Genomic DNA, 1,153,433 nt, shown 5'->3' on the forward strand with positions numbered 1-1,153,433 from the left:
AGGATGTTCTGGTGCACAACCCCAGCAGGGAGCTAAGGGTTGACAATCCGCTGCACACAGACTAAGGCAAAGTGGACTGAGAGTGCAGGGCATGTGTACCACCCCATAACCTTGGCTGGGGTAGATTAAGCGGGTGCAATGGCATTAGTCAGCTGGGGATTTTTCCCTTCATTTGCCTGGTTTTAGATTTTAAAATATTCCTTGGCTAGGCTTTTCTCCTCCCTTTCTATGACTGCCCGGTGGAAGCAAAAGTGATTTAGTGAAAAGGAAAAACCACTCATTTCCTACCACAGGACTTATACCTCCTGCACATTATCCTGTGTATACGGGGCAGACCATAATCCTGAAAGAGCGCCGAGTGCACGGTGTGTTGAAGGCTGCTTGCCACAAAGAAAGCTGAAGCCTTACCTAAGTGGATGAAGAGGGTAGGAGGGGTAGGTAGAGAGTTAAACCTCTTTCACAGAGTTGTTTAACATTTCAGAATACACTACTGGATTTGCAATCAGTTTGGCAGTGGAGTCTAATAACCAAACAGACGTCTCTTTTAAGAAAACCTTTGTATGTCTGAACAGAAAGAGGTTTGTCCTCAAGCAGGAAGCCTAGTGCAGAGCTTACACAGCGATATATTTTCAGTCATGTGGCCAAGACAATAAACATGCATCTTTTGATCTGTGTGGCAACAGTGTACGAGTCGTAGTTTATGCTGGGATAGAATGAAACGCAAATCTGCCAGGAGTGAGTCAGTGCTCTGGCATGTTTCTGCACATCCTAAATTTCACCAGGCTGAGACTAGGGGACTTCAAATAAATGTCTAAAGAACCCATAAAAGTATTCCAGCAAGCATGATGTTTTAAGCCCTAATGTCAAAACACAGGAACATGCAGTCTATTTTGTATAAAGTATTTTTTGGTCTTCTAACTATAAATTAAATGTCTTTAAAACGAGTGCTTCTGTAGGCATACATTTACCAGGAGTCTTTTCCTCTTTATATGATGCAAAAAGGGGCAGTAATACCTCTCCTGGGACTACAGAGGGCACGGGTAGAATTTTAAAATATCATTAAAAATTATCTCTTATTAATTGCTGTCACGTACAAATTTGAGCAATATCCTCTGGCCATTTAATAGCAGCACTGCCATTATACCTTGTTGTCTTATGACATTATACGGCTAACCACACTGGTACATTATTTCTTAGACCGCCTCTGTTTACAAATCAAAGTGCCTCACTTAAGCACAGCCTGCTGAAATGCAGTGCTGTTATTAGGAAATGTGAGTGGGCTGAAGTGGGGATCCCTGTAGAGTTAACTTGGCAGCCTTCAAGATCCTGGCTCAACCTGATATTAAAAGTGAGTCATCAGTTTACCCACACAGCAGGACTTCACTTTGTACTTTTCACTGTGAGCTGTGCCAGGAGATCCAGCCTTTGCTTCTCTAGTTAATAACCAGCTGAAAGGAACTCCTTGTTAAGGAAGACTTGGGGTTTTTTTTGTTGTTGTTTGGTTGGTTTGGGTTTTTTTTGTTGTTGTTTAGTTCTTCAGTGTTAAATGCTGATAAATAACAAAAGCACAAGTCAGGTCTACCACCTGGAAGGCTAGCGTGCAGTGCGTGTTTGTTGGCCAATACAGGCTGCTTCTTTTCCACTTCGGGCTCTGCAACTGCCTCAGCTCCATCAAAGTTATTTTTATATCTGCTAGGAGCTGTTTGCAGCTCAAATCTTTCATTCACATTAATTTGGGACTAGACTGTTTTCCCAAGAAGACCCACAAACTGCCTTGTTCTCCTTGAGGGCCTCAGGCAGAAGGTATGCCAGTGCTCACGCCTCTTTGAGAAGTAGAGGAATCATAATACCATAAAGGCTGAATATCCCTTCCAGGTTAATCGATCAAGGCCAGGTTTTCCTTCTGGTATATATTTTAAATATCTAACTAATTGGTCTTTCATACAGTATTTTCTTGTTCTAGTTTTGTAGCAGCACCAGGTGGCATGTGAATGTAGCGTGAGGAGCTAGGATGGACAGACTGTTTCCTATACTCTGAATCTGTCTTGATATTGATCTTGCTTTTCTTTTGCCTTTGTCTCAGTTCATCAATCAATTACATTTATATGCTTCTCTGTAACTGAGGCAACTCTTCTGTCTCTTTTACAACCTCAACCAAAAGTTCATGATTTACATGTCCATTTCCCTGATTTATAGATACACTTTATTGAAAAGTATGTCCTTCAGACTGTACTTTTTGTTCTTCTTTTTGCCCCCAATTTAAGGTAACATCTATATGAGCTAAAGTTAAAGCGTGTGGATTTCAGTGGGATTTGGGCATCTAAATATATGTGCTTTCCTGAAGCAGAGCCTGCTCTTTTATTAATGTTTCCTTGTTCAAAGGAGAACAAAAATCAGTACGATATTTCACTAGTGGTCCTATCATGGTTGCATAGCATGCAGGAAAAAAAATGTTGTGAGTGCACAAAAAAAGTCAATGCTACACTTATTTTAACTGCAGAATTGGCAGTTACCAAATTCTATGTTCCCTAAATATACATTTTCCTGTGTCTCTTTATTTTCTTTTTATTTAGTTCAAGATACACTAGTTTCATGTACCTTTCTCAGTTTGGTCTTTTCCTATTTATGCCTGTAACAAACAAAATTGTTGCTATTCATTTCATTATATTAATCTCATTACAATGCTACAGTCTTGTTTCATGCAATGGCAGATCCACTAAATGCAAAAGCATGCTTTAGTTTTGCTGCTATTCAGTTTTGCTTATACTCAGGCCAAAGGGGTTTTTTTTCTGTTTGTTTAGATCCTCCCAAAGGCAAGGCACTGAAGTTGGAGGAAAATAAAAATTATGTTATGTATGAAAATGGTAGAAGAAGGGAGGGAAAGAGGCTGAAGAAAATGTAAATCTTCCTAAACAACCAAATGATTTGGATTATGAAAACGAGAGTGTCTTATGTCAAGTGCCTCTTCACCCTCTAAGTGTGCTATGAAATATGATCACTTGTCTTAAATACACTCCATCCTAACAGCAACATTCTTGAACTTATAAACACTATTAATTGTGCCAAACTTGGAATCTGAATCCTGCAAACCCTTCCTATGTTAAACTGAATGGACCTCATTCATAGCTGGGGTAGGTTTGAATGAGTTCAGCATGGTTATGTTAGGCAGGACAATTTTTTCATTAATAATTCTTCATTCTTTTCTGCACAAATCTTTGAGTTAGATATTTTGAAGTAGTCTGGATGGTAACAGAACTCCTTTTCTATATGCCACAGTTACGCTGAGAAAGTAATGTATCATTAGAGACAACCAATGATATTGGTTCTAGCAGCCTGGTTTTAAGGTATTTTGCTGGATTATGGATAAGCTGTTCCCACAGGCAGAAAGATGCTACACACAGGCACAGACTGACATTCCTCAGAGATGCCACTGTTCAGGACATATTTTGGGGTTTGGCTGGATAACTCAGCTTAATGGCCTGATAAAACTACATGTTATACAAGAAGGAGACATTTCCTTTATCTGGTGAACAATTCTGTGTTTGAAAATATACCTGGTTTGTTTTTTTTTCCTTTAAAAATGCAAACAGATATTGACCACCCAGACTGAGTCATGCAGTATGTGATGCCAAGAAATCCTACTTAAGTTGTGATCTGAGTCTATGTGTGATGTATGTGTGAGGGCAGTGAGGCTTGTAAGGAGGAGATGCCAAACCTGCTTTGCCGTTGCACTCAGGAGAAGAGGAAACATGATGGGAAAGCATTTGCTGAGATCCTGGATCTGTAAGTGCAGTGAGGGTGGGCTGGAGGTGCACCAGGGCTTTCCCTAAGGAGAGTGGGGAGGAGGGAAAGGCTGTCCTCTGCAGTAACATGCCGCTTCGTGTGTCCTCTGAGTGACAAGGGCCCCAGGGACTGCTGAGATCTCTGTCCAAGCCGTAAAAGGTTTGTGCCATCATTACTCAGCTCTCCTGCTTCCTTTGGGCTATGAAGTCCCTGCCCGCAGACTTGCCAAGAACACAGTACAGCCAGTACAGTCTCCAGAAAGCTCTGCAACAAACCTCAACAGGATGATCAATAACAGCACATCTCAGAAAAACAATAAATCAGCATTTATGTACTGCTTTACATTTGCAAATAGCTTCTCAAGCATGAATTAATGAATACACAAAACCACTCCTATCAGAGTAGGTGGTTCACAGGCTGTAATGATGATGAACAGGCACCTTTAATCCAAACCACATTGTTCAAAATCAACACTTGGTACAAGATTACTTATAAAACTCAAGGGTAAATCAGTGATCAGCCAAAAGCAGATAGATAATGCTAAATGGTGAGTTAACAGGAACTTCCCAGACTTTGTCTGGGTGGCAAACAGGAGGCTGCCACTATTACAGAACGCACAGTCTGGCTCCCCAGTCACTTTCAGCAGTCACTTTTATCCAGGCATCTTACTTAAAGGAGTATCACTGACACAGCAAGATGTTACTTAGTAAATGTAGTGCAATTTCCTCCCTTTGTTCTTAGTACATGGTATATAAGGTCTCATATATATGTGATAACAAAGGCCAAAAGTTCACTGCAGAAAGTGAGATGGAGTGAAAATAGGGGGAATGTGAACATGTGGGACTAAACGGGAAAAGGATCACTCCAGGCGATTGCCTAGCACAAGAGATGAGAAGAGGAAAAGATGAAACTGTAAGCAAAGCTCTTCCAGAAGCACAGAGCAGTCAGAGGAAAAGTGATCCCTGCATCCATGGGCAGGAGAGGCTTTGGCCGGTTTTGGTGCTGACTGTGTCCAAATTCACTAAGTGCACTTTCTGCGGGACAAGACCATTAAAGCTTATTCCTAAAGTTTAATGTTTAGATGCTAAGTGGGTTGTTGCACTACAGCCATCTGAGGGAATTGAGAGGAGTGTGAGTCAGGACTGCTGTATCAAAAGCCTGGCTAAAGAACAGCAGAGTTGGAGTAGGTGAAATAAAGTGCTGAAGTAGTTTAATAGACTAACCTGAACACGAGGCTGTGACAGAACAAAAACCAGATCACTTTGATATTTCTGAATTAGCAATTCTGTTTCACATAAGAAGGAATATTCAATCATCATTTTTCTTGAAAAGTATAACCAGATGGGCAGCCACCCTAACAGCCAAAAAACATGTCTTTTGAGAGTCATTCTGGGGCATTCCATAGAATAAAACACCCTTTTCTGTTTGTTTCTAGCAGCTTTAGTTTCAAGTTCTGACAAAGGCATACAGGACTAACTGTTACACATGGAAAATGGTGCAATGGGAATACTAGCATAGTGAACCAGCTCCTGTAAGCAGCTGAGTTACTCCATTCTTACTCAGGCGCAGATCATGTTAACAGGGATTTGACCTGCGTAAGAATTTTAGAATCAGGGAATCGATAGCATTAGGGGGAACTGATATTTTCTGGACTTTTTTCTCCACTCTTCCTCATGGTGTAGTTTAGGGCAAGGAGCAGTTCTATTTCAGATTCAAAGGGTGAATACCTGGGAAAAACCAAAAGGATTGAATTCTCCCTCCTTTCACTTCTCCTTCCCCTCAGGCTACCCTATACATGTTTTTCAGGTGATACTGGTGTTTAAACGTACAAGGTCTGTTTCAAGGAGGTGGAATCTATCACTCTTCCCTCCCTGTTGCAGTCCTTGGGTTGAGTTTGCCATCCATTTCATGAACCTCAGACATCCCCAGTCCTGCCCTGGACAGGTTTGTATAAATTTTGCTTGGAGAAGTAGGAACTGTTCTGCTTCACCACCACTGAATCTCTCTCATTTCCAGTTCTGTGGGATTAGGGGAATGGCATGCAAATGTGGTTTTGATATTATGAAGAACCAAAGTGCTCATCTTTCACAGTGCATGGTTTTATCAAGGCTGGTCCAATCCAAAAGTTGACTCTAAATACTGTCATTATTCCAAAGAAATATACAGCTACTGGAGGTGTAAATCACTTCTAGAGAGACCATTTCCAGATTGTAATAGAACATTGAAAAAAAGAAAACAACAGAAAGGTGTTCTAAAATGAAAGCAAATTCTCACATAAAAATCACAAAATGGCAGGACAGAAGCAGAAGTGTCTTTGAGAAGGTTGGCAGTCTGTGTTTGTACAGTTAGAGAAACATTAAAAATACTTCTGTCTTCATTCCTTTATTCCTGTAGCATAACAGTGAAAAGAATCATAAGATTTATTCCTGTGACTGTAGCATTCACTATGGGGAAACCTCTGACAAAGGGAACTAATCAATAGTAGAAATATTTAGTAGTAAACTGTACAGTGAATAAACTGTTCTAATCATGGTAAAACCCGGCAGATCTGCAACTGTGAATGTTGTGCTAAAACTAGCAGCCTGATATTCACTGACAGAGAATTATATGTTGTGTCTCTCTAATACACATTTATTCACACACAGTCATCAATACCACACAACAAATACTGCATGCATGTGTGTGCATGACAGCTAATGAGAATAACGTTGCTGGTGCGGTGCCCGACACCTTATTTTGGGTTGGTTTTGATCAAGAAATATGATTGAAGGAACACCGAACCCCTGCACAGATCTCTTCTGGGCGTTCCCCTGCTGCATGTTAAGAGGGTGGGTTTGCCTAGGACAACATTTCTATAAGACACAATGATTTATATCGTTTAACTGTCACTTCACTCATTCTGGAAGAGCGCCACTAACTCCAGTTAGCAGATGCAAGTCTCTAGGTTAAAATTAGGACTTTGCTTTTAAATACTCAGAAGCGCAAGAAGAATAATATCTCAGGAGTGCGTGTTTTTGGGGAGGGATAGATGTAGACTGCTATGTATAATAAGGAATCCTTCCTTTCTATACAGTATAGCTCTTTACAAACAACTACATGATGGACAAGCCACTGTCTACCCCTGCTTTAGTGATAATCTGGATGTCATGAATACATTTCCTACTCTGTTGGATGATTTCTCCCTCAAGTTCTGTGTGTAGGGGACAATGCTACATTATTTTCCTTCCACTTTCCAGGCTCAGCACATAGTAAAATCCTTGTCTGCAGATTTCAGACTTTCTTTTGCATGGTTAAGTTATCAGCTTTCTGTCGGGGTTGCGTTATGTTTTTTGAAGGAGGTGGAAGAGGTGGGGGAGAAGGTTTATTTTACAAGCTGCCAGTTAAGATGTGTCCTAATGAATTGAATCTGGCTAGCTCTCCATCCTCTATCGAGCTTTCCAGACTTGCAAAGCTTTGAACCTTGCACATGAAAGGGGGAGGTATTTATTGGAATCTGCTATGACTGAAACTTTGCTGCTCATCTGAAGGTATCGTTTGTATTCCACTTCATAAAATAATGAACACTGGAGCTGTCTCTTGTGAACTAGACCAGCGGTCTTGTCCAATTTTAGTGGTAAAGGTCATAAAAGTTAAGTGTTCCAGCAGCGAGACCAGCTCTGTGGTAGTCTTCAAAGGACATGCTTCTGTCATGGACAGAAACTAGAGTATAAGCATATCAAAGACCTAATATCTAAGAAGGCCTAATTTTAACTGCATTTTCATGTTATAGATGTCAACTGAATCTTTATCCAGTATTTAGGAGGCTTGAGTGACATTATTGTGATAGGAATAATAGGTATGAAAATAGTTTGTCAAACAGATTTAGACAACTTTTTTTTTTTATTTTAACAATTTAACTTCCTGCATTTTCATTTTGTCTGAGTTTTTCATTTCTTGTAATGAAACATTAATCTGACTTCATTTGCAACTTATACAATCTGTTTAAAATGCATTTTATGAAAAGATTTAATATAAATGTCACAGAAAATGTCTATGCTCAAATCAAATAGCATTTGTAGATTGATTGATGATTCATATAGGCAAGCCAGGTATTTTCTCCCATGAACTACTTTTCTTTCATCTAATTTTGCTGTCATTCTTTCAGCCTTCTGCCCCAATCTTGCCAACTCTCACAAAATGAATGGTCTGCTATGTACTTCAAACAAGTAAAGTCCTCCAAGAAGAAACCCACATCCACGGATGAAGTAGAGCTGGTCTTTCATTTAGTAGCAAGCCTGTGCCACAAGATTTAGTGAAGATTTAGCTTACATCTACCAAGTGTTTTTTTGAGAAGGCAGTGATATTAACTCCACTGCCAGACCTGATACACATTTCAGTAACAATCAATGATGCATAAATAGTTTGCATTAAATGAATGGTTTATTTTCATGATAATTTTTTCTTCCTTACAATGTGCACATATTTATCAGATTTTTTTAATCTGATTTTTATAAATAGCTGAAAATTTATCATCTGCTCATAGGCCATTTCTACGAAATATGTATTCTAGTGAAATCAGTTACTGGTGATTGGTTCTCTGGTTGTTTCTGAAGGACACGCATGTATTAACATGACTGAGAATAGATAAAAGTCCATTTTAAGGCAAGTTGTTTAATACTCAGTGGAAAATACTTGTGCCAGTTGAATAAATATGTTCAAAAAGCTTAAGAGTATAAAGACGGCCTTATTAGGCCAGACTGAAGACTGAGATAGCCCCATATGTTGAAAGAAATAAAATATAACATGATTCTGCAGCAGGTGTAGCATCCTAGCATCCAGCAATTATCAGTTTAGGGTTTTCTTCAGCAAAGAAACAGATTTTGCGAGCACTGACAAAGATCATTTTAAAGAGAATTAGGCAATACTTGCTGCACTTAACATTGCTGGTCTCTTTGCCAGCAGATAGATAGAGTAACACACAGTGGCTGTGCAGAACTGCTATGCACTGTTAAACACACGCGGTGTCCCACCCCAAAACTGGCTGCATCTCACCAGCAGGAGAAGGGATTTCTCCCCCATTTGCCCTGAGGGACCGAGCAGTGGAGCACCCGGTGTCAATGGTGTGCCACCGCTCAACACTTTTTGTGTCAATTCCCACTTTGACTAACAAAATTGCTGTTAAATAAACCCCAAACTTCTGAAAAAAAATATTAATGAAAAACCATCAACTATATGGTCTCTGTTAGAGTTGCCAGGGCCTCGTGAACTGGGCACTGGAGCCTAGGGACAGCATTGGACCCCAACAGGACTGATAGAGAGTTTGGAAGCATCTTTGAGCAGCATGGAGTTTCTAGCAGAGATTAAAAGCTGATGTGGAATTTTTGTTATTCTTTAATGAAAATCTGGTTCCTATGGAAAATGAATGTTAGACCAATATGATGACAAATACTGATGCACATTTTCCACTGTCCTGAGAGTTAATTCTTTCTCACATTCACTTCTTTGGTTTAATCATATGATATAATAAAATAGTAGTTAACTTTCAAAAACATCAGGCAAATATTGAAAGCAGTATGCAACCCACAGCACAGTATATCTTTCCATAGTTACAATAAGTCCTATGCAATCCTACAATTAATGTCAGATTTGATTTCTCTTGTGTTTTTCTGTCCTTATTACAGCAATCATTTGTTTTTCCTCTCTCTAGTCTTTTCTCAGGCTCTCACAGTGATATTTTTCATAATCACTTGCTTCAATTTTGTATATTATTCTAGTTTTCACTTCACTTTGGTATTATTGTTTCAATATTACATTAAATTGATTTTTTTTCCCCTGTTCTACCTCCCACACTCCCATATTGATATCACTTATTCCACCCTCATTTCCTCAATATTCTTGGATAGCGGTTTATGGATAGAGTCTTCAGCTGAGTGGTTGAACATGGTCACTGGTTTGTTTGTGAGGTGTCTACACCATGTCTGCTTCAACCACTTGATAGAGATTTTTTATAGCCATATTGGTTTGGCAGAACCCATACATATTTCAGCATCATTTTTACATGCAATGTCGATCTGCTTTTTCTAGTTTGTTCCTAACACTCAAAGTGGACTAAAGAGTGCATTGATCACTGAATAAGCCTGAGAAGGGTGATTTTAAGCAAGATTTAACACCAAAAGTTAGTACCTTGGGATACACATAAAACAAATAGAAATGAAATAAAAATATTTTCAGTTCCTGAGTCTATTTGGGGAACTGAAATGAGGATTCTTTGAATTCTGTTACAAGCTAATTATTTCTTGTTCTGATCTCAGGATATTTTTTCCCAGACCTATTTGGCTATATTGGCTTTTCCCCAAAAACTGGAAAATATTTTTGAATGAGCATTTTCTCCTAAATTATTCCAAACATTTTCAGTTTATTATTATGGCCAATATTTTTCATCTCAGGTTGGCATTCTTTCTGCCCCCAGATACATTTGTTTTTCCTTCCCACTGAAAAACCAATATAATAATTTAGGAGCTTAATAACTATTCAGTAGACTTGTCACTGATGTTCAGATTACAGTTTTACTGCTACATAAACATAAACCCACATTTAAAGGAAAGTGCTGCGTGGAGGCAGCATAGGTGCTGTTACAAAAGCTGGTGGCTAGAGGGAACTCTTTTTCCTTGTTGGAGAGAGTGGCTCTAACAAGGCAATGAATCTTTTGCTGCAGCAAAGCAGTCCATTAAAAGAAAAAGAAGATGGGAAAATCCTTGAAACAAAAATATTAGCATGAATTAAGAAGTGCTCCCAGTCGAGGGTAGGAATCAGGAGATGTGTCAATGAAATTTATCATTTCTACAGCAACAGAGAGAGCCTTTGGATGTCCCAGTCTAGCGACAGTGGAAGGTCACGCATGGTTAAATGCCCTCCCGGTAGCCAGCTCCTTGGAAGCTGTTAGACTAGTTATGGCAGCCTGGGTTACCTTGGCTGCAGGGGTGGATGTTTTGGTTTCGTGCACGGGGGAAGAGAAGACCCAGACCACAAAAAAGAGCAGGGAGTTCACAGAGCAGCAGTAGGTAAGGCATTTAAGTAACAGCTACTGTACTTTTAGGCCTCTAGCCAGCAAATTAATTAAACATGTGCTCAACTTTAAACATGTGAATAAGTCATAGCTTTAGCTGAGCTATTTGGACGTTTAAAGTTAAGCATCTTTAAAGCATACAGGCATCAGGTTGCTTAAGCTTTGGTGTTTTGGCTCCAGCTGCACCCCTGGGTACTGTCTGAGAGGGGGGCACAGGCAGGGTGGGAAGAGCTTTTGTTTGGAGAGCGTGTTGGTGTTTGGCAAAAGCTGAGGCGTGGGGAAGCCTGACATGTGCATAGTCTCACTCTCGTATGAAACTGGGTTGTGGCCAGCTTGTGTACCTTACCTAGGAATTTGGAAGCACTCCTGGCACTGTAGCGTGGTCTGGGAGACCTATTTTTCTCTTGCCTGTTATTCGGAACCTTGGATAATGCCCTGAAAGATCATGCAGTAGAGCAAATCATGTGAGGGGGAGCAAAGCAAGAATGGAAGATTTGGAGAGGAGATTACATTGACTAATGCTCCCAATTAGTATACCCTCAATGTCTGGCTTAATGCTACCTTACTCCAGTTCTGTTTAACCCCACTGAGATCAATGAGGATGGTAAGAAAGTAGTGTAAATCTTAGCATACTCCTCCCTGTTAATTGAGTAAATCAGAAGTCATGGATACCCCACAAGCCTCAACTGTCCTTATATGGACTAGCTACTAGAAGCCAAAGCCCACAGTCTTTTTATGGGGTCACCATTATAAATGCAGTAGGACCCAGGTGTAAGGATTTCAGCAAATGTTCTTGCAGATGCGCTCCAAATGTTCTCAGCTGTGCTCCAACAACACAATTTGCCAAGAGCTGTTGAATGTATCTTGCGTTCAGCAGCTGTGCCTATATTGCTCAAAAAACACCGTATTTGACAGCTCCTGCCTGCCCTCTGTCTACACAGCCAGCTGGCCTGGGTATACTTGGCCCAGAGATAATGTGTGGGGTGTATTCAGGCAGGTGTGGCCCAAGATCTCCATCCTGTGTGATTGGGCCAGGACTGTGTTTGCCAACTGCACAACACACAGGGCTGATCCTGAACGTGATCTCTGTTCTGTCCATGGCATGCTGTTTAAGTACTGAACAGTTCAGAACTGTTTAGTTGTGTCAAACCAGACCAAAAGTCCATCTAACCCCGGCATCTTGCCTCTGGCAGAGGCAAGTAGAAATTGGTAGTGGACAGTGTAATACTTCTTCTCAGAAATACTTTCACATCCTGCAGCAATTCATGCTTCAGCAACTTAGCGAGATGTGATACCTTCTCATTTAAAGGATTTTTCTTGTCATACCCACATCACCCTGCAGCAGGGAGCTCCACAACACCCATCTTGTGCTTTTCAAAACTGCTGCTGGATGGTTCCTTTTGATGTCCTCTGGTTCCACTCGCAGAGACCACGCGTTCCCTGTGTAACCACTCTGTCCTGTGCATGATTTTGTAGACCTCTGTAATGTATCTCTCCTCAGGCATCTCTCTAGAGGCTGAAGAGTCCTAGTGCAGTTAATTGTTCTTCACCTGGAAGTTGTTCCATACCTTTGATCAGCCCTGTCACTCCCCTCTCTACTTTTTTTCAGTTCTACTATGTCTTTTTTAAGATGTGTGTGCCGGGGGAGGGAACTATAACTGCTGAACTAGGTCACATAAAACCTTGGACAAATTCCTGGGTTTCTATTTTAATGTCTCCAAAGCCTTGGCAAAGGTTCAGAACGGTTCAGTTTTCTTCCTCTCTCTCCCTTCAGTAGAGCTACTCCTATGATTAAGGCAAACCTCCTAACCTCCCAGCTCGCCAGTGCAAAGCTGGAAGAGAGCAGTGCAGCTAGAAACACACTGATGGAAGGATCACTACATTTGGTCCTCTTCAATCTCAGGCATCCTTAGCATATAATCTCACTCACAAACTGATCAAGTCCTGTTTGAAACTAGGATAGTGTTTTTTGCCCCACTACTCCTACCAGAATATCACACTCTTGATATGGGAAGTCTCCTTTCCAGTCTACCTTTACCCATGACGACTTCATACACATTTATTTTTGTTCCTCTTCTCTCTTTCATTAATGTTTATTTCCCTAATACATTTATAGACCACAAACATGCTCAGAATCATTATGTTAGGTTATCCAAACCAGGTCCTTCCAGACTCTTCTTGCATGATAGAATTTCTATTGCATGATAGAATGATAGAATTTCTATTTCTTGCATGTTAGAATTCCTGTTTCTTCCTTCTAGCTTTTACCTGCATCTGCCCTAGTTTGACATCAGCTTTTCTGAACATTCACAGCCAAAGCTGCCCACAATATTCTGGATGAGGACTCGCCAGTGCCTTGGCTAACTGCATGCTTCTGGAAATACTGCACTTGATTAATCCTAACATGACATCTGCATTTTTCGTATTGGTAATTGCCATCGTCCTGATGTGATCAGTTAATGAGCCCAAATACATATCCTTGTCTGTAGGAATCCTTCAGTTTATGCAGAGATGCCTGTTAATAATTCCCACGTATATAGGCTTTCATTTATGTTGTTGAAATTTATCCCACTTCTATTGATCCGACTGTCAGTTCTGCCTCTATGATGCTCTGAGCTTCCTCTGTGCTGATGGAAATATTGACGACTGGTGCCGAGGCAAGTCCTTGAGGAATTCAACTAGAAGTCTCTCACCAGCCCAACACCTCCTCTTTGAGAGCAATCTGACCTCATTTCTCTTTCTGCCAGTCCTTTATGCATACCATACTTCAATATTAATCCCCCCTTCTCCAGATTAATAACTTCAGTGGTATAGTACGAAGTATTTGACTGAGGCTGAATTTTTCTTGTCTGCAAAATGTGGTAATTTTACCAAATAATGTTATCAGATTAGACTGATATGATCACCCTAACTAAAGCCATATTGCATTTTACACCAGTTTTTGGATGTATCCATGAATTTAATTATTTTGTCCTTTAAACTTTATGCTATAGTTTGCCACTCCTACTGAGCTCCAGCTGATAGGTCTAGCCAGGTTTTCCTCTTTCTTCAATCCTGGTCAAAGAGGAGAATGTAGGCACCTAACTGCTACTGTCAAATGTCATATATTGTTAAAAATCCTTGCCACAGGATTTTTAGTTTTGTGTATGAGTTTTTTCACTGTTCTGAGGAAGATATTAGTGTTGATTTGTGCTCACTGCATTTTAACTTTGTTTGGAAGTGATCATTTCTATTTGTATCTCCCCAATTCTCTTCAGCTCTTCTGCCTTACATCCTCAATCCTTAGGAATTAATTTAATTCGAGGGCATCCCTAGAATATTTTTAATATTGCCCTCTCTTCACTGTGGCCCTGGTTCTTTCTTTGTTCTTTGTTTTTATGGCCAAGATAGTGTTTATTGTGTAAGTTATTTTGCAAGCCCTAATTCAAGTTGTCTTTCACCAAAATGTGAGTCAAATAATGGAAATGTTGAACTAAAGTGTTTTGTGGGACTTCTTTCCATAATGGACACATTATTTAGACTTTTTGATTACAAAACATATTTTGAGGACATGTTATCACTCAGTAAAGCATGCTAACTTTTTGCTCTGGTTTTGTTTTCTCTCATGATCTGAACCTGATCTCTGCTGATTCCCAGTGCAGATAGCAGTCGCTGAGTGACAAGAAAACTCAACGCTTCTTATAGTGTTTTATAGTGTCACAGCTGTAAGATAGAGAAAAGTGACACATGCGTTTCCGCTGATGTCTTAGACACATCTCACAGCAGGGAAATGCTGGGAGGTGGCAACACCTTTGCCCTCTGTATACTGGAGAGAAGGGTAGTGTAGCATTAGAGCAGCCCTTGGAGCTAAGATAGGATTTGTGCCAAATATTGGCACAAATATTCTGAGGAGCAAGGCAGCCCAGTAAAGGTATCTTCTGTTTTAATAACAACCTTACTTTCATTGCTAGGTTTGCAGAACATCTTCGTTAAGATGCTTTTAAAACGTGGGTATGCCAAAGTGCCTCCTGGCTTCAGCAAAGAGCCTGTGTGCACTGAGGGCTTTGAAGCATCCAGATTTATAAACAGGAGAGTTGAAGACAGATTTAATAATAATCTGAATTCTGCCCTAGAGCACAGAGCAGGACTCAGTTTCATTCATAACTAGAGCAAAGGTAACTTGGAGCATTCAGTGGAACAGAACTGGTCATCATGAAGTGGAGGCAGAGGCTGTAAAACCTGGCACACTTGAGACCTCTGGCTTACAAGGCTTTAGGCTAAGCACATGTGTCAGTATTTGCATGCCCTACATCTAAATCCCGTAGCTGTTGTTAGAGCTCATGGATTACAAAAGATGAGTTTTCAAAGTGCTGAGATGCTGGGACAAGTCCTGCCATCAGCTTTTTTTTTTTTTTTTAAAGCATTTAGCTCTGTCACCCTAGTTTATTCCTGAGTTTATTTGTGCAACACAACCCTGCTTGAAAAACAGATAAATAGCAAAATAGGTCTTTCGTTATTAACACTAAATATGCCATTTTCATTTACTATGCATCATTCTCTTTTATTCTCCACTGTGGTTACCTTAAAGACACCTAGACATTTGCTTAAAATAAGTTTTCAGGCAATAAGAAAGCAATCAAATGTAGCTGTGTGCATGGACCAGTCTCTATCCCCAGGAACCAAGTGACATTTACAACTTCTTGCCTTTCGAGGAGAGATCTTTGGGTATTTTCATGCTCCAGAAAGTTCTTTTAAATATTTTTAGTCTCAAGATTGTGGGAGGGGATTGAAATATTTTGTGCCAAGTTTTTCAGAAGGTGCATTGCCAAAAATGTCTGTGTAGGAAGCGGAGAAAGTACTTAAAAAATAAAGATATTCTGTTCTTTTAACCCAAATTTCAACTGTTACACACATGCTCTCCTTCATTCACAGAACAAAATGCCATGCACCAACACACACACTTTGTAATTTTCCTGATCCAGATGCTTTTCCAAACATATGGCTGTTGACAGTAAAAATTTAGAGAGAACTCTTACCGAATCTGCTTTTTCTCTACTTGCTTCTCCTTTATACTCACTCTTTTCCTGTTCCAAACTATGACAGGCATTTATAGAAGTGTATCTCAGAAAACAAGAATTTCCCAATCTTTCTCACCTTTTAGCATTCTCACCACCTGCAATTATTCAAAACAATAAAACCCTGGATTCGTTTTCTCAGAAAAAAAAGCTACATTAACTAAAAAATTTGTGACTGTGATTCATTACAGACTACAGAAGAACAAGGTTATTCTGAAGGGAAAGTCTTACAGATAAATGGATTATAGTTACTTACACTTGCTGACATGGGATTGAAATATTCCATTTCTGCTTTTGCGACCACTGGGTTCACTCATGAGAGATGGATGAAACCGGGTAGAAACGGATTAGAAACACAAATAAAGTCCATTTTCCACTGTCCAAAGAGTGCATGCACAACACAAAAGGAAAAATTAAATGAGATATTAAATGTCTTTCTGTTTTTGAGCTTGACCCTGCATTCCCTTATTCCATTATACTGGAGTTAATGGGGCTGCTGTACTCCCACAAGGACAATTTAAGCTATTATTAGTAAGAAACAGTTCTCTTCCTTACATGCTGTTCATCTGAGGAGTGCAGAGGAAGGCACGCAGAGGAAAACTCCTGAGGACCGTGTGGCAGGGCTCGGTGTACCCACAGCCCTGGGACGATGCTGGAGCCCCTCACCATGCCCCGGGCAGGGCGCAGTGGGTCACTGCCACCCCGCACACCTCGCCCCAGGGCAATGCCAGCACGGGCAGCTGGAGCCGCGCACCAGCTTTGTGGGAAGGAGGATACAAGATCGCTGCTCCCAGCAGAATCGTGCCTTCCGTTCATGAGCTTGGAGGCACCCAGGGAAGGATTCAGAGCTGACCCACTGAAGTCTCTTGCCTGAAGGATAGCCGCTCTTCACCTTCCAGGGTGGGAGCAATATGACTTTGCTGGAAATTGGCAGCTCTAGTGGTTTTTTTTCGGTTTCAGAGCTTTTCTTATTTTTCTAAGCCGTTCCCCTTTCCCTCTGCAATAAAGTGGACGTTGTATTTACTCATGCTGTGCTGGAATGTTTTTTTATTTACAATGAAATATAAATTATGCTAAACCTTTCAATGTTAGTTTATTACCTTTATTTTTCACCACTTTTTGTTTGTTTGCTTTTGTGCACCTAACTTTTGTTTTCATTCTGTTCTAATTTGTTTGCAGTCATTTTGCAGACAAACATCTGATGTAGTTTGGACCACAAGTGGCTCACAGATCACAGTCTGAATAACAAATATTTATTGATGTTCATACTCTTTTGGTAGATTTTTACTTCCTCTGTATTTCACTTACAAGTTACACTGGACATCTGCACATCTTGAAGAAAAATCAAAGATAGAAGAGCCTCTATTTTGATTTATATTAGCATTTGTTCTCACACAGGAAAAAAGAAAAAGAAAATCAGAAAAAGAAAAAAATCCTACTTCATTAATATAGGGGGGTTTAAAATTACATCACTTATTTCAGGTCCTACTTCAACTGGAGATGTGAAAAATTAAATCTTGGTGAACCTCTCTATATTCAGGTAGGTGGATAGTCTGTGTGCTGTTAATATGGGGTGTGTGTCAGATAATATATGTGTGAACTGATCTTGAATGTAGCCGAACAGTAAAAACACAGATTCCAATAGCTAAAGAGATTTGGACTCAACGCACAAACAGCCATACTGCATCCCTAATGAGCAGATGTGAAAAAAAGAATTGTTTAGAAAATGTATGTCATTGGAGAAAGAGATTTATATTGCATGAGTGACTTCTTTTTAAATTAAATGGCAGGCATCCTTAAACTGTAATTTACTGGCACAGCTGAATTCCCCAGGGTAACGAAACAAACTCCAGAGCTGCATCGAGGAACGCTCAGTAACCCGCCGCCACCGGACAGCAACGAGCCCGCAGTGTCTGCGACGTGGGCAGGCGCTGGAGCTCAGACCTGCAGCAAACTGCTCACTGGAGCTGCCGATGGAGAGATAATAAAACTCCCTTTTCTCCTCAGCCTACTGATATTTGGGGAAGGTCACTCCTGACATACACTGGGTTTACATGACATAATGATATTTTTCGTCCTCATGATGCTGATATACAAAAAAAATAACACCGTAATTTGAAGCCCTGAAGAGCTGGGCCAGGGAGACCATGAAATCCTCGTCCTTTGTTTGGCCTCTGCAATAAATTTGATTGCACCAAAGGGCAGGTGCTTCTGTGGTTTTTCCTTCCATTTTTAATGCTGCTGGGCTCTTTGCAGGAACTTTTACCTTTCTGCAGAAATGTTTGCTTTTATTAAAGCCCTGGTTTTATGAGGTACTTGGGAATATTTTTAATTTCAGATCATCAGTAATCTCATTGACCAGAAGTTGGGTATCTGCTCTGCTGAGTCAAAGCTGCAGCTACTTATTTCACTTAAGCACTGTGAGAAAAATAGAGCAGCATTTTCCCCTCCATTTTTAAATGCATGAACCTCCTATATTTCCCACATGCTATAGAGGTCCCTTTCAGTAGATCTGAAATATTCCTACCACATTAATTAAAACTTATCTTTTTGTATAATCCCATTTTCTCTTTAAGTCTCATTAGCTGCTTCCTCCTCATCCCTACCTCAAGTCAAAGCTTTTCTTGTCTTCAGGGCTCCCTGCTGCTCCTGACAGAACCTTGCTCTCAGTTCTTCTTCATTACTGCTAATGATCTGTGGGCAAAAAACACCAGGTTTTTGCAGTGGACTCACATACTGGCTTGAAGATATCTGATTTGGCAGCTTTTAGACATATGAGGTTTGGTGAGGTGAATCCCCATCCTTCTTGTCCCTCAGTCCTTTATTACTGTCATTATTTCTCTAGGAATTTCATTAATCTAATTTGATGAGGCTGCCTCCTAAGCCATGTACTGTTGTTACTTCTCCTTCGGCTGACCTAGGATTTTTATGCACTATGAAGTAGCTTATGTGATTATAAAGTGCATTTCTTTCAGCATTTATATGACTCTTCACTGTAAGATCCAGAGTTTGTTTTTGCATGTACTTATGAGAAAGCTGAATGAAACAGGAGCATATGCACAAATTAGGTTTAGCAGTCATGAAAATTATTTTTCCTCTCTATTCATTCTGTCCTAAAAAATGGTAAGATGACTTCAAGACAGTGAGAAAATCTGAGGGCCAAATTCAACACTTGCTTAAGAGGCAACTGAGTTTATGTATGGAGGGTGATAAAAAATAAAGGAGGGATATTTATCACATGGGCAAGATGTGATTCTCATTTTCATACTTAGAAAGCTCATTATACACGCTCAAAGTCTGTTTGCACTGCCAAAGGATTATTAAGACTGAAGTGCAGATGAGAAGTGGCCCCAAATTAAGGCAAGAAAGACCAGCAAGGAGCTCTACAGCTTTGTACTATACTTTATTTCAAGCATCTCTAGAAAAAAAGTTCAGGAACAGGAGGCTGGCACAAAGCATAGACTAACATATTCACAATGCAAACCTCAGAACCACAAATAACTTATTATTTCATAATTTGATTTCTTCGAGTGCCGCTAGCCCCAAAAGGCCAGCTCTTAACTGCTCAATTTTCTCCTTTGACTCTAATTAAGGTTTTCCTTGGCTCATGATCCTGGTGAACTTGAAGAACTTTAATTTTATTTTTTTTAAATCTGCTTTTCTCACCAGGTGGAGTGTGAAAACCCTGAAACTTATGAACTTTCCAGTACATTTTACAAGATACTTTTGTCTACACATTTGATGGAAGATGGAGACATTCCACAAATCCCCGAGTAGAAATCATTTTATTAGCCAGTTTGTGCACTGTATACAGGAGAATATGGGATTATTTGTTAAGAAATTTACTGCCAAAAAATTTATGGCAGTAATATAAACTCACAAGTGTCCCTTTCTGCTGAGGGGGAGTTGACTTCAGTAGCCGTATGACTGATGATGTGACAAAGTGTGATAGGGAATGCAGCTGCTGGACCAGAAAAAAAATAGTTCCTAAAAACGAGAGATAGAACAGAGAAATACCTTTAAAAGGAAATAATTCATTATTATTATTGTGCTAATTATCAATCCCTTCAAAAAGCCTGAAGATTACTTACTTGTTTTTCTTTTCTATATTAGTTTAGAACAGGTAAAAACATGGAAGTGTTTTTTACTATTGTAATAATTATCTCTACCTCTTTGAAAATTATTTTTCCAAAATATTTTTCTTACATTGTAGCTATGCTTAATTAGTTTAATTTGTCTTTAATTAAAAATCATCCTCTGCTATGCAGTTTTCAAGGCACTGCATAATGCTTTTGTGTTTGAAATTCTGTGTTTGACAAGTTTTATCAGTGATTTCTACTATCCATGTAAGGTAACGCTAAGGAAATTCTGTGCTGACATGTTTCTCCTTTAAATCAGACTGGTTATTTTTGGCTTTTACTCTTTGTCATTTTTAGTTTTTTCCAGCACCTTCTCTCCCCCTTCCTTCCTCCTGTCTTCTCTTCTCCTACTCCCCAAAGCATGGAGAATTTCCAGTTTGGATTTGAACTCTGCAGCTGGCTACTCTGTCAAAAACCAGCTGAACCAAAACTCCAGATTAAGGCTGAGTGAATAGTTAATGGACGTTTTGTTTCTTTTTTGATCTGAAAAACCAAACCCCCCTCCCAGAACTTTATCTGAAGTCAAATGAACCTTTCCAATCAGTCTCCAAAAAATGCTTTAGAGTCTGTTACTTTCATTTTGTTTTTATTGTATTTTTGTATTCAATTTAGGCAACTTTGATCTCAAATCACTGTTTTGAAACAAAACATTCTGTTTTGAAATAAACTGAAGTATTATAACATAAAAAGAAAAAGCCTCCACCTTTTTTGGCCAAAACTATTCACTGGACTTGGTAAAAATTTGTGAATAGTTTTGATCAACCTAGAACCAATTTTCTTTGTCAAATAAACAATTTGCTTGGAAAAACATCCATATGTACTCTATATATAATATGCAAATAAAGAATATTTGCATATGAATAATGGTCATCCATAACTGTAAGCCTACCGCAATGTAATTCTCTTTGAATTCAATTATCCTAGTCCAACTGCCAAGCATAAGATATAAATGCTCTTGTTTCCCTATTTAATGAAGACAAAACTCAAGGATCAGAGTGGGGTAAGGAGAACTGAATGTGTGTGCATGTCTGCTCGATCCTCCCTGCCCCCAGAGGAAAGGAGACACAGGGTGCCTGCTAATGGTGGGGCAGGTTTCCCCTTCCCCAGTACCTCTCCTGACAGCAAAAGCCAGCCTGGCTTTCAACAGCTTAAGCGAAGTAGGCAGCCAGGGTATTTTTGCTTCCTCCAGCATTTCTCTGAGCCTAGGCAGCTGCCTGCGCCTGCCAGCAGCAGAGCGGGCCCGAAGCGCGGCTCAGGGGGACGTGGCTGTGCGAGGGGGACTCAGCTCACCCGTCTGCAGCAGCCCAGCGTCGGTGTTCAGCCTTGCCAGCCCAGGCTCTCCTCAACACCACTGAAGAGAAACAGGCCTTGTTACTGAATGAGTCATGGGACCAATTTCAAAAGGCTTTTGGATGAGATGGCCACCATCCTCCACTGACTATAAAGGGGCAAGCTAGGCTTTGAGTGGTATAAAACGACCTACTTTTTGTCTGTAAAAAAGGGAGCCAAGAAACTACCATTCACCTTTCTTCTCTTAATAGCCATGCTAAAATAAACTCTCCGTAGTTGTGGCTGATAGCATGGAAACACTTCAGTTTAAACTGGGCAATGCTCTAAGGAGCCGGGGCGGTGGCTGGATTTGCGATACTGCAACAGCCCGTTCATCACCCGGCACACTCTAAGGCAGCTCTCCTAACATCTGTACAAAGAAAAATACCGCTTATCGTATCTTTCAGCATTTCTATTTCTTCTCAAAGGTAAATTAAGATGTTGCTTTTAGAGTTAGTTCTGTTTAATGTTATTCAGATTTCAGTTTCAGCTATTTCACACCTTTCAAATTCATAAACATGTGAACGTTTTGAAGGATGTTGTTTGGATTCCTTTTGGCTTTGTGGTATCTGGCGTTGTTTTTGTTTATGGCTTGGTTTCTATGTTTTTGAATTTGACTCCTGATTTCTTTTACAATATTTGCCTTTTTTCTTTCCCCTCCATAATCTCTAGCTGAAAACGTGGTGCATTAGAAACTCTTTGTAAAGGACATGTGTCATTCTGTAGCTGTGGTTGGGAGTTATGCAAGCTTGAAGCTAAAAAAAAACACAGAGGATTTGATAAAAGCATGCATATAAAATAGCAGAAAATCTTTTGATTTAATTCTGTATTGCAGAGAACTAAAAGGTTTTCTGCAAGCTTCTGTGGAGAAAATTATGCCATAGTAATAATGGTCTGAGATACCAGTCAATGAAGCTTGAATCAAATAAAGCAGGGACTTGGGCTCTGTGTTTCCTCATCCAGGTGGTCTTCTCACAGGGCACTAGCAGGAGAGGAGCTATGTTTGGTTTTTTTTTTTGTGAGAAGTTTCATCTTTGACATCAAATCTTTTTGGGGGAGTGAGTGTCTCATCCAATCTGCTGCTGCTACTGTCCTTGCTGCTGTGGCTCCATTGTGACTAGTTTGAATGCCAGGCCTTTTTTTTTTTTGACAAGAAGAAGTTTAGACCACGATCTTTAGACCAGTTTTTCTTGTGACTTACCAAGTAAATACCATAAATAGTTAATATTTGGAATTCACAGATGTAGAAGATAAAAGCACAGAAAAATTAAATGGCTTGCTAAAAGATGAAGAGTGAGCCAATGGCAGAGCCAAGAAAGGCACCTTAGACTCTTGTTTTAGTGTATAACTCCAGCCAAGACAATTCAGCCTTCAAAAGGGAAAACTGTATTTTGTAAAACTGATTACTATTTTGAAGATCGTGGCTAAAGTATGATGCTCTTTTTGTCAAATTTTGGAATAACCTGAGTTCCTTACCAAGACAGCCCTGTTTTGAATCACCTCCAGGGACTGATATATTTCAACCCCAGGGATAAAAATGTTACAGACTTTGGAAGTACATGCCAGACATAGGATCACAAAAATGTGAAAGCTGGGTCCTGTTTCCAGTCAGAAAGGCTAGATATGGGAAGTCTTTGCTTGTCTGTTCTTGAAAAAGAGAAGTATGTTTTTATTGGAATCCAGTGGCCCCTTTACATTTGGTTTAAACTCCTTCCACTATCTGCATGTCAACTGTAAAATATAGTACTTAGATTTCAGGGATTCAACATGGTAAATACTCATGAAAGTAGAAAGACAGAGGGCTGTGGCTCCCAGCCTTTCCTGATACATGTCTCCACTTAGCAATATTCCAGTAGTGGTGCAGATACCAGTATAGAGAGTTTTAGCTTACTGACAAAAGTCTTTCTTTTCACGGTTACTTCTTTTTACCTCCTCAGACGTAGCTCTGTGACCACTGCTTGTCTGCATACCACAGGCTAAAGGCACAGGGCTAAGGTAGGTAAGGTTTATGCCCTGGCAGCAATGTCATTTCCAGGACAGAATTTCTTTCCTTACCATAGAGAAACTGGGTCTAAAAGAAGGTGGACTGTGATGAAGATTTTTTAGTGAGACTGTAGCTAATTAACCGTTGCCTAAGTTAATCCCTTACTATTTGGCACCTTTAAATCACATGGGGTGCTCTCGTCCTAAACCAACTTTTAGAAAATTTCTCATTAAAACATGACAGACATTTAGTTGAATCACAGGCTGTTAAACCAAATAACCTTCACTGAAATGAAAGAGGAAAATCATCCTTTCAGCAGGAGGAAGAGCAAATGAGGACAGGCCAGTGGCCAGAGAGCTTCATTCTGGTCTGGGGGACATGGGCCATCTCTGCATGAGTTGGGCTCATGCAGCACCTCTGACCTGCTGTAGCAGATCCTTCCATGGCTTACAGCTGAGGCGCCATCTCCCAGTTCCCATTTCAGTCTCCACAGATACCCCTGGGAGAATTCTGCCAGGTTGTCCTGTTTCAGTCCCACTCGAAACACAAGAAACAATTGTCCATGGCTTTTTTTAAGTGGAGTACTTTAAGTGCTTACTGATAAGAAACTGCAGCTGTCCCGCAAACAGGGCTGTCTCAGGCGTGCTGTGTGACCTCAGTCCCAGCACAAATGGACACTCACAGCAACCTCTACACATGTCATAGGATCAGCCCTATGCTGGGATGGCTGCCAAAGAAGGAGGGAACAAGGGTGTAAAGAGATATTTAATGAAAAGCAACAGCAGAAATAGGTACAAGACTTAGAAAATAGAACAGAAAGCAAAAGATAGCTGATGAGTTGCTTTTATTTTTTTTTAAGAAAATGTTTCTGCATTGAAATCCTTAAACAATTTTTCCAATGTGATTTCTCCAAATGAGTGTAGTTTCTTTAGCTTTGTATACAAAAATAAATAAAATAATCCAAGCATCATAGCGGGTTCCCAGCTATGCTTTACAGGGCTTGGTAGTTCTTGAGAATATCATGGTAGTCAGTGAAGAAAGAGGGGCTCCTCCAGGAAGAGACTGAGATCACCTAGATTCATCCTCTGGGACTTTGTAAGAGCATCTCTTTCTCACCAAAACCAAAGACTGGCCTTCGAAGTAAGCAACCAAGTTCCTGAAATTGAGCAGTGTGAATATAGCCCTAACTGAATGCAAACACGGTATACCTACTTGCACTCAGAAGCTTCTTTGACTGGTTTCTTGTGGCTTTACAGCACTGGAAAACAGTGAACCCAGACAGAGGAATCACATCAGCCTGGCCCTAGATCCAATAAGAAACTGTTGCTGTAGATGTCACAGAAGCACTATTTGGTCAGAAATGAACACAAATGTAGTAGGGGTTTTATTTCTTTATCAAAAACCAAACTACAATGTTTTTACAGTTAGGGAGCCTGCTTTGTGTAATGCATAAGTCAATGTAACACTGACAGTTCCTTTTGCCCTATAGGGCACTCTAAACATGTTGCACTCTTCTGTGGCACCCCTCTTTATTCTTGCATGGATAATTATGACCAGACATGTCAATACACACTTGATCTTTGCTCTTGGCATTGATGTACTTAAGGTATTGCCCTGTCTTTTTTAGGAACTCTGCTTCCTAATCCACCAGTAGCATGGAAGGCTGTACTGTTTGTTCTGTGGTTGCCCTGAAGACCTGAGATAAATGATTTGCTACCGGCCTGAGCAGTACCACCTTATAGGTGTGCATCACTTGATTTTGACATAATGAAGATGTTCCTGTAGATGGTTTGTTGGTGCACTGCAGCTTCCTGCTCCTCACCCTTGAATCTCAGAAAGTGTCGCTGGAGCACCCATGCCACAGGCACATCCCAGACAAACCACACTTTCCACCTTGTCCATGGCCTTGGAAAATCTCTGCTTTCTTCACCATACAGGTACTTTTGCTCTGTGACCTCCTAATTAACCGTCACCTTCTGGGAAATTGTTTGATTCATTAGGTGTGAATGAAAAGAAGCAAAACAACGACCATGAGTTGGCTAGGGGAAAGGTGGATTTGGTTTTGGCAAATCTGAATTTTGTTTATTTTTTCTTGGCTTGTGTTTGTCTGTGTCTGATGGGGCTCTTAGTTACCTTCAGCACATGCTGTACTCAGAGCAGCCCTGCTGCAGGCATTTGGCTTTTTTACATTGAGCAGGAGGAAGCATAGTTTTGGGGATAGTTTCTGTACACTGCAGAAAGGGAGTGCCCTTCTGTAACCACAAAATAAGTTCTCGCCTGCACTATGGCATTGCTGTGCCTTGACTGTGTTCCTACACTCTGTACAATTTATCATTCACTATGCTGTGCCTTAACACCCACATCGCTCTTTTGCATTTCTAGTTCTGTCCATCTCTTAGCAGGGTCCTCACTACAGCTGACGTAACAGGCAGTCCCGCTATTTGGGGAGCCAGTGTGCTTGGCAGTTAGTTGTGCACTTGGTGGGGTTTCTGCTTTTTTCTGTTATTCTTTCTCTTTTTTTTTTTTTTTTTTTTTAACAAGAATCATTTAAGGATTACTTTATGTATAGAACCATTGCCAATATTTTCTATAACCATCAAGTAAGAGCAAGTATTTTCCACATGCCTAGAACTGAAGCCATTTTTTTAGGAACTAAAGAGTCACCGGAGTGAAATTTAAGAACATTATCAATGACTTGGAAGCTCATTTAAAAATTCATTTTCAAGGCAGGATTAAAGAGAAATCTCTGTGGATGTATTCACATTTTCATTAAGCATGCTCCCTTGCTAAACTGTTGGTTAACAGTTATTACACTGTCAAGTTGTTATTTTAAGAATCCATTCAGGGATCTTGACCTCCAGTACAAAACCATATGGTCTATCAGCACATGCCTCTACACCCCTCCACAAACTATGCCTTTAGCAGCAAAGCACCTCGAAATCTAATGACTATATGTAAGTGCAAACCGTACCACCAATCCTTGAGTATTACTGAATGTTGGTGGTGGTATAGGAAGGCACTTGGGTGGCATGGATGAACAATTAATTTCTATAACAATTATGGTGCCTTGATTGTTTTGTTTTGTTTTGTCTTTCCACTGAGATAGAAAGAAGATCTTTTGAACATTTTTACAAGAACAAACTTGTGTATGCTTACGCTGTAGCTGCAGGGGTAGATCACCAGCTTAGGACGTGGGGCACAGAGATTCAGGTATCTGTTCTACCTCATTTAAGGCACAGCTTTTTGGCTTCCCTCCTCCTCATTCAAGAAATTGAAGCTTTTTTTTTTCTGGGTACACTGCACATAGCAGCTTTGCATAGCTCTAGAGCTATACAGTGTGTGTGTGGCAGCTGTGTGTGCTTTTCTATCTATCTCCTGGCCGACAACCAGGAGCATTCTGACAAAGACTCTCTTCAAACACAAAACTTTTTTGTAAAAACATTTTGATTTCTATTAAACATATTTTGCCTAAACAAGATCTCATCAAAGCTGGTCTGACTGATCTTATTTAGCATTCTAAAGAAGGGCTGACCATCTTACAGGGTCTGCTCCGGGCTTTCTCTGATTATACAGTATATGGGTCCCTGGAAGAACAGGGCAAATCTTTCTTTGGAATCCAATTTCAAACCCAGGAAGTCCATAAAGTGAATGAGTCCAAATTTTGCTAATTTGGTGTGTGGAAAGTAAGGTTCAATATTTCACTGCACAACACTTTCACATCAGCTTGGCTTTGAGTGGGATAGTTAATGGAAGGTTTTTTAATGAGTGAATACTGATGTTTGATTCTATGTTTAGAGAATAAACCTACAGTAATATCTATTTTCTGATCTGAGTGGGAAAAACTTGCTCCATCTTTTATCTCAAAGTGGATGGGTAACCTAGAATTCATTTTGTGCCATCCATACCAATGAAGTCAGCCAACTATTAAGATTTGTAATATGAAGATAATTTGACATAGTCATTCACGTGGTCCCGTGTCCCTTCATCTGTCTTGAAGTACACACTTCAAATCCTAATTCTTAAAAAGCTTATGTGTGTGATAGTCCCACTGAGGTTAACGGGAGTTGATTTGTATGATGTTAGTAAAGTACATATAGAATTATTTGCAGACTCATTGCTTTAGTTTAGTGTTGCACAGGGAATGTAATTCTTAAGTAATCAGGGACCAAAGAAAAAACTAGTGCAATCTAGACACTTATATTAAAATAGTTTTAGGGCCTTTGAATGAGAGAATACTATTCTTGTCTGTATTTTCACGATATTTTCACAACAGCACTTTGCACAGCCATCCCATTGGGAACACCTTTGAGTTGTAGCTGACCATCATGGCTGCGTTTTGAAGAAAGTGAGATATTGGAGAATTGACTAGCCCTGCAGTGCAGGGACAGGCATAGGGGTGGAGTAGTAGCAGAAGTGGAAAAAAGAGAGAATAAAAATGGCTAGAAATGCTGGGAATGGTATGGGTTTTTTTTTCTGGACATGTCTAAGCATAGTATTACAGCACATTTCACAGCCAGCCAGTGATTGCATGCACTAGTTGTAGTCTCTAGGCAGGGATTACTCATTTCATACATCATTTAGAACTAATTGTAGTGATTCTGCAAAGTCAGTACATACCCTGGACGCAAGATTAGGAGAAACTGTTTTTGTTTCAAAGTCTTTTGATGTTTCTGTTTTGAAGTATTTCATTTTTCCTTAGACAGCACCCAGACTGGCTGATGATATGCAATACACTCTCTTGTCTTTTGGAAAATAAAACTTTGTCAAATGAAACTAAATCTTTGACAGTCTTATGACAATACACACACATGCCTACCCACTCCATACTGGAAGGCTAAATGAAGTTCAAGGTTTGTAGGCATCATCAAATCAGACTTGTAGAGGAAGGCAAGCATATACATTTGAAGTATGAGTATTCAGAACTCTCAGAAATACAACAGCCATTTATGTCTGGAGAGGGTTACATATATGTGTGTATATCCTCACAGAGAAGTTCTCCTAACCTCCTGGGTAATGACAAATACTGTATGTTCCCTGAGTAGAGAGTAGTAACTAAAAGACTCTGCCATGCGTCCCTCTCAAGTGGGCATCTCATACTGCCACATAAGGCACTTGCACAGCAGTAAGGTCTGGTTTCCTGGGCACTCTGAATAAAGCTAAAACTTGTAGGTCGAAGAACATTTACAGTATTTTGGAGGAGTCTAAGACAGGCTTGTAGCATGAGTTTGACAATTGTAGAGAAATGATATTGCACGTAGGTCAATTTCGACTAATCGCTTATGACTTTCCAAAATATTTATGAGAAATCAAATGTTATTTTCAATAAAAATATCAGTATTATGATTCAGAATCATTGTTTAAGATTTTGTAATTACATGTTCATAGTCATGGTATTTCAGTACAGGGGAAAAGTCTTCAAAGTGTTTCATTAGTGTTTAATTGAACTAAAGTAATCCTACACTTTCCATTTGCCTTTCAACACTTTTCAGACTCAAGGTAATTTCATATCACATTAAACTGTTCATTAAAAAGTCTAACACAATTTTGAAGGATCTGATTACAATAATTTTCCATTGGTTTCTGGCATGCTCTCATCCCATAATAGGAAATAGTAATATATGGATTGTCCCCAAAATATGGTTCATGCTTCATAGTTCATGATTTATTAAGTGTGCCAATCAGAATATTTTGATAACACTCATCATGTCAATGCCATTGGAAAACAACAGTAGAAAACTTTGAAATTTAGAGAAAATATTATTTAAATTGCACAGAATTTTCTGTTTGAGCATAGATTTTTTGTTTGTTTGTTTGCATCTCTGTCATGCATTTAAGCAGTCCATCAATTAATCCTGTTGTTGCTTAAAACCACATCATTTCAGCCTTTCTTGCAATATTTAGTTCGTTAAAGCCACACATGAGTATGTGGCCTTTAGAGTATATCTTTTCTTATGATTGTATATAAGGAACTTTGCAAGCAATATGTTACTCTCCTCATGTTAGAAATGGGAAAACTAAGACAATGAAATATGACATGCCTTGTTCAGAGACACTCATCGGGCCGATGGCAGAACTAAGACTGGACATCAGGCCTCCTGCATTTCATCACATCAGTGCTGTAGCACTAGAGAAAACTCTCTGTACTTCTGTATGCATTCCTGGGCAGCACATGGGTAAAGGGAGACCCAAACACAAGTAGAATTTAATTAGCAAACTTCCCCTCCCTTTCATATCTTAGCTAAGTTTTTATCAAGTAAAGTCTCATCCCTGCTTTTGCACTGGGCTGTGAAGAGCTGGGCCACACATGCCCAAAGATAGAGCATGTACTCTGTGATGCATCAGAGTTAAGGGAGGGAGTTTACCTACACAGTCCTCTAGTTACATTTAAAGCTACTCTACCTTTATCAATACGGGTATCAATGAGGTTGGCACTCAGAAAGAGAGAAATGTCAGTACCTTAATCCTTGACCCCTCACTCTGTCTTTCTCCTCACCTTTAGATTTGTGATAGGAAATGGTCTTCGAAGGCACATTCATTCCTTTTGCATTTCAGCCATTCTTTTTGAGCTACAGAAGATGAATGAAGTTCAGGAAACCAGTCATGGGTTTTATGGTTAGTACAGATGTTTGCAAGACCTTCCTTTCAGACAGTTAAAGTTGGAAGTGAAGCAGCAGATTAAAGTTAAGTACAAACAGCAGAAGTTCAATGTGTCTTTTAGTAGCTGCAAGGGTATTTTGAAGGGAAGGAACTGCATATGCACTGCTGGATGTGCAGGGAATGTTGAGCAATTTGAGCATAGGACAAGGACACTGGGGATTTCCCATGCTCAGAACTCAGCCCAGCCTAGCATCTTGTGGCAATCTGAGCACTAGCAAAAGGCAGGTCCCAGCCCCAGACTCAGCTCTGCCAAGTTTCAAAGACCAGTTGTAAGTTACTGAAACATGGGAATACTTAAAAAATTGGCCATATCCTTCCTCCTTACCTATGTTGATTTACTGATCCAGCTATGACATTCCTGCTTTTGAAGCAATCTTAGTGTGTAGTCTGAGGTACTGACTTACGAATGGCATTTAGTTCATGTGTTTGCACTCTCACTGCCTATGTTATTGAAGATACAGAACTTCTTTCTTTGTTGTGGCTACCATATTTCCATTGTGACTGCAATAGCATATATTTCTGTAGGGTTTTTCTACATTTACTTCTCTTAGGCTCTCAAACTTCAACATCTTTTTCTATTAATATGAGGGAAAGAGAGATTCAAAAGGTTAGAATTTGTGTTTGTGTGTGTGTATGGGCAGGGAGGATGAATTAAGATTTACAGATAGTTAACAAAGAAAAGGGTTATTATAACAATCTGTACTGAATAACTTCTGGCTATAGACCGCACTTGTGGTTTAATACTACATATATCTTTCTCTTTTTCATACTTTACTATACACTTTTATATGTGATAACTCCTGGATGGTCTGGATGAAAATGCTAAGTACGTTTTGTATGATTCCTAAAGTAGCTGTCATCCATAAAGATATGTACCTGAGCCACAAACTGTTGGAAGCTGTGAGCAGATCCTGGTGAATATGCTTTCTCCTTTTACATGTTTTACTAATTATCCATTTCTGGCTACTGTGGAAGACTGACCACTGAACTAAATGGATCTGTAGCCTGATCAAATATGGTTGGTGTCATATTCTTATGAACACATGTCAAAAGAGCTTGAAGTTTCTGTTTAAAGGGTTTGAAATGTACTGCCCAGAAATGACAAACAGCCCAAGAATTGTGTAAATTGCTCAGCAAAAAGCTCTCAACAGCCCCATTAGGATATCTGTGATCTGCTCACACAGGCAAGTTGTGGGAATTAAAATAAAGTGTTATCCAACATAGAAATGATTCGTTATAAATTATTCACTTTTGCTAAGCATGCATTTTCTACCTTGAGAAGAGTACAGCAAATTGCTGAGCTCCTTCAAAACCAAGGATACTCTAAAGAGCAAAGAAGTTGTTTTTTCTCTTTTGTTGTGGTATGTTTCCTGGAGGCTATGAAGTCCATCTTGCTTCTTGTTAATAATTCTAATAATTGTACAATGAATAGCAAAAATAAATTCCGGAAACTGGAAAAATAATAATTACAATTCTCTTAACTACATATATTATCCAATAGAGGATCACCAGACTCTTGAAGAGTGGAGAGATAATATTAATTTCATTCTATCAAGGCAAAACTCACTTCCAAGACCACACAGCAAGTTAGTGGCAGATCTGAGACAGAATCTGTAAGTGTTGGCTCCTAGCTGTGTTCACACTAAGGTATTTGACTTCCCTTTACCCAAACAGCGGCAGGACATCACTGTCCCAGCCACAAAGAGCTATTGCATCTTCTCTACAGGATGCCGGTATATTTTTCTCACCTTTGGCACTACAGTAACAGATTTGTTAAACTGAACACAGCAAAGCTCAACAGCAACCAGAGTTACTGGCAGGAGATCATAATGTAAGCATCTGATTTATAAATAGCTGAGAAAGTTTATCTCTTTGGATTTACAAAAACATGCTGTCATGAAAACAGATTGCTGCTATCGTAAATATCATGGAGCACAACATACGTGAAGTTAAAGCTGAATTTGTCTTGTGATTATCTATCTGCTTGCAGACTCCCCTCTCAAAGCCTCTGCGTCTGAACAGCACCCAGGATTTATAAAACAAAATAACAAAAGGTCCTGAGAACAATTATGTAGAGATATACTGTAGGCTTTCACTAGACCCAGTAGAGTAACAAATGTCTCTGCATCCTGCTTTATTGTCATGAATCCTTTGGTATCTATTTTCCTTCCCCTCTGGCTGTTGGATGCAATTAGTTCATCTGAAATTGCATGCCAAAAGGCCCTGTTTAATGGCTTGCAGTATATAATTTTATATTATACTGGCTTTGAAATTTCTCCTTCACATATGCAGCATAAGGTAACGGAGATATTGTATTATTCTTTGTCATCTGATAAGCCTCAGGATCTTTATATAAGGATTTTAAAGACAAATATAATTCTATCTAGAGAAATGCAACATGAAAGCTGTCTTTCAGTTTTCCTGTGCACAAAAGGTACATTTTGATTTAGGAATCACTTGCTACAACATAACAGAGAGGTTGTTTTCTGCTATCCAACCCTTCACCCTTAATTAACAGGACAAAGAGGACTGGGAATTTGCACTTCCAATTCCAGTAACCTTTCAGTTCCTATAAGCATAAAGCCAAGATTCACCCAATAAAATCTAGAAACATAGAGATTATTAAATCTGGTGTTTTGAATACTTTTTACAAACACTCCAGGCAAAATGAGGATGTGAAAAAGATCCAAATGTTAAATGGCACCAGAGAAGAGAACGGTGGTTCTTTACCTTGCTCTCTTTGCTCTGCTTCATGCCATTTCCTTCCCTGAAAATTTACAGTCCGAAATTCTGATCTGTCCTGGTTGATATATAAAGTAAGAACTTCATGCCATATTTTGAAAACCAGACTTCTTTATTCTTTCAGAAGGACTTGGAAAAACTGACTAATATCTTCTTTCTTTGATCACAGCCATGCCCAGGAAAAAGACAAGACCAGAAGGTTTCCTCTTCCTCCTGAGCCCGAGGCAAGAGCAAATAGTTCTGCTTTGCTAGTAACAGATATTCCGATTGGAGAGCGATTTCAGGACTTCATGTCTTTCTGCTAGTTTATTCGCTGATTAAAGAGTTTTAGAATGTGGTTTTAGTCTCTTCTGTTATCTAACAGGTGATGGCTGGAATTCAAATTAAAAAAAAAAAGGCAAAAATTACTGAAAGCCTTTGGCCAAAATCAGAGCTTAATCAGAACCAGAATCCCTTCCAACTCCTCCGCTGCTGATTCATACAGTAGTAAAGGATACTGCCTTCAATTAACTGCAATCATCATTTGTATCATATAATTTACAATTGACTTAACTCATTAGAAGTAATGGATTACAGCATGAACTTCACAACAGGATAAATATCTCATCTCATGTAAAAATGCAGAGGTGAAGTCAAAGCCTTTGGTTCAACGATGCAGATGCCAAACAGTTAACTGTGTGTGGAGGAGACGTGCACTGCGCATACCCATTCATGGTCTCCATGAACCGTGCTTCTCTAAGAGCAACCAGAACATGGGGATGTCCTAGGGGATGTCTTTTCACAACTGCAGCACCTTGTGTGGCTCTGCTCGACATTGCCCAACATCATCTCAGGAAAGGAAATTGCCTGAACTTTTTCAGGTCTGTTGATTGAGCTGTTTATTTCCTAAACATTATCAGATTTTGAAAGATTTGTTTTGGCAAATAATGCCTTTTCCTGTTTTCCTGCTGAGTAAAGTTACGCTGGCTCAAATTACTTGTCAAAGACTTATTTTTCGGTAGATGTTAACTATCAAGTCCTTTTTTCTTTTTTCTTTCACTATGCATTCAACAAAATCAGATGACACTGAAAGTTTACACCGGCTCTGCATACTGCAGTATCATGTTTCTAATTTATTTTCAAAACCCCTTTGAGTAGGTCTTATTGAAGAATAGAGGCAGTCTTCTTTGGAATCAGTTCCCTGCTACAAGCGTCCTGGCAGGCAGCACTAAATCCCCTACCCTGGAGTAAGCCCACCCCAGTACCTTGATTCAGCCTCCATCTGGTCCGTTGGCTGCCTCTTTTCCATCACTTTCCTACAGCATATACCTTCCAGGGGCAGGGCCTACAAGGGCATCTGTGTCTCATATGGGTTAGGTAGGATGCAAAAATCACCAGCTTCAGTATTTCAGCTAACTTTAGATGAACGTAGAGAACACCAGACTTTCAGGACACATGCAAAACTAAGTGCTTTCTCATAAATTTGAGCTATGGCCTTTTTACATTGCCCTGGTAGAATGTAAAGAATCTCAGAACTGGGGTAAAGACACTGCCAGTTCTTGGAGGTTGCCCTGTCCTGGCAATCTTAATGTGAAGGAGCCTGGATAGAGAAAGCTACATCTCCCTTATACCAGACAGGGCTTGCCGTAAAGCTCTGGCTTCCCACTGAGGCAGAGACACAGAGCTGGCTGCCTCTGCTCTGTGTGCGGAGAGAGAAAGAGAGACTGCAGTCTTGAGGGACTCCAGGCAAGAGGAAGCCTGAAGTTATACTTGCCCCAGTACTGGCACCTCAGGAGCAGCTGGGATGGATGCAGGCTTGAAGCCCTCATGCAGGTGAGCATGTTCTGTAGAGCTGCTTTAAGGGTGAACTGAAGTTGGTCCCTGAGCCAGCAGCAAGGGCACTTTTACAGCACAAGAACTGCAGCTGTTTTAGCTTCAGGTCTTCAGGATCATCCTGCCACAAACGGTACGCACAGCTGGTGGATATTCTCTTTTAAAATTATTTCTGCTTAGTCCTTGTCAAACAATCCTGATGCACATCATCTACTGAATGGACATAGATGAGATTGGTGGTCCATATCAGAAATCCTTCATAAACTTAGCCCTTCAAAAACGAAATACATGGTTTAACAGTGAATGCACTTCCTCCTACAGTTTATAATCCTTACTCTGTCTCAGTAGCAAATCATTCCCATCTTAACTCAGCAGCTGTTAGTTTCGCGTTTGTATTTCAGGGAATATTAACACTATGAAACTCTGGCCACAAGATTCACGAAGCTCAAAACACAAGAATTGTTTTGACAGGGTAAATGGCAGTGTTTATCAGTCCTAAAAAGTGCTAGAACCACTGAAGAGACTTGTAAGATTAACACACACCCTGTTTCTCACACACTTACTAAGTTTACTAAGTGGGTTACAGCTAGGTTGTAGCTAAGGGCAATTTCATCAACTCTTTCACAAAGCCTTAGGCTGTGCTGGTGGTGATGATAAGGCAGTGAGTGAGTCTCAGAGGTAAGTGCCAGGATGCCTCACTATACATTAGTATCTGCAGGAAGCACCTTGCATCAGGGAGGGGTTCACTGTAGATGATGGGCAAGCATGGGCTGTGTGGGAACTGCTGGAAATGCAATGATAGACTAAACTGAGAGGGCCAACAGGACAGAGCCAGTGGATTACTTAACTGAGTCACCTCAGCAGTTAAAGGACAATCAGATAAATAACTCCACAAGCCACAGCACTTCTTCTGAAGTCATGGCCAAATGGAGCATAGTGTAGTTGCTCTCCCCTCATGCTTTCTAGATGGTGACAATCGTGACGACCATTTCAATAATTCAAATACGTTTCACCTCAGTCAGACCTAATGTTAGGGGGACATAACTATTTTATCTTTAACTTCACTTGGTTACATCATATAGTGTGATCTTGTTTGAAGTGCACCTTTTTCCCATGGAAAACATTGTGTTGATCTTCATTATGCTGGTATGTTACTTCTTAGAAGTTCTTCTCACACCTTTGTCATGCTAAGGGCTATTGAGTTTGCTATCCTTTCCATGAAGTACTCGAAGTACGTACTCATTTCTACCTGAGACTGGGAGATGTCAGGAACTCAGAAGCAAACTCCTCACCCACTATAAGCTGATACAACTCACTTACTCGCAGACTCTCTGATCCTAATTTTCTACTTCCAGTTTTTATCTGAATGAAGTATTAAAATCTCCATTCTCACTAGTTCCCACACCATTTGTACCAGAGAAGAGAGACATGAAATCTTGAGTTTTCTTATAATTATTAGTCGCTTCTAATCTGTGTAACTGGATAAACATCCAGAGGATGGATTCTATAACTGCATCTTGTGTCCAGTGATGACAGTGGGGCAAGCAACACTCTTCCAAAGTCCAGGCAGTTGTATTCCAAAAAGCAGACCAGATGGGAAATGAAAAACAGCATAGCAGACATCTTTTTCTCAGGAGGGTGAAATTAAATTTGTCCAGTTGCAGGAAAAAGAAACAGACAGTGTATTTACATGAAGAGATAACAAAAAAACATGATTAACATTTTTCTGTGTGTGTGCATTTGCATAAAGTATGAACATGTCCGTAATTGCACAACACTACAAATTAGAGACCATCTTCTTCCTTTGTTGTTTTAGACGTACTGTTTTCTCTATGGCCACTGCTATTGTACAATGTTATCTGGACCACATGCCGAGTGGTCCACAGTTCATTAATCTGATGAAATTAGTCAGCGTGTTCCATTGACATTGTGTATGGTTAGCACATCAGTCGTCTCTCTTCAATTCAGCATACCTTTCTGAAAAGGCATTTCCTAATCCCCAGGCTATAATCTCATTAGCACTGCCTGATTTTAACCAAATAAATAGAGGTAAAGACTGATTGCCTGGTCAAAGCACTGTAGCTCAACTCATGAGCTAAGGGTTTCAATTATTAATTTACCTCAGTGGAACTATATTGATTTACATCAGCTGGAAGCAACTCACGTAAGCTCTTATAATCTAAGATCTATATTACATTACACCAGAGCTGGCTCAAGTACTAGTAGCAGTGGAACACTGCATGGACTAATCTTATGCAGGAAAAGCCAGGTCTGATAATTAAGAGACACCAAGTTCTGTTTGTGTACCCAAGCAAGCTCATTAAAAATGAGATTCTATATTTTGGCGCAACCCTGCAGTGAAGTATACAGTGCAATTTTGCCTTGGTAAGTGTGAGTATAGTCCTCTTGAAAGCATGCAATACCCAGCCTCCCTCATGTCTAGACCTCGAGTCTGAATCTCAAGTACACTGAGGTACCTTTGTGCTTCTCTGTCCTTGCAGAGCTATGCTAATTCCTGCTTGGCAAGTCACTGGAGGAGTGGGTAGAGGGATCCTCAATTTTTAAATCATTATGGAAGAAGTCATTCCAAGTGCTACAGTGCTACTGTATTCATGATGTAATAGAGTGGTTTTAAAGCTACCCTTTGCAACCGAAGGATAAATTGTGCCTCGGGTTTTCTCATGCACAACTCATCCTTGGGCTCTGGCTTGTCTTCCTAGAGCTGTCGACCCCTCAGAATATTTTAAATTATGCCAAGAGGGAAATTTGGAGAGGGGTCTCGTAAGTATTGTTGGAGGGGGAGTACAAATTTGGCTTAAAGCTGTCTTTCTGCCCTGCAGCTGGAATGGCACTGAGTGCTCCTGAGCTATAGCCAATGATCTGGCCCTCAAATCAGGACTGATATGTAATAAGCCTGACAGTCTCAAAAACAGAACTGCACATTTGGTTGAGCTGTACAGTGGTTTTGTGGTGAATCCCCTTTTTTTTCCCCTTCCAGGATTGTGATGGGGCCACCAAACTGATTTATATTTGTAGTAAATTCAGGACTGGGTTTTGTGTCACCAAAACTGAATAGCTTTTACATATGCTTGCTGAGTGATGAAATCATAGGCAAACAACCAAAGAAAATAGGTGAAGCTCAGGAAAAGGAGTTAATTTCTTTTGTAAGGAATACATATTGCAGTATATCTGGGACTGGATCCTCATTCATGGCTCATCCTTTCACACCACTCTAGCAACATTAAACAATCCTTATGCAGTTTAAATGCCAGTACAGTTGTATTTACCTTCACCATGGTGCCCTGTTACAAGGTTTTCAATTGAGCTGAAAAATGGAACCACGATTTTTACCACATCACTTCTTTAATTGACCTGTACTCTCCCAAAGTTTACCACCTGAAGCTGTGTTACCAGTTCCAGTACAATGCCCCATCATAAGTGGAGGGAATATTTGCACAAACCAAATCTTTCTATTAATAAAAAGTCAAAATTGTGTCCTTATACTTGCTTTTGAAGAGGGCATTCTAAAACCCACCGGCATACAATGTTTTTGTAATAATTACTTAAAATAGGAAGCAGTTAAATGAATGTAATCCACCTCTTCCAGTTAACATTATACCATTTCATTTATTAAACAGACCAGGTTTGTTATATTTATTCTCCTTTACTACGTGGAAGTTGTGGTTTTAACATTTACACATTTCAGAATATTACTTTTTAATGTTTAAACATGTCAAGTGATTTTGACCAGACCAAAATCCCGAATCCTGTAACAGGTACAGATTTGCATTTTCTGGATGCTGAAAGTAAGTGTTGAAAAGAGCAGGTAATCAATGGTACAGGGTGCTGATGTTATATTCTACCTTTTTATTACAGAATTAGGTAATAAATCTCTCAAAAGTGGATATTTCCATTACTTAAAGCTAACCTGAGGCAAACCAAGGCCTGCATTTAACAGGAGAATGGTCTCTGAAAGAATGGTAGGAACTGCCTATTAGTCATCAGTCCATTCTCCATCTAACACTGCATTTCTTCTAGGAGAACCTGTGTGTCCTCCGTCACTTCCTCTAGCGCTGCTTCTAAACAAAGATGATAGATGGCATTTCTCAAATATCTCCTAGAAAGAACTCAACATAGCAGAAGTTAATTGCTGGACAAAGAGACTACTACCTCTCATGCAGGTACAGATGAGAAGAAACTGCACTGCAGCCAACAGATGGTAAAGTAGGCAAGAGAGAGGCTAGTCGCATCCTCAGGGTACACCTTTGGTCCCAAAGGGGTGAAGATCTGAACATGAAAGCACAGATTGTTCTACTACACCAGGGCACAGGCACGTGAATATCTTTCCTTGTCTCCTTCCTTCCCTCTCCTTCTTTCCTTCTTTCCGAGCAATTCTGTGACCTCTAATTGCCTGTTTTTTAAATGCAATCTTTTTTAGCATCTGCATTGCTATTAGAAATGTTGATTTCCTTTTTTTTAAAAAAAAAGCAACCCAAAACTTAGGAAACATTTGATGTATCAATTAATAAGTCTTTAACCAAACACGGTAAAGAAGGGAACAATTGGACAAGCCTTTGCATTTGGCAGGAATCTTTAAGACTCACTTTGAACAGCTGGACTCCTTTATAGTCCTTGTGATGCAGATTAAATGAAAATAATACATGGCAGAAAATGGCTAAATCATTTGAACTTCGCAAGTTATAGCCTAGAGCCACTTCACTACAGCTCATTAGGGAGTTTATGTTTATAATGTAATGCCTTTAAATAGATTTGATTTTTCTAAACAGGGTTTTGTAAATTAGAACTTTCCCAGGGGGCTAACCCAGCGCAAGCTGTTCCAGTTGTGGAGCACATCCTGACTGAAGGGGCAGGAATACAGAAGAAACAGTTCGCTTAAAAATGCGGAGTCCTGTACATTGTAATTACTTGAGAGTTTAAGAGTATCACAGTCATCTGATGTATGAGTAATACCCAGCACTCCTGGGATGCATTCACAGCGTTGCCGACCTCTCGTATTTGGAAACAAGCATCTTCCTCCCCCTGCCCCTCAATATTGAGATAGCTTTAAAAATCATGAGATATTAAGGATAAATGTGGTGTTAGGTTGCTTTTTAGCTATTCATTCGCTAGTAGTTACACTTTTCAGTCTCGAAAGTTTGTAACTTTTTTCCTCATAAAGACCAGAGATTTTCTTGTTTTCTCCTGATTCTAGTTAGCAGAGCCCAAAGAAACTCTATGCTCATTTTGATGCAAACACAGAGTTTTCTTAGTGCTATTTTCAGAATTCCTTCCTTCCTTCCTTCTCTCCCTCCTTCCTCCCTTCTTCCCTTCCTTCTTTCCTTCCTTTCTTCCTTCCTTTCTCATATAAGCTTCAAGTTATGAACAAGACACAGATCTAGTACTGTTCCCCTTGGTTATCATTGAAAGCTCAACACTATGCAGTAGTTTTGGAATATTTTCACAGTACTTGAAGTATATTACAGTATTTTCACTGTTTTTACTGATATTTAGTTTTCCTGGAATAGTTTATTTTTCTCTTATATCAGCTGGAGCCAGATAGGGCTGTATTATTCTGTGTTGATAATTTCACATTATTTTAAGTTTTAGCAAATATGATATACCATCTAAACCTAATAAGAAATTATGGAACTATAAAGTGAAAAGACAAAACCACCACCATTAAAGTATGGCATATCTAGGGAGATCCATGTGTAGGATCCTGCTCCTGGTTCCTTTTTTATAGTGAAGTATGGCCCTGGTGAGTAATTCTGTCGAATAACCTTCCAATATTTCAAAGGAGGAGCCCATATACTCACAGATGAGGAGGCTAATTCACTCTGAAAGGACATGGGCAGTGACCCACAGAGCAGCAGCTCTTCTATCTCATGATCAGAAGCATTCCCAAAGGGACTTCCAGATTCCAGGAACTTTATTCCCAGAGCACTTTTCCAGGAAAGTCAGCTACAGAATACAGCACGATACCAGTTCAGGTTTCCCTATGCAAGGGAACTTCATCTGCTGTGTCAAGAATGTGAAGATTTAGAAAGGGTAAATCTTGGACTCAAATTGCATGCACTTTTTGCACAGTCTCCCAAATCATGCCCCTTTTCTGAGACCTGGTCCACCTCAGGTGAGGCTTTTGACATCCACATTCTGCAGAAAACCGGCAGGTTCTACCTGAAGGACTTGAAAAATATATGATATTTAGAGATGCAATGAAAAGGATGTACTCAGCTGTGAAAAACTCCACAGGCAAATTGCTAAGCTGAAAACTTTAAAAATGCACTTATTGAAGAAGTTCAAGGGTCTTCTATGTCCCTGGAGTTGTATTTCTACTTTGTTTCGGTTTTGCACCCACTGCTCCTCTTCAGAGAAAAGTGAGTGGGGAGTCTGCTGAAGCACAGAATATCAAATACATACGTGGCAACTTAATTCACATATCTCACCACTGCCCGAGATGCTGCTGACAAGCCCTCGCACCAAGTTAAAGTTAGAAGTATTGTACACTATGATTCAAAACTGTTTAGACTTTTTCTTTTGATTCATGCCGTTGCTGTATTTTGTACATCCTCCTGACCACTCTTAGCAGCTGTAACAACACTTGTGGTATTACCAGTAATTTGCAACTTATCAAACATGATTGAACCTTGTTCTTTTGTGTAAACGAAACAGAACTCTCTGGTTAGCTTTCTTTATACTTTGGAAATAGTGCAAAGGAAACCAAGTCTATATTTGCATGCCAGACAATGAAACATAACACACAGTGTATACATGCCTTTGACACTGTAATTACTAGCTGTTGTTTAGATTCCATGTATGGTCACTGGCTTTGGCTGTGTTGGAATCAGCTGTATCAACATTTAATCAAAGTCTTATAGATTTTGGTTGTATATTTTTCTAATGTCAAAATGGAAATGCTGAGACTAAAAAATAAGTTCTTGGGTAAGAAAATGCATGCCTACTGCACTGCAAAAATAATGAACCTTTGTGGCATAATGAACAAAGCCCATTGGAGGTTTTGTCTGCAATGAAGCACAACAGAACAGGCAATTTTCGATTTTATTTACATCTTCAGGATTTCAGCAACTTTTGATGAATGCTTCTGGAAGTTGTACTTGAAACTGTGTTAATGTTGTCTTGTTTATCACGCTTAGCTTGCCTAACTCTTCTTAGACATGAATCCTGCTAGAGGCTATTGAGCCTCTGCCATACCTTGGTCTGAACTGTATCTGGTCTCTGAAAAAATGTGCTGGTAATGCAAATTCAGTGTCCACTACCTCAGATTGCCATACAGAGTCTCAATAAAGGGCACAGAGCACGAATGTAAGCTCATAAAACTATTGCCTGTGCTGCAGAGTACTCACAAACAGCATAGCTGAGCTCTGGGAACCGAGCACACAGCAGTGAACCCCCAGAGAGTATTCCCTGTGTGGTCCATGCTGCTTTGTACCATGCTCAGTAAGGTGAAAGAACATACTGTGCACTTAGGAGGAATAGTTAAAGTGAAAATCATAAAACAGAATGTGTGTTTTGAGTAAGTCCTTGCTCTATTAGCCGTACAGTCCAGCTCACTTTGAAAAAAGTTTGAATAGAAGGAAGTAGTCAATGCTTTGTCAAACACCATCCGACTAAATTCATGTTCCCACTGAAATGCTCCTCCTGCTATGAAACAATCCCCTTAAAGGTGTCACAGTCCTATCTGATTTTTGTATAGGAATAATTGCTTTTGAAGTCCCAGTTTTTTGCTGGTTATCTCTGTAGGACCGGGGAACCAGTAGGATTAGTGCATTTCAAGAACATGACGGAAATGAAGATTTCTTTCTTAAACAAATACTTGCTTAATTTAAATCCAAATGATCAGAGATAAAGTCTTTATTTCTGAATGTTTCAATACATCCAAGCCCACAACAGAAAAACAAGAATTCTCGCAGTTGTTAGCCATTAGACAAGTCCTTTAACATTCCCAAGGAAAGGAGACCATAGGAGTCATGAGACAGCAAAGATGAAAAAGCAAGCTGAAAATGTTTAATGAAAAAATGAGGGTGCTAGTAGAAATGAAATAATGAGTAAATACAAACTGTTCCAGGCCTTCAGGCCATGTAAGTGAATAAATTTTTTATTGCTCACAGCAGAAGTGGTAAACTCTTAACCTGCCTTTCCCCTTGAATATACCACTGGAAAAAATTCTGGTCATTTTCCTGCTTTGGAAATTAAAAAGGGAAGAGGAAGGGGAAGGGGAAAGGGAAGGGGAAGGGGAAGGGGAAGGGGAAGGGGAAGGGGAAGGGGAAGGGGAAGGGGAAGGGGAAAGAAAGAAGGGAGGAAGGGAGGAAGGAAGGAAAAGAGAAAGAGAGAAAGAGAGAGAGTATGATAAATAAAGGAAGGAAGGAAGGGGGAGGGAGGGAGAGAAAGAGAAGAGAGAAAGAGAAAGAAAGAAAGAGAGAGACAGGAAGGAAGAATGAGAAGGAGAAAGAGAGAGAAAGAAAGAAGGAAAGAGAGAAAGAAAGAGAGAAAAAGAGAGAGAGAGAGAGACAAAGAAAGAAAGAAAGAAAAAGAAAGAAAGAAAGAAAGAAAGAAAGAAAGAAAGAAAGAAAGAAAGAAAGAGAAAGAAAGAAAAGACCTCTATTGCTCCAGCCAGCCCTATGTTAATTAAAATTGTTTCTATCTTCTAACAAGCTACAAATGAAAGTTGGCTACTTACTTTTACATCCGGAAAGTCTGATGAGTGACAGACCTCCTTTTCATTTTCATGTATTGCACTCACTAGGATCATAAAAAAGAGTAAAGCTTAATAATTTCATTCACAGGACAAGAGTGAATTTTCCAGAGTAGTTAATCATATTGCTGATAAAAATATTAATATTCACTTCATGATTATATCATTATGATACTAACTGGTCAGCGAAGCTGACAGTGCAGAAGAGTCAGAGAGCTACTGAGCAATATTGACACAGATTAAATTATGCCAGTCTGGTACCAGTTACAAACTTCTTCAAAGCTTCTTTTAGGAAAATTTAGTTAGTTAGTTAAAATTTTAGTGTTTCATTTGAATGTCATTTACCTCAAGAATAATTTAAAAATCCTTGGAGAATTCAAATTCACTTTTTTTCTTTGAGGAGTTTTAGATTTATCTTCAGTCCAGATGAACCTACAGGTGGGGCTGTGACTTCTGTTCAAGGAGATGAATTGCTGTGAGAAAGTAGGATAAGAAAGCTGGCTGCCACAAAAACATAGAAGGACTTTGGGTAAAGAGGAGAAATTTTATCAGCATGAAACCACTGCAATATAGTTAAAGGAACAGTGACTACTGTCAATGTACTAATGGTAGTAAATCTATTCATAAATGACTAAGCAATAACAAGAAAGACAACTCTTCTTGAAGAATGGTGTTAAATGTCAAAACAGCCTTCACCTAGTCCTCTTGGAGAGATATCTCTAGTCTCTGGAGCTGGCTCTCATGTGACTGATATTAATACAGTAATTCTGGATTCAAACCTTTGTGACTGAGAGCAGCATTTGGCCTGATAGCATGTAGAGGGAACACACGAAAAAGTAAAAAGTTTAAATAAACAACCAGAAACACTTCTAAGATATTTCCTTGTGGATAGATTTAATTATAAAAAAACAGTTAGGGGTAAAAGGAATCTCAGTAAAACAAAATTTTGTTCTTGGCTGAAACATTTTCATGTTTGAACATGGTTAATTACTCCTAAAGGATTTTACTATTAGGGGAGCAACATAAGTAACAGCTGCTGCTATTGTTACAAAATTATTTCCATTATAAACCTCAATTTTCCCATGGACAAAATTTGCTAGAAATTCACTTTTTAGACTGCAGTGTTCCACTCTGACTTTCTGAAAGTGTGGATGCAAATGACTTGGACATATTTGTATTTGAGAAATCCGTATCAGAAAAGCACTTGTGCAATTTTTTCCCATACCAGACTGACCAGCCACTGAATGGCTGTAGATTGTATTTTGAACTGGAATTACTTTGCACTGAATGGCACTGTATAGCTTTGTTCTGGATAAAGCAGACTTTGGGTTGAGCAAGTTTTAAGCATTCAAAAATTTGAAATTTGAGTAGATGATACAGAAAAAAAGACTTTTCCTCTGACCATTAAGTAGTTAGTCAAAAACCCATTAGAGAAAATGCAAAGCCTTTGGCTGGTTTTGGTGGGCACTGGCTTGAGGTTTAAATATTCCACTCAGAAATAATAAGCAGTCTGCGAGTTTAACAAGGACTAAGGTAATCCTTAGAAAAACTCCAAATAGTTATATGCAACTGAGGTGCTGGGGAGAAAAGACCATCCTTTCCTGGCTCCAATACTTTTCTTTCCAAAGCAATGAATTCCTGAACCCAAAATATAATGCAAGAAATCCTGAGGTCCTCATTTTTCTACATAAGATTTCCACTGATTGTCCTTAGCTGCTTTCTCATCATAATGCTTAAGTAGCCGAAACAGTTGAAGTTAGAAACCTGTACTGTAAGGTATTTGTTAATAGCCAAACCCATTCCCATAAAGGGTTTTCTTGCAGAAAAATTAATGGCCTGTTGAATGAAAGGGAAGTCCAGGATTTAGAGAAGAGCACCATTTTGTGCGGGTTCCTCACATACCAGAAGGCAGGACGTAATTAGGGCTACGTTCTTGTGGGAGGATCAGCCACCCACGGAACCTCCACATTTTGCCTGAGAAAAAGATGTGCTAAAAATAGGTTGAAAGAAGCAACTCCCTGGAACAACTATGCAACCGGACTCAGGAGATTTCACCTACACCACTCCCATCTCAGTATGTCTGTCCAATGTCCTGCCCAGCTTCTCATTTTGGACAGTATTTACCTGAAACAGACTATATTGCATACGGGCATGTAAGTGTTTACAGGCATGGTGACCTTCCCAGTACCGCCAGCTGGCAGATATATTCGGAAATATTTTGAAACATTTTTGAAATATTTTGATACAGGATACAGTAAAATGCCACTTCTGCTCTGAAAGCCACAGGATTACAGCAGCTTCTACCAAGGAACAGGACCTCCAGATGCTGTCTGGACAATTAGTTCCAGATTGTGGAACTCGCACGTTTTTATCTGGAAGTGGGCCGGTGGAGTGTTTCAGTCCAAAAGAGCTTCAAAGACTGAGCTTCAAAATAAAATAAGACAATTACATGCAAAAATGTTCACTAATGCACTCAAGCCCTCCAAAGTGAGGGAAAAACCTGATTACAGTTAACATATAATTTAATAGTCATATACCTGATTTTGAGCTAAATTGCAAAGAGTAACTTGCAGCTATAAATGATTCCCTTGGTCTTTTAGACACGTGTATCATGTTTAGGGCCAAAAAAGACAGATTCCATAACTGTCATTGATGTGAGTAAAGGCAACAAAAGCTCTACCTAGGCAGCATGCCGTAGCTCAGACAGAGGAAGCAGAAATAGTGAAAATATGTTGGTTTAGATTGGAATCTAAACAGGTTTTTTTAATAATTATTAACGTACCACTTATGCTTTATTACTATATTTTTTTACTAAGAATATACTTTATTAATTAATATAGTTGAAATTCTCACACTTGAACATGTACATGACCTTGCATCAGCATATGGCAAGTATCAATTTTCAATATATTCCTGTTGTGAAAAATTAGAAGAGTATTGACGTTATTAAATTACCTTATGACACAGAAGAAAACTTCTATAAACTTTATAAAGAAAAAAGTAAATAAAATAGAACTATCACTATCCAATCACCTCCAAGTATATTAAATTAGAAATGAAAAATATAAAACATTATAATGTATATTCCTCTTTTGTCCTCCGCAAAAGGCTTGACTGTTCTATGTGTTAGGTGGGTGTGTTTGGCATCTGTGTATTTAGGTATATAAAATAAGAATATAAAGCTTGATTATTCAAGATGCTGGCAAAAAAAAGATCCTGGAAAAAGTAATTAAATACATACTTGAGTGGCATGTTTGAAGTAAAACTGCAGACTTACTTTTAAACAGTTTTGGCTATATTTTTCAATACTTCAAGCCAAATTATTCAACAATTCATGCAATCCAGTTTTACTGAGCAAAACTACATCATATAGTTATTTTTTGGATTTTGTTCTGAATTATCCTTTTTTTCCCCTAGCATTTGCATTCAAACACCTCTCTGGAATGCGCACAATTTAATTCTTCCAGAAAAACATAGCTGTTGGTGGGAAGTCCTGTTCTCAAGGGAACTGTTGATGCGTCATCTAACTGTAGCCAAATTCATACTAGGCTTTTAGTATCAGGATAGTAACATTAATCTGGACACCGTATTCTCCAGGGAAACCAGTGAATGGCTGTGGGGGTAAGCCACCTGTGTTACTAAGCTCTTGGCGTGCTGAATTTTGAAATGTCTAGAGCTTTTTCAGTGTGACTGACTTTCTCAATATATTGAGTGGCTGTAGTTAAAAAAATAAGTACTTGTGAATGAGGGTCTTTTCCAACCTTAATGACTCTATGATTCTATGAATGAAGATGCCCAGATCAGACCCACGTGCATTAAAATGGGATACAGTATTCTGGTTCATCATAGAAAGAGATGAAGATTTTTATCCCAAGAGCTACTTAGGCTGAAGAGACAGCAAAGTTACAGTTCCTCTTAAAATGTCTCCCACAGTAAAGATATGTTAGGTGGTGAAGACCACACCACAAAGTATTTCAATCTTTCTGCTGTCCACATTCATCTTTGTTCATGCATGCTTCTTCTCAGTGATGAGCTGATGATTTGCACTGGACACAAAGGAAGTCTAGACTAAGGTATGTGAACGCTACTGTCTCTTCAGCTTATGCTTGTTCACCAGTTTGCCCAAGATACGTATGGCCTAAAAGGTGTGTGTGAATAGCTATTGTAGATTTTTTTTGAAAGCTCTACGATACTTTTTTTACTCTAGACAGATGCTTGAACTCTAGAAATGCAAGATATATACCCTAGTTGCCAGCAAATTCAGCTGAATGTCTGTGGCATTTGTTAATTAACAAAGAATTTAGGAAGTAGCTCCTGTAAAACTAAAGAGAAGAGAGTACAGTATATGTTTACTTTGCAGGCTTTCCACCTCTGCCTGTTACTCCAGTGTCTGTTAAGAGATAAAGAACAAAAGTCCCTAGAAAATTAAATGTTAAAGAATTTGTTCATAGTAATGGTTTTGGTTAGAAGTGGAACTGGCTGAAAACCAGACAAAAATAGTTTATATCTACCAATATTGAAAAGAAATTTAATAGGCTTTATTTTGTCCCTCAAAATAAATCAAGAGTAACTCAAGTAAAATCTTTTGAGCTGTAGTAGTCACGGCAAGTATAAATACGAGGAGAACCAGTTCCTCAGAATGAAAAAGAAAAACAAATGTAGTGTATCATCTGGCTTAATCATTGAGTCTGGTATGGAAAATGATATTGTCAGTGCCAACAATCATAGAAAAGTGTGTTTCTCTGAAACGTTTGTGAATGATCCATTGAAAATTCTGGCTGTGGAAGGATAGTAAAATACCTGTACATCAAATATTCATAGCTGTATATGAGGCATTTGTTAGACTTCCATATGGCTGAATGATAGGACAACTCACCAACGTGAATGTAATCAGTAAAACAATAAATGATTTTCTCTCATTTTTGTCTGCTTTTTAAATTTTTTTTCTTTTTATCTTCTTTTTTGTTCCCCCCCTGCAATTTCCTATTGAATTCAATTAATATTCAGAAGCAGGCCAAACTTGGATAGTTTTTTTTTCTTTTAATAAACAAGTTTGCTGGCCTGGCAGCTCTTCCCAGACTTGCCCCCTTCCGCTGTATTTTTGGTTCCATCTTTCAGCAGATCAAACAGTTGACATGAAAGGACATCAATCATAGCTATTCCTTGGGATGTATAAAATATGTACATTCCAAGCCTCTTGAACAGCATTAAGCAGCTGTGGTTAACATTCAAACTACAAATATGTTAAATATATTTTGAATTTTGCAACATTTGCTATTCCAGTCGTTAAATGAACTTTGCAGGTGTTCAAATACACTGCTAATCCTGGGGTTTTTGCTAAGACTGTTAGCAATATTAAACTGAAACTCTGCAACCCAGGCACCCTAAATAAGCTTAAAAAAAAAAAAAGTGTTGATAAGTGAGTTGAGTTATGCTACCACCGGAATATGTGCTGAAGAGGAAAAAATAAAGTCACTTAAAAAAATCTCAGCAGCCTGATTTTAAGTGTAGTACCAGATTCAACCACTTTATGTGTCTTCCTGTTTCTCTTTCATGTAAACACATTTCTTAAAGAAATACCAGTCCCTGAAAATGTTTCTCATCGCTATGTTTTTTATTGAAGCTCTTTTCGTTAATGCTAATCTCTAATATTTTCATTGTCATAAGCCATATACAATGCACAAGTGACAGGGAAAAGCGCTGGTTCCCATCAAGGGAAAAGCCAGGGTTTCATTCACTTTAAGAGTATGCCACAGGGTTATTCTCAATGTTAAAAACACTCTGCACTTACACAGCCTTTCCACTTATAGTACACCTTCATAGCCTCTCACCCTAAAAAAAAAGAAGATCCATAAACAGTAACAAAGAATTCCTAAACTGAATCATGTGCTTATTTGAATAGGGACAATTAATTTTGTAAACTGGGACTTCTAAACAACACGTAGACTCTAAGGGGATAGTTCAGTCATTTTGAAATCCAGCCATTTCTGGTAGGAAACTTACAGGAGCAGCATCCTAATGAATACAGAAAAAATGCATTTTGGTAGGCATGTTTTTATGGCACAGGAGATAAAGAGTGAAAGGTGTCTGCTGTTATTCCCCTGAGGTGCAGCAAACTCTGCAGTGCAAGCACCGGTCAGGGAGCCAAGGTCTTAAGTATAATTTTTCTTCTCCAATGGAATTCCCTTGTTTCTGGTCTGTTTGCTCTGGCTTGTGCTGCAGTCTCTGTGCAATGGGAGGAGAAGTGGTGACAGGCCAGGGGGATTGCACCTGGCCCAGTGAGGTGCAGCCACCCCTTGGTGGGAAGCAGAAGCAGGGGCAGAGCATTAGCAGATGAGAAATCATGCTTCCCACCACACACCAGGCCAATCTGGCCAAAAAAACGCAGCCGCCCATAACACCCAGAATCCTGTTCCCTTGTCCGGTTAGATGGCAAGATCCCCCTTCCTGGGGTTATTTGTTCATATTACGTGGGTTGCCAAGTCTTTGCTAGAGCTGTTTACCACTGCAGTGCAAATGGGCACTAGACCGCAGGTGAATGTGAGGGTTTTATGGAGAACAATACTTAGGACCACTTCAGGGATGAATTTTCTCCTGAAAGAGAAGACAGAGTGTTCCTTGAGGAGTACTCCTCCCTACCGTAGGGTTTTGCTCCTTCACATATGCTGGCTCAAGTTCTGATGTGATCTGACATAGCTTAAGTTGTGAATGTATGTCATTTTGTTAAGTCATTTGAAGAAAAAGTTAGAGGACTGTGAAAACACATGGAACTATATCTTTTTAAACCAATTGATTACTAAAGGCATAATTTCATACCCAAAATAGCCTTCCTAGTTTTTTTGTCTTTTTAGCACAAATAACAGAACACTACTACAATAAATTTAGGATTTATAGCTGCTGCTTTAAAGCCAGCCTTTAAGTACCAGTTTTGTTTATGGTTTTAATAAGGTCATTTAGTTGAAAAAGAAGTTCAAACTTGTATGCACTAGCCATGTGACTTGTTTAGTCAATCACAGCACAGGATATTTTAAACCCATTTTACAATGGTGTATAAAAGCTTGTCTCAATAACCATCTGGAGAATATTGAGTTTCATAACTGGTAGGAATTATTCAATATCCTCCTCCCCACAGGAATAACAATTTCAAAATCTTCAAAGACTGATATCTAACTGGAGAAAAGGTATTTAATGTTGTTAAAACTGGAAATTGTGTAGAACTAAATAACTCTTTTTGATCTACCTGAAAAATGACTTTGTAGGCCAGGGAAATAGTTTCCCTAACTGTCAAGTTTTATATATAATCAACATTTCTTTCTCTTTTCATCATTGAATTATTTATTCCACAGCGACCCCAAAAATGTCCTTTTCTGACTGGGGCTTAGGATACCAAGTTGATTAAATTAATGGGAAACCTTTTGTTTTTCTTTTCCAAACTCGTGAAAAGAGCTTGCCTTTTTTGTTCTCCCATTTGGGACTAGCTTCCTGGCAGTCTTACGCTTGTTCACAGGATCATGATGGTAAAAAGGAAACTTTCCTCCTAATGCTAAGGACCACTTCTGAGTAAGGCGGCAGAATTGTGCTTTTCAAGGCGGGAGCTGCAGCTGTGCTGAGGTCAGCAGAGACAGCTGGATTCCACCAAAGGACACCATGGGCGGCTGGAGGTCAGGGCAGCAACCACTGACACCCTGGTGCTGGTGGGTGACTCCTCTGCCAGCATGAGGGAGGGCTATAAATTTCAGACTACTGTTCCCCGAAGACTGCTGAAATCACTATTCGTATATATGAAGGATGCTTTTTCTAGCTACCAGTGCATACACAGTACATCCCACATACAAACCTTCCAATAGTCTATTCCTTTGCAAGCTTGCTTGGTGCTTACAAACTACGAAGTCCTGTCCTGCTGAACTCAACCAGCACAGTGTCACGCAGTAATATGCATTTCTGAAGCAAAAAACTCTCACAATAGACAATGCATTACAGAGGTAAATTACATTTTCTCCATCTATGGTGGGGAAATGGAAGACTAAAAATTTGGAAAGAATAATCATCCCTTAACAAATCAGACTGCTGAAGCACAATATGATGCAAAGGCTACACCTCAGAGAGAGGGTTAAAAATGAAATTACATGTTAATAACTGAGCCACACACAAAAACTGCTTGGGATTTACACATCTCAGCGCAATCCCTTCTCTTCCCCAAATCAATTACCAATGGTCTCTTAGAGTCTAGAGCAAAAACCATCTCACTGAAAACACACCAGTGCATTAACTTTTTTTTTCTTTTTTAATTTAAGTGAAGACTTTTTATCAATATGAAAGGATGGTAACCCCCAGAGTAAACACTTATCTGTAAAATAGAGATTATGCGCTTAATAACGTTTAATATTTTGGCATCTCAAACCTCCTGTGTAGATCAGTCTGGGAGAGTGGTGTTTATTTTCTTGCTACATGCGAAAGTTCATTCTCAGTATCAAGTTTGTTTGGTCCACTAACTTTGTTAACCTTTGCATTTACTTCTGTATTTGATGGCCTTTCATGAGCAGCCACTTTAGTAGCTAGGATAGAAACAGTTACATCAGGGTTAGAGGTCATAGCCATTATGGGATTTCAACTTAAAACAGTCACTGCTTTAGGGGGATCACAGTATGTTTATGGTTAATTATTTTCTTTGTGAGAGTTTCTATGAACAAGATTATTATAGTAATATATAAACCATCTGGGTAACCTTTAATATCTACCTACTTTCTTGATGAAATAATAAAGACTTTGTGAAAAATCTCTCCCTACCTAACTAGATGCTACCAGAGCAACAGTGCTTTCCTCTGCCTCTTCTGAGGAATTCCAAGGAAGGATAAGTGGGCAAAAATCTACACCAAGTGCAAGTACATTTTTAACAGAACACAATTCTTTGCAATTTGATGCAAATTAAAGAGCTGTATAATTTTTTTAATGACACACTTCTAGCTTTTTACATATTTCAAAAACACGTGCAGACGAAATTCTCTGCGTAAGTTGATTTTTACACACTGCTCCAGAATGTATTTTATTGAAGTCAAAACACCAAATAACATTTTAAAAAAATAATAAAATTGTATTTAAATCTTTAAGAAATGCATTCCCAATGGCATGGTTCAGATTCACAGTGCTCAAGAGACACTGAAATCATTGCTTAGAAACAGTATTTGCTGACTTCACCAGGGTAACAGTTTAATCCTTAAAGTAATCAACTTTCACCCTCTTCTTGGGTCTTTCGACTTTTAAGTTATCACTAGTCTTTTTGAGAAAAACAGCTCTAGGAGACAGCTATTATTCTCCTCCATGGGATAGTCCACTTCATTCAGACAAGTAATATCATCTTCTGTTTACACTCATCTGAAACAAGTGCACAGGGTCACCCTCTACACTCTGATGTTTTACCAAAGCAAAAGGAAAGACTCTACAGCAGGACACAACAGAGCTCCGAAACCCGAATAACCTGGGAAGCAGACTTTGCATGCCTATTTATTTCTTGCATTTGATCCTCTTGGAAAAAAAAAAAAAAATCCCAATATCATGTCCTCAAAGCATTTCACATAAGCTGAAGCACTGTAATAGAGAAGTCAGCTTTGGACGGTATTTCCTTTTGTCTGTTTTTAAGTCAGGGGCCAGATCCTCAGCTGGTGCAAACTTCATTGGCCTCAGCTCATCCTTTGACTTGAGGAACTGAACATCATATTTAGTAAGTACATATTAATGTTTTCAGGATGAAAAATTATTGAAGCCATTTAGAAGGAAGAAAAAAAAAAAAAAAGAAATAAAACAAAACCACAATGGTTTTCTTAGCATAGTCTTAGCAGGATGACAACCAAATTATAGGAATAAACCACAATACGTACGCAAAACAAAAGTCCTCCACAATTAAATCACTAGCCCTAAAATCTACTGGCTAAACAGTAAGGAAGCCAAGAGAGCTGCACAAATTACCCTGACTGAGACTCTGAAGCGATTATTCTTTATGCAGCCTGCATCTCAGAAAAACCTACAAAAACTCCGCATTGTGTCCTGCTGCTTTCCAAAACCTCGCTTTGGCTCCTGTGAAAAACTATCTATGCAAAGAATTCCTTGAGGTCCAATAACTCTCCAAGCTCAAAACAACAGTTGCACGCCACCATTTTGTAGCAGCTAAAACCCTCTGCCTTCGAGGAAGAAATGTACATTTTGACTCCTTGTGATCCACTCATTGACTGACTTGTCTGCTCTGTTCAGCCTTTGCTGAGTGATGTGGTCATCCGAAAAAAGCAGGGAGCTGGCTGCCGGTGCCAGCAGCCTGTAATGAGACCTCTGAAAGCAAGAAAGGGAATCACAGTTTGGTTACAAGCCTCTTGGCACATGGCTAGCCCTGAAAGATATATTGAGGAGCACATACTTCAAAACAAAAGCCCTCAGTAATTTAATCACTGGCCTTAAATCTGCTCGCTGCATGGTAGTTGACCAAAAAGTTTCCAAAATATGTGTCCGGAGGATCATCTTACCAGTCGCTCACCCCAGCTACAACCAATGACGCTGTTAAAAGATTTTAGCTGTATGCCATCACATCGTCTGACACCTTCCCTTTTTACTGATGCTGTAGAGAAAGCCTTGAAAATACATGTAGAGAGTGTTTCTTTTTGATAACTATAAGCCCCTGTTGGACACCAATATAGCATTTTTGGGGAATATTTTCACCACAGAGTAGCTACTCAGGTACTTCACTATGCTGAAGAGAGAACATAACTTCTTCACCCAGCTCGACAGGTGCCCTTTGCTACCTGACATAAATATCTCCTCTCCTTGGCTGAATAACACAGAGCGCAGAAGCTGCTTGTATAACTGTTTTCTGACTCATGCATGGGGTATGTCTGACAACTCGAGGGATCACTCTGCAGTTTCTAGGACCACACCCAGAGGGAAAACCCTTTTTTTTTGCTACAGCCATGCTTGAATTAGGATTGTTGTTTATCACTGCTTCTCTAAATTGGTTTTATATATTTGAATTCATTCAAATGCTGACATCAGATCCCCAACTGCCAGTTTTCTGTATGGGATGTGATAGTATTTTCCTAAACCCCTTTGAAATTGTAATTACTCTTTAATCCTAGGAACTTTCTGCCAATTGATTTTGGTGCTCTTGGTAATACACCAGCTACTCAGTCAAAACTGTACTATCATTTGGTAGCTCTGAGACTGCTGAAAACACTTGTTAAGGGTGTATACTACATCACTGATTAAGCATTCTTGCTCAGTCTCTCTTTTTTCTCTTAGATTGTCTTTTAATGTGTTTATAGCTAAGAAAGTTTTAAGCAGGGCTGCTGTGTTAGGAACAGGCTGTCCACCCTGAGCATACTCATCACAGTCCCAACCCAAACACTGACACAGTGCTGTTGATCACAGCAAATGCACTCTTTCCCTGCTCTCTTTAAGCATGCTCTGTGGTGACCAGCATCACCTTTGCCATCACTCCTCTGGTTGCTGCATGCCAAAACTGAGGGCAGAGTAGTTCTCTTATATGATAATTTCTGCCAAAAATGGTGACTACCCCTGAGGTGTAGGTATGGAAGAAAAGAGTGAGATTCTTCTTGTGGGAACAGGTGTTACCACTCTATTTTTACCTCTGTTGGGTAAATTAGTTGGAATTAATTAGATTAGTTGGAATCAGTGGGACTTCGACTACTTACATCAGCTGAGGATCTGCCTTAGCCTGTGAGGCTGCTCCAGCCCATTTCCCTGCCTAGTTCTAAACTAAAGGATGAAGCCAGGGAATCCCATTTTTCTCTCTGTTAATAAGGAGATTTGCTAGGGACAGGGGAGGGAACATTCCTCCTCCCTGGGAGGTGTCCTTCCTCTTGCAGGAAGCCCTGGGACAGGCACAGGGCTGTATGCAGGACTCGTATCCCCCACGGTGTGTGGTGAGGAGTCATGCCACCCTTCTGAGCATGTCTTAAAACCACGACACAACTTGCCGCCTGGCACAGGAGCCAAATTTGCCTCTTTGCATTACATGAGATTGGGCATGTTACAGAGAATTAAAACATAATCCATTACTGTGATAATACACTAATACACATCCAGCAGCTGCCTCAGCAGACCTCATAAACCACAAACGCCCCTCGAAGAGGTACCATAAATGCTCTGCTCTGTACCAAGCACTCATGGTTTTTCTCTTCCCACTCCTCCTCAGGGCTTTCCATCACACTGTCGTGCCCCTTTCAGATCATATCCACCTTCTTGCTCATATCCTGGTTGTGAGGCACTCTACCTTCTGTAAAGCTTATTTTAGAAATCCTGTCACATCCTGCCCACTCTATTTTTTATCTGGCAGAGGAAGACTTGACACTCCAGTTTCTAGTAAAGCAGCGGGGGAGACCATTTGTTTCTTACCACTATATTTATTATGTTCAGTCTGCTGAGGGAGGTCGGAAAAGTGAGCAAAAGCAACACTCACTCCTGTTCCCAAGCAATGTCAACTGCTCCTACTTGGCAGCTGCTAAGCCATCCTCTCCGCTGGATATTAAAAGATCCTGCCACTTTTCTGCTGTCTTAGAAACCCTGATGAGGACTTAAAAGGTGAACATGTGTTCCTACCCTGAAGTCAGACACAGTTTCTCCTGGTGGCAGCATTAATATGAACCTCAAAGAAACTTTCCTGAAACTAAAACGAGAGCTGTGCTCAGAGGTCTCTCCAGAGGTCGAGCCAGTCACATCCTAACACAAAGCAGGCCCAGCCGCGCAGGGTTGTCACTGGAGAAACAGCTTCTCAGGCAGTGCAAATTTGACAGATCTCTGCTGACTGAACTGTGGCAAGGCTGACAATTTACACCAGATGAGGGCCTGCCCTAGAGCCTCGGAAGACATGGCCCAAGAGCGTATCCTGGAAAACCACGGCTGCTGTGAGAGCTCTCCCCGTGCTGGCTGACGGTGAGGTAACGCCTTCCTACGCTGCCGACTGAAGGTGGCTTAGTAAATCTGTGCGCCCAAAGGCAGTAAAGTTGCACAAGCACACAGGGAGGGCTAGAGGGGAGGAGAGCCCTGCGCCCAGACACGGGTAGGAAGGATCAGTGCATGTTGCAGCAGCACCTGGCTGAGGAGCTGCACTTCTGAGAGATGGGGAGCCCCCTCCTGCTGCTGCCCCATCAGTTTGGCCCACATTGGGCACATGATGCTTGGTAGGGTGTGGTACAAGGCGTGACACCACCACCCTGGCTTTCCAGCCCTCCAACCCAGGGAGGAGCTGCTGCCTTTTTGGTTCAGGTGACCAGAGACCATTCAAGGTCTTGCTGAGCTGTATTTGTTCAGAGGACAAACTGACAAGGTGGGTCAAGTATTTATTTGGTGCATTTCTCTTCTGCCACGGAAAATGGGCAATGCTCTGTTTCTCTGCACTTCACAGAAACTCACAGGAGCAACCATCTTTCCTGCCCAGAAATCTACCTCCGACAACAATAAATGCAGTGCCCAAAAGAAGTTATTTCTCTTGACTTTGTTCCAATGAAATGCTCACTGCCGCTTCCCTTGCCTGCACCTGCCTTTCTTCACCTTGCAAGACATGTACATACCCCTTAATAGGGTGCAGTTTACAGCCAGGCATAGGGCTGCGGTGTGCTTTAGCTTCTGATTAGCCTTGCCTTTGGGCCCAGTGCTTTGGGTGGCAACTTCTTATTGCTTTTGGCTAAAACTGGAGTGAACTAGAAAAGGCTGCTTTTGCTTCTTTCTCTTCATAGTAGCTTAGTACAAATTAAACACAACCATCAAGAAAGAAAAAGAGTGGGTGAGGAGAAGTAAATGTCCCGGATCTTCACTGACCATGGAGGGGAGATTAATTTGAATGTTGAAACTGATTTGACAATATTTTCACAACAGAAATACAAGACTTGCATTTTTTCAGTTTTAATCAATATAATTCCTAGGTACTGAAAGGTGTCTATTTTAATTTTGTAATGCATCAGTCATTCTTCAATAAGTTCTGTTATAAAAAAGAGGATTTATTATTTTTCATATTGTCAGGGTGGCATGTCTGGCTCGCACAATAAAATGATGTTCATTTTATTGTGAACGTGAACATCCTGAACTTTCTTCTGTTATGAATTCTTGCACTACAATTTTTTCCATTGTAGTAAAAGTGATCAAAGTGACTCCACGGCTGCTTGTCTGATCTCTTTCAATTCTATGTTTTCTTTTTAAGTTCTATATTTAAGTAAGAATTAACGTAGAGCCTAGAAAGACATTTGATTCAAGTTCAGCAAAAGCTTTCTGGTCAGTCATTATGGGGTCAGACAGTCTTACTGTTCATACTCTGAATCTTTTAAGGGGACTCCATGGCCTGAGATGGTGTGGTACTAGCCTTGAGACAGACAAGACGTCTGTATTGTAAACAGCTGGTGCTCCTGACAGAAAATCCAGGAGTGCACCATGGATTAAATAATAAAATAAATTATCTGTTAGAAAAATATCATTGATTAATTTTAAAACTGAAGTAATTTAAGTTTTTTTTAAAAAAGTTCTTAAACATATATGCTTGCCAGCACATTGTGCTATGAAACCTGCAAACAGAAAAGTAGGCTCAGTTCTCCCAAGGCTGTGGGCTAAGACATATTCAAGATATATTAATTAATGTTCTACCCAGCCACCTGATAACTTTACTCTCACTTAGGCTCCTAACCACAGCAGCAACCAGAGGGGAGTGGCAGCTCTCCAAGCACTGGCTAGAGGCAGCTTAAGTACACAGCAGCAATGTGAGGCTTCTTTTGCTCAGGAACTAGAAAACTTCATAAAGGATGCATTCATTCTTCTAAACCACAGTTTACAGTCATTTGCTTGTCAAAATTTGTTGCATCTTTCACTTGAATAAATAAATAAAGAAAATATGACAAAAAATCAAAGAGAAGGAAATGGTGAGCAATACCCATTCTAAAAATTACTAAAGTTACTCCTTCAGCTTAGCTTTGCACTATGCTAAAAAAAAAAAAAAAAAAGTCAAAACAAATCCAAATCTAAAAACAGGAGAGCATGGGGAGGACAAGAAGATCTACCAACTCAGCCAATATTGGATGTTCACAGTAACAAAACAGCCTACTTGATTATTTTCTTGTATTCCTCTAGACTTAAGATTTTTTTCTGTCCCATTTAGAAGCACACCTAATGTTTCTCTCAGAAGCCACTTACAACTTTGCCAGACTTCAGCCCATTAGGCTGAAATTCTCTGTGCCAGGACTCTGCCTCAAGTTGAATTTATTTTGAAAGTTTCAGCTGAAATGGGTTGGTGGTTTGTTTGAACAAGCTTATTGAAAATATAACTTACTCAGGAGGCAGGGTAATGATCCAGCTCTCTCCTCTCCCTGCTCACAGAGGCTGACAAATGGTGAGCAGGAGCTGGTGGAAGGGCTTTGACCACAGCTCAATAGTACTCCAGCTTCCCTGGGATGATGCAGTGTTCCACTGGTCCTCCCAAAAGGGGAAAATCACAGTTACCATCAAGTTAATACATCATAAAGTACACATCTATTCATCTGTATACTTATTTATTTATAACAAAATAAACTTGGAATCCCACCTGGAAACAAGGTCAACTCTAATGGTCATTCTAGAATAAGGTCTGTTTATAGGCTTTATAAAAAGCAAAATGTATTTCAGGTTTCTGGATTAGGAAAGCAATAGCTCATGAAAAATGTGCAGTTATAGGAGCTGTGGAGGCAGACGGGTTGGAGCAAGAGACCAAAGTTTGTTAGCTTCAATCTCGACAGATGGAGAACTAGACAAAATCTGACAAAATAGTGAAAATTGTATAGATATTAACATAGACTTCTAACACTTTTTGTATTATCTTGTTCACATACTGGTTTTATACCTTTACTGTGTAGGTCTATGTAAGCACATTTTACAAGCTCAAGTATTTGTAATTTGGCATTTACAGGATGTAAAATCTAAAATTTACAGAATGTAAAAGATTCTAAAAGTTTACATTAAATTGATCCAAGATTTAGCTTTTATGATCATTCATATTAGTAAACCAGTAGAAGTTCTGTTTGTTCAATGTAAAAGTAGGAAATGGATCATGCAGCTGATACCAGATCATGCTACAGAACGTCAAATGAAAACATAAAGTGAAAGAAATCTGCAAAACCCTTGGACACACACACCAAAACATCTTTTCTGTAGTAGATATGCCATAAAAGAAAATTGTGCCTTATTATTAAACTGTTATAATGCAATTACGATGAATATTAGGCATGTTAATGAAAACTGTTTTTTTTCTTATAAAAAGTCATAGTAAGCTTCTTAATGAATTTGCTCTATGTCTAGCTATACTAGTCAAACATGACAAATAACATAAACAATGAGTGGAAAGAAATGGTCACCATTTATAAAACTATAACTATTATACAGCAATTTTTGTTTCTTACTCAGAAGTGTCTAACATTTAACAGGACACTAAAAGACTTTTGTTTTGAAAATTCCAAATACATAAGCAGTATCACTCTAGTCATGGTCTATTTAAAGCAAAATAACAATGTGATTATTGTGGTCTGACCAAAATTTACAAAGTGAAATCATGACATTTCTCCAGACTTCTCTGTGAATCAATTTGGGATCTTGTATTTACCCAGTATAACCTTTCAGCCCATTAGTTCAGCTGCAAAAGTCACATGAGAGCTAATTGAATTCCAGCACAGTCTCTAACAGGTGCATTTTATAACATGTCAGATCTCACAGTTAAATGATTAAAGGACAGCTCTCTACTGGGTTTCCAAGTAATAAACACCTATTTTCAATACAGAAAACATAGAGAGGCTATACCAGCTGAAATAACCTACAAAACCAGCTCTACTTGTGCTTATATATCTCAGTGGAAAGTGCACAAAACAACCTGTTCATCTCTTCCTACTGGTAGAAATTCAGTGAAAAGGAGACCAAAAGTCTCATTTCTAAGATATTGCACTCAAAACATGACAGAATGGTCTGCTAATCAAATTAGTCTATTGGCAAGACAAAAGCAGTTTGCACAGTCTTACCTTTGAAACATTACCTCTCACCGCCTTATGGCTAAACTGCTGTGATCTGTTGTGGGCAAAGCTCTGATCAAGATATATTTGACCCTCTTATTTCCATGTCTGTTGAGTCCACTTTCTTAAAACAGGTGTAAGTACAAGCTCTTTCACAATGATCTCATCAGGTCTCACAATCACAGAAGGCTTGTTCAACGCTAGGTAGAAAAATTAAACAACAAACCCCATTAATACACTCAGTGTGAAATTATGATGATTCTTCATGGATTAAGAAAACTTTGTGGAAGAAAATTCAGTCCTGCAAAATGTAAACAGCCATGTTTTTTACCTGTTTTCTTGTTTGTTTACCTGAAACTTTGCTCATTTTATGACCATCTCTGATCTGGCCTTCCTTTACTAGCAATGCTGATTCAGCATCCTCATTACGTGCTCAGGTCAGGAAGACAGCTCTAATTTTTGCCTTAAACACATTTTGCTTAGCTAAATTTTTCATTACTTACTTTTGCTGTCTCATTTTGTTGCCGCCCTGAGGATGAATAATATATCGGTACCCTTATTTGCTCCATTTTTTCCAATAACATTCTCCATGAACACACTCATACCTACATGAACTCTTCTTTCTCTTATGTGAAGTAACTATATGTCTGTATTGTCTTATCAGTGGAAAAAAATAATTTTAGAAAAAGAAGAATTACATTAGAGCTTTCTCTTACTTAGGGCTCTAGCTTAATTATGCCAGTTTAAACAAGTTCTAGTTTAATTATTCCAGTTTAAGATGCCACTTTTTCCCACTGTCCAACCCATTAGCAATAAACATATCTAAAAGCACACACATATAACTGTGCCTCTGCTGCTCCTAGCTCCTAAGTCTTAACTGTCAGTGAAGGTGGAGTTATTCTAAGACACTAGACTGAACTGGAGCAACAGAGATCCAGCTGTGTCCACCCAGGAGCTGTCCCATGCCACCACAGAGGTGTGACCTCTGGTAGAAGGGCAAGGTAGGTAGATGGATGAGAGAGAGAACACCTTGAATGGAACAGCAGCATTCACCAGACGGGGCCAGTAAATTTTGTGAAGCTAGCAGAAGTGATTGTTCTGTCTTGGGTTCAGTATCACCTGAAAAAAATCCTATGCAATAATAGTCAAGAAGTACTGGAAGAGAAGGTCTCTTAAAGAAAAGCACTTCTACAAAGGATACAGAGTTGAAACAAAGTTAATAAGCAGGTAATTACAAACTACATTGGTATAATCTTGACTGTTTTCAGGATAGACTGAGCACCAGATTTAACTGAGATCTCACGGGCTTGCTGAAAGTCCCAGGTATTTTCTTCTAATGCACCTACTGATTATATTCTGGCCATCTTCAGATCCGTAACATGGTCAGCACAGCCACAGTCAATTCACAGCTGCATTTTCAGTTTCACATTTCTAACTAGGTACATACCTTTATATCCAGGTTTTACTGATGATTCTTCTCTGAATTTAGTAAGTATCACCTGTAGACTTTATAAAAGCATCTGTAGGTTGAAAGAAGGAGTAAAAAAATTCCTGTGTGTGAGCTGCACGACCCAGACTTTGCTATATAAATGCCATGAATAGATGACACGTTGTCTCAAAATATCCAACAGGTTATATGGCTGTACATATCCACAACTGGAACTCACTAGCTGTGCTAAGGGGGTCCTGGCAGCAGGATTCTCCTGCATCCCTTGCAGAACAGTGGTCTGACATTCACATTCATCTCCTACAACATTCAGAACAGGCATTTGGATTGGTGAAATGAAGGTAGGATCTAATTACTTTCCACAGAGTAATTGATTTCTACTAAGGTGAGTTGGTGTATAAAGCTATTTCAAAGTCCTTTTTTCTTTCAGTGGGAACAATGTTTCTTCACCCTTCACCCCACTCTGATGGTTCTTATCCATGTTTGTCTCATGCGCTTACCTTTATTCATCTTGTGTCTGAATAAATAATATGTACCTAACCAAGCCAATATGCCCAAGGAGTTATAAACTACAAACAATGCTATATTAAGAAAAAAGTATATTCCAGTCATTCCTGGACTGATCAGATTCTGCAAAACTGTTTATTAATGGGGGTGTACTCTCTGAATTAATTTTTACAGCTCCTGACCTTGCAGTATATCATGAAGACTCCTTGTGTGCCAGGCTTTTGGTGTGAATCATAGCCTGGACCTCCACAGTCTTTCTGATTTGCAATAAAAATCACACATTTTAGAGAAAAAAATCACCCTCCTCTCTGAATTGACAGTGGAGTATACAATGCGTTCCTTTGAAGAAGAAAAAAGAATTTTTCCTCATTGAATTTTTGGGGGTTTGATGCTGTGGTTAGGATATCAAATAATGAAGGTTATGTTAGGGGCTGCCAGAAATTTAAGAACCCCATATTTTTTTTTATACTGGAAAAATCAGCTTTTTGCATGAGAGAATGGGAAAGCTTATTTTTCTTTGTCAAGCAGGGCAGCCTTTTTTCTTTTTCCCTCTCCCCCCACCCCCTTTGAGGTTCTTCCAGCCAGTTTGCTGTTATCCTTCACACAAAACAACATCAAAAGTAGCATTTGAAGAAAGGAAGCAGCAAAAGATAAATTGCTGAAAATAAAGCCTGCTACTGGAAAATGTGCTTTCAAAGTTTCTGCAAGACTGTAAAGTCTATTTTTCCCCAGTGATGCTAGATTGTGAGAAAAATGGTATGGACAAACCTGTCTAGAGATTAATCTTTTTCAAAGCTATTGCATACAAAGGTATTTTTACATAACTGTCATTCATGCTTAAAAAGGTAATCCTTTTAGAATCACTATGTAGCTGAGAGTGGTATTTTCTTAATTAAGGTTTAATTGCAATTTATGTTTATGCATATATACACACAAATACTACTTCAAATAATTTTCTCATTAGCAAATAATCCTAATTTTATTTATTTCATTAAAAAAAAAGAATATTTGTTCCACAGAAATACCAAACCCCCATATACTTCTTTCTTTTTTTGTCTTTTGTATGGTACAGTATCCTTGAATTTCATTCTGATGTTAATTTATTTCTTTATGAATACTGAAATTGCACTGCCACCCTAGCACTCTTTGTATACACCCTGTCACTACTAATATGGTACATCTGGGAGTACTGTTGAATTCTAGCAGTATTACACTGTCATTTAAGGCAGATGGTAACACAATTTGTGTTGCAAGCACAGTCTGTGGATATGAAGAAACACTAATCTCAGTCTGGTATTTTCAGCAGAGGAAACTGAATTGACAAAAGATTTTCAAATGGCCATAGTGCATATTTTCTCTTTGAGTGAGAATATGCTTTTTTTAATTAAAAAAAAAAAAGGACAAAAAGACTGAAAATAAACTTCCTTCTCATGTCAGTTAACATGTCTGTATTTTTTACTTTAAGTTACACAGTTGAACTGAAGAAAAAACAATTGCTTCTTTCAGAGGTTTTCTCCTGGCACTTCGTCTCACGCGGTGCTAATTGCACTATCTGGGGCACTGCGTTTGCAGGACTGGGTTCTCGGTGGCCTTGCTGCATCTGTGTTTACATCTCTCCTGTGACCGGTCAGAGGCCTGAGCCAGGGCATTTCAGCCCCTTTCAAAACCAGTCCTGGTGGAATTTAACCAAACCCTACGTCACTGAGATCGGTTACTCCCAGGAGTCAATCCTGCTCAATTTCTACCTTCCACTGACATTTTGACATAAATAGGCAGGCAGCCCTTCATTGGTCTGGAGATAGGAGGGCTGAAAAAAGTGTGAATTCAAGCAGCTGTTGATAAATTGCTCTACGAGGCCTTCACTATTAATTTCTGTCAGTAGACAGTAAAATGGCAATGGCTGCTCAACATTGTTCCAAAAACAACACTTCCTGCGACAGGGCAGACCACACTACACCGACAGATTGGAATCGGTCTTGCTCAATTGGCTATTGAGTGCTATCTAAAATTATACAGCTGGTGTTGAACGGGGGTATTGTTCTCACTCCACGTTATGAAGCTAAGCCCCACATAAATAACAAAGAGGGGATCATGCCCACATATCTGCTCACCAGAGCAGATGGGCTTTTGTAGCCTGCCTCTGGCAGGATTTGTCTTTTGTGAAAGAATTTCCATACATTTCCTTCTCTGAGCCCTTCTCATTGGTTTCGGCTCTCGGAGTGGGTGACACTACCTATAGGTCTGATTTTGTACAAGATTGACTTGGAAGCTGACAAATGGAGACGGCTGGAAGTGCTTTTAGGATACAAGTGCCAAATTATTTTTATCATTTTCTGTAGCCTTTGGATTCCCAAAAAGAAGATATATGAGGTTGGGCTTGAGGACAGAAAATAGCTTGGTTTGGAAAGCAATGGACAAACAAGGGCCATTCACATAGCTGGTGAATGCAGACATAGCTGTCATCCTTCCCACCACAGACTTTAAAGAGAAAGCAAGATAATGCAGATAGGATTATACTGTCTTCCTGGCCAGGTTTTATGTAGAGAGAAGACCCACCTTGCAAACTGACAAGTGGATATGACTGGCAGTGGTTTTAGGATGCATATTGAAATGTGCAAGATTAATGCTGCATTGTCACAAGAAGAACTAATTCATTAAACTATTAAAGTAGTGCTTCTCATCAAAGTGCTTATTAAATAGACAGGATTACAGAAGTTAAGGATCGAAGTATAAGTGATGAAAAGCTCCCTTTATAAGTCCAAGAAAAGCATTAGACAAAATGGCTACGTTTATGTGCAGCATGGCACTTACCTTGGCATCATGAAGAAATCCAGTAAGTGCCTCAGTTAACCTACCTGTACATTAATTATAGTAAAATACTGTAATCCACCATTACAGTTTGCAAAATGAGCCTTCAGACTGAATGTGCTAGATACTAGTAACTATCAAATGTAGCATTAATACGCATTCCTCATTCACTGTGGTTGCTTTAAGTCTACTAATAAGGGCTGAGATGTCTGTGAAGCCCTTGGAGCCAGAAACAGCCCCACAAGTGCTGTACTCTGACTCGGAAAATCCACCCTGCTGAGGAGTCGTGTGCTAGAAAAACATCTCAGCAGGATTAATCCCTTGATTAACTTTGGAGCAGCAGTGCTGCGTTACTTGTTTGGGTCTGTACTGCAGTGTCTATAGGTTTACCCACTTGTGTGGCACTACCTTGAGAAGCTCTCTCTCATGCTGCAACGGATGGTGTAGACATGCTTTTAATAATCTTCTTCTATGGCTAGGTTAGCATCGTGCATCATTTTCAAGCAACAGGCTGTGAATTAGATCATAATTTTGGACATGTGCCCATCCAGACCATGAAACTTGGTGTTTTATGGAGGATTTGTTCTCTCTAAAATTCCAGCAGTCAGTAGTAGGTTGCTAATTATAAAGGAAGCAAGTGACCTTCCCTCTTAGCATAAGAGTTTAAGATTGCTTTGTGGGAGTGTAAGAAGAAAATAGAACTTGTGCCAGAGGTGGTGAAAGTACAGAGTCAGTCAATTAAACAGGCCCATTCTCAACTCTTTCCATGGAGCAGTTGACTTACTTTTGAGAAGGCCAAAGCCAGGTGATGCAAACAAAGAAATACAATGGCTGGAAATGTTTGTTAGATTGAAGCATTAGATTAATAGTTGCAAAATGGAACTGACATTCACATGACTTCTCTTTAATATCCATGTTTTTTTAAACAGACTTTCCCGCAAGGGCTCTTTCATATTGATTCCTACAGCAGTGCCATTTGGCAATTGCTGTTTAAAAGTGTTGTGACAAACTTCCAATAACATTCTTGGGAGACATAATTTTGTTTCTTTTCCATATACCTCTCCCAGCTTTTTTCAGGGTTAGAGACATTTGTATGGAAATGAGACTTACTCTTTAGGGTTCTATTTTCTTAAATGTTTTGCCCCACAATGAATTCCCTAATTTGGAAATGCAGAGGCCACAGTCACACATGCAAATGAGGTGACTTCACAGGCAAATAGCTATGGCAATTACCAGCATGTACAATTATATAATTTGCACCTACAATCACAGTGATTATACAGCTCAGCTGGGCATGTAGTTGTTCATACATAGTGAATATGCAATTACTTACTTGAGTGATATAGGATTCTCCCTTTGGAGTTAATCTTTTTCTGCTGTTTATTATACATATAAATTAATACATGTATGTTTCTGGTGAGAAAAGAATGTGGTGACTGCTTATATCCTCACAGTTATTTCCTATAAAAATTATGAAGTGGTTAAAAATCACATAATATGGACCAAACTTATCATATCCTGGATCAATTAAGTTCTGTGATTTCAGGTGAAAACCAATTAGGGGTAACTTAGAAACTGAAACAATAATTGCCTTAACTTCATATATGCACTTCTAAAATTAAAAAAAAAAAATTGTTGAAGAAAGATACAGAAAATATACACATGGGTTTCTTTTGTTTTAAATCATACAGTACAGTAAACTAAAACTTTGGGAACCTTAGTTAGAAAATGTTATCTATATGAATTTGAAATGTCTGTCACAGCAGCAGTTATTTAAAAAATAAGGTGACAGCAATGAATTGTGCCTTTTTAAATGGCACATGAGAGTTCCCTGGAAATTTCCAGTGCCCAAAAGATCAGCCCTGCATTTTACGTAACTGCAAAAGTTTTGCTGGGATGATAAGAAAGAATCCTGTGTCCAGAAGGCATAGAAAGAGTATGATGTTTGATTTTACGCAAAATCTCCCTTTTGCTCCTGGAAAACAGGAAACATGGAGCAGGCTCTCACTGCTAAGCTACTGCTCCCTTTTGCATTACTTAAATATACTAACAAGTGAGGACAATAAAGACACTTTTGTTACAAATTGACTAGATATAATAGAATATGAATTAGATATAAGAAAATGAAAAGAGCTTAGTTTGAAGCCATAAAAAAATTCATTCTTGCTGTTTATTCCTGCTTCTGAAAGACAAAGGAGCCAGATAGCATTGCATTTCTCATGCTGTCTGTAGGTAAAGGTATGATGTTACCTTTGGATCTAGGAATTAGAGAGTGGATGTGCTTACAGATCTTTAAATATCCAGTCTGAATTTGTACCTCTGTGGTATATAAATACATCCAGGTGAGCAGCTGGAATTTGCTACAAACTTCTGTAAGAAAATGAAATTTAAAATGTTCATTGTGGCCATGATCATGTCAAGCTTATGTCCTTAGTACAGAAATGTCAAAAGAAAAAGCTACAGCTAAGACCACTAAATTGCCAATTTAAAGGTGTTGCCTGGTGTTGACTGACAAGCATTCACATCATTTGTTCAGATGCTTGGTCCTAACTTTGAGCTCCTAGTTTAAAAATGTTTGGCTTTAATTGACTTTCAGGAAGACAGCTATCTTGCTGGACCTGGAAAATGACTTCATATTCTGCTTATCATGCAAGCTTTCTCATTACACCAGGCCTCTCAGCCCTCTTGGAGGATGCAAGACCATTCCTCAGTTTTGGTGAGCCCTACTCTTTGTTCTGCAGTAGTCTTCATGAAGTACAATGAGATAGAAAGAGTTATTACCCTAAAAAGCAATCTTGTAGGAGAAAGGAAGAATCTTTATGTGCAGAGCCAACAAGACCATGAGTTCTCAGTTCAAGTTTTTAATTGCTGTGCTCCTTCTAATTCCTTCTGGTAAACAAGGCTACATCACTTTTCCCCTCCAGTGCACCCTTACTCATTGTGAAATTTGCCTGAGAATGCACTGGGTCAATTCTCACTTTTAATACAGCTCAGACCAAAGCCAATTGTCACAATACCTGAACAGTTATTTTTTAACAGCTATTTCAGGATTTAGTCTCTCCACAGAGAAAAAAAGAGACACAGAAATCATCATTTCTAACAACCTATTGCATGACCCCCAAGCAAAGTATCTGATGCCTTTTGGCATGAATTGTAATAGCAAAGAGTCTGGTGGGAAGAGGTTCATTGCATCATATCATTCATAACTGTCTAAGCTCTTCCCCACCCCCAAAATAAAAAACAACCCAGGAGTCATTTCAGTCCTTAGAACTAATCTGGACTAGAAGCAAATAAGCAAGCAGAGTCCTTGGATATTCTATGCCGTAAAAAAGCCATCACGTTTACCACCATTATTAGAGCTGAAGGTTCAGTTTCTGCAGTGAGATTTTGCAGTGAGTAAGAAAATCATAATGGGCATATTGGCACGTCTTTGCTACTGCTGTAATTAGACCAGTCACAATAAATACTTGCTGAATGTTTCTCTGTTTAAAAAATGTCATTACATTGGACCTTCTACTGGCTTTTAGGCTTTTCATCATGATTAAAGATGGCTAGACTGGAAACAGACTACTTACGCTAACAGTGGTGCTGCTTTCAAGGATGAGGAAGATGAGGAGGAAAGAAGCCAAATGTGCACCTACAAAACCAGCTGAATGACAAATGCTCCTTGAACCATTTCATACATTGCAATCCTAATGAAAATGAAATAAAAGCTAACTCATGCTGCTTTTTAAGAATATTTGAATGTATTATTCTATATTACCTTATATAAATACATATACATATATATACCCCTTAAATATACACAGCAGAAAATGTTCAATTATACTTTAGTGTCTTGTATTCTGTTTCATGTTCACAAGTGAAAATAGCTTAGATAAGCCTTCATGGAAAATAGCTATGCTTTACGCAGTCCAATTCTATAGAACTTTCTCATTGTTTTATGTCATTGTTTATTATATATTTGCAAATTCTAACTTTGCAGTTTTTAAAACAAAAGCTGAGGATGAAACCCAAACCTGACTGAAGTTTCCAGGACTCTGGCAGGGACAAAAATTGCCTCTTATGACTAATTCTTCAGCAGTAGAAATGAAAGTTACTGCACAACATTGCCCAGTGTGAGATGTGGTTTACAGAAAATGGTCAAAAACCCCACAAGCCAGTCTTGCTTCAAGAAATTTTGAACATTGCACTGTTGTGCATAAGCATCTATACCTTATTTTCAACTTTATTTTATTATTCTACCCAAACTGACACTCACCTTTGTTATCTTTAAGGTTTTAGGGTTTTACAAATATATTCACAAGCACAGAGCAGAGATGGAAGACTGTCATTCATAACACCCAAACATGGGGAATGATATCCAGTTTATCTCCCACATGCAGTAGATAAGATTTCTCTTCAACAGACCTCCTTGCTGGGAGCTACAGAGCTGCCCGCTCCAACGGTGGTAGCTGTGCAGAGCAAAGTAAGGTTTGGTGGGCCCTTGAGCCATTAAAATCAGAACCAGAATTCCTGGTGGTGCATGTAATTTCTTTCCTGTCCTTTTCCTCTCTCCAGTTTTCCACTGAATTCTTCCCCTCTTCTCCTCTTCCCCTCTTTCTTTCTGTCATCTGTTCATCTGAACACCAATAGCTGTTTCTGGAAAATGTATTTTTGATACCTATAGGGAGAGACCTCTGGTCTCCCAGAGGGAATCTCTTATCACATTGTACACTCTCCTGTAAGAATTTGCCTCTGTCTTTTTCAATACCAGCTTCTTCTTTCTGTGCTTCTCTTGCTTTGATTAGCTTTTCCAATATGCCTAAATCCTTCCTGCCAGCCACTCAGTCATACTCCCCAGTATGCTACGTTTTCTGCAGCATTTCCAGGTCAAGGTTTAAATGACAATAGATTAGCAGGAATAGGCTTAAATGCCACAATGTCAGTGAGAACCACAGAAGGATACAGGGTGAATAAGCCTTAAGTGAAGCACTATCCTTCTTGGAAAGAGAAAAGAAAGATTAAACACAATTTTTATCTAAATGCTTCCAGCATGAGACTGGTATCACTTACTAATTATAAAATTTCTCCAGAGTGCTCTACAAATCTCCAGACCTCACAAATGACAGGCACAAGCTTTAAAGCTTGCTGGTCCTTGGTTTCTCTGCTAGGACTGATATAAACCACGTTGTGTTCTTTGGAGTGTGCTCCTCTACTTACAAAAATGTGGGCTGATACCATCTGGTTGCATTGTACAGATCTACCAAATGATAAATTCCTGTACTTGGATCACCTAAAGGCAAAAGCTACCTTAATGTATTATCCAGTGTTCAGAAATTTTATCCCCAAGATAGAAGCATGACAAAAGGATTATAATTCAGTCACATCAGATTTTCTCTTTGGAAGTTGTACATCTCTAATCATACTAGAAGCCTATAATTGTAGATGACCTATGTGGTCAGGATTATATGTATATCACCCTAGAAGTGTGAGGAAAACATGCAGATTGTAATTAAGGCTTTCCATTGTACTCTGAAAGCTATTAACATGTTGTGTGTAGGTGTGTTTATTATGTGTTGCAAGCAGACTGAAGCTTTTTTGCAAGATGTGGTCCCTATCATAATCAGTATAAACAAGCATTTGGCATGAGGTGGTGAAAAAAAAATACTGCATACTTGGATTTTCCTCTAATTTTAGGCTCAGTGAGGACAAAAGAGGTAAGAAAGAGGCAGGTAGCATATTTACTTTGTTCTAATTCCTTTGTTTATGATGGTTGTATCTTTGTTATTTAGGTAAGTGAGGCAGGTCTAAAATTCATTTGTACCTGGAAAATTAATAAAAGCAAAAGAACGTCCCCTGGCCTAAGTTATGGACTAAGCTCCTAGAGTTCTTCAGAAATACATGTAGCTTTTAGGTTAATAGTCTTGAGGATACCTTTTCTTACTTGGATACACAGCATCCATCAAGAATTTTGCATGCATGGCAAGAGGAGGCTTCAAACATATTTATCTACTCCCTGATACATTTGTGTTTTATCCCTGTTCACTGAGTAGTTCCATTCCAGATTTTTGCAATAATCTCTCCTTCTTGCCATACTGTACAAATTCTTTCAGTTAAACACCTATCTTCACATGTTTTGATTAATACAGGAGGTGGATCTTCGGTAACACTGGAGAGATTTGTATTATACCCACGTCCTTTTTCTGTTTTGCAGTATAACAAACCAAACAAATGGAAAGTCAAACAAAAACTCCTTCAGCTCTCCCACAGATCTTTTCCAAATGTATCTCAGGGGAAGGGCTTGAGTTTTCCAGTCCCTCACCCCCTTCCTGCACCGTCTGCTTATAATCTAACTTTCTTCATTAACTGGAAAAGAAGATTAGCTTCCTCTTCAGCTATTCATACTTTCAGCAGTGAATACAATTTATCTTACTTCCTTAGTGAAAATGTATAGAATTTGACAATCTGTACTGTTATTTGAATATTATTCCCCCCTTGCTTTATCCTGAACTTTGACAATGGAAGTCCTATTGTCTTATCTCTGCAATGCCTCTGCATTCATTTCCAGGACACAGAGGTAACTCTCTACCGAGTCAAGAGGCAGGATTGTGAAAAACAGAGATCTCTTGAAGGTCTCTTGCGCATATGTCAGTGGAAAGAAACAAAGTATGTAGTCACCTGCTAAGTAGGACCTTTGATTCAGTATGTCATGAAGCGCTTCCTTCCAGTCCCCCCATGTCCTAAAGCGAGGACATTGTGTGATGACAAAATCCTTTCAGTTCTTAATTAAAAAAAAAAGTGTTTCAACAATCAAAATTGGACAGAGATCATCAAAATATGAGCCTGAAAAGGTGTCAAAAGCCAAAAGGCAACTCCTCTCCCCCCTAAAAAAATCTTCAACATGCCTTTTCTAACTTCAGGCTTTTAAGTCAATCTCAAGATTTTTGAAAACTTTGGTATAGTAGTAGTATGAGCAATTATCTGGGAGAATAGTGTGTTTGGAGATTTCTTACCCTTAATTACATTTCTTAGTGTGGTGTTTCTTTATAATACTTCCCTGGAGCATTTCACTGACACTGGCCATGCAAAGCTTTAACATGGTCATTTTGTAAGTAAGTGACTGCTTCTTGCATATCCATATGCTTCCTCTTTCTCTTTTCACTTCATTTCAGCTGGCATCTTACCTGATGTTCAAAGCGTGGGTTAATCTGAGAAAAACAAACTAAACCAGAAGGAGATGAGGGCACCCCAGAAAAGATATAGTAACTGGGATCTTTTATTTCATGTTTTCAAATGTGCCAGATTTTCCCATACAATTCTGAGTGCTGCAACAGAACCTGTAGCCTGACTTTTTTTTTTTAATCAGAAATATCGATGTGATTTTTCAAACAGGAACATGATCTTTAGTCCTCAGTCAGTGCCTGAATCCTCTTTACAATGATTAATGAGTTCTTTTTTGTAAACAGGTGTCAATAGAAACAACTCTTGAGGTTCTCCTTTTTGCTTTTTATGTCTACATAATTATAAAATGAAAAAGAGGAGTGGGGATCAGAACAGTAAAGAACTTAAATGTCAGTTTGCTTTACCATTGCAAGCTGTCTGCATCAGAGCCTCTCCACGTGTTGTCCCCACTCCCTCTGTTTGAATTTCTACCCTCCGAGTCAGTCTGGATGTGGACGTGAGTCTTTGCTTAGCTTATTGCAGAAAGGAGGCCCAAATGCCTGAGAGAGAAAAGGAAAAATCTTGGCAGATTGCTAACGTATCAAGTGTTAATGAATACAGTTCTCTAATTAGAAATGTCTGCAAGAACTGAGTAATAGGATCCTTTGAAAATGTGACAGTTTTTAATTTCTTTTGTTAGTAGAGTTTATACTTTTCTGAATTAAAGCTTTTATCAAATTGGCATCAGACTTTAGGAATGACAACAATACTTGAAATACAAATAGAGTTACTTTTGAAATCACTAGCTAAGCTAATATTTTATTGAAATTCTGAGTTTCTGGACTTTATTAGGTTAATAGATATAATTTAAGAACCTTTTTTGCCCTCCTTGTTTTCTTTTGCTGTTTAAAAAAAGTCCTAATGAATGTAAGACTGGCTGGAATTTGCTAGCTAATTTTCAGAAACATCTTGACGTTTTTTTATTTAATTTCAAATGTAATACCTCCCCAGATGGCAGACTTTGTAATTCATGGCACCAGTTCAAAAAGTATATTAACTGCCTCTAAACTGCTCAGCATCAAACATTTACTGGACTTAACCGTGAATTGGCTTAATGTTAATTAAAATAAGTCCCTTCCTCAGCGTGAAGTTTCAGGAAATGCAGATTGTTTCACTTCTGTGTGCCTACCTCCATTTTATGCCAACACCTACCAAACCAGAACAAAATGCTGAAGACCCTGAGCAGCCCATAAACACTGTATGTCCCTTGAAGTCCTCTAAAGGAGCCTTGGCCAGACAGTGACAGACAAACAGGTAAAAAAGCAAGGAGAAAAATACCATTTACTCACTGTACAGCAGGAAATCAAGCAAAGAAAATAAACAGGGTTTGAATCCTGGGCCTTTAACCTGTTAGGCAGACAGTTTTCTACAGTTTCATTCCGTGCACATTTGTGTGCTGGTAAATGATGAAGGGGAGGTAGAGGAACTGAAAGCTTGTGGGATCCCTGGGACTCCCACAGCTATGAGCACAGCTGTACAAACACACGCAAGCTTTGTTAAGGTAGGGTGGGCAATAGGCTGAAACTGCTGAGCCGATCTGACCTATAAATCCCTTGCAAAAGCTCTGCCTGAGAGAAAGCCAGAAGTTATGTGTAAATGTTTTACCCAGCCAATTGGTTTTGGTCCTCTTCCGTATATACATAAAACCTCTAACATCCTCCTGGCTAGATAATTTTGTAAGTAGGTGCTTTGAGTGTCCTGCTGAATTGCTGATTACCTGGGGTGGGAGGAGGGAAGGGGAGGGATCAGTGGGTGGATGGAGGAACTAATAACTCAAGAACTCATTCAAATGAATGTAGAGTTTTAAAGGATACGTGATATATCACATAAGCTGACGTAGGGCTAATGGCTACAGGAAGTCTATAAAAAAGAGAAGGCGACATTCAGCAGCTTGTTTTGAGGGGAAGGATGATATGAATTGGTCAGATTAGTAACAGGAAGATTAGATTAATTATTTCAAATTGGACTGATACAGTCTCTCTCTTCCCTTCCTCCCCTCCGCCTCCCTCAGTAGATCTCCTGCTGCTCATTTGCAGATATGATCTCATGCGAGGACACAGCATCGCAACCCTGCACTGTCCTGAGTGCATATGGACAAGCCATACCAGAGATAGTCCCCAATAACTCTTACCATGCAAATCACAAAACCATCAGCACCTTTCATGAAGAAAAGAAAAATAGGGGATCTTTCTCAGGCTTTTTTTTTTTTTCCTTTCCAAACATTTCTGAACTCTGTGTGACCTCCTTTACGACTGAATCTAAGCACCTCTAAAGCATAGCAAATTTAGACAGTAGAAAGCAGGGTAACACATAGCAAACTGAAAGAAGATAAAGGAAGTAATGATAAGTGAAACCAACAAAGCTGAAGATGAAAATTAGGTGGCCTAAACCAGAGAAAAATGAAATAAAACATATGGGACTGGAGTATTAAATGCGAGTATTAAATGCAGTGTGAACTGTGCAACCTGCCCCCCATTTTCTTCCCCTTCGCCATCCTTCCCACCACCTAAAAAGCAGTTAAACTACAGGGGGATAATATCACACTTGGGATTTATGAAACAAAATCAATGAGAGCAATGGGAGTAACGTCACTCCTGTAAATGATCAAAATCCACCAATTACAGAGAGGTGTTAATCCTCATCAGACCTGTTTGCTGCTGTGGCGGCATTTGAAGTAAAGCTGCTCTGGAAGTGTTAGGGGACCAGCTATTCTCACAGCGTTTGAGGAGTGAAGGTATTTCCACCCAGCCTTCTCCAAAAGAAGTTTGGAGAGAATGAAAATGCTAGGAGTGGGGAGGGGGTCAAGCATCCTATATTGGTTCATTTGTTGGGTGGGAATAAAAAAAAATCTAGCAAATATTGGGTGATGGGCCCAAAATTCCCTGCATGAGTTCTGCTACTAGAGCTTTTCTCCCATGATTTGCAACATCTCTAGACCTCCTCAGTGATCTGATAACTCAGTAATTGGAATTGGCTGCCTTCTATGTTGTATAGTTTTATGCTTTATGTCAGAGGAAATCAGAGTTAAAATATTGTTGAATCTGTACTTGCTTTAGCTTGTAACTGAATTGCATTGCTAGATAAGTAGAGATCCACATCTTCTAAGTTGATGTTGCCAGGAAGGATCACAAGTGCAGGAAGTTTGCAGGATCAAGTCCTAGAAGGCAAAAAATCAGTAGCAAATCAACAAAGCAGGTGTTTGAGGGTTGTTTTGTTTTGCCCTTTCTCTTTTCTATCATCTCTAGAAATATAATTTGTACTATTAAATACGGCTAAAATGACAGAGCCTAACACGATATTTCTCCTTGAGGTAAAACTAGTTAAGCTAATTATGCAGTGATTCATAAATACAGATTATGCATTGAATGGGCATTTTGGTCATTCAGAGATTGTTTTTCTCTCTCTGGGTTTTAAAGCAACAGACCCAAAGCCTAAAACTTCTCAAAATCCACTTTGCTTCCCTTGAGGTGGACCATTTTCTGCTATGGCACTGAGAAAAGACAGAGATATGATGGGAGATGGGAGACAGGAGACAAGGGGGGGCTGACCCTGCTAGAGCTGTCAGCAGCACTTGGACCAGCTGCCTGAGCTCTTGCTTAAGCAAATTAGACAGTGAGGCTGTGGTCATTTTTCCACTGCACCCTATTTCTGACTAAAGGCTAGAGGCTGTGCCTTGGGTTAGTTCTGCAGAAACTGGTGTCCTCTAGAACCATCCACAGGAGGCGAAAGGCAGCACTGTCTCTGCAGAAGGTACTGAAAGGTGCCTTTTGGAGTTTCTGCAAAGCAAAGGGACTCCTGGATTTTGCAGGTATAATGTACAAATTAACAACAGGCTGCTCAGAGAGGCTGTGGAATTCCATGCTTGGAAATACTGAAAACACAACTGGATGCAGCCCTGAGTAAGCTGCTGTAGCTGGCCTTGCTCTGCGCAGGGGGTTGGACGAGGCCATCTCCAGAGATGCCTGCCAGCCTCAGCCCCACGGTAAGCCTGTCACTCTGTGAACAGTAAACTGTTTGCTTGGGCTTGACGTGCTGCAGCATGAGTGACCGAGCTTCAAAAGAAAAAAAGGGTACAAAAATAAGGCCACTCTTTCTACTACAATGTCATGGTTTCTTTACTGCACTACTCTTCTGCACCATCAGTCAGCCGTCCACCATGCAGGTGGCCCTGCCCAGCATTGCTGTTTGCCTGGGGCCGGTAGGAGCTCCCCATATAGTAGCCATGAGCTGTAGGGTCAGTCCAAACAGGCAGGACTGAGGAAGCCTGAGGCATCATCAGCTATGGCATGGCCTTCTGTTTGTTTGTTTTATTTCCTGTAGAATGGTCTCAATATGGTCATGAAGTGCAGAAGAATGTAGAGACAGCAATACTTAAATATTTACAGGTTTTTTCACTATTTTTCTTTTCGATCACACAGAAAGTGTCCTTTCCAGGAGAACAAACAAAGGAAATTTGTGTAACATGGAGAGCAAATCATGAGGTGCCAACTGCCGTCAGACCCTGATTGCACAAGGAATTTTGTTTTATTGAAATACCTTACCGACTCTGGGCTCTGACCTGTGAGCACTTCAGCAGAAGGCATCCAGGCAATTACAGCTGAAACTCTCCAACAGAACTAGTAAATATTGTACTGCTAATTCTTTTCAAAATGTGCCAGGGCACAGGAGGCAAGAAATTAATGACATATTGCAAATTTCCAGCATAATCTTTTTATGCTATGTGTAATGTTTTACCAAAGTCTTAGCTTTCTGCTGAATTAACAAAACGAAAACACGTGAGGAGGTATAACCTCATGATAACACTAGACTATAGAGCCAGTATAAAATTGTCAGCTGAAATTTCAGTTTCAGGCCTATAATGATGCTTATACTACCATGACTTCCATTCATCTCTGAAAAGTATTACCAAATGCTGCCTGACAAAGACATGTTACTTACTGATGGAAATCAGTACTTATTGCTAATCTGAAAAAACAAAGGCCAAATGAAAGTGGATTATATTCTTTCCCCATTTACCTTCCTCTCTTTCACTAGAGGTTCAAAAAGTCTATTTATAATACAAAATAATTTACAGCTGGTGGATCTGAACTTGCACTTTATACTCAGGCCAATGAGCTTCCAGAAGATAAATCTGTTCTCTCAGTCAGAGAAAACAAGGGGTGAAATTTTGGTCCATCAAAAGCTAATGCAAAAGTCACATTGACTTTTCTGGAGCTAGAATTTCATCCAATATGTAGCTGTAGCTCTGTTTTAACCTATGATCAATAGAGATGCAACGGTCTTACTTGTAGCCACTGAATATCCTCACAACATGGGAAATACATTAGTTACATATTTCATAGTCTTGGTACAGAATACTTAGCTTGCAATTTTCAGTGCGCAGTTCATGCCTAGTGGAAACTGCTCTAGGTTGAGGAATCAGAGCCTTTCTCCAGAAAAAATACACACATTGGTTCCAAATATGGACTCTGAGAGCTTAGGTGGAAAATTTTTGTTGTGTAGCCATTAATAACCTTGTGCATTGATCAGGTCTTCTCATTTGGGAGCTTCCTTGTGGAGGAAAGAACACTCATGAATATTCATAGCAAACTTAACTGAAACAGTTTGTAGATACTATCAAAGGAAAGATTTGCTGTTTTATCTCAAATGAAAACATGAAAATATGGGGTTTGGCAGTATTTATCCAGTTGTCATGAAAAGACAGCTTTTTCTTTTTCCCTTTTTTTTTTTCAGCCTGAAGCAATCTGTAGCACTATAAATCCTACTGATAAGGAATTTAAAATGGAGATTTTTCTTTCTAAATCCTGACAGTATTTCTTACAAATGAGCAACAAAAAAATCATCACTGTTTTGTAGCATGTTCCTCAGTGGGGATTTTCTCCTGTTTCTTAATGCTCTTCCTTTGCTACTCTGCTACAATCAGATCTATCAGCTGGCATGCTTCATTCTTCTTAAGCAATTGACTGAAGACAGGAAGTTACTTTGTTTATAGAAATGATGAGTTAGACCTCTAGAAGTGCTATAAAACAACAGATAGTGAGGTGATCATATTAAAAATATTTTAACATTTTTCAAGGGTCAAGTTTCATATAAGAAGTGGTGTTTTCCTTGGGGAACTTTAGCTGGACCAAATCACTCAAATTGTTTGAAGTTCTCCCTGAGATCCATGTGCTTGTCTACACTGTTAATCTCCTGTCTACTTTGATGTTTCACCATGACTAAGCTATATGAGGTCCCAAAGCATTTTTTAGATGAGTCTGAATGCTAATAAAAGATGAGAATGTAAAATGATGCTTTCAGCTGGTAACTTGTTCAGAAAATGTGCTGACAGTATAAGTGAACGCAATATACAGTATTAGTGTATTTACACAAGTCTTACCTAAGACTGCCTTTTTCCAAGTCAGAGGCATGAGTAGCCTGTGCAACTCTCCTGTATGTCCTTACATTGTTTGTCCATATTATTTTATAAATATTTTTCCAAGACATTAAAGAAGAAATTCAGAATGTTTTGGTTTAACTCTTAAAGCTTATAGATTGTGTAATGCCTGTCAAAATGCATGTCAAATTCTGCCTTCGAGAAATGGAATGGATGTTAATATGCTTATTTAATGCTTCTGCTGAGATTAACCAGGACTCATTTTGGGAGCACAGTGCTGCCCACTGAGGTGAAAGGCAGAGAAAGCTCTATTGCAGATGTCTCTTTACCAGTTTATCACATCTGTACCTCTATGGGAAAAAAGGAGAGAAAAACAACAGGTGAAATGTTAGGGGCTTCATTCCCCCTCAGTGAAGCATATGAAGGCAGATTACAGAGAAGTCAAAGAAGCTCCACTGATTTAATATTGTGAACAGATGAGGGAGCAGTGAGGTCTCCCAGTTTCATGTAAATAGACTGTGATTGACTGCCTTTTCTTAGATTTAACTGGTCAGAAAGATGGCACTTGTGCAGGCTTAGCATGAAACCCTGCTACCAGCACTGCTACCTGCTTGATACTTACTCATTTTGCCACCTGCAGCTCCGAAGAAAGCACCTTCAACAAAGCTGTTTTTCTGGACTGTGAGAAATGATGACAGAGAATATGGAGTCCTTCCTAAAAGTTTGGCTTCCAATAAAAATGTGTTAAAGGATGGTGTATTGACTTAGCAGAACGCAAAAATGGCAGTGAAAGGTACCACTCACCCACCAACAGCACAAGAGAGCCAAAATGTCTCGCTTGAGAACCCTAAATATGCTAAGTTTATATTTTGGAATATAACAAATGCTTCCTGAAGGACAACACAGATGTTATGAATTATCACTTATATCATTTTAGCACTGAATAATTCCAGTCATCAACTTGGACCTCACTGCTCCACATGCATGCACTGACAAGGGAGATCCCCTGTCCCAGGCTCTAGCTAGCTTGTAATCCATAGTTTAAAATCAATGTTAGGAAGAAAAGGAATAGAAATACATTTATGAAAACATTTTGTGATTAGCTCCCACTTTGTCTCTGATGACAGAAGTTCTGGGCTCACACTTGTATCAAAGGGGTGGCATTCGTTTGAGTATCCTTGGTTATGACACCAGTGTTAGTCCAAAGTAAAATAAGGATACACCATTTGGTTGCTATATTTCTGATTGACTGTTAGCAGTAAAATTAGTAAGCTCAGAATTATTTCTGAAAGCAACCTTTGACCAACTGGCTTACAGTATTTCCAATTGCTGCTCCAAGATATTTTTAATTGGCTTTTCCACTGTGTTTCAAAGTGTTAAGCTATCTGTTACAATTTATTGGCAGCTTTTAAAAGTACTCCACGTACATAGGCAAAGCTTACAACATAAGATAATATTTCTTATGCATTTACTATGCTGTTTAAATGGTACAATCTTTATGTCAGCCAGACTATTTATGGAGTACTTTTCCTCAAAATGGTTTAGGGATAATAGCTCATATTCCTATGTCATGAGTTAAGGACTTAAAAACTGACTGAAACAGCAACTAGACTCTTCAGTTCTTTAGACTGCAGACATGGTGATCTCATGATCTTCCCTATGAAGCAGAAGGTTTAGAATATCTGGACAAGAGATAAAATATTTGAAAAGTTGAACTAAGCATAGGGGAAGAAATCAGGAAGATAATGTATAAATTTAACATCTGGACTCCTCGTTTGGAATAATGCTTTCTGATGCAGCAGTGGATAGAATAATCTTTCCTGGAACTGCTGGTCACATGAGTGCCAAGAGCTAATTCCCCTGTGTTTAATTTTTTAGTACAGTCATTCATTTTTAAAAAGCACACGCTGATCAATTGCCTAAAATTAAGTGTGAAAACTCAAATCCAGAGCATCTAAGCAGGAGCACTCATTTCATATCAAATAGGAGACTTCCAAAACATCTGTTAGGGCAGCGGGGTCCTCCTGGAGCTCAGCATCAGCGCAGTTATCCTGACTGCGCCAGTCCGAATCTTGCTCTGGGCTGCCCTGGCTGGAGCTGCAGTGGCTTGCTCTCACCGTTAGAGTTCACCTGAGAGTAAGGATGGCTCCAGCTGCAGATATGTGCATGAATTCCTAGATTTAACATTTCTTTGCCCAAATTCTCATCTGGTTTTGGGGTGGAAGTTTAAGTTTTCTGGGGGGGAGAGTGGGGAGGGTCCCTCTTGGTGGAATGAGATGGATTTTATGGCATTTATGCAAAGCTGTTTGAGCATCATCAAAAATCTGGCTAATCTTGCCCAAGTAAGTGTAGGTATCTCTGAGCCAAACTTCCCCTGAGCAGACACAAGAGTAGTGCAAGTCTTTGTTTTCAATACTTTGTTTCAATACACATTCCAGAAAAGATGGGGTAATTGTATGTTCTTTATAAACTGCAACAAGACTTTTTCAAATGCAGCATTTTGATTTATTCAGCAACATTCAGAATGAGTAAGTTGCGGCACCCTTGCTGCAGTGCCTAGTTAACTCTTTCATCACTTGAGGCTCAACAACCCAGTTGCGCTCATTCATTTTGCACGTGCTCCCTCTCACATGCCTGTTTAAACACCTCCTAAATCCTCTCTGGTAAGATACAAGATTAGGTGCACTACAGTTTTGGTTTTTTTTAAAGAGTCAAAACTGTATCTATGGCCCAAGGATCATAGGAAACAAAATGTTATGGGCAATTCCATTCACTGCCATTTACCTACACGTAGCCCAAAGATTTTACAAGTGAAAGTGCGAGTTTTCATGTGTTTTGTTTCTGTAGAGCACAAGTTCTTGAACGAGAGAAGAATTGCATGTTCTTGCATTTTCACCAAAACATGTAAGAGACATTTAGTCCAGGAAAAACTTTCATTTTTATTTTATTTTGTGTATTTCTGCACCTCTGTCTGCCTAATTCCCCCCTTGCATCCCCAGCACTCTCTAAGAAATATAAGAAATTTGTTACAAAAAATCAAAAAGTTCAGGTTCAATATCTTCACTGTGCTACAGGACAACAAGAGAAATGTAAGTCATCATCAGTATGCCAGACTTGTAAAATAGCAGGGAAAAAGTTCCCAGATGATGGGATGAAATAGTCAAGCGCTATATTAAAGAGGAAGAACAAGGCTTTTAACTAAGTGATTTTTCCTTGGTGGAGTTAGTCATGCCATACACCCCCTCCTGGAGATACCCACACTGTGCCTATGTGCTGAGCTCTGCTGCTGCCCTGAAGCACTGTTGCATCCACTGGAGTGTGAATAGCAGGACTGGTACCAAAGAACCTGCTGACCTGGGAGTGGATATCCACCATAAGCAGTCAAAGAGGGAAGAGAAACTCTTCCAGACCACAACTGTTTTCAGGCCAGGGGATTTTCTGAGGATGATTCAGTTTGTCTTTTTGGAATCCCCCCGTTCATCCAAGTGACCTAAACCTTACAGAGACGTCTGAGCTCCTTGTTGCTTGTGGATACAGCAGTAAAATACACTTCAAATTCCAATATTAATGTTAAGACAACGTCTCCCTTAGAAATTCTGCCGGGGCAAAATCAAGTGAAGACAACTGTAGAAAACACAGTTTAAAGGCTCCTTTGAAGGTCATGTACTCCATTCTCCTGTCTTACAGCAACTGTCGAATCCAGTGCTCATCCTGACAGCAGTCTGTAGTCGTAGATCTACTGAAATAGCAGATGAGCATGGTTTCTGAATCATATTGGGTAAAATAATAAATCTAAGTGTGTACCAAAACTCAGGAATAATTGTGATGTGAAAAAAAGAATGTTTGAAAAACTGGAACTGGTTCTTCATTTTCCATATCTGAGACCAGTAACACTGGAACATTATCTAAAATGTGACACTTGTGGACATGGGCCATTGTTGGGATTCTTGTGAAAGAATCTGATCCCATAGCACCATAAATAAAAAGTAATCATAGTAGTGGTACCTGAACAGGGATTTACCATGGGAAGGAATAACTAAGCTGGCTACTGGCATTCCCCTATGACATTTGGCTTTCTAGGCCCACACTTAGGTCAGTTATGTGGATATTTGTCTTCAATGTTTCTAGGTATTCATCTTCCAAACTTTTTCAGATTTCTGCAGTTCAGTTTTTCATTTTAATTATAGTGGATCAAATTTCTCTTAGTAAACCACATTTGGCTCCTTAATAACAGCAGTTGATCAAACTAATATTTGAGGTGACACTCTGCATTGTGGCTCAGACAGCCACCTTTCATGCCCTCCCCACTGGGCTGCTTACAATGCTGAAGACTCCAACCTAACCTTGGCCTACCAGTCTATCTCCATTACAGTAACATTTCTGCAGCACTGTGATGCTTTGCGTGGCAAGACCATACTGCCTCTACAAAGGTTTGTAGGAGTGCTCCTTGGAAAGCAACCTCCTGCCTTATCTCCTATGGTGGTGGGAGTGTGGACCAAGCTAAAACAGGCTTTATTTTAATAGGTTGAAATGGGCTGAAAAGAAGGCAAGGATCTCATCTTCTTGGCTGATGTCTGTCCATCATCTGAGGGGTTTGTAATGAGGTGTGGTGGATTCATCTTTTCAAGAATAATTGCAATTTATAATTGCTTAGTGATGTTGTCACCTAGGAAAACTGAATCTCTCTCACATTGGTGTTAGATAATCAAGATATTAAAAGGTACATAGCTTATATTATTTCTTTCAAGAATTAAGAGCATTGTCATGTCAACTGTCACCCTAGGTCTCCCTGAATCTTGGTAATCCTCCTCCTATTTATTTCAGATAGTTAACTGAGATGAATGGAGTTAAGGATTTACAGGTGATTTTAATAATTGTTTTTGCACAACCTAAATGACAATGGAGAGATGTTTTGTAGCATTTTGCTGACAATTAAAACAAGAAAAAGTACAGTTTCCCCTCTGTAATAAAGAGTTTTGGAAGTTATGGAGACCAATGAATGTAGTCCTACAAAATCAGAACATATGAAAGTGTTATAAAAACACTAGTTTAACTTTTACCAACCTTGGCTCAGTGTATTTCTGCTTTCCGTTGCTGTCACTTTGATTGCATACAGTGGACTTACTTATATATATGTCTTTTTATCAAACTTTTTTTTAATTACATTAAATTCAGAGTCATTCATATTTGTTCAAAAAACTTCAGCATAGTGTGTGTTTTTAAATCAGACATGCTTCCAACCCACCTTCCATGCTTCATCATGGTGCTGATGAATATTTTAAGACAAATATTACTAACAGTTTGATTCTGGTTACACAAACACTTCACTTGTTTAGATTTTACAACATTTTATAAAGTGTTTTCCTGCCTGAAATATTGAGCTCTTTCATTCTTCCAGCTTGTGGCCATCTCTGTTTGATTGCTTTTAAACAAATTACATTTCTGAATGAAGCTTCATTTGTTCTGCCATTGCATTATTTTCCCTGAAGCTTAAACTAAGCAAAGGGATCTCTGCTTTTACCATGCACATTTTACCTCTGACTCTTTCAGTCATGTTGAGATTTGCTGGAAGTCTTCCATAATTGCAGTTTCAAAATATGCCAAGTGTAGTAACAAACTGTCTGTAGGCTGTTGAAACACCTCTTAAACTCTTTGAAACCGATACATTTGCGATTCTTCATCTGTTCATCTGAAGGGAAGAAACAATAAGAGGGAAATTCCCATTTAGTGGAATGGGCTTCCCTTATGTCCTTATGGATGCATCCGTCTGCAGCATGACAGGCTCATGAATGTGGGTGACCCTTGCCTACCTTTGAATTCCTGCAAAATTTTGTTGGCTGCATTGTAAAAGGTTTAAAAATAGTCAACAGTGCATATGTAAAATCACTATGGCACTTCACAAGGTAAAGCAAAGCAGAATAAAATAGGGTTGAGGCAGATAAATATGGTGGTAAAATGCCTGCTACCACAGAAAAAAGTATCAATACTTTTTGTCTGAGGTAACTGCATAGTGCATTTAACAGCATTATGCTGCCAAGAAGAGCAGCCTTGCTGACAGAATGGACTGCAGCACCAGCTTGTAGAGCACCTCAGTGTCCCTCACATAAGGGGACCATGGCATGAGCAAGCAGGGCTCGGTCAAAGACCCCAGCGCCAATTCAATCGGCACCAAGACTGAAGCTAATCATATTGAAAACACGCTTAGTAATCATAACAATAATAGTTATTTATGTGTGTTTCTGTAGTCCACACAAACCACGTACTTCTGAAAGAAAGACCTCAATCATACCATATGACCATATTCATCAGCCTTTTTTTTTCTCTTTTTTTGAGATAGATCATTTCCTTCAGATCCAATTGCCAAAAAAAATCTGTAGGCATACAGCAAAACTATTGCTGTTTTAAATCTCCTGTATTTTTTCAACTGTTACATGTAAGACTTCATGCTTTAGATTTTCATACAGAAAATATACAAGAGCTTTGTGGGAAATGTGTTGGGCATGCAGTAAAGTACGCTATGCCAAAAGTATGGTATGTTTCTTCAGATAGTCTTCCTCAGGGATTTTATTTGTGTTGGTTCTGGGCTGTATTAACGTTGCTTTGTTACAATATTTCCTTTTCCACTGTCATTTGACCATTTTTAGAAATGCTTCTTCTTGGCTAACATCTTTTTTTATTATCACCTCCACTTGAAGGTCCCATTCCAGCTAACATAATAATAGGATATAGTGTCAGAAGATTCATAAACCATAAGACCACTAATTCTAACACACTGCAGGCAAGTTATATGTATGGCAACATAAAAGAGAGTGACATGCAGTATTGCAAAAGGTGTCATAGAACTCAGGAACATGTATATCACGCTATTCACTAATTGTCCATATGTGACAAAAATCATCCGGGGAGATGTATATACAGTATGAAAAACCGGCTTAAAGCACCATCAGAAATAAATCCTGGCCTCAGTGCAATTGTTTAATTTAACATTCTAAAGATGTGATATCATTTTTACCTAACTGTAAAAGAGTGAGCTTTGAAGTAAGACTTCAGAAAATACTGAGTCATTTCCTGATTCAAATATAAATTGACTTCCAAAGTTGTCATTGCCTAAATCAGCTCTGGGTGCCACTAATCTGCAAGAGAAATTCCTTATTTTAATAGATTCATGGTGAAAACAGATACAGCTGTAGGGACAAAGTGTTTTCCATCATAATATTTTTCAAGATCTTTGACATCAAAGCAAGAAAGCGTTAATGCATTTTTGGTTGAGTTACCTTGACACAGTGCAAATTTCTTTACACCAGCTTAATCATTTGGAGCAACATGTAGAAATTTTTACTTAACAATAATAATGCTACTTTGCCATTTTATAATACCTTTCATTTAATGAACACAAGGCATTTTGCACACACAATATGTACAAACACAGAATGTCTTACACAGATTGAAGGACAATGTTTTTCTCCTATGGCTTAGGATCTTCTCAATTTTAAGGGAGGAAAAAAACAGACATGCAAGAGCAGCTCTACAACACTATATCCTCCTGCACAAGTGTGACGCTACCTGCTGAACATGTATAAAATATCAACAGAAGACAAAGATGATAATTTTCCCGCACTATGACATTCACAAAGACCTTGTTTACTGTTAACAGAAGTCATTAAGAAGAATGTGTTAAGGCTGTGATTGTCTGGGCAAAGGTACTTGAATGCAACACTTATTGATAAAATATTTTTGTGGCTGCAATAACAGTCTGCGTGCCAATTCTGCCGAGCTTATGATGGTTTGGCTAAAGCAAGCATTTGTCCTATTTCATCAGCATTCCTTAGCCTAATAAATGCAACAGTCGTTATTATCTTATTGTCACCCTTTCTCTTTCCTTGTCCTTGTTTTATTTTTACTTTTGTTTTTCTGAACTATCCATTGAACTAACTTATGAAGATACTAGCTCAGGCCTAGGAAGTCCCCAAAACCTGATGGCTGGAGGAGTATGCCAGGGAAGAAGCACGACACAGCTGTCCTGCCCTTACACCCTTCCCCATGTTTCCACCCTTGACTGTCAGAAGCAGGATACTGGTTGTGATGCACCCTGGCTCTGCCCCCAAATGTCTGTTTTTAAGAATTGCTCTGCTACTAAACTGGCAGTGTTCTTAATTCACTGTGCCTATCTCTCTGTTATTTATTATCTGAAGGTAAACATATGTACAATTATTTTCAGAAAAGTGTGGACAACTTTCATGACTTTTTCTTCAGTCTCACAAAGTGTGGTGCTTACACTAACCCCAGTATCTTGAGTCAGATTATGTGAGAGTTTTGGCCTGAATTTAAAAGAAGAAGAAAAGAAAACTTCTTGCTCACAAGACTATGAAGGAAAGTTTGAAAGTAGGGATCCCCAGGGTTCAGAAAGGGAAGTCAAGTCACAAGAATAGCCTGCATTTCTTAGTATGTTTCAAATTCTTCTGTGTTTTTTTAGTCAGTCTTATGATTTTGGCAATCTCATTTATTGGACTGATTTTAAATACAGAAAGACCAAAACACTGTCTGGAGCTCCAGATGGCAGATTTTCATTGAACCAGTTGGTATTTGCTCATTTTGGGAGGACCTCTCGATCAAGCGTTCCCAAACTGTAGAGGCTTGTGGGGCCACAGTAAGTGATCTGGTGTTAACTCTCAGCAACACTTCAGGCAGAGTTTTCAATGAAATTCTTGACAGTAGCTGTGCTCGATGTGACATGACAAACCAGGAACTTTAAGAACTAGCACTTTAGATAATTTAAGCTAGTCTTTATGTTTGCTGTTGACAACAACTGGCAGAAGGATTACAATATTATCCTAAAACAGTGCTACATTCTATGCTATAATCTCTTTTAAGGGTCTAACATCTTTCATCATAGTAAAATCCCTGATTCCTGCCTCTTGCAGTTTGCCGGGTTATATATAAATGGCGTCTTCCCATAGAGATCAGGAACTTACAGAATTGTGCTTTGTCTTATCTCTTAGGATAGCAAAAAGAAAGGGAGAAAAAGGCAGGAAATAAAAACCCAATTATATGCTGATTTGCTCATGTTTTTTGTTTTTTTTTTTCAGATTAAATGCCACTTTCTGTTACAAAAACTGCTGCAGTTGAAGCTGTCAGTTTTCTGAATGCTTTCACATGAAGCCCTGTCATAGCAAACAGAACGCTGGATAGTCAGGCTCCTTAGGGGGCCAGAAAAACTTTGACAGAGGTTTAACAGCCCTTGAAATTATATCCCCAAACCTTGGAAAGCCTGCTGGTTCAGTGGGAAAAGACATAAGCTGACCAAGTTATAAATAAACTCTTTTATCACAGGCAGTGGTGTCTTGGTGACTTCAAAGGCCAAGTAAGAAGACTGATTTCTCTGAAGTCCCATAGACAGTAAGAACTTTATTGTGCTGGACAGGCGAATCCTGGTCCAGAGCTGCAATTTGATAATACTAAACGTTTTTCTTTATTTCCCCTTTCTTGTCCTGTTTTGATATCATCATCTGAATTTCTGGTAAACCGAGATCAGAAAACTTTCAATCTACATTTGATGTCAAATCGAGATGTGTGTATTTAACGCTTTGATTTCCTGCGCAGACTTTCTCTAATGTTGGAGCCAACATTATAAACATTTTAAAAGTAATGAAAAACAAATCTACAATTACATACAGAGCTACTCACTGTCACCGCTCCTTCTGCAGGTGAAAATGAAAGGATGTTCCTGAGTGCAATGCAAATGTTGTTTTTTTCCATCTGTTCCAATGTAGATCAGTGTTATATATTAAAACAAAGAAAATGAAAGGCTGAAGTATATTTTAACACTAGGTTTATAAAAAAAAAAGTTCTGCAAATATGAGATAGTCTTTGAAACTATCCTGGACCCCTTATTTTAAGTATTACCTAATTTGTGATCCAAGCAGAATGAAAACTGAAGCGCTTCAGAGTGACAAAATATAAGAGGACCCCAAAACACATAACTTTTTGCAAATCTTAGCTCTACTAACAGTGGATCGCTTGTGCTAAAAATATGCCACTGTGGACATTTGCCTTTTAAAGGCCTAAAGATACATTTGTTTTTTCTTTCCAGAGAGATTCTGCCTCGGGTCATAAGCAAGCTGTTCATGAGACACAACAGTAAGAATGAAGAAAGTCCATCCAGTTTCAATGTGCATATACATTGCCTTGTTTGGGGAGGAACTGGTGCTTGGTAACTAGGTGGGGAGGGCAGACACGGACAGATAAAGTAGGACAAACAGGGCAGCACCAACATTTGAAGTGATTTGCATTGTGGTTAGTGACACACATGTGGTTTTGACATAAGTGTCTGAACAGAATGGGAGCGTCTCAGCCTTCTTCTTCCCTTCTTTCTGCAAAAACAAAAGTCCAGCTACCGGGATAAGGTAAGGCCCATATTTTTATCAGCCTGTTTCAGAGCAAATCATAGAATCATAGAATCATAGAATCATAGAATTGTTAAGGTTGGAAAGGACCTCTGAGATCATCGAGTGCAACCTGTTAAAAATCTTATATTTAAACTCATTTGTGGACTTCCTCTCACTATTACACATTGCAAAATTCATTTCTGTAAAGTCTGCGGGCAACATGTTTTACTTATACTATTCAAACCAAAATACTGTATACTTCTCTCTGTATGCAAGGAAAATCATGTCAGACACAGATACACAAAGGAAACGCTGAAGCACAGAATATTGTCATTGGCAAAGCCAAGGAAAGAAGTTGACCAGCTGCCAATATTTGAGGAGAACCAGCGGAAGGGGCATTACTCCAAAGGACACATGCCTTAAAGTTCAGAGATGCAACAATCTTTCATGTTGGACGAAGACAAAGAAGAAATGTTCCACCTGTTTCGTGTGCCAAAGAAGCAGCCTCGATTTTGTTTTTGTTTTGTATCTTGATGGTAGATAAGTATTCAAGGGGCCAGACAGTATGATATTTTCTTTAGGAAACATCCCTGCCAATTGAGAAAAACCTAGAAGAACAGAAGTCTTCTAGCAGAAGGTAGCTCAGTGACAGACTTCCACATAATATCTGAAACCACACAATAACTTCTATACTTTTTATTTAAAAGATATGTTGCTTTTACTACCTGACCTCTTCTTTCTGCTCCCTATGTTTGAATTTTCTGCATATGGCAGCACAAAATGTCACAGGGAAGGATTGCACTAAACTGGGATATCACAGCCTGATTGTGTCATTGGTACCATAGAACTGTGAAGGAGAATTTGCTTAAAAACAAAGTTGGCAAACTGTTAAAAAGCAACCAGTGAATTTAGGTTTTTTTGAAACACGTTAGGAAGTGATGGTTTTCTGAAAATCTGGCCCCTCATATTGCATACACCAATTACTTGTGACAGTCAGAATCAAATGGATTGAACTAGGAAAATGGTGTTCAGAGCATATCTCACTAGTGCTAAAATGCATTCTTGAGTTGTGCATCAGTATGATGCATTAGTGGCAAATTTATTCACAATATAAACCATCTGATTGCAAAATTCTCTGTATTAGCATTTTCAGAATAGATTATTTTTTTATTTTGTTTACAGCTTTTCGATGGAGCAGAAAAGAAATACATCAAGAATTTCTTTGAACACTTTTCTCTTCTTGTTCTCTTCTTGACAAGGATATCCTGCGATCGTCCTTTTGTCATTCCATCACCATCTTGACAGTTCCTGAGCCACAGTGCACCTTTGCTCCTTCATCACCCTGCTAACTTTGTGTTTTCCTTCAAGATACAGTGACTTATTTTTCCTCACACCCCCTCAAAGATCACACAAGCCAAAGTCTGTTTGGGATCAGTTTATTACATTTCTCAGCCACATTGCTGTGGACGAACATAGCTGATCTGTGTATGACCATGTTCAGGATATGGACTCTGACCATGCATCATCCGTCATGTGTTCTTGTTGTTGAACAAGATATTCCCTCATTAGACCACAGACATTAAATTACTCAAAGATATTTCAGAGACAGTCCATAAGAGGTTATTTCATAGAGTCAATCAACAGATGGTAGTATCCTAAACTTGATCACTACACAGTTATAATAAAAATTTATTTGAGGGTATTTCAGGGATATTTCTTTTTATTCAAAGATTGTTGTACTGAATTCCAGTTCTGGATTCGGACCTCTTACCCTGCAGTACACTAAGTTCTTCTCATGCTGCCCTAATATGCTTTGGAGCTTGCTTTGGTCACCATGGCACTTACTATTTTACAATTTTTATATTATTATAACCCTCAACCTAGCCTTCTGCAATGACCCTTCCTTACCTTTCATAACTGACCTGCTTGATATACATATGTACTTCTATAAATACATAAACATATTTTATTTCCAATAAATTAATATTTTCTTCTAAAATATACAGTCATGGTAATGACATTTCATTATTCTGTTGGTATTCTTTAATTTTATCCTAATTTAATCTCAGCATAAGCACAGAATCTGTAATAAAATATAAACCAAAAACTACCCTGCCTCTCCCCAAAATGTCCTGAATTACCATGCTAAAGTTTCAAATTCTCCTTCTCAGATTATAAATCCTCCTTCAGCACTAAAAAAGTAGCTTAAGTATAAAGACATATTTTTGCTATTTCAAGTCCTTATGCTGAACTCCTGCTGACTACCTCCTGGCCCTATGTATTCAGTCTATATTAAGGAAGAAGAAAAAAGAAACAAAGTACCTTTAAAATTCAGTTGCCCACCTTCCAGCTTGTCTTTCAGTGAAAATCTCTTACCTCTGTTCCATCCAGCTTTGTATCCTGGCTAATGATCCCATATCAGCCCACCACTTAGTATTGTTCTAACATTTTCTATGTGTTTGTCTTGAACTTAGAAGATAGCGTATGATATCTTTAATACTATTAATGCCATTAATGTCTCCTCATATCATCCTGCAAAGATTTGAAAATATATGTAATCAAATCTTTATCATTGCTAATTAAAAAAAGCCTGTCCTGAAATATCAATGCAAGCAGCTATCTGCAAATAAGGAAAATGCTTTAGTGTGAGATTATCATAGTCTTCACACCATCCTATGCCAATAACTGGGTTTCCTACTCTCAGATTTATTCTTCTGAGACTTTTATTTGAAAATCATTAGTTCAGTGTTTGAACAGCCAAACTGGATAATATCATCAAAAGTGGTAATGAACAAACTGCCCGAAGAGTACTATGAAAATGCTGCAGTGATATTTTTATTAGGTGGAAGTTTCAAAAAAAGGCAGCAAATTTAGTTACGTAACCTATTGTGCATTTGTCTTGTGGACTCTGACTGCCACCTTAATCACTATGTCATTGGGAACAGAAACAAATTTTAGCTACTATAAATGCTATTAGTACATTATCTAAAACAAATTTAAATTTTTAGGTTGATATCTGGTCCTGACCCAGGATTTCACCACACCCTTTAACAGAAGTTTGACCGTGACCCACAATCTGAATCTGTATTTAGATCCTGGTCCAGACCCTGGAGGTCTTTCATTGACTTCCGCAGACTCTGAAATAGACAGTTGATTGCATTAGTATTAAGCTGTAATTGAACCAGAATTTTCCTGCTACTGGTACATTTTGCCTGCAGATTTACCTGTAGGTAGGGTATTACTAAATAATATCACATTATAAAGAATAATTACATTATAACAAATCACTTTGAAGCCTAGCAAAGAAAAGAAAGACCACAGAAAGTCCCACAGTCAGGTTTCTGACACAGTAGTAGATTCCTTCCTTCCTCTTTCAACCCTCCATCAGCACTGGAGCTCCCAGCTCTTTGTCACCAAGATGGTCACAGAGGAAGGGTTGTTTCCAGACACAGGAAATTCAGAACTCAAAATAAACTGGAGGTAATTTCCAAATGCATCAATTGCCCCTCACTCATCCTTTGGTAACTACTTGTTCTTCAGCACGAAGTGCCTGGAGGTTGTTAGCACTGTCTATTGGGAATGATCCCTGGCCCATATTAACTTCCAGACTGGAGCCTAGGACTTGTTCAGGTTGGGTCTCAGGCAACATGCATCTGAGTTGCACAGAAATGGTAGTTCTGTTTTCCTGGCAAATCCTGAAAGAGAAAGCAAGTGTTGATACGTCCCAAAGTAGAAGACTTCAACCTGGCACACACAGATAATGCTTTATCCTGCTAGGTTGAGCCAGAATGCATATAGTTTGGCTCTGTCATAACCTGTTGACAAATCAATAGAAAAGAATAGCGTAAGGCTTAAGAGGAGGTCTTCTGGCCTTGGGGACACCTTGGAGAAACAGAGACCAGCCTTGCCTCTGATCTGCTGAGTGACCATGGGCAAGTCATTTTGCTGCTATGTGCATCAGTTTCTTGTCTTTCAGCTAAGTGTTGTAATGATGTCTACAGCATCCCACTTAGAAAGTGCTTTGTTTGTAAAAGTATTACAGAAAAGGAATGTGTTATTCATCAACCTTGTTTCATTGTTAAATAAATTAGACTACATTAAATTTATGGTTATGTCATTTTATTATCTCCCCAGTGCTAGAGAGCTCTATCAAAGCAGGGAATAAAATAATAATGTGTTTTTAATATAACACGCGAACCTTTGATGCATGCACAGAATGACAGGAGGGAAAGGCAGAAGTCCTAAAACTGAGTCGACGTGGATATGTAGCAAGATCTCACTTCATGGGCTGTCACCCTGTGTCGAGAGCTGTGAAAAGATGAGGGACCAAGCGCAGGGCTTGTGCTCCACAGGTTCCTGGCGGCAGCTGGTTTCCAGGCTTTGCTGGCCCATGGGCAACTGTAGAGAGGAATGAATATGCTGGAGGAATCATCATATTTCACTCCCTGGCAGCCTTACTTAGACTATGTCTCTCTGCTATGAACTGGAAATGGAGAGTCTAGTATGCAGCATTATCTTTCAAGCCATGGGTTGTCAAAGACACTGGGAGTGTTTTATCATGGCACAGTTTGTGTCTATCATGAATACCTGCAAGATCTGCACCTTTCACAGGCTTTGACATTTTTATCCTCACTGTGCAGTAGCCACTGCTATCCTCATATAAAGGGGTGGGGGAGAAGAGGGAGGCTCTAGGACTGGAGAGTGTAAACAACACGTCCAAAGCCACAAACTAGGTGTGGCAGAACAAGATCTGGATGTAAGTCTCCTGAGGGCGAAGAAAGGGCAGTAATCATCAGCTTTCTTAACCTCACCCACCCCTCTTGTTGTTTGTTGAATTATCTTTTGCTTCCTTTCTGTTCCTGTTTTCACTTAACTTTTGAGTCTGCTTGGACCTTGCTCGTTTATTTCTAGAAAGCTACTTTATAGTTAGGGAAGTTCTTAAGAGGCTTCATGGTACACTTTTCCCCACCCCTCCCAAATTCTGCATGGCCATTTTGTCTCTCAGGTCTTTTGGGAGATGGGGTGCACTGCCTGGAAAAGGGATGAGGGCTGAGGCGGGAGTGCTCCTGGGCACGCATGCAACTCTGCTTCAGGGAACACTCTGCTTCTCTGGCAATTCCTTTGATGTTTGACAATATATTTTATTCAGGCAGTCACATTTCACCTCTAATATATTTAAGTTTTGTCTGTGGTTCAAGAATCACCATTAGAGTTGTTGCTTTTTCTGTGTTTTGGTCTTGGAGACCTAACAAATCTGCAGCCAATAAAAACTAATTTTTTCTGTTGTATGCCCAAAAAATATCATCATGTAACTAACAAATATCATATTTTGGTTACAATATCAGATGGGCAGAGCTTGTTACCTCCCAGCAGATTAACCTTTGAATCTTTACCGATTCATTAACTGTGCACATCAGTCACCAGATTTCAGTAAAATTTATTGCGATTAAGTATTGCAGTGCTGTGGAGGCTGAATAGGATTCTCCGTTATCAGTACCATTAATGGCTTTCTGAACTGTTGCCAGTTCATTCACCCCACCCAGCTTTCAATAATAAAATAATTTTGACAGAGGGCCCATGTTTCAACATTTTTAATAAAAACAAAATAAAAAAACCATCAGTAACAGAGCAGTAAAGTTTTCCCTCTCTTACGTCTTTGCCAAAACTAACAGAAAGGAAAATGTCAGCCTGGCTTGACTCCAAAAAAGGAGGAAATTGAATGGTCTTAGTTCTTATTCTTTGACTAGTAGCATTGTGTACATAGAAGACTTGACTCTTGGGCTCATTTTGACGGATCTGAAACACAGATAAGAATGTAGAAGACTAGATTCTGTAATTTATAGCCAATGATTCTGTTTAAGATCTTTCAGTACCACATAACAAATCAATGTGATTTAGAAAATAACATGGTTTCTGCCATTGACATAAGCCATATGTGAACTGCTAAGCTACTATGTAAGCCACAGCTATAAATTTTAGTCAGTAGGAGGAGATTCTTTATGCTTTTCTGCTCAAAACTATTTAATCCATTATCAACATTTTGAATGAGTCCTTGCTAAATTGCAGTCTGGTAATGCGCTGGAATGTCTCTCTTACTCTAAGAGAAGATAGAAGGCTGTCTTCCATTAAGTTTTCTATGTAACTCACTCACTTGAATATTTTAAAAGAGGACAAAATTATATCTTACAATCCTGTTAATATGCTGCAGTCATGTACTGATAACAGATTAAAACCTCACTGATTATATCGCAGATGATCTGTCCAAATAATAATAATGAATAGGCAGCAACACAAACCCCAGCGAGCAGAAGAGCTAAGTAGCTGTAACAGACTGAAACAGAAAATAAATGGCCAGAGTATTTCCTAAAAAAAGTTTGAAGTTTCAAATTCAGTCTGAACTTCTTTGTGAACTTCTTGTTTGCTTGTGCTTCCCTTGCGCATCTGAGATTTCTGACAGTTGATGATGTAAAATGAAAGAGTAAACATTCATATAACAAAAGTGTATAATGCCCATCTCTAAGGTAGGCTTCTTTGGGCCAGAACAGTCCCATCTGACATGTGTGAGGCCAAATATTCAAGTACATCATTACCCACCAAGAGGCAAAATCCTGCACTTCCACACATGCTCATTTGCACATGCAGGTGTTCAACTGATGTATGCAAACATTACAGGCAAGTGAGGTTTTTCTCTCACTGAGACCAGAGTTATGAGGGAGCTCTGCAAGACTTCCCAGCAGAAGGAGACAATATGGGAGGGGCTCCATGTTAGACACTTACCTGGGTTGCTCTACTCATCCTCTGCAGTTATAGATGAGAAACAGGTACTCTCGGAGAGTGATTCAGGTCTTAGTTTGCTCGATTACTACCTGGAAGCACCTCTCAGAGCAAAGAATTTCATTGCTGAATCTGCCTCAGGTAACTATCTTCTGTGGGGTAGGATAAATCTGTGCCTACAAATCTCCACACTGTTCCCCTAAACTGCAAGCATTTGAAACAGCATAGCTCTTTCAGGGGTGGGAAGGAGGGAATGGGATTTATCTCCCCTAACCACGTCACCAAATGGTGTGGAATGGGTCTCCCCTGAGGGACACCCCTTACTCCCTACTGGCTAGACACAATTGCAAGTACATACTACCGAAGGTTTTGGAGCCCAATACTCAGTGAATCCACATCATTAAAATAGTGCTTGAGTAGGAAGTGAGTGGAATAATCAGTCTAGTTGTGCCAGAGGCACTGAGTTCCTGGAGCTGTGATTGCTCTTTACCTCTTGCATCTTGGTGCATCTCCTCGCTGCATTGTGTTTTCATGCCAGACAAAAAAAAGGCACAATGCATTCCCCTTTCTGCCATGCCCTAGTTTCTAAAGAAAAAAAGTCCAGGCACATGAGGTGGAAGGACACACTCTGCCCTGGTCTCCTGTCTGGATGAATAGTGCTCTCCAGCTCTGCTGTTTAAAGGCAATCCATGCACTTTAAACGCAAAGTTGATTGCCTTATCAGGGTCATGTGTTGCTTCTGATGCAGAATTACCATAGCACCCTGTCTTGAAATAGGAGAGCCCAAGGGAATTATGGTACAAGGTAACCCACAATTTCTTGAATCCTAGTAGTCACTTAGCCTGGTTTCTACACCCCTGGTGTAGAAATCCAGCTGCATGCAGCTTTGACAAGGTGATCTGCAAATCTCTTTGTCATGTGAATAAAATAAATAGCTAGCACGAACTCAGAGTGTTTCTGGTGTGTACGTTTATTTTGTTTATTAAAAAATCCTGTGCTCTTTTAACAAAGCACAGTGTTTGGAAGCTGATCTGGTGTAAGGAAATGAGAACAGATTTCTGAAGGTAAAGGGATGCTAGGAGAGGACCTGTTATAACTCTTAAACAAACAGTACCAGAGGTCGAACGTTTCTTTCTCATCACTGGTCCGTGAAATAGTTTTAGGAAATGTACTGATTGGGAAAGTATTTAGTGTGTCCCTGTAAAAGTGTTACTGACCTGGCCGTTAGCAGAATACTGGCTCTTACAGTGTGGATGTGACTTTGGCTATTGAAATATTGGTATGAGCTGTTGAGTGTTAATGCTGTGCAACTTCAATAGCTTGTGAAGATTAAAGGAAAATTAACATTTGTGTCACTTCCATGGGCTAGGCTTTCATGAGAAGCCATTCCAGTCACACAGCATAATCAGCTCCTGGTTTTGTACACCCAAAAAAAAGGACGAGAGAGATTTCAATAGATTAATTAAGTGAAGAAAATATCAGTCTCTCAAAGCAATTAATTTCAGAACATCTAATGCCCTGTGAAAATGACTTACACATTTAGGAAAAGATACCAGGAAGCTTGAAGTTGCAAACAGGCCTGTAGTTAGATTTTAAAAAACAGCTAACCTGCCTAAGAACTTCTGAAAAGCTCACTAGCAGTTTGTGTATATAGATCTAATTCCCATTAATTTCAGCCGAATTTAGGCACTGACCAGTTAGAGGTCCCAGCCACAACAGATTATTGGAATTAGACCTGGAGGAAGAAGAAAAAGAAAATGAAGGAGAGAAATACTTTTGTGCTTGCAGGGGTTTATGTGTGAATTTTTACAATACAACACAGAGCTAAAGAAAAGAAAAATTCTGATACTGAGACTTTGTTTTTCTAGTTTACCCTGATGTGTTCTTGCAGCTCAGAATGAACACAGGAACTGCTTATGAAGACAGCAGTACTATAAACAGTATCTCAGCCTTGGCTGGGAAATCACAGGACAGAGAATAAAAGTATTCTTGTATTGTGAAACTATTCCTTTTTGATTAGTCTTCCAGAAGAATACTGAAGACAGCAATAACATTAGTGATACCTAGGCTTTTAAAATAATAAAATCAGACATTAGGTTTTTAAAGATTTCTCTATGCTAATATAGCCTCCAAACATTCATGAAGCTATTCTAGATGCTTGTAGAGGATTAAAAGAAAACAGGACTTTGCTCTAGTATGACATTGTGCACAGCTGAAATTGAAGAATGTTCTTTCCCATTTTTCTGGTGGGTTTCTCTTCACCACACAAAAAAAATTACATCAAGCTTTCTAGATATATTTAAGCACTTTCTGTGCAATTAGATACCTGAGACGATTTTCAAATTAGCTCAGCTGAAGTCAGCTATTTTTCGAAGTCCTGCTCAGCCCTGGATTCATCATACCTAACTTTAAGCTATTACCTGAGATGCTTAACTTCAGTGCCCAGTCTCTTTATATTTTCTTCACAAGTCAACAAGCATAGTCAGACACCTACAACTAGATCATAGGAGAGCTCTCTCACTCTTGGGTGTTAGGGGTGCCTAAGGCAAAATAACTTATATGTGTCAACCTCTGCCTAACAGTAAGGGAGGTGAATTGTGGTGTACAACTGCAAAAGAACCTCAACATCTTTCAAAATATGGCCTTGGACCATACCTCGACATCAACGTCTGAAAGAAGACAGTCTTTGATTCATACCAGGAAGAAGTTACACACATTGTTAGGCAATGAGCTCTGTTTAAAAAAGAAAGATGGGGGATACAGAGTCTCCTCAGTTCCACATGAGCAAGCTCCTCTCCTATGGGAAGCAGAAGTTAATTCTGACTTAAGCAAAAACAGAGTTTTTGCCTTTGTGAGTTGTAACTCCTACTGAACATAATCAAAAAAGTGGTAGGAGGTAGGTAAAATTTCTCATTTAAATCAGTAAAGGATATAAGTTTTCTATAATAGTTCAATAGATTTTCTTAAATAAAGTTTACCCTGCTGGAGCTTTAGTTGCAAACACAGAGCACTCACTCCTGTAATAAGAGCCAAACATTCAAGTGGAGAACAGTTCATATCTCAAAGCTCCAGCTCCTCCAAACCGCTTGAATCTTTGCCCTCTACATGGTATTTACTATGAGTCTTGGTTCAGAGCAAAGCAGATAAATGGTTCCTCTTATTGAGTATTCCATGGTCTTTGTGTGATGTAACATCTGTCAAAAAGTTATAGATTGATGTTTCAGTTTTATGCAGTACTGTGGTCTTTGGCCTCAGAACTAAAACCAAAATAAATGTGAGCATTTTTGGACCTTTTGCTAAAACTACGCTGTGCATTCCTTTAATCTTTCTTTCTAGAGACGCTGTACAATAGTTTCCTTGTTTTAGACCTTCAGCATTGCTGACATTAATGCAATTATTTTTGACAAGTTGAAAATCTTCCTGTAATTGAGTTTCTATTTGACTTTAATGTTTGTCCCATTTGGAAGGCCCTGTTAACAGATTTCAAGCTGTGATAATAATATTTCCTTCCTCTATTATCAAACGTTCTAATCTGTTTTCTTTCCAGATCACCACTGCTCAAAATGGCCATGAGATATTTTTCAAAAGGGGGAAAACGTCCTCTTTTCAAAAGCTTAGGGTTTGGGGATTTTTTTAATTTTTTTTTTTTAACATATATCCAAATGACACAGTCTCAAACAAAACAAGTCAGTGAGACTGGAAGCACGAAGTTAGAATTTAACACAACAATATTTACTTAGCACCTTTCATAAAACAGTACCATTTTTTAAAAGTAGCCTCTATAATTTATGTGTCATGTATTAACTGATATAGGCACAATGAAATATAGGTTTGCTGAAAGCATTTTTCTCAGCTGTAGGTGCTATAAAAGCCGTACAACAGTTAAATCTAAAATAACTTTCCCCCCTAAGTTCTCTTCCTTGAAATATTTTCCTTTGCTTGCATGATGTTTCTTATTTCTACACTCAAGGATACATTAAAGAATGCAAAAATTAACGACTTCAATCTTTCCCAGTACATATTTCCTGAACTGTCACTCACAGGAGTTATTGCCACTAACTTTCTCTTTTAAGGCACACTGACAATGAAGTTGTCGTTTTGGTTTCAGCATGATTTTCCTTTTTTCCTGGCAGGGTTGCTTCAAGTCATTTATTCTGAGTGATCCATGCCAGAGTATAGCCATGTTACTCTAACAAATAGACTCTGGGATCTACCTGATAGTTTGAGTTTAAAAGAAAAACGTCAGCCTTCAACTCTGGCTGTAACCCTCTGCTTTCGGAAAGGGCAGCTAGGGAAACAGTGTATAGATATTAGAAGCAAAATTGGGTTTCCCTCTACTCACTATTCCAACTGATATTTAAGGGATAAAAGATAAAGCAAGTTTTTAACAGAAATTGCTGCCAAATCAGCCAAACAAAGGGCAGTTTCATAGGCAAGGAAGATTGTTTTTAAGTACTGCCTACTCCAAACCCTTGTTGTTGAGCTACGTCACCTGGTGGTCACCTAGACCAGCAGGTTTGGCAAGGACGTATACTACCATTCAAGTATCACCCAAGATGTGCATACCAGCACTCATTTAAAGTATTAGTCAGATTTATTATGCATTTTTAAGGGTGTATGGAAATTGGAATCAGATGAGAGAGGCAGTAAGGTATGATCTCAGCTATTCTTTCATTGATGCAATTATTGGCAATTGCTGTGACACCCCTTCTTTGCAAAATTCAAAAGCAAATCCTCTCATCACCGATGTAGAAAACCACAGACATAACTGTAAGGACATAATTATTATGTTCATACTCTATGGGACTCCGCTATTCTTAGCCCCTGTATGTTTCCTTTGCCTTGTATACAAAGCATTTAATAGGAAGGGGAAAGATCCTCTTGGAAGAGGGCTGGCCCAGATTTCTATCATGGATATATAGGAGCAGAGATGAAGAATATTAAAACCTAAGGCCGCAATAATCATTGGGAACTGCTCTGATGCTGCTTCTGGGAACTGTGCATAATCACTCCTCTATCCCATCTCTCCATTTCCCTTGGTTCCTCAACACACTGCCACTGGGCTGAAGCCATATACCTGAGAGGACGGTTGCCTTTGCAAGAGTTATAGTCAATATTACAGAAAAGCCATCAACTGTCCCCATGTTGAAGAGAAATGTAGCTGTGAGACTTTTGATGAAAGGTGGAATTATAGTACATCACAAACCTCTTAAGCAAATGACAAAATAGTAAAACACTGTGTTTCATTGCCATCTGGGTTTCATTAATAAATTATGTTATAGAACGTGTTTCCATTAACAAATAAAGAAATGCTTATTTGCTACATCTCATCATATAACATAAAAACAGATTTGCAAATACATGCACAAATAAATGACTCAAATTCAGTTTGGCATTATTCATGGATTCATGACCCTGCTTATCACCAGATACTCCATTTTGTGCTGGTATTCATGAAAATGCCCACCAATCACCCCAGATTTCCTAGCGTGTGCCAGAAATGCACTATTATTCATTCTTTGTTCTTTTTCTCTCATTAAAGAGGGCAATTCTTCTGATGGGGGAGCAGGAAGCATAACCCATTCCATGCTGTGACTGGAGAGCTTGAGACCTTTCAGGTCTGAAACCTGAGCAGGGAAGTGAGAAGGTGCAAACCCGCATACAGCAAAATGAACCCTGTGTGACACAAGAATGTTGAGTTTCACACAGGGCTGGTACTGGTATTTTAAGGCTGTGATGAATGTGGGGAAAAAACCCACACCTTGCAGTGTTGGTGTAAAAGATTTTGTAGTTGGTATTTTGTCCCACAAATCTACAGCTTATACCTTTGCTCTAATCAGTGTCTCAGTGTCACACTTACACCAAAAAATTCTTGTGTTGAAGCTTTCTTTACCATTAAACCCCAGAAATCTCAACTCATTTTTAAGCATGAAAATATGTTTCTTAATGTAACTTCCATTGCCAGGAGCTTCTGCCATGTAACCAGAAATGTGCAGAAAAAGCTTTTCATAAAAGAAAAACAACTGGCAGAACTGATAGCACCAAACACAGCTATGCTCCCTGTTGCCTGCCTTTCCTATTAATGGAGTGATGCTGTGTATAATAGCACCAGATAAAAGGAAATGTATCTTGAGTAAATAAGCATATACATGAAGACTGTCTGGGTACAAAATTTTGAAACACTTAGCAATTTCTGGGCTGTGTTGTTAATGTATGCAGTAAGCTGCTGAAATGTTTACTGTGCTGCTCTTTGCAGCATGGCATTGTGAAGCAATTAACACTTTTTCACATTATTGCTTTTTCTTTTTCTATTTACACATTTAACAATGCAGATTTCAGTTAATGAACTAAAATGGGCATTCTGTATACAATTTTTTTAACATGCTGTTACTATATAAATTGCCCCTCAATGTCATTAGCTTTCATTGGCACCTTCTAAAATACCCAGGCTTGAAATTTTTGTAATTTAGGATTCCCTGGAGAAGAGTCCAGCTCTGAAGAACATTTATTTTAGCATTAGGAAAGATGAAAACTACTAAGTTTTTACAAGGCCTTAGCAATAAGAAATATAACTTGTTGATTTTAAAAGACAGAACAGAAATCTGAAATGCTAAAAGCTGGGGAAAGCTGTTTAATGCGCCATCAAGCAAAACAGAGAGCAACTCATCAAGCAGACTGGTGAGCATATTTGGCCCCCAAAAAGGGCACGATATGGAAATGCGTTTGTTTGAACAAATTTTTATGCCGTCTTAGCTGGATGCATGAGTATATCCTGAATCTAAACAGTGCCAATACTGCTAAATAATGCAGATATTTCTGCACATTCTGCTGCATTACGTTAGGCAATACTGCACTGGATATAGGTTATAGAAATATTATACAGTTTATAATTTGTACTAGTCTCCATTCCCTTATTCTCCTGCAAGAGCATGCAAGACAATCTTGTCCGTAGTTGCCTCATGGGGTTTTTTGATTCCAGTTCCCCTATATTAGCTAACTGGTTTGTGATGTGAAATTTTGATTGCACATGAGGTAATGCTGAATGATGAATAAGGTTACAACTGATATATCATACACAAAACAAGGTAACAAGTAACAATGGAGTTTTTCTGCAGATGAAAGTGGTTTGCCATTTTTGCACATTTTATTCTGGGGTTCTTTGTTTTTTCTTTCTTTTCTTTTCACATGACAGCATAGGCTTAACATTTGTGGGAAGGGATGGAACTGCTCCTATTACTGAGTTTTGCCACTGTATTCTGACTCATACCTGTGTGTGCTGCTTTCCCTGTATAAATAGATATTTCAGCCTCTGTCTTAATCGTGTCTCATCCTCTGTGATCTGAACTTGCTGAATATGCAGATTTATAAATACGCTTGTGATGGCCTTAAATAAACTATTATGTTAGCTGTGCAAAAGCCATATGTCTTTACACAGTTACATACAAAAGCCCTTCAGATTCATATCAAGGACTTTGCACCTGATTCAAGACATTTTGTTCCCCAGCAGCAAGGTGTCTTTTCTAAGGTAATTGCCTAGGCTCTATCCCAGTGGAGAGGGGTAGCCACATGTAGGAGGTGATCTATCTCACATAGATGTCTTAGCTTATAGCTAAGTTTCAGACTTAGCATATATTGTTATGTCCATAGACAGCTTTTAAGCGTCCTGTGACACTGTAGAGGTTAGAAGGTTAGGAAAGTACAAAATCAGTGGAGTCAAGATTTTGCTTCTCATAATAGCCATGTGATTACTTAACTAGAATGACTGCTTGAGTTTTTAAATATTCTTTATTATCCTTCTCTGATTCTATCAGTGTGCTTGTCAGCAGCCTGATTTTCTACATGCCATCTAAGATAGAGGAGTAGAACTCATCTCAGAAGAGATGATGCATCAGAAGTAATTATTCCGTTTACTTCGTCCATGAAGTCTAGTCCCCTCTCTCATCTTGACTGGCTTGCTGGTGACCAGCTGTGCTCTCTTCAAATACCAGTAATTTTTCCTCCATATTTTCACATCTTTTAAATTTTTCTTTTAAAAACTTTTCCTTAAAAAGTAAGGTTTCATCTTATTTTATTTTATTTTATTTTATTTTATTTTATTTTATTTTAATCTACCCAAGTAAGAGTGACATACAAGATGCAGGTCCAGTTATATCAGAAAGCCATCCATAAATTATTTGGTCTGCAGTGTTTCATGACATGAAAACATGAAGCAACATGGAAATCAGACAATTATTCTCTCAGATTTTGTCTTTAATAAATGCATTAGCAGTTGTTTGGGGACACTAAATTAATCATAACCAGGATCTGACTGCCTAAATCCATGTAACTGAGGCTCAGCTACTGATCCAGACTGTCTACTCACCAGCACTATCTTATCGCTGGTCTGAGAGTTTGCTAAGGACTTTAAATCAGGCATTACATACCTCATCCTGAAGGGTAATAGGAGAATATAATACCTACCTTTTAGAACACATTTTAGTGGTTAGATTATTTACCTACATGGTTTGAGATCTAGGTGGTAGCTCTCATCCAATCATTTAGGCTTGAAAACAGAATTTCTGCATCTACCCAGGGTGGAGGGATAACACTTTCCATCCCTCCTGGAAAAGCTGTGCCCCAGTGCAGCAAGGAGAGGGAGAGCCATAGGGGTGGGGGAAGAACATACCCAAAGGGAAAACCCAGTAGCCCAGTGATCAGAGGATGAACTAGTCCTGGCTTATTGTCACTGTTGTTTTGCTTTGCTTTCATCCCAGGACACTCTAATGGAAAATACATTAATACTTGAAAGACAAGGGCTTCTGGATTCCGCACCAGCTTCTCTCTAAAGTAATGGCCTGTCTCTAGTACTGTCACCATGAGGCTTAAGTTGTGTGTCTGCTGCTGGCTCGTTTCCTGGTTTTCCCTGATCAATGGTATAAAAAGTTTTAGCAACAAAGTAACATGTTCAAAAAAAAGAAGACAAGAAGGAAGGAAGGAAGGAAGGAAGGAAGGAAGGAAGGGAGGGAGGAAGGGAGGAAGGAAGGAAGGAAGGAAGGAAGGAAGGAAGGAAGGAAGGAAGGAAGGAAGGAAGGAAGGAAGGAAGGAAGGAAGGAAGGAAGGAAGGAAGGAAGGAAGGAAGGAAAGAAGGGGGGGAAGGAGAGAGGGAGGGAGGGAGAGAAAGAGAGAGAGAGAAAGGAAGAAAGGAAGAAAGAAGAAGTAAAATTAACTACACAACTTCATATCCTTTTAATATTTATCAAAGTTCAGTGCGTTATGCCTCTAAAGCCTCTGATGCTTAGCATGAAAAAAATTCTGCCTTTTGATGCTTCTCTAGTAGCAAATTCTTTAGATCTGGGACAGACAATCAAGTGCAACTAGTGAAATGACCACTTTGTCTCTAATTCTGATGCCCATTTCAGAACTCTCTTTTCCATACTTTTACTAGGTCGAGCAGCCATCCCCAGTTGCTAGATGGCAGAAGTCAGGCAAAGTTGAAATAACACTGGTGAAATGAGTAAGGCCCATGCTAGCTGACACAGGGATTTTGGTTTAGGACTATGAGATGAGTCTGTCTGTGAAACATCTTTAGGAGTCTCTGAGAAATGCAGTCTCCTATTAAATGTTAGTTGTAAATGTGTTAAATTTGGCTCTGTTGTTTGTCTCTGGTGTGAGACATTTCATAACAACACAATTCTTTGCAACACAACCATTTTGTAACAACCTGGATGTGTGCAATTCCAAGTGTGAGTTTCTCAAAGTATTAACAATAATGGCACTACAATAAATGTCTATACTCTGAGACTAGTCAGAGGCAATGCTTTGAAGACCTTCCTGCCCTTTAGTCTGTACTTCTTTGTCTTAATGCCCAGAAAATCAATACCACTATTTTGATTTATATGCACTGTCTCTGACCTAAAATATTTTAAGTGTGGATGGGAATGACCTTGATCCTTGCAATTTATTATATACAGATTTATTAGACAGAAGTGCAAGAAGGATTTCAAATGTTGATTTCTATAAATATAACTTTTAACTTCAAAAATCAAAAGGGGAGGGGAGCTTTCAGTGTCAAGGTTCCCTCTTTCTTTGAAAGACCAAGCATGACTCAGAGCACTTTATCTCTTCTTTGTGAATATGGGGAGACCAAGAACACAACTCATTTGGGGGTGTGATGGGGATGTCTCATGTTAGACAGTGGAATGCCCCCCCCACACACACACAGTGAAATTGTAGCACTAAAGATTAATTTACATGAAATGCATTTTAAATATGCAGTGTTTATACTGTCTCTAGGCATCTCATCACATCACCATCGTGACTACGAGTCCAAGCAGTGCTAAGGGGTTATTTTTAGCAAGCAGCTGACAATGACTCATGAACTCGGAGGGAATTCTAGCAGTGGAGCACAAAGGAGGACATTGCTAATCTTCATGTGTTCCCACAGATAAACTCAACATCTTGCACAGTGATAGACTGCATACAAGGATGCCTCATACCCGGGTGCTGAGGTGGTTTTCCTGCAAAACAAAGACTGGTTAAAACACTATGCAGATCCTTAAAAATCAAAGGCCTCTGGCTTTGTAAGTCCACTTTACAGACTGATTTTGAAGTTTTCATTTTCAATGCCAGACAGGTTCAAAAAGAATGTCTGTTTTCATTTCAGCTGGGCTAATCCATACATAACATCCTTTCCCACTATTTACTAGACTGCAGCTATCAAATGAAGATATGATGTCTGTGTTTGGGTTAGTTGGTTTAAATTCTAATGACCATGATGTAATCATTATAATCAAGCAAAGCTTGTCTGTCTTTGGATTTGGGTCTCTTTGCCATAGGCCTAATGTTTCTAGCTTTGTCATGAAACTAAGCACAACGCTGCCTAATTTTCAATTAGCAGCAAGCTTGCTATACAAAGTTGTGTGGCCCTAATTTACAGCTTGCTTCACAAGGTTCTTTGTTCTTTTTTAACAGTTTACTAATATTTAGATAAGCAACCTCAATTTGCAGTAGATGCTGTTAGATTGAACTTTCCCTGGGTTTTTTTGGTGGTCGTCATAAGTTTTTTTTCCAAAAGTGCTCATTAACTCTGTTCACATCCAGTACAGGTAAGACTTTTGTAAGGTTGCTCAGGAAGAGCATAATTTAAATCAGTGCTGAAAATGTCTAAGAAAAAATAAATTAAATGAAGCTCTTTTAATGCCCAAGTTCCTCTGTGTATTCACCTGTGTTTAGGGAAAATTTTAGATTGTATATGTCATGCTTTTATTAGGAGAAAAGATGGGAACTCTGGATAAGTTGCAATTCTGAAGCAATGAAGGGAAGAGAAAGAAACAGGATTCAGACTACTGCTTTGTTTATCTTCATTTGCCTTCATCTCCTCTCTGTCTGAAAGTTTGGTTCCTTGCCTTTGAAAGTAAAATGTCTGCATTTTCTGCAATTTCTCTGTAGCTGGTAAAATTGAAGAAAAAAAAAAAAAACAAACCTCACTCAACACAGCTTTTGCATCATTCCTGCAAATTTCACACAAATGTTTAATATGTGAAGACTAAGAAAATATTAACAACTAAATTCATGTAGTTTAACAGAACTGCATTTACAAGAAGAGCTTAAAAATAACTGAAGATTAAAAGAATGAGGAAGGAAAATGTCCCATTTGCAATGCACATAGACACAATAAGCATTAATTAGGTAGGACTAATGATATGAATTCATGTTAAGTATCAGGAACAAATTCCTGCCAATGAGATGTTTTCAAAGAATAATCAGCTCAAGAAACCATCTATCTGGGAATTTAAAACTACACAGGAAATAAATTCCACAGAATAATTTTTCATTGGCATAAGATGGGCTGATGCACTATGTCACTCCAGTTGAAAACCTCAGATGCATTTTATTCTCTTACTACCAGGGCATAGGACTTCTGTATTAGCTTATCCCCAAGCCATGTCTAGTCTGGTGCCCTGTTTCTGACAGGAACCCATTGCGGATGCTTAGGAGAGTATGTAAGAAGAAGGTGTGTTTAGATAATTTGATTAAGAGTTAACAAAATGAGATAAATATAAATAGTGAGGAAGTTACATGTAATTTCTTTTTATTGCCACTTGTTTAGGAAATCCTGACTGAAGTGTGAACACAATCAATAAACATTCTTCATCTTCATGCAGCATGGATTCTTTTTCAGGAAGAGAGGCAATTTTTTTTACTCAAATCAGCCAAGTTGTTGTTCAGTCTGTAGAGGGATTATTTGCTTATGACCAACCCCAATAGAGGGCTTACTGTAAGTTTGATTGTCATGTTGTCTGAGTGTCCTACAACTGCTTGCATGCATGTAAGGGTCTTACTGGTGTCAGAAGATTGCTCAGCCTCTGATATTCACTTGGTATTTATAGTTTTACTAAAGCGTATCTCATTTCTAACTGCAAATATTCCTCTAGGAAATTAAAGATGCTTGCATATTAAAATAAAGCCATCTGTGACTATAATAAAAAGAAAGCGGTTTTATCCAATCTTAAATGAGATTTTTAACATAGCAAGCCATAGCCAAAATTAAATTCATGAACAACTACACTGAAATTTTAGTTCCATGCAAATGCATGCAGTGAACATAATATCAGCTACGTCAGAAGTTGCTCATTTCTGATTCCGCTACTTTGTGGACCACTGTTCAAAAAGGGGTCATCATTAGTGTAAGGCTGGGTCAAGATATGTTGAAGTGTGAAAAGTTCTACTTGTTGCACCTGCTCTAAGCTTTCTTTTCTGATTTTGAGACTACTTAAACCCCAAGGCCCATACTGCAGAACCAAATAAAATCTTTGCACAGACAGGCAGGCACTTATCCAGCTCTGCATACATAGTGATGGAAAACGGCAGAAGAAACTAAACTAAACTGAAAGGAGTAAAAAAGCAGAAAGCGCTTGCCCAGAGTCAGGTTCTGCCCATTAACACAGTGCAGCCATGACTCACTGGACAATTCTTAACTGCAGCTCCCAATGAACGGAGGTTTTGTAATGTCCCCAAGGGCCACACTGAACTTGTCACTGACTTCTCTATTTCCAGGCCCAGAGCAAAGTGTGAAGCTACCAGCCAGCCAGCCAACAAAGAAAGTCTGCCTTCCAGATTTCCCGATGCCCAGGTCACACTGAAAATGCCAGCCAGTCAGCAGTAAGTCCCTCTTTCCTGGTCCTCCCATCTGGAAAGCAGTGAACATAAATTCTTTGCAGGCCAGCCAAATTTGAAGTGGCTGCACTAGCTGAAAAATAACTTTCTAAGCTGTCCAAACCCCTCTGAAATCATCAGGGTGACTTCTCTGACCACCCTAATCCTAATTTTCTTGAGTTTCCAGAGACCTGGGGGATGATCACAGATATTTATGATCTCCCCTGTGTAATGCAGGAGCAGAGCTGGCTGCACACCAGCTAACTCTCCTCAGTTTGACTGTTGCTTCCCTTATACTGGGTTATGTTAAATTCTGTCCCACTGGCACATTCCCAAAAACTCTTCCCCCATGACATGTACCAATTTTTTTTTTTTTACCTCCCATCATGCCCTTGTTGTTGAACCAGCTTGGAATGGGTCACACCTCATTTTAGCCACCTAAAAGTCAGCTGTCAAATCAGATGGTCTTTCAGCTCCCCCCTATAATCCTTGGGGGTAGGTAGAGACATATGAATGGGGATTTATCCCACCTGTCTTCAAACACCTTTCTTAAAATGGGACAAATTGTTCTCAGGAGGTGCTTATTACTCTCTACCAACTCTCAGAGAAGCTTAGATGACTAATTTAGACTAGCTGCCAAGATTTTAAGGGACAAAATTAGAAGATAAGAATCCAGCTCTGATCAAAGGTTGAGGAGCAAACAGCAAAGCAGCTGAAACTCTGTGTGCTCTGTCATGTAACCAGACAAACAGATCGACCAGCTGACAACTTCTGGCCCCAAAAGCTGCCAACTGGTTGTTGTTGCAGTTTTAGAGAAAGAGAAATAATGCACAATGGCTAAGTGCCTGAGACAAGAGTAATAGGCAGCAAGAGTAATGGAAGCAAGTGGGAATTTGTGTTGCTTACCATGAGGATGGTAGCAATTGCAAGAGTTACTACTTGACTGAGTTAAGAGGTTCAGAAAGTACTGGGAGCATTAGCAGACTACTTTTGTGCTGCATAAATCTTCAAATGTGGCTGAAATGTAGCCTCTGATGTTTTTCAGATAAGAATATCTTTAAGAAATAATTTCATGTTTTGCAAAATACATATATGTATACATCTATTTTGATGTATAAAGACACATAAGTATCTGGAGAATATCCTTCTCTTTTTAAATTTAATTTAGTGATTACCTACCTATCTACTGGTCCTAAGAGGCTATGATAGCTTGGTTGCACCACCTCTGAGGACATAGGCATGGTCCTTCTAGAACTGAGCAGCGTTTGGCACAATCCCAAGCTCAAGTAATGTCCCGATCACATCCCAGGGAGGCAGGAAGAATCTCGCTCTAGGCAGGTATGGAACCACTGGCCCATAAAAGATGATGAGGTGTTTTTCATTTCTTACCTTAACACCTGTTAATTAGAGCTAAACTTATCTCTGTTGCAGTCTCATTGGTTTCCCTCTGCCAGCCCTCATGAGACATGACCTTTTGCTGCTGCCGCAGCTTCTAGAGATTCATGAATGTTTTTATTCTTCCAGCTCCATGAGTCCGAGTACTAACCTGAGTAGCCTTCCAAGAAAATGAAATAATTTAATGGGAATGATGTAATGTTGTGTAAGTGTGTTCAGGCTCTTACATGCCAGTGTCCTGCAAAAGCCTTTCCTCCCAAAGAATAAATTACAGATGATGAAGTCTGCTGCAAACCACCCACCCACACTCAGGCTTTCTCTCCTCCCCCACACCTACTTGTCAACAAAATGGTTCAAAAAATAGCCCATGTTTTCATTGCTTCAGTCAACAACAGTGTTTGCATTTTTACTATGCATTTGAAAAGTAGAGGACATTGCAAGCAGAAAAACATAGAACTTCTAAGGCCAAATATTTGTACATTGCTTTAGGGTTATTTTTACCTATAAAATGACATGCTAAATGTGGTTTACTTAACATGTTTTACTCAAACTTCCTTCACCTATAGACATCTGTGTTATATGGCACAGTATAACTGTAAGCAAAATCAAGATGAGGAAGTGGAACATACTCATTCATGTAAGTCTTTTTTTTTTTTTTTTTAGAAGAAGCAAGGAAATACTTACAATTTTTCTTAATATTAGAGCCAACAGTTTAAAAAACCCAAAACATACAGATGTTGAAACAAAAACTGTGATGTTTATGAAGAATAGTAACTATTAAATGAAGGTAAAAATAGAAAAGAACGATGTTTAAAACTTTTGCTGGTTCTTATTTTAGAAGATGACTACACAAAGCAAACCTAAAGAGTGGGATAGGATTTCACATTTTATTGGCATTTGGGGAAACTTTATACTCTGTCTCTGGAAAATCAGAAAGGGAAGTGGTTGTAAGGAATCCACATAATAATGTATGGGAAAGCCAGCCAGAATTTACAAGGGAGTGGACGGTGCTGGTAAATCAAAAGGTTGCCAGATCACATGGTTAACAATTAATAATAGTGGGGTGTTCCACCAGCAAGCAGTTTCTCCATTTGCTTTTCCTTTATTACCATTTTATTCCCACTAAGCCACTAAATTATTTTTCTTAACTATTCGTGCAAAATACATGTTATTAGTAAAAACATATCAGGTATATAATGAGAAGCAAATAAGCCTATTGCAGTTTCATAAAAAGCCAGGAAACTTCCAAACTGAAGGGTGTTTTGTTTTGTTTTTTTCTTGCTAAGAAATAAGATTTTATGGCCAAATGTTATGAGCACCAAGTATTCACAAGAACCAGAGTTTCAATGCTCAGTTAGCTGTATAGTACAACCTCGCAGTCTATGTTCTTGACTTGGTGCCAGTTCTCCAGCTATAGTCCCAGAAAAGAATGTTTAGGGACAGCTACTGACAGGATCTAACTAAAATTTGGAAATATTTTTGGTTGCATTCCACAACACCAAATATCACAAATGTCACCCTTTTATCCCACCACATGATTCCTGAGGAACTAACTAAGCAGTATCATTAAACAAAACACATTGCCTTATAAAGTGAAAAGGAATGCCAGCTGCCTATGTGATCCCAGTTCCCCAAATGGTTTTGCCCTAAAACCAAACTATTTTCATGTATTCTGTCTCACATTTATTTATAGCATCAATATTCAAAGGATTTTTTAAGCAGAGAACCAGGTAAAGGGCACTTTGCAAAGATTTCTCTGGAGTACAGGAGAAGGAAACACTCACAAGAAACTGGGTATCCCAGGATTCATCCTTAGAAACAGGCATCCTCCCCACAACTGGAATTTGACTGTCAAGGGACTCAGTTTTACATGATTCAAAGTGCCTTCTTATTGACCACATTTATGGCTCCTTTGCCTTAATTTTAAGTAAGAAGTGAGCTCTAATGAAGCTGTTAGATTCTGATTTCAGAGTTCCTGATATAAAGGACCTACAAACACTCCTGCCAATATTAGTAATAAAAACTTCAAAGCAAACATCAGCAGCAACAGCATTTTGTCTGTGCTGGACTCTGTGTTCCCAGCTCAACTCTACAGTGGTTTGATTGTTTGCTCCCAGAAAGGAAATTATAATTTGTCAGAACTCATCCTGGTTTTACCAAAAAAAAAAAAAAAAAAGGCCTTTAAAGTTTAAGAAGTGCAATGGAGCAAATTAATTCTGAATATTTTTCTAGTCAAAAACTGAACTAAATCATTCTTAGAGTTCGAGGAGTGAAGTATTTCCCCAAAGCTCTCAGATCTGTCCGTAAAGACAAAACTCCCATTGAATTCAATGGAGGGGAGGTTGACACTAGACATTTCTGTAAAGATTTATACATACCTTCATTTCTCTAAACCTTGTTATACATTGTATGAAAAGGCAGCATGCCATATGGCATAAGTAATTTCAGTATACATTTTCAGTGAGACATGGCAGTGACATTTTATACATAATTCAGAAACACCAACAAGATTTAATAAAGGTCCTCTCCCCAAAGTACTTGTAGCTTTTGAACCAACCCTGCTGTCTTCCATTTCACTTAATGCAATTCCTCCCTACTGCGCATGTTTTTAGCAAGCTCAATAAAAGCAAACTTGGGTAAGAGAGGAGGTAAGGTAAACACTATAATGCTGATAAGACTAATGACAAAGTTTTGGATTTAAGGTAGTCGAAGGTGAGGAATGTACACAAGAACTTGAGAAAGTTTATTGATGTCCTGATCAATATTTTGGAATAAAGGAGAAACTCAACACTGTGTCATCAGTTAAAGACAATGTGATCCAAAGAATGAGCTTGCATGTTCAGACCAGAATGGAAAGACAGAGAATTCCTCATGTAACTTTATAGATGGCTGTTGTTTATAATACAAAAACAATCATGTTAGTATCTTTTGAGCCTACAGCACCTTTTCTTCCATGGAATTTTAAGGTGCTTTTTCCAATCATTAATTGTTGCATTCTTTCCGGAAGGCTACTTCATTAAGTGTAGCATGTAAGACATGCTTAACACTATGTACAATATGTACAAGAAACTTTGTTAGTTCTGTTGCTCTAAATCATACCAGATATGCTTAGAGATCTCAAAATTTACATACAAGAAAATTTAAGAGTTAACTTTGATTTTCACTTCGAGCTCAATGGGATTTGTGTATGTAAGAATAAAGTAAAAGCAACCATATTGTACAGATATGTTCCAGAACTGTTAAAATTAGTATTTCAGTGCATATTAGAGAAACAATAAAAATATTTTAATATGGATCACAAGCTCACCATACATACACACAGGGAATAATTGACTGAAACTGGCATGGAGAAGCAGAATACTACCATTCTTAAAGAACAGTTCAAAAACTAAGGGCAGAAGCTTAATATAAGTTAGGAGTCAAGGAAGGCTTGGAGCAGAAACATTTCATTCAAAGAACAATAAACTTATTGAATATGTTGGAAAGCATAAACGAATTTCAGACAGCTAGACGCTGTTACGGAGAGAGAGATAAGAATGAAGGATTCAGTGACAAAGTAGAAAGTTAAAGATAAAATTTAATAGAAAGATACAAGGTTCTTATACGGATCTCTTCCTATTGAAATCTCCAAATTGTGGCGTAATTATCATGCTATTCAGTCTTGAGAATCTAGTCTAAAAAATGACAGTATCTATAATGACACAGGAAAATTGCTGACTGTATGTGAACTGTCTTGTCAGAATATGTTAAGGGCGGGATTTACAAAAGCGCTCAGTAATGAACTAACTTTGTTCTTATTGAAGGTAGTGAAGCAGAGTTAAGCTGATGCTCTGTTAAATCCCAAATCTAACGCTCATACTGTATCACTGCAACCTCCTCTCATTTGCCTGAAACTTAACCCTAACCTTAGCCTTATCCTCAGCAAAGTAACCTCGGCCAGTGTCAGATCTAAACCTAGACAGAGGGTCCTAAGGTCATCAGGCAGAAATCCAGTCCATCGTCGTGTTCCAGACCCAGCCTTAGCCATTGGACATTACCAATGAAAACATGATCCTTACTCCAATCTTGGCCATTTTGCACAACTCTGTGCATTAAACTGGAAAGGTGGGTCCCACAAATCTAGCTTAAGAACGAAATCTGAACCAAACTCAAAACTAATTAATTATTTCAAGGTCAAGGACCTGTAACAACAGTCTATCATAAGTCACAGGCCTTCACCTTAGTCCAGCGTAGAGTTGCTTCCAAGCTCCAGACCCAAACCAAAGCAACTTCCCCCTGCCAGCACCATTATCAACCTTTTGCCATCGGTGCCTCTTTCCTTGACCTGGAACTTTGACCTTGGTCTTGACTGTGGCCACATCCCTTAGCTCAAGGGCTGTAGGCAAGTCTAACCAAGTAACTTCTGACAAGACTAGACCAAAAGTTAATAATCTCCCTCCCTAACCCCATCTCCCCTGCCATCTCCAGTGCTAATTTAAAACCTGTTTCTCTTCCAACAGTTGCTAAACCTGGCAGTATGACTCCTCCACAAACTCGCTGAGTCCATAACCCCACCTGCTCAGTCCTAGTATTGGTGGTAACCTAACCTATGACTGAAACCTAACTCAAATGGACTAATGCCTGCCAGTATGGTCACTAAACTCAGGTTTGGCTGGGTAATTCAGGCCTAGGGTTTGGAATTAAATTATAGTTATGCCGGCTGCTCTTGACCTTACATATATTATGTTCACAGCTAAAGCTGGCAGGAATGTACTGAGCTGATGTGAAGGCTTGGTTTGGACTTACACATGGATCAGTGAGGTATCTTGCTTCATAGGGAGCTGCCAGATCGGTTTTGAGACTAGCACTGGAAAGAAATAAGGAACTAAGTTTTGATCTGCCAGGATTGAGGAGAGACTAAAGTCTGCAGTTTGGGTTAATTTTCTGGTTTTAGCCAGAAAGTCTGATCAGCTAAATTTCTGTCCAGTTATCATTTGAACTGACACTTGTAACCCACCTACATAGGTACAGGTCTGAGAAGTCCAGAATTGCCTTGGGGTAGAGCAGGTTAAGGATTAAGCTATAGACCACATTAGGGGATAGAGCATGTGACTTTGTAAGAATACTTCTTGGCCTGCTGGGGAAAAATTTGGGAAGGGTAAGCAGATTTCTCAGAGAGAGAGAGCTGCAGAGAGAAGAGGAACCTGTGTTCGTTACTTCTCTTTGAGCCTTTCAAAACTTCCTCCAAGACAAGACAGGCTCTTGATCTTATCTGTCCATGCAGAGGTGATACCAACTTTAATTCACCAAAGCTTAAGAGATAAAACTGGAACACCTCGTACTTCTCCTCCTGAAAAATACGTATCAGTTGTCTGTAGTGGAACAATGGGAACATTCATTCAAAACAAGTGCAAGAAAAGGAAGCCCAAATTCAGAAGCTCTTCAGAAATCAAAGAAAACCAAATGTAGCCTTTCATTCCTAGGCTAGCCAGAAGTAGGCTTTTTCTAAGTGAATATTTTTTGTGTTTGCATCACCACTTCTTCCGTAACAGGCTTTTGATTGACAGATGATTGTGGGAATATCCAAGAATATGACTGCTAACACACAGTTTTGTAATAGCAGGCTTCAATCAGAGCCTGAGCTCAACTTGAGTCATTGTTGTTTATGAATGTAAGCCAGAAGCGCTGGAATCCGTATTTAAGAAGAGCTGAAGATTTTGCGGCATCCTTCTGGCAACAATAACGCCTCAGAGGTATATCTTCAAGACCATGTTGGCAAACATGTTGTAACACTTGTGGTAGCCACTTGACAATGGAAAACCTTAGGATGAATTTTCAGCTCATAAATAAAACAAGAATGGCTCATGCTTACATGATCATGGCTGTTGAACCTGGCGATCTGTGTAATGTTCCCACTTGCAATGACATTCCTTAGGATGAGCAGTCCATCATTACAACACAAACACATAATTATGGTTGCAGACTTGTTTTGACAATATTTCCAACATTACTGCAACCTGCTCCAGAATTTCTTTATATCAGCTGATCTCAGGCATTTCACAAGTGACATGTTTTCTAAACACATTCAGCAGCTACCTTATCTCAAAAATAAGGGTGGTCCAGTGTCATTTACCGGAGTTACTAGAAATTGATTTAAAATTGATTTTGTTGTATGCTAGCAGCAATGTTAGTGGCTGACTTCTAGTGGAGAGATTTCTAGCCTCAGTCATTTTGTGAATATAGACAAATGTATGAAAGACATTAATACAGTAATGCTGTCACTCAGAATAATTCAGCATACTCAATTAACTACTTGCCCTAGAAATAAACTATGCCTAAGTTCAATATACATAGAAAGATACCCTTTTGAAGTGCAATGTTTTGTTGCCTTGTAGGAGTAGAAATAAGACCTTTAAATTGGTTTGAGGGAAAAATTCTCATTCTCCATAAAATGCAGTACATAGTTCAGTTCTGGAATGAAAAAATGCATTTTAAAACTTTATAAACACCTTTATAAATTTGTATGACATCATATGAATTCTTTATAATGACTTACAGCAATTAAGACACATTTCAGTAGAAAAAGAGCCCCAAGTACATTTTTGGAGATGCTTACATATTTGCAAAGTATTTTTTCTCTAGTGCAAGTGACATGTACAGAGTATTTGACAATGTACTGTGGTTTAAAGATCTTGTTGGTACTTGCTAAGGGTGAGTCAGTCCTGATTTTATTACCCATGAAGCCATTCCAGACTCACACAGCCATTCCAAAATCTATCCCTTAGATTAATAATATTTATCTTCCATGTATGTATTTGTTTTACTATTTTCTCATTGGTAATCTCTTGCTCTTTTCAGTACGTGTATGCACATCTATGTACAAGAAAGCTGTGCTTGGGAGATATGCATACTTTATATAAATATGTACATGTCTCTGTATTCCCTTTCTTATAGCTGAATATGTGTGTATTTAATAATATTTTTTTTTTAAAGTTAGCTTTTAATATCAAAAACTGCAGTGCCAGAGCATTAAATATTTAAGACAGTCTAGAAGACCAATGTTTGAAGATAATACACATGAATACAGGCTATGTAATTAAAAAGTCAGTGTGGTAGCCATTAGTAAGTATTGGCTTTTTTATAGTAATCAGAAATGTATCATCTGTTTTATTTTTAGTTGTTCCTGTTGTAATCTTACAACTTCCATTCATGAACTTCTGGATTGTAACACTCTAAGTCATTTCCTTATCATACAGTGGGCCTCCAAACTTATTTCCTGACATAAAATTCTTGGTGTATTCTTATTATTTTTTAATTAAGTAGCCTTAGCAGTCATCAGAGTTTTGGACAACAGTCCAGGGAGTGTGAAATTCCAAATTTAAGCACCTCTGGGGTGGAACCAAGAACAATTTACCAATTGTAATGGCACTTTTCATAATGGGGGATCATTTTTTTCCAGCGGGAACTAAAGCTGCCAGCACTCTTTAGATCTGATTGTAGCTCACAGCTAGTGATGTGGTTATATCAACTTGCCAAGCCATCACTTGACCTTTCGTCCTTTTCCAAGGCAAATTCCAGCTTTTATTGTTAACAAGCTACTCTCCTTTAATTAAAGATGGCCTTGCAGCCTTTACAAAAGCGAGGGTTATCCATTTGACTGGCTGAAATTTCTGCTAGTAAAATATACTTACTTTTTGGCCTCTTTCCTGAGAAAACTCACACTACTATTAAACTGATATAAGCAGTTCTGCTAGGAATGTTATTGTTGAGGAAACAGCACAATTTTAAATATCACATAATTTTGAACATGATTTTGTTCAAATCAAACAACGTTGAATACCGGCCACCAGAAGTTTCTTTACTCTAGGTCTTTCAACTAGTCATGCCATCAGAAGCACTGATCTGGGATATGTCAAGGTCCTGGAACGGATCTTCACCTCCACACAAGTAGAAATTTACTTATTAACTTATTGCATACTCCCTTGCAAAATCCATTATTTAAGAAAAAACTCAACAGAATACCTCTATCATGAACTGATGAGTAGGCCTATGACTGGTGCATTAAAATGTGTCATTCAGATCATACATGGGAATGCATGGGCCCTTCTGATAGAAGAAAATAAGGTATTTTAAGGGCATTTAATTTTAAAATAATCTAATTTAAAACTCAAGATATTTTAAGACATTACAGATACTTTTAAAGAAGAAAATAATAATGTTTTCATGCAGCATCTCCTGAGCTAGACATATCTCTTCCATATCTTTGCTGAAGCCATTTGCTAGTTTATTGTTTGACACACAAGAATACAGTCATACAAAGGTTTCAGTCGTTATATGGCTTCAGCTGTGTCACCTGAGCTTATTGTTTCAGTTACCAAAGCTGGAAACTATATAGGTATTACTTTGTACTTATCTTAGGAGAGTTTTGTGAAGATTCAGTTATTGTCTATTGAGTTTTAAGAACATACAATCCCATTGTCGTTTCACCTAAGTGGCCAGTTCTTTGTTGTTGTTATTATAGAGTTGGCCCTTTATCAACTGTTTTGATGACACTCTTGCTTCTGCGTGCTCTGAATGATCTAGCACAGCTTTCCATGCTCATTGAAATGTTATAAGGGGTTATATAGTAAATACAGATGTAGCTCTTCTCTACGGAAAGACCATATAAAGAACTTTCCATTTTTCACCTTCTCTTGGCCATTTACTCCATCTCCTTTTGACAGTTTGCTATTCCTGCACACCTATGCAAATGTTTTTAGATGTACATAGTAAACTGGATCAGTTTATACTCCTGCTTTTTTAAACCTGGGTCATTTCCCTGATCCACCTTACAGTGCAGCCCCACAAGCCAAAAAATTAGCAGAGAGTCAAATGGGCAGCAAACCAAGAAGATGGGAGGAGGGTATGAGAAAGGATCAGGGACAAAACCTCTTAAACTGGCTTACCTGTAAGAGAAAATGCTAGCGTAGCTAAATCACAAGATTTAAAACTTTCCTTGTCAACCTGCAGGGGGAATGTTGTAACAGGATAGCTGTTTGTACTTAGCTTGGTTAGAGAGTAATAACTGTATGCTTTGCACTCACCTTCAAATACATGTTTTAGAGATAAACCCTCATAAAATATCTGATGAACATCAACATTTCAAATGTATTTTTAAAAGTTAAGAAAATGTTGGATGACATCAGGTATCAGTCCTGAGGGGGGGAAAATTTGTTGAGAACTGATTTCTGAGGTACTATATTAGTAAATTGCAGAGCTCACCTGCAGAGTAGGACTTCAGATAAAACTCAGAAAGGAACCTTGCAAGACAACATGAATAAAAGGCGAGCTTGCCCTCAGACTGATGTCCTATGCAGGACAGGGAAAAACATCAAGACAAGAGAGTCGCTTAAAGTTTGGATCCCAGATTATGGCTGACAGCCTAGCGATTTTTTAAGTGAATGAAACTGAGTGTTTCCTTGGAACTTATGAACAGGTGTGGCTCAAGTCTGGCTTCTCAACTATTTGTTTCAGAATACAAGAACAATGTTTACACTTTGAAGCTTATAAAATATATTCTTTTTTTTTTCCTTCTTATTTCCATATGACAGTAATGTAGTCATTTGAAGACACCTAGCAAACTTTCCAACATTTTTCTTCAGGGCTGTCATCTTCCTTTTGTAGGATCCAAAATCCTCAAACTGGATCAAGCTACTGGAGAACTTTTTGAACGCTCCTTTGCTAAGCTGTCAGGGCTAGTGTGGGACAGGCTGGTGTGAAGTGAAAAAATGAGGACAGGTCCTGGATCCAAAGGTACATAAATGAGAGTCTCCTCAGAACTGGAACCCACCTAACTACTCTGCTCCTGCCTGTTATGTCTTCCTTTTCATATTATTGTTTATTCACTGTACCATTTGAAGGTCATCCAAGGTGAGAAGAATTGAATGTGCAAGTTTGGAAGTTTGTTGGATCATTGAGGGAAAGATGCAGAATAGGACACATGCCATTGAAAGTTACAATGAAGACAGTGAGAAAATATACACTGTGAACACCACCTATTAATCAGGAGAAAGTGTGTGAACATTTTAAGGGACAGATGGGAAGGAATATAAATAAGAAAAGGAAACAGTGAGGCAGCTGTAAAGTGGTGTAGCTGAGGTTCTGTGAACATGCCTGGCCGAAGCAGATGGCAGAGCAGAAATTTCTGAAGTGTTTCTGTAACATGTGGTATTCTTCTGACTAGAACATTATCAGAAGCATGACATAACATCATAATGCAGTCCTCTGTAGTCCAGGGGAGGAACAGGGGCTTGCTCAGCCTTGGTACCACTACACGCTGCCTCACAATGTTCCATTACAAGAAAGAGTGGAAATTCATTAAAACACATGGTGGTCCAAAATGTGCACAGAAGGCAGTCACAGAAGGAGTTATTTTTATTAGGAGTAAAATTTTCTGCGTAATATAATATTTCCCAGCCTCACTACCAAAAGGGCAAGAAGACTCTAAATGGAAAATGTAACTGCATTCAGTGTGCCACATTTGTGTGCACATGCACACACACTCACTCATTACATACACAGAAAATGGGGGAAAGAGGTTACCACATGGGAAATATACTATATAAAAAGCTTATTAGCAAGGGCTACTCAACATCTGTGGAAAAGTTGACAAATTCTGTAATAACAGTTCTATTTTATTAAAAGATTGATTTATTTATGTTTTTTAAATTTGCAGGCAGGTCCTTGGGATTATTTTTTAACTGCATAAAAGAGCCATTGCTTTGGAGAGTATAAATATTTCAAAGCAGGGGCTATAATAGAAGATAAAGGATATAAAGGGTTACATACTGGTGCTACTCATTTTAGCATGCACATTCTTACTGGCTTCAGCCACAGCAGTTTTGACTACACAGACATCCATTCCTCACACTTAATCAGTGAGTCCTTTTTCCTCTCAAGTTCATTTTACTTCCATGTTGACAAAATTGGCTCAGGAGCATCAGGAGCATCAGGTCATGGCAAGCTCCATACTGTTCCCTGCTGTTCCCTACAATGTTTCCTCTGCAGCATCATTTAACATGTCCATAGATTTCTGATTGCTCATCACAACCCATTTTTACCATTTCTGTATCGATTTCCTAAGTTCAGTAGCTGCATCATTCCACCAGCGATTCTCTGAGCCCTGGAAGTAACTCGTTCATTTTTTTAATTAATACGGTTCTTATTGCATTCAAATCATTTGGATGGAAAAGTGGTGGTGGAATTTGTGATAATCAATGCTTATAAGGAAGTGGAAGAGACTGTTAATCATGTTGTTCAGTACATGCTTGCTTAGTTTTACCTCTTTGTTTCACAAGTGATTAGTACGAATACCGACAATTAAAAATCTTGCATAGTCAGATTGCTTGGCATTCATTTGCTTTCCAATATAACCCACAATCTCAAAGGCAAATAATTATCCTGAGCAGCAAACCACATAGTTTTAATGCAATTCTGACATCGGTGGAAAGCAAATTTGGCAGCAGACTGATTTACTCTTTCATAAAGTCCCAGAAGATTCCCAGGTATATGTGTGTTTCATTATTCACAGAACTTTTTCTTTGACAGATTTGAATGGTAATGCAGTTTTCTGTAGGTTCAGGATTGCTTTTTAGTTCATGTTTGCAAATCTGAAGTCTGGCCTTTGTTAGTAGATTTATGATAAGCTTTTTGTCCAGCATAAATATGATATTCAATGTGCACATTTTTATATATCAATGAGTGTACTATTTTAGCAGATAGGTTTTCTTTAGATTTTATCTCTCATTCACCCATGTACCCCATAATGCTCTGCTTCCCACCAAAACCATATTGAATGTTTCGTTGAGATACCTCGATGTGTTGAAATCTTTGTTACACAGGAGAGTTTCAGGCCAGTCATTAGTTAAAGCCCTGCAGAAATATTGCCTGGGTGTAGGACATATTTCAAGTTCCTTATCTGTAGTGGTCTGTTAGTGAAAGTGATCCTGTCTCCTCATGGGTAGGTTTCTGTTCTGTTTTCTTCCTGAGGAAAGGATAAAGGTCTTTTATATTTGCTGGTGGCAAGGACAGCGAAGAGGCTAAGTGACTGCAAAAATACAATAATGCAATTTGCACCAATACAGAGACATGGTGGTTTTGAATTAGCAAAGCACAGAAGCCTGAAGGCTCTTCTTTCGGGGTCCATTGCAGAAGCTGGAAGAAAACTAAAATTCGTGTCTTCTCCCATCAAAGTCAAAAGACTACTTACTTGTAAGGCTCTTTCTTTGTTATAAGAACTCCATCCCATCTGACTGCTTACCCTAATACAGTGAAATAGAGACTCTACTGTCAAGAGAAGAACATTTGAAATATGAATAGACCTGCTGGCTGCCTTTACAAATAAAGCAAACTATTTTTGTGTGCTAAGAGAAGCAATACTGTGACCATCACAAACTGCGGAATGAACTCTAGATAGGTGTGTCAAACTTCTCTCTATTCAAGATGAGATCTTTGTAAGCCAACTTAGGGGACAGGTGCTGGACAAATATTGTCTCATGCTAAAAGTTTTGGACTAAGCCTTCTGTTGGTCAAGAATATTTTAAGCAATTGATACCAAAATGCTTCTTTGCCATCCTGGATAGTCTTCCTGAATTAAAGATATTTTTTACCCTTCTGCCAGGATTCAGTTTGCAAGCTACAAGGTATATAAAACATCTAAATGCACACTTAATCAGGAAATGGCATGTTAATTCCCCATCCCAACCCCCTACCAGTGGAACTTTTCTTGATACATTCATTGGTAGCATTTCTTTGCTGTATTTATTTGCCACCACTTTGCTTTCCTGACTTCAAAGACAGAGGGGCAGAAGGGTTTTCATCATTCTTTTCTCAGAGCTGAGCACAGGAAATGGGGGATCTGTGCATTTTATCAGCTTGGCGTCTGTGTCACTATGGCACTGGGGGAGGAAGAAATGCCATGATATCTAAAACTGAAAGTCCTAGACAAGTAGATGAGCCAAGAAAGGATAACTAAGAATTCATCCTAAAATGAAAGTTTGCTTTTCATTACAATTGTGTTGGGGAGGGGGGGAGGATTGAAGTTTGCTATAAGCCTCCAGGCTACAAACTATTACAGCTGTGCATCTAGAGTCTGATTCAGCTCCCACTGAAATCAGTGAAAGGAGTCTTGACATTGGCTTTACTGGTCATAGGTTCATCATGTTCATCGGCGATAATGTCCATCCCACTAATTAATTAATTAATTTAAGCTATAAGGGATGATGAAACTAATTTAGCTGTTGTGATTTTACCATGTTTCTGAATCAGAAGATACAATGAAAGTGTATATGATGGTATCTCATTCACATCATTTGACTCATGACACCATCATCCTCTAAAATACTGCTATGTTTTAGGAGCCCATATCCTATCCTCAAAATGATATTTAGACAACTAAGAACCTAACTATGAAAAATTTAGGCAAGATACCTCCATTATTTGAGTGACTTGAAGTATATTTCTGTAATTTCTACTCTCTTAATTGCTGTCAGTCTCATCTCATCACGCTTTGTTTTGTTTTTTTAGTGTAAACCAAAATTAATTACCTAGTCTCCTACAGCAGTAAATGAAGAAAGGCAAGAAAATCCATGGGCATAAAATAGGGATTTAATATCAGATATTAATATTATTCTTCTGGAAATAGATATCTTTCTCTGCTAATGACTGAGGAGGATTTGATGACTACCTTCAACCAGACAGTTAACTTCTAGACAGCTAAAGTTAGAGGACATGAAACTAAACCTTAGCATATATGAGATGACATAATTCAGAGTTGAGTTTACCCATTTCCTGTTTTTCAAGTGATTTATGTTACCCACCTAATGCCCCTTCAGCTGTGTTTGACTAGAGCAATATATTTGCCTAAAGAGGCAAGCAAGAACATTCCAAAATATATCCTGAACAGTGCTTTGCACAAAGTCCTTATTTCCTACTGTAAAATCCTGTATTTCTATATGAATTCAAAGTTTGATTGGCTCTGTTTCAATAAGGTTATTCTTGTAAGACATTTATACTGTATTGGGAGTCAATTTCTTACCTTAAAAATTTTACAAAATCTGCTTGCAGATTCTGCTGTAGTTTCTTAAGGGATGAAATGAAGTAAGATGAATCTACTTTTTCTTTAGGTCACACTTCAGCAGTGGGATAAAAGCAGGTATGGCTAATGCACTTAGAATAGTATTTGGTTTCTTATAAACGCTTTTTGTCAGATTCCTCTACGCAATCCTGAAAGAAACGCAAAAAATATCCCTTCATATTTAAATTAAATTTGCAGATTAATGGAGATCAATTTTTAGCTAACCAGTCAGTTCATGAAAAATAGATATCCTGAAACAGTCATCTGATATACAATCTTTTACATTGGACTGCTTCTATTCTTCACCTTGGACACTCCAAATATTAATGTCCAATTTCCATAAATAATTTCTTTCCTCTTCATATATTCTTCAATAATTTCTTTCATGATATATTTTAGACCAAGGCTTTTTAATGACACTCAGTTTTTCCACCCTGAATATTGACCTCCAACATTGCATTTCCAAGAATCTTTCCTTCAGTTATTTTCTATAGATAAACTTATGAACTTTTCATTCTTTGGACTTATGATTCTCAGCATCATCCCTCAGAGACTCTTTAGAAAGGTTTGAATATTGCACATGTACCTAAAAAACTAATTTGCTAAATAATATTAAGGTTCCAAAGTCAAATGGTAGATTTTGGTCAGAAAATATATGTCTTATTGTGCTTATTTTATCTTATGTCTTATTTTGCTACTGTTCAGTTTGTTCTAAAGAGTGATGAAAATATGAAGAAATTCTCTGCAAAAGATGATGTCATCTCAGATAAGGGCAGTCTGTCTGCATACTGCTCCAAGGCTGCACTCTCATTGATCCTTAAAGTCAACCTAATACAATGAACTGAGTACTACAGTGAAAACACAAGCGAGAGGAGTATCATTATGCCTGGTCATCAAAAATCCTTGACGACTGGTGGAGAGAGAAATGTTAGAAGAAACCATCCTTCCCCAGTGAAGTTTGTTGCTTCAAAGAATTTATATTTAAGACTGAGATGCCTGTTCCTACTCCAGTTTATGTGTGCTTAAGTCCAGAGAGATTCAAATGCATATTTCACACTTAGCCGTCAAGCTCCTGTGAGCAGGGTTGATCAGCCACCCTTCCTACAGGAAGTATTCCCTTATAGAAGTCAATTCAGGATTCACAGGACCACCTAGAAGTGTGACTGAATAGTTTAATTTTTAAGGTTCTTTTCTGGTAGACAGGGTCTTCGGCTCCGGTGCTTTCACTCAACATTATGTATTTTGTGCGATGATCACTTCATGTAAAAACCAACAGCATTTTTCCTATTACCACTCAGAGACAACTGTCTTTTCCCAAGCAATGCATGAGAAGTGTAATGCTTAGCTCTGGCTTCTTGATTCCACCATGGAAATTGCCTACAGTTAGGAGCAGCAGCCTCTACAATATAATGCCAAAGGCTTTCAACTGGATCTTACCCTGGGTGAGGCATTAGCTGCCCCACTGAAATCATCTCATGCTGATGGTAAATGATTAATTCCACGAATGTTTAGGATGTGTTTTGACATGGAGGGTGGGTTGGATCTCACACTGCTGTGGGAGGCAACACATAGTGTCATATCCACAGGGACTGAGTTCACTTGTCCCTCAGCAGTGCAAGGTTGGGTGCAGAGAAGGGGCAAGGCAGCCTCCTCTCTCCCTTTTTGACCAACCTCATTCAGAGATGGGGTGAACTGACAGTGGAAGATTGCCGCACCAAAGGGGCACCAGCTCCTTTCCTCCCCAGCATGCCGAGGGACTCCCAAGGTCAGGTTAGTTCGTCTCTCCCTTGTGCAGGCTGCACCTTCACTGGTAGCTCTAGCCTTAACTCTTTGGCTCTGCAGAGAAACGTCAATGTAGAGAGGTCAGGATTAAGCCAATTTGAACTTGAAACCAAGTATTTAAATCCTGAGGGCATGCAGGGATGGGGGGCAGGGGGTTGAAATGATTACTGTCGTATAAATACATGAAACCCCATAAAAATATTTACAAGACACAGCTAATCTCAAGATAACATATTTTGGCCATTGTAAAACTGACTCATCAATATAATAGAGTATATTTTTGGTTACTTTATTTTAACATTCTTTTTTACAGTTAATATTTACCAAGTCTCTGGGGCCTAAAATTACCTCACTCTTTTGCTTCAGGTCTACAGCTGCAATTTCTTGCCTCACCATAGAAACGCCTGGAATGCAGCGTTGTGTTTCCTTTTCTGTTAGGAAAATAAGGGAAGCTGAAGTAGCAACTACCACCAAGAGACAGATAAATGCCTTTATAAATGACTAATTATTAATTTAAAACTACGTTACTGGGTGGAATGTAGGTGACAGGCAATAAGTCAGCTACAGTACCTGGTGTATCATACTGTGTCCTCAGAATGTATGTTCATCTGGGTTTATCAGATCAACAGCTAAAATTAATTTTTCATAGTTAGTCTGGAGAAGAACTGTTTGGCTTTTCAAAGCAGCCACTGGTTATAGGGTTTTCTTTATTTGAAAGTTCAACATAAAAATTACAAGAGATTTGAATTTTAGCTAGTCAAGTTGAGCCCCCAGACACTAAGGCACTGAAAATCTTGAATTCTTTTAGAAAATCTTGGCCCCTTTTTGTTTAAAGAATTCTTAAGCAGACTGAAAGCTGCATCTCTCTGAGCCAAGAATTATATCTTTTGAGCCACGCCAAGAAATGAGGTAGAAAAAGATGAAAAACCTTGTAGTCCCAGAGTTGATAGGACTTGGCTTTGAAATGGCTTCTGTGATCCTTCCCATTACGGTGCCGTATGACTGGAAGGAACTATAAATACTGATATGTTTCAATAGTGCACAATGACATCTTTTTGTTGCTTCTGTTACTATACACGAAAATCACAGTAACCACAATGTCATTTTCTGTATTTCTGGGATAGAGATTATTTTTATACTTTGAATTTGAATGCAGAAGTGTTACTAACTGCTATTTGTCTTTTGGCAACATTGCTATAATTTAAGCCTGACAAAGTTATTACTCAGTTATGAAGACAGGACTTGGACATGTAGTAAGTGCTGATATCAGAGCATAGTACCATGGAAAATGAGTTTCCTAGGAACATAAAACACTATTCATTATTTACCTAGTCTCAGAGTTTAATATGGGGCAATGACATATATTACCATATTAGATGATTTGTAACTGTTATAATAGATTATTCTTATGAGAGTTGCTTGAAGAAAAAATGGAGAAAATAATATTATCTGTGACAATATTTCACCCTAGTTAGAACTGGGCCTATGCTTCTCTCCTGAGCATACAACCTACAGACCTCAAAGCTAGAAAGGGTCAGTGTCAGATTGAAGAAGCGCTTCAAATGAGATCTGCATTTACAGCTGTATAACTTACTTTAATCATAGCAGGGTCAACACCCTCAGTGTGCAATGCAACAGAATAAAGTCATGCAGCTAAATCTCTCCTGCTGTTCTCCTTACCTGTTGGATGGATATTGCTGTCAATGAACAAAGAACATCTGCTCTTCTTGTAATTCTGCTTTTGAATCATTGTAAATTTTCAAACCAGTATATAAAGATAAACTAAAATTGAAGTCAGGCTGGGCTGGAAATGGCAGGAGTCCAAGAGCTGATTCACATTCTTGTTTCAAAAGCAATAACATCTGTCAAAGGAGCAAGACAGACAGCTTCAGGCAGCAAGAGATTCTAAGTTTAATCTACTACCTCACGCCTGTTCGAGTCTTTCTTCTTTTTTTTTTTTCTGGGCAGAGCCTGTCTTTGGCTTTGCCCTTGGTTTGTCTTAATCAAATGCAACACTAACAATGCAAATTCCTCTTTGTTATAGTGACGGTAACTATGGAGTAGTGGAGAAATGCATAATGGCTTGTGATGACAACTCTGCACCCTGGAAACATTCAAGGTCAGGTTGGACGGAGCTCTGAGCAACCTGATCTAGTTGAAGATGTCCGTGCTCATTGCAGGGGGGTTGGACTAGATGACCTTTAAAGGCCCCTTCCAACCCAAACCATTCTATGATTCTATGAATATTAGAAAAGCTCTTTTTAATAAATATGGATCCCTGAGCCACAAATGTCAATGGGACCATACTATTGGTCGTTTTCATTTTTGTCCACCATGAAAGCTAGCATGGGACAGTGGTTTCACAGGACAGTTGACTAGATCTCAACATTTCATTGACAGAAAGAATACAATGGAATTGCTTTAGCACATCAATCTACTTAACATGTTATATCTTTATTCAGGTGGCTGGGGCAGGTAGGAGAGACTTGAGAGAACCAAGGCTAATATACTTACAGTACCAAACCAGGACCTCACACATAACATCAGTAGAGTAGCTTTAGGTTTGCAAAACAAATCAGAATATGGTCGGGCGGGGGGGGGGGGGGGAGGGTGTCTTTTTAAATTAATAATTTAATGGTAAGAAATGTCTCATTGCATAAAGACAATATTAAAGATGTAGAACCAGCGAGGTAGAAGAGAATTTACTGTCCCTACTGTTCAAAGCATTGAATATTTACATACATATGCCAACAAATAAAGAGGTGAAACAAACACTGCTATCAACTTCTAAGTCACCTGGATCAGATCACTGTTTTGACTCTGTAATAAACATCTCATTTTGAACTTAATTACCTATGAAGTCTACAGTACTGCCAGCTACACTGTAACTCAAGTCACTCCATAGTTTGCTTGCCAAAACTGTTAAAGCATTTCTTTTGTAATGTACCATATTTTAGCCTGGGGGAGGGGGTAAAGAAATCACACTATATTGAACAATGTATCTTATTTTCACACAGTCCTGGACTGGAACATTCTTATTTTGGACATAAAGCATATGATCTTATTTCTACCAGAGCTGAAAGCAAAACCAAAACAAATCCATTCCAATTTCAATTCAAGCAGAACCTAGTTCATACTTGGTGGACATGTCTATAAATAGATATCAGCTGACTGAAGCTTTGCCACATATTATTATTCACCGGCTAATCTTGATCTTCAAAATTCCATACAATCATTCGTCCCCATCACACCTCTCTATGGTGCTTTTGTCTAATTACTTCAGCTAAAACACAAGGCAGATAATTGAAAAATTTACCAAATAATTCAGAGGAAATGGAAGAACCAAACACTGGAATAATATGGAGCTGTGTAAACCCACCATGTTGCTCGAGACTTGCACTGGACTGTGGATTCTTCTCATCACCAGACACAAAATAAAAGCATCAACTGTTTCTTAACTCCTGTCTTGCTGTTTGGAAAGCTCAGCACTAACTACTCTTAGTCAAGCACCTAGCTTACATCTTCAGTCGGGAAACAGATTCTTACATGGTTTTGGTTTTGCTGACTAATTGATGGATAGACAACTCCTTCCTTATGCAAACCCTTCTTTTTACTGACATGCTTTGCTCATGAAAATGCACTGCTGGAATAGGTCTGTAATGCAAAAAGACTAACCCTGTTTCTCTCTATGGTCCACTTTACATTGGACCCTTATCTTTGTCCCTTGTGTCTCAGAATTATGATAGAGGGTTTGATTACATGACCATTTAGCACTGGCAATGGCCAATATTTATCTTACAGATATGAGTTAATTAGGCAGGAGCACAGACACATTTCCTACACTGATTTCAGTAAGTTATCAGATTGCACAGGTAAATTGACATCCAGGAATTTCCCTATCAGAAAGTCCTATCTTAATTCATTTTCACAAGGGACCCAAGATAAGGGTGGTATGGGAAGAAAGATGCAAGAATACTGTTGAGAGGAGATCAAGAAAGGGGCCTAAGATTGAAGAAATCTTATCTCTGAATTTCTTGACCTCTTCTGGCTTAGATTCCATTCTGAATATTTCATATTTGTAGCATTTGGGGCTCAACTTCCTCCTTTGTGCTTTCTTTTCAAGAAAATAAAATAAAAGAAAAGAAAAAGATTAGAGGAGAAAGGAAAAGAGAGAAGTTAAGCAGTGAAGAGGAAGTAGAAAGGTGGTAACTTTCTCCAGGTCCATCTCTAACAGAACTATGAGTTTCCTATTTAACTTGCAGTCTGTTTTTTTCTTTTCTTCTCTTCAAGAATTAGTCAATACATATGTAAATAGATGCATAATCAGGATAAAGGAATAAATGCGAGTCGTACTGGACAGGATGCCCCAGCTCTAACTGATTTCAGTGAGTGCAGTACTGAGCTTATCTAACATGACAGTAAAAAAGCCGTCCTTTAAAAGTGCAAGTTTCATGCCTTTGTCTAGCTACCGTTTAAAAAAAATTACATCAAACACATCACAAGGTGAAAAACTACGTGTTTATAGAACTACTGAGGTGAATTATAATAGTCTGTAGAAAACACAGGACCATGCTGGTTGGTCCTTTCCCTGGGACTGGCTGGCAGGTCTACTGCAAGTGAAGCTTTGACCCTGTAGCTTCACCTCTGCCCACCCGCCTTTGGTACAATTTCAGACAAGTTGCTTCCAAAAGCTGACACAATAAGTAAACATCAAATCAGGGCTTCTTCTTAATAGTCAGACCACTGCTGTTATGTCTGCAACCACCAAACAGGAGATTCTTCTCGCTTCTTATGTGGCACCTGGTCTTTTGAGACCAAGAAACAACAACAAGTAACAGCCAGCAAGCAGGATCAGGGCACACCAATGTCAGTTGCCCTCGTGGGTTTTTTTCTAGAGGTTTCCACAAATCTACCACATTTCTACTGTTAGCAGTGTGGGTAATATATCCATAATCTAGTGTACTCACCAGGTTTGGGAAAACAAGGGTTATAATCTGAAATGCTTTGATTCAGGACAAGGAAAACTCCTTTAACGTGAGTACAATCAACAGCTGGCTGCCAACAGTCAAGCATGAGACTTTATAAAGCCTCACATTTTATAGGGAAGCGAAAAGCACGTAGCTCTTTTGGCCTTACTGAGGTTTGTAGGAGCATCTCAAACCCATGAAACAAAAGAACGAAAAATCATTATAGAGATCCTACGTATTTTTGTTAGTTACTGAGTCACTGTGTGACCCAGTGCCCGCTTTATTATCTCTGCCTATTGAGCTAAAGGATAAGCTTGTAGTTTTTTAACAATCGTGACCTGCAGGCCAAAGGTTTTAGCCTCATGCCTCAAAAATAGAAAGCTAAAAATGTGCTGAACACAGCTTAAGATAACACAGAAAGCAATAAGGCTCATTTGACACAGCAAAGCATCCTTCCTCAAGAGCAGTAGAAAAGGGTTAAAATCTTTCTTGATACAAAGGAATTCAAGTGTAACCAATTACTTCATATCAGTGGAGAATATGGTCCTGTTAAAGTCAGCCCGATAGAACCTGATATAGAGAAAAACACTATACTTACTTACAGCAGAATGTCCAAGAAAAAGCTATTACAGAGAAGGCAGTAAAATTCCAGCTGATGCAATGAGCAGGGAACACTGGGTAGCAGAAAGCTGATTAAGTACATGTCAGTTGGAAAACCTTTCCTCTGGCATTCAATCACACAGAGAGTCCTGGGGAAAGTCCAGAACAGAGCTCTTCATGTAAATTGCCAGGAAGGGGGAAAATGTACCCCTTCCTGGAAGGCATATTGTCAAAGAGTGCCAAAACTATTAGAAAAAGTAATAAAAGGGAGAAAGATAAAGAAGGAGAAAAAAGAAAAACAAACAAAAAAACGCCAAACAAATAAATTGTAGAGCATTTTGAATGAGTAGGTATATAGAAGAGTTCAATGATACAGGTGTGACAGGCCTTTACAAACCATTTATAAAGAGAGAACAAAATAAGGCCACTCAGGAAAGTTCATCTGAGCGAGAAATGACAAAAGCTACACTGTGCCTACACTGGTGTTTATTTCAAATTAAACAATCCAATTGAATGAAATATTAATTTTAGCTAACTTTCCTAAAAGACATTATGGGGGCAAGCCCTAACATAAACACACAAAAGGAGAAGAGCCAAGAGGAGAAGGACAGCATTAGTGTAGTGAAAGACGTTATTGAGCCAGTTGGTTGCAGGCCAAAAATTCGTATTACAAAACACCAATCCTGAAATAGTGAAAAAGTAGTAGTTTGCAGACATCAGTTCTGGAAGTGATGGGAATCCCATTGCTTAACGAGCACAAACATTGTATGTATCCTTCACCTATCAGAGCAAATGGGATGTCTGCGTAGGCTTTTTGCTGTCTGTGAAGTGCAAGCACATGACAGTTTACAGGCAGACATAACAATCAGACAGCACACAGCTGCCACAGAGATGTTGAAAGAATAGCTGCTTTCCATAGAGCAGAAAGCATCTGATTTCCATATTGCACACTTCAGCGCTGTGCATTTCAGTCAAAAGGAGATGATCTAGTACATATGTCAGTGGACATCTACTTATTTTGCGTCCTCTACAGTGCTAATCACCAAGGGGCACATTCACTACTAATACTTTCTGCCAATGTATTCAGCATACAAATTCTTTAAGACTGTCTTCACTAAGAAGGCATAACCTGGATTTCCTGGTTAAATCGGCTAACCACTGAGATTGTCTCTTGAGTCTCAAAATGTGTACTAGTTTTCTTAAAGACCCTGTGCCTGGCAATACATGAGAAAGTGAGAATTTCACTCTGCTCATTTGTGGTTCTAGAAAAAAAAACTGAATATCAGACACAAATAAGTTGCAAAGAGTCCAGTATACAGAGGCAAATAAAAGAAAACCCAAAATGCGTTATGATGTTTCAAGTCTCAAAATTGTGAGGGGCTGATTTGGAAACCAGTAACAAGCTTGTCATCTCCAGAAAAGTAAACAAAACTGTACTGAGGCAAAACAGAATGAAAAGTTTGTGGATTTTACTGACAACCTATAATTTATCTTGGGAAAAATAAGTTTCAAACTACTTCTGCTTATGTTTTAGAGAAAAGATCTTATAACTTTATTAACATGAATCTGTGCTTGTTCAGGCAAGTATTTGGTGTTTTTAGGTGCCCCTTTCCATCTAAACTATTGACATTATTATCTATCCCTTAGAACAGCCAAGTTTTGGGGACTTTACCTCTCATATTTATGAGGAAGAAGAAAACACTCTTAAGCTGTGAAACAGACAAAGCAACAATTTCATCCTTGATACTTTCCTGTCCTTTCCCTCAGACTCCTAACCAGTAAGTTCACACTTAGAATCTTCTAAAGAATTCGATGAAAGCTTTCTGTGTCAATATGAAAATAATAATGATAATCCATTAATAATAATGATTAAAAGTGAATGCATTGACATTTTTCCATTTTGTCTTACACTCAAGCAATGGCTGAATATTTGGGAGATTGTGCTATACCTCTAATTTTTACAAAAATGTTTGCATGAATGACTGTGGGGAAAAAAAGGTGTCCCTACATAGATAATTTATTCTTTCTTTTCTGAAAGTGTACTGCTCAAAGTATTTCAATCATCTATTCAGAGAGTAACAACTGCTATTAACCCATCCAGTTTGTCAAATATGTCGTACACTGTATGTAAAGATGTCCCATTATCAATCAGTCCATTATTACCCCAAACATCTGTTCTGGTATGTAGTCTACCTGAAATTATATTAGTCATTGATGCATTTTTTTCCTTCTGGTAAAGAATGGAGTAAAAAAAAAGAAGGGAAGCAAAGAAATAGTGTCTGTGCTTTGGTGTTGCAAAGAAAAGTTTCCATGTAAGAACTGATCATAGATGGTGAATTGGCATCTACCTGGGCCTGGAGACAGACCTAACAGAAATGGCAAAATGAGAAGTTGGATCATCAGTTCTTGAGTTCCTCTTCCAACTTGTTAATGTTTTTATTAATCATTTCAATGTTTTTCATTTTAGTAAAAATAACAAAATGTTGAGTAAGTGCTAACCTGGGAGAAAGAAAAGATTGTGAGGCAGGAAGAATATACGTAGGGAAGAACAGATAATAAAATAGATGTCTTCATTTTCAGATTAAAGCAAAATTTAAGGCATTAGAATTTTGTGTGGGATGACAGAATTCCTGTCTTCAATTAGCATGCTGTCTAGAAGAACTTGGCACCTCCAGCATTCCCATGGATTTCTGGTCAAATCACACTATTCATAAATGTAAGCTCCATGCTAATTTTTCAATCAACTCTAATTAGAATAGTTTTAATTTACAAGGGCACTTTGAAGATTCAGGACCAAATTAACTGGAGATAAAGTAAGTGCCATTCCCTGAAGACACTGAAAGTGTGCCTGGTCCTAATAATGGTGAACATGATACACCATGTTTAAACTGTTATAAATGACAGTCTAGTTATTCTGTTATTTAGCCATCACTCAGCAGATGCTGGCCTTCAAATGTGCTAAAAGCCAAGCACTGCTTCATCAATAATGCCAATGGATGAGTTAAAAGTTCCACTGTTTGTTCATGCTGAAGGAAAGCCTCAAAGAATTCAGTACAAATTATAACTAAAGATTCCCATGGCTCACTCTCTCCTAGTGCTTAGCAACAAAAATATGGTGCTCCACAGAGTTGCAGGGCCACTGTGCCAACATACATAAAGAGTAAGGGGTGGGAGGGTTAAAGGAAGGATGTCAGTCATATTTTGGGCAAAAAATGACAGCAGTGGCTCACCATAAAGTGTTATGGCTGACAGTCTCCATCATTATCTTATTTCTTAGTAGCATAGTCTGTAATTAGAGTGCAGCTGATGTGCTGAGAAATATCTTTTCCACTATTTACAGAAAAGAGGGAAGCACTTATTCAAAACCTAGACAGGTTTCCAAATGGTTTAAGTTCCATGCTAATTTCTCCAGATATTTTATATTAAGAAAGATGCATAGGCTTCTAAACCAATACTCTTTCTATGTTAAGAACACATTTCTATTCCCATGTTTATATTTACCAGTCTGAAAAAAAGCATATAGGTGTCACTTGACAAGAAATACTGTGCTTGTCTTGTGAAATCCTGAAACTGCTGAGGTACAACAATAAATTTATTTTATGTGGTACACTATTAAAACTTACTTACTTGACTTAGAATTATAAACATATATTTTATGTTACAGCTAGCTAGAAGGTTACATCTTAGTTGTGGTCTTTCTTCATCTGTTTGCAGGCATCACTTTTGCTAGCAAACCGTTTTTATTTATATGGATATAATGTCATAACTGAAGCAGCAGAAAAAGCTAGCCCAAAACACCTCAAAACCCCTTCCATTACAAGAGATGAGATTTATAGTTCCAGGGTGAGCTCACATAAACACAATTACCATATGAACTGTCTGAGATGTAGATAGCATTGCCTAGGGCAATTATCAAGGGCCTCCTTACCTTTTTTTTATCATGTCCCATACTGTATCATGTCTCACAAATAATGAGACCGCAGCAGTCCCTGCAGAGCCATTGAGACAAGAAAATAATGGAAGCAGAAAGGATTGGTTAATCCTTTCTGTGAGATGAAATTTTTGCAATTTGGCACAGACTTTACAAGCAATGATATAATGAATTTTGTACTTACATGATACATGATCTAAAAGGAAGTCCAAAAGTTAAGACCATACATCTTTTGGGGGTCAGGTTTAAATTCCCAGGACTTTCAAGACATGAAGAGTGAACAGCCTGACTACTGAAATATGAAACTTAACATTATCATCATGCATATCCATCACTTTTGTTTGTTAACCTATCTGGAATGAACGAAATTAGAGGGAGAACCATGGTGAGCATCTGGCATGTACGAGAGTAGCCAAGGCATCTTCAAAAGGACCATATTTTAAAGAGTTCATACCAACAAAGATGAACTAGAATGGATTCCTTTAAAATATAATTCAATCATTAAGTGACTAATTTAACAAAGCATGTGGAGTCTGTTTATGCCCTTAAGAAGCACTGATTTTATTATTCCAAGCTTTACACATAGTTCTGAGCCATGAGGACTCAATATAAGACCAACCATTCAACAGCTGGAAGTTGGCACATGTAAATTTTTACCAGCTGAAGAGTTTTTCCAGTACAATTAGGTTTAGGTCCGTGAGTTGCTCTTCATCTCTCAAGTGACAGTTAACGCTCACTGAAGTCACTAGGAACAGAGAACACACATAGCATGTAGGACCTCACTACTGCTCAGTAACTCACCATCCCATTGATACTGTTCATATACGTAACAATGCAGTTTGAACATCCACATAAGCAATTTATTCAATAGGGTCAGTTAATCAACAGGGTGGAAATCACTTTATATTGTAAAGGATCAGCTTACACATGAGTTAAGCCCCAGTTAAACAAATCCCACACAGTTCAACTGCCCACGTGGTCTTCTCAATAAATGGTCAAAGTCCACATTTTTAAATTGGACTAAAGAACTGAATAGGAAAAAGGAACATGCGTGGGGAAACTCTGACATAGAACAGTCTTAACCCTTCAGCTCTCAGGGTTTCAGACCTGTCATTCTATTAGAGGGATGTCATGTTGCACATCTCTGCTCAGTCTATGACTCTCCTCTTGGGGTCAGCCTTTGAGTATGAACATGACAGATTATGTCTTGCCACAGGAGTCACTTCTAGAGATTTTTCTATATCTCCTCCTCCACAAAGATATCATGAAAGGTCCGAGCAACCATACCAGCAATTCACATGTCAAAACTCTTCTCATAGTCTTTTGGAATAAATCTCCTGAGAGCACCATCCATGGATTATGTATACTTTTGTTATTAGTGAACAATTATAAGCTGCTTATTTGAGATGACAAAATTTTGTGTGTAGTCTTTTATCAATAACAGTTTTTCTTTAGCTTGCTGACTAGGGACCCACAAAAAATTGGTGTGGGGGATTTAAGTTAACTCCAAACCAAAATTTTGCAACATTTTCTGACTGATCAGAAAAATGAAAATATTTAGTTTGGGGTTGAAAAAAAAGAACCCAGAACTAAATCATATGGCCAAGTTCTGCTCAACCCCAAATTCTCATTGAATCCAAACCTCTTTAAATAAAAATGCCTGACTGGTTTCACCTTTAGCACTAAGGAAGTCATTGCTGTTCTGCTTACTCAGTGAAACAGCAATACTGTGATACCACCTGTGTAATTAGTAGGAAGGGATACAACACAGATGAGAACATCTGCTGTTTCTGAATTCTTTGAGTTAGTGAAAAAGAACTGGAGCTGCTAATATGTGAAATTATAAATACTATAAATACGAACATACTTCACTCTACCCACTTTTAAGGCAAGTAACATCAAATTGAAGTTTTAAAATTCTACATTCTCCAAATACGTTTTATTAGTTACATCAATATTATTAGGCAAAGCCAGCTGCTTGCCACTGCCTGCTGATCAGACTGGTAAGGAATGTCACTGCATCTGTTTTTGACAATAAATTAGAATGTAAAATAAAAAGAAATCTTGCAGAATACATTGGCGAGTGTTCATAAATAGTCACTTGAACAAAAGCATACAGAAATCAGTGTCCATATGTCCACGAGGAGCGAATTAAATCACTTATATTGTAAGGAAAAGCACCCCCAGTGCAAGGACTAATATGCAAATACACTGATGAACAGAACCAGAGCTAAGTAACAGGATAGAGTTGCCAAGTATGCCTGAACGAAGTAGGCTGCTACTTAGGACATATAGGGAATATACAGGAGCAGGTGTCAGCTGTAGGGAAGCTAAAGAAAGGAGGGATCCCTGCAAGGTAAGAGTAGAGTATGTGTGTGAGAGTGAGAGTGAGAGTGAGAGTGAGAGTGAGAGTGTGAGAGTGAGTGTGAGTGTGAGTGTGAGTGTGAGAGAGAGAAAACTGCAGGTGCTTAAGTGCTATGGCACTTCTGGGGATGCTACTGGGTGGTGGAAATATTTGGCTGTTAATCCTAAAATAATACGTCTCTAATTCACTGGAGTGGGGCAAATATGACATGATTTTTGATGTAACATTTTTATTTTAACAATGCCTGAAGGCAGAACTTGAGCCTGACTGCAGAGACACTGAACAAAACACATAAAAAATGGCCTTTGTCTCAGGAAACACAAAGCCTGTTAAAGCTTCCTGTTCTCCTTGGATAATATTCTGAGGAACAACAAATAGCAATGTGATCAAAATGTTGTTTATTTAAAAGTCTGTGTGTCCTTCTGAATCCAGCCAAACTTTTTACAGAATTCCAGTCCACCACAATTATAACCCCTTTTTCAAAGAATTCTCACAGAACCACAACCCTTTCAGCAGATACACAACTCATCCAAATACATGCAAACAGAGATGCATACTGGAACAGAATAAATTCCTCAGTAAAGCTCCCTGTATTAACACTGGGACAAGAATTTACAAATGCTAGGAGTTTGTAACCCTGCCTCTACAATTTTCTTAACTAAATTGGGTATCAAAGTCTCTAGCTTCTTTCTAACAGTTATGTGGTAGCAATGAAAGGAAAATCCCAGCCCCTACTTAAGTTAAAATTCATCTTCAAAAGCCTGCTAAAATTAAGCTTTTGTTCCTAGGCTTCCTCTTTGGCTGCTCCTTGTATTCAGCCCTGAAAGTTTCTAGAGCCCTGGTTGTGTTTCCTGGGTTTAATCCTATCCTGATGGAGACTGAGAGGAGCCTTTGTCCCCTTCCTCCCCTCCCCTCCTTTCTCAAGGGACTCTTCTAACCCAAACTCAAGCTGAACTACACCAAATGCAAGCCATTGACAAAATTTCTTTTATACTTTACTATAAATTGCCTACTCTGCATAGTGCATCATGATGGGCACCTTGCAAATAAGTTAAGGGACCAGAGCCAGATCAATTCCCAGTCTAAAAATGTTAACTGTATTTGTCTCAGCTGGATTAACTGTACGGAGAAGAATGTAGCTGTCTCTCTCTTGCATACCAGTTTGTTTTCTCTCTTCTCCAGGTGGTTAAGCATAAAGCTTTATCAATGGTGTATGTGACTGTAAAATGTTGGATAGAAATAAGAACTGATGTGCAGGGTGTCCTTCATGCTGGTAGCAGGGCTATGTCAGCACGGTACATGTTCCTCCTTGCCTTCTTCTCACATCCTCTCACAAGACCAACAGAATTTTTTTACAAAGTATTTATATAAAATAAAGTTCCATGGATATTAGCAAAGAGAATTATATAGTTGAGCTCCATGGCTATACACAGTCATGTAATTTAGAATTTTGCACTGAAATATCTGAAAGAGAAAAACATTGGTAAAAAGTCAAGTATTTGTTCCTGTTTATAGAATATCTTTTTGCCTGGAGTTTTATCTTGAACAATAATTCTGCATTCAAGGTCTGATGCAACTGTTCTACATGTAATCTCATTATCTTCCTAACAGAGAGAGTAGGAATGTAAATATAAAAGAATTATGTTTTTTTGACTTAAAAACCATGCATTTTGTTGCTTGCGTTTCTGAACTGTGTTGAAGCTAACCCAGCCTGTTGTGAACATCAGAATAGAAATCCATCTGAGCAAAACCTTGTCGTATGCTAGTAAGAGATCCCATTCCCAGAAACTCAGTTCCTCTAGTCAGTAGACTGCTTTTGAAAGGGTGGTAGCATGTCTTTCAAGGATAAGCATTTAGAAGTTTAATTATTTAGTCTATGGGAACAGACTCTATAGACAGCTTGTACTTCATGTAGCTGTTGTCCCTGGCAGGATTGTCCTTGATATTCGGTAAGCCAGATGCACATTTCTAACTACCTTGCTTACTTGAAGGCAATCCCCAATATCCTGCTTTTCTTAGGTGGGTAGCGGATGAAACTGTATTTGCTTATATTCTTGCTTGTTCACAGAAAACCTCACGTGTCTCTGCTGATTCATTTCTTGACTAGATCAATTTACATTGTTTGTGCTTTCTAAATTCTCTGGCTAGGACTTGGCATATGTGCCAGTGGCATGCAATGAACAGCTTGTGGTGTTACCCTGCTGTAAATCATGGAAATAATGGAAAGCATTTCTGGATTACATCCTTAGTCAACACTAGAAACCTGGCCTAGTGTTTTCCATAAACTATAGCAACTGAAATTATTCCTCCTGTGAAGAAGTCATTGCATTCTTGATTTGTCTTACTTTTCCCCAGAATATTCTTATTAAATTCAAATAAGCATCCCTCTGTAACAGGCTGATTACAAGGGAAGAACTACATTTCATCCTGAGCTCATGTGCAAATATTTCCTCAGTTAACACATCTCTCCATTCCCAGTAGGATTAGATCATTCTACCTCTAATATTTCACAAGAATTTGCTGCTGGTTTGATAAATTGAAAAGATGGCATCTTCTCTACCGCAAAGTCCTTTGCCCCACAAAAAAGCCATACTGTAATAAATAATAAATATACAGTACAGCTTCCTTAGACAGATTCCAAGAATTTTATATGCTGTAATTTAATCCTTAGAAAACCAGAGGATATTAAATGAACTAAACTGTCTTAGCCAGAAATCTCTGATTTGGACTGCTCTTTGATGTTTATATCTGAAAGTCTTTGATGTCTTAAAATTGTTTCAGAAATTAGAAAAAAATCTTGACTTTGTAAATCATTTTATGATTACATAAATGACAATATGATGATGAATGACACAGAGTTTACAAAAATGAATTGTTTCTCTGAATATTAAGTTAATCAAAAAGCCAAGACTGTCTAGTATGAGCTCCTAGTGCCTTAAAGATCCTTTGGCATTCCAGATGCACAATGAAACAAAAATAGTGTAGCCTTATTATGAGCACCTTTCCACATCTGCAATCCTGTTATACAATAAACTCTTGTTCTTTTGTAGCAAGATTGCACTGGTTCTTTTTTTCTTTCTTTTTTATTATTAATTTGAAACATGTGGGGAGAGGGTAATCCAGTAAGCCATAGGCATTTCATATCAGAGCTTTCATGCAATCACATGTAACGTCAACCATCTGGGTGGAAAGATAGATAGAACTTGTTTTATATCAATAGACTGTGAATGATAGCAAGGAGCAGAAACAGCAGAGTTCAAACGAATATTATATATATTCACATCTATGAACATAATACTAGTGGTATTCACTTGAACATAGGCTCATTGATGGAATAAACTGGTTTTGCTATTAAATAAAATAGCAAGCACTATACAATAAGAATGTTTGTTGTATTTACAACACTGTGAATGTACAACATTGTTTGTAAGTGGATGCAAATGATACATACGAAACATAAAAGAGAAAAGGTTGTATGCATATATATGTGCAAAAAGAGAGATTTCTGTCAGCAACATATTTTTCTGATTGGTAAATAAATGCCATTTTGAAATTCCACAAAACTAGTGATTAGGTAGACAATTAAAAGATAATTTAGAAACCAGATGTCTGCTTTTCTTTTGAGCAAAGAGAAAGCATTATCTCTTAAAACACATTCATTTATTGTTTATTTTCAAAGTGAACTTTAAAATTAAATTACAGTGTTTGGAAGAAAAAAATTAAATAGACATCTGAAAGAAATAGAATCTATTTATAATTTTACCTTTTTGATGTCAAAAGATATCCTAGAGGAAAGCCTTAGGGATATAAATTCTTCTCAGACTTACAGTAAAGGCATTGAATTTTTTAAGATGCATAATCCTATATCAAAGTTTTGTGAAAACCTGATAAAAATTCAAGAGTTCATGCTTCTAAAAGATTAAAACCAACAACCAATGCAAACACTTAAAATTATTTACAGTCCTGTGAAATCCAAACTGCATGCATGTGGAGTACTCTGTATGTTGTAAAAACTGCAGTTCAGTCTGGAATTCTGTACAATAGAAGCAGAGAGGAAAATATATGACACGCAATATTTTTGCCTGTAAAGTACAAATTAGTGAGTTTCCACTCTACGTTTAGGTAACATATCATCTAATCACTAAGACAATTCTATGCTGATGTTTTCTTTTAACGTAGCATTCCAGATGTTTGTTCTCTGTTCTCTACAAGTGACTGAATAGGAACAAATTCCAAGGTGAGAATCTGAACACTGAAATTATGTTCTGGTTGGTTGAATGGTTTTATAAATAAGGCATTAAAACAGGCACTATATTCCAGGTTAGTTTTTTAGATAGTTAATAGTTTGACTGATGGATTACTTTTTTTTTTTTTTTTTGGTTGCTGGCTTGTCAGTAGTGACCATTCTACACAGTCCCCTGCCTTTTACATTCATTACTTCATTTTAAAGAAGAACCAAAGCCACAAGCCAGCAAATCACTTAAACACTTGATAACTTCAAGTTCTCATCACACTTGAAGTGAATGGCACTACTTCTGTATGGATATTTATGAACACAAATAAGTTTTTTGCCTTTTTGGGACCTAATCATTGGCTAAAAAATTCAGACCTATTGTTTCAAAATATTCTGCTGTATTTCACATATATTTTCTCAGATGGCATGACCACAAATACAATCAAAAGCTTTTATTGGCCGTCTATCCTAAATAAACTCTCTGTGGAAACTTTTTCAGAACCTGAGGACAAGGGGACATGCCATCTCCTCCTGTTGGGAGGAAGTGTGCTCTTTCAAAGGAAAAAGGTGTCAAGGTTCAGAACTCTGGATTCCAAGAACTGCAGGATCATAGAAAAGCTGTTGGTAGGGGACATTTGGAGGTCTCTTCCATACAAAGTTTACTTTTGCTAGCACTAGATCAGGTCAGACGTATCTTAGTGCTGTCCTGCCTAGAAAACTTTCAAAGATGAAGATTCCCCATCCTCTCTGTGCAGCCTGTTCCAGTGCTGTCCTACCTGTCTGCCACAATTAAAATGTTTTTGTCATTTTTGCATCTCCCCTTCTAGTAGTTGCAGGTTGCTAATAGATCATTCCTTAGCCTCCTCTTTGTCAAACTAAACAAGTCCAGTTTCTTCAATCTCTTGTCAGGATCATCCTCAAAGTGCATCTGTACTGGGTTTGCATGGAAAGGGTTTGGTAGTGGGGTGGCTACAGGGATGGATTCTGTGAGAAGTTACTAGAAGCTTCTCCTATGTCTGATAGAGACAATGCCAGACAGCTCCAAGATGGACCTGCCACTGGCCAAGGCCAAGCCCATCAGTGATATTGGCAACGCCTCTGTGATAACATGTTTAAGAAGTGAAAAAAAAAAAACCCTGCGCAACTGCAGCCAGAGAAAGGTGTGAGAACATGTGAGAGGAACAACTCTGCAGACACTAAGGTCAATGAAGAAGGAGGGGGAAGAGGTGCTCCAGACACCGGAGCAGAGATTCCCCTGCAGCCCGTGGTAGATACCATGGTGAGGCAGGCTCTCCCCTTGCAACCCATGGAGGTTACTGGTGAAGCAGATATCCATCTGCAACCCGTGGAGGACCCATGCTGGGGAAGTCCATTGCTAAAGGACTGCACCCCATAGAAAGGACCCACGCTGGAGCAGTTTGTGAAGAACTGCAGCCCATGGGAAGGACTCACGTTGGAGAAGCTCATGGAGGACTGTCTCCCATGAGAGGGACCCCACACTGGAGCATGGGAAGAGTGTGAGGAGTCCTCCCCTGAGGAGGAAGGAGCAGCAGATACAACGTGTGATGAACTAACCACAACCCCCTTTCCCTGTCTCCCTGTGCTGCTGGGGGGGAGAAGGTGGAGAAATCGGGATTACAGTTAAGCCTGGGACGAAGGGAGGGATGGGGAAAGGTGGTTTCAAGATTTGGTTTTATTTTCTCATTACCTTACTCTGGTTTGATTGGTAGTAAATTAAACTAATTTCCCCAAGTTTAGTCTGTTTTGCCCATGATGGTAAATGGTGAATGAACTCTCCCTGCCCTTTTCTTGACCCACAAGCCTTTTGTCCCCTGTCCAGCTGAGGAGGGGAGTGATAGAGCAGCTTTAGTTGTCACTTGGCATTCAGCCAGGGTCAACCCACCACAGCATCACTGCAACCTCTTGTTTCTCAACATCCTTCAGGTACTAGGGGTCTCCAAACTAGTCTTTGTTTTCCTTATACAGCTTCATCAGTGCCAAGCAGAGGACTATAATAACTTCATTTCATCTGCTCCCATGCTCCCCCTAATGTAGTCCAATACATGGTTTACCTTATTTGCAGTTTGCACTGTTGGTTTATATTCTACTTGTAGTCCATCACAACCCTGCCCTTTTCAGGGGACTTTGCTCATTTCCCAGCCTGTGCTGGTAGTTGTTCCGCCCCAGGCTCAGGATCCTCAAGATGTTTATGTTGGTCCAGTTCTCAAGAACCCTTTGAATTAAAGTTTTCCCCTTTCTTCATGTCAATGGTTCCTCCTAATTAGTGCTGTCCACAGACTTACCTGAAGACATATTCTGTGTCACTATCTAAGTTGTTGATGGAAATACTGAACAATATGAGTCCCAGTACCAAATCATAGGGTACTTTGCTCATTACCAACTGGAACCAAAATCATTGATTTTACTGCCCTCTTACTGTGGTGGTAAAGCCAATTTTCAATGCATCTAAGAAACTGTTCTTCCAGTCCATACTTCCTCAGCTTCCACAGGGAATCTTTTTGGGGACAGTGCCAAAAGCTGTCCTGAAGACCAAGTATCCATTGCTTTCCTCCTGCCCACTCAACATGCCATCTCATGATAGCAAGCAATTAAGCTGGGCAAGCATCATTTGTCATTGCGAAGTCTGGGATAGTTATTCCTGATTGCTTTCAAGTGTTTGGAGATGGATTCCAAGGGGACATGCTTTATAATGTTTACAGGGATTAATATGGCCTATAATTCCCCAAGTCCTCCTATTACTTTTCTTAAAGTTGGGCATAGTGTTAGCCATTTTTAGTTGTAAGGGATCACCCCTGATAACCACAGGTTTTTTTCAGACAGCAACCTTGCAATCACTGCAGCCAGCTCTTTCAGTGACCTTGGATGAATCTCATCCGGCTCCATTATTTTTAAACTTCTCCCTGTAATACTTACCCTGTTTCTACTGCATTACTGGGTTTCCCTCTCTTTATCAAACTGCATTGGTCCACACAGAGGTGTGAGATCAGGCTTTGCCTGTGAAAATCGAGACAAAAAAAGATGAAGCCTACTTCAAAATTTTCTGTATCATCTCTCACTATGTTGTCTACCTCATCAAACTCACATTTTTCCTGAACTTTATTTTGCATCTAACATATCTGCACAGTCTTCTCCCACCACCTTTTATGTCCTTGACTACTTTGAGCTCTGAGTAGATATCGGTCTTTACATTCTTGTCCCTAAATACCAAAGAAAAGTACTATAAATGTGCTTTTTCAGCTGTTTTCTTTCCACTTCTTGCATGTTCCCTTTGCATTTTAGTTCATCTGGAAGGTTCCCGTTTAGCCAAAAGGAGAGCTGGTGAGAGGTCTTAGATTGGTCAAGTGGATGCATAAGGCTACACGGGTTCTCGATGTTCCAATCATCACTTTCTGACTTGTGAAGATGAAATGAGTAAGGATTTCCATAGGCTGATGGACAAAAAGGGTTCCTGTGGCTTCATGGTGCTTTTCTGTAAGCTGTCTGCTTAGGAAACATGAAAAGTAACATGGGAAGTAGTGGCAGATAAAATCTGAAAAGTCCAAGTCCTGGAAGGGAGCCATTGGATCTTTTTGTCTTCTCTTCTGAGTCAATGTAAGAGCACTTCTCTCTGCTGGGAAAAAAAAAAAAAAAAAAAAAAAAAAGAATGTTTATTTTTAAACCTTTGACTTCTTGCCCTATTAAGTTCCTTTATTTTTCCCAGATTTTGCTGCCAAGCTTAAGACCAGCCATATAGCAATAAGTTCTATCATTGACTGAAAACATAGCACCTGTAATTTTAGCTGCAGACTGGTATTGCAAGTTTTTTCTTCTTTTTCATCCCTCTGAGCAGAACTATTTTGTGAAAGGCCTAATATGCATCACATATGGCCAGTGGGAAATTTCCCTGAATCCATTGTCACTGAAAAGAGCACTGGGCTAAATATGTCTCAGTAACTTTATGCAACTACCTGGATCTACAGTTGTTTTTATCCAATGATTAATTTTAGTTTAATTATTGATAATATAATGGTTTTGAATATTAACTAGAACTCCCTGTTCTCCCAACTTCTTTAAAGCATCCTTACTATATTTGTCTTTGAATAATAAATCAAATAATATTTTCAAAAATACATGATGCAATTAAAACAGATGTGGTTTAAAATATTCTGAAGAAATTAACTCTAGTACTAAACAGTGAGTGAAAAAAAAAATTACAAATGATGTGATTGCTTCAGAATGCATTAAGAAACTCCCTTTCAACACAGGCTTAGAGGAATGAGTCAAGAAATCCTGGAAAAAATCTCTCATAGCAATAAAGACTAAACCAAAACCACCATGGCTAATCTTTAACATCCTAGTACACTCCTTCTGAATCAATACTGTGTACTACTGTATATCAAGGTTTTAGTTCACAATGCTGATTTTCTACCTGAGCTAAGTAAAATGAGATTTATGTGTGTCCTATTTATTTCTGAAAAGTAGGAAAGAGAATAGATTTGCCCAATTATTCAATCTTTCTGGAGCTAAAGTTAAAAGGGATTGTTCCATTCCTAACTTATTTTCTCTGGATCTCGTCTCACAAATGAGATAATCCCAGAGAGGTTTAGCTTTGAAAGCAAAAGTGAGTGATTTGACTTTCCCTGAGTTTGTAAATCAGGATTACCTAGCAATAAAAGAATTAAGCTAGTAGACTAGAGATAGTGGTTTTGTTCTTAGCCTTGCAACTAATGTATTTTGGTAATGCAATGCAAAGGATTGAACCTACTTCTCTTCAGTTTACCCCTTCACAAGGTGATATACTTACACATTTTGCAGGTGTATTATGTACATACCTATACTTGCAGTTTAGACCGTTCTACATGATGTTTGAATGGAAGTCAATATGAAAAGACAGAGTAAAAGAATAATATTACTCTCTACAACTCACTCACTCTAGTGTTAGCAAAACATGCCATAGCCAGGACCCTGTATCTACGTGGGTAACAGTAAATAATTGCAGGTCCTTTTTGAAGTGCTTACATAATTGTACTTGTGGTCTGGGGCTATTTTAAATGCAAGGATGAAGTTGTCTGTGATTCACCATGTCCTTTGTGCAAATGAATTGACACTGTTGTTCTTCATCGCTAGCCTGGGGAAAATCCCTAAAGGGGGATGAGACTGTGTTATTCAGGAATTCTCTGAAGTTGGGCAAATCTGGAGCAAAGATGACCTGGGGGAGAGGACATGAAGAAACTATGTCGAGGTCAGTGAGTTTGCAGAATAGGTGGAGCATGAGTCCTCATTCCTCACTCTCTAGCCTTGAACATTTGCTTGGGTGCATTTTGTATTTACTATTTGCTTTTAAAATTTACTAAATAGGTATGGTTTTATTCACTATTGTGCCCTCCAACCACTGTGTCCAAGAGTAACACTACAATAGTTCCTACAGCTTTTAGGTTCACCCTTCCTATGTTATATTTTCCCTTCACTGGACAGAACTTGGAATTTGAAAAATTAAAAGCATTTTGAATTCCAAGAGCTCTGGGCTTCATCTGTGTGTGATACCCTTCCCAGAACTAGCTCTAGCTTCCTTCTAAATCTCCAGCCCTACTGGTGCAGTAAGAAAGGGTTCACCTTCCCTCCACACCACCTCCATCAAGGCACCGTGCTTCCCCTTCTCCAGCCAGGCTATGACTTTGTTTAACTCTTCCTGCCTCTAAAATATATTTTTTTGTCATGAAATGCATGAAAGATAATCTTTGCCTCATCTTCTGGTAATACTTAAAGAGCCCAGAAATAAAAAGGAAGATTCAGTCCCTGCCTGGAAGATCATCTCATCTAATATGTGATGGGAAGCAACATGTTTGTGATAACTCAGAAGGCATAACAGAGGAAAGTCTCCCCTTCCTCTTCATGTTGGGGAGGGAATGGGAGAAACACTTCACCTCCACAAAAGTAATGTCTGGTCTTCTTCCTTGAGAGTCAGGGCCAGGCCAGTACTTTCCCAGGTATTAACATACTCAACTGCTCCTTATTTAGTTCTAAAAACTTTCTCCTCATTCATGATAATTCCTATATTATAACTGCTGATAAGCACCAAACTCTGCAGTATACCAAGATTTCGGTTTTGTCACAACCTAAAATGCAAAGAAAATAGGAGGGATAACAAGTGATACAATGACCTGCCTACAGTGAGGAGGAGAGACTGCTTTAATGTGGCTGTTCCAAAAAAAAATCCAGCATCTTGACTCATTGTTTATTTCTAATAACCCCAAAAGGTTAATATGTTTTTATTTTTACCCAAAGCAAATAAAATCGCCAAGTCATATTAGCTATATTGTACAAGTTAGTGTCTATGACACAATTGCATGTGGGTTTCTTTGTTGAATGGACGATGTGACCAGGTACATGAAAACGAGATATTTTCTTGAATTCTAAGGGGAATAAATAAAGGCAACACAAATAATAGTTAAAAACCTATATGTAAATTCTCCAGTATGTAATGAATCATGTAACTGGAGAAGACAAGCTTACACAAGATTTTGAAATAGCCAAATGCTTACCTTTCCCAAGTTTTTTCTATCAAAAAGATCACAGAATCATAGAATCAAAGAATTGTTTAGGATGGAAAAGACCTTTAAGATCATCAGGTCCAATCATTAACCTAGCACTGCCAAGTCCACCACTAAACCGGGGTCCTGCACTTGGGTCATAACAACCCCATACAATGCTACAGGTGTGGGGAAGAGTGGCTGGAGAGCTGCCTGGTAGAAAAGGACCTGGGGGTGTTGGTCAACAGCCGGCTGAATATGAGCCAGCAATGTGCCCAGGTGGCCAAGAAGGTCAATAACATCCTGGCTTGTATCAGAAATAGCGTGGCAGCAGGGCTAGGGAAGTGATCGTCCCCCTGTACGCAGCACTGGTGAGGCAACACCTCAAATACTGTGTTCAGTTTTGGGTCCCTCACTACAAGAAGGACATTGAGGTTCTGGAGCATGTCCAAAGAAGGGCAATGAAGCTGGTGAAGGGTCTAGAGAACAAGATTTCTGAGGAGCAGCTGAGGGAACTGAGGTTGTTTAGTCTGGAGAAAAGGAGGCTCAGGGGAGACCTTGTCACTCTCTACAAGTACCTGAAAGGAGGTTGTAGTGAGGCGGGTGTCAGTCTCTTTTCCCAAGTAACAAGCGATAGGACGAGAGGAAATGGCCTCGAGTTGCTCCAGGGGAGGTTTAGATTGGATATTAGGAAAAATTTCTTCATTGAAAGGGTAGTCAGCCACTGGACCAGGCTGCCCAGGGAAGTGGTTGACTCCCCATCCCTGGAGGTATTTAAAAGCCGGGTAGACGTGGTACTTAGGGACATGGTTTAGTGGTGGACTTGGCAGTGTTAGGCTAACAGTTGGACTCAATGACCTTAAAGGTCCTTTCCAACCTAAATGATTCTATGATTCTAAGCCCAAGGAGAAAGGACAGTTTAAAAGAGAGAGATGGGACATGACAGTGAATCATAACACAAGAAGAGACGGGACATTGATAAGGGCCGACCAGAGGGGATAAATCAGGCTGGATCTAATTTGTCAGAAATGAGAAGTGCCAATAAGTCACATTCCCTTAGCAGACAGAAACAAATCATCTTCTTCTCAATACGCTTTTGCTACCAGCAACTACCTGTGAAATCTTCCAGCAAAGTATGCCATCTTCCCTCAGGTCCTGGTGGCAGAGGAGGGGACAACATTTGGCCTTATAGGTTTAAAGGCAGCAAGTAGCATGATGGATCTGAAGATTTCAGGCCTGCCACACACACATGTAGGGATAATGTGATGGAACATAGGATGGAAGCTTTCATTTTGCAGTTTACTTTAAAAAAATCTAAGAAATAACAATAAAACTAGTATGTATTTTAAAGATTACATTTGCAGAATCAAACCCTTTAAGTTAGTAAACAATCAAAGCTGTCTCCATGTGCTTAATAAAACCATGTTCCAGATATACATTAATAAACCACTTGATTAATGTATATTACATATAATTCATACAAAAATCTTATACCACCTACAGATGGGCCAAGTGCTCACAGCTGAGTAGTTTAATGGGATCTTCTTAAGGTTAAAAGGCTGTATAACACAAAAGCTCCCTAAAATTAAATTCTAGGTAAGGCAAATTAGAGCCCTCAATTCCAATTTACTGTATTGTTCTATTTCTGCTTTCCATCTGCAAACAGAAACAATACTTATTCAGTCCACATCTATCAAGCACATTGATATGGCAGCTGCTAAAGCATAAGAAATGTTTTTGAAAAGCTCATATGAAATTAATCCTATCTTTAAATCATGGCTTATATAGCACAGAAAAAAAAATGAAGGTGAATCACTGAGCAACAAGGAAAGAAAACACAATTAATTATATTAACAGCGTCTAATATGTTGAATGGGGATGAAATGGAAATTCAGTGGGAAAGATACTATGTGATACTGTAATTGGAGACTACCATCATAAATATGCACAAAGCCACAAACTGTTAAGAGGGTATTCAGGAGTAGCAAGGAAAGAAATTCCGTATCCTTAAAAGAGTATGAAAGCCAGAATCTAGCAAGGCAGTGGATGGTTGAGAAGCTTGGCAAAGGAGACCCATTCTTTAGATATGAGTTTCAGCATAGGCTTCCTTGCTAATTGCAGGAGATATACCTATGAACTACGAAAAATCATCTGATAATTCCAGATTCTATAAAATGAAGCAGGTAATGTCTGGATTCTAAAAAATGAAAACAAAATAAAAGGTAGAAGATCCTACCTGGCATGCGTACTGTCAGTATCGGAAGATCCAAAGCTGAGTAGGTGAAAAGACAAAAGGGCTTGTTTGACCCAAGGCGATCCCACCAAATAAAAAATGGAGCCTACATATAGGATTCTGGTAATGAATCTTGGTCCACCATCATACATACATTTATTCCGTTGATATATAAGCAAAATCTTTAAGTAACTATAGCTTTCAGCCTGACATTTCCCTGCACTTTACAAACTGTGAAAAGTAGAAGAGAAAAAAGCATTAATTAATGGCTCTAGTACATAGTTACATAATAGTAACATTAATTAATTGTAATAAAGATTTAGAAAAAAAATCTAGACTCCTAGGTAAACAATACACATTTTTATTTCATTCCACTTTCCACAAACAATATAGCAAAATCAAGATGAAAGAAGCGATGTTTAAAGAACATTACATTTTTTCAAGTATTCTGATAAAAAGCCAGGAAATTCAAAGTTAAGGTTGACATGTCGTGTTCTCAATCCCTCCCACCTCTAAGGTTATGATTACGGAAAAAAGTATCATTCATAAAACTTTGCAAGCATGATGAATCACATCACACCCTAACCACAGCTATTCATTTCATTTGTCTATGATTTACCCAAGATTACACTTTCAAACTATTTCTTCGTCATTTGGTCCCGTATGGGGAAATATCAACAGTTACTTCTTTAAACTCTTCAAATGGTGTGTAATACAGCTGTAAATAGAAATGAATTACACTTTACTGGCAGAACCTACCTAGTTTTATTAGGTTTGCCCAAAACATTGAGTTTTGCTAATGATTTCCTGTGTCAGGGAACAATGATGTTACTGAATGTCACATTTTTGTCAGGGAGAGCCAAGCTGTGAAACCTGATCTTCGTAAGTAGGTGCTTGTATTCAAATTAGAGTCTTATTAAAGACAGGCTGTGACACAGGAATGCATTCATACAGTCAGATGCATGCAGGATCAGTGCCTGGAATTACTTCTGGGACCAGACTGTGATGCTTTGGCTTCACTGGATATATTCAGGTTTTAAGAACAGAACTGGTCCCTACGCTAGACTAGTACACCGGACTTCGCCTGCTTTGTGAGCAGGGGGTGCTCACACATATCATCAGCATATGGAATAAAGTTAATTCTTATACAGGTAAAGTATTTGGGAAAAAAAAAGGTTGCAGAGAATTCTTACAGACTCAGATTCTACTCACTGCACCCAAATACACATACTCTGGTTACATATCTTACTGGATTTTTTTTTAGTGGTTCATAAATTTCTAATTCATAAACTGCCAATTCTAGAGCCAAGGTTCATCCCACAGGACTGAAGTTATCTGAGTTAGAAGCCAGTATCCCCAAGCTCCTTAGACAGTCTGTCAGGGAAGACAGACTTCAGGTGGACTGCGGAGTCCACTACAGGTGGTCTCTGCAGGACTCAGAGTGGCTCCATGATAGCTTGATACTTGGATAAGAGCCAGCAGTTAGATACTATGAGCCCATTTCTAGTATCCATTTTATTTTTCTTAACTGATGGAGTCAATCACTTCTTTCCACACGCGAGACCTGCAGAAGTCAAAGTGAGGTAACCTTGTCCTCATCTCCATACATTTCACCTATCTCCAACATACCAAAGGCTGTTTCAGCCATCAAGGCACTGCTTCCTCTGATCTACATTAGCTTTGACTTTGACTTCAGCAGTCTCCTCCTTTCTAGTTTCATTGCAAGCCACTCAAAACAGTACTGACCAATTCATCTGATACTTTTTGTTTGTCCTCCTTCAGCTTCACAACTGACTCAGGCATAAACTCTTTGAACATAAACTCTATCACAGTCCAATGTACCCTGCCTATATAATCTCATAAAGCACTGAGACAACAGAGGTCTCCTTTACTCCTCCAGTGATCCCACATTCAATCATGTTTTGTTCTGTTTTCATCTGAATACTACTACATTCTTCTAGTATAAAAATAACGAGTCTTCAGCTAGCTTTGCTCAAATACTTCCTTTTTGTATTAATTCATCAGTGGTGCCCACAGTGCCTTCCTCTCCACCACTGATTGAGCAAGTATCAGGATAAGATATTGACCAAACTCTGTCCATTCCCTTTCAAGTTGGCCCCATCTCCACACATATATACTGCACTGATCTGGTCTGGTCTGTCAGGAATGTAAACTGTGAGCTCAACAGGACAGGAACTGCCCTGTGTTTTGAGTCCTGCTCCATGGACATTACTGTAATTTTAAGGTTTAAAATCAAACAGCTGCAACATCAGTAAGTTGAGAGACAGAGCATTAGTCTGCTACACATGACATCTGTTTCTGTTACTCAGGCCAGAGTTTGAGAATGATAGCAACTCTCTGACTATTAATGGATCAATTAAAGGAGAGAAGATTTTTCCCATTTTACAAAAAAAGCATATAGACACTTTTTTCAGTTGCATATCTAACTTTTTGTGGTTTCTAGAGCGGACAGCAACTTTCAGCTCCTTGCTTACTGAGTCATATCTGATGGACAGTGCCCCCTTATTTCAGCATCCCAGGATGACCACTGACGTCCAGTGAATTTTCCAGTCTAGATAAAAATCAGTCAGTAATTCTAAGTCATCAGAGTGGCTGTCTTTTCCTGTGTGAAAATGTGGAAAATTATCAGCACAGGGACTCAGCACACAGGGTTATAAAAGGGGTAAAACTGTTTCCACAGAAGTACACGGAATTAAAAAACACGTTGCCCTTGTTCCTGTTAGTAGAGAGGATATTGGATTTGTTATATAGGGAGACTTGTTAAGAGACATTGATTTTCGAAATTGTTAACACCTGGGACATAATCAGGGGTGGGCAGAAGAGGACATATATGCTTTTCTGATAGGACTAATAGATTAGAAAAGCTGCTGTGGTTTGGGTTTTAAACCCAAACTCTACATGAGCATCAAGAATCATATCATAGATATTTCTGAAGAAAAATAATTATGGAAATAGCTGCAGAGTAGCTTGAAGATGTAGCCATCAGTGCTCAGCATCTGTAAGCATCTTGTGAGCAAATTTTTTTGTTGTAAACAAGTGAAATAAAAAGGTAGGGTAAGAGGTGGGTGAAGGAAGGTAAACCATCATAGAGCAAACTGTATTCTTAGTTAAAACAAATCTAGAACACACGTTTGAGCACTTAATCTGGTCTAAGAAGATTTCAGAATACAAAGCAGCCTCTCATGAGAGTTCGTCCTGCTTCCCCTACATTGTTGCGTCGTCTATGCACTGAAAACCTGTCCCCTGCAGCACGGCATATTCGTTATGCATTTCCTCAGCTCCATATTTTCCCCAATGTGATAAAAATCACCAAATATGAAAAAATGTTCAAAAACATACATCAAATCACAGTTCATTGAGCTTATTATACATAATTTAAAATAGTTTATATAAGAGAAAAATCAATATTTTAACAAAAATAAGACGAGAAAAAAAAAACAGGACACAAAGCAGCAATAGAAAAAACAAACAAAAAAAAACCAGTTTGACAGGAGGATTCACCTTGGCTACAAGTCTTCATTTTCTTTTGGGACCTCCCAGTCCTGGCTTAGTCCTGGCTTTAGTGCTTCCTTTAAGGATTCAGTGACAGGCACAGCCCGCATTAATCTTTTATGTTTTATGTTATATCGCTTTGTGGTGCAATACTGTCTCATCAACCTTCTCCCTTTGCGTTCCTGCAATATAAAACACTTCTGGTTCCGGTTGTCTTCGTAGTTTGTGTCCTGCAAAAATCTGAAACTAGAGATGTGAGCAAGAGTTTCCTTCTGAAGAGACCGTGGTAACCTCTTCTAAACGCCAGTTTCCCACACGACAGTAAAGTCGTGTGAAGATTGACACAGAGCTGACGAACTGACATTTCTCCATTCGTTTCTTTCATTATCTGAAGTATTTGTATTTCCCCGATAATTTTGCACCCTGTGGTGACACATCTTTGCTGGCATTTGTCCTTAATTTATATCTCCATGTCTTTAAACGAAATACTTGCCACCTCACCTGAAAGGAGCTCAAATAAGTTACATTCCTTTGCGGATCGATCATAAATATTTATCTGATCTGCCGTCCAACGAGCGTTTTTATATAACACTTAACATTTAGAGCTCTTCAACTTACTGTTACTTTGGATGCTCTCTAGTCACCACTTCTCTTAGCAGATGTTTTACAGCTCCTCTTTGCCTTATTAGTTCATTCACCAGGTGTTTTAATGAACGATGTGCGTCATAAATAAGCACGTCTCTGAGCGACGCTCTCCCTGTTCGCTAAGAAACCTCTCAGCGCTATCAGGAATAACAGCAGTCTCCCCGCTATATGCTCCTTATTTAGCCTTAGGCATGCCATTAAACCATTAAAGCAGACACAACGCCGCGGCAGCGGCGATGGTGGTGGTGCGACAGGGCGGGGAGAGGTGGGCTGTCGGCCCGGAGGAAGGCTGGGGCGGGCAGGTCCCCCCGCGGCGGCGCCGCCGCGTACCCGCAGCGCGGCCGCCGCCGCTCCGGAGCTGTCCAGCGTAGCTCCGCTCCCGCTCCCCTTCCGCGGCCCCCCGCACCGCTCCGCGCCGCGCCGCGCAGCCAGCGCCCTGCCCGCCCCCGCCTCTGACAGCCCGCGGAGCCGGCGGCGGGGGAGCTGGAGGGGAAGCGTCTTTCCCGCGGCATCTTTCCCGGGAAAAGGGGATGCGCGGTTCGCTCACTGTGTTGTAAGTGACGGCAGATGCCGGTCCGCCGTCGGAAATGTTTGCGGTCCTGTCGGAGAACAGGAAGGATTTTCGCCGAGCGGGATCCTTCGGCCGCCCCCACCCGCCTCCTTTGATCTGACGGGCTTTGAAATCCCCCTAGAAATTAGAGACTAATTAGCTCCAAAGCGAGAGTGGCAACAATGCATGACAAAGGCGAAGATTAGGCTTTAAGAAGGCAGTGCGAGAGTAATGGCCAGCCACTCCTAAACGAGCTGTGTGCACAAATCGTGAGCCAAAGAAAACTGATCCGATTCAAGCTGGGTGTGTCTAACACTGCCAGGAATTGCCAGGGCCAGGCTGTTTATTTAGAGACAGTCTATGGTGTGGGAGGGTGAAGACAGAACCCCTAACCCCTTCCAGCCTCCCAAGACAAAAGCAAAACAATCCCCAACGTCCGTCCCCAGGGAAACCTTGATCAAAGAAAGGTATTCAGCGGTGTCGGGTGTACGGGTGTGTTTATGTGCATTTCACGGTATTTTGCGCTATGTATCCAGCATTATCAGTGCGTGCAGTCAGGTTGATTCCTCTCTGCACCGCCGCTGGCCGGGACGGCCCCACCAGAGGTGCAAGAGCAACCGCTGCCCTGAATAGGACCAGCTTATCCTCGTCTCATAGACAGGAGGAAGGAGTTTCAAAGCAAGTGCTTTGAGATTGCCTCAACAGAAATGAGCTTTACGAAGCAGCCTTTTACTGGAAAGATGTTTGAACTCTAGCCGAAGGGGATTTAGGGGGAGTGGAGAGACGATTCCAACAGTTACTACTGGGAATGCAGTATCGGGTCCCCTACAATGCTTACTTAGGCTAATGGAGGTCCTGTCATTCAGCTCCCATTGCGCTGGGATACAGGGTAAACATTCCCCGGTGACCCTCTCCGTGCAGGTCCCCTCTTCAGGACATCATTAAAAGCATACATGCACTTGCCTGACATCAATTGTCAGGCTGTCTCTCAGGGTTCAGAGATCCCGACAGAAAGCAGGAAAACAAGCCCAGGGGAGACCCGGCTTTGCGGCTGCGGTCTTTAAAGAGGCTGAAAATCGCTTGGTTGCGGGTGTGTAAGAAGAGACAAAAGTGCTCAGCAGGTAAGAGCGGAGGGTTTTGCCAAGAAGGAACTGTCCTTGATCGCTGTGACAGGATTGACTCGCTGGGGACTCCTCTCTCGGGAGCATCCACGCGTCCCCGAGGGGGCTGCCTGTCTCCTCTCATCAGCATCACGGCGAGAAATTTTACAGCCGCTCTTTCTAGTCCTGCTAATCCTGTTACCCGGGGGGTTATAAATATTAACGCCGCTGGGGCTGGGGATGGGGGACCAGATTAAGCCCTTTCTGAAGTAAGATGTCAGCCAGCCTCTTCCCAGCCCACCAGCGCCCGGGGCTGCTGGATGAGCTGCACGGCAGAGCCCCGCAAGTGCCCTGCCCAGAGGGGTTGCTGGGCGCCTCGGTGCTGGATTTCGTGGCCGATCTCTCCCTGGGCTCCCCCCAGGGACCCCCCCGGGCCGGGCAGAGCCTGCGGCTCTGCGAGGTCACCTCCCGGCCTCCCTTCGGGGACAGAGCCCTGTCGCTCCGGGAGGGGATGGCCCGGGGGCTGCCCCTGGCTGCCTTCGGAGATGGAGATCCCGAAGACGAGGAGGAGGAGGAGGAAGAGGAGAGGATGCGGAGCGCTTCCCTCCTGGACAGACCCAGGAGAAAGCGGGTTATCACCTACGCCCAGCGCCAGGCTGCCAACATACGGGAGAGGAAGAGGATGTTCAACCTCAACGAGGCGTTTGATCAGCTGAGGAAGAAGGTGCCCACCTTCGCCTACGAGAAGAGGCTCTCCCGGATAGAGACACTGCGCCTCGCCATAGTGTACATCTCCTTCATGACTGAGCTCCTGGATGGCTGCAGCAGGCAGGAGGCGAGCTAGGGAGCGCCGCGGCCCGGCGGACCGGGGCGGGGGGCCGGGCATCACCCACGGCACCGAGCAGGTGGCCCCGGGCACCTCCCTCCTCAGGCCGCAGAGCCGTGCTCCTGCCTTGGCTTCTCACAGCGCAGCCAGGACCGTATAGGTGTAGGATGCAAAACGAGGAGTGTTTGGGGAAGCGTGCGCTGGGGGCGGGGGAAAGCGGGGGGAGAGGAGGGATGGAGAGGCTCAATACGTGTAGATTTGCTAATATATATAATTGTTGTAAAGCGAAGGGAAAGAAAAGGAAGGTCTGGGGCCTTTTGGTTGTTGTTGCGTCGCCTACTTGCTTTAAAATTTTGCAGTTTGTTGCCTTAGCGAAAGGCTCGGCCGGGGCAGCAGAGCCGGTCCAGTTTGCGGAGCGGGTTTCCAGCGGATTCAGTTGCCCGCCCAGCTGCCTGCCAGGGACTAGGAAAATCTCGGCGTGTGCATTTTAACCTAGCGCTTTCTGCTTTTTTAAAAAATAAACAACTCCCTTTTCTTTGAAATCCAGACTGCCAAGTCCATGCCGTGTGTCACAGGGCCAGTAAAGCGGAACATCTGGACACAACCGTTTGTTGTCACGATTTTTCTTCCAGGGACCAGTTCTGTCCTTGAGTGCGGGCGGCCAGCGCCGTCGCTCGCACCGGGCAGGAGCTGGCGGAGGAGGGCCCGGCGCTGCCCGGCGCGGCGGGGCGAGGCGCGGCGCGGTGCGGCGGCCGCCCGGGCGGCCCGCAGCATCCCCGGCAGCGGCGGGGCCGGCCTGGGGAGCCCTCTGCGCCCGCCCGAGAGAGCAAACCTGTGGGCTTGTGGGCTTTGGTTTTGGGGAGGTCGAGCGGAGAGCTTTTGTCTCTCACTGGATCCTCCCCCGCTACGTTTCATTGCTGCAAGGAGAGAAAATAAATAAATAAATTCTGAAAAGCCGGAGCGGGAGGGAAGGGGGAAGCCCGGGCCGGCCTTACCCTGGGGATGGGGACGGGGTCCACCGCGGGAATCGTTTTTTTAGCCTTATCTACTAATGCCTCGCAGCCACTTGTTAACAGGGGCGAGAGGCAGGGAGAGGGGCAGCGGAGGGGCTGGCCGTGGCCGGGCTGGGAGTGGGGCGAGGGGCCCGGGGGTCTCCCCTGGAAGTCCCTCCGGCCCTTCCTGACGTGTCTGTGCCCTCCCGCTCCCCCCCGGCTCTCCCTCGCCGCTGCCGGGGAAAGACCTGGATTTCTCCCTGGATTTGCAGCGGGCGGGTAGCAACCAGCCTGCTCAGGGCCCGGTCCAGCCTGCGTTCAACTTAGAAGCAAACGTCCCATGCAGGCCAGTGGTTCTGCATGACTTCGCAGGACAGCTTTTATCTCCACTATATAACATTGCTGTGATATTAGTGAAACCAAGATTTACCCTGGATTCAGGCTAGTGTGGCTAAGATCTAAATCCCACCCTAATACCTCTTTGATTTCTTCTCTCATGTTTTTGTCAGCTCCTGTGGTAATTTTTCTTCTTTTTCTGATGCCATTCACTAAAATACCATCATGAGTGAACTAATATCCTCTATTAATACTTTAATATTCTTTCTTTTTTCACTTGTTTCCTTGGTTTCTTTTTCCACTTGTTTTTGTTAACCTCACTGACTCCACACATTGCATCTGCTCTCCAGTTGTCAGAATGCTTTTTTTCCAAGAGGCAGCTGGATAGTCAACACAGCTGGACCCTCTCTAGAAACTGGGGTGTTTCACCTCTTCAGATGGTTGTTGGGCTTTTTTTTTTCCTAAAAATAAAATGAGAAAAGGAACTAAAAATGAACCATGTTCCAAAATCAACAACTGTTCACGTGACCCAGATGCATTTTACTGTTACCACTGTCTCAAGCAAAACGATGAAGACAAATTCTTTTAGGATAATGAAATGTGCAATTCAATATTCACTTCTTAGCACTATTTCTTTATGATCTCTGTACAACTGTGCTTTCCACAGCATGATTATATATCTTTTTCATATTTTTTTCTTGCTCATGTCACTGGATAAAATTAGAACTCTATACCACACAGAGTCTTAAGTTAAGAGATTCATAATGTAAACATGTCTGTAACAGATAATTCAAAAATTATTGGTTTTCCCTTCTTGGTTCAATAACAAAACATTGGAATTTGTTCAAGATCCAAGGTTTTTCCATACTTGTGTTAAAGACTAGAGAAAAGCAGAAAGAAAATGTTACATTTTATTTTTAAATACAAATCAAAATCTGGATCCTGCATTATGAATCCTGATTTTTAATGGATCACTGGAAATTTTGCAGCAGCAATACAGAACAGTAGTAATATTCTTATATGAGCCACTGATTCTAAAAATAACATTAGAACTTAAAAATACAGTTGTGGTATAAGCCAATGAACACAATATGCAAACAGCACAGATAAAGTATCGAGATGCATTTCATGTCATTTCAAAAACTTTGGATGAGCCTCTCGGCCACACATTGATTTATAGGAGCTGACACCCTGATGAATAGGGCTTTAATTTTTTATCTTTCATGCTTTTCCAAAACTGGCAAGGATTTACCAGAACAGTAGTCTAGATGCAATTTTTTCTTAGACACCTGTGTTAAAACTAAAGCATGCCCTTATGCCCATGAAGAGCTCAGTGAAACACCAAGATGCCATACTGACCCATCACTTGGCCCATGGGGATGTGTTGAAGTCCTGGAAGCTCAGTCTGCTAAGAATATAAACAAATTATGGAAACATTGCAACAAGCTTATTGCTGGAATGCGATCTCATCTCCCTGAAATAACAAGACTGTGGGGTCCCTTCTCCCCTCATCCAAGATGGTTGCATCCTAGTCTGTGGAGCCACAGTGTAATAAAACAGCATGACGGGCTTGGGAAGCCAGTGAAATCCTGGCCCTAATAAAGTGAGTGCAAAAGTGCTGCTAACTTCAGTAAGGCTCAGATTTTTACTCTGTGTAGTGAAAGGCCTTTCCCTTGCTCAGAAACCCTGCTGCCACCAAGGCTGAGGCCAATGCGGTCCTTGGTCTCCCCAAAGCACCATGCCATTATCACCGCATTAAGAACAAAAACTGACAGTGTCAATTACTTCTGGGAAAAGATAATAAGGGGTTTTTTAAATCCTTAGAACTGTTTGATCATAGCCCATTTTTAGATCCTGGTCTGAGACGGGTTTGTTTATATTCTCTTTGCCCACTGAAGACTGCCTTTTGGTAGAAAGTTGAGTTCCCTTGAAGCTATCGCATTACGATTAGTATTCAGACACGTAAACCAAAAAATAACTCTAAATGAAATCATATTTGAGAGACGTTTCCAAGCTTTCTAAAAGAAGTATAAATAATCAAATGATTTTGCAATATATAGTCAGGCTGATCTTGTTTTACAGCTGCTCAACCTGAAAGCAGGTTTAAGCAAATTAGTGCTGGAAACAGAACAAAATATTATGATAGCACTGCAAACTCCTGCATCCACATTCTGACCAGCTACTATGGCCCCATGATTAGTGTTTATTATCGCATTTGTCAGCATTTCCATTATAAACACTCTAGTGTGGAGGGTTTATAACTCAGCTATAAAAATTCCCTCCAGGATGAAACTTGATAAGTGAAGTCTTATTCCAACAACACTTTTTTTTCTTTTACAAACTTTAAAATAAATTAGTTTTTGAAGTCATGGGGGTACTAAGCAAAAGTGATGGAAAAGAGTTTTTGATTTATTTTTGTTCTCCTTCAGATCAGTGGTGTTTCTCAAAGAGATTTTCTATGTAGCCCTTTTGGTCCTTTCAATGAACTTGGACCTTTTGGGGTTTTTTTAATAAAAAATAGCATGCTGAGTCCCCATTTTCATAAGAACTTGTTGTTTTTACTAGGCTTGAATACTACCAATCTGCAACAATGACAGACAAGTTTTTTCTGTTACCTATACACCAGAACAGTTACAAAGATGGATAGGTATGCTGATTATAATCTTTTTGTAGCACAGTAAAAATTGTTGTCTTTTCTAAAAAGTTGCTAAATACAATCAGTTCAGATTATTTTCTCTTAAACTTTACTCTAAAAAAGCACGCTTGTTCCAGACATAGAAATGAATATTCATCACAGCGGTATACCCAGAATAAAAGAATTGACCAAATAAAAACATTCAACTGCAATTGCCTTAAAAATGTGGCTGTTTAAGAATTGCAGCTCAGATATTGTCTAAACATTTGCCTGTATTTCATCCAGATTTGACTTTTTCCCTTCTCTATCCTAGTTTCAAGGGTAACTTTTGGTCTGGTTGGCACTAAATCTTGAGCCCCTAAAATTTTTCACAGCCACCACTCCACTGGTCACCAGCCACAGTCCAGTTCAGTTGTCCTTATACACCTGAAATTCCTATTCCTTCAAAGAAGTCAAAGTAGGGGAGCAATCCTGTAATCTTTACTTTTGTATTGTCAGTTTTCGCATGAATATGTACTTGCAAGGACTGTAATGTATTCAAATTGTTGTGTGCATTACATTATCTTAGTGTGGCTTATACTGCTCTCAAAGGCTTCAGTGCCATAACTGTGGCTCAGGCCATCTCCTCCTACACTGAGATTTTGAATGCTTCCCACATAGAGTTACTGTAGTGCAGAAGGACAGGCTTCACTATTGTCATATGGAGCTTTATTTCAAACCAAAGTAATCAGGCACCCTGAGATGCTAGGCCTGTTTATGGTTTTGTCATACCTCTGCCATAATTTCAAAAAGAGAGATAAAGACGCTCCTGTTGGTTTAACTGTCTCTCTTTAGCTCTGAAAGCAGAAGAAAGATAATAATTTTCCATGTCACTTCCAGTTCCATCTTTTCTTGCTCCAAACCTTACAGGAGTTCAAGGGAAGGTAGTGCATTTTATGATTTTCTACACAGCAAAGAGGAAATCTGTGCATGGAGGGTCTTCACCACAAATGAATGAGCTGAGAGAAGGAGAAGTTAATTCGGATGTTGATACTTCTTTTTTTTCTAGCATTGTTTACTTACTATATGGTCTTTAACTTTGTTAATGAATTCTGACCTTTGAAACTTAAAATTATCAGAGGAAAGAGTGGTGACTATAGCACAAAGGATACAGGAATAAATATACCACAGAAAATACCACCACTGCTTGAACATTTCAGGTTCATGTGGGAGAGATGATCTGATCTGGATAAAAGGTAGCTTAATGAAGACTTTCAAAACAACCAGTGATTTAGGATCATTCACTTTTTGTGTGACCAAGATGAGATATCATATAAAGATCCTGATTTTTTTGGAGGTTGCTGCTGAAACAAAGGGCATTAAAAAGTTGTGACCTGAAGCCATAGCCATTATTTTGGTCTTTGATGGTGAAATGAAGATGTGCAGCTCCACTAGCCCTTTTCTCTTCAGCTGTGATTACTGATTACAGTGCACTTACTGCTCATATCCAGTATTGCTGGAAAACTATATTGCATTTTACGGTGCCCTGGGATTCCTACTCAAGCTCTTAGGAGCTTGGCAGGGTTGCTTCTCTGTGGAAATCCGGGTGCAAAGGAGGCACTGGGCCTTGCTCCCAGAGCCCTGCAGCTGGAAGGGGCATGCTGTCTCCAGGGGTGTTTCTGGGTAAAATGCCAGTTGCAAAAAGCAACCACCCTAATAAATACAACGAGAGATTACAAATATAAAGAAAAGTTTCAATGCACAGACAATACACAGAAACTTATGCAAGTGTAAGGGAAGACACAAGAAAGTCTTGATGCCCCGCTCCAACTCTAGAGCTGGTGGCTCTTCGAATTTGCCTTTTACCCTTCCACTGCTCTGCTCCTCTCTCTCCTGGCAAACAGAGGGCCCTTGCAATACAAAGAATGTCTCCTTTAAAACACATTTGTTTGAAAAATGAGCGCAAAACCCAGTAGAGCTAGATCCAGGCACAGCACATCAGATTTCATGTTGCAAGTGTGCTACATTTTCTATTAAAGCTGGCGCCAGTGATCACATTCTGCCATTCAGTCCACTCTGTGTGGTTGTATATTTTCTTAATGAGGATCTGAAATCAGCCCCCTTCACTTAACTGACAGTCTGCCAGAATTATGCCATCTTTCCAAATGCAGAGATCATATGATCCATCTGTTGTCTGCAGCCATGCAGGGGAAACGTTTTCCAAAGAGAAATGTGGGTTGGCCCCAAAAGTATGTAATTATCCAAATGCTGAAGTGTTTCAGATGTTTCAAGGTGCTCTTGGACCTGATCTTGGCCATCTAAGCTCCTATGAAGTCTTTTAGAATAATGTACATAACTAAGCCATTGAGTTGGCAGGAAATTTTCAGAGTACAGGAATAATTTGAAAATTATTCTTAAATAACTTTGAGATGAATCAGAGATTTAGGACTCAGCAATATCATCTGGGATATTTGGGAGTGCTTACACTTTTAAGTAGTTCACATTTTTGTTGTTAATATTATCACATATAAAACAAAAAGTAAGAACATTAAGTGAATATGCAGAAAGATGTTTTAATCTATTTTAATCACATTTTAATGATATGCTAGAACACTGCAGTAACTCTGCAGCATCCTTGACTCTCATAACTCTGCAAACTACCAGATGCAAGAGGAGTTGTAGATGATGAATAATAGGCATGGAGGGAAAAAAAAGAAAAAGAAAAAGAAATAGAAAAAGAAAAAGGAAAGAAATGATTGAGAGACTGTGAAATGAAGGGCTATCTCAGACCTTTCCCTGCCTTACTTGAAGACGCGTGGAATTCATTTCATATTACATCTGAGCCAGTTTAAATTTTCTTTGCAGATATCTCAAATGTTGCCAAATATGATTAAACTGATAGTTTCGGTCCTCATCAGGTGCCACCTCCTTGACATACAGAACCCAAATTTTAATCATGAGCAAATGGAGCTTTCACCGAAGTATGGATAACTGTGCTTGAACTACTAAACCAAGCCTTGGTAAGATGGAGTTCAAGTCCTACTGCTGAAAATATCTTTACCAGCCCCAAGGTATTAAATTTGGAGATATGCACATGTCCATTACTTTATTCTGTCAACCATACGTGGGTTGACAACAGCATAAGTCAATTCTCACAGTTATATGTTCCACACATCCAGGGACTGAATGATTACAGTATCCCCTCTCAGATCACAACTGCCATACCTATAGACTAAACCACATTGTACTGAGGAAGTTCTGTGATGTTAATAGTGTGGGGTTTGCCCTTGGAAAGAAATGAGTTCTACCAAAGCTATGATGAGAACATATGGTACTTGTCATATTTAAAATATACAAGCATGTTTCCTGAAAAAAAAACCCAGAGATTTCTCATATTCTCTTTGAGAGCCATAAAAGCATGAATCTTCAGTGTCCCATTGGCCAAATCCTTTGAAGGATCCAGTCTGTAAGCCAAGTCTTTGACTGGAGAGGATTTTGGAGTATAAGGTCAGTGTTTTTTGCCTCCAAGCTGAAAAGACATACTAGATAGCTGAGAATGGCACAGAAAATGAAAAGTTCTAATGACAACTTCTTCAACCCTGCTTCCCCTCCCAAAACACAGTTCTCATGAAGCTATGGGTCATTAGCATTATTTATTGGGAGGGTTTCTGAATCACTTCCATACCACAGAAACACCCAATATCACCCCAAAGATGCAGTGTGACCTCAGAGATGAAAAGAGGAGGCTTTATGCCCAAAGTCTTTTCTTTTGCTGAAAAGATCCAATGACACATTTTCAAATGACAGGAAGTCTACATGGAGATTGGTAATGTTGGCCTTGCAGCGGCATGATGGAAATACTGCGGCACCGTGGAGGTTTCCTAGTCAGTGAAAATCTAGGGAAAACATGAGCTACATTTGCTGTGGTTTCTTTGCACTCTATGCATAATGCTACTACTACCTGTATGGCGCTGGTCTCCTGCATCTATATTGCAAATGGGGTGATGTTATCTGCATCATTTGTGGTGCCACAGCTCTTATTGGGGAGTCGCTAATCCATGCCCTTCAGTTTTGGTGCCCTGGCAGTAACACCTAGTCCAGCGTGGATTTCAGATACCATTTTCAAATGCTCTTGAGCAAAGTTTAATGGCAACTTTTCGTCATGTAATATTTTGCTAACCTCTATGACTTAAGGAGCAGTGGAAATCCTTTTTTGCCTCAATGAACAGTTTGGGAGGGTATGTGTGAAAAAATACCATGGCTCCCATAACCACAAGGAATGAAAAAGCATCTTCTATCTCTTTACAGCAGTATAGCTTGCTTCTGATCTACACTAGGTCTGTGAGAATATGAAGGGCTGTTTCTTGTAGAGATAGCTGAGTGACTGTATCGCCTTTTTCCCTTCTGTCTATACGCCTTTGGGTTGGCCCCTTACCCTTGATGTGAACAATTATGAAGTACCTCCTATCATACATCTGATTTAGCATTAAGAACTTAATTTCCCAACAGTGTGTCTAATCTTTAAACATGGTTATTTTTCTTCTTTTTTGGATGAAATTTACTGCCCACAGTGAATTCTGTGCGGAAATGGTAAGACTTAGACAGTTAACCTGCCAGCTACACTAACAAATCAGATAGTTTGACATCCAGACCAGACTATTAGTTCCTGCAATGAACTGACAACATGAAACCACAGATGGAAGGATTTGGTGTTGCAAAATTTTACCTGCCAAATTAGAAGCTACACTGTCCTCTCGAAAGAGACAGCCCATTCTGGGATGCGTCTTCAAGAAGGAGAATGTGGCAGCTGTTTCACTTTGTACAGCAACATGACACAGTGTTATAGGAAAGAAAATACAGAAAATTATCTTAGTTGATTGAAATTAAGCCAAATGACAGTGTGCCATACCACAGCCACTCAATTACATACATTGAATGTAGATAAAGTTGTAGTTACCCATAATGGAATCTGGCCAGAAGACATCATCATGAGTCTTTCCAAGACACTAAAGGATCTCCGCTGACCAAAAGTTTAACATGTTGGCTGATAATAACTAGGTTGAAGGCCATTTGGGGATAACCAAAATAGATCATAAATGTCACTGTAGATAGCATATGGCTGTAAGCCATTGCAATATAATTGATCAAACTTCTATCTCTTTGAAAGGAATGACGACCATTTTACTGTCAAATAATCCCCGTTCAGCAAAAATTCCTGCACATACATCATTCAAATTACCCAAACCTCTGATACAATGACTACAAGGAAGCAGTGCAGTAAACACTGTGAGGCTGTAGTTTGTTTTTGTATTGCCTGCTTTTTTATTAAAAAGTATGCTGTTAAATACTACGTATTGTTGTAGAGAACATGATTACCAACTGAAGGTGTAAACTTCACTGCTTCCTTGTTATGTTATTCCTCTGCACATCCTCTGCCTTTGAATTAATTACATCTGCTGTCATCAAGAGCTGCATTAGCCCATTTGCAAAGTGTGTAGCAGCAAAGAATAACATTAGATCAGACATTAGAAAATTTCATACACTTCTTGACTATGAATTGACACATAAGCCCGAACATATTCTAGTATTTTGGAATGAAGCCTCTGTTCTGACTTTGAAAATCTGGGCCGTATCTTACTGCTTAGGGTCTAGCCCATAGATGTACCACTGAGCTTAAATCATCTTTGCACTTACTAGGTCAAAATACTTTAAAAACAACATTTCTACTGTGAGGCAAAACATGGATGTTTTGAAGAATGAAAACAAATTACAACCTTCATGCGAAGGATTGTTTTCCAATCATGGAAAACTCCACAAATTCAGCTAAATATTAAGGAGCAATGGCTGATTCTTTACTCCAAAGGCAGGCTTTCTTAAATATTTCTTTTTATTCAACAATACTCTCAGGCTGGACCTGTTTTCATTTTTATTTTATTTAAAGTTTAATTGACCCATTTTAGGGCTTGATCCGAAGCCCACTGAAACACTCCCCTTGACATCAAAGGATTTTGGACCAAGTCATTAATGAATGCAAGCACAAATGTTCTAAAAGGAGAAACGAATATTTCTCTGCTTCTGACATGAACTATTTTTAGTGCTGCAAGGTCAGATAGTAGATTTTGGCATGAGAATATGTCTGAGATAGATACTTTTCAAGGCAGAGGCAGAGGCAGAAGCAGTGTGGTATTTTACAATACAGCATAAATACAAATACAGATGCTTGTCTGGAGGTCAGAGTATACAGACAGACACATACATACATGCATGCATACATACGTGATCAGTGAATGCGTGTTAATTTACTTTAACATATTAATAAACTACTGCCTCTTCTGGAAAATTGCCCTAGGAGTTTGGTAATGAAGATTTGTGCTCTAGATCAGCTTCATTGTGTGACCTTCTATATGACATTTGGTCAGAAATTAAAACTAGGATATGGACCTATGGATGGATTAATCTCCAGTGAGCAAGGTGCCCTTACTAATCATCATCCTGTTTTCTAGAGGTGGGCAAATGAGATTGGGGCTGTAAAATGAGGGGTAATGGTGTACAGTTTAAGCATCATAGCAGACAGTCGGTAGCACAAAATAATCATAACCTCACTTAGAAAGAAATACATAGACTTTGATTCCACCCTGACTGCCTTTTCTGAAAGGAAATGCAACCTGGCAGAGATGGAGAGAAACCTCTGCTCCCTCAAAAAGTCTTCTAGCTCTAGGTAGGTGTCCTTAGAGGTAAGGTAGCTGTGGAAAGAATGAGTGTTCACCTCTGTGAACCTTTCCCCTGCAGGCTCCCCTCCTCTGCATGGCTACAGTCAGCCCCTGTGTGGTCTCGGGGTGGGAGGAGGAGGTGGATGGGTTCCAACTTGCAGACCTGGCATTCAATCAGGCTACCAATCAAAAAAACATTTCCATTTGCCTAGGAGAGCATATGTGTACGTTAGGACAACCTTCCAGGCCCTTTCCCTCACACCAGTCTTTGCTGCCTGCCTCAGAGGTAAAGGAGTACCTATTACCCTGTCTAATGCACTCCTATGGGGCTCTTGTGAGTCATGGTTCTTTCTTACATGACCCTTTTTTTCATCTTCTTCTCTGACATCCCAAGAGCATCTGCAAGTCCAAAGGAGACCACACTGAGTAAGAAGGACAAGGGGTTCTTCCCCAGGGTGCATGCATGGTTAACGGGGGGGAAATCCACTTCCATGCTGAAATTCTGGCTCTAGGATTCTGAGTCGAATTGCGTGAACTGCAGGAAGAGTTTGAGTCCACCCCTAGGAAGAAGGCTTTGTGGAATGCTTTATCCATCATCTGTGCCCGAGATGCACCCTCCCCCACCTTGGAAGAAAAAGCAGAGTTTGTGGCTAAAAGGGCCTGAAGTTTTATGGGGTTTCCATGGGCCAAGTGTACTGAAAGATTGAATATATAGATTTGAGTAATGTGTGGGAGCAGGAAGAATACAAAAAAGATGTATTTACATAGTTCAGGAAAGATGGAAGAGATGGAAAAGCAAAAAAAAAAAAAAAATCAAAGGAGCTGAAATAGCAAATAAGCTCCATTATTAATATAAATAACTATTATCCCCTGGAGTGTAGATAAGCTTGTTTTACTAAGCAGTCTTTTCAGATTTAGACATGAAACCACATAAACAAGACCCAGAACCATAATTAGGGGCAGAGCTCCACCACAGCATTAGATATGTTGATCTCTTGCGATGGGAAGGACTGGTCTTCTCTGGGGTGGAGGAGAGGATACCACTCAGACTTCCACCAAGGTACTCATGCTCTTCTTAAAAAGCCCCATCCACTGCCATGAATTGTTTCTGGAGCTGAATAAAGCATATATGAATAAAAGATTTTGTATTAAAACACGTGTTGCAAATCATCTCAGACCTTAATTTATCAGGACACCTGTCTCCTGTGTGGGATCGCTTGTTTGATAACGGGACATAGGTATTTCCTGGCCTGGCACTGAGGCGAAAATTGGGAAGAAAGGGCGCTGCGGAGCCAGGCAAAGCCCCGGGCGCCGGGCGGCGCAGCGCTCCCTGCCGCCGGCGCAGCCCCGCGGCCGGGCGGGACGAGGCGGGGGCGGCTGGGGCGCGGGGCTGGCCGGGCACCGGGGAGACTGGGAGCACTGGAAGCAACGAGGCTTCCCTTCAGGGAAGTTGAAAAAAGCCACTGTCACTTCCTCCTGTGCCAGCAAGCTGTTAAGCCTTCCAGATGAACGACCACATCACAACGAGCTTAAAAAGTAAAACAAAAATCACTGTTGTCATTTTGACAGTGAAACTGATTCCTTGAAGGATTCCCGTGTTATCCTTCTGTTTCCCAGAGCTTCCAAAGGAAGCGAGTGGCAAAGCGCCGTGGGCTAGAAGCACACCAGTGAGAGGTGTCCGTGTGTCCGCGGAGGACCCGTGTGCCGGCCCGGCTCTGCGGCCCCGGGGGGGCGGCCGTGCCGGTGGGGCGCCGCGCAGGGCGGGCAGCGGAGCCACCGGCGCTTGAGTCCGCCTGAGCGAGAAAACGCACCCGGGGCTCGCTGAAACACGGAGGTTTTGAAGGAATCTGGGCAAACAGACCCGGGAGCGGGCGGGAAGCATCTCACGCCCGTGAAACTGGGGTGAAGGGATGTGGGCTGCTGCAGGAGCACGGCGGACGCCCGCCTTGCTCTGCCCGAGGGGGGAGCGACTCACCTGGGAGCCGTGCCCGCCGCCGGCCGGAGCGGGGACCGGCGGGGAATCGTGCCCTCCGGTGGCCGCCGGCCGCACAGCCCCGGCCCCGCCGGGCGGCCCCCGCAGCCCGAGCCCCGCCGGGCCCAGGTAGCGAGGCTTCTGCGCTCCTCCGTCCTTGCTTGTACGAGCTGCCGCGGGGAACAGCAAAAAAGAAAAAGGAGAAAGAAGCCAAAAAATGCATCCCGCTGTCAGACCCTTTATATATTCTTCCTGCCCGTTTGCTCTTGCTTTGCATAAGTTTGTAGCCGGGCACAGTGAGAGTTCTCAGTTCATCTCCTGGTGTGCTTTGAACACGGAGCAAGTTACAGCGTAAACGTCAGCATGGAAAGTTGCTGGGTGCTCTCTTGTCCCTTTTGAAGGGATTGGGTCTCGACCAGGCTTTCACCTAGCATCTGTAGGAATTAAAATACCTGGCCATGGGAGTTAGTGGGGAAACTTCAATTGATTTCAGGGGGCTTTGAAACAGGTCTTAAAGGTGCAGCTTCTGAGGAAACTCCAGACTGAAAGCTTCCACGTAGAAAACAGTCAGGCAGCCTGTCTCTAAGTGTGCACAAATGTAATAGCTACATTGCTGAACATCCCAAGGAATCCCCACCAGTGAGAGAGCTTGGTATTTTACCACAGTGAACAGCCTTTGAGAGCTAAATTACAATGTGTGTATGTGCATGCCATATGGGGAATGCCGAACAGCCTATTGCAAAAAGTTGTAATTTTTGTGTATGCACATAACATATTGGTGAGCAACATTGTAGTTGTAACCGCCGGATCTTAGTTCTTAAACTTCCGCACTGATTTATAAACAGGCAGACAAAATCAAGCCTTTCATTCATTCTTAAACAAAAATCAAAGAAAGCATCAAACTGTTGGCCTACTCCCCTCAAAAGCTGTGATGTTTCTGCCTGGCTAAGGCAGACCCTGCTTGTCCCAGCCTGAGAATGTCTCAGCAGCTGACGGGTGCTTACACAAGGACCAGCACATAGCTGGGGGGATCCCTTCCAACTGTTTCCCTGTGATCAGCCATGACCACAATGATCATCACAGCCCAACTTGTTCTGTCGTTCTGCTAAACTTATTCCTCATTTCATCTTCCTAGGAGCCTGTAATTTATTTAGCTCCATGTTCACACCCACACCTGTAATCCAGGTGGTTACTTTACCAGTGTTATACATTACTGCACAGATGACAGAAAGCTGGACTTCTCTATGTCTTGACAGTGTCCCATGTAAGGGCTGACCTCACAGCACACATTTTCCTGAGCTGAGGCCCAGGGAAGCTTGCAGGAATGGCCCTGGAAATATCCCTGGAAAGGCCCTGGAGCTGCTTGTGTGCTTGCTTGCCACCTCCAAAGAGTGAAGCAGGGTTGAGAGCCCGCCCAAGGAGCCAGGGGAATCCTCACCCAAGCCATGCCTATCCATAGCAGAGAATAGGGCATGGCATCCTTCATCCCATTCTCCAGAGTGATCTGCAGGTCTACCCCGCTTTTGGGTGTTTGGGGGTTCAAAACAGATGATTTAACACTGTATGAACTACATGCTGATTACTGTTTTAGTGTGGAGTAAAAAGCCTCCACCTCTATCCCCACCAGAACTGTATATTTCAAAATAAACCAGAGCTGAATTGACTTTCTTTAAATTCTGCACAGTTCCTGCTCCCCTTCCCTCCCAACACATGCATATGCGTGCACAGTGCAATGTACATGCACACACACATACACTCACACAGAAATACACTTCACACATAAACACACTGGTATGTCTTTCTCTCTCACACAGACCCCCAGACATGACTCTCTGACTCATCCACCCTCCTCCAGACACCCCAGCACAAGGCAGGGTTGCTGCCCACCAGCAGGCTTGGGGGATCCAGGCGGGCTCCCACAGCCAGCCCAGCGGCAGGTCCCCCGGGCCAGACCGCTCCCACCACAGCTCGCCTGGCCTCTGCACTCCTGTGGTGGGTCTTGGCTGTAACAGTATGGGCTTAGTTTCCTTTGCTCTGGAGCACGTGAGTTGTGAGTCAAAGACAAATCAAAAACCAAAATGAAAATGATGGGGTTTTCTGTGTAGTCATGGCTCACACAGCAGTGTGCGGGTCCCAGGTGGCACCACATGTGTTCTGCTAACTACTGCTGGTTGCTGTTGCTGCTGTTTCGATAAAGAGTAACTGACCCTAAACCCAACCATCTACCATGGTCAACCCCTCTTCTCTCTCTTCAAGGTCACCCTCTCTCTACATTTCTCTTGTGTTTTCTGTTTTTTCAAACCATGTAACACTCCCTCTCCACCTGGCCTTGCCTCTGCCACACACCCTCCTGCCCCGTGGCAGGCAGGTGATGTCCTGCATCCCACCCAAAGTCCAGCTAACCCACACAAGCCGTGCCTCCTGCCGTAGCACCAAACCCTCAGGAGACACTGTCCCTCTCTCCTTTCAGGCAGTGGATCACTTCCATTGATTTTGCTGATGTGGGGCTCCACCGTCCAGGCATGGCCCCAGCATCCTTTTCCCAGCAAGGTAACAGTTACCCAAAACCAGGTTTGGTTTCGCATTTTGATGTTTTTTCCGTAAGAAGCAGGGGGGAGAGATGAAAGAGGGGAAGAAGGAAGGAAGGAAGGAAGGAAGGAAGGAAGGAAGGAAGGAAGGCAGGCAGGCCGGCAGGCAGGCAAGCCCCCAGAGTTGCCTACAGATGCTCCCCACCACTGTTTCCAACCTCTGCTCTGTAATGACACTGTTCAACACCCCAGAGGAGCACCGGGGCTCTGGACACAGCCAAAATCGTTGGTGAGAGGGAGGTGGAAGGAGAACCAGCTCTTCTTACCTTGGGGGCAGCAGCTGCTGCCAACGCAAGGGAACCCCCAAAGCTTCGTGGTGTCAGGGTGAGAGGAGAGTCCTATGGGTCGCGGCACACACAGCAGGGACAAGCCGAAAGCCGGGAAGCCGTGCTCGCTCACGGTGGGTCTGTGTGCCGGCGTGCCTTCCCTCGCCTGGTTAGTCAGTCCCTCTTTCCTCCCCTGGTCCTGTTTCCGGCCGTTGCCCAAACGAGAAGGTTCAGGGCAGAGCGTTACTTGCTCGCCTCGGGGGACGGCAGGCTCACGGAGGAAAGCCCGCCCGGGGGGCAGCAGAGGAGCGGCGGGGCAGCTCCGCCCGCGGCGGGTGCCCGACGGGCGCTGCGGCGGGGAGCGGGGCCATCGGCCGGGCCGGGCCGGGCCCGCTGCTCCGCGGCGGCGGCTGCGCCGGGGTCCTGGCCCCTCGCCGCGCCCGGGATGGGAGGCCACTGCCCGGAGGACAGGGAGCCCCCAGGCAGAGGGGAGAGACGGCTCTTTGCCCCGGAGCAGATGACAGCGCTCTTCCAGAAGCCTCGTCTTTTTCGTGCCTGGGATTTATCGCTCCTCTGCTCTGTCGTTCGCCCCCTCCGCTCTCCCGTCTCAAAGGCAGCCGGGGAGCCGCGGCGCTGCCCCGGCGCTGCCCGCTCTGCCCCACGCCGGAGCTGCCCCGTCTAAGCGGTCGCTGCCAGGCCGGCAGCCGAGGCGTGCTGTCCCCTCGCAGGGAGCAGCAAAAGTGCATCGCCCCATTTATTAATGGATGGCAATTTCTAGCTTTCCCTCCCAGGCGTTCCCCGTTTGAATCTGAGCTGTTGTTAAAAAGACACGCCACCTGCTCGGTGCTGCCAGCGAGCGGGGAAGGAGGCACAAAAGCGGGGGATGGGGAGAAATAGCTTTGGCTGCGAACATAAAAGAGAATTTAAAATAAATAAGCTCGGTTCCCAGGAAGTGCCGGACTCGGGCGCCTTCAAGGGAGGGCGAACTGAAGTGGGCTCTCAGCGGGCACGAAGCGTGGGCAGAGAGGTCCGCGCACCCTCCCGCCCCGCGGTGTGCCAGGCTGGGGGCTGCAGGGGCGCGGATCCTCCCGGGTTTCTCTTAAGACGAGCTCAAGGACTGATGCGTATGTACGAAGCCAGTGCTTAGTTTCCCCGCTGCTTCCACCTCTGGAGACGGCTTTCTCCGAGCGCAGCCCTCCAGCCTGACAGGACAAGGCTGTGCCGCCCCCCCTCACCAGCCCAGAAATGTGCGGCTCCCCCGGAAAGGCAGAACCCGGGGGCGCTGGGTGACGGGACCGCGGTGTGTGCGAGAGCGGGACAAAATTAGGATGTGTCTGGATGCTGCTCGGCGGGTAATCTCCCTTTCCTCCTTTTCGCTGCAAGCCGCGTCCGCTGCGGCGGGGAAAGCCCGGGAGATGCGGGCTTGCCCCCGGCTGCTCCGGGGCAGCCGCCCCCCAGCGCAGGCACTAAGCGGCCCTCTGGCCCCTCCGCAGCAGCGCAGGGGGTGCACGGGCACCCCCATAACCTCTCGCCCCGGCCCCCCAGCACCAGCCCAAAGCCGAGTGCGAACCGAAGGAGCCTGAGCGAGAAACCGCGGAGAGGGAAGCCGAGAAAGGGGCTGGGGTAAGGATGTATGTGTGTGTGGGGGGGAGGCCAGATCACTTGTGAATGGTTTGAAAAAAATAATTGGGGGAGGGCGTGGAGGGGGGGAAGCGGAAACTTTCCTATAAAACTCAGCAAAAGTCCCTCCTCTCCACGTCAGGCCAATGACACTGCTGCCCCCAAACTTTCCGCCAGCAGGAGCTATAAGAACCTCCAAGTCTTCAACTTTCTCCCAATCCCAGACACCTCGAAGGGGCTCCAAGGAGGGATCGGGAGGGATTTTTTTTTTGGTTGGCTTTTTTTTTTCCTCTTGGATCCTGATGCCATCCCCCCTCCCCCCAAAGTGAGGTCCTCCCTCCCTCCCTCCCTCCTCCTCCTCCTTCTCCTCGCAGGCCAGCGAAGCAGCCGACCAAGGGGGAGCTGGCGGGTTAGGTGCCCCCCTCTCCTCCCTGCCCTCCCCCCCCTCCCGGCCCGCTTCTCGCGTCTCCCCCCAGAGATGATGCAGCAGGACGAGTCAAACTCGCCAGTCTCCCCCGCCGACGACAGCTTGAGCAACAGCGAAGAGGAGCCGGACCGGCAGCAGCTGCCCAACAACAAGAGAGGGGGGCGCAAGCGGCGCTCCAGCCGCCGCAGCGCCGGCGGCGCCGTCGGGGCCGCGGAGGAGCCCTGCAGCCCGGCCCAAGGCAAGCGGGGCAAGAAGTGCGGGGCGGGCGGGGGCGGCGGCGGCAGCAGCAGCGGCGGCGGCAGCCCCCAGTCCTACGAGGAGCTGCAGACCCAGCGGGTCATGGCCAACGTGCGGGAGCGGCAGCGCACGCAGTCGCTGAACGAAGCCTTCGCCGCCCTGCGGAAGATCATCCCCACGCTGCCCTCGGACAAGCTGAGCAAGATCCAGACCCTCAAGCTGGCGGCCAGGTACATCGACTTCCTCTACCAGGTCTTACAGAGCGACGAGCTGGACTCCAAGATGGCAAGCTGCAGCTATGTGGCCCACGAGCGGCTCAGCTACGCCTTCTCGGTGTGGAGAATGGAGGGCGCCTGGTCCATGTCCGCATCCCACTAGCAGGCGGCGTCCCCCACCCGCATCCCCCCGGCAGGAGCTCTAGGTAAGGCCGGGACCCCGAAACCGGCGGGGAGGGGGGGGGAGGAGGGAACTGAGGGGCCGCCGGCTGCGCCGTGGGCCAGGCACGCGTGGCCCTGGGGCGAGAGGGGCCCTCCCCGTCCGGCGGGGCCTGGCTTCCAGGGCCGGCCGGAGAGCAGGGCGGCTGGAGGTGCCCCCCCGCCCCGCCACGGCGCGTCCCTCCCCCTGCGCGGCCCGAGGTGCGCCCCCGGCCCCGCGGGGCCCACGCGTGGCGGGGCGCTGCCGGCGGCCGGCGGGGGTGGGCTGCGGGCGGGGAGGCGGCGGCGGTGCGGGTGTGCCCCAGCCAGATGGGGCCGGCCTGAGATCACTTTCTCACCAAACGCCGCGGAGCCAGCGGGGCTGCTGGGACGGCTGCCGCTGCCGCTGCTGCTAGTATTTTGAAGTGAATCCACGTCCGGCTGCGTGCTTCCCCGTGAGCGTTTCCTACCGCCCCAGCAGCCCCCTTCCCTCGGCTCTGCCCCGCTGGCCGCCGGGCCGGGTGGCCCAGGGGCAGCGCGGCGCCCGCAGGGCAGGGGCACGCCTTTCTCCCTCCCCTGGTGGTGCCCGATAAGCCTATTTCCAGAGGCAGAGAGGTGTAGGTAGATGCATGTGTATCTTTCATTTCAGTAACGAGTTTTCCGCCCTCTCTGGGTTTTTGCAGATGACATTGTTCCCACAGAAGGAGAAAATGGACATTCTAGAGACTCTGAAGTTGGATACGATTTTTTTGGTTTGTCTAAAAAAAAAAAGTACCAAGGATTTCTTGGAAATTAGAAGAGCAATATCCAAATTCAAAGCAGGGCGTGGGGAGCACTTAAGGAAAGAGAAAGAGACAAGGGCTTTGGACAGTGACTACCCTTTGGGCGTCGGTACAATCCACACATCTCTGCATTCTGATAGAAGTCTGAATCGTTCGATTTTTTTTTTTATTTTGACGAAGAATGTTGGAATTTAACTTTTTTTTTTTTATTTGCCTTTTTTTGCATGCATTCCCAAGAGGTCGTGCCTATGAGCCACTGATGAAAGGAAATACATTATTGTGGACTTTCTTCATTCTTGAATGAAACCAACCAACCAACCAACCAAAAAATATCCCTGTAGAGATGAAAACCTTTTTTTTTTTTTTTTTTTTTTTTTAGGGGGGAATAAGCTGGGCTCAAGCTGTTATATACCCGGTTCCTAACTTTTTTATTATTATTATTTTTCCTCTGAGAAAAAAAATAAACATTTTATTTATTTATTGATGACCCATGTTAAAATGCAAATAGATCCGGTGTCTAAATGCATTCCTATTTTTATGATTGTTTTGTAAATATCTTTGTATATTATTTTTCTGCAATAAATAAATATGATTGAAATTTTAATAACCTTAAAGTTTGGTCTCTCTGAGAACGCAGGGCTGGAACTGGAGATAAATACCTGCTTGTTGAGCTGTAAAGACACCCAAGAGAGAGGGGGCACTAGTATAAACAAACCAGGCGAAAAACGCAAATAAACTAGCTACTGACAGACACAGGCATGTTATTTATCGAGACAGCTTTATTATTCTGCGCTGAAGCTCACTGCATTTGGGGGGGGGGGGGGCGATGATATTATGTCTTTCTCTCCCTCTCCCCCTTTAATGTTAACGCCAAGGGCCGCAGAGTTCCGTGGTGAACAGAGCTTTGGCCGCGGAGCTCCAGCGCTGCCGCTGTGCTTTGGCCCCCAGATGTAAGGCAGGAGCAAGGCCCATTCCCCAGCCCCCGGAGCAGGTATTTTTGCTGATATCCCTGAGGAAGAGGCATTGGGTTTAAGCAGGGATTTGTCCATCCACAGGCAAAGCGAGAGAAAGTGAGATTGAAATAGGGAAGTGTCTGGCGAGCGGGGTTTTCCGGTGGAAGTGATGTTTGACTGCTCTGCTCTCTGGGGTTTTATATAATCTATAGACTAGCGATCACATTTTTCGTTGTACAAAGCACGGAGGGATCCGCTAACCCTCCCTCTTCTTTTTCTACACGTAGGGCGCATGTTGCCTCTGTTTCTTCTCACGATACCCTCCGCGGGGTCCCGGTGTGCGGCGAGACCCCAGTTGTAAGAGAGAGGAAACCTCCAGCTCTGAGGGCTCGGAAGGAAGGTGAAAAGGGAGGTTGTTCAAACCAAAAAAAAAAAAAAAGAAAAGAAAAGAAAGGAAAAAACCAACCCAAAACAAATAACAAATCCAACCCTTGTAACCGGACAGCTGATTCCTCCTCTGCTGTCACTTGCTCATCTCCCAGCGCTTCGCAGCCGGTCCGTGGCCGGGGAGCGGAGCCTCCTGCCCCTCCGCGGCTGCGAAAGGTGCGCGGGTGCGCAGGGGCGTCCGCCGCGGAGCGCCCGCCCCGGCCCTGGGGGCCGAGCAGAGTCCCCCGCGGAGACAGGGACCCTGCTGCCGGGATTCAGTCAGTGTCTAGGGTAAATAGGATGGGGTGTTTTTTCAAAACAGAGCCTGTTTGCATAGCCCAGGTTGAGTTGACTTTATTGCCTGAATGTTTTTGTTTCCATATCCACATATTACCGTCTGTTGCTGACATAACAGTATTATGAATTTAATATCGTGCATATTTTAGGCCAGTGCGCAATGTTTACAGTAGAGAGCCCGCAGCGCTTGTTTGCACTGCCGGATTAGCGAGGACTTGGAAATTGGATGGGGGCTCTGGTGGTCGCGGCCCTCCGGGATGGAGAGGAGGGGGAGCTCCCGGGGGGCCGCTGCCTCCCCCCGCCACCCGCAGCTCCCCGCTCAGCGGCTCGCACCTCTCGAAAAACCCTGCTCCGCTGCGGCCCGGCTGCCGAGGAGGAGGTAATGTCTGTCCGCGCTGCTTCGGCTGCAGCAAAAGCGAGGGGCAGGGGGAGCCGGCGCGGGGCTTCGGCTGTGGGGCTGGGGGGATTGGAGGGGCTGGGGGGGGGGGTTCGGTCGTTCCTTTTACGGGAGAAATCACACCGGGGAAAGGGGGAAAACGCCCCACGTTTAGGAAGAAAACAGGTTTGGAAAAAACCCGAGATGAACTGCTCGGTGCTGAGGGGAAGGCGCGTTTCGTGGACGGGGATACCTCCGAAACATAAGCGAGGAATCAAGTGCTTTTTAAAAAACCTTGTCGCCCTTAGAAATGGGCCGAGAAATCCGGAGCAACTCCGCTTGATGAACTCAAACCTTACTGACTCTGTCGCAACCAGCGAGAGGCCTCTGGCCCGGCCTGTCCTAGCCCTTTCCAGCAAGCTGAAGCACCCGGGTGAGAGAAATCCCCAATTCCTGTCCACGGAGCTCATGCCACCGTCGGGTCCCCCCGCCTCGCCCCTGGGTCCCTCCAGCCGGGTCCCTGCGGGTGCCGCAGCCCTCCCCGAGCACCCGGGCGCTCAGCCGGTGCGCTTTCCCGGCTGCGAACCACTACCTTTGCTTCGTTAAAAAAAAAATCGTAACAAGGAGATCATCTTGATTTTAAAATACAAACGTGCCCTTTCCTGGGTTGGAATTGGGGACTGCAAAGGCCTGGTGCTCCTAAGGCTACAGCCAAAAGCGATTAAGTCAGAGTCAGGAAAAAAAAAGTGTATTAATTTGTCTTTTGGGAATTTTAAACACTCTTGCAATCAGAAAATGAACTCTGCCTTTGGAAGTCCTGACTGATTTTGCTTCTTTCTTCGAGGCATCAGTATGTCCCGTCTATTCGCAGACAAGCAAAGCCGAGTGGAGAAGAGGTCCGGGTCCAAGCAGCTCCCCCATCTCATCGCCACGGCCCCGGCCGCGCCGCCGGGCCCCGCGGAGCGCGGAGGCGGCGGAGCGGTGCCGGCGCTGCCCGGCCGCCGCGGGTGCTCGGCGCTGCGCCTCCTGCGGGGCGGCGGGCGGGGGGCGCCGGCCGCGGGCCCTCGCACATTCCTCGGTTTGGCAGGGGCCGCCCCGCTGCTTTCTCCCGGCCGGTATCGGATTCCTCCCAGGCGTATGATTGCACTTGAAGTCCTGCCCAGGAGCCCTTCAAAGTGCGCGCTTGTCCCGCTCCCATGATGTCAGGCGGTTTTCCCTGCATCTGTAATTTTAAGCAAAACAAACGAACGCGCGGTGGGGGGGAGAACGAGGGGAACACAGAAGTCACGGAAACGCCGGGGAAAGCGCAGGGGGAGAGGGGCTCACCTGCGGCGCCGGCACCGCGGGCACCTGCCGCCCGGGAAGAGCCACCGCGGGGCCCGGCGTCTCCGGGAGCGGCTCCCGGGGAAGGGGCTCAGCTCCCGGCGCCGGTCCCCCGCCCCGGCCCGGCGCTGCTACCAGCCACCCTCGGTGCCCGCCCGGTTCACACGGTGCTCCCTTCACCTGCCCCGGTCCGGCAGGCAGCGGGCCCGCCGGGGAGAGCGGGAGCGCTCCGCCGTAAATTAGCATCTCTGGGAAGAGGGTGGTGGTGGTGACGGCAAGTCCAGTCCGTCCCGTAGAGGGATCCGGGAGGCTACGGCGAAAAAAAGGAGACGCACACATCCACATCCCGCCAGGGCTTGTTTTATTTGCTGCCCAACATAACCTGCCTGCAGTAAACATGGCACAGGATGTATTTTACATTAACTTCTGCACCAGCTTCTTTCGACTTCAGTCCACTTAGTGTTCTTGGCAAATCAAAGCACGTGTCCTTTGAAGAAGGTGTGTAATTGGAGTTTAAGGCATGTATGGAATTCCCAGATGTCTATAAAGTAAGAAGGAGCATTTGGCAGGTCACTTGAAGGTGGAGCAGGTTAAAATCACTTGTACAAAAGTCCCCCTTTTCTTTTTTAAAAGCAAACAGCCGGCCATTTATAAGGACCAAGTGATCGAGATTGCGGGAGGCTTAGAGCGGTTTTACAGAGCAGGAACAATAAAGCTCCGGAAACATAATGATGATGATAACAGTCGCCTAAAAATCCGAAATAAAACGCAAAGCAAAACCAAATATTCAGATCGGGGGAAAAGCCGTCCATTCTCCCAGTAATTCCCTGTCTCCTCCACCCGCTCAGGAGCACTCGGACCCCTCTTATTTAGGTAGTCTTCTTGTCTGGGGTAGCCGACACTTGCTCGCTCTTTTCATAAAGAGGTGGCATTAAATTTGTGGGAACTTTACGGAAATTCGCTTGTTCCCTCCATGGACACGAGCAAAAGAGGACGGGTTTCGCTCGGAAACAGTCCCGACGACCCACACTGAAATCAAGACGGCTACAATGATAACAGTAGCAATTAATAACAGCAGAAATAATAGCGGAATCGGTTTGGGACAATTAATGGCTCATCATTTGGCTCTGGGAGCTTTAGCAGTGCTCGTGCAAAACATCAGCCCGAGCAAGCCGGCGGGTTTGCTCAGGGGGTGCAGCGGAGCCCGTTTGCTGTGGTGCAGAATCCCGCCGCGCAGTACTGCGGCGGGACGGGGACCCGCTCTGCCCTCCCAGTGCGGGGAAACCGGGAGGCGGGAGGGGGCGAGGGGGGAAGGATGCTCTTGGGAAAGGTCGGGGTCGTCCCCTCATGTTTAGGGTTGCTTTGTTCTGTTTGGGACGAGGCAGAGTCATTAAACAAGCAGTCAAGAAAGGAGCAATACACACGGCTGCAGCCGTGCGGGAAAGGGGAGCTTCAGAGGGGAAGGGATTTTGACATGTGAAAAGTTAAGCAGGTACCTGAAGGGGGTTTATTTTGACCAGATGTTAGAGCTTTTATGAAAATGTCACGTGAAGCGAACAGATGTACAACTTGCAAATGGAGCCCCGCCTTGTAAATACTGGGAAGAGAAAGGCTCACAGAAAATCAAACGTAAATCATTCCTGTCGGTTTCTATATGTGTGTATTTATACACAGACATACTGTATTTAGGTTCTATTTAAATATTGCTTTTTATTTGTTTGTTTGTTTGTGGAAAAGAAAACGCAGCTGTTCGGTCCAAACTTGCTATCCTCTTTCCAGCGTGCCGAGCCAAAGTCACTTTCTCCCTTCCTTCCTTTTCTTCCTTCCTTTCTTTCCTTCCTTCCTTCTTTCCTTCTCTTTCTTCCTTCCTTTTAAAATTTATTTTCTTTCTTTTTTCTTTCTTTCTTTCTTTCTTTCTTTCCGTGTCTCTCTTTCTTTCTCTCTCTCCCTCCCCCATCTCTTGCTCTCGCTCTTGTTCTTGCTCTCTTTCTCGCTCTTTCTCTCTCTCTCCCTTACTTTCCTTTGCTGTTTCTTTCTTTCTTTCTTTCTTTCTTTCTTTCTTTCTTTCTTTCTTTCTTTCTTTCTTTCTTTCTTTCTTTCTTTCTTTCTTTCTTTCTTTCTTTCTTTCTTTCTTTCTTTCTTTCTTTCTTTCTTTCTTTCTTTCTTTCTTTCTTTCTTTCTTTCTTTCTTTCTTTCTTTCTTTCTTTCTTTCTTTCTTTCTTTCTTTCTTTCTTTCTTTCTTTCTTTCTTTCTTTCTTTCTTTCTTTCTTTCTTTCTTTCTTTCTTTCTTTCTTTCTTTCCTGTCTGTCGACCCCCTCCTTTAGTCTCGGGTCCGTTTGATCCCAAAGAAAGTATCGGATCTCTGCTGGGAGGAGAAACTGAGACTAATCAATTGCCTTCTGTTTGAAGGTGGGTAGAGACTGCTAAGAGGAGCGAAAAGGAGAGCCTGGGCTGGCAGCCCCGAGCCCTCCGGGCGCGGCGAAGGCGGGCGGCTCTGCCCGGCTCTGCCGACCGCCGGGGAGCGGGGTCCGCGGGCCGAGGGACCCTCGGCCCTGCCCGGCCCTGCCCGGCCCTGCCCGGCCCTGCCCTGCCCGGCCCTCCCCTGCCCAGCCCCGGCGGCGGGGAGCGCGGCAGCGCCGCGGCTCTCCAGGAAATGAAAAGCTGTCCTCGGTTTGACGTTTTCAGAAGGGCGCAGCCAGTCCTTCGCTAGCTGCAAGCCCTGCGTTCCGGGGTGGGTTGTATTCCTTTTGTACCGTTATTGCTGTTTTCCAGAAGGTCCTCTGGTATTTTAGTTTAAAAACTACGGCTCGTGTTACATCCACGATGCCCGTGGTTATCACTGCCGCGGCAGGCTGGCAGGGAGGGGGGCGGCAAGCAGCCCCTCTGCAAGCCCACCAGCCCGGAGGCACAACGCGGGGCTGTGAGCCCCAGCCGCTCCCGAGGCAAGGACCCACGCTGGAGCCGGGGGAGGGATGGGGGGGTCTCGGACTTCTGCAAACACCTGCCTATGCTCTGGGCGTTTCATTCACAAAACATTTCGATGAGCCCTAAATATGCCTTGCTTCTTTCTGCAAATCGCTTTATGCAAATGGGTGTCCGGCTATCGTTTGATGTATTAATTTTGAACTGCGGTGGAGGCGGTGGAGGCTTTTATAATAGTTTTCTGTATTAAATAATAGAAGAGTTCTCACTGAACTTCGCCAGACAGAAATGAATTCCGTCGTTATTTCTCTTTTTATGCAAATGTTTTCGAAGGTAAAAAGGCTGACATTAAGCACGTTAGTTTTGAGAATGACAATGCAGGCGTATATAATGCAGATAAATAGACTGAGGTGCTACCCATAATCTATAGCATCCGTCTAAAAATCCCTAGGGATTCTTAATCTAGATTTATTGCCTTTGAGTCCCAATCACATGATCTTGTAAAAACGTTTAAAGTGAATTCAAATGGAAGTTTTTAAAAATAAAAGACTAACTGTGGAGTCCTTTCTTCCTTTCTTATCCATCGATGCTATAAATGACGGACTCGAGATATTCAGATAATGTCACAATTTTCAGCAAAAGCCGATTCGTCTTGTATTCTTTAATGCACTTTAGAAAACAACGGGAGAATGGTTTTTACATTTGTCTTAGAATCTGAAAAGGAGTAAGGCTTTTCTTCGCGTGTGAAAGCGTATGTGTTCCGGACACACGGGGACACACACACGCACACACACACGCACACTCTCTTCTGAACCCTGCAGCTATCAAACAGGTTTAGTGACTGAGTGAGATGCTGTCTACGGAGGGGCTGTTGATGTAGGAGCCAAATTAGTGTTAATTTCAAACAGGCGGCTAATTCCGCCACGGAACCTCAGCACTTTCAAAGTTCTTTGCTGTGCTTCATAGTTAATTACTTACCATGGAAAATATATCCATTTCCCACGTAGAAAGATTAGCTAATTAATTAGGTCTTTCTTTCTTTCTTTCTTTCTTTCTTTCTTTCTTTCTTTCTTTCTTTCTTTCTTTCTTTCTTTCTTTCTTTCTTTCTTTCTTTCTTTCTTTCTTTCTTTCTTTCTTTCTTTCTTTCTTTCCTTTTCTTTCTTTCTTTCTTTTCTCTTTCTTTCTTTCTTTCTTTCTTTCTTTTCTTTCTTTCTCTCTCTCTCTCTCTCTTTCTCTCTTTCTCTCTTTCTCTCTTTCTCTCTTTCTCTCTTTCTCTCTTTCTCTCTTTCTTTCTCTCTTTCTTTCTCTCTTTCTCTCTTCCTTTTCTTCCTTTTCTTCCTTTCTTCCTTTCTTTTATTCCTTTCTTTCCTTCATTTCTTTCCTTTCTTTCCTTTCTTTCCTTCCTCTCACTTTCTCTCTCTCTTTCTCCCTCTCCAAGCATCCTGGAACACCTTTCAACTTCAAGGTTTTTACACCAATATAAACCAGATCCAGAACAGACTCCCTTCCCCCTTCCCCTCAGTCCTCAGATCTGAACTTAAAACATATATCATAGATCAGTTTTCATCCAGCGAATTTAGGCATAGTCCTCGACCTGTATTTTCAAAGAGATTCTGGGCTGGAGTCTGCAATATTTAATCCAGTCAGCTATTAAATGTCCTCCGGCTTGAATCAAGAATTTGAACGGGCATCTGTGCTGAGGATAATGACAGTTAAAGCAGTTTGGGGTATAGTGTGTGTGGCAGAGAGGGGGGAAACAGACAGAAGGACAACGATTATGTCTTTGATTTTGAAAATTCCTGAGTTTTAGGAGTTCTGTCAGAGTATTGGTGCGGGAGAACATGAAAGAAACCCCTTTGCTCAAAGGCATGGCTTTAATGGGGAGAAATAGTCCTATTAATACCTGACAGTGCCTGACACTCGCCTTTCTTCTGCCTGCCCAGCAGTAACGCGATACCCGCTCCCCCCAGTGATGGGCAGGCCCGGTGCGGGCAGCCCGCTCCCCGCGGGGGAGCCGGCTCCGGCGGACGGGGCGCTCCTCGGCGGGAGGGCTCCGCCGGGCGCCGCCGGGAGGGCTCCCCGGGGTCTGTCCCCTCCGGGAGGCCTCCCCCGGGTCCATTCCTGACGGGAGGCCTCCCCCGGGGTCCGTCCCCGACGGGAGGGCTCCCCCAGGCGCCCCACCAGCAGGGCTCCTCCTCCCTTCCCCTCCCCGGGGCTTCTTCTTGAGACCTTGGGGTGGATGGGCTGGGGAACCCCACGGTACTTCAGGAAGAGACGCGTTTTGCTTTTTTTCCTTTTTTTTTTCCCCTTCCTCTGTCAACCATTAAGCCGATGGCCAGTTAGATTGAAAGATGGGGTTAGGGATTGGGTGGATTCCTAAAATCCTACAGGGCTTGAATCCAAGGAGGAGAAGAGCAGGGTGTGGGGAAGAGGCTCAGCTTTTGACTTGATGAAGCACGTGTCAGATTCTGCAGTTCAGGCAATTAAAACTCGCTTCTGATCAAAGGACTTCATAAATCACCAGGAGAAGTGAACTGGTCAGAGACAGCTGTCTGTGTGAGCAAGCGGGGGGCAGCTGCCTATCCCCACCTTTCGGACACTGTCATCCACTCCCACTGCCTCCAAGGAGTCTCGCTGGGAGTGGATTTCTCCTGCTGTTTTATGGAGGCTTGTTTTATTTATGGAGGCATTTCAGCAGGAAAAAAATATATGGAGGGAGTTCACGACCACTGTTGACTATCCCAAGGGTAGATGTGCCACAGCATTTTCTTTTCTGATCAGAGAAAAAATGCTGGATGCTGAGGAAATAGTGACAAAGATTATTTCCCTTATCCTTAAGAATGAAGCGTGAGATGTCTGATTCTCTGTGCTGGGCTCAGCCCCAGGACAGCCCTGAATGCGGAGCGGGGAACTCATGCCCAGGAGCTCCTGATTCTGCCCTCAGCTGGCTCCACTGCTAGGACCTCGGCAGTGAAAGGGAGAGGTGGAGGGGAAAGGGGAGAAGGGAAAAGGGTTTTGCAGCTGAGTGAAGGCAAAGCCCCTTCGATCTTGGAGCAGGACACTGAAGCCAGGGAGTTCATGCAGCTCTGTGTGTGATAGCCCCTGTCTGTGAGTCCTGGGGTGTCAGGAACAGTCCCACCATTCAACTCCCCACTAATGCATCTTCTTATGTCAGACTTGGTGTATTATAGGAGTTTACAGCTTGAGAGGCTGCTCTTTGATATTGGAATTTAGGGGTGAACCTGTAAGTGGTCTCAAGGTGCTTGTCAAATTTGAGTGCTTTTTGGTGTGATTTATGGCAAAAGGCTCCTTTCTGACACTTCCAGATGCCAAACCTTTCACCTTGCAGAAAACGTGCTTGCAATAGCCAGGGTGAGTTTATGCCTGCTCTTTAAAACAGCTGCTCTGGGGTAATAAGATGGGATGCAAGCCCAGTAAGGAACCTTTTTATAAGATTTGCCAGTGGTTCAAATGGTTTCTACAATGGTTTCTACCTCCTTCCAGCACCCAGGTTATTCACTGATGTGCAACACTGAACCTGTTCTATCCATCTGGAGGAATGCAGGACACCCTTTCTCCCTCCAAATCCTTCCTTCAGATCGACTTCTTAAGTTGTACTTCAGTCAGCTTGTCAACCTTCTTTTGCCCTGTTTGTCATTTGGCCAGCTGAGTCATCACGAGTCTCCGGAGATTCTTTTAATGTAAGTCTTTTCAGAGATTTCTCTGGACAGAGGGCAACTATGGAGTGAGAATTTGAGACAGGAAAACAGGGGGCATTCATCTTCAGAGCACATCAATCACCATGAACTCTCCCAGGCTACTCCAACAGGCTTGGGATTCCCTTGCCAGAGATGAGTCACAGATAAATTACCAATGGCCCACAGAGAACAAAAGGTTTGGCCAAAAACTGCGAGGGGATGGGTGTTCTCCAAGAAGTAGCGGAAGCCTTGCTAACACATGCCTCTCGATGGATGGTGGGGCCTGATCTGCATTCCTGGTTCTCATGAACAGCAGGAAATAAAAACAAAAATAGATCAAAATTCACTATGTGGTGACTTCTTCCTTGCATTTCTTGGCAGGTGGACTCAGATGTTTGATCTCACTAAAAGACAGAGAGACTTTTCCATCTGAAGTTGAAATAGCCTTCCTCCCAAACTGAATGCATCAGCAAAACCAATTAACATTGAGCTTGACTAGTGCTGGGTGAGGAAAGGACTATCACCATGTTAGAGTTAGCATTGCAACAGCAGCTAACTCTCATTGGATCACTTCCTCTATAGAATGTCAATCTGATCTAGTAAGGCTGATTTTCTAAGATTCTTCATTGCTGTGATCAAATTATGCAATATGGAATAAAAACAACAAAAGAGGAAGAGAGAGAAAGAAAAAGAGGGGGAGGAAGAAAGAGAGGAAAGAAAGAGAGAAAGAGAGAAAGAGAGAAAGAAAAAGAAAGAAAGAAAGAAAGAAAGAAAGAAAGAAAAAGAAAGAAAGGAAGGAAGGAAGGAAGGAAGGAAGGAAGAAAGAAAGAAAGAAAGAAAGAAAGAAAGAAAGAGAGAAAGAAAGAAAGAAAGAAAGAAAGAAAGAAAGAAAGAAAGAAGGAAGGAAGGAAGGAAGGGGGGGGAGAGAGAGAGAAGGAAGAAAAACCAGCTTTTAAGAGATTTTCTTGAATACAGAATTAGCAGTGTCTTGTGCATGGTTGTCAGCATTTATCTGAAAATTCCCAGATAATACTTGTTGCCTGTGTGTAAGGTTAATGGGAAGGGGAAAATAGATCCCTCTGCTTGCATCCGCATTATTTCGATTTACAAGTGTATCTGCTTCCTGTGGATGATAAATGGGTCAAACCCATTTTTTACTGTTTTGTGCAGAACTGATCCTGTTGCTTTGAACCCTAATCAGAACCCCAACAGAAAAGTTAATATATGTAAGACTGGCAGTTTGACAATCCGCTCATTTAACAAAAGGCAATGTTGTTCCTCACTCCTGTCCTCTGTTGGCCAACCATATCGAAAGACTTAAGATTGCCTTTGTCCTGCTGCGTGCATATTTTCCATGGAACGAAAAGTAACTTCCCCAAACTTCAAACCTATCAAATGTTTAGCATGTGAAGGATATTCATCTTTAGGAGCCAGGCAAAAAAGTCAATAAAAATTTAATTATTTCTGTAGCATATGGGAGCGCTTACAAGACCAAAAATGTGATACAGTGTACTGGTATTGGGAAGAAACTCAACAATATACTTCCATATTTGCTGATCAAGACAGTGTTCCCATCAAGAGGCAACACAAGCCCCTGAAACTGCAATTAATCTTGACAGAGTTTCTAAAACTAGCATATAAACAGGTCAGTGATCGAGGGAGTGATTACCTGCACCCCGCTTAATGACAGAGTGGTGCTGAACGTCTGTATGCAGGAAATAACATGTGTTTATCATTTCTTTGTATGGTTAACAGGAAAAAGAATATTTGTATCGATAAGATTCCTGCTGTCTGAAATGAGTTATCTCCCCTTGTATATGTGGGTATGGGAAGAGAGCAAAAAAATCCCAAACATTTTCCTGAAGAAACAGAAGGGAAATCCCCAATTCTAAAGTTAAAAATAGCTTCAATATATCAGTCATTAGCAATGTCAGGCAGAGGAATGCTCATTGTAGGGCCTGATCTAATGGGATAAACTCTGTGGGAGTCCTTCAGTTCATTTCTTGGGGCAATGGAGCAGGATACTACTGAGTTATTTTAGCATATCCCAAACTAGGTGCTAGATAACAGAAAATGCAATCTGATAGAGGTAGGGGACTGACATGGAACAGCCTGAGAAGGCCTTTCTGTTATTGTTACATGTGGCTCCTTTAGCAAGACTTGCCATCAATCCAGATCTAAGCAGTGACAGTTTTAAACGTGAGAACCACCGTTTCAAGTGATACATACCAGAATCTGCTGAAATAAAACCACACATCTATGCTGTCACCTTCATTGTTTTAATTAAGAAGAATAACTATATAAGGTACCTGTAACTATATAAGGTACCTAAACCAATATACCTTTAAATTACACCCTATTTGTCTATCTAACCTGAACACATTCATACATTCAAGCACTCAGCCTTTGTTCATTTCCTTTGTTGGTCTCACCAACTCTTTGGTCACCAGTCTGCTTTCTCTAGGATGACTTGTTCCTGCCTTTAGATGTGAAATAAATATCTTCTTCTGCCTTCTCTTTTCTTCTATCCCGATACAGAACAGAACATGAAGCAAAGTTCTAAAAAAAAAATTCTGAAGTAGTGCTAGATTTAGGTAAGATGAGGGTCAAAAATGTAGTTTTCCATTTTTTGTGCAAATATGTGACCTGCTTCTAGTATTCATAGGTCCTGGGTAGCAGATATTCAAGCTGTGATGTTTAACCGGAAAGGACATTGGCCACTGCCTGGTTATTGACTGGTTATCAACTTCTTATTCCATGGAGACTTGTGCAGTTGGTGGTAGGGCAACTAGAATATTTTGGCTTTATAGGGGCTTTGTTAGTCTCTTAGGTATAAAAAATAAACTCTTTATTTTCTTTTCCCCCCTTGCACTGTTAATCCCTTCTTTTCCCCCACCCCAAACTTGCTTGGTGGTAGAGTGTAGTTTAAAGGAAAGGATTTATTGGTATTAATTTGTAATCTTTTACCTCATTCATACACAGCTTCACCATTGCTGAGTAATGAAGGCATCCCAGATGAATACCGGTACCATCATTATACTCTACCATAACTTTATGTATGTTTTATGCCCTATAATGGCAGAGAAAACAGTTAACATCAGCCAGGAAAATGAGGCAGTCCAAGCTTTTTCAAAGTTGTGTCCTATACTTCCTACAGAATATAAGCAAGTTCTTACGGATTAGTAATACTTGCCCACTTTACAGGATTGTGGGAGGCTTACTTCATTAACCTCTAAATATTCTGAGTATACCAAATGGAAGATGTTACGTAAGTACAATGTATTTAATTCTTTATTTCAATGTATAGCATCATATATACCACACAGTTTAACAGCATGTAATTACATCTCTATAGAATACATATACACCTACACTATTGGTTATATTCCCACTGGTGTAATATATGAAGATGATTTAAACAAGGCACTCTTAATAGATGTTCATAGCAGACCATGGAGAAGAGTGTGACTGCCATTCTGAATATTTGCTTTTAATTCCTCATCATTAAAGAATTTGGGTAAACTACATACCTCTATATTAATATTACATTACTAATAGTAAACATGTTGTCCCCTTAAACTCTGCAATATTTAATTCTTTCTTTTCTCTGGAAACAAAATGAAAGCTAGTTCAGTCTGAGCCAAGCAGACTGTGTTAAGGTTACCTTTATCTGCATTGCTTGTAAACTAAATATAACCTAATGCTCCCAAGAAGTTATGGACTATTATGCCTAGATTTTTATAGGAACAGTGAAGCTGCATGATACACTTACTGGGTCAAGCACTGACCCTTTTACTCACATGGAGTAGCATTCTACTCTATAAATAGCCCCACCAAAGCCAATGGAGCCATTAATGAAGTAAGGAGTTACTCACTGTGAGCTGGGATCCCAGAACTGCCCGTAGTAATTCTTGTTTTAAAAAAAAAAGTATTAATATCTGAAAGCAATGGCAGGCTTTTGACAAGGCAGAACGGATTTCCAATGTCAGTGAGGGAAAAAGATTCACAAAGTAGAATGTGATTCGTGGAGTGAATTTTGTACCACATGCTGCCAGTAATAATATGTCTTCCAGTCATAGCATGAAGTCAATAATTTTTGCAAACTGTGATGTAGCAAGGGAGACTGTGACCTATTTAACTTCTTTCCAGCAAAAGAAGAATATGGCCAGTCGGTTAACAACATTGGAGCTAATTGTCCATGAAATGAATTTTAAATTAACTGTTAATTTTTAATTAATTTAGTAATTTCTCTTGGGAAATCTTCAATAATTCAATGTAGTAACATTTATGCAACTGGACGTTTTGCAGCCTCATCCAATACATTCAGTTTGCCTTTTCCAGTGCAGACTATAGATCTCACAGCTATATTAACAGAATAACATCCCTCTCAAAAGCTGTAGCTGAGAGACATGAGCTGGTGTTTATTTGAGAGTCCATCCACTTTTTTTCTGTTTTAAACCTGTTCTTCCCATTGCTACTGTTAGGACCAAGAATAGCTGTATTGTGAAAAGAAGGATCACAATCTCAAGGCAATGTGCAGTTTTCTTAACAACTTATACACAGCACATCTTTATTTAATTCAGCTCCAACAGAATGCATGGGAGAATGGTGCAAGCAATCTCTTGCTTCATTCTCACCTCTCCTTTAATTTACGGTGACATTTCTGGAGTGAGGAGCCTACAGAGTTGCTTCTGAAGATAAGATTGAACTAGTAGCATTCTCTCCTGCACTGTCCCAGGAGCTACCTTGAAAATGTTATAAGAAAACCAAGCAAATTCATTTTCAGTCTTGCAGTTTAATGCTGATGCATTTTGTCCCTCTGGGCATCAGACAAGGTAAATCATGCCAACAGAAAGCCTCTCTTTCCCAAGCTAGAAGCAAACAATTACTTCTGGAAATCTGCTCTGAGTGATGCAACCAGAGTTTTTAAATGGTGCTGAGAACAAAGCTGGTATGAACAATCCTCAATATATCTAACTGTCAGTACTGCCAAAAGATTTTGTCTCCTGAAAAAAGTCTTGTTTTCTCAACACTTACTCTTCTTACCCAAATGTTCACAAGTAAGGAAACAGAGACTTTGCTATTCCCAGCAAAATAAGCTCTTCCCTGGGGCTATGAAGAACCAATGACAGTTTCTTTTCATTGCACAAGCCCAGCCTAGAGACATGAGCAGGAGGTTTGCCAAGGCCACCTGCCCCAAGTCAGCTAGCCAAGCCTTGGGGACCTGCAGAGAAATGACCTACTGACTTTTGTGGAGCACACAGTAGGCATCAGTGGGCACACCGCTGCTGTCGGAGGGACTCCACAAGTCCAGTAGTCCTAACGCCTGCATGGCCATTTGTCCCACAAGGGCTGTAACCAGTGCTTTCAAGTCTTGCAGTCAAAACAGTTAGTGGAGGAGACTGGTCTGGGATAATGAAGTTCGCTATTGTCCAGCCACACAGATTGTGATTTCCTAAGCTTCACGGATTTTATCTGACAATATCAGTCAGCTCTTCACAACCTCTCTTGACTCAACTTTAGCAACATTTCTACTGCAATTTCAGGCATCGGCTCACCTCTCTTTCCCCTCCATGGGAAAGGCTAAGTAAGAATAATCAATTATTAGTGGAAACAAACCATTTTTTGATGCAGCATTTTTTTCACTGCTTGCCAGTTTGGGACCTCTTCTCACAAGCTGGGATACATTTATTACTCAGCAGTTCATTTTTATGGGATGTATATAAGGGACTGGGGGCATTGTTTCAAAGTGTTTGCTCATACAGCAGACAAAAAGATTTTTGTACTGATATGCAGAGATGATGGACACAGGTTGTGTTTATTTGCTACTATGCTTCGTAAAGGTATTAATCATCAACCTCATACTGAACTTTCTTTTTCTGCCTGTGACATCAAAAGGGAGGTTTAAAGCTCTATAACCTTTTCTCAAGAACCCTACTCTTGAGTATTTCTGTTTCTTGTTTTGCTTTGTGGTCACTAACCACAGGAGAAATTTGTCTTTTTTACATATGCTGGAAATAATTTACTGCCCTTAGAAATATTAAACCACAAGAAACCCCCTACATTAAAGTAACATTAAGGGTCTGCCTAAAACCCACAAAAAGCCAGGAAATTGAGAGTTAAAGCTGAAACTCTGATCTGATACTCCAGCCTTAATTTACCTCATAGGGTATAGGTACAGCTGGTGTCTCCAAAGAGGGAGTGAATGTTGCTGGGTGGAGTAGTAGGCATTTTCTGTAGCACCTAGATGCAACAGCCTGAGTGAAATACAAATTTACTACGAGTGAATTTGCTAGCCTTTTTATACTCAGGTTAATTTAGTAAGATGAATGGCCACATGGAGCCTCTCCACAGCCAATGCTGTCTTCACTTTCATAGATTGTTGGCTAGCTTTCCTCCTTTAGCCTGCCCCAAGCAACTTTTGGTCAGGGCATTCTCCTAACTTTAAGCATGTTCTTCTGGGCAAATGATGAGCTACTCCTAAGGTTTGCTTTGTTGCTCTCAAGGAGATCTCAGCAATCACTCAGTTGGGTTTACTCTTATCCTTCTCTCCTGTTCTGGTTCCACTGTACTTTGTGTGCTCCACAAGCTTTTACCTGCCTGAAACACTGTCCCATCAATAAATGCAACAGAATGTTCCAGACCAACCACAAAAGGTTGAAAGAAAAGGATGTTGAAAACACACAGGACACCTATGCACACTGGTATATGCAGAATTAATAGCAATAATCAAAGCACAGTGATGTAAACCATAAGATTAGGGTTTAGGGAACTGTTGGAGTGCCACATGATGAATCCATGGAAGTTAATGCAGGGCAGTGAGAGACAAATCTTGGTTGTCTGGCTGTTCATGGATATTGCCCTTGTCTTTTCTCACCTGCTGAACACCACTATCAGTTAACAGGTAGTGACCAGGGATGTCCTTAACTTCCTAACAGGACAGATGGTTATTCCTAAAAAGGACAGAAAAAGCTCAAGGTCATTTATCACTTGAGAAATTTTCAGCTTCACAAGGCATTTTTTGTCACTACAGCCTAACTTGCCTTCTGGAGTTTGCTGGCACAGGAGGCTGTGGAAGCAGGCAGTATCAGTAGGTTCAAAAGGATTAGAGAAATTCACAGACAATATGTTGGTAACAGAAACCTAGTGAGCAGCGTATCTCTAAGATTTCTAATAACAGCTGTGGATGCTGAAGATGTACAAGGCATGTGTATGCCAGATGCACAGTTCTGTTGTCTCTGACATCAAAAATGGGCTGGATGGACCATTGCTCTCACTCAACAGGGCTTTGCTCATGTTCTTATTATTTAACTGTCCAAAATAGTAAGAAATGACAGTTTCATACTTAACTCTTATTTACTCTTATAATTTCCCTTGTGAAAGACTTTTTCTTTTTGATAGATCAAACCTCAGGCAAAACTACTGAGCAAGAGCTGTCATAGCATTGCTCTGCCTCAGGAGCTGTGCCACAAGGAAAAGAGCAAATGGCCCATGCTTCTCTTATTGTGCTGAAGAAACACTACCTTGCTCAATCTACTTTGTATTTAGATCTAGGTACAGCACAGTCCTGTCCTGTTTTGCTTCTCTACCAGCAAGCAAATAAGGAGAAGGGGGAGGCAGTGAGAAAATGGAGTTTTGTTTCTACTCTTTCTTTGGCAGTCAGCCAGAGGAAAACAAAGCCATTTAGGGAACCATAATCTGGACCTACCATGGAGTACTTGAGACAGATGTTTCAGAAAAGCAGCTTGTTTGGACCTGATAAGAAGATAGTGCTGCTCTTATTCCTTTTTTCAAGATCAAAACCACCAGTTCACTGGATAGTTCAGCGAATTGGGTAGGTTCATCTTAAGATGATGAGGTGGTCCTGGGAGTCTTGAGCAGGTATGGAACAGTAGCCACCTTTCCCTTTCTGTGTTGCTAACTGAGAATAAAGTCTCAGGTAGATGGAAAGCTGCCTCTAAGAAATAATGATATAGGAAAGGAAATGTCCACGTGAAACCAATTGAGACTTACTGCCTTCTTTTTTAGTATCAGCAAAAGCTGTTAAATGACATATGTATCTATTTAGGCCTATAACCAGTTAAGTCAGGGGCAAAAGTTATGCTGTTAACACAGCCTAGACCAGTGGAATATTACAACTCTAATATTCTACCTGTGGTCTAATTTGCAGTGAAGGATGATTTTATTAATGAAGTGAGAAGTGTGGGAGAATTAGTCGAGAGCTGATGAATACTACCCAAAATTCCGTTATTTTACAGCATTCATTTTCTATAGTATATTTGTCATTATGCTTCAGCAACTTATCTGTGACAATCAAGTTGCGTGAAGCCTTTTCACCATAATAGTGTAAATTTACCAGATGTTTGACATACAAGTCACCAGGGCTGAGAGGATTTAGTTGCTGAGATCAGACAAGATTGGTGCATGGTGTGTAGCCAGGCTGGAAGAATTTGTAATACCTTATGCTATCAATGACATTACCTCTGTGCTCTTGCAGACTAGGAGGCTGCTCACTATTAGGGTAAAGGTATTCAGATTATTAATTTGAGGCTTACACATTTTGCCACACACTGACAGGGGAGAGTATGGTCATATCAGTGTTTTAACTCTTCCTCTTGGCATTATCTTCCACTTTTTTTTTTTTTTTTTTTTTCAAGGCTTTCAAGAGACAATAATCCTAAATACTATGCATGGAAACGATAAACTGCTTGTTGTGACTTTACTTTGAACAAGTTCTCCTGCAGAGTATCATATTTAAGTAAATTGCCATCATGTACAGCAAGCAACACAATCATTCACATTCAAACAGAGCCTTTTGATCATACTCTACAGTGCAATCAAGAATCACATGAGAATTCAAGTACACACCGACCTCATTCAATGCTAACTAGGTGAGAGAGAAAAGGGAATTAATTGTGGATGTCAACTAATTGGCTGATGCATTAGCATATAGAAACTTGCACTAGTTATACGTAATAACTGTATATATTTGTAAAAGGTTCATGTTCACAGTGGTCTGCAAATGTATGGTTACTCACAGCTGAAAGATTATTAACATTGTTTCATGTGGGTACCCTCCCCGCCCCCCCATTTTTCTCAGGCCAGAAAAAAATTTGGAGCTTTTTATGCACAAGGCACGGTAAGGTCACCAGTTGGGAATTGCTAATTGATGGGTTAATTGGGGAGACTTATAGACTCTGTTGAACCTCAGCCAATAATTTAGCTGATAGATTTAAGCAGGGCAACAGATGTGGAGGTGGAACCTCTGAAGGAATGCATAGCACTGGCAGAGCACCATCTCTGCCCCTATTTAAGTGACAAGTGGAAGGGCAATATGACAAGGAGGTGAGAACTGATGCTGTCTAAAAATATCCCTTGGTTGAAAAAAATGTGCACATTAGAAAAGAAATGTTTCTTAGAGAGAATATTCATCCTGAATTCACAGAGACACAGGAACAGTCTGCAGTTATAACCTTGACCACTGTTAGTGTCACTTATTCACAAATAGCTTTGTACACTCCTCCTTGAAGTCCCTTTTCCAAGTGCTTTCTCTTAACTCTCCTGGAACGTAATTTCCTCCTTTCTTCCAAACCCAATCTCCAACATGCCTTTTTCAAGTTTGGTTTCTGGAAATTAGCCACCTAATGCTGTTTTTGTTAAAGTGCATCTGGAAATAACAGTTGTCTAAGACTCAAAGTAAAACCTTTGTGACTACACGGTTCTATTTTCCCTGCTTTTTACTTGACATCTCCAGTTGTGCAGGCGATGGATGAAATCCTGAACTAATGGGAGTCACTAGTAGGACTCCCATCAACTCCCACAGCTGGCAGAGTTTGAACAACACAAAGCATTGATGAATGTTCTAGTGGAAGAAAATATTATTGATGGGCTCTCTTTCCCCATGTTTTCTTTACTCTTGGGTACTGTTTGTGCCAGTTTGGGAACATGTGCTTTGAGCTCCATCCTTCAGGGGATAGGAAGGCAGCTTCCACCATCCAGAATCCTACCAGAAAATGAAGAGAAAAGAGGGATATCTTTCATAAAGTACTCTTCCTTCTACTGGGCAGTGAAATAAAGTTTGTAAAGGAAACTGCCCATCGAAGAAACCTGGGCTGAAGTGCACCATCCCCTGAAATCTGCTAGAACAGCCAATTGCTATGATTTAGTGAGTTACCTGAAAGGCACACATATCCACCATTGCTTTCCACACTATCTCTTTGCTTCTTAGTGTACTTGCACTGTTTAGAACTCCTTACAGTGGAATATGCCTAGAGGGACAAGTAATCATTGCCTAAAAACACCACAAACTTCATTTGCCACTTCCCCCTCTTGCTGAGAGAAGAAGAAATGGAGCTGGAATGAACTTCCCCTGCTAGCCTGGCTCTTGTTTTCCATCTCTAAATGAGATTGGCCGCACTGAGTCTGGTCATAAAGGGGACAACTTCTTAAAAGTGGTTCCAGGACTCCCTCCTAGCAATGCATAATTTGCTCTAGCTGTGGGGATAACAATGCCTCTGCTTTTGCAGAACCTGTGTATAACAATTTTTTAGGATGACTATACATCCCTTTACCATTTAGGAATGAGAAGAACAGTGTGGAAAGATTTTTCCGTTTTCCAGTAGCTTAAATCTCTAGCTCAGCTTGGGGTTCTCATTGGCTTTACTTTCTTACATTTGATATGGGCATTTTTGGGCAGGCAAGGAATGAAGGTGGCTGTATTCAGACTGCAGATAGTTCTGGCTGCAGCTGAGCTTGGTCACAGATTACCTCTTTCTGTTCATCTTAGTCCTCTCCCGTCAGTCCTTATCCTGTTCTCCTTTGCTTCTTTACTCTCTCATTGTACTTGGAGGAGGTAAAAAAAGACTGAGGTTTAAAAAACTAACGGATCAAAAGTGTCCAAGTGAATCAATGTTTTTTTTACAGCTACATCAGAGAGACTACATAGTTGTGCAGGTAGATTTTAAGGAGTGAGAACCTCTGGGGAAGGGGAGGAAGAGAAGCTGGGCATAGGCTCAGGAACAGCTGTAGTAGCACACTTGACTACAGCTTCATTTCCAGCCTCTGGTTCAACAAGTTATAGAAGGCACATCACATCTACACACTGGCACCGGATATATTCCCATTGACATCACAGGGAGGAAGAGCTGATCTGTGAATGATGCTGACTTCATATTAAGCCCTGTTCTTGAAAGCTAGGGCAAACCAACTGTTTTCTTGGAAAGAAATGCAAATGTGAATTTATCTGAGATTTCAAAACTGATCAGTATTGAGAACTTGTGAACCAACAGAATGGCACATTTCACATCAGAACTGGTGTGTGTATATACATATGATACCCTATTGGGTGGTGCAGAAGGAGCAAAAGATCTTGATTGTTCTGTTGTCTTATTTTTTGGCAATTTTAAGTGTTGCCACCCCTGATGTGTGCTTGGCTCCCACCCTTCACACTTACATTTGATTTTGAGATTGGATACGTTTGAAATTTTATCCACCTTTCCTCGATTGTGCTTAGAAGTTTTTACCAATTTTTAGTTAAACATTTTGTTCCTTCTCTCCAAGAGCAACACCATTTTCTTTTTAACTGCTACTAAATTTTTTAAACTTGAACTCTATTCCTGTCTTTCTGTTGTGATGAAAAAGTTTATTTATTTCTTCTGAACGGAATGTCACCTAAAGCAGATCAGTTATGAATTGTCTATCCATCCTGCTCCTGTTATTGGTGAACATCCCAAATCCTTTGTGGTTTTGCTGCCTGCTTTTCCTTATAAGGAAACTGAATCAGAAAAGCTATTAGACATCAAAAGAGGTAGAAATACCTAGGAAGATCCATAAAACACCTGAACTGAGTACATCTAGCACATTCAGATTCTTTCATCCGCAGCTAAAAGCATGCTTTATGACCTGGCTTTAACGGTTTACCATAAGATACCTGTATAAAGACAGTAGAAAATCTGTGGCAGAGAAGGAAGTCAAACACCACTGACTGAGACACTTGAGACACCCCCTCTCTGGAGACAAGATGATCCAACTTTGACCCCACTTTGCAAACAGTGGTTTGGATGCAATCTCTTGCATGCAGATGCTCTTTAGGTACGTAACGGGCATCAAAGGAACAAAAGAAGGTATTGGTGGACAATCTGTGACCCCAGCATTGGCTTTTCATTCCCTATAGAACAGGAAAAAAATTCTGGGTATGCTAGGGCCAGGGCAGAGGACTGGGTGCATTTTAAGGTGGTAGAAGAAGCTGCTGAAAAGACTAAAAAGATCTGGTACCTCTCTTTCTCCAGCCTGCCTGGGAAAGGGTTCAACATCCCAAGATGCCAAGTATTAGACTTCCGTCTTTCTTAGAACTTAATTTTTCAAGAATCCTGGGTTCAGTGGTGTTTCTCCAAAGGGCAGCACTAACTAGGGTAAAGCCTGGATTCTCTGCAGAGCCAGTATTTAGTTGCCTGGATCTATACAAAAGAAACTTCAAGAAATGAATGAGATTTCTTGACTTTCCTTGTTTTTGTTTGGTTTGGTTTCACTTGGTTTTGGGAATGTTTTCCTGAAGAGTTCTATCTGCATTACTGTGGCTTAAGTCCTGCCACATTTTGATCATTAACCCTATTCTGAACCTCTCTAAGCATCTTGGATATCAAAGAAACCTGCCTAAATATATTTAATTTAGAACATATAGAAGAATCACCCTTTCAATAAAAAAGACAGCTTACATAGACATGAAAGAGTCTATTCATCCTAGTGGGGGTTTGAATTCCTTGGCACTAGCACCAATAATTTAGGATGTCTACCATGCACTGAGGATGCTTTCCTTCAGTACTTTGCATAGAAGGAACATGTTATAGCCTAGCTCTGGTGAGTGGTTAAGGACCATGAATACTTTCTCCCTGCAGTCCCTTTCTCTCTGCAGTTACAGTCCTAGCTTCAGAGGCAAATGGAGGCGTAGAAAGAATGACTTAAACCCTTTTCAGGTCTAAGAGACTACATGAGATTGCAGAAACAAAGATCACTTTGCTGAGCAGGGCCCCAGCACTCGTATGAGATGGAGTACATAGAGCATCCTAAATAGCCACTGGAACAAGGGGTCCTCCCTTCCCTTCCCTTCCCTTCCCTTCCCTTCCCTTCCCTTCCCTTCCCTTCCCTTCCCTTCCCTTCCCTTCCCTTCCCTTCCCTTCCCTTCCCTTCCCTTCCCTTCCCTTCCCTTCCCTTCCCTTCCCTTCCCTTCCCTTCCCTTCCCTTCCCTTCCCTTCCCTTCCCTTCCCTTCCCTTCCCTTCCCTTCCCTTCCCTTCCCTTCCCTTCCCTTCCCTTCCCTTCCCTTCCCTTCCCTTCCCTTCCCTTCCCTTCCCTTCCCTTCCCTTCCCTTCCCTTCCCTTCCCTTCCCTTCCCTTCCCTTCCCAAGAGGAGAGGAATATGGATGTGTGCCTTAGTAAGAAGTGGAGCATGGACCTTCACACTTTGCACAAACAGATGGAGCAGAGAGTGAAAGAGATTAAAACCTCCCCTGAGCAAGGCAGTGCCCTTAGGAAGGGAAGAATGTAGGGCTGACAGCTATCAGCCCTCATAAATCCCCTCTTCGTTAACTGTTGAACCCTGGCATCCTCCAAGTTTTCTCTCACACGCCCTTCAGCCTTAATCCTTCCTGCTGTGCCCTGGGTTGCCACAAGTCCTCTTAATGTCCTGTTTATCCTGCTCACTCTGTGTTGCAAGTCCTCCTCCTTCAAACTTTTAACTTGCTGAAGAGCAGTCACGTGCATCACTTATTTTCCTTTCACCCTCTGAGTTTTTGCTGGGTTTAGATTATTTTACTATTGTAACTAATGCCGCCTTTTTTTCAGATTTCTCCCAATACTCAAACATTCAAACAGACCCTGAATATGTAGCAACTGTAAGCACTGCGTATTAACTATCCCTCTGAGAGGCGCAGGTCCCATGGATGCAAAGAGACAACGGCTTGCTGCCTGCTCAGTTTATACAGGCACAGGGTAAGCCTCCCAACTCACTCCATAGTGAGACCCAGTTTTTCTGGAATACCTTTTTCTATTTATTTCCCCAAGGAAGCTGCAGGACCAAGGCATTAAATGGCATAAGCAGTGGGTGACCTCATCCATTTTCAGGGTAGTCAGCGTGACTCTCTTCTCTCACTCACCTTAGCCTGAGAAGAAATCGAGAGGTAATCTGGTGTAAGAGCTTCCTGTTACTAATTCCTTTCTTTAAATGTCTGCAGACCCCATCTCACAACTCTCTGGGTTCACACTAGATTTCACAGAGATAGAGATGGATTTTCAAACTCTAAGAAAAATAGAAATAATTTCCTAACTCTGGAGCACTGCCGTAATATCTCTAGTCAATATTCTGCACTGTTTTCTTTGTGGTATGGAAAATTTCTTGGAGAGAGAGGAAAAAGCCGAGCACGCACTAGAGTTCACTTGAAATATTTATCTTCTAAATCTAGGGTATCACTGGTGGTCAGCTGTGATATTATACATAAATCTTCTGCAGATGAAACTGAGAAAAGCCTTTTCAATATTATTTTCAGCTAAAGTGGTGACAGAAAACATTATGAATGCAATAAACAGAAAGAGAGGGAAAGGCAAGCTTATACAGAAAGGCCGATTTAGATTTTCCCCAGCTCTTCGCCAGCTAACAAAAGTACATCTCTGACTCTGGGGTCCACTTTTATTGGAGGTTGCTGCAGCAACCTCACTTGTGCATCCGGCTAAATTTGGAGGTTGCAATAACCTTCCTTTCCCCCTTGATATTAGTGATGCTAGAAACATTTTGGAGACTCACTTTAAGCAAAGGAATCCCTCAAATGAAACAGGTGTTGAAGATGAATCATTTTACTTGACAGCTTGTATCCCTCTAGCCCTGACTGGAAAAGCTGTATCCAACTGAAGAATAATAAAATTTTACATTCTTTTTATCATATTATTTTATTGATCACTGTCTTGTAGGGTTATTAGTTAGTAAATCTTAATGTTTCCCTATCAAATGAGGATGCTGTGAGGAAATATTTTCTGTTTATTTTCAGACCGTGGAAATCCTGATTAAAACTCTGTTCCTTTCTTTAAAGTTGTCATCTCTTCACTCCATCTCTGACCCTTCTCAAGTGCCCATTTCCTTGGTCTGCTCAGAGCTGTTGCCAATGCTTTAATCTCCTCTCACTACCATAAATACATACCCAGAGTAGAAGGTTGCAATTTCCTTTGACTTGAAAGTCACACTCCAGCTATTTACCAAAAGAAGCTTAGTGGCTTTAAGGCAGATCAGCTAAGGAAATGTCATGGTCTCACCCTGTGAGGGTATCCAGTAGGGTATCCAGTAGGGTATCCAGTAATGAAGGACAAGTGGACTTCTGAACAACTGAACATCTCTCACGCCAGCATGTGAGGAGTCCAGGCACTGAGCTGGGAATACAGGGAAAGCCAAGATGAGTCCTGACAGTGAAGCTGAATACGAGCATCATTACTACTCCTGATCCCTCTCCATCTCTGCATCACCTAACTGATGTGAGGGAGCATAGCCTGAAGCACAAAAAGATAGCACTACAGCTGAGCTCTAGCTGTGTTCAGTCATAGGGAATAGCATGATGAAGCAGCCACCAGGATCTAACACCTAAATGTGAGCTAGGCATACATGTGTTTAAGAAGGCTGCAAACTTCTCACAGGATTTCTTTCCACAGTCCTGCTGAAGAAGCCAATGCTTTTCTAACTAGCCAAGGGGTGTGACCTTCTATGAGGTCCCACCCAAAATTGCTTTCATTTGGCATGTGTCATGAGCCTGGAGACTCTGTGTTGTGCGGCAGAGCAGCAAAGGCTTTGATCCACTGCTTGCATGGGAAAGAATTTGAATGCATTGAACTCTTTGTAGAAATGAAGTTTTCTTGGATCAGCCTGAAGGTTTGCTGGGCATAGCTCCTTCCCAGGGGGTTTTCTCTGATGTGAACCAGAACCATCCGAGCTCTAGCTCTAATAACCTAGTATATTTTACTTCCTTCTGCACTTTAACTTTTAACACAATCACCTTTTTAGGTCCCAAAGCTGCAGTTGTACCCCTGCTCACTAACTCATGGAGCAGCTTCAATAGATGAGGTATCCTTGAGGAAGAGCAGATCATACTATTGTCCCTGGGGTATTTCTAATCTGGAAAAACTTTAAATACCAGTTTTGAAACTCTTTCACTGGGTCAGCTTTGTAGGTTTCTGAGACCATCTCGCAGATACCTTAATGACTGCTACGAGTATTTGTGCCAATTCTGACCCATTGTCAGCTACAGTGTCCTAGCAAAAAAAAAGTAATTTTCATACAAGAAAACAAAGAAGAAACACATAAAACTGTTTTGTGTAAGTGGGATAGATATAGTATGGAAACTACAAACTTCCTCAGCTATTCATTGTATTTCTAGGTGTCTTATATAATGAATATAACTCATGAAATGGACCTAAGACATTGTGGTTGACTTTGAAACTTTAATTTTTTTTAATTTAACTTTAATCATTTTAAAGATTAAAGGCTACTTTCAGTTTGTTCTTCCTTTCTTTTGAAGGGGTTGAGGGACCTCCAGGGATTCTTCTAAAAATAGGGAGCATCAGAATGACTAAATTAATGCAACTTCTGCTACAGTGAAATGAAAGCATCAGAAGGAAAGATCGTTCCAGCTTCTGCAATAAGCAAGGGTCATTTTGGTGAGATATAGGATAGAGTTTCTCTAAAGTTCTTTAACTTGCATTTGGAGCTAAACTTTGATTGGAGAAGAAATCAAAGAATTAATCAACATTTTTTTCCTGTACCAGGGGAGTCCAAAAATTTGAGATGTCTGTGTCAATATTTAACCTCACAATAACAACATTTTAATATTTTCAGAGGGTCTGGGGGAGGTTGGAGGTGGATGGGGAAAGAAGTGGTTTTGGCTCTTAGGTTTTCATGTGATTCAGATGAAAAAGAACCTGGATCATTTCTCTGTATAATGTAAAATCTATTTCTTCCTTTTACCGCGTGGCACACATCCCATGCTGCTTAGAAGCTGCATGAAGGGAGTACAGATAGTGAAGAGAGGTCAGGAAAGGCATCTAAAAGGATGGAAGCTGTCAAATGAACAAATTGCATGTACTTTTCTCTATGCAGTATATGCAAAGGCTAAGAAACAAAAAAAAAAAAAAAGAAAATCTTCCAGCATGCTTTGTTTCTCACATCTGGCTTCAAAGCCAGATTCATATGTTGGCCAAAGAAAGTACACAAATTCTGGGGCCTGTTCAATGGGAGGTAGTGATTCTTTTCAAATTCATAACTCCAACAGAAAACCATCACTCATGGAATGCACTCCATTTGGTGAAAAACATTCTTTCCAGCTCTATTGAAAAAAGAAAACTCAAAGAGAAAGAGCTAAACCACGTTGTAGTAACATTTGAAGACATACCAGAAGTGGAACAGCAGCTTCATAGCTAAGGGGTAACATACTAACTAAGGTTATCTTGATTTGGGTTATTGCTTGGCTAGTGTGTCCTGATAGATTTGCATAAGTAAATGTAAAATATTATATCATATTTATTTTGGAAACTCATGTTGTAGAGAATTAATTTCTCTGAAAGGAGTGCATTTTGGGAACTATTGTTTTCATAAGATAAGGTTTTTCTTGGCTAAACCAATGTAACACAATAAGCATGGTCACAATGACTACCACCACCTAACCTGGTTAACACCATTGCCTCTGTATTTATTTACTTATTGTTGCTAATTTATGGAATTTTCATTAATGCTAACACTAAGAAAAATCACCACCCTGTTGCCAGGGTCAACAGTCATTTTTGAGAACTTGGTCAGCTTCCGTGAGTTAGCGTTTGGCACACATTTAAAAGTGTTTTCCCCCCGTAGTTATCTTCATGTTTTGACATTTCTATTGCAATTTTCTTTTAAAAAATCCCATTCTTACTGGGTGTCATTTATATCAGAAAGTAGTCTGAAACTGAAAGTTTTAAAAAGGTGTGTGAAATGCAGGTTAGTCAACTCTGCTGTGAAGATGGACCAAAAGTTAGCTATAGGAAAAGGTATGAAGAATTCACAAGTCTTTCCAGCCAGCTCACACATGTTCAAGGAACATAAATCCCTTTGTAATTTTAGAATGTTTCACTTCATAGAATAAATGGATTAGAGACTGGATTAAAAAATGAAACGCTGAAGTGTGAAGTCACGGCCTCTGTGCTGATACCTATTTGCTGAAAATTCCATGGGGACCATAAGACTGCCATTCTTCACACCTGCCTGCCTCTGAATGGCCTCACATGTACTTGGTGACATGCTAAGCCACTGGGAGCACTTGAGAAAAGAGATCTCTTCATGGTCTAGACACATCATGCTCACCCCTCAGCTGAAGCTTATTGCATCTAGCTGCACATCCCAAGAGTGTGGCTGGACCCTCCTAGGGCTTCAATTACTGAAGTCTAACTTCAGGGAGGCCAGGATTTTCCCTGGAGGGAAATCATCATCAGACTTTACATTCAGTGGAGCTAAAATACTATATACAGCTAAGAATCAGCTCCCCTATTGTTTCGATTCCATGATGGTACATATATTCATAGCTGTGGTATGTACAGAGCTAGAGATAGACATATATGGAGCATTATAGTACTCTATGCTCATGTGATTTGGCATTTGGATGGGTAGCTAACCTAAATACAGCCATGGTAGTTTGGCAGATATCCATCTAATCTAATTTATCTTAAAATACAATTCTGCTTTTTAAAATGACTTCATTAAAGTAGCATCTTCTGACTCAACAAGCTCATCCTCTGTGGGTACTTGGTGGCTTAGCTGCTTACTTTAACGACTGAAGCTTATTTTTGTCAATCATGCTCTTGACAGTCCTGTACTCTGAGGAAGAAATGATTTCGTAGGAGTAGCACTCAGGGAAGATCTCTGCAGCTCGGTAATTTCCAGGTTACTTTACAAGTGATTGGAAAACTCTCCACACACCTCATTATCCCTGCAGGTTCAACTTTTTAATGCGAAAACTAAAGCTGTTATTTCTTGCATGTGGATCATATGTAGGAGAAAAGCCAATTCAGAACAAAACACGTTGTAATAAATTACTCACACAAGTAAATTACTTGCACTCTTGCTCTCTTCAATGACATTTTTCATTTGAGAAACTACTCCCTGGCAGGAATGAAGTTGTCACAATCTAGTCTTTGGCAAACACCTATAAGGCTGCATTCTGCTCTGCTCTGAGCACCATGAACAACATTTTAAACAGTGATCAAAGGAGTGGAGAATGCTGCTCCATAACTTAAAGGTGGGCTTGCCGCAAGTGGCAGTGGTAAACATCTTCTGAGTAAAACTGTGCTTCAAAACCAATGAGCAATCACCATGTCCCTGCAGAACAATATAAACTGGTTCAATAATCAGAAAGGACAAAGGCAATAATCTGTCTTCTTTTCAAGCACAGAACATTTTCCAGAACATCTCTGTGAGTTACTATTCTATTATCCCTGAACTCTCCTCTGACTTCACAGTATGCTTTACATTCCCATCTTTATTTTACATTTTCAAAACAATTTCAAAGCAATTTCAATTGAGAAATAACATTTGACCAAATGTAAAATGGCTGAAGCCTGCTCTTCAGATTTACTGCAATAAATTGCTGCAAAATACATTTTGGGGCAAAATGATGCACAGAGATACAAACAAGCAAAAACACAAATCTAGCTTATATGGGAATATTTTATCGTGGAGGGCACACTCTAATTAGGTCCGAGGAAGAAAGCAGACAGAAAAGTGAGCCAGTAATGATGCTAATAGTGCAACTGAATGTATAATCCAAGTGACAGGATGACAGAAATGGAGCAAGAGACAGATACATATATAGAAATGCAAGCAGTGCTGTTGTTCAGCCAGGTTTGTTACATTCCCATGGAGACTCATGTTTCACATGCTAAGAGCCACTACTCCTTTCCTAGACACATTAAACCCACTCACTTATTACAGACACAGATGCAAATCAAACACCTTTGGAAATAAGTCAAACGTATTAATATGTCAGGAATAGCTGTTTTCAGTAGAGGGCTTTTGTTTCAATAATAAATCCCTGTGGGAGAGATAGACATCCTCAGAGTTTGGACATTTAGAGTTTGAGTCCTTTGGAAGTCTTATTCATAGCTGACTGTAATAACTAGAGAGTTATTTCTATTTCAGTAGATTTTGGTCAGGCTTCTGACGTACTGTATACATGAACATTAATTCTAACTAAAACTTTGCTCCCTTAAAATCTATTTTCAGGCAAGCTACCCTATGGAATGCAATGAAGCTGTTTGGGCAGGAACTTCCCAAACCTCATACAAGAGCTAAAGGGTTTCTGTTGATCCTAGTAAAAGCACTCAAGAACTGCACATATGCAGAGAGGATGGGATGCTGTGCTCTACCAGTACTGCAGAAGGCAGCAGTTTGAGTAAGATCCTTTTTCAGACGTTTTCATTCTGCTCTGCTTGACTGGCTTATCTTGTCTGTGTGTTGCCACACACCATTTTGAAGATCAGTTTGCATAGCTGCTTTCTTCCTGTTCCTTATTATTGCTCATGCTATTTTTCACCAGCTTTGAGGGAACTCTCTTTCTTGCTTGGCATTAATGCAATAAACAAAGTTCTTTAAGGATCTATCTCTCTATCCAAACTTGGAACGAACTATGAGTTGCGAGATAGAATAATTAGTACCTTCTGCAACTACAGAAATGGGAACAATGGACAAAGCTGTCCTGATAGAAACAGAGATTTTGGAATCAGGCTCTTTTAACTGCTGTGTCACTGTCCAAGCAAATGTTTGATTGTCTCTTCTTTTCTGGTGCATACTAAAGCAGAATAAAAGTAAGAAAAAATAACTTCTGTTCCAGGGCTGTTTAAGTTGACAGAAGTTTTTTCTACCAGCAGGTTGTTTTTGTAGGTAAAATACGGACAGGTGAGCTCCTCAACTTATATTCACAGGGTCTGCTTATTGCTTTAAGCCCCTTTTTGCATTAGCTATTATTGGTGCCAGGCGTCTAGAGAGGAAATGTAACTTTCCCCTCATGGTTCTTCTAGAGGCAGGACAACAGACTAAGATCAAACCACGCCACCTCTGTTCCCACAGAGGTTCTGGGTTGTTGGAGGAATAACTTTGGAGCAGCTAACATAGTCATCCACAGTGGAAAAAGAAACATACTCATAAACCCAAAAAACCAGGGCAGCTCTCCTAGTCTCAACGGGTGGTAGCAGGAGGTGGCTCTAAAAGGAAGTCAAATGCTTTAGTTTATTGCAAGAAGTCCTTTTAACTTCACACTAAATTGGGATGGAGGCATATACCTAACTGAAGCTGCAGGGCTCTACATTTAGAACAATCTTTGATGAAAGAAAACCAAATCCCAAGCTTATTGAAGTCAATGGCAGCATTCCCACTGACTTCAATGAGAACAGGAGGCAGTCCATGGTCATTACAGAATTTCTAAGAAGCTAAATTTATTTAAATCCAGACAAACTTCTGTTTGTGATGGCTTCTCGTAGAAGAGATTCCGGTAATAATAAGAGCTGACTTTCGTATTTCCATTCTAGCAAAAGTATTAGACAACTAGTCTACTTAGCTTGAAATGTGCTTAAGTCATTAAACCAAACAGGATACCACACCCAGTTTATAAAGCACAGATTCTTAATGAAGCCACTCTTGAAGGAACTCAGACTGATTTTCACAGAGTACTGGTTGCTAGAAAGCACAGATGTGAATCTAGAGAGGTTTTTGTTACAAAATGTATAATATTAAATAGCCTGAATACAGTGGTTTGCTGTTGCTATTTTCACACAACTCTTGCTGTTTTGTTGTTGCTGCTAGCTTTGAAAGATGCATGTAAACAATGGGAAAAGATTCACAACTTCTAATTGAGAGGATTTTGTTAAGATTAAAAGCAGCAAAAGTTCAGCACTCAGTGTCCCTGAAAGGATGGACTCCCTAGTCCCTCTCTGCACAGGCAGTAGAATGCCTTCTACAGTATGTGATGCAGCTTGCCTAGAGCCCCCATTTCAAGTCTGACACATAAGCATCTTAGTGGCAAACCACCCTAAGTGATGACAAGATAAAGAGCTCATAAGAAGTTCAATAGATAAGAAAGCTCTTGAAAAAGTGGAACTTGTACAACTGCTTTCTGAAAAGATGTCACGGGGATTTCTGCACAACCCATAGAAGCAGCTCCTTTCTGGGTTTCGGGGTTTTTTTGTGAGCTTTTAAATTTCTCATGAGTTTCCCCAGCCAAAGTATAGATTAAAGTAATTTCAGTACTGCAATTTGAGGGATGCCATAACATTAAATTATACCCACTTAAATAATTACATCTCTTTAGCTACAAATGATAAAATAAACGTATCATGTTTAGTGTGCGTACTTTGCATGCAGTCATATAGCAGTTTACATGCAGAGCCTTTCCCAAAGTAGCAGAGGGAAAAAAGTCCTTCTGGAAATCTTTACCATTACACTAACATATTTGATTGTGGGAAACAATAATTCAAATGAGGCAAAGGTTATGGCAGAAAAATAAATGAAATCAAATGAGAATGAAAGCTATAGCTTGAAGGATAAATTTTAATCAGTGTACTTTATTCTTATTCTTAACCTCGATTAATTGTTAAGAGGAACATGACTGTTAAATTATATCTCCTGTTGGCTTTATGAACTTCTCTTTGCATACTTGCCCTCTCAGGGCATATACAGCTAGTGCAACTTTATTTTTAGTATCTTTATTTGAGTGGGCTGTAACATACACAGAAAATGTGTGAGATAGATAAGGGAGAAGCAGATGCTGTAGCAGGGAGCAAGATAGAGAATAATTCTGCAGACAAAACAAACCAACTCTACAACAGGCAGCGAGGACTTCTCCTCGCATTTTATTATTTGGCCCAGGGAATGGAAATAATATCTTTAGTCTTTTAAGAGCTAACCAAAACACCATCAGGAATCCCACCTGTTGCTATTTTAATCCACAGCACAGGATATATTTGTTTCTGGCCCTCCTGGGTGTCCATTTCATGGAAGATTCCAGCTGTAGTTGCCTTTACCTCAGAAGCCAGGGCTCTTCTGTCCAGCTCACATTTTGTGAGTTGCAGCCTTCCCAGAAGGTGGTTATGCACAACTTCACAAATAACTCTCCTGCTCTCCCCTGGCTGCTTCACACCTGGCTGCTTTATAAAATATATTTGAAGATAGATTGGAAAAGAAAAGAGAGCATTGGAATGGTGGTAATCATTTTGTCTTTGAGGACAGTTCACCCCCCTTGCATATAGGAATGTTAGAAATACATTACAGTCTAAATGCAGCTCCGAATTTGGATCTGAATTCCAATCAGGCCAAAATCTAGTTTACATAAATATTCGTGCTTGGCTTATTTTAGAGGTAGACCTTGCTGCTGAAATTTAGGAGGAAAACTTGAATCCATTTCCTCAAAACTGTCTTGGACTTTTGGTATTCCAGTCTGGAGCAACACCCTGGTTTAGGACCCACAGCCCCAGGCAACTGACCCAAATCTATGCCATCAACAGAGCCCATTCTGCCAGATTTTCTCCAAGCACACCTTCAGGATCAGGCTATGCACAAAACCAGCTGGAACAATGTGCTTCTGCGTTTTCTCCCACGTTTAGATCAGCAAGGCTTTGAGAAAGACACAGCTTCGGTCCTTGCCTGGAGGAGGATGACAACTCAAAGCAGCCGAGAGGGAACTAAAACGGGGGGCACTGAAAGCAGCTCCGACTTATGTGTTAGTTAAATACATGCTAGTTAAATATCCACTGGGAGAGTGAGAGAGAGAGCAGGCATGACTGTATAGCTCGGCAGTTAGACACTGCACGGGAGGTTGGGGTGCAGTCCCACAGCAAGCAGGGTACGGCTATTAACAGCAGCTGTGAAGCTGACAGGGCTATCGGACACAGTCAGCAGCTGACAGGGTACTGGGGAATATATTTCATCCTCGGAATAACCACATGGCCATGTTGCCAAAACCAAGTGAAACAACAATAACAACAAAAAAAGACCGAATATTTCCCTCTGTCCCCCTTCTCCAAGGTTTTCATCTCATGGGATTGAAAAAGAAAAGATAAATTGATTTGTTCTGAAGAAGAATGAAAGCAGCATTTGAAAAGCTGGCTTCTCCTGTCTCCTGAAGTCTACCCAGCTCTGCTCAATGTCCTGGAGACGAGGGCTCTCCTCAGGACATCGGGAGTGACTGGGCAGGAGAAGAATAGACCCATCTCCCAGATCAGGCAGACTGGGGATGAGCATGTCTAAAATTGCCAACGGCACGTCTTCCCAGAAAAGTGGTGGAATACTGAAACCAAGGTGCAGAGGGGAGGGAAGGTGTCCCATCACAAAATCCCCCCTTGGTGGGGCATGAGCAAGGTGACATCCTCTGAAAATACCTACCCTGAGGATCATAATGGAGCTTGGGCAGGAGCGGAGCCCAGGAGCTGGCAGCCAGCAGGGCTCAGGCAATGCCGATGCTCACAGCTCTAGGAAGCAGCCCAGCAGCAGCTCTGGGAACGCCAAAGGACCCTGCCCACCAGACTGAAGAAGCCAGGCCTTTGAAAGTCTAACATTGATGTTTTGTGACCAACTATGACATCATCTAAAAGCATGATCTTAAAGAAAATGCTGTAAATTCTTATAGTGTTGTTAATTTATGATTTTAAAGGAGGAATTGTTGCAGTTATAAAAATCTATACTTTTCAGCAGAACGCAGTGTCTTTTTCCTGGTGTCTTCAATGCACTTCACAGAGGCTTTCTTTGTTTCACAACATATCTAGAAACAAGGTAATTATTACTGTCTTTTGTGACTGGTGAACTGAGGAGCAGAGAAATGTTCATCACAAAATTTATGAGTCTCAGCAGCAGCAATAGGACATACTGATCCCTTATTTTAACAATGGTCTGACAATATTTTTACAGGTAGCGTTCCTCAATAATCATCTTTAGTTACATTTTTAGGATTGTGACTTCAGTCAGTCTAATGCCATTATATCTATTGTAAAAAGTATTTTGGATTTGTGTGATTATATAGGCACACACCAGACCTCACACTGCTTTGTTCCTGCTATAAGCCAGGGATATAGGTAATAAATACAGATACTATAGGCATGGACACAACTGAAAGCAGAAGCCTGAGGAAATACATCATAACATCAGAAAACATACTGCATGTGTCTCAAATCTTATAGTAAGTTTCTTGGGCAGTCAGTCTAGTATCCCTCATGTACACATGAAATTTGGTCTAAAAACCTGCAAAGCAAACAGATGTGCTGCTGCCAGCACTCCTGCCAGGGTCCCAGCCACCCCAGCTTTGTCACCTGTGGGACTGCCTGACTCCACATACAATAACTCTCACAGGCTGCTGCCAGGAAACTCGGTATTAACACACCACTATGGAGAATTTATATGGTTGTTACTGTGTGGAGAAGAAATGGGAGATCCAGCGTGATCAGTATGCCTGTTCCTCTCTGACATGTTTGTGTGACTTAGCACACCCTTTAGCAAAGGTTGTGCCACTTGTGAATTCAATCATTGAATTACACAACAGACAGTGGAGTCTCTCCCTGGAGCATATTTTCCTTTCAATTTCCAGACATAGTTCACACTGTCCTTAAAATTCCTTTCATAAAGACATGTGCATAACATGAGGAGGTGATAGATGTTACGTAGTTGGGATAATTCCTCTTGTATCATGCCTTGCTTCTTTATTCTTTTTGAACCAAAGACTGGTATATGAGATTGGAGCTCAGCAGACACTTTTTGCTGTGACCTCATTTCAAACTTTCCTCTGAGCTGCTCAGGTACCAGTTTGTGTCCATATCACAGTTAATGAATCATCTTCTGGGGCAACTGTGGAGTTTTCTCATCCTTTCCCACTCATCCCTGAGATTCACAGCACGTGAAGCTGGGCTTAAAACTTCTGTGGGCTCTCACAGGGTTGTCTCCAGCAGCTTATTCTGATTCTGCAAGTGGATGAAGGATGTCCCAGACCTTTTGAATCATGTCCTAGTGCTCTAAAATGTGAAGGTCCCATCACCACGGATCTTGTGGGTATGTGGTGCACAGGACCCATGCAGGTCTCACTCATTATGCTTGAAATATCCACATACTTGTTTACAGCTTCTTGTCTGCCTACAGTTAAGAGCATGTATTTTGATGATAACACCTCAGACTTCCTGAGAGAGCCTTACAGGAGGCACAGGAGCACTCCAAAGTTACAGCTTAACAAGGGTTATCCCATGACATGTACCACCCTGCTTCCTTCATGTATTAAAGAAGACACTTAGACAACTGTGTATAGGAGGATCAAGCAAAATGTGTCTTGAAAAGTCATTAGTACTACTCAAAGTCAGTCTAAGTAGGGAGAAAGTAGAAGCAGAGTTGAGAAATCACCTGTTCAGCAAGAAGCAGATTTTTCCAAAATTCCTGACTCAACCTGCAATGTGAGTTAGGGCTTTGCTTTACATTCATTTGTGAGGGCTCGGTGCATGCAGCATATGCCTGTTCTGACTTGTCCATTCACTGAACCCCTAAGGTTAATATGGGGCATAAGGACCGGGCTGATATTTCTTTGTTTGATAATAAGAACCACAGACTTATGCTTATAAGCAGTGACAGTCTTGAGATAACTTCCTTCTAAATCCGCTGAAGCCTCATCTGAAATGATTCAGCTGTTATCCCTTACACAAGTGCAGTATTTATTGATATTTTTGTGTTCTTTGCAATCTGTATTCAAATCACAACAGTCAACACATCTAGAAGGATAAAGGAAAGGTCTAGTTCCTGTGCATGGATTTTTACACAACCCAGGCAGTTCTCTCTGTTTTGTGAAGGTCATTGAAAACCAGGGAGCGAGTAAGAAAAAAAAAACATGAGGAAACTACAGGATATGATTCATAAAAATCCCACGTCTCTTCTATATGCTCATACTGTCTTCTTTGAAAAAATAAATAAAAGTTTTTGTTCTTTAGCAATGTTCCAGTAAGTAATACACATGCCAGAGAACAAGCAAGCTCAAAACAATGAGCTAAAATTAGAAGAGGCAGATTCAGCAGCTCAAGTCACAAATACACACACACTTACTTTATAGTGTGAAGGCATCTGGAAGAAATATAGTCACATGGACTGTCTGGGTGCTGGCATTAGGACTGTAGCTCAGGAGATTCTTCCATCAGCTACAAGCTCTTTGTGGATCCTTGAACAACTCTTAATCCTATCTGTGAAAAGAGTCAACAATTGGCCTGCTTTTGTGGCTGTTCTGAGGATGAAAATCTGAATGTTTACAAGAATCTTGGATTTTCATGTTGAATGCCACTGAAATAAATTTATTTCTTCAATCTGCTTAGTTTTAAAAAGTGCTAACAAAGTAATTCAGTTTGGGCCATTTTGCTATTCAGAGTAAGTCTACTTCCTACTGAAATTGAATAGAAGGAGAGACATGGTGTGCCCTAGTACTGACTGTTTGTCAGCACTTCAGTATTAATACCAATAATATATTTTCTGGCATATTTTTCTCCTGACCTAAAAAAAAAAAAAAAAGTTCTGTACAGTCAGATACTTGCTATCCACCATCAATTCTCAGTACACCTTATCAGCTCAATCAATAAACCACTTACATTCCCATGAGACATGTTCAGCAACACCAAGAAGCAGCAAGATCTACATAAGAATCTGAGGAATCGTGACTTGTGACCAGGACCGCTCCTTCCATATTGTGCCGTCAGCCAGTAACCAAAGAAAGAGTTACTTACACCTACACAGGAGGAAAGGACAGCAATCATGAGTACATGGAAATTTTGACATTACAAAGAAGATTCAGAAGGAGCTGTCTGGTACCACTTTAGATTTACATCCCCAGTGCAGATACAGGCTCCAAAGGAGGCAACATGGGCTATTTTATGTCAATGAAGATGGAGAGGTTTTTCAGCATCCAATATTTGTAAAAATTCCAAAGATTTCATTGCAAGGCAATACTACACTGTGATAATACTTTTCATTAAATAATTTGCTGAACATTTTAAAGTGCAACTGGAGTCCACATATTCTTTTTTAAAGTTTTTCTGTTCTTTTCACTGTTTACAGATGTTGTTGCAGCTGTTCTTAAACTATGTACTCAACTTTCAGTACGAACTCAAACGCCCACTGCAGGCAGTAGCTCAGAAGGAGCCGGGACTGGTTCCTTCTGGCTAAGGTGGCAGAGACAGAACTGCTACACATTAGATCTAGTGACAGACAATACACATTTGCATTTTGGCTAACATCATACATATTTATATAAGATGATTTTGAAGGGAGGAAGAGAGGCGGTTGAAAATGAGAGAAATCAATTGCAGACTTAATTTTGGTTTTGTTTCCTAAGAATCTGTTGTTATTTTTCCTGCTGCATTTGGTAGCTAGAACAGGGAATCATCTAATTTATCCCTGCTCATAGACCAAATTAATTATAACAAGACTAGATTAATTATAGACTCTATACTAGATTAACTATAGATGTTTCAATAATATTCTCAAGACTAGATTATCTAAAATACTGAGAAAAATGTTAGACCTTTGCTGGTTGTGCTGCCCAACATAGCCAAAGTTGGAGAGCAGAATTTAGACAATCAAAGGCAAGAGAAGTTGAGAAGAAATTATTACAAATGACCCCAGTTATGTTCATACCCTTTGTTACTGCGTAGATTCTGGTAGAATTGCATGTAGTTAGGCTGGGACTCTGTCACAGCTAAGATTAGGTACCGTGGATATGGAAAGTGAACCTGTACTGAGTTGAGGGAAGACAAATATTTGTAATGCATGCTTTTACCTTGAGTGATTGATGGATATTTTGTTTTGATAATACTTAATAACTTTAGCACAGACTAATATTTAATCAGATTAACTAGCTAAAGAACAATGCATTCAAATGCTATAATGATCTGAATGATGTAAAATGATGTTGTTTGTACATAAAATATACCACAAAAGAGGCAATTTGGGATCTTACCAGCAATGCTCTATTTAGTTACTAATAATCTATGAAGACATTAATGTGGCAGTCATAACAGGCTGGGTATTTTTCAGTAGTACGTGGACAGAGAAGCCCAGCCTGAAGGAGCATACAAGCTAAGAGTAGTAAATAAGCTAAAGTTTGCACAAAATCTGGACCCATGCCCTTACTCAGCTTCTAGTAAAGTACAGAACTTCATTCTGGGTTTTCACTGAACATACTCCCTTTTATAGGCAGGTCCAGAGGAGGATGTAATAAGAATCCTGAAACTCTGTTTTCCAAGTCTCCAGGAGTACTGTACCTGGGGAACTGTGATAGCAAAGGGAAAAATAAAACCCTTCTCTGTTAAAAAAAAAAAGAAAAGAAAAAAGTATCTCAATAGCATGCTGAAACCATAATTTTAACATTATCTTCCTCTCATTTGGCGGGGAAAAGAGGCAGAAATAAGGCAGAAGTGCAATGGCTCAACACAAACCCATCCAGCTTTTATTTACCCTTTCTGACAGTGAGCCATCCAACTCTTGATACTCCTTCCAAAGCTGCCAGTGGAAAGAAAGATTTTTCCTTGGGAGGAGGATCTCCAGGGGAAGCAGTGAGAACGCACGAGAAGGAATCTGGAAGAATTCACTCCCACCCACCTACAGGAGATTCCTAGAAGCATTGTTAGCCTGAGGGTTTCCAAAAACCCACTCCACTTCTCAAAGGCAGGGTCATTTCTGTGGCAGGTTGATTTTAAAGCAGCAACGGTGTCTAGCTGGAGCCTCTCACAAGGTTGGAATGTTAGAAGTAGTCCCAAGGGAGAGGGTTTAATGTACAAAATGCAGGTGAAGCAGCCAGAAAGACATGATGAATGCAATTTATCACAGGGCTCTGCAATTTATCACAATGGAATCACAGGAAACAAGCAAAGCAGAGAAGCAGATAGGTAGACTGGATAGATTGAGCTCCTCTGGGCATGGAACTTCTTTGAAATATGCCAAGGAAATTACATGTTACATGTCCAAATTTTCAAACAATATTTTATTGATTGGAATGGAGCTATGGGTTTCTGGGGCTGGGGTTCTTTTCCCTCGAAAGGAAAAAGATGTGTTATTCTGAAGAATGGAATAAAGCTAAAATCATAGGGTGCTGTTTTGCTTCATTTTGGTTTTAATCCACCTCTGGACAGGTGCCAGAAGGTAGGGATTTGCATGTGCAAATCAAGTGCCTGCACTTCCCAGCTACCCTTCTGCCCGCTCAGCTTTCAAGTTTAGGTGCATGAAGCTACACATAGAGGAGCAATCTCAGAGACCTAAATCTGTGAGCTGCTTTTGATGATGTGCAAGTGATCAAAGTGTTCTCACAGCAAACACAGCCCTTCCTCACTCCACTGCTTTTGTGGGGTGCCTTTCTCAAAACAGGTCTGTTGTATCAGCGTAACAACTCCGAGTTTTACAGCAGCAGGGCTGGCGCAATATCGTGGTCCAGGGTATTGCTGCAGTGTGCTGGATATTCCCCACCTCCCACAAAGTAGGGGCCTTACAGCTTTCAAAACAGTGCATGTACTATTTAAATTGTTTCACTGGGAGGAGAATTATGTGTTCTGCAACGCCTCAGGACAATGAGCCAAAGGAACTATAGAATATGAGCTTGGTGTTAAAGCCGGAGCTCTGCAATGCTCTGCTTTGTGTGGGTTTTAGCCTGCTATGTAACATTACTTTTACATTAACATTTGTGGTTCTTTTTTTATGCGCTCCAGCTTCGCCATGCTCCGCCCTTTATATTTTAACAGTCAGATTCCTATGATCCAACCAGGGTGGCATGTTCAAAGCTCCACTTCTTTTTAGCACTGATTAAAAAAAAACAGGCAAAAAAAAAGCTCAGAGTATCAAACAAGCTTACTTCAAATAGCTTTTATTCACACTAGGACAAGACTATAGCCAAAGAATTATACAAAACACAAAACAAAAGGGATTTTAACAACTTGGTTGAAGACTATTTCACACCAATCCAATGCTCATATATATATAATCAACAACATTTTGGAGCACAATATTACTTAACGTTGCTCATTGGATGCTTTCAGATACAAAAATGTATCAGGAATAATATCAATAATCCACAGGTTCTTTTTACTCTTGTGGAAATATTATTATTGACCTTTAAAAATTTTGCCCTTTGGGTCGGTCCCACTGATGTTTTATCCCTTAGAATCTCATCTGCCTGGAAAGACAAATTACAGATAAACTTTTAGTGCTCTGAGGAAAAGGACTGTTTTTTATCATAGAAACAGATAGCAACATCAATTTTCCAAGAAAAAAATAGACATTTCAGCTGTGCATCCCTACACCAAAACGTCAGTGTTGTAAAAACCCACAGCAGTAAGTTTGCTTTGAAATCTTCAGTTATGACTTCACCAGGTATTGCTTTATGCTTTCCTACTGCATCTTAACTTGGAATATTAAGCCAATCAAGAAATTTAAAATAGCAGTAAACTAAGCAGCAAGAGACATGAGTACGAACCTGTTCCCATAACACATGACATACACGCTATCCTGAAGCCCGCTGAAGTCAATAGAATACATCCACTGGTGTCAAAGCTCTTTCAGACAGATTTTTCTAGAAGAAGAACTGGCACTTCATATCAGAAACAGGTATGTGAGGCTGAGTTCAGGTCTGTATCTACACTTTTTTTACAGTTTGTGTGTGGCTGAGCACAAAGTTAAGGTTTCTGCTCTAGCTGCCTCCTGGATCTTACCCAAAGCCTGTCAGAGAAGGGATTTCAGTGGTCTTTGAAACAGGGCATCCTATTGCTCTGCTATTGCAAATGTGCCTCTGGACGTGCAGGCATACCATCGGGAAGGGGATAATGTGTGGAGATCTCAGCACAGAATCACTCTCGCTGCACAGTACCAGCGCCGTTGGTGTCAGGCGTCACTTGCCTTTAGACCATCCATGCAGGAGCATGTCTTCCTTATAAATTACAGCCCAACTCACAGTGTACTAATTAACACCCAAATAGTAGTATCTTTGATGGCGCAGAACAATTTATATTTTTCTATAAACTCTTCTAATATGCTGTACCACAGAGCATGGTACTAAAGCAGGATGAAGGATTGTGCAGAAGGGATATAATTAATAGTTTCTGGAATGTCCTTTTTGGTCTTTGCTCTCTGTGGTGTGTTATTTGCTAGAGACTAAAACTCAGCTAGTAACAAGATGTCATGGGACAAAAACCTTTTGGATCAAGTGAAAATATTACATTGTTAAAATCAAAATGGGTCCCTTTTGAGGTTAGAGAGGAATGTGAGTTTCACAATTTCTTTTTTTAATGATCAGCAGACAGCCAGCTAAATCGTACTCATAAAATACCACTCCAGTTTGGATCTGTCACAAAAATGAAGCATGTAATTGCTGCTAGAAGTGACAAAGATAACCTATTCTCATTCCCACACCAAGGGCAGGGGCATCTGTCAGAAAAGACAGACTTTTTTTGGGTGGTTTTCTGTGTGTTACAAGGGTGAATTCAATTATAGGTAAAAAACCAAAGCGAGTGACTTGACAAAGTAAAAGCTTAAATGATAATTAAGAATCCAAACTCCTTCAAATTCAGGATGAAAAGCAGGTAGCAGAAACTTGATTTAAGAGAAATTCTTTCCCAGCAGGTTCCCCCGCCATGTACATATTCTGTTTTAGTTCCATATGGAGTCTGTAAAAAAAAAAAAGTACAATGGTTCACAAAGCTCTATTGTGACCTTTTAAAATAAAACAATCGTGCACTGCTACACTTCTGGAAAGGCCACTATTGAGAAAAAAAAAAATTACAAAAATCTCCCCTATCAGTCATGTTATGAAGTGTCTGCTAGGGGCCGATAACTTCTCGAGCAAATGCACAGCATACACGTCAGGGCAGCACACCTGGCTGCCACTGCTGGTTAGGACAAAAAAGTGTCCAGTGAGGTTCATGTCTGCATGCGTGTGGGCATGCTTGTGGGACGGTGGGGGCATTTCCCAAAGAATAAATGCTCGCTGGGCATCTCTTTTGCCCCTGCAAGCTAGTAGAAGTTAGTTGCCTCACAGACATCAGTGCCTTTGGAAAAGTTCCCTCTAATTCTTCGTCTCAGACACATTGCCCCGAAAGTGTCCTGCTGTCTGTCTACACAAATTAGTCAGTCTCTACATTCTTGTTCTCTACAGGACCTCTGGTGTTGGCTGCAGCAAAACCTTTCTAATATTTCATCTCCGGCTATGACTCTCAGCTTTTTAGGGAGGCTGCACTTAGATAAGACATCAACTCAAATACCACATACTCTAGAGAGGGATTTATTTTGCCACTTTCATTCAGCTGGCAGCATGTTGTAGCCTTTTTTGCAAAGTAAAGAAACAGCCATCTTTGTTTGCATAACAGCTGTTCATATTTTCTTTTTCTTTTATGATGTTTTTTTAAGATAGCTTAATGATTTTATTTTCCTCAGATTCACTTGCCTGGAATTAGTTACTTCATTTTCACTGAAAGCAAAATTAGGAAGGTACATAATTAAAAAAGGGACTAATTCTGTCATCTTTACACTGGCAAAATTCCCATGAACTTTGATTACTCACTAGGAATTTTGCATGGAAAAGGATCATATAATCAAGCACTTCATTGCTGCAGATTATATTAAAGCCAAATGAGCACATACAGAATTCCTGCACACAGAGTCCAAAAATGAAGTGCAAGACACTCAGGTTTTAGCAGTTCTGAGATTTACTGTTCATCATTGTTCCCACTCCAGCCCAGGTAAAAGCATTAAGCTGGATAAAAATCATTCTTTTCTTGATGTCCTGAGTCACATCACTTTTTAGTTTTCAGTTTCTACTATGAATTTAAGGACCAATGAATACAAGAAAAGTATTTAATGACCTAAGAATATAAGAAAAATACAAGAATACAGGAAAAGCCCCACTGAGCTTAGTATTTAGTCTCTAATACTAGGGAAGAATATGAACTGGAGCAAGCATGTTAGTGGTACTTGCTGCTGGGACATCTCTCATTCTGGAGGCTGGTGGTTTGGAGACACCTTGATCCAGAGGCAGAGTGCAAATTCCCACACGCTTCCCCTGGGAGGCAAGGATTTGCTGCTAATGGCAATGGCAGCCTTGGGTGGCAGTGCTGTGGGATGTCCTCCCGCTCGCCTGCAGCCCCCGTGCCACCAGCACCAGGCAGAGGCTCAACCTGGCTCTGAGGGCTCTCTGCCACCTCCTCAGCTTCACCTTCTCCATGGAATCACTCACAGAAACTGCCATTTACCCCTCCTCGTTTATCCATTTCAGCTCATTTTTAGAAGTAATCTAAGCTCAGATGTAGATATTTTGGCAGCCAGCTTGAAATAGCTGAGACTTAATTTTCAGACCCGTCAATCTCCCTGGCCTAAGCTGAGGTCTATGGGAGACATGAGACTGTGACATCTCTTCAAAAACAGCGCTTAAGCCTCTGAATTTGAACATTAGAATGGAGAAACATGCAATTCGTGCATCTTTCTGAAATTCTTGGAATTTGTTGTTGAATCCAGCTAAAACTGGGCATTTTTAAGAGTGTCTATGTGATTATTTGCCTGGAAGTATGTCTAAAATTGCTGGGAGATATTTTGACTGTAATCCATGGGGAGCTATTGATGGTAATAAAAAATACTGTGAGAAGAAAACAGCAGCAAGTGAAACTGCCCTCTCAGAAAGCCCAGGTCTGCTTTGAAGGAAGTGTTGATATTCACCATAAGCCTCGATCATTTCCCAGAGGGCTGTACGGTGCCTTGTAATGACATAATCAAAAAGTAATGGTGTTCTGGACTTAAAGGGAAAAAAAACACAGGGCCTGATCCGTCTCCCATTGAAATCAAAGAGGATTTTGCTATTGACTTCAGTGAGAACAGAGTTCTGGACACAATCTGTGTGTAGTTTATTTGCACATTTGCTTATCCAAATGATCCTAACTTTAACCAATAGCATGTCTAGATGTCTGTCTGGGAGTACGCCTGTACAAATGCATAAGTGTGAGTTTATAATGTGGTTTAATTCAAATTATTCTGGCATTTTAAAAGCATTTCCAGCTACAAAGGACAGCTTTAGCTGATTTCCACCCCAGAATATAGACTTTAATTGGTAAAGTTTGTAACTTACATTTCAGGCTGCAATTCATATTCAATTTCATGCAAGCTAAGGACACACGCAGATTTTGCATTTGTGGGGTTAATTTTAAAATGATCTTACTAGGCACTCAATTAAAATTTTGCAGCCATTATTTCAAAATGTGAAAAGCTCTACAAATTACCCAACTCATCAGCTATGGTCCTTGGTTTTCTTGAAGGAAAACTTCTTTGATGGTCACAAGAAAATTACAGTAAATGGCAAGCAAGATTGCCTTCACAAGTCTGCTGAAAATACAGGATGAACTCCTGATTGCTTTAGTCATGTGAGCAACCCCTTCAGAACAGCCCAAAGTCAGGCAAGGTGGCTTACACCAGGAGTTAATTTAGCCTGCTGGGACTCTCTGCATTACTAAAATGAGCATGCTTTTGGCTTGTAAATGGGGGGTAGAATTTTATTTAACTTTCTGAGGGGCATATATCCATTTTAGAATAAGCCTTTCAGAATAAAAGTTTACTTCACATTATAGGAAATGACGTTCCTTTTTTAGATTTCCCTTTTCAAAGCATGCTTCAGATTTCTAACTTGTAGCAGAGAGCTTTTGTATAAGTAATAAAAGTCTTTAAAATTAAAATGCTAATTGTAAACAAACCCAAATGCATGAAAGATATAGTCTGACTGCATAACAAAAGAGAATTATATAATTCTATTTGAGTGAAATCTTTCATCTTTGATTTACAGGTTTGAGTCTGCCTATAACTGAAACCATATTGTTCCATATCTTTCATATCATGGCCTTCCCCAAAATCTTGTTTTAATTAAGGTTCCTTTCAGATTTCAGAATAAAAAGCATGACAGTCTTCACTTATGGCTTTAATATATCTTCCGAGTTTGGAAAATATATAAAAATGAACATCATTTGCTGAGCGAGCTATCAAATACTGCAAGTCAAATACTTCAAGGTATCTCCCAGGGTTCATTAGGTGAGAAAGTTGTAAACAAAATAAAAGTTGCTGAAGCAGAGTTTTGTTCAGTTGAAGTGGTCTTACATACCTGCCCTATCTCTTTCGCTGACGGTAAGGCAACACGTGTAACAGTTTAAGCGTTCATTATCAGCTAAAGGCACAACTCTATGTTACGTTCTCAAACATGGAATTAAACAGCTAAAGTCACGTTGCAGGGAGATCTTGCTGCACTTTGGGGATCTAAAATAAAGCCTAAACCCTTTGAAGCTTCTTAAGCAACATCAGTTCTCTTGGTGCAGGACTACATAAAAGAATCAGTTCGTATTCACATGACGACCTGCAAAAAACACTCCCAACACAACCTCCACAGAAACACCTGAGCTTCAAATGAGCTGCACGCAGTTACTGAAGATCGTTGCTCTTAGAGTCAGGATGCAGAAACATTTCAGAACAAACTAAAAGCACATTTGAAAAGCCATCCATTTTTCAGAGAGTACTTGATCTCTGCTGCACATTTGGTGAGAGCTACTGTCAACTACGGAGGGTACAGCACTTTTTTTTAAAGGCAGAAAATCACTCATTTTAGAGAATTGTGAATGTGTTTTTATGATAGGAAAGATTACATGAAATGGGGAGGGATGGCCGAGAAAAGGGAAAAGAAAGTAAAGCACCACCAAGCACAGTACTTAGGGGGATTTATAGTACAATAAGAAGTGCTTTCCCTTTAGCTAAAATCCTTCATCGCAATTTACATACCTTTCACTTATTCAGCTAAGAACTCATTACAGGGGGTTAAAAAATGGCACGTAAAATAAAGTTGTGGGTTTTTTTTTTTCCGTTGCACAGAGCAAGGAAAACAAATTCTATTAACAATTTAACACAGTATGAAAAAAATTACCCAGTGTCAGAAAGTGATTCATGGAGTTTACCGAGTATTTTGCTGGCTGTTGCAATTCTTATATCTATAATCTATCATGTAGAATTTTGTAATACTCTATTTCACAATTTATGTTGGTGAGCTGGTCAAACAGCATATAAAAAGCATGCTCTAGGCTCTTTCTCCCAAGCCCGTTTTACTGTAACTCTAGAATTGTAGCGGTTACATTTAAGGAATCTTTAGGGCCCTTTCAAGTCCATCCAAAGAACAAGTGAAGCTGCTATTCAGAGTTTTGTGCCCAGTGTTTATGTTCCATCTGATCTGTGCCACCCAAGCAGCAGACAAGACATGTCTGAGGGTGCTTTGGGGGGATACACAATGATGTCACCCACAGGAAATATCAGGGAGGACTTGGCACTTCACAAGGCTGGCTCTTCTTCCATGGGCTCGCCAGCAGCTCTGTAAAAATAAACAGGCAATCAGAATACGGCACAAGAGTACACAATGACATTGTAGATTTTCATGCATAATCAAAGCTGATTTTTCAGCTCTCTCTGATGTTTATTTGTGTTATTCAGTTATCCATAAATAGAGTTTCTTTCCTAGGAAGTATAAACAAATGTCAAGTGGAAAAACATTTTAGATCCAAGCAATCACTGAAAATGTTCCTGTTTATATTAAAATATGTCAGAATATTTTATAACTTTTTGTTCAGAAATGTACATGCTTTGTGTCAACAGAGTCAAATAATTTCATGAAAAAAATAGCTGTGATACTTTTATTTTACAAGCTTTTGCAATTAAAAATACATGCATTTATTTTTTCAAGCGGGCCCATACCATTAAAATGAAATAGTTCACTAGTAGCCAAGTAGTTAGCAGTGTTTCTTCTGGGGTTCTTCTTCAGTCTTCTGATTTTTGATTCTGTGCTTTCACAAATGCATTGCCTGCCTGCCTGCCTGCAACTTCTGAGACCAAATTCTGAACTCGATCAGCAGATCACTGTCATAGAGAAGGTATCTATTAATAATATCAAATCAGATCATACGTACATCTTTTATTTGAAAGGCTCTGGGAAACATTCAGCTTAGGCAAGATGAGCTCTTTAAAACATCCAGTAAGAAAACAGTGGGGACATATGCTAAGCTGGTGTAAAGTGTCATAATTCCTTGTAGCTGACAAGCTGCCACACCTGAGGATTATGCTGGCAATCTTAAAATGGGAAGCTTCTGAAATCACGGTGACACCTCGCTGTTGAAGGGCGTAAGAATTTGGACATAAACTTTTTTCTACCTCGGTCTGGCAGAATACCATATGACAAATGAACTTAAGACCTCCTTAAAAATAGTCACTTCAAACAATTTTGAAATGACGGGAGAGCAAAAAGTAAATGCAAATTAATAAATAAAAGAGACATTTAGCAGTTAAATCTTGTAAGGCAGTATAATAACTGGGTCCAGTAAAACATCCCTCAGAAAGTACAAACTCATGAGATCCCATGGAAAAAAAAGTAATTAATGGGGGCTTGCATGGGCTTTGGTAGTTTATTCAGCAAGGAAGCCAGAGAATTTTAAATTAATCTGGAGTTTATTAAAGTCTTCCCAATGAAAAATTCAGCAGTGTGTCTTTAAATGATTTTATACAGGTTATTCCTTTATGATTTGGAATGATCACAGCTAGTACGTCGAAAAATATGTCAGATGAATGATATATGAAAAAGAAGATGTTTTTCAGACTAATCACTTTCCAAAGGTTTATTGACCCTAAAACATTATTAATCTATAAATCTCAAATCTTTTGTTCCTCACCACATGGTGGAGAAGCTTTCCTATGTACAGTAACCACTGTGGCTCCCTCGCTCCTGAGAGGCGAGGTGAAGCCCTCTTGCGTTCCCTCTTTTTCCCCTCTTACATTGTTCTGGCTTGCAGAAGAGACCGCAGAGTGGCAGCCAGGGTGGGATGGAGCCCAGGCTGCTGCTGAGGTCCTCAGGTGTGACAAAGGAAAATGCACCATGTGGAGAATTCATACTGATGCTGTATGCTGCTGTTGTGCTGACCACATGCTTCCACTTTCTCCAGCCACTTTTGGAAGACCTGCATGTCCTCTGGCATAATGCAAAAGTGCAATAAGCCCTTGCTAAACATCCAGGATGTTATGGGGCTGTCTGGAAAGAGGATAATTTGGAAGCAGATAACAGTTCAGTTGTTAGGTTCTGCTGTGAGTAAGCGAATGAGAAGAAATAGTTGTCAATAGATTTCAACTGGAGATTGGCAGAGCAGGAAGGAGTGGAGCTCTGGAAAACCTCTGGAAGTGAAAGTGGGGTTTTGGGTTATTTATAAGGATTTAGGGAAGCAGTACGTGCAACTGTCTGTTCACTTATATTTGGCTTCTGGGACTGACATTCTCATGACCATAGTACAATTGAGAGATGATCTTATTCAGGGTTTTAGTCCTGGTCAATTTTTCACTGATGGGGGTGCTTCTGAATGCCAGGACTGACCTTGAGTGCTATATTCTAATATATATTCCAGTAATATGCCCATATTCTGCATCAGCCAGAGCCTAAGCACCAATAGAAATTTTTATATGCAAGTGCCAGACGCAAGGTCCTTTTTGGAAAAGGAGAGGAGGTTAGGGTGCCCTGGCGAATCCAGCTGTTGTCTCTCAGTGTGAGTACTCTCACAGCCTTCTTGAGTCTCCTTTTGAAGATTTATGCATACACTTTAACATCATTTTATTAGTGTCAGAGAAGTCACTGGATCTATCCAATGGCTTATCATTAAAAACATACATTTTTATGGGATAATTGCTTAGGCCAGAGTTTTGTGTGAGAGCCAGTAAAGTTTTGGGACCCTTAGCACAGCGAGAAAAACACTGTAGTCCCATAACACCGAGCAGTGAATCAATATATACCCATTCTGCCAAAATCAAAAGTTCTCAAAAAAAAAATTGAGGGGGTAGAGTCTGACAGGCCAAATTTATGTTACTTCATTTATGTCACTGTTAGTTACATCAGTTCAGTCAGTTTTCCTGTAGCTAACAAGAAGTTGGCACAAAAACATGAAACAGGCAAAAAACCCCATCCTGTATTGTATGCTCTGACTGGTTCCTCAGAGATGCATCTGTGAGCTCGGGTCTGATCCAGACTGATTCTGTGTGGTTGGCAGATTCAGAAAGACACCGATTGGGACTGTAATGGTTGTAGAACCACAACTGTGATTTTTCATTAAGGTTTCACTGTGGCTCATTTAAACTACAAGTTCCTAGGAGCAGTGCCCTCTTGCATTTGCTCTGTTTATTTTGGTGTGCTGGAAAGAGTGCTCATCTATAGCTCTCTATATGTGCCATTCACACTATGGCAGAATGAAGTAGTATCTTTGCAGTTAATGCTAAACAAAAGTATTCCATTTAAACCTTAAAACAAAAGAAACAGTTGAGGCAAAAATCCTACCATATGGATAAAATCTGGCAAAATGTGTGACGTCTTAAGACTTGTTCTGTGGCAGTTGAGAATAAATGGCAACCATATTATTTATGAGAATATTATTTAAAATAGTTCATATCTACACTTTAAAAAAAAGTTAATATTTAAGAATACAGATAAACCCTGTACATCCTCCAAAAAAGTAAATGTTTCTTTTACATTATTTTTAAAAATAGAATTACAGAGATTCCTCATAGCTACATCATCACACACATAAAAATAAAAATTCAAGGTATGTTTCCAAGTCATAGAAACTGCTGAACAAAAGATAGATTTTCTGGCATGCTATGGCTGTTTTATGCCATAATCTGCTCCTAATTTAACTCAGCTGTCTCAGGGAAGATCATTGTAATTGAAAAGTGATCCTCCGGTAGCAGAGAGCTGGGGAAAAAGCAGTACATTTCTATACCATGGAGGTGATTCGGAGAGTTTCTAAAGACATCATATAAGAGATCCTGAGTAAGTGCATATCCTAGTAAAAACGGACTTTGTATGGATCAAAGAAAAAGAAACTAAAAGTAAAAACCATCACAGTTTAAAAGCAGAATAAGGTAACTACATGTATACTCTCAAAAGAGGAAGTAACATCCAAAGAAGGCAAATTAAATAAACTATAAACTTGGGCAAGTTAAATGCAAACACTCAATGAGGCAGGCCAAAGGAGAGTCTGAAGACCAACATGTTAAAGGCATAAAAACTAATAAAAGATCTTTCAAAATACATCAGAAGAAATGATCAAAGCATAAAAGAAGCATCAAGGAAGGTAGACCGCAAAAGCAAAATGAACTATTTATATCTGTGTTCACTAGAGAAGTGTCAGGGAGATTTTATTATTTGCAGATGAACTATCTTAAACTGAATCAGCACTAAAACAAACTGATATATTAAACATTGCCAAATTGCTAAGAGCAGATGATATTTGTCCAGTGAGTTCTAGGGGAATGCATTTATGATGTTGCTAAAGAAATAATTAATGAGCAAACTTTACTGCTTAACTCAGCATCCACACAAGAGGTAGAGAAGGTATGAAATGCAATTCCCTTTTTGGAAACTACAGGAGATACAGTAAGCCTGTACAGGGAAATTGAAAGCAGCTATAATCGGTGATAGAATCAGTAGGCGTTTAGGTAATAGTAATTTGGGTAAGAGTTATGTCTTAACACTTATAGAGAAAGCAAGCTTCACAAATTTATTATAAGCTTCTGAAGGAAATGAAGGAAGAGGGTTCAAGTGATATCCCTGTGCAAAGAAAGTCTTCCAACAATTTTATCCAAATGCTTTGAGGAACCTAGGTTACGAGAGAAGGTCCGCTCATAGATTAACAATCCATCAAAAGTAGGAAATGGATAACGATATTGGTGAATTTTCACCATGGAGGGATTCTCCAGAGCATCTCAAAGAAACTTGGCAGACTACAAGTAGATTTAGGTGATTATGTTTGTTGATGATGCCAAATTACTGATACAGGTCAGTTCTAAAGCCCATAACACCATTTCTGAGTGGAAAAGAAGGTAAACAAACACTAACACACAATGCACAAAACAGGGGGGAGGACAGTTTTTCCTGTTTATACACAGTCATGGCTATGACTGAGAGCTTGGAGTTAATGGTAGAAGAGCAGAGAGCAACAGAAACAAGAAAAAAATCCCCAACATTAAGCTACTGTGTAAATCCACAGTGTGCCCAACACCTGGAATCCCGCATGCAGTTCTTACTCCATCTCAAAGAAAACTACAAAAGGCACAGTGAGGAGCAAGAATCATCAGAGGTAAGAAATTATTTTCATACCAGGAGGTATACAGAGTCTTGAGGAAGCTGAAGCCTTTAAACCCAGAAATGGGGCAGAGACTATGAGTAAGAAAAGAACTGCTTTTATTTCTCACAATGCAAGAACTAGGGGTTCCTCAGTGAATGTATTGGTTAATAAGTTTAGAACAAAATAAAAGAAGTGCAATGCCTGATGAGGCTGTGAGATTCACTACCTGAGTGCCAAAGGTGTAAGTTGGTTCAAAAAAAAGCTTTGAAAAGTTTATGCCTGGGGAGGTATCCTGGAGGCTTTTACACAGGCTGAGTCAGATACAGCTGTTGAGATCTACTGACTGAGTGAGTAGCCTTGCCCTGACTCTCAAACTCCTCTGCTCCTCGTTCCCTTCCTTATGCACCCGCCACTGGGAGACAAGAGGAAGGTGGGCAAGATAAGGCTGCAGCCTGACCTGGGGAAGCTCTTCTTCAGCTCCTGAGCCTGGCTGTGATTGCAGATCCTGTGGGGTATGGCCAGGTATGTGCAGGTTACTCAGCACAGCTGAGGTGGATAGCCAAATACTGAAATGCTAAGTGAAGCTTTATGAGTTGATAGACAAACACAGCAAGTGACCCTAGATGGTGTCTAGCCGTACCCCATGATCCAATCAGTTGCTCTAGTATATAATATAATGTATATTATATAATGCGCTGTGACTAAAACTGCAACTGGTAGCTCTGTAACACTAAGAGTAATATCTAAAAATTACACTTCGTTTTAATTTCCATTTGAGTAAAATCTATGCTCAGCTGAACAAGAGCCATAAAGTCAAATTCTGATAAATGTCATTCTCAAGATTTACTGTTTGCTGTAAAAATAGTAAGTGCAAGAGATCTCCCTCCACACCCTTTTATTTTTCCATTTTAAGAAGAAACATACAGAAGCTCCAATGTATCAGGGACAGCACTGTACTGAATATTTTCATAGCACAATTTCTGAACCAGATGTCTGGCCAAAGCAAAATTCTAATCAGCTAAATCTGTATCTCACATAGGGAATAAGCAGTTATCAACACACAAAAGTTATGGTAGTTAGAAATGTTTTATAGGGCATGCCTGTTCCTTTAATTGCATCTGTATTTAAATCTGTGTTAGCATCATGCATGTTTTCTTTCCTATCCACAAACTCTTTTTTCTATATCTGTTCTCTTCTGAAGTCTATAATCAAGTTTCAATTGGATCTTAAAATGCAGAGTTGTGCTTTGGTGAAATAAAACACCAAAAGCGTAGCAGCTTTTCACGGTTTTCTTCATTTAGCCTGCCAGAGAAAATCAAATAAAAAAATAATCGGCACTGTCACTTGAAGAAAAGAAAGAAAGACAGAAAAAAGAAAGAGCAATACTTAAGATGGGCCTTAGCCAGGAGCATTTTATCCTTTATTCATCAGTGGTAAATGAGTCAGATATGAGTTGGCCAGGAAAAGAGTTGCTTTACCCAAAATCTGAGTTTCAAGTGAGTCATCTCACTCCAAACACCAATACATCCTCCAACATAACTGGCAAGGGTTTCCTGCAGAGACTCTTGCTGCCGCTCTCTTCATCTGGAGGCCTGACCATCCAAGGCTAAAGTCAACAGGATCTCTACCATCAATTCAGGGAAACAGGGTTAGAGATGCAGGCCAGAATTATCAGCCTGGCTGACCATGGTGGGAATTAAGAGAAAGTAAACTGGCTCCTGGCATAATGAAGGAACCCTTCAGGCTGCACTGTCAGCCACGGCACTTTCTGCTCTGATCCTGCCCTACCTGTCACAACCAACTTTCCCAGCCAAACACTCAATGCAAAGGCTTGCAACAGGTCTTCAGAAGGTGGCCCCCCAACTACAATGGGAGAAGGAGGGGAGCATCTACAGTGGCCTTATCAAGACGGCTTGAGAGCCTTCACATCCCTGCAGCCCTGTCGTTTGCCATAAAAGGGGCTGAAGAAGGAGCACTGCATACTTGGTCCTTAATTACAACAAACATAACAAACGTGAAAAAGCAAAGTTGGACTCATCACTACATTACTGCAGTTTGTGTTGGTTTATGCCTATGAAATGAATGGCATGTTTTCGTGAAATGAATGAAATTATACTGACATGAAACCAGTGTGTGTAATGTCGAATCAGTCCCTGGATTTATGATCCCATGCTGGATTTTCATTCATGCTCAGAGTGCAGCCAGGTCCTCTCAGGTCTCTCCACAGATCAGAGGACCCTCAAAATCAGACCTTCAGGGTGACTATTTTTGTTTCCATATTCCTCCTTACATTCAGCAGGAAGAAAACAAAGAGAATGATGTCCCGAAGCCTCAGAAAACCTAACTATCAATTTTGGCCCAGTGGGACAGCACTTATGTTGTCCTGTCGCTCTCTGATGGCAATCTGGCTTCGGGTGACTTCTTTGTGGGTTACGAATGTGGAAACAGACTTAGGAACGCATGCATGCATAGGGGTTTTTTGTGCTGCTGAAAAAATCTCTGCAGCACCACAGAAGATATTTCAAATGAAGCCATTTTTCCACAGAACAATTCATCACAATGGATTCGTCCCTATAAGAGTCCAGAACTGATGAAGTGTAATGAATCTGGCAGCCACATGAATTCCACTTGTGTACATTTCAGCACATCCGTTTTTTTCCATTTCTCTCAGGTCCGCCCTGAAATTCCATTTTCAGAATGGGTGGAAACTGTCACAGGTTATCAGTAGGTAGGTAATAAATACAATAATTAAGTGCAGCGTTAGTCAAAGGGTTATTTTGTTCAAATCATGTAGGATCAGCAGTTGCTCTCCCTGGCTATAGTTTTAAGCAAGTGGAGGCGCATAACAAACAAAATTCTTGGTTATTCTGAGCAATGTAAAAACACACAAAATTAACCACACCCTTTTTCAGACAATTTAAAGTTTCGCTTTGTTTGACTGCATTACTTCCAACACTTTAACTAAAATTCTTTGTATTTCAGAGCTATGCACACATGAGCAGGCACCTTTCTGTCCCTGGCTAGCAGAAGTGTCTTGTAACCGTCACAAATTTATATGACAAACCTTACATTATTCCTTAGCTGAACACTGATTAGCACTCTCACAAATCTAAAATATGTCTCCCGTTCATCATGGATTCTTCCCTAGGCTTTTATGGATTTGTTTGCAATAATACTAGCACAACAATAGCCATAGCATATTAAAATAGAATTACAATTGGAAAGGTAATTATGTAAATACTGCAAACTTTACTAGCTAGCTCTGCTCGCTGTGTGTCCCTTTGAGCCATGTCTGTTAACTCATTGACAGATGAGCGCTCCCACTGTTGTGAGAGATGTTCATTCCCAAACACATCCGTAGCTTTTAGCACTGCGCTATTTCCCTGGATGCCTATCAGTTCAGTTCTGATTAAAAGAGCCAACGCAGGAGGCAAGAACTGAATCAAACAAGTAGCTGTCACAATGCAGGAGCCATGGATCCTTCTGGCTCCACTCCCAACACCGCTCTGCCTACCCACAGCTCCCTCCTTTCTCTCCTGTTGTTACACAGCTCTGCTCCACAGCCTGCAGGGAGCTGACGAGTCTCCTTATAAGGCTTTTTTCTCTTTTCCTCCTCCCACCCCTGTTTTCTCTGTGTGATGGAAACTGAATGGTTCCACTGCATTTTGGGTCTTCCTCTACTAGTGAAGGCCAGGAACATTTGTCCTTAAAACGAGTAAAAAGGAAACTCCAAGAACTTCTGCAGTGGCTTTTCTGATTCCTAACAACTCTTTGAAGAAATACTGTTTTGTAGATGACACAGTATTCAGTGGCTGTCCATTTTTTTCATCTCTAATTGGCAAAAAACACAACAGCAGTTACTGTATCATCTTCTCAATTTGTGAAATTGAAAGCAATCTTCATTAATGTAAAAAGCAGCTGACAAGCTAGAAAAAACAGCTTTCCCATTCATTGCTGGTCTACCTTCATCTTGGTACACAGAAAATGTTGGCCCTAATCCTGGTCAGGATTGCTTTAAGTTTTATACTGGCATCGTTCCATTGCTTCCAGGGAAGTAACTTTTATGTCTGCCTAATATCATTTAATAATGATTTAAGTCCGTCCTTATTAAATTTATCTGACCGTGTGTTAAATGCCTTCCTAGAAAATTAAAACTAAACCAGGTTTGAATAGCTTCCAGTAAGAAGAATATGGTTGATTACACTTGATCATGTCTATTTTCTGCATATGGATAGTGCACTCTTTATGTAGTGGAGAGCATTAGACATGGGAAGAAAACAAGGTTCTTGTACTAATCATGAATCTTCGTAAAGAATTACACACACCAAAAAAAAACCCTGTTAGCATAGAGTACCTCTGCTTCCAGTGGACTCAAATCCAGGGATGAAAAATTCCAGGTACCTCAATTAGCAGATAATTTTGAAACAACCCTTAGTCTAGCAATCTTCATCTCATGTGACTGGAACGAAAACCTTGCTCTCTGCTATAATTGTATATGCTTACCTGCTGCCTTCCTGAGGGATACACTGCTCAACATCCACTGAAAGAGAGGCCATAGCAGATACCGTTTCTGTCTCCTCCCTCTCTTGTTTCTGAGACTCAGCCAGAGCACAATCCACTGGCACAGAGTATGGCTCCACTGACTTCCAGTACTTGCCTAAGGAAAACACACATAATAATTTATGGGAATTTTAGCTAGCATGGTGGTACAAGCATAGTAATCACTTAGTTCAACACTGGGTGATTATAATTTAAAATCACTGCGGTGTAAGCAGTGCAGTTGAAATTTCAGACTGCAGTGAAGAGGTATATTTCTGAACCTAAGAATGCCAAGTTGGAAAGTGCTTTCATTCCAAGGGCTGTGTCACACCCTTCCCCAGAAGGTAATAAACTGGAGGAGTAACACACAGGCTAATGAACTCATACTGTCAGAGAAGGTATTGGCTTTATCTACGCAAGGTGAAGGGAGTTCAGGGCAGGGTTAATACCTAGAAGCTCTGATATGGCAGACAGTTGATGCATATACAGTAAATGGGACTAGAAAAACGAACATTGTTGTACAAAGTGCTCACACAGCACTGTATTGAAAAGGAAAAAAGTCAGAAATGCCAGCTCGGACTGAAGTGATGTTGCCAGAACAATCAGGTTTGTTAGTCCTGGATGTTCTTTCTCCTCCAACCTCAGGGCGTATACTAGAACAATAATTTATTTAAAACTTTCATATATGAACTGGCTGCTGCTGGAAAGCTGCCAGATATCATAAGGAATAGAGCTTTCTGGTTTGCTGTGTAAAAACACAGCAGTGGATTAAAATCATGAGTATTCTCAGCTTTCTGCCTGCAACAGAAGAGACAGTAAGAAGCTTCTCGAGCAACATAAATAATAATGGCAGGTCACTCATCATCAACATATAAAATGGTCTGCTACTGCAGTCCTATTAAAAAACAGAGGTTGATTAGTGGTTACCAGGTGAACAAGTAAGAATTTACATATATATTTCTTACAGTCCAGTAATCCACCAAGCACTCACTAATTGCCAGGTGGATGACACCTGGAAATTAGGAGCTTTGGGAAGGCTGGGAGCTCTGGACCAGAGCTTATTCGGTGTTTAGCAAGAAGCTTCCAGCAGCTGCTGCAGAGGTTGGGTCAGGGTACTTATCTGGGAATTAGATGGAGGGTTTCAACAGCTGTGAAAGAGAGGGGATCAAGTAGGGGACTTTTCCGAGGGCTAAAAGGAGGATTTTGGCAGCTGGGCAGCGGACTGAGTCGAGGTGCTTATCCGGAGGGTAGCTGGAGGCTTTGACAGCTGGGAGGCCAGGCCAGCGGTGGTGCTGCCTGTGCTGCACAAAGGCTGCTGAAAACTCCCTCTTTGGTAACACAGCTCTCAACACAGTTTCAGGCTTTTCGAAAGATGAACTTTTCCCTCCAGTGAGAAAGCAGCTGTCAATAAAGCCTGAAAATGTCTTTATTCAAAAACATCATTGCAAGATGAAAGCTCAAGTCAATGTGCTAGAACAACCAGCGAGCATGGCCAGCATGTTTCTTTGAACTCTAATAGTGTGCACGTTTGAGTAGTTAGCAGAATCTTTAAATAACAGGGACCTTCTGGGGATAAAATGTAAAGTGTATTAAGTATCCTACAAAGTTGAGATTAAGTGTTAGGAGGTTGGCTTTGCTCCAAAAGCATGAAAGACACAGCTAAAAAGTTATGTACATAACAGTAGGCTCAATGATTGGAGCCTGGCAAATTTTATAAAAACAAGACAAAAATATTCTCTATTATTACTGTGCTCAGAAACCATATTCTCTATTCATTAAAAAATACACTAAAAACAAACAAAAAAGTTATATGAGCATTCCACAATGTTCTCACAGATCATATGTGCAAAAGTCAGTCTTTGCAATATACACCCAATTCAAACCCTATAATTTATGAGCTAAATGTTCGCAGAATGGGTGGGGTTTTTGTTGCAGAAACAGATGTGCAAGAAAATCAAATCTGTTGGCATGGGAATAATACCCCCTCTTGCCTATAAAAGAAATGAACCCATGTTCACTGCTGGAGTTTTCAAGGGCTCTTATTCATAAAATAAAATATTAGCAACCAGCTACCACTGTGCTGCTCTCCTGCAGCAACAATAAAACAGCATCAGTGAGGATTGCTACATCGCATTCGTTCATTCACACACAGGCTTACACACCAGCTGCCCCCTGAATCCTGACTTTCTTGTAACATTAAAACTCAGGGCCAATTCAAGCATATTAGTGGGCTCTCTGTGCCCATTCAACTGCCCTTCACTCCCAAGCGATCTGTGATTTTCTTTGTTTCCCTGCATTGCTGTGTTATGAGGGGGGCTTCAGCGATGAAGAGGGAGAGCAGAGTCAGGCCAGGAAGCAGGTGGCAGCACCTATGCTGCAGTGGAGGGTCTTGGAGAAGGGGAGTGCATGGCAGGGTGTTTGTGGTTTGTGGGAGGAAATTTTAAAGCAGTCCCAATTAGGAATAGCATCCAGGTAGCAGCGGGTACCTCATGCAAAGAGGGCTTTCTGATGCTTGTGAAAAAGCAGTGATAGATTTTTCTTTAAAGTCAGAAAGCTGTACCTTAAAAACACAAGCAGAACAGCTTTATAAGCTTCTTTTTATAAAGAACAACATTTATGTGTTGTGCACAAAACATACAGGGCTTGCATGTGAGCTCAACCAAAAGATTTGCAGGTAAAGTCTTGTGGAACGGAGAGGCAATCAGAGCATGCAGCTGCAAAGGAGCTTTGTTAGAAACCCTACGTATGCTGTGGATTGACAATTAAATGAGCTCAAAAAGCATCTGCCTCAAACTGCTCACATCTCTGAAAATGTCATTTCTGCTGTGCTATACTGGAATGTGAAATTCTACCGGTCCTGTTACACTCATTGAGAAGAACTTGGTGGAGCTCAGGGGAAAGAATGAAGCATACTGCTGGTTTCATTCACACAAAACTTGAAGAGCAACCACGGCTTGCAAGAACAAACAATGAAACCAAATCAGTCTTCTAGGTATGCTTTGGCTTTCAGCATGAAAATGTGCTTAAGTCTCCCTCAAAGATTTGTGGGAGCACTGATTACTACCAGGAAATAATAAAAGTGAATGTTTCTGTCACTCTTACAGGCATTTGTAATTGCTTTTCACAGATAGATTTGGACATGCTGTACCATGGCTTGCTTGAAAAAACCAGTTTGGGGGTGGTATGCAAGCTAGTGAACAGGATTGTTTAGAAATAGCATATTACATGGGTGTGGGAACTACTACTTCCAAATGTATTACATTTCCAAAGGAGCTTTGTATCACTGTCACAAACAAAACATTTATACAAATTCCATTCTAGTTAGAAAAAAGTTGTTTCCTCTCATTGTCTAAGTACTGTATCTTCAGTTTTTTGCAGCAAATTCAGAGGAGGGCCTTTTTTTGTCTAAAATATTGCTAATATTCATTATCAAAGTTGGATCACAGAAATACAGACTCAGTATACATGCAAGCAATCATCCAAACAAATCAGGCTTTCTCAGTATCCCTCGAGGTGCTACCCCACAGCCTAATGCTTTTCAGCCTGCATAACTCTCTATAATATTCAACATGCACTTGCTTCTCTTAATTCCATCTAAATACGCATCCTCCATAAAGCTATACTAAACTTCCTCAATGCTCCTTTCCATCATCCAAGCATATTCCTCTCTAATACTTTGTCTCTCTCCAGACAAAATGATGTATGCATATCCTTTTAGGTAATAGCTGCAAGAAAAGACAGAATATTGTGGATAAATAACACCAAACCCTGGGCAGCCCCACTTACGTTTCAGAAGAACAGCCCACTGGACTGCCGTGACTGTACCAGCTCAGTTCAAACCTAAGCTTGTTCTGAACAAGCAAAGTTAAGCCACTCTGCAGAGCTCTGAACTATGTTTTTAGAGACACACTATATATTTCTTCCTAAATCCATTCCTTCTTTCTGAACTGTCATCATTTGTGTGTATTTCTAAGACACTAAGCCTTTCTGGAGCCAGTATTAATTTTTTATTTTCTCAATTCACCCTTTTTTTTGTTTCAGATGCATTTTCATTAAATACGTGTCTTATTTCAAACAGAATTACATATTCTTTCTTAATGCCTGTGGCCTGTATTCAGCTTTTTGTCCTTATTATCATTTGCAAATCTGCTCTATCTTGCATAGTACGAGTTTCCTTAATTTGCTTAATTTCCTTCCAGATCATTAACAGGGAATTTTAAGGAAGATACTAACTCATGAGCTACCAGAGGACATACCACCCAGCAAAAATGATTTACTGGAATTTATCATATACAGACGATTTACTTGAATTTATCATATACAGCTGTTTACCTAGAGCATTTGCGTATCTGGGTGACTACTGTATATGAAGGATGAATTATATACCTACAATGAATTTTATTTGTCACTTTACAGCTAAAATCAGATTAATTGCTGCATGATCAATGGATAATGCATGGTGTCCCTTTTAAAAACTGCATTTATTTTATACAAATGAATCCCAATTATTTGTGATTCATCTAACATGAAGCAAAACATTTGTTAGCCATTTGTTATTGTTAAGGAGCCAGCAAAGAGTAGAAGTCAGGAAGCTCCCACTGCCTCGGTAAAATGGCAGATAGCAGAAGATTAGAGAATTTAAGGGAAGTCTGCTCAGTTGGATTAAGGCCACTGACGGCAAAGAGAAAATTTTACAGAGAGACGAGAGCAAATGCCATAAAGCATTTGAGTAGTAAAGGGTTGGGGTCAGGGCACACAAGTGAAGCAATCAAGTACCCTCTGCACCAGAAACAGAATAAAACCATGATTTGTTAGTGTTGTTCCATGGGTCAGTGCCCATTTTGAGCTTTTTAACTCTATCTCAAGCTCCTGTACATCTCAAAGTGAGTACCTTGTAAAGGGCTGCACAAATAGAATCCGAAGGAACTATTTGTTAGAGTTCTAATTTACCTGTCTGTTCCTGTCCCTCACTGACAAACACCTATTTCATCCAAGCTGCTCTGGAATGGAAAGATTTGGGAATATTCAGGAATCAGAAAGCTCTAAATAATTTCAATGAGTTATTTTTTTCAGGGCTAAATACATAGCAGAAACTAAGAGATGTCAAAGAAACAAAAATAAAAGCATGTATGTATATGTATATATATTAGACACAGCATGTTGGTTTATACATAAAACATTTGCCCGCTCTTTCCTCTGAAACAATAGTTTAATGACTATGACATTAATTAATAATAAAAAAATACCCCAAACCCACCAACCCAAACTGAGAAACATACTTTGAATTTCAGTGGTCTTTTTTAAAGAAGCTATTGCATTCATATTGGGGATTTGGTGCACAATATCTTCTGGGAGAGGCTCCAGCTGCAAGAAGAGAATACAATAGAATAATATAAATTTTCAATAAGCCACAGGGAAGTAAAACAAACTGAAACAATCTAATCCTCAGGAAAAGCTCAGCCCAAGAACTGGTTAACGTTTTGCTGGTATCAGTTCTAAAAGTATAGCCATGATTTTGTTTTCTGTTTTCCAGCCATGTAATTGAATTCCAAGGGGCTTTTCTATTGGCTGCAAGACTAATCTATGGAGTCTCTGAAGCAGGTGCATGTCTGTGTATTATTCATTAAAAAAATGCTAGTTATTTGTGTAATTTTTGTAGGTTCCTCACAAACCAAATTCCACTACGTCTGTATATGCAGCTGGGCACTCCAAACAAAACCTTGCTGAAGCCACACTGGAACTGAAGTGTGCACTTTAGTATCTTTATTTTTCTGGTGTTATTACATCTAACCATCTTACACATTTTAGGATTTATAGGGGAAAACCATAAAACACAGCTGCTTTTACTAGCTTTGCATTAATTTCAAATAAAGTAGTAGATAAAAAATGGGTATGCAGATCAGAAGCAAGAGTTCTCTAAGTAAGTTTTTTATAGAGTCAGCTGCATTTTAATTAGCCAGTTCTAATTCTTTGAGTAGGACTGCATCATAGTAAATTAGCAGAAGGAAGTGTTCAGTTACTGCACAGTTATTTTTGCCCTGCAATGGGTAGATATACCAAGCAAACTGTATTTTGAAATTCATCCACATGTGCTTTTTTGTCCACCTTCCATACATTTTCTCCTAGAAAAAGGGTAAAAGATTGCTTGGGCTAAATGCCTCTTCTTGTACTGTAATAACTATATTCTCCTTGAACTATGCTTAGAGTCCTGCCAGTTTTTCCGCTTCCCTGCATAGCCTGCTAAAGCTGCTGCCTGCGGAGCCAGGAGTAGCAACCGTGTCAAGGTAGACAAGGAAGAGTGATATCAATACCAATCTCTCTTCTCTAAAGCTAAGGAAGTTCGGCCACCATTGACAGGAGACATCTGTACTGCAGACAAAACTCCCTTCTTAAGCATGCCTGGGTCTACTTTAAACTAGGTCAAGTGAAGCCCACCCAAGGAGCTTCCTCTGTGAAGTTAATAGTTCAGTAGCCACCATATATTGTCCTCTGGGTTGCTACTGCTTGCCTTGCTACCCACCAAGTAGATAAAATCAGCTTTGATCCAAGTACACAAAGTGGGAAGTAACTGCAATGCAGATACTCCCTTAGTGGTGCTATTTTAAGCAAGCTCAGCTACAAATCCCAGAACTTCTGGGATCTTACCATTATGACCAGCAGTGAATGCCTGTCAGTGATAAAGACATTGCAAATACCACCAGTCTTTTGGAGTCCCGGTAACTAAAATGAATAGGGCTGTTCATGTCATTATTTCCTTAGAATCCCATACGGGATTGCAGCTGGAAGATTTCCTTGTGGCTACAAACAATAGCACTATGTTGTTGTTTTTTTTTTTTTTTTTTTCAAATAGCATAAATCACTCCATTCTGGGCAGTACGCAAGTGTGCATAGAAGTGCTGGTAGGATCTGACTGGGTCCCAACTCTACTTGGTTACTGAGGAGGCCAAACTGCAAAGGAAGATTGTTGCTAATACATATCATGGAACAGAATGAAGAGAACAATTACAATAAAAATAATATTTGCAGATACATTTGCAACTCTTAAACCACATTTACTTCACGATCTTCATAGGTTACTCTGTTTGGTAACTCTTGCAGGTACCTGGGGGAAAACTGCGTATTTATGAAAATGCCCACCAACAGATCAAGCTTCACGGGTTTTAGAACAATAATCTGTATAATAATCTTAATAATCCATACCTTGGGTTATGTAGATAAATAGCACTTGCTTTTATCACTTGTTATTTTCTGTTTAAAACAATCTATCCTTCGGCCAGGAAGAAGACAAAATCCTGAAGTTCTGTTTGGTCGTACTGGGTGCAGGAACACAGAAGGGGAAGTGAACGCTAGCTTAAGGTTCTGTTTTGACAATTTCCTAATTCCTAAGGCTTTGACAAACAATTCACTCCCCTGAAGCAGGACAAAATAGCTCCAGGCTGTAACAGTAGGAATAATGGTACAAGGTATGGAATTTTCAGACTGCAAGATCTGAGAGCTGTATCTTGTTTTGCCCTTTGAGTACCTTGAGATTCTTTCTGCAGACCTCTTGTACAAATTATTAAGCTGGGAGCAACTCATGCAGAGATAGATAGAGGAGATTTCCTATTAAAAGGTGGATACTTCAGCTTTCTTCAGAGCTGGATTTTTGCAGGAGCCGAAATATTGTCTTGATTTTTCCTAATATATCAATGACACCTCTTTATTTATTAGAACAGAAGTAAATTGTTTAATGAGTAGGCTACATTTGAATATTAGACATATCAGACGAATATTTAGAAATGGCATATGTGTTTTTAGAAATCACGATAAGATGAAGAATTATTAAAGAAAAGAAGAAAAAGTGTCAGATATCCAACAATTATCCCAATCATTACTCCATCTGTTAGCTCTACTAAGAGATCTGTAGGTGATGTGAATATAATAGTCATGTTTCATCATTTCCTTAACATTTTTTTTCCACAAAAGTTTCATGTTGTATTCCAAGTTCAGCTTCTGCTCTGGAGCTATTCTGCCTCTTCACTCTTAGGGATAGCCAGGCAGAACTTGGATCTTCTTCCACATCAGGGAAACCTTATCAGGCTCTAGAAGCAAGTTCATTACATCATGTACCCTGTTCAGCCCAAATGCAGTACTGTTACAAAAACACTGCAGAAACAAAGCCAGTGGGTTATGGCAGCTATTTCTATACACTTTGAAACGAGACTGTCTGCATTTGAAAGAATGATTTCTGTTGGCAGCTATCCACTGGTTGGATACAAGTCTATAGACATAGGGGTGTCCCTGGAAAATATCAGCAGTTAGACCCAACAGTGAACAAAAGAAATTACTCTACACCTGGCATTTATGGCACCATCACCTTCCCTCCTACACTTATTGGCATTCAGATCATGAAGTCTATTAAATCTGGAGGCTAACAGAGAGGAAGCTGAAAAGAGCACTGGAAATACACTGTCAGGAAAGGAATCTTTCAGAGAAGAACAGCTCAAGTCAGTGCAGAAATAACCAAACCACTGGAGAGACAGTTTGGACCAGACACAAAGGGTCACATTTTCAAAGCTTTTACATGGCTGAATTGGGCTTTTGTGCCCAAAGTAGCAGATGAAAGTAGAAACTGTGTCCACTAATCATTTTTGAAGTAGGAAAAACAATGTAAACGGGCAAAAATCACTTGGGCTGCCAAAGTCTGCCAGAGGCATATCAACAAATGTTTGAAGAAGGAATTCATGATGGAAATTTCATGTGCCCAGAAGGCGATCTGAAATGATCCTTGGGAACGTGGAGAGAATCTGAAACTACAGCACCCCGTACTGAGCTGGAAAATCTAGAAAATTGAGCAATATCTGTATTGTCCTCATCACTGTCACGTTTTAAAGCACCAAAATTAGCTTCAGTGCAGGTTGTTGCAGAGTGCAGTTAGAGATAACTGAAAAGCGAGGCAATTGCAAGCATAAGGTAAGGAGCATGGAGAGTCCTGACAGAAGCAGAGGAAGGGGAGAAGGCGGGCAGGCTCCTCAGGGATGCCTAGGCTGCAAGAGGAAGTGCTACAACCTCCCTTTCTCAGATAAACAGTGCAAGAAGCACATCAGCACCAAGACTGGGCTTTGTTGCTCTTAGGGTTGCCTATGATTACAGAGGACAACATTCAAAGATCTCACAGGTCTTCTGTGTTCTTATATTAGCAATCTTGTCAAAATGTCTGCATTTTCTGTTTATATATAAGCACTTTAGGCAGGTATTTTTGTGATCCACTGTTACAATGCTGTACATGAGTCATTTTTCAGTAGAGAATAGGTTCAAAGGCACAAAGGATCATTAGCACCTATCAGTCCCAGAAAAAATAAGGGATGCCTTGGAAATATGGAACTTTGGCATCAGAATATTCTCTGTTTCCTTGGCCAAACCACTTCCTGACTAGCACTGCCCACCTTGGGGGCTTTGATGTCACCATGCTGACCTCTGGCACGTACATTGCTCCAGTTTCCTGCTCCACCTAATTCTCTATTTCTGGGCCAATTTCTGGACTCCGGGTTTATGCACGCAACAGTTGACAGGTGGCTTAGACTCAGGGTTAATTATTTTCTAGTATTATGCTCAGATTAACAATGAGGATGTGAGATTGTGACCATGCAATTTAAAACTGATCTCAGGCCATATTCACTTCCATGAATATTTCCATTTTGGAGAGAGAAATGCTTACCTGTTCCGGCAAATAACCCCTTTTTAACGCAGTCCAGGCCCTCTTGGCAGAGCTCACTGCGTAGCTGGCAAGCAGCCCCAGATTCACACTGAATTCCACAAAGGAGAAAAATGCCAACTTTTCATCAGCAGCAGGAAAGCTGCAGAGTATGAGCTTTCCACTTAAATTACCATCCCCTCCTAAGTGCCAGCTCAACAGATTGCAAGAAAGAAGCACATACTTCACACTCTGCAAGAAAATTGTCCAGTATAAGTTTTCAAGCATGCTTGGGAGCCAACCAATCACAATGTTTTGTCAAATTCTGCTTCAGACTGAAATTCAAGCCAGAAGAATATTTACTAGAAGATGTTAAATTTAGTCACTTAGAAATGTTTTTGCACTTAGGGCCAAATTCAGCCTTGGCTGCCACAGTCAATGAGAGCAGACATGCATCCTCTGTGTGCCTTTGTTGCAGGGTCCCGCTGGGCAGAGCACACTGTGGACTGCACTTCTCTGTTTCCTCTATGCAAAGAAGAGCATGACCCTGTCTGTGACTAATTATCACTTGTTATAGACCACAGCAAACTGCTGTACCATGTTGAGCTAAGAGACACTGCCCAAACCTGTAGACAGGTTGGAGGGACCGTGATGTTAGACTGACTTCTATGTCCCATGGAAATATCCCATCTTGCTGCTTGAAAAGGGATGGGATAAAGGAAGAACCAAATCCTTAGTTTTTGACTCAAAGAGTTGTGTGCTTGAAGGAATACTTCCTCATTCTCTCTGGCTACAGAAGAACCCCCAACTGAACGCAGTTATGTTGGAAATAAGCTGCAGGATTTAGGATACTGAACTCAAGGAAAGTTTATCCCTGAGGGCTTTTTAAATCCAAGTAGTGCCTCTTCAAAAGTAATCTGGAGGAAAGAAACCAGAACCTATCCTTGTATGTATAGAGTAGCCTTACTCACCACCACCTGGCACTGAAAGGCATAGCAGAGGTTTTTACAGCAATGAAGCTAGGACGGACAAAATAGCATGGAATTTCCATTCTCCATGACAAAGATTTTGGGGAAAAATCTCAATATTCAACCCAATATTCACACACTTCTTGGAACAACATACAAATCTTAACATTTAATGGTTTTCTTAATTGAAGTAATATATATATCTATATATGTTTTAAAAGTAAGTATTTGAAACTATACAAACAATCTATGAAAAATTGTAGATCATTTAGACTACCACAACAAATGAGAGAATTGAATTTTAAGCAGAAGAGTATATGATCATCACAGAAATGCTTAGGTTGAAAAGCAATGTCTCTTTTCTAATTATCTGAATCCATCATTTCCTTTGTTTTGACAGATGCTCTTTTAATGGACAAGTTCTGTAGTCATGTCGAGAAAATTCAGGGATATTTTAAAGCAACTGATGCTCATCCTGCCTTTTTACCTGCCAGAAGGATTTCCATGTTTTCATTTTGGATTTCAAGGGAATCCAGCTGCTTAATCTCTTCTCACCTCTTAGGAAGATTTCCTTCCAAGGAGATAACCTATAGTGCTTCCTAATTAGCTCTGCAAATGGTCAAATGGATTTTTCTCAAAGTGACATGGAAATTTTCTGCTTGTACACGGAAGTACAGACAAGAAAACCTGAGATCTTGAAATCTTTTTTAAAAAATATTTTAATATATAAACTTTCTAATTAATGATGTTGTCTTTATAAGATTTATCCTTATCTTTACTTCTATAATTTCCTTTTTAGCTTTCTCATCAGTTAAGGAGGGATTCACACAACCAAACTAGACTGAGCCATTTCAGATACTATAGGGTGTCTTGCCTGATCTACAGTTGCCACTCAGAAAAGGTGTGGATCTCCTGTAAATTCTGTGTTAGGTCTACCAGTCCTGGGCCAATGTCCTGGATACCCTAAGGTACCTAAAAAGGCACGAGGCACCTCTGTTTAGGGAACTGGGTCTTAGAAAGAAACAACAATAGCAGTACCTCCAATCAGAGAAAATCAACAATTATGATCCCATTTGTGTTTCTGTCAAAATTTGAAATGATTGTTCAAAAGTACTTCTGCAGAGAAGTTCAAAAGTATTGACCACACACAGATAGGGCTGATAGCTCATTTAAATTCTGAGCTCTCCCAAGAAAAAGAGACCTTTTTAATAGTTTTTTGGTTAGTCTTCAAAATCAACAACTGTATGCAGGAATTTCCGGTGCCATGCTCAAATTATTTAAAGAAGATTAACTTGACAGTGTATTCTTTTCCTAGTGGCTCCATTTGCGTTTGCTAAGAGAAGAATAAAAAGTTTTCTTGCTAAACAGATCACTGTACTACAGGCCACACATAACTAAGAGCAAAATATATCTATTTTGGATGTCAACCTATTTTCCTTCTCAGTGTTCAGAGACAAACAAGAAAAGAAAATATTTTTCACTTGTAAGTTTGATGTTACCTCTGCATATCAAACCAGCTCTCCATGACAGCTGGAAGTTGTGGCTAGTTTTACAATTACTCTTTTTTTAAAAACGTTATTCTGCTTGTAATAGAACATATGAAGCAGTGAATTTCTGTATTGACAGGTTGTGGCCAAAAGCAACAGAAGAAAAGAAAAAGTTTTAAAAAAAATCCTACAAAATGTTTATGAATTCTAATCCTCAGCACATGAATAAATACATCTGACAAACTGCAGAGTACCTTACAAAGGCCTTTCCCAACCTTTCTAATTTGAGTTCAATTACATGTGTAGCATTTAGAAACTGAAGTTCATCCTGCCAATGTTTTTAAACTGGAGTTGCACTACATACCATTATTTGTAAAAGTGAAGGGCAGATAATAAGTTATAATTATCCTATTAATCACCTGCAAAGAATTGCATTCAAGGAAGAATGCATCCTCAAATTACAATAATTGGTCGTTTGAAGAAAAACATTGTTTTCTGTCCTTGGCAGAAACACGCTTGGAGTTTGCTGTGCAAGTTCATTAATATTATGCTGAAATCAAGCAATGTATATGCTATCGGCCATGTGGTGTAGATTGCCATAAATCTATAGATGTCAACAGATGTGCTGATTTCTAACTGCTAACTAGGTATCAGACTTCCTCATTAGTGTCTGCTCCTCGGCAACACCTTTACTTATTCTTTTAAGCAAACATCAGTTTCTTGTGGTAGTGTTGGTAACAACATCCTCTCTGGAGTATTTTTCTCTTAGCAGCCACAGTATATTTTCTCTTTGAAATTCTGCTGCACCAGGCCATTTAATGCATGTCCCTGAAGACAAAGCTGTGAGTAAGAGCACATGAGAATAATGCTTATTGCATGAGATGTTTCAAGTTATTAATAATCATGTTCTTTTACAACTGAATTAAAAATGGCTGCATGGTTATGTTTGTCTTAATTCTCAGTTATTGAATTTCTGTCTCTCCTGAAATTTGCTTTGCTATATTTTGCAAACAGATAGACTCACAATTTATCTAATTTCCTGGTCTCTAGTTACTCTAAAATAAAATGGAAGACGTCTCTGTTCCAGTACACTTATCCCATTCCTTTTTCTCACAGTTGGTATTTTTTCTCAGATAATGGCTAGTCAGTGACAGCAGAAACAGCAGTTGGGTGTGATACAGTGTTAAAACAAAACGAGGCGGTTTTCATAAATGGGTAGCACCACCAAATGGTCATACCCGGATAGAGGGACCCAGGCACCTACACAGAAGAAGACACATCATATCACCAGCATTGTACCATTTGCATTAGTTCCACAAGGGTGCAAATTTCAGACAATGGGTTTAGAAAGGCTACGAAAAGCCACTGATGTTATAAGATACTACCGCAGGGAAGATGACGACACAGAATATCAATGAGAGTGCCCTGGAATGGTAGCTGATCAGGAAGGCAATGCTGCATTCACTAAGATTGTCAAATGCCTCAAGCTAGGTTTTGTAATCCATATTTCAGCACCTAAATAAAAGGACCAACACTGAGCTGAACATCTATTTCAATAGTGCATGTCACCACACTGGAAAACCCTCCTTATGGGACTTGTCAAAGGTGATAGTAGATAAAACCCAATGAAAGCTTTTTCTTTTTTGTGGACATGTGTATTTTACATTTCTGAGAATATATTTGAAAAGCTATCACTTTATTCATTGCATGTATAATGTAAAAAAAGATAAGCGTAAAAATATTTTTCTCAATGGGTCATAAAGATAAAAAGCAAAGGTTAAAAAGAACATTTAGAAAATCCTTCTATCCAATATCCATCAGAAGACACATTACTTCACATATATTCACATAGGTATGAAGTCTTGAAGTGGAAGGGAATTGGCAGACTAGCTTGATGTTTGGCACTCATACATTTGATTGGAGAGATTATATAGCTATTACCACTTCCCCTGGGGAAAAAAAAAGTAACACACTTCACTTTATAATAAGATCTTGCAAAATTCACAATTTATGATAAAGGCTTTTGCCCTTTCATAAATGATTTTGACTGCACCTTCGGCAAGCTTATTTTCCTTCTCACCATATTTGTAGGAGAAATGATATTGTCTAGTGGACAACAAAACCAATTTTCACTAATAGGAATGCTTATCTTGTGTTTGTTTACATAAATAGCACATACTCATATTTACTTAGTCTGATAGTCCACTCTCAAAAGTTTTTAAATAATATATAGAGTTTGACAAATCTTGGACACTCCATTTAAATTACACACAGATCAACCTGAATCTTACTTTATAACTTAAAAAATTTTTTTTGAAGTCTTGGACACATTTTTATTAATGTTCTTCAATTTCAAAAGCCTCTGAAATATATTCTTTCACATGCCAGTTGAAGTATCAAAATACTGCAAAAGATGTGGTTTTGCAATATCCAGTTCCTAAGACTACCAGATACCTTGCAAAAGCCATTTTTTTTCCATAATAGTTGGCTGGAAGGTCTGATCCTTATAGATGATATGCACATCAATGACTACCAATGATGTCAAGTCTGGTATTCAGCACAATATCACCAAAAGCAATTTTGAAGTATTAAATCTTACTCAGAACTGGGAATACTTTAGGCAAACACTAAAGGATTTATATAATCATCTAATTTAGTGGTATTTATCGAAACCAGCTCATCTGAGGTCTGCTCATTTCTAAGACATATGCAAACTGTGTGGTTTTTATACCAAATGAATAAAGGACTGATGCTATTGTTACTAAAAGAAAATCAAAGATAGGAGTTTCAGCAAACTTGGATCATTCTCTCCACCTACTATAATTTATGTTTTACCTCATTTCCTAAAAGGGCGTTTATACAGGCTTCAGATGCATCACAGATGGCAGTAAGGTCATGTCCTCCCTCCAGTGCCAGCACCACACGACCATCCGCTAGCTTCAGCAATTGCTTGGTTAGGTGACCAAAACCTAGTATTCAAATACAGTAGTGTAAATAATTAAAGCAGAACAGATATTACTGGCATATTTCACATCTGTTGCATGAGAATGTAGAAAGCTCAAGGATATTGCACAGGGAGCATGGAATATATTTAGTCCAGTATCCTGTTTCTGACTATGGCCCACACCAGATGCTTTGGAGTTAGGTATATGGAATTTTGTATGAGGCAGATGTGAGATAATGTCCCTCATGCTGATCCCTAATAGCTGGAGATTAGTTGAAACATGAGGTTGTCTCTCTTCTTACCATCATTAACCGTTATCACCCCAGATTCTCTTCCTATTTGCACATCAGTGCAACATATACCCGACTTATTTAGAGATATCTGACATAACCCTGGTCACTTATGGCATCAATATGACAAATAATATTTGTAGTTAAGCTGTAATTAAAAGTAATTGTATTTTTCAAATGAAATTTTTATTTACAAATTGCTTCTTCCTTTGTCTTTGCGGTTTGAGTATAATGTACAACCATGGAGTGAAAAATAGTGGAAACATATGTTACCTCTTAGCTCTATTTTGAAGTGTTTTTAGAGGCAGCTCTAACAACTGGATCACTTACTTTGATTCAAGGTTTTGGTATAAGTTGAAACTGTCCAGAATTTCGTAGATGTCTCTACCAGTATCGCTCACTCCTGACCAACAATGTTCTAAGCAATTCTGTACCACAGCCAAAAATGATGGTACTTCATTTTATGTGGTGATCTATAACTACATAAACACTACCACAAAGTTTTCACCCATGATTCAAGTAAAATTAATTTATTTCAGTTTTAATGACAAGAAGCAATTGCAAGAAAAAATGTTAATTTGGAGACAAGATTTTGGAGAGAAGTTTTGTGGTAGTTTCCTGGGACAGCTATTGTTTTTGATTAATCTCCTTTAAGTGAGTAATGATAAGTAAAGCTTTGAAACTATTGAAGTTAAATACCCTTTGCATCTTGTTCTTAACTTTTCTAGTTGGTCTGTTTTAGTTGCTCTACTGATGATCATTACTCATTCCAGTGCATTTCATAGCCTTAAATAAAGCATTTAGAAGGTACCTGCTAAAGCTTGGGGCTCTATGAAGACAGGAAAATCAACATCTTTTTATTATGTTCCAGTGAAGAACGTAATCAAAAATTAAAAACTACGAAAATTACAAGCATGTTTTCTAGAGAAATTTTCCAAGACACAGACTTAAGGCTTGATCTGGCAAACAAGCAACCACACAATTAGTTCCATTTACATCTTAGGGCTTTGTTAATCATTTGCCCAACTGTTTTTAGAATAGGGACCTTAATGATACCAGATTTGGTTTAGCTGTTTGGAGGGAAAAAAAAAAAAAAAGAAAAAAGATCTATTTGTCATTTAATCTATAGATGATCACAATACACATGAGATGAAATATTGTTTCCTTAAGCCACTTCACAATCTTCTATACCCTTTAAGAACTGCAGGTTTGATTCTAGCAAAGTAACTACACTGTGGTTCAAATTACATACGGAGTTGAAAAACAAATAAAACCTTAAACTCTCATTTAAGCGCAACCTTTCCTCATGAAAAAAAAAAACAACCACCCAATCCTCTCTACAAAAGACCAAATTTAGACAGGATAATAAAAGCGAAGGAAGGAGTGGAATGAGGATAACCTTTGATCTTTAGCCAATTTCTACTTTCTTTTACCTAGAGGATTTATTTCTGTCTGCATGTTACACATGTGATCTTTGGATTCATAAGAAGAGAGTGCCAACAACGTAAAGTGAGTCGTACATACAGCATTTAAAGGAAATGAAGAAGAATGAACAGGCGCAGACTCCCCACATCTACAATTCACCCTTTGGGTCTGTGAGAAATCCAACAGCACTTTTAAGACACCATTATCCTTCATGTTATACAGCTTCTGTGAAGAAGGGAAAGCTCTACCATGTTTCCCCTGCACATTTTGAAAATTTTGTATGACCACAAATGTTGCTACTGCCACATCGTAATTTTCTGAGGTATGTGTGGCAATAAACGTAAAGACTCTTTCAATGCCTTTTTCTTCTCTTAGGCAACTATACACAATATAACTCATAGACATTGTTATAATGTTAGTTTGTCTGCTTGGTTTCCTAATTATTTTCCTAGTATCAATGTTATAATAATCATCCCTGGCTGAGTCAGGATCCATGCAATGAGCCATACAGAAAACATCTTTCCCAACAGAGATCATGGTAATAAGATAAAGTGTTGCCAAATCAAGTCAACATGATGGGGGCTTTTCTTCAGTGTAATTACCCTCAAAAAGTAAAGGTGACTTGCTAGAAAGGGAGGAAATAACTTTAGCCAACAGTACCAACACCGCCTGTGACTGAATGAGTTATGGAAATTCTTAACAAAGAAACTTGGATCCTGTGTCACTACAGCAACCTACGAAAGATATTAGCTTCCTCAAGGAAATCCCCTGGAGTGCAGAAGTAACAAAATGGAAAGAAAGGAATCCCAGTCAAGTAATGGTTTTAAGATGGGCTGTAGTTCATGCCAAATAATTAAGAAAAACAAGAAGAAAATAGTAACAAGCACCACGAAAAGAATCAGTCATCTCCCTTGATAGAAGGAGATCAAGCACATATTTGACACCCCACTGACCAACTCTAAGGTGAGAAAGGAGTCAGACAAGCATTTTGAATCCTGGAGGTTCCAACTCACGTGAATTTCTAGAAATCAGCAGCAGTTCTTGGCCCTTCTACTGTGCCTGCTGACAAAGGTGCCAGCTGTGATGCTGGCTTTAAAAGATGTTTTTGGTTTAGATACGCTGTATTCTAAAAGTGTATGCTTTCACAGTGGTGCATAACTGTTATAGATTAGTGGCATTTTATAAAAACAGAAGAAGTTCAGTTATAAAATGGAAAGTCATGTTAAAACATCAGTGCTTGATTTTCAGCCCAGCCTTAAATGGGCATTTCTTCTTTGAGGCTGCAGGTGCTTTTGGGCCGTTTAGAATCTGAGTGCCTGACTCAATGACAGGCATCTATTAATCAGCGCTTGAAATGGCCCTGGCAGTATCCACAATTATTTCTGTCCATAAACATGAGTAAAAATGTCACATATTAATAATAAAAAAAGAAACAGTATTTAAAAATCCAATCATTTCAGTCAATAAGTGAAAAAAGATTATACATACAGGGGTATTTCTCAGATCTTCTTGATGTGCTCGGTGAGTTTGCACTTCAGAAACATAGCAGAATTTTTAAAAATTAGGCTCATGCAGTGTGCCAGGAAATTGTGAGCATGGTTTTGTGCTAACTATTATTTTAATAATTTCTGTAATTTAAATGTTAAAAGTACCTGTTTCCATCACAGATCCAATATTTAGGCATCCAGGGTAGAATTTGCAAAAGCACTTAATATTCGTTTGCTATGATCCTAGTAAAGACAATGATAAACCTTTGATTTACTCAAGAAACAACATTAAAACACTACTAAGTAGTTCTGAAAATCCACTCACCAATTGGTTTACATTTTCCTGACAAAAAACCTGTGGGTGCACAATTGTACATCTAAGCAAAAAAGACTAGCTTCAAATGGAAACCATTATAAACCATGTTATGTGTTGGAGAAATATGCAGTATATGAGCTGTTATCTGCTGACCTTTGAAGTAAAAATATAAACCTTTAAAACAAAGACATAACACGTACTCTTTAATTATGCCCTTTTCCCTCCTCCAGTGCTATTAGTGGAGGAGAAATACAATATTCAGCTTTATGTAAGAAAATAATCTGTTGTGGGAAGGCAGAAAGAGAAAACTAATACTGTATTATACTAATGAGCAAGCTGCCAGGCTGTTATTGAAGGACACAGTGTGCTGATCACTTGAATTACCATCTAAGCAAGTAGTTCAGCTTTTAGTGGACTGATTTCCCAGTATAACACTGAGCCCTGTTTTTTTCTTCTTTTGTAACAGACACGCTCCCCATGTGCTCCCTCTAGTTCTGCCAAACAGTAAGGAACGACATAGGTGAAGCTTCTGCCTCATTTGACCAAAGTTGCTGGAGCAACTATACCTGGACTTACTGAAAACCAAGAAAGTGTTAAACCCTATAAAAAGAGAACCTGGAGTTATTTCAGTTTTCCATTTTTGTGGTATCCTTACCCTGACAACTTGAAATGGAAAGTGGCAAACAGAAAGTAGGTAAAAGACTTCTGAACCAGGCCAGTTCCCCTCCAATGGACTCATCACACAACTGTGTTGTGTATTACAGCTGGACAAAGTAAAGCTAACAAGTCAGAGTTTGTATGTACAGCCTCCCATTTTGAGAAAGAAACATCTGAGAATGAAGACAACTTGTGAATGTTATTCTTTTCACATCCTTTCCTCAGCAGACAGGGAAAGGAACCATATGGACGGGGTACACTCCCAGCCAGCACCACAGCACTCCTTGTTTGCACGAACAATCATTATATGCAACTTCAATTTGCTTGCCAGCAAATGTGCAAACACCCCGTTAGTGGGGACTAAACCTGCCTCAGCAGAAGACAGACCCCTTCCATCTCCCCCGCTGTGCATAAGGAGAGCAGATGTCTCCTGCACAGTCACTTTTTGGGTGACAGCAGGCTGAGGAGAGCAGAGCCTTGGCGCTGGCCATTGCTCAGGGGAGGTGGCTGGTGGAGGAACAAGGACACGTCAACAACCAAAAGGTTGGCAAAGCTTTGGAGTTATGGAGAAAGCCTCAGCTTTCTCAGCCTCAGCAGCGGGGCCCCAACAGCTCTTTCAGCTTCAGTGTCTTAAAAGTTACAATCCGACCCTAAATTACAGGCAGAGTTCTGGTGAGCTCCTCTGGCTACTCAGAGCAGCCTGGAGAGGAATACACGCAAAACACAAAAACTCCACAGTCTCTGTCCTGGACCTCCAAGCATGTATTTAACTGTTATTTACCATTTAATCATGTCATTACTCTCTAATTTACTTGAGAATGTGTTTTCCTCTCATTAAAACTGTTGCGATGATCGCTGCCAAAAGTCTATCCACCAGTGTTCTGCGCTCCTTCCCTGTGGTTCCTTCGTGACTATTTGATTAATTTTCATTGATATTCTTCCAACAATAGCATCTAAAATTAACTGGGTCAGTTTTTACATAACTTCCTGAGTCATCAGGCTACGTGTCCTAAATAAATATGTCCATACAGGAGTCAAATGATAATTTACCCTTCCAGCACTGGCAGGAGCTAGAACATTTTGCAAAGGTTGTGTTCTATGATAAGAAAACACATTTTCTTCTCAGGTCTTAATTCAGGACCTTTTATTCAATCAAAACTTCATTTGGATTAAGTCAGAGGTTTGACTCAGTTGGCAGGATGTGGCCCTGAGTGAGGGGGAAAGGAAGATTTTAATGCCAAATACATTCTTATGAAAAACATTTTCCAAATGGCTGAAATTATGAATGTTAGTGTTGAGGTACCTGAATTTAAATGGTAGAGATCTGGCCTCCAGGCATTAGCTGCTGATTTCTTGCTTTTAATACCGGAGAAGGAAGCTCAGTAACACTTCAAATTACATGTCTCAAGCAGGCATTTAATTTAGATTAAATTAGACAGTAATTGTACGTTAAATAAATACCAATGGTCTCAGAAACACATTTTTTTATGGATTAACAATTTATGTAATAGATGTTTTTATTGCATGCCTGTTAGTTCTACAGTAATATGTTTTTCATAATTAGCTGCTCTTTAGCTGCTACACTGAACATAACTTATTAAATCTCTATTAAGTACCTACTCAAGGATACATAGGATACCTCTTCGAAAGTCAAATAATGCAAACCTGTCTCACCACAGGAAAAAGTCACCTTGACAATGCTCAGTAGGATGGTCTGGGCATCTTCAGCTCTCTTGAGATATGTACGTATCCAAGCGGATCATATAGTCCATTGCATTTGCTCAGCCCTCCGGGAAGGAGGAACTTGTACGCCTCCACCACACAATGGCAGCACTGACCACCTGACAAAATGTTCCTCAAAGAAAAGACATGGAGGAAGAAGACTCCCCCAGACTCTTCTCCCAACTAATTCTACTAAAAAAAATAGGAAAGGATTTATTTTGTACCCTGCATTATCAAGCAGTAGGGATTCTGCATCCTCCAGGAAAGGTCATAGCAATGTACAAAATAACGATGATGTTTTTAGAGTTGTTATAATGCTGTCATGTGGATTCAGAGGGAAAATATTCAACCACAGATTTCAGCTGCCAGAGTCAAAGCAGGGACCTTTGGATATTCGCAAAACTGGCTGAATGTTTTTAGTCCTGTTCTTACTAGCTATTTGCTCCATGCTTTCCTTTCTTCTCGGTTTCCTCACATTCTCTTCATCTCTATCCCATCTCACACCTGGCCCAAGTAATAATTTCTCCACTGTCCTGCCATTCTCCCTCTTTTTTTCATTTTGCTTCCTATTTAGTAAATCCTCTACTAAGTAAAGCTGGCCAGGAAGCAAGATTATCTCTCCCACAGAGTTCTTCCATGTTTTTTTTCAGGAACATATAGTTGTTCTGCATCAGAAAGCAGAAGCCAAGAGGGGAAATGTAGAACTGCAAACAGCAAGGTGGCATTTCAGAAACTCAGATTCAGATCTCTCTGAAAAAGACTGTTGCTTCATCTGGGTGGTGAGGGGATTTTCCATGGCATGTGGGGGGCGTTCTTTTTTTTTCTTTTTCTTTCTTCCTCTTTTTTTTTTTTTCCCCTCTGGAGATTAAAAATCCTTCTGAAGGGATTCTATGGGGATAGTCTAATCAGACTGATAATTATCTACTGAAAATCTGTCCCACATATTGTGAAATCTGCCAAGCTGATAGTGCAAGTGATAGTACTGTTATCATGATAACTTCTTCCAAATCTGATCAAGTTGCCTGATTTAAACTGGTATACAATATATGCATCTGATGTTACAAATTACAGACGATTACATCTCCAAATCTGAGTCCAGACCCAGTAAGGGGTTGGCTAGAAAACAAGACATCTGATAAAAAAAAATAATTCAAAGTATGAGGAATTTGTTTCTAATCCATGCTGGAATGAAAATCAGATACTACTATTGACTATCCAAATAAACCAGCAAGCTTGATTAAGTTTGGAGAAGTTTATTATAATGCTACTGCCTATAAAATCAACTTGACACATTTTTAAAATATGCGGGGCAAAGTTTCTGCTCTTATAAATGAGTATAGCTGAAATGTGGGCACTGAGTTATGACTGAAAACAATCTGATGGGAAGATCTAGTCTTATTTCTTTTTTCAACTGATGAAAAGCCAAGTCAGTTAATTTTGAATTGACCCAAGAGACTAACACAAAAGATCCGATTTAAAGCCCATCACTCAGAAGCTGAGAACTGACTGCCATTTTCTGAAGATGGTCTACAAAATTCTGCCAAGAAAAGCAGCATGGACTAAACGATCTTTCCAACATATACAGTTTCTCAGAGTCTACAAATTAAGGCCCTCACTTTATTTGCAGTCATTTATTGACCCTGCCACATCAACATATCGCATTAAATTAAGGGCTAGTTCCTTAGCCAGCGTTAATCAGCATATACCATTATCTAAAGACCTGGCCTCCAGATGTGGATCATTCATCATTCCAAGACTAGGGACATAGATATAATAAGCATATCAGGGAAGGGTTCTTGTAGGTGGATAGACTTGAGGTAAATACTCTAATTCCTGACCAATTTGGCATCAAGTCTCCTGGTGAACTCAGTATTAGTATCAGAGGTCTAGTGCCCCTCAGGATTTGGATCACGTTGTTTAATAAACATCATTTTATAATATCAGGAGGGAATAAGGCAGTGCATTTCTAAGGGATTACCGTACATCTCAAGTAGTTACTCACTTTTCCTCTGGCCTTGTGCCCGTTAACCCCACCTGACATATGCTATAATCACCCAGAAATGCACTGCCTGTCACCACTTATTGAAAAGGTAACGTGTAAAACTCACTAAAGGAAATGGTATTGAAACTAGGTTTGGGGTCTGACTCCTTACAGTCTTCTGATTAATTGCAATTTCCAAGTAAAATACATTGAGCAACTTTCTATTATACTGTTCTATTACAAAAACGTGTAAGAATTAAGGATGTGATTTCAACCCATACAACAGCCCCTTTGTCCCTTTTCATACTATGGAAAGGACACACAGATGCCTTGAAATGGCAGGTAAAACCCCACAGAGTAGAAGAAACTGTAGCTACCATTTGAATGACATAGGTGGCTCTATCCAACTTTCTTCCCAAACGGAGAAGTCATGTCAGAACCTTGTCACTCATGTTATTACACAGCAGAACTTGCAAGAACCTTAACCTGCTGGGAGCACAAGAAAAGGTGGTGGGGAATTGTATGGGCCTCAGGTGAAGGCAGGACTGACGCCACTTTGTTCTGATGCACAAGAGATGGAAAATGTAGAAGATATTTTTATTGGCTGTTCCCCAGAATGAAATATATGACCCATTCTTATCACAGATATGAAAAATTTTTAAAGAATGAGAGTAAAGATGTTCCTTTTTTTTTTTTTTTTTTTAAATTTTGTAGACATAAGGGCCAGGTTTGGCTGCTGGGTGAATGAGAGGGCTTCATGTACAATACAACTTGTGATCTGGAACAAGTTGATTGGAATAGGAGTGGCCTCTTTGTTTCCCCAGAAATTCTTTCCCCCAGAAACACATATGAGAATAAAATATTTTCTTAGAATATTGAATATCTCATCGCTGTGCTTCCAGAGCCCTTCTGTGAGTTTCTGCAGTCAAGCAGCAACCCACTAATTACTGCTTGAGAACTAAGCATGCAGATGCACCGTAACAAGGCCTGGGTAAAAAATGCCTTCAGGTGGCCAAGCAGTCATGTAGTATTACTTTCTGGATTTTCTCAGAGTGAGGAACAGAGTCATTCAGGAATGACCTGATGCTGCAAGATCTGTAGGTAAGCAAATAACCACTATCTCTCCTGTTACCATAGCATGACAGCAGTATTAAGGGAAGCTGGCAGACCTAAAATAATTGGTCTTCATTGAACAATAGAAACATCAAGACAAACAACGACATTGCTGTGCTACACTCAGACCTAAATCCAACTAGCTAATGTCAAGGTAATTTGAGGACTCCAGATGTTGTTGCAGCTGCATTACCACAATCATCTTAGTCATTCTCCTGAAGATCATAACAAGGCAAAAATCATTCATTCAGTGTTAAGATACTGTTTCTTAAGTAACATCAGTCATTTCTTCTTCAAGGAAAAACAGTATATTGGCTTTTCTAAATGGAGACACTGAAAATCTACTACCAGAATAGCTACTGTTCCTCCCTCCAGAGTTTTAACAACTAGAAGTAAAATAACCTGCTGTCAGAGCTCAAAGCTCCCTAGCGGCTTCAGAAACTTAGCAAACAACTTATACCAAACTGCAACATCAGGATTGCATTTATTTTTCCTTCTGACAAAGCTGAAGAGCCACAGCAGCTGAAAGCTTGGGCCAAATTATCCAAACTTCGTAGCAAAGCCACTTAGATACCCTTGACAGCAAAGGTGTTTGACTGTCTCACTACAGATAAATAGAGAAGCTCAACAAGGAAAAATATCAAATTCAGAACAGCTCCACTCATGAGAGGATATGGTGGTCACTCCAGCAGAGAAGGATGCACTTTTTAGTCATTCTCAGTTTTGGCCAAAGTGTTGATTTCATTTCATAAAAATAATGGTCATGGACCAAAATTCTCACATCTTCTCACTGTTTTTACCTGAATTTTACAGCTGGACACTATGTTAGAGGGAATTAATTAATTAATTAATATTAATTATACATGAGAGAAAGATTAAAGAAAACAAAAAATGAGACATGAGAGAATTGGGAAAAGGATAAATGTGTATGTTGGGTTAATAAAAGAGACTGTTATTAAATAAGATGTCAAATAAATACATTTGTGACTAAAAGACAATAAAGGCATGTAAGCAAAATTACTGGATGACTGAGTGAATGAGCATGAACAAAAATGAATGTGAATATGAAACTAAACATTGTCAAGGAATTAGATTTTCTTATAACCATCAGGAATGGTAAGAAAGTAAAGAGAGCAGAGAAGACTTAGGACCTTATTTCTGCAAACGGATGCAGAGCATTTCTGAATTCTTCTCCAGGGATATACTTTTGTATCCTTTTTATACAGAGAAAGGTGAGGCAGTCCCACAGCTATATTGACAGGAAAATTATTCAGATTTTGTCTGCAGTGAACTCTGAATTCCTCAGTGACCGGTTACTAACTTGAACAAGATCTAAACACAGGCAGCTGGCACTGAATTGAAAATACAGTATATTTCAAGTGACAGGTTTGTATGTGTAGGCAAAAATGCTAGTGATAACACTCAAAGCAAATAAGGTATCTAAATAAGCAGGTACTTGACAATAAACTGGTCTCCTTGGGAGCAATCACATCACTTGCCATTTATTCAGACATACTACCATACTGTCACAGAGACAAAATCTGAAGTAATCCCATGGCTGTAATGGATTTATACCTCTGGAACTGTGAGCAAAATTTGGCCAAGTAAGTGCAAATATTTCTCTTCTTTTAACCATAGTAAAATAAGTTTAGAAATTGTGAATGAAATGCACATTAAAGTTCAAACACATATTTGGAGGTCCACATTTTATCAACCAGAACAGAGATTTTACAGTGAATGCATAATGGTTTCCTGAACTCATCTGGACTCAAGGAGTCAATAGCAGTTGCTTCTTCTAAACTTCAAACTAATTGTATATCTTACCAGACTACACCTTATTAGTGTGTCATCACAAATAAACTCAGACTACCTTTCCATATATACAAATCCTTAGTGGCAGTAGAAAGGGTGGCTTCTGTCTCCTTCCCAGTTGACACATGATTTCATCTCAAGCTGATAAGCCCTGGCATGTATCTAGCTCAACCTGGAACATCTCAAAGGTGGCCTGGAAGGATTTTTAACAAAGACCACAAACAAAAAGATTTCATTTTCTCTTCCTCATGCCCTTTGCAAATTCAAACAGTAAATCTGTGTCTTTATTATAACATTTGCAAGGACTTAGTGCTCAGATCTGAGCAGAAAACATGTCTGAGGACAAGTGCTTGCAGGTATGTAAAGAAAAAACTCATTTCCAAACTGAAGATGACTTTTGGTGGTGGTAGCTATTAATAAAACACATTTCTTTAGTGCTCAAATCTATACAAATCAGAGTAAGACCTGGATGTTGCCTGTTCAAGAGGTGTGAAATCCAACATGTGCACCCAGCAGGACTGATACAGGTGTGAGTGAGCAGATGTGTGGTTGCAGGCAGAGGTGGATGTAAAAAGAACACTTTTTTTCATCCTATGCCGTTTCAGTTGCCTAAGAAACAGGCAGGAACAGTCCTTGTGACCCCTTCAGACTAAGACGTTTTTACTTCTTGTACATGCTGCACTGGGTCTTTCTGCATCCTCACTGTGTTTGGAAATGCTCAAGAGAAATTTGTTTCAACATGACTAGTATCTTTTCTATGGGACTACTATATAGTGCACACAATCTAATATTGGGATGAGAGCTCTGTCTGAATTTCTGGCTGTGGCTTTTCATGGCCAGTTGCAAGGCATAAGTGACCTGCTAGTTGATGTTACAAATTGGACAATTAGAAAAATAAAAACATTTTTATGTAATCTGAAATTAAGATTCAAGAAACAAGAAATCTAGAGCTCCACAGCACCACTTTTGTATCAACCACTTTTAACAACAGCGCTCGTGGTGTTTAAGCTTACTTTACATTATAGAAGAGAGGATGACAGAAAAAACTGGTATATAGAAAAAAGGTAGAGGAACATTTATTTCTTCTATTATTTAGATTTAGGCAGAAACTTTGAAGCTAGCATTTATTGCTGGTTTATAGTTACAATCTGAACCTGGCCCTTTCTATACTGAGAAAAGCAAAGGTCCAGAATAGTAGATGTTCATTTAATTAACAACCCTATCTTAAAGCATATGCAAAAGGGGTCCACTGTGCAAGGAATTATAAATCTCACTTGGCCTAACTTCAGAGCAATTGACCTTACAACCCAAATAATGTTCCTTTGTGCACTGTTTTTATATGTAATTTCTAGATTTACTGTTTCAAAGAAAGAGTGTGTAAACTATTTCAGCTGAGCCTAAAGTGAGCAACTCATTCATCCCATGGCTGGATGAAAGTTTGCGCCAAAATGGAAAACTTGTTCTGGAAAGAGTCTCTTTTGGTGCTACTTTCAGTGGATCCAGATTAAAAGTTTTCATGTATTTATTTTCACATGCTGCAGTTATCTTAATTAGAAATGAAATGAGGAGAAAAGAAATGACAAGTTTTAGCAGTTCATTGGACAGCAGAGAATATAATAGGAAAAGGTAATGACGCTTTGCCAGCCCGAGAGTATTCCCTTGTCAGTCATCAAAGGACTGTTACAAAAAATTTTGAAGACTTGTCCAAGAAAATGGCAGAAGAGAAAACACAGGCAACATAAATGTAACTTCTGCTTGCTCCCACTCTAACTATCCAGCATCTTAAAGTCTTGATATTTCTTTTTTCTATAAACAAAATTTCAGGCCACATTTTAATAAGTTCAATATGCAAAGTACACATATCACTTCCATACGTGTGTTCCAGGTGACATCTATATGGAAACAGTGACAAACCCTTTCCTTGATTAAACATTGTAAGGCTTTTATTAGAAAATTTACCAAAAATGAAAACGTGTTATCTATATCAGCAGTGCACATTAAAAATCTCAAAGTAACTGGCTCCAAGATGAATCTTGGCAAACTCTGAGGTCCATATGTGGGAGAGGCAACTTTAGCACTTAGCAAGTATCCAGAAATCTGCAGTTAACCCTGAGAGATTCTTCAAATCTCTCTTAGGCTGACAGGCTTTTCAGGTTAGCCACTTCTGGAGAGCTCTGGTACTCTGAGTCAGGCTCTGGAGGCTCCACTGGCCATCTAAGGGATCTGGGCTTTCAATTCAGACACCAAGGTTGGGTGGTTAAAGTTGGGGCAACCAAGAATATCTCAAACTCACTAGGAGGTTATCCCAGTCCTTATATTATATATTTTATACATTATTAGGACTGATTGAAGTATTAATTACAAATAAATAATTCAGATAGTGTAGCCCTGCTTCATGTTCATAATACTGTTTGTAAACATATATTAGCATTTGTCAAATGTTATGTTCATAAAGTTGTTTGTGAAGATATCTGTTAGCATTTGCCAAACATTATGTTCAGCTTAGAGGCTCCCCACACACTGTTTACTTTGACTTCCTAACCTTAATTATCCATTTCTTATTAGTGCTTGTAAAATGACATCCTATAGTATCTGCTCTTTTAATGTGTAACTGAAACTTTATATACAACAGAATAGGGATTAATTAAGATAAAGTGATAACTAGTAAATAACCAGTTCTCTTGTTCACACAAATATCCAGGAATCTTTGCAAAGAAATACCACTCCTCAGACTTCAATGAGAACATAAATTCGAGCCTGTGACTATTTCTTAATAGGAAATGAAAAAGGACATGAGCAGGGGTGGGATGAATGAGTTTTAAAAGTCAAAGAAATGTTTACTAAAAAGAACAGCATTTGTATTCCTATTTGCCTGGGCCACTTGCCCCTTTTGCAACCTGATAAAACAAATGAGTCAATACAAATCAAGACGACTTAGTAGAAGAACAGCAAATGGCCATTGTAAAAGTAAATGCCAGAGGAAAAGGGACACCACAAAGGCCCCAGTCCCGCAATTTTTTTTGCAAGCAGATTTAACTGGTGTACTCTGTCCAGACCACCTTTGGAGTCAGACATGCCATTTCACTTAAGGAGAGAAAACAGCAAGATCATGTCCAAAGGGAGTAAAATAAAATGGAATAATAACCTGACCTGTTACAAAGTTCATATTTTGAAAATAAAATAGTAGAAAACTTGCACAAACAATTTTTCATGAGAATCTGTCCATTCTTCAACCATCTTTATGTGAGAAACCAGGAATGTTATTCTTTCCTTCATAGACATACTGCCTTGTTTTCATCGATTTACCCTGACTGTCAAGGAGCCTTCCAGAAAACAGTGGATAAGCTGAGAATTTATGCAGTTCATATTCACTATCAGACAAATCACTGCAAAGTTTCATTTTCCGCCTTGCATGTCTGACAAAACTGCAAGACAGTCAAATACAGGTGTTCAGATATATTCAGACAACCTTCTTTTTTCTCTCTCTCTTTTTAATATAATATTTTGTCATTTACTCTGGTGAAAACATTATGGTTGGTAAAGTAAGATCAAGCAATAATTCTAATTTTTTAAAGCCTTTAAAGCAATTTTTTTGAGAAACATGGGAGTTTAGACAGCACATTTATTTAGTTTTAATTTTTGTGCTGTCATACATCAGCACTGAAGTCCTGATTTAGAACACATGCAGCTTGCCTTTGAAGTTTTCGCTGTTTTTTAACAATGGCAAAAAAAGATATAAAGAAATTAAACAGCACCAAAAAATCATAAAACAGGGCTTTTGTGCTCTTGATTTATATATTGTTTTTTATGCTTGTTTAAAAAAAAAGCTTTATTCTCAATAATTTTTCATGGGAAGCTTTGCGCTGACATACCTTTATTCATCTAAGCCTTTTCTTCTGTGTTGACCTTTCTTTTCTCCTTCCTATCCCCCCAAGTCTCTGAACAGTGCTTTCTAATATTGTTCCCATTCAGTAGCAAAATGAGTTTATTGGAATTCTTCTGAAAATTGAAAGAGTAGAAAATGTGCAGTGATATGCTAAACTGATATTTTTGGATGAAAGCAATAAATATTCCAAGTAAACAGGACCTCCACATGAAACGGCTTTTTTCTTCTAGTGTTTGCTGGACTCCCCTTCTGGGTTGCGCATGTGCGGTGGTATACGTGGTCCTTTTGGTCAAGTTACACAACACTGGCATTTTTCAAGGAAGCGCATGAAAGCTGATAGTTGCCGTTGTTCATTTTTGCCCAATGTTTTGTAATGAATACGAGCCCATGCCATATTTACTTGTTCTGTGGCCAGCTTTTTCCTGTTATTCTCTCTCCCTTTCAGCTTAAGGACTAAATTGTTGAAACAACAACAAAAACACCACAACTGGCTTTACAGTTTTTCTCCTCTTTAGGGTCTTCCATTCCCTGGAAAATTTTAGTGCACACTAGTGTCATCTAAAGGTACCAACGCCATGTGCTCCTAAGACCGGTTTTAATTGCCGTCTACCTTCAAAACATATTGAAAGTAATTTCTAGACAGACCAAGTCCTGAAAGTGTCCAGATGTTTGAAGCAGAACATTTAAAAAAACTATAATTCTTAATTGTCAGCCCAAATATATATGCGTACAGTACCAGCATGTATGTGTAGAAGGAGATGTGTAGGGTGTTTATGATAGCTGAGGGAGTTGGAGAAGCAGGGGCTAACAAGGGAGCTGGACTTTGTCTGAGGCATTGCAGGAAGGTTAATAGCTGCATATTGGGAGTTTACTGGGGACCTCCTCACTCACTGTATCTCTTCCCTGACTTTCACCTTCTCTGGCCCATATGCTTCATCTCTGCACCCCTTCTAAAATACTGCGTACTTTAAACAGTGAAATAATGACACCTGCATCTGAGGAGAAAGTTTTTTTTGTATTCATGGGTTGGTGCCAAAAATAACAGAACCAATAGAATCTCCTATCACCAACATTGACACCTGGATTTATGTCAAAATAGTTTTTCCCAATGATTTGTAGTGGTAAGCTTATTGCAAAGACACCTCTGAGTTCCACAATACCTCTCTTAAAATCCATATGAAGAACTTGTGTAAAATTTTGATCGAACATAGAAGGTTCTGCAGTTTATTTTATTTTTATGGAATTTAACTATCAATTTTAGCAACTCGGTCTGTGTTAACAGAAAACTTGCTTATGATTTAATTTAATTTCGTATTTAATCCATGATCTTTCTACATTTTGAAGCAAATACTGCAGGATGGGAAAAAACTCTTTGATTTTAACATTCATCAGGATTCTTCTCCCATGCCTTTAACCAAGGAAGAGTTAGCTGTCTTGTCTCTGCTACTCCTTCAGGCTACTAGTTACTACTCAGTGGGGAGAGGGGAATCTCCCCAGGAAGATCTGTTGCACCAGTTTTCAGAAAGGATGAAGGTCTCTTCGGAATTAAACATCTCTCTATATTGGCTGTCATGGACAAATCTGGACTTACTAAGATGTATAATGTTCAGAAAGCCGACCTTAGAGAGGGGAAGCTCATCTATGGCTCTGAAAGACTATTTACATCAAAGCAGGTAAAATTTGCTTTCATCTACCAAGGTCATGCTCTGGCATTGTGAACACAGTATGCTCAGTGAGAATCTTCTCAGTTAAGTATGAAATTAAAGATGAATGCATTTAGATTAAGTAAACTATGCCTCTGTTAATACCTCAATAAAAATTACTCTTGCTAGAGATTTTGTGGGTTATAGAACCCCGCTTTCAAATTCTTTTTTTTTTTAATTTAAGTAAGGTATAATACTAATATAATCATACAATATTAGTATGTTAATTAAATAGTTACTAGGAAATTATTTATAAAAATATTTTCTATATAATAATACTATCATATATTTATAATAATCATTCAAATCTCAAGCTATCAGGGGTATTTTTATATCATGGAAATGATGTAGAAATCATGGAAATGATGTAGAAATTATGGTTTTTCTACTTGTAACACGGAAGAAGGCGTATTAGCATGTCATACTAATAATCTTCTTAGCTTTGAAGCCTATTCATCTATGAATACCTTGTAGAATATTTCCAGATTCATAAACTTTGTAAATAATTATATGCAGACAGAGGATTCCTATGCCAAATTTGTTCCATTATTCCCAGTAATAATTCCTCAGACTACAGTTGTTCTGAGTCAAAATATTTGTTAACCTATCAACCTATTGCTGTCTTTGTCTAAGACATACATCATCAGCTCTTTTAAGCTCTGCTCAGTACTTAGCTCAATCTCCCCTAACGCATTTTTATTCCACTCTCCTTTTTCCTTGAATATACTGCCACTTCTCTGCTAATAACACAATAAAATCTTGGTAAGTGGCAGGCGTTTACCAGGGTGGCTTTTAGATATCCCAGAAAAAAGGGAATTTGGCCATTTGTCCAGGTGTTTTAGAAGTTAAGTAAGTCACCTGTTCATAAGAATGGCTCCACCTCGGATGTCTGACATCCAGGCTTACCATCCTCACACCTTGGATTTCCCAGGCTGAAACACAGGAAAATGTCTTCCTCCGCCATGAATTAATTTGCGGCTCTCAAGCCTTTTCTTTCAGATTAGCAGTTGACATATCTCTAAACAGTGCCACCATAAATATCTATATCATTTCAAAAAGAAGACATTTGAAAGAGGGGAATGATTGCTTACTTTAGAGAGATAAATTGAAGCAAATGAAAATTGAAACTCTAGGGACATGCTTCAAGACTGAAATCTGCACAGATCAGTCTCCCAAAGGTAGTAAGTGGTACAAGTCATTGATCTGACACTAACACAGAAGGTACAGTTCAGTAACATAGTGATATAATTATAATAAAATAGGCTAGGGAAAATTCTTATAGTAGTGAGAGGCCCTTTTTCTGAACTTTTTTGATTGTCTGCTTATTTTTGATGCTTTTCTGAAGCAGAGTCTACCAATTGTGAATCAGTTTTCTTGAAAGTTAAGGAAACATTCAGAGCAAACCAGTATATTTCCCAGATGCACGGTCTTTCACTGGAGTTTTAATGAAATAAAAAATAAACACAAGTACTGAGCAAGGACAGTGTTATCCAATAGACTGAATTAGGTAGTTGAGTCACGATGACAAGAAGGATGGGTAGATTTTGAAGAAAAAAGCAGGTTATTGAAGACATAATGTTTGGCATCTGGTTTATGATACTCTGTCAGTAGTCAGCCAAAGCCAAAAGACTGCTATTGTCTTTCAGATGAAATATATCTAGAACAGTGCTGACTATTTACTCAATTAAATATATCCTCTCAGTTTCTGCTTGAACTATATGTCCTACCTTGGGATAGAAGATATTTTCCACTTCCTCTCTTAAAAATACTGGGTTTAGGTGTGACAAGTTCCGATGGTCAGTGCACACTGTGCTAGAGGTGGCTGTATGAGTAAAGCGGTTATGCTATAGGTACCCTTGTTATGTTATAAGATGGCCAGTTTCATTAAAATCAATTACAAAGTTTTCTTTGAATGTAATGAAACATAATAAAAAATCAGACCAATCATCTATAAGTTTTTTTCAAAAATTTTATGCAAAAAAAGAAAATTAGCAGTATCTTTCTTACTTTGCCTTTCTTTTTTAGCCATGAAATGCAGATTGCAATAAGGCAACTCTTATTTGGTCTGAATGGAAGACATTCTTCTTATTTTATGTTCTAAAATTTCCCCTCCCCTCCCCTCCCCTCCCCTCCCCTCCCCTCCCCTCCCCTCCCTTCCCTTCCCTTCCCTTCCCTTCCCTTCCCTTCCCTTCCCTTCCCTTCCCTTCCCTTCCCTTCCCTTCCCTTCCCTTCCCTTCCCTTCCCTTCCCTTCCCTTCCCTTCCCTTCCCTTCCCTTCCCTTCCCTTCCCTTCCCTTCCCTTCCCTTCCCTTCCCTTCCCTTCCCTTCCCTTTCTCTCCTTTTTCCTTTCCTTCCCTTCCCTTCCCTTCCCTTCCCTTCCCTTCCCTTCCCTTCCCTTCCCTTCCCTTCCCTTCCCTTCCCTTCCCTTCCCTTCCCTTCCCTTCCCTTCCCTTCCCTTCCCTTCCCTTCCCTTCCCTTCCCTTCCCTTCCCTTCCCTTCCCTTCCCTTCCCTTCCCTTCCCTTCCCTTCCCTTCCCTTCCCTTCCCTCCCCTCCCCTCCCCTCTCCTCCCCTCCCCTCCCCTCCCCTCCCCTCCCCTCCCCTCCCCTCCCCTCCCTTCCCCTCCCTTCCCCTCCCTTCCCTTCCCTTCCCTTCCCTTCCCTTCCCTTCCCTTCCCTTCCCTTCCCTTCCCTTCCCTTCCCTTCCCTTCCCTTCCCTTCCCTTCCCTTCCCTTCCCTTCCCTTCCCTTCCCTTTCTCTCTTCTCTTCTTTTCTCTTCTCTTCTCTTCTCTTCTCTTCTCTTCTCTTCTCTTCTCTTCTCTTCTCTTCTCTTCTCTTCTCTTCTCTTCTCTTCTCTTCTCTTCTCTTCTCTTCTCTTCTCTTCTCTTCTCTTCCCTTCTCTTCCCTTCTCTTCCCTTCTCTTCCCTTCCTTCCCTTCCTTCCCTTCCCTTCCTTCCCTTCCCTTCCCTTCCCTTCCCTTCCCTTTTCTTTTCTTTTCTTTTCTTTTCTTTTCTTTTCTTTTCTTTTCTTTTCTTTTCTTTTCTTTTCTTTTCTTTTCTTTTCTTTTCTTTTCTTTTCTTTTCTTTTCTTTTCTTTTCTTTTCTTTTCTTTTCTTTTCTTTTTTTCTTTTCTTTTCTTTTCTTTTCTTTTCTTTTCTTTTCTTTTCTTTTCTTTTCTTTTCTTTTCTTTTCTTTTCTTTTCTTTTCTTTTCTTTTCTTTTCTTTTCTTTTCTTTTCTTTTCTTTTCTTTTCTTTTCTCTCTTCTTTTTTCCCAACTTTACTACATCTGTGATAAAGTACTAAATTTGATCAGGCAGATTCAATTTCCTATTGTTTTTTGAAAGCAGTGGTTAAACTTATCTTCATTAAGTGCCACTGGGAGTCCAGCACCACATAACTAATCAGAGAATTCAGTAGCTTCATGTCCATGTGATGCCTCAAGTTCAAAGGGGACAAAGACATCCTGTTTCGTGTTTTGTTTCACTCAAGCTATTAAAACTGCACAGACCCCCTTAAGTGTTTTTTTAAAGTAATCTTCTTTATTCCCTATCAGTAACCTAAACCATTATAAAAAACAGTGCCAGTTTAGATAATTTTCAAATTTGCAATGTGATTTGGAAAAAAAACCCAGTGATTGTCAATGAAGAGGAAGGACTGAAACTCCTGGTGGATCCAAACATTTCAGATCTACTACTTTTTTCCATATCCCTTAAAGATCTTGGCTTAGTAATTCTCTTCAACTTTTGTGACCTCAATGTTTTTCCTCAAAAGGCATGCTGGGAAATTCCCAGAGGTGTGCAGTGTGTGTGGGAACCTATAGACCCAAACAGGGTCAAAAGAAAAGTATTACATGGTTCAGAACGTATGCACTGTCTTCATGTATATTCTACAAAGCTAGAGTTGATGCAGTTGACACCATTAGAAAAATATAGTTTTGTTCACATGGTCATGTAAACCTCACAATTTTTTTGATAACTCCTTTGATGTAGCGTATTTTTTAATTAAGTTACAAGTTTTCAAATAACATCTTATCACTTGATCAATAGATTTTCCTTACTGTTTTTCTAAGGGCTTGATGAAGGTTTAAGAAGGTTGCTTACTCAAATGTTTAGGTGAATGAAAAATTACTTTTAACCTGTTTATGCTGGCTTCTGTAGTTTCAACAATACTAGGTTCCACTTTACCACTTTTACTTGTGTGCTAAGATGCTTTGAAACACTGGACATAAATATGCAACTATTTTAAAGCTGATTACACAAAATTTCTTGAAATTCCTTGTAAACGTGTTTTAGTACACAGAGCAGTCATATTCAAACATGATTTTACTGCAAACCTGTCCTCCAATGTAGGACCCATAAAAGATGCTTCCTGTACTTGGAAAGAACTATAATTTTCAGCTGAAAATAAAGGATTTGTTTGCAATAGGCATATCTGAGACTACAGATACTGGCTTTTTTAATAGAAATAAATTAGATACAAATAATAACAATTGGATTTGATTTGTTACTAGTCAATACCTTTTTTCTACAAAAGAATAAAGATATTTTTGTTCATTTTTTTCATTGTTTTTGTAGAAATTACACATTTTTAACAGAAAGAAATAATAATGCCTTTTGTCTTTAATTTAAAAAAGAAAGAAATTAATATTAAAATTTTCAAAATAAAACATTTGGGAAAATATATCAATTTTTTAATTGACATTTATATATGTCTCAATTTTTAAATTGATAATTTCTTCTGGCAGCATAAAAATACTACGCAAAAAATTCTAAGTTAGTCTTTGCAAACCTCGAACATTGCTTAATAATAAGAAAAAGATGCAGAGAACATACACGATATGCCTAAACTGCAATCATAAATGAAAACATAAATTATGTGGCAATGCATGTGAGTGATCATCTTTCCATACAACACAATCACTGAATTCATATCTGACGTTAAGTAATCACATTAGGAAAATAATTTTGAAGCTAGCACATTTAAAACACAGACGTTTTATTGAAGGATACATTCCACTCTTAAATGGAACAGTTTGGGTTATTTTTGCTTTAAGAGATTGCCAATCCATTTCAAGTAATTAAAAAACAGATTTAGAAACCAGTTCTCACAACCAAGCTGCACCTAAATGGATGCAATGCCAGATACCGAAAAGTTTTTGGTCACCATATAGCTAGAGAACTAGTCTTTTTTACAGAAAGGAATCTAAGGAAAAGGATAAGACTATGGATCAAAGGAAACAAATATTTAATTCATGCTAGCATTTACTATCATAAATAGAAACCAGGAAGTAACTGTATTTTGATTAACTAGCAATATTTTGTTCTTCTGGATACATACTTATTTTTTGTTTTTTCTTCCGAAGAAGAAGATCTTCCAAGATCTGTCCCTTGGTCCATTTTAGAGTATATGAATTGTAATCAATGATGGGGAGAAAAGAAGGAATCTGAAGTAAATAAATTACTACTAAATGCATTTTAAATGGATTTATTTTACAGCAGAACTACTCCTTTTTCTTTCCAAGCTAATTTTATAAAACTTCAGGAATTATTTAAATAATACCTTTCTCATGAGAATGCTTTCAAAAAGTTTTTAGCATGTGTTTTTGTACCGTATTAGTACTTACAATGCAAGGTCTATCCCTGTAAACATTACTTATTTTAGTAAATCTTAATCAGGTTGGTGGAGTGGTCTCAATCAACAAGACTGCTCATAGTGAATAAAAGCTTGTGGGATTAGGACCTTCATTCTTGCATTTCCAGCAATTTTATGGCAATTAGTTGGTATAAGCAAGAACAATTTCCTTAAAACCCACCACCACCACCACGCCCCAAAACAACAAACAAAGGTAATTAAAATGCTGAAAAAAAAGTAGGTTGTTTTTTTTTTAAATGTGCCAGTCTTGGTAACTTGCACCATTTTATTGCAGATTTCATGGTATTAAGTGTTTGCATTAAAGCTATTATAATCAGGAGATAAAATGGAATCTCACTGTTCAGTTGATAAAGAAATGGCTGCAGGCAAAAGCTTCAAATATGAAGGAAGTGTGTCCTGGGAGCTCCACAACAAAAAGAAATCTGTGTAGTATTTTGATAAGTCTTACAATATTTTTGAGGTCTGGAGCACTGGTTTTTAACTTTTAGAATTGGTAGTACTGATATTCCATTTGAGCAATTAATTAAGGTGCAAGCATCCTGTGTGGTGCTGCATAATATGTGACTTTTTGAAACTACTGCCATGAACTGATGTTTTGAGTTTAATCACATGCGTAAGCACTCATTTGCCTTTACTCGCAAATAATTAACATACATGTTATAAGTCCTATTTTAATAATTTCTTTTCTTTGAGCCAATAGTACCTTGAACTTAATTTTTTATATTTTATTTATGTGTTTGCTTGTGTACAAAAACCAGCACAACAGCAACTAAAAGACAATTGCCTGGGATCAAAGCTAAAAGTACCGAGAAAATCTCTTCAGATCGGTGAAGAATTGCTGGTGCTGATACCAGTCAGACCTGAAGTGTACTTGATACTGGGATAGTGTGAAAAAGATGAGTTTGCAGACTAAAAAAACAGATGGCCCCTTATCACCCCATGGGGCTAAACACACAAGAGCAAACTTCAGAGACGCCTTACCTTTACCCTGTCTGTCCCTATCAGGAGAGACTGTTATATTAAGGGTTATTGCCTCTATAGCCCTCCCTGTGATCAGCTTTTGAAGTCCATGGCCAAGAGGCCAGTGTGAGAATATCACCCCAGATAAGAGGTGTTTGCTCTGTGAAATATTCAGGACAGGAATCCATGGACCCCGTGATAGTTCAGCAGGGAACCACAAACTCCAGCTAATATCTTCTAATCCCCTGTTGGTTTGAGAACTACCCACCATAAAAAGCATAACTGGCTGTTTATTTGCGCAGGCAAGAGATAACATCTTAAAGTTACAGTCTGCCTTAAGTAGTAGGGATGTGAAGCCCAAAGAAATGAACCATCCAAGCTCATAATCAAAATTGTGTGTGCTCCCTTCTTCTCTGCCTAATAAGATGTAAACATTTTGGCTGGTGTCTCTTTTGAAAGATATTAATCAAATATATTGGTTAGAAATCACAAAGGATAGTCCGGTCTGCAAATTATATGTCTTCTTTTATAGCATTCTGAAGCTGTGAACAATATGTTAAAAATTTTCCCATGGCGCAACCAAGTAAATACTTGTGGCACATTTCTATTTATTACAGAGAATAGTTAAATTCTAAGACATAAATCATGCTCTTCTACTAAAGGCTTTACAAATTCCCAAAGACAAGCCTAATTCCCAGTGCAACGATGCTATAAAAGATCAGACACTTTGTTATGGAGAAATCCACATTTGGAGATGTCTTTCAACAATTTTCTCTCAGGACCCAATCCTGTGAAAGGCACATGCAAGTTGCTGAACACTGTGTCAAGCTCTATTAGTTTCAAAATGGCCCTAAAAACTTATATTTAATTCGCTGTATTTAAATTGAAATCTGACAAGTTTAATAATGCCTACGCAAAAGAAGTCTTTTTCTTTCTTCTACTAAATGACAGTCTTTTGGTTTCAATAAGGAAAAAGATTTCATAAGTTTAAATTTCAAAACCGAGAGAAGATGCCACTGATTTTACCTTTTTTGCACCCCTCACATCAGTTATTGTCATTAGCCAATGTCACCACTGTAGCATGAAAGAAAAAATAACGAGAGGTAGGTGAAGAGATAAGGGAAGATGACCGAAAAGGGAAAATAATTCTTAATGGTTCTGTAGATCTTCTTTTTTTCCATTGTAATCTATCCTCTGCCCTGCCCCCAGCAACTGCCCTAAATCAAGGAACTGGCACCTGATGCATTCTGCAGATGGATCAGCACTGTATATCTGGAACATAGCATACAGGTGTTTTTTCACTTGCATGAGTTCGTTAACTAGCCAGCAGACACATCTTCTGTTTGTGGGGCAGGAGCAGGAATGGAAAATGGAAATGTCTCCTGGCTGAGTTACAGAAAGAAAGGATAAGTGAAAGAGCAGGTCAAATCAGCACTTATTTGTTAATATTGCTAATTGCTCTCACTTCCTGCTTTGGTAGACCTTTTCTGGAAGGCACACCAGTTAATCAGACAGTCATTGAAAACACTGGGCAATAACAAAATCAGTTTTCTGAATCCTTCAGATGTATTTTAAATACGTATTCAGTTAGACATGAGTGCCCCAAAGCCTGAAGACGAGGATTTCCCTGGCCTCAGTAAATAAGGTGAATTTTTCACCGATCTGTTTCTCTTGGTTCAAATCCATAGTCCGAAACCATTGACATATGCTTACTTGACAGCATGTGAAGGCACATTCCTCAACCCAACATTAGAATTGTCCATTCATATTTTTTTCTGTATTTCTCCAAGAATTAATCTCTTTAAATGGAAATCTAAAAATCTCTTATACCTTCACCTTTGCCTTTTACTATGCTATGTCCTAGAAAGTATGCTAATTTTACATAGTGAATTCCAATCTGCTCAACTTCCACAGGAGCCAACAGACTACTTTTCCTCACAAAACAGGATTTCTGGAATTTTCTACATTTCATATTCATAAATGTAAATGTAGTGTAAATGTCAATAATGTACCAGATCCTGGAGTCATTGGCAAATGATTCACTGATATTTGCAGAGCAAGAGCGAATTTAAGGAATACAAATGCAGGAGTGAATGCAGCATAATCTGACTTGGGAGGCTGGGCAATCCAATGGCCATGCCCAAGGCATAGGAGATGCTATGGCAACCACTGCTGTGGGCTAGAAGGAAAAAGAAATCAAAATGCTTTCTTTCTCCCAATAAATCCTACAAAAATACTCATTTCTGAAGGCAGGTCACCAATGAACTTGTCATCTATTTTGATGCCTTTTGTATTGCACCAAGCAATAACTCAATTAGTATTTAAGAAATCACCCTAGAAAAAACCTCAAACTTTGCTTTCCAAAGTGAATAACTGGAAGCAAAGTCTTGATGATATGTTTTCTTGCTGCCAGTCACTGGATACCCTGTAGTTTCCAAGAGACAAAAGGAACAAAAGGAAAATTTCCGATATGAATCAGGAGACTCCCCCATGAAAAGCTATACGAATGACAATTGCTCCACCCCACCTCCACTGCTTTTAGCTCTGAGTCAAAAGCTCAAGATCTATCCTGCTGGATAACCATCTTATCACCTCCAGTACCACAAAGATAACCAAATTATGTTAACCAAAATCAAATCTCTGAACTCAGAATAATTCAGACAAGAAGGCAGCTGTGGCAATTGAGTTAATTTAACAGCTTTCTGCTACCAAAAGGCATCCTACTCCATCTCTCCCTTTCTCTACTGCCCCTGCCCCCACTTCTGCTAGCTGTGGCACACATTGGTCCCTCCATAATCTGATTCAGCTTCATAGCCCAACAGAAATCTCTCTACTTTTTTGGTTGATTAAGTTTTCTGATGGGTTAATGAGTTAATGCTGCATGTGTTTACGGAGAGATCTGACAAGAACCAGAGTCAGTGCAAGGTAAGTACTGGACAATTCAGAAGGGGAAGGGGTATGCAACCACCTTTTTCTGCGACAATGAGCTGTTGGAGCAGCTCACACCATCTACTGGAACTGCACTCTGGAGCAGTTAGTGCCAGACTTTCCAAGATCATAGCTTCTTGTGTTGATAGTTGAGCCAAAAAGACTTTCTTGCTTGTGAAGAGATCAGACATGGCATCACAAAAGCCTGCAATGCTATTTTTAGAGACTTGAACCGTGTTTAAACAGCTACCAAGTCAAAACTACTATTCTGTTTAGTCAGCTGCCAGTTTGCACGGACTCTTTTTGCCTGCCTTCCTTTAACATTTGCCTATTACATTAGCTCCAGTAGTCCCAGTCAGGACTCTTTTCCAGAGTCAAGTGTCAGGGAAGTCTTTCAGACAATCACAAGAAAGTGGAGTCCCTCCCCAAAGACATTACAATCACTCTACCCTAAACAACTCACAGCCAGTCCAAGGTACTGTCCAGTAGATAGTTACAATATTATTTGGGGACTCCTTTAGAAATTAAGCGCTTCCACGAAAAAAAACCAACAAAGCAGAAACCAACAGGACAGGCACCCCAGTTCAACCTGGTTGTTCTTACTTGTATTCTGAGAAGTATCAGTGTTCATAGCTTTAGCACTTTTTTCATTGGTCCTGCTTGAACAGAGTGTATCGCAGCATAATACAGCTTTTGATAAGGGAGTTATTGCCGTTTTCTCAAAATAAACACTTTAAAAGTTGCAAATCAGCTTAGTTAGAGTCAATTATATTCTAGACACTGGGTCAACCTTGCATCACAAATTTGGCATAACAGTAGACAGATATCCAAACTGTCAAAATATAGTTTACTCTCTAAATGCCTGTAGTGGTATCTTTTCCTACTGCTAATTGCTGATCTTATTTTGCACTCTGGTGTCAAATAGCATCTTTGGAATAAGAGAGTAAAACAACAGGAAAACTCCAGTAAATCATCATAGCCCTTAAACACAGTGCTTCAGGAAGATGAATACCCTGAAAAAAATCTTCATTCTCGCTTGACACTTCTCTATTTACTTTATTCTTTTTACAGAATGGTCACCATTTAATGAGCAATTATGTACAATATTTACTTGAACAGTAAAGTGATCTCAGTGACTTTAATGCAAGCATTATTCTAAGGGCTGCGCTATAAAACAAAGAGAAAGTACTTTACCTCAGGATAATGTTACAGGGAGAACTTCAGTCAGCAGAGCTAAATTTAAAAACAGTGCTCTTACAAGATCTAACAACTTGCAAATTTATGATCATATCTGGCAGCTCTTTTTCAGTCCTGTTCACTGTACAGAATTCAAATGGTGTGATAATACCATACATTTTAGCAGAGGTTGTAAAAATTAACTATAAAATAAAACACAGAATATATCAGCTCTATCTTCAGTAGTTCCACCTAAGCATCATCAGAGTAAGATGGAAGAGTAGATTCATACTCTTTAGGCATCTCCTTACTATTGTAAATATAAAACTCCTTTATCCCCTTTATTTCTTCCCTCATTATTTTTCTTATACCTTACTGTCAATACAATTTTTACTACTCCAGTACAATATGTAATATATTGTGCTGATATTTTATCTGTTACTTTATTGAAAAAACAATCGATTTCTAGTAGTAAAAAGGAAATATTAGGCTATTCAGGAATGGAGGCCTGTTTTCCTCTTATCTGATTATAGTTTACAGTAAAATTAAAGCAACTTTATAGTCCCTTATCTAAACAAAGGGATCCCAATGACATCAATAGTTACTCTGCATAAGAGAGTTGTGCATGAAAGAGCTCTCGCTGCTGCATCCACCTTCACCACACAGCTTGGGGAACTAGTTTAACCAAGCAACATGGACAGAGCCAATTCTAAAGATGGACTTAATACAAAAGATATTCTGCTATTTCGGCTAATGAAGTTAAGCTTGAGTCATAAGAGAGGGGGGCATAGAAAGCAAAATCTGAGATAAGCTGTTTGAATATCCCTGACAATCTGAGCCAGACCCTACCAGAAGTTAGAGAAGCTGCTGAGCAGGAGTTGGCACCTATAACTGATGCAAGACCTTGGGCCAAGAGGACTACCAGAAAGGTTTAATGTGCTGTGTGCCTCACTTTCTTTTCTTTGCTTTTTGATGTTAAACTTGGTGCAGTTATCATAGCATAAGGACACAGGCAAGGCAGAGTTTGTGAGTGCAGATAATATCTTTATCAGAAAAAAAAGGTATATTTGGAAAAAGAAACTCCTTTTCAGACACAACCCCTTTTTTTGGGAAGACCTTCTTCAGGACAAAGTGGTTGTGCATTCAAAAGCATACCTACTGTTTCTAATTACGCTAGGTGGTCTTATAAATGGTGTTGTCAATAAACCTTGCTTTTTCTTACTAAGATATTTGGAATATAGCTGGTACCAAAGGCCTAAGAGCTTCCCAGCAGCAGAAATCTCTGCCATAAGCCACGAGTCATCTCAAGTCTTCAAAGCCCACTTTTTTTCTTAACAGAATACAAAATCCATCACAAAGTTTATGCACATGGGTTGAGTATATGTTTCAAGATGTGTATGTGTACCTAGGTACATACAAGCACCTTTTCAAATGGTAGCACTTCATTGAGAGAGAGGATTGGAACCAAGGACAAAAAGAGCCAACACAAAGGAAAATGTGCCTGTGAAATCCTCAAAGTTGGGGTTGAAAGAAATGTTTTAGTTAATGCTCATTCTCAGTTCTATATTGCACCAAACAAAATATGTTTTGGGGCCAGGTAAAAGTTAGTTAAATACTCAAAAAATCAACAGACAAGGATGAATTGCAAAGGCAGTTGGAGAAAAAGATTTACTTAGGGAAAGTGATTTGAAAAGTGCAATAAGAAAGGAAAGATTCAAACTTCCTTTCCAATACTTTTTAAACACTATCTCTTTTATTCAATGGAAAAAGACCATTAGTGATTTTGTTACTTAATGGGACTGGAGACAAATTAGGCAAGTGAGATATCTCTTAGCTCTGCTGTCGTCACTGATCTCAGTTGGCCTTCTTCCAACCTACACCCTTCTAGAGGAGCTGAGGGTCACCTCACTGTGAGAAATCTTGACATGTACATCAGACCCATATACTCAAAACCAGCTGCAAAAATATATATGACTATTTTGTTGCTGATGTGTTTGTTTACTAGTCAGAAATGGCAGCTCCTCAGTAAATCAGATTGTATGTCGATATAGCAAAAAATTAAAATACTGGGTGAAAGCAGGTTATTATTTACAGCTCTCAAACTGTGTAGATTTAGTAGACCAATTTTTTCTGTATGTAATTGCCTGCTGTATGGTTACTCCAAGGCTGTAATTAGTCCAATCTGTTATCTTCATCCTATAGTTTTTACTTTATGACTTGGGAATGCTGAGTAGTTAATACATTTTAATTTTTCCTCTTTGACTGTACTCTGAGAAAAAGACATAAATAACTCCTTCTCAAGAATGTAGCATCTCTCTAACTCTGTTTAACAGCAAGGTTAGTAGCTAAGGACCCATCTACTCTCCTTTGATGTCAATCTCTTCCTAATTTATATATGTAAAATTTGTATTGGGTCATAGAAATCAGAAAATTCAATGTATTAAGTTTACACAAAGTGCTAAAGATTTATAAAGAAAGAATGTTTACAGGTTAAAATTTACTTTGCATTTACTTGTTTTGGGCATGATTTCTAATTATTACAAATGAATTATATAAAAATTTGCATTAATTTTTATTTTTAGTCTTTAATATGAATGTCTCTCTTTGGACTTTATTTTTTTTAATAGACTGTTCATTTTTCTACCTACCACATATAGTATGCTATGTTCTAAAATGGTATGGTGGAATGTGGAGAATTTTGTTTTGGGGAAATAATAAATTCCTTTGGCTCTGTACGAAAGGCTTTATTCATCCCTCAGGTGCATGATCATTATCTGGGTCTATCTTGGCTTTTCCCTTAATTTAAACAAGAGCCACCAACTGTAAATCAGCTTTTTTTGCTTACAGACACATGTGCAACTTGTAGATGTGCAGTCTCTTACATTAAAAAATGTACTAAAATTTCAGTTTCTAAAAAAAAGTTATGAAGAGTTAATTAATTATTCAAGAAATAAAATTAACACTGATTCCAATATCAAACAGTTTTTCTTTGCTGTCAGGGTGAAATTCAGTCTAACCTGAGAGGAAAATATGAGTCTTATTGCAATTTCTGGTTAAGTTGTTGAAGCTGCTATGCCAGAACACCATGTATGCCAAAGCATCTTAGTGGAGCATCATGCACGCTTAAGAGACATGTAGCATGGATTCTCAGCTGCTAAATACAGATAATTACACAAAGCTTCTCAACAAAGTATCTATTTTGTATGGGTTGGAAGCTCATCTCCCTACCACATGAGCTCATGGAATGGTCCCTCTGACCAGGAAGCATACTTACAGAAAAAAAAATAGTGAGTAAACCTCTTACAAAGGGCTTTTTCATGCACAATGTTTTACTAAAAATCATAATACACAGATAAGTGGTACTCAAACATTCATACAGGCTGCTATCATTCTTTCCTCTCCAGTGCAACCACTGCATTTACCTGAAAAGCTGTGCTAAAACTCAATATGCCTTACTTGCAGACACAGGGATGTTTCCTTTCCAATCCACTTGTGCCTTAGCACCTGGGTGAGTGTCTTTGGGTAGGCCCTTGCACTGCTCTCTGCATTCTCACTTTCCACAGGACACCACTATGGCCAGTCCCTCTAGCTCTCCATCTATCCTTTCGTCCTTGGTATTCAAGGGAGCCTGTGCAGCATGCAGTTAAAATGAAAATAAAAAATATGTGTCTCTTCCCTGCTCCTCCTGAGGTAAACACCAGCTTTGTTCTCCTGACCTGTAACAAAAGGCAGAGGTCAGAAGGACAAAATCCTCTGAGCTGGAGTTCATTTGTGCAGTGTGTTAAATGTCATTAGGTCTCATTGACTTCTCCAGGCTTTTCCCAAGGGGTTTGTCATTAGCAGCAGAGATCTATATTTAATAACTATTTAAGTGCTGTTATGGTATTTCTTGAGATGCACTGGAGAAAAGTATATATACTGAAGAAAATTATTCACAGCATTGCATTAGGAAACTATTTTGTGTTGTCTCATGGAAAGCCATATATACATAGCAATGTTACAGTGCACATTCCTGTACAGAGCATTACTACATTACCGAGTCTTGCTTAACATCCCAGGCTCAGAATCAGTTTGGCCACGATATCCTGCAAGAGACAGTGACTTTGGAGTGCTACATATGAGACACCTCAGGCAGACCTGTCTTTCAGAAAGTATTAAATCTCTGCCATGAGCACACGTTTTGGAGGACTGAAATGGACATCCAAACTTCGAGACCCAACAGAATAGTCTTTTAGAAAACTTTGGCCTTCAGGAACACTGATGTAATTCAGGATTAATGCCATTGAGCTGAAAAGATTACAATAACAAAAGAGCAATATGAGATTGGACTTAGGCCTCCAAAGTCTAAAATCTCCAATATATATTTAAAGAGAAATAACTTACTCCAGCATTTGGAAAATGCGGCCTATTGAAAAGCATGAAACCTCTAAAATGTTATTTGAATGCCAGAAAAGTAATACTTTAAAAAGCCAAGACAAAAATGCAAAGAGGAACAGAAAGAAGTGAGCCAGAAATGCTAACACGTTCATTTGCACCCTGTCTGTGAGCTGGGTGAGACCCGCAGCTCCATGGGCATCTCTGGGTATTAACTGACGGACAGTCCCTGCCCTCAGTGACATGGTGTCATCTCACAAAATAGAAATATGGACATATGCTGGACTTAAAATAAGGTTCCTAACTAGAAAAAATACCAACTCAAAACCATGCACCTTCTGACGATACCTACATTTAGCTGTGACTTTGTACCCGCCCAGCGGAGGGTCGTGGCCTTCCACAGCATCGAATCCTGCTGACACCAGGACAATCTCTGGATCAAACTCATTGGCAGCTGGCATAATCACAGTCCTGTAGAGTGAAAAAAAACAACCCGTTAAAAATTAAAAGAACTTCTCTCTTCATGGTATAAATTGCCACAAACTCAAAAATCCGCAACACAAGATATTTTCTTTTAATTAAACCAGTCTTCATGGTAGCTGTCCAAAACCAAACAAAGTCTAAGGCTTCGATTAATTTCTTTCTATAGTCACGCTTTTTTCTTTTCTACGATTGAGAAAAAAAAATGCAGGTACATGTGAAAGCCTCTAATATTACACACACATCTGTGTCTGTTTTATCCTGCTGCCTATAAAAAGCTGCCTCTTCCAGGGAAGTGACTAATGGTTTACAGAGAGCACTCAAAGCCTGAGTGGAAACCCGGACTGCTCCAGTTAGTGCGAACTTGGTGTAAATTTGAACTATAAATTTCTTTTGGGAAAATGTTTGCTTTCCAAACTTTTTTTTTTCTTCTTAACATTTTTAAATGTTTGTCGAGGTGGGGGGTGACTCTAGCAAAGGAAAAACATGAAATTCCCTTAATCAAATCCAGACTATGTTGTCAAGCCTTTCCAAGGTCAAGCATAACAGGAATGTGACAACCACAAACTAGTGACAGCAACCCCTGCTGGTGTCAGGAAGATAATTCAGCCCTTCGCAGTCACAAAGATTCCACTTTTTTAACCCTTTCCTTGACAAACCTCCATGGGGATATTTTGTCGTTTTGTTTTCATACTTCTCCAAACTCAAAGCATTAAAGATGTTTTGAAGGAGAAGATAAAACCCTGCATTCTGCACTCGCAAATGCCTTCTTTCAGGCTGACTTTCTGAAGGGAAGTTGTCAGGGTGGCTTTTACAGTAGTACAACAAATGCTGAGCCTGCAATAACTGTGCTAATTCAGAGGGACATCACTAACATTAAAATGCAAATACACAAATGAATGTTCTATTCCAAATATATTAACTCAAGGAAATCCCAATTGGTCTACACTGGTCAAAATCTGAAGGTCAATTTTGCGCATGTATAATACTATTTGTCTTAGTTCAATATTTATTTATTTATTATTTAATCAACTTAGGCCAAAGAGATCATGTTTTTGTCAAAAGATTAAGGTTTTCTGTGGGGAAAAAAAAAATATTAATAATATTTTTACAACTCTCTAGGTTTTTCTTTAGTTTAGTTTTTGATCTGTGTTTTATAAACTTTATTTTGTTCTGATTTCCTCAAAGGTAATTTTAGTATTAGGAAAGTGTTCCTTTTACTTGTTAGTCAGAGAAAAAGAGCATTCAGACTAAGTAAAAAGTCTTTGTCAGGACATACAGCATTTCAATGAATATCATTTTATATTAGAAAAAAAGGGTAGAGGCAACTTCATTTTTCTGGTGATTTCACTGAAATTGCACCATGAATGTCTGCAGGCAAAGTGATACAATTTGTAAAATATTCCGGTTTTTACATGTGATTAGTAGGCCTCTGCTGAAGTATGGATGGATTCCTGTATTGAGCACTGCACTTCAAGAAGGACCTAGACCAACTTGAGAGAACAAAAGGAAAGAAAACAATTCTAAAAAATGTGACCTAAGTGGATAAAATGATGGAATTATAATTATTTGATTCACATAACATGAGAGTAAACATGATTAAAGTCCACAAATATGTAAGAGGTTGTTGCAAGAGGAAGGAAATAACCTGTTCTGTATTTCCACTGTGGATAGGACATGAAGTAGTTGCAGCAGGAAAGCTGTAGTTCAGACACTGGAAAAAGGTTTTTAATAGTAAAGACAGATAATCATTTCAATAAAATGTTTGAGAAAATTGAAGAGTATCCACCTCTTTGAGTTTTTTTATAATAGATAAACCAAATATCTATCAAGCTTGCTACAGGTTCAAGCTGACATGGCCTTGAGGCAGGAGGTCAGATTACTTCTCTTCTAGGTCTTTTTCCTATAGTTCCATGATATATAACTATATAAGACACAAAGTACACATGAATAATTACATTAGACACTACAGTGACTGAACATTTTTGCAGGCTAATGTCCACAAAGTTAGGGAACAATATCAGGAATAAAGATCTCCTAAGCAACCACATCTTATCTTTCTTATGTACGTACCTTCTGATACTCTAATTATATGTTCATTGTCTGAAGCAACACATATTTCCCAAACTTCCCCACGTCTGCAACACATATGGCATGGATCCTGATTAGTGATGAGGACTGTGGCTGATATGCAATCTTGATGTGTCCCCATAGCACCATATATCTTACACACTGAAAGAAGGAGGGATCCTATGGAGAACCCTCTCTATCTGCAGCCACTTGAGTTTTGCCCTCCTCCTCTCCATTCACTTTTCCTCAAATTCAAGTCAGGCTCTGTTTTTTATTTCTTCATGTCAAATAAAATGACAGCACCATGGAGTACAGCATAGATAATGCTCAGGAGTGAGATGATGGAGTGTGTTCAGTGCAGACGGAAGCTCTGGAAACTCAGGTTGCTGAGCATTAACAAACCTAACCATGCTTACACAGAATGAGACTTTTGAGAGTCTTATAATTTGGAACATTGGGAAATCTTCCACACTTCTACCACATTTCAAGACCTTGCTCAAAAGCGTAAAGATGTCAGCACATTTTTTTATAACTTGGGCAAAACAATGCATTTGACCCTTAATCTCACTCTTAGAAGCAGCAAAAATTGTTTAGCCACAGTTTCTTCAAAATTTTTGTCAAATAAATATGTCTGACATGAAAACTGCCAGCCACACTGGGTAACATTAGTAAAATTGTTAAATACTGAAAGCAAGGGCTTTCAACACAAAGCACCAGGAATAGCTATTAACACCATCTTTAATAGTACTGAACAGGAAATAGTGGCATATTCATAAATCTCTACAGAAATGATATATAGGAATCTCAGCTAAAGGAAGGAGAAGGCAAAACCAATAATAACCAGAGGTGGCATTTAGAATTCACTGTTCTGTTACTGCTTGTGGTATCACCTGAATTCACATGACTGAAATAAGACCTAAGAGGGCTTTTCTGAAAGAAAGATTTTTTTTCTTTTAAAAATGTACACAGTGTCTGTTAAATTTCACCAGAAGAATAGCACCCTACTTTTGCTACAATACTGTCTCACAAATTATGACAGAACTTTGCTGCTGCTACTCTGCATACTACATACCAGAAGAGCTAACCTATGTGCCCACAAGACTTGTGTCGTTCATTTCTTTCATCCTCCATAATATTGAGGGACTTGGAATGTCAGAGCTTGTCCATTTTACACTGTTCTTGATTTAATACTGAACAGAAACTCTAAGGACTTCTTTTTAAAAAAGACATTATGGAAAATGTAATCTGTTTACTAGGATAGCAAGCTTGACTCTTCTCTAAAACATCTCAGGGTGTCTGTGGTCCTTGTTACAGCAGCCAAGACTACTATTTTGTCTTTCAAAAAAGATGACAGCCACAAGTTTCTCAATTGCAGAGAGGACCATATAGACATCTAGTTCCTAAATCTCTGATCCAATCTTCCTCTACATTAACCAACAGGCATTTAAGGTTGCTCCTCTTTTGAATAACTACTTTGAGATCTCTGCTCAGAGAGGAGTGGCTTAATGTCTGGAAAACATCATAGCATTTTGTTTTGGACTTTGTATAGGTAGGACCTTTCTAACCTTTGTCTTGCCTTGGCAGGAACTCCTTTGTAGCACAAAACACACGTGTGAATTCCTTCACAAAAGTGACAGATACTTTCTCATCTTATGAAGTGCTATAAGTAATCATATACATATATTTTTAAATATGGACTAAATTTCACCAGGACATAAATACAACCTTTTGGCATTTGCCACCTCTCAGGCTTCAGCACCTTCATTATCCCTGAATAACTGTCTTTAGAAAAATGTTTTGAGGTTGGTAGTTGTAAAGAAAACCTACACAAAGCACTAGATTCCATCCCTTTTTTTATTTGAGCAACCTGAAGCTCACGTCTCCCAGTTAAACAGGCTTCTCCTGCCTCAGGAGGGTGAAAACAGTTGGCCAGGCAGGGACGGCTCCTGACCCTTCACTGTCTCTTGGGAGTGGAGAATCATCAGACCCTGTATCTTGCTCCTTTTCCATCTCATCTACACTCTGGAGTGCACAGCAAGGCGGAAGAAAGAGAAATCATTCATCAACCACCTCCTCAGGAGCTCCATAACCATAGCACTTCCCTTCTCAATTGCTTAAGAACAGAATCCTCTGAATCAGATCATAATAGAAAATATGCTTTTTTTTAAAGCATACAACTAGCATTGGTCATACACTAACAGATATTCATGTTAACCTTCCCAAATTCCTCAGACCAACCCTATGCTTAGAAGTCAGGCTGCAGCTGGCAGGATTTGTTACGGTGCAAAGGGTCAAAACTCTGCTCATCAGAAATCCTTTGCAAGGATGCATAGGCAGCCTGCACTCAGACCTAGGTAAGAACAGTTATTATCTTACTTGCAGCAAGAGTAAGAAATATGATTTGGCTTCTGACCATAGGTCATCAGACAGGTATGGCCTGGGGACCGGCAGGTCATCAGCTTCCTGCTTGAAGCCAGCTGGGCTGCAGGGGTTATCAGCAAACAGAATTTAATGCCGGGATTCTTCTCCAACAAAATGAGTAGTTTTTGTCAGAAGAGAAGTGTATTTTATTCTTCAACTATGACTCACACTCTCCTCTACTCCTTTCTCCAAAGAAAATAAAATACATAAAAGATATTTATTTTCTGTGATCCTGAATCATATAGAAGCATAAATATTTGGTATACCATATTCACCTAATGATGACAGCAGAGTTCCAGAGGCATCTTGCCTGGCTGACTGTTTCTTTCTTTTCACTCACATTTTCATTAATAAACATGTCAAAGCCTGAAAGCTGGAGCAGCTGGATCACAGGAGTTATTTATCTATGCTAAACCTTGCAGTTACAATGAAACTGTGTCCTCCAGCCCAAGGTAGTGCAGATCTCCCTTCAAGTCTGATGGTACTGGGAACAGAGCATGTGTCTGGGAAGCTGAAAAGATTCTTTTTTGTCTCACCAAGGAGATTTCCCCAAAGAATTAATATGTTCCATTTGGGTATACTGCTGTCTGCAGAGAAGCCAAGGGATGGCTTCCAGTTGGGTGTAGTCCTACAGAAAACATCAGGCATGTGATCCTCCCCTCCCCACCAATCTGAACATCAGATGCAAGACATTAAAGAGATTCTACCAAGGGACCCTGTTCCTTTTATTCTTCCATTCTATTTCAGTACATTTAAAGCACATGGTTAGGATGCTCCCAAACATTGTTTCTCCCAGAAGAGATTGCAGAGAAGCACCCAACCCAGAAATGACTCTGCAAGTACCATCACACAGAGCTGGAATTCTCCAAAGAAAGTTAAGCTGATGCAAATAGCTACAATTCTTTTGCTGTGTTGGTAATTTGAAAAGGAAACAAGCAGGAATACCAGCCCAGGACAGTAATTTATGTAACTGAGAAAAAAAAAATCCACACTGTTCTAAAACTGCAGATTGGAATGGCTTAGTAACATAAATTATCTGCTCTTTCCCTAAAATCCTCCAGTGTTTTCATCCAGTGATCTCAAAGTACTTTCAGAACATTAATAAATGGAAAGGATCATATCTTCAGCTGGTATAAATCAGTATAGCTGTTTCTGATTGCATAGTCCTCTAAAGCAAGCATTTCTTGTACCCACTTCACAGATGAATCAGCTAAAACTAAAAGCTGGTGAAAGACTTGAATAAATTACTTAGTTGTCCCTGGAAAAACCTTGAAAAAGAAATGCAGAAGACTCTAAGTCCACTACTTCAACTAGTAGAAAACACTATAAAAGCACTGTTAGTTATTCAGTTATACCAGACCTGTATTTTGCAAGAAATAGATATACAATGCATTAGTGCTATTAGAGTGGGAGTTTTGCCACCAAATGGAGACCCAGTCTCTTGTTTGAAAGAATGTATGTCTACCTACAGTTTCTCAGTTTCACATCCTGCAAATAAAATATTGTTCCAAACAATCACTATGTTGTCCTACCTCAAAATTACACAAGTTGAATGCACCCTGATATGAATAGATCAGAAAGTATTTAAAAGATTGCCCCGATAGGTACGTGCAACTTATGGTATCTATTATTTTTATGTGTTGTTTGCACATATGTTTTAATGTAACACAATATCAAGTAATGTCTATCCTCACAGAAAGCTAAATAGCATTTCTGTACAACTCTTGGATAATTTTTTTTCTCCTTGTTAATTGTTTATACTAGTTTATACTAGTGTCTCTCACTAAAATTTTGATTTACCTTCATGACATTTCTTTATGCCAGTTCTACTGTCAACCCAAGTTCACCAAGGCCAAAGTTGAGAACTTTCCCCCAAAACTCCTTGCTGACTGTCATCTGACCATCAGCTTTGTCCTGGACTTACCCTCCAAGGTATGCCTAAATTCTGCAGATTTTATCTGTATTAGTTTCTAAGTTATATCTTTTATATAAGTTTTATCTTTAAAGCCTTTATTTTTATTTCTTTTCTTTTATCTTTATAGGTTTTCGTTTTATATCTTTTTAATAATTTTATTTCTGCTCTATTTTTTAGAAACACAGTCAATATTCTTGTCCTTACTTTTATTTTATGGTTACCTTATTTGCTTTCTGGAGATACAAAATATATTTTTCTTTTATTCTTCAAGGGGCAAAAGGTACCACATCAACACAAAATCCTCACTACTGTAAATCATGGTCATTTCACTGGGATTTACACGTGGTATTAAATTTAAGCACATGCCAAAGTGTTTAAAGGGTCAAGGTCTTCCATGGATGCACCCAAGTTAGTAATTTCAAACGTTATAATTGTAGGAGTATCTAAGTGCCACTGAATGAAAAGTTTCAGAAGCACCAACAGCTCTGCGCTTTTTTTTTTTTTTTTTTTTTTTTGGCTTTTGAAGACATTTTCAGAGCCTAAGGCTATTATTTGTGGGTTCCTTTTTAAATGAATAATTATTTTGGCATCCTGCATGCAAGTTTCCTGAATTCTGTTACAGCTGGAATTGCAACATCTTAAGCACTCAAAAAGCATAAGAAATATTGACTACAATATCTGCTGATCCTTCAATTTTTATTATTATTTAGAAAGGTGGTTTCAATGTAATTATAAGGACTCTTCTACATTTGATCTACAGTATGCCTCAGTCAGAGTCTCTGAACTAGTACAGAAAGAACCAAAATAAGAAAAAGTTAACAAACAGGAAAATTATGAGAAAAATATTACTTTGGGGTTTTCAGAATTTGCTTAAAATTAATAGCATAGTCAAATAAAATTATCCAACTTCTAGAAACATGGGCAAATGCGTATACACACGTACAATGCACATTCACATCCATATTCAGAACTGAGTAAAATTCAAAATTCAGTGGTATTAGGTAAAGGGATTGGCTAAAAATTGTGGTAAGTAAGCTTGCTCAAAGGCTATGGGTCTAAGTGTCTCTCAAGTGGTTATATGTTGAAAGAAGAGGTTACCTTGGAAGGATCAAAGACTTGCAGCTATCCACTATGCAAATATAAAGCCTTCTATTGAAATATAGGGCAAGCTAGCACATGCAATAGCAGGATACTTCCTTACAGAACACTTTTACCCTGAAAAGTGATGGAGTAAATAAATATGCATTTTCTATTAAATGTTCCTCTGTCTGTTTAGAATCTTATTTGTGGAAGCACTGGCATGATGAAAGAAAAATTTACTACCTTTTTACCTTTTATTTATTTCTCAGATCTCAAATAAAGCTGGTTGGTACCATGCCATCTTGTGCAACATAAATAAAACTTATTTACTAAGTTCCAGCTGGTAGCTAAAGGACTGATGTGGCTTCCAAGAGCTATAAAACTGAAGATGATATATGAGAAGGAGGAAATAGAGGTTTAATTTGCAAAGATGGTGCTTAAAATAAAACACAGCATGACTTAAAATAGTATCACCAACACTGAGAAAGTAAAATGCAATAAATATGGAATCCCACCATTTAAAGTCAATTATTTCTCTATCAAAGCCGTTCTAACATGTATGGGAAATGGTACTGACACATGCATATACACTGCCAAATTTTACCCTCAATTATTTAAGATAGCATTTAGCTTTCATGGTGTAAGATGTTCCTATCAGAAGAATCAGTTCAGTGCCCATTTCTTGTTATTACTTTATTGTATTTAAAAAAAAAAAAAAGTAAACCTTTAGAAGCTTTTCTGCAATAAATATAATAATCACATTTGAGGGTATTTTAAGTTTTCTGTTTTAAAATTTGCATGGCTGCTTAGAAAACATATTACATTTCTATCAAGCCCGACTACACTACAGTATTTTCTATAACAAAATAACTATCAGTTTTGCCTTTCTACTAAGTAATTTCTTTCAACAGTACTTTATCATAAAAGTCAATGGCCTTGGCCTAAAATGTTAACATAATAAATTAATAACACTACTAAAACAGTTCACTGCTCCCAGTAAATCTTATTAATAGTAATAAGATTGCTCCTAAGAAGACAAAAGTGTTATAATATCAGAAATAGTTAAATACAAAGGTAAAAACTTGCCACAATATGTTGCATTTATAGAGTTCACAAAACAAATGATAGCATGGTATCCTCTCTGAGGAATTTCCTACGTCTATGAAAAAGCATATTGAGTATATTCTACCTTTCAGTGTATTTTTAGAGTACTTTACACTTTTAAAATAACTTAGCAATCTAAGAACAGTAGAAGAGAAAGGAGAGCATGGTACCTATTTTACTTACACTCCACAGGAATCATGGAATTGGGGAAATTAAGGAAACGGTGGTGTTCTGAATAAATTAAAGAGAGAAGAGGGCTCTGGAGTATGAAGTTTGTCTCTAGATCCAAAATCTACCCTCCTCCTTTATGAAAAAACTTCAGAAAAGCTTTCAGTTTGGGCATATAGTGTACAATTTGACAAACAGCAGGAATGAGGAAAACACGCTACCCAAAATTTACCACTATTGATTGTACAACAGCTCAGTTTGCAATGTTAACAATCTGCTTATGTCACCACTAAAGTGATTACTAGAGAAGTTTAAAGTAGTTTTCAATTCTTGCAAAAGTGAGATGTGGGGAAGAAGGGAGGGTAAATCTTATTAAAAATTGCCTGAGGAGATGAATTGGAGGGGTTGCATTTTTCATGGGAGCAATAGGTTGAGTGAATAAAAGATAAAAAATCCCTTGGAAAAAATACTTTTGCCACAAAATTTGCGAAATTTCTGAAAAGTGCATTTTGCCCAGAAGGGGAATTTTTTTCTTTCCTTTTATGTGAAAAGAAAACAAACATTTTCTAGAAATCAAATTATTCATCAAGGTCACAGCCATTTGCTGTATTCATCAACATGGTTGTGAATACAAAGCACATGAAGTTGTCTTAATTTTTTTCTCAGAGGTATCTGCACATTCTCTCTTGCAAGTGCTTTCTTGCTTTGTTTTCCTTCCATATACTCATACCTACTTTTAAAGGTATTTTCTGTGTGTATGGTTTTCTGTCTTATCATTAAATAGAAATTTCACAAGTTTCTGGATAGTATATAATAAAATAATAGTGCCTATGTTGTCACTATTCCTTTGAAGTAATGCTATTCAGAAAATTGCTCACATGGCTAATCTTATTTTTCAGCTCTTACAAGATATTCTTTCAAAGAGAAGATACAGACATAGGTCACTTCATCTTGTTTTTTGCTGAGGAACAACATACACTGGTAGAAAAGGAACATATGGACATTTTCTTACACCCAAACCAAATTAACCAACAGGAAGTGTCTCTGATCTCAAGCAGGAAGATATTGATGCTACAGGCAGAAACAGTATGCAACGCTTCTGTACTAGTGAATACAGGCCTATTTGCTTGTTTCGTGCTTGGCAGAACTTTGTCATTGGAATTGGGGCCACTTTAGACTATCCCATTCCTCTAGCATGTATTTAAACAGACCAACTGGGCTTCATTCTCATAGCCAAAAATACAGCATCCCTCATGTAACAAGGTTTTATACAGTACAGAAACATCAAGTCTTCTCACTTTACCTAAATTGAATGCCACTTAATGGAACCCATACTGATATAATTTTAGTGGGGGTTTAGAGGAAATATTTATAGATAACGTAAGGTAACCCAGAAAAGCACTTTTCAATCCCTGCCCTTCCCACCCCCCCGCAAAATTCTCAGAGAGAAAGAGAGAAGGTATTTGTGGGAGCAGGGGGAACGCTCACAAAAAAAGGACTAATCCGTAGGTACCACATAGTGTTAGAAACTACAACTTTTTCTCATGCAGTTTCAGCTACTGTTTGGTTAGAAATGTGATCTGGTGTTGGCTCTGGGTAGTGTGGAGGAATCCTGTCTTTTCTTTATTATCCTATCCCCTCTCTTCCCTTGCACTCATTTTGCTCAGCAAAATAGAGGAAATATGATAGACTCCAAAGACAGAGAAAATTGGATGTCAGCGCTTAAAAATTAACTGAATTGAACATGACTAGAAGGACTCAACTCACAAAGAAAAGTACCAGACTTCTTTAGGGAGTAACATCAGGTAGGCTAATGTTTTAAAATATGAAACATGCTCCTGCAAGAGAGTTACACCTATAACTTAAAGGGTGCAGTCAACAAAAGGATGTGAGGGAACTAAGGCTTAGGGAAATATGAAGCCACATATGACATGTCGAGGACAATGGGAATTTTGTTTCTGATTTCAGTAGTATGAAAAAAATAGGGTTTTATACCTGAAATTCAAAGGGAAGCATTTTGACATAGGAAAGAACTTTATATATTAAGGAATCAATGTAACAAATAGGAATTTTAATAAAATACGAAACTAGCAAAGGAATATACACTAACACAGTATCTGAAACAAAAGCCAAGATGGTGAGGAGATATTGTATCAGCTTCAGAGAAACTTAAATAATAAAAAAATGGATACATATTCCCATTCACAGACACAATGAGGGAAACAAAATGTATTTCTTGAGCACATCTGGAAGGAGAAGAAAAAAAGGAAAAACAAAGAGCTCTGAAAAATAAGGATTGAAAACAACACCACAGAATTCAGGAATAACATGACTCCTGCATAAGTATTTCACAGCTTTTTTTTTTAACAAGGAAGGAATAGTGAACAGCAAAGGACTTGAAATCTCAGCCCGAGAAACAAAACATGAAAATGAGGATATACTGCGACATGATTTAGTATTTTGCTTAAGCTTCCATTGACTTCATGTAGCCAACATTTCTCCTAATAGATTTTATGTGACGTCTGCAAAAGAAACATAGAAAGTCTTGTGGTCCTAGATCAATCATAACTCTTTCAGTGGTGTACATGGAAGAAGCCTTTTATTTGTGCCAGGCATTTTACAGCAGAAAGGCAATTCCACTCACCCCAAGAGAGTCATACTGATACAATGCTAATCCATTTGCCAATACAATCACTTGCACCAACTCTTCATGTTGCCAGGACCCCTGAAGAAGGTCAGAGGAAAAATCAAGGTGAAGTTTGGGATTTAACTGAAGAGCATCTAAAAATTACATTTTGATGTTTCTGAATTTGCCTTTCCCCCATGAACTTACATCTCTGCATTCCTGTTGCAAAACTGAAATGCTCACACCTCTTCTAATCATTTTTGGATCCTATTTGGAGTGATAAATTAGACAGTCTCTTCAACAGCATGAAACAAAAAAGACTTTTTCTACCATATGTTACAGTAATAAAAGAGAAAGCTGTTTCCCATTATTGGCTGGTCCATCCTCATGTAGTCAGTTGCCTTGGAAACTGAGATTGATTATAATTTCAAGAAAATGGAAGAATGAACTGAATCACATAGTTCTTTTTTCAATGTCTGTCTCAATTTATAATGTTGAAACTAGCAACAAAAACATCCCTAAGCATGATTTCCACTTCTAGCTTTATTTTTGTTGCACTTATCTCTCAGAGTGACAGTCAAAATAATATAATAACTTAGACTGGATACATCAGTAAAATAATTGTGAAGTTTCAGAAAACATTGTAAAAAACGTAAGTCAAATGTACATTCAAATTTACTTCATTAAAAAAAAAAAAAATAGTTGTTCTTCCAGATTTGATATCTGGATGACACAGTATCTAGGTATCATGTAATTGAAATTCTTTGCTCTGTCCAAAAACTTGAACTTTTACTGAAGCCAAAATATATTTGATAAAACATTCATTTTCCAAGTATTTCACAGGCCCCTTTAGGAGTTCATAATAATTTCTCTCCTAAATATTTGACTTTAATCAGCTTTAGTGTGCTTGCTGCAAGTAAGTTACCATTTATTTATGAAATCCTTTTTTCATTTTAAATTCCTTATTTAAAATTGACAACAGAGCTTGTAAACTGTGCAAAGGACTAGTTCAAAAGCAGCACTTTTCATGCTGTCTTTGCATTACCAACAGTCCCAAAAACTCTGCAAAGATCCTTTTGCTGTGAGTTCTTTGATTCCAGTTGCCAACCTATATTTAAAAACAAGGAATTTTACACCAGCTGAGAAGTTTGGCACACTATTCCCATCTACTCTTCGTTAAAATTACTCTTCCAACATAAAATTGCCAAACCTGTCATAGGGATTGTGCAATTACAGTGAATAGGAGGAAGTTTTTATCATTGCTAATACATGGGAGGTGATCCAATAGATTTTTAAGTTGTGGCCCCTTCAAGAAAGGTTAGAAGACTCTTGGCACCTATGCAAAAAGAATTTGTCAGCCTTTCAGCATGAACAGCTAAGGAAAAAATTACTTATTAAAATCTGTAATCTTTGTATTGTTTTTCTGTAAGATAGTTCAGTCTTTGGAAGAAAAAACAGAACCCTAAGTTAGTATGATGTTAAGGAAAACTACAGAAGGGCTGTATAGATAATCATCTAAGTTGATTTTGATTTTGTAGTCCTAATTTCAACACTTTCTGACTTTTGTGAATTCATAACATTAATCAAATAATATCTAAAATTTGATTTTTTGCTTCTCACTGGGCAATTCATGTCTTTTTTTATCCAGCTCTGCACACTTGACAGACATTGCTAATCAAGTAGTTTGCAGCAAATTTTCTTATCATCTAGTGCGAAATAAATGATTTGTAAGTTTTATATTATTTACATGGTATAGCTTGAAAAAGACATTGCAGTAGCATAAATATGATTTTAAATTTCATGTCATAGCCTTTAAATAGCTAACAAATTCTTTATTTTATTTTATTTTATTTTATTTTATTTTATTTTATTTTATACTTTGAATTCTAGTAAAAATCTGAGCTTTTAATTGTAAATCTTGAAATTTAATTCCAATCTCAAACAGCAATTGGTGCCGTGACCCTGGGAATCCTGGCAACCTGCCAGTCCAAGTGGAAACCCACAGTCAGGAAGGAAATATTTATCTTTGAAGAGACTTGACTGTGGAACAAGAACGGGTAAAGTCTTGCTTGCTATGACACAAAGCAAGCCAGCTTTCCCACCACCTCATTGCACTGCTTTCTTCACCAAAAAAGCAATGACAAAGATGAGGAGTATCAAAGAGCAAAGAGTACTTAAAAATAAGCTGATCCTGCCAAGGCTGATATTTTCATCTTCCTTCTGGCTCTACTCCATTCTTTTTTAATTCCATTGAAACACCAAAGGAGAACTCTGGCCTGATCATGGAAAAAAAAAATCAAAAAAAGTAAAATCAGTGACTAAACCAACAAATGAGAAGTACTCTAGCTTGTAATCTAAGAAGAACTCTTTTTAACAGGATTGCTAACTACTGGTGAGTACAGCTCAAGAATGGCTTAAAGAAGCCGCTGAGGTTCTAGAATACTAAGTATTTCTATAATTCATGCAGATACTGTACAGATAAAAAGCATTTCAAATCGAAAAAGGCATATGTTGTTTCAACAGCTACAGGGTACACATGCATCTTCCAATTTGGCTCTATTTCTAATTGCAAGTGAAGCCAAATTCTGATACACAGTTCCTTCAGACTTGTGCTCTTTTTAACAATTCCTACATTCTTCTTCTATAAATTAAAAAATTCAATTAGAATTTTTTTAATTCACAATCCCATACAAATGTAAATAGTGATTTATTATTAGGATTGTGATTATAGTGATTTATTAAAGGAATGACAATTATTATTAGACCAGGCTAATGTGAGAAAAAATAGTGTCCTAGGACATATGTAAAAAACCATGGGTTTTGTTTATCTTGTTATCCATGCATTCAATTTTAGGCTCTGTACAGCTTTAGAAGGAAGTATGTATTAGCAAAGAATAGACCTCAAGGGGTTTGAAGTTTGGTTCATATAAACATGTAAATGTTTTGATGTTTATTTCAATCTTATCTATGCAAGGTCACCAATACTATCAGAATACCCTGTTATACAATCTCTGTTTCTAATTCCAGGATGAAATGATTCACAAAGTTTTGCCTTAACATTTTTAAAATCCTGCTAAAGATTTGTTTTATTCTGAAGTTGGACTGAGGGTATAAGTTTCTTTTTTTTTATTTTATCCAGACTTGTTCCACCATGTCTTGTGTAAATCATTATAGTCTTGTCTCTCTCACTTCATTGGCTTTTTGGTTTCCATCTGTTTTCTCTCATCTTTTCCCCTACTCTGTCTCATCTACATTCTCTTTCTACTCTGTTTTCTCTCATCTGCTTGCTCATTACTATTAGTCCAGCCCTCTGTTTTTCCCCTTACTTCCCAATTAATCTCACAGAGGTGGAGAATGCATGAGACCTGAGAGCTCCATTCTGAGAGATGCTGACCATTTTAAATTCTTTTTTGACCTGCAGACTTTAACTTCTGTTTTTTATTTTTTAACACAGTCCTGGATGTCTTCACTGACCTAAACATGTTATTTTTTTGAATGTCATCTAAGGTACATTCTGTTCTTATTCCTGGAAGCATTAATTTCTACAGGATCCATTTGTGCTTTTCATAGAAAAGTATAACTCCCTAGTGTCCTACCTGCACACAGGTTAGCACAATATCATGGTATGTACTTTACTAATTTCTGAAGGGAAGCTGTAAATAATTTATTCTTGCATGTTACAGTATCTGTTGAAGAACATTCAGGAATGTGTTCACTTTAATGTTAGTACAATTAATTTAATAACTATGCCGTGATACAAGCACAAATTTGAGTATCTCAAATTTAAAAAAAAAAAAAAAAAAGATAGACAGACAGGCATTTAAAACCTTTTAGGATCAGGACCCAAATGTATACATTATTCTGTCACTGAAAATGGCTTAACATGGCAGCCTTAATGCTCTACTACTACCTTCGTGACACCGTGGATGTCACAACTCCCTGGTCTAAAGCCATAATCTAGCCATTGATGATTAGGGGTAATCATTAATCCTTAAATTTAATTTAGTCAGAAACTTCAAGCTTGAAACTATTTTTTTTTTCTTTCTTAATAAAGAACAACTCTTCGCTAATGTTCAAAACTGTGCAGTAAAGTACTGACCTTCCAGAAGCATGCATATTGTCTCACTCCCAGGGCCTTCACTAGTTTCTCACATTTGTGCACTTTATCTTGTGATCTCTCCAGTGAGGTCCCTTGTGACAGAAGTCCAGAGATGCAATGCCAAAGGGACTTAGTCAAGGTCATCACCTCAGCATCAGGTCCATCATTTCAAGGGTGCATCGGTGCATAATGCACAGAATTACCTACGCATTTCCATGTCTCAGGCTTGGGAATGCTGGCTGGACACTTGACTGAACTACCAGCTTCAGTGAAGTCCAGCTGTGCTATGTGTCCCATTTCCTTGGGACGGCTCCCATTTACAGTGAAAGGCACCTCCTCCAGGTAAACACCCTTGAAGTAGGAAAGCCTTATTTATCTTCTGGTACTTACCACCTCTGCCCTTGTGCCAGCAGAGATCTGTATCAGTCAAATCTTTCATTCCTCAAACCGTGCCCTTTTCCTCATGCTGTCCAAGGGAATACTTTCAAGCAGTCCCCCAAGGAGGGACAAATAATAAGGTTTTTGCTCTTCCCAGTGTCAGTGGAGGAGGAAAATGACTATAAATTAGTGCCCTGCTGTGGAGGAAACTTCTAGAAACTCCAGAGACTTCTACAACTTTCCAGAGGTTACAAATGAGGTTTAGAGAGGTAGCTTGCATGTTGCCTTAATTACAGAGTCCCTACCTCTTTTCTGTGATTGTGAAAACTTTGAAAGGTTTGAAACAGAGACTGGAGAAAGGATCATCCCTCTGTTGACAGCACTGTTCTCCACTGCATGGCAAAAAAGGCAAGTGATAGAAGTTGGCTGATTCAGATTTTATCAAATAAAAGTAGCAGTGTTATTCTATGTCATTCCACACTCCATGCCATATCATACTCTTTTTTAAAGACTATGAAAATTTTTGAAGTTGAGGTGCTAATGTGGAGCCCTGACAGAGTAAGGGTTGCTACTGAAAGAGGTAACCAGTCCTTCATGCTTTCGGAGAGGCTCTATTCTGAAAGCTGGCATCTGTGCCACAGCCAAAGCAGTATTTATCGTTCAATGAAATGCTGGAGTCATGAACCTGAGTGATTTGGAGCTGCTCTATTTATAAGCAGATATTCAAGACAGCATTTTTGGAAGGCAGCCACTGGAGTGTACTGTATTACAGAATAAATCACACTGAAAAGATGCTCCCTGTCACGTTGGAGATACTTTTAGAAAAGATCAATTACAGAAACCATCACATTTATGTGACTATTTCTACCTTTGTTAGTGACACAAGCTTATTTCATACACACTGTAAGATCCCAGATGAGTTCCCCTAAAATTTCACACAGATCACAATACCACAGGCTCTTAAATCTAGTGGAGTGGTCTCATTTTTCATAGTACAATGAAGTACAATTAAGGCATGATCTTCCTCTGACAGGTCTTAAATGATCTCCATCTCAGCTCCTTAGGGAATGTGTTGAAATTTAGCCATTTAAAAGATCTCTAGCCCATGTTTCAACTGCTCTGAACTCTCATAAATATTATCAGCTCTAAATTTCTGGAAAGGGTCACTGTTGAGAGGTAGTCCCTTCAGGAGTATACAATACAACCTGACTAAAGTACAACCTCATCCCAGGTTATTGTTCTCATGTATTTTGGTCTAAGTGCAGCCAACAATATTGGCTACGGAAGGTGCAGTACAAGGATATAACAAAAGTGCACAACCGAAGTGGCAAACCTCCCACTTACTTCATCAATAAACTGAAGTGTGTACCTTGCCTAGGGATATGACTACACTGCGCACTGCAGCAGTATGGAAAGATGTCTGTGCTAGCTTGAAAATGAGTCAGCGTGGATACTGAAAAACTTTTGCCAGAGAGACTTGGTTTTGTACAGGCTATTTCATATTGCTAAGAAAAGGTAACTTACCTCAGCACAGTATATTAGCCCTGTTAAAGGTTCTTCCAGCCTGAAAGGTTAGCTTGGAGACAGACATAAACTACTAGTGGATGTGTTTACATTTTGACACTGTGCAGTAAAGACAAAACCAATTAGCACGGGTGGTTCATGAGAATTACTTCTTCAGGAATTTCACAGGTAGCTTAAAGCTGGATTGAACATATCTACACTTTCTTTGCAGGTATAGAAGTATAGGCATATGCTGAGACACTGGCTTAGAACAATATCCCTAACAATATAAGGATGAAATCATGGTTAACTGAATTTTCCCAGAAGTACGTAAATAACCATTACCTAGAATAGAGAGGAATTTAACCAGGAATGGCATCCAAATCCAGATGCAGACACCTAACCATATACTGTAGGAGTCTATAGCTGAGGGTCTAAACTCTCATTATATTTCATGGAGACAGAGGATTCAGTTCGGTTACCTATGTGAAGATATCCAGCGGCTTTTGGGATGCAGTGGGACCCATCCTGGCAACCTGATGATTCTCCAAAAGGGCACAATCTCCCAGACATCCTGTGCTATAGCTGTCAGCCACAGCAGTAAACCTCAGCTCCTCCAGTGCATCTCATGCGGCACTAGACTTGTATGTTTTTGAGAACTGAATCAAGGTCCTAGTCGGTACAGGCAGTGAAGTCTAAAAAGTTATTCGAACAACGAATGTATATCCCTGTTTAAGGGTGAGTCACACAGCTCTCAATTCGGCTGACTGTGGCACCCAGAGCTCCACAATGGGAACTGGGACACCTTGCTTACCTGCAGACACCTACATTGCAGGGACATGGCTGGATTTCTGAATTTGACCCTGAATTTGCCTCTGTTTATATGCTAGTTTTTAACCATAACCTAGTGTGAAATAAGCAGCCAAAAATCACAACTTCTCCAATATTATTGAGTAAATCAAGCTAAAAGCTCCAGTACAGAAACCATTGTAGGAAGCCTTCCATTAACTCTATTGTCCATCCAATCTTAAGGTACTGGGGCAGAGAAGGTCTCCTCGATAGACGGTAGAGGAACTCAAGCTTTTTTCTCCAAATACAAAGTCATCTCTCTTCACATTCAAAGCATAAAGGACATAAGGAAGTGAATCACATCTGTATAATAAAATTTTTCAACTAAGATCTGAAAACGTATGGCTGCTTTCCACATTTTCCTTTAGGGTACTAATACAAATTGTTTCTACACAGCAGGCTGAACCTTCTGTTCCCTCTCAATGGCTTGTACATTACTGCTTTTTCAATGCAAAAATAATACAATTATAACAATAACTATCTGGATTTTACTAAGAATAACAGTATTCATAAGCAGTATAGGACTTAGCACTTTGTTAATTCCACAATCCTTACACAACCTAATATGCCACAAATAGTATGGAACTGCAGTTACACAATAGCTTCCATTAAATAAAAAAGTACTTGTTTTTTAACTTAAAATGTGTGAATTATTAGTCCATTTTTTAAGACATCTAAGATAGGATTGACTGTAAATTCAAAGTAATGCTTCATGTTACAGTTAGAATAGAATTTCACTAAACGTGCTAAAAATGTTTTAAGCACAATAATAAATAGAATACAACGGGAAGTCTTTTAAATTTTTAAAGAAGCACAGAATTTGTGTGTATTTTCCTGTGTTTTATTACAGCACTATCAATCAATGTAGTTATTTTGGAATACTGTACATATGAATTAAATTAAGGAAACAGAGCTATTAGGAGAAAATATGCAGCTAAAAGCACTCCCTGTTTTTTCTTAATCCTAAATCTGACCTTGTTAACAAGCAGGTGCAAGACTTCACACTACAACCAAGAACAATAAAGAAGCATGCTATCCTCATTTTTTCTCTAATTGTTCTTTTCTCCAAATCGTATTAGCTGCCATTTGTTTTATATGATATTCACCATTATTCCCTTTTATTGTTTTCAAATTTATTGTAGTCACGGAAACAAAAGTACAATCCTTTGATCTCCCACATCACACAAAAGTAATCTATAAGAATATAGCATATGCCCCGATATGAGAAATGTATCCCAGTTGAATTCCTCAGTCAAAAGAATTACGTACCTATGGCATCCTCTGTGAAAGTTCTCTGCAGTGAATTATTCCCACTGTTGTTACTGAGTACAGCAATGAAAAGTCACAGCCAAAAAGCCACACGTCTATACCTTAGGTAGGTAATGTCCTTATTAACTCTTTCGCTATTCTTTACCAGGGTAAAGGATGCCTGAAAACAATCTATATGAACAGGTAAAGCATCCAGCATCCAATTAAATATTCTTTATGGCATTTATCTTCTAGTTACCCTCTTGTTATCAAAGAGTGTAAAAAACCATGTAATGAACAACAGAATGTAGTGCTGCCAAAGCATATGTAGCGGTCACTGCATCTAAAAGTGACTTACTGAACCCAGGTGGTTCAATTTACCTCTTCTTTACACATTCTAAAATGATACAAAGGAAGAATAATGAAAAGCAGAATCAAACTCTACCTTCAAATTTTAACAGGAGAGCAGATGGATTTTCTGCTGAGAATTTTAACAGGAGAACAGACGGATACATAGAAAGATGACACCTAATGGTCATTTTTTTAGATCTGTTATTTTAATGATGCAGGAATTTCACAGAATTAGTGAAAGTAATGAAGCCCAACATCTATTCTTGGCTCAGCCCATGATTTGCTGTGTGGTCTCTATAGTGTTTTGAAAATACACAACACAACACCGTTGCATCAGATAAAGGCTACTTTACGGATATTTTTGTTAGACTTCTTTTTATTAAATTGCAGATTTACAAGCAGTTGTAAGTAAGGTGGAAATTATGAAACTGTGTAACTCTCAGCTCCCCACATAAAAAAAGACCCTTTTTAGTAATAAGCATTGTACTACCTTAAAAGCATTGTTGGAAGCCTTGGAAATAAGTGGTTTAAGCATCCAGGGAATTTTTTCCTACAATAAAACGCTTCCTCAGTCACTATCGCCTGCTTGACTTACACCACCCACCTAAGCTTAACTTTATAAAGTTTGTAGACAGATGTGCAAAGGTCAAAATAAATCACCAGTAGATTTTATAATCCTGTTCCTTCTATTGAAGAGATCACCAGGCATATGTGCAAGATATGAATTAAATCACTAATAGATTATATAATCTCACTTCTCCTAGTCAATAAATCCTTTCCAATATACTATTATATTATTGTATCATCATCTATGCTCCCCTAAATCACATTACCCTCTAGAAAATGTGAATATAGCTGAAAGCATAGTTAGACAAGGATTATGATTTACAACATTGATAGCCCAAACTACCTCTTAGGAAGCATGGTATCAGAAAGGAAGTTTGTGTCTTGTTATTTAGTTATAAAAAATGACAGCAAACAAAATCTTCTGTTTAATAAAGAGCAGAACATCTGCCCATCTGGAAATATTGCTTATAGGAACTCTCACACTCTCACGCTATGGCACCTACACTGCTATTTTCTCACAAAGCAACCTTTTGTATTAAAGGGAAATCATTGTTTTCTGATAATTGTAATGAATTATGATGATTTCAAAAGATATTTTCTCAGCTCAGAGAGAGATTCATTAGTTAATAAAATACACATCAAGATATAACCAGCTCCCTGTGATGCTGGCTATGAGTTTAACAGGTTAAAATTTCACAAGATGTTGATAAAAATATTAAAACCTGCTGCTTCTCTTTAAAGCGTATAACCAATTTGCCATTCTACTAACATAAAACATGTTAAAATGACAGGCCATATGAAAGGGAAGAAAAACAAGAAGCCTTTAGGCTTCTTAAATAGGAGTCCTTTGTGTTAAAAAATCTTCAGCTATACATACATAAAATTTGCATTATAGCATATGTATTATTTATAAAATAACATAAGGTGGAACTATCTCGAATTACAGAAGCCTTCTTTGTGAAACAGTGTTGCCTTAAGGAAAGGACTGAATACTCTGCAGAATGTATCTTTGTGACATTTCTAATTTTTATGAAGGAACCCAAGACATTTTCAAGCTTTTAAGAAAAACAGAAATATTAGCTCTATGGAAAAAACACCACAAAGGAAATAAAAAACAAAATAAAATGCTCACAGAGCAGACAGCAAAGGAACTGATTTTTCAGTCCTTTCTAACTTTCCTCCTGAGCTCATGGAAAAAATGTTTGTGTATCTTGATCCGAACTTCACAGTTTTGGTCCCACTAGAAAGTAATATTCATCAATATTTCTTTTATTATGTGCTAGTGTTGGTAATATGGGATCTGGCCCAAATTGGCCAATATTATACACTTTCATTAGTCTCAGGAGGCCCAATCCTGCAAGCATAAATGCACATGTGTAACTTTACTCAGGCTAGTAGCCTGATTGACTTAATAATGAGTTAACATGTAAATATATTCAGCTACACATCTAAGCATTTGCAGGATCTGTCCCAGGTTTCCCGACAACACTCTTCCCAGGGACCTCGGTGGCCCTAGACAGTGGATCCTGAAGCCTGAGAGACGTCTTTCCTGCTATAGAGTGTCTAGATCTGAAAACCCATTCATGCACACAAGTTCAGCTTCTTTTTTTTACAGCAGCACCACCAGCTGGAGCAGCTAAAGAGATTAGGACCAAAGCCTGACAGTAATTATCCTGAAGAGAATAACTCACAACTAACATCGCTAAAATACCTCAACTGTTGCTTGCCCTTACAGTATTTCACAGGAGCCTTTCTGGTTTTGGAGACCACGTTACAAGTTACCCTGAAGATATTGGGCTGGCTGTAAGGAGTTGGTTCTGTAGGGTGTCAGGTCTGCAAACACACCATAGGGGTTTCCTCACTTATTCCCACTTCAAAGAAGCATTAAGAACAATTTCTCTTTATTACAGATTTTAACTAGATTTCTTTCCCCTGTGATGATTAATTAGGCGTTTGTTACAATTTGCCTTCTTTCCACCTCTAAGAATAAATGTCCCCTTCTGCTAATCAGACACAAACAAAATGTTTTGAAAAGTAATCACTTGCTAAAAAAAATGGAAATTGGGCTTCTGTGTTGTGAGGAATGTACACACATAGCACAGTGAAATTTAACACGGGTAAATGATCTGACTACCTCAAAGTGAAGTTTCTGCCTTCCTACAGTGGCCTTTCACCCTGCCCTTTCCTCCAATCTGAGGAGAGCTGATGTTGATGGAACATATAATGGCTCCTTTCCTGTGTAGTAAAGTCAGCAATAAAGCTCAGTAATTAAGGTGACCGGGGAGGCCCAGCCCAGCAGGCTAGTGGTGTGGCGAACACTTTCAGAACTTCAAACAATATCAAAGTCACTGAAAAACGGGTCTAGTTCAGGACTGGTTTGAATTAAGCCTCACTTCCACACGCACTTTTCAAATCCAAGCTCAAACAAGAAAGCCAAGGCCTTCTGGATTTCATTAGAGCCAATTATCTTATCTGTTTCATCTCAGGCCTGACCCTAAGGCTGGCAAACAGCTATTCAGTGCGTTTGTGTGGTTGTTTGAGAAAGCCTCCAGCCAGCCAATGGCCTGAGGAACTGCTAATTAAAACACAGTTGCCCCCTGCCTCTAGTGATTAAATATTTTCAAGCTTTTGTAAATAATTTTTCCATTCTTTGCCCCAAGCCTCAGAGGTCCAATACATGCAGTAATTTATTTAGTTTGTCAAAGAATACTGCTGGAAATAAAACTATAATAGAAAACTAGGAAACTCTTCTACCTTGCTTAACTTCTGCAAGTGACGTTCTACAAGCTTGCAAAACATGTATACTGTTTCTTATGTAATTAAGCCTTAATAACCTTATTGTGTTTGAAGTGATACAGTGTACAACAGGCCCGACATTCTGTTGATAATCATCATGTTTCCTCAGATGTCAACAAGATATGTATGCTCGTGGGCTTAATGAGATCATAGACACTGCGGAAGTGATACTGAGCAATATCTGTGCTCCTGAGACAGGTGGACAAAGGGTGGATCACACTTCCAAACCCTGTTTGGGGAAGGAGACAATCCTACGAGTAACATACTTGTATGTCTCAGTTGACAAAGAAGAGTTCCAGAGTACAGGTCTATGTCACCATGTCCCAAATAAATTCTGGTCATTCAAATTTGCATAAGAAACAAAGAACTCCATGTCTTTCATCTGGGCTAGAGGACTCAATACCTCCGTCTCCCTCTTTCAAGCCCTGGGAAGACACCCCTTTTTGTATCAGATCAGAAGACCTGATTCTAGCCTGGTTCTAGCCTTGGTCCCAGTCAGTGCACCAGCTCGTGTGACCCCATGTCTCACATGCAGTCACTGTCACCAGTATTGGGGGTGCGTACCTCTCATGCAACATGACGGGGAGAGAAACAACTTACGACATCTCCCAAATTAACCTTTTAACTCCTTATATCTTACTATTATCCTTAATAATAACAAACAAATTTATATTAGCACAATGCATTGGAGGTACTGTCATGAACGAAAACCCCATTGCATAAGACACTGCAAAGAAGGAATAAAAAGATGGCTCCTGTCTACAGGGACTTGGGGAACTACAGGGAGAAGTTGTACAAGCTAGAAAATTAGAAGCAATCTTAGCAGTATAGGAATTTAACTACTGTCCAGTTTTGTGGGAGGCAATGTAGCAAAATAGAAATGTAATAATAGATTTCAAGGAGGCTAATTAAGTAGTTTTGTAACTGTTTATGAGAATACCCTACAAGTATGAACATTATCACCATAAAAAGCAGAAAACCTGTACCTAGTATCATGATCTGGAAAATGAAATCCATAGGAACATTCTGAGAATGACATTGCAATAATAAACAAAATGGCAGAAACTTAGCAATCACTTTAGCTGGTTGGAACGGTATTTCACATTCTGTATTTCACAGACATGCTACATAAAGAATTTGCAAAATTTAGACATTGCTGGGTTGTGACTTCCAACAGAGGTAACACAAAAACTTGTCTGAGTGACAGACAGAAAGATGGTTTTGCCTGTAGAGAATGGCAGTAGGAATGGCTTGGGGGTAAAAGTTTGGTAAGGTTGAGCTTGAACTAAAGGCAGATCTCCTCAATTAGCGTATCATAAAGTTACTATAAATTTTCGTGATGCACAGAGGAAGCATACTTAGAGAAGTAACTGGCTGACAAACAATAATTGAATTTGCATTGTGAATGAACTGTCCTCTAGACAGATACAAAGAAGTAAGAGAAGGGACCAAGACCAAAAGCAAAATGCCATGGAATCACTGAAGAAAGGTCAAAGAGGAAAATGTTGATTCTTCCAAAAGACAAGTTAAAGGAGCTACTTGAAATGTTGGGTGGAGGCCAGGGACTACCAAGCATGGAAGACAGGGAAGGATGAATTTTCAAGACAAAGATCATCAGGGTCAATAAAAGTGGATGACACAATGGCTGAGGAAAATAAGGGTGAAATATAGACTCTGAGCTTTGGGCTAGGAGGGGTTTATGCTAAGAATGGTTTCAGAGGAAAGGAAGGCTGAAATGCTATTTTGGAGAAGGTCTAGAACTGAACCAGAGGACAGACAGCAATCTGTACACTCAATGGTCTTGGGGACAGAGAGGGAGAAAGGAAAAAGGATGATAAAGAGAGAGCTTAACAGCACTTTTTCTTTTCAATGAAACGTGATTATATCACAAGGGACAAGAGCCTCTTGTGAGGGGAATGAGAGGTTAAAGAGATGAATAAGGGAGGAGAAAACTTGTGTCCCAGGTAGATCAGAAGATGAAAAAGAATGAGGCCCTGGTGCCAAGCAAAAGAGTTTGAGAAGAAGAACAGATAAGGAGCAACTTTGTGATCAGAGGCATAGGATAGAGCTGTGGGAGGAAAAGGGGAGTTAGGGCTGCTGTGAAGAATTTGGTGACTGGTCAAATTATGACTCCAAGAGAGAAATGTGAAAGGAAAGGCAGGGGAGAAGTATTTTCAATATTGGAAAATTATTTCTACTGTTTGGTACTATTACAAAAGTATTTCCAATACTTTCAAGTTCTTAAATTTGCTTTGCAAGACCACAAAAGACAACAAAAATTCCTGGGTTTGCTCAGTGATTTTTTACATAGGGACCAATGACTGAACTTGACACAGCAAATCAAAATTAACTCAAGAATGCTCATCCGCTGCATGTTTTCACTTTGATTAACAGTTCTTAGCAGTGGCCCATTTGATGGTACAGAGCGAGAACGAAATCACTGCGCTCTTGATCAGTTGGAAATCACAGGGTCTTTAAGTTGCTACAAACTCTGCATTTCTTTTGCTGGCTTTGCTTGCAGTTTATAACAAGAATTATATTGAAGAAGATGGGCAACCTTTTGAAAGACTTTTTCTTTGTAGAACAAAATGAGGTAAATGAGCAGATAATAAATTGTCATTTTCAGATCCAAGGGGAATCAGTTTCTATAGAGGGTTCATTACATAGGCAGTGAAACAGATGTTAGTAAAGCATGAGGAGTGAGAAGTCCCTGCGACACAGGAATTGAAGCACTTACAGAGGTTTAACAACACCACTTTCTTCATCTGTAAACATCCTGATTGGAGGAGTAGGAGGGTTGGATTGGATAGGGAGGTAAGTAGCCCCCACTCTCCCATCAGCTTAATAATGCAGGATTAGAACTGCATTATTAGATTACAGGATTAGATTTTTTTTCAAGAAATGGACTTTTTTACCAAAACATAATCTTTTTGTAGATGTGCATCACTTTGATATTTTTCAGAGCGAGACTTCTTTTGAGTGAGGGGAAAAAAACACATTCCAAATCATCTGACAGCAAAGGCAATAACTTCAGATGTGATGAGGTCAGGTTCAAGTCCCTGATTTGTAAGAATGAGGGACACAAAATTGTTTTCAATCATTCAGGGATGGGATTTTTCACATAAGTTTTTTTTGCTTCCTAGAGTGATGTCCTCACCATGAGGCTAGAGATGAACATTGTCACGAAAGGGTTTGAAACACACACTTAGTTGTTTTCTTGGAAACTTTCAAATAGTTTTGGTTTTGTTCCAGTGTAGAAGAAAATCACATGTCAAAACCACGGACAGTTGCTACTTACTGGAACTGCTGTCTTTAGTCATCTCTACTTAGTAATGCACACCCTACACAGGAGGGAGAAAGCAGCAGAGACCAGTCAATTTACTGACAGGGAGAAAAGAACAAAATAAGTTGCATCTTCCCTTCAGCTGTCCACCTTATATCATCTGTTATGCATGTACACTCCTATGCATGACACAGGAGAAATGCATCCCAGACATAGCTATTTTCAACCTGGTTTATACTGTGCTGTAATTTGTTTGGTTTTATTTTTCATGATTTTTTTATAAATTAATAATTTTGGTAACTTTGTTTTAACACCTGATATAAATATGACTAGAACACTTGTGGTAGGTAAACATATGAATCAGCTAATGAAATACTTTGAAAGTTTACTTTGTTTCAAGGCATAACTCACAAAAGTGCTTGTATATAATCATAAAGATTTGATTGCTTAATTAGGTTAAATGTAGTCACAGCATCTAAGATCAGATCCTGCCACATTTACTTGGTGACGAGCCTCTTTTTTCACAAGCTCTTTTAACAATGACTTTTGCAAGAAGCTACTATTTTGTATGAGTAACAACACTACATCTTGGCCATGAATTATGCTGGTGCGCAGAACTGAGACCTGGATTAGCTAATGACGCAAATGATCAATTTACTTCTAAATCCTGACCCTAGTATGTGTGATCACAAGACAAAGATCCCACTTTGGATGAAAAAATATACAAATATGCCAAACATGGTAAGACACTCTATGACAGAGCGTTTTGCTTTCGCTGCCTGTAAGAAACAATTAATGCCTAGGAGTTTGAAGTCTGATGGATTCCCTCACACTGGGTAACAACTTATTCTTCAAGAAGCTGCATTGATTTAATGGGATTACTGGTGGCCCAAGCAGTACTGCTAATACCACATAATCATGAGTCATAGACCTCCCTGAACTTTTCATTAGATATCTATTTTTGAGACATTTATGTTTTCATAGTTTCAAACATCTCTCCACAAGACTAAAAGCTGACTTTAAAAAGTAATAAAATACTCAGAATTGGGGCTCCAACAACACCCAGTAACAAGAAACCTCATAAGATCTTGCAGCACTGAGCACAGTGCTATTCAGCATAATTCAGGATTTCAAAATCTGACTCTTGCCAGATTTTTCTATTTTTCTTCAGAATTACTGGAGCTTTATTTGCTAGAATATATTTTCTATGAAAAAGACTTGTTCCTTTCATTCAATTACTTTATGGGCAAAGTGTAGAACAGGTACACAAAATCATTAGGATTAAAAAATATCTCCAAGGAGTTACTGGTGCAAAAGCATGAGAACATCTAGGCATACCCTGGAGGTACCCACACAAACTTACACTGAGACACAGGTGCGTGAGCACACACAGAACCTCACAATACTTCTTTGCAATCCTGCTTATGTTTGAAAGGAGCAAAATAAAAACTCCCATTTCTTTTTCTTCTTTAAGTATTAAAAGAAGAATAGTGGAGGTCTCATTAGCTAAGCTGGCTAAAGAAAGCATGAATAAGAACTGTGTAGCTAAAAGGCCTCTGTTTCTGCTGTTCTTGAAACAACACTTCTGTCTGATTCTGGATAATGGGCTTTTAATAAAAAAATCCACCAAAGGAAAACAATTAAACAATACATAAAGCACCAGGGTGCAATCTAGTGGTTCTGTTACAGTCTGGAGCTGTTCCAGCAGAGAACATGTGGATATTTTTTACAGGCTACAGTGTAGTTCTCAAAAGTTATTATAAAGCAACAAAATTTAAATTGGGGCTGGACATCTACACAATCGCTCAGTGTTGCTGTAGGACTTTTAATTCAGACCTGAAATTTATCTCCATCTAAATGCCACAGATATTTTGCCTCTTAGGATAAAAATATCTTCTCTACTCTTGCTGCTGTTTAATTTCTTCCAGGATGTTTCTGGTGATATTTCTCACCTTTCCATCAAAGCATTTGACGATATGGCAATTCTTTATCCATACACCTCTATTCTTTCATCTTTCTGGCTTGACAAAAATTGGAAAACGTTTATATTGGAAAAGAGCTCAGGTACTTTTCAGTACTTTGAAACTACAGACCATGTATGGCTTGGGGTTTTAATCAAATAGTTTTTAACCTCAACCACATAAACCTGACACATGCCATATTTTATTATCCTTTCTCCTCCACCCCCTACTCTGCCATGTCAATAAAAGAAACTGTGCATCTGTAGAAAAGTAAGCCGACACTAATTAATTTCTGTAATGAAAGGTTTCATTTCTGTAGTTCCAGTGAATGAAAGGAGTGTCATACACAGTTTAAAAAATCCTGGTCCAGTAAAGGTGAAAATTTAGGGTAGCTTGGTGAGAAGAAGTTAGATTTTCCAAATAAAAATAAACAAGTAGGAAGAACAAGAGGTCACAGGTTATAAACAGTGTTGCCAGTTTTAGTTTTATGGTGAACTTTGAAGTATAACAAAATGTTGAAAAGCTGTTTATACCAGTGCTTGAAATGCTTTTAACTCTGCTTCTCCATTTCCTAAGGACTCTGTCCTTATCCCCACGATACTAATCATCTGAATGCTCAGAACATTTGTCAAGAAACAAGAAAAAAGCAGGAAAATTTACCATTATTACAAAAAAAAAACCCACCACACTCAAAAAAAAAAAAAATTCAAAAGCCACAAATCCTCAGGACTACTGAATATTTGCATACGAAACTTCTACTCTAAGTAGATTTAAAAAAATATTATTCCAAGCAAACTTCTACCTTCTTCAAACTTCTTCAAAAGGAACTGGTCAGGCACTCTTAAGTCATCTTTCTATAGCTGTTTGGTGTACCTTTCTTTGAATTCTCCTATTTTCTGCCATTTTCTATGGCAGAAGGGAAAAGACATCTCTGGTTGAAATGCTCATCTTTTAAAGACACTTGGAAGAAGTGGACAAAATCAGAAACAAAAAACTGATTGAAACTGTAACTTATGACTCTGCAGAATTCTATGGGTGACTGAAAGCAAACTATATACCTCCATACAGAAATCATCATATAGATTTCTTAGAGCTTCCATGACAGTGTTCTGTTCAGCTGTATTTTTCTTCATAAAAGCAGTACTATGCCCATGACAATGCACAAGGATTGTGGATAATTAGCACTCTCAACAATGCCCATCTACATTTGGGTAAATCATTATCTGCCTCTCATATATATGACTCAGAGATTCTGCCTTCCTCCTTATGCAGTGAAATGCTGAACACGTTGTTAGCAAATAAACAAGAGAGAGAACAATAGCTGGAATAATATTTACCAGTTATTGTAAAGCAAAATGTTGAGAAATAAATAATTTATTTCTGTTAGAAAAGATAAACATGGCATTTTGCTAGTCTGAGGCTATTGCCAATGGAGTTCAGTGATAACACCATAGATTAAAGTTATGAAGATGTTAGTTCTGTCTATTCTTTTATTGACTCATGAGGCTGAGCAGCTAATTTGGCTTTTTTATTTCCTCTCCCACACTTTTGTCTTTTTATCTCTTCACATTTGAATCAGAAACCGAGTCTTACCACATTTTTTAGACCCAGTCTAGCATAATATAGCCTCAGCAGCAGCCTCTGAACATTACAGTCATAAAAAATAATAGCATTAAGTTATGGGTATTTAGAATTACTGTTTAGAAGAACTTTTTTCTCAAAAGCTATTCTTGGTGGAATTTATTAAACTTTATCACAATATACCATTGTTCTATGACTCACTGTAAATACGTACAGCTAGGAAAAATGTTGATTTTCGTCTCCTACATTCTTTTGCTATGTTTATCAGAAACCAAGGTTTCTAATCGGTCAGAGAGTTACACAATATTGCAGAACAGTGATGTCAAAGAAAGACATAATAATATCCAAAATAATAGAAATCGATGGTTCGCCCTCATGTGGTGTATTTAGCTCATTTCTAGAAAATAGCAGAGCTTCAGAGATGAGCAATTAAAATGATTTGGCAACTGGATAAATTTCTAAATGAAGAGAGATTGAAAAGACCAAAAATATTGTATTTTGAGAGAAGAAAAATAGGAAAGCAATGTCACAGATAATGCAAACGTATTTAAAATAATAAATATGGATAGGCAAGAATGTGCACTTCATCTACACATGTAGTACATGAACAAATGGATGTTTAATGAAAGTGGAAGACTAGTGACTTGAGATAAAACAAAGAATTTTTGTTTTTCAGACACACATACTTAGACCATGAAGCTCAATACCAACATGATACACAAAACTTATTAAAGTTTTTATCTCCAATAGTGAACAAAAAGTTATAAAAGCAAAATTTACAGGGAAATTAAATTAATATATACAAATATATATTATCTATGTGTACTTACATGAAAACGCATGAGGAATACATAGCAATATTTTCTCTGAGTGTTCTTTTTAGGGTTTTATATGAAATTGTAACTTAAAAGTAAAAAAAAATTCATAGTCAGTACCTATGCTGAAACTGAGTTAACAAGGAGAATATATTTGAAAAACAACAAAAATATATTTACAAAGTTTTTCATTTGAAATGTCAAAATTAAATGTCATCAAATCAGGAAATGAAAAAAATAAGACCAAAAAAAAGGGTTGGTATACACCAATGCAATCTCTCAAATAACCTTAACTTTGCCACAAGACTATAATGAATATTTCTTAATATTTTTGATCAGGGATTAGAATACAGAGATTTTTAAACATATTTGTTTTCTCCCAAAAGAAGCACTGGGAACTGTAAGACAGAGTGAAGATTTTCTGCACACCTTCATTTTCTTTCATTTTTACACTTGAACATATGTGGTTTCAAGTATGATTTTAATTTTGAATTCCCTTTGTTTAAAATTATTATTTTGGGGTAATTATAAATTTTATGCTGTATTTTAAATTAAATCATGGATATAGTTCATCCTTAACTCTGCCTTAATGTCACCTATGTCTTCTGAATTTGCTCACCTCCTTAAATTAAAATCATACATGTGACTGCTAAAAATTGAACTCAGTATTATCATGAGCTATTTCTAATCATTCCAAGAAACACACACACGTTTCACTTTATGTAAGCTTTTATGGCCAGGTTCATTGATATGCTGTGGCTGGTTTATGCTACTCTGGAGTAGAGCAAAGCAGCCAGAGCATACTGGCTGGTTAAGCTAAATTTACAGCTCCTTTGTTTAATAAAAGCAGTGCAAAGCAGTTGGAAGGTACACCCCAGTTTCCTTCTGTCTCTTGCTTCTCCCTCACTCTTCTGAACACTCATTTTTTTTCCACTGCCTCCTGTGTCTTCTGTATTTGGCTTTATGGAAACACCTCTCTCCTGTCCTCTGAAAACTCCAAGTGCATACAGGTAATTTTGTGCATGTAGAACACAGATCTGAGTCTCTGTCTGCTGCCTCCTTTACTGAGCACATCTGGTATAATGTGGAGCTTATGAAAATAATTATTTGAACATTAGTAGTTGACTATCACTCTTATTTTTTCTATAACTGTTGGCAGAAGAGAGTGGATTACATCCTTGTAAACTCAAGTGTAGAATCATCCTCTTAGAAAATAGCCACCATCTTCTATTGCTTTCAAAGAGATTAAAGCAAATTTAACCTGAATAGGTGGAAGTAAATGATGAAACAAAACTCTTCAGAGGCAAAGATACATCAGGCCTTGAAAACAATGGAAAAGAAAGAGCTGTGCTTTTTTGTTATTGGAGGGGAAAAGAAGAGATGCTTGCCCTTTTTCTAAAGGACACTCTTTCAAGGATTTTTGTAGCTAGATCAGTTGCTGAACTATGACAAACATCCATCAAACAAAACTTTTCTGGCAAAATTAAAAGGTATAGTGATTTGATTACTGCGCTGCTTTTTCATTCTATGGAAACTTCTCTCTCATACATTTTCTACTACCTCCTTGCAGTTAACAGGAGCAACCATATTTTCTTAGGACAAATGGAAAAGAAATGGAAGGGAAAACATATACTTTTATACATGAAAAGGCAGTCTTCATCTTCAAAATGGCCACAGCCATTTAAATTTGATTTTGCACTAGAAAAAGTTAGTTTAAAAAAAACAACAAAGACTCTTCGTGTAGCTGAAATCAAAATGGCAGACACAAACCAGCACCATAATTTTTCCTGTTTCCCACTAGAGTCCCACTGGAGCCACTCACTCACCATGCCTTTGAAGTGACTATTTTGTGCTATGCCTCTAACTCATCTTCAACTTTTCTGCATTTTTACACATGAAAGTTGCTTTTTCCTGAAGAAATAGAAATATTTTCTCAGGCAGTTTGGAGGAAGGGTGAGGTGGAATCTCATTCAGTCCCATAAGATTTACTTAAAATAGATTTATCTAGTGATTTATGCAGTGGAAAATAACTAATATTCAGCTAGCTGCATGTATATATATATGTGTGGGGGTAAATGCTTGTACTGTTCTACAAATAGATTCTGGTCTAAGAACAATATACATGATATCAAATACATCATCATATACAGTACCTGATTATGGGCAAAACTCTAGAGGCAGAAAACAGCCTTGGTCTCTGTTTCTGTGGGCATTATCATTCAGAAGGATTTCAGCTGTGAAATTTGACAGTCAATCAAGCAGTAACAAGCTACCTAGTGTCATGCTTGCTGACACTTCAAATATGTGCTTGATGCAATTCTGGGAAGAAAGTAGGTGTCTGCTGGTGAGAAAGTGAAGGGTATGTGTACCCCCTAGGGACCTTTAAATGATTTTAATGCAAATTTCTCAGTTCCTAAGAACTCAAAGCATTAGGCTCTCGAGACAGCCAGAAAGCAGGAAGCCTCGGTTTCTCTCCAAACAGGCTCCACCCATTTGCAAACTTATTCACACCTTGGTTATTTTGGAGAGAACCTTCAACAACACCCTCTCCTGCCTTCGCTAGGGACTGAGTACTGCATAACCTCTCTGTCTACTGTAGAGTAGGTATAAAGAGAAAATCTCTCCATTTTGTCCCTTATTTTTCTGTTAAAATTGAGGACATCCAAGATTTTCCCCACCCCTTAGTTAAGATCTTCTCTGTAACTCTGTCTCTAAAATCAATTTATTTGAAAAAAATATCATCAAACCCATTTTCTTATCTACAAAACTCACTGTTTATTTTCTTAAAAACTCACCTGTTGCAGGTCAAAACTCCAAAACAACAACTGACTTGCTGGGAATTTTTAGCAACTTTTCTATTGATTTTCTCCAAGACTGTACCTTCCTTTCTATCTATGGCTAAAGGACTGAACTGTGGATCTCTCTTTCTTGACTACTGTCTCACAATTCTGTCCTGGCCAAACTGAGAACACAGGCTACATCACGTGTGACATTTTGGATAATAGCAGGGATAGATTCTGGTCCACTGATTAGGTGTCTCTTTACTAGGAGTTGTAAATTTACCTACCATTCAGACCAGATACATAGAAAATAGCTACCTGGTCTATCCTATGTAATTTACATATTTTTATATTTGCCCTTCTAATGTTCCATGCAGTTTTCTTCATTGATCCCCACTCAGAATGGTCATACCAATCATACCAAATCCATATCAATAAGCACTACAGAGGGCACAAAGACTGTGCCCAGGCAAAAAGGGACTTAGGGTGTAGAGAAACATTTCCAGTCGTTCCTATTCTTTTGGAGAAAAGGAAAACAGCAGTATCTATTGTAATCCGTCAACAGCATTATATTTCTTTAAAAAAACCCCAACCTATTAACTATTTAACACAATGTATAACCTTCACATTAATTACAATATTAATTGCAAGGTTAAATGGATGCATTTAAAAAAACAGCATTAAATTTTACACCGTCAGCAATATTTTAAAGGGAGATCCTAAACTTTACTTTGAATTTATCTGCATTAAAAATATATGTAATTGAGCACTTCTTTTAGTGGCATGTCTGTAAATGATTAGTCAGTGTGTAGTAGCTTACACAAATTTTATTTTCCTGAGTAGTGCTGCTTTGCTCAGGCACAGAGATTGAAATTCCCTCTAACTCTGCAGCAGAGCAATAGGTACAGCAGGAATATTAGCTCCTCCAAACTATTTACTAGTGTACCTTAAACTAGAACTGCAAAGTTCATATTTGAAAAGGTGTTATTAAACATAGGTATTTGTTGTCAGGATAGCAGGAGTACCAATTATGGTTGCAGTCTCAGTTATGCGAGTCTTTTGTTCAATATGCTGGGACCACCATTCTCCGCAGCCTTAGATGACCATATTACCTATATCATTATTGGGACAGGCTGGATTCAAACCAAGAATTTTCGGGTGATCATACCAGATATATTAATATCAGACACTAACAGCAGTGATTTGAACCATCCAGTCCCCTAACTTCTGTAAAATCTCACCAAAGAATATGACAGACCTTGGAAAGAGCTTGAGGCAATACTGAGGTGTAGAAAATTTGGAGCCTGCCACTGACTATTTGTTTAGACTCTTTTTAAATACAGGCAGATGTTGTAAAATATTAAAACCTTTTCCACAATAATAATAATGTGATATTGTGAATGTGTAAGGCCATTTCTGTGTCTAGGGCTTAGACTCTGAATTCAGGTGTGTTATTTATCAGATCCTCTGCATATTATTTCATGGACTCCACAGGAGTGCTTCAGAAAAAAAAAAAAATCAGTTTTATACTTTTTGTCATGTATTTTCAATAGAATATAGTCAAAAGCTGTATAAGGTAAATGCACTACTTCAAACTAAAATTCTTGAAAGTGATTGGAGATATAGACGTTAGTTGTCTCATTGCCTCTCTTGCATATCAGTTTTCACTAAATGAAACCTCTTCAAACACACAGCATTTGCCCAGTCTTCAGGTGAGTGCCCACCAAACCCTTCCACTGGACTGCTTTACAATGAAAGGAAATGGTGCATGTAAGACAGGACTACTGAAAGTCTAAAAGAGTGTGTTTTAAACAGTTTTTATCTCCTCTGGTCCCATGAAAATAAGATTAAAGTTTATGATGCATCACCTATGAAAGAATAAAATTTCATTTACAATGAGCTATTGAAATCAAAGAGGAATATAGAATGCAACATTTCCTATCTTTCTTACTGAGAGATTTCACAATTATTTACTTTTAAGTAAATAACACTTTACTGCAATTCATAGAAAAAGCCAACTGGTCAAGTCTGTGAGCATCATGATGGATGAGACTTTTAAGTGAATGAGGAACACCGGATTCAGACCATACTTCATATTGCTTTCTATCTGCTCTACTTGCATGTAACTGCAATCAACATGAACATGAACAGTAATTTTCTTCTGCATGGTATAAATGTTTACATTTAAATTTTGTAGCTAGAGAAGTGAGCAAGCTCAAAATCATTTTACTGGCATGATATAATGATAAAATGAGTGACAGATTAAATCATTAGACTTTTTCTTTTGTCGATTCTGAGTGGATGATCACAACAATTAAATTATCCATTTTTATTATATACTAAGCTTTCGTATACTGGGATAGAGGATTAAGTTAGTTTCACCATGGGTCATTCTCCTGTCTTTCAAGATTAGATTAGCTCTTATTCATGTGCTTATGTTCTACAACCAGTTTTCATAACTTTAAAAGAAAAAGGTACCAACCTGAATGCTGTGAGATACTCAACATCGCCCATAGGAGGATCCAAGCCACCTGTCCAAGCAATATTTATGTTATACCCTTCACCAGGGCCACTTCCAACCTGAAAAATAGGAATAAAATGCCAAAAGGAGTGAAGGAGGAAAAGGGAGGAGGAAAAGAAAGAGGAAAAGAAAAAAAAAAGAAAAAATTCTCAAGTGTGCTTTAGAAACAAACATCAAACAACATGTCAGATCAGCCCAGCCTTGTTTGACAAGGACTGCTCTGGGTTATGCACTTGTTCTCCACTGGTCCCCTGCTCCCAGTGGACAATTTGGTAATCTGGTGTAATTTAAAGAACCAGAGAAGGACAAGAAAATTAGGGGTAATCATGCAATGCAATTACCTGAAAGATACAAATAAAAATGGGGCTCTAAAGAAATAAACCTAACCTCATTTGGGGCTCCACTGCCGGGGAAGAAGTTGCCTTCATCATAGCGATGGAGGGAAACATACAGGATGCTGGGGTCAGCATAAAAAGCCTGCTGTGTACCGTTGCCATGGTGAACATCCTAAAGGAGAAAGAAAACAGATGACAAATGTAATAATGTCCAACTCAATGTAGAGAGCTCAGTTCTGCTTTCTTTTACCCCCTCTCTCTCTCTCTCTGTTTCTCTCCCTCTCCCTTGCCCTCCTTTTGTCTTTCCCTTTCCCCCTCCCTTCACCACCCCATACTTCCTGAACTTTCAGGCAAATTACTCTTTAATGCACTCATTTTTTAAACTGGCTTCTAAAAATCAGGAAACCATAGCGAGCGTGCCCTGGAGACTCCAGATGAGCAGTCATTGAGAAATCCCAGTCCTTTTGTACAATTAGATATTTATACACCGGCTCTTTGTACTTCTTGCCTCAGTGATGGAATCTAGCATCCTGTTTTATGGAGGAATTTTATGACTTATTAACTGCCAACAGTTCATAACCCCTCAGGCTTAATTAACTAGCCTCATTGGCCTCTGAAGAAAGACTAATGTTTAAACTACAAACTAGTATTTTGCAGAAGGATCTATGGTTTACAGAGCTTTTTCACAATTCTTGACAGAACACTAAACATAAGTGTATTCATTGATTTGCCAAGTTCCACTATTGAGGTCAAAGGCTCTGCGACCAGCTGAGTAAATTGGCTTTCTTGAAACATTCAGTTCAGTTAGCAGTCCCTCAGCAGTTAGATCAACATCAAAAGAGATGCCAGATGCGGAAAGGACTTCATACTTCATTTTTGCAAAATCATGACGGCAACAGTTGAAGACATAGGAATATGATCTCATTAGCTATTAAATCATCTGGCAGATAGGATGGTGCCTTCCACAATCAAGGAGTGACCTTGGCCAGTCTTCATATTTCAAACATTATATAACATCAGTGAAAAGAAATTCTGTCATTAAATAAAATACTGAAAAAGAAATGCTGACAGTATATCTATATAACAAAGGCTGATGATGTGGACTTTTCCTCTTTTTTAGTTTTGTTTTCACAGTTCTACTATTGTACTATGTGGTTAGGCACACAAGAAATTTCACAAGTGAAAATGGAAAATCCACTTGCCTTTCAGTAAAAGAAAATGGGAGTCTTTTTTGTAAGTTTCTCCACTGGCATTTGTAAGAAGCTGAAAAATTATAGATATTATTGATTCTCCTCCTTTAATTCATCCTTTTGAAATTTGTGATTTAAAGAGAGAATTCAGAAGGAGGACAGACAAAGTACTCTGAATGGCAACACTATCACCCAGACTGTACTTATTTTACAAATGCTATGAGGTCTGAACCAAATTTAGTGTCAGAGAAACAATGGTCACATTTTCCTCAGGAAGCCTAGACTAGAAGGTTCAAGTTAGGTGTACATTGCCAATGGCACAGCAAGCACTGCGCATTGCTTGCGCTCTTTGCCAGCTCATGTAGACCATGACTTTCACTCACATTGTTGAGGACTCTCTACATTGATTGAGTCTTACTTGTACTGCATTGTGCTTGACTTGGACCTCCTCTGGGACCCCTGTGGGGTAATATTATAATGGTTACTTTTATTTTCCCAGTTGAAAGTTCTTGAAACAACATGAGGATGAAGTTGTAGTCCAACTGTGACTTAATGCCAAGGTTAAATGTAACACGTGTTGAAGGTGCAAGGGAGCATACACTGGTGTGAGGGTGTTGGAGATTTGAAGGCAGCCAGCATAGTGTTAGAGGGCTCTGACTGGCAAATGAAGTAAAACCTGGCATGCAGACTAACCCCAGAATCCCATCCAGTCTTCAGCTGAGACAGAATTAATTGGTTTATTCCAAAGCAGATGCAGATCATGCTAACATACATGCAAGTATGGATGGAACAAGGCTTGCAACAACAACCTGAAAATCTATGTTGGCCATATAGATAGATATGCAGAGACTATGACTAAAAACATAATAGGTCTTCATTTTGTGATTTTAATTAGTCTTTCTTTTCCATGCATGTTTGGGGCTTTACATATATTATTGCTGTAACATTTTTCAAATGAGAAGAAAAAATATTAAATGGGCATACAGAGCTCTTTTTTTTGATTATTCAAATCTCAAAGCTAGTTTTCTTGTCTAAACGTCAATTCCACCAAGGGTTACTCTGTTTTGAAGAGCAGTGACTTCTCTGGTTAGACAAAGGAATGTGTTGTTTAAGACTGCGGATGTTACCATGTGGGAAATGTGTTCATATTCTACCCTTAGTAGATCAAAAGTATTCAGGGTATATAAGTCAGTTCAAAAATGGAGATTTATTCAAATGGTGGAATGAGGAAAGAAAAGCTGACAGAGGGGTCTTTTATTTTAGTGTAGAAAAAAATAAAGGAAAGATTAAAAATTAAGAAGTTAAGAGTTATATATGAATGCATGTAGCAGCTATGAAGACTACACTTAATTTGTAACTAGAGTACAGTTTAATGTGTGGGGTTTAATATTACTTATTAACATTTACATTGTAGTAAGATGTATAGCTGCCAACTAGCATGGGGTCCTGCTGTGCTAGTCACTATCAAAATATAGCCTTAAAGGTTAATTTCAAGTCTAACATCTGTAATTCCATTCTTTCCTTCAGATGCCCAAAACTCCCTGTTGATGGACATAAAGACATCACTATTAACTTGTTCATTCTTTCTGTTTGGATTGTGATTTATCCATAGTTCGCACACATAAGAAATTTTCCGTATGAATTTTTGGACATCATTGCACTGACCATGAAGCAGGCTTGGGACTGGACTGCAACTGCTCCAGGAATGAAGTAATCTGTATCAGCCATATATTTCTCCCTTTTCACCAGCTGAGTTATTCTGGCCAATGGGATAGAGTCAGAGAGAGGCTGAGCATTCCCTATCTACTTTCCTGGGTAAGGATAGGCAGCTTCACGGGTAATCATTTGCACAGGTAATGATTTGCACATTTAACCTTGCCTTGCGAAATTGAAGCTGAATTCCTAAGTGCTTATTGGCTGAGTAGGTCAAATGGAAGTGATTTCTTTTCCCCACAAGGTGAATGTAACACTTACAGTCAAAAAGACTTAAAAACATTCACAAAATGCAAACTTTGAATAGGCTTTTCTTACTAAAAAACAAGAATAAACATAGAGTTCACTTTTGGCCAGCATTTACAGCAGTAAAACTCAATGAACTGTAAGATTCAAGTCAGCAAACAGGTACAACATACAGTGGAAGTGAATTTTTCAAAAATACTGGTTTCTTGTAGTTTATAATTATGTTCCTAAGAGATAGTAGAACACTCTCAGAAATATTTGAAAAACATTCTGAGAATATCTAACCTACACATATACTTATTCTACCACTCATTTTTCACTTGCCATTCCTTCTCCCACACTCCCTCTTTCTCTGCTTCTCTTCAACAGCCAGTACGCATGTTTAACTGAACAAAAGTGCTAGATGGTAAGGCCATGACTTCACAATAAGATTTAATTATGAGTGCAGATATGAACAAGATTTAGACTATTAAGCCCTGCACTTCAAAAACCCTTTAACATATTTTGTCTTTAAATCTTTTATCACCTGCAAAAATTAATTAAGTGCAGATGTAACAGGTTAGGTTTTGATGCCAGGGTTCATTTCCTGTCTATGCTTTGTCAGACACCCTATTACACCTCCTCATGAACTGTAGGAAAACAAAAACGGTGCTCATAAATCAGCATTCAACTTTCCTTGGGCTGTGCATTGGGCTGATCCTTTAAGTGCAAGGCAGAGCTCCAATTCATTATTCATGAAAATAATATAGACAACATGCCAAATGTCATCTGCATTTAAATAATCCATTTGTTAAACATATTATGTATTGTGTAAGAATGCCTTCTATTAAAATACAAGACTAATCCAATGAAGTGGATTTTTAATCACGTAGCTTTCCTTCAGGGAACCATCAAAAGCTGGCATACATGACTTGAAAACTTCTTAGAGGGAATGACCTGTTGATTTGTTTAATAATATCGAAGTTACACAACAAGTCGAATCATTGCTAGCTGGGGGAAGTGGCCAATTTGGTTACCAGAGCAACAACATTCTTTAAAGCACATCTGACTATTTAAAGTTTGTATTCTGTAGGGAAAAGTAAACTTGGGTTCTGTAGGGTTATTTTAACGGTGGAAGTATCAATTCATTTAAGGACCATAAAAGTTGCCCTGATCTGTGCCTTCTTCTCATTAAATTGCAGTTAACACCATTAAAGTGAAACATAGATGTTTATGGCTTCAGTACTGCCATCCTGGCTTTAATGAGTTCCCAAAATCAGCGGAAATGCACACCTTTATTACTTGTAGGTATTAAAAACAGGAAAGTCTGACATATAAATACAAATTCATTATCTTTTATCTAGATGCACTGAAAGTGCGATGTTTGCCAAGAATACATACCAGATCTACAATCAATATCTTGCCTATATTTAGCTTGTCTCTCAAGTATTTGGCAGTAATTGCAATCGAATTAAAAAAGCAGAACCCCCTGTGGAATAGAGAAGAACAGAAATAAGAAAGCAAATCAGTCAGGAAAACAGCTATAAATAATGTTCAGAGCATTTTAAAAAATGCTATATGATCTCTGAGGCCATAAATCTGCTTCTGGGAGTACCTAGAAAGCCTTTCCAGTCATCTGCTAACAATTACAGTTCTTCAGAGACATGCACAACACAGGTGATTGCCAGTAACCTTAGTGCTCCAAGATGGGCAATATTCCCTGGTACTTACATGGCTGTTGATTCTTCAGCATGATGGCCTGGGGGCCTTACAACAGCAAAACCATTCTGTAAGAACAAGATAGGTTTTCAATTATCAGCTTAAAAAAATACTTGACTCAGTGCAAAACAGAGCAGCAGGCAGACTGGGTTGAAATCTATTAGAGGCTCTTGAGCACTTTTTCTATCCAATCACCCTATCATAGTACTGCCAGAAATAATATATTTGAGAACAGTGGCATACAAACTTATATAAATACACACATGCACATACACACACACACACACAACATGATCCAAAGAGGAAGAAAAAGGCAGGATGAGAAAGCTGTTGCTATCAATTCTGCTGTTTAGAATTCACATTTTAAAGGAAGCAGAGAGCACTGATCCCTTCTTGATCTAAGTTCATGTAATCTTACATTGCTCCAGCTTGAGATGCTTCAAAATAAAAGTAGCTTGAGGTATATATTTTACACGGTTAGTCAATGTTGACCCTACCTTCTGTATGGACTAAATGATAAATTCAGACACATACACACACATGTGTAATTCCTAACAGTAGAAAAAGGACAACAATGAATATCCCATATTTCTGCAAACCATAAATTAAACCTGGGAACATGCCACACTCGCAAGTTTAATAGATTCCCTAAAGTCAATTTCTAGCACACTTTCTGGAATTGTATATAAATTTCATAAAGTACAGCACTAGGATCAGTGATGACCAAGGAATTTTTCGCCTCTAGAGTCACTGAAGGTGAAAGAAAAATGAAGTTTTCCTCCTTCCAGTGTGAGTAAGGTAAAGGGAAAATGCAGAAGTACTGGCAAGGTAGCTCTGTTCAGAAAGTCAGATTATGTATTCAAGAAGCAGTGTCTCATAAGGGTGTGTATCATATAACATTTCTCTTACAACAGTCAGACTCAGGAGTAACACCATTACTTCATCAAATTTACTCTTTATTTCAACTACCCAAGACAGTTAGTCTCTTTTATTCAGCTATATATTTGACATCAAATTAATGACAATTAACACATACATAAAAGTAAGAAATTATAATCTGTGCATGAGTATATCAGCCAAACTTGTATTTTCAAGCAGCCTCACACAAATACTATGTGTATGTGCATGGCTGCAAGACCAAGCATTGTATTTTCAGAGGGGAGGGGACAGGAAGAAAAAGGATGGGATATTTCTATATTTCAATAATCAGTATTAAAGTAGTCCAGTTTGATATATTTAAGATAGTTAATGTTTCAGCCTTTACTCATCTGAAACAAACATGATAGTCAGTAAACTTTCACTCACACGGTTGTAAATAAGGAGGAACAACATGGCAGTTAATAGAGTTACACTGGTGCCTGTGAAATCTGTTTATTTACAATCCTATGAATGTGTGTTTGTGTGTACCTGTGCAATTGCCTACCTATGTTGTTTCACTGGCATTAATTCATAGACAAATACTACCAGGCTATCTCATATAATTTGCTGCTAAACATAATCCAAGCAGCCAGCTGCAAAGTTTTGTGGAGCCTGGCCAAAGTTCTATCAGACTACAGCAAACTTAAACTATAATGCAAACAGAGTACATCTGTACAAGTGGTTCTTCTGGCCATCATTTAAAGAATCTGAGGGATTTGACATCATGCCTTATTTTGCATTAAATGTCCACATTAAAAAAAAACAAAAAACCAAACACAAACAACCAACCAAATCAAAAAAATACTAAAGGCAGAAAAAATATATGTGTTCATATTTAGGCAGGCATTCCTGGAGGTGGAATATAAATTGCCTATAGATCAAACACACCATCAAAAAAAAAGGCTTTGTGGACTGCACTAATCTTCAGAATCAAACGAGCTTTACACTCTTAGCTAAAACCCTATTCCTTATCCTTCGGAGGGTGTTTTAACATTTCCTTTTCACACAAAATATGACTTAGAGAGGAATTCCGTGAAGAATTCTCTTGTAGCATTTATGAAAAAACAAAGTATGTTTATGCTGAAGAATGTACAGATAACAAAGTGAAAGAAGACCCAGAGAAGTGGGTATTACTAGAGAGAGAGCATCATGCTACCTATATGTTGCTCTCTCAAAATGTGCAAGAATTTGGAAAAAGTCCATGCAAGGCTTACAGCTGCCCCTGCTCAGCTCCCAGCTCATTATCATCTAACTTTATCAGCATTCCCAAAAGATCAATATAATTAAGATTATTATCTCCGGGAGGATTTCATGGGGCAATATAGAGACAGAAAAAATCAAAGCTGCTCTTTTTGATAACGTGATGGTTACAGTATAGGCTTCTCTTTTCTGTTCCCTTACTTTGACAAGACTGTTTGGAAGCCCTGTTTTGTGACAGCTAGCTAATTTCTGCTATCAGAACTTAATTAACTATTACAGTTCTCCATGAGCATGCAGAACATTCACATCAGCGTTGTGACCATTTTTTATGTGTTTTTACACTACAAGAAGTTCAGTATTCACATGGGAAATTTTCTTTTTTTTAAATACAATACATATGTTATACTGAAAATAAAGCATATAATATAATCAAATTTTACCAAACCTTGAAAACTAGTTACCATACAGTATTAACAGCAACTTTTGTGTAACTGATAAAACACTTCATTTCTCCTGCTTTCAAACTTTGTATGAACACAGTGTACATTAGCACAACGGAACGTGAATTCATTTATTTAGGCAATATTTAAATACCAGACAGTGAGCTCAGAACAGTAGACAGAAAGGCAGAAATCTGCTTTAAACATAGAAACACTAACACAGAGCAATATGTTGAAAATGAAGCCAACACACATAAATTCAAAACATTTTTGTACAGAGACTTATTTATACTAGGATACAGACACCTTTATGTGTAGACAGAACATTAAACTGACTGACAGACATGAACATTAGAAAAAGGATTCATGTCTGTGCCATTATATGATTACCTTTAGTTAAATTTGAGGATAAAGAGTAAAGCCTGAATAGAGATATTCTAAAATTTGTGCATATTTGAACAACGAACAAAGAGAATTCTGCTCAAACTCAGTTTACAAAGAAGATCCATTGCAGACAGACCCACTTAGTTGGATCTTTAATGAAAACTAAGAAAAAATGTTAGTCTTTTTGTAAATTTTCTTCCCATACCTGTTTGTGTATTCAGATTATGTGGTCTGTAAAGTAGATATTGAGACACATCTTTTCAGTCTAAGTGATTTTTCTAACAATAGGTCTAGAGTCATGCTCTTCCTCAGCTCTTACTGAAACTTCTGAATTTTTAATTATTTCCTGCAGAGTAGCAGTCCTTCAATAGAGGACAAAACACCACCACTGAATCTCAAATTCAAGATAATACAGTTTTATATGGAGTTTAAAAATGGATTCCTTCCAGTTGAAAAGATAAGAAATTGAAGCTCTTCTTGTATTTTAAGCTGTAAACCTCTGTATGAAAGAGCAATGCCATCTATCCCAACTATTCAAGAGGCAATGGGCACAAATTGAAACAGTGGAGGCTCCATCTGGACATATGAAAATGCTCTTTTACTGTGAGGGTGACTGAGCAATAGAACAGGTTGTCCAGGCAGGTTGTGGAGTCTCTATCCCTGGAGACATACAAAAGCCATCTGGACATAGTGCTGGCAACTAGCTCTAAGTTGTGCTGCTTGAGCATTGTTAAGGACAGCTTTCTCTTCTTTCAACTTCTGTGTATTTCATATAGAGACTAGGTACCTCACTCAGGGTCTGGATTCCACACTTGAAGCTCAACATCCTCCTAGTCAGGTGTTAAAAGTTTCTATTTTCTATGTCTAAATTTCTTAATCTATCTAGCCCTTAGCTTTTAAAATTAGCAGTGCTTAAATATGGCATTCTTGGACATTCACTTGTTTTTAATGGAAAGGTTTTACTTTTGCTTCAATGTGCACAGGCTTCAGAATGAGGAGCAAGTCATTGAAGCTAATACTTCATTTCTTTGTAGAAACTTCTTCAGTCATTATGCAGAAATGTATCGATTTATCCTGTCAGATTTTATATTCCTTATGTTTTATTTTTATACAACTTTGTATCCTTATAAAGTTATATAAAAAACTTTATATTTAAAAGGTGCTCCATACAGTGTATCTGACAGGGTGTAACCCCTGAATTGGCCTTAGTGCCATCTTTAACACTGCTATCTCTGGCTTAGTTAACTCCTACAATAACAAACATCAGGGCTGCTTTAAGTCTCGGCTGCCTACAACAATACCCTTGCAACTGGTACACTGAAGAAGATAACCATATTCTTACCGATGTCACTTATGTTGTAACGTGATCCCCAGCTATGCCATCCAGCAGGGAGGGTAAGCATAAGAGTGAGTGGTGTAAGGCCGAGGCAATCCTCAGGTACCTGTTTAGGACAATTTTACAAGCTATTCATACTGCCAGAGCAGGAGCCAGTATCTGGCCCTGGGGGTCTACGAATGCAGTGAACAAGAACCCATGATTTAACAGAGCAGTGTTAGCAGCATGTGGATTTGCCAAGAAAACAGTAATGGACATGAGGGAATACCATTTTGTCTTGCAGAGGAAGCTAGTAGAGGCCAAGAACACAGAAAGGGACATTAAACATTTAACTCTGTGATGGAAACAGAGAGTTCCTTGTCTGCTTTCTTGAATGTCTAAGAGGATAGCACCAGAAAATATACAGGAAAATTTGGTGCTTGCAGACTACCTTATATACAACTGTGATGGCCTGTTTAGCCACAACTAGTGTTAACTACATTGGGAAAGAAAGCAGGCAAAGAATTTTAAGAACGGAGCGGTCAGGGAGATAAGCTATGAACCACACTTATAATTAAACTTGTACTGCTATATGAAATAATAACAGTCATTCAACTATAAATATAACGATAATTGCTGGGATAAAGTATCTAAGAGATGGTTCCATATAAAATTTTGTAAGTTTGTAACTTTGTAAAAGCAAAGAATACAAACTGCTATCTAAAAGACTTCATTGGTAACTTTGATTGATGGCTTTTAGCAGTCATATCTCTAACACTAGTAAAATAAGCATTCATTTGCTACTGTGCTTGTTACACACTATGTATTCTTAAAAATGCTGTGCCTGGGCGTGGAAAAAAATGCCTCCTTTTGTGGCTGCCACACATCACTCAGAAGTTTTTTTGAGGCAGAGAGAGAGTGTTATAGGGCAGAGGGTGCAACAGGGAGGTAGAAAGAAGGGTAGGGCAGAGCCTGAAGGAGGAGTACTGTCCAGGGGGCACCTGAGCACAGGGCACTTCCCAGGATAGGAGATTTTTGTAGGTAACCAGAGGAGCTGTGTGGGGTTTGGTGTTGTTCAGACAGGCATGGAAATTTGCCGGCCTGAAACTTTACTGGAGGGAGGACACTGTGGGACTAAGGAGACATTTGTTTCCAGCTCTTTTTGTTTATTGTCTTTAGAAAGATACTACATTTTAGTTTTTGTTCTAAGAAAACATAGCAGTAGAGCTGTGAAAGATGACTGAGTGATTTTTATACAGAATACTTTTAAGACTAGAAAACTAAGAGCTTGGCGGGGGAGGGGGTTGATTAAGCTAATTCTGTTTATTCACTAGATTAGTACAATTTACCATATGATGATTCCTCCATAGCCCTGTGTGACAAAGGCCTTGAGAACAGTAATAACCAAGCTCATTTGGAATGAGAGTTTCAAGTTCAATATAAGCTATCCACAGATTATACAAGGACACCAGAGCAGCAATGACCAAATGCAGGAGGTTTATTTTGGTATCGATTCAACCTGACATATCAGAAAGAATCATCCCAGAAACGTATCAGATTCTGATTCAGAGGAAACTCATTTCAATTGCTTTCATTCTGTTAAATGACCCATAACTACCAACAGGGCAACTCTACACATGTGTGTGTGTGCAAAGGCACACACACATACATACAATAAGGCAGAGAAAGGGCTTGTGCTTCACTCGATTCAGCTGAAGTGGATGTTGAAGACAGTTTCAGACCATGCTTTTAACTTATGTGCCTTTTTTCTTGAGTGTTCTTTTGCAAAAATGCTTCTTAATTCATTCAATTTTTTTAAAAAAATAGGGAATAACCATACAAATCCTACCAGCTCTTGATAGTTTATTGTGCAGATCTCTTCTGTGTCAAATTAAAAATATATGGCGCTTACGTGTTTCTATCACAGAAAAGAGTGCTGCCATTGCCAACGTTGATATATTTAAAGGATACGCAAAGTAAACTAGACAGTAATCCTTATTATGGGTACTGTACTTAAAATAATTAATTCCAGCTTATAATATTACTGAATGGGGTCATCTGAGGCTGAAGAAAACCATTTCAGAAATGTTCCTTTGGATTTTCAGTAGTTCCATGGTCTGCTCAGGCACTGTGTTGCCCATGATGATGGAAAATCATCTCCCATTGCAAAAAGAGGTTCTTATTAGGCATGCTCTTTTTAAATTATATTTTTCCCTCGTACAATTTTTTTTACTGCCAGTCAATTGTAAGATATTAAGGGACAGCCAGAGAAATGTACAATTTGTTATCAGAAAAGAAGTTAAGATGCATTTAAAGTCCACAAAACAGCACACAACAGAACAACAATTACAAGAACAAATACTATTTTGAAGGGCATTATTCAACAAGGTATAATTATTGCAAAACTATCATACTGCCATAATCAACTATCTGAATTCCAACTTCTTAAAAGTAGTATTAATCATTTAATAAACAACGAACATATGGCAACAAAAAAGGTGGCAGTATCAGCATGAATAATTCGGTTAACAAAATGGAAATATCAGCAACCTAAACTCTTTCAGAAAAAACAGTAATTTGGCAAGCTAAGTCCTAAAGGTAAGATTCTCTGCGAGCTCCAAGAGTTATAATGAAATCTGAAACTCAAGAGAGACCACAGATGCAGAAACCCTCCTTTATTTTCCTCTAAGACTTGTCTAATGTGGGGTTTGGATGACCTCTGTACTCGTCCAGTTCAGCAGCAGGAGGGAAGCGCCTGCTGCGCAGGATAGCCGGGTGCAGACAAGGGGAGAGTCTGTGCCTAGCTGCCTGTGAGTGAAGTGGTGCGCCGGCAGGGAGGGGAGCTGAACTGAGCTGAATGTCAGAGTCACTGTAAGGGAACCAGCCGGGCTGGGCTGGGAAACAAATGGGAAGGCAGGGCAGGATAGAACCTCCCAGTGCCACCAAGCCATTAGACCACAGGCTTCTGAAACCTGCCTCATTATTACAGAGCAGTGGCTGGGACACTGTGAGTTGCAGAGCTGCCCTTGGGTCCTACAGGATGTGTGTTACAGCCTGAGCCTCCACATGCACCATTTCCTTTTGCAACATGCTTCTAGCACATCTCTATTTTCCTATGAAAATGCGAGAGAGGAAGGAGATCCTTAAGAGGCACTTCTAGGAAAGAAATGCTCTCTCTGCAGATGCAGATCTGTTAGGACCCTCTTTCTGATGGTGCGATCATTAGGTAGAGGCTAGAGACAATGATTTCCAAGTTTATGAGCTATACTGCATGCAAGAACTCATATACAGGGCACTACCTGTATTCCCCGAGCTCCAAGGAATATATCATAAGACTCCTCTTATCTGTTAAAATTATTTATTGGATATAGCTAACGACTGCAGTGGAATTATATTCACCCAGTTCTGCATACTCCACTCTTCTAAAGATCTGTGGTCAGCCAGCAGATTATTAAAAGCCATCTACATAAATCTGTTGGGGAAATGAGAAAGGAGCAAAGGTAGATAGACACAGAAAGAAAGCTAGACAGGAGAGCTGTGGCACCTATTTCACATAACATAAATACCTCAGCATGTATCAGCAGCTTTCCTTAATTATAAAAAGCTCAAAAAAGGGTGACCTTCATGCAATCCATAGGCTCATCTCCTATTGTAATATTGCCAAGATGATGTTCATCATGAAAAAAGGAAAAGAATTGCATTCGACCCAGTATAACATCACATTTATCACACTATATATTTCAGTGGTGTGATTCTTTATTCTCTATTAAATATTATCTCAAAAGTGTATCGAATAGATCTCAGTGAGTGCTCATTATATTATTAAACAAACCCTAAAAATCCTTGATTTTGATTGCTTGATATAATCAAATAAAAAACATCCAGATTAAGATTCCCCAGAGACGGGACAATTTGTCTTGATTAAAAAAAACAAAACCACAATAATTTACTATTACGGCAGCAGTAGAATTTCAGTAAACCCTATTGTTTTACATCCTTAGCACTGTCATATTGATGCTTTCTCCATTAGTCAAGGAGATCAAAGAAACCTGATGTCTCACAAGGGGTTTGAGCTACAGTGAAGAAAACTCTTAACTCCTGGTCAGTATTTGAACACTGTCCAAATCAGATGAACAAAATGTTGCTGTTCTCGGACTAGACGTGTATGAAGTGGGACTAATAGTCTCAGGAAATTAGGAATAAAGTAAAGAACCTTTTGCCTTGCATATGAGTTTGACTCATGCCCAGCTCTGTAGTGAATCTCTCAATTGTTCTGCAGAGTTTCATAATTTATTCTGTAGTCTCAACCCTTGTCTTAGCAGCACATACCTATAGTTCAAACCTATTATTATCATGTTATGCAATAGCAAGCGATATCAGTAGAGACCATGGAATAAGCATAGAAATTGAAATGTCCTGTTCTTCCTGAAATGGACTCTAAATGTCAGATGCCAGTCAGTACAGGGCAGTTTATGTTTGTTAGTTTATACTCTCTAGCTAGGCAATGAAGACATTTATCTTCAGTATTGTAATTCATTAGTTCTTTAAATTAATTAGAATCATTAAGGTTGGAAAAGACCCTTAAGATCATCGAGTCCAATTGAATGCATGTCCATAAAATAAACTTTTATATTAATTTTAATTTTAGGAAAACCATGTTAGACTTTTTTAAAACATATATATATTTATTCATCAAGCTGTAAGAAATATTTGGGCTGCTCATACCCAACTACACCAACAAACTTGGTAATTCTCACGTCAGAAAAGCACTTGTTAAATGAATGACTTCGGTTTCTCGTTCCTGAAGCTTTTTGTCTCAGACTTTGTCTATGCACGATGATTTTACTCTGAGGTTATCCTAGTGTTGCTGTGGCTGTTTCAGAAAAAGGCATCTGTGATTCCCCAGTGCAGTGGGCAGATAATCCACTGCCTCCTCTGCTGAAATCTGGAGCACTGCCCTGTGGGAAATCCTTGCTGTGTATTTTAAGTCTGCCACTGTGAACTTCAGGACGTGCAGCTCTTCTCAGAGAACTGTGGGATTACAGAACAAATCAGTATGTCCTGTCTCATAATTTACTCTTTTTTCTTAAGATGACACCAAACTGACAGCACACCATCTGATAGCAATCCACAATGGTAAACTTCCAGGGAAAAACTACAGAATGTTTCTCTACTGCTCTCATCTTGCTGTTTACACATTGCAGAGCTGTTATAGCTTACACACAATTCTTGGAAGGCATTTTTTTGTCATCCAAAGATTCTGAAGCTGCAGCAGATCATTCCAGATTGCCATCAGAGCTTAATCCTCCCACTCAGTGTTCACAGTACAGGCCCCAAATGGTTGTTTCACATGCATACTTGCTCAATGAATGCACATGGAAGCGGTCAGCTTCACTTACTTCCTCTCAGATCTTCACAAGTACACTATAAAATTGGCATTTTCCCCATACTAGAAACAGCTGATGAATGCAACACGTATGTTTCTAGAGGAAAAATGGCAGCAAGATGTAAAGTCATAAACGTAGATTGGAACATACAGATCTGTGGGGCTAAAATCTTACAGCTACCTAAAATCTCATCCTGAACACCATGTAGAAAATGCCAGAATAGACTGCAAAAATCCCCCTAATGTCATTTACCATATGGCAACTTGCCAGCAAAACCCAGGTTTGTATGGATGCAGTGACAAAGCAAACACAGGAGGACTCTGCCAAAACAGTTAATGTCAGGACTGGTGTATTTCCCGAACTTCTGCTAGCATGCTTTTCTTCTGTCAGTCAGGTCTTAATAACCTTTCCATAACCTTAAATTATAAATACCACATGCGGATTGTTAGTTCATACAGTTGGCATGGTGGCATGTAAGTCATTGGGCTTCATGCTGGAAGTGTAGGAGCAGGTTAGATAAACACCTATCAGGAACAGCGTGAGTATTCCCAGCTCTTTCACAGAAAATCCTTTCCATTCCTATTTTCTTGATGATTTGGTATAAACCAACTACTTGGCACGTCTATTGAACAATTATCTTTCCTATGTCTCAACTGGAGGTTGCATGAGACTGCTTCAATTCTCTGCACTGTAGACAAAGACTCTATTTAGGATCAGTAATAATTTTACAGTAAACTCCAAACTAGTACTAAATTTAAAATATTTGTTTACAGACTGTTGCAACTCCAGTAGCAACCAAGGTCTCACACTGGCTGATGTTTGATTCTTTTCAACTGTTCATCACATACACGTAAACAACCAAGAGCATTCACACTGTGGAAAGAAACCACAAATGTACAGAGGTAAGCGGTAAAGGTTCTGCAGCAGACCCTGCTCATGTCAACTGCACAGAGGACACATCTCATTATGCCTCTCAAAACTTGTTTTTATATTGCCTTAGAGACCGACATATGTCCTGCAGTCGCCAAATGTAAAAACTAGCTAAAAAATCCTTCTTCACTTTCACTAGTCCTGTTGGGTGGGAATAATGCACAGTGAGTTGTGTATTGAATCCTGCCTAAAAAGCTTAATGGGGATGAAGTACCCATCAGAAAGGATGCACAACAGGATCCCATGTGATGCACCCTGTCCTTGATCTTGATCTGAGATTTCAAAATTTGTACATTTTGCGTAGTACCTGGCTAATGATGTCAGTGTCTGAATATGAAAGTTTAGTAACTTCATTCAATTGGTTCAGAGCTATCGTGCTGCATTTCACCTGAGAACACTGTCATTTATGTACCTATATATTCTATATCTGTGTATTTGTACACATAAACATATGTACCCCTTCCCAAATGTGCAGCTAACATATTTTGACTGAAAGAAGACAATAGACAGGGAGAAAATTCTCAAGTTCAAATACAATATGGAATTTTAAAAATGATCATACAATGCTAATCCTAAAATATTTCTTTCTATCTTGATTTTGGAAACAGGACTGAATCCATTAGTATTTGGACTGGAAAGGGAATAAACAGTTTCATTAAGGAGACGTATTAGCTCCAACGATGTTTATTGGGGCAAGCTTGCACTCCGGCTGCATATGGTGTACCTTTAAATAGGGCTGTTAAAATACCAAATAAAATGTCAAAGTCCGTCAGGTCTGGAGCTTTTATAAATTGTTTAGACTGGGGATAATTTGGGTTTTGTACATCATGCCTTGCAGATCGCGCAGCCCGGAGATAGGAAAGGAAAGGGGGCCAGGGAGAGGCAGGCAGGGCAGCCAGCCTGGCGGAAAGGCACCTCCTGGGTCATCGCTCTCCTCACCAGCCGCCTCCTTCTTCCCCCTAGCCTGCATGCCTGCCGTTCGCCTCCCCTCTCTCTGGGTGGTATCCTGAGGTTACGCACATGGCTAAACAACCATATTAAAAAATAAAAAAAATTAAAAATCCACTTCAAAGGCAGTGCCACAGTCACTTGCCAGAGATGTGCACGCTATGAGTAACTTCACCTCAGGCCGTAGCAACCCTGCGCTGCAAGTACCCACCACCGCTTCAGCGATCGACGGCAAGACGGGCCCCAGTGAGGCCTGGAAGAGCCACCCGGGCTGCCACACCTTCGTGGCCGTCCTCCCGGCCCTCCTCCTGCCACCCTCCCCGGAGCAGAGCGGTTGAACAACGCCTCCCTCCAGCCCCCCCCTCGCCCTCCACCGCCCGGCTCTCCCACCCACCGCGCGGCCCGGACCTCACCTTCAGCTCCCGGGAGGCCACGCGGGCCGCCAGCTCGATGACACAGCCCACCGCCATGCGTGCCGCCCCGGCCGAGTGCAGCTCGTTCCAAACGGTGTCACTGTCCACCTGAGCAAACAGCCGGCCCCGGGAGGAAGGCAGGGGAGAGAGGGAGAGGGAGAGGGAGAGGGAGAGCATGAGAGAAAACAAACCCGTGAGGGAGGGCTGGCAGCGTGACAGCCCGTGTACAATAACATCAGTCTTCCGCCCTGGCCAGCTGAAAGGCCTTCTGGACATGGCTTTGCTTATGCTTTTTCTCTGCACGGGCTTCTCCAATGGAAACACATTCCTGTCATGCCTCGCTGCCATTCCCTGTTTAGATTTCTCATTACAAACAGTGTTACATCGGCCGGGCCGGGCCTGCTCGATGGCCGCCAGATGCCGTGCGCTGGGTCCTGACGCCGGCGGGGGGACGGGGACCTGCCAGTGCTTGGACAAAGCGTCCGGTGGGGACCGCCACCGCTGGCTCCAGCAGCTGTCACAGGCAACCTGTGCCACCAAAACTCACCGGTAGCTCAGGTCATTACCCCTTTTTAAAAAAAAAATAGAGCAGTAAGCACTCGTGTTCCCTACCCAGGCAGGAGTAATTTTTAAGTGACTGAAATCAGAAAGATTAATTGTTTGGATTAATTTCAGTAGTCACTATTGCCATGGACAGAAAATGAAATTAAATAAAATAAAGTGCGACTCTTGCTGTACCTTCAGTTTTGATGAACTAATAAGTTTTGGCTGAAAGGCTTTAAGTCCCACTTTGTAACAGATGAACGTGGTTATTTAAAGCAGAGAAAATTATCTTTTGTGCCTTCTAAATGAGCAAGTGTGACACGTAAAACATTACATGAATATTATACAAAATATAAGGATAAAATATTATAAAGGAAATATTATAAAGACAGCTAAGCAGCACTGCTCTACAGCTTTAATCGGTATGCTAAAATTTTGCTTTTGAAATCTATTTTTAGTGACTATTTATTTGCAGAAACATACCAAAAAATATAGGTGAAATGTTGTATATCCCTTACATGCTATTATGCCAAGCAGACATGATGGTGTGAAATAGTCTGAAAAAGTCATCCAAAGAGACAGCCAGACTTCCTCGATGCTCCATGGGAAGTGCATTTAATTGTATCATACTGTACAAATTTATCATGAAAAGAAAAACGTTTAGGGATAGACAAAATACTGTGGCAGATGCTATTTGGATAACTTCCAAGCACACTGAGACATGTTTTCAGTTTGAATCAGAAGTTTCTGTTCCTAATTTCTTAAAAAAAAAAAAAGGAAAGGAAAAAAGAAGGAAAGAAAGAAAGAAATCAAGTAATTGAAAATGGATGCAACTGCTACTCGACTCTGGAGGTTCTGAGGAATTTCTCTGATTAGTCATTTGAAACAGAAAGAAGCTTGATCTTCTCTACACCTGTCAAATGTCTTCGCCATTACTGTTACAATAATATTATATTTCAAGCTAGTAAAGTGATCTTATTTTTCAGGGTACTGGACCTGAGTTTTCTATCATTTCGATCAGTTTTGAGTGCACGCAGCAGAACTAATGAAAATAGTTCGTATTCACAGTAGACCTGAATAAGAAGACTGGATTTTGCTTGCAAAGTTTAGAATAACAGTAATAACAGCACGCTGTGTTTTCATCTGAGAAACTCAAAATGTTGTACAAACACAATTAAGCATCATCAGCTTGATGCGGGATGATTTATCATATTTGTTTTGCAGATTGGTAGCTTGAGATTTAAAGAAATTAAGTAGCTTTCCCAAAGACGCACAGAAATCAATAGGTAACTAAGAAAATTGCAACAAGAAATAAAGAAACCAAGTAGTAAAAAAAAAAAAAAGACATATGTAACATTAGACAGAGCTTCAGGTTGCCTCTTTATTGCTTTAAAGCAACTGTGAATCAATTTTCATCTTTAAAACAAATAAGGAGATAAATAAGTTGAGGTCATTGGTTAAATCAATTTAATCAAACCATAATAAAGTTTGAAAAATACTGTGCAGTACTTTAAATAAAGAAATATCAGCAAGACAGCTGGGAGGGAGCACTTTCTTACCATTTTTATGGCTAGCAAATTAAGGTTAAGATGAAGGAGTGGCTGATGGAAATGATTCAATGGCAGCTGCTCGGTACACCAGGGCATGAGCAGGAGCCTGCATCCTCAAAGGGACTATGATTCATTTCCAGGAAGGCCGATTAAGTTAAAATTGTAACCACAGCTTGAGAGTACCCACCCTTCAAGACAGTTGTCTGCTCTGACACATGAGACGGCAGTCTCTCCAACCACCGAACGCTGAGTATTGCCCAGGATACGGCATTTATCATTTTCTGCTTTCAACTGAGTGTGAGGAGACTGAACTGGGACAATAAGACCAATTATCTTCCACTGAAAAATTTCCCTCAGACCACTTGAATGACTGCTACCTAATTTTACCTGGACTGGAAGTAAAAATGGGCAATCAGGAAACAAAACATCGTTTCCCAAGGAATTTTCAAAAATGATCACCTAAATGTACACAGGAAATTCAGGATATTTTAGCTGATCTCTTGGGCATGGTACATGTAACAAATGGTAAACTCTCAAAGCCAGGGGTAGCCAACTGAAGCTGCATACCTTAGTGCGCTGTTTTTATAACACAAGAAAACTAACATAAACATATGAATAATTACCCTGAAAAGGCATGGTATTATAAACTTAGATGTCAAATTCTATTTCATATTCATGCAAAATTATGACTGAATTTCTGAGGAACACCTCATGAAGAACAACCTAGAAAAACTTTCATCACGCAGCCGATGCTTTAGCTGTAATGACTGGAAAATGCCATCTCACTCCGTTTTGTAACTCTATTAGTTCTATGTATTGCCTTAAATGTTTCAGGTGTTTAAACAGAGATTTTCTTTTAGTGTTACTCAGTGTTTACTTTGTAAATTGCTGTTGAAATACAGTGATATAAATGGCAAACCCATTAAAATTACAGCTACTAGCTGGCCCAGTTGTCAAGCTGTATATGAAATGCAGCTATGTAAAATCCTACTAGATATGCTTTTCTTTATTCCTGTGAGATAAAATGGTTGGATTTTATACAAGTAAAAGGAATAGGATTAGACATTGTGGTTTCTCGTTCTAGTTCATGTATATATCACATATATCTGACAGTCTGTCTAGATGCTGAGTATGCATGAATTTGTGACAAATGTGATGCTTTCTGAATCACAGACTATGAAAAAGTCAGATGGAATTTTATAAGAGGTTATTTTTGTTCTGCAAGTGCTTTGGAGCAGCCGAAGAATTCAGTAAAAACCTATCTTGATTAGGAATTTTTTCAGAGAATGTTAAACAAAATTTACAGACAATACAGCATTTGTAGCTTAATTCTAACACAGAATCTTAGCCCCTTTTTTTCTGCTTAATTATATATATTATTTTCATTTAAATGTCCTTTAAAAAAATTGTCAGGGTAGGAAAATGTTCTAAATGTCTAACCAAATGAAAAAGAACATTTTTTAAAGCATCAAAATGTCAGCGTTAAACTATGAGCATACTACACATTTCATTATCAAAAATCCTATCACTGCTTCAGCTCTTCAAAGACGGATTGTGCACGATAGCGCCAAGAGCCAGAAAACACGAGCCCTATCTGAACACTGACTTTCTAACACACATATGGATTTACTTCACTCCAAGTTTCCTGAATGAGCACTGTAGGTTGTAGGCTTTTTCAAGCACATCTAGTATAGCTCAATCATTGGCATGTGTAGCAAAGCTAATACTCTGTAAAGCTACAGATGATAGAAATTAAGCTACCTGTCCCTGAAGTGGATGTGGAGGCATTAAAGAGGAAGGGAATGACTTAAGTGAAAAGAAATGTAGGTAGCTTTTCCTGACTGAATGCAACTAATGTTTCAAGCCCTGTGTGCAGAAATTCCCCGCTTTGCACTACAGAAAGAACTTGATATGAATGCTTCCTGCAAGAAATATCTATGTGATAACTTGACTTTCCAAATGAAGACTTTAAGCATACTGAAAACAAGCTAAGAAACAAGAAGTCTTGCAGCAGACACGTTTCAGCAGACAGAAAGCTTATACTGTAACCCCTCATGGCTGGAATATTTTGTGTTAAGGAAGACAGACTATAAAGTTTGAAAGTTACCAACTCCTTATACCGTGCTCAGGTTGTGGCACATGTATGTGCAGGTGGAGAGGAAGGATATGGAAATACATCTGAGAGAGAGATTGTTTACTTAAAGGCCTTTCTGAAATCACTGCAGTTGCTGAAACTGGAAATGTTACTTGTCCTGCTATTTGCATTTATCTGGAACCTACCTCAGAGAGGCAAAAAGGTAGCATGAATAACAATTCTAAAGCATTTTAAAAAGATATTTATAACTGCCTTTTGTTTTACCTGTCCCTTCCCCTGCTAGAGAACCTCTTCACTCCTCCTCTGTTTCAGTCCTCCTTCCTCCGGAAACCTCCTGGGATCTGCCTAATGGTCACTGGATCACAGTTCTGCTGACCAGAGATGCTGCTCACAGTCTGAAACATCCTTCCATTTTTCACACCCTGCATGGCGTATTAATCTGTGTGAGTTATTTCACTTTCTTAAATAATTACTGTAAATTCTGAAGTTGCCTTAAATACACATCCACTGATAACTATATGGCAATATAAAAGAGAGCCCAAGCTATTGCTTTGGGATGGATTCTGACAAAGCATCCTAGAGCTTACCCTCTCTCTCTCTCACACATACACACACACATGTACACACAATTTGCTATTTAACATAAATCCAGCTTCCACAGTGGAATTCTGATTTCACTCGTAAAGGGAATTAAAAATATACTGAATCTCTCATCCTGCTCTGGATTCTCTGCACAACTGTTGCCATCATAAAAATCAAAAACAGTCCTCCTAGAGTTACCACGTGTCCCTACCAGAGATACTCTACTTATTCTCTGAGAACAGTTAAAAAATGCAATCTGTCATCTACCTGTTCATGGAAATTTTGATCTGCAATCATCCTTTGATAGCAGTGATTGTATTCTATGTGTCCAATATCCTGGACAACAAGCTAAAAAGTAGCAGTTCTTTACAGTAGTTTAAAAGGATTCTTTGCCCTTTCTTTAAAGAGCAGAGGTTTGGGCTCAGCTGTTCTTGGATGGAAGTTAATCCAGTATGCATTTCAGATGGATACATTTCAACATAAATCTGGAAAAAATGCTACATAAAACAAATGCTGTCCTTTGATATAAGTGGTTATAAAACTGAGAAGTAAATAAAATCTAGTCAGCTAACAACAGTGTAGCTATATGCAGTAAACAAACTGGTTAAGAAATCTGTGAGAAATAATATAGGAGAGTACAGACCTCCTTAGTGATACTGCAATTTAATAAAACTTGTGTATTGCAGAGCAAATTCTTGTGCTTTAGCTTTAAAAGCATTCAGAGTCTCAAACTCTTCCATTTATGCCAGAGCAAACATGTTTCCATCACTGTTTTTTTTTTAGTTCTCTGGCATGAAAATAGAAATTAAATATTTTCCTGAAGTGTTGCAACATCTAAAAATTGTGTGTGGCATTTTGCTATCACTTCCAGCAAGGAGTCTGTCATTCTTGGAGACAGTTGGTGCCAGCAAACGCTAGCGCATAAGTTTGTAATGCTTTGCTCCTGACCATGAGCAGTGCAGCTTCCCAGGTGCCACGCTCTTAGCTCTCATCTCCCGCTCCTACAGATGTCCTGGTGATCATTCATCACCTCTGTGATTTCCACTAAGAAACAAAAGGTCCTCAACGTGCTTCTCAGCTGCTGTTTCATCTCACCATGACTAAAGAAGTGAAGGTGTGCACATCATCTCCAAGGAACAACCTCTAATGAATGGCCTGTCAGCCATGTCTCTTGTTAAGGAACACAGGAGAAAAAGTTTGCTTGGCTGACGTCTCTTCCATAAATCCCATGTACAGGAAGTGTGTAAAAGCGGGCTACTTTAGGAAAAATATGTACAATGAACTTCCTTTATTTTTACTGCTATTTTACAGCTGTATCAGAGATTTGTTCTGTCAAAGGCGCTTCCAGCTGCTTTAATCTAAAATGCCTGCCATAGAGAGTACCCAGAATATCAGCTTTTCATACTTTCTTGCCTACCAGTGTGGTTTACAAATAAATTGTGAAGGGGATGTGATCTTTAGGCTCCAGCGGGATGAATAGTTCAAAAGATCATCACAAATCATTGCTTAAACAAAAAACATGAAATTCACTTGGGCTTGCATTGGCTTCTCTGTTGTGTTTGAATAATTCCAGCAGGAGAATTTATCAGCAATAATACTCATGAAAATGGACTCCTAAAAAGAATTTTAGAGGCTATTAATTCTGACCCCAAAAGCCTTTTTCCAGGCAAGAACAAGGAATGTGGACAGTACATGTACCCACTGTATGTAGAATATTTAACATCTTTCAAGTTTTACCTGCCAATCGTGATCTAACCTGTAAAGTTATTATAAATCAAAACCAATTTTCAGAAAATACTCAGTAAAAAAATTTTAAGCAAAAATTAATAATTGAATGCCTAGTGGAGTTACTGATGGTGGTAGTCAGCCACTGATAAAAATGCAGCACCCCTACCTCTGCACAAACAGAATTCACCTGAAGGTTTGTAAAAATGCAAATAAATAAGTGAGGTCTGTACTAAAAATTAATAGCTTTGTATTCAAAAGAAGAATCAGGAAAGAATCAAGCTATGTCAAGCTAAAGCCTGAATACGATAATATCTTCAGAAGAAATAGTTTGATTTGGTTACTCTCTTAAACTAACTTTTATGGCAGGCATTCAGAATCTCCAGGTCTCATAAAGCGTACATTAGACACCCTAAAGGATCTCAAAACCTTAGTGAAACAGTGGTGTGTGGATCATTGGTAGGGGGGCTGGAGGGAGGATAGCATGGATTATATGTGGATTAGAACTTGTTTTTAGAAAAAACTCATAAATAAAACACTTAGGCCCAGATTCAAGTCTCAGATATGTGGCATATATCACCAGATGCTTGTAAAAATGTTACTGCACTTTCAGACCTAGCCCTGAGTACTCTATTAATTTAACTTGACATTTGTTTTAGTATTTAATGGATTAGTGTGTGAAAATGCTTGTGCAACTGCCTTCTTATGTTTGATCATGCAGTTTCCAGGAGTTCATGGGCAAATAGATAAAACAATGTGTAGTTGGTTGTAATGCATACAGTTACAGAAAATACAACTTTTATGTGCAGAATTCAAGCCTTATTTTTTAAAAGTTTCATCATTTGCTGCTGAACACATTTTAGCAATACAAAGCATTTCAGCTTTCTTCTTGGATGTAGATGATCTTTATGTTAGAGGCCACCATGGAGCTATGCTAGAACCTGGTGTTTATTCAGACAAACAACATGTGAACATTTCCTCTTCGGAGAGCTTTTCTGTCCATCTTGGGGGCTAAATTCTATCAATAAACACATGATGTGTTTTTAAAGTGCAAATGTGAATTCGGCTTTAGTTACAGAATTCCCATCAAATCCATATGTGCGTGTGTGATTAAGTCTGAGGAGAATGAATAGTATTAGAAAATTGTATATGGTACTATTTCTCTATTTACATTTAACATGTGTGTATATATATATAAAATGTTTCATATTCTGGCAAACAAGAAGGCTTCTTTGCATAATGCTGGCTTTTAGTAGTTTTTAGGAAATGCACAAAATGAGGTAGCACCTTTAAAGATTTGACTTTATGGTAGTTCATTAACTTCACAATAATTTTCTGTGTTTCATGTGCTGTATCTTTGTTTACAATTTTAATCTGTTCTAGTACTAAGGAAAAAAGTTCCTCTGTTAAAAAGGGCAAAAAAAATTATCTGAGGGACCAAATTCTCTATTTGTTGAGTTGGCAGATTACCACTCCTGAGTTTTCTGTCCTTGCCTGCTGCGACTAAAAGCAGTCTGGGACTATTCTAAAATATTCTGTTGTGCCTTCAGCGATGCCAAGGAACTATGTCTCTCAGTTGAACAGTTTCACCTCTCATTGGTCTAAATATCAAGCTCTGTGGTGGATCGCACAGGACCACCTCAGTGCCATGAAAGGACAAGAATGGGACAAAATATCTGCCCTTTTGTGTGAAGAGATTTTTTTCCTTTTTTTGTGGCCATGGTATGGATACGTTAAATGCAACGTCCCCTCCCTATCCAGAGATGAGACACCATTGGACTTTCCAGATCCAGAGATGAAGTCTCTGTACGTCAGTAAAGGAAGAATGTCTGTTTCCTGCTCTGATCATCCAGATTCATGTTATCACGCTTGTTAACTTTTTTTTTCTAAAATGAATGTGCCTAAAATTAGGAACTTAGTTGCTTCAAGTCCCTGTCAATGAAGGAAATCAAGCACCTCCAGTCAGTTCTTCTGATCTTAGGTGGACTGACTCCTGCTCAAGTGATGCACATGGCTCTCTAATGGTTATATAGGCAAGCAAGGGTGGTCAGGGTCCTGCTTTGGCTGTTTCAGTAATTTGTCTAAAATTAGGTAAGTGAAGTTAGACAAGTGAGTGTGCAGAAAACTGTTGTTATTGTGAACTGAAAGTAAGTAAATGTGCAGGTTTTGTCTCATTTCCCTATTTCTTCTTCAGTTTGCCCACTCAAGGAAGCTGTGAGCTTGTCAGCTAGAAAGCCTACAGTTCTCTATATGTAAGAGAGCTTGACTAACGTGTAATGTCAATTGGGTTCTTCCTACAAAACATAGACCACTGAAACAGCTGACTCTCGTGAATTGCCAGAATTGATGGGGTATACCACCTAAAAAGTGCATTCACCAGCGCAGCTGGGAGTACATTACACCCTCATTCCCTAATCCTGTGGACAGCCTAAATAGTTTTATCTGGAACTGCACTAAGTGATTGAGCATGCAGACCCTTGAATGCTCTGGGATGACAAACCTCCAGCTCTCCCTCCGGTCCCATCCCCACTGACCTTAAGTTGTGCCTTGGGGTGGTACCAGGATGGCCTTTTTGATTACATATTTTGATGACCTCTGCAGAAAATATCACACAGTCAATGCCATGTAAGTGTGGGTCCTAAATAGTCATGCAAAATGTATGCATTAGAGTATAATGTGCCTGTTAGGTTGTTTTGATTAAATCTCAGAATTTCTTTAGGGATGGTGTAGCTGCCAGAGAGGCTTAGGAGGTAAACAAGTCCTTTATTCCCAAAAGTCTCCTGCAGCCTGCTCCAAAATGTTATAACTGGTAAATTTCAGTAGGTTAATAAGGAAACTTGGGTAATTAGTTTAAATTAATAGGTGAATATATTGGCAGCATGGTATATTAATGATTTCACAAGGGAAGACATCATATTGAGTAGATGAGCTTCTAGGAATAACAGATTGCTTTCCCCAAACCAGGAAACAGACATATTTTTTGGTTGATATTATGAAAGGACTATACCTGTTTTGGTACAGCCTGGGATATAGGGGAAGGACAGAAGTTAATTCTAACAGCTGTGTGGAGGCGATGTTTAATTTGAGTGCCCAAACCGTAGGCAGTCTGATTTCTTTACAGCCAGATTTGCATGCAGATATAAGGAGAGACCCCTAAGCTGGCTGGAGCCTAAAATCTGCTACAAGGAGACAATGTCATCACTAATACTTTCTTAATTTTTATACTATTATACCATGGAAATGGAGCCAGGTTGGTACCATTAACTCTTAAACAAATAAGAAGAATTAAGAGTCATAATGTGTAAAGGCTGAAAATTCTTCCTGGGCCCAGACTGAGAAGATCAAGGGAAGAATGAGAAGCAGCAGAAAACAATTTGTTGCCTGGATGACTTACTAAAGTTGTATACTAGTGAAATCTTGCCTTTCTTATTGCTTTTCTTCCTGTGTGGTCAGGTCAAAAAGTAGTATTGTCCAGCTACTACAGCAAGGAATGCCAGGAAGAAATTCAACATTCAGAAAATATGAATATTTTGTAAGTTTTGTAAAAATGTAGAGAGATTTTATAGCTTTACATTTCTTTTCTTAATAGTTACAGGGCAAATTCTTTTCTGATATGAAAGATCTAAGCTACACTTCAGTTAACGAAACAAGGCCAGCAGTTAATGAAACAGGACCAGCTTATCCCAGCAGAAAATCTCATCTCTGTTTTACTGCCATAACAGCAAAATTAGAGTAAACGCAACGGACTTTCTGTAATATGTACAAGCCATTCTTAGCCATTCAGATGGCTCAATATTTAGCCCATGAACCACTCTGTTCAGCTCACTAAACATTTATTCTGCTAAAGGCTGATTTCTTGCAGGGTGGTGTTCTCCCCCAACTCCTCCTCTCGCAATTTAAAGATCTGACTTTACACATTACAGGTTTGGAGCAGTGTCTTTTGAGGGTGGGGGGACAGCAGGGGGGATTGGATAACTGCCCAATTTCATATGATAAAAGTGAAATTCTCTTCTGTCTGCAGGACAATCCCCAGGGAACAACGTATGAAACCCAAACTTAAATAAAATCATATCCTGTTTGCAAACATCATATTCCCTTTGCTTCTCGGTAATCTGGACCCATAAACCCCAGCACAGCTTGAGAGCCCATTCCTCATCTAAACAAATGCCATAAGCCCCTTTATACTTTTACAACCATGTCAGAAAATAATATTGACTGCCAATAGTGATGTGATTGGAGTTGCCTCCTCTGAGCCATAAAAGAAGCAGTCTGTTATCAATTTCTCTAAATGCATCAAGGGAATTATGGGTCGGTTCAGTTCCAAGTTATAAATGACAATTCAAAAGCCGCAGAAGTGTTTGAAGCTGGGAGCCGATGATGACATTATCATAAAAGCCTGCTCTTCTTTGCTTTTGTGGGTTTTTTTGCCTATCAACTAGACAAAAAAATATGGCTGAGAAATGACTTCAAGATTTCTTCACACAGCAGCAGGTCAAACAGGCAGGAAAACAATCACTATTTTTAGTGACAGACCGAGGCAAGGAGATGAAACTTACTCCCATTAAAAGTAGATTTCTGCTTCTCTTATTGTCATTTTCACAGTACAACACAAGGGGATGAATTGCAATAGATGGATGCATTGATCAAATGATCAGTTATAGCTCTAGTGGCTGTTTACAGAAGAAAATTGTGGAAAGATCTGATAATCTGCAGTACCAAAAAGTAATTCATGATTATTCTCCCCATTTGGCCACTTCACCTGCAATCTACCCACCTCTCCTGGAAAACTTTTCACATTCCAAACCTCTGACCAGCTGCAAGAAACCATCTCTTGTTATTAAAACTGCTGGCCATGGAGCTGCTAGTCTCTCTCCAATGCAAGGAATTTCATCCCCCGTCCCCCCAGTATGAGAATTCTTTAACAAGATTTGTTTCTGGCACAATGTTAAGCTTGAAAAAAGAATAAAAAGCATTATTGCAAAAGGGAGGTCCCATACTTCAGTGGATGTTATACTGCTGACCCTGGACAGTCCTCTGATAAAAAATTAACCATCATTGAAAGAAAACCTGTTATAGGCAAATCTAGGAGGTTAGATTTAGACAACTTTTTTTTTCTTTCTCTGTGAGATCTGTTCAGTTTGGCTGCCAGTATGAAACAGCTTTGTGTTCTTAGATAAGAGAGCTAATTATTACTTATGTAGTTTCTTATAAAACTATGAAGTTTATTGTTTGATTTCTTCTGAAAGCCTAACATATACCAAGCCAAATTCGCCAATGATCCTGATGTAAGCAGTCCCTACCACTACTTGAAAGAAAATTCATATGGATGAAAAATGTTTACAAAATCAGTAAACAATAGCTTTACATGTATTTTTCACCGGTACAAAAGATTTAGAGCCATGATGGAACAGGATGAGAAAATATTAGTTATGGACACTGCCTCCTGTTTGCTTTTCAAAATTCTTGAAAAAAAATTTCGTTTACTGTAACTGCAAGTAATGTCCAAAGAAGAGGATTCCTGATCTTGACTGCAGTTTATTGGTGTTGTTAGAACAGAGATAACAACAAAATCAATAATATAGTAGAATTCAGGGTCACAGAGGTTAGTTGGACCTTTGTGAACAATGCAAGCCATCCCAAACTCATGCTGATATAGTCTTTATAGCCCATCAGCTGATCATGTCTTCAATGCCTGTGAAGCCTTAGGTTCCAGTCCTTGCTCCAAGAGCAGTTTCCATTTTGTCCAGTGATTCTTTCATGTGAAATATATAAGCTGTTTTTGGAGCAGGGGCTCAGAGCTAGGACTTCACATTATTTATAAACATATGATAGGTAGATCATAGCCTCAGATACATGGGCTTTATCCTACTTATGCTTTGTCTTACTGGTCCAGCGCTCTTTCCAACAGTGGTACAGATTCAGCGTGTGGTGTGAGGGTCCCGAACCAGAAACATTCTATGATCTCCTCAGTGGTAACAACATCCGCTAAGAGATGGGGTCTCTGATATTAAATCCAGCCTGGCAGTGAAGAGAAATGAGCCTAGGTTTCCCATCCCCTGTGTGAGTAGTCTAACCACTAATCCATTTAATAATAGAAGAGCTGCATAATAACAGCCAGCAAGGTCCCCATATGGTTAGAAGACAATGGGATCAAAGAGCTCTGAAAACCATCGTTCAAGAGGCAGCCATAAAGTCTCTTGGAAGAATTGAATTCTTTTTTTTTCTTAGTACTTTCTCACTGTATTCTTTAGCAAATAAGTAATCAAGCAAGCAAGCAAGAAAATAAATGAGAACAAAAATTTAAAAAAATTAATTCTTCCATCCCTCCTTAAAATCTTTGCATGAACTACTCTTACTGCTTTACATTGATTACTGCTTTATAACCCTCAATTAAATTGAAAGCTACTAAGTAGCAATGCTGCTTCTTTCTTTCCACCATCATTTTTGAAAGTAAATTTAAGCATTGCTTTCCACACAGTTTGAAGCAGCTCCCTTTCCCACAGCTCATCTTAACCAATAGACAGCTAAATATCACTGAAAGAGAGCTCCTAATCTGATTATTTACCTTGAAAAAGGTCATAACCCATTCCTTTAAAAGAGCCCCACAGCAAGCCTGACAATAATAATATGTAGAAAGGCAAACCAACTAGAAAAAAAATAAATAAAAGATCCATTTCTACAACATGTTCTTTAATCCAATTTCCATGACTTAAAATAAGAAATGAAGCAAACAGACTCAAAAAGTGTAGATAAATTTAAATGCTTAAAAAGTTAAGTTATACTGAGCATTTCTGACTTCTGTTAGCTTTAGAATGGACAACATACTTCCATTAGTAGAAGGGTTTCAAAGCACATCTCTATTCACGGTTTTTAATACCACCGTAGCTAGTTTCATAGAAAAATCTTATACTTTAATTTTCAAAGCATACCACAGTCCTATTTACTTTCCAAAGCCCTCAAAAAGATTTGTCAAGAAATTTTACATCAGCTCCTCTTTACTCAGAAGTCTGAACAACATCATTTCTCAACTTTATTCATCTCTTGTTCAGTTTTCTCTAAACTTCTTAATAACAGCAACAACAGTGTGAAAAATTATCTATTTTTTATACAGAAATGTGTGCATATATGTGTGTGTGTGCATATCTGCACACAGTAGTGCACAGAGGTGCACGTGGACATGCACACCTACGTGTTAGTGTGTAATGTTAGCTGATCCACATACAGAAATGACCCTCAAGTTTCAAAACTGGCAAGTTGCTAGTCACCAAGTTCCAAATTTTAGGCAGAATCCTCAGCAAGCTAAGGCCACAGCAGAGGAGCTGGCATGATTATCACTTCCTGGTCCTTTGTTCCGTAACTCATAGTTCAGAAATCCTCAAAAATTATGAAATACTGAAAGTTAAATGGAATTTTTGTTTTTTGTGTGTTAAAACCTTACAAAATGAGTATTTCTTCTTTCAGGTATCTCATAATAAAAAAAAACACTATAAACAAGACTAGTATGGTATGGAATTTATCCTTTGTGAAGGATAAAAGTAAATAAAACTTTAGAAGGCTTTGGAAGTTGACCTCCAGAGAGTGTGGCTTTATTCCTGCATACGCAGAAACAGTGAAAGGGAACTAAAATATATATGCATCATCCAGCCAGCCCATCAATATCCAGTAATGTCATTATTTCACTTTGATATTGCTGACACCAGTAAATAATGGACCCAGCTAGACCAAAACTGTAGAATACTTTTGTGTGAAAAAACCCTGTATGTGAAAAATTATTTCTCCCTGGTATTATCTTCACTAGAATTTAATAGGAACGTGATACCAACATCAGCAGAAATTCTCCATTCTACATGTTCATCAATAATTTCGATTAGTTCTTTTACCTAGTGTTGCAACAGATTTTTGTCTACGATAAGCATATGGAACAATTAGGTAGGAACATATTTTCTGATAATTAGCATATTTCTCAGTTGTCCCACTCTGGGTTTTTTACATGAGCTCTATTTTTGAGGAAAGTAACATGGGTGCAATTGTATAGCCCATTCTGCTATAACAATTCCTATCTAACCGTTCCATGTGCTTATTGTAATGTACTGTCTTCTGTGTCTTTGAAAACACAGTATGATAATGGCTCAGGTTTCATCTCGACATTTTTTATCAGCTTCTGAAGACTTTGAACTGATAATGCAATAGTGCTAAAGAATTCATGAATGAATACATGTTGCGTGCTGTCCCTCTTGTGAAAAAACAAACATCTACTTACCCCAAGTCCCCCACAAGGCAACAAGGAAAAGAGTTTTTGAGACACGTTTCCTATATATTAAAGAAAAAAAGAAACAATAAGCATCATTTCTCAAAAAGACAGTTAAATACTGGAACAGTAATCACTCTTTACTGTAATTCAGATTTTGGTATCACACAATGAAAATGCCATATATTAGAATAAAAGATATTAATAGTACTTAGAAAGCAAATCAGCCATGGGACATTTAAGGTACTCTTTTGCAACAGTGACAAATCTTAAGATTGGTAAGCAGTAGTTTCAAAGGAGTATAATGATCGAATCTCCACAGAAAGTCACTCTGAACTAGGGTGACTAATCATCCCGATATCTGTAGCTGATAAGCAGCTTGTCTAAGCTAGTCATCTCAGCTTCTTCTATAGCCAGTGGAGTGAGGTAGGCATCTCTACCCAGCCGAGATGACTGATGGGATGAATTATACTTGAGAAGTGACTGTTTCTTCTCACTGACAACAGAGGGAACCTCATTAAGCTTACATGAAACTGATAACCGATTTCTTAACTTCATCTCTCCAAAAAAGTTTCTCCTTTGAAAATCGCAGCCTTAGTCTTCCTATCTATGCAAAAATGCTGTTCTCTTAATTTACATACCATCAATGAATATATTAATAATTTTAAAACATAAAATGAAATGCTGCTTGTTTCAGTATTACTCAGTAAATACATTCTACTAAAGGGAACAAAATCTTAATAGGCTTTAGAATCTAATTTCTAGCTTACTCTGCTCTATACATTAGATAATGTGATAGGGTTTATCTTAATATTTATACCCACTTTTTATTCATTCATGTTTTCTTTTGTTGTACCACTAAACTCAATGTTCGCCTTGATAAGGACAATATGAAAACTGGGTAAGGATCTCAGGATTTGATGCAGTTCCTGTCCTGGTATGTAATCTGATCCTAAGGCAGCTGTGGAAGAGAACATAAGCTTTTCCCCTGCCGTATCACAGAACTGGCTTTGTAACTTTGCCATCTGGAGGAAACGTTAGATAGTGAATCACTCAAGTTACCTAGAGGAGCCACCCATTGTTATGGAAGGGGCGAACGCTGCAGTTACTCATGTTTAGCAGGTGCCAATGAAATGCATAAAGACAATTATAAGCCATCATCTTTGAAGTACGAGAGATCAGACTGCAAGGTCTGAGACGAAGAAAGTGCTTTACACTTCGAGTAAAATCCAAGATGCATTTTTAACTGACTAGAGGCCTTTGATCAGTTTGCACAGTGTGCGAGAGAAGCCAAACAAAACCTCCTGTGGAGCTACCAGGGGAAATGCAGGTGCAGCAGCTATGCAGAGTATTCTCATACTGTGAGTCCTAATGGCCCCAGACATGCAAGGAAATGTTGGCTGCAGGAGATTGTCAGAGTAGAGGTACAGGAGGAGTTTCTAGATCTCTGGCTAAGCAGATCCAGGGACCAATGCAAACAGCAATTTTTCACTTTTTGCTGTGGGGAAGATCAAAAAGTCTTGAGCAGATAACTGAAAAATTAGTGCTGTTAAAGTGCCAGGAGACATTAATGGAAACATAAACTGTAATTTGAGATAAAAGAAGGCATTTTTAGAATATTGAATGACTAGACCCTTTTTCTTAAATTCCATTGCAGGGTTGGGACATAAGAGAGAACAGATGAATTCTCATTTATCTCCCTGCAGCCGGGCACATTGTGCATGGTAAACACTATCAAAAACAACAAACAGAAAGTAAAAACAGAAAAGCAGATGGTGAGGAAGGACACTAAAATCGATCAACAGATAGTACTAAAATGGGAGGAAACAAGCACGAAGCCTTTTCAGTGTATCAAGAAAGTTGTCAGGATACTCACTTCTTATTGCATGATAGTCAAAAAAAGCAGATAACAGACTTTGCAGAACAAGAAAAACATTGAGATTTCATGAAAAGAACAGTGGAGAAAGGTTCTACTAAGAGAGAGTGGGGCTATCACTTAGCTAGCCTCACAAAAAGAAAAGAGCTTACAACACTCTTTGCCGTAAATGAAAATCAGCAGCAAAAAGCAAACCCTGAAAATGAATCGAGGTGAGAATTTCCCATGATGTTTGGAGTTGATGCCCCAGCAGAACTTGGTAAATAGCAGCCATTTTACAGTAACACCCTTCCACACCCAAGGACACCTCCAGAATAATAATAAAAAAGATATTGGGATACTTCAAGTAAGATAGAAGACAAATTTTAAATAATCATACTTTTTTTTGGCTTTGCATCAGGACAGAGTTTGTAGCAAATCACTTGAGAAAAAAGATCTTTTAGAGAAGATTCAGCACAACAATTTACTGATAGATCTAGAAAAATTATCCAAGATTTGTATTCTAAAATTTCAACCCACAAAGGCAGTAGAAGCTGATTAGTCAAATTAGGTGCTGAGGCACCCATCATTGACGGAGGTCAGGGCCCCTACAGAAGTCAAGGAAGCTGCTTAGGAGATTGACAACTGGGGACTGAAAGTCTGATGAGCAGGAAAAGTGATGGGCAAAAACTGTCTTTAAAAAAATAAACAAACTAAAAAGTGTGTGTCCACTTGTGAAAAGGCACAGTTTGAGGAACCTAACTGTTTTCAGTGTCATCCCTCAAGAATGAAACCATTTCTGCTAAGTGGTCATTTTTTCACTAACTTGAAATTGCAATTGCACAGATGCTCTGTGAATGCATCTTTTGGTTGTACTCTAAGTACTGCACCACTGTCAGGGATGTGTCAACAGTATATTTCTCATTTTTATAAACTTGTAATCATTGGAAACTTGCTTTTTAGAAACACTTTCTTAATTATGATTGGAGAGGAAAAAAGGCAAACAAATTTGTAAGACCTGTTTGATAACTGTTCTGCCCTTGAGCTTATTCAAAGAGGTTTGAAAGGTTGTATTCTGTCACATGAAACCGTAATGTGATGTGCCACGTGGTCTGCATATTAGTTTCCTTCATGTCAAGACAATGTAATGCAACATAACATGTTGCTTAACACACCACACTGAAATAAGATCAGTCAAAAGCTTAAACTATGCAATAGTGTAAAGTTGAAGTGATCATCTGCAATAGCTACATTTGTAGGCCCTGATGCAGGGAAAATAAAGCCAACAGTTCAAGTCAGTTTACACTCTGAAAGCACTAAGAATATGTGAACAATAACTGCGTGCATAATTCTCACTGATTTCAGTAGTTTACAGCCATTTTGCTTTGCAGTCTTCCAGAACAGAGTTTTTTTCCTGTACAGGGACACTGAAATAAGCATTTATTGATACGTAGCACATTTCTAGCCCTAGTCATACTTAAATTTAATTCCTTCAAGTGTTTCTTTTCTGTTTGAAAGATACAGAAGCTGCTTGTTAGAAAAAAAAGAAAAAAGAGCTTCAGACAAAGCAGATATGTACTCTTCTGAACAGAGACAGGGAAGAAATGTTTTTCTGGAGCACAGGTGGAGAACAAACGGTGCTTTCTGTCTTTTTGGGTGGGTAGAGGAGTAAGGAAAGGAATGGTTAGGTCCTCCTTTTCATTAGGCTCCTTTTCATTAGGATGCAAAGCCATAATTTGATGGAACAATTTCTGTAGAAAAAAAATGCACTTTCATTGAAATAGAAATGTTTTATGAGACAATGTTGTTATTGATGACATTTTTTATAAGAAGCATTTCCTTTAGATTTTTCTCCTTTGCTACACATCATTTTGAATTTCTATACTATACCAAGATGTTAATTTTAATGTCAGGATTGGTTAGGTTCAGCCTCACTGAACTGGGGACAATGAAAGGTGGAAGAGTCACACTGCATTTTGGAAAAATGTAAGAGACAATTAAGTTCCTTTATACAAGAGTCTGGAAGCCCAAACGGTTAGAGCTTTCAGCCAAAAAACAGGCACATGCAAAAGCATGTGGGAAGGGTGTTTCATTGACTGTTGTCTGGGTAAAAGGCCATCTGAGATGCAGCAAGAAAACATCCTAGAAACAGAGACAGAAAAGGGCATTAAGCCAAGGATACACTGAGAACACACGCTAGGAGTGTGATCTTGATATAAACTCAGAAAGCAAATGCTTTGGACTAAGTGTCAAACAAAAAAGGCCAAGAGTGTCGAGTAAAGAATGGCGGGCAAAGAAATGGTTTTCTGATTTTGGGTACACAAAGCATTCTGCATTCTCTATACATAGGCAGAAACACAACGAGGATACCTGGGTCCATTCCTTTTTTCACCTCATAGCTGCAACTACACACTGCATCCCATATGGTGGTCAACCACTGAGATCCAAAATGGGAACAATATTTTATATCAATGTATGTTATATTAAATAATATGAAAATAAAAATGAAATTAATCAAAACCAACAAAATTTAAATGAAATGCTTGACTCTATCAAAATGGAACATTTTGACAATGTTGATGAACTCAAATCAAAATGTTTCCAAATTTTCATTTTGCAGGAATTTAGAGCTTTTTCTTGGAAACACTTTTTTTTTTTTTTTAAGGGAAAATTCCTACCTTGGAAATTCAAGCTCCTGAGAATCTACCATACTGTAAGTATTTTTGTTTTGACGTTGCCTTGGCTAAGATGTATAAACTTAGATAGCACTGTGGTCAAGACATTTTTCTTTATCTACTCTTATGACTCACTGAAGCAACAGTCTGCCTTACAGAAGAAACTCGTAGCATTAGTTTCCAAAACAAAATAATTGCTGTGTATTACTAGAACTGTGGCAGCAATTTCTTTTGATGGCTAGTATTGGTTTTGTTTGGGTTGGGTTTCATTACATTTAGGAAAAGCTCCACATCTTAGAATAAGTATTATAAAAACAGCTGAGAATTACAGTGTTGCATCCAGTGTGCTGGGACAAAAAGGGCAGGATTTCACTCACAGATTATTTCCAAAAGGCACTACTTTTTTGTGTGTTTCCCTTCACATTCTCTGGACAAGTATATCTGTTTCATGCTACACTCATGGCAGAGCTCAATTTAACCCTACTTTTCTATTATAAAAAGCATACACTGAGCATTGGCTGTGCATGAAGATATTTGATGTGAAAATCCTGTCAGTTTTCTGCTATTCTGTACATCCATATGTCCATTTAATATTTTAATGTGGTTTTTTTTCCCCTGTTATTCAGAAAGGTGTCATATCTTGCATAATGGGAAGGCATTAAAATAAAGTTCACTTGTTAGCAAGACTTAGGCATGGTATCTGCACTCAGCGTGGCTGAAATAATTGAAATAAAGCAAATGAGAACAGCAAACAAGCAATTCTGACAAGCAAGTGTATCTTAAACTCCCATTTTCAAATCAAAGAACACAAGGAGATAGAAGACCAACCGTGTTCAAAATTGCCATTGACTTCTGATGGAGAACAAATTACAGTAAAGGGTTAACACTTCGATGGTTTTTGAAGCGAATGAGGAGAAACTTCTATTGCTGCTTTCCAGCCTGTGCATTTTGCTAATCTATATTTGGCTTCCATTGTAACATTCTCCTTCCACATAGCAATGCATTTGGAAAAAGTGAATTTTTGTCACACTGCTTGCCAAGTATTTTAAACTGACACCAGCTATGACTAATGACAGTGCTGGAATGTGCTGTTCTCAGTAGAATAGAGGCCTGTACAGACCTAGGAGTTTCCTGGGGTCCAGCTTCTGTCTGTTCAGGGGGCTGGTGCCATACAGCAGTGAATGATGTTCAGAGTGAACCAGCTGTATTTCCTCCAGACTGGCTTTTCGACCTCGAATTCGCTGAAAGAAAACAGCAGAGGCCTACAATATTCCACTGACAATATTTAGGGAGAAAAAAAAAAGTAAAGGTCCGAAATAACATTTAGTATGATTAATAATGGGTTGAAATTGCGTCATGCAGGAATGTGACACTGATTTGTTTATTAAAGTAATGCTATATGAAAAACAAATGCGTGTGTGGTTTATCACAAATGCTTCACTTAAGTCTTAGCAGAGTTAACTTAATACAGGGTTTCACATACAAGAAAAAGAAAAGATTCTGCCTCTTTTCTACATTATATTAAGAGGTACAACCAAAAGCTGAAATATTTCTTAAGTAAGAAAGCTGGCTAGAAAGTTTCTAGTTTAAAGAGCAAAAACTTATTCACACCTGTAAGCTGCAGATGTGTTCTGAATAAGGATTAATGTTTTTTGCATTACTACTAGTACTTGTGATTTATGCTACTAGGAAGAACATGATTACAGTGAGGAGAGCCAAGGAGAAGAAGGAAATTAAAGTTTAAATGCTTTAATAAAATATTTTAAGTATTTCTATATCTTTTTTTTTTAATGTATGTTCGATATCCCAGGATCATTTTTGTTGTTACACATGACGACTCACTTGCTTCCTTACATTTTTGTAAGTGGATTTTGTGTCTTTAACTGTATCTCCAGCCTGTACTCTCCCCACTTAAATCAGTGTTAAAAAATCTGGGATGTCTTTCTATAAATCCATCGACATTTAATCACTTTAGGAAGGAAGGAAGGAAGACAGGAAAGAAGGAAGAAAAGATTAAAACTAACACTTTCTTATTCAGCAGATCTGTTCCTTGTATGTATTTGGAGTTACAGCTTGTCATAAAAATGTTTACTTCTCTGCTTGTGCTTGTGCTAGTGCTGCACAACCTTTGCACACATAGCAACACGAAGCAGATTTTGTTCAGGTTTGGGCATCATAAATAGCACTGTCAACAAAGTTCTGGTCCCAAGATCATCTTTCCTGTTGATATTGGATAACGCAGAGAGAAAACAGCCCATTTTTAAGGTCTTGGACTCTATTTACAGAGCTGGTCCTTATGAACACCTGGGGTAAAACCTCTCACGACTTAGACTGTGGGTCCATCCAACTGTCAAGGTCTATAGATAAACAGGTACAGAAGTTATCTAAATAGTTCATCTTATTTTTAATAGACTGATTAGCCTGTTACAGAAATACCACTCAATTCTAGTTTTCTGAGAGGTTAAGTTGTAATTCTTATCATATCCCTCACCTACTCATGTACATCAGAAGACAGCAACCTTTTCACTAGGAGAAGAAAGCAATATTATAAATATTAAAGAGGATGTGCACTGCGGAGGAAAGGAGCTGCCTAGGGGGGGACAGAAGAACCATGCACAATTTATATTCAGTTAAGCAGTGGCAATTTTTTCTGACTAATCAGGAAAAATATCCTAAGAGTTAGATCTAGATGACTGTGGAACAAGCTCCCCCTCAGGGAAATGGTGAAAGCCCTATTTCTTGCAGTGTTTAAAGCTTAACTGGACACAGCAGTGGAAAAAACATTTTAGGGAATGATCCAAGAACTAAATGACTTAATAAAACCTTTTTTATCTCTAATTTCTTCAAGCCTCTCCCAGTCTCACATGAGAATTTGTAGCAGTGCACTCACATCCTTTTAACACACAGTTGCACAATCAAAATCAGCACATTTTGTTACTTCATGGAGTCAGTAAACTCTGTAATGGTTCTTCTGGGTCAGATAAAATGTTTTTCTTCACAAGCGAGGTGACTGGTAACATTTATTCATTCATCCATTCTCATTAAGGTCTATGTTTCTAATAAGCTGCTTTAAAATCTGTATACCCAATTCTCCACAGCAAAACTAGGAAGGGAGACTGGCTTTTAGGACAGCCAAAACAAATGTGTAAGAAAAGTAAAGAGGTATTTTATGAAGGTCACATCAAAGAACCTTTGATTTCACACTCTGGTCATATATTTTCTACAAGTTATACAAAAACTCTAAGAGATGTTTAAGAGAGTTAATTGTCTGGCTCTTTTTAAAGTGCTGTTAAATGCCATATCACTAACTATAAAAAGACCCACAGCTAGCCATTTTTCTTACAACAGGGAGCTCTGTGATATCCTATGGAATATAGTGATTTGCACTAACAGAGTAAAGTCTTCAACTGGCCTCCCCAAAACATTTTGCAAAGGAGCTACCTGCCACCCAATATTGCCAGCCAGACTGTTTAGGGCAGAAACAGGTTGTGCAGAAATCGAGTAGCACCGCACAGGATGCCCCACTCCAGGCTGCTCCCAGCAGTGAGGTCCTTGGGGCACAGCCAACAGCTGAGCTGCCAGGGCAGGCACAGCCCAGAGCTGCTCTTTCTCCATGGCTTCTCCAGCTCTCACCTTGAGCATTCACAAGCACATTTACACAATAAATGGCAGGAGGAAAGGGAAAGGTAAACGGTGCACATGTCTGTGCTGTTTCTGCATTCCCCTCTCCTCGTTTACTGTTCCTTTCATCCCACCCTTGCAGTATCTCTGCCTGTCAAGCCATTTTCAATAATTAAAATTCCAACTGTCTAAGGCTCTACACAGAGGAAAAAATAATCTATATTAAAAATTACCTGTAATAATTGCTAGAACAGTTTTTCTTACACAATGATGTCAGGATTAAGCAGATCTACAAAAGCACATGTCATAAATCTGTTGCCAGAATCTGGAATCATGTAACTTCAGTTATACAAAGTCATAGTTTCTAGGTCTCACTGGCATGAGTTATCAGACAACATAACCTATGCATTTGTATAACTTTACATATACATTTTTATCCACATCTTTTTTACTTTAAAGTGTCTTTCTTAATTTTTATAGGCCGTGGTAGTATCAAAAGCCTAAAGTGTAGTAGAAAGCAGAAAATTGGCATAAAGCCAATAAAAAGGAGAAATAGCATAGGAGAACTTATGAGCAGTATTTGTTTCATTCAGGGGGATTTGAACACATCCATCCGCCTACTACATCCTTAGTAGAAGGCAAGTCATCCTTTTCTAAGGTGCACAACAATTTGTGTGTTGGCTTTCTCTTTTGACATATGCAGTTCCCTCATCAACAGAGACATTTATACATCTCAGGAGAGCAAAATACTGCACCTGAGTGCTTCGAAAAATCAGTCTAGAACTAGAAAGTTATTCTCCCCCACAATGGGAAAATGCTTTCACCTTTCACAGAATTTAAGGTCAAAGAGGTCTAGTCTGGTCTTCTGTTTAAAATAGACCATTAAAGTTTCACACAGATAACCTCTATTAACCTGAAGATTTTGGTTAGACTTTCAGCAGACTAAACTCTTGCACAGTCAGAGATTCAAAAAGACAAAGGTGACACTGCCTATTTCTCTCTGCTAAACTAACAGGAATTGTTGACATAGCTTAAGGAATATTCCTCACTCAGGTCTCTCAGTGTAAGGTGTCCATTGCCTTTGCTGCAGCTATTTGTATGGAGATGGTGTCTCTGAAATTCCCTTAGGCTATCTAGTTTGTAAACAAGGTCTTCAGAGTTTTTCTTGCTTTTCTGGGATTTCTCATAGTTGTTAAATTCTCTCTTGTTTTGAAAAATGCACACAGATAACATGGATCTTTTGCCAGTCAGTACACCCACATCACTTGCTCTCTCTCCATTATGTGCAAGTGTGTCTCCGGCACGCATGCACCCACACAGAGATGCATTTACTCTCTTCATGTGTTTTAGTCCTCCAGTACCTAACCTCAATATGTTCAACACCACAAAGATTTTTGCTCTTAAAGACTAACTTTTCCTGTATTATTTCTTCTTTAGTGGCAAACTGAGGTTCACAGCATGGAATTTTTTTGTCTTTTTCAGTATATGTGATCTGTCAGATTCAAAGGTTTTTAAATCTTTAAATTCTTTCCTTCTCTCCCCTTTGGTCCATGAGATGTGGACAGCAGGAGGTGTAAGATGTCTCCCTAATCCAGAAAACTACCAAAATTCAGATCAAATTCCAGACTGAAAAGAAAAACATTGCTGGACCACAGTCCCTACAGGAAGTGGAGGTGGGGGCACAAAGTGGGACCGTGTCTACATTCTTCTTTTCTTTTCTAAAACTGTGCTGATCCGTGTAGGCTAATGTCAGTCATGTGTGCATAAATTATGGCCCCAAAGGAGTTATGTAAATACTTCCTCTCCCTAGAACAAGTAGAAAGCAGACACCACTACTAAAACATAATTCAGTCCTTTTTTTTGGTCTCAAAGGTAGGGCAGCTATGCATTGCTCTTTACCAAGAGAAAATTGCAGAAAAAGATAGTGGATGTTTTTATGCCAATCTTTGCATCTTTTAGCTGACCTGCTCTGGTGCTGCATTCGATAACTGTTCTTCATCTGTCAGCCTTTAATGAACACAGAATAGGTATTTCAGTAAACATACACAAAACTTTTAAATTAATGCAAAAATATTGTCTGAATTTTATTCTTCCAATACATATATACCAGGACTATAAAAAAGTCTGCTACGGGGGGAAATTACTCCACCTTCTTGCCCTGGACTCAGTCAGGGACTGGTCTCTCAAATCCAGCTCTCCAGGGCTGGCCATGGTCTGAATGTGTTTATTCTTTGTCCTGGGGAAGCCAATGGGGGAACTAATCTATCTATTTGGAAGAGTGATATGATTAAAAAATATTCTGAAAGCTCTAACTAATTTCTCAATTTAGCAAAAATCCTTCAAACTGTTGTTTGAATAACTCTAGAGCTCAAATATCTATCGCTAGAAAGACAAAATACTGTCTGGGGAAGCAAGTCCTTTTGGCTGTGTCTGCAGCAGTAAATTAAGCAGTGCCAGGAAACATTTCCAGGCAGAGGAACGCAATCATCTGTACTATTAAATTGCTAAAGTGGTCCTTCACACCGTTTTGGCTGAGCAGCAACTAGCACTCTCCAAACAACTCCCAGACATGGTTTGGTCACTGGCATGGGCCAGGGAGCATTCCTGGTAGTATGAACATGGGCCTTTCCATGCCAGTTGGCCGCAGTGGTGGAGAACAGTCCCAGGCACATTTTATTTTGTAGTGAAGACACAGCTTTGAGTACCCCAGTCAAACCTTGTTATAATTTTACCAAGTTATATTTTAAAAATGCTATATATGGGGTAGATTAATCTACCTAGATTAATCTATTAACTGCAGCAAGCATGGTGTCAGCCCAGTATATATGACTTCTGTCGTCCCATGCCCAGTTAGAGATGACGGTTCTCCGTGCGTTTGGCCAGTCGTCTCTCCAGGGCCACAGACCTGAGCTGCGTGAGAGGGGTTAATCCACACCACATGATTTAGGAAATGCATTTTTCTTCCTGCTATAGATAACAAAGATCATATAGATATAGATTGTTCATTTTCATAAGGGTTTCTTGTTAGATTAAGAAAATAAGGAGGGCCCCCCTGGCACGAGTCTGTGGCTAAGGATACACACATTGCACGGTAACAAGATCTGAGCTACCTCTGACTGAACTAGCTTTGATCCTGAAACTCCTCATCAGACAGAGTGGAACTGCAGCCCTCTTGTGGGACTATTGTTTTAGTAAAAGAGAAAAAAAGAAGGTTCACAGTTACTGCAGAGGATTTCCTAAGTGGCTGTTGCAGGTTGCTGTTCCTAAGTTGCCCTTCAGACTTGGTGCATGAGGCAGTGCACGTTAGAAAACTTGACCAGCGATTTCCCCACTCCTTCTGACAGAAACTGTGGGAAATTATACTGAGAAATTATATTGAGAACTACTAATGTCTGGGGGAGGGCATTCAGAAGTCAGTAAAAGAGACAGTGCAGTTGCCCATGATGCTTTGACTCCGCATCCTCAGTGTGGTATATTCCAGAATGCAGCTTAATGGTAGCCTATTATTTCTTGAATAATGCAATAACCACTCCTTTAGTGACGTGAGTCATATATTCAGCTGAATAACTTTTCTAAAGAATCAGACCACCAATTAAGTGAATCACTGCAGCCTTCCTTATTTTGAAAAGTGAGCAGATTTAAGGACGTGTTTGATGTCAAGCAAGTGCTAGAGAAGTCAGTGAAGCAAAGGACAGATTGCATCATCAATACAATCCTGTCTTTAGCTGCATAAGAGGATCAAGATAAACACCAGATCTATGCACCAGCTTCACACTGAGGTTCCTCAAAGTTTTATCATCAGAGTTTACATTTTGACAGCTCCTTTCACATTCCAGTCTCATTTCAAAGCACACAATGGGAGTCAAAATTAACTGAATGCCAGTCGACATGAAGTGACTTATTTTCTCTCTGCCCACTCACCGGATTTTGCAAGACCTAATAGGTTATATTTCAGTTTTTGAAATTGCAGAAGTGTAAGAGGAAACTTTAAATCTTCCAGGAAATTATTGGACTGCATGCACCTCAGACTAACCTATACCACTTTTCTTTTCTTATTTACACCTTTTGCAGATCCACACAATTTTCTGTTCGGCAATATCTGATTATTACTGAAGAAAGTAATACATAGTAGCGCATTGTGTTTTACTTATTTTCTCTCTTTTTTGTCTTTTCTTTATAATACGGGTCCTGAGTCAAGAAGGTAGCTAGGCCTTATTTTAGTAAAGCACTCAGCTGTGTCTTTAACTTACTCCTTAAGTATGTGATCCCACCTGTGAAACCACTCATGTAATATGTGGCCTAAAGGGCCTTGCTGAAAGAAAGTCTTCTTGAAGACTGAAAAAAAATATCCAAGCTAAAAAAAAGAATTAGCCTGTTAGAGTGCTGCCATCTAGTTAGATGATGAGTGTATACAACAAATCCATTTATAGTGCTTACAATATCTCACTGCCCAGTACACTAGGCTACCTGCAGAAAATCTTTGTGGCCAGTCACTAATAGCTAATCAAAGGGACCTATTGTACCAGTTCCTTTGGGTTTGTAAAAACCTAAGTATATAAAGAAAAATAATTAAAGAAAACAGAGCATAAGAACCCTGGCAATTTTGGGATCCTGCAAAACATAAGCGAATTTGTGTTGAACTTTGTTAACTTGTGCTGCAATGCGATAAGCAGTTGCCACAGGCTTCTGCAGAAGTTGACAGTGCTGCACAATTCATGGGAAGCAGTGAATGGTAGGAAAAGGCTGTTTTTCAGTAACCCAAGTCATATATGAACCTTGGAGTCCATATTTGATTTAAGCATGATGTTTTAATATGTAATTTTGTGAGGGAAGTCAAAGCAGAAGAAAGTTCCACATTTGCTCTCATATTGTCTAGAAGATTGTGCTTGAACGTCTCGGGTTTTGACTTGGTACCCATTGTACACCAGGCAAAAGGAAATGCTATGAAAACAGACTTTAGAGTGCGAAATAAGACAAGATGCAATGTGCTTATGGAGTGATACAAAGTACATTAAAAAAAACGCAGTGTTCTATGCTACTACAGAAGTAAAATCCTTAGCTGCTTGAAAAAGTTAAGAAATGTGCTATTGAAAGGACTGCACTTGCCATTTGACTACTGCTTGTCTACCTCCTGTATCAAGGTGAGGAACACAGTCATGTCTGGATTTTATACTCTGATGCATGTGGATAAATGACTTTCATTGTGTAAATTCTTTGTTTTCTGATTGGGAAATGTGCTTCTCTAAAATGCATTGGTTTAATATTGTCAGTTAAGTCCAAATAATTCCTAAGACAAATTACTCTCTTATTACAGAAGTAAGACACATTTAGGATTAATAAATTTGTCATTCACTTTAACAAGTCAAGTGTCTGGTCTTTATTTTTTATTACCTCACACTTGTTTAGCAACCCAGTTTCTTGCAGCCTTGACCAGATGCTTTGGATCCTTCCAGCATGTTCAGGGTGATTAGCATAGTTGCCACACATACACTGGTGCTTCAGCATCAGACTGTCATACACAACACCTTCATCACAAAGACAGCACGATAAGAAACAGTAAGTGAAAAAAATGCAAGTTATACTCTTCCATGTCATGCATACTATAGCACAACTGGATCTTATTTGTCAGTAAGAGCAAGATGAAAATTCTGGATCTTAATTCCCCTTTACTCTGGGACATCCTGAATTTTGAGTTAAAAGGTACATCTTGTAATATTGATAAGGTAAAAATGAATTCTAAAGAAATTATACTAATAAACATAATTAACTGTAAATAAGAAAGGAAATCAAGTGGTGTCTTGTTAAAGTTTTACGGCTAGAAAAAAATCAGTCCTATTACTGAATCACTTATTTTCTCTTTCTCTAATGGGTAAGGTCAGTTAAGGCTGTTAATCAAGCTATATATAACAAGAAAAGGCAATATATGCACAGCAGTGTAAGGAAAATCATTCAGAAAAAGCTTTTAAAATAAATTTTGAAATGACAATGCCACTCTATATCTGTACTGCTTAAATAATACTATATTAATTCCAGATCTCAAAGCATATCAGATGAAAATTTCAGAGAGTTGCAGCAGTGGCAATCAGAGTCCTTTTTCATTAAAACAAAAAGTTCCACCCACTACCCAATTAGGACCAAATCCTGTTGTTAGACTGCAATGCAAGGTTCCTTTTCAATTTTCTACGCTCATTTATCCAAGGACAGAACAACTTTATACAGAACAGCTATCAATATCACATTGTTCTGTAGCTGCGTGTTTGTAGCAAAAGAGAAATTTTAGCGACTAGACTAAACTCAATTTTCAAGGCTTTCAAACCAAGTCTGAAACACTGAAAAATGATTTTATTTATTTACTTGTTGTTTGCATTTCCCTCAGAAATGTCTGGAACAAAAATATTTTCCTTACCCCTGTGAACCGTTTTCGTTTGGGAAACATTTGGAATTTTCTTCCCCTTACAGTTGAAAAGGACTCAAATTAACAATTTCTTCAAGCTGCAAAACTTGGCATCCCAAATTTCTTTCTTATGTGCCACCACTACTGGGGACGCCAACACAGTTCTGGGAAAATTGTGTTAGCCTGCTACTGAAAAGTCAGCCAGTGAAGCAAATACAAAATTAAAGTCCAGATTCAACAACATGCTCATTACCGCCCTTATTCAGCAAAGCTCTTGAATGGATATTGAACTTTATTAAAGCGTTTAAAAATTCTACTGAATAAGAGTCTGTATACATTGTGGGCAATGCGAAGTTAAGGTTCTGAGATAATTCAGTTAGAAGCCAGCCAGAAATTATGCTGCTCTAGAAATATTTATGCTGCCGTATTTCTTAGCTCATGCACTTTAGAACTGATCCTTTGGGATCTTGCTATTTAAGCCAAAATGATAATACAAAAATTATTGTTAGCATAAGGAGAATGCAACAATAATACCTATGTGCAGCATGACTAAGTTTATGCTAAATGATTAGCTAACAAACAAAATAGCTCATTAGCAATAAATTCTTGTATTTACTTTCTTGGTTTGTTTTCTTTTAAAGAAAAAAAAAAGAACCAGTGAAAATCTGGAGTTAATAAACTAATGCAGCTTAAAATCTTTTCTGGCATTGTCAAAGCGGTTAATAATTTCCTTTCTCTGCAGTTATTTGCACTGCACCATTTATAAGTTTTGCTGCTCTATCATCAGGTCTTATAAGTTATTTGAAATAGCAAGTATGCGCAGAAATAAGTGCATGCTCACATACCGTGCCTTCCTTTTCTTGGCACCCAAAGTTTTAACTTCTACAGTCTGTTGCATACCCAGACTGTACAGTTTGCCAATGGTCATTATACCATTAGATAGAAAACTTTCCTCCCATCCCCCTGCCCAACAGAGAAGGTGTTCAGATGTTAAATGTACATGCATCAGGACTTTCAGAAGCACTTAGGCAGAGTAGGCAGTTATATCCAATGGATTTGAATGGAAACACTTGTTAAATGTTAAGAAAAGCAGCTGAAAGTTGAAAGTATCTCCCGCATTCCACTCTTTCAATGAATGTTTTATTCTAATTATCACTGCTCCCTACAGGCTTAGGTTTGCCTAGTCCAAATGGCAGTTAATAGAAATAATAGATATGTATTTTACTATGTTATTACTATACAGAATCAAGATGTTACGGAATAATGGCGCTTTTTGATGACCTATCTCAGGGTTGCAGCTGAACAGTGGTTTTGAAGTGAAATGCTGAAACTGTATTTGGGATGCCTCCTCTGGTTGACATAGATATAAATGTCCCTTTCTTAGTGTACTAGTATTTTTTCCGAAATAGAATATAACTAAAAATGTGACTTCATCGTATGTGAATTATTTTGTCCGAATCAAAAATCAGTTTAATCGGGTCAGATCAGTATTGCATGGCAGAAACATCTCCTCCAAACTTTTAAATAGTAAGATATTCACACCACTGAGTGTAAAATTTATTTCTAGCAGGATTAATTGACTTAAGAAAAGACTGAAATATATGTTTTCATTTATTGCAAGCATCTAAATTGATTTAGGATGTGCAAGTAATTCAGATGTGTGGCTGCTGGTCATACAGCACATGTGCTTGGTACAATACCACAATGCAGCAGGAGAGCTTACTGCTAAAAATAGCCTGTAGGATTTCCCTAACAGGATTCAGCCAATAATCTCCCCACCCCCACAAAAAGGAGAGAGAGGGATACAACTGTTTTCAATTGCAGACTGCTGTGAAATATTAATAAAAGATGGTTATTCTGTCTCTCCAGAACAAATGCCTACAGCCAGATTCTGCTCTCAGATTCCCTGTGTAAATCTGAGCAGCTCCACTGAGACTGGTGGATTTATTCTGGATTTACACCAATATTACTGAGGTCAGAATGTGGCCCTGATGACAGACTGGAATGGTGGCACCACTGAACCATATAATGACAGAGAACACAGGACAAAAGAAACTGAATTTGCATTAAGTCAGAAAAAACAAGGTCTTCCTGGTGGGGACTCCCTAGCACTCATTCTTTGCCAAAATACTTTATTTGGGTCAGGTTCTATTAATAATATTTTAAACAGAGGGGAGAGAAAGAAACCTAAAAATTTTTGGCTAACAGCATGCTTTGAAGAAGGTGAAATGTCCTGGAGAACAACAGTACAAATAAGAAAACCCAAGGGAAGAATATCTAATAAATTATTCAGAAATCTGAACTAAATAATGTCAAATATTCTGTAAACCATCTAAATGAACATCACATAGATTTTACTTTTTTTTCCATCTTTAACTCATTATCTTGGGCATATGCTGCATATATATTGCATAGCTCTCTCACAACCATCACCATTCTGATTCCCTTCAGATATTTGGCTAAGAGCATTTTCTCTTGTGACTCACAAAAATACAGGCTCATTTTGATCCCTATGTAATGTTCTCCCACAAGAGTTTTCCTTCTACTTTTTTTCTCTTCCAAGAATATATTGTCTTTAAATAGGAAAAAAAAAACCAAAACAACAAAAAAAACCAGTAAGAAATAATTCAAGACAGGGAGGTGTTTTTATATTAATTTCTAAGGTCTGAATTTGACCTCACTTCATGCTGTACTAGAATTTTCTCCCTTTTCACCACACATTCCTTCCTTTCATGCTTTTAAAAATGGTAGTGTTGCAACTGCTGTGGACAACGGCTGGTTACATCTTGTGCCCTCTTAAGGGAGCAAGTCACACAACCACAGGATAGCTCAGGTCGGAAGGGACCTCCAGGGATCTCTAGTTCAACCCTCGACACAGAGCACATCAGCACTGTGATCAGACCACGTTGCTCAGGGCTCTCATCCCAAAGGATTTTGGAAAGGCTGTATAAGAATAGATAAAAATTGGGTCTGGCTTTCTTTCCACTGACCAATGAATAAATGCTAGGAAATACTATACACAAATAACGCCATTCTATACCATAACATATCATACCATATCATACGTTAGTAATACGCATATCTATCTAGTTATTCACAGAAACTGCATTAGAACTGTTGATGGTGCAAAGTCTCTGTTCGTTGTCACTCCAAAGGCGTTAATCCCATAATATAGAAAATAGCTCTATTTTCAGTGCACTCAGAAAGTGCAGTGATACAGGTTATACATGTAAGTCTGTAAGCCTGGAGGCATATCAGGGAAAGGGATTTCTTCAAGCAGAAAGAAAAGGCTTCATTGTGACTGCAGAAGTGTATGCTCTGATTCAAGAAAAGAAGAAACAAGGATTCAAGAAAAAGGTGTTTCGGATTTGGAGAAAGGAGTTCAGTGAAGAATTGAGAATCTCAGTTGGAATAAGATGCATTTTTTCTCTCTTTCCTTCTCTCTTTCTTCCTCTCTTTCCACTGTTGTTCATGTAGTAACGCTTTACTAAAGGGGTAAGGTTAAACTTTCTGCCTGATTTTAATACACCCTGACTCTGCATATGCACTGTCTGCATTTCCATTGCAGAACCCGTCATGCTCCCATGTGTCAGATCACGAGCCCTTCATGCCTGGTATGTCCCATTTCCTGGTACCATCTCTGTTCAGTGTTTGTTCTACATCGTTTCATTCCTTCTCTTGTTCTTCCATCTCAACTTCACATTTTATTTCTTAATCAGTTCCACTGATGCCACAAGTCCCCAGATATATGTAACCCCCTTGACCCTAGTCCCCTTTCTGCAGACTTATAAAGGGAGGTGTCAGTAAACCTTAGCAATCAGACTGAAATGGCAGCCTTTACATTTGCAGCTCCATTCAACATTTCCAGCGGAACTGCAGACTTTTGAACAGGACATTGAAGCCTACACACAGTGAGCTCACTTTTGGTGTTCTCTGTGAATCTTTTAGAATGAGTTTACAATGTTTTGAGGACTCTATGAACCACAACTAGAAAAACAGTGGCCTGGTTTAATAATCCTGTCTATACACAGCTGGTCTTTTTACAGAAACTCATGGAAAGTGAATTAGCATGCTTCTTTCTGTACAATCCAAATGCTTGTTACCCAACAAGTGAAATTCCTAAATTGACAGTGTCTTACAGAAGAATTATGTCTTTCATCTTTGAATGTCATCTTGCATCCATTTACCCACTTACTTGCAGTGCTTTAAGGACATCTCTTTTTCTTTTGCAGTTTTTTTCTTTAAAATAATAAATTTTTGCTTTCCAAGTTGACATGCTAATTGGAAAGATGGGAGAGCACACTGTCTTGCACAGTCACATACAGTGCCCATTAAGGACTCCATCCTACATCAATCCATGGTCATGGCCTGCGGAGCTGTAAGCTTTCAGGTCATGGCAAGTTCTGCCAACCGAAGTGAAGGAATTAATACTTCTGGCGGAAAACTGAATAAACAGTACCTCCGAGTATTCATTTCCCCTTGTGTACAAAGTGAAACTTTGCTTCTAACCATTCTATGATGCTATACTGAGATTCAGGCTCTTAAACAGATAGACCCTCTTGCAAGGTTAGGTTACCCATAATAAGAAATGGGGTTGCTATGGTCATTTTTCTTCCTTTCACTGAAGTTTTTGGGGGTTCTAATCACTCTGCTTTGGACAGCCCAGACCATACCAATCGGAGATGCTCCCTGAGTGACTGGACTGCCCAGGGCCTGACCATTAAACCTTCCTCTGTAGAGACTCCACACAACTGCTGAAAGACACCAAAGCTGTAGCCAACATCACCTTCCAGTAATGGCTACAGCTTTGCTCTTTCTGTAGGGAAAGCAACCTTGTAGCATAGGCTGACTTGTCAAATGAAGACATTGAGAATTATAATGCAGCTTTCTAACTTACTGGTGGTCTTTCTTCAACTTATTGGTGGTGTCTTTACAAAATAGGCAACAAGAACACAGAGAAAAGAGGACAGGGAAATGAAAGAAAAAGTTATAAATGACTTAAAGGCACCAAAAATGCACCTGTTGCTATATTGCCAGAGCCAGTCAATGATAATAATTTATGACTGTGTGAATATTAACCCTGTGATTTATCAGCTGCGCTGGTTGACTTGATGCCGGTACAGCATCATAAAACCAAGGAACAGTAAGGCTAAAACTCAATGCATTGCTGCAGGAGGTATTCGAGGCATTTAAATCTGTTGATCCTACATGAACAAACGCATTTGCCCTGCCTATTAAAAGCAGTCTTTAGGGAATCCTACCAGTCGTGTAGACATGCTGGCTGGGCTGGTCCATGGCTGGGTGAGGTAATGTGGAATCAGCAGGGGAAGATGGGGTCCTGGACACCGGCCGATGTTTATCTAATCCCACCATGCCAACTGTAGCCATCTGAGCCTGGTAGATTTGCAACTGGTGGACACGCCGATGCGCCAGGAACTCCTGTTTCCAAGAAAACAGCACAGTAGAGAGAAATGTGAGACAGGATCAAGTAAGATACTGAGGGAAACATGTCAACAAATTAAGTTCATTAGGTCAGGGCTGTAATAAACAGTGTGGAAAAAAAAAAAAAAACCAACAACAACAACTTGCACCTAAGACCTAGTCAATAAATCCATTTAACAGATGTTTTCACACTGATGGTGTAGGCTGCTGACTTTGCTGGAGAGGAGGTGATGGCAGGCAACCTGTCAATTCTCCCTGACAGAGGAAAAGACGGCTTCACGTGCAGAGGCTTATAGAAGACAAAGGTTTTTCTAATATATTGAATACATAATATGATGTTAGAATATGCACTTTGTGATCCTACACAAATAAAAATAAAATAAAATCTTCCTATAGCACTGAAAGTGAAAAGCGGTGTCCTTACTACTCAGTACCAAATTCACTGAGCAACTGTGAGTCAAGTTTCTACAGAGGATTCAGTTCTCAGAGCTCCCTGGGAAACAGGAACAATTTGCACATAGGTTTTCACAAATCATTTAGAAATTCAGGAATTGTTACCTGCGATCCCACTTAGGGACCATCTTTTTTTGTCATAACTGCTGCCAGCTGTAGGCAGTGCCAAACACTTCAGGAAAGGTAGACAGGTGAGAAAAGACCGAGAGCAGAAAGGAAGATTTCCTCCTCTGTTTTGTTTGTCAACAGATGGTGACTTTTGCTGACATGACAAAGGCTGAAATCCTGCTGAAGGCAGTAGAAACCTTGGCATTCACTCACTCCACAGAGTAGGATTGCTTTGCAAGTCCTTTTCTTTCTGTTTTTCTCTTTTTGTGCATATAGTCCTAGAACCTCAACAGAAAGTGCATGCAAGAGAGAGATTTCCAAACCACTTTGCACTATAAATTCAGCTGAAATTCACACTTCTACCTTAGAACTGCAGACTCTGTTTATCCTCACCTGGGCTCAGTATATACATATGCAGGTATATATATGGCATATATATGGCTTTTTTTTTTTTAACCCAGTAACAATCAGCGGTGCTGTATGCTGTTGTTTGGGACAGCAGCTCAGAGGCCTGGCCTGGCCAAGGAGGGATTGCTGGGTGCTCAGAGAGGTGAAGCAGAGTTCAGGCTGAGCGGGAGGGCAGGTGGGAGTACCCGGGAGTACCCCAGCCCCTCGCGCGCTGCAGGACGCATCCACAGCTTGTGGGAAGTGAGAATGTCTACCCTGCGTGTAAAAAAAGAGGCCTTTAAGAAAACAAGTGCTCATCAATAACAGCTGAAATGAGAACAAATGCTTTAAAAGGCAGCCTCAAAACCCACATTAATATGTAAGGTCACCACTTCTGTGAAAAGACATAAGGTCATGGGAAGGGTAAATCACCTGGGACCTTGTTATAAGTGACTAAATAAAGAAAGAAAATATGAGTAAGCAAAAGGACATTTTACAATAAGTGGCTTGGTTTGGGGTCATTGAACCATTTCCCTTTCTTTAAATACAGTCCCCAACTTCTCCTATTGCTTTTTTAATGTATGATGGCAGGATGGTGTTATATATTCCAGATAATATCTGGAGGTATTTGAACAGGTCTGTTTATTCGCTTTCCTTATGAACATAACATAACTTACGATTTAGGAATTCTTTCCTGAAACGCCTAGGTGCCTTGTTACTTAGTTTCACTAATGATTTTAATTGTGATAAACGTTCAGAGGAGATAGTTTTTGTGCTCCTAGGTATGCACATCTTTTGTAACCTTTGTTGGGGGTGCATGTGATTGGAGAGGAGAAGCGAAGAATGCATGAACACTGTTGCGTTGAGTATTTCCCCTATGGAGAAGAGAAGCAGATGAATTCCTTGGTGAGGATTTAGCATTCACTTTCCTCAAGGCTGGCTTAGTGATCAATAAAGGAGGCACAGGAGGTATTTTGCTGTCTGTGGCACGATTACTCCCTGCATCCTAGGGTCAAGTGGTGACAGGAGCACTGCCTGTCTGATGCTAGTGTATTCACCATCTCTTGCCTACTCTTCCAAAGCATGAGAGCTAGCTCAGCAGTTCGGAAGAAGACAAACTCCTACCTGCAGGAGCCCGTCTTCACACAGAGCTTTACTGCCATACATGAAATCAGCAGAATGGTTGTTATTTCTGCTGCTCTCCTCAACCTCATAGGTTGCATTCATTACGGTAATTAAATAGCTGGTATCTGTGTAGTTCTTTGATCAAGGGAATTTTTGATACTGTCTTTCAGTGTTCACACTAACTCATGATAATTCATTAATTGAGTTCACTTTTCTGATAATTACTAGAGTACAGAAGACAAAAGAATTTGTTCCTTATTGGAATGCTCTTCAAGCTGTTAAGGGTGCATCAGTGTATTCTGGCAGTCTGCTTTAAACAGTATTATTTAAATATACTTCTTAAGGAAATCTTGGAAATTCAGCTATCAGTCAGGAGGGATTCATACTGTGCACGTATGGTTCTGTTTGGACTTTTCTCAGTGCCAGTAGACTCTGAGCTCTGAGCCTTTAGAGCTGCATCATCTAAGAAGATTAGGTGTTTGTGTCTATGTAAGCAATAGAAATAACACTATTTTTCAGGCATATGAACAAATCAAGGTAATTTTTTTTTTTTAATGCTAATCAACCTGTGAGAACATCACCTAAGAGCCAGACAGCCACATATTTCAGCAATTTGTCAAAGACCAAGAGAATCTGTTCTTGCTCTCCTGTATTTTCCTGCTAAACTGTGTTTTGTTTATATCATTCTTCCCTCCTGAAATGAAACCAGACACATACCTAGAATTTGACACATGCTTATCAGCATAATCAGTCCAGGGAAGGAGAAAATAACCTGTGGATGGTTGGATAGAAAGCTGCATGACACCTGTTTTAATTTCTGAGGTCACAGAAAACTGTTTGCCTGTGAAAACCTTTTAAAATTTGTTAAAAGTGCAGTAGTTTGTCTCACAAGGCTTACATTGAGGCTTGCGTACATCCTCTGGTGACTTCCAGATCCTTTAACTGTAATTTTAAAACTCTAGGCATCAGCAAAGTTTGGACTTGTTTAGCTTTTAGTCAAAGTTTTAACTTCCTGATTAGGTTTCATTTTACAGACAACAGGCACTCATGAAATACATATATTTTTTCCAGCCTCCTACATATTTATGCTGTGAGCATCTGAGATACTCTGTGTCACACAGACAAGTGGATTACTGCAATGAGTAATGTGGATAATCAACACACTTATCTGGCTCCCCAAATGCCCACCTGGCCTCTGGAAGGGATTAAAGCAACACAATGAATTCATCTTCAGGTTTTATGTCCTAGAGCACTGCAAACACATGTCCATCTCTCCAGCAATATGACAAAAGCAGTATTTGCACATCTGCAGGGCTAGTGATTTGTGTGAATATAGTTGCAGCATTTCTTAGGTAACCCGAGCCCTGCCTGCCCGGCATGGAGCCTGCTAGTTCCAGGTGCCTGAGATTAGTTCATTAGTAGAGGCAGGCAATTAGGGCCTCTGCCAAAGCCAGTGGAGCCATTCATCGTCTTCCCCAGAAACCAGCTCAGGCCCTCAGTAATTATTTTGAGGAAGATTTTTAGAATCAGTATCTAAAGAGAAGATGACCTGTTTAGAGGCATGGAAGGTAAATATTTGTTGTTCTCCTAGTATTACTGTAAGCTTTGTTGTTTTGGAGGAGCTGGAATTCATTTAGGTTGGTGTGAATACTCCTTTCATGTAGATGTGTGACTTGTACATTTTGGTGCTTAATGTTTTGTATATTCTGAGGATTTTAATGAGAACTCCTTCCTTATTTCTACTGGCTGTGAGACCTGGTGACCTACAAGTGTATTCAGTTGGATTGTTAGATGGTCTATGTTGGATGACAAAGCATAGGTGAATTGTCTGTGAATTAATGTTCCTTCAAGCTGTTATGTTTTGTGCAGAGAAAAAATATGTGGGGTTCACTTATAAAAACTTTTCTTACCTCTCAGCAGTCTACTTTTTAATTTAGTTTGATATGTTTATATCTAGTTTAATCACAGCTAAATAAATCCCAAGATTTGTATGTCTGTACCATAATCCTAAGTGTGTTTGGGCATATGCACACCTCTCTTCAGGGTTTATGCTTTGGCTTTTTTTCATTGTGGTAGAGACCTTTTTTTCTCTTAGGAAGTACAAATTTTGAATTTCTTAATGGTGAGGTTACTGCTTATAGTCTCTCATATACTTGTGGCCAGGTTTATAGCCCTCTGTTGTTGGGCCTCTACTGCATTCTGCTGAAGTATGAAATGTGTACTAACGTCTATTAACTATTAAAAATCTTTCCTGTATTGTCTATCCTCCTCTCCTCTTCCCTCCCACAAAAGCCTTACAAGTTTTTTCCTCTCAAAGCATTTTTTGGCGGTCTGTTCGCTAGTTAATTTTTTTTCTATAATTTCCACATTGCTTTCTGAAAATTACCCAAAGGACCAATTATTACTGAAGACAAAAAATACGTATGTGCTGCAGTAAGTTTCGCTCTAAGTGAGGATGAAAACAAAACCTGCCCAGCAGGAAGACCTGCTGCCTTCTGAGTACTTCCTCCAGCTCCTTCCCCTGAAAAGTATTTTTGACGCCTGCTCTGCTGTCTTGTCTCATCCAGTGGCTCCTGTTGGAGGCCCTAATCCTTAAGCACCTTGCAGACCCCCGTTAGTGACATAGAACAGAGTAATTTCAGGTCCTATCACTTCTCTTCCCCACCACCCTCTTTGACTTCCTAACTTCCCAGCACAGTTGTAGCTGAATGCATCCAAGGGGTGTCCAGGCCAGCCAGTGGCTGCATCCAGCAAAACAGCCTTTGCTTGCAGCAAAGCTTGGTCCTTCTTTAAGGTGCCCAAGATGGCAGCCTTGGCCCAAACCAAAATTGCATCATCCAAAGTCTGATTCAGTCAGAGATCTTGGGCACCCAGGAACTTCTTATACACTTCAGATATAGCTAGTTAACAGTGCTTCAGAAATCATGGACCTCAGGAAAATATTAATAAAGTTGACTTTGGTTATCCCCAGAAGTGACAGAAAAAAAAAGGGAGAGCAATGAATTCTTAAACAAGGAGTAATGAGTCAAAAAGAGCTGTAGGTAAGCAGAAGTTGTAGAACTTTTGACCTAGGAGTTTTGTGAACTACTGTTCTGCCTGCTCTCCTCAAACAAAACCATAACTAATTGCCCTCAGGAACTGAGCAAGAATAGGTCGTGAGATCTTCTGAAAATATTTGTGTGCACAAATATGAAAGTGCAGGAATGACTTATCTCTGTCAATCTATCCAACCTAAAATCGAAATTAGTCTGAGGTATCCCTGAAAATGAATATGTTGAGAGGTCTTCTTTTAAACTGCTCCGTCACTTAGAGAAAACACATGACCAAGAAACCCTACCAATACTATTTTTGACCAAACCACATGTAAAGCCACAAATGTCCATGGTCATCGCTTTCAATAGAACTGCAAAAAAATCAGTATCACCATCTGAAATATAGTCAGCCACAAATTCAGAATCAGCATTTTCATGAAAAGTAAATAAATAGCAAGTATGGATACAGACACATAGAATGAATAGGTAGAAATGGGTTTAGATCAAGCAAAAGCATAGACAGGAAAAAACAGGGCGGCTAGCCTTGAGGCATCTGGATATATTAGGTCACATCAGGATGTTTATAGAATTTGGTTTTTCTCTTGCTGTAATCCAAGGAACACAGTGTTGACTAGAAAATGGGTAAAAAGAAATGAAGTTTTATCGGCTGAGTGTTGGGTGCAGATACAGAATAGTGGGATGAAAGCCATACCCCAGAACTGCTTAGAGTTCTAGGCAGAGAAGATTTGCCTTGAGCAGCAGGTTGCTGCATACAGCAAAACAACCCCATGACCTCTGCCCTCCCCTTGCCTTCTGGAGGACTATGGAGAGGCTTATTCCAGCTACTACCAAAGCAGGGCTTAGTATTTGGGGTGGCCCTACTGCAGTGACTGCCCAGGGCATGGCCACCACCCGTGACCGGCTTTGTTTTTTCCCTCTGTTCCTGGAGCAGCAAAGCCGCTGCTGCTGCAGCGGTCTCTGCCCCTCTCCTGCCACCCTTTGCTTCTAGGGCAAGCACAGCTTTGGGTTGGCAAAACGTGACATTAAAATGACAACATTTTTGTCAAGTGGACCAAGGAATAGGGGAAGAGCAAAGACTAGTAATGGGGTGACAAGTTTGTGCTTCTTTGTCAAGTCATGTAGGAGAGGATGCATTCCTTGGGTTACGTGACCAAATGTGTGGGTCAGGCCTGGGGTTACACCACTTGCCTCTGGTTGCAGGACATAGCAGCAAGGTCAGGACCCTCCCTTTCACCCCTACTGTTGCAGTGGGAGGTAGGTGGGTTGCTGACTGTGGTTGCAAAGGGAGAGATGGTAAATATTATCTCTGTTGGATGGGGAGTTTCCAAAAATCTGAGCATCTAAACATGAGCCATCCTGGTCCAATGTAGGTGAGGAATCAAGATGGCCACATGGATTGAGAAGTTTTAAGCTGCCTTTGTGAAATAATTAAAAAAAAGATCCAAGCATTCATTAAGTTGAAGCCTGGCATGATTAAGAAGGAGTGACGGGAAATGGTGTCTGGAGGAGGGCCCTAAAGACAGAGCACTTTCTACTGGAGGGAAATTCCAGGAGTCCAGCTGAGCTGCTGGTTTTGCTCCCGGTTCCCGCTCCTGCGAGATCTGCCTTCTCTGCTCCTGACATTGGCAGGTACTCGACTTCTGTCACTTCTGCTGAAGTGCTGACTCTGCGGTGTGTGCAGCACACATCCAAAGAAAATGCAGCACCTTCTCAAAAGCTTGCACTCCTGGCTGAATCTTTTCCTCACTTTCTGACTCTCTTTGAGATTTAATATAAATATATAAATAATTGGGGGTACAATGAAGGGGAGAAAGGGAACACCTGAACATCTTGTGCGTTGTTTCTTTTTTTTTTTTTTTCTTAAAAAAAAAAAAAAAAACCCTCTTTAGGTCATTTTGGTTACTTTATTACTTTTACTAGAAATACCACAAGACTTTCCTGAAGTCATTTGGTGCTTTCCAAAAAAAGAATACAGAGAAGTGCAGAAATGAATACCAATGGGAACATAAAGTTGTTGACATGTCTTGCCCTAACTTTCAGTATTAACAAGTATTTATTTCTCTTACTTTGATGTGAAGAATAAATGGGCTTTATAATAGCATTTAATGGCTACAAACACCTAATCCTAGCAGCTTTCCAGTGGTCATTCAGTTAAACTGCTAGTTGGCCAAAACTAATTAATGAAAAATCACCTGTCCCACCTGTTTCATTGTTCCAGGAAATATCACCCAGCTCTCTTCAACAGCATTGGCAAATCAGTTTGGTGTTATTTTACACAGACCACTCCAACCACTTCCATTTTTCTGCTGTTCATTGGGACTATTTTTCTTAATAGACTTATATGGTTTCATTTAAGTGAAGAATCATTAGTTTGGCCTTCACGCAGAGAAATAATAGTCTCCAGGCTAAATTCAGCAGCAGCCCTGCTGAAGATCTGTGTTTTCTGAGTATTTCAACAGATTCTTCTTTGGGTTTATTGGCAACTCTGCTGACTTCAGGATTTATTGTAGAATTAATGGAAATTACTTGGGTCTGACATATAAAGAAAAAAATAGAGTCCACACACACTAACACATTGGTGTCTAAGCATAAAATCATGCCGATGCCTTCTCTCTGGTATGGAGGTACGTGAGGTCAGAACAGGGAGTATCAATGGACCATACGGTCAGCAAATATAAGAGCCGTAACCAAGGTGTTTTACCAACTCTGTTCTCTCTCCATAGATCACCTCCATAGATCATTGTATCTAATGCAGAAACTGCAACAGCTGTATGTATTGCCATTGCCCACACCAGAGCTCTTCTGTACAAACCACCCATTTCTGCTGTGGTCTTTGTGACAGCAGAGTTGTAACCTGATGGATACCAGGTTCCAGTCCTTTGCTGGAGGACTTCTGCCCCTCTGAAGGTTTCAGGGAGATATATTACCAAATCTCACACCTTACTTCAGTGTGGTTAAAATGTCAACAGACTGCCTTTCTCCAACATATTGGTAGTAAGAGTTATGTATTTTTTTGAGAAACGGTATATGTACACACATATATTTGCAAATATCACAAAGTATTTAAAAAATATTTTTACCTCTCCAGTGCTCAGCTCTTCACTTATCTGATTTTGGCACACAGAGGAGTGATATATAGTGAAATGGTGACAAAATTCGAGGTGCTAAAAAAAAATATGGGATTTGAATGTAGAAGGATGCTGTGGATGGGGGGAAAAAAAGGAGAAACTATCACAAAATAAATCTTTTCAGATCTGTTCTATATACCTATAAAGTATTCTATATATTTGCAGAATGCTCTATATATTTATAGAATAAATATATTTCTGCAACACACAAGTACAGCTTATTGTACTTTTTTTTTAATTTGGAATAAGATCAAACTATTTGTAATTTGAACTGAATACCTAAAGATTACTTTTAAATATTTCTTGAAATCAGGGACCTTCCTACTGTATGCTTCTCTGGTTTGCTGCTTCTAACAAGTGGGAGAACTGCCAGAATGGGCAAATTGAAAACGGCGGCGAGGGGGAAACCCTTATGTTTGCTGATTTAGGAACAACTAGAGGGTTAAAAAGAAAGATGGAAAATAGTATGTGCTAGCATAGCACTAATTGTATAATGCAGATTGCAAAATAAATTCTCCAATTTCTCATTCCTTGAGCAAATCTTGGCCCTCAAAATGCAAAGTACAGTTCAGAAAAGACCATAATGCTTCTTACATTTCATGGGAAGGATGGATGAATGAAGTTGAATTGGCTTCATTGCAATGTACTGCAAATGTCCCCTCTAAAAAAGTAGTTAGGGGATAGACTGCTGTCACAAAGGGGGTTGTGGAAGACTGGATGAGACTAAAAGGTAGAAGAGAGAGGGAGCAGTATTACAAAATCCAGACAACTGAATATCGTGAACTCCAACCTCTTCCCTTCTCACTCTCTCTTCTTCATGATAATGCTCTCCATTTTCTTTCTGCTTTTAAAATTTGAAAACTATTTTGCTTCTATATTCAACTATCTTCCGGTCCTTTCTTGCCTTTATACTTTTTCCAACAAAAGCTGAGTCTCCCATGTATTCACATCTTCAGTGTCCTCAAATATCATAAGATATTACAACAAATACAAGAAATGTAAACAATAAGAAAAAGTAAAAAGAATACAAACTGGGGAGGAGAACTGAGGGCAATAAGAACAGTTGTCCCAGTGTAGCACTTTGGGAAGGTGGTTTATTGATTTGATCACACTGCGTTAGCCGGCATGATACTTTTCTCGATCCAGAAGAGATCTCTATCCGAAGTATACAGGAGTAACTTACAGAAAAAGAAGTCTGAATGCTTAAGAGGCCAAAGGGCACAAAATTAGAGACCAAACCCTAGTCTATATTCCTCATCTGGGCTCTGTTACTCCTTACTATGATCAATTTCTTTCCTGAAACAAGCGAAAACCACAACAATCGTAGGTATATTGATTAAAACTTTCAAAACTGCCTAAGTATAGCACAAAAATCACTTTCTACTTTAGAAAATGGCTGATTTTTCAGAGGATGGCTGCTTAGTACTGAGAATCACTATCCCTTAGTTTTAAAGGCCAGCTAAGATAGCGGCATCTCAATTTGTAGGTGGCCCTGGAGATCAGCCCCGTTGCCAGTGCAGTCCCTTAAAGTCCCTCCCCAGGCATAGCCCAATGGCACCCTGGGAGGGCATCCATATGGTGGAGATTGTCTCGGAGTTGGTGACTGAGCAGAAAGACCACAAGCTGTTGGAAAGTGACAGATGAGCCAGCTGGGAAGCACAAATCCAGTGTTCCAAGAGCTGTGTGGGTGCAGTCAAAGAGCAGAGGGCTTCCAGTAATTCTCAAAAGAAAGGACCTGACAGTCAGTGGAGAAGGTCTCCTCCAATAATAAGTTATAATTTATAGCATGTTGTAGCTCTGTTTCAGCGCCAGACTGGATTATTTATGCAGACCTGAGTCTAGATAGACTAGAAGGGAACTAAGAAATTTATTCTGGGTTTTCAATGGGATATCTGAGAGGAGGGTTTGGCACTTCAGTAACTGCTTCTTAAAGCAATGCCCACAAAGAAGAGTCTCCTTGCAGCCACACAACACTTGGAAAAAATATGTGCTGGAAAATACTGCACCAAATCAATAGCCACAACTTTAACTACATGCAGTGAAACCTGAGAGGAGGGAGAGGGGGAATCCTGAGAACTAGTCAAAGCAAAATGTTAATTCTAATTGTTGTATTTAGTTGGCCTTGTCTTGTGACAAGTTTGTTATTATGCAGATTTCCTACCTGCCACCTTTCATGGGAGGATTTTACAGAGTGAAGTTATGCAGGCAATTCCCCTTGCTTCTTACCTCTTTATTCCTAATTATGCTGGCCCTGTGTTCACTCAAGATAACATTATAGCTGTCCCCAAATGCTCTAGATTTGGGGCCTGTGACAAATGAAATCTTTTAGTGCTTGGAATTTTTTTTCCTATGTTGCCGAACTGTAAAGAACATGCTGAAAACAAGGCTGTGCTTGCTTATTGTCTGACAATGGATTATTAGTTTTTAAATCTTTTCACGGGCATAATTTCTTAGATTTCTTCTTTGTTTTCACATAGATATGTAATGTTACATGGGATGGTTTGGGTTTGTTGGCTTTTTTTTTATATATATGTGCATTTACATATACTATTGCACTTCTTGCCTTTTTTCTTGATAGGAATGTCTTCTTTCTTCTTCTGTAATAACTTTTATGTGTATGATGCATATATATCCCTTACATGATGCCATCCTATTAAAGGCTATCATGAAAATAATCTGTAATGCATCTGCTACATAGAGAGTATTTTTGTGTGGAAAAAACGAGATGTACAAAGACTTTGAATTATAAATCCAAAGTGAAAATGGATTAGAAATCCTGATTTAAGTCCTTCATTTAACCATTACATCAGTAATACCTGCATTGCATCAATAATATTCTCCACTTGTTTTAACTCGGAAATAATGCAGCACTGTGGCTTTCATTGTTTCTTAATACAACAGATAGTAGTAGAGGTACAGTCAGAAGCTCTTTTATTTTGTTTGTGCTGGATTTGGAAAAGGGTAGGAGAAAGAAGTCAGAGAAATGGGCACTTTGAAATATCACAGCTTTTAGGCGCTGTACAGACAATTAAAGCATCCTCACTGCATAGCTTTAAGCTGGATGCAAAAGGGCTCTGGACAGACTGGGTGAGTAGAGGAAGGCTGATCGTCCCTATGACCCACACCGAGCTTTTGTGGTGAAGGGTCCCCAGAAACTTCTCAGCTGTTTTGTCTTTGCGGTCATTGTTGTCCTCAGTCTTCTTGGGAACATCCAGTCTGTTTTCCTTCCAGCCTCTGGAAGCATTAAACCTATTCAGAGAAGGGATGAGGACAGGTGGTCCCATAACATGGTACATAGTGTACATGTGGTGCCACAGACAACCCTCAGGGCCACCATGAGTCCCAAGAACTGTGCCAACAGCAGCCCAAGCCAGGCAATGCTGAAGTGCTCCCAATTGCTGGCACCCTGCACCTGTGCCACCGCCGTTGGTGGTGGCCTGCAAACCCTGCTGGCCACAGGGGACCTTTTGAAAAAGAATGGACTTTGTCAAATGTATCTCAGCCCCATGGCAGAGCTGCAGAGGTGGGCCGAAAGCTTCGGGGTTGAAAGCATAGGGTCCTGCCAGCCCAGCAGAGTGCATTCCTGTCAGTACTCTACGAGACAGGACACATTTGAAGGTTTCTTCCCAGGAACCACAGGGGGTTAAACCTGATCTGATTGCAATATCAACAGATATGCTAAAACATGGCAGATTTAGCCCAACCAGAGAGCTAACACTATCCAGAGGCCCAACCGCAGGCAATGAATGAGCTTCTCAGCTCCTTCCCTCTTTCCCTTTCAAAATCCTCCTCTGACTACGGGTATTAGGGTTTTTCTTTGCTACTCTCAGTAGACAAACCTAATTAAAGTAATTAAGAACTTAATAGTGACATTTAAAAATGGAAAAAGTATATGAGATTGTGGCTGAGCTGCTGACTTTTACTGACAATTTTAGAAATATCTCTGGTTTTCATCATAAAAGTTCAGATTCATGTATCCAAGTGGCTCTTTGGACATTGAAATGTGCTATACACATGGATATAATTTAATTCAGAAGAACCTAACTGCTGCTACCTGGCCTTTTTTACTTATTTTTAGTCAGCCTATAGAGAATTTAGAAGCCTTTTACGATACGTTTGGAAATAAGAGATAGGGTTGTTTTTTCATTTTCCTCATCTGTGTTGTGAGGCGTCCACCTAAGCTATGATCAGGCTCTTTTTTTTTTCTTTTTTAACCTGGATTTAAGCCCTGGTGATTGTTGCTGTCATACAGCAATATCTTTCAATGTTGTAATGCAGTACCTCCTATGCATTACATCCTAAAGAAGTTCCGGGGTTTTCTTCTTTTTGGGAGGGATCACGAAGTTGCAAGTCAGTTTTTGTATCAGGAATAGTGTGGCCAGCAGGACCAGGGAAGTGATCATCCCCCTGTACTCAGCACTGGTGAGGCCACACCTTGAGTACTGTGTTCAGTTTTGGGCCCCTCACTACAAGAAGGACATTGAGGTGCTGGAGCGTGTCCAAAGAAGGGCAATGAAGCTGGTGAAGGGTCTGGAGCACAAGTCTTTACAAGGAGTGGCTGAGGGAGCTGGGGTTGTTTAGTCTGGAGAAAAGGAGGCTCAGGGGAGACCTTGTTGCTCTCTACAACTACCTGAAAGGAGGTTGTAGCGAAGTGGGGGTCGGTCTCTTCTTCCAAGTAACAAGCAATAGGACGAGAGGAAATGGCCTCAAGTTGTGCCAGGGGAGGTTTAGGTTGGATATTAGGAAAAACTTCTTCACTGAAAGGGTTGTCAAGCATTGGAAGAGGCTGCCCAGGGAAGTGGTGGAGTCCCCATCCCTGGAGGTATTTAAAAGAGGTGTAGACATGGTTTAGTGGTGGACTTGGCAGTGATAGGTTAACGGTTGGACTTGATGATCTTAAGGGTCTTTTTCAACCTAGACAATTCTATGATTCTATAAGTCTTCTAATGAATTTTATATAAACTTATTAATTAGCTGGAGAGTTGTTCTGATTTTAAGTACATCCAGGAATTGGTCCTGATACAAAACCCCAGATAATGATTTGTAAATTGAGTTCAGCATGACTTCAGATGGAAGTGTCTGCTACCTCATCTAATCTGTAGTATATTTGTGTGTGTGCAGCAGTAAACAGTTACTGAGCTCCCTTTTAGAGCTAGCCATATTTCTGAGGTAATATCTGTAATACCTGGAGATTCAACATATTATTTTAGTACAAGAAGTGTTACATGAAGTTACCCAAGCTAATGAGGTCAAACTCTTCTGAAAACAAAGTTTTGCTACTTGTGCAATGATTACTAAGAACAAAATTCATCTTGATACAGTGAAAATAACATACTCCAACTTCACATGTCAGGAAGAAAAACACTGCAGTAATTTATGAGTAGCTGTCACCTGAAGGCATTGAGGTTTTTAGGCCCATTGAACCTTAACCAAAGAAATCTGGGGAACATCTGAGACAAAAGCTAGTTGGTAAATTCATCTCTGCTATTATTAGGCATTCACATCACAGGCATCTATTTGTGCCTGCATAACCCCAGCCAAGAGAGGGAATACAGGCTGTGGGTGCTGTTGTAGGCAATGCATTCTCATGGAGGAAGCTTGGGGTGACCAGTGCACCTACTTGGTGCCTAAACCAGAGGTATGCATTGTCTCACCTAAACTTTGTATTTTAATGAGAAAGGAGGGAGTGAGGGGCCCTGAGCAAGGGGCCATGGCTGGATCCCTCTGGCTGTGAAACGGTTGTGTCCCTGGTGGCTGTCTCGTCCCCAGGGGCAGAGTGGGTGGAAGAGCCTCTCCTTTTCATTTAAGAAAGGGTTACAGGGCCATGCTGCCGAAAGAGCTGCACCAGGGGCTGAAAGCCCCGAGAGAGGTTTTGGGTCAAGTTAGGTTGCTTTGGGAGGATTTGTATCTCTGAAGATGTTTTGTTTTCATTCTTGGAATTAAAATTTAATTTAAGTAATTGAAACACATAATCCACCTCTGAGGAATGCTGTCTCAATCTTGTCTCTTAGAAGAAAAACCAGGATTTTCAAATTTTATCTGTTACTGATCAGCTGTATGAGTTTACGCCAGTCTCCTAACCTCTCTGAGCCTTTGTGTCACCTTATCTTATCCTGGCTTTATCTATTCTAACTATGGAGATTTCAAGCATTTTGTCCTTTGCAACGTGACAGTTGAGTGCTCAACACTAAGGGTGCTTGACTGCAGTTGTGGAGCTAAGGCAGTAATACACTTAAAATAATGAAAAACTACCTTGAAAATCCTCTTCCTTGCCCGCCTCCTCCACAAAAAAAAGGAAAAAGCTATGAGTTTTATTTTGTTTGTTTCAGCATAGTAACTACCCAAAAGCATCCAGTTACATTTCATATTTTTTAAAAAAATACAGAGGCAAATACAAGGAACCAGAGCAAAAGGACAAAAAGTGAGAGAAGAGAAATTGGATGGGAGCAGGGTGGAGAGAGCAAGAATCCAGCTTTAATAGAGACAAATCATGCAGGCTAAATAACTGAGACTCTGGATCCAGGCACCGAATTTCTTGATGGCTAGAAATAGTTGGAGCATCACAACTGTGATTTTTGGACATTCATACAGCATGAATGTCATATATTGAGTGAACCCTTATCCCTTAGGTCCCCCTGCAATGATTACTTCTTTAAAAGCTTTTAAACTGAGGACTTCACCTTTGTTGTAATACTAAGGCTTCCGAATCTGTGGTTATTATGGAAGGGTTTTGTTTACTGCTCTGTTCTACTGTAAAAACAGTATATACCCTATTTATCTGATGCCTTCCAAAAACACGCAGTAATTAATTGCTGTAGCGTATGGTTGTGGTAGCCCAATGGTGAGACAAAATCAGCTGAGAAAGCAGGGCTGGTTGCGCACCAACTGCAGCACCCGCCCACCGCTGACCACAATAACCTTCTTGGGAAAAGTCACTTCCATCAGTCAGGCCACTACAGGGCAGTGGCCGCAAGGCAGCAAAACACTGCTTGGAATAATTCTTTGCAGATGCCAGGAGCCGGAAGTTTCAGGGAGAAAAATGAAAGCCATTCACTCTTCCAATGACACAAGCCTTTGATACCACAAAGTCATTTGGACAGAGAGCTCCAAGGTCAGGAAGGCACGTAAAGATTGGTGATTAGAGAAATACTATATCAGCAAAGTGTGGCAAGCTATTAAAAGAAACTGTAGCTTTTATGATTGTGTTGCTGGAGCTTCCCCAGGGCTATTTGTATTAGATATTGAGTTAAGCATAACTTATTTAGTCCCAGCATTCCAGAAAACATTTTGATGTCAGCTACTGAAGGAAAGTAAACACAAGGAGGAGGAAACAGTACTGATCCCAAACAGATAAAAATATTGTAATTTAATTTTGTGAACCCATGCATGTTAGAGCATTAAGAAAGAGGACTCTTTAAAAGGTTGATTTGACTTAAAAGACTTGGTTGATAGAGGAATTTAGTCACTGTGGAGCTGGGGGAGGGAGGGTGGAGAAACAGAGATGATTTATCACCTGGAGTATATGCTACACTGACAAAGCATGAATGCAGTTTTCTGTAGACAATGTTTTTGTCTAGAGCAGTTTTTATGCACATGTGTGATTCTCTCTAATGTTGTGGGCTTGCGTGTACGTTGGGCCAAACTATTTGCTTAGCTGGGCTTTTTGCCCAGTGGATGTTCTGATGGCTGGTGACAGGGATTTGCCTGTCCTGTAGTGAGCAATTAAGAGTCTTTGGGACTGTAATTTAGGAATAGCTCTATGGGTCTGGATTTTTGGCCACTAAGTGAAGAGTTCAAAATCTGATCTAAAGGCTGATGATATCTGCACAGATATTATCTCACAGCTCAGCAGCTCCAGTGCAGGAGTCATGCTTGTTTGTTTCTGTAAGAAGCAGCCAATAAATCCATTGGGGAATTCTGTCACGGGTTCTCTGTTCTCTCAGAATAACACTGCGGACCTGAGGAAATCACAGGTATAAATGTAAGGTCAGGTGTGGTTTTCTTTGATTCGCCGGAAATTAGTTTATTGAAGAGTGGGGAAGTGGGAGAGCTGAAACCTCCAAGTCGAGTACAGCTCAACTCCCTTAACACAGAGGAGACACCTCAACAACAGCTCCTTGCAGAGGGTTTTTTCATGATGTCTTGACTGTGCTTTGATTATTAGATTATTTTTAAGGTGTTTTTAGGTGGGAGGTTAGCACTTATAGGTTTGCTTGTTTGTTTGAAGTACTGCAGAAAAAAGGGTCAAGGAATATAGCGGAACTAGTGTAATGTTCCAGGTATCACTCTGTAGATGTTATCTGCCCAGAGATACTGTCCAAGAAACAATTTGTGCTTCCCGTTACCTTGCTCTGACCAGGTGTATTAATGTCACTTCATTTTGGACCTAGCCAAGATGCCAGCCCTTCCATTTCCTTTTGTCTCAATAGAAGACAAGGGATATAAGACCATGAAGACCATTGAATTTTGGTGCTTCTCTTGATTAGTATAGTTACAGTTCAGTGCCCTCAAATTGCTGATAAAATGAAGTTTTTCTCTCAAATTATGAAATTCTACATTTCTATGTTCAGACTAGGAAAGATTTTCAGCATGAGATGAAGAGGAAGAAAACTTCCTCTCCCTTCTCTCCTTGCTATACATTTTTTGTGCTAATGTTTTCACTGCAAAAAAATTATTCATTACCACAGGAATATCCCAGCTCTGCAGGTTACATATTAATGACCAGTTCTCCCAGACAGAGGATCATATTCCATTTAGAAGTGCAAATGTTATGTCTGCTAGTTACCAAACATGCCATATAGGACTTAGCAGCTACAACTTTATTTGCGTGTCCTCTGCCTAAAAACATACTCGTTGATACAAAGACTTCCCACAGATATTTTTTTTAACCTTAATTACTCAGCCTTACACACCCATCCTAATTCTTGACATATTTAATAAGATGATTCTGGACTATAAATTCTCTACCTCATAATTTGTAAGTTACCACTTCATTGCATTTTTAGGCTGTCGTTAACAACGGTTAGTCTTTTACTCAGGAATACAACTACTGCATTTTGCATGTTGTGAAGACAGATTTGAAGCTTTTTGGGAGACATAGCTAAGAAGAAAAAAGGCTTGTCTTGTTGACTACGTATCTTAAGCAGCATAATTTGTCACTTAAGAAAAAGAAAGCAGAAATGTGCTTTACCCTGAAGACAGACAGAAAAAAATACGTAAATTTTACAGAAGAATCTAAGTTTGGCTATGACTGAAGGACTAGATAGAGCCAAATTAGACTTAAGAAGACAAGAACATAAGAAACACCTCACTGCATCAGATCAGTCCATCGTGCCCAGTACTGTCTCAGACTGTGGCAACAGGAGATGCTATTTAGTGAGAGCACATACGCATGGCTACTCTCTGCAATTCATTCCCCTTGTACTCTCCTAGCATCCAGAATTTTTGCATTACAGATGGTAGAGGTACCTCCCTGTCTCTTTCCTTTAGTATCTGCTTATGACCCTGTTGTCCATGAATTTGTCTAATCCTGTTTTGAACCACTGGTTCTACAATCTCCCACAGCAACAAATTCCAGAATTTCACTACTCATGGCGCAAAGGAAAAAAACCTCTTGTCTGTTTTAAACTGATCTCCTTGTAATTTCAGCAAAAGCTCCCAAATTTAATACTGCGGGATTTGGTGAATAACAGTTCTTCATGTACTTTGCCTGCTGCCCTCATGATTTTGTTAATGTCTCTCTGAGGGAAGGTATTCTGTAGCGGAATTAGAGATGTTTACCCGGGAAAGTCTGTGCCTTCCACAGGTGGTAAATGTGGCCCTGCTTCTCAGTTGTACAAATTACCTTTCTGCTTAGCGTTGTTGAAAACGCTGCTTTAATTGATGTTGGTGCTGCAGCTGGCCTGGTGGGTCACCCGCTGAGCGGAGTGAGGATACTGCTGGCTCCCACCAGGCTCCCTCCCAGCCCCAGTGTGCCCCAAATCTGCCCCCTGTTCCCTGGGCCAAGGAGAGCCTGGCAGCCAGCCAGGGAAATCTTATTATGTAGGTGATATTCACTAGGGGAGCATCTGAGAGGTGCATTTTGGTTTTATTTAAGTGTTCTGGTTTCTACTGCCATGGATTTATGTATATAAAAGCCCCACATTAAGTAGATAGTAATGTATGAGCTTTCCAAATGTTTTCTCTACTTCTGCTCTCCAAACTCTTTGTTCTGACTTCCTCTCTCTCTTCTTCCCTCTTCTTCCTGCTGGGAGAGGATGATGTCTCTTTGCACAAGACATTAGTGTGTCTGCGTCAGTATTTGCAAGCAGTATGCAGTAAAACTTTTAACTATAATGCAATTTAGTCAAGAAATAAGAGACAAAACCCAAAGGCTGAGACCAGCACCAAAGCTAGACGTTCGATATTAAATATATTGCAACTTTTTCTTTCTAATATTTTCAAGAAGGAAATAAATCTCCTTTCTGTTGAAAGATAGTTCTGCCTTTGAAGATAGAATAACGTTTACATAAATGTTAAGGTCTTCTTTAATGTAGCTTTCATTATCTCCTATGTTCCCCCTTTCTCTGAAAGCCCAAGTGACTGATGTCAAGATCAAGGGAGTCAATCAATGTAGATACACTCCAGGACCCAGATAGGATATAAATCACCCTTACTCCTAACCACAGTAGACACCTAACTGAAGGACAGAAGTTTACATATTCGTTGTCCTTGTGGGGGAGGCTAAATTTCCCAGCCACTTACCTCACGGGAACCCCTCATTCATTAACCAATTGGGGTGCTTAGTATCACTTATCAAATAGGCTAATCAAAGTTTGAGAGAAACCAGCTCTTGACCACTTCTTGCCCTTTGAGCACTGCAGGGCCACCTCCTGCCCCTAGACTTTTATCTAATTAAAGTTAAAGAGGGGAAAATTAATCCATGGAAGAAAATGAGATAACAGCCACCATAGCAGACCATCCCAGAGTCTGGTTTGGCTTTCATCTATTGCTACCTGACAATTAACTCTTCAGCGACACAGGAACCCCATTTTATGGGAGCAGGATCTGTCCCTTCACACAATGATGGGTGTTGTTTTTTCATTTTTCACTGCTCCATGTTGCAGTTCCTCTACTTGTAATGGGTGCGGGTGAATTAAAAAGGTCATCCTTTACTCTCCTTCTCTCAAGCTTGACTTAGTGCTGTTTTCACTTGCAGAATACAAAAGTGAAAACTATAATTTATTGCAGTACTAGCAATTCAAGATGTTTTGCTTGGATCCTGTGCTTGCAATTGGTTACCAACATTCCAGCCTTTCTTGCTTTTGTTGGCTACTAGTTTATAACCCTCAATTTCATTCTCTAAATCTGTGTTTAAAAAGACATTTCACAATACAGGATTGTGGGTTTTTTACCTTGGAAAAAAAGTGTGGAGTGTCCCCTTTGCAGATTCACTGCGATTGTTTTGTACTACTTGTGTTCCTGTTTGGTGTTCTTTTGTTTTAAATTCTTTGCTTCTTTTTTAAACCACCTGATTGTAATATTTCTGAAGCCCAAAGGATCTTCCTTTATGATCGCTTGAATTTTTCAACAGCTGAAACTTTGGCACTGCGAATATCAGAAATCAGTTAACTCCAGTAACACAGTGGTCGTCAGCTGCACTGTGAATGGAGAGACTTGCGTTTAATGGGGTACTTGGGAGTCCTGGGCTGTGGCCGTGCGGCAGCAGGCTCTGCTCCTCCAGCAGCACCTGCCAGCAGTGAGTCGGGGCACGCGGGGCCGCTCCGACGCGCCACCCTCACCACCGTACGCTGAGGGAGCAACAGCAACAAAGTTCAGTTTTCTTTCTAAAAATACTCTGATAATTTGAAGGTTGTATTTGTATTTCTAGCATTTTTAGCAGGAAGCATTGCATTATAAAGTCTGTGGGACAGGTACATGTGGCCAAAATTAGAAGTGCTGAGGAAATCCGACTTATACTCTACGCTGTCTCAGTGTTGTAACTTACACCTTGAGGCACTCAAAGGTGGATAAGTTAAAGTAGCCCCACTCGGACTCCTTTCTAGAGTTGAGAACTGGTTTAATTATTACATGTTTATATTACTTTGAAATGGGCCACTGTTACTGGTTTGGTTTTTGGTGGTGTGGGTTTTTTTGTTGTTTTTTTTTTTTTTTTTAAGCCTACAAAGCCCATGTATATCTATAGCACTGTAGCCAGTAGTAGTCATTAAATACCTTATAAGACTAACTTTAATATTGTGAGTATGCAGTTCCTAGCACTTAATAATGGGCATTCTGCAGCATGGTTAATTACTTGCAAATGGAAGTTGTAAAAGATAATAGGGTTCAAACCTTTTTATTTAAATCAAAAAGAAGCCCCAAGCAAGCTTCCAAATCTCTTCCAAACTTTGGGAAAATTTTAGTCCATATCAATGTCTGAACTAATATCTGGCCTTCCCTTTAGCTACCCGAACTAATCCATCAGACCTACAATTTAGAACTATGACCTGCAGCTGTTTGGTTATGGAAGGGACATTGGTAGGACTTTAAAGGGGGTTAAGTGAGGCAGTGAAAATGAGATTCAGTAATCCCCCTGTATTATAAGATATTTTGCACAGGGTGGGAAGGAGCTGGGACCTTTGCTTGCTCCCCCATCCCAGGCAGCAGTGGGGGGATACGGGCGGTCCCTGGCCTGCTGCCCGCTCCGTGTCCCCCGCAGAGGCAGGCAGCAGAGAGGTGTCTGCCAAATGCCTCCTACAGCTCCGGTGCCAGCACGGGGAGTTCACGAGGACCCAGTTAAACTCAGATATCAATTAATACCAGCTGCTTTGCTCTGCAGGGTGGACAGGACCTACTAGGAACTGGAAAATCTGTAATCGGGGAAATACGCTAGAGAGAACAGTTCTGTACTGGTAGGGCCATAAGCTGCAAGCTGTAACAGGTCTTTTCCGTCTCTGATTTCTATATGTTTAATTTATATAGGGCACTGAAAACTTAAATTGTAGCAAAATTTGGTCACCATTCACAAGAGACAGATTTGATCCAGTGACCCAAAGGCGAAAGGTTCTGTATTCCATTAGCAACCCCCTACAAACGCAGTCCCTCACCGAGGTTTTTATATCAATAGCTAAATGCCACTAACCTTTACAAGCTACGTGGTAACATTTTCAGTCTCCTAATTCTGAGTCATTTCACAAGCAAAGGGAAATTCCAGTTTGTCTTAGAGATAAAAATGGAACTTCTTCAGCATTTTGTTAGATATTTAGGAATACAAGTATATTTGAAAGAGGGGGAGAAGAAAAGCAGGTTGGATTATGACTTAGTGTGTTTAGGAGTGTCTAAAAGGCATTGCCCTAGAAGAACGCATTAGGCACCACTCCTACACTGCTTTTCCCACCATCTCCTGTGACTGATTGCGAGGGAAAATTCTTCTCTCCCCCTTCCTGGCAATTTTACATCTTCTACTCTATTACCCACTGGAATGTCCCTTGGAATTCCACCCAGGATCCATAAGTTAAGAGAGTCTTGATCTTGATACTAGTGAAACTTGTACGCAAGATAAAAGTATTTCCGCACGTATTTTTTGAGCATGCACAGAAATGTATACAGGCTAAGAAGATATAATGCTATTTAATTTCTACTAAAAGTAAAAATGTGGAAATAACCAAAAATAAGTTACATAAAATAGCAGTTGGAGGTCAGTATTCATGTCAGAGGTGGTCTTGTTCTATTTTTTTTCTTTTTTCCTTTACCTACAAGCCAAACACCACTAAGCCAGAAACCACCAACCAGTACAGTCTCACAGTAACAAGATATTAATAGCCCGTGGAAAAATCAACATATAATTTTATATTATGGTACTTGCTACAGTCCCTGTATTTTTTTTAGTTCTGACCTAACTGTAACACAAGAAAAGGCAATGGAGTGACATGCAAAAATGTGTTCTCATTTTAATTTGTAGTATATTCAAAATATTGTTGGTAATTTTTCATATATGTTTTTAAGGAACCCTCAGTTCAGTCTTTTATTACAGAAAGCTAGGAATTTTACGTACAAATTTTGTTGTTGTTGCCTTTTGTTTAAACAAACCTATCATCCTTTAATACCCAGAGAAGCATATAATAATCCTGAGAGTATATGAAGTGAGTTTGAGATTGTGACACATCTCCTGCCTCCTGAGCGGGCTGTCCATGAGCCTGCTGTCTCCACCATTAGTGATATCGGCTCCTCTTGCACGAGCTCTTTGTTGTTGGTGGTTTTGCATACATAAGTAAATGCGCAAAAGTTTTCATCAGATAGGAGAGAACACACCTGCGTTACTTGCATGGACCTTTGAGGAAGTTGCCCACATACTTCCAGGCAAGTAGGCATCTTCAAAATAGATGCCTAAGCACTTCAGTGGTTTTGCTTAAAATGACTTCACAGAAGTTCATATACATTGTAATAGCCAATGACCTGCATTGGGTTGAAGCATGCCTAATGTCTAACTTGTCCTTCTTCATTTCTACACATCTTTTATTGTTCCCAGCCACATCTTTTACCGTTGTCCCGTCTTGCACAGATTCCCTTTGGCATCAGTGACTTGGATTCGCTTATTGCTACGTTTCCTAATTCCTTTTATATCTCCTAATCCTCATATGTGGGCCACAGATTTTTTTTTTTTTTTTTTTAAATTATATTGATCAATCTCTTGATGTCAAAATGCCAAATCCAGCAACAATAAAGGAATTTTCTGGTTAACAACTTGAAAAGACCTTAATCTGCATTTGACTAGCCTGGTCTCCTTCTTATAGAGGTATGCAAACAGTTTAGCAAACTTTCAATCAGTGTCTCAGCCAGTGTCTCTTGGAAGGACTGAAGCTGGTTCAAAAGTGCAAAGCTCTTCTCTGAATTCAGGATTGTTAAGCTAACAGAAAAAAAACATCAAGCAAAAGAGAGAGAATACAGACACAGCTCCTCCAAAAAACTCTCCCTCTAGCAATAAAAAGCAAGCTTGAAAGGAAGAATCCACTCAGCAGGCAGGATTTAGAGGATAAGATGTTATATACATATAACACCATTCTCGCAGGCAAGCCAAGAGCTGCACTCAGCATGCAAAGGTAAAGCTTTAGGTCAGAGCAGAAATGTCAGAACTTTCGAAGAATTCTGGATATTCCAAGGGATGCCGTGGAGCCCGAGGTAACGCGAACGCTGACCGGGGCTGAATTGCAGGCCTGCTCCTAGGACTCCTTGGGTCTTAAGGATGCTTTGCTGCTGTTTGTATTCTGATCTTAAAACGAGATTAGACACTTGGGAAAACACTGTGTTAATTTACTCCACAGTGATTCACACCGGTCACCAGACTGGAGTGAAGTCCTGCTGAAAAGCTTTAAAACTAGGCAACAATATTGGAAGCAGAGCCAAACCAGCAGTGTTGTTTCTAAGGCTGAGGGCTCCATTCCAAAACTACTGTCTCCTCTTCTCAAGCAGCTTAGTCTTCAAAAGAGGTCCATTTAATACTAAAAATTACCATGATTTGGGGGTCAATAAATCTTTTTTTTTTAAGTGATAAACCACAAAGTGCCCCATAACTTGATCTACTTCATGTCGCCGTGGAGTTTGTCATCTTCTTTTTTTCCGCATACCCAAGTATTTCATTCTGCGCTCTCCTTGAAACTTGGAGGATTTGGGTTTCTCCCTCTCCCAAGATAGTTATCGTTGGCCAGTGCATCAAACAACTTCTTCTAGTGAACTGCAGCCACAGAACAAATACACCACCTACCAAACCAAAGGCGCCCTCTTCAAATCACAGTCCCATTTGGCAGGCAGTTCCTCTCATACCATTATACCCGGAGCAAACTATAAATCTTTTGCCTTGGACATTACTCGCTACCTCAAGCGCATAAAACTAGCTATTACAACGATTTTAGTAAAATGATCAACTGCTAGAAAGGGAGTGTGCTGTAGGTGTAACTCATTTCACAGAGATAGTTTCATATAGCTCCATCTTTTATTTTTGAAAACTCAAGAGCTTCCCTCTAGCAAGCTTGAAGCCATTTCTTTTTTTGTATCTGCTGATACTTTTTTTCTTTTTTTTTTTTCCCCTCTCTCTTGTATTTTTTCTTTTTTGTTTTGTTGTTTGTGTTTGGGTTGGTTGTTTGGTGTTTTTTTTTTTTTTTTTTTTTCTTTCTTTGCTTGTGTGGTTTCTTGCATTCCTTGTGAGCTCAGAAACATACCTTACCATTTGCAGGAACCATCACCACACATGATTCTATGTAAGGAAGAACCTCACCATTGCTGCCTTAGGTAAAATGTAGATTTGAAAATACCAGATGAAATTCATATCTATCATGATCAAAAGCTCATTGCATTGTCATAGGACTTTGTTTAACACTGAATGGTTTTGTCTTCAGATTAGCTTTAAAGGAATTCTTGATGCTATTGGGAGTGTGGGGAAGCAATAACTCCTCCTAACAGCTCCTCACTATAAACTGCCTGAAGAGCTATGCACGGCAGGGTATTTTTTTTCTCCTTATTGAAAATAAAACTTTCTTCTAGTCCACTGGTATGTGCTCAGTTTAAAACACATTTTGAACAGCCCTGCTCCATACTATCCATTAGAATTGAGAGTTGATATAGTCTGTAACATGGTAGATTATTCTAATCCAAATCCCAGTTTAGTACAGTAGCAAAAGTTTCAGCAAGGCACTTAATAATCCAAACGCAGTGATTTTGGATAATATGGACAGAGCTTTCACAGCAGTTGTCAAAGGTACCTGCGTGTCCCAGGCAGACGTGAAGGCAGCTTCACCCCAAAGGCCGCGTTTGGCTGCGTGTTACCTCAGTCACCGCCTGCAGTGCTGCAAAATGCTTGCTTCTACTGCCTCAGCAATACGTGGGAGTGATGGGGGGGAGGACTTTGAAGCATTTGCTTATAAATACTTTCTCTCCATCTCCAGCGCTGTGGAAAGCTGAATATGTTACTTTCCACTTTCTGAATTTGGTTCACATCCATTTGATTGCTCAAACGCTTTGTACTTTGAGGTAGTTTTGCTGCTGTTTGAGTTACTTGGGAAAAGATTCACACACACCCCCTGCACACCCCCCCCCCGCTGCCATCTCGGATCCAGCTAACAAGAAGTCCTTTGCTACAGGGCAAGAGTGAAACATCATTAAGTCATACTTTCTTTTCCACAAGTGTAGCAGGTATAACCAAGGTGCTTTCCTCCTAAGGCTCCCAGCCCTGAGAAAGGGAAGAGGCCAGCCCCAAAGGACTGCATTTCTTGGGTTGCTATAACTTCAAGTCTTTTTGTCAGAAGGAGAGAACAAAAGTGACCTAAAACTTCTTTTTTTTTTTTTTTTTTTTTTTATCGCTTTCCCTTCAAAAGCAATGCAAAAGCTCACACTTTTACAATCAGACTGAGCAGGGAACTTGTCCCTACGCAGGTAGCATATGCATCAACAAGGTATTCTTACTGCACCAAGTCCCTGATTCAGGTCTGAAGATAAGCTGCTTTCTGGTCTTGCCTGTTTTTGTATACTCTAGCTAACCTTCCTGGATCTCGTGCTTAGCCACGAACAGAGGAGAGCTTTTTCCCCTTCCTAAGTAGTCTCTGGAGGGAGGCTCAGGCAAGTTTACTGACAAATTTAAGAAACTGTAGGAAATTGGTGAAAAAGAAGCAATTCACATAAATGTCCTGTCTAAATGAAATATAAGAGCGTAAGATTTGCAGAGGAAATCAAAGTCTGAAAAAGTAATTATGCTTGTTTAGATTAAATACAAGGCAGCATTTTAATAAACAAGCAAAACCTCTGGCTAACATGTTATTTCTCAGCCTTTTTCTTATTTTATGTTTAAAATTAGATGTCTCTTCTGCTCAGATCCATAATCCCCAATAAATTAACCTGTCCAAATAACACATGCACAGGATAAAACTGTACCTTTGATTTTGATTGCATTGCTTATGGTTGCAATTTAGGTAGCCTCCATTCCAGCCATTGTTGCTCCTGGGGACTTGGGCATCCTTAAACTGCTGAAAAAATCTCAGTTCTTACATGGATCTAGTTAAGTTGTTGGTTGCAAACAGATAAACATTTCTCTTTTTGTTGACAAATCACTTAGAAACATAACATTTTGCACATATGGTGCTGTGTCTGTGGTGTATCACTGCTCTTTTATAGGGACTATGGATTTACACTGCTGTAACCTGGAAGAATTTAGTTGTGAATGGGATAGATTTTATCTGTAAATACAAGTCCCAAACATTCAACAGAACTACATGAAACATTACATTAACTGAACTGCCACACAGATACAGCAAAGCTGACGCTATTAAGGCAATGTAATTTCTTGAAGTCCTACAAATCAGCAATTGAGCTTCTATCTCTTACGACAAACTCGATATAAAAAAGATAGCTTATTAGCAGAAGTACCTTGCTCACTCATCAAGTGCTAGGTAGATACTACATAGACTTCATATTATGTGATTCTAAAGCTTTCCTACATTTTAGCAGCAGCTCTTTGCATTAAAACAGAAGAAATAATGCTAAAATAATGGGTTGTGATAGAATGTGAAATGTAAACAGAGCAGAGCATCCTGCCAAGGCAAGGAGGCTCACCCTCCCTGCTTGCAGGTTCCCTTCAACAGGAGTACAGAAGTACTTGGCTAATGTGATAGAGGATTAGGTTTTATACAACCCATATTGCCACAGTCGCGGGGATCAGGATTAAAACAGGTGCAAAATGAAGATTTTTAGTATTTTAAATTTAGATTACTAAACCCAAAAGTAATTCTTAATTTTGCTTTGACTGTGGGTAGTATATTGTCATGCTAGTAGACAACAGGCAGATGTTAAAGACGTGTTTTAGTATGGCCACTTAAAATACTCTTTAAATGAAGTATATCACACAACTTATGTATTACAGTTAAAGTACATACAGAGGAAATGTGTTATAAATCATTGAGATGAATCTTAGCAAAGCAAGATGCTTGTTGACATAGGCAAAAATAAAAGTGTATCGGAAGGTGCTGTTACTCCAATTCCATATCCTCATGCCCTTGTGCATGCAATTTAGTAGCATAAATATAATTTTGGAGGAGCTGTTTTTCAAGTAATCTGGAGCTTCTGGATTTCTGAAAAGCAGGCTTTTACAAATGTGGGATTCTTTGCATACGTCCTTCTGGAAAGTTAATTGTTCCTAATTTAAAAAATCGCAGCAGCAGCCTTATGGATACGCATGACAGCCCTTCTGTGTCTTTCTCCTCCTCACCGTTTGTCATTTTGGGACTTTAATAGTGCAGCCTGTTCTTGCCTGACTCCTCAGCGTGGTGTTTTTCCCTATGCCCAGCCTTTCCAGAATCACACTACAGAAGCCAATATAGTATCCCTCTTTTGGGGGGTGGGGGAGATAGAGGGCAAGGGGAATGTCCTCCACAAACTTCAGCCTACTAAGTTTTTCTTGGAGTTCCTCTGTTTTCTTTTAAGTAGAGCTGTCATCAACGCTTGCTAAGTTACAACACCCTAAAGATTCGCACAGTGAGTTATAACACGTTTTCTATAAATCATGCAAAGACACATGCACACTGCTTGTAATGCTTGTGTATGCCTTCATGCACACACCTAAATACCTACAGGTATATCTACAAAATACAAAATTCATCAAAATGTGTAGTGGTGAAGGCAATTCCTGTACAATGTTCTTTTTGAAGTTCTTTGGTCGAGAAACATGTAAATATATGAACTGGGATATGGGAAGAAGGGAGCGTATGCCCACACCTGTTAACTAAGTGGGAAGTAGTGTCATCTAGTGGTTAGCTCAAAGCTAAATGGGACAGGAGCTGTAGTTCATTATATAATAACAAAATTTTTCATTCTTGAGTTGCTGTATTGTGCAACTTAGAGGAAATAATTTTTATTTCTTTGTATCTCATTGATTCAGCTAGAAAACGAGGGGGAAAGTAAAGCCAGCTGGAGAACCATACACTGAAATATCAGAAATATGTAAACTCTGCTCAGACAGACATCTTCCTTTTTTGCATCCCATCCCATCCCGTCCAATGTTTCCCTCTGATGGTGCAGGCTTCCTGAGAGCACGTTTATAGACCTTCTGCCCACCCTCCTCCATACCATGTAGCTTGAAAACGACTGTGGCAGGACACTGGCACGCTACCGTATAAAGAGGCAGATTAATTTACGTTGAAACTTATAGTAACTGAAGTGCATTCAGCTTCCAAAAATATAAGAATAGACAAGTCTTTCTATGTGTAGTAATTCTTCATAAGATGGAACTAATTGGATTAAAAGCTAGTTCTTATTCTTTCTTCTTCTGACAACATGATTGTTAGAAATTATATCCTCATATAGTCTAAAGTACTCTTTAGTCTCACTTCTGGATGCAGGAAAACATGGACTTGAGCACTTGCCTACAAGTGAAGGAAGTGGTGGTGTTAAGCATGTACTTAAAGCTAAGTGTGTGATTAATTTCTCTGTAGATTCGGGGTTTATAATATGAATGAAGTACTGTAATCTGCCTATCTGCTCTTAAATTTTTGTCAAAAGACTTAAGGCTGTAATTTGCAGATATTTCTTGTATAAAAATAACTGTAGGGTGTTCACAGAAAAGCTAACTTATACCTGGATGCAACATTACTGGTACAATTATTTGCTATGGAATCATAGTTAGTTTCACCCATTACAGTTTCATCTATTAAAATTAAAGAAACTAAAATCTACTGAAACTGCTGAATGAAGGGCTAACCATATTAGAATGGAGTGGTTATAAACAGGACTTTTCCAGCTGCCCTTGCTAGCAGGCAACTCTAAAATAACAGCGATACACGTCTTAAGTTTCTGCTAACAAAGCTGATTTCTGACCAGAAGGCTAGAGTATTCTTTTTCATCTATTAAGCCCCGAAAGTGACAGTTCTTCTTCTTATCCCTAATATTTCCTTTTCAGCTCAGCAAGGCCAAAATGTCATCTTTTCTCGTAAAACAAAAAATCAAAGCCAAATGGTTAAAATGCAAAGTTTTGGTTAAACAAACAGTCAGTATTTCAGTGGTTTTATCTGCAGCCTGCAGAGCAACTAAACAAAGCCAAGATATTGTCCATCTCTTTGACAGACAAAGAGCCTCAGAGGTCCAGAATGACATGCCGGGGGCTGGCACGTGATTAGAGTAATTAAATTAAATAGCAGGAAACATGTTTTCCATATGCCATTGCCTGGCCACACACAAACTGTAACAGTAAATCTTTTATATTACATTGGTTCAGGGAAATGTATAACCATTTTAAAAATGCACGATGCCCACAAAAAGAAAGTTAAAGGGAATATAGTAGCACACTCACCAGGCTCCCTAGCTTTGGTCATTGGCCTGAAATGCCAAACAAGTTCATTCCTTATTTATTTATTTTTAAAGGTGCAGCTCAAAATGCCCTGAGCCATGTGAACGTTCAGGAAGCATTACTGGGTTTACACTGGAGGGTAGTGCTGATCCTCTGATCCAGAGGAAAAAAAATAAAACCCTCCCAGTAAAGTTAAGAGAAACATCTCGGGTATCTTACAAACTGAGATCCTAATATATTTCTATCAGTCTTTCGCGATAGTTGGGCCCTCCAAACATGTATTAAAAAGGAATTTTTGTTTCAGTTCTGTTTTCCACAGCAATACGAACTCAAATTTCTTTGCAGTCTGTGGCCAGTTGTTAGAAAAAACAGCATGTTTATCCATGCCATAATACAGTCAGAAGAATTGCTCGTCAGTGGGATCATCTGTGATCCTTGAATTTACTTGTCACTGCACTATTAAGATCAACTAGAACACTTGTTAATCTATTTCCAACTCATCTTTCAGTGGTTGATGATGCCAAATTAAATCATTGCTATTTCTGTTTTGTTATGTTTTTGCACAATAGTGAAAAGGCTGCAAATCAGTTTGGAAGGAGCTATTAATCAGTGAGGTCACTGATTCAAATGTCCAGTCCTTGAGATTTTGAGGAGGTGACATACAGGAACATTTCCTATAAATGATAAATTCTGAAGACTGCAAAATGCTCTTAACATCAAGAGAATTAAGCATTTGGGGAAAACCATCTCGATACTTGAAAACCTGTCCAGGAAAGTAAATCAAAAAAAGGTATCTCACCGTTTGTTTATTGGTGAAATATATACTGGATAATTTCATAAGCATTTTAGATATTCCATCTTCACTTTATCTACCTCTTGACCCAAAATGCTCAGATATGAAACAACAGAAACTTCAGTGCTTCCGATTTCAGGTCCAGCGCTGAACTACAGTATTAAGTTTCATAATTGATAATAATTCAGTGAAATCAAAGTACAAGCTTCCAGCTGGACAAATAAATGTCAATTTATCTTTAAAAAGTAGTGTAACAAAGATGACAGAACATTGATACTCTTGGCTCAATAGTATTTCTCAAGCTATTGAAGTGAGATTCAAGATGTAGTCAGTATGGAGAATTAGGAATTGGGACTTTTTTCTTCTACTCCTTTGAGTGCTTTCTTTACTAACTATTCTCCATTATTTGATCAGGTAAACTTGTGTTCAATAGTGAATCTAAAATAATCAAAGGAGACAACAATGACAGGAAAATGAAAACCAATGACTCATGTTGGTAGTAGCTGGCAGACCTTTTTTTTTTTTTTAAACAATATTTCTTTAACTGTCTGAACTCTTCTATTCCCTGAAAGGATCAGTGCATTTCAACTTAAATTGTTTAGCCTGAACTTTCTATAAATTTGGTTAAAATGATCAGTTAAAAGGCAAAGCAGTTAAATCCTCATTACCATCTTGTCTTCTGAGAACAAAGACAATAGAGAAAGTTCTTTGCAGTAGGCAGAAATCTGGAGCCTCTGGCTGAAGTAATGTTGTCATCCTCAGGAGAGGGGATGGAGCTGCTCTCCAGGCCTAGGAGGGCTCTCAAGCCTAACTACAGGGTGTCCTGTAAGACGTTTTACAGCTGCTGCTTCACCTTCTCCACGTCCCCTCACCATTATGTCCCACAGCAGTGCTGGAGGGAGGAGGACGCCTCTTTGTCCGCTCCCCCTGCTCCCTGGCTGGCCTTGGCCTCCAGCCACTGTCCCTTCCCTACCAGGAGCCAACCCCACCACGCGGTGGCCAAGCACGTGTGTGAAGCAGCGGTAACTAAAGGCTCATGGCCCTTCCAAGAGGATCTGTTATGCCTTCTGATTGTCAGAAATGGAGCAAATCTGGGGAGCCTGGCAGAGGGGCTGGCACACCAGGGGACACCCACAGGATAGCCGTGGGTGGGAGCTGGGGGGCTGGTGAGGAAGCTTCTGGTGAGGAGTTATTCACTGAAGGGGAGAAACACTGTGGTAGCTTTGGGCGTAATTTTTCTTCTGATTTGGCAAAATATGTTCTTGGAAAGCAGATCTGCCTTTCACCTTTTGGTGCTTCTCCAGCATTACCCATTTTAGGCACACAAGTTATATGCTGTGAGGAGCCTCCGTCCCTGTGAACCACCACAGCTGTTTGAGTGGCACAGAGGAGATTTAGCCTGTAGAGAGAACTTGATAGCATTTCTTTGCTCTTATAATGCTGTCATGTATTTAGACCTATGAAAGCATGAGAAATTCAGTCCAGTGGCTTCTGCCAATGTTAAAGAAAGTAATTCAGTTTCATGAATTACTCAGACCAAAGGACTTGGACAGTTTTGTTTTTCCTGCCCTGGATCCTATTCCTTGTTCCGAGGACTTGCTATAAGCCCTGAGGACCTCCTCCAGCACAGCACTTCTCAGAAGCGAGGCAACGCAGGGATCAAGTGCAGCAACAGCAGTGACAGCTCATGGCTGATGCAACAGCACTGTTGATAGTGATCTGCGGAGAAGGTGATAGCTGAGGCACGGGTCTGTTTTTCGGTAGGGGTTGAGGTGTGAGACAGTGTTTTCCAGCTTCTCATTTTGCATAGAGTGTCTCGGCTGTGTAGTCAGCTGCAGGGCTTGAATCTCCTGGTTTTGTTAGGCCTAAACTCTTTGTTCAGCGGATGAACTTTGTAACACAGAGAGCAAAATGTGTATATATCGGTCCTTCTTGACATAAGTTACTGTTGCATTTACAGGATTCTGCAGGTTGAACACAACTAACCTCAGTGGGATTGTGATTTCTGACTTGTCAAATCCTTTTCCACTTCTAAACCCCTCACCTGAAAAGTCTTTTTTTTCTTCTTTTCAACGCTTGGCATCCATATTAAAGCAGAAGAAAGAAAAAATAGGGAATACCAGCACTACATGAATAATAACTTGCTATGCATCAAACATGAAATGCCCTGTCTTGTGGTTTCCTTAATTACTAGCTGAAGTAATCATGCAGAAGAGCAGGTAGACACAGTAGAGCTGATCCTGGTAAGAAGGTGTAAAGAGCTTCCAAAAATTTTTCTTCTCTAGTGTACCTAACCCACTTTGAGTACCTGTCTACAAGTTAATATTCAGCCTTTTGCAATGACACTAAATGTGCAGGTGGCCATGACACTAAGAAAGAGAACCAAACGCTGACTTCTTTCTATCCTTGACGAGCTAAGTTCACAGTATCCTTTCAAACTTAAATGATCCACTTAGTTGTGGCCTCTAGGATTGGGTACTGAAAACCAAATCTATGAAGGAAACCGTTATGAAACGATCTCTCTGTAGTGACCACCTGCAGCTCACCTTTACGACAGCAACTTCACAAATGCTGTGTTCCTGTGGGTATGGCATCCCACCCGACTGAACCCGCTGCATCTTCTCTGACTGCATGTGCTTTACGCCAATGGATTTCACAGCCTGAAAGCATCTTGGTGGTCAATGGCTGTGTAACCGCTTGCCAATGAAACAGTGCAAGGCTCGAGAGTGCAGCTCCTGGGTTGCTCACAGAGCTGGGCCCGGATGGAGCTGGGAACGAGCACGGGCTTCAGCGTGCCAACTGCAAAACTCCCCCCCCGTCACCTCATCCCTGACGTAGCTTCTTACCAAATTACAGGTTCTTGCACGAAAGCAGAACTTGAAAATGAAACTGAGTTAATGTGCTTTGAGTCTTTTTGTTTAATTAAAAGCTGGAGGGAAAGGGCCAGAGAGGTGAAAGAAAGGATTACTTCTTTTACAGGAGGGTCCAAGCTACTATGATAGTGACATATAATAGTACCTAACTTGAAAGCAGTCGTTTGAAATCCAGCTTCTCAGAGAGAACTTGGGAAAATGCGCAGCCTTCTTGGTTAGTGCACTATCCCTCAACATGGATAAGTAACAGTCCCCATGCTCATTCTCGACCGCTTGCTGCAGGAATTAATCTGGCTCCTGTCCCTTTTTTCTTGCTGGTCCTGTGCTGCCTGTGTTTGTGTTCTCAGAGCCTGCCTGAGAAGGGGTGGAGATTCTTATGAAGAAACTCGCTCACATAGCACAAAGGGTAATGCTGCACATATTTTAACTGAAATCATTAGCATCATTAGTGAGGCCTAATTATCTGCAGAAATGGCCAAATCAGAGCTACTGAAGTCAGGTGTCCCTGGGCTGAGCCTGTGGTGAAGGCACCTGTATTCAGCACTGCCATTTTTATTTTTCTGTCAGAAACACTAATAGAGAAGCTTTGAAGCTCTCTGTATAAAGTCAGTAGCTTCAGAAAACTAAAATCTATGCAGAAACTAATGGGAAACTATGAGAAGAGACCTGTACAAATTTAGGTAAATGGTGAGAACCAAAAAGTTCTAGAAAGAAAGGAAGATGTCAAGGGATGTGCCGTTGGGCTTGGGAGCCTTTGATGCCCTAAGGCAAGGTGTCAAAATGGATCAAAACAGGGGAGAAATGAGGGAAACCTGATCACCACCTCTCCCTGTGTGCAGTCAGGTAGCTGAGTGACGGAGCCATGCTCTCTGATGTGTAGTAACTCTTCAACTTGTATTTTCAGTAAAGGAAGATCTAGGAGTGCAAGCCTTAGAAGCAGCTGGTCTTGGTAGCTATCCCTCTGCAGGCAGAGGGGGAGCATTTCCCAACAGTGCTTCTGCCACGTGCTCCTTCTGGGTCTGTTCAGTTATAGTGATTTGCTTTAAAAAACTGCAAACTGCCACCTAAAAACTACCACAGTGCCCTTCTTGATGGGAGCAAAAGGAAAAGACTAAGGCAAGAGTTGGAGACTGAATCCTCCATGCATCACCAGCTGCCTTTACAGAGAACCTGAGCAAAGCCTTCTTAAGCCCTTGCCATCACTGCATTGCTGCAACCTCATAGCTGTGATTTCCACAAGATCCTTTGCTGAGGAAACACAGGCAGTAAGAACAGAAAGACCTCCTTGGTCTCCTGGGGATCCAAAGGTCACAGGCCAGAACATGAGAGGAGACAGATTATGCACTGCTTTCTGCATTAGAGCACCTATGTCTCAAAGGCATTCAGGCTGAGCTGCTCTGCCCGGACACGAAACAACAGAGCTTTATGAAGATTTAGCCAGCAGCATACCGAGGCGTGCATTTATTCAGACTCATATTTTAAGGGAAGGAAGAAAATGAAAACTCGTGCGCACGCGCATGTCAGAGAGATTCAGAGATCAAAACAGAATTCTTCCAAAAATGAAGTGTTTAAAGAAGCAGCTTTCCAAGAACACATAATCCTCTTCAATCACAATAACAATAAAACCCCGTGCTGTCTGATACAGGAAATGATACATTGCCTAACGGTACGAAAGGAGTGTCAGCTGACTGTCAAAATGTGAAGTGATAATTACCGGGATCTGGGCTTACAGACTGTTGATTCATGCTAGTTAGGTACCCCTGATTAAGTAATTTTGCCTAGTGTTGCCTCAGTAGTTTCCTCACATGCTGCTTTCTCTAACAAAAGGGAGCAGTAACAGAAGTATTAGGTGCTACATCGTAAGTATCTGAAGGAGGAAAAGAAGCACAAAAAAGTTTGGATCAAAAATTAAAAGCACTATCAACATTATTCTGTGCAGGTGCCAGTGAAATGCAATGATTTTGTAATAATGTTGTAATGCCATATGGTTGGTCAGACAATTCAGGTCTTGATTTAATTTTGTGATAAAATAAGACTTATTGCCTTCTGTAACTGAAGGTTTACCGTAGGAGAGACAAAAATAATCTCCTAGGCGTTCATTAAGAGAGTAGATTTGATACTTTTGGAAAAAAAAGGGTCATATTAAAATCCAAGTGGGAAAGGAAAATTACTTGTAAAAATTCTCATTCTTACGCTCTTTCATGTAGAATTGGCATTTAAAAAAATCATTCTTCCTGTAGTATTTGGTAAAGAACTACATTTTTAAAGACCACAGTTAAAAACTCAATACAGGACGCTAGGAGTAAAGATGACAGAAAGCCGGCTAAATATTTAGATGGGGCTTCCCCTCATGCAGATGAATGAAAAATTCTCACAAAGCAGCTCCAACTACCCAGCCCTCCACCCCCGCGCTCCATCCAGACAGTCTATGGCTCAAGTTTGATCCCAGAAATCACAGTGCCAGCTTGGGTTACGTAGGGGTTGTACTGGGTCTGTGTACTCACAGACCCGGGGAAGGGCAGAAGAGTACAAGGTTAGTGCCTCTCTTACTGGCTGAAGGAGTTAAAGGAGACAACTAAGGTAGCCTACAAAAAAAAAAAAAAATAGGGGTGAAATGAGCTAGAAGATAGAAGAATGTGCTTATAACCTCATTTAGGGATGGAGGGAGAGGAGGCAGAAGATTTATTTGGAAGTCTGACATTTTTCCAAACTTATGTTTCCATTTCTCCTGCCCTTCACAGCACTTCTCAAGGCCAAAAATGTTGTAATGTGCTACCAGCTTGGAAGGACCAAGTGTGCAGAGGGGTACTTTTAACAGCACATCTTCCAACCAACCTCCCTTATATGTCAGGGCTAGGTACTGTTAGAGTCAATACAGTGACTTCAAGGCAACTATGGAAAGTAAAGTAAAACAAATGCCCAAAAGGCTACACAGCCAGATTCAAAACATCTCATTTAATCAGCTAATTAAGGCACTGAATCACTTACAAGTAAGTATCTACCTATCTATCTGGTCTGTCAAAACAACTCTAGTAACTAAGGCCCCCATCACAGAGAATTAGACATTGCTGAATGATTTCAAGTTACTAAGCTAGTACCCTTTTAAGTCTCAGCTGCTGCTCTAGTAACCCTTGGGGGTCTCCAATAGCTGTGCGTGCCCACAGGTAGCCGGGGAAGTCGTCCTGTATGGGCTAGATGAGGTATGGGGCCAGAACCAAAATTAGCAAAAGGAGTGTGACCCTTGAGCCAGGACATGCCTGAAGGATGCCCCTTCCCAGTTCTGTTCATGTGTGTGAGTGCGTGAGCATAGCTGAGAAACCCAGCCTTTCTGCTGGCTAGGCAGTTTGATCTAATTGTATTTTTTGCCTTTAAATCTAATTCCACATTAGGCTGAGTTAAAAGAGGAAAAAGCAAATGCAAAGTACAAAGTCCACCACATTCAAAGTACAGCGTCTACCAAATAAGAGTGGTAAAATTCCACCAAAATCACTGTGATTATTGCTCTAGAGCAACAGAGAAGATAATTTTATCCAGGATGCTCTTCTTCTGTTTGCCTGAACAGCAATTCAGCGTATGATGTTCTAAGCTATATTCGTCCACTGAGAAACGAGGTACAGAAGCCCCACTACCACCCAGATGATGGGAACTGCATAAGGAAATCAGAAACTAAACAAATAAATGAAAAGCAAACAAACATCTCTTAAGTGGATAAGTAGGACATGCTGCTAGTGGGACAGAATACAATAAGGAAATTAACTTGCCTTAGCTAATTTTGGCTGCAAATTGTGAAGTGTTCGTAAGGGGGAGAAATAAGTAAACATTTTTAGATTGGTGCTTGGGACTAATGTTTATAGATTTTTACCTCAGAATGCCAGTGAAGATAAAAACAGGGTAAAGTTGGCTTAAGTAACATGAAGTAAGTCTTAGTGATCCTGATGATAATGGAGATGGCATGATGATAGTGCACGAATGAATTGCTGAATAGAAAGGATGAGTGGTGGTTGTGTCTGGAGTGCTCCTGCTTTGCTGAGGCATTCAGCTTTTAATCCTATTTTGTTAATGCCAGGAGATGAAAAAAAGGCTAATGTTACACTACCTACATTCCAGTAATGTGTGTCTGTCTTGAGTATATAAATATTATGAAGCATTTTCCCTCATTTAGTAGTAATTACTTCTAAATTGGCAGCTATACTGGCTTTATTTTTTGGACAACAGGACAGAATAAGCATTTTTTTTTTTTTTTTTTGAACAGAAGAGATGCACAGCATTCCTGGAAAAGATAAGGCTTGTGAATTGTATTAAATTATGATTGTTTTCTTCATTATGGGGGCTTTGATGCATGGTAAACAAATAATTTAGAAAAAAATCTAGGCGTAGCCTCCAAAACTGGGATGTTGTAAATCGAAAACATTTATGGCTGCTCTTCTAATTCCGACCTGAGTATTTAAAGAAAAGGCATCTCAATAAAATCCCTGTTGAAAGCATGATTTACTTATAGGCACAAAATTCTAAATACATATAATAATCAACAGGGCGAGCAATATAATTGTATACTGTTAATGCTAGTTAAGTTTCCTAACATAAAACTTGACTTTTTATTTAATATTCTTTTTGTGTATGACTGATGAAACTTTGCTGTTATATCACTGAAAATAATTAAATTTGATTTATGGAAATATTTATTCTTACACACTTATGTCGTGGAAAGTATTTTATTTTAGTTAAAATTATACCAAAATCGACGCTGTTAAGAGCCTTTGCAATTTAAATGAACAGTTAGAAGACCTAGAATGCAACAATTACCTGAACTCTTTTGGTAATAATAATTCATGTACTTTAGCAACAGGGATAGGTTTGTAGTACAAACTATTTCTCGCTGTAGAGCTGAAGCGAAGTTCAGGAAATGTCACAAACCAGTAAAGCATTTAACATCTTCAAGGAAGGGCTTAGGTGTTTCTAAAGCAGGACTTCACTGTCTTACATGATTGCTTTAAAGTCTGCAAAGTTTATGGATTCCCTCCTCCCCAGCATATTTAGAGGCGGACTCTAGTTTTGCAAAGGTCTTTCTTGAGGACTATCGAAGAGGTCAGCATAAGCTCAGTTGCAGATCAACACCTTTTGGGTTCTAGGCAGATTTTAGAAATGTCATGGAAATTATTTCGGTTTATCTGAATTTTGGATAATTAGGAGCCAAGAAACTGGGATTCACCTTTACTTTTCCTATATGCTACAATATATGATCACATGTTCAAGACAGATGCCATGATGGGAAAATGAGCATGCATCAATACTATTTCCACATTCACTAAAACTTATAATGGCTGATGTAGGATAAAACAAGAGACCAAAAAAAGACTTTGTGTAATTATTGTAAGAATAGTGTAATAAAAACCTTGCTCCTGAAAGCTTGAATTGTTTCAACAATGTGTAGCGAACATATTTGGTTATACAAAGCAAAAGCACAACTAAGTTATCAACTTTACACAAAGTCAGATATCTGAAAGGGGATCTTTTAAAAAAAAAACTTTATTTGAGAAAGGAAGAGACTTATACCAGAAGGCAAAAAAAGGGAACATACAAACAGAATATATTTACAACACAAAACAAGAGATCACCTCTAAGGGTGTAAATTATAATAAATACAGTAGATTTAAAATGTAAGAGACAATTATCAATTAGAAATGTGGTTGTTTAAACCCAGTTTTCCTTTTCACTGGTTCCAGGTAGTTTCTCTATTTTAATTTTATCCAAATTTGAAAGATTCTGAAATTAAACTTCACCAATGTTTTGGGGTTTCTCACCTGAATGACATTATAAAAATATCTTTTGTCCTTTGTGAATACATGTCTTGGAAGTGATACTGTACAAAAGTCTTCTCATTTGTAAGTTTCTCCCCAAATAAAATGTATTTTAAAAGATGCACTATCCCTTTTTGATGAGGCTGGACTTAGGTTTCAAAGAAAATTAAAATTATACAGAATGGGAAAAACATATAATTACATTTTTATATGCATCACTTTTTGAATGGGATTTTTTTTTCATCCAAGGAGGAGAAAGATTTCTGTTCAACTATGAAGAACACAAAAATCACCTGTATTTTCTCAATTAATAAATCTTTCCTATCTAAGATGATCTTTCATTTTATAGCAACTATTTAGTCATTTGTTTGGAGATCTTCTAGGAAAAAGGATAATGTATCTTTAGAAGTTGCAACATTTTATAGGAGATTTAATAGTATTAGAACATAATGTAAACAACACATCCTAATAACATATTTTAGAACAATTTCTACATTTGGCAAAACAGCTATCTCTTTTGAAACAGGATACTGCACCTTAAAATACCTCAGCTTTAGAAATATAAATATTTTTAATAGAAAAAAAACCTGACAAGGATTCCAGGTCAGTTTGGGATTATCCATATTAAAGGGGATCTTAATACAATGAATCTTTAACTAGCTTAACAAAAGTAAACCTATAAAACAAGGTAAACATATCAAAAGGGAATATGAAGGAAATGTTTCACTGGAAAGCTTCCTTAACAATTTCCCTACTCGCTTTGTTATTTTCTTTGACAATAAATCAATTCATAGAGTGCCTTTAAAAACAGAGGGAGCGCTGCCCCGTCCCCCCCCCCCACCCCGCATTCCTCAGCACATGAATCACTGGGGCTTCCTGTTTCCATAAGGCATTTCCTGCCCCCCCTCCCAAAATCACTTTTCTGCAGGAGAACAGCGGGGACCTGACAAAGTAGAGACTTAAATAAACAGGGCCTTCCACTGCATCCAGCCTTGCTCTGCCTGATCTTGCACCAACAGACAGGGACGCCAGCTCACTGGCCGCACAAATGCACTGCGCTTTTCAGCTTTGGTGAAATGCTCAGCGACAATCTGAAGTTGCCTTTTGCCAAGCTGGCATTTTATGCACAGTCGTTACATTAGTATTTGTCTATGAGACCTAGCAGTAAAGGTTATGTGATATTGTATGATTAGTCTTTATTTTAGAAAAAAAAAAACAAGTGATGGGATATCAGATGATAATGATAACAGTTCTGTGCTTTTCCTGCAATATCCTAATAACTGATTGGAACCTAATGCTGCATTTTGCTTCTCACCAGTACTTGCATCTGCTTCATTTAAGGATGTCTCTGCAGACAGTATCATCAAAGAAGACAGAATGAAAAATTAACTAAGCAGTGCAAAAAAGAAAACAATGCAATTTTTAAACAGTGCCTTGCCTTGCCTCTTTACATCCACCTTGTGTTCTTCTCTAAATTATACTTTATACACCAGCCTGGGACCACTGATATAGCAGTCAGTACCTGTCTACAGGGGAAAAAATACCCTAACATTAACAGTGTTCAAGACTACAGTATGATACAGTATATACAGATAGCTGAAAGCAAAAGTCAGAGGATTCAAAACCAGAGAAGAAGAATGTTTCATCAATCAGGTCTGGAAACTAATTCCAGCAATTGCTGATCTCGACAAGCTAGATGATACGAGTTCTCGTTCACTAGAACTAAGCGATGTAATGTAATCCTGGGCTAATACAAAGTCTATCAGCTATTATGCAAAGATTTATTTAGAATAATTGACTGCAACAGGTATTTTCTCAATTAGTAGCCATAAGGATGAGCTTCACTATGTTTTCAAGTGTGCATACAACACTTCTGCCTTTGTTAAATTCTTTGACCAGTAAATCAGGATTTGCTAGATCAGTGAATCAAAACACAATTGCTTATCAAAGCCTAGAAAATGCATGTTGATGTTCAGATAATAACCTTAATTACAAATCCTGGAGCTAAATCTTTGCCTATTACCTGTTGCATAAAAGCAGCTTGCTCCCCAGATTCCATTTGCTGGGTTTGAACATCCTCATCACTGTCCGGTGGCTCCTCTTTGACTTTCACAGCCCCCACCTGCTGTCCTATTCTGTCATCCACACCAGCACTGCTGCTCTCAGCCCTAACGCTGGCACCGCTGGCCGGAGCTCGCTCTTCTTGCATCGAGTGATCTCCGTGAAGCTCTTCTTCAGCTTCCTCCAGGTGACTGCCAGGCTGCTTGAGCTGCTCAATGGATTTAGAGAGCATCTGGAAAGAGAAGGGGGGCAAGAGTTATTGACTCCTTTCCCCGATGCCAAACACCGAGAAGTACTAGATTTGCACTGACAAAATCAAAGCTTCCACAGCAAACCCAGGTAGCTATGCATCGCTAAACTATTAGTGTAGAGGGGAAAAAGAACCAAAGCTCCTAGGCAAAAGGGCACTTGTTATTCTGCAGTTGAAAATACCATGTATGTAGAGAGTGCTATACAGTAATACTAAACTAAAAATAAGGCAGAATAATGAAAATATTACACATCTGCTACACTGTTATAGCTAGTAATCAAGAGAAATTAGTCTCCCTTCATACTCTTCAAACATAAATGCAGAAATTTATTTAACTATATTACAGTTTGTTTTCCACACCACAAAACAATAAAAAGAACTCTAAGAAGTAAGAAAATTATTAATCCGGTTAATATTTTGCTACAAGCAAATCAGGGAATATTCACACAAGCTTCTCTATCAATTAAAGTGTGAAGGCATGAAAAGTCGACAAAGGAGCGGTGACAAAGAGCTCCTGTCAGTCACCTCTCCTGTGGCACAAAGAGACTACAAGCATGTCTGTCCATGACTGGAAAGACTTCAGCTTTCGCCATGCACGGTACAGGTATCCCTGTTTCAGCAGTGATGATGTAACACAGCTACCCAGACAATACTGGCTTTACACCATGATCCGCTATTGTAAAGCTTTGCTGAGGTGCCAGATGCCTCACTGTTGCAATCAAGTACAGTTTCCATTTTACCATTTAAGATGCAGCAAATGTGTTCCAAAATAGTCCAAATGCAACCCAAAAAGCCAAACTGAAAAAAATCCCCGCTTTGTTGAAAGAGGCGCCAATCAGACATGTGAGTAAGCATCTGCAGGGTCAAGTGAGTAATTATCATTTGTTCAACTGGCCCACTTGATTTCAAGCAACTACTGATTTGTACCACCAAGGTCAAACATACTGAGAGGGGAAAAACCCCCACCTTTTCCCATTACTCTTACATACTTTCCTCTTCCCATCTGCCTTTCCCTGCAACTATCAAGTCTTTCAAACAGACTTTTAGCTATTGCTACATGCTGAGTTACTGGATGGCTTCAGCATAGCTATTTTTGTCACAAACCATGGACGGTCTAGTTTCATTCTGCTTGCTAATGCATAGAGAAAAATGCCACCGTAGTGAAGGGCAGGGTTGTCATGTAAACTATGATCAAGAAGCTACAGCTGGATTCAGGAACTCCCACAAAGTCAACAAGAAGAGTTGAAAGATCTGTTTGTGCAGTTCCAGTTGATGCTCTGATGCATGCACCTCACATCAGTGGAGAAACAAATTCCACAGGGGAAGTCTACAGGCTTCGGTCACAGTGAACCTCCGTTTTTGGGGAGTAATGGGAGTTTAATGACTAACTAAATGTAACAAACAAAAAAAATCCCTTTTCATTACTGTAGTAACTGGCAAATCACAACACGTGTATCCTGCATGCTGCAGGTGGCACGCTCTAAGCTGGGGAATCCTTACTACTGCAACTAATGCAGAGTGTCTCCTTTTATTAAGCAGCATCTGGAAAATTTCTTAGATCAAACCCATAAATCTTTTCCAGTTGTTCCTCAGGGGATGATGCTGACCAAGAAGGCACTGAAGCTAACTACGTGTATTCAGCTTGGGTACACGCCTCTCTGTCGCTTAGTTAAACATCTGTGTGTGAGCCCTCTCCACTCCTCAAGCAAGAAAAGAAAGGCAGGTCTGGCTGCTTGGCTGGCTGCTAGCAAGCAAATACAAGCTGAAACATCTGTGTGACAGATAATCAGATACAGCTATGAGAGTCACTGATGCTGATCCATCTGTAAACCATTCCATGTGCCAGTTACTTGACATCAGGTGGGTTATTCTGGAGGGGAAGCCAAGAGAAAATGAGTGCATGTCCACAGCAAAGTTAAGACACATATTTAGCTCATTACTGCTCTCCTTTCTTCTATGCTTTTTCACTTTTATGTCAGGCTCTTTTTTCTTCACGTTGCTGTACGGCACAGATCTGCTGCTGAGCTTTCTGAGGCAACACATGATGGACTGCAGTATATAATCTATACGTGGAACACCTTCAAACGCTTTTTGCATGTAATCAGTAAAGTGATACAAGCACACGTAAGGGGGCTGTAGAGACTAGAGTGGTATTTGTCTACACTGCAATTTGCAGTTGCTGTTTTGGAGCCTGCTCCCAAATCCCCAGCAGGTGATTTGTTCCAGTCTTTGGCGACAGGAGGAGCTAAACAAATTAAATTTTCTAAAACTCTGTGAAATGAAAGTCTTTATGCACAGCAGATTTTACAAAGTGCATTCATATTATCATCTTTATGGCAAAATCTTATTAAAAACATCCTCTACACTGTGACTTTAACTAAGCCTCAGGCAAGGGGCTATGAGGCATTACAGTCATGTCCTCTCATCTGATGGAGCATGATAAAAATGAGTGGATGGCATGGGGGACACGGACACCCAAAACTGAAAGCCACTCATGCTGCTCAGTCTGCTAAAGCACAGCGGACTGCTTTCTCTGTATTACCACCATAATTTCATATTTGTTAAAGTGGTTTTTAAAGGTAGCTTGGCCCCATCTTATTTCAGTAATTACATTAGTAGAATTACTAGGAGACTGTTCAGTCCTCCTAAGTCAGAAACATCTTATTTTATATTATATCTCCTGGTACTACTGTGGAAAATTATGTATCTGGAGACATGCAAAGATACCAGTTTAGAGTCAATATTTCTATCTTATATCTCTATCTAAAGCTGGATTACGTAGCAGAAAATGAGTTCTGAATGAAACACTGCTGAAGTCCTTTCATTGTGCAGCTGGATACTTCTGGTTACACTTAATGTTTAAATCTTTCACTTTAAATCCCCACTTACCATTTTTTTCTGAACTTATCTGTAGGTACATGCAATGCAGGACTTTCTCCTCATTTTAATGCATATTTTTGATTTTGCAAAAGTGATTGCTTAATCTGAGTTTTAATAAGACTACATTTAAAAATAATAATAAAACCACAGTTTATTTCACTAATAAATTAGAGTTGTGCACATTGGTCTTTCTTTAACCACCACACTTCACTGTTATCACTGTTCCAACTAAAGGAGTCACTCAAAAAAATGGTTTCATACTAATGTAACCTATTTTTTTTCCCTTTTATTTTCAGGAAATTAAACTGTAAAGGATATGCATGAGCCAAAGTAAATAGTGGCAGCAGCAGAGGAAGCATTTACAGACATCAACTCCATTGTATAACTGCAAGAGTCCAACCAAAAAGACATCAAACACAATCTAACCTGCTTGCTTGTACAGAACAAGTGGAAGACTAAGTATAAATAATCTGGACATTGCAACAGACCATTTTATAGGTCCTTCAGCTGCAGCCCCTGCCTTTGTTTCTCCTTTGTAATGATAAGCTCTTGTGCAATACAATATTTTATAAAAAAAAAAAAAGTCTTTACAAGGAGACAAAGCATAAAATCCTGCAACAGCCACCCCATACATTTCTTTCCTTAATTAATTGTTCAGTTTAAATACATGGCAGTTGTTTCTAAGAACTCATGTATATACTTATGGAACACACTTTTTCTCGTTCTCTCCTATGGCTATCAGATTACTTTGACCAGCTATGTATGTTGTTAGCTATACTGAAACAACCTGGCACCTGCTTACTGTTGTCTCTGTTACTCATGTAGTACGTTTCTAAGGGATGTATTTATCTTTCAAAATCATTCTTCTGCATTATGGCTCAAACATTAGTTCTCAATAAAGGAGAAAATGCTCTGGGCATTTTTCAGTTCCAAACCCACTCAACTGTTGCTATAGTTTTGTCCAAATAATACTCTGCTATAAGCAAAATTTGAAAGAAGAAATGTGCTACCTCTCACCTTCAGAAGATGCTAGTCAGATGTGTAAGCTGGAAAGCCAAAACCTCAGTTGTAACATGTTTCATGAAACTAGATTAATTTACTCCAGCTGGACCTGATCCAGTCTTCTGTATTTCATTAAATATCATTCAGAGAAGTGAATGATTAATCTGGGGTTAACTGTATCTTTTCAATATTCCTATTGACAACAAATAATCTTCCTATTTTTTCCATCAATAAATCAACAGACACTTCCATATTATTTTTCATTTTTTATTAACAGCTATTGGCCAGTTATGGTCGCCATCCAAAGCACCAACGAATTTTCACTTCCTATATACTTTTTGTCATGGATCTCAGTCTTGCCCAGTCACTGGTTCCCTATACAAAGATGCTTTAAACTAATTAACATCCTGGAATGAAAACTGATATTCAAGTACTCCTTATCTAAGCTTTAACATTATCCATACTGCTCCAATACTTCAGTGCACACTACCAACTGCCCCATTATTTTAACCTTTACTACTCCAATACAGAGGAGGATTTTACCATTGAAAACAAATTGTCAAAATGCTATGAATACATTATTTTAAGAACACATGTAGGTTTCCCACACTGATCAAATAAAATCTTGGTCCCAGTGAAGACAGTGCTAGTTTAGCTTCAGCGGAGGCAGGCCTTCATTCATCATACGTGACAAAAATAGCCTTTAAAGACAGAGGGTTTTGTTCACTTACTCTTCACATTATGATTTCCAAGATTATTTTGAATGCAGACTTCTGCTAGGGGCTTTGCACTTAACATTAGTTACATCAAAATCACCCTTTCTTCTGCAAGTGGCAGGGTCAAAGCTTTCTAGATACACAAATAACATCAAGATTTTAAGGTTTTTATTGTAGTAGTGGTCTTTTGGTACCCGAATGCAGTAATTTTCACTGGGGGGTTCAGACTTTGGACGGCCTTTATTGAGCAGAATGAAGATCTGCAATGGTGATCAAAGGGCCTTATGAGGAAATAAGCTGTCATTTGGACAGAAGTATATTAAAGCTGACAACGGCAAAGGCGATCTTCCCTAAGACAAGCGGAGTTCAGGTTACTTCACATTCATTATTATTTTTTCCCCAGAAAGCTGGGACGAGAGTTTCTACCTACTTTTGGATGGGATGTCAACATTTGCAGAATGTTTTCAGAAGGTCAGCATACTAGATCCCGCAGGTATAAATGTCAGACTTCAGTGGAGACGTATACCGTTTCCCACATCAAAAACCTGGCATCTGACAGCTGACCAGAAATAATCCATAGGGGAGCTTCTCTTTGTTATTAAGGACAGAGGCACACCTCTTGGCAATGATTTGTTTCTTTTCAGAATGGAAATGATCTAGGGGAATTCTTTACCTCTGACCTACGTTAGATTTTGCTTGTTATCACCCTCACAGCAGCACTGGCTTGCTGCTGAAGCATATTCTTTTCTCAAAGAAAAGAAATGGCTTTTTAATACCAGATAAATACAAGATCAATGGGGTGTGGAGAAACTTGCTCTCCTCCTCTTCTTGTTGTTACAGCAAGATTCACCTATATATATGTTCGCCAAAAAGATCTGACCAAAAACAGTTTTCAGGGAGTGCTGACACATGCCGTATCATCTTGGTTCAGGGCAAACATTCAAATACTGGGTTCAGTTGAAATATATTAAAGCCTTAAGTACCTGAAGTCCTAAACATAAGGAAAAAAGGAAAGATAAATGGAAAAGAGAAGGAAGATATTAACTTGTTCTAAGCTCTTGATCAACCAGCATTTCATAGTCTTGTCAGCTTAAAATGGTTCTGGTCTTTCTCACCAAAACTTTTAAGAGAATGTTTGAGTATTCCTTATTAAAAAAACCTTACATTTTTCATAATTGAAAAGGAGGAAATTATACTTCTGTGCAGATTTCATTATATGGTCTATAAACAGAAGAGCAAGGCACAGAACAATGGAAAATAACAAGTGTATGTATTCACTCGATACATGCCCAAACTTGTCTGAAGAAATGAGAAGATATGGGGTTGCTTTGCTACATGGTCTAGAATATCAACTGTTTTAAGGTTCAAATAACTCCGCTGTGCAGAGTTTAAGTTTGATTGTAAAGCCATGCAAATTATATAATGCACGAATAACTTCAACTGCAAATAGAGGCAAGTTTTAAGTTTGAACAAAGTATATCCCACCATGCTAGTAGAGTTCAAAAACCTTATGTAGGCATAGGTGTTCAATCTGAACCTTTAACTTAAAGGGTTAAAAAATACAGTTTTAAATTCAGTACTTAAAAGCCACTCCATGATTTGATCTTTTCTCACTCTCTTGTCTACGGGCTACTCTTAAATTCCAGTTTTTAAAAATCAAGTTTCTTCTTTTAAGTATGTAAGAAAGCCCCCTGGCTTTCTGTGTACTTGCAAAGGACATACATGATTAGAGCACTAACATTTTTCAGTACTATTCATCAGCACGGTTCTTCTGAGAACGGTGCTGTAGAAGAACCTAGATGCTGCAAACTGTAAAGTCAGATAAACCACCCGCATCCTCAGATAACCCACTGCTTCTGTGGCGGCAGCATGATCCTGTTCCTCCTTAGGTGCTTGCTGCTCTGATGAGCTACTGATGAAGGCTAGCTGCTATGGGAGTAGGGATAAAGGAGACTGAGAAGCTTTTGGGGCAAAGGAAGCAGGTTATGGAGGTTCACGGCAGCGAAAGGTCCTAGAATAAACTTAAATTTCTGCTACCTGCATATGTGTATAGCCTATACTGTAGAGAATAAAAGCTAGGTTCACTAGGTTTTAAAAGAAGGAATTGTTTTGTCTCTTTATCACAAATAACCATGTGAGAATGAAAGCGTATTTCAAGTACGAGAGGGAATTATTCTCCTTAACATGTATTTTCATTGCAGTTTAACTGAGAAAAAAAATATTACTGAAACAAGCATTATCCCAAATCAACCGCAGTCTTTTTACTTCCTTATCCAGCCTAGCTCTTGTGAGGTACAATGCATTCCTAGTCCTATGCGACTAGGAATATGTTTATGCGACTCAACTTTAATTTTCACATTCAGGACAAATGTACCTATATGCCACAGCACATATCCCCAAATGCTATGGTAGAATTTAGGTCAATAAGCATATGATCTAACAAAAACATGTCAGTGGGGTTCTTTGCTTTGTGAGGAATGCATGAACTGATCGGTTTGTAGTGAATACCCACAAACAGCATAAAGACTCAGTGCTTTACCAGTAAAAATTCTTTTCTCTTCAGACAATTGAGGGCAGGTGAAATATTTCCAAAACCTGAGGCTACGAGATATACATATGCCATCTTGATTAAACATATGGAATGCATACTCAAAGAAAAGCCAACTGGAGTCCTAGTTGAGTAATCAAAACACCCAAGCTGAGAGGGGTTAACATGCAAGGATCAGCTCTGAACTTTGAAGTTTTCTGGTCTTCATTTTTTCTAATTAAGACAAGATTTAATAACCAAACCACTGTACAAACTATGTACTTAAACTCTAGGTTTGTTTCTAATTTTGTTGGGAATTCTTAGTAGATTCCAAAGAATCAGTACCCCCTGGAAAGTTCACCAAGTAAGGTGGACTGATTTTTTTTTTTTCCTTTCTCTTAGGTACAAGGGCTGAATGCCCGCTTTTCATCTTTTCTTCTTTGCCATTACCTCTTATATAAAGTTATTAAGTAACCCTCAAACAAAAGAAGACAAATAAAGATGCATGATTAATATCTTTGAATTATGAGAGGAGCTCCAGCAAACAACTTTTGGAAAGCTATGTAGTAAGTGCAGAAAATGTTCTCCAGATAAAAGCATTTAATTACTTGCATATCTTAATTTTAGAGCAGGGAACAGCATCATGTTTGTTGTAGAAGCATTAATTCCTGATAAATCTGTTTAGAGTCTGTCGCTCTTTGTTTATTAATGGATGGTCCCTTTTCTTCTCCCCCCGCCCCCCCACCCCCAGAATAAGGTGCTACTCTACAGGAAAAGAGGGGCACAATTCAACTCTGTACCTGATGTTAGTGATAGCACATTCTTCTCTTTCTCCTTATATGGTAATTTTATATTGCCATATAGATAACAAACTTTCATGTTACTAATTGACTTACAGAGAAACAGTTGGTTTGATAAAAGCTGATTAAAAATTTCTCCAGATGTTTAATAAGTTTCTTACACAAGAAAGATAAATTTTATCAGCTGATTGAGTTCAAATGAGTTATATATTTTCTCCACATACTAAACCACGATGAGAAAGCTTAAAATACAATTCAAAGGCAGCTGAATGGAATGATTGCTGAAGCTCAAAAGTGCATATTAAAAAGTTGGATAGAAACCTAGTAATCTTTAAGGCGTCATTTACCGTTCAACAGGAAACCACCTGTAATTTAAACCTGTAAGATGCTTTGAACCCTATTTTGTTGAATTGTATTCTTACTGATGTCAAGAACCACTAATTACCTTTGTAGGATATTTCAGAAGCTGAAAATGAAGATCTATACAAATGTATACATGAACTATGCATAAACAAGATACTCGTGCAAGAACCTGTCTACTGTCCGTAACCACATGGCACCAATACCTAAACTTCCTTATTAGTTTTCAACCTTTACTCGTATTGGAAATTCCTCTCCTTGGGAACTCACCTTATTCATGTGGATCTGCTGCTGGTACTGTTTCTGCTTCTCCAAAAATTGTTGATGTTGCTGCTGGATGACCAGCTGGGCCAAAGTACTCTGAGGAAGAGGAGCTGACTGGGTTCGATTCAGTGGCCTGTGACGAGGCAGTTTGTGGGCAGCTCTTATGCCAGGTGAGACCCTCTCCTTCGCTGCTAGAGGAGACTGTGGATGAAGAGGAACTGCTCCTGCAAAACAAGGACATTTCAATCCTGCGTGAAGAACAACAAACTAATAGTTGAATAGGAGAGAAAGCTTTCAGCGAGAAGAGGGGGTGTATATTGCAGAACTTTGCATCAGCGCTGATGCAGTGGGATGTGTACCACGTGCCTCGCCATGCTGGGAAGTTCGGCAGCTGCAAAAGAATGTGATGAAGTAATCATTTTCTCTTTTCTGTAATCACTGAATTCTTTCAGGCGAACAGACTGGAGCAAAATCACTAAAGGGGGAAAACAAAGATCCTGTCCTTTTTTCTCCCACCCTTCCACTTTTCCCAACAGTTAGGATGTATAGTATCTGTATTACCACATTTAGTTTAATGTGAATACAAATGTCATTAAAAACATCTTAAATTATTATTGTGTTGAAGCCTTGATCATTACCAGTCACAAGAAGTTTTTGCTGTCTCATTTGTTCTTTCAGTAACAGATGCTGCAAGAGAGCTTGGTGGCTGCTATTTGGCTTTCCCTCCAAAGCAACATGAGGATGAGTTGAGGACGGAGGAATGTTCCCCCCATACTGTCCAGCCAAGGCCACTCCTTGTCTGAGCGACTGGGTCTCCCCCTTCTGCTTTTCTTTGAATGATGGTGAAGCCTGTCAAAGAACAACGGCACTTGTAACTGTTTTTCATAGACCTGGCCATTTATATCTCCGCTTGATTAGATGGTCTTATGTCATACTTTATGAATATATATAGAAGAAAAGGTTAATATCGCTATCTTACACTTTGACTGTGAGATGAAAAGGAAGGAAGAACATGCCAGTTAAATGTAACACTGTGAGAAACTGAGTAATGAAACCACTTGAAAAAAATCAGTAATAAAAGCCAAAGCATAAGGAACTACTAGTTAGAACATTATTAATGCAAAGACAGGACCTATCCTTAAAATTCCTGAAGACCTTGCCACAGCCTCCTGCACAGGAAAATAGGGGATCAGAGGAAATAGTTTCCATTGAGTTTGGAATAGGCAAGGCTTGGTTTTTCACGTAACTTTCCATCAGACAGCAAGCCAATCAGCAAAACAAAATAATTACCTGTAGTAGTGGGAAGCTATTACTTTTCCTGGAGCACTCCCTGACTCCCTGAAGGACAAATATAAGTTTTACCTTTTGCAAAGTAAATTTGTACAGTTAAACTCTCATTTGCAGAATCATCAAGAGCTGTTGTACGTGTGTGGCATTTTAAAGTGCCCTTATAAATTGCACAGTTATTGATTTAAAGCTTTTGGAAGTTTTGGCTCTTCAGCATTGCAAAGGTACTTTATATTTCTTTGTTCTTTGTCTAGTTTTAAAAAAAAAATTCTTAAAAGAGCAGTTAAAGCAGAATAACATTTTTTACAGCAAGAATAATAACCTAATGGAAATAAGCGTGTTGAGGCCTGGAGACAACCACTTATGGTATGTCATGGTAAAAACAGTATCTCTCATAATCTGAATTCCATAAATTCTAATGAGGCAAACCAAGGTTTTCACTAATATTTTTCGTGTGTATGCTTACTTCACTCTCTGCTATCACCTTTCCCTGAAAAACAAACACCAAAGTAAACTTTACATTCAATTTGCAACTGCTTATTCTGGTAACAGAAATAAACATTACGTGCATAAATCAACCCTTTTGTTTTTTCTGATGCCAAAAGTAATATTTGGTGCTAGCTGGCCACATCAAAAGCTCCTACGATTTGAGTGAGAAAATTAAACATATTTTCATTTCCATTTTAATGCTATAAAACTACTTTGAAGCTAGTTATATTTTTGTGAAATAGCTAAGAAATTTTTGATTATATTGTCTGGAAAAGTAAGCACTACTTTTCATGATCAGTTCAATTTTTCCATCCCTTAAAAACAATAATTTGCTTATAAATATCTCATGAAAGGCTTCTAGAGAACTGATTTAAAGCTTACACAATTTCCTTTGCAAAGTTCTATATCTGATGTTGGAATGTTGGGTTGTAGCAATATATTATTGGTGAGAACAGTACTGAAAAAGCCATAAAATAACATGAAACTTTAACTTGAAACTACATTTAACACTGGAATTAAGTAGCACTTATTACAAAACATAGTGGATTGTATAGATTTTTTTTTTTTTTTACACCATGGAAAGCTGTACTTAGACCCCTAGTATTTTACAGAAGTAAACCAATTCACGTTCTAAGAAACTTAAATTGCTAAAATTTCTTCAGAATTTATACACTGTTGTATAGAACCACCATATAATCTGTTTCATTATTTTTACAATTTTTTTGCTGCAAAAAGTTTTGACCAGTAGCAAAATTTTCAGATATTTTACTGAGCCTCAGATTTCACCTCTAGGTTACTGTAACTTGGTCTAGATCTAAAGATCCTTATCCATCAGCATGGATTTTGATACATACCATGTCTGTGTTTTCATACATTTCACGTATTAATTGAACATTTAGCTCTAAATAAAGGTGATTGTTGCAGACTAAACAAAGGGCATATGAATATAACTTGTCATTAAAATATTAAGCATTGTTCACATGTCACCGATTTTATTTGTCTGATTGATAGCATACCCCTTGAATAACAAACCTAGCTGCAGGAATACGAGATTCTTCCCCTACTGTGCTCCAACCCAGCTTAGGTTGCTACTGGAATCTCATAAAATGTTACAGGTGCTATACTTTACCAGGTAGGGGTGATCATATAATTTGAACTGTTATACTAAATGATCTCCTGATACACTTCTCACCATGTCTGAAATCTGTTATCTGATTTGCAGACATAAATGCAATGCATGTGGTGCATACTTAACTAAGCTCCACTCTAGCACTTGTTTATTTGCGATTAAGAATGATTATTGCTTTCAAATTGTGCCCTGACATGTTCAGATGTTGCCCAGTGCAAAGAAAGGTCTGGTTCCTACTCTGAATTGCTTATGTTCAAAAAAGAGAATAGACAGAAAGTAGGTTTTCTAGAAATAAAAGTAGACAGGAAGGCTTGAGACTGGTCACTTACACTGATCTGAGGTTGTACTGCTGGAAGTCCCAAGGTAATGTTGGGCAGAGAAGGGGATGTGTACAGACTCAACAAGTTCACTGATTCATCCTGTATCAAAAGGCGTTGCTGTGAAACCAGATGCTGGAATAAAGGGGAAAAACAACAGAAGTATAATCTCCAAGCTTTTTATCTTGGTTACTTTATCCTCGTTATCCTGCTATATTGAAAGCCAGTTATGTATCATGCATTGGTTTGCATCCCAGTGGGGTTCCAGATAAGGAAAAGTACTGTCCCTGTGAAAAAGCTGTTGATATTTCTTTTCTTAAGAAAACAACTGATTACTCCTTGGTTAGTAAATCAAATTTCCATGCAAAACTGAAATCTTGAGGATTCCTAGACCATCTCTTCTCATCAACTTCTCATTAGCTCAACATCAGTTCTTCTCATCAGCTGCACTTTCTCTACCAGAAACTCAGTGGGAATTTAGCCAAAGAATTACGGAGTATATCTCGCTGAATCAAAGGTGTCACGCATGTGGATGTCTTAGACCTTTACTTTACCATGGTTATTATAATTTTTGTTGTAAGGTATAAAATATGGTTTCTACCTAGGCCATTTATTTTCTTACGCAGATTGTGACATGGGGATGTTTCAGGCACGTTATTTACTTCCATTGACATGGGAATTTGGGGTAGAAAGTGTGGCAGATTGCCACATCTGCCATTTAAAAAAATGTACCGTCTCTGTATATGCATATATACAAAACCAGCATCCTATCATTCTCTGATGGTGGGATACCCCTCACAGCCTTTCTAATTCCCTTCAAGTTAAAATCTTTAATACTTCTTTTGAAGCCTTTTGATATAATTTTCAAGGACATGGAATCGCTGATATATTTTTAATTACTGTGAAGTAAAACCAGACATTCTACAAAGATCACCCTCTGCCTTTCTATTCTAGATTCATTGGGAAGAAACATAAAAAGTTACATTACCACAACAGGAATCTTTTTGAAGCCTTTGCGTTTCTGCTTTAACAGTCATGTTTTTCAACATGTGGTCTAGTATAGTTGCTTGAATTACATTTTCTGTTTAACTCTTGCTTCCCTCCCAGAACTTTAACACAATAAGAGCTACAAAGGTCTTATTAGACTTAGGAACTCTGGCATGATATGGTCCCCAAGGGAACAACATCCTTGAAAAAGAATACCCTGTGTAACAGTATGACACAGTGACTGCTTTCTTCCCAAACAAAAAGCATATGGGACTCCAATAATAGACCACCTCCAAGAGGGATACTGCACACTCGGGCTTTGACTAAAGTAAATATAATAACTTGTCAAGCATGTTGTGGGGAACTGTAGATTTTCCCCCGGACAAACCTGGAATATCAATTAACTCTGTAAAATACTTTGTGCTAATACAATGCAACTTCAGACCATCAATGAAAAGTGGTTAAGCACAAAAACACAGGATGTTATTCCAAAACATAACCTTCCTCATACAGTTTGTTTGGAGATAGGACCTGTCACTGAGACAATAACAGTAGAAGTCTATCTCTGTAATTTTCTTTTGGTACCTAGGGAATGTCAACAGATAGCATAGGAAACAAAGAAGCTTCACTTGTATATTACATTAATTCCTGGCTAACAGTGTCTTCCCTTGATAACATCCACCTTTGACCATGAATAAAACCAAGTATGTCAAGACTATGGAGATATTATTGAGGGAGACTACAAAGATTTAACTGAAAAAGGACACTGGAGAAGCCCTTATGTGCTTCCTAGAATATAATAAAATTTGTAGCAACTGCAGCATCTATACAGAGCCACTTCAAAACTGTATGTTTCCTTTTTGGTTTTCAGTATGCCACTATTACATTCTAAGATTTGAATTAACAAATGTAACAGTAACAAGGTGTATAGCAGTAAAGCACGCTCCCACATTAAGTTCAGGCATGATTGTTTCATGAGGCAGAATCAATCATGTTATGTACCATGCGAGTTTAATGCTGAAAACAGAAATTTTTTAGTAAGAGCATTTCCATCCAATTTTTAATACTGCTAATAATCAGTAATTTTCATTTGGGGAGGTAACTGATTTTTAAAAATATTTTCAGGTAATATTAGCCTAAGTGTCAGTTAAACCTCATCTCCCAAAATAAGTTTAGTAGCCCCCTGCATAGATTAGGGTCCTGCATATGCTGAGGCACAACTGCATGACCCCAGCTGCAGCTTCTCTTTTTACACAGTTGACAATACCTTGAAATGGTGGCACAAACTGGAGTTGCCACCAGTATCATTTGACAGCACAATGGCTAAGCCATGGTCCTCCTCCTACATGCAGACTTGATGGTTTGGACTGGCACCTAAATTACCCCAAAGAGCAACTGCCCTACTTGCTCCTCTACATACTTACTGGAACCATGGATCCTGCTTTCTGATGCTTGAAAGATCCTGTCAACAGAGTTACCCTCTTTCTTAAAACAGAGTACAATAACTAAATGTAACAGTACATGATGATCACCAAGTAACCATGACTAGTTATTGTACTTCTGTTTTCGTACCAGGACCTGCTGAGGAGCAGGAACACCTATTTCATGTGTGCATGTGTATATGCACATTTACACATTAGGAGGGCAAGAGGAAATGGTTTGGCTTTAATACTTCTAAATTGTGAAGCTACAGTAAAGCTGTCAAAGCTTTGAATATTCACAATCACATTCTTATTTCTTAAGGCTTTTGGGGTGGGTTTTTTGCTAATTAATTAGTCTCTCTTCACATACACTTGAAGCAAACCTCACCAGCTGGTCAGAAACCTACACATTTTGTCACTAGCCACTTGCAAAGAGCACCTCAAGGAGCTGAGTATTAGAAAGAGTGCTGTGGGGCTGCACAAATCAAGTACATGTTTATCTGCCATGCATGTCATTTATGTCTCCTAGATAATCAGGCAATATTGTAGGAAATGCTGCTCTGCAAAGCAGAAATGAAAGAGAAGGAAAACAATCTGAAGCCCACTGATACCAATTGGAAACTTTCCATTGCGTTCAATGGCTTTTGACCAGGTTGTGAATGCCTAATATTAATCATTTCACATGAGTAAGGCAGGCTGTCCCTCTGAACTCAAGGGACGTGCTGTGCAGGGGCTCAATCCTGCTTGCATTTCTCATGCAAGTAAGATTTAGCCCCAGCACAGCAGGTGACCTGAAAATGTACGGCATGCTACAAGAGACAAATAGCTACTGCGGTGAACCTTGATGATACTGGAGACAACTGGGCCCAATAAAAACAGTATTTTATTTATAAGGGTGCAATTAAAATCTTGAGTTTAACTTTCAAGTTTCATATAATGAGACCACTGTTTTAACAAATGGTACTGAAAGTACCATTAAGGGAACTGTGATAGCAAAAGATTATCTGCAAAAATGTAGTAGTTGCAGTGCACGTTTGTTCATTCAAAAACATGTAAATGTCTACCCACCAGACTGTTTGCTCCGGAGGGTAAACCACTTAAAAGTCTCGCTATTCAAATGGATATGGTAAAAATACTCTAAAAATCTGTTTCATTACTGATAATGCTCCAATTCTGTCTATGCACTAGAGTGTAATCATTTACGGTATTGACTCATGTTTTACTGGTAAATGGCTCTCTGTCATAGCAACCTGTTTTCCCCCAGCAAAAAGTGTTTTATTTGCTGCCATGAAAACTGTGGCTATCCACCCACTCAGATATGAGCACAACACTTACTGCAAATGTCACAACAACGATTATGAAACAACAGCAATGTGAGTCATGCAGGATTACAGCAAAACAAGTGATATTTTGGGTGATTTTGGAACACTTATCCTATTATTAGAAACTTCTGTACTTCATGTATCTGATGAAAAATTGATTAGATATATAGCCTTTGAGAGCTGGCAGCTAATGCTAAACTAGAAAAGAGATATGTAGCAGTTAGTTTGGCTACTGTTAAACTACCAAAGAAAATCCACTGAAATAAAAATGCACCAAACTTGAGATTTATGGAAAAATGTTTGAGCCTACAGGACCACAGTATTCACAGTCAAGTAACCAGAGAGGTAAAGAAATCCCCAGCTGGATCCAGAAATGGAAGTCGGTAGTTTCAGCTTCTTAGCACGCTTCCAGTGAGCTAAGTGACCGACGCCAGCACGCAGAGCCCAACTTCTCAAGGAGCTTTTTAGGCTCATTTGAGTATCTGTGATTGTATGGTGGGGCTATAACTTCTGATGTCTGGGACAGCAATGGCAAATGATATGCAATGCACTGTTCTACTAATAATCAGAATATAACTCTGCTGGTTCTTGCTATAACCTTTCCAAATCTCCCCAAACAGAGATTGCCAGCCTGACCAGACTGTATGCATGTCTGATGGTGGTTCGACACTGTGGGCAAGTCTCCAGAAACTATAACATGCAAAGTAACAAGCACTGTTTATCAGTCTGACACATTATTCCCTTTGCGTTTTGTAGTATCCTCAAGTCAATACAAGATCCAATTGGACAAAATTTCCTGTTTAATACAGGACTAACATCCACATATTAGAAACTTTTATCTAAAACATTCCCCATATTAAAATATACCATACAATTCCACTGAACTAGGATCTGATCTAATCCAAATGATGGATCTTATTCTGCATCATTTAAATTTCTTTGCAATCACATACAGAGGGGCTATGAGGCAAGACCACATGTTAGCCATCAATGCAATTTTTTTTTCTTTTTGGTTACGGGCCAGAGAGAGGCTACTAATCAGTGTGCAGAGGTCACCCACCTGCCCCCTGGATCATAGTTCACACACACAATTAATTCATTATGGGGAAAAGTCACTGCTGGAGGTTGAACTGCCCATTCTAGGTTTTTTTGAGGTGAATGTCCTGCCACTGACCTGGAGAAATAGCTCCATTAGCTAAAACTCTGTTAAATCACATTTTCTTATGCAATTTTTCTAACGTAAACAGTATAAACCAAGAATTAATAGAAACCTTTGCCACCAAAGCAGGGATTGCTGTAAGTATAGGTACTGGATACAGAATATTGTGGAATTTGATTCTCCCTTAGTTGCATTAGTTTATTGTCCCTTTACAATATTGCCACGGAAAGCGTGACTTAGGCATGTCGTCTATGCTAAATGAGGTTCATCACAACTGATTTACCATCTGCATTCCTGTTGTTATAGGCACGTATGTATGAAACAGAATAAGGAGCAGTTAAGATTCCTTCCGTGTACAATCTCACTTTACCAAACAAGTATCCAAGACTCCTGGCATGTCAGTTATGTTGGTAAGTCCTGCCCTGATAAGGAAACTGAGGTACAGTAAAATAAAAGGCAGATGTGAAAAAGGATTTAGTCACCTAACTCCGATACCGTAATTAAACAAGTCTTAATTAAAAAAATCTACTTCAGCAGCCATCTGAACCTGTGACCACCTTAACTCATATGTGTTAGGGTCACCAATGCCTAAATGACTCTTTTGCACGTGAAAGTTCTTCATCAGCGTTTAGCATTGTGCACCTCTTCAGGTTATCCCAGAAGGTAATGTTCTGCAACACAGATGCTTCCAGGTTCCTTCCATAGCTCCCTCCCACTCTTCCAGTAGCATTACTGCTGCTTTTGTTTGGACTTTTGTTACCAAAGAGTCTCCTGAGCATGCATCTCATATATGCTGGCCTCCTGAGCATGCATCTCATATATGAAGATGGATCTCATATATAACATACTCTGATGTCAGCCTGCAGTGTCCTGGTATCCCAGATAATTGTATCTTCTGCAATTACCCTGCTTGTGAGTACGATCAAATTGAAGTTTCAAAACTGTCCAGTCTAGAAATCTGAGGAATTGTCTACCCAAAAAAAGAGAAAGACACTTACCTCAGCTTGAACGTTAGATGGCAAAACTGAGGTTTCATTTTCTGTTACACTGCTGGTCGGACCATTGCTTGGGGAACTGGGACCTGATCCAGGAGAGCTGCTACTGACTGAGGATTCTGAAAAACAGATTAAGCATACATGGATTTCACACTGGAAAGAAACACATGATCTTGATCAATTGCATACTCTTTATGGCCCAGTTTTTTTGCTGTTGAAAAGTATCTATCTGTTATGCTGTTTACTTATGTTAAAGATTTTAAATTCATCCTCCATTTCTTTTGGCTTTCCTTTTACAGTGCTAACAAGGAAAGATACTCTTGGTCTTTCCCCTTCTGATCTGTCTGATTCACAAAGGAAGAATTTAGTATTTATTTTTCCCACAAAGATGGTATGATACTCAGTGTCAGGCAGAGATACAGACATAGAACTTATAATAAGTAAAAAGAAAAGGAAGTCTTTTCTTTTTAATTGCAAAGAGTCCTGCCTCTGTAAGAGATCAAAATGACAGAGATAGCAGGCTTGCAAAGGTCACGATAACATGTCGTCAATTCATGAGGCCTACTGCCATCTCCCTTCTGTTTAGAAAGGGGATGGGAAGACTTATCATTACATACGCAAGTAATAATGGCAAAATATACACCAATTTCACTACATCTTTGGCACAAATACGAAGGAGTATCTACACCATACAAAAATCTTAAAATAGCATTTGAAAGGCTGTGTGTTATCTTGATTTAAAATTTCCTGAGTTCTGTCTAAGATAAAGGGGAAGAGGATGATCTCATTGTGTATTGTTGTATTAACTTATTCTAATCCTACACTGATATGAATTAAATTTATGTAATGAATACAGTTAACAAGGTTAGAGATGGAAAAGCTCAGCATTAGTAGAGATAAGCGTGTTCTATGTGATAGCTTTCAAATTAAAGTACTCAAGAAGTTAAACTAATTAATATCTAAATGTGGCAGTAAATATTCTATAGCCACTTCTTTGCTTCTTCACTCCTTCTGTTTCAGTTCATATGCAAAAATATATCCTCACTTTGACTGAAACTACCGGGAGATCTCCTAGCAATTTCTTGAACCTGTTGTTCTTTCCTACTAGAGCTGACTTTGATTTACGGAAGTGAATCTGTACCCAGCTATGCTCACTGGTCAGGTAAAGGTCTTGCATCACATTCTCACTAGTTTTTATAGAAGAGCAGAAACACAAACTTATTCTTTTTTCTCAGTTTTTCAAAAATTACAATAGCACTTTCTGTATAAATAGGCATTTAAATAAAGGGATATTTTCAGTTAAAAGAATAAAAACAGAAAGAGAAAAAGGCTTCAGCCAGAAATGTTTGATCAGGGCAGTTTTGATTATAAAAGCTGCAAAATGTCATCTAGCTGATATTAATAATTATAATGGCAATCTGCAAGGCTCCAAATTATTGTCAGAGCTAAGAAGAGAATACATTTATTTTCAGGTTTCCGCTCTTTCAATGGCTGCAGAAAAAAATTCCTGGGACAAGTATTTCACTTTATACCTGACTTGTGAGTGTACAAAATATAAAGAAATCCGCTAAAGCTAAGGAAGTGGAGATCAAGAATCTCATAAGAGCTTCGGCAAATGGAAATAATAAATCAGCAAATTTATTAGCAAATTTTTTATAAAAATTCTAATCGGGAAATAATTTACAGGGAAATTACCTTAGTTAGTTACTTTCATACTTACATTCACATCCATGTCGCAGTTTTACACAAGACATACTGTGAAAAGTTGTCACGAGAATTGCACATATGGGGACACTGACGTGAATTTGTTCATGTTGTGTTATATTTCCATCTTGGTGTGACATAATTCTGACATACCAAGCGAATTCAGATACACGTCTGACAGACTAGTAACAGTTGGTTTCATAAACATATGGCCTGACTGTAATATCACTTGAACAAGCCACGGAGCTACCAAATATCGATGCAAAGTCAAAGCAAGAAACATCAGAATGAGGCCAAATACTGTAAATGCTCTTTTCTTTCAAATGAGCAGATAAGGCCTTGGCAGCATCCTAATCCTAAGGACTAAAAATCAGAGGACTTTAGGCTGTTGGGGAACTCGAGTGCAATTCTGAAAAATAATATACGTGACAAAATTTACCACCCTGCAATACCAAACGTGTGAAAGAAAGCCTTAGCATCCCTGGTTCATCCACCAAGTCACTTTTTAAGTTCAAGGGCAGGAAAAATATTAAAACCAAATACCACTCGATAACAAATTTTCACTTTACTCTTTTTCCCCTTTTAATTCCCCTCCATATGCATAATTCTGTATTTTTACATGCTAAAAGTTCCCTTTCAATTACTATGAATACTTACTATCTGCTATGACCAACAATATGCCACTGAATATTTAAACATTTCAGCTCGCTCTTCTCAAAAAACAGCTTAGTGAGCCCTTACATCAGAAACAAGTAATCTTGACATTTTCAAACAAGAGAAACCAGAGGGGTAGGGCCAAACACAAGATTCCAAAATGTCATTGATTAACCTCAGTAATACCAGATAGGTGTTTTTGTGCTTTATATTAGCATCTGCGTTTTCCATGGAAGATGGGAAGTGGGAGATGCAAGACCCAAAATGTTGTCCACGTACACAAGACACAAATTAAGGGAAGAGACTATTCTTGTTTTCTCCTTTGATGTCCCTTACCACCAACAGTCTACCATTTATTTGTTCTTGTACTTGCTGTTTTAAAGTACTGGTTTCCAAGCTGATTTGAAAGTACGGCTTTCAAATTGACAATGACTTTTTAGTAAGTGGTAGAAAGCTGTAGATTACAAGCTATTTATAGGCAACCACTTATTTAATATGGTTTTCTTTTCAGCAGCAGAAAAAAAAAAGATACAACCCTTTGTTTAGCAGTTTCAATTCCAAAATACCATCACGATTCTGTAAGCAGTCACAGCTGATAGAGAATTTCTCCATTCTTAATTACCTGTCACCTCAAAGAGTCGCTTCTTGAATGAACTGACAACATTTCCATCCTTCCTCCTGAGTAAAGGACTGCTTCTCCTTTCTGTCACCTTTTGTTTTAACCGTGAACGTACCTTCAAATTGGGCTCTGAAGCTGGAAATGAAGAGAAGAAAACAAATGATTACAAATCAAATTAGTGCTTTGTGTCAGACACCACTGACATTCCCTGTAGGACCTCATCTGATCCGAAGAGGGCTTGGAGGCAAAGATTTTACTGCCCACCCTCCCCAGCCATCCTGCTGCTTCTCATACAACTCCGTTTTAGATTGGAGGCTAGAAAAGAGAGGAAGAGAGTTGACAAGCTTCGGATCCCAGTATTGTTCTCATCCCATTTCAACTCTGAAGTTACCTGTTAATTATTGTTAATATCATAATTATTAATTAGAGATGAATGCAACTTTTATTCTACATCACTTTTATCTCTCTTGTAGGTGAAAACTTGGATGGAAATACAGCTTGGAACTTGGAACCTTGTAATTGGATTATGGTCTGATGACGGAAATAGAGAGAAGCCTCCACTGGTGCCTTTTGATTTCTCTTAGAAATATAAATTACGACAAGCCTTGCTGGCAGAACATTTCTTGGTCAGCAATTTTAGGCCCAGAACTTCAATGTTTTCTGAGTAACGCACAAAACAACTAGATTTATGACAGTGTCCTAAGAACATTTATACAGAAAAATATATGCTCTGAAAACGACGAAGTAGGATTGATTCCCAGAAAACCTAGGATTATATTTAATGCACCTTGGGTAAGTTCCACCTTTGTTTCCTAAATGGACACAGCCTTTTCATATGAAGGCCAGAGATGACGCTCTGCTGTGCTTTTTATTTTTTGATATTTTTAGCATGATAAAATGTTTCATGTACTCATTTATCTGTTCTTCTAAGTAAACCCTCTATCAAACAGACTGCTAAGAGCTAGTGAAAGATAATTGTGGAATAGAATTTGTTTATATTTCCCTTTCTGGGACTGAGGCTTGGCTAAGCAGTATCTCAAAATAGAGAGAGCTGGAAACTGGGATCAGTTCTCTCTCCTATGCACAGACTTAAGCCCAGCCCCAAAGAGGGAGAAAGAGTTAGCAGAAAACCAAAATAAATTAAATCTTCATTTAATTCAGCATTATACCATTTGTCACTTCGGGGCAGGAACTCAATCCTGCACTTCTAATTCCAGTCCCTGACCAGCATGTAATATCGCACATCTGCTTCCTGCTGTCCCACGTGTTCCCTCGGGGATGGGGACGTTAGAAATGCTCACGTGAGAGCAAAGGGGCTGCACCCCCGCCGCAGCGCTGCTGTAACCTGCGGCGCCTGCAGTCGCGCGCCGGCCTTTGTCACGTACTACGTTGCTCTTGGCAAGAGCTCCCTTCTAAGTTGCCTGTGCCTTTCAGTGCATTTCAGACCAAGATGCACAGGCTAGCACAACACTAGAAATCATTAATAATAAAAATATTAACAAGAAATTTATTTTTGTATCGCTTACTACCATTGTTAAGACCAATGGTTCTAGCGATGGAGTACAGATGACTTGTTTGCTGTCTAAGATACCATTTCCTATGAAACTGAAAATATAAAATATAACATTGGCCTCACATTACACTACATGCTTTCACCACAGATCTCATCCAGGTATGATTACATTTGGAAGAAAAGGTGCTCGGTCCTTTTGCACTTACGGTTATTTCGATTTATACTATTCCGTACTCTTAAAATTTAGGAGACTATTTCCATACTCGTGACAGACTAATGTGATACAAATCCTCTGCAACACTCACTGGAGAAATGCTCCACTTCTATATGAATGTTTTATGCTCAGTAACAGCGATTGCCTTTCTGTTTTTACCACATTCCCATCATATTCTGCATCTGAATCAATCATATAAGCAGAGAAAGCAGACTTTGATGTCAATGTCTGAATTTATAAGCCATCTGAGAAGACAGCCCTTGCATGAAAGATGAAGATAATTTTTAAATGGAAATAATCCATTTTAAAATGAAAAGGCATGGAGAAGAGTGTTTTTTAAATTATAAAATAAACCTCCCAATAAAAAACAAAGCCAAAGCTTGAAGAGCATTTGTTTCAAGTACTGACTTTCTTGAATGTCTCTCATGAGACACTGCCAGCTCCTAACATGGTAGCAGTTAGGACTCGATGGCTGGCAATAAGAATTCAGGTTTCAGTGCACTAAATATATAAATTTAACCAATTATAGGATGTCTGCTCCAATGGACAAAATGCAGAACTGGGAAGTGGTTTCTTGACACTCATCTGTGGCTGAGGCACTGACTTGCTGTGTGACTGTAGAAGTCACTGTACCATCCTGCCCCACCGAAGCTGAAACAGAATTATTTTTGACTGCAACAGGTATGGATCCCAACAGCAGTCTTACATGCTTCAGTGCACTCCTACATGAAGGCAGTAATAACACATCTGTAATTGTCAACTCTCTTCTGATAGTTAAAAAGGCAAAATTAAGCATTTTAAGCTTCAAGGATAGAGCTGTGGATTAAAATTATAAATGTATATACACATATATATATACACACAGACTGCCCCAAAGCACATACTTGAGATTATTTAGAAATTATTTTAATCCTTTAAACTCTGAAATGCAAACAAGTGAACAAAAAGTGAAAATAAATTTTTCAAACTTTTTTAAGTTAAATCGTTCCCGTAGTATTTGCAAGGCATTTGGAAAGCCTTAGTGGCAAGTGGTGAAAAATTATTATAATTAATCTGCCCCATGTTTCAAATGAGCATTTGGTTCAATATTTTAACTAGTGGTTCTTAGAAGTGGTCTATAGAGGGATAATGCTTAAAATAACTGTTGTGCATTAGGCACCCCGTAAGTATTTCTGCTGCACATTATTAGCACCTTTGCTCAGCTTAATTAATCCATTGCCAAGGTTGACTATGTTCATCACCCAAAGGCATTCGCCAAGTGGAACAGAAGTGTCACATGGGGAGCCCTTACCAAATAACTTCTGAGGCTAAAGCTTTACTCACCAGCTCGCTGCAGAGTAGCTTCCTCATGCAGATACGAGCCCCTAAGAATTAACCTTTTTTTGCTCCATTAATACCACAAATCATTGAAAAGACCTTCATGGAGTCTATTTCTTTATGCGGTGTTTCAACCGTAAACCAAGACTCTGACTCAGCAAGATAATTAATGCACATGGCTAACTTTCTGTACACCAAGCATCCCACTGGGGTCCAGGACTCAAAACTAGATTAATTCTACCCCATACAGGATATGTCCTTTATCTCACCTTCCTGAGGAAACAGGGCCTCTCTGAAGCGTTGGAGGTGCTGAAGGAGGTGGGGTTTGCTGGGTTAGATGCCAGCAACTATAGTGGGCTGAATCATCTGACCAAAGAACCAAAATGATAGATACAAGAGAAAAACAAGAGCACGTGGCCAGGAGCGCGGCAGATGAGGAAAACAGGACTGCACGTTTTCAGGGCAGCAGGCTGGTAGGTTGGGCTATTCATCTAAAATCCTGCTAAGAACCAGTATACATCTAATACTTGTCTAACTGGCCACTATTAGCCTAGCCTCTTTGCTCCACAAATCTTTGCACTTCTACTACATTTAGCACTTTGGAACAAGTAATAATCAGTTCCCACTTGGAGAAAGGGAAAATATATTATTTGAGAGTGTTTTGTTGCAAAGAAAACAAAAAGACACAGCTGTTTTCTCTGAAGGCCATCAAAGCCCATGTCATTGATCTCAACGGGAATCAGTTGACACCCATCTGAGCAATTCACTTGAGTGGATTTCAGGAAAGACTAGCCTGAAAATGACTTTGTTTATGTAACTGCAGCATAATTTGCAATAATGAGATGTTGCAGTAATATGGCTTGTTCAGTCTCATCGCTATTACCTTGCTTATTCTCTTTTTAGTGCTGGTAATAATGAACTGGTATGACTCTTTAAATGACTGTAAGTGGGAAACAGGTAGGAAAGATATAGAAAGTATTAATTTAAACAACAACAGAAGATATCACAGGCAACCTGAGGATCAGTTACCTAACTCCTTGGCATGACTTGTAATTATCTCTACAGGACTCAGCGTCTCAATGACTTTTCTCATCTTTTATGGTGGGTTCATATAGCAGGAAAGAAGTAAGTAACTGTACTGCTAAAAATAGAAAATATACAGGCCTCTATGTAGGTACACATTAATTTCATCACAATAACCATCACTGCTCAAGTTAGAATCTCAGAATAGAAAACCGTTCTCTCCCGTGTAACATGATACTGAAACACAAGCACGAGAGATAGGAAAATGATTCGGTGAAGTCATTATGTCCTATACTCCACTTTGCTTAATATTAGCAATTTGCAGATACTAGCATTAAAGAATATAGCCTGGGGCCAGATCGCTCCCAAATGAGCTGAGGTTTTTTTGACAGGGCTTTGCTTCACTGTTTCTTTTTATTAAACACACAGAGATATTTAAGAAGAAGGGATAAAAATCCTCTCTACACATGGGGAGAGGACATATATATGAAGGGAATGTAAAAGATAATAAGGCACTACTTTCTGATGGTTCCTGGAACACAGTACTACTTTTGTATCAGAAGAGCATGTGCCAACTTCAAATCAGCATTTAATGAACCCAGGCAGGAAATGGGGGATGGGAGAGGGTGTGCAGCGAGCAGGTCCTCATCTCGAGGCTAAAGCCATATATAGGAAACCTGAAGAACAGAAAGTGAGCTTTTGTCCAGACTTCGAAAAGCTCTGAAGTGAAAGCATTTCCTTTTCCTCACTGGCAGGCTGGCTTAGAAAAGCTGCGGGGCAGTCGAGGTACATGATGCTAAATTCGGCTACAAGGATTCCAACAAGAGCGTGAGCAACAGCGGCAAAATTCACATCTTACTTGAGGATGATAAATTGCTCCCTATTGCCCAGGCACCAGTTGTTATCTCTAAGATCGTTTTGAAACAATAACTTGGACTGCTCTGATGTATTTAAGTCAACAGATACAATTAAGAAACAAAGACTTCATGATCTTGAAGTAAATCTTCCCTGGTATTTGCTATTTCTTTAGCTGTCTTTTTTTTAAGCTATGAAGGGTCATATATTATACTGATTTTAATATATTCTATGCTGTACTCCATGCAGGAGTTTTTATTAATTGTTTTTTTTCCTGCCTTACATCTAACAAGTCTCAATAAAGGAATACATAGTCACAGAATCTTTCTTTTTTCACACCGCATAGGTTGTTATTTTTTATAGTATTGCACTAGAGACCCATGCACAGATAAGCATGATGTGCTTTACAATACACAACCATGACAGGCCATGCCTGAGATAGCTTAAAGTCTGAGTTATAGGGCAAAAGGATGATGTATGGGTATAGACCAACAGAGGTACAAGAGAAAATAATGAGATGGTATTGTTAGCATGATGGTGGTATTGCCAGCATACCAGTGGCTTATCCTTTGTCAAGTTTCTTTATAGCACTGTGTCAATTGAGAATTTTCAAGAAGATACTGAATGTGGATAATGAGATAACTTTGAGATCTCTGTTATGATTTCACTTGAAGCAGGAGGAGCAGAATGGGAGAAAACATATTGCGAAGAGATCCTCATTTCGTTGGGTCCATTGCATAGCACAAGAGGTTCCTGGTCCATGCTGTGGGCTCCCAGTCACCGTGGTAAATATATATAAGTAACAAAGCAGCCTGCCTGTCTATGCCGTGCCAGGACCTGGAGATCAAGGAAAAAGTCAAATCCCACCTCTCTACTGCACCAATGAAAACAGCCAAGAGAAGCATATCTAAGGTTCCCAAGAAGCTAGTCTGAGGGTAGTAGGCTAGGGAGAAACTTCCCAGTTTCCCCTTCAGGGATGCAGGTAGAATGAAAGGCACATCATACTCCTATGCACCATCAGAAAGGACAAATGAGGAGATAGTCTGGGCTTCCTCACCAGAACTATGAATGCAACCAAAGCCAGGCAGAAAGGCAGAGAACGTAGGTCAGGTATCAAAACTGTTTCCAGCTTCCTCAGCTGCTTTGTGGAGAGCTATGAATGAGTTTGTCCTTCCGAGAGACCAAACCGTCTCACAGCCTCTCCTCTGCCGCATGTGGTTCTTGCAGACTTGTAAATAGTCTCTGCTCTGCATGGAGTTTCTGACTTCTGCTCTGGCTTCCTGTAGGCAGCCACAGACTGTTTCAGCCACCTCCACATAGCTGAATATATTAGGCATTGGCAAGATGAGCAGTGACTTTTTGCTTTCATACATGACTGACTGACATTTGCTGTAGAAGGCCACGTCCTGATACAAGACAATACTAGACAATGAACACATCCTCCCCACTGTCTGGCAGACTGGGAGATACCAGCGTGTAGTACAATTCGGTAGGTTCAATGACTTCTAAATTCTGGTAATTCAAAATGTCATTTCTGAAAGAGTTTTAAATTAGATTCATGAGACTGAAAGCTATTTACACATGCCCTCTAAAGCTCTTCCAAGAACTACATGGACCTGGCCGCTGGGTGGTCCCAACGAGGTGGGAGCACCAGATACAGCAGTACAGGATGGAGACACTTTGTTTTTTTGGCTTGCATCACCTAATGTGTTTTCAGTATATACCGAAACTGTTTCCTGTACAACCATTCACTTTAAGGGGAGTGCTGGTCATATGTGAAACCCTTTAGTCCTTTGCTTTATTTTACTTTTGTAAAAGGTAGAATGCTTTATTTATTCAGACTAAGGTAAATATCCATTCCCTAAATAAAAAAACAGGTTTAGTGAAACACATGGTAAAAGAGCTAATTAGATTAGAGGGGATCTCGCAGCCCTTCAGCTCTCTTCAGGCTAAGGAAGCCAATTTAACAAGATTAGCAAATTTTCATTGATTTCCTAAAGAAGGTTCAAAAATGAAATATTCCCTGAAGCTGTTCTAAATATCTACCTTTTCCTTGTTATTCATTACAGTCTGTATGAAACATAAAATTTCTGTTTTATTATCTATGCAAAAAAGTGTTATCTTTCTAGGAATGATTTATTGAGTTAGATGTAGGAATTACTTAGTGTACTGCTTGTATTTAGCCAAAATTAAAGATCTTTATATTTTTTATGAAAAGCTGATCAGTGCAATTTATTTCCTGTTGATATTTATTCTGCATGTAACCTGTGGGGCAAAAGAACAGGTCTCTTGATAGTATTCTTAATAATTTCTATTCCTTAGCACAGAAACAGCATCTCCTTGCATCTGCACCACTGGTCTATGTATCGGTTTCAATGAGGCCATGGTTTCACTGGGCCTCTTGAGTCCTCATTACATGTCAAGTCTGCTAAAACCATGGCATATTATTGCCATGTCAGGTCCTTCTTAATCTTCTTCCAGGTAAACTAATATTGTTTTCCAATAATAAATAGGGGATTAAAAAGCAAATAATGCTATACTGTCTTGAAACATAGAATAAAAGAACAAGGATATTTTAAAATTAATTCTCATCTTCCTTGCACATCTTCAAATTCTATAATTTTTTTTGACTTTTATAGAACTTATGGGAGCCAAATTGTATCTGAGTTCTCAGGAGGTGTAGAGGAGAAAGAAGGTGAAACGGGCCATTTAATAGAGGGCATCCCTCATTTGAATGGTAATAACCAAATTTAGATACGCATGACTGGCAGTCCTTCTGGCTAGGTCTCCACTGGTTATTCTCGCCCCCACTTCTGAGCACGTACACCAGTCGGTTCTAGCTGGGAAGAAGTAACGGGAATATAATACCATACTTTCTGCAAACATAGCAAATCCCACTCTTCAGCCTAAACCCTCCTCCAACATCCACTGAATCACTAATTTTGCACAAGAAAAAAAATACTTTCTTCATTGAAGAAGTGCCAGAGATAATCCCCTAGTCCCAAAAGTTGAGGCTTTTGTGGGGTCACAATCTGACCCCTAGATACATAATTTATTTCTTATAGAATAATCATGTTCATGATTAAGTTGTTCCCCAAGCACCATACAAGAAGGAATTAGTTAATAGAGTGATTAAATCCCACAGATTTTAATCTAGGAAAATATCCAGCAGTGATAACTCATTGATGGCAGGCAAAAAGTATAATCTAATATTTCATCAGCCTTCAGAAACTGATGATGAAACACCATCACCTTCTCCCCCAGTTTAATGGGGCACCAATGTCTTCAGTAGATGAGAGCTGGGCAGGTCTAGATTGCTGAAGCGTACTTTTTAAAAGAGCTGTCCAAAGACAACACAGAGTACAGGATGCCAAGAAAACAAAAGCAACCAAAACATAGTATATCTTGCTTTCCTAGCAGACAAGAACTATGGGCCAAATTCAGCTCACGAGTAGGAAGGCACTTCAGCTCCACTGAAGACAAATGAAGATAAAATTGGCCCCAAAGTTGTTTGGACTTTCAAAACACGTTTGTCTAACTTCTGTAGGCAAGGCTGACTTTGTGAAAGATTCTCTCCGTATTAAGTGAAGTGAGGAGAAAAACCCCACCTGTTTAAAGTCTTAATTAGATGTTGACACTGCACCTTCACAGCAAAACTGAATTAAAGCAAGTTTACTTTTAGATAGGTCCTTTATGCTCTGGGATATAATTCCAGTGCCCTACAACTTAATTAGCTAAATATACAATTTAACCTTGCATCTGGTAGAGTAATTTAACAGGAATAATTGTGCACCGCCATAACTCAACGAGACACTGAGGAAAACCATTGAAATGCTATTTCCTTGCCTTTGGAAGAGAATTATGTACAATTTCAGCATGCTTTGCATTTCTAACAGTTAAAGTCAACAGGGAGGTATCACTCTCATTTATATTACTTTCCCATGAGAAAATCAAAAGCAAAGTACAAAGCTTATGCCGTTGTTCATGAATGGCTCTGTAATACTTACTTGGCTTTAGCCAGAACATGTTATTTGGCAGCTAAAACCCTTAATTAGAGTTGTGGGTTTGAACAGATTTTTCAGTTAAACTATGTTTTGCAGGAGTTTGGAGAAGTGCAATCTTTACTAACCAACATCTTCTATTTTGGATGATCTGATACCATGTGATTTCCACTTTTCACTTCTCTGTCTGTTTCTCTCTTTTTGCCATCTTTTAGATGTTCTTGTTTACTTTTCTGCAAGTTTTCAACCATCCCTGCCCTAGATACAGTGGAAGAAAAATCCTAGTCCCACTGAAATCAAACAGGACAGTTTCTACTGACTTCAAAGAGTCTCAGATTTTATACGCAATATTTTGTAACTTATTTATCCAGAGGGAATAGACTTTGAAATGCCCATTAAAACCATTCCACTTCATTTTCAATGGACATTATGCTCTTAAAATGCTTTAGATTTTGGGACTGCTCCCTGCTCCTTACTTAAGCTGTTTCCTTTAGGTTCAAAAGTCAAAAAGGTGTCTAGTATCTATTACCTGCTTATCAAAAAGTTACGCAAGCTACTTGTTAATGCTAATTTATAAAACGTTTCTGAAAATATACACAGTTTGTGTAAGAAAACCTTTATGTAACCACATGAAGCAGAACTTTGTAATTCAATTGCGGCTATGGATTGGGCAGTAAAAGGAGAACTAAGATAGTATTTAGACCAAGATTGTATAATTAGTCTAGCCATCAAGAAGGTTCAGTATCTAGCACAACAGAGTAATTACTGGCAAGACAGAAAGTGATGTATAAACAAGTAGTGGGATTTTTGCTAAAACAGAAATACAGTGAAAAACCTTTATGCAGGTCATCTTGAAACTAAGTAAGAATCACCCACGCGTAACACCTTTGCTTCCTGCAATTAAAAGTAAGCATTAAATAAAATATATTAGACCAATCTTGCACTGATGGGAAGACTATGATGGTCTTTATGGGAATCATCCTGGTGCAGGCCCTGGCAGCTTTCATGATACCAAAGCATACCTATACAAGTTCTTTTCTCTCTGACAGTGTCATTAAGCCTACTGTAGCATTCATTTTTGTTTAGTTTTAAGCTATCTCAAAAAATTTCCCCTCTAAGTTGAGCTAAATTAGAGTGACAGGGCATCCCTCCTCATCCCCAGCTTAGGAGGCTGCAGAACCCTGATGGACCGGAGATGACGGCAGACCAGCACAGTAGCTACGACGGTATTACATTTCCTTAGAGCTGCTGGCTCCTGGTGGCTGAACTCTGTTTTGGCCTGGTCATTACATGAATCTGGAAGAAGCTGTTAACAACAGTTTGCTTCAGGTTCACTCTTCAATTGCAAGTGAAAGTTTCTTCTAAAACCTCTTACTACTAATTATGCCCTCTCAAGTTATTGATAGTGAATTTAGGAAGGCTAAAAAAGTCTGGTGATTAATGGGAAGAGAAGTCAAGAAAAAGAAGGGCTGGGAATCAGGATACCCCTCCCTCCACAATAAGCACCGGTGATCTCCTTTGGGCACATCACCAAGTCCAAATTTGTCAAGACTGTTCATTAAACCAGGAAAACAAGGACTCTGGGAGGCAGGAATGCTTAGCATCCCTGAAAAATGGGCTAAAATGAGGAGAAATATACCATGCTTGCCTTGTTTCCCTGCTTCAACAAAGTGCCTCTCCCATTTATTGTGCTCACTCATAAACTCAGAGAAAAATAACGCTTCTCTCTACTGAGCTTGAATTCTTCATTTTGGCAAACAGGGTAATTGAGGGTTTGTGATCCTCTAAGCCTTTTTTTTTACCGAAGACCAAAAGAAAACCAGCTTTTTCATATACTGTTACTTCACAGGAGAGTGTTTTCCTAGAAAATGCAAACAGAAATGGAATTTGGTGGCACAAAAGGGAAAGGGAGAAAAACTTTCATACGCAAAATGTTTTTCTTCTCAGTTTCAACTGCTCCAGTAAATTACTGAGTCACTAAATGCAGAAAGAATAATGGTAAGGAAATATTCTAATTAATTTCTTTTTTAAAAAAATTACATCTGCTGAGTTCTCATTCAGGAATCTTTCACTCATTACACAAGAGCTATGCTGTTATTCTACTGCCTAATCAGGTTAACTTAATATGGTTTTTACAAAGTGATCTTCATGACTGTGCGGCACAGCCTTCTTCCTCTCTTTCATCACAATATTAAACAATCCTTCATCTCCTCTTTTTTCCTGTATGAAATTACATAATTTCCCCCCTCCAAGCAAGAACCTTGTACTATTTGCTGTTTAAAAAACCCCACGCTATATTTCCATTGAGCATGCTTCCAATTTTTGGAAAGCAAGCTACAAATATCTTCTCAAATAATACTATTGTGAGTGACCTTCAAATCCCTAAGCAAAATGCAAATTGTAAGCTTACAAATCCATCAGCAAGGAAAGATTCAACTGGCATAAAACCAAAATAAATAGAAATACTGATTGACATTCCCATTCTGCCATGATTGTGCTAAACTCAGGAAAGAAAAAGCAGTTTATACTTGATATGATGACGTCCCAAGGAATTTCTTCGAACAAAAGCCAAAACATGAGGCAAAATGCAGAAATTCCTTCTATAGTAACATTTTAAAAAAGCACGCAGCTTTGGTTAGAGAGCTAACCTTTATTGGAATTTACTGGCTTTTGCTGGTTTGCATCAACACTTGCACACAGAAAATGAAATGTTACAGACTGAAGAAAATGCAAATGTTACGGCCATTTGCCAGAATTTCTGCATTTATTCCGACAAGGTAAAAAAAACCAAAAAACCATTATTTGAAAAGAACTTCTACCCTATCAAACCCATGTTGTTTGCTACAGTTTTGTTAGTTTTACAGTAACCTCGTCAAGCAGATAATATTTTCCCAGATAGACAGACATAGAATTATGGAGATCAACAACCACAAGTTCCCCATATTAAATGATCAGGTCTTCAAAAGTGCACAGCTCCCATCAGAGCTCTTACAACAGTCAGTATGAATTTCAAAAGTGTTCAGTAACAGGGAGGAATTTTCAAACCTCTCTGGGTAAGTTAGGTGCATTAGTCTCATTGAAAGTTAATGAGCCATGTGCTGCTCAGGCTTTTGGGTGCTTTGCAGAAAACACACGTTACGACTGGTCTCCATGGTGAAGGTCGTGGGCATTTTTAAAATTTGATCTTATGCTGTTTAGGCTAAATTCTGCTCTTAGCTACAGATGTGCAGCTTCTCCTTATGGTATATTTATCTGTCCAATGAAGCAATAGCTCCCCTTGCTCTGCTCTTTTGAAAGTCTGTCAACACAAAGCATCTGAATGCAGCTGTGCAAAGAGCTGCATATCCTGGCCTCTAGCCCCTAGGACAGTCCCAATCCTCCATGCAGCTAAGCTGTGTGAAGCCTACTGCTGACAAGTTCTGCTGCATCTTGTACAGAAAGGAATAATCCACAAGGCTAAGAGAGTTATTGAGTAACCATAGGATGCACTATGGATGTTAACTCTGGTACCTAACTGTAAACATTGAAAGAGCAAGACTCTTAAGTCTTTCCCTAGGTATTTATGCATCCCATCATTCTAGATGCTAGAAGAGTAAAAGTTGCACAGAATATTTTCCTCTTTACCAAAGTCTCTCTGAATTAATTTTTACAAGATTAATAAGGAGATGCCACTTCAGGACTAATTAAGCAAAGGTTAAATAGATTACTAAGCAAGAAAGTGGGCAAGCAAGACTCATGGTTTACAATGCCTGTGTGACACTTGGTGTTCCCTTAGCACTGAAAAACACATTAGGTTGTCAGGAGAGAATCATTCAGCTTTGCTGCTCATTAAATCTGATCTTAGAGTAACTGATTCAATCAGAATTAACTTCCAAGAGCATTAATATTAAAGTTGGAGAAGAGAAAGATACCTCTGTATTTTACATTATGACTATAGAAAACAAAATTGAGAAGCAAAACAAAGCTGTGATTAAAACCCACAACAGGTATTCCTTTCTTAAGGCTGAAAGGAATGTGAGGTCCACTTTCATATGAATTGCTGACTTCATGCAGGTTCAGCACCACAGAGGATTTACCAGGAGCCAGTGGCAATAAGCGTTCATAGCCTAAAGGAAAGGAAAAGAGGTTCACCCCTCATGGCAAAGGTCAGATTTCTGCAGGCTTATAGCCTGTCCATATACACGAGTGTTCGTAGGACATCTTTGTCTAGTAAGGTCCCATGAGGATGACACAGGCTCCACAATGTCCCCTCTGCCTGGAGGATGGCCCTATAACCACCCAGATCAGTTTAGGGTCATTTGACTTGTGTCGATCTGGTTCCTGTTGCTTTTACTCTCAACCTGATGAGCAATCATTGCAGCCTTTGTGGGGATGTTGCTGAAGGCTGGAATTAAACAACTCAGTATATAGAGAAACTGGACGTGTAAACAGGATATTTAACACTTGTTATTTTCACGGATGCAGAAAGCTATCAAATATACTCCCTTGCTAACATACTGTACACTTCATTTATATTTGCTTATCAGAATCACTATGTAAATGTCATAGAAACGGTTATGCTAATGATTATATTAGTATTTGTCTATTTATTCTGTAGATATCTTTTCAGAGAGCCATCATGTCCTTTGTTCAATTTTGGAACTGATGCACTGCATGCCCAAATATTTGGAATAACATATAGAAAACATCTGGATTTAATTATATTATAGTCCTCTTATGCAGACAATGGGAATTGAATTAAGGAATATTTTGAAACCCCCACAGAGATATAAAAGTATTAGCAGCTGCACGAGAACTTTACTGTTACAATGTTTGAAAATGTTTTGTTTTACAGATCAACAGTCTGACACATCATAAATATCAATCATAACATTTAAGATATATAAACACGGAAGAAAAATTAAAACTTGCATTTCAAAAACACGTAGATGAATTCACAGCATTTACAAGATGTAAAGTGTATCCTTTTGTTTAAAGAATGAAAATGTATATTCTATTGGCACAGAAAATCTATGTTGTACAGTGGTATTAAGCAGAGAACCACATAAGGGCTTATTGTGACTGAATAGCCTGAACAAGATTTTATAGAATCTTGTTATATTGCCACCATATTGTACAAAGAGTAATTCAGCTAGAATAAATTAGCATTTTGCTTTTCATGCTTTCATTCCTTTGAAAATATTTGGGGATATAATATGAGCTTAGAGAGTCTGCCCCAAAGTATTAGATACAGACTGGATTTTCTTTCTGCATGTATGCTGGTTCCAAATACCACTTCTTTTCAAGTGAGTACCAGTTTTGCAGTTAGTTTTCAATCTCCCAGTGGCTAAATCACATTCAAAGGCTGTTAGCACAGTAGGGGATCAGACTTTCTCTCTGAATGTAACTATATCACTCAACAGCAGACTCATGCAATAAGCGACCTAATGTTTTCGTTTCTTTTTTTCCCCCCTTCTCTTAGTGTCTCCCTGCATTCCTGGATACCGGTCACTGCACCAAGGACCTGAGGCAACAGCCGCATGGACTCCACCACCATCCTTCTAGCTTTCTTTATGATGCAGAAAAAGTCACGTCTACAGTTCACCTGCTGTCAAGACAAAACGTGCAGTTGCTAATCCTCTGAAGCATTCTGAAACGTTCAAAGGAACATTTCCTGTACAATATCACACATTCCTACATGTAAAAAGCACACACAAATGTGTGCGTGTGTATGCGTATGTATGCACATATGCATACAAACTTTGACAACCAATGACATAAAATATAGTATTAATCTAATTCCTCCTCTTTCCATGAATTCCCCTCAAAATGTCCTGAAAAACATTGTCTAAAGGCAGCATACCATCTGAAGACAGATACTGTATCTACCATGCACAAGAGAGAGAGCTATTAAACCCAGAAGTAATATTGAAACAAAGAAAATAATGCCATAGAAGATCTGTGAAATGATGGTCTGTTTAAAAACTAAATTTATCAGGACTGAACTTGCACTAGCTGTTAGCATTGGGAAACACCGACTCTTGATACCATGTGGTCAGTCCAACCTCATAAAGATGTAGTCAGGATCTTTGAACTTACCCATAGTATCATCCTGAGCAGGCTTTGTGGATTATGATATATGCATTGCTGATGGACAGCCTGGTTAAAATAAAGGGTGGGAGAATTTCTGGGTAAGGGGCTTGAATAAACTACGCTAACTCACCCGTTTTACGAAGTGGAAAATCATCCTTGGCATCCTGTGCTCCTGGTAAAGTGTATTTGTATGGTGGCGAGGCCCCACTCAGGGGTGGAGAGCTTTGATCCAGTGAGGTATGGTGGGCAGCCCTGCAGCAGACACAGAGAGGTCACAAATTAGCAGTCACTGAGGTGACCAACAGTAACTACCTACACATGCTGTCCACATGTCTCAGCTGTGTTTATGTTCTTGTTCGTCTAAGTGTGCACAAACCACAGGCTCATGTAACCAATTTCACCTTTACAGTAAGTTATGGAACTCCTCGGGATTCCCAAGAACACGCTTTTTGCACTCATTATAAAAGTCACATAGGATAAGAGTCATGTTGACCTACAGACAGGATCTGTCGCCAGTTTGGGGAATTGACCATTTTAGATTGTTGCATTTTAATATGAACCAGCTGAGGCACAGCAAAAGCCATTTAAGTCTTGTTTATCATGTACAAATAGATGTACATTGATCCAGCCTCTTCTATCAAAATGTGGGGGATCTTCAGGGCAGGGGGGCTTGTATAAAACTAACCAGAAATATTGAGTTATTATTACCTGTTGAAAAAAAAATGCAACCTATTTAGTCGACAACGTAGATAAAACCTTGCATTTAAGTTCAGTTTTTAAGTTTTGTGAGCGCACCACTCTGCAGCACAGAGCACTCACATCAGCAGAGAAGCTCCAAGCTCAAGAGTGCTTTCTGACAACTGCTGGCTGAAAGAATCAGTGTGGGCAGATCTTTCTGAACACGGAAACTGCAAATTGCAAAGAAATTGCATCATTTGGCCCAGAGACAGGGTTTTTTTTATTATTTGGTTGATTTTTCTATTTAGAGGGGGAGAGAGGGAAAGGAGGGAAACTTTCAAACTTTGTGTTTATCTAAACATAATTTTCCTTGGCCTTTTACAGAGTATTTCCCTACCTTTCCAATGTAGTGTGGTTAACACATAACAATTCTCTGTCAAAAGGGGCACTACCATGAGAGGAAGTACTCCTTTCCCTGGAGTAGCAGAAGACATCCTCTGCAGAGCTCCTCATTCTCACTCATCTGAAGACTCAGAACTAACCTCAGATTATTAGTCCAGAAATCTTACATACTCAAGAGAATTTTGCACATTATTTGGAAAAAAAAATTAAGTACTGTATCTCCATGAGAAACAATGCAACGATATATTAAATCACGTTACCACAACGCTCTGATAAGCTCAGAATGGAAACTCCAAGGGCAGGCCTTCAGTAATTCTTTCTAAAAAGAACAAGTACAAGATGGAAATCCAGTGTACCATATGCATTTCTGTTTGTCCTACTGAAGGTCAATTCAGGCATAACATTGAAGTCTTTCAGAAATGCAGCCAGAGTTCATTTTGTTGGATTGACTTATGTGTCTGTTGTAATAAGGAAGTTAAAAAGGAATTAATTAGTAAAAGAAAAAAAAGTGGGGGGTAAAAACTGTAAACTCTTAAAATGTTAATAGGCCCATTATAGGACTCAATGAAATGACTTGTTTCAATGGTCTAAGCAGATTCTTATCAAGGCCAAGGCATCATAAGAATATGCAGTTTTGGATAATAAAATCCATCAAAGTAAGAAAAGTTAAATGACCACTATCCTTCTCAAAATCCTTGTGAGTTACTTACACCATTCAAGTAACTTCACTGCAAAGCAGCATATCTTCAAGAAGAAACAAGTTTTGTGATTGATTCAAAATCCAAGTAAATCAAACACAAAGTTGTTCTAACTGCAAAAATTGAAGAGACTTGGAAAAATGACAGGTATAGTTGTAGAATTTGTGATATTACACTTCCGCCTTTCTGAGAACTTCTTGGTTGAACTACTGTCTTGTTCTGGAGGCAGACTCTCAAAACCCCTGCTGGAGAAGCATTCTGGCAAGTTTTAACAGATACCTCGATGAGGCAAGGAAACAGCTTAATACTGAACATACGTGTACCAGAGCTTGGGGTGGCGGCTCATGGAATGATTCTTCCCATTTGCTGGAGAGTCTTTTGTTGCCGATTTACTCAACAGGAACTCTTGAAGTTTCTGCTTCACTTCTGTACTGGCCACTGCCCCTAAGACACACAGAATTAAACATATCTTATCTTTACTTATAAAAATTACATTTTTAAAGAAAACAAAAACCAAAACACAAAAAAGAGCCCGTGTCTTGTTGCTGGAAGTGTTGTAAATTATAAAAGATATTGGTGGAAATCAGTCAAAATGAGATAACATGCGGATTAAATGTTTGTCTGTAGAAGACTGAAGTTGGCCATAACCCAGAAATCCAGTGAAGTCATAAGGAATATTTCAACAGTAGATGAGGCCATTTATCCAGGGCCAGATGTATCTAAAGAATTTAAATTATTTCTTAATAATTCCCAAATACAAAGCCAAGGATAGAACTAAAAAGATAGTGACAAAAGGTCACTTTGAGTTTGCAGTAAAGAATGTTTTTTCTTTTAGTAAAGTAACAGCAACAGGACAGCAAAACTGCCCTCTGAACAACGTCTTGGTTATGAGTGGACCGCTGCAAAAGAGCCAGCAGTGAGCCTTTTTATTGAAGCCACTGAAGAGCCTGTACCTGTGATGTCTGGAAGACAGACCACAGTCTGAAACATGAGTCTTAGTTGGTAATTCTACTCTTAAAACACAAAACCAAAAGAAAGACCAAAATGCCAGGAAGACGCAGTGCATTTTGACCTCTCTTGGTGGCTAGCTCAATACAGTACAAGAAGTAGGGCATGTCCATGTCAGGTTAAACTGCCAGTTCCTGCTTGCAGCATGGGACATGCTTCTTTACTCACAGCCATAACACTCTTCGTAAAAAAAACATGAAAAAGAAAAATATTCTTTCAGTTTTCCATAAACAGTGACAAAAAAGGGAAGAAAAAACATTTCTTTTAAAGTAGCAGCACTAAGGCATACTGATACTCTAAGTATTTGGTTACCCAACCCTGACACAGCACAGCTAGGTTGTGAGTGTGTCCCCCTGTGACCCAGTTCCCATAAAATACCTCCACTACTCCTCAGCTTCAGACCCTAACTCCCCTCCCCGCACCTTCCTTCCCTCCTCTGCTCATTAAGTAGATCAGCAGCAGCAGCAAATGCTGGGGCTGGGCCTGGGGGGGGTCACAAGTGCTGCTTGGCTGGCTGCTACATACTGAATAGCCACCCAGCATGCCAAACTGAGAAAGGAGCCATTGAGTTCACATCGCTGCTCTTCCTTTGGTGGGAGCACGAATAAAGCCCAACTGTTAATATGGAGGCTGATTTTTCATACCACTTACAGGAATCTTTAGTTCCTGCAGTTTCTGCCACCCTCCCACTGCTGGGTCAATAGGCTGAGATGCTTTCATGGATTCATCGTTCACCAAAGTACTGGAAGGACCATGGACACCTTAATTTCTAAAGCCTACCATATGGTACACCTAAAACTGTTGAACTGATACATTTTTCCACCCAAGAAAAAAAAGGCAGGAGCATTATGTACAGCTCTTTTCTGCTTCGGTCTTTGTCAGTTAATTCTTGTGGTCATTTAGCAGGATAAGTAACAATATCTGCTCCTGGCAGCTTCATTTTGAATACCTTCACAATGTACTTCAACCTGATTTTTAAACTGACCTCACTAAGGAGAATTATTTGTATCTGTCTCCCTCTAGTGAGCACCAAATTCCAACAGTATCCTTTATATCTGTCATTTGCCTTAGAGCTATATATGAGCTAAAAATAACTTGGTTGGGCCTCATGAAACGGTATCAAGAACAAACACAAGGCAGTTTGAAAAAGTACTAGCAAAAGTATTCAGAAGTCTCAGCCAAAGATATTCTTAAATATTTCATTATATTTTCAATCTTGAAACAATGCCCAAATTAGTTAATCAGCAAGTAATTTGATTTTTTGCTGTTTTGTAGTGCTTTCTGTATTGAGAAATAAGCTCTTCAGAAAGAAGTTCTCAAATGAAGCTTTAGGCTTTCAAATTCCCTTCTTTTTTATAAAAAGAGCTAGATTCTTGAGATGCATATACACAGGTCTGTCAAAATGTGCTTTCCTACAGTCCTCCAAGCCTGCACACAAACCAGCGATGTGTTTCTGTGGGTGCAACAGGTGGCCCTGCTTTTCTGCAGGCACAGCCTCGACTTCTCTAGTTGAGTATTTCACACAGCAATAGGCTTGTTTCAGGTTCCTGTTCATCGTCCACTTTGGCTGGGAGAAGGCAAAGGGGAATAGATTCATTTCTTATTAGGATTCATGGTACATTGGCTCTTACTTTCTCGGCTTCTTTCTTTGCCTCGGAGGGGAGGAAGCTGTTGTTCCCTGCGATGCCTCTCCAGTTCCTGCTCCTGTCTCTGCTGCTCCAGTTTCTGCTCTTTTTCAAGGAGTTCTTGCTGTTGTTTAATGGCTAGGAGTTCCTGTTGTAACTTGCACAGAACAAAAAGACATGAGAAAGTGCAGTTTGCACTGTTTTCTAGGTCAGTCCTGCCTAAAACACCCCCCTTGAATAACTGAGTATCAGTGCTTGCTTTTGTGCTTACACTTCTTTTCATCTCTTAACCGGCTTTCCGCAGTCTTTTAAGCAGGATAGTGTATTACTGGCTGTCACTACAATGAACTCTAATGTCAAGTAGCCGCCTGCCACTCTGGTTTCACTTCTTTCTCTTTTGGCAAAAACGCCTGGAAACTGCACAGTGTTCTTTGCCAGTGCATCACCCAGCTCTGGCTGCCGTGCCCTGCTGCATTTGTCAGCTCCATCGAGTGGAAGCTTAGCACAGTAGCATAATGGCAAGTAGATCAGAAGGAAAAAATTAAAAGAAAGGCAAGATCATAAATTCCTGGTCAAAATCCATTATAGCAATCCTACCATAGTGCCTGTAATCCCATAAATCATTTTCTTTTTACATTATATGAGGCAGCTCAGAGAAGAGTGAAAACACAACACTTTCAGGGTCTGCCTCCATTTTACAAATGCAAATATTATGCACTTGCCTATCAATTTGATTTGCAGGCACAAACTCAAACAGTAGCCCAAAAAAGCAGTCTTTTAATATACTCAAAACTGCGCATACAGAAAAGACGGCCATACTGAAGTCTGGCATAAATCCAGCTTTGTAAAACAGGTACTTCGATTTTCTGCGGATGCGGTGGCTTTATGAGCTTGATGATTGTCATAGTACTGCCTTGGTCTGCTCTGAGCAACTTGCTGGTAGGTGCTAGCAGTTTTGCTTGAAAAGGTTTTTATCACCCAAATACAGAGAAATAAGCACTCAAACACTATCTCTCAGTCACAGCGAACCTTTCAGGCATGTTCCCTTTTCATGTCTGCCTAAGCATATTCAGTTTGCAGATAAAGTGAGGGATAAATGAAAAATGTTGCTACCTTTATGTGCTCCTGGAGCTGGGCCTGGTGCTGGCGGGTCAGGTTTTCATGCTGCTTCTGAAACTCTGCAATCAGCAGTTGTTTCTGAATTTGCTGCTGCTGCTGGATCAGAAGTAGCTCCTGCTGTAGCTGCTTTTCACGCATAATTGGGTCCACCATGGGAACCATCATCCTGAGATCAGTTCGCAAGTCTAATGGTGAGATAGGCTCTAATCCCACGGGAACCTCCGACTTCACATCCACTGTGGGAAGAAAACAACAAAACGTATATATATTAAATATAACTGGAGAAGGAGGATAGAGATCATTCCTACTGGGGAAAAGACCAATTGCACTCAAAGACTGCTTCAATGTACAGACCTAACAAAACACTAACGCAATCTAAGCTGTATGCAAACTTCACACATTCCTACTAGCAACTGGAGATTTTACAAATTATTTTATCACTTTCTTTCCATTCTCTGCAAAAATACTCCCAGATTATTATTCTGCTAAACAGACTAACAAGCAACCCAGTTCTAAAACCATGTCACAGCCTAATGGAGCAATATTTAGTGAGAATCTCTTAGGCACTATTACTGCTTCACAATAAACGCTGAGGGCACTTCTTCAGCATGAGACGAAGGCCTTCCCGTTCTCACTGCATTGCCAAGAGATTTTCCATAGCTAGTGCGCAGATTTTCTGGGGATGGTGTTACACATGAACAGCTACCCAATGCCTCATAGCTACTGCATGTAAATATACCTGGCAAATACATAGGAATAACATATAAAATTATAGGGATATAATTTGACACACAAAACGAGAAGTTCTAACACAGCTTTTTGAAAAGTGACAACCATGCTTGGAGTGGATTAGACATAATACACTATATATGGCTTGTAAGAAAATGAAAACATCTTGAATTATTCCAATTCGTTGCAGCAGTGGTATGTATTGTTAATTCAGTGTTAAAGTACTTAATGAAGAATCCTATGTTTTTCTATCTCCTTATTTAAATCGAAGGGACTAAAAAGCAGCAGAAGACAGAGATTTGATGATTTTCACTACAATCCTTGCAAAGCTCAGGTTTTCACATTAAGTGAAGAGACAGATTGTAACTTTATCTGTTTCAAAAGAACAAAAAACCTAGCAAGTAACTTTTCTACAAGAGGAAAATAAATAGCAGCTGAGGGTTTCTGCCAAAGCTCAGCAGTTCTGATTCCATCCACGAGAGGACAGTGGAACACAAACACATTCACTCCTGTTCCTACTGCTCCACTATCTTAATAGGAAAATAAGATTATTAACTGAAAACAAACATGCTGTTGGAAATGACTAGGGAACAAGATTTTAAGCACATTTTCTCCTTTTGCTCTGCTACAGCTGTATTTGTTTTCAAGGAGAAAACCAAAGTGAAACAGAAATATTCTAGCAAGCAGGAATGGTAAAATTGAAGCAGCAAAAGTTGAAACTGCAGCAAAGGGAGAGCACTGAATTCTAGCTGTACAATCAAATCTACTACTATAAAGTTTTATAAAAAGAAGAGACAAGGCACTAAATCTCTTCTACTCATCATATTCTTTTCTTCTCAAAATTCTGGAAACCTACAATTTTCTGGGCTTTTTTTTTTTTTTTTTTTAAATCCTAGTAACTATGATTGTAAACCTCAGGGCATAATTTGCCTTCTTAACCTGCTATCCCAACAGAATGATTGTGTCTAAGTGCTTACTTTTGTTCTGAGACTAATCACTAAATTATAAAAAATCACCTTTAACTTACAAAAACTACTCTTGATTATAAATAATTGCCACAGACCAAGAGAAACAGACAGGCAAACCCCCAGTCTTTCATCCCATTTATTCAGCAGCAATCCACATTCCATTTGTCTAGACTAAATATAGCCGCGTTTATACAAGAAATCAATAGTGCTTGCAGAGAGCAGAGCAAAGACATGAATATTTCATCAAACTCGGAGAGAAACGGCAATCAGCAAACTGACAGCAAAGCGTGTAGGCTGACTGGCCCTCCAGATAAGTCTCCAGTGCTTGGACAATGGCTCATTGCCTGCAAGTCACAATCTTATCATCAGCGCTCTTCTATTTTTAACTTTAATTGCATTGTAGGTGACAAAGGCTTATCATGTTTAAAGTGGAGAGATGGATTTTCTTACATCTTCTGTGACAGGATAATAAGCCTTACTAAGAGCAATAATAGTAACCGGAGCTCGGCAAACCCTGCAGGGTCTGGTTCGCAATAGTGTTTGCAAACTGAACCCTGCAGGGTTTGGTTCACAATAGTGTTTGCAAACTGAACCCTGCAGTTTATTTTGCAGATACTGGCTACAAATCAACGCCTACAGGTCCGCACGGCGATTCAGGCTGATGATCCTTCCTATCTCTGACGAGAATCCCACTTCTTCATTTTCAGAGCACTTCTCGTGAGGGGAGGCCTCCAGATTTTTCTAACAATGGAAATTTCCTTCCACTATGAGTAAAATGTACAACTGAAATCAGGCTCAGTTTGATAAGGTACACATTTTCAAGAATTTTCATGCACTCAAATAACAAATCTAGCGCTGGAGTATCTATTTCATCAAGTTCAACTTTACCTCATTCCTTAACGTGGGGGAAAATAAAGATTAAGGTAATTCTAGAGACTTGAATCCACAGAAATCAATACATAATCTTTCATGCCATTCAAATGTCAATGTTTACTGACAAATAAAGACAAGCATTTATTTCCTGGCATAAATACTGCTAACAGTAAGGTTACTGCCAATACTACCACTAACTGCTGGCATAGCGAATACTAACTTTTGGGGGTAATTACTGTCTTAAAACTGTAATAGGTAATAGTTAACTGGAAATAGTCAACCTCATCAACAAAATTATTCTAAACAAGTAACTATGAAATCACCAATCTAACGGGATGGCTTGCTACTGTCTGTTAGGTGGTCCTAATGCCACAGGCCGTTTACATTCTCTGTACTTGTTACCAGCTGACAAGAAAGAGACAAAGCAGCCCCGCGGAGCTACATCAGTGTGAAAAATGTGTAATGGAGCAGAGAATCAGAATCAGCGTCTTTAAAAGCTTTGACTTTTAGCTGCAGCATCTTCCCCCCGCCACCCCAACGCAATTTTACGTCTCAAAAGAGCAAAGGTGATGCAGGATGTTTATTCTTATCGGGGCTTCTTATGTTTTTTCACCCCCTCTACAGAAGGATAGATGTATTTTTCAGGTAGAAAAGGAATGTCCTAATCTAATAAGTGCCCTCAACGTCCAAACATCACGAGAAGCAGCGGGATGCAGGACTTCAACAACAGGATTCATCAAGATATTAGTCAAAGAAGGAAAAGGATGGATAATGAAAGAAAATATTAATCAGAGCTCGATAAAGGCTAACTTCACTTTAAGGAGCCTTGTTTTGCAGGATTTCCAGTATCACTAATGGAGCAATGTTGTAGCAGGCATGATTCAAAGCGGGACCCTGCCTGCACTCCCTCCACTGCGCTCTGGAGCAGATCCTTCCCAACAGCTCTGCTGACTACAGAGCAAGCCTGGGATTCCTCTCTAAGGTTAAATAAAGACAAACTTTCTGAGCTCATCTCAGCTGTGGTGAATTCAACTGTAGGCTGTGGAATACTAACTAAAAACGTTACTGAAAGCTCAGTGATTCCAGGAAGTATGTCAAAATTTGAGTAGAAAAATACTTAATTTTCAGCTACAACACACTGCAGAAGGTATATACATTTATTTTTCCCAGAAATACTTGATTGCCTTATCTTCAAACATAACAACAAAAATAGTCTCAGAAGAGCGTCCATATCAATGATATTCCATAGATGGAATATAGAACTTCCTGCAGCGCTTTTGACATTCTGTGGAAAGAAAATAAGATACTTGCAAAATGGCATGCTTGTTGAGTAGATTTAGATGCTTGGAGCATATGTAAAAGGAGGTAAAAGAGCTTGTTTTAACCCTGAGGCTTTGCTTTTTTAAGCTATTCCCTAAAATGGGAATTACTGAAAAACTGTAAGTCTTTCACTAAGAGATGGCATTTCAAGCTTTGTTTCTCCTGACTAGTTTCAATTTCTGGTGTATTAGAATACACAAATCTTCCGAATCACAAGTGCTAAAGGAAAATATCAGAAAATAAAACAGCCCACTTTCTTACCATCATCTCCCAAGAGGGGCAATCTTCCTTTTTTGTTGGCAGTTACCTTTCTTGGCAGACATTTATGCCATCTTTAAAAACAGGAACTTAAACAAGGGTCGCTGTAATCAGCTGAACAGTCACCATTCTTCATTTGAGATGCAATGAAGAGGAATTCTAGTATACTTGCTTAACAGGTCATCTCATCTAGTACATTTATGATTCCTACATTAGAGGAACCGTGTGAATTTGCTGGGACCACAGGGATTCAAGCTAACCCTTTCCCAAAGGAATTTCTCGGTCACGCTGTTAGGCTGGGGCAGTAAGGAAGGCTGGAGAGAGGAACGGGGCATGAAGCCAGTGAGGCTCTTTCTCCTGCTTTGGTCATCCAAGGCAGCCTTTTACTGGAGAAGCAGTTAAAGTTTATGAAGCGAGCAAGGGGGGCTACAAAAGTTGGAATGCTAAATTAAAATTACACGTGACAAGAGACAGATGACAAGCTCCTCCAACTAGGAATTTCATATTAGGCAATAAAAGCATATTCCTGAAAACACACCAAAACAAGTAAAATCTGGAAGAACCATTCTGCCAAGAAACGGCCACACCTTACCCCAGACATCAACTCTGTGAAGTATTACAAAGAAAAGAAAGAATGGGAGAGCTGTTTATACTAGCGGTACTCTTTTGAACTCTGCTCTACAAAACAGAGTCCACCTAAAGTTATTATGAACTTGTACAATACTTTTCATAGGTTTTATATGCTTTTTTATAAAATGAAAACAAACCAGAACAGTTTTGCACATTTTAGAGGAAAAGAAACTGCCTCCATTTGGCCTATTCATTCAAAGAAAGTGAAAACCCCTCCTTTTTGCAGGATTAGCCATCAGGCAATCATGACATTATCAGAGCACTGAGGAATTTACAGAAGAGAGCTCTACATGGTGGAAAGAGTGGAAGGTCTCCCCCCACCCCAATAAAGATGATACTTTAAATTTACTCTCCAGTTTAAACCTAGAATTCTCCAGATTTATGTGCCACCTCATTCAGGACTTGAAAAGCACTGATACCTGAAAAGCCGTAACAGTGTCTTTGAACATACCAAAGGGGAAAAGATTGAAAAAATGAAATACTGTAGGAGGCTGAAAGTTGCAGGAATAGGGAACAGAGGGTAAGAGGGAAACTTTGGCAGGCAGGTGAGAGACGAAGCAACCGGCAGGAGATGGGGCAGGAAAAGACTGGCCAGGCAATAAGACACGAGCAGCCGGCCAGAGATGGAGCGCAGGGAAAGGAGTTAAAATTTCTGAGCTTTCTGCGCTGAGAAGCAGTATTACAGGAGCATTGCTCACTCTGTAATCTAAAAGCAGCCCTGGCACACTGATAAGGCGGCAGTGCTTGGCCTCACCACCAGTATAAACAAGGAGCTAATAGAAGAGCAATGTGTCTGTTGTGAGGATGCTGGGAAATTAAGTGAGCAATGTGGTTTTGAACAGCCATGACTAAAGAGGATGGACGTTGGCATGAAAACTACTACAGCAATTGTTCAATGTTCAAACTTGCAGAAAAATGTCCTAATCTGGAGCCTGTTCCCCAGAGGAGAGGCAGTTTGTGGCTTTCTGGGGGAAGCTGTGCCATGGCAAGACATGCATGGCACACTGCAGGAGCTAGGAGATGAAATTTTAAGAATAACTAGTGACATCAGAAGTACAAGTCAGATGATCAATAAACTGTGAAAGGTTAGGTTACCTCCCATGGGATGCTTTTATCACCCCAGCTATGGTGGCTAAAATCTTGTACCTCAATTCTCAGCTGCTATAATCTGTCATTCCTCTGTTAACTTCAATATAGGCAAAACTTCTTTATGCCACCTGAGAAGCTTGATGTAAAATCTCTCTCATGAGTATAGGGATGAAAGAAGATGGCCTTGAGAGCATCTCATTTTAATATGGTGACAAAAGCATCCAGATTTAGGATGACACTTATAAAAGTTTTTTCCAATATTTAAAATCAAAAGAAAATTTTCTCCACTCTCACAGTTATGCTAAAGGATGTATCCAAGCTGAAACAAGCATCACTTAGATTTCACTGACTGTTATTAAGTATTTTTGATTAATTATATTTCCTCAGTCACAGTCTGGATTTTGGTTGTCACAGGCAAGGGAAGCAGAAAGAAGAGAGCAAATGCAAATTGAAGATTTTTTCCAAAAGCAGCACAATGACTTTTCATGGCAGTTAAGTGCTCGACTGCAATTTGTACTTTTAAAACTTCCTCTCTTGGAAAGGAAAAGCACAAGAAATTAAGACACATTTCACATCAGAAAAAATACTTTCCAGTTATTTTCTTGGATTATCCTTCAGAAGTCAGGCATTATTTTAAACAGTACTATCACCGAATTAGAAGTATAAATGAACTGTCAAACCTGATGAGGCACTCAAATGAGTTTATGGTATTAAGGAGAAGTGTAATAAATTAGACTAGAAATGTATTCCCCTTTGTTCTGCAAAAGGGATCTTATCATGATTATACCTTTTTCCTATTTCTTTTAAGTGTTTGCATACATGTCATAATGAGAAGTAAAATAAATGCAAACAGCGATCTGGGCTTTCATTTACCATTCTCTTATTTCCCCAGGGCCTGGAAAGGAAGCTCAAACAACCACAAACTTCTAAAATATCAGTGAGAGGCCTTGAAATACCAACACTGAAGTTACAGCTAGCTGGCTTTTGTAAAAAATCAAAGGCTTTATTATATTGATTTACTAAAATCAGATTCCTTCTCTGAAAATAGGCTTTTGAGTCAAACAGTCGTAACAAACACAAACATAAATGCCATCTAATTTGTTACAGCCAAGAAGTTTTTAAATGTTATAGTGTTCACTGTTTCTTCTCTACTGAATACACAAGCAAAAGTTCCACTTATGAGCCTTCCAGAGTTCATGCAAATATCAGGCCAGCCACTCCTATTGGAGGAATAAAGGCATATGCGCCAGTAAATCACATCAGAATGTGGAACAATTTTAAACTCAAACCTGGGATGATCTGTTATCGAGAAAGCCAAGCTGAGCTATATTTGGGTTTCTGAATTACTTTATTTATATTTCAGCTAGGAGAACTCTTACACGCATATTCTCTACACCCATCAGCACACAGGCACATTTTCACTTTCCAGAAAATGGCCTTTTGATACAAGGAATCTGAATATCCTAAATTCTAGATACTGCTGCTGCAGGCAAGATAAAAACAGGACAAAGATAAATGTACATATAGTTAAAAATGTAGAATTTCTACGTAGCTTTCTTCTCAGTTCCAAAGTCTATGACATACTGGTGATACTATTAAATAATGACAATGTATCAGTGTTAATTATGCTGTTGATACATCGTATCGCGTTAGCCTATTTGACCATAATGTGCCCACCCCATGGCATGCATGCACAAGAAATTACAGGGAAGAATGTAAAATAGCATTCTTTTGGCTGTGTATCTTCTGTGCACGGATCAGCACCACTGTCAGCCATGGCATACTGAAGATGCTAAATAAGGTTTGACTAGGCGGCAGCACCACTTGGCAGTGGCAGAACTAAGTAGGTACAATGTCTCCAAATCAGTAGGTGCCAGCTTAATCACTATCTGCTGATGATTTCATTAAAGACTTACAATTAATTAACTAGAATGAAAGCATGTGTGATATGAATCTGTGGGTGTGAACTTGCATACATACATAATTCTTGCATCATATCCTGAAATGCTCAGAAAAAGCAAAGAGCAGACATGATACAACGGATTCCTCTCACCTCCCTTTTTAAAACAGGTATAATGCTAGATGCTACATACACATGAGAAAGGAAATATGCTTTTCATTGTGTCAGTATTACTATACATTAAAAGGCAGTATACAAAGTCCCCCAGGTTGCTAAGGATGATGGAAAGGGCACTGTGAGGGGTTCTAGAGACCTGCTACAGTCTTTGCCTCATCCTTCATCCAGAGACAATGCGAGACTGCTGCAAGTGGTACCAAATACATCCAGAACATATGATTTCCACTTATTTTTCTTTCATCTCTTCTCTACCTGTGAATGCTGCAGGCACATTGTGGCAATGTCAAATTTATACCTGCTGAGTAATTCACAACAGTAGGGATACCACTATTCTAATCCCAAGCGGATGACACAGAGAAAGAGGAGAGGGGAAAAAGCTCTTCCTTGAAGTGAGGATATCAAAGGCAAACAGCTACCATTTGGGCATGCTGCCGGTATATCCTGAAGTACCATCGGACAGCGTGCTCCAGGCAAATTAGACAGTGGGTGGAGGTTTGCTGAACAAGTATCCCCAAATAGCTTTGCTCTTTCAGGGGTGTGAAGGCCAATGCTCCAAATGAAACCCTTGGAAGGCAAGATACAGTGCAAATCTTTCAAGGAACTGTTGACAATGTTATATGTTAGGGAAAAAGATGAATGAACCCAAAAATGCATTGCAAAGAGTATTTTCCAGTTCCTAGGGGTTTTTTTTATTATTATTTTTGTAGCTGTATGTGCTTCCCAAGATGCTACAATATTTAGGGTTTTCTTTTTTCTCCTTTTTTACAGCACAGCAAAAACTACCATGTGCAACTTACTAAGCTCACAACCTCTCTATTATATCCAGGAAAGCAGGAAAGACCTTCTGTTATTCCAATGTTTTTAATATTTATGGAACGTCCCAATCTTTAACAAGGACGGGGCTAAAAATGGTTTTGATCCCAAGCACAGAAAAATGGAGGACCAAACTGAAATCTTCCAGGGAGGAAGAGAAAAATCCAACAGAAAGATAAAGAATCTTTCTAATGGGAGATTAAATGAGATGCCAGCCAGAGACTGGCAACACATACTACTTACTATGCTAGCTCAGAAATAAAACTCTTAAGTATCCCATGCAAAATTAACAATTGCAGATGTTTATTAGCAAAGAGGTATTTGTTTGTATTATATGTGTTTTTCCTATTCTGCTCCCCTTTGTACCACGTTGCCTTGGACTGCAGCATAGTCAGGGGAGTCTGTCTTCCTCTGCTCACATAAAACACCTAGTATATTTGCATAGTGACTGAAATAAAATGAGTAAATAATAAATAATAATAAATAAATGAATAAATAATAAATAATAAATCACTGGCTTGCCATTTTTCAGAAGTCCACCTGTTGGATTACTGATACCTAGCAGCAGAAGAGATTACAGCATACATAGAGGAAGGACTATGGGTAAGGCAGGGAATATGAAAGGGAAAGATATGGTCCCAATGGCGATGCAAGGCAAAAGAAAGAAGGTAGAGTTTATTAGACTGCAGAATTGAATTAGGAGTGGCAGAAGATGAAAAGGGACAAACAATGGCAATACAGCTGATGGGAATATTATGCAGCAGTCAGGCCCCAAAGTTGGATGGATAACAATGTCAATCGGCAGAGAAGATGGGCTGCTCTAAAAAAAGTAAGGGGGAGTTTCTGCGGAAGATCCCTCTCGGCTTGATGAAAAGGTTGTGAAGGTTTTAAAGGTTTAATCTATTTTCTGCTGCAGACAGAGTATGTCTTTCAGGGAAAGACATATTTTCTGCTGCAGACAGAGTATGTCTTTCAGGGAACAACCTTGACTACCATGCAGATGGCCTCATTTCCATTACTAAGACATTACATAAGGCAGGCACTCCAGTAAAAGAGATTACATAAAATATACAAAAAGCATTATGAACTCACAAGCAAGGAAATGCCAGTCTTCCAGGGTGCTTACTTATATTTTCATCTCATTAATGTGAAGACAGTTGTGGTTTTATAGCATACAGATCCAAACCATAACCATTTGCAGTAAGTAATCACAAAAAGTCTCTCTCTCATATTCTGCCATTTGGGATTTGGGGGAATTACTTGAAAAAAGGAGACAGACATCTCAGGCTCACAGCTATAATCTAAACAATGCAGAATTCTTCCATTTTATAACAAAAGGGTTTCCTGGCAAAGATAAACCTTTAGATGTTTACTTCTAAATTCAAATAATGTTCTTGAGCTGAAAAAAATCCCGAACCAGGTATATAACATCTCATTCATGTCTGTGACACACATCATCACTATTAACACTACTTATATAAATTCCTTGTTTCCTATTTGTCCTCCTTTCACCACAGTAAATTATTTCAACCTTACTGTGTCCTTATCTTTGTTGATTTTATTTTGACTATCTACTTTGAATCCTTGGAAACATGTGCTGTAAATATCTGCCCTAAATTCAAAAGATTGCAGATAGCAAAAGCAACTTATCACTAACATTGTATTCTGTATGGCAGAAAGAAAAGTTATTGCTATTTTTTTTATAATGATGTAACACTAGACATAGAAAATATTATTGATGATTTGTGCTCTCCAGACTAAAGAGATCTCTGAAAGGCTCCCTTCGGAATGCAGAGACGTGATTTCAACCACCAGAGGGAGGCAATCTGGTTTTTCAGGTCAACTGAAAAATTAGAATGAACAGAAAAAGCACTGAGAAGGGAAGAAATTGCTAACAATTACCGTAGTTTATGTCCAGGTATATGTGGGTACCAAACATAATGAAAACAAAGCTTAATTGGGATTCTCTTCATTAAGATAAGAAAATTACCTTTTTTGCTTTAAGTGTTCATTAACATAATTCTTGTTAGTATACTTTTCCTGTATGACTTCAGATTAATAAAATTTTAAGGAATCTAATAACTGACATTATCAGAACGATATTAATATTTCTATCTAACTTACTACTCTTTCTTTGTTTGAGTTCAAGTCACTACCATACTCATAAGTCTGTTTCAGACATATGCTGGCTCAAGTCAAAACTGTAAATAAAGCAGGTCTTCTTCAGTTTATTTATGATTTAGTCACCTTAATCAGAAAGTAGTTAGGGACTTACGATGGTGAGTACAGGAAAGAAACTGACTTTTCTACTCGCTCTGCCAACCATTTTTCTTTGTAATTTTTTGAGCATTGTAAAAGCAAACTATAGAAATTATTAAGATGATGGCAACTTTCTCAGTACATTAGCTGGAGATACTTTCCATTATTATTATTCTACATAAATACTGAAAAATGGTTCTGCATTCTGTAATATTCTAGAAACTAACGCAATAAAATACTTCTAAGAAATTCATCTGTTACGTCAAAAGAAACAACAGCCATAGAAAAATTCTACACAATTCTGATGCCATTTAGCAAGCGCAGTTCAGAAAAATGGAAATCCGAGAGTTATTACCCATTTTTGTTTTTCCGCATTTCAGTAGGTCCATTTCTTACTAGTGGGTTGGTTGTTTCTCAACTCATCTGACACGCAGAAAGCCAGTCAGGCCAGCAGGCATTTCTTCAGTCTCAAATGAGGGATTCTTTCTCAAGCAAGTTTTTCCAGAAGTTAGCTTTCCTATTAAGAAGTCTACAAAAATCAGTGGGGACTCTTCTCAAATGTCAAACTCAAGTTCTAGAAATCTGCAGATCAGGTCTGGAACATGCACAGTAGACTGACTGCCTGAATGGAGTCAAGCACTCAAAATTACTCTTCAAGAAACTCTTTGGGTTCTTTGAGAATCTCAGCCTAATCATTTAAATAAATCCTAGTCATACTGAAACCCCCACCCCCCACTTAACACATTAATCATTCAGAGTAGAAGTTCCCTCTCATCAGACCTAAGATGAACAAATCTTAGCACATTTTGTCCTGTTGACTGAGCTTTTGAACCTGACTGGAAATGTCATTACAAACTAAAATTCTGCAATACAAGAGGTAACATGAAAGTAAGTGCTCAGTTTCTGCACTTTAAGAAGAACTTTTTGTGATCAATGACATAGCATTAGCAATATGTTATGGAATTATTGCATCAGGCATTGCATATTAAGGACTGGTAGAAGAAGGCAGCTCAACTAATTTAAGGTTTGCCATGGAAAGGCAGTAATACTGATTTTAAGGCGAAGCACTGAGAGAGCTTGGTACCATACAGAAGTCATTAACACACTCACTCTAACACGAGACAATCTGGAATCTAGCCTGAAGCCTCTTCATCAATGCACTGCAGAAGGCTGGATGCTGAGATTTTCAACAGAGCATCTTAGTTGCAGCAGCAGCATCCCTTACTATGTTCCTCTGTTCAGTATAATTTGTTTTCTTTCTCAGAAATTTACAAATTCTTCCTGACTGCAGTAATCTGCCTAATTTTGAGTTTTCCTCTTACTCATTCAAAAGCTACCACGAAGTGATTTTCAATGGTTTTAGTTTATTGAAAATATTATAATGAAGCATATTAGAAGAATTAAGAACAAAATGCAAATGATTTCTGGTGTGTCCAGAACGTACAGCTTCACTTTCTGTGGCTTTACGCCATGCACATTTATATTTCTTAGAGTTATGCTGCTAAGAAACAGGAATTGATTTTGGTTAATGAGGTTATTTACGCTAATTTCTAGATATGCTTGTGTTTGGTTTTCTTACCTTAATTAGGATCTGACAGTGAATACCTGAACTGAAATTTCTACACTGTTGTGGATTTCCCTGTAGCCAACCTTGGCCCAGCACTCTCTCTGCTGACTGTTAGGTTTAATTAATTAAATGAATGCTGAGACTATGGTAGTATATCCATAAAGCACGTTTCATGCAATGTCTTAGGAACTGAAGGGGGTGAATATACTGCCTGAAGCTGACTTCCCCCTACTCACCAACATAAAACACCATTTCCTAGAACTACTACAAAATCTACACAACCACTAGGTACTCATCATTGTGGACAGAAGCACTCTGCAGAAAGTACAGGAATAACAGGGTCTGGACATAGAATAAATATAGAGAGAATGACCAAGAGTCAGTCCACCTGAAAGAAAGGAGGTCTGGAAATACAGAAAATGGAGATGTCATTGATTTCACTCATTCCAATTATGTGAGTACTACTCTGTCAATTGAGAGTTAGGGACTTGATGAAATACCACAAAGCAAAGCTGATACTCAATACCTTTCACTTTCTCCACAACTCAGAGGCCCAAAGTGACAAACTGACTAGCTCTTGGTTCAGAAAGAGCTCGCTTATGCACCCATAAAATTCCATTTAATTTCCATTCACACCTACATCTGCCAGAGAAAAAAAGAAAAATGGAATTGATAATCAACACACATGCCAAAGGGCTTCTCAAGGATTTACCTTAAATGCCTTTTGAATACAGGTAAAATGAATGGCTCACCTTCCATGCCAGAGATGACAAAAAACTAGCATATGATCTTTCTTAAAAAATGGGAAATGACCAAATGTCACTCTCCACTATCCCCTTAATTCATCCATTTCCAGAACTTGCACCATCTTTTATAGATCTTACTTCACCTCATCTTAGAGGACATTCTGATAAAGAGACTAGTTGCAGACTGGGATGAAGTTGATGAGATCTCACCACTAATTACAAGGAGGCTGACTTCAGACAGTGCCATGCTATATTTATCACCCAATTCTAAAAAGGTATGGAAATCAAACGCCATAAAGCTGCATGACTTGGGGTCACAAGGCTGAACAACTGTAGATCCTGTACTCCTTGGAACAAGGAGACTAAGGATTCTTTGTTAGTCAACAATGACATATATACAGCCGTATGCCATATATGATACAATTTTGTACAAATACATTTATACTGATAGCATATTATTGTGGCATAAGGTGAAGATCTCACCAGTGCTACTGGGTGGGATCACCCTTTCTGTTCACAGGGGCAAACTATTACAGCGAACAGTTAACAAGAAAATCATTAGGGATCATTTGAAATCCTTTTTTTGGAACCACCTGACATCATTTTTGTTGCCACTCACTTGAAATCTGGCTTATTGAAAAATGTAATTTTTGACTGGAAATGATGTTTGATAAGAGGATATTCAGCTTTTGATTCCTGTATGCCAGCCAAAGGACACAACATATATATCCAGATACACAGTTTAATACCACAATAAATGAAATACCCAAAAAAAAAAAACCAATAAACTTTGTCCCTTCTGCCATTCAAACCCTCAATGAAACCCACTGAAACAGCACCTTATGACTTTCATCCAATGACGGCCTTTCACAACCATCTGAAGACACACACAAAATCTTGCCAATCACTCAGAAATCTGGCTAAAGGTCCCAAACTTCCAGAACTGAGTGAAAATCCTGTGGCTTAATACACAGTTATCTGCTACAGCCCCAATGTCCTAAGAAAGCACCTGTGTGTGAACTATAAGAAAGATCTTCAGAATTTGGTTGGTTCCTGAAAAATGGCTCCCCACATGGAAATACTCCAGAGCACAGCAGGTAGAGAAATTAGTGCTCACTTCAAGTATTTCTGAGGTCTCAGAGAGACATTAACTCTCTTCTGATCTATCTTCTGCCTTTCCAGTATGGATTTGCTGATCATCTTTCCCTCAAATGAAAGAGGGAGACTAGATGGAAAATTACCCACTAAACCTTCCTAAATAAAGCCCTCTGCTGAGACCTTACAGGGCATGCTTTCCCCATGTGTGTTCAGTTCCACATGTTTCTGAGTTCAAAACACTGCTACAGCAATGAGATTATCCTGATAATGCCAGGCAGGCTCACAGGACACAGGCTTCAATGCAGTGCCCACCCAGGCTTAAACCTCTGCTGGCTTTTCCAATTTCGATATCAAGCTGGTGGATACACTCAAATAGTTACCTTCTGCAACCTCCCCTCTGCAGAAACTGCCATCACAAATTTCCCCATTGCCATTACTACAAAGAGAGACAAAAAGTAACTTACTTGCAAAGCAAAAGCCATTCTGACCTGAGAAGTATGTCTTTTTCTGAAATAAACGTTACTCGGTTCTAAGAATTCGCACAACTCATTTCCTTTGCTCTTCCTTGACAATGTCTATTTAGAAGAGATCTATTTATTCCTCAGCACATTTCACAGTTCCTGTTTCTAAATGAGAATCATATTAACAAAGGGTAGAAAGACACAAACATGTCTCAGGAAAGCAAGACTGATTTCTATAATGTATGTACAGCGTTGTTTCCAGGGGGGGGAAAAAAACCAAAACACCAAAACCTTCAAAGACAGGCATCAGTTAGCCTTTCAAGACCTACTGATCCTACCATGAACTTGCCAAAAAGGAGAGAAGCAAGTAAAAGGGTGTTTAAGATAAAATGACTAATTGAAGATAATTTGATTACACTATAAACAGTTTCCAATTTACCATTTATAAATAAATGTTGAATCTGACCTTCTTCCAAGAAACAGATCTGCAACTATTTCATGATAAATCATTGTCCATTCACCTATTATTGTCACATTGGACTACAAGCACTTCTTCCTTCCTGTGATACAGTGGACTCCCTGTTAAGTAATTTCAAGCTGATATATTGTACTTTCCAAAAAAAAAAAAAAGGAAAAAGGAAAAAAAAAAGGGAGACTGAAAGGAATCCACTTCCCACAAACTCACTCCATGCATATTTGTTACTCTTGTCTCATCATTTTTCTGCTCAAACTAAACCACCTATGTCCTATTTCATACTGCAATACTTTCAGCAAAAAAAAAAGTTCATACACATACAAACCTTCTGAAAGAATACAGAGGACCAAGCACAGAGAGTAGAAAGAGCAAAGGAACTGTGACAAAAAAAAGAACCCAGACACAACCATATTTAAGGAGACTATGTAGTAAAATTCAGATTTTTTTGTGTCTTTTGAACAGATACTGTGAATTTTGCTTTCTTCTTATGGTCTTTATAAGCTCTCCACCATCACCTCCAGGTACTACTCTTGGCTATGTAACCTTCGCTGGCACCTCCCACTGTGAAACTTTACCAGTAGGGTCACTGAACCAGTGGTATATGTTGGCATGGGCATGCAGAGCTGTTTTCATCCCTTCGCTGTGGTTTCCTTTTCCACAGTAGGCTACCCAATATTCCAAGGCACAGTCTGAACCAGTATAAACTTCCTGCTAAATGACTGCGGTTCCAGTCCTCAGCCCAACCTTGGGCACCGGGGACTGACCACAGTCTCTTGGGTACAGAAGTATCAACATGCTACTGGAGTTGCTGAGTAAAATGATTAATGCATCGTAATACCTGTATTTTTTGCTAGCAGAGTATGTTCTTAATCATTTTCTTAGGCTTTTTGGAATCTGTAGCTTGCACTGCCATAAAAGAATAGAATGAAAACACAAACCCATGAAGGTTTCTTCTCAAAATACTTTTTTGGCCACAACATAAACTCCACCACATCTCTGTATGCCATTAAAACAAGTAATCTACTTGAAAGTAATATCATTTGAAAAGTATCCTTAAAAGTGAAATTACTGAAATTTTGTTACATTTATATTTTATAAATATACATATAATTTATAGTCATGTTAATTTTAATACTTTTTATTTTACTATTAAAACATTCCACAAACACACACAATTCAGTTGAAAGCTGCAGAAGCATTGGGGTCTGCTGTTGTAAAACAGTCAATCTAAAAAGGAAAAGCAACTAAGAAACAGGTAACATCAACTTTATTTGAAGTTTACATTTGAACTTTATATATATATAAAGAGAGCTGAATTAAGAAAAGGACGCTGTAAGGCCACACCAAGAGCTGCAAAACAAAGAATCCTTTGATCATACTAGAATAGAATATCTCTTATATAATGTTCCAGTTAATGGTTAGTATGGAAAGCTAAAGAAAAATGGCTCAAGTATAATCATTATTCCTAAATCCGAGAAGAGCTTAAAATTACACCTCGGGGAGCTAAGCTGCTTCACGCTGCGCGTAAGCTGCACATCTCCTCTCCCAGCAGCTCTCGCCAGCCCTCCCGAGCAGGGTGCAGACCGTAACAGATCAGCTGTCACGATCCTCTCCCCGGAGAAAAGGAGGAGCTCCCCGCTCCTCTTTTATGAAAGGAGGTGAGGCACTGGCTGAAGGCGCTCTGAGTATGTGTGGTGTGAATCTTAATGACAGTCACATGAGATATGCCCACCGATAGCCCCGATTGCCTTCATAAACCAGTATGTATTATCAGAGTCCATAAGAAATGAGTGTGAGTGCTGTATAACAAGCAGGAGCTGTGTAAGCAGCGAGCACAAGGAATTATTTCTTCAGAGATGAATATGGATCCCACCTCCCACACTTAGCTAGTAGAACATAATCCTGTATTTAATACAATTAAGCCAATTAACACCACATGAACACTATTGTAAAACTTGAGTTAGGTAGCCTTGTGCCTTGGGAACAGCCTTCATTCAGCAATGATAAAACCACTCTTACATTAGGCAGAACTCTTACAGCACAGGAGCACCACTTAAGATCAAAAAATAGCCCATGATAACTGATGTTGACAACTCCCAGTAGCAACCTCCCAGCCACTTCAGTGACCGTTCTTGCAGCCTGTGAAAGACAGAGGCACCAATATGAAGCTAATAGTCTTTAGCTAGTTTCAATCTAAGTAAAGAAAACCATCTGGCGAGAAATGTCAGCCAGCAAGCCACAGGGCTGTTAAACTGCTTTGCTGAGGCTGGCTGCCACTGGGGCTGCATACTAGGGGTGATGGGGTGAGGAGGGGGTCTGCACTGCTAGACAAGCCTCTGTTCCCCCACTGACACACCAATTTCCCTGTTGTACCCTCTTTTCTCCCATTCCCTGCTGCATGAGTCGGCACAGTATGGAGCAGGAACAGTCAGGTAAGGACAGACCAGTGGAAGTCGTGCTCTTGGTCTTTCTAAGACTCTGGTTGGGGTCCTCTCCCAGTACTTTCCTGCTTACAGATGGCTTCATGGCACTGGCACACATGGTAAGACAGGGGAATAACTGAAATAATTTCTTCCTTTGTGATCCATAAGGGGCACATAGTAGAAGTGCTTCCCATAAGTGAGCTGGAGAAGAAGGGAGAGAGCATGAGAACTTCCCAGAATTTATTAAGACAGGGTAATGGAAAAGGACTACAAACTGCTAGTGTAAGGCTGATGGCTCTAATGAACGACTGCCCTATGGCAGACTTTGAAGTCTGGGTAAATTGGACTGAAATAATCCATGTTGGCCAACTGTTTATCCACTTATGTGCCAATTGCCAGTATCCTTCTGATGTGATAGTTAAGCATCTTAAAGAACAATGTTTTAAGTCTCTCTTCAGCCTAAAGATGTAAGTAACGATCACAAGTAAATACCTACTGCTTTCACTTGAAATTCCTACAGATTTTGCTCACATCTTTTGGCCAACTTCAGCTGGCTGTTAACCCTTACCAGGGTACTCACTCGTACAACACTTCTCTTAGCCCAATAGTCCTTTCACACTGTTTTGCTGATCTATGATTCCACTGTGAGAAGCGTATTTTCATAAGGCAGATTATTTCTTCAGAGAGAAAAGCTTAAACGGGTGAAAAGGCATGGAGGGAAGTCATGCGTTTAACCCCATCTCATGTGAAAATGGGGCGGGCTTTCAGTCAAACAGATGTACAAAGATCTGCAATTTTTTATAGTATTTACAGAAATAAAAGGCATTTGGAAGAAAATCTGTGCCTCTTATGTTAATTCCTAACCTTTCTCCTGCCCCCTTTGACCCACACTCTCAGCAAAGAGTCCTGCTTAGAGTCAGTCTGCCAGTACTCTGAGGCTATGGCAGTCCTCTGGAAGTAACTCAACTCTGCACATTCAGAAAAGGAGGACTGGCGTATACTGCGTGGCCAAGCCTCTTTTCTGCTCTCCCTCTCTCTGCAGGGACAGAGCGGAGCAATGGCAGTGACAAATCTACTGGCAGATGCCGTATTTACTCACAGTGAGAGTGCAACCTCTCTCACATGGACACCTTGCAACTTCTGTCTTATATGGGCATATATATTTGTGCATATACAAACTAAAAACCGATTGAAAACACTGGAAATTTTCCTGCTACTACATCTTAATATTTGGACTGATATGAATTCGCGGTCTCTGCAAACAATCTTACGAAATGTCTGTCTGGGTTTTAAATTGCACCTTTCAATTATCAGTTTAATCTACTAATGCGATACCTCAGCAATTTTTTGTGACTATTGCATAATTTGATAGTCAGAAATGTCACAGTGCAGTTATATATATGCAAGTTTGCTCTAATGCCAGCTTCCCTTCTGAAAACCACCATACGATTCACTTTTCAGATCATATTAATTAATCCCTCATTGGATTAAACTGCTATGGTTTGTTATTTGTTATACTGTTAGCAAACAGCTGGGTTTTACTAACTTCAGTGTAGTTTGTGTGCAACTTAATATCATCACCATTACGAAATCCTTTTAAAGTTTAAAAAATGGCCTGTAATCTGAACGTCTTGTTGCATGGCATGTTTAATTTATAAGCAGTTTCATCTGTATTCAGTATTTTCCCCCCACATTTTTGTTTGCAGTTTTGATGGCAAACTACAGATAACAGAGCAGTCAGCTCTACTGTGACAGTAAAGATACAGAGCAGGTATCGTTTGCTCAGACAGGTATGCGTAAGACAGTGGAAGCTATGTACAACTCAGAGCACAACAGCTCTTTGTGGATAAATGATGAAAGATATGATTTCTTCCAGTGAGCAGTAAGTATGCACAACAAATAGCTGTACCACTGTTTATTTTAAGAATATACCACAAAATGGGTATGCACGGCTGTTATCTGCACTTCTGTTACTGACCATTTCAGTGGTGTTTCTATAAATATTGCACATAAGCAGCTATAAAGACAAAGATTTAAAAATAGGTCATAGGCATTAAGAGCAGATTATACCGTACAGGTGGGAAACAATGATTTCTGGCACAAGTACAGATTATGTCTGTGTTCAACATGTGGGAAGTCTCCATCAGCACAGATCAGCTGCCACCAATGCTGAATGAACCCATGTCACTGCAGAGCACAGCATGAATCTTTGAAACAGCTCTATTGCCTTCTGTAAGATATTTTTGTATCTCAAGGGAGTAAAAAGTCAGAAAACAGAAACATCTTTAATGTGGGTTGTGTGAATAGTCCTGTAATGTGTGCCTATAATAAAATAAGATTGCATCTTCCTGATTGTTGCTGGTACTGGGTGAGGCACTACAGAGAATTACAAAGAAAAGACAGACTTGCCATTCCTAGAAAATACAGTCACAGCTAGGACAATTCAGGTATAACAGTGCCTCCAAGGCTAATTTCCCCAGGGGAACCTTGTTTATGAGTGGCAAACAGCGCAGTATGGTTCGTTGCTCTTGAGAACCCAAGCTGCACAGCTTTTTTTATCTCGAGTGGGATGGGCACCAGACAGGTTAAGGCCACCTCGCTATCCACCAAAGAATCCTAACTGCTTTCCTAAAAAGCACAAAATAGGAACCATCCTGGCTGTCTGCTTCCTCCCAAGATGCATCTTTTGGACACATCATTCTTCTGTCCTTGTCTTGCCAGTTCTCTTTAAAGGAAACATAAGAAAGGAGAGCATGGCCCCAAACCAGCAACAAGAAAGCAGTCACATACTTGCCACACTTCTTACAGGTGACACTTTCTTTAATACTTTAATAAAATCTTACAGTCTTATAAAGTTCAATATATTTATTATCATGGAAAATATGACATATATCAAACCTTTGCTTCTCTCAGTCATATAGTTTCAAAATAGCAGCTTTTCCTTTGCAACTAGCAACTTATTCCTCATTTCTTCAGCTTTTGCTTTCTGTCCTGCCCATAAAGCAGAAAGAAAGGGAGAAGAGTGGAAAACCTGTCCAAACAGCACCTCCCACCATTGTAATATGTCCAGTGTGAGCATCCATAGACAGATTTACAGAGGAGAAACTGAAGCTCAAATTAGGATTCATAGTATAACATAACTTAAATCCCCTCTGTTTTTTGTCAGGAAGAAAATACAGAGAGAATATGCAGAACATCAAGAAATTAGTGTTTTGCAGAAAACTAAATCTCACACCGACTTCTAATTTACAGCCCAAATTGTTAACAATCAGTTCAAGATTGATAGCTATACCTAAAGATTCATACGCATTCACAGAAAGGTCCCCATCAGACACACCTCTTAAAGGAGTAAAAGATTCCCCCTGTGGTTTTCAGTCCCTGGCCAGGACGCCACAGCCACATTCTTCAGCAGGAAACCATGCAGGGGAATGCAGAAACCATAAATATTACCAGAGATCAATTGCCAGTTGAAAACAGTTGCAGAGACAATCTATTCCTTCAAAAATGTTTGTTCATTCATACAGAATCCAACTGATGTGCTTTAAAAACCTCTTCCTCAACAGATTTCTTAGACATCTGTAATAATCCCATTTAATGCAATATATTGGCTTTTTTGGCTATTGCTACTAAGTACTCAACTCTGCTAATCGTCTTAACGTTTTATTTCGTTAAGAAGTGAACTGGTCTACAGAATTTGAGAGAAAATGTTAATCAACTGCATAGATGTATATTTAAATAGAATACGGTTATTAAATTAGATTTTAAATTGGCACTAACTTCAAGTAGACACTCAAGAATAGGAAAAAGTAGTTTTATGGCTGTTAGTCTACATCAAACATTGAATCACAAACGCTTGTTTTTTCCAAAGGGATTTTTCCTCTCATCCATTCTCCAGCTCCCTGCCACATTCCCTGCACTCAGCTTCTAATTCTCAGCTCCTCGCCATCAACACAAGCCCAGCGTTCCAGTTTATCCTGTCAGGTTTTTCTCCTTCCCACCCAGGCAAAGCAGGAAGAGTAACCGAGCACAGGAATGACAGATGTCCTTTTGGTACTTGGATCCAGGTTCAGATTCAGGCTATGGCAGCCAAGAACTAGAACAGCTGAGCTCTGAAGTGGAGCACATTCACTGCAGATGAAATCTTCAGGTTATCTACACAGTTCTACAACTTTTGTCATACAGCAACTGTGGGTTTTGGTAAAAGACTTTGGTAAAGCTTTATATTGGCCAGATGTTTACAAAAATAAGTAAATAAAATGCACTTTTCTAGTATGCCAGTACTTTTCCTTGCCATGACAAATTCCAAAACTTTTGCTCCTGAATACGTACACACCACATGCTCCTACAGATCAGCAGAAATTTTAATGTGAGCACTGTACATGAGCCACGGCAGCAAAGCAGGTAAGGTGACTTGTGACAGGCACGAGACTGGCTGGGCATGCCTTGTTGCAAGCTCAACATACCTGTAGATGAGTAGTTGTAAACCAGTCATTCAGCCTCAGGAACCCAGCGCCCATGAGACTACACGCAAAACCCCACTGACTGTCAATGACCAAGTAGGCTTGACATTAGACCTTCTGTATTGCCTTTTTTTTGTTTTGTTACATATGTCTGAAATTTATCAGAAACCCAAACAAAACTCATCATCTTTGAAAAGCTACTTGCCCTCAAAAACTTCGGCTGGAAAGGAAAAATCTGGTAAGATCCACCACTCCCAGTCTTGTGTACTATAGGCAAAAAAGCACAGGTCACACATCCATGAACACTGAATTTCGGAATTTGGGGGGCAATTCTGACTGCACTGAAGTGAATATAAAATCTCACATGTACTTCAACAAGGATGAATTTTACACACATTTTTAAGAACTCAGTAATTTTTCAGATTTATCTTGTTATCCGTGACCCCCTCTTCTTCTGATTGAAGTAAATTGCAAAATTTTCCTTAACTTCTACTTTAACAGTCAAATAGGGGAATAATTCCAAAATTCAGGATGGAAGGTGATTTGCTAGTGAGACAGAGCTCCATGAGCTATGAGTAATTACTACGTACAAATACAAGTCTTAAAATTTCCAGTGCACTTACACGTCTTGAAGCAGAATGCAAATAAGACTTTATCTTTTTTTCTCCTCTCCTTTTTTAAATAAGACAGAAGATTTTTAATTTTTTTAAAAATTTTTTTTAGTTTCCTGAACTAAAAGAAAATGTAGAATGTTAACACTCTGGAAAACCTTTATAGGTTTGTTTATTCTTCCCCTGCCAGTGTAATATCACCAGCCTCTAGTAGCTGCTTATCATAATTTATTTAGCTCTATGCTCATCTTTGGGTTGTACTATTCCTGAACGGTGGGAGTGAGCTACTGTAAATGAGTCTTTGACTAAGCAGATGATCTGAAATCAAGGAATAGAGTACAAGAACTTGGAAGGCTCAGAATAACTGAGCGGAGAATATCATTCAGATGTCACAGAGATTTCAATTTGGCAAGGATGCAGTTTAAAAAAATCACACTTCATCGAATTCAGTGAAATCCCTTCACTGGGGAAAATGAATTGTGTAGTAGGGTGAGATGAGAACACTCAAGAAGTATATTTGAGGTTTTTTTTCAGAATTTGTTCATTTTTATATGGACGTAGGTGAAATCTAGATGAAAATCTGATTTGCATAATTCCTGAAAGTGTCTTGAAATACACATTAATTTATACCTTTGGGCAAATCTTTGACATTGGTTAAAAAAAAAATCCTGTGTGATACAGAGAAACACAATCCAATATGTTTAAAATCTCAATGTATATTCCCCCTTAGGATTAGTATTTATTTTGGAACTAATTTAGAATGTAATTAAGTCCTTCAAAGATCCTCAGCTGAAAAACTAAGGGTTTTTTCCTAAAGCAAACATTAAGACTAAAAAAGATACAGAGGAGGTGGATTCTACTGGTAACGCAATTGAAGCAATGCTGCTCTTAAGAAACATTTCTAGGATCTCTGTGGATATAACAGTTGATACATGGCATTAAGTTACAAAATCTTCTCACATGCAATCTTATTTCTAAGAATGAAATGTTTGCCAATGTATGATACCAAAGTTCTCATTTCTTCTAGTGAGAATTTAGCTGGAGTGTATCTTTGGAATTAGCCTCTATCAGATGAAACTTGAAAGTTCGCAGCATCAGTGCTTTTCATCGCAAGATGTTGACAGTAAGAGGTCGCATTTTCAGCAGATATGGGTAATCCCTTCCTCCTGCTATTGAAAGAGAAAGCCCTGGACTTTTGAAAAACAGAGATCTAGTGAAAACCAGAATTTGGGAGAAGTCCTTTACTCTTCAATCCAGTAAAATCCACTGACGATCAGTGTTTTGGTTGGAATGAGTAAGCATCTTCTATGGACAAAATTTATGTGGAGGAGTTTCCCCACCAAGGAGACACACAATGTTAGTTTCCCTTCGTGATACTATGCTTGGAATACACTCCCAAAATTTGTCCTAAGTAAATTATTTTAAATGTAGTCATATTAACCTGTTTTAATAGAAATTCTAAGTGTTTTACTTTTCCTGATAGAGACTTAATTTGATCTTGGCTCATCCTCCCCTGGAGTGAAACCCTACCTTACTTGGTTACTGAATACACAGAAAATTTACTGCATATTTATCATGTGTCTGAACTAATGACACCAGTGAATATCTAGTTGCCTAGAGCCAGATGACAGGGTAGGTCCGCTGACTGAAATGGAAACTTTGCAAACCTGTGCCACCTTTAACATTTTGATAGATAAAGCAAAACAAATTGGAATCCACAATCCCTCCACTTTCTGGCTCTATTAAATGGATTGTGAAACCGCTACTGGTGGTGCGTGATTTCCTAACAGTATGAAGGAAATTCAAAGCTTGAGTGCTACAGTCCTCTTTTCCACTTTGACTACATGCCAGCCTTTGCTTTCTGAATCAAGAGTTCTCCTTGTTCTTTGGACCTTCTGAAGTATAGTGACCAAGGAAAATAAACCTCATTCCTTGTCTTTCATATCTACGCTTAACACCAGCAGACACCGTTAAATCATGAAAAATTACTTCTGCCACATTCTTAAGAAAGTTAGAGGACAGTCCAACACCAATATACTTAGTACGCTAAGTATTAATGCCACTTGAAGCGAAGGGACCTTGTTTTAATCTCACTCTTGATATGAAAAGGGACAGAGTCCCCCAGAGTCTCAAACGTGGAGACGCTTTCAAGGCGATTTTGAAAAGTCACTGAAAGTAAAATCCAGCCACAGTGGGAAAGGTGGTTCCACTGGTTCTCCACGCATATCGTCTATGCTTTCTGAGTACAACACTTCATTAAGTCCCCTCATGTCTAGTGCCTATGGGCAGTAAATAACTGTGCATGTAGGTGGGATAGGCAGACTAATTGCTAAAACGAAGATTGAGTAAATAAAGTGTTTGGGATGAGGATTCCATCCTTTCAGTCTCATGGAGGCATATCCCAGTCATTTCATTCTTCAGGAATTTGGCCTTGTAAGATAGCGCATCCTGAGATGACCAAATTCAGCGTATAGAGAAATGTAGTGAAGTTTCACACTTCTTGATGATTTTAGATATTCTAACAATGACAAAATATTCCAGCTACTCCTTTCATTCATTTTTCTTTTTCTTTTATTGAGAGCTCAATAGTTACTTCACCCCACTGTCACATTACAGCTTGAAGACGTATGCTAGTTGAGAGAGGCAAGGAACATGATATTCCCCATGTTCTCTGCCAGCTTCCCTGTACAGAAGTCCAGCTGAGTCAGTCTGCAAAAGGTAAATTACCATGCTCATTCAATTCTTTTATGTCAATTACTTTTATGTCAAATTCTTTTATCTCAAATTTTTACGTGCCAACTGCAGGTTCTGGATTTTCTTCCAAGGACACTGGAAAGTCATTTCATAGAGATCAATAACAAGGACAATGTGTTTTGATTGGCATCAACAACCAGGTTAAATTCAAACTGGTGCTCTAGAGATGGAGATCTCAAGATTATTTCCAATCCCCTGAGCTAACCATGCATTCCTCTAAAATGAACTTGCTAATTCTGCCTAAAACTCATTTGTATTGCTCACTTCTCCACTGTTTTCAGCAGAGTGCTTTACATTATAAGCAACCTCTTCTACAGGAATTCTTCCTGGATGTCTTGTTGACTAGACAGCACACCTGTATAAATTCAATCCAAGTCTTCGCATTAGCTATGATCTTAAACTGCTGATCCCATTGCTTTCCTTTGAGAGTGCTATATGCAGGGTACCTCTTTAAGTTCTATTTAGCCTCCTTTCTTTTAAGCTATGTAGGCCATTCATATCCTTTGTACTACAAATAGAACAGATACAGTTAATTGAAGGCATCCCTGCTGCTGAATTTAGCCTGCTAGTCTGGTAGTCTGAAACTTCAGAGGAAGTTCCTATAACACAGAATGAAAGGCTACTTTAATTTCCTCTGACCCCCTTACAGACCAAAACTTTTTGATAGAAAGGATTTTTTTTATACAATAGGAAGAAGTAGTTTCACCCTTCCAGCAATATGTTTCTAGCACTCACATCAAGCAGAACCTGCATATCCTACTGGTGTACAAACACCAGCATACAGGAATCCTGTCAGGATACAAAAAACTAGTAGGAAAAGTTTGAGTCTCCAAAGTGAGACTTTTAACTCACTTGCAGCAACACAGAGAAAATATAGTAAAATTTGGGGAAGGTTTTAAAAACATTTAGTCACTTAAGAAAGACCTTAGATGCCCAGTGTCAGGTGTCAGCAGCTATTGGCCACCCACATGCTTTTGAGAATCCTAAGTTCCTTTTTGCACAAGTTCCTTCATGCCTAAACAATTTTGAAATGTGGATCTTCAGTAATGGAGAAACTGCAGAGTTTAAGTGCTATTTTACCTCAACAAGATGAGCTGTCCACTCGCCTATATATCTACAGGAGGAATTCCTGTAACCTTCCACTTCCATGGGGACTGTTAAAAGGTGGTATAGGTACAGTTCTTCTGTGGGTGCTCAGATTACAGTGGAAACATGCAAGTACAACCCTAGTTCTGAAACGGGAAAAATGTCAGCAGTTTCTTTGCTACTGCTTCATTTATGTGTGGTCATTATTTACCAGATTGAACTATACTATAATACACAGTTTATTCTTTCTTAAAGAAACAGGAGTTAGTGCTAGTGAGCCTGCTACTATACATAATTGATCAAATAACTTAAAAAGCTGCAGAAGCAGAAGAAATTTACCTCGTGAAACTTGATACTACTTTTCTTGAAAAGTGTACTAGAATACTACTTTTGTCGTGGTTAAACCACGACAGAACTTCAATACATCTTTAAGTAGGAGGGCATTCAGAAGCCTGTGATTTTGATAACACTGTTTCCATTTTAAACTCTACCCTATTTAGAATTTCCATTGCTGTAATGTTTTGCTCTTAAATAAGACTGAGTTTGGAGGTCTTGACCTCATTTTCTCAATTGCTTTTGCTAATTTAACAGGAAAGGTTTTGAGGTTGGGACTGGAAATACCTAGCTGTTTTATGATTCTGGATTATTTTCTTTTGCTCCTACCGTTTAATATGGTCGTGTTTCTGGAAATATTTTTTTTCCAGGTCATTAAACTGTAAAGTGCAGTGGTGGCTTTCAGTAATTGGGGGATACTATGGGGCAAATTATAAATGACCAAGTTGTTTCATTTAGAAATACACTTTGTCTGAATGACCATTAATTACTTCCCACAGAAATTTCCTAAGAATTATACATATGTGGCATCTGCATGGGGGACTCTGAGCAAGGTTGATGAATTTGAGCTGATTTATTGAAACAGACCTCAAAAAGGTTTTATCCTAAACACTGCAGGGTCTTTTCCAATGCAAGCTTGCCTCTGCAGTGGTGAGTGGTGGAAATTTTTGAGAGAAGAGGGGAAAACCAATCACCTAAGGCACATCGCAAGCAAACAACAGCAGAGCAGTCCCCATACACTATGCTCTTTTCTTCTTGGTACCATACAAAGTTGTGTCCCAGTTCAAGGACTTAAGAAAAATACATCTCCAGACAGCTATCTCACTCCACCCAACAATGTGCAGAGGAGGGGGCTCTAACTAAGGGCTCTAAAGCAAAGCCCTTAATTTCAGAAGAAATACATATATATTTCAGTGAGTTCTTCTTTCTTTCTGGATACCCAGATACACATAGTTGCATAATGCCTTGAACGCAAGCTGGGGGGATTTGTTGCCTGTTGCCCTCCGGCACCACAGTATCAGCCTTGGACGTCTCAGGCTGAGAGAAGCTGGCCCCAGAAACCCACCAAAGCAAAGCCAACCACGACACTCCAGAAAATTTCCAACTGTGCCATGACATCGGGGTGGGAGTGGGTATGTTTTGTTTTAATGAGGGCTGAATATTAGTCACATCTTTGCATGTTGTTCAACACTGTGGATAATGTTGATAAAACAGGATGATTACTGCACTAAAAGGACATTTACAGAAAAATTAGCACAGATGGGGTGAAATTATAAATATGTTGTCTGGACATCTGTGTCATTTATACAGAAAAACCTAAAATGAGTGATAATTATCCACATTTAGCAGAGCAAATGAGGAAAGCTTATTCACTGTGTAAGTAATACAGCATGCCTTTGGCCCCCCTCCAGCAAAACTATATAGGCAACAAACCTTTAGGCTCGCACTGGATACTCGTTGATTCTTATATAGGCACAAAGTAGAACTGCCTTTCTCCCATGGTGAATCTATAAGAAGGGTAGTATCAATTGAGCAGTTCAATGGCTTGCTTCTCCACATTACACACACTCATCTATAAGCTCAATATGCTAAACAACAAAGCCTTTAAATATCACTAGTAATTTACAAAGATTTACCAAATTTATAGCATGCAAGAAGAAACCACAGAAAAGAGCTGAAGGACCTTTAATAACATTAGCTACCCTAAACCGTCTTAATTCCAAATTACACATTGTTGTTCAGTTCACTAGTGGTGCTCTCAAATCAGCATTTTTTATGAGGATGGGCATGTTTTCTTCTAGTGTTATTTACTTTCCTGAAGTGTTTTTTGGTGCTGTAAAGTTACATAATACTCAGAAGATGATAGAAAGACTTCCCTAGGACTTTTAAATTACTGTCTATCATGGATGGGTTTTGAATGTACTTTCAGTCACAAGCATTTTATTTATCCTTCAGGGTGATGTGTCCTTTGAGCACAATTGTTTATTTCAGACATGGCAATAAGAAAAACGAGAGGTGGAGTCCATTTCAAACATAGCTCTCTCCCCCACGACATCAGTTTTCCTATGGATGCTGTGTGGCATCCATTATATTTAAAATGGCTTGTTCTCCTCTAATTGGATTCCAGATGATTATTTTTGCCAAAAACAAAGGTTTTCTGTGTTCTTAAAATAATTAGGCCTGATTGCAAATCAAATTATCCAATTTCAAAGGCTTGTTTCCCTCTCTGAAATGTCCATTACAGACAGACTACAGATGACTAAGCCTTGTGTCATCCCGTGGCTTTATTAGGAGAATGTTCTAAGTCCTTCACTTTCTCTGTAATCAGAACTATAATTTCTTCAGGTTATTTTAAGACCAAGCTACAGCTTAAAGCAGGAAACTCAATTTTATTCTGAGCTCCAGACATGTCGACACAGCAAAGCAGGGCTCCAGTTTTATAGGCTATCTTCTTACATAAAGCCTAACGCTGGTATTAAATTCAAGTTCTCTACGAGATGCACCATGCTGACTACTATCAGATAGCTCTCTATTCGTGGAATGAAGAGTGGCACAAATGTTTGTTTTGATAATCTGTTTATAAGCTACCCTTGTAGAAACAATATAGGCTCTGTATGGCCACTTCCTTCTCTCTCTCATTCATTTTTAAATGAATAAGGAAAACAATCTTGTACCCAAATGAAAAAGAAGAGATAACGTAACAGCAGAGATATGCCCTCAAACTACCTAACAGCAAGCTCAGAGCATGTGTTTCCATTTAGCTCTTCAGCTTTGTTAGAGGCACTTGCTTCAGAAAAATTCCGTTATGTTATGGAATTAATTCTATGTAGGCAGACTATTTACTCCTAATTCTGCTAAGGCACTTAATCATGATATAAGCTGTTATACTAATAGTATAAAGAAGGTGCAATCATCCTTCATAACTATCTATCTTTAAAATGTAAAAAAGGTCTAACAAAAGCTTTGAGAAGACATACAATGAACTTCAGAATACTAATCTGTGATGAAACGTAAAAGCAAATTAGCAGCGACACTGTAGCCATGAGGTTTTCTCGAGGCTGTGGAAAAAATAGGACATGGTTAGTACTCCACTACTTTTCAACAGCCTAAAGTGGGCCTCACAGCTAAAATGTCATCTCACATTTGATTTTCTATTGCCAGGATATAACTTAATTAACTCTTTTTTGCCAATTTGCTGTTTGTAACTCAATATTGAGTATAATTCCTCTTTGTCTTTAGTGTCTTCTCATCCTCCTCAAAAGAGCTTGAGGTTGTTCACAGTATTAACCAGTCACCTCCACCTACACCACACTACTTTCTGCACTGTTCCTTTCTCTCCACTCCCCCTTTCTCAGTTCTCCCCACTAATGAAACCTATCTCTTAACTCGCTTTATCTTTTTTCCTTTAATGTCCTTCATGCACCCTTTCCATTCTGCACTGTGTACCAAGAAGTACACAAGAAGGAACTGATGCTAACAAAAGAACCGCTTACTGCTCCAGCAATAAAATACTGCTCTTCCCAGTGAGAATCCACCCATCCTTTTCTCCTGTCTTTCTATCTAGCTTCCATACCTGTGGTTTATTACCACTGGGAGAAGCAACATAGTCAAAATTTATTATTACTTCTATCACTATTACTATTGTGATTATTAATATTGTTATTATTACTGTTAATAAATAGTTACATATTCCTAAAGCTTTATAAACTAATAACTAGATTATGTCCCTAGTGGGAGTTATCTGAATGTGAAAGGGAGGGAAAGAACAGAATGGAGCTTCCTTCTCTCCATATCACTTGTCCTTCCTTTGCAGCTCAGAAGCGGCAGGTATCATAAGGAATCATGACTGTAGTTCACGTCATGAATTCAAATTGGTGCTGACATTTGAAATACTTCCTTTAAAACTACAAAAATCAGGGACTTACAAAACTGAAAAATATTAAATCTAATGAGATGGGGTATAAAGGTATGAATGTATTCCCGAAGTCATGAATGATTCCAACTCCAGCTTACAAAAAGGATCTATATCAGTATAATAGCTTTACTTTGAAAGAGCAGCATGCTCCATAAATGAAGCTGACCTATGTAAGGCTATGGGATATCCTGCAAAAGACAGTCCAAGTGGCAGGAAGACACTTTAGGATGCAGACTGCAAAACTGCTTATTTGTGCACTTGTGTTAGATGTAGGCTTGCATATTATATTGATTCCAGTCTTGTTATCTGGAATAGCCATTCTTATGTCACCCCGGGTACAGGAATCCTTGTGTCAATGCAATTGTTTTAGGGACAAGCAAGCACAAAGAGCCAGCCAAGGCTCTTTCACATATCAGCAAGTGATATACTTGGTTAATCAGAGGCATTATTTTCACTACATTTGGCTAATGCTTTTAGTAGGTGAGCAGAGAATTTAGAGGGGTGAATTTAATCTGGTAACTTCACTGCATGGCTCATTTTAATTCAGAAAGCAAAGCAGCTCTGAACAGTGACCACAACAGAGAAACTGTGGCTATAAAGCAAATGGATTTGTCATCCCTGACCCGAGAATTACCAATAAGAAACACTTCATTGCATTTCCACTCACTCAAGCCCATTCAAACGGGTATATTCCTGGCTCTAGGTAAGCCGTGTATAAATCCAAAGCTTTGATGTTCTGCATGAGAAGATAACTGCTGAAGGCAATGAGAAATTGGTCAGTTCTGCTTCCTAGACAGAAACAAAGGATTTAAAAAGCAACAGCTAAGCAACATCACGATGCACCTCTCTTTATCCTTACCCCTCCTTAACACATCAACATTTATATGTGCAAGACTAAATGTACCCAATGTCTTGGCTGCGAGAAAGTCTGATCTCGCCACGGCGCTCAGGGAGAGCGGCAGGGCGAGGTGTCAGCTTGGCGCGCTCGGGAGGAGCACTGAAGCACTCCAAGTTCCTCCACTCTGCCTTGCTGTAAAGGTGACTGCAGAGCATCAGAGGAAGATCTCAAGAGGGTCCAACTTCCATTAATCAGGGATTCTAACTAAGATGTACAAGCAGTATCTACATCTTTATAATGCAGACAACTGCCAATTAATTTACTAAAGAAGAAAAAAATTCTCCTGCCTGTCAGAACTGCACATACAGCGAACCACTGTTTCACAGTTTTCCTGACTATGAGCGACATGGACTGCGTATGGTTATGAACACAATCAGGCTTACACTGAAAACCAAGCTGATGAATGGGAGAGAGGCTGACAGTAAGTCGTTTCCTCATGACTGTTTGGAAGCTTTTGCCAAAGTCTCCCAAGAGAAACATTACATCTTCCTCCTCCTCCTTTCCTCCCTTCCTCACTCACCTCACTTTAGCATTATCCTGTTCATTACAGCTCTGTCCAGGCGGTTATTGGAGTCAGCCGGCAAGATATTATACTTAAGCTGCTGCTTTTCCTTCCTGTCCTAACTTAAGAAGCCACCAAGAAGTGCCACTAAGAGACTGGAATTCTCTAACTCCAGCGTTCTTGTAGAAAACCTCAGAGATACAGTGGTCATCCCAAAATCACTGGGAAGGACAGCTTTTGTTATCCTGAAATAGCAAGTTTGGAATAAGCCTGTGATCATTATGTATTTTCAAAGTCATTGCAATCAACGTGCAAAGGGTTCCCCAAACTGCATCTCTAGGTGTTCCCTAGAACAAGCGTATGATTTATAACCACCTGCACAAGTAGCTTAATTCTGACATACCCTGAGTTCCCAATTTTGTGATATTCATAAGCTTGAAGAACACTTTTTAGGTGTTATTATTGCTAATGCCAGCTAATTATAGATTCAAAGGTAAAATATCCATAGAAATTTTGATAACATACCCAAAATTAATCTAAAACAATGGAAAACATGCTAATGAATGAAGAGGGATACTATTTTTTTCCAGGACTTTTCTGAAAACATAACAGCAAGTCAGCAAAATAATGGCTTGCATGTTGTAGAAAAGCCACGGGAAACAAAGAAGAACCACTAAAGATAGTTCAGGAGAACTGACAGCATTTCTTAGAAATATTATATTACGCACTTATTTTGTACCAGTCACTCACTCTCAGCAATTCTTACCTAAACAGGCTTTAGCACAATCCAAACCAATGATATTTTGGAAGAAAACGTTATGACTCTGAGAAATCATATATAACATTTTCATGAAGCAGGCCAGAAGTCTCAGTTAATTATTACTTGCCTGTAGCGAAGCTCGCTTCACCTCGGATAAAGATAAATCATCTTTTGCCTCACAAAAATGTTTGGCTTTTTAAAGATGAATAAGATGAATTAAACATTTTTTTATATTAATGGACTATGTTAATAGAACTCTATTCACACTGCAATATTAAGCCCCCAAACTCTGCCTTAAATAGCACTACTATATAAAGTAAGCACGCTGAAACCTCAAGCCCTTATCTGTTTAATGAGGGCACCATGAATTCATAGATATTTGGTATGTTGATATTTTAAATGTTTTGTGCTTTAGTTCCCATACATAACACAGCAACAACAACCTCCCATATTTCACAAAAGGTGTTGTGTGAATATATTAATATTTAGGAAAGTTGCAAAAGGCGAGCTCACGAAGAAATTAATAAATTTTGCATACTGAGCAGGGTACAAATGAGGTGAAGTTAATAATGCCTGCAGCTAGGCATGGAATAATTAAGTTATAGAAACATTTTCACCTTTCATCCACTCTAGACATAGGTAAGGCAAAAGTCCTATAGGAAGAAAATGTGATGTGATTATGCAGTTTATTCCTACTGGCTTCTTGCACTTTTGTTCTTTCTCAGGTTCTCCATTCACTCTTTGTCACTTCCATCCATTCTTTGTTGCTCCTGGCTCCTACTGTTCACCCAGTCCCATCCTTCCCACCATGCCCTGGCTTCTCAGTAGTCCTCAACCAGACCCAGCCTCCTTGGCTGACCAGTTGGTTCCCTCCCCATTCAGTTTTCTTTTTTCCCCTTCTCTCGCAGTTTCCAACTGGCCTTTCATCAAAGTCTACTCCCTACCATGCTTGGTGACGGAGGTGGAGGCGTCTGCAAGGCAGCTGAGGATACAAGAGGCTCCTGCCTTCAATACAGGCACCTGTAATGAGACCAGGGGTGCTTTCAGCTGCCCCGTTTTGAATAACTGCTAAAAAGGAAAAGATTGCCACATGCTAATTGAAGGCAGAATACCTTGACATTTTATCAGAAGCACAATAGTAAAACTTGATCTGCAATTTACATTTGGCCAACAAAAATAGATTTGCACAGAGAAAGTGAAAAGTTGGCATGCAATACTGTGGCTGAAAGGCAAGTTCCTGATATCTAAAGCACAGAAAGCACCAGAGTTTCGTGCTCTAGAATAAGGCAGACTGACGGAACTTTTCAAGGACAGAATAGTTTATTTTTGTCTAGCTCCTTTCTCAAAAACGGTTGAAATGTTTTGGCCAAAAATAATGGGGGGTGGGGGAAGCAGCCACATTTTAGCAGACAGCTGAATGGCACCTTCACAAGCCTCACAAATATTTAGTGTCATTTCCTTCTCAATTGTAAATGTTAGTAGCACATCACACTAGCCTGAAAATCTCAAAGATAAACTTGTTCAGAGTAAGCCTCATCATTTTTGACCACTGCTACAATGACGACTGTTTTAATCTGGTACAGAAATGTGGCTTTAACAGACAAGAAAAAACAATGCACTGATAAGTTGAACGATAAGAATGAAACAGGTACTGTTAATGAAAGAAAAGACTTACTAGTTCTTTCCTTGTAACAGATGGTTAAAAATAAAGGGTAACATATAACTTACAGGACTTGATAATCATTCCACCTTGCTATCCCAAAATGCATTTCCCCTTGCCTGTTGAAAAGCTCGGATAATACAATTCCGGGTACCTAACAAGTAGCAAGGCCAATGTAAGGCCTCATATAAACAGTGTGGAACTGTTGTTTCCTAAACACTCAAATAATTTCACCAAGTTCTTTGTAAGCATGAAACCAGAAATTCATTTCCGCTCCTACCAAAGGTACTTCCTCAAAACGTTTGCCTCTGCTTTAAGGAACATAATTTTTAAAAAGCACTTTCAAAGGCTGCAATCAAGTTTAAGACGAGGATGAACATCCAATCAAGTTAGCAATGCCACTGGAAAAAGTCCATATTAATTTGAAGTCTTAAATACTTATGACCACACAAAACTTTTCAATCTGCTGAGTCAAAGATCTGGTGACATTTATTATAGCAGCAGAAAGCGTAGGACTTCATCATTGTACCACAGCAATTGTAATCATTCTTAGAAAGTACTCATTAAAAAATGATTATATAGTCTTTTAATTTCACCTAACTCTTTAAACATACAGAACTTTTTCTTGACCTGACGTTCTCAGAAACTGTCAACAAAAGGTTTTCTGTATAATAGATTTATGGAGTGAGGTCCAGGTATAATACATACCATTTCAGCTTGCTGAAGAATTTATGGGTCTCTAAACAACACAGCTTTAAACATAGGGTACTTCCCTTCTTGGATCAGAACCAGAATATTCAACAACTTCCAGGACAAAGTCCATACAGTGCTAAATAGGCACAATGCATTATTTTATTTGTTACTTTATTTATTGATAATTTATTTCCAGACTTAGAAAACTGAATAAACTATGGCCCTTTCCCCACAATGACCTCTGTACATATCCTGGGGCTCTTACCAATGGCGTGATCACGGTGCAGTAATAAAACAGGGACAATAGCTTTCATTTACTTCTCTGCTTGCTTACAGCACAGTAGCTTCAGCAGTAGGGAGCACAGCATAGCCTAACTGCCTGTATAATTTTCTCACTTCTCAAGCAACAACAACGGCAGTGTAGGCACAGGTGCCAGAAGAAATGCGTACGAACGTGTAGTTTTGCAGAGACTTCGGGCTCAGCTGTGCACAGCAGCCCTGGGGCCTCTGTTCTAAAGATAAAATATTTCCTGAAAGACTGGAGAACATCAGTGCGTGATTTTGTTCTTTCTACAATAACATTTAATTTCATACTTTCCTTTTCAAGTTCGCAAAAGTATGTAAACCTTCACACATGCACAACATTTGCTTTTGGCCTAAGTACAAGCAAATGAAATTTCAAATCAGAGGGTAACTTTTCTGAATATTTTTCCATATATAAAGACAGGCAATCGAAAGAAAATGCCAATTTAATCCCAGACTTTACCAGCTGGCATCAGACATAACTTAAGATCATTAATTTTGGAAGAGCAATACATTTTTAGATTTTGGACAAGTTGGATATCTATTCATATTACTGTGAATAACTGATCAACATTTTGCATTACTAAGGAGACAAAGTCACAACATGAAGTGGACAGGAACTGGCACCCCCCTACTGGACAGACCGTTTTTCTATACATTTTATCAAGTAAGCAAACATGCCCTAAGGAACACTGCGAGAAAGTGACTGTTACCAGTATAACTGAAAGCTGTTCCTATTTTCTGATAACAAATGACCCAAATAATTTGAATGAATTCTAAAATCTGCATAGACAAAATGCAAATTTTTTTTTAAATTATAAATTATTTTCTAAAGTTTTTGGATTTTCTTATTCAGTGATTTCTCCCCTCACAAGGACAGGTTTCACCACACCAAGGGAGAGTCCAAGCATTCCAAACGTGTTACGATTAAATCCATAGCTTTGCATGAATTTAGAAAGAATAAGGGAAAAATGCCAACAGAAACAAAAATTAAGAAAAAAGTTGACTCGCTCTTCTTTAACTTTCAGAAGGGTCGATATGAAACAAGGATACTGTCAGGCAAGAAGGTGAAACAAATAAAGTGATAAGGACTTTTACAGTGTAAGACAGATGCCTCTTGGCAGAAAAATATTAAAATATTTATGGACAGCTCATTCAAAATATAACAAACATTAAATACTGAAATGTGCCACTATGCATGCCAAATAACTTTTCATCTTAGCGTCATTTTCACTCATTGGAAAACTAACGGGCTGCAGATTGGATTGTTTTTTCTTCGTTGATCTAAAAAGTTGTAATAAACATGCAAGTGCCATCTTAAATAATCTTGGGAAATTAACAGTTATTTTTTCTTAATTAAATTTAGTCAATTCTAATTTTCATCATGGCCCAACGTTCTTTATTCTTTTAATGCATAGGGGCCTTATAACTAACATAAACAAATCTTACACACATAAGACATCCTTCAGACCAAAGAATCCCAAGCCAGCCAGATTATAAACACTTTCACCTTATTTCCTCCAAGATGGAAGGAGTAAATCTGTGTCTACAAGGACCACTGTGTAGCTACTATGATGTCCAAACACCCTTGAGTTTTTCTGCCAGTGTAAGGCAGTGCAATTCAGGGAAGTCCAAGAATAGGCATCAGCAAGCTCTGCTGTATACTATGGGTCATCCTGAAAAGAAATCCATGAGAAACACCTTTTATGGCACATGAGAGACAACCTCCCCATTTTAGAGGAAAACAGATGCACAGGTGACAGAGGAAAAGATCATGGCAAGCCCTGTGAAGAAAGAAAAATTAAGAAATACTATGCTTTATACAGGCTGCAAATATACAGCTCTATACTAAGGTTTTCATAAATAAAACCAGATCTCTCATTTCCTAGCAGTCTAATCTCTTAAAGGCTGGAGCTTTCCCAAAACGCATTTGTTTCATGTGGGTGAAATTATCAGTACCCAGAAAACTTTCAGTATTTGGACACCAACATGTGAGATCTGAAGACTGCAGGGTGAAATGAGGCAAATTACTCCAGGAGGTAGCCGGTGCCTGCTCCACAGAGAGAGACAACAGGCAGTTACCACTGATTTCCAAGGCTACGACCAGCACTCTCTTAAAAACTTATCTCAAATCCAGGAGGACCAGAGGTATCCAGTCTACCTAACAGCACCGTACCACCAGAGCCACCTGGCACATGGGGCACTCCGTATTCCAAAGGGCGGCCGTTAAGTGAGAAGAAGATACTTTTCCAGTGTTGCCATCTGGCCAAGGAAGAAACGTGGTTTTGAGTGCGGTCAAGAAGGGATGACAAACAGGTGGCCAGTATAAAATCAAATTCCTACCACTGCTGCCCTCTACCATACAGGATTTCCATTTTTTCTCTATTGTCCACATGAAATAATATTATCAACTATCTTATTAAGGCAGAGATTTTTGAAAGCTGAGAAAATTAACAGCTAAGAGGTATAGAGGAAATATAGAGAGAAGAGCTAAGTATTAACTAAATGGCTGAGAGATTAAAGGCCCATGTTCTGCGCTATTATACAGTGGATCCAATCCGCTACTGATTACAAATTTGAGGTTCAGGTGTGCCCAAGAGCCTCTAATTCAAGAGCAGACCCTGCCTGATTTAACAGCAGCGGAGATGTCTGATGGTGCTAACAGCTCAAGCGTATAAGGCTACTGAGCGTGAAGTCTTGGGCAGAAATGAGCAGAAATTAATTCCTCTCCTTGTACAAATGCACATACTTCTTGAAGCTACACAAGCCAAACACTTTTACATTATTTGATCAATGTAAACTCAAACAATATTCACAATGGTTATTGCATGTAACAACTAAAGCCGTAAGTCCCTCAAAACTATCATTGCCTAACAGATTACACGTTAGACAAGCAAAGACAAAAACAGTTGTCATATTAATTTCATATCACAACGTTTGCACTGTCATACTGCAATATTTTGTCATATTGCTTTCATGACATATAAAAAGCCCACGAGTACCAAAAAAGTCACACACCTGCTGAATGATCAAGTAAGTGGTATGTCATTTGTAAAGGTCCAAATATATCTGTGCAGTTTTTCACCTTTTCTCCCTCTCTCTCACACACACTCTCTCAAACATATTTGACACCACTTTGAAAGAACTCTGGTCTTTCAAACCTTCTCTGTTGTTCCTGATGGCATGGTGTGACATGACCTTTCTTAGCTGGGTTACAGTGAAAGCATCTTGTCTAAAAATTTTAAATTGCAAAATCAAATTTCCAGTGTTGGGAAGCCCTCCAGACACACCGAACTAAAGGAGGAACAAAGCAAAACACTTACAAGCGATGACCTAGACTAGAACCGTATTGTTTTGAGAGGTCGACAGCTGGGGGCAATGGGATGGTCACAACACTCCAATCCGTTCTGGGGTTCGTGTGCTTTCTCCCCCCCTTTTCCTTCTGTCATAGCTGTATCAGGGTTCACTTTGAAGCAGGCCAGCACCCAGCCTACATAAGTCGTTTCATTCTAGTGAAGTCAGCAGTACATAGCAAACGGCCAGTGTTCTGACATCACCGTGTACGATTCATACAAGCTACTTTGCTTATCAGCAACCTAAGGTGACGGTGTTCAATAGCTACCATCTCATCCGGGGACTGATGAGCATAGAGGACTTCCTCCTTCTCACCAGAACAAATAGTAGCGGGAGACTCCACCAGTTTGATTAAAATAATATGACTTTATAATCCCACTACTAAATGAGGTTATAATTGACTAATAATGTTATTTTTAACCCTTAATCTGGTTAAAACTGCACAATAATCTTGTATCTCTGTAGTCTTCATGGGAAATTAATGCATGCCATGAAATGTGGGCATTATAAAATATAACAAGTAAGAAAATAAAAAAAAAAAGTTTGTGTCACTAAGTCTAGCCCTGTGAATTTTATAACACTACTCCATCTACGAGTAATTTTAATCTGTAGCCAAATAGCTGTAGTTGGTGTTTTAGGTACTGCTTCAGTCTCCTACCTTAGTTATTTGTGCCTCTGCTCTCCACAGCTCTTATTGCTAGAAAAAAGTTCTAACATCTAACCTAAACTTTTCTTTTCTTTGCTTCAGGCTATTATTCCATCTTTTGAGAACAAATAATTCCCTTCCTTCATTTATATTGTTACCTTGAAGTTATTTATAGCCTGTGCCCATGTCCCTCGAGCTCTCTCTGTTATAGACTATAAATATAGCTCCCTTAATCCCTCTTCATATGTTTTATCCTCTGGTATTTATATCAGATTTGTAATCTTTATATTTTCTTTTCATTTTAAAGTCTTTGGACCACAACTACAGACAGTATTGCAAATGAGTGGTGAAGCAAAAATACTTTGTTCATTTTAAATATGATCTGTTTATGCCACTATAATTGTGAACACGCTAGTCAAGGTTGAAATGCATAAACTACTGTAACTGCTTTAATCTCCTGATATTTTTAAAACAAGTTGTTTCAAATTTAAAATTTCTAATGTTTTGTCTGAACTTACAGATTAATCTTACAAAAGATTTAGCAAAAATTATTTTAACCAAACAAGAGCCATGTATGCAATTTTAAAAGAAGAAAGGGAAAGAGATATTCTTTCCCCATATGTTCTCTCAGAAACTATATCCTCCGTTAACAGCCACAACTGAGCCAATTTTTGTTTAAATTTGACTTGTTTTAATCTCACAGACATTTAGGGAACAAATCAAGTTTGATGTAAACTGACTTTGTAGGATGCAGTTATGAGCTTTGAATTATAATTGCATGCATATTTTGAGACATAAAAGCATAACAAATTATTTTCAAGGGTTAACAAAATGGTGAATAAAAAAGGATCCGGAATTCAGTGGGGCTGTGACACTTGGTACCAGTTAAGGATCTAGTCCATAGACTTATCTGGACTTGCAAAATGTCCTTCACAAGGTGTCTCACAGGAGTTTGTGTCCTGCTCTGGCCTTTACGGGAAGTTACAAGAACTCTATTGCTGATCAGAAACAGTTTTAAAGATAAAAAGCAGAAGGGAAATAAATATTCTTTTTGTATTTAAGAAAAGGTTGATAGTGCAGTGAGGCAACAGTAATTGCTATTTTAATAGAGGTCTGGAAAGAAGAATAATGGAAAAAAGATTGATTGGGTTAAAACTACAGATGAAACAAATCTCTTCAGGATATTTCATGGAAGGCTCTGAGGAATGCCAGAGGTCCTCATAAAGCTTTGTGATTGGGAAACAAAATAGGAGAGTTCACTCATTTTTTCTATGTGCACAGTAATTTCTATTGGGAACGATGAATGCAATATACCTTACTGTGCTTCATTAACCTTAATATAACCTTAAAAACAGATGACGGTCATCGCAGACAGCTCAGTGACAACATGTGGTCAATGTAGAGCAAGATTCACAAATGAAAACAGGAGATACGGAAAGCAGGATAAAAGTACATTTTCATATTCACCAGCGAGGCTTTGTCATCAGGAATATTCCAGTTCGGTTACCCTATCTCAAAGGGAGCCATGTCAGAAACAGGAAAAGGCTAATTGGATTTAAGATGATTAAGAGCTTGGAAAGACTTCCATAAGTAGAAAGAGTCTGATTTTCATTTGCACTACTACGCTTTTCTGGCATGGAACACATACTATTTATATCCACCCAAGCATCCATCCATCTATATTGGAAGAGCAAAACCGTATTATAAATGAGAATTATTTACATAACTACAGGCCTTCTGGGGAGTGCAAGTAAGGGTTATATAACAACAAAGTAGATTTAGTGCAGAAATGTAAGATTAATCTATACAGCCTTTCTCTTTTGCAGAAAGCAACCTGTCTTCCAGGTAGACTTTATAATTGCGTTCATAATCATGAAGTTCAAACACCTGAACATGTTATCTAAGGAGAAAACTGAGTTTTCTTCTCTCTACTGAGGTTTTGGGCAATTAGTTAAATACCAATTCCTGATAGCTGGACACAACACATTATTTCCTACATAAAGGTTACCAACTAATGGTTCTGGTTTTCCATTCTGTCCCACTGGGGACAGAGTCTGTGGCTGTCCCCAGTTCAGACATACAGACTTTCACAGGAAAGGAGCAGCAAGGAAAACATCTTCCCTTTCAGATCTTGCATCTTCTACATGGGGTGCTACTGTGGAGAGCACAGTCGTTTGGAAGGCTCCTGATCCAAAATACATCTGCACTTCGTGTCACCAGGCTCAGCACAGCCCAGTGCCAGCCATGAGAGTCAAACTGCGCCTTCAACTTGAAACTGCGCTCACTAAGAAATGAACTGCAACAACCGTGACAACTATATGGTGCTTCTGACCTGCATTTGCTAGCATGTCAGCATCAGTTAGAGTTATTTTATGGTTTTGGTTTATATAGGTACTAGTATCAAATGCTTCCCTAAGTAGCAACCAGGGAACAGCATCACACAAAGGAAAATTTGCCTCCCATAACTTGAATTCTACTTATTTCCAGGTTGTCTAGAAAGGATAAGGGCATACCAGAGCTTCTTAGGTTACAAAAATAGAGGAGGATAGGAGGGATTACAGTGGGAGAATGTCTGGCAAAACATTTTCTCCACGAAGAGAAGATTAAAAAAAGAATGAAGCACAAATTGCACGCAAGAGCCACGAAGCCTCTCCTGGGGCAGGCTCTTCACGTGGCACCGCACCAGAGCTGATATGGGCCGGGGGTGCAGATGCCTACTGCTTCCAGTATCTTCAGTTTTGGTGCAGGTTGCTGAAGCTGACACAGATATCGTTTTCTACTTAATATGAAACAACGTACACTGGTAGGGCATTTTACCTTCGTACTACCAGATGAAATGTGCCCTATGGATGATGAAAGGTAATTATTGACAGCTTCATAGGGACAGTATTAGCATAAATTCTACTTAATGGTAAAGCGCTATGTAGTTAACTGGTGTTTAACAAGGTGCTAATAGGGTGTGAAATTTTAGGCTCTGTCCTTTAAATGTTGAGAGGAGAGAGGGGTGTACTCTCTGGACACGAAGATTTCCCAGGCAGCAGGCTGACATGTATTCGGGGCCACTGTATGCCATAGCTAATTAGAGAGAAACTGCTGTGCCTCCCTTCCCCGCTCGTGGCCCCCCCGAGGATGACCCCCTCCTTCCCCGCACCGCAGCACACACCTGCAGCAGCACGGGGAACCCGGGGCCACATTTTAACCAGGGTCAGTTGTTCACTCCATCAGTCCCAGCGGACACATGAATACCTGTGTCTGTACAAGGGATGTGACTCTTCAGCGGAGGAATGAGAGCCCAGGACCAGGGCGAGGATGGGACTGCTACTCTCCCTTCCCAGCAACGCCAGCTGCCATCTCTACAGCTATGTCCTGAGACCTTGTATCTATATAACCAAATACATAGTATTCACAGATAAGAAAAAATTTTAAAAAAGAAAAAAAACAAAAGGAGGAAGAGGAAAATGAAGACAGTAATAGTCCAGATTTCTACACTCACTCCCTTCTTTCTGAATCTACAGAAGAACACTAAAGCCTATTTGGCTGCTAAATGTTTTATAACCTGCCCTGCCCCTGGAGCTCCTAGTCACTACCAGAATAGTATTCGCTAGAGGGAATAACAAAAACAGGTCCTTCAGAATGAGCTCCTGAGGTCTTCAGGAATAAACGTGTACTGCTGCAGACCTCCGGGTATCTGCAGATGAAGAATGGCAGACAGACCGGGAGGTTTACGGGATGCGCGTCCACCTCCTGTGGACTCCTAAGCCTACAGGAGGAGGAAAATCACTTTGCCTTAGGCACTCATCCGAGCTCACCTGAACTAACTTGTGAAACTCAGAGTTCCTAAAATTTTTGTCAAATTTTAATACAGCCATACCAAATGTCCCCCGTGAGGGAGGACGGAGTAAGATTGGTGATAAGTCTATGTATATACATGTTCTGTAATTGTATATGCATACCAGTGACAAATATATATGCATGACCAGTGACCAGAGAGAGGCATTCACTCTTAGACGAGGTTTGAGAATTTTAGCCCAAGGGTAATTTTTTCTAAATATTCCTATTTCTAACCATTTATTTTCCGAACAAAATAGCTATGTCAGCATTAGTATCCTTAATCATCCATAGCATCACCATTACTTAATTCAGCTGCATTAGCATTCCTTCTTACTCCTTTGCCTATAGCCCTTTGATGTTGTCATTTTTAATTTTCCTTCTTCCCCCGTAAGTTCCCCAGCTGCCCTATTATCATTGGCACGAGAGGAAAAAAAAAAAAAAAAACAAAAAACCAAAAACAACCCGGAAAATAAGCACAGAGCTCAGAAAACTGCCTACTAGGCCAGGCAAAAAAGGCAACATAGGGGTGGTGCAGGTGGCACAGTGCCGGGAATTTATTGCAAATCTCTGGTGAGATTGCTCTGCAGTTTCTCTAGTAAAGCTAAGCTACATTTGGGGGGGGGGGGGCGGAATTAGGGATGGTGAGATGCAGCAGAACTTGTAGCGTGTCCATAAACGGACTCAGTGGCCTACGCCTCTCCCAAACAAATTACTCATTCTCAGACAAAAAAAATAGAAAAACAGTATATACAATAGCAAGAGAAATCCCTGAATACTAGCTTACTGCGTGACTACACAAGTAACACAGTCCTAAGCTGTTTTTTTACAACTTTTGTTAATTCTAAAATATTCCTGCTTTCCTTCTTCATTATGGCTTTGGCATAATGAAGCTTTTTTTGACAGAAACTTCTCTCATCTCAGTTGAAGTTGATTGTTTTCCTAACTGTTTTTACCTATAGTTTTCCTCTGTTCATGGACAGTTAGAAGCGTACTTCAAACTCCCTTGGTTTCCACCTCCCACATAGCTCTCTTGCATCTTCAGTGCCTTCGCCGCCCTCTCTTACAACAGCATTTTAACATAGGAAGTGCTTGTGTAGCTCATCTCTGCACTACTACTCCATTTATAAAATTCTCGCATATTTTCTTCATATCTCTTTCCCTCCTGCCAGTCCTTCCCTCATGCTCCTTCAAGAAACCTAGGTAAGACTTATCATTTCCTGTGGAATTCCTTCTATGATAACTATGGCCAATTCTTAAAAGAAACAATAAAGCAAAGCTTTCTTCTTCTTCTGAAACAGATCCTGTAAGAAAAACTGACAGCAAATAAAAGGATGCCAAGTTTCTGACATGTGCGTGGGAATGAGTGGATGTGTCTTTGGAGCCTGGAACAGTTTTGAGCATATGCATGACACAGGCTGGTGAGCATCTACCGGACTCCCGAGGTAGAGGGCTCTCCTGAATTTAGGTCCCACTAGATTTCAGCAGCTGCTGTGCAAGGATTTTTATGATGAGCATTTTGAGGCATCTAAGTAATTTCTATGTAGTCCTTCAACAATATGTATCTACATGTAAAAAGTAAAAGTAGATATGTTAATATAGAGACTCGTACTGATGATTTCCCTTTTGCTATTTCTTACACCATTCTGTGCCTCATACTAATTCCGTCACTATTCATGTCAGCATGAAATCTCAAAAAATCTAGGTATTTTATTTTATGTTTCTTGGTGACACTGTAATATGTGTATTCTTTTATCCATTGTAAAACTTCAAGGTCAGATTCAAATTAGAATATCAAAAACTTGAACAGTCCATGAATTTTACTTCTTTTGTATCCACAGGAAAAACTTCACAAGGCCTAGGAAAAATACATGTTTTTCAACAGGGATGTTGATTTAGAGATCAAACAAGTAGATTAAGAGAACTAAGACTTTACTGTCTCTGCAAGAAAAGGAGTTGTGAACAGGTAAATAAAAGGCCATTGCTAATATTTTACTAAACTTAAACAGGAGTAGCAAACACCAAAAAGAGTCTCTATGTAAGATTAGGCACTGACAGTCTGTTTTCCCTGCTCCCTCTCATACTGTTACTGCGCAACACCAACAAGGTGGTGGCCTTGGGCACCAAGAAAGAAAAAGGAAACTTAGATTAAGAACAGAACAATTGGGGGAAATTATTAAATTAAAGTCAAGCTTCCTCATTATTCCATTCCAGACTTCACTGAAATTGAATAGCTGCAGTTCCTCCCTGTGGCAGGCATACCTTCAACCACAGGGATCATGAAAGAGAACAATAGTCTTTGATTGTAAAACCATGATTTATGTATTTGGCATTTTCAAAGAATTCATTCCGTTCCTTCTCTTGTCTCCCTTTGATGATACTCAGTGTCATTACTAGAAGGAACGTGTTATCATTAGAATAAAGCATCCTGCATTTCAAGCACATTCATCCACAAAGGGCTTGAATTCTTGGAGCTCTTGTCATGTTTGCATACTCCACAAGCCAGGAGTTTACAACCAGGAGACACAAAACAAATAGAACAGATGTGTTGGCTATGCTCAGATTATATTAAATGCCAAAGTACCTTTACAGTCATGCATAGAACTGCCAGCCTGACAAAAAGAAATGAGCTGCTTATTATATAATGGGAGACTGAAACCAGCACCGTATCATTCAACCACACAAAGGCTTCCACTGATTTTGCAAGCCTTTTTACACCGGTAACATTTTAAAGTAGAACAAACCAGGTGCCCCCTGATTATGCCCAGAACATGCACAAAGATAGAAACATGCTGTTTATTTAGAGGAGAAAGGTAAAAAAGAAAAGATGGCGTTCATTAGATAATTATAATCCATTAATATTTCACTATATTATAAATTGCCAGCTTCCTGAGGAACAACTACAGTCAGAGCCTGCACTGACACCCAGCTGAAGATCTGCCACTTTACTATTTTTGCTGCTCTTTACTAGACTGTCACTAAAAGCTTGCTCCTAGTTGAACACGTGTAAGCACAAAGATCCCAGTGAACCTCCTTAGGAGAGAACATGCCTCACTGTTTTTTGAATGACAACTCTGCCTTAAGATTCAAGTTTTTCTAGTGAGCCGAAATGTTTGTGAAGCAGCCATAGAGAACGGCTTGCTAAAAACGCGTCCATTTGCTGAAGCTTCCTGTTATGTCTGTGAGAAGCACCTAGAAGGCTCATTGAACAGCAGACATCACTTTTATGTAACAAAACTGGAGGGGTCCATTTTGGAGGAGCTGTGTGCATATGCGTGACATGTTCACACTGAACATGGAGCTTGACGGTGCCAGCCCCTAAAAATAGCACCTGGATATCCTTGTTCTCATCAGCGACCACAACCCCGTCTTCTCCGTCGTTCGGTGCATCGATCTGACACCCCTCTCCCTCCTCCAGAAGCGACAGGAGCAGTGGTACCCGGAGGTATCTCGTTTTAGTAGAAGTGGGGGAGATAAAGAGGATGTTTGCATCTGCTGCAAGCACACATTTTAAACAATATCCCTGCCCCTCAGCAGGCAGTTATCATGTTGTTTTGGCAGCAGGAAGGAATCTGTGGTTTTTCTTGAATGTTGCTCTTCTTTATTTAAACTACCAGAAATAAAGCAAAAATGACAGAATGCTCTGTCTATAAATAATCATTCCGGTGTACAGTTATATTAGGAGGTAACTCAGATGGCATGATAACGCCTAACAGGCTAATCTTAGACCTGTAATGCCATAAGATGAAAATAACTAGGCTAAGAATAACTGACCCAGAGGAGTCAGCCTGTTAAAAGAGATCCACAGAACCGGGCATTTTAGATTTTCATGTGTTTAACAATAATATCTGCCAATTAGTTTCTCTACAATATTTTGGATTCTACCCACAATAAAAAAAAAAAACAACCAACAAACACACCCACAACAGCAGTTGGGAAAGGTTAAAATGCAACAACACCTGAAATCCTCCCCATCATCTATACCAAAACCTGAAATTAATGTGTATATACACATATGTTTGCAGGCTATCTATCCATTCTGCTTTCTCACAGCTTTTGCTTCCTCTGCAAAGACTGTGCAGAAGAAAGGGGCTGGGCAGTCAGTACAGAAACAGAGCTCTGGTAGTAGGAAGAGTTACAAGTGTTCCTCATATCCAATGCAAACCTTAATGAACTAAATGAATTCTATACATAGTTTTACAGGAGGGAAGACTCTGGCTGAAACTCTGTGCGTTGGAGTGCAGTGCAAACCAACAGGTGTTATAAAGCTGAACACCTGAAATAATAAACGGCTGAAGTAAAAAGCTCTTTTCCAATAAAGTGATTTAGCTCAACACACCAAAGAGAGGGGAGCTAGTGTCCTAGTGCCAGCACCAGTGAACCTCTGTATTAAATGCAGTGTTTAAGGGCATCAGGGAAGATGCTCAAAGAGGTTTTAAAATTATGTTCTGCATTCTTTTTAATTTACTTTCCATCTTTTGTAGCTTGCTGTTCTTGTCAATCTTGTACTTTGAAATTCTTATTCCAGGCTTTTCCCACAACCTATAAATATACCTTCTAATACAAAGTAAGACTGTCAGGTAATCACACAGCTCCAGAAGCTGGGACTTAAAAAAAAAAAAAAAAGAAAGAAAAAGCAATGTTACAGCATTAGAAGACACATGAAGTTGGCAACATTGGTCTGTATTCAATGTCTTCGAAATAATGTAAACCAGAAAAAGCAACTTCATTCCATTTTACCACATTTTTGTTCCACTGAATTCATAACTAATGTCTTGTCCAGCATACGTTACTGGGTAGAGTCTCTGCTCAAGATCAGTGAGATTTTAACTACATAAGACCTGCAGGTCTGTGTTGTATGTCTCTTCTCATTGTATTAATTGTTAAGACTAAGGCCTTACTCTTCCGTAACAATTAGTTCAAATACTTCAGCTACTACTATGAAGCACTAGATTTTTTTCTACCTAGCCTTTATCACAGGCATTGAAAAAGCCTCTCCGACTGTTATCCAGAACTTCCCTAAACCGAATTTTCACACTCAGTTTTTTTCATTACTCCGAAGAGGATCACAAAGCAAAAACACAGCATATCTATTCACTCTCTCTGAAGAGTTATTGTCTGAGATACCACATATGCAACATTTTGTATCTGTAAGAAGTTTACGTTACCTGATTCAGATATGCAAATACGTCAAGTTTTTCATGAATATCAGAGCAAACCTTTAAATGAATTTGCTTTCTGCAACCTCTCCACAGGAACAGTTGAGCAGGTGAAAGTTTTGTTTGGCCAGGAAAAAGTGGTAGAGCAAATACAGATACGTGGTTATGCAGCCACACAACAGATACAAGATATGAGAGAAATTTTGTACATTGGGGTTTACTGACGGAAGATAGCTCATGTACGTCAACCCACGTACAACATGATGCGTGTAGCATTGATTCTGTCATTTATATTCAAGTGACACAGCCTGAATTTCCTGACGGGTGCAGAGAATAAAATACTGCGACTACATTCACTTACTACATTTGTGAAATTGCAGGTGTTTTGCAAGCCTGTAGGTAGATGAAGTCAATCAAATTAATCATTCTGAATCATTATATTCCCTTTAGAATAGTTTTGCTCTATAGATTTCTGAGCCTGACAGGTATCATTTTCTGTATTTCACAGAAAGGTTAGCTGACGTAAGCAGGACTGCGTAACTTGCTCAGGTCACTTGTCAAATCAGTGACGAGCCAAGGCTTTAAGCTCAAGATCTCCTTGAACTCTTGATTTTTCAACACAACAGCTTTGGGCAGGAAGCAGATGATCCAATAAAAGACAAGGTGGAATCTAGGCAGGCCAGTGCAAGGCTGTACATCAAAATATGGCCAGTGAAGCAAACTTAGCAACCTTACCCTCTGGAAAAACAGCACAGTATATTAAATCACCAGAAGTTAATGAACTTGGCATTACTTCTTAAAATCCCACATCTACAGGTACCACATCTGAGTAGGTTCTTTCTTCTCCTTTACCCAACTGACACCTATTTGAGTAACGTAGCCCTGCATTAGTTATTTATTGACTACATTTTAATGAGTGTTCTTGCCATGGACTGTGCTGCACCAAATGCTTTTTTTCAAGGACTTATGGTTTATTACTTGTATCGTGGTAAGATAAGAGGCCAGCTGAATGCTAGGGTCCACTGTGGCATTGCACACACATGGAAGTTGAGACTTTTTGGGTAAAACAAAAGCAACAGCATAGTTAAACAGTAATTCCAGCTAAACAAGAGGCTTTAGACTCCAGATCTATTTTTTAAGTCAGGAAACTAAAATAATTATGGTATCAAATCAGAATACATCAGCATCATTTTCTTAAATAAAGATGCACAGCACTTACTGCTGCATTTTAGAGCAACAGTACCATATGGGAGAATCTAGTTCAGTCTTCTCAAGATAGCTGAAACTGCTCTCTGCAGTAAGGTGTAGGTGTCTGCAAATTACACAGCTTCTTGAGTCAGAGCCGATCTAGATTGCTCCATTCATAATTAGACTTTTGATTGGTACCTATCCAGATCATCTCATTCATAGTATGATTTACAAGCAGGGATGGAGACAGACAGGCAAAGCAGTCAGTAATTGAGGGAATACCAGAAGAACTGCTTCATATGACAGAAGTATTTCCTATGCCTGCTATTGTCAGAAATTCTTAGACAGTTTGCTTTGCAAATACGTATCCATTGGCCATTGAATCCGTCCTCTTTGGGGATGGCTCCAGCCCAGTTTAAAATCAGAGTTGCATAATGCATGCCCGTTGCACCTGGAAGTTAGCAAACCTAAAAATCCATTGTTTAAGTTGTGCTTGCTTCAAAGACTTCAAGAATATAAAGGGTGCAGAGTGTACATGTGCAGGGATCTGCTCCGTTCTTAAATATGTGCAACTTTTTAACCTGAGCAAAAGTCACATACATGTAAGTGAAGTTAACTTTAAAGTAACGACACTGTGATAAACAAAATTCAAATGACTGACTCTAGCTACTCCAAACACTAGAGCATATCATCATACCCTGGCTATTTCTTTCCCCCCTACATGCAGCATAGAGGGAGGCAGTACCTGAGAAGTTACCAGGCCTGATCCTGCAAGACCCTGAACTCGAGGGAACTGAAGGCAATCGACAGCAGCACCAGGCTTTGTGGTTTCATGTGATATAAATTAAACTGCAGACTATGTACAATGTCAACTACTTGCAGTCTAGTTGTGTATTTTAAAGGCCAACAGAAACACTGAGGAATATTTTGTGTTCTACAGAATACATATTTAAACATCTTTTACCTGCTAATGTTATTGACTAAGTTGGTTTTTTTAAAAAGTCTAAAAACCCCTTCTATTCTACTTGGTACTACAGGAGAAATTGTATATGTTATACGGGCCTAAGGTAGTATCAGATAAAAATCAACTGTTACATGATATTCTTGTCTCCAGTGAAGAAAAGCAGAGCTATAAACTTACAGAAAATTACCGCCCTTTCTTGTGTTTCAAATGAGAAAATTGCTATTACTCAAGCAACATTAGTTGGCAGTTACAAGGTAGCATAGTGAGCTAAAAAAACAGATTTTCACTTGCGTACAGCTAACTTCAACTTGACATAGTATTAAACAAAACCAACAGGAGGGAGGGGAAGCAGTCAGTCTTATCTCTTTGACCAATACAAAAGCACTGGACACCTGCTGAGCTGTTCAGGAAAACCAAAGAAAAGCAATAATTCTTGAACAAGAGGTCGACACTGTAGATGGTTTGCAGAACTATAACACTTTCAGAGAAACTTCTGCTTTTAGCAACTGTCTTTGCTAGAGCTTCGTTGTTCATATTTGTAAACAAGTTTTTCACCTGATTTCTGTCCTCGACAAAGAAACTGTAATTGGTGGTCAACATCTATGCTCAGAAGTCAGAGAAATAGTAAATTCTTGGAGAGACCCAAAAAGAAACAAACCAACCCAGCAGCTTTATAAAGGAATAGAAAAAATGCCAGTCTTAAACATTACCACTTGGAAGTCTCCACTCCCCTTAGATATTCTCATTATTTTAACCTGCACATAATAGCTTTTCAATCTCTCATTCCCTCCTTCAGTCTGTAATCATTATGAGGTAGCCTTGGCTTTCGATATTGAAAAACACTAATCATGAGGTGAAGACATATCTAAGTCTTTTCTAACAGGAAAGATATTATTATTTGACACAATCTCTCACAAGTTATTTTCATACCTGAAACTCAAAATCTGCTCTAAAATTGTATGTAAGAAAGAAACACAGGTAAAACTTTAAGTTCTTTTTCTATAAAGCAGGAAAAAAAACAGTTTTTTTTTAAAAAACAAACAAACATGGGCTCAACGGGTGTACCAAAACAGGCAATACATGAAGAGAGCTGTGGTCTACACACATAATTAATCTTAAAAACTGAACAGCACTGCCAAGTTTTGTGAAAGAACAAGAAAAAAAAGGGGGGAGGGGGTCAACTAAGACTAAAGTACATGTAAACAATTCACCCTGCATTCTGCATATAGGTTCTTTATAAAGCCAACTTTATGAAAAACGAAGTCAGAAACCTAGATATAAAAAAGATCTAAACCAGATAACATTGCACCTCAAAAGACAGAGTTTCAGCCCAATAAAAACTGAACTGGAATTCACAGAGTTTAAGAGAGAATGAGCAAGAGTAACCTGAAATTTTGACTTTTTTAGCCTGTCTAAATTGACATTTTATCTGAATGGCAACAATTCTTCCAACATAATTCATCCTCAGTACATTATTTGCAGGTCTCAAACACAGCTAGCAAAGAAACTAGAAAATACAAGCGTAGCTTCAGGGAACATCCAGTGTTCTTTCAGAGCAATTTTGAAATATCTTCATTAAAAAACACATCCAATTTACATCTCAGTGAGTCATTACATATGACTACCATCACCAGGTTCACAAATACTTTTAAAGTAACAAAATAAGCCATGCATATTAAAGGCATTTTAAAGTAACACTGTAATGAAAAGAGAAAGGGATTAGTATTAAACTCCCGTTGTATGCAAACTGGAGAAAAGGAAACTCAGAGAAAGCCCGAATCCTGTTTACAATAGACATATGACCAGAATTGCCTACGAGGGGCTCTGACTGCAGCCTCCTGACAAGGTCTGTCTGAGGAAGCCTCTCCCTGTGAATAAGGCTGTACCACGAGCCCCATTTTGCAACCACGCAACAAAACAAACAAGGAATCCCAAACTAGATTTCAGTTGTGACCATTTTGCTCTGGCTGCTCAGCAGACTGAAGGAGGCAAACTCCCTGCAAAAGCAGCAGCTGCTAGCTAACATACTATCATGGAGGTAATTATTTAACAACAACTTACATAAAGCCCACAAAAATAAAGTCACTTCGTTAAAGGAGGGGTGTTTTCTCGTCGCGCTAGGCTGTATCTTCCTGGTCAGCCACTGAAGTCTGAGGTACGGAGCTGTCTCTTACCTGAGCTGATCATACTGTGCATTCTTTGCTGAGCCAAGAGCTGTTCACGTCCAGAAACCCCATCTGAGGAAAAACACGATTCACTCTCGTAAATTGTCTGCAGCATATTCCAACCAGTCTGCACTTCAGCTACACGAGAGATTCATCACTGCACTTGCACAGGGGTGTCGGGCACGACCCTCTGCGGTCCTACCTCCTCCAGCGAGGGTTGTAAGATAATACGCTTCGGCAATTAGCAATGTTTAAGCATTTGCACAAGTATCTATCGGGAGAGGGGAAAAAACCCCAAATCCACTCTCGGCAGCCCCCGCCCGCTGGAAGGGAGCTGCGAGCGCGCAGGGGGCTGTGCGCCGCCGAGTTTGAGCAGTTGTGTTCGGGCAGCCAACGGCAGGTGGAAGAAGAAATGAAGAAATATCTCCGCGCTTCGAGCTTTCTGGCGGGGCGGGGGGGAAACACAGCCTCTTACAAACCATCAAACCGCATAAGCCACCTTTCCAGGGACCGTGGGCCCCCCGAGGGTTTAGCCTGAATTACCCCAGCCCGGACCAGTGCTGCTGTCCCCGCGCCCCTCTCCTCTCCCTGGCCAGCTCTGCCCTGGCCGGGCGGCTGGGCGAAGTTGGCGGGAGCAGCAGCGATAACTCATTTGCATTTGAATTGACACCCGCGTGGCCCAGCGGCGGCAGAAATAGAACAATGGCCGGCCTGAGCCAAAAATAGGTCAAGCATGGCCGGGTGATTGGAGCCTGCATTAATGCGTTTAAAAATACCACAGCAAACACAGCTGTCCAGTCTCTGTCTTTCAAACCGTCGGCGGTCCTCCCTCCGCCGCTCGGCCTCGAGCGCGATTAACCCCTTCCCCCTGCCCAGCCCGTTTCGGTGGGGAGAAGCCGGGGAGGGAGGAAGGCAAGCAGGGAGCAGGAGAGAAACGCTCCTTGCCCGGGACTCGCGCCCCAATCCCTCCTTGCCCTCCCCCGGGGAGTATTCTGTGAAAAGCGAGCAAAACGCCACGGCCGCTGTATCGGTCCTAAAATAACGCCGGGAGGTTTTGCTGGCGATGTGGTTTCTGCCTCGCCCACACGCAGCCATCCTGCTGTTCTATTTTTGCTGCCCGTTTCTCTGGCTACGCCGCAGTTGGCTTTGGCGGGGGAGCCGGGCTGCTGCCTGCTCCCTGCAGGACCTGCAGCCGCCTCGGGAGTGGCGATTTCTGAAGCTAACAGGGCTGGGGGGGAGCAGAGGGTGGGGGCAGATGTTAATGAGGGAACGGGTTTTGTGCGTGCAGTTATAAGCTGCTTTTCCATATTTAGCATGCTTGATATAATTCTTATAGTAAGTCACCAGTTGTGGCACAGCATGTTAGACACGGTTACCAACGATGCACTATTAGGTTGACTTGCTAAAATTTGGAGAGCGGCTGAGCAGCTCACACTTATTTTTAGAAGCATTAGGCAATTTGCACGGCGTCTTTCTCAGTTTTACAAGATGATGTGCTTTCAGAAGAGCAGCGTTTGACAGAGTATCAGACGACAGCACTATGCTCCTCTCTGTCTTGGCAGGTTTCATGCATGCTATGTGAAGTTTATTTTTCATAATGGTATTTCAAAAGTTGCATATCTTGTTTGCTGATTAATATCCCTACACTTAGATAAGTTTCATTTCACTGTTACAGATGGTACTTTACTTCTCTGGGTCCTGCTCTGCCTTACAGCACTTGTTACGCAGGTGATCAAAGCCTGTCACTTACCTACGTATATGGTACAGCAGCCTGACCACTCACCTACCAAAATTACGAGTTCCCTTCCATGTCCCTGCTCTAGAGGAGCAACAGCGGCCACAGAGATGTGATTCCTCACTATAATCGAGAAGCCAATACAGAGGTCATCTCGGAGCTTTCTAGAAATCCACCAAATTCTGAACTATCTCCAGCACCTTTTGCTAGCGAAGACTCAAGAATCTGCCCAGTACTTGAGGCTCAGTTCTGCGTTTTGGTGAAGGATTGCCTGTCTGCTCCTCAACTAACATTTTAGATCATAGCCAAGGGCAATATTGTTTTTTTAAACTTCTCACAATTGTGTTACCGAAGAAAAGACTCACAATAACAAGGTACTGTGGCGCTCCTGTGACATTTGGATACTCAATGGCACCTGGGAGGTCTGTGGCTCAAGTCTCCTCCATCATTCAAAACCTTTGCTTCCTCCGTGTGCCAAATGACCCGGTCCTGCTGAGAGTCAGGATCTGTCCCCTGGGCAGACGGAGACCGCAGCAGCTGACAACGGGGCTTCTCCTACAGGATCCACAAGTCAGCACCTACCACCGCTGAACGCCCCCCTCTCCTTGCCTCCTCTCTTCCCTGCCCCCAGTTTTCCCCAGGAGCACTCCTCCCGGGGAAGCGGCGAGGCTCTGCAGACAGCATACACCCAGCTCTGCGAAGGGGCAAGGACGTCGGCAATGGCAGCACAGGGACAGGTAGGGTGTTACAGTGCACGACGGGGGATGAACATCACACATAACCATCGTACTACTGACAGCTGACAATTTGGTACTGTGAACATTCTTCTCTTGAAAATAAAAATACCCAAATGTTTTGTGGGAAATACGTGGCACTGGGATGGTGCAGGGCAGAAGACATTTAAGACGAGTGCAAGGGAGATCACCAGTAGAAACAGAAATCTCTAACGCAGAAATAGCTTTTTATAGACAGAAGTAAATAAAAAAGTGGAATTGGTTATGCCCTTGAGCCAACCAAACATGACCCTGTTTAGTGATTCAGCGCCTCAAAATAATCAAGTCTCGTATTACAGGGAAACACTGGGGGAATAAGTTAAAAACAGGTCAGAACATGGAAAATGCTGGAGTGTGGGATTAGGTACCCGTACGTGTTTAAAACTTCTTATATATGCAGCTGCATTTTTAAAGGTAGCATTCACAGTTCTGAGTTCAAATACTTCAGTAACTAAAAAAAAGCAAACTATTTTCAAGAGCAGAAAATGTACATTCAGATATTTAGCTGGAAGCGTTCTTAATTTTGGCATATGTATTTTAAACTGACACATAAACTATCCTATGTTAGCCAATTCACAGAGCATAACAACTACAGCATTGTGCTTTATATTTTAGATTATATATAAAAATTATATCAAAATATTTTACTTATGAAGTCAGCCACCCCAAAGTTAGGGCTTTTACAACCTGAATTCTTCTGACTTGCTTCGACGTATTATGGGCCTACTTTGGTACATGCTTAGCTTTAAAACACGTGTGTAAATCCATTCCTTTTCAACATAATATTTAAGCACATGCTCAAATTCTATTGATCGCAATAGAATTTAAACACATAGTTAAACACTTTGCTGAGTCAGCCCAGCCTTTAAGTGCACGATCACATGAGTTTAAATAGCTCCTTTAGAGTCCCACAGGGGAAGGATAAAGGGTTCACGCCTGAAGAAAATCTGGTTTTTATTTTTAAAGCTATGGATGTTATGAGGTGACATTTTCATACAGAAACATGAGGTTTTTTGTTCTGTTTTTTTCAAATGCATTTCCTAAACTTGGAGAACTTTAATGACACTGGAGGTAAGAGTAAACTGTTGAAATGATTTAGCGCTGTTGAGGTGACTCTAAATGCAATCAGCAACTTTATAAGTGTAAGGCATGTTAGTAGCACTAAGATCTCATTCCAGGGGTTTCACAATGCGTTTCTCTTATTTGCCTTCTGAGCTGCTAAAAACAAATAAATAGAAGGAAATTAAATCTGGAAGCTGCATTACTGCAACATTAAGACTGAGAAATAAAGCACTCAAATTAGAAAGCGCTAAGATTTCTACTGCATTATTAACTCTGCAACGTTATAATTAAGTAGCACTTTGCTCTTCTTACTTTCCTTGTTAAGTACAAACAGTATATTACTGTTTGTTTTTAGCATATCCCATTTCTCACTCACGTTTTTCTGGAGCATAGCCTTCATTAATATTAATAGCTTAGTTTCAATTTTTGCAGTTTTCTCACTTGTAAATGAATTCTTGCATAGATTTTTCTGCCATATTGCTCAATTGTAGCATATAAATATTACATACAAAATTAAATAAAGAGATGTTCTCTAGCTTCTAGTCATATGCTTAAATGAGGATACTGCAGTCTTACAGGTGTCCTATTAAACCTTCCTTCAGCCCCTTTTTCATTTGGTAAGTATTCTGTGAAAAAGCATTGAGTAATAACATGCATCAACATCCAGCAATGGATAAACACGTGGGAGCTAAATTAAAGTTGCATGGGTAATGTTAAATCTGGCCTATTTCAGTACTCAAGTTTTGAGTTCTAATCTCTGCAGCCTAAAAAGCTCCTAACTATTTTTTGTTTATCTAATCACCAGGATCAAAAAAAAAAAAGAAAAAAAAATTAACTCTTGTATAGAACAGATGTTTCTGTAGCCACAGTTCATTAGATACCATTAGTACCATGTGAAACCCAAACATCCAGCATAAATTACTACTGCTTATGCTAGAGGATTAACTAGGTTAACAAACAGCAGAAGACTATTACCACAGAGAAGCAGATGGTTTGGGAGCAGAAAGAAATCAGGGGAGATGCCCAAGCGGTCTGGTTCTGCTCCCTCCTGGAACTAAGGGACTGCGTTCCAAACCCCCGGGGGAGTAAAAATGAATCACTTAATCCACGCGCTCTGCTTGGAAAGATGTAGTGTGGGAATATCTCTGATTACTTGATTACTTTTCTGTGTAGCAAGCCTTTGGCGTTGCCTGTGCAGGAATACATGTTGCTTTTTCTTTGCAGTGCCGTGAACCAACGGGACGGGCATTTTTCAAGTGAGGAGAAAACTGCGATTCTATACGTGCTTAAGCTCAATTCAAGCTTCAAAGGAATTTTCTGGGACAAAGACAGACGTATCTGTAGCTTTAGGGGATTTTGTGACAAACAATGGGAGAAGAAAACTTTACAATGTTTTCAGGATAAGGAGCGTTACGCTAGATAAATGTATGGGTCTCTACCATCTCTCATATAACAATACAGAGTGCCTCGCATCTTTCTCATGCAAATTTGCTCAGGGTTTTTGGAAATAGCTGATGACTTATCACTTCTTTCTCCTCTTAAAATATGCCTTTCTGTTCACATAAATAAGTCTACTAGAAATTAAGTCCTAGATTCAGGACAATACCTCAACACCACATACTTGATTATAAGCACGAGGCTTAAGTTAAGCCTATGCTTAAGGGCTTCATAAATTCAAAGGTACTTTCCTGAATCACAAAGCTCAAATAATTTAAAAAAACAGAGAGAGCTATCAAATAAATAAATAATATTTAGGTTAGGAAGTACATACACAATTCAATTATTCTGCTGACACAGTTATTTATCAGGTTGGAACTAAAATCTCCATATTTTGTGGCAAGGCTGAGGTAAACTGCATACAAACAACACAAGCCATGTAGCCAAAAGCAATGTCAGATATCGACAAATAAATGCCTCAGACCAGCAAAGCACTTTGCCCCTTTTATGCCATTAATGAGGCAAGTAGAGATATGAGCAATATGAGATTTAGCTGGTCATCCATGGATATGCCCACTTTCTTAGAGAGACATTACTGCATATGTGCACTGCATTGCCATGTCTAGCTCCACCGACATATCTGGATGGACATACATAAAGGAACCCTAAAGAACATAACCTGTGACAGCTTGCAGTACGTTCAGCATACTTCAAGCATTTCAAGCTTGTTGTGCATCTACTGAGCAGATCATCTGTACCTCCATACAGCGTTTGGCACAGGATCTCCTGATGCTGGTTAGTCTGGCAGGTCAGATCAACCCACCTGGACACCGGGAATTCCTGGATGACAGACTACTGTAAAGTGCCCATGGCTGGTGAACCAAGAGGAACACCATCTCTAGCCTGTAATATATGCCTGGGTTTAAGTGCTTTTTTGGATTTAAGCCAAGAAATGTAGGCCACGCTTGCTGGCTGGAGAACTGCGTTGTGAAAACCAATGGCTATGCAAAAGATTTAGGATCACAGCAGAAGACAGCCAACTAAATATGAGCTCCTAGGATTACACCAGGACCAAAAAGGCTAACAAAATCCTTGGATATATAAACAAGGTTATAATGAGTAACAGTAGTGAGGTGATATGCATCTACCAAAGAGCATATTCTTGGGATACTGTAACTCATTCAAGTATAGATACTTGAAAAAGAATGCTGAAAAACTGAGGATAGATAGACATGCCACAAGCATAAAATAGGTTTGGAAAACCATTGGATATTGGAAACTCAAACACCTGAGATAAACTGAGAAGTTTACTGAAGAAGTTCAGGGGTAGCTTGGCACTGTCTGTATATACGCAGGGCAAGATATCCAGTAGTGTAGTAAAATGCTCTTTATTTTAAGAAACAAGGCTTTAAGAAAAATCGATCGATTAGAAAAATTCAAGCCAGAAGCAGGCATGCATTTTAAACACGTTTTAACACTGCAGCAACTTACAAATGAGCTTTACATCAGTAGTGGCTGTGTCTCTGGAAAGAAAGCTCTAATACTTCTATAGGGCAAATTTAAGGCAGGTTTTGTTGTAGGACTCCAAGTTAGACAGGTCAGATGTGGTGATCAAGGGGCTAACTCCAAAGCTACTAAGAACTAGTAAGAATTACTGCTTAACTGCTAGGAATAATAAGAACTAAATAGAATAATTATTCCTACATCAAAAACAGTTTTCTTCTTTTAAATCACCCTCTCCTGAGAAGCAGAGGTGTGTTTTTTGTTTCTTGTTGTGGTGTGGTTTTTTTTTTTAATCCAGAATACATTCATTTTCCTATGAGATTTGATAATTTTTACAAGAGTAGCACAATGGAGCGCACTGTAAACATCTTGGGAAAAAAGTATTTGTGGGGAAAAAAAAAAAAACAAAACAAAACCATGAAGTGTTTGCTTTGTTTTGCTATTCAAAGTTGCCCTTTTAAGTCAAATAATTAGATCTCCAAAGTAGGGTCTTTCTAAATCCAGGCCTGTATTCATGGAGGGACGAGATGGCTTTACATAACATGCTACAAAGCTATAGTAGATTTATAGTAGACAGATACCCATGTAGACTGGGACAATTGCTCTGTTAAACTTTGAAGCAAGCAAGATGTTTTCTTAAATATCCAACAGTATATATAGTTAGAGAACTGCCACTACAAGCCCAGAAAAAATATTTTACATAGAACACTAAAAACGCCCTTCTTTAATGTGTGGGCCAAGGAACGGACCTGAGATGCCAGGCCCCGTGCTGGGCTGCGGGCACACACCAGTCTCTGCCGCTGAGCTGCCTGCTGGGACCTCCTTCCTCTCCCAGCTCCTCCACCCCTCACTGGGGACCATTCAAGCACATGGAGCAACAGCGTTACATGCACAAACATGCCTCCGAGAGCAGTAACAAATTGACCGCTACTGTGCTATGAAAAGGTCACATCTCATGCCGGTCAATAACGTTGTTATGAAACTACACAAAACCCTCCTGGTTAGCTGGACCAGGACAGCAGTGAAGTTCACTCTCAGTCCTCTCCTGGTTTTTTCAAAATGTTTCACTGAACCCAGATCCAGTTGTCATCTAACTCTCTTCCGCGTCTTGAACTCTGATAAGGAACAGATCCACAAACCACAATGTTATCGATACACCAGCTTGGGAGCTGTTTCTACTGTGCCAGTGAATTTGGGGCAATGCTAAAAGGATGAAACTGTGACTTCAGTGGGTAAAATGTAATTACTTTGCCTGATTTCAGCAGGACCAGGATTTCTCCTGAGGAGCAATATGATCTTAATTTTCCTTGTGGAAGCATCAGATTTATAGACTGCAAAAGAGAGAAAAAAACAAAATACAACTGAAAGCAAGGTTTCGTAATTCTGAAAGGAAAATTACAACACATTTCAACTAAATATAACCTCTCCCTTTAGCTAAGTAAACCACCTTGAAAATCTTAATGCAGCTACTTACTGTAACTGAAAATACCTTTACAATATACTATGATACTGCCAAAACGTGTCACAAACTTGACTTTTGCAAATACAGGCATCCAACTGGTATTCCTAAGGCCAGAATCAGCCCCAAGAAGGCTTTTATTCATACTTCAGGCTCATTTAGCCAAATCATGCAACCTTCAGTTTGCTAGGCAGTCCGTCCCATGGAAGGGATGAAACAAACGGAGAGGGAGGCTACAGCATGTGCCCAGCAAAGTCACACCTCAGCAGGCAGATGTGGGCAGCTGCAGCTGCCGCATCCGCGCATCCCTCATCTGCCCCATCTCTGATCTTAGTAGCAAGAGGCAAGTGCTCAAGCTCTCTAGGACAAAGACGCAGGGCTGGTCCCAAGCCCCACAGTTTTCTGGAAGAACTGTTCACAAAAAAACGTGCCAAATTGTTCTGAGCCTCAAACCACTGTGCAATGGCTAGAAAAACGCACAGGACAGAATTGATAATTTGCATTGAAAGCATGGGGAACCAGGAAGAACATACACTGAATCCATGTTTAGACAACACTCCCATTCTAATCAACTCTTTCAACTCTAATCAACTCAATCAAATCAGCCTTATTTGTATCTTTCAAAGAGTCTGGGAGAGGAAAGCTTATATATTAACTTCAACCTGAAATGCTGCTGGGAAAGGGCAGTCCAAAAATGAATTAATAAATGTAAAGTAACTTGCAAATGCTGGAATCCCAGTGCCACAAGCAGAGATGACAGACTATTTTAGATGAGCTTAAGCTTCGGAGCGGTCAAAATGCAGGATCAAACTTGGGCTCGGGGCCTGTTCTAAAAATAGCATAGCTCTATGGCAGTCATCTATGCACTTCATATTCTGTCGACTGGTAGTCGAGAGAACAGGATGGCGGGATAGGTGATAACGGCAGGAAAACAAAACCTTTCAGTCAACAAATCAGAGGTTCTACGCCATCACAAGTCAGGTCTCATGTAAGTCATCAGTCATGGATGCACTGGCCTGTGTATGTTATGATTGCACTTCATTTCCAGCCCCTTCCCCCACTTGTTAAAGCAGTTGCCAACGAAATAAACTGTTAAGAACATTTCCCTGAGGTCTGGAATATATTCATTTTAAAATCTGAAATTAACACAATTAAAGTGTTATCATTAGTCTATGAAAAATTAAGTGTGTTTTCAGCAGCCCACAAAATAATGCTGTACACAGGCTAAGTGGCAGTTTTGGCTAAAAGTAACCAGCGACAAAAGCTAGACTGTTCAAGGTAGCAGTTACCGCCCATGGACTGTGTCCACAGGAATGAATAAATAAATCACAACCTGGATTATCTCAAACCTTAATTGTATTCTCCACCTCCTCTCCTTACCTCTGCCAGAATTTCTGCAAAAAAGTAAAGCTGAAAAGGCGGAGACAGAAAACTTGGATAACTAAAAAGTGCACATACAGTTTGCAAATGGTTTATTTGCCATGATTAAGGAAGCTTTCTATGTCTCAGAAGACAAAGGAAGATAACTAAAGCTATGAGTCTGGCTTTGTGTTATCTGATAAAGGGGTGCAGCAAAACTGGGCACTGCCTTAACTAACAACAGCTGTACTGTAATAATAAGGCTGAAAAAAACCCATATAAGTAAATAATCAGTGTGATGAAACAGGCTTGAGTTTGGTCAAGCTTTATTTCTTTTTAATTGCCAGTAAGAATGTGTCTAAAAATAGCATCCCTGTGCTTCCCAATATTAATTTGCTTACCATTCTAAACAAATGCTTGTCTCCATTTTTGGACTATACACAAATGTGACAACCTTACACTTACGGAGTAATTTACTTGAAGTAACACAGCAGAGCTGGTTTTATTTAGACAACTTCAAAGAAAATGCTACTGCAAGCTATCTAATCATAGCATTCTCTTTCAATCACTGTTTACAGGCATACAAACTGTATTTCTCTTAGAGACCTTATACCTATAAGTCTGTGTGTGTGTGTGTGTGTGTGTATAAAAATATAAACAGATAAACAACGCACTTTCAGCTACTGGTGTCACACATCACAGTTGAAATACTAAAGTGCGCATACATTGATGTAAACAAAAAAATAAAGCTGAAAGGTACATAGTCAAATGTCTAGCTTAAAACATGTGATGATCGAGTATTTTATTGACTTGGGGCCTAAATCATTACATTCACTTTTGTTCATTTAGTGTCCTCTCAGATGCAGCAGAAGGCCTCCAGCAATTCAGAGAGGCAGTATGCTATTCTGGGACTCACCAGAAAGAGTTGAGAAGTTGAGCAACTAACTATATTTGCAAGGGGAAATCTCCAAGGCATACCTACCAACAAGAATTTCAGGCTAGAAATACACTAGGATGGTTGCCAACAGAAATATTTCATCAGTCAGTCTTTTACAGTACTGTGGCTCTCGTTTTTTGCCAAGTTATTTAGCACTGCAGACACCAGCAACCAACAAGTTTGGTAACTGCTTTCATTTCTCACACTCTTTTTCTGGCACTCAGCTGTTTTGTGATACTTCATCTTCTGATGCCTCTTTCAGGCATCCACCTGCTCGAGTGTGGGGTCCTCCATGGGCTGCAGGTGGATATCTGCTCCACCATGGACCTCCATGGGCTGCAGGGGGACAGCCTGCATCACCATGGTCTTCACCACAGGCTGCAGGGGAATCTCTGCTCTGGCACCTGGAGCACCTCCTCCCCCTCCTTCTTCACTGACCTTGGTGTCTGCAGAGTTGTTCCTCTCACATGTTCTCACTCCTCTCTCTGGCTGCAGTTGTGCAGGTTTCTCCCCACCCCTTCTTAAATACATTATCCCAGAGGTGCTACCACAGTTGCTGATGGGCTCGGCCTTGGCCAGCTTGGAGCCAGCTGGCATTGACTCTATTGGACATAGGGGAAGCTTCTAGCAGCTTCTCACAGAAGCCACCCCTGTAGCCCCCCCACTACCAAAACCTTTCCACGCAAACCCAATACAGTACTAAATGACACATTTATGGAACATCTGAATCAAACCAGCTACTGCAGCAGTCTTGGCACCACTGCACTGCTGATCAGCAGAATGATGTTTGCCTGGATGGGATGCAGGGGCTTCACTGGCAACACCATGTCAAGGAGTTCCCTATGCACTCCCGTTCTCCTGTCTCTGTCCAGCATGGCAAGGTTTTACATTTATTTATTCATTCATTTTAAGGGAATCAGATCAGTTTTCCAATGAAGCTCAAAAAGCACAAGCAAGAAAAGCAAGATCCCAAAAGCACAAGCAAGAAAAGTAAGAACTCTTTATCATCATGAGGTCCTCTGCCTCATCAAGCCACAAGCACAGTGACAGGAGTTCAAAGTACTCCTGACAGTGCTATACTACTCACCAGTGGCATGACAAGTATTCAAGAGGGCTTGTATCTTGACAAGGTTGATAAATCACAGGAAATCTATTCGGCCAAGCCAATATATATAATCAACGGAACTGACTACCCAAAGTAGCCAACATCATATAAAGATACGCACAAACTCAACAGCAGATGTATTTTGAAGGCTAAGGGAAAAAAAAGTCTCAGAACTCCATAAATGAAGTTTTTTTAAAAAACTCAAGTTTCTAACAATTTGTAGTCACAATGGCATAGATCTAAATTGCGTTAATTAAATAAACAATTATGGTCTCCTTTGAAAAGGAGAACAGTATTCTTCAATTCGTTTCTATACAGGATAAACTCTGCATTTTCTGATGATGCAGAAAATGGAATATTGGGTTAAGTAACTTCTACAAGACTTCAGCCGATGCCTTCACTTTTCATAAAATTTCAGACTAAATTTAGGCTACCTTAAGACTTAGGCTAGCTAACAGACTCTTGTTTCCTCCACATCTTTCAATGCTCATGTGCAAAAGTCCCCCACCAGCATGTAATTTTCCTGTCCCAGAGGAGGCAGCAATCGGAGCGTGCCATTTGTGCACTGAGAGGGCAAAGGGACGTTCCCAACTCTGCTGGCGTCACAGGAGAGGCTGATAAACAATCCATATCATTTGGCCACCCCATTTGATAAGCTCTACATTTATTTTTATGGTCTGCGCAAGAGAAAAACGATACACAGTAAAGCTTGCTATATGTTATTCTGCTCGACACACAGAGTTGAAGAGAACTAATTTTGCCCATCATTAGAATTAATAATATAGTTTTCAAATTTTCATTTTGGAGACAAGATACGATAATATCCTATCCAATCTGAAAGAGGATTGAATCCTCTTCCTCTTGGAAAGTACAGCGTCATTACATGATTTCACATACAACAGAGCAAACCAGCCTGAGCACGTCTCGTGCCATTCACTGTCATGTGGAGCCAATAATCTATTTCTGACTTGTACGGATGGCCTGTTCCCATTTTTGACAAGGTAACATTCGTCCCTCTACCTGAAGCAATGTAATTCTTCACTGGCAGAAAGTGAGACCTGCAGCAGTCTTAGTCTGGCAGTACCAAGAAGGAAATTTGCATTTCATTCACATACAGAAAGGAAATACCTGCTAGGTACATACAAAACCCTAGTGCACTTTTTTGGTTTTGTTTTGGTTTTTTGATTCTAGGTCTCTACTTTTGCTGTGGTAACACTGAAAAAGATCATGTGAAGTTTTTTACATCTACGTATTCATCACATGTTTCTTAAAAGTGCAGAATGGTTACTGAATGGTTAAAACAAAAGAAAAAAGAAAAAAAGAAAAGATGTTCTAGTTGGTTGCTAGGGCACTGAGGATTTTGCACTCTTAAGCTGAAGTCACCGATCACAGACTCCCAGTGATCAGAGACCCTGTAACACTCTGTGTTCCAGGCTCCCATCCGTCAAACGGGAATAAACAGCAGTATATTTCACATTACTATTTAAAGGACAAGTGCTTTAAGGGTGCTCAAACATCGTGGAAGCGGAGAACATACACTGTCTTTAGGCCAAAATATTTTTACCAAACTACTTCTACAGTGCACAGTCAGTTAGGAACTGGTAACCTGCGTCCTTCCACAGGGAACTGGCAACACTCTGATTACTACCCATGACTGTCAATGCTTTTTAAAGCCTGTATTATTTCAGATAGCTGATTATTACCAAAATAAAATTGCATGTGATTTCCTCAAACCACAAGAGTAGCTGGGTTTTCCTCAAAAGTTAGAGACAAGCACAAAAAAACTGTGCTTGCTTTCATATTTCAAAAGCTTTTTGTTTTTACCTGTGTTCCCTTAACTTGTCCTTCTCTTCAGAACATTTTATGCAGTTCTGTAAACAGAACATTGCCACTTGCAAAAAAACACAGCTAAAAAAAGTTTCTTACGTCTCTCCCTAGGTTCCCAGGCTTACAACTTAGAGATATTTCCATTCAGAAGGAGAAACAAGACAGCTTAGCAACAGTTGTGGCAAGCAGTGAATCTCACTCATGTAGACACTAAATGCCTGATGTTAAATAACAAGATTGTCTACTTTAGCTCAAGATAATGCTTTAAAAAAAACCCCAACCTAAAAACCAAATGCATGCCTTTGGGCAAACATTTATCTTTGAATCTGTGGTACCTTGATGAATTAGTGAGATCAGCCGAAGGACTTTTTTCCCCATTCAGCTGAAGCTGTGGTCATACACACCTGCTCCCTTTATTTCATCTCTAGCACAGACCTGGCATGGTCAGTTAGTTTTCGGTCTATTTTTGGCATGAGGATATTTGAACAATGATTGACCACGATAAACTGCCTCTGCTCTAGTCAACATTAAACTAGCCAGTCCTCTTTATACCCTTCCCATGAGTCTGGAAACCTCACTTGCAAATAGGGGTAAATATTTCTGTAGAATTTTCCTTTTTACACTGACCAGAAGAACAGTCTTCTTATTGTTGTGGGGCTTGTGTTTATAAATGTCATCCATTCCTTCTTTGTTTACTACTCCCACCAAAAAGGATGGTATTTTTCAAGAGAAAATTAGTAACCGATGACCATTATTTCTATGTCTTTCCTTTCTTGCCGTTAGTCTCTCTTCAGTTATTGCAGAGACAGGACTGTCTGTCCTGCTCTCCTCCTTTAACTCCATCTTTCACGCATTTCTGAAATGTTGACTCCCTCCATGCTTCACTTACTAAAATCTCAGACCAGACACACTTCTAAGGCTTCTCCCATGCTAGTCTCTTGTTTGTGAAGAAGTCTCCAAACGCCTGGCTGTTCTTCCACCGGCTGGCTTAAAATTCTCCTCCTTAGGTCAATACAAGGAATTGAGCTCCATTGCTTAGAAAACCACCGGCATTACCAAGCAATATGGTTCTTATCTTCCATATCTGAATAGGTATGGAGATTACACATACAGCCAAGATATTTCCATCCAGGCTGAAAAAATAATTTGGAAGCAGACTTGTTGTTGTCTCCATCAGATAAAAGAAGAGGTGGTGGCTTTGTACTGTAATTGTACTACCATTGCCATTGCTACTTTCCTGTTCTTCCAGGGGCTCGGAGACCCTTCACAGACTTGTCAACAGTCTGCTTCTGCAAGAAAAGCTCTTCCACTGACCTACTACCAGCTAAGAAAACACCCCAGAATCATTAGAAGTCATATTTACTCCAAACCCATTAATTCAGACTTCATTTCACGGGGTTTTAACTGCCATAATCTCTGCTGACTGTTGAACTCAAAGAGCAGATGCAAAGCACTCCTCAAAGAACAGTTCATGTCAAACATTTATCAGGTCTCCCATTCTTTTAATGCATAAATAAATGCCTCTCTCTTTTACGGTTTCCTCTCTTGTATTTGCTTTCTATAGTTTCTACAGAGTGCTCCACAATCTCTCCTCCCAGAAGCTTCTGATCACTAATTCTCTGTTTTAATCTTCTTCTGTCTATATTTATCACTGTATTTCACAACTTAGTCTCTTACTCTTTGATCCTTTAATAGACATCGTACCCTGCAATTTCTTTATTCTTATTAACAGCCTGAACATTCTTCATCAAATACAATTCAGAATGTGTTCCTTACCACTTGTTTTCTTATTGTACTTGCAAACTTTCATCTTTCCTCTGTCTATAGAGATGCTGCAGAAATTGTTTTCTCAACTGCTGAAATTCGGCCTTTGAGTCCTCAAATTCAAAGAAAACTTCAAACAGCCAATTTTGTCATGTCTCATTCCATTTTTTTGGAGAGGACGATGGTGGTTATAGCATTCAGAATTCATCCCGCATCATGTTTTAAGTTTCATTGCTGCTAACATTGTGTCTCTCTCCTCCTGGAAATGTCTAGTTCTTTAAAAGCCAACGAAAGGCGAGAGGCCTCTCCTGTTTTGCCACCTATTCAAATAACAGAGGCAACTCTGGACTTCAACATTATCATGTTATAAATTGGTGCAATACGAATGGATAGGCAAGTGAAAGGGGAAACATTTAAAAAGCATCATTTCCTTTTGATTATAAAGACTCATCATGTCAAAACTGATGTAAGGACACTAACAACATAGTGTGAGGCTTGTATACTTAATATTCGTCATTTGTAATCATCTCTCCAGAGCCAGTTTTATCCTTTAGTAAATGGAAAACAGAGAGGTATAAAGCCCTATTTTGGGCCAACATGAAACAACGCTAGGCTTTTTATTCCATGAGAGAAAACACTGTTTTCCCACAGTGCACAGAAAGGGAGTTGCATCCTGAATAGAAAAGGAGGAGGAGCGGGGAGGTGGTTGCAGAAGACGGATAGTTACTATGCATCTTGGAAGCCTGCTAGAAAAACAAACACAGAAAAATGGTGGTCTGGGAAAAACCACACTGTTTATCAGTCTGAGACTGACCAAGATACAATGACTTAAAAGCATATGTTCAACGTCACCACACAGGATGAACTTGCAAAGCACACAGCAAAGCTTTGCGAATATGTCTAGGATCTATTTAAAAAAAAAAACAACAAAAACAACAAACTAGACGTGTCTAAATTTCTAGTATTTCTTCAGCTCTCTACGGATACTTTGCTATGCCTGGCTTAAAACATGCTCAAGGCAAGCAAATAAACCTGGCATACAGTAACACTGTCCATTTAGCCAATTCAGCATATCTTCTGACTATCACCAGGATAGTATTTGCAAATTCACTACCATCCTTTCGCTATTCCTCTCTTTCCCCTCAGTCTGCATCATGCTGTGCAGACCCCATACATTTTAGTCATGTGCATCCTGCCTTGACAGTCTTACGTGCTAAATCTGGTAAGGATCTACTAAATCCTTACATTTTCATTTCAAAATTGTGTTCTCATGGCGGGGGGGACGGGACGGGACAACGACACACACGACACAGTTCGTAGTTTTTACTTTAAGAACAATGCACACAGATGGTGCTACAGAAACAATAGGAGACTTTATTTTGAAGCACCTTACAGCCTTGCGCTTACACTCACAGAACTGAACGGAGCTCGCAAAATCCATCATCTAAGCATCTGCAAGACTGGCACCAGTCCTCCTTTATTAACTGAGTATTGATAAATATCATCAAGCATTATGCCAAACAGTAGAAAGCTAAGCTACTCAAAAGGAAGATAGAACAGCAGCACACAAATTTTAAAAAAAGCTCATCTGAGTGACTCAGTCTGTTTTCATGATAAAACAAACTTTCTAGAAGTAACAATAACAAAAGGGAGTGAGATCTATCATTCTACCAAGACATTCAACCCTGGTGTTTACAGGTGCTTTATACCAACTTAGCAAAAAATAGCAAAGAAATTACTAGGTTATATTAAAAGAAAAGCTTAAAATAACCATTGTGAGCTAATGTTAGAGGTATGCAATGAACTAGGTTAGGTCACACCTACAACTTATTATTGCCTTCAGCTCGAGGTCTCCTTTATGAGCCCTACGAATACACTAGTAGAGCTGTTGAGAAGAGCATCATCAGTAAACCTTGTATCAAGCCAGCTGTTTCCTTGTTTTCCATATTTGATAAATACTAACAAATATTATGTCAATTTTCCACTCCATCCTTATTTTAAGAAAATCCTGACAGTTTAGTTGCAAAAGTTGCTGGATTGCTTTAGATTTTCTTATTATGAGAGAGAGAAGTCCAGCAAAGTCACTTCCTCGAGATTTCCTCATCTATGTTGCTTTTATATTAAATACATGGCTAAAGATATGACTGCTGCTGTCCTAACCCCTTCCTCACAAACATGGTCACATCATGTCACAAAAGATGGTGTCATATCTAATATTAGAAACAAATCGCAACTGTGATGATTTTAACACTGAGTCTAACCTTGAGAAATGCTAAGCGCCTTCCAAGAGGTACAGGAAAACAGATTCGAGGGATCTCAGCAACATGCAGATTTTGATTGCAGATAGCAAATCAAAAGACAACAGCAAAATGGAAAAAAAAAAAAAAACAAACAAGAAAAAAAAGAAATAGAGCTAGATTTAGAATAGGTACTGCAGGAAAACAGAGTAAAAAGTGGCAGGATTAGTGCTATCCATTTATATATAATACTTGGGGAATGTTTTTCTAAAGACTAATGTGCTCTTAATTTTTAAAGTTCATTTCAAATCTAAGCCAGTGGCTGACAGGACTAAACCTGCTTCAAATTATATTAAGCCCTGCAGGTTTGTGGGCTATTTGACCCACAGAAAAAATAATGACATTGCATATTAAAGATAAGCCTTAAATGACCTTATTTACTTCAGCATACCACCTGACAGGATCGATGAGATCACTAGCTATTTCTAAATTACCCCAGAGCACAAAAGTGTGGGGGCGGGGGGAGAAAGACATCGGAATATGAAAAAATAACAAAGCCAAAACTATGAAGCTAACAAGACACTTCCTAATTCCTGCTACTTTGCAATTTATTGAATTACACTTCACATCCTTTTCTGTTGTCTTTCCACTTCAAATGCAAACTTTCCACACAGCTCTGTAACTAACCCCATTTGTAAATTACTCAGTATGGGCAATATACCAGATTAAAAATTGTTATAATAATTTATAACAACGACATCATGAATCAAGGAAGACTAGTATCTCACTCTAAATCATTAACAGTATCCATTTTTATGCAAGTTAGCTTGTCTATAGTTATTTGGGACACAATTTTATTTATTTCTGTTTAAGTTGGGAAATGTGGCAAAGATATGTAGTTGCATGAACTATGAAATTTCTTTTAAAAACATATCACATCGATGAATCAATTATAAGACAACATTTCTACCATGTAAGATGTGCAACATATGCTTTACCGTCTCTCTCTTATAGAAGTTTGTTTTCTTCAGATTCCACTCCATCAAAACCTTTCAAATGTAATTATTATAGACTTTCTGACAAGACACTAAACATTAGGTGTCCAAAGCTCAGAATGTCTGACTTCCAAGAGGGACTGTGAAAGCTGCAAATGTATATCATACTTCTCAATAAAGTAAAGCACATGGGCTGAGTTGTTTTTCCTGGTGGAGCCAATGGGGTTTTCTTCTACTGGCCCAAGGAGCTCTGGAGTCCACCCCTGCACCCCATCCAAAAGAGAATGTAGAAAATACAGCCAAGTGAAATATGTATGTCTGTCTCACAGCATAAGGTACAGTGAAAAGATCAGCAGACCTTTTCCTTATTTTATTTTACTTTAGTGAGCCATTTAAGATAACCGTTATCACAGTGAACAGAGACTAGTGCCCAGAAGTTCATGCCACGACCACAGAGACAAAGTATGAAAACTTGAAAAATCAACAAACTTACTTATCAGAATAAATATTTCATAGAGATATGTTATATGAAATATAATCTCCAAAGAATCTGGCTCCCAGCTGTGGCAAGGTCTGAGCTTTCATTCAAACTATTAAGCTTCTGGTACTACGGTCGGGAAGCTATCTGAACTCATGGTATTCAGTGCTATGGAAGAACCTACAGGAGAGAAGGTTTGGTGGAGAGATTTCTGTTCCAGCTTAGAAGTGGCACAGACAAGATTGAGTGAAGAATCAAACATCAAGTATCGGAGCTTTCCCAAGGCGAAGGTGCAAATTCTTCAGAGTCCCCTCCCTTCAACTGCAATCTGACTTGAAGGATAAAGACTTTACTTCACATCTGTCCAATCCATAGGAAATTGCCTGCTGTCACCTACAACTGACAAGCTCCAAAAATAGAGTAAAATTGATCTCAAAGGGAAAAATTGATTGATTAGGAGGGGGGAAAAATCATTAAACAGAAAGGGAAAGAGAGTTATTTACTTCCTTTGAAAGGTTACAAATTAAAATTCCCATATCACTTAGCAATGAAGTATGTGTTCAATACACATGGTTTTTGTTTTCCCACCTGGAGATAAGAGTTGACAGTGCAATTGTTAGCAGAATTACTGCTTCAATAAAAAACTGCCACCATAAACAGTTCAGTTATAAATAAAAAAAGGTGCATTGTCTATTACTGTTTCAAAAGCTTATCAAAACTACTAAAAACCAATTTCATTGTACTAAATTAAGTGTTGCGGCTTGGCAACTTATTACCACAGCTAATTGGAAAGCATATATGAGCCTGGTTCTACCATGCTATGACACGTTAAAATCCCACAAAGGACTCCATGGGCAAAGTATGCATCTGGGTAGAAACAGCTATTTGTGTCAGGTATAATCGCCTTCTTACTATAAGAAAGTATAACACAAACATGAGGCACAATGCTCCTTTGTTATGTGAAACAAATATATTCCCAAATATATATTATTTTCTTAAAATGATATTAATAATTTTCTGGAGTATTGCCTCAAGCTATAGACAAACATCAAAATCTACATCAGCGTCTCAGAAAACAGTTTTTATTATTTGGCAGAGAATTAGTACTGAAATTATGATTTCAAATCTTTATATCCCAGCTATAACCAGTTACTTATGCAATCCAAAATTAACCTAATGAGGATATTCTAGTCTTATGATCTAACAGATTTTTATTTCTTTTTCTATTTGGTATAACATGTCTTTGCATTTTCTCTGTAATTGAAACTATGTTGCTGTACAAGCTGTAAGTTATTTCATTTTGTATTTTTTCTTAGCATTAATAGCAACGCAATAACAGTCTGATTTTTCTTTAATGGAAAAAACACAGGAAGGTGTCACATCCCTTGAGCGTTCGCGGTCCATCTGGGTAACGGTGGTACCACACAGGAGCGCCAGGCTGGCCCTTGTAGGGAGCACCCAGAGCTCCGTTATCCAGTGGCCAAAGTGACCGCGCACCTAGTGTCACACTGCTGGGAGCTGTGACACCCGCTCAGGTAAAAAGCCCTGCAGCCTTGAATTCAAGGCTGGCCACACAGTTGGATAGACAGACTTGTCGGCATGATGTGCGGTGGAAGCCAAGGAAGTCACCTATAGCCAGTGACCAAGTCTCAATATCACGAGTTCAGTACCAGGTGGATCCCTGAAGCTGGGAAAAGGAGGCAAAGACCAACAGCACCTGCCAAACTGCAGAATGAGATCTTCATATTTTTACAATGCAGTCCTAATTTCACAAAAGGCTTTCAGTATTCCACAACCATGTACAAGAAAAGGACCTCTAAAGCCAAGCAGTGGATGCACAGATTGCTCACCATTTGACCCATCCATTTCGCTGGCTATGGCATGTTTATTATTGACAGAGGCAATAAAGATATTTTAGTCTTTTGACCTGGTTAGTTTCTGTTTTTACCTTTTCCAAGCAACTTCAATGTTTACTGAATTAAAATAAATCAATCTTTTACTAACTGCAATCTGCTGAATTTCATGCCTTCCCCTGTCCCTAATGATAATACAAATCAAATATTCTATTTCTAGCATTTCTTGTAAGCACTGTTTATTTTCTCAGTCCTGCGTAACAAGCAGCATAGCTGCAAACGTCAGGTAGGAGCTGGCGTTGCACCATTTTAACTGGTGTTATAAAAAAACCCCATCTTTCATTGGAGTAATCTAAGAGTTTACCTCTCATAAAAATGTCCCACTGGAGCTTACGCATAAGAAATGTTTCATTGCAGGGAAATCCCTTGTTGAAGAACACCATGTAAGGATATTATGAACTCTTAAATATAAAAAGCTGTGGCTTTTGCAAACACAGAAGCATAAACTCCGATACACCATAACTTCACAGAAGTGGATGTAACTACAAACAGTAATTGTCTTGACTTGAACAGCCCGCTCCTGGCTGGTCCTGGTCCAGCAAGACTACTGCCAAAGGCAACAAGGTAGATTTCTTTTTTTCTCACTCTTTCTTCGTTTACTTTCAGTTATATTTAAGTTAAAGGATGAGAACAGCTAAAACAGAAATGGGACACTAAGAAGTGCTAAATCCTCAGAGGCTGCTGAGAGATTACGTGGAAAAACACCCGACTGGAAACACAGTACTAATGAATTTCACGTAGCAAGGAGAGCCTGAGAACAAGAAGACGTCCTTCAGAAACCTGAAGTTGTGCCCAGATGAAAATTATAGAGAGGAGTAAATTAAATACAGAAACACAATAACCCCCCTATCCTACCCTAAAAAGTATAAGGATCAGCTAGCAAAATGACTAATAATTCTGCCTTCAAACACATAAGGTGCAAAAGGACTGTCAGAGCAACTCTGCAGGCCCAGTTAATGCTCAGGATGTGCTAACAGCATCCAGAGAACACAAGGCCATTGCAGTGAGGCTAAACGAATACGGTGCATGCACAGTGAACACTGGCGCCCTCAGAAACAGGGATAAGCGGTGAAATGGTAAGTCTGCAATAGTGAAGACAAGAACTAACCAGGCAGGACTGCAAAAGAGATTTCTGAAACTGAACGGGCAATAAAATGGCAAATGAATTCAAGGAAGGTAAAGGGAAAGCTATGTGCACAAGTACAGCAAACCCAGTTTCACATATAAAATGACATTTTACAACCACAACTACTCAGGAGTGAAATCTTAGATTTGTAAATAGTTCCACAAGAAAACATCTGCTGAGTGCTCAGAAGTCAGAAAAAGTATAATTGAAAATGATATTAGGAAAGGAACAGGGAACAAAATTGAAAGCATCACCACACCACTGAATAAATCCCCAGCTTACATTGATACCTGGTATAGTTTGGGTCCCCTCATTTCAGAAAGGATATAGTAGAATTGGGAAAGATTCAGAGAAGAGCAGCAAGGATATAAAATGACTTCTGGATGAGGAACTACTAAGTAAGTGAGAACTCTTCAGTCTGGAGAGGAAGGATATGATAAAGGTCTGCAAATTCATGCGTGGTATAGAGATGGTGGCTAAGGACCAACTGTTCAGTGTCTTTAAGTACAAGAGCTAAACGTCACCAAAAGAAACTCATAGGAAGTCACTTGAAGTAAAACGATTCAGTTTTTCACAGACTAGATAACATACCCATGGAACTCCCTGAAAAAGGATGTTATGGATGCCAAAAAAGTCCTCTGAGGTGAAAACAGCTGGAGGTTGTGAGATTACTGAAGAGAAATATCATACGTTCATCCCAGACATCTGTTTCCAGCCAGTCCTGAAGGCAGGATACCTAGTTCTTCATGGTGGTGTACCACCACGGCATAGTAAGGAAGCTGTGTATGACACTGTAGCAGGACACTTTCCAACACCATTCTGGAAAGTACTGTCTGTTAGATGGGTGCCATCACTCAGGTATTTAGGTATTTAAAGAACTTCAGACAAGGCCACCTTACATCTGTTAACAGAATCCTGTTGAAACAGAGGTGGAGTTTACTGGTTTTGTATTCAGCCAAAAATAAACAGAAATCTCATCTTCCTCACAAGTCTTATTTTTGGGTGTCTGCTTCAGTGCCTCAGAACAACCAAAGAAAGCAAAGACACAGACACAACACAGCTCAAGTCAGATGTGCTCAGCCTTTCTCCATCCCAGGGGCTCTTTGCAGCTCCTCTCAATAGAGAACTTACTCCATTAGAGACTCCCCACTCCCACCTGCTGTATTTTCTTGTTCCCAGGTAGGCAGTGGGCTCTGGACAGGTCTACACACAGCAAAATCTGGTAGAGCCAAGAAAAAAAAACCTACGGCACATGCGTTTTATAGCTGAAACGCCCCATCACTGCAAAAACCACTCGATGAAAGTGCCAGCCTAACGCACAGAACGAGACTGCGCAGGCGCTCTCACTCAGGCCATAGGGCACGAAGGAAGACACTGCTGCTGCAAAAAAAAACACAAAAGCATCTGGACTGATGACCTCATATTTACAGTGTGATAAAGAACGCAAACTCTTAAATATATTGTACACCAAGAAGAAAAGAAAGGAATATGCAATTTTTTTCTGAAATTCAACTATATTTGACATTGTCCATTCAACCTATTTGTAAATACTTGTAAATCTTCAAAAGATTCAAAACCTCATGAATGTAATAAATCTAATATAATCTGAATGAAATGCCTGCAATGTCATCTTTCAGACGAGCTATGCCTTAAGACACAGTAAGCTAATAGTTAACAAGTTTTGCTAAGCAAGCCATCCCCATTCATTTAATAGCATCCCCAGCCAGCTAAAGGAAAAATATGTCCCCATAACATTACACTAATAATTAACTGTGATGCCATTAAAGGCCTATGCTTAGGGCTCCACAGGGACAATGAATCATGTATTTACATTTTAGCCAGGAAAGTAGTTGCCTGGTAGCAAGGATGCTCATACCTGCTGCAAAATAATTACAGGGAAAAATATTGAAGACCAGAGGAAAATAAAACAACAAAAAAAAACCCCTTTGTAATCCTTTAAATGTAATTTAGGAACTTATTGGATTTCTACAGGGCGGTAGTAAAGAATTACCTCCTTACACTGCATTTCTTTGCTGTAAAGTATTAGCGTGCTTTCTAATATTCTGAGGTGAGATAAGGAGATATGAGTGCACATTATGACAGAGAAACCATTTTGTTTTATTCAGTTCAGAGTTGTACTAGTGAGTTTGGAGGGATGAATTATGCCTCATACACACCTGTAAATAATCACATACGAGAAACATGGAAGTAAACAAAACCATTCTCAAAGATCAAAGTCCACAAAATTGTACTTAGCGCATTACTGAATCCACGGTGGAGACAAAGATACTTTCCACAGAATGTCCCATCACAGATAATCTCCAAGCCAAATAATTAGGTCTGGCTATTGTCTTTTGGCTGATGGAATTGTACCCATCGTGCAGTACTTAATATGTCATACAAGCTTATCATAGATCCCTTGTATACTACCTCTGTTTTTCTCTAAATATCTGTATTCAGCAGTTAGAACTTCAGTTAAGAATTTACCTTTTCATATGCATATACTTATGTGTGTATATATATAAATAAAAAATGAAATGCTTACAAAACCTGCTTTTTATATATATATAAACATTTTTATCCCACAAGGTTCAAATGAAAGCTTGAGAACATGACATAAATCTTCAGACTAAAAAAGAACCAAACAGAAGGCAAACATAGGACTCTCCTAAAGATACTTAAACAATATATAATTATTCAGTAAATAGCTTCTGAGCTTACTGGTTTTTGAGGACTGACTCATGACTTTTATTCTGGGTTGGCAATATAGCCTCACTGTCTCTCACGCATTTCCTTAACTGGACTATGAAGTCAGAGCTGAGCAACGTTAAGATACTCTCATACTTTTCCAGGAATGAAGGGTGAGGGCTAGCAAAACAAGCACCATTTCCTGCCATGTAGGGCAGATTTTTACCAACAGGTAAAGCTAGATGAAATAATAAATTTTAGAAAACAAAACAAAACAAAACAAAAAGGTGACAGAAATAACAACACAGAGACTCTCTTTTCTGCTCTTCAAAGAATGCAAATTATTTTGACTAAATTAAATACTTTTAAATAGCAAGTCCTTGTCCTCTAAGCAGAGTTTAGGTAAAACCATATTGGCCTGCTTAATTACCTAGTAGCTGATTAAAAGGGACCGCCTGCTATCTGCAAGTAGAGTTCGGATCACATAGTGGAGCATCTGTCACACGAGGAGAGCCTGAGAGAGCTGGGAATGTTTAGCCTGGAGAAAAAAAAAGGCTTAGAGGGATCTTATGGATGTGTAGAAATACCTGACAGTAAAGAAGGAGAAAGAGTCTTCTCAGTGGTGCGCAGTGAAAGGACAAGAGGCAATGAGCACAAATTGAAATACAGGCAATTCTGTCTAGAAATAAGAAAAAAAAAAAATCCCTCACTTACTGTGAGGGTTATCAAACACTGGGAAAGTTTGGCAAGAGAGCTTGTGGAGTCTCCATCTGTGGAGATATTCAAAACCTGACTGGTCACACTCCTGGGCAACCTGCTGTAGCTGATAATTTGACTTTTTTTTTTTTTTTTTTTCCCAAAAATGGAAAAAATAAAACTTCTTTGGAGAAGTCGGAACTTACTGACACCAAGCCCAGCAACAGGCCATGCATGAATGACCCTTTGTTCTCGCAGAGAGATCCTCCATCTTTTGTGGTGCCCCATATGCATAAGGAGACCACCTGAACACCTTTCAGTGCAAGACTTATTCCTTAGATCTACACTTACAAGTTCATGGGTTTTATACTTTATTTATTTTGTAAGTAACTTATGATGGTGGGTCAAGCATAGACAGGTTTATGTAAGCAGCCTATTTTGGTTACTTTAAACACATAGCTAATAAATTCAAGCCATGAATAGACTACCTGCTCCCGATGTAGCCCTGCTACTTTAATATGTTAGTGTTCCCATTGCAATCCAGCAGCTGGAGCCCACTGCCTGGAAAACTCTGCTAGCAGGAGATATTTTCACTCGAAGAGACCACCAGTCAGACGGCATATTGGGATGTCTCAGATGCTTTTGCCTTCAGTGAAGAAGCTGCACAAGCCCTTATTCTGGCAGAGTTTTGGAAATATTAAGCTACAGATGGAAATTAACAAGCCACTGGCACGGATAATAAGGCCTTCAACCAGCACAGCTACTCCGAGCAGATACGGCCATCAACTAAACCAAAACAATCTCAATTCAAACTGAACAATCTCTCAGAGGTTTAAATTCAGGCTAAGTTCAGGTATAAAGACAGGCTTAACTCTACTGACTTAAAAACAGAACCTTAGCACTTTAGTGCAAAAATTCTCACATGGATAGTCACTTTCCCTGAGTTGGGTGGAAGCATGCTTTTATAAATTACTTGGGGGGATCAGAGCTTGCTGTCTTACCTGACCAATGTACAACTGCATAAAAACTGGAGGAAAAAAGCTTGGTGTTTTTCTGAACTGATGCAGGGAATCTGTTCTCACAACTCACAAGCAATATTAGCCCTCATTTATAGAAGTGCTGGCACCAATAGTTTTCAAATGTAAAATGGAAATTGCTTTTTGGAAAAAAACAAACAAACAAAAAAACCCCACAGAACAAAGCCCAACAAATTTCAATTAAATACTTGGGAAACTTTTAAAAATTGGTTTGGAACTTCTACACACAGCTCTACTTTGGGGAGAGAAAATTAGCTCTTTAAGAATTTACATTTCTTGCTAAATTTTGCATAGCAAGTATTTACTATAGTCATCCTAAGAGCCAGAAAATTGTTTTGATTTATTTACTTTATCGCATTGCAACATCTAGGCATAAATTATGCACTTGCTGCCAGGACTACAAATCCATACGAAGTTATTTTAAAGGGACATAGATGAGATGAAAGTTGGGAGAAGACTGAAAACCTCAGTATTGCGGTCATGCCCCTTGACCCTACCACCACCCCTCAGAATTGGACCTGTTCACTGTGTCCAAATGTGTTAGGAGCAGAGTTATGCAAGGCCCTGGCTCTGTTACACATCAGGGATCTTGACTTTGCTCCAGAGCACCACGGCTGAAAGGCCCAGAGCTGCTCTCCATCCCCAACATAGACCTGGCAGCGGATGCATCTATTTGGATTCCGCTCCCTGGGATTACGGGCTTTGGATGCCACTTGGAGTCCAACACACACGCTGCAGCACCCAAGATAGCAAAGCTGCCTTCATCACTACAGCTGACCACCAGATACTGGCACGGATAACATAACCCAAGCCTAAGCCCTTTCACGCTGCTTCGCGTACTCCATGCTGCAGCCTCCGTACTGCAGCTATGGTGGCTTCTCCAGGCCAAAGCAAGCCTCCCAGCCTGCAGGCTGTGTGTGTGGTGGAGACCAGCAGCTTGCTGATCAGCAAGCCACTTGCTGGGGCCTTAGATGCTCCCAGGTAAAGAGTTACAGGCATTGAGCAATGAGTTCAAGTTCAAATGCATGACCTCATCACATGAATGAACTCATAAGACAGCATGTGTATTTTTAGGACAGAACTTTTGGAAGCCTTCAGCATTGGACTAATTCTGTTTCCACTGATTTCTGTTCTACTATTCTAAAGACTCTATGGTCATACTATTATTTAAGCCAACGGGAACCTGGTAGAAACCGACATACTCTCTTACGCTGTGGCACTCTGATTTTTTAAAAATTAACTACATTGTTAAAATTACATTGGTTTATATTTTAATAAAACTTACTTAAAGAGTAAATTATTCTTCCTCCCTCTTCTCTTAACCTTCTTTTCCTACAAAGGCAGATATGAGTTTTACTCAATTTGGAAGGTCATGAAGTCATGCCAGTTTACACAAATTTGAAACCAGCTTCAAAATGCATTATATGATTAATCAAGATAACAGACTTCGCTCTAATGAGAGTCATGAACTTTTCAGCAGCAAAATCAGTATTTGAATTAGTATCTGATCACTCCACATCAATCATACAAATAACCTGAAGAAAAAGATAGCACATCATCAACTCAGGTATAAATAGCCTCTAGTTCACCAAAACCTTTGTGGACAACAATAAAGTATTAAGTGGAAAGTAAAGTAACTTACAGTAATTAGATTTAGACTGCTACTTAAAGAAAGTTGTGACTCAACACTAATAACTAATTTTACCTTCCGTGATTACTGAAAGCTGATTAGAATTAAGTATGTTATCTGCTGGCTCTGACATGATTATTGTCTTACGAAAAATGCCTTATTAGTTTTGCTGCAGCTACAAACTTCTCTTTAACAGGTATGCTCAGCAACACTGTAAATATTCCACTACTCATATATTATTAAGCTCTCCTACAACGTGCAGAACTCTTGTGTAGAACTCGGGAGCGTTCGTCATTGTTCAGTATGGACTGAATTCTGTGAGGGACTGAGAAACCACTGGTTTAGGATCTACATTCTCAGAGATAAGAGAGATGTAACCATAAAGTGAACTCAGGTTTCTCACACTTCCAGTCACTAACGCCACGCAAAAACAAAAAAATACACAGAAGTTAAAACTTTCACAGGCATCAGCTGATACTGAGACATTGTGAAAGAGGCAGGTAAAAATGGTAATGGTGAAATTATCTAGCCACAATTCCCATTTAATTTCCTTTACTCATGTGACGAATTTTTTGATTGCTCAGACTGAAACATGAATAAAAACTAGACACAGCAGAAAGATACAGAAGACAGTTGGGTATTTACAGCAGTTCAGGTGGGGTTGACAAGACATCTGTCTAATGGATCTTGAGAAACGTCTGGCATCCCACAGTGGCCAGAGAGCAATTCCCTCGTCAAGAACGTGCAATGAAGTGCCTCACAAATGGTCTCACTAACTGGATATGAACTATACAACATGACCTGAAGCATGTATTGGAATATTGTGATAGTGCCATTGATAATGGATGAAAGTTAGAGGTGGATACTATTATTTCAAGAGAAGAGGGGCAGATTTTGCCCTGCATTCCAGTGCTAAAGAGGATGCTTAAGGATACTTTGTTCAGTTAATGGAGTCAGTGCTTTGCTTGAAACTCAAAATCTAGAACTGAAGACAGAACAACAACTTGGGAAATAATCATGTAGATATTCACCTCCTTCTCCACATCTTTAAACCTTTCCCATGTCTTTAAATCTCAAGGTTTAACCCCTCAGAGAAATAATAAATAAAACCTCATATTAAAAAGTAAAAAATCTCTTCTCTCTATCCTGCCATCACAAAGGGCACATGAAAAAATTCTTTATTTTCATATACATGTCATAAATTTAGCAAAAATCTAGTAACTCAGTATTTGTCCTTTCTTATTTGGCCAGAAGAGAAAAAAAAAAAGTTAAAAGAGAAAAGACAGACTTGAAATAAATAGTTTAAAACCTGAGGTATTATGCTCTTGATGAAGAAGGAAGTGGCAGCTGTTGTTCTTTTGACTAAACTCCTCATTTATGCATATGTTTTTTCACTGTATGGTGACCAGCAGCACATCTACTTCTTTAGATAAAAATTCCCAGAAATTATCATTAAGGTAGGGTTAGTATTGGCAACCTCTGCCTTGTTTGTGCAACATGCACCAGAAAGACATGGTCTCCTGTTTGCTCATTTAGAGTTAACTTATTTACAGAGATCCTAGCAGTAACATAAAATCATAAAATTCATTTCCGCTCTTGACATAAGTGGGTGCAATTCCGTTCTCTTCAGTGGAGCTTCCTATTTAATCATGGCTGTTCATGGTCCCTAAAAGAATTTGACGGACAGAGTTGCTCTGGTATCTCTTCTTAAAGTAGCACAGAATTTCTCAAGGACAAACTTAGTAACTTTGCTGTAAAGCTCATGCATAAAGAAATTTCCCTGGGCAGGGGGTGCCCGCCAGAGAAACGCGGCTGCAGCCACAGATGTTGCTTTGCAAAAGGCATCACAGGAGATCCAGAAGCATTTATATTTAGTTTGGAGGAAGCTCGGTGAGACAGGGGAGGTACATCAGAGATGCACTGAGGTTGTAAATTCCCACATTAGCATGTCCTAACATGCGTCCTCTTACCTCCCCAACAAATGTTCATGTCCCTTCCAAAAAAATGTGACGAAAGTAATTGTCTCAATATTGTTCCTTTTCCCTCTGTGTGTTCCTCTCTCACATTTCCTTATGCTAAGTTTCAGTGAATTTAGACCCCAGTTCACAACCTGTATGTTTACACTTATGCTGTTCTTCGTACAGCTGAGAGGTTTGTAGTTCTCATTCAGGTGAGCACACAGCATACTGCAAAACCATTTTGGAAGAGGAAAAATACAGCTCTTTCAGCATGTTTTGCTGTGCTTTACCTAGGGCTGCGTATGGCTTATTAGTTTACGTGGCATTTTCTTACTTACCTAGAGATTTCTACAGCTGCTTTATTGAGTGTTCTATGGGATCACACAGGTGACATTGATCCAAACCGAGTCTCTTAATAATGCGTATGGACTATGTCAGTTTTATTATTTGGGGTTTACTGTGATGTAAATGAGAACAGAGACAGGCCTTGGCTCCTACCTACAAACATCAGAGCCCTTTATAGTTATGCCCCTTTTATGAAGTATTTTTAACTTAGAGAGCAGGACCGTCCCCATAGGTTGTTTTCCCCTCAGGCACCGATTCTAAAGTCAATGACTGAATTTACAGGAGAAAAAGACTTTTGTAATCTTTTCAGATCCCAAATGGGCAACCTCTATTAGAGCATGTTTTGTTTTCACAAACTAAGGCCCAACAACCATGAAGGGCATGTGAGCCCCCATAAACCCTACACACTAGTTTCACTTCAGTGAAAGCGAGTGAAGTGAAACTGGCAGGTTTGCTGAAGCTCAAATAAAACTTATTTTCTTGTACTAATTTAATGAAGTACCTGCAAACTTCACCTATTCAAAACCTGTCTCCTCTGCCATCTGCTGGAGCCCTACAATATAAACCCTGACAGACCATACCATAACATTTGAAATCTACCACAAGGAAAACATTATTATTATGTAAAATAAATTAGATGTATAATCAGATAATCATGAAGAATATTGCACTCTTATCAGGTTGATGAGCACAGCAAGCAAGCTTTGATCTTGGATATAGCAGTTAGGTCAGCATCCCATATCAAATAAATAAAATTCTTCCAGGCCCTCCAATAAATGAGCATTAAAGTAAAAGTTATTGGTCCAAATGCTAGCCTTTCTCACAACATATAGCCAGTTATTCCAATGCAGTTCATAAAGTTACCCGAGATGTATCCATTTGTAATGGAGTCCAGACTGTTATGTGATATTCCTCTGTGTTTTTAAAACAAGTGTCAAAAACAAGTTTCAGAGTATGAGTTGCATACTACCCAGCCTTGCAGCCTCCTGTAAAAGAGTCTGTATGCGCTGGTGTCATGTGAGAATGCATTTTGAACCATACATTTCAGGATCGTTTTTACAGGCACGATGCAGATTGTGGTAAACCAACGCAGACCTCTCCTTTACCGAACGTGTCAAGTGTCACTCCTGGTGCCCAGCCAGGCTCACTGCTGAATTGTCCCTGGCAGGACTAGAAAAGGCAGAAAAGGCCAAAACTTCTTCACAGGCAACTTGACCTCTTCAATCTCAGCACGCCAGACCTTCTGGAACAAAGTTATGTGGACAAAGGCAAGATGAGGAGAGGCGATTCTTGGTCCACAGCTGAGACTACTATACCCACAACAACGCAAGAGAAGCTTCCTAATGCTGTTGGTCTCATCTGAGAAATGGGGTGCCAGATTTTATTTTTTCCTGAAACATTTCAGAAATTATCCCTTATCAACAGAGGCTTCAGCCCATTCAGCTCTCAGTGACTTTACCGGAGTTTGACTACATCTCCAACCATGATTTTCCACGTTTTGGAATAGGGACAGAGCAAGTGAAGAAGCTACCGTTCAGGTTGCCCAGTGGTTTCACTATATTATCCTGTATTTGGCTCCCTATACTTGCAATATAACTTAATCCCTTAGCTCGGCTGTTTGCCTCCGATCATTTTCAAGGTGTGGCAGAGCAAAGTTGCAGATAAAAATACTGCGCCAGCTAAGACAGCTCTTTTGGAGAGGAAATCCTGGTGGAGTGAAAAATTGTTTTGCCCATGCAAAATTCCTATCACTAACACCTCCAGTATCTTAGAATCCACACTTACGGAGTCTTAGAAACAGGTTTCAAAATTTGACAGAGAAGATATCACTTGACCATAGAGGTGCCTTTTACTGTTCCCACCTAATAAAACTTTTGTTGAGTTGCAGATCTGAGGAGCACCATTTAAATATTGAGCAAGAAAAATGTTTTCTGGAGGCCAATATGAAAAGTCTTTGTTGATCATATACTAAGGTAGACCTGCTTTAAGCAGGGTATTGGACCAGAAGACCTCTAGAGGTCCCTTCCAACCTATATTTTTCACTGTTCCTGTTACCTGAAAAAGGCCAATCCAGTCCACAGCTGACTGAGACTCTCCTTGAGCTTACTATTTGGTAATGCCAGAAATTTCTGCAAGAAATGTGAATCAGACCATGAGAATGTCTACTGGCTGTCAACCGGTGGAGTTGAGCATGGGTAAATTAATGTAGTTAAGGGGACTGACCCTGGCAGGATCTAGGCAGTCTAAAGCAAGTGCATTGTGCCAGACAGTATTTTTCTTCTCCAAATTCAACGTTACACATGCTCAGCTTGGAGACTGTCACCCACAAGAATACTTCCTTAGGTTTTTACAGGGTTAGGAAGTTTTGTGTGAATGAGGAAAGAAATTGTAAGTAGAGAAAAGTCTTCCTCTTGATTACAGAAGCTGAATGCTCCCCGAGACCTGAATTCTCTCCTTGCCCTGGCATACGGTTCCTGTGTGCCCACAGGCCAGTCCCTTCGTGTGCTGGCCGGCAAAAAGTGACTGCAAACTAGATTTGGACTGGAACTGACAAGTCATCAGGATAGCAGAAGTGATAAAACAGCAATACTTAGCTACTGTTTCATTCTTCTATGCAGCTAAAGTGATTGACCAGTGATTCCTGAACTCTCCAGGAAGATAAGAGCTATGGGTCGCAGCCTTCACACGAGACATTTTCCCTTTGTGTGAAGGATTAAAGGCATGTTGAAACTGCTCATTTGGCACAAGCCTACGCTCAGGGCTTGCTGAGCCTCTCCTGTGCTGCTTACGTGCAGCCTTTCAGCCAGCTGGAGCAGGCTGTGAGAAACCAAATTAGCCGTCAGTTCTCTTTACACGGGCGTGACACCAAGTGGAGTGAAAACCTAATGCAACGTACAATAGTGTCTAGCTAAGAGGTGACAATCAACAGCCCAGCTATCCTCCCCGTTGCCAGCTGTCCCTCCGGTGGTGGCACCACCAGCACCTCTTCTCCACACTACCATGGAGAGGATGCTTACCCTTAGAAGAAATTATAGGTGGTTTAAGCTAGCTGTTTGCACAACCATTAACACACAGCAAGAAGGGAGTAACTAGCAGCACTGCCTTTGAACTGTTGTTGTGGTTTGTGTTGGGTTTATTACCCACGTTGCTTGCAGGAAGGGAGCTCATGTTTCCCGAGGAAAGCTGCCAGTCTGTTACGTAAAACATCACCCTTTTCCCATGGCCGTGCTTTGAAAGAACTACAGTTTCTCCTCAGTTGTGTTAAGGGCAGAGCCTGGACATCTCCCTCAGCACCACAGACGCCCAAGCGGATGGAGGCAGGCTCTTCAATCCCTGAGTAAGGTGCTAATGCAGCAGAGAGGAACAGGATTTTGCACATACTTCTGTCATCAGGTTTTCTCACTGGGTGGCTGTGAGCAGCCCATCACAGAGCTCCCCGCTCCCCAGGAACCCGTGCTGGGACTCCTGCCTCTCCCCAGGACAGCATAGTCCGTGTGCCCAGGATGCTGCTGCAGGAGCCCAAGAGTTAGATAGCAGCGTAAGCAGCTTTAGCTGCATGGGACCTTTCTGGGATACGGCATTTAAGACAGATTTATCCCAAGCAGCATGTGTGTTTTTGGTGTTCTCTAACTGAATGATCTGGTGTGATTGGCCTGGGGTTCGGTGTTGATTTTCTGCTGAGAGAGTTATATTTGCAATTGAAGTTGAATGGATCTTACCCGATACACAGTGATAATATCACTAAGTACTTTGAGAAACAGAATTTTTAAAGTTGGGTAGCTATATTGCTATTTTAGATAACCTCTGAGGATACGTCTCAACAGCAGAATGCTCTGCAAGTCAGAGATATCCTGTCTTAATATAGCACAACCACACTCGGGCTAATTTGGGAAGCACAATGCAGAACATCTTATTATGCAGCTTCTGATAGACTACCTAGCTCAAACAGAACTAGCTGAAGTAACTCAGCACAGCAGTGCCCTGAGTTTGAGTTGTTTAGTTATAAAATAAAAATAACATCATCTCATCTTTTAAGGGCATTATGAGAAAAAAATAATCTGTGAAACACTTAGATAAAATAGTCAATAACCACTACCAAAAATCCTACAGGACACAAAAAATTCTGTATCCAGTGCAGCATTGGAGGGCGGGTGGCAAATAAAGTTAGAGCTTTACTGAAAAGAGAAAGAATAAGACATCTTTACAGAGCAACCTATACAGCTAGACCATCTACCAAGTACTACCAAACAAGCCAGATTCTGTAGGGAAAAAAAAAAAAGGTCACGATGAGGAAAGTGAAATGGCTATGCACGAGAGGTAAGGAAGAAAATCAAGGGTATATGGACAACCTAATTGCAGTTTAACTCTTCTGTTTTAGCGTTCCACTGTTTTACCTCTCTTTCTCTCTCCCTTTTTTCCCAGTTTCACATGGGTAACACACACACACTTTAAATACAGAAATATATGTAATATGTTTTCTAATTAAGAATATCCCTTTCCACCTGACCAGAAAATAGAAGGTGGATGTCTTCCCTCAAATTTTATAGTGCACTCTTTTTTTAAATCTATGTTCATACACCAGGTTTCTAAAATCAAGCTTAAAAAAAAAGAAAATCCCTATTTCCTTTGTTGGGATATTACAGTCCTATTTATAAGTAGGAGTAGTGCATTATTCCTTTACAACATGACATCTGGTTCTGCAATGGTTACACGAAAATGGTTATTTATAGACCGGGGAAGCACAAACGTCCCTCCCACCTCCCCCTCACAGAGCCCTCACCTGGTACTAGATTTAACATGACAGGTGATAACACAGAAGTAAAAATAACTTGTCAGTATTCCCTTCAAAGTCAGACAATTACTAGTTTAAACACAGGGATGATCTGTTCTTAATTACAGAAGACTTAAATACAACAGAATACAAATGCATGCACAAGTACACTCCAACAGATACATGTATAGGTACATACGCACACATGCATTACTTATAAAAGATTATTTTGGTCAGAAACCCACATGAAGTTGAGGCTAACATCAGTTTTCATTAAAATCAGCTCAGTAAACCTGATACTGGATTTCCAGTACTAAATGGAGGTTTACAGGGCTTTAATTAGGATATAAAGGCTCTGTTCCCAGTGGAACAGATCCTCAGTAAACCCCTCTGCTAGTCCATTATCCCCAGCCCAGCATGCGTCATTAGGTGCTCCTGTCTATTTTAGCCTTATTAATGTGTTTAAGGCACACACAACAGTGAATTAGTGCAAACTGGTCTAAGGTTTCAGGATGAGGGAGCCAGTCATTTCCATCACATCAGCTTTACCTCTCACCTTCCAGAAAAATAAATACTGCAAACCAACCCTGCGAGTTTCCCGAGTAAACTGCTCTAGATATATAACAGGTTTCATAATAACACACTGCATTTCAACAAGTTTATACAGCAAACAGGGAGGGCTTTTTAGACAACATCCATAGACCAAACTCGACCGCTTAGGTTTTGAATTACAAGATAGACCTACTCTCAGGACTGGGGATACCTAACCCTTGCAAACATGAAGAAGTTAAAAAAAATATTTACTTTTCAAGCATCCTGTACTCTTGCTCCTATAATTCTACAGGCAAATTACAAAAATAAACCCAGACAGAGGAATCATTTAAAGAACTAATGCTTTTTAATCATTTTTCTCCCTCAGTGTTCTTCTAAACAAGCACTATTAAGTGTTATTACTGCTTTAGTTACCTCTACTATTACCCAGAGAACCTCGTTTCGACGATATCCTAAATCAGAAAATGTTTCATCACCAAAATTGTTATTTCTATGTTTCTATGCCAAGTGACTTATCAAACTTTACAAAATATTTCAAAACCACTTGGAATTCATAACAGCCTTACTCATATTAGTAATCAGGACAAAACTTATTTGGGCTGCACTCCAAGCGTTTATTTTTAAATGGGTAAAATACGGGAATGGAATAAATAGAACGTAGATATCGATCATTGAGTCTGAACACATTAACTTTGATATGGCCTGTCACAGTGCTACTGTCAGGGAATTTTACACAACTCGGTCATCCCACTCAGTCATACCACATGGACAACATCTTGGCTGACAAATTGCTTAAATCTGTTTGTAGCCATAGAAAATCAAGACCTTAAAACCAAAGCCAACAGGAAGAGGAAACTGTAACAGCTTGATAACTGTGCACTGCTGTTCTGCAGGCGACCAGAGGTTAGGCGCCACTGATTTAGGGCATCCATACCTGGTAGGCTCTGCTGCAACCACTGTATAATACAGCACTAAAGTCACTGATATAGGTATTGCTCAGAAAGTAGTTTTAAACCTACCCAGAGTTAAATGGTTGATTAGCCACTGAGCTAATTAGCCTGAGACCACATCTTCTTGCGCCTTTGAGACCTCTGTTACATCCAACAGCATGGAGTGATCCTCCTCACTTGCCAAAATGAAGGTCACCAGTATGGCTAGAGGTGCTGGTGCATCCCACTGTTAGGACAGGTAGAGAAAATGCTCTAAGAGGCCTTTTTTCATCTTCTTTTATACTTCCATTGTCATAATCAAGCAACCATTTTCTGTATAATCAAAACACAAAGAAACCTGCCAGTACGCAAGCTCTTTCTTTAATCTGGGAGAAAGGAATTTGTATTGATGCTAATATGCCTTCCTTGAATTTGTTATTGTCAACTGATCAAACACATCTTAATCACATAGAACACATGGAATATTATTCAGTCTTGGTTTATCTTCTTTTAGCTTTTTAATAGAAAGGATATCTTTTTAATACAGACATATATATATACATATATATATATATATATATATATATTCCCCCCCCAAGAGCTATGATAATCATGCTGGGATGATTTGGAGGACACAGAGAAGTGCAACCTATCAGCCTACCAGTTAACCCTGAAAATGAAAACCATCTGCAGAGGTTATTCCAATGAGGCCTGCCGAACCTGGAAACAAGAAGGGGTTGTAGGTTTAGGATGATGTGAAAACCTACTGTCACAAAGGTATTTGTTTGCATTTCTACTTATGGCACAAATTATAACTTGTGGCATAAATTCTAGCACCTTATTCTGTATGATGTTACATAATGTTGCATTTACTTAGCAGATAGGAACACTTCAGGTTCATGGGTAATTATTTATATTTTAGCTCATGTTCATGTTTTTACACTATCCCATTAAGAACTGCTAATAGAAATGAAAATCATTAAAACTTTTTAACATATTCTGGGATGTGAAGCTACATTTCAAAAAAATACTGCATGTTGACTGTAGTCTGACTGCTATAGCCTGTACTTCTCCTACTACTGACAGGTGACCTGTCACACATAAAAGGTCAGACCCTAAATCTAAAAAGAAAAGACAGAAGGGTAAAGAGAAAAACTTAAAGCACTAACGGGTAGAGTCACTTTGTCAAGGCCACTTAGCAAAAGAGGAGGAAATGCAAATGAAATCAGGTCATTCTGATTTCCAGTCTCCTGTTCTAATCACTGGATAATAGCATCTTCCCCAGCTCCCTTTTAGAAAGCTACCCACAGAATATATCCTACTTATAATTAGCTGAAATATCAGCTAGAACCTTGAAGGATCATTAAGGAATAAGCGAATAACAGCAGTGAATAACAAAAAAGAAAACAGGCAATGTTATTTTATGTATGCCTCCATCATATTTGCAACTTTTAAATTTCATTAGTACTTGATAAGAAGTCCATTCTTATGGTAAGAACCCAAAGTGTGTACAAATTTAAATATTCATCAGGAAGCTGTGGAGCCTTCTGCCAGTCGAGCTTTGCCATTTTATGAATTCAGAGAATAACACTCAACAAAGTATTGAGGCAGTAAAAAAGAACAATAACTAAAATGTTGCTCTAGCTACAGTTAACAGAAGCATTGTTGGAGTGTTTAATAGATGAGATGAATGCAAATACGCTATTTACTGCTGTGAAGTAGTCAAGAAAAAATGCTGTGAACATTTAATTATTACCAAGAATCCAGAGAATCTAAGACATTGATTTTAAACATTCAATTATCTATTGAACAAAAATCTATTAGGATGCTGTCGTGAGTGTAGCGGCTGCTTGTTAACTCTCCAGCATGGCAATAAAACTTGGGCAATGAATGTAATTGTACTAGGGATCAAAGAGCTGAGCTCCTACTGAGAAGCAAGTGTATACACTGCCAATATTTCATCATTCAGAGTCACTTTCCCTCCTCTACCTAATATGAAAGCTATAAAAACAAAACAAAAAAAAACCCTCAAACTGTTATTGTTAAAGCCCAAAACTAATTAGTCATTGCTTCCCAAAGTGTTATGTGAAAAGTCTCTAGAAATAATGGGCTGCATTCTCAAATTTTATAGGTTTGCTGAGTCTAGTGTTCTCTGGTATTTCCTGTTTCCCTTGCTAGGGAAGATTGAGTTGAGTTTACAAGTCATCTTGAATAACACACAAACTTTTCAATAAAGGCAATAATTTGTAGATTCATAAAGTATATGCTTGAAATAAAGACAAGGGTGGTAAACAAAGGGAATAGCAAGACTTTTTCTATTGCTTTTAGAACTAAAATTCCCAGCATCTTAAACCTTCTAGCAGCATACAATTTGCCATTTTGGTAGGGTTTCATAATGCGCTTTTATTTTTCCACTTAAAATATCTGAGCTTGAAAGCAGTAATACATGAGATTCCAGCAGGGAAAAAAAAAAAAAGAAACCAACACATCCATTTAAGTCTCAACTACTATTTCTGTATGTTAATGCATACATATCATAGCAGTTATAGGCTGCGAACAATATGGGGAACAATGAACAGCTTTCTGTCTCTTCCACTGTGAGACATTTCAGCAAAAGATCTCAAAACATGACGATGTATATAAAGACTTCAATGAGATCCCTGAAACACCTACGTATGCTACTTTTCCAAGCTATGAGCATTTGAACAGTACTGTGAACAATTAATGACAAGGAATCCCCTTCTTTCTTCGTAGCTCTACCTAATATGAAAACAGGGTTGAATGTCAAGACTCTTGATCAAAGTCCCAAGATGACGATTCAGACCCCTGGCCCCATTAGAGTTAATGGGAGTTCTGCTATTGACTTTATTATGTCAGTTATGTCAGGATTTCAACTCCTGAGATCATTTAATTGTCCCGAACATTTATCACCTTGTTTCCATTCTACAGCACAGCTAAAAGCATGTCCAGAAGAACTGCAGCTATAATGCTGTGACCAAACACTGCTTTAGTGAGGACTCAAAAGAGAAAAAGAAAACCTACTACTTGCTTACTGTAAAGAAGGAAGTTTGCTAAAATACTAGATAAGAAAGAAATAAAACTCAAATAGTTATAAAAAGGAGGGAGGGGGGGGACACGACAGCAGCACAAGATCGTTTTCTTCCAGAAAAACAATTCCCAAATCAGCCCCTGAATTTGTGCACAATCCCAAGACATATTCACTTATGACATCTAACAGCATCACAGCCCAAGAGTGTATTGCTACATTTTAGTTTACTTATATCTTACATGGTCATTATGAATATACACTGGTCAAGAAAATGCTCTTCCAACACACGAGATACGTTAAAACTCTGTCTATACCCATGTGCAGGTGTATCTGCCACCTTTCCAGTATTGCTCTGTTTTTCATTACATTAGCAAAAAGGCACAGATTCTCCAAGGACTGTGTTCAAGGAAGAAATGCCTTTGATTTACTCAATAAAGGAAATAGGTGCATCTGTGTGCTTAACTACCATCCATATTGTAAAGTTGATAAATATAATAACAATATGCACAGATTATTCTTTTTTTTCCTTAATCTTGTTGTGTATTCAATTCACATAGGCATAAGTCTGAACCCAGCTCCACTGAAGTCTAGGAGACTCCACTGCCTCTTACGGCAACATGATAGAAGTAGCAGGATTGGTACTGAAGAAAAAAAGTTAGATTAAAACAAGAGACAGAAAGCGGTGCAGTTGGGTTGATCCAAAACCCAAAAGATATCTGTTAGCAAGCCAGAAATTTAGGCTGCATGTTTTGTATTTCTATGAGATGTTTTTGTATTTGCTGACTATTAAACTGCACAAAAAGTACCTGGAGATGTAGTAAACCTGTAATGCTTTGGTTAAAAACTGGTTTTCTGCAGTAAACCTCTGCATTGCAAAGATGCCTTTATCCCCAAACTTACGCTCCAGTGACATTTTTAACAAACTAACCTTGGCCTTAAGACTCCATCAGAACATGCTTAGTCCCACCATATTATATATAATGTCTTTTACATACAGGACACTCTTCAGTAAGTTCATAAAAGCAAGAGCTCTAAATTTGTCTCTGTGTGATGTTCATTTCTTAAGAAATGTACACATCTGCATGCAAATGAGGGGCATCAGTTGAGCTCCTCACATCTTGTACATGGTCCTGCGAAGACCAGTTCCCATAGATGAAAAAGCACTTGGTCCCTCAGCTCCTAATCAGAGCTGCCTCCATTTGGTGATCTGGCACAATACGCGCAGTCTTGTAAGAGGTGACAAAAAGTGAGAAAGCCATAAAATGCCTATGTTTTGTTTTTAGCACACAGAGCCTCTGGGTTTTAAACGTTCATAAAAAATATCAAAATATTTTTAGAAATGAAATCCAAGATACCTGTTTTGAATAAACTGCTGTGTTCTGAGGTAACTGGATTGTAAAAACAAATAGGAGTATTAATAAAAATGTTCCAGCAGCTTAAATCTGTTGTAATTTAGTAAATTACTGTACACCCACCCAGTAGTCTTGCACTATAAAGTTACTTTTGACTTTATACCAATGTATTTCTAGCAGCAGATCTCCACTGCAGAGCATTTATTTGACCTCTTTCTAGCACAGATCATGTTATAATACTGAAATTCTTTATGCTCCTAAAAATAGCAATGCAGAGATTCTGAAATGATTAATGACAGTTAGGACTGTTGAGCTTGATGTAGAAAAATAAAATAGTGTATACATCCATCCATCTACTGAAACCTGTAAGATTATTTTTCCTGTTCTCGGGTGAGGATATTAAATTTCAGAAGAGCTCTCCTCTTCCAAGATTGTCTGAATGTCAATGGCTTTATCCAACATTTGTGCTAATATTTAATATAATACGTAACTGCCTAGAGGTACCAAAATGCAGACAGCAATCGAAGGGTAGTTTTCTAAAGATATAAATAGGAATGCTAGACATGAGTTTATTGTGAAAATCTTGAGACTCCCAAGACTCAGGACTGAGATCTCAGTCACAGCCATGTCCCTGCAAAGCGTTCTTCTCTTCAAAGTACTCTCTAAAAAACATACATATGAGATCCTTTGCCTTTCCTCAACAGACCACAGTCCAATCTGCTTGAAAAATCTTGTTAAGGACCTAGCACTGCTACAGTGAATGTGTGGAATTTCTTTATTTTCTTCATAGAAGTGCCAGTGTTTATTAATGAATTGTGTAGAATTAAAACACTGATCTCTAGAGTCGGTATATGAGTTCTCTCTCGTGCTGGTAACAAAGAACCATGTACTGTCAGAAAATTAAGGGGATGAAAGCATATCATAGGACAATTATCGTGAGATTATCAGAGAATTACACATACACTTTATATTTTAAAAGGGTGACCATAAAGCTGACCGCATGCCTCCACAAGTTAGCAGAAAGGCAGCTGAGGTGGGCACTCTCAGAGTGTGATCCAGACCACCAATTTCAACTGAGTAGTGAAGGAAAACATAGTGGACTATCCTGGAGCAGATGCCTAATTTTTAGATGGATAAAGTGATGTGAGATGAATTGTGCTCTGTGCATCTTAATGCTACTTTTTTTAACTCATTCTTCTGACTCAGGAGACAAAGTTGTCACTGGCCAGGCGTATTCTGCTTTCTAACCACACTAAAACCAAAACTGAGCGGTGTTAAAGCCATTACACATGATGCATGCATGTTCAATTCACCTAGACTGGGCCTACCCCAGCGACATGGAGCTGAATGTCAGCTGTATCTTATGTGTCTACTTACTCTAGCTTTTCCTCAAAGAAAAGGAGAATCACAACCCTCCATTTTCAACACTTAAGCGGCAGGCACTTAACAACACTTAAGCAGAGGGCGGAATAGCGGGCAGCATGGTGGTCATAAGGTCTCAGCAAAAATTTTGCCTATTCCTTGGATGGATCAGCAGATGTACAAGTGCAAGGCAAAACCTGTTGTGCACACAACTCTCATGCCCTGCAGGACAAAACAGAGGAGACAGAAAACCCTGATGACCATCATTATTTTTCCCCTGGTCCCCCAATATTGCAATCCACCACGCAGAAATGGCATTGTTCATTATGAACAGGAGGGAATAACCTGATAAAGTAGCTAAGGACTTAGTTCACAGCCCGTTTAAATTCACAGCATTGAGATGTGAAACAACAGTCGTTTCTGTATGGGTATGAGGAAACACGAGTGTTAAGGACTCGATGCTGAAAATTTAAACAGCAAACCAAATCAGGGAAACAAGCCAGGATCATTGATGTATGGTAGCAATGAAGTTCTCCTTCATTACAAATTTGCTTGGTGTTCATTGCTGGTAATGTGCAGATGTCATTGCACTTGCCTAAGAGCTTTCTTGTAATGAAGGACTGATTTTACATACTATTAAAATTATAATGCTGCTGCAGGGAACCTGAAGGACAACAAGCTGAAAGCTATTACTGAAAGAACACGATCCGAATGCGTTCATTCTTCATTTTCTATGCAGCCATTTATCATTCAAGGAGCAAATGTTACTGCTCAAATAATAACATTTGTAAGGCTCCTAGATCTTTAACTCCAATTTCAACACCAGCCATATCTGAAATTCTCAGCATTTCTTTTACAGGCCTTATAATTTCAAAATCTATTAAGTGAAAGTGAGCATACATGGAATACGTGTTTCTTGTAGTAGATCCTGGATTTTATAAGAAATAGCTAGTTATAAAGGAGAAAAAATAAACAAGTCTTTTAAATTAAATCTGGTGAAACTCATGCAAATAACAAAAATAACACAGTCTCACTTAATACTTGTTTAATAATTACTTAAATTGTTTAAATAAAATATTAATTTAATGCTAATTTTAAAGTTCATTTATAACAATTAAAATTGCATTGATAATTATTTAATTAAGCTAAGCAGGCTTTAGGTGCATTTGCATGGCTTTTATAAGAGCAATTTAAAACTGAATAAATTAAACTCTTGCAACTTTTCAAATACAGAGATAGCAAATACAATTCTTCTTGGAAACACTCTCACCCATAAGCACCTTTATGCATATAAGCAGTGCCTTTGAGTTCTGTTCATGGAAGTGTTTTCTGGAATAGGGCCCTATGGAATAAACGTAAAAGTGGTACTCTATTTTCTCATATTAAATATAGCTGAGAAGCGTGCAGTTTTTGAATAGCCATTTTATTCTTTCTGGGCCTGAAAGCCAGTGCTTCGTTGGTGGCACAATTTGAAATTTCTGGAACCCGTTCATGTAATATTGGGAGTTGTTCTTATTTCCAAGCCATGAAAAGTATAAAATTTCTTACCGGAGGAAAAACAATATGTTCAGATTTCTATTTGCATGAAGAAACGCGTACCTTTGGGAGCCATCCTTGCAACTGAACTTTTTGTTTCAACATGATAATTCTGTATACTTTTCTATCTTCACAGTTGTTCAGAAGCATATTATTCTGTACTGAGATATTGGTTTTCTACCTTAAATCTTTGTATTTTTTAAATGCAAGTGTATTCCTTGCACTTGCTTTTCTGAAGTTCTATGAGGATCACAAAGCAAGAAATAATACGTAGATATGTTTTGTATAAATTCTTTGTGCTAATGCATAAGAACTCATCTTTTCTTCCAATACAGTGACAGCTCACAGACACGTTTCACCAATCTTTTACTTTTTGGTTTGTAGCCACTGAATTTTAAATTACTAAGCAACATTAAAATGATGCATGCAAGATTTTAACCTTGCATGTGAATTGTATGAGAGATAAACCTATGCTTTATAAAGAAAGCTATTTGTTAAATGTAAATGATCAAATTTTTTGTTTTCAAAGGGTATTTGGAGACATACACTTTAAGTCCTTGCCATATTTGTAATAAAATCTTTGAAAAGGAGAGAAAAATCAAGATCTTTCCAATAACCAAAATATCTTGATATTTCTATCAAAATATTTTTATTTCATTCTTGAATTGCCATGCTTCACGTTCCAGGTTCCTGCCTAGTTGTTTTCAATATTTGTCAATAGAATTTGACAAGAAGGAACAGACTGAATTTCATAGCTGCCCAGTGAAGTGAAAAGTCTTCCCAATAAGAAACGTCCAGTGACACTGTCTCTAGAGTCACCAGAAAAGTGAATTAATTCATAGAAATTATGACAGGCAGAGAGATGTGTACAAACTACAACCAGGATTTCAAGTTTTCATGTTAGGATTTTGGGTGCTTATTTCAATGTCATTACGGAGGGAAGAAAGAAATACATGTACAAATCTCACAAATTTAAAAAAGGCTGTCCTGATGAATATGTATGCATATCTATACACATATGTATGAGACACTTTTCCTGACTTTGAAGACATCTTCCCTATACAAGGAGACAAAGTCAAACACTCATACTTCTCTAGACTGCTTTCCTTTCAGCCGTCTCAGACAACCTGGGTTACTTCTACACCCAAAAAGCCCTGAAGGGATGCCAAGAAGGCCAAAGCATCTCAGTGGAAAAAGTTTAGGGAGGTCCTGCCCTGGGTTTCAGAAATCATAAAATCATAGAATCAGAATCATCAAGGTTGGAAAAGACCCTTAAGATCATCAAGTCCAACCATCAACCTATCACTGCCAAGTCCATCTATACCATGTCTTCGAGCACCGTATATCTCTGTTCTTTAAACACCTCCAGGGATGGAGACTCAATCACTTCCCTGGGCAGCCTCTTCCAATGCTTGACCACCCTTTCAGTGAAGAAGTTTTTCCTATTATCCAACCTAAACCACCCCTGGCACAGCTTGAGGCTGTTTCCTCCTGTCCTATCACTTGTTACTAGGGAGAAGAGACCGACCCCCACCTCGCTACAACCTCCTTTCAGGTAGCTGTAGAGAGCGATAAGGTCTCCCCTCAGCCTCCTCTTCTCCAGACTAAACAACCCCAGCTCCCTCAGCCGCTCCTCATAAGACTTGTGCTCTAGACCCTTCACCAGCTTCATTGCCCTTCTTTGGACACGCTCCAGCACCTCGATGTCCTTCTTGTAGTGAGGGGCCCAAAACTGAACACAGTACTCAAGGTGCGGCCTCACCAGTGCCGAGTACAGGGGCACTATCACCTCCCTGGTCCTGCTGGCCACACTATTCCTGATACAGCCAGGATTCAGCCGGCTGTCAACCAACACCCCCAGGTCCTTTTCTGCCAGGCAGCTCTCCAGCCACTCCTCCCCCAGCCTGTAGCATTGCATGGGGTTGTTGTGACCCAAGTGCAGGAACCAGCACTTAGCCTTGTTGAATCTCATACAGTTGGCCCCGGCCCATCGATCCAGCCTGTCCAGGTCCCTCTGTAGGGTTTTCCTACCCTCCAGCAGATCGACACTTCCACCCAACTTGGTGTCATCTGCAAACTTACTGAGGGTGCACTCGATCCCCTCATCCAGATCATCAGTGAAGATATTGAACAGGACCGGCCCCAACACTGAGCCCTGGGGAATACCACTCGTGACCAGCCACCAACTGGATTTGACTCCAGCTGGATAAAGCTAGATGAGCAGGGCTCAGCATAGCCCTGACCAGACGAGATTGCTTCAAGTTTCAAAGCTCGGTGCTGTGTTCACTTCCTGGTGCACTTTCTTCACAAGCGGAAGTGTCCTGTGTACTGCAAAAGAGGCTGTGCAGCTCTAGGACTAACACAACATAACAAGAACATGCTAAAAATCCAACCATAAACCTCTTCAGCCTTTGCCAGTAACCAGCTACCTTTCCTCTCAAGTCTGACTAATACTAGAAAGACCATTCTGGCGTTTGTGGACCATGCCAAACAAGCCTCCACATGTCCTTCTGGTGGCTTTGATACCAGGAACAAAATGATTATTAGAAAATAATAAAAGCAAGTATCTCAAAAAAATGTGTGGGATATTTCTCACTGAATATCTATGATACATAATAGAGAAAATATCTCTAAGGATATTTACCTTAGATGAGAATTAAATCTACCACTCACATACTAGATAAAATGGAATCGTGAGTGGAAAAATCCTTACATTTTTAAAGTACTTGAACGCCTATCTTTGTTCTATCTTAATTAAAATAAATACATCTGACTGTCATTATTTTGTTATTAATAAAGTACATATTAAATTAATTAAACAGCATGCAACATACACAAAACTATCTCTTCATGGGAAACCATCATTATTAAATGGTATTAAGAAACAACATTTTATTTGGAAGAGGGTCCAGTAAGGTCATTCCAAACATTATTCAATATTTTTATCTTTCATTTAACACTGCAAGTGATGTAAAATCTGAATGACAGACAGAGTTGAATGAAGCGTTAAGGCTCTGTCCATTTAAAGCAGAAAAAAATAGGTTCTAAAATCATCAGTTGAAGAAGTAGATGGGGCCTTCTTTGGACAACTGAAGAAGCCTCAAATTCACATGCCTTGATCCTTAAGGGGGAGGACTTCAACCACCTGTTACCTGCTGGAAGGACAACACAGCAGAGCACAAGCAATCCAGGAGGTTTCTGGAGGGCACTGGTAGTCCCAGGCAATCAAGGAATGGACAAAGACAGGTGCTCCGCTGGACCTCATACTTAGAAACAAGAAGGAACTAGTTGGGAAGGTGAAAGTCATGAGCAGCCTTAGCTGCAGTGACTGTGACATTGTGGAACTCAGGATCCTGAGAGGAGGGAACAAGGCCAATAAGCAGAATCACAACCTTAGACTTCAGGAGAAAAGACTTTGGCCTGTTCAGGGCGTTGCCTGGAAGAATCCCATGGGACATGGTCCTGAAGAGAAAAGGGGTCCAAGAGAGCTGGTTCAAGGATCAACTCCTCCATGCTCAGAAATAGTCCAGCTGAAGAGCAAAAGGCAGGAGGCAGCCTGCATGGATGAACAGGGTGCTCCTAACAAAACTCAAACATAAAAAGGAAGCATAACAGGGGTGGAAGCAGAGACAGGAGACTCTAGAGGAATACAGAGACACTATCCAAGCACGCACAGATGGGGTTAAGAAAGCCAAAGCCCATCTAGAGGTGAATCTGACATGGCACATGAAAGGCAACAATAAGACCACCTACTGAGATATCAGCCACAAAAGGAGGATTTGGGAAGATGTGGGCCCATGGCTGAATGGGGCAGGGGACCTGGTATAAAAGGACATGGAAAAGGCTAAGGTACTCAATACCTTCTTCACCTCTGTCTTCACTGGTAAGATTTGTCTTCAAAAATCCCAGGCCACTGAGACCAGCAGGAAAGTCTGCAGCACTGAAGACTGACTATCCATAGAGAAGGATCAGGTTAGGGAAAGGTTAAACATAACCATAAGGCTTGATGGGATGCACCCAGGAGTGCTGAGGGAGCTGGATAATGTTGAGGGAGGTGATCCTTTCACTCTGCTCCAGACTGGTGAGACACGTCTGGAAGGCTGTGTCCAGTTTTGGGGATAAAGCTCCTCAGTATGGAAGAGACATGGACATACTGGAGTAAGACCAGCAGAGGTCCACAAAAGACAATGAAGGGACTGAAGCCTCTCATATAAGAGGCTGAGAGAGCTGGGACTGTTCAGCCTGGAGATGAGTTGGCTCAGGGGAATCTTATTAATGTGTACAAATGTCTGACTGGGGATGGTGGTGTAAAGAAGATGGAGACAGACTCTTCTCAACAGTATCCAGTGAAAGGACAAGAGCAATGGGCACAAACTGAAGTACAGGCAGTTCCATTTAAACATAAGAAAAGACTTTTTTCACTGTGAGGGTGGTCAAACACTGGAACATGGTGCCCACAGAGGTTCTGGAGTCCCCATTTCTGGACATATTCAAAACCTGATTGGACTTGGCCCAGATCAACCCGCAGTAGCTGACCCTGCTTTGAGCACGGAGGTAAGAGCATACGATCTCCAGAGGTTCTTTCCAAACTCAACAATTCCATGATTTTGTGACTCTGTGAAATACATTGTAGTATTTTATTGTAGTTGGAGCATACAACAATCCTACCCTTTCCCTTCCTATGCTCGATCATGCCAGAATTAAGGAAAACAGCCAAATCATCGACAGAATTTTGTGCAAAAGGACAAGCTTAAGCTCAGAACGAATAAGCACATTTGATACCACACTGGTTTTGTTAAACCAAAGGAGGCACCACAGAGGCTAATTATTTTTGCCGTTCTTATTCATAAGCGTTACATTTTTCAATGTTCACAGAGAAAAACTTTAGTTAATGAGATCCATAAAGATTCTTTAATCAGCTTATATTGTGAAAAAGTATTAAAGTCTCCACTTTCACAACAGGCGCATGAAATATATAGTTTTATGATATATTACTAGCACAGGAACTCACCTCCCCCTTTCCCCTGAACCACCTGCAATTTTTAATAGTCATGTATCGCCAGGGTACCAGAAACCCATAAAAGTTTAACCTGCCAATTAACAACTAGGTAGAGTTCCAGCCTTGTACAATATTTTGATTGCTTCCAAGAGCTTTTCACAAAACACAGAAAATATTTCTACAAAATCGCTAGCCAGAGTTTTGATCTGATCTATTACAACTTCAGTAGTAGAAGAAAAATATAAATGTATTATGTATGAAAAAAATTCATCAATTTTTGTACATGACAGTAGACCTGCCAAAGCCAACTCTGGATAAAAATCACTTATTTGTTAAGGGAAGGGGGCAGGGGGGATAAAGAAAAAAAGAAAAAAAAGACTTTCATTCTAATATTTCCTCTCAAAGGGGACATAGAAAGTAAGAGAAGAGTTCAGCTATTCAATACAGGTTAATCAAGGTATGAAGTATGGTGCAATAGTTTTCAATTTATTTCATGATACTGCATCAAAGAAATAATGAGGTCAAATAACATTATCTTGGTTTTCAGTAATTCTTTAGAAACTAGATAAGAACGTATCAGCTTTCAAACCATTTTCAGGAATACACAAATCGAAGTGCAAAATAGTTACATTTACATAGATCTGGACTGGGAGGTACATACCAAAGTATTTTTTTTTGGCATTACCATTGATAATCACAGATCCTAAGCACTGATCAATACTCCCACTAAGGCCTGAACACAAAAAAGAACAATAAAAGCATATCCACCTTTGAGAGCTGAGATTTAATTATAAAGCAAGAAAGTCTAATGTATATTGGCAGGAAAGAAATCAAACAATATCAATCACCAACTATAAGAGGCACCAACTCATATCCATCAAACTAACCAGTGCTAAGATTTTGTAGACACCACACAGTTTTGCAGGTGAATACAGGATCTCCGAAATACAAGAAACATAATGAGAAAGCATAAAGATGTCCATCTGAAAGTGTAACAAGTTGGTAAAGAAAGCTGCTGAGCAAGCAAAGTTAGAATACATCTTCGCTACCAGAGAGCAGATGCCATGAAGAAGCGGCAGAAAATAGAAGGAGAAAGTCAAAGTTAGTGGGATGTGGCTGGAACTGCAAGCCTGGAACTTCATGGAATTAAAGCAAAAAAATTATTTGGAGAGAGATCCAGTCTGAAGAGGATGAGAGTAAATGAGAAAAAGGGAGCTAAGAGAGAGAAAAGAAGTCATAAATTGCTTAGGGCATAAGTGGAAGGACTTGAAAAAAAAGAGGGCCTGCAGGTAATGGGATGAAACAAAATGATAGATGGAAAAGAGTTTGGATTTACATTATATCGTTCTGCCATAGGGATGCAGGTGCTGCAGAATAACCCCATGCCTGGCCCTACAGGGTTACAGCTGGGCACACAGCTGCATTCACAAGGGACCTTCGAGGCACAGCGCAGTTTGACTACTGCAGTTATGCCTTGCTTTCGGGTCAAAAATTGTTTGAATCCAGGGTGTCAAAAAATGCTGATATTATGCAAAATGAGTGTACACAATTTACAGGGGCTAATTAATAGCAGTAGACAAGTCCTGGAAACACCCTGAATGCAGGTTCAGGTCATTTCTAATGCTCCAGTCCACTCGATGAAGAGAAGGTGCACTGAATTCAGAGACAACAGTTTACATAAACATTATTGATCAAAAAATACCAAATTTTTTATGATAAAAAGAGCAAATTTTTGTACCACAAAGTCCAATATCAGGACAACGGTTAGCATTTTTCTTAGTCTTAGCTTTGAACTGTACAGGAATCTCAATTTGTTTTTTTCTTCCCCTTTCTATCCCTTTTTGCTATCTTTCTGCCTTTGCAATCTGTAATGAAAAGCTTTAAAACTTGATAAGCGTTAGGTAATGATGAACTATCAAGCAATTTCAAAGAATCACTATTAGCACTTTTCAAACTGCTGTGATTTTTGTCAGGCCAAGTTACAATTTAGGTCTGCAGGTTTACTGTGCACTGTCTTCTAAAAGATCACTTTTCAGGAGACTGGCATCCATTACCACTGAAAAGACATATTAACTGAAATATTGCCCAGCAACTCATTTGTGCTCCCTTACCCGATCACAAACTGACAGAAGAAAGAGCTGTGGGCTTAATGGCACACTCAAAGCATCTTCCAGAATATTAAAAAAAAAAAGTTTTCTTAGTAAACTCTTTGTGTCTCTGTTTGTGAGAATTACAATAAAATCAATATTTGTAGGCGTCAAGGGAGAAAGGAAGTGGAAAAAAAAAAACAACCAAAACAAACCCCTATGAAAGCCCATAGGCCAAACATTTTCAGACATAGGCTATAAACCCTAATTGGAAACATTCTGACTTCACATTATTTTTATCTACTGTAATTTTCATTTCATTATTATAGCAGAAAGGGGATCAAAATCATTTACAAGTGCAGACTAAAACAATATTTTACAACAAAAATGGGAAGATGTGACATTCAGGTAATAATTTATTATTTGCTTCATACTATACTATACTACATCTATACTATAACACCAAGCACATACTCCACTATTAGTCATCAATCCAATTCACATTCCAATAAAAACAATAAAAATCAGTTTGCATTCACATTTTGTAGGAATGGCATTTTAAGAATCTCTTGGAGAGATTCCTGGCTTCTCAGGAAAGGGCTCTCAGAAGAATGGATGAAAAGGAACAAGCAATACCATTTATTTCTGGTTCTCTAGATGTTCGATAGGAGTTTTAATTCAGAACTACTGTGTTTATTCAAGTCATTTTAGATAACTTTTTCCAAGTTTTAAGGGCTTGTCATACAGTATTAAGCTTCATCTATAAGCACCATAACTTTACATACAAAGCATTTTTTTCATTGTTATCAGTATACAGTGTTGGTGTATGACATATGCTTGATTCAAAAGTCCTCCCAAGTTCAATTGACACAATCCTAATGGTTCCCAAACAAAAAATTAAGTCAAATAACACCTTTTTTTCTCTAAATTATTATAACTTAGATAAGACCAACATAATAGTGAAACACAACAATGTACAGTAAAATAAAAACCTAACTTCTACTTCTCAATTTCTGATTTATAATTATACAGGATGGGAAGATAAACAAAGCTGAAAATCAATAATCGCTATTTCACTAGGAAGGTATCACAAATGTTAGGTTGGTTACTGGGCAAGGAAACTGTCTATATGAATTCTGCTTCGAGTTGTGGCAGTCCTTGATACCATTTCAATTTAGGCAGAGCATGGCCAAGAAACACAGCTCTCACCATACCACTGCAAACTAAGAAAGCAAGACCGATCTATCCCGGGTATGGGGCACTCCTGGTGACCAATGTGCCCAAAAAGTAGCACAGTCCACAATTATCAGTTTGTTCTCTTTTCCAGAAGATGGGAATTTTCCTGGCTTTGATACATGTATCTTAGATCATTTGTTGCATTTCATGTTCACGAAGGAAAATGGATTATTCGGCTTAACCATAATGTTTTACTCATTGCCAGTTGAAAAACTGCAGAAATTAGCTCTGCCACACACCAGTGACCTGCCTAGTCATTTTTCAGCTTCATAAACAAGTCAAAGGGAAAGGAAATATATTTTTTATTAACCAGCTTCTAAAACTAAGTCATTTATGCTTCCCTCTGCTGAGACCTCTAGTCAAAGGAAAAGAAAGCCAACTGCAATAAGTTTACCAGTAGGTTGCTTTATTAAAATCTATAAGGTGAAATTTTTCAACACAATCAAATCATCATAAAATATGCTATGTATTTATGATAAATTAAACTGTTATTACACTCCTTTTCACTGTAACACCACCCTTGGGAGAAAAGGATTTTGTAGGTTCCAAATATGTGTTATTGTAAGGTGCTGTTCTACTTAAGGTTAAGTTGCATTTTCCATTATAAAACCCCATTTCCAGGGGTTTATTACTCAGCTGTAAAAATCTGCTTGGGGCTGAAATACAGCATGTAAAGACTCAGTTCAGCAGCAATCTTTTCAATGAACATTTAAGAAAAAAAAAAAACAAAAAACCAAAACCCTCAGTTTAGCTATTTTTAAATTAGTAAAGTGCGAAACATTCAAAGAAATTCCACACCTGCAAAGATTTGAGTCTGGATCTGAAGTACTGACCCCAAAAGCCAAAAATAATCTCTTCAGTGACCATCTGCCTGACCGAGCCCAATATTTCCCCACGGCAAAGCAGAACCAGCAATACCAACAGGCCAGCCTAAGCATTGCAGCACTGTCTTCAAAGACTGCTCTTTCCAGACTCTTTCATGAATATTTGTATTCTCTCTCAAATCTTCCTCCTTTTAGTTGTATATTTTTCAAAACTACAATTAAATTAAAACATAATTTTCTCATTTGATTCCCTAAAAAAGAAATGCAAGATGCTCCACTTACCTTTGACAAGCATAAATAATTATTTTATCGGGACATTTTTTTTAAGGTATCAGTAGTGCTGGCATTAAAACTTCAAAAACTATTTCAATGAATTTGCCTTTCTTTACCTTGCACTATTAAGTTACGGTGACATAGGAATGGATGTCCTGGGTCAGAGTACAGGTTCATTTAGCTCTGTACCCAGCCTGATGCAGTGACACATGCGCAGGTACCCAGGCAAGAGTAAGAACAGAACAAACATACTGTTTTCCCAGCCTCCAACTATTTTCAGCTCAACAACATCTTGAGCCAGACACGTCTTCCGATATATTTAAACCATTGCAAGAGTAAGAATTTCATGTAAAAATTCGGTAATTTTCTCTGGAGATTTTGAGTCTGTGAATATTCTTTGGTTTTAGCACATAAAATGCTAACGATTTATAGTGATTCAATACAGATACAGTGATAGAGTGATACACACCTGCACACCAGTATGTGACCACACATACACAGCAACTCAAACAAACTCTAAAAGGTCTGATTAAAAAGGCAGGAAATACCAGATTAATCACGACGGTGGAACTTTCATTTTAACACCCTTGCGCACGGCTGCTGTAACTGAATCTTTAAACCCACCTCTATGTGCGTTTTTTTTCTACAGAACTTACGACACATTTGCTCACAGCAGTCATTGCTCTTTTACATCTTTTACTCTCTCCTCTTTGATCATTACATAGTCTTCACTCACACCTTATTCTTTGCACGGAATAGCAATGCAGATATAAAGACGTTTCTTTCCAGGCTCCTGACATTTCCTTACAGGTTTTCCTCTGATTCACACTGCAGCCACATGCTCGATTTTGAGTTTTGCAAAGGCTGGTAAGACGTGCAGCAGGTTACTGATCCACCAAACAGAAGAGCAGCACTAGAAGACTGAAAGTAAAGAGGAGCCGCTCCTCTCAGGTGCCGATCCGGGACATTACCTGTGGCATTACCTTCGTCCTTAAGCAGTGGTCAGGATTGCACAGCACTTAGAGCAATCCAAGCACAGCTACTCTGCGCTTCACCTGCAGTGAAGTGTTGCAGCGGATTTCTCTCCTGTCTCGGTCTCGTCTAGCCAGCCCCAAGCTGCAATCCTACAGCTTCCAGTCGCAGTGCCAGTGTCCCCGCTCAGGAGATCACCGTGACACCTCCACCATGTAGGTCCCCTTCTTCAAATGTCTTGCTACTTCCAACTCCTTGCGTTTCTCCTTGTGCACCGTGAGGTCTGTTAACTTTTCCTGCTCTGGGCTCTTCTCCCAAGAAGTCCCCATGTGCTCAGAAACCCACCCTGTTTTTCTACCTGTAAACCTCTAGTGTCAGTTTTGATCCAGACAACCGGAGTGGCCACCACAGGCAGCAGGAGCACAACAGCAGGAGAGTCCTGCCCATCCCTGGGGCTCAAGGGAACAGAGCAGTGTAAAGCTGTAACGCACAGGGGTCATGCACAGCTTCTATACACCAACATTTGCAATGCCTTTACTAAAGTAAACTCTGTAATACAGACAAATTGTAGAGGGACAGCTTACTCCACTTAAAAACTGCATTTAACTAGTCAGCACATCTGTTACGGGTTTCATATTAACTAAAGTGGCAGCACAGACAAAAGCTTTCCCTCACCATTTTTCAATGTCCGTACTGCACATAGTGCCGGTGGCATGCTGTACACGCTGGTGATTTACCTGCAGCTGTATTTCAGTGAGCAAATCCTTCCCACCCTGCAACACCCAAGCATATCCCCACCATTCTCGGCCCAACAGCGACGGCAATGTAAGTCCTTAAAGATTACATGGCCCCTCGTGAACGGTTAAGTGGAGATTATTTAAAAGACTTAATTACACAGAAACCTGACACACTCCTTTTTAATGGGCAGGCAGACTGTTGTTTATTTATTTTTTTTGAAATCTAGTCTAAATTGGGCCTTGAGAAAGAAAAAAGTAGCCTAGGTTTCAATTAACAGATTGTCTTCCACTAGTCAAGGGATAATTTGAGCTTTAGAGAAACATGTGTAAGAAGTAACAATAAAGCATAAGTACTTCCTCATACTGTATATTGGTTTGCATCAGTCTTGTTATCCTGTGGTTCATCATTGGTATTAAAAATTTACATGTATAATCTAGTTTAAAGTATATTAACATAAAGTAATATTGTGTCTTACTACATATCAGTCATTAAATCTTTCAATACTGTCCAGTTTATCTGTAATGGTTTAGAAAATCCATCATACAGTTAGGAGTAGGAAAGATAGAAGCTTCCACAAGGAAACTGTGCAGCGAAAGGAGTATGTCAGTTGACAGCAACAAAGTATTTTTGTAAGAGAGAGTGATACTGCTTAGTAATATCAATACCAAATTTGGAAATGTTTTGGCTGCAACTATGCAAATCGGTGACTGGGACTGTCTGTTTAGATGTATTGGGATATATTTATGACACAAATGTTGTGTGGAATGCCTACTGTGTAAAAAAAAATTAATTTTTTTTTTTATTAAAAAAAGCAAATTTTTAAAATCTGAGAAAAAGACTTCAAAACCTTTGTTTCATAGTTTTCATTCATAGTGACATTAAAATTAACTCCTTGCAGACTGAGGTACTGCACTACATCAGAAAAAAAACCCTAAGCAATGCTGTTCAAGGAAAAAAAACTATATTATGGATGAGAGCGAGAAGCACTTAAAATTGAGTTAGGAACTAGGCATACAATAGTGATTTGCTATTCAAATTGACTAATGCCTAGGTGAGGAGAAATGAAGCATATTATTTTCTCTTTAACGATTAGCATGAAAGAACATCTGCACAATGCTCTTCGCAGCAGAAAGTAGCAGGAGGGAACTTAGATAGGCAAGCAAGATTAATTCAGGTTGTTAACTGGTATGAATTTCTGAGTTTGCAGTGTACTTCAGAGTCAACAGAGGGCAGGATGATTCTCTGCCAAAGATTCAAGAAAACAAATTGACAGAATTAATACTTTCTTCATATATACGGCTCCTCAAAATATTTTTTTTTTTTTTTTTTAGCTTTTAAAATATACATAATCCCAATACTGTGAGCAAACAGGAACACAGGTCCTCACTCACAGGAAAATATATATATAAAAATTTATTTTTCAAGGTTAGTTTCTATTATAATTGTACCAAACAGTACATACTACTTTGGCTTGTGTGTACCTATGCACTTCAAAAAAGCTCAGGGTAAATTAATTTCTGTTTGAAAAATGAACACAAATTGAAATCATATAGCGAAATTAACACTTAATAGCTTTACAAATGCCAATGCTTTCAGTAAGCAATTAGCAAGCCAAGCTATCACACAGTCACTGCCTGCACTGCAGACTTTCCGTCAGGAACTGCAGACTTTCTGTCATTAATTGCAGACTTCTGCTCTTCTGCTAAATCTGGCTGAAATTTCCCCATGTGTTTTAAAGCTTGAGGGGGAAAGGCAGAGGGTGTTATCATTTTAGCCTCACTGCCTCAGGAATGAAGGCCAAAAGTCCTGAATTTAAAACTGTAGTTTGGTTGCCCTACAAATCTTGACAGTAACGCATTACAGGTTTTTAAGTGTCATAATACATTTTTGCTACCATTTAGGAAAATAGCTATTTTTTAAAGAAGCCTCACATACAATGCATGCTCAACTTCCTATTTTTCTTCAGTTTCACATTACAATTCATTAAACGCTTCACTCCTTCAGTTCTCTAAGCTGTCTTCCATCCATTTGAAGTCCCCATTGTTCTTGTGAAATGACATAATTCTATCTAAGTAGGACATTAAAGAGCTATGGACCATATGGTATCTTCGCTAAATTAGCAGAAGTTTCACTGATGCCAGTGGAAACCAGAATTCACCTACCCTACAGATTGTATCTGCATGTCGTTATTTGGGGTTAAACAACAAACGAAAAGGCAGTTAGATTTGATCGGTTAATTAAGCCTGGGGAAAAAAAAAAATCATTAATTTAAAAAAATGTATTTTGCTGTTCTTTCATTTATTTAGCGATAATAACAAGCCTCGATGATGTCGTCATATTACTTTTCACCTTTCAGAAGGCTGCACTATTAAATATGATTCTATGATTCTGACTTGCACTGATAAAAATGCAACCTGCCATTATCAGGGTGCTATGAAATGAACAAATACCCAGCAAGTAATACCAGAGAAGAAAACTTTTAAAAATCAACATACACAGAATTGCTTCAGTAGAATTGTCCACCCTATCACGCCACAAAGTATTGCTGGAGGGAGCAGGTGTAACACTACTCCCCGGTTTGATCTCAGGAGGAACCAAACCACCTCTGATGGCAGGAGGAGAGGGAATCTCCAGGACGCCTTCAGAGTCCTGATAACGCAGCTCTCTTGGACCAGCAAAGAATCCTGAATCTACACAAGGTCCCCAGCTTGGCCCAGCAGACTCCTGGGATTCAGCAGGAGTCACACGGATGACAAACAGCTTAGGGGAAGGACATGCCTGCCTTCTCCACGGGAGGACAAAGCTCATCTATCTGCTGTACTTCAGCTCGGGCCTTCACTCGTGCAGTCTGTCAGTCTTCTCTGGGGAAAGCCCTGACACATCTCTACTTGGCACATCAGTCCATGCAGAGTTCAACCAAAAACCTAAATATTTTTAACTGGCCCACCTATTCAAAGCTTGCTGGAAATTCCGCAGCATGTTCTTGAGCACGTGAGCTGCCCCAGGCAGCTGCTGTCGTTGCAACGCCGCCACCGTGTGCCTTCAGGGTCTGTTGAGGCAGACATGGTGCCCCGCAGCGACAAACCTGCCCCTCTCGCGTCGTTTTGTCAGACACACTCAGTCCTCAGTCACCGTACTTGACCACATGCTGATCCATCGCTCAAGGCTTAGTCAACAGCATCAAAGCATCCAGCCTCCCAACAACGCGTATGAAATACTTACACATGGTCACAGAGAAGACTGACATACTGGAAACAGAAAATGCATGGGCAGTAAAAAAAAACAAAACAAAAAATAAACTGAATATAATATGTTGAACACAGTCTATTTTCATATTTAATTTAAAACCTCCATTTTTAAAGAATATAAAACTTCTGCAAAACATACACTGAAATACTACTGAACTGAATGAATTCACAGCAGAAAGGGTCTCAGACTACATCAGGGTTATGGTTATCGTCATAAATTTTGATTAAATGTTTATCAGTCAGTTGAAATATTGCAGGCAGGATCTTTTGTCGTTACAGAAAATCCTCTAGAAATATAAGGGATTGTGGGTTTAAAATATGATTATTTATTGTTAGATCGATTTATTATGGCAATGGGTAGGGCCACCACCTGAGATGGGACCACCACCAAGCAAGGCTCTTTTTAAAACAGAGTAGGGAAAAAAGACCAGCTCAGGGCTCTGTTGGGTGGAGATAAAACAGATGTGAAAGTCAATGAAGGGGAGAAGCAGCATATTAGCTCTGTAATATAAATAAAGAACTGAAACACTGAAACGAGGTGAATTTTCTAAAGTAGTACTAAGTATCTGCAGCGGGCAGAGGGGTATTTACACCAAGGGCCAGCCCAAGTTTTCAACTGATGCCAGGGAAAGAACCTGGAAGCAGAAGTGGTCTAGACTATGCTCCTGTTTTAATTAGAATATTGCACTCAATAACCTTCACTTTTCAATCCTCTTTAACCAGGCATCATATCACAGTATCACAGACAGGAAGATGCTGCTTCAGAAAAAGCACCTTTTAACAGCTGTGTAAAAACTTCCCTAGGTATAAAGTTTTCTGATTGTTCTGGGTACATGAATGAAGTCCAAAATCCAAATGCAAGCTACTATGAATTGCAGTATATTTGCACACGACTGTGCTCTATGAATCAAAACATCCTACAAGTATAGTTTTGATCTGATGAACTCATGACTGATTCAACTAACTAGTTATCCTTCAAATCCCAGCTTACTGAAACAAACTTTCACAGGGATATTCCTCTCTCCTGTAATTCTCACTTGTGCACATACCATAGAGTGGTTAAATTAAATGCACGTTTAGTAAGTTTGCAATTATTTGCTTGTGCGGGAGCAGCTTGCACACTCTGGAAAGTTTAGCTTGTTAGTTATGAGTCCATTGCTAGATATTTATGCAAGTGAAATTACCAGGACACGCAAAGATGCATAACATCTATTTACATTCCTCTGTGCTCTGAACAGAGCAAATTCTTTTGGAAATATTAGTGCATGTTTATGCCTTTGAAGACTAATCTAATATATAAACATATATAAGGTTCTGCAAGATACTAAAAACTTGCATATCCTGAATTTGCATGCATGAGTTCACAATGCAAACAACACAATTTTAAAGCAGCAAAACGAAGTGTGTAAGAACGTGTTTAAAAAAAATAAAAGAAAAAATAAATCCTGTTTTATGCAGCCACCAAATACCACCACAGCTGAACGAAGAACCATTACTCAGTCCTTCACTACACTGCCAAGCAGCAGAACTGCTGCTGAACAGAAAACTGGCCTGCAAGTGAAACTGTTCCTTGACAGGGCTGAGAGGATGCACCACAGCCGTGACACGCTGAATTTGAAGGGACGATGAGCAGGAAGCCTATTATAGCTTTTCTGTTCACATCCCAGAAATCAGGAGAGTTCATGCACCAGGTAGTCCTCTCTAAGAAGGCAGACCCCTGATACACTCAGGTATTGAAGTTAGTCAGAGAAGCGGGCTGTCCAGCTGTCTTTCCCTTTCCTCAAGCATTTCTGCTGCTCTAAGCTCCCAGACTTTCCAACATTGCCTTCCTATTGCTCCTTCTGCTGCTGCTTGCGCAGTTTGGGCTCCAGCTTCTGGAATGCTCACATGCAATTATCATTTCATCAATCACCCACAGTTTTCCCCAGCATTACAGCTGGCATAAAGCAAGTGGTAATTTTTAATACGTTATAGTTCTGGTAATGCCAAAGAAAAACAAGGATCTTTGCCTCTTACAGCACGTTACAAGCAAGGGAAGTATATGAGCTTCTCCAAGCAAAACTGAATTGTGGAATCGTATATAATGGGAAGAGTACGGCAACTCAACAACAGAGGTTGCAACCAGTTCACTCAAGAATCACACATCTAAAACCATGTGTGTCTATTCACGTATGCACATAGAAATGTATTATCATGATTATAATTGTTTTGATATCTACCTGTTGCCAAATTGAAAAGAAACAGTCTCTGGAAAATAAACCATCACTAATTAGCTGAGTCTCACCAGCAGAGTGCCTGTCAAATCCTTTTAAGTGACTGAAATGAATTTCAAATACTTCGTTAGTTTTTTTTAAACAATGGGGAAAAAGAAATCATTTAGCAAATAGCACCTGGATCCCATGAGCTTTTCGATAATATTAAGCCTGTATTAAAAATGTTTTTGGAAATCCTTGAGTACATTTCCAGTATATCAGAAATAACAACGGCTGTCAGATACTCTTATTAGTCAGTTGGAAAAGCCAAAATAGCCCAGTGGGAGGGAGAAATGTTATACTGATACGATTATGAGTCACTGCAGTTTTGGTTGAATCAGGGCCATTTCTTTGAAAATCTGCTGCCCCAAAATGTTTCCTAATTTGCAAAACCCTTCTTTTTTTTCTTTTTTTTTTTTAAACTGGATATCTTATATATAAACTTGTTTCCATCATTTTATGCTCAGGAATTTTCTGTTGGCCCTTGTGTAGCATGATGCCTATAACATCCAAAACAGAGGGCTCCAGAATGTCTGCCATAAGAAAATATACTGGCTTGCTTTATTTTTAAACATTAATATAGTTGGCAACCATGAGGACATGAATGACATGATTTACAAGTTTGCGGGCCAGACAAAGAAGGATCAAAAGATTATCTGCAAGCAAAGAGTCAACATTTCAAACTGAGGAAACAGGAACAGAAAAGGCTCATCTGTACACAGACCAAATTTTTCCAGCAACCCAAGGTAGAGGGAAAGAGAGCGCGGGAACTCCTCTGCGCCAGCTCCCTCTGCAGGGGTCAGGCTGCAATCCTGGCGAGAAGATTTCACCCTTGGAGCTTATTGCACTTAATTTCTGTGCCTGGGTGGGAAACAAATGAACAAGTGAGCAGGTCACTTCTAATGGAAAAGAAACCTAAAAGAAGTCCTGAAGGGCAAGAGAGCCCAGGAAGGCTGGATGTTATTCAAGGAGGAAGTCTTAAAGGAACAGGAGCAGGCCATCCCCATGTGCCGTAAGTCAAGCAGGTGGGGGAGAAGACCGGCCTGGCTGAACAGAGAGCTTTGGCTGGAACTCAGGAAAAAAAGGAGAGCCTACTACCTTTGGAAGAAGGGGCAGGTGACTCAGGAGGACTATAAGGATGTTGTGAGGTTATGCAGGGAGAAGATTAGAAAGGTGAAGGCCCAGCTAGAACTTAAACTGGCCACCAACGTTAAAGATAACAAAATATATTCCTACAAATATATCAGTAACAAAAGGAGGGCCAGGGAGAATCTCCATCCTTTATTGCATGCAGAGGAAAACCTTGCCACGAAGGACGAGGAGAAGGCTGAGGTACTTAATGCCTTCTTTGCCTCAGTCTTTAATAGTCAGACTGGTCATCCTTGGGGTTTTCAGGTACCTGAGCTGGGAGATGGAGATAGGATGCAGAATGAAGCCCCAGCTGTCTAAGAGGTGGCAGTCACCGACCTGCTCCTCCACCTGGATGCGCACAAGTCCATGGGGCCAGACGGGATCCACCCGAGGATAAAGAGGGAGCTGGCAGAGGAGCTTGCCAAGCAACTCTCCATCATTTATAAGCAGTCCTGGTCAACCGGGGAGGTCCCAGATGACTGGAAGCTAGCAAATGTGACGCCCCTCTACAAGAAGGGTCAGAAGGAGGATCCGGCAAACTACAGGCCTGTCAGCCTGACCTCGGTGCCGGGAAAAGTCATGGAGCAGACCATCTTGAGTGCCACTACACAGCACGTGCGGGACAACCAGCGGATCAGGCCCAGCCAGCATGGGTTTATGAAAGGGAGATCCTGCTTCACTAACCTGGTCTCCTTCTATGACAAGGTGACCCGCTTAGTGGATGAGGGGAAGGCTGTGGATGTTGTCTACTTGGACTTTAGTAAGGCCTTTGACACTGTCCCCCACAGCATTCTCCTGGAGAAGCTGGCTGCTCACGGCTTGGATAAGTGCACTCTACTCTGAGTTAAAAACTGGCTGAACAGCCGAGCCCAGAGAGTGGTGGTGAATGGAGGCAAATCCAGTTGGTGGATGACACCAAGTTGGGTGGAAGTGTCGATCTGCTGGAGGGTAGAAAGGCCCTGCAGAGGGACCTGGACAGGCTGGATCGTTGGGCTGGGGCCAACTGCATGAGATTCAACAAGGCTAAGTGCCCGGTCCTGCACTTGGGTCACAACAACCCCATGCAACGCTACAGCCTGGGGGAAAAGTGCCTGGCAGAAAAGGACCTGGGGGTGTTGGCTGACAGCCGCCTGAACATGAGCCAGCAGTGTGCTCAGGTGGCCAAGAGGGCCAATGGCATCCTGGCTTGTATCAGGAAGAGTGTGGCCAGCAGGACCAGGGAGGTGATAGTGCCCCTGTACTCAGCACTGGTGAGGCCGCACCTCGAGTACTGTGTTCAGTTTTGGGCCCCTCACTACAAGAAGGACATTGAGGTGCTGGAGCATGTCCAGAGGAGGGCAACGAAGCTGATGAAGGGTCTAGAGCACAAGTCTTATGAGGAGCGGCTGAGGGAGCTGGGGTTGTTTAGTCTGGAGAAGAGGAGGCTGAGGGGAGACATTATTGCTCTCTACAACTACCTGAAAGGAGGCTGTAGCGAGGTGGGGGTCAGTCTCTTCTCCCTAGTAACGAGTGATAGGACAAGAGGAAACAGCCTCAAACTGTGCCAGGGGAAGTTTAGGTTGGATATTAGGAAAAATTTCTTCACCGAAAGGGTAGTGAGGCATTGGAAGAGGCTGCCCAGGGAAGTGGTTGAGTCTCCATCCCTGGAGGTATTTAAAAGATGGGTAGACGTGGTGCTTGAGGACATGGTTTAGTGGTGGACTTGGCAGTGATAGGTTAACGGTTGGACTCAATGATCTTAAGGGTCTTTTCCAACCTTGACGATTCTATGATTCTATGAAATGTTGTTTTGTTGGTTGGGGGGGGGGGGGGTGTTTGGTTGGTTGGTTTGTTTGGTTGTTTTTTAAACCTAGGTATAGTATCTGAGCTCAGGTGCCTACACTTTGAGTGTCTAACTGTGGATGCAGTTTGGATCCTTGCCATAAAGAAGACACAGTACACTAAGAACTATCTGCACTCTGAAAGAAAGGTTGGTGGTTTGACTATGGCATAAGCAGTTTGCCACTGAATAAGCTAAGATACCTTCAACAGCGCCCCTGAAAATCAGTTGCTGCCCCTTTGCACTTCACGGCACGAGCCTGGTGAGGCATCTCTCATGTGTTTTGATGCCTTCCTCAGGTATTGCTCTCGGTCTTCTTCCAGACCTGCCTTTAAATCGCAAGAGACACTACAAACAGCACCGGAACAGGAGTTGAATGAGAGTTCTATATTACGAGTTCTGGATAGCGACATTACTTGGCCGCCTTCTCCTGGTTTCCAGGTCTTCATAAAAGACATCAGACTCTTCTTGGTGGTGAAGATCCTATGAACTCCTAGAAATTGCCAGAAACAAGCAGATGGGGACAAAACCACATAACATGTCTATTGGTAAACTACAGACCACAGTCTGGAGAATTCAAAAAGCATCAATTACTCCTGACTTTGAAAGACTCTTTGAAAGAGATTTCTGACTCCTTCCCACACTGGCTTACAGGGAAGAAACAACCCTGTCATTCTGCTCTTAGCCCAGCATGGAAAGCGAAGGACTGCTTCAGCCACATCATCCAGCATGGAAAAGAGAAAAAGCACAATCTGAACTAGGGTGGGAGCCGGGAGGGATACTGCAGCCAAATCAAACAGTTTCCAAATGCTGGAACAGAGCACAATCCTCAATACAAATGAACCCTGCTGGTTTTATGATCTGCACAATGAAGTTTATCAAGGTATCACTTCAAGGCTACATCCCATTTACAAATACAGCACTAAAGCCTTTAAAGAGCTGTGGCAATGCTAGGTAAATACATGCTACTAATTACTTCTTCCCAAGGATCAAGTCGTTGCAGTCTGGAGCTGAACATCAGAGATTCTTGTTCATGCTTCCTGGTTTCTCCTTTTCTGAACCCAAATGAATATTTTCTGAACATAGTAACTGGAAAAAACAGTCTTTTCACTCAAGCATTTAAACAGTCAGTCCTCTAGTGAATAGTAATAAAAAAGGAAAACAATATTAACTGGATGGACTGAACTCCAACCAACAGCTCCCCCTACCAGCCAATTCAAAGAGGATCAAGAGAAGCAAAAAGTGAAGTTGTTCAGGATTCAAAGGCGCTGTGAACTAAAAGATGGGTTTTCCAGTGATAGCAGTAAAACTTTAATACAAGCGCAGAAGCTCATGCTCCGAGTTTTGTGACGACAAGGAACCTTATACCACACAAAACGCCTCAGCAGAGTGCATCTTATGAGTCACTGAAAAAATACAGAACTTAACTGTAATGCCATGTTTAAGCCTACAGGATACAGGGTTTCTATTTTGTTTTATAAAATGAGAGATAAATTTTACTACAGCTGTGTTGGAAGGACTGAGCTCACCGCAAGCATCGCAGACTCGCAGAAGCACTCAGGTTCGAAGAGACCTTGGGATATCTCCAGTCCAAACTCCTGCTCTGCTGGATCAACACTGAATTTGGATCACATTGTTTAGGGCTTTATCCCATTGGGCACTGAAAACCTCCAAGGAGGGAGGCTCCACAACCTCCCCAAGTAATCTGTTTGCTTAATTATCCTCATACAGATTTTTTATTTCCAATTTATGATAACTGTTTCATGTTATCTTGCTGGGCATCTCCATAGAAAGCCTAGCTCCACACTCATGGCAACCTCCTCTTAGATATATCAGAACGCTGCTATTCCCACTTTTATTCATACCTTTGTGAAAACTGTTTAACTAACAGTAAGTCTCAAGGGCAATTTGCAATGGTTTTTTGGACACACAACACACACATTATTTGTATTCAGCTACACACACAGAATGAACTCATTTATCATGAGGCTATGTGATCCATCACATAGACATCTCCAAACGGCCGAGTTGGCTTATGGATGTTACACAGTACATAGATAAATCTACCTGTCTTGTGCACACATACCTAGCCAGCATACCAATAGGACATCTCTTATTTTGAAAGCACTTCATCTGTGATTTGTGCACTGATTTTCAGTTCTGAAACAGTTTTCAACATTCTGAGCAGCTTTAAATAGCCAGTTGCTTTCCTTCCTTAAAAAAAACCCACCATAACCCAACAAAAAAAATCAACAAAAAACCCCACAAAACACTCAAATGTTTAATTAAAATGTTTTTCTCTGCTTTCCACCAACCGTTTCCCTTATCCACCCACATACAGTTACATCCCCTGACTCTAAAGGATACATTAATACTATAGTGTAACAGCAGCAGCCCTAGAACATGAATTTCACATCTGAAAATGTGAGATTCCCAAAATTCCCACTGAAACGTGTAAATACATATTTTGAATGCTTAACAAGATCCACTATGTTGATCCTAAAAGTTGCGATATTCTTATGAGTCAGAAATCTATTTTAGTTCATTTAGGATTATGTTTATGACACTCTCTAAGCCCTACCTTTGAACTAAGGTACTTATACCTTATATAAGCACAAAAAAATAATACTTCTAATACCATTTAAAGCCCTCTAAAATGTTTATTGGTTTCCCTAATACTTGCTGAGTATATAAAATACTCAGTTGTGAAATGGAGTGATTTAAAGCTTTTAACAGCTCTCCAGAAGGAAAAAACTGTAGAATTTGTTTGTTGCTTTTCCTCTTGTAAAAAGCATACCTATATCTGAAACCTGTGCTCCAAAACAACTCTTGTATGTACTGTGTGTAGATTCTGGATTCGCATTTACTGCAACATGCCATTTCTATACAACATAGACTGACGCATAATTATAGCCTTAAAGAAACCAACTCCCAGGTTCCCATGTCTGTGCAAGGCACCGCTGCCTTCACAAGCACATCGCAGCGAAAGCACTAGCACAGTGTTCAATGGTGCGATCTCGGAGAGAATGAACAGCTGAAGAGTACCATTTTTACTTTTTTTTTTTTTTTTTTTTTTTTAATTTTCTCTGAATAGCAACATATTGCAGCATATTCATGGAGCTGCATGTTAGAAACTTTCTGTAAGTGTAACTTAAGATTTCTCATTCAACTCACATGACATTTTTGATTGATGTTATGTGGCTAAAACCATACCATGTGAAATTCTCCAATTTTAAGTGCAGTTCAGAAACAACCTTTTCCTCATTGACGAAAGCGAATCACTGATGGATGTTACAGTTTACCTTTTCCAGGCACAAAAGACACTTGGTAACAACCTACTGCACTCCGATTTATGCTCCTAAATTGGTAAATGCAGTGCCTCAAACAAACACTTCTAATTACTGTGGGAACATTTATCAATTCATTAGTTGTTAACAAGATAAGGAAAATATTCTACATATCTACAAGTAGTTATTTGATCGTGTATCTGTAGACAGATGCAATTTACTTTATCTTTTAGCAAACTCCATTGTGGGGAGAAACCATCAACAAATTTTTCCTATTCTGATTAGACACCCTTTTATCTTTCTTGCTCTTAAAATCTTTCACCAAAAAGCAACGTTCTCCACCTGCTGTTTGCATTATGTTGTATTTGCCTTTCACAAAATCCATGTAGAATTAAACTGATAAAAATAATATTCTTATATACACATATATTACTGTATTTGCACTATTATTTATATAAGACAGTCCACACGCTTATTCAGGCATCTCAGGAATGCTGTACAAAACCCCGTGTGCAGTCTCAAGCACCCAGCCTACAAGAAAGGAAATCTGTGTTTGCTTTCATAAGAGTAAATCAACTTAATGTGAGGGAGAGAACAACATTCTTTCCTACTAGTCACCTGCTAGTTACTTTCATATATTAAACATGCAGAAAATAAACCGTCTTTAACCATACAGTTTTATTTGTAATCCCTGACTTCCAAACAGTAAATATGAACCAGCCACAGCACTAACATTCAGAGTCCTGCGAAGAGCAGCAGCCGTACTGGCCCAGACACTCGGTGGGTCCAGCAGCTGCCTCTCAGAGCCCGGCTCTGCCATCCCCTGCACCCAGGAACCCCCAGGTCCCCAGCCTCATACGTCGGTGGCCAGCACTCAGGCCTGCTAGCCCACCTCCAAGTTTCTTAGGGTTCATACAGGCAGGGTCAGGGCAGAGGCAATACATAGGGGATGGCTGGAAATAGGAGGTTTTAAGAATGTAGACTGCAGCAATCAGGTGCAGCGCTCAGTCAGACGAGTGTAATGACCAGCAACCTGCTTACAAGTGAGAAGCTGCTTCTATACCCTTTTCCCTCCATCTTCCCATGCTTCCTCCTCCCTGACCCACCTTCATCAGCCTTTGATCCTCCCCCCAGATATCCCATACCAAATCTTGCACATTCCCATAATCCCATTAAAATACCCCATAATCAGTTTTATACAATCCCAAAATACTCTGGCTGCAGGAACCCACGTGAAGTCCTATGACCCTTCAGGCAACAACCTCGTTAACATCTCATGGCATCCTAGGGAGAGCTTTCCTTTGGTGGCTTTCACCCCAGGGACGTTCACAGCATGAGGCACAGGCACTGGCAGTGGTTGGGTTACTGCTGCTACTACCGCACGGCGCTACTGCCAGTCCTCCAACTCTGCTGCGCCTTCATGTTCCCTCGGCTCAGTCCCTGCTCACCCCACCACGCAGGTACCTGCATAACGATCCTTTTAAAAAGTGATTTTATTTCACTAAATCATTAAAAAACTTGAAATTCACGTCAGACAATATGATCTGTTCTCCTGTGAGAAAACATAAACTAAATTGAACATTCATGTTTTGGTGAAATATGCTTTAGAAGATTTCACAACAATGTAGGTAATTACATGAGTGTGATTAGTCTAGGTTGACCATGGGACAGCTTTTAAATTGGCAGGATGATGAATGGTAAAGATAGGTGTCTATTCAATGTAAATACACTCCCGAACACACAGGAATGCCCCATCCAAGACAGTCAGTGAAGTCACCAGCACTGGGCAAAAGCAAAGCCAGTGTAGCAAAGCCAGTGCCAGAGACCTGTTGTAAACAAGGTTGATTTTATTAATAATCGAGCTTTCAACAGAACGGTCTTCATGTACAAGAGCTATTTTAATAAGCAAGCATCATGGACTTAGCACTTCCATCATATGCGCCTCATGACAGAGACTTGGCACTTGTCACCAGCGTATTTACTATGATTGTATCACAAATAAATGGACTAAAATAGAAAGCAAAAAAATTAATAACTCTAAAGTGTACTCAAAATACAGGCCTTTATTTTAACAAAGTCAGGATTTCAGCTTAAAGGCTTAATTGCCTTGAGGAAAATCTAGTCTAATGAACACTGAATTCAGTGCTATGTTGAGGATCTAATTTGGTATGCAACGGCAGCTGAGAGAAGGATTTCAGTGATAAGAGCTGCAACATGCAGACAGAACGGAGAAGAATTCTGCAGCGTTACGTCTGCCAAAACCTTCCATTTTTTTAATTCTAAGGCTTTGGTTTATATCGGATCTGTAACGATTTAGTATGATTTTCATACTCAGAATAAGAGAGAAGCCCTTAAGTGTCAAATTCCAGGAAGTTTTTCATACTTTTTTAAATGAAAAATAAGGTCCATCCCAAAACGTAGCCCAGTGGATCTCAGCAGAAAACAGTAACAGTAGGAATAAATCTGTTAACAATTTTATAAGTTTATTTGCAAATTCCATGGTCCTAAAATAGAAATAATGTATTTCCTAACATTCTCACCCAGAGATAACTGGAATTTCCAGGAACAGCTTAGGAATGTTAATGACCAATAAAAGAGATTTACTTGAACAGTTCAAAGTTTGGGAGCGGTACCAAATACATCCCTTTCAGAACTTATTTTGTGTCAGTGACCTAGATTATTGAAATGTCATTTATGGCACCCTAGTTCTCTCTTACTTTTCACTTACGAGAGGTTTAGTGCAACACAAAATTGACATTTCAAATACTATAGCAGCAGTTTATTTCCTAAGCAATTATACAATGCACTGATTTCCTCAAACAAGTAACAAACAAAGAAAAATGATCACATAGCAAAAGACAAATATCTACAAATTTTGGTGAGAAATTCAATCTTGTTACAAAGTCTCTCAACAAGTATTGGCACCTGAGCATCACATAAATCATCTGTTCCTGCCCTTCTGTGTTCCTAAAGCAGAAGTCATCTATTAGCATTTGTATAAACCTGAAACTCCCAAACTGTTACACCATTATCCTTCCTAAGTAGATCTAGATATTGGCAATGCTGCTGTTAGGTATTATATTAACTAATCTCTATTGCAGACAACCATTCTGGTTCTGCCTTCCTTAATCCTGTTCCTTTGACAAAAAGGAGTGTAATTATTTGTGTCTTCCACTACTGTTTATGCAGTTTAGTTATATATAAAGAGGAAGTTGATTTAAAACAGTTGGTTCTACTCCACACTTTTAATAAATATAAGCTATAATACATATAATACATTTCAAGATTGGAAAAGAATGTGGACATTTCAAAGCCCACACATCTCTTATTCAATTCTTTCGGTTTATACTTACTCTTAATGAGGATTTAGAAGACCTTAACATTACTTTTAGAGTAGGTGCAGTACACACACACACCCTGCTCAATTTAATATTGGACCCTAAAGAAAACCAATCCTGAGTTCAAATACAAGCTGACAATTCCATTGGGATTAACAGGATTGCAAGAATTTGATTTGAAAGAAGAAATCACCAGCTGGATCTTAACTGAATTTAAACTGGAAGTATTGTTTTAATTACAGAAATTAATTTCACCATGTCTAGCTGCATTACTGAGTACTACCTGCATCTCCAAATTCACCTTAGTATCGATATCAGCCATTTAGAAATCCTTAATCCACAGGAAAAATAACAATGTGTTATTCCTGAAATACAAAAAAGAAGTGTGGGGGGAAGAAAGTAGGGGATTGCTAACTGGATTACAGAACACGTTTTAGGCTTCAAGTAAGAATGGTGCATAGACATAGTTTCAGTTCTGAGCATGAGTAATCCTATTGATTCATATAGAAGTATTCATATTCTTAAGATTTAGTATATACCTCCATAAATTGCTAAAAATTGAACAGCAAAGATCTTAAATGGAGAAGCAGGATCCTCACTTCTATGAAAGCAGTCAGATGCGTTCAATAAACCTGTTCTATCTGTTTCTACATGCAAATTTAGGGAAAACAAACCTTGAGAGTCCCAACAGCCTCCTGAACATACTTAGTTTCTTAAAAATGTACTTAGCTTGTGTGTCCATTCCCCCTAACAAATTTTCCAAGCATCTTAATGTAAAACACATATAAAAAGACACAGAACTATAGCTAATACTGATTAAAAAAAAAAAAAAAAAAAGATCTTAAATTCAGAAAAACAAGCATCACGTAAGAATTGGCACAACTGGCTACAGGAATAGAACTGGAATATTATGTATAACTTGAAGAAATCCAGCAGAGACCGTCTCTTACTGAAGGGTAAGGAAAAGATCACAGCTTAAATTAAAGATAGCTGTTGGAAAAGAGAGGCAGAGAGGCTGAAGTAAAATCATTTCATTCCACAGCAGTGAGCTGCTTGTGACTCAGAGACTCTCTGCAGTTCCTAGTGTAATCCTTTCTGTGCCTCAAGCTCCGGCGGGTCCCTGAGCCTTCACATTGTGCTCTGCACTTCCCCACGTACGTATGCCCTGCAAGTGTTTGTACAGCAACACAACACCAGCATTAGCCCAATACAAAAACATTCAAGTAGAAAAGTGTTTAAATCTTGTGCTGTGTTAAGTTCAAATGTAATACAAGTAAATGTTTCAGTTAATAAAAAGTCTCTGTAATAACTGTTAATCATTGTGCATTAAAATAACATTTATCGTAATAATATTCATTACAATGAATAAGCTGATTTTTAATGATGTGGATGTCACGTGCACTTCAATGGGATTCCTTTATTCACCAACACCATGGCCGTTATTTTAAAGTGCTTCCAAAAACATTAATGCACGATGTTAATCTGAAATCCATACCTCAGTTATTTTCATGAAGTAACCGGCAAGGTTTGTTTAGGAAATTTCATGCCAAGCTTCAGAAGTGTGCACTCTAACCTTCTTCAACACATAATTCAAGATAAACACTCTCTTCATGACAGACGTTTCAAGAGATGAAGGAGTGGAACAAAGGCAGAGAGTGACATGAAGCACAAGTTCTGCACCATTAAGATGAATGGACAGATCAGCTGGAAAATCCATAATGACACACTGGGCTGGCTGAAGCGGTTCTGTTTATGTAATTACAGCTTTGGTGCTTAAATGATAGGAAGCTCTGAACAAGACCCTTACCTTAGCACCCTGCACCAGCACTTCAGCAGTGCTTTGGTATCCCTGTCCATCAGCGTCAACCACTGCAATTCACCTGACATCTCAGTAAAGGTTTTAAAGCGTCACCTACTTGAGGACAAATGGTTCATTAGGCAAACTGTTACAGGCTAAATACAATCTTTATGTAAAACGTGCCAAGCAACATTCAGGTACATTGCCAGTAAGGGCAAAATAAAAGTCAACGCACTCCCATCCAGCACAGTCCGCTGCTTGGCCCACGTCTCGCTTACCAACAGATTGCAAGATAACGTCTTCTGCTTGCTTTAAAAAAGAGCTCTATCCAGCCTGTCTTAGATGCAAAAACTGAGAGTGCAAGTCTGCATGTGCTTTGCTCTAGAAAGAAAGATCAAAGCAACTTTGCATGCAAGAAAGCCTGCTACAGTCAAGCCTGCCTTCTCAATTCATGTTTACAGCAACATTAGAGACCCCAATGCAGAGGTGTGCCACAAATTAAAACCTGACCAAGGTTTTTCTTTCAGTAGTGACATATCATGTCCTAACAGGCATGATGCACACTGACTTGCTGAGAGATTACAGGAGGAAAATTATCTCTATGAGTTTGGCAAAACTAGGTCTGCTGGAATACCAGGATTAAAGAAAAGAAAAATAGCTTGAATTTGTGCACGAGTGCTCTGCAGCTCTCACTAGGAAATCCAGTGAAGGCTGCTCATAAAAACGGAAATATTTGTCTAAAGTTAAGAATACCCTAGTCCGAGGTTTGCTGAGCACGGATCGCTGCAGGACTGCTGTGTGTCAAATAAGATGGAATTACTCACTGATGTTCCATGTTCTTCTCCTTCTAAAAAGGTGAATAATATACTGACAGAGATCATCCTATGAAACAGAACACCTGTCCTCAACCTAATGATTACCTCTGTTTCTATTTCATAGTCACATAATTTCCTTACAGAAAAACCAGCATTCGCTCATGATGAAAGGTAATATGTGCACAATATGTGCCGAAAACGATAGGAATGCTGGAGAAAATGCTTTAGAGCAACATTTATTGACTCTCATATTCCTGCAGTGGAATGTGATGACCAGTTTGCCCCTTCTAGTCTTAAACTCCATGAACCCGTAGAAAATGAGGAACGGAACAAAAATATCCCAAATATTAGCATTAATCGAAGTTGCAGTAATCACATAACACATTTTCAAGCCTGCTTCAAAAAGCTGCTCCAGTGGCACAGCACAACTTCTGAACTCAGCAGTCACAGCTCCTGTAGACGATATCGTTGTAAAGGACATTAGGTCATGAAGAGACAGCGATTGCAGCCACTCATGCCAAGGCTGATATGTCAGCTACTTAAGAGTTAAAGGAGTACACAGTACTTCAGGAAATACTTGCATGAGGAATTCCCCTGCACAACATGGGGAATCCAATACTAAGTCCTATCACGACCAGGTCCAAAACAGAATAGAAATAACTAAAGTTTTTCAAACTCCGAAGCTCCAAAGCAAGTTTTCCTGAACTCCCATACAACCTAAGCAGCACCAAAACTCACCAAGTGCTTTTCTTTGGGTCTGAGGATGCTGTGGGTGCTCCAAAGTCAGTCTTTGTGTAAACCACAACTTCCCTGGTCCAAGCTATGCAGTGCTTCGGTTGAGCCTGACCCCTGACTAGCCTAAAAACTAGGCAGAGCAGCACACCAATCACCCTAATGCTAGCTGTGCTCTGTACATAACTAACATCCCAACAAAATACGTGTCTCTCAAAATGCAGTCATGGCAGCTTTCTTTTTAAAGCATAGCTGTCCCAGAAAAGTAGTATTGCTTCAAGATCCCAGCCAACTTTCCCCTGAAAGCCAAGTTTAGCTGGAAGTGGGAGACCTAGATCCAGTTCGCTTCTCAGCTGGAGGAGGTCCCAAGTGTAACTTCTGCTTTCCAAGAAGGTACCTGAATTCAGACAGTTGGACAGTCTGGGTGACACAAGGTAAAAAGCAAGAAAAAAAACATACCTTGCTCTGGCTGTGTGGCGAGGAAAAATCTAGGTCTTGATGCCTACCCTCAAGATTACTTTTATTTTTACTGTTTCATAGGAAGTTCAAAACCGGAGTCACAGTCCTGTTACAGGTTTTTGGTTTTCTTTTTTTTTAAAAAATAAAATTACAACACAAATTTAAACTCTTCATACATCTTCTGAGCATGTGTTAGGATTCTGGGCAGGGAAACTTTGGTTGCTATAAAATCTCAACAGTCAAAGAAGCTGATAAATATAGCTTGCAATGTGATTATACTGAAACAGTTTGTTCCAGTCATACGGGACTCTTGACTTGACATTCCAATTAAAAAAAGAAGTAACAGAAAAAAACATTTCAGAGCCATACTTTGGTATTAAGTCAAGGATGTGCAGAATTTTCTTTTTCTAAGATGAAGTAATTGCAACAACTGACATTTTAGCTATGGCGGTCCCTTATATTTCCTATAATTTCCTTTCATTTCTAGATTAGATAAAAATGTCCCAAAGTCATGAAAGCAAACTCTTTGTCATTTCAGTGACTACATAGTTCCTTATCTCCAGCACTAAGTTCACAGTATTTCCTGTTGGTGTTTTAAAAAGCAAAAAATCACAAAACCTCAAAATTGTAAAAGATCAGCACTTCTCATTAAAAAAAAAAAAAAAAAAAAAAGCAACTCCTGAAGAGAGATTGATAAAGCTCAGGTCTGTGCATACCAAAACCAAATTACTTCTCATAGCAAACTTTTCCATAACACTCTCAATTCTTTTTCTGATAGGAAAAATCCTTCCACTTTGTTGGTCAGGGTCTTGAGAAACAGGTATTTGGCCTGGCGAACACTGGGCTGTGCAGTCCAGACTATGACCTGAGCATCTGGACAGCTTAACAAAGCAGGTTACTTTCCCACCATCAAAGTCCATCCCACTGAAAGAGCTATCGATCCTCCGGGACTTGCCCGGAGCGCCAGTTGCTCTCCGGGTGTTGAATCCTGCAAAGGAAGGAATGCATTCCTGCTAAGGGGAGCCTGCCAGCGCTGAGTTAGCATTTGCACTCGGACCAAAGCAGCTGGGGAAGGGAATCAGTCTTTCAAGAATAAAGAAAAGTTGGCTAGGAGTACTCCCAGCAAAGGACTGCCACAGATGAAAAAATCCTCTCTCTCTGCATAGCAAAGGAAATGGCACATTAAAACGCCTGTGTCAAATACAGATAACTAAAAATCCTGGGGGCAGCATTGCTTTTAGTAGCTTGAGTAAATTCTTTTGCTCTATTAACAAACAAAACTCAGCTAAAAAGCAAAAAGTAGGCATCAACTACTTAAAATCCATCTATTATTATAAATGTTGAGTTCTCTGACCTCGTTTCGATTGCTGCCAGGTAGGCCAGGCCAGAAACAACATGCGATTTCCTTTTCCCAGTTCAAAGGAATCTGAGTTAAGAGTCTGCAAAAGGTGCAACAGGAAGAATCTCATGCTTAAGCATCTTGAACTTAAAGATGCAGTTTAAATTTGCTGCTGTTACAAAAAAAAAAAAAAAAAAAAAGTAGCTGTAAGGGATTAACTCAATGTTTAATAAATCTGGCCAAGCATTCAACAGTGCCGGGTTCTGTCCTGACAGCCCGCCACTTCCCAGGCCGCTCGTGCAGCGGACCGAGGAAGAGGCCGGCTTGTTAAACTTTCCATTAGGTTATGAACAATCTGCTCTCCAAATCACATGGGTACTCATGATGCCATCAATTCAGTTCTCTGTGTATTTATTCGCTTTTAATTAGGGGAGTCTAGCATATACCATTGCTATAAGAACTTATTGAAAAGAAAGCAATAATAGGGCTAATTCTCCTTAGTTTGGCATTTACACCATTTGAGAGTGGATGTAAAAGACAGCCGTCCACTTTTATATGATTTTGTACTGATGTAAATGAAAGCAAATGTTTCAGGTTAAAGATAAACAGGCTTTTAAAGACACTATAAATATTTTTCTGAAAGCATATTCTGAGTGTTTACTTCCACTCCTCCCCACCTCCCCAAATCTATTATTCCCACTCAAGGAGATAGGAATTGATACAAAGTTTTCAACAAATCGTTTTTATCATCTTTTGTCTCAATGAGCAACTGTACCCACAGCGCCATCTGTGTTCAGTTCTGCCCCTGAGAGGCAATGCCCATTACTTGCTGAGTTCAGTTACCACATAATGTTTTATCTATACCACCTCCTCAATACCACTGGACTGCATACAGTTAGGTTTTTTGTCCTATCTTTCACAGTCACTCCCTTTAAGGACCAAATTGTGAGAATCCTACTAAGGACAAGACATGTGGTTTAACAATCTGCTGTAGCTGACCTCTTTACCTTAGGTTTTCTTTATTACCAGAAGCACAGTATCACCAAATGGCTGGAAAAATCAATCAGAAGAACGCCAGCAGGTAGACAGTGCCATCAAACACCTGTTTATACCGTACTACAGAACACAGTTTAGTGTAAATTACCCTTCTGACATGTTTAAAATTTACTTTTTTACAGAAACTATTCTCTACATGTCTGGATGAAGCCCTCCAAAATGCCTTAAAAATCTAATAAGGAGCCAGGAATTCTTGTGGTTTCATTCCAGTTCTGCTACTGACTTGTTGTGTGGTCTTGGAAAAGGCACTTATCCTGTCTCTGGTTTTATTTCTCGCATATGGTGATATTAATATGCAGTAGAAACTAAGGCCGTATCATATGTGAAGCTGAGAAAACAAGTTGACATACACAGAAAAAAAAAAAACCAACACAAAAAAAACCCAAAAAACCAAACCTCAACTATATTCATCATCATAAATGCCATTTTAAGCACTGAGATTATTGCTCCTTGGCGGATGAAAACATTACTGTGAAAAGCAGGGAATGAGAGCAAAACCCAGCTACGATATGTTTTATACATACACCTACACACATATTCTTACCCAGTGGTGTCTTGACATGCACTTTCTGGCCTTCCCCATCCAAGAAAAGTGTGTGCCACTACAAGGTACCTTGGAGTAGGTGATGCATTGCAAGGCAATGCCTCATTCAGCCCATGGTATCTTTTTCATACGCCATTCACGATCTTAAATCCCACTGCCTAGCACCTTCCTCTAAGAGGCAGTACTCTGAATAAGGAATAGCAGGTTGTGTTTCATTATCATTATGCTCAGCAAACTGACAGAATTACCCCCAGGGCCAGCAAAGATTTTCTGACCTTGTGAAGACAAGGTTGCAGCGTTCACACGGAAAGTATACATGCAACAATTCTAATTCCTGATCTCTGCATTTTACTGTAGACAGTACTAATTTAAAGTACTAGTCCAAGTCATACATCAGTTTCTCAATATTAATGAAACTCAGTACAACATACTGATATCATGTCTAAGTTTCCCATTCTCAACTTTGAAAAAATGTGATGTGTTCTGGAGAGCCAGCACAGTAAGTGACCTAAAGGTTTAGGGCCGAGAAACATCATATACATGCAGTGTACAATTAATTTCTGCGACTGCCTTAAAGACCCTGAGTGACGCATTACAGGACCGAGGCTCAGCAGAATGGCTTCTGAACCTTACTGAACCCTACCAGATGCTGCTGAGCACAGGGCTCCGCGGTCCTCTCTGAAAGACAGTTCCGTTCCAAGCAAGAAGAGCCTTGCAGACCTTCTCCTGGGGGAGATGATTTTTTTGCCATACTGCCAAATAATTAGACTTCAAAAAATTTCCCACTTTGTTCCGGGGATGAAATGGATTCACTTAAAAGGAAAACAAGAAAGAGACTCAGCCTCAAACTGTTGAGTAGCTGCACAGCTGGACACGCCGGTGTCAGCCCCAGATGTAAGCAGGGCCAAAGCTGAGTCAGGGAAAGACGGGCTCCTGAATGCTCCAGGAGGTGTCAGTTCTCCTCTAGGCTACATAAACCTTTCCAACTGAAGTTTTGTTTTGGGTTAGTCAAATTAGTTTTTTTTTCAATAAAAAGTTTCTTCATTGGATCCACTGAGAGCACCTTCAGAAACTCTGGAGGAAGGTCTCCTATTGGATCTTCCAATGAGAGACCAGGCAGAAAGTCATAAAAACCATACAGGGAATCATCACAGCATTTGGATACATATTACATAGTGAGAAAATGATTTCCTAGGTACTCCAGTACAGAAAAAATGACACACAGGGCTTGATTTAAAGCATACCTACTGTACTGTGAGGAGTCTCTTTAACCTGCAAAGGTCAGGGATGGTCCCTCAGCTCATCAGAATACACTGCAACATGAGCCTCAGGGAAAAAGCCTCTCTTTTTTCCCATTGGAAATTCTTTCATGCATAGATAACTAGCTATTTTTATAGAAATTGTGATAAAGAATCATATCTGAGATGTCATAATTTACCTTAAGGTCCATGAAGCCTAGAACAGCAGTGTAACAAATTTTTAAGGTAGCAAGAAGGACAAACCGTATTTCACACTGGCAGTACTGAAGAGATCAATTTTATTCTGCCTAAAAAAAATCCCTGTCATTCCCAGGAAAGCCAGCTGGGCAAAGGGACTCATTTTATTATAATTTCCAAAAGAAGAATAGCATTCACACCTAATTTTGGAGAAAAGATAAAATGGCAGGGTTTCATTGTTACTTAGAGGATTTTGCAGCCATTAGAAACCTCTCCATTAAAGCATAAAGATGAAAGAAAATGTTTTCTGATGCTTTTAGGGAAGTCTGTCACCAAAGATGTGTGTCATGTCAAAGAGAGTTCATAGCATCTATAACGATTAGTTCTCAAGGGAAAACGTGCCCCGTTTTCAAGTGCTATTCACATTCATTATCTCTGTGTTGTGAAAAAGCATCCAAAGAACAATTTTAACATTAGCTAATATTTTAATGACAATCATGTTGCAGTTTTAATATAAAGGAAATATGTCCATGCATTTAAACATTTAGATTTAAATGTTTCCAGAGTTGGGGTAGGTGCATTTGGTCTGTTTCTTCTGCAGCTAAAACATCTGTTTGGGAAAGACATAGCAACCTCACAGCTGCTGTTCAAAGCAATGCCCTGGTATTTCGTTAGTTTTCTCAGTCCTTGTTGCAGAGACAGGACAGCACAACAGCACATCTGATTTTGCCTGAGAGGAACAGAGCTTAAGGTCCCAGCCCTTTTTATTTTAAAAAGGCTCTCCGAACATCAGCATCTTCCCTAAACGCATCTGTGAGATAAGTATAAATAACACTATGCACCTGATGCAGACACTGTGTGACTTGTTCCAAGGTCTTAGAGTAGGAAAAACAGTAGGAAAATTGAAACTACACCTTCAGCAGTCCTCTCATGAAAAAGCAGGTGGTTGTGGCCAACGCAAAGAGTAAAACAGGATCCAAGGGATGCTTCATTTATTGCCAAAATTAGTGACCTGCATGTATGTCACAGACCACCTGTATTGCTTTGAGATTCCATGTCGCTAGAAAATACAAAAAACAAAAAAGTATTTTTGTAAAACTATATATGTATGTATGGGTGCCTCTACTTTTAAAATGCCATTATGCACTGGAATTTATTGTTTATTGCATTGTTGTTCTATTCCACTGAATGATGCAATAGATTTTGGGGGGTTTATGTTTGTTTTTTTTTCTTTTTAAACTGACAAATAAGCCTTTTGTTTACAGAAGGATGAGAAATGGAGATATCATTTTTAATTATAAGGGATACCTGTGATCGCTGTCCAAATTACAGTTTAAACACATTATTTTTCATACATGTAATTTCTGTCTTCAGAAAAAGAGCTGTAATGTACAGCAAATGCAATACAGTCACCTTACTGCCTCATGAATGCACCACGACTGGAAGGCTGAAGTTTGATAACACCTTGTAGAGGCTGTAACACGTGATAAAAATTAATAAAATCGAGTCTATGACAAGGCCGCTTTATTCTGAGCAAGTGCTTTAGATGACAAAGGTTCATTTCACCCTCCTTGAAAGTTTATATTGCAACTGAGCTTTCTCAGCATTAAATCTCTGGCTGGAGACGTTCACTGGGCAAAATTGTTTCATTCAGAAATGGCACAAAGAAAGAATCAGTAACTTCTCCTGCAGCACTGACCTAACGCAACGCATCTGCCACCCTCCTAGGCTTGCCCCCCACTTTGTTCCGAGATCCCTGCACATTGGCTACCGGCACTCCTTTCCCCCTGCTTTCCAACAGGACAAAGTTAAGTTTCATAAACAGCGAAGTGTGTTAATTCAAACAAAACACAGGACAGCAGCTCTTTTTAGGCAGTAAACTCCTGTCTGCATATTTTAGCTGTTGCATAATTGTTACCTTCAGCTCATAAACTTCAAGGTCAATTCAAGGTCAGGAGTAGGTGTTTAGCACATGAAACTCAGAAATGCTGCTATAAGAAGCATACTTTATAAATCACAATATTTTGTTCTCATTTGGGTTTTTTGTGTTGTGGGTTGTTGTTTTGTTTTGTTTTTTTTTTTTTTCTTACTACCTAGTGGTTTTTAATCTGCCTTCATAAGATGTACATTTATACAGTACTTTCAAGATCCAAGTATAATTTATAGACTCGGAATGCAGACTAGCATATTTCTATACTCCAAATTTGACTACTTCCCCTCTAACATCCACATCAAATGTTCTAAGTTTGTTTGCTGAAGAGCAGAACCCGGCCACTAAAACAAGCAGTATTTATTCAGAGCTGGTATCAAACAGCTGAAGAAATTTATGCAAAAGAGAGAACTTCAGTTATACAGTTTATTACAAACAGTTCTCTCATATTGAAAGCCATGATAAAGTTTACACTTAATTCAATGAAACACAGTTGAATTTGTATTGCTCTGGTTCACTTCTACATGTTAACTGTCTGATAGCACTAGCAGTAACTGCTAGAATAACTTTTTTTTCTTTTACATCATGGATATTTTACTTTGTGTAGGACAGAAGCATGCTGTATAATGTTAAGAAAAACATAGGAAGATAATGAGAAGAATACTAAAAAAGTGCAAGGGAGTTCACAAACTAAATAATGACTTCAATCTTTGCTGACCTGAGCCTTCACAGAATCGTGGTTCAGAGTGGTGACTGGTTCTGCACTCCCTCCTGCTTGCATGCTCTCGATACCCAAGATACAGCAAACAATGTCATCGATTTCCTTCAATTACACTACAAAGGAATAATTTGCACCCAGGGAGTAAAAGGTTGCGACGGTAGCTTTTGCATCACTCAACAACAGAATCCAGCATTTAAAACATGACTCGGGAGCACACAGGAGGAGGGAAAAAGTAATTTACTTAGTGTTCTTTAATTCTTTGTGGTATAATGAGGGTATATCATGATTTATGGCTAAATAGCACATATATTTTTCTCAGGAGAAAAGCCTTTCATAACCTGCTCATTTCTGTGGCACTCAGGAGTTACGAGATCCAAGTCCACTCGTAAATGCGGTGTCCTGCTGAAAGCTGTTTGAAAAAGTAGTCAATTGGTGTTTTTTAAAATGGCATCATTTATTGTTAATTAAGCTTTCTTTTCCTGATTTGATTACATAGAGTTGGTTTGCAACACCATAACATATGAAGGTCAGTACGGCTACAGGAGAAACCCTATATACTGTGACAAATCCAATAACCATCAGGGTATTTGGTTCATAGAAATAAAGCATTTCTTAAAATATTTTGCTGATTCGCTAAGGTATTGGGAGACATTTTGCTGAGTGCGTAGCATGACATTCCCAGAAGGAGATATATTTCATAGTGAAGTTGTCAACAAATTTGCTCACGGGATAAAAGGCTGGTGCTTAAGAAACGAAGAGCGTATGAACAGGTTGCGGGGACTGGGGTGCTAAGACCAGAAGAGGAAGGGTGGAGAGGAGCAGAAGGATGAAACAGCTTTCGCACCCTCTGCTTCTACTAATATAGAGAGGAAAAAAGGTGGAAAGTAGGATTTTTCCTCATTTGCTGGACTAAAGAGAAAGTACAAACATTCACAAATTGTAATGTCTTTAGTTTTCAAAAAGAAGTAAGGCATCAAGGAAATTGTTAATGCTGCATTTCAAAAGTCAAACAGATGCGATTAGCCCTAGGGAGGGGAACGTCTCTTCGTTCCCCCGAGCAGAGTCGAGAGCAGCGCGCAGAGGCACACAGACCCTCCCCGCGTCCTGGGCCAGCGCAGCGGGGCACCCTCACAGTCCCCCCCAGCACCCACCCCACAGCATCTCGCCGCTGCATGCTCCCCTCCTTCAAACGTCACGGGCAATAGCTATGAGGTTTAAAACACGCACATTGTGAAATACATTCTTGAGTAGTACAAACAACGGTACGTTTAAAGCTCAGACTAAACAAGTACGAATAAATACCGTATCAGAAGGAAAAAAGTAATTTACTCTAGGAAACAGTTTCAACTCCATGTAAAAAGTTTGCCATTGCAGTTGTAAGGAAGACTTCTGGCTCCCTCTAGGGGTTTCTACCTGCCCCTTTACAAAACGTGTTTTTTTAACACACGCTATAAACATCTCTCTCTCATATCCTGGTAAGGGAGAAGAACTATGTAAGTCTGATATAACTAGACAGGCCAGTAATACAATTTTGGGGAAGACATGCTTTTTTCCCCCCTGTGTGGAAAAGGTAACAGGTGTAATAAGCCCTCCTTTTCTTTACCCTAAGAGCAAAAATTCCACATGGATTTGTTCTTAAATCGCCACAACCCCTAATTGTTTGTGAGAACATATTTCAAACCAAAGCAATTATGTCCACATCTTTATAGTTAATAATCTCACAGCCAAACTCTGATGTGAACCATCACTAATTAGTTTTTCTTCAAGTGCAATCATCTGTCATATTTATGCACTTCATCTCTTCCAGGTTTTGTTCTTCTATTACTCTGAATAGTGTTAAAACACCATTTTTTTTTAATTTAAAATTACAGCCTATATTTGTGTTTGGAACCTATCAAACAACATCAAGCAAAGGAATGAATGACTTTGTTGTAAATCCCACTCTAAAGGTTGTTATCTAGTTACATCTCAGCTGGAGCTTACACACTGCTAGCACACAAGGAATAAGCTCACCACTTCAAATTAAGTCACACAGTAAGTTAAGAAAAAATAGCAAGAAAGAGAAGCAATAGGATTGCTGTTTGCAATCTGTTATGAAACACTTCCGCTCTCTACACATACACAAAACAAGATAACAAGTCCTAAAAATCAGTGTGCCTCTTTCCATTGCCTTTACTAGGCTGTAGCTCAGGCAGGTCATCCATACTTTGCCTCGAACAGAATGCAGGTAAGACAGGGCAATGATGCATCATTTAAAGAAACTCTGAAGATGTGTTACTAGGCCCTTTTTAACAATTACAGCCAGGTCTCAGAAGGGTCATTTCCCTGAACAGTGTGTGTGGATCAAGCCTGGACCATTTGCCTGAATCCCTTGAAGAGCCGACCCCTTCACTTCTGGGTGCTCAGCACGCTTTGCATCAGCAGACAGATGGGAAGCCAGCAAGCACTTCCAGCACAAGTTTAAAACGGAACTTGGCAAAACCAGCATCAAACCCCAGCAAGCTAACGCATACAATAAGAATAAAACCAACTCTGAGTATTGGTAATGCCATCCAAATGTATTGCCCAAAAGTCTGTAACTTGCTTAATTCAAATCTAATCGAAAGTTCGGAAGCCTGTCGAGGGAAAGGCAGCCTCACCTCTCAAACCCCGGCACAAGGCAAGTCAAGGAGCGGCACGGCAACAACAAAGCTATTGCATGCATGCCCGCTGCACTTAGGGGGATTAGTGGGGGGTCAGGCTCCCATGGCCGCACCTGCAAAGCTCAACACTGACATTAGCTAATATCCTGCATAAATCATATTCCTTCTGTTTTAAAAGCAAATAAATAGCTGTGCATGTGTCCTTTGACCTTCATTGCTGGGAAACCTATGCAGTTTATCTTTATGGCAATAGACTACGCTCAGCTAACCACTGCTGGCGGGGCGTCTCTTTACTGTTTTAAGTAGAAATGAAATTCAAAGCGGCTATACCCATATATTTTTTTTTAATCCTTAAGAAGTAGAAGGCACTTTAAGAAGTGTGAAATAAGGAAATTTAAAAAAATATAGTAGATCATATATATGGACTATACAGCCAGAACTCCAGTAAGAAACCCCTCATAAGACAGTTATGGTATAATGTCAAAAATGAAAAAGTCCAAACCGTAAGTCCGATTCAGGAAGCATATGAGCTTTTGATCTTATTTCATAATACGAGGACAAAAGATGAATGAATTTTTGCACAGCTTCTATAGTCTACTTAACATTTCATTTAAATTCAGGCTCAGATCCCAATTACAGGTTCAGTCTATATGCAAAACACTATAAAAACAGTGATTTATTCTTTACCAGAAACGTGAAAATACCAAATATATAGACGTGTTTGCATAATAATCATATTTTTAATATATGGAATAATATTAACCAGCTAGAACTGTTACTAGAACTATTATTATTTACCAGACCTTAAAAATGGCAATAGTTTCTTAAAATAGCTTCTCTCCTTAGAGGGTGCTGTTAAGAAGTTAAGAAATACATAATCTTAATGGGGGGAGCATAGAACAAACACATCATAGTGAAATAACCTGTTTTCTTTGAACTCTAATTTTACAATAGATCCTGTAAGTCAGTATCTTGTGAACCATGCATATAGAAAAACAGATCGTTGGGTTGGGAGGGGTGGGGGACAGGGCTGGTAGGGTGTTGGGTTTTCTTACTTTTTCAAGAAACCACACAAAACTTGGGTGTATGCACACACAATAACTATTCTGTTATTTTTCTGTTACTTGTACTGTAGTGTACTGTAGGGACATGGTGTAGTGCCCTAGCTAACTGTAGTATCCTTTTATGACATCTAAGAGATTTTAAACAACCTCAGATACTAAGAGATTCTGACAGTCTAGCCAGGAAAGAACAGAAAAAAATCCATTAATCATCATAATCAATTCTATTGATGTGCAATAAACACATAATATGCTTTGATGAAAGTGCGTTTCTCACATAGCCAGAATATTTATGGCAACATAAGTAATAGAAAATATTTAATATGTTATATTAAGTAGCAGAATAAAATTATTTAAGAATTAGAAATAAAACTAAAAGGCTGCTTTAAAAGTTTAATTCTAGCTTCTTTGCAAACTGACAAAAATCTCTATTACGAAATATGATTTATTATTTCTACAGAATGATGCTGTAAAAATTAGATATTGAAGATGCTATATAATTACACTAGCAAAAGTGCACCAACTGCACAAAGTACCATCAAGGTGAGTGTAACATTACTGTAATTCATTTCAAAACCAATGCATTTGAATGCCCATACTAACCAACGAGAATTCAGCTTTCTTATGAAAATACAGTTGTGAAACAAGACTGGAATAAAATATATCCAGGTTTCTTTTGTGCATGGATTTATCAATTTTGAAGTTTAGTAATCCACACTGTATTCCAGGACTATCAATGCTCCCTTGCACAATACCTTGGTTTAGAGGGGCAGCAGACAGCGTATGGCTTATAGGAAGGGACCAGATCCTCTCTGCAAGCAGAACAAAGGAGAGGAGCACAAACCTGAGCGTGATGCACAATCCTGAGAGATTTGGTATGAAGAAGTAAAACGTCTGAGATCCTACTGGACTGCAGCGTTCTTGGGAATGCGAATGTGACTTTTGGATTTAAACACAAGGCCGTGTATGACTTTTCATACATCACTAAAACCTACTTTGCTCAGTCAAAATCAACTTAATGTCATAGGCTTTTTTTCTTTCTACTTTTCTTCTTTGCCTCTACATAATTTCCTTTAAATTAGATTCAAAGCAAAGACTTGACACAAAAATCTGGTTTAGAACAATGAAAAGCACAAGGATATCTGATAACCTGAAAATCTCAAGCTTGCTTCAAGCATGAGTGGGTTTTAATCAGAATTTGGCAACTGAAATGTATTTGCAGCAGTCTATATGAATCAGCTCAGATGGTGGTTTTACTGATAAAAATGAAAAGAGCAATAAACACACAAAAGGTTTTCTGAGGCAAAAGTAGTGGGACTGAGTTCTGGACTTTTCCCAATACTCTTATTTGAAGATAAATCTGACAGAATTCCCTCACCCCAGTTTTATAGAAAGATTTAAAAGAAAAAAGAAAAACAAAATAAAACACAAACAAGCAAAAAAAAAAACCCCAAACCCAACACCACTATTTCTGGCAGAAGTTTCTTGTTTAGAACTTAGTTTGCTAAGTCCATTCTCATATAAGCTAAATTTAGGTAACAAATGAACTAACCTAGAAGATGAGCAGAAAATCTGAGATGACTTCTTGTCCCATAAGCATAAATCCATTTTAATTCAGTACTGTTTAGGGATATAGTTTATATGAGCTCACTTGGTTCAAGACTATGTTTTTGATGGATATGGCCTTCTGCTTGTTCAGCTGTAGAAAAGAGGAATGTAATCTAGGTTGAGGGTGAAAAAGAGTAAACAAAACTCCATAAACTGAAGCTTACAGAATTTACGACACCCGCTTTGGCTATAAACTTGGAGGGGGGGGGGGGGGAACGCAGCATTACAACTCCTGAACTGAGATGGAAAGCCAATAAATAATCATCAATATAAAAAGAGAACAGAAGTAAAAAAAAAAAAAAAAAATTTAAAAAACCCACCCAAAACCTACCAGAAACACTACAGATTGTGTACCGCATTTTTTCATCTTCAGAATTTAATTAGCCCAAAAAGAATATTCCCATCCCTCTCTGCCATACACAGTCTGTGCAATCACATAGATATGTATTTGGCAAACATGGTAAGTTTAAACTATAATAAACAATAACTCCAATGTATTTCACTTTTTTTTCTAAATAGTAGAACTCATTTGGACTGCTTTGAGAAAACTAGATCATCTTCCTGGCCTAACACACAGAAGTACTTACATAAAGCCTCATGTGTTTCAGTTAGTTACCTCTATCCCTTAACCACTCTGACCAGTTGGGACCGGCTGTTTCCTCCCTGGTTCCAAAGGGCTCTGCAGCAGTCAGTACCAGGGACCCGAACCTGGAGAAGAGACTGGGGAGCTGCAAGCTGGGGTTTGTTCTCACCAAGCCTGCGGCACTAAGGATGATAATACACAGAAGGACAAACTGGAACTTTATTTGAGAATACTCAATCGAGTAACAAGGCCAGCAGAGGGACCCGTAAGGCAGACGCAGCCATGCAGCTATGCAATCGCAAGAAATTTCTATTCAGAGGGTAATCTGGGGATGGTTACAGAGAGTTTTGCACTGCGTGCCCCCTTCCCAAGGGCTTCCCACAGACTGCGTGCAGATCTTTAAGTGCACTGCCCAGTACAGAGATCTCCTTATGCTGTATTTTCTGAAGAGGGTTGGGTGTTTTTTTTTGTTCTTCTCCCTCGCTGCTGCTGTTCCCGCTTAACCAGCCAGCCTGGGAAGCGGGGTGACTGAGCCAGGCTGGAGGGTGGGCTCGCTGTCCCCTGGCACTTTTGGCAGCAGGATGAAGCACCTAGCTGGTTTGGACGAGACGAGACACCTACTCTGTCACCTACTCTGAACTGGCTCCATTCACACTGCTTTTAACACGGAGGACAAAATTTAACTAGTGTCATCTCTGTTGATCAACCACAGGTCAATGCAGGAGAGCAGCTGGGTAGTATCAGTCTCACAAAGCAGCAGCCTTCTCCTGATGCATTCACAGTAGCGTCATAGGAAATGAGAAGGCAAAAACACAGCAGAAAGACTCAACGAGCCTGTCAAGCCAAAGCAACAACTGATCAGATCAAGCGATTAAGACACCGTGGTAAGCATGAGGAAGACCTACCTCAATACTCCCTTACTTTATGATAACACAGGGCAATAATCTGCAGTTCCAGCTACATTGTTAGACCTGTCACCTCACTGTGACTAATTCAGTGCAAGGCATTAGGTAACATTTTTTTGCTTCGGTTCTCACCTTGCACCACTAGATGTTATTAATGTGCCTTAACTGTATAGTACAGCTACCTTTTATAAATCAGGATCAATACTTCCTCCTTTATTTACAAACAAACAAACAAACAAACGAAAAAACCAAACAATCAAACCACAAACACAAGCCCCCCCCAAAACAAAACAAAAAACCCCATAAATACGCAGTTCATTATCTGGCAATCATAACCACAATTTCACAGGCCTAGAAAACAGCGTTCCATAATATCTGGCAATCCTCTATTTGACAGGATTATCAGGAAAGTATAGAAACCATCTTGCAACCAAAATAAAACACTTGAATCCTGAGACACTCAATAAATATGGTGTTTTCTTCATATTTCAGTGTTATTCATATAACCACAGCTAGGAAAGAAAAAAATCCATCAGCACTTCACATAGAGTGAATTCATAATTACTGTCCTCCTTTTTTGGCGTGATACTCAATTCATAGCACTCTTGACTTAGAACACTTGAAAAGTAATAGAAAAATTGTTTAATGATCACTATCAAAGCCAAACTAAGTTAATAGTTATTTATGCTGAATGAGAACCAAATATTATGCTTATAACAAGCTGGCTGATAAAACTATGAAATCACCCCATGAGTTAAGGAAAGGAGTCTTACAAAGGCAGAATGGCTTTTTGAGCTGCCTGCCTGCAAGTACAGCCCAGCACACACTCCTCCACTTTTGAAACAATGACATTTTCACAGTATTAAAAAAAACCAGCTTTTAATCTCAGGAAAATACCACTTCTTGTAAATTTTGTGCTAACAAATACTAACCGTAAACAGCACCCTGCACTGGAATTTACCCGGACACTGGAATTTACCCAAACAGCCACGCACAAAGTGTTTCAAATAGAGTCCCCAAATACTAGGGCACCTGACAGTTCAAAGTAATTTTGCAGTTTTGGAACACGCTAGAGGAGACTCTGCCATTTTGTGCAAAAGAGGTGATAAATGACAAAGAGAGGGCAGCAATGATGTACAGGCTACTTTGCAATTTTAACTTGTTGTAACTGACTTGTAATTTGCTTTTACCATTTTTACTGTCACAAGCATTACTGGAGTTTAATATTAAACACTGCCTGGTACAACCCTTAAATAATATATATCTTAATTTCTTTTTAAAGCAACACTGACAATTTGGAAATTAATTTGCAGTTTTTTCTGTAAGATCTATCTGGCTGCCTTAAATCACCATAGCGATCCCGTGACTAATATCCATCAGAAATTTCCCAGAGTAATGCCATTGTGAGTTCTAGCAACTAACCACTTCTGACCCGATCCTTCCTGGATGTAAATTGGATAGAGCAAATTTAGACGAGATATGAGCCATGTGTCTTTGACATAAAACTAAAGAAAGTTCCAGACATCTGCCTCAACAGGATTTTGTTCAAAAAAACACTCCTACATGACAGTTATAAATATACAGAAGGTTGTATATATTTATTCTAGAAACATATATTTGATAAAGATGACCTTCTCTGCAGAATGAATTGGAAAAGTTTGTTGGTGGGAACGTGAAGCATGGAAATGAAAAACGGTGCAGACAGCATTTTGTTAGATCAGGGCTTAAGTTCAAAGAAGGGACTACAGCAATGCAAACAAATTGGAAGGATCTGGCTTTTTTTTCCCTTTTCATTTGGATATTTAATAAAATACAGAATTGTGCCGTCTGTATGTAAAGCAATGTAATTTAACTATCTGTGGCTGTACTTACACCATCATCATCAACTGCCCACATACATATGGTATGGAAATACTGTACAGCCTTTAGTTCCTCAAACACATGGGTCTGTACTGTCTGAGCTTTCTCTCACTACAGAAGGAAAAGCAACCTGTCCATATGTGGGGTCGGTTCCAGCCGGGAGATGGCAGCAGTAGGCAGAAAGATTGCAATGGTTCCCTCATTTATTTTGTGTATTTGCTCTTATGGTCCTAAGGTCAATACTAAGAAAAATATCAAAATACCGGGGGGGGGGGGGGGGGGGGCGGGAAAGCAGCATTTTTCAAGGTCACAATATTTACAGTTACACTGAAGTAATACGTTTGTGGTTTCTGATACTTACTGTTGATTCAACACTATGAATGGCAATTAAAATTAACAGAAGAGATGATACACTTATGGTTCCTATGGCAATCTGTGACTACTAGATAGTAAGTGTGGCTGCCGTCTTACCAGCTGCCTTCACGCCACTTAGTGCACAAGCAAGGAATTTTTTTTTGTTTTTAAAGAACAGTACAGTCTCTCCCTCTCATGCCTCCTTCTTGTCGTCTTTATTTGGAACCTCTATTAGAGACAGGTCCCTCTGAAGTCTATCATATAGCTCTTCAGACTGGCTAAACAGTACTGGGACTCGTGGAGCTGTGTTCTCTCTTCTCTGGAGTAAGTACTGCAAACTATTCATCTGGCAGCGACATCTCCGCAGCTACGGCTGGTGCCACTTCGCTTGACTCTGCTGTCAAGGAGATGGCAGAGGGGACTGGTCTGTGTTGAAAATGCACTACCTGAAGAGGGTTCTCACCAGTAAAACATTTCCATCCAATGCTACTTATGCCATTTTCTCAGACTTGCAGCTACATCTAACCCATTTTATTTTGGAGGAAAAACAGGTATAATTATTAAATGTAAATAAAATGTAAATATCCCATGAATATTCAATGACATTGTAAAAACAGAAGGGATGAAAAATAAAAAATATTGCATACAAACATATTAATGAATTCCAAAAGACTAATGACAGTATCAAAAAGCAGGGCAGAAGAGTACGCGAGTGAAAGACTTCTGGCACTATAAAGAGACCTTTCTTTGAAGAAGCTATGGCATGGATGGAGTCTGCATTAGAAGAGATTTTGAAGATACTAGGGGGAAAAAGCCCACATTATAGTATTTGCCATAGATCTACTGAAACAAATTACAAGTAAAGGAAGATGAAAACAGGATAGCACTTGACCATTGGGATAATGGAGAAGTCTTTCAAGGGGGACAGTATTCTGGTTTACTTTGTTTTATTTAATAGACAGAAACCTTGAGTAATACTTACACATACACTGAAAAATGCCTAAAGACAGGAAAAGAGAGAGAGCAAGCTAAGATGAGGGAGGCAGTTTAGGTTGGGCTATAAAGAGGGAAAAGCCAGGAGATGTTTAGACCACAGGGGAGTGGCTGGAAATCTGTTTAGGAAAGATCTTCCAAAGTAGCTGGAAAGAAAATACAGGTGGAAAGAAAAACATGAGGGATGAAAAGAGAAGACTGGATCTCATCCGTCTTTTAGGATATTAAGACCTTGGCAGAGGATAAAAACTTAACAATGGAAATAAAAACAGGGAATAAACAGTCAGCTGCAAGGCCTGGCAAGTTCTTCTCCAGCAAGTATTTTCCAAAATTAACAGGAAGACATCAAACACACTGTGCCCATCATATCTTTGCTTTTCTTGCTGAAACAGTGCCTACCACTGTGGCAGTGTGCTGCTACCCCTTCAGAGAATCATAGACTACCAGGTTGGAAGGGACCTCAAGGATCATCTGGTCCAACCTTTCTAGCACAGTCTAGACGAGATGGCACAGCACCATGTTCAGCTGAGTCTTAAATGTGTTCAGTGTAGCGGAGTCAACCACTTCCCTGGGGAGGTTATTCCAATGATTGACTGTTCTCATTGTGAAAAATTTACCTCTCGTGTCCAATCGGAATCTCCCTGGGAGTAACTTGTACCCGTTACCCCTTGTCATCAGTCACCATGGGACTCCTTGTAAAAAGGGAGTCTCCATCTTCTTTGTAGCTCCCCTTTAAGTACTGGTACATGGTAGACCCTTGTCTTACCTCTGGCCCAAGCAGCCAGAACCCAACACAGGTTCGCAGGGTGGTGGGGGCTTAAATGTGTGATGTAATAACCAGAGAGCACAAGGCCTGACAGTAACTCTCTGTCCTAAAAGCCAAAGAGATGAAACTACTAAATAAACAAATAGCTTGGTACTGGCAGCAATAGGTTTCAGCGAGCTGATCTTAAAAAAGCTGCGAAACTAATTTTATTTTCAACAACATATAAATGCAGCAAACATTTTTCAAGTGTAAATATGCTGAAACACACAGTCTCATAAAGAACAGGCATTTTCTTAATTTATTACTATCATATTATGACTTTATTTTGAAAAGGGATTTAAAAGTTACTGAAGAAGTCTTCACAAAACCTCAGGACTTCTTTCTTCCTTTTCTTTTCCATACATTAAGCTCTTTCAAACAAAGCAAGATGAGATATGCTAAGAATTTATCTCCACAGTAGTCATTTCAGAGGGCATCAAAATTTCAATTGGATATGAAAAGCTACTTAAAAAGAGAAAAGTGTGTGTGAATTTTCTCAGGAGGGGGGAAAATAAGACAGTTGTTTCATTTACCATGTAAGAAAAATAAACTATATCTTCGATTACAGTGCACTGTGGGCTTAAAGCTAGGCAGGAGAGATCCTAGTTAATAAACATCATCTCACTCGTTCTTAAGAAGCTTAAGAAATGGCATCGCCAAAATACTTGACTTAGTCTATCAAAATAACTGAAGTAACACATACATGTTAAAATTCATGCTATAAGAAGGACTAATGTAAAAATTGCTTTCAAACATTTAAAACCAAAGCACCCTACTTGGATGGATATTTGCTAAGTCTCGCCTTTAGATCACTTGTCTAGATGTTGTTATGAAGAAGAGGGGAAAACAAGGAAACTCTCTTTTTGTAATTCTGCAGATTTTAGGTGATAATGATGAGCCTTGAAAATAATCTCAGTGCTCCAGATTTTTTTTTTTCAATATCATATGAATACTAATTTAAATCACCATCTGTAGGTTTCTCTCTGTTACTTGGTGATTTTGCTGAAGGCTGAAGAAGCATTAATTCCCAATCAGTCATCTACACGACTATGTCCAACATGACTTTAACAGAGTCAACGATCAGAGATTTGGGATAAAATGCTAATTTCTCAGACTAGACCTACATACTCCAAGAAGGAATCAAGAGGCAGAGCTTCTTTGACATCCCAGGTAGTTCAATGAGAGCTTGACATACCATAGAAAACAAAGATCAAAGAAAATAAGGTTGAGAAAGAGAAACGTGGTCAAAACATGCAGGTGAGCGCAGAAATATGAAGAGTTTCTCCTTTTAATAAAAGCTATTGCATCCAAAAGGAATAGTCCGCTTGTGTGACCAGAGCACTTGGGCAGAATGAGAAAAGCTAAGCCACTTTTATATAACTAAACCCCATAGAATACTTTAAGTAAGAAGCAATATAACAAACCACAACTTTACTTTCTCTCAGATAATGCAGTTATTCAGACTGGCATAGCTTTGCAGTATACTGAAACACTGAACTGGATAATATCTCTTCCTCTATGTACTTTTTTTAGCCATAAATATGCTTTTGTAATGCATTCAGCTGAATCTAAAAGGAACTGTCATGAGAAGAGAGAGACTAGCATGGTTAGAAGCAGAAAAAAATTGCACCAAGTTGGTTTTGGTCATTTTCAGTGGCACCCACCAGCAAAGGAACAAGCGAAGAACAATTTTATAAATACATTACAGAAGTATGAAGAAGAGAACACTTGAAAGTTGGCTGTGTTAACTGTTCCTCTTCAAAATTTGCACAACATTATCTGGAAAAAAAATCTGAGGATTTTTTTTTTTCCCAGGGCCAACACAACTCTAGTCTAGACTTCAACGATTTATTCTTCAAGTTCCATTTTGATGTTAATGCTGTGCACCTTGAAATTACCTTAGATTCAAAAAGGTGAGGGGAAATTTCTATTTGAAAAACCATTTCATTGCAATGGCTATTCTGATTAACATCTTGGAAGTATCAGAGGCTTCTCAACAGGAGGAGCATACCCAGCTTTGTGTTGCCACATGGAAACACAGCTGGCACCCAGGTGCAGCTTGGATAGTCTGCAACCCTATACCAGTATGTCCTCACTGCTGAGCAGTTGTTTCCAAGTGGACTGTGATACAGATAGATCCACTCCTGTAAGACGGTGTTTAGCACGTCTTTTCATCTACAGGTCTCTGCATGTGTACAAAATGTAAGCAAGAATTTTTAGACTCCTTCTAAGTGAAGCTTGCCTATGACTGTACAGTCAGCAACCAGCAAAGGTTCAACACTGCTTTCATACATGCAATCCATACACACACAAGTGCTAACACACCCTAAAAGACTTTTCATTTGCCAAAACACCAGTGTCTATCCTGGCACCTATATAAGCTTCTAAAAAATTTCTAGGAAGGATCATCAGAGGCAAAAGTTTCTGGGTATCTATAGGTCAAGGCATGACAATCAACTCTTTCGCATTTCTGAAAGACAGATCGTTTCATTTACAGCAGTTAATTTCTTCAGTGAACCTCTTTGAAGACTTGCTTGGAGCGGGTGAAACGCCCTTTTAAACTTGTAGGTGCATTATTCATGACAAGCAGAAATTCATCCGCAAGTATAAATGGCAGTCTGCACAAAATAGGTGGCTTCCATATACACTGCGCAGATACAGTACATTTTACTGGTAACCAGTTTTTCAAAACGTGGCCCGTAACATGTCTCAGAGCGTAACAGCATATTTCGGCATCACTTTTATTCTTGATGAACAAAATCTGTGCATTGCCCGTTGTAGTTAGTCTGCACTCAGCAGGTTTCATTGTTAGAAAATAGCTCACAGAAAAGATGGAGCTCTGTTTATTTTGAGCTTTGGAATTTAAGCTGTAATCGCCTAATTAGATTTCAAAGCCCACTGACAAGCAGCACGATCAAACTCCATTTGAATATCTCCTGATACAGGCATGGAAGTGACCCCTATGAGATGTGGGAACCTCATTAGCGATGAACAATTAGAAAATATAAAACTCGAAAAGTTTTAATAAACACAGAGTGAATGTTATGGTCAACTACAACAGCTGTTGTGATTTTAGGATTTATGACAGATTTATGACTTGGTGTATGTTATAGTACATTTCCTACATACCCACAAGCAACTCCTACAATATACACCAGATTTTTTAAATTAGAAAAAAAAAAAGGGGGGGGGGGGGAATGTAACACTTGCATTCCTTTTTTGAACAAAATCTTCAAAATCAAAAGCCTTCGATTTCCAATATGTAATATAGCATCCTCTCTCCGATTTTAATTTACACATGCACTTCAGAAAACACAAGTAAATTCAAGGACTAACTCAGTAAAGGAAATTAATGCTGTAACAGCTACATTTTGTGTGGTAAAGAGACTCAAATGCAAAATACGACGGTAAGTACCGCTGCTGCCATTATAGGGCATTCCAGGTCATGGAAAAATTAGTCACCTCAGAGGACAAACCACAAAACTGGTGCAGCGAGCAAGAAACAGCCTAAAAGTAGCTAACAGGAATCCAAGACAGACAGACACCGCCTGGGTCACTTGGCTCAGTTCTTCACAATTAAAAAGACTGACTTAACAGAAGTTTACTTCCAGGTTGGTGCACACCAAAACTGATACCAGCCCTTCAGAATGTCAAAAGCCAAAAAATTCTAATTACTTTGAAATTTTTCCAGAATATTCCTCAAAATATTTAGAACAAGTGTCAGACTTTTCACTCAGACTGTGAGCCTCAAAAGCAGCAGTACACTGAAAAGAAGAAAATGGGAGAAAGAGACAGGGGGAGAGGGAGAACGAGAAAGAGAGAGGGGGGAGAAAGAAAAACCAAAGGTGTTGCAGTAGCCTTGCAGAAATTTTATTAGGTGAAACATGCCCAGTGATCCTTGCAAATGAACAAGGCTCTGTGCTGTAAAGGAAGGAAAAAGAACCGCATTCGTTCCTGCCAATGTGACTCAGAGGAAAATTCCTTCCTATCCTAAAAATCAAACCACTGGTCTAACCTGAACGTGCATGCACAACGTGCTACTCGGCCAAGCCTCTTCAGATCCTGGTGCTTCCTCCCCTCCCCTGCTTCAGCAAAGCACCTCAGCGCATCTGCTTGACTGGGCCTCAAACCACCACCACGTTTCTGGACCTCAGGTGATTTACACCATCCATTCCCATCTAGCGAAACACAGCACAGCACAAAGCCTAGGCATTAACCTCTCCTCACCAATTCTGAACGCCATGCAGAGTGCCAGCTAAGCTGGGCTTTCTGCCTCAGGCTCCCCAGCGGCGACCCTGGTGGTGCGATGGCTGAGGTCAGAGCAAGGAAGGGGAGTCAGGGGCAAGGAGGCAATAGCCCTCGGAGAAAAAGGTGCGCAAGGAGAGGTACGGCAGGAGGCAGTGGCAAGATGGGGGAGGCACAGAGAAGGAAATGCCAGTAGCGAGACTGCACTTCAAGATGACATCCAGTTTCACCCACAGAACTTCTACATTGCAAAGGAGTAGCAGCAGATGGGGAGGTGGCTTTATATTATTCTTTGAACAACAGACACTTAGAGTTTACCCTTTTTCTCCCTTCCTCTCCTTCGTTTTTAATGGTGGGGATGGCAGAAAAGCCTGCCTGCAGCCTAGCGGGGGGGGGATATCTTTCAAATTACATTGGCCTGAAGACACTCAAGCAATTATTTTTTCCTTCCTCACACCTCCTACTTGAAAAACTAAGACAGAAAGCAACTCACTATATTCATTCTGAAGATGAAAAGGAACATTGCTGTCCACTATTCATCCTTCACTGCCGCTATGGAAATCAACACAACGGTTTATAACTGGATGCGACTCCACACATCTCATTCAAGAACCCATACTGGCCTTACTGTCCTACACGAAAGGACACCACGGCTGTCCTTTCAATAGCGTAGCTTCCCACATCTGCCTTTCAATGAAACATCTTCTGAGAAAGGAAGAAGCAATATTGTGACAGCAACTGTCATTTATTACTTGCATTTACCACTACTGCAGCGTAAGTTTACAGGAGCAAATGGAAAAGTGTCTTCTGTGCTCTGCTATGTGATTTCCACCAACACTGTACTGTTCTTCAGCAACTAGAGAAGCTGACAGAATTCAGAAAAGGAAAAGCTCAATACCCTATAAAACAGCAAAGAATGCTGGAGACAAGAATAAGACAGTTCCAACTACAGAGAGAGGACAGGAAATATAGTATTAGATTGTTACTATTTTATTTTTTAATCTCATTCCTACTAAGAGCCTTTACAGAGTATTTATAGTTATAATTAAGTGTGCTTGGTGTGTCAATGTGCTCTACAATAATTCTACTAACAATTTAATTACTAAAAACTTTTTTTGCCATTAGGCTGTTAACATCTGAGATAGATAACAAAAGCACAGGATAATTAGATGGGGATATTTAAACAAAATGGAATTCATGCATTTATTACACACTTGGTTGCCCATCTAAAATTAGGTAACTAATCTGAATATGAATGATGAAAAATAACAATGATGAAAAAAACAATTAACAAACAATACGGAGATAAATGCAATGAGCTTTCTCTTTTTAGCCATAAGTGCCATTTCTGTTCCTGATTATAAAAGCAGCCTAATGTGATTTCCTATTTGGTTTATGACTGCAGGCTGGCAGCAAAGCACATCATTAATTGATCAGCAGAAAATACTTCATTTCTTTTAGTGTATGTTTAGGCTTTGATCTTAATTTCTCTTGTGATTTCTGCCAGGATTGTTTGTCATACTTTAACAAAATCCATGAGCCACATAGGAGATGCTAAGCTTATATCTAGGCATTTGCTTATGAATAATCTTCCTATAGTCTAATTTACATAATTTTATTGTTTAGTGGATTCTTCCCATGCAGATATATTACTGCCAGTGCAACTGTACTTAAAGTGCTGTCAATGGAGCGTGCTTCTGAGAGTTATAGTTTGCATATAAAAATCTACTCTGAGCTAAAATATGGCATATATCACAAAATGCCTCGGAGGAAATTCAGTTCACAGAATGTCAGGAGGAAAATCAGTTTGGCTATATTAACCTATAGGAATGCAAAACACAAATAGAAGACAGAGATTTTTAGAGCATTTCTTAGAGCTTTAGAATCTGTTGTTTTGTTTTGTTTATTTTTAGGGTGATAATGCATGTAGAATTCTGCCTTTGGGTTTGGGATGCTTAAGAATTAAAAACTGAAATTGATAATTAATATTGTGTTTAGAAAGGTTAGTTTTCCTTGTCAGACTGAACATACTGGGAAAAGACATAATCAGGATTTTTATTTTTTTTTTTAATAATTGAGCTATTATATAGGGTTTTGTCCATTCAAAAAACTTGCTAGTTTTCAGAGCTGCTACCACAAGTATCACCTGTTAAGGAGATTATAAAATCTAAAATATTATCAGTGTCACAAGAATACTTTCTGACCTCATTGCCCAACATGATACCTGCACAAGGACCTATAGATTGTTTATCTGTTATATGCCACCCCTTTCTGAATTACCTTCACGCCTCATAGTCTTTAAAAGTGTTTCTTCGGTACCAGGGAAACTGAGACTTAATACACAGGGCAACTAACTCCCACTGATTAAAATGCCAAAACCCTTTTGTTTATCTGGTTGAAGTGATTTGGGCCCCTTAATTCTTGATCAGCCCCCAAAGGTTGTCTGCACTCTGAGAAGCTGGTCCATGCTGATCTTAGGCCAATGCTGCCACTGAAAGGCGTGGGCATTAATGAAGAGGAAAGATGCCCAGAAAGACTCCTTGATAACCAACCTACCTACCTCACCTTCCTCCCACGTCTTAGCGAGGCTTCCGGATTCACTAACGCTTCTCAAGACTGGACAACTGCGTTATCAGAACTGGCACTGAGCCCAGGCAGCCAGACCTCAGGAGAGGGCAGCGAGCTCGGGGCCCTGACATTTTCTATCACTGAGAAAGACTAAATAAAATGCTTACTCTCCCTCAGCCTTGAGGGTGCAAAGTTACATTTTGCTTACGGTTTTCATAGGCTTTCATCTAGCTCTGTAACTAAGCCAAAGCAGTAAGTAAATGTGCTTTAATTACTAATTTTGTTGCACATACAGGGGAAAAAGTGGGAAAGCTGAAAGAAATGTGATTTAAATAATTCAGATACGGTTGCAATTTGCACATTTAGAATGTATAATCAAAACATTACAAAGATACAATTGTTTCCATTGGAATCCTAGGCTACATTCACATGGCATAATATGGACAAGTCTCCTTCTTGCCCTGCTTCCAAACGATGTCGGTGTGATGTCAAGCCTGAGTCAATAACTCTTGACTTTTCAAGACACCATATTACTTCAAATTTGGCAAGCACGTTTGCCAACTCTGAGATTTTAAATACAATTCCCACATCCTTTGCAAATAGCCTTCTCACTAGCAACCCCTTTGTAAAGATGTTTTACATGCAACCTAATGTTAAAGGTATGAAAAACATAGCACAAAGTTATTTAACAGTAAGAGTTTAGCATATCAAATATCAGAAAGGAAATGCTATAAAGAATGAGACTCACCACCCCATCCCACTGAGACCAGTTAATGGAATATATCTGATTCTTTGAGGAGCAGGTAACTTTATATGATTTGGCAGCACAATATATTAAGAAAAAGCTTTCAGTACAAAATACGTTTTCTGGCTGTTCATGGTTGAAGCCAAACTTTTAAATTAGTATTGCACAACTCTCTTCCTTTGTATTCCCTAGTGCATGCATAGTTTCGTAATGTTTGTTTCCATGCTTTGGTGTATTCCATTTTTACTGATAAATTTTTCCTCACAAAGGATTCGTTATTCCTTTTCTTTGTATGAGGGAACCTCTTGGTAGGATTTCCACGTTGACAGAGGTTCTCTGTTTTGAGTACACGAAGACAACGCTTAATTTTATTCAAAGAATTTTGATTCTTCATATCAAATAAAAACTTTGTTGGAAACAAAAAAAAAGTGAAGAAAACGATATTTTATAACACCTGCCTGGCTCTCAAGAGACATCCCTCTGGGTAATGAGAACAAGACTGCATAGTAGCTTCATACAAAACAACCATATGTTTCCTCAGTTAATCTAACATTACAGTAGATATCCAGACAACTGAAGACTAAATCACTTTCTCATAGACACTTATTTAAACTCCCAAATGAAGCCATGGAAAGAAAAAAAAAAAAGAAAAAAAAAAGAAAAAAGTACACATTTATGGATAAACCATATAATACGTTGATATGATGGTATTAGAGCAAAATACTCCTAGCCCACATAGACTGCAGAACATTGTCAGAATAAATGTTTACATGCCAACCCACCTACTGACCTATTGGTATTTCTGCAGTTGTGCTTAGGCCAAGGAGGCAAGTGAAAAGCTCATACTGATTTCAGTCATGTATTTGCTGGAAACCTAGCAGAACATGGGAAAGCCTCAGACCAGGAAGATTAAAAACAAAGGGGAAAATACTCAAGTATTTAATGGTACACAAGAATTGCCAGTTTCTAGGTAGTCAGACATACCGGCACACCACAGCAGGGTAAACTAGATTGCAGATTTACAGATTTCTGAATATACTGCTTAGCCACCGGTACTGTAATAATTAGGACAGAAAAGTTCCCCTGAGTCTTTTGAAAAATTCAGGACTAAGGTCTTTGCACAGACACATAAATGCTTTTTTCTACTCATGTAAAAATTGCATGTATAAAACAAATTCCTGATAACAGACTTAAACTGACAAAGTCTGAAAGGTTTGAATATTAAAATAAATTTCAGGGAACTGTGATACAGACTACTTTGCAAGAGTGAACTCTATTGAAGTTTTAGGAACTGGTCTGAAAACCATTTAAAACTAAAAACTTCTGGGTTGTTTTTTTTTTAAAAACTAAAAACTTTTTCCGTATTTTAAAGTGTGCCAGAGTTTTTTTTTTTCCTTAGTGCTCCAAATGAAGCATAATATTTTATTATTTTTTAAATAATGTTTATTATATTTTTTGCCTAGTCCTTAACCCTCATTTCAAAAAGAGTTTCAAATGAAAAATTAAAGTTAGGTAAAATTATCCTACTATTAACAAATCAGCAAATTACAGAAACTGTCTTTTTGTTTTGCATTTCATGTGAGTGCATAAAACCTTTGTTCTACAAGCAATGTGCTTTGATAGAATCATAATGCAAAAATGTTGTATGGGTTTGTAGTCTAAAGCTGTAGCAGCCTGAAGATGATTAATTTTGCTGAGTTATTTTAAACTGCATGAAACTTATAGCAGTTAAAGGTGTGGTTTTCAGAAAAAAAAAATTTCTTCGAGAAAGCTGAAAGTAAAAGTTGACATCTATCAGTCTGTTTTGGTTTTGTTTTTTTTTTTTTCAGTTTTCTGCGATTAATGAATGATTATAAGATAGAGTAAATTGTTTCTGCATAATGCAGAAATGAATATAGAAACTTGATGTAGCTTCATCACACATACGGTGATGTATATATATATACAGTACAATACATTTATGTTAAATTGTACCCTGTGATAAAATACTAAAAATATTGAAAATACTGAAAATAACTGAAGGCAATTAGAGATTAAATATAATCCAGTCCAAAACTAGACACCTTACTAAACAACAGAAACACAACAGAAAAAAAAGCACACAGAGATGATTTCCCAGTCTTTTATTTTCTAAACTGAGTTTGGTTTTCTGTTCTAATGGGATACTCTCTCAGTTAACAGACCTCACTATCATCTCCCGTCTCCCTCCCAAAACTCATAATCTACCTTTTTCTTCTATTATCGTGTGGACTCCCCATGACTACAACATATTTCTACAGCATCCATTAGAGGCAGAGACACTTTCAGTAGTATTCATTCTTCCTAGAACATGCACGTCTTTTGACAGCACTGAATGCTTATGAATTATGGACTTCTAAATCCAGTAAATAAATTTAAGAAAATTCTAGTCTGCTTTCTGCTAAAAAAGCATTCAAACAGATCTGGAACAAAAATGTGACTTTTTAAAATTTTTGTTTTAAACAACGCTTCTTTAATATAGTACAACACAAATGGAGTCTGTCACATTACAAGTCTCAAGGCACTTCACAATTTTCAGCAAAAGCTGGCAAAACTCTGTCTAGTTAGATATGACATAGAAAACAGATTTTTCAACTATTATCTTGTATCTTAATATAGTAGCTGAATCTCAAAACAAAGAACAGAGCAAGTTCAAGAACACAGTAGCTATTAGAACTGAGATTCAAAGGACTCTTGAACTCAGGGTTAGAAGTTGGCAAAAGTCTCCCTTCTGGGCAAAAGGAGTTTACTCAAAGACAATATTCCAATCTGTCTTTTGTTACACGAGCTGATTGCTTACAGAATAGTGTTAAAATCCACCTGCTACATAAAAAGACAGCTCTAATAATAGAAGCAGTGTACCAAATACATGCAGAAGCTTATACAATTTCTATAGCGATACCTGTGTGAAGAGCAGCAGAGGCATGGGGTTTTTGTATCTGGTCTATAAACATGTCCCACAATGACTTGCAATATTATCTCTAACATCTACAGTCTAAATTTCTTCAGAGAGAGAGACATCTTTTTGTTTCAACATTCCTTGCAGAATCAGATCACCACAAAAAAAGCACTGAAATTTTATAATAGCCTCTTCATTATTATTATTTTGCAAATATTTGGGATGTGAAGGTTGATAGTAAAACAGCCAACACGTTCAGAGAAATTATAAGGAGAAACAGTCGCTAGTCCCAAATATTCCAAGGCCAGTTGGTCTCTCCCTCTGTAACATAGAGCAAGGCAATATAAGGCTGGGACCTGGAAGGGTAAAAATTCGTATCATCCTTGTAACTCCAAATATATTAGAAGCTGATATGGAGAAGCGTTTCTTCACGTAATAACAAAATGGTTCTTCCTCTGAAAAAGTAGCACTGGACATACCGGTATAAAAATGAAAATTTGTATCTGAAAAGTCATTATAAGTAGCTGATTGTCTGACACACACGGTACTTCTAGAAAAAAAATGTTTTGAGTAACACTGACGTTAGACAGACAGACAGATTTGAGCATTACACAGTGTATCCACTGTTGACATCCCAAATAATATGCTTATACTGTCTTTGTTCTGCAAGTTCAAGTGCAAATTGTTTTGTTACAGCTTTTTTACACTATCATCATCACCAAAGACTCCAATTTCAAATGGAAGACCAAAAGAATACAGATTTGTCTTTTAATGCCATCTAATATCTACTGAATTGTTCACTTGCTGGGGGATATTCACATAGGCTAATGCACCTCACACCTGTGCTGCTATTCCCAGGTCACCTAGGCCATGGCAGAGTGCTGTAGCCCCAGGACTTTCATACCATGTCATTGTTACACAGTAACAAATACAGTAGCCTTGATCTTGCTTGAAGGTAGTAATAGATAGGGATACAAAGCATTGGGATTTGTGTTTGGTTTTGTGCTTTCTCAGAGCTGTCCAGAGCAAGCATCCCATACAGAGCAGGACGCTTCCTTCTCACGTTCTCTGTTGAAGGAAAACGCCTGCACTGGTGAGCTCTGCTGCTCCTAGCATAGTTCCAGTTTGCGCCCTAGAAATTTTCCTCCTTCAATGGGACACAGTGTGGAGTGATAACAGAAAACTTTGGTTCCTTCCAGCTATTTTTCAGAACATAAGTGAGAAGTATATACACATGATGGAAAGCATGAATTGTTTTCACTTCAGTATTTGACTGCATACCTAGCAAGAATGGGAAAGCAGTAGATAGACCAACTATTTATATAGCATACATCTGCAAGAAATACATCAAATATTTTTATCGAAGACCAGTAGTACATTTACACCACTTTCAGACTCCTACACTATAGCAAACATTAGTAAATAGAAACACTGACAACATGGCAATTGCAGCCATCCCTTACAGACCTGTATAGCCCAGAGGTGCTTATAAAGCTCACTGTTTGGAAACCATTCATTTCTACGTTCACCTAACGCCATGCATAATAACATCCTGGCTGCTGACTGAAGCCTTTAGGTACAACTGAAATACAGCTAACCACCACCACCACCTGCATACCTATTTAATTCTACTATGCTAGAATTAGGCAGAAAAGTGGCTGGAGAATTACTACTGTGCCAGTTCTTAAGATGCTTAGTCTGTTGGTTTTTTATCTTCTTGCTGCCAGGAAAGCATCTCTTTGTTTAATGAAAGTTGATCATTTTGGTAATTAAAATCAAGTAGGAGCCTTGCAATTTTAAAGACACTGCACAAAGCCAAAAGTTAAATGCTGTTTTCAGACAAAAAGTTGAAGAGAAATTGTAGCCTCTGAGGAGGTGTAAAGACACATGTGCGCGCTAATCTTACCAGCTGGAAATGTTAATTCCTCTTTAAAAACTAGCCTAATACCCCTTGGAAATTGAAGTGTTTACATATATACCCTACTTTTTGATGAATCCTACATTAGAGGAGATTCAAAACTGTAAAAATGCATTCAGCATTTTTTCTTTATACTAACAAACTTCCAATTAAAAAAAAACTACGGTCGTCTTTTAAAAAAAAAAAAATCTTAGGTCAAAGGGTTTTGCAGGCAGATTCATTTTCTTGTGTTCATAGTTTTAAAATCATGTAAGTGTAACAAATTTAAATTACTCAATTTCCACAAATGTACGTATCTAAAACACTGGGCCTCGAAACACTTTCATTCATCATTTAAAACACGTCTTTTCCCCAGCCACATGCACAATATGGGACCGTTTCCAATCAGGACTTACTCTAGGAGTAGCAGAGTTCATTGGTCCTACAAGCACACATTTGCATGCTTCAGATAACAGACTCAGCTGTGCAAATCTAACAGAGATGAGGAGGGGATGCTCACACTACTAGGTTTATACATCTCCAGAGCAGAACAACTGCTGTCTGCACCAGCATTTGCAACATGGCCCCTTTGCTGGGCAGTCACTGTACAGCAGTATCTCTCATTGACAGAGAGAGAACACTTCACTGCAAGCTTGTACCTTCCCTCGAATCCATGCACCTGAAGTCAGGTGAGGTTTCTAAAGTTTCCTATTATGACAAAATAGCAATAGATCCACATGGCGGGGGCAGGAAAAATGTATACTATGAACACAAACCCAATTATTGCATTAGATAATCTAATGCATGCATCAGAAATAGCTGCACAATAAACTATGGGGAATAAAACAGTTCAAAAATAAGTATTTTGTGCCAGTTTCCTCAGAATTTCTCTCTTAGTCAATTATCGGTATTTGTTCAGCATCTTCTCACAACTAAATGTCATTTTCAGCCTAATTTTTTTAGCAAACAGGAAATAACATTCACAAGTTAGAACACACAGATAAGGGTGTTGCTACTTCATCAGCAGTGCTCAATTTTTTTATGAAGCAAGCAAAGATCAGGTCGAGTAGGAAGAAAGAAGTCTTAACATTTATAAAGCAATAAACTCTTTCTCCTTCCTCTGCTTTCCCCACACCAGTCTTTCACCTTAATAATAAAACATGCAAAAAAAAGATTTGGTGGTTTTTTTGGTTGGGTTTATTTTTTCCCCTGTCATTTCAGCACACCCTGATCCCATGCAGAGCAGCATGCTGGTATGACTCCAGTGGTTGCAATGTACAGCAGCATTAAGCGAACAGAGTTAGACCAGAGACTCTCCTTCTCCGTATCCGAGAAGCGCGTCAGGGTGGCACACTTCAGAGCAGAAGGACAGCCAGCTGAATGAGAATTACTGTCAGATCAAATAAGGGAGATTCAAGAGGACAGGGCAAAGATCCAGCACCCTTCATCAGGCTGAGCCATGTCCTGGTGTGCAAGTAACTTCACTGCGGCCAAAGGACTGCACCAGAGTAAGACACTACTCAGTGAGAAAAAGTAAAAACCAAATTAACAGGAAAAAAAGTTGGATTTTCTCCTTCCTCAGAATATCCAGGAAAGTAAATTATAGTAGGTCATGTCTTCTTGCTGTTTATAGTTAAAAGTAGCAGCAGCTAATTGTATAAGAAGCAGTTAGGCCACCTATTCTAGTCAGAAGCGCCTGAACAATTTCTTTCTCTCTTTAATCTGATTCTGTACATGCTGTCTGAGGTGTCACTGTGCCAAATGAAATTTAAGTGCCATTAACATTTTAAGTTTGCATATTTATACTTGGGGCTTGGCAACAGGCACACGCTTTACCAGAGTATTCATTCTAATGACAAATAAAGCATGAATACAATTTGCACACACAAGCGCGAGGTAGATTGAGACTACTTACTCATGTTGTAGCTCAGGAACATGAAGCTCAGAAGAATTTGTGTATGCACCTACCCTGAGAGGAGCTCTGCTCTGCAGCAGCTCCTGTCCATGACTGGCCCCCCGGGGGTCCCCATGTCAGCCCCCCAGGGCTGCTGGTCCCTGCCGCAGCAGGCATGGTCTCCAGCTCCCCACAGCCCTGCCCAGCCATGGGCTCCACCCACAGGCCCATGTCTCGGGCCAGCCTTGGCCTGGATGGCCAGGGCAGGCCCAAGGTGAGACAAAACCAAAGGATGGGAAGGCTCCAGCAGGCAACTGCTGGAGGAGGCTGAGCTCTGCCCACTGGCGAGTTTTGCAGGCTCTCCTCGTAACACAAAGGCTGCTGCAGACGTAGTTTTTACAGAGCATCATCTCTCTGAAGGGACTTTTGCATAACCCTGACACGGACTGGTCCCCACAGATGTGCCCAGCCATCCCGGGGCTGTGTCTGATCTCCCTGTCCCTCACCAGGCCTGATCCTGACCCCAACCCCCCACACAGAGGCTGACCCCCAGCCAGGCCAAAGCCCAGCCCCATCTTCTTCCCCAGCTTTGAAATCTGCCCTTCAAAAATTCTTCTTCTTCTTCTGGACTGTCCCAATCCAGCCCCTGTTCCTGGCATTTAGCTAACCCCTCTCTTCACCCAATCCATGGAATAAACATTGGTGAATACTGCATCAAGTATGGGCTGCTGCTACGTGGCATGGTCACAGACCAGCAACAGATAGAACAGTTCCCAGAAAGCTGCTGGCCACCCTGCTGAAAGCTAACAGCTGCTCTGTAAAGGCTGAACTTCAAAAGAAACTGCGTTCCAACGGCACAAACACTGCCTTCATTTCCAAAATATTACATGAATGCCACTTTATTTTAGAAGGAACCAGAGTTTGCCCATTATGAAGCTGGACACAGAATAGCTACAAAACATCATGTAAACCAGAGCAGTACTGAAAGGCTCCACTTCAGACACCCACTCATGGCTCCAAATCAAAATGCTGCAAAAAAACTTCGGAAGAATTGTGGCTGGAGAACAGCATCACAGATTAAGGAAGTGGTGGCAGGCCTAGTTTAGGTTTGGCTGGTTCCTTATAACTTTGACAGTAGGCCTCAGCCTTTTGTTAAATTGAGAAAATACCTAATTCTGGCTAAAGACACAGACTGTGATCAAACGGGGGGGGGGGGGGGGAATTTGTTTAAAGAGGAAAACAATCTGCTTAACATAGATGACTTTGACCGTTATTTTTTTGGTGTAAGACAGGAAGCGGTGGTATTTTTTGGTGTAAGTTCAGGAAAGAAGAATACACTGTACAACCCATATGTAACAGAGACCTTCGTTGCTGAAGATGACTCAGTAGGTTGATGTTTGAGGAAGTGGTAATGTGCGAACCTGAACACCTCAGGAGTCTTTTACAATATCTCATTCAGCTTTGTCCCTCCTACCCCAGGGACAAAATGCCCTCTGGAAGGCTGGTTATCCCACTTCAGCTCCTACATTGTTCATCAGAGCCACTAAAAAGCCTCCCAGTAACTATAATCCATGTTGAATCAGAATCATAATCTATGTATTTTAAAATTAAAAATAAATTAAGAAATATTTACTCTTGAACAAGATGAGACTGCATTTTGTTACCTTCTGTACCAATATTGCTTAGGAGAGATTTCTTCTCTTCACCAGCTCCCAGGTGCAACTGGCCATTTTAAAAGGCTTTTTTTAGTGTCTTGCAAAGCAAGCTGTGAAGCAGTAACGAGGCAACAACGTGGCCCTCAGATAGAGAGGTATTTATTTAGCAGAGTCTCATACCCACCTACCTTTCACAAGAAGTTAGCCTGCTCTGTTAGCAACAGCAGTTCCACAAATAGACATGGGCTTCTTGCCTCTTTTGACCTTGTTTTCACTATGTTGGTTTAATACAGCTACCACTTGAGAAAAGATATCCAATGCTCACAGCCACTAGCAAAATGCCACAAACACAGTGGGCTTTGCTCCAAGCAATACTAAAGCAAATAAAAGTTTATGCACCCCACAGCACATTTTTCCCTAAACTTGTCACAGAGGTTATATTGTACACATTTCTAAGTATCATGTCACAAAAAAATAAATCAGAAGCTTTGTTCACCTGAGGAGTCTCCAAGATCATCCTTTCAGATTTTCTATAACAACTTAAGATTAGATTTTTTTGACACATCTGACAACAGCACTGGCTACCAGTTTTGGACTCTAATCCACTGCACTGAGAGCTTCCTCACTCACATTAGACGACTGCCCCTTGAGTCCATTGTATCAAACCATTTCCTCTGGTGTTTGCTGAAGACATTTTGTTTGCAAAGACCAACTCCAACCTCCTCTCTCTGCCCTTTCTCCATTACTTTCTCTAAAAACTTCAGTGTCAAACATGTTTCAGGCTTTGAAGAGTATAAATATAAACTACAAGTTTTAAGGCAAGTATTTCTGGTTTCATTCATAGTTAATGGTGGGACCACCATTTTCCTCCAGGCATGGTATGCACCTGGGGAAAGAACTGTTGTAAGGCCAAGACAGAGCTTTTTATTTGCTCAGTTGAGTTGCCCTGTTTTCCTTGTAACCAGGGCAAGGTAACCTGGTTAAAAGGCTGCCACTGAAGTGACGGTGGTACTCACTGTCCAGAGTTAGGAAGCAGCAAGGCCTTACTTTCTTCAAGGACCACTTACATTATAAATTCTTTGTAGATACTATCATGAACCAGATGATCAGTTGGCACAATTCTATGTCTGTTACAAGCCAACAGAAACATGGTAACTAATAAACATCATTGTTTACTCTTCAGTACTTTTTTCGTTTTTACATGCAGATGCAGAGAAGACTGCATGATACATCTCATCTTCCCACACATTCATACTGAAGAACTGTATTCCACATGGACATGGCTTGTGGCACAAGTTCTGGCACTGATGGGAAAACCTGAAGGAAGGTTATAGGACAGCAAGGTTCTATTTACATACACTTAGCATAGATAATTGTCTTCCAAAGGATGAAAACAGACACAGCTACAGGAAAGATAAAAGCAGCAATATTTAATTCACATTTCCCTGGGTTTGGATATAAATTCATGTTTAAGAACATGTTGTTTCCATAATCAGTATTTGAAAAGCATAGACAAAATTATGTACAACACTGGAACCAACACAGTCTTTTGAAGCCATTGCATCTTTTAAAGAAAAGTAGAAATTTCTATTAAAATCCAGTTTGATTTGATTCAGACAAACTTAAAATTATAGCAAGTGTTTCATTGCTTTGCAGAATTCTAGTTAACTTCAGCACTGCTTAATGTTTGGAAGAAAAATTGCAGAAAGCACAAGGAAATGTGCTTGCACTGAAGAAATATTGTTGCTATATGTGTGTAGGCACATGTGTGTGCATATACATAAATACAAAGAGAAATCAGTCTTATTTCCATGACAGTCTTCTATCTTCCAGTGACAATATGCATCTTATATATGTTGTCAGTTGGGCTTTGAAATACGACTGTTTAAAAGATCTGCTTTTCTTCATATTCAAAAACCTATCTCAGTAAGAAAGGACCAAATAGTAAAAGCTTTTGATTCTACTGCATGGTCCTTAGCAAACAGCCTTTCCACAGAGTAAATTTATGTCTAATATAATTCCAGTTAAACTAATAGGCCGTAGTTAAGACCAATTTAATTCTATTTTTTCTGTAGCTAAACTAGTATATTTTGTAGATAAACTGTATATCTTTTGAATTAAATATGTTTTCCATCAGTGAAATAAATCAACTGCACAAAACAAAACACGTCACAAATGTCACAAATCAGAATACATTGCATATTTCTGTTTCTGCAGGCTAATCCCTACAGTTCCTCAGAAGTCTTTGTACGGGTCCCTAAATAGGATCATGATTCTGAAAACAAACCATCCAACCAACCAAAAAAAACAGTCTGCAGAAGGTGCTTTAGACATCTTTACAGAACTTTTAAGCACAAATTCAGCAGAGCTTTCAATAGGGGTATATTAGAATAACAGGATCCTTCAATAAAAAAAATTAAAATTGTGTGATCTATAATTAATATGTGCTTAAGAACAGGGTTTCTAGGGTAATATTTCACTATCTAGCTCAAGTAACATAAAATCAAATACAAAGACATAAATCAACTAGTGGATTTTATAAATCCTGCAGTTGTTCACATAGATCTAAGATTTTTAAAAATATTTTTTTTCATTCTCACTTTTTAAATTATCCTGAATAAATGAAATATGCCTACAACACAATTAGAACATTGAATCGTAGTTTCAGTTCATGTCAGTATTAGAGAAGCCTGAATGTAGTATTTTCAAAGATGTTACCTCTAAGTCTTTCTAATTTTTTTAATTACCTTAAAATACTTTTCTAAGATTGAAACATTTTTCTCCCATCTGTCAAAATATTGCCAGCAGAATAAAGCTGGTAGTAATTTGTCAAAATATTTAATTGCAAAAATGATCTTAAAATCAAGCCCAACTCCTTCAGCTACTTAGAATAAGCTGTCAAAGACACAAAAAGTTTTCAGAGGAGTTTGAAGGATTTTGCTGTATTCATGATAAAAGCGCTTAAGCAAAAGACTAATGCAAGTAGTAAAATATATACACAGTGAAAACTGAGTTTCCATTTTTTTGCCTATAGCTACAGTTTACCATATATAAACTTAGATAATGAAAACAACGATAGGTGCTCCAGGGAAACTATATATACCACTAGGCAAGCTTCCTCTCCTCATTTACATCTCCTTAGGAAAAAAAATACAAACACCAAAAAAGCAATAAAAAAGTAAACAACAACAACAAGAAAACACAAAAAAAACCCAACAAAACAAACAAAAATCCCCAGAAAACAAAACAAATAAAAACACTTATCCATTAAGATTTTCAACAGCTATCTACCAGGAAAAAGCAAAAATCAGAAATACACCGTTTCATTACTCTGTTTTCATGCTTTTGATATACGTATTTTACAAACATAAATCTCTTATAGAATATTAAGGCCACAAAGTTAAGCACCTTGAAATTACAGAGCTTTGGATTAGGGCTGTCTTTGACATTTTAATTTGGCTGCTGTTCTTATATGCAGAATGGCAAAAGTTTTAATTAAGTGTTCATATGCTACTTAGGATCCTTATACCAGGGATAAATATTACTCATTTAACAAAAGGCTTTTGTATTTTTTCCCCCTATACAGTGATTAAGGTTCCAAACACAGTTTATAGAACATTATCTACAGCCTCCTTTGAAAACAAAATTATTCACTTCTTCAATGAGCTCCCTAAAATGTTCAAGAAAATCACTTTGAAACACATTTTACCTTTTCAACGTCCCTCCAGTACGAGAGAATCCTCTACACTACAGATGTTGAGTGCAGTCACCAGCTTCCTTTGCAGACCAGTTTTCTCCCAGTCTGGCCTTTTGCACGTAAGCTCCCCTCACCCCAGCCCTGGTTTCACCACGCTGCTCCCCTGCGCCAATCTCCTTGCCTAGCCAGCACCTCTACAAGTCCAACTCCCAGACCTAACACCCCTAATAATAATCTGTCCAGTACTGCTTCAGTTCCCTGTGGATGCTCCATTGGCATGTCTAGTTAATACACCATGTCTTTACCTGCCAGTCTTTCAACAAAAATTTTACTCAACCTCGACTTTGCTTCTCCAAATAGTGAGTCATTTCCAAGCTGGGAAATATCATCCATTACAAAAAAGAAAAACAAAAGCTCTAAAACTAGGACGTGTCTCATCACCATGATACTGCCTTATGAACTCTTGGTTGGATCTCACCCCCGCCTAGGAGCCTGCCCAGCTTGCATAAGGCGGGCGCTCTGTGGGCCCTAGGGTCCTGCAGGAACTTTTCCACTTCTGCACAGCACTGCAGGGTTGGGAGTTATTCCATGCAATTTAAAGGAGTCTCAAGAGCCTTTCCAAGCTGTAGAAACATCCTCAGCTTGTTTCATATATCTTAGAATTGCATGAAAGTCCTGCATCAGATCCTCTCAAAACACTTTCCCATCTGTATGCCTCATCTGAGTTCACCTCAGAACTAAACCAGAGCTTGAAAAAAGTCCTTGAAGAACTGCTTTTTTGCTTTGTAAGAGACAAAGAAATCCTCAGCCATTCCTTTAAGTCCGGGCTTCGCAAAAGCTTCTGCTGTGTGTCAAGAGGGGCAGGGCAGGGTAGATGTAAATGTCATTCCCACTACCTCCACTCAAAGGGCTCCCAGCCATTTCATACAATACGAGATTTCCCATATAATCTTTTTCTTCTTTTTGAAAGCACAGGGTTTTTTTAACTTTCCCTGTATCTTCCTGCTATAGTTACATACTCAGATTCTCTAGCAAGCTCCTGTGAAAGCAGCTGAAGGGTAAAGAAATATCTGCCAACGAAAAAGGCTGGACTCTCAGGTCTGCCTGTAAGAAACACTAGCGAGAAGAAATTCTCTCTTTAATGGCACTATCAAAAAAAGCTCCTAGGATGATGCAACTTATGCACTACCCTTCTTCATAAATACATCTAATGATGTATGACTCCACATGCGCTGTTCTATAAAATCTATGTGCCAGGGGTGTGTTGTATTTTATTTTATTTTTTAATTGGGGTTGGGGGTGTGGCAAGGGAAAGATGTTAAGACAGCCAAAACAAGGCTTAGGTTATTCACGTGAAACAGGTACTCCGAGAACCCCAGAGTGAAAGCAGTACATGCCCAACAGTGTTTTCATTTGCAATAACCGTAGAAAGACAGTATCTGTAGTATACACCATAACGTCCATGGAAGCAGGATTTGACCTTGGAGCTACGGAAGTGATATTTCAGGTGAGCCTTTTGCCAATATATCACTATAATAAACAATAAAAGAAATGACAGGACTTTTGCTACTGAACTGTAACTTGTCTAGTACAGCAGATTTTGAAAGACACGCTTAATAAAGCTAATCTGTTTTTGCAACCTCCAACAAATACTGTTTTTCTGTTAAACCTATTCATTCTTGCACAGTAATTTCTGAGAATCATATTTGAGGGAGAAAGAGAAATGGGAAATATAACTGACTGAATCAAAAAGCTTAATTTCCCTGAAAGCGGTCAGATTTTTAAGCTCTTGCAAAAGCTGCTTATAGCTATATATTTCACTTAAATAAAATAAATATTAAAAAAGCAGCTAAGGGGACTAAAACAACATACAGGCCAGCATGTTTGTGTCTCAGCTATATTTTCAAAAAGATCTGCTTATGTAGATATTTAAATATTTTCCAAAATACCAGAGCCATATATCATATAACATCATATACCATACATCATACCATACCACCATGCCATACATCATATAACATATATCATATAACAGCAAACTGTCTAATTCAGCCTAAAATGCTGTTGGGCCTTCCTTACTCCAAGGGCACACTGCTGGCTCCTGTTCAGCTTGTTCACCAGGACTCCCAGGGGCTTTTCTGCAAAGCTCCTTTCCAGCCAGTTGGCCGGCAACCAGTATTGGTACATGTGGTTATTCCTCCCCAGGTTGAATTTCAACAAAAAGAAATGCAAAGTCCTGCGTGAGGTTCCTGTTGATCTATTTCTCCAACCTATCGAGGTCCTTAATGAATCGTTTAAGCAGTACTGGCACCAGTTATCAACCCTTGGGGCACTCTACTAGTTACTGGCCTCCAGCTGGACCTTGGGCTGCAGATTACAACCCTTTGAGCCTGGCAGCTCAGCCAGTTTTCAGTCCACCTCCCTGTTCCCTTATCTATCCATACTTCCATCAATTCATCCATGAGAATGTTACAGGAGACAGTGCTGAAAGTCTTACTGAAGCGGGGATAAACAACATCCACTACTCTCCACTCATCCATTTTGCTAGTCATGTCATTGCAGAAGGCTAGTCAAGAAGGTTGGTCAAGCATGAACCTCCTTCATCAATCCATGCTGACTACTCCCAGTCACTTTCTTCTCCTTCGTATGTTTAGAAGTTATCTCCAGGATTATTTGCTCCATCACCTTCCCAGGGATCAAGTTGAAGATGACCAGTCTGTAGTTCTCTATATCCCCTCCTTGCCCTTTGTGAAGATAGGAATGACGTTTGCTTTCTCCCAGTCCTCAGGAACCTCTCCCAAATGCCACAGCCTGGCAAGGATAACCAAGAATGGCCTTCACAATGACATTGGCCAGTCCCTTAACACTCATGGGTGCAACCCTTCAGCTCCCACGGACTTGTATGTGCCCAGTTTGTTCAGGTTTTCCTCGATCCTCCTCTACTGAGGGTCAGTCTTCAGTGCTCCAGACCTTCCTACTGGTCTCATGAGCCTGGGATTCCTGAAGGTCAGTCTTATCAATAAAAACAGAGGTGAAAAAGGTATTGAGTATCTCAGACTCTTCCATGTCCCCTGTCACCAGATACCCTGCGCCATTCAGTAGCAGGCTCACATTTTCCCTGGTCTTCCTTTTGCAGCTGATACACCTGCAGAAGTCCTTCTCATTGCTCTTGTTCCTAACATCCCTTGCCAGATTTAACTCCAAGAGAGCTTTGGCTTTCCTAATCTGGTATCTCCCTATTCCTCCAGAGTCATCTGTCTCTGCCTCGACCTCTTGTATGCCTCCTTTTTATGTCTGATTTTTGTTAGGAGCTCCTTGTTCATCCACGTAGGCCTCCCAGCACTCTTGCTTAACCGTCCAGACATCAGGATGGATGGTTGCTGAAGTTGGAGGAGATGATCCTTGAAAAATCAAACAGCTTTTCTTGTCCCCTGTTCTCTCCAGAACTGTATCTGTTTTAATTGTGGTGTAAACTGGTATCAGGGTTGTGCCTCTGTGCACACCCAGTGCACGTAAGTTGTTAATTCCCTGGGTGTCCCAAGAACTCCCCAGGTAGTTTTCTATAAAGGTGCAATAAAAGGACTTATTTGCAACTCTAGCTGCAAATACTTAAGTATTTGACTAATTGCTAAAGGAGCTTGCCATGTGGGAATTTTGGACAGTTCTAATGATTCCCTCAGGCAGGTCCTGCTGTGCCCTGACAAACTCATCTGCTTCAATGTGCTGATTAACATTTTGAATGGAGTCTCTGGCCATTCCAGAGACACACTCAGGCAGTTTCTACAAGCAGAATTAACCAAATTGTACAGATTAGACACTTGCAAATAGTAAACTGTTCCTCTGGATGCAGAAATGGTCACATACAACAGTCTTTGTAGTTAAGATCATTTAGAGATGATTTGTACATCGCTGAAGATATTGATATAGCCACTTGATACAGGAACTGTTATTGCTAGCATATGCTACAGGTGCAGCCAGTAAGCCAGACCAAAGAATTAACATGATCAAAATTTGCATATATAACGACTGAATTGCATTCCTGCTTCTAAAGTAATATTTCTCCCCGCATTACGCACTTATACTACTACACTATTAAGATGATCTGAAAAATTAATATGACAAGATATGCATACAAAATACTTTAAGCATACACTGAAAAGGCATACACTTACCATCAAATACTTCAAATCTCATTTTGCATTTAAGGGACATAAGCAAATCATTGCCTTTATAAAAAAAAAAACCTCACAGATATCCACCATTTTGGCATCTGTGTTGAGACAAGAATAACAACTTGATAGGTACGTGACTACATGAAGAAAATAACTAATTAGAAGAACACTGTAATCATTACACAAACGTGTACCTAAAACGTACATAGTTCTGCAAACAACGCCCTTTCTTTTATGAATGCATCTTTTCAGCCTTTTCCTTTCTCTACTCCCAACAACGCTGACACAAAAAAAAGTTGTGTAACAAATAATTCTGTAAACATTCCACATGTATTTTTAAAAGACAGCAGAGCACATAGAGAAATTTGAACATGGGTTGCCACAGGTCATCACTTAGACTTTCCTGGGTGGTTTATTTCACTTTTAGTAAGTTTTAAGTTATTGAAAAGCCCTCCATACAAAGTTCAGGTCTCCATTTCTGACAAATAAATACCTCAGTAATAAATTCATTTACAAAACAACTGAGGAGAGTGTTATTGTAGCAATCTATTTTTGATAATGTTAGTATATTCATTGAAATAATTTAGTATCAATTTAACATTTATTTTACAAATCTGAACTCAAAAGAAACTATAGACAAAAAACTATGTAAAAAAGTAAGACTATATTATGAAATACTGTAGTGAATAAAAATGACTGTTCACACACACTGAACCCAGAGACACACAAACTTGAAACAGTCAATGTAAAGAAAATCTTTATGTAAATTCCAATTCCTTTACCTGCTTCCACCATCATCTGTATCTTGTCCTATATAACCCCAATAAATCAAAAATAAGTGGGTTTGGCAGCACTGAGATGGTTCTTACAATATTTCAACTTTTCTTCAGTTGTGTGAATTGATTTATGAAACTGCAATTCTGAATGTTGAAACGGCATTATAATAAATAGTTATGGGATCTGTATGCTAATTTGTTGTTGTTGTTGGTTTGTTTCTTTGTTTTGGTTTGTTTTTTTTTTTTTTAAACAAATCACTGCAATAGCTGCATGGATCCACATTTAGAAAAATCTCTACCTACAGCATGAAAACAAAAATTTTCTCTGATAAAGCCTGACACTTAGACATTTATTACTGAAGATGATTTTACTAGAGTCAAGATTTAATTAGCTAGTCCTTCAGATGTACTTTGAGGCCTGGACACCAATTAATGTATTTCACTGCTGTTGGCTCAGACTGAGTTAATCATTAAGGAAAATGCATGATTTTACTAAATGACAAATTATTTCACCCAAATAACCATCTTGGAAAATCCGGGAAATAGTTGCATTGTTCAGAATATTTTTGTAATATAAATATGAAGCCAGTAATATTATTTTAAATACTTTGGCATTGTGCTCATTTACTTCTCCAAATCAGATAAGATTTTTTTTGTTGTTGCTCACTGTCAAGTTTATGAACAAATGAGAGTCATTTACAATATCTATTCCCATTAAAGGCAATTAGATTGGGGAAGAAAACATAAGTAGTTATGCCCAAAGTGGTATGGTAAAAATTAAGACAAACTGAAATGACAGAATGGCCCTATTCAGGAAAGAGCATGAATAGGTCCATGGTGTGAATGACTGAATCTGCAATACTGCTCTGGGATTTCAGAGCAGATAAAATGCAGTGCAGACAAGTATTTGTCAAACACAGATGTCACCTATTAGGATGTATGAATAACTGTAATCCAGTACTGCATTCCTTATCTACATTAATACATGAAGAAGAATGAGGGAGAAAGAGGGCAAACAAAAAATAAAAACCCTTCTCGGCAGGCTTCTAGTCATTAGGTGTGATTAAGACAGCTCTCATGAGGACTGATGGTATGCATCCCAAACATTTGCCATCTAACTCCGGTCACAGTAGTACAAGAAGCAATTTTGAAGAAAAAATGCAAAATATATCTATGTATGATTGCTATCAACCATCGTTAAAAAACCTGAAAGATAGCCCTCTTAGAATCATCATATAGGAAGCATGATCTAGAAACCTTTAAAAGTATTTCTTCATCACACACAAATATACAGCTATACCAAAAGTACAAATAAATCAACTTGGAATTTCCTGACTCAATAATAAAAAATTTGTTGCACGCAACACTGGAAAATACTTTTATAACTGTTACAAATCAGAATTAATGTCTCATTAAAAAGGTATTTCTTATCATTAAAATATTTATGGAAAAAGTTTGTAGACACTGCACTGAGTATGTAAGAAAATATATTTAAGCTGATGCTTCAAAGAAAAGAAACGGAGATCAGTCAGCAGGACACAAACCCAAGCCCTGCAGGTGCCCAGGGCAAATGGCAAAGTTACACACCAGTTTAACACAGTGCGCAAGGCACAAGGCTGCCTGCAATGCTTTATTCGTTCAGAATTGTTACTCACGATTCAGTGAAAATTGGGAACCATTACTCTAAATAGACCAAAGACTGAAATGATAGTTTTGCTCTAAGAGGACAGCATTTTATTTTACTTCATTAACTTTGCTTTATTCTATTTTGCCAAGCCTTCAGTCTAGCTTTGGTATGAAACACGTTCGTCATTTACTACCCTTTACCTCACATTGCTATAAGCAAATCTGGCACCTGAATTCAGAAAGGGGTTGGGCAGAATCCCAAACCATTACAAATTAGTTTGTGCTTTTGTAGCTTCATAAGCCTCTAAAGCCATAACGCTGAAGGTTACTTTTAATTACAAAAGGCACCTTCAAGAATTTATTACATATATCTTTATTACTCTTTATATGATCTACCCACCAACTGGGATTTATCCATCATCATCTCAGGCAAATTATGGTGGTAACAGACAGGTCTCACCCACCAATGCCAGCCTGTAAGTCCCAGCTGAAGCAGTGCAGAAGACTTTTTTTTTTTTTTTTTTTTTAAGACATTAGTTATTCCTCTTGTCAGCCCTGAAATTCAAGGCAAGAAATGGAAAAACTGCCAACTCTTGCTGCTAAAATTTATCTTCAGGGAAGCACTGTCTTTCCTGCAGCTATTGACTACTTGGAATGAGACATATTTAGGAAGTCCCCCAACAATTCCCAGATGAATGCATACTATCCCATTCTGTCCATCCCATTAACAAATGCTCCACTTCACGGGAAGGCAGGTAAAGAAAGAACTGGGAACTATGGAATTCTTCCCACCAAACTATCCTGCTCCCACTGCAGTCTAGATGGAAGGCTACCCTCTAATTTGTGTTCCGCTTGCCCAGAGGTTTTTCCCTAACTAGAAGCATCACCTATAGTAATCAGTCACCTTTGCCTTTTGGGGCCACAGTCGTTTATGCCCTGCTAACTACAAAGTGCTTTACAGAACGCAGAAAATGAGTAATAAACAAAAGCTTAATTTTGTAACAAACAACTTGTTAGGCTCTGTTCGTGCCACCTGACTTCAAAAGGAGGGATTCTTTTTAATCAGCCAAGGAAGAAAAGAATTTGTATGCAAACAGAATTAAGCTATCGGTAAAGCATGCCAGTTGAATGTGGATTCATTAAACAGGGCTGTATCTGAGGACTAAATTAGGCATAGGGAATAGAAGGGGGAAAAAAAAATATCTGTATCTTAAAATGTGATAGGGTCCATTTACACTCCTAGATGAGATTACTTTTCTCTACAATACATTACCCAAAGGCACTTCCAAAACTGAGGGAGTATATCACGTGGCACTAATCAGAACTTTTTTCCTAAGTAGGTCAAATGTTGAAACAAAATCTTGAAATCTTATGCACTGTTAAAAAAAAAAAAAAAAATCTCCTGAAAGCAGAACAGCCAAGGTGCTAATCACTTTCTAAAATATAAAAACCTTCTGCATAAACATTAAATGTAGCACTTTAAAATGCACAGTCATACACCTGAGGCTGTTCTTTCACTGTCATTTTAATAACCAACTGAATTTTAATTAGATGAATGACTTTATTTGCATATATAGTTGTTTAACTTCACAAAGATTGACTTGTTTAACATCTAATTTTTTCTGACATCAAAACATCCCCAGTTCCAAATGGTCAGGCATATTTAGACTCTAGGAATATGTTCTTTGTTTAGAAGAAAATAAATAAAGCAAGATGGGGTTTTCTTCTGTTTTTATTTACAATAGGAGTATTATATCTTTGAATAGCTGTGACTGCGAATGAGGCACCTTGGGGAAAGACAGTGAAGGTACTAACAAAACTGAAGGTGAAATAGCTTTGCTGCCAATCTTTAGAAGAGACAATTCTGACTTCAGGTTCCAGGCAAACACGACTTACACACTGTCCTACATGTAATGTCCTGTACTGCACGTAACCTTGCAAATTCACAAACTAAAAATCTCTTTCGTAGAGTATGTTTCCTAGCTGTTATTCTAAAGCCTAATTGAAGATTATCCATTATTACCTTCATGCCTTCTTTCAAAACTCAGAAACAAAGTACATACATGTTCATGGATGGGTACAGAAGGGAGGAGCTGCCATGGACTTAAATGGAAATACCATTAACCTCTCTGAAGGAATATGCAATAAAGCTCTGCCTGCCTCCCGGGCTAACTGAAAGCTGTTTAACTGCAACTAGGACAGCACTGAACCCTTGCTGCTAAAAAATAGGCTTTATTAGCTTGGGCATAGTACCAACAGAGCTTTCTGTAATCTCGGGATGCAGACAGAATCGTCTTCCAGCTGTTTGCAGCATGGAAACCACAAACTCGCATCTGTCTAAAAAGGGCATACCGACTTGCTGATGTGACAGCTCTAAATGCAGAATTAGGATTATGAATTTTGCTGAAGTATAACTGATCAGGGAATGATGACTGGAAGCAGCTGAATCAAATCTGAAAACAGATAAAATATGTGAAATATGACTTGTTTTCATTAAAATGGGATGGAAAGAAGCGGGTAACTTGCTGGGGAGTACAGTACTGTACTTTGGTCTTGAAAATAGAACCAAAGTAGCTTCCTGAGCCAGGTGAGATTTAGAAAGGCCCAAGGGGAAGTTGCAGCTTAGCAATGCACTATATCCAAACTGCTGCAAACTGTGCTTCAGCAAAAGTTTCACATAAATGAAAGATATTTTTTAACTGTTCATGGGTTTGGAGGGGTTTTTTGGTCTATAATTTGGAGGTTTGGTCTATAATGATGGAGGGGGTTTTGTTGGTTTAAATAGTAATAAAGAAAAATTCTGGACAAGAAAATAGGTTGTCAAGAGAAGCTACTGTGTCTTAGGCTAAACGTAGTAAAATACTATACCTGCATGCATATAGCCAGCCTCTCTGTTAATGTAATTCCTTGTAAGTAAGCCAGTAGATAACCAAGATCCTCATATAATCACATAAAACCAGAGTGTCTCGGATGCAATCTTGCAGAAGGAACAGATTATCACAGTGAAGACTGGAAGGGAGAGGGTTCTTCGACAACGAGAGGACCCTACCTACATACACAACACAACATTACTGTCCAAGTGCAGCTTTGGTTTGTTTATTTTCTTTGCATACATAACCTGTAGGCTATACATGACTATTGGCTATGTGACTCTTGGACACATAGTAATAACATAAAATGTCATTTTTAAGCCTAAGTCAACTTCTGGGACAATTCTGTATTTCCCCCCTCAAGTGAACTTATTGTGAGTTAATTCAAGGCACCAAACATGTTTTTGTAAAATAATATATAGGCTTCCACACATTTGTTCTGGTCTACAAATATGGGTTCAAGCATGAAAAATAACCTAAGTTAATTAGCAAATAACTAAAAGAATAGTCCTCAGCAGACATACTCCAAGTTTTGTCATGCCTTCATGGAAAATAAAGTAGCTCTCCTAATTCAATCTCCACACTAACTATTCTTTGCAGACATGCATGACATTAGAAAAAGAAGATTTTGGTTATAAACCATAAATATTCACTAAGGAACTATTGCATGGCCTTTTCAGACAAATACATGTCTGAGAAAAGATTATATACTTCAGAATTTTTGCTAATTTATTATCAAACAGCATTCAACTGTATGTAACATTTCTAAATGCAACAGTTCAGAGTGAGTGAGTACATGAAAGGATAAATCTGGTTCACACAGTCTAAAATCTTCTTCGCAGTCTGGGAAAACACTACAACAGGGAAAAAAATTCATAAGAAAAATCTTTATCTGTCAGTCAAAAGATTCTCCTGGCATAACTTCAAAACTTTACTCCCACTTTGCTATACGTTTTGATATAAAAGTTCATCCTTTCAAATCATCATGTTAGACTAAGCTAGTAATCTTGCTAGAATATCTGCAAACAGAAATCTGTGAGAGAGTAAAAAATGGTTGTGATCTCCAAAACACGCTTATGACCTCAGATCTTAAAATTCAGAATTTTGCTTTTTCTTAAATACTGTGTTCATCTGCCTAAAATAGTTTGGTTATGGACCTCTCTTCTTCACTCCTCTCCCTATGAAGACAGATATGAAAGGAACTGGAATCATAATACCAAACATGGAATCAATAATGCTGTTCACAGTTATTCAACAAATTGTACTATTTACTTCCAGATTATTTATTCAGTGAATATTTTCTGCTGCATGAAAACAATGTATTAAGTCCTGCAATCTTCGTGTCTTATTTGTACAAAATGCGTAGAATTTGCAAATACATCACATGTGAAAGAAGGAAAAAAAAAAAAACTCCTGAGTAATACGACAATTTTTTAAATAAACAGCAGCAATAACAACCTTTTACATGACAAAGATTTGACAATAAGAAATTAATGAAAATCTACAATTACCAGGATTATAAATTACAGAATCAACAGCAGGATTGTTTTCATTTACAAAGCCAAAAGTAATTATAAATAATGAAATAAGAGAGCTCTAGGAACAGCCTTGGTAAAGGGTATCAAATTAGCAAGCTGAACGTAATTTAACAAAATGTAACAGCACTACAGAGCAGTCAGATTGATAATAATTGTCAGCATCTGCTATTTCACTGCAATAGTATATTGAATCCTATTGTAAATACAGGGGTTTTTAAGCTTTCTCACCAAGTTGTACGCTCTCCTGCTTCCTCTACCTTCAAATACGGATGTGGAATGATCATGTCTCATACAAGAATATTTGATGAAAAAATTATTATTGAGAATAAAATTAATTACCAATATTTATGACACAAGAGGTGCTATTCTAGACAGAAACTCAAATAGGACAAATGTTTTCCAGCCTCCATTAAACTATTCTCATTATTTGACAAGTTTAACTCTGTTCCTACAGAATTCCTGTATACTATTCAAACTACTTCTGTTCCACTTCATCTTCCACCAACACTGGGTGGAAAATAGGATCGAGCAAATCTTTCAGTCAATATGACTACTCCCTCACCATTCCTCCCTCTGACCTCCTCCCACCTACAGAAGTATTATGCGATCAGATTTTAGAAACACTATTTAAAATATCCCAGGTGCCCTCCCACTCAGAGGAGTGGTCATATACAGTATGTTGACTTGCATTACATTTAATGTATAAAAACCAGTAACTGAAGACTACTTTCAGTGCTATATATTTGCTCTTCAGAAGCTTGACTTTAAGACCTGACCTGCCTTTTTGTAACATTATTTATTTCACCTATGTTAGGGATACAGAAACAGTACTGTTTTGAACTGGAAAAAAAGAATATTTGAGTGTGTGTGTGTTGGGTTCTGAGCAAAGTTCTGCAGACAGTCAGCAAGCAGAATATCTTTGAGCAACCTTTTCTGTAACAGTAACGCTGCACAGCACCTAACAAGGAAATAGCGCAGAAAAAGGCACCCTGGAATTATTTTACATTTGTTTGCACACCCTTTCACTTACAACTAGCTGCAAGGGAAAAAAAAAAAAAAAATGGACTAGAGGAGGAAAACTGTCTAACAGCAAGCTGTGCTTGGAGACAGATCTCAAAAAGTAGGTTTCTTGGCTTGAAAGAATTTCCCACCTCCCAGTATTCAGAATGCAATGAAGTTCATTAATTTCAGTGACAGTCAATTGAACAGTTAATGTGAACAGTAAGTCTACACTTGTTATGGCTATTAAAACCACAAATACTGGAATGGATAATATAACAATTGCTTCGAGATGAAATACTGGATTGGGAACACTGATCTGAAACACTGGACAGTTTTGGGGTCCCAGAGGTTAGGCTATGGTAACACAGATAATTAAATTTTAAGACTTCTAAGCCATGATAGCTGTTTCTAAGACCAAAAAGAGATGGCCTCAGGAACAGCACTAAGCATATCTGAGTGCTAGAGAGAAGAAGAATTGACAACCCAATATCTTAAAAATTGAACAACAGGTCCCTCACAGTATTTGGCTAAAATGTCATAGTTTTAAAATGATCACTTTTTGCCTCCCATTTTGCAACAGATTTGGTACTAACACTGAAAAAAATTTTCCTCTGCACACAGAAGAGCTAAAAACTTATTTTTAGCCTCGTTTCCTAAGGAAATGAAACTTATCCGTTAGGCCCTCATCACAATAACTTTTAAATTCATAGAATGACTTCTGCCAGGTCTGACAGGGTGTAAAACATGTTAGGTTCCCAAAAATGGCAGCTGGGAAAGGAAGGGGAATTTAACTAGTGCTCCCACTGCGGAGTTGCCTTCACTAGGCATCAGGGAGAACACCCGGGAGCTTCTCCTTGCCACCTCTGAGACCAGGCTGCTGTAGTTGTGTTGCTCAAGGGTCTAGGTGGAGGGGAGGAAAGGATAAGGCTGTTCTTGTTTCATTGGCTTGTTCGCTTTAAGGAAAGCTGGGATGATTGTATATTTGCATAAGTGCAGTTCAGGTGCAAATGAAAGTAGCATTGACCAAATCCCTCACTCCTTTCACAGGTCCACCAAAACTGTTAAGAACAGTGTAGATTTGCTGAGGATCCAGCATCAGACACTGCAATGCAGTGAAGACTGAGGTGGTGAAATTTGTTGGTGATGTGAATGAGGGAAAAGTTTGAAAAATTCCAAAAGGATCTCCTGTAGCTGGAAAACTGCTAAGAGAATAATAATAATAACAAACTTCAGTGTAAAGAAGCAGAGTGTAATATTAAGGGTTAAGATGTCTGCAAAACAAGCTTATTTTGTCACTTCAGTAAGAACAAATTACTTGCCAATTACCTTCATGTTGCTCAGATAGGGGATATGGATGGCCTCAAAAAGCAACACATTCTGCAGCTATTATTACTCTGCAACTTATTCACTACTGTTAAGATTCCGCCCCCCCCCCCCCCTCCCCTTACAGGACTTACTGGATGTTTTCCTTGATGGCTCTCCAAAACCATCAGTATTAAAGAGAAATTATGCGAAAGCCTTTTCATTACAGTACACCCATATTTTAGGGCAAGAGTGGCTGGCAAGCACAAGGCCTCTCCTAGCTGAACCTTCCACGGTCCACCATGTTTTCTTGTACAAGATTCAAGTGGAATTACTTCTACTGTTTTTCAGAATGAGCATGTAAGTATAGTAATTTCAAAACCTTATTTTTATCAACTTCATGAAACTCCCAAAACATTTGGCATAATGTTTTTGTCTTTCAAAAGTGAATATCAGAAATGTGAGCAGAAAACATAGAAGACACTTTGCAAATCCATGTTGTAGAAACTATGAAGTATCAGTGTGAACAGAGAGCTTGCAATAAAATCATATGAATCAGAGTTTTGAAATTGTGTCTTAAATGAAGATCCTAAAATGTATTATCAACTTTTTAATTATGCCCTCCCTAGGAAAAACATTCATTACTGGGATTTTTTGTTTGTTTGTTTTGTGTTTGGTTTGGGTTTTTTTGCTAGGAAAAGTATAATTAAAAAGCTGCTAATACATTTCAAGTAAAGCTGTTAAGTAAAGCAATATACTGACAACCCAAGTTAGCGCGTCCCACTAAATGAACAATGCTATAAAACAGATTTTGAACTGACATACCCAAAAAACAGGGAAGGGCACATTTAGCCACATCACAGACACGTTATAGATAAGACAAAAAGAAATAGCTGTTAACAGCTGAAACCCTTATTACAACTTTTGGCTGCATACTGGGAATCCAATCTAACTCCCATTCAGACCAGTAAAAACGGGCTAGAGCCCTCAGTTGTACTGCTGCTGAAACACCAGGCTTGAACTTCATACAGACTTTAGGGTTGATTGATAAGTTTTGTGAGCACAGCAAGTGTAAAACAAGCTTCTTTTAGCCTTAACTGTATGTCTCCACTGTAAGACTACTTCACATCAGGTAATCTAGTGTATTTAGAAGTGAAAATACTAAAAGTATTTGCTTGTTTATTTAGCCTGTTCTTTAGGATTTTTAACTATAATAATTATTACTAATAGGACCTGCAACAGAAACCATGAAACACTAATTTTCCAATCACCAAGTAGTAACAGCAACCAGCATAGATGGCTTTAACTTGTGAAGCACAGCACAGCATAAGATACAGTACTTGAGAGAGACATGGAAGTTCATTTTTCAACTCATTCAAAAAACATCAGTTAAACACCTTTCATACCCTATGGGCTTGCATTGGTTTTTCAACTGTTATTATTATTTTGGTAGGTAGCTTCTAACTTACCAAGGGAATATACCCTTCTGACCCTGCATGAAGTTTGCTGCTATGGCAGGAATGTGTCTAGATTTGTTTACTATAAACAACACAGGATCATATTTTTTATTATTATGAAAAACTAACATAAAGCATTCTATGCCACATAATACATCCTATTCAAATTTTAATCACTGAGGATCATTTCCAATTCAATTTTCAGTTTAGAACTTAAATGAAAGGAACTTACCAGTGAGAGCGTACATGGTCTCGTTTATGTAACTCATGGTGGTTAGAAAGCTAGCAGGGCTGTTCTGATATTAAAAGCAACAATGAAGGGAAGTGGTTAGTCAACTAGCTGGTTCTGTTATTCCCTCCCACTTCTTACAGCAGTACCTAACTCTGTGGGCTTGTAGTTCAGCTTACCATCCTAGTTCTTCCTTTTGTTTTTTTTAAAGAAAAAAAAAAAATAAAACCACCACCACACCAGTTTTGCAGGATTATTAGTGTTTCAAACCAGACGTTCAATACCTAGGCAATAATAAGATACTAGATACAACATCCAAGCAGTAATAACCTCTGCTTACTTGGAGAAAATAAATAAATAAATTTAAAAAAAAAAATAAAAATCTACCTAAGAGTTTTTCTCATTGCTGCTTTGAACTGAAGCTAATAAAATGCAAACCATTCTGCATTAGTGGGGATGGAAGAATACATTAGCTGTATATATCATTAGTCAAGTTACCTAAAAGACTTGATGTAGCTGACTTTGGAGTCAACAGACAGCAATTTTTATGCAGGCATTTATGCATTTGTACATGAATAGGGGGTGCTATCTAACAAAATATTAGTATTTTATAATCACTTCATACAAGTGAAAGTGGCCAAGGGCAATGAGAGACAGAAAAGAACTAAAAATGACATAATTATTTTTTAATTAATATGTTTAATTTTTGCCTTAAAGCCACATTTGTAAACGTATTTTCATACACGCACTGTATGCTTCTTTGTTTCAGGTAACAATCTGGTTCTCTGGAATTTATTTCCAATTACAGTTTTACTGCTGAGCCACAATTTTTTTCTAATACGCCATGTTTAACACCACATGTAAAAGGAACTCAAAGAATTAACACAATCTCAGTGTCCTGATTTAGTAAGCTCCTTTAAACACAAAGAATTTCCACTTTAAGCAACAGTATTTGGAAAAAAACAAGACATCTCCCTTTGTTTTTCTGCATTAAAATAATATAAAACAGATTAAGACAAGTTGGTTAAAGCTAAGCCACAGAAATAGCGCAAGTTTATCTTTACATTTGTGGTCTCGTGGTTTACTCAATGCTTTCCTTTGGCATTTGTAAAATGCATCAAAGATTTCATGCCTAAACAATCCAGGGGTTTGGGTGTGTTGAGTACTTGAAATAAAACCATGAACTACATCAATGTTCAACTTCTCTCCCTACCAAAAAAACCCTCACACCAAAAAACCAACACTTGAGTGAAGCAGAAGGCACCGCGCTCTCTCTGTCCCTCCCTCCGCAACACAGGCACTGCTGAAGCCAGCCGCCCACAAAAGCTCTCTTCCCTTCTTGGAAGAACGACCTTGCCACCACCCGGCAGAGACCCTGTCGTACTTCACTTGTCTCTCACATTTGTTTCTTCCTTTCTTCCACCCACAGGGATTGCCCATCTAACACAATGGAGAAGCTACATTTTGTAAGAATTTTCAACGCACCCAACAAAAGTCTATCACGCGTACATCACAATCCTCTTTCACGGCAGGACAATTCTAATAGCATTCTTGTGGCGTCTTCCCACTAACTCAGCATTCAGCTGGATATTGCCAAGCCCCATTTGCTGTTGCTTGACAGGGCAAAAGACTTTACAATAGTACTATTAATTTCTTAAAGATTTACTTACTAAACAGCCTCTGTGGAATCATTTCCCCCCTCCTGGCAGGAAAAGGAGACAGGATCTGGAGAGAAAGAGACCCTCCAGAACCTGCTGAAAACTTAACTTGTGGAGGTTATGAAAAAGGACTGTGCTCAATCAGAGTAAAAATGTGGACTAGGTGATGCGACCTGTTTTTGAAGCAATTTCCTGGTATAGTAAGCAAATATTTCATGTTCATAAACACGACACTATAACTGCTGTGTGTTCCCCCATCTCCCTATTAAAATACTGTCCCATAGTTTCATTTCCTTGATGGTTAAAACATTTACGGGCTTTCCAGCATATATGTACTCATAGCTCGTCTGTAACCATTGCTTCTTAACACTAAAGCTGTCTTTAACACTGGCTTAAGGACAGCTTTTCCCTCCCTTATAATGGCTGCACTGGTGCAAAGAAATCTGAGCCTGACAGATGTGGAGCAGTTTTGATGACTTTCCACCACACACATTCAGGGAAACTGGGGTTGGGTAGGTGAGCGTGTCTTTAGCCACGTTGCATGTGACAAGACAACATGTACTTTTAAGGCTTTTTAATTATTCCTTTTCACTTCTGAAGGAATTACTACACTGGCTCATCCAAAGTCAATGTTATTCTCGTATTTTTAGCATGTACTGCAGTATCCCTGTGCCATGCACACTTTGTGAAATTATCATTATCCATGCAAACAATTGTCTCCTTTATGCCCTAAGATATTTATAATTTTTGCATGTCCACTGAAGAGGAGAATTTTCCTCTCTTTCTCCACACTTTACAGAATTTCTGTCAACCTAGTTCTTTAAAATACATAAATATATATTTGAATTACTACAGTTACTGAATGAAAGTAATTTCTAATGTAGGAGATTTTCATCATCATTTAAAACATCATCATTTAAAAGTATACTCAATTTTTAGCGCCTTGCTATGCGCAACATCATATTTTGCTTATTATTTGTGAAATGAATGGCACGTTATTTATGTTATTCCAATAAAGAATTACATTGTTTCCTTTTTGTATCTCCTCTATCCAGGATGCATTGCCTTGTTATTTTCCAAGTGTTTGCCATGCTCACTGCACAGACACTTGTCGTCAAGTCAAATATTCCAGCAACTATGCCTCATTTACCTCAAAGGCTTCAAAAGCAAGAAAATCATCGTGCAAGGTGACAGCTGGACAAGCAGGTGTTTAAAATATAGTTAAAAAAAAAGGTGAAGGTAACCAAGTGCTAGATGTGATAGCACAGCCCCAAGAATTCTACACTTGGATTTTCTACTACTGGCTAAACCGTGGTGCCATGCTACTACTAACATTATATATGAAAAAAAAAAAAAGAAAATAAAAAAAAAGAGTCAAGGAAACCAGAAGTTTTCTACTTCAAAAGATCATCTAGGCATCTTTACAGTCTTCCCTGGATTTCCAGCTGTGGATGATCCAGAAATTTCAGCTGTAATGTATCACAGAAATTCATCTATAGTAAAACCTGGAACAGAATTCAGTTTAACGAAAGGATAAGACCTTTAGCTGGGGCAGATGCGTGCTCCTCTACTGACTTCAGTAGAACCACGCTGATTCAGCCGTATCGATGAAGGACGGGGAAGATGACCTCTTATAGTACTTTCACCTACTCACTAGCGAGTATAATATTCTTTAGCTTTTAGAACCAGACATTAACCCATCCAATTTAAGTCAAAATAGATGTGTTAGGTGGAGAAAACTGAGGAATCATCACAGAAGTCCACATAAGTGCTTACCTACATTAACATCATCACTACCTGCACACTTTCAAGATACATTTATTCAAACAAATCAAAGAGTCGACTGAAACATTGCCATAAACACAAAAGGCGAGCAGTGCTTTATGCATGCTAACAATATCCCAGAAGAAAAAAAGTACATGACAACTGTCCTCCAAAGAGTAGCTCTCAGATTATATCTAGTTACTGAATAAACAAACCATTAGTCAAACCTCCATGAAAAGCTTTCAACATTTTTCCCTGAAGATCCACAAATCTGGGGTCTCTGGAACTCATCAGAGAAACAAAGCTGGAGATCCTATTAGTGTGCCCTGAGTGTGCCTCCCCTTTGTATCCGCTTGTGCCTTTCTACACATTATGAGACAGCATGAGATAGAGCAGTTACTTAAATAATCAGAACAGAGCTAAATTACCAATGCTAGGGATTGCATCATATAAAAAAAAAAGGTACTATCTTCTTCTCTAGAGGACACAATTAAAAAATCCTTTCAATATCTGCTGAAATCTCAGCATTCATTTGTAAAGTGGCTTATCAAGAAATAATAAACTTTAAAAATTGATAGCAGATGTAAATTACTGTACTGGAGATAGTGCAGGAGCATAAAGCTTTCTCCATTAGTCATGATATCCATAACTGATATGTATGCCACATGGCAAACATGCCAGACATCAGTGCACCCCACACGTTTTGGTATAGATAACTATAGCGTCTACTACTCTACTCATTCTACTTCTACATGTGCAAACGCTGCTGTGTTTGCTCAGATGTTTCTACTAGGTTACCCACACCACAGCAGAAAAAAATAGCTACATGTTTCATTTTGAAAGACAAAACATGATAAAGTAGGAAAACTTTTGGTTTATATATTAAATATCTATTTTTCTTCCAGCATAACTGTTAACTACGCAAGTATCAAGCCAATTTCTAAAAATCATCCTTGCTCTCTTGAGAAATCATTGCAGTTCTTATTTAAAATAAAAACAAATAAAAATATCTAAACTGTTCCAATCCCCACTTCGACCAGTTGTTATGCATTACTGAAATTCCTTGAGGAAGTGCAACTTCTACAAATTTGGACAGCGTGTTTCATTTCCCTAAGCTATTTCTTTATAATATCTTTGCCTAAAGGGCAGGGGAAACCCCCCCAGCAGAATCTGAAAAAGTGTTTATATGGACAAAACAGAAACGGTGTCTTTTTAAAATTGACCTTTTATTACTAAAAGTTTTGGTCCATTCAATGGACTGAAAAATCTCCTAATTAATTTTACAATGCCAAGGCTGCACATCCCAATGTGTGTAGCACGTCCTACAGCGTCGCCCTCGGCTAGTCAGAGGGCTGTGGTTGTCTGGGAAGTTATTTTGAATAGCAAAACTCTTCCAGTCTTCCTGTTGCCAGAGTCCAGGCAGCACTGCCTGGGGTAGCCCTTCCCAAGGCCGAGAGCTCCTCCGGAGGAAAGCATGAGCATTATTCACATTGCAGCAGAATCAGCCCCAGCTGTTCTTTTTAGGACCAGCTTGAGGCTTCTCTAACACCCAGCGACTCTGAGACTAAATATGCACTAAATTAAATGAGAACACTCTTTATCCTGTTTCAGGTTATGCAAGAGCAAATTTACTTTAGAAAGAGTATTTTCAGAGTCTAGAAGACAAATGTAATTTGTGTCTGGATCACTGTTGGTACAGATCCCTCAAGCTGTTCCTGGATGGAGTCACTCCAAGAAGGTTCAGCACTGCCTCCTCCATGAACGACAGTCACAAACCAGCGTCTCTCTCTGTTCTTGTGTCACTCATGTTCCACAGCCAGAAAAGAAACCATATTTTGTAGGTATTTGTTCTTATACCATGGATTCTCATGGTGTGAAAAGACCCTGAGCATGCTGGAACTTCCAAACCTATTTTAGTTCATTTTCCTAGATCATATTTTCTCTTGTGCTCCAATATCCCATTACCTTTGATTATGTGATCTGGGCCATTGTTCACCACTGGACTTAAAAAAACAGACAACCAAAGTGTCACATATCAAGCCGTCACAAAGGATTGCACATTTGAAGTAAAACTCTTGAAGTAAGCTTTACTATTCATTTTAAAACATACCTTTTTGCAAATTTTCTTACATACAGCCATCAAAACAGAGAGATCAGCACCTTATGCACAAGACCAAACAACTGATAACAAAATCATAATGATCTTCTGTCTACATGCAGCAATATTTCATTTGCAAAATGTTTATGCAGTTAAAATTATGAGTTTCACATCTGTCCACAGGTATTTGTGTGAAATGATAGTATCATGATAATAACATATCATGTTACCTTCTGTAACATTTCTTCGAACAGCTCTTCTTTCCGCTTACACACATGTTGTACTTAATAATACATTCTAGACAGTGCCTTTACTCTCAGTATGAAAGACGACAAATCAAGCATTAAAGGCTGCTTATGATCTCACTGCTAAAAATGACTGTCACAGGATGCTAAGAGTGAAAAAACTTTAAACAAGATTAGATCAGACAGGATGAGATCTGTTGCCCTCTCACTCTGCACATTTCAGAGTACGCAGCAACTATGGACATAAGCCAAAATACTAGCATGTACAAGTCAAATTGGACATAATTTCTCATTGAAGACTACACATTTCAAACGAGGTCAAAAATACTAAAGTTGGCTTCCAAGATCCTTTTAAAATCTCCTCTAACTTCTAGATGACATACTGAAAATATGAAAAATGGCAAAAAACGTGTTACAGATTTGGAACATAAAGTACTTGCAGCAGTGCTTCAAAAAACTCAGAGTGATTTTTTGCATTCACCTTTAGTCACTTTTAAGGTTTCAGTTTTTAGCTTATGTATTCCAGATATAGCAGTCCAGTGTTTTAAAGAACCTAAAAATAGACCCTTGAACTGTGAGTCAGAAAAATTAAAAAAAAAAAAAAATCCCTGGTCAATCTGAAGAACATTGACCTGATATAGCTGGAAAATTTACATTTGCAGGAGGGAAAAACAGTGCAGAGGATAACAGACTTCAAGTCTGTTATTTCAGTGTGGGTGGGGAGGGAGATAAAGGACAAGTGTTGCTGCATAGATTCTACAACTACTTTTCATCATGTTTTTAACATATGGCATGGATGCACAAAGCTCCAAACGAGGAGCATTTTGGATATAGCTTTTTTTAAAATCACAAGAATAAACAAGTAAAATAGAGTACTAGGAGCATCTCTACAGAGGGAACACCACATAAAACACTTTGCTCCCCTTCATCAAAGAAAAGTATCTTCCACTTTCTCTCCAAACCCGGTGTCAAAACGGTCAGAGAGCGTACTCCAACTGTTGATTTTGGCCAGAAAACCTCAACAGGATTACCCCCAAATTGCCCAGATTTCACAGCTATAAAGGCTAGCGATATTTTTGTATTCTTCTGCCTTTTTGCCAATAAATTTACCTATCATTTAAGTTTCCAGGCTGCATCTGACATCTCTATTAGGATGAGATCTGGACATGTGTCAGCTATTCCTCTTCATGCTTATTTTCACAGGAAATAAATCTGGGTATGTAGCCCAGCCAGAAACTGCAGCACGTACCAGCAAGTACCCATGGAACAGATCCCAGATATACAGAAAGATCCTTAAATTCACTAGGATTTTCTTTTTTACTTTATCCTTTATTACTAGAAGACAACTCCAAACACCAAATACACACTTGTGCCTTAAAATTTTAGCAGTAGAAAGACTATCTTACCTCCTATACTTCCCTTTTTTGGCACTACTTTAGATACAGAGATGACTGCTGGCTCAGAGGAAGGTGACCTCCCTTTTTCAGGGAATCATAAATGCAAGAGCTAAAGTTACTATATTTACTTTGTCTCATACTTTCAGCATTACAGAGAAAACATCAGAAAAGAACAGAGGAAAACTCCATAACGATTCTTTTTCTCCTCTTTTCTCCTAATTTCCTATCTCATTTTTGGAACCTTCCCTTAGTTCTTGTTTCGCCCCAGCAACAGCAACACAGGTAGCTTATACAGACATTAATCAGATCAGGCTGATTATTCAATGATTAAGAGAGAGGGAGAGAGAAAGAAAGAGAAATAGCATATATTTTTTTTTTTGTGATTATATGCCTAAGGCCAGCTGAATTCTTTAACTTTCCCTTGGCGTTTCCTCCTAAACTCTCTATGTCTCTCCTTTGCTAATATTTCTTTCCCTTCAGAAAGAGAAGTCCTGCATGATCACATCTTTCTTATAGACAGCAAATGACAGCAAGTGGCATGTAAATTTTTGAAGTATAAGTAGTTCAGAAAACAAGAAAAAGTTTTACTCACAAATCAAATGAGAACCGATTTTTGCTTTGCCAAGACTGTCCTAAGGTCTAATATTTTCAAACTGGTACCTCCTGGAAAGTAAAATTTTAACAATAAAGATTTTATTTTACATAATTACTCTTGAAGCTTTCAAAGCTCAGTCTACTCAGAGAGCTTTACACTTGATGTACAGCTTGATGAACAGTACAGCTCTACGTGGATTTTATTTGGTAATGCCTTAGGTTCTAGTTATTCCAAATCTAACTGCAGCTTAATCTTCTAATCTCTTCTTCTGCTCATCAGTATGACTTAGAGAATCATAGAAACATAGTTTCACGTATGCCCATCTCCAATTGTTTAAGGAGAAGCTTAAAAATGAAAAAAAGCAGGAGGAGAAACATTATAAGGTAGATATTTTGACAGACTTGGTGCCAGCCTGCACTCTTAACTTTTTTGTAAAGAAACTGATCTCTTCCATGAAATAGAGTGACTTCTACGGAGGGAAGTTTTAATCCTCAAAGCAGTACTTCATAGCAAATAAACTTTGCTATTATCTGCTGAAGCATGGAGAGTTTTGAATCATATTTCACAAGTGATTGTACTGGAATTGGTTTTGAGCGTCTAAGCACCTATATCTAACTGCTTTCTTAAGTAACCTGAGAATCTGCTCCAGTGGTGTCTTCATTTTGAATTCTAACAGGAGATAGCTGCATTTGCTTGTCAGTGTCTTTAAATAATAAGCAAATAGTACGGCTCTGCAATGTACCTTTCTTGTAAGAAAAAAAAAAGCGCCTGCAATTATCACTGTATGGTACCCTGTGTATCAGTGTGCACTCCAATATAAAAAGTGCCTATTATCTGTACTGTTACAGACTGCAAAATGTGCACCTTTAAGGCAGTACAGTAATTTATCAAAGATGGTGCTTCTTTAATTAACTATGTTAGAAGAATGAGCATTAAACAACTTTTAATGGCTGTGTCTACAGAAGACTTTGTGGCACTAAGCCATGGATCTTTCTCGTATGAAATTTATATTTAGATCCGTAATTTCTTTTATCTGTATACCAATTTCTCATTGTTACAGAACATATGCTCTTCCTCAAAATAACTTGCTATTTTTGTACTATTACTCAGCCACATACTTCCACAAAGCTGCAAGTGTTACTTCAGATAAACTTAGCAGCTTTTTGGCTAGTTTCCATGTTACTTTAATGACAGAAAAAAGACTACCTAATGAAGTGTGCTCCTGTACCCCCTCCACCAAACATGAGTTTTAAGTGAGGGTAACAAAACCAGTTGTTTATCAGTCCCCAGTCGACTGGTGGGGATGGAGGGGAGGTAAAAGGACAAGTTCTTGCACATTTCCCCTCTGGTAGAATTCCTTCGGACAGGAATGGTATCATATCCTATCTCTTAGGAACTCTGATGACTTTTACTGCTATTGTAAGTGTTTCTGAATGGAAAATAGTAGCAGTCCAAATTGTTAAGATTATCTCGTTAAAGGGTGGATGACAGAGAATGTTAAACATCCAGAAGATTTAACAAAACTGTTCACAAATCTGATAAGCATCTTTCTAAGTCTTTGGTTTGATACATTCAGCTACAGCAACTTACAATTTCAAATGCTTTAGATAAATTACCATTGCCTCCCTAATTGCTATTCAGATGTTACACAACCTCTGAACTGAATAGCCATACTACCTCTTCCAGGACACTTTTGCATCAGCTGTCATCATTAGCACACCAACGCCATTCCCCTCCCCCCCCCCCCCCCCCCAGTCACAAATATGACTGTGTAAGACATATTTCAGCTACAAAAAGTCTTATTTCATCTCTAGAAGTAATTTATTGCAGTCATAGAAATATGTGCTTTTTGCTCTGTATTTTTTTACGTATAGATACCCCACACACTTCATATAGAAATAAAGTATTTCAGTATTCTTCAAAAGGAAGTAGCAGCTTGTTTCCTACAGGATTTTAAAAACAAATTGACAGTCTCCCTCTCCATTTTGATCATCTTCGATCATCGTGACAGATTCAAATTTGTACAGATATGGAAAAAAATAGGAATTTATCATGACACAATACTACTAGCTAAAACATGTTTGCCTTCTATTCTAAGTATGCATACGTTTCTCACCAACTATATGCTTTCTTTTCTGTCTTACATAACTATTTTAAACCCCATTATGTGGGGTTTAATCATATAAAGTAATACATCCTCATGCAAAAAAATCTCATTTGTTCAACCACATCATTCATACATATTCTACCCAATACCGCTAAAGTCTTTAGAACCAGAAACTTATTGTAGAGGCATATAAATAGTTTCCAATATAAAAAAAGATATTCTATAACTTAAACTAATTTTGACCCAAGTAACTTACTGAATCCTGATTTTATAATGTTAAGCCTAAAAAGGCCTTGCTAAATTTAGTGACTTTGGGCCACTGACCTTCCTCTGTAGCTCCTCCCTGAGGAAGCTATTAAATCTCTGTCCTGATAGATCTTCAACGTGTTTTGAAGAACTAGCATTTAAATAACCAGAAAGTTTCCATTTGTTTGGGGACGTTCTGAGAGGAAACACAGTGCTTTCAAAAATTGCTCAAAGCTACAGCAAAAAACGATTCGGACACAAGAATTCTGAAAATCGGTTGCAAATTGCTTCATCACACACTGATTGCTTCATATGCTGGTTGCACAGCTCCAGTCCAGTAGAGCCCTAGTTCATTGGGTAGTTTCTGCACATCCAACATGAATAAGTAATCTACAAAATTTTCTGAACTTACTTTTCCTTACATGCATCTTATCTCTTTTTAATTTCAGTGGGTTTTAATCTATTTTCCCTACAGTCCTCAGAGCTGACAATTATTACCCTAGGAAAAAATATCCTAAGCTGTTTGTGATCATAAGTAAAACTGCCAGGACAGAAATGAGTTGTGAGGGAAGCAACCTCCAGCTGGAGAGCACTGAAAGAACTGAGAAGAGGAATGCATCTTCAGCTGCTCCAGGCAGAACCAAAAGAGGTGGTCTGACCAGTTCAGGGTGTTAGCCCCACATTTAGCTAACAGAAACATAATTATTCTTTTACAAATACATTTCTATTAGTATGGCCCTATCAACATTAACTATTCTGTAAGCTGCTCTTGCAGAGTTTTCCGTATTTGTTACACAACTCCTGCTAAGGACCATTCCACGTTTAACAACTCAGCAGGACGCAAAAAGCTCTACGGAGGAAGTCGAGGCTGTTCACTGAGAGGCAGGGAGGGGACATCTGTAACGCACTGACCTTCTGTTTTCCCTTTTCCATATTCTACTGCATTCCATGTGCTACTGGTAAGTAAATTACTCTGCTTATTTACAACTAGCAGAACAAAAGCAAAAAGTGTAATTGTCATGCTGGTTTAGTCATCAGAAATCCACCATCTCTTACCAAGTTATCCCCATAGTTTATCTACTTCGAAGTCAGATAACTGCCGCACAGCACAGCACACCAGGGCCACTATGACATTATCATTAACCCACCTCCAGCCACACAGGCATGGCTAATCTGGAGTATTCTTTGCCCCTCTGTACCACTCTATCTCATGTTGGGAAAGTAGCATGTTCTGTTTTCACAGAAGTGAAATATAATCACAAAGTGCAAACTAAAGTCAAGTCTGCACGAGATGTTCTTGCTGCTATAGTACTGTTGGCTAACAGAATCATTCTTTTCAATATTAGACATTAATGGAGAGTTAAGAAAAAATTTCTTTAACACTGTAGTGTCTTTGCCGGGCATATTCCGATGAAGAAATACTTTACCAACCAAAAGGCAACTCCAACAGAAATACAATGAGTAGCACAATGTTTGTCTACATGTATATGAATGATCTTGTAGCCTGAAATGGGTCCAACTGTAAATTAAAAAAAAAAAAAAAAAAGAAAACAGGAAAACAATTAAGCAATCTGACCTCTGTATACATCAGACATGCTTGAATCAAACCTCGGTTTGAATTTATGCATTTGATTTAAAAAAATTTAAAACATAATCAACAAATTCTGGACTGAAATTTTAGACTGCATGTTGTTTACAAGTGTCCTCGTCCACAGTTTGAAAGAGCTAACATTCAGTTATTGAAACTATTCATTATTCAAAAGTAATATAGCTGTACATCTAAGAGAGCCTTCAAATTTCTCGATACTAATTTATCAGTTTCTCTCCATAAAGTGATGATGAGCTGAGCTCAGATTATAATTTTTTCTTTTTAAACAGGAATGAACTACAAAATCTCTTAATTTAAGAATTAGGAAGTCAACAGAGATTACATGCGACAACTTCAATTGATTGTTAGATGAAGTATAAGACCAATATGTTGTCTTCATCAATATTCACAAGCAGATGTCCAGGGAAAAGTATGAATAGGACATAGATGATACTCCCCCGAATACTCTTCCAGACTCCAAACCCTTTCCACTCAAGGAACTTTCTGAGGCAGATAAGATTGCTGTATACAAAGAAACTTTCATGCATTTCTCCCCATATACTTGTCCAGACTCCCCTTAGACCCAGATTAAAAAAAAATTAGCAATATCCTCAAGCAAGGCTTTCCACCACTTTTGCTAGGAAGAGGAAACCTTTCTTTGTTTTGAACCTGTCTCCTACTAGCTTCATTTGATACCCTTTAGCTCTTCCAGAAGAGACAGAGAACAATTAATCCATATCAACCTTCTCCCATGCTATTTATGATTTTGCAGACTTCTACCAAGTCCTACTAAATTCTCTTTTCCCTGATACAGAAGCTCTTCACAACACAGATCACGGTCTTGCCCTGCTTAAATTCTTCCAATTTTTACTAAATCATTTCTGAGATTTCAGAATTCTTTTTGAAAGAAACAAAGCTGCACACTGTATCTAGGTGTAGGAAAACCTTAGATTTATATACTGACATAATAATGTCTTCAGGTTTGTTCTTTATTTCTTTTCTAATAATTCCACACACTTCACTCACTGTACTGAGTGCTACTCATTAGGTATTTGCATGAGAGTATTAAAAACTCAAGATCTCACTCCTGAGTGATTACAGTATTTTTGGAGCCCAGCAAATCCTCTATGAAGTTACAATTGCTGTTTTTCATGGGCATCAATTCACTTCTACCTGTGCTGAATGTTATTTGCCACTTTATTTCTCAAAGTCAAAAGGTTTTTGGCTAATTCTTTACAGCTGTCTCTCATCCTTACTAACCTAAACAGCTTAGTATTACCTGCAAACTTTCCTACCTTAGAGCTCATCCTCTTCCAGGGTTAATTATAAAATGCTGAGCAGCATAGGTCCCACCAGAGCTCCCTGCAGGACTCCCCTTCTGACCTTCAACATCTACTACAGCTGACCATTTCTATCTGCCTATTTCCTACCTTTATCCAATTCTTTCCCTAGCCATCTCACTCACAAAGAGTTTTCCCTTCTATACCACTTCAGGCCTAGTTTCCTTAAAACCCTTCACTGTTGCCTTTCACAAATGCCACGGTGCCCAAACTACTCCCCTCCACATCACTGTTGAACCCTTCAAAAGGGCTTAAGCCTTTATTAAGGTCATGCTATTTTTCCCCCGACAACATCTTTTTAGCTAGGTGTCCTCTATTCTGCTCTTCATTACAGGCTCTGCTGACCCGTCCAGTAGAGGGAGGATTTTTTCCTACTGGTTTCCACAGGATCCGTTTCTTCACTGAGCTGAAGCTGCACCCTTCTGTTGGTGAACAACATGGCTATGCTTACACGTGCCAGTCGAAAACCTGACGTCTACCACCTGAAACTTCTGTTTGGCCAACACCATGCTGCAAAATACCTCCAGAGCTAACTAACTCCATGCATTTGAATTATCATAAAGAACCCCCTATGAGAATATTTGAATCATTATTCAACTTAAATGTCTGGGACTGTGCTCTCCTGGTTTCCTAGATTCCCACTGAATTTGTTGTCCAGCTCTGCTGGATCTTTAAAATTCAGAAAATTCAGAAAAACATCTGGATTCTTCTAAAACACCACTTTGGGCTCATTGAGTTTATTTAAAAACTTAGACTCACTATGAAAAGGAACCATTCTTTGAATGAGAACCTTATATAGTTACTGGTCTAAAATATGTGCTGTTCAGTTCCCATGTCACATGTTGTTGTGATTCATCTTTTATACTGTAAAAAAAACCCCAAAAAAACCAAACCCAGCATACATTACATTAATTGCATATATTTTAAAAGAGCATATAATGTAAAAGAAATGCTTCAGGAAATTAATGCTGCTTATTAAGGAAAGCATCTTTCTCACAGTCCTACATTCACATTGAAATAACCCAAGAATTTGTCAATCACAAACTATTCAGCAGATACCAGAAAGATAGTTTGAAATGCAAAGATGTATTTGGAGTTTGTATGACACATTTATTGGTAAAATGTGAATATTTTTAAGTGCATATTTCTACATCACAAACCAGATTTAGTTTTCCAGCTACAAGAAAACTAAACTTTTTGTAAATTCGTATTCAGCCTACTGTTATATAACCCTGATCAATATTGTTAAGTCCCGCAAGTCTTGTGTTTTTTGGTAGAAGAAATCTTCTGTCAATAAAAATAAAGTATGGTAGTGAACCAAAATTCATAATTTTGAGCTTTGATTGGGAATATTATTAAGTTCAAAGAAGTTACTAAGTAGTTTTATCTCTTCAAGCATCCAGGAGACATGCTGAATGCATGTGTAAGAAGTATTTGCACTTCTTTTACCCTTAAATTGTTAGCTTTTCCAATAGATTAGAATATAAGTATGCAGGAATTGAAAGATTTGGAAACTCAAGCCCTGTGAAGCCATTTTCAGCAAGATTATTTTAATTTATTCAGGATAGAAATGCAAATAAATCTTTTTAATTTGTGCATACTGAGCACAGAAGATTGCAGTGAGACTTCAATATAATTATTATAACATGGGGGAAATAGAAAGTAGTATTAGCATGGCAGCTTGGAAAAGAGACCTAAGCATACAGCCATCAGATAAGCACTAACAGAGTTCATGCTGCCTTTCAATCAACGAGTAGCAACAACAATTTTCAGACTAAATTCAGAAAATCCAGCAAAATAATACAATTCTTTCATCAAAAAGCCCAATATACAATAACATAGGTTAGTTTAAAAAGATACAATATTTTTAATGTAAGAAAGATGAGAGCAGCTACTATGTCTTATTGTTACTTGAGGCTGAGAAGGACTTTTGTTGGGTACATCTGTCTGACCTCTCTCTCACTCCCTCCTTTTGCCTCTTTGTCCTTCCTCCTAAAGATATTTTATGTAAATATAGGAAAGACATCTATCAGATGCATCAAGCTTTTCACTTCTGTCTGGGAGGAAACGTGACTTATTATAAATACTTATTTATTCAAACATGTTAACCTTTATATACATATATGGATGGTGGAAGAGCACACTTATAATGAGATATAGCACTAAAAACTATTGCAGAATACACACACAAGGAGTATGTTCACACAGATCATTATGGTTACTGAAATTACCTAGATATCTACCAAAATAAAACTACTGAAAATTTAATTATTTAGCATGTACAAAAAGAGACTGGCAAAGAGATGACAGTTTCCTCCTCCATTTCTGTTGTCATTATAATCCCGTGATTCTCAGAGGTAAAAATAGTCTGCACTTAGTTCTTTTGGCATTTTGTTATTTAAAGTATTTAAGACTATTAAAGAAGTATGAAGAAAATTATTTTTGTATTCCTAAAAAGTGTGTATTTGAAGAAAACTCAAATTACATTAAAAATTGATTTTAATACTGACTACTTTGGATAATAATTAATAGCTACACATCCACTCTAATTAATATTAAAATGGTTTCATCTACTGAACCTCACAGACTTATGTCTTCTTTTCCTTACTTTTAATTTATTGTGGCAAATGATATGGAAATCCCTCATCAAACTCTTCCCTAAGATCAACATCCTTTCCAATATAAAAAGCGGCAGGTATCACTTTAAAGGTTGTGGGGAAGGCAACCAGAGCAACCAGATAACAGTATATTTCAAAAGATACACTGCACAGGAAGGAATATATTACCAAATAGTACAAAATTCCATCTCTCTTCTAAGAACTAGCCCGAGACTAACTCATTTCATCTAGCTTCTGGACACTAACTATGAACAGATATAATGTGTCCTCTAACTCATTTCATCTAGCTTCTGGACACTAACTATTAACAGATATAATGTGTCCTCTCCCTTACAAATACCAACATACTTTAAATCAGAAAAGCATACCAAAGAGAACACCATATCTGATTTTCACCATCTTATAAAGCCAAAATGGCTTTGAGTTGTGTTTACTCTAAAATGCAGTATGATTGGGTGTGACACGACAGTACTCTTTTTTGAAAGGCTTAATGTGGCAGTCGTCATGAAAAGAACCTAACATGTTAAAATTGTGTCACGATATTCTTCTGCTTGTACAATAGACATATGGAATGTAAATCCTGTGAGTCGCTCCTGATTAAATCTGTAGGAAAAGACTAAAGTTCAAATTTACTATTCCATCAATGGTAGATCTGATGAGAAAGACACACTTCTCCCCACCATTCCCAGCAACTTGTTGTTCCCCCAGCCACCATTAGACACTTCCGCTCCCTCAGCTGTTCTGGCTCATCCAGCCTCCTCACGGTCATTGAAATGATCAGGGGTTTGGAAACTGTTTGACAGAAGTGTTGGCATTTGTCAAACACAAACAAACAAACCCAACATATCCCACAATTCTAGTTTAAAGTACAGCTACCCAGAAAACTAAATATATCTAAGAGGGGACAACTTCCAAGAGGGGAAGATCCTCTTCTGCCACATCCTCTTCTTTTGGACCTTCTACCACATCTACTACCAAAAGGAATATTAATGTGGAAGACCTGCAACGCCTACACCTTTCAAGGCAGGAACGGCACAAACTACTCAAGTAACCATAAAACATAGCTGACATTCAGGAAGAGGGTGGTATACAAGGTCTGATAGTGATTTTCAAATTGAACAATCAGCTTTAAGAGAGGTTATGAAACCGCTCTGTGTTCAGCTACGAGGGTAGGGGAAAAACAAGAGGATCCACCTCTTTAGCATTTCACAAATGTCATGGTTGCAATCTACCTTGCAAAGATACATCTCCAAGGAAAATGCAAATCGTTTTAAAGGAACTGGAAAACCATGTTCAATAAAAGCACATAGGGGAAGACTATGCAATTCACATGAGGCCCTTTTTGGGAAGTTGGAAAGAAGGAGCCAGATCTCACATAGCCCCAGTGAAACAAGCACCTCAGGCAAGCCCTCATATTCCCAGTGATCTGCCATGTCTATTAAGACAGTGAAAAATGGTTTTTTTTGGAGCACTTCGGCTTAACTATCTATTTCCAAATCTTGGCAGCTCTTAATTGTACTTACAGACTGTTCTACAATTTATTCAGATTATGAATTACAAATAATCAGTTCAAGTGGCTTAGGATGATTTTTGCAGTGATGCTATGACAAAGTAATTTTACTGGTTTCAGTTAGCGTGGATTTCCTGAGACATGAGTAAGAGCCAAACTTAGGTGAGCAAATGGTTTTGCTTACGGTAACATAGTGAGTTTAAAACAACCAAAAAAACCCAAACAATTCAAACCCCAAAACCCCATGTATAATAGCATTTTTAGAAATTCCATCTTAAATGAAGAAGAAATTCAGAGGACAATCAAAATATATGAAAACAATCCAGATTTACTTTTAAAGACGAGTGGTTAAACTAGTTCAACTCTATTGTGGATACTCATTCAGGACTAAATTAATTCCATGAAGCTTAGTTCAATTCCAAAATAAATTAATATAAATTGAATTAAGGAAACTAATTTTGAAACCATTTTGAACAAGGATTTAATTCAATTTAACTAATCCACTTCCAGTCTAGTTAGTGCAGATTAATTTTTTGAGTGTCCTTCTGCAAACAAGCCCAAAGATCTTGGAAATGCTATCATGCAGAAAAACCTGGGAAGTTTTAAGAGCACACACTATAAGGCATGTACGACCCTCTAGAAAAAGTATTAGCCTTTATTACAGCTTTCTCCTCTTTCCTGCTTAATTTTGTTTTAAAAGGGGACATTTGCATTTAAATTATTAATTTTTTTTTTCTTTAATAAATCAATTTTTCTTTTCTGCTGGTGGTGTTAAAACGGGGACAAGGATGTACTTTTAGACTAATACTAAAGTAATCACAGAGGGAGATTTCCAGCTAAGTCTAGAAACAGTCATAATAAACAGGCATTTCCGCACATGTGTATATTTATTTTTATATAGGAAAGAAATTTAGCATTTTCCAGAACACAGGTTTTTATTCTTAAAATCTAAAAAGAAGTAGTGCACTATGTGAAATCTGTGGTCATTTTGCTATTTTCAATGTTTAACCCTTATCTATATATAGGCATAAACATTACAAAGTAATATGTTCATTTACTTTCATGTACAAATTCAAGCAGGTAGTAAGATATTCTAAAATTATCCATTGCTTACAGGAAACACCAAAACTACCTTGCTTACAATAATTCTCAGGCTGCACATAGCAAGAAGGAAAGGAGAAACATAAGTCTGATCTAAACACGGAGGTCTACGGACACAACCTGACTGCTGGACAACTAAGGCCCAGCTCTCTCAGCTTCAGCTGCCTTTACTCTGTTGAAGCCATGTCTGAAAAACACTCACTTAAAAACACTAAGAAAGGTTGGGCTCTGCTACCACGGAACAAGGAAGAATCCTGAATGGATAACTAAATACTTGGAGATATCGAGTATTTCTCAGTAAGCAAATCCGTAATTTCTTAAATTTGGTAATGAGTTCTTTCCATTCAGTTGACAAGAAATCCTGAAAGCTAGAGCAGCACTGCCTCCTCCTAGCCTGTCTTCACTTGTGCATCAGCATGGCCTTTCACAACTTCCATCCCCTAGAAGGCTGCCCATTGAGCTGCTCCTGAAAATGCTTCCAAGGGCATTTCAGTCAAAATGTACCAGATTAGCAGAGCCCTAATATTTAAACTATTGATAGTGATCCGATTGCTGTAATAGACCAGGGTGCATTCAGAGAAAGCACTTTAAGTACCACTGGGCTCAGAGATCTCTGGCAAAGAGAAACGAACATTGAGTTGAAGACCAGTAAGAAAGAGCAACCTCTTCTAGCACAGCTTCCTGCTGAATGCATCTCAGTCTACATCAGCATCTACATGATCAGTGTTAGACCTGGATTTACACAAAAACTAAACAGGTTTCAAACAACTGAGAACCAGTTCAACCCAAAAACTATTTCTGAACTTTCATGAAATTAAGTTGTTCCAGCAAAATGCATGCTAAAAACACTGGAATGAGAAATTCTTTCTTGTGATGCCTTTTAAGTTAAATATTTAGATACTTCATGTGGCATTTAAGACAACATTTACTTGAATTTTTGAAAGTTAGAGTACAATCACTAAATTCAGAAGTCAATTATTTGCTCTAAATCTGGTCAAAATCATCCCTTCTTGCTCCTCCTTCCCCTAGAAGTAACCAGCTCCTGTGGCACAAATAATTTACGGCACAGCATACTTTGCTTGTACCCATTCACATCTGCTGACCAGCACAATCAACATACAGCTAATTCTATGTCTAATCTTCATCTCCTCATCAGATAAGTGGGAAAGGGACATAAGCAGTAGATATGCAATGCATTATTTCTCTCCTCTACCAGATTCTTAATAAAGGAAATCCTGAAATCTCAACCAAGGAGCTCAAGGGATCTCATTTCCCCTTCCTTTCTTGCTCTCCTGTTTAGGAGTGGGTCATAATTATCCCATGGTAAATAGACTGGGAACCATTTTTAGGTCACTGACAAAATATTTAAGTGAGAAAGCCTGGAGCAATCAAATCATCACAGAGCTTTTCCTACAGCTGGGATGATCTAAATCCAGACACTCATCAGTTTAAGACTGCATGTCATGTATACAGCTACTTAAAAATTCATCTGCACAGCTTTATCACTTCTGCTGTCAAAAACTAGTAAATTCCTATAATTTGATTTCAACCTAAAACATCTTAGAACCTGACTACAAGTGTTACTATTTTAAGATCCACTTGTAAGCTGAACGTGCAATCATGTTCAGGCAAAGAACAGATGTGCAAGTTCTTAAATCACTAGTTGTTTCAGCCAATGATCAAACAGACCAAAACAAGTGCAATTAAAAAAAAAAATTTAAATTAATGCATTTTCAAAGCACTTTTGGAAGTTATTTTCATACTGAAATGCTTCCAAAAAAGCTTGTAACCTAAAACTCTGCTTGGCATCAATTAGTATAAAAAATTACAGGCCACAAAAAGACTAATTAATCTACTTCCTGCAGTTCAAAAAAAAAAAAATTTCATGACTCATGAGCATGACAGGTGCAAAAGAATTAAAAGTCAAGGAGAGAGTGCCACACTACCAATTTCAGACAGCTTTGCATTGTAGATACATTTAAATATAATCATTTAGGGAAAAAAAAAAAATTATCTTACCCACCCATCACTGAGCTAGTTCAGATAGCTAGTGCTACCTTCAGAAACAGGCTGGAATTTTTGTGCGGTTTCTCATAGGAGGCTTACATTTATGAGATTATGATAATTTGCATGGTAGACACTGAAGCTGAGGAATTCTGGGAGATTGAATGAAGCAGAGAAAGAAAAATTCTTATTGAACATAAAGAAAATTTTATGGAGACAAAGTAATTTCATTCAGAAAATGTAATTATTCATTTAATTAAAGCAAATAGTGCTAAGGCTAAAAGAAAAGCTAACACATCAATAGAACATCAAGATCTTAACAAAATCCAGTTATCATAGAAAATGCAAAACACTGATGGGAGAAGGATGTGGAGACATTTAATCATTCAATATGACTGCATCATGCCAGCTGTATGTAATTTGTATCATCTGTCTGTAAAGTAGGAATCTTAATCAATCCTGGTTTTCAAAAGCCTTTGCTTAAACCAAGACTCATTTCTGCATCTTCTGCACAACAGTCTTCATCTGACATCATTTCTTAAAAACCTGATCACTGGTATTCGCGTTTGTACATCTTGGCTTTTGTTCCGACAATTCCTAAAAGAGGCTACTTCCTCAGCTGCATTCCACATCCTTCCCCTAGGTTTTCACACAATCATAACACGAGTGTAGTTAGGCAAGTACTAGATTGAATAGCAATTCATACGCACACAGCTAGGATGGTCTGGAGGCTGTGCAATTTCACACTACGCTCCCCCAGATGCAGATCAGTAGGCCTCATAAATAGAGTTAGGATGATGCTGCAGGTTCAGATATTCACCTTCAAGCCTCTCAGTCAAAGCAGAACTCCCTGTCTCCCAAATCAAATAAAGTAGACTTGAGCTTCAGTTTCCCACTTCCAAGACTAGTCACCCAGACTCCTAAACACAGTCTGAACACAGGTCGCCAAGAGCAGGCTGGTGAATTGCGGAAACCGCCAAGCCTCAGAATAGGTTTTGGTTTTAATACCATCAGTTAAGCAAAAGTGCTGCAAGGAACCCTTCCTGAAATCCTATGGGCTGTTGTTTTGACGTACACTTGCCGGGTATCATTCCGACACACTTCCTATATTTTGTGTAATGCTTTACCTCTACGAACTTAATCCACACAAGTCCCACGGATCATTATGCCATTAATTTCACTTAAATTATTCCTCCCTTGCTTTCAGTGGGATTGTTCCCAGAGTAAGAGCCCTGTTGTACAAAGATGCATAGTCACAATCTCGTTCCTGCCGAATACAGCTGTGAGCGGTTATTGTGCGTGCCTTTGCGTTTCATATTATGTAACCTTCCCTCGGCTTACCCACGTGGAGAAATATTAAAATAAATTAACATTTTACTGGTTCTCTAATTGGAAGTGTCTGTTTGAAACAAATATGTTTATCAAACAGTTTGACTGGGAAAATACATTACTGTAGCTGTAGTTACCCAAATTACATGCTGTCTAAAGCAAAAAGGGCAAAAGCCATCTGGCTCCATATAACTTACATTTTCTAGACAGCTTGCAGCTGGTTCTGATTAAGCAGCATCTCAGTACTCCCAGAAATCTATTTTTAACTCTGCAAGTTTATTTTTAGGGCTTACACATCCAAGGCACATGGTGTTTACATTAATAAATGAACAACCGCCTACAGTTAAGAAAAGCTTTGTGCAATTCCTGTGGCACAGTCACTGTGCAACAGAGATGGATGGTTAAATAAAATATCATATGTGCTAATGAAAGAGACCTTGCCCACCTCCTGGCTCTTTACAGGGCTGCAAAACGCATCTCTGGAGAGCTTGAGCAGCAAGGAGGAGAAGGTGCTAGACAACAGGATGATTTACTTCAGAAGTAACATTGGGTTGCACGTCCCAGGAAAAAAGTACAATCTCCTGGCCCAACCCCTCCCCAGAAAAGTCTTTTTTTTTTTTTTTTCATATGGAATCTATAGATTGCCCAGACAGCTTCTCTCTGTATGTTATGCAGCCACATGTATAAGGTAGTGGAAATACTGTCCTTGCCATCTAAGAACATTAATGCTGAACAGGAAAACAACGTACAATTTACAATGACTGAAAACTGCTACTAAAGCCCTGCAACTGTCAGAACAGGGGATGTTGCAAGCCCAGGAAGCGGGAAGCGTGAGCAGACCTATTTGCAGGTTAGTTTTTTGTTGATTTTTTTTGTGTGTGTGTTTGTTTAAGATAGACACACACATACACAGTGCTTTCACATGATTTTTGATTGTAAAATACCAGCACATTCCTGTACCATCAAAACACCCCTTTCACAAAGATATTAAATACAAGAACCAAAAAGGTGTAAGGTAGGACATCTCTTGGGGGGCACTGGGGGGGGGGGGTTGGTTTGTTTGAAAGTCTGTATTTTTTCATTCCATGGTACAACTAAACTGCAACATCGGGGGGGGGGGGGGGGGGGGGAGAAGACCAGTAACCAGCTATAATGAAGTTAAACATAGTTAAGCTAAAAGTAATCCATGCTACAATTTTATAATACTAATTCCATCTCGCATGGACTTGCAACCTCTTCTGTTGTATATATATACGTGCAACCTCCTCCACCTCTGATCCCTTACTCTTCCAAACCAAAGCAGGCAGCTGCACCTGGCAGCATGAGGTGGTCAAGGGAGCTGCTAGCGCTCTGAGAGAGGGTGCGCTCCCAGGGCTTGGTTCCGGATAAAGTTATATGGAAAGGACTATTAATCCTGAAAGTAAAAGGTTTTTACTGCTTTCAGAAACACTTCCCAGAGGTAAGAAAACACAAAACTAACAAAAGTAATCCAGGTATCCCTTTAACAAGCAATTAAAGGAATTTGCTCTTCCAGTCCATATCCACTGAGCTACCTCAGTAATATAACAGACTTTGAAACTAGTGGCAGCTAAATACCTTAGAATCTCATCAGTGGGAATGTTTTCAGCACCATAAAGTACTGACTAGCTGTAAAGTGTTAGTCAACTTTGAAACAAATCTCCATTTCAGCAGCTAGGCATGCAGAGCACCAGAGAAGCTGGTCCCAGTTCCCTCGTGATAGTGAGGAGCAGTGCCAAGCGGAAGGGAGGCTATTTCCCCAGGAAGTTCTTTTAAAAAATTTCTTTTCCTTACTCACACTTTAAGACACACTTATTCTCATGTATTCTTATGTTTCTGCATAAGTCTTCTCTCCATACTTTTTTTTTTTTCCTATGTCCTTGTTCCTTATTCTTCTAAGCCAAGTCCAGCGTTTACCTCTCCCCACCTCCACAGCTTTTAAAGGTCTCCATTCAATATCTCATTTTCCTTTCTCTGTGTTGCTTTCAAGTCACTGTGTCAGTGTCCGTCTTCCTAATCCTCCTCTACACGCAAATGCTGGTTTTGTTTCATTATTCAGTTGATCGGTTGGGGAGTTTCTCACTATTACTGAAAGAACTATACTATTAAAAATTCCCCATGTATAGACAGGTCTGCACCCCAAAGACAGCTACTGCAGTCATTTGTTAGCGTCTCCCTGCTAGAGAAATGAATGGTGCCTCTGCAAGTCTATAAGTACTCCTAATCAGCTAATCAAAATCAAAAATTATTTGTCATCTGTCACAGAGTCCTTGGATGGTAATGGATTAAGGAGTGCTCACAGGAGCAACCTTTTTTGCATGTTTGGTGAGGGAGGGCAAGTGGACCCCTCAAGTGCATCCAAGGATACAGCGTGAAAGGCATGTTCTAATATACCAGTTTGGAAAGGTAAAACATTGATGAAGCCACAGAAGTAACACAGGGAAAACATGATGTAGTATTTCATATAGCAGCACTATGTTTTGAGTTCCTCTCTCTTCTACTCTTTACAAAATAGATGAGCAGAAAAGACAAAGCACTGAGTGGCTATTTCAGGATTTTCCTGTCTTAGCTTACACTTACTTGTGAATCTGTCCACAAAAAATTGTCTAGGGCAACTGCTGAATGTTTCAATACAGAAAAAGGATTTTCATCAGGATCTGAGGCAGCTTTTGAGCAATGTAAGAGTGCTCTCTGCACGCACAGCAACTACTGAAAGCTGAGTTGGGGATATCTAAATGAGCTGTATTCACTTTAAGTCACTAAAGATATACTTCAAGGCTAGAGGAACAGCTGCAATCACCTTAGGGGAAGCTGTGAAAGATATCTGATGTCTGTTTTCTTCATGCAGCTTAAAGTGTGTGTATTGTGCACTGGCCTTTATTGCAGGGTACTGCCTCAAAATAGTACTGTCTCAGAATATGGAGTAGCTGCATTTTTTATACTGGTTTATGCTTTTTTTGATTTTTGCTTTTTTTTTTTTTAAGCAGGGGTTCTGTTATGCTTCTTCCTATTAATTACCTCCTCTAGAAATACAGTGCTGGCATCACTACTGAGACTCGACTCCCTCTATCCTTAACAAGGAGATCTGGTTAAACACAGACAGCATACGGGCTGCATGTTCTCGCAAGACAAAGGATTGCTAGTGCTGTCCCCGAGTCAGAGCTGACCATTTCCTGAAACGGTTAACATATCATTTTCCCCCGCCCTAATTAGCAAGTGATGAGAGTCACACAACACAGAGCATACACAGTAACTCACAGGTCTCCATACTTCGAGAAAACATCTTTTTCCTCTACCACGTCCCAGATCAGTAATCCTTCGTGAATTTCCCACTCATGTCAGATCTTTCTCCATTACCCAATGCAGGAAGAATCAAGAATACAGACAACATGGAGCTTCTATAAATAGATGACATGGACATTCCATTTTGAAAGACCTGTAAACTCATTTCTGCACAGCACAGATGCAGCCTTAAACAGCAGTACATAGAGGAAACCACGCGTGAGCAGTTGTCATCTACATCACTCATGCCATGGCAATGTCCTACAGTCAAGTACTGAGGGGCACAGCACCTGGGTAATCGATGCACTTGAGAGTGACTATATCTGCAAATTGGGGGTTATTAAGCAATGAGAGAGTAATAAACAATAATTACTTGCACAATTTTGCTTTTATACAACAGAAATTTTCCTGTAACTTCTAGATGGTACCTTAAGAATCTAAGAGAAAACTAAAAATATGAAGAGATTTAAAAGTGTGATCTATGAGATAATGTTAAAGAAGTGGATTTTTATGATCTAGTCAAGAGAAGACTGGAAAGAAACACTACCAAACACCATCCTAGGAGAAGAACATTGAACAAGTGAGGGAAGAAAATAGGATGGCAGTGGTCACTAGTCCTCATGTCCTCAGATCAAACAGCCGTTAACTACAATTGGTAACAAAGGGCACTTTGGATAGGAATTCAGAAATACTGAAACAGGTCAGTGCTTTGTTTTGGCAGAAACTGACAAAGTGTTAAACCAAAAACTTTAAACTCAAAATATCCTATGTGTAATGAATGGGAGTTTTGTCACACCGTCTCAGGTTGCCCTCCTTTCTGCCAGAATTCCCAGCCAGAGGCCAGCACCTGTAGGAGACTCAACTCTGGAACAGACATTGAGGTTGACAACACCAACACCACACATCACAGCCCCAAGAACTGCAGTCCTCACCAAAATTAGGCATTACCCCAAGACCCCTGACACCTGCTCAGCTTTATCATAACTAAGAAAATTGAAAAAAAAGGGAAAAAGAAAGAAAGAAAAGAAAAAAGCATTATCTAGATATTATACGACTTCAAAATCCTCCCCCACAGTGAGCAACAGTCCAAAATAAGATCTGTTGTTTTAATCGGTTCCAGACATTGAACTTTGGAAAACATTCTCAGAGTTTACAAATCTTGCACATCTAAACTGCAGTGTTAAACAGAAATATATACAACTGGTAGAAATATAAATAGAAAGAATGTTTCTAAGTATAATCATACGTGGAAACAAGTCATCAAGGGGGACTGTAGAACTCATTGTGGTGTTAGCTTTTAAAACAGACATTTATCTAGTCTTCTCAGAAGTGATCAATTTTTTTTAAGAATATGCCCTGAGGCAAGTTCAAACCATGAGTTTCATTGGTTCGGCAGAACTTGGATACACCCCACAACGTGCACATCATTGCCTGAAGTAAAGTTTGCCCCCCTCCCCCCGATTTAAATCATACCTTGAGGTCCCTTTAGACCTTCATTTGCTAAATGCTACAAAGCAGTACTTAATTTCTAGATTAAGATATTCCATGCACTATAACATCTCAGATTTTGTAAAGAAGGTTTGAAATCATCACCAACTTCAAAATTAAGCTGCTACAAAATAGTCCTGCTTTTTGTGAGTTACCTAATCTGCAAATTACCTGTTGTAAGTGTTGTAATTATCACTGCAGAAACACTTATTCTGCAGAAACACATCTGGGCTGCTAGAGACAAAATTAGGAGGTATTGTGTGGGTGGGAAAAAATTAAAAGTTAGCAAACACACCTTTTTTAGGGTATTCAATATAATCAACATTCATGCATCTAACCTAATGAATGAAGAAACTAAAAGAAAGTTTTTATTCATGGTGTCTTAGCAAATGTAACATTTTATAAAACAGATCGTTACAAAAAAAGTAGATGTTATAAATTCACATAGAAAAATATTCATTGCATGATCTTTCAACAAAGCATATTTCACATACTTCTAACTGCTTTGTGTTGCATATATCTTCAAGAATATGAAAGAATGCCTGGTGGTCAGTTGCTGAAATGTCACTTTAAAAGTGGTATGCTGTATGACAGATGATGTGATCTTGTTGGTCATTTCTTTCAGCTATAGAGCTGAAAAACAAAAATGTCCACTGAGCCTCCAAATTCTGCATGGACAGAACTGGGAACTCAACATCTGGAAAACAGAAATGACTGGTAAAGTGAAGATGTGTGAAGAAGTCCTTAGTATTTCTCTCCAGCTTTACCTAGGACTCGGTAATCCCACAGTTCTGGAGGCTGACCATGCTTCTCCTGCTCAAGGATCACTCATGACTGTTTCTTTCAAAGGTCGTACATGAGTTAAACACTCTTTTCTCTTCCCTCTTCCTTCCTCACCTTGCCAATACCATTGATTGTGTGGCTATGTAGTAAACCACAACGAGAGACCAATCCACGCTAAAAACAACCCTTTTTTTCTTGGGAACCTGGATCAGTTCCCAAATCTGTTTCGTCCTATGGCCACACAAATAAATATACCTGGCATGACCGAGCAGTCAATGAGAAGAGTGAGAACAAGAGGCGGGCAGTCACTAGAGCTGCTTATTCTGGCACTGCCATTGAAAAAGTCATTTCTCAAAATGTAACCTCCCCTTGGTGGCTTTTTGAATCATGTACTTGCCCTGCTCACAGTCTCCCGCCTGCTCTCCCACACTACAAGTAACTCTCTCCTGTCTTCTCCCCCCACTAACACAGGCACACAGCAATGAGTCTTGACACCGAATCATTTAGTAAGTGATTGAAGTGAAACAGCTATCTGATGAGTAAAATCACTCAGGAGGTAAAGTGAGTTTGCAGCAGTGCAGGGAACCACAAGCAACACTACTTGTGTTTTCACGTAAAGAACCCTGCTAATAATGACATCAGAAAAGGATTTTTTTGCTGTTTGTCTGGATGCCACAAAAGCAATTCTCTAAATCGAAATGTGAGGACTGACAGAGACAGAAATTAGGAAAGCAACTGACCTGCCAAATAGAATACAGCAATGAAGCACCCGGAGAGACCAAACTTTACTTTATAGCCTCTGAGAGATATTAATTAGGTCTTTTTAAAAAAGCGACACTCCAAACGCCCCCCTAAACAACATGCTAGACAGTACATTGAAACAAACAATGTGTGTAGAAGATCAAACAGATTATTGGGTATGCCAAGACTAAGAATGAAATTCAGATGCTGGTGGGGAGGGGGACAAGAAAAAAAAAAAAAAAAAAAACCACAACATCAGGAGTAGATGCGCTTATCCAGGATTCGTCCCATCCACCAAGGCATTAGGATTTCTCATACTTGGCACAGTCCAAGGAATACTCTGTATACCTGACAGTCCAGCTGCATAGGTAGGAAGTGCAAAGATGGTAGTGAGCCCCCCCCCGATATAAAAATCTAGGCCCTGGGCTGTGTGGAACTGGAGCACAGGATGACGCATGGCAACTGCTGAAATCAGACAGGGCAGGGACATTTCTTTAGTTGAGCTGCTTCAGATCCTGACTTGATTTGGAATTACACGATATTTTTCTTCCCAGGGCAAATTTGTATACTTAGGGGAGGCTTTACAGGTTACGCTAAAGAGTTTGCACCAAGTGAAGCCAAGTTTTTGTAAGGCAACGCAGGATGCCCCCACTGTGTAAACTTCCAGCAAGCACAATGACTTTAGGATTACAGGCAGCAAAGTAGTAGAAGCAGAGTTGGTTAAATATTTCCTGGGAGACCAGAATCCAAACTTGTAAGTTTGAAGGCTTTCCAAAGTCACTTAGAGTGATGGCAGACTTCTATTCAGTAAAAACACATGAATATTTTGTCATGCATTTAGTGACAATCGAAGCAACTTCTAGGTGGCTGTTGGGACTTATAGCTTGTAAGGATGAGGCACATGAGGAATTAGGCCCCCCATCATTATCCAGCATATTCCAACAGTTAATTACTAACACTGTTGAAAAAAGGAGCCCCACTTCTAATCTGAATTTGTCTAGCTTGAGCTTCCAACCACAAGACATCATTAAATCTTCCTGTTAGGAGTAAGCATCTTATGTACCAGAAATCTTTTTGCACATTGGCACTCATATATATAAAAAGAATCATCAATCACATTGGCTCTTAACCTTCAGCAAAAGAAAACACACTGAATGACTGAATTCTTGAAGCTTCTTTCAATAAGGTATATTTTCCAGACCTTGTATTATTTCTGTAAACTCTTCTTCAAAGCCCTTTCTGAAGTGTTGCTATCAGAATTAGAACCAGTACTCCAAGAACAGTTTTGTTCACTTAGTCTAAATGAAGACTGAAGGAAAAGTTTTGCTTGACCCTAACCATGTCTCTTTTCTGTGTTGAAAAGGAAACAAAGACATTCATTCCCGACTAATCCAAAGCTTCTCTCCACTCCATCCCCCACATTGGATCTGGCCACCAAAGCAGAAGCATTACTTACCCTCAGCATTCAGCTCCCCTGTCATAACGAAGCCCATGTGGTTATTAGCTACCACAGGGCACTAGCTTCCCTCTTCATGATTCAGGGTGTTTATCAGGACTTACAAGTCCCAATCAAGCATTCCTGTGTACAGATCGACAGTGAAAAACTGATAGTGGAGAGCTATCAGGAGAGGACTATCAAGCCAGGGCCCTAGAGCACAGGACCCAAGAGGAGAAGCTGAGGAAGCAGAGCTTGTTTAGTTCACCGAGAAGGTGACTGAGGTGGTTTAAGAGCAGCCTGCAACTACCTGGAAAGGAGTTACAAACTTCATACAGGCATGTTTTTCTTAACAGTGTTAGATGACAGGGAAAGGCTCAACTGCCACAAATTCTACCTTGGAGGCTCAGGCTTCTCACCAGGAAGACAGCGTGGTACTCCAGCAAGATGCCCAGGGAAGCTCTGCAAATTTCCAGCCCTCGAGGGTTTCAAGACTCGCCGAGAGACCACCACGCCTGACTTGGTCTGGTGTTGGCAATAGCCCTATGGGACCTCTAGAGGTCTCTTCTAATGAATATTCTATGATTCTTCTCAAGCGCTACATTCTTTGTTACTTTTATTTGATTAAAATGCATATTTTTCAAAAGAATTTACTTTATCAAGTGGGATTATATAACCTTATATAACCAAATTTATTCCAGTATAACTGATCTTAGCTTTAGCAGAATTAATATTTCTTTTCTTCTAGATAACTGATAAAAATACTGAGTAATGTTAAACTAATAATAAATTCCTACAGATATCTACTAGGAAAACCTTCAGGGGATAGCCATTTTCCCTATGTACAATGCTTTCTGAAACCTGTTAGCCAGTTTTTATTTCATTTAACACCATAATGATTTTGGATAGTGTTATTTTTAACAGATTGTCACATACCACAGAAGTCTAATTATATTCCTCAACAATTATCTTTATCAAGCAAGCCTTCTATCATCAAAAACATTAACCATTTGTCTGAAAACTTTTTTCTTAGAACGGTGTTAGCCAACGTGAGTTCTAACACCATATTTTCACTCTACAGAGAATGCAATCTTCTGATTTGACTTTCCTAAGGTCAATTAAAACATAAACATGTATATTTACCTATTTAAAGTATAGGCATACCTACGTAAAACCTAAAATAAGGCCTTAGCTTTATTTTATAGCATTCTGAAATCTGGTTTAGAACATTTAAAAATCTGTTTAGTCAGTTATATTAATACTCTTGTATGCAAGTTATCCCTGTCTATGTTTAGCATTACACCCGACGTTTAGTATTTAGTAAGGTTTTAATAAACACCTGATGTTTAATATTTGAGTATTGGCAAAGTACAACTTTTTTTTTGGGTGTTGCTCTGAGATGCAAAACCAAAAACCTAACCTTTCCAACAGCTAACAGAGAAGCATTTATTATCCCTTCCACACTGTTAACACCTTTATGCACACTAACCACCACCACAGGCCAATGCCATTGAAAAAGATACAATGGCAATAAATTATATTTCACTGAGGATGATTCTTTCAATCTGGAATTGTCTTTTTTGTACCGTTTCTCTCGCACCCACGAGGAATCAGATGCTCACCCAGAGCCAGTTATATCCTGATACCTAGCAAAATTCAGCACAGTCTCAGTTTACATACGTTGAAAACACAGCCTTTGGCAAGCAGCAAAAATTAAGGCGCGGAAAATGATTTACAGAATACTTCTGCATCTAAAGCCCAGATCTCTCGTAACAAGAGAGCTGTTCAGAGTTTTGTTCTGTGAGTGAACTCAATTTTTTTTTTCAGGATATACCAAAGCATACTAGCTGGGGAGCCAAAAAGCCATTTAAGTAATTTATTCAATTTATATTGCCACATTGACTTATATTAAATTTAGCTGGGCTTGTTCACTTGACTCGAGTCGAAGTGTAACTGTGCCATCTTGGTTTAACGAACTAATCAGAGTAAAAATTCTGATCACTCTGAAAGGATGGTGAAGTACTGTATTTTGTCAATTTTGTAAATTTGATTGCTATTTCTAGAGGTATGTGTTTTAAGTGTCTAAGTGAACACTGCAGATAAATTACATACTTGAAATGAGGAAGTTTGCACCCCTAATTAAAAAAAAAAAAAAAAAGCCATTCTGAAGAATCTTTACAAGCTTTATAAACCATATTGAAATAAAAAAACCTTTCAAGATTTATTCCCCGAGAACTAATTTAGCTGTTAAAGTGCTACTGCTCAAAAATAAGACCTGTGCTTTGGCTACACAGACCAACTAAACATTATTTTGAAATACACATTCCCAGACAAAAACATCTGGTGGCCAATATTAACAAGTTATTCCTGAAAGGAAAAAGCAATACAATTGTGATTTTCAAGCACAGTATCTGTTTGAAGAGATAGGAATTTTTTATGTATGCATAGGTTAAAGTTTGTATGCATATATCGTGTTAAAGCACCACAAAGTTTTATCAAAAAAAAAAAAAACAACACTCTACAGACTTGTTTTCTTCAGTTAACCTGAATCTGCAGAAAGTAGTAACTAATCCCACAACACACTGGCTAGGTGACTTGTGTTATCATTATTTACTTTAAACTTGAAGAGTTGGCACACAGAGTGATAGACCTCCATGAACATATGCAAGTGTAAATGCACAGATGAGAGCAGGACCGTCACACTGCAATGCTTTGCTTATCAATTTGAATAGTAAATGGTGTAAATTACTTCTAAGAGGAAAAATAAAAGAACATAGGAAGTAGCTCAATGCATTTACAAACTTTAATTACCAGCAAGTGAACAAGATGATGCTTTCTTATCTAATGCATACACAGAGAATTTAATTCAATGATTTGGTTGTCTTGTATATTAAATCTCCAATGCCAGAACACATTTTGGATCCAAATCTTTCATTCATGCTTGTGAATTATTGGGATTTTACCTAGAAACACAGAAAGAAAGTCTATAAACAGCAACTTCTTTTACATTTCCTAAGGGCAAAACTAAGATTTATATCAGACTGAGACTATTTTGGACTTCTCTAAGGAGATTCAAGAGGTCAAAATCTGAGCTTCACATCTGAGTCATGCTTTGCATTGAAAGTTAAAAAAATGGAGGGGGTGCAGTGGGGGAAGAATCCTTCTTTTACACATTTCATTAAGGCTGAGCTTATAGATTTTATTTTTTCCTTTTCGGCATCTTAAAGAGCCGTGGTACTCTGTCACACATAGATAAACAGATAACATATCTATTAATAGATAACATATCTATTTTAATCCTGAAAGTTACTGGGCCATATTCAGTGAATTCACCAAACGTGTATCTAATCCAGCCTTTATGTAAGTGATGTGTTTTTTTTTTTTAAATCAAAGGAAAAGTCATCACAAAGTCATCACAAGGAACAAATGCATTTGATTCCTTCAGTCTACAGTCAGAGGTCCAAAAGACATCCACGCACTCCACTTCAATGGAACTTAAACACCTGCCAAAACAGACCTATTTCTGTATGAGGAAGGGGTTTTAGCCTTCCGGTATTTCATTTACTACTTTGTTTTAGACTCAAAGTTCTTTTAAATCTGTTTACAAAAAGACTGACAAAATATATTTTAGAGTAACTACATACACAATCATTCATCAAAATATTCATATGTTCACAGCATCTACTGCTAGTGCAGAGATGGTTACTGGACTGCAACGTAACATTTCACTGCATTTTAATTTTAAAACAGTAGTGGAAATACCATTTTGGAGCATTTTCTATACTTAGTCTTTACTAATATAAGGAAAATGATTTATGAAAAAGCTGAGCAAAGCAGAACAAGAAAACAGGGGGAGTCAGCTTTGCAGAGAGGAAGAACACGCTATTCCTCAAGAGGAACAAACAAACGCCTATTAAAGAAATTCAGAATCAAGATGACAGAAAAGTGATCCAAAAGTAGAAGCTGGCAGAATTCAGCACATGGCTCCTCTCTCTTCCCACTCAGTTTATTAGGGAAAGAAAAATCACTTTCCGATTGACTACAGCAACAGGCAGCTCTTACAAGATACTTAAGACCTGGAAAAATAAGAAATGTTTTTGAAGAGCAGAAAGAAATTTGAACAGGGATTTCCAAAATATTATATATCAGAGCAGGATTTTAATTCAGTAATTACAGATAAATGAAAGAGCTGATTTCAGCTAGGTCCAAGTAAGTAAACTGTACACATTTTGAATTTGTTCTCAGCAGCAGGCGCACGTTGTTATGCTTTTGGAAACCAGCATGATCCCCAGGATGCTGAAAAGCTCTCTAATCAATGACCAGCTTTCCACAGCAGCATTTCACCCTTTTGCAACAGTAAAAGGAAGAAATTGGATAAACTGGATATGTGCTTTAACACTGGGGGACTGTGATACTAAATGATGCCCATTTACCAATAGTTTGTAGCATCTAGAAACTGGCTGGACAGTTTAAAGTTCCAGGTATCTTCTTCCTTTCTTCATCATCTATTAGTATCATCTATTAATATTACTCGCCCCTCTTCCCTAACAGAAATTATTCTACTCAAGTGATTCCTTGAACAACTTCAGGGGTTCTGGTGTCTTATTTTGTTTTTTGTTGGTTTTGTTTTAATATAATTTACTTAATTTAACTATTCCAATGTTACTTCTAATTTCTAGGTGAAAAGCAAAGCACAAAATCTGAAAGATCTCGGTGACAGGAGAGGGAAGCAGAAGAGAGAAGATCTCTCTGGACTTACTCGCCTTCTCAATGTACAAAATGAGAACCTAGGCTTACCATGCCTCCATGATCTTTATCTTTACAGAAATATTTATAATCCACCCTTCCCCATAGATGCTGTTTTTCTTTGAAAAAAATCTGGGTAAGAAATACTGTATTAAATCAACACATGCTTTAAATGAAGTGATCTCCTGTTCAGAAGAGTAACAGCCTTTGCAAGGGTTGGAATCCTTGGAAACTGAGCTGGTAGGCACACAACAGACACAATCCACAACCACACCACCACATTAACAGAAGATATATTTCAAAGTATTAGACTGTTAGAACCAAATAACTCCAAAATACATCTGTGAGCATTAATTCACCATTGGGTATTATTTAGTATTAAAAAAAAAAGTCTCTCTCAAAACAATAGGTTAACTATTCCTTATAAGAGCAAATAAATATTTTCTTTTTCTGTCCAGTGCTTTTCATGCACACAGATCAGTTCAGATGTGCAGTGGCAACAGGATGTAAACATTTCCTTAACGATCTTACAATTTATAACAAGCAAAGCAAACAACCAAACATCAGCACCTTCCCCTGTTGGGACTCAACATTTACTTTATAGCTGTACAGATTAGCAAGAGCCTGCTCCCTTAGGGTTCAAAGATGAGATCAATTTAATAGGTTACAGTGTTCTTGCAAGTAGATGTTGCCACACTGGAGACCTGTTCATTGATTGCATCATACAACGTAGGGAAATACTTATGTGCATGGCTGCTGCGAACAAATCCTATCCAAAGAGGTTCCTCAGATAATATTTGAATAAAACATGCATAATTCCTGCTTGTTCCACATTGGGTCTTTCAATGGACTTTCTAACAATTTAGGTATGAAGGGAAAGCAATTCTAAACAAATAAGTATTTCCTCCACTTAGCATATCACATTGTAAAAATATAGAGAAAATTAGCATAGCACACAATACTTGAAGCTTTCTACAGCATTTCAGAATTTTTTTATTGACAGAAGAAGCCATCCATGAAGTGGGCTGGCCTATACCATTCATCTACAGAGCTGCACTGCTTTACCAGTTTGCCTCTTGCTTTTTTCCTTTTTTTTTTTTTTTTTAAAGTACACTTACCTTCTGTGTAAACAGCATGTAAGAATATACATACAGAAGCTATCTATATATCTGTCTATATCTGGGCTAGATAACTTGTAAAATAAAAAAAAAAAAAAAATATACAACTACCATTCTGTTGTAACCTACAACCATGACCTGAAATATTGATTTTTACAGTATCTTATGGAAATTTTCACAGGTCTTATGTATAAGACACACAGATTGGTATTCAAATGAGGTAGCATTCCTCTATTACACAATAGAAAACGAATGGTTTTAAATACTGTCTGTATTAAATGGGAATGTTTAAAGTTTCCTGCTTAGAAATTATTTTAAACTGCCCTAACCACTGACTGTGACTGAATATAGCAACCGATTCCCTAAAGAAGCACATGATTCTCAGGAGTAAAAGAGCAAGAGCACAAAACGCCCTACTCAACGATATTAGGCACATCTCCAGCAGGCTTCTGTCATTTAAAATATGTGCCATAAATGCAAGAACTGCCTTCCACAGGCTAACCATCACAGGAATGAGCTGCTCGTGTCAGTGCCAATCCAATTAATTTTTCTTTTGGAATACAAGAGATACTTCCCCAACTATTGCAGTGTCTTACAAGTGAAACAAGTACATCTTAGTATATATTTCTAACCTCAAGTTAGAAGCTGGATGGAACTGTCCTTCTATCTCATCATCTCACAAAGTTCACCTTCATAAACACAAACTCCAGGAGAAAGAAAAAGAAGCAATAAAAATGCAATGGGACAAAGACATATTGGCCACATATAAATAGATATGCATGTTTGAAAAGGACTGGGAAGGGGGAACTCAGTTACTATGGATGCAATACGAAAATTCAGCAATTTTTATCTTCTAGAAATTCTAATAATCAAGTGTTAACTGTTCACAGAAATGGGAGGCCTCTCCTATCACTCTATTCCCAACCAATCTATTACAGTGACTGCATGGAAAGTAGAAATTTGAGTGACTGCCAAAAGGTGACAGACACTACACAAAACACATCTTGATTCCCTCAATCGGGGGACAGAAGAGATGCCACAAGGAGACACTCATCCTCCTTTAGTCCACAGCACTTACTTCAAGCAGGATGAGAGACTGAAGTCCAAATAAATCCTGCCTCATTTCCCTTTCACTGAGGGGAGGAAGGAAGAAAGGGGGGGGGGGGGGGGGGGAAGACTATCCCGCAGGTGATGTTGCCATGCTGCCCTTGAATACTGCAACACTGCATGTGCCACAGAGGTGTTTCGACATGGTTGGTGAAGCAGCTCAGACTTTTCACAGGCAAACTCTAATGATGGGGGACACTAAGGACTAGATTTCTAGATTTAAAGATATTTAGGCACCTAACTCCTACTGAAAGCAATGTTTCTAAAGTGTCTAAATACCTTTACAGGTAATGTTTCTCCTTTATTGGATTTGGAAAGACAGCAAACATGAATACATATTTACAATATGTTTCTTCATAGCAATAAGGGTATTGGAAATTTTACTTTCTTTTTCTGAGAGCCCATTTCATTTTTGGCTATTTCCACAGACTATATCTAATGCAAGATAAGAAACACGAGAAAGACACCCAATCAGCTGGAATATCTTGGAATTTGAACTGCATGTTTAGGAAAGTACAAGATTATTTCATGTTAGTCACCACTGGGATACAGATAAAACAAAGACATGTCTTTCTGCTGAATGCCCCGTCATGCTTTGTATGGATAATTCACTGCATGCACTAAATTGCACTGTAAGAAAAAGAGGCCAAGTATGAAACTATGCTTGACTCCATTTAATGTAAAAGCAGTTATTGCCAGTTTTCAGCACTACAATCAACAATTCTCCAAAAATCCTCACTGAATTACATTTCTATGAGATAGGGCATCTAGCAGATAAATACAGCTCACTAACTATTACAGTGTTTTCCCTGATGCTTTTATAGGCTGTTTGCACAAAACCAAAGTAGTCATAAAATAAGCCACCTGTAAAGGGTTATTTTACCAACAGTACTAGAAATAGATACCTCAAGTGTGGGTGAACAAAGTGCGAACCATATGGGATGGTTGCACAGATTTGAATTGGGGACTTTCACTCCTCAAAAGAACTGAAGTCAAGGCATGTTCCATATGCAGCATTCTGTTTCTTTGAAAGTTTGAGCAGTGGGTACAGCTACTAATAATTGACTTTCTATCAGGTGAACCTGCAGTAACTCATTTTGCAGGTATTGGATAAAGCAGGTTGAGAGACTGTTGTTAATTACACATCCTTAAAGGAGGAAGCTCTACAGAGAATGCCCAATGTGGGCAAATATGACTTTAGACCTAAAAAGAAAAATAACAGAATACCATTTGCACTTTCTTTAAACAAGGCAATTGTGCAAAGGCACACAATAATTTAATGACTAAACACAAATATTAAGAATTAAAATGTTTTAAGATGCCTATTCATGTCCAATCATGATTATACAGTTTCTTAATAAGCTCTACAAAAATGTTTTAAAAGCACTGTAGGATTATACCGGCTTTATAATTCAGCTGAGACAAGGTATCCCCAAAATAGCCTTTTTTGCCTGTGTAGCCTTTATCCTGTTTTATAAGACAGTCATATCTTATGAAGTGCAGCTGGTATATCAGTCACTTGCCAAATCCACTGCATCAACACAAAGAATTCTGTACATCCTAATAGAGGAGAGTGTTCTGCAGGAGCGAGGTATAAAAATAAACAAACAAACTGACCTGGTGTTGTGGAGCTCATCGCTCTTGATGGAATGGTAATTTGTTGACAGCGTAAAGCCAAAATGTGGCAGAAGTTGTTCAGACTTTGAGGTGCTTCCAGAAGTGGGGAGAATCTAAATAAAATAAAGAAAAAACACCTTTGACCTATACAGCAACATCATACTATTTTTAAGAGATGATAGTTATGTCAACCACACTTAAACAGAAGAACACCTGAAATCTTTCTCAAACTAAAGGTTCTTTCTTTCATGCACATTTTTGCTGTAAATTCAAGAGCTGATGACCACTGAAAACAAGACTAAAACTAAAAATCCTCAAGCTTCAGACTCAGATAAAAATTTGCATTACAGCCCACCTATAGTCACATAACAATATTAGAAAGTAAAGGATTAACTGGTCCTTTCTCTTTCTACTAAGATCAGGGAATTACATAAACTAGAGTTTAAAAGACTTGAGGAAGAAATAGCTGGATTATACCCTTATGGCTAAGCAGTGGCCAATTCATAGTTTTACTCCTGCTGTAGACATTTGCAGTCAGCATTAAAACATGAATGTGCAGAAACAGATCTGCATTCAAAAGCCGTTCTGGAATATCTATCCTTAATCTCCAATGTTTACATAATTCAGACTAGAAGTTGTTGAAATAATGAGCATAGTTGAATGGATCTCCCCCTACTAGCTAATGACATTTCTGACACCACCAAGATAGCTGGTAATAGCACAGGCTGCTCGAGACCAGGGCAAGGCAGGTTCTGCAATTTGGCTGAATCCTTTCACAGTCTCGTGGCATTCTCAGTTCAATGCAGAAGCAGAGGCAAAAGTGTTCCTCTAATATTCCCATGTGCTGAAAGTTTAAAGCTGCAGAAAAGAGGCTTTCAGGGAACTAAAATATATTTTCATTCAAGCATGATATAAACAGCATAATGGGAAAGAGGAGAAGGTTGTAGTGCATTACAATGACTGTGACTATCCTATTCAGCCACTGCTCCTGAAGCATCTAAGTAGTCAAAGATATTCTTAGTGCTGAATATTTTAGCAGCTTTTGTCACTTTTTTTAAACCACCAACTGCACATTTAGTTTCAAGCTGAGCTCAGCCAAATTTCAGATAGTAAATTACATTTTAACCAAGCATAATCATTTAAGTTTAGCATCATTATCGTTCAAGAAAGGGAAATCACACATTTAGATAAGTAACTTGTGCTTTTATGCCCACTAAAGTAGCTTGCTCAAATGGGCATGGTATTTGGACCCATCCAATACTCCAGCAGACAGGATCTGTACAACCAAAATTCATGATACTTCATGAAAATCCTAATTACTTTCCCTTGCTTACCTCATGCATCACATTTCATCAATATCAGATGGAAATGTTATTAAACTGAACAGCCTCTACTGTTAATCTAATCCAAAACCTCTATTTGGGCACATCTTGACCTTGATTGAGGCAGGCAAATTATTTCCCCATGTAACTTCAAGACTTGTCAATACAACAAATGCACAATTCAGGCTAGCCAAGTTCCAAGATTATTATTGAATTCCAGAGAGCTCATTATTATCTTACCAGCTACAGAGATAATGAAAAACATTTTCTAGTGAATCCAGCATCCGTTCATTCAGTATCCAGCCTCAGCTGTGGCTATGTGGTATCTCACAAAGTAATGGATATTAATGCTTAACTATGGACTTTACTAGAGTGAATTTTCAGTAGAAATTTAAACTAAACATAATAAAATATTGTCAAATTGTAACGTCCAGACTTTTCTAAGGAAAACACTTCTATAATCACCATGACTAAAACTACCATTTTGTCAAATTTCACTTCACGTAGACTCTCCCATCTAAGTGGATATTTGAAGCTAGTATGACCAGAGAACATGCAGTCAGTTCAGACTGCGTTCAAATGGCTAAACTTTCACCTCACATAAATAAACGTCCACTCTTTTCCCCAATAAAAATAACTGCAAGTGATTTGGGATAGTTGTGTGAGATAGGAAGAAATCAGTAGATACGCTTGGCATGCTCCCGTCAGTGCAAATACTGACATTCCACACTCCATCAGTACAATGGTCTCACCCACCCTGAACCACTGGGTTATGGATACCAGCTTTGCTGAAACTCTGTAGAAAGAAGCTGCTTCATAGCTCTTTCATGCTTTTCTGGAGCAAGGAACACTTACCCTTGGAGAAGAATCAAGTTAGGGAAGACTTAAACAAGCTAGGCATACATAAGTCCACGTGACCTGATGGAATAGATGCTCCCATGAGCGCTAAGGAGGCTGGCCAATATCACTGCAAGGCCACTCTCAGATTACCTTTGAAAGGTCATGACCATCAAGGGAGGTTCACAAAGACTTTAAGAAAGCAAACGTTACTCCTGTCTTCAGGAAGGACAAGAAGGAGAATACAGAGAACTACAGGCCAGTCAGCCTCACCTCAATTTCTAAGAAGGTGACGGAGCAAGTAATCCTTGAAACAACTTCCAAAGATGCGAAGGACAGGAAGGTGATAAGAAACAGTCAGCATTTATTTATGAAGGAGAATCATGCTTGGCCAACCTGACAGCCTTCGACAATGAAATGACTAGCAATGCAGACGAGGAGAAAGCAGTGGATGTTGTTTATCTCGACTTTAGCAAGGCTTTCAGCACTGTCTCCCATAACATCCTCACAGACAAATTGTGAAATACAGATAGATAAGTAGAGAGAGGGGTGGCTGAAAACTGGCTGAGCTGCCTGGCTCAAAGGGTTGTGATCTGCAGCCCAAAGTCCAGCTGGAGGCCAGTCACTTTAATGGAGCACCCAGCATCAATACTGATGCCAGTACTGCTTTTCATTAAAGACCTGGCTGATGGTACAGAGCATACCCTCAGCAATTCTACAGATGATTCAAAATTGGGAGGAGTGGTTGACAGAGCAGATGGTTGTGCTGCCATTCCAAGGGACTTCAACAGGCTAGAGAAAATGCGTCTACTGAATGTATGTGGCAAGGTTTGGAAGGAGTGTGGGGGCTGCACAGGTGGACTCCGTGGGAGAAGGTCAGGGGCTGCCATGTGCCAGTCACAGCTGGTCCAGCCAGCCCTGCAAGAGCCCCACCGCAGGCCAAAGCTTAGCCCATCACCAAAGTTTGTGGAGCCTCTGTGAAAACATGCTTAAGGGCAGAAAACACCAGACAGAGAAAGAAGAGGGGAAGAAAAGTGAGAAACAGAAAGAAAACCAAGGTCAGAGAAAAGGAAGGTGCTCCATTGCAGAGCAGTTATGTAAAGAGCAGTGAAGAGAGCCAGACTCTTCTCAGTGATGCCTAGTGACAAAATATGAGGCAATGTGCACAAACCCAGAAATAGGGGAAATTCCATTTAAACATTAGAAGGTACTTTTTCACTGTTAGTGAGGCCAAACACCTCACGAACAGGCTATCCAGCGAGTTTGTTGAGTCTCTGTCCTTGAAGATTGTACACCAACTTGGGCAACCTGCTGCAGTTGACCCAGCCTTGAGGAAGGGGTGGACTAGGTATCTCCAGAGATCCCCTCCAACCTCAGCTGCTCTGTGATTCCATGATGTGGAAGTTAAGGATTTTTCCCTTTCAAGATCACCATAGACAGCACCAGCACTGAATATTCATTGCTGTTAAGCCTACTGAGAATAACTCCCATATAAGAAAGCATTCTGCTGGGATCCCCATAAAAAGATTTCTGTTAAGGAGTTTTGTAAATTCAACTGCGCTGGTAGTCTTATATTTTATGAAGCGGCGGTTGGCATCCTGCCTGATACTCTATTTCCATATATTTCTTGTAAATGCAAAGCTTTCAGTAGCTGAATGTTGTTGTTCAGGTTCAGTTTTAACAACTCCTTGCAAATATGATACAAGGCTCATATTGTCAGAACTTGCATTTAGAACCATGAAAAATTTCACATCATCATATACAGAATTATATCCACAACACAGACACTCTCATTCAAATAGACTTCTACTGATAAGCTGACATGCTTCATTTCTTTCCCTTTACTGAAGGAATGTCATAGTGTAAATTAGCCAGTATGAACTGCAGTGCCACCTATTTTTTTAATGTCAGCAGTGAACCAAAGGAAAAAAGCATAGTGCTGGCCACAGTACAATATAATTTTATGCAGGGTACTATGGTCCTTGGGAGATGCACTTATATTCCACCTCTACCCACAGAAAACCAGCACACAGCTCCTGATCAGTCAAATCTTGAAGATACTAAGGTACAGCAAGTGGTTCCAGGACTCGGTATAGACTACCTGCATTTCCTAAGGCAACCCACTTTAACTGGATAATAACTCATTAACCAAGTTATCAACTTGGCATATTAGGCTATAGCACAATATACAGCAAATTAGCATCCACCTTCAGATATATCACTGGCAGTGATGCTGCTCATCAGTGACTTGCATTTGCTCACCCAGTAACAATGAACCTGCTCCTTTTTCTTCAAAGGGAATTCAGTAGTTCATGTGCCTCAAGGACTGATGCAGCTTTGAAACTGCTACAGAAGAACAGCACAAGACGGAAGGTAGGTTTTCATGCCCAGTGGCCACCATAAAGCTTATGTTTCTCATTACTATAAATAGGTACAACACTTTCAAACAAAACTAAGCATTTCAAGATAATACCATTCCTTTAAACTGTCATCTCTCACTGTGCTGTCCCAAGACTATATTCACTGACTACCTTTTTTCTATCTTGTGCCTATACATCAAAATTATTTTGGGAATTGGGTTTCTGAAATAGGTTGCAGTGAATACAAATTAACAGAATTCAAATGAAATAGATATTTCTACTTTTATTTCCCCCTTCTCCGAGATGCATTTTTCATGAGCACTTTTGAAATGAATCCATAAGCACACGATTTTCAAAACTACATCCTGGAGGCATCTTCCAGATCTTTCTATTCCAGGAGGATTTTTTACCCAACTCCAAAATATCTCTGTTTGTAAAAGGGTTTAGAAAATCATTACGCAAAGATTTTGTGGATAAAAATACAGAATGCTACACTTCATTAAATTCTGAACATGACAGGTTGGCACCCCTAACAACACATCTAGTTGATTCTCTGCTGGATATATTGTTTTAAAATACCTTTCAGTTACTCATCAACAAAATTTTTGTCTTGTACTCGAGATCAAAATCCTGTAGGCCATTCACCTCAAGTGTCACCAGAAAGGAACAGTAATCCCTTCTCCTCACAACAGCTTGTATGTTAAAAAAAACAGGCATCTAAGCTGACAGAATTAGTACAATTCTGTTGTCCAACAAGCAGTTTGGTAAAAAGCACAATTAAAACAAATCTGAAAGGTTAAAACAAGAAAAAAATAAATAAATAAACCCAACAACAACAGTTCTTCTCTACAGGGCATGAAAAACTTGATGGTTAAAAAAAACCTTCTTCCAAATTACTGATATTTTACACAAAAATCTTGAATAAATATTCATACTGTATATAATGAAAATCAGAGGGGGAAAAAAAAGAGATCAAGCTGAAGATCTTTTAAAAAAAATCATGGCAATATAAAGACTTTTACTAAAATGAATTTCACCCACATAAGCCAAACTCAAGAGTGCCAAATCCAACCCTTCTAACCTTATATGAACCTTCAAAATTTGATTAGGAAGTGAGCTGGCATATGGAAGAGGAAAAAAACAAGATCACATGTTAAGGAATGTCGGAATTAAATACATAAATAAATAAATATTTATATATATAAAAATATATTTATTATATATAAAGTACAGGATTAAATATTTTTACAATAACATGTTCAGGTACCTTATTCTTAATTAGGTAGCTACTTAACAACTTTTTGAAGTCTGTAACAATTTTGCAGCACATATTCTTGCAGGTTCAGTATTAAAGAACTACTCTAGCAGTGAGTTCTGGACTATCATGCTCTCTGTACTTCCCCACCAAAGTAATTTTTGACACGTGGCGCCTAACAAAGAAGTATGTCTTACAGAGTCTGTAAGGAATCCTCAGCTATACTACTAACATATAGCTAGTTTTAAATCACAAATATTGAAGTATACCGGGTGGCAGGAGATGCACAACATTGTGCAGAAAGGCGATTAGGTCAATATAGTCCCTTCATTTCTCCCCAGGAACACACTGGCTGGATCGTGCTGTGTCTCAGTATCAGCTGCATAACTGCAAAGCCACCGACCCCTTTTCCTACCCATTTGAATTGGGCTGCCTTTGCTGGATGCAGAAATTAAAGAGTCAAGAAATTCACGTTATTTCTTTTGACGAGTAAGTTACATCAATGTACTTTTTCAATTACTCACATGCAACATTAAGCAGTTTTATACCTCATGCATACTGTGAGCATACTACTTAACTCAGCTGTAGTGGGAAGGCTCAGACTTCTGCCTAGTAAGACAAATCCTCCTTTCTGAAGCTCTCTTAAGCAAGCAAAAGAGCCATACAGCCATTTGGTCAATCTCTTTTACACTCACCATCTACTACAGAGATGAAGTAAATAAGATTTCTAAAAATCAAGACGAGATGACGCCTTCCATTAAAAATAAGTCTTAGGCCTCAATCATCAGGATTAAATAATGCGCTGCTAAGCAGCTGGCCAGACTTCTGCTATGCCAATTACAAGAAATTGGCACAAGCTTCTGCTTCGTTTCTCCATGAAGCCAGTTGGAAATATGATCTAGCTAAAAACAACCATTTTTTTCAGCCTCATCAGGTTTTCTCATCTTGTTCATCATACAGCTGCAGAAATACTTCTACTGCAGCTTAAGTTGTGCTGTCTCCCTCCTCCACGCTAGCCCCTCGGCTGGGCCAAGAGGAGTGCACATCAAGCTGTGCCCTCACAAAGCAGAAGTGAGGTTCCAAGATTCATCCTGCATCAAGTACCACCAGGCAGTAGCAGGGACCTCCCCAGGTGAGGGACTGGCCTGCACGATGCTTTCATAAGAGAAAGAAAATATGAGATAGGCTAGCCTCTTTATGTCCACATTTTGATTTTTTTTTTTTAATTGTGCCAGATTTTAATCAGCATTGCTTAAAAATATTTTGGAAACAAAAAGAACTTCTGTAGGGAAAAAAGTAGGAGGTCACCGAAGCACAAATTTCACTTCTATCACTTCTGCCACTTGAAGCATTGTAAAACATAACTACAGCCAAGACTGTTATCACTAATCAACATACACAGGCACTTCAAGAGAGGAAGAGTTCTCTTCTGCATTCCCAGAGTCCTGCCAATGGAGTCTGCTGGAGCCAAGGAAACATAACAGACTCCTCAGATTCTTCACAAAGCTTAATGAAGAGAGGGATGGAAGTATCTGAAGTTAATGCTTCTCTAAGCCCTAAGGGTAGCTCACAAGGGAAGACACTACTTCTAAACTGAAGTTTGGTGGCTAGCAATGAAGAAAAAAAAAATACCATCAGAGACCTGAAGAAATCCAGTTATAAATAAGGAAAGAAAGAAACAAACAAAAACCTTTTTCACTGGAACAGGTTGCCCAGGGTGGCTGTGTAGTCTCCATCCTTGGAGATATTCAAAACCCAAGTGGACATGGCCTTGACCAGCCTGCTCTACCTGACTGTCTAATTCAATCCCAATGCACAAATTGCTATCTCTAGAGATGCTATCCAGCCTCAGCCATTCTGCAAGCAGCTCCAAGACACACAAAGAACAGCCCTTGTAGGCAGTTCAAAAGTGGGTATAGTCCTCTCCCCACATGCAGGGGTGTGGAGAAATTTCCACCAGATGAATATAACTGAAGGAAAGCAGTTGTCTCCATTTATGACTTTTTCTTTTTCTTAAAAACTGGACAAAGTGAGCCACTACAAGAAATTACAGAGCCCAGATTATTTTGAAAGAAATCTCAAATTCTAAATTTCTCTTATTCTGCCCCTCTTCCCCAGCACTGCCAAAACTAATTATCCAGGCTCCTGGGAAGGAAGCCTCAGACAGAACTCAAGTACCTAATTTAGAAATGCTTTATACCAGACTATAAGAACATTCTTAAATTCACCTTTGAAAAATTGTAAGCACACTTCTGTGGAGAGGAAAGGCAAATTTAAATGATAGCAGGAGTACAGAGACTTCCATGAGCACTGTGAGCTCTGCAGTACTGACCTAAACTATGCTTAATTCAGGGGATATTTGAGGGAGGCGAGACTTCATTAATCAGTAATTTATTACCAATCATCACTGATATCACAAATATTCACCAATAATTAAAAAAAAAAAAAAAACAAACCAAAAACACACACAAAACACCCTTTGGAGTTATGTGAAAGGAAAAAAAAAAATCTGCTGAAACCAAAAGAGTATACTCTTACCCATCTCTGCCTGCTGTGCGTCCAAGAACACGTGTTTCTCTAAAAATGCATGAGATTAAATGTAATTTTAACTCATACAAACAATTAACAACTGGTTACAGAGGGAGGGAGCTAAGTGGACTGTTTATTCTACATATGCATACACATAGAATAAAAAACTACCACTCCAACACACATGCTTAATAAATGGTCTTACACAAGAAGAAGAAAGTAAACATGTAGAATTTTACCATTCATGTCATTAAAATATGACTTTTCCCTTGGGTTCAAGTAATCCAACCTAGTTCAGAGCACTAGAACTAGAAACACTCTTTCAAAAGAACAAGAAATAGACAGTAAATAGAGCACTTCCGAAACCCTTTGAACCTGTAATATGTAGTCCACAGTATTTCAGCTTTGGTTTATATTTGTCTTTTCACCAGTTGAAAACTAAATTTCTCTCAACCACTCCCCCTTCTTTTTTCCAAAACTGAATCATATTTCAGCTGCTACGGAACCTTGTTGCGCAGTGTGGTAACTAACATATAGCTACCAATAAAGAACTTTAGGGAGTGACACAGCTTTCCCCTATTCCTTATTTATTCTATCTTTTCAAGTAAAGGGCAGTGTAACATCTAGTTTATTATGTTTTAAATTTAACCTGAGATGCACAGCACTTGAATATTCACAGCATGGGGACTCTGTAATTAGAACGCATCAGAACACCCAAGCTTCACATAGAAATGCACTTTGCAGTTCTGCAACATCACGCTTACTTAGAATAACAGAATCCATCTCATGAAACAACAAGAATTATTAGCCTCCCTATGGGAGTCTCTCTGTCTTAGACAGACTCTACAGGAAGAGACTACTTATCTAGAAGAGAAAGCCTCCAAAGGGAATCTCAGACAGCTGACCTGGGTTCTGAATTGCCCTCTGAAGGAATCAGTCTTGCTTTCCATCTCAGCTCTTAAAGAAAGCATGAGGGTACATGCTGGTTAAGTTAAAAGGAAAAAAAAAAATTTTTTTAGAAGAGCAGCTTCATGTATAAACTTCCTCGGACATTATAAAAAGTTTTTCTGGAACCACCAAAAATTTACTTTCAGTATAATTGTTTGGATTCATTCACTTAGACATATTGCAATAAAGTTTTTCTGTTTTTAAGACAAAAGGACATTCTCTCCCTCACTGAAACCTTCCTCAATATGTAACAATTAAACACTTTGATGTGATCATAAAGATAAATATAAACACTTGGGATTATCACCACTGCCTTCAAAAAGGCTAGAGTGAAGTTACAGCTAAATACCCTTGAAAAACATATCTGACATGAGTATGGGTTTATGTATAGATATTAGCACAGATAATCATATTCAACAGAACCTGATTTGCAAACACTTTGTATTTTTAGAGCACAATATGTCTCTGTAAGCTTTGCTTTGACACTTGGTTTGGATGAATCCAGACAAACCTCCAGGTGAATCATAATAATATTCTGCTTCTCTCCAACCCTTCCACAGAGGCTACAAAGCCGTCCATGGTTTCTTCAGAACCACTGTTGCTTCTTCCATTAAATTGGGACCTAGAGGTCCCTTCAAGGATTCAAACCACTTAGTAAGACATTCAGTACTCTGTTATTTCATGGACCTTTAAAAGTTATCAAAACCTTTCTGAAATGTCAAGAGATGGAAAAGAGCTCTTGCACCGTGCCTCAACAGTCTTGCATTAGTACAGTCATGTGGACTGTGGAACATAGGTCTCAAGTGTCACCTTCAGATGTTTCATGTGTACCGCCTTCCCCCCTAAACAAACATAAGACGAATTCCTTCAGTGACACAGGCGCATTCAAAAAGCTGTGCAAGTGTTAACTCATTTACAGGTAGATTATTGTCCTCTTCTATACTTACAGATATTTCCAATTTTGAGAAAGTCTAAGCTACGACAGAAGATACCAGGGTGTGGGGGCGGGGAGAATGGTTTCTGAATGTTATCGCTTATCAGGCTTAAAATATTAACCTGAGAAATGAGTATTTGAAAAAAAATATGAAGCGGAGAACTTTAAATCCACAGGCATATTTGGATCTTTGGTAGTTCTGACTTCCACTAGACAGAAAATTTTCCAGAAAAATAAACATGACACAAACATAAGGCATGCAAAATACAAATTCATGACAACTTCATTGTAGGTCAAGAGTCCCAAAAATATAAAGAAAGAAAAGCACCTACAAATAGGTAAAACAGGCCAAGAACCATGGCAATCACCTAAAGAAAGCAGTCCACTACTGCCATTAAGTAGCACACAGAGGCCCCGGGTGAGAAGAACACCATCTTGTGTTTATGTAGTGCCTAACGGAGTTCCTCCTGCAAGGAACTTGGAACCTGTGCCAGCAAACCAGGCAGAGGGGGACAACAGGGCCTAGTACAGGCACCAAGCACAACGATGAGTGGCAATTGACACCTTTACTCTAAGAAAGATTTTTTTATAAAGTGATAAAGTCAGACTAACAAGAGAATCAACATAGGAGAGGGGCTATAGGTACATAAAAGCTGTTCACAAGCTTAGCAGGAAGCAGAAGCAACCTCTACATGGAATTTTTTCATAGTTGTGATAACACTGGACAACATGTATTTCATGCGTTAAAAGTAGCTGAGTCAAAATTTTCCATTTAAATCTACGATGGAAAAGCAGGTTTACCTGCTTAGCAGCAAAAGGATGCTTGTTGTTTTTACCAAGAAGAATCCTTCAGCTTTTGTTGCTTAATTAACAGCCAAGTATTTTCCTGTTCATTGAGAACAAGTTTCAGTGAAATTTTCCTCGGGAAAAGCGTATGGATGGCCAGGGAACATATAAGCCAAGTTTTTGTATATATACTTACTACAAAAAAATTCTGTATTTGCTGTCATTGAATTTTATAAAAGCTTGGACAAATTTTTTTTACACTAGCTTCTACATAAAATTTTGGCTTTCCATGTCTAAAGAACTATTACCACAGAGTCTTTAATTGTCTAAGCAGTTATTTGCATTGTTTGACAAAATTGTTTGAAGAAATTTTGTAAAGCTTGTATAAAAAAAAAAACAACCAACTTTCCCTAAAGCTGATGCTTTGAAGAACATTTACATTGAACGTCCTTTGACAGTGGATTTCTTTACAGTAGAGCTTTACTTGTCTTCACAAGACAAGTTTAGGATTAAAACTGACATTTGTTAGGAGTATGGTTCAGCAGGGACTAAATGATACATGAAGGTTTGATTAATACTTTGGCATTTTCAGCAGTGGAATACAAATCAAGAACACAGACTTTCTGCATCAGGCAGTTAAACCAGATCGCAGGTAGAAGTCTCAAAATTTACATGTGCAATTATTTACTGTGATTTCACCAATGTCACTGGGAAAAAAAAAATAAACAAATATTATCTTTGATAATTTATAAGTTAGTATTATAACACACCCTTCATACAGGAACTTGCCAGCCACAATACAAGAGACTTGTTAATGAACATGGCTGATTAATTGAACTCATAAGGCAGAATTTAGGAGAAAATTCTGACCTCTGCTGCAAATGCATATTGTCATTTAGCAATAGCACTAAGGCAAAATAATGGGAGAAGCTAATGACATTCATAAAGGTCACAGAAAGTAAGTCTTGTGCAGGAGGGGGGGGGGGGAAAAAAACAAACAAACCTAACACAACCCCCATTCTAACCAAGTTCTTGTCCACTCTCACTCAGAGTCTGAGGGTTGAGCAAAAAAAATAAAATAAAACAAGAGACCCAACGCACAGCAAATCAACTGGTTGTTTTGCCCCCATCAGATACTATGGATATACAGATACTTGCAACTATTTTTAATGCAAATATTTTTGTACATCAACTTAATTACAAGGAAGCTTACACATTTGTAAATCTCAGCTTTAAATATCAGCTCAGATATCAGTTCCAAGAAAAAGGTTTAAAAATTTTATCTAGCAACAAGCTACAGGTAAATCTCCTCATTTAATAAAATGAACTCTGTATCCATGCACTTTTGCATCTAGTTACATACATACAAATAATAATGGGCTTCTTACCAAGTGACTCAGTTTCCCTTCTTGTCAGGATTACAACTGTGGCAAGTACTCTAATTTGAAAGATTTCATGTGCACAGTCATTTTGGTTTCAACCGTGTGGGCTTGTTCTTTCAATACTAGAATTCAGTTTTGAATTGCAGATTTAATATATTCAAGACCTCAAGAAAAATCACAGCTGAAACCACCAAGTTTCATGAAGACTTGGGAGGAAAAAAAAAAAAAACAACAAAAAAACCCCACACACCAAAAAAAAAAAAAAACCAAACAAAACCATGCCTATGCACATGCAAGAAAATCCCACTTGAATCAGGTGAAAACAAAAGCAACAACAAGTAAAACCAGGGCTAAAGACGACTCAACATTTGTTCTCACTTAAACGAGCAATCCTGACTGGATGAAAACAGTTTGAATTAAAACTCAATGGTTTTGGCAAACACTTTAGAAGGAGCACTGCAGAACATTGCACCTGCAATTATAAAAAAACATAGAAAGCTGTTGTTTAAATGCATTAAAATCTTGATTTTTTTTTTTTTCTTCCTATTCTTTCATAATCAGCAACCTGAATATCCATGGAAGAGACTGCATCTGTAAACAGATGTTAAATTCAGTTGGTGCCCCTCAGTTTATTAAGGATATGAACTTAGAGCACTCAGATGTGGAAGCAGGTTTTGGGTTTGGGGTTTTTTTTGTTATTCTGTAGGAGTGAAAAGGTATGCAGATGTCAACCAGTCAAACAGAATCACAGAATTCATTTTATGCTTCAATAAGATTGTATTCCTCTTGCTGTTGCCTCTAAAATAGGTAAAAGAATAGCAAAGGCTATTTTCCTACACCAAAAAAAAAAAAAAGAGTATTCATCCCTGTCTTAGCTGGTAGGTAACGTAGCACTTAGTCTGTGACTTATCCAAATCTATCATATGTTAATCAGAAACATTAGATAATGCAATGATTTTAGTTACTGCTGCATAACTTTAAGAGGCCAGTAGAATTTGAAAAAGGAAATATGTCATCTTTAAAGATCTTCAGGTTGCAGAAGCAATTCTAAATCAAACCATCACCTGTCAAACTAACGTAAACAAAACTAATGTCAAACAAAATAGGAGATTTCTTAAGCCTTTGGGACTCAAGGAAAAGCGCACAGATGGATTAGCAAAAGCACGGAGGCAGGAAGGGACACAATAAACGGGGGAGGTGGAACAGAACCGGCTTTCCAGCTTACTTCTGGGGGAAGCAATGTGGCAAGCAACTTTTCGATGTAACTTTCAGCAAGATGGATCTTCCAGTAGTAAGAAAAAATCCAAAACCAGAGTTACCAATTGTAATTCCTAACGCATAGATTGGAACATTCTGAATGAACCGGAATGAAGATAAAAACGCAGATGCAGGGTTTGTGAGTACACTAAAAAGGAGAGGGGGTTTAGGAGTTTACGAGATATTCAATACAGAATTAACAGTCCACTTTTACGAAAACTCAGGTTTTAAATGGATAGAAATATAATTTTCACCTTTTTTTTCCCTGTATAAAAATTACGTATGTATCCAAATGAACTGTCACCTGCCATTCAAGCATAAGTCACTCTGGTAACCGTATTTCTGTAGAAAAAGAGAAGTTAATGAAAGCAGTCCTAGATTTTTTTCCCCCCACAACAGGCAAGAAGCATAAGAGAAAATAATTAAAATTATAGTGTTATGTTTGGATTTACTGCCAAACTCTTGTAGCAAGTAAATCCAGATGCACAGGATTAGATCTTATGTTATTTTTACTGGCAGAGTCCCAACAACCTGTCTGCAGTCCATGACAGCTTGTACAGCTGCAGATTTCCTGCTGCAGACTCCTCACAGCAGATACCCAACTCCTTTTGTTTTCTTATGACACCAACCATATTGCAAATTCAACTAGAAACAAGTTTCATCAGAACCTGCATCATTATGTTCAAGGATATTATGCATGCCATACCACAGCCTGATAAATAAACATCACACTGAAATACTTTCCAGTATATCCAGGTTTTTTCGACTTAGTATAAAGATACTACTATATTTTTTTATTTTATTTTTAAACTTTAATAGCATGGTAATTAAATTCCTCTTGACTTTAGGACACATGGACAATTTCATGGTTAGATTTGTCTAAACAGTTACAGCTAAGTAAAACCTAACACAAAATTTGAAAGCAAACAGAACAGCAAAAAAAATATGCTCTACCTAGCAGAAAATGCCTAACCTAAGTAATTACTAAATAATTAAAATTATTTAATAAACACGGACACCTTAAATAAAGGCACAGACATTCACAATGAGAAAGTTCTTTGTTCAACTATGCTTTATTGGCAATATAAAATTCAAGCTAAAACTAGTAATTATAGAACAACTACATTGTCCCACAGCTGGAAGAAGCTACTTTCCTCATGAACATAAACATCCCTAACCATAAACCTGTGGCTAAAATAGCCTGCGTAAAACCGGATGAGGTCTCCCGAGAAATGAGTGTAGTGACGTTGTCTCCTTTCAAAACCCACTCAAATTCCGAGTGAGCCAAATCTCAGGTCATTTCAGGCTCAAAAAACAACCACCAGGCAAATGTAGCATAAGCCTTCTTTTCAGGGATCTCTAGTCTAGAGAAAGATTAAGACTAAGAGGCAGTATCCAGGATTTGTGACTAAAGATTTTCCTCATTAATATGTCAATTATAAAATTGAAGAAAAGTGACATAGGTAACTGATTGAAAACAAAACAATAATAAAAATTAACTTTCGACTTGCCCACAGAAAGACAGTTTTTGAGTATTCAGCTATTTCGGCACTAGTCCACAGCCTGACTTCCCAGTAAAATGAAGAATTGGTTTCATGGAATTGATAGTATCTTGTATGAATAAGTTAAGAGAGACCTTACTGCAGCCCTTCAACACATATAAGGGAGGCTTATAGGAAAGATGAGAAAGGCTTTTTACCAAGACCTATAGTGACAAGACAAGGGGCACTGCTTTTAAACTGAAAAAGGGTAGGTTTAAATCGCACATAAGGAAGAAATTTTTTATTATGAGGGTGATGAGACACTGGAACAGGTTGTCCAGAGAAGTTGTGGGTGCCCCATCATTGGAAGTGTTCAAATTCAAGTTGTATGGGACTTTGAGCAACCTCATCTAGTGAATGATGTCCCTGCCCATGGCAGGGGGGGTGGACTAGCTGAATTTTAAAGGTCTCTTCCAACCCAAAGCATTCCATAATTCTAAATTCACGTTTACATTTTTTTTTTTCAATATGCTAAAATAAAGATTAGTTGATACTTCTGCTAAAAATTTAAAGTTATTACAGATGTTGGTGTGAGGTTTAATACTGATGAAACAGCTACCAGTGTGAACCAAAGAAAAGCCTTACCAGTAATTTATAAAATTTATAACACTACTACAAAAAAACCTCCATAAATAATACAGTAAGCACACAATTGAACCTATGCTGACGGAAGATAATAGCACGCAGCCTTTTGACTCTTCAGGGCTAAGAAATAGCTCTGCAGATGCTGCAGCTACACATGTATTGCATTAGTCCATTCATGTTGTTCAGTTTAATCACCTTACAAAGCTTTTTTTTTTTTTAATGTCTAGAAAGATCAGAAAGATGCCTCTCTCTCATTATCAGTGACAAAGCCTTATAAAGCTGGCATGCTACATTTTTCAACCCCTCTTTTTTTGTTTTAGTATAACTAGGAAGAAAGGCAATTTCTTAGAGGCAGGTAAAAACACCCAGTTGCAGCCAGTCAAGAAAAAATAACCCCCAAAGCTGAGAAACAGAATAGGAGAGACCAGAGGACATGGAAAAGCTTAACAGTATTTGCTAGGCTGCCAGAAGATGATCTAAGAAACTGAGCTTTATCCCAAGATATGCCTTCAGCTAAAATAGTCAATTATTATGATAAGGAGACAAGGAAAAGAAGTGGTAAGTAAAAGTCAGAATGGTCTTCAGAAATGCAGAATTTCCATTCAGAAATAAATGGAAGTATGAGAGTGTCAGCTAGGGCAGGGCAGAACTACAGGAAAAAAAAAAAAATTAAAAAGAGGTGCAAGGCAACTCATGCAGTAGGCAAATCAAAGAACCCAGAGTTTCATGTACCTTTTTGATGTTTAAATGGAGCAAGACAGTAAACATTTCCATTTCAGCAGGGGGAAAGCATTTTCAGGGGAAGTGGAAAATATATATATTAATGCAATAATAAAAATTCGATCTTGCTGAAATATACGGCAATGTTCTGACATTCTACTACTTCAGTTTCATAACACTTAAATATTTATTGACATGGTTCAAGTTCTGGACGATAAAGAAAAAGTGCTATCTATCACCTTTTTCAAAGTTTAATGCTTTTTTATCCTTACCTTAAAAAAAAAAAAAAAATCTTCACATGCAGACAAAAAAGTCAATATGTCAAGACCCAGGAAAGAGTTCTCTCTGTCTTTGCTCTTTGTCTAGTCTTATGACTAACTGTGGTAGGGAAAAGTAACAGATACCGATAACTCACCAGAAATGTGGTTTTCTTCATGATGCACTTCATATAGCAAGAGAATTAGGTAAGAGGTTCAGAAAGAAAAATGATAGGCTTTTCTCAAGTAATACAATACCTTTTTCAAGTCAGGAATATCTGCTAATACTATCAGTGAGAAAGATACCTTTTCCTCGGGATGGAGAGGCTTTTGTTACCTATGTTTAGGCACGGAAATCACAATTAAATGCAGGCATCTGCCAAAGAAAATGCATTACAGACTACAGCAGCTGCTTTGATGAAAAATATGTACTATTACTGTTTCCCTGCCACAGCAGAACCTCAGTGAAGAAAGAGAGGCATTTAAAGCTACAGCTTTGCTTTCTCAAAATGAGATCAGTCAGTCCAATAATAAATACAATGTAGAATTCTGGAGCTTATTTCACTGGTGGAAACGTTATTTCCACTATTAATGTTTAGGATATTAGAGGAAGAAATAACCTCTTTCTGATTCTACTACAATATATACTATTGAAAGCCATCAGTTGTCTTTGTTATCTCCGGATCACTACCTCGCTCTAAAAACCACGTTGTTCAGAGGGCACTTGCATCTTACCTTATATCAGACTGTAGGTCTTGGATACATGCAGCAACTCTGTGTACTCACGACAGAAAAGTAAAAGCAACACTACAATTTTATTTCAGGTCCATCTACAGCTTTGTAGATTCTCCTCGAGTTCTTCATTCTAAATCATTTTATATAGAAGGGAAAATGCTGTGGGTCTGTCTCAGCCAGAACGGCATCTCCCACAACATCTGATGCGTACAAAAACACAGAAAGTGCATGCTGACATCTCCCATGCTCACTCTTCCAGTGATTTAGTTTATGGATTTCCCAAGCCAGAAGTTTCTTGCACTAAGCAGACCTTAAAATATTTTCTTTTGGTTATAACCTTCATTACTGAATGACAACACTAAAAAAAGTCAAAAAAGCCATTTTTAGATGCGCGTAAATCCCTTCTCTTCTTACAGAAGAGGATATTAAACTTCAGTCAGAGATGCATATCGGCCCTTCTCAGCCTCCCCCCGACAGTTGTGTTTAAAGTGTGTCAGTGGAGGCACACCTGCCTGCACCCTACTTCAGATTTCCAGAGTGCAAGCCTTGAACCCTATCGATACACATTGACATAAACTAATCACCACACAAGACTTGTTACCACTAATAACTGTGATGGACAAAACTCTATACTGTCTCATCACCTCCTGGTAAAAGATCAGAGAGCAAAAGCTGTCTTTCCTCCTACTGCTTACCAGGACAAAAGACTACTTTTGGTGCCTGTACAAATGTAGAAGGGACTATGATAGCAATTCTGGCAGACAGTTAAGCATTGTCCATGAGTGTTTCCACCAGTCTACTTCTTTCAGATGCTTGCTTTAATTTTTTTCCCTGCTTAGTGTTTTCTCAGGGATAACAGAGTGTGCGGCTATTACCAATAAAACCAGAAAGTTCCATCTACACATACTTTTAGGTGCATTCAGCAAAATAGCAAAGATAAGAATTGTTTTATGTTTGCACACTAAGAATATGCAATTCCAAAGACCATGTTGTTGGGGGTGGAGGGCTCCCCCCACATTGGAAATCTAATCCACACACTGTGTCAGAACTGACCTGCAATCTCTCTTATTGATGGCACAAGGAAAAAAATACTACAGTAATATTTAAGAGAGAAGGGAATTAAGGATTCCTGCTGATAAAAGATATTAAACACAACCTGCAAACACAGCTTATGTGAAATTAATCTGTGAAATACTAAGACAAAAAAAAAGAAAGTTGGGAAACTTGAATTAATTAACACCATACCTTACTCGCATCAAGCCAAGGTTTCATTGGTACTACTCAAGATCTTAGGCTCCCACTGTGAAAAAGTTGAGGGGTGGGAAGGAAAGAAATAAAAAACTACTTCTAATGTTTTCTAGAAGCCCTTGTGCCCACAAGCAGAATACTCCAGCTATAGAAGAAAGCAGAACAGCACAGTTTGCTGACAGAGAGCTTGCAGTCTAGCTGCACGCCCTCTCCAAATCAGCCACATCCTATAGTGAAGTGGTAGGTGGGACCCAGCATGGTCTCCTGCCTGCAAACTTCTCCAGAGCACCCGCAGGCTAGATCTTGTGCTTGTTAGACACGTGAATATTCTGGTGCGCAGCCCATAACATGAGGAAGGCTGGTCACCTTATTTTGGTCAGGTGAAAGAAGCAGGTCTGGATAGGTAAGCCGAGAAGTAGAAGAACGCAAGAATAGGACACACAAAGGAAATCAACCCTCAGCACATGTGTCTAATAGACTTCTGTCTTCCATCTAGAAAGACACATTAAGAGTCGCCAAAAAGAAAAATTATTCTCCTTCTGGTTTGCACACCATTCTTGGACAATTTGGTCCAGAAAAAACAGCATTTAGATTTTTGCTTTCTAAGTTAACCTAGACATTGTGTGGCTCCATTCCTCCACCTGTGCTACAGCCTGCTCCCTTTCTCCGTCCCTTTAAATACACCGGCAGCACTGAGCAAGTAGCATTTACATCAGCAAAGCTCTCTCTCATTCAGACACTTTTACCACTAAAACTGTTCTTCTACACGCTGAACGAGTTAAATTTTACTGTCAATATTTTGGAAAGCTTCTTGTGGTTTGGGTCAACTATCTGAAATCCTAAATTTCTTAGTCTATCATTACATCAAGTCAATACCTAATTAACTTGGTGAGTGGAAAAGAAACTCAAGACTTCAAGGAAAATAAGCATTATACACAGGTTTCTTGAAAAAGAAAAAAAAAAAAAAGAAAAAGAAAAAAAGGTTACAGGGAATAGCAGCCTTTATTCTTCAGCAACACATTGCCTTCGTATCACTTTCAGGTATTCAGTAGCAATCCACTTGTTTTGAAACCAAAAATAGTTCTAATGCCATTTCAAGTTTCCTACATAAAAGCTCTCTTGAGATGAGGACACAACAGAATACTGGACATACTTAGGCCTACTTGTAGGGAGTTTTTCTTAACCATCTCTTCTTCTATAGCATTGCCTCCTCTCCAGTTCACCCACTGTAAAATCATAGCGGCTTTTTGATCCTCAATCCTCTTCATTTATCCCATACCTCCTAGTCTCTTGTCATTTACATGATAACCTGCTGCAGTCAGAGACCTCTTCCAACCTCCAATTCTTCTGAAAATACCTTTAGGAATATTCAGTGGAGTATCTGCACAAATAGGACTAAAGAATAGCTTACAGAGATCTCTGAGGTCCTTTCACTGCCCGCAACTGGTACTCCAGAAGTCAAAGACATGACCAACGCTCCGAGATGTAGCTGGTACTCAGTAACTGCTATCAACAGTTCCAAAGCTTTTTTCAACACCAATTCTTCCAGCGATCAAACCCACTCTGCCTGGGATTGCCACATCACTCGACTGAACACTGGGCTGGTCACACAGGTTACTTTGATTATGGTAGAACAGTAGATAGTCAGACTAAAATTGTGCCAAAAGCATAAACAATGGAGCAGCTTGGAATGAAAGAATTTACTCTGGTTCTCCTGTTCAGACACACTAAATCCACTTTTCATACATTATTGGTTAATTACATTACTCTTACGTGCTCCAATCATTTGCAGCACAGTAAGTTAAAATCAATCTCTTTATTTCTATATTCCATTTTCCCATATTTCCCACATCTTCTTCCATACTATACATACTGCCTGTTGCGTTGACTTACTTTAGCCCTTCAAGGGAGTCTGCTTAGTATTAATTCAAACTTGACTAATTTTTGGAAAGGGTCAGTGTGCTCATTACAGGTTATTCTATTCACAATGCTGTGGTCTTTATCTGCCTCTTGGGATTCATTAACTGCATTTATGCAACTGTGAACACATTTACAATGCATGTTCTTTGTAAGATGTAAAGACCTGATCTAACAAGGGCAAACTTTGTCCCAAGCCATCCAAAAAACGATCAATGAAACTAATCATGAACATGAAGTTAGGCACATACCTTACTTTTCCCACCCAAAAAAGCAGCACAGCATAATCATAGAAAAGAAAAAAAAAGTCAGGCCCTTATTCAATTACAGTGCAATATTTGACTCCCATTTTGCCCCAAGTGCTGCTAAGAAGAAACAGAAAAGTAATTGCTGACGCACCTGTGTCACGTAAGAAAAGGAAGGACAAGTTTAATATCTGAAATGCACTGGCTAACGACACCAAAAAAGGAACTGATTTAGTCTCAAAAAAAAAAAAAAAAAACAAAAAAAAAAAACCCAACCCAAACCCATGCTTAAATGCAATTACATCTCGCTAGCACTTAAAAACATAGTTTGTAAACTGACTGTTACAAATATTCTGATTAGGTTAATAATGAATACTTAAAAGATACATTCAGAACATAGAAAAAAACTGAGCCTGTTACTACCAACACCATTAAAGACCTAATCAGTATATCAGGGTTGTATCAAGCTCAGAAACTTCTGAGTTAACACTATGATTAAAAACAAAAGAAAAAAAAAATAAAACCATTTCAGCTCTCAACATACTGAAATGCTCGAGATCAGGTCCTACATTGTAATATGTATTTGAAACATACACAGGGCTAAAATGCAGTCTTTTCAGATAAGAGCTAGCTTGAACTGGTAACATCTCCAAGTTCAATAGTTCTCTGTACACTCCATCTTACAACAAAGTAACTCTCCTGCTAAGCACCTGTACTAAGTCTGGACACTTAAACCTGATTCTTCCAGCATCTCACAGCTCCACATCCCCACAACAATATCAAAATATTCTTCAAACATAATTAACGAAAAAATTAGCCTATCTCTCAAAACTTACATTTTCACGCTCATTTTAGACCCATCCTCTCAAAACAGCCCCCAAGCCAGCTACCATCAACTCAGCCTTTCTCCTATACAAGTCATCACCCTACTACTCAGGTGCTCCCTCTCATCACCTTAATTTGCCCATCTACTCATCATGCCCCAGGTGCCAACATTACCACCAATCTTTTGTGTCAGCTTTCCCTCTAAATTTACAGATTTCCTCATATCTTAACCATTTTCTCTGATCTCATTACAGAGCCTCAGCAACTACCTTGCCAATGTACATCTTTGTTTACACAACTTTAGTGTTACCCACAATCAATTAATTTTAATATTTTTCTTCCTCAGATCAAGCTTCAACAACTTTCTAAAATTCCTTTCTCTACTGGCACATTCCCACTCACAGATGATACGCACCCTACTGGTTGAGTGTCCCAGGTGTTCACCCAGCGCCACCTTCAACCTGTGCTTCTCTAATCAGCTTGGATCAAGATAATATTTTGCCTGGTTATCTGTCAACCTATGTCAATCTATGGCATAGGAATGAATCTGTACATTCCTGCAATTCCTCTTCAGATACCTGCCTATATACTTATTTTTATTTGCCAATAATATAACAAAGATAGTCTTGTTTAGATGTGCCCCTCAGCCATCAATCCAATTATTCTGATTTTTAAAAATCCTCTTTTCAACACTGCCCACTGATGTCACCACATTCTATCATTTGCCTTCCCCCATCTACAGTTTTTTTCTTTGACTACAGCACTTCCACTGTTGCTGAAACACAAGAATGTCAAAGGGTTCCTTCATCTCATATGAGTCATATTCATCACTAAGACTCAAAGAAAATGCATAAAAGAAAATTGAAACTCACAAAATAAATCTAAGAGCTTTGCTATCCAGGCAATGTGTCATCATTGTTTTCTTCAAAAGGTCTTTGTGGATTGAAAACACAGAAAAAATTCTCAATCTGTGCAATCTTCGCTTTAGCTAAAACCCTAGCTCTCTACCAAAATAATTAGAGAAAACATTTAACCTCTCTACATTTAAAAAAAAAAAAAATCACTGAGCAAGTGTTCAAAGACTACTACTATAATCAAACTGACAGGAAAAGATCAAAACCAACAGGGTAAGCATCTTTAAATTTAGGCAGGTACAGTACTACTTCTACAGAGCACTGAAGCCTAGTATCTGTCACAGATACTTTGAAAAGTATCAGTGCTTCATTTTGCTTGGAGTACTTCATTGTGTGTTTTGCAGGACCAAATTCTAAATTACGAAATCGAAACTTGAAAGGAACAAACTTCAGAGTATAGGACTAGATTTAACAGACGCGTGTATTTCTGATAACATCCAACTCACAGTATGGATCTATATATGAAATTTAGTTACTGACTATAACCTGCTCACTGCATTCCATTTGCTGGTGCTAGGTGTGTGACACCTTTCCTCTATGTTAGTCAGCATTTAAAATAAATGTGAAAATAAATGAAAAATAAATTGTACAGACAAGAAATTAAGTTCTGTACATACTGTATGTATGTACAAATATATTGTATTCAATAACATTGCATGTATGTATTGTAATAATGTATTTCATTCTTTTCACAAAATTGCCACACCACATGCTTTAATAAATAGCAGCTTAAAATTTTTATTTAGCAAAAGTGGCTTTGCTGAACACTGTTTTAAGTATACTTTACTACTGAGTCCATTACTTTCAATTACATTAATTTGATTTTAAAAGGGTATGACATGTATTCTAGAAAGAAAGAAGTCCAGTTTAAAGCCCTGTGAAATAAATCAAGTGAAAAGGGTCCAGTATTCAAAATTGCAGGTATCTAAACATTTCTACAGAAAATACTGTGTTTAAGAATTCTAAGACAAAAAATCTTCATGGCTCATAGAAGCACCTGGAGAGAAAAGTAAAATCTCTATGAGAATTTAAGCCACAAACACTAGAAAAGTAATCCCACTCAGTGCGACAAGGACTCATCAGAGGTACAACTGTGATATAAAGACAAAATGCCATGGAAACTATTCTAGGGAAGAGTGACCACAGCATGGGTGCTTTTACAGTCCATTCAAGAAACTACACAGCAGGAATGAGAAATGAGTTGGGAGAAAGAGAAGGATTTCTAAAACAGGTAGTTTGAAAGAGGAATTTGAAAAACAAAGTTGTATTTTTGAAAAAGCATTCATCCAAAAAATTAAAAGTTCACTTGGAGGAAAGAGGTAAAGAACTACTTTTTTTTTCATCTGGTTGTATGCTTACTGTTAATTTCATAGGTGAATTTTCCCTTACGAATGTGTGAAAACAGTTAAGAAGAACCAAGAACCATGAATTACTGTTTATTTTAAGAGTCTTAAATAATTTAGATGCATAAGCCTGACAAGCCCAGAAAGCTTTGGGCTGTCACTTATCTATGCCAATTTTAAAAGCTGAGCCGAGGTCCTTTTTCACATTATAACCTGTCTTCATATCTACATTTGATGGTGTATCTAATCTAAATGAGATCTGACAGAAGGGATCCATAAATGCCAGAGGAAGAAGGATGAATTGTTATGATCACTCTGAACAGAGAGAAGAAGTGACCTCTTCAAGCGATAGCAGTGTACTTCCCCTTAGAGCTGCAGAGAAGCAGCAGTGCGATTAACAAGTTCTTCACTGATGTCTTTATGGATGCGAGACTTTCTGTAGCACTTGCTGAATACTCTCTGTCCACCTACTTCCTCAAATGTTCAATTCGGGAAGAAATATGTTGGTATCATTTAAAAGGCAACCTTCTAGGAAAAACATTCAAGGAACAAGCTAAAAAATGTTTGTTGCCACATTGCCAAGCTATCATATCTCACCCTCCCCTTAGCAAGCCTCTATCAAAGCTTGTGTGTGAAAATTCGAGAAGCAGCCATTTCATTTCTAAAGGAAATCCCCTGGCACAAGTCAGGGTGGTGCAGATTATACAGCACTGGGGAGATCGGGGAGCCACATGTGACCACACTTGGAAGGCCACATGTGGATGTATAACTGTGCTACCAGTAAAATTTCATGGTCATATGTCAGGACCATGAATAATGTCAGGTACTCCAGGAGAAGGAAACATTCTAAGTTGAAGTTTTTAAAAAAGTTCAGTATCCAGAAACTGTGAGCACTATCCTGGGCTTCCTGCAACATCTGCCCCTTCCATGAAGCTCTATATAAAACATTCAGAGGCTGCCACCAACCCTGGTAGTGTATCCTAGGGGCACCTTCAGTGAAGTGCCAGAATAATCTCCAGACAACGTCTCCTGCCTCAGGACCTTCTCCCAGACCCATACCAGAGGCACAGCCTAGAAATAAATCCTCAGATCGCTCAGACAAGTTTCCTGGATCTCACTGACTTCCCCTACGACACTGAGGAAGAACTAGATTAAGTTTGTGTCTACAGCTACTAATTTTGCCAGTTAGACAGAAAGGAAGTGCAAGGATAAAGATATATGGGTTCTGCCTAGAGGACACGTGCTCTTTTAGGTATTTGCCAGACAACCTGCCCAAGCAGTAAAAACATGGAAGCTGACACCTGAAGAAGTCAGAACTGTCCCTTCCCACTCATCACCCCAAAACTTGTTCTTACATGAAAATCACCTCAGAGAAGCCAAAGTTCTAGGCTAGATACATGTACAGGTAACTTAATCTGATTCAGCAGAAGAGAAAGCCAGATGTGATAAGCTATATACCCCACCCACTTGCCAGTCCCCAGAACTGGGGGAATTCAGACCTCTCTTACCACCCGTATCTGACAGGAGAAGCTGTGAGCTGTTACATACAACCATCCCCCAGCTGCAGAACAAGAGGGAAACAAGGACTTCTAACTCCACCATGCAAGGCAGGCAACGAAGCCCTGCACTGAAGCACCACCGTGACCTCCCGAGTACAGCTCTAGAGACTCCAGTTCTCCCAACATTCTTGTTCTCTACTGGAACTGCCTGCCTGCAGCTCAGTAGACACCTAACTACTTAAGAAATGCCAAACAGGAAAACTTCTTAAACAGCAGGACCTCCAGGCTTGATTTCAGACCAAACACAGCTGTCCCGCTTCTAGCACTGCTATGTCAGCTCTCTCCTGGATATGGCTGGGACAGATCATCAAGTGAAGCAGTGTTCTCATAAAGAGAGAGAGCACACGCCTGCTACTTTCAAGTGTCCACTCCAGTCTGAAGGAGGGGGACTTGAATCAAGAGTGTCTTGATCTACTTATTCAGCTCAGTCTAGAAACACACAAAATAAAGATGGAGCATTACCAAGTTGCTTTAAACCATTTTTTCTCTAGGTCCCCTATCCAGGATGTATTTCACAGTCTGCAAAGCCAAGGATCATAACTACTGTCTCCAGACACCAGCTCACTCCCCTCTATCTTAAACACACCAGAATTGTCCAGAATTGTGTTCTGTAAGCTAGTGATCATTTGTACACTAAACAATGATGGGATGCTGCTTGAGCTTCACTGTTTTCAGTCTATCAAGCCTGTGTTGCTTTGATTCTCATCTCCTTCCTGCCATCAAAGGCTGGCTACGTGGAGTCATTCTCCTGGCCTTTAGCTGGAGTTTCATGAAAGCTGGACAAGAAGCATTAGAAGTTGCAGGCAGAGCTGAATGGGGTGGCTGCTGCATGTCTTGCGACTTGGAAGAATCCAGTCAGGGTTTCTGTGATTTGGATGCTGAGCATGGCAGGACTTGTCTCGGGAAAAGATGAGCTCTTCTTTTTCCTTATCCTCCCACGAGTTGTCCCTCTTGATTCTGAGTCACTAAGAGGCCTGTACTCCAAAATTTTGCATTTTTCAGGCCAGGAAAAGGGAAAACATTGGGATAAGACTTGTCCATGCTGGTTGCCTATGGTTCATAGAGAGCTTTGTGTTTAGAGCTGTGAGACAGGCTGGGACTCAGGCTGCCATGGAGACTGGGAAAAAGCTGTGGGGAAAAATACAGGGAAAGAAAACATCCTTACTCACAAGAGGAGGCACCATCATGTTTAAGGTCTTGTACCAGCATAGAATGTATCAATATTGCCTCAGTGTATGCCCTTTAGTGTGTATAGATAATACCACTGTGACTACTCATTACTACATAGCCACTAGGTCAGTATACCAGCCAGCTGTTTTCCCTGGGTAACGTGCTTCTTCTCATCATTGTTTTAACCAGCTAGTCTACAATGGGTTTGAGAAGAGACCATGCACGCAGGCACCTTGCAATATTCCTGGACTCCAGACCCTTCTCTATGGGATATGGTGCAGTGGAGTAATCAGAAGATGGAAGAAAAAAAGTAGAAAATTAATTGAATTGCTGGATAATATTGCCAGCACCTTGCATGCTTGAGAATGCTTAGACATCTAGATGAGCTTACAGAGTGATGCAATGGCTTGGGATGTAGGCCTGAGCATCTAGAGGATATAAAGTTGTACACATAAGGAAATTAGTCCTATAACCAAGAGCAATTTGCTCTTTAGTTTTAAAGTGGCACCTAACATTTCTCTGTGCAGGAAGATGAATCCCAGCCTTCACAAGCAATCATGGATAAAACTCTATCTGCTTAGACACAGCCACAGCATTCCACTTTATCTAAATAGTATTTATGCCCACTTGTCCTGGTTTCAGCTGAGATAGAGTTAATTTTCTTCCTACTAGCTGGTATACCACTGTGTTTTGGATTTAGTATGAGAATAATGTTGATAACACACTGATGTTTTGGTTCTTGCTGTGTGGAGTTTACACTAGCCAAGGACTTTTCAGCTTCTTGTGCTCTGCCAGGTGCATAAGAAGCTGGGAGGGAGCACAGCCAGGACAGCTGAGCCAGACTGGCCAAAGGGGCTATCCCATACCATATGACATCATGCTCAGTACATAAGCTGGGGGAAGAAGAAGGAAGGGGGGGACGTTTGGAGTGATGGTTTTTGTTTTCCCAAGTAACCATTACGTGTGATGGAGCCCTGCTTTCCTGGGGATGGCTGAACACCTGCCTGCCGATGGGAAGTAGTGAATGAATTCCTTGCTTTGCTTTGCTTGCATGTGTGGCTTTTGCTTTACCTATTAAACTGTCTTTATCTCAACCCACGAGTTTTCTCACTTTTACTCTTCTGATTCTCTCCCCCATCCCACCGGGGGGGAGTGAGCGAGTGGCTGGGTGGTGCTTAGTTGCTGGCTGGGGTTAAACCACGACACCACTGGACACAGTAATTAGAGGGTTACTGAAATCTGAACAAACATTCTTTCTGCATGAATCATGCAGAAAATGTCCTCCTTTGCTACTGAAACAGCAGATTGAAATTGACTGCATTTAACCTTCTTGTAGAGAGGAATGGAGAGTTTAGCCTTCTCTCATAGGTGAGGCCACAGCTTCTTCATAAAAAAATTAGGTGTTAAGTGCCTTCTCTCCTTCAGCTTCTTTACTTCAGTTATTCAGTTGACTCCAAATTGTCTCCAGTGCTTATACACAAGGCTGTAATTACCTTCTGTGTGCCAGCAATAAGAAAAAAGGGAAAATACACCCCATTCTAATACAAAATGGCAGATTTTACAACCTGGAGGGCTCTTCTGTTGATCCTTTTTCATTCCAGGAATTATGCACTGAATAGTGAATAACTTCTATTTTATTATTAAATCTAGTTTATTTCCATTGGGACGTGAAAGATGACTCCTTCTAATCAGAATTAGGCCTTCAAAAAATCAAGAAACAATCAGGCTTCACTATTATTTGATGCTATTGCCTATTCAGGCATAAATTATTCAACTCTGTATATCCTATAAATTTCCAGCACAATGGGAATACGGGTATTCAAATAACAAAAATGTGATTATTTTTTTTTTCCCCACTTTGAGACTCTCTTCATTAGCTCTTTCAATATTTATCTGGTCACGATATATCTTACAGCTATGTGAAAGGGATGTTTTCCTTCCACGGTATATAAGGTGTTGGTACGACCCTTGCTATGACTCTTGATCAAGTGAGAGAGAGAAAAAAAATGAGACTCTCTGGAACAGATCCAAGATACCATGCCATGGAGAACAGTTCTGTAGTGACCCCTTCTTGCAGCTTCCAGGGTGAAGTTAGAGGCAGGATGGAGATGAAGAGTTCTTTGATTACATATTCACTTCCTACTGCTCCCAGGTGATACTTCCCTGTCAGTGACGTTGCTTGGCTCTGAGTATTTCCTAGTTGTCATCAGCCAGCATGATCTTGACTAATCCAGTTGCCTGTGTTAGCCCTTATATCCAAGTCCAAAGCCTCCATCTGCTTCCCAGAAATATTCACTTCCATTTAAATCATTAAGATTTTACTGGCTTTATTTTCACGTGCAATTCTTAGGATGAAAGTTATTTTTTCTCCTTTTACTACAGAACTGCAATAAAATAGGCAAAGCTTCTATTAATTTTTGGATGCATTGCAAAAGAAAAATCAATGTAAAGTGAAACAACAGAATTGCAATTTATTACTACTAGGAAACGGGAACCACAGCACTGAGTAACTAAACCAAAGAGCTTCCTCACCTATTCCAGATAAAAAAAAAATATTTTTCACTCCCTTAAACTTCCATTTATTTCTTCTGGCAGCACTGTTCTTAGTGTCTAATCAATACATTTCTTAAAGATGGATGCAGAATGAAACATAACTGGCTTCAAGCACCACTTGCTATGTAGCATCAATGCTTACTGCCCATATGCAGAGCATTACTTTGACTTTAAACAATTAACCAACTGGGAAATGGTTAGAACCATATGAATTCCTGATTAAGAGACAATTATTTCTTCAGCTACCTTCTACACAAAAATTATATCTACATTTGTAGTTCTAGTGATGCCACAGCCAACACTCTTCTATACCAGAGTAAACCTAGAGAATTCAGATGTAGCAGTTATCTTTCAAAACAGAAATACTATTATTAGTACCCTCTTTTTATAACAAAATACGAAACTTGTGTAATTCTGTACTACATAATAAAGTATTGTAATATATAATAAAATAAACCAGGTGAAAAACCTAGAGTTATACACCAATTACTCACATTAATCCTATGGCTTCCGTAGTAGTTTCTGACAAAAGCTTCCTGATCAAAATGGGTAATTTTCTTTGAACAGTGCTTAGTTTTTCCAGAAACTTAAATTTTACAGAAAAAGCTCCACAGAATTTACATTATGCTTCAGAGTTTTAAAAATCACACAAAGTATGAGAATCCAATTACTATTAAAATTCTGGGGACTGGATGACGATATGCAATTAGATTTAATTCAGTATAATTAGATTGAATCACTAGCTAACACATTTTCAACCTGATGCAAGTCAGAGTCGCATTTTATTTACCTTGATATGTGTCAGTAATATCAGCTCCGTTAATATCAGCACAGTTAATTATTCCTTTGCCTAACTGAAGCAGCAACATTAATGGAAAAAAGTCTGTCGATAAAAGAATAGCCTGCATATGAAAATCTGACGGATCATTGCACTGATGTTCAGTAACTGCTTTAAGGATGAAGTCATTGCCTTTGCTTTGATTTGTGTATGCTTAGCACATACTCCACAACCCTTTGCAATGTATGACTTAAAAAACCAAAAATGAACAAAACAAGATAAATAGATTAAACCCCAGTTCTGGCCTTGGCAATCTATGTAGCTCCCATTCACGTTTGAATATAACTATATACCATAAATGACAGACTTTGGTCTTTTCATTCTCTTGATTTTAACATATCTGGAGCAGGAAGCTATGTAATGTTGTTTTTCACAAAGGAGAGTAATACCCCAGCAACAGGGACCTGAAAAAGAAGCAATCATATGATGCTTTAAGAGAAATACTTTAGCTTACATATCACATAGCTAACCAATTTCATGCAAGAAAATCACCCTCCATCAGAGTAAGCAAGGAGAATTTAAAGTATTTTTTCAATCTAGCTTACTTTTCATTTGTTTTGATTATATTTCTGTGGCCTTAAAATATCATAGAATCATAGAATAGTTTAGGTCGGAAGGGACCTTTAAAGGTCATCTAGTCCAACCCCTCTGCAATGAGGAGGGACATCTACAACTAGATCACGTTGCTCAGAGCCCCATCCAACCTGACCTTGAAAGTTTCCAAGGATGGGGCATCTACCACCTCTCCGGGCAACCTGTTCCAGTGTTTCACCACCCTCACTGTAAAAAATTTCTTCCTTATAGCTAGTCTAAGTCTACCCTCTTTTAGTTTAAAACCATTACCCCTTGTCCTATTGCCTGCAGGCCCTACTAAAAAGTCTGTCCCCATCTTTCTTATAAGTACTGAAAGGCCACAATAAGGTCTCCCTGGAGCCTTCTCTTCTGCAGGTTGAAAAACCCCAACTCTCTCAGCCTTTCTTCATAGGAGAGGTGTTCCATCCCTCTGATCATTTTTGTGGCCATCCTCTGGACCTGCTGAACAGGTCCGTGTCCTTATGTTGGGGGCCCCAGAGCTGGACGCAGGACTCCAGGTGGGGTCTCACGAGACCAGAGTAGAAGGCAGGATCATCTCTCTCAGCCTGCTGGTCACACTTCTTTTGGTGCAGCCCAGGATACGGTTGGCATTCTGGGCTACAAGCACACATTGCTGGGTCATGTTGAGCTTCTCATCAACCGACATCCCCCAAGTCCTTCTCCACAGGGCTGCTCTCAATCCCTCCAACCCCCAGCCTGTATTGATACTGGGGGTTGCCTCAACCCAGGTGCAGGACCTTGCACTTGGCCTTGCTGAACCTCATGAGGTTCACACAGGCCCACTTCTTCAGCTAGTCCAGGTCCCTCTGGATGGCATCCCGTCCCTCAGGCGTGTTGACTGCACCACTCAGCTGGTGTCATCTGCAAACTTGCTGAGGGTGGACTCGATCCCACTGTCTATGTCACTGATGAACATATTAAACAGTATCGGTCCCAGCAGGGACCCCTAAGGGACACCACTTGTCACCGATCTCCATCTGGACATTGAGCCACTGACCACTACCCTCTGGATGCGACCATCCAACCAATTCCTCATCCACTGAACAGTCCACTTACCAAATCTGTATCTCTCCAATCTAGAGAGAAGGATGAAAAATATGCCTTTTCATTCTCTTTCCCGAAGTATTTATAATGAAATCACTGCAAATAATACATATCTTTTTTTCTTAACACAATAATGAATTTATTACATTGCTTCATTATCGATACAGATGTGTATTTTGATCTTTCTGACATTTCTATGCATAAAACCTAAGTTATGGTCCAACTGTCACCTGAAAAAGACAGACTCTCAGTTGTGTTTCCTGTCCTCTCTCCCAGCCCAGTCTCTTCTTACAAAGACAGCGATACAAACACTCCACAGAAATGAAAGGAGTGAGGAGAAATGATGCATACAGATTTCACAGGGGATAAACATCCCAGCAGCTCTCTCCAGAAGTATAGATAACCATTCTGAGGATGAGTAAATGGGAAGCTGGGTCATAAATGACACTTGATTTGTCACTACAAAGTCAATCAGCACTTCCACGTTTCTCACATGCAATGTATACAGACTCTCCATAAAAATTGCAGTGAAATTGTGGAAGCAGCTCTGTTGCTACTTTGTGGCCTAGAGAAAAAGGATTTCATTTGCCAGACACCCCAAAAAATTCTCCTACGCGTACCAGCACACTCTGTTTGCATATAATCAGAATACACTGAGGAAGCTACAAACTTTTATTTAGGCGCCACCAAGGAAAACTAGTGATAGAGGGGACAGAAGCATGCAGATATTCTGATGTAGGGAAAATGTACCTAGAGTGCATGCCAAAATCTGTTAAAATTATTTAAAGGTAATTGACAAAAGATGGCAAAGAAGAATCATCAAGAACTATTTTTGGTACGCTTCTGTAGCTCCTCCACTGCTTTGACGGTCTGTCTAAATTATATCAGCCTCTCTGGGTTACCCTAACGACTAAATGAGCACTTAACTGCTGCTAGCTGCAATCCCAACTTCCATGCTCTCTGCCATTTCTGCTCCTGGCTGGGAAAGAGATGACTATGCTACAGTCTTCCACAGTGCATGTCTTCAGTAGATCTGAACCTTAAAGAGAGCTTTCACAAGCTCTCCTTGTAATCGTATCTGTTTCTCCCAATACAAATAGCCCATCAAGAGGCGAAAATTTCATGTGCAAAGGTGATATCCTGACCTCATTACAGTCAATGGCAAAACTCCTCATAGGCAAGGAAAATCCTTGATTTTTTCAATCGAGGTCCTAACACGGTTAATATCAGTGTCCTCCTCAGCAAATTGTTTAGAAGGTGCTCATTCTATCACCTTCTTTTGAAATCTGCATTGTCTTCATCATTTGAATCAGTATCAATGTCATGCATTAGCACGAGGAAAAAGAATGACTGATCAGCTCGTAGAGGTCCTAAAACAAGTCTCATCACATTAATAAGCTGGTATTGCTCCAGTCATACATATCTCACTGAAATGCAGTAAAAACCTAGGCTTACACACCCTGTATCTTTTTCACTAGTTTCTGATGAAAGCTTCTTGACCAAAAAAAGCACTTACTAACTTCATTTTCCAATCAAAGGGAAGCTTTGAACTCTTTTGTTCCAAATGATTAAAAGATAACAATATTCAATAATATTTTCATATCAGGACTTCTTTCTTTTGGGGCGGGGGGGGGGGGGGGCAGTGGAGAGATTATAGCCAGATGGAGTGGGAGACAAGGTGTATGTGACGGCATACAATAAATGGAGATACTTCACATTCTTCCAAGAGACTTTGTGTAAGTAACCTGGATTTATTGAGAGCAGTTGAATATTGTCTTTGATGCTTACTTCATTCAGAGATCTTCATAAGAGACTAATATGTTCAAAATAGGAGAACTAGCACCTCTACAAGGTTTTACTCAGCTTTGCTTTGTTACATTATGTTCAACAGTGCTCTGTGTTCAGCACAAGTCATCCACCTTCAAGCACGGAATGTACACATGCAAAAGGAATGGATTGCTAGGCTGCTACTACAGATGGTATCTGTAAATTAAACATAGATATATCATTTATACATGAAAATACCTTTCTCCGACTTGTACCTTGGCTTGGATTCCCACCCAAACTATTCACTCTTGTCAGCTCTGTGGCCCTGATTGCCACAGGATTGCATCTCGACCACATCTTCACTCTGTTGCTGTTCATGAGATTGAACTTCAGTTCCCCACTGCTCCCTACTTATTCTGATTTTTATGGAAAGAAAACTGAGTACTCAGAGGCCAAAAAGGATCCTATGGCAACCTCCAGCTAGGACCCTGGTATGGATGATGGAGGTCAGCAGGGCAGACCTAACCCACATTAGAAGACTCTTTATAATCTGTTTTAGCTATTGATTATTATTTTCCATTTCAATTCAATTATCTTTCAATTTACAATGTTTTCAGAGAATATATAGAGTAGCTATTTATATCCCAAATAAAAAAAGCTTCAACTCCAATATGAAATATCAAAATTCCATATAATTAATAGTATGGCTTATTAATCAATGTTGGTTATATTGTCTACCAAAAGAGGAAACATAAAAGATTAAAGTGGTAACTGTATCTATTGTATATTGTCAGCATATTCCTCTAATTTTAAGCTACATATGAGCAACTGAATAGCTATATCTATGAATCAGGTAAAATGCCAACAATTTATACATTTTACACACTAAACACAGTTATGTGCATATGCTGCTTATTTTCCATTTGGAATTTAGTGTTTAAATTTTTTTTTCTTGGAAATCTTACATTCACGCCTGCAGTTCACCCACCTCTTGTCAAAGCAAGGTTTCAGTTCAATAGTTAGGCACCCTGGAGACTTAATGATAACTGTCAAAAACTTGAATAATTAGAGTTTTGTATAATTAAAAGCCTAGACATAGAGAATGTCTGTCATGTCATTTTCTTTGTATGCTTCTATAAAGGAGATACTTTAATGCATGTGAAGTGTTTTAAAATAAAATTCCAATGTCACATTACTTCCCTACTCCCAAATAACATGATTCAAGGACTTATCAGATAAGAACTATCAAATAAACTGTGTTTCTATGTAAGCTGCAATAACAAATTCTTAAAAGCACGTAATAGCTTGTATTCATTTTATGGCATCAAGACAGTACAGTTCTGCTCAATGCCTTATTCATGGATTTTCAGAATCTTGTGCTATATACTATTTGGTAGATTTACCAATATGAAGTTTTAGGGTTCCCCTTTACTCAAGCACTAGACCTCATCTAGAATACTGCATCCAGTTTTGGTGCTCCCAATAACTGAAAGATGCCTCCTCCTGAGTCCATCAAGACAGTCAGGGGCGGGAGCACTTGTCCTACGAGGAGAAGCTGAAAGAGCTGAGCTTGTTCAGCCTGGAGATGAGACAGCTTTAGCAAGGACCTAACATCAGCCTGCCAGTGCCTATGAGGAGGTTACCAACAAGACAGAGCCAGGCTCTTCACAGACATGCATGGCACAAGAACAAGAGACAGTAGTCATGAATTGAAACTAGGAGGTTATGACTCAACACAAAGAAGAAAGATTGCTATCAGGATAATTAAGTATTGGGTGTGATTGTCCAGAGAGGTTGTGGAATCTCTTTCCTTGGAGGTTTTCCAGACAGAATTGGACAAATCCCTAAGCAACATGGTCTTAATTCCATGTTGACTCTGCTTTGACCAAGAGGTTGGACTACAGACCTCCTAAGGTTCCTTCCAACTTGAATGCTTCGGTGATTTAGTGTAATCATGAGCATTACAAAAAGTAACAGGAAATGAAACTTCCAGTTTGACTTGAATACATCCTAGGACACATCAGTGAAGCTTTTTAAAAAAGAGATAGAGTATTACCACTCTTAGACAAGGTGCTAATGAGATTTCTATGGGCACACACTACCATTCTGGTCACATTTGCTGAAGAAATAAAAATTCAGATTGAAAAGGATACAGGGAAGGGCACAAAGATATCTGGAGGAATAGAGATATTCTTACATGAAAATAAACCAGAAGGGTAAACTCAGGCTGACTAAATGAAGGCTCAGAGGATGTGTGATTTCTGTTTGACCAAAAAAGTAAAATCAGGAAAGTTATCAGATAAAGTGTACTTAAACAGGTATAAATTGACTGTGTACCAATCCATTAGCACACTTACCTAGACTTCTCATTACAACTCTGTAAGCATCTTTACATTCCTTCCTGATTTACTTGCAAAGTTTATAGATGATTACATGCATCAACTCCAATAATAAAAGTTTCTTCTGGGGAAAAAATGGGGGGGGGGGGGCAGGGGATAAAAAGAGAAAAACAAAGAAAGAAGGAAAGGGAACTGGAAAAGCAAAAGAAGATGGAAAGGTGAAAGGCAAAACTCCCTCCACTGGCTAGTCAAGAAGAGAACTGACAGGGACTCCCCAGTAAGCATCCTCTCCCAGGTGTCCTCTCCAGTGCATCAGGTGGTCCACCATACCACTTTTCCTATAGAAACTATATAGATTTCCTCATGATCTGTTCAAATTCCCTATTGCCTGTCCCCGCTTATAATGCTGTTAGCACTGATTGGAGTAGTCTTTGCTCAGAGGCTGGTGTTGCAAGCTAACTGTCTGTTAAGCTTTGCGTATATTATTGGGTAACGCTTATCAGATACTTGTCTTTCTCCTAATGCAAACCAAAAGCTGCAAAAAACGGTACAAGAAAAGGATGGTGAAAAAGAGTGACTCTTACACCAGTGGCAATCACTTCCCATGGGAAATCTGACATAACAGTAGTATCAGGGTGTGCAGGTGCAAGGCCATGAGAACAACGGTATGAGACCACCAGCACGAGGACAGCAAGGGGAACACTGCCCCAGCAGCTTTGGTGAAACGTTACAGAGCTGCAAGGGAAAGGCAGAGCTGCAAATGGAAGGCCCTTGGCATTGCAAGATGTTGAGGCACCAAAGGCACTGTGCAGCACATCACCTTCTTTATGAGTAAGTTCAGGCTCAAGTCTTCTTATATCTTGCTTGCATGCACACAAGACTGACTTACCCTTCAGGGATGCCAATTTCTCTAGTGGATGGCCACCACCTTTCCAAGATGCTCATTAGACAAGGCCTTCTTTTCTTTTCCAGGTTAAAACAGCATGGCAACAGAAGCTGAACTCAGCAAACATGATGGTAGAGACCCACATGTGCTCAGCCTGAGACAGATACAGGACTCAAGTCTGAACAAAGCCCCAAGAGTGACAGTCATCCATCCTAGAGAAAGAGCACTCTGTATCTTGAAGAGAAATGAACTTAAAACAAAGACTGAGAGTCTCAGAGCAGAAATCAAATTAAGAGATACAGCATCTTCTGCTCCAAGACTGAAGAACTAGGGACAAATAAAAGACGTACTGTAAGTAGTCATCTTCTGACAGGCACTTCTGAGCTACCTTCACTGAAGACCATTTCCTTAAGCAAAAATAATTACATTTATGCAATAGCTTCAAAACCAAACTATCCTCATAGTTATTAGACATTATAAAGAAACTTTGACAATGTATCATGATTTGTGAGTGATGTTAACATTTATATTGAAAAACACCATTAACAAGAAATTACTGGAAAATAAGAACAAATATTTGCTTCCTACTACCTTCCCAACTCATAATCGACATAATACATCGAATTAACGCTAAAGACAAGTAAACATCTGATCTTGAAGGTTGTGCAACAAAAGTTCTCATCACTTTTCCCCATAAAGGAATTTCTAAACGGCCTAATTTCACCTTGCCAACCTTGACTGTGTAGGCATGTACGAACAGTAAAACCTAATCAAATCAACGATCTGTTTAGCCCAATATCTTGTCCCCAGATGCTCAACAGCAGATGGGTAAGGAAAAGTGAGGAAGTGTAATGCAACCATGTAATGGTACCTCCTTGGAATACTCTGAAGTCTCCAGAATCTTTGCTGGTTGGGGACATTCTGATCCAGAACCATTATCTCTCTGCTTTCTAGCCTTTGATACGTTTTTCATCTAGGAATTTGTCTAAATCGTTTTTGAACTCGTTAACTTTTTGCATTGACGAACTTCTTTGGCAAAAAAAAGTTACATAACTATATATTGTATAAAAACGGAGAAGCATGGAGAAGTTTGGGTATGTCCTCACAGGAAAGTCGGATCATAACCTGTAGCTGCAAGGATTTTAAGATGGCCTCAAAGTATTGAAACATTACTTTTGAACAGTAGTTAAGCACTGTTTCGCAGTAATTTTTCAGCTGCTTGAAGATAAAGCCATGGATTAGCATGTACAAATAAACTTCATAATATTATAAAAACTGTAATAATGAAGTCAACACTAGTGCAGGCTTACCCGGCATGCGCTGACGTTCACAATGTAATGCATTCATTCCAAGCAAGCTAGACCAAATAAGTGATAAATTCTTTGGTCATATATGATCATCCTAATCTAAAAACTCAGAACCAAAAGGAGCGAATGAAAGGTGATTTCATGAAGTAATGTTAACTCTGAAATGCCTTACTCACATATCAGTTCCAGTAAACAATCTAACCTTAAGTGATTCAGCAATGCAACTTTCTCTGAAAAAAAAAACACTTACTTCTCTGGAAATCATTACTGAAACCTTGAAGCATGACAAAAATGTTTTATCATGGAATAGTCCAATGTTCTGTCTTTACATGAGAGTTATCATTAACTCACCAAATGTACTATGTACCTTCCTACTTAAATGCAGCAACAAAAAGAATGCTTTCTTATACACTCTTGAGGAGACTGGTAAACTCTGATAAACACTCATTCTTTTAACTTGAATTTCTATGGAAAGTTAATTGCACGTAAATCCTATGCATATAGGACATAGCACATAATCCTCAGAAAATCTGGCCCAAACCTCTTCTGTAAAAAGGAGAAAACCCTCACTCCTGAGATACACTAAGCTCTCTCAGCTACATGATTCAGCTATGACTACACTGTAAACCAGAAGTACTTTCTATTGCAGTTTGTATACACATACCCTAAGTAGCTTTAAATTAGCTAGTCTGAATACTGATGAATATAAAATGACAATAGTACATGCAGTCTGGTAAATATGTGCTTAATTTATCATTTTGGAGATGACTAGACTACATCCCAACTTTTTTGTCTTTTTCATTGGTTATAGTTGTTCATACACAACAGGCTTTGATTATTTTCAAAACTACATTTCTCCTATAAAGCATGAGTTGAATACTGAGAAACTAACTATTCCAACTACATTTAGTCACCCTCAGTATTCATGGTAATTCATACCGAGATTCATATCATTTTCATGATGGGTAAACATGAATTTGATCAGTATTTTCAGCATGCAAATTACATTTTTAACAGCAACCTCTATGGGAGTATCTCAGGAAATGAGATGAACAACTGAAAATTATTTTCCACGTAAATGCTTTTTAGAAAGTACATAGTTTTTATAACTGAATCTCTTTTTAATGTTATCTTCTAGTAAGAAATTAGAAAATATAAATGCCACTCAATCACAATATTATCTTTTTTTTCCCAGAAAAATTCTAATAGGAACAACTGCACCAAATGAAGCACGTACTGGGACTTTCAGTAGTGAAGACACTATTTCACTTTTGTTTTTAAACTGCTCTGGGCACTGGAAGATGGTGGTAAACAGAAGGTATGCAACAGCTTACAAACTACTATTCCCATTTCATCCTGTAGACTGCTCTTCATTTGTGGAAAAGCAGCTTAATGGAAAACCAAACACTACTGTTTTCAGAACTGGCATTTTAATGTCAGGTTGAAAACATTTGGGTGTATTACACATTCACTTAGACTCTGATACCAAAACACAAAGGAATCAGACACCGAGAACAGCGTTTTGGGTAGGCTTAGCTAACTATGGTGCTGCACTTGCATCAACTTGGTCACCAAGAAGTGTAATTGCATGTTTTTCTCTTTTTCGGAATTCTGAACTGACAATGACATTTTCATACAAAAGAGAGCTATTTCAATGTTTATATGAAGAAGCTGGCACCAGTGGTAGGTAAATATGACTGACTGCAGCTTTTCTCTGGGGCCATGACATGTTTTTTCCCAATGCTTTGGATCACATCTCTGCCATCGTAATGAAAAAGAGGTGTTCAAATAGTGTATTGTTTGCATCACTGATGGTGGAAAGTTACATATAGTGGAGACCTACCTATTTTATACAAATAACAATGCAACTTATGAAGAGATGGAAATGCCTTCTGAGACTGCTCTGGTATTATGACAGAGAACAAGTCTGCATTTCTCTCTGAACAAAGTAGGCGTTCTGGGTACAAAATATATGTGGGCTGGGGCCACTGATACAGGAATGCATTGGACATGAGAGAAAATTTAGAAACATTCAGTAAAAAGGTAATTTTAAATATCTTCAACAGATCTAGGGAAGCTGCTGGGAAGCTGGGGGGGGGGGGGGGCAATGAGAGAGGGGAGATAGGAGATGAAGAGGGCATTTGAAAAACCTTAATATGAAATACCTTCCTTTTTTGTTCATGAGTTCTCAGCATAGCTTGCAGGCCTTTGTAAGCTTGCAAATGAAATCCTGAATAACTGTCACAAAACTATTCTTCTGTCACAGAAAATAAAATGTCAAGAAACTAAAGCTGACAACGTTGAAAGATAAATATGTTTAAAATTCCTCGGTTTCTGTGTCGGTGGTTGTTCTGTGCTGTTTGTGACAGAGATTCTCAACAGAAAAGAACATTCATGCATTTTCATATGTCAAAAGGTCTCCACAATCACTTCAGTACTTCTTTCTCAGTGTTCAGCTAATTTTAAACATTTCTCCCCTCTTAAATTCTCACGTAGTTTAACAGTGGTTTTAGACCTCTTCAGAGCACTTAAAAATACAAACTGCCGTGGGCTCAGTGTAAATCTTTCAAAGATGAATACGCATTTTGTGCATTACAAGTAATACCTGCTTTTTTTCTATAACAGTGATAAGCACGAACAATTACTGATGGCTGTTATATCCCATTTCAGATCAAAATTCAGACATTTTAGGCGAGTCAAAACAACTGTACCCTTACCGGAAACCACCCGTCCGACGCCCAGCGTTGCTCACCTGTAAGCTGCCTTGCCGGGATGCACACACACACCCCTTCGCCACCGAAAATACACTCACACCAAACTCTGGCCCCGCACCCGGGATGGGATGGGTCCGCACCCGCCCTCCGGCCACCGCCTGCTGCCGGCAGCCCCCACGGCGGCCGGCGGTGCCCGAGGGGAGCTCCCCGCGCCCGCCTCTTCGGGCCCCACCGGGGCAGCTCCCCGCGACGCCCCCCCAGCTCCCCGCCACCCGGCCGGCCCTGGGGAGCTCGCACCGCCCGCTGAGGCTCCAGCAACCGCCCCTGCCAGCCCCCGAGCCTCCCTGGGTGCCGCCGGCACCGCGCCGCACGGCCACGGCGCCACAGGCGGAGGGGGTGGCAGAGGGACCCCCCTCCCGGGCCAAGTAAAGCACACAGACGCCAGGCGGGGCAGGCGCACGGAAAACTCCTCTTCCACTCACGCTCCCGCCAAACGAAAGTTGCCGGGGGGCGGCCGCCCCCCACCCACCGCCACCTTGCCCGCCCTGACACGGCCCAACTTCCCGAAACCTTCCCAAAGGTCCCAAAAAATCCACCCCGGCAAGCCAAGGACAACGGCCGGGCGGCGGGACCGGCCGGTCCCCACGGCCCCGCGCTCGCTGCCGGCGGCGGCCGGGCGGAGCGGAGCGGAGCGGCAGCGGGCCGGTGCCACTCACCTTCCCGCGCCTCCGCCTTATCTCTTCGCTCGCGGGCTGCAACTTCCAGTCCTTCCCCCAACTGCCATCTTCCACCGGAGCGGCGGGGGAAGGAGCGGAGCGGGGAGGAAAAGTTGCGGCGGCTGCCGCGGGGATTAGGTGGCCATAGCGCCGGCGGGCGGCAGAGCCGGCGGCGGGGGGGCCTCTGCCGTGCGCGGCGGGCGGGGCGGGGCGGCAGCTGGCGAGGGGCTGGGCGCTGCGATCGCCGCCCGTGGCGACGCGAGGAGGATTTACTAAAAATAGCCGCTCCGCTCGGCTCGGCTCGGCTCGGCGCGGCCGGGGCGGGGGGAGCCGCCGGGCTGCGCCGCGCTCCCCGCCGCCGCCGCTGGGCGCTGCGCGGGACAGGCCGCGCCGCGCCGCGGTGGGGACAGGGCCAAGGGGCGGCTCGCCCGGGCAGAGGGGCAGGGGGGCTCCCCGGGAGGCGTTTCGGGCACGAAACCCAAGGAACTGCGGCTTCCGGGGCGGGCGGGGTCAGGCAGCGCTGCGGCCGCAGTGGCGGTGCCCCGACCCGCGCCTGAGCCCTGCCTGCCCCCTCCGCCTCGGGGCTCTGCGGTGCTGGCGGGCGCGGGAACGCGGTCCTGCGCGGCGGCCGCCGGCGGCCGGGAGGGCTTCGCCGCGGGCCTGGGCAGGCAGGGCCCGCATGCCGCCCCCGCCCCGCCGGGCTGGGCCCAGGCCCCGCGGGGCTTTCACCGCCTCCCCGCGGGGACTGGCTGGCGGCCGGTTGCGGAGGAGCCGCTCGGTTATTTGGCGCCCCTTGCCACCCTTCCCACCTGTCTCAGCCCCCAGGGGAGGGGACGCACCTGCCTCGCACCCCGCTCCCCTGCCAGCGAAGGGCGAGGTGTGCCGGGCCCGGCCGTGCGGGCCCCGAGGGGAGGCCAGCGAGGCCCGGCGGGGCGGAGTGAGGACCCCCGTCCCGGACGGCACCCGCCGCCGCTTCCACCAGATCTCGCATTCGCCACGGGGAGAAAGCATACAAGCTGCCGTGGGGTCCTGGCGTGGTAGGCGTTTCTGTTCCCTGGGGCTGTCAAATCCTGAAATGACTGCACATTTCTCTGGTGCTGCTTTCCCCTCCTGGTCTTTTTATCAGTCTTGGTATTTCTTAGTATCTTCAACTAGAGGATGCCCATCTTTCTGAACCCATGTTAGGTCTCTTTGGTAATGATTAACAATTTCCAGAATTCCCTTTTCCTAATACTCTTTCATACGGCATAGGAACCACTTTAGTCTATGGAATCTATCTTAACCACATTTATTTCTGATCTAAATTTATGGATAGATTTCTTCATTACTTGGGAGAGGAAGGAGTGTCTGCCTTTATTTCTCCTCTTCCAGGCAAAGGTTAGCCTCAGAGCAGTTTACTTTCTGGAAATCTAAGCAAGCAAAAAAAAAATCAATAGCTATCTTCCACCTAAAGGCTTTGGAATTTGCATTTGTGTTTATATATATTCCACTTATTACCATAGAAGTTTCACGCTGTTTTACTCTTTTTTTTTTTTTTAAATTTTTTAAGATGGATTGTACTTATTCTTTCCACTGTATTGTTTTCAGATGTTAGCTTTTCTGAAACAAATGTTTAAAATTGTTGTTGCCAAGACTGGTGAAGAACTTGTTAAGACTAAAAAGGAAAGCTGGTAGCTAAAGAGGTTTGGAATTTGGGCCTGAATGTCATTGATTGCTCAAGGGATACAACGGATGAAAACTCAACTGTGGTAAGCAGTGTTTTTTGTGACCCTCAAAATAAATCTCACTTCTCAAAATTAGAAATAAAACCGTGTCTGCGTATGTTTCAACTTGGAGAGGAATCTCATTAGTTTGTTTTGGTTTGTGTTTTAGTTTGGGAATCGGTTTCAGTGGTATTGCTAGATGTTAAGTCACGGAGTGCCATGTGACAGATCTAGGTCCAAATTGGCTAATGAAATCACACAGCACTGTTTCTCTGACAGATCGATACGCTTCAAACTGATACATACTTTTGTTTCATTATGTACTCTTCTGTCTACTCAAAGGAAGCATTGGCATTATAATTATATTCTAAAAGACTAGTCACTCTTCTAATGCTATGTTGGGAATGCCCGAATTTATACTGGAAAATAACAGGCATCTCGGAGACACCCCCATGTTTTGGTTACTGCTGTGCTTGCCCTACTCATTTCCACTCAGTGCTAATAAATACAATGAAGTGGTGCATGGTGCTAATAAATACAATGAAGTGGTGCATGGTGCTAATATTCAGGCAGCCTTTGTCTTGCTTCTGCTAGATCTACTATTGCTATTCCATTACTACATCATCTACCCCTAATCCTACTGACCAAGAAATGATTTATAGACTTGACTGATTTGCTGGACTGAGTATGTGTAGCTCTTCTTTCAAATATAGCATTTCCCATTTTATCACTGTCTTTCTGAGTTATTACAAACATTTACTGAAAGTCATGGGGGTGAGTAAAGAATGTGGTATGCCTGCATTATAATTTATAAGCTTAATTTATAAAACCTGAGATGAGGTGCTGAAATCCTTAAAACATTTTTATCCCTAAAAAGAGGCTTGCATCATCCTTGCAGCTTCATCTCTGCCACATTGCGAACTGGTGTCTGATGACCATTAGGGCTATGATGCCCTTCACATACACTCTAATTTACAATAACTGGATTTTTGAATGCAAAAAGCTTGCATATTTATCACACAGAAGATCGGTAAGGTCATTTTTGGGAGGGCCATAAAAGGTTTTGGAAACCACACTGGAACAGAAAAATTGGCTTCCCCAGGGTTGCTCATTTAAAGTAGTGCCTAGTGAAGGCACTAGGAGAAAAAACATAAAATTTTTTCTTTTTTTTTTCCCCAGTCAAATAGAAACACTGAAAATATTGAAAACGTTGAAAAAACTTACACATACAAAACTCTGTAGCATTCAGTAAAACATTTCTCACATTGATACACATTTTAGTATCATTAATACTGTGGAAAAATAGCTTTCGGAAGTTCCATGGCTTCACTGGAAACTATCTTAGGTATTAAAAAGGCACTGAAGTATAACAGCTCATCAAGCAGTACTTAAGACTCATTAAGCAGTGGGCAATTCCATCACTATGATACCAAAAGGAAACGTGTAGGATGTTCTGTACTGTGTGACCGTTAAAATTAAGGTGATACTTAGCTATGTTCCGTTCGAATCCAGTTCATAAACCATCGTTTCGCAAAAAGTGAAACTCATCGAGATGAACAGAAAAAAGTCCTTAACGTTTAACAAGACCATACTGCACTTGCAGCATACACATGCTTGTTAACTTGTGGATCTGAATAAGATGGAAGTAACGCTTGTCCATCAAAACCGTTGAGGAATGAACAAAAGCTAAGTCTGCCCCATTAGTTGATGTTATATGCCAGCTCTTTGCTGAAATGATCGGTCCTTTTGGATGTATTTCTGTTCCTCGACTGCCAGACAGCAGATCCTTTTCATTATCTCTGGCAGTCGAGGCTTCAATTATTCTTCTCGGGTGTAATCTTGGAACACACCGATGCTTCTAGTCACATCCAGAGCAGACTGACAAGATGTACTTTACAGAGGTGATTCTTAAATTCAGCGTGAAGTTCAAGGAGGCAACCACCTACTTGCTGAGCAAGATGAATAAACACCCCAAAACTTAGCTGGTGTCTGTTCCTTAAGTTCTTGTCCAGTTTTCAATGGAACTCATGGCTCTGCTTTTTATCGTCAAAGTTCAGAGAAGTTCAAGTCATGCTGTACTCCTCTGTAGAAATCAATACCAGCTGCCTTTCATCTGTCACCTTGTAGGGCTAGATCCTTCCAATGCTTCAGATCACTTTTTTTTTTTAATGGAATTAATAGACTGATACTAGCATGTTGCACAGATCATCCATGCACCACGTACCTAAAAACCATGGCCCTTCTAAGCAGTGTTGTGCAATTCTCTACGTATGCTTTATATATGTATCGATGCTTACAAGAGTATCTGCTGTTGCAATTATTTGTATTTTACTGAGAATATTTGCAGTAAGTCCTCTAAAATTTTAAGATTTCTCTTCTCTAAGAAAAACATCGAAATCTGGTAGGGAGAAGGGGTGTAACTTATTTGTGATGTCTGTTAGTTTGACTGAGAATTAGTTAAAAGGTTTTCTTTTGGGTAAGACTGCTAGCCTTTTAGTAAGTATCTTGCTGAGTGGCTCATAAACATTAAAATTTTACATGTTTCAGATTGGGTGTAATTGTTGATTTTGTTTACAGAAAGTGTTTGCTTTTTTCCTGAAAAAAGATCGGCGGTTTAGCTGATCAGACAGTTTTACGCAATTTGTAAATAACCACTTAACTGCTACAGAAGTAGGCAATCTAAATAAATCAACACAGATGCCAACACTGTAAAGATAATAGGGATTTTTGTACTAACATTAAAAAAAAATAATAGTTTTATATATACTTAAATGTCTTATGAAAATATATTTCCTGCACACTGGAGATAATTCAATGTGCGATTAGCTGTTTCAGTGCCTGGGCTTTCAGGAATGTGTACACATACCTACATTCGATAGGACTATTCAGGTGGTTAAAATTAAACATGTTATTACCCCTTTTTTTTTTAGTGCCAGTGGTTAGCCAATATTTGGAAATTAGTGGGCTATTTCTCAGAAACATGACCAAGTCAAGTGTTTTTTGATCCCGAGCTATTTGTACGCAGAGAATATAAACAAATCTCGTTTCCTTGAACACAGTAAGTCATGAAATGAGTGACCAGACTGGGCTGCTTGCTTGTAATGCCAAGCCTACACACAACCAACTGCAGCAGCACTGTGCCCCCAAAGCGGTTCTTTGACTCACACGAAGCAAAGGTTTCTAAGTGCCCCCTAATGCTGTGGTGAACTGTGCAGAACTTGCAATCATTCATATAAAAAGGGGATCTAAGTCCAAGGCTTGGATGTCCGTTGAAAGATTTCCCGTTAGCTTTGGACCAACTGGAGCTGAAGCTGAGCCCTGTCCTTGCTTTCCTGTACTGGTCTTCACTCTTGATCCTGAATCCTCTTCTGTCCTGATCCTAAACACCTCTGACTGTTTCAGCCTTGCCTGCTTTTTGTCGGGACCCTTTTTTCCCATTTTTTCTGCTGCTTTGGTGCCAAGTTTTCTAAACCTGTGTTGAAGACACTGGCATGTCCCGTTATACGGGTACACATGACCCCTCAGGTGTCCTAACCCTGCTCTCATCTCTGACCTCGTCCTTCGCTCGTTCTGAACCAGGTGTCTTTCCTGAAGTGATGACAGATTCCAGCGATTGTCTTATCCAGATTCTTGTTCAGGCTGAGCAGCAAGTTCTGTCACTCTATGCCCTGTTTACATACTCCTGGTGTTTTCTTGCTGTCTCCTTGATTTTCTGATGTCCTTGCTTCTTCCTGGCATACAATGTACAGTTCCACCAAAGGAGTGCATTTGTATTCACACTTTATTGTACAAATCTCGGCTTGCAGGACTGAGCACCTTTTTCAGCCTTGTCATGCTGATCCACGCTTTGGAAGGTAGTTTCTATTCTTCACCATTACTAAGTTAGCAGGCATTAAAGTATTCCTTCACTTACCCTGAATAGAAAATGGATTTTATCCAAACAAGGATAGATCATAACTATATCAAGAACTGCCCACAGTTGATAAATATATCTAGCTTACAAAATTCCAGATGCATTAGTCTTTGTAAAAGTGCTTAATAATTACAGAAATAAAAGGCCTGGCCTTTGCACTTGGTGTGTCTTATTTGTTGCTCATAATCACTATTAGAAGGTAAAGAATGTTATATGTGAATTTCTTTAGTTCCTTTTATCCTTTAGTACTCTTTTAAAAACAAGCTATGTTTAAGTTGAGAAGAAGAACTCTGTGAGGAACACCCTGTCATTAAACCTGACAGATTGTGCTTGTTCAGGTGGACGATTGCATCTGGGTTTGTCATGTGCTTATTACAATTAACTGCATTAGCAGATAATACGTGATTCTGAATGAAGGAGTGAGCCTGAAATTACACAAATCTTTCCACTATAATGATTCATCAGGTAGGATTTGTTTCAGCTTTCTGCTTTATCTTTTTTTTTTTTTTATTATCCCACGCTCTGTAGTGATGACAGAGTTGTGATGGAGAACAGGCAGAAACTGCTGGGAGCCTCTGTCAAGAAGCTTGATGCAGGCAGCTTGGGCCTGATGATGATTCATTGATGATCAAGTGCAACCAACAGCTCCACGTGAGTATCTGAGCAAGTCATTTTCTGGGTGAGGGGGACTAAACAATTTGGTGACATTTTTATTCCTTCCTGTGATTTCTTACTTCTTGTTCTGAAATGTCAATATTTGTTATTTTTTCTTGCCTGAGATTCCATAGCTTAGTACCAGGGCAGTATGAACCATGATGTCCATGGAAAGAGAGCTTTTCCTGCATTCTCAGCCATGAGGAAAGGTTATCATTGACTTGGTCTTGGCTTTTCCAACTGGAGTAGATGGGCTGTGCTGTAGATGTTTCTGTTGTCTTGGTTGACTTAAAGATAGATTCCATTGTCACGGCCACTCCACCGTTAAACAGGTAATTACACAGACATAGGATAGTTTTCTAATAACATTTGGTATTAACATTAAAATATATATTTCTTACTATTGATTGACTTCCATGACTATGGAAGGCTATCGGTGAAATAAAAATTGACATGTAACTCCTAGGCAGGTGGCGATGGAAGAGAGGGGCTTAGTCCCCCTTGTCCTTTACGAACTTTTGCAAATGCAGTACGCGCTCCCTGCTCGCAGGTATTACTGTCAGGCTGTGTAGCTCTTCTTTCAATTTAAGGTAGGGCTGCAGGCACCCTGCTATTATCAGTTTCTACTTGGCGATAACCTTGTCAGCTCCCTTTTGATATGCACCTATTGTCAACCAAATAACACTAGTTTCTGAAAATGACCAGTTCCATTTACATTTCATAATCTGTTGAAAGGAAAAACGTTTGTGACTGAGTAAGAGAAGGAAGGAGCTGTCAACCCTGTTTTGTGATTACTGCCCACAAATGTTCTCACATTTTGCTTTAAAAAAGTGTTCTGACAAAAATATTAGCACTAATAGTACAGTATGCATATGTTCTCAGAGTATAAATAGTGCAACTTCATCTCATGAGGTAACTCAGGGCTCTATCCAATGACTTTAATGAGGTTTGAGGTTGCTCAGCACCTCACAGCAGATGCTCAGCACGCAGGAGGAAGGCGACGTGCTAAACCTGTAATCACGTGAAGTACAAAGCACCATCGGTACTTGTCCAAGCCAACAGGAGCCACAGAGCTTCAGTGCCTGCAGCATCAAGCCTCTCCTTCTCCAATGAATGTCAAAAACCGTTTCTATCACACTGTATCAGCATCCTCCAACAGACGCATCCTACGAACAGCAATCTGTATCGGCATCCTGCTTTCACACAAGAAGTTAAACTCATTTGCCCTAACTGAGGTGACTGCATTACCCTCAGCTTCCCATTGAGGCAGTAGAGAGAAATACCTCCAGAGAACAACTCTTCATTCAAATGTAGGTGCTGAAAATTAGGTGGGATGGATCCCACCCGAGGTGTTAGCTGTCTTTTATTCCCTCTCTACAAGGTTTCTTTTTATTACATTAAGTCTTACAGGGGAATTTTTATCAGTCAAGTTGACAGAAAAAAGCCCATCTCATTTACAGACCACGAACGAGAGACATCTCTACTCTTACATAAATTCTGGATTTGCAAAGTTAATAGTCATTTACAAATGCGTATGCCATCAAGGTGATGTATTGTGTTCGAGATTATCAAATGGATACTCTTTCTAAAATGGCAGTGTTTTGCAATTTTAACACTACAGGATGAAGTGGACGCTGACAATACTAATGCATTGGATTTAGAGACATTGATAGGCTCCTGACAAATCTGAGAGTGGCCAAAATGATTTCAGGGGAAAGTCAGAAATGGGAATTAACAAAGGGTGTCTTTTACGTTTAAAAAAATCCCATTAGTAATTAGCCTATTTTTAATACTCTAATTTTTTGTGTCCTCTACTGTTTCATTTTTTTCTTTTTGATTGTTTGCCACAATTATTATCTCTCAGCTAAAGAAATTCAGGAAATGTTGCTGACAAGAGGCCCACATTTAACTTTTACCAGCCTACCACTTCTTTTGCACGTAACTGAATAACTTTGTAGAGGTCACACATACTCGCTGTACTACATGAATGCCCAGTTTCTGAAAGCTTTCACACAATGTATTGTACCCTGAAGAGAAAGTACTTGCTCACTGAATACCACCTTATTCTGTAGGAGTAAAATATTTTGGGTTTTGGAGGCTTATATATTTTTTGTCCTAATGATTATTAAAGAATTATGCAGTACAGCATAAAATCCTACATATATGAGATTTATAATATATATCATATATATGCACACGTATATATGATGTATCATATATATGATCTTTATCATATAGGTATATGATATATATGTGGGTATATATATTGTATTCATACATAAGTATATATAAATGTATTTATAACATTTAAGCATACACATACAGATATATTCCAGTTTATAGCTGAGAGCTGGAGAGAAAGTCCCACTCTCTTTCTCTCTCTCTGCTCTCCCCACCCCACACAAAGCAAGAAATTTTATCTCAACTTCCTGCAGTCTTTTTCCTGGAAAAAAAGGAATTCGGGAGTATAACAAAATTCACCTGTACATAACCTTTGAAACTCCTCCTATTCCACCGAGTCACGGTACTAGAATTACATAAGAAGAGAAATAGAGAAAGCCTGTTCTTTCTATATTTCTGTCTTTGTATGTAAGACAGAGGAACTATGATCTCTGCCCTAAATCTTTTCTGCACACAATATAGCTACTAGAGAATATTCAGGTCTCTGAAAAATCAAGACTAATAAAATGTCAGTAGCGTTATTCATTACAGAATTCGTTTAACACACACATTTATTTGTGTAAGCCTGTTCAAATGAAACAAGTGTTATGTATTTTTTTCTTGAGGAATAAAACCATGCAACTTAAGTAATCACTAACTAAAACTCCAGAAAATCTTAAACTCACCTGTAAAGTTTCATATTAAGCAAGGATTTATTGATTGGAAAGTTTCTATTTCTTTATTGCTATTTGTAAAAACCCAATACATACATTTTTCTATGTGAGTGTTCAGCCTATATGTCACATAAACTGTCAAAGCTATAGCTAAATGTAACAATTATTATCTTACTTATTTGTCAGTGGCATATTTATATAAGAGAAAATCAAAGTACTCCAGTCCTCAGTTTTTCTCTCCACACCTTCCCAAATAAGTCTGGATTTGTGCAGGTTCTGGACTAGGATACAAGGAAGGACAATTGTCCGCTCTCTAGCAACCCACATTTTGGCCAGTCACCAAAGCCTTACAAAGGTATTTGCACATTTGTTTTATAGTTGTTTTATTTTCATGTTGCTGTAGTATGATACCATTAGAATTTTAGAGTACAGACAGTTCTTGGCATAATAAAAGAATCTATGAAGAAACTACTTCGTGATGATGACTCAAACCCATTTTGTCTTCAAAGGTGGTGTTGTGCGTTGCTGTACTGGTCAGTGATGACTGAACATTTGGTAATCTTGAATTAAAAGGTTTTTTCAGTATTGTATCCTATAAAAATTGTCATGCTGTTATACTTCTGTGTCTGTGCCTGTACCCGTGGCTGATGTCTGGCAGGCTCTAGTACAAAGCTAAATATTGTCAACACTGCTGAAACAGAATGATGAAGCATTGTTCCTTGTTGGATGATAAAGAATGGGAAATCCTTCTAATCAGTCTATGGAAAAATAATTTCCTTTAGAACCCCATCAGAACCCCGGTGCCAATAAAATTGTCTGAATGAGGATTATTTTGGTCCATGCACTGGGATTCTGAGAGCAGAAAAGTACTTTTTTTTAGCAGAAACTAAGGACTGGTATCAAGTTTAGCATCGCAGCGCTTCTTCGTATTATTGACTGGTGGCTACCTCTGATCATTAATGAATAAGTGATCAATAATAGTCCCTGTAAAAATATCCAGAATGTGTCAGGTCTGCTTGTGACTCCTCAGACAACGACTGAAGAAAACACTTCAAACATGGTTATCTTTGGCAATTATTAGGCCCAATGAATTTGCTTTTTTCCTGTTGTTCTGTCTAAAACCAAACTTCCCAAATATATTTTTTCTGGCGTTTTCTCTATTGCTCTTTACCATCTCACTGAGATCTAGCATCGTATTAAGTTGTTAACCTGTCCCAATACACTGCTCAGGTAAGGAGTGGCTGTTACATTTTTACCCATATCCTGAAGAAAGCTAACAAGCAACTCATCAGGATTTGATTGCATACGGTGCATGAATATCTTACAACCATCCTGTGGATTTTTGGGCCAGTGCTTTGGCCAGTGATGCGGAAGCAGATTATCAGCAACTGCAGGTAGTTTTTAATGGTAGGCCAAGAAGCTGAAATACAAAGCAACCTCCAAATCCCAGCTATGGGCAGCTGGAGGATGAAGAGTTACACAGTCATTTCTTCAATACGGAGTGCTAGTCCTGCTGTTTATACCAAATCTTTTCAAATACAGGTACATAGAATTAACCACCCAAATCTGCAGTTACATGTTTTTCTGTCTCATTTCAATGAAATACAGGAACTTTAGATCAGACAATTTTTGCTCTGGTTTCACAACACAATTCACGTAGAGCTTGCCAGAGAGCAGATGTGATTGCCGAGGATGATTCCTCATGCTGCTGATTCTTTATCTTTCAGATTTCTTTACCTAATGGAGGGCACCTTCCAGATATATGGGCCAGGGTCCCCCTGGGGCTGGGACTGCAGGGACTCCCCAGGGGGGTGGCCCGGCAGGGCTGTGGCAGCACTGCATCCTACCGCCTCGCTGGGGGAAGGACTGACAGCCCCGGGGGGGCCAAAATGGGGTTCTGGTCAGGCTGGGGTGAGCCCCAGGGGAGGGCAGGCAGGGCCAGTAAGGCTTGGTAATGCCCCCAGCGCCCTGAAAATATAACAGGGCTTCCAGATATCTATCTGTGTCTTCACTTACTTTAGCACAAACTTCAAGGAACTTATACCCACATGGGTTAAATTTCTCCTTCTCATTGAAGGATACCGCTTTGATCCAGATGGCCCCTGTCACCACCCTGACACTAAGAGCAGAAGTAGTGTCAGAATGCCATGATAGCCTTTCCCTTCCCCAGCATCAAAGGCAGTGCCACTATCTAGGACATGTACGTCTCTAATGTAAGAATTTGGAGGCCAGGATTTTGAACAGGTGTAGTTTAGAAATACCTATATCCCTGGGCACTGGAAGATCTATTTGCCCTGAAGGAAAGCCATTTATTGAAAGGAGCCTTAAAGTGCTTCCATTTAAACATGGATGTTTTGCTATTGCATTTTAATTTTTCTCAAGTTCAGTCAATGGCTGCCTTACAAATATAATCTGAGAATATGTTGCTTATTTTATTCTTATATATATTTCCTTTTCTCCCTGTAATTAGAAATATGTGAATACAAATAGGAGAACAAGTCTGACAAATTATAATCCTAAAGATTAGTTTTCTGACACTAAAAAGGGCTGAAATTGTTGATGCTTCTAATTTTCTGATAGGCTCCATCACAATCAGAATTATTGCCTAAAGCTGTAAAATTAGATGGTGTACTTCCATAACAAACCAATAACATGAAGATTACTTCTGAAGTAGTTAATTTTTTTTTTTATTCTGAATGCATACATGCAAATAGGACATTTCCTTAAAGTTAAAAATACTAAAAAATACCGCTCAAATAGACAAACATTTTGTAATACTTTATTACCAACAAGGTTTCACTGGTTAAATGAGAAGGAGAAACACTGTCAGGTAGAATTTATTCACACATAGTAAGTCAAACTCTAAAGTCAAGAAGAGACATAAAAACTCAGCTCAGTAAGGAATTGAACAAATAATTTAAAAATTGTCAATATGTTACATTTTAGTAGTTTATGGGCAAATTAGTTATGTATACCTGAGACATCCTGTAATCTCTTACCCCTTAAGATTTTTTCATAAAAGTGAATAGAAGGGAAGATGCCTGGGAATATATAGCCCTATTCACGAAGAGCTCTGAGATGCAAGATGCCGGTCCCTGTTCTCAAAACAGTATTTGAATAGAGTATAAATGAACCAAATAAGTCTGTTGTTTTCCCAAATGAGGCAATAAATGCTGATGTCTTGGAGCATAGAAACAGTACATTTATTTTCACATTTGTGAAATAGCACGCATTTATTTGGATGCATGTCATTAGGGCTAAGTGAATGGTCTGTAACCAGACAGAAACCGGAGAGCTACCCATTCAGAACTCAAGGGCGTAAGCTGTATTACTCAAGATAGAATTTCACAAATATTTCTGAATATTTTATGATCTTCAGGAATGAACACAAGTTCATCTATCTGCCAGTTACATAACACTGCCACTCTTACGAAAATAGAAAGTACGAAAACTTCAGCTCTGCAAAAGGTATAGCTGCCCACAGTGTTCCAGTTTATGGGCTCGGTCCTCCAATGCAATGAGCACTTTGGTCCCAGTCCAGCAAACTACTCAAACATCTGCTTAACAGTATGCACATGAATAACTCTGTTATGATAAACTGCTACTATAGCTAAATAGAAGAGTCACAAGGTCCTGGTATCATAGATGACATCTCTTCTTCACCATCGCTCTGAAATGTTAGCATTACACTTACCTAATTCATTGGGGTTTTATACACCACCATTCATAAAAGTTAGTCTATAATGTGCCATATTCAAGTGTGAGAGGACTACAAAATGGGTAAACAGATTTTTTTTTTTTTTCTTTTCTCTTACCAGTTTCTTCCAGGAGGAGATGCTTCCAGGACCTTGAAGGGATTATTAGAATTTGGAGCAGGGGCTAAAGGAGCTATAGCTCCTCTTTCTACATTAGCGGTATATAACGCAATGTATGCTGGACATCACCTAACTGGGAGATGCTGCCTCTCCCCTTCCCACCTCTTTATTGCAGAAAGGGTGAATGCAAAGCTTGTCACTGTCTGTGCTGGTTAGCAGATTCAGGCTGTTGCAGTCACAAAGGCTTATGCCGCACTCATCAAATGCGATACTGAGGCTGCTCCAGCATGCTCGCCCTCAGAGCTTCCAAAAAAGTTCTGTCTGACCCAGCCAGGACTCTTGCCCACGGTAGTATGATTCCTCTTCTCTCTCTTCTCCCCATGCCATTTGACTTGTTAACATCAGAAACGGTTTGAAATCCATGTCAGGTTTGGCTTTTAATGACACCCAAGTAGTTTATCATCACATGAATTGTGCTCTGTGATGCACATTATTATTACTAATACTTCGTCAACATTTTGCGCATCTCACATGATGAATGTGGGCTAGTGCATTATCCCATTTTCTGTGTGCATCATGAAGCTGCTCCCTTCAATCAGTATTGTTGCAGTCTCCGTTATTTGCTTTCTTGCTAACTATCCATCCATATATAATATGACACATTTCCTACTCTAATCTCAATATGAAAACCCCAAGAGCTTTAAAAATTTCATACATCTCCAGAGCACTGTAGGTTACTTTTTACCTAAAACAATGTTCAGATGGCTGTCACAAAGAAAGTTAAAGTGAAATGTCAAAAGCTGTAAGGATGAAAAACCCGCACATGGTAGATAGAAGATTCAGTGCACGGTAACTCCCTCTTAATAAACAAGCAAAGATCTATTGGAAGGAAAATTTCCCTGCATTTGAAATTTAACTGCCAACCATCCACATCCTACACATAACTGTCAGAAAGGATGTCTAAATCTGTCCTCATTTATAACATGTGTTGTGACAAGATTTGACAGTCTCTGAAAGAGCTATAATTGCCACCTAAACATCCAGCATTTTGTCAACTGCGATCATGTTTAGGGAAAGCATTTATTTCACTTAAAAAAAAAAAAACCACATTTTTTTTTTCTTCTGAATGAGATGACAAGTTGGTTTTTTTTTTCTCATTAGGGGTTGCAAGTCAGATTTAAGGATTTTTTTGTTGTTGTTCCTTTTTTCTTTTCAGTGTTTTTCCAGTGACAGAAGTTGAAACTTTTCAGATTAAAAGAAGAATGATTAACTTGAGGAAACCAATAGCAATTTAACAGAAGTACCGTGAGGACATCTACCAAGATACTGATGCCACTGAAAATTTCTGAATGTCAAGCTGGTTTTGATAGGTGCTCTGCTGAATATACAACAAGAACCAAGGTGAAAAAGAGGGAAGAGTATCCCGGTATTTGCCATTTCGTTACTCTGAATAAATGTTATGTAGTTTTAGTCCGGTGCGCATAGTCATCCTAATGCAACCGTAAACGTTGCTGCAGGATGGAGATGGGAGCTGTTGGTGGTATGCTCGCATCCCATGATGGGAGCTGTTGGCGTGAGAGCAGAAAGAACATTTTGGATGCGGGAAATGAGACCTGTCTCTTGGGCATTAACAGTCTGTATGGTTGGGACTGCAAATAGTGCATAACCGATTAACTCCTTTGATGGTTCAGAGGTACACAAACTCAAACTCTTACCAGGCCTAAGAGTTTATGTCTTAATTGTTTCTTGAAGTATGGAGCACTAAAAGTCACTGCCACTAGAGCAAACACTCCCCAGCAGTATTGCTTTAATTCACTCTGGCAGCATTCATGGTTCTTCTGTGTTTATTTACCGAAAACAAAACTAAACAACAATCTGCGCTTTGGAGAGCATTGGTACTAGAACTGGTACTTTTTCATCTGTGATGGATGCAGCAGGGACACAGAAGCAGGACTGCATGCAAAGAACAGGTGTCCCCAGATCCAGATCTGCTCATGCTTGCCTGGCCTGCCCTTGCCTGGTGCACTGTCGGTGAGAAGTGTTTGCCACCTGGCATGTCTGTACTCTGCTGCCATGGGGCTTTTGAGGAAGAATACGGTAAACTTTTCCTCTGTTAGCTAGAGGCATCAGTAAATGTACTAAACGTTTCCTCCTGACTAGAGTTTGACTTGGAAAGGGACTGGGAAGCCAAAAGAAAAAGAGCTGCTGTACAATTGAGCTCAAGTTTGCATTAAGTAACTTTCTCCACCTGTTCAGTTCTAATTGCAAGACTCCTATATAGTATATTCTTTATTTAACTGCCAGTTAAGGCTCTCTCACACTCAAATCACAATCATTATTGATTCCTTCTCACACAGACAATTGTCCATAATGGGTGTCCCCAGTGACGCCACACTAAAACCAGGATGTCAGATAGGATGGCCACACCGTGTAGTCAGTCCAAAGCTCAGTTTCAGTGCAAACAATAAATCATAAAATAATAATCTGACACCCACCAAATCGCCAGTTTAGAAACAGGAAGAAAGATTCTCACAAACTAATAACTGCTATTAGTCAAATACATTTCCTTAAAAATAACTGAAAAGGACAGTCCAACATCCATGAATGTTGCATGGCATTCGATAAAACATCAGAAGGTGCTTAAATGAATAGAACCAATTCATATATCTATAAGCTTTTACATGTTTACACTGAGATACTTGTTAGGAGTATCCTTAAACAATAGAAAACTTATTTCAGGAAGCAGGTAAATAAATGGATCATAGACCTGAATTAGTTACCTGGGTATACAAAATTACTACTACTGGTCCAGTTAGATTTGTTTAAAGTTGGTAACTGCCCATAAATCAGACTCAGTTAGTTGGAGCAACTAATAACCAGTGGGTTGGTTGGGTTTTTTTTTTTTTTTGCATCCATCTCAGATTATATATCCCCTATCTGTTAAGAACTTTGCAACATTCTCGTGTTTCAGTGATGTTGTTTGCTTAGCAAAGCCGGTCTCCTACCTACATGCTCTTAATTCCTCTGTTGCATATAATGCAGTAGAACTTTCGAGTTCTACCCCTAAGCGGCTACTGGGGTCAATGGAAGCTGGAGCAGAAAATATTAGAAATATACGACAAATTTAGATGCTGACATTGTGGTGATATCCAGCAGCTTCAAGTGCCTTTATAACTGAAGACAGATGGGTATCTCAGGTTTTGCCAGCTTCCAGAGAAACAATAGTTTCATCATCTCTCTATTGATCTGCACTATGCAGTTTTTAAACATTAGCATTCCAAACGACCTAAAAAATATTATGGTAGAGGGAAGCTGAAAAAGAGAAATGCTAGCACAAAAAGAGGGAATGGAAGCACTTTCTGTGGGAGTGAGGGTAAGAAAGAACCACCTAGAGCACATGAAGAAACCTTGGCAAGGGGGGGGGGGCGGGGAAAAAAAGGATACTGGGCTGGGATTCTAGGAAAAAGGGCAGGGAGTTCTTGACAGGGAAGTGGATAGAAGGAGGCAGGAGATTTCAGGAAATCTTTAAAATGTATGGGAATGGAAAATGGCATGCTGGGACCTCAAGAAGTCTCTGATAAATGCAATGCTCAGCACCTTCAGCAACTGCAAAGTGAATGATAGAGCCCCTTCGATGTCAGGTTTCAGAAAATCTGAATTCATGGTCATAAGTATTATCAATGAGTATCTATAAGGAGAACTGATAGGAAAAAAGAAAGATATTTTACAAATTACCTTTCTTTTGAAGGGAAGGAAAGAAAGTTCTGCTCTTTACTGGTAAACAATGGACAATTTAAAAATTTGACTGAAGTTTACCTTTCTAATCAACTAACACCTGTGCAGTATAGTAATTAAACAACACATTGGTTTTTCCCTCTGTCTTTTCATTTTTATGATTCCCTGTATATATCTGCTAATTCAGACAGAATCTCACCCTGCAGTGGGAATAAATCCAGGAGATGACAGCCAGCAGAAGGAGTTTTTGCAAGGTTCCTTCTGAGAACATTCCCCCACATGACTCTGTTAAGGTACACAATTAATATTAAACCGTAGATCATACTTCCAAGCCTTTCCAGATGCTAATTTGGCATTCCCCCTGGGGTACCTGTGTCTGGTTAGCTAAGTAGGGAGAAAGATAAACTCTTTGGTGTGTGAACCTATGCAGCCAGGTCAAGGAGCACAATTAGAAGAGATCCTGCATATCCTAAAATATACTAGAGCTAAATAAAGCGGTTTGAACTTGAATGGGAGCTTCAGTTAAAATTTTAACTATGTAGATACGGAAAAATTAAAAGAAACCTTAAAAAATACAGAGAAAATTCCATTCCCTACTCCAAGAGAGTTTTAATGGCTACAGCCATTAATGACAGAGGGTAGCTGTGCTAATGTTTATGTGCTTATTACTCCAATGTCAGATACTTTAATAATCAGTATTTGCATCTAGCTTTTGAGATCAGAAAAATATTACGCCATTTCTTCTGAGTGCACCTTTTTCCTAATACTGAACAGCAAGCATTTTGTTGTAAAAATAAGACTAAAATAGCTGTTTTGATCCTTAAATGGATGGAGTTGTGCAGCTCTGAATGCTAATCAGCTGCAGGTAAAGAATGTTTCCTCTTGCGGGAGTTTGCTAAATGTGCTAGCTCAGGCTAAAAATAACCAGCTGACCTGCCCTCATCACAATAACATTGTGGAACTTGTTTCTCTTTGCATGATTGAAGAGCAGGTGATACAGTCATACATTTTAGGACAGAAAGAGGTCATTTTGCTCATCTAGAAACTGGCTTAATGCTAGAATACTGTTATTTATGTATCTGACATGGGAAACCTGCCTCGTGAATTTGCACATAAAGATCATTCAAACATAAGAGTCCAGTCAGGAATTCTCCAATTGTTCTTTGTAACAAAGCACCGCTGTATTATCCGTGCTTAGCATTCTCTTGTGTTGCTATGATACAAAGATGCTAACTTTAAGTGAAATGGTGCCAGGATGCTAAAGGCCCTCAGAGCAGCGCGGAGGGCCTGGCATCAGCTCTGTTAGGAGGTCTATGGTAAGGTCTGGTTTGGTGCTTGTCAGAGGCCTCAGCTAAATGTCCTTGCAAGAAACCTTCTCCATGTGAGATGAAAAGCTGATCTTGGTAGAAAGGGAGAGAAAGACTTGCTCTACAATCCTCACAAATGTGCTGCAGAAGAGCAAAAGAATTGGGAAATACATAGAGAGGACATCAATAAAATTTTCAGATTCAGAATGGGCCAATAATGGATTAGCAAGTAAGAAATTGCATTTAAACTAGAACAAGTTTATCAAAATGTCTATGTTTCTCAAATATGTTTGCCCCACATTAATTCCCTCATTATAGAATGACTTAGCTGCTGCTGTTTGAAAAAAGTTTCACCTTCTGTTTACCGATTCAACTGCAGGGAATGCAGCTGTGGTTGTTTATTGTTCTTAAATACAGCGATGATGGTATTGTGTGACTATAAAAAGATGACTATACAAAAAACACTGGCAACAAATTTGTTTTTAATTCTGTTCTGCAGTTGTTTTCTCTAAGGTGAAACTATTCCATTGAAAAATGGTTTAACGGATACAAGAGTTCAGTTCATCTTTATCACATACTCAGGTTTTTATGGGAAATGCAATGAACTGGAAGTGAATATTGACACCATGTTTCAACAATATTAAGTGTAATGCAATTTCTTTTCTGTAAAATGCTACGGGTGCTGAATTTTAGAAAGTAAAATATGTATCACAGAAAATAGACCTGCTGTGTCTTGTCATACTTGAGAAAGGTTCTGCTTCACTATTGCTCTCAGAAACCTCTAAAGACAAGGATTACACAACCTCCCATGACATGTAATCCTTAGTAATCCTTACCCCAAAGAGTGGACTTGTCTAATTTAATTTTTCTCTGCTGCTGCTCTGCAGAAGGGCCAAGGCAGTTCGGGTACTCGCTGTCACCTACAGAAGGGACACTTCCCTATGCCGAGCAAAAAAAAACTTCAAAGCCACTATCTGACAACGTAGCCTCCATGGTGAGCTTCTGGGAACTATCAGCGAACGCTGTACAGACCCTCAGCTTACAAAGCATAACCCCTACAGCTTAGTTGCTTCCAGATTGCCTGCACCCCATTTATATACTAATTCTCTGTCTTTAATGAGACAGAACACAATTAGTTTACTGGTGGCAACATAAACCCACCCACCATGTTACATGAAAATAGACAAAGCTGTTGGTAAAACAATTTAAAAAATTACATACTTTTTTTTTTTAAGAAATTGAGAGACTCAGATTGTGGTTTGAAGGACTGGAAATGAAAAATTGCATGTAAAATAAACAGAATGTCACCTACAATCATTACAGACCATTCCTTTGGAAAGCTGCATATGGATGTTTCATTGCGTTCCTCAAGTAATTTCATCCTCTAGATTCTGTCTTTCTCTGTCGCTTTATATATTCACATATAGAATGGAGGCTCCCAATTCCCTCTTTGCCTAATGTTTTGGATTCACTCAGGCTGCCACATCAATACCCTAATACATTCTCTTTGAGGTATTTCATATTCCACATATTAAATGATAGAAAATATTAAATATAGATATATCTAAATTAAGCCTGTCATCTCCAGTATATTTTTTGCTGGAGAACAAGCATGTCTTGTTTGGATCCTCTGTGATTAAGGTTATGAGAAAGATAGGCCTTGTCTTGTCCAGGAATAATTTGAAGAGATGCTCCTCTTTCCCCTGTCCTCCAGGTAAGTACACGTTCATGTGAGCACCCTCTCTCACAGTTTAAGCTCCAGGCTTCTTGTACAATCACCAGTGTGCATAGGGAATAGTTCATTTCTTTCCTCTTTACAATAGTCTTCTACGTATTTGTCCAGTCAATAACTGTCAGTGTATAAGCTTGTAGACCACAATGATTTCTGATCTTCTACTTCTGTGAGTTTTAACTCACAGTGTGAGTTTAAGGTATTTTTCCCCAATAAGAGACTCTAAGCCATTCAGTTTAATTAAGAATCATATTCCCTAAAATCAATTCTCCTACACAGAGTAACTGTCGAGTCTTCAAATACAAATCCCATGTAAGTATAAATCTTCCTTCATCTTTTCTAGAATTTTACTTGCTTCACATAAAACTGCAACTTTTGATTACATATAACATATTTTCTTTGGGTTAAAATGTCTGTTTTCCTAAGAATGGTTCTGCACTCTTTTCTGAAGACTGGGATTAAATAAAAGTCACTGGCATTTTCATTTTTAAACTTAAAAAGGCAAATGATGATCCTGACCCCTCAGTGGTCATGCCCTATACTCCTTGATCCATTCAGACTCAATTGCGATTGCCTATTGCCAAAGTTATTTGAGATTTCTTAGAAGGAATTTAGTATATAGATTTGTTCAAGTGTGAACTCTGAGGAAGGGAATAACGTAACTCTGACACTCAAACAAGATCTCCCTGCAAACATGGCAAATATTAAAGATATCAAATGGAAGAAAATAAAAGGTCAGAAACTTTGCAGTTCAAAGTATAATTTCTTGAAAGAGAAGGACTCCCCTTGTAAGTTCCACAGACAGATATGATAGTGTTTCGCATACAGGCTTTTATTTATTTATATGAACAAAGACATTTTTTTAAAAGCTGTAAACAAGTAACCTGATAGAGTAATTAGTCATGCAATACAGCATTGCTCTTCCATAGTTTATTTTCATCAGTCATATTAATCACTGCAGAGCAGATGTATAAGGCTTATCCAAGGTTAAAGCAAAGGATACAAAATAATGAACTGGAGCGGCAGCTGATAACCTGGAGAACTTCCCAATTTATAATTCTGAGAGAGCCTGTTGTGGGTTTCAGCATCAACTTCATGCAAGCCTATTTCCCTTTTAATCAGTCAGTCTCTGATCTTGGTGGTGTTTACTTTGCATTAATTTTATCTGCCTTTGGAGGTAATGTAACTGTGATAAAAGCCAATTAGTTTTGCACCATCAAGAAGGACAATGAATTGTGACTTGGCAAAACAAAGAAAATTAACCATTTGCCTAAATGGTGCTGTTCATTGTTGTTTTCTCATAAGGCTTCTCCTGTAATGTTCAGCTCCATGAACAAAATAGCTCAGGATATGCAAGTTTACCTAAAGTAAAACATGTTCTGAAATGAACACTACACTAATGTAGCAACACTGCCCAGTAATTCAATGCTCATTTTCCACAAGCCATTAGATCTGTCTAAAGATTGTATTTCACACACATGAATAAGTGATGCAGTGAGAAATAAGCTAGCAGTTCAGTTCTGGTGGCTAAGGCTTTTAAAATAAGAAGTAAATTGAGTTGGGTAGGGAATGCTTTTTTGACACAGACATAGCAGCACTATCTTTTAAAAAATATTATTCCAAGTCTTTTGCTCACAAGTCGAATTGCACACTGAAGGGAAACAAGCTCAAATCACTGGACAGGAAAGTTTACAAACATTTTTCTGCGATAATAACAACTTGTCACAAAGGAATCTAACACACAACCAGCTTCACAGAAATATAACTATGGCTGCAATACAGGTAACCTGTTATTCATGTTCACAAGGAAGAACTAGGCATTTTGGAGGTTGTTTTAGAGTAGTGTTATAGACCCAGAGATTTGGTTTCTAAAATCATAATGACCTAGAGAAAGCTAAGAAAAAAGATCAATCTTAAGAAAAAGAGACTAGTTTAAGATGAAAGGAAGAAAACCAAATCTAAACTTAAGCAGAACGGGTGTTTTCTCAGATAAATGATACTAAATACAAATGTAAGAAAGGGAGAAAAGGGAAACTAGGTTAATTTGTAATTATCAGAATAAAAGAACACAGATCTGCAAATAAAAAGAGAAACCAAAGATAAGAAATAATTTTATAAGCAATATCAAGGTGATGACTGAGCATTGGTCTGCTACTGAACAAAGAAGGTCAACAGGCTTTAAGTCTTTTTTAATTAATTGTCTTTACTAAGAAGACCCATTGATAGCAAAGGCTTAGAAAATTAATACCAGTAACACAGAAGTTTTCTGTGTTAGAGTATGGAAAGAACAGGTAAGAAAGTGCTTAACTTAAATTTTCAGATTAGCTCAATCTGATGAACTTCCTCACATACATGAAGACCTAATCAACACAATTGCAAGACCATTAACAAGTGTATTTAGAAACTCATGAAGGACCGAGTACTTTCCAGAAGATTTGAAAAAAGGCATCCATAACACCTATGTTTAAAAAAAAAAAAAGGGCTGATAAAGTCTAGAGCTGTTAATATAACTTCAATATTCAGAGTAATTATGAAATAAACCAAAAACGCAATCTTTAAGACCCAGAACTGTGTATTTAAAAAAAAAATAAATGGAGACAACTGAATTTTTTTTTTTTTTACAAAGAAATTACTTTTTTTTTTTTTCCCCTCAAACTAGTCTGTTTTCCTTTAAAACAGGCTTTGCTCTTCTAGGAAAGGAAACTAGTTTCCTAAATCTTGGTATAATAAGGTAATCACACCGTCCTGTACACTCCTTTATGGAACGAGGGGAAACATGGTCCAGATTAAACTGCCAAAAGCTGGTGCAAACAGTTTGGGTAGAAGACCTAAAAACATATTTGTCCCTGGTTCGCTGGCAAAATAAAGGGACATAGTGGATGTAAACGTGCCCTGGCTCATGCTCCAGTCTATGTCTTTCCCAGCCTGGATAGTGGAATAGAGTACAGTAGTTATATCTGAGAAAAAGACAGACCTAAAAGGAACCGTAAATATGTTGGAGGAGAAGATCAGAACTCAAAGCTATGAGAGATTAGCAGGGAAACATGAAAAAAAAAAAAAGATGAAATACAATTACAGAAGTGAAAACACTATGCTTGGGCAAGAAGAGTGCAAAAATATGCAATATTTAGGTAAAGTTACTTTGAAACAAGAGCTAAGAGGTATATCTTATTAGAAGGTAAGTATGAGTTAACAGTTTCATGCTGCTATGAAAAAGCTAAACATCACACTGGAATCAATTAACAGCAATAGAGCCTGCAGGAGACCTGGCATAATACTTCTGCTCTGCTCAGATTGATTAAGTCACCTCCCAAGGTTACCTCTATTCCTCTTTATAATACTGCCAAGTGCACTGGTATAATATTTGCTTTATTTCAGCAAAATAACTTCCCTTTAAATCATTGAGATGTTGATTTAAGGCTGAAAATTTCAGGAAGACTTAAGTACCCAAGTACGGCAAAATTCAAAAAGGTTTGGGTGCCGATGATTACCGAGCAGTTCCTGGGACGCTTGAGAACCTAGTGGGTGCATAATTCCAGAAAAAAAAAAATGACAGTTCTTAAAGGGAGTCAAAATGTTTTAATAACTAATACTTGAATTAGCTCAGATATTTTTTACTTAATTATCTCTATTTGTGATATATTCCTATAGCCCAATTCACAACCCAGACTATTCTCTTTTGGGAATCTACTTTTGCTTTTCTGTAAGGATAACAACTACATTTTGATCAAATTTTTCTTTTTTTGAAGCCTGTGTTTCTCTGATAACTGCTTCAGAGAGACATTTCCTTCTCCCTTTATCTTCTGTATCTAAAACAAGAGTTTGGAAATACCCAAGTCCATCTTCTTTGAAACAGCTGATGTCTCTCATTTTTAGAATAAGTCATTATTTATTGTTCAGAAATAATATTTTGGAATGAAACCTATTTTTCAAAAGCTCTTTGAGTTTTTATGTATCAAACTTTTGTCTCTTCAAAATAGCCCTGAGACCAGTAACAGCTTAAACTTATAAGGAAAATAGTCACATTCCATAGCAATTATTAAACACGACTTATTAACTGATATTAGACACAGTAGCCAAAAAAATGGAGAATCAATTCACAAAACTAGGACAGGCTTTATTTTGACAGAATATTTTCACCTAATAGGCAGATAAGGTCTATTACAGTTCCTTATTTTCATAATAGAGAACACAGGATTACATGCAATGGATAGCCTAATGCCAAGTGCAGTGATCTGGACAGAAGATAACATAGCATAGTGTTTCTATACTGACATTTAAAGAAGAGAAGAGAAAGCTGCCTCAGGTTCTAAAAGACCAAATGAAGTTCATAAAACAGACTTAATTTTTTTCTAAATTTCATTCAGAGCCATGGAAAACGAGTCTGCTCAAAGAATGAGGCTTCTTATTAGCACATCTGGAAATCTATTTGAGGATGCGCACCTCTGGAGGAATTCTGCAGCATGGGAAAAGGTACAGTGGCAGATATAGTAAATTTGGTAAGCACAGGGGAGAAAGAGAGAAAGAGGGAGACTCATTCTGTTGATCTGAGCCGAGTTTACCTTTCTGACTATTTATTTCTGGGTATCGATGACAAGTTCCTAACATGTGCTTATATAGTAGTGTGTCAGGGAGTTCCCATGTTGACAGAATATGAGATGTAGGGAAAAAGCAAGACAGTTTAAATTGTAGAAGAGTATAAAAATAACTACCAAGTTACTTTAAAAACAATCAGCTTTTCCATGGAGATTTGTGCCATTCCTAGCTAGCCTCTTTTAAAAAAAAATTCACTGTTCTTCATGTAGTAATGGAAATACTGCAATTCCAGCCATTGAATCAGTAGAATTTGACGTTGTTGTGACAAGTCATAGTAATGATAAAACAATAAAATAATTGTAATTAATATTAATGCTTAGAGTGGTTGTGACCTATAACTAAGTGCTTTAAAATGAGAGTGCATTAAACGGCACCAGCTCTGAGCCCCTTAACTTCTCCATGAAGATAGCTGCAGGGAAATCCAGTCCATGGTAAATCATGCTTTACCATCATGTTTTCTGCTACGGGGATGAAGTTTCTAGCGCATTCCCATGTAGACACACACCTGCCAAAACTGAAAAAGTACCACCTAGAGCTTGCACTCAACAGCCTAAACTGGCCCATAGTCTTTTTCAGAACATGTCTTTTTGAGGAAGAAATTAGGTGATGGTATGTATACCTATGTAAGAAGGCATTCATCTAAGGGAGTTAACTGAATTTCTGAATCTGGAAAAAGAGAAGGAAGAAACCCTGGTAACGAAGTCCTTTTGAGCCAGAAGCCTGAGAGTTCAGGATTTTGATATTTTCACAACAAAAATAAAAGAACAAAAAAGGAGCAGTCACTGAACCTCAGGAGAGCACTATACCATATGGAACGCTTTTAAAAGCATTGGAACCAAACTGCCAACCTTTTTAATGGCACCGTTATGGGAACCCGTGGTGCTCTCAGTGCTCAGCAGGCATGAGAGCAGGCCTCCATGGCCACACTTACAGCTCTCGCTATCTGATATTTCAGTTGGTTGTAATGAAAAAGAATGGGGATTTTGAAAAGAGAGATAACTAATGATTGCACATAAGGAGTTAATGATTAAAGTAGACTGTATATCTTGCCTTGACTTAAATTGTCTTACATGAGGAAAAAAAGATAGGAAAGCTCTAACAAGCCTAAAGCAAGCTTGTTTTAGGCAGAATTGGTGGAAGACCCTCACCTCTTGAAGGATGTCTTTTTACTTAACTGTCTTGTTTGAGACAAAGTCCAGTTACATGCATTCTTAAGAACTGATATGTGCTTATAAAGAATAGGGAAAGACTTTTAAGCATTCACAGCTATAATGTCAATGGTGACACATTTTTGCTTAGCGAATGGCTGTGAAAACAGAGGCATCGCTGCTCCTTCAGGTGTCTGTTACAGCCTTGTGTCCTGCCACTCTGCCCCCACAGTGGAAGCATCAGCGTGCAACATATTCACACGGGTCTTGGTTGCTTCTGTACAAAGCCCATCGATGTAGCTTAAACCATCACGGTCAGCAGTGTCACATCAGGTAGCCAAGTGTGTTCACATCAGCTGTGGGGGTGAGAACCCTCAGAGAAAAGCTAATAAATGGGAAGATTCTGTAAACATCTGAACTGGATTTCTTAGGCTGTGTTTTGGAGAATAAAGCATGTTTTGCAGATCCATCAGGATTTAGTTATCAAACCTCCACTGTCTGGACTTTGGTGACTGCATGCATCTAACCAAGAGTTACAGAAACACTGGAAATCAGGTTAGATTTTAGGTACCCCATGTGTCAGTTTGGTGCCCATGTCTCTCTAGTCCATCTAGGTTGTGTACAGTCGAATATGCCTTCAAGGACAGTAATACTTAAAATGAACACGTTACTGTACAAACTTATTTAGTAGAAAATTTCCTTACTTTAAAGCACTGAGATTGTGTGCAAGGATTTGAATGGTCATCCACAGAGAGTTTCTCACTTGTAAAATGCAAGACATCTGTAAATTGCTGGGCCTATTTCCCGTATTCTCTTGCAGCAACCTATTACACCCCTTAGTCATCACACTCATCTCAATTAGACAAGGGTTTGGGGTTGGAGATCTATGAATATGCAACACTGCATTTTGAAACGATAGATATAGCTTTATTAAGATAACTTAAGCTTTGGGGAAGCTATTTTAATTAAAAATTAAAAACTGTCAATCTTATCAGCAAAACCCATGTTATGTAACAGGATTGGATCAGCTGCAATGTAGACAGAGACACAGTTCCTTAGACTCCCCGCTAACCCCTAAATGTTTAGTTGCTTTTGAAAGTAATATTTAGCTTTTGAATATTTAGCTAATTTTAGCAATACTGAACACCATCCAAACTACATTAGGTCTGAATTACTCTCCCACAAGGAGTTTATCACCAGCAAGAAAACATTTCAGTCTAAGCTGGGGACTTTTCTAAATCAACTCTAAACCAAACAGCTAGCATATGGTACAGCCTGCATATGCATTAGGTAGAGTATACACACATCTGTTCCCACCTGAGTTAAAGGTACTGGAGTTAGGGAGTCTGATCTGCCACAGCTGAAGTCACTGAATGTTTTGTCACTGGCATCAATTACAGCAGGATGGGATTGTTTGCTATTGAATCAATTAAAAGCAAAATAAAAAAGTTTATACACAGCTTCCTTCTTGATATTTTTAATTTCTTCTCTGGCTTCTACTTTCAAAGTATACCAAGTTAATACTTCTCAACCTAACTTCAGACATTTTTTTAATTCTGCTTCTTGCCTTCCTATTCACTCTTCTTTCCACGCTCCATACTATGCATTTCTTATTTTCCCTCAAGTATCATTTATTTAGATTATTTCCTTTGGTGAACCATACCATACCAAGAATTTGACTATTTATACAGTAATTTCTGTGCAAGTAATATTTACTCATCTATAGCTTCACACATAGAAAAGAATTCACCAGGCTGATCTATAACTTTCCTAGTTACCAAATGCTTAGTGCTTGAGAATATATCACACTGTATTTACTTCTCTCCCACAAAAAGCAAATGAAGGTGGTGAAGGGTCTAGAGAACAAGTACTATGAGGAGCAGCTGGAGTTGTTTAGCCTCGAGAAAAGGAGGCTGAGGGGAGACCTTATCACTCTCTACAACTATCTGAAAGGAGGTTGTAGTGAGGTGGGGGTCGGTCTCTTCTTCCAAGTAAGAAGCAATAGGACAAGAGGAAACAGCCTCAAAAGTTGCACCACAGGAGGTTTAGATTGGATATTAGGAAAAACTTCTTCACTGAAAGGGTGGTCAAGCATTGGAAGAGGCTGCCCAGGGAAGTGGTGGAGTCCCCATCCCTGGAGGTATTTAAAAGACATACATGTGGTGCTTAGGGACATGGTTTAGTGGTGGACTTGGCAGTGTTAGGTTTACAGTTGGAATCTATGATCTTATGGGTCTTTTCCAACCTAAATGATTCTATGATTCTAAGAAATCCGAAGAATTCACTGATTTTTTTTTCTGTCCAGAAGCAATCACTAGAACATCTTGTCTGATCTTAGCTGTGTTTCACAAAACACACTTTCTGTGACCACATAGACTCTTGGCCTAAATTTTGGTTTAGTTCATGTATTAAATACCTAGCTTAACAGATAGACCAGAGTTTGGTCCATTAGCAATAACTGCTGGAGTTTTGTTTACAAAAAGTTACGCCCTTCCTCTGTACCTACCTGCCATTATATCATCTACATTGGTAAACATCAATAGAAGGTTTTGCAAAGAAGTTCTATAGCAAAAATCCCAGCTCATTTGGTTTTAAATTTCAGATTTTCCAACTGAAAAATAACAGTTCTTGCTCATTGCTGCATTTCAAATGTATATGCTTGAAGTATCATGGTACATCATTTGAGATTGCTATTAAAATTCCTCATATAGCTCAGGTGTATGTAGGAGGAAAGGCAAAATCTGTTAAGAGAGAAAGTTTTCCTTGTCAGTAACATTTAATAATATCCACTGACTCTGTCAATTATGAGTTATACTGTCAGTCTCAGAAATTATTTCCTGTTAATATGAAGGACATCCATTCCTTTCCCTTGGCTTTCTTTGCATGTGTCACCCAACACTGAAGTCAGTCTGCAAAATGAACCTCTCTACAGAGAGCAGAGTAACCTGACATGACTGCCATCTGACCATGCTTGGAGCAGGAGGTAGGACTAGAACCCTCCAGGGCTCTTCCTTTCCAGCCTGAATTATTTTATGGTCCTATTATTTTCTTCTTCACATGAAAACATTCTTTCTACACCCATCAACCCACTAATGCTTATATTTGTTTTCAGCTTATCAGACTGATCTGAAACCACACTGGTGGCAAACTGCTGTGAGAATGAGCTGAGCATAGCAATATGTGTGAAGGGCTGTGGAGGTCAGTAGGGAATATATCTGGCTTAATTGAAATAAGTCAATGAAGGCTTGCACTATGTAGCCCAGACAGTTTGCCTCTCTAAATATAACTGCATTTAGTGGTACCTGCAGTAAACCTGACCTCTAGTAGAAGCTGGAGTATAGCTTTCATCTATTACGTCAGTGTAGTAGTATTGCTATCTAATGATACCACCCTCTAGGTAGGTGTGTATGGCCTGTGAGGACTCTGCCTGTTATATGACAAATGCTTACCACTGTCCTGGACAATCAAAAGGCAAAAAGCAAAATTGAAAGAGCCAAAATAGCGCTGGAAGCCCATTATCTTCTGCAATTCTAGCGATAGAGAAATCTACCAATAACTTTTCATCATAGTGCCTATAAATGGCAACAGCTAGGAGTGATCCAATATTTTTTTTGTATTTTTACTTCAAAATGTCAGTGACCTGACCAGAGTCCCTCCAGAACTGCACTGCCTTAACTGGATCTGGCACCAATGCAGTGTTATGACACCATCACTTGGTGATTCTTCATTCCCCTTAAATTAATTTTTTATAATTCCTGTGTCTCATTTCTTTTTTAAAGAACATGAGGAAGTCTTATCCTTAAAAAGGAACTAGTTTTACAAAGAGTTCAGCAAGTGCAACCAGACAAAACAGTTTGCTGTGACCCCAGTGTTGGTGCAAACAGCTTGCAGAAAGCCAGAAGAAAAGGTTACACTGCAACAATAAATACCCCAGCAAGGGGCTGCAAAAATGGGTGCAGGCTGCTCAGGAGCAGCAACCAACATCACGTACTTAAAGTAACAGTAGCAAGAATATTAGAGAATTCATTCAATAGCTACTGACTGGTTTGACCCCAGATTTGGTAAAATAATTGGGAGGGTTTTTGGAGTCATCATCAGGCCCTTCCCAGCCATCTCAGATTTATAGAAAAGACTAATCTTCAGGAAAGTAAAATTTGAGTCATACCCTCTAAAACCCATTTGCTCAGAGACCCAGCTGTAGGAAGAAATATATTTAAAAAATCAGAATAGCTGATATCACAGCTTGATTTGCTTTCTCTTTCACCATTTATAATGTTGCATTTACAAAAGCTTGCTGATCCATATGCTGCTGCTAAGTCTGCATTTAAAAAAAAAAATGATGGAATAAACTGCCACCTAGAGTTAAATCCATGATGTTAATATTGGCTATATTTATATTTGAGATAGACAGCTTTAGTATTACAATATCCAGGACCCAGCTACCACTAGTCAGCATAGTCTTTGAACACTGGCAAAGTAAGTACATGTTTGTCATGGATTACAAATTGAATCTGATGATGTGCTTAATTTCTTGACAGATATCAATCTATTTAAAAATCATTAAGGAGCTAGAGATCATTACTAGCATATGTTATTCTCACCTTATTAATGGTGTGGTGGGTTGACCCTGGCAGAGCACCAGGTGCCCACCAAAGCTGCTCTATCACTCCCCCTGCTCAGCTGGACAAGAGAGAGAAAAATATAATGAAAGGCTCATGGGTGAAGATAAGGACAGGGAGATCACTCAGCAATTACTGTCACAGGCAAAACAGACTCAACTTGGGGAAATTAGTTTAATTTTATTGCCAATCAAAATCAGAGTAGGATAATGAGAAAGAAAAAACAAATCTTAAAACAGCTTCCCCCCACCCCTCCTTTCTTCCCAGGCTTAACTTTACTCTGATTTCCCTACCTCCTCCTCCCAAGCAGCACAGGGGGACAGGGAAGGGGGGTTGCGGTCAGTTCATCACACATTGTCTCTGCCACTCCTTCCTCCTGAGGGGTAGGACTCCTTATACTCTTCCCATGCTCCAGCGTGGGGTCCCTCCCACAGGAGACAGTCCTCCACAAACTTCTCCAACAGGGGTCCTTCCCCACAGGCTGCAGTTCTTCATGAACTGCTCCAGTGTGGCCCCTTCCATGGGGTGCAGTCCTTCAAGGAACAGACTGCTCCAGCGTGGGTCCCCCACGGGGTCACAGGTCCTGCCAGCAAACCTCCTTCAGTGTGGGCTTTCCATGGGGTCACAGCCTCCTTCAGGCATCCACCTGCTCTGGCATGGGGTCCTCAATGGGCTGCAGGTGGATATCTGCTCCACCATAGACCTCCATGGGCTGCAGGGGGACAGCCTGCCTCACCATGGTCCTCACCAGGGGCTGCAGGGGAACCTCTGCTCTGGCACTTCGAGCACCTCCTCCCCCTCCTTCTTCACTGACCTTGGTGTCTGCAGAGCTGTTCCTCTCACATATTCTCACTCCTCTCTTCAGCTGCACAGTTCCGCCCCCCCCCCCAGCCCTTCTTAAATATATTATCCCAGAGGTGCTACCACCATCACTGATGGGCTCAGCCTTGGCTGGCAGCAAGTCCATCTTGGAGCCAGCTGGCATTGGCTCTAACAGCTTCTCGCAGAACCCACCCCTGTAGCCCCCCGATACCAAAATGTTGCCATGCAAACCCAATACAAATGGTGATCAATAGATGAGCAAGTATTATTGAAAAAAAAAGGTGCCTTTTTTTTCTTGACAGTCAATTTCAGTCCATTGGGACTGCATATGTATTAGCAAGTCTCCAAAAATTCATTATCTGGTTTGTTTCATCACAGGCACATTTTAAAACAAATAAGTATCTACTGCCCTCTATACCTGCTGTAAGAATTCTGAATTTTATTTTCACATTTGTATTTAAACTGAAATATTATTAATTGTATTAAGTAAGTGTGGTAAGTTGACCTTGGCTGGCTGCCAGGCACTCACCAAGCTGCTCTTTCACCTCCCCTCATCAACAGGACAGGGGGAGAAAAGATTAAACACTCATGGGTGAAGTTAAAGGCACTTCAATGAAAGAAGCAAAGGCTGCACATGGAAGCAAAGCAAAAAAAGATTTATTCTCTACTTCCCATCAGCAAGCATTGTCCAGCCATTTTCTGGGAAGTAGGGCCTCAGTATGCATAGCATTTGCTTCAGAAGACAAATACCTTAATAACAAGTGCTCCATTTCCACCTCTCCCACTCCCCTGCCCCTTAGCTTTTATTGCTGAGCATGTCGTCATATAGTATGGAATATCCCTTTGATCAGTTTGGGACAGCTGTCCCAGCCTCCCAACCCCTTGCCCACCCCCAGCCTGCTGGCCTTTTGGCAGGGTGGGGTTGAAGAGACAACCTTGATGCTGTGCAAGCACTGCTCAGCAATAGCCAAAACATTGCTGTGTTACCAACACCCCTTAGCCACAAACACAAAGCACAGCACTATAGGGGCTTCCATGGGGAAAGTTAATTCCACCCCAGCCAGACCCAGTACAAAAAGTAACTTGAAAGAACTGATAAGTCCTGTGTTGTCCTGCAGAAAAGTAATCTCTGCATTAAGGCAGTTGTGACAGCTGAGGACAGGAGTGAATCCTGCAGGTGGTCATTGTGCAGAGTCCTGTGAACACCTACCTTCTCCAGACACTGATGGGTTCTGTAATCTGACTTCCTATAGCAGTTTACACAGATTTTTATATGAAAAAAACTTCTCACTATTAGAGATACAGCAAGAAGTACATTATGGATGCATGCAAGTCTGTGGCAGAAAGGGAAATGGAAGTTAGACCACTGACACCCTCCCTTACACTAACACCTGTCTCATGTAGGACAGGCTTATTACATACCCTTTTTCAGCTAGTTTTCCGATACTGTGAGGTTGACCAAATCATGCTGTATTTTGACAAGTCTGGAAGCCTGTCCCCACTAAGATTTTAATGCAATGGCCCCTACAAACCAAACTGGAAAAAAGATTGCAATTCCTACAAGCTTTGAAGAAATCGATGATTGAGTAGAGGGGATAAACCTAAATTAACAGCCATTTATAAAGGAAAGGCCAACAAAATTAAGCCATGTTACCTTCCCCCTCCCCCGCTTTTGCGGCCAACTGATCAGCTTGTGCATAACCCCACATTAGAAAAACCACATACTAGCTTTTATCTGATTTGCCATATGGAGGGTAAGGTTCAAAGGAATAACAGAGACAGTTGAGGCTGTTCCAGTTGAAGGAGGCATTAGGAATAAAAGGCAAATCTGTAACAAACTAGAGATCATTACTTCTCCCCTCAGCAGAAATTTGTTTGCTAATTATTTCCTAATCCTTGCCTTTTTTCAATTAAGAGATTGTGACCACTCAAATGACCTATTAAAATGAAATCCAATCAAGAAAATACTCAGCTGTAAATTATTAGAAAATATAGGCACTTTGAGAAATCAGTGCACACAATGTTTTTTGCAAATGAATAAACATCCAATAAAAAAAATAGTTATCTGCAAGAAATTCACTCCAGCAGAGAAGAATCCAGAAACTTTGTACCAGAAAGCAATAAATTTCAACAAACAGAATCTGAAGTGCTCTTGGCAGCAAGCATGTAATCAAAGGCTGAAAAGACAGCAAAGATTGTGCTGACATCCTAGAGATCTCCTCCAAGAGCTCTTTCCTGGCAAATAAAGGTGGGTATGCCCCCAGGTTTGGCACACACATGGAACTGCAATTACTCATGTAGGGGTCAACAACTGGGTGCACAGCTGGTGTTGATGACAGGGATTCAGCTTTTATGATGGGAGCCTCTTCTAGGGTAGGTAGAAAAAGATTGGATTCCCCTGACCAGGTGGGGAAAAAAAGTGTCTTGATTAGCAGGCTAACCACCCTGGTGAGGAGAGATTTAAACCAGAGAGACAACAACCAACAATCAAGTGAGGAAGTGATGGACCAGGTCTGGTAAGCTAAGGTTGCAGGAAGACATGGATGAGACAGACCTTCAAAACAACAAAACAGGCTAGAAGGGGGAAATAACCAACTGATATGGGGGAAAGCAAGACAAGGAATGCTCTTACACCTTTTCTTGGAAATTAGCACAACTGGGCACCTCTGTTAAGTGCCTGAACACTAACACATACAGCATGGGGAATGAACAGGAGGAAGTAGAAGTCTGTGTGCAGCTGCAGGACTGAAGTCTCATCAGGACCACAGAGATATGGTAGGACAGCTCACATGACTGGAGAACTGTCGTGGGTGGATGCAGGCTACTTAGGAAGGACAGGCCCAGGAGAGGTAACTGCCCTTCATGTGGGAGAGCAGCAGGGATGCACAAAGCTCTACCCTGGGATGGGCCATGAGTCAGCTGAAAGCTTATGGGCCAGGATGGGAGGGCAGCCCAACACCGGCAATGCTGTGGTGGGTGTCTGCTACAGACTGTCTGATCAGGAAGAAGTAGATGAGGCCTCTTCAGACAACTGAAGCAGCTTCACATTTGCAGTCCCTAATGTTCATCAGGAAGAAACTGAACCACCCATTATCTGCTGAACATACAACACAGCAGGGCACAAGCAATCCAGGAGGTTTCAGGAGGGCACTGGTGGTCACTCCCTGACACATGCAACTGAGGAATGGACAAAGGCAGGTGCTCTGCTGGAAAAAAACAAGGAAGAACTGGTTGGGAATATGAAGGCTGTGGGTAGCTTTGGCTGCAGTGACCATGACATTGCAGGGTTCAGGATCCTGAGAGGAAAGGACAAAGCAAATAAGCAGAATCACAACCTTAGACTTCAGGAGAAAAAAAAACCAAAACCAAACTTTGGCCTGTTGACAGGGTTGCCCGGAAGAATCCCATAAGATAGTCCCAGAGGAAAGAGGGGTCCAAGAGAGCTGGTTGATTTTCAAGGATCCCTCCAGCTGAGACTTTTTCCTTGTATAAAAGTACATCAGTCTAATGTATTGCTATAGAAGACATTTATTTTTCCTTTAAAAAAAGTCAGTAACGTATTAACTTAGAAGTTTTCATGTTTGTATTGCATAAGCACCTAGCAGCCTCACTTTAAATTGCCACTAGGTATAGGATACACAGACAGGATAATATGATCCCTTTCTCAAATACATCAACATTTCTTTTTCCTGCAGCTTCTTCTGAAGAATGCTAAATTCTGTTTGACCGTGTACCCCTCTCCTTAACACCCATCTATCATCCTAACCAGAATTATATACTCCCCCTCCCAACAGCAGGAATTAAACCACAGGGAGTTTGTTTCTACAGTTGGATAGCAATAGCTATTAACTACTTTAGAGTAAGTTCATTGTGCATATTCACTGTATTGTCACTATATGCTGGAAGCACACTGTCTCTCTGCTCTGTAATAGCTTATAGCAAGCCTCAAATCCACCAGTAAATTCTATTTCTAACAGTTACTGACATGTTACAACCATGTTACTTCCCATTACAGAGCTGTTGTGCAGCATCAGCCTATCACTAGCACTTCAGAAGCATTTGTAGAAGCCATGCTGTTATTGTTGCTATATCACAATCATGGGCTGTAAAGACTTGTCACATCACAAATACTGAAGTAGTGAAAAAGTTCACACAGAGTTCATTACAAGCCATTAGATGGTCAAAAAGTTGCATCTGTTCTTGCAGTTGAAGTACTGACTTCTCACAATACAGGGAAACTGCAGTTCAGCTTATGTCAAGTAATTGTTTATCAAGCTATAGTTATACAGTAATAAATGACTGCTTCCCTACTTTGTAAGTCTGCTCTGCTTTTAAGCTTTTCCTGCCTCCCTCACGCACAGCAATTCCTTTCCTTCCCATCCTCTTAATTTTGTGTAAGTCCAGTGACTGAGAAGAAGATTTGGACATATAGTAATGGCAGATAATCCATTTCACACATCTGGAAATGTTTGTTTAGTTTCATTATCACTAGCATTCTTTAAATATAGAAGAGAAAGAGGCAATATTGTAAGAGATATTTCTTGTGTGCAGTAATTAAAGGAACGTATTCTTCCTTCTGAATATACCTGGGATATTCAGGATCATAGCATCATTTGGTGTTATTTGAAAGGGACATGGTATGTGATATTTTCCAAAAAATTACAAATACATACTTTGTATTCAAAGTACATTTATCTTTGTAGATGATCTGCATCAGGAGGTTCAAGACAATACCTTACTCAGTAACAAAAGTTAGCAGTCAGTCTTGAAGGCCTCAGATACCTAGGACAAGCAGTGTGAATACCTGGACTATCCATAAATGCATGATTCTTCCCTAGAAGCTGGTCTTTATAAATTTTTTCAACTGCAGAACTGCTTCCATCTACAGTATTTACAGACAGGTTTCTTCAAGTACTTGTGCATTTCTCTACTTAAGTTCAATGATAGACAACTATCAAAGTACTGAAAAAGCATTATGGAAAAGCATACTTTTTTCCTTCAGACAACTGAATTCCACCAAAATCTAGGTTTCTAGCTGATCACCCTTTTTTTTTTTTTAATCTATGCAGAGTCTGGGTTCTAACTCTACCAGTAGCCCAGACAGCCTTTGTTCAATAAGCAGCCTGAATACTTGCAACGTAAGAAATAAGAGGTATAAAAATAAACTCTAATGACCCAATTTTAATGTGAACAAACAACCTATGACCTCCACAGTCTGGAATTTTGAACCTCAGTCGCATCCTGGAAGACAAGAGGTGACATATCCACGTCTCTAGCTGCCAAACACTATCTGCTGTGCTGCATTTAAGTTGATTTATAAGTCACGTACCTTGCCAACTTCATCTAGGACCACTGAAATCACACAAGCGACATCAGAGATAGCGCTGCACTGAAGAGAGATGCTGCTTCAGTCCGAATATGCCTCTAGCTGCAGAAACCCTCTGTATCACAATGTGGAAGTCAAATTGCAGAGCTTAGCTAAAAGCAGCAGTTAATAACCTGCTCTTATTTCTGTTATCACTGAATAGGCTAAGAGATAAAGATAAGTTTACAATGAAGAACACGTAGTACCCAAACACATACCAAGTTTTCATTACAGTCCTTCAGAAATTCTGATACTTTTAATGCATACACCAAGTACTGATAGAGATGCAGTATTAGTGTGGATTAAGTCCTTGCTTGTGAAATTTAGACATAAGAACTCCCTTCCTCAAGTCAAGTCCTGTTTCTCCAAGCACCAATCAGTAAAGTGTTATCAGTTAATAGCTGGTGGTTTTATTTGGTAAAAATCTTATCTTCTGACAAAAAGAAACTAAAACTAACAAATAATCTTGATAAAGTGTGCCTGAGCTGGCACCGAATTGGGGTAAGAGAGGACTGGAAGGGGCAGGCTGAGTCGTGGCCCCATTTCCCACCCTGCAGCCATGCTCAGGTGCTGCCAGCCCTGCCAAGCATCCCCAGAGTGTGCTAGCGGAGACCACAGCACCGGTGTGTGCGGCAGGAGGGGGAAACGGCTTTTGGAAAGAGCCCTTAGAAATAATTTCTACTAGATGTCTTAGAAACAGCAATCGTGTTTTCCTGCCCTCTTCTGGCATTTCATAGGCTCAGAGTTGCTGTCTACAACTGCCACAGAGCAAACAAAACCAAAGCATTGATCTGGAGTTACACGTGTCAATGGAAAAGTGATGTATAAAATACATTATACTACTTGGATATGCAGCTGCAGTTCTCAGCTGCTCCCCATGAGAGCATTCCTTCCGCACTTGCCTTGTAACCTTTAGGTTTCATGCTGAAATGATCCCTCATTGACAGAAACTAGTTTTGCTAACCCAAAATACCTTTGGCACCTACAAAGCACTTCTGCAGGAAGCAAAGCCCTAGTCTCAGGATAGATAATTAGCATCCACAATTTTACTTGCTCTGCTGAAGTAGAAAATTCATCTTATATTCTAGCACATTCCAAAACAAAACACTATACTACATTTTCCAACACTTCTTGCAGAATTACACATAGTAAACAGATCAGCATGACAATTCATAGCCCCAGTAGAAAACCAACATCATCTGTCAGCTAAGTGAAAAACCACCCTAGACCTTTTAAAATTTTAAACAGTTTAAAGGTTTAAACATTTTTTTTTTAAAAAAGCCTTGTAAAATAAATTCCTTTTAAGGAAGCATCCAGCACCTTCACTTCTCCTAGCAAAGGATGTTGTTGCTTATTTTACTCATACTGCTTTCCCCACTCCTCCTTCCTCCATTTTCTCACATGCTACTGTGGAAACTTAGATCAAGCAATAAATTAGTTGCAGACTTTTAGACGGGGCACTTGTTTTATTAGCTCTACTCTGAGATGTCAAGCAAGAGGGCTTCAAAAGAAATAGGCTGGTAACACACAGGGAAAACCAATAGTTTTAGCATAGTTCTGCCATAGTTCTGCATCCATTACAGTCAATAGTAAGGGCCTTAAGTTTCAAGTAAGAGACAAGACAGGGTTACACTAAGTTTTTCTTCAGTGTTATACTCTTAATAAAACTCAGCAGGGCAAACTGAACATTTGTTGTTTCTGGCATATAAAAATAATACATTACACAATCCTCCACTACAAAACATTTCCCAGTTTGTTTAATATATGGTAATATGCTTGAAAAACCAACACTCAGTATATTAAGCTGACACTTAAGTAAATGACTAATAGTTACAGCCAGAAAAGAAAAGTAATTGGCTAAGTTTGCTAAGATTCCTGTATGTATCAGCAGCTTTTCAGATTAGCAGAGATCTCCCAATATTCTTCCAAAATTAGAAGCATGTCCCTTTTCCCTTTTTTAATTAGTACAATGAAATCTAAGATGAAGACTCACCATGTTCTCCTTTTATGGTTAGACTTCATGTTTGCAGAAATGAAAAAAAACCAAAACCCAAGCCAGGAAGTTAAGGTAGCCAGCAGACTGAGCCAGAAGTGGTAAAGGAGCAGCCCAAGCAGGGCTGCCCCATGAGGGAAGGGGAGCTGAGGATGAGCACAGCATGGGCAGGACCTCACCGACAGGGCACAGCCTCACCATGCCACAGCAGGGCAACCGGAGCAGGAACAGTGACAGCAACAGGTCCTAAGTTTAACCCACAAAATCTAAACAAAACAACACCCCCCAACAAACAGGGCAAGGATAAAAGTACACTTACAGCAGAGCCTGGGCCAAAGCTTAAATGGAGGTCTTGGGCCAGTGGCAGCAGCTGTGTGGGTGAAGGTCCCAGGTGAGGCCTCTCACAGCCATCACAGCCTCTTTGTGCACTCTGGGCCCTGACATGAACCATCTGTCTTTATTCACCAGGAGAATTCTGCTTGTTACAGAATTACAATCTGCTGAAAAAAATTAACTCAAAAATATTGCCTTGAATGGCTCAACAGATATAATTAAACAACCAGCCAGCCTCTGACATCCTCTCAGAAAGAGAATTATCTTAAAAAGATAATTGAACATAGGTATACGTTTATAAACATCAGCAACGCCAGCTGGGACAAAGACTGTGGAGAAAATACTCACTTATTTCCCATTAGTTATGATCTGCATTGCAGCAGAGAATGCAATTTTTAGTCTTCAAGAGACTTTGTACCAAGCAATTGTGGTGATGAATAAAAGACAGTAATTCCTGAAAACATTTTGTCACAAATTTTATAATAACTGTGCTTTTTGGCATTGTTGTGTGTCAGATAGCAACTGTATTAGATATACTTTCTGACTCTTAATTTTGTGAATTTATATGCCTATTAGTAGCTTCTTCATTTGATTGTAGAGGTTTTCATTTTAATTTTGAGTCAGCTCTTCAGCTAAGCATAAAGGTAGAGCCATCACTGTGGAAGATATAATACACTAAATTAGGTCTCCTGGGGCTTATAAGGGAAAAAGAAAGAAGATAATGTGATTAAGAGGAAATTCAGACAGATTGTTATAAAGTTGGCAAAATAAAGAATCTTACGGTATTCCTGCACTAATGTTAGAAGCTTGGGAGAGCATCAGAAACTACTACAGATTTTCATGAATAAACATAATTGTAATTAGATTGACAGAGACAATGTAGAACAAGCCTCGCAACTGAAATGCTCATCAGTGACACCCTGTACTCAAAATCTAGGGATGGCAAAACCACTGTGGAAATGGCAGACCTAGTGTATTATACGCTTGGAGCCATACGTTAAAGGGTCATCCCTGAATACATATCCAGGGAATATGGTCTGATTCCGCATGAGACATATTGATTCAGAGGCTCATTCTTCTTCAGCATTTGTTGGTCTTCCACTTTTGTAGTGCTTAGAATCATATAATTAACCCAGTATCACTTCAGGAGCCAATGCGTTATGCTGAAATGCATGGGCTTCAAAAAGAACAGGCTCAGAATTACTTGTACATAATAATTGCTCATGTTTGTTATATTAAAACCACTATGAAAAAATGAGGAGGAGAGTCGGAAGGTAATGTGACATTTTAAAACTTGAATTTGTCTCTTTCTTGTGTGCCTCAGAAAATGAGGGTTATGAAATGGTTCTGCTTCTGCAAGTTCCCCTTCTGGTAACTTGGAACCTAGTAGCATCAGTGACAACAAAAGCACTGAGGTTTCACAGTTGGTACACGTCCTCAAGTTCAATGAAAAAAAATGACACCTAGGGAGAGAAAAGAGCTGCTACTAACGTTCATTAAAAGAAAGGCATGAAGAATGCAGACATTTTACATCCTATTTAACAGAAGTGCTTGGCTGATCTACCTACACTGGCCAGCCGGCCAGCACGGGCATAACTGAGCTAGTCATACCATGTGCTTTGTCTTGTACAGTCAGCAGGTAAAATAAGATAGATTTAGGATATGCTAGGTGCTGATATATTTGGGTTATATTTGCAAATCATGGTGGACATTGGAGATATTGCTATGGAGGAGGTCAGCAAAGGCCTTGGAGAAGACCAGAGTTCTGCAGTGGGTGTGCTATATAGACCTGTGGCAACATGGGATTATTGCGAGAGTATATGCAGGACTAGGTCATAAATCCACACGAAACCAAACTTTAATATTAATTTCCAGTTTTTAAGGCAGCTTATTTTTCTCCTTATCATTTATAACTAGAGTTTGAAAGTATGTTTTTAACGTAAAATTATCAAGAATATTAAGCTTTGTAATTCTAGGTCTTGTGGAAAGACATTACAGGAGCCTCAACCATTTTATTTGAAATCTCATACCTTAACTGAAATAGCAGGAAGCTGTATCTTTAATAAGATAACTTTTCTCCATTGTGCATTTTAGCCTTTGGATTTAAGTAAATATACATTTAGTTATAAAACAGCTTGGCTATAAATATGTTTTTATGATTGAACTATGGAATGCATTCACAGATACTTAAAGTTTTTAAGTAGACTCTGCTTTATATATCATCAGTGGTCTTCCATGTGAGTTTCTGTAGCAAAATATTTCAGAAATACCAACATTCCCAAAAAGCTCTATAAAAGATCATAAACTCCATAAAAGCTTCTAAATTCTTACTATAAATGTACATCACTACACAAAAAAGCTACATAATCCACTTATTTTTGACTGCTGTTTGCTTTTAAAGCAATAATTTCATGCAGGAATGATGATTATTTCCCAAAACGTCCTCCATAATTAATTTTAAACAGGTTAATAGTTGTCCTTATATTTTCTTAGCCTTTTAGAACCTCGAAAATCTATTGCCAAATCAAATGCCCGTCAATTAAAATGAGAGTAACAATAATCCAGTCTCTTCTCTTCCCAGTTTCTATACTAAATGCAGTTTCACAGAGGAGAAAACTTTAGTTCTTCATCAAACATTTTGAATATATTTGCATATAGAATAACCAGAAAAGACCAAATTACTACTTACAACACATTTTTATAGTAGAGTTATACCCTATGCCAAATGGAGAGCACCTATTCTAGGCTACGGCAAACAAAAAAATCTAAAAGTAGCATGTAACTGTAGTAGTGCTGTTGCTATGGGTGTTCTGCATGTCCCCTTTGACTTCTTTGTCCAGTTAAGGTACACTATTCATATACAAGGACAATGCAAAGACATTCAAAATCATGAGTTAAAATCATGAGACCAGTCTACAAACAATCTGAGATTATTTTTATAAGTGCGGGGTTGTGGGTTTTTTAATTTGATTTTTCATCATTACATAACTTCTTAAAGTTTTCTCTTCAACCACAAAATTAAGAAACTTACGTTTTGTGTGTGTGCTTTTTTTTTTAAAGAAAATCAAGATCACAGAAGAATAAGTAAGTTTAAGAGCTTTGACAAAAGTACCTGAGACACGTGTGAGACTCATGAGAAAGGACAAACTTTTATACTGCCATATAGTATTTTGCTTGGAAGTATCAGACAAATGGAAAAAAAAAAAACAGTTGTAAAGTATCAAGTGGGGCACATCCTGCAAAGTTTCATGCCCTTTCAATTCCTTTAAGCTATGCGATCTAGTGCTCTGGAGAGCTTTGAAGGTGCCTGGCAGCACTAAGTCTCTGCTAGTCCATGGAGATTGGCCTATGATTTCACAGGTGAAAATGGGGTGAGAAGCTTTTGCAAATCTATCTTTAGACACTTCAGTTAGCTATCTGATCGCAGAGTATTTCCACAAACCATAGGGGGATCCCAGAGGGTGGAAGACATGGTAGCAGGGCTGGATGTAGGTTCCTGTAGCAGGCTCTGCCTGCTTGGCACCGCTGTCTGCAGGCAATAGACATCTACACAGGCTGGATGGAGGCAGCAGGTATCCTTTAAAACCCTTCAAGTAGTTTCATGAAGCCGGGTATTCTAGGGACTTATTTCGGTAACATCAAAGGCTACACGTGAATGGAGGACTTGGAAATACTCCCAAGGTTGGTAAAGAAAGAAGACATAAAACCAGACAGCTATGCATGTTGAATGTATCATAGCATGCACCATCCAGTTTAGGCATAGGCCAGGAAAGTCCCTCTTTTCCACATCTGAGATATTTATACAGGGTGTCCTCAAGGTAGATTCTCTAGTGTCTAATAATGTATGCACTTACACTGCAACTTTTCCTTTAATCAGAACCCTGATAAGATTTCCTTATTTTACTTGGCCATTTTCCAAGCCTTGTAGGAACATATTTATTTTTAGAACTCTGGTCCTAAGTTAATTTGGTTGGAATTAGCCAAAGGGCTCAAAGGTATTAATGGAAAACAGAGAGATAAACATGCATGTGTGCATGCATGCACACTCACACACGTACATATGCGCCCACACACACAGCTTTGTTATCTTATAAAAACCAGTCTGAAAATATAATTTAAAACAAACCCGTCAGCAGTTATCTGCATGTTATACAACAGCAAATACATAAAGAACAGCTGTCTATTTATTTGGTTTGGAAAATTTCCCTATCGCTCATGAAAAACAAAATTGAAATATAGCATTAAGCTTATATAGGAAAAAAGATTATTTTTATAGTCCCAGCAAGATACTTTAACTATACGCAAGTCCTAGCATAATGAAAGATTCCCTGTTTGTCAAGGAATAGCATGGTGGTCTGTAATAAACACTCATATGATATAGCATGTCAGAGATCAAAGCCCCAGTCCTAAAAGACACAGAATAACTCATGAAATCAAAATTACTCTTTTGATTTAATCCAGGAAGATTGTTTAAAGCATTTTTTAAAGACATGCAAGCATTTCAAAGTAAACAATTTTCTGAAAGCAAAACAGGAAATAATCCGGTACTCTGTCCTTCCTCTTTTTACTTTGCAGCACACCTATTTTTGATATTATATAAAAAGCACATATCCAACCTACTAATATCCTCGTCACAGTTTTCCTTCAGTACTACTGTCACCTGTATCATATTGAAGTGGAAATAGATTTCTTTTCCAGAGGTCTTCTGCTTTGTGCTTAGTATCATATAAGCTATGACATGATTAAATTGCGCAGTCTTTTAAGATGCAGAACTCGAACTTACGGTTTTGCAGAATGAGGTCATGATTATACAATCGGTTTAATGTGATTAAATCCTGCTGATTAAATGCTGCTGCCAACTGGGTGGCATGTCCTCCTTAACTTGCCTGACTGCGCCCGCTCGAAAGCCTCCGTGCTTATACCAGCATAAGGAAGATGACGGGAGCGAGCACCTGGGCGCACGGGGAGACAGTGTCAATTTGTGTCAGGTTAACGTGAGCGTGTAGCCATCACTGCGGGCCTCTTATTTGCAAGTGAGCAGTAGACATGTAGTTTTACTTATTTCTATGAAGCATTTCATACAGTTGGGGTACTTCTTTAAAAAAGTGTCTTCCTTGTAACTGTTGCCATTTTTAACTAAACAACTTACAAATATTTATTATGAAGAAAGTACATTTTCTTAGTTCGACCATTGGATTTTAATGTGATAACTGTCACACCAATGCTAATGCCTACAAACCTCAAAACTGACCTGATCTGCATAACAAGCTGTGATTTCCCTTGTTCTTCTTGACGAGAAAGGCTTACCCCAAATACTTGTGAAGTCAGTGAAGATCTAAAACCTACAGCTTCCTTAATAATCTAGAAATACATAAAAAACTGGAACCAAAAATAAATTTGGGGTTGTGTCACTCACAGCAGTAAATATAGTCTTATACATTAAAACTGAGACTATTGGAAAAACATACAAGGGAGCATGTGGCCTACGCTCTGCCTAAAATCCTGAAAATTACACTCAGTAATCACAGGAGTAGGCATATGCACCTGAACCAACAAAATGTTATCTTAAAAACAGCTCAACTCTTTAAATTAAATGTCATTCCTAATTGGAAAACAAATCACAAAGTGCCACTCAAACTATTTCATTCTGTATGTTTAAAAAGATTTTTTTCCACATCCCTTCTGCAGTCTTTTAATCAGCAGCTGTGTACTTTACGTACATGATGAGAATGTTAACTACAAAGGAAAAAAAAGAAAATGTTCCGGGGAAATAGATGTAATTTTGCTTTCTCTAGCTCCAGTGCAGCAATCCAATTCGTTCTAGATTCATTCCAATTCATTGTAATTCATTCCACAATTGAGCTTTCTCTAGACATAATGTAAAACATTTAAGAAGTTTACAAAGCTATGACAGCTTCTGTGTAACTAGCTCAGTCCTAGCTATGTGCGTCCCAATGAATTAATGCAATTCTACTCACAGCTTTTACCTAAGGTAGGAGAAGAAAGGTATTTTTCTGTATTATCCCAAAAATAAATGTCCTTGGGGAACAAAGCTCTGTCCCTTTATAGTTATGTTTGGGTACAGAATGCTAAAGTGATAAAGAGGTCTTCTGAGTTCTGGAAGTCTCAGATTTTGGAGAAGAATACTGATGATGTCCTTTGAAATATTAATCTGCTTGTGGAGCACTGTTTGGAATAGAGCTACCCAATCACAATCAGTAGGAAGGTGTCAGAAGATGTCTAAATGTGTTTTGGTCACAATCCTACAGACACTTAAACATGTTTGCTTTAGTTCTGTGCATTGAGTGATTATAAAAGTTATTCCAGCAGCAAAGTTAATAGATGCAAAAGTTTTTGAAGGCTCAAAGCATTAGGAGTAACAAAGTTGGAGGGTTTTGAATCAGAGGGTATCTGTATCACAAAACATAAATGCATCTTCTGTACTTGCCTGGTTTTCTAAGGCTTTAGGATTCACATACGTAAGCAATTCTGTCTCAAGAGGAAGGACGAAAACTTGCTTGCCTAGAGCAGAATCTTTCATCATCACATGGCTCAGGCACATGACTCCACAGAAGGCGGCTTTAGGTGAAACAACAAATCCAACCACAGGACCTGCTATAATGATGAACTGTAACTGTATTTGATATGTCTATTTAAAGCTCTTTCATATTTATTGAGAAGCTATACAGTTTAAAATTACAGAGCAGACATTTCCTTTCCCTATTAGTGAGAATGACTGACATATTAGATCCAGAAGTGCTTTTGGTAGCTACCATCAGCCTTATCCCAGAGCACCTTTCCTCTTGGAGTTAAAAGCTCTTTGGCTTGAGGGAGAGGCAGAAGATGGACGAAGCCTGGTAGCTTGCTCGCTCCCCTGGGGTGGTACCCTCCCCAGGTGCAAAGCAGAAGACAGCAGCCCATATTCATGCTCAGCCGGGAGAAAGAGATGTATTTCTGTAAGGAATATGGAGATGTTGCCACACTAGGGGCCTAGGAGAAGAGAGGAGGGAAGCATATTCCCAGTATGAAAAAGGAGGAATAAAAGTAAAGAAGTATTAAGTCCAGATATTGCAGGGTGAGGAACAAAAAAAAAAAATGGCACTGGGTGAGCAGAGAGAGTACAGATGGATGAAGGTGAATACTAGGAGACTTTGCAGGCAGATGTTTATTTTCCACAGCTGGATGTAGATGGGACTGTGATTTTTTAATTTTTTTTAAATCCTAAAATTGCACAATAAGTATATTATTCTAACTTGGTTTTGGTTTTTTTTCCCCGGACATATTTTCTAAGTGTGTGGTCATTGGACTGCTCCAAAAAGGTGCAAGAAAAGATCTAGTGCAGTTGATTTATGTTTTGTAACTGGAAAATCTCTGTTCCAGCCTTGCTCTTTGTCACTTTTGCCAGATAATTTGGAGCTTAAATTAGAGAACTAGCTGCAGTTAGGGTTTTAACTCTGGAAATACTTGAAGATATTAAATAAGTTTTTAATTGCATCTTGTATTGAGGAAGAACTTGATGTAGTTAATATTGTTCGTAACTGGCAAGTTTTTAATTGAATAGATGAATAAAAATTCAAAATATCAATGTTAAAAGAAGTCATGTATCAGAGTTGGACAGAACACATCTTTTCTTTTCTCCTGTCTTTTTTTTCACCTCCAAAGCACTGGTGAGTTTGGAGTAAATCAGGCTTTTTCTGGCAGGTATATGTCAAAAGTGAAATGGTGATCCTTGTGGGAATCTAACAAGAACAGGTTTATAAAAGGCTGTTAACCAATCTGTGTAAATCCAAAATCTCTTATCAGTATGATGACTAAGCAGACGGAATTTCAACTGAAAACTGCATTGCAGACTCCTGTGCATAGCTGTTTAAGAGAATTTAGCTTAGTCTGTTACTTTGCAATCTCAACTTTGACTCCAGAGTAGTCTGGGTCAAGTGATGTTTATATTCAGTGTTTCCAAATAAAATCTATGTGATTGTATTGTTGGTTTAATGTGAGGATATAATTTGACTGCAGCATCTGTACTGCTTGTAATATGAGGCATAAATAAGCCTGAAGTACTGTATGCTCAGCCTGAAGAAAAAGTGATACCCTTTGTTAAACCCACTGACATCAAGGAGGAAGACAAAACATGCATTTTAGGCTTACAAATCCTTTTTCAAGTTGGCATTTCCCACGGAACTATTTCAAGAGAGAATGGGAATGATCAGGAAATTACGGGATTTAATATGGAGAATTTCACCGTTCTACTTTAGGTATGCCTTTGCTGCAAGGATTAATACGCAGGTGTGTGAGTCACTCTGCAAAAGCCTATCTAAGATTATGTCTTTACTGATCCTTCATGACCTTAGATGTATTGCTGGTGTCCTCATATCAGCAGCAGTGGCGTACGTTGCTCCAATTCTTTCATAATAAACTGTGGAGAAACCTGCCTGTCTTTCTGAGAACTGGATGCCAATTATGAGAACAGACAAGTGGCAATTAGTCTTCCTGGTGAAGTGAAGGAAGAACCCACACAGGAAAGCTGGCCTCCACCTCACACCTCCCTGTCTAGGTGGCAACGGTTGACAGATGAGGTGCTCTTGTACGTTAAGGGAAAGGGGCATACTGGCAACACATGAGTAGGAGTTGAAGTTAAGAGTATAATGATCCTTAATTTAATTGTAAATGGGTTGCAGTGGTCTTGCAGAAGGTCTCCTACCTTGTAAAACGAGTGTTACGATCAGGAAAAAAAAATAAATTCAAAAAGTAACATTATCTTGTGAATAGCTTGAGGATAAAAACAGAATCTCAATGATAAACCAAACAAACCATAGAAATCGTCAGAGGTATCAAATCTTTAGTCAAGGACACATTTTGTATATGAAATCCACCCAGTTAAAGATTCTTCATAATGGCCTCTCTGACTATACGCCTAACTATGAGGAAGAGGAGTGCCTGAGGAACAGGTTTTTCTGGTGAAGGAGGGACCTGGTAGTCCTTGTAAGACAGGAAAAAGAATTTGGAATTGACATAGGACCAGTTTTTAACCCTCCTTCAGGGGAAAAGCAACTTACTTGTGTTGTAAAGTACATAGGAGAGAGTATTCTGGGTCTGTTTTTAACAAAATGAGGGGAAATGTCATCATTCAAATAAGCAATGATTGTTGTACTCCTCTGTATTGTCTTCTTCCTAATGCATTACAAGCAGCATTTCATTTTAGGAGTTTGGATTTCCCATGGCTCTTTTCAATGATTAAATTAAGTCTCTACATTTTGTAGGGGTTTTTTTTGCATCAGTCTTTGTTATAAACAAACTGCTATAAGTGGGCGGCAAAACAAACGACCAGAAGAATGAAGCCAATTTGCAAAGTGACCTCGAAGGTCTAAGCAGTGAGAGCTTCAGCGCTGAGAGCGTATACAATACTAATAAACTCCTTCACCCGGAGAGAAGACACAAACAGCAGTGACACACAATGGAAGAAAAGTATAATAAGCCCTCCGGTATCCTCACAGTTTTTGCCAAGTCCTACAAATTTATTATAATTTACAATATTTGGCTTCTTTCTTAAAATTTGTGGAGGCATGTCATTAAATGCGAGAAGAAACAAGCTTTAAAAAGAGTTTGTAGCCTTTATGATTGCAAAGCAAAGCCTGAAAATATGACTTGAGTGCTTCTCAGAGGTTCAGGAAACGGGGAAAATGTAAACAACTTTCATTTACAATGTCATGATTCTTAGAGCTTGGCTAATGGCTCTGAACACCTGGGGCTGCTGATACTGCAGACAGAATATTTATTTTACTCGTAGCTATTCCATTCTTCTAATTTTCTTCCCCCATTCACCCCCCATAAGCAGATTAACTGTCTTAGAAAAGTTGTTAATTATGGATTAGGCATTTAAGACTCAGTGGAAAACATCACTTAAAGAAAAAAAGAAGAAAAAGTTTTAGAATCCTTTCACCCTCCCCAAGATAATGCATTAAACTACAAGAGTATTTATCCTGTGCTCAGCTTTTGGTTTTTAAATATATTTCCTAGCTAAAGAACCTCTCATGTCATGCATTAACTGCAGTAGAGTTAGTCAGATTTCTCAGGCTTCTCAGGATGATTATCTTCATCTGGGTTTATGTAAAGAGGACATCATCAATCCCAATTCTGCAGAATACAAATATATGGTAAATGGAGCTAAATTTTTTAATGCATGGTGAATAGCGTTGCTTCCTACTTGTCTTCCTTTTGCTAGCTGTCAGTCTTATTTAGTGGGTATTTTCCACCAAAATGTTTTGGATATAACACATTTTGTGTTCTCCATGCCACTGGATATCTTCATTTTGGTCTTAAGTCACTGGCAAAGTTCAGTATCACCATAACACTTTACCACAGTATCAGTATCACTGTAATCACTATTAAAGCAGTATGTAACCTGAAAATTCAGGCCCACGCTTCTGCCTGGAAGGATAACCATGATATAATGACACAAACAGATTCTTCTTACCAGAAAAGTAAACTGAGTCCACTGGGTCTCCAGCACTGAACAAAACTAAAACTTATGTACACAAATTGTTTGCAATATGTTCTAAAAATGGCCATATGTATGCTCGAGAAGATAGCTAAAGGAGGTACTTTTCTGACCTGTGGGCCCATCACTTAGGCTGATCTACCTGTCAGACACATTCAGGAGTTCAAATCTCAGAAGAGAAACCATCCAAACCCTTTTGCAACTGGTAGTTGCTGTCTTCAGGTCAAGCGTGGTTAACAGCAAATACTCTGAAGAGCAACAGAAGTATCTTCAAAGCACAGAGATATCGTCTCATGACTCCGGACCCACTTGGAAGGAGGGAATGGGATCATTTACTATACTGCAGAATAAGCATTCCATTTAACAGATTTGTCTTCAAATCTTTATCATCCAGATAAAGAATTGCATTGGTTGCTTCCAAATGAATTTTAAGAATTAAGGTGACTCTTCTAAAGAGTTTTATATCATATCTTGCTCCCCTCTGTAGCAGCAGCATGCAAATAGCATAGGAAGCCTTCTGGTTGTGTGCATTATTTTCACAGAAAATCAATGGTGAGAAGCTAAGCAGCTGATGACTAACATCTATGTTACAATTTCGAGATGACTCTAGTCATGTCATTATAGACTTCTGAAAGAGACACCATTATGATTTTGAGACACTTTCCTTTGTATTGAGAAATATAGTTTATCTTTATTCTAACACTTGCTTAGACAATGAGGATTAAGCTGCTAAGGCAAACAGTGTCTGTCCTAGCTGAAGACAGCTGTTTGAATAGCAGAAAGTTCAGTACAGCAAAGAAATGTAAGCTGGCAAAAGCTTTAAAAGAAATTTCGGCCTCCAATAAACAATTCTGAGAACACGAACAATGGGCAGATATTGCATCCTTATTGCAAAGGATGAAGCAGGAATGACACCTGATGCTTCTTCAGTAATTATTTATCTAATGGCCAGCATTCACATCATATTGTCTAGAGTGGCCCTTTCACATACACTCTTGCATTTTCTGGCTGTGCTGCATCTTAGGTGAATGCTGAGAAATCAGAAAGTGAATGAGTTCTTTAATTGGAAATTATAGAGTCGTGATCCTGATCAGAAGCAAAACTTCTTATCAGGCAGCTCACACCAAAGAGCTTAGAATAGGCAACATCCTGAAATAACAGAATATTCAAATTTCACACATAAAAGACACTCTGAGTTCCCCTTTCAATCATGTTGCTGTGCAGACTTGTGGGGTCATCTGATCTTACTCGAAAGGCAATGGAATTCAACCATAAAGACAGAGGATTGTTTTTAAACAGTGAGACTGAACACTTGAAACGTTTAATGACTACACATTCTTCAGGCCTCCTCCACCCCACCTTCTACCCCCCCCAAAACCAATCCCCCAAACAACCCTAAGCAAACTCCAACCATACTGCCAGCCTGAGCTATGGATAACTTAAAGAGAACAGAAGTCAAACTTTGGTTTATGTCGATTGGTTATGGATAATCGGAGCTAATTTATAGTATACAGGAATAATTTTGTAAAAGATCTTTTCTAGACTGTAGAGAAAGGTACAAAAGTTCAGGCTTGTTGATCCAGTTAGAAACAGTCTACTAGCCTTCCTAATGAAACTGCTTAGTAAAGCAAAATTGGTCTGTTGTTCGGTCAGTCTGTCCCTCCCCCAACCCTGCCTGTTGTTTCCCCTTTCCTTAGTCTTCACTTGTCTTCTTGTATATGCCAAGAGGACATATCCTTTTGCCCTCCAAATGCAGGTTACTGCTGTTTCAGAGGTTATCTTGATGGCAATTAGGTCACCAATTTCATTTTTCGTAGCTGGCGAGCTAACAGTTATTTAGGTTGTGGGGCTGCCCTCCTTTCAGTGCTGGAAAATAATTTGTGCTCTTTTGTGCTTCGCTGCAAGTTGGCACAGTTGCTCTTTTATTGCTAAATCTTGCCTGTGCCCTTTCTTCTGTGTGTGCTGCGTCCACCCCCTCACAACGACATTTTTGTCTCTGAGCCTGCCTCTCAACTTAGTGTGCTTACTATGCTTCCCTTTACAAAAATCTTTATAAACTTCTGGATGGAAAGCCTGCTGGTGCTATCCCTATCTCCTCCTGCTCTATTTCAGATTGTAATGCTGTATTCATCCATAATTTCGGTAGACGCTCCCCGCAGCTTCCAGTGTCTGCAGTGGGATTTCAAAATGTGGATCTTGACCATCAGACAACTTTCTTTGCTTATAGTCAGAGAAAACTGTGATAAATGCAAAGAACACTAAGACGTTCGCAACAGGTAGGAGTTGTCTTATAAAGATGAAGGTATTTGCAGCCATCAGCACTAAGGTACTCCTAGTTGAATTAAGCATTTTTCTAGGCCTATGAGAAAGAAGAGTCTCTGACTATTTTCTCAGAAACTTTCTGCCAGGTTTGCATTTGACTACAGATATATATATATACTTGCCCTAACACAGCTCTTTGCAGAATGCTTGCAGGTTTGTGGAAGTGACAAGAAAAATAATGAGTGCGCTGCTCTGCCTGGATGAGCACGGTGCTCATGTGCCTGCACTGCTTCTGTTAAGCACGCTAGCTCGTTGCACCGCCAGTCCCAAGCTGTGTGTGTAACGAACGCACAAGGATAAAATGTAAGGAATACGACTCTCTTATGGATGACTCATCAAGTCTAATAGCGTTATTGTCACTTGAAGATGGGCTCAGGGAAACGTAAGTGTTCAAGTGTTTCTGACCTACCATTGATAATCCTTTCAATCACAGTTGAAGCCTTGTTTCCAGACCCGCTCATACTAATTTAGAAACATCCTCCTCCCCAGAAAAAATAAACAGAATTCGCACCTACATTTTTTTCAGTTTATTCCAAGAATGGGAACAGGCAACGTAACTGTTTAATTCCTCAGTGACGGGCAGCTTTCTTTTCTCATCCTCCTTTGTGCTACTCCCAGCAGACTACTTTTTCAGGAAGTCTCTCATATCATCCTCTTTCCAAGCTGCTGCCTCTTGTCACCTCTCCTTTACGATGCTGCCTCCTCTTCTGCCTTGAGTCTGCTTTTGTGTGGCGCAGTCCTCCCTCACGGCCTCATTCCTGCTGTTGCAATTACACTACCTTTCCCTTTTGAAGTTCAGACGGTGTTAACCAAAAATTAGAACAACGGATTAGAACGTCAATAACTATTTTGCAACAATATTAAGGCTGTGCTGACAGGTGTAAAATCAAAGAACAGTTTTCAGTAGAAGTATTGGTAGGTTTATTCCAGCAGTACAAGAATGGAAGGTGCTTCCCTGACTAGCATACTGTTGGGCTGCCAAATCCCAAGCAGAAGTAGGGGCAAATTCAAATTCAAGTACAAACTCTTAATTGTGACTTCATCTTGCTGTGAGATTTGCGTAAGATTTGCTCTTCTTTTACATCTAGCACACTTAGGATATATACAGTTTTGCAGTAAGTTTTCAAAGGTGATTACTTCTTTTGAGAACCTTACCTGATGTGTCTAAACATAGGAGGTAAAGGAATATGGTGCCACGAGACAGTTTCTTTTGCTAGATCATCATCTTGCTTCAACTACTATCATTTATATATATTCATAAATATCATGAGACTTTTACCTCCTGTTTATCCCTTACATTTTATAAGCTGGGTAATTTATCTTATCAGTGCATGACACTGTGCCTTGCCCAGAGAATCTATTTATGACTAAGTGGCATGGCAAACAGTCAGTGTTTTCAGTACTTTGATTCTATTTCCTACCTAGCTAAGTATGTGTTGATGTTTTCGCATAATTACACAACTGATGATTTACTGAGCACTCTGCTATATTATGGGTCCCTTCACGGTTTCCTCTACCACAGACCTGAGCACAGGGCATTATTTGGCTGAATTGAAGTGTGATGAAAGCCACGAATAGAGAACCACAGCTGTATATATATATATGACCATCTTCCAAACAAGCATCTACAGAATGCTGTAAATAAATATTAGGGGACCAAAACAATACAATGGAATTGGTATTTCACAACTCCCATTGCTCAATATTTTTGAACATTTTTTAATTTAACAAGATGGTGAAATACCATGTGCAAGACCACTGCATGGTTCTGTTATTGTTTAATCTATTGTTTAAAATAGAGTTGTGTGTGCTGTGAGATTTGCATTTTCTCTGAGGGATCAGCTTGGAGGAAAGAGTAATGCTAACATGAAACATTCAAAAATATAGACTCAGAAGTACAAAGCTTGCTAAATACTTTTAAAAAGTTAATATTTTGGATTATTTAGAAAAGGCAAATGAATGATTATGAATATTGAGGGTCTGCTTTTTTGAAAGGGTGATCCACGTGACTAACAGCTGGGTCTCTGACAGGGGAAAAACAGTTGTATGAGTAAAACTGAAACTCAGTAATACTCATAAATAAAACTAAGAAGTGGGCAGCCTTGAAGTGCTAAATATTTAACAATCCCTAGGAAAGTTAGAGAACTACAAAACCCACCAGCCTTAAGGGCTGCCTAACACCCTTTGCACCTCTGCAAGAGAAGGGGCTTTGCTTTAACTCGGGGAGAAAAACCACTGTAATCGAAGAAGGCTGGTTTTCTTCACATTATAATAGTAGTGTTGCTTTTCCTCCATCTTCACCGCTAACCATTATGACTTCTTTGGTGTGCATTTTCTGTTATTGGCAACGCAGAAAAAAATCCCAGCTTGTTTCTACTCTCCTAATGCAGCTAAGGTTAACTTTGTAACTTTAAAGTCTAGTTAAAAAAGGAAGCAAGCAAGCAAAAACCCACAGAACAGCGTTTAAAAGAAAAGCAACAAGTTTCAGCCAGGAATCTTGCCGTGTATTCAGATACTGAGCTGTGGGGGTACGTAGCCTGGGCTCGCTGCTCCGGGGCAGGCACGGCTCCGGTTCTCAGATGTGTTTCAGTTCCACAATTTACACCACTACTTAAGAAGCCTGTAGGTAACAGACTTATAGATGTCTCTTTTTTTTTAACATCTACAGCAGGGAAACGCATGCAGTGCTGCATATGCTGCTGGTGGATGACAGGCGTGCTGCCTGGTTAGAAATTTAGAAAAATATTTCAATTGGCATCCTCAGAACAGCTGCCTGGCACCGAAGAGCCCAGAGAGAAGCCACACCAGCGTCTCAAGGGAGACAGGGCAAAAAAAAACCTCCCCACAGCAGGGCGGCTTTGACAACAACGTTTCAAGTTCTGCTGCTCTCAACTTCTCCCTTCGGGCCGCGCAGTGTTTCAGGGCCGCTGCACCGCGGGGCGGGCTCGGGCTCCGGCACCGACCCCCCGGGCCATACCCGCCCCCCGGATTTACCAGACCGCGGCGCCCCGGCGCCTTGCCGGCCGCCACACCGCAGCCCCGGGGCCGGACCCTACCGCAGGGCCGCCTGTGCTGGTTATGGTCCCCGCGGCCCAGGTAGGCGGCGGCGCGGACCGGGTCGGGCCGCGGCGGGGCGGGGAGGGGAGTGAGCCGGCCCCGGCAGGGGCGGCCCCGCGCCCCGCAGCCCCAATGGGCGGGCGCGCCGGGCGGGGAGCGGCGGCGGCGGTGCACGTAGCTTTCCCAAGATGGCGGCCTCTCCAGACCGAGCTGCGAGGGCGGCTGCGGGGCTGGGGGCGGCGGGCGGCCGCTGAGGGAGGCGGCAGGGGGCTGGCGGCGCTCGCCTCGCCTCGCCTCCCCGCAGGGTGCGGGGGAGCTTTCTCCGCGGCCGCGAGGCTTCACCATGCTGCGGGGCTAGAGCCGCCGAGGCGCCGCAGCGCAGCGGGGTAATAATGTTAGCAGAGGTAAGAGCCCTGCCGCGGCCGGCGGGGTGCGGGAGGCGCGGGAGCGGCTCTCCGTCCGTCCGCCCGCCCGAGCGGGCGGCTGCGCGCCGCGGCGGAGAGGAGGCTCTGCCCTCCGCCGGGGCCTCCGACCTGCCTAGGTAGCAGGCAGCCTCCCCCTTGGCCGGGGCGGGCAGAGGCGCCGACCAGCTCGCCCAAGGCAGCGCCCGGCCCCTCTTATCTCCCCTCCCTCCTTCCCGGCCGGGCGCTGTTCCCCCGTCAGGGGCCGGCAGGGCGGGACGGGAGGGGGCCGCTCCAGCGCCGCGGCGGAGCCCGGCCCGCCGTGCCTGCTCCGTGCGGCAGCCGGCCGGAGCGGGCCCGCCCTCCCCCGCGATCCGGCGGCGGCTGGGCTTTCCCGCCCGGCGAGGGGCCGGCGGGCCGCTCCTCCGCGGCGGGCCCCGCTTCTGGAGGAGCACACCTGGTGAGGAGGCGGCCTGCCTCGGCCCTAGGCCTCGCCGGGGAGATGTCCCCGCCCGGGCCCGAACGCGGGCTCCGACTTCAGCCCCTCTGGCCTCCTCCTCCTCTGCGGTAGCTTCGTAAAGGCTCCCTGTTTGCTGTCTTCTCAAACGGCTCAAACCGAACAGTTTCCCTGTTGCAGGGCTTTGTGGTTGTAGGTAACTGGTAGAAGTTACCTGCCTCGGTTCGCCTCTCCCTGGGAGGGGGTTTCTGTCCCAAAGCAGCTGGCCAGCAAAGCTGTGATGCAAGCAGGTATTTGAGGGTCAGGGTGGCCTAGAAGTGGCTGCTGTGTCCAAAGGTGCTCTCAGAGGAGGAATCTGGCGGCGTTTTCTAGTTGCTGGAAATGAGACTTTCCCCCGTACTCAGTTTTCTCTAAAAAGACCAGTTGATTTTCTATTTTTAATATGTCAGCAAGGTGTCTGGCTATAGAGATACTTCTCCAACATGATGATTGCATTGCCTGTGTCTTATAATTTGTCATTTTATCCTGTGGTGAAGGTTATTTGTCCAAAACTGAATTGTCTTAAATCTTGAAGGGTGAAGGCTTGCTTTTTGACACCTGAAAAATTTAACTTTGCTTTGCTGAATGACAGCTAAAAAAGTATCCTGAAGCTTTCAATTTGCATCATTTCAAAGTTTCAGGGCATTAGGAAAGTGGTTCTGTAGTGCCATGAGCTCTCAGGTTTCCCCAGGAGGGTAAAATTTGCCAAGTAAGTTGAACCTGTAAAAATACATGACCTGTTTTTGCATGAAGGGTATTTGGTGGGTGGTCAGGGTTAATAATCTGCATTAAATAGTGTTGGTGAGTGTGATGCGTAAGCATTAACCACAGTAATTTAGATTATTTTAAGGGTGGCACAGAACGTCCTGGGTCAGTGCCTCATACTGGACTGTTTGTCCTGTGTAATGATGGCTGTGTGTGCCTATCCGAGACACTTTATTGTCTTGGAATTAAAAATTTTTTTCTGATAGCACTGGTGTAGCAGCATGGATGACACTTGCTCTGTTGGCTTTTTGAGGTAAAAGCTAGTGCTTACGCGTGTGATGACCAGTTATGATACTTAGCCTTGGTGTCTGGAGGACTGGGTTCTGATGTTGTTCACTGCTAGTTCCTGTATGTAAAATATTTGAGGACGAGATGCTTCAGGGTGAAGTATTCCAGGCTTGGTCTCTGCCAAGGAGATGGGTTTAAATTTTGGAGGCGGTCTAGTAAAGTTGCAGGCTGTGCTTGCCTGCCTGAAAAGCAGTTGTGAGAAGTTATTCAAACAACCAAACAGCTCTTGGCTGTCAGAGGAGCCACCTGACATCTGAACTGGAAGGAGTCCTTTCCAGTGTGCTTTTTTTGGGTGTTCCAATGGTGACTTGGTAGCTAACACACCTTGTGAAAACTGCATGCAGTCACACCCATGAAGCCTTTCCACACTTTGCAGGAAGATGCAGATTGCTTCGAGGCTGCTGATATATGTATTGTATTTTATAAACACCTAAATTTCCCTTTTTTTTTTTTTTCTTTATATATGAAAATTGAGATGGAATGCCTGGTGGACTGACATTAGAGTAGGGCAATACTGAAAACTGCACATGTCTGTAGGCTGCCTAAATTTATCTTAATAACTTTGAGGAGGGGGAGCACTGGACAGCCAATAAGTCTGCTGGTTTTTTCTTCTCTCAAAGTAACTATTTTATTTAAGAATATATAGCAAAATGAGATAAAAAAATTTGCTGGATATTTGCAGACTTGTGTAGTTTGCTACTGTCTAGAATGGCCAAGATCACTGTCATTTTTTTTTTTTTTTGAGACATTAAAAATTTAGAAACATTCCCCCACTATAACTGTTAGTTTTATAATTTAACAATGGAGACAGTATTATTCTTAAAGATATTTAAGCATGAAGGAAAGGCAGAATCAAGTTCTACATGTATTGTTATCACGCAGTTAAAACATAACTTACAGTTTCTCAGGATCAGTTGCCTGCATCCTTTGACTGTATCTGGATATGCAGACCCCAGCAGATTCAGTCCAGTTTCGTGTGGATGCAGTTAGGATTAGGACCTTGTAATCAGTAATTTCAGGGGAAGGTTGCACTTCCCGTCAGGAAAAAATACTGTGGGTGTTTTTTGTTTGGCCCTTACTGCAGGTCTTCTTATTTTAGTTGCATCAGAAATCATGTCGTTGGATGCCAAGCACATAAACTTATTTACCTACTTAGCAAACACCATTTCCCAATTTTTCATCATCTTGGCCATCGAAATGTACTTCTGCGGTCATGTTGAATACGTTGTGTCTGCATGCGTTCAGAGTCTTGCTGCAATGATCATTTCCCTAGTCTGTTGGGTTGGCCTTTCTGTGTCTTTTCACTTGTTCTCCTTTTCTTGTTCATCAGCTTTTCAAGGCCCACTGCGGCCTGTTTCCACGCGACTTACTGTTTCAGCACTTTCTTGTCTGATGAGGTCATGATGGACACAAGTTGCAGTGGTCTGTCTCCTGTGTTTTCAGACAACTGTCTTTGCCATTCTTGCCTCTTGTGCGGTAGCAGCTGTACTGCCTTGACTACAGCAAGACAGTTGGTGTTTTACAACTCTGGCTCTTGCTGGTCAATAGTGTGGTAAATTTATATGGGAACAAACATTTCAATGGGACTTAGTTTACAAGAAGTTTTAGAATGTCTTTCAAATTGACGGCCTGTGCTGTCAGCATTTGCAGCCTGCGTTGCCTTCAAAGAAGGCATTTTTTCTAAAGTGAGGAGTAGATTTCTTTTTCCGTTTTCTTTTCCTCCAGTTGCTCATTAAACTGCTTTGAGATGCTTAGTGAGGACTTCCTTCTGAATTTATCAGCAGCTAAATTTTCGACAACTTAATTCTCAGCTTAGCAAGAGTACTTTGTTGCGGCACTAGTGACAGTTGAGATTTTTGAAATTTGACAAAGTAGGAAAACTTTTTTTTTTTTTGGTCCACGACTAAAAATGAGCTATACAAAATGAACTCTGATGTGTTGGTATTTCTTGTTATTGCAACTGGTCAAGATATTTCACTAACTACGTCTAGTATTTCCTTTCAATTTTTATTTATAACAGATGTTTAACAAACTTTTTTGCTAAACTTTGATAGTGACTAACCATGGAGAACTGTTTTTGAGCAAAACCAAGCAAATCAACCTGATCTTTAAGAATAAACGCTGACTCAGCAGCTTGTTTAAACTTGCTTTAGAATAATAATGCATTAGCCTTACTGAAACAGTAGCACATTGTAATGTATATGTTAGTCCAGCTCTGAAAGATGCAGAACACAGTTAACTGTTTGATATACTATAGCATTGTTGTTTTTTTTCTGTTCCTTGATACATGGCTGTGGAAGGTTGCTCTGATGCTTCGTGTGACTGAATTATGTTTTGCTGGTAGAGACAGCTTAAAGGTGTAGGCAATTAGCAGCGTGTGGAAAGAAATTAGTTTTCTGTCCTTTTGTGAAACTTGTATGGTGGGGCTTTGCCTTGGTGCCAGTGTTTTGCCAGATGAGATCTAGCTGGAGCATCAGTTGCAAGCCCTTGGGAGGTAAAAAGCCTCTCTTTCACCTTCAATACATGAAGTCTGCCCTATTGCTGGTCTGCTTTGTGTCCCTAATTGTTGCTGTGACAGCTCTTTTAATAACTCCATATTCTGTGTTGTATCAGTTAAAATTACGTGAGGAATGGCAAAATTAGGGAAATTAACCTTTTACAAATACTGGATGTCATATGTTCCTAGTATTTGTTTTTAAATATTTTGCTGGCTATTAGTAAAACATAGTGTCTAAATGCTCAGGACTATTCTTAAGAGTGTACAGTTGGTCCTAAACTGCTGAGACTGAATGCAGAGTTCTGCAGCAACTCTAAAATGTCAGTCTGGACCATTCCCTAAAACAGCGTGGAAGGAGAAAAGTGTAAAGTTCCTTAGTTCAATAAAAATAGTAATAGCTTGTCTGGTTAGATAGCTGAAGGAGCTCCAAATGATGATTTCCTCTGTCTGGTTGCACTCTAGGGAATTATCTCTGTTTTAAATATGTTTGTCCCTTTCTCCCCACCCTTACAAAGATGACAAAGCATGTTTTCCTTTGAACTAGCATTAGGAGAGTTGCTATTATTAGAAACAAGAAACCATTGGTGGTGTATGTAAGTTATTGGCAACACTTAAAGTTAATATTTTGAAGTCCCATTAGCACTTTTCGTCATTGCTTGAATGAGAGTACCAAGGCTGAAATAATAGAAAAATCAATTGCAATTGGCACTTACAGTTACATGAGAGAGAAACTTCAAGAAGTACAAGGCATCGTGATCTTGGGCTTAATTGCTTGTCCTCTCCCCCCTCCCCCATTAAGTAATGTCTGATTTCTGAATTGGAAGAAGAGGCATTATTTAATGATGTAAACATACTGAAATGTTTTAACAAGAGCACTCTAACCTTGTTTACATAATTTCTATAGTATTACACCTTAAAATGATGACTGCGTAATTGTGATTATAGGTCTGAGGTGAAACAGGCATTTATTTTTTAGTGTGAGTAAGCATAGATGATAGGTATGTTCAGCTAGGGGACTCCTTTTATAACTGCCATTTATTTTGGAAAAGAGGTCAATTCCTACCCTGTCAGGTTTTGGGAATACCTGTTAAAGATTTTATTCTTGCTCTGAAGCAGAAGTAGCTGTAAAATCCTCAGAGAGGGGAGATGGATTTCTGAAGAAGTTACGGTGCCGATTGGCTTTCCGTTTTCCATCTGGAACGGGATGCAATCTCAGAGTTGCAGTTAAAACAGCATTAGTCAAATTTATTCTTGTATTTCAACATTGGCGTTTTATGAATGTTAAAAAAGCCCCACAAATTTTTAACTAGTTTTGTTCAAGTGGGATTCTCTGAAAATCCAGGGCTATCCCAGGACAGAATACAGAGTTGAGCGTAGTAGCTAGTTCAGTAGTTTATTTTGAAGCTATTTCACTAGTGGCCCTTAAACTTCTTCAGTCCTGCTGCTTTGCATATTTTCTCGGACAGTAAGCACAAGATCAATTTGATTTGAACCTCACCAGTTAGTCTACCAGTTGCCAGCAGGAGAAGGAGACAATGGAAAGTAAGCAAGCAGAGATGAGTTTAAGTCCCTTCCTGCATCAAATGGCCTGTATGATGTCCTTTCTGTGCCTTGACTTGGTTGGAAGAATTTTTGATAATCAGAAATACTAAATATCAAGAACTGTTTGTTATTTTTTTTATTCTTCACTATGAGGGTGGCGAGGCACTGGAACAAGTTGCCCAGAGAAGTTGTGGGTGCCCCCTCCCTGGAAGTGTTCAAGGCCAGGCTGGATGGGGCTTTGAGCAACGCGGTCTAGTGGAAGGTGTCCCTGCCCATGGCAGGGGGGTTGGAACCAGAGGATCTTTAAGGTCCCTTCCAATCCAAGCCATTCTATGATTCCGTGATTTCACAGGTGGAAATAGTGTTGTGTTTATTCAAGTGAGGTTGTAACGTGGCCTAATTAAAAGTTCATGGGTACCTGTTGTCTGTATCATTGATGTCTAGAATGCTTAATTCAGTATCCTATTGCAGTTGGAGTTTTGGGTAGGAAGATGAGCTTTACACATTTTCTTTTGAAGAATGTTCATGAATTTGGGGGCTTACTTTGAAGAGTATTAGCTGCTTAAATGCAGCTGTGCTTTTGTTACAGTGTGATTTTATTTTTTATGTCTGTTCCTCTGCCTTTCTTCCCTTAATCCCATGCTTCTGGGAGGAACGGGTTGATCCCAGTTCTATTTTAATCAAATCTGTTTGTGTCAGAATGCTATTATTTCATAAATATCGCTATTTTAAGGTCATGTATTTCTGTTCTTCAGTAATATTTTTGCAATTCTAAGAAATAACTGTACTCGACACTTCTGCCGGTGCCTCTGAGGCAGCGTAGGTTCGGCTATCTCTTATGATGTAAGGGAACAAACTTGAGCAGGAAGTTCGAATTGCTACATATCCTGTAGGATGCTCTGCATTTCCACTCTTCCTGTTGGTGCTGTCAGACAAGGCCAAGTAGAAAATACTCCAGAAGTTCATCATGAAATTCTTGCCACGGCTAACCAACTGATTATGAAACGGTGCCTCAGACTTGGGCTAGTTTCTCTCATAGCTCTTAATCGGTACTGAAAGCAATGGGAAAGAATGTGCCTGATGTTCCCAGTCATCCTGTGTTCAGCATTTGGCATTCCAGACTGTGCGGATGAGTTAAAAATCTGGTGGTGTACATGCTTTAGGAAATAAGTATCCAACCTGTGTAACTGTAGAAAGAGTGGTTGCTTTAAAGTTTTGCTGATCATCAAAATGATCTTGGAACTGTTTGACTTAGACAAGCCTTGCTTGTTGCCATGCTGCTATTCTAACAACTGCTGCTGCAGACTGAGGAGAGATGTCTCTGATGAGTCTCGGGTCCTTTCTTCTGTGTGAGGCCTGGCACCTCTTCACTTAAACCTTTGCATTCCATGTCCTTTTTAATAACTCAAAACTTTGTTTATTTTCAGTTTTCCCAAATGTTGTGGTATTTTATAACATTGTATTGTCTTAGTTTTCTGAAGCATATGTAATGATTTTTGCGATATCTTGAAATAATGATATGTATTCCTTATCCACTGAAGTAACTATTTGTGATTGAAATGGAATCTGTATTTTGGTGTGTAATTTTTTTTTTTTTTTCCCTAAAATGCTATGCCGAGGTTTTTTGCCACCCCCCCCCAGTATATCTTGGCATATTTGTTACTGGTAGATATCTTAATTTTTAATGAAATCTATGTTTGATCGAGGTAACTAACCTCTTTTAACATACTTGGAAGAAAAATACCTTGTTATAGTTTATATACTCAAATTAGTACTTCTGATCACAATGCTAACAAATTGAAATTTCATTAACTTTGTAAAGTAAGATCATGTACTATGGAAATCTTAAATCTTGTGATTTAATCTCTCAATTACAGATTTAATCTGATGGTACATACAATGAAATGGCAATTACTTATTGTGGTTCATTTATTGCTTACATATAATTTTAAAATTCTTGTGGGAAAAAATTTTGTGTGAATATAATTTTCATTGTTTTGATAAGATGATATTTCTTTATAATGCTGGGCTAGAAGAGTAAGGCTTTATTTTAAATTTTTACTCTTACCACAGTTTTTCTTTTTGCAGTCAACATTTTTTTCTAAATTAAGCACTCTGCAGTGGTTGTGTTAAACATAGCTTACCCTTGCTGTGTGTGTACAGGCATTTAGTACTAGCGCCTTGCCTTATGGTCTTACCACTATATGCTGCATTCTCTCTTCTGTGCTTCATGCTTGCGTGAATTTGACTTGCACATGTGACAAACTTTGAAATAAGTCTTACTTATTTCTTTATGCTGGTTTTAAGGTCTGCACTTTAAATAGTATTGGTCTTGTGTCTTTCAGTTGGCAGTTGCACTACTACAGCTTCTTAAAGAATTCTTGAGAAGATTACGAGTTAGCAATAGCGAGGCCAAAAGCCATGTTTCTATGAATGTTTCTAAGCACCTCCATTACTTTATTGGGTATTTTCCTTTGTTGAATTCTCCAATTAATGATGGTTTGCTGTTGCCCATTACTGTTTCTTTTAATTGTGCTTTATTTTACCAATACCCTCCTTTCTTTTGTTTTCTATTCGAAATTATTTTTGTGTTTTAATAATCTCAATATAACGTTATGCTTGCACTCTTCTTAATTTTTCTTTCTGGATTTCTAGAGATTTGCCCATAACTGTTCTCTATTATTTGATGCATTATGCAAGGCATTTTTCTGTTTTCCAATGATCAAAGTAACTGCGTTGCGGCTGTGTGGAATAGCATACCTAGGTTAGTCTATGAATGCTTCCACCTTGCTGTCTGTATGGTGGTTCTTTTGTTGCTCTTGTGTGTTTCCTTCCTCTTTATTTTTCTTCCTTATCTATTTATCTTTGTTTTTCTGCTGCTGTCACTGGGTTGGCCGTATATTTTTCTTCAGTTATCCTGCATGCATGAAGGAATTTAAGACACTAAAAGTGCTGTTTCACATTCAACTTCACTGCATCTAGTTTGGGCTGCTACTAAAGAGGTTTTCTCCCTCCCACCAGACACAAGCTGGTGTGACACTGCTTCTTGTATCGGGTCTAGCAGCTAAGCAGCAACTGCATGAGGAATTGTTTCGTCTTGGTGAACTAGCCTTCTGGAGAGGTATGAGGGTGGCAACACAGGAGAAGTTGCCAAATCAACAGCTGTATGGTCTGGTGTGAGGGAAGTGCATAGTGCTTTCCTGCATTTCCTTCTGTTTAGATCTAAAGTGAATCAATATCCAAAATAATTCCTGTCCTTTTGAAAACAGGGAATGTCATCATTCCTTTTGTGACTTCTGAATGCATCTGTGCCTCCACAAAAAGTTACGGGTAAGGTTAGCTAGCTCCACTTTGGTTAGGTTTCTTTTTTGTTCTTGATGTTCTTGAGCAAGTGGCAATGATTGAGGTTTTTAGATATCTTCCGTAAACTTGCTCTGCGAGCTGGATCCTCAAATGACTTAATTAGTTTCATCTATAATTAGTTTCAGTCTGTAATCTTGAAGTATTAGTGGCAAGAGCTGATGCACCATTTCTGTGGTTTCCTTCCCCCCTCCCACTCTAAATTCATTGAAATTTGTTGGAAATATTCCATGCCCTGATGTTTGAGAATGAAGTGTTTCACCGAGTTCATAGAACTGTCCCTCTGTGTAAATTTTATTTGCAGATGTTCATGCTTGCTTTCCCTCTTCAGTGTTGCAGTGGGCAGGAGGTAGTATATGCACCTGGGAGATATCCAGGGATTAGTTGGCACAGTAACTCTGGGCCCAGATGTTTTGTGAGGAAGGAGAGGAAGACTTCTTGAGGCTGAAAGGTTCGTCTAGGATACTCAACAGGCTCTTGGCTTCCATAGAGAGGCCAGATGGACAGAGGTTATGGAGCAGGTTTGGAAGAAATTGGAGGAGGCTCCACTCTACTTATACATATCTGTGTGCTTCTGAGCTACGCACTGCAGCCCCTGTCAGCAGAGTTGCATAGCAAATCACTTGGATAAAACTTGTGAAGTTTCTTAGGGGTTGTGGCAGCAGCAGGCAGAATGGTTTTCTCAGTAACAGTGTTCAGGAAAAGGCAAAAGAGCGCAGAGGACCATGAAAGAGATGCACAGAGTAACCATGCTTTCCCAAAAGAGATGGTGAACCAAAGATCTCTTGGAAGTGAGTTGGTAAAGCAGACAAGCAATGTGGACTGAAGGAGGGATTGGGAAAGGGGATATTAAACACATAAAGGGGAAAGATTGGGAATGTTTTTATTAATATCCCCATTACTTTTATCTCACTAGAAAAAGGCAATAATATTTAAACACTATTTTTCTCCTCGTGAGTAAAGGCATTTTTTGCCATACCCTTAAAGTGCTGCCTTTTTTTTTTTTTTGGCACTCTCCATTCTGCCGAGAGTTAGGCATCAATTGGTCATTAAAGAAGTTGCAGTCTTCTTTTGACAATTGTGGACTACCGAAAAAGTTGGAGACACTGAATTAATCTCTTGCTCTTGCTTTATTTTATGCAACTGGATGATATTCTGTCCAGAAAAACAGTTGCAAGGAACTGGAAGTTTTGAGGCTTACTCTAGCTTTGTAAAGGTTTTCATCATTTTGTATAACATCTGTTTTCATGGTTATTTTGTCTTTATCCAGTAAGCATGCTTCATAAGAAATTTGGCCTTGTAGGAGTTCAGATGTACTCTCAGAGACTACTGGAATTTGTAATGAAATAGTGGTTGTATCAGAGTTCTGTATTTTTTAACTGGGGAAAATTTATTGCACTTAAGGAACTGCAGCAAGTTTAAACTGGAGAAGGAAACAGTGGAGTAACACCACAATCTTCAGAGGAAGGTGCTAGTATTCTGTCAGTGGATTTAAGTTTCTTCTTGCAAATGCACTGTATTTGCAACTTGGAATCTATTCGTTATTTGGCTGCTGAAAACTGCTTCTTTGTGGTGCATATGCTGATCTTTGAGGTTTCTCGATTTTTATGTCCATTTCATTTTGCAGTTTGTTAATTATGATGCTGGTTAAAAAGCACTACGTACTTTTAAAAAATGTTGGGGAACTATCAATAAATTTTTGAGGAGAGAAATTAGATATAGTGAAGGGTGATCATTGCAAGCAGAAGCCCAAACTGAAACTAGATTCTGGCACTGATTGAGGTCTTGGAATTAAAAGAAAAAAACAACCCCCTGAAGTATTAAAATCAATGAATATAATGTTGGTAGCTGTTTCTTCAGATTCCAATGTTTAGGCAGTAGATGCCCTTTATTATGTTGGTGGTAGGTGTGTAGGGGACTACTGCTCTTGCTTGTTTATTTTTGAAGATAGAGGTGAGCACTGAAGAGTGTGTGTGGGGTAATACTTTTTAAAGTTGTGTTACTTCACAGTCAGGAGGGTCAGAATATTAATTTGGAGCACCAATAAACTTGTAAAATCTACCATTCCCTTGGTCGCCAGTGTAGCTGGTATGTGGCTTCAGTATATGGAAGTATTTTGTTTTGGCACAAAATCCCTTGTGGTGGAATTGGATATTGCACATTGATTTCCAGATGGATTTGTATTGTAACGGGGAGACCAAAACTGGCCAAGGAACTCCACGGCTGGTCTTACATGTCCAAATAGAGAAGAAAGATCACTTTGCTGGACCTGCTGGTGACACTTCTGCTGATACAGGGTAGGATGCTGTTGGTCGCCTTTGCCACAAGGGCACACTGCTGACTCGTATTCATCTTACTGCCCACCAGGACCCCTGAGACCCTTTCTATGGAGCTGCTTCCTGGAGAGCTGGCTCCCAGACTGTATTGTGGACCAGGCTTATTCTACCTGAGGTGCAAGCCTATACTTGTTTTTATTGAACTTCATGAGGTTCCTGTCAACCCATTTCTCTAGCCTGTCAGCATCCCTCTGAACAGTAGCTCAACCCTCCGGCATATTGAGCACTCACCCCAGTTTGGTATTGTGTGCAGACTTATTGAGAGTGCACTCTGTCCCATCACCCAGGTCGTGACATGAGGACATTAAACAGCATCAGTCCCTGTATTGATCCTTGAAGGTTCCCACCTAGTTACTGGCTGCCTGTTGAACTTTGCACCACTGATCATGTGTCTCCACATCCAGCAATCCAGTCAATTTTTTCACTGACCTTATCATCTACTTATCCAGCCCGTACCTCACCAATTTTGTGATAAGGAGACTGTGGGATATTGTGTCAAAGGCCTTGCTAAAGGCAAGGTACATAGCTCTAAGCCCCCCTCCTTGTCCTCAACATCAGAGAAAGCAATTGGGTTGGTCAGACATGATTTGCACTTCATAAATCCATTTTGGTTGTTCACAAGCTTCTTAGGGACTGAGATGAGGCTGACTGGCATGTATTTTCCTTCCTTGCTGGCCTGGACCTTCGTTCTTGCAGATCCTCTTCTGCTGCCAGTATAATTTGAGAAATCATTTATGTTGGCTTTCTGTTCAGCTTTCTGGATTCCACAATACTGGTTGCAGTAGTGCTTGTAGTCAAGGTGCCATTTGACATTACAGCTGAGAAACTCAATGTGGTTTTCCTTTCTGAGCCCTACATTATTGTTTATAGCTTTTCTACTCCTTTTTAATAGAGAAAAAAATGCCTTTTTTTCAGGGGTGGAGAGGGATGGGGATCTTCTAACCACATTATTTCATTTACCAAAATAACTCCCCAAAAATACGTGATATGACTGACTGTAGTTAGAGACAACAGCCTTGATCACTAGGGACAATGTGGAAATTAATTTTTAGTCTTGTTGAGCATGTTTGTTACTGGAGGACTCCTGCTGGCAATTATGATAGATAATGTGAATTAGCTTCTTCCACTTCTATTCCCTCATATTCGTAACCTGACCGAATAAGGCAGTTAGTCTCTATATTTAGTCCAGTCTCAGATAAAAATATTCTGCAGTTATGTTGCTAACTTAGTATTTTTAAAGTAACTTTTTCATCTAGATGAGGAATGTTGCTTATTTGGGAACTTTCAGATTGTAGTATGTACTTTTAAAATAAAGAAAAATCACAGTAAAATACTATGCTGCATCCAAAGCAGTTTCATTTTAAAGTTGGTGTGATAATGTTGTAGTTCAGAGGACTCTGAAAATTGTGCTGCAAGTAGCAAATAGCAGATATAATATTACCAGTAGATTAAAGAAATAAACAAAACTCTCAGCTGACTAATTTTTATAGCCCGAGGAAGCCAGGGTACTAAAAAATTATTCAGAAGTAAATGACTAAGTCTTTCTAGAGTAAACTTAAGTACTGGATTTTCTGTGTGTTGTGTGTGTGTATATATATATATATATATATGTGTATATATATATAAAACATTTATGTATATAAGAAACACATATAAATACATATAATAAGTTTAATTCTCAGTAAAAAAATCACATCCTGCAGATATGTCATTGAAACATGGTTTATCAACCTTTTTAAAAGAAACTACTGGCTTCAAGGTGTTTTCTTGAGAATAATTATTTACTTATAGATGCTTCTAAGCAAGTCATGAAGTAGTAGAAAGAAAAATTTTATTCTTTTTCAGTATAAAATTTGGAGATATTGTCTGCTGCTTCACATGTGGTGAGTTGTTTAGGAAAAAGCAAAAAAAAAAAGGCACAATAACTGCTGCTGCAGTGTGCAGTTCCAAAATGTTCATAACTTTATGGAATTTGTGTTATACCTTCATGTCTTTGACAGTTCTGTATTTGCAAAAACTAAGCACTTTCACTTTGTTTCGCTTCTGTTTTTGTGGGGCTGTTATTGCTTGAAGTTTCTGAGATTTCTTAAAGTAGAAACAGTATCATTGTGTCTTTTTTTTTTTCCCAAAAAAAAAGCTAATTCTGTCAGTTTAAGATTGCACAAACTATTTTGCACACAGCAGCTGCTGTGAAATTGTGTGGTATCTCCATAGAAGAAATAATGGCTTTATTTTAAGAAAAGTAATTATTATTCATCAGAGCTCTTATAACCCATCTTTTTCCACTTTCTCCTTCCTGTAAAGATCAGGGGCAAGAATGGGTTGCCTTTGAACGTAAGTCTGTGTCCCAGATCATTTATATGTAAAGAATCTTTACATGTATTTTCTTAGCACATATGAGTTGATACAGGTAACAGCATAAATTGGGCAATATAGTGGAGATTTGAGTTCAAGGAATGGACAGCTCCTTATTGCTTTGCAGAAAGGATGCTCAGTTGAAGCTATCACTAGCATGGAACATGAGCTTAAAGCTAAAGAAACTTTTTTTTTCTACCTTCAAAAAAGCATAGCTGTTAAGGTATGAAGAAAGCTTCTTAAAAAAGTGTCTTGTGCAATTGTTTCTGCAGTAGCCCTGAGCTCTGCCTACAAGTTTTTAAAGAGATGGCCTACTAGATCTGACTCTTATGGAGAGAGACTGATTTTAATGTATTTCTGTCAAGATAAATATTGTGACTCTTAAGTGTTAGAAGTTGTTCTAGAAGCAAAGTTGATGATTCTTTAAATTAGTTTAGTGGGATCAGGTTTCTTTAGCAGTGAAAGAAGGAAAACATTGGTGGAAGGAACTTTTTAAATGCAGTTTAAGGCAAGAAAGTAAAAAGTTTAAAATACTGCTTGAGCGGTAATCACAAATGAAATATGCAACAACAGTTTCTTGACTAAAGAACATGTGACTTCATTATTTTTAGCCATTTAAGAGAACAGACTTTTTTACTTGATAAAGATTCTGGAGGCTTCCCCCTCTCTCCCCTTTGCAGGTGTTTTGCACTATCAAATCTTGAAATAGATGTAATCTGTTTATCCAGAGGCTGGACATAGAACAGTCTAGATTATCTTATTGGCTTGAATTCAAGCTAGAGGGATTACTTTATTTTCTTACTTTGGATCACCTTAGGTGATCCTGTCAAGCAATAAGCTTGGCCCTGTTTGGATCACCTAAGGTGATCCAAAATGCTTTGATCCTTTTTGTCTGTTTTCTGTCCACGTGGATAAACTAGCTTAGATACAAGTTGATATGGATTGTTTCAAAGGAAAAGGATCACTTTCTTGCAAATTATATTAAAAATGAGTTTGAGTATGTAACTTCTGTATTTAAGAAAGTAGCCGAAAGTGGGCTTTCATCTCCTATTTCCCATTGTTATCCAAAATGCTCAAGTGCTTCTTTCAAACTTGACCAAAACTTCATATGCTTTTAAACTAGAATATGATTCGGAGTGGGTTTTAATGCAAGCATGTGATCAGAAAGAGTGTGTGTGTCTGTGAAGATGGCCTCATGTTTTTCATAGTAAGATAAATACTTATTCTGCTTCCAAAATAAGATTATGTGAAATGAGGCTTTCTATCCCTTGCTGATAGTTCTGCTGTGTAATAAAATAGCTGTTAGTGCAGAAAATAAGTGTTAGTAAAATGAAAGTTGGTTTAAAATTAAAAAATCCACTTCCTAATTTCATCTAGTGATCAGCAATGCTGGTACGGCAGGTGTGAGAGAAGAAGGAAAATAATCTTGAGTCCTGAATCTAGGCTGAATTTTACTCTGTTTTTTCCCTTGAAAAGAAAGTTTGGTGTTGGAAAATATTTACCATTTCTGGTAAAACAATGATCAGTGTTAATCAAAAAATTGTTCTTTTTCTTCAGCTTTATTGCACAAACCAATTGTATCAAAATATGGAACATAATTATTATATTTTTATTTTAATAGTAATATTCTGACTATAGCAAACAGGCAGGTTTTATTTGAGTAATGGAATTTGTTGCTCTCTGGATAAATACTGAAATTGAAGTAACATGCACCATAGCTTTTAAACTTTTTAGGTACATACTGTACTTTAATGTTATGTACTTTAAGAAAATGTTAGCATATATTTTCATTTAACGGCTTGCACTTCTAAAAATCAATTCTGTGAATCGTCAAAACACTGCAGTAATTGTGGTTTTAGAATATCAATGGAAAGTTATTGCCTGTCCGCAAGAGCTTTGTTAGACCACCTCATTTAACTGTGGGGGACGGTAGGGGAAAATGATCCCAAAAGCTTTTCTATCTCGTGCAGGGTGAGAAGCAGCAGGAAAATCTGAACTAAATACAGTTAGACATGATTGCCCTTGAATTAATCCAACTGTTAACCAATTAAGCCATTCGACAGACAAAGCGTGCGTTGAGTGGAAGAGGAGGTGAGGTAGAGGGAGGACAGACGGACTCTTGCTTAGCAGAGGAGAGGAGAGTTTCCAGGCTCTGTAACCAGGAGGGATCAGCAGGAATACTGCACTTTTCCAGAAGAAACTTCATTGGCCTGACTTCTTAAAGCTTAACATTAATTGTGTATTTTTTTTTTTTATTTAAAAGATGATTAGTGTATATTTATATACTTTAATATTTTAGGCTTGCTTTGGGAAAAAATAAATCTAAACTTAGAACAGTAAGAAAAAAATAGACTATATAAAATTACTTAAAAAAAAAAATTCCCAGGAGTTTTCTTGTGAGTACTGCAGTAATTTGTTGTGTAGATTTACTGCAATTATTTTTACATCGTCTGAAGTAGGAATGGAGCTTAGGGTTTTTCTTTGCTGTGCATTTTTGGGCTAAGGAAGGAAAAGGGCAAAAGGATAAGAAGGAAGAGTTTAAAAAGAGGCCTTTAGTGATGTTAGGAAATGAGGACATGCAGAGCTCTTTTCAAAACCCCGCTTGACATGTGTTTCACTCAATTGCTGTAATTTTGGCAGATAGGAGAATGTAACTACAAAGATGTTAATGGTTTATTTCACAATTGTTAAATATTTCTCCTAGTAGTGTAACATAGCAATTTCACTGCAGATAAAATTGGCACTCCAGTTGATACAGCTTTCCAATTTTACTTGTCATGCTAGTGAAGAGACAGTAATTTGAATCCTAAAATAATGTTTTTAATCACTTGACAAAAATGACACTCACCTTAATTATAGAAAGGTTTATACTTGATCACGTTCCATTTACACTCAAAATGGAAGTCAAATTAAAAGGCAGATGTGTAGAATTAACAAAATTAAACTTGACATCTACTGTGTGTGCAATCCTTGACAAATTTTTTTGATGTGAGCCCAGAGGCGGCATTAGATAGATTTGACAAAACATCATATTTAAAAAAAAAAACCCAAAACTTTACCCAAATCGCAAAGAATAGTTTGGTTATCAATGTCTAGTTAAGGACAGGTTAGCTACTGCCATTTTAAAAATATTAATGGACAAATGTAATTGAATATACACAGCAAAAGAATTGTGGGCAAAAAAGCATGTTTTTGTTTTTAAATGACCCTGTTCTTTTAATGTTCACGTTATTCTGTTGCAACCATTAAAGTTGAAAACAATCATAAATGACAATCTTCTGAAGTGGTACGGGCCTTTTGGATGCTACAGCTGTAAGACTTCAGTAGTATTCTGCTGAAGCTTTAAGAATGACAAGCGGATGATTCCAGAGCCCAGCCTTCCTATATGGATGTTCTTTATTTCCCCTCTTGCCCTGTCTTCAATCTTGAAACCACAATTACTCCAAGTGTGTGGGGGAATCGTGGAGAGAGCTGAGTGCCTGGAACAGGAGCTCCTGGCTGGAGTGGGAGGACAGTGGCACCTGGAGCCTTGTGAGAGGGAACCCGTGTGTCCGCTGTTTGGTGGCAGAGGGGACGATAGGAAGAAAAGGACTGCCTGTCGGCTGGACTTCTGGCGTAGCAGTGTTTTTGCACTAAGCTAGAAACACTTAGGTATCTTATTGCCAGTTGCAAGCTACAATTGACAGCACCAGTTTAAATCCAAACAACAAACCGCTACTTACCTTAGTGAATCATTTTAGTGAAAGCTGTATCAAGGCTGAGGATTTTGCTTAAAGATGGGATAGAGACAAAGCTCTGAAAGCTTGTCAGCTGGATTAAGCAAACAAGAAACCTACTGAAGCTACTTTAAAGTGTAGTAAGACATAGTTGTATTTGTTACTGGAGTAACTCCTTGCTGTTGTGGTTAATTCATTAAATCTTTGCCACCTTCCCATTGATTTGTCTGCAAAATACTGTAGTTAATCACAACTAGTAAATTATATTATGCATAACTGCATGCATACTAAATTATAGTGGGATTTTTTTCTTCTCTTAAACTGTTGATTTAAGACTGTCTGTGTGGCCTTAGTACACAGTTTATAAGCAGTGAATCTTGTGGATTTACATAAGCTCCTGTGCGAATGGTCACGTTGAGTTGCGTAGTCAGTCTTAGCTAAGCGCTGTTAGCCATAACACTGTGCAACAGGGATCATCAACATGCTGCATTAATTAGAAAGCAGAAGCCAAAGAAAGGAAAAGGAGAGGTACATGAGAAAGCTAATTCTTTATGTACTTCTAGTAATTGGCTGTATACTGTGGCAAAAATATTCAGTGGGAAAAATGGACAAAGCCTAGTAAAAAAAAAAAAGCAGGTGTCATTGAGAGGTGATAGTCTTGTTATCTGTAACAGCTGAATTAAGCTCATGTGAATATTCATCTTGATGTGTCTCTTCTACCTGATAAGGCTCTTCAGTACCCTGTTTGGGCTTACAGGCAGCCCTTTACTTCAATTGCAGTTTATTTTGCTAAAGCAGTTCCACATCATGGGAAAAAAAATTACTATGTGTGACTATGACGCTACAGTAGCCCTTTGCACATATGACCTTACTAATACACTGCAGAAGTCTGTCTTTGTAAGATTTCAGACAGGAAAGATAAGAAGCGGTGATGGTGGGGCTAACGTATGGCATCTGTAGTGATGGTAAGGCAAAGTGGCTAAAACCGATGAGGTGGGATGGTTGTTGATCTGGAAAAAAGATTCTTTATCCATGTGTGCATGTGTGTATGCATACAGTATGACAGTTCAGCTTGGAAGTTTGCCCTCCCAGCGTAGGGCATGTCAGCTTCTTTTAAAGGGTCTGGATAACTGCTACTTAAATACCAGTGTCAGACCATCCTTCAGAAGACCGGCTTGTTCTTTCTGTCAAGAGTGACGAGCATTCATCCTGCAGTTAACTAAAGTTAAGCAGAGCTTCCGTAAATCTGTGAATCTTCTAAAAAAGCAACATTATAAATAAAACTTATTTGGAAGTAAGTTATAAGTAGTGGGGTTTGAATTTAAATACCTGAGCTAGTTCCATACTGACCAGCTGCATAGTCATATTTGTGTAATGTTTGGACTTTCTTTGCCTTTAATAGTTGATTTTGATGTGTTAAAGGAACATTAAACAAAGTTTTCATTTTTTCTGGGAGTTATACTGCTAAAGACCCTTTAAGAAGTGTGACGTTAGGGGAAATTTTGTTTACAGTCAGTCTAAAGGGAACCATGCTGATGATTAGATCCCTTTGAATGTCTCCAAATCTGTAAGACAATAAACACTCATCTGAAGCATACAAGAATTGGGCCAGTATCTGTTGTACTTACTGCAGTGTACTGAGTTGTGCAAGTTTTAAGAAATCCTATTAAAATACCAAATGAGATTTGAATCTCTGTAGCCATATGCTAAATTGCAAAACTAGAGTGTAGGACAAAAGGTCACTGTTTTATCTATTAGAGTTATAGAACTTTCTTTGTTAATTATGCATCCATCCAACTCTGAATATGCATCCTGCCATCTAGTTTAATTAAGTTTTGTTAAGTCATTTAGAGTGCTTATCCCATATTTAGAACTTAAACTTTTTTGAATAATGCCATTAAGCATACTGGTTTTTTGACAAAAAAAGACCACGTTAAATGTTATCTTCCATGTGCGTATCTTCCTGTTGCTTGTATTGCTCTGCAGTTTTAAAATGTATTTCTGAGGGCATGAATACGAGGAATCTTCTTTGTGTCTTGAAATGTAGATGTATAATGAGAGCTCACATCTTTTTTAGTTAATTGACAGGTTTTTTTGGCTTGTTGTCCCTCTCCTTGTCTCCCTCTTCCCCACCCCCCAAGTAGTTTATCTACTGTATTTACTTACTATGAGTTAACAAAATGTTCTGCTCAGCTGTGGCCAAGATTTTTTTTTTTATTTATTTACTGTAGCACCATTCTTCAGCATTTTAGCTGTGTGGATTGTATGGTTAATATCATCTAATAAAGCACTTTTTCAGCTTAAAGAGAATTGAATCAATTGCAATCCAGTTTTTGAACTGCAGAACTTTAATTAAAACACGTAAGTATGTAGACAAGTGTAATTTTCTCCAGCCTCAAACACCAAGAAAAAAGCCAGTATAGCTTCTCCATCTCTTGCTAAGAAACTTTAGCTAGGAAGAAAACAGAATTTCATCTCAACGTTTCCTTAAACTTATAATAAAGCAGGAAGAATTAAATTATTCTGATGACCACAATTTACATCTTTGAAACAGTCTCCCCTTAGAGCTATGATTTTGCCTTTGGGCAGTCTGATGTCTTGCTCTCAGAAAAGAACCGAAGCTGCTTTATGTCGGGGCCTTATTTTATATACTTTTTCATTGTTTATAGGATTTTTAAAACTTTTTTTGTGAGGAAGTTGATTTTTCTGAATCACATGCCTAAGATGGAAAGATGAAATCTAAATAGTCCCTTTAGAGAAATAAGAGCTGTAGGCAAGCTTTCCCTGTCGTCCATATTAAAAGCTAAAAAAGGTCTCTCTGCAAATATGGTGTTCGATCTCTGCTTGTTTTCTAAATGTCAAACTGCAAGACGAGTTTATTTAAATACTTTCTTAGTGTTACTTGTTGACATAGCAGTTGTCTGAGTTCCCGTCAGCGTGTCATTTGATCACTGGTAGGAAAGGCGTAAATTAGACAACAGAAAAAGAAAAGTTGAGAACCTTAGAGCTGGAACAGTTTTGGTGGCCTATAAATACTTGTTGTCATCGGTTTCACACTCTTGGGACTTGGCTGAAACATGCTTTCCATATTGAACTAGACTAGATTGAATTAAATTTATATAATCTTTGTTGACTGCATTGCAGTATTGTGAAGGTCCAAAACTGTTGTACCTCAGTTCAGTTAGGTTTTTACTACCTTGCTTTTTAGATTACCCTGCATATATGTGTATATATGTGTACATGCACACATCTATCTAGATCAATGGATCAAGTGGGTATGTATATATATGTGTATATGAATGCACTTACACTGTAACCTATATTGGCACAATAACCTTAATCTTGCTGCTTTTTTCATACTCCTGGTGAATCCGTCAGCACAGGTGAAGTTTTGCCTGCTGCGTTATTTAAGTCGTCAGCCCCAAAATCCCACCAGCCCCACAGATGCTCTTGTGGCTGACATTAGCTGCACACGGGCTTTCCAAACAACCCTTGTCTCTCCCCACTGCCAAAGTCCTGCCTGCTAAGCCAAATCTCTTCTAGGAACGTGATAATGCCTGCATGGAGAAAATGTTAATCCGGGATGTCTCTTTTTATATATTAAATTTCCTGATTTTTAAAGCAGAATTGTATTTAGATATTTCAAAGAATTGTTTGAATGCTCATGATTTCTGTGGTAAAAATTGTTGGAGGTAGTAATCAGTTCCTTACATTTCCCTCCCTTTTATTTAAAAGGAAGAGTAAAAGTAAACTTGCACCAAGTATTTGGTGCATTTGCTGACCCATGTGTGACTTGACTGGAGCAACTTTTGGTCTTGCAGCTCCTTTGATCTAGGGAAGAAATAGTGTTGCTTGGCTGTGGAAGATTACACATTTAGTTGTGTAAAAGAAGGTTGTATTCATCTTTCCCTCTTCTGTTGCAAAGCCTGCATTTTTTTTTGGAAGTAATGGAGATTTTCACGGGCGGGGAGATCTCAAGAAACAGAAGTGCACAAAATGAGAATAGAGAAGAAAAAGAAAGGACACTTTAAAAGATGGCAATTGCATCTGAAATGAGATATGAGTAACGGTATTTGAAAGAGAAGTGCTCTAATTGTGGCTAAACTGGACTACTAGCCTACAATATAACTTGATAGCAATATGCTTTTAAAAAATAAAGATACTTTTTATTTCATCAAGCAAAACTTATATCTAGTTGAAATGTATCAAGCTTTGTAGAAACTACAAATATTGCTTTGGAGACTTAAAGTTGTACGAATATCATATTAATTATTCCTTTTCCATGTGTTCTTGTTTACAGACCAGTCTTTCCATATGGGGATGGGGAAGTCTTGGTGTTGTGCTTTTTCTAGTAACTTTTGGACCCTTCGCTATATTTTACTTTGCATTTTATATCCTCTGCTTTGTGGGTGGGTAAGTATACTACTTGGTGATTTGTATAATTTACTATGAAAGTAAAATTTTAATGTATATATTAGCAAATAGTTTGCTCTGAAAATTTGAAGTGACTTCTATGTAATTAATATTTCCACATTTGAGCAGCTCTTTATGAGCCAAGGTTGTTTTCTTGAAATCTCAATTTTATCAAAAGTAATTTTTTTTGCTATTGAATAGTGCTTATAGTATCTTTGCCCAGTCAAAAAAAAATTTCTGATTTAAAAAAAAAAAAACCAAAAACAAACAAGCAGCTATTTATAACGGGAGTTGGAGGACAAATAAATAAAACCAATGTTAACTTCAGTTCATACCATGTCGGTTCTTTTCCCAGGTACTTACTAAGTAATTATGTCCCCTTTCCTTATCACAATCTTATTTTCCTACCTAAGATACTTCATTCATGAGGAAAGTGAGTGGGTGTTTTCCTGGGTGTGTAGAAATGATGCTACGTCTTGCTATATCTTAAACAAGTAGATCAGTTCAGGAGCTGTAGACGTTTCCTACTTTATCTATAGACAGGAAGGGACCAAACAGGTGATGGTTTTATAGCCTTTAGCACCATTATTACATTGTATATTATAATGTCTGCCTTGTAACCATTAAAACTTCTATTTTTAATGCCAAGTCTAAATGTATTAGTGGGATATTCCTCCTTCCTCTCACTTGTAAGACTAATCTGCAGGACAGTAACATTTCTAGGCTCTCCAAGACCTGCTTGACTTCTAATGGAGTGTTTGGGCTGTCTTTAATATTTTTTTTCCCTTCCTTTGAAACACCCTTTTAACCTGTTTATTGGATACAGTACAGAATGTATGTATATTCCTGTATGTCTAATGAAAAAATGTAATAGAGTTTAGTGTCTTGAATTAGTGCTGCTATGCTTGGGTTTCAACTGTATTAAACTTGGAATTCCATCTCTGAGAAATCAGAATAGTCAGTCTACTAGAGTGAGGATTTAGTTAAGTAAAACTAACTTTTAAGTAAATGCTTTTGTCTTATTAAGTCTTAATACATGTATAACTGGCACATTTTGCTGGCTGCTTGTCCAGGGCAAAAGGCAAAGAGCTTGTCCAAAGGGCAAGAGTTTGTCCATTTACTGCTTTGTATTACCACTTCCTTAGTATTTGCAGTATGAAAAATAATATGGGATATAATAATTTCTTAAAAGCTTACGCTTCCTTCTTGCTCAATTTCAGTTGCTTGGCATTTCAAAGCTAACAGTAAAAGCAGTCTCTCATGAAGTGTGTCTGAAGGCAGCTACAGTTTGCCATCGTGAGACTGCCTCCTTCTCAAGTCAGCTCTGATATCTCTTTGCTGTGGCTCTTTTGCTGCTTTGGTTCATTTTTGTAGCTAGTGAGCGAACATTGATCTTCTTAAGAATAAATTCATCTTGTAGTAGTGTATCTGTTAAAGCAGAATTTGTATCCTTCTTCCTATTATGTGTTTACTTATGTAGATACATATGAAGTGTCAGCCCTTCCAGTAGAATGTCATTACTTCATTGCTTTAACATACATATCTTCTTGGCTAAGGCTGTGATCTGGCCCTTTTTTACACTGTTAATCTTTTTCAAAGTGACACACCTACTTTAAATTTTAACATTCAGCATACAGATCCGTCAGTGCTAACTAGGTCAAGTAGATTTATGTCTAAATTATTCTTGCCTGCTTTTTCTTTATGAATTAATTCCTGTGAAGTTACACAAAATTTTTGGTCCTGTTTCTCTTAGAAACAAACAGAAATTAATGTTACGAAGTAACTTTTTTACTTAGGATTAGCAATTATATATCATAACATCGTTTACATAAATAAAGAAAACAAAAATCTAATTTTGTTTCATGATTATATTAGTTTCCTTAATACTTACCGTACCCTTATCTGGAGCAAAATAACAGTTTTGGACATGGATTTTTATCGTAGAATTTTATGTTGAACCTTGGCGTTCTTATCCAATTTGGCATGTAGTTTTCTAACTTTTTATACTTGCTCAAAAACAGTGGCCTGTATCAATAGCTTCTGACTGCCACTGGCTGGGAGTCCACTTCTGACCTAAATATTTAAAGTATATGCTGGTGAGTTGTGAAGGAAAGCAATGTTGATGACATACTGTATCAACATAATCAATCTGTTTATATGGTTTCAATTCTGTTATGTGCTATCTAATTATTTCTTTTTGATTTACTCTTAGCTGTGTGTTTCCTCTTACACAGATAGCTTGTAGTAAGTGTACTGTTGTTGTGTGCATGGAAGATAACTGAAACCATTAGTGTGTATGGTTTCAGTGTATAAAAGCTTTAAATCAAAAGTTGTCTTTGTTTGTTTTGTTTTGTTTCAAGAGTGATTTATAAAATGTTAGCTTTTTTTTGTTTTGTAGTACATGCCTCTTCAATTCAGCATCTGGTAACACATCGCTTAGGGAACTGGGCTCTTTCCACCAAACGCAGGAGGCAAAATTGTTTCTTTAGCCTGTGTAGCCAACACTATTACAAGGTGTTAATCTTCATGAAATATTTTTTGTCTCTACTTTAAGAATTGGTGCAAACCCCTTAACCTGAGCACTGGGCGTGTCTTACCATCTGCCTTTTCTTTGTACCAAGTATGTTTCTTACCTTACTCTCTCTCCTTCCCTCTTTCAATCCTAAGGAAGTAAAATAAAAATAATGTGAATTGCAGCTCTGCCAAAAGCCTTAGGCTTCCGATGCGAGAACTGAAATTTCTTGGACCATCAATTGTTTAGCTGTTTAAAGGAATTTGCTCTGTCGTCAAAAAATATAATTACTGATACTTAATCACATCCATTTATATGTGACTGACTGCCTACACTGATAATTCTAACTGCTTACCAAATCAGGAGCCGTTCTGAAGCTGCTTTTTGACTTTCACAAAGCATTCAGCTAAGGCTTTTACTTTTCAGACTTGATGGGAAAATGATAATCATCTGTAGACTTCATTTTTCTTTCACCTTTGTTCTGTTGTTAATCTTCCAATTAAAAAACAAACAACAAAAATTTAAGTAAAATACAATCTTTTCCTTTTTCTGCTCTATTCGTTTAGAGAAAAGACTAAAATGATTTCTCATTTACTGTGTTGAATATCATCTTGATGAATTAGATGACCATTTGCACTGAATGGTCAGGCAATATATACCTCTCTAATGAGCACAAGATTTTAAATTGGAGAATAAAATGTGTTAATTTCTGCTATAGAGTCAGAAGCTCCTAGCATTTCTAGCTTAAAAATGAAAATACTTAGAGGCATCTAAGAAAATGAGCATATACTTAAATTATTTTGGTAGCATATTAGTATTTTTAATAAGTTATTAACTTTAGAAATGTCATAACATTTGAGAGAAAACAGGTGTATAATCTGTAGCTAGTTATTTCCAAGGTTTCAATCCTTTTGAATAAAAGAAGGGAAGGACCTCTCCCCTCCTTACCCACCCCTCCCCCAAGTTGCTGATACATGTTTGAAGTTAAAACTGATTTTTGGCCAAAAAAATGCATTTTGGGTATACTGTTTTCTTTAAAGGAAGACTGAGATTTCTAATAGAAAAGTGGTAGATAATAAAAAGAAACCCCAAACTTTGTAATAACTAAAAAAACCCCAACAAAATCCTCCCCTCCCCAAACCAAAACATTAGTTAACTTTTAAGCGTAGTGAAACTAATATTAAGATTTTTCTAAGCAAGTTTTTGTCCTTGAACTGAATTATGATGCTACTAGCACCATTGGTCTTATGATTTGAAAGCTGTCTGGAAGTATCTGGAGCAGAAGAGCTATTAGACCTGCTTTTATTTTTTGTCCTCATATGTAGAAAGTACACGTGTTTGGCAGATAAAGATGGCTGTAACAGAATCAGAGTATCGAGAGAAATTTTCTTATGCATTATCAAGTTACCAATAATAATTTTGTTTAGTGGGTTTTTTTTTTCCTTTTTCTATTTCTCTCTCCCTCTCTCTCTCTTTTTTTTTTTTTTTTTTTTTAAATCCTGGAGTTGTTCAAGTATAAATGACCACCTCCCTGCTTCTGAATTGCTGAGCCTCAGAAGTACTTAAAAAGAATGGTTCCCAGTTTGGGAATTAAGACCTTCAAATGGCATATTTTACCTTGGTTAGGAACTTTATTCTAATCATATAAGCATTGTATATCAACAATATAAGACTATTGTACATCAACAGCAATCTATATTAGTAGAATGTATTATTTCAGTGCATTTCAAGCCTGGAATAACTTTGTGAGTGGCTGTGGTCACAAATGTTGGTCAGCTGGCCTTTAAATTGAATGCTTTGAAATTTGTGTAAAAAGCTATGTGTGTTTAGTCATCCCAAGGCTAGTCTGAGCAGCAGTAACTTCATATTCTCTCCTTTTTTTTTTTTTTTTTTTGTAATGCTTGACTTTTCAGAGGCTTTGGTTATGCTGTATTTAGCACAGCCTTTAGGTTCTCATCTGTTTCTTAGTAAAACCAGCTTTACGTTTGTGTGCTTTTGTGCCCTAGTGTCATAAGCTGTAAATAAATTATTGCCGTTGTGGCAAGGTTGAACGTTTTGTAATGGTTGCTTTTTTCCTTATGCCTTCGTTATATCATAAAGAAAACAATAATAAAATTAATTGCTGTCCTGCTTAAGTATAAGTCATAATTTAAATATCATTGTAGAATTGTGAGGGAAGAAGATAATGAATTTCTGATCTAACATTTCACATGGTCCAGGAGTGCATTTATTTAGACTTTATATGCTGAATTAATTAAAAACAAAACAACAACAAAAAAACCCCAACACCCCAAAAAACTCAGAACCTCCCAAAACCCCAACACCTTGTGTTTGACTTCAGTTATTCTCTAGACTTTTTCCTTGACTCTGTTCTTATGCAGCCTGGCAGGACTACTGTTTTTTGTTTTGTTTTCTTTGCAGCTTAAAATAAGTTCCCAGTTGAAAATTTTCTTTCTTCTTGTTTAAACATATGCAATCAGTAGGTAGTTACTACACTTACTACATCAGTTTCTTCCTGGTTTGTGTTTTTGTGGCTTATGCCACAATGCAATGGCCTAAATGTATCTCTAAAGAGTTTTTCTTCGTTGTCTTGAAGTAAAAGAATCTTTGTATAAATGCAGCTTATGTATGTACCCCTCTTTCTGTGTACTAATGTTTATGATCTTAGGTAGCATGCAACCAAGGTTCTTCTCATGCTGCAGGCTGTGTAGTATAGACTGTGCTATATAGATCTGCTATGTGATAAGACTATATCAAGCCTGATAATATAAGACTGGGAAACTTCATACTTAGTATTGTGTCAGTTATTTTGAGCAGCATGCTACACTGTGAAAGAGCACTGTACTAGGAAAATAAACAGTGAGAATTATCACATATTGTCATTTTATAACTTGCTGTGAAGTATTTTCTAGGGGCAGGGGAAAGATTACTTGTTCTAGCTGGTCTTTCTTTTTCTATTTTAGGGGTTTTGTGGTTACTCTTTTATTTGGAAAAAGCAACTCAGAAAAATACCTTGAGCAGTGTGAACATTCGTTTCTTCCTTGTACATCAGTTGGGATCCCTAAGGTAAGGAGAGTTTACTGGTCTTAACTTCTAGATCAGATTTTATAATTTTGAAAACTAGAATAACACTAATCATCAATTTCAATCTAAGAATTGTACCCATTTCCCAAGGTAAAAGAGCCTTCTCTTACGTTTTGAGTCAGCTGCAATGTGCAAGTGAAATGCAAAATTTTTCCTTTCTGAAATACAAGCTTTTTAAGCATTTATGGGAAGTTTGTTTCGAGTATTGTTTCTGGCTTCATTATGAGAAATGAGTAAGATGTAACTGGCTAATATGATCTGTGAGGGAATTACTAAGCCATTCCTTTCTAGACTACTTGTGTGTGTTGGTTTTTGGGGGAGGGAGTGGTAGCTCTTTCTTGCTTTTTATTGGAAGATTGTCATGACTAGTTAGGATTCTTCCATCACTGGATCTATAGTCTCTCCAGTCATGAGTCTTTTGATTGATTGTGTTGCTTGCCTAACTAAGAAGATAAAACTGTTAATTAAGTCTAGATTTACAGTACTTCAGGGATGCAGAAGTTATCTTTGACTGTCTTTAAGACCAAACAAAAATTCTGGAAATGCATACATAAATGTGGAGCAGCAGCAAGATCCCCTTTTCAACTCTTCTTTTTTTCGGAATTGTTAACAGATACATCATTTTGGTTGATGGACCTAAATTCAGGGTTCCTAATTGGATAAATCTGCATCTGTTTAGTACAGAATAAATTCTTAATAGCCAAGAGGTAGAATTTCTAGGAATTCCTGGTTTATGAACCAATACCTCTTGGCAGCTCAGAAATTTATATATATCTTGGCCTAATCCATTTGCACTCATGAGAATAGAGAAAACACTTTAACCCAAAGATTGCTAGTTATGTTATATTTAATCTCGCAGCTGTTTTGACTGAAACGTCCTGCCCTTTCTTAGCTGCCAGGTCACTACGCTTCATGTTGTCTGTGAAAGGGGCGGGGTGTGTGTTCAACTTCCTTATCAGTAGCACATAGAAAGACGTTTATTTTGTGATTCAGCAGTATGTTTTCTAATCACAAAACTTTTTTTGTGACTGGTTCCTATCTCAGTAAGTGGCCTTTTCACTTAAGTCTTTGAATCTGTTGAGATAAATCTGGAATTTAAGTATATTCTAAACCATAAGGTAATGTCACTGGTGCAAATGAAACGTATGAAGTTTAAGGCTAAAAACGGACAAGTCAGCAATCAACGAATGATTCTGTTTTGTTAATGAAACCTCGTTTTAGGGGACTAAGGTTCTTGGTGATATATAGTCTTTAGTGCTTATAGTATATGGATTGTGGAGCGTTGCTTATGTCTTGTGTTTTGAGAGCAGATTTACAAGAAGTTTTTGTGTCTTTTAGATTTCCTCTACATTGTTGAAACATTTTTTACATTAACGTTACTTCTTTGAGCTCAGTACATATGTATGCTCTGGTTGCTTTATAAAAGAATAAAATGTTATGGGTTTTTTTTCCGTAACCCTTGCAAATTCAGTAGTTTGGCTTCTGATTTGAGTGTGGATTATTGACACATCACTTTTGACTAATCTCTGGATTTAAGTTTTGTAGTACGAAGGTATTTATTGTTAGCTGGCTTACCAAATGCTGTTTGAAGTTGTTCTCCAACTAAAATCTGTTTGTCTTCTACAATAGTGTTTTGTATTTCTTTTTTGCCACTGTATTAAAATAGCATTAGCTAGTTTAGCTGAGCTTTTCAGTAGCAGTGCAAGAAGAGATGAGTCCTAACCAAAACTAAATGTGTGGTTTGCTTGGGATTCCTATTTGCCATTTCCATATTAAATTTCTGCTGACTTACCTTTATTGGAAAGTAATATTTTTACCTTGAATTGTTTTCATGTTTAAAACCATTGTGTCCCTAAGTGGTCTTGAACAATGAGTATTCTTTCAAGTGGCTAGTGTATAGGTTATGCTTCTTCCATGAATGAAGTACAAACTGAATTCACCTCAACATTAACTTCTTCCGTGATACTGTATTTTGAGAAGTAATCTGATGATATATGCTCTTTATAAGAGAAGCTCTTCCCCAAAGACAGTCAGAGTTTTATCGATTGTTTTGGGGGTTTTTTGTTGTTTGGGGATTTTTTTTTTTAGGCTGAGATGAAGGTTTAAATGCTTAATTTTAAATAAATTAGTTATAATTCAGAGCACCAAAACTGTGGATGGAAATAATGGATAGAATGTACCAGAGTCTAAGTTACAACACAGGATTTGGTGCAGATGGGTTTCCTTGGTTGCCGCTTATTATACTTATTAGCGAATATATCTTGAATGCCTTACATTAAGGAGAAATAGTTATGTACATTTGATGGAAGATTATTTACCTTTCTGCTTTTTTGTTTGTATACACCCAGGGAGGTTTAAAAATTAGGATTAGAATTGTTTTTCCTTTTGCAAATCTGTTTTATATAAATTTTGTGTCAGGAATATACTCGATGATGCCATAATGTACTGGCTCTGTAAGATACACAATTGTCTTCAGGTTTATATTAAAATAATGTTGAATGAAAGGCAAGTTTAGAGCCTTCTGAACTGTTAACTGGAATGCCATTTTCAATAAAAAAATAGAGATTCTGTCCAACTTTAACAGAAGTGTGGGAAGTCCGTTTATTATCATAATTGATGACCCTTACGCTTAATCCAAAAGACAAGGAGTTTCTGTAGGCTGGGTACAATATTGCCAAATTACTGTAAGATAAGTTGTCATTGTTACAAGTGCTAGTTGCATGTTTGATCCCTGACTGGTCTCTGAATCTCTTTGAGTCAGTTGGTCATATGCTATGTTACGGATTTGACACAGACATGAAATCCCGTGTATCTTGTCCACTCATGAAAGCCTGTGTCCGCAAGTACGTGATTTGGGAAATAGTGGCATTTCTCATATTTGACAGTTACCTAGCATAGTTTCAAAAAAGGACTTTAAAAATATCTATTAGTGCAGTGAAGCAAAAGTCTGAAGTCTACTCAGTCACTGTAATTATGTGCTTCTGGATCCTGGATTTCTTTACTCAGTGCTGCATCTCACTTTGTTGAGTGTATGTCCCACGTTCTTCATAAGCGCTTCCTACCTATTTAAAATGAAGTAAGTAGGTGTCAAATTTAACAGTAACAAGTGATATTAATTTTTCCTAACCAATGATTTAATACTGGTAGAGTATGTCAGACTAATATTGTGTATGAAGTGACGGTTAAATAGGACAATTTTCTTCATGTGAGTTGGGTCCTTCCTTTAAGTCCGTCTTCGAAGTCAGTGTCTGGAAGGCCGGGCTTAAAACCAGCAATGCTTTCCAAGTGAGAACTACGGTCAGCTGTTGTAGCTGCAATGAAATAAAAGCAGATATTTTAAATTTTAAATGTCTTCAGACATATCAAAAGTGAATGAAATTACACTGCATGTGCATAAACATTTCATTGGAGAAAAAACATGTAAAAGAATGGTCTAACCTTGTAGTTGGCTCTGCTTTGAGCAGGAGGTTGGACAAGATGACTTCCTGAAGTCCAGACCCAAACCTGAATCCTATGAGCCTATGAACATTCAGATTTTTACCAAGTAACCTTGCCTGTTCTCTGTGTCCCTCTCTTTCTTCTGGCTGCTGCTTTTTTTGCTGCCGCTTTTGCTTCTGTGTTTTCCAAATGTGGTTTTATGCATGCAGTCCTGAAACTTCAAACCTCTCTTTTAACCATTTTGTTTGGCAATGTGGACTATGCTGTGCTTAGTAAAAATATTTAATCATTCCATTCTGGGTTTTTTTTTTGTATTTTCGACACTGTCAAGACAAAAGTATTTTGCAAATTTGTTACTATATAGCTGGAGTTTTGTTGAATATGAGTCAACTTTATTCATATTAAAGTAGCATTGAACCATTCCCTTGTCTTAAAAGTTAAAAAATATACAGAATTTTGCAGCAAAATACTTTTGTGTTGTGATACAGAGTTGGCTAAGTAGGAGGAGGAGCATTTTCTGGCCTCAGGTGTTTCTTCTGCCATTCACTGTTAAATGGTTTGAATGAGAGATACTTAGGGAGAGTCATGTAGAATAGAAACACTGGACATAAGGTTTATAATTTTTTCATTGATGGTTTTTGGAAGTTTTTCTCTGTTTCTGATAGTTATAACTTTCTCTCTAGATCAAAGAATAAAATAACTTGATTTTTTTTTTTAACAATAGTGTAGGTTTTGGAGTTGTTATTTCTGTGAAAATAAAGGAGTTTATTGCAGATTTCATCTTAAATTTGTAAAGACACTGTATTAATTCACTTGGAGAAGCACTGATAAAGGGTGTTCTTTTTCAGTATGTCACTTGCCAAAAGTCAGCTCTGAGGAAGTCATTCCTGGAGTTAACTGCTCTGAGTTGCAAGTCGTTCTATAAAATAATTTTTTACCCCCTCATCAATTACTTTTTAAAGACTTCTGCCAAGTAGCGATGATTAAAAAAGAGTAATTTGTCTTCTGGCATATAGAATAAACTGAGGTGGATAAAGACCTTCAGAGAAAAAAACCCCAACTGAACAACTACCTGCCTGAGGTTGCACAAGAAGTTCATAATCAAGTATGGAACTGGGGTCTTACCCACAAACTATCTTGTGCTGCTGTCGTGTCTCCCCTTCCCTCCTTTTATAACTATTTGAGTTTTATTTCCTTTTTATCTAGTATTTTAGCAAACTTGCTCCTTTGCAGTAAGCAAGTAGTAGGTTTTCAGGTTAGTTCCTCACCATTATTTACTATATAGTGAAAAATACAGGTATTATTGTTGCCCAGAGAGGTGGTAGATGCCCCATCCCTGGAAACATTCAAGGTCAGGTTGGATGGGGCTCTGAGCAACCTGATCTAGTTGAAGATGTCCCTGCTCATTGCAGGGGGGGTTGGACTAGATGACGTTTAATGGTCCCTTCCAACCCAAACCATTCTATGAATCTATGATTATATCTTATCTACTCTATAAATTATAATAATAGGGAACATGTATAAAGTTGTTACTGGAAGTATACATATAGCATAAACAGTAGAGCTGACTTTTAATTATAGCTAAAACCTGCAAAGTTACATTTCCTAATCTCTTTCAAGTGCATAGAAGAAATGAAACGTGAAGCCAGACCTATTAAGATTGACAGAAGACTGACAGGTGCGAATATAATTGATGAGCCTTTGCAACAGGTAAGTTCTAACCAGGACTATTTAAACTATTTTTATTTCTGTAAGTATTGACTGTGTAACATCTAAGTATTTGAGAGACAAATAGAAGTTGAGAAATTTTATCATATTTGAGAGTGGTAAGTGAAAAAACATTGAGGATGGGCCGGGATATTGGGCAATATTTGAGTCTGTTTTCTGTATATTGTAGTTGCTCAGCATAGCGGTGATGAATGCATGTAAACTAATAATGAAAAAGGAGTTTCAGTATGTGAGTTGTATTGTTTCACTCACAATTTCATAATGATAGGGGGGAGTATGGTTCACTGTGTTAACCTTTTAAGACTGCTGTTGCATTATCAGGCACAAAAAGCTATTTTATATTTTGTCTTTTGTTCATTAGTTATTCTTTCTTTTTTCCTTTCCAATTTCAGGTGATCCAGTTTTCCCTGAGAGACTATGTGCAGTATTGGTATTACACACTAAGTGATGATGAATCGTTTCTTCTGGAAATCAGGCAGGCTCTTCAGTATGCACTTGTTCAGTTTTCTGCCAGGTAAGATTATTTGTATTTACATCAATACACTGTCTAAGCAAGTGGACAAATACTTCTGTGGGTTGTATGGTAGTAGATAAATGATTAAGTTTATCTGTTGGCATAGTTCAGTGCATTTTACAGAAAGAACATGTAAAATTTTAAGATCATAATCTAAGAACTACAGTCTTTTGCTGATCTCATAAGGCATGAACAGAGATGGTGTTTGTAGACATGGCCTTCTGCAAAATGGCCTTTTCAAAATTTTGATTAATGTCTAAAATTACTTAATAGCTGTTTTTCTGCAACTTAAGCATTGAGATGCATGAATCATGACCTTCTTATATGCAGGTCTGTTTCATATAAACAGCAGGGCTATTCCCGGCATAAGTCAATCTGAAAGCCTTTAATTCAAACAACTCTATTGGCTCAGTTAACTTTTAGAAGTGGTCTTGCTGTTCAATATGGAAGAACAGTGAGTATTTTCAAAGGAATAGATATCTGGGGAATGAAATGATATGTCACATATGTAATTCTTTTTCAAAAATGGAGTTATTTTGTTCAGAACAAATGGATAGTTTGTTAATTGTCCCATGTTTTTTCTGCTGTTGCTTAATCAAGTAGCAGGAGGTCAGGTAGCTTGCCTGGGAAATTCTTTATCATCTTTAGTATGGCTGATTTCTTAGCCAAGGTACCATATACCTTTATATCCAACTTCCTTATTAAATATTGATTTAAGGTATTCATCCCACTGTGTTCATTGTTATCTGTTTTCTCTTCAGAAGAGGCTGTGGGTCACCTAAATATAATAAACTTATTAGCAATTTTGAGGTGGTGTTATCCCCTCCCTCTATTGACTTCAAAATGCAGGTCAGTATGCTTTTCTGGCAAGAAAGGTCAGAGGAGGAGAGCTAGGTTTAATGCTAGGAAAAATTCATTATAATAAAATCTTACTGATTATGAAATAATCTAAATCCTAGGAAACAGTGTTGGAAATAGTGAAAACTAGGCTAAATAAACAGTACATTACAGCAAGCAATCCTCTGCTTACATGAAATGGTCCTGGCTGCCCAGCTGTGGTGGTTTCATCTATTTGGTGAAGCTATTTTATTGAACAGTATCAAGCACTGAGTTTGTGCAAAGCAGGTCAAGTTATAGCCAGTTTAATTTTTTTTCCTACAGTACTATAGCTCTTCAGAAATAGCCACTGCTCCTGTTCAGTTGTGGTGTTCTGTACAAATCAAATTGGTTTCACAGGGCTGCAACAGTTGTTTGTTGTTGTTAAGAGAAAATGATCTGGTGTATTTATAATGATTGTAGTTGGATATAGCTGTAGCAGTCTTAGATTAGTGCCATCATCTCTAATTTCATATGCCCTGTGAGCTTCTGGAGAGAATGAGTACAGTGGGATATTTTTTTTTTTTTTTCCTGGAGAGTTGCACATTTGGAAGAATGATGTAAGGCTGCCACCTAGTGTATTTATATGATTCGTTGATTGTGTGGATGGTGGATCTGGATTATTGATGGTTTTGGTTGACTGCACTTTGACACAGCTCTGCTTCTTATTTCCACATCCAGATTTTGCAGTAGGCTTCTTTCTCTTTGAGTTCCTTATCCCTTTCTCTCTTTTTGAGGGGAAAAAAGAGCAGGTGAGGGAATAAACACAAAAAAGGAAGTGTTGTAGAAGGATTCTGCTATAACAAAGCGGGTATCTGAGAGAATTCAGGCAGTGTAATACTTAGTGCAGAGTAAAAGCCATCACTAACATCTAGTTCATTAAACGTGTAACTCATAAGTGCCTTTTTAGTTTGCCTAGTAAGGCATGGACATGACGAGAATATATCTGCATCTTTTTCGTACCACTAATGAAGTGGTTTTATAGAAGTGTAACTGACTATTTTCTGACACAAGTTTATGTGTATTGTTGGAGAGTAACGCTAACAACCTCTCACATAAGCTGTGGAATCAATTGCTGATAATGTTAGGTTGCTTGTAGTTTCAAATGAAACGTGTTTTCTTACTCATGCATATACTGCAAATTCAGAAGAAAATTATTTTGTTTAGGTGCCTTCCAAAATGGTAGAAAGTATGGCTGGAAAAGACCTGGGGAGTATTTTAGTTTTAGGTTGTAGATGCTTGTAGACTGTTTATATCAGGGCTTTTCACAGGTATTTGACAATATCATGAATCAGAACACTATTTCCAGATACTAATGTTGACCTTAAAGTAAATCAAGCATAAATATTAATGTGGTGTGAGAGTGGTGTTTTACAGTATTTTATTTGTTTTCAGTGAATAGGTGATTAGAAGACTGATTTATTTCTTTCCTTTTCCATGTTTACTATCAGTGTGGCTCTTGGCAGGGATGAAGGAGAAGTAGGACTGTATTATTGTTCTTTGTATTCAGGATAAAATAATTCATTTTCATGAATGTCCTTTTCTGATAGGTCAAAGGAAACAGACTGGCAGCCTTATTTCACTACACGACTTGTTGATGACTTTGGCACTCATCTTCGAGTTTTCAGAAAAGCTCAGCAAAGAATAGCAGAGAAGGGTGATCAGATGAAAGGTAACGATTTAAATATTTTTTTTGCTTTGAGTCTGAGTAGGCAGGTATCTTACATGTGTGAAATATAGTTAGCTTATTTTATAATTCAAGTTTATTCTCAAGTTTCTGATCTTTACAAAAAAGTATGTTTCTTTTTATTTTCTTTTGTATAGACCATGCTGAGGAACTTGTAGATACATTCTTTGAGGTTGAAGTTGAAATGGAAAAAGAAGTCTGTCGTGATCTAGTGTGCACTTCTCCCAAAGATGAAGAAGGTCTCTCAATATTATCTTCTGAAGTTATTTTAGTATAGCAGACTAAATTAAAATACTAACAATTGTGTTAACAGTATGACATATACTGAAATATTAGCATGTGACTTTCAAAGCTATACTATAATTATGTACATATGTAGCTCATTGGAAGAATTTTAAGATGGAAATATGTTTTCTGGGAGGCAGGGGATGGCTTTGTAGATTCTTACTGCTTTTTGTTAGATCTGCCTTCCTTATCACTACTCCACAGTCTTCATGAAAAAATAAGATTATCTTTTTGGGCAAAGTGTGAAGGAGGGGGAAAAAACCCCTATATATGTTAAATAAGGAAAATACATTTGAGTTAGTTTTTCGGTTCTTGGAATTTGGCTTCCTTTTGTCTTGGTTTTGAGACTCTAGATCTGTCTCAGGTTTATATCAGTGTTTCTTATATTCTGTCTGAAAGGTGTTACTGTGATGCTTGGACTATAAGAATATATGACTGTGTATTTGAATTTCATTTTAAGGATTTATCTGTTTGTTTTTATGATATCACATAAGATGTGAAATAACATAATACAAAATTGTGCTGAGTTTTGTTTGGTTTTTATGGTGGGTTTTTTTTTTGTTGTTTTTTTTTTTTGTTTGTTTGTTTTCCCCCCATAGGATTCCTAAGGGATCTATGTGAGGTTTTACTGTATATATTGCTACCTCCTGGAGACTTCCAGAACAAGATCATGCGATACTTTGTCAGGGTAAGTACGGATTGTAAAAGCCATCCCAATTCTTTGGTTTAATGCCATCAAAAATTTTAGATCTGAGCTGCTCTTCTTATTTTATTTTGTAGAATTGATCTAATTTAATATTAGGTTATTTTAAATGCAGTACAACCTGGAAAGGTATTTAATAGCAGAGAACAGTTTGTATGAAATGTTTTCAAAGTTTCTTTTAGCTCTAGCAACATTAGAAAAGCATTGATAAAATGGAGGTTGTTCTTCTTGAGATATTAACATCTTCTAATTTTAATTGGAATGGAATGTGCCAGTGCCTTTTGAATGTTTTCTGTAATTACACGTTTTTATTTAGCCTCTACACAGTGATTTTTAAATTGTTGCAGTTGTATTAGCTTTATGAATATATGTATAAAAATGATATTTTGTTTTTCAGGAAATCCTCTCCCGAGGAATTCTTCTTCCATTAATAAACCAGCTCAGTGATCCTGATTATATTAATCAGTATGTCATATGGATGGTAAGATTTATAATGTTTAAAAGGAATGGAATTTCTAGAATATGTTCATATGAAGCTTAACTTGTGTTTCCTGTAATCATGGCAGATAGATATCTGGTAGAAAAGTTACAATGGATATATTGGCAGAGATAGTGAACTTACAGCTGCTGTACTAAATATTTTATATTTTTGCTCTGTCTTCCTGCCCCCCCCCCCCCCCCCCGATACTCCGTGTTGTGGTTGTTTGGCAAAAGTTGGCTGACTGAGGACAGATGTATGGCAAAGTGTAACGCTGAGTCCTCTGACTGTTTTACATAGCTGTTCAGGAAGTATGGCAGTAACCTTGGAAGTTTTTTTTCTTGACTCTTTTTTTTTTCAGTGTATCATTTAAAATTTAAGAGGCCTCCAGAATGAAAAGCAGTAAGATTCCTGCCCCCCCCCCCCCCCCGCCCCCCGGAGGAATCTCAGGGTGGGTTTTATTAGGGGTATTTGTGGTAACTCTTAGTAATTTAACTGAATGGGAAGAAACAAAGTCTTTACTTCAATACCTCTCTGATACACCTTAGAGAAAAAAAAAACTGCAAAGTGAAAACTTCTAAAGAAATAATATGTCAGAAAATTAACATAAATAGAATATTCACACTTGAATTAATGTTCCTGATCTTTTGCAAAGCAAGTTGAAACTTACTCCTATAGTGTATTATCCTTTGTAGGTCATGAGTCAAGTTTTAATTTTTTTTTCTTTTCCCCATGTTCTCTCTACATTTATCCATATATTTTAGTCTTAGTGTGCATTGAAGTACTATGCTGAAAACAGCCTCAGAGTTCACAGTAAAAATTCTTGCATATGGAATGAATTCAAGTGTACGTGTACAATGTTTCATTCACTGCAGCCACCTCCATTTTATGTAGAAGTTTGCACGCTGCTTTTCTTACAGAAATCTAGCTTTAATATGAAAAAATACTGCTGCTCACATGGACCAAGCTTTTCAAATTTTGTTTCCCCTTTCCTCCTACGCATGTTCTTTATTTGTAACTTGGCCTCATTCTTTATTTACTGAGTACTGCCCCCGGCTGCATCCAAAGATAGAATTCTGAGGTTTTTATAAAGCTTTCTGTTATGGTGGTGATGTCCCAAATATTAATTTTCATGATTGCTTTCTGAGATGAGGAAGTAAATGTGCTGGGGGAAAGATAAGGAAGAATAAATGCTGTCAAAAATCTAATACAAGTCTTAGGAAATGAAGATTTTTGCAGAAATTAAGGTCAAAAGCCGAGATGACTCAAATTCTGGTTCCTTTTGGAACCTTTGACATAAAATCAGATTTGAATGAAAAAACTTTATTTTTGAAAATGAGACGTTTAATTCCATGTTTCTAGGCACACCCTTGTTCGATACTAATTCTCTTGCAATAAAATATAAAGCTTCAATATAAAATTAGAAGTTAATCCAAACTTGTTTCTTCACTGTGAAATTCACAGTTGTACCAAATGTTTGAAGTTCAAGTATTGCTTGTACTATTACTTTTTTAAAAGCAGATTTCTAGGAAGATTTTCCATTAACTTTCGTCAAAGATATCCACTCTTCCTTCTCTCTGCTCATGCAGCTCATGTCAATGCATTTCTGCAGTACAGCCCAAGTATTGCATTTCCATATCAAAGTGGGCATTTATAAAGGATGTGGGTGAAGTGACTTTTTTGGCTTCAGATAGTAAAGACAGCATTAGAACTCAACCCTCTGCACCTGCGTGCACACGCTGTAAAGCTGCCAACCTTCCCCTGATCTCCATGCTATGTTCACAGCACAGTTTCCAGTGATCTCGGCAGCACAGCAGGCTTCCTTCACTTGCACGGATTCCTTTTGAGTCCCCAGAGCAGGTTCACCCTGTGCCAATACTGGGAAGATAGTATGTATTGAAGTAGCTTAATAGTATTTACAAGGGGTATCTGAATTAGGGTTTCTGAGAGGGTATTAATTCAGTCATTTCCTTTCTTTTTTTCTCCCCAGTAGGTTATGGTTACATTGTGGAATGTTTTAATTCTTTGTGGAATTCTGTATCTTAAGAAGCCATTACATTTGGGAGCATATACACTTGCAGGGGACCTTGGCAAAGCTGAAGCCTTTTCGGTGGTCTCAGCAGTGTCTGCCTAATTAGCTAAGGAGATGGGTAATAGCAGAAGAAGGTGGATTGGGTTTTGGACAAGATCTTAAGTAGGTTGACACGCTTTCCATGTGTCTTTGTTGTACTTCTTGAAAACAGAAAATGATGGTGCAAAAGTAAGTTTTGACTGTGTGTATGCTTCCTCTTTCTTGGTCCATGTATAATTTTAGTATCAAGAGGAGGATTTAGAAGCATCAAAGTGTTTTCAAAATGCCACTTCGGCTGTGTCAGAAGAATTCATTCAATGAAAAATCACGTCAGCTGCTTTTACCTGTTTTGCATTATTCACACTGTAAAATTTTCTGTTTCAGATTCGTGATTCCAACTGTAACTATGAGGCCTTTATGAATATTATTAAATTAAGTGATAATATAGGAGAGTTGGAAGCAGTGAAAGATAAAGCAAGTGAAGAACTGCAATACCTTCGATCTCTAGATACAGCGGGAGATGGTTAGTACTGTATTGTACAAAATATGAAATGCATTCGCAAGCATGATCTCTGAAGAGCATTCAAAAAATTTAGAAAATACAAACTCTGATGCAGCATAGTATAAAATATTTTGTTATTTAAAAAAAATATATGTAAATTGTTGAAACTTGAATCTTATGTGTTGAAAAACAGGTCCTTTTTACCATCTGTGTGGTTTTGTGTGGTTTGGTTGGTTTTGTTTGGTTTTTTGTTTGTGTGGGTTTTTTTTAAATATAGACTAATTGGTTATGTGTATACTTCCACTGAATTGAAACTTACCTGACTGGTAGTTCTGAATTTCAGTAATACTTTAGGTGTTAATGGGTAGTCAGTTAACAGTTGATCTAAAAAGGGAAAGGGAAAAGTATTTCTTCTTGTTCACTTTCATCAGTAAGGTATTTAAACTGAAAAAACCTCTTCTATTCAAAGCTGATGTGTTTTGTATGTGGTATGTCTCTTTTTGTATGATATTTGTAGAGCATTTCAGAACAAGAGTTTACTCATCTGCATTGCTTAATCTTGTTTGGTTTTGCTTTCAGATATCAACACTATAAAAAATCAAATAAACAGTTTATTGTATGTTATTAAAGTATGTGATTCAAGAATTCAGAGATTGCAGTCAGGAAAAGTAAGTATTTTAGAATTATTTTAGTTCTGAAAGAGTGAAGGTGCAAATGACTTAGTTCGGTCTAGCTTTTTAATTCTTGCATTTTGAAGCACAACTTCAGTTATGCAGTTACAGGGATACATTATACCACTGAAGTGAATCTTGTATTTGCAGTTTTAGTCTGGAAAAATTTTCTAAAGGTTCACATGTTCATAGAGCTTTCTGGATTCTGGCTTTAGCAGTGTAGGTATGTCAGTACATCTTAAACTATTCTTACCTTCTCAACACAAGAGTTAAATCAAAATGTTACATAGATGCAAAGCATCTTTGTAGTTATACACCTAGATCAGTTCTTCTTCACTGCTCCAGTGCATACCTTGTGTGCCTCAAGCTTAGTCTTTGGCAGAGATCTCTTTCTTGTCGATAACGGTAACACTTGCTGATTATTTTGCGATGCCTTGTAGGCTCCACGGATTGCCTTTTGTCAAACATGTTTACCTCTTTAGTTCAATGAAAAGCCTAAGGCAAACTGGATGTTAAATATGAGAACCTAATGTTGTTCTCTTTCCTTGTTTTATATTTATTTTTGTATTTTAACGCTGACAGAGTCAGCTCTAAGCTCTGCTTAGTTTCTTGACTCTCTTAATTGGACCTAGATGTGGCTCCAAGGTAATGTAATCTTGTGCATATTAGATGTTAAAATGTTTAAGTATTCTACAGCTGGATCCAGAAGCATTACTGTAATACCAAGAAATGTCATATTAACAGAAGAAGGTTGGGCCGAAATGAATTTAAGTTGTAGTGACCTGCACCCCATCAAATTCTGAAGTTAGTTCATCTTGTTAATTCATGCTACTGTCACCCGTTGGTGAGGGATTTGTGGTTAATTTGACCTGTATAGTGTTACAATAATGGCAGTGTTAAAAGCCAGCTTCCCAGCTAGCAGATACCATCCATGTTGAAAGCAAATAGTTACGAGAATGTGACCTTATGATCTTGATCTTTACTTATTAGTGATTGTGAAAATAACTAACCTTTGAGAGGCTGCTTTATTATTTATAATGTAAATTACTTTCTATTACGTCTGCTTTGTGGTAAGCACAAGTTTTAAAAGCTAATGTTAAAAAAATAAGGCCTATGAATGTGCTGAACTGTGTCTTACAGGAAATAGATACTGTGAAACTGGCAGCAAACTTTGGAAAACTTTGCACAGTCCCTCTGGACCATATTCTGGTAGACAATGTTGCACTACAATTTTTTATGGGTAAGTGTTAATTTATCTGATCTTTTTTCTTTATAAAGAATATGCTAACTCACAGGACTGCATACTTGAAATCGCTAAATGTAGGTGTCTGAAGAGGATTACAAGGCTAATGAAGGTTGTCTGTTTGAGAAGCTAAAATACAGAATTAATTTATGTACTATTTTAGGTTTATCATATAATCAAGAAATTGATAGATGGATTGAAGTGTAATTCGTTTTTAATACTTTCTAATGCTTGACTGTGAATTAATTGGGCTGCTGATGGTCATCACAAAGAATATTGATCAGTGGTGTTGGGGGTGATAGTCTTTTTATTGCAGTAGATGCATGTGATTTGTTAGAATTCCAGTTTGAACTTCCTGTCAACTTTTATCATGCTGTGCAAGTCTGTTATATCCACACAGTAATGATGGATTCACTTTTTACATGTGCATTTTAAAATTCAGTGCTTAGTTCCTAGACTTTGCTCCCAGTGTTGTTCACTGATTATCATCAATATGTATCTAGTACTTTTTATTTCTTGACTCTAGATGACAAGTATTCCAGACGTATAACCAGATCCTGGAGTTCCATATGTAGTTAACATCATAGAGAATTCTCATTCTAAAATGCACAACAATAACTGTGCTGTGTGGTGACTGTTTTCTGTAGATTACATGCAGCAGACTGGTGGCCAAGCACATCTTTTTTTCTGGATGACAGTTGAAGGATACAGGGTTACGGCACAGCAACAGCTGGAGGTACTTCAAAGCCGGCAGAAAGATGGAAAACATCAGACTAATCAAACCAAGGGTCTATTAAGAGCAGCTGCATTTGGAGTTTATGAGCAATATTTATCAGAGAAGGTAGGAATAACTTATTTCTGCATTGTTTGGAATTTACTCTTTGTACATGTGCTTCTTTGGTAGTTATGGCTACATTAATATGAAATGGATGAGATGTAACACAAGTTGTTTACAAGTTGACATTTAAGCTATTATTTGCGTATCTTCTCTCTCCTTATGTCAAGCAGTAAGAAAATGTCTTCCTCTTTTTTTTTTTGTTCCCCTCTCCATTTAAAAAGGCTCATACTGGCACTGATTATGGTGTCAAGTGCACTGAATGTGTTTCTCAGAAGCTGACTTTCTAGAATAGAGAAAAAATAGAGAAAATGTGAAGACAGAATAAGAAATTCTGTCCCTTTGTGTATGCTGCCCTTTCCCTTTCCTTTTACCCTGCCCTTCTCCCCTGACTTAAGAAGAAATGTTTTAAAAAAACAAAAGCAACCCAATATTTGTACAAACTTGGATTAAGATCGGGTTTTCAAATGAAATAACTTCCTGTGCCTCTCTACAAATGCCTGTGTAAGTTGCTCAGATATCACTGTTGGGTATTTTTCAATAGGCTAAGCTTGAATACTTCCAGTAGTCTTGTAATAGTGGAGTCTTCTGTGAAAGAAAACACTTGTCAGCTTGTGTTAACAAAGCATCTTTGTTCTGAATTTGTGTATGCATAAAAATCACCTCTCAACTCACTCAAAAGCTTCCCTCAACAAATTATCCCTCAAATACCTTGTAATGCTTCTCTTTCTGCATCATTTCTTTCACTTTGGTTTTTCACCTCAATAGTCTGTTGACATGGTGGACTGTGCAGAGCTTGCTCTGATGGGTTTTTGAGCTGACTGAATGTTCACCAGTTTGATATCAGAAGTCACCTAACACTCTTCCAAAGCTGATGAGCTCAGCCTCTCTGCTATGGTATCAAGTGAGCTATTGGGTCTGATTCAGTGCTCATTCCCTGTCTCTATTACAGAAAATGGGGAAAGTGTGTGAACTTGGGCCTATCTAAAAGATGTGATTTGAAATATGTCATACCAAGGGATGACTGGGAATCTGATGGCTGATACAGTTAGTATGCTGGTAGCTGTAATAGAATCTGCACAAAAAGCTACCATGATTACAGTTACTGGTAATCTCTCCAGAAACTGGCAGAGTTAACAAACTGTTAGCCTTTCCTCAGATGCTTCAGAACTTCATCCGTTTACTTTCTTACTGGCTTTTTCTTAATTTCTGAATCTAGATCTTTCTATTCATAAATAAATAAAATCTGTTTTTGAGACTGAGTAAATCTGGTTTAGATATTGCTTCAAAGTAATGTGTATAAATTGTTTTTGAGGTGATTCTTAGTATTTAATCCTGAAACTTTTCTAAGTTTTAATACAAACTCTGAATTTAATTTAGGGGGGAGGAGGGAGTCTGACTCTGTTGTATGTTCTAGACGGTTCTAGAGATACTCATCAAAAATAATTCAGTTTACCTAGAGAATTGCAGAATTGTATTGGACTTCATTTGTGAAAACAGAAGCTTTTTATTTTTATGCTGCAAAAGTCGATTTCGATCTCTGTAACAGGCATCTCCGAGAGTTAATATTGATGACAACTTAGTAGCAAAACTGGCAGAAACACTGAACCATGAGGATCCAACACCTGAAATCTTTGATGACATTCAGAGAAAGGTATACTATATTCATCCTGTATTTCCTAAGAATTGTTAATGCTATAGAGTATTTTAATGTCACTACAGCCATTGAAAAAGGAGAAAGGAACTCAACTATCTGAAGCCTAAAACCTGTTTTACCATTTTCCTATTCTATAAAAATCATACTCTAAATTGCCAACTTCTGCTTAGTGATCTGTAGCTTATGGTTTTCAAAGCAATAGACAGAAAGGGCAGGTGTCCTATATGAAATTAATTATGAAGCACAATTTAGAATTCTGGGATTATTATTCGTGTTTATGCACCAATTTAAGAAAAGTGCCTGTGTAGAATAACCAAGTGGTACAATTTTGGTCCGGTTTTAGCTTTCTTTTTCAAAGGTGGATGTAAGCATGTAAACATGTTAAAGTCTATATCTCTTTCTAGAAACTAATTTGACTGTTTCTGCAAGCCTGCACAGTGTAGCATTCAGAAGCAGCAAGTACGGAAGATAAAAGTCTTTTTACTACCTGAATACATAGACTTTATCACTCAAGTCTAATATCTATATTTAAAAAAAGGTTTTTATTTTAGGTCATTAACTGAATGTTCTCATTCATGCTAAAAATTAGTGATATGAGCTGTAGAATTTAGAATCACTCTGCTCTATTTGAGGCCCACATTTAAGACTAATGAAAACACCTTGTGAAATCTGTATTGCCCAAAGTAGGTTACAAGGGCCTTGTGTGTGATTTCTGCAGAAGAGCATAAATTTCTCATGTGTTTACAAAAGAAATTTACTTCCTCAGACCTGCATGGGAATTTTTTCCAGTCTTACCAGGTGACAGCACAAGTGTTCCATGAAAAAAAAAAAAATCATCATTGAAATATTCTAGAGTTGACATGAATATTCAAACATTATGAATTAATTCCCACTACATATAGAAACATGCATGTATATGTGTATATATATGGTCACTGTATAGGCTACATGGATAACTTTTTGAAGTGGTGTGGTTAAATCTTTGTGAGGTAGGGTTATACTGTATTGGCTGAACTGGAAATTTTCACTAAAGTAGTATGCGGTGTCTTCCCTCCCTTTCCCTCTTCTCGCGTCTCCCCCTAAGGGTTTGCAGGTCTATGTTTATAGTTTATCAACAAAGAAGGACTCGGAGATAACCTGTTGTGAAATGCGTAATGACCAAATATGTTTGTAGTGGAATTGGGAGGGTAAAGAGGAGAGGAAGGAAACGTTTACAGTTAATGTGCTACTTCTCTTCCTATTCGTGCATGTCCCACTAGTTAGAAAGGTATTTTCTGACACTGTATTATACTTCTAGCACAATTAGTTCTCATAACCTTTCCGTTAAGAGTAAACCTGAATTGAAATTTCACAAACTCACATTAGGGTTTTAAAGGAAACACAGAAACACATAATAGAATGCATAGATACATGTTGGTCAAGTAGAATTTATGAAAGCTTGTCTGATTAATTAAAAAATGTAGTAAGTATTTCTAAGCTTGGCATTTTTATTTCAATAAGGTGTATGAATTGATGCTGCGAGATGAAAGATTCTACCCTTCATTCAAACAGAATGTGTTGTATGTGCGTATGTTAGCTGAGCTGGATATGCTGAAGGATCCTAGTTTCCGAGGATCAGATGATGGTGAAGGAGGTGAGCTCTATAAGGGGGATTTCCTGGGACCATTCTTTTTTCTGCTTTAAAATGAAAATAAGAAAATTATCCATGCTACTTTTGAGAAATCAAAAATTTCCTCTGCTATCTCTGATTTTTAAATTAATGTTTCCTCCTTGTGCTTTTTTGTAAGTTGTTTTGGGAGTCAAATAGTTTTTTCTAGTAACTTTATTAATCTCATGTATGTTTTTTGTCAAGTCTTGGTAACAAGTGTGTCACTAAAATAAGTGCTTTCATTCTCATTTTTTATTCAAAAATATTTGAGGTTCTTCATGTTGGGTTGTTTTAATATGTAACTATATTCTTAATCTGGAAATAGAAATTGAAAGTACATAGGAGATGTGGCTTTTTAAAGCAATTAAAATCACTCGTTAACTGAAGTACAAATCTAATGGAAGTTGTTTAACTATTAAACTGACTCCTTAATGAAGCAATTTCATGTGGTGATATAAGCTTAAAAAGGAATGTTTTCTGGAGTATTTATTTCATATCTGTAGCTATATAAACTTACATACATTTTCCTTTAGGCGTCTTTATTGGAAACTGGAAGTACTTACAGATTGGGTGCAACATTTTGCCCAATGGCACAGTTGTCCATTATTTTCCATAATGGTTTATCTTTGCATTTTTATTTCTTATGTGTGGCCCTACATTGGAGAAAATCTTCTAACCTGTTTTTTCCTTTCCCCTTCCTCACTGCTCCCAGAATCTTTTAATGGGTCTCCTACTGGCAGCATAAATCTGGTAAGTGCTTGGATTTTTTTCTAATTATTATTTTTTCTCCCCAACAGTAGGGAAAGTGTTATAAAATAATTTAAATTATGTATGTTAGAGGTTTTAGTTCACTGCAGTTTAATTTCTGCAAAAGTTCTTGAATCAAATTGAAACACACATAAGGTATCAATTAATCTGCAAGATAAAATTGTCCCTTTTGTACTTTTTGTCCCTTTTGTACATTTTGCATTGTTTCTCACTGAAACAGCAGGAATCTATAGTTAACTTATGCAAAGCATGCTTTCTTATCCCTGTTTGTTTTTTTTTAAATAGACATAAATTTCAAATTAGGTAATAATAGGTGAAAATAAATCCTTTGAAATGGAAATCTCGAAGGATTAAATTCAAATAGACTGTAAATGAGGCATTTAATTAGAGTTTTATAGATTGGATTTTTTTTTTAATTAGGGCTTGATTTGGAAACATAAAAGTATCTGGAGTTTATCTATTCAAAATATGAATCTTTGTTTTCTAATTTGACTAATTTCAAGTTCATTTTTTGATATTTTTAAGTAATTCTTGACTGGGTCAGTTTGTCAGAACCTTTTCTTTGTGACGTGAATGTACCTAAGTATTTGAAATACGCTTCTGCGTGTACTAGTGGTTGCATACTACCAGACTTTTTCAAAATAATCTGTCCCACATAGATCTTATCAGGTTTAAAATGTTTTAAACCGAAAATCATTTCACAGATATTTAAAAAGAAAAAATAAAATTTTTTATGTATTTCCTCCCCTCTCTCTTAATTATTTCTTCAGACTACATGTAGCTGAGCCACAAGATACGCAAGGCTCAATTGTGCCTATGAGAGTATTTTTCCGAATCTTTTAGTTTTAGAAAGGTTTGCAATCTCATGTAATTTCCTGGCTTATGTGATTCATAGGCCCTTCTAATTCATTCTTGGAAGAGGCTGTAGCTCCTTAGGAGTTCCAGTGCATTGGTTAGATCATGCTTGCACGCAGAGGAATAGAGTTTATTTTGTAAAGGAATACATTTAACATAAATGTAATAATAAATGTGTTTCCATGTGGGGGTTGTTTGTTTGTGGGATTTGTTTGTTTTGGTGTGTGGTTTATTTTTTTTTTGAAGCTGGAATTTTTTTTCCCTGGTTTTTTCCTCTTGTTTACATTTTGAAATATGAAGAAAAGGGGAGGTGGTCAGCTGATAAAATTTACAAACTCTTGTTAGATGCAGAAGGAAAACTTAATTTAGCCGTATTTCTAATAAATTTATGTACAATTCTGTTAACATTTTGCAAGAGGTTCTTGTAATTGACTAATCTCTTAAGAGACATTTGAAAGATCTTTTTAAGTACTTTTTCTAAGAATGTTCTGACATATGAAAGCAATATTTTATAGATTGGCATATTTGCCATTGCAGTGGCTCACCTGGCTATGTGATAGAAATAGATATTTGCATGGGACAATTCAAAGTCTTGATTTTTGTTGTTGTTGTGAAAAGTGTATTTGCAGAATACTACATCTATTTTTATAAAGAGTGAAGAACATTCTAGCAGAAATGTGTAATAAGTCTCTGTTTTTGCAGAAGAACTTTTGCTTTCTGTAGTCCATATTGTTCATGGTTTTCAGTGCTTTTACAGGTGTTTGAATACTGGTAGATTAGTTTTTCCTGGCTGAATTCCATGTCAAGAGTAAATTTCTGTACACATAGTTTAGCTCCCTTGTGTTAGTCAGTTACATGAAGAAAAATAGACCTTGGACAGGTTACTTCAAAGGTCAGGGAATTTTTGTAATTTTAGCTAATGACAATGTGTTAAATAAGATTGAGTTGCGGTGTGATATTTTTGCTTTTTAATTACATATATTCACAGGAATACAAGTTACTGTCAAAGATACTAGGTCATATTAAATACAAACTGTCTGTTGTGTTGTCTGTTCAGGTTTCAACCATTTCATTTACTTGTATTAATTGTTGCTGTATAGTGCCTTGCCACAGCAGTTGAGTGTTTCCTAAAGTTTCTGTTATAAAATACATTGCCTGCAGTTTATGCTTTCACTGTAAGAATGTATTTTAGGATCATTTGGAAGAGAGGCTCAAAACTATTTTGAGGAAAAGTTAATTTACAAAAATATCTTCTTTATTTCTGCCTTTTAATTTGACGCGTTAGTCTACTATATTAAACCAGTAGGGCATATTTTCAGGGTATAAAACCATTGTAGACTATTGATAGACTCTTGCAGATTTCATCTAAATGTATCCATAATGTTAGCTTTACATATTGCTTTTGCACTGAGTAAAAAAAAAAAAGGAGTTACGCAGGTGTTACATATCCAAGACCTTGAATGGCAGCAGAAGTGGCTGGGTTGAACTTCTGGCAGTCAGTAGTATGTGTCAGTTTGAACCTCATTCCGTTATCAAGATGAAAACTGTTAGGGTGGCAATGAAGGGAGGCAGGAAGACAAGAAATAATGATGCCTTCTAAAAAATATAACAGTAGCTTAATGTCAGTATTTCATAGCAAACAAAATATTAGAGCAGTTGACTATTATTTGTCTTCTTTAATAACATCTCTTCCATCTTACTGATAATCAAATCCTAGAGCTCTCAGAATATCGAGCACTTATCCAAGCTTCCACAAATTCCTGCCGTTCATCAGTCTCAGGTGATATTCTGCTCTTAAATTTGGACGCTGCAGTATAGAGCACACCTTAACAGGGTTATTGCTGTCCAAGGGTGACTTGCTTAGGAATGGACTAGGTCAGAGAAAGTCTAGCCCTATATCCAACAATGACCAAAAGCAAGCATCTAATGAAGATTATAGGAACAGTCCACTTATGGTGATACTTTACCAGAATACTCTCCAGCATCCAGTAACTTGTAGATCTGGGAATTCTTGAGGTAAAGATGATGTCTGCTCTCTAAATATTTTTACATGAACTCATCTGTTCTACCATTGAACAGACAAGCTTTTAGCACCATAGCATGCAGTGGCAAAACAGATTTCCCAGACGGGCTCCTCTTTCTTCTACCTTTTTTCAATCTGAGACGTTTGTACTGTAAGTCTACAAGCTGTGTCATAAGATATTTGGAGACTCCTTACTGCAATACATGTTAAAGCATAGTTAGTGTGTTCAGACCTTTTTAACGATGCCATTTATTCAGTGTTGGGACTTTATAACAGAAATGTTATTCCCCTCGCCTTCCGTGGTGGGTATTTAGGCAGAGACTGATCGAGGTGGTTGAAGCAGAGAAGAGCCGTTCTCTCTAGAGAGCCTGGGAGGGAAGGAGTGAAGTATTATGTAGGGATATCATGCAGATGATAGATTCAGATGAAGAAGGGGCAAGAGCAGTCTTTAAATAACTTATGTTTTCAAGTCCAACCTGTTTTGATTGTAATCACATAAGATTGGTTTAAGTTTAAGGAAACAGAGGAGTTTAGAAACTTGATTGACGTACATTGAGGTTTTAGTTTGACACAGGTATGGCAATGCTACCCAGTAGGTCCCATTCTAGGTAACTTTTTGTGGCAACTCACTATTAAACTGGCTTGGTTAAGTTATAGAAGATAGCTGACAGCTGCATATTCATTCTGAATATGTATCTTTGAAGAATTTTAGAATTTGGGGGTAAAATATATAAAGTAGCTGGGATCCCACTGCCTATGAATTCTGCTTAAGTACCTCCATCTTTTTTTTTTGTTTGTTTTAAGCTGGTGATTTAACATCAGGATCACACGTCTGGTGTCCCATCCTCCATTTCTTTCAATTGCATATCCCAGTTTTCCACGCAACAATCTTTCAGAGCTTTATTATGTTAAAACTTTGTAGTTAGATGTATTAATTTTAAATAATAGCAAAGCTTCTCTAAAAGACCCGTTAGGCTTCTTTTGATCCCAATAATTACTGACAGGGCATTAGGCAGCTGAGGATGTACCTGTTCATTTTTTACGAGGGAAGACATTTCTAAGGAAAGTGTTTACTGTTTTTTACATACAGCAGAGAAATTATTCAACTTTTACTGCGCTGTAACTGTTGTGTAGTGCTTTAAGTCAGTTGAAAGAAAACAGAATGGTATAAAGATAAAACCAAAAGATCTGTTACACATCTGTGACACCCATCTACAAGAAGGGCCAGAAGGAGGATCCAGGGAACTACAGGCCTGTCAGCCTGACCTCAGTGCTGGGGAAAGTTATGGAGCGGATCATCCTGAGTGTCATCACATGGCATGTACAGGACAACGAGGCAATCGGGCCCAGTCACCATGGGTTTATGGAAGGCAGGTCCTGTTTGACCAACCTGATCTCCTCCTATGACAAGGTGACCCGCTTAGTGGATGAGGGAGAGGCTGTGGATGTTGTGTGCCTGGACCTTAGTAAAGCCTTTGACACCATTTCCCACAGCATTCTCCTGGAAAACTGGCTGCTTATGGCTTGTACGGGCATACTCTTTGCTGGGTAAAAAACTGACTGGATGGCTGGGCCCAGAGAGTGGTGGTGAATGGAGTCAAATCCAGTTGGTGGCTGGTCACGAGTGGTGTTCCCCAGGGCTCAGTAGTGGGGCCGGTCCTGTTCAATATCTTTATCAATGATCTGGACGAGGGGATTGAGTGCACCCTCAGTAAGTTTGCAGGTGACACCAAGTTGAGCGGGAGTGTTGATCTGCTGGAGAGTAGGAAGGCTCTACAGAGGGATCTGGACACACTGGATCAATGGGCTGAGGCCAATTGTATGAGGTTCAACAAGGCTCAGTGCCAGGTCCTGCACTTGGGTCACAACAACCCCATGCAATGCTACAGGCTTGAGGAAGAGTGGCTGGAGAGCTGCCTGGTAGAAAAGGACCTGGGGATGCTGGTCAACAGCCAGCTGAATATGAGCCAGCAATGTGCCCGGCTGGCCAAGAAGGCCGACAGCATCCTGGCTTGTATCAGGAATAGTGTGGCCAGCAGGACCAGGGAAGTGATTGTCCCCCTGTAATCAGGACTGGTGAGGCCGCACCTCGAGTACTGTGTTCAGTTTTGGGCCCCTCACTACAAGAAGGACATCGAGGTGCTGGAGCGTGTCCAAAGAAGGTCCATGAAGCTGGTGAAGGGTCTGGAGCACAAGTCTTATGAGGAGCAGCTGAGGGAGCTGGGGTTGTTTAGCCTGGAGAAGAGGAGGCTGAGGGGTGACCTTATTGCTCTCTACAACTACCTGAAAGGAGGCTGTAGTGAGGTGGGGGTCGGTCTCTTCTCCCAAGTAACAAGCGACAGGACAAGAGAAAATGGCCTCAAGTTGCACCAGGGGATGTTTAGATTGGATATTAGGAAAAATTTCTTCACTGAAAGGGTTGTCAAGCATTGGAAGAGGCTGCCCAAGAAAGTGGTGGAGTCCCCATCCCTGGAGGTATTTATTTAAAAGATGGGTAGATGTGGTGCTTAGAGACATGGTTTAATGGCGGTCTTGGCAGTGCTAGGTTTACAGCTGGACTCAATGATCTTAAGGGTCTTGTCCAACCTACATGATTCTGTGATTCTATGATTCCACAATTGTTCAGGGGTTTTTGTTGTTGGTTTTGTTTTGTTTTTTTAAAGCTCAGTAAAAGACTTTTTGTAGCTGTACTTCTATTAGAGTTGAGATATCAAATGAAAGTGACGATTGTGTTAGAGTGATCACAAAACTATGTGAAACTGGTAGGGGAAATGAAGCCCCCTATACTCTGTGTAAAAGAAAGGCTTTAGTAACCAGATAATACCAATACATATTTGCATTGTTACAGTGCATTAAGCTATTCTATTAGTGTAGTGAGCTGAAAGTTTGAAAATGAAATAGATTAATCGAAAAGCATCTCTCGAATGAGATGTATCTGTGATCTTATTCTCTCTTGCCTGTTTCTTCCTCCTCCCCTCTCTCCCCGCCCTCCCCCCCCCCCCCAGTCCTTAGATGACCTTTCAAATGTCCCTTCTGATGAGACAGTTCAACTCCATGCATACATCTCAGACACTGGTAAGTCAATCTGTTATGATGGCTGCTTACTTGTTTTCCACCATTTATTTTGAGTTTTTTAATATTACAGGCCCTTGAAATCCTAATCCTTTCATTTTTTTAACCTCATAAAACATTTGAATTCATATTTCCCATTAAGTCCTTGTAATGGAAATCCTTACAGAATTGGTGCTGTAGGTCATAGACTATATATCTGAACTTAAAATGTGATTTAATTTTTCTTGTTTACAATATTATTATTATTTCTGTCTCTGGAGAATTACTCATTAAACTTAATATTGAGTAGCATTTATTTTAGCAATTATTTAAAGAACAAATTGTAAAAGCCATCTCTTTCTTTCTAGTCACACAGTTCTAATTCTTGACTGTTTACTCCTGTTGCTATAATGTTTTCCCCTATTTTCTGTGCTCCCTTATTGTCTTAACCTAATTTAAGTTAGTGACTTCAGTCTTTACAGTGGTGGCATTTTTGGTTATCTTTTGAAAAAAATTGCGTAGTAATAAATTTAAAAAATTTATTACGTCGGAGTAAATAATAGAAACTTCTCATTTATTATTTGCAAATATTCTAGTTAGATGAGATTGCACTGGGTAGTTAAATTGTGAATGAATCTTCAGATACTTTTTTGGTAGATTTTTATTATGTAATAGACTCTTAAATCTATGCATTTATATAGCAGACACATGAGCTGTGAGCAAGAATTCAACTACTTGACATTTTAATTAAACTCCAGCCAAGTGTGAGGGCATGATGCAATCCAAGTCTTGTGTAGTCAGTCCTCAGAGAAGGGGGGAAAAAAAACCAAAACATTTAAAAGTTAAGAATCACAATTTTGCTGTTTTATTTAAAATGACATGATACTTTTTTCTGAATTAAACTTAGAATTTTCACTCTTTTGATCTAAGAAAAAAGGTAAACTTAGAACCACACAAATTGTGTTAAATTTATAACCTTGATGGCAGCATGTATTGATAACTGTCAGCTTGACTCTGAATCCATAATACTGCAGTTGAACCAGGGGATATGTACATTTCGTATTGTAAGATAGGATTAAACTGGATGTCTCCTTCCTCTTCACCTCATGTTTGAACAAGAAATACAAGTCCCTGCTTTCTGGATGCTACAGGCAGTAGGTGCATCTGTGTGCAGGCTCCTTTCTTCTGCTGATTACTACCCTTTACTGTGTTTGTGGGGTGTATACAAGATCTTCTCTGTAACCTTTGAGGATTCACCTTTTCTTATGTTGGAAAATAAATGCTGATTAAGAGGCTATGACATAAGGGGCGATGTGGACAACTTCTTTCTTTTTCTGCCACGCCTGTCCTGAAGTGGTACTCCTAAAGGTGCAACTTAACAGCGCCCCTGAGATGTGGTATGGTGGCCGCATGACAGAGTGGTCAACCTGAGTTTAGAGGATAGGGCTTGCTCAGCATCTGTGGAGCCAAGGTTTCCCAGCACCATTCTCTGTGCAGTCTTTTGGTAGCATCCTGGCTGCCCGCTCTTTTCTCTTGGAGTTCAGCACTCAACATTCTTCTTCTAGAGGGTAGATGGCAAAGAAAAGATGCTCCGAAGGATGCCAAAAGATAGATGGCAAAGAAAAGATGCTCCGTGGCCACTGTGCACCTTGCTAGTGAGTAATTCTTACATTGTCAGCAGCTGCCCCTGTTCTAGAGGTGCTTCCTGGCTGCTTAGACCTCGGCATTATACTTGAGAGAAGTCAAGGATGGAAGCACAACAGAGGTTGGAGCTGATAATTTGTCAGGAAAAGTGTATTTTATGGAGCATGGGTGCATTGGGAAATTCACACAGCTTGATTAAAAAGTACTTTCATCTAGCCACTGGAAAACTGTGGTTACTGGGTATTGGTTCAATACTTCATGTTACAAATTTAAACAGTGTGCAGTGTAAACAATATTGGTTCTGGGTTATTCTGTAGATTAAACAGAAGTTTTTGAAACAAACTCTATACTGGGAGGAATTCTGTGATGGAGGAATGTCAAAGAGAACTTAAATATTCAGTGGAGAACAGAAAGATGTTAGCTTCTATTTAAGATAACTGTGTTCTTTCCATTTATAAATTGACTTCTTCATAAAATGTGTGCGTGTGTGTACACACACAGAATAAGTTATATGTACACACATACAGAATACATACATATGTGTGCGTATATGTAGTTTCTGTTGACTTAAATAGTGTGTGGGATATTTTTATCTTACAGTTAATAACAAACTGCTGATGGAATTATCAAACCCAAATGCTTACAGCTTGCTAGGACTGTCATATTTACAGATTTTTTGATGGACAAACTTTTACAATATGAGTAGGGTACTTTGCAGACTGGAATTTCTTCTGGTTTCACAGTTGTCTTTCACCTGTATCTTGAGTTCTTTAGGTTAAAATTATTTTTTGAAAGATCTATTCACTATTCTTAAAAGTTGAAACCTTTTCTATTTTTTTTTGTTTTGCATGTCAGTGAAACTTCTCTAACTTTAAGGCTGCTTAATCTCTGTATTTAAGTTTACATAATAAGTTTCTGAACTTACAGCCTTTTGGATAAAGGGATGGCTTACACTTCTGCTTGCATGTCCATTTTTGTCTCTCAAGTCTGTCATTCCAGACATTTCTTCACTTCACGTTTGTGTCCTTTCGTCTTCCTTCTTTCTGTTTTTCTTTTTTATTTTTGTTTTTAAACTACTAGTCTATGCTGACTATGACCCATATGCTGTGGCAGGAGTGTGTAATGACCATGGCAAGACATATGCACTGTATGCTATCACAGTCCATCGGCGAAATCCAAACAGCGAAGAGACGTGGAAGACATATCGGCGCTACAGTGACTTCCATGACTTTCACATGAGGATCACGGAGCAGGTAATTAACCTCATAAACATCTTTTAAGGCTTCTTTGAAAGGTGCTTTTTCTCTGTGATGGTATGGCATGAATATTGGCTTTCGCAAAGTGACTTAAGATGTGGAGCTACAGCACTATGTTATTTTCCATTAAAGTGTATGTTTTTACTGTTTATATCATATCTTATTTGTACTGAGCAGTTTACAAGTACATGTTTATATAGTTCAGTAGCTGATGGCTGTATAATTGCTCTAACAAAAGGAAGTGGAACTTAAAAAGCTTTTGCCCCCAACCCCTCTTTGCTTAATTTTGCTTTAAAATGCTTGTATGGAAGTGCTATCGGTCTCACAGTGGCATATTTCATTATTTATATTTGTCACAGAGATTAAGAAATAAAAACTGAGCTTGGGAAATAGGTATTTAGGTTTTAAGTGAAATGTTAAGGATCAGTGGGGTCTCAAAAGGGACAGCTGTTGGCAGTTCAGTGTACTGCTAGACAATCTGCCTTTTATTGCTGTACTTGTATTCTCAGACTCTTAACCCTCCTAAAATGAAAGAAGAAAAAATAGAGACTTGTAATTCACCAGCTGGTACAAAGTAGAAGCTGCTGACATGAAAAAGTGTTGAAAATGCAGTGCTTTTAAGAGGAGGGTGAAATGCTTTTAAACCAAGCCTTTGGAGAAGTCAGATTTGACTGCATAACCTTTGAACTAGTCAGAAGTGTTGGATTACATCCCTTTGCTCTTTTATTAATAGAGAGGCATAGAGAACAAATTCTGTGCAGGTAAGTTAGCATTGTAAAGTCACAACAGCCGTAAAAATGGAAAAGGCTTTATTAAAAAAGCAAACATTGTGTTGAATATTTGTATTAATTATAAAAAAGTCTGACTTTTCTTTGAATTTCTTATTATCTTAGCGTGCTGTAGATAAATTGGAAGTACCAATTTTTGTACTCCTCCTCTTCAATTGTTTGGTTTTTTTTTTAATTAATTCATTGTTTTGAAGAATCCCTGACCTGCTGAAACAGGTTATGGGTTCACTGACCTTATAGTGAGTTAATGTTCTGCTGATATGGGACAGTCATTTGAAACTGACCTACCAGTAAATGATTAGAAAAAAAATGGCAGAAGCAAAAATTTTCAAAACATGAAAGCTCAGAAATTTCTTGTTGGTAAATCTGAGTTCTGTGAATTTACAGAAAATAGAAACGTTATCCTCCAACGCTAAGATTGTGAAAAGTAAAGAAATTCCTGTGCTTCATTGTAGCATCTCAGAAACTCCCAACAATTTTGCTTTGTTTTGACAGTAAAATAGATGTTCCTGCTGAGTTTATGAGCACAGGAACGTCACCAATACGCTGAACACCCTTCTTTTGTGCAAGTCTGAGACATTTATATTGACATGTTAAGGGTAAAGGTTAGAATCTTTAATTTAAAATTAATAGGAAGGGCAGGGATTATGGTTTATGCTTTTCAGAAAAAATGAGTACTTGATCCAAAATGGAATTGAAGTTAGCTGTGTATAGTATCTGTATAAGCTTTTTTCCTTAAAGTACTGAATAGATTCACAGCAGTTTCTTCAGTCAGTAATCTAATAAATACCATTTGAAGTAGATACCTATATTTAAAATAGAGGCTGTTCTTTGCTTACGTTGCTTCTGTTTACATACAAGTAACCAAATAAAAACCGGACCATCTTCTGTTCAGTTATTTTCCCACGTGACCTATTTGCAAGGGAATGGAATTTGTAAAGTTGGAAATAGTTATTCTTTGGTGCTTCCTCAGGCCATAAACGTTAGATGAGCTTTGTGACCTTCCAAAGTTTAATGATGTCTTTGCAAAAAGACACCTTGCAGAGACTGAACGGAATCAATCTCTCGTTAAATCTGTAATTTTGTGGTCTTCTCTAGAGAGAAAAGGATACAACCTCTTTCCAGGTTGTTTCTTAAAGCCTAGATACTATACTTTTCTCTCTTTTTACCCCCTTTAGAATATTATTTATTATTTACAGGAAGTCTGGATTCTATATGTGGATAATCCTGATGCTTCGAGTTTTATTCTTGTGCCTTTTTGTGCATTGTAGCAGATATGTTCAACCTTCTTAAGTGTTAGGGCCTCTTCTTTCCCTGCTGGTTCCCTGGAATACCAGTTCTTTCTGTAAAACTGGAACAGTGGAAGACATGTCAACCAGTGCCAATCACTGTCATTATGTTGAGAAAAGGCACAGGTGATGGCATATCAAGCATGGTTTGATAACCTTTGTGTAAACTGGGTGCTGCCATCCACTCCAGGGATAAAAACTTGATCGTTTCCTTAGTAGGTTTGATCAGGAGAGGAAAGGGAAGATGTTTTAGGAAGATCTGCAAGTTCTCTTGATGTAGTCTCATAACCCTGCTAACTTCTGCACAAATAATAATTATACATCTTGAGCCTAAACCTTTTTGAGCAGGTGTGATGACAGGAATAATTTGCACACTATACTAGTCTGTATTTCAAAAGTGAGTATCACATGTGTGTTCAGAAATTAAATTTTGCCCTTGAGTCTCCTGAGAATTGTTATGCATTTGTTCTTGATGGCCTACCTTTCATTTTGGCTTCTCCAAGGAATCTGAGTTCTGGGCTTGATGCAGAAATTATTTGTCAGGTGTTGTATGATAGATAAGAATAGGTGAATGTAATGACTCCTATCATTTCTGAGCTTATATGGTGATTAGAAACTCTTTTGAAAACAGAACAAAAAAACTTCTCTTTTTTTCTAGTTTGAAAACCTTGCAAATATACTGAAACTTCCTGGCAAAAAGACATTTAACAATATGGACAGAGAATTTTTGGAAAAGAGGAAAAAAGATTTAAATGCATATTTGCAGGTAAGCTGTTATGTTTTTTTCGTTGTGTTCTAGGTTGGAATTCTTTTTCCTGAGGTAGAAAATTTGTTAGTATGGTTTTAAAAAAAAAAATAGTGTTGCAGGTGGTCATACAATCATAAAATAGTATACCATAAGAACTTCATATTATCTAATAAGTTTGCCTTTTCTTTCCTGTTTTGGTTTTATTCTCAGCTGGTTCTGTCCCAGCTCCTCTGAGCTGGTGAGGTTCCAGCTGTGTTGGTTTTGAGCTCTAAGCCACTTAACTTTCTTCCATTACGCTCATGTTTGTGCTCTTGCATAAGGATTGGCGTGGCACCCGCTCCGGCGCTGTAGCATAACCACACAGCTTCTCCATTCAGATAACGAGTGTATCAGCCCAACTAAAGGAATTCAATTATCCTACTTCATAGGGACTTCCTTGTCATTTAGTACTAAAGTATGTTGACCAACTCAATGGACATGTTAACAATAAATAATGAAGATGAATAAAACATTGTGAAATCTGATTGTTCTGTTTAGAGTGCTAATATTTTTTCCTTTGTGAGATATATGCCCCATTTTTAATAGTAATTTTTTTTTCAGTCACAGCTATTTTTTTTTTTCTTGGGAGTTTTAGAAGCAGTTCAAGTGTGTATTTTTCTGTGAGATGCTATAATTGGCATACTAGTTAAAATTATGAGAATTACCAAGAAGCATGTTGTTTCCATCTTGAGAATAGTGTAATGTTGGAATAAAATTTAGAGAATGAATGAGAAAATACATTGCAAGATGTAGTGTCTTTGATTGTGCATGGTAACCTTTTACTAAACTGAATGGTACGGCCTTTTTCATTATTTATTAAAAAGCACCTCTTAAAAATTATTTTACTCAGCTCTTGTTAAATCCTGAAATGATGAAGGCTTCTCCAGCTTTAGCCCATTATGTGTATGACTTCCTGGAGAATAAAGCCTACAGCAAAGGGAAGGGGGATTTTGCACGGAAGGTAAGAACATGTTGCACTGTCAAGGGAACTTTAGAGCATTCATTAGTGCAATGATTGCATTAAACAGAGATGTTGAACTGATATTAAACAGCTATGTAGCACTTTCAAAACAACTTGAGAGTGAGTTGATTTAATACTTTGTGGGTAGCAAAGTATCCGAGGATATACAGAACCAAAAATTTACCATTTCTTTAACAGGTACATTTATTTGTATGACAAGGAAATAAAGTTTTCAAATCAGACCCAGTGTATTGCACCAAGACTACTTTAAAAGCGTGTTTGTTGCAAGTTACTTTCTGTCAGACATCTGTGATTTTTTTCGTAGTCTCATTCCTTCTAATTTTTTTCAGTTCTTTACTCTGTATTTGCTGCTGTTACTGTGCTCTCCACTCTTCAGCCCAAAAGATGAAATGCATTTCCCTTCAAAAGCAGCTGTTACGTATTTAGCCGTTTTAACCATTCAGAGTCATTGGTCAAATGCAGAGCTCTGAGCTGTGCATCCTTTTTGTTAAGCCACCAGAACTCTCTTCAGACAAGTGATTCTTTGTTCAGCTGACCAGTTTGTGTGGGCATCTGCTTTGCAAATATAGCTATTTCTAAACTTGTAGTGATTTTGAGATAAAAAGCATCTGCAATTGTATTGTCACATCAAGTTGTTCTACCTGTATTCCTTAAATATTTAACAGTGAAACAGTTAAATATTTATCAAGGTTTATGTAATGACTGAGTAAGATTTGATTTCCAGCTTATCAGGTTCTTCATAAACTTAACTTTTTAAGGGCATCACACCGGTATTTGTGCCTCTGTTTGGACTGAATTTAGAGTATATACGGAAAGAAAAATGGTAACAGTTTCTATGGAACAACGTTATGTTTTTAATTATACTTGCCATGATATTAAAGCATATTACTCCAGTGCTGTTTAAAAGAGGCGTGTTTCAGAGATGAAGAGTTGAAAGCAGAAGTGAAACATCTGGAAGTAGGAAGCTTGGAAGGGAGAAATGGCATTGAAGGAAGAAAAAAAAGGAAAACAAATTCAAGCTTAGAGAAGCTGAGGGATGGGAAATGGAAATGACTCAGGAAAAAGATCTGTTGAAAGATGTGAATAGTTACAGTAGGGACTGTAAAGAACAAGAAATATAAATGAAGGTAAAACCTTATTCTGCTTTCTGTAATGAAGTTAAGCAATTTGAGTTGTTCTTTATATTATTGTTCTCTGGAACAGTGTGGTACTTCTCATAGTGTATTAATATACTGGTGTCCTCATAGATTATACAATTCTGGTTAAACATCTTCCCCTTCAGATGGACACATTTGTAAACCCACTGCGTAACTCTATGAGAAATGTATCAAATGCAGTCAAGTCTCTCCCTGACAGCCTGGCAGAGGGAATGACTAAAATGTCAGACAACATGGGTAAAATGTCAGAGAGACTGGGACAAGACATAAAGCAATCATTTTTCAAGGTAAGAAAATATTTGGTAGTTAATACATACTAGTGAATTAATAGGAGATTAGCTATTGATTCACTTAAACTTCTGTTGTATACTATAATGAAGAGTGAAGTCATGGAAACTTGGAAACAGGAAGGCAGTCTGCTTTATACCTATACCCTTTTAAGAAGGTTCAGCAGTCATTATACTACAAACATGGAGTAACACATTTTAACGTGGCATCTACAGACTGTTACAGGAATCCTTCTACACTTAATTCAGTGCAGCCACTTGAGAGGAATGAGGAAGTCACTGTTTTTTCTTACTTTTTTACCACCCATTCTCTTAAAGCTGGTTTGCTGCATCTGCTGCTTTCATTAGGAAAAAAAAAAAAAACATATATTGTGAAACTTAGAATAAGGAGATAGCTTCTTTTCTGCTTATTCCTTGCTGAATTCTGTTTTTAATTAAATTTTCTTTCTGTCTTTTCTGCCATCTTTCCTCATCTCTTATATTCCTAAAATGTAATACCTTAGAGGTGGGGAATGGTAACATGGCATGCTATCTAGAAGTTCTATGAAAGTAGTGATCTTCCTAACATGTCCTTCTTACCTTCTGTTCCCTTGCCCTCCGCTTTCTATGTGTAGGTGTAAGGTCTGTGATCAGGGATTGTTCCATTTTGTGTTACCAAAACAGTTATACGTGGCAGTTGTAGAACAGCAACCAAGAGGAGTTAACCCTTAAACCACAAAAGGGAATAATAAATCTGTGGTGTGGGACTCTTGTGGGTTTTTTGTTTGGTTGGGTTTTTTCATTACTTGTGAGATAAAATGGCTGGCTCTGGACTTTCTCATTGCTGATAGACTTCCCTGGTGTGTGACTCACAATATATCTGCAGTTACAGTCACTGGGAAGTCTGTGACTAGGCAGGACTTAAGATCAAGAGGAAACACCAGAAGAAATATCAATCCCACATGAATTTCTAGGTGCTTTTCAACTGAAGCATTAGGCACTTATGGATTGTCTTAAAGGTGTTGATAACTTTGATAGCTATAGGAGAATACTTGCAGGCTTGATTTGCTGGAAGATGAAAAGACTGCTGTATATTTATCTGTGGTGGTATGCAACTGACTTTTGACCAAATGTTTGGTTTTCATTTTCATAACCAAATTGATTATGAAAATTGATCTGATTTATTGGTATTCTGAAGTATTTTTTTACTTCATAAACATTATCTTTTCATTGTAGGTGCCTCCTTTGATCCAGAAAACCTATTCAGATCCTGACCACTGCCGTGTTGCAGCACCAATTGATGACAATGTGAGTCTGACATTAGTCCTTTCAAAGTTGACTCCTCCAAAACCAAATTAATGAGTTACTTATTTTATGTTAAATTACATATTTATTGTTTTCTGATATTATACCAGACACTCACAAACACATCTTAACTTTTTAAAAAGACGTTTATGTTTCCTTCTAAAATTAACATCTTTCTTAGTACTAAAATGGTTTACACAACAGTGGAATAACTTAGAGTGTACATGCTACTGCTTCTGTGTGTTGTGGGTGGGGGCTTGTTTGGGGTTTTTTTCCCCTCCTCCCTCCAGTTTCTGTCTGTTCAAAGATAGTATGGTACCAGACTGCTAGCATCATTTCCGTTGGTATTTTATGGATTCTGATGTGATGTTTTAGGGGCATTTGTTCAATGGATCAGAAGTAGTGTTTGCTATGTTTTTATGAAAAAAACCAAACAAACAAAACCCAAAAACCTTTAGAATGTTTTCCTAAATAATAAACTTCTAGTACGTGGATACCTAAAATATATAAAGTAGTAATATTAGAAACTTGAAAGTAAAGTTTAAGCTCTTGATGTTGTTATAACCTATGTATTTTGCTATTGTTTTGGTTGAAACATTGATCATATATGTGAAAACAATTGAAAAAAACTTTTAAGTAGGACAGAAAGGCCATAAGATTACCAGTGATTATATGCAATTTGCTATGGTCATAAATCTGCACCTGTTCTGCCCTTCACGTTTCGGGTTTTTTGGTCACATCAAAGCATTCCAGTTTGTCTTCCTGTGCATAACTGCTGTGATGGCTTGGTAGATGTATTTTTGCTCAAATAACACAGACTTCAGTTCTTCTGGGTTTTCTTTTTCCCCATTATTTTTCACTATATCAGACTGTATCCGTAAATTCGTAATTACCAATGTGTATCTTTGATACTCCTGAGACTTCTGTTTTGCACAGGCAAAACAAAATAATATCATTCAAGTATATGAGCAGCTTTTCTGCAAATATTTCATTGATCTTCTGTAAAATGGATAGAATTTACAATTCTTAATAGATTCTAAGTTAACATACCAAGTGTTTGAAAGGCAGATTTCAAATGTTTTTAAAACGTTTCAGCTCTCAACTGCTCTTTTAAGATGCATTGCTCACAACTCACAGTCACTAAATCAGACAAAAAATGTGACAGTTTAAATGGAATTTTACGTGGAGAAGCAGTACTGTAAAAGTGAGGCATGGATCTATAGAATCTCCAGCTGGATTATGAATCCGCTGTCTGTGTTCCAGTTGTATATAAAGATGTACTTGCATAGTCCGCCAAAACAATGTCCACGTAGCTGTGAGATCTTGCTACTTCTTCCAGCGCAGGATTAACAATACAGTGCAAGCTACTGTGCTTCCAGGTAGAGCTGTATCAGATTTCAAATGCAAAACAAAAATCTGAATGTTATGCTTAGAATGTAAAAACCCTAATTAAAAAAAAAAAACAAAAAACAACAACAACAACAAACCCCAAAAAACAAACAAACAAAGAACACCCAGAGAAAGTGCATTCAGTCTTCAAATAAATTTTGCTGAGGATATAGTAAGATATTAATTGTAGCTTGCTATTCTATAAAGTTTTAATAAAAAAGATAAAGTTTAAATAATGAAGCAGTCAAAAAATCAAATTCACTTTTTGTATTTGAGATAAATATTTGTTGTCTCTTGTGCAATTCAACTGTAACTCCAAATGCTGTCTTTTTATGCAATAGCGTAACAATATGTAGGCTTGTATTTTGACATAGAAGCAGGCCATGAGAAGCTGCTGTTGTTGCTATAAAAGACACATTAATAACAGCTAGGATGAAAACCTAATACTTTCATACTACAGAATTTAGTAAACTCTCCCTCAAATTTTAATATTTAAAAAAATGTTGACAGTTACTGCAAGTGTATGCCATCCATCTTTAAAAACTTTTACATACTGAATCCTCTGTTTTAGGATTTCCATAAAAAGCTGTTATTTGTAAGCCAATCCGTGTAACATCTTCTATTAAATAATAAAATGATAATGCTTTTCTTAATCTACAGGCATAGAAGCACTTAATAGCCATGCAGGTTAGAACGATATCTAAATAGAAGGCAGTTCATTGCAGTGAAGTGTCCTTGTTCTTAGGAGGTTCTGAATTGGGCACAGTGCATCCATATGAAAAAGATGCCAAAGAAAAGCTCCTTCCAAAGTTTTCATGTTAGGCAGTTGGAAACACAGCTACCAAAAGAAGATGTCAGGAACAAGCTTGCTCTTTAGGACATATTTACTTGTATTAACTTTGTCCAGCTTTGGTGAAATAACTGTTTCTTTAGTCTTATTTTAAAAATTAAATGGATTTAAGCCAGTTTATCTTTAATTTTCAATTTTTCTTTGCTATTAGTGATGTTATAGAAGATTTAAGGAAGATTTCGTATTACAGTAAAATACAGAGCAAAGTGTTTCTCTTTGTTCTGCTTATTCTGAAGCATTTAACCTGTGAAGTAGCTAAGAGAACTGTATTTTTCTTGAACTGAAATAAAAGTTTACTGATTGTACTTTACTCGCTTGATCAGGTGGATGACAATATTCCGCTGAGAGTAATGCTCCTCCTTATGGATGAAGTCTTTGATTTAAAGGAAAGAAATCAGTGGTTAAGAAGAAACATAAAAAATCTGCTTCAGCAGCTTATTAGAGCAACATATGGTGACACAATTAATAGGTACTGCTTTTCTTATATAGAGTGATTGTGTGAATGAGACTATGTAGACTGTGTCTATAATTCCTTTTTGGTGTTACTAAATTATTGTGGTTTAGATCTGCATGCATTCCCCTTTGAAGAGGATCAATAAGCCAGGTACAAATGTGGTATAAAATGGAGATAAACACGAAACATTGCTGAAAGACAAATTCCAGTAACTCTTCTATGCCAGAGAACTTCCAAAAGAGCTTTCACATATCAACAAGAGTTCATGTTTCTGTGAATGTAACTTAATACTGATGGTGTCTGTGCTTTTTGTCCTGTGTTTTACACTATACTTCTTGTTGTTAATACTATTTATTACTTTCCACACTATTTCTGTTTACATCTCTTTGCCACAACTGATACACTGGCACTGTCAAATTGTGTGAACTGTACTGAGTTGCTATGTTAAGTTTTTGCTCTCACACTTTAAAGAGGGGGGGAAGGACTGTTATGGGGTCTGTTCTGCCCACACACACCCCCATCTTCTCTTGCCCTCAGCTTAGAAATCTACTGTTTCTAGGCTTTACCTTCTAATAATTTGTTTCTGAAATGTAAATAAAAATACAGAACAAAAAAAATTTCTAGAAACAGGATTGGCACTGACTTGTGACTTTGGATTAGTGCCATGGATCAAAAACTTAATTTCTGGCAGGTGAGAAGGAGTCTCCTATTACTTTTTCACGATATTCCTCACTGTATCATTACTTTTTACCCTTCACAAGTGTATTTTCGATGTTTTCATCATATCTAGACAGTTCTTGTGGTACCAGTAGTGATGCAGCCATGTAATAACAATAGCAGTGGGTGTTTTTCAAATGATTCCTTGTGGCCGGGTGACAATTATCTTGAGACCTGTGCTTCCAAAATCATGCTGCCCTTTGAACAACTCTGAATGCTTTTTGCTGTTTTCAGGTTGTAGTATAAGTAGCTGAGTTTGTGCACAGGCTGCTCTTTTCTTATTGCAGAGATGTGTGGAGAACTATTTTGCTTCTGCATTTGGAGCTATTCCAGATACGGCTTCCTCTGGTTCAGCAGTCATACCTTGCCCTAGCAGATTCTTGGGGTTTAATGGCATTCTCCAGCAAAATTATGTTTTCCTGTTTCTTAGAAAAATAAATTCAAATTATGTTTAGGGAAATAATCCTGGGATTATGGTGATACACAGATGCGTATATAATTTCTGTAAACATACTAGATTTGGACGTTAAGCTGTATGTATGTGTTGATGAATGAAGGTCAAAGTTTATGATTAGTCTGTATCTCCTGTTAAAGATCATGAAGTAACTGCATAAATAAGTATGGTATTTTGGGATTTTAAGTAGGTTCTTTGCTTACAGAAGCAGGACTTGAAGAGTGCTCCATGAATAGCAGCACTCTACAAGCAGAACATTTATCTAATGTTGATGGGAGATGCAATATCAGTTTTCCAGCCTGCTTAGTCATTGTACATTTACTCAAAAAGGAAAAAGGTTTTAGCTTTAGGAGTGATCAGTGAGCTTAGATTTTTATCTTGAGAATCAGTGTTTGCCTTCCTAGTGTGCAGCTTTATAGAACCTGCTAATGGAGTTGGAGAAAGCTGAAAGTATACTTTCTTTGCCCTAGAGTGCTCTTTAAAATGCTATACTTATTTGTTCTCTGCTTTAAAAAATTAAATGAGACACTCTTGTTGCTTTGATTTTTAGAAAAATAGTTGATCATGTTGATTGGATGACATCTCCTGAGCAAGTAGCAGATGCAGTGAAACGCTTCAGGTATGTCTTTTATAATAGATGTTAAATATGAAGTACTTGCCAGTTGATGTCTAATATCTGTGTATCCTTCCTATTCTTTTTATGTGAAGATATTATTACTGTACAGAATTCCAATTGGAGCATACACTGCTTTTTACTTGTGTTAAGTGAGAGAAAGTAATTGTCACATGAAGAATATTTTTGAGTGTTCTCCTCTTCCTTAAAAAGTTCTTTGTTAACCAGTCTAGAAGAGCTAAAGTATGGGTATACTTATGAATTTCATCATATTACTGGATGAAGTGTCTTGTTTACCTTGATGAAGGTATGTGCATGCCTTGCCTTAAAAGGCAATTGTTACTAAAAAAACCCTAGCTCTAAGCTAATATGTTTCGCATGTGGGCAGATACAACAGAACTGAACTCTGAGTTTGAAAGTATCAAAGGCTCTGTCGTTCTATTTCCTAAAAGTCATAGTGGCTTCTGCAATATTGCTGAGTGAGAGACACCTCCCTTGCATTTTCTTTTTTTTTTTTTTTTAATGGAGTGAAAGAGAGAAAAGTAGGATAACGTATTAGCCAAAGGGTCATACTTTACAGATACTGTGTTACTCTTTAATAAAACCAAGTGAGAATGTGTGCTTCTTACTCAGAAAAAGAATGTCATTCACTGAGGCAAAATGCCTTTTTAGACAGAGACATTGGGCTTTTGCATTGGGCTTTATACTCCACTGAAACTACTTCAACTCAGCTTTAGCTTGTTGATAGGTTAACTGCTCTCAGAGATCTAATGATGCAATTAATAGACCTAAGCCCAGAGTCTCAGTGGCAATAGAGACTGATTGGTAAAAGCAAATCTTAGGTATATTTTATTTAACAACTATGTGGTATTTGAATGTTTTTGATGTGTAATATTTTCTTAAAATTTTCTTTCATCTGATTCTTGTACTAAAAAAGTATATGGTAGCTACTAATAGGTTGAGTGTATTGTACTTCTTTACTTTTGATTTTTTTTTTTTTTGCCTTTGTCTAATATTTGAAGTGTGTGTTAGGTTGTGTGCAAATTACTTTCTTGTATTTGTTTTATGAGATAGTTTTGAGGGATTAAGAAGAGCCTTTCACTAGATAAAATTTTAATGTATTTTGACAGATTTGCTTTTGTTACAGAGATGCTTTTTGGCCCAACGGCATTTTAGCAGAGACTGTTCCACGGAGGGACAAAGCTATTAGAATGAGAACAAGAGTGGCAGGGAAGACCAAATTACTGGAGGTAATGCCAGGTAAGTGAGTCTGGGATTGAAGCCTAATAATTCTTACCATATATTGTTGCTGGAATTGATGTCAGTATTCTTGCTGATTGTTGAAATGTTGACATATGAACTGTATTTAAATAAAAAGGTTTTTAATTATTAAAGCACTGAACATTTTCACGTGTACTGTGACTTTGCAACTGTAATTCTCTTAGAATCAACCCGGTGTATTTAGTTTCACTAGAGGATTTGAGTTTGGTGCATGAAATACCTGTATTCCAATACAGCATGATTTCATGTAAACATGGTTCCACATATATAGTGTGAAAATGAAATAATTTTCAGAAATCCTTTCTGCTGTAAGAGAACTTTTAGTTTAGTCATGTTACATATAATAGAGGCACTGTTACTTCAAATTCCAAGTTATGTAATTTGAAAGACTTAGTATTCAGTTTAAGTTTGTTGTTAACACAGAAGCAGAATTTAGCTTTAACTTCTATGTAACTTTCATTTTTGTAGATGAACTGAAGCACATCATAGGCGCTGAGACAACACGGAAAGGCATTCTTCGGGTCTTTGAAATGTTCCAGCACGCTCAACTGAATAAGAGAATGGTGTACGTGTTTCTGGAGAGATTCCTAGAAACCTTATTTCCACAAAATAAGTTCCATGAGCTCTTCAACAAACTGCATTCACGGTCAAAGCAGATGCAGAGGTATAAGCAGAGACTACATTCTACTCAAGCGCCTTCCTTGCAGAAAAGGTGACACTTCAAACCTATTAAGCTGGTGTATGTTTGTCCAGGACTAATTACTTGGGCAGATTCTCTGGGGCTTCAAACTCACATGCTGTTATTTCTGCACCAGTCTTCTAGTGTCACATATTAGATTATTAATGCATCTGTAAGACCTGTGGATCTTCTCATCTTCACTTGTAATTCAACCACTACCAGAAGGGTTTGTGTGTCTTAAATGATTTGGTGCGTCTTCATGCAACATTGAGAAGAATACTGGCCCGTTATATAAGAATGCTGATTCCTTCCGTTCCTGAGTCGATGTTTTGCCAGCAATGAAAAGTGCCAGACTGTTCAAGTAAAGCACAACTATGGTGATACAACGGAAGAAAAGGATGTTTTGGCACTGGGAGATAGTGCAATGTGTGAGAATCAGGTGGAATTGTTCTACATTATGAGTGTTGAGGCTCTGTAGGGCTCTTTTTTAACATTCCTGTAAAGGCTGAGCTAACAGGAAAAGCAGTCTCTGGAATAGCAGGTTCATAGGAGAGGGGAGAAATAGTTATAGCCCCATCATAAAAGTACATTTATTAAAGAAAAGTTGAGGTAATGTGGCATAAAAGCCACATTTACTTCACCTTTCATGTTTTGAAAAATAAACTAATGTTAGATCTAGTGGGGGTTTTAGTAAAGGCAGAGGTGCAGTAGAAATAAACCCTTTATTCTGATTATTCTGTAGCTTTAAGGGCCATATTCTGCTCTTATAGCACCTGGCATACATTTTGCATGTAACTTCAGTGGAGAAGGGGCATCATATTTATGTTCAATTGGCGTATTTGAACATATGTCAAGTTGATAGTTGTAGAAGGAAGGGGGTACATGTTTCAAAGAGGATAGACATGTTAGAAGATGAGGAAATTGCACTAAGACACAGTTTACACACAACTCCCCACTAAAATTTGAAACTCTTTTTGGGCGTAAAAGACTGTCCTACTTAATTGAAAGGTTCCTTACCTTTTAGTGTGTAAGCCTGATATGGAAAAATATTAGAATTAGTTGGTTCCTCACAGGTAAAGGATTTCATTAGTCATATGCAAACACTTGGAAATTCCTGAACGCATGTCAGTGTATATATGAAAATAAAAAGGAGATAAAACTACAATATTTTTTTAAATAATTTTTTTATTTTTTGCATAGTGTAAAATTTTAATAAAAATTTGACATCAAGGCCCCACATCCATCTGTTTAGTTTCATTGAAGAATTTCTGTCCAATTGAAAATAAAGTAACAACCGAATAATCCTGTTTGGCCACAGCATATCTCAGTTTGTGTTTTCTTTTTCGTAGTCCCCAACTGTTTGAGCACCACTACCTGGATGAATAGAAAGTAATCCTATAGAGTCCGTTTTTTTCCTGAACGCTAAACACAGGGTAAGATCCAGCTATTGATCAAGGATCCTTATAGTAATTTGTGTCTTAATGGGAACAAATGATCCTTTTATGTGAGGGAGGAACATAGACCTTTTATGAAAGCGTTCTAAGAGAAGATAGAAGGCTCTCAAAGGACCTAGTTAAATTGACTGAAGCCTCTATATAGATCATTTTTTCTCATGGACTCTATTAATGCAATGTAGCCTTTTATCATACTACTTAATGATGATCATATTGTGCTGTTAACATTCTCATACAGTATGCATGGGCTCAAGTGCACTTGTTTTTTTCTTTATTGCAGAACTAAATACTGTAAATGAAATCCCTTTCTTTTATAATCCCTAGGAGGACAAGTTGGTAAATATGTAAAAACCTTTCCCCCTTCCTCTCTGCAGGTTCTGTAGAAGCGTGATGATTAAGCGCTGTTGAATTTAACAAAATTGAGTTCTGTGTGAAGTAATCAACATAGCCAGCTCCTATTGTTTACATGCCTGTATCTTCCTCTGATGTTAGGGTACTCAAGCATACCTGACATCTGACGGATGAAAGATCGTTCAGCAGTTGTTTTTGGCGATATAGTAAATATATCATTGATCCTACCAAATCTAATTTATGTCTTTTAAATCACTGAATTTGTTATACAGTATGAAAGTGGGAAGTTCAAATACTGTTTTGTCAAATCTGTGGAACCTTTTCTCTATCTGTAGGTACCATGAAAAATTTCAAGAGAATAGTGATCATGTGCAAATTGGGATTTTTTTTTTTTTTTTAGTTATCTGGTACATTTCTGTACAAAAATAATATAATATCTCTAGGAATGTGAACTGAACATAATATGCCATGTTTATTAGTCATTTTACTTAATGAATTTATCACATATATATACCTATACACACATTTACATACATGTGTGTGCATATGTATATATGTATTGAAGTTTTGTCTTCTGTATTTAATTACAGAATGTGGCTTCCTAATTCAGTGGTGCCTGTTGGCTGGCAAGAATCATCAGAAATGAGTATTTTTTTGTTAAAAAGAGTTTGTATGTGTCTTTATTTAAATGGTTTTCGTGTTGACAATTTAAAATACCTGCCCTGTCAACCCACGCAGCCTATTACCCTAGAAAGTCTCCAAAACTGAATGTTAATATACAGCACTTAAGTGTCTGGGTATATCTTCTGGCCTTTCGGGTGCTGTGACTGGCCGCTGAAAATTGTGCCATCGTCAACAAATGCACTTGTTTTAGCCTTAATTATTTTTAAGAGAAAATGAGCAATTGAACTTTTCATTTGGTTCATCCTCAAGCTTGTGCTGCTGGTGTTTGCTAGAACTAAACAGTAAATTTTAAGTGCTACCAGAATGTGTACCAAAATAAAATTATATGAATTCCACGATCTAAATTTTAATTTTGTGCAATATTTTCATTTAATGCATGTGTATTTGAATAACTGTAAAATAAATGAATTTTTAATGTTTTGAAGTCTAGGTTAAAAATGTCTTCTCAGCTGAACAATTTTGCATTCTGTTGTTGCATTAGTTTATTTAAGGACTTGTTTTAAAAGTCTTATTTGTTACTCCTTTGTTAATTCCCTTGTTCTCAATGATCCTTGCTCATCTGAGCAAAGCTCATATGTTACAAGGGAAAAATCTGAAGAGCACATCTCATGAATATAGCTGTTATAAATTACTTGTGCATATCATTGTACAGTAAGTGTCAGCTGTGTGCCTAATTGTTCTATTGATGCTTTTTCCCTCCCTTCCCCCTCCTCTCGTTTCCGTAACAAAGAATGAACATGAAACAGGCTGCCATGGTCACTTCTACTGAATGGCAGAGGACTCTGAATTTTTTTTTTTTTTTTTTGGAGTTTGCATTTATGTTCTGTCCAATAGAAAGCTAAAAAATTACACTAATAAAGTATTAACAGGAATATTATGAGTTTCTGTTTATTTGTAAAATAACTTTCTTGCTAGCAGGTACAAATGTTCCTCAAGTCTGGGAAAAAAAAGTCATTAAAGATAAAAATATTGCAGTTAAGTGCTGTTTAAATAAAAGTCATTCCTTGATTTTTTTTTAGACAGTTTATAATCTGGTTTTGCTTTTAACAAATTAATCTCTACATTCATTTTCAACCAGTATTTGCAGAGTCTCCTGTGTTTTAAGAGGACATATGCAGAAACAGTGGGATTGTATGGTGTAGGAGGTTTTTTTTTTTATATTGTTCAGTTTTTTTACTCTTTGGCTTTTTCCCCCTGGGTTTATTTTTGCAGCAGCTGGATCTGCCATGGGAGCACAATTGTTACCCTTGATATATTTATTCCAGCTGTTTCACATTCATCAAAAAGATGTCCTGAGCTACAGAGATGTTAGTTCTTTGACCCTAGGGTAAAGTGTTTACCGCTTTCACTAACTTACACGCTTTTGCTACAGGATATAAACACATCTTAGGAATTTCACTAGCTGATTGCAAGTTCCTATGTGCTGAAGCTCTTATCCTAGGATAATTTTATGGCAAGAAACCCACTCCATTATAAACTTTTTTAAAAATATCTGCCGTTTGCTAAGTGAGGCTAATACGTGTCTGTGGCTTATATAACTCTCCAGTCTGTCACATTATCTGGTTTATATTCGTTTTGATGTCTAGTGAATGTGTGAGGATTGCTAAAGTTTTTGTAAAATTCAGGCATCAGCATCACTCTGCATCGATTTATTTAACTACAAATTTCATGGTTTATCTCTTGGAAGAAAGGAAATTATGTAGTGAAAACAGTTCACTTTTGTTAAGTACTTTGAAAGAAATTAAGCTTTATTTTCATGAAACATTTGAAAGATCTATGCCACTGCGGTTTCTCCCCCATGCACACAGAAATATGTTTGAATGCTTTCATATTAAAATATCTCAAATAACTGTTTCCCATGCCATGTCTCTTTGAATTACTATGGCATGTTGGGGTTGGGATAATTTGCATGGGTCAGTTAAATTATCTGATATCTGGTTCAGAAAGGGCTAACTGGAATTCTCATTTGCCATTTTGGAATTGGAATAGTACATAAATTAATTCTGAGGTTGGGCTTAAGTAGAGAATGAGACTGTATTGAATTGTTGGCAATCAAGAGCTACTTATTGGGAGTAAGGAGTGCAGCTTTCAAAAATGGACTTGCTCTTTCTTACCGTAACACTTTTAAAAGCAAGTCCTGAGTAGTCTTTTGAGTCTGTGTTCTGAATTTTCTCAGCTTGAGGTCTAGAAACACGCTAATTCTGAATTAAGTCGAGAGATACTGATGGAATTTTCTGTTACTGGGAAAAAAGAACCTTACTGGAGTTCTAGGTGAGAGATTCTGATAAAATTGTGAGAATTGGGAACACGCTTCTTCGTTTAGAACATGTGGAAGACGGTTGTGCGAGCTACCTAGTTATTCCATGCACAGAATAGCCAGAACTTGAAAGAAATTTTTACTTTTTTGTTCTTTTTCTTAAAATAGCCAGCCAGTACTGGGGTAGGTGCAAAACTTGCTTTCCGCAAGTCAGCTCACGTTAGCAAGCTACAGATTTCTTATTTTTCAGCTTGAAGGTGAAGTTAGAATTTGATTATCAAACACAATATTTCCCTTTTTGTTTTCAAGGACTTCATATGAAACATTCCTTTATAGTCTGTTTAAAAAATTGGATTCACATTTTACCTGCTCAATGCTGTAATATCTGTGTTGATTTAAATCACTGGCTTGCCAGTAATCCCCAACATCATTCTTGCAAAGAAACAAGGCCTGCTTATACCTAATGTAAAAACACAAAAGGTATTTTGGGGAGAAAAGGATAGGGGCTGCATTCAATATTTTGCTGTCATGGGGAATCGTATCAGTGCAAGGTGAAACTGGAATGTCATCCAATTGGGACTTCACCACTGCTTTGTGCAGTGCCGTGTGAAGGAACCATGGGCCCGAAGTTCTCTTGCACATCGCATGCGGAAAAAGAAAACAAAGGTATTTTTCTTATGTGTAGGTTCTAAGCGGTGCCGAGGCTTCCAGTTAACAGTTGTGCTAAATGTCTTTTCAATGTGCTACAGCCTAACTGTCCTGCTCAGACGGTGAATGCAGCCTGCGGAAGGGTGGGGTTTATTGACGGGTTCTTCAGAGCCAGACGTGGGCTCCCCCCAGTGGAAGAACGTGCTGAAGTACCTGAGCGGCTCCACGTCATTCCACATAGAAACATTTGTGCCAACTACTTCACGTGCTATAGAATCCATCCTGTTTTCTTCTGTCAATAGTACTTGTCCTGGGTTCAGCTGGGATAGAGTTAATTTTCGTCTTGGTAGCCGGTATGGGGCTGTGTTTTGGGTTTAGGATGAGAACAATGTCGATGATGCACTGATGCTTTGGCTCTTGCTAAGTAGTGCTTAGTGTTGCTAAATAGGTGCTAAGTGGCGACCACACTGGTCAAAGACTTTTCAGCTTCCCCTGCTCTGGCAGGGGCACAAGAAGCTGGGAGGGGGCACAGCCGGGGGGGTGCTGACCCAGACTGGCCCAAGGGCTATTCCATACCATAATGACGTCATGCTCAGTATATAAGCTGGGGGAGGAAGAAGGAAGGGGGGGGGACGTTGGGTATGATGGCGTTTGTCTTCCCAAGTAACCGTTACGCGTGATGGAGCCCTGCTTTCCTGGGGATGGCTGAACACCTGCCTGCCCATGGGAAGTAGTGAATGAATTCCTTGCTTTGCTTTGTTTGCGTGCACGGTTTTTACTTTGCTTATTTAACTGTTCTAATTTATTTTACTTCACTTACTAAACTGTTCTTATCTCAACCCACGGGTTTTCTCCCTTTTACCCTTCTGATTCTCTCCCCCATCCCACTGGTGGGGAGTGAGCGAGCGGCTGCGTGGTGCTTAGTTGCTGGCTGGGGTTAAACCACGACAGTACTGATACTACCAAGAATATAGTCTCTAGAGAGTGTGCCTTCTTGAGCCATGAGAAGTGTAGTACCATTCAGTAGCTGGCTGTTTGTGTAGGTGTGTAGGCTCTTTTGGCTTGACCGTATTGGGGACAGGAGTAAAATTAGTTGATGATGCTGTGGACGATAGTAAGTAGTATTCTTTCCAAATAAAGCATTAATTTATTGAAGTAAGAATACATAAACAGAATTACTTGAGCAGTCATTTGATTTCTTAAGTTACATTTTTGGTATTATGGTACTTTATATGACAAGATTTTTATTGTGGCAAAGGCTGTACTATGATTCAAGCACTAGAATCAATTGCCTAGTAATCGTACTGGGCTATCATAACAGATTATCGCTACCTTGTATGGACTAGAGTGCAGGTGGATACCAGACAAGAAAGCACTTCTCCAATTTTTCTGTGATGGGGGAGAGAAACCTCTGCATTTTTATCCAACTCATCAACAGAAAAAAAAAAAAAAAACAACAAACAAACAAAAAAAAACCCGAAAAAACCAACCAACCCAAACTGATTAAAGTAGTATGTAAAGAGATGCCACTGTCAAGAATCTGCCTCCTTAAACTTGTATGAAAAGATTCTTTTTTTCCCCCCTCTCTGTGCTCTTGCTGCCACTATTGATTGAGCACTGGTTGAAATGAGTCATTATTTACTTGCTAGGTAGAAGAGTATGGCACGATTATTTAGTCTCTAAAATGTAATTCACTACAATTTGTAGAATTCTATATATAAAACAGTTTTCAGCAATTTTCTTTATAATTGGGTTTCTTGTAATCTAGATAAGGGAAGAATTCGAAGGACTCAGTATGGGCAGTTAGCAAAGTGAGGTCTTACATGTGACTGCTTTGACTGATTCTTTTGCTCACTGGGGTTTGTGTAATCTTAAGTCTCTGGGATGGACCATGTCATCTTCTCTCCGTTCTATGTAAGCGTATTGAATTGAGAGTACCGGATCATGAGGGATGCCGTAATACAAACGGAGCCTGTGTAAAATGTAGGGGGTTTACTGTTTACTGCAGTCTGAAAATGTGGGGGAGGAGGGATTGATTTGTTTTATTTTTTGCCCACCCTAATTTTTAAAAAAGTGGGATTGATCTTGGACAGTTCTCAACACAAATGACATCATATCGGTTGTACTGCACGCATGGTCATTTGACTTAATGAGTAGTGTCATTTCTGTCATTTATTGATAATACTAGGGGGACACACTTCTGATTCACTAGAATACTTTTGGAGAGAAAATAGAACAGAAACATGACTGAATTCACCTGGCTAAGTCATATCAGCATTAGTTTCAGCTTCTAATCCAGGCTAGAATATTGTTCTCGGCACAGTGATCTGTTTGAGGGGAGGCAGAAGAAGCGGAGTAGCTCTTGCAAAGCTGCGTAACAAAAGGTGAAGCAGTATCGGAGAACTCACAGTCCTCCTCCTACCGCACCTCGCTCTGCCCAGGATTCTCTGTCCATTCTGGTGATGTCCCCTGTGCAAAGGGAGAAGACAATAGTTACACGCTTCACTGTAAATGGCGTAAGAAAATGTGATGGGGTTATATCCTATATGCAAGATCATCTACTGAATCGATAGCTAAGAAACCAGCATTGCTAATTCATACCTAAACAAAATGACAGTCACAACTTCAGCTATCCGTGTTGAGTAGAAATCCTTCACCTGATTTTCATCAATGCATGTAATAGAAGGGTGCACTTTTGTGGCCACCACAACACTTTTAGTATTGTGGGCTAGAATTAATAAGAATCTGTAAGAAGCTACCTTTCATTTTTTTTAATTATTTTAACTAAAAACTATTATGCTGATGATTTATTTTATGCTGAGCCAAGTGATAGTTTACTGAACTGAAAGAGATGTACTCTCATAATGGGTCCATTAACCAGTTTCTTCAGAAAACAAGCAATAAAACTTTGTACCCATTTAGTAACAGCACATGAAGTATAATATCCTCACTGTTTCCATTAACTTACAGAACTGAGTAAACTGAAAGGAAAGCACTGCAGAAGAAAAATTGAGATGGGTCAGAAATAACCCTCAACTTCAGAATTATTTTGGAAGCTGAAACAAAAAACCCCACCAACTTCCCTTCCCACCCAACGCTTTAACCCTTCACACTGCTTATACCAATTAGACTATAAGTAATTGAACTTTGCAGGTTGTAAATGGCAGTTTCTTCACTGGTCTATTAAATTTTTTTTGTGCATCTCTAATATTGCGTGCATGTGTGGTTCTGAGACAAGCATTTTGCATTAAGCATTTCACATCAGAGAAATACTATTTCACAAGAAATACCCATTTCCTTTCCCATAAACTGCTTGTAGGTTTTACCGCAGATTGAGAGAATTACTCTCCAAATAAACTGCGTAGTCTTCGCAGACTGCTTTTGTTGACCACATAAAAAATTAGTTAAATCTCTGTTGGCCAGTCGGCTTAGCTAGAAAATATTTGGCTTTTTGTTAAAAGACAAAAAGGATGAAGTACCACCACTAGGAATTGCCAGAGGTAACATACAGTTTTTCTCTGATTAATTCTTTTTCCAATCAGCAAATCCCATGTTCCTTTTTCCAAGGAAAAGTAAAACAAGGAGTTCTAAAATGTGCACCCATTACCACGTTTTATAACATTAGGGTTTTTATACTTCATATTAAAATTTTATATATTTATATATATATATATATGTTGCAATGCATAGTATTAAGTACAAACAGATCCTTCTGTCAATCTTTTGAGGAACTATACAATTTTAAACTTGAATATGAGGAAACAATTATGCTTTTGATTTTTCATTTAAAAATTAAAAACATGACAATGTTAACATCTGTTTTGAAGACTTCTTTTTGGTTGATTGTTTTCTTGAGTTTTTTTTTAATCTCATCATAATACTTTTATATTTGCAACTAGCCCTTACGTCAGCAGTGGCTAAAAAAGACTGGCATACATTTGCATGTCTTTTTCTATGACATTGAGTGTTTTCTAATACTTGGAATGTTTTCCATGAAGTTGCTCTTGAAGTATGGAAAATGTAAACACTTTTATGGCGAGTGGTGCCATGGATCCCCACATTGCAGGAGCACTGGACTAGCTTAAAGGTAGAGGGGTTGTGTCTGTAGAGGAAATGTGGGCAAAGAATTGCATTTTGTGGGAATTACGGATGTTCAGAGCATGGAAATACCTGAGTTGTTAAAGAATGCTTATTCAGCATAAATGCAGGTAAGGACACAGAGTGAAATCTTGGCTAACAGAAGCCGATAACAACAGTAATGCAAATGCTAAATGAATGAGTTTACTGTCTTTCAGCCTGATTCGACTGTGTAGATTTTTGCTTTCTACGTGGTGGCAGTTCCTTAAGTTAATTGAGAAAGAAATCGCATTTAGGACTTTTATTTCTAGGCCTGTCTCTTATGGGCCTGGAATAATTTCATTTAAATGAATCTTCTCTTTACTATTAACAATTCCACATACAAGAGAAATTCTGTTGCTTAATACTAATACCCTGCTGCATCTTTTAGGTCATTTCAATTCACGAGATGTAAGAAGAAAAATCTTGCAAGGATAACTACCTGAGATTTCCAACATTTGCTTAGTGTAACATGTCAAGTTAAAAATACTCTGCTATTGATTTTTTTTTTTTTAATGTGTTTGAAGCAAAACAGACATTTCTAGTCTTGTTTGTGCTTAGGTTTTACTGCAGCAGTTATTTTTTACTCAGTGTATGAATATGTATGAGACACTGGCTTTTGTTAAACTAACTAAACTTACAAAAAATTTTAAACAGTTACAAATACATTTAAACCAGATAAAACACTATTTAGAACGCACTCCATTTCAATTATATAGTCAATATTTAACCATTTTTTTTATTCCTCAGATTGGTTTGTTATAAGCACGACCAAGATAGTATGCTTCTAAAACCAAATTTATTCTGAAGGATATTGTATACTGCAAGTTTACATTGAATGACACATGATAATGAAGGCAATGAAGTTACTGAGAGCAATTAGGAAGAAGTGGGATAGAGGAGTTGAAACTCCAAATGTAACCCCCCCTTGAACTGTAGAGGTTAAAAAGAAGTCAAGCAGTGGACTTCTTGGATCTGTACCCTTCCATCCGTCCTTCACGCTCCCTGCAGAGTATTTCGGTTATGGTTTATGGCTTCAAAATTCAAGGAGCCCGTCTCCTGGCTTGATTTGCTGCTGACATTTCACAAGAATACTTGGTCGTATGAGATGAAAACAAATACTTTGGAAATATTTATGAATTTTGATCCAAAACTTCATGACAGCAAGTTCCAGACCTCTGTTCTCATTTAATCTAACCCTGAACCACGTTCCCGGGCTACATTCCTCTCTCTTTACAAAGCATTTTATGTGCTGTGGTTTTTATCAGTGTGTGATGGGCCAACAGTGCCTAAGATCTGCTTGGTATAAAGAAAGTGATTGTATATGTCAGTATGAGCAGTGCATGCAGTAACAGAGCTGCAATGGGGGAAAACTGACACACAGCAGGTGTGCAAGGAATAAGCAAAAACATTTTATTATGATAATGATCATGAAACTGAAGGCCAGAGAATGTGAACTATTTCTAAGGCCCCTGATGTTTTCATCAAGTGGTCTTACGGAACGCGCTTGCCATCATCTGTTCAGCTGTGGGGAGTTTTGAGACAAAAATGTTAATTCAATGCTGCTGTGTTTAACGGAGTCCCAAAACTTCACGTTATCACATAAAAGTCAGTGAGCTTAAAAATGAGCGGAAGGCGTAGCTTGGAGTATTTTCCCCTAAAGCACTTGGGATCTGTGCATCGTAGCATGTTTGGGGTTGTTTGGGGGTGGTTCCTCTTTTGCAGTTAGCTTTGGGGGGCAGGCGTGAGTGTGTTTCTGAGCCCCACAGGACAGGGCTGAATATTTGCCACAGGCCAAGCGTGATTAGGGTGGGTATATCCTTACAAAGCCAAGGTAAGGACAAGCCCAGTAAGCTCCACCAAAATTGTTTGTTCTGATAATTCTGGTGCTTTTGGGAAAGAGGGAAATGTCTGCTTTGAAAGTTGCTCTGTGGCCACAGACCCTACTTAAAAGGCCTGTCAATCCTTGTGTTTCAAAGGAGACCTGTCTGAAATTACTGAGGCTGGGAGTGTACGAGGAGGTTGTCCTGGATTTAGCAGTTAGACCTGGCACGTCTTCTACTTAATGTTACCATACCAGAAGGTTTTGTTTGTGTCGGGGACCTCCTTGGCATCTGAACTGGCTCAGGAGAAATGACCGGTTTGTTTGCAGGTCGATGTGCTGAAAATCTGCAGTAGCTTCCCTGCTAGGAGAGAAGCTCAGAGTAGGACCTGGTTGTGTGGAGCCTGCACAGAGCAGAAGAAGCTTTGAGAAACCTCTGGTGAGCCCTCCAGCCAGGAGCAGCCAGGCTCAGTGCCCAGCCTGTGGGAGCCTCCGTGCTCAAGCAGAAGAGGCCGCCCAGGCAGTGGAAGAAGTGTTTTGTTTCCCACCATGCGGTGTGACCAGCTACAGCTCCGGTGGAGGAACGATGTTCAGGTGTAGTGGTCTCCTGCAGCCTCCCAGCTAAACCCACTCTTTCAAGGAGCCCCAGATGGAGCTGATACAAAATCACAGTCCTGCTTTCAGAGGCATGGAAAAGGAAAGAGGCTTTGCAGGGAACGACTGGGCACGTTGCGTTTCACTTCAGTCCTTCCCAGGAACTTCAGGATAGCGCCCACCAGTTTCAGCTTATTCTCCAAATGACAACAATTAAGACAGCCTAGAATGATGCAGATAACTAAATCCATTAGTTTGCCAGCCTGGTGCTACTTTAAAACCCTGTGTTTAGTGCTACTTATTGGACTAATTTAAAAAAAAAAAAAATCCAATTGTAGTCACCTAATATATACATATATTTTTGCCTTAGTGTATCAGTCTGGCCAGCTCCACAGTAGTTGGGCACTTTTACCCTCTTGGAAAAAAACTTCTAGCTACAGGTGTTTTTCTTTTTCCATAGGGGGGTTCTGGAAGGTCACAGAAGCATGAAATCTGTCCTAATTCAGCTTAGCTGCTAATCACATAGAGAGAAAGGAAAGTGTGACTGAGTATTGAGTACATGTCAGTTGGCACCTGTTTTCACAATCTCAATTTGTTTTTCTTCTCACAGCATATTACACCTCTTAATTTAATTTGTGACTAGCCTTTTCTCCTCCCAGCTGTCCGGGGCCGCAGTGCACACGTTCCAGCTGGTGTTACCGGGGCCTTTGCTCGGCCCGAGGACTGAGCTGAGCAAATTACCCAAGTCCCGCAGCCGCCCCCGGGGTCTCCGTGCTCTCTCGCTGCCTTATCTCACTTACAGGCTGGTAATTTGATTCCCTGGACCTGAAATGGAGTATGCATATTTCAAATACCTTTAAAAAGTCTTTCCCATCCTAACTATGTTGTTTTGGGATTAAAGTGGACTTTAGGTAACAGAGTGGCCCATTCAGCAGCTTTGCAATAATTACAGTGCTAATGTTGATTTAAGTTTGTTTTTTCGAACAGAAAAGTCCCTAATGCTGTTTGCAGAAGGGTAGGCTGTCTGGCAGTTGTGCTGTGAATGTGTCACGTGTAAGGGCTGCATTCTCCTTCCCTCCCATGTGCAAGCACACAAAAAGCAGCAGGGCTGGAGAAATCCAACATCCCACCCCCGTGCCCCAGAAAAGTTTAAGGCAGTCCCAAAGTGACATTCAGAGAAGTAGCAAATTTAATTTCTTGAACCTCATGCTATGATAGCTTAATCCTTCCTCTCTAGAATAGCTATCTTCAAAAATAAGATGCATGGCTATTTGGCAAAATTAACAGACAGACTGGAAGATGATGAATTACAAGATACAGAAGCCAGTGTTATTTCCAGAGCTTCCCTTTGTAGAGGATCTCAGCATTCCAGGTCAAGAAAGAAGAAAACTGCCCAGCCTTGTTCTCTATGAGCAAGTGTTTCTTGTCTTCTGTCAGCTCCGTGAATTTCTAAAAATTACAGCGTGTGTATGTGGTGGTGCACGTTATTAAATAGGCTGTTAATTTGCTCTACAGAAGCTAATCTAATTTACCAGCTCTGACTACCACTGAAACCTGTTAGCTGAGGGTACTTCCACCCTGATAAGCTCATTGTCTTACAAAACATCCCTGTTAGTAGTTTGCTCTTATTGCTGCAAGAATATGACTGCTGTTATCAAGTTTTGCAGTTTTAGTTTGGGAAAAGCCCTGCATAGTAGTGTGTTCCCTATCTTAAATGAGATTTATCCTTTTCCCCTCTGTAAGTTGTTCCAGAGGGTGAATATGTTAGCAGTTGTCTTTGAATAATAAGTTAGATTGAAAACATATTTCTGAAAATGGGTCTTAAACTGAGGAGATGCATGAAGATTTTTTTTTTTTCTTGTGGCTAACAGAATAACAGTTTTGGTCAGCACAGTCTGTGGTTGCAGATGGTGTTGGCAGAGCAGGCATCAGACACACAATCTCGTAGGTGGAAAGGGCAAAGACCTGGATGGAAGCTGTGGCTGAGCTGTCAGCCCTGTCAGCTCGCAGGGACTGAGTAGGGAAGCTCTAAAAACTCATCCCCTCCCCCCCCCCCCCCCCCAACCCTAAAACAATTGCCTCGTTACTAGTAAGGATGGCCTGATATCCTACTTAGTTTCAGCAAGTCATTCTCTCTCACCTACCTTTATCAGTTTCTTGACTCCATGTATCTGCAAAAGCTCCTGCTGGGCAAGAGAGCTGACATCTATTAAAATGTTACCCTCATTTCATGGATATAGGGCTGATACTTGAGAAGAAACAGTCTTTTAGTCTTCAGGTTTTGATTTTTAGTTAGTCTCTGCTTGCACATGATGACTAAAGAGGAATTTTTAGAAAAGTCACTCTTGTCGCAGCCGGTTATTGCTTGAAGGTTGAAACTTAGCGCGTGTCAAGGCTATCATCATACAGATTATTGTAGCTTGCTTTTTCTCCTGGCCTTGGCAAGTGCTATCTTACCTCTCCAGAGCGCTGTCACAAAGACCATATTTTTAACTTAGGCTGTTATCATTTTCTGCTTTCCTGCTGTAGCTGTTTTCAGAGTACATGGTGTTTTTAGTTCCCCAGAACCTGTAGAATCAGTAATTGTAATAGGAAAAATTAAGCTGCAGAGAGATCCCATAACAAAGTCTGAAAAGTCCTCTTTGCTAGTTTTTGGTGTGAGATATTACCTCTCCCCCCCCCCGCCCCCCCCCCGCCTTTGATTTGCAGTCCCAGCTGTACTACTTTATACTCCTCTTAGACCTACTTTCTGCGTACAGAAAATGTTTCTTCAAGCAAGCCTGGAGCAAAGAGCCTAGTGCCTAGGTGAAGTCCGGCAGCCGCTGCTGCAGCTAGTAGGGGACTTGGGCCTGCTCATGCCATCGCCTTCCTAATCCCCCGGTGCGATGCATGAGATCCACCTACTGAGTGATAAAGGTTCATTTTGCTGACATTCGCTCTCCATGTAGTCCCTGATATTTGACAATATTATGCCTGTGAAACTGGAAGCTTCTCTATGTTTTGAATTTTCACATATTCTTTTTCCTCTCTCCTGGTCTTGCAGGTTTGCCACAATAGAATTATTAGGTTGACTATTTTTTATTTGTTTGCCTGTGTTTATTTATGTTTCATGCTGATTGCCGCTATTTTGAGTCAAAAATGTGCTGATGGTAGGGTCCTATATTGAAATATTTCCAGCTAAATTCAAAGTGAAACATTTGTATAAAATGTTGGAAGAGATTTCTGACTTGCTGGCAATCTTCCCTCTCCCTTGCCTCACTTGTCCATGTTTATTTTAACCCTTACATTGAACCCTGCCCTTTCAAAAAGGTATCAGAGGGCTGATACGGCAAATAACTTTACTTGTGTGTCTATTGCTGATGACAGAAATGTCAGGTAAAACTCCAGCGTGTGTGGGTTAATCTGTGGAGGCGGCTGAATTTCTCTTTCATTCTCTCTGACAAAGGGTGCTGCTGCCTACGATTGTCACACTGAGACAGAGAAAATAAAGCCCGGAAGGGAAATAAACATTGGGGAAATACATTTGCCTAATTAGCACTGGTGAGAGCAAGCTGAACTTCCTAAGATCCTTCTGTCTCCTGGTGAACTTTATTTTTCTAAGCACAGAGAAATTCTGTAATAAAAACCAAAGATTAAGGCACTTGGCTTAAAAGTAGGACTACTTAAAAATAAGTCTTCTGCCTTTTCTGCAGTAAAAGGGAAGTCGCTATCCCGTGTATTTTAGCCCCAGCACATCTTGAAAAGTCATGAGGAGTAACATCCAAAGTCTGTAAGGAGAAGTGGTGCATCCTTTTCCTGCAGGGGATGGGGAGGAAGAGAAATTTGGTGGAATGCTTGTCTTGAGGGGAGCCAAATGTTCAGTCAAGAGAAGCAAGAAGGTTTCCCAGTTGAAAGTGCAGTGAGATTCTGTACAGAAGAAAATACAGAGATTTATTTTATCAGCTCTGAATAATTTACCCAAATAAATCAATAAAACGAGACTTCTAAAAGAATTGCCTCTCTGTTCCAGAAGGTCCCTAATGCATAGATACCACAGTGTCTATATGAATTTTTCTGTCTGAGATGAACAACTCCTGCCCTGTGTTTCTTAAATTGCTCATACACAGCTCCACTGCCCACCCCGGCATGGTGGGGGAAGAACGCAGCAGACCTTTTACCATGCAGCAAAAGAAGAGCAATGAAGCTGGTGAAGGGTCTAGAGAACAAGTCCTGTGAGGAGCAGCTGAGGGAGCTGGGGTTGTTTAGTCTGGAGAAAAGGAGGCTCAGGGGAGTCCTTATTGCTCTCTACAACCACCTGAAAGGAGGCTGTAGTGAGGTGGGGGTCGATCTCTTCTCCCAAGTAATAAGCGATAGAATGAGAGGAAATGGCCTCAAGTTGCGCCAGGGGAGGTTTAGATTGGATATTAGGAAAAGTTTCTTCACTGAAAGGGTTATCAAGCATTGGAAGAGGCTGCCCAAGGAAGTGGTGGAGTCCCCATCCCTGGAGGTATTTAAAAGAGGTGTAGATGTGGTGCTTAGGGGCATGATTTAGTGGTGGTCTTGGCAGTGCTAGGTTTACAGTTGGACCCAATGATCTTAAGGGTCTTTTCCAACCTAAATGATTCTATGATTCTCTGAAAATTATCTGAAGCCTCTGCTGCTGAAGGAGATGGCCTGGGCAGTTCCTGTTTGTCCTTGCCCTGCTGTCTGCCTTAAGGACAATATAGAAGACCCCAGTCATATAGTGCCCATGCTATTTTACTGACTCGACCGTCTATGCACACTTGGATCTTTCTGCATGGCTGAAAATTAAAACTGGTGTTTAAGGTCTTTTGATGGCTGTACCCGATAACTGCTGTTTGTTCAAGCTATCTTTGTTAAACGCGTCCCCCTGCCTGTTACTGTTCAGGTTTTGTAAAAATGCATTTTTAGGTTAGACATGCTTCACTACCAAATCTACTTGTTAAAGGAAACTTTGCTGCCTCAAGTTTTTATGGCTGACTACCTTAACTTAAACACATATGCAGGTTTCCCTGAAAGAACGTCTTTTCCAGAGCAATCATGACTTTGCTTTTGGCTGCCAGCTCCTGCAACAGTATCATGGCATATAACTGTGGTAGGAAATACGTGACTGTAGTTGCCTGTCTTATACTTGCCCTTGTTACTGGCAACCTCTCAGACAAATGAACTGTTCAGATAAGCACGTTTCTCCCAATGTTCATTGCCAAATCGGAGAGTTGAAGTAACTGATAATATTTTGGTGCCTTAAGACAGGAACCTGTTCTGTCCTTGTTCAGTTAAAAGCACTATTAATAACTGTAAGTACACTTATTGAGTTAATATTTCATGTAAAGAACCTCTTAAATAAGTAATACTTAAACTACTGGATATCTAGCATTTACTGAAAGATATCCAGGACTTTCCAGGTGCAACTATACCTGATCTAAGGGCACTAAAATATGATATAACAATACTACTTTTCATGTTTGAAATGTGCAGGTACTGTATGTATCCCAAACTGCAAGCTGGTAAAATGCCTTAATAATCATACATACCTCATTTTATAGATGAAATACTTGATTTTGCAAAGGTTTGCCTGGCTGTCTAACTTGGTGTATTCGGTCTCTTTCACAACATAACGTCGCCTTTCCCCTTGTGCATCTCCACACTCCAGAGTTAAGGGAACTGAGAAGAAAGCGATGGTTACACGAAATTTTGCAAGAAATGTACATTATCACCATATATTCTAGATCATGCTTTTACTCTTCTTTCTTACTGTTCTTTATAAGGCTCCGCTGGGGGTTGGGTGCATTACTGCAGCGTACTGTGCCCGCTGTGCCCCAGCAGGTCTCCGTTTCACACGTGTGCCATAATCCCAGGGTGAGACGGGGCCACTGGGGGTGACCTGGGCTTTGGGGCGTCCCTTTGATCCCCCACGCACAGGCTGATGGGCAGCACAGCTCGGCGCAGGGAGTGCTTTGAAGCAGGAGTGGGGCAGCGGCTCACTGAGCAAAAGTAAGGGAGGGAGAAACTGTTCTCAGGTCTGGAAGTGTTTCTGTGGTCCATTTCCAACTCCTCTATAATTTGAGTTGTGCTGTGTTCACTCTTGGAGACACATAGAAAACTGGCAGAAATTTTTCTCCATCCCTTCCCTGTAGCCCGTGGTGCTCTTCTAACAGGGAGGAGAGAGACAGCTTCTGTCACGCGCTAACATGCTGCACTGTTCGTGACGTTCTCCTCTTGATAGCTCATCGGGTACTTTGTTAGCTGAATGCTTTTAAAAACTGCTATTTTATTTAAGTGACTATGTGATGCAATCTAAATTCAAGAGGAGAATTTTTATCATCTTTTTTGGAAAGCTTAGCACAATGATGGTGCCCCCCAGCATTTCCCCTTGCAGAGGCATGGCTGCAGGGCTTTCTGGCTATGCAGAAAGAAGTATGCTGCTACCTTTTTTTTTTTTTTTTTTTTTATTTCTTCTTGTATTTACCAAGAGGGAGGGGTGCTAGCAGCACAAACTTCAGCAGAGGGCATTTCCTGATGAGCTGATGACTGACTAGTTTTAATGACCCTCAGCTTTTCTCTGGGTCATTAACTCTCCTAGGTAGTTATTAATCCCCAGGAAACGTCCTGGGTCTCAGTGTTCAGTGCTTAAAGACAAGACAGTCTTTTGCAGATATTTTTCCTACAAAGCATCCAAAACACACATTCAACTAAATTTTTTTTCTGTCCAGATGTTCCAGTGTTTTTCAGTCTCCTGGAGAAATCTCCTCTTATCTTAGTGATTTATTTTGGCCTTATGTTGAGTTGGGTGGTTGTTGCTATTACATGTCTGCAGGAGACTGAAGGTTTCCACACCCTTTGGTCTTGGGGCCTTCACTCTCACTTCATTAAGCTAACTGCAAATGTCTGTGCACAAAATAATGATTGTTGTGCTTTGGAACATATAATTTATTGACCTAATTTTTGCTTTCTGTCCTTTACAGTTACTGTGCTGTATTGATGCCCAGAGCAACAGCCCCTTGCAGAGGATGGAGAGATTGATGCTCTTACAGACACTAGCACAAACACGTCATCTGCATGTCAACAATTAATCCAGTATTTTCAGAGCCAGGGGATGAGAACCACTGCGGTTCAGCAGCCACAGCATGGCTTGAATGGATGATGCCTCAAAAAAACAGAAATACTTTTATTTTACTTTTGTGTGCTCTTGTTTCCTTTAAAATATGACTGCTTAAAGCATCAGGGAGGATCTTTGAAAAAATTTACATGATAATGAAAAAGCAGCTGCTGCAGGGCACACCTGAGACTGAGAGAACAACCCATTTCAGCTGTCACCTTTGTAGGTGCAGAAGTACATTAATGTACCACAAGCCTGACTCAGCACATGTCTGAGGTACAGGGATGGGAAATCCTGACACTGGGCACATTATGGGATGCTCCTGAGAAACCTCAGCTTCTGGTGCTTCTTTTTTTGTGGACAAGCTCTTCCTTTAACATTTTACATTTTGAAATCTTTAACAGCAGAAATGTTTTATTACTACTTGATTAAACTGCTGTAGAGATTGATCTCAGGGTTTTACAGGCAGCTTGCAAGAGGGAGTTCTTTTTCAAGAGGTCCTTGGTCTGGAGAACATCTCTGGGGTGCAAAATAGCAAATTATATGAAGTATTGCATATGTTACAGCAATCCCTCCAGCGAGCACAGGCACTGGCAAAAGTTATAATCAGGCCTGTGGCTTTGACGCCTGTAAAAGTTCCCAGTAAAACTCTTTTCTGTGACACACTTTTGTGTCTCGGTGTGTCTCTGTTTGCATCCAGGACCTTGGAAGGGCAGAATGGCCAAACTATCCCAAAACACACAGAAAAGCCACGGGAGAAGAGTAGACCTGAGGAGTGAAAAATCATCGTGGACTCATGTTTCCTCCAGTGCAATAGGGATCACAGACTTTGCTGTGGTGAATCTCCCATTTCCTTCACTGAGTAAGGTATTGCAGGTGTGATTAAGCCCTGTGCAAGAAGTAACTTCTTCCCCTTTATTCGTGGGAACTTACTCTCATTTTCTCTGCAAACCAGGGCTGAATTTCTTTGTAGTGTGTTCATTTTTTTTCAAATACATATTCAAATAACTTTTTTGTGTGTTCAGACACCTATTACTTTTGTATTACTCCAGGTTCTTCCAGGAAGCAAAATTTATGGCGTCTTTCCCATACAGAGCTCCTCTGTGCTCCTTTTATGAGATAGGCAAATTGCACCTCCAGGAAAGAAAAAAACGCTTGCCATTGCACGTACTTCCACTGAAAAAGTTCTGCCTATAAAAATAGGCCTATGATCAGTTTCTCAGTCCTAAAAAGTAATTATAAATAAAAGGACAGCTGCAAAATAATTCTACCTACCAAGAACAACTTTTAAAATGATATTGTTTTCAGTCAAAATGCTCAACTTTATAATATCTTTATCTCTAGAGATTAGAGTTTTTTTCCTTTTCCTTTCATTTTGTGCCTATAATAAGCCTGTAGCTGCCAGTTTAAAATCGAGTTGTTTTTTTCTTCATTTGTTCTGCAGACGCACAGGTCACGGGCCTGCTGCAGGATTCTGGCTGGAAATGGCACAAATATGAAACAAGATTGCCACCTTCTGGAAAGGCCTTGGAAGCTGAGCTGAATGGGACATGTTGCAATTTGGGATATTTTTTTTAAACAAATTTAAGATGACAGTAAGTATTAATGTCTGCTTTTCTGGCTATGTGCTAGCTAACTGTGTGGCTGGTCAAAGACTGAGTTCCCTCGTCGTGACAAGTCTGTGATACCCTGGGGAGAGGGGGTATCACGCAGGGAAGCCACTGCAATCACAGCGAGGATGTTCATCACCTTTAGCCAGCTCTGTGCCCCCTTTTAAGCTTGAGAATACAGGGGGGCATACATAATAAACAATGTAAAGATATTAAGTAATTATAAGTGTGAGAAGTGCAACCAGTTAGAGCTGTCTTTGCCGCTTTAAAAATGGAAAAAGAATTGCAGTGCCTCAAATATTCCTGTGGGGATAAGAAAGGACAAATATTTAATATTTGATCTCTTTAAGCTATCTCTTTGAAAATCCAATGGTGAGTAACGTGGATGTTTATCAGTACCACTTTGTTTTCAGAATTTTTTTTAATTCCCCAGTTTAATGCCTGAAAAGGAATCTAGCAAATATTGTTTTAAGCACTGTGATAATATCTCAATATTCAATGTATGGCTGTATGGGTAAATGTACATAATAGCAGTCCTATTCAGCTCCAAACGAAAGGTGACTGCCTTAAAAAGCAGACGCTGCAATATCAGAACTGAAGCGCTTCACTGATCAGGTAGTCCAGTATTTTTCCAGTAGAGCAAGCAATGCCACGTTTACTTTCCTACTGCAGATACTCTTTTTAAAGACATGTATTTAACAGTTGGCATAAGTCAGTTTGAAGAAAGTGAGGCTACAGACCTTGTGATACACTATTTTATAAACAAACTGTATCCCTAATAGTTTTAAAGGGAGTATTTTTCAAAGCTGCCTGGCTGGGACCACTGTGGCTGGAGAGCCCTGCTGTGGGTCCTCTGCCTCGGTGGGTGCCTTTGCCTTGGCAATGTGCATGGGTGGCCATGGCCAATCCTCTCCCCGCTTGCTGAATCACATTTGTGCTGTTTCTTGGCTACTGGTTCTCGCTGTGACTGCGCTCTCCCCCGGGAAGCTAATAACAGAGATAAGCAACGTGTTTGTCTCTTTGCACTTTTTGCAGTTTGCATAAAAACATGAATTATTCTTCCTGACCTGTTGTCTTGAAGGGCCATACTTACCGTCAGCTGCTTTCTGCTGTTCAAATGCCACTTGAAATGGGACTTTTGCTATCCCATCATAATGCAGAATTGTTTATGAAGATTGAAGTTTCTTCACTGATCTTGTTTTCAGCTGTAAGGGAAGAGCAGACAGACTGTATGGAAGTTGTATAGCCATACATCCAAACTAAGGATAAACCCACTTATCCACTGTACAGAGAAGTGGCTAAATGCTGTATCATCCAAACAAAACTAGGTAAACTCCATTTACCTTAACTGACCTCTGAATATGTTAGTGCATTGTATTTTAGTTTTACCTCATGCATTTATTTTGCAACAGTACAAATAATTATATATGATTGTTGGTTACAATATGTCACTTCAAGTGAACTGAACTGATATCTACTACATACAGCTGACTGAAGTCCTCTTGTGACGTTACCTTGCAATAAGGAAAAGATGCAGAAGAAAACCTACTCATGAAAGAAACCTTTTGAGTGTGTACTTCATTATGGACGTCCAGCAAACAGAGGTAAAAATAACTCTGAGAGTGCTAATTACTTGCTGCTTATTGATGAAACAGAGAAATAGAAAATTCCCAAGCTTTTGGAAACCGGACCCTTCCACTGCTCAGAGGTGACTCTGGTTTTGCCTAACGTTGTTTTTGAAAACTGAGATGGCCTCCTGCAGTGCACATAACATGGAAGGTGCTGGGTAATGCGCTCTCTGAAAGTGCTCTCAGTGTTGAGGAGATTGAGCATGATACTCTAAAATGTGTTTAAACTAACTCAGTAAATGTATAAAATAAACACTTTTAAAATCTTGCTTTGAAAAACAACAGTTGAGCTAACTCTTCATTGCAGATACTACTTTGAATTAAAAAAAAAATAATAATCCCCATCTTACAGTTTTGGGTGATCGTGGATGTGGCTGAGGCAATGCAATGAGCCACTGACACAGCACAGAACAGAACAAAAAGTTACCCAGGTTCCATGTTTCATGAACTGATGCCATGTTGGAGGCTGCTAAGGCTCTCTGGTTGTTTGTGTGACAGGGACATCCAGTCACACTGTGGCTGCAAGGTCGCAGTTGCGGGGTTAACCTCACGCTTGCTCACTTAGGTACAGCTGGTTGTGTGGAGCTACATCAGGACGAGGCTCACATACACTGTTTCCTTCCCACAGCTGAGTCAAATAGCTGAAGGGTAGATATATCTACCGTTATTTATCTGCTGGGAGTTGGACTGAACCGACTGACTCATTTAGCGAAGGTCATTACTAGTGTTTTGCAGCTGTCTCCCTTACATCACCAAAAGGAAGACTTTAGACTTTCAGCCATGACGAGCTTGTAAAGTAATGCATTAACTCCTATTAAACTCAGTGCTTGTTCTTCCTTTTACAGGATTTGCTTGGTGGAACAGCAAAATAGAAGTGTATGCCCAGAGACAGACGTATAGGACTAAGCATTACTGCTGAAAATTTGAGGAGAACTGCCAACTAATTAACACATCCAAGCGGCTTAGCTTTCCTGCTGAGTTACAGCTGCAGAGGGACTATTCAGGGAGCTGGTTGTGAGCACAGTGGTGCTCTGTGCCTTTTTCTAAACTTCTGATATGTGAGCAAGTGACAAACTGGAAGAAAAAAAACCCATTCAAATAAATACTTTTAAAAGACCTCAGGAATTACTTAGAAGCACCCGTTCCCATGAATATTAATATATGATTTAAAAAAATGCATGGTGTGCATGGAAATGCTAGAAATATGTTTAATACAGAAGGGATGATTTAACAGGGATTTTCAACGCTAATGTTTATGATCCTGACACTTTCTTAGAGTCTGATTTATCCCATCTCCTATTTCATCACCTGAGATCCAGACTTTCAGAAGTAACCAAACTGGTAAGTGCCCTTGCAAACATAATCCTAAAGGCCTCTTGGTCATTTGGAAACCTGGTGCCTGATTTACTCCCTGAGCAAGGCTGGAGTTTGTCCTCTGGGAAGTCTGGGTCACACGTGTGAATGGACCTTTCTTTTCTGCGACACACCAGTTAGTTAGACATGAATCATGGCCTACATAAGCACTTGCAAGAGCTCATGCACCTCGCCCTGGGTACTGGGTACCTGTCAGACCTACCCTGGCAGTCTGGCCTCTCCTCTTCAGGTCTTGCATACAGCGTTAGCTCTATTTTGTGGCTAGACCGCAGACCACTTATTAAAAACTGTTCCTTGTGCATACAGGCCTTTTCTGCTATGCAAGTGGAAAGGAACTTTACAGCAGAACCTGTCTGTGACTTTTACACCAAGGAGAAGACTCCCACAGGGAGCAGGCACTGGCGTTTCACAGGCAACCATCGAGTTTCACTTGGACTGAGCAGTGCCACAGCTATTTCTTATTTTGGCTTCCCTCTGTCTTTTCCTTCTCCGTGGGCTGGTGCTTACCATGTCCGTGGCCTGTGGACAAGCTACAGGGGTCTCCAAGAAAAGTAATCCACCAAGCGTGCTTGAGAAACAGCACAGGCATACAGCTGGGGCTGCTGCTTTCCTTTGCCATCAAAGAAAAATCAGCTTTTTCTTTCTGCCTTTCTCTTTCTGAACAGCCTTGTGAACCATTGACTCGCTGATCAAACCAACGTCAGAGGTCAGGGCGGGTCTCGGAGTGTTTTACTGCATGCTTAGTCTTGCTGCACGCTTTAGTGAGAAACCGTTGGGCTGGCGCATCTGCCCTCCCTGTTAGTGTGTGGTCCTCGGTGGAAAGCTCTGGGTGTTGTGTCCCCCATCATTAGCTCTTCAGATTAAGAAAAGTCAGGCTCTAACTTCAGTTCCCCTGTTTTCTCAATAAAGATCAGCAAATGTCTACTACATGGGCTATTGCTTTAAGCTTTAGTAATCAATAACTAAATGACCACAAACAGAATAAGTATCATGTGTTATTATTGCAGCTCAAGCTCCACAACTGAACATTTAGAAATGGATAAGATTTTCTGCTGCTTCAGAATTTTTTGTTTCCTCCTTTCATATTTTCTTCACAGGAAACTTGTGCAAAGTATAAACACTTCAGGTGAAGCTTCAAACACACGTTAATTGTTCCTTGCCCCTCTATGCTGGATCTTCTGTCTTATGTAGTTATATCACCATTCAGAGCATTATAAATATAAAGCGATGTATGTATGTGCTGCATTTTGTGGCTTTAATTTCTACAGCCTTTTTGAAAAATTGCTCTCCTGCTCAAGGTGACAAAACATGCCAAGTTAAAACCCAGAAGAGCTCTTAAAGGAGGCTTAAAAACATAACATTGCTTTTCAGGCAGGCATCTGCAACAGCTACAGGAGAAAATGCCGATGAGCTTTAAATTCATTAGCACAGGACTGACGGACTAGTAGTGCCACCTAGTGAATAAGGAAGAATTAGCAAATTTCTATAACCCTCTACGCTAAATGAATTTACAGCTTCTACAATTACATGATAAAGTGTAAAAGAGTAGCTTTAAGAAGTAAATATATTTCCTTGGATTTCAAGCCTGAAATGCTTGGACTTTAAATAACAGTCTGTATTTATGTTACTGTGAAAAAGCTTGTCTATTTGGCAAAGTATTGCCACAAGTTGATATACATCACATCACAGACTGTTGTTTTTCAGATATGTAATTTCCCGTAAAGCCAGTGCGAGTTATTTTTTGTGACCTCTTTGAAAATTTTCCCATTCTGTGTCTGCATAAACTTCTTTTATGCTCAAGCATGCACACAGGGGTAGCATGTGCATTTAATGCTGGTCCTGAGTGACATTTTCACTGGCAGGGTTTAAGGATGTGACAACAGGAAATCAAGTGCAGCTGGACTTTTTTTTTTTTTTATATATAAAAAGGAACTTTTTGAAATCTCAGGTTTTGATTCAAAATATTAATCCATACGTTTTATCTGTCATCTCCAAGGTGATCTGGGGGACTGCTTTCTGTTCCTTGAGGGACTGTTTTTAACATGATGAAATCCTGAGTGATTTCAGGCACTGTCTTGACTACCAATGACATGCTCAGCTGGCAGTGTAAACAGAAACTGAGTTTCTCCATTGTAGCCTGATAGTATAACTTTGCACAGAGATGTACACTGCAAAGCGTTAGGTCTTACACACCTGCAGAAGATATATACAGGAAACTCAGTGTTTTGCCTTTCTTGTATGTCACAACTGAATGCAAAAGTTTTTGAAGGTATTTGCTTTAAAATATGGACACCAAAAACAGGACCGATTCAAGTAACATGAAAGGAAAAGCAAGAAAAAAAAATGGCTTTTCTGTATTTGTCAGAAGTGGTTTTTTGTATTTTTGTTTCTTTCTTTCTTCTGTTTAAGCTATCTGAAACATACATTTGAGATCAAAATAGTTACTGGAAACAAGAACACTTACCATCAATAACCTTGATGTGTCACGCTGCTTGTTTCCTGCTTTGATGTCTTTTGCATCTCCTTGTCTTTTGCAAGGAGAGAGATTCTTAAAGAAGAAATTTTTCTTTGTAGTTTTACTCCATTTGTTTGAATTATTTAGGAAAAAAAAAATCTTTATTTCTTTCTTGCAATTCTTGTTTATTTTGGTAGTAATTGCTGTCATTCCCCTTTGTATACCATTGTTCGTATGCTAGGAGCTCCATGCCTGTAGTTGAGTGACAATAAAAGCTCCCTTGTGGCCCGGCACATGCTGACTGGACACTGTTGTGGGATGGTTCTGATTTAGTTGTATATCAGTATTCTTTTTTTTCCCCCTCCCCTGCTCTGAATGGACCCCTTTGGTTAGTTTTACTGGGATGTGAAGGTCTGTGATTGCTCTGCTTGGCAGGTCTTTCTCAGCCAGAAATAATGGAGCAGACTCTGTCCCAAGTGCCTCAAAAAGCACTTCCAGGCTGGATGAACCCCTTGAACGCGGCCATGGCAAATTGTTGTAGAAAGGAAACGCAGTTAGGGAAGCATCAGCCTGAGCACTTAGATGCGAGTCTTCAGGAAAACCAACCAACAACAGATGCACAGTCTATTGCTGACCTCCAAGGTCAAAAACTTGCACATTTAAGAGAAAAATGCTTTGGTGACTAATGGAACCCTTTATGTAACATCCTTTCCCAGCCCAGGAGAGTGGCCGTTTCAGCTTCATCAGAAAACTGCCTCTGAATTGTATCATAGCCCTGATAACTAACCTGTTCAAAGCAGGAACAAATTCTAAAGCCTTCATAAGGGTCTCTGGTCTTCTATCTTTATCCATACTGGGTTGTGGGTGAAAGACCATGTGCACTCTGGGCATGCTAAGAATAGAGAGAGATATCTTGTGTCGGTGCAGCAATAAGCATGCTGGCAGGTATTTTTTTCCAAGAGGCTATTCTGTTTAATGCACTAGATCATACTCTTACTAGCTTAAATTTCAGATATAAATAAAACCCTGGGAATTTAGAGTTCAGGCATTGTTACCTTAATAATACTCCCTTGTGAATAACATGCATTTGTTTTGATAGCAGGATCTTTCATGACACAATTGTGTCACACTGACTTGTCTGAGCTACTAATATATTTTATGGATGTGCTCCCCATATAACTTTTTCCCTTCAATGTGTGTGTTTAGGGTGTAATGGGAAGACAGTGGGCTAGAAAGTCTTAAGATTTATTCAGAGTTTCAAAATGAATGTACCATTTTTCTTTAATATTTTAACAATTATTTACTAATATCTCAGGTTCTTGTCCCCAGAAAAGGGTGGAAAAAAGCAAAGTAGAAGCTGGTGAGGACCCCAGGCTGGTGTAAGGTTTTGGCATCCACTGTTTACAGGCACAGCACAAAACAGGCAGCTCCAAGGTGGTGGAGACAGATACGTTTCAAATCTGTTCTTTCTGAGAGTCAGCACAGGCCTTGACACACTATCACACAAGTCAGATGCTCAGAAAGGCTGTATTTGTTTGGCTGCATGGTCAGATAAAGGACATGTGCTTGCCCATTGGCTTCCCAACATGGCTGTGTAGAGAAGACCTTGTTCGGCAAGTACGAGCCCCTTCATGTTTCCCCCATCCAGAGGGATGGCTCTACTTTCTTCTCTTGCTTGGTGGTCTGGGTCCATCCTGAAGAAGAAAGTTCACTCACCAGGACTTCTTGCAGCTTGGCTTTTGGCACTGGCTCTGCAAAAGACCACTTTACACCTCAATAAATAAATAAACAAACAAAGTTAACTTAATATGTTTGAAATGCTCTAGTGTGTTTTGCCAGGTTTGCTAGTTTTGGTGCTATTGGTAGCTTCAGAGGCACTTTTGCTTTCTGTGCACTCTATCTTTCAATTTTTGTTTGATTAGCTGTAGGCAGGCTTTCTTTTTGGAAGGCAGAGGAAAAAGACTCTCAATATGCTTTCTCAAGGCCATTGATTGTTGTCCTTTCCAGCTGAGATAGCTGTCTTTGATCTTAAAGAACTGTAGTCAGATGACAACTAGTGACTGAAGTAATTCTTTGCTATGAAAAATATACTGAGGGTCATGTATGTTCATCACTGATTTCAGGCTACTGTAGGCAGCTTGCTTCGGTACAGTGCAGAGGGTCAAAATCAGAAGCCTGTTTTCAAAAGTAATGCAGATGGATATAGATATTGACTGTGCATAGCCACAAATAATCACTTATGCTGATGCCACTGCAAGGAAAAATTCATCTTGCTTCCTTAACTTTGACTTGTATGCTAGCTACAGCTGAGATTTCTGTGTGCCTTGCTTTTTTATATGCAGTCCATGTTTGTTTTCTGAGTGAAGGAACAGGATTATGTTTTTGTAGTATTGCATTTACTTGTTTGCTCTGCCGAAGATGATGTTAATGGTGGAAGCATGTGTAGTTTAGACTGACTTTCCTGAGCTGCTCTTATCAAGTAGTGCTTATGGTCTGGCATCCAGTAAGTGCTTTCATACACAGCATTCATAATAACTCTCGGTGACTCTTGCTGAAAGACTCTCGAGAGATATTCTCACTGTACCAGGATTTGCAGAAAGATGCTGGGAACATCGGCCGTTAGCTGGCTGGCTGATGCCACGTCCATGCTGACGCGATGTGCATGCCTGTGCCAGCTGATGGCTGAAAGATAACTCCTTTTCCACTGCTAGATGGCATTGTGTCTTAAGGAAGGAAATACTGTATGACTCTTCATGCCCAGTTTTATCAGCACATCTTTTCGTTATGTTCTAGCAGCTGGATTTTTTTTCATCTGGAACTTATGTTTTTTGTATTCTGATTCAAAATACCTATTCAGTTAAAGGAGGTGTGTTATTACTATGCCTCACAACATGGGGGAAACCATATCTCAGATGCTTTATTTATAATCACTGCTTTCTAAAGGTATCTTGCAGCCTTAAGTTTGAAGCTTGGCGTATCTAATGATGTGCTAATGGGTAGAGCTGTACTTTTGAAGAGTTTTCTTTCTGTTGCAGAAGGATTCAAAAAGGATGCCTGTTTGAGAAGTTTACCGGGTGGAAAAGATGGCTTGGGTACTAGAACACGTACCTTCAAAGTGAAGTCACCCATTCACACATCTAGTAAGCTCTTGCAGGCATCTAGATCCAATCTAACCTTGCTTCATTGGGAGGTGGGGGTGGGGAGAGAAAGAAAAAGTTACACAAGGAGCAAAGAAGAAAATTTATGCCTTCAACTGACAGAGGCTTGGCACAGTAGGCTAACTTCAAAGTGTACTAATACTCTCCAGAGATCAGTAAACATGATTAATATATAGTCTGTGGGATATTTTTGTGTGTGTGTGTGAAGTTACATAGACTTCTAAAAACAAAAACAACTTTTATATTTAATGTCTAATGCATTCCATCTGGTGGAGTGTGTATAATATGTTCCTATTAAGGGCCAAATCAGGGACATAGCACACATGCTGAGTAGTAGCTTAGTCTGCAAATAGTGCAATAGCACTGTTCTAATGAGGAAATCATCAGCATATGAGTTTAAATCTCCCATATCAGTATGTTTAGAAAAGCAGCAACATGCTGTTCCGGGTTTTCTCTTCTGTGCCATACCTATTGGCCTCCTTTAGCAGGCAGCCTGGGGAACCATGAAGCTCTGATAGTAATTTTTATTCTGTGGTGGGTCTGCTCTGTGTTGGACTACGTGTTCTGTGCTACTCATGCCAGTGTGGCTTTACTGGAAATTCTTTCCCAGAAGCCACTCTTCCTTTGTGCGTCTTAATTTAGCTTAATGGATGATACATCTTCTCATCAGCAGATGCTATGAGCATACAGCAGTGTACCAATGGGTCTTGTGTCTTATTTGGTAATCATGCTCTGATTCAGGTGTCCTGAATCATCTGTTCATATGCCTTTGCTTTCTTTAAATGTCAAAATTTCTCGGTTTTATGCATTTGTATTTTGTAGACTTTGAAGAGTCTCCTTTGGATATTTGTAGGGCAGTTAAACTCCAATCCTTGTCCCACTTAGCAAACAATATAGTCTGTGCTATTCTGTTATTGCTGGTCTTTCAGCTGGTACAGAAACCTGGTGTTTGTGAATGGCCATATCGTTTTCCTTTTAAAATAGGGGGGAGGGCAATATGTTTCGTGTATTTTCTTAATTTCTGCATTTCTTCCTGAAATTATTCCTACCAAAGCTATATACTGTTAAATTATAAAGTTACCCTGTTCCTCCTCCTCTTCTCTGCAGCTGTTGAACAGTTGGCAGCCAGCTGTAGCTTAAAAGCAGAATTTTGAGGGTGTTTGGGATTTTCTGCTGGCATTGCTGCCAGCTCTGCCTGCAGCCCCACTTGGGTTTGCTGGGCTTTGTGCAGCACGTGTGTGCTCTCTCTGCCCTCTCGCCTGTAAATGCTGTGAGCCTGGAGAACACAGCCTTTTCCTACTGTTGTATAAACTACCTTGGCCAGCCTGTGTCAGCTGTACTTTCATCCACAGGCATTGCCTGGCATGGTCTGTGAGTGAATGCAGTGAAGGGTACCGAATTTTCTTCATTCAACTTACTGCTCCTTTGGAAAGTGTTGATATCAAATCTATGACATAAACTTATGAAAACCAAACAGTGAAATATTGAGGATTTCAACCTGAAGTCCACAAAATGCTTGTTTGCAAGGTGCAAAGAATTACTTGGTTATGTAGTATGGATCGTCCCCTTCATCTCAAAAGGCAAGGTAAATTTTCATCCTTCCTGAGAGGAATGTGGTGCAACTAATGTCTATATCAGCTATAAAGACAGGATCATCTCCATTCTGGGACCATTACTTAAAACAAAGCATTTTGAGGTGTAAACCTACTGCCATGGCTGTGGGTGCCCAAAAGAAGAAGAGCAGGTGGTTTTTATGAGGGCTTTACTCTGTTCCTCACCTGTACACCTCTCCCTTGGGCCAGCTGGTCAGGGTGGGAAGACTGGGATGTCGCAGTATCCCTTTATGGCCACATCCTACCATCACAGAAGAACAGATACCACTATCTGAACTCCAATTGTCCACTTGGAAATGGGCCGTGGGCATCCTGGAGGTCCAACCTCTCCTATTCTGGCTTTTTTACCAATACTGCCAAGGGAAGGCATCTAGGGCTGAGTTTCTGGAGGTAGACCCCTCATCAGGCTAAAGAGTGGGATTGCTGTGGAGCATGGCTTTCTTGCAAGATGGAGATAAATGACTTAGGACGTTTCAAGTGCTGTGGAGTTATCAGTATTTGTGAGGATTTAACTGATGTTAGTGAGGTATTACATTGGGATTTTTATTTCTGATCCATGGCATGAAGTTAGAGTAACAAAAGCACTAAGCACTTGCAAGGATTTGGGTTTGCTACAGTTGATTTCATTTTGAGCCAATTGCTGAAATGTGTAGCTACATTTTTAAAATGTATTTTTATTGTCCTGTAATTTGACCATGAATCAGAATAATAAAACTCTGTTATACAACGTGTTTGGCAGCATGTTTGCGCTGGAAGTCTGTTTAAGATCCATTCGGTATGCTGAAGTCTTATGAAAGTTGGGTGCTTTACTCAATAACAACAGACAACTAACTTCAAAACTTATGTATGCAAACTTTTCAATCCGGTTGCCTTGCTTGGCATTGCACAAGCAGCAGAATACATCAGGCTTTCTCTCAATATACTGTATGACCAACGCGTGCAGAAAGTGAATATATAGGGTTTTCACTGGGGACGTTGAGCTCTAGGATGGAAATATTAATCCTTTCTAAGAGCTTTCATATTCCATGAAAACCGAAGTGATTAGGCATACAATATTTGTGTGATCAATAGCTTCTTGTTCGATGGCGTCGTTCTCTTGAGGATGAAATGAAAAGCCTCAGGGCACTATCGGATGGGGACAGAGCAGGCAGTGAAGTTCTCCACAACTGTCAGGAATTTTTTAGATTGAAATCCATTCCCCTTTGCCATCTGCTATATTAATCTTGATTTTAAATGCCTTAAACTGTCCCAGGTTGCAAAGCGTTAATTAAATATTAAGATGTTTTCATTAATGGTTTCCCTCCTTTGGATTTCACGGTACTCTATCAAAGAGAAATACCACAATGAACTAAATATTTTGGAAGATATTTCTCCTCTGGGAGAGAGACATTTACTGAAATTCCGGACATGAAAATGTCAAATGTTACTCATCCTCTCTGTGGCTTTTTTTCCCTTTTTGAAGTATGTTTGCTTCCACTTGGTAGCTGAGGGTGTCACTGCTTGTTATTTGATATGTGGAACTGGGGCACACAAAAGGATGACTAATCCTATTTACTGGAATTTTGCAGTTTTCATCAAGGCCACAGTTTCCATTTCAAGCTTTATAGTAAAAGCAAAACACCAACTGGCAAACTGACTTCTGTTATTGTTGTAGTAAATTCATATGGATTACTGTTACAGTAAAAGAGTCCTTTTTGAAGATGGCTTCTTGAATTGAAAAGAAACTTGCATTTAAATATTTTATGAGGGGCAGTTTATCATAACCACATATACAGTACAGAAGGCTCCCTGTCCTTTGCCGAGCAATACCAGCCAGCATATTGTGCCCTTGTACGAATACACACGCTCTCTCTCTTTCTCTTTGTGTCTTAGTCTCCTTCTCTTCCTCTTTAATGTTGTGGTTTCAAGACCAGTGGTTTACATCTAGGTTGTAATAAAGTTCTTGTTATAGCCACGTGACTTTCACAGTTGTCAGGGAAAACTGTGCATCCCTCGTGCCTTGAATAATTTTTGCTTAAAGTTCAGCAGATCTTGAGGGAAAAAGAAAACCTCATGGTCGCTGTCTGAATCTGTTCTTTGCAAAAGCCTTTTCTTCTTTCAGTTTCTCTAATCTTCTACTGGAATGGTATTTCTAGAGTCTCAGCAAGGGCAGCTATTGCAAGTCTTCAAAAAATGGTCTGAGCTTATTGGCAAATCTGATTACCATTTTTTAAAAAAAGAAAATCTAATTCTAAGATAGCCATCTGCTTGCATTCCAGCTCTAAGCCCCTTTCATTTAAATCACTGTGCTAGTCTCTCCTCACTAGTCTCAGATCATTCCCGCTGCTTCTCCTTCTTTCCCTTTTTGCTCCTGTGAGTTGCAGTGAGTACGTGTTAGTCTCCTTCCATCTTACACTCTCCATAATGGACCTGTTACACCCAACCTTGTGACCTCCTTCGTAGTGGGTTGGTACAAGAGGGCACAGCCTTGGGAATAACAACACAGATGTAATGAGATTAGATTTATATAGAAATAAAATCAGGGTTGCCTACTCTTTGCTTTATTGCAAATCCTACAGTGCCTGATATTTCTGAAACCCTCAGCTGCTGGGGGTTTGTCAGCTGAGGACCTCACCTTCTGGGTGAGGCTGGAGGACCTAACTAAATCAATTCTAAGGGATGGAAATCACAAATCTGGAAATTTAATGGATTTTAGACCAAATCTGTGATCAGCCCTGTTTATATGAGATCTTTTTTATTGCTCCAAGGACTTTTCTCCTCTTGTCTTCTGGAAAATGTGTCTGCGAAGGAAAGTCTCCCTGACTCCTTTTTGTGATGTAAGTACAATTTATTTTTGGGACTGGTAGAGTCCTCTTTTGGATGGAATCAGAAAAAGAAATTACCAAAACGCAGAGGATAATGGAAACCCTTGGAAATAAATGAATAATTGGGATGATGGTCATTGGGAAGATGATCTCTGTTGTGAATTTAGCAGACTCTTGAAGACTGAAGTCCTTTCTTGCTGGCAGCATTGGGTTGATTTTCAGTTTCTTGAGACTCAGTGCAGGTTTTGGCTATGTGCCAGGTCCCCATGGGGACCAGACAGGCCAATTGTGCAGCCTGAACTATTCTGGAGATTGGAAATCTGGAATGTCCCCACGTCAAGTGCATCTGGGCAGAGCCTGTCTGCACAGGTGGCAGTTCAGGCCAGTGTTTGCCACACTGTGGTGCCAGCCTGCCCCATCTCTCAGGGGTGAGGGCTTGGCAGTAACAGTAGCAGCACTCAGCGTGTTTTGCTCTGGGCTGAGTCAGTGCCAGCCAGCCTGATGGGTTTAGACATAAGTTTCAGTCCCCTACGAGTACAGCTGAGCTCACCTGACTAATGCTTTGTTTTGATAGTTGTAATGGCTCTTTCCCATATAGCACAATTTCCTCTCCCACATGATCTGGTGTCCAAACTAAAGGTCAGACCCTCATCTGGTTTAAATCATATGGCTGTGCTGATTTCATGCTTACGTATACTAACTAATGAGCTGGAAATTTACAGATAGCACTGTTATACAAATGAATGGAGACTCATGGGATTGGGGTCATCAGCAACAATGTGAGTAAGGATGTTGAGACATTTTGGAGTTCCTACTCGTGACGTCCATAGCTGAGAATTTGGAAAATCACCCTGCCGTACTCTTTGTGGGGGCCTAGGGCTCTGCTTTCAGTTAGATTTCAGCTTTTTATAATAAACTGTCTCTACTCCTACGCCATTCCTGCACAAGCTATTCTTCAGTGTAGCGCTGCTAACGAACCAAACATGGCTATCCCCAGATCCCAGACCTTACTTGTAAAACTTGTATTTGCTTAAATGGCAACCAACCTCAAAGTCCTTCCTGTTTCTAAGTCTAGTGAGAGCCACTTTTGCAACAACATCTTGCGAGTGGCCTCAGAAACTACCATTGATGCTGGCGTAACTCCCTTCTGAGTTAAACACTGAGGGAGCAGCGGATGAAACTGGGAGCTGTGCCACCACAGTGGATTGTCAGCAGCTGAAGTGCTGTCTAGAAATGCAAAATATATTTTCACATCTTCTGCTATTCTCCTGTAATGGATTTCGAGGTTTTTTCCCCCCTGTTTTGCCTGCCTAACCAAACTAGAAGTCTGTGTACTTCGACTACTGTTCTCTCTTAAAGACTTTTAGTATTAACATAAGTGTCCCTCTCAAAATACACCAATATTTTTAGAGAGGATTTGAAACAGAAGAAATTTTTATCCAGCAAAAATACATTATTCTGGTTTTCTTTTTTTTTTACCTCTGTGAAATGCTAAGCAGAGTGTGATACTACTGCCATCCTACACTTGAGTACTCTTTTATGGACAAAAACATAACCAGATTAATTACTTCGCAATAGATTTATTCACTTAAAGAGAGCTGAAGCCGTAGGGTGGCTATAACAATACTGCATAGGTATTTTAACATCAGAAGTCTGCCAGGAATGAGTGCTCCAAAGCTGATCCGTGCTGATTCATGCTCGTCCCTCACACACGTTCCTCTATGGAGCAGCTTTTCCCCTCTCGTAGCTTTTTCCAGAAGGTGTCACTGTAAGGCAGTGATGGTCAATAAGTCTATAGAGTTAAAAATAAATGAATGAAAAGGACTTCATGGCTCTTATTTTCTTGCAATGATTATTTAGCTCCTAATAAATCAACATCAACAGTTTAAAACATTAAAATAGGAACAAGAAATGGGAGCATCAAAGTTTCTTCATAATTTGAATTTACAGTCTGTCTGAGAACATGTCATCCAAAAGAAAATTCAGCTGCTCAGGCCATTAGTTTAATAGCTGAGAGTGTGAAATTACCAAAATGACTGAGCAATTTTAAAGCCTACTCTTTTAACGCTTATATCCTTTGTATGCACACAGGGGTACATCTGAGAAGCACATGTGCACGCCAGTGAATGCAACTTCATAATGAAAAGCTGCAAACAAATATATTTATTTTTCCAGGTATTCAGTGAGATGTAGTTTGTTTGCAGGCTTCAGCTTCTATTGGGCTGTAGGTCACAGTGCAACACTCCGGAGGCCCTTACAGAATGAGTGGGTGACACAGATTTGTGAAATGTTGCTGATGTGTGTAAGAACTGGAATGTAGTGCTGCAAGGGTGGAGGAGTGTGAGGGCTCCACCATCCAAACGGGATATACATATTAAAATGAAATGCAAAGGCTCACACCTAGGAACAGTAAGCCAGAAGTGCATTGGTAGGCAACAAGTGAAGAGAAGAAAACTTGAGTTATGGTGGTTACTAATGAGCTGCTGATATATTCTGTCATTGAAAAATGTAAGTATGGCCTAGAATAAAACAGAAGAGTTGTTTCCAGTGACGCCAGAAGAGCTTTAGCACCTCTGATCTGAGGCTGGCTGAGCACTTACCTGCAAGGCTGCACCCAGCTCTGGTTCTTTGCCTTGGGAGGTGGTGAGTGTGGGCTGGAAGTGGAAAAACACTAGCATGCTTGGGGAAGCCAACTGTAGCATGCCAGAAACATGATCTAGGGTGCAGGAAAGTGGCAGCACAAACCTAGTAGGTGGGAAGTGGCCATTTGAGTTGGAAAGTATGGAGTTTGGAGACAGAACCCCCTCTATTTACTGTAAAACTAACTATAGACTATATCATGTCCTTAATTATAACACAAGACTGGAGTTAACAGTTCAGGAGGGCCTGTGTCCTTCCTATGTCTCCATAAGATAATCATATGCAAATGCTGGATCATTCATTCCTCTCCCACCTGTACTCTTCATGGGGTGGGTGCAGCCCCAGAAGTGATGCTATGTGACATATCCTCTGTCCCATGATATCATAAGTATAGACCACCACATAGTGTTCTTGGGGAGGAAGGAGAGGAGAGCAGCCTTTCCGCTGCATGCCGTGTGCAGGCACTGGCGCGATGCTGGTTTACCAGCGAGGAGTTGAGGCCTGCAGGCTTCTGCCAGTCTCCTTCACCTGATGCTTATTTTGAAACTGAATCCATAAGAAGGACAGCTGCTTTGCCCTGGTTATGGTACTCTTCCTGGAATTGCTCTGTCTTGTGAAAAACCACTGTGGCAGGCGCAGTTTTGGGGCAGGGGTGGATGGGTGAGCTTCTGGGGCTCCTTTGAGTCCAGTGGGAAGGGGATCCCCACAAAAAGTGCAGTGACCGCAACAGTCCTTGTTTCACTTTGTGCGGAAGTTGGTTTGTGGGCTCTTTGGAGTGAAAAGCCAACCTGAAAGAGAAGCAGAAAGCCGCAATGCTCCTGTGATTTCTGCTTCCCCAGGACAGCCATCATAGTGGAGAGAGGAAGGGAGAGCAGAAGGGAGCAAGGAGGGAGGCAAGGTGAGCATCTGAGGTACGTCCCTGAAGGACCCTACCAGGGCAGACTTTCAAGTACTCATTTTTACAGCACATTCTTTAGCAACAAACTTTCTATTTAACTGATGTGTTGACAAATCAATCCTGATCTGAATTTGTACATTGCTTTGATTCTTCAGGCAAGTCTTGGATATGTAGCCAGGTTCTTAATATAGAAGCAACTGGAAGTAGGTCATTTCCGCCCTTCAAATACCATTAAAAAGCTCCACTATGCTATGGAAGAAAGGGAAAAGTTTTCCCTGTCTTTTCATCTTCCTAGGTTTCTGCTGTGCAAAGTGCTCTATGAAAATAAATTGGCATCAAATAAAAATTGTTATTTCCTTTTTCCTTCAGTTTTACTCTTCATCAGGACAGTTTTAATGAAATCCATCTATTTAGTTTGTGGGATTCTAGTAACGTACCTTCTCATTATACCATAAATAATGGTGAAGTAAGAATCTTACGACTATTACTTTTAAATCACAGTTATGGGTTTTCTAATGGATTCCATAACACAGATTTCAAAGTTTACAGTAGTTTAACCATAGACAAACATTATATCCTTCCCTCCTTTGTAATTCAGCTGCTCTTTATTTTCTTCTGCAGCTTCAGATAGTTTAAACATCTGTGCCTTCGGAGCTGTTCCATGCTTGCTCGCCTTATTAGAGGGTTTGGTGCTGGAGCCTCTGACCGAACGCCAGAGTCCTTCCCTTTGTGTTCCTCAGTGACGTACACAAGAACTTTGAGGTGGTGTAAGAACAGAGGGATTCATGGCTAATAAATACTTCATCTAAATGGGTGAGTGTTTGAGCTGGGCTGTTAGCTTAATTCTAACCATAAGGAGCAATAACCGCAGCATACTTTGGGTGGGAGAAGAGATCAATCACTGTCACTTTTCAGCAGAGGAAAACAAGCGGAGAGGGAAGAAACTAGGGTAGATTTTAGCTTTTGGAAACCGGGATGTAAGCTTTTCATCCAGGCTAATTCTCTTCTGGGTTGTTGGCATTCCTAACTGCCATCTTACAAATTTTATTTGTTACTAGGTAAAATAGGGTGATTAATGTGTGTATTCTGACCAAGGCCAGCTACAGATATGTTATTCAATTGTGTAAGATCATAGGAAGACCCTCACCCATACTGGTCCCTGGGTGTGTAGGGAGGATTTCCACAGTAACTCCCTTGACGTACCAGAATTGACATACCTCTGTTGCACTCTGAAGTTTATTTCAAATTATTCAGCTTAGGGAAAAGTCTTGTGGCTCCTGTCACAAGTTAACATGCTGCCATATCAAGCATCCCATAATTTGAGAAGCTTCTTTCTCATGGTCGTTTTCAGGTTCATTTACATCACCATTAGTAGGCAATGAGAAGATTTGCTTTTAAATCATCATAGTAGGTTTATCAGGGGGAGTGACTCTTTGACAGAATTCTTTCTGATATGGAAATGATTTGATCACTTTAGTAAGTTTTGCATTAACTGTTTTACACGTTGAGGGTGAGCTCCTGGCCCTGCAGATGCCAGAAGAAGTTTTGCCCTTGATTCCAGAAATTCAAGATGTCTCCTTCAGTCTTCAATGCAGACTGTCTCCCCACAATCCTCATTTCCCTGACAATCTCCTCAGTGTTCCTATGATTATTAAAAAACTCAGTGACGCTGTCCCTTCCTATTTGGTTTTTAGACACTATGTGCACCCAGGGAAATCTCATTTTCATCAGCAGCATCACTGCTGTCACTGGCATGGGAAGAAGGGCAGCTCTGACACTGCATTGCTGTCTGTGCCCATTACCAGCAGAGGAAAGAGATCTCCTATATGTCTTATTCATTTAGAGGGGAGGCTTTTTCAATTGCAAAGCTTCAGTCTCATAACTATATTCATCATAGATGTTTTTTCTCGCAGACATATTCTGCCACTTCGAAGCTGCTGTGTTTTTGTAAATAAAATGCATTTTCCTCTTTAGTCTGGAAAACTGTTGCCATTCAGATGAGTTTCTACTCTTAAATCTCTCCCGCTGCCTAATTTGTTTGAGAGCCAGCTGACTCATATAACAATACATAAATGAGAATGAAATGAGGAGGGCATTTGCTCTATATTTTCTCCTAATCATTATTACTCTATCCATGTCAGCTTCAGATTTACATCAGATTAAATTTTGAACAGAAGGAAAACTAACACAATCCATCAGGATCTCCTAATTAAAGTTTTTCAACCTGTTGTATTTTTTTCCTGCTTTTGTTATAACTTTTCAAGTTTTAGTGGCCTGATCAGGTTGGAAATGGTCTCCTTGTACCCTTTATAAAAGCATGGATGACATTCCTGTACTGAAATGGTCATAACCAGCTTTGCCATTCACTTCAGTGGAGCTAAGGTTTTTTTTTTGACTTTTAATTTCAGCCTGACTGTTAAAAATGTGATTGATTGAATGATTTCTTATACTTTGTTGCTCTTTTTTTTTCTTTTCCACTACCATTTCTTTGAATCTTGCTTCTATTTTCAGTTAGTTTTGTCTTCATACTGGTTTCCATTTTTATTTCCTTATGCATATCTGTATGTTTGTATTTTTTTTTTTGCTTTTGCTCTTTGTATCTCTTCATCATTGGAGGTATCCATTCCCTTCCCTCCCCATCATCTCTCCTGTCCTTAATCATTCTGCTGCTCTGTTACTGAGGAGGTGACTGAAACCTCAAAACATACTTGAGAGCATCCTTTTACTCCTCTTTTTTGAAAACCTGAGATTCTTAGTACCACCATCTAGCATGCAGCTGCTAAGGAAGGAAGGTAATTCACCAGGCTGCTAGGGACTGACAGCAATACCTATAAAATGGAAATGGACAGTGTAAAGCACAACTCCTGAGCTGGTGTTAATAATGTAGGTGTTGGAGGAAGAGAAGGTGGTTAACCATTGCACTTGACCTCAGTAGTGGAGACACTCAGCATAAGGTGGAGCTCCAGTGGACAGCTAGCATGTGGAAATCCAACAGAAGCCTGGGAGTTACTGGGTCTTTCTCAACACATCTGTGCATGCAGAACCAGTCATTTGCTTTAATAACTGCAAAGCTTTAGATAAATGCATGGTGGGCAAGATTTCCAATAGTAGCTAAGTCGCAATTTCAGTGCACATGCAGCGGATGGAGAGCTAGAAATCTGATCCAACCCCTGGGAGCATACCTGGTGCAACAGCTCCCAGTGATGACTGGCAAAAAGGCATTCTCAGTTGCTTGAGATGATGACTGGTTGTGCACCAGAAGCTTGTCTGGTTTGATTAATCTCCTGTGAGCAGCCTGCCTTCTGCTTAATGATGTTTGGGGTCAAGAAATTAGGCTTCCCCTTGCCTCAGTTCTTTGAAAGTTTTGCTTCTAGGCATGTGATTTCTAGGATTCCTAATACATAGTAATTGTGTAGGATTCATCTTAACATGCTGGTGGGTGTGTGTTTGGGAGAAGGGGGTTGAGCAGTCTTTTGAATAACAGCCAGAAGTCAGAGGACTTTTTCAGAAAGTGGGAGATTTAGATCCTAAGCACTTTTCAACTCTAAAGGGTTCTAACAACACTGCACACATAAAATGGGTATTCTGGACTTGGAAGAGTTCTCTAGTGATCTTCTCTAAAGTATCCTGATACAGGCTGCCCTCTTCTATCAGTGGTGTTTTGCTTTATGCAAGTTATCTAAATATTTTTTGAAGCACAGAAAAAATGGCTTTCCAGCCTAATAATTAGGTCCATTGCCTTGGGAGATGGGAAAGCAGATTTTCGATCTGTGATTATTTCCAATTATTACCTTGGGTTTTAACACGAAGTGAGGAAAAGCAATGAGAGATTGAGGGTATCCTCTCCAATACCAGTCTACAGCTTGGTTGTTCAGACATTTATTAAGGAACTAGGTGATGTAGATTTAAAACTCCTTAATAAATGGAACCAAAGTCCCTATAGGTGTGGGCATTATTTTACTTGGTGAGCTATTAGGGGAAAGCGTTAATCATTCTCCTTAAATCTAGTTTTGTTTCTGAGGGTCTTCCTACAGGTACTTTGAAGGAAGTACTCTGTCTCTAAATCAAACTTTCCTTTCAGTCTGTGACACCTTCTTTTTAAAACCACTTTTTTTCTTTCAGCCAGGACAGCATTTTTTATTTCTAATCACTCTGCGCTGTTTTGTTTCCTTCAAATCAGTCATCACACTGAGAAAAGAAATTAGTTGAACTTTTCTGCTTACCTGTTAAAATCATTCAATTCTTGCCATGATGGGTGAAATGAAGACTAAAACTGCTTTGAAAAGTTTTGTGCCTTTCTTCTGGTACACAAGATGGAAGTGGCTGACCAGACTAAGTCTGCTCTTATTCTTGAAATAGCTCTTGACTGGGCACATTCAGCACAGTGGCTGATGCGAAAATGTGTTTGCCACTGGAGAATAAATATATCCATGCCTACACTGTAAAACAAACACTCTCCCTCCCCCAACCGCCCAGGTCCCCTCATGAGTATTATTACTGACCAGGCATGGACAAAACACATCAGCTCTGAGAGATGTAGCTGATTATGTCAAAAGGGGAATCCAAACCACATACCTAAAAGTTGTCTGGAAACGCTTTTGGTAGGTATGTCACTAAACATGAAGGGTACTTGTTTTGGCACATCTCCTATAAGTCACCATCCCTTACCTCTTCCAACTAATTTATTAAAACTATTTGGCAGTATAATCTTGACAGTCTTTCAATTCAGTGTCATTAGTTTCAGAAGCACCATCTCCCTTACAATAATAAGGAAATTGATCTTAGCATCCAAATTACGTCTGCCTATTTCACACTGGATCTCTTCAAATGACTACTTCAACTAATTCTCTTGTAATTCATGTGAGTTACTACATATCTTTTAATCCTGTTAAGAAGAGAATAGTGATTATTTAGTTAAGGAGCTCATTGGAAAAAAATGATCTAAAGTGTGCTCTGAATCATTAAACAAAGCCCATAATTGAATTATGTAACACTTCGGAGAAATTTCTGTGCTTGTTCCAGCGGGTCAGCAGTGAATGTCTGTTTCAAATGTATTTAACTTTGACTACAAGCACAAAGAAGGATGTTATTCTTTGTCAGTGTTTCTTATTTTTCTCCATGTTACCACTGAATTGATTTAAAAATTTGGGATTGAATGGATTCTAAAAAAAAATACTGTCATCCAGTTGTAATTCTTTTGAGCAAGCTGAAACATCTGTCAACTCATCTTGATGACACAGCTTGACTATTGACCTGCTGATCAGATGTGGTCCAACACTTAGTGCATTTGAAAATCAAACTTTTGATTGTATTTTTTCTTTTGAATATATAAACTTTATTGCTTTTGAATGTAGAAACTGATGTACTGTTGCTCTCTCAAACCTCATTTTCCCAAATTCCCTAAAGAATTTGGTTGTTCTACTGAAAAGCAAAGCCTACCTGCCTTTTGACCAAACATCCAGCAAAAGTCAAGATAATAAATTCAGCAAAAGTCAAGATGCTTGAGGAACATTTCAGAGGAATGGTGGAAATCTGAAGTGCCGTGGTGAGCACTGGCCAGTCTTGCAGGAGGAAGATTTATTTACTTATATGGTAACAAATTACAGATCAAACCCTGGTTTTAATTTTGCTCTTCTCTTAAGAATATTGTAGCACCAAGTGACAGGACAGACCATGATGAGTGGTGCTTTAAATGCCTATTTTCAGCATTATAAATGTAGGATTTTCTTTTCACCCATGTCTTAATTCTGAAAATGTTCCTGGAATATTGAGCCCTCTACTGCACTTTACCTTGCTGGGTAAAAGGGGAATTCAAATCCAGTGTTAATACTATAGTTAATGCTTAGCTATACATCTTCAGCAATATTATATTAGGTATATGAAAGCAAAACAATGTTCAAACTAGCAAAAACCATAAAAAAATTTTCACACACCCCCCCCTTATTGCTTTGAAAGAGCAGTTTCATAAAGCTGAAAACAATTAAGAGCTAAATCATTTGGGAGAAAGCATTTAAACAGAAAAATGTGAATGATAATTGGGAGCTGCTTAGGAATTTTTTACCAAATGCTCCAAAAGCCACAATTGAGAGAGAAGGCCATATTGGTTTAAAAAAAAACAAACCACCCAAACAAAACAAAACCCTGGCTCAAAGGGAAAGTGGAAACAGATATGAAACACACACAAAAAAAAAAAAAAAAAAACAAAACCAACAGGAAAAATGCAAATTTATATAAAAGTGGAAGAAAGGCAAATTTGGTAGTAGTACGAGTCAGAAGGTAGGAATGAGTCAACACTTGTTGAGGAAAAAAGAAAAAAATTCACAAAGAGAGAAATCCAATTTACTTCTAGAGTGTAAGAGGGAAGTTTTAAAATATACTAAGAAATCTTACAATTGTATTGTTTCATTGCTAAAAGAAAGTGGTAGAATTGTCTATAATGACACAAAGGGGCAGAACTGCTCAGTAAGTAGTCATGTCCTGAATACAGAGAAAGAGACAAGAGATGTATTCACACCAGTCATCAGTATTTAAGGACATCAAACACATACCATTCAAACTATGTATTTTAAAATCAGCTATCTTGATAAACCTCCCTCCAAATATTTGTTCTCATCTAGAGCTGGGAAAAATTAATCCCGTACCAATATTTTAAAAGATCAAGAGGGTGACCCCAATAGCTGATGGCGTTGCGGGAAGGTGCTGAAGAACTTTTACATGAAAAATGAAGGGAGGGTCCTGATGTCAGCATCAATTGACACAGGTTTACAGAAAACAGCTTTTGATACCTTATTTTTAAAAAATTGAGATAAGTTTGGTTGATAAAGACAATGGCACCAAAGTGTTTTGGCATTTGGCATTCTGGTCAAGACATGAAAGGGACAATCAGTAATACAGCATAGATTAAAACCTCAGCATGATGGCTCAAATTGTAAGCATCTCAGGGAGCTGCCATTAATAAGAGGACAGGTGGTTCTTGGCCTTTACATTGGTAACATTTTCATCACTGATACGAAAGAAAGTGTGAAAATTATTTCTGATAGGGTTTTCAGAGGACACTGAGACAGGGCATGAAGGGAACCATAGAAAAAGAAGGGCTCAGAGTACTGATGCAAAGAGAGAGAGAAAGAGAATAATTTATTTTCGTATGGCAAGGTCATTCATCCAAGAATAAAAGTTACAGCAATGCAACAGAGGAGTTAATGACTGTGCAAAAGTGGTGGCAATCCTGTGAGCAAGTTCAGAGGATGGCTCTTCTGAGAAGTTTGGTTTCGACTTTTTGGTATAGCAGCAAAAATTTCATCAGTATGGCTAGCAAGTATAGTCATGGGTTGTCCATTGCTGCAATTCAAAGCAAGCCTGTTTTGGGAATTAATTCTGGGGAAGTCCTGCAGTCTGTGAGAGGGTCAGACTAGATGGTCCCTTACAATCTATGAAGCTGCAATGAAAGAAATGACCATCCAAACCAGGAAATCACAGGGGTAGGGGAAGAGATCTACCCAGGTCTGAAAATATTGCTGCAGATGTCACAACTCTCATAACATTTGGAGAGTTTTACGCTAATGTAATCCATCTCTGCAAAAATGACACATCTGTTTCCACTTTCTGTTCCTTATATTATCTTTGTAACATCACTGTAGACCCCATCTGGAACTGAAATTCTCTTTAATTTTTTTTAAAGCATCGTTCCTGATAAAATCTGGCATTGTAATGATTCGAAGGCAAGGATAAGCTTGGAAAATGGAACATTTTCTGTTTCCTGCCCATGTAACTATGGTCCTTCCCTCTCTGCAGGCACACATGGTGAAGATATATACAAATATGAATGCATTTACACTGTATGTATACTGTGAAGAAAAAACCAAATTAGACTAAGAAAATAGATCCTTGCTTTGTATTAATAACATGCACACTAATCCTAAAAACAAATTAAAATGTGCATTTGGAGAAGTATTTTAAATATTAATAGGTGTGATCTCTAACTTTGTAGTATTAATAATTGTTTTGCTGTTCCCTATTTTTATTACTTATGTTTTAAAATCTCCCTTGGCTTTGTAGTGAATCCAGGCTGCTGGGGCTTGGTCTTGTCTTACTGCAGTTTAACGGAAATTTGCCATTGACTTCAGTAAGAGCCAGCTCTACTTTTACTTTTGCTTTGCAGCCTCTTTTAATTTCCTTTACTGTATGCATTAGCCCAGAGGTAATACTCCCAATCCTGTTATGGAAAGATCCTCCTTAAATTTCAGCATTTAACTATTTCAGTGTAAGTGTGAATTAATTTTTTTTTGTGTTTTGATGATTAATACTGAATGAAACTATTAAACTGTATCCTCAAGATGTTTATATATGCATTTAACTGGGGAAAAATATATTTGGAAATCTAAAGATGTTCTTGGTTAATAATGAGTGATCTTTGGTTTGTCGTGTTGCACTAGGAAGAATGAATGTGATTACTGGAAAACCTGTTTAGTTTCATATTATGCTCCCTAATGGTCCCAGTACAAAGCCTACTGGAGTCACTGGAGGCTTGGAGTGCAAGCATTCTTCCAGTGCCTTTGGTTTAGCAATAACAGTGACTTATTAATCTTCAGTTGCTAGACTAGGGTGGATATCTTTCCAGGAAAAAATGAGCAGTAATGTTTTGCTCAGGGAAAAGGAGGAAAAGAAAAGCAATTTTTTAAAAAAATATATTTTTAGGGAATAAATCAATTGAATCCTCTTTAAAATAAGAGGGAGCTAATCAGGAGGGTTTTCTGGTAACTTACCAGTCTCTCTGTGTCTTTTTCCTGGCTGGCTAGTCAGGCACTTCAGGCTTTTAGCTGGGCAGGAAAGGAAAGAATAGGTAATACCAATCATATGACAAAAGTTTGAATACGGAGTAAAAGAGGGAAACTCCAAGGAGAACTGAAGACCATCTCTTGTCCAGGTTCATAGCTCTGTTTAATTTAGATGTTTTTATGGAGGAAGAGAAGGGAAATATTTTGCAGTGTTACATGTGGTTATAATGGAACTATCTCTGGACTTCTCTTTCTTCTTTTGTTCCCTTGTGCTCCTGTTTCCTGCCTCAGGTTTGGGAAGGAAATATACTGCAGCTCCAACACAATGACCTAGTCCTTCACAGTGTGCGGGAAAGGTCTGAGAACTTCTTAACGGCGGTGGCCTGGCAATATCCTTTCTCTCCTTATGAGAGTTGGCAAGACATAACTCATCTTTATGACTTCATTCCTGCTTTTTCCCAGTGACTTATCTGTGTGACGACAATATTCAATAGGCATTTTGTCTGGTAAAAGCCAACTAACATCTTGAAGCTGTGGTCATTCTTCAACTTTTCCATCAAAGACGGAGAGGGTTTTTAAGTGTTTTTCCTGTGCCTGAACTAAACAAATACTTAGCCAATAATAATGCCATCAATCCATCCTGTCCATCTAAGACTGATATTTTTACTTTTTCCGTTCCCCTGTCCTAGATATCTACTTGTCTAATCTGGATAGTTATCTATTGGTCTAACCTAGATAGATAGATAGATAATTAAGAAAATGAAATCACAATAGGAGGAGCTATTTTACCAGCTTTTAAAACATCACACAGAGCAGTCCATGCTACAGTTCATGGGGCTATTTAACCCTTAAAAACTCTGTCTTTCAGGGAAGACTAATGTATTGGGTTTGCATGGCAAGGTTTTGGTAGCAGGAGGGCTACAGGGGTGGCTTCTCTGAGAAGCTGCTAGAGCCAATGCCAGCCGGCTCCAAGATGGACTGCTGCTGGCTAAGGCTGAGCCCATCAGCGATGGTGGTAGCACCTCTGGGATAACATATTTAAGAAGGGGGAAAAAAAACCTGCACAACTGCAGCCTGAGAGAGGCATGAGAATATGTGAGAGGAACAACTCTGCAGACAAGGTCAGTGAAGAAGGAGGGGGAGGAGGTGCTCCAGGTGCCAGAGCAGAGATTCCCCTGCAGCCCGTGGTGAAAACCATGGTGAGGCAGGCTGTCCCCCTGCAGCCCATGGAGGTTACGGTGGAGGAGACATCCACCTGCAGCCTGTGGAGGAGCCCCACATTGGAGCAAGTGGATGCCCGAAGGAGGCTGTGACCCTGTGGGAAGCCCACACTGGAGCAGGCTCCTGGCAGGACCTGTGGACCCATGGAAAGAGGAGCCCACGCTGGAGCAGATTTGCTGGCAGGACTTTTGACCCCGTGGAGGACCCACGCTGGAGCAGTCTGCTTCTGAAGGACCACACCCCATGGAAGGGGCCCACACTGGAGCAGTTCAAGAACAACTGCAGCCCGTGGGAAGGACCCCTGTTGGAGAAGTTTGTGGAGGACTGTCTCCTGTGGGAGGGACCCCACGCTGGAGCATGGGAAGAGCGTGAGGAGTCCTCCGCCTGGGGAGCGATAGAGCGGCTTTGCGGGCACCTGGCATCCAGCCAGGGTCAACCCACCACAACTAAGTATAGAAGAGAAAGTTTCAGATACTTTACAAAGACAGAAAGAAATCAAGAAGTAATCCTTCAAAGAGTGGGAAGATTTCTACTGACTTTGGAGGACACTGGATCAGTTCTCTGGCCACATCATGCAGTCTTGGCTGTCAAGTGATACTGATATATCGTCATAATAGTGTTGAAGATTGCTCACGTGAACAAGGTAAATCGGGTGTGTACGCGTACACGTAACATCAATCCTGTATGTTAACAGCTCCTCAGTAATCAAGAATGTTGTGTGATTCCCTGGTAAGCTATTGGGCATACACATTTTTCCTTTTTAAAGTTTTTTTATTATTATTATTATTACTAAGAGGGCCAGACCATCACAGTGAGCCTCCCGTAAACAAACGGTCAGTGTATGAAAATTATATCTTACCAGAACTGGAGTTTGAGCTAAAGAGAAACAAATCTTAAGGCTGGAATTTAATAATACTTACAGTCTTATGAAGATTTTAAAAAGCTCAGTTGGAAAAAATTGCATACCCAACAGTTCACTTTTTTGTTACCAATTCGAACCAGGCTTAGACTGAAAAAGTCTGAAAGTTGTCAACATGGAGTAAATAAAGTGAGTCTGCAGTAGCAAGGTAGTTCCAGAGATGGGCCCGTCACAAAACCTGCCCTCATAGCTAGCACAGTTTTCAGTAGAGGCATCTGCTTCTGTTCTCGAGTAGAGAAAATGAGTTGTCATTTCAACTCAAAAGGGCTTAGCTCAAGGATTGCCATTTTAACTCCTCTTTGGCCAGATGTGAAACATTAGGTAGTCTGTCAGAGCTGGAATTGCAGACCAGTAGGGTCTGGCTGAGTGCACTGAGCTCTATTTGCAACAAAACATTCACTGCTGTATTATTGAAAGATGGTAAAGCTCCTTGTAATTTCCTTTGTTTAAATGCAAGAAATCTTTAAGGAATTTGTCAAGTTTGCTGGAGGCCATTTCTGATCTGTGAAATATGAGAATATGAAAATATTAATTGATTTTAGGGTTTAAGCAAAATTGACCCACGGAAAGAGAGTGCATTATTACTTTCGTACAGTCAGGACGGTGTTGAACTGACTTGGGCACTGTATTAAATTATCTGATTGCCTTTATTTTTTTTTCACCACACAAATGGAACTGACAACTTGATGTAAGATTTTCCCATTTTCAGAAAGGACATAGAAATGATCCATAAAGTTTGCGTTTACTTTTGATTTATTTAGCACTTTTTAATCTTAAAAATGTTAGTTTCAAAATGAAAATGCTTTCTAAATGCAATCAAAATACCAAAAATGTTTTCTTGTTTGAAATGTTTTGTCAAGCTAAACACCAATTTGCGAAAGCCTTGGGTTTCCCAGAAACTGAATTCTTTCATACAACTTCTGCAACTTGTCAAAAAAATTAATCCAGTATTAGTCTTAATTTGCACTGAGTGTAAGAGGAGAGTTGGGCCGCATGTTCCCATTTGCTCATTCTAAGCCCTTTTATGAAGTGTCCAATTTCAGTACAATCACATCAGATTTGAGATATCCACAGATCTGCTCTGAGATCAGCCAGCTAGAAACATTTTGAAAGATGGTGGTGCGTGTGAGTATGTGCACACACGCATGTCTTTGGAGGTTTTCTTTAAGGGTATGGATTGCGATTTCATCCAATTTCACATAAGCCATTTAGTTTTAATGGAAGCTTTGATCATTGATAGAAGAAAACAGTTTTCATTAATCAAATTGAGAATGCAGAGGGTGACTTAAGTGAAGTGCATACTTATGTTTGTACACATGCTTCAGTCCTAGTGTGTTAATTTTCCCCGCATTTTTCCTCCCAACCCAAGAACACCACATTCTGCTCAAAAGACTGAAGTTGATAAGGCATAAAAACGTCTCTTTCAATAGATGTTGAACCCACAGGTTCACCATTTTTGTTATGTAATTCTACTTAGGAAATTTTCAGAAATCATTGGTTATGGAAATGATCAAAAGCAAGAGGTGTAGCTTTACAGAGAAAGATTTCTTGTTTGAAATGAATGAGAATGGTCATTCAAGGATTGCCTTAGTAACATTCAGCTTTGAATCGCCAGGGAACCATGATGCAATTTCATAGACATTGCAAAATGAATTTTTACTAAAATAATAATAACAATAATAATAAATAGCTCCTCTTAAAATAAGACTTTTTTTGATAATGAAAGTCATGCTGGTTGAAACATATTAGACACTAGCAACAGAGTCAAATATCAAGATATTGACACAGCAAGATAGAAAGAAAAGACTAAAAGAAAGACCTGGTCTCATTCTCTGTTCTGCTGTTGGACCACAGGAAAATCTCAGCTCCAGTAAAATCAATGGGGTTTTGTACTAAATTCAGTTGATCCTGGTTTGGGGTTTGTGTTTGTCTGTTTGTTTGTTTGTTTGTTTCCCCAATGTATGATGCATGAAGAACTTAAATCTGTGTCTTTACATGCATTCAGTGAAGAAATAATGACAGTAGCTAACCCCCTGATTGTTGATGTCGGCTGATTATCTGTGTGTAAAAAAAATTGCACAAAAATGAAATTAAAAACACCCAACAACTTCAGGAGCTTGTTAAATCAGGAAATGCAGATTTGAATGGATTTCTTAAAATTAACTAAGACCACATATTCCCAAATATGTTAGCATCTCAAGTCTTTTAAAAGAAGTCTTTGAGTATCACTGTATGTGTTGAGCCATAATTCTTGATTTCCTCTGCCTCTGTATATACAAGCCAGAACACTAACGTTGTTTTCATAAAATTTATGGGTGTTTGACTATGTTTTGTACAGCATATAATCAAACAGCCAGGTCAGAGTGTAAGAAGATCAGCCTCTCTTTATTTCTTGTATTGCATGTGTCAGCAGGATGGGCACAGTACGAGTTTTTCCAGGTAGCTTTTTCATGTTTCCTCCAAAAAGCACTGTTTCTCCTGTAGTCTTCTGAAGATAAATGACTTGCGTTTCCAAAGGTTTGGGCTTATTACGGTTTGACAGTGGGTAGAAGACACTATTGCATATGATCTTTTTCTTCACAGTAGTCTTTCTGAACTCTTCAAAGTGTTTTCTTTGGAGCCTGCTGCTAACTCAGAGGAAGCCAGGCAGCCAACAAAGAGCTGATCCAGTATCCTTCGGCTTCCTTGTGCAACCAAGTGTTGTTGGTTATGCATGTACTACTACAATGCACCACAATAAGCTCTGGACAAGAAAAGGAACAGATAGAGAGTACTTATTTTCACCAGCTCTGAACATGATATTCTTGTCTGGTGAAAATTTCTTTAGCCTTCATTCTTAAGAAACTTCAAAAGGCTTGTAAAGGTGATGGATAGGAGAGACTTTAATTGGAGATGTATTATGTGGTTAAACTATATGCCCTCTCACACAAGTGTTTTTGATTGTAATGGAGAGCTTGTGTCATGCCGTAGCTGCTTGGGTATGCTCAGTAGTAGATTTGCTGTGATCTCTCAACTCCTGACCAGAAGGCATCCCTCTCATGTGACCCCAGGGGGAGTGATAGGATCCATCCTTCCAAGGATCATGGCTGGTAATTCCTTTCCAAGGTCAGCATATCTCCTTTCTGCCTGTTAGTAGGGTGTTGATCTCACAACCCACTCCCTAGTGAAGCAGAGGAAAAATAGCTGCTACAGGACCAACAGCATTATCATTTTGGTTTATACAGGAGTTAACTTCTGAAACAAATTTCCTGTTATGTCCACTTTTTGCAGTTTGTTCACTCTAAGACCACATTACAATGTGAATCAAACTGGAGAGCTTTCAAATCAGAAGGTGAGATCCAGCCAGGCTCCTCATGCGCTCACACCACTTCTGACCCATTGGGCCAGATTAGAACTAGTCTGCAGTAAAATCCTCTGTAATGAGCAAAGTGCAGAAGCTGGGTCCTCAGGAACAACTTTTTCTCTCTAAAGATATGGTCTTATCTACCTCAGTTTCTTGTTGTGAACATAGGTATACATTGATGTTTGCTGGAAACTGGTGACTGAGCAGCTTTGCATGATGGTATCTTCCATGCACAACTTTCCTCCAGAGCTTGACCCTACTGTACCCACCATCTAAGCATGGATGTTTCCCTCCTTGACTGCTTCTCGTGACTCATAGCAAAGGCTACGGCTTCCTTCCTGTGTGACAGCAGACTGACCAGCTGCCGCACCTCTTTGCTGATGGATTGAAGTGTTTTCAGGCCTGAAGTTACATTCTCTCCAGCTGCTACTGATGCATACAATTTTTACTAGGCAAGAATAAAGGGATTTAAGGGAAGAAAGAATAAAAGTGAATTGTCGAAGGAAATCCTGCTATTGGTTTCCACTATTTCCTTCTATTGTTGAATGTCACAGATGCTGAAGCAAATTTTTACTGAGATGGGAATCCCACATTAACTATTGTCATCCACGTTTGGTCATGGCCAGCAGTTAAATCATTCTTCCTTCTCGTTTGAACAGCCAGAGCATACAGTGGTATTTCAAACATTTTTCTGAGTAAGCATGCATAATACTTCCTACAGGTCACTGTCGACTGAAATGGGCCAAAAGGATTGAAATAAAAATGTTGAACCTTCCATAAACTCTCTGGAAGCTCCTATGGAATTGCATAGAGCAGGATGCTTGCCAAAACAAACAACTTATATAAGTGTGATCTTCTTGGTTTTTGGGTTTTTTGTTTGTTTGTTTATTTGTTTTGTTTTTTTCCTTCCCTATGTTTTTAGATTAATTTGCATGGAACATAATTGAATTCATCCATGATACTGTTGATTTTGTCCCTGATGAGTTGTCTAGGAAATTTCCGAGAATCCCTTCCAATCCTGAAATGCTTCACAAATCATTATCCCCTGAAGGCATAGATTCAGAGTATGGGGCAATCCCTGTTTTAAAATGTAGTGCTTAAAAGAGGGTTTAAAAACCTCATAGCGAATCAATTCTAACAGTGCTATGTCTGTAAAGCGAATCCATGGTCCTTCTCCACTGATCAGACATGACGTTACCCTTGCAGGCTTGATTGTATTTTCTGTGCTTGAAAATGAATACCCTTTACTCAGTGAATGCGGGTCCCAAACATTCACTCTGATCTGCAGTTCTGCTCACAAAAGGCACAAAAATGACCCCAGTGAGAAATTACCCGAAGAAGGAATCCAAGTAATAGGGTTAGCTGTTAATACTTGTTAATACACTGCAGATGCAATGACTGGAAGAGTAGAAAGACAAGCAGCAACCCAACTCGTAAAGTGATATAACAGTCAGTGTCTTTAATAAGTTTGTTACTTAAGACAGGGAAAGAATCTAAAAACCATCTGAACATGGACTGTAGAGTTTTCCTGCAGAGGACAGTCTCCTAACTGTGGCAAATCCACCAGTCCTCTGCCTCCCACCACTCCCTCCCCTAATGAAATAGACAGTGCGGGGACATGGAGGGTGTCCAGCTGTGACAGGACATACTGTGAGCAGCTACAGGCTCCACCTATGCCAATCTTAGCCCTGTGGCTGAAATTACTCAAGACGTTGGCATTGCTGGAAAAGCTGGCTTCAGAAGTTTCCAGTCTCCCCCTCTGCCCTGGCGCCTTGTATCCCCCATGCTAGTGTTTACCATACCCTCAGGTTGCACTTCTGTGACAAATTAAACCAATCTGAGTCAGCACAGCCATGGTCTCATCTTAATACTTTGCCCTGGCTCCCCCACTGCCTCTCTTGTACTACCCCTGGCACTGAGTGCCAGAAAACCCTACAGAAAGCCCTAATAGGTTTCTGTAAAGCCCTTTGAACCAGCTCCGAGTCACTGGGAAGCATCAGCACCAGTGTAAGAGGGGTGGAGATAGCAAGAGAAAGAAAGGGAGGATGGTGGCAAAGCCGGTTTAGATTGGTTTAAGCTGTTGAGAAACCTCATCTTCATTGCACAAGAACAGCAGCATGTGGGGCTACTCAGTGAGCTGAATTACTGAAATGATCTACATTAAAAAAAAAAAACAAACAACAACAGAGCAAAGAACCCTGTTCTCGTAAAGGGTTGTGTTGGTGTGGCTGAAGGGGCAGCAAACTGCCGCAGACTATTTGTTCCTGTGGGGTCACTATGGCTCTCAGTCCATCCCATAAATTCCATCCTGTAAATTTCCTCCAGAACTAAGCAGTGAATGGAACATGCAAGATCAGAAAAAAAGAAAGTTAAAAGGCCTTTTTTAAACTGAAAGTGGTAGATTCTGATTGGGGTTGGAAGTGCTTAATTAGAATATCCAATTTAAATAGTCTGTTCAGAGTCATTGAACATATATACAGATATATATGTATATATATACATATATACAACGAAAACCTGTTGTGCCTTTCAGGAAAGATAATTAACTCTCCTAAATGTGTTTGCCAGAAATGTTAGAATATCAGTCATCCCAACAGAGTGGTTTGAACAAATTAAAACCAGTCTGTTAGAGTGACAGCATGCTTACTTAACTCGAGATATAGTAATGGGCTCTTTGATGTCATTCTAATTAAACCAACTTCCCCAAATTATTTTCTAAATTTCATTTTAATGTCTTCAATTAAGTTTTTGTGTCTCATTGAAATAAAATCACATTTGTTTTGTATTTTTAGATGAAGCACCACCTGCATTGAAACATTTTTAAATAAAATATTTATAATTTTGACAGAATTTTAAGCACCAGATCATGATGGTTATTTATTTATGTGAAAGATGACAGAGTTTTCTTCCTTATCAAGCATACAGATAACCTGAGTGGCTGAACAAATGTTTCCTTCATCTTTCTTTTTGGACATCTGTGTGAGGGTAATGTCTTGTGTTAAAAAACTGTGTTTGTAGTTAAATGGATCTTTCAACATTGTACAGTTCTCAGGACAGAGAATATAGCAGCATTGTCCTTAGTAATGTTCTGCATCTTGTCCTTTTGCTGTTTATTAAAGAAGGACATTAGGACATAGCACCTGGCTTGCTGGGTGCCTATTGATGGATTTTGCCCCTGGTTGTTCAGGGTCTGTACATCTCTCTCAGGGTCTGTACAGTCTCATTTGTTTTGTTCCATTAGTATCCACATCACGTGATGTTTTAGTTTCCACAGCACCCAAGTGAATCTCCAGGAGATAAAACTACTGCATGGTACCTGTCCATTAGCTATGTTGTTTTGGTTAGTTTGTATGTTGTTATTTCTTTAGTACAGCCATGCCTTCATGTTTCTGCATATAGACCTTAAAGCAGAGTTGCCGTTCTTTCATAGAACAGTGTGGTTAGAACAGCTCTTCTCCCATTGCAGCTGACAGCAGTGCTGTATAATATGTGTGGACATCAAAATTCAAATCATTTCATGCCTTGTACCTTTTTCTTTAGGAAAAATAATAGATAGTCAGAACAGACCACTCAAGACATTAGTAGCATCTTTAAAAAAAGAAGCACCATCTAAAATGAACAGAAGAGTGGTGTGACTGGTTCACACGCTCTGAGAGGATGCCTTCAGAGTTCCAAAAAAACCCCGGGTTTCATCACAGGGCACAGCTATGTCCCAAATCACTTCCCTCATCTGCTCAGATGACTTCAAAGAAACCAATGAAATGCAAAAGTCAGCCTTGTGGCACAGTGAGCTGGAACTGATGCCTTCTACTGAGATTTATGGTTATGTCTGGGAAAAAAGAAGTCCCTCTGTTCTCTGTCCTAAATGAAGCAACTGCTACCCTTATAGACAGGCTTATAAAGGGCTGTGAGTGCTGGCTCCAGAATTCTACTTTCTTGGGTGGGGGAAAAAAAAGGAGGAAGAAAACCTTAGTGGAGGTGAGGGAGAATGTGAGCATTTTGGTGTTTTGTATTACATCCTTCTGTTTCTTGTCAAACCCTCCTCATTCCTGTTCTATTCATAGACTACAGGAAAACAAACTGTAATCGTTAGCATCTGAGGAATCTATAGGCAAACTAGACTTTAAAGGCTCTCTTGGGCCAAACCCCAAAACATACAATTTATTATGCTAATTTGAATTAATGCACTTTGACAACAAGATTCAGAGTTGCAACAGTTTAAGTGCCTTAAATAATAGAGGCTTGTTTTCAGAGTTTCTGAACTTCTGCTGTTCCCAGTGAATTCAGCAAGAAAACAAAGCACTAGAGAAGGAAAGATTTTCCCCACACCCATCCCCAGTTCATACTTGGGAGCAAAAAAATCCCCCAGAGATAGCTTACAGTCTGTGCTTTAAACTTTTAAAATATTGGATGGAAATTACACTGGGTAAGCTAAACTACCAAAGCTTCAGGACAAGAGCTTAACAGGCCACTGGGTAGATCCCAAACCAAGGAATATATCTTACAGGTGTCAGAGTGATAGCTGTGCTCTCCCCCATTCCATTGAGACAATTTGTTGGACGACAAAGAAGGGGCCCTTCTGGAGAATCGTGCTATGGAAAGACAGTGCCTGCCCAGAAGCAGTGGAGAGTCATTGGTTTACTTTATCTTCTTTTGTTATTGCAATATTAAACAGGATCTTCATTATCTCTTTAATGTCTATTTTCTGTGGCCGAGTAAGGCATCTCTAGAGCTAATGCAGAGGTACCAGTTACTAGAGTAGTCCTCAAATGCATTTACTTCCTGGGAATTAACCTTATCCTGTTTGACATAAAATTGTCATTCCTCATCTTCATTCCTAATCTTTGTATTATTAGAATTATGAATCATTAAGTGTATGAATAATATATTTTTCAAAGTTGCTGCTGCCCTGAAACATAAAGGAGTATTAAAAAATTTACTCTCATGGAAAGTTATCTTAAGACACAAGAAAACATACTTCATTTCCTTTTATATTGTCATATTTTGCTTCTAAATCGTACTTGCTGGTAGTCCTTGAGATATATTCTGGGAATTTTTTGATTAGAAGCAACCAAGACAAGACGGTAGCACTCAGTCTCACAATGCAGAGCCAAAACTGTGCCAGGCACAGCTGCATGAGCTTTTCCAAATTTAATTTTTAAAGTGCTTGAGAATAGGCAGAGGATAGTGCAGTCTCTGAAGTTCAACAATATAGGCAGTTGCCTGAACCAAAATTCCTTATGCTGACTGTGAAATCAGAGGTTAAGGTGCTGTTCTCTAATTTGCCAGAAGTAGCACTAAGGATCTTTGTGTCTTAAGAAAACTATCTTTGATTTGACTGAACTGAAATCTGAAAACTTTATAATAAAGGTGTTCCCAATAAAAGGAAATTTGCACCAGGACCCTTTGAGACTGTGCTGTGTACCAGTGTATACAGGCACGCAGCTGAATACGAGTGTATGCCGGCATGCACTATGAAATGGGGAAGTGTCTGGAAAAAATCTTCAGGTGTAGCACTTTTTATGCTGCTTAAATAATTATGTAAAGGGAGGCTGACTGTGTTTTCTACCGGCAGTTATAACCCAGCCAAGTTATAAAGGTAACAAAACACACAAGCAGTATGTTTTCCATGGTGCTTTGACCTGTTGCCTGCTCCAGCTTTTGCTGATGCTGACTAAACCTCACTGCTAATTCTGATGGGTTCACTTGAATAAAGGGGTCAAAATGTCCCCCCTAAAGACTAGCAGATAAAACTCCTAGACCGAACTGTTCAGGTTTTTTATTGAACTTGAGCTGCAGTGATATTTTTCTAAAAAACCCTTGCCAGAGTATGCATATAACAAAATGTATGCATACATATTTCACATCCCGAATTTTGATCTCTGAATTATGGCATACATTTTGCTCCAAAGGAGGAGGAAAATAGTTGTTTAGATGTTTAGAAGATTAGCTGCCAAACTGCTTTTAGTTAAACCACTAATAAAGGAATTCTTTCTAGATTTTCCACCAAAGTGTTTTGGAGTGAGTGCCCAGAAGGTACAATAATGTCTTTTTTTTTTTTTGTCTTTTTTTTTTTTTTTCAAATAAACAACCTTCTTTCCTTGAAATTGCAAAGCCTGACAGGTCTTTAAGATATTCAGTTCCTGCAACACCACCGTGTCCCAAAGCTCGGTGTATCCTGTGGCTCCTATGGTTGATATTGGTAGCAGAAGTAATGTGAACAGTCCTTGATGAGTGATTTTTGCCAGAAAAAAAAAGTAAAGCAGAGCTGGTTAATATTAATAAATATGTACTACCCAAAGGTAATATAAAACAACACTTAACATTCAGTGAAATATTCTTAGCACCAAAAAAAGCCCTTGTTAACTTGAGTACATGACCATGTGAAAGATCCAGGCAGCAGTGATAATCCACCTATTAAAAAAATCACTGTTACTCAAAGAACAGGTATGGGAATTTTATGTTTTATGCCCCTCTCAAATTCAGAAAAAAAAAATGCATTAAGACACGATGTTGAGAAGTTTTATTTTTAACTGGAAATTGTAATTAGTTTGGTGTCTGAGTCCTGAATATGATGTCTATCTTTTCAACATAGGGTTTTTCGCATTTTATTGGGCAATTTTCTACTTTTTTACACATGGCCTAATACTGTATCCCTTGTTTCAGGGAGTGGTATCTAGCCATATAAATAGCTAGGATTAACTGCATGCCTAAATACTGAAGTGGAACTACTTGCATAAGGAGCTACCACTCAGTGGGAATAAAACAGAATTGGGTGTAGAATTATTTGTTTATTACTCATCAGGCAGAATTACTTGACCACCCAAATGAAGTCCCTGAGGCAGTATCTGAAAGCCAGCAGAAAAAAAAAACAGATTACGCTCTTACAAGTGGTCTTTACAGTGGATTTTTTCTTTAGTTTTGTTCTGGACTCTTTTTTTACAGTTTATTAATGATGGGGTTAAGAAGAGAGCATTTGAACTTAATTAGTGATGTAAGATAATACATATAATTACAGTATGAAGAGAAGCTAAAATATCTTGGTACATACAAGTGCCTGTATTTATTACCACAGTAATTAACCCACATATAAAAGGACTTTTCAGACCAAATTCTTGACGCTAGTGGCAAATTTGGGTAGTTTTCTTAAACTATAAGAACCTCACTGGCGCCATCCGACTTCCTCTGAAGTCAATGGAAATTTTGCCTGCAACTTCAGTGGAAGTAAACAATGAGATAGTTTGGAAAACAAAATAAAAAAGTCGCCATTAGTGAGTCATGAAATCTGGACTCAAACTCCAAGGGAGCCTCTACGTCCTTCAGTCTCCATGTAAGTGTACAAAACAAAAATTTTTTACTTCTTTGTTTTCTAGGAGAATGCTGAGATAGAGAGCAGTGTCTTCTGACATGGTACGTCCCCATATGTGAACCATTAAGCAAATGTCCATGCTGTTGTACCCAGAGCTCTGATTCTGCATTCCAGCCTTTTTGAGCCTGGTGTATCTCATGTATGGAGAAATGTGGGTATTCAAAGCCTAGAATGGTGCAGAGTTCTGGTAAAACTAATTTATCGTTGTCTAAATTGTATCTCTCTCGTATTAAAAGAGCTAGGAACAAATTTTACAGTTTTTATACTGTAAATGTTTTCCTAAGAAGTTTTTCAGCAACCTGAACAAAGAAAAACTATGGTTCATAAAATTTTGAGCGTATTCCTTGGAATAAGCATACATACAGAACCTGGGATTAGAGCAATTAATGGCAACATAATCTTTCAGAGTGAGAGATCCTTTCTTTGCAAGGTATAATAAGAAAACATTTTCCCACACAAGATCCCTTGTTACTTAAAGGGTGAAAAATGCTCACATCGGGATAGAAGACAGGAGAAAACACGACTGGCATGGAGTTAAACTCCCTGTGAAACTACCATGGGAAAGGCCAGTTCAATAAGTGCGCAATTGTGCAAATAAGGATTTCATCCACTAGTCTGCCATGGTTTCTCAGAATACAACGGTGGTTCAGTTTGAATGTATTGTGCATATATCTGAATTCTGCATACTGGCTGTCAAGGCTCTCTCCTCAGACAAAGCCTTATTGTTTATTAAAATGTTTCATAAGTCCTTGTTGTGGGAGCAACAAACCTCTCCTCCCCACCAAAACCAGATCCCGTTCAGAGCACAATTTGGAATGCATGTCCTTGTTAATTTAAAGTACAGAATAGCCTCTCTGTGGTCTGTGCTAAAAATCCATCTGAATGCAATGTCTTTCCTCTAAGCTTAAATGGGCCATGGTGTTTTGTGCCAAAATAAAAGCATACACTGACCCTGACCCTCTGCTCTGGCCAAGCCATTTTCTGTCTACAAGTGGAGGAGAATGTAAAAAGAAAGAATATTTTAGTCTGCTTCTTTGTCTCCCCTTTGTTTGCCCATAGTATAGGTAAGAACAACCTTATTCAAGGCTTTGTTAAATTTTGTTTAGTTGTGTCTTCTCCAGAAGATGCTGAAGCAGAGGAATACCCCTCAGACTTTATATCTACTGTAAGTGTGATCATTGCATGCCTTCTATACTGGGACTGCAAAGTGGACAACACAGAGATATTGTGCTCCTTCTTATTTGTCTGGGATTTTGTTCCTTTGCAGCACCAGAAATGCTAGAGAAGCTGATTTAACCCTCACATTTTCTAAGTTTTAATCTTTTAAGTAAAAATTTGAAACATTTGGTTTCAAGGAGAGATGTTATTTAGTCATAAGTTTTCTGTAATTCCTTAGCAATGACTCTTAAGACTACTTGCATTATTCTGGTTCCCTGAAATCTGTATTTGTGTTTCTACTTACAGTAGTTAGATATATTAACTCATGAATATTAGACTTAAAGCTTGTATCCATTGGTAAATGAAAGTTATTAATGTATAAAATTGGTTTATTTGGGGAATCAGAAGCTGTAGAGTGGCTAAGATGTCTTTTATTTATTGTTGCTAAACAAGACCACAAGTCTGTATAGAATCACAGCCCACTGACTCCCTTACTACTCTACCAAGAGAACTATAATTACCACTCCGGTCCATAGGTTAAACAGGTCCCTTACTGATGAAGAAGTGGGATGTATAATCTTCAGGGTAAATGGCATTATAATTGTAAATGTTACAAACATTTTCATGATATTTAAAATAATTTATTTTTCCTAAGAAAACTATTTTGATTCTTGATTTCACTGTTTTCTAAAGTTTTCTGATCCAAAACAACTCTGTAGGTGGCTGGGGCTATATCGTATTATCCTGTAATTTCCTTGAGATTGGGACCTTTATTCAAGACAATACAACCTCCTTTTTCTTTTTTTTTTTTTTTGAGCAGGGAGTGAGGTGGGAAAAGGAGGACAAATAAATTCCTCCAGCGGCCTGTACCACATGTTTTAGACCGAAGACTTAAACAAAAAGATACAGCATGGCAGAATAAAGAACTGAAAATATAACAATAAAATGCATCTTGGCTATATATATAAAAAACGAATGACTCTTTCCTTTCTTCTAAAAAAGAGTATTTTAACCATAAATATAAACCAGGATTTTTCTTCTGAAAAACCTCAAACCCCAATGCAAGCATGTTCCAAAATAACCCCTGGAGTGAACAGCCCAACATAAACAACGATGGCCCACAAAAAGCATTTTTGGACCATTAATGATCTTTCCATTTTTCTTCAAACTGACAGCTCAGGAGAGCTTCCAACTGCGTGGGTACATGCAACATATCAGTTAAAGCAAGAATGGTGTCATGTATCCTATCAAAATGAGAACGTAGTAACCTAAGCTCCCTATAGTCACTGACAGGGCTGTATGGAAAATGTCCATCATTGAAAGCTTGCCACATCTCAGCACAGCTTACTCCCTCTCCAACAGTGCTGTGTGACCTTCCAGTACAGCAAATGTGTGAGCGACTGCTCGCTAGTGTGGGAAAGCAACACACTGTGCTCCCTGGTGAACTACCACAAGGCAAAAGGAAAGATTACCTACAGGTTGTTGTTTTTTTTTTTAATTTTCCATATCTCAAATGTAGGATCACTGTCTGGTGTTTGTTTTTATGCCAAGAATTATATGGTTTTTGATCGAAACTAATAGTTTTCACCAAAACCTTTTGCCTGTGCCTTGCCGAAGGCTGTTAATCTCATCCATATTACTTTGAAGGCTTAATCATCTGAGCATTAAACACTTGCTGCTTTGCTGAACTGGGATTTTTTTGGCTGTCTTTTTTTTTTCACCCTTCTTTTAGTAATATTCCAGGACAGAGGTGAGTGTAAATGTGTATGAATAAGTACCTGGGTAAACTGGGTGTGGGAAGGATCCAGTCTCCTGGTCTCCATAGCAAAATGGTGTTTTTGTTTTTAGTAGCTTTCCTCTTGGAAGCAAATAAACTTCTTGTTCACTGAGTGCCCTTCCTGCCCAGCAAACCATGGCTGGACAACACTCCTCCTCACCCCCTTAGCATGGACCTGAAGGAGTTTTGCCTTTGTTGTGGGCTTTTGAGGCAAACTGTAGTGGTTTTGCTTCTGTTTGGGGATCCAGCTGCTACTGCCACAGTTCCTTCTTCCACTCCATGCCTGTTTTCCTCCTGATCTTTGCCTGGCCAGAGGAAGGAGAGGAAGGGAGAGAAGAGAGACCTGCATACCCAGAAAACATTTAATAAATGACCACAGCTTTGTTTTCTGTGTTGTGTCCACAAAAACACTCACGAAATGAGAATTCGCTCAGCACACACCACCACAGGAATCTCTGGCTCCTGTACAGTGTATACTTAAAGGAAAATTAAGCTCCTTAAATGGGCTATTTCACAATCATTTAACATCTTCCCCTGGAAAAAAAAAATCTTACACAACATGCTTTTTTCTTTTTAAAGTTAGGCATATTTGATGAACAAAGGAAGCTTTCTCTGGACTTCTGTGCAAATGTGATTTAAAACTTTTTTTTTTTGGTGAGCATTTTCAAGCAAATTCCTTGTATTTGGGAAGATTTGTGAAAACACAGTAAGAAATGAATATTTACTGCTGAGTTTATTAATTGAAACACATTCAATGAAGTTTCAGCCTAAAAGGAATTTGAGGTCATAAAGGTGATATTGCAATCCGAGCATACCTTTAACTGATGTACTGAAGGAGTCATGTACGTACCCAAAACACACAGCATAAAAAGCCTTCATGCTGCCTCGTCTCTTTTTCATTTACTGATTCACTCCTGATGACTGGCACAGTTACGACATCACTGCTTTGTCCTGCCAGGTACCATTCATTCCCCCTCCACGCTGGTTGGTGACTGTGCTCGTTCAAACAGAGATCCATGTGCTCCATTGTAATTAATGATGACAGTTTTTCAAAGAGAAGGAGGGCCTGGAGGATGGGCTGGTCTACAGCCTTTGACTGTTAAGCCTTTTGGCTTATTTACTCAGAACAATTTTTTTCCACCTACATATCTATCAGAGGGGTGAGTCACACATGTCCACAACATTGCTTAGGTAAGCCATCTCATTAAGTTCAGTATGGCAAGCTGCATATAGAAGTTTTCAGACTAAGGATGCAGGATTTCAAGCCTTGATTATTATGTCACTACCCTTTCAAACATCTATCTGTATAGCTTGTATTAGAATAAGGCTCCTGTGTTATCTGGGGCTTCCAGGTGTTACTGCAAATATCACCAGACAGTAAAGAGCATGGATGTCTCCTGGTCTGTCATAATAAAAGAGAAAGAAAACAACTCACTGCTCTACCAGCTCAGAGCCAATCTCGTATTGTTGGGAAGTGAAAATGGCTGAATATACACTGGTCAAGGCCATATGTTCCTTACATGTGTTGCTTCTCAGTGTGGCTGTCAAAAAACATGGCCATGTTTGACTCTTAAGAGGTGCTGAGCAGTTTCTTTAAGGTCTGAAGCATCTCTATGAAATGTTGAGGATAATAGTGTTGCCAGGTCTCAAGGTAATACAGAATCAAGTCATGACAGCCAGACTCTTCTTCCTTCGAAGTCACTGGGAAAGTATATTGTGATTCAGGTAACAGTTGACTAAGCTGAAAGTTTGCCGTCTCTCTCTAAAACGGGGAATTTCACCCTGGTGACACTATGTTAGGTACACATAACATATCTTAGCGACAGCGTTTCTGCATCTTTGTTTGAAACTTGGGGTTGCTACCGTTTTGTTTGTTGTACAGAACTGTGGGAATGGAGTTGAAGAACATTGCAAATATTTAGCATAGGCTTTATTAGCAATTAAACTTTATACTAGGCCCTCTTTTCTGAGTAGCATCAGATTATAAAGGGCCTAAAGGTCCATTCTTCCACTGCAAGAGATACAGAGCATGGGTATTTCATGTTTTATGTGTATACAGGCTGGGACTTAGATAGAGGTGGTGAAACCAGACAGAGAGAATCCTTTTTTCCTCAGGAATGTCATCCTGCATTGCAATGCCTGCCTTACAGTGAGCCTTTCTGCCTCAAGAGTTAAATTCCTATTACAGACATGAAAGCAGAAAGCAAACTCCCCTGCATGCAATGGCTTTCCTAAAAGTCTGGCATCCCTAACTACAAATAGTGCAGCATTTCTTCAAGGACTGGAATCATGCCCACACACCAGAAGAAGAAAACATTGTAAAATTTTGAATTATGATTAATAATACCACTAGGTGATACTAATATTAAGAGAATTGTGTTCACGTCTTTTTGTCTTTGTATTTTTATACTTTAGATTTAATAAATGGAGTTCTTTTTAATCAGAAGTTACCTAGACTCTAAAGGTGTTATGAGGAAAGTGAATGTTTTTTTTGAGTGAGAGGAAATTTTTGTTCATCACCTGTGAGAATACAACAGCAGATCTCCATTATGGTGGCTGATTACAATGAGAAAGGAAAAAAAACCTGGAAGAAATAAGATTATTTCCAGACTCTCTGTGCAAGACAGGAATGGAAATGGAAAGGCAAAGGCAAAGGAATTCTTCTTCGCTGGTGCATCAATCCACAAAGCCAGGTCCAGTGCAGTCTTGGAACCCTTCTTCTGAGATCAAGGGCATGGGGATTTGAACAAGCTATGACCACACCAGCCAATAACACAGTGTAGCTGTAGAGAAAAACCTATTGCACTCCTTAACTCGAGGTACAGTGAGCAAGTGCAGCTGCTGCCCTTCCCTCCTCCCCGCTCTGGCACACTGCAATGCCAATGGCTATATGTCTGCACCTCGTAAGCAGAGGTGGGCACCATCCTACCTATTCACTTGCCACCAAACCCACAAAGTTTTACTCCAAGGAATGTTGTTACAGAAGATGCAGTGTCACTATTTACAACTTTCAGAACTTTTAAACTAAGAATAGGCAGGGTAGCAGAGGTTTTGCCCTAGCCAAAAAGAATCAGTGTATTTTTCATGTCATCTGTCAGCTTAATTCTACCCTCTTCACCACACAAATACATTCATTAAAGGACAGCTTGTCCATTTACTTTCTTTAGAATTATTCTCAGTTATCAGTGACAGCAAACCCAAATTATTTTTCACCTAATGGAATTACAGCTGCTGCCTGGGGCACTACTATACAGATGGCTTGACTGTTCAGAAGTGAAATGCCACATCAGCTGCTGAGAGATCTTATTATACATGTTTAGAACAAATTCTCTTTAAAAAGAAGCCATGCATTAACAGAGGAATATTATTTGTAATTTCTACTATGGTTTCTTTTTTTGGAGTCAGACTTGATAGACTCTTGCTCTATGAGAAAGTTTTCCAGAAAAACAGATTTGTACTGCTTGGCTTATTTGTAATGAGAAATATGTAGGGGGTTTATATTTTTGTAATGATCATTTTGGACTAAAGTGCTACATAACTTCACTGGTGTCAGCCTTCAAATATGGGAACAACAACACATTCCTGATTCACTTCCTTTTCTGTGATTAATGCAAAGAAGACATTCACTTACTGGATTATATCTGTGTGAGTTAGTGGAAAGAGAAAGTGTTACATTTCACCATGCTATGTGTTGAATCAGAAGGACTATGTTCATCTGAAACTTTATAAATACATAAAACACTTAAAATTTCCAGTGATACCTGCAACAGAATGAAAGAAAAATCTTCTCTCAGAACTCTCTCAGCACTGGTACCTTCTGTTTCCAGGTCCAACAAGTACCTTTATTTTATTCTGCTTTGCATTCTTGTGTAGGGACCCCAAAGAAGGCACTTTGTGTTAGGGATTAGGACGTGCTCTGTCTGACAAGTAGATGAAGAGGAGAAGATTGTATAGTAGCATTAGCACAACCTGGTCATAGTGGTTGCACTAGTTCTTCCCCCATTACAGATTCAGGGTTGATGTTTTCCATGCTGTGTACTACATAGCTCTTTCTCTTCTTCTGCTTTTCAAGACATGTATGTGCTTGAACTTATTACTGGCATACAGAAATATAAAATTTCTTTCTGTGGGCTTACATCTTAATAATAGAGGCTAAGACTTCAAAATTTTCAATGGCATGTCATATATTTACATTTTGCATGATTTTAAAATCAATGCCTTTGCAATGTGAATGTTCCTGACAGAACAGTCCGATTCCAAAAAGCACTCTTTGTAAATAATATAGAGGTTCTTTCCACCTACCTGGTCCCACCCTCTTCCTATCACTCCAACATCTGTTTTTCCTCACAAAATCTGTCCTCATTTATGCTTATATTCTCTAATACATCCAGTTGTAATAATATAACCACATAATATTCAGTTACAGTGCTACACCAACTGGAAAGTTTTTTTTTGAAAATACAAATGTTTTTTGAAAATACAAATTTTCAGTGCAGCAGAGAAATGAAGAACACAAGCTCACTTCAAAGAAAGCAGCTTTTTTGCTTTGTTAGCTATGCATATCTACTAGCACATTTAATGACTTATTTCTTAATTTTTATAGTCTGGCATTAGAATGACCTGTTTAGTGAGCAAGCATTTAATTGGTCCCAAAGTTACATCAAAGTTACTTCAAAGAACGCTGAACATCCTAGTATACAATAGAAAAGTTGAAAGTACTTAACAGAAGACACATCTTGGCTGAGAAAAAAAGTCATTTGAATAAATATCTGTTTGCTGCTTACCTTCTCTTTGGTTCTGGATGAAAAATTTGTGCTATTATTCTCAAAGAGAAAATCATATAGGTTTGATAAACTCAAAAGGAAAGATTTAAAAATGATTGGGAAAAAAAGGAAAAAAGTTTAATTTGAATATTTTTTTTCGGTGAATGAGAAGTTTCAGTCTAAATTTAGCATTTTATTCAGAAGTATCCTGCTCTTCTATAAACGACTGAGACTGTGTACACACAGGCTTTCCTGAAAGTGATGTTTATTTGCAGATGCCAAGATGTCCTTCAGACAAATATCTAAGCTAATGTTACAGAAAGTGGATGCAAAACTAACTCCTGCTGTCAAGCACAGCCAGCTGGCCCACATGTGTTCAAGCCAGGGAGAGATTCAGGCTTGAGAGAAGCTGATGGACGGTCCATCCTTCCCAAATCGCAAAGGCTGTGAACATCTTCAGAATTCCTCTGAGAGTGGTTTTGCTTAGCAATTAAAGAGATTAAGATTTGTGCTTTTGTTTGGGTTTTAATATGTCCATGAGGTAACTGAGCCCAGAGTGTCAGCACAGAGTCAAGGCACTCTGTGAAAGCCCAATTAAGTTTAAATGGTTTCAAGCACAAAAGCAAGAAGCCGTTTCTTGAGTGGTGACAATGCAAAGCAGTGAAGGAGATCAGGACACAGAGAGCTGAGATAAGGTTTTGATTTGGATGAATCTCTATTCCAGGCATAAAAATAGGTCTGGTTTTGGGAAAGGGTGAGCACCCACAACTCCAGCTGCAGGAAACAGCCAGCAGCCCTTGAGGAGATCAGGCCCATAAAGTATGACAAGGTGTGCTGCTGTGTTTTGCACCAACAGTAGCAGAAGCCTGAAAATACCTATGTCTGTATTTTGCTTCTGGTTTTGCCATTGAAGATTTCTGCAAACACCATTAATTAAATCTCCGTGTCTCGCTTTCCAATGTGAAAAAGGGGCACCAATTTTTAAGGTGCAGAGATCCTGAGAGTGGTTGGAAGTACTAAAGTATATGTCAGAGAGCATTTTGTCGAGAGCCTACTGGCAGAAGTGTCATCTGAGAAAGTATAAGGGTGGCAGAGATGATCAGACCTCAGAATTCATTTGCTTCTACTTTGTGGAAACTTTCTTCTTGCCAGTTTTAGAGCTCTACATGTGCAGTGACATTTAACAGGACACAAACTGCCTTTTCAAAAATCAGATACCTTCTTGCAATCTTTTCACAGTATCACAGCATTTTGTAGTTATTTTTAATCCTGTTATCAAAGAAGTATGGATTTTCTGCTAAACTCTGCACAACCACGGTCTAAAACACAGTGACTTAAATGTAGCTCTTGTCCTATGTTATTTACTTATTTCCCTGGCCCGAACTTACTGAATTATTTCTCTATAGCAGGGTGCTCTGCTTTAAGTGAGAACTCCAAAATGACTTGGAATTGGCAATGGCATTGAATAGAAGCCACTGACAAAATGAAAAAATTATGGATTTACTTAGCTGGATGGCATTACACAGCCTGGATGCAAAAACTCTGTCACTGGTGGCAATGCAGGAGAAGAAATGTCTGTCACGTTAATATTTTTAATACAGCCACTTTTCAGCTGCAAAGAGAACCTTGGAGAGCAGCTCCCCTGTGTCTTGGATTTGGATGTCAGAAATAAGCTGACCAGAATCTCACCCGCTGAATCTAAAAATTTCTTGCTGTTGAGCTCCTAAAACAGCTTTTTACAGTATCTGAACCTGTTGCTATAAACTCCAAAAGATTCAACAGTTCTGTCTATAAATACATATTAAATCATAGAAATGTAATGTTTTCACCTTAAAAAAAAAAAGAGAAAAAAAGAAAAAAGCAAGAATGGACCTGCATTGCTTCTGTGTCAAAGTATTTAAATTTTTTACTGAAAGTGTGTTTGCATTTTATGCTTCCTATGTTTATTTAACATTGCATTTTATTTTCTTAATAATCATTATTATATCCATAATCTTTAACTTTTTGCTTTTGTTTTTCCTTTTTGCAACTTTGCATGTTTTCAAACCTGTGGCTTTAAAAAAATGAAGGTGGAAAAAAAAGCAAAATTGGGAAGGGAACTATCTTTTATTACATAGGCAATAGCAAAATTTAATTTTCCATATATTATATTGCATTTGGGAGCTTACAGACAGTAAGCTGAAGCAGACTTGTTCTTTTCTGTCACAGCTAATAATTTTCAGACTTAAACTTTCCTCTGTCCTTTTTACAAATCTCTTACTTCTCCACTTCTTTTAAACTTACACCTTTTACACACCTACTAAGATGATCTAGGAGGTGTTTTGGGTCTGTCTGATCTCCTGCTTACACATCCTTCAAAGCAAGGGGAAGTTGTTTCTTCATCATCTTCAGCCAGCTCTGTGACTTCTGGGATCAGTCCCTCTCCTAGCTGATGTTCCGATATTTTCTCCATATCTCACATTTGCCGTACCCCTATTCCTGCTCTATGTAGTTTTCCTTGGGCTGCTGCCTGCCATTCTAATTTTCTGCTACATGCCATCCACTCACTTTCCCTCTGGCTGCAAAGCCAGGTTTAGTGAGATCTATTTAATCACTAAAAAACTATGCAGTCCAGCAGTAAACGTAATATGCATTCCAGAAGACCTACAAACAAGTTTTACTTGGCACTCACAGCAATGAGGTAAGAGAGTAAAATGAGTTTGTGGTCACATAACCAGACCACCAGCAGAGAGTTATGAGAAAGCTAGACCCATTTTAATTAGAAAAAATGTAAAAAGCTTACATGAGAGCCATCATTCTGGTCTTCTGTGAACCACAAGCTGTAATTATGTAAACTATAACTATGAATTTTCTTAGCTTTATTCTTGGATTTTAATATCGCTGTGTGAAAGAAAAAGTTGAATTTGCTTGAGATTGCTTGAAGTATGCCTTTATTAAAAAAACATTCTTCCCAAAAAACCTGAAGGAGATTGGACTTGATAATCAGCATGGTCTCCTTTAACTTAAAAATTGGTCCATGCCATTCTATAAATCTGTGCAGTATCTTTATGTTTTTAAGGCTGATTTCTAAGTAAGTAGGACTGAACAGCTTAAAAATTGAACCCTCTGGCTTCTGTAAGTGGGGAATTTAGATCTTCAGCATTTCTCTGAAATAGTTATGTCCTGAGCAGTTTTTTCATATTTGATTTTTACATTGATCTTATGCTAGGACGGACTGTTGCTTTTGCTGATTGAAGGTGATTTCTTATGATGCAGGAGTCAAATGCAATTTTTCAGCCAGGTAGTGTGGTATTACCAGTGATGGGATCAAACTTGTGCTTTGGGGACTTGCTCAAAAGATGATGAATTTGATAAAAAGAGTCCCAAATACCACAGTGTCTGGTATTTGATTACATCAGCAAGATAATGGCTAGATTGAAATAATTCAATGCCATGTTAGAAAGCTGAAACTACCACCGAACAAGCTGGTATGTTTATGTGGCATAATATCATATCTTGCTCGATCAATAGTAACCAGCTTGGGGTTCAGTAGAAATGTAGCTGAATAAACACGATGTGATGCCTGAACTAATTAGCCTCAAGATTGAGTTGTGTGGCAGTGGTGGATCTGTCTTTGTTTTCTTTGAACGTGTAACTTCTTGGCCATCTGCTGTTTAGTAAAAGCATGGATCTAAGTTTTCTAAGAGACGTGTGGCCTCTTCTCCAGGTACACTGTAGTCTATAGGAAAATATAAAAGAAAATCTAAAAAACTTTTACCAGGGTAGATTTAACACCTGAAGTAGTGGAACTGTGGGACCTGGAATAAACTTGGAGTGGAAAACTGACTATTCTAGACAGGAAGAAACTCCCACAAAGATAGATGCTTGCTAAGGGGTGAGGGAAATGCCTTGCTTTGCTGGGGGATCATTATTGGATAGCCTTTCATGTTTGCCTGTTTCCTATGTAGTGGCACTACACCTACGGTGGTACAACACTAGCCATCTTTAATTCAACAATTCAGTGGTTTGGACACTCATGCAAATGTGAGATAACCAAATCCATTTCCTTCTGCTGCTTGCTGAATGTCAAGTCTTTGCCATCTTCCAAGCAAATGCAATAAGCTTGATGATAATTCTATCAGCGCATATAACTGCAGAGGAAGGGACAGAAAACAACTGGAAGGAATATATCTCTCTTGTTGAGGTTATTTTATTTTAATTAAACATCTGTTGTCTCACAAAAGTGACTGCTATAATGATGCTCAATGTCACAAAACTCAGAGAAAGTGGAAATCTGGATTTCGTTCTCTCTGTCAAAAATCATTTAGGTAGTTCTACAAGATGGCACAGGTTCAAGAACAGGGACTGAAGAAACTGTGTAAGGAAGACTTCTATTCAGGATGCTACAGTGCTTGCTCAGAAGGTATGCCTTTCTGACAGAGCAGGGAGAGCAGCATCATGGGTGAATGATTTTGCCCTTTGGCTGTTGGATAAAAGACTGTTATTATCAAGTCCAGCTTTAGATACATGCTATTTGTGTGTCTGAATGTTGGGCAGCTCAGGACTTCAGAAGCACTGGCGGTGGCAGTATAGGTTTCTACCAAAAGTGTAGGGGTGAGTCCTGTACTTCAGGAGTGTGCTGGATGCTCTGCACTGGTGTCGTAGAACTGTGGCAGAAATGCCAGCTATACTACACAGGTGTAGGGTAAATCATCATTTAATTAATATTCCTGGAAGGGTGCAGGTGATGCAAATACATGCTATCCTGCCACGTGGTGAGAGGATTTGCTAAAGTTGTCCCACCCCAGCATGGCCTCCTCCTCTGTTCAGAGCATGTCTCCAGGATCAAACCCGATGGGCAGGGCAGGTGTCACACAGACCTGGACAGGCCCAGAAAAATCACACATGTCTGGGGAGCTGTATGAGCAGGAATAGAGATGCATGTGGACTCTTGGTGCCTCCCAGGCAAGTCTCTACTGAGAGTGAGTTTGAGGTTCTGGATTTTGGAAATAGGCATATCCCAGGCCTAGCTACAGGAACTACTGTTGAAATATGGTAGCAACAATTTAACAAAGCTCAATGCAAGCCCTGATGGGAGGAGAAGATGATTTCATTCAAAATTAAAACTGAAATAAAAATGATTTTCACCATTTATACTCACGCCGTCACTCCCACACCAAGATATGTCTATACAGGTAGTCTGTTCAACATGCAGGCACCAAGACACTTATATCCAGATGGTCTGTTTAGGACTCTTTGAGATGACATGGGATAAAGGGTGTCAGCTGCTGGGCCCTCCCTACATCCATTGGGTTCCCTTTGGGTTGGCAGCCATTTCTTGCCTTAGGCTATGCTCTTTCTCAGCCTCTCCATCCCATCCCACCCCACTCCATCCCATCCTACCTCTGTCATCAGGACTTGCTCACTGTATTTAGTCTTCTGAACTGGGTATCCTGAAAAGCTGTGAGCAGATGGGTGCAAGGCTCCTGGTGACCTGCTTAGCCAGATGCCATCAGCACATGCTGTTCATATAACATTTCTGCTGTGGCTTTTTCCTCTGCTGCTTTCACACCCTTACATGGGTTGGATTTTTTAGAGTAACTTGGTATTTTCATCAAGCCCCAGGTTCATGAAAGGAAAAAACGGAATTTTTCCAAATGACATTTCAAAGTAACATTTCTTGGATCTTGCTCATGTAAATTCATTGCTGTTCACAATCCTGATGTACTGCTATAAGCTAAGGCACTTGTTTAAACTGCTTTTCTTGAAGCAAACATAGAAAAATGCATTGCCAATCAAAGGTCAAAAAAGTGAAAACCTAAGGCATTGCTGTTTCAAAATTGCATCCTTGTTGCAACTAATAATTAATTTCAATGATTTATCCGGCGTACTTTGGGGTAATCCAATGACTGCCTCTTTCTTTAATGTTTTTCTGTGCTTCAGACCAAGGAACTAACATTTGTTTTGAAAATAGACCTTGCTTCCTTGAGTTGTCCGTGGAAGACAGTCCCTGGAAGAATTAGTGTTTTGCATACTTAAAGTGTTTCTTAAATCTTTAATTGTTTCCTTACAGTTCTGTCCCCATATGTGATCTGTGGCTTTACCTCTCTTGTTTACACTAGCCAGAGAACAGATTTTATTTTCGGAGTTCACTATTTATGTACCTTTGGGCAAATTTAACTGTATAGCTCTGCAGAGTGACCCTAGGACATGTCATGGAAATTATTAATCTAAAATGTACTAGCCCTGATCTGCTCATTTAAAGATTAGTGAGTAATCCCATCGAAGTCCAAAAGCTAAATGTGGTCGTAAACATTACTTGTAGGAGTAAAATTTGCTGATTCCTTATCTCGATTTCTGAAGGTGGCATTTCTTCTCCCCCCCCTTTTTTTTTTTCTTCTTGATATTAGAGCTGTGTCCTCAGCTGGTGTAAACTGAAATCCTTCTATAAAGTCAGAGTTAGACTGATTTAGACCAGCTGAGCCACTCTGCTCCCCATTATGTACAGGCTTTGTGCTTGCTCTCTGTGCTTCCAGCTGTGTGCTCCTTTGCCAACGGCCTCCAACAGCTCACTAAAAGCTATTTAAGTTTAATTTTTGTTGCTTTACTCATATAAAAAATCTTTGCAGAGGAATATCATTAACATAATTTAGAAAAATCTGAGACCTCCTGTCTCGAAGAAACACCCTTGTGTCAAGTTTCAAGCAGAGCAGTGTATATCAAAGTTTGTTTTCATCTTATAAACATGGGGTCTAGCAATGATCGTGGTTCCATCGTCAGTAACTTTAACTTTTACTTTTCTGGATTGCTTAGTAGTACAAATTTCATAGAGACATGTCAGACAAATTCCGGACTCTCTACTTGTCCTCCTGGCAAACTGTGGGATACCACTCTGTTGTACCATGGGATTGGTTTGGGATGGCTTGCCTAAGGCTTACCTGCATGGTTTTAACTTCAGCCGCTTCCTTGCATGGAGTCCAAAATAAAAGCCTGGGACTTTTATCCCATCATTGGCAGGATAATATGATATCTGCTCATCAAAATAATAATATCAGTGGGATATTATTTTTAAGGTGTATTGGGGCATGGGAACTAAAAGCATCCAGAAGATGCAATTGCACGCATGCACTGCTAGGTGGTCCCCTGCTGAATACAGGAAAATTCTGCCTTCCTCTCAGCCTGGCCCATAAGCTTCCAAGAAGAGGCTGGTGCAAGACATGCAAAGAAAGTTTTCAGGACAGGAAAGAAGAATTTTCTGGAAATCTGTCCAAAACTCAGTGAAGTGAGCAACCTACACAACGTGCATTGAGAAGAGAGTATCTGAGGCTGAAAACCCAAACTTATACTAATCTGTTAATCATCACTTTGGAGTTAAAAGGTTAACCAGAAAGGTATTTGAAGAGATGACATCTACTGTTTGGGAAGTGCATTATCCCTTGCTACCTGCAGCTCATAAACACGCAGAAAACCACAAAGGGCTTTGATTGTGTGATGTTACCACTGATAGGAGAGATGTTTTTTCATATGCCTAGGTCTTCCTTGCATCTAGATCAGATGGGACTGGGTATTGTTCTTCAGAGTGTGAGTTGCGCTTTATGACCTCTGGTACGTTAGCTGATGTTGGTGCCAAGGTGGTGGTGTTCCAGCCCGGGGCTGGTAATGGGCAAGCAGAGCCAGCCAGGTCAGTGGCCAGTGATAGGACGGATGAACAGCCAGATGCAGTAGCATTGCCAGAGACAAATCTTTCCCCCCACCCCTCCTCCCCACACAATAACAGCAGCGATGTGTCACAGGCCTGCACATGTAGCGTAGGGTTCCTGTGCCCTGCACTGGGTATTCAAACTAGCAGCCTCCTTTGGCTCCCCTGTGGCATCTTCTGCAGAATTCCTCGTCTTCCTTCTCTTTTGCAGAAAAGGTGGGTCACTCTTGAACAGTTGACTCTCCAGAGATTCCCTGTCTCATTTTGGGATTTCAGCTTTACCTGGCTAGAAGGGGTGATCACGCTTCTCCTAGCAGGAAGAGGATTTCAGGCCAGTCTGGGCTCTGTTGCCAAAAGAGTTTTTAAGTGACAAGCAGCTGTTACTAGAGTGGGTTAAAAGCAAACATCCAAATATCTGTGACAAAGGAATCAGTGAACTTTTTCAATAATTATGGACAGGTTTATGTGCAATATATATGTCCAGAATATATAAACATATGCCCATATACATATATATCATGGACTATATTATAAAGGGCATATTACTGTCTTTGTAAACCACTTCATTTTGAATTACACCGCCATACATAATAGTGGGAGAGAAACCAGCGCTGGAGAATTTTCTGATAGATTTAATTTTGTTGTAATTTAGAGAATGCAGAAAATACACCTAGTTTGGGTGCTTTCTGTGTAGTATTTCAGGAATAGTCAAATTGTATATTTAATTTTGTCACCTTGCCAACATTCTGGTTCCTTGCAGTGTGCTGTAGGGAACAGTTGCTTATGGATTGCTTACCCTCATAACTTCCCAGCCTTACACAATACATTGTTTCCTGTGTTTGTGGGCCAACTAACCCTTGCTTTCAGAGACCTACCAACTGGTTTAATGGCCCACAAGGTATGCTTTAGCATAACTCTCAAGGCAAAATGAATCCTGATATTTTGCTCAGCAGCATTCTTCTCTTTCAATCCATTTGACAGATGTTTAAAAACAGTAGTAATTTTAAAATTAAACTTCTTTGTGAAAAACCTCTGTAAAAAGAAGGTTTGTTGACTGGTTATCAGTGCAAGATATCCTAGATAATTCAGAAATATTTTAATAAATACAAGTAATTACTATATTGGGTTTGTTTGCATTTTTATGATATCTTATAATTGCAGTTTATGACTGATTTGATGGCTGTTAATTGTTCACTAAAAACACCATGAAGATTGAAAGTTTAGCGACTGTCAGTAACAATTCACTAAGTTTTTATGGTGCACTGATAATTTCCTAGTTCTGTTGCTCTAAGAGTCATTGCTGTTCTTCAGTTCCATTAAGTCTTCCATCCAGACCTTTTTTCTTCATGATACACACAACACTGGATTTTCAAATGCCTGCTTCTTCCCTGCTGAAATCACTTCTGTAGAACGAGCCCAAAAAGAAGAGATCCCAAATAACTCTGAGGCTAAATTTTGTAATAAGTTATTTTGAAAATACTTTAAAAAAACCCCTACATACAGAGAAATCTAGATTGATCAGCTAACAATTAATAGTCTGAAGAAATATCAAAAGTGTGTTGGGTAAATTATTCATGGCTTTGAATATAAAATAGAAAATGCTGGCTTGTGGTAATGTAACTATAATCAGCTGTCTTGGCTTGTCAAAAATGCCTCTAATCTGTCTTCTTAAAGTCTATCTTGTTCCCCTAAATATGGGGCTTGAGAAACGGATAAACTTTAAACTACTTTACAGGAAAAAACTTCTGATCATTAGCAGAAGTCATACTTAGTTTAAGGAAGGTCAAAGACGTCTAGAATTGAAATATATCTTGTCCTGTTTGGAGAGGAAATACCTTTAGCCTTTTGCTATATAACTTTTGCTCTTATCAGTTTGAAAAAGCACTACCATAGGGGAAATGATTGTATGTGTCAGACTGTGTCTAAATTATATGACTCTTCCTTGTAGCTGTACGTAGACAAGCTCTGAATCTTTTCACTCAAGGTGATAGTTTCTTCTGTGGGAAACAACAAACAAGCTTGTTTGCTAGAAACTAGAAATTAAATTGCCTTGCTCTGGCCAGATTTCAGAATCGTTTAGCTGCTTTTCAAAATTGTAGCCATAGTCCTTTTCCCAGACTTTATCAAAGTCCCAGCCATTAAAGTAGTACTAATCCATTATCTGCTGTAAGGGTGAGTAGCCACAGTGAAGTCACATGCCCTGTTACATCCTTTAATGTCTGCTAACATGAAGCCTAATATAAAATAAGACCTAGAGGCATTTCATGCCATTTAACTATATTTATATATTTAAACTAGGGGATTTGTTTCACTTCACTTTGGGTATCCAGAAGTTACATAGGTAGCCTGAGCTACACATCTAGGTGTCCTGCCTTGGTACTCACTGGAGGAAACAGTCAGACGACTTTGGTTCTGGAACTAGTGACTTATGGCTCCCAGCTCGAGATGAAATGAAGCCTTTGGGGGTAAGGAGCTCTTCATTAATTAGGACAGTGACTTTATCTAAAAGCTAATTTTTAAATAGTGAAAGTTACGTGGGATAAATCCCATTCTCCATGACAAGCTCTGAAGGCAGAAGCTGCACAAGATTTATTTTCTGGGAAGCAAATGTTAAAGGAATTGTGATCCCAGAGCACCATAACTTAAATGCTTGCTCTCATGGAGCATTTGCATTTTTGTCCCTGACAATGGTGTTGCCTTTGTTAAAATTTTTGGATTTTAACATCTGCTTTCTGAAATTATAATAACAGCATATATAAAAATAACTTGTGATAATTTAATTTACTGTACTATTCAAGTAATCCTATACTGCTAATGTGACCTTTCATGAGATAGGGAGGTAGAAGTAAAATAAGGTTGCATAACACTCTAGAATTTCAAAATATCAAGGAGGACAAACAGAACTATTCTAAATATTTACTTCAAACACTTGAAAGTTTAGTTATAACATTTAGATGGGCTATTTTATAATTATACTCGAGGGCTGGCTGCTTCCTATCATTTCTTGCCAGTGATGCACAGCTCCCTGTCTTCTGTGCTGAGGACAAGCTATGCAGACAGGCATGGCAACTCTACTGCACTTTTGACCTGCTGGTTGCCTTTGTTTCCTGTCTACCCGCATTAATATTGGTTCATTTGCACAAATCTTCATGTACAATAAAATAAATACAATCTCACAGTGTAGCTTCTGCCTGCGATTAGGTGGAATAATTAACAAACATTTCTCCTTCATTCCTGTATATAGCTTTTACATGCAGGAGATGTTGAAGAGATATAAAAAAGAAGAAGAATGCCACAGGTCTCTCTGTTCTAGGTCATTTGGCTTTCAGACTCTGAAGTTGGCCTCTCTTGGGAAGGTCTGATGTCTTCCAGTGGAAGGCAGGAGGAAATGGAAACAACCCTGTGGAAAAAGAAAAGAGGAATATTTTTCCTTCCTTGCTGGATTATATTCCCTTAGGGCTCAGCAGAAGTCTGTACTGTGTACTGAATGTGCACTAGATGGTTGTGCTATTGCTAATTCTGTGGTAATAACCCAGCAAGATAAAAAAGCTAATAGACTGCCCATGTGTTTAAAATAGTCTTCCAAAAACACATTTTAAAAGTAAATGTATTCCAGAAGATTGACTGGAAAGAGACATTTTTTATATCCTAATTGGAAAAAAAACCCCACATTAAAACTGATGTGAGTTCCTGCACTGAATTGAGTTAGAGTAGACTTTTAAGAAGCAGTTCTTGAAAACCATGCAAGGAATGTCTAGCATCAATACAGAAGTGGGTTTGTGGCAAATCCAGATATCTGTTGAGTATCTGTTTTTTCACAAGTGTGATACAGCCTAATGAATAGCTACTGAATAATAAATGCCTACATAATTCTATTTGTCAACTTCATTACCTATGAATGTAGTAAAAGGTTTGCTAGTTTTTCTACATAAAAATCCTGGTATTGATAGGTCTTTTGCTGCATGTCTATCCCAAGAAATATCAGTGGTACCATCTTCTCTTTCAGCAGTTTCCATCTACTTCTATGATATCAGCTGTTAGAGCTTCTTCACCAGTTTTTGCATTCCTTCTGTGTGTTGCCTTCCTTACAAACCATATGTTTCTTGTAAATGCTTCTGTTAACTTTTTCTTGATGCCTTCTTCCTATGGTTTCCATGTGGCAGCACACAGACTATTCCCCTATTTTTTACCTTTTGGTAGCAACTATCTCTAGCTTTCCCTATTTCTACAGTCCTTCCACTCCTCTGCCTGCAATCTCTAAAGGTGTTTTCTGTTCCTTTTTTCTCTGTAGACCTCACTCTCCCTGAGTTTTTTTGTGCAAGATAAAAGTGCTAATTATGATTGGCTAAATATAATCCACTGCATGTGGCATTTCTGTAGAAAAGACAGATAAGCTAAGCAATGGCTGACATGAAAGTGTTTAATAGTTATATGAATGGCATTAAAACAAATGCTTTGTCTGGATGTTTGTGCAGGCATGGTTTTCTTAGAAAGTATTTTAGACTTACATACATAAACAAAGTGGCAATCTTCTCCTAATTTTTATTCTGTATTTAAAGGTCCAGGGTTCTCTGTTGCAATACCAAAATAAATCTGTGAAGAATGTGCACACATTTGTCCATCAACTGTGGACAAAATAAATGAGAACAAAAAAGTAGTCAGGATCAGAACTGAAGATATATTTTTCCACAATTCAGCCCACATTATAAATTGGCATTATAAATGCACAAGTGCAAGCTAGTGCTTTTTAATATATCAGAGCAAATATAGACTTTGTTCTTAAGAGAACAGAGAAATATTGGACAAAAGTAGCAGGTGAGAGGACTATATAACTTCCACAGCTTGTTAAACAACAGATCATATTTTCAGAAGGCTTCATCTGCCTTCAATCAAGATCACTCAAGAAAAATCTTAAATTACATAGTTTTTCTAATGTTAATGGTTGCATTAGTACAATATTTTAATTTTGAACTGAACTACCAGGTAGAACAGGAGGCTAGAGACACTTTCAAAGGCATCTTAATAAGTTACTACATAGAAGGCTAAAAATCAGGTATAATGACAAAAAGGAGAACTTCATACTTTGTGTTCTGCACATGCAAACTTTTCTTGTGCGTTCTGAAAGTCAGATGAGGTATTTTGTTTCACAAGGTGACCTGACCATATAAGCAGTTGATCCTTTCACGTTTAAGCAACAAAACTTGCAGATGATATTATTCTGTGATCAATTTATCATAATGTTTGAGTGGCTTTGGGACATCCTGAAAGCTGGAAGACTATTATTAATGAATATATTTAAAATAAATCTTTACAAATACACCTGTATTTCATAAGTTCATTTACTATGTCATTAGTCTGTGTTATTTACAATCACACAGCTCTATCTTCCCAGTCTTCCACATCATCTTCCCAGTTAAACAAATGAATATAATTTATTTTTAATTTGAACCATTCTAACATTTTGTTTTAAATAACAGCTTTTTGATCTCTGAATACATTCATAGCATGCTAACAAAAAGAAAACTGTTACTCTACAAAAATGAAATGCGGTTAGGTTTTCTCATACGGATGCAATAAAGAACGCTTCTGGTGGCTTGACATTGCACAGCTGAATAGTTTTTGACAGGGAAAATAACTATCGTTTAGTCTGAGCTTTGGCAGTACTACAAGTTATTAACTACTTGAAGTAATCCAGTAAGTGAAACTTTGTTATAAGCAGGTTGCTTCAAAGTATATTATCTCCATAGTTACAGACTTTTTCATTATGTTAGCATTTTTTCTCTTTGGATGTATTGCTTGCTTCTTAATTTCTATATTGTTTCTGGGACTGATCAATGACCTTTTGGAAATTTTCTGTTTTCCTTATTTCTCCTCTTCTCTTTTCTCTTACAAGTAGGATGAACTTGTTCAGAAAAATATAACAGAATGTTCTGGTAGAAATAAAAAAAGGTTCAGAGCTGCTGTTCAAATCAACTATATTTAAACTTACTTGGGTGGTTTTGTTTTTTTTTTTCAATAATGGGTTTTATCTAGCTCTGTCATTTCCTTATTTTGCAAAAATAGTACTGTATCACTGTGCATATGTTACCTTAGCTGTCCTTTGGGCTTCCACTACCACAGCATGTGAGTTCATCAATCTTAATGTACTTCTGTTTTGCTGCAGTTGGGAATTGCTGCCTAAGTGCAGATGAGGAAATCAGGACACCTGTGTGAGAGCACACGGCACACAATGCCGGCACACGGGGGTACCTGAGGGAGTTACAAGCAGGATAGCTCTGACACTGCCGCAGGAACGGCTCCAGCACTGCATGCCAGCACAGCTGTACCGCTTCCAGGATCTCAGGTAACATCTCTGCTAAGAGTTGTGTGGTGTCCTGCAGGTGTATTATGTGCTCCAAGCGACTGGCCCAGACTCAGACAGGGGGTCTTGAGTTGGGAAGGGGAAACCAGCTCCACATTGCTAAACTACATGTCCTAGTTGAGGAGCACTGTATCTGTCGCATTCCTTCTGACCTACCAACCACTTGAGCTCAAGGTCATTGAAGTACATGGAGAGGAACACACTGGTTTTGACTGACTTTAGTTCAGGCCTGGTGCAAACACCTGATTTAGTAAATCTGCTTATGGGGAGGTCTCGACTGGGTGGGCTTTACTGTTGTTCCAGGGTCACATTCTCAGGGTTTGCAACAAATGCCTTCACACTGTAGAGGAAAAAGTGAAAACCCATTCTTTGGATTGATTACATAGATAATTTGAAAAAGAAAAGAGGAAAGGATTCATATGATGGGAATATCCAGCCAAAGGAGGAGAAATCTGTGAATGAAGGTGACATACATAGGTGATAAGAGTAATGAAGCATATTAAATGTGAAATGACCAAATCATGGTGCCAATATATTTTACTGAGTCCTTCCAGATATGTCTGTGCTTCCTTAAGTAAAGTTCTTATAATTAATGCCTCTTTCTAGTGATGACCAACAGACTAAAATCATATCAGTAAGTTTGCAGATGACACCAAGTTGGGTTGAAGTGTCGATCTGCTGGAGGGTAGGAAGGCCCTGCAGAGGGACCTGGACAGGCTGGATCATTGGGCCGGGGCCAACTGCATGAGATTCAACAAGGCTAAGTGCTGGGTCCTGCACTTGGGTCACAACAACCCCATGCAATGCTACAGGCTGGGGGAGGAGTGGCTGGAGAGCTGCCTGGTGGAAAAGGACCTGGGGGTGTTGGCTGACAGCTGCCTGAACATGAGCCAGCAGCGTGCTCAGATGGCCAAGAGGGCCAATGGCATCCTGGCTTGTATCAGGAAGAGTGTGGCCAGCAGGACCAGGGAGGTGATAGTGCCCCTGTACTCGGCACGGGTGAGGCTGCACCTCGAGTACTGTGTTCAGTTTTGGGCCCCTCACTACAAGAAGGACATTGAGGTGCTGGAGCATGTCCAGAGGAGGGCAACGAAGTTGGTGAAGGGTCTGGAGCACAAGTCTTATGAGGAGCGGCTGAGGGAACTGGGGTTGTTTAGTCTGGAGAAGAGGAGGCTGAGGGGAGACCTTATTGCTCTCTACAACTATCTGAAAGGAGGTTGTAGCGAGGTGGGGATCGGTCTCTTCTCCCTAGTAACGAGTGACAGAACAAGAGGAAACGGCCTCAAGCTGTGCCAGGGGAGGTTTAGGTTAGATATTAGGAAAAACTTCTTCACTGAAAGGGTGGTCAAGCATTGGAAGAGGCTGCCCAGGGAAGTGGTTGAGTCTCCATCCCTAGAGGTATTTAAAGAATGGATAGATGTGGTGCTCGAGGACATGGTATAGATGGACTTGGCAGTGATAGGTTGATGGTTGGACTCAATGATCTTAAGGGTCTTTTCCAACCTTGACGATCCTATGATTCTATGATTCTATATGTAGGATGAATCTGTTCAATGGACAACAATTTTTTCCTTGGGTAAATAGCAGTTATTGTATTTCTGTCATGTAGAAATATGATATGAGGTGGCAGTGCAAGTAAACCAAGGAAAAGGTGAGGAATGATCACCTTATAATTTCAGCAGAGTTAGGTGAATAGTGAGAAACAGACTAGAGGGTTATGGAACAATTGTCCAGAACATGATTATATTTTAGAAAAAAATTGAGTTCCACCATTAGGTATTTTGCTCATGTTTCATAGAATCTGATTTGGTTTATACTACATACAAATATCATCTGCAAAAACAGCAATGGAACAAATTTTTAATAAATGGGAGTGTATGCAGTCCAATAACCAATGCTGAGTATTATTGAAAGCAACTGAACTATTATAAGTCATCTTATAAATGTCAAGGTTTGTATAAGGTCATTCTATATCATATTATACAATAATGCATAAGTTAAGTCATTCTGGCAGTCATTTATAATAAGAGATTTGTTTCTTGAACTTTATTAATTTTTAGCATTACCCACATCACCATGGATGTAACACAGGCATTTTTTCAAATATTTCTATGGGACAGATAATTTTAAGCTTTCTATTCATTAAAATAATAAAATATTTTTTGTACAGTGGACTATTTTGTATAAGCCAAATCTAAGGACTCTTATTGTGTAAAACAACATGCAATTCTATACAAACAGTCTTTTGGGACTTTTAAATATTTCAAATGTTTTTATTATCATGCTCAGAGTGTAAAGTTATTGGTTTTTCTTGACATTTAAAAGGGAATAATATTAGCTTTCTGGAGCTGAGCCAAAAGAGTCTTTACTAAGTTGTAATTGTAACCATTTTGCAAAAATCAAGTAGATATCAAGCAAGAAACTTTTGCAAATACATCTACGTTTTAAGATGGCTGTTTATGTTTTCTGTTATTTTTAACACATATTCATTAGGAAAATATTTACTTATTTCTAAATCCATAATGGATTTAATGAGAGAGCTGAGCATTACTCATCGTACCACAAATATAAGGCTCGAATATTACAAAGGAAGGCACTACTGCAAGTAGCAATTCTGTCAGGTACCTGGTAGGTGATAAATTGTTGGACTGGTTAGAAGTTGACAGAGCTGAGGTTTACGGCAGTCATGATCAGAGCTGAGGGATGCTGATCTCAGTCATGCAAAGGAGGGCACGGGAGAGGAAGGTGAGCCTTTGTACTGAGCTGTGAGACTGGTGCCAGGTTCCAAAGGTCAAATATTTAATAGCACTCTTTCATTTTACAGCTTTATTCCACATATGAAGGCAGTCTAGGAATCCAGCTTAGATAAGGAAATGGCAGAAATACATATTTTGCTGTGCTTTGATTTTGGGTCTGTTTTATGTTTCTTTACTATAATACTAGAGCCTTGAGGAGTGCTGGGTTCCCAACTCAACAACCTAACATAGAGCTGTGACCTAAACATCCGTACTGCAGAGCACTGTGTTGGGGAAAAAGAGGAGAAATCAATTCCAGTTATCACAGTTGCTCTGAACTCCCTGGTGGTGGGCTCAGAGCCATTTCTCTATTCTGATTAAAAAATTTGCTGACATCTACAGGAATTTCAGTGTTCTGTAGGAACTCTTCCATACATTCAGTTAATTTCTGGTTATAAAAATACAGCTCTTCATTAAACATTATTTAACTTATATCATAATTAAGTATCTAAAAAAATTTAGCATGTTTAAAAGCTCCTACCCATTTCTCCCCAGCTAAGAAAAAACTCACCTAGTAAGAGTTGTATCAGGCCTAGAGAAAGGAAATAAATATTTAAATCCTCAACTTACAGGTTCTAAAAATAGTACTGTGACAGGCGGCATTTCTCTGAAGACCAGCCCACAGGTTGGAATGTATGAATGCAGGACGGAGCAGAAAAACCTTGCAAAGAAGTCCTGTCTTTGAAATTTGTGGCAAAACTCTGTTGGCTCCAGCAGCACCGAAATTTCTTTTTGAGGCTCCTTGGCAGTAGATCTGTGACCACATGAAGATATGTGTGTACCTGCAAATCTGGATGGTCCCACTAGGAAATTGAGAGAGGATATGTAGGCTCTTGTTCTGCATCATCCTGTAGGAGACCTTATCTCCACTGACAGCATAGGGAGTCCTGTGGGGCTAGCAGCTGACTTCAAGACTTCTATTGATTGTTAGAAATGGAAGTATCACGACAGCCCCATATGCAGCCTGTGCCCTCCATTCCCCTGGTGGGATTACAATGGCGCCATCATATGAAGATGGATCACATGTTCATATGGGCCAGGACCAACAATTCCTTTGTATTTTTTACATTACCTAGCTCCATGGAGCTCCATGCTAGCTGATTCTTTTCCAAATTACTGAAAGGTAAATATTTAGTCACAGGTAAAATAACTCCAGTGTGTTATAATGTTTAATTACACGTGTGTTTCTATCAGTGTCTCAAAAAATGGCAGCATATGATCTGTAACATGGGTCACATCTATAAGCAGCAGGACATAGCTCTGTGAAAATATTCTAGAATGGTGATAAAATAAGTGAACAGAAAATGCCCCCATTTGGGGGCAAATAAAACGTTTTGTGAGAGTCCTTTTTTTTTTTTTCTTGATAAAAATGGATTGCTGCTGAAAAGTAGAGATGTATTATCATGTGAAAGAACTGTGTATTTTGAGGAAAAAGTGTGTTCACCAACTAAATTTCAATGTCTTAAAGCTTGTCTAGATTTAAACTTTCTCAGGGGTCTACAGAAACAAGTAATTTATGTTTATGTAAGGCGGAAGGGATTCTTTGCACAAGTACAGCAGTAATAGCTCTGGTATGTACTTCGAGGTCTGCAAAATTGCTTTTTCTGGGGAAAGCAGTTCATGAAATTTCCACAGCTAAGGCCAATTTGCACAATGCAAATCAATGTTCTGGGGTATTCTCTGAGGGCTAAAGGGCTGAATACACCCACCATACCTCCTCCCACCAGCAGTGCTCACGGAGGCCCGGGATACTAGGCGTCCTCTCTTGCATGTCCTCTGAAGTCATACCACTTCTGAACCCATCTTTACGCCCCATTCTCACAGAATTATAACTAACAACAATTCTAGTTAATAATATTTTATTGTTCAATAACACAAAGGCAAAATGAGAGCTTGTTTCCAGTGAATCAAAGGAAAATTTGCATTATCTTTAGGGTGGTGGCAAGTTTTTACACAGTGGGTGTGGACATTTTTTGCAGGATTTTGCATTACGTCCCTCACATTCAGTACACATGGGGAAAGGAGGGAAAGTATACAACTTCTCTCCCCTCTGTATAGCATTAAAATACAAATAATATACCTCCTTTTTTTTGGCTTTGCATTAAGGGTTCAGCTTTCACCCTCCATATTGTCCAACAATCTGCTAAAAATTTCCAGCAGCTACATTTTTCAGTGAAGCCAAGTACAGTATGAGGTTTTCCAAAAGGTGAATGAAACAATCCATTGAAAATGTCAGTCAGAAGCCAGAGTATAATTTTATTTATTTTTTTGATCCTCGTTCAGAATTCATATGATTAGCATGTGGCAAACTGTAAAATGAAGTGGAACAAAAGTGCCTGAAATAAATTTCACCTTGATCTGATTTCCACTTGACTGAATTTGTTGTAGTAAACTGGTGACACATAGTGGATAAACAGTAACACATGTCTGCATTTGAAAAGGGAGAACAGATGGTAAACACACTGATATAAGGGCTGTTACAGAAGAACTCTGTGTATAATTCAGAAAGGTCAAATGCCCTGAAAGCCAAAACAGGTTTGATAAGGGAAAGGGATTCATTGACAAGAAAGAGTCAAATGGGCACAACTGAAGGAGATAAGGCTTCCCGCTCCTCAGTGGTTTTTGCTCAGAAAAGGCATCTGGCCACATCTGTCTCCTTTTGTAAAACCACTGTCAGAGGTGTTAGTCACAAGGATACTTGCTCTGAAAGGCGCTTCCTCAGAGGATACCACTGCTGATCCACTGGTTGAATTTGTGCCACTGTCCTAAAAAATACCTCTTGTGCAACAGTAAAATTCATGTTTTTTATGGTTTGGAAAATATTTTGACCTTCCCAAGACATTGAATTACTGGATCTTGGCTTCTGCAGCGTGGATTATCTGCTCCCACTGGTGGCTACCAGCTGACCATGAGAACCGCGTTGTGTAAAGGAGTCTAAGCTGAGTTTGGGAGCTATCTTTGAACATCTGTACTGTCTCCATGCCCACTGGTGTGCAGGAAGGTTTACTGTCCTCATTTTGCATATTGGGACCAAGTAATTTGTCCAGTGGCCACCTGGGCTAGAGTAATGAGCAGAACAGCAATCTCCCAGGTCCTAAGTAAATTCCCTGCACATTGAACTGCCTTCTGTCAGAAGTACACAGGAAGGATTTGGTCAAGATGGACTTTAAAAGGGAAGAAGCTACTCAGCTTCACAGATGGTTGAAGTACTCATGGTCAGTAAGAGAAAAGAGGAAGAGAGAAGAAAGATGAAAATCCAAATAAGAGGTCATTAGCCAATGGTGGTGGTGGTGGTGGGAAGCTCCTAGCCCAAGCCCCAGCAGCAATTCAAGAAATCTAAGCTAAAAAAAAGCTATATACCTGAAAATATAATTTTCATTGCAAGCACCTATGTTTTATCTTGTAGTATGGTTCTAAAATCTTCATTTTTGCTGCTCAGAAATACACCAAAATATATCTAATAAGAGAGACAGATAATAAGTAATTTAGCAGAAAATAATTTCTGCAGATTATGAAGATTTTAGTTTTCAAAACTATTGAAAGGAATTTTATTTCAAATGTAATTCATGGTATAATAGTTTTTCTACTTTAAAGTTAGTTTCTACTGTTAAAAATATACCTAGAGAGTGTTATTTGTAAACCATATTTTTTCAATCAATTCTTGGCAGGAGACTATAAATTTAAAATTGAAGTTTCTCTGTTTAAGGACTCCCAGAAAACAGAGATGGAGTGAAAAATTAGGTGCTGAAGTCAGGCATGTTGAATGTTCAGCTTGTATCTATTTTCAAGAATTAACAATGCCAAAGTAATTTCATTTCTGACTTATTTAACAGCTGTCTGCAATTGGAGATCCAAATTTAGTCTCTTATCACATCTTTTACTCGAGGGGCTACTTATTCCCTTAAAACAAAAGTGATCCAAGCCAACAATTTTTCCCAATAATGAAAGATTTCTTTTTAGCTAAAGCAGGGGCCTTGCTGGTATCCTTGCCAAACAAAAGACATCTTTCTACCCCTCACCAATGTGTCTGAAATTTCTTTAGTGGTTACAGCTCCAAGACTAAAAGATCTGTGGTCTTGATACTTGCAGAGCCTAAGATGGGTAGAAGTGCTGTTCTGTTTTCCTCCCCAGCTACTCAAACAATGGAAAAAGTCCCTTCAACTATCCTACACCTCAGTCCCTGACCGTTATGTAGCATCTCCTCGTGGTGACTTTTACATATGACCTGGGAGACCCCAGGGAAGGCCAAAGTGCCCCAAATATGGTACAGCTCTATACTTCCTGGGGAATTTGCAGAGGTAAATTAAAATATACCTCTCCGTACGGTTCTCTCACTACAGCCAGCCTGCCTCTCCTGTGCACCTGCATCCTCTTCTAATTTAGCTTCATCAATAAGCAGTCCAGCTCATGTACTCTGAACTGAATTTGCTCTGTGAACCAAAGCACAAAAAGTGGGAAAACTGTATGACTCATTTTAAAAATGCACTCTTAATTTAACTGAACTGGATAAGCATTAGTTGTAGCTATAACCACATATTCAACCTGCAAATAATGAATATCAAAGAGCTTATTGAGAATTCTTTGGCCGAAATGCATTTGTACAGAGAAAGTACTAAATAGAAAAACAAATCAAAACAAAGGTCTGTTTCTGAAGGATTTAGGGACACAAGGGGTACTGACTTGTTGGGTGTTATGTATGTAAGAAATCAATTAATTGTCATTAGCAAGGCAGTTGGCATATAAAAATCCAAATGCCTCTTTCTTACTCACCTGGGAGATCCAGGTGAATATTTAGACTGTTAATGTACAGATTATATAGTTCTAATATCAACTCTAAAACCAGTTGCTAAAACCCGGCCATCTGAGAATCAAATCAGTGTTTTTATTCAAGGAAGAAATTAAGTAATGTTTAAGCCCTCCAAGATAGACGCATTTGCTCCAAGATGAGTGTATACAGAAGAGATTGCCTCTAAGTTAGAAAATACAGAGGGTTTCTGGAATCAGATTTGTATTTAATAATTGTAATATGGTGTTGTATTTCTGTAACAACATATTAACCTGAATATATTATTACAGCCATGCCTTTATTCTATGAACCTGGAAATACACTGTGATTTTTTTTTCATCAAGTGACATTTAAGAGAAAGGATCACTGAGGTTACCCGAGTGCTGCTCTTTCATAACCACGTATTAATTCTGTTTTTAAAGGTCACCAATAAAGGGTAAAGTTCCTGCCTCTCTGCTTTTAAGAGTATTTTTCCCCTTATTTTTACTTAATGGAGGATATTTCAAGTTTCTGTATCCCAAGATAAGGATTTAAAAAAGCATGGCAAGATAAATGCCTGTCAAGTCCACCATGTGTTTTGTAGAGGGACCATGTTATCAGTGTATCATGTAGATTGTTATCAGTTGCCCATAAAAGACATAATATTGAATGGCATTTTTTTTCTGTTCGCTACTGGTATGTTCCATCTGTGCATCATACGTCTCTATGGTTAGGTTGAATTAATTATCATTTCAGGCATAAACCTATAGTAGGAAATATTACAGAATTCATGTATGGCCACATGAGGACCATGTTTAGCTTTCTAGTAACTACCTCATCTCTAACAGTTGTTGATTTGTAATAGGAATCCAGTCTGGACAGAGAGAGAAGGCAGAGCTCACAAAACATTGCATAGCAGCATGCAGCAGTGTCTGGTGTGCAAGAATAACAGTCCATTTAGGGAGTATCCCAGGCAAAAGGCAGAACAGTGTAAGATGGTTACAATGAAGATTACAAAACTTTAGGATCAGGCAATAAGCTGTGGCTTTGAAAGGAACTGGAGGTTGGGCAGGGGTAGAAACTCTCCGTGTTTGTACACTTCAGTCCAGGTCCCATCTGCATGGCGTTGCTCCTTCCAGCAGCTGTTTGTGACTCCAAGTTACTTTTTTAGTACCTAGAGACTGCTGAGGTGAGGAGGGACTTTGTTACCTGAGCGGCAATGAGTTGGCTGCTTGGAGAGTTGAGATGGTAAGTAGGAGATTTCCAAATTTTCCTCTGAAGTCAAGTACAGCTGGCGTAAATTTTGTCACTGATACTCTTGTATCACCACCATTACATGTAAATGACACTATCAGAATTTTAAAAATAACAAATTATAAATCAAGTCATAAAACAACTATTAAAACCTCTGCCAGTTCCTCATTTGACCTACGGAAAACACTTTTTTGACCATCAGCTCTCATCAAATAAAGCTGATTGATAAAAGTAGTTCAGTTCTTTTCTATTTTTGAGATAGCTCACACTCCAGTGAGGCCCAGTTCAGCAAATGCCTACATACAAATATAACATGTATCTATGGCTTTCCATGAATGAAGCAAGTCATTAGTGAAGCATACAAGAAAGGTTCAACAGCTGGTTACTTGTTGGATACCTACTACATCCACACCACAGGACACCAACAGATATATTGTACATCTCTTATTTCAGCAGTTTGGACAGGGTCAAAAGATTATCACCTTTGCAACTAGGGGATCAGATCAAGAGGCCATTAAACACCAAATTCTGAATAGTAATGGTTATAACCGTATATCATCTTTAAAGGCTCATGGAGTATATCACCAACCATATTCACTAAGCTCAAGCACTAAGAGTCTGTGAGCTGTGAGTATGTAACCTGAAGTCAACTTCTGTGACAAGTTTCATTTAAAGGAGCTTTTAATAGTCTGCTTCATGCCTACTAGGCAAAAATTTGAAATGAAATGTTAAAAAGTGAATGCATGTGTGGAAAGAAAAAATTACATAATCATGTGGTATCAAAATGTTCAATACATTTACAGAACAACCAAAAAGAGCTTTATTCTATGTTACCATATCTGGGATCCTTGGAATGCTTAAGAAGGGCTATTTTATCATTAAAAACAATTGGATAACTTTTCTTTCTCTAATAACGTGCGCTTTTTTTTTTTTTAACATATTTGCATATTACAGTCCCAGTCTTCTACTGGACCTCTGCTTATAGTAGGCATAGGCTTCTACATGACTTACTAGTGCTATGTTAACAGACCGGGTAAAACATGTGCCATAATTAAAGAGGAAATCAAACTTGTCCAGAAATAAAACCCAATTAAAAACCTGAGCGCCCCAGTGGAAAAGATGTGGAGGCTATCACTGGAAAAAGTTCAGTGTGTAAGAACTGGATATCTTGTCAAATGATGGAAACAGGAATGCCTGTACAATGTGGCAGGTCAAATGTAAACAGGAAATTATGAGAGAAAAAAAAGAATTTGAAAAGGCTCTTTCAAAGGATGTTGAAACTGTTAGCAAAATCTCTTTAATTACATCAGAAAAGAAAAACAGCTAGGGAATCAGTGGGACCACATACCAACAAAGGTTTAAAACAAGGTACTTGGGGATGATAAGGCCATAACAGAGAAGCCTGACGAATTTTTGAATCAGACCTCAATGCTGAACACCCTGAGGAGAAGCCTATATTTAATATTTAGTTTTGTAGCAGATGGATCAGAAGAGTATGAAGTACATGTACAGGAATTATTAGAAGAAACAGACATTTTAGATGTCAATAGGAGTGGATGAATACTGAAGGAAATAAAATGTGAAATTTCAGACCTGCTGGCCAGGTTGTGCTATCTATCGTTAAAAACTGCTACTCTGCCAAAAGACTGTAAAGTTGCTAGTATATTTGTCATCTAGAAACAAGGCTGTGGGGGAGATCCTGGAAACTGCAGACCAGTTAGTCTGTCTTCATTGCCTGATAAGATGGTACCATCTATAACAGAGAATAAGATCAAGGAGCACATCAGTAATACAGACTGTCGGAAAGGAGTCAGCATGCTTTCTGTAAAAGGCAACCTTACCAAATCATCCTGTTGGTTCTCTCTGAATATGTTGATAAGCATGCGAATAAAGAACAGTCACTGGATATCCAAAACTTGGATTTTCAAAGAGCTGTTGATAAGGTTCCACACCAAAGGTTATGAAGAAGCTAAGCTGCCACGAGGTCGGAGCAAATGTAACCTTCAGCCCAGGGGTTCATCTGCCTGTGATACAGGTTTCATGCATCACAACTGTGCAACCTTAGCTCAGTTTTGCTAGGAAGATTGTTGTTAAAAGTGGGAGAAGACACATGAACTGAAAGCGTACAAGATAAGAATAGAAACATAGCAAATGGATGAGATGGTAATTGCTGAGATAGTAATCATTAGTAGCTCAAGGATTCAAAAGGAAAATAGTGACATGAAAAGGTATAAGACCCTTAAAGAAAAACAAAAAACCACCCAACAAAAAACCCCCAAGATTCATAAGATGGTAAAATCAGCAGGATTAAGTATCAGTGCGTTCCAAGGGGCAGTGGAGACCTGACTGGTGCCTTTTGGGCCAGGAGAGGCTCACTGGGTGTCTTGGTGCTTAGCATATTACTGCTTAGCCTAGTAATATTTATTTACTGTGTATGTTAGCCAATAAATAATTGGCATGTACTTTCAAGTTTTGCAGCATTTCCTCATGCACGGGAAAAGTTTCTAATGCCAAAGTGGCCAGAAGAGGAAAGGTTATAGAAAGGTTCTTTCATGGACTCAAAAAGGCTTTAGGACAGAAAGCAAAGGGGGTCTTAGTGGTCACTTCTCAGAAGAGTTACTAGTGGCATCTACTATACTATTATTATAGGGACAAGTTTTATTCAACATCTTCATTAATACCCTGGAGGAAATACTAAGCTCTTTTGTGTAGTCGGATGCCATACTCATGGTGATGAACTCCAGAATGGCTTTGCAAAATTGAGTGAGCCACTGAACAGAGAGTAGATGTAGATAAATGCAAGGTAACACTCCAAAGGATATATATACAATGCCGAATTTGGAAGTGGAAGTCACAACTCAGGAAAAAGGTTTTTGAATCACCACTTAAAATCCTCAGCAATCTTTGCTCAATTTACAATGGCAGCCAAAATAGCCAAGAAGGTGTTGTTGAGTAATGACATGAAGACTGGAGAAGCAATTTTGCCATTGTACAAAATCATGTACACCCTTGTCTTGATTATTATGTGCAGCTCTGGTCTTCAAGACACTGGGACAGTGAAGTCAAAGGTGCAGATTTCAACTAAAACTCTTTAGGGACAAAGCAGCTGCCTTCTGCAGAGGGACTAAGCCATCTGGGATTCCAGCCTGCAGAGCAGAAGGCTGGGGCAGGATAAGATCAAAGTTTACACAATTGTGAAGAGAGTAGATAAACAATGTGGAACTGTTCTTCACCAAATCTCACAGCAAAAGGACAAGCCAGAGTAGGAAATTAGTAAGGGGAAGTGGATACCAACAGAAAAATAGGCAGAGATGTACACTTATGCAACAATTCTGAATGCTGAGGGGAAATTAAAAGGGTATACCACAGAAAGTGTCCGCGTTAAGGTGCCTGGTTCTCCACTCTTTATGACTTCTGAGCCCCAAATGGAGTGGCCATAATGTTTTGCAGGAATCCAGTTTGGGGAATCCCATGATAACACTATCATGGGATTCACAGAGTGAAGCTGTGCAGATGGCTCATGAAATATCTGTATCATAGCTCTATTACATTATGGTTTTCCAGGAGAAAATAGAGATGTCTAGGACCACTGTCACCCCAAACATCTAACAGAGTTGTCTAGCATGTAACCCCTCCTACCTTTTCTGATAAATTCAGTACTACTGAGTGCTGTTATGGAGGTCTTCCACATTATTGACTGCGTTTTACCTTGTGTAATATTCTTCAGAAAATCTGTATAAAAAGTTATGATTATCTAGCAGAACCACAGTAAGTTCCTCGTTGTGATTTTACCTTGATGCCTATATTCAAAAAGAGAACTCAAAAAAGAAAAGGAAGGAAAAAATCCTATGCCTGAAAGTTATTTGGACAGATTTTTGAGAGATTTATTGCAACACTACATAAAAGCCTAAGAATCATGTCTGCAGGAAATTAGCTGTGCATTCCAAGGGACATTTTAAGTGGAAATACGGAACTAACTCTTCTCTAATCTATTCTATGAAAATACAAGACTAGAGAAACTTCCTGTCTTTCGTCCAGTCCACTTAAATAGAAAAAAAAAACTTGACAAAGAACATCTTATTTAATCTTCATATGCAGTAGAAGTTCTTTCAGTGTCTGTCAAAGGTCTAATTAGCAGTCTGATTGTATCTCTGAGTCGTTAGGGTAGATTTATAAAGGCACTTCTTAAAGAGGAGCGTGGTGTCATCCATCAGAGGTCTTTTTCTGTTTCTGAGTACACTTGAGTGGACTCTAATGGCTCCTGTAATGCTCAGCTGGTGTTGTAGTCCTTTGCGATAAGATATATAAACATGTATCTTGCTCATGTGTCTGTAATGAATGGAAGAGGGGCTAAACAAAGCAAGAATAAGTTATGTTTGATGGTATGTCAGTGTTGGGAGTATTGAATAGGAAAAATTTAAGGTGCCAGTTCTACCATAATTGTTTCACCTGGGTACTCACTGATACCACCTCTCCATCTTACCCAGGTGCTTCAGAAGAGCCATGACCTGAGCCTCAACAGCCTGCAACGCCTCAGCTGCCACTGCCCCTGGTCCAGAGCAATGACGGGGCTTTCTACACATCACTCACCACTGCGAGGCAAACCTCACAGCCCCATTGCCTCTCCTGCTGAAGGGCACTCCTTTCCCTGCCCAGAAAAGTGCTGGAGAGGACTAGCTCTCCTCTACATCTGGGATCACTGGTGTCTCTGGGTCAGGGAAGGCAAGTGTGTGAGGGGAGGGAATTGTCATAAGGGAGGCGATGCAGTTTGCAAAAGAAGCATGCAGCAGGGCTGAACAAATCTGCAAATGTGATTAGCAGAAAAGATCATTGTCTCCCTCTGCAATCTTCTGAAGGATCTCTCCTTCTTCTGAAATATCTCTCCTGCTCCCCAGACCATGTTCCAAAAGATTTAATATTATCATAACAGATGATAGTACTGAGATGCTTTCTATAGATCCCAGAATTGGAGAAGGCTCATACAGTACTGCACATTAATTTTGATTACATACTTAACTTGGCTGACTGATTATAAAATGAAGTGACATCTCCAAGTCTTTATTATTGGAAGGACCAATTGTGCCTCTTACCTTGGGGATACAGAGGCCCATTTCCCACCAGAAATTTATAACTTGGTAAAATCTTTCTGGATCTTATTTCCCTCTTCCCCTAAGTGCGGGTGGTACGTATGCTTACATCAAGTCTGACACCACAACCCATGGAACTGGGAAGCATATTGCACCTGCATATCAGCCCTACATAGGCAGTTCCCTTGCTCGCCCTGAAATCAGATAGGCATGTGGCACCCCAGGTTGTGCACAGAAAGGGGCATGTAGGACACAGAATGCCTTTTTTTCTGTGTTCCAACATATGAGATCTAAATATGCTTGTCTTGTACTATCTTGCTAATGCTTTGCTAATTGCTAGTTGCTTTGTGTGATATTGTTCTCTTAAATTCTTATTAGATAATACTCATGCACGCACAATTCTATTACAATTTTTTTGAGATCCCTACCAGCTAAAAAGCGTTTAAAGGTGCCACAAGCAAAGACTGTATCCAGTAGAAGGTAAACAGACTAACTAGTGGGTTACATGTTACATTCACTGCAATTGAGCTTTTCTCCAGTGTATTACCATAAACTATTTTCTCTGCTTTAATACTTCCCTGTTATCAGTCTCCATTAGTGTACATGGCACTGGTATAACTAAGATCAACATCAGTCACGCAGCTTGCAAAAAAGTTCAGACCATTTCTTCAGAACATTCTTCAGAGACTGGACTCCTATAGCAGTGCATTGGAATCAAAAGCAGTCTTTAACAAAGAAAATGGAAACTAGTTGCTGCAACTGTATAAATGCAGTTTAGTATTCTCCATGAGTTGTTGAAGCTGGTTTGGGGTGATTTCAAGCAACCTTTGTCTTCTTCTTTGGGTTAATATATGTCTTGTCAAGACAGACTATTAATTCATTGTAGTCATTGTCACCAGTCTTGAGAGAACCACGCAGGAATGTAGGCTCTAAAGCAACCTTGGCATGATTTATTTGCCAGGGCCCAATCATGGCAGGCTAAAATCAGGTTTATATTTGCTACTGAACAAACTTACAAGTTAGTTACCACTAATGAAGACCATTCCTGTTCACAGTAAGATTCCACAGATGTGTCCTGAGGCAGTCTGGATGAGCTGGATGGATCCATATAAAATGGTAGTCCGGGACTTCCTCTGCAGAGCTGACTGTTACATGCTCACACCGCACATGCAGTGGTGGTATGTTATAAAGTGCTAGCAGAGATGGGAAAAGATTGGATCAGAAGGTTTATGATACAATGCACAATTAAATAGAGCTGGCTACCATCCAGCTTTGTGTACAGCAATCAGTAGCAGGCTAGAATGGCTGAGTAACAGATGGCTGGTACGGATGTTAGAAAGGTTTGTGTTTAGGCACCCCATGCTAAGCCAGCTAATCTACTTCACAGATGTCCTTGCTTTTGCAGCTGTTTTCTTTAGATGTCCTTGAAAATTCACAGTCTGATCCAGGGCTACTCCAGATGCACCTGATATGACTTGTATTTCATGTTGCTTTCACAGAGTGATAAATCCAGTGTTCAATATAAGCACTGTGAAGATGTAGTATGATGGTTCTATTTGGCTAAAACCTGTCACTGGTCCTAGCATAAGACCAGATTGTGCATCTCAGCACTCGGTTATATCTAAGGTGCTCTATACAGAGCACTTATATCATGAAATGGATTTTTTTCTACATAAGTTTAAAGAAAGTGATATGTTTAATCAGACAGTGTGAGACTAGCAGATTTGTTGGCTAAGGCAACTGCTATCAAATTCAGCATCCCATCAGGATCTCAAGGTTTCTGGGGGAAACAGGAGTTAAAGGAAGATTATAAGAAATGAGGCGGAAGTAGCAAACAGTAAGTCGGACTGTCAGGTGGTTGTACCCAAATGTTGAAAAGGGATACTCTTCCTAGGATGACTCTAAAATGTTTGGATATTTCTAAATAAAAGACCTTGTCCAAACAAAGGGAAAATATCTATAGTGTATGAAGCCTACAGGTTCAGCGAGAGCTGTTGCTGCAGGAAGGACAGTGCTTGCGTTGCCAAAGATGGTCTGTCTTAAAGGAGGAGGGCCCCATATGCACTTGTATTTTAAGAAGTTTTATTGCAACATGTAGCTGTCAAAGTGCTAAGGTATTTTTGAGAAAAGGCATGCCGGACTGTAGCTACATGGAAATATTAGCTGCTACTTATCTATTTAGATACCAATAAGCTGTGGAAATGGCATTGGCACTAGTGAATGAAATCCACAGAGATTCTCATGTCAGTTAAATTTAAACACAGATCTGAAAACTGTGAGGTTGTATGGATCCTGGATTTGCAAGGCTCTGCTTGGATAGTGGAAACATTAACCATAATCATAGAGTTTTAGCTCCCTGTTAAGCATTGTGCTCCTTTTTTCTAGATAGTTTATAGAAAACAGGCCTGCAATATATAAAATGTAGTCCAGTACTTACATTTGCGCACACGCTAAAAATATCTGTCTTATTTTCCTTCTGGAAAACCTCCAGAGAAACAAATCCAAAATTTAAGAAACTTGTAAGATAGGGCTTCTAGGCATTTTTATTTTACCTTTTTCTCCACTGAAAATTGCGAGTATTGCTGCAGGACTTTCCAGTAAAGAGAGAAAGTGTCATAAAATAGTGAATAGTAGAGACACAATACATTCCAGCTAGCAAATTTTACAAAAACTGTAGTTTCTTCTCAGGGCTACGCTGAGCATGGCCCTTCCTTGGTAACTGAAAGAAAAACTACGATGGGGCTTGGAACACACTCAAAAAAGTGATTTGGACAGGAATTGAATTATGATAAGGTGAAACACTTCCAGAAAAGACTGCATATATATCAGTGCTTTATTTTTCATCATTGATAATCTATGAAGTTATTTCTCTTTCTTTTTGTTGAATACGTGTCTTAGATGTGTCCCTTTTAGACCTATAGGAACAAAAAATGAAGCTAAGCTGGGTTTATCTTTCACCAGAACTAATGAATTCAGCCTGCTTTTTAGGTAGCTGAAAGAGAGAGCTAAGGCTATGCTTCCACAAATAAAAACCCAAGTATAATGCCAATTCAGATGATCTGTGTGGAAAGATGTTGCTTAATATTGTTTTACTCAATCATATATGCAGAAAAGAAGCTTCTCAGTTGGAGAACAGAGAAGTAGGGAAAGAAGGGATCTTCAGAAAAGCTTGCAAAAGCCTGTCTGGAGACAGTGGGCTTTGGGGTGGAGGTGTTGGCTGAAGGCTAAGAAAGTGTTTGTTTCATTGTACATCCAAGAGAGAAGGATTTTGTACATTTTTGCCATATGCCTCAGCCTCAGAACTTGGTAGGAGGCAAGGACTTTTTCTGCTATTCCAACCACATTAGAGATGCAACATTCCTACTGCATTTTGTGCTTTCCACTGCTAGAATTTAGTAGAATTTTTTCTATTCTAACTAGAGCTCCTTCAAAGATGACCAAGTCTGGCACTATTTTTTCTCCTAATTGAAATATCCCAGCAAAAACAACTATTGGTTAGCCACTCTGGCTAGAAGGGCTACTGCTCTAGCTTTATAATAATATTTTTGCATAACATCTTTCACCATGTGCCTAGCAAACTTCACGCATCCTTGAAACACTAAGAAAAGGGGCAGTTGCCTAAGTGTCTTTAAATAACCCACTACAGTTGAAGAAAGTAAATCACATTAACTTTTTATTGTGAGAATTTTGGATGGGCAAATAAATGAAATTCTAGTTTTCTAACTCCTGTCTAAGGCCTCTAGCACCAAACCATTTATTCACTTTCAATTTTTCTTGAAGCTATGGCCCTGCCAGATGCTGCTTAATGTATGAGAATCACAGGCAGAGGTGGTATGGCTATTCTCAAGCAGCCTACGTAAGCAGCCTGCAGACTAGGGTGGAATGGGCTTAGCTTAAAATCTTTGGAATTTTGGGGATAGATCAGAGAGAGCACAATTAACGCAGCATTACTGGGACTCACTAGCGTGCCATGTTGTTAACCTGCCAGGCATAAAATCCACTTTATTGTTGGGAGTTCATAACTCCACAAAATCCCCAACAATTTTTGGTTTTAACATCTGAAGGGACCTTGATGTTTACAGCACAGGTTTCTTCATAATTCGCGGAGAAATTTGCTCCCCTGAGATATGTTACTGGCAGGTATGACCTTTTGGGGAAGCTGGTAGTCTGGCTTAATGCTTTGTTTATTTCTTCAAAGCTAAAAAGTAAGTAACACAGAAAGCAGTCTGCCTTCTCTGGTATTAGAAAAGGTTATTTTGATACTTTGGCATGGACAGTTGCTTCATGGCAACTCTTACAGCATTTGTCTTAGCAGCGCATGTTTTATGTAAATAAGTTTTTTGCAGCACCTGAAATATAATGGGAAAACAATGAGGGCATTTACATAATAATTTTTTTTCAGATTAGGAGTGTTGAAGTCAGTTTCCTGATTGTTCCCTCTTGCTGTACTTTGGTGAACAATGTTTCTAGAGCTTCTGAAATTGGATTTCTTTTGGATGAAACTAAACAATTAGGTGCTCCAGGAGCACTGATGTGGTCCAGCCATCACTGGGCATTCAGTTCACTGAACCAGGCTAGAGACAGCCTGAAATAAAAAGTCCTCAAACATGTAACGTGAACATGTAACTTCCTTAGGACCAGATGAGGGGACCAATTGCACAACAGATTCACTCCTATCTATCTGTAGTATTTCCTAGTTTTGGCATAGTCAATATGTCCCTTACGAGACTCTAACGTTACCTGAACTGATACAGAAAAAACATAAATTCATAAATTCTACAGAAAGAGTGACTTCCATTTTAGTTGTTTAGCAGAGTACATTCAGGATGCAGAAGTCTGAGTTTTGCTGAAGTATTTCACATATTAGAAACACAGATCTGGGTCACAATAAACAATGACTACTGGTATGTGATAAAAACTGTACATTAGACAGCTAGGCTGTTGCACAGTAGATGGGACTATGTCTATAGCTAAGAATAAATAGTAGCTCTGATAATTCTATTGTCACTTACTTACTTTAGGAAAGCCATTGCACCTTAAAGTAGGATTGGAAACACAAAGCAGACAAATCTGAATTAAAAATAAAGCCTCTCCCTTTCCCTGTGACCATCATTACATTTCTGGATTAATTTGCCCTGAAATATGATAGACTAGCCACACTTTTCTTTCTTTACAACAAAACTGTATGCTTTTTAAAGAATTTTGCATACTTCAAACAATATCCTTAATATTTTATTGGATCCAGTTTGATACAGACAACAAGAGTCCTGATAGTATTCTGATAAATTGCAATCTTTGCTATGCATGAAGTGCCTGTGGGACTATCAGACATCTCTTTTGACAGTAGTATGTTTTAAAGAAAGCAAAATGGTATAAAATAGTACCTATCTTAATTTCAACTTAAGGGCTGAGCTTCATGCCCACCCCTGCCTCCTGAAAAAAAAAAAAAAAATCAATATTGAATACTACTGCCCATTTAAGATGTCCACAATCGAAGTTCTGACACTCTTTGAGAATTGTTGCTTTTTCCCAGATCACAAAGTTTTGCTTTGAACCATATGAAAGCTAACAGAATGCAAATGAAAGTGTTTACACTAATAAATTGGGATTTGAGTTGTATCAATTTCAGCTGTATCAATTGTGTCTGACATTCTTTGAGGACAATCTATTAATTTCATCATTACTCTTGTCCTCCCAAACTCCAATTCCATCTGTCTCTCCTGCACGTTACGCATCCTGCTGTGTGCTACCTAAAATAAGATCACTGCCACAGAGAACTCATGATCAGACTTGTGTGGTATTCGTATACATATGCAGTGGGTGTTTGTATGATTTTCTTCTGGGTGCTCATATGTGGCAGTGATCAATCAATCAAATCATCAATGATCTACCTACCTGTATTTTTGTCAGTCATTCCCAGTTCATTTGGATGCTGATCCCTGATTAGAAATTCAGAGCACAAATATATCATCTCCTTTCTCCTGAGAGCTGATAATGTAACTAGATCATGTGGAAACAGGCTACAATCATGTCCTACCTCAGACAAAAATCTCTACAGAAATGCCCAGGCAGCCATGGGATTTTGGGCCCAGGTAGTAACCAACCCTCCAAAACACCAAGAGGCAGGGTTTGGCTGATGCTACAGCCTCAGGGCCCCATTGTGTTCAGCGAGGACTTCACATTTCCACATATTTATCTATGATGATTCTATTTCTGCTTCCCTGTATTTATGAAAATAGAGCTTGAAGCTACATTTCCAAGGATAGCATCTCCTCAGTTTTTTGACACGCATGGGTCATGGCATTTGTGTTTATGTGTAACCCAAGCCTAACCAGCAATACGTGCAAAGCAAGGAATAAGCCACTAGAGCAGGGAGAACTATTATTAGCAAGGAGTTGACTCAGCAAATATATCTTTATTTTCTCTTTGTGAGTTACCTATTGGTCCCCACTGGATAGTTCCCAAACCCACAGAAGTGGTTCTAATGACCACTGCATACCTCTGGCATGAGCACTTCTTTGAACACATAATCATGACAGCTTCTTATCCTATAAATAACTTTGCAGATAAAATGAATGTGAAGTTTCATAGGAAGTGAATGAAAAGCGACGTTCAGTCCAAATGACTCATTTGCAGCCTGTATCCAACCTAATTTCCACAAGTATTTATTTATGATGTTTGCTACCTACAGAATACTAAAATAATTATACAAGGATCATGCGGAACTTATTTACTTCTACAAGAGCTGGAATGTTACAAAGTTGCAAATGTCCATGTCTACACACAGTACTGGAAAGTGCATTGGCTAATGTCCTTTTGTACTGAAGTAATGCAATTAAATGTTCTTATTGTGGCTAAATCTTACAAGGCGTGTTTTTAAAACATATTTCAGGGTGGTTCTTTGACTTTTGAAACACAAAAGCTTTTGTCAATGACACTGCCTTTATCTTATGAAGTAGCATTGGACACAGTGGGCATACTTCAATGAAACATTAATGCTTTTCACAGTGGAAAGCTTTTTATTTCTCAATTGAGCTACATTCCTTACTCTACTCAACTCACATAGTAAAAAATAGTAGGTCTGTTTTCAGGATACGGTACCAGTTTGGAGCTAAAGCTGCAACATCAGGGAGCCAGGATTTCTGCAATATGCTATTGTGTATCTTTTGTCTGCCTGTCTCTCCCCCTTAACTATCTCTTCCCACCCTCCCCCCCCAGAATATGTCTTTTATATGGGGGAGCAAGGATAATAAAAATAAATGGTAGCAAATGGAAACAGCTCAACTAACCACAAATGTGGCTGATTAGAAAATTAGAGAAAAGTGTCCTACTCTCAGGAGACTTCTGTTCTTGGAAAACAGTGGGGAAGCAGGAGACTGTAGTATGTTTGTTATTCATTGTCTCCATTTATTACATTAAAATAACTATCCCATTTTTGTTTGTGCCTCAAGTCCAAATGGATAGCAGAGTACAGCAAATGAAACATCCAACATACAATTAAATATACAAGCCAAGTCGGCCATTAATAGTTCACTCTCAAGCATCTGGATCCTGAATATACAGTTATACAAGTTGAATTAATATGGTTGTTTACTCACATTCTTCCGGAGCATTTTCAGCCATCAGCCCTTTGCAATAATATTACTCCCAGCCAGGCTGGAGTCTGGTGACTGGTTATTCTTATGCAGATCCCTAAGCAAACTCCTAAATAAAAAAATTAAAATGCAGTATCATTCCTCTTTACTTGCATCTGAGATGTAAGCAATGTGATTAAAGTCTATTTAACCTTGAATTATCTGTTTCTTTGTTAGGTATACTAAGTATAGTAGAGAGGTGTCTAGCACAGCAATGGCTTGAAAGTATTTTGAGATTCCTTCAATTTTTAACCTCATGGACTTTTCTAAATACAGCCTGTGTTAAAAATGTTAATTTTACTTGGAAGCAAAACTGAAGCTTGCTCTCCACCTGTACAACTTAAATTCTTTTTTCCTGGATCTTTCAAAAGTACCCCCCTATGGGAGAAATTCAGATAAGGCAGCTTTGTCCAGCCTGAGGACTATGGTTACAAAGCCTCTACATGAAAATTCAGCCACTGATCCAGCCTCTTTTTATGTTACTGTCCATTTTTTCTCCACGTTTGAGAGCTTTCTCCAAGGCTATGTACAAGCTCCAACTCTCCAACTACCAGTAGAATGTCAGTTCAGGTGTTAGGGAGCCCTTACACTAAAATCCTTCGTATTTCTCTGGAAGATCCTATGCTCTGAAAGGAATATTACAATTATTCAAAACCCAGAAAAAGTCAGGATCCTGTGATTTACTTCCCAGTAGAATTTAAATCTGAGATCCATAAGGATCATCTGAAGACCATCTATTTAGAATATCCAAATGCCATGCTATGTCAATGACACAGTATACACTTTGATCTATAAAAGGAGATAAGATGTTTCAGTCAGCACTGAATAGCAGCTGTCTTTAATAGCTTTAAAGATAGAATAGACTATTTCAACTATTATATAGTGTCATCTTTTAACATCTCAGTATTAGGAATGGTAAGCAGTGACTGTAAGACATATAGTATGGTATGGGGTGAAGTTAAAACATTTCTCTCAATACAGAAGCAAAAATAGCATCTGAGATGAAGTTTGGAGATTCTGAAAAGGATCTTTATTCTGAAACAACCCTTGTGAAAACTTATTTTTTATATTTTTATTTCTCATGAAGCTTCAATTTTTGAACAAAAATTATGGAAACTTCAAAGTTTCCCATGAGATAAAAATTCCAAATTTTGACCAGCTGTGCTTAGGAATCATGACAGATAGACAGCTAAATGTCAGCTCCCACTTCAACACTGTAGGTAAGAGAGCAAATATGGACACGTAGGCAAAGGAATATCAAGTTGCTGTGGTGTTAGGGAGATTAGGACTGCAATGCTATAACCTTTGTTTTTATATATTTTATGAGAGAGTTCAGAAGAGAGCTTCTTGTGAGGACCATAGTCATAGCAATCTAAAAATTTAGTTCAAAGCAAAGGTTAACAGTTCATTTAGTTGCATATATCTGTGAAAATCAGGTTTTACAGTATGAGGATCTCCAATACAGCTGACAAAAGCTTATCAAGATCACATGGCTGCAAGGGGAAGCTTCAACAATTCAGAGATAAGGTGAAGAATTCTGTAGCTAAGACTAGTTATTTCACTGGCACAATTTCATTTTTGGTGTAGCCCCAGTAGTCTTTAAAAAAGATTTGGAAATCTTCTTCAGAGCTTCTGTACCCTCGGTACATTGCAGGCACACTGAGAGAAAGCTGAGAGCCTTTGCTATCCTGCTAATACCAAAATTGAGGAGGGATTTCAGATCACTCAGGGGATACTGGAGTGATCACAGAAAGAATTTGTTTCCACTGGGGACTGGCTTGCACTATAGCTAGTGACAACAGAAATATGCCCTTCCCCTGCTTTGCACTATAGCTAGTGACAACAGAAATATGCCCTTCCCCTGCTTTGCTCTTCAATTTTTGCCCCTAAAGGAGGAAAATATATTTTTTTCTTATCAGATTTGTTCACTGCCTTCCTATATCACTTATGATGGGATTCAAATTTTAGGTTTTTTTCTTGAAAGCTCCTGGTTTCCCCCCTCCTTCCCTCACACTTCACATTTTTTGACAGCCCAAGCACTTCCTCCTATCTTCTCTTTCCTTTTCTCCTGTTTTAGCTGTCTCCTTTTCTCCATGTTTTCCTTTGTACTTGAAGAAAAAAAAAACACAAAACACAAACCTTCTTCCTGTTTGCAGCCACCTTCTTCAAAGTGAAGATTATGGGTATTTCTTTTTTCATGAATTATCGCAGCTCTGCACAGTGTAATGCGTTTGTTACCTATGCCAATTTCCTGAACAGAGACACAGAGCAAGATTGGTCTTTTATGATACAAAACGTCATCCTAATGACATTTCTTCCTAGAGGGAGAGAGAGACAGCGGGAGGGAGGGAGAATTTTCTGTTTTCCTCCTTCCAGCTTTATCTACTTTAGGATCAACCATTCAATCCAAGCTTAATGAAGTAATTAGGTCAGTGTGCGGCAGTTTCCCAAGGGCAGAGCCTTTTGGAATTTTTTGTTCTTTCTTAAAGGCAGAGATGTTATCCAATATAGCACTGTTCCTATAAACAATGTTGTGTAATGCACATTTAATCTGTATATATAACAGAGCACCGCAGCAAGTCATGATTATTCAAACTTAATCTGGCAACATTTCAATGTCTCTCTCATTTTCCTTTTCCTCTTATTTTTCAGGTCCCAAAGAGCTTCTTTTTCTTGTAAATATTCTTGTTCTGTATTGCTACCAGCAATCCATGGAATTTTTCTCAGTGATGAGGAGATTGTGTATTGCAGATCATTTAGGTACTTTTTCACTTGCTAAAGGAGTATCTTGTGGCAGCAAGCCATCATACAATCTACACAACAATGTGCACAAAGTTGTACCATCTGCACAATATATGACAAAGAGTTCCATATGTAACTCACAGTGCCATTAATATATTGTCCTATTAATAAATGATACAAATGTCCCATGACTTTCATTGCATTTCTGATATAACTGTATTATTGTTTTGTTGACATCAGTAACAGTCAACTACTGTTTCTGTACAAACTAGAAACTCTAGAGTGAAAAAGATACTCCTACATCAATTTAGCTATAAAGATTAATTGCTGGAAAGCCATAAAATACTTCTGTGCTAATCAGTTTAAGTAGCAATAATCTCTCTCTGGAACTAGAAATTCATTAATTAATCATCCCAACTGTAAATGAAGTCTAGGCAGAAAAATCAATAAAAACCCCAGCCATTCTTTTAAGGTCAGAACCAAAACTCTGCTGTTTTACTTATGCAAGACTGCACATCTAGTTAGACATAAGGCAACCACTGCTGAAAAAAAATTTGTATATGTGATGACGAATTTTCATAAAGACCTGAAAAAAGTCTTTTCAGTTTTACTGAACTTGCTTTTGTCCTCATCTTTCTCACACTGTTACTGCCTCATTTTGCACTGCCCACCCATAAGCAGAGAAGTAAGTAGGATTTTCATTTAGCATAAGGCAAAAGGGCAGTTTTGATCATTATTGAATTTGTAGTCTTAACAGTTACTATTCTACAGAAGGACCTGGGAGATTTTCCTAAGTATGGATATAACTTCTAGATGGTGAAAAGTTTTACATATGTTCTAGAAATTTATGAATGATTGAGCAATAAATAATCAACAGTTTCTCATAAGAAACAATGGGGCAGGGGCACTCAAATTAAAGATTATAGGTGCAAAAACAGCTAAAGGCATTATTTTTCACAGACATGATTACAGTGTGGTACTCAGTAACACAAGATGCACTTGGTACTGATTCCTAAATTGTTACCAGATTTATCTAAATGAAAAAGATTTATCCTACAGAAGAATTTTGAAAGAAAAATCCATCAAGTACTATTAAGCACTATTAAGTGCCTCAAAGACAGACATATTCCTACAGTTTTCATGCATTCTTTCCCTAAATATCAGCTTCAGACCTTTGACAGAGGCAGGATCTTTGGCCTTTAGTCTGTCTTTAGCATGAGTATTTCTTAGCTTCTGTCCTAGCTTTTGCATTGTATGACTCACTCGTCCTTACTTCTGTCAGCAGATGGCATTACTCAGTATGACCCATGAATGTAAACAGAACAAAAGGGAGTTAATTGTTTCAGAAAAGGAAGTCTTCATCGGAGTATGATAACAAAGTAAAGAATCATAGAATGGTTTGGGTTGGAAGGGACCTTAAAGATCATCTGGTTCCTCCTGCCATGGACAGGGACACCTTCCACTAGACCGGGTTGCTCAAAGCCCCATCCAACCTGGCCTTGAACACTTCTAGGGATGCGGCACCCACCACTTCTCTGGGCAATCTGTTCTGGTGCCTCACGACCCTCATAGTGAAGCATTTCTTCCTTATATCTAATCTAAATCTACCTTCTTTCAGTTTAAAGCCATTAACCCTTGTCCTATCATTACATGCCCTTGTAAAAAGTCCCACTCCATCTTTCTTGTAGGCCCCCTTCAGGTACTGGAAGGCTGCTATAAGGGCTCCTTGGAGCCTTCTCTTCTCCAGGCTGATCTATTTTTATTTTGGAAACTCCACTCTGAAGTTAGTTATATGGATAAAACTGATGAAATGTATGTGACTATGTCTCCTGATAATGATGTGGGTAGAATTCATTCCTTCTTCAAAAATTCAGAAATAATTCTGATTATCAAAGGGGAGTGACCATGTGAGGTGGGAGAGATAAACTTTTGGGGGCTTTTCCTCTTTTCAGCAATACTGATAGAGATTTTATGAATATGTTAATTCCCAAAAAGCAGACCAAAGCAAAGACCAGAAACAGAATGGCATCTAAACTGCATGAAAGATTGCATTCAAATCAAGATTAAAACAGTGTGGCTCACCTCTGCCTACACTGGACAAAACAACTTGTGGACTTTTAAAGAGAGACAAGGAAAACATAACTGACCAAATCCCCGGTTACGTAGGTTACTCACCAAATGAAGTCATTACTCTGTGAATCATTCCTCAATGTTCTGATGTCTTCCAGAAGGTCAGGAACCTTCTCAGCAAATGTGCAAGTCACCTGCAAATTTACAGGCTTTCATAAAATGCTTTTTGTTTATCACAATATTTTCATAATGAACTTAAATTGTCTTTCAATCTGTGTTTCACCTTATTTAAGTTGCATATTTGGGAATTTTTACAAATACAGGGAATGTGGTTGACATCATGTTGAACACTGACACTGGTTAAACCATTTCAGATATCTAACTGAGGTACCACTTCTCTTCCTTCCCCTTTTCCTCTCCCCATCCTCTGAAGGCTTCCACCCTTCTCCTTTTGACCATGAGGAAAAGATAAGCCTCTCAGTTCATTGAAACACACCCGAGCCCCATGCCTAAAATGAGACAATGCAGATGGTGAAAACACCCATTCGTGTGTAACTACACCTAGTGTAAAAGCAATGCAGAGCAACCCCTTGGAAAAATACACTGCTAAGAATTTACACACATATCTCATGGTCCACTGAAAGAGAAATCTTTTATTGGGGGAGTGTCTCCAAGCAGCATTTTTTTCTTATAAAAAGATCTCACTGAAAGTTTAATGGAAAAATTTGTAAAGAATTTATTTCATTTATGCTGTTTATCTTTCCAAATGTTTTCTGTGAATGAGAATGTTCAACAGCATAATGCCTACAAGCATAATTTTAAAAATTATGAAGAAAAACTCTGTATGACAAATCATTAATGTACAGTCATATTTAAAAGCAGAAAAACTCTGACAAGTCATCTTTGCTTTAAGCTGGAGTACTGTAGCTAAAGAAACTATGCTATTCAGAATGTAATTTACATTGCTGTTAACATTCTGTTTGCAAAACTGAATGCATTTAAGAATGCAGCTGGGCAGGATGATTTCAGAGTTCATTTATTCAACTCTGTAAAAATTTGTAAGTCATATTCTTACTTCAGGAATTTCTTTCTGAAAAGTCTTTTTTCATTGAATTTGTGCCTACCAATGAGATATAACTTTTCTTACATTAGTATAATGAAAAGAATTGCTGCTGTATTTTTATTTTTGCTTGAAAAAAAAGGCAGTTTATTTAGATGATCATTTTACGTATGTTTTGCTAAAACTGGAAATGTATTGAAAACTTTTGTCGCTCCTACTTCTGTACAGTTTTAGGGAAATAATTTTATAGAAATCTTCTTCATCAAGAAATATCCAAGAAAATTAATTCCATTCAAACATCTGCAGCATTTCTGTGTATTCTTAATTTGGCAGATCTTGCAGGGGTGATTTTCATAATGTGCTTAGCACCACCCTCAGGAAATCTTTAAGACGTCTCCCATAAGACTGGAGAAATATCATATCACTACTTTTTAAAATCCTTGCTTATTTCTTTCTACCAGGGAAAGCTAATTATTTGCAACATATGAACAAACATGAAAACTCATGCATATTCCAAGTTAAAAGAAACCTATAGCCTGAAAAAAAAAGTATTTCCACAATGGGTAAGATGAGCAGCAGGTGAGAAAAAGATGTATGGGGGAGAATCACAGGTTATAGCTACCCATAGCTAATTGCTGTTTAGATGAAACATGTGCATCTGTTTTCAGCAATTAGTGTGGAGATCAATAGAAAACATATATATTTAATTAGACATATGGTTCATTTTACTGTAATTGGAACCCCATGTCACTTCTGACTCTCCATATGCAGTATGCTCTAAATCATTTTCTGGGGTGTATTTGCATCATATGGAAGGTGAAGTGCAGACACCAGCTGATACTCAGATCTCATTGTCTCGTGGTGCTGTTAAATGGAGGCATTTACGGTGATTTAACCAGACCAGAAGCCAATAAAACTTTGATTTTGAATGTCATTTAACCCTTTCCCTGATGACTGACCATACTGCATGTCTTGTAATAACCACAACCATTAACACCACATCTGTTCACCAGTGTTCAAGCTTACCAGTACTTTGAAAAAAACTGTTTTCCAAATCTCTGGAAATTAAAGACATTTTCGTTTCAGCCCTTCTGAGAAACAGATACATTCAGAACAAGGAAGAATGGTAGTGGAATTATGTTATGTTACTCACTGAATGCCTCTTAATCAGTGATTTTGGTTAAAAAAAAAAAAAAAAAAGAAAGGAGAATAGAAACAGAAAAAAAATGTTCCAGCAAAGTCTGACTAGACAATCTCACCCCAGCTCCCCAAATTTGTTCATTTGCATAATACCTGATTACTGTAGGTCATTCTCAAAACTGTGAATGAGGGGAAACCTCCTCTGCAGTGTCCAAGAGCAGATATAAAAAGCGAGACAATCTGAGAGGGAATTAGTAAAGCTTCTTACTCTCAGTGCCTAAACTGTCTGTTTCTATACATGTGATATCATAAAATGTGTTCCTAAACATTTTAAGTGTTTAACTCCAGTGTTTAACTTAGACTATTTTATATGCTAGCTTAAATATTCTAATATTGCTTACCAGATTTTTTATTAATTTAGAAGATGTAAAATTAATGAAACAGGAACAATTGAATGAAAATCACAGATTTTGCATAGTTTTTGCTCAGAATACCTCATATTGTAAACATCTGTCTCGTTCAGGCTAGTGGATCTATTTTAAGCAGAACTCCTAATTAATAGACAGAGCAAGAAAGCTTTGTTAGAGGGGATAAGGGAAATGGCAGAAGGAAAGCTGCATCAACAGTAGTTGACAGCTGTTCCTTAGACCTTCACGTTAAAAATTCTGTGCTCAGTCTAATAAAGGATGCAGACACCAAAAAGTATGTGAAAGTATTCTTTGAAAGGATGAATGGTTACCTTTGACCTGTTAAATGGTCCTGTAGCTAAAGCTTACAAACAGGAACTAAGAGCTGAAGTAAATCAGATCTTCCATTTGGATGAAATATTTCAAACCCACGTATCGGGAGAGCAACTTTGCAACCAGATATGGGATATTCTGGGTGAAGGAACTTTCCAGTCCTCTTGTTTTATGCTCTGATAATGTCAGGAAAGGATTGGTGTTTCCTAGGGAGAGAAGAAGAGCAAAAGCATTAAAGTGCTGAATCTTACCTTTGGATCCCTTATATATAGCTGCATATACGTTTTCTAAGGTGAGATGTTCAATGTACATAAACAATCTTTGTTTACAGGATTATGTTTCAGAAATGGGAATCTTTCACACAAATACTCTAAACACTGGACTCAAAACTGAATATTTCCTCCTGATGCCCTTCAGTAGAATATTTGATCATATGCACCAAGAATGTTACTTTTCAGTCTAGCATGGGTGTAAATTAACCGTCACTTCACTTTACTGTAATGTACTCACCTAAAAACTTCTGAAGTTGCTGAGCAGCCTTTTTATAAGAGGTAAAAGACACAGATTTGGCATTCCTCAAGTTGAGGAAAAATTTTAACCTTTCTTCCCACTTTTTAGGGAAACATTCTAAACTAATAGTAGGCACCATCACCACTATTTTTTGTGAAGTCTGGTCCTGCCAGAGAAGGAGGTCTGGGAAATTATTCTTTTCAGGAGTCTTATACGGAAAAATCTCTCTCTATAATTAGTTTTGGGAGAAATTAGGCAAAACGTTCTTCAAAACAGAGCAAGGTTGGATTTCGAGTGCCTGAAGAATGTTACAATTAAGGAGTAAAAGATTTGTGGATTTAGAGGCAAGTTTATCAGGAAGTTTCTAGATTGCTATCTTGGGTATAGGTCCTGAAACTCTATGCATGCCTCCTTTCAATATTTAAGTCTTCTTCTTCTTAGACACATCCCTCTGTAACTGTACAAGTTTCCAAAGATGGTTTGGGGCTCCCTCTTCCCTGTCTTTGTTCACTCCATGTTGGTAGAGGAGTCCATTGATCCAAGAAACCTTTGGTACTAAGGCAACAGCTGCATAGAGACACGCTTCCAGCAGACAAGTCAGCTGCATTAATTTGTTTTGTCAGAAAGTTGTTCTTTGTCTTAATTATATAAATGGGTTCAGAAGAGAGCAGCCAGAGAGGAAGCGTTAGAAATGCCAGGGAACACCACGTGGTTCCTTCTTCATGCTCTCCTTCAAAGATCCACTTTGTCCTGCTTAATATTTTTTTCCTTCCTGGTCCTTTAAAGTGAAACTGTCCAGATCAAAAGTATTATTCTTGGACTGATGCCTATGAATATTGTCGGTAATTGCCCCAATTAATGGGAACTTTCTAAGTATTATTGCCATTGAATAAATTGCCATCACTATCTCTCTTTTACAAGGGGAAATTTCTTTCACTGGTATCTGAATTCTTGCTCACCTCATCGGATATTGTTGCTGGACAGAGGCCTGGGCGTGGAGTGCACTGAAGGCCAAAATAAAAAAAGAAATACTCTTCTAGAAATCTATTGAAAGTGATATTGTATGTGTGAAGTTTTGTTTTCACAGAGTTGACAGAAGTGCAGCTGGTTCGGCCAGAGGACAGAGAGAGCTGTGCTGAACTCCTATGTGATGCCCCATCTGCAACAGGAGGAAGGGGACAGCTTGAGTGACGGTACCAGTCCGCTTTGCAAGAGATATTAACAGTAGATTTCTTCCTTCCCTACTTTGTTCAAAATAGTTGTATAACTCAGGACAGCATCAGCCTTTTTGGCTGACAAGGACAGGTTTATTGCAAGCGCCACTTGGACTTTGCACCAAGAGCATGCCTCCGGTCAGGATCTGCTGGGCTTCCCAGCCACGTCTTGGCCGCACAGCAGGATGCAACCCACAACTGATGGACATAAGAAAAAAGCATATTCAGATCAAGATATATAAGCAAGAGTGTTGCTCCTAGCTCTCACTCAGGTGGTGGCTAGCTCATTTGTGTCGATAAAAGCATTGCATAGCATCGGATGTTGTTTCAATAACAGGCCATAGAGGAAGGCAGCAGAGCAGTGTCTGTGTGAACAGTGCTGCCAGTGTCTGTGTTGGAACTTGCCAGGAGCCCTCGCCCTTCGACCAGGAGTTAAGCACCGGACTGATCTGATGCCTTCTACATGTTACCACCCACACAGAGATTATGCCTCTGTTCAGGCTGAAAGGATCACTGTTTACCTCAGCCTCTGCCACAGAGTAAATGTTGGCAAATATTGACTTTTTTGTGTCTAGCACTGCTCTTAAGAACCAAAGAGAAAATAAGTCCAAACAAAAGGCTTTAGCTCCATCTTGGAATTTTTACATTTTATGTGTGATTTTAACATTTTATGAGGAGTGATGAGTCTATCCTCTTCTTCTCTTTAAACAGATTTTAAAGTTCTTTTGGCATCAGGAGGATAGGTGCAGACCAGGTAAATGTTTATGGACATAACTGCATTGCCTAGAGATCAGATATCTGAGCTAGGAAATGCAAAACTACTGCTGCCACCTCAATGAAAAGCCCAGTGCTTGTAGCCATCTCAGTAGCAACTTCTCTAAAGACTTAGCTGCTCTGGGGAAATAGCAAAATGTCATCTCCTCCCAGCCTACAGTTATTTAAATGCTCCAGTGTCAACCAATATTATTCCGCTTTTATGTTTTTCTCCATTAGACAGCTGCTGGCTCTGCCTTTATGGGAAAGCCACCCTTGAAGTCACTTGACCTCTTCGTGCCTTAGTCAACACAGATGGAACATTGAATAAAACCAGGATATTGCTAGAAATCATATGACTCATTTGAACTGGGGAGGGAGGGCATTTTGGGGAGTTGTTTTCCTTTCTCCTTGGGTAAATAAGAGTTTGGCTTATCTAATTATATGCAAAGGTATACAGATTATGTTTTGCAAGAATGTATTTTCACAGTCCAGCAGTCATCTTTAAAAGGTCAACAGTTGTATAAGAAAAAGTAGCATACGTTTTGATCTGAAGCAGTACCCTGTACTTCTTGTATTCAGATACCAGGATCACTGCATAGGAAGCTTTGGCATATAGATGATACCTGCTTTATATATCAAGACTTTAATTTGTTTTATAATTCTATTTAGAAGTGTAACAGAATTCTTGTTACATGTGAAATAATTTAATGAATTAAAAATACATTTTTTTCTCAGAGACAAAATACCACAACCTATAGTGATGACTTTTTCACTATCGTGACCCAGAAGCCTCCCCAAAGAGCTGCCAGCAATTGCCTGGAGGTCACGAGCTTGTTTCCTTCACTTTTTTCTGGCCTTCTGCCAAAGCAGATTTGTTCAGACATTAAAACCAGCTCTACCTGCTGCTTTAATATACCAACAACACCTAATCATCCTACTCTGACAAATCATGGAGTGGATTTACTGAAGTACCATGGGAAGTAGGACTAAAGATACTGTGTTGCTTTAGAAGTGGGCTGAATATAAAAAAAGATATGGAGCCATGAAATCAAGAACCGGGTGGCAACACAGGTGGAAGCAGTAAAGCTTGAAACCTCAAACTGGAAAAATGCACACGTTACCTATTAATCTATCAGAAGGACAGTGTCTAACTATTTTTCTCACGTCTATTTGATTGATGTCAGTTAGGTTCTCCATTGTAAATTATTACACCTTACTGAAGAGGCATTTAAATATTGAATTGATGTGAAGCTGTCAAATGGTGAGCAATTCCAGAAGGCTGACCCTTTCATTTAGATGCTTGCAATGCAGACTGAAAAGTTCTGGAGGAGCATTGTAGGAATTCTAGTACAACCTCTTAGTTATGTATCTGGACACAGAATATCTCTGCTTGCAAGCAAAGATCAAAGTGGCTTTGATTGGAATGCAACGTTCTACCATCGTTCGTTATTGCAGTGCACTGCTAAACAGTGCACGGTCAGAAGTTTTCCTTTCATGATCCCACACAAGCACTTTCTTTAGCTTTGGCGAAGGGAGCCTTCACCTCATCACTCCTGATACTTTCATTTAGCTTTCACATTTGATTTCAAGATCAGAAAAGGTTACATTGAAATGGTACAATATTTACAGCTTCACGTGACTTTTGGGACCACCAGTATGTTATGAAAAGTTTGTGAGCTTTAGTGGGTCAGTTGACAGCGCTGGTCTGCACTATTTTCTGAACAGGAAAAGATTGAATCAGGATGATCTCAGAATCCTAAAATGCCTCTGTTGCTGTGGCCGTTTTAAAATTCTGACATCCATTTATTGGGAGAAATAAACTCTGTAATAATGGCAGTAAAATAAATGGCTGCACAAGCAGTATGGGAAAACTGTATATACCGGATGACTTGGAAGTCCGTAAAAGCAGCACAGAAGAAACAGATGCGTCAGTGAATCAGAAAACAAAGGGCAACAGTTAGTTCCAGAGGAGAGGATACATAAGCAGTTTAAAGAAGTGGCTGGAAGCCCAAATTTTAAGAGCAAGCCTTTGTAGAAAGTGTGGTATTAGTTAGCACAGCTATAAAGCTGCATTCAGTCTTGGGGTCTACTGGTTTCTGCTCACAGAAGGTGTTGATGATCCCACTGAGAAGGGACCAGCCCACCGAGAGGAACAAAGCATAGGCTTGTGACTGGTACACGCACCAAATTCACACCACCTGCTCAAGAGTCCTGGGAAGTATTTTCATCTCTCCAAACTCCTTCAGGGAAGGTGTGACTCACGATGGAGCTGTGCCTAAACACTACAATTAATCTCTGTGTTAACATGACAGATACTCTTCAAGTAAATGTACTCACAACAAAAATTGTATGGATAAGGCTGCTTGTTATTTACAGTGTACTCCACTGAATCCCAGCTTGTCTCAGTTAGTGATGTGTCCTGCTAAGTACCCTAGTCATAAGGCAAATAAAGTTATATTGACCATGACCACATGTTTGTTTCGTAACCCCTTGCCTGTTGTGAAGCGCTGGTAGATCTGTGTAGTTCAGAGACCTCCGTCTTGACCTGCTTCAGTGATAACTGCTTTTTGTTCCATCCTCTGATAAACATTATTTCACATCTGGAAGACAGTCCCACATATTTGAATATCTGTAACAGATGTTTTGTGTATAATTTAAAAATAGTTTTTAAGTGAAAGTTTAAAGAGTTGCTGCATATTACTTTTATTGTTGTTCTTATTGAAAACAAATAATTTGTAAGTCTGCTTCCTCCACCATTACAGGAGTAAAACACAGTGAACTCCAGTTAAGTATGACAGGGTTTTCCACCCAGCAGAAGTCACTTTAATGAAGTTTCATTGAATAGCCTTGTTATTAATCATCAATGCAAAATCCTGATGCAGAACTGCCCCCCAACCCTGTACTAGAAGAAATTATTTCATACTGAATCTCCTTGTAAGTTATAAAAAGGATATATATTCCTCACAGGCTGTAGTAGCCAAAAGTTATTGTTTATCAACAAATTTAATAAGTGGCTTAAACTCTGATAGTAATGCTGTTACAGCAAGGATTATTTTGTATGCAGACATGCACTCTCTAGGCATTAAAACTTCCAGTAGACTTCACCCTCCATTCTCTTTCATTGATAGTGTCTTTCATTAACTTTAAAATCTTTGTTTTCATGATTTCTCTTCAATTCCTAGCAAGGCATAACAGAAATCAATGAGCAGATGATGTCAGTAGGCCTTTGTATTTGAAATCTCAAGGATAAGGTAAGTATGGGGACAGCAGTATTCTCACAGACCTGTTTGGCTCTCCGTAAACCACACCTGAATCACACTAGTCAGTGGCTCTGTTGCATCTGTTTGGTGCATTTGAAAAGAGTTTCAATCCTCAGTGTGCTCTAGATGGTACACATTTTAAGTGCATGTGAATTCTTGAGGAAATCCATTCTCACCCAATAGTGTAAAAGTAAAGAAAAAAAATCTCACTGTTCAGTAAGTGTTAAAAGTGGCTAAACTCTGTTACCTAAACTTAAAATAGGTTTGTTCTCTTTACCTGCATCTCTATTGCCACCCAAAAGTATGTCTGCAGAAACTACTAGTTCATAATGTTGCTGAATTGTTCATTGAATTAGCCAAAGGGATTCTGAACTTTATTGCTGATGGGACTGAAATAGTTATTCACAATACAAATATTCACTTCCTCAAAAACAGTAAAAAAAAAAATCTTCATTTTGCAACAATAATAGCATGAATATATACTGGAAAGTTTATTACATTATAATTCATTGTTATAAAAGAGTTTTCCTTGGAACAGTTATAAAATAAATTGATGAAAGAAGATAAATAGAATGATTGATATGTTCATGTGAACTCTGCTAAGGTACTTATGAAGTGGATGAAAATTAGTGGTTTGTAAGAAGTCTCTGATTTCTTAGCTATGAAGTTTTGGTTTTTGACGGAAGAGTCTGATTGAAAATAATGACCTCATCTACTGATTTACAATTGACCATTCTGTTATTAGGGATATAACGAGGCTTTCTGCTAATTAGAGCTTATTGGGGCTCATTATCTAGAGACTGACATTTCCCATAAAATAAGAGGGTATGCTGGAGACATGTACGTCTCAGCTATAGTCTGGCATTCTGGTATCATTTGAGGACTGTAATTTTGAAAAATAACTGAAGATCTCATGGGCTGTGAAGAGGAGGAAGCAGACAGTATAAAGGCTGGGCACTGTGCCACTGTAAATACAGAAGTGTTTGCCATCCATCACATCACTGGTCTGGGCAATACCCAGAGTTATGCCTCCAGGCCAAACTAAAAATCAGGTTTTGTGGCTCTCAAAAACAGTTAACTGAATCTGGTATTTGTTTAACCCTTTATTGCTTATGGAACTTATATGAAATATATCCATAGAGCAACCACATATACTGGCTGGCCTTCATGTAAACCTAAAGGAAGTAGGGTATAGAAACTGTTCAGATTAAAGAGTAGAATCATAGAATCATAGACCTGTTAAGGTTGGAAAAGACCCTTAAGGTCATTGAGTCCAACCATTAGAGTTGTATTAGAGTTGTATTACTACTGTAGAGTAGTAATGCTGAAAAATATTTCTTCCTAAATGTGGGATCATAGAGAGTTAAGTAAACAGTATTTGATCCTCAAACATTGCAAGGAACCTTCTAGAATAATTATAATATTTTTTTTTCCTATTTTCTGCTTTCACAGGCTTTTGACACATTTCCCAGTGTTCTGCAAAATCAGTGAAGTCAGTGAAGTTTCTCAGGTATAATTGAGATCGAAAATATATCTTTCTGAGCTTTGTCTTGCTTCCTAGATAAACCTAGATATCTCTAATTATGAAAAATTCCTGTCAAGCCATTTGTATTTTCAAATGTTTTTCTAATATTTGTAAACAACTCTGTGCAGTTTTGGGCCTTGCTCTGTTCTGATGCTTGAAGAGTGGTGCAGACATAAGGTACAAATGTATCTCTCGTGGCTTCCTTCTGAGCAAAACAATGATTAACCATACATTCCTTTTCCTAACTGTAGAATATCTTGGCAGATTTCCCACCTTCAAGTGATCGTATGTCTCAGTGGAGGCATGCGGTCTGACAGCACCTTTTAATATTAATACAAACCTTCCCATAGCAACATGAGTGTTGCCACAAAAAGGTCACTCAAGTCACTTAGAGAAATAATTTGAATTACTATGGGGAAAATTCCAGATTAAGCCCAACATCCCAAAATTGTTGTAAGACACAAAATTGTTTCAGTCCCAAACCGTGGCTCAGTTTTGCATTCCCCATACATTTGCAAGGAAACATGGCTTCATTTTTCATTAGATCTTCTTAGCAAGAAGTAAGAGTACACAGGACTCCAGCTTTAATTGCCAGTAATTTGCAGCAGTTATGAGTGATTTATCGTGAACCCAGAAAATCACCCCCCTTAACCAATAAGGCCTGTAAGCCCAGACCTTCAGTGGATGTTCTTTCGCTTCACGGCAGCTCTCAGGAAAGAGTGTCTGTAAGGGTGGCAAACCTCCTCCAAGTGCTCAGGGCTTCGGTGAGGGGATGGAGGAAGGGACTCAGCCCACAGAGCCGCTTCAGTCAGATTTGGGAACCAACTGGCTGCAATTGCCAATACTTCAGGCTGATCTGTCTGAGAAGTTGTAGAACACAGAAGAGGGAATTAATAAGAATCAGAAACCAAAATGTGCACCAACAAATCTACCAGTGCAGAGCTGAGATCTGTCAGGCAACAGGCAGTTCTTATGCACTCTAAGTGTACTTGACTTTCTCCTTGCACAAAAGCAGGGGTCTTATGTTCTTTCATGTGAGTTTGACCATCATTTGCATTACAAGAGCATTAATTACTTTGGTAGAGGAGAGCCCAGGTACATAATAAACAGGTCATATGATATTTATTTTAATCTGTCCCTTCACTTTCTGTTCTGTGAATCACCGGCACGAGATTTTCCACAGGCAAAGTTGAAGTTAATAGCCAAAATCCTTGACCTGAAGAAAATAATGCTGAAACCCTCCAACCCCATGCTAATAACTCCTACATGACACTGTGGTTCCTGAGTTCAGATCAGAAGACAGCCAGAAATACAATGAGACACCATGTCTGGTTAGGCCACACTGTCATCCCTTCTTCAGACCACACTGTGACTCCTCAGGCTAAGGTAAATTGCGAGGCAGTATTCACTGTGCCCTTGTCTTAAGTTTGCCCATGTATTAAGAACAGGAACAGAGGAGATATCGAAAACCACAGGGAGAGGAGGGAACTCCAGCTGTACGCTGAGCTCAGCTACCCTGGGGAAACAACTCTTTTCATGCTTTTTTGAGAGAACACTAAAGAAGAGGCAACAGGCTTCTGTTTTTAAATAAGATGCACCATGCAATTTAAATACTGGGTTTTTTAAGTGTTGTAAATCCAAATGCCTTCAGAAAGATTTTTCAGAAAGAAACTGTGGGCTCTTCAGAGCATCTCTACTTTGGATTGGTGCTTAAAGATGCAAAATCTCTTTGCCTTTTGAAATCCACTCATCATTTGTCAAGGAAAGTACTGAGCCAAATTTATAGGTTGTATCTGGTACTTTGGGCAAACATGAAAAGATTTATCAGAAACAAAAGAAACCATAGAGTCTACTTTGATCATGTGCTCAAGGATCACAAAAAATATTTCACAAGAATCAAATAGCTGGAATGGGTGTGGCTGATCTGAAGCAGCATGAGAAGACAAGAAAATACATCTGTGCTGGGATCTTAAACCACTGCTTGATGAGTTTTTTGTATGATGACAAAAATTTCTTTGCTGAAGCTGAGGGAAGGTGCTATGAGTGGCAGCTATGAAATGATCATGTACAGAGAGTCTGTCCCCATTGCTGTTGCCAGCACTGCAGAAGAGCCAACTGTGAAAGCATTATTATCCATGTGAAGATGTGGGGAACACTTCCTTTAAGGGACCCTAGGGTTGAAAATTGTCCCAAAGGGATCCTCAAATAGCTAAAAGAAGGCATTATCCTGAACCAGCTAGTTCTCAAAGTTTTGTCCTGAAAAACAAACAAGCTGGAAAATTACTGAGCTGTGATGAAGTTATTAAGGCTGCCAACTGAAGCATGCAAAAGAGTAATCTTAACACCCCCCCCCCGTGTATATATGACAACAAGGATTTTAACTAACTAATTTAATTGTTTCCAGTACCTGCTGACTTGTTAAGCCTACAGGATGGTGATGGAACAGCTCTGCTGAAGAAGTCCAGGTCATCTGATATCCTGTCAGTTGAGACTTAGAGACACAATGCCAGAGCCTGCTGTGTGCTCCCAGCTTCCAATTAGCCGGGAAATACACAGACGCTATCCCACATAGGCACTACGGTCCTGAGGATCACAGGAAAAAGCAAGAAAAAAAAAAACAATTCTGCCTTGACTAGCATTTAAACAGTTTGCAGTATATATATCTGGGGACCACACACTAAACACACAAAGAAAACAAATTATTTGAAAACAAATTCCATAACTGCTTATTGGGGACACCCCATCCACGCTAAGCATTGGACAAGGCAAGGATGATCTGGGATACTACCTTAATGCATATGCACAGAACAGCTGGGTTATGGTCACAAAGACAGCCCTTAAGTCTACCATTTCCTAACTTCTGAATTATGTGGCTTTCAATATAGTGTTTTTTCAAGATAGGCTGTGTGTGTATAGTTTTAACATATGCCAGTCAAAGAATTCAAATGAGGAGATCCTGCCTTTCTATAAACCTGCTGAGAATTTTTCTCTTCCTTGAAAACCACAGGAGTTCTTTCCAGAGGTTAAATGAATTTTTGTTTCAGTGTAGATTTCTCACTACAGCAAGTGGCTACCAATCAAGACATCTTTCTTTTGTTACAAATTCAAGCTAGGAAGGTTTGGAGAGATGGATTAAACTTACCTTTCTGTCCGTTCAGCTCATACTCCTTCCTGACTTACCTTGGAAGCTTAAAATCTTCAGGGCCTAAATTTTTGCGTGTTTCTGTCTAAATCCTGACATCATAAAACATGTAAGTGTGTAACATGACTAAGCTCTAGCATGTTGCAGAAAAATGTTAGTATGTCTTCCCTCTTAACTCCTTTATGGAGCCTATGTGATGCTTTTCCGGAAAAGCCCACTGAAATAAAGTCCATGTCTTCCCCTGTCCTTCATCACTGAGAAGTCAATATTGAGAGGGCTTAGGCAGGATGGGGACATCCAAATTCAGATCTTTCCTCTGCCTCATCTGTGTATGGGATTTAAACCGAGATCCTCTAACCACTGCAAAGGTAGACATGTTCAGTTCTGGTATCCTCTCAGGCTCTCTTGTCCCGCTGTGCATAAAATACTTAAATATTCATTGAGCTTAGACAGAGTGTTAAAATGACTATATTTAGATCCCAGCCTCTGCTCATTCAGCTACTAATGGTGTAAAGTGGATCACCTTCAACAAAACATACTAAGAGTTTGCTCAGCTTATTCTACAATCTAAGTGTAAGGGAGTTCTCTTGGGAGGAATGCAACTTTATTTCAAAGCCTTGCTCTAAATCGGATGTAAGGAAGACTTGAACGTAAGGAATAGATGGTTTTATTTCAGCTACGATGACAGCCTTCCTCTCTTGGCTTTTTTAAACAATATTTTTTCATTTATCCTACCACTGAAAATGATTCGTGGCTGTGAAGTATATGTTAAAGGAATCCTCTGTCCCTCTACTCAAAAATCTGGAGATGAACCACCTTTTAGAAAAGAGCTAAATCCTGCCCTTGCCTGGCAATTCTCTGTTGCCCAGCTTAAGTTGCCTCACATGCATCTGGCTGTCTTTTCTGAGCCTCCCAGGCTTCAGATATTTAAATGCACTTTATCAGTTGCCTGGCACTAATTTGGCTGTTGAGGATTGCCCATTTGTGCAACTGTGACTCTATTCTCCCATACATACTTAGGCCAGACAGGAGGCAGGGTGATGGCTCTAGTGGCTCTTTGGAGGTTGCAGGGACAGAAAGGGTGACGCTGCCTCCTCAGCAGGGTAGAACACCCAAAGGGGGAAAGTGCTGGAAGGCCCAGGGCCAGGGGGGCACCAGGTGTGGCACAGCCCACCCCTCTCTTTGACAGCACCTGGGGCAGAACCCAGCCCCACAACATCAGGCAATTGTGCAAAAGCCAAGTCAAAAACATATGGAAAGAATGAAATCAGGGAACCTTATAAAAAGACTGCATTTAGAAAGATGAAAAACATGGAAAACAACCTGAGAGGCTTAGCCTGAAGCAAAAGCTATGGGTATTGCCAGCCTTTTTCTGTGCAAATAGAAATGCTTGGCCAAGATTTGAAGTATGAGGTGATTGTCAGCAATACGATGTCTAACCAATATCAGATTGGTACATTTGCAATATTTTCATTTTAGAAGGCCTGATTTTAAGAAATGGAGTAAAGTTACACTTCCAGAACTTCTTGTACTTGACAAATACTAATGAGAATAGTTTGGGCTCCTCAAAATTGTTACCCACATTTTTCTCTCCTGTTCCCATCACTTTACATTCCCATAAGAAAGTGTGGTCTCCTAGGCTGTGTACCAAGCAGAAGCTTCAGCTCACCCCAAGTAAACTCTGTCAGGACGTTACCTCCCTGCTCCATTTGCCATTGCTCATTCCCTTTATTTGAAGAGAGAGAGGAATGTGTCTTGCCCCAGTGAATCTGCTCACCATAGTACAGCAGAAAGCCATCACTACACTTGAACCAGTGCAGCTAAGCTACTCTCAAAATACTTTGCTGACTCATCAGTTACAGCAGTGTGCCTTGCAGCTCTTACAGTGATCACAAGCAAAATAAGAGCTGGCAAAGGCAGTGTGCTGTTCGTGGCACAGCTGCAAGCACAGCCACCACAAGTGTCCATGAATGTTTGTTTTGCGTGCATACCGCAAATATGAATGAAGAAGTTTCTTTCTTTGAATACAATTGTCAGTCATCCTTCAAGGCATAAAAATGTTTTGGGATGGAGTAAATTGTAAGCATGCAGTTAATTGAATTATTTTTTGCAGCTGAGCTGCTTATTGGATTTCATCTGTGTTGTATTGCACAGGCTTTTTTATTTTGCTTCCTGTTCTATATTTGCTTTATAATGTGTAAATATATCACGGGAAAGCTATTGTCAAGGGATACATGAAACCAACATTTTCTAATTAATAAATTAAGACTCAATAGTGGGTTACACCTAATCTTTCTGAGAACTTGGAACTTTTAAAGCTGATAACTGTACATTGTCAGTGAATAAAGCTAACAATGATTCATTCTCCTTAAATAAATGGTGCTTCTCCTCCATAGGCAGATTTAAGAGTTTTGCTTATATAACCAGAAAAACTAAGAGAAATAATTTATGCAAAAAAGATTAGTGTTTGATAAAGTACCATACACACATTAAAGAAATGAACTGATAAAAGAACATATGTTAAAAAACACAGATAAAACCCCCAAAACTGTTAAAATTGAAATACCTTGTTCAGGCCAAAACATATTTCAGCCCTATTCTGTAATAGTCTTAAAAAGGACTGGGCACTGTCAACGTTAAGCTTTCAGCTAGTGCATCTGAAATGCAGTAAATATGTTTTGCTATTATCTGTACCTGTCTGAACTTGCTGTACTACTCCAGGGCTGCTCTCCACACTAGTATGTCTGATGTCTTTGCTTTGAAATCACCAGCCTGTATGGTGGGAAATAAACAGGCCTGTGGCACACCTACTTAATTTTTTTGTTATGCCTGCATTATCAGGGAAGGAATGTACACATTGCAACCTCTCCTGTTTTCTGTTAATGTAGAGTGACTATAGAATTCTTTCTGGATTACTCTGCAATCTGCAAAAACAAGCAATTACAGAAGGTACAAGGTATTACCTATCAAACCCAGTGTACTTATCATGTAAGCAGTGAGTGCTTACATGATAGCCATGCTCTGTAACTTAGTTATCTAAAACCCTGCTAAATGTTTTAAAGACACTTTCACAGGGTTCCCCACCAGTATAAAAAGAATATCAGCAGGTGATATGTAGCAGCTGTGTTTTTAGCAGGCCTGAGCACTGAAAAGCACCAAAGATAACGGTTTATGAGACCCAAACTAATTCTTCACTTAAAAGCACAGTGGGCATTCTTTTACTCAATGCAACTAAAATGAAAACTTTTGCTTCAATAACATAATTGAAAACATCAGTAAAAATAAACAAGTTAGTTAGTCACCTAAAATGAATGCAAGCCGTCTTTGATCCTCAGTTTGACAGTTCCAGGAGTATGTTTCATTCTGATCTAAATTACATTGGGACATCTAATTTTTTACACTGTAGTTTTTTCTCAGCTCATTAAAAATACACATTAATAATCACTTCCCATGTTGAAAGCTGACTATTTCTTCTTGCTTTCTAGCCAAATCCTTACTCTCGATAGAAATTTACCATTCATGCTGTTGTCCGTTTGTTGAATTAAAATTACCTCATTACCTTAATAATAAGTATATTTCTCAAAGGGCATTTAATTCTTTATAGGATAATCCAGGATTTCTATCAGCCACTTATTCAGCAATCATATTTTTGCACATACGCTGAGATAATTCTGACAAATTGAGCTTAATTTTCCATGTGTGGAAGATACAAAAGAGTAGTTTAACCACAGTGGACAGACACCAGGTGTGCATGAGGGTTTGGGCTCTTGCAAAATTACTTTTCAGCTCTCCTAGGAGTTGTCAGAGTCTCTTCCATTCACATTTGTAACCCTTTAGAGCAGAGACTAAATTCCATCAGTAGTACTCAATTCCTTCACATAGATGAGCTTGTGATTGCCCTGGCAGTAGTGTGCAACGAGTTCCACCCAGGTCACCCTTTACCCACAGGGCACCCTGAAACCTCCTTTCTTCCCCCTGTCAGCCAGGCAAGAAGACTTGCTCTCCCCTGTCCTAACTCCTACAAATGTGCTCTGGGACTGGCGGAGGATTGGGTACAGGGAGCTGAAAGATGTTCATACAGAGGAAGAAGAGCGGGGACAGTTTATGACATTGTCAGCAGCTGATGGAGACCTTGTTCTTGCCCAAGAAGTTCTGTGTTCCCTGTAAAGTTCATTATATTATTGAATATAAAGAAAAATATATCTATGTGTCTTTGCAATGGCATATGCTGCATAAAACACCTATTCTTGAGCCTCCATCACAAAAAATCTTAAGGTCAACATCTTCCCTGAGATAACATCTGTCCTTCATTATCTTCACATTCAGGCTTCTCTCTGATGTGTTTGTGAATAGCTCTTTTTTTTTCTGTGATAGCCCTGATGTTACAGGACTCTCACTTACATTAGAAAACAAGGGTTCTTTTTGTTGAATTACTAGTACTGAGTCTTTCAGAGTTATGTTTTTAATGAAAGCTTCCATAGATGGTGGATTTTATTTGGATGGCATTATACTTCCATAAAAACTAGTAGGTCTTTATTGTTTCCATATATACCTCTTACAGTTGTTTTTTGAGCTGGTCACAGGAAAAGCTGATGTCATGTAAAACTTCTATGAAGGGACCCTTCCAAAATTTTTTGGATCATTATCACAGAAATAGAACAGTGAAGAAAAGTGTCTGAAAGACCAGAGAAATCTTTACTAACCCACCTTTCTCATATTGAGGTACAAGGCTCAGCTTAGCTGTTCCTGGCCATGCTTACACTCACATGAGCCACAGAAAAAACAGTGAGTGTGGTGGTCTCTCTAGTCATGGTTAATTTTAGTGCTAGGTTTTAATTTCACCTATAGTCTCTGCAGATCTCTACCCATAAAACTTCAAGACACCCACATATAGTGAGTTCTAGGACAGTGTATAGCACTAACATAACAGATACAAGTCCTATCAACTTCATATTCCCTTGATTAAATCGAGGATGAATTGTATCTGCAGTTTCAGTTTATCAGTGTGAAGTATGTAGGATCTCAAACTCCATGTATCTGGAGAAGATATGAAGGTGTTACTGTTTTCCAAACTTTCTGAAGATACTAAAATAGCTACATGAAATAATTTTGATGCTACTAGGCAAGGGTAAGAATTTTCCATAGTAACTTAGGGAGAGGGACTGGATTCATCTCATATGACTTCAGGTATGTAAGTAATAGTCGCTGTGTATAAGCTGGTTGCCTAGTCTTCTTCGGCAGGCACTAGAAAGAGATAAGAACATCTATGGGGCAATTTATCTCACTTGACTTAGGAGCCCTCAGTAGCCTTTGGGTCTACATAGCTGCCACACTTTTGGGAATAAAATTGTGGTAGGCACCCTTAAAAATGTACTCACACCACCGATGTTGCCACAAAGAAAGGGAGGCTGTGCTTAGATATACTTGAAAATCCATCCTTCTTATTGGCATCAGTGGATGGATAGCATAATTCACAACATGATGGAATAAGTGACACGAATGAGGCAAGAACTGAAAGAAATTTTAAGCATAGCTTCTCCCTAGGCTTGAAACTATGATATATACACTTCAGCAGGAGTGTGCATGGTACTTTGCAGGCATAAGAGAGCTCCCAGGGAATTTACCATCTAAGGTTATTTGTCAGTGCTTTACATGAAACTACTAAACTTGGCAGGATCCATACTCTTTTCTAATATTACGAAGGATAAAATAAGCAGCCAGGGATCCCACAGACTGAGTAATGCTAAAAGAAGGTGTTTTATACTGTAAATCTGGCACCCTCCACTTCTGTATCTTGAAAGTCAAGATGCATCTGGTCTCAAGATGGCCTGGAGTGGAAGTGGACATCATGGTCATGTATAAAATTCCTCTGTCTCAGCTTGAGAACTTGGCTGCTCCCAAGCCACAGGTGGTCCTCTGCTGGGGACACTGCCTCTTGCCAGGAGCCCTTAGCCAAGATGGGAGAAAGGAAAGCTCCAGAGTTTCCTGTTTTTTTGAACTGAAGTGTCAATGACCATTATTTATTAACTGACAAAGGGGCCTTTTTTTCCTCTCTTTTAATTAGAAACTACAACAACTTGCTTTTCAAAGCTGAAAATACTTGAAATGATCCCAAGTAATATTCCAAAACCACTAGCCTAAAGCTGGCAGTTAGAAACCTAATGAAATCTGATCGACTGGCTGAGCCCTCCTTTTCCTACACACATACTCATATGCACACACACACTCTCCTTGCTCCAGCACCACAAAAAAAGACCCCAGACAAGGCGACCACATTCCTTTTGAACAGCCATCTACATTTGTTACACAGCAGACAACTTGGGATCTATCCATCAGAGATTACATGTACTGCTTTGAGAAGCAAAACCTCCTTCACGAAATCTCCCAAAGCAGACTAAGAAAAGCACATTCATTTCACGGGCTATTTTTAATTTTATTCCAGGCTCATCACAGGGCTTTATAATCCTCTTCTGCGGGCAATATCTTCATGGTTTGAACTCCTCTTTAGCGGGGTAGATTTAGCATTTGCTGTGGGAGGCAGAAAAGCTAAATGAAGCTGTGCTGAGTTGCAGCAGCTGCTCCATCACAGGCTCTCTCCTTCCCCGTTTAGCATGATTGCTATTCTAGCACAGGCCTCTGCAGCACACACACCGGGTCACAAGATGTGAAGGTTTTTTTAATGGCAGGGTTTGACAGACAGGCAGCTTGCTGCTGAGGTTCAGCCAGATACAGCTGGTCAAAGCAATGCTGCTCATTTACATCTGTCTCCCATGCACTGAATTCTGTCAGGTTTTATTTGTCATGGATGGAGTTGCGAAATGCTCGATACTGAGAGAATATGGAAGATACAACATAAAACAAGCATCTGTTCTATGAGAAAAAATGAAATGCTGACACAAAGCTGGCCTAAAGCTCAACCAGTTTAAATGGCTGCATAGGCCCCATGTGTTTAAGTGCTCCAGGATTATTTAGTCTGTCCCATCCAGTCCTCCTCTTAGCAAGTTCTTCTGCCATAGCCTGCCCACAGAAACAGCTTCTGAGCCTGTTCTTGCACTGTGGCATCACAAGAGGTACTTGAAGATTGTGGTAGGACACAGACAAGTAAGACTATGCCACAGGCGTATAAACAGGGATAAGGTTAGAGCTGGTATATGGCTGAAAGGGTTTGAGGAAGAGGGACTTGTGGGGATGGGGAGTGGGCAGAATTTGGGGTGGTTGGAGATGCATCAGTCATGAGACAACATAGAAAAATACTTTCTAAAAGTGAAGTGGGGACTTACTTCTTGAATTTTGCTTAAGGCATGCCCCCCATCACCTCAACGCTATCTGGTATGGATGGCCTATGCTCCTTTTGCACAGGAATTCCTGTCTGCAATGTGCTTCCTTAAACTGGGGTCAGATCATCTGTGTGTCATCCAGTTGTTCCTCTTCAGCAACAGTGGGATCACTGTTAGCTGGTCACAGAGCCTTCATGATATATGTGCCACCAAGTGGAAAATAATTTTTAAGAAACTTTTCTAAAGACATTATGGTGCCCAGAAGTTTCCACAAGGAAAATATTTCATTTCTCTGAAAGCATGGAAAAAAGTCTTCTCTATAGACCTTCAGTCAATGACTGCCTCTAGAAAATGATGGTTTGTAGGAATATATAAAACTGGCATGCGGCGCTTCTCACACAGAATAAAGATCTTTTCCAAAAGCACACTATTTATTAGAAATCATGTTTCATTTCCGTTTGCACAGAGTTTTATCATGTGTTGTTATATCTAGGCTTGATTATATTTTGATGTCTCTGTGAAAGCAAATCTCAAATGAGAAACTTTCAAGGATACCCATACTCTGTATAGTTTGAGTATACTTTTTGCTATGCTAGCCTTTCTACAGGCACAGAACCATCAATGTTTGCAAAATATTCACAACACACCACACAATGCATATGGCAAGACATGCACTTAAATCCTATTGATTCAAGTAGAGACTTCAGCATTATAAGATAAACACATACCTAAACCTTTTGCAAAATGGTGCCTTAAATACTTGTTAAAGCCTACCTCTTTCATATCAAAAGGCCATAATAATTTGGAGTTAGTGATGCTACTTTGATCTGCGTAGCAAGCTTCTCCTTGGTGTCTGCTGCACATCTGTTTATCTCCTCACCCCAGTTGCACTCCATGAGAGCCTGTGGGCTCTCTGAAGTTCTACTCATTTAGGTGGGGTGCAGCAGAAATGCAGTCCTGACCCATCAGAAAGGCTAAAAACAGTTACACTCTTGAGTCAGGAATAAGAAACTGTACCAGATGTGAAGAGGAACAAATCACAGCTAATTATGGAAAACTGACTGCCAGCAATCCACGGGAAGATGCAAATGCCAAAAAATTCAGGAACAGAAAAAATTCCTCTAGCCCATGGTGTCTTTACAGTCTTTCTCTAAACCCAACCTCTAGTCCTTTTAATATCAAGTTAACTATCCCTTTGCTTCTTTTGTGTGTATCATTCTTTGCTACTTTTTTCCACAATCCCTTTCCCATCCTCCTTCTTACCTCCAAAAATATACAAGTAAATAAATAAGCAGTGACTGTGACCTCTCTCTGACTTTGTACTGTTTTCAATAGAAACATGGTGCACGTTGATGCTAGAGCAGAATTCATGACTTTAATCCTCTTGAAAGAAATGTTTCTGTGTTTTTGCCACCTGCAGCCTTAGGATAAACTTAGGAACAAGAATATGCTGTCTATATTTGTTTTCAAGATCTTTATGTCTATTTGGTTTTATTTGTATATAGCGTATTGTCCACCACCAAAAAGAAAAGGTGGAGTCTCTGTGGAGTCATAGCTATCTGTGGTAAATCATTAATTTTTCTGTGCTTCAGAAATTTGGAATTGTCTTCCATGTTCAGGGACTCAAACACCTTCAGCAGATCAGCATCACCATCTTTCTGAACAGAAAAGGCAATATTATACTGGTTTTTCCTTTGTCTTTGAAATCTCATCATATGAAGCATGTAGAAACAATATATTTTTTTCTTAATTTCCCCATCTTTTTATGTCAGTAATTCTCCATCCTTTCTGTTCATATCATTTCTCTTACATCAGCAGCTCCAGAATAAGAAAATCTGCCTGTTCTGCCAAAGATACGTGAAGCTCTGCCACTCCCATAGAAGGACAGCTTTTTCACATCGATAAAGCACCTGAGACAGTAGGTAGACAGTATGAAAGGAGGTTGTCATTTATATCCACAACACACCAAAATTGTGTGACCAAGCACAGGGCTATGAATATTTCTGTTCCACAGCATTCAGAACTCCATTTTAAATGCAATGGGTAACTAGTTTTGGACATTTTGCCAGGTGTTTTCCCAAAGAACTTATGGATTTGCCTGGAAGATGTGAACTGGATTGCCAGACTATGTCAATTAGTGCTTTCTGAAATCCTGCGTTGGGCTCCACATTGTGAGCATGTGCTTGTGGGTTCTGCTGTAAGATAATGGAAGGCCAGGTCTCAGCTTGTCCAGCTGGCAAATGTCAATATTTACACTTCCTTGTCTACATTAGAAATTCATAACACATTTATTTAGAGCATGTTAACATAGCTGCCCAATGTGTACTGATTTCTTTGGGCCCAAAAATCCAATTTCTTGTTTTTAAGAAATCAGAAGAAAGATTAAATAAGTAAAAATGAATAAGTGTACTTTGAATTTTCCCATGCTTTAACAGTTGAAGAAAGAGTTTTAAATGTGTAGTTATTTCTGGGACTTGCAATACCAAGTTTGAGATCAAGCAATTTAAAAGAACATAAAATTTATTGGAACCATGTTTAGCTTGTTCTTAAAAACCAACATTTTGGCCTATAAACTCAGATTATTTTTGTAGGAAATTAATGCCTACTGCTAATAGCTGGATTCAATTTCTAAGAATTACACAAGCAGCAATCTTCTGATAAACAGTTAAAGATCACTTGTGAATTTATCACACGGCCTAGATTCAACTTTGGTCAGGTTCCCTACTGTCTTCATTTGCATTAGTGAGAGCTAATTCCGAATTAAGGGGCTTAGTTAGTTGCAAATTTTTGAAGGACAGAGATGATGTTGATTAACACATGAACAAAGCCTAGGATTTTTGAAGAATTTAGGGGAATTAAAGACCCAGCTTGTGGTGGAATGTAGACACCTAAAGCTCCTAAAGCTTATTTATATTATGACTAAAAGATGTTTTGTTACAGAATTGCCTTCTTCCAGAAATGTCATGCTAACTGTTAGTTAAGTTTTGACCAGAGACCTCTATTGTAGGCAGGAAAATGAGAAGTGCATGACCCGTCTTTCTGGGATCTCCAGCCACAACCTATTAGCAAAAATGCCAGGCCTGGTAGTATGAAGGACTAACCTGCGCCAGGGAAAAGCTCCTTGTTGCACATCATGCTGTCTTAAATAGATCATGGATATGAGCAGAACAGGGACAGCTGAGAAGATACAAACTCAAGGTAATGGTTAGTGGGTGCATGTGCCAGCTTCTGCCACCCCAGTAACGGTGTAACGGTCTCAGCTATTAGAAAATGTTACTGATATTCTTCCCACTCCACCAAGAACTGCCTCAACAAAACCACAGTAAGAGATGGGAATAAGAAAAATAGTAGTTTAAACATGAGAGAGAGTATCATAGAAAGACCTTCTATTTTCCTTTTTCATTTGACATGCCCTTGCTGAATCCTCAAGCTTCCCCTTAAAGTGTTGCTTTCAGTTGAAAACATGGTACTGTGCAATTCTGTATTTGGGGTATAGGGAAAAAAAGGTGTTTCTTAATGCTAATTTTAACCAGTTTTTGAAAATCAAGCTGTGGCATTTCTACCTTGCATGTTACTGTCTGCACCAGAGTTCTGCACACCAGTTTGTGATAGCATTCACAGCTCTAAAATACCATTCTCCTCAACTGTGCTGACTGGGGCACTGGGAGCTGTGTGGTCAATTAGGCATCAGTATTTGAACTTGGTGACTGCTAGCAGTGCCCATGGATGAACAAGATTAAAAGTACTAAGTAGCTCTTTCAGCTGCTCCCCCAAATCCTGGGTAGCCAAGAAGAGCAACTGCTTGGTGAAGTTCAAGGTCAGGCAACATTTCAATCAAACATGGTGATCTAAAGGGGAAAAACGTCTTTGGTGAGAGAATAAGTTTGGTGATGTGAGACAGGAGTGTGAGCTGAGTCTTCCCACTGCCGTATAGCACAACAATAATTTTTGAGGCAGACAAGCTGTGCAGTGCATTGCTTATTGCATTAATTTTATTGGTGAGGTTTAACAGGATGTCATATGTAAACTTATGGGATTATTCAGCTCACAGTCTCACATAAAAAGGGGACTTTTTTAGCTGTAACTAATAATTACAGAGCATTAACTTGGAGTTCTGGTCCAGATCACAACAAAATTATTAATTTAACATTTACCAGATGAGGGCAAGCTGAGCGCCCATCTCCACTCAGTCACAGACGATGGTCAGAAATCCTCAGACACATCAGTGTCGTTATGTCCAAGGTGTAAATGTAGAACTGGGAATAAATGCCACAGTCAAGTTGACTCTGGGTACTTTATATGCGTCAGCTCAGGCCAGACTGCTGTGCCAACCATCACAGTGTTATTTTCCCTCGACATGGATTGCTAGTAGTAGCATCTTATGAACTCGTCTGGTCTGTGTTACTGATTGAAAGAATGAATAGGCACCACCAGTGGTTTAGGCACATTTTTAGATCATGCTTGGCAAAAACCAAAATGGTTAATATACACACTCTTACTTCAGATTATGTTTCAAATTGAACTGACATCTTTTTTTCCATTTACTCTAAAAACAAGTAATAAATCATTGACATGCCTCAAATGAGCAGCTGGCTAGCCTTATTATTTTTCTTGAGATGAAAAAAACCCACAAAACAAAACCTAATAGCCAAACCAGAACTAGTTTAGTTGCAATACAATAGACTGGTTTTGGCTGTAAACCCTGCTTGTGGTGTACTATAGTGTTAGTAATTCTTCCACCCTGTGGATAAGAGAAAAGAGAATATGATTGTTCTAAAGAATATACACACAAAAAAAACCCCAAACCTTATTCATTTTGGATGTGTTTGCGCTTATCTAACCATAATTGTTAAAACTATTTTGGCAGTGGAACAGTGCATTATATAGTTTATTGCTTTTTGTTTTGGAAAATGAAAGCTGCTAAGATATTGTGGTTTGGAAGCTGTCTGCAGAGCATGTAGAGTGTTTCTTACAGGCATACACTTTCACTGTATTTTTGTTTTGTCAATGGATTACAGCCATCTCATATAGTTAGACTTTTATGTATCTTTTTAAAGCCCCTTAAAGAGTGTAGGTAGACTCTCAGCTGGTTTAATTTGAGTCACTCCTATGATATCAGGCGAGTTATGTATTATACCATAATAAATGTAATAATAATGTATTATACCACCCCAGGAGCTGTTGCTTTTTATGCATTATTATTACAAGTTTTGGTTCCTTACTTAATAACTAAATCTGTATTCCTCTCACCTTTCATTAAAGAATGTTTCCTATCTATAAAAAGATATCCCTTTCTGAGATTTATTGAATAAATAAAAGAGAATGAAATTTCTCAATCTTTTTTTATGGTGTGTAGTGTCCAATGCCAAGACACATACAGAAGCAGTAAATGGAGAGAGAGGTGAATAGAGCAAAGAAATTCAAGGGGAAATGATGGGAGGGGGGTGTGTTGGGGGCTGATTCTGATGGGATTGCAATAGCAACCACAAAACCAGGTTTTATACTAAGGAAGTTCATGGCACACGGCTTCTTAGGTTATTTTTTCAGGACACTGAATATATAGAGAGACATGATGAGGGATAGTGTCAGGATGGAGCTGGAGCTTAACACTTACTTGGGTTTGGGAAGGCTGTTGAGTAGCTTTACACATATGGACACTGGGGCCATCAGAGTTGTACCAGAGTCCTGCTTTGCCTGGAGACCTGGAAGGTGTCCTGGGATTACTACTGGGGTGTTGATGGATCATATACGTTGTCCTCAGTAGTACTTTAATCTCTTACAGTTGTGTTCTAATTACGACTCATGTCTTTAAATCAGGATTTATCTTGCACTCAGTGTGCTGGGTGGTGGTGGTGAGACTCCTTGTCTATTTTGCTGAAAATTAATCCAAGTGTGGAGAGATTCCAAGGATTACTAGGGGAAAAATAAGATGTTTCAGTCCAAAGGTTATAGCCGAGGTGCAAACTCTCTCAGGTCTCCATGGGCCAGACCTCTTCATTTGCCAGTATGGTCCTAGTGGTAATCTCTAATTTAGGATACATAAATTTAGTTTGAGGAACGGTTCACAGATTTCTATGTTTCCTCCCCTTTTTACAAATAAAATGACGAGCTGCCATTTAAGCCCATCTCAGTGCCTTTTTCATCCTCTTTTCCTCCCACTTGTTTATCACCACCAGTGGAACAGTAGCTTGAGCAAGAAATAACTGACAGCTTTTAAAAGGGATAAAAAAGTTCTTTGTTCACTTTTATCTCAGGACAGAAAGACTGACGAAAGTACAAGGAAATAAATGACTAACTTATTAAAGTGCTTGTCAAAGAGAATGGGCTCCCATTCTGCATAGTCCAATGTGTGAGCCGAGAGGAAGTGCAGAAATATTTTTCTAGTGGAAAAATACTATCTCCAAGATAGTAATGAGAGGGAGCAGAGGCTGAGCAGTGCCCAGGTGCCAGCCTCCTCCTGCCACAGCCGTGTCTCGCAGGCAGCTTGCCTGGCTGTGCCTGGCAGTGCCTGGCAGCGCGCTCACCCCCAAGCATGTCTGGGCAGGGACCCCGGAATATGGGCTCCAGGCATGCCTGGGGTCACCTCTGCAGGCACACAGTACGTGGGGAGGAGTCTCGCCATGAAGAAAACCTGGTCGAAGTGCGGTGGAGACATGGCCAGAAATTCAGAGCTTGAGGTATCAATGTTTTGAGTGAGGATACAGATTTTAAAGACTATGACACATGGGGAATGCAGACTGAATTTTATCATAGAATCATAGAATGTCCTGAGTTGGAAGGGACCCACAAGGATCATTGAGTCCAACTCCTGTCCCTGCGTAGGACAACCCCAAAATTCACTTCATATGTCTGAGGCTGTTGTCCAAATGCTTCTTGAATATTGTCACGCTTGGCACCATGACCGCCTCCCGGGCGAGCCTGTTCCAGTGCTCCACCACCCTCTGGGTGAAGAACCTTTTCCTAATATCCAACCTAAACCTCCCTAGCATATCTTCCTGCCATTCCCTCGGGTTCTATCACTGGTCACCAGGGAGAAGAGATCAGCACTTGCCCCTCCTCCTTCCCTTGTGAGGAAGCTGTAGACCGCGATGAGGTCTCCCCTCAGTCTCCTCTTCTCCAGGCTGAACAGACCAAGTGACTTCAGCCACTTCTCATATGGCTTCCCCTCTAAACCCTTCACCATCTTTGTGGCTCTCCTCTGGACACAGTCTAGTAGCTTTGTATCCTTTTTGTACTGTGGCACCCAAAACTGCACACAGTACTCAAGATGAGGTCACACCAGTGCACAGTAGAGCGGGACAATCACCTCCATTGACCGGCTAGCAATACAGTGCTGGATGCACCCCAGGACATGGTTGGCCCTCTTGGCTGCCAGGGCACACTGTTGGCTCATGTTCAGCTTGCCATCGACCAGAACCCCCGGATCCCTCTCTGCAGGGCTGCTCTCCAGCCTCTCGTTCCCCAGTCTGTATGTACCTCCAGGATTGCCGTGTCCCAGGTGCAAAATCTGGCACTTGCCCTTGTTAAACTTCATACGGTTGGTGATTGCTCAGCTCTCTAATTTGTCTAGATCTCTCTGCAGGGTCTCTCTGCCCTCAGGAGTGTCCATGGCTCCTCCCAATTTTGTGTCATCGGCAAACTTAGATAGTAGTCCTTCAAGTCCTGCATCGAAGTCATTTATGAAGATATTGAAGAGCACTGGCTCCGAGATGGATCCCTCCAGGACCCCGCTAGTGACTGGTCGCTAGCCCGATGTAACTCCATTTACTATAACCCTTTGAGCCCGACCCATCAGCCAATTGCACACCCATTGCATTTTGTGTTTATCCAGCTGTATGCTGGACATTTTGTCTAGGAGGATACTGTGAGAGACAGTATTGAAAGCTTTACTGAAATCCAAAAAGATTACATCGACTGGCTTCCCTTGATCAACTAGGTGGGTAACCTTGTCATAGAAAGAAATTAGGTTTGTTAAGCAGGACTTTCCCCTTGTGAACCTGTGCTGGCTGGGACCAATTTGTTGTCTTTCAGGTGTTTTTCAATAACTCCCAGAATAATCTTCTCCGTAATTTTGCCAGGCACAGAGGTGAGACTGACAGGCCTGTAGTTGCTGGGGTCATCCCTGTTGCCCTCCTTGAAGACTGGGGCAATGTTTGCTAGCTTCCAGTCAACTGGGACCTCTCCAGATTCCCAAGAGCATTGAAAAATCATTGAGAGAGGTCTCGCTATGACATTAGCCAGCTCTTTAAGTACCCTCGAATGAATCCCATCGGGCCCAATTGACTTATAGGGATCCAGCTGGAGCAGCAAATCCTGCACAAGTTCAGGGTTGGTTGGGAATTTATCATTCTCACAGCCATGGTTCTCTAGCCATCATCAGTGTGGAAGACCGAGGTGAAGAAAGCAATAAATGCTTTGTCTCTGTCCCTGTTCGTGAGGTGACCATGCTCATCAAGTAACGGGCTGATGTTATTTCTGGCCTGCCTTTTGCTATTAACATATTTTAAAAAGCCCTTCTTATTGTCCCTCACATTACTGGCCAGCTTCAGCTCTAACTGAGCTTTGGCCACGCGAACTTCCTCCCTACAGTGGCGAACGACATCTCTGTAGTCCTCCCATGTTGCCTGACCTTGCTTCCACTGGCCATGCATTTTCTTTTTTCACCTTAGTTCTAGAAGAAGATCCCTACTTAGCCAAGCCAGCCTTCTACCTCCCCTGCTTGACTTCTGACATTTTGGAATTGCCTGATCCTGTGCTCTTAGGAGGTAGTACTTAAAAAGTGACCAGCACTGATGGACCCCAGCACCTTCAAAAGCTTTTTTCCAGGGGACCTTACTAAGTAGTTCCCTGAGCAGCCTGAAGTCAGGTCTCCTCATACCCAGAGCTGAGGTCTTGCTGGCAGTTTTCCTCCTGTTACCACAGATTTTAAACTTGACTGCTTTGTGGTCACTGTGGCCAAGGCAGCCACCAATCGCCACTTCACCCACAACACCCTCTCTGTTGATAAGCAACAAATCAAGGAAGGCACCTTTCCTGGTTGGTTCCCCTAGAACCTGTACCAAGAAGTTATCATCCAGATGGTTTAGAAATCTTCTGGACCTGTTTGTACCAGCTGTGTGGTATTCCCAGTTGACATCTGGCAAGTTGAAGTCCCCCATAAGGACAAGGGCAGATGACTTAGAAGCATCCCTTAGTTCCTTAAAGAATAACTCATCAGTGTCATCATCCTGGCTGGGTTGCCTATAGTAGACTCCCACAACGACATCCGCTTTATTTGTCTGTCCCTTAATCCTTAGCTAGAGGCTCTCAACTGTGCCATCCCACAGTTGAGTGCATTAAGTAAAGCTCGTGGTTAAGGCATGTACTTAATAACATAATCAAGCAGCTATCACAGTGACTGTACACACAGTGGTTGTTATAACACTATTCCTTTGTTATTGCCTTCTGTTACTGTAGTCATGCATTGACGTATGATGAAGATATGTGGGTGTAAGACATATTAGGGTGTTCTGATCTATGGTATGCCACTGTGGGGAGTAAAATAAATAAAGAAGAGATTAAAAAGGAAATGAGTCTTAGAGGGTGAAGCTATAAATCAACATCATGTAAAATGCCAGTCAGGTTTATTTGGTGCTTTTACTGCAAAAATAAATAGTAATAGGAATTGGCTTGCATGGGACATAATAGCAGGTAGGGCTCATAACCGCACCTTTGCCTTTGCTGCCAAGGTCTGCCCCTGCCAACACAACTATGCTGTGACACTTACTGAGGGTCTCCTTTTTTATGTTAATCTAGCTACTGGCATCCTGGTGTCTGCACCGGGGCTCCCTGGCAGTGCATGGGGGCCAGCAGACACCTGGCGATGGGAGCCAGCATGGCTGGCAGCCTGGAGAGATGCTGGCCTCACAGCAGTGCTTGCAGGCCATGCTGCTGGGCTAGTTCACTCCTTTTGCAAGAATGTCCTCCTCCCTATCTCCACAGTGGTGCAGCCATGCGATTCCCCTAGATCTGTACCAGATACTAGTCTAGGCGAGGCCCACATACTCCTACGAACTGGATGCAAACTTATTCCAACACCTCTTCCAGGGACCACAGCCTGACTGCTGGTCTGACTAGGAAAGATAAATGTAGGTCTAGACTAGGTTCCCAGATCCTGGAGATAGCCACTGGGGAAACAAAGGTGCTCTTCTGCAGCCCGGGCAAGCACTTTAACCTCACAACTGTTGCAAAGGGGCCCCTCCGCTCGTGTCAGTGTTTAAAGGAAAGTGGCAGTCATGAGTGCGTTCAGCATGCTTTGCAAATGCCTCTCCGATCATGCCCCTTCAGGGATTTAGGCAGAGGAATGCCTGGTTCCCCAGCTCTCAGCTGCTTGGACCTGTCAGAAATGGGCCCGTTCTGGGAATGTGCTGAGATGTGAACCCTGGCACCAGGGTATTGCCGTGAAAGAGGAAAGCATCTCTGGTGTTTAGGTGCCTGCAGGCTTATGCAGCAGCTGTGTAGTGGTATTCAGTGTCTTAATTTTGCATTCACCACCCAAATTCTCCTTGAGACCCCTAACTTTAATCCAGGGTCTGGTTGCATCTGACCCACTTAGAGTGGATTAACTGGTGCACAGAATCATCCCTTCCCTTTCTAAAATGGGTCTTCGCCTCTCTGTCTGCTTATATGCCTTTATTTCACCTCTTGTTGACTCCATCCCTTCATCTGGCCTCTAAACTTAAACTCCTCTTCTGACTTGCAGGCCTGGTCCCACCCTGGGAAGTCCCAGTCCTCTGTGTGAGGACCTTGTCTAAACCTGGCCTTTGCTCCCAGTCTCCTTTCCCAGGGCCTTTCCGGGCTCCGGCTATGCACCACACTTGCGGCTGATCTGCCTCAGATTATTCCCCAAATATATCCCAAATTTCTCTAAGGCTGCAGTAAGGATCCCTCCATGATCTCCCAGTCCCAGCAACAACTACTGCTCTTCCCCAGAGCTGTGGAGCAAGCACTAGTTTCCAGAAGAAAGGGCTGATTTTATGTGGGAAGTGCATATTTTTTGAATCTTTTTTTTTTTTTCCTTTATTAAGTGTTTGCTTCCTGAAAGTCTCTTCTGTAGAAGGACTGCAGGTAACATGCGACAGTGTATTGCGTAACCTGGTGCAATTATGTGTTTGCTCTGGTAAACAAACAGGGAGCAAAACCCAGCCAGTTCCCAGATTTCATACTTTCCCCAAATGTTTTCACAGGAAAGAATTCACATTTCACTTCCTCTGTTGTTGCAAAGGTTCAAAGCATTCATAGTTGGCATATGGTTTTATTTTATTTTGAGTTTTATTTATCATTGTTTTCCCTGAATATAGAAGCCACCATAACTAAGCTGTACTGTAATTCAAATACATGTTTAACTACATAGTAAAGCAATGAAAAGCAAATTTAAACAAAAAGTAAATGAACTTGGCACTAAACCACAGCATATTTCCAAATGGAACCATTACTGCCCCACAGAATCATTACATTGCCTGTGTGGTGGAATAAAATGAAAATTACCTCCATGAACATTTTTCAGCAAAACGACAATGGAGACTATACAAATATATTTATATATGTATATATACATACATATGTATAACATAACATTGGCTAATATCACTTGAACTTTATTTCTCTATATAATATCCTTGATTATGCAGCCGTTACCTTTGATTTATGTCAGTACAAGTGACAGAAGGACCATGCCCTACCACTTACAGCCAATTGTACCATCATGTTCTCAAATGTAACCTCTGTAACAAGCATGTTTTCCATGCTGTACTTCGTATTTATCTCTGTTGTGATTTTTTTCATCTTAAAAAATGATTCCTTTGTGGGAAGAAGGATTGAACTGATTTAAACAGCTGTTGAAATTTTCAGAAGTAGAAAAAAACATTTATTTTCTATCATTTTCTAGGATGGTTTTATACTAAACAGATAATTTTGTCCAGAAGTCATATTTCTGAATTGTTTGGAAACAAAATCTATATGGCACAAAAACCCAAACAAGATCGGAATACATAATCCTACATTTTATTCCACCTGAGATTCTAAAAATAAAAAGGGCAATCTTCTTTCTGTAAAGGAGTAAATTCCATACATTAGGAAGATAATACTTTTCTAGCTGAAATAGCATTAGACATGGGATTTATTAGTGCAAGCAGATGTCAGTCATTCATCCTATTTGTTACTACTCCTTTGAAGCCAAATGCTCAATGTAGGTTAATAGAATTCCTACCAGTCACAAAAAAACACTGTTCCAACTGGAAAAGAAAATGTTGGCAAAAATATGGGAGAGTCATAGTTAATCTCATGGAGAACAATGAATTCTTCAATAAAAATAATGGGAGTTTCTGCACTGCAGTAATTTTATATCCCCCATTTAAAATGAAATAATGATCAAACAATTTGCTGTGCAGATGCATTCTCATTGCATTAATTGTGGCAAGGTGAACAAGTTCTAACAATATGGTGATTAAAACCTATCATATTTCAATCCAGAGCTAAAAAAGACTGGAAGGTTTCAGTAGATAAGTACTGCAAGACAGTGTCTTTCATCTTTCTATAGCTGGCTTGCAGCAGCCCAGGTCAGTAGTAACCAAAAGTTTTTATTGTCCTCAATAAAGATCTTCTGAAGTCTGTTTTCTAAGTGAAATGAAGCAGCAGTTTCAGTTCCACAGACCAGTAAATCTTTCACTGTCATCAGCGACTTTGCAGGCTGTCCCAGCAAACTGAGCAGGAGTTTAGCGTTTGGGACTGTGCACTTACTTCTCACCCCGAGAAATATTCCCCTGGAGGACAGATTTGGGAAAGCTTGCTGTGGGAACATCAGAAGGACAGACAGCATTAGAGTCACCCATGCTAAATTAACATGTAAAATATACAAATTGTTTCAAATAATCATTCTTTTTTGACCTGTTGAGACTTGCTACAGACCTGCTGAGAATCTTTAGAGGCTGCAGGAAATGTACTGTAAGTCACACACTGTTAAGTCATCTTAACATGAAACCGGAGAGCGTAGGAAGACTCTGCTTTATCTTCACCTTCTGCACTATTTCTGTTGGTTGGTCTTTTATAAGTGAGTTATATTAACACTCAGTGAGAACCTTATACTGCTCGTTTCTGAATTTGAACAAGTCAGGAAAAAGTCTGCATTAAATTTAGAGAGAAAGCTTTGCCTTCTTTCTTTATTAGTGTAAATGATTTGCTCTGAGTCAATACAAACCTCAGAGCTGCAAGACTTACGGGAAATGATAAGTAGGCCTCTGCTTTGCATGTAGGAGAAAAAGGCAGGGGGGAAACCCCCTCTAATTTATTTGTATGAATGATAGTATTTCTCTCTTACCATGTTACATGGTGCTTGAAGTAGTCTTGTTGAGGAGCTGATGTTCCAGTTGTGGAAACGACACCCTGTAATTAATCTAAGTAGATCTACAAAACTGGTGGCAAAGAGAGGAACGGCTGGTGAGAGGGCAGGAGCAGTGCATGTCCCTGTGCAAACAGGCGCAGGACTCTTGCCTGAGTAAAATAATAGCCTTCAACATGGTAGGCTGGCTGAAACAGTTTTCTCACCTCATCTTGAATTGCTCAGCCCTAACTAGATGTTATTCCTCCTACAGAGAGATTCTCTGTGGGACTGCTCAGGTAATAGCTCAGCTAATGAGCTAAATTTGTGAAACCAGAGCATATAGTTAATGCCACAGAGATATCTCAGGTCAGATTTCTCCTGGCTCTTTGAGTAGTCTAGATAGATATGTAAAAGAAATTTGGGGTGAGAGGGAATTATTTCCTAATTGTCTTGGAACTAATCAGTTAACTTTTTGGACAGCAGATTGGACTGCATGCCTGATACTCATTCATTCTCTTCTAGCTTCAGATTCTGTAAACATCTTCCCAAACAAAACCAGCCCGTATTCCCAGAGATCTCAGGATGCTTTCAAAGAATCAATGCAAACATCACTGGTGGTAAGGATTGCTTATGACCCTCCGCCCTCCAATTACAGACTGAACACGACCCTGAAGGAATTTCCCATGTGCTGAGAAAACCAAAATGTTCTAGAGCAGACTGGCAACTTGCCCTCTTGCTTTTATGCCGCTGTCACATCATGTGCACTGAGGACCAAGAAGAGGGGAGCATATGAATTTAACTTTGTAACTGATACGTCTCTTACAAGTATCACAAGCAGGAGCCTTAGAGTGAGATTTTTGCTTCTGCTGTTGGTAAAAGAATATGTTAGACAAGAGGATCTGCTTGACTGTTTTCAAAGTAAAAAATGTATTTTTGGAGAGTTGGGAAAAGAATAATAATAATTCCAGATTCGGGAAATTTAATCTTTTAGAGTATGAGCAAAGCCCTGAAAGTCTTGAAAAGCAAAGAGGTTTAAAAGAAGCCAAATAGATATATAAAAATTTTTTGAAAGTTGCTGCTCATGCTACCAAGGAAGATGAGAAAACCAGAGAGTCACTTTGCACACATGACAATGCCACTTTCTAGTCAGAAGCTGCAACTCTATGACGACTTTTCACTCTGAAGGCAGGAGCCTGAAGATGCTTTTCAATGGTGCCCACGAATAAGCTTAAGCTTGGGCAAGAATGAATTTGTTTATAAGCAAGCCGACTAGAAGGCAATCAGAGAAATTAAAAGGACACACATTAGAAGTGTTCATTCTGCAAATGAACCCCATTTTGAACTCTAATGGATTCTGTTTTGGCTATAGTGTTGTGTGCAAGCTTGATTTGTAATGTTTTATGTACATGTAATTGTAGGTTAAAGTTACATGTTTATTAAAAGAAAAGCTACAGGGCTTAGCCAATATATGATCATCCTAGATAAAAGCTGATTCATTTTGGCCCAAGGGCAGAATCACTGGAATAAATCCTACTAAGCGCTAAAATCAGAGAGAATCAAAGCTACAAATCTGGCATGCAAGAGCTTTAATCTAGAAGCACTATATACATTGTATTATAGTTTGGATTTTAATGTACTCATTGCTTGAGGAAAAACCATCTGCTTTATATTATGCCTGCGGTGCAGAGTACATTGATTTCATCACATCTCCGTACAGAATAACAATAAATGGACTGTGAACCATTCTTCAAATAACTTATTTAAGTATATAACAACTGGTATAATATTTCAAGGTATGAAAACATAAAGAGAATGAAATGGAGTAACTGTAAAAATGCACTTTGAGAGCATGTTTCAGAACTGTCTCAGTCATCTTCCATTTATTTTATTCTCCATTTTGACAGTTGGTTATCTTCAGCTGTCACTGAAGAAATTGATTCAAAACTTTCACTTTGTTCCTATTTTAGAGATACTGTATTATATTGGGAAGAAATATTGATCTTCTGCAACATGAAAGCTGCAGGACATGTCCTGTGCCTTTTTTTTCTGTTTTTTTTTTTACAAGAAAGTTATTACTTAAAACATTAAGGAAAAATTTAGCAGAACTTCAGATTTTCAAGAATAGATTAAGGCAGGAAATATTTGCTAGTCTTTACAAATAGCTGAGTTTAGAAAAAGTGGACATCAGATCGCTTTCCGGAGTAGGACTTCCAGAGCAAAAATAAAAAACCCAAAAGCATAGTGCTTGCAATTGTTTTGCAAAAGAAGTCAGTAACATGTTTTTGACACAGAAGCAAATCTAACTATCTGGGACTTTCAGAAAAGGCAGAATAGATGTGACGATGGGCATAATGTTACACAAGCTATATCATTGTGCAAACATTATGTATAGCACAGAGTGACATACATGGTTATTATGGTCACTGGCCAGCACAAAGTTCAAAGGATGAGGTAAAGAGGTGAAAGTAAATACAGTCAACAGCACAGTTTTCCACTGCTTTGATGAAGAATGTGTGGTTGCTCCATGCAGTGCAAGGCCATAGTATTACAGCAGGAACTCATCCGGAAAAAATTGTCAGATCAGAGCCTGAAACTTCTGTAGTGGCCAAAACAGTACTGAGCTGGACCTAAGTGACTGCATGATGTGAGGGGCAAGCCCTTAAGTCCTGTTGTTCTATCACTGTATGAGCTGAATTCCCCTGCTTTGGAGGATAAATAATAACTGACCAACAATGATTAGGCCAGTAATTAAAAAAATTGTCCTAGCCATCAGAAAAATTCAATGGTGCTTGATAACTTTGTGTGTGGGATGATATGACCAGATTCCTTTAACACTGAAGGGCTAGCTCTGGTGACCCAGAAGTCCTCCTCAACTGGTATTGGAGAGCCATTCAGTTTACACTAGACCAGGCTCCAATATCTGAATCACTCTCCAGACTTCACTGACTGTAGGTCAAGATCTTTGCCGGCAATAATAATTGAAGCACTGACACCAAGCTCACATTTAGATTCTAAAATTAGGTGTCTTCACCTGGTGCTGACTCCCCACCCTTTCACTCTGCTGTTGTTTCTCTTGTACTTTTTCAATTATATGAGTCAAAGCAGCACTAAGTTAAGACCATGCAGACTAGCTGGCACAGATCATTCTGATTCATCCATGAATCTGTAAATCAAAAGAAGTTTCAAATGCTCAGTAAAATGGTCTCAGATGCTGAGGTCTGCATACAGGGAATATGAAAACATTTTTTTTTTGACTCAGCCTTTATTAAAATAAAGGATCTTATATTTAAGTGGGGAACTAGAGAGTAGTTACATTTTATCACTGGGGTAATCGCCAGTGCTTTGGGTCAGCCCCATTACATGACTCAGTGCCTCACAAGAGAGCAACCAGGACTGCAGCTTCCTCATTTCCATCAAGATTTAATCATAATTATGGGGGAGGTGAACAGCTCACTTTGGAATAAGGTCTGCTCCTTCAAAGGCAGTAAAAGGAAAACAACCAACGATTTCCGCGGAAGCCCACTCATTCTCCCTGCTCAGACCAGAAAGATCCATCTCTAGCAGTTGTGTGGGGTTGCTCAGTGTCTGCACCATTTCAGGTCACCTTCTCCTGCCTGATTCCATGAGGTGGCATTGACAATGCCTGCCTATGCAGTCTTGAAAACCAGAAAGTCTAGAAATAAACTTCAGCAGTTCTGACTTCAACAATGATATGCCAGAGATGGTATAAGCAAGAGAAAAAAGGGGATGGAGTAGGTAGCACACCTACCAGCACACCTGAAGACAGAGATTTTTTTCCTTTTTTTCCAGTCCTCTCTCACCACTAACCTCTGCTCAAAATTTCCTCTTGCTCAAGCACCACAGCACCCCTGTCCCAGTCCTGCTGTGCATGTCTTCATAACCACCATCTCAGGTGCTTGGTAACTCAATTTATACCTGTTTTTGGAAGTCCTGCTGCTGCCCCATGTGCCCTGACATTACATGTGCTGGCCCATGACCGTCTGTTGCTGCTGCCCAGCAGCTTCTCTGTCTGAGCCTGACTCTGTCAGGGGAGAAAGGACCTGAGCACTTCTGTGAGTACATCAAATAAGCTACATTTCTTTGAATCTATTTTGACATATTTGTGAAGACAGAAAAAGCATGAAATGTCTAGTAAAAAATGAAATATATGTAATAGGACCCCAAATTAGTCTACATTTACATTTACTGCTTTAGATTTTACTTTTAGCCTGGGACTGAAAATAAGGTTGATCATAGAATCATAGAATATCTCAAGTTGGAAAGGACCCATAAGGATCATGTTATACCCTAGACCTTCATTTTTCCCTTTTGTGGAAAATGCACACTTCTTCCACTGCAGTAGGCAGAGGAAGTGACCATACATTTCTAGTTCCCTTTTTGGTACCTAAAAGAAGACTACGTAACTAAATGAAATTATGCTAGCACTTTGCCTGATGCGACATTGTATATATTCTTTTCTTCCTCAACATAAGTCAGTGGTTCTCAGCAGACAGCAGAATCCAAATAAATGGAATAAATCATGACAAACAGATTCAAATAGAAGAGGGGGCTTCCGCAAAACTAATCAAAGTGATGGGGAAAGACTGCTAAGTGAGTCAAGGTGATGAAAGCAAAATATTATGCTATCATTACACTAAACACAAAGGAGGCGTCTGAAGACCTGACCCTACCTAGCATCTGTCAGGACCCAGATGTCAGAATATATCTGTGACGTTAAGAGTCTGGCACACATGGTCAGTGGCTGCACGACTTCAAAGGACAGTCATTCTGTGTGTAGGACCTCGAGGAAAATGTGTTGTACAAAAAAAAACACCCCACCTTAAGTAAATGACCTTTCTGGCAAAGATCATGTTGGTATTTAAGGTAAATCAGACTGTGTTTAAAAAAAAATGCAGTAAAACCTTAATGAATGCCTCTGCATTTGGCATAAAGCCAAAGAAAAATGCTGTACCACTGCTCTTCAGAGAAAGTGAAGTTATTATTGATGGGTGTGGGATAATTATTAGGCACTTCTTTGAAGCAAAAGTTTTTCAAAGGCAATTTAAAGCATCAGGTAAATTGCACATGCTTTAAAAATAAAGTACCTCTTTTATTGACAATATACACATTTAGCCAGAAGGAAATCTATAAAAGGAGCAGGTTTATTGGAAGAAGTGACAGGAAGTTTTTCTAAAGATCAGGACTCTATAAAATACAATATTTTTTTTTTTTGTTACTATTACTGCATCTATTCCAGCAAGCTGATATCAGTGGGAATTTAGTTCCTGTGTGTACATGTATGTACGTGTGTTTATACATACAGATAAAACTGCCTGATTCCCCTATAAGCCCAGACCTTGGTGAGTGGTAGGAGTTCTCAGCCTCATTCACTTCATGGGGGAGATGCAAATTCTCAGTACACTACCTGGAACCTCTCTGCTCATATTGTAATTTTATTTAGAGTGAAATCTTCTCTTGGATAGATAGTTTGAATGATTTAATCACTTACAACAGCTAACATGAGGCCTTATATTGTGCATATGTCCCAGACAAGCCTTTCCACACATTTCTCTCAGTTTTTGAGTCACAGATCATCCAGTTTGTAAAACTGTGCAGAACCGTCCACAGAATTTTTGGCCTGGTCAGCAAGCTTGTCTTTGGCCCATTACCTCATCTGCAAACAGAAAGACTCTTCAGAATGAGAAATAGGAGATAAGAGGGGAGCAATTATGGCAGAGCTTCTATGGGAGAAATATGAAAAATATCCAGCACTATTCCAGCTAGCGGATGCTACCCAGATACATGCAAAGCATATGCTTGAGGGATCACAATCAGCTTTAAAAGCTTTTACTTCAAAAATATCTCTTCAGAAATGTTCTTCCTCCCTCACCAGGCCAGAGACTTGGAGGAAGAAGAATTAGCATAGAAAACTGAGCTGAGTGCCAGCAGTTCCAGCAGAGCTGAAGTGCTGTGCTCTCTGTATCTGGCTTTCATGTCTGCCTAAGGCAGCCTGGACTGATCGCTGTAACACCCAGTGGTACTGGCAAACAGCCTGCACCGTGTCACTGTAAAAGCTTTCTGGTCGACTTTCTTATCCCTTGTCACAGAGAGGGGAACAGGCAAGATGCCACCGGCAGCAGCAAATGAATGATTCCCAAGGTCTTTTGCTCACAGAACACTTACAAGCCAGATACAACCTAGCTGAATGTGTTGGATGATTGATCAGAATGGTTTTATATTGAAGGCTGAGCACCAGAGCCCAGAACTGATGTGCTATCATGCGGTCACATTTGGACAAAAGCACTGCGTTTTCTTTAGTGAGATGAGATTGCCAGTTTTTTGCACATAAAAATGTAAGTTGCTTCTGCATTCCAGATGCTTTGGTGATACAATCAACTTTTTTAAATTTTAAAAAGTTTTATCAGTACAACGTTAACCAGCTGTGAGCACAAAAGGACTATGGATCTGGTGATGGATTAGAAAGATAAGATGCTACTAAATTCAGTTTTGCCCTCCCAATTTCAGATCTGTGAGAGCAGGTAATTCAAACTGTTTGCCTATTAATGTGCTAAACAAATCCACATGTTGATCATGTCAGAATGTAAAAGGGATGTAATTCTTTATTAATTTTTTTCCTCCTAAGTGTTGCTCAACAATGTGAGGATGCCCCAATGTGGCCGTGATTCATATGCCTGACGTAGCATCAACCTGTTCTGACCTACCAGCTGCTGCTCTAAAAGGTTGTGAGATTGCTTATGTAGATACTTTGGATAGCCTATAGCTTAGATGGCACTAGACGCCTGTGTTTAGGTCCCTGAATATCTTCCAGTGTGTCATTCATTGATGCGGATAGGGGATTGAATTTACAAGTTCAGAATTTCAAGATTTATTTGTGTAACCACTAGCTATGTATACCCTGAGTAATTAAATGGCTGATCTTGATCTTATACCCTAGTCATGCTCTTGATGATATTCTGTAAAATACAGAAGAAAGCTACATCTAGCATTAGATCTGGTAACAGATCCTTTCCCTTTGCAGCAGTGAAGTATTTCAAATAGTCACTCTTCATTCCTCAGAGTTATGAGTAAAATGGATGATGACATTATCGCTGAGTGAGAAGGAAAAGATGCATACCAGTAAGACTGTGTCAGTAGATTGCTAATACAGCAAAGGTTTCAATTTCTCAGTGAAGGGCAGGGATTACATTCTTTGCAACTACACAGATGCTGAGGAGAGGCTGAGGAAAAAAAAAATAGGAAGAAGGAAAAACACAAAACCTGATTTCTCCACCTGTAGAAAAGATAATCTTCCAAAAGGTGTTTAGAAAATAAAGTACAAAATTCTTTCTATTGCCTCAACCACTTCAAATAGTATATCAACATTTTTCAAAAATACCTCTCTAATGGGCCAAGTAGTGGCAGGACTGAAATGTGGAAAGAGCCGTATTTTTGTTCTGATGTGATATTTTCTATCTTCTCTGCTTTGGTGACAAAAATGTTGTAGCATAGATGAGAAAACTAAGGTTAAAAAAACCCACAACAGTCACTGTTTTCCAAGCTTGATCCATATTCATTTTTAAAATGGGCATAAAAGCTTTTCTGTGTTTTATATGAATGACAATCATCTCCAGCTTCAGAGGCAGTAACCATTACTGCCAGAATGGGAGCAAAATTAGGAGACCCAGAGGTGAAATTCAGAGCCAGAGACTGCCAGAACTGTTTTAGGTGTGTGCGGAGAGTACGGTTATTTGCACAAATACGGTCTATTTTTCTACATGGATAGGCAGAAGTGATCTCTTTCCTGAGGCATATAGTTTCTAAGTACGGTAGGCCACTTCTAAACTCACCTGTCAGCTTTAAACAAGCTAATTTTATTGCTTTGCAGACTGAACTAAATTGACTGTGACTGGGCCTCCAGGTGAGGAAGAACAGTCAGGAATGGAGGGGAAGACAGAAAGTCAGTGGGTAAATCTAACTGTGTGTTTGTATGTTTGTTTTTCCCATAGGCCAAAAGGATTCCACAAAATGTTGCAGAAATATTTAGAAGCAGCAAATATAGGATTTAGATGCAATTTTTGTAAAGAATCTCAGATAACTTATGCTGCAGTTTGTCAAGTTCCATGAGATAAAACAATATCATGAGCAAAGGAAGATGTATGTTCAGCTGCTACAAGAGCATCTTGACGATAGCTGAGAACACCCGCTGCAGGCTGAGATATGACACACAAAGGATGTCAGCTAGGGAATAAACACCTTCCCTTTCCAATTTTTCTGGATGGATTTTGAAATGTTTGGGTGAGTCACTTCCAAATGTTTTATATGATTTTCAAAAATACATGAAACCAAAAAGAAAAAGTAATTTGGCAGGCAACTAGAAGCCCTTTAAAAACACACAGCCAAGCATCCACTCTTGGACTGTGCACACATGTTTTTCCCATAGAATGAAAGGCCTCAGTCATGGACTAAGCAGAGTCATGAATAAAAGATGGAAGAAATCCATTAAGTCATATAGATTGTTCCCAGAGTACAAGCTAGCTCAGTCTAGGTCTGAGTGCCCTACACAATGGCACCTTTAACTAACCCTCAAGGGACTGTCACTGGATCCCCTATTACTCCCTCAACCTTCCTTAATATTTTGGTCTCTCTTTCTGTCACAATTTTATCTAATAGCTCCCTGCTGCATTCTCTTTTGTCAGAACAGTTCTCCCTTTCCTTTTCATCTTTATTGTTTGGGAAACGCAGACTGTCACCTATTTCAAAGTATGAAGAAAACAAAGAATTCTTAGTGATGGAGAAGGAGACACTGGATAGGACATTTGACATGAGTTTGCAACAGTAATGTTCAGCAAGACCAAATACCAATACAAATACAAAAATACAAATACCAAAATCAATACAAATCTGGTATGTATAAAGAATTTCCTCATATAAAGAAGGAGGCAAGAGATTTTCCCATGTATGTATGTCTCTAATACGATGAACAATCGATTCAACTAACGTCTCTTTGTCCAGCACTGGCATAATGGACTGTATTCAGTTTCAGAAAAAAACAAAAACCAAAAACCCCGCAAAAACCCAGCTTGCTAAAATGAAAGGATTTTGGAAACACAATAATAAAAATGGGCTTCTGTTACAAGGGAAAGGATTGAGGATTTTTATTGAAGAACTTACTTTCATTTCAAGAAAAAATAGTACCTGGTCATGCGTCACTTCTGCTGGATTAGTCTATTTCTTTTAACTTATCTCTTCATACCAACTATTTTATTGCATGTTGTATGGAAATACCAGTCCCTGAATACATACTGTTCAACTACAAAATGACTAAGGGCAATAGTCAAGAAATATTTTGTTGTGTGGCTCTCCGGGAGGCAGTATCTTGAGATACCTACATAAAGAGACTAGCAGGAAGAAATGAAGAGCAAGAAAAGAGAGGATGAATGAAGGGCAATCCTTCTCCCACAGAGAGCTTGTACAGGCTGATCGTGCTCATGAGGGAATAGGATTTACCACAGTTGCCCTAGTCAGACAGACAAAGCTTTTATACAACAACAAGGAATCCTGTTCTGTCGGTGAGAGGAGAGAGATGATGTAAGAGGTCTTTGCATCATTCTGTGATTCACTAGTAATATTTCTGTTTACTGATGCAGTTGATTAAAGTTAATCAGGTGATGTACTTCTACTAAAGGCTTTGCTGTGAAATAGCAATTTTGCAGGTTCCTGACTGATAAGCAGAGGCTCAACACTCTGATCGCAAGCTATAGAAAGCCATAGATCATAGCTTGTTTATACAGCTCCCCAGGAAACACTCCAGCGGAACGATGACAAGATGTTACATGAACAGGGTATTGAGCACAATATAGCTGCAATTCACAGCACTTGACTATTTTTAGTTTCTAGTGTGCCTAAAAAGCAGGCTTTGAGACATTAAGAATCAGAAAAATCAGAACAGGATGCCATTTATCCTGCAAGGCCAAAACTGTTAGCCGAAAGATCTATTTAATGTGATCTTAACAGCACTGTACTGACATTCATCTGATATCAATGATTTTATTTAGGCAGACTAACAAAAAAAAATCTTAAAAGCCACAGAGCCTGCACTGTGGTTACAAATGAGCATGATCCCAGAAGCAGATAAGTAGCTGATTTGCTCCCAAATGTGCAGGATCTCAAAATACATTCATGGTGGGTGAGACTTTTTTAATCTCCAGCCAAGAGTTACTATTTTTCCTCCTTCTGCTACTAGGCAAAATGTGCCTGGACATTTTACAGTGTGTCATAAATTAAAGAACACCAAAGGGACCTTCCCTCTTTATTATAGCAATCTACACCAAAACCACAGTCTGATTTTATATTGTAAATAAAACAACATATCTGGTTTCTAATTCCAGCAAGCTGAACAGCTAGTTGTTAATGTGGCTCCAAAAAAGCATTTCATGCATGATTTAAGAAGCTGAGTGTAGGTAATTGTATCTGAAATTATACTACTAAAAATATAGTATGGTAAAGGAAAGGTCAAATACTGGCTCTTGAGGGATGGAAGGAGGTCGTTCATCATTTGTTGCATGCTATTTTTAAAGTAGTGCTTCTCAAATTTTGGGTTACAACTAGGAAGTAATAAAAGGCTTCAAAGAGGTGATGGGTGGAAGAAGTATGTAGAAGTTCTATTCCTCTAACGTGGGGAGTGACAAGGGAACATGAGTGGGCTGTAATACCTGGCTGGGTATGTTTATCTTAGCCAGGGAATTGCTACCTACCTCTCACTGCTGGCAGTGGCTTGGCTCCTCCCGGGCAGAAGAATTGACTCAGGGCTGCACGAGGACTGACAGAACAAAAAGTTGAGAAAGACTGCTTTGAGGGAAGACATGACTCAGAAGTGACTGGCAATGAGAGCACTGAACTATCACCTTGCGTCTGGCACTGGGGCGAGGTCCCTGTTCCCAGCATGCAGGGGGAAGAGGAGGAATGGTGATGATGAGGGACAGACCCAAGACAGGTATCCTAGTTGCCAACTCTGCTGTAAGACTGATGGCCAGGGCCTAAAAAATCAAAACAAAACAAAACTCTCTCCACTAAAAGTGAATAAAGGACTATTACGCAGAAATTCCCTGTATGCTGTAAAGTAGGAAAAGCTGTTTAAGCTAACACACATAAACATGTATGTTAGATGTCTGTTATTTTCAGTGTTACCTGCTCTGAGTTGCCATAGCAGGAACCACTCACCAACATGCCAAGGTAAAGGGAGTGGCTGGCAGAGCCAGGCATGGAGAGCTGCAAGAAGTTGCAAAGAATAGTAGCAAAGAAGTGTGGCAAAGCTACAAAAACCACGTAACACAAGCAACTTAGCAGCTGTTCAAATTGGGTCATGTTTGAGGGCTTCTACTGAAGTGATATTGCAAAGTGGACAAGAGTTGACCCAACAGTTGCCACACCAGAGCAAACCAGACTCTAAAATAGTTTGGTATTTGCTTTAGGCATTAGGTGTTATAAATCATCCTGTTTACAACTTGTTGAAATTTTCTTCCCTCCCCCTTAAGTAACAACTGTTAAGTGATCTGTGTTTGCAGGGAGGGAAGTCAGCTCATTTTGAGCATCCAGTAATTCAGATTAGTTATTCCAAGTTCCTGGGTGGGAGCTCAACTGGTGTGCTTGTTGCGATGCTGTACATTTGAATGCAGTCCTTCCTGCTGCCAGTCAAGCCCCGGCAGAAGGGTTGTACTAGAACCACGAGGCTATTGCATAAAAGGGAGTCACCAGTTTCTCCATAATTGTCTCAGACAAGTCTGGTCTAGGAGCTTACAGTCAGCTCTGGGTTCTGTAGTGTGAGCAGTGCATAGCAACATGACTCGCCCCGCAGTACCTATAGGGGGTTTAAGAGCCTTGGCAGCAATTCTGAGCTGTATCTTCCTTTGCATGCTCTGTTAGCAACTTCAGCTGCTATGCAGCATTGCGGCAGGGGTCTGTCTACATCATTCCCTGAGGAAACAAGCAACTTCTCCAGCCATGAAGCAACCATTCTTGCTATGCAGACTCCCATAGGCTATCTGAACTCCTTGTCTGCCTTTGCCATGTGGGAGCAACCTACCAAAGTGATTTGAACAGACATTCATACTATACTTTGGCCCTTTCTGCAGAAGCTACTCACCCGTCTTCATTAGAAAGCAGCAGAAGCAACAAACATTTATAGCATCTAAATGATAAGCTTAAATTGGTTTTATTCTGTTAGCATCTATTGGAGCAGATTCTATACGAGGTTTATATGACTCCTGAGAGTAGGTAGGCAAGCGTGTCCATTAATACACAAATACCCTACTTTTAAAAATAAATAAAAGCACTGAAAAATGTTCCAGTGGTGCATCCACTCAGATCTGGATCTTTTGCCACATGTTTCACTTCTGTCTAAATTTTATCATTAGAGAGCAACTGGCATGCTGACTTCAAAGCACTTTGAACTTCCTCAAGCATTGAAGTCACAGCTGAATCAGAAAATCTGTCTCATTCTCATCTTTAGTGAGAAACATTTTAAATGCTGGTTTTAAATGTTTGCAAAACAAGGAGGGAATGGAACCAACTTGATGAATGTGACTTCACACAGCTATATCTGGGGGGAAAACCATGATTTTAGAAGCATGCTAATAAGGTTTATCTACATTCTTTTAACTGATCATTTCCATATTTCTGCTGCTTAACAATAATATTCTTGGTCTGAAGTTCCTGCCATCGTTGTTTTACCTAGCAATATTAAAATTGAAGCATTAAGTTAGCAAAACTTTTCTTTGCCTGAGAATTTCCTTTTATTTATTAAGAACTACTGAGAAACTGAAAGTAGACTTAAGCTATAAAGCTAAGTACATAAAAGTTTATGTGCTGATTGTAAGTCTAGCTCTGAAGTTTAATGCAGATCCTTCTTTATATTGAATGAGGTGTCACAGGCTCTTATTAGCTTTTCAAGGTTTGATTAGATGCCAGTGTAATTAAAACATTCTTTGGCACATAATCATGTGCCTCCATGATCACAGGCTGCTCTGTGTGCGTGCATGTGCATGTTACACAGTGATGCTACCACCACCCACCATGGACTCACAAACGCTACACCATTTTGTCCACTAATTTTAGCGACTTCTGCAAGCAAAGGAGTGTTCTGTTTTTTATGATTGGCACTACTGTGAAGCCCTGACTAGCTCTTAGCATTGTATTTGAAGCTCCACTGGTAGAAAGTCATTCTCCTCTTCTCTACAGTTCAATTTATAACTTGGAAGAGCAATTTGCACCTTCCACAGAAACAGGTCTCAGAGACACTGATGATTGTAACATTGATGAGAACTTGGAAAATATGTGCTTTAAAAACCATATATTGCAGCATGGACAGCTAAAATCAAAAGGAATAACCTCTCTGATAAAACCATCTATAGCATATTTCAGCTACAGAAATCCTTCATCTACTGTAGATGTAAAACCAAGTATGAAGATCAGGCTGGTTTTTTTTGTTTTGTTTTTTGTTTTTGTTTTGAGGCTTTTATGTTTAAACCTCCATTCAGAATTGATGATACTTCTGCCCTCAAGAGAATACAAAAAGATGCTGGTGAAAAGCGGAATTAGTGCCCTAATTGCTGGGCCACAGACTGCCGTGGGCACCCAGCACCTCCTACTAAAGAATCCAGTCGTCCTAAGTGAATGTCCTAGCTCCTAGACAAAAGGATATATTCCTTACTCTCCCACCCTCTCAGTTATTCATGAACTATTTGTACCAAGTGGAACAATTCAAGAGAAAAGTTTATTTCATTTCAGGATATCCTATGAACCAATTTAGAGATCTTGATTTCATTCACATCCTAACTCCAAACAAGGTAGAGGAGGGAGCTAAATTGTGTGTTTTGCTTGTCCATTAGTTCATTTTGACAAAAGACTTTCTGGCTACTTTCTGTTGGACAAATTTTTTCGGTATGTTCTGAAACCACTTACTGGTTTGGGCCCCACAGAGATGCAGAAAACACCTGGTATGCAACTTCTCCAGGGCTTGGTAGCCAAGTAGCTCAGTGTTGCCAGGATCTGAGTGGTTATGGAAGAATCAAAGTAGTTGGCAGCTGAGGAGAGACTTTGAAGATTTAAATTTTACTCTTTAAAAAAAGTATGGATGATGATTCAGAAACTAGAAAAGAATACAAATACCCTCAGACATCTTTCAAGTACATTAAAGGGTAAGACCATTCTTTCTCTTCCTGCACTTCCCTCAAAATTTCACTGACCAGCGTCACGAAGTAAATTCAATAGTTTCTCCTAATTTACCTCTTACTCTTATTAGCAAGGAACCGAGTTTCTCTGGCTCATACTACCTACCAACAGATGCCCACTGTTCCGTGTTAAGAGGGAAGTCTTCATGTCCATAGTCAGTGAAAAGGGGAAAATCTGATCAAAAATTTTTCTCTGTTCCCTTACCATTCTGTAAATACAGGAGGAACTGTTATATTCAATATTATTATTATGCAGTATGAAGGATTCCAATTAGTCCCAACAACTCTCAGGCTTCCTCTTCTGTGTTTATAATTATTTTTCTTATAATGAAACTTCTCGAATTTATTTGTATGGGGCTTAGACATCCAGACAATTATGATCACACACACCTTCAAAATGGTATTAAAAAAACCTGTGAATTATTAATTGCTGAGTATTGCTTATGCTTTTATTTGTAGCTAGGCTGGATTCAAGAGGAGATAAGAGCCTGTTGGCTTCAGTATAAATTATTAAAATTAAAAATTATTATTAAACAGTAACTGCTGAGGAACCTTTCTCTTTCTCAAACACTGGCCGCTTTGGAAATTAAATTGTATATAGCTTTGTTTATTGCTAATAACATTGCCGCTGGACATTGACTAGAAAGGTTAGGTTATAAAGAAGAAACTTCATTATCCCATTGACTGATCACATCTTTGATTTCACATCTTTGGTTGAATCTTTGAAAATTCTACCCTTAGCTGCTGATGCCTTACTATTATGGTCCTTCTCTACTTCTCAGGAAGATCAACTTCAAGAAATAAGAGGATTTGTAAAATGTAGGTTCACCACAAAAATCAACGCACCAGAACTTGCTTGAGAGGAAGAATGGATGTTTTTCTGGAGAGCTGGCTCAGATTCCCTGGTAAGCAATCCAAGTGAATATTGCTCACTGGAAGTAACAGAAATGAAAGGGGGAAAAAGTGGACAGTGGCCCATGCTGGAAATCATTAAATATTCAGATTATGCAGAGTATACAATGCGTGGAATTTCATTATTAGTTTTAGATGTCAACTTGTATTTTGGATGTCTAAAGCTGTTTTGGTCTAGTGTTACTTATTTAGCACTAGAAGTGCCAGTTTGCAGGGAAGGATGCCTAGGTAGAGAGGGAAGAAGGCAGGAAGATAATTTGTCAACTTAATCAACGAACAGAATAAAAATACTAAAAGTGGACTCAAGCTCTTATTCTAGATAGTAACTTTAACCTAACTTAATAAGCCAGTTCTCAGGTGACCAAAATCACCTGAGAATAAAACAGCTCTCAGTTTAAGTGTGTGAGTGGGAAATGTGGTTCCTCACTAGGAAAATGCATCTCCAAAAGATCTATTTGGGAAAGCGTCCTTCTGACAGAGCCTCAAGTAAGATGATGACTTCCATCAACAAACTGCCTGAGCTTATGACCCAGTGGACTACTGCAGGTTATGTACCACCATGGTGGTTAACTTTCGTGCTGAATTAGAAATAGAAGTGGAATTCCATAAATCATAAAGAAAATGGCTTAGTCCAGAAGACAGTTGTCTCCCTCCTTCAAACAAAACTGGATAGTGAGGTCTTACACTTCTGGAAACAGGTTGATATGTGGCTTGAAGGTATCCTTTCAACAAATCAACAGACTACAAAAAAGGATGGCCTATGTTGCCTACATTATTGCCTGATTATTTCCAGATGTCAATAGATTTACAGTCTTGTTGAATTACCCTTGTATCTTGGCTTGTCTTTTTGTGCTACTCAAGAAGACTAAACAAGAGGACCTACATACAGAGGTCATAGCCTAGTACTGATCCTGAATAAGATGTGTCTTAATACATTACAAGATAATAACATAGTTGAAACCAATTAAATTCTTGTCCATCATGTCACTAAGCCAAAGAACTATTGTAAATTTGGTAAACCACATAGGGGATTACAATGAAACATTTGATTCAGCCTTACAACTGATTTTAAAAGATTATCATGCAAAGCCAATATAGCACACAGGAAACAGTGATATCAGTAATTAGAAATAAACCAAAAGAATTGTTTTCTTAAAATCACTATTTATGAAATAGCAATAAACAGTAAATAGGTTACCAATGGCCAGCTACAAATCTCAAAACAGAAAATGCTGCTTATTTTTAGCAGCATCTATTGCAGAAATCTATTCCTGCCTCAGTACTGTTCAACTGTGGATTTACTGTCACTAAGCAATGAATATAGAAGCCTACCAACTGCTAATTGTGGCTTACTATTTACAAAGTTTATTTATAAACTCATTTCCATGCAAGTATAAAATGGTAATTCCATGGACAAATACACATTTGTTCACCACTAAATTATATACATTGTATTTGCATCTAATACTCAGAGAAGTGCAAAGTCCACAGTGATGTAAATAACGATAGTTTTGTAAACTATTAGATGACGAGCTCTCAAAAGATATTAGTAACTGTATAAGGTATCTTTCTGTATACTGCGGAAATCAAACATTTTTGCAGTAAAACAACATACATTTCAGCTACATTCAAGTGATTATTTTATTACCATATATTATGTCTTACAAACTTTACTGAAGATGAGCAAGAGCGCTACAAAACCATACCTTAACGCAAGAGGTGTACGGCATGGTATGTGCAGGCATAGCAAAGGAGAGATAAGAACTGAAAGAAAAACAAGCTAAGAAAACTGGTACAAAAATGGATAGTAATACTGACCAACACTGGGTTATAATCTTACCTATAACAGACCTGAAGGGCTAATAGAGATCCAATTTAGAAACATCTGTGCACTGTAGGTACAGTTTTGTGCAGATCAAGAGTGCACTAATACAGTCAATATTGTACACATAACATAATGCACAAAATACGCTGATATGCATATGAACAACTAATTTGTTTACAGTAAGTAGGGCAGCACAGTTGTAGTACTGCATCCTTGGCACTTAGTGATAGGACAACATGTATTTGGTTTAACTAAATTCATAAACAGGATATATACTGGTTTGTAAGGTGTAAAACATACATTATATCCCTTTGAACCTTCTGGTTTTACAGCATTTTTCTAATTTTCAAGTTCAAATGCAAACATGATACACTAGCTAGATATGGAAGACGTTTCAGATATTGGCTTAAAACAAGACCTTCAATTAAAGAAATAACAGAATCACAAATTAATTCAAATGATATTAATTAAATCTGTTACTGATGTCTTGTGGTGAAAACAAAATCTGAAACGTTAAAAAAAAGCAACCTTGTAATACAACCCACAATGTCTTCATGGGCTTTTCCTGGATAGTCATTGCTTCCTTAATGTCCCTTTCATATATGGTAATTTCACTTAAAAGAACTGCTGAAGTTATTAATCTGAAAAGTTGTAACTGAATTAGAAGTTTGGCCTAGCATATCATATCACACATAATAGAAGAAAATATGCTCTTCTTCAAAGAAAGCATGTTTCAGCTACGAAAGGATTCCAAGTTTAAGTGATTGTCCTTGTATTAAACAATATTAACAACTGTCTGGAGGGAGCCAATTTACTTTTGCCCATTTTAAACAAACTGGCTAAATTGCCATTTTATATTATATATAACAAATGTAATAAAATTGTTCTTAACATATAATGATGTAACACTTTAAAATTAACTGGCTTAAAATATTTTACAAAGACATTTTATTATATATGAACTATACAACACACAAGAGTATGAAATATTTTGAACATATACACATTTCTGTATTTTTCATGTAGATTATTATTTTCCACCAAACATTGGTGTCTGCAATTCTAACAATTCTCTCAGATAAAAACAAAACAAAAACTTAGAATGTTTTTGTGGATGTGAGTTTTTTTTCCTGAAAATAAAACCTATTACAAGGAGAACTTCTTTAATGACTTTTTTCTTTTCCCAATTTCATATTTTGCACAAAGCTTTTCAAATGGATCAACGTACATAGAAAGAATAACCTCTCTGTACTTTGCAGTGCAATTTGCTAGGGATAAAGTTTAAACCAAAACTGACCCTTTCCCCACTACGAACATTGAAAACTGCAGTCAAAGTAAACATCAATAGCCATCGCTATTGATACTCCTTTCCCCCTTATTTAAAATGAAATCCTTTTTAATATCCATTTTAATGAAAGTATTTGCATAGAGCAGCCTTGTATTATTTCTAAAGAACATTATGAGCGTTTTAACACAAGATAAGGCACATGTTTTTCAGCATTAATAATCTAAAACTAATCCTGAGGATCTGCTCCTCCCTCTCAGCAAAATCTGCTTTTTTAATATACCCTGTATTACCTGAAGAAAGCAGAAAAGCAGTATAGAATAAACCAAAACTCTTTAGCTCAACTAAATTCAGAACATTATTAACTCCTGATAATAGTGTAACAAATCCACAGATAAAGAATTAAGTCATTCTCTAAACAAATTATCTTTAGGGTGGGGGAAAAAAAAAAAGATACAGCCAGTAGCACTGTAGATGTTAGATCACAGTTCACATAATATGGATGACATTTATAGTGAGTTTTGCTAAAATAAGCTCCCATCAGAAAACAAGGTAGCTAAATTGTGAGGCACTTAAGGTTGACAAGAAAAGGAGGAATGCAAGGGTCTGTTTCATAGAAAACCTGAAGTTGCATATCATATCCTTGTATTAAGCATTCTATTAAAGTGCTAGAAATGGAGACTTAAAACGAAAGGATTTAAATATAAAATAAGTGATTAAAGAGCTTAGTATGCATTAAAATTAAGTGCTTTTGATTCTCATGAATTCAGAGCTTTTTAATAGTTTTTAAAAAATAAAGTCTGGAAATAATCCACATGTGAAATCATCTTCCTTGTGCCATTGATGCTATTTGTAAAGTGCCCAATTATTTTCTAAACAACAAAACCATTTGCCTTATCTTATGTTGTATAGCATGACATCGTCTGTAGTACATATGTAATCCACACTGCAATGACACAGTCAATCTGATGGAAAACAGCACATGCATACTTTTAGTCAGAAGTTTTAATTCCACCTGTCACTCTAAAAAGCTAGGTCTTGGATTACATATCCACCAGTATATAGTGCAACCAACCTCATTCTCAAAATGTAATTTAGCTGTTCAAGTCCAATGCTCAAAGATAGACTTATCAAGCTTTTCCTCAGAGCAGCCTGATGCCCAGACAAAATCACAGATGGAGCTCTAGATCTGAATCACATAAATCCACTAGATGCCAAATCTGAGAAGGATCTGGGTTCTGTCGGATGATGAAGAGGCTGAAGATGCGTGGCAGTCTGTGCATTACCGATCACGTCTAACTGAGAGGGATATGCTTCATTTACATTTCCTCCATTGAAACAGTTTTGGAACTGGCAGGAAAAAAGACAATATAAATGGTTACTGATTTATTTATAAGTTTTAAAAAAGCCTCCTAAAGACACAGATTGGATGAAATCATCTTAAATGTAATGAATAGCTTTAAAACTTTTTTTTTTTAATGATGAATGATGAGAAGTTAATTTGCATTAAAGTAGGGTCTGACTCATCAGTGAAACTTACCCATGTTGAAGTCAGTGGGAGTCCTACTTCTGGCTAAGTAAAGAAACATCACTATTATCTAAAGTGTAATATAGTTTCCATTTGTAGAAATTACAGTATGACTGAGCACTCCTAATTTCCACGTCCAGCTGTTACATTTTAAAAGCAACCTATTTACATATTTTTATGTCTGCAATGGGATCCAGACTTTACAGCTCTTCCAGGAATGCACATGCAGTCCTATTCGTCAACTGAAGTGTACTGCATTCAATCTACAGGCTGAGCCATCGTAGGGTGGGCTTTTTTGACAAACGGTCTTCATATTGACAATGCCAAGTATAAGCAATGAATGGCTTTCATCAGTCTTGACATAATTGTTCATAGGATTACTTTAATCATCTGATGTAATGCTTCCTGTCATGCTATAGAAAAGTCACTTTACCTACAAAATACTCCATTCAGTCATGCAAAGAAAATACAACAAAATATTTAAAGTATTTCCATTATCACTTCAGGAGTCACTTATATTGTAAATACCCATTCATTCAAGGTTTGTCCTTAAAACATATGTTATACACTTGTTCATCTATCAAAATATGCTGGCTTCTGGAAACTTATTTCCTTCAACGCAAACACTGAAATTTGACTAACTGTGCACAGTTCTTCTAAGTCTTTAACAAGACTATTGCCACGTGAATTATGTTTTTAATCAAAGTCACCATACTTCTAAAGACAGCTACAATAACATAAGCTAGGATTACTTCTGACAGAAGCAGATTATTTCAATATTCTTCATTAACAAGACGAGCACACATTGAAATTTCTAAGAAAGTTCTCAACACAGAATCTAGTAATTAGCAAGGTTTCTCCTGTTTAATAAAGGAACACCGACCTTAAACAAGCAACCAAATTATCTAAGGCCTTTCTGCCCTTCTCCATTACTGGAAGCGTTTTTAGACTACATCGGCTATGATCCTACTGCAATTACAAGTTAGGCAGAAGGTCAAGGGAGATGACCACAATAGACCCTTCTGGCTTTCTAATCCCCTAGTCTTTTCACTTAGAAACTGATGGGAGTTAGAAGGCTGAGGAAAGGATAGCAATCATGGCTTGCGTAGCAACGTCTGTCCTCTCTCTAGACTCCAAGTGTTGATAGGGATGTCAGTGTGCTAAATCCAGCCACAAAGACTGCCCTACTTTGGTTTGGCTGTGTGAATGTAGGCTCAGACAGTAGTATCCTATCTGCTTAGTCGCATCTTTACTAAAGTTACCAATTAGCAATAAAATCAAACCTTAAGTTTATTACTGTAAGTAGTGATACATTCTCCCTGTTTACAATAAAGAAATGGATATTATTTGCCATCATGGCTTTGGAACAGGGGATATTTTACAAGATTACTTCAAGTGCAGCAGCTATACTTGTGACTTACTAGTTCCAATGGGTTCACATACTTTAAAGTTCTTAACTCCTCTGATACAAGGCTAAATACAACCTCTGTAATACAAGCATATATAAATATAGGGTTATCTTTCCCTGGAGCAATGACATTTCTAGGTAGAAAAAAAAAAAGAGTTTCTACTTAAAACATTTCTTAATATAACAGCTTGGGTTTACAGAGAGCCTTACTTTGCCCTCAATCTATAAAAACGTTAATTGGCAGATGTGACTAGATGTCAAAACTGAGTAGTCTGATACAAGAGATGTTGTTTTTTTTCATGTGAACAGTGTATAGCAGTATGGGCTGCAAAAGTCAATGCTATTTGGTTTAGGAACAAGCAGTTGGCACATGTAAGTTTTGGATCTGCAAGGACTTGGAGATAGCTATCTGCTATCTACGATCACCCTTTTACAAAAGGGGTTGGAGGAATAATCCTTCCTTGTCTCAGCAAGAAGCGTGCTCCTCTTTTAAGCTCATTTGGACAAACATTCAGCAGTTCTCTTCATAGGTAAACAGGAGCTAACGTGCACAAGGGCAACATCAGTTCTGCACCAGGCTTCTGCTTATGCAATGCTATCCAGATCCACACAGCATGGGTATACCACAGCAAGAGGAGCTGAATTTGCCTCTGAAAAACTTAAGTAAGGATAACTTTTCACAAAGTGGCCCTTGTTCATTTTTTACGACAAACAAGCTAAATGCAATATTGTTGTTGTGGCACAGTGTTCTAGTAAATATGAAGTAATAGATGTATTCATTTATTGCATTCAGAGATGCTTAGTCATTAAACTTTTTACAGATAGATAAGAAAAAGTAAGCAAGAAAATAACAAAAAGGGGACATAACAAAACCAAGGCAGCATAACAACAAAATAATCTACAAAATAAATGAATTTGAAACCAACCATTAAAAAGAAAGAAATGGAATTGCTTATGTGCTGGCTGTTCAAAACTGATGCACCACACCAGTATAGCTGTTGTGAAAAGAACAATTCTATACTATAAGGATGAACTTGGATGACCCTGGAACTGCTTTGCAACCCTATTATCAAGGACTATGAAGGACTAGTAACACTGACCACAGCCAGGCAACGTACAGCCAAGCACTGTGCAGGCTGGCACACTGCGGTTTGCCAAAGTCACTTCATGCTATTACAGCCCTTGGGGACCCAGGCAGAAGCTATTCATCTTGCTGAACTGTCCTATATTTTAGCTAAATTTCTGTAATTCTGCAATTATGTTTTTTCCACTAGTGAAACAGTTTTAAAAAGGATATGTTTTGTACTTGTATTAAGCATACTGAAAAACTGGGTATGTTCTACTTGCATTCCTCACCTCTGTCTTGTGTAGGTTAAATGCCAGTTAATACTTTAATTCTGTAAATGCTTATGCATGTGCATAAGCATTTATAGGATCAGTACTTTAGAATATTAACTCACTGAGGTAAAAATAAAAAAGAGAATTGTAGCTCTGTACTTGAGCAGCATTAACAGAAATAAATGGTACAATTTAAACTACTTCAACAAAGGTTATTCAGAATCAGGAACTGCCTTAGTAATTGAATTTTTTTAATTCTAAGTTAATTTTACCTATGAAGAACTGTGCTTAAAACTGTAGTCTTTGCTACAGCCAGGCTCCTCTCTTCTACAGCTTTTATTGTGCATTCTCCTTAGCCCAGTGTGAAAAAGGTCCAACTTAACCACTGTGAATATAATTTTTTGCTGCTCTTTTGTCTTCAGCAGACAATTTCAACAGCAGCTTGAAAAACAATCTGACTTTCACTTATGGCAAAGTGTAAAAATATTTTTGCAGTATCATTGCATGTAGAAATGCAGTAGTTCATAATATTTCATGCTATTTATGTGATATTATAATCTGATACTTTAAGCAATCCTAAAAATCATCGAAGAATCTGAGTACCTGGAGAACACTAACATAATTTAAAACCAAGATATTTTTCTGGATCCTTACAACATATTTCATGAAAATGAACATGCCAGACAATACTACTGAGATAATTCCACTCGTCTAGAAAAGGTATATAAGAAAATACCAAGCTTTTGACCAATCTGCTTTTCATTTGTGCCTACTGGGAAAATTACTGGTAGGTACAACAGACTAGTTCACTCACTCTTGCTTCGATACTGCCAAAGAGAGCTACCAGGATGCGGATACGTGTACATAAAAGCTTGACCAAAGGCAACTGTCTTCAATCTAATGAATAAATAAAGCAAGGACATTCACACACTGCTAACCCATTAGTTTCAAACTCAGTGATTCAATTATGACAAACTCTGCAGCCCGGTAGCCACCCAAAACAATAAAAACAATTCAAAATGCAAGCAATGTGGCAATGCTGTTTACCTTACCTTGTTCAACAACGTTTGTTGACTTGCCATAATAGGATCGTATTGCATTTGATCCACGCAGCTGGGCTGTGCTTCTTGGGTGCACTGGTACATAGAAACAGCGCCTGCATAGCATGTTTGAGGAGTTAGCATAACTGACTCAGAGTTCATCCCACACTCAGGATTTTCAGGGTCTTGCTGTAAACAACTGAGAAAATCCTGCAAGTTGGAAGAAGCAGAATAGGTCGATCTGTCAAAACCTGCTACAGGGAATTCCATTTGAGCAAAATTAGAAAGCTGTGGCGTCATCACTGTGGGTTGCTTGTAAGGAATAAACTCTTGCCTACACGCGTAAGGGGAAGTGTTTACTTCTGATTTGTAAGAGAACTCAGGTGTAGAGGCATGCATGCCAGGGAGTACATATTGCTGGGGCTGCTGCTGCGAGCAGCTAAGAGGCATGCTGGTGCCAGAGCTCCAATCTGTGAACATCCCATTGACTTGCATGTGTTTCATCTTTTGACAGAGCTGCTGCTGTTGCTGCTGCTGTTGCTGGTCCATGAGCTGTTTCTCGTGCTGATGAAGCTGATGTGGATCTAACTCTTGCTGTACAAAGCAACCTTCATTCTGGACCAGGGGCTGCTGCTGGTTACAACCTGAATATAAGAAGTCAGACTTATTTAAGGAATCCTGAACGTAAGTCAGGATTTCATCAGTTATGTCAATGTCCCCAATATCATCCACACCAGATAATTCAGTTTTAAAGAACTCCTCATCCTGCTGAATACACTTTAGATCTTCAAAGTCAATACCCAGATTTTTCATGATGCTGTACAAATCACTGGTTTTGTTATCTTGAAAGAGTGCTGCACTGTCTTCAGGAAGTGGAACGGTACTCTCCTGGGAACACTCCATTAGCTCCCGTTTGAGAATGTTGTGATTTCCAGCAGGTAGAAGATTATCCGTCCAGCCACTTCGAACACCGCCCAGTTCATCCCTGCTGTCTGCAAACAAGTTCCGCTCAAAGGAAAGTTTATGTGATGCTGGAGGGCAGAGATACACAGACTCATCTTGCCTTAACATGGCACCTAGGAGGGAGTTTGGATCCACGGAATCATTGTGTAGCGTTGCTTTGGCCCCTTTTCCTGTCGTGCTTTTACTCTTTAGCTGAGAGGGATCCATAAGGCTCGACATAGGGAAAGATACCTCATATAACACAGCCTCACCAGTAGCAAACATGAAGGGCAACTTCATGTTACGCTTCCGTAGATGTTCTGCCCCTTCTTCATCTCTGAAAATAAATCAGATATATAGCATAAATCTGCAGTACTAAACAGTTACTGTAATCTTTTTGTCCTCTGGAATTAATATTGAAAAAAAAATGAACTGTTGTATTGGTAGGCGTTTTTCAAATTCCTCGCTATTCCAGCTCAACTTGGCTTGAGTTAAACCAAGAGGCAGATTGTGAAATAAGGAGCTTATGACTGTAATACCACCTTTACATATTACATTTGTAATTAAATCTAGATAGCATACAACATTTTCTGTGCGTTATGAGTGGAAATGAAAATAAGCGGGCTTTGTTCCACACATTATGTTTTTCTTGGCATACCAAGTAAATGAATACTTCAGTAATGAAACCTCTTTTCTCCATTTCACAGACTCCTTAGCAAAAATTATTTAACCTGTATAACAATGCTGAATTCCATATTACATAGAATTTAGTTCAGCACCATAAAGGACTTAACAAAGAAATTATCTGTTGTTTCTTCTACACAACTGCAGCTGGATAACTTAATTTTTGCTAACAGGGATACTGAATTAAAAATAGGCTGAATGGAATAACTTGGTGCTTGTACCACTGCTTGTTTTCTTTATATGAAATCAAAATGTCTGAAGTTTTACACATAAAGGACTATGCCACATAAGTACTGAAATATCAGAATTCTTTTCAATGCTTGTTAGCAAATTGAAAGAGGTTTTCTTTTTGGAGTTCAGCATTTAAAGGGAGTTTATTTAAAAATAAAGAAGTCTTTTCTGAACATAAACAAGCTTAAAAGTTCTCAGTTTTTGAAGGATAATACTTTATACGATGATGACTTACGTAAGAGGTCTTTGCGTGGCAATGATGTAATCTGGTCTTCCATTTTTGTAGACAAGACGTGCGTTTGCCTGTACCCAGGCCCATCGATTTTCTTTGGTTAGAAGCCTAAATACAGTCATTCCACTCTCACCTGTCTTCATCACTAGAGTTAAAGAGTAAGCATACTGTTTACTGTCCCGTGAACAAAAATAGGAAAATCCGGCATGTCATGAAAGTAATCCCATTTGTAGAGCAATTTTACAAATCTCATGTCCTCAGTCACCCATTTCTGTGTGGCACTAATGTATTCCTAGTGAAACAGGATGATCAATCACTTTAAGATGTCTACTTTAATTTGCTGGTAATATAAAAGCCAAAACTGCAAGCAATTGTAAGATACCCACTACAGCTTGGCAATATCCTACATGGAGCTTCATCCATTATTTCTGCAATAACAGAAATTAATAAATACTAGAACACGTAAATGACAAAAGCCTAAGTTTCTTTTACATCCACAAAGTAACTATTATTTAAGATATTAGAAAACACATTAGCTCTGAATCAAATTCTTTCACATTTTGACTGATTAATGCAGAGGTACCTCACAATCCGTTATTTTTCACTCCCACTATCATTTGATAAACATACATTTTCATTGTACATTGCTGAAAAAACTGCATTTCTAGACAGAAAAATTAAATTTAAAAAATATTGGGAAAGTTTAAGAATCCTAACAAAAAATAATCTTTGCTACAAGACTTTTTTTTTTATCTTGGCATCAGAAATGGAGCAAAAGCAGTTTTAAGACAAAGTTTCAAACCAAAATTTCAAACAAAACTTTCATCCCATTCTATTCTGGCAATATTTTCTTTCTTATTCCTTACCAAACAAACAAAACCACTGATAGGCAACAGTGACTGAGCTATACCTGAAACAGAAAACCTGCTTAATACAGGTTGAGAACTAACCTACTGAGGAGGGTTATTTAATTGTATATAAGGGGACAAAAGAAAAAACAGTTTTTCAAGAGAAGTTAGTAGAAAAGAAGAAGCACCAAAATATCCTGAAGATGTTTCTATAACTTCCAAAGACAAATACGTTACAGCTAACAAAAAAGGAAAGAAAGAAGTCCACTAAATAGTTACATATCAGATAGCTGACACTTATTTCCTTAGCTTAAAACATTATACTTCTCTCCTTAAGTTGTTACTTAAACCAAATCAAGCTGCCAAGAACCAAAACTAGAAATGTAGAGGACACTAGCATGCTAAATTATCAGAGATTAATTTCTGTTAAAAATCCTACACTGATATCAAAAGAAAATGCTTTATTTAACTTCCTAACAGGAAAGCTATCTTTGAAATAGTCCCTTTGCCCAAAGGAAGTTGTTGAAATAGCAGAAGTTGGGTTGAGCAGAGGAGGAAGTGAGAAGAGCAAGATGTGACAGAAACTAGAATATATAACCTAAAAGGGTCTAGATAGGAATATTAACTATTTCTTCATCCAGTATAAATTTTTATAGGGAGGAAAAGATCACATGAAATGAACAGTGCTCTTTTTAAAAAAAAAAAATTGTTCATTAACAAAGAGTACTTCATAGTATTTTTTCAGTATGAATATCATCTATGCTTTGATTTTTCAGCCTTTCTTAGGGAATGAAGCTTACTTCGGACATGATTTTCAGCACAATAAAGCATATCAGCTGCATGAACAAACTGGTATCCTGTTCCTCTCATACACAGCTCTGCTTCAGTGTATCCCAGGACAATCTTTCCTCTGGAAGGTAAAAACAAAAAATTGCAACACTGATGATGAACAAACTCATAGAACAAATGCCAAGGAAGTTAATTACGGCTAGAACACTTCAGACGTAAATGCTAACTACATTTTGTTGCAATATCAATTGTATGCGGAAGCATGACAGTTCTAAGAAAAAATACAGTTAGCAAATCATAAAATTTTTATTAGTCCCCCAAGTTGCCTTCAGTGACTAGGAATGGGTTCACAAAATTATTAGATCATTAAAAATGAAAAAAAGAGTATGTCTACGGTTCAGCTGGACTCTTAATTCCATACTTTGGAACATATTCACTTATAGCAAGAAGCTCCCATTTGTTGCAATGAAAGACACTGTTTGCCTCACCCTATTTCATAGCATTTATCTATAGGTGCTCTCCTGTAGAATTAAGTAGGGCCTTAATTTTAGTTACCTAAAACTTCTTGCCTAAATTAGTATTTGTAGTAGCTTAAAATTCAAAACGGGGCATATCTCAGAACTACAACCCTTTTGCTATTGAGTGGTTTCAGACCTCTGTGTTTGCATTTAAGCTTTCTAAGACACACCTCAGAGGAATACTGGCAATAGAGTCATGTTTGACCCTGGTAGCTAAAATTAAAGTACTTTACTAGAGGTCAGGGAGATGAAGAACTTAACAGCATTTGTGTGAGCACTAAGAGATACATGATAGAATGAAATAGTCAAAAAGAGACTAAAACAGGATTTGGAACAAAGAAATAGAGGGGAAAAAAAAGGAAAAAGTAGGGATGGGGAACAATATATGCAAGAGCACAAAACGTGACAAAAATTGAAGGTTTCAAGTGAAGCATAATGAAAAAAATCAAACAGAAGAAAGAAAAGCCTGTGTTAACATTTTGTTAACTTTTACTCATACCAGTTTATAGAACCCAAGAAAAACATTTTGGTTTATCAGTAGACAGAATACAGAGTAATTTCATTCTACATTATTCTATAAGTAGACATGGAAATCCATATGAGAGATTCCACTGAAAATGAGTTTGAAAGCTGGAAGTATTATCACTCAAAAATAGGAGGGAGGAGAGAAGGAAGGAAGGAGGTCAGAGGCTTTTCTTTTGATAAGCATCTTAATGGGCTTCTTGCCATGTTGATGCATAGTTATGTTATGTTGATGTAGTAATGCAATGGTGTTTCCAGTTTTTATATAGGGAAAAGAATGGTTTGGAAATGGGTAAAAGTCATAGTATAAAGAAGGACTTCATTTGTTTATTTTGAAGTAAATAACATTTCCATTGTATTTTATATCTATTTGAACTGAAGGAGAAAACATGCATTTAGAACAAAATGAAACACTTGTTCTATCAGTTTTAAAACCAAATTTCAACCACATTTAAACGTTAAACTTTTCTTCTTCCCCAATTCATTAGTATTCTGTCTTTTGGGGTTTTTTGTTTTGTTTTTTTGGGGGGTTGCTGTTTTGTTATTTTAATGATTGAGAATCAGAAAGCAATATGCCCTTTCAAGGAAGTACACGATGACAATCCCATTTCTCTTTACTTACTAGGAGGGATGAAGAGAAAAATCCCAACAGCTCCTAAACAATTATCAGTATTGACTGAAACAGTAGCCAGCTTTATACTTCAAATACATACTTGAAACTTATCAGCAAATTGTTATTAGAGCATTATGCAGAATAATTTACACCTACTTTGCATCACAGCCAGTAGGTGTGAAATCCAGTTTGTGTTTAGTTCTGAAGATGAAATTTTTGGTTCGTATCTCAAGGATAGATGGTGGCTGCAGGGGAGTAGCTACTGCAAACAGAGCAAGCTGAGGAGACAAAGTAGCACCATCCTTCCCCTTCTTGTTTTGACCATGGAGAAACTTTAATCGTCCTTGAAAATTCATAGCCTTAGGATGAGGAAAACAAATAATTGTTATATGTTGGAGACATTTAAGAGTAAGATATTTCTGTTATGATGTAAAACATAACACCCATCAGATTCAAGCTTTCTAGCATGGCATACACAAAAGTTAGCTAACAAGTACAGAATACTGTTGTTGGACCCCTGAGCCTGTCACTTTGAGATCTACTAATAAACTCAATGGAAAAAGAACTAATGGAAAGGTTGTTTTGTAACAAAAAAAACCAAAAACAAAAACCAAAAAACCCACACAAACCCAAACACATAATAGCAATAGATCTTTTAATATTCTAATGGACATGGAATTATATATAGATACGTACAATTAACATAACATTATTTCTCTTGCATTTCTGTCAGTCATTAGTATAAAGTATGCAATGTGTACAATTGCAAAATCCTATATAAACAATTCTATTTGTAAGAAGTCACCTAGAGGGTGATAAACCCATATTTCTTTTAAAATCTACAGCATTAACAAACAAAAAAATGTATTAAAAAGAGCAAGCACAGACTTTCCCAAGTAAGAGAAAACTATGGTTCTGTTAGCTATTATGACTTATTGCATCTCAAGATACCCAACTGAAAATAATCTTTGTAATGCTTTTTTATCTGCAAATCACAGAGTACTTTACAAAAGCAGATGCTCATTCATATTTCACTGAGGAAACTGAGCCATGAGAAATGAGAGAACTTGCACCTGGTTGTAACAGCATGTTGAAGGGGACACATTTAGTGTCACTAACTGAAACATACTGGTTCAAGCAGCCCAGATATCTATGGAGACTTACCAAATAAAGTAAGTTGCTGTACATATTGTAAGGATAATGCAGATTGCCATCTTGCAAGCATGTGTGGAAGTTTTTACATAACTCTGTACTCACCAGGAACCCAGATGAATTATCCAGGAGGCATCGTAACCTGCAGATGAAATTCCTTTCCATAAAGGAAGAATTCTCTGGAGGAAGTTGGTCTGGGTTATAATAGGTTGCTGGCTGTGAAAAGCCATTATCTCCTACAGGAAAGTATTATTTATACGAGTTATTTTTAGAAGAACACCTAGTGAAGGCTATCTATAACAAATTATCTTCCATCTCATAAACAGAGGATTAGGTCATGACCTGAGCAAGAACAATGTAAACTGGAAACATCCTCAGAACCTATACTGATTATAACACTAGGTTAAGCATCAGTTCTTCTGACGGGATTATATTTTACAAGCTATGGTATTTTAAAACTGCATGCAGTTTATTTTTTTTTTAAGTGGTGTTTTCTGGTGTTTTGTTTTGGGGTTTTGTTTATTTTTTAATTTATTCTTTGTGTTTGTCAACAATCTAGCTTCTGATCCAGCTGCAGAGAGCAGAGTTCTCAGCAGAGAGCACATCCACATTTCTGCAACAGCAGGATCTGCAAAAGGCATAGTAACTATAGGAGTGTAACTATAACTGAGTATTCAAAAGCTCAGTAGATGGTATCAAACTGTGAAACTGTTACTTTCCAGACAGCCAGGTGAAAGCTGTAGTGATAAATAAAAAGAAGCATCTTTAGGGAACCACCACAATAAATCAATGTGAGTACTTTCTCTAATGGATGCAAAAAACCCCCTACTAAATAGTGAAAATATTTCTGGGCTGTGCTGATCAAGAAAACACCATAGTTACCTCTCCAGAGGAACCGAAGCAGTTGTGTTTTGTGGGTTTTGTTTGTTTGTTGGTTTGTTTAAAAAACCCCAAACAACTCAAAAACAACATGATTGACAGCTAGGATAACAACATGATATTCTTCTGCCACTTCAGGACAAGCATTTGCTGCTAAGTGGCATTTAGAAAACAGACTTGAACATTTGGAATATAAAGTAAAAACAGAAGGTAAATCAATAAACTTCTGATAGAATACATATGTTCTGCATGAGACTACATACCAGAGCATGTATCCTCACAGCAAATTTAGCAAAGTGACCTTGTTTGCAATACATATAAAAAAACCACAAACTGGTCGTTCCCTAGGAATTCATACACGCAGAAAATTAAGAAAAAACAGTGCAAAATGCTATTTTAGAGTGCTAAATACTCTAATTTAAAAAATAGTCCATATACTCCAAGAGAACTGATTGCCATACACAGACAAAAGAAGAATACAGATTTTAAGGAAAGAACCCATATTGACCTTCCAGACTTGGAGATGAAGTCAGGGAGAGCATGTCACTTAATCACACACCACATTATGTTCTCCGGAACAAAATTCTGTCTCTTGGACAGCTGGAAAAACTTACAGATAGGCTAGGTGGTTTGTACAATGGCAAATCAAACCCAAAGGAAAACAAATCATGACCAAAAGTCAGTTCAATTTAATATCCTATTAATTCAAGGGACTGAACTGGAGTCAAATGAGGTTGCTGATGGCTCACTAAGAGGCCTTGCAACCTAAAGCCATATAAATCCAACAAGAATGCTGAGTTATCCAGCTTTTCAGATAAAATCAGGAAATACTTTTTTTTTTTTTCCTTAAAAGAACTGCTCTGCAAGGTCAATTTTTGCTGAACAAACTTCAAGGTATGGAGAAAAAGAAAAAAGGCCCTAGTTCATCATGTGTATGAAAAGGGATAATCTGAAGTTACAGCTGTCTACAGAACTGGGTATTGGCCAAAGCCACCATTATGAGCTGATCCCACAGGTACAGAAAGTCAGATAACTCGTAGTCCAAGACAGTTACCACCTAACTTTGGTATTAGAAAAGAACGTATTCCCACACTTGTCATATGGGTGGTTCTCAACAGACAAAAGCAAACTTACTTCCTTACTGCCTACTGCTGCAGATTATTTTTTTTTTTTAATTGCCTAATTGCTGGTGAGAATTTTCAATGCTTCTGAGGCAGTGCTTCTCCAAGAGGTGCTGACACAGGTTAGATGCTCTCTGAAGAAGCAATGATTATGAAGAAAGGGCATCAAAGAAACAGCTTGCAAATCCCAACTCATCTTTCAAAAATGCCAACTCTGACATCCTTGACAATCTCTGCATATACATTACTCAGTGTGTCCTCAAAATGGTTAATACACTGCATATATCAACATTTGTGTTTCACAAGTATCTATACCAAAGAAGTCACTAAAATACTTTTTTTTTCCCCAAGCAATCCCAATATTTGTGTTCTTTTTCTATTGCCACAACTTTATTCCTGCAAGACCAACTACTACTGAGAAAGGTGCCAGCTAGTGAGGCCGAAAGAAAATTAGTATCAACAGTTGGCTACTGTCAGAAGAAGAGCTGACTGGAAGAGATGCTGGCCAGGCAGGAGCATACTAGGAGCACTGAGTAGTTAAGAGTGCCTTAAAGTCCCTGCGTACATGTTTGTTCAGTCGATTCTTCCATGGAGATTAATGAGACTATGGGCAACTTCTTGGGGGGAATGTAGGGAAAGACTATAATCATCAGTAGGAGGCTCCTTGAAGGGCTCTGATTAAGTCCTCCAACTCAGATAAATCTTGTGGCTGAGGAGTGCCTAACCCAGTGTAGCTCTAGTACCCCATAAGCAGTGCACGGCTTTCTGCTGGCATCCCTGGCACTGGCAGGCATGCCCTTCAGCATTTCTGGCACAGGAGCAACTCAGTTTTATTCTTTTGGTAAATACAGAGCTGGAATTTGAATGGAGGTATCTTTTTTATCTACACAAATTAAAAAAATGCCAACTAATCAGACAGGCAAACACATAAGTTGGCTGCATTCTCACCTTGTACGCTTGGTCCAGAATCTGCAGACTGGGCAGGATTTAATGCCCAATGTAGCTGTCGTTGAAACTCAGGTCTGTCTTCTGTGTGAATCAATTCAAATACACTCTGGTGTATAATATCAGACTACGTACAAAAAGCAAAAAGACAGGAAAGAAAGAATAAGAAACTTATATGACAATATGATATAAGTTGTCTGGTTGACAACACTGCTATGGATATAGCAAAATGGATTTTGCTCGGAGATAAAAACATACATTCGCATGCACGTGGCAAAGCTTTGCGAAACAATTTTTAGCAGCACAGAGAAGAATTCAGTCACACCCATGACTGCAAACATGAGAAATAATAACAAAAAATATTACCTTAGAAAAAAATAACATTATGTCAAATATTTCTTTACCTGCTTTTATCTAAGCAAGCCTGGAACTGTAATACTTAGGTTTTGTTTAAATCATTTAATTTTACATACTGGTAAATAAAGCACTTGCCAGCTGTTACTTCGACCTGACCCATCCTAGGTGCTACAGGAATCCAAAAGAAGCCAAAGATCCTGAGCCAAACAACTTCCAAAACTAAGCCAAGTAGATTATGGTTTTGTTTGCCTGAAAGCTTTGTCACTCCTTAAGGATGCATCAAAATCTGTAATTATTAAGTTCTCCTATCACCACCAATTGCATGGTTAGGAATGTGATCTAAACAGCACAGCAACAACAGCCAGGATCAGTGGTTGAAAGAAATTAAGGGGGAAAATACCCCACCCAAAATACTCGAGAAAAGCCTCAGTCAATGGAGAGGAGTTAAATTGCCTGTTTTCTGCATTGATCAAAACCCCAACCATTATATAAACAGAAAATATTTAAAATAAAACATGGATCTAAGGAAATTAAGATGAGCTGGCAAAAGCAGAAGCCTAACTCAAATTTTGCTTTGATGAATTTCATAAAAGAATCACTATTTTCCAGAATAAATAGCCAGAAATGCTGATTTTTGTAACTTTGAGACTTCACTTCATGCACTTGATTTATCGCCATTACTATACAAATTTTATGCCCAATTTGTTTTCCAAGCTTTTCTCTTCATTCCCCAACACTGAAAGAATCTGTAACCCCAGGAATAATAATCCTCTGCTTGGAATATTTTCTTTTACACAAACATTCCCCAATCTCTTACCAGTTAGCTAAAATTGCAGACCAAGCATAGTTTCTCCCTATTTTTAAGACAGCAACTGAATATATCATCATCCAGTCCCCAAAGATATTACTTGATAACTATAACTAAGCTTCTATCATCTTAACATAAACTAATCCCAGGAGTTCTCTAAGGAAGGCAATGTGTGCCCACTGGGTCTTGGTCTTTACTACTTTGGTACCTGGCTTGGAAGCCCAAGGAAGTTAGCCATACATGTAAATCATTGAAACATAGAATCATTAAGGTTGGAAAAGACCCTTAAGATCATTGAGTCCAGCCGTTAGCACTGCCAAGTCCACCACTAAACCATGTCCTCAAGCACCACATCTACCCGTCTTTTAAATACCTCCAGGGATGGAGACTCAACCACTTCCCTGGGCAGCCTCTTCCAATGCCTGACTACCCTTTCAGTGAAGAAGTTTTTCCTAATATACAGTCTAAGCTGGCGCAGCTTGAGGCCATTTCCTCTCGTCCTATCACTCGTTACTTGGGAGAAGAGACCGACCCCCACCTCGCTACAACCTCCTTTCAGGTAGTTGTAGAGAGCAATATGGTCACCCCTCAGCCTCTTCTTCTCCAAACTAAACAACCCCAGCTCTCTCAGCCGCTCCTCATAAGACTTGTTCTCTAGACTGTTCACCAACTTCGTTGCCCTTCTCTGGACATGCTCCAGCACCTCGACGTCCTTCTTATAGTGAGGGGCCCAAAACTGAACACAGTACTCAAGGTGCGGCCTCACCAATGCTGAGTACAGGGGCACTATCACCTCCCTAGTCCTGCTGGCCACACTCTTCCTGATACAAGCCAGGATGCCATTGGCCCTCTTGGCCACCTGAGCACACTGCTGGCTCATCTTCAGGCAGCTGTCAACCAGCACCCCCAGGTCCTTTTCCACCAGGCAGCTCTCCAGCCACTCCTCCCCAAGCCTGTAGCGTTGCATGGGGTTGTTGTGACCCAAGTGCAGGACCTGGCACTTAGCTTTGTTGAATCTCATACAGTTGGCCCCAGCCCAACAGTCCAACCTGTCCAGGTCCCTCTGTAGGGCCTTCCTACCCTCCAGCAGATCAATACTTCCACCCAACTTGGTGTCATCTGTGAACTTACTGAGGGTGCACTCAAGCCCCTCATCCAGATCATCAGTGAAGATGTTGAACAGGACCAGCCCTAATACTGAGCCGTGGGGAACACCACTTGTGACCAGCCACCAACTGTATTTGACTTCATTTACCACCACTCTCTGGGCTCCATACACTCCAGGAACCTCCAAGACTGCTTTCTCTCTGCTGCGTTGTATTTCCAGCAGATATCTGGTAAGTTGAAGTCTCCCATGAGAACAAGGGCTAGAGACTGTGAGACTTCAGGACTCCCACCAGGATATCTGCCTTATTAGCCTTCCCTCTGATCTTTACCCATAAGCACTCAACCTTATCATTACCTTGGTTGAGCTCTAGACAATCAAAACACACTCTAACATACAGGGCTACCCCACCACCTCTTCTTCCTTGCCTGTCCCTTCTAAAGAGCTTGTAGCCATCCATTGCAGCACTCCAGTTGTGTGAGTCATCCCACCATGTTTCCGTGATGGCAACCACATCATAGTTTTCCTGCCACACAGTGGCTTCCAGCTCCTCCTGCTTATTGCCCATGCTGCATGCATTGGTGTAAATGCGCTTCAGTTGGGCTACAGATCTCTTCTCCAACACAGGCATGCCACCTCTAGGCTCATCCCTAGCAAGCCTGGTGTTATCCCCTTCCCCCTTTGCATCTAGTTTAAAGCGCTCTCAATGAGGCCTGCTAACTCCTGAGCTAGGATCCTTTTCCCCCTTTGCGACAGGTGAACCCCATCCCTCTCCAGCAGGCCTGGTGCCATGTAAACTGCCCCACGATTGAAAAAACCCAAAATTCCACCTCTGGCACCAGCCTCTGAGCCACGCGTTCATGAGATGGGTCTTCCTGTTCCTTTCCATATGCCTCCCGGCTACTGAAGGGATGGAGGAAAACACTAAATAAAAAATGCTTGTTTTGAACTAAATAAGTAAATAAAGTAAATACGAGCCAGAGAACACTAAAATTCTAAAAAATACTAAAATCACTCACTTGATACTTAAAATGTCAAGGCATACAGAGTTAATTTTGCATGAAAGGTTTCTACTAAAATAATTACCTTCCCATTGAATTCCGTCTCACTCAGCATCATAAACTGGGTAACACCACAGTATAAATTTCAAACAGTTGTTCCAGTAAAGACTAATTAAGTGTGAAAATTTCCTATCTTGCCTAACTCAACTTTGGAAATTATATTCCTGTTGTGCTTGGCCTGAGGTACCATTTCAGCTATGTAAGCTTATAGAAAAGTAATACGGTTTCAAAGTAATCCAACCCAAACTGAGATTTTTATTAGACAAACTATCAGACCCTAAATATGAACACTGATGCCCTCTGAAATCAAGTAAAACCTCTGAAAAAAAAAAGGGGGGGAAAAAAAAAAACGAAAAAAGAAACTTACTTGTTGGAACCCCAGGTAGTCTTGGATAGTAGAAGAGACGTAAAAAACCAGAGCATCAGCCGTAACAACTAATACAAAACCATTTAATGCCTGAGAAGGAAACACACCAATCTGTCAGCTTCAGAGACAAAATTCCAGATAATAATTGTGGCTGTAAGTCTACCTATACCCTAGTCTCACAATAAAATGTGAAGCATGCAAAAACATATCATTATCTAACAGCATAAACAGAAGCATTCTTCATTGCATCTCTCTACAGTATACAGGGCACAATGAAGAAAACAGCATCTAATGAAAAAAAAGAAAAATGTTCTTTTGGAAAACTCAGGGGAGAAGCCAAAGCCTGTTGATGATTTTTATTTACTCGTGATTGTAGGAGATGAGGGACAGCAGTATGAACAACTATAGGTTTATCTAATGTCAACCATAATTCACAATGCTTGTGTGTCTCAAGCCTTTGGTACACCCAGCTGCCCGCAGCACAAACGGGAGCCATGTCACAAACCCATTCCCAAAATCTGTTCTATTCATAGCACAGACAGGCCTAAGTGGACAGGAAATCAAGCGACCAAGATCCCCTACATAGTCCAAAAAAACATTTTATAGCTTACTTAAAATAGAAAACCTCTGCACAAGCAGACTGTTGCAAGTAAACAATGTTTTTGAAGAGATTTCCCCCTTCACGAAGCAGCAGACTAAGCGGCTCCTTACTCAAAGTCACGCAAAGGGCATTTATCTGAACTCCCAATCAATATGGTTCATGGCAATTGTTGTGATAGCAAACAGCACATTTGTGACTTGGCAGCTCATCTGAAAGGTGCTGATGTACTTCTATGGATTTCAGTCAAGATTTAACAAAAGGCTGTCTCTAGGGACTAGAGTAAGTATATTGTGCCACTTAATTTCCTCAGCTGCATTCAAAGTCAAATTTGGCCAGCATACTCAAAACACATTTTTTGAACTTCTTTATTATGCAAAATTATCATAACTAACAGAAAATGCAAAGTAATTGAAGGCTATCCTATATCTTTCTTTAACAACATAATATATTTTTATTATGAAACGGCATCATTCTTCCACACACTAACTCCCACAGCCCCACACTATGGTAACCACCATAGTTGCTTTTCCAGATTTTGCAAAGATACGGTTTTACTATTTCTTGTTCTTTTACTAATACAGTCTAATTAAGTCAAGGTTAAAGATCTGATTAAATGACTGGTCTTAAAACGCTGTGAACCACCTATTTAATGTGTAGACATTTCTTAATCTATTCTCACAAACAGTTGTGAGCTCTGTAAAACCTCGTTATTTAAGTTTAGTGAACGTCACCTGAAAACAGTACAAGCTAAAAAAAAAAAAAAAATAGTAATCTGAAATTAAATAGTGTAGCTGACCCAAGAAATCTTGGGTAGTTACATAAAATCCTTGGTTTTGATGAAATTCATACTAATTCCAAGGGAGCAGGAAGCCACAATGGCAGGTGCTTGTGTCCTCTGCTGACCTATTCTGCAGGGCATTTCACCTCAAGTGGTTGATACAAAGCTTCTGCGAGCTGCACAGTGTCTAATTCTGGCCCACGTGTTAAAATCATTTATTCTGCTCTGTTTCATACAAAGACATGGAAAGGTTCTTTTTTGTGCAGTCTGCGACAAAGGTGAACGGCTCCTCTACCTGGAATTCAATCACATTTTACAGTGGCTCTGGTACGCAGTTCATTTTGAAACAGGATTGTTACTGCAGAAATCAGATGCTGTCTGTAAACCAGAAATTCTGTAAAATATAAGTTGCTTGCCCAAAAGTCTACTGCAACAAATTACTGGAAGTTCCTTAAAACATGCAGGTATCCAGTGTATACCAATAAATGGGAGATCAGTTCTGACAGAGGTTTTAGCAAAATACAATCCTGAAATTATCTTTAAAGGCATAATGAAATTTCTCAATGAGCTTATTGTTCTGGAGCATTGGAGGTACTATTTGTGCTTCTACAAAAATATTCTCAATATTCCTCATACAAATGTAATTACAAAACTTCATTGCTGGTGAGAATTAAGATGTTTTAAAAATTTCTTAAGAGACTGACATTTGACTTGCACTTCATGCCATAAACTCGCTTAGACTATACTAGGTTATGCATCTAAAATAAGACTTTGAAGTAATTTAAATAATTTTTTTAAAAGGAGATATAGCTTAATTTTAAGGAAGGCACATCTATGTATTTGATCTCTATTTCCACAATATATTTAATTGGTAAGACAGTTTCTACCTTGAAAATTAAAGACATCACTATTTTCTGTTTGTTATGAAACAAGAAAAAACATGTGATGAACAAATAAAACCAAATATAAACAATATGGTATATATTCATACCACCTTTTCAAAAAATAGAGAGAGAATAAAAAAGAAATGTTCATCATCAGTTATAGTTTATAGAAACCTGTGTGACACAAAAGACTTCTGAGCTTAGGCAGGTGGGATGCAACCACTATTTACATCTTACTGATGCTCAGTATCTTCTAGAAAATTCCCACTTTCATCACTTATTTCTTACATTCCCTAAGAAAACTATCTGCATATTCATTCTCTTTTTTTTTTTTAATATAAAATATTTACAAACCAAGAAATTCAGTTATTTAGTTCATTTACTTACTTCCCAAGGGGGCAGAATTTACAGAAACAATTTCATTTTCATATTGGAAAGCAGTTTGCTATAGCAGTTTCATCATATAACTTCCATTTAGAAGTCAAAAAGTAACTAATTTCACATCAAATAGATGTATCCAATATAAACTATATACTGTACCTTTTTAGATGATTTCCATTTAAAAGAAAGCTGTTCACCTGCAGTAACTCTGTAACAGTTCTTTGTCATACTTTATTAAGGTTAGAAAGTTACATACGTGTCCTAGTTTTTTAGTGGGTTAGGAAATAATTTTCCACTAGCATTGTTTACAGTAATTGTTTCATGCGATTCTTAGAACCTGTTTTCATTTCTACCCTTTGAACAGTTAAACTAGTTTTGTTCTAAGCAAGCCATTGGCTCTGACTGACCTAATGATTTGCCACTTCTGATACATCAGTGGGAAACGTGATAGATTATCAACATATTTCAAATGGAGCTGCAGGTCACAGTAAAATCTATTTTTTGAAACTAAATAGAACACTGGAATACTTATATTAGTCATTTCTTGAGTTTAATCTGGACCTAGTAATATATCATTATATTTCATATGCTTTGACACTCCAGGACATTAAAACAGGCTATAAAACAGACTATATAATTTAAAAGCCCTCTGTTTTTCATTAATACTTTCCAGTAGTTCACATTGCTAAAAGTTATTGAAGTATTTTAAAATTTGTCCTGAACCTATGCTATGAACTCTGGGTTCTTTCAAACCACTGAGAAAGCAAGATATTCCAGCAAGCCCAAGGTCTTTTAAAGAGAAATTGCTTTTTTTAGACAATTACTCACCAAATTTACAGTAGATGACTAACATATCTGACCTTTATGAGGATTGTTTCTTTATATTAATATCTTTATTAATGCAAAGAGATGGGGAAAAAACAACTCTAAGAAATGACTCAGAAAGAGTTAAGAGGACCTTGTAGTCTAACAACCACTCTTCAAAGTCATTACTACCATAAGAGGAAAGTTCAAGAGCTGTACAAAATATTAAGGTAAAGAAAACGAGGAAAGGATTTGACAATAAGAAAACTTGCTTTTTCAATCTCATCAGTGAACAACTGGTACATTAAATACAATACATTTTTTTCTTTAAATGTAAATCTTTCTATAATACATCCACTGCAAAACATACCTGCAGTAAGAGTTCTCCTTCCAGGATCTGCATCCCTTCTCCATGTTTTGCTGTTCTACAGTCTTCCTGAATGCCATTTCTTTCTGGTCTTGTAGAGTTGGATTTTAATGCAACTAGAAAAAAAAAGAAAGAAAAAAGTTGAGTGATCTTGAAAGGCTTACTAGAAGTTTATGTGATGATGTGCTATTTTGTGTAAGAAAAAATTGTATTTTAAAAATGCTTACAAAATCAATCTAATGAAAGAGTTCTGTTTCAGTGTCAGGCTTTTTCCTTAATTTTAGAGATAACCCCCAAATTTGCCGTTCATCTCCTTTATACACTATAATACTTTCACAACAGAATCAGTATTATTGAAATCCATCCAAATCTCATTTTATTCCTTTTTCTTCTTCTCTTTACTGTAAGGCTCACTTTTAGTTTGTTACCCTTCTTAAGAAAGGACTTTTTTTTTTTTCCATACAACTACCTCCTATAACCTGATAACAAGCTTGCTTTAAAGTATGACAACATTTACACTTTTTCTTATCCCATCTGATTTCAGACATCAAACTATGGTACCTCAGATATAAGCCTGCTCTAGACCTAAAGCTCCCTTCAGAGAAAGGAAGGAAAGACACAGGAACCCTAAATGCATATTACACCTTAAAGAAAAAGAAAGCTATTTCAAACAAAAAGGCTTTTTTTTTTTTTTTCTGCCATAGTTAAATTTTAACCACTTAAACAATTAAGCAAACTTTAATTTCAGATAAAATACTATAACCATGAATCCTCACTATTCAGGTCATAAATATATCCAATTGAAAGACAAAAAATTACTTAATGAATAAGGGATGAAGAATCAGACCAAATTGCTAGAAAGTACCTGAAAGACATACTACCTTCCATCTCTGCACTGTCTTCTAATAAACAGGATGCTGTCAAGTAAAACTAGATACTCAAAGATTGTCCATAACTCAGAATTTATCTACTTTCCACATAGCTCTAAAAAGGGGGGGGGGGGGGGAAGTCTCCAAATCTGAAATTAGTCTGAGTGGGTCTGTAGTGTCTAAACAACTTGAAATTACTTGAGTAATTGTAGCTTAAACTTTTACCATAAAGCTAAACACCACCCCCACTCCCTAAACCCCCAAATTTCTACACTGCAAAGCAAGGGAAATTTATAAAAGCAACTGCACTTCTGTAAAATACCAACAGTTTATCTCATAACAATGAGATATTCACCTTAAATTCCAAATGATTTTTCAACTTCCTGAAAACCTTAATTTTTCAGCTGCTCAGAACTTTAGTCAAGAATCCCAAAGAACTCCTGTTCACTCACTTTTCAACTAGATTAAATGATATTTTACACTAAGTATATTAACTGAAAGATAAATTATGCCTTTCAGGTTTTTTTTAAGCTATCAGTGCAACTAAGAACTTTCAAGCCAGACAGTTTTCATTAAAATATCCCTCAAAGGCACCGCAGAGGAAAAACATGTTCTAAAAAGACATTAACTGATTAATCAGTCAGGAATTTATCTGAGGGTTTGCTTTGAAATTAAAACCTTAATGCTCTTCTTCCTACCAGATAGTGAAAATGTCCTGTATATAGGCCACACAGAGTTGCAATTTCAAATTCATTTTTAATTCAAGTGAGTGGAAGATGTAGCGATATTTTTTTTCCTAAGCGTTACTTTACAAGGATATCTAGAATATTGCCTAAAAACCCCTGAAGTCCACTGGCAGTAGAATAAAACTTACTATCCTTTTCATTTATATTGTAGGATTATTGAGAAAACCCACATTCAGCTTTGGAAGTTGCAAGTAAAGATACCTAATCACACTCGCCATTCTGAAAGAATACCATATACAATAACATATAGGTGTTTTTTTTTCTTTTATAATATGCAAACAATAAATGAGGCGGAGGAGTTACAGGTGGTTGACTAGTGAATGACATTGTGCTCTACATCTATCAAGTAACAAAGCTCTAGAGCTCAAACACAGCCTACACACTGCTATGTCTATATTCCTTCTAACTTTCAAAGCGTGTGCATAGGTACACGTGAAGTTACATATTTTGTTGAATTGGAACCTACACCTTTTATACAACTCATCACGTGGATGTAATCAAGCTGTGGTAAACTGAGACAGATGGAAAAATGCTGACAAACTGGGGTAAAAAAAAAAAAGGAAGATACAGTGGAAATTGCAGCTGTATACACCATTGGGTGTATACAACTCCTAAAAAAACAAACCCAAGTTTACCTTGTTCTAACAGAGAAATCACAGGCCTGGTAGTACCTGCTACAAGCCACCCAGTCACTGGAGTTTCTCCCTCAACACCCATAGGTAGGGTGAAGAGATCACACTACAGGGGACTTCACCTTGTGAGACTTTGGAGATGCATCACTAAATGACAGCTCTAAAGCACTCACATGCTTTTAAAGACTAAGTTGGAAAGAGGTTAACTGTTCCATCTATGGAAAGGAAAATTTTTATCATCCTTCTTCTCAATTAATAAAGGGGCATCAAAACTGAACTGCAAATGTTGCTTAGGTAGGTGTGGTCTTCCCATGATGTCATAAAAACTAAATTGCATTTATTAAGTAAAACCCAAATTTTGTTCAGCTGGTACTAGAAAAGGCCAATTTCACAAAAATCAAAAGTCAAATTGGCTAGAAGCACATAAAAATCGCAACAACAGAATTGGTTTGAGAAAAAAAAAATGTAGGAAAAAACAAGAAAGATGATGAAATATTTTTATTTAATACTTCTGAGAATAACAAGTGAGATATTCACATTTCATGATGAAAGTCCTTTTAGTCCAACAGAGCTAAACAGAAATGACTGAATATGGATATTTTAGATCAATAAGACTTGATAAATTTTAGTCAAGATTTTAAAAACAGCTTGTTGAATTACCTACTGTAGAGACAAGACAATGGAATAGATGATACAGAACTTTGAATAATAAATATTTAAAAGAAGGTAGTATTAAAAAAAAAATCAGTATTCAAACTAAATATAAACTTTTTATTAAAGAAATTCTAAATGTAACTTGTGAAGTTTACAATGTTAATATAGTTAAGGTACGGTAATTATCAGCCCTATGTGATCAAACTTCTTTATTAATACTCTAAAGTTGGTAGTAAGATTTTAGGCTGACATAAATACAATGAGAGTAACAAACAGAGACAACACAGGTCCCTGACGCTGAGTAACCCCACCTACCTGGATGCAAACTTGCAACAGGTGGTTCAATACAGTCAGACTGAAGGCTACCAGATCCCAACAACAACTGGCCTTACAGTATGGGAGGGCCATCTTGCGAAGCAGTAATTCTGAAAAGACTTAGTCACAGTGCACAATGCTGTGGCCTTAAAAATACCAGCTAGAGATATAGTAACAAATGATAAGGAGAACTAAAGCTAAAAAGGGTAACTCATCCAAAAGTAATATTGCAGTCAACATCACCTAGTTTAAAATCAGCCATGTATTCTGCTACTTCTCATAGTCTATGTTACTCATGTAGTCAGACAAAATAATCCCAATAGTTCATTGCTTTATCCCCTCTTCATTTTCAGCCGCAGCAAATTAAAACATAAATACTCCCATAGAGTAAGTAGAAAAAAAATCTCTATACAAATTCCAAAAGACATGAAAGACACAATCAAATTACTTCTCAGAATTTCCCATGCATAACATTAAAGCAAAAAAAAAAAAAAAAACAAACACCACACCACCAAAAGCACAGTTGTTTATACCTGTGCACAGTTATTTATACATGGAGGGAAAAAAAAAAAAAAAGAAAAAAGATTTTGTGCTACACATTTTTAGCAAGAGGGCTAGATTGTAAGCACATGTTTTCCAAGTAGGTTAATGATTGTCACTTAATCCTATGTCCAGCAACAAGCATCTTTTCCATTGCCCAGACTTTCCTGATTTGAAGTAAAAGCTAAATCCCAAAGACAATAAACCTAGATAGTGACCTTTAATAGGTTTTCTAGACTCACAACAACATTATAGTTTCTGGTACATTTGTTTTACCATTGTGAAATGCTTTAGCACCCAAACCAGCAAATGTAAAAGATAGTTTTACATTATATCTACAAAGACAAATTAAATGACAATGGTAACATTGTTTACCAGCTCTTTATCTCTGGTTCTAACTATTACATTCAGGTGATGACAGATTTGTACAGAGATGTAGTGTACTTTAACAACAGATTAACAATATATCTGAAAAAAAAAAAAAAAAAAAGTCTGACATACAACTACTTCTTCAGGTCTGGAACAGAATTCAAGCAACTGAGTTCTAACTACTGCCAAAAGCCATCTTTCATTTTAAACCCATGTAACTATTCATTGAAAACTTATTTTCAATACCTAAGGAGAGCAGGTATTAAGCAGTCTTCCTTCTTTCCAGGGAATAACAGTCAGTATGAGAAAGTGCTTTGGGATATATCCTAAACTGCATGAGTTACAAGCAGCGTGCTGAATCAACTGATGGTACATGATAGATGAATTTCATGAAACTATTTGTCTAGATACTCAGAAATTATTCTCTTTGTTATGATGCAGAAAATCAGTATGCTTTGCAGCTGCTGGAGTTGTAGGAATAACAGAACATCTACATCTTAACTGGCCTTTTAAAATGCATTTCCCTCAATATTAGACCTATCGCTTTCACCTTTTATGGGAGAAAATTCTCAGATTGTTCTCTTCAAACCAGGTCCCTGAACTAAGACACACTTCACATCAACTGTAATTATTCAGTGGATCCAGTTGGAAACAAAACCTTCAAGTGCTTCCCTCACTAGCTGTGAGCAGCGATCAACAAATTAAGATTATTGCATTATATAAAATCTGTTAACTCATAACAACAGAAGCATAGCAAAGAATGCGAGGAAAATTATTTTAAAAATATAAAGGGTCTATCCACCATCTCATTTAATCTCTAAGCTGTGCTCCAAGAGAGGCCCTAGGCCAGGGTGAAAAAGGCCTCTCGCCTTCCAACACCTGGTCTCTAGGTTTTCTATTTGGTAGATATGCTCCCCCCAGCTGCAACCCACATCAACCGGTGTCCTCTTCCTTCCGGGCTGTCACTCCTGTTCTCAGCAAGAACCTTTGCCATCATTTCCTCACTTGAGAGCCAGATGCTTTGAAGTCCCATCTCCACTATTTCATCCAGTTCAGCTTGCAAAATCAATGACCATGGAGCCACTCGTAGCTACCAGAGCACGTTCAGCAGGAATCCTGTAAACGGTGATTCCTTACTCTGTTTACCAGAAGTTACAACACCAGAGAATCGCAAAATTGTCACAGGGCAAGTGCAAATACACTCTACTGACATAATTGGGAGGGCACTACCTGTACTAATTGTTGCAAAGTTAATAAAGTAACTTGAGATGCAGAGAATTCAGCATAAGGTATGTGTCAGCAGCTATCTAGCCAACTTTCTGATGGTCACTCACAGAAGGCTGATTTAACACACAAATATTCGTCTACTTTACTATTACTTTAAGAAAACAATATTAGCAGTTAAACTTCTTAAAGTAATACAGAGAGGCATTCAAAAACCGTTCCAGTTCCCCTTTGAATGAAAGAAGTGACACGTATACAATATTTAGACAAATATTCAAAAGGAGTATCAGGAAAAATTAAATCTAATAAAAATGCCTTTAACCTGCATGTGACTACCGTCATATGGAATATTCATATGTCTGGCCACAGAATAAGAGATGAGCATACCTAGTAGTACATATCAGGACACTGGCAATACTCAACTCAGCCAAAGCAAGTTCTATTATACTGTTTTCCTCAAATCTAGAAACTACTTAATTTGAAAAGTCCATTTTTGCAAAGCATCAGAAAGAACAATATAAACAAAAAAAAGAGGTAATTTTTTTGTGTTGAGTGAATATAGAAGTTTTTCTAACATAAATGAAGAAGATATACCACATTTGCTGGTGCTCAGCTATGGAGGCTGGAGAGATGATTCTCAACTGAAACCTGAGCATTGCCACACCAAATGTCTCATTATTATTAAAGGAGTGAAGAAATGTATGATCAAACAGACTTTCCATCTCCAAATTCACCTAAACCAGCCACGTGTTATAAGAGTGCTGAATACAAACTGATTCAGCGATTGCTGGTGGAAAAGCTTCACGGAAACCACACCAAGGTACTCTGTGGTTAGAACCTTTTCTCTTTCCTACCTTTTCTTCCCCGAAGAAAAAGCATAGCAAACAGTTTTTGAGAAGCCAGGGTAGCTCACTGCAGAGACGTGTAGAGAAAGGAATATCAAGATCCCAAATTTTAACTGAGCCTTTTAAAATCATATTGAGATGCAACAAATTACTTAAATCAGGCTGGAGATAATGTTTACTTTTAGGTGAATGTTCTTTTCAAGCCTTAAACTGTATTGAAGTAACACTTGCCTAATATCACAAGTATATCATTAGCACATCAGTCATGCAGTCCTGGAATTTAATCTTAAAGAGCTTCCCAGAACTGCTTTATATCAAATTTTGGCACAGTTCCCACAATTCAGCCAAACAGGTCAAAGTTTGCAGTCAGAGCCAATTTAGACTGTTTCATAGCCTTTTCAGTAGAATTATAAATTCAACTAGTCTGTTCTAGATTACTTTAAAAAACAACAGTTCTCATGAGAGGGGTGGTCTTACTCACTTCAGCAACAAATGCTAACCTCCAACATGAAGTTTACCAGCCAAAACAAGACAAGGAGGTCACTACTGAGAAAAGAGAGTTTAATATTAAACTCTCGCCTAAATCATTAACATACTCTAAACTGTTTATACTGGCAAAAGATCCATTTGAAGCGGAAGAAAATATTATATATATCCATGTATTTATATGCAACCGTAGCTATATCCATTACTTAAGATTAGATGAAACATTTTGCACCTGCTATCTGTGAGACTGTAAAAGGAAAAATGTTTATGAAAGTTACTAAGTAACACAAAGAAAAAAAACGCAATTAATGATTTTTTTAGAAAGATAAAACATGCATTGATTGCATATTTTGTAAATAGCTACACTTCTACTAGATAGTATAAACCGTACATTTCATTAATAAAACTTGCTAAGGATTGCTCTGTACTTAGAGATACAAGAGAAAATACAATTCAGAATTATCATAACTGTATCTCTAAAGTTTTAGTTATGTTACACAAAGAGGTAAGATAGATTTCTGCATAGGCTGCATGTACAAGTAAAACATGTTACATACGGGGTAAAAAGTTTTCACCATATTTTGCATACTGAAGTTTTGCATTTCCTATCCCTTCATTTGTGAATTCTGAATAATTTTCAAGATAGCTTTATATTGTGTATTTATATCCTAATAAGAGCTGAGCAAGTATTTACACTAAAGTACTAAAAATAAAAAAAGAAAGGGAAAAGGCAATGAATGGTAGACAATTTATCTCTGTTCACAGAAATTCTGATAAGTCAATTAAATTTATAATTATTCCACCAATTCAGCAAAATTTTGTCATTTATTTGGTCAGCTGGCTCTTGATCTCATGCACTCACAGTTTCCACATGATCAGATTTTTGACACATCCTTGTTTTTAATACTGACAAGTTTTTAATATTGAAGAGTTCCATATTTTCATTTTCTAATTCCAATATCTTGGCCTCCAATTATTGTGCCATCTATTAACAATTAAATCTGAAAGTTGTGATATGCATCAGCATTTTTATTTCTTACATGTCTGAAGAGGAAACAATTTAAGGGCAGTGTTCAGCTTGTAAGCTGTATTACAATTTACAATACAGCTTGTAAATTACAGTACACTGCGGATGGATGGATTTATAACAACATGTATTTTCCATTAGTATCAACACACCAAAATGTAAATACATTAATAAAAATGTAAAAAATACACCACTATTCTGACACAGTCTGGAGCAATGTATGCAGAAAACAATTTACAAAACTAGTCATGGAAGTTGAATAACTGGATTTTGTAAACTTAAGCAAAATGAGGGTGAAATTGTATGTTTGGGAGTGACTACTAACAAGGGATACCTTTTTCCTCTTAAGGATGTGAATGACTGATTGTGCCAAGTTATGACAATACTGCAGTTGCTTTCAAAGAATATATTTTATTTTTAAAGCAGAAAAATACCAATAAAACACACGCAGGAGCTGCCTATATTTTGATATTTCCATTAAAAAAGCCAAACAAAGGTTAAAAAATTAGTAACAAACAATCTTCAACTTTAGAGAACATGCTGCTTTGATACATCAGCTAATGTTGAGATATATAAACATATCTACATATTTAGGAAAAGCAACTGAAAGAACCTATGAGCCATTGAGACAGGTATTTCTTGATTTGGCCTCAAAGAAATTATTCATGGTTCAAGAGAGAAAATGCCAAGAAGCAGCTATCACAAGACGATAAAACCATACACCATGAATATTTTTCAAAGAAATATTAGCAGGTTATGCCTGCGAAGGAAGGGGGAAAAAAAAAAAAAAAAAAAAAAGAGACTGAGGGGGGATAACACCTTTAGCACAACATTTTTACCAAAACAAGTTTTAACAAGAGATATGGGGGAAAAAAAAAAAAAAGCCTGAAAAAAATATTTCCACTAATTAAAAAAGGAAAAGAGAACAAGGGTAAAACGTAAGTGGTCAGGTTCTGGGAATTTCCTGGGCTTTTGAGAGTCAATAACTCAACTGTTGTACAGATACAGATCACCTACTGACGTGTACAAATTTCTAGAAATCAAGAATTTCCAGGCATGTGCCTCGCTTATAATGCAGACTTTGTTCCACTGACTCAAACCAGAGCCCCTTGGTTCAACAGACCTGCACTGAACAAGATGCAAGTTCTGCACGTGTGCACTCAGTTTTCAGTCATCCAGTACTTTCTAGTTTAACCCAAATTCAAAGCAAGTAAAATGCAAACTCATCAGCCATACAATTAGACATGGCAGAGAGAGCACAAGTCTACACAGCTGTGAGGATGTTCAAGTAAACAAGAAATTTTCTTTAAGGGAGAACGAAACATAGGATTTTCCCCAAAATGCTTAGGCTAGAGAGAAAACAGGAAAAGGAAATTTTCATCTTTAAAAGTGGATGATTCTGAGGGTTAAAAATACCTTAATGCAAAAGGTTTAAATAGAAACTGTTAGGAACCTTTAAGGGTTGCCACCAAAGCAACTACTACAATAAAGCTGTATTTGTTTGCTAGACTAAAGAGAACTATTTATACTTTTGATATAATCAAGACAAAGAACTTCCAATATTAAGGTTCTGTTAAGAATCGTCCTTGAACATTTCACAGACTATGGATGAAAACAAACTTACAAACCAAAAACAAACCAGTAAATATTTTGTCAGCATTGGACTGAAATTACTCAAGGTACAGCTCCAGAACTTCCCAAGGGCCTGCTGTCCTTACACTTCAGACATGTTTTCATACATATTTTACACTCAACAACAGAAAAGCACAGAAGTGGTACACATTACTTGACCTGCTGCAGGAGCCTAAAATATTCTCTCCATTGCAATCAATATATAACAAATATACATGAGGAATAAAAACAGTGCAGAACATTTTTCTCAATGACAAGTACCATGTTTTTTTAATGTGTGATATTTCAGATTCATCCAAAAAACCTATCTAATTTTAAAATGACCTTGGGTTTCCCCCACTATACAAAAAAAGGTCCAAAGTGCAAAATATTATTTTCCATTTATCTGTGATCAAATACTATGCTTCAATAATTTAGCATAAAAGTTATTTTTGGCATAAGGAAGTCTGTTGCTTGCCCTTTCAAAATTGACATGTCTGTGAGCTCAGACCAGTGCTACTTGGTTTCCAGGTCTATGGCAAGGATACATTTCCAATGTTCACAGTTATAAATCATAAGATGGACAAAAACTTGGCAGGAGTATCACCTTTTTTTCTATCTAAACTTCAAGCAAATTTCACTGGCCAAGACTCAAAGGGAGCTGCGAATTTCCCAGAAATTACATTTCTGGATCACAAGATTATTTATGGGACAGTAAATGAGTTTACTGTTCTACTGCAAAAAAATATAAAAAAAGCTAATATTGCTGCTTGGTAAAATTTACAAACAAAAACAGAAAAAAAAAACTTTCAAAAAATTTCAAAACCCTTCTGTACACTTTTTGTTGATAAACTACTTTATCCTGGAATACTGTAACACAATATTTTAACTTCCCTTTCTTTAGTCTGGTTTTGGTATGTTATACTTTAACACAGTATGTATTTGAATATGGATCTTCTACAGAAGAAGATTTAAATTTGTCAGTTAAATAATTTTATTAAATGGTATATCTGTAAAAAATTTCATACAAATGCATATCAGCAGCTTTTAAAAGTGTCTTAAAGTTACACAAAGGTGAACCAACAAGTCAGTAATTTACTTGCCGTTTTACTGCACGTAAAGTTATGTGTTTAATGAACCACAATTTCAATCATAAAACTCATTTATAATGAAACTAGGAGATATATTTTAATAGTTTGTTGTACTGACAATCCATTGTTCTGCCAAGTGCCTAACTACATGGGTAAATACTAAACAGGAGGAAGAAGAAAACCATAAACCCCTTCTTTCTAGCACCTGAGATATGGGAAAGCCTCTACTAAAAAGCTCCAGCTCTCCCTGGTGTGCTTTTTACACCAGCAGAAAGCCTCTTAGAAGAAGTGAACTTTAACCTCTCTTTCCTACGGAAAGCTGAACAGGTAATGGCAGGTAACCAGGACAGTAATTAGCTCTTACCTAATGAGTTTATTTGTCATGGGCTAAATGTATAGCAACTTCCTAAGCCAGAATTTGGACAAGACACTGGGTTTCCACTGTTATTTTGGATAAACTTCACAACCTTCTATTTAAATATCCCAGAATGACGACTGTTTAACTGCAAGTGTCTCCAAAACTGACAGCTGTCTTTCCCCATGGCTTCAGTCATGGCAGCATTTTAAAACAGCAGAACTACTATCTAAAAATGAGAAAGGCAATAAACAGTACAGCATCTGTAGCTTAGTTTTATTTTTCACATCATAACAGACAATGTTATGTTTTTCATGTAAATATAGGATTATAAGCTACACTACAGCATATACATGGAGCAGGGTATGTGGTAGGCGGGTGAGAAAGACAGAGAGGTTGAAGACAAGGAGGAAGTTATCAAAAATATGCCTAAAAGTTGAGAGGACAGATGGTTTTGTGGTTCTGACACCGTCTTCCTGCGCGACGTGGTGGAAATCATACAAGCACCATACATTTCATTTCCTCAACTATGAAACCAGAATAAGAGCACTTCTAACTCCAGCAGCACTGCAAGGATAAATGCAGTAAAGATTTAGAAGTTCAGATTCACCAACTGGGAGAGATTTTAGTGCCTCATATGAAAATCATATTAGACAATACATAAAGCTTATGACTGCAAAATATTTAAATATAATCTTTCCTGACAGCTTTAGTTTGTTATCCTGAACTGTAAAGTTTATGAATTAAAGACCTATTAATGGTTATAGTCTAAATATAACAAATAAGGTAAAAATTTAAATGGCTTTCTACATAGAAGGCAGAAAAAGGGGAAAAAAAAGGTTGGACTGGATTTCATCCCAGGCACTTTTACTGAAGACTGCTTAGCAGGTCACACAGGACAGAGGCCTGCGTTTTTGATCAAGCATCAGAAAGTAGAATTAGCAGCAGCAAGCAACTTATGTTGTTAAAGGTTAGACTGTGATGTGAAGGAAAACTATATTTTATTCATTACAACCCTGAAGAGGAGGAAAGGAGTAAGGCAAGGAAGGCTATGAAGAAGGGGAACTGGAACAAACAGGCTATTGGAAGAAGAGGACTCGAGGGAAACAGGAACCTCTGCCTCCCATCGTCTGCTGTCCCCCACAGGGATGCATTTCACAGAGGGCCTGTTTCAGCCCGTCCATGAGTGAACCTGTGAATACCTCCATTTTCAGACAAAAGCGGTCTGACAAAACCACAGGCAAACCATGGGTGCAAGTTTTGCAAAGCTTATTCTATTAATTTTAACATTCGAGGACTTTATACTAAATATTAAAATATACCTTAGATATATTACACTGAATATTAACACACACTTGCTACTAGACAACTCATTTTCTAGTCTTTCAGAAAAGTAACTGCTCAATTGAGTGGGAAGCGTATGAAGACAGACACAGTAAAGATACAGCAAAAGGCTAGTTTCATTTGTGTGTTACCAGGCACATGTACCAGTTCTCATAGACAGAATTTCTTTTTTTGCCTTACAAATATTTTAACATATTTTATGTTTTTAAGATTCAAAATTTAATCTAGAGTTTCAAATAATCAGTCTAGTTAAGGCTCTATTCCCAATGATTCTAAACACAGAAATGATACATCCCTTTCATAGCTTTTCAGTAAATGAAAAACTACATAAAATTGTCTCAATATTTTCAACGTTTCCATTCTACTGTTAATAAATTGACTCAGGAATCAAGACAGATACTCAAACAGTATTCATTAAGCATCGCCACTTAATTGACCCACTGATACACATAAACAAAGCAAGCTCCTGCCTTGAGAAGATTGCCCTGGAGGGCAACCACACAAAAACAAAAGAAAAGCGATAGTATCTCAGACTTCTAATACATGATTTCAGTTTCTTGTTGCAGTTTCACTCTTCAGAAGAACTACGTGACTTGTGTGGACTTGCAGAGTTTTTTTGGTTGGGGAGAGGAAGGGTTAAGGGGTTTTGAGGGTTTGGGGTTTTTTTTTTTAGTTCATTTTCTGTTTGTATTGTGGGGTTTTTGTTTGTTTGTTTTCAAACTATTTAGACATATAACTTATTGTGAGAATCTGACAGCACAAGGGACTTTTCTAGAGTTGTGACACTACCTGGCCATAGAGCTGATAACGTACCCATGATGCGTTCTTGCAGTATCATGTATCTCTGGAGCTGACAATTCTATACCACAATTTAAAAGGGATTTCCATCTGTTTCCACATAACTTTGTTCCACAGTTTTACAGAAAATATGAGACTTTGCTAGATGCACAGAAAGAACACCCCATTTCACTGACTCTTCATTTCACACACATTCTTTTCTTGTTTGGGAATTCCATATATTCGTATTTCTAAAGAAACTTTGACATTTGAAAGGCTGTACATAAGTAATTACCATTTCCTCTCGAAATGCTTTTTGAAGCATACGCAACCTTCACTGCAGCAGAAATGCCATTAAAAAGCTAAGTTAGAAGGTGCAATGTCTTAAAGGAAACAAAGCAACATTTTTAGTCAGTAACTGCTGTAAGAATTTAAGACTTGAGAGGGACCACATCACCACAGTAAATATCAAGCTAAATTTTAAGAATACTTAGTCCCTCCTGTTTTTTTCTGAAATTCTAGTAAGGCTTATTTTGCTACTAGAAACCTTCAAATCTCCAGTGCACATTTTATCATGTACAGCTTATTCCTACATCCTCCTGTGACAACACTGTCCATTAACTTCAACAGCTCTTCTCCCTTCTCAGTGTTACCCTACCTGGTATATTAATTGACAGCAATCATAACCCCTAGGCTTTATTCTGCCACACTAAACATGACGAACTCGGTCATCTCCTGTAATACACACTCTCTAGGCCTTTTTTGCACCTGTTCCAATTATATTTGTAAGACTCTAACTTGATTTTACAAACTGAATGACATCTTTCTCTCTCAGATCTTCTAGAGAATCTCAGTTGTTTTACGCTGAATTTGATAAATGGAGTAACCATGTGTTGTGGGAACAGACCATCCAATGCTATTTCCAAGATTGATTCAGGAGACTCTACCAAAATCTTCAGAAGGAAGAAACAAAAGACAACTAGTCCAACTTAATGAACAGTGCTTCCCATCACTGTATTTAAGTCCCACCAGAAATGCTGAAACAAGAACAACTACAAGTTTATGAAAATACTTTTCATCAGTATTTGTTAACTGTAGCTACTGAAGTGAAAATCATTCTTAACATTTTAGTAGGTGCTTTGAACAGTTATCTAGCTCCCAGACTTCTGAAAACAGTTACATAATAGGAAATACTGTTTTAAAATGGACAATTGTAATAGATATTGATATGGCTATAGGCCAGAGTACTGTACAACTCAACTCTAGAAGGCCAGACCCATATAAAGGATCTGATACATGAAATTTGGGGTTCTATACCCAATATACTATTTGAAAACCTCACAATCCAAATACCATATGTACTTTAGTTTCCCAAGTTTCACTGTAAGCCCCACCATGTATAGCTGCCATACCTCCCTCTGGATGGGAAAGAATGGCTTGGTACCCACTTCACCCTGACCTCAGCATGGTCCAGAAACTAGATGTTCTCCTGACTCTCCCCCATATGCCATAAATCCAGGTTCTTCTGACAGCTGGTAGCCACTGATTCTTTTATATGTCTGGAGAAAATTACATAGCCTTTTTTTTTTTTTTACAGTATCAGGATACACTAAACCCAGGTTTCATTCCCCCCTCTGCTACAGGTGGTTCCCACTCCTTTCTTCCACGGCAGTAGAAGTAAGTCTTAAAGCTAGGAGTACCAGCAATACCTATTCTTCCTGTTGAAAATTTGCTATCATACAGAAAAGAATAAAAAAGTCTCACAAGCCTGAAAGTTAAAATTAGAAAGCAGGTTCCCAGCTGGGGCACTGACCACAACAGACAAGATCAGTCCCTGATCCAGTCCCCACTACTGATCCAGTCCCCACGGCCATTCTGCTCTTAGGAGATGAATGCTTCATGGGAAATGCATAACCTAGTCCAGAAAACTCCATTTCGAAAGGACTTTAGATGAAGTAAGTTAATTAAGAGAAATCAGAAATCATTTAACAGGACACATACTGAATTAATCTTGACAGCACATTTCTTTCAATGTTAAAAAGTGTTTTTTATAGATAAGGCCACAACATCAGTCAGGGTATCTGCCCACAGAGTAGGCACTGCAATGGTGAATTAGCATTCACTGATTTTGGCCTCCAGATAGAAAAGAAAAACAGAAACAAGCTTAGAGCCAAAACTGGATTGCAGCTTTATTTATAATTAATGTAATAATGTGCATATATTTGCTTGCGAACACCTGCATGATATTAAACTTGTTTTTACAGTTACATAGATTGTTCAGGTTCTTACCAAGATAAATGTACTTTGGTTTCTTTGCTTCAAAATTTCAGTTAGAAGTTTGCGCCATGCCTTCATCAAGTATATTCAGATTCATATTAAACACAAATCAACTCATATTTTAATGGTGCCATCTGACATTTTTTTTTTGTAATCTTCTGCCAATAGAGCGGAAGATCAAATGAAACAAAAATCTAAACATGAGGTTTCACTTACCCTGCCACAAGAAATAATGTTCAAGGTGGCAAAGACAGATCTGTTTGATAATTATGTATTTTCTGCCAAATTGTTCCATATGCTTAGAATATTTGGGATTTAGCCAGGAAGAAAAGCAAAAGCACTTCTGGTAGTTGAGCAGTTCCTCCCCAAAATGTGTGTCAAGTTATCTTTGCACAATTGATTCTTAGGTAAAAAGATTTATATTAACTATTTCTGTTCACTATGTTCACCAGAAAACACACACGTAATGCCAGAAATATATGCATTTAGCTCAACAGTTTAAAATATGAGAGAAAATTGTGCAAAAATACTTTGAAATACTCAATTGACAATTTCACTCAATTGACTTCACCGCTTTACTAGGCCTTTTGAATTATTAACAACAACATTTATAAATATATTCCTTTGACAACTGTCATTAATGACATGATATATTTTTATATAATACAGGCCAGTGCAGTTGCAACCATTCACCATCTCTGTTTAATCTTTTAATAAAAACTTTTACTCCCATATTTATAATTTAAGACATTTGCTTTAGTTCTAAAATTAATCCATCTCATTAAAGATTAGCTTTGATAAAACAGAATGAGAAACTATTACTAGTGTCAATATGTTAGTGAGGGGAACACATAGAGGACAGATTACAAGATGACACGGAGCTCTCCCCAGGATTCAGACAGTGACTGTTACTGATAGGAACCCCGCTTCCTTCCTGCATCCCAGGCCTCTGTGCAGGAGGATTCTGAACTCATCAAGACTCTTTTAATTAGTGGTCGTAAACTACATCATATTCTGATATTTTTTTTTTTCAAATATACTACTGCTATGAATTATTTTGTAGAAATGAGTACCGATGGATTCTGGGCAGAGCTTCGTACTATCACCCTGACCCTCCCTTACTGCCTTGGACATCATTTCTGTAATGAGACTGCCAATTATAATTTAAGGAATTAATTTTACCTTTACATTTAATACATCACATAAGCTTGTAACAGGAAATAGAAGAATGTTTCTATTTCTCCAACAGAGATGAAAACTTGTTATGAGAGTTTGATAGCACTTACATATAAACAAATTTTAGATATAGTTTATTAATTCAGTTTCAGATATCTGCATTCTAAATGAGTATAAAGTTGAACAATCCTCATTCTTATAGCAAAACACAAGTAATAAGATGGAAACAAATGCAATGGTTCAAAGAACAGAAGGGTTTTATTTGTGAAGGTAAAGACAGCCATCAAGCACTACCCCCAGCTTGCTTTCCCACCTGAAAGTGGGCATTACTAGCTCTACAACTTGGGTAGCTTTAGCAGGGGACATATTTGCCTTCAAGCAATGACAGGTCACAGCATACGGTGCTCATGTAAAACAAAAACAATAGTGCTTCCTGAATACAGTGAGTAGTAGACCACTGCAACTTAACATTCACAGCCACCCAGCTTCAGCCATTGCTGCAGAGCTCAACTGCTAATGCAAGCCAGAAGCCCAAGTTTAATAGAACATATTTAGTAACATCAGCTGCAAGCTTCCAATTTTGTAAGCCCCCTTTGCATACATTAAATGATATTTGCAAATGTGATGGCCAAGTATTAAATGTCACTGAATTCAACATTACATTTATCATCAAAGAGAGCAGAAGATGACCACTACGGTCTTTTCCCTAGAAATGTTAATATTCCATAAACAGCTCTTAACTCTCTCTGACCCAAACATCTTCAATTAAAACAACTAGGCTGTGCAAGGCTGCTGGAAAAGTTAGTGATTTATGTTATTTTACTAATTTAGGAAAAGTGAAATGAGCGCGTACTATCTCCAGTTTTGTGGCACATATGTATATCAACTAGTCAGTAAAAAAAAAAATTCACCCTGCTAAAAGCATAACTTCTGACTGGTGTCTCAGGTATGTTTAAACACGTAAGTTCAAGTGCAAAAGGGAATGAAAAAGGCATATTACTGGTGATGACTAGACTAATGTGTGAGCAGAAGAAGGTACTGACCTGTACAAAGCTAAAATAGCAGGTGGGATAGACATGCTCTGTTTCACACAAAGCATATCCAGAACGTCTGAGATGGAACTGATCTTGTTCAGTCTCATAAAAGATGAAATTGCCAGGCTTTCCGTCTTCAGGACAGCCTGGCTTTCTAGGGCAGACAAAAAGTTATCATATTGGTATGAACTTTCCTAGCCTACTTCTAGCTTTAGCAACAAAAGAAGTTATTAAAAAAGCAGTGTCTATAGTATCAGATTTGTTTTTCTGCTCTTCATGCATGGAAGGCTGTGAAAACCACCGATACTTGCCTCTCTCCTCAAACATAACTGGCATAATTTAAGGGCGAATTATAAATAAACTAGATGGAGTTTAGTAATGTATTTCTTCAGAAAGGAACTACGGGTGTTTACTCTAGTTAGTACTGTAGTAATTTACAACTTTCTGCTTTTATGTACCAAATGGCATTTCCATCCTTAGATCCTAGTGCCAAAAAATCTACTATTTCATTTCAAACATTTAACAGTATTACACTGACTATGCATACATAAATATATAGCTGCCAGCTTTGCAGAATAAATTCAAGTGACAAAATACTTGACATCCAACCTGTTCCCTGGAAGCAACTTACTCTGCAAGCACAACAGCAAAAGCTTCTGCTATAAACAATTCATCCTGCTCATAAAACTAAAAATCAAATTTGGTATCACAGCTGATTACAACTTTCATTGTTGCATGGCATAAAAATACAAAAATAATCAGCCGTTATAAAATTATTTGTTATTTGCATTTCATAGCTCCATTTATCTTGTGCATGTAACTTCTTTATACAGAGTCTTTAAGTGGGGTGGCGATTGATCTTCAAATTAAATTTGAGAAACACACAGTCTATTATCACATTCAGAAAGGAGACAGCAACATGTATTTTCAGAGAAGTACATAGAAAAGATGACACTGTAACAATGTTACAGTCAAACTTACCACATCAGCTAACAATTTTCCAGGTTGAGATTAATTTTTGAGTTACCAGAAATGACACAAGTATCATTTAAGTGTAAATTGGTTAAGACTATTACCAATGTCTTGAGAGAAAAAAAGTTCAGTTTGTGGCCTTAAGATATATCTAAATATAGTAAATACCCTGTAATATGGATATTTTTATTTCCTAGGTTGATTTTTGGCAAAAAGTAGCATTTAGTGAAATGTTTTAGTGCTTTGGTTTCTCCTGATTGTAATGATAAAATCACAAACAAAAATATAAAGCTATTAAAATACAGAACTGATTCCCTAGACATCTCACAGATGCTGCCAAAGGAGCTACACCCTCTGTTAAGCATTAAGGTTCTAATTAAGGGAGATGAAATCCTCCTGTATCATATTGTGGTGGTAACACTGAAAGCAATAATCTTGACTGCATATCTTCCCAGAGAACCTTCCACATATCTATAGATCTGAAGTATGACTATGAGCATTTAATGGTATGATTTGCATTTTAAAAGTCCCTCGAATGTGGAGTTCAAATTCTTGATGCTAAGGGTCCTAATAGCACCTACTGGGTTCCTCCATCAGAGAAGGTGAACAGAAAGGACACAATCTGGTCATGGCATATAAAGTCAGTAAACACCTATATGAGGACAGGAATTCCCTCCAGGGAAAGATCACAGAGCCCCAGAAGGATGCCTGTAAGAATCACATAGCTGTGCAGACAGTGCCATCATGAAACCCTCAATTAGAAAATGTTAAAATGCCTGAAATACAGCTGTGTTCTCACTGCTGTAGCTTGCTAAAGAAAAAAAAAAAAAAGAGAAAAGAGAAATTAAGGCAATTCCTCCAAAAGCCTCTTGTACCTTCCCTTTAGTTTAATATGGCTCTAATTTGACATTTACTTTAGTATGGCCGTGGGTATGGGGTCAGCTAATGCAGCCAAAGAATCTTCAGAACACTTGAAAGATACCTCAAGTATGAAAATATTTATATACAGTGTAAATTCCCATGTTTTATTTTCACCCTGAAAGGAATGTGACCCACTTTATGAAAGAGAGCAACTGTAGGCTTTGGGGGCTGTTACCAAATCAGAAGGGAGACGGATCTTTTCCTGTACGATTTCACACAGACAAGATCCCATACAGTTTCAAGCAGCACATGACTTTGAACAGCACTGAAAGATTCTGCAAAGGCTATTTTCTCTGGGACAGGTTTAAAGCAGAAGTGTTTTATGAACAGTTATAACCATCTAATAGTGTATCATTTGAATCTGCCCCCTTCCACCTGATATCGCCTTCCCTCCCTGTTCATTTCCATTTAAGTCCCTTAATCAGACAAGTCCTCTCCAAGAGATTATAAAGTAATTTACATAGGGGTTTCCTGGGAGAGAAGAGGCAAAACCGAACATGGCTATATTCCTTCCTAGGACACTTAGGAGCTTCAACTGGGAAAATAAAGTGAAGGGTTAAAAATGAGGGAGAGCCTTAGCTTATCACCAGGTTAGTCGCTAACAGTCAGGTACGAGACCTCAGTTAGAGGAAGGCACAAAAAGACATCAGATAATGTCCCCACTCTTGCACTTCAGATAGTGCCTCTCTCCATTAAATGACAGAATGAAAACTATCTATAAAATGTAATAGCTCTCCCAAAACCATGTCTTTGTATATAGATGTAGTGACTCGTTTGAGCTGTACTGTTCCAGAGATGAGATGCGTTTCACAACGTGAGCTGCTCCTCAGCACTGCTACTTGAACTGATGAATGGAAATGTAAGGAAATGGTAGCACCAGAAACACATCTCCTTTGCACTACACAAACATAGACTGGAATTGATGTTGCAGGTGACATAAAACAACAGCAAAGTAATTTGAATTTGGAAGCTGTGCAATAGAAGCACTTGCTAAGGTTCCTCTCGAATACAGCCATGTTTCCCCACTTGGTGCAAGTTTTTTGTTGCATTCTTCTGTTTTGGTCTAATTCAGACAGATTCAAATCCTGCAAGAAAAAAAGCTTGTAAGATTCCTCCAGTGTTCTTGCACATATAACAGGTAGAGCCTGATGTCATATCATTTTTAAAAGTTCGCCTGCTCAGGCACTTCCACTTCTGTCATTAGTATCCCTAATACTTTCTTCTCTTAAGTTAGAAGAGGCAGTGTAAGGCTCACTACATTTTTTACTTTATTAATAATCCAAGTCTTTGCTTGAATTATTTTTTCCTATATAGCTTATAATAGTTATTACAATATTCCACCATTCCATCTTTTTCCAGGCTTCCTTATTGCTTAATGTAAAATGTTCCTTCTTAGTCTAACTATGCTTTTAAAACTTCTCATTTGTATACACAGATTTTATAGCTTACCTTTTACCAGGTGTCTGTCTTATTTAATTCTCTCACCAAGCATCCTAATGATTTTGTAGAAGTGTCTGCTGCTTTTATCCAGTCTTGGCTCCAATCCCCCCCCCCCTTTTTTTTTTTTTTTTTACAGTCTATATTTTACTGGAAAATCATTTGCTGAAGATGTCAAAAAGACAACAACTGATCCTTTTCATGCATTCATCACTTCTTGAAATTTTGCCCCAACTTTTGATTCTGAACATACCCTAGATCACATTTCATGGGCAGGCAGCTGAGATCTGTTTGGTGAAGGGTGATCTGCTTGTACACAGAGGCCCACTCTCACAAATTTTTTTTTTTTCTTTACAATCAAGGCCTTTTATTGTTTACAAAAGTTAACCTTTACTCGGCCTGTACAGCACAAAACAAGGTATTTTTTTTTTTTAAGCCTGTTCCCACTACTGCAAGCACTTTCAATTAAGCAAGCAGAAGTTGTGTCTGGAAGGAAACCACTTTGCACAACATAGTACTCAAAAGTGCAGGCAATTAGCCACTTGTTTTTTTTTTTAAAAAAAACATTTTCTCAATTGGTGTTTCTTTCCATATCACTAATGCAAAAACGTTAAAATAGCAACAGAAACACCATAACTTATCATGAACTGAAACTGCCTAGTAACCTTTTCTTCTGATACGGTTTGAGAGAAGCAAATGTCTATTTTGAATTCTGAAATGAGGTAAACATTTAAGTACTGGTTTTAAAACGTTTTCAAAATATACAAATCAAACTAAACACAATTGGAAAGCCTGTTGACAGTGGTCTGCTAAACTTTTCCTAATTCAGGTCAAATATACAAGTCTCATACACCAGCAGTTTATCCTCAAAAATTTCTTGACAGAGATCTCTTTACTTTTGAGGTACCAGGAATGTCACAAGTCTGAAAAAATACATTCTAGTGCTAAACCCACTAAAATGGAAAACTAGCATGATCATCAGCAGTTTAATGCCCGAGTTCTTACTGTCTGTTTTCTCCTCCCACCCCGACAAATCTACAAATGGTTGGCTAAATCCCACTCCTGAAGTCGCAGCTGCTACCATCTATAAAATTTACTGCTACCAAACAGTAAAGTTGTATTAGTAACTACAGAAAAATTATGACCAAAACTAATGAATTAGGTTTTTTTTTTTTATATCTGTAGAATTAATTCTATTTTCAGTACCTTGCATAATATTCTAGTCCTCCATGTGAGACATCAGAAGAGGGATAGTTTATCAAGTTAGTTACATGGCAGATGATGTTAATCAACCCTACTGCCTTATACAAAAATGCCTGCTGCATGCTTAGAGCAAAATGCTTTGCAAAATGTAAGTTGCAGAGTAATTGAATTCTTTTCCCTACAATATCACACCCATGTAGAATCAGTGTTTCTTTTAAAAGCATTAACAGTAGGTATGGCATTCTTAAACATGGCTGAAGTTATGACATTGAACACACACACACACACACACTTACTGGTTTTAAAAGCACTGTAGAGAATGAAGACATTAGATTTTACTAGATTTGCCTAACATATATACCATAAAGGTATAAAAACCTGTTTTAAAACATTCACATAACCCAAGAACTTGAAGTTTAACCACATTGTGTATGAGATTTTCCTCAACTTTCATAGGATACTTTCTTTTAACCCATTCCCAAAATACAGCTCAGCAAGCCCTAAACTGTTTGTTGAAGCAGATTGGTGTTTCTCTTAAGACCGTTAAAAGATTAAAATAAATAAATTAAAAAATGTCCTGTTAAAGATCTAAAAAACCATTATACACCACTGAATTGCTCACAACACGGATTAAAACCAACTCAAGCTCTGCTACACAGGACAGCTGAACTCAGGATTTTTTTTATGTTATCCTTTAATGTTGCTTTTTAAAGAAAGACTAACAGCATTATTAAGTGTGGAATGTTAAGTGTTTATGCAGTAGTGTCCCATAAATGGGGGACATATCTTCAGTTGCCACAAAGTGGTACTTAACACACTGCTATGTTTTCTTAAGTAGAAGGAAAAACCAACAATCAAGTTGTGTATTTTTTTCCTTAAGTGACTGAGTGATGCTGAACTTAGTTCACAGCGTGCTAATTAATCACTCCAGAAACACCACACTAAGTCAATATGTGCCCACCTCCAAAAACGAGAGTTCAGTCATTGCATTTGGAAGACTCAAGTCTTTGTTCACACAAACACTTGCACTACCTAAAGCAGATGTTCCCAAACAGTGCTACGCAAGACACTTCAAAGTTATTTTATGTGCATGGTAGGCATTAGGAGCCACTGCTCCTGAGCTGGGGGAGGGGGCAGAGAGGAGAGGCGGGGGGGGGGGAGAAAAAAAGGAGTCAGAAGCTGTCACAACCACTATGCAATAAAAGCTTATTCCGTTAAAGCCTACAACCATGTGTGTGCTTCTTCCTCAGAATAGCCCCATCCGGCTCCCAGATTGGGAGAATGTAAAAGGGAGACAGAATGAGATCTATATGGGAGTTGAAAGGCAAGCAGCCATTTCTGAGAGCAAGAAGTTGGCAGAAGGTTACAGGACCACGAAGTGCAGGATCAGGAATAAACTATTATGTCTTTGTCTGAGAGGGTCAATGGTATCTATATGCTGTTCGGGAATTTCTGAGCTTCTAATATATCACTGGTAGTTCTCCTCAATGTAAAGTAAAGCCTGGAGCTGAGAAAAAACAACCCCGAGGAATGACTGTACATGACATAGCTATAATGCAGCGGAACAGCAATTAGTGTGCAATGCTTTTACAGCTAGCCAGTTGTACCTAGTCACCTGATGCCAGAATTTTAGTTCAGGATTTTTTTTTTTTAAAAAAAACACACATAGGGAATATATCTTTACTGTTGCTTTTATAATTTACTTTAAAACAGAAGAGTAAATCTCAGGAAACATGCAGTTGTTCAAATATGTCAACTCTCACTTGGGCTTTGAAGCTTAACAACCACATACCAAACCGTATAGTGCTTGTGGTTTCAAGACTTAGAGGCAATGAACTCTTTTTCCATAACTATCACAGAGATGACAGTCACCTGCTGAATCACCAAAACCATATCCTGGCACACCCGCATTTCTTTTGCGGTATTTCCCATTCAATTGCTTGTCTGGGTACATCCTCCTTGCTTCTACAGAAAAAAGTCAGAGAGGCGTGCATGCTTGTAAATTGTAACTTACCATCAGACCTATTAATATGATACTGGTTCAGTCACAAAAAGGGGAGGAAAAAAGCTTGCTAAATTTTTTGAAGCGAGGGATGAAAAGTCAAAAAAGAAAGTGATTTACTTCCTTGTGGAATGAGATCTATGGGAAGCTGAGCCTAAATGCGCAGAGGTACCTACCCATTATATTTTGGGGTTTTTGAACCTTTGGTTCCTAAAACAGAGTTTTCTTGTCCTATAACTTAATTTTTCCATATGTTAGAACACTGCAGAAAGTTTATATGCATAAAGCTAATCAGACATTACATATTGTTTAAAAATCATCATCCATTTGTTACGCTTTCAATTTGTAGAAAAGACAGGTTAATACCAAGTAGAAACTGATAGTTAATAACCACAGCTTTTTTTTCGTTAAATCACTAATTCTGAAACAAATGGTTAAACTCTTCGCTAAGAAAAAATCTTATCAAAATAACTGTTCCCTCAGCTTTATACATCAATAGTCATTTTTTATTATAAAGCCTAGGAATCTAAAGTGATTTTTAAATTCCCTTTATAGTTCACAGTTATTTTCTTACCTATCAGTTTCAGTCAGGAACTCATCTCACTCAAACTTGGACCTGGTACTCAATGATTAACTCAAATCTGTATTTTTTTTTTTTTTTTTGTCTTACTGAAACAATGCCTCTTTGGCTTCACCCAACTGATGGCTCAATGGCAGCTTCATAGAATTTTTGCCTGGGGAATTTCTCTACAATTTTAACTGAAAAAAGGAAACAGTCAATTACATTCCATGTATGAAACAGGACAGTTGAATTACTCTACTAGTAAAATGCGATGCGGACTTTTGCCACTATTACATAAAAAGGGTATGGAGATGGGTTTGCAAGGTTTCTTTACAAGACCATTCAAGTCCAACGCTTGCTATATAAGGGTATTAATGAATAAGCACTTTCTAACAGAAATACATCTTATTTAAACCAAGGTGGGAAAAAAAAAATCCATTCCACCAAAAGAGATGAAGTTGTCTTTTTATGCCAACTCAAAACTTTTCATCAATTTAACAGAAGACTTTCTACAATGATTGAAGCATGGCAAGGGAGTCAAGTGGGCTGTTGGAGGGTTGCTTCCTTTCCAGCCCAGGAGTGTCTTTTCTCTACTTGGGGTATGGGACTTACTCCCAGCTTATTTCACTGTCAAGGCCCACGGACGTATCCTGTTAAAGCCACATGCATGTCCTCAGCCTGAAAGATGAGTCCTTCCTTGCCACTTGCAGAAACCTCTAGTCACCCCCTGCACTTCCCAGGTTGCCATTGAAGTCAACACAGTTAGACCTCGACTGTACTACCCAGAGAAGAGGAATGGATCACTTGGGACAGAACTGGAGGCATGATCTGGAGAGACCCTAACTCAGCTTGGTGATACGAAAACAATGAGACTCAACATTGAAGACCTTGTTAAAGCCAAGGGAAACAATATCCACCACACTCTCACTGTCCACAAAACTAGGCACCTTTCATAAAAGGCAGTCAGGTTTGCCAGGCAGGATTTGCCCATAGCCTACAAATGAGTAAGACAAGTATTCTCACAGGGTAAAAGCTGGGGAAGAACAACTTCACCCACCTAACACTGAAGGTAAGTAACTGCAAGCGTTCCAGCAGAGGGCCCGCAGTCAGCTAATACAGCTTGAGACAAGCAGAGGAGAGGGGGACGCTTCAGAAATACGCAGGCTGATACATTCCTAAAAACTCTTACAGCCACAGGGCTCAAACCCTTCCTGCAGGAGAGCATAACCCTTGCATTCTACCTTCAAATGCTGATGGGGTGCATGAAAAGGTACAACTTTTCTTCCTTCCACATCACTAGCTATAACACATTAGCATTTATGCGACCTGATTAGCATACTGACCAGGAATTCATGCTTGCATTGCTATCCTTCTGAAGGATCAGCTACAAAACACAGAGTTATATATATTAGGCTCCACCTTTCTACAAAGTTTCCCATTAAATAGGTCAAGAAAGCCTACTAATAAAAGCCTTCATATCAGTGAGCTGTATGACACCAGTTGCATTTCAGCATCCTTTGATGTGATCAAATCAACAGCCTGGTCTCTGGTAAGATACTACATATAGGACCATACAGACCATGACGGTATCAAAGCAAAACTAAGAGCAGTTGTGAGGACAAGAAGGGAAGACTGGGATTGTTTGTTCTAGGCACGTCTCTTCTCATTGTCTGATAAAAGTACACCAAACAACAAATGGTATAAGCAAGGAGGAGACTGAGGGCTACCCTTATCTTTTCCTCCAAACACGCAGAATATTTATGTGGCACATTGAAAAAAAAAATCAATAAAGGAAAGACATTATCCTGCAGTTTGTAACTCTGATGTAGACACGAAGAGGCAAAATGAATTCACTGAAACAGTACTTCAGTACAAAAAGCTAGTGTCTCATGCTGGCCCATAGGAATTGTACTGCTGAAGATGTGACAACGGAGTGTGATGGGGGAGTCAGAATATTTGACCAGCCAGGCCATAGACTTGCTCCAGTAAATTCCTACTTTATGCAATCAGTTAGAATTTGTTGTGAGGGGCCAAGTCAGCTTATTAGATGTTATATGATGCCACACGTAAAGTGTGCGGTACTGAGCAATTCAAAAGGCACATGGGTTGAATTTCAAGAGGCAATTATTCAGTGGAAAAAAATGAGCATCTATGTTCAATTGAAAGCAGAGTTTAGCATGCATCACTGAGGGCGACTAATTCCTATTTGTATGTCCTCTTTAATGTTCACAGCTGGCAAACAGCAAACAGATTTTCTTAAGGCAGTTTCAGATAACTCTATTCTAGTTCTTACAGTTTACTTCATTTAAGTTTCTAGAGTAACTCTGGTAAGTTTTATCATTAACATAATGCCTTGTTAAAACATACAGGTTGGACAGTCCATCACTGCACTGAGGTGCAGGAACTGCCAGGAGGCTTTTCCCAGGAAACATGTATTAATACATCATCTGAAACTCTGAAGAGCACTTCTGAAATTGATTATTTGTTTTACCTTTTTCAGATTCTTTTAAAAATAAATTATAAATTAATCCATTACAACAACTGAGCTCTGGTAACTAGAATTAGCTTCCAGTTATCTAGCTAGATTTCCAAAACAATTCACAAAGCAATCATTCTTTAACTAGTTAGTGCTCTATCAAAACATGTATGGAGCAGAAACCATTTTAACAGAGCTAAAGTTTTTGTTTACTCAGGAAAAATAAACAGTGTTATAACTGGCTAGAACTGTAAACATCTACAGAGCTCAATCATACAAGCAAGTCTTATTTCCTTATCAGAATACATATAAAGTCAAACAGGAAAAGCTAGGGCATTTCTCCTATCAACAAGCACACACAGGAGGAAAACTGCTGAGTCATAAAGGCTCACACAGCATTAAAAGCCATTCCAGCATTAATAGATTATTTGGACACATTTTTAAAGTGTATTCATACTGAAGTCTTAAATTACCAGGACATATTTTTAAGATTGTAGTCAAGCAAACTATACCTGTACAAATTCAAATGGATGAATCACGAAGTCCATCAAGGACTCCTGTTGAGAGCCTGGTGGTACCCCTAATTATACTTCTCCACTCAAACCCTCTTTGGAGGAGGGATCAACAGTTACTGAGGTTTGTGTAACAAAACCAAAAAGCTCCAAATCTCATTATCTTTAGGTGCTACAGCATAGTAATAAAAATGTTAACAAAGATTAAAAGATTTGGATTACACAGTGTCAGAGAAGCAGCAGTACTTCCTGAGGCCAGGCTTTTTACCTTGCTACCCATTCTGGGTCTGAATGTCATACTAACCCTAACAATGTCAATCTCCAGAACACTTACATGGTTAGCATAGGATAAATTATATTTCAGGCTCTGATCTTGCAAATGAGAATATTCACTGCAACAGGTATCCAGAATAAAGCCCAGAACAGCATGCTTAAAACTAATCTCCCTATTAACAAGGGCTATAGAGAAAAGACAAATGTTCCGCATACTGGGACAGTGCATACTGGGACAGGGTTTTCAAGGAATTTTACAACAGTTTTGTGGAATATAAGAGGCTCCTACACTGACTTTCCATACGCCTTTGATTAAATAATACATAGGGCAGTGAAGAAGAGATAACCTTTTATTTCTCTTCCTTGCACAGGGAGTTCCAACAATGATTAACATCAATCACTGAAATACTACAGTGCAACAGGAAAAGAAAATCTAAAGAATACATTAACTATCAGTCTTTGTACCCAGTTTCTCCTCTTTATCCTACAAATATATTGACATATTAAGCTCTTACTTTGTGATATAAACAGAATTTTCGATTTTAGATGTTCGGTTTGGGGTATATTAAATGTCAGTTATATGAATCCATAGGGGTATAGGGCTGCCTAGCTGCATGACGTGCCTAGTGACACAGCACTCCTAAAAATAAAATGTTTCTGAGCAAGCTAAGAATGAGCATGATACAAAGAAAACATACACATTTTGAGATTTAAGGTGATGTGACAGCTACATGGCTCATCATCATTTTTAAGGATCAGAATTTAGGACTTCAAAGCCTAAAACCCTCTTTTTTTCTGTTACGTAAAATATGGGTTAAAATACCCTGTAGCAGACAGCCACAAATGAATTTCAGGGGACTGGGAGTGGGGAAATGTTTAGGGGATAAAAAAAAAAAAAAAAAAAAAAGACAACTACAGCAGTGTGGAAGAACAAGCATCGACTAGGAAATAACTTGAATGGTACAATAGTCTGATACTGAAATAACCATACAATTCCAAGGTTCACATTTTGTAATCATTTTGGATTGGGGCCAAGGGGAAGACAGTACAAAAGGAAACATAGTTGGGTTTTGGTGGCTTTTTTTTCTTCAATTTTTTTCCCCCCTCCAGTTCTCAAGATAAGATTCAAAGCAGCTCATTCAAAAATGTGAAAATGAATTCACATACATGATAGAAATAACCAAATACAGAAAAGCTAATTAGTCAGAGAATGACATAACTTCCAAGGCTGCAAACCAAGCAAATTTTCATCTGAATAATATTTTAACAGGATGATATATCTGCTAGAAGAATCACCAAGAGATGTGGTGGATTCTCCATTTAACTTCTTCACATTAGAATCGGATGGTGTTCTACAAAAACCACAATCTCCCTCAAACTATGGGGTGTTGTCTACCTTGGAGTACAAAAAAGGCTCAAGATGGAGTCATGAACCAAATAAGACTAGTCAAGCCCACCAGGAGCTGCTGGCAACAGTAAATTCCTATATGGCATCAACACGAACACTTGACAGCAGCAAGTGCAGCCTGACTCCACCGCTCTGCCCTGGAGGGCTTTAGCTTTTCCTGACGTGGCAGTCAGGAGTGTCCATGTATGCAGCAGGAGGAGCAAGGAAAGAGGGTAACACAAAAGGGAAGCCACGCTTTCAAAAAATACATGAGGAAAGCTGCATTAGACAAACAAGGCAAGTAAATATGGTAACAGTCTGAAATAAAAGCAAGTCAGATCTGCTGTATTATCCTAGCCTTAGCGGGTTGAGTTTTAATCCGTTATTTTGTACTTTCAGGTTTCTTTTTCAGACCACCACCTAACACTTGGCAGAAAGGCTATCTATATCTGCTAGACTGTAGATATGTTGCAGCCCTTCTCAATGTGACAGAATAAATACATTGTCTCCCACTTTGCCTGTCTTTCCCATTTGTACATCTTATCTTAAGCTATGCTCTCCAGAGCAGGAACAGCATGCAGTCTGTTCTCTCCAATACACAGTATGATAGAACAGTGTGCATCACAGGAAAAATAAAATATATTCTTCGACATAATGTATGTGATGACAATGGGTGCATTGCAAATTTAAGCTACGTTATGCCAAGGAATGTGTGTTAATTATATTACAAAGTAAAATTAGGCAATGCAAACTTACTGGAAAAAATTCTTAATTATTTTGTTATTGCTGTGCTTGCCAGAATCACTTGCATACAACATAAGAAACCAATTCTAAACTAATTTTGAGCAGAAACTTTCTTCTGTAATTGCAGAACACTGTCCAATAAGCAAGTCAGAAAAAAACACATACTTTAAACCACAGGAATTCTTAGAGAAATGGATGAAAGGATAATTAATAAGCAACATGTTAAATTTTGTTTCTAATGTATCGATACACACACAGCACAGCTACTTCATTTTAGAATCTGCAAGCCTTTCCTTAATTCTCAGTATACCTTTAAAAAGAAAAACCATGCCCCTAATGTTAAAAAAAGTGATCATACAAACTCCTTTAATCTAACTGCTTCACCAAAACCCCGAGAAGACTCATTATAAATGTTCTTCCTTACTGCAGTGAATTATTTAAATGATTATCAGTTCATCATATAAGGACCAAAGGTAGAGGCAAAAGGGCTTTTTCCTTTAGTATACATGGGAAACACAGACTATGCCTAAATGATCATCCAGTTGGGCTCCAGATGCTCAACTCACACTAACCTGCACCCATACAAAGAGCTGTTGTCCCATATTCCACTTTGTATTTTTCACCGCTGAATGCACACATGCATGGGCTCTTAGCATCAAAATGGAGTGAAATAATATCAGGACAACATATAAAGTCTTTCTTTACTGATTGTCAGCAAACACCTGCCTGATTTATCCTAGTCTCTTAAAAATAAAAAGCTTGCCTTAAGCCACTTTCTGAAAGTATCTTACGCACACAAAATAAATACTCCAGCGGTGATTTAAGCTAACCTGCTTGACTTTGAGGACTGATAATCCACTTCAGTACAGGCAAGTAACATCATACAGCTGAGAAGCGACACCACCTTCAATCACTTCTTAGCTTTGACTCATCACACAAGAACTTTGACTTTATAAAGAAACAGACTTGAAACACATTATTTTAAGCCACTACTGAAATTTCCTTCTTGACTACAAGGTCAAATTCGTACATATAAGAGCATGCCAGAGCGCTTGACATGGGGATACAGAAAGCCGCCTGACACCATGTGGACTTGAGACTAACCTGACCACACAGATCTAGTGCTATCTAAACGGTAGTGATACAGAAGGATCACTTAGCAGCACAGTAACTTCACTAACAAACTACAACAATCAAAAGCAACTGCTTAACAGAATAGTCATCAACAGAAGAAAGCAAGATGTTTTAAGGTTGTGCAAGAGGGAAAAAAACCCACGTACACCTATTTCCTACAACCTGAAATATGATAAGAATGCAGAAGTCTACTATGTTTCAGTTGACACTATGGAAAAACTCATCTGTCTTTAGCTCTGGAGACAGTTTTTTGTACCATCTTAATGACTGGGGGCAGGGGAATATGCTTTTTGGTTTGTTTGTTTTTTATATATACAAACACTTAGCTTTTAAAGTAACAACAAAAAACCTTGTAGACATCTAAGTGAGGTACATTTATTCAAATTGATGTAACTTCTTGAGAGGTCTTTCACAACATTTCTTTCTCCCCCTCCCCCCCCGGACTTCCACCTTCAGAAAACAGACATTCACTCTGGATTATTTAAACTTGGAAAAATGCAAGTGTTTTCTTTGAAAAAATATCTATTGTTACAGCAAAAACTTGGGTTTCCTTTCAAGCAAGATCATATGATTACGCGTTTATATTTTACTTTCCGCAGGAATTTACACACCCCCCATTTGCATCCTGTTATTCATTTAGCGTTTCCCTTTACTTCAGCATGCTGCGTTAATAAAGTGGACCTGTTGGCTCAGTCTAGTCGCTCAAGGTGACAATCAGTGCTCACTCCTGCATTTGTCAGATTTATTCCTATAGGGCTTTCCGCATATATTTAACTACAGAAAACATTCCCTCAAAAAAGCAGTTCTGTGAGAAGAACTGCACAGACAGATTGTGAAACTCCAGCCTAGGGGTTTTCAGGGTATTTTTGTTAATTCCGTACTTCAAAGCACTAATTTCTCTTTTGGAGGGTAAGTTTCAACTGAAATATTAAGTTATTTAAGTACAATAAAATAGTATAGAAGATTTTATTTTCAGTACTGGATCTGTCATAGTCATAGATTGGTTACTCTTGTTTATATTCACTTTAGTCATTGATGTTAGCCTTTAAACACCTTCAGACAGATACTGATTACTAACCTGATTTGTAGTCCTACAGTTCAAAGGCCTGAAAAGAAGTAGCAAAAAGTCTTTTTCTGCTAAAAAGGTTAAGACAGCTTCTACTGAAGCTATTCTGTCTGCAGGTATAAATTAAACTTGCTTAATTTCACACTGTTCAAAATGTCTTGCACAAGATAAGCAACATCAGATTATTTATCTTTTCACATTTACCAGGCTTTATTTTATGGAGGCTATAAGAACAAAATTCTGCTGTAAGGCACCTAGTATATGCACTTACTTGTTGCTTGAAAAGTCTTTTCCTATGAGGCCAATCAAAATTCTGCTGCTTAATTCATTATAACACAATTAAATACCCTATACAGTGGTCCAGTATGGTAGCATTAGCTGCGTATTTTTATCTTATGTGGATACCATACTAATAGTATGCTACTGAGTTGAAAACACAGGTTAAGTTTGCTTCAATCCTGGATCCACAGTAGTTATATTTGCATTTCAGGTTGCAATTTAACTTCTCTGCTACTAACACACACCTAATTCATCACCGCTGTGAATGGCTGAAAGCTACCTTCCTGTTCAAATTAGGAACAAGCAACTGATGTAAATTTTGGTGCAAAGTGATTCTGGCTGTCTCTCTACAGCTAAAGCCATGATTTTTTTTTCCCTATACAGAAATCATAGCCTTAAAACCCTTTATTCCAGGACCTTAAAGTGCAAATTGTCGGGGGGTGGGGGTGGGTGGGGAGAAACAAAAATCAAGCACTTCCATTGCATGAGAAATTGAGATGATATTAACACTCCACTCCAAGTAAGGCAAAAAACTTGCAATCTTGTATTTGTTTCAGAATACATAAAAAAAAAGTTTCACTGAGACCAGAACTTCCTCTTCAGTTCACCAAGAGAACACGGACAAGCCAAATTATTTGGTTTATGGCAATTAACCTGATATAATGTCTCACAAAGACTTTGATGAAACTGATGTGCCAAGAGTACTCTTTCATTTCATGGGAGCAAATATTTTCATCTGAAAAAATCACTGCTAGAAATATTTGACCAACTCTAGTCTTGAGAAGATTCCATACTAAGAATTGTCCTGAACAAGCACAGAAATAAAGGCACTTGCATATATTCTTCAAGCAATAAAACACAGGATATAAATTTATGAGCATTACTAAATTGAAGCCACTAGACACAATAAGTAAAAAATAAATGTTCTGTATTCCTGGCAGGAAAAAGTGGAACTATCTTAGGCAGTTAGGTTTCTTCAGTCCTTTCATCCATGGTATGGAATCACTATCAAGAGGCTGAAATGCTAAATCTTAAATTGATGAGAACAGAGGTTATTTTCATGTCCCAGAAATGTAATAAAAAAAAAAAGAAACTTGCAATTCGTATCAACAGCATTGCAAGCAAGATTCCTTAGCTACAGCTGGTCAATATAATTCCATCTTCAGTATGATATTTTAAAACTTCACTGACTGATAAAAAAGGGACTATTATTCAAATACAAGCTCCCTCCTTTATTTGAGCAATGAAAAGGACCAGACTATTTCTGCCTTTGAAGAAACTGGCATGAAGCCAGCCATTGCATCTCAGCCTACAGAACAACTCGGGTAGCGAATGAGAAGGGTAGGACTCCTTGACCAGCTCTGAGACAGTGTAAGAGAGCAGGTGCTTCTGGCCTGATTACTACTCTGAGTGCTGCTGTATTACCCTTGCCAGGGCTGGGGACAGGGAAAACCTGCCGACACAACTGGAGAACCTTAGCTGTCGTCTTGCTGCTCATGGCCTGCATTAATCAGGGCTTGAACACAGGAAAGACTTTGCCTCTATTTCTTTCCAAGTCACCTTTGCAATAAACTATAGGAAGGGGCACTAGCAATTACTTTACATCAAAACAAAGTCATTTTTGATGCATCATTAAGCAAAACATACAGCTGATGGGAACTCTATGACACATTTTGAACAGTAATGGTTTTATGAAGGCAATTTTCAGAAAGGAAAAAGAAATCTCTTCAGTATCCTTGAAAGTCTAAGGAAAAGCACTGGAAGACTCATTAAGGGCAATATTACTTCCAAATGCAAAGCTTTGAAAGACTGGTGATTTAAGTGAAATATAAGTAGTTACATTTGGTTTTCAAGAAACTGGAAAGCTTGCTTTATACAGTTACATTGTATATACCCACACAACTGGATGTTCCATTAAAATGCAGATAAATTAACAGCTTTAAGTACTTAAACAGCTGAAATCAACATACAGTATGAACAGAATTTTACAAGCAGTCCAAAACCAAATAAATTCCCAACACTTACCATCAAAAAAACTTTTGGCTCTCAGGTAACTGACGCTAAGCCTAAGCACAGAGAGCTTATCCAATTTGGCGATAACATCTTGAGGGAAAGGCAGAAGGCTAGCCAAGCGGTCCAGCTCTGCATTCAAGCGGTCCCTGTGTCTCTTGGATGGATTGGACTTGACTCCTTCAGCTGGGGATGGCTTTACTCTGTGGCAGAAAAAACAAACACAATATAAATGCGTGTTTCTTCCCAAAGTGAAGGTAAATATTTGCCAAACCTAACATTACAAATTGTCTTTTAAACTTTAACAAGCAAAGTGTTTTTCCCAAGCGACTTCTGTTTCCCATTGGGAAAATAAAAAATTAGCGTAAGATGGTTTAACCCCCCCTCCAACACACACACACACAAACACTGTTAAATGAAGCAGTTGGAGCTACAATGGCTATTTGAACATATAACGAACATTTGAAACCTTTGATATTCAGCGTTTTTTATAAAAAGCTTCCTATGCTTTAATTCAAATGTCACTTGAACTCTTCCAAATGTTTGTGTTACAAATAATTCAATAATTTAGTAATATTTGTGTACAAATGCATTTGACAGTACACTTTTTCACTTCAATTACTGTTTTTCACAGGTGTCCTTAATTTTTGTCAATGTTTGGAACAAGCTATTGTCAACTGAATACAACAAAAGTTTTAGTAACTTGCTAGGCAATGAGGCATCTAAAACCACACAAGAAAACAAGAGATACAGCCCAGCTAGCAGGTAAAATCTTTGTAGCAAACACTATTGAGCTCATCCTTTAAGCCACCTCTCAGCTGAAGGCATTTAATTTGAGCACAGCATGACAAAGGCATGCCTTTGTACCTTACAAAGTACAATTTAAAAAGCTTTCTGTTATGAATTACTTAATAGTTTTTTTAAACTTGCTATTTTCCATTCATATTCACCCTGAGCTCCAATTCCAGATACTTGGATACTCACACCTTCCCATGTATGCAGAAGTCTAGGAACAGGTTTAAACCCCTACTCATTTGGGTTATAAGTAGTCATTACAAGACAATATTGAAACCAAATAATTTATCTGCACAAGCCATAGTAGATTTTATGATTTTAATTAGAAAACTGTTTAATAAATGAGTGATTCATTCTCACTTTTCCAGTATTGCAGTTCTACTTGACATCTGTAGCAGTTATTGATTTGTGCTGCTCTCACAGAAATGTTGGTTCTGCAAGATGTATCACTCACAAAATACTGAGCATAAAGACTTTCAGCAATTAATTTCTTCAGTATTTCATTTAGTCTGCTTCCAAGCTTCATAATTATATCAATTATACGATGAGAAATCGCAAAAGCTCCAACAGTTATTTTTGCCACTGCTGAAAGTAAACCATCCTGAAAAATAATTTCGTCTTGTATTTCCAGTCAAATAAGTAGTGATAGAGTGGACATTCCTATTTTTAGCTTGTTTTTACTTTATGTCTCAATTACACTTCTTGTTAGTTTAAATTCAAGTCCTTCTTTTTACAGGCATTGTTTATTCAAGTGTCACTTGTCAAAAACTTTGCACTTAAGCCTGGCTGCCTGTTCCCTAGCACTACGGCTGCCCTTTTGCACGTTAAAGGAGGCATGCTCCTTACGTGGAGCCTGGAAACTCGAAGATGCCGTAATACAAAATGTTGTTAACACACAGAAATATAATATATCAGCAGCAACTACTTACTCCCCAGCTGGATAAAGTTAAGCTTGCTGCAGGGTAAAGATTGTCTAGGACACAGTTCTAGTAGAGCTTTATCCTAAAAATATTGGAAAAGTGGGGAAAACAGATGAATCAAGAAATATGAAAATTCTCTCTCTTGAAAAAAAACATAGGTTCATCATCAACTGCAATGGATGATAAACTAAATATTTGGCAAGATGTGTGCTTCAGTCACTAGCCCTGACTTTCAGACCTGCAGCTCACCACATCCCCGAGTGAATATTAAACTTAAAATAATTTAGTAAAGCTTTCTGCCAGAATAAGAGAATGTGAAGAATATTCATTTGTACAAGCCATATGATTAACAGAATTTAAATATAACCCTAACAAGGTAAAGTTCAAAATCACCAAACATTACCACTAACATTAAAAGTTACTTCATAAATATTTTTTATGTATTAAACTACCATAAATGTAGAGACAGAATAAATTCCAAACTTTAAGCAGATAACAGTTGTATAACAACCAGTGAACAGCTCACCACTATCAAATTAAACATGTCTGCTTCCAAAACGTGGAGGTTGCCCCACGAAAACCATTCAAAACACACAATCTTTACCAAATAAATCAGCACTAAATACCAGACTTCTATTTTCACAACTGGCCTCTGCATTGCTTAAAACTTCTACAAGCAATTTGACAAGTTAGTTAAACTGTATGCAACTGTGCAGTTGTCTCGTCAAGCTCTTAGTTAGATCTCATTGTTTTTGCTTTACTTTCTAATCTTTTCTCTTTCTTACTTCTAACTAGTTCAAAGCATAAGGATTTTCTAAGTGTAGTACACAACATTTCTGAATATTGTTACTGGTATTTGCAGCATAAATCTTACCATGTTCTCTCCCTCCAAATCAAACATTGATTTTCCCTAATTTTCCCCTTTGTCATCCAACTAAAATCCATTATATAAAAATGGATCCTTCAGTGACGAAGGGAGTAAGAGCAGAAATGCCAGGGGCATAAGTAGCAAGCTAAACCATCTTCCATCCACTTACGTAAACCCTTGATGCTAAAGACAGCCCTAGCTGCGTTGCAGAAAATTATCTTCAAGGAAAATTATGTACTATGTCAAGATTAAATCCATGCATGTGTTTCATTTAAAAAAGAAAAAAAGAGTAAACAAGGGAATGGATTTTAAGCTGATCTTTGAGTTCTTGATCTTTTGCCTTTCACAGGAAATTTGAATTCCCTAATTAAAGGCCAGAGGTCTCTGTACACTCAGTGGCTCTGAACTGAGCTACAATCCTTATCATCCAACAGCTGCAAGACAAGCAAGCACTCTTAATTCTTGTTTTAACAGTTCTAAAGGATTTGCCATCATAACATTAGCTGACTACTATTTTCACAGGTCTGCTACAGACTACTCTACCAGAAGGTTTCATTACATGTGCTTACCATGCGCACCTTCACAGACATTAAAAAAACTAAATTATTAAAAAGAAAGTCTTAATTATTATCAAAAGGCCAAAACAAGTTTCAATATTTACATGCTAATTTGTATTTTTTAAAGGGAAATTGAAGCAGCTCTTTGAGAAAATGAAAAGAAAGCACAAATTTATATTGTTCATAATATGATAACAAAAACTTTGAAAAGAAGGGAAAAACCAAACAACCAAGCACTGAAAAGCATACCTTATTAACAAGACTGAAGTGTGAAATGAAGTCAGGAAATAAAAGAATGTGCAAGAGCACTAAAGATATAGTGATATGTTAAAAAACTAATTCTGTTAAAAAAACTAATTAGAAGTTCATCAGAACTGTTTTATTGCCTAGGGAAAAAGGATATAAGGAAGAACATACACGTCACCTAGCTAACGGGTTTAATCTTTTCAGCTATGTATATTTTTCACCTCAAATTTAATAGTACATGCAATAACATATGTTATTCTTATGTATATTATTTAATTCAATGTAGTTCAGGTATATGAAATGCATCAGTTACCACTAAGCAAGTATTACAATAGGTGACATCCTCCAAAATTCTCTATTTACTTTAGCAACTGAAAAATACTTCAAGCATTTACTCTTTTATTTCCCCCAAGGAATTTACAATTACTGAAAATTCAGCTGACAATTCCTTTGGAAGCAACAGATATGACACAGACTATCGACTTCTTTGATCAAAAGTTGTTGCCAACCTATCTTGAAGGGGCAAGAGTCCCTTTCCAGTGGCTCCTTCAGCAGGCAATGAAACCAGCAAAGATTTAGGCCACTAAAGGGATAAAGTTGTTTTTATGAAAAAACCTCAATCAGCAGCATGCTACTCATCTGATGCTGGGCAACTGTTTGTCCTCCAGTAGTAAAGAATTTTAGTTTGCTCAGGTTGTTTTGGTGTATGAAAGACTCCAGCAGAGTGATAGAGACAGCCAGAACACCCACCAAGAATGGAAGTTTCACACTCAGTTTTAACATATTTCATTACTGTTTAAGATGACAAGCCAAGGCGATTTGGAAAAAGAAAAAAAGTATATTTCTAACTACTGACCACGTTATCTACATTTGTCTCTCCCCACTTGCTGCAGATTCTCTTTCTAAAAAGTATATGTTTGCAAGAAGCATTGACCAGAAACCAACCAACCAACTAAAAAAAACCCACAAACCTTAAAACCAGTGAATTTTAAGTAGCAGCCTACATGTAACATACAGGTACTGCAAGACTGGCGAGGTTATTATTTATATATATTAAATTTATTCTACATATGATAACAGCTTTATTGCCTCCATTTCAAATAAGAGGTGCAAACTGCTGTTTGTAGCAGATACTGCTTTACACAAAGGAATCTTTTAATGATTTTTTTTTTCTGATGAACTTCCATTTTGAAAGCTTGTTCTGGCACTTCTTGTTTGTTTGCCTTGAAAGAATACATAAATACTTTCATTTTTAAACTAAAATCTCTCTGCACTGCTTTCTGAAATTACTATGTCTACTTATAATTAAGGATCAACCAGTCAAACATTTTTCTGTAGTGTATTTAGTATCATAAATATATTTAAGCTAACACAGAACAAAACCATATCATAATTTATTTTTCAGTCTGCTAAAGAAACATGCCATTATGCTTTTTTTCACCTGCGTAGTATGAAGCATTTAGACCTCCTCACCCCGTTCTTTGTCTATAACATTTATGCAGTTATGCAAAACAATTCCTATCCAACCACTGGAGAAAAAAAAAAAAGAAAAAACAAGGCAAATCAAACCTAGTAGGCAGAAAAACATAAAAACTACAAGGTGGAGCTACATTTATGTAATAGCCTTCACCTAATGTTAGAACCTGTCTCTAGTAAACCCCACTTCCACAAAATTTGCATTTTTATCCTTCCTACTATAATACTTGTATACTATTTCAGCAGTTCAGTTAATCACTAGAGAAAAGGAACTCAAGACAAAAAAAAAAAAAAAAAGCAAAAGCAAGGGCCACCCATTGCTCCCCAAGTCTCAGTGGGGAGTGAAACACCCCACAGACGTGCTGCCACCAGGGGGACTCACAGTGTTCAAACGTTAAATGAGGAGGAAATTTAAAGGCTCCAAGGTTTTAAGAAGGCGATTTCTGTAGCGTATTACATGCAATTAGAGCGCACATGGTTTAGCAGGCTTTTTTGTTTTTTTCAGATGACAAGACAACAAGATGAACTGCAGGAACAGTTGCCTATTAAGTTCCTCCATGACTGCTTTTCTTTTTCAGCTGTGATACTGCAATTCCCTACTGAATCAAAAAGCACATTTTAACAGTCGGCACTGTCAGGCAATAGCCCCAGATTCCATCTCATGTTCAGTTCCTTCACATGGCACATAATAAAAATGGGGAGTTGCAGGGGGAAGTTTCTTAAACTGGTTTTGAGTTACCATCGTGGCTTTAATGAGTTATTTGCACCTGAAGCAAGAAGTATTTCTTCTACTTCATTTTTTTACATGGCAACTATGGCATTAGATGAATAGCTTCTTCCATTTCTATGAACTAGCTGCCTATTGCCACAGGTTACCAATTATCATGCTCCATTCAGAGTTACATCTACGGCAAATAAAACAGTAGAAGAACTATCTACAGAAACAATCTCTTCTGTAAAAGATACTAGTCCCAACAACATGTCACTTTTTTTTTTTTTTTTTGAAGAGCTGTGAATTCTACTGGGGGGAGGAAATATCAACTTCAAATGGATTAAAATCACAATAGTGTCAAACCATAGGACAAGAAAACACAACACTGGAACTGTTCATAAAGTTTAAAATCTTTATTAACCAGCAGCAAGTACATCTTCCCTCCCTCCCCCAACCAGTTACAAAAGCTTATTGCTTCTCTCACCTTTTTTGGCCTAAAGGTATTGTCTGTAATTAGTTATGTAAGAAATCTGAGCCCTCTGACCCACTAGCAACGTTCTGTAAGGTTGGTCTAACAGAAGAAGCAACCAAAGAGCATAGCCATTATGAGGAGAAAAGAAACAAATAAGTGATACATGAAAGATAAATTAATCTTGCATTAAAATAATTTCTAGTAACCCCAGAAAGGTGGGTTAATAATCAGCCTCCACTTCTACTTATGGGTGAGCAAACTATTTTAATATGAGTATTTTTATTTTAAGAAGAAATATTTACTTCTCCCTTTGGTCCTAAAGGACAAAGTCCCTTAGTAGAGAAATGATTTCCATTAGTAATAAAAAAGGCTTAAAGTTCAACTAATCAGAGAACCTCAGCCAGCTTACATAAAAAGGAGATACATGGAAAAGGCTTATGTAGATACTACAGCAACATGAAAGAGAAAGTTTCACATCCTCTATCCAAGACTAACCAGAATTTAATAGTAAGCCAGACACTAAGCGATCTTACCAGCAAGGCAGAACACCTCGCCCTTTCACAATGAGAAGTTAAGATTTGCCTTTAGCAACTAATAGTCTACAAATACCACCAATACATTTTTATTTCTTCACAAAAAACCCACTCATTTCATTCTTAAAATCCAGATGTACAGCATGAATTGAATTCGATACCTCTACATTTTTGTTTGGAAATGAATGGTCAAAAAAAGCAAACACTGCTATTTTCATAATGAATGCATCTTCTAGCAAGGGAATGTTTTTAAAAAAATGCATTTTTAGATTTTCTGTGTTAATTTGTAGGGTGAAAACCCAGCTATGTACATGCATTCATTCTAACAACTCCAACCAGAAAGAAACAAGGCGCTCAAGCTAATTCCCCTGCCCCCAAGACAGTTGTCTGCTATAAATCTAAAAACATATCATTCACAATAGAATTTCATTAAATATTTGTCATTCTCTCCTTTAATGCTTTTGTAGTCTTGGCAGTTATTTTACATCTACAGAAGTACCCTGCGGAAATACACAGGGATTTTTTGAGCTTTGCATCACAGTTAGCTTATTTTTCTTGCAACTCAGTAGTTCAGCTTTGCTACTTTTTATGACCTATAGATTCTTGACTTTCAGTTGAAAGTGCAAGTTAAGCATCTCCTCTAGCCTGAAAAATCACTCTCATGAGACCAGTCTTCTAGTGGAGCATGCAAAGCCTAGCAAACCTACAGCAGGTGCATAATATGAAGTTACTCAGGTACTAAGCCGTTCCCAGAGTTTCAAAAAGATAAATTAATAAACAAAAAGCCACCATACAGCCAGAGTTTGGTGTGTCCGTCCCTCCCCCCCCTTCCGACCGGTCTGCAGCACTGGGGTTCGTTTGAAGCTGAACAAATAAAAACACCTAATGTAACACCGGAGGGTTAAAGCTGGTTCAGCCCTCCCAGATAGGCTAAAAATAGCCCTAAACGGTGGGAATCGGCCGAGCCTTTCCCGGCTCCGACCCCGCGCTCCCCGCAGAGACACCTGAGCGCCCGGCACCGCGCACCGATGCGGAGCGGAGCGGCCCGGGCGCGGTGCGGGGCGGGGGCGGCGGGAGCGCCCTGCGCGCAGGCGGGAGCGCGGCAGCCACCGCGCGGGGGCCCGCCCGGGACGGCGCGGCACCCACCCGGGACGGCGCGGCACCCACTCCCCTGGGCTGAGCGCAGCCACCGCTCGGGAGCCGTCACCTCGGATGCCTCCCAATCTAGGTCAGCCGGCTGCGCCGCGCTGCCGGCACCGCTCCCTCCTTCCCAGCGCCCCGACACTCCCTTCTTTAAAGAAAAAAAAAAAAGAAAAAAAAAGGCGAAAAACAATAAAAACGCTGCCGGCACCCCCAGGCACCACCGCTCCCGGGCGCCCCTGCACCGCACCGCGCCACCGGCCGCCCCCGCCGGGCCTCCCCGGCGCGGTGCGCGGCAGGACGGCGAGCCGCCGGGAAGCCGGTCTCTCCCTCCCCGCCGCTCTCCCCTCCCGCCCCGCCGCTCTCCCCTCCCGCCCCGCGGGGCCGCTTACATTTTCTGCACAGGTTTCCGCCGCTTGCGACTGGCGTAGGTGACATTGGGGTTCATCCTGCCGCGGTTCCAGCGCCCCGCACCGCAGGCTCCGGGGGCCGCCGCCCTCCTGCCCGCCTCGCCCCGGCTGTCGGGAGGGGGCGAGCCCCACCGGCGCCGCAGCCCTCGCTTCGCCCGCGGGCCCCGGCCCTGCTGCCCGCGGCGGCCCGGAGCGCGCTGCCTCGCTCGCTCCCTTGCAGCGGCGGTGGCGCCTTCCCCGGCCGGGCGAGGGCGGGAGGCGGAGGCGCTACGGGGCGGGGATCCCAGGTGATCGGCGGCGGCTACACCCACTCGCCGCCCCGGAGGGCACAGGTGTGGGGGCGGCCGGGGCTTTCCAGCGCCGCTCGCCCCGCGTCTCCCCCGCTGAAGCGACGCCGTCTCCCGGCCGCCTCCCTCCGCACTCCGGCGCGGCCGCCGTCTGCCGGCCGAGCGCCTGTCAGTGTGCGCGGCGCCGGCCCGGGCCGGGCCGCTCCGCCCCGCCCGGCCCAGCCCTGCGCCCGCTCCTCCCGCCGCCGCCGCGCTCCCCCGGCCGGGTCCCGCCCCGCCCGGCTGACAGCCGCCGCCGCCCCCTCGCCGAGGAGGCCCCTCGCGGCGGCGGGGCGGAGGGAGGAGGGGGCGGCCGCGCCGCCATGTTGGGAAGGTCAGGCGAGGAGAGGGAGGACCGGCGCGGCAGCGGGGGGGGGGCGCCCGTCCGGCGGCCCGGGGGACCGCGACGGAAGGGCTCGGGCGTGGGAAGGGGGTCGGAGAGGGAAAACCCCCGAGCCTGTGGTGGCCGGGGAGGGGTGCGGGGGGGGCGCCCGCGGCAAGTGAGAAGGGAGGTCCGCTCCAAGCGCCCGCCGAGCCCTAATAACAAAAAATAACCGGGGGGGAAAAGTCACAGCGTTCAGCTTTGAAAGAAAAGCGACACGGCCTCAGTGGCAGGATGAGGCCCGTGTCTGTCACCCCCCCCCCCCCCAGCCCTGTCGCCTCCTCTGCTTCCCGCCTCCCTCGGGCTGACACCGTCAGGGCCGCAGGGCGCCTAGCGAAGGCACCCGACACAATGGGCGCCCGGCCAAAAGCGGGGCAGGGGGGCCGGGGCGGGAGCGCCCGCGGCGGGCAGCGGGAGGGCACCCGGCTCCGCCGCGGGCAAGGGCAGCGGGGCCGCCGGGGAAGGGAAGGAGGTCGCCGGGGCAAGGCTGCCACTCGCTGAGCAGCGAGAGGTCCGACGGGGCTCACTGGGCGAGGACGTGGTTCCTATCTCATGAGGGGATAAATCCCTGAGTTACTACACTGACATTTTAAGATAAACACTTATTTTAAAGGAAAGGAGCAGCATCGCGAAAAGTAAGAGGTGCTGCCAAACTCCTGACAAATAAAACCTTCCACGAAGAGCCCCGGTGCCTTTCTGACCCACCGCCGCTTCTCCCGCCCAGTTTCTTCCTCGGTTTCCTTTCGCCGCCGCCGCCGCAGCAGCAGAGCTCTTCCCCCGGAATAACCGCAATAAATTTTATCTCAACGCTAAACATGGGAGCCTGGGAGTCGCCCTGTGTAAACACGAGTTGTACGCGGCCACGGCTGAGCCGAGGGCCGGGAAGAGCTCGCCTTTCCCCCCTCCAGCGCACCCGCGTCCCGCGGGCGGCGGCCGAGCCCAGCCGCCGGAGAGCGGCCGCAGCTGGGGGGCTCAGCCCCGGCCGCCGCGGCTCGGTCCCCCCGCAGCCGCCCGTGCCCGGCTGCCGGGAGGCTGAGGCAGTGTCCGTGGTGCTGGTGTCTGTCTGGCCGTCCGCAGGGGGCTGCGAGCTCGCACCTTCCCTGGCTGGTTACCGAAGCCCCGGTTGTGGAAGCGTTTCTGCTCCGCACTGCTGGCGGAGGCGCTCAGCCGCGGCCCAGGTATTCCCGGACGGGAGAAACCTGGGGTTCTGCAAAGCCCGGCCCCGGCCAAGCGGCGGGCCGGGAGCGGCGCTGCCCCGCAGCACGGCGGCTTCCCCCGGCCGCCGGCAGCCGCCGGGTCCCGCCGGACGGGGCGTCCCGCCGCCCGGCCCCCGCCTCCTCGGGCGCTCCCAGCTGGGATTAGGCAGCGTAACGCCGGCTTGTTTACCAGCTTCACCGCTCGGGTTTAGTTGCCTGGGAAGCTATCCCACACGCCAAGTACGCTGAAGCCACAAAATGCAGATAAAATTAATTTGACTAAACCTTAACGATGCTAGCTAGTGTGCTTGCTAGTACGCCAGGAGCTGATCGAATGATGTTTTGAAAAATATGTCTTCAGCAAACAAAATTTTTGAAAAAATACCGTAAAAGAACTGTACGCCTGACGAGGTCAGTGCCTTGCAGTCACATTCCTGCCACATTCCTGGCCAAACACCTTTGTGGAGGACGCCAACTATTCGCTAGCTTCTGTCTCTCCTCTGTCCCTTTCCCCTTCACTTTCTCTTCTCTCTTCACAACATCTTGCCAGCATCCTGGAAAAAAAGGTGGGCAATACTGTACACCACATCTTACTTCCTTCTCTTCTCCAGCCCCTTTTTTCTTTCGATTTTAGGACTGAAACTGGAAATGAATGCATTTTCTTCACTCCAAACCCATCTGTCTATCCAAGCACTCAGCTTCTTCCAGCCTAAACTTCCCAGTCCCTTTCACTACTCTTTTCACCCCTATCCTCTCACTTCTTCCTCTGTCAACACAAGTGTGCTGTGATCACTCCATACACAACATAAATTGCTGCTCTCTTTTCATTCTTCTCTTCAGCTACATCACCTTTGTGTTGAAAGCTTACAGGCATTGTTTAAGGCTCCTCTTCTAGTTTTTAATTTAGTTGCTTCTAGTCTCTTTTACTTCCTCACTGAGATTGGACAAAGTCTCTAGCAACTTCTTACTCTTCACTGGACCTCAAGATTTCAACAGTTTCTTGACCTTTTGTGCTACTTAGATACTGTCAGAGACACCCACACTTATGCTGTCTCATCTGCGAGCTCCAAATCTGTGGGGGGCCACATGAAGGAGGAAGTAGACTTTAGCCTCCCATGATGGACTTCATCTCCCAGTTCCCTTCTGGGGCCATAGGAACTCGCGTGGTGCCAGCGAGGTACTGTGGTTACTCTCCAACTCCCTAATTTGGAAATAAAGAGTAAGGAAAACTCGTGCTGCTAGGCAGAAACCACATCTTCTGTACATTTGCAATCCTCTGCTTGCTATTGGAGATCCACTCCTATGGGTCAGCCACCTATTTAACAACAAATATGAGATTTCAGATGTTCAGCATGCAGAGAGTCGCAGAACATGTGGAGAATTTCCTTATGTGTCACTGGGGCCTTTTAGACACGGTTACCTAAAAAATTCTATATCACATTATCTGCAGCTTTTGCAAATCTGTCCTCTCCTGATGTTCTTGCTGTCTCTTTGCCTAATCCATTGTCTCAGTATTTTCTTTTCTATTTGACAATTTGCGTACAGTAGAGATCTTGCCTCATATTCAGTGTAAAACAGGCAAGAACTATACAACTATGATTCAGCAATCTTAGAGCCTTCTTTACAGCATAATTTTGTTGGGCTTTTCTTTTTATTATTATTCTCTTCTAAAGTAATATTTTGTCAGGCTTAACAACATGTTTGGTCTTGCAAAAGATGACTGTGGCTGATGTCATGTGGACAACTAAAAGGATTTAATTCCTATGCAGATCACTTTCAAGTGTATTGTACAGCTCTAACTAGTCTCTTCTCATTTTATCTCTAGGCTACTACCCGGCTGGCTTACTAGGTCTAAACTAAAGATCACATCTTCCCTTAATAAATTCTCTCGAACCATTAGTGATCACTTTGCTCCTCACTGCTCAAATCCAGCATTTCTGCCTTCGAAGTCATGAATCGTGATGCCATCCAGTGATGAGATTTTTAAGACAAATGTGTTTGTGCATCTAGTGAACCATGCCTTTCCCTATCCCCAGCATGTGTGGGGTGCCATATTAACGAACACATTCTTCTGTATCCAGTATGCTTTGTAGTTATCACCCTCTGCAGCTTCCAGAGCTCTCACGTGTCAGCAGTCACATCTGCTGCCCTGACTCCAAAATGAGCAATGTTCTTTTGCTCCATGCATCTGTTCTGCACCATTTCGGCTTCTCCTGCCCTACACAGTCCCCTCCTCAGCTGTCTCCTGGCCCCTCACTCATTTCACAAGGTGGGAGCTGTTTGGAAGAGGGGACTTTTATAAGAAATTCCTGAGTGGGCTGGAGTTTCACAGGATCACCACGAGACCAACAAAAATCTTGTCATTTGGGAGGAATTTATAAGAATTATAAACACTGCTTGTTATCTTAGGGTCATCTCTGACTCATTTCTAGCCTTTATCCTACTCTTTCTGTCCATGGCCAAAATTTTACTTCCCTCAGCTTAATTCTGTGTGCTGACTTGTTCTAGCTCTCTCCAGTGCAAATAACGCAGGAGAAATCTGGTTTGGTTATCTGTCATTTCTTTTCTGCCTCCCTGGAGGTGAGGAAAGAGGATTGTGATCTCAAATTGTGATTTATGGAGCTCAAATTTTGGGGATATACAGAAATACTGCTGATTTAGGTGTTATTTTCCATGGCACCTTTGTTCTTCTAAGAAAGAATATCTATAGTAACTCAGATGACTCTCTTCATACTCAATTCAGGGAACTAGTCATCTAGGGAAGTTGAATTAGAGTCAGAGAATAGCCTATATACTGATTCTTTAGTGACTGGGAAGGTCAGACAAACATTTTACTGTGAGGAACCAGGAATATCGAGGGAAATTCTGCCCCACCTTTTTAAAACTTAAACAGAAATAATTATATCTACAAAAAAAAAAAAATCGGTAATGGGACTAATAGTACATTGCTTTATGATGACTTTTCTGAAAGAAGACCCATTTGCAGGTACCAGTTGAACTGTATACAGTTTTAATCAGAATTAGACTGAAAAGAAACCTTTTTTTCCCTGCTATTTGTATTTTTGTCAGTATTGGACAGGTTGAGCACCTACTTTTTCACTTTTTCTCTTCTGTCCCCCTACCTGCCTCCCCACTCCCACTGCCCTTGCAGGAGCTTCTGATATGCCAGTGTTTAAAATTACACCCAGTTTTCTACTGAGTATTTAACTTGGGGAGCATTTCCAGAAGTTGAAGAGCCATATAAAGGATGAAAAATATGAAACATAATTAATATTTGGGCAAACAGACTATGATCCACACATAATGGTTAGTGCTGAAAGGTCTTTGTTAATAAAGGTATTTTAATTATTTTAAATTCATTGAATTACACTCATCCAATGAAACTTACAGTCTTAATTGTTCTGACAGGGGTCAGAAAAAATTCCTGAGTAGACAAAGAACACATTTAGGGGCAGTCTTCAAGATTTTTCCACTTTGAGAAAATTTGAGAAATTAATAAACATCATCTGTGAGGCAGGATCATGATTCTGCTCAGATCCTGTGACATGTAAAATGAAAAGCATGTTTCTCCTGTAAGTACAGGAATAAAGGAAAAATATCATTATATAGTAAGTATAAAAATCCGTACATTGCTTACTATTCTCAGGTTTTCTCTCATGTACAGAAATGAGCATAAGAGAACAAGTTTATACAGAAACTTCCTCTCAGTTCAAGAGAACTGTCTTTTTTAAATCTAAAACAAAAAAATTCCAAAGAGCTGTATGGATATAGCAAGCACCTTAATGAACCTTGCCTGCCTAAAGCATTCAGCAACCCTCTTCCCCCACAAACATTAAAAGTAAATTGTATTGTATGGCTAAAATAGTCTTTACATTATCATTCCCAATGAGCTTCACATTTTTGTCCTGAAAAGTAAAGAGCCGCTCATTATTTAATCCAATGTAATCCACTCCCAATCAAGTACTGAGAGCCATAAAGTAATCAGTGGTAACAAGTCATCCCTTCCCAAGGGTGAGTCAGGAGGACCTGGTAGAGCCTCTTAACCAAGACACCAGCAGTTAGACGCCTGTATGACCGACCGCCACTCCTTCCTTCTCCCCTCCTACCTTGTTGAAGGGGTAAGTTTATGTTCGTTACGTCAATATACAAAGAGTTATGTCTGCAACTACAAACCCATTTAAAGAAAAATACTGTTTCTGCATACATTGTACGATGTTTCTGGCAGTCAAACTATCGGGATCAACAAACACCTTCTGTTCCCAGGATCCTTCCCTCCCACCAAGGCTCACGGGCACACAACAAATCAAAACCATACTATTATATTTTCCTAGTTTCCCAACTAAGGTGGCTGCATGCAAACTGCGAATGGCCACTGGCCTGTGCTAACCCCTGAAGTCCCCCTGGGTATGATATGGGAACATGCCAAAACTGTGTAAAGGGCTATTCTAACCATTTAAAACTGGTGATGGCTGAGTTTTAATGTCCAGGAAGTTCCATGGCAGTCGTTAAATTTACTAGTACAGATATAACGTTGGAGTATATTTCCAGTGCTTTTGGCCGTAAAAGAAACAAATAGCCTACAATTATTAGTATGCAGAAGCAGGAAAGTTTTGGTCACTACAGTAAATCACCATGACAATCAGCAAATGTGGGCAGCGTGTGATCCAGCTGCACCAACATATGATGCTGCTGCACCAAGACCTTCTGTGCTGTTATATGCAGAACAAATACATAAAGAACCAATCATTTTACTTCTGCTTTAAAAACACTACTGAACTATATTTATTAACAGGGCTTTGTCACTAAATTGGCAAAACCTGTGGTTTGAGAGGGCCCAAAACAAGCTTGCAATTATGATGGCTAGCTCAGGCTACAAATTCTCTTTCTGCTCTCATTAAGAGGAAAGGGTATACACAAAGTAAGACTAATGAGTAAAAAAAATGATCTAAATTAGAAGTGACAATGCAGTTGCCAAGCTAGAGTTAATCTCTGTACCAACAAACCTGAGCTAATTTTCATAAATATGGCTAATTGTCCTGAATTTTAATTTAGCCTGATAAAACCTTTCTGTGACTAAGACAAGCTACAGGTACTGTATTAATGCCAGTTGTATTCTCTCTCCTTTTAATGGGACTTCCTATCAAATCTAGTAGGTATACATAGAGAAGAATATGAAAAAATAGCAAATAGGTACACAGATGTCTGAATGCCAAATGCCAAGGCTAAAACCTATATGAAATCTGTATAATCACACAGAGAGATTTCCATGAATTGCTACATAATTAGTAATAAACAAGAACAAACAAACAAACAAGAAAGCCCAAATGCAGTGATTTTAATACCCACTCAGGAAACAACCTGCCTGAGAACAAAAATGTGGTATGCGTTAGTTCCATTCAAACTATTTTCATTGATGGGATACAAAATACAGTCATTCATGGAATCCATAGTTCTCGAAAGCATAGTGAGCAGTACCTGTGTCATGCTTGACAGCTAATTGCCCTTCCCATCATTTTCAGCCTTCTGTCACAACGAGACTACAACCTCCTGTCCAGGGCTTACTCCTAGATACTGTTTCTCAATGAGCAATTGTAATTTTTGTAGGTTTTGTAATTTAGACCTGTAACATCTTTTCCCATCCGGAGTGACTACAACTTTCCGTCATTCCAACAATATATTTTCTTTGATTTCAGCTGTGACTGAGACACTTGAGGAATTGAAGAGAGGAGAGAGGACAGAGTCTGTTAGGGCAGGAAAGTAGGGAAACAACTGTCTCTGGAGAATTAAAGTCAGCATGAATCCAGAGAGCTACCACATTACATAGAGCAAACAATAACACTGGAGAAAGGGTAACAGGAGCAGGTATCTTTGCTCTGGGAAACTTTTATTCTACAAATAGTAGTCATAGCATGTTATTTCTTCTCAGCATTACAGAAGAACATGCATGTCCTGAAAACTGCCCACAAACCATTTGATATATTGTTTGCTTTATCCGTTCTTTTTTTCCACATTTATCCTGCTAAGTGTCCTAACCAGACTGTGTTTACATGTATCCCTAAGCAAGCCACAACTGTTGCTAGATACATATCATCTTTATAGTCCCATTATCTCTCGTTCTCTGAATTCAGTCTAGCCCACAGAGTAGCTTGTAGTATTTAACACTTGCTGGTAATGAGTCTTCTGAAACCCTTCCAATCAATGTGCCCTGCATGCAAGATAAATGTTTAGCTCCTCAATTATAGTGACTTACTTGTTAATTTTCACAACTAGCTATGTAACATCAGCTTCAATGTAGAGCCTCAGGTACTGTCTGAAAAGTAAGGTTTTAACAATCATCTCAGCTATGCAGAAGCTGTCTCTTAAATGTTTGTATATTATAGACATACAAAAAACCAGACCAATATCTAGAGTGTTCTTTTGCAGTTCAGAATTTTCTTTAAATATTTTTCTATTTACTAATATCATTGAAGATACTGAATTAGAAAACTATCTGTCTGGTGAAAACAGCTGTTCTTCAGTTTCTTCTGAAGTAAGTTGCCCTATTTATAATTTGTATTCTATATTATATATATAACTTTGTAATGTCCTTGACAAATAAAATATTGAAGTGGAAAAAAGCTATCATGGGCATTCTTTGTAATAAAAGATCTTGTAAAAAGAAATGCTTATTTTTAGCATATGTCTTTAGTCTTCTGGAAAACAGTAGATAAAAACAGCTTCAAAACCTGCACAGTGCCAGTTTCTATGACCATCGGTGCTCTTGGCAATCCCAGGGATCTCAGCACAATAGTGTTCAGAACTGTTTCTTCAGTGTTTCATACAAATATTCTTACTGCATCCCTATAGCTACAATAGATTGCATCACTAAGATATCATGAAGCTTTAGAAGTTTATCATTTCTCCTAAATAGTTAATGGAGCTGCTATCTAGTCTATCTGCCAGAGATTAAAAGTTGCTCATTTCAGAGCTATAAAATATTGCTGGTTTATTTCTGAGGGTGTATGTCTGGAGCCAGTTTGCAGCTTCTTTCATAAAGAAGGCTTACTAAAAGAGATATACTAGAGGCAGCAAGACTCCAGCAAGCATGAGTTTTTCATCCAGGATTTCTCTTATAAGAATTGCCTGACTCTACTTTTGGTAAGTTTGGATCTGGGCTCTTTCAGGTTACGAAATTAAGGGTGAGGTTTCTCTAGTAATGGGCAGCATGATAGATGGTCCTTCAAAAGTAGTTGATAATCCTTTCAAGGAACACATGACAATATTCTGAAGCAGAGTGGGATTTGAAAAGAAACCAAACTATAAGCACAGAAATTGAGTGAGGTGATCTCATCTATGTTAAGAAAGAACTAAACAGCTGCAAGTTGGTCTATCTGAACCTTTCAGCTGACATTCAGGCTTGGCTTAAGGTGGCTTGTGGTCTGCGTAATGGCTCAAGACTGGTGTGATTTGTTTTAAGCATGTTGCCAACAATGGAAGAAATAATTTCTGATCTTGTTGCTACCTCGGCCCTAAAAGAATCAGGAGTTACAGCTGAAGATTACTTCAGTTATTGAAGTTATCTTATTGAATGAAATGTAACAACTCCGTTACATTTTCTTTTTTCTGTTTTCTAGTAAACTTTCCTACTATCCCTACTAAAAATATATATAGCTATAACAATATGCAGTGAACTGAGTCAATGTTTCATCCAGTTCCCTCATTCCATCAGATCAGAAAATCTGGCAAATAGTCTTGTGCATGCTAAGTAACAAGAGAACACGATGGTATTCTTGGTGCAATTATGCATTCCTTATCTGCTAAAAGTAATTAAGCATCTCTATACAATCTTGAGACATTTAATAACAAAGAAGTCTTGTGGTATTTTATCAGAGTCACAGACCTTTTAAAGTCTTTCTCTCTAAAAGTGGGATTCATACAGTACGTTCCTAGAAATGCAACCACAATTGAACAGGAATAAAAAACTGATGAAAAGGAAAGAGAATAAGCACAGCAGACAAGGACATCCAGAAATGACAATAAGCCAATAGTTAAAAGAGGTGGTTATTGAAGAGAAAACTAGCAATGGCTAAGGAGAAACTTGTGACCAAAAAGAAGATGTTAAAAAAATCTGGAAAAAAGAGACAAAAGAGAAAATCACAGAGTTCCACTAGTAGCTCATAGAACCATGGAAGCTATTATTTCCTAATAGTTCATTTAGAAAGTCACGTAGGATCTAGTGGTCAATATGTTGTCACCTTAAAAAAACCTTTCTTAGAGGTTTTCATGGCAGTAGTTACAGTGGCAGAAAGCCATACAAGGAATTCTACAAATTTAACAGTGTATGTATGTCTGAGCTGCAGTATTTGGGTCATTGCCAACATCTAAGGTCTACTTAATTTCCTAGGTAGATGTTGCCTTTTATGCCCATGCTCTAGAATCAGCCAGTCCAAAAAATGGACAAAGAAAGGGAAAGATGGGAATACTCTTCAGTTTGTTCCCATAGAGTCTTCTGGTGGCCTTTTGACTCTGCAGAGCATCTTGTGAATTTACAATAATTCTTCCTCAGTGAAGCCCTCAGGGAAGGGCATACACAGGGAAACTTCCACCTCCCCTACCACACAGCCCTGCTACAGTAAACTGAAAAAAGAAAGCCTTTCTAAAACGAGACCTGAAAACAAATTTACTTTGGGATATTAGTCTTCCTGTAGGAACCTCTCCCCAGCCACAATTGTTTCAGTAGTCCATGTTCCAGAATGTTATGGCTAGATAATGTTTGTTCAAGATGTATTTCTACCCTTGTATAAAATATTTAGGTCATTCCCATAACATTCTCAATATGTAGCAAATATGTATTTCATGGTCTCCATTGTTTAAGGCCAAAGTTTGAACTAAAGTCATGACAACATTTATAATGGACACAATGAGGCAGTTATCTTGATCAGGGCAGAACCTGTTAGTTACCCTGTGTGTGTTTTCCCCTTGCTTTCCTTCCCTTTGTAGCTACACAGATGGAAGAAACAACGCTTGGTGGTTTACTTGCCCTTCATCTCAAATTTTTCTATTGTAGGTAGAGCAGAATAAAGAAAACCGCCAGTTTAGGATTTTGGGCCTAAAATGTTACAGTTCCTGATGGCTGGAAATATGGTTACCTTAAAATCGTGGCTGCAGGTCACCTGAACTGCTTTTACTAGATGAAAATAACATTAAATACAAGAATTTCAGGTGTGTTTGTGCCATTCTATTCCTGCTATTGTTATTGATACTCTGACTTTGCTGAGTTTGTTTCTTCAACATCTATGTACAGTCTACCCATTAGCAGCTGAATAGTTGCTACCATAACGTAATTTCACACAGACATGATTAATGACATTAAACTTGATGATGATGCTGTAGATAGCTTAGGCTTGTGGTGGCTAAAACAGCCTACTGTGATCCTCTCCAAGTTTATTACAACTGCAGTCCATAAGCAGTGCAAGCTGCATGATATATATATATATATGCATCAAACTATCCTACAGAGATTTATATATGCCTAACACACAGTCAGAAAAACAATAATTTCTAACATCAAGCAAGCTATATGCAGACTTAGAGCAGAATGAACAAACAATTCCAGTTTAAGCCACAATGTGTCACAGGGGAGAGAAAGAAAAGGATAAGATATCCTTTTTGCTGTTGAATTACTATTATTAACACTAGGCATTTAATGGAGTTTCTTGGTATTCACATGGTGTAAGAACAGCCAATATTGGTAATATTTGATATATTGTGCTCATTTAATTGAGCCTCTTTCACACTGATTATATATTCACGTGTATCCAAATAGCAGAGATACGACATGTTTTCAGAAATACTTAATAAGAATGACATAACTTACAGAATAAGCTTTGAACAGTATTCTAACTCACCTGTGTCTTCTTTATGAAATAAACCATGATTTTTGAGTAGCTAGGTCATTTCCATCCATAAAAAGCACAGAAATCACAGTGTTTAGTCTGCTAGTATTTCCCAATCCCTTCAATCTATTTAGATTAACGGGTGTACAGAAGCATACAGATGGAAACAAATCAGTCCTTTTCAAGCTTGTTCAAGAAAATAATCAGGACAGCAAGCTGGTGACACTATTTCTATCTTCTCTTGTAAATGAAACTATTGCAATGGTGAGATAGGAAGAAAAAACATACTAATTTCTAGAAAACTATGGCTTCCATGTGGGTTATCTAATATCCAGCCTATCTTATTCCCAGAAATCACTCCAATTTAAGAGAAGAAGTGGCTCTCCTCATCAACTGTGAGCAGCATGCTGCTTTGCAAGGGCTTCTGATAAAATTAATGGTTCATCCAAACTGCAGGCACTGTTAGTCTCTGAGCCTGGGTGCAGGTGCTGGCTGGATCCTATGGTGGGATGAGGTGAGCTGCAATTGAATACCATTTTCTCTCTTCCTCTTCCCTTATTTCATATACTCCAGTTCACACTGGAAGAAGAAACACCAATAGGAAGGAAAGTCTCTGTGTGTTGTGCATCAGGGTAGCTTGAACTGCAGGATCAATTACAAACTACTCCAGCTCAGTAGTCTAAATAGAACCCAGGAAGAGATATTACTGAATATAAAATTTAGCAGAAGCTAACCAATGACGAGTACTTTTGCAATTTCATACTTTTCTAAGGAGTGATAGGATTCAGAAAAAAAAACCAGTGGTGCTCTTTGGTTTGATGAGCAGCCGCCTGTGCATCTGTACAACCAGATGTACAGATCCTCAGGCTTTTGTACTTTTCAAGTCGGTATTCTGCAATCCTGTCACTCCGACCAGCAGTCGGGTAACAGTCTCAAACATTCAGCGTGGCTCAACTCAGGAATTTCAGCTGGGATTTGGACCCTACAGGACTTTCCTTGGGGGAACTTGTCACGGCATGTTTGCGCTGACAGAGGGCTTTAGAAACAGAGTAATTTATATTACTTTTTGCAAAGTAAAAAGCCTTTAGGAAAAGTCATAAATAAAGAAATCCTCTTTGTGAGCAAATCCCACCACTGAAAGAAAACAAACAAAAAATCACCTTGTTGTTTTGAACAGATATCAATGGCACATTTTTGATAGCTTCTCCTTTCTTTTCAAACTTCCTCCTATTTGAAGCATTCTTGAGATTTTTGGTTTCCCCTGATCTGAGGATTACTGACTTATCTACGTTGTATTCCTCCCAAGCACTCTTATCGCAATATACCCAGTGTGCAAACACTTTTCTCTATAGCTTTGAAGAGGTATGGGGAGATTGTACCAGTACCATTATTTTACCTTTCTCTCTCACTTTTTAAACTCCTCCTTTATTGCTTTCTTTTACCTAACTCTTAGCTGTTGAACAGGCAGGCAACAATACAAAGCTAAACACATTAGTCATTGAAAGTACCTCCATCATGCTTCATCAGAATGTGTTTTGTTTCTTCGGCAGCTGTACAGTGCACAGAGACACATTCATGAAACCACACACAACTTCAGTTATTTTGAAGGCATGGGAAAAACAAGCAACAAGAGCAAAACAAGCAAATAATCCAGGAGTAGAAATATCCTCTTTAATTGCTTTCTTACAGAAATTAAACCGTATTCTTCAAGAATGAATGCTTAAGGTGTCTAAATTAAATACATGGGAAGTGATATTAGATGTAATTAAAATAAATACTTCTATTTTTAAATAATTCTTATGGCAATTCTTACATAAAGTTTTACATACTGTGACTCTTATTGTGTTAGTAAAGAAATACAGAGACTGAAATTAGAAGATATTAATAATATTAACTTGTAAACACAATGGAAAATTACAGGTGTAGTGTGTAAGTTGAGACCTGTTCTTATAATGTAGACTCATTTTTTTTAGAGGGGGGAAAAAAAGTGGGAGAAAATCAGAAAAATGGTTGATTTGGGTTGAGCTGAAACAGCAATAATTCAGACTTGCTAGAAAAATGAACACTTCCTTATCTCCAAGTTTCTTTTCCAAAAGAAAATTCCTTCATTTAGGCATTGATTAAGTTTTCCAACCTTTGGAGTAAACACTTTAAAAAGCACTGCAATCTTTTTTTTTTTTTTTTCAATGTCAGTTGAAGCAAAGTCAGGATTAGTGCTCAGTAGATTTGCTATAATAAGTGAATCTCATTCACATAATAAAGTGAACCTCATAGACATAATAAATAAACTACTTGGATCCAGCTCTGCTCAAAATGGATGCAAATTTGCTGTTTGCTATGGGTTTCTACAGTACCATGCACAATGAATCCAACGCTATTCAGGCTCAGATTTTGAATAGACTCTCAGGCATACTTTCCATGTGTTACTTATTCCATTTGAAGCTATCAAGCTGAAATAGATAGGCATCAGTTTATATTCCGCATAATAATTAAGAAATAGGTTTGAATTATCGTGAGAAATTGAGTCTTGAAAAGTCAGAATGAAACTGAACATCCTGCCTGAAATTTAGCAAATACAGAATACCTTACATTCCTTAACATACCATATTACAAATCCAAATAACACAATAACGTACAATACAGATGATAACAAAACCAAAACCAAAACCCAGTAGCAATATATTGATGCCCAGGTGCCAAATTGCTCCTGAAGAGCTATTGTTACAGGGTGGAAAACAATGCAAAGCAGGAGAAGAGTTGCCAGGGAAATGTTGTTTTTAAGGAATTGTTGCTCTTATGGGGTTATGCCGCAAGCAAGCACATGGATAATAATAACAACACTAATTTAAATAACTAATAAATAGTTCCTGAACCATAAACATACTGCACAAAGCTTGACTAGGCAAAACCCTAAGTCATACCTGTTCTCTTTCATTCCGTATTTTCACCTTGGAGGGAAACAAAATCAACCTCCTCTCTCAGTTCTCCCCATAGGACCTCCAGGAATCAGGTGTTTCAAACTCAACAGAGGCACTGAGAAAGTATGGGAGTTTAGGGGTTGTTGTAAGCAACTTCAGAGGGCAACCACAGTATGAAATCCACATCTATCCTATCAACCACCATAGCAAGCATTTAAAAACTTCCATAGGAGTGAGCTAAGATTCATAAATCCATATAGCCTTAGACTTCAGGTGAAGTTCTGATGTCTCTGAGATTTCAGCATAAATATTGCAAAGAGCACTATTATTAGCAGGTGCTTGTTCAGCTCAGTTTGTGAAGAAGGAAAGAGATTATTATTAATATCAGTGTAAATCCATGTTATATGTATGGTACAACTAACAAGTTACAAAAAAAGTTACAAAAATGAAGAGATAGAAAAGTCCTAAAATATAGCACTAATATGTAATCCCCATAGAATCAGGCTATATGGTAGGAATGGGCCAATAAATATTAATATAAATAAATAAGGTAGTAGATAGTAGGTAGTAGTAGATAAATAAAGTATCATGACAATAACATGGAAAGAGTAGTCTGGAAACAGCACACAAACTGTTTCCAAAATCAAGCAGAAGTGATCTAAAGCTTGGAGGCAATGAAGTAGAAGAGAGGTTAATCTGATCATGCAGCAATCCTTATGACCCCTTTCTGTTGATACGATCATTCCTCTTAAGAGGAATTAAAACTTACAAAGGAATAAATATGCTAAATTGTGCTGAGGTGAAAATGCTTATAGAATTATATTTTGCTGAAAATAGCTATGCTGTGAAGGCTGCCCATGAGACATCACTTGCCATCATTACCTGCTTCTGAAGGCAAAATGCTGATTTTGAATAACCTGCTTCTGCAGGAATCTATTGATTTGCCCAGTGTGTTGCCTCACTCCTTCAGTAGTCTTCTCTCTTCTTCGGCGTTTAGCAGACGGCCACGAGGCACCTAGGTTTTTCATTTGCTTCAACTAAAAGTAATGCTAATGAAATACCAACCAGCTTCCATTCATGACTGGTCTAAGTGCCAGACTGAAATGAATAGGTGCTATTTAATTTTTGTGCCACAATTCATATGCAGACCTGGGTGTTTCAAGAAAATATCAATTAAGATGACTATCATTTAACATTCTGAAAGAAATCCAACAAATCCAGAATTTCTGATACAGATCGTGAACACAAGATTGTGTGTAGTGTGTATAAACACCAAAAGAAAGTTAGAAAGCTCAATCAGCTTTCATGCTTTCAATCATCTGGAAGTCAAATAATGTTTTTACAAGAACAGTAAATAGACCAAATAAAAGGGAAAATATAATGAAAATAACTAAGCAAATATTTTTAATTATGACATATTACTGTTAACAATGTTCACTTCTAGCTTTTAGCTCATTACAGTTGTGTCTTCCTTTGGACTCAACTAATCAAATTGCCTCAGCATAATTTAATTCTTTTGGAGTAAGAAGCTTAATGCTTTATATAGCAGTGCTAAATCTAACAACTCTATGGAGTCCTGTACATGTGCAGAGAAATTCGTCATCATATAAACCATCATGTGCAAATACCCCAATTTAGACAAAGCTATAAATGACTTCAAGCAAGATTTCAAAGGTGCCAGTACACAGCATGACACAAAACTATTTGTGCAAGAGAACTTTCCAGGCACTAAAAATATATTTACAAAGCATGGATGCATTTTTTTCCCTTTTGCAAGACTCCACAGCATAGCACAGTACACACTGCACTCTACATGCACTAAACGCTCAGATGCAGTTTCAGAAATATTTTCATTAAAATAAAAATAAAAACCCTCAAACATTCCTTACTCTCTTCCCGCCTGTGAAAATTTCTCAGTAATAGTGCTTTCTGGGAGGGAGATGGGGGAAGGAAGACAGCTCATAGATACTTTTTATCGTCATGCTGAAGGCTATGTCTGTAGCTGGTATGCAGTACATAAAAAGACAAAGTATCAGTAGGTCTCTTTATCTTTTTTTTTAAACCCAAGGTGACTTCTCAGTATAGTGACAAATCTCCTGTGAAAAAGCAGCCAGCCTTTTATTTAAAAAATAGAAAGATCTTATAGGTGTAAATATATTTTTAAAACCTTGTTTAACTGTAGGATCAACATTTGCATTGATATCATATGGTTCAATTAGCCATTTATTTTGGAGTATAGCTACTATTATTAAGATATATTCACAATATCTTTTGAATCTGGATTTCTTTTCCTAAAGGTTTTGTTAGATTTCCTTAAATTCAGAGTCCCATCTCCTCTCCTACTACAAAAGATCGATTCCAGTAGGACTATTTCAGATTTCAATAACAAAATTTTCTGCCTATGCTAGGTAGACATAGTACTTTGGATTATTAGAAATGAAGGTATATTTTGTATTCGAGTGCACCCTCTGCAGTATTTGCTTTCTTTTTTTTTTTCCTTTTCTTTTCTTCTTCTTCTTTTTTTTTTTTTTTTTTAACTGCTTTCTTTGTCTTATGCAATAGAAAATACCAGAGTTGTGAACAGACCTGAACATTTCAGGATCTTGTGTCATGACGTAATTGTATAGTTTTGTGTGTGTGTATGTGAATTATTCTGCAGAAAAGTGAAACCCATTTGTATGGTTTTCATGGTTATGCAACTTGCTGAACTGATATTTGAAAAATACATTTGACTCATACTGCCTCTTATTTTGGGGAAAACTTCTGGAGCCTCACAGTTCACAAGAGAAGAAACGTATGCAGACCTTTTGAATTGACTAGGTGGTGTGACCAAGTTCAACCACTTCCCATCTTCAAACAAGATACTAGTTGTCTCTCCTTTTACTGCCTTTATAGCAACTGGACACTAAATCTAACATATAGGGGAAATACTGAGCTTAAGGGTTGTTCCAGACAGAGCAGCAGAGAGATGGATCCCTCTTTGCATTAGACATTTGGCAAGATATTGAATGAACGCATGAACCAGAATATAGTCCTAAGGCCAACGTGAGGGTGTAAGGGTAATGTCATGCATAAGTGTCACCTCTCTTGAGGATTAAAGCAAAAGAAGCAAAGGCTTCCACCATGCTGGGGAACTACCTCTTCTTCAACAGGAAAATTTTGCCTGTCCTACTTTAGTATCCACCATAATACTCCCGTTATTTCATCTAAAGAGACTGTAACATCAAACAAATGCTGCTAATTCTTGTAAGGTTTCAGTTCTCTTAACTGCTTTACTTAGCAAGGGGGAGTGGAAAAAAAAAAGAAGAGTATGACTATAAGTAGTCATTCCTTCATTCAACTTGATACATATGCTCATTTTATTATTTTTACCAAAACAAGGGAAACAAGCAAAGATTTAAAAAAAAAAAAAAAAGAATAGTGACGTAAAGTGTTTCCCAGACTTTTTGTCAGACTTCTTTATTCTCAGAATTTCTTTGTCTTTTTTCGCACAGAATCCACACAGAAACACACTGGCAGTGCTGACAAGTCTGCTCAGTTCAGGTTTACTTCCCTTTTCCCTTTAAAATAATAAAAATTGTAACAACAATAACAAAGATATTCCAGTCCTCTAGTTTCACAAGAAATTCAACACATAGCTGTAGCTGGTGTGTACAAAATAAAAAGTGAGCAATACACTTTTACATTATAGTCAAAGTCTTTTCCTAACTTTGAAAAGATTTCTACTATAGCTTAGGTGGTTCAAGAAGGCCTTTTTTTTTTTTTTTGGTGCAGCAATATGAAACAGCTATTTAGAAAGATGGGAAAAGATGGAAGACTGAGATCTAAACCTGCTATTCAAACATTCTTAGGATCTGCGCACATTCAAATCCAGATATGAAAATCCCTGTATGTCTACTGACCCTAACCTAAACACTCGCACCAAAGAAGCTGGTATGCAAAATGCAAACTGATGTCTATGGCCTATCTGTATTTAATGATCTTTATTATAGTTTTGAGACTAAAACATTAACCTTTTTGCTTTGCAGGACACCCTTCTAAAGCTCTGAATGAGGACATCACCTCTGCTCAGGAATACTGACTTTATGCGCATTTACATTTGGGAAAAAAGAAAAATAATAAAAAACCCCAACACCACATTTGGACCTATGCTTTCCTAAACGGGGATGAATTTCAGAAGACTCTCAGGAGTTTCTCCAGCAAATGCAATGTCTCAATTAGTGTGTCATTGAACTTGTCTGTGATGCCAGGGAATGTGACAACATTATTTCTTTAACCACCACCCAAGAGCATTCTGTCTTTTGATAAGAAACAATACTAAAAGGAAGCTGAATTTTCTTTCTCCTCAGCTGTGTCCAAAACAATTGGATATAGTTAATCTCACAGGGCTGGCAGTGAAAAGACTGGACAGCTGTAACCATCCCATTGGCACTGAGGAAGCTAGGCCCTAAAGCAGAGTAGCCAGCATATAAACTGAAAGAACTTCATTTGATCACAGTAGTTAGAAACAGGAAGGGCTGATTATAGGTTTGAGAATCCAACAGTATGCTAATGTATGTTATAGTCACTAAACAGAGGTTGTAGCAGATAAAAAAATAAGATAGCTGAGATACTCTAAAATATATTTAATACAGGAAGAGTATCTCCTGTGAAATGACTTGAAACGCAGAAAGGAAAATGAACAATGGTTGTTTTGACAACCTGTACCTTGATCCTTATTTTAGGGATTATTCAATGATTTACCCAACACAGGTGTGTATGTAAATCACCAATGTGGCTTCTGTGTGTGCCTTTCACTATGCAAATATTGTCAAATACGATATCCTGGCCTTTATTTTGTGCTTCTGTGTTATTCCTGTGACTGCAACAGTGGAAGGGACAACCGGCTCCCCAGCGTCTTGCTGTAATCATCACTTCTCCAGAGAAAGCAGCTCCCTGCAAATCAGAAGTATTCACTCCACTCAGGTGCTTTCCCACAAAATCCTTCAGACGGGAGGCTTAAAGTAAGCCCTTAAAGGGATCAGATTGTGCTCCTGAGGAATAGTTGCTTTTATGTTCTCTTCTTTCTCTGAGAAAAGGATCAGCAAAACATCTGCTGTAGGGTATGAGGTAGGTAGAAAAAGAGGTTTTTGATAGGCCTAAAGAAGAATGAGGGAGAAGATGAATCCTAGAAAATGGATAAGCAGTATTAACATGCTACTTGAGTGTAGTTTTGTAAGCTACCAAAGATACTTCTGTCATATCTACCATTATTACATATAAAATATAATAAAATTTAGCTTACTGTAACACAAGAAAGTAAAAATTCTAGGATTTGCAGTAGTCTGAGAAACCTTAAATCTTCCTTTTTATGTTATTCTTGAGAGGTCAGAATAAACATAGAGCGCTATGGAATAAGATAGCACATGATCATGTAATTGAAGGCAGCATTGTAATAGGTATATACAAATGCAGCATTAACACTACTGGTAACTTTTCCTGCACTATAAAGCTTGTCTTCTAGACTCAGTAGTGTGTAGCATTTTACACTAAGCAGTCCCTTCTTCATACATTTCAGTTCTATAACTCATAAAACTTGGGATATTCCTCAAACTGTCAGCTGTAAGACATTTCAGCTATGGAGCAATTTTGCAACTGGGATGTAGTTTTATGTGTGTTTTCATCTTCTGAGAAAAAAATGCCAAGAGGTCTAACAGGGTAGGCAAGCAAAATTAACTCCCATGGAATATACCTACATCGTCATATATGTTTAAATGGTGTTTGGAAAAAAATGCTAAAAGAATGTTATTTAAGATGTAAAAGCAGCCGTTGAAATGTAGCTCTCATGGATTATGAAAGTGACACTTCAGCTCTGCAGCAAGTTCTGGGTTCCACAACTACCCACTGCTGCTGAGGTTTGGTTGCTCACTCTTAGAAGTTCCAGGAAAAATACATAAGCAAGGGAACATATCGAGACTTTTTCAAAAGTTTTGTGACAGTAGTCACTGATACTGGGACTGTTTCCAGTAACAACTGCCCTGAGGAAACAGCACAGTCAGCAGCTATGAAGTCCAAAAATTAGAAATTAGTTTGGCATAGAAATCAGTAGTGTTGAGGAAAGGAGCCAACTGAAGAGCACATTATGCATCTGGCATCTGGTGAATAGCTGTTCTGTATGGCACAGAATTATATTATGGGCAAAGATTTGAAACAAACTGGAAACCAGTGGCTTAGAACCAAGCCTTCTGGGGACTGAGAAAAATTCTGTGTTGATAACAATATGGAAAAGCTAAAATATGAGGGTCCTGGGGAAAGGGTGAACCACAAAAGAGACATCACTAAGAATATGACTGAACAGAACTAAATATAATTTTCCAAAGCCTTAGTGTGCAGGTAAGCTAAAAACACATCTCTCTTAGTAAAGGCAACAACTGAGATTATTAATACATTATTAATTACATGACAAGTAGAAAAAGAAATATTTTTAATTTGCTAGAAATATGAATATTAACCTGTCAGTTCTTAAAATGAGCCATTTTCAGTGTGAGTGAGAAACATGGAACTGGGATCTATACTATTAAAGGGAATCTGAATAATGATTTAATATAGGGCTTTGTCTAGTGTTAGATAAAAGAAGGCTGTGAATAAACTAATGTTCTTTAAGCCCTAACAGGATTAAGGCAGCAACATGATGCAATTTGATTAATCTTTCCAATAAGAAGTTGAACACATTTAGTTTTCACTGCCATAGAAGAATCACTCTTTTCTAAGTGTTTTTCATTTGATGGGGTATCCAATATAACATGATGTGGATCAGCTTAAAGGCAGTTGTGTTTGATTATTTTCCTCTCTTTGTTTATTATGTTTCTACTGTTATTTTAAATAAAAGGATCTTTACAATGCTGAGGAGAACAGATCCAAAAGCTGTAGTTAACAAATTCTAGACATAGGCGACTCTAAATATATACAAATACAAAAGAAGTCTTAGGCCAAATCTGAGCATGATGAGCAAATTATTCTAAGAACCATTACTTAAGTATTATCAGCAATGCCAGACTGCAAGGAACAAATTGTAAACTGAAAACATGACCTTATATTTCCCCTAATTGCAGGCACTGGAAATTTACAGAGCCTGACCTGCTGTTAATTGTGAGCTCCTAAATCTCTGTTAGAGAACACTTGACCTGGGGCACCAGAATAGGTCCACGATTCCCTTTTGTAAATCCTGTGGCCACATGGGGTTTGGGTTTCTTCCCCCACCACACTGTGCAGGGTGATGCACATGTAACTGTGGCCTACCAGGTGAATCTGCAAGGCTCCTTTGGCCTTTAGCAAAAGCAAGTTCTCTACCCTCTTGCCTTCCAGTTCTTTCTTCACCTTAGGCTCTGCTTTTAGCATTAGCCTTTTAAACAAATGATCACTCCTGTTTTCTTTGTCTGGTCAGCTTCTCATGGAAAGGTCTACTGCGTTCGTCAGCAGGCATTGAACATTAGCACATTAACATTCTCCTGCATGTTTGTACTGAACAGGTGTTAATGTTAATCTCAGAAGTCCACCTATCTGACAAAACCAGAAAGTGGTATTTCTGTTTTGTCACACTGCAGGGCAGTGGTTTCACATATACAAGAAACATAAAAATCAAAAGGAAAGGCAAGTGTGGGGAGACAGTCTGCTTCAGCCATTCTCCAAATCCACAGCTTCTGTACAGGTTGAAGGGCCTCCAAGCTACCTTTGAAATGTAAACATTTACTAGTGGCAAAAAAATAATGAATTTTGCCTTGGGACGTTGCAGTGTAGGAGCCAGGTCAGAGGATTCAGAGAGCAAAGCTTTTTGCTGCTTTCAAGTTGTCAGATTTAGCTTGCACCAAAAGCCACTGTGGCCCCCAGTGAAAGTTAAGAGTCTGTTTACACCTCACAGAGAGAAGAAACTACCCTTAGCCAACCTTTGAGAAGTTCCCTGCAGCCAGAATCCTTCATAATCCAGAAACCTGGTGTATCTCCCCTAGCACCCCGGCAAGCTCCCTCTGCTGGGGACTTCATCGGCTTCGTGAGGGAGAAGTTCAGAGCTCACTTTGTAAGCCAGAAGCCTGCCTCAGTATTGAGGGAATTCTTCCCTCGTCTCTTGACAGAGCCAGGGATCAGGAATAGCTCCCATTACTCCCAGTTTAGTCAGACTTGGTGAGAAAGAGCAACATTTGTCTCTAAAATTTCCTTCTTTAAAGCTATGTTTAAAAAAACATGTGCTGCCAGTGTTCGGGGGGAGGCAGGGTGGTTATTATTGTTAATTTAAAATTTATACTTGAATGGATGTATAGTGAGCATAAAACATAAGTCTTTTAAGGCAGATTTGCATTCAGTGCTGTGATGTTGACACTGAGGTCTGCCATACGGCAGCAAAGCATTTTTGTTTTGGTGTTGGCATTTCGATTGGGCATTCTTGGTAGGCTCTAAAACATCTCTAAAAGGGTGGCTGACACCCTTCCCCTCCCCCCCCCCCCCCCATGCCTTTCCCTTTTATACAACCCCTGCCATTGCACAGTGTGCATTTGCCTGGATATATTTCAGACCAAAGCAGCCTAGTAGTGCTTTAAGGCTTACTCTCCTGAGCCATTCATCCGTCTGATTTAGACAGGGGTTGTACCCTTGCCATTTTTGGCAGAGTTAAATACACAGGCATAACAGCTCAGAAGTGAAAATTTCTGCCATTTCTTGACTTTTATACCACAGAGATGTTAAACCACTTAATAGACAAGACGTTACTATATTTGTTAATCAGATAAAATGACGGAAATCCAACCACGACTGAAAAATCATGTTTTCATTCTAATACCAAGTTCTCACCGATAGAGCCAAATAGAGAAATATAGATCTGAAACTACACTCGTTGCTTCTGAAGCTGACAAAATCTTCAGTGCAATTTCTCCTCCCACTGTATCTTGCTGTACTCCTGTGGCTTTTTAAATCCATAGGCTCGCACACCCACACAGAGCAACTAAATGACTCATTTTCCTCCACGACTTCCCCCATGTCTACAAAAAAAAAATCTTTTAAAATTGAATAACCAGACTGTTAGCAGTCAAGTGTATAAAAATGAGAGACAACCAAGGAAACATGACTTCTCAAAATGTCACCAATGCCATAAGTACCATAAAGGGCTTTGAATGAGGTCACAGTTGCATATAGAGACAGAGCATGTTATGCTGACCAGACTGTCAGTTCCCTGTCCAAGGGAGGCTCCCTCCTAAGAGCAATCCCATTGAGGTAACAGGCATATATGATTGTAAAGTTTAGCTCAGCCTATTAAAATGTCAGAGAACCAGGCAACACCCACTTCACTCCATGACTGCTTTCTTCAAGCATCTCAAACCAAAAGTGTTCTTTTAGTGCTGGCTATTACCAAGAAAACTTATACGATACTCCTGCAAATTGTGCAAAAGTGAGCTCCATTTCAAGCTATAAAAAAGAAAGAAATTCAAAGAAAAATAGAGAAAATCATGACACAGCACCACAGGGGAAAGTTGTAACCAATGATGAAATAGCTGAATACATCTGTCTTTGAATACCATGCTGCTTACCAAACACAGTACATATTTCTACTTTTCAGTAGTAGGAAGCAGCCAAAGAAAAAATCAGTCTAGGAGGAGATAAGACATCTGTTACATTATTTACTTAGCTGTGGGAATATGTTTTCACATGTTTTAAAGAACCAGCCAGGATATATGAGCACATATTTTATTTCCCGTATACTCTAAAACCTAGAATGCAGTTTGCAGTTTAATTTTAATAATTGAGAAATGAAGTTGAGCTTTCCCATGGACAAGTGAGCATACTATGTGTTACCCTTATGTGTAACATTGATTTTAAAAACTTATTTAAATATGAGTGAAGGGCTATTTTCAGCTACTGTATTTTTCTCTCTTTTCTTGTGAAAGAAGTGTAACTTTTTCCTGTCTTGCAAAACATTAACATGATATTGGGGAAGAATTTCTTTTCAATTGTATTTTGTATGGTATGTGAAGAGGGGAGAGCATGTGCATCTGAGGCTTTGGGGGCAGCGTGAAGAGGAGCTGTGAAATTTCTGTTAAATGAGTGAGGCTGAAGAAACAGGACAAAAAGAAGGCTAAGTATGAAATTACGTATGTACATTGACTGGATGAGTACTTAGTTATCTAACGTGAAATCTGTTGCAAACATTTCGGAATTATCCCTCTGTTCTTGACAATTGCAGTGGAGTTGCTTGGGATACCTGACAAAGCAGATGAAATGCTAGCCTTAGTGACTACTGAGGAATACTATAAGTATTTTCCACAGGGAAATTTGGAACTGTGCTAGGAGCTAGCATGCTCTTTATTTTCTTCTGAGAATTCACTTGGGCTAGATCACATCAGGAATTTGAAGGGGGGCACTTAAATACAAGGATGGATTTCACAGAGATCTGCCTTTGTATTGTTTAAACTTAGAAAATGCATGGACACAGCAGAAGGGTTGATTTATACAGTACTGACTGTTACTGACCAGGACTACCACAATCTCCTGTAAATAGCTCATCTTGTTATTGTCTTTGTTCAAGGCTGCAGAGAGGTATTTTACCCTTACAGATGGTTAGGAAAAGGTTAAGCATCTACCAGCTGGTTTTCTAATGAAGAATTTGTGGCATGAAGATAATAGTCTTTAAAGACAAATTTTTGCTTTTCTCCTGTCTTTCTTTTCACTTTCACTTTTCTTCTTTGTTATATGCCTTCTGATTAAATAAGTAAACTAAATAGCTTAGTAGCTATTGAACAGCTTAAACAGCTACAGCCAATAAGGGTATATAATACCAGAAAACTCTGACAGATTTTTGTGGACTACAACCACTTAAGAGAAGCAAATACCTCTCCCTCCCTTCATTACCAGTCTACGTACGTGGTGCTTTCCCTAATGCAGTTAAACATACCATCAAAACCACAACACTCAGGTTTCATTGGAACAAATTGTAGTCTTAAAGCAATTCATTATGCTTTCTACCCTCCCATGTGAGAGCCAGGCAATCCTTTTATATCTGTGCCATTAAAATAAAGTATCAGTAAGTTAGAGGAAGCAATGCATGTCCCCAAAGACTACGTATGTAGAAGAAATCTATGGGAAAGAAGTATTGTAGTCACTCTGGCATTCTGTAACAAGTTTCTAGTTTTCTCTTTGCCAGAGTAACAACCCTCTTCAGCACCACTGCAATCAGGATTTCTAGCAGGATGAGTGCACTCCAGCAGTACCTCTTGACCATGGCAAAAGCTGGAGGCTCACCTTTCTCTGTAAAACAGGTGTTACACAGAAAGAAGCGGTACAAGTTCCTGCATGGTACTCACACTTCTTGCAGGTGAAAGGATAGCTCATTCTTCCCTGTTTGTCCACATTTACCTGCTGACATGACAGCTAAAAAGAACATTGGAGGGGTAGTTTTATCTCTAGGTCTGTCAGTGGTGTACTGCATTGTTTATGCACTGAAAAGAGGAATGAAATGTAACCTATTCTTATGTGACAGCAATTGTCGGGCAAAATTTTTCTGGTAACTCAAAATTAGGACTGAAGTAGAGAATAAAGACATTTTGAAGGTATTTCTGATTCATCTAAAAGTCTGGCAAAGCCCTTAACTGAGAAAGTAATACAAGCTCTTTGAGCAGCTGATGATATCAAATACTGTGACCAAAAAAAAAAAAAAAGCCACAAGTTTTGTCTTTTAAAAATTCTTCCCCATAAAAAATGCTAGACAACAGTGTATTAATGATTTCATTACCCATGTTTGCATTAAATACAAACATTTGGAAGTTCCTGTAGATATACAAATGCACAGTGATCCAATTAAGGCAGCCTGAATTCCAAAATCGTCACAATTTTGCCTGTGCATCACAAAATATCAGGGTTTTTTTTGCATTTGAAAATTCTCACACCAAAACTTTGTGGAATTCCAGTTCCCTTCCATGTAACAATACACAATGACAGCATTGTCTCGGCCACAGAGGGATTCCAGGAAGCCCATCAGTATCCACCGCTCTCTAGTGCGACCAGTAACACCATTTCTCCAGGAAGATAGTGTTGAACTGTGGTACTAATTCTACTGGTTGCAAAGGAAACGATTCATTTTTATGTATGTACAGAGTGAGGAACAGCTGTTTCTGTCTCTCTCCAGGTTGCATGGGTGCACTTCTAGGAAATCTGCAGGTGGTCCTGTACTTCTCACTCAGGATGCTGGTGCAGGCCTGGGCTGCTTTGAGATTGGAAATATGAGGCGGGGCTCCAATTTGGCAAGAAAGAGGTTGCATTTCTTAGATAAGAGAATTGCCCAAGCCATCAGGTATTGGGGAGGGTAAGGTGGCTACTTGGCAGACATCATAGAGCATGTAGCAGAAAGGTTGGGGATCTTCTGCTCCTTCTGGGGGTTGTCCTCAGTTGAGAAAGGAGGTAGAGAAGCATAAGGACACAAAAGCGTGGATTTCTGGTCTAGACATATGAACTCTGTTTTGGGAGATGCCACCAGCAATAGGTAGCTTTTGTCAATGAGTACTCATGTTGTAACACGTTAGACAGGTCCCATTACAGCCCAATAAACTGCAACTGAATAAGAAAAACTCTGCTCTTAGGACTTAAAGCTGGATTTCCAGTTGAACAAGTGTTTCTTGGTATTGTAAGAAGCCTTTGCTCGATGTAATAGAAATTATTATATTTTATGGAATAATATTTTTGATTATACCATTTTAAGTGATAGAAATAGTCTGTCCTGCAACAAGAGTAATATATACATATACAACCTGGAAATTATGCAAATCATACACATGCAAACATCACATGAAACCTTTCTTTCTAAACAGAAAAAATGTTTGATTGTACAATTAGTGGGTGATGTGCCAACTCAACTGCAACAGTGTGAATAGTGTTGTCACATGTCTTGTGATGAGTCTGTTCTTACTGGAGGAGGTTATACGGAATACATATTTCATCCACACACCACAAACTATCTACGTTTCAGCAGATGTTTTCTCACAGTAGAAATTTTGGAAACAAAAGCCAGTCTTTTTAACCACAAGATATGAATCACACTGCAGTAGCATGGAAACCAAGGTTTTAATATGATGCACATTCAGAAATAACAAATAAGGAACGAAGATAGCAGCCTATCATGATAACTAAAATTCTTAAGAATTTCTACAGGAAATCTTGTTTGCTCTATGAACAAATTAAACTTTACAGTTTACTTATGAATGAAACTGATTAAATTCTTCCGTCTCTGAGTAAAAGGGTTTTGAACCGTTAGTTATCCTTTTTTGCAGGTAGTTCTAGTTTATGTTTAGTCTCATATTTTAAATTATGTCTCACTGAGTTTTATGGAACTGAGATGATACTTGCACTTAAATTTTAAAACTGAATACTTTGGAATTTACAAGATTAAAAAAAAAAAGTTAATTTCTGTTTCTTAAACCCTTCCATCACTTTTTGCCATACCGTTTTCTAGATTCTTATTCTTTTCTTCATGTAGCACTACAGTTTCATCATTCCAAGACTGGGGAGTCACAACTGGCTTCTATTCTGACCATCCGGTATCTGTGGATTAAAAAATAATAAATAAAAAGTCTGAGTTTCTGGGCATCTTTGCTTTTTAATAAGGTTTGTTACAACCAAGCTGCTAATTCTGCAAATGGATGTAACCTTGCAGGGAGGTCTCTAACCCAGGCCACGCTGCTTCTGCTCTGCAATATGACACAGATAGCAAAGGCAGCACCAGCATCAGTGCAACATGGCTTGCTGGAGAGATGCTGGATCAGCCAGTGCTGTGCTGTGCTGTCTTGCTTTCCCAGCGTGCCTAGAGCTGGCTCCAGGACAATGCTATGCTGGGGGTACTGCACATTTCTTCCCTTCCTTTGTACTTGCATTGTGTTCAACACTTCCCTTTCTTCCCCTTTGCTGATACACTCATCCTGCCGTCCTTCTCCAATACACAGGACTTTTTCTCAGTACTGGTAGTAGTTGCTCAATATTAGCATTTTTTTGTTTCATCATGCAGTCTGTGTTGTAACTGTGGCATAGATGGGTGATGAGGGAGAGGAGAGAGACGCAGCACTCAAGGGAGAAGATGCACACCCAGTAGCTACACAAGTTTGCTGTGCCTTGTCTTCATGTAACCCTGACCCACTTGTGGGTTATCATTTTACTTCCCACAGACATCTAAAGTCTAACACGTCTGAACATCCTACAGACATTGGTTTAAGGTTAGAAAAGACAGATCAGCATGTTGCAGAAAGTAAATGCAGAAGAAGTAAAAAAAATCTGAGTGTTGACAAATATACATTTTTTGTTAGCAATCAGCAGAGATGCATGCAAATAGAATTCATCCACCCTCTCAGAATTATTTGAAAAAGCTCTGTTCTGGGTCTATAGTTTAGTGTTATCACAAGTTTTGTGATTTTGGCCTGTGGAAAACAGGGTGGTTTGGCAGAACAAAGAATATGTTTACCCTCCTTTCCCCAGCTCTTGTTAAGCAAATCAGAATTATCCTGCATTTGGCAATTAGGAATGACATAATAAGCATGTATGCATTTAACAAAATCCTAATTAAAATAAAAAACATGAAGTTAATGCTTATATCCTTTATTGTTCTTACATACTGCAGGGCAGAAACTAAGCAAATAAATAAAACTGAATGCAACAGACCTCTGCCTTCAGCTAAAGTTGGGATTATTAATACATGCAGACAGGTCAAATACTGTTGTGGTTTCACATCAGCTTCTTCTGTTTTACTTCCATATTTTTGAGAGCTTCCCTTAGGTAAGGAACACATCTGTTTATGTCTGAAAACAATAGATATACTCAAGCTGGAATGCAGAGGAGATTTCTCTTCACAAAACAAGCACAGCACTCTGCTGGCAGGCTTGCCAGAGGGCACAACATAACTAAGCATATGAACTGCTCCACTTACCATCTCTATACAAACACAAGATTTTTCTCCAGACATGCCCTTGATGATACCAGGAGAATGTATCTGAAGCTAACATTGGAATATTCCCATTTACTTCCTGACACTGAGGTAACCTATCCATCAGACTCACAAAAGCAGGTTACTTACAGTGTAGTATTATTCAGATTATTACAGTGCAAAAAATAATAATAAAAAGCCCAATGTGCCATATCAGCAATAAAGTCTATTGAAAATGAAATCAGGTCTGCATTAACATGTTAAAAAAAAAAAATTTGGCCAGGCTTTAAAGAATCAATCATGAAAAGGTTACATGTACACTACTAGTACGAGATCAGTGTTAGAGATAGTGCCTTGGCAATGATATTTCCTTCAAGCTATGGTGAAAAGAGAAAAACACATTTTTAGTGCAGTCATTAAGTTAACATCTTTCATAATTAATAAAGAGTCATGAGTCACTTTCTGGGAACAGCATTAAAGGAACTTCAGGACATAGTATTTGAAGAGAGAGAATTTGGGAAGTCGTGTGATATTGTTGAACTGCATTTCTTAATAATTCAGGCAAGTGATTTTAAGCAACTTTGGAGGGGACGTGATGATTTCTTTTAGTAAAAATGAATCACAGAAGTAAGGGATGCTGGAATCTGACAGTCAAAATGAAACATTGCCAAATAATACAAGTAACTAGCAACACAGTTAGTTCTGAGATATAAGCAAACCATAGTTTTTTGGCAAGTATTTTATCAAGAAAACTTGGAGTAGTCACAGCAATATAGAGCACAGAGCAATTAGATTTTCTCCTGTTTTATCCAATAAAGACTTAATGGTTTAGCAGGTGACACGGGTTAGAAAATTACTACTTTTATATACATGCATGTTTATATGTATAGTTACATATATTTATAGCATTTGTTTAAGATTTCAGATAATACTTGTTAAGAAACCAACAGTGATGGAGATCATTCTGTCTAATTCATATGCTTATTTAAGATGTAGCTTCAGCAAAAGGTTGGGGTTGTAGTCCCTACTTCCAGGACTGGTTTTGATTGTATTCAGTGGTGATCTAATATAAATGCATACATGAACCTGGCCATGGCATTTTAGTTGTGTCCCTTAGCAGGATACTCCAATTGCTAGACTAGGCTCTCTTTTACCTGCTTTCCTTTTTACCCCATGACACCTCTGTTCTCGGCAGCACAAATGAATCAGGTTCAACCACCAGAGTGGCATCTCATTCAGGCTACTACTCAGCCCTGTGGTTAGGACACAGATACTGGACCTCAGGTTGAATTCTCTCCAGTTTGAAGTGTCCGGTACTACGCACTTCCTACAGCACTATCAACCTCCATCAGACTTAACTGCACACTTGAGCATATCAGACTTCTCAGATTTTCCTGCAAGACTGATGAAGCAGCTTTCCACGCACAGGAACGCCGAAGAGATCAGTGTCTCTCTCTCTCTCTCTCCAGGACAGCTACTCTAAGCAAATGTTCTGAAATGCTGAAAATGTAGGCAGCGGGAAAAGATCTGAAAATTCTGAAATGTTCTGAAACTTTTTGTCTAAGAACACCATACTCAAGGTCTGGCAGTCCCTGAAATGGATGAAATAAAATTAAAGTTCCCAGATCTTCTTTTGGGCATCATTCAGGCAGATTCTGCCCTACTTTATTATGAAATTCCTTATATAATCATGTCTCATAAGAAGGCTAGTCCTGTTTGTATCAAGGAAGAGGAACTAGATCCTATGCCATATTTTCATGCTTCTCTAATTTACTTGAGCATTACTTCCTAACATTGCTTCAAAATAAAGGAAAAACAGATTAGTATGTTCCCTTTCTTCTTCTCCAGCAAAATTAAAATTCTTCCCTAAGACTTGCTCATCCATCAGAATGTTAATAGTAACAATAGTACATTTAATAAATGCACATTTAAAAAATGGTATATTTTATTAAATAAAAACTAAAGAATTTTATAAAGTAAGGGAGAAAGTTTAAAGGTAAATGTAAAAGAAGGCATAATTTATCTTCACATCTTCCTTTTCCATTCTGCTCTTTTAAAAGTCTTTCTTCCTGAAATTATCTTTGTTTCACATTCCAACTCTATTACACAAACACTCTTACTAAGCCTTTTTTTTTCCTCTAGTAATCTTCCCCCCCCCAGCAGAAACATGAAAGGCGATTAATTTGTCTGCATAGTCTCCAGAATGATGAGAAGCAGAAGATTCTGTGCATAGAGGAAGCTCTGTGCACACACAACTAAGGAAAACATCACAGAAATGTGTTTTTCAGTGACACAAATACTATTTGGAGCAAGTCATTGATCAGGTAATATATTTAAAGTATTGCGATGAGAAAGTAACAGTCTGTATTTTATGTTAAAGGAGAATGTTTCCACTGAAGGTAAAAAATGTTTTATTTTGCTTAGGAATAAGAGCCCAAAAATAACAATCATGTCGTTACAATCTTCCAGAATAGAAGTAATCAATCCTCATCCTTAAAAGGAAGCTTTACGAGTATGTTTTGTTTTAATTAGCTGTTTTGTAAATATATTCTTCCTAATTTAGGAAGAAATTTTGAAACATTTGTCCTCAAAGAAATAAACATTTACTTTTTGAAAGCTGAACACATCCATACACTGCTTCATTGAGCCTATTACAAAGTTTGAGGTGTAAGTTATAGTAGACACATCTGTGCTTTTGTCTTTTGATAGAATTTCAGCCCAAAGTGTGGAAATAACCAAAATCAGATTACTCCTGCAGGTGAAGTAAATAGGTCCTGACATAAGCAACAGAAACAGACAAACCAAATTACTTTCAAGTATATATCCTTTCATCTAAAATAAGTAGCCCACCTGCTTTTTGTTTCTGTTGTTTTAAGACTGATTCTTCACTTGAAGAGAAATTTTCTTCTCTGAAGGGGAAATACAAAGAATGGGAAATGATAACAAAAGACAACAAGCTTTACAAACGTATCCAAGGGACACAAGTGTACAGTGCCTCAGGGGGGAAAGAAAAGAAGAATAAATTATTTCCAGATATTTCTAAATTGTCATCAGTGATAGTGTCTTAGTAAGAGGTGACACTGTTTTAACTTAATCTTCCCCCGCAAAAATCCCCCAAACCCCTCTGACAAGAAAAATCTTTCCAGTTCCTCTGTTTTCTTTTACATCTCAGAAGGGAACCTGAGATATAACTCAACAGGTAGGTAAAAAGAAAATTAGCAGAAACTCAAATTTACCATTTCAGCATGCAAACCAGTTTGAGACTTCCCGTGAAGCTCCTGGTGAAGCCCAGGATGTTTCCACTGACAGCTCAATGCAGGCGCAGGCCCGGCCCAGCGGCTGCCCACCTTCTTTTTGCTGTCGTGCTGTTTCACTCCAGAGACAACCAGTCAATGCAGGTAATTCTGTTCACATTGAAATAACTCAGATTAAAGCATGGCCTAAATAACCGTGCTTATTCTGTTTCACAGGATTGAAGGAAGCACCATTCCTCTTTTTTTTTTTTTTTTTCTCTGTCATTTCTTTTAATTTTAGCATGCCAGACAACAAAACATCTGCATGGTGTAATCAACAGGTGACTTCCCAGAGATCACCTCCACCCCTTCCCACACCTCTTCTTTCAGCCACATCTCCTTCCCCAGTCTCTCTTCTTACACCCTAACCTCCCACTGCTGCCAGCACGCCCTACAGTTTTGCAAAGGCTCAGTGGAGTATTGTGGTAAGTGTCGTTCAAGGGCTACATTTACTATACAAAACTAACGCCTATTAGCTATTTCCCTGATAAATCCTGTGGCAGGTATGTGAAATACAGTTGTCTCAGACATCTGGGTTGATTTATTACATTCAGAACTTTTCAAAACATAAACATACTTCAAAAAGTGTTGGCTAAACATATTTGTCTTCTTTCTTCAGTGAATAATGTTAAAAAATGAAGATGAGGCAGATGACCTCTGCTGCGGTTTATTACGAGTGATCTAAAACAGCCTTTGCCCCCCAAAAATTCAGAATCTACTATCATCAAGCATTCAAAAGATGAGAGTAAATACTCACAAGTGCAATATAGCATTGACAGAATTACACCAGGTCACTTTCCTTTATGCATGTCACAGGCTAAAGGCTCTCCTACAAAGACCTGCTTTGCCTCTGCTGCTGTGCAGTACTTTGACATGCTGGTGTAATTACACTGTGTGCCTGACGCTCATCTGTTCATTAACTGGACAAAGTAAAACAGCTTCAAAATGAGGGTTTAAGGATCAGCCTGTGCAATGTAACTCCATGGTTTCAGATGAAGAATCTTAGTTTAAAAGTTTGCATGTTGATCTGGGAGGAAAGTAGAAAGCAGAAAGAAGAATGAAATTCTTCCTGCAGGTGAGTCTCTCTGTCACCAAAGTATAGGTCTTAATTTAAGAACATATATTATGATACTATTTGGTAGTGCCTGAGGGCCAATAAAGAACAAAGCCTTGCATCATTCTGTCTAGCATCTCTACAAATAGAGACATAGGTTTCCTGTAAAGCTTATCAAGCAAATAGAAAGGGAAGACCCAAGGTAGAGGAAGTGGTAAAATAATTGTATATTTGAGCTGTGTGAAGGCAGCATTTTCATGTTGGTTTCCTTATTGACTAGAAAGGACTAAAGCAAATAGAAAAAAAGAGTATGGAAGAATGTTGAAGGAAAGAGGGTAGGAATCAAAGTGTAAAATGAAGCTGAGGAAAAAACAGGAAGGTGAAGAGCCAGTCCTCACAGGACAGAGTAAGTGTAGCCAAATCTGGGAACATTATCTGAATGGCAAAGCACCTGATTTGGTTTTCATTAATACCTCTGAAAGTTGGGCAATCTGCTACACATTCCTCTGTGATTTCCCCTAAAATTTAAACTAAGGAGAAGAAGGGCACCTCATAGATCTCAATGGCTCCAGAGCTGGAGCTTCTTCTGCACTGGATTGCTCGCTGGTGATGCTGGGCATGGGGGCTGTGCTTGCCTCCGTGGGCCCTTCTGAGTACAGGTGGTTCCAGCTATCAAGAACATAAAAAAAGTGACGGAAGTCAAACACACAGCAGACATGCATCCTACATCTACAAACAAACAAATTTAGAAGGTAAAGATATGACAGAGCCTGGGTAAAATGAATTGCACTTTTTTCCTGCTGTGCATAAAAGCCACTGTTTTTGTTTTCTCACACTATTTTATTTATGTTTTTGTTTCAACCCAGAAGGATTCTCTGAATGCAATACTTCAATAAGAAATACATAATGCACAGCAAGCAAGCTAACACTCTGTGTACAGTTGCCTGAAAATTCATGCAGTGTGGTGATCACATACATCATAACATGTTGCTGACTCATTGCTAGTACAAGAGAAATATATTTCCCCTCAGGGACAACAATAGCTTATCTGTTATCTCTCATCCGCAAAGAGAAAGAATAATAACCTTGAAGTCATAGAAAAAGATCTCTACCTGTGACACTGATGAAATACTGAGGTGAAGCTGGCCAGGTGAAACTGTAGAGGTTGCAACTGTGAAATAAAAGCATCTGTCTGGAAAAGGCTGTATATTCAGACGTGGGACTTTGTTTGAAGAAGATAAACAAAAGGACAATGCTCAGTTATGACTTCTGCAGTGGAATATAATGAGTCAAACAACCAGAGTGTATGTTGTAGCTGGGAGAAAAAAGAAAAAAGAAAAAAAAAAAAAGAGGGACAAAAAAGAGACATCTTCTGTCTGAGTCTGGCATCTATGAGAAACAAGAAGTTCCTCTTCTGAATAAGTTTCTCTTCTTAATAACTTCCTAAACTCCCAAGGTATACTTTTTATTTTGCTCCTTAATTAAGGAAGTAGAAGCCAAAAAAATGAGAAAAAACATTGCACAATATCACAAAGGAAAGACTATGTTTGTTTTAGAGATGGATCAAATTAGTCTGTAAAAGCAGAAACTTTGTACTTGTGAAATTTAAATGTCAGTATAAGCAATTACTATATTTGAAAACATGAATACGTATGTTTGGGTTTGTTCATCAAAACTTACAGAATTTTTCTCATCATTGTTCCAGAGTCAGTGAAACTTTACTTTGGTACAGATAGGGGCAACCATGTGCTCCCCAACTTTGTTCAGATGGGCTACCAGCATGGTGAGACAGATGGTGCCAGTCACTCCCACTGTGTGCAGCTCCAGCAAAAATCTTTACGGTGAATCAGTCTTCTAACTCAGAGCCTCATTTTAGTGCTGCCTTGCCATAGTTTTATTTACCTTGCCCCAGGAAAGGGGAGTCTACCATCACAGGCCCTTCATTTCCTGTATGATCAATAGACTAGACAGAGGGAGACGTTTTTGGAGTCTAGGAGAGGAAAACCCAGTCCATCTACCACAGATGCTTTCCATCTCTTTGGACGCACAGGCAATTTATAAAATCTTCTCCAATTAATTTTAGATAGTTATCTAGCTCTTCTACTGAGGGTATAAGGAACTAATAAAAGTTAGACGCATCGATCTCTTCACGGGCCAACTGGCCTAGTTTTCTTTTGACAAGGCTAAATCTATATTCTGATGTGACTCAGCCAATATGAAACAGTTCTTAGACCTTAAATACTTTGGCAAAATCAGCACCTGGGATACTGCTACTGATAGAAATAGAGGTGGAGGCTACAGCATAAACAGACATTCACTTCGTGATCAGGGTTCTGCTCTGTGAAGATTTAGTAGGTAACTGTAGCACATGGAGGAATTACCTGCGTTTGGAACAACTAAGCTCAGCATTCCATGAAAAGCACCTGATGAATCTCCAGAGTGGCTGAAGCCCATGATGTACATAAAGCTATGCTGAGTAGCTGGTGGTGTATATCAGGAATCAGTGAAAACATGGTCAGCTGACCGTAGTCAGCCTTACTTGCTCAACCTTTGAGTCAACACAACTACAGTTATGTCCAGTAATTTCAAGCACAGAAATGTCTGGGTCTTTACCAATAGAGAATTATGGGCTCCAGTTTTCCTTATGATTATGGAGAATTTATTTTGAAGTCTGATACTACAAAAATCAGAGTGGACAAGAACCTTGTATCAAGTCAAGGCCAAAGTCAATCTTGGTCTAACTGGGCCACTAGTTTATCATGTTCTCATTTTAGGATTCACTAATTGCTACTGACAACAGCATGAACTGGCATGGTGTGGATTACATTGTGCTTTTGACTGCACAACCTCAACATTCAAGTGCACATTTACAGATGGGGGAAATTTTTGGAAGCTTTTAGCTTCAATTTTCACCTCTGGATCTGCAGAGAGGTTCATTCACCACCATTCAATGTAATAGGTATGGAAGAAGAAGTTACTTAGTTCCAGTAAAGACATCAATAACCTCTCATTTTCTTAAAAACATTGATTTCCAAGTTGGCAGAGTGTATGCAAAATTTCATAAGACAGAAAGAGAGTAATAGCTAAGAACGTTGTGTCCTTGCTTTGAAAGCTTTTGTTGGAGGCAAACTTTTATGATCAAATTCGACTTAGAAAGAAAAGGGTATGGCATGACCCAACAAGATCTTTCACAGTTGAATGTGCTTCTTTAATTTAAAACAGACACCAGAAAAGTAAAAAATCAAGAAAAGTAGTAGTGGTGGTGTTCCCAAGATAACAGCCTACGCACTAATTTAAACCTACTCTTTATTGTGTCCTGGGATGACAGCCAGAACCAGTTTTGAATTTCTTAATTTTCTTTTAACCAGAGTTAAACATCTCACAAAGGGGTTATTAGAACTTAGATGATAAAAAAGATAAATCAGTCTGACATGCAGCATGGTGTGTCTCTTCTGCGGTAATTTATCTCATTAGAAACGCAAGTGTTAGTACAGAGCATATAATGTGAGTCTATAAGGCACACTTCAGCTTCATCATTGCCATTACACTGTCACTATGTCATAGCCTCAGATAATCCTAAAGCATTTTTCTATCAGCATCATTTGCTTATTGTAACTCAACTATTTTATAAGCTCAGGAGTGTTGTAATGTATGCAACAACCATCACAGAGGCCTGGACAGATTATATTACTATACTATTGCTAATTCAGTGCAATCACTTAATAACAGAAAACAAAACTACAGCCAATACAGTTTTTGGCAATATATTCCAAACACTGCTGTAATTATTCACATCTAGAACTGTTCAGATGGAAAACCTGCAAGATAAATTTCTTCATTTGCTGTACTAAAACTTTCCCAGGCTCTTTCTGGTCCTGCCTACTCAATGAGTGCAGTTTGTCATATATTACTGAATGGACAAAACCAGTGGAGGGTGAAGCTTCTGACAGGGTGGATCTGGTCTCTGTCCAATTCCAACTGGTGTGTCAAGGTGCCAGAGCCTAGACCTTCAGCTGGTCCATGTGCTAATGAATGAACTCCCACAGCAATTAAGAATCAATGCAGAATAAACTTTATGTGTATCTTTATAGTAAATATTTTAATTTATGCAATTAAACCCATTCAAAAGTGACAGTCTGAACTCTGGTATTGCTTTTGCAACTTCTGTTTAAAACAATTTCAGTGCTAATACTGATGATAATGACTATACACGCACATAGTGAACCTGCGTATGTACATGTCTAAACACACACACATACACACATAGTAGATAATCTTGTTACCTTTAACAGCCTGCTATTTCTTACTTTCACTTGTGGCATCATGTCTTGAATTTGAGGTGCTCCCAGTTGCTCAGATTAGCATATGTTATCACTTTATTTTGATTGGTTATCAAAATCCATATATTTATTCACAGTAAAAGATACTGTAGTTCATTTTCCAGCACTGTGTGTAGTACAGCACGTGCTAACAGGGTGTGAGTTCTTGAATTGTAAACTTTGTGAGCAAAATCCAGACCTCCCTGAACTGTGCTGAACTTAGTGGTTCTGCTGTTGGCCACTGGGAGTTCATACTTCTACCCTCATCCTCTCTGCTGTTCTGCAAAGAACCTGGACACTCCTTAACTCTAAATGACATTAGCTTAAAGAAACAGTAATTGCTGGTTGTTAAAGCTTCCTGTTTTCACGGTGTTAGGAGGTCTAATAACAATCTGACCATTACCACACACCTGTGAATGATGTGAAGTGTTCACCTTCATCCATCATCTTAAAACTATCATAACTTTAGAATCTGGAAATAAAAGCCAAAAATCAGAAGCAGAACTCTGTTAATGATTCATTGGTGATTCAGAGTGTGTCGTTTATCCTCCATTTGTTGTCAAGGGAACCTGACACCCACTTCCTACCACATCATCGCTACAACCAAAACAGTGTCAAGCCACAATATTGCTTTGCTGCTGTTTGACTGCTAAATGCCAACTTCTTGTAACAGATAACTGTTTAAAATAGGTTTTCTTAATATCATCATTAACTTCCATGTTTTAGAGTTATCAGTGGCCAGCTAGAAATCACATCTGAAAAGAATGACATGATCTGCAGCTTCCAATCTGTCTCCTGCAAAACCGTTAAATTGGTTCTGCTAAGTGATTTGAACTATAGTACACCCTGAATCTTGAATTGTCTAAAGGGGTTGTTGGTTTTTTACTGAAATGTTTTCTTGACTGCCAAAACCATTTAAACAAGAAATGGACTAAGAGTGGAGTCACTTGAAAGTGGTTTTCGAGTTTGTAAAAAATGTTCTGGGTTTTCTGGTTTTGTATTTTTAATGTGCTTTACATCCCAAATAGATTAAATCAATATTTTTCAACATTTTCAATGAACTGCAAACTTTTCTTATCTTATTCACTGCTAGTGAGACTGGCATTCTTGTTACAAGATGTGTCTACTCTGAGGATAGAGACCTGAATTAGTATCCAAAGTAGTTTAACTGAAAATTTTTAGTCTCAAACAACTGATCTCCAAAGAAAATATTTTGCTGAAGATTTTATGGCCTAGTCTGATAAAGATATTTCAGACTGGTCCTATACTTGCTGACTTTAAAATCAGGTTACCTCAAATGATTTCAAAATTCTTTAGAAAGTCCCAGATACATTTTAGACTGATCTGTGGAATCACTCAGTGATCTCCTTTGCCTTCTTCAGACAGGTCTCTGTCTATCACTGCAGAAGAAAAAGAAAGGTTGAAGAAAAGCAGTTTGTTAATAAACAATAAAGTGAGTTTATTTTACATACCATAGTATTATGAGTATTTACCTTACCATAGTATTGCAAGGTTTCTTGTGTGGTTTGCCTATTAGAGATCCTGTTCTCACTGAGGGCTGGGCTTTGCAAACTGCTGGATAGGTCTGCATTGGGAGCATTTTCTTGTCACACACACAGAAATATGGGTCTTGAAATCTTTTTTTGTATTAGCACAGAATGAATTCAAGAAAAGCATGGGAGGAAGAGAAAGCTCCGCACCCTACTGGGAAGGGTACTTATTCCAAACTCGGAGTTTAGAAATTCTACACTGAAAGTCCATGCTTTTTTTCAATTCAGAGTGAGCTGAGACAAAATCTTTGCTTCAAGCTAATCAGAAAAGTGATTTAAACCTGTGTCTTCCAGCAACAGAGTAAAACCGACTCCCCCAGCTAATCTATGCTCTGTAACATACTTTCACTAGAAATTCGTCTTCTTCTCAATGATTTTTTAATTTCTATTTGACAAACCAAAACTTTTTAGTTTTTTACTAAGTTGCGTTTTGGCAGAAAGAAGTCTTGGCAAACAAGATTCAGTGTTAAACATGGTGGCTTTGGTCCAGCAAAGAATTTACATTCTTAATTCTAAGCAAAGACTTAGCTCTCATTGTTCCAGCTACTTGAAATTATGTAGAGTGTTCCTTTAATATCAGGGCTCTAATAAGATAGGAACTTAATGAGAATATATTCAGAGGCAAACACTCTGCTATGGTTCAAAACAATAGTGAGTAACATGCTTTAGGAATTCATTAAGGTTACAGTTCTTCATTAAGGCCAGTTCTGTTTAATATCATTATCAACGATCTGGACAAGGGAATCGAGTGCACCCTCAGTAAGTTTGCAGATGACACCAAGTTGAGCGGGAGTGTTGATCTGCTGGAGGGTAGGAAGGCCCTAGAGAGGGATCTGGACAGGTTGGATTGATGGGCCAAGGCCAATTGTATGCGGTTCAACAAGGCTCAGTGCCTGGTCCTGCACTTCGGTCACAACCACCCCATACAACACTACAGGCTTGGGGAAGAGTGGCTGGAGAGCTGCCTGTCAGAAAAGGACCTGGGGGTGCTGGTCAACAACTGGCTGAATATGAGCCAGCAGTGTGCCCAGGTGGCCAAGAAGGCCAATGGCATCCTGGCTTGTATCAGAAACAGTGTGGCCAGCAGGACTAGGGAAGTGATCATCCCCCTGTACTTGGCACTGGTGAGGCCGCACCTCGAGTACTGTGTTCAGTTTTGGGCCCCTCACTACAAGAAGGACATTGAGGTGCTGGAGCATGCCCAAAGAAGGGCAATGAAGCTGGTGAAGGGTCTAGAGCACAAGTTTTATGAGGAGCAGCTGAGGGAGCTGGGGTTGTTTAGTCTGGAGAAGAGGAAGCTCAGAGGAGACCTTATTGCTCTCTACAACTACCTGAAAGGAGGTTGTAGTGAGGTGGGTGTTGGTCTCTTCTCCCAAGTAACAAGTGATAGGACGAGAGGAAATGGCCTTGAGTTGTGCCAAGGGAGGTTTAGACTGGATATTAGGAAAAATTTCTTCTTCAAAAATGTTGTCAAGCATTGGAACAGACTTCCCAGGGAAGTGGGTGAGTCCCCATCCCTGGAGGTATTTAACAGATGGGTAGGTGTGGTGCTTAGAGACATGGTTTAGTGGTGGACTTGGCAGTGCTAGGTTAATGGTTGGACTTAATGATCTTGAAGGTCTTTTCCAACCTAAACGATTCTATGATTCTGTGATTCTATACTAAGATAATAAGTAATAATAGATAGATAATAAATAAGAAAAATGTCTTTTAAGCTTAACATTTGTTGTTAGACTCTCTGCAGTGTGAGAAACAGTTAGAAGAAGATTAGGTTATATTCTTTAGGGCACAATATAGTCTCTTTCTGGGGCCAGAAAATATTTTTTTACTGGCTTTTTCACTGCAATGCATAGTTGGCTAGGTAAGGGCCAATGACTGAAGCCAGAGCCCTCTTCCAAGGTGCTGATGCAGAACATCTTTCTCCCCACAACTCGTCTTCCCATGGTCTGCTGCACACACTAGCATATTCCTTTAACTTGTGAGGAAACCGAGGCAAAGAGCGGTTATTTGCCCACCCCAGTGTAGATTAAAAGAACCCATATGAAGAATGGAGAGCCAATGGCTTTTAGCCAGCTTTTGGCTGCCACGTGCGGGACCTTAGGGGCTCTGCTAGGTGGGTGCTGACAGCCAGAGAAGGAGAGTGTGTGGCACACCAGCAATGGCCTTATGTGAGAGACCTGGAGGCAAGGTTGGAGTGAAGCCCTGTGTCTTTAGTGACTTGGAGAGAAATGCAGGGAGGAAATATAGACTTCAAAGACCCATTACATTGTCAAACAAGCAAAAAGGAACCTAGTTATAACTGCGAATGTGGCCAGCAGGGTCAGTAGTCCAGCTGGAAGCCAAGCTCTGTTTGCTTCATGTTCAAGTTCCCTTGAAGCTCCCCTGTGTCAAAAGTTAAGCGTATTTTAGATGGTAACTGTTTCTTAACACAATTTTAAGTTTTAGCTAGTTAGTTAACTTGAAATTCGCAATAAAACTTCTATTGACTTCAGTGACATCAGGACTTGACTATAATCCAGGACCTGAGAACATTTCTTACATTAGATAAGGACTCCATTTGATCTCAGGTTACTGAGCTTTTCTCGTTGATTTCTTCCAAAGGAAGGGATTTGCACCCATAGAAAAAAGGATAATACTGGGTCTAGTACTTCTGGGAGAATAGACTGCACTCTTCTGAGTCTTAATAATATTTTCATGCTCAGAAGGGAGGCTGAATAGCACACCCCTGTTGTGAAACTTTCCTTCAGTTACCACTAGAAAGAATGCCTTGGGTTTTTTCCACTTTCTAAGCATCAGGTATTTTAAGCTCAACTTAAAAATACAAAAGAATGTATTTCTTGTAGTCTGAGCTAAGGAAAATTTTCTGAGTTAAGGACAATTTATAGATACAATGTTAATGATGTGATATTTGTCTCAATGCTGTAAGCTGTTCATATGTTTAAGGGATTTTAAGCACGTGATTGGCATTAAGGTGCCATCATTATCTTGTATTACCGTTCTCTATGCCTAACTTTTTTTGGTGGTCAGACTGGGTAGACAATACTAACATTTTAGTACCTTTCCTTTCCTTTCCTTTCCTTTCCTTTCCTTTCCTTTCCTTTCCTTTCCTTTCCTTTCCTTTCCTTTCCTTTTCTTTCCTTTCCTTTCCTTTCCTTTCCTTTCCTTTCCTTTCCTTTCCTTTCCTTTCCTTTCCTTTCCTTTCCTTTCCTTTCCTTTCCTTTCCTTTCCTTTCCTTTCCTTTCCTTTCCTTTCCTTTCCTTTCCTTTCCTTTCCTTTCCTTTCCTTTCCTTTCCTTTCCTTTCCTTTCCTTTCCTTTCCTTTCCTTTCCTTTCCTTTCCTTTCCTTTCCTTTCCTTTCCTTTCCTTTCCTTTCCTTTCCTTTCCTTTCCTTTCCTTTCCTTTCCTTTACTTTCCTTTCCTTTCCTTTCCTTTCCTTTCCTTTCCTTTCCTTTCCTTTCCTTTCCTTTCCTTTCCTATAGAAATACCTGAGGGCTGCAGTCAGACGTAGCAGCCTTTCATCTGACTTTTTTTCTTGAAAGAAGGGGTCTATCCTTGGTCCTCGGCATCTTCTCAAATCCTCATTTGCAGAAACAGTTACTTTTAGATTCTACTTATTCAGCCTTGTCAATTCAACAACAATCTGCACCACCACTAAAAAGAGGAGGACTGATGCCCTTCCCTGTGCCAGCTCTAGTTTCCAGGTGGCTGCTCTGGGATCAGGGATTCAGTCTGCCTGAAAAGTGATCTGATGAAAGTGAAGACAAAACAAATCCAGCAACCTGCACTGCAGCTGGGTGAAAGCAGCTGTACAGCTGCAATCATAGCAGAGTTGATGCTGACTGAAATGTAGGGCAGCCTTGAAACTTTCCTAAAATATCTGAGGTCCAACCTGCCACCCAGCCAGAAACCCCCTCTGGCTTCAGCCTTGCACAGAGCACCACTAAAGGGGCCCAAATCAGATGGACAGCTATTTTCTGGATTGCTGGGTGGACAGCCATCTATCTCAGCGTGGAAGCACATAATATTGTTGTTGAAGGCATTCGTGTTGTTACCTGCTACAGATCTCTACTTTTACACATATCAGAAATGTTTGCTAACTTTGAAATGTTTCAGACAACTGTGAATAACACTCTTTTCTTTCCCTGCTCCATTTTTACCCCAAAAGGAAAAGAAAAACAAAACAACAATCAATCAGGCATTTTCAAGGTTTCCCAAGTAAAAGTTATGTTGTATTGTGCATTGTTATGTAATCACGGTTAAAATTAATATTTTTTTTTCCTTGGGTTACTGAATCCATGCTTTGAACTCCAAGTGTTGGTATGCATTAAAGTCAGAAAAATATCAGAAGTTCAATGCTTGAAGGCATGTCTCCCTTTTTAGGCAGTGCTCAGGTCTTGAACTTTGGAAGAAAATATCTCTGTTTTTCTAATACTGCTGTGACTACATCTGCAGCTGTCAGGAGATCTATATCCAATAGCCCAAAAGGCATTTTGAGATGAGTTAGATTTAATTTTTAATGTGACAGAAATAGCTTAGTCCATTTTATTAATTCCATTTAGCCTCCATGCACATTCTCCTTTTCTGTTACAGAGACTTTCAGCACTATCTCCAACATAATTTCTGACACAGCATATGGACTCTTGTTATAGAACTGTGTGTGGAGTATATTTTCTTTATACTTCTTTACTGTTTTATGCCAGATCTCACTAAAATGATTCAAAAACATCCACTAAGGCAACACGTACTGGAACAAAGAGATATTTATGGGATGCTTTACTCAATGCTAGATGATAGAAAAATGTAAAAAAAAAAAAAAAATCAGTAACTATAAATCACTTAATGTTTTGATCCAAGCATTAATTTTTCTTGGATGTGGGTGAAATCACTGCTTTTACAAAATGTACCATGTGTTGTATACGTAACAATATGTATTTTTTCTGTATACTGCACCTACTCATTCTAGAAGACAGCTATAGGTAGCCACTGCTTTGTTTTAAAATAACCTTCTCCAAGTAAACATTTTTTGACATGGAAACTTATTTTAAGAAGAAATCTGTTGTTTTTTTCCTCTATTTTCCTGCCTTTTTAATAAAAAAATATGTTATCAAGAAATCCTCAGTCATCACAAGTGATGAGTACATGAGTTTATATACCTTATCTGAAAAAGGACTCCTCCAAGAATGTACAGCACTGTAATACTGAGGGAAGGGGTTAGGTCATTCTTGCGGTAAAGTGGTGTTCACAGAGGGTCACTGTCAAACATTTTGCAATCATTTATTTTTTCCTGATGTCACCCTTCTTTATATTAAACTAAAAAAAATGCTTATTTGGTGGTGATACATGATCTCAGCATAACGTAGCTGGATACAGATCAGCTGCTTTGATTACTAACGAACAGAATTGTCATGTGAACGTGGTTTGGTCACGTGCAGCCGCTGATTGAATGGTTGGATACTCTGAGAGTATGGCTACTAGATCTGATCAATTCTTTTTGACTGAAGCCTTTAGCTGAAAAAATGGGGGCTTGCCAGCAGTGAAATTTTTCACCATGAAGATTTTTATCTTTCCAGAAAGATTCAGATTTTTTATCTCATATTTTATTTTGATATAATATTTTTAAGTCTAATGTAAACTTTCCTTTAACTTTTAACAATAGGTGAAACTATGCCTTGAGTTGCATTTTACAAATTTCAATTATCTTTGCAATACCCAAACATTCTTCTAATAGAAATAAAATATAGAAGTGAAATGTACAAAGAATCCTTATTTCTTAAAAGTCTCAATGAAGTATTTTAATTGGGTTATAAGAACTTTGACTAGAGATTTAGTCCACCTTGAGTTGCAATAAAAAACAAAAGGGAATTTTATCACCAGCCAACCCAAAGGAGTCACAGCACTGGTTTTCTTAAATTAATGGGACTGTATTGAATCACAAGGCCAGGAGAATAGGAAAGGTTGTTAAGGTCTGATGGTTCTGAAGGGTGCAGGAAAAGGTACTGTCAAATGATAGCTTTAAGTCATACCTCGTACAATAAGGTTCAACTAATTAGATATTTCAGCTAACTGTCGTCAAAATAGATTTTCAAAGTAACAGGTCAGAGCTTTAAAGAAATCTCACTGAAGTGAGCAGGAATTTCCTTTTGACCATTGGTGGTGTTTTTAACCATCGATGTTGGAGCTGGTTTGAATAGCACTTTACTCAAAGAATGACTTTACTGTCTCCATCATGAAGCTGCACCCACAGGGCAGCTCAGCACCCCCGGAAAGTACAGCCCATTGCAGCTTCCCGATACTTTGTGTGATGTTTTCAAGAACAAGTTGAAGGCGTGGAACTGCAGTTGTAGTGAAATCTTCTTTGATGCACACTGGGATAGTTCCTTCCCAGCTGACAGACCGTTTTCACTGTTGTATCCATATTATGAATGTATTCATTTTTGTTCTTATAAAACTGACTTCCCCCAAAAAAGGTGACTGACCAAATTGTGCTGCAATGACTGACCAACATCAGGAAATATAAATAAGATCTTTTAACTTCAAAGACCTAAAGTCTTTTTAAATTGCTATGCTGAAGAAATTAGATTTATATGTATCTCATGTTCCTCAGACTTCTAATTGAATTAGTAAATGAGAACAATCTTCCCATTTCATCCAAGTGAAACTATCTTGGGTAACATTGCCCTAGTGTATAGCACATTTAGGTTAGGTAGTGGCTGAATGTTTTTTCATGGTAACTAAATCCTTTAGCCAACAGACATTACTGTGGGATTTAAGAAAGATTAAACTTCTAGGATCCTGCCAAAAGCAATAATTAAAGTAACTAGGATCTGCTTATGTAAACAACTGTCATTTTATTTTAACTGGGACTTTTGCCTTTTACTAGTGTCAAACAGAATAAGCTTCCAAGAGACTCGACTTTCAAGAGGTTCCCTTTAGTAACTGTATCTTTTCTCAAATGTTAGTACAACACATCATTTGCATACTCTGCCCCTGCTAAGACAAAATTATAAACTCTTGAGAATTAATTACTGAATGATAAACCAAGTTTTGAACAGAAAACAAATCCTGAAATTGCCTTGGAGTAAAAGATTTTTCAATGTAACAAAAAGATCAGAAACATGAGAAGAAAAAGGAATTGCTATAATGACAAAGAAAATAGTAGGCTGGGGAAGAGCAAGAAAAAGCGGGTAAGCCTAGCCTGTGCCTCAGCTGCCTGGGTCCTGAGTGCTCAGGACACCCAGCTCTTGCCCTGTAAGTAGATATAAGTCGTCTGGTCACAGTTGCTTATGAACTTCAGTGACCTGTGAGACAAACACTCGTTTCTCTAGGATGAAGCCCAGGGTATGGGCAGCTTGGGCAGCAGAAGGCTTGGTCCATGCTGGGAGAGGTGAGGTCTATCCATTAGTGGATCCTGGAAGTATAGTGGACTCCTGGGAAGTGCATGGTCCCTCCACCACTCTCCTCTTGATCTCCCTCCCATGCCACACATGCACAAACACAGCCTCATCTGCTCCAAGCCAGCCCTGAAAGCCCCTCAGCAGGAAAGCGAGATGGGCAGCTGGGGAAATGGTTCCCATCCCTCCCTCAGAGTTCAGGCAGGGGAACAAGGCTCCCAAAACTCAAGAGTGTGTGTCCAGCCAACAGGGGTTCCTCAGCTACTACACAATGAGGACAGACATGACACAAGCCTCTTTCTTTGGCTTCTGTGGAGAGCCATATAACAGTTTCCTTGATGGTGGACCCCTTGTGCTCTTTTTTTCTCCAATCTGGAGCCCCAAATCTTGTCTGTGACTTTCTGTAGGTTGCAGTGAGCTCCTATCCAAGTGCTCCATGACCACAGCTCCCAGTTTTATGAAGTTATTGGGTACTAATAGGAATTCTAGGATGTGGCCCATGACCTGTTACTTCCAGCATGTGTTTCATTTATGTTTCTACTTTTCATTGCACTATTTTGGCACGAAAAGAAGGAAAATTTTGTGTCAGGCTGCTGAAAATCCATTCTTAGCCACTGGCAAACCCAGCACTTATTTTTCATTCTCCTCTAAGTCCTGCTTGGAGGACAATAGTTCTAACTCTATTTTCCTATCCTTTAAGTAAATTAAAAACATTGTATTAAAAACAATGCCAGCAATGTTTTCCCTAATAGACAGATAGACATACAGAGTTTATTGGCATAATTAAAGGCAGACTGGTCTTTAAAAGCTAACAATTTCTACAGAGTCTGAGAGTCTGTCATTGAATTAAGAGGAAGCAGTAGATGTATTTCATGATCTCTTTGTTGAGGACCTGCCTTCAAAACTCAGTGCCAAGTTCCTAGGTAAGTCTAAAAAAGCCTTAAACTTCCCTCCAACTCTCAGCAGGCACGTTACCCCAAGCCACTTTAATTCTGACTGAGTTAGTTAAAAATCTGGCTGTGAAAATCACACTCTGAGGAGCTGGAAGAGAAAGGTGTACAGGAAAAACTACCAGCAGGAGGGTGTAAGAAATTTTAGATTAAAGAGACCACCAACTACTTTTACACAGATTGTGTTCTGGATTCTTGCCGGTTAAATTAGCAAGATTTTAGACACCTACATAACAGATGCTTTACAGTCTTAGAGAGTTTTACAAATGCAAAACATGCAGTACAGGGAACTTCACATACTATTTTGTATGTCTTTTTTTAGAGTAATTACTCCTTCTTTATAATCAATCATGTATAGAATAATTGTTTATTAGTGACCCCAGATACACAAATATAGTGGTCATGAATATCATCTCTCCTCCTTTAACCTGTGTCCAATCTGACACTACAATATCCCACTGTCAGAGATAGAGACTCGAAGGCTGGTCTCTCAACAAAGAGGATACGTGACAGTTGGGCTATACTTAAAGTTTTGTTGATTCTGGCATTCAGTGACCACATGTGTCTGTCACCAGTTCTCAGAGCTATATGAATATACAGAAGTGGGTAAAACAGATAAGTTTTTTTGAGAAGCGTAGGCATTTCTGTGGGCTAGGCTGACAACTCCGCAGTGTTGATGTAGCATAGCATTAACGGGCCTTGCATCTCCCTCCTTCCTTCCAGTACTTCTCTATACCTAAAGCTTCTGACTCTGCTATTCCCTCTTTTACTTGTCTATGCTTCAAAAGCTTTATGTCACTAAACTCAATGTTTAATCTTTATTTTCCATGTACACCATCCCAGAGAGCTTGTGCCTAGTTAACTCCTGCTATGTCTTGCTCAAACTGATCTTTTAAAAATAAAGCAGCTAGGGAAAAAGAGTGATCAAAACCAGGGTGTAGTTGACCCTTACTAACATACAGCTAACGAGGATCAGTACACTGAGTGATGTGTGACAGACAAACCTTGAGTAGTTTTCTGAAGAAAAGTCAGGGTAGGGAATACACTTTCAGCTGATAAGTTCTTTCTACCATTTTGTTACTGGCATAGGTGAAAGAAGATTATAAACAGGGAAGAATTTGCTGGGTTACAGCCAGAGCTGTTACTGTAACAGAGAATTTTGTTGTTCCCCAGAGCATGTTTAGTTTCTTTTAGGGACAGAAGACAAACGGTGCATTTCCATAGCTCATTGCCCCCATCTTCTTTTGAAAATATTGAAAAAAAATTTTTTAAACATGCAGACACTGGCTGCCTCTTAGGACGGCCTTTGCAGATTGAAAGGCAACTGAAGGCCCACAGGCCTTGCAAGCATGAGCATATATTTTCAGAAACTTGCTTTTGGTAAAGGGAATACACCATACAATAGTATTCACTTAGCCCTCACTAGGTAGCAAAGCATGAGTAAAGCATGGATTATTTCTTCAGTGCCCAGATTTGTATGCTATAGGTGTTAATGACAGTCACTAACCACCAGCATTTTTCATATTCAAACTACCTGATGGAGAGCATCTGAGCAGAAGGGAGATAGAGCACTGTTTTACAAAAGTGCTGTTAACCTTCTTTAGTACAGGTCTGCATGACTTCAGGTGTATGTTAGTATTGGGGCGGTCAGCCCAGATGACCATGGTTATACTGCATCTATCACACAGTCATACAGTCATACTGCCTCTGTGATCTCATTAAATAGCTTTATATAGAGTTGCACTGTGCAATGTAGGCATGCACAGTTCAGTTAATTAACATAATAGATAGCAAGGAACTTTCAGAGCAGGTGGAGTTTCTTGTGATGACAGGATAAAATCTACCTTGGGCCACAGCTCAAAACATCTTACAATATATGCCTAGAAAAAGTAACAGTATGCAGGAAGGTGGTAGCTTGTAGCTTCCTACCTATCAGCACAAAAAGTTGTGAAAACACAGCAAAATATTGGGATGACAGGAGGCAGGTTTACCTAGGTCAAGTTTAACAAGCTGTTGCGGTAGTCTGTATGTGAAATATGTGCTTATAAAATAACAGTTATGGAAAAGAAACTCTCAAACTTCTATCCAATCCCTCTTTCAGGAACATCAGCACAACAAAAGTGGCTAGTCTTTATAGATCAATGCTCTGCCTCAAAATCTGACTCCATCTAGAAACCAAGTGTGAGGAGCAGTATTCCTTGCTGACAAGTGGAAACGACCACTGTTCTTTTCAGAATCTTACTCAACAAAACTGAAAGCACGACGTGTTGCCACAACATCAAGCATTGCATAGTGGTGATCATACCACTATAGGAATGTTAAAGGAACTTGTACAGACCAGCAAAATATCACAACTTCAGGATATAACAAATACTTTTGGGAACTAGAAGAATCATCCAGCCAGTGGTCTAGTGACCTGAGAATTTTGTTGCCAACAGCCCAGCAGCCTAACTGCAAAAGAAGACCCATAAAATTCTACTGTTTAAGTCCCAGCAGGTAAACATTTACTTACCTATTCCCTGAAGCTGGAGGACTTATATCAGCAAGGGACACTCATAAGTTGATTTATGAAAATACAGTGTTATCATATAATGATAATAGTGTAGCCCTACAGATAGCAGTGCCTTTAGTTAGCACAGTCCTCACCATCCGTTGCAGGGAGCAAACAGAGTGACAGCTGCAGCCATTTGTCAGAAGACGGCCAAGCTGAGCAGGGCTGTAAAATAAAATTATCAGAGGCTTCATTACACAGGCAAAGCCCAGCAAGTGAGCCAAAGGAGGGGCAGGTTAAAATTACGGAAAGCACCAAGGAAATATATTTCCATTTCATGTTGAACAGTCTTTATATCAGGAACTCATATTATTTCTTTGTACAGACGATCTTGTAACTATGGAAACTGTCAGTCTAGCCTAATGTAGGCTTTTGTTAGTTTGGTGCTGTACTTACTGACTTCTTATAGAATATGCTGGGGGTCTTGTGTATGATGGATCTCTCTCTGCAGCCTGTTTTGGCTGTAGAATTCCTTAAGTGCACATTTTACCAGTAAAAGGTAATGTTGGAAGTCATCTAGCTTGGCTATCTCTAGTTACACTTTAATAAAGCTGGCTGGAAACCAGCTTGCCCATTTCACTGTCAAACTCTTCTCTTTTGTGGCTTTCTGAAAGAGAACATAAACTTAAAGTGATGGAATGCACTATGGGGAAAAAAAAAACCAACACATAACATTAAGGTAATTAATTTTAAAAAAATAAAGCACTGTGTTCCAGTTTTGAACATTCTAAATGTTCCCACTTTCAGTATCAAAAAATGTTGAGTTTTCTTAGTTTAAAAAGTCATTTTAATGGAAAATATATATATATATGAGATATATATATATATAATGATGATATACATATATCATTCCATTAAGGTATCAGATAAGCTTTTTTTTTATATTACTAAAAAAGGCTATTTTGTCACTTTTAGATTACCCAACTTATGTTTTTAAAGCAAACTGAATTTTCATCCATGTCAGTACACTTTTCCAGCCTTTTGATTTTTCTTGATGTCAGCAGCAGTTCCCCTTAAACCATACTATACTCGTAGAAGGTAAATGGGACTGTCTATGTACATAAATCCTGTGCAAAGATAGGAAAGTTTACCTCTAAGTGGCCTTCAGCCTTTCACGTAATCACCACATTCTGGATGGACACACTTCTTATAGAGGAACTGACATCAACTAAACTTGAATAATTACAGTACTTTAATCACTTAAGAAAGACATATACCTTATTTATCAGTGCCATTTAGAACCTGATAAGATTATGGAAATTGAATGAACGCTGACCCCACTCACTTTCTTATGATCAATGTAAAAAAAAGAAATTCTGGCAAGAGAAACCACAGAGGACTTGTTCACTGAGAGACATCCTTTGTTGGCCACTGCAGGCTGTAGCAGTTGTCTGTATGATGGCATCGTGGGGGAAAATGAAAGCTTTGTAAAGTCAAATTGCCAGTGGTTTTGCAACCTGGAGCCATTTCGTAGTTGCGTTTGATGGAGGATAATCAATCCTGAGTGCATAAGTGTACCTCAATGTCTTTTAATGTTAAAGGACAGTAATACATATATATGCTCAATGTAAGAAGTATATTTCAGGACTAGGAACTCTTCGCTTTTGCAGCAGTTTCAGAGACCTTTTAATAATTTGGAAGAATATTTTTAATGGTAAGTATGTCTGGCACCATGACACTGCCAGGTCTCATATTTCAAGTATTTCATGATTGCCAAACACATGTGCAAGCTTGGGACGCCAGCAGGGAATTTAAGGTTAACTTGTTCTTTTTTTCACATTCATGTTGGTTGTTTTCTCCCTCCACCTAATCCCCAAGATCCAAACATTATCATATTTAATTTTGATTTTTTTATATGTTTACATTGAGTTGGAATTAGTAATGCTTTCTTTTAACTGCTCAGCCTGTTTTCACTGATGTAATAAGGTCCATTCTTTGTGCAGAGGGAATGTACAATTTACACAAGGTAGACCAGAAGTTTGCATAAATGTCACGGAAATTTATTCTTGTTTTACAAATATGTAATGTAAACACTGTTTATATTGTACTTAAGGTGCTCTGAAAAGTAAACCAATCATCAGATTTGAACCAATAGGGAAGGAACAGAGTGCTAACAGATATAGCATTTGCAGAAAGATTTTCATAAGGAGCAATTGGTTTAGCAAAAAGAGTAGTAGCAAAATACTCACAGAGGGCCAAGCCCTGAGTTTCTTTCCTTGTCTTAATTAGTGGGAGTAACATAGGGGCCAAGGGCGCCTTGAGCTTTCCTAAATGTGTGCCAGCTGCCACAAAAAGAAATTGGTCTGAATGAAAACAGAGCGGCAGATATTGGCTGCATCACTTTCAGTGGGAGTTTCACCAAGATTTCAGCCTGTAAGAACACTCCAGTTTTGGCTCTGAAGAAAGAGCTGTAGTGGGAAAAAAATTTAAGGAAAATTGAATAACAGTAAGCTGAGTATCATGGCCTGGAAATAATATTTAATGAAGAGGTGCAATATGAAGATTATGAGGCATAGAAGAGAAAATGATGCCATTTAAATACCAAAACCTCAGGGATATACTAGCTATTAAATGAAGATGAACAGCTCTACATCTGTGCTGGACTTGAAACAAACCAGGGTTTATAGGGATCTGCTTAAACTCTCATGTTTAACTGCTGATCCACAGCTTACTCCACAACACAGATGCCTAATGAGCAGATATCTATGTTGGACAACAACATAACTGAACATATTTAAATCATTTGCTAAGAAAAATAAAATTTTATGAGAAAGGAGAGGTGCAGAGACAGCTGAAGGGCCAAATTCTGTTCTCAGTTACACATACGTAATTCCACTGATTTCAAATTCATGTACTTGCGTGTAAACTGAGAGCAGATGCGGGGAGAAAAACAGATTTGGTCTGAATTTGATCAGTCTGCCTCAGCCCGAGAGGAACCTTGGGAGCTGGATTTCTAAAATTTGTTTTTGTGTTTGTTTCATTGAGTGAGATCAACCTGCACATTTAAGGTACTATGAATCAAACAATCCCTCATGAATGCTATTAATTAACTTTAGCTGCATTAGATATTTTCTTCAATGCTGAGTAATTCTGGATCAAATGGACAGAGATTACAGTGACTCTAAAACAAAGTGGGTCAATTTCTGCTTTAATCTGTGCTAGCAGAAATCAAATGATTTCTCCAGATGTGCACAGTGTAGGATATATTGTTAGACACTAGGAGTTAAGTAAGCAACATGCTGGCCCTTTGTTATCACAGATTCCAGGTGACCCTTTCAATCTCAAATGACACCACTAGAATACATCAATACTTATTTACTGAATATGAAGTGAGAATTTTACCCTGATGTAGCTTCATCAAGCTTCGTACTAACTGTTTAGGGTAAGTGCTTTTTGTTATCTTTGATATAGTTTGCAGTGAGGTAAACAGTATTCTGACCTTGGATAACACTGGGACCCCAACAATTTTGTAGGTGCTGCATTGTGTAGGTCAGAGCTAAAAGATAGGTTAAATTATACTTTCCGTATAAGAGAAAGGAGACTCCTGTGGGTAGTATAAAGACTTATTTATATGCATCAGTCCTTAGATGAGAAGCAATCCACTTAGATAAAGAACTTTTTATGTATTAGAGCAAAAGTTTTGATCACTAGAGTAGCAAGCCTGCGGTGTTCTCAATCCCCTACAGTATTCTGTAGCCATACTGTTTATGAATGTTCACATCAAATTTAATTTTGCAAGGAATGATTTCCTTCTGTGTAGGGAAAATTTAGTTTTTCCTTGGAAGAATCAAGTTTGAAGTTGTTTGTTCCACAATGCTGACATCTTTTACAGCCTAGGTTATTATTTCTCAGTGTAAACCAAATATAAATTTTATGCAGTTTATGTTTCTATCCATATCCAAATTCACATTATGTTTTTTTTTTTATTCTTAACAACTGGGGAATAACTTCAAAGAGCACAAGGTAGTTGTGGAAGGGAGTGTTCTCTGGTTTTAGCTTTAAATGATCTTGGCATGAGCCAGATGTTTTAAAAGATACATATCAAAAGACAAGACACGGAAGGGTGCACTTTCAATAAATTTACATCAAGCCTGGTTGTTCATTGCCTTCTCCTATTTTAATGTCACGGCCAGACTAATAATGCTACAGTAAGAAGCAAAATTATCCATGTATTAGAAAAGGAGGCTGGAAATTTAGAGGCCTGAATTTAGTCTTCTGTGGCATTAGCATTCCTGTGGCCGGTTCAAAAATAATTAAGGAGAAAAAAATCCCTGAATGTGACCTAACCTTATGATCCAAATCCAGGTCAGAGATACCTTTTTGATGTGTGGATCTGGAATGCCATGTTGAGTTTCTTTCCTTTTCAACCTTTGCTCCAACATCATCTGGATTAGACAACTTTTTTATATAGAACATGTCATTCAGTTTTGCCTATTACAATACAGTACAATGACCACTAGATCTTTGAATCTGGTGCTTTTCCTTTTTGTACACTCCTGAGTAATGTCATTTGCTATTGATCACAACAGGAAAGAGCATGTTAAGCTGCAGAAGCCTCGGATCTGACCTACCGTCATTGCTCTTATGTTCTAATACAACATTCATCAATACTGCCATGAACTATTCTTAAAGATAGAGTAACAGCACTTAACTGGCTTGTAGGCATACTTCAACTTGCGGATATGAATTAATTTATTTCTCTATTATCCCCAGACACCACAGATCAATCCTTTAAAGAGACCATTTTCTCAGACTTTTTGTTCCATGAGAATGCTTACCACAGGGCATAGGAAATACCTCAGTAACAGGGAATAGACACCCAAAAGCATCGTCAGTGTTAGTGGGTTGCCAGTAAAAGAGAGAAACAATTATGCAGGGGGTTATGATTCAGAGCCACTGACTCCTTTGTAACAATGTCTCCTTTATCATTTCAACATAGATCATAGTCTCATGCCAAGAGAAATTGCCAAAAACAATCAGAAAAATATCCAAGCAGGCATTTGGAGCAACAACATTAAAGCATATTCAGAGAGTGTGTAATGCACACTTGCACCCATTTGTTGTGTCGTCTGGGACTCAGCGACCTTTTTAAAGTCATTTCAAGTCCTCCTGACTGGGCTGAGCCTATTTGCCATGCTTTAGTAACTTCTAGTTCTGAGCAGTTATATTTGTTTTGGGAGAGAAAAGCATTTACTCCAATAAATGTCTGTGTGATACAAGCAGTACTGTTTCTTCCTGTACTTACCAAGGTTCTGAATATAAATTTGATATTTTTCGTCATTGTGACAACCTCAGAGCAGCAATGGGCTCAGAAGCCACACTGCCTCAATAGTGTAGGACTTTGGGAGTAAACATCTGCTGGCAAAATGCAAGTGCAACCATGTGAAAAATGAAAAGTTCTTTCAACACGGTACGTGTCTTCAAAAGAGGAAATTACTTATTTTTGCACCCTTTGCAGCTCCTAAGCAGAGTTTCTTGCAGAACTCACTGTCTCCCCACCATTAAGAAGACATGCATACTGTTTACTGCAATTAGTCAGTCATGAGGTTTCCTCCTTATCTGCCTTCTCTAATTAATGTAATTAGCCAGTAACAATTTCTGAATAATAACTGCTTACTAATATAATAATAAATACCAGGAATGGAACTTTCAAAGGAAAGTAAGGAAGTCAACTCCCATTGAGAGTTGTGTTTTTAAAGGAAAGAGTTCACACGCAATTGCTTTTATAGAGTATTACTCACTAATTAGTAGCAAACTACATAGCAGATTCCGCAATTTATGGAACTGGCTAGTAGCTGAAGCACGATTTTCATCAGAGTAATAGATTATTGATTTTAGGGGAGAAAATTACTTCCCTTTTTCATTAACAAAGAAGAGTCAGATGATTGGAGAAAAAATGGATTTCTAACTGCAGTTGTAGTTTGTGTTCTTTCCTACTCAAAACTCAAGTTGAACAGGAGGATTGTTTGTTAGACTCTCCCTGGTGTCTTTAAATTCCTTCTATAGGGCTTTAAAAATGGGGTTTCAAAATGTTGAACACTGATGCAAAGACTGAGTCCTCAATTTCTACAGACCCGGTAGGTTCAGGCATCAAAGCTGATTCACAACCTCCTGTTAGTCCTAGATCACCAAATACATCAAGAAGGTTTTAAGTGCTTAAATATAGGCCTATGGCATCATTTTAGACATCCCTGAGTGTCTGACACATCAACCCAGGGCTTACAATATAACAAAGGACAATTTAGGAGACCTCCAGCCTTCAGGAAAAGATGGGATATGCTGAATAGTCTAAGATGGCACCAGGCACTTATGACTAAGCCCAGTAATCTCTTCTGAAAAATTGTAAGGGAAAATAGATTCCCATTTTATCGAAAGTGAGAATGTAGACTTTGCTTAGGACCAGAAGATGAAACCTCAAGTCAGAAAATAAAAATAGTTTGCTGGACTGTGCTACTTATGGTTTAGTCACTTCTGTATATTCTCTGAAGGTGTCTGAAAATTTTGTCTTCCCAAGAAGTTCAAAATGTCTGTGCACGTTTCCTGGGAGTAACCAAACTATTCAACAACAAATCACCCAAATTCCTATTATGTAGTTCTTATGTTTGATCTAAAATGGCTTACAAGGGCTCAGACACCTTCAAGCCAATGGGTTTCTGATTTCAATTAGAGTAGAATCTGTACCACTTCAAATTATATTCTGCTTCTTATAGGCTTCAGATGGCATGTGAGAAATGGAGAATAGCCATGCCTCAGCCATGTCTCCTCCTTGTCCATCAGCCATGCCATTTTATCTGATAAGAATATACTCTTCATGCCTTTTCAGTTTTTGGCACTTCCAAAGACGGTCTTTTCTGTGTTTCTGTAAAGCTACTTATTACACGATTACAATTTAATTTATCAGCAAGCTATTTTGCTTCCATTTTTAAGACAAAAATAAAATGTTTTCAACCTTAATTACTCTGTATATCTCAGCCTACTGATATTGGACAATAAAGCAATAATAATAATAAAGCCTACTGGTATAGTTCATAAAGCAATAACTGCCTACAATTGTGGTTAAAGAAGTGTGGAAAATATGTGCCTCACTTCTCACTTCTTGAGAATTATCTTCAGAACAACCTCAAGTGTTGGGAGCTGGCCTTAAAACTAAGATTGTTTTAAAAAGCACAAAAAGTTACATAAATATGTTCTTTTGCAAGGAGTCAATAATTAAATCAAGTAATTATCTAATTATATCTCTCTTTCAACTAAAGTATCTGATGTAGGAAAAAACATTTATTTTTTTTCCCCAAGCAGCAAACAAATGCCTTGAAAAGGTGTTAGTGGGTATTTTGTAGAAATATGTATCCAAAAGTCTTATCTCCCTCTAAAGAGCCAAGCTTTTGCAAGGAACATCTGCTGTGAATTTTCTGTGCCTAAATTGTGGACTGCTAACTGAAACTGTTGATTTTTTTCTTCTGCCAACAGCAAAGTCTTTAGACCTAGATAATTACTGTATTGTATAAGCTACAGTCATGCTTACACACCTGCACACCTTCATATGAGCAATGCTTTTGGGACATGACTTAAAAATACATCCATGACAACCAAACTTCTGCCTTTGTTTACTGTCTGGTTGCTCTTTCCCTCATTTGAAGTTTCCCAACAAGCCTGGCCTGAAATGGAGTTTATTCCAGAGGGAAGAGTGGAAAAAAAGTTAATGATGAATAATTACATTGTTTGGAATCTGATGTTCCCAAACTAATAGTCTTTAGAACAAGAGGTAGCAAATATTCCAGTTTTCAGTGTCTTTACAACATCATTGAAATGATATGTAATATCAGAAAAATTGCCATCAGTAAATTGGCAATGGCACCCAGTGAAACTTATATAACTGTCTGAGTTCAGAAGAATACTTGTTTGAATGCCAGTGCTTTCCCAGATTGTGTCAGACACTCCTTTCATGGCTGTAAAAAAATATCCAGAGCCTTTCCCATCAAATGAAAATAAGCTGATATTCTTAATCTTTTCATTAATGCTAGATAACAGGGAGCTAAAGAGAAGATTAGCTGAACTTCTTCATGTTATCTGTTGAAAGAGTCCCCTGTTCCAGTCCCAGAGCTTAACAAGATCCATAAAGTAGAATCTGAAACAAGGAGGAGCCCAGCATGTCAAGAGTCGTCTATCGTACAATTCATTTAATGCAATCCTTTCAACAGCTATGCTGCTAAAGACAAGCCAGCCATGTTGTATTTTAAAAGGGCTATTTTTGTAGAACAATGTTGCCCAAAGCATTTCCTGTCTTATCGCTCCTACAGCAATATGTCTGGAGCTCATTACCAGTAGCTCCTAGTTTCAATAGTCAATCTTTTGCAAAAGATGTTCATTCATGTTTTCTCCCCTTCCCCACCAATTTGCCTTGTGAATTATCTGATAATATATCACTGTTGCTCTGATTCACTTAGGAAAACACAGACCTATTCACATCTCAAGAAAAACTGTTGAACAAAAGGCAAATTCTTAGACCACCCACTCACTGAAATTCTTCTGTACCTTGCGGCTAAAAGAATTCAAAATCTTGAAGGAATTAATTTGCATTTTATTATTTAATGTTTGTCAAGTAAGTAATTAAGTGGCCATGTTTAGAAGTCAGACTATGCATGTTTTTTGTTTCTCTTTTATTGAAAAGTATATACTAAGAACATTTGGTAACAATTTTGTGTGTATGTTCTGTGCTGATGGCCCTACATGCTGGTTGCTGTGAGTACATGGAATTATCTTGCTTAAATATAGTATCAAAAGAATAAAACAATATAAACATAACACATTTTGGAAACTTCAGGGGTAAAACTAAATTTATATAAAATGTCTTGGATATGTGGATGAGGCTAAACTAATGAAAGGGACTGTACGATGTGGTAGGAGAAGGGAGTTTATGAACCAGGATGTCTTTCAGGACCACATTCTCAGAGTATTATTGATGGGACAGGATGAACTGAAGTCTTGAAGTGGTTATGGGAAACCTGAAGCAAAATATAGTGAAAAAAATGCTTTCCACTGAGCTGCAGTTCAGCAAGTGGTGCAAGCATGTGCCTATCTTTAAGCACAAAGTTAGCCCTACAGAGAGAAATCCTGCCTTCACTGAAGTTACATTTCACATTTCTCAGAGATTCCCAGGGTGCAAATATCTGCTCTTAGCCATTAACTTCAGAAACCTTCATAAGCTGCACCCATGTCCAAGCTGGCAGACTTTGCCAGCAAGATTTTTCAAGGACAATTCTCACAGAGGAGTCTTGTAAACTGGTAGGAATTGCATGCCTGCTTCCCTGTTCCTTGGGCAAGCTAGACGTTAGACACAAGGAAGCAGTATTCACACAGACTCTATGAGGCATATAATTTTCATGCCAAAATCAATGGAGAGGGACAGATTTCTTAGTTACTTGATCAAAATTAACATCCACGGGACAGTCTACAACTCTCCATTGGCTTTACAGGGATCATAGACTTCAAGTTCATCCAGTGACTTTGGTAGCTCCACCACAGCCTGAAACGGCCAGCCTGCTGGCTACCGCACATGCACCCCATGCCAGCCCCCAGAGGAGCAATCACACCAGACCCCGTGCCACACCATTTCAGCAAGCTAAAACAGGAGCAAACAAACCACTTTTTTGGCAGTGGAGTTGGTTTAATGAGATGAGCCTAATTACAGTGTAGAGGCTGCTAGGGACAAGTAGAAATGTCCTGATCAAGAATGAGAGGTAGGGTGGCACAACAGCAACCATCAGCTGGATTGACCTGGACATGGAATTCAAACCCTGACTTAATGACTTAGATGCTAAAAAATGAATGCGGCATTGAATTCAAGTCTGATATGCAGAAACTTTATCTCAGCTTTTGTATATACTATTGGGAAAAAAAACAAACGCAGAAAGCACAACGCAGTGTAAAAAATGTGACATGTAAGACCCCAGTGCCACGAAGACTTATCCACAGGCTTATGTGTCTCTTTGTATTCTAAGTGACCCTCCCAGGAGTATATTGCCTAGTAAGAGAAATACTGCCACCCAAGACAGATATGCCACATAAGAACATGTGAGTTACCAGCATACGTTTCTAAGTGGTGATCAAAGAGTGGGTAAAAATAGCACATTATCTAATTTTGAGTATTTAAGTTTTACAGTGAAAGACCTTTTAAGTGTTGCCAATAATTAAAAACAAAGGAAAAGCTCATAAATGAATGGAAGTTGTGTAGGCATGAAGTGTACAGTGTTCAGAAGTGACAGGTCTCCTGTGTAGCAGTTACTGCAGGGTTAAGAACACAATAATTACTTCCCAAAATAATTTAACTAAATGCATGTTTTTTCAGTAATGGGCAGGCTGTTACTGGAAGTAGGCATAAATGTACCACTATTTGTATGCATTATAAAATCTAGAGAAATGCTATATTCAGGAATTCCCCAACACTGGCACTGCAATCTGAACCTCTGAGTCAGATTCTGACTTCTTTTGTACTCATTCAGCACTTGTATAAACCCAGTCAACTTAACTGAAAGACACAATTTTTACAGTGCGAAATTGCAACGAGGTTTTATTCTCTCTAGGGTGTTTTCAAGATAGGGAAATGAGTGTACTGTAAACCAGAAGGTTGCTATACAGCCCAGTAGTTGCTTCTGACCGCGTCCTCACGATGACAATCTGCAAGCTAAGTGGTCTGCTGCGCCTTCAGCGCATGTCAGTGGGAGTTTGGAAGAAAAGAAAGGGGAGGCAAGAAGCTAAGATGTCCAAGTTAAGCAGCTGTTTTCCCAAGACTCTCTATATTACCAAAGGGTAGGCTCTAATGGCAGAGCCCTCCCTTTCCCTCCTCACCCATCATAGTCTAACACTCACTGCACTAGCCAAAAAAAAATGAACCTTCCTCCTTCTTGCTGGTTCAGTTTCAACTGAGGTCGGTTCCTGGACCTACCTTGGTATGTGGCCATACACATGTTGATGTTGGCACAAGGCAGGGAGAGGTGGAGAGGAGCAGGAGGGCAGGATTGCCTTTTCCAGGGGCATTGTATTGTACATCCTAGTTTTATTCGCACTGATTTTCCTGTGTGAACAAGTCTTGGCCCTGAATTTCCTCTCCTCCTGGCCATTGTCATTGACCCACCCAGTCACACAAGTGAGAAAAGGATTAGGTGTACCTTGTCTGTGTCCACTCAAAGCAGTGGAAAAATCCATAATAATAAGTTGTGTTATTAGAGAATTATGAATACTTTATATTGCTAGAGATTGATGGAGCTGGACTGTGATACAAAAATCATATTTTTCATGCAAAAATATTAGCTTATGCCACACTTGAAGCACAAAAGTTAAGATATGTCAAGAAATGTTTTTCTTGTGCTATTTCTACCTCAACCCAGAGGTTGCCAAAGATCTTAGAAGAAAATTATTTCTTAGCAAAAGGAGTTTGAAAAGTTTTCATAGAAGCATCATATTCTTTCAGAGCTTATTCCAAAACAAATGCTTAGCACTAACACCACTGAAAGATTAAAAAAAGAAAAGCTAAAAAACTGTCTTAAACTCACACACTTCAAAGTAATCTAGATTTAAATTGCTATAGCCCGAAACAACTCTGCTGCTCTCAATGTGAGAGGAATTATGTCCTGCATATTCAGACATGTTACAGGACATATACATTATGAGACAGTTTTCAAACCACTGCTTTCTCTTCTTAAGAAAGCATGACCTGAAACTTATGCTTTAGCTTTTGCCCAAACCACTGGGTTTTTTACATTATTTTTATTCCATACCAATAATGAACTAAGGATGCATGAAAATCTTCCAGGTTTTGGATCTCAGCAAACTTTGCCATGAACGAGACAAAAGTTTGGATTTCTAGCAGAAGCCCAAACGGAACAAATTTGGGCCTGCTTTCTCTCCATGATTTTGATGCAGGTTTGGTTGAAAACTTACTGTCAGTCAAATCTCCTGTTTCTGCTTGCTCATCACTTTCTCTGGATTATTAATACGTAGCCATGAACTCATACTGGGCTCATCATATTGGTGATTTTTTTATGCCAGATTGTTTTGAAAACTTTGAAACAAACCCATCCTGCTATCAAATTTATGCATGCATTCATCTTTTGCTGCATTGCATCATTTTAATTCATTACAATGTCAGAATTACTGAGAGGATATGTTACATAGTATATAGAAATTTATTTTTTTTAATTAGTTCATACTGAGCACATTTTCCTCCTATGAGCCATTTGATTAGCTTATTTAAAACCCAGTCTACAAGACCACGTGAGGTGACTAATACGAAAGGTAAACTTGTGTTTAAGAAAAACAGCATGCTAGGAAAGTACAGAGGAAAAATTCCCACTGGCAGAGGTCTTTTGTATTTGGAAGCTGATTTTCCCATTTCTGTCTGGGAACAGTGTTGGAAATGAGGTTCAAAGTAGCAAGACGAGTATATAATGTTAAAAAGCATTAGTTTATACAGCAATTCTTACTGGGCTTTGCCCTTCAGTCGTGCCTCTGAGAAAACAAATTGAATTTCCTGATTTCAAATGGCAAACTCTGCTATTACATACTTTGTGATTTCAAAGAGCATCTGTCATCACACAAAGACAAATACATTTCTTGGAGAAACATCTGGTGCTTTTTTAAACAAGCCTCAGGCCAGGTCTGCGCAATGAATGAAATATGTACTATAGATAGAGTGTTATTTAGTGTTGCTTTTCATTTAATCAACTGTGTGTGGAATGTTTGTATTTCGTTAACTATCTCTAAAATATTGGCTCTTCTACCAGTTTGGGCAATTGTTGCCTTTTACAAAAAACAAAAAATTGGGCTTTGAGTATAACAACAAAGAACAGTAAATCAGCTCTACTTGATTTCCTAGTTCCTTGCAGGGTAGCTGTGGGAAAGGCAGTAGATGTTCACACACTTCTTTTTTAAGAAGGCAAGTGTTTAGTCTTTGTGCTTCACAAAAAACAGCAATAAGCTCTGTTCTTTTGACTGTCTGAATTTGCAATAGAGAAATGAATATACATCCAACCCCACCCCTCAACTGAGCTAATATCAAAAATCTGTACCGTAGTTCAGAAAAGAATACACAGGAAGCTAATCTCTGTAGCAGTACCCCTGAAGCCACATTTCTCTGATTTTGGTAATTTTCTTGGGCAATTCTTGCTGTGATGGCATTAAACCAGCCGGTAGCAGGGTCCTTACCTTCCAATGAGGTGTCACAAGCTCCTTTGTAACGTTGCTCTTATGCTGAAATTCAGAGCAGTGATGGCTGTTGAAGAGCTCCTTGATTGCTCTTTGTGATTAGGCTTTGTCATGTCTCATGTCTGACCATTTCTTTCACAGTAAATTTATAAGTGGAGTGAATGGACAGGGGCAGTGTCACATGCATGAGTAAGGAAGCTGCTGGGAAAGTAATATATGGCATACTGAAAGTTAATATGAAAGCCAAAAAGAGAGAAAGGGAGCACAAGGATGGAAAGGAGATGAAGTGTCTCATCCAGATCATGTGGAATGACCATAATGAGAGATTCACATCTGGGAGAACACTTCCCACTTTTCTTTAAATAAAGGGGCTGTGCTCTGGTTTTGACTCACTCTGTTGCCCCTGTTGGTGTGCCCCAATACTGGTCCAAACATTTTCAAAGAGTAGTTTCTAGATATGATACAGGCACATCTCACTGTCCCTTTGGACTTACACTACCCTGGAATGGCACACATTCAATGAACAGAATTGTTTAATCCATTTACCTTGCCCTTCTTTCACTGTAGGGAAAAGGGCAATAGTTCACTTGCATCCTCTACATTCACATCCTGCTTTTAGGTGAATGGTTCAGCAGTCAACAATGCAACTAGTACACTAGTGTAAATATACTGCATACATTTGGAGGACAAGGAACCAAAATAGCAAGTATGCATAAATAGATAAGTCATAAAGCACTAAAAAAACACTGAATGGCAGAATCAAGCTTAGTGTATGACTACATTCAAAACAAAACAAAACAAAAAGGACAAACACGACCTTAGAATGCATAAACAAATAACTGGAACTCAGATACAAAGACCTATTGCTAGGCAATGTAACATCCTTCCCACTGAAGTGTCTTTTGCAATACTGTCTGCAAATTAAATCTTCTAAGCCAACCCTCATTCTCATTAAGGGTGACTGTCAACGAAAAAAGTAATTTTGGAATGAATGAGAACTATCATGCTTAAAGGCGTAAAATAATCTCAGACTAATAACGGTCAGTAAGAAACTTCCATGAATATGAAATTATTCCATACAAGTTCCTGTACAGCTTTATCCACATTCTTCTGAAGCAAGTGAAATGTGTCACTGTTGGGCTGAAAATTGGATGTAGTAAACAGTGATCTGATTTGGGCAGTTTAAGAGCTTTCTTATCCTCTACAAATAGGAAAACAAATGCAGTAGACATCAAATATTTCTTTTGAGCTAAATTCTTTGTGTGAGTGTAGCATTTTAGGAAGAAAAATACTCCTTTCAGAGGACAATGGCAGCCTGGCTAGCGGTATTGTATAGCACAGACACTCAACAGGAGCTCAAATTACAAAGAGCCTTTCCATTGTCTAAGCCAATGATCGCAAAGTGTTTGTACCAATGCCAAATTTTGCACTGACACATTTGGGTGGACATTAGTGGCGGTGAGCTACAGTGCTTTTTAAAGTATATTTGGCACCAGGTGCTGAAAAGGTGTGCCATCACTGATCCAAGCTACTTCATTTCAAATCTAATGGCCATTAGTCCAGGAATGTGTGATAACATGTCTAAGATGAAACCATTATTCTCTGCTCTCAGAAACCATGAGAGCATTATAAGATAACAAATAGCAGTGGCCACAGAAGACTGCTTGCCCTGAGCACAGAACACCAGTTGGTGTTGGCATCAAAGCTAATCCGCCAGCCTTCCCTCTGCCCCATACACAGTCCCTGCTCTCACGCCCTGACTCCTGTCCTTTGTAGGGCCATCACTAGAAAAGCTGCAGTCCTTCCCTACACTTGCCTATTGGATCCTGCAAGGCAGACACATAGCCTGGGGATGTACAGGAGGGTTTATCCTTTCAGGAAGATCTGTTCCTTATCCCTCTGAGCAATCAGTGTCCAGTGCTTCCTCTCAGCACTGACTTGCACCACCGCTCCCCTGTGCTCCTTTACCCATTATCCTCTGGGCAGCAGCAGCCTCAAGTTTCCATGATCTTTTCTTTTATGACCGTCTTCTTTGCCCAGTAGTCTTGGTATAAAATTAACCTATGATCCAAAAAATATTGCTTCTCACGTTAAAACTGCAAGCATAGATTAGCCCTCCATACTCAAGTTTGGTTTCCGGTTCAGCTATAGTTCAGACAAATTCAATTATACAAATGAAATAACAAAATTACTTAATTTCCTTGATGTTGTCCCCATAATGTAAAGTTATCAAACTAAGAGAAACAAAAGGTTAAATACACTGAATTATCATCCAGAATTATGGATGGCTACATGATATGGATGCAAACAAAGGTGATGGAGGAATTTAAAATACACAGAACTGCGATTATTTTGCTTTTAACTAATGTAAAGGTAAGAAATATCACAGAATAGAGAAAATAACTCCAGTCTAACTATAAAATAAATGTACAAAATATCCCACAAATGTGTAGTTCTAGATATTAAAAATGCATGTATATATTTGTATGCACGTATTGTATGCATGTTCTTCAAACACTGAATATTGTCTGATTTCTCTGTTATTTCCGCAGATACCAGGTTACTATGAGGGACTGGGCAGACCAAATAACATCCCAAGATGGGCAGGGGAAACTCTCTCATAATCAAGGATATTGCACCAGTCCGAATAAGAATTTCCATTTGTATTGAATTTATATTGATTTAAAATTGTTTTAAAAACCTTTATTCCAAACAGCTTCATCTTGTGGGATGTTCCCACGTATCAGCAGTGAAGTATAGCTACTGCACTCTGGTGCCAGTGAGCCCCCTGATCTTAGGGACCAGCAACATCTCTTGGGTGGCTCAGTCTGGGAGGTTTGGGCCAGCGGAGCTGAGCTGTTGTGTAAGGGGATGAAGCTGGAAGCACTTTTGGAGCCGGGGTCTGAGCAGGCATCATTGCCCCTCTCACCCGCTGCGGCATTCAGGCATGCTGTGGTGTCCATCTGCAAACAGCCTGAGGCAATTTATTAGTGCTGACTTGTTAATTAATTTATTTGCTCTGGCTTACCCTTGACAGGTTACAATATTTTGATTGCTGTAGAAGAAAGATGACAGAAAAAGATGGGAAAGTAGGAAAACAGAGCAATTAGATCCTTCCTAAAGCCAAACAAGTGGGGAAAGGAGCTTGATGTGGCAAGACAACCACAACATGAACAACTGGGGTTGTTTAGCCTAGAGGCTCAGGGGAGACCTTATCGCTCTCTACAACTACCTGAAAGGAGGCTGTAGCGAGGTGGGGGTCAGTCTCTTCTCCCAAGTAACAAGCAATAGGACAAGAGGAAATGGCCTCAAGTTGCGCCAGGGGAGGTTTGGATTGGATATTGGGAAAGATTTCTTCACTGAAATGGTAGTCAGGCATTGGAACAGGCTGCCAGGGAAGTAGTTGAGTCCCCATCCCTGGAGGTATTTAGAAGATGAGTAGACGTGGTGCTTAGGGACATGGTTTAGTGGTGGACTTGGCAGTGCTAGGTTAATGGTTGGACTTGATCTTGAAAGTCTTTTCCAACCTAAATGATTCTATGATTCTAAGGGCCAGCACGTCAATGAGATGGTCCTCGGAGGCAGTGTGATGTAGTGACAGAGCAGTTGGAGAACAAGAAAACTTGCAGTGTGATTTTCAGCAAAGAAGGAAGATGTGGGGAGATTACAGGAATCAAATTAAGACATGGATGTTTTCTTGTATTAAGGTTTGGGATTTTTTTTTAAATCCCTTTAATTTCCTCATTCTTTATTACTGGCAGAGTGTGGGCTTACACAAAGTTTTATACAGTTCAATGACTAGTGCATGGTAGGTATGTTGAAAGATAATTCTTTTGTCTTTTTAACCAGAAACTGACCTCATGGGAGTATTCCCCATAATGCCTATCAATAAAAATGAGAAGTTATGGACATGTTGCAACAAAACATGGTTGTCACTGAAAAAAAAATACTATGGCAAGAAAATAACAAAATATACTGTTAGACACTTTACACATACTTATAACTCCAACAACTTAACTACAGTAAAAACTATCAACCATACTTTCTGCCAGGTTCAAGTCTCTATTTTGACAAAACTGTTCCATTATCAAAACTGGTCAGGGTACTTCTTCCCTTGAGAATATTTCCATGAAAACTATTTTATCCCATAAATCGTATTTCCATCAGGTTTTATTGAAAACATAATACTTCTGTCAAAAAGTGCTTCTGGTAAAAAAAAAAAAGTGCTATTTTTCAGTAGCTCTTAGTATTCAAGAAAACCCATTACTGAAAAAAAATTATTAACCTCACTCAGTTTTTAACTGGAACAAACAATCAAGCAACACAGCAGGACTGAGACGTTAAGAAGCCACTTGCATAAAGTGATTTCCAAATTGAAATACAACAACCTAAGACCAAGCAAGGGTGACAGAATACCAAAACTTTGCAAATAAAACTGAAATTTACATTAAATTAATCCCACATTTGAAATCTGTTGTTTGACTCTTTATGTTAATTTGTTTTAGCTTGATAAGATCTACAGTTTAAAATGAATTAATACAATCATGGGAAGAGACATACAACATGCAGAGATGATGTAATAAAGTAAGTTAACTCTAAAAAGCAAATTACTTTATTGCTTTTTTCTTGAACATATAGTTCCAGATGGAAAAACAAATGTTTTGTGGAAAATTAAAAAATGTCCTAGAAGGACAAAGGAAATTAAGGAACATACCTGACACACGTTAATAATTGAAGTATAGATGAGTCATAAGTATAAGCTTAAGTTCTGTTACTAGTCAAGAATTAGGAGATAAAGGGTGTATAATAAAACCCTCAAATGTTCTTGTAAGCTAAGACAGAAAACCTTATCTACAATACCAAACAAAATGCTAGCTTGTGGGCATTGTGCTATATACTGTAGCAGCCACACTCAACAAATACCATTTCTGTCCTTTTATTTATGCTGTTATGCAAACATCATTACCCTCATTGTAAACCTGGGGAACTGAAGCACAGCACGGTGCGGATGGGAAGACCAGTGAGCCAAATTTTCCTTTCTCCAGATAGCAGCTTTGAAACTCTTTTCCTGCTGGGTTAGGCTGTGACTCCCTGTGAGCCTGGAGGCAGCCCCAGTGCTGATGGAGGGGCTGCACAGTAATCTAGGAACATCCCATCCCAAGCTCTATGTTGTTAGTCAGTCCTGTGGTTAACTGTGCTCCTGAGCATCCACTGTCCTCGTAGGAGCTCCCTTTCAAATCAGACAGTGCATGAGTTTGCTTACATCTCTTTTTTTTCTCCATTCTACATAAACTTCCTTTGACCTCAGATGGTTCAGCAGCTGAATATGTCTCTTCTGCTATATAAGCACATCCCTCTGATTCTCCTTTAAGTCCATCACTTTTAATTCTTGCGAAAGACCTAAATCCTTTTTATTCTTTTTGGAAATGTCTCACTTTGTCAGTTATGACCTTTTGATCTGGTCATAGATTTTCAACTCTTCTTTTTTTAAAAAAAAATACATAGTTGGAGGAATCATTTCTCTCAGCTTCAGCCAATATTGCTAATCATTCACATTTAAAGTCCCAACATGACTGAGGCTCTCTCTTGCTTTAGCAGATACTTAGTAAAGCCGTAATCAACTCACAGCTGTCTCTCAGCACATTGAAACAGTTCCTAATTTTATCGTGTCAGCCAGAACTTACCAGCTGGCAAGAGAAATCTTTCACAAAGCAATATCCATGAAATCCCAATGAAGAAAACAAATAATTTACATCATATACACTCTTATTTAATATATGAGACTACTGCTATTAGTTACTATGGATAATAATTGTTCCCAGCACGTAAGTATTATTAAGCCATGTATCAGATATCATATTTATAGGTATTATACATCATGGAACTAAAAAAAATTAATTTGTAAAATTTCGGTTTTAGCTGATAGTTTGGAAACTTGTAAATTCTTCTGAAAAAGATTAAAGTCTGCTTTGTTTTTGTTCAGTTAGATCAGGTAGATCTCATTTTCCATACTTGTTTCTCTTAACATAAACATGTTACAGACATCAAACCATATAAGAAATCTCAGTTCTTTTTAGTTAAGACCAATTTTAGCACAAAGTTGTGGCTGAGAAATTTCTGTTTTTGTATTATTCAAAACTTAACTATCTACTTCATTAATAAGCCAAAAAAGTAAATCAAACTTCAGAACACAATCACTTCAGTACTGTAAAATGTACCAGGTACTTTCTGAGTAATAGCGTTTATACAGTACTGACTTGATTGAAATGTTGAAGTGTACCACAGTTATCTGGTCGTGTAGTTCAAGAGTAGCAAAGGAAATATAGATACTTAACGGAATTGTTTTCTTCTCTTTATTCTACCCAAAAAAATCTTTTCACCAGATCAGAATGTACCATCATGATCATCCAGCCTGGCCTCTTCCATAGCCCTATTGCGGCGTTTTAGCTTTGCTCCTTCGAAAAGCCCAACTACTGGTCAGGCTAGAACTTCTTTTTTTTAGAAAGATGCAGGTTATAGAGTTTATTCCAAACATCTATATAAACAAGCTCGAGGAGAAAGCAGAATGCAGATATTAGTTTAGAAATGTGAATAAGCAACAGTTATAACTTCTGCTGTCTTCTTTGTGAAGCTGGACTCAGGAGGCACTGCTGATCTGAAGAGGAGGAACAGCAAAGAGTAAACTAAAGTCTGTGAACAAAGTAATCATCAGCTGGTCATTGATGTTAACTTCTTTTAATTTACACAGGGGAAGAAAAGTTAGGAAGCTTCCTGTGACTAAATGAATAAATAAGTTTCTGTAACAGCAGCCGCAGTTTTGGCAAGATATCAGATAAATAATTCTGTATGAAATCATGTGTGTTTAAGGTATTTCAAGTAGTGGATTTATAGTAAGATGAAGAAGCTCCAAGCCACACAAAGCATGACACAGAGACAATCTTCACAATGTGAATACGTTAGCACTTTTATCAACTGCTACTGTTATTGCAATGTGCACTATCCTGCTATTCGATCACACAGGTACAGGCAAGAGTTTTAGTCTTCGTAACAAGACTGTGTAGTAGCACTCCATTTTTAATGCAGACAACACCATAGACATAAAGGTGGCAAAAGATTTTTTTTCTTGCTGTCCATTTGTCTATGGTGTTGTCTGCATTAGAGTAAGACTGGTGCACGTTGCAATAACAGCTCTGTCAAAGAAGTTCACTAACTAACTTCCCGATATAGAGGTATACATATACATTTTCCCCTCATATATCTTAATTTACACAAAGTTCAACCTATATGACCAAGTATGTTTTTGATTAAGAAGAAGTAGAGCCCTGAATCTCTGTCACTACATCCTTTTCTGGCATAAATCGTTGTCATTCCAATAAAGAGTCAGCTCAGCTTAGTGAGATATTGAGGAGGGCACATTCTTCTTCCTTTGCCAGGTCCTGAATTCCAGTACACTCTGTTGAAATATGTATTTGTACTTTCAGCCCTAGTGACTGTTGCCAAAATGATCAGTCTTCTTAAAAAGCATAATTAAGCTATATAATCTCAGTCACCAAGCTGACTCATGTCAAGTGGCCCAATCCTAAAAGGTTCTATGAGCTGCAAATAAGTACTCAAAATTTCAGTTAGAAACCAAACCCAACGTGTATCTCCCATCCAATTTTGTTATCTTTTTTAATTTTGAATGTTAACTTAGCTTAATTTTGGCTAATAGAGTTGGAAAGAAATAACGTTTTCTGCTTTTAGGTATGTATGTCTGTGTGTGTGTTTGTGTGTGTATATATATAAATATAAAAATACGTATGTGTGCGTGAACCGGACAATAATTCCTCATTTTTTTTGTGTATGACATTACAGATGTAAGGATGGGAAATGTTTTCTTCTGAGGATTGTATATACAAATAGAATTGCCAAATTGGATTTTTATAAAATGTCATAGGTATTTTAGTCACAGAACTGTGCTGAGGAGGAATCACTCATATCCTTTAGATGTTTCAAAGCTAAAGATTGGTATCAGAATTTCACCAAGATAAACACCCAAGATAAAAGCAGCTTTCTTTTAACTTTGATCACAATCAAGATCTAAATCTTCCAAAGAAATTCCAGAGTCTGGATTTGATGTTCTCATACTATTATTTAGCAAGATAATTATATTGGAAGTGTGGTTTTCTATGTAGGAGTATAGCCTGGACAAACAAGGAAGACTGATAATAAACAGGAATACCGGAATGCTAAAACAGAATACATAGCAATTACATCTTTTATCAACACAGTTTGAAGCTTCATACCTTGGAAGATTCATGTTTTGCTCTACATTTAGAACCAATGTCACTATGAACTGAAAAAATAGCATGTTCTATTCTCTTCAGAGAACCCAGCTGAGTCCCCAAATGTATTGAATTAATCAACTTAAAAGGTGCCTTATGTCAAACTGTTGACTCCAGAGTGTTAGAGATTTAAGCATCACCAGATGTATTGTCCAGCTACTACTACGCACTGCAATGATGTCGTACACAGTTACTGATTCTTTCCAAGTCAAGTCCCCCTACTCTTTGTCATAAGTTACGTCAGTCACTTACAGGGATTTTACACAGTAACTCACTGTCCAGAGGACTTGAAAATACAAAGGAAAAGAAAGGACACATCAATTCCAGGAAAAGTTCATGTTCCTTGTTACAATTAGCATTGAATATTAAAGATAATGTCAATGTGCAGGATTGAAAGAAAAACAATACAGGATATGCCTTGTGTTCTGTAGCATATGCTAGACTAATGCCACAGGACAAAACTGATAAGGTCTTACAAAATGTCACTTCACACTGAATTTTATTTACTGTTGTTGGCAATTATGCATGTAAAAATAGGCTATTTAGACAATAAGTATTTCTAAAGATGTGTCATATGTTCATGGTTAAATATACTAAATGTCACATTAAAGCTGACGTGGCTATGGCTCAAGGCAAAAACACTGTCAAGCTGCCTATGACCCAGATGTGGTATATGTCATCAAGCTGTTAAGCTGTTTGTTTCTGTTTGACTGTAGCTTATAGTGCATAATATTGCGTATCAAATGTCCTGCAAAAGTGCTGCTTGCCATGAGAGAATTTTTCCTCCCCTTTTGGTATTCAGTTGTAGTTAAGTCTTGTTACAGCTGCTGACAGACCTTGAGGATATGTTTCAGTTAGTGCTAGCTCCCCTTTCATTGGGAAATATGTATATATACATACATAAATTTATATACATATATCTATGAGAAAAATAGAAGTAAATAAACTGGAATAAAATGAAATTACTGTGGAGGCATGCACCTCAGAGGAAATCAATAGCACTACACTGTGTAACCTTACTATAGTAGGCAGACTTACTGAAGAAGTTGTGAATGTGTGGGAAAGCTAAGATTTTTCCACTAAAGTCTTGTTAGACTGCTTATGGATCAGCTGAAAGTGCTCTTTTGATGACATTTTTCAGCCCCAGGCATAGGCTTTGTCCTTTTATTAGTGGAGAGAACCAGCACTTTTAAGAAATAGGTTTAAAGAAGCTTCAGTAGCAGTTGACTCAGAAGACTACCTCTGGAAAAAAACATTTTAAGTGGTGATTTATAATATTTTAATTATCCTTAATATATGGCTTTTTAACACAGCTGGACCCGTATTGCAGTTGTACTGAGAATCTGTACTTGCTGGCAGATAGCATATTATTTTTTGCCAGACAGATTTCTATCACCACTCATAACTTTTTTTTCCATTAAGTGGGATATTTATAAACACTGTTTCAAGCATGCGTTTGCAGCATAAGTTATCACCAATTAAATCCTCTAGGACCCATTCCAGTTCATCCTAGAAAATAAGCACTTTTCATGGTTTTATTGTAGCTCTTGAAATTAATGATAAAAATAGTGAAAAGTCTTGATTTGGACAGGAGAGAGCCTTTGAGTAATGGTTGGTGTTACTCCCAGAGAAGACCCAAGAAGGATTCTTAATATTATGTCATAAAATGCCTTTCTGGTTTCCACAGAAAGAAGCTAATGTGATTTTTAGCTAGATTCAGAACACTTACCTTTTTGTAGCAGATCAGCTCTAATTATGGCGCTTCAAAGAGAGCAGAACAGAACCAGGTCTCTGTCTCTCTGCTCCTAATGGGGAGGCCCTTTCACTAGTCTGGGAGAAGAGCAGAGAGTATACTCTCTTTTCTGTTACTGCTGTAATGATTCTGAAGGAGCTTTATGGGGGTTTTGCACCCTTTCATTGTTGTGTTAGGCTGTGCCACAGTCTATTCCCTTTGCCTAGGGCAAAACCAAGACTATCAAGTGATATTACCAGCACTCATTGAGAAAGCTTTGATGCAGCCATTTGGCATCAGAAGACAACTGCTTCCTGTAGTCATGACCACTCCAACCATAATTTCTTTCACTAAAAGAGAAATGGGCTCTGACAAATATAAAAATGAATGTGTTATAGTTACAGAATGAAATGTTTGACAGTAAACGCCTTTTTGTCTAAGTAGGAGGTAGAGGTAATTACCCATATTGTACGTTGTAATGGAAACTATCTTTAATTTGTTTGGCTTCCCCTGCACCCACCACATGAGGAATTTCAAATTTTGGAGCATTTGTCCCAAACTGGAACCAAAAAGAATTGTTGAAAACTAACAGTATTTCACAAAACAGATTTTCCATCCACAATACATTGAGTGCTCTGCAGAGAACCGGGAATGATAGCTTAGTTCTGGTTTCTCTCTTCAACTGACAAAGCAGAAAGGGGAAGCAGAAGCTCTATTTAGTCCCCAAGGGAGCGTATTTAGAGCTCAGAGGTTGCCATGGTGGCCATGAGGAGAGCAGAAGGAGATGGCTATCAGCTTGAGGCACTTGCAGTGCCGGTGTCACAAGCCTCACAGCTTTCAGTGCTAGGTAAGCATTACGATCAGTAGAGTGACTAATCTCTCCATATGGATGTGGGGGAACGGAGATACTACTTGTGTATTTTTGTGCCGTTAGGATCAGACACAATTTGACAACATGTAGAAAAAAGCGTTTTTATTTATGTCTTGAATACTTCCAACATACATAATTTCTTGTCTAAGAACAAATGAAATGCACTGCTTAAGTTAGTATCTGGGTGTCCCATACAACTCTATGGCCAAAAGCTCCAAATTTCCAACATATTCCCTGCCAGATCTGTAATGAGTAACTTCACTTGTTCCATACAGTTTAGGTGCCCCAGCAGCTCCATATCCCCGGAGAACTGTAAAGACAAGTAGGTGGGAGGAAGCTTCTTCACTTCTGACCCCATCTCACCATTAGCACCCCCCCAAAACAGGTACAGAGGCTGACAAAAAAGGCACGGTCCCACATATTTTTAGCAAATTACCAAGTTTTACAACACAGAGCATGCAAGTCCAGACTTGCTGAGCACGTTTTATAATTGCCTGTGAAGAACTGTCTTATACTGTCTTCATGCTCTTTTTAGATTTTCAGAGACAGTGGAAGACACAGAGTCATTCTTACACTGCTCTTCTTCTTTGAAGTGCAATGTGAACCACAGATCTAATGCCTCCTTAAGGAAGGCATTGAAATAAGAAAACAATGTAAATCATAAATCTGGAAAATCCTTTCCTGAAAAAATGAGCAGGGCTTTAAAGTTAGGCTATTACTAATGACTTCATGTGAATTATATGGTTATAGCTGAGGTTAGGATTTGGCACTTCTGGGGATGAAATTCATGAGTAAAACTAACAGAAGATTGCATAATAAAAAAGAAACCAGCTGATTTTACTTTTGTATAGGTTCCCCAAATCTGCAGAAATAGTTCAGCTGACATAATTGTATGATTTTTTGCATTGTGTAAAAATCACAGAAGAGGTTAGCTGGTTTTGATAAAATAGAATCTGCCTCCTAGGGGGAAATTAAATTATACTTGACAGCTGAGAAGTATCCACATGACAAAAAAGCAAGAATCAAAGCAAGTTACAGGATTCCAGATTTTTTCTGAAAACATTTTTGTCTGATTCATACCAAGCAGAGGTTGAAATCTTAGCTTGTTTCTGAACACCTACTAACCTGTCTCCACATAGACTGCTTCAACCCGCTGCTGCCCCTTCTCCCTTGAGCCAAGCATCTGTGCCTGTGCTTATGCCAACAGGCAGCTTCTTCATCTCTTTTTGACCTCTGAGCATGATTGAGCTCAGACCAGCTGTGTGGGTTCAGTCCTTGATGGGTCCTCATTGTGACTTGGTGCTCCTGTTGCTTTTCCTGACATAGATAAAATCAACATGTCTTTGCATGTCTCTGTCAGATTTTAATCGCAAAGTCAGCAGTGTTTACTGTGATGATAGGTAAGAAGACTTAGACGACAGAGAAGGAAATAAAGGTACAGCATTGGCAGAGAATAGAACTAGTGGTCAACTACTAGTTAAGGCCAAGAAGCAGCAGACGTATACATTCAAGTCCCATCCTTACAGTGTCTGCCTAGACAGACCACTGCCAAGGCATACATATATAAATATATTTATTATTTGTTGCTAGTGATGAAATCTGGACTACTGAATTAAGCACTGCATAAATGGAGTAACAAAGTTCTCATAAAAAAATAAGATTATTCTGTAGATAGAAATTATAGACAGAAAGTAGAGAGGAAAACAAGAAACCAAAAATACAAGGGACAAAGTTGAAGTGATGTGTTCAAAGGAAAACATCAATATAAAAGCTGAGGGAACCCAGAGGTTTTTCTTCTGTCTATTTTTTTACAGGATGCGACTGTTCAGTTCTGTAGATCTAATCTGAAATTTGCTGTTATCAGTGGAATTAGACCCACTGAGGTTGGCCTTGGAAAGAGACATTTTGATTTTGGTTCTTCTGTTAAGATCTCTTCTTGTTCCATTTTCACAGATTGTGTTGTGTTTAAAACAAAGCTGGCTGAGAGGTCTTCTATAGCGTGTTCTTGCTGGAAAATGCCATTTCTTCTAAATCAGCTCTTTTTATGAGAATGAACAAGCTTCAACTTGACACTAGGCTCTTGGCTATACTATTCTTGAAGGTATTTCATGTTTTATTAATAGTAATTCATACAGACTGGGGAGAGAACACTGATTGGAGCAATTGCCTCATGATCACCTCCCTGATCTGCTGCTGCCAGCAATGAGGTGAATGCTCTGACTAGCCAGCAATACTGGGAAGGGCTCTCTCCACCTCAGTTCCAGAATAAACATCCTCTCACTAATTTTTTCAAAATCTTTGAAAAGTCTTGATGGTATCCCAAAGTTTGTATGCCTCCTTCTATTCTAGTTACTCTCTCTCTCAGACGAAAAGAAAACCAAAATGGAAAGGTGCTTACCGTGTCACCTGTGCTCTCCCTTTCTGGCAGACTGCTGTCTATGGCACACTCCTCTGCAAGATTTGCTTCTATCCTTCCAAGTTCCCATTGCTTCCAATAGCTAGTTGTGAGACTCAGGCTGCCACATTTTTAGGCTTTTGAAAATCTTTAAGTGAGGTTTCACCTCCAATTCCTGCTCCTTACATACATTTTGAGATGAGTTATTTTAGATACAAAGCCATAAAACATCCCTAACAATCTGAATCAGTGATTAAATATGTATTTTCTGTCCTTCAGTCACTACCATGTTAGTGCAATGTTCTGGTATTAAGCTGACCAAGCAATTTGACTTTGTAATCATACCCAGCACAATTTAAGTGTAAATAGGGAGCTATGGGATAGAAATTCAAAAGGTTTCTCCTTAAACCTTATCAATAATAATAATAATAATAATAATAATAATAATAATAATAATAATAATAATAATAATAACAACAATAATAATAATAATAATAATACACCACTGCATTAAGGTTACAAAAGTTAACACATCTGAACTCAAATTCTCATAGCCCTTCTTTGTTGATTGTTTTCTTAAATTTGCCCAAGATTCTGCACTTGTTGAATGGCTTCCCGTATGAAGTACAAAACAGGAAAATAATTACAGGTTTCAACAAGAACTGTTAGACAGCCCTCTGCACTCTGTTCACCTCTCTGCAGAACAAGGTTCTCAGCTTCCTCCAGTTGCAACGTACATGTATTGTAAAAAAGCTTTTTTTTTTTTTTATTTGAATGCCAAGTCAATTTCTATTCGGTTTTTAGTCTGTCGTTTCTTTTCATCAAAAGATACAGATAGGGTATTTGAGAAGAACTAGCTTTCTCTGATAGCACCAGGTCATCTGTCTGGGTTGCAGCAATGCTTTTAGGAGACTTTACATAGAAGTTTTCATCCATTGATTCTATCTGTAATACTGCAAAGACTAGATTGTGTTTTCTGGTTTGGAACATAAATCAGAGCAGTCCATTTATTTAACTGTATGAACAGACTTTTTTCACACTTTTTGGACTAGATGTAAGAGTAAGAAATGATAAAGGGTTCAGGAATGATGGCTTAAAACACTTTGCCCCCAAACAGGTCTTGGTTTACTCTAGTATTTCCTCTCCATCCATGCTTCTATGTCCTCTTAATCTTATAGACTCTGAAGGAAAGAGTTTGTGGGAAAATATTTCCTAGCAGTGATGATGGGCTACACAACAAAAGCCTTTTTTGAACTGCTTCAAGAAGGGGAAAAAGTGAAAGAAGCATATGTAATTTGGCATAATCTTAAAAAAAATAAAATCAGATAATTTGAAGGTAAGCCAATGTGGGTTTTGACTCTTCGATTCTGTTATGTATATGTAAATAGGTCTTTATGTTGCTTGCTGGTTGCTAAATGTAATCTAAATGCACAGGTGTTTTTCTTTTTCTCTTTTTATTAATTTTTTCCATTCTTAAGAGAAATGATGTGGTACAGACCGCAACAAACTGTACAAAACCCCAGTAGAAAGGCCAGTTCTTCAGAAATGCCAGTAATTGCAGAGCAGATAGCATAACATGCAAATGATTCTGTGAATTTCAGCCATTTGTCAACCTTTGGGACCTTTCAAAGAGAAATGAGCAGCCCTTCAAACTGTAGACAAGGTTTTGCTCCTCAGATGGCAACTGAGGTTCTTTTCTTCCAATCGATCTTGTCCAGATCTTGGTGGATAATGTCACCATCACCTGTTTCCTTAGACAGGATTTCATCCTTTTCTGAAAATACGCGATAGCTATTAGGTTGTACACCATAACAACTTTAAGCAAGCTCTGCTTATAAATCAGAAATCCCAGCCTGTAGCAAATACAAGTAAAAAGAAGTGTTGGTTTTGCAGGCAGTTTTTGGTAAGCAATTCAGAAGTCTGCTGCATGAAAGAGAACCATGATTTTCTTCACTTGTTCTAGCTATAGAATATTTTCAGAGGTAGAGTGGTTGCTTTCAGAGCAGAGTAAGGCCTCAAATTTTTTATAATGATCTCTGTGGAGACCAGTCAGGTAGGGATTGGAGGTTGTAAAGATATCACGAGGCTCAGCTGGGACAGAGAGCTTCCAGGAAATGTTTTGATTAGATGTGAAGAGTGTAATTTCATTTATCAGTTCTGGAAGAAGAAACAAAGCTGAAATTGAAAACCAGAAGAATCAGAGACATCAACCCAGTGGAGGGTTGTTAACATCTTCAGCCTGGAAGACAAGCCAGCAGAGTGGAGGCAGGCTAACCTGTAAAGACTATCATGTCCTCTGTCAGTGGTAGAGCTTTCCTTGGGACGAGTTGGAATTGGCAGGTTGTTGAGCACAGCAGCCTGTATGTCATTTCTTGATAAAGGGAAAGGCAAGACCTCTGTGCAACTGCAAGTTGTTGTGTGATCTTAAGACCAGCTCTGCTAACATCTTATCAAGTTGGGGGCTATTGTGAATAACAAGAAGCACAAATGGTGAGTGTGTGAAACACCACCCTTTGGGAAACCTTGCCACAGATCCTTTGTGTGCAGAACTGAGGAGATTTCAACTCATGGTTTCAGCTCATGGTTGTACGCTGATATGCATGAGCAACTGCCACCAGTTTCAATAGCACTTGCATGCTTTTAACTGCAGGGGAAAGCCTTTCCTCTCCCTGCTGTGCTACAGCCCTGGGCTGTGCAGGAGACAGGGTCATAAGGAAAGGCTGTCTGAAATCTGCAGCCTAACTTTAGGACTGGTACCAAAACTAATATCCATCTTTGTTAAGAAGTAGCTATCTAGCCATTTTTATTGAGAAATCAGCCTATAAAGCTATCGGTCTGATCCTGAAAGATGTGTAATGATCCCACCTCCTTCCTCCCATCTGTTCTTTATGCTCCTGATAGCCACTGTCATGTTATATTTTCCAGGTACCAGTCCCAGGTTACAGGTATGCTTCGGTGACTATGGACTAGCCTACAAGAACTGGCAGTACTGAGTACAACCAGCTCCCCTCTGGCTATGAACCAGCTATCCGCAGCTGAGCAGCTTCTCTGATCATCAGCCAACGGCCTCATGATGTTTGGCCATGCAGCCAGGCTAAGCCAGAAGCATGTTCCATATTACTACCTGCTGAAAACTTGAAGTTTGGCTGTAGGCATCTACACTTGCAGGAAGATTTCTGCTGCCATAATGTTTTGACAACAGTAAAAACAAAACAGGGAGGTATCAGACTCCAGGCACGGTGTGCCTGCTCTGCCAACTGCAGGTCAAGGTTGGTGCTAAATGAAACATGGTCTATGCTTCGAACGTGGTGCAGAGCCAGCCGAGGAGGCAGGAAAGCCAAGGAGAGAAAATAAAACCTTGTTGAATAAACTCAAATCAAAATGGAAAGCCAGACTGTGAGGTTTGTGTCTTTCTCATTACTCCTTAATATACATCATTATAATGGATAGAAAGGAAATACCAGATTGAATTCATTAAGAGAAGGAGCTTAAACTGTAAAATGGTCATTGCACAGTCTATTCAAAGCCAGGAGGCCATGCTTTTTACCTCCTCTAAAGTATACATAATTCCAGGCAGGTAAATTGAGCTACCCTGACTTAGAGCAGACTTAAAACCAGGAGAATTAGGTTTAAGTCTTTTTTGCCTTATTCTATGTATTGATTTTCTCTTTCTCTTTTTTTTTTCTTTTCCTTTTTCATGTTTATGGTCGGAAAGGGGAAATTTACAGATAAGGAAGCTGTGGAGTCTTTTTCTTTTAACTTTACAAAGTTTCCACTACAAACAAAACCCCATTTACTGCAGAAATGATATTTCAAGAAAGACATTTGCTGTGAATTTCCATAACTTAACTTTATACTGTTGCATACTTTTCTGTCTCTGACTTCTCTTTATAAAGAAAAACCAAAATAAGAGTTTGGGACCCTGAGTGAATTCCAGGAGAAAGGGTTTCATTTATCTGCCACATCTTATACTGATGACTGCAGACCTGCCTGGTTTTTAAAAATAACTCTCTCTTCTCAATTCTATTGAAAATTCCAACTTCCAATTTTTCTACTTTGAAATAAAAAATCATAACTTTTGTTACTTCTTATTATTGGTTTTGGACTGTGCTTATCTGGATCTTACAAGCCACTAAAATAGCCACTGAGCAGAGCTGACATTTTCTTCCTCTTCCTTTTCTATATATATGAGGTTGCCAAGCCACCACAATGTTAACAACTTTGTTTTTCCCAACAGTCTATAGGAGTATAAGTATTTCTTTAATAGGAATAATAGGAAACTAAATTTTAAAGATGTGACATGAATTTTGGAGCCAAATTGACAGACAACCTGATTTTCAAAGTTACTGACAAAAGGAGTTTGGGTTACTGAGCACCACTGCTAATCTATTCTATGTTGTTTCAAAGGAGTATTCAAAATTGATATACATTTTTAAAAGCCGAGACCATTTGGGCTACAATCTGTAAGTACTTTGGCCTGGCTGTCAGACTTGTGCTATGACTGTAGTACTTTCACTGTTGATTTTTTTTTAACTGCATATTTCTAATAGACATTTACCAGACACCTCACTCCAAAACACTGTAGCAAATATTGACCTAATTTTACTTCCAAATGTAATCATGTATGACAGCCGGCTGCAGAGAAAAGAGACAGTCCTGAAGAAGCTACAGTTGCTTAACTATGCCTGCTTCAGCATTTTTTTCCCCTAATTCACACTTCCCTTTTTAAGGTAGGAAAAAAGGCTGTATGAGCACTGTAGAAGTACCTGTAAAATTGCTCTCAGACAATGAAGGAAAGTGTTAATAGAAAGACATTTTGACAGTTTCCAAGCTTTGATTTCTTTTTCCTTTTAGATTTTTATCCAAAGTCTACTGTGCTCAGCATAGCCCAGCCTGGTCTTCTAGCCTGAAGAATGACAGGGAAGTTTTAGGTGCTTGTATAGGATCAGCTCCGTGGTACCCTTCAAAGTCTCTCTAAAACAGCATATCTTTCCACATATTGCCACCTGCATAGCGCATTGGATTGAAACAGTGGCAGCTGAACATCAAAGGCAAAATTCACAAGCTGCAACAGCGGCAGGTTGGGCAGCCATTGGCCTCGTCAGCCTGCTCCTACACCACCCTCCCTGACAGGGAAGTACAATGTGTGCGGAGCTCTTTGACCATTGGACTGATCCAGGGTAAAAAATAACCCTCCCCAGAACCAGTGTTTGCTCTGAGCATGGCCCAGTGTCCAGGTTTGGTGCAAAGTGGGAGTCTCTACTGGGAGCTGCATGCACCAGGGGCTTGCACTAGATGAAAGGGAGCCTCAAATAGATAAATACCAAACAGGCACTTGCCCACATCCAGTTGGGATCATCCCAAACCTCTCACACTGCCAATGCAGGCTGCACAGCGTGTGGCATCCTCACAAGGTGCCTGGTTAAGCGCTTTGCACTGCACTCATCACATTATCACAGTGCTCAGTGCCGACAGCACCTCCAGCACTGCAGACTGCCTTCGCTGCAGGAGCTGCTGGAATAAAGGTGAAGAGATAACGTGAGGACTGCAGCCAGACGCCTGGAGAGTAAGAGGGGAGAATAGTTCAGGTTGGTACCTAGGGGCAATTACATCTATGAAATGCTACGTGAGTTGAGAGAGAGTTAAGATACAGCTCAAATAAAATGATTGTGGTTTAACATTCTTTGATTGACCTATTACATTGGTGATAATGACAATAACAATTTAATGTAATTACTAGTGTTTTGCTATTTTTTCATTTTATTAAAGGCTCAAAAACATTCAAATACATTAAATTGCTTGGAAGGAAAAATAGTGTGCTAAAATCATACTTTTAGTGATCTTCTATCCTAACTAAGAAAACATACCGATAAGGAGTTTTTTATCTGCAGTGCAGAATAAATAGATAGATAAAAACAGATTCAAGACAATGCAAGCAAAAGCAGGTCAAATGAACTCTTCCAATACAGGAAACTACACTTGCTAATCTAAATCTCCCTTCCTGCTCCCTCTCTATTTTTTGTCTTGCTGCACTCTGAAGCCTTGTGAGAGCGCCCTGTCCTGAAGACAGATGCCTTGATGCTCTCACAGATGGTTCAGAATCTCCCAGTCTTTTCCTGTCCTGTAAGCTCTGTGAATTTATATTCATGTTTGGATGATGTGTAAACCCTTCAAACACACTCTTCAGTTGAATGGGAGCTAAGCAGAGTGTGGGCTTATGTTAGGCTTCTGCCTAATGAAATCCTTGAAATGAGGTGTTGAGTACTTTCTTCGCAACTAAGTATTTCTGAGGACCTACCATGACTGGCTTCTCAAAGCGAAAGATTCATTCGCCCCTAAGAGCCGGACTGCCAAACAGCCCAGCGTAGGCAGTCACTGTTTCTTCTGCACCGTTCAAAGAAATAAAATGTTCAAATATATTAATTCTGGTAAGCATCATTATTTATGACCTCCTCACAATGACAAAAGAGAAGGAATGTGATTTGTCCCAAAGTTCGCTGACAAATATGAGAGGAAATATTTTTTAAACTAGTGACAGATATGAAAGGACAGCATATTCCAGGTGAATGAGGAGCAGGCAAAATGTCTCCTCTTTTCAGATATGTTTGTACAAGTTCTTTTTTTTTTTTTAATTCATGCTGACAAGCATACACTGAACCTAGCAGATAAATATTTTACTCAGAATTTATGCTGTCACTGACATGTTTGCACAGCAAGAATCAAGTCTGCTCCTCATTTTCAGGGGCATGCCAAAGCAAGTGCCAGCCTACACAGCTCTGCTCTTCAGAGGGCAGACTTTTCTCTGATGGCTATCCCTGGCAGGTACAGCAGGGCAGGGCTGCAGCAAATAGCTAATTACTTGTCAATTCTGTGGTGTAACAAGTCAAATGCAACCGGTACAAAGGGGCAGCTGCCTCTGTGATAGCGTCATTTTGGTATTCAACAGCCTGTCAGTGGGACAAGGTCTCTGGCTGCGGGAACTGGGTAAATAGGTTCCTCCTGCCCAGAGCCTTTGCTGCGTTAGCAGGGCTGGGGACAGTCAGCATTGGCTCTGGGCTCATAGGATTGTTACCAATCATGTTATTAACCATAGCTGCATTTTACCAAGCCAAAAAGAGGATTTGCATGAATGATTACTCAATGCTGAATAATTTTCTGAATCAATCACAAGTTTCAGGGATTGATATAGCAGTTGCTAGCTACTGGGTAACATTTTAAAACATGTACTAGGCTGCTGCTCAGATGAGATTTTATAGCAATTTGATCTAGAAAAGTGATACCGTGAGTTTGATAATAGGTTAGGTACAGGGACTCCTCAATTATGTAAAGTTACTCTTTACCATTTTACTATAGTAAGATACAAACTGGTAACCTGCAGTAACTTCTGTTCAGATGACCAGCTGATTCAACAACAGTAGGAAAAGACATTTCATAAGCACCACTGGCAGTGCTGCCAGCAGAACTTTTGTGCTTTTCTGTTTGGAATAGCAGCACCTTCAGCTTTTGGTGCCAGGTACTTTTTACCCTTTTATTAGCTGTTGTCTCTTACCCTTGGCTTCTTTCACACACCCTTGGTAACTGAACACAAGACGTGCAGTTCACAAGAGACCAATGGCATGATAATAATCACCTCTTTATTAAGATGAGACAAAGCTAGAAGATGGAGTCAGTTACTGGCACTGAGCTGTTAGTACAAGGCACTGCTAAACCACATCTACTTAATCCAGAGAGCTTCCAGTCAAACAAAAAGCAGGTTCATGTGCTGCTGATGCAGAGAGAGATGAATCACAAACTTTGCTGGCAAGCTTTCCTTTACCTTGGCACAGCCCAAGATATGTCCAAATTTTGAAATAATTGGAAGCTAATTTTCTTTGAAGAAAAGAAAATCCTCAGGGAGGCCATTGGATTGGAGAATGGAAGTAACATTGTGCTTTGCTTCAGGTAGTATGTGCACAGTCAGTGCTACACCTTCCTCGGAGTGCTGGAGAATGACAAATTCACCAGGCAATAATCAGCGGGAGAGTAACATCTGGTGTGTTGAGTGGATGGGATCAAGGGAAATACTGATTGCTCCGCTGTGGTGGGCAGTGGGGAACTCTCTATTAACGACAATAGGCCATTGCCCAGTCTACTGATAGTCCAGACACTGGGACATCAAGCCCTACACAGGATTAACATAAACAGGTTAAACTCTGGCGTTGCAAATGCACAGATAAATATGACTATAGCTAAACTGCCTTGCAATGGTAATGCTTTGGTTTTTTCTGCTCTCACTAATTTGCTTCCTCAGATTTGTTTTGGTGCTAGCTTGACATCAGGATCTTTCAAACCATTCTTTTAGGCACCTGGTATGGGAGGCTTTTTCAAAGGATTTTGCATTTAAAGCTTGAAACCAATAGGAAACAAATGTTTGTGATGTCACACAGACTCAAATTCAAATTCAAATGCTTTAATAGAGTGCTACAAATTCCAAAAAGTGGCTGCACTTTCACAAAGTATTTTGTGGGGTTTTTTAAAACTGATTTTGAAGAATAAAAACCTTCTGTCATCTATTTTAAGTGTCACTTTCAACATCTGTACATTTATTGATATTTTCCGTGAAGAAAAGGTTTTTTTACATTTTTGAGTGACACAAACTGCCAGCTAGACATCATAATGTTGTATGTATTTCTAGCATTGGCATCTAAAAACAATTTCTATGCATTTATGTGTGAATTTATATGCACGTGAGCAAAGAGCTACATTAAAATGGCAGTCACAAGCAGAATGGCAGACACTTTGGCAATGTTTGTGAATCATTCTGGCATATTAAGGAAATTGTTCAAAAGAGTAGAAATAGCCTAATAAGTCAAAAGACTCGCTCTCTCTCAAACAATCTGTGTACATATATATTTAAAATGGGATTTTTTCCAGTTTGTGTTGTCAGCACATGTATTCCTCCTCCTGTTTGGAATTACCTTTTTCCCAATTTGGGATCCCAAGCAGCTACCCCTGAGCAACAAAAATCAATCCCAAAACACCAGGTCTTGCATCAGTTTACTTGCTTTACTTACTCACTTTATATAATAATCTCTATAAAATTTCAAGGACTGTATTTACCTGTGAATTGCTCGATAAACTGTCTCCACACACAAAAATCTTTCCTTTGAGTCCCTATCATTGGGTAGCTGTATCAAACACAATGATAACGGGAGCTCTAGAGGATACAGTGAACCAATGTTTCAGGGAGTTCAGGAAAATGTAGTGGCAATAGGTGAATAAACAAATGAAAAAGCAGCCCTTGGTGAGATTTCCACATGCATTCATTCTGGTTGCTGCCAGCACAGCAGCAGTTGTGCTTCTGCTCAAGAATCATCTCTCCCCTTGTTTGGTCAGGGAGAGACCGTTCACAACTCATATCAGAGGCCCCTAAAGCTCCCTCCTTCTCACCTTGGTAGCCCTGGGAGGCTGTCATGATACAGCTCCAGTAAACTTGGCTCTAGCAGGAGTTCATATGTAAAGTCGTGATTCTTTATGCATCAATTTTCAGTTAAAATATTTAACAAGATAACACTTTTTCAATTTTTGTTTTCCTTTCTGCAAAAGATTGTGGGTTAAACAAACCTTTAATAACTCTAAATAAATATTTTTTCCTTCTGGGGCTGACATAATATATTATCAGTATGCTTGTATTTTCTTCATGCTAGCTGTTGATTTGAAGGCATGAGGGGAAACACGCTGTGCAGAAAAATGGCTCAGATTTGGTTTTCCTCCTCCTTTTTTAGACTTAGACAGAACACGTATCTCTCTGCTGCAGAAATTAATTCCTTCAGATAATGCTGAGACTTTCAAGAACTCTTCACCAGATTGTGTTGCTGATAAAGACCTGTCAATGTCACAGCCCACTGGTGCAGTTTGCTCTTCCACTGTCATTTTTGCCTACACCTAATACATGATGGGGAGATATGGAGAAAGTGACTGAAGGACTTAGATTGCTGTTACGTCAAAGGCTCAGTAATGCAGTCTGGGGTGAAGCTTAAAATAGCTCCTGAATAAAATTCAGGAGCCTTAGTCTCTGAACATGGGCTCCTGGGATCTCAATGCAGATCATTTCCTTCATTGTTATATTCCAGCCATTTTGCTTACTGTTAATTAAATAATAGCTGTATTGGCCATACAGCTGTATAGCCATCCCTGGCCAGTCATAACTCTTTCCCTTGACCTTGGAGTAAGAAACTCTTGAAGGTTCAGCCTCACTGCTCTCAAACTTCATGTGCACCAATGCTTTGCTCTTTGTTGATGAAGTCTCCATACCACAATCTCCAGCCAGCCTCCAAAGATCAGCATCATCAGAATGAATCATTATACCACACACTACAGAAAAAACTGTGGAGTTAGTCCTGATTTAGTGGTTTCCACTCCCTGCACGTTGCAAGGGAATTAAAGAAAAATAATATCACCATACAGTCCTGCCAACTAACAGTAAGAGATTAAAAGCTAGTCTTTCCTCCCTCACTGAAGACAAAACACTTGGAAATCTGACCAAAACCCAACCAAACAAGCAAAAGGTCAAATACATTAAAAAAAATTTGAATTCTATCCCGCATCTCCTGTGTGATAAAGCTCAAGAGATTGTTCTAACATGTGTCAGACATTGCTGAGCTTCTGGAGAGGTGACCAGCAGGGTACTGTAGTGTATTGTGCTGTACCGTCCCATCCTTCAGCTATCTCTGCCTTAACCATGGTTGCAAGAAAAGACCACTTTTTATTTATGAGGTTGTTTATGTACCATGTACCAGTACTTAAAAGGGAGCTACAAAGAAGATGGAGACTCCCTTTTTACAAGAAGTCACATGGTGAGGACAAGGGGTAATGGGTACAAGTTACTCCCAGGAAGATTCCGATTGGACTCAAGAGGTAAATTTTTCACAATGAGAACAGTCAATCATTGGAATAATCTCCCCAGGGAAGTGGTTGACTCCGCTACGCTGAACATGTTTAAGACTCAGCTGGACATGGTGCTGGGCCATCTCCTCTAGACTGTGCTACAAAGGCTGGACCAGATGATCCTTGAGGTCCCTTCCAACCTGGTATTCTATGATTCTATGATTATGCCAGATGCCTGTGCCCGCTGGAGTCTCCCCAGGGCAATTATGATTTCTCCTTTATGTCACCTGTAACCAGTAGGGCATACAGGTGCAATTCAGTAAAGGACTCTCAGGCAATCCTCTTCCAGGCCCCAAACCAGCCAGGTACTTGGTACTGAAGTGAACTTTTGACTTTAATCAGGAAAGTTAAGCAAATACTGGCTTCCAGTCAGTAAAAACTCCACTGGTAATTTGTATCGACACACACTAACCCCAGCACGTCAAAAATGGAAACATTTCTGCCATATCATTTGTGCCAACATGTTTCAAACCAGCCTTGCAGAAAACTGCCACAATGACAACAGGAAATGAAAGCCCACTGTCTACCCTTCCCCAGATTTTTAAGACTTCAATATATCTACGATGAAGCAAACTGGTTGCTCAATCCCCTTTGCCGGATGTGCCAAACACAAAGCATTTTCAAATGCACACACAGTTTAGTTTATCAATACAAGACCCGTAAAGTAATCTAATGTGGGACTTCAAACTGCCAGCAAGAAACATATGGTAAGAAAGCGTGATCTGAAATACCTTGAACCTGGCCCGATGGTAATTGAAACAGCGGCTTTGGTAGTTTTCAGTAAAGCTGCGCAGACCGTGTATTCCTCTTTTCCTTCTCCTGTAACACGAGCAACCACAGCATTGCTAGCACCTTTACTTTTCCTTCTTCTTCTGTTAGCAGTGCTCTGTGCAAAAGATGACCAGAGTGTGATCCATCAGCCTTGGAGGTGAGCAGTAAATCCACTGAATGAAACATATCTTAAATCAGATCTTTAACGAACAAACCCGGCAGAGAAATGGCTTAGAAACAGGATACAATTGTATAAAAGATACCACGGCACCATTTTTTTCTTTCTTTCTTTTTTCTTGCTTGGGCAGAGACTGATCTGTGTGCCAAAGGCCCCTCTCTGTGCAGAAGCCCCCAAGATGATCTGGCTGTAAGCTAACAAGCTGATTGCAAAGGAAAGTTTTAGATTCCCCTTTTGACTAAATTGAAAGACTGCACACATTTTCCACCATGGTTTGTTTATGATGTAAATGATGGCTTAAACATTGTTCTTCGTTGAAAATAGTCCAGCTGCCCATAATCTGGCATTGATTTTCAGTGCATATTTTGCAGCTTTTAAATACATTCTTGGCAAGAAAGTTAGAAATTTTAGCCTATGATATTAAAATCTGCAACTGGACTTGAGTGTGGAAATATTTTTCCAGGTCTTCAGTCTGCTCCATTTTAGGAAGCTCCATTTTGGTCTGGGATGTTCAAAGATCCAACAACAGAGTCCCAAAAAATCTCAGAGAAAGTATTGTATTTCTGGTTGAACATAATGCTGGTATGATGTCAGTCTTTTCATAAAAAACTCTATTTGTGTATATTGCATTGAAAAGCCACTACACTGTAATACCAAAAAGAGAGTAGCTATTAAAACTTGAGCCTTTGCAAGTGTTGTATGGCAGTTATGATGGAAATAACCATTAAATTCTGGCCCAATAGGTGCAATATTATTACTCTTTTGAAGCAGCAAATAAAGTAGCTAGTAAAGGCAGCCTGCCCTGACAGCAGTGGAAGGGGAAGAGGCAAGGTTTACCTATCAGCATATCACTAATTTGGATTTTTGTTTAGTCTGTAAATGAACACTCAGGTGCTTTTCTGATCCAGAGGTGGTTGATATTAACTGAAAAGTTTCTGTTGACTTCATTAAGCTTTACATTCAGTCCTTAAGAAAGAGCAAGTTTTGCCAGAAGTTGAGAACCTTGTTGTTTTTTTCTCCTCCCTCTTGCTCTCTCTCCAAGGTTCAGGTCTGCAGCAGCTGACTGAAACAGACTGAAAGCCTGAATTCAATTTCCAGTTGATGCAATTTTTGATTTGAGTCGATTTCCACCAGTAGATAACTTTGTCCCACCATCTCTTTCTACAATAGCATTTGACCTTACAGTCAATATGCATATGGCTTCGTTTAGTAAATGTAAACTGCCAGGGATGGAGGACATCTTTGGATACCTCCTGGTGTCAAACCAGAGCAGGGCTCAGGCTCAAGCTTTCCAGTCATAAACACTACCTGCATGTTGACTCACTCACTGGCATGGACCTGGAGTGGGGCAGCTGGCCCATGAGGCAAAGAGCTCAGCCACAGGAAGGCTTGGGAGCCCTCACCCCACTCCTGCTCCCATAGACACTATAAAGGGGCCTGTGCAGCCTGGCCCAGGGGGCTTGACCCCAGGCTTGGGCACTCTTGCCAAAAGCAGTGTCTCACCATACAAAGGATGGAAATTTGTGCCGGGTGGGTGACACCAACAATGCAGGCTTTTCTCCACCACAGACTAATGTTAAGAAATACCTCAACCATAATCAGAGGTGAGTTCAAAAGATTGTAGCTTGATTTTACTTCCATCATGAGATGGACTGGAAATTTAGGTTATGAAATGTTCAAGATATTAAAGGAGGTTTCAGTTTGGGTTAGCCACATAAAGGGAAAACAAGGATAATTTAGCATTTACAAAAAAGCTTGTCAAGTTTTGTTTCCTTCTACCAACATTAGCCAGGGAGGTTTGGATCTTGCTTGCACGCAGAGTCTGGGGAGACTCACCATGCTTAATATCAGTAATGGATCACTCAAACAATTTCCTTCTCTTTGAAACTATTGTACTCTGCTGCGCAGATGTACAATACTAGTGCAAGCATCAAGAAATACAATAATAACCCTACAGGATTCTATATATTCCATGAGCTTTATGAATGCTTTCCCATAAATGCCAGATAGACAGTTGAATTCTAAACTGATTGTGTGCACTGGTTTTAATTTACTCCCTCCTACTTCACTCCATTCATCTCCTGCTCCTGTTGCTCTCTAAAGTCTGTTTGACAACTTCTGTTCTACCTCCGTATTTCTCCTCTACACTTTTTGTGCATAATTGGATTGCTGTTTTTTTCAAGCATTTGAACATTTTTCCTGTTCTCTTTTCTCATCCTGTTATAATTCCCTAAATTTGTTTTCATTCTCATAGTTCATGCAGCATTTGATTTCCTAGTTAGTAGTTTTCTTTGCATCTCTCCGTTTCTTCTCTTCCCACCACTCATTCAACACTGCATGCTCCTCCAAAGGCTGATTCCTCATTCTGAGTTTCATTCCAATGTCTTTTCTCCTTTATCACTGCCCTATCACAGCGTGTGCAATAGTTTCCAAGTGACTCTCAGAAGTTGTAAAGAGGTTCCTTTCCTTCAAAATTACATCACATCCGTATTTGAACTTCCACAGAGTGCCACCTCGTCTAATAAGAGGGGAGAAAAAAAAGGATAAAAGTTTATTTTGAATGGAAACTATACTATTTTAACTGCACCAGATTTCTTGGAAAGTATAACCGGCTAATATCTGTGAAATGCTTCCAGCAATAAGCAAGCATGCCAAAATTGAAAAGCACAAGTTGAACATGAACAGATTTGGAGCCGCACTGTAATGATTACAAATGCTGAATGCTGACCTGTTTATTGGAATAGTTACTGTGCAGATAGATTGGTTTTGTTTATTACAGAGAAAAAACAGCTAGGACAGAAAAAAATAGGGACAGATAAGTCACTTTTCTCTGGACAAGGGAAGGTTGTTCAGAGACAATAACAGGACAAAAAAAAGCCTGGGTAGCAAGGGAGAGTAGCGGTTTTAAAAGCAGCCTGTTCTCAAGTTAGAGAATTATCCTGGGAACCAGACTGAGACAAAGGCACCCTTCCTTTGGTTGTCTGAAGAAGTCAAGCCTGGACCACCAGCATGGATCTGGTCAGGACCCCACTGTGATTACAAAGAGCTAAAACTTTAATCAAGTAGCCCATTGAGTTAAAGCTAAGCACATGTGTCTCTGCAGGACCAGAGGGTTATTTTGCAGTGACTTTTGTAATTTTTGTCTAAGCCAATTCAAGAACAAAATCTCATAGCTTCAGTGGACTTATTCCTCTGAATATTTCAAATATTCCAAAGTTCCCTAAAGTAGTTTTAACATTCCTTTTAAGCTTTCTTATTAGTGTAGAGTGTCCAGTGTCCTTTCCACATGAAATTTCCCTTAAATGCTCAAACTCAGGCAAAGAATTTCTGTGTTCATGCCAATAATCCCTCTCCACGGACAGAGCATGAAGACAAAACCCAAAAGAAATCAGCCCTTGGGAAAAAAAACTTTTGCAAAATTATTTTTAAAGAATAGTTAACAGAGTACAGAAAAGCCTTGTGAGCATACTCCAGCCAGAAAGTTATGCATATTTTTCAGATTTTTAATGCCTTCCCTGACGAACCTTAAAAATCTCGGTTCTCAACTAGCATCCAGGCTTTGAGTCAGCAATCAAGAGGGAATAATTCAGAACTGACATCACAGGCAATTTCACAGTTTAATGTCAGTGGATGACAGGGAAAGGAGAGACTTGCACCAGGTTTTCATCAAACTGTGTTTAGAACTTATCATGGGTTTCTAAACATAGGTCTGACCCGTCCCACATTTGGCACCAAGTGCAGCCTTTCACAGCCTGCCCTGGAAGAAATTTTTGTGACTTGATTTCTTCCTTGTCAGGTGTCGTAACCATTTTTACATGACTAATGAATATTTTAATCTGACCTTCTAATCTCCAAGTGTGTTACATGCCAAAGAATAATAAGATAGGGGAGAGTATGTTACAAAATAGATTATTTCATTGAAAATCAGAATCCTTTGCCCAATTTCATTGTAATTAATGTTCTGCAATATGCCAAAAATATCAGACAAACAGGCGTCAGTATGACTAATTTCACCGCTATTAGCTTTTCTCTCTCAAATTGACCACTGAGGCCGCTAAACTGGCATGCATAAGCATACACTTTGCACATGTTAACTGAAGTGTTTGTCAACAAATTACATTCCTTTCTCCATTAGCTGGTCTTTGGTCAGCCATCTTGAGCTATTATACAAGAATTAGTATCAGATGAGCGGTTTGCTTTTGCATATCCATCCATGCCAAGTTGAAATGGGTAAAGAAGAGTCACAATAGAAAGGGGTTTTTGTTTTTTAAGATCTAGTGTACAGATTTTAGTTCACTGGACCAAAACACCCTTGAGTATATCTTGGATCCAGAGCCATTTGGAATGCTTCTAGTTTTTGGATCTTTTCTCATGTAGGATCTTACTTGTAGATTATGACTAATAATTCATAAAATAAGAGGTTTTCATATCCAGTTCGGGCCCACTGATATACAGTTGTGAATGTTACTGATGCCAGCTGAAGTTTCATCTACATACCAAAGAATAAAGTGAAGCTCTGTCCATTGACATCTCACAAGTTTAAGTAACAACATTAAACTGGTAGACACCTCAGGTGTAGAATAAAGGTTTGAACCGTGTATGGAACTGCTTTTTCTTCCACAATACAAAGGATGTCTTTTTTTCTGAAGCAGTAAGTATAATCCTATCTTCTATTTAAAGCATGCAGTTTATTATCTGACCTTTTCACTTACATTTTTCTATAAGGTCTTTTAATCCATTTCACTGAAAAGGGGATTTAGCAAGTGTAGCGAGTATCAGATTTCCTGATAGACAGATAGATTTCCTGTTTTTTTCTTTCATTAGTGAATGCCAAGCTATTTCTTGTTGAAACTGTTCATAAGTGGGAGCCGAATGAAAAGGAGATTTCCTTTTTTTTTCCAACTGCTGTACAAGAACCCTGTGTCTACAAGTGTGTTGGAGAAAGATCAGAGGAATATCCATGTAGTGTCATGCATATGTAAAAAATTTCTAATTGATTAATCATAGATTATGCAAACCTGTCAAATATCATGTTAAAATGTAAGCCAGAGTTTCAAAAATGATGAATTATTATTAATCCTTCTGAGATTTGCAAAGCAGGTAAAAGATGACCGAATTCATCCTCATGATGATTATGTAAGACAGGCAGTATCTCACTTTGAAAGACGAGAATCATTATTTTCTATAAGGACTTCTCAGTTTGAACCTTCAGTAATAAACTTCCTGATATGGACTCTTAAGAGATATCAAGAATCTAGAGATTGCAGTGTGTCAGATAGAGATGTATATGTCGTTCCCTTCCAAACAAGCAAGGAAAGAAACAGCCTTTCTGACTGCAGGAACGGGCACACACAAAAATGACAGAATTAAAATTCTGAAGGAAAATATTGACCTAAGTGGATTTTCCAACATCAGGCCAGGACTCTGACACAGCCCAGCTGAGAAGTCAGGCCTCCCAACTCAGCAACGTAACTATGAAAACATCATTTAGACTATCCTACGCTATATTCTAGGGCTCAGAAACTTCCATATTGGTCATAGGTTCTTTGCAATAGTCCCTCCAAATATTACGTGGTGTTTTATTGCAAAATATTATTGTTTCCCATGTACCTGCATTTTTTCCCCTTCTTTTCACATGGTCTTCCCGATTCTTAGAATAACTGTACTGCAACTTCATTACCTGGTGGCTCACTGAAAACTTTTCAGTTCCATACTCCAAGAAACACATGAATGAAACTCCCTTATCTTTGGCCTCAGGGGGCTGCCTCTGCACATGTGGAAGTAGGAAATGAAAAAGCAGTATCCAGAGAAGTCTTGCCAATCTGACTGCCTCCTGCAGAGGACAAGCCTGTAATGATGAGAAAGTTTCAGCTGTCAGGTAGAGGGAGGAGGAAGGAAGGTGGAAGAATTTATTTCATCTCTCCTTAAAAATTTCCTGTGACCCAGGGAAGCCATCTAAGCTACAAACCTAGAGTTCAATAATCCTTGGCCACACTTGCTAGTGACTCCTGTAATTTTGAACACTTCAGAATCCTCACCAAACAGAGGCACATCTGACAGCTTTGGTAGAGAAACTAATCCTTCAGTCCTTCCACAAAATAATTTCAGACGCACTGAGACTAGAACTAAAGTCTGTACAACACCACAGCAAATCTTCTCCCATTTGGCTACCGTTGGGAAGTATCTGCATTCACAGCTCTCTGACGCCAGGATGGTGAGCTCTCCCAGGGCTACAACTTGCACCAAAAATATTCACAAGGCTGAAAGGCTGAAAGCCCCTGGACGCATACTACATACCTTAAAAAGCTCAAAATGGGGGAACTCTGGGGGAAATTAATTGGCAAGAAGTGAAAGTGGTTCTCCAGGTGTCCTCCACAGCTCACTGAGCAAGTGTCTGCATCCCAGCACAGTTTGGGAACTCTCTTTCAGATGCCTTTTAGTCTTGCTTCCTCCCCCAGCCCTGCTTCCAGGAACACAAGGCAGCCCCTGCAAAGAACTGCTCAGAAACAGCTCAAGTGCAACGCAAGTTTCAAGAGCTATAATTTAGCTACATCTGCTTTTGTAGGCAGTGCACAAAGAGGGATTTCTGATTGTACGAATGGAGGGGCTGAATGCAAATGATGAAGGCTGCTATTTTCTTCATCATGAGGCCTCACATCCAGTCCCCCAGACAACCCAAACAGGGGGGCCTCCCCACAGCAGCTTGGCTTTTGCAGAATCTTCTAAGAGAAGGGTTGCTGCACTGCAGGGTTTGGGCAGCTCCTCTGCGTGGTAGTCCACAGAGAAAGTATTTCCACCTTTAGCTCTAGTCAGTGCTGCAGCTGAGCTGGAAGAGAGCCATACTCCTGCAGATGGGCAGGAAAAAATCAAAAATCAAAAGAAAGGCCAAAAGCAACTTTTATTTTTTTGATAATATTGTGCTTGTGGAGTATCTGATTAATGACCTTAGAAGTTTCGGAACAGACAGAGTTCAAGACAAGCTTAATTTAAATGTAGTTCACAGTTCAACATAATTAGTAGTAAATAACGAAGAGACTCCTGGTCTGAAATTCAGGGACTTGGACTCTTTTTGCATCACATCACTGGATCACCTGTTTATAATTTGAAGTATAACAACCTGATGACATTTTGATGTCTCTGTAGTTATTTGAGGACTTTTTATAGCTCATAGGAATTCTGCCTAACCTTTTTCTCTAGCATACAGAAAGATATTCTGCTACGATACATTCTTCAGCCTCTGCTTCAGCAAAGGCTTTAACGCTTGCTTTGAAATAAGCCAATACTGAAAAGCTTTGCCTTACAACTTGCACATTTGCTAATATTTGAAATCAAAGCTAGTTTTCAGATGACTTTTCAGATGACTTTTCAGGTCGTTTTGGATGATACACACTGCCCAGTGTTGGTTTACACTAAAAATCTCTAAGCATTTTTATCTGGGACGGATTTTCTACTTGAGAAGGAGAGAAGGACTTGTTGAGCCCTTTCTTTGTTTTTATTTTTTCATTTTTACTCCTTGATGACTTGGAAAACTGATACCTGAAAATTTTTCCATAACTTTTGTGGAAGGAAATAGGAAGAAGCAACCCACACTGGGTTGGAGCCTGTACGACCCAGTTTTAAGTTCTAGCATGCAGCATATTCATTATGAAATTACAACTCCTATAAAGCATAGTTTGTGAGAGCCATGGCAGACTAGCATTTAACAGGATGGAGACAACGTGTACAGCTATAAAAAAACACTAAACTAAAGCTGTATGACAAACCGGGTTGCACAAAGACTTTCACTGCTTACACAGTTTCTTTGTTTTAACTCTAGGGTTACTAACTTTGCTTTGGCTTCCAAATAATTAAAACCTATTGTAATTATCCTCAGTAACTATACCGTCTAATATAAAAAATGCCTGGCTTCAAAAGAT

At 39.0% G+C, this 1,153,433-nt stretch overlaps 5 protein-coding genes and 1 long non-coding RNA gene across 19 annotated transcripts; 3 read left to right on the forward strand and 3 right to left on the reverse strand.

Annotated features, from left to right (window-relative positions):
- Positions 1–121,020: 121,020 nt before the first annotated feature.
- Positions 121,021–128,052, reverse strand: LOC148057629 (uncharacterized). Its single transcript, XR_015704285.1, has 4 exons — positions 127,857–128,052; positions 126,066–126,230; positions 124,356–124,543; positions 121,021–122,303 (listed from the first exon to the last, which is right to left on the reverse strand). It is a non-coding gene; the product is annotated as an uncharacterized LOC148057629 (long non-coding RNA).
- A 29,066-nt stretch (positions 128,053–157,118) lies between these two features.
- On the forward strand, positions 157,119–157,688 carry FERD3L (Fer3 like bHLH transcription factor). Its single transcript, XM_009466527.1, has one exon. The coding sequence runs from the start codon at positions 157,119–157,121 to the stop codon at positions 157,686–157,688; it is 570 nt and encodes a 189-aa protein (XP_009464802.1).
- Positions 157,689–174,883: 17,195 nt separating this feature from the next.
- TWIST1 (twist family bHLH transcription factor 1) lies at positions 174,884–177,112 on the forward strand. Its single transcript, XM_087755485.1, has 2 exons — positions 174,884–175,853; positions 176,529–177,112. Exon 1 carries the CDS (start codon positions 175,247–175,249, stop codon positions 175,808–175,810), a length of 564 nt encoding a protein of 187 aa, XP_087611611.1. The 5' UTR covers positions 174,884–175,246; the 3' UTR covers positions 175,811–175,853; positions 176,529–177,112.
- A 40,396-nt stretch (positions 177,113–217,508) lies between these two features.
- HDAC9 (histone deacetylase 9) lies at positions 217,509–709,450 on the reverse strand. 9 transcript variants are annotated; one of them, XM_087773600.1, is made up of 29 exons: positions 689,578–689,664; positions 667,884–667,996; positions 503,908–503,970; positions 450,827–451,068; positions 449,720–449,870; positions 447,398–447,524; positions 445,433–445,554; positions 430,311–430,442; positions 427,334–427,449; positions 421,459–421,581; positions 419,515–419,562; positions 418,863–419,073; positions 418,231–418,448; positions 409,388–409,657; positions 368,165–368,342; positions 361,901–362,034; positions 354,009–354,129; positions 348,371–348,420; positions 333,616–333,723; positions 321,693–321,748; positions 321,363–321,450; positions 316,886–317,005; positions 316,460–316,557; positions 280,255–280,373; positions 248,317–248,450; positions 238,633–238,717; positions 233,318–233,471; positions 223,968–224,034; positions 217,509–219,319 (listed from the first exon to the last, which is right to left on the reverse strand). In XM_087773600.1, exons 1-28 carry the CDS (start codon positions 689,589–689,591, stop codon positions 223,995–223,997), a joined length of 3,435 nt encoding a protein of 1,144 aa, XP_087629726.1. In that variant the 5' UTR covers positions 689,592–689,664; the 3' UTR covers positions 217,509–219,319; positions 223,968–223,994. The 9 variants fall into 9 exon arrangements, with proteins under 9 accessions (XP_087629726.1, XP_087629741.1, XP_087629769.1 ...); XM_087773615.1 differs by lacking the exon at positions 689,578–689,664 and adding an exon at positions 709,311–709,450 and having other exon boundaries at positions 217,509–224,034; XM_087773643.1 differs by lacking the exons at positions 503,908–503,970; positions 689,578–689,664 and adding an exon at positions 709,311–709,450 and having other exon boundaries at positions 217,509–224,034.
- Positions 709,451–763,680: 54,230 nt separating this feature from the next.
- On the forward strand, positions 763,681–835,909 carry SNX13 (sorting nexin 13). 6 transcript variants are annotated; one of them, XR_015708026.1, is made up of 26 exons: positions 763,681–763,795; positions 785,813–785,925; positions 791,401–791,503; positions 796,580–796,669; positions 797,080–797,201; positions 799,628–799,749; positions 799,902–800,003; positions 800,649–800,737; positions 801,150–801,233; positions 803,686–803,824; positions 804,383–804,471; positions 805,615–805,714; positions 806,365–806,558; positions 808,102–808,206; positions 809,710–809,842; positions 810,570–810,607; positions 816,509–816,578; positions 819,279–819,451; positions 822,190–822,297; positions 823,169–823,279; positions 824,583–824,744; positions 825,960–826,031; positions 828,591–828,736; positions 830,443–830,511; positions 831,636–831,765; positions 832,255–832,393. XR_015708026.1 is itself a non-coding variant. In XM_087773682.1 (26 exons), exons 1-26 carry the CDS (start codon positions 763,778–763,780, stop codon positions 832,500–832,502), a joined length of 2,913 nt encoding a protein of 970 aa, XP_087629808.1. In that variant the 5' UTR covers positions 763,685–763,777; the 3' UTR covers positions 832,503–835,909. The 6 variants fall into 6 exon arrangements, 5 of the variants coding, with proteins under 5 accessions (XP_087629834.1, XP_087629844.1, XP_087629808.1 ...); XM_087773682.1 differs by having other exon boundaries at positions 763,685–763,795; positions 831,653–831,765; positions 832,255–835,909; XM_087773699.1 differs by having other exon boundaries at positions 763,686–763,795; positions 819,312–819,451; positions 831,653–831,765; positions 832,255–835,907.
- Positions 835,910–989,854: 153,945 nt separating this feature from the next.
- Positions 989,855–1,056,877, reverse strand: AHR (aryl hydrocarbon receptor). Its single transcript, XM_087773737.1, has 11 exons — positions 1,056,376–1,056,877; positions 1,048,280–1,048,467; positions 1,013,918–1,014,030; positions 1,010,100–1,010,189; positions 1,006,405–1,006,528; positions 1,003,562–1,003,692; positions 1,002,461–1,002,663; positions 1,000,663–1,000,772; positions 999,018–999,159; positions 996,938–998,204; positions 989,855–992,961 (listed from the first exon to the last, which is right to left on the reverse strand). Exons 1-11 carry the CDS (start codon positions 1,056,429–1,056,431, stop codon positions 992,806–992,808), a joined length of 2,580 nt encoding a protein of 859 aa, XP_087629863.1. The 5' UTR covers positions 1,056,432–1,056,877; the 3' UTR covers positions 989,855–992,805.
- Between the last annotated feature and the right edge of the window lie 96,556 nt (positions 1,056,878–1,153,433).

The sequence above is a fragment of the Nipponia nippon genome, unplaced genomic scaffold (assembly GCF_047370975.1).
Source record: "Nipponia nippon isolate SJK-2023a ecotype South Korea unplaced genomic scaffold, ASM4737097v1 scaffold_1, whole genome shotgun sequence".
NCBI classification, from domain to species: Eukaryota; Metazoa; Chordata; class Aves; order Pelecaniformes; family Threskiornithidae; genus Nipponia; species Nipponia nippon.

What these genes read in the sequence shown, in the direction of transcription:
- HDAC9 (XM_087773600.1), bottom strand. An exon ending in TTTTCCACTTCGTAAAACGG is followed by an intron (nt 430,443 to 445,432) that starts GTGAGTTAGCGT and finishes CTTCATTTCCAG; the next exon opens with CTTCAGAGCCCAATTTGAAG. An exon ending in GCGACTCTTTGAGGTGACAG is followed by an intron (nt 427,450 to 430,310) that starts GTAATTAAGAAT and finishes TCTGTTTTTCAG; the next exon opens with AATCCTCAGTCAGTAGCAGC.
- AHR (XM_087773737.1), bottom strand. Translation starts at nt 1,056,431, where the DNA reads ATGAACCCCAATGTCACCTACGCCAGTCGCAAGCGGCGGAAACCTGTG. An exon ending in ACTACCTGGGGTTCCAACAA is followed by an intron (nt 1,006,529 to 1,010,099) that starts GTAAGTTTCTTT and finishes TTTTGTACGTAG; the next exon opens with TCTGATATTATACACCAGAG. An exon ending in AACAAACGTTGTTGAACAAG is followed by an intron (nt 992,962 to 996,937) that starts GTAAGGTAAACA and finishes TTTTCCTGCCAG; the next exon opens with TTCCAAAACTGTTTCAATGG.
- TWIST1 (XM_087755485.1), top strand. Translation starts at nt 175,247, where the DNA reads ATGATGCAGCAGGACGAGTCAAACTCGCCAGTCTCCCCCGCCGACGAC.
- SNX13 (XM_087773682.1), top strand. An exon ending in TTCTCCCAAAGATGAAGAAG is followed by an intron (nt 800,004 to 800,648) that starts GTCTCTCAATAT and finishes TTCCCCCCATAG; the next exon opens with GATTCCTAAGGGATCTATGT. An exon ending in AGCAATATTTATCAGAGAAG is followed by an intron (nt 806,559 to 808,101) that starts GTAGGAATAACT and finishes TCTCTGTAACAG; the next exon opens with GCATCTCCGAGAGTTAATAT.
- FERD3L (XM_009466527.1), top strand. Translation starts at nt 157,119, where the DNA reads ATGTCAGCCAGCCTCTTCCCAGCCCACCAGCGCCCGGGGCTGCTGGAT.